Below are 996678 nucleotides of genomic sequence, written 5' to 3'. Positions count from 1 at the left end.
TTGAGTCGACTCGCACAGGAGATTACCATGAAGACATGAACTCAGACGTTTTCGAGGACTATTTTGGTGAAATGATAAAATTTCTTCCGGCTAATTCGGTGGTGGTTATGGATAACGCAAGCTATCATTCACGGCGAATAGAGAAGACGCCAACTTCAAGTTGAAGAAAGCAAGAAATTATCGATTGGCTGACTGCAAAAGGTATTGCGTTTGAAGCAAATTTGATAAAAAAAGAACTGCTGGCAATAGCAAACTTACACAAAACTCGTTTCATGAAATACGCCGTGGAAGATATAGCCGAAAAATATAATATAACTGTACTGCGCTTACAGCCATATCATTGCGAACTAAATCCTATAGAACTGATATGGGCGCAGGTAAAAGGATTTGTAGCAAGACAAAACACGACTTTTAAAATAAAAGATGTTAAGCTACTGTTTGATCAAGCCATTACGGAAGCGACACCAGAGAATTGGCGAAAAGCAGTCCAGCATGTAATTAAGCAAGAGGACAAAATGTGGGATCTTGACAACCTCATCGATCAGACAGTCGATCCTTTAATTATAATGTCAAGAGGTGATGACAGTTCGTCAGATGACGAAGAAGACTACAATCTATTATAATTTAAAATTGTTATACACTGTTCAAAAAGTGCCAGATCCAAAAGTGACATTTTCAACTGTTTTACTCTACATATTATGTTCAATAAATTTGTGAAAAAAATATATTATTCCATTTAAACAAAAGTAACTTTCTAAAATAAAATAGCATTTAAGTACCATAATTATAAGGTATAAAACAAGTCCCAGTTGCACGCCTTTGGCGAACCGTTTTCAATGTTTATCAGTGGGTAACAATGGGCAAAACTCATAAATTGACCCAAAACCGGGTGGCACTACCTGCAATCAACGAAAAGAAAGAATTTTACATTGAAACTAATACCCAACTAAGGTAGTGGCATAAAATATTGGCGGATCACCAGGTACCACTTTTGCATACCTAATGAGGTTTTATTGCTCTACACACTTCTGAAATAGAGTATAGTTAGTTTACTGCTATTAGGTAGTGTTGTTATATTGTGAATTAACGTTAAAAAAACATTGGAAAATTTTAAACTTCACTTATAAATAATCTTGTCGCCATTAGCTAAGTTTACAACGCGTGTACCAAACTACCAAATATTTAATACTTTGATCAAATGGCGATTGATACCCGAATTTGATGTGTCCCAAACAGGGTAGATGTTAGCTTACGAGATTTTTATTTTTGTACACAAAAATAAAGAACAAGAGGAAGACAAGGACAAACCTAAGCCTTAAAAAATAAAAAAATGTATTAGTTTATTTTTATTATTTTTTAACTACAATAAGACTTTTAAAGATTTAAAGGTTATGTCCTATAATTCTTCGTCTAAACTGATACAACCCTTCATTTTAATCCTAGAGATAATCATGCACTAATTTAACCCTTAAAATCAATCCTTGTAAACAGGGCTGTACTAAATAAAAATAGTCCATCATTTGATCCATGGACCATCTGCGGTAACTGTAACCGCGACGAAAGGGGGAAGAAGGCCATAAATACTGTAAAAAACCCATTTCGAACTTGGTCTCGAGGCCTTTTCAGTGGCGCACGCTATCAATTAAAAAAAATTTGGATATTTTACCTTTTTTATTTTCTACTTATCTGGTTTTTTTTATTTTTATAACCAAGAATAAAAGCGATTGATTTTGTAAATCTATATTAATGAACTCAGGAAATCCCATCTTCTTAACACAAAAATGTCATGGTTTCTTAGTCAGAATCAGGATCAATGTTTTCTTCTTCCGAATCGTCTAACTCATCAGAGCTCACTTTCCTCATCATCCTCTTTTATAATTAATTTTTCAGGGATGTCTTCCATTATCTGGTCAGTTTTCTAATACCTATTCTCTATATCTATAACATGTCTGACGTTCTTTTTCCAATGATTGGAACTGACAGACTCAATACCCTCGTATAATAAATCTAATAATTTGGTATAGCTGTTAAATCAGCAGTATTATGATTTCCTAAATATTGCTTTACTTCGGCCCACACTAATTCTATAGGGTTTAATTCGCAAATGTGAAGTGGTATTCTTAGTGGAATATGTCCATGTTCTTTCATTAAATTGTCTATTTTATAATTTTTAGTGGTCGTATTAGGCTTATGCGCACATAACAAATCGTAAAGCTCAAATTTTCTTTTTGATTCGTCAAAATTAATTTTGTTGTTTTTGAGCCAATTTACTATTACACATTTTGTCGAGGATTTTGTGGACACTACTTGCTAATACAGAGTGATAGGGAGCGTTGTCCATAATAACAACAGTCTGTTCTGGAATATTTGGCAACAGTTTTTCTTCTTTCCATTTCGTTCATTTGCCCGTGATAATCCCCCGTAGATACCTAGTCCAGCTCTAAAATTTAGAGATGCACCCTCAACAAATCCCTTTTCGTTTCCGGACTACAATGTAGCGACCACTCGAACTAATGTTTTCTGCTATTCCGAATATTCCATTAAAATTTTACTGCGGTTTTGAGATCTTTGTTAATTTTTATTTATTTTTCTTCTTATAATTTGGGAGCACTTGATTGGGTACACTTTATAATGAGATAGAATAATAACACATTATAATTATTTTATTCTCCATAAGTGCAAGTCATACACCAATAACCCAACCTACAACTCACTGAACATCAGTTGTCTTTTGCCAATGTCTGACAAGCCATAAATAGTCAATTTCAAAATATGCTCTGGTTGTATACCTGACATCTCCCTTTTTTATAAAATAAAAAAAAATAAACATTCTTATCCTGATTAACTTACAGTACTACATCCTTATAGATCTAACCTAGTAGGTGCTCTAACTAATCTACCTCTACGAGTAAACACAGGATTTAAGTTTTGTTCTTCTTCGTCCTCACTTTCTGCACTATACATCTCAGTGTCTTCTGACTCATTTTTACTTTCATTATCTAGTTCACTTTCACTTAACTCTAAGAAACACTTTTTGTTTTTAACTTCATTCCCTGCATTGTCTGAGAAGAACCTAACCGATTTATATGTCAAAAATATTCTAAATCCCAAACTCCTGAACCCTTAATGTGTCATAATATATCCTTAATCCCATGGAATAAAGTTGGTTGTGACTTGTTTGATATAGAGCGAGAATCAGTTTTTAGTTGATATGACCTGTCTCTACGTTTTTGTACAACCCTACCAGGCACCCAAATACCTTTAGGCTTTAATTGAATTACAACTTTGGTATTAGGCAAAATGTCTGGTAACTCTTTAACTCCTGGCCTATTATAATTATTGTACTGTGCCTGTTGTTTTTTCCAAAAACTTAGTATAAATCATAATTATGTATCTATTACATATGGTCTTAAGGATTGCTCTTAGATTTCTCGACATTAATAAGTTTGCTGGAGAAACATTGTTAAAAATTGGCATATTTCTATAATACAGCAAAGCCAAATAGATATCTTTCTTTTCCTTTAAGAACTTTTTAAACATATTTTTAGATGTTTGGACATTTTTCTCTGCCATACCATTTGATTTGGCATAGGTTGGAGAACTAACAATATGAGTAAATTCCCATTCTTTAGTAAATCTTTTAAGTACCGTAAAGTCGGGTGACTTTGACCCAGTTTTAAAGTTGGTCAACATTTTTTTATATATAATATCACAAAAAATGCAAAATTTTTATTAGTTTTATTTCAGTCTTAATGTATTTAATTGAACGATCTACCTAACGGTATGTAACTAAATCCTATTTCAAAAAAAAATAAATAAAAAGTCCTCAAGGATCGGGTGACTTTGTTCCATACAATATTTTGTGCTTATTTAGGTTTATTTTAAAGACTGGGGCAGACACCCATTCGGATGGATATATTTGACTCATTTAAAAAATATAATTTGATATTTTTAGATTTTCAGAGAAGGTATGTTTGGTAAAACATAATTAGGTATGGCAAAAAAAATTAAAAAATATGAAAGCCAACAAATTTCTTTATTTAAACAAAGTTTTAAACATGAAATTATCCCTGTCTATGATAGATGGATCTCCACAGACATCAAAATATGCCACATAGTAGGAATTTCGTAAGGGCTGTTCAGGCCACTTCCAAATATTTTTTTTAACATGGACCATTTTTAAAACCCAGCCAAACCGAATTTCCTTGGCATACCCATCAAATTTGCCAGCGATAGAACAAAATTCTTCATTTTCTGACGAATTATCCATGTAAACTAAACTGGAACTAGAAATACAAACTTGTGTCTGAATCCGATTCATATTTTGTTTTCTTCTTTTTTTTCGATTTTCGATAAGCCGCTGGTTCCAGGCCCATTAGCATTTACAACTTCAATCGGTTCAGGCATATTATCTATTTCTGCAAGAAAATTATCAATTTCTTATTCAGCAGCCTCCAAGGTCATTTCATCTATATTTTCCCTAGAATTGAGTGTCTGTATGTTATTTTTCTTATTGTTATTTGTGTTTATTTTTTCCTTTTTTTATTTTTATTTTCATTTGTTTCTGCTTTCTTGGATTGTGTTTTCTTAAAGGGACCATTTTTTTTAAAGTTTTTTTCAGTTTTATTAAGGCTTTCTGCTATCTTGCGATTTTGAACATCATCCGAGCTGATACTTTTTCCAGCAGTTACCTCAATTTTCCGTCTGCGTTTTTGTTTTGGTTCAGAGTGTATTCCTCTATTTTTTTCCAAAAAATTAATAACCACATCACTTACCCTCGCTGCTATTTCGACGGGATTCTGCTGATTTCTGTTGTAACTTGGAATTCTCTCTAACACTTTCCGCAAAAAATATAAAATTCCGCATTTTCGGAAGCCGTTTTCAAGATTTTTTCCACCCTGTTTACTAACAGCGTCCACTAGCTTTTTAAGGAGTTGAGGAAAAATTGTTTTGGGGATGGAGCCAGTATTGATGTTGTGGGTCTTAAAATCGAGTAGAATTTTCCGCCAAGCTACCTTCATGGGATGAAAATAGGCTACGTCTAGGGGTTGCGTTAAATGGGTGGAGTTGGCAGGAAGACAGAAATGAGATATTTTCTCGTTCGCAATTCTGAATAACTGTGGGTGAAATATGGGAGGATAAGTTATCGCCTATAATCACTTTTTTCGCAGGAATCTTTTTTAATTTAGGCAGAACCAGAGAAATAAACCAGTCGTCAATACACAACGAATCAAACCAACCGCTCTTGGATCTGTTATATCGCGAATTATCTGGACCATTCGCTATCCAGGTTGACCATAGCTTGTCTGATTTATATACAACGTAGGGAGGAAGCACGTTGCCAGCAGCGTTACCGCAAAACATAATGGATACCGCAGATTTGCTAGTATTTAAGACCCTCTCTATATATTTGGTCCCGCGTTTGGTCAGAACTCTTTTACGACCCGGATCGTCACTTAGATTCGTTTCGTCATAGTTCCAAATACAATTTGGCGGAACGTCCTTAAGTTCTTCCTCCAAATTATTAAAATATTCAGTTATGGTGTCTTCATTTATTTCGGCCCGTGATCTTTTTATGTTACTCGCAAACCGTTGCGTTAGTGTTGGGTTTCTTAGAAGAAAAGTTTTCTGGAAACTGCTTCAGTGGTTCTGCCCTCGCGGTCTACGTAGTTTTTAACTAAATATTTAAGGTTAGTTTGGTCGATGGGGAACCCATCATGAGAAAGAGTGCAAATATGTGAAGTAAATGCATCTTCTTCAATTTTTGTAAAAACCGGCTGACCACCTATTGATTTTGTGTGTCTATTTTTAATTTTGTTTTTTATTGTCTTAACTGGAACTTTAAATTGTAGGGCAGCCTTTCTTTGAGAGAGTTCTTCGTTTTTTACTGCTTCTACGGCTCTATTTTAAAGTCTCTTTGGTGTAGTTAACATAACTCCTAGCACCGGCTGTGCGTTTGTAGGTCGAAGGCATAATTTACTGAAAAAAAGCCATTTTCAAAACCGTTGATAAAAACATTAGAAAGAAAGCGTAAAATATTGTTATCAGATAGGTAGGTATTTAAAGAAAATTTAAGCTCTAGATAGGCTTTACCTACGACTAACTTAGTTTAAAATATTAGAAACTCACATATTTGTTGTTAAATACAATAAACAGGTATTCTTTAAATTGAGCCAAAGTCACCCGACGATTTAGAATATTTTTGACATATATATGGCATACTTCAATTTTTTATTTAATATCATTAGATATTGTGGGCCAATAAATTGAACCTTTAGCTAAGTCCAAACACTTTTTAACACCCAAATGGTTATAGTGTACTTTGTTTAACATTTCACTGTGTAAACTTTTAGGTATTACTAAACAATTTCCTTTTAAAATCAAATTTTTATGCAAAGTGAACCCATCTCTGAATTTAAAATAGGGTTTTATACAATCCCTGACTTTTTTAATTGAATTGGGCCACCCATTTAAAATAACAGTTTTTAATTCCTGTAAAGTTTTATCACTTAAAGTCATTTTTTTCAATTTCATTTAATTTTCCTTCTGTAACATTTATTTCCGACACTACAAGACATACTTGTGCCTGAAGTTCATTATCAAAATTATCATAACTTTTATCTTGAATATAAGCCCTCGATAAAGTATCTGCTATAATAAGTTTTGTGCCTGGCTTATAGTATACTTCTAAATCATGTTTTTGTACCTGTAATAACAATTCTTTCAAGTCTAGGAGGGCACTTATTTAAAGGGTTTTTAAAAATTGTTAGTAAAGGCTGGTGATCCACTTTAACTTTTTTCCCAAAGATATATTCATGAAACCTGTTTAAACCAAAGCATATTGCTGCCATTTCTTTTTCAATTTGCGCATATCTTTCTTGAGTTTCAGTTAAAGCTTTGAAGGCAAATGCTCACGGTAACTTATTTTGAAGCAAAACTGCTCCTACCCCTGACTTTGAACTGTCTACAGAAATTACTGTTTCTTTTTGTATATTAAAAATTGTAAGACTGGACTTGATGTTAAGATTTTTTTTCATCTTTTTTCAGTAATGCTCTTAAAGGGTCTGAGTTTGTTGAAAAATTTGGAATAAACTAACATAAGTAAGCATTCCCAAAGCCCTCTGAACATCCTCTTTGCATGTAGGTGTTGTCAATTGCTTTATTGCTGCTAATTTTGTCGTCTAATGACACTCCATCACCTGAAATTTGGTGTCCCATCATGTACTTTATATTAGATTTACCTAAATGACACTATTCCAGATTAAATTTAATATTATTAGATTTCGCAGTTTCTAGGACCTTTATCAACCTCAGATCATGTTATAATTTTTTTTTTCAAAAATTACCAAGTCATCAATATAAATTCCTGTCCCTTCACAACCTTGAAATATTTCCCTAAAATTATGTTGAAAAACCTCAGGTGCAGACTTTATTCCATATGGTAATCTCAGAAATGTATACCGCCCAAATGGCGTGCCAAACACACAAAGATCTGTACTTTCTTTGTCAAGAGCAATTTGGTAAAACCCACAAGTTGCATCTAATGTGGAAAAAACCTTGGCACCAGCCATTTTAGCTGTAATCTCTTCCAGCGTTGGAATTAAACATTGTTCCCTCTGTATGCTTTCATTCAGATCTTTTGGGTCTAAGCATATTCTGAGAGTACCATTTGGTTTTCTAGCTATAACTAGAGCATTAACCCAGTCAGTTGCTCCTTCCACCTTTTCGATTATTTTTTGTTTTTCAAGTTCCACTAAGCTTTCTTTTAATATAGGTAGCAGTGGGAGAGCTACTCTTCTTGTGGCATGAGCAACCGGCTATGCATTTTCTTTTAATTTTATGTGATATTTACCTGCTAAACAACCTATACCCTCAAAATTTTCTTTATATTTATCTAATAAGTCTTTATACTCATTATTTTCACTTTTTAAAGATTCTATCTTTTTTATAATTTCTAGATTTCTGCAAGAGGACAAGCCCAAAATAGCCTGTGTATTACTTTCTACAATATAAAACTCTAATTTAAACATTTTACTATTTTTCTTGCAACTTAATTCACATATGCCTACTACTTTTAGATTGTCCCCTGTGTATGACCTAAGCCTGCAATTTGTAGTTTTTATTGGTATATTAAATAGTCCTAAGTGTTTTAAGTGGTCTAAAGATAATGCATTACACATTGCACGTGTGTCAACTTTTAATATAAATTTATGATTATCTACAAACAGATCTGTAAACCATTCATTTCCTAACATGCAATTTTTATTTTTATTTTCCCTACTTTCTCTTGCATCAATGTACAAAAATGAATCTTTGTAATTTCTTTTATTAATTTCTCCTACAGAATAAATCTCATTTTCCTCTGTTACCTCATGTATATTGATGTGGAATTTTTACATACTACTGAGAAACGATTTTTCTTTTTGCATTTTAAACAAAATTTTCCATAAGCTGGACAATTATTTAAAGTATGAGTTCTACCACATTTAGGACTTGAAATAACTTTTTTACCTACGTAGGCTTCTACCAGCTCCGTGGTGAAGTTGTTCATGCTTCTGGTTTTGTTTTTGTTCATGTCTTGAGCCCTGCTTATTTTGAAGTCTTATCTCAAATCTCGCTCTGTTATGAATATCATTTATATCCTTGAATTTAGGTCGATTACTTGGTCTAAAGTTAAAGTGTCATCCTGTAGAAGCTTTTCCCTGAGCTCGTTACTCCGAACTCCACAGATAACCATACACTTAATTAGACCCTCCTCCAAGGCATCAAATTTATATTTTTGTGCCTGTTCTTTCAAAGCAACATTGAACTGCTCTAGGGTTTGCCCTGCCTGTTGCCTCCTGGTAAAAATATATAACGTTCATAGGATAAATTTACCTTAGGTTTAAAATGCATCTCAAATTTCCTGAGCAGAGGCTGTAATTTGTCTTTTTCTTCTTGGCCAAATGAGAAGGTCCTAAAAATTTTAAATCCTTCTTTGCCGACATAGTGTAAAAGTTGAGCACACTGTACTTCTTCTGACTTTTTAGTGGCTTCTGAAGCCTTTAAGTAATTCTCAAACCTGCTTCGCCATATTCTTCAGTTTTCCGCAACATCTTTTTCATCCGCATTCCGCATTGGAGAAATACCTCGGCTGTTACCCATATTATTATTAGCTTATTTTATTACGAACTTGTGGCCAACTAGGGTATGACCATGCGGTTTCCCTAACTTAATTTTGCTTTTTACCGGACTGCGCCATGTTAATTTATATTTATTTTTCTTCTTATAATTTGGGAGCACTTGATTGGGTACACTTTATAATGAGATAGAATAATAACACATTATAATTATTTTATTACTTATTTTATTCTCCACAAGTGCAAGTGATACACCAATAACCCAACCTACAACTCACTGAACATCAGTTGTCCTTTGTCAATATCTGACAAGCCATAAATAGGCAATTTAAAAGTATACTCTAGTTGTATACCTGACAATCTTCTCCAATAAAAGCCATTATTTTTTAATAATCTTCGCAGTGAGTCTTTTTCATATGGAAATTCAATTTCCTCCTTAATTTTCGCCAGCATCTTTCCTAAAGTTGGTACTATTTTGTATAAATATTTTATAATAAATGGTACTATTTTGTATAAAATTTCTCAATAATTCTTCTTATTACGCCAAAATCAGCATCATCAATTTTTTCCAGTACTAAAAATAATAATAATAATCTCTGACGTGTTTTTGCTGGAGTCGGCTCTGTAGGGTCAAACTCACGTCGATGTTGATCTTCTTTTCTAATTTTAATTATAGTAAATCGCCCTACTTCACAATACATATATGCTTGTTCTGTTTTATTTTTTAAGGGTAGCTTAAAAGCATTATTGGCACTTTCCTCATCACCAATTCTTATTATATTTGCAATAACCTCAAGAGTCTGACCTTTCAAAACTTTATTTTTTAAATGTTCCATATTACTAATTAAGAAACCACGATACCACACAAAAACTAATATAAACACCAAGGAACAAAATTAACGCGATATCACAACATTATCAATAAATGAAAAATTAGAAAGATACTTGCACACTTTCAGAAAAAGATGGCCGGTTCTAAAATAGTAGGTGTGTACCTATGTAGGTAAAAGGCTACATTGGCAGGTTCTAATAAAAAAAGTTTTAAAGATGGTTGTTATGAGGCAAAATAAAGCACCTTATTTCGACTACGAAAGTACTTTTAATGGTTAACTTAAAAAACGTTTTCCGGCATGCTTACAATTCAAAGACAACAACAATAAAACTAACCTTAAAAACTACATAACCACAAAAGGCTCACGGAGTGGGGTCATGCCACAAACTAATAGTGGCTTCACATGAGAGATCATTTTAATTATAAATACTTAACACGCCCTCTCAATTTAAATGCTCTAACATTTCAATTGCTCAACATAATATCTACCTTTACTTGAAATTAGCAGTACATTCAAAATTTTAAAAAATATGAAACTTAACTTACTAAACATTTTCTGAAGTACACAAATTTTTCTTTTCACAGTACACAAGTTTTGGTTAAAAGACACGTATTTTATTATAATTTATTTTTTATTGCACAGGTCTTTGATGAAATGGTATTTAATGTCTATGTGTTTACTTCTCTTAGAGTTCTCAAAAGTTTTAATCACTGAAATTGCACTCAGATTATTTATCAATCTTTATAATCACTGGACTACACTCACGAAACTTGGATAAAATACCTTTCAAATTCACTAGTTCTTGGGCTGCTGCTCCTGCTGATACATATTCGGCTTCCATTGAAGACAGCTACGCAGTTCTGCTTCCTGGAGTACCATGCAATCACATTTCCTGCATGAAAATCCACAAATTTACTAATACTTTTTCTGCTCTGTTTATGTCCACCCCAGTCTGCATCACACATTCCCTCTAAACCACTGTCTCCTTTTCTAAATCTTAATCCATAGTCTCTTGTAGCACTCAGATATCTCAAAATGCGTTTTCCTGCTTTCCAAAGTTGTACTGTTGGTTTATTTAAATATCTACTCAAAACTGACACGTTGTATGAGACATCTGGTCTTGTTAGAATTGACAAATAAATTAGGCTACAAATTAGTCTTCTATAGGGTACATTTTCCAAGACTGGTGGATTTTTATCCACTTGAAAGTTTTGCTCCATAGGTGTGGCAATGTAGCGACACTCCATCATATTGAATTCAGTCAAGAGTCTTGAAATCATCCTTGTCTGAGTAACTTTTAATCCGTTTTCCAGTTTGGTAATTTCCATTCCAAGAAACGATGTTACATCGGGTATATTCTTAACATTAAAGATATCATATAAATCTTGCACAAGTTTCTTAACTTTTATATCGGGTCCTAAAATTAATGCGTCATCAACAATTAATACTAAGTATACATCTTCATTGATATATAAACAGTAATCATACTGTTATCTTTTAAAATGTAATTGTGACATCACTTCATTAAACTTGCTGTTCCAACATTTTGGAGCATTTCTTAAACCATAAAGGGCTCTATTTTATTTAAACGTTTTTGACTTGTTCTGTAAACCTTCTGGTGTCTTGATAAATACTTCGTTGTCCAACATCCCATTAAGAAATGCTGTTGGCACATCAATTTGACTTAAGGTCCAATTATGTTGAACAGACATTGATAACAAGATCCTAATTATGGGTAGTCGACATACTGGTGAGTAACTGAACTACTGAGATTCATTAGGAACTTGAAATCCTTTTGCCACTACTCTTGCTTTCTTTTGACCATCATCTTTGACTTTAAATATCCAACTTGTGTCAATGGGTACTTTTCCATTCGGTAGCTTTACCGGTGTCCAAGTTTGAAACTTCTCGTGGGATTCTAGCTCATTATTAATGGCATCCTGCCAATCTTCAGACTCTGCAGCTTCCATATATGTTCTTGGTTCATTTCCTGATTAGGAAAACAAACAAAATGCGACATAAATCTCATAGTCACTGAGATTTTTGGGCCTTGTTACATTCCTTCCCGATTTGGTAATCATTTCCGGTGGTAAAGCTTCCTCGTCCGTTGAATTTTCTTCATTACTTTCCATTTCGTCATGGTCTTGGTCTTCTCCTAGGTTTTTATTTCCATTAATTTCTTCCGGTCCTTTCTCATGATCCTGATTCTTCATCTATATGTCATTCTCTAGTACATCATTATCTTCTATTTCTCTAATATCTTGTAGTCCCTTCTTGAATTCCATTACAGTTTCATCAAACCGGACGTCCCTTGCGTTAATTAAAATTTTTTCTTCTGGCAATCACAGCCTGTATCCTCCTCCACAATAACCAACCATGACAGCTTTTCCTGCCTTCGGGTCCAGTTTGTTCCTCTTTGGCATAACCGTGTACCAGTACCTGCAACCAATAATCCTTAACGTGAGTTATGTGATGCAACCAGGCCAATAACCCCGATGACCGGACGGACAATCCTGCTTATTCATATAATATTATTTCAATATTATTGTATCGCAAAATAAGCATATTAGTTCCCATAATTAGTTTTACTTTTCACTTATCTTTTAATTTTCGAGTAGTAAAGATCATAGTTAAATAGATAGTCAACCCTTTTTGTGCAGAATTATTTGAATATATTTAATTTTTAAAAAGTTAGTATTCATATATAATTCCATCACTGGCGCAGTCGTTTGTGTAGGTGTCTCAGAGGTTCAAACATCTTAATTCAGGTAAACAAATCCATTTTTAGTACCCAACAAACAGAAAGCTTTTCAATCCTTACTTCTTATAAATTCAATCAAACTTACGAATATCTGCAGACAATTCTAAGAAATACTAAAAGTTTTCACAAATCTAATCGAGCAAAAAGAGGACTACTTAACATAGTAGGTAAAGTTGATAAATGGCTCTTTGGCACTCTAGATTCAGACGATGAAATTCGTTATAATAATTACTTCGAAACACTGACAAAAAATCAAGAAATCTTAAATACAAATTTTAATAAAGAACAGTCAATCCTGTCTACTGTTACACAAGAACTTACTAAAAATTTAGAGAAAATAAATTCTAACCAACAAATCATATTAGACAAAATAAATTTATTTGAAAAAGAGCAACTAGATTTGTCGAATGCCCTGTATATGTCTTTAATTCTAGACAATATAATGTTAAAATTAAATACCTTAAATTCCATAATTACCAATATTGAAAATGCAATCTGCTTTGCTCATGTAAATAAAATGCATAACTCGATTCTTAACCCTAATCAACTTTTAGCCTTAATAGAAAACATAAAAACAATATATGGTTCAAATCGAATACCTGAATTTAAAGAGTTAACTAATTTTTATAACTATTTATCTGTCCAAGTAATTATCAAAAATAAATCAATTTTATTTTCTATACACACACCATCAATTGTTTTTCCCAACCATTATATCGTTTACAAACTCTACCCCATACCTATTGCAAACAAAACCATTCTTATATCCAATCCCTATATCCTGCTCACGCAAAAAGACTACTGGACCACGAAAGAAGAATGTCCGCAACTAGAAGATCTTTTTATCTGCAAACAAACCACCCTAACGAAAGATGAACGTTGTCTCTTTGAGCTGCTAACAACCTCACATAACAGATGCACATTAACTAGCATTAACTTTCATAGAAGTACCATCCAATGCCTAAATGGAAATCAAATCCTGGTAATTTCCGTGAACGAGATAGTCGCCCAGGACGAATGTCAACAAGGACTATACAAAGCTCTTGAGCCCAGCATCGTTACCCTATCTATGTACCCTGTAGAGATAGGTAACCAAACTTACGAAGGTGAAAGCACATCACAGTTCCAATATGTGCTAGAATTGCCCAACTTTTCGTATATACCAAGCAGCAACAACATCTCAAAACTGACCTTGGAAGAAGTAAATTTAGACGAATTGAAGACAGCCCAAAGAATTTTGTCAACAATTCAGTTACACCCTATCGAAACACCCGAAAAATTGGCTCACTTTTGAATCGCTCCACTCTCATCAACTGCCGCCCTTGTATGTGGAATCGTTTTGTATATTGGATGGACGAAATGGAAGAAGCCTGTTTCATCCCAAAGAAACCTCTTCTACAAGAACGCTCCTATAGACCAACCCTTAGAAGAGAGTCAGAAAAACCAGCCCAATAACCCCGATGACCGGACAATCCTGCTTATTCATAAAATATTATTTTATGAATAAGCAAGATTTTGCGATACAATAATAATGAAATATTATTTCATTATTATTGTATCGCATATGAAATATTATTTCATTATTATTGTATCGCAAAATAAGCATTTATAAGTAATATTAGCACAGTCGAACATAGTTCAAATCTATATACTTTGATATTAGTTCCCATAATTAGTTTTACTTTTCACTTATCTTTTAATTTTCGAGTAGTGAAGATCGTAGTTAAATTGATAGTCAACCCTTTTTGTGCAGAATTATTTGAATATATTTAATTTTTAAAAAGTTAGTATTCATATATAATTCCATCACACGTGCTCAAGTCAGTTTTCCCATTGTAAATCTCTGATAGTGTTTGACCTCGTGTTAAGGCAGAGGTTGGAGTGCGGTTTAATTCATATGCTGAACACTTGAGTGCTTCTCCCCAAAGAGATATTGGTATTCCAGATTCAACAATTTTGGTTCTTACCATATTTAGTAAAGTTCTATTCATCCTTTCTGATTTACCATTTGACCATGGAATAGTGTATTCGACCTGAATACCTTTTTGTCTACAGTATGACTTGAAACTGTTTGATGAGAATTCTCCTCCATTATCTAGTCTGAACCTTTTAACTTTCTTATCAACCCGTCACTTTATACACTTAACATAATCTTTTAGATTTTCTTCAGCTTCATTCTTTGTTTGTAAAATTTTAACTACTAAAAAGTGTGAGAAGTCATCAAGGATTACCTGAAAGTACTTTCCTCCATCAATGTTTGTTGGTGAGATTGGACCACATACGTCACTATGGACCAACTCTCCAATCATTTTAGTGTTTTTCTCATTACTGTAAAAAGGTGATCGTGTAGCTTTTCCTTCTACACAAGATGAACATATGCTGTCTATTGTTTTTAGACCCAACTGTGCCAAAGCAATATTATTTGCATGGCCTAATCGACGACGCCATAAATTCTCAACAACAATATGATAATTCTCACTTTGTGTGTTTATTTTATCTAATACTAAAATAAATAATCCATTTCTTCTCTCACAAACTATTTCTAAGTTCTTTCCAGTTATGATGCTTCGGTTTCTCTCAACAATTATTTTGTGTCCTCTTTCTGTCAACTTCGAGGCAGAAATGAGGTTATGCTTTGAAACAATGAGAACCTCTATATGAACTAGTTGTCCTTGACACATCTCAGTTAATGTACCACATTTATTCGTCCTTAATGCTACCATTTGATATATGTATTTCTACGAAATGGGGTAACATTTTAATGTTATACATACATTTTTGCATACCTTCCTGTACGAAATGGTTACTTGCTCCAGAATCTGTTACAAAATTTACCATATTGAAATCTTCTTCATCACATAAATTTGCTGCGTACAGCACAACACCATGATCATTCTTTGCACTTGCTTCATATCCCCTCTCATGTTGAGATTCCTTTTTATGGTAGTTTCCCCTTGCATGTCTAAAATTTGGATTTTGGCCTCGATAGTTATGTCTAAAACCCCCTCTTGGTGTTAGCCCCCAAGCATTAGCAGATTTTTTTTCGGGCAATAAAATTGAATATGAAGAGTACTTCCACATGTAAAAAACATGCTTCAGTTCTTCATCTAGCAACCGTGATTTCACAAAATCAATCCTAACATCTGTTATTGTCACTATAGCTGTAACCACAGTATCATATTTTTGAGGTAAAGATAAAAGTAAATGATAAACTTGATCACTTTCATTTATGTGTGATCCCTGATCTTTTAACTCCCTAATAATTGCTTCAAATTTAAGAAAATGATCTTCTAACTTTTCATTTTGACCATGCCTTAGGTTTAAAAGTTTTCTCCAAAATGATAACTTGGTAAAACTACTTGCCCTAACAAAAATACCTTTTAATTTTTCTTACTGTTCCTTAGCACTTGTACAGTCTCAAGTCCAAATGTTTATCAGAGATATCCTGCACAATAATAGAAGTTTTCCCTCTAAAGGAGCAACTTCATTCGAAATTCCCAATTGTTAGTTGTTTGCTTCTAACATGGACACTCTAATATTACTCACTACCATTTTCAAAGTTTACTTGAGTCCATTATAAAAAAAATATACAACCAGAAACTTTGTCCTGGCCAAAATACCAATCGCCGGCTACTTGCTTTAATTTGTGTTTATTAACACAACTCCAGAATAGTTTTTGCCCCAAACTCAACTTCCACTATCGCTGTTACAGCTTACTGGGCCCATAACCTTTTAAAGATGGTTGTTATGAGGAAAAATAAAGCACCTTATTTCGACTACGAAAGTACTTTTAATGGTTAACTTAAAAAACGTACCGGCATGCCTAAAATACAAAGACAACAACAACAAAACTAACCTTAAAACAACCACAAAAGGCTCAGGGAGTGGGGTCATGCTAAAAACTAATAGTGGCTTCACATGAGAGATCATCTTAATTATAAATACTTAACAAAAAGCGATTAATAATAACCCTGCCCCCAAATCATTTACCAATATGAATATATATAATAAATAATTAGAATAAAACATGTTTGATTTACCTAATATCATCAGATTAGCCCTTCAAGATACGACTGGTAGATAATAAAAAGACAACTCGAAAGCCATAAAAAGGATACAAAAAGGATTAACGGTAGGTGCAGGTCATAAATTATTAATTATTTTATAAATATATAGGTACTAAATTTCCCTTTCCTAGATAATCCAACTATTATAATACACTAATAAATTGATAATTAAACTAATATAATACCGTCATATACAAATATGTACCATAATTTATGGGTAATTCCCAGTGGGACGCCAGTGGGACTAATTTTTTCCTTTTAACCCATTTAAAATGCTACGGCTCCCGCGATATACTCGTAAAAGTTCATTGTTAAACGTTCAAAAATGCACTGTTGTCAGTCTTATTCTTCTTCATTTAAAATTTAAATAGAATAAAGTAACAAGGATGCATAACATAGCTAAAATTGGCAACTCGGTTAAACCCAACTATTGCATTCTTAACATTCTTTTGCCGGCTACAGACTCAATAGATTAAATTATTAATAGATCCGCGCGATGTAAACGCAGCTAATAGCGGCCCATACACGGGCGGATTATCTGTCATATCTGACACGTGGCGTGCCAAATTCGTAATGGTATCGGCACAGATGTAAATAGCTCTGACGGATCTGGAATTTACATCTGTGGGTATCGGTGCGTTAATGGTTAATGGCGAGCCAGATACGGCGCGATAATAATTTCGTACAAAGCAAATCTGCAGGTTCTAACTAATTCAAAAATCTATTAAATATTATCATCATAGGTGAGTGGACACGAGAAATTTTAACGAAATTTGTAGAAATGTATAGAAGTCATACTTGCTTATGGCAAATAAAAGCAAAATAATATACCAACAAAAATCTAAAAAATCGTGCTTAGGATGAGCTAGTACGTTATTGCCAGGCTTACTTTCCAAACGTAGATCGTGGCTTTGTGACAAAAAAAATACAAAATATCCGAGCTGCATTTCGAAAAGAGGTAAATAAAGTAAAAGAATCTAAAAGAAGTGGCACCTCTACGTACCGATCTGTCCGTACCGATATTTTGGTAAGTATTTTAGGTCTCTTTTGCTGTTAAACAAAATAATCTGAATTTTTTTTAATTATAGGTACTACGATTTGCTCTTATTTACCATAGACCAAGACACTCCACTAGATAGCATTTCAAACATTGGATCGCCCACTACAAATTCAAATGATACTGAAGAAGAAAATATTGGTGTCGACGAATCTTTAGAAGTGCAAGTGCGAGAAAATATAAACGGTGAATCAGAAAGCAAGAGACAAGAAGTAAGTTAATTCTGTACCTTGGTAGAAAAAGGGCCAATGTCCAAATTTCCCATATTTGAGTTATAGGCATAGGAAGTTAGTTTATTAGTGACTTAACATTATTGAAAAGGCCAAAGTCCAAAATACTTGTGTTTTAGCGAAATAAACAAAATACACAAAGGCCTGTGTCCAATTCTAGTTAATAGAAAAAATGCCAATCTCTGGACTTAGGCCTTTTCAATATATTAGAAGAATAAATTAAATGGCCAAAGTCCATGGCCCTTTTGTATTATTTTATTTAGGAGATTGGCCTTAAGATTTTAATGCGTACCTAGTTTTAAAAAAAATATTTAAGTCCCGATCTTTCAATTGCCCAAATGTATCCACTTTACATTCAGTATTGCGAGGAACAAAACATAAGCCCCGAAAAAGAGTCACTTTACAGACAGATTTTTAATGAAGAATTCAACTTTTCATTTCATGCCCCTGCGAACGACACTTGCTCTAAATGTGACGGTTTAAATGTAAAGTAAAAGTCATTTGATGGTAAAAATCTTACAGAAGAAGAAGAAGAAATAACTAAAATTGAAGTTTTGGAACAAAGAAACGCTCACTTAAACCTCTCTGAAATGGCTTACAAACTTAAGTCACTAGATAAAGAAAACAGCAAGAAAGACATCAAATTTGTTGATGCATCATTCGACCTACAAAAGTGCTTACCAACACCATATTTGCGTAATGGCGTTTCTTTTTATAAAAGACAACTCTGGACTTATAATTTAACTGTTCATCAGACTTCAACTGCCGGCAATTTGGGAATTTGCTTTTTATGGGATGAGACAATTGCTGCTCGTGGAGGTCAAGAAATTGCTTCATGCGTCCGAAAATACATCTTTTTATTACCAAAGGAAACGGAAGTTTTAAATCTTTATAGTGATTCAAGTTCGGGGCAAAACAGAAATATTTTTATGTGTACTATGATGAGCTATGTCTTGAAAGAATGTCAAGATCTAGGACATAATTTGCAAGAAATCAACCACAAATTTATGGAGCCTGGTTATATTCATATGGAGGCCGACACAATCCATGCAGCAATCGAAATATGCAAGAAAAAAACGACTGCTGAAATAGAAGTCCCCCATGACTGGACTAATTTTATAAGAACTGTGCGCCGAAATCCACCCCTACAAGTTAAGGAAATGTTACAAAAAGAGTTCCTAAATTTTAACAGCCTTGTGACGGAAAAATTGGTTCATAGAAAAAAAAATGAGATTGGTGAAGTTGTTCCGTGGATGCGCATTAAATGGATGAAGTTCTCCGTTGAACACCAGTTTGAAATTTTTTTCTACAAAACGAGCTTTAACGATAGTTAAGGTTGTTGACCTGAGAAGAGGTTCTGTACGAAACCGGCCTGTGATTCTGGATATTGATGTACCTAAATCTATAAATCAAGAACCTTTACCATTGGCAGATCTTAAAATCAAAGATTTGTTAGATTTGCTGCCTTACATTAGCGATTATAACAAACCATTTTATCACAACTTAAAAAGATCTTCCGACTTAAATGTTGAAGATATACAAGACCCTGAGCATGAAATAAATAACTAACTTTCTCTGTTATTTTAGTGTAGGTATCATAAGCAGATTTATGGCCACAGAAAATTAATTTTCTAATGCTAAAAAATACGAATTTCATGTATAAATAAAGATTATTTTCGTAATTGGGATTGTTTTATTGTAGCAAAAAGGCCGATGTCCATTAGCCCTTTAATACCGCCTTGGCCAATGTCCGCGCTTAGGGGCCAATGTCCGTACTGCTTTACGATTCTTGGGGCCAATGTCCATTTTTTTGCATTTTAGAAGACTAACAATACATTTTTAAAAAGAATCCCTTCTTAATATTTAAAATCCCAAAAATAAGTAAAGTAGAAAAAAAGGGTCACAATTTATAAAAATATAAAGTCAATCCATCTCATTAACCCTGTTTTTCTCAAAACAGCTGAAATGAACATTGGCCTTTATTCTACCAAAGTACAGAATTAATATATTACTGAAATATGGAATATAAATAAGTCATGTGAACAACTCAAAAAATATTTAAGCTCTCCCTTGGAGAATCATATCATGCTGCCACTCCACTTCTCCGAGTCCATTAAAATATTCCAAATACTTTTGTCGACTATTTATTGCTTCCAATGAAAAACTTTTCGTTGGATTTGGCTGAAGTGGAACAAGGCTGTTATGCGTATCTGTTCTCCAGTCTCCTTCAATTATTTTGTGATTATTGAGATCTTCAGCATCCACTAATGATGAAGTTATGTAAGAATGAAAGAATGACTGTTTTTGTTTTTTAAATTATGTAGCATACAGATTGCTAAAGTAACAAATATTGCTTTTTGGGGATCAATACATATTTTTGTGTGTAGAATTCTAAATCGAGATGCCATCAAACCGAAAACGTTTTCAACCACATTTCGACATCTGGAAATACGGTAATTATAAATACGTCTTTCATTCGTCAAAATTTCTTTGAGAAAATGGCTTTAAAATGTGTTCATGTAGAGCAAAAGCTTGATCTCCAACTATGACAAAATATAATTTCTCGTTGTCTGGGAATTGTAGCTCGTCCTTCACTAACATGTCGTAAAGCTTTGTTGACAATATAACTCCACCATCAGATAATCTTCCTTGCTTTCCTACATCAACGTATACTGATTCGTAGTTGGAATTAATTAATGCCATCAGCACAATGCTATAAAAATTTTTGTAATTATAATATTCCCGGGGCTGAATATAAAGCCGGACGTTCAATCCGAATATGTTTTCCATCGAGTGCTCCACCACAATTTATCATCTGCCAACAATTTTTGAAACCTTTTTGAGCGCAATTTCTATCCATTCTTGTTTTGTAGTCGCAAACTAAAAAACGGAAAAATGCAAAAATTAACATTCGCATCAGTCAATTATCTTGACTATCTCTGATTTTAAAAATGTTTACCATAATGTTCCAACAGATTTGTATGAAATGCACTAACAAGAATACATTTGTAGGTTTTTAAGACAACAACTACATCTTCTAGTAGACTTTTATCGCAAAAAAGAAAGGCCAACGACAATGCAACAGAATTAAAGAAATTCATGAATGTCTGTTCCACCACTTTATCGCAAAAAGAGGAGGTTGATGAATTTATGGCGATAGCTATAAATATTACAGCGAAACTCAAGAAGATGTCATCAGAACAAGCATATTTATCGGAGTCATTAATTAGTCAAATAATTACAAAAGGCTTGTTCAATCAGTTAACAAGAACAACAGTTGTCACGGAAATATTTGCTGCCATTCCTCCTGATCACTCGGGATCTACATCTTCTGCTGGAAGCAATTCTACAGATTTAAGTGATTTTTATGTCAATGCCACAAGATTGTATAGTTTTGAATAACATAATAAAATGTAGTTAGTATTCTTTTCGCAATATTTCTAAATTAAAGTTTCTTTCTTACCTTCATATATTTTTCTTTCAATACATTATATATAACTTCACAGGTCTCTGGTATGAGCTGGCCTAAAGTTTGAGCTGCAATGCATGTAGACAATTTCAAGTCTTCGTACGATCTTCCAGTGGCCAGAAATCGAAGAGTGGCAATTAGTCGTTCTTCGGCACGAATTGCTTGTCGCATTACTGTATTCTGTTTCTGTAAATGTTGTCCAACAAGGTTTAATAAAAGGTTAACCGTATTTTCGTCCATTCTTAAATAATTTCGAAAATCATTTTTATCAGCAGCTCGAAGCTCTCTCAAAAGTGACATATGACTAAAATCGTTTCGTCGCGATAACCAATTCTTGGTCCACTTTCTTCTCAATCTCTGTTTGCGTAGATATTCGGAAACTACTATGATGCCAGCACAAGCTATAGCCCTTCGTTTCTTGCTTTAGAAAAACATTTGAAACCTTTCTGCCACTACCACGACCAGACCTCTTAGCTCACCTGTCTGAAATGTGTGATTTTACTCCACTAACTGACGAATTTGATACCTCGAATCACGCTCGAAGATCCGGAACGCATGCATGGTATGATTGGTATGTTAATTAGTGGACAAGGAAATATTTAATCCGTCCGATCCGGATCTGTCGAACCAAAGCTCTACATATCTGAACTATACAGATAATCCGCCCGTGTATTGGCCGCTAATGCGTCTACACTAATTTAAAACTGGAAATTCCAAATTTAATGTTGATAAGATACCTGTGTCTGCCATTCTTTACAATTATCTGTTTCTATCTCACGATGCTAAGATAATATTATCAAGACATCTAGAATTCATTTTGATATTATATGTTAATATACAGGGTGATTCAAAAGTAAGGGGTATGCTTTCGGGAGCGTAATCCTGGCATAAAAGTAAGACAAACAATTCCTATTAACATGGGTCCGCAAACGCGTCCTAAGGGAGTTATTCCCCTTTTACCTTTAACTTAAAAACGATTTTTTCTGTATAACTTTAAAACCGTTTATAATAACATTTTGAAAGTTAGATGGTAGTTAAAATACTAAAAAAAAATAAATAAAAATTTTAACTTGCAAGAGTGACTGTGTATTTGTTAGCCAAAAGCGCTTTGCTATTGTTGTACAAATCGCTTCTCGCATTTTATTATTGTCTACTATTAAAAGTTTTCGAGGAAAAGTCGTCACATAAGGGGACGGGTAGGGGTTAAAACACCCTTATTTCTCGTAAATGGAAAGCTTTATCAAAATGAACTAGGAGTACCTTTTTTATTTAAAAAAGTCTAGTTTATAATTTTCAAATAAAATCGCAATATTTCAAATTGCGCAACTTTGCCTCCATTTAATCCACCCTGTAACTCTTACGGTTTCCGAGATTTAAATGGTCACCCTCGAATTTGGGACACCCTGTATATCGATAACTCCCGCCCGCACATTTAAAAAAAACTGCTGCTGATGAGCTCTCTGTACCGTAGAATGGGGATTCTTATCTGCTTATACATGGTTTTTATGGAAATTAAAAATTCCATTTCTTGTAAAGCCGGCCTCGTCGGTAACTAATTTTTTGTTCGAAATTTTCAACAGCTAGGCGTTGTTCTTCGAGCCAATTAAAAAATTGATCGCTCTTCCAGTGCATGAACTCGTTGAATATGATAAGGGTGGAATAACATCTCGTGCAAAATTTCCATACACTTGACTGAGAGGGCCCTTTTTGATTTGCCATGATGCGGGTACTTAATGATGGATCTGCTTCAACACAATCTAGGACTCGTTTTTCCAATGCTAGAACTCTGGCATTTCTTGGTCGCCCAACAATTTCCTGTCTTTGAAAAGATCATAGAATAAAATGTAAGCAGGTATTCTGCAACACCATTTTCTTACATTTTTTTAATTAACCTCTTTCCCTTAAATTTCGATCTACTTTTAAGAAAACCGAAAAATGTTGCACTCGTCGATTAAGAAATGCCTCTTCAAACAATCGTCTTGCTTCCATACAATCACCAAAAGCCCTTCCATACATAATATGAATTGTTCTGCTTACGTAAAATTTATTTTTGCTTTTTAAACTTAGTACACACCAAGTCAACAAAGGCGATTTTTATTATTAATAAATTAATTTGAAAAACGCTTCTAACTGATCACTATGGCTAAGTCAAGCGTATTTCACCATGACAATCATCGGTGATACACGATTTGAAATTAGGTACTGGGCATTTTTGGTCTTATTTTTATGCAAGTATTACGCCCCCGAAAGGATGCCGCTTACTTTTAAATCATCCGGTATAAGAAAATACCAAGTAGTTGGAAAGAGCGTGTTATAATAGGTTTGTTCTAGCAGAAGTTTGACCAATACACAAACAGTCCGAAATCTGCGCAGACGAAAGTACGCGTTCTAGCAAAACTAATCCGGGATCCGGGAGTCTCAACAAAGTTCAGTTTGGAAATTGGTTTCAAACCACCGAAAACAGTCCGTCGAATTTTCTAGGGATTTCGGTTTGGGACATGCGCAAGGTATATGTCAAAACTCTGTTTTCTTATTTTGTTTGTCATTTAGATAATCAATAAGAAATGTATATCGGATTTGGAGTTTGATCTTGTGGTTAAATCACGTTTCATTGTGGGATAGTTGAAATCTAATTTTTGCTGCATTTAAAGTATTAGGGATAGTTTTAGAGTTAATTTACTACTGTATTTATTACATATCTAAAGGTAGGTATATAAAAAATTCAATAAAGTTCTGTGTAATTTTACATTATATATTGGGTATATAAATATATCCTAATTTTTATTATTACGGGTTTTAAGAAAATCCAGAATGTCATCAAGTTCGGATCAAGACTCGTCAAGTTCGGATTCAAATTATGGATTTGATTCTAAGGTATCGAGTGATGATGAACTAGTAGATATCCTGTTCCAAGACCACAGGAGGCCAAAAAACGAAGGCTACCTCGAAGTGACTGTACCACTGTACAATAACCAGGAATTTGTTGAGCATTTTCGAGTTAGCAGACAAGTGGCTCAAGATATTGGCCATAGACTTGAATACAGTGAGTTTTTGAAGTCACAATCTGGTGGAAATGGCAAGCTATCAGCCTATGAACAAACATATTTTTTTTGTGGTTTACTGGTCATGAAGCTTCTTCATTTAGAGATGTTGGAGATAGATTTGACATCATAATTTCCTAAGTAGAATGTCACCAAATTGCCAGCTGATCTTGAAAAGACAACTATTGAATAACGTTTCAGAGAAAATGGATTCCCAGAGGCGATTTGGGGCTATTGATGGTACTCATATAAAGATTGATAAGCCTAAGAATGATCCAGACATACATTTAAATAAAAAGAATTTTTATTCCATCCAGGTCAGTTAAATAAGAAATGCCTATTTATAGTTTTTACTGAGTTTTACCACTTAAACCTCTATAGCATTTTTTGATTAATATAATTTTGGAATATTAAGTCTGAAGGTTCTATTTTTTGACCTAAACAACTATTTTGTTCACTCAACCTTTTAATATTATTTTCAAATGCAAGTGGTTTGTGATGATCATTTATTGATACAGGATATTTTTGTTGGATATTCTGGCTCTGTTCATGATAGCAGAGTTTTTAAAACTTCTCCTCTATGTGCGGAATTGGTAGAGGTGTCAAGATTTTTATTTACTGGGTGATCTCCATATAAAGATAGAGGAAACTTTACAGCCATAGAGAAAAAACTTTAATTTAAAGCTATCAACAAATCGATATGTGATTGAGCATTGTTTAGGCTTGCTGCAGCAAAAATGGCGACAACTGTACCATATCAAATTAAGCAAAATTGATAATATAGTGCACTTTATTCAAGCCTGCTGTGTACTACAAAATTTATCTCTGATGGGAAAAAATTTAATTGCCGAAGCTGAAATAAACATAGAACTACCTTTATCCCCCAACGATGCCGGACAAGATGACGATAATCAAGATATTAAAGATTAATTAATGATAATAGGGATAGTGCTGACCTTAGAAATGTTGTTGCTAGACAAGTTTTAAGGCATGACTTAATGTTTGTGTCATCTTTATAATATAATGAAAATATTTTAGTTACTGAAGGTCGCTAACTTCCTGGCTGTGGGTTTATAAAAGAAAACTGTTGGGCCTGTTGTATAGGAATTGATGTTTGAGTATTTTCTTGGTTAGAAACTGTTGTTGATGGTGAAATAATAAATTTTTGGATGGAAAGTTTCTACAGCATATTAGTAAAATTACCATTAACATCAAAGGTACGCATTTTAAAAAATAATATTTATTACACTTATAATAAAACAATTATTTTTATTGAAAAATATTTAGATGTTCAAAATAAATAAAACGAAACCTAACCAACAAACATACATTCACATAACGGTTTTGAGTTGCGAAATGTCAACGTCATGTCTTAAAAAGATGTTCTAGCACATATAAGTCCGAAACCGTTTGCAACGCGGTTTCAGTCTGGTCATGCGCGACTGTGATATACATCAAACTAGTTTCAAACCATCCAAAATTTCCTGCTAGAACAAACCTAATACCTCTGCACAAAAAAGCGATAAATTGCAATTCGATAAATTCCAACTATCCGGAAATATCATTAATAAAGACTGGATACCTATAAAGGTTTGGTCCCTATAGTACTACTGGAAAGACTGCCTTCCTACGTAGAGCATCAGATGGCATCTCCAATTAATCTATTCTTTATCGAATTTAAACAAGCGTATATTATGACAACGTCCTAAGAGTGGAATTATGGAATTCTATGGTAGCCGTAGAACTAGGAATCCCGAATAAACTTGTCAGGTTAACAAAAATAAGCATTTATTATATTATACTTCTAAGCATATTGTTATCAATGTTTAAATAAGAAACATTAAATTAGGTAAACGTTTTATTTTTTAAATCTCTACTATCTGAGGGTCAATGTAGGAAAAGATTATTTTGGAAACAAATAAAGCTACACCACGAAATTTTATGTAGATAGAAGTTGAAAAGTATCGGAATGCAGGTGGGGAATTTGTAAATTTGTAGTGGAAATTATATAATGCTACCTTTTTATCTAATACAGATGGCCCAGGTATTTTTGGTTTATTGAATGTCGTTAAAAACAAATACTTGGTGTAAGATAATATGGGCTGAAAAGGTTATTTTCAGAAAAGTGTTTTAATAATTGAATCGATTATTTCAGAAACCCCTTATCGGCCAAAAATATTAAAATAGAGGTAAACTCAAAAATATAATGCCTCATATACAGGAAAGCAGGTCCCAAAAAAGTCTATTGCCAGTACTATAACATGTAAGTGCTCGAGCAAATTTTACTTTAAAACAAGGAGATCATATACCAAATCTGGAAATACTTCTATTCAATGGAAAATAAAAATTCCCAAGATAAGTCAATCTTCAAGGTTGGATTAAAGTAAAAGAAATTAAGCGTAGGCGTCCAGGAAAAGGCAATCCCTCCATAGAATAAGATGATCAAAATATGGTAGAAGATCTTTCACATGTAAATGAGAGGGCACCAAGATTCAAAAAAAGTCACTCGTACTGCTATTGCCTTAGAATCAATGGCGAACTTAAGCGTGTGTGTAAAAGTGTCTTTTTTTAAAGTTCATGGAGTTTCTGCTGACCGAGTTCGTCGCATTTGCAATCTTTTAGTTGTAAATAAAACTCCTTCTGATAGGCGATGTAAAATTCGCAGTGGAAATGCTGTTCCAGGGGACGTTTGCATTTAAGTTCATGAGCATATTTCAAAATTTGAAAAAGGAAACTCATTAAGGGGGAACTTTGAGAAAATTTTGGTTATTCATTTTGACCACAAGTAGATCTTTGCAGCAAATGTGAAAGTCCAAGTGCCAAATTAAAAGATATAGGTTTAAGCGAAGATGCCAAAAGGAATGTAGCAGCGGACTTGATGATTCACAAGAGAAGGGCAAAGAAAAATCTTAATAATGTAAAAAATTAAAATCGAATAAAGCAAAACTTCACCTGTACCATGAAGGAGAGACTAATAAATAGAAGTGTCCCCCACAACTATGCGATTTCTCATATTATTTTCAAATGCTCAAGTTTCTGCGACAGACGTAAATTTGAAAAAATCATTCATTATTTCCCTGTGCGCGGTCATTTATTTCTGCCATGTGACCGCGACTTTGGATCAATAAAGCGTCTTTTAGGGAGAACCGACCGAATATATACACCTAAAGAGTACGCAGATCTTATTATAAAAGCTAGCAAAGTTGGTCGCTTTTCTATACATGAGGTCCACACTGTCGAAATTATTATTTCAAATGGTGGCCACGGTCATATAAAAAAACAACGAATTCCGATGAAACTACTGGAAGGAGAATTCCCAAAGATCAAAGAATACCTTTCAAGATATCAGCATATAAAGAGTTTGTCTATAGTATGGAAATCCCCGGAAAAGTAATCGCCAAGCCTTTTATTGATGGTATTACCTGTTCCACTTTTACTCTTCGAAAAAGTAACTCCGCTCCAGAGCTGCCAACTCAGAAGGCTTACCCTGCTGGTAAAGTTCCAATAAATAAGAAAAAACGTGATGACATGCAAAAGCTTATGGAATACACCAAAGGATATAAACATTTCTTTGAAGAAATCCTTAGATGGCCGACTACAGAAGCTGAATGTGTCATGGACTCAGAACGTAATGAATAAGGCCTTAGAACTTTATGACCTTTTCTAAAATATATTTAAGTCAAGTTTATAAGTGTAAAATTAGGAATAAAAAATATTTTTTAAAAATAAAAGAATTACAATTCATTTATTGCAGAAAGGGCTTAAATTTTATTTTTTACTAACACTCTACATTAAATTCAACTACATTCAAATTAATTTTATAGTTTTTTATAGTTGTGGCCACCATTAGTTAAGGGACTAGGCAAGTAATATCAAAATTAATAAATAAAGAAAAAAATAGTTCTTAGGGCGTAAAATACATTTTTTATATTATCTCAAATGTAAGATTTTGGAGATATGGGCTTTCTAAAATAAACGGTTCAATTAAGATGTCAACAACATAGCCACAAAAATGTCTTGGGAATTAAATATTCCAAGAATTATTAATTTACTGTGTTATTATTTTTTTGCAATTCTGGTTCTTGATATTTATGTAATAATATTATAATTTCATACATTTTATTTGATTTTTAGTGTCAAACCAGCCGATATTTATTTATTTCGTTTAAAATAATCGTAAATAAAAGCACAATTTTATCGATTACTGTTATGTTTTTTCTATATAGGTATTCAATTAATAGAAAACTACATCGAAACATTATTTATCCTTATTATTTTTAGTTAATATTAACTGAATGAAAAAAAATTAATATACGTTTTTAAACCTATAATAGTAATTTAGAATATTATAGTAATTTAGCGGTAAAATATGCAATTGAGCCGAGTTGGCAACCAGGTAGTTTTATAGTAGAAGTGTTTTATTATCCCTGCAGTTTTGTTTTATAATGAATATTATTAAATAAACATATAATATTATTAATATTTATTTAAATTATAAGTAGTATGCCTATGTTACGACGATATCGTATATCGTGCACCCAGATTTAAAAACCAAAAAAAATCGGTACAAACCTTATCTGATATCTCCAAGAATGCATTGTTAAACAGTGGTCGGGTATGACAAGTTCTCTAGCCTTCACAACGAGTTCAATATACAAATTTATATTATATTTTTATTGTATGTAATATGTATTTAAATTTTTAAAATAATTTTAAGGTAGTTATAAATATACCTATAGGCCAGTTTCATCATCTTTTATAATAAGCATGGTAGTCTATCAGTCAGTCTATGTCTATAGCGTTTCTCAGTTTCTCTCATTTATGCAGCTGTCTATTTAAACGCAATATTTAGTAGCTAAAGTCTCTTAAATAAAGTAAATCCTGCTGTATATCCTGCACGTCACAAATAACGAAAAAATCTCCAGGTTACAATGTCAAGGAATCTGTAGGAATTCTTATCATGCTAAATGTGTTGGTCTATCGATAGACCCAGTAAGTATCATTAGCGATAAACTGGGCATTGTGTGAAAAGTTGCAGCGGCAGCGGCGATTCTGTGGGTCAAAGTCCAATCGATGCCCCAACTGGGATGGGTCATTCTCAGATATTAAGGCTCAAATTGGCGAGTTCCGCACTAAGCAAGATGAACTTTTACACTCTGTGGATTTTTGTTCTCATAAGGTGTCGGAGTTTGAGGAATCTCTAAAGAAGTTAAGTGAAGAAATGATGGTAATTCAAATATTAAAAACGGAAAACGAGACCTTAAAAAAGACTGTTAAAGAGCTTTCCGGGAGGGTCAACGATATTGAGCAGATATCTAGAAACACCAATATAGAAATACAGGTCTGATTTTTTGTAAAAAAATGTGCACATTCGCTATATAAACCATTGTCTATTATTTATAATCTTATCAATTGAGGCGGCGTAATCCTGCTCATTTGCCGTTTTTTCCGACGTCTAATCCGCTCTCGTGATTGGTCACTTTTAGCATCTTAAAAAAGTACTTAAAAAAAAACCTCACATCAGAATGAGTTGAAAATTGGTCAAAGTGTTTCTTATTCGATTCCGCTCAGATTCACTATTTTGTTTGGCGATCCGTTATAATTTACATTTTGTGATTTGCTATTATTGGCTTCCCTCGTTAGCTGTTCAGGCTGGCTTGCATCTTGGGCGGGCGTTTTCACGTCGTTGCCAGTTTTACTGATAGTATTTTATTTACAGTTTATTAAATTTTAAGATAACCAGATCGAATATCACAAAACAAAATAAAGAATCTGTGCGGAATCGAATAAGAAACACTTTGACCAATTTTCAATTCATTCTGATGTGAGGTTTTTTTTAAGTACTTTTCTAAGATGCTAAAAGTGACCAATCACGAGAGCGGATTATACGTCGGAAAAGCGGCAAATGAGCAGGACTACGCCGCCTTAGCAATGTGTGTTCCCTTGCAAGTGGAAGATGGCTAATGTGGTGCCAATTTATAAAAGTGGTGACAAATCTAGTGTGAAAAATTATAGACCAATAAGTAAACTTGATATCTTCGGTAAAATTTTTGAATCATTAATTCATAATAAATTGAAAAATTTTCTAAAACCTATAATTTTCGATGAGCAGCACGGTTATTTTCCCAAACGATCAATTGATTCCAACTTAGTTGTTTACTCGGAATATATACTCTGTTCAATGGATTGTCAGACGCAGGTAGACTCAGTGTGTGTACACCGACTTCAGCAAAGCATTTGACAAAATTGATCATAACACTTTATTACAGAAACTTGCTGGAGTGGGAGTTCATGGAGATCTCCTGCGGTGGTTAGCGTTGTACATTTTTAATCGATCCCAGTATGTCACTGTACATGGCCACCAGTTCTCCACGTATCCAGTTACCTCAGGCGTACCTCAAGGTTCCCACTTGGGGCCCTTACTATTTATAATCCATCTAAATGATGTTATAAAATGTTTTACCTTTTCCAAAATATTACTTTATGCAGACGATATTAAGATTTTTGCTTCCATTAATAATCTCGGTGATTGCTTTCTCTTACAAAATGATTTGGACAGATTTTATGAGTATTGTCAGAGAAATAAACTTTACCTTAATTATGATAAATGCGCATTTATTAGTTTTACACGTAATACTAACTTATTTCAATTCGACTATAATTTTAGTGGAATTCTACTTAAGAGGACTGATAAAGTGAGGGATCTGGGTGTCATATATGATCAAAAGCTAACTTTCGCAGAACATATTAATTACTTAAGCATCAAGTGTAATGGAATGCTGGGATTAATTGTAAGAAATAGTAGGCTATTAACCTCTAAAAGCATTATATTTTGCCTATATTTATAGTCGTTCGGGTTTTACCTCCGTCGTCTGGGCTTCGCAATATGCGGTGCATGCTAACAGATTGGAAACAATACAAAATAAATTTTTAAGATTTTTGGACTATAAAAATACTGCGAGCGAACTCTCTAACTCGATAGAAAGAAAATTTCTTTCTATTATAGAAAAAAAGTCTAAACCCTACTCTCAATCTCAACTGGTTCCGATCGGGTAGAGTTCGGGCTGCCGTCGGTAATCTTCGAAATAGAAATATAGAAAGAGGTTATATGGTCTTGCTATTACTTTCGTCTCTTTTTAGTACATTGAAAAAAAAAATTATTTATCTTTGTTGTGGTTTGTGGTGATCTTCATAAGTTAGTTAGGTTAGAATACTGTTCGGCAAGTTGTGTGTTGTTTTAAAGTGTCGTTTTTTCGTTAGTATTGTAAAACTTTAATAATTTTGGGTGAAATTATACAACTAAATTAAATAAAACTAAAAGCTAAATGTAGTGGATAATATAAAATAAGAAATACCGGAAATGCCTTTCAAGTTAGTCAAATTTTAACTTTTATGTTTATTTTTACTTTTATTTGTCTGTATAAATCCACCTTTTGTTAATTTATTTGCTATTATAGTGCATTTAAGACAATAAAAAAAATGGAGGGGCAACATACGTGTGTGCAGTGCAGCAAAAAATACAGTAACATTAGCAATCTAAGAAAGCATGTCATCAAGTGTCATCCTAATAATGATGATTATCTAGCTTCCCTGCAAATACGACAAAATAAACATTATAATTTTGCTTGTGACCAGTGTAAAAAACGTTTTACGCATTTAAGAAATTTAAAATTCCACCAGAACACATAGAGGCTCAAATAACACTTCAGCTCCAGATATTACACACCCCAATACCTCGACCACTACCAATGCAAATCAGTGTGCTTTGTGCAGTGACTTGTGTGCTGATAGGAAGACCGTTATTACAGACCGTTATTATAGAAGACCGACCATTATAGAGACTTTCATAACATTCCTATTGAACATAAAAAATTGACGTTTCAAAGTGAGGAAGAATTTATTACTTGGAAGCTTACCTTTGAAAATGACACAAACTGTAAATATGTGGCTAACTATCAGAAGTGTTTTAAATCACATGTAGCTGCAAGTTTTATATGCCATCGTTCAGGGAGATATGTTCCAGAAGGCAAAAATATTCGGCACTTAAAGATACTAGGAAGTAAGAAAATAAATGCACTCTGCCCAGCAAGCATAAAAATAAAAAAGCTTAATAATGGCACTTGTGAAGTGACCATTATGGAGAAACATGTGGGACATCAGAATGACATTGGCCACTTGAATTTGTCTAAAACAGAAAGAGAGAATTTAGCAGTAAAAATTTCTTCTAAAGTCAAATTTGAAGATATTTTAGACGAAATTAGAGATTCAATCACTGACTTAGAACTAAAACGTCTGCATCTGCTCACAAAGAAAGATCTATATAACATGAAGCCTGTTTCAATTTGTGCTCCTCATCAGTTAGACATAAAAACGACATCATAAGTGTAGAGTCCTGGATCAATGATATGCAAAGTAATGGAGATGCAGTTCTGTTTTATAAGCCCCAAGGTTCTGAAAGTGAAGAATGGTCAATTTTAAAAAATGAGGATTTTGTTTTGATTTTCATGACTGCTGCACAATGTGAAATGCTTAAAATTTATGACACCGATTGCATCTGTATAGATGGAACTCATGGGATGAATAACTATGACTTCGAACTTATAACTCTCCTTGTTGTTGATGATATTCGTCAGGGATTTCCTTGCAGTTTTCTTGTGTCAAATAGGTCTGATAAACAAGTTTTAAAAATATGTTTTCACTTTGTAAAATCTCGCCTTGGTACTGCACTTTGCCCAAATGTCTTCATGTCAGATATGGCAGAAGCTTTCTTCAATGCATGAATTGAAATAATGTCTCCACCAAAATTCAGGTAAGCCAAAAAGTTATTATAATTGTGTCACGAGTTCTGTCACTATTCAATAGTACCATTAATTTTAGATTATACTGTTCATGGCACGTTGACCAGGCGTGGCGTAAAAATTTATCAAAAATCAACACCAAAGAAAAGCAAGTATGTTTTGCCAAACTTGAAAAATCATAACATTATTAACATTGTTTTAATTTTTAGGCTTTTATTTATAAGAATTTAAGAGCTGTCTTAGAAGAAAGGGATGTCACAACTTTTAATATTTTAATTAACAAGTTATATACTATGTTACTTAAAGACCCTGATACAATGGAATTGGCCAACTATTTTAATAAGTATTACATGTGCTGTGTAGTATGTTGGGCATATTGCCACCGACTTGGTGCGGGTTTAAATACAAATATGCACTTAGAACGTATGCACAAAACACTAAAATATAATTATTTAAAAGGGAAGAAAGTCAAGCGATTGGACAAGGCAATCAACGCAATAATGCGATTTGTAAGAGACAAATGCATTGACAGGTTAATAGTTCTTAACAAGGGGAAGCTGTCCAGTAAGCTGCAAATAATTCGGTCCAGGCACAACCAAAGTTTAAAATTGAGGGAAGATTTAGTAGTCAAGTGTGAAAATGGATGGAACATTGCCTCAGAAACAACAGCAGAATTATATGTTATCCAGAAGGTTCAACGAGATTGTAAATGCCAACTACTGTGCAATTAATGTAAAACTTGGATCCATCAGTTTTGCTGTTCTTGTCTTGACTCGTCAGTTAAATACAACATGTGCAAACATATTCATCTTCTGATCAGATATATTTTTCAATGTGTAACTGACTCACTGGAGCATTCTCAAGAACTTGGTAAGTAATTTTTATGATTATTTTCCATCAATTTATTAATAATATTTTATGCGACATAAACATGATTTTTTTTTTGTATAGCTTTATGTTTCATATCCTTAAATGACGACAATTAGGAAAAAAATAGGTATACATTTTAAATAAAAAAACATAGGTAATGGTTTTTAAATGTATGTGGCTTAATATTAATGGTGAAAGTAATGTTTGAATTATTTTAATTGGGTTTCTATTGGATTAGGTAGTTGGGATATGCCTATTATTATTTTCACTAGGGGCTCAGTTTTTTAGGTATAAATGCAAGAATAAATTTAGTTTGACGTTGTTTTAATGTATCAGTAGATAAAGATGTCGGCGAGAGTAATCTAATCATAGTGAAAGAGACAATGGAAGAGGAACTGCATACATTAGAAGCAAAAGCGCATTTACCGGAACTGTCAACAAGCACAAAGTTAAAAACTACATCCTTTGAATCTAAAAAACGAAAAAACGCAAGTTTATTGGAAGAACTGCAACACGTTGTTTCTTTTACTACATCAGATGAAAATCAAGCGCTTGATGCTATAGAAAAAGCACTAGTTCCAATCAAGCACACGTTAAGAGCCCTGAAAAATAGCAAATGCATTCCAAGAGCTAAAAATAAAAAACCACAGGAACCACACAATAAAAATATCAGGAAGCAACGATTTTTCTTAACACGAAAAAAGCCTAAGCCCAAAAATAGAAAAGTGAGACTTGAGACAGCTTCAAATGAAACAGCACTACACTTAATTTCTCTTTAATAAAGCAGATAAGATTTTTTGTTATACGGGTTTTTTCCAATATTAGAGATATAAAAAAAAATCCTTTACAAAAGTATTCTATAAACTCGAGTGTAAACACTCTCTAAAATTGGCGAAAAACGCTATAACAAACAAAATTTACCAAAAATTGTTTTTTGCTTAACGCATTGAAATTTAATTATTTGCAGATTTTCTTGTCAAGGACATGAAGAGTGCAAATCTTGATGCCCAACTTTTTTTTTATCAATAAATGAGATATTTTCAACTTTGTTCTATTTATTTAATAATTTTTTTTTTAATTTTTTTTTAATTATTTTTAAAAATAAGCATAACTAAGAAAAACAAATAATTTTAACTATTTTCTACGTAAAAACATAAAAAAATGACTGTCCACCGTCCGTCAACAATAAAATTAGCGTCAGGATCAATAGTTGCATACCTGGGGCTAGACGCCAGTCTTTTTTCAGGTTTAAAACAATCATTAAGTTTATAAAGTCATATAGTTTATCCACGCTTATGTGCGCCCCGAAATTGGAAAATTCCCAAAGTGATTCCGCAGAAGGGAATAAAATGGGTTTTATATTTAAATTAAAAAAAAGAAAATATATTAAGCTATTATAAATACACACTGGGAAAGGGAGAAGATAAAATTAGGAGAATCCATCATAAAAATCCTCGTCTTATTGATACCTAAAATTACTTTAAAAACCAATAATAAAACTATAAGAAAACCTTTCCTTTATCGGTATCCCTTATGGATATAGGATGAAAACAGAAACAATAACAAAGCATACTTATAACTAAAAGATCGATAATGTCGAATGGCATTTTGGTAATTGACATTGTTGGCTGTGAAAAATCCCATTAGCCATAAAAATAGGCTAATGTTTGTAGATTGGGTAGTATAAGAATGTCTAAAGCCGCATGATGCCGAGTGACATAGAGAAAAGGTTAGCGAGTGCTAATCGCGCATAGAAAGATATTTTCTTTCTATATTTTTTCCAGTGGCGAAGCGTACGAGTAGACAAGGTAGACACTGTCTACCCAAAATTATCCAGTTATTTGTCATTAATTTATCACGTAATTATTTCATGTAATTGTTGAATTAAAATTTAAAAAAAATAACACAGAACGTAGTCGCCATCCTTACTATTATTATATAGTATCTAAACATGATTAAACCGAAGGCGCGCCCCGCCTGCCGCACCGATTAAGATAAAAATACAGGGCTGACACCCAATTAATGTATACGAGCCCCAGGAAGACACATTGATATTTGTCTTCGCATATCGAACCAAATACGCATCAAGCAGGCTACAGAGGTCCGGCCGCATTTAGCCTATTACGTATGCAAAATTAACTCGCGGGGAAGACATTCGAGCTTTTGTCTATCGAAGTCGACCAGCTATTTTATTATGCTAGAGGGTTATTATTTATGGACACGCTTGATCTGGTCGGCCGCAATACATCTTCAGTTTTGTCTGCATTTGGTGGGGGCGCGTGCTATAGTAATTTAATAATTAGTATTTTTATTTTTGGGTGTATAGAAAAGGTTTCTTTAGTGGTTATTTATGAACGACTGTTCGATATTGGCAATTGTATTTTAGTAGTATTTATTTTTATCTATCTATCTTTTTATGCTAGTATAGTAATTATTTATTTCTTTTTTATATCACTACATAATTTTTCTCTTTGAGTTAATATTTCATGCACTTTCATTCTATATTTCATTAAAGTAAATAATATTGAATACACATTTTTTTCCAATTAACGATTTGTATTGTTTGTCTACCCGAAAAAAAAGTTCACGCTTCGCCACTGATTTTTTCTTGTCTATTTCTATATCTATCGAGTTAGAGAGTACCGCTACTGGTATATTTAACCTACATGCTAATTTAATAGAACTTAGAGTTAAATATCAATTATATTCACTTGAAACACGGCGCTCTCACACAGACATGTTCTTTCTCTATAAAATAATTAACTATCAGATTGACTCGAGTTATCTAATATCCCAAATACCTTTCCATATATGTACCTCAGCGAAATTTTCGAAATACTTATTTATTTCCAGTCTGTTTGTATAGAACCAATGTAACAAGGAATTCACCGTTAAGTCGTATGCTTTCCTTATATAATTCCAAATTTTTTTCTGTAGATTTATTTTGCCGCTCTATTTCTATGTTTAAAAAGAGAATCAGAGATCCGTGTTCTAATTAACAAAAATACAAAATTAGAAACTGCTGTATTTCTGCTCTTGTATTGTTTTTTAATTTTGTATTAGTTAAGTACACCTGAAACACTTTGTAATTTGTGAATGTTCCTTTGGGTTTCGGCCTGTTAACATCCTATTTGTTTTTGATCAATAAATAAATTTAAAAAAATGGTAACTTAAATTTTTAGCATGGTATATTTATAATTTAACTATAATAGATATCCATGATATGCAACATAGATATACAACTTCATTAAATTATTGTATTCTTTTAAGAGTTTTTTTTAAATCGCTTTATTTTATTAAAATATAATTATTATAACTGAAGAAAATCGTGTCTGTTGACAACAATTAGTAAAAGATTGTAATATGTACGTGTATTTTTGATAGTTTCTTGCTTTATAGTATATTTTATATAGTGTTTGTGTCTATTCTATTGCTATGTTCCAATTTTACATCGCGAACATCTTATACATTCTGTATAAACGGTCCTACCGCCCGATAAAAGTCTTCCAGGAAAAGCCGACTCAACACCGCTCCGTCCACCTCCCTTTTTTAACGGTTATTATATTGCGTAATTTTGCCGACTTTAGTGCTGGGACATCGACAGCAAACATCGATGCCATCAAAATATCGGTCGTAATAGATCGATGTTTATTAAACATCGATCAATAAAAATTATTATTAAACATCAAACATTATTATTAAATATTATTATTATTATTAAACATCGAAGGCTTAGTCAGTCGGATCAAATGGTAGTAAATAGTAATGTATCCTTGCTTGCAAAGAAAGGTACTAGATTCATTATTTTACACTGTGGTTATCCATCCGTTAGGATACCAAATTGTCTAAAATTATGTGGAACAAAATTAGATCAATGTAAATTTAATTCACAAAACGTGAATGTCGATATATTTGCGCCATAGTTTGAACATTAATCCCAAATTTAAAACCCAAAAGTGTAATTGTTTAAAATAATGCACCCTACCACTCCAGATCACTGGAGAAAATAGCAAACACAATAAGCAAAATGTCTAAAGTACAAGATTTTCTACATTTAAGTGATATCCATTTTTATCCATCATATAAAAAAGGTACCTAGCTATTGAAAGTTTTAAAAGTAAAAACATGAAAAAAAATACGTCATTGGTACAGTTACAATAGAATATAGACACGATTTCCAATCCTAAAATTGGTTTGAGGGCCAGTTAAAAAAAAGTGAGGAGAGTTTAACAACAAAGTAACTGAATTAATTAAGTTGGAAAGTTCAAAAATAACAGCACAGAAGATTGGCAGAAAAAAATTTCAAAAGAATATAATAATATGAGGACGAATATTCAACAGACATTAGTGGTAAGTTAATATAACTATCGTTGGACTAAACAGTGATAGTGATGATGAACTAATAAATGATTTGGGTGATAAGGAAGAGAGTGATGTGTAAATAAAATTGACAAAATCTTTGTATGGAGAGGAACAATGTGGTGAGTGCCTGGATATAAATTTTTTGGGTAAATAGCAAAAATTTACGAGATATAACATGTAAATAATATAGCTATATTACTATTACATGTACTTTTGATTAGTTTTAATTTAAAACATGTCTTAGTACTTCATGAATTCAGATGATCGATGACTTGGCTATATCTTTCCATGCAATAGTCAATTAAAATATCATTTTTTAAACAGGTTAACCTTCTTTGAGTTTACAGTTTCACAGTTTACAGTGCCCTTTTTAAGGTCCTTACTTCTGCTGATTTTTAATTTATTCGATAAAAAGAATTGGGAGAAGGGCACTATTTATCACAGAAGTAAAATAAAAATTTATATTTATATTAAAGATATATGATGGTGTTCAGATTAAGGAGTATTTTTTATTTACCCTTTTTGGCTTAGCAAAAAAAAGTTTCACGTTCTACTAATGCTTCGATGGTTATCAAGTTACTTTCTTTCGTTTAGAGTAAAATATAAATTATATTATAACTAAAACTATACAAATCTTTTAAGTATTATATCCTTTAATAAAATATTAATATTTTACTGATAATAGACCAATGTGCACCGAATACAACAGATGTTTATATTTAAAAAAATCTCGTAAAGTCTGAGTTCTACTATACAAGTAGAGGCTAAAGGAAGATTACAAAATATAATAAAGGGCTTTAAATCTGGTCTAACCTCTTCTATTTTTCTTTCAATGAGTGGACAAGTGCTTTTAATGCATTTTCTAAGGAAATAATGCATATTCTTACATTTTTCGTTAAAAATTGGCATTTTGAATGCAATGACATCACTTTATGACAATTTTAACAGTTTTGCATTTAAATTTTTCACTTGTAGTGTACTGCCTATGAACTGACTAAATGAACAAAAAAGACGCTCAATTTTTTTTACCCCTGTCTAATAATAGATACCTAGTTTATATACGTATAATCATGGTTATAAATAGATTAAAATCATAGATTTAAATATTTGAGGACCCAATTGCCCTTAGATAAAAGGTTGCCACAGTTAATTTTTTTCAAAAACAATCGCTTGATTATTTTTGCTTATTAAAAGCTTAATAATCATTTTGTTATAGCTCCATATGGACACAATAAAAGTCTTTTAGAAATTCGCAGTATAACCCCATATTTATAAAACATCAAGAGACACAGACCGCCGGCCGGTTATACAATATAAAGGATTATTGTTTGATCTATATGTTTGCTAATTTATAAACAATAACTAAACCATCACAGGCCAACAGGTATAGGCATTATTTTATGAAATCCCATAATTTGTTATCGCAGTTCTAGTTTTTTTCTGCTTACGTAAGGGCGGTGAGTTTAAATTACTTTGTATAGTCCGGGAGCACAAGCCCCATATTATGTAAAACCATATTACAAAATTACAAAGATTTTAATTTCTTCTGCTATCGGCTTATCGTTAAAAGGCGTATTTTGCAAGTCTCGCAACAGTGCAATTTTTAAGGAAAAAAAAAGTATAATTGAAGTCAATAAAATTCGTACATTTCCGAAGTTATGTGGAAATAAAGTTTTTCTCCCAAACAAGATGATTTTATAAAATGTAATAAATTCAACGTTTCGACTTTGAATGCGCATCATCATAGGTGAAATTATAAATGTATTTGTCTCTAACATATAATATCTCATCTAATGTCGTATATAAAAATCAATCTAAATAATTTTCCGGTATTCATTTAAAATAAATGACACTTCTTAGCATTGGGATTTTATTAAATTAAAAAATCGACGTTTCGGTTTTCGATGCCCATCAATATCTAATTAAGTTTTCTAAATACGTCTCTGATTCTTTTTTCGGGACTGGACATATCGGATATGCTCGTGTTTGTCCTACACAATATGTTACTGACATAGTCTCTATCATTGGGCGTTAATGTCTAAAATATTCAAGGCTGTAGAACGAAATTAAAGGAGTCAAATAAGAGCTTCACTCTTATTTGATAACTGTTTTTATAACAGAATCCTGGCTAAATGACCCCTTATTGGACCAAGAATTTATAGACACATAAAGATACTCAATTTTTCGACGAGATGATGGCGGTGGTGTTTGGTGGTTTTGAGAGTGATGCAGAGAATATGTGGGTTCTCTTAACTATCGGTAAATTTAAACTTTATTTGTGTTGCATTTATTCACCGCATAATGAGGATGTTAATTATACTTGTTTCTGAACGAAACTAAGCTGAACTCTACAATAAGTTAAAGACTGTCCAGTGATCATCTGCGATTTCAACAGTCAATTGGCTTGAGACTTACAACTATTCATCAGACAGTACATTGTACTGTGAAGTGTGTGGATGGCTTCTAAAGGCCTGACGATGCTCTAACTAGAGCGAAACACGTGTAGCCCGTTTATTACATGTTGTGAGACCGTGACTTTGTGTTTTTCTTTGTTTTCGTAAATTTTGTATGTTGGTCTCTTAGAGAATAATGGATGAGATTTTTGGATTATTTTGAACCATTTAATCTCCTAAATACTGTGAGTTGTTGGGATGTTTCTAATGCTGGCCTTATGCAATTTATTAGCGCGGTTAATGCAAATTTTAGTTGCTGAATTTGGTATTTTGTACCATATTTTTATAAATAATTTGTTACCTGAAAACATTAACCATCCCTCTCTTGAGTTCCCATTTGAATGTCCTTCTTATTCTCACTTAAAAGAAATTTGCAAAATACAGCAATGTCGACACTTTAAACAGGCACCCTACAATGATATAGAAACAAAACTAACCATGGTTAATTGGCGTTATTTTTTTATCTCCCAAAATATAAATGAAAGAAAAAATTTCTCTTTAAAAATCGTCAAGTTTTCCTCATATTTCTCCACAAATACAATTAACCTAATTAAGATACACAAAAAATGGAGAGTTCACAAGAATCCTAGCGACTACAGTTTGTTTAAATTACTTCGATTACAAACTAAACATTATATCCCTATTAATATATTTAATAACATAGAGAGCGGAATTCCACATAATAATTAAAAAATGTTGGCAATTTGTCTCAAAAACAGGGTTTTATGGTAAAACTCCTGGTGAGTTGGAAGTATGGGAAAATGAAATGACAAGGTGATGGCACAGGGATTTGTAACTTTCAAATTCAAATTCAAATTCAAAAACTTTTTATTTATCCCAAAATAAATTACACTTCATTTTTAAATATAACAAAAAACTTGTCTATTTTTTAAGAGTATATTTGTTTCAAAATCATTAATTTTCATAATTATTAAGATCAGGTGACTGTATTTGAGGGTGTTAATACCATCATGGGGGACTTTAATTTCGATTTATCAAAACCTTCATTTTACGGTTTTAAAATTTTGGCTTACATTAGAGGAGCCCTATTTACAAGGATTGATTTTGAGGGTTAAATTAGTGCAGGATTATCTCTAGGATCGAAGTATCAGTTGAAGGGAGTTTGTTAGTTTAGACGAAGAATTATAGGACATAATCTCTAAATTTTTAAAAGTGTTATTGTTGTTTAGAAACAATAAAAATAAACTAATAATTTTTTTTTCAAGACTGAAGCTTGTTCTTCTCTTTTCCTTCTTTATTTTTATGTACAAAAATAAAAACCTGGTAAGCTAACATCCAATAAAATATCAAACCTGTCATTTTTGTACTTCAAAATAGGTCCTAGGTGTTTACACCGAAAAAAAATAAATTCAATCTACCCTATTTGGGAAGCATCAAAAACGCGTCCCAAATTTTAGTGCGCTGCCATTTACACCGAAAAAATAGTCCTCGTGACGTCATTTGATCCAAGTATTAAATATCTGGTACACGCGTTGTAAATTCCAGCCATTCTACTCAAATGGATTTACCCAAATTGTAGACACTCCGACGCGGATTACAGATAAGAGCAATACTTTAATTGATTACATCATAACTAATGATAAGAGTTTGCCATTTAAAGTGTATTGGACACCTAAAATAATAAGCGACCATAGCATAATTTCTGTCTAACTCAGAATGAAAACTCTAATATAGTAATATACCATAGAAGTATAAGGGATTATAATACTGATCATTTACAAAATTACCTCTTAAATACTAAATGGGATAATAACTGTGGGAATGTTACTGTTTTGGCTGATAGTTTTGTAGGAGACATTACAGATATTTGAAATATTATGTGCCCTATAGGCAAAGTATTGTGCTTGAATAGTATTATGCTTTTTAGTGTCAAATCAGTCTGGATTCCGTGAATCTCACTCATGTGAATCTGTCGTAATTAATATAGTCAAGTCAAAGTGAATTGACTATATTAATTACGACATGAGTGTTGCAGTTTCAATATAAAACTGTTAAAATTCTTTCAGCTATAAAAAAAGGTTTACAAGAGACTCTCAGACCAACACCACACAGATACCTTAATGCTTTTTTCTGATTAGTAAAAATTATATTAAGGAGTCCCTTGAAGCACACACCCCAAAATGGCAACCCATAACGGATATGAAAGTCTATTAAGGCGAAATAAACTGAACGAGACTCATGCCTGGCAACCCTGACTGCAAAACAACCAGAAGAAAGTTCAGTAGCAGCGAGGCCCAAAACATGGTTGTCATGGTAGCACATTTAAGGTGTGCTATATATATATATAGCACACCTTAAATGTGCTACCTTAAATGTGCTATATAATATATATATATATATATATATATATATATATATATATATATATATATATAATGTGACTCTTTTCTGAAAGAACTGGATAGAGGGAATTTTGTTTCGGCTGTGTTTCTTGATTTTAAAAGGGCCTTTGAGACAGTGGATAGAAATATCTTATTATAAAAATTAAAAGGTTTCGGTTTTGGGCAAAACGTATTAGAGTGGTTTAAATCATATTTAATAGACATCTAAAAGTTAAATTTCAAAATAGTGTCTTAGATCCATTACAGTAGGTTTCATATGGAGTGCCTCAGGGAACTGGCCTAGGTCCGTTATTATTTTTTCTTTATATTAACGATATCGTAAATGTTGTGAATGCCGATATGTGCATGATATATGTAATACATGCCGATTGCGTAATACGAAAGTATTCGAAAAAAGTAGGTTTTATCTCAAGGGTAGGACAAAATTTGTCACTGACTACCAGATTATTGCTATATAATAGCATAGCAGCACCTCACCTTGAGTTTTGCTCATCACTTCTTTATAATTTACCTAAGTTTAAAATCGATCAATTGGAACTGGTGTAGAATCGAGCAATTAGAACTATTTTGAAATGCACTCGTGCCATTAATGCTTAATGTGTCAAACATATATGTTATCAATAAAACAAAAAAATGCTTTTAGTTTGTATTAGTATTAAAGCAAAAAATACAATGTTGCCATTGTATATTTACGATAAAATCAAAATCTTTAGCGATGTATGTATATAATTATGACACACGTCTTTCCTCTAACTTTATTTTATTAGATAGATGTAATTCTAGTCAAATGCTCAATTCTGTACTTTATGAAGGTTTATCCGATTTTAATATGTTACCTGATTTTTTTAAGGAATTACCTCTCTGAATGCTTTTAAAAAAACTAGTGAGAGAACTCTTGTCCTAGTGTCATTTGATCTCTTTTTGTTTTTTATTAAAATTAGTATTATCCTAAAAAAAATTGAGAGAAATTGTTTTTAATATTTAATTTATAACATAGAAATTAATAATTTATTTTTTTTATTTTTTGTTTTCTGTTTTATATAAAATCTTGCATTTACTAAGGTGGAATGCAACGTTTAGCAATTTAAGTGTGTTATGTATATTTTTAATAATTTATGTTCTGGTTATGTATGTAGCATATGTTGCTAAATAAATATCTATTATAACACTAAAAATGTTTGCAACCTGCCGGAATGCTCTTTAAATCATCTTACTACTCTTATTAGCCTGTCATTCCAAAATAGAGTTTTTCAGAACGGACATAAGACTGCGATAATTATTCCCTTGGATAAAGAAGGAGATAAAAAGGAAGCTTCGAACTATCGCCTAATTGCACTTCACCCCACGCTGTCGAAAATCATTGAACGATTAGTTACGATAGAAAAAAGGCTCCTATATTGTTTTTGTGCAAATATAACATTTTCACTTCTCATCAGTTTGGATTTTTGAATAACAAATGCACAAATGATGCTATGTTTTCTATTTTTAATACTGTGTACTCCAGCCTGAACAGCCACCATTCAATAGTGACAATCTTTTGTGATTTTTCAAAAGCATTTGATTGTGTAAATCACAACATCTTAATAACAGAAGTCAGCTTGTAAGGGTTTATTCAAGAGTACCTCAGGTATCTCTTTTAGGCCCTATTTTATGTCTGTTGTTTATTAACGATATTGCTAACCTAAATATTAGCTGCAAAATTTTTCCCTTCGTGGACGATACCAGTTTCATTTAAAGCAATTCGGAAAACACAACATCTCCATATCGAACATAAAGTGTTGGTATGATTCTAATCTCCTGTGCCTTAACATTCTAAAACTAAGTCTTTATCATATAAAAGTACGTTACAATCTTTTATACTAGATAACGGCACTATTGACGTCGTTGATTCGGTAAAATTCTTTGGACTTGTTGTGGGTAACTCCTTAAAATGGGACTTGCATATTGACGCTTTATCAAAAAAATTAAGTTCTGCCTGTTTTGCGCTAAGATCAGTTTCTAAGAAGGTTAATTTGTCCACTTTTAGAACATTGTATTATGCCCTTTTTGAGTCGCATCTCCGATTTGCCCTTCCATTCTGGGGTACGTGGTGCGTTACTCAATTTGAGCGTATTTTCAAGTTTCAAAAAAGAGCTGTTCGTTACTCACTTGTGCTAAACAGTAGAACCCACTGCCAGCATTTCTTTAAAAGATTCAAAATTTTAACACTTCCTTCCTTATTCATATTTGAATCTATTTGTTTAATACGTACCGTAATGTGGGGCTACTTGCCCACCCCGGGGTAACTTGCACACCACGTGTATTTTTGTTTACTTTTTTTTAGGTTATGTTATTTTGTGTTTTATTTTGTTTTTGCGCCGGCTTTCTGTTGTTACAGGTAAATAAAGTATGAAAATGGTCCGTACGTACAAAAAAACTCCGGGAGCAAGAAATTATCGGAATTACTCAGAGAACGCCTTGCGCCAAGCGGTAGATGCAGTAAATGCGGGTATGTCGAGGAAATTAGCAACCGAAACTTTCAAAGTAGGACGGACTACGTTAGGTCGAAGACATCTTGGTGCACACTCGAAATCAGTTGGTCGTCCAAAGGTTTTAAGCGATCAAGAAGAGGCTCTCATTTCAAAGACATTGGGTGTTGTAGCAAATTGGGGATTTCCTCTCACAAAAGTTGATATTCGTGACGTAATAAAAAAATTCTTGGACAAACAAGGAAAAAATGTTCGAATATTCAAAAATAACTTCCCTGGACCTGATTTCTTACAATTATTTATAAAAAGGAACCTTTTAAGCGTTAGAATTGGTCCAAACATAAAGAGATCCAGAGCATCAGTGGATCGTAATGAAGTTTTACATTTCTTTAATAATATTGACTTAGCAATTAGAGAAGTGAAAAGCTCGAATTTGCATAACTATGATGAAACCAACGTTACAGATGATCCTGGGTCCAGGAAGGTGGTAGTGCCAAGGAACACGATAGAATGGAAAGAGTACAGGAGCATTTCCGGGCTACAGTTTAATGGTTTGTGGAAATGCCAATGGAGACCTTTTACCACCAATGGTTGTATATAAAGCTTTGAATCTTTATGACAACTGGACGCAAGGTGGACCACGAGGAACAAAATATGGGAGCAGTGCGAGCGGATGGTTCGATATGAACTTATTCGAAATGTGGTTCTTCCAGCTTTTCCTGCCTCACGTCGAATCCACCAGAGAAAATAACGACCAGGTGATTCTCGTTGGTGACAACCTGGCAAGCCACTTTTCATCACAGGTGATAGAGGCATGTGGTACAAATAACATCTACATAACACCCTTCCCAGCCAATGCCACGCATTTAATGCAGCCCCTTGATGTGGCCGTATTTGCGCCTATGAAAAGAAAATAAAGAGAGATTCTCGATCAGTGGAGAAAGAAGTCGCGGTTCCAAGGCTGTATCCTGAGAGAAAAATTTCCGAACCTACTGGACCGATTGTGGATTGTGACTTACTCCTTAGTAAGTCAAAATGTACCAGAGAATCTCAAATCAGGATTTAGAGCAACTGGTTTGCATCCTGCAAATCCCGACGAAGTTTTGAAGCGCATTCCTGGTGGACTAGAAGATGCAGACATCGAAAGAGTCTTAGACAACACCTTGGTTGATTTGTTGAAAGAGCACCGTGGAACAGGGGTTGAGAAAAAACGCAAAAGGGGAAAAAAGTCGAACCTGGAAGTAATGCGTCTCGCACTGTTACAGACCCTAATATTTCTGAAAATCCTCTAACCGTTCCTGAGGAATTTCGAACTACAGCCGAAGAACCAGCACCCTCTTCATCTAGCGTTTTACCATGCACTCAGCAACTCCCTACCAGGAAAAGCAAGAGAGAAAGAAAGACTAATAACTCCCAGTGTGGTATCTGCAAGATTAATTGGAAAGACTACAGAGGCACAATTGATTGGATACAATGCAAGAAGTGTCGAGCTTGTATTTGTAATAAAGACAGCAAAGACCCTTATTTTGAATGCGAATGGTGTGAGGATTCGGAAGACAATGAATCTCCAGTCGATGACAGTGATGCTGACAAGGACTTCCTAGTTGACAATAATAATTAGCCAATGTTTTGTTTTTGTAACACTTGTGATTTTTTCAAAGAATGTGCCTTATTTTACCAAAGTTTTGCTAGATCAAGTTTGTTTATTTTTTAATAACTTCTTATTAATATTTCTAAGCATTTATAGATACAGAATTTGTTTTTAAGTTTCATATATTTTGACAATATATTATTTTTTCTTTAAAAATATTGATTTTTAATTGGTTGTAACGGTGGCCATTGTTATAGGTTTTTTACATATGAGTAAGGGGTAACATGCACAGAATATGCTTTATAATGCAATTTATAAACATTTTTTCATGGATGTGCAAGTTGCCCCAAACATGGGGACATTCCTGGTAGACACCTGGTGCACACCTCACAAACAATTTTTTTTTCATTCTTCCAATTTTTATACCAGACATGGGTAGCCCTTAAATAGGTCGGTAGTGGTACAATGTAATTTTTGCAAAGTTGTAAAGTTACAATGTACGGGGGTACATTGGGAAATGTGCTGAAAACTTGTGCAAGTAGCCCCAGTTTACGGTAACACGTTACAGCTACTTTAGTTAGTAATTCAAAGTTACCTACTTAAGAACGCAGAACATGATCTTTATCTTCCAACCCCTCGCTTAGAACTATTAAAAAAATTGATTTTATACATTATATAATGCAAACAAAATGCACAATCATCTGCCGTTAGAAATAAAATCCATACCTTCCTTTCCCTCATTTTGCAAAGCAATCGTACTTACTGGAGAGAGCCTTGTATGCAGTAGACGACTTTTTTATTCATAGTTAAATTTAAATTTCTCACATTTTTTAATTAAACCAAAGAACTAAAATACATATTTTTTTTAAAATATTTTTTTGTACGCGCTTGTGTTGCATACCTACTCTTGATTTGTTTATCTTTTGACCTTATATATATTTTAGTGTATATTGATTTTTCTTTTTTATTTGTTTTTCTTTGTATTTTGACCCCACACAATTTTTTTAAATTATATAAAGTATTGTATGCTTGTTGTATGTTTTGTATTCTCTTAGTTTTGACTTTGTCTACAAGTTGTAACATTTTTTGACAATAAACCATTAGATTATTATTATTTGTGTACTTTTTGAATCCCTTCTTTGTCTTACACACCGTCTCTGATATAAGTCGCATTTTTTTTAACACATTGCAATTATTATTAACGCATTTATTGCAACATATGTGGAAAGCATGAAACAGGCTCTTGGACTATATCGAATCTTAAAAAACTCTTTTAATTTATGGCATTTCAAAGAGCCCCCGCCGCCGATGGCCTTGTGCCGATATTTCTAGGTAGACACACATACCATACAAGAGAGACAATAGACCTTTAATGGTGTTCCGACCAATGAAAACCCGGTATTTCCCTCTTAGTGGGGCTCCAGTGCCCCCAGTGCTTTCTTTATTTTTTTTTCCAGTCGTGTTGAATCAATTTTGGGTGTTTAAGGTATGTTAATTTACTAAAAACAATGTCGGATTGTTCCTCTTATTGTTACGAAGAATCGCATTTCCGCGTGAAACTGTTCTCCCATTTAAAAAATGCGGGTTTCGTCCCTCAAAAAGGGTCCGAACTGTACCTTTCCGGGATACCTCCGGAAGCGACCGTGCGGGATTTACGGGATTTTTTCGAACCGATCGGGTTGTTATTCCAAATAAAATTGATGATGAAGTCCGACGGTGAACACAATCGCGGGTTCGGCTACGTCACTTATATGAATAAAACTTTGGCCGAAAAAGCTATCAAGGAACTAAGCACTAAATTGTTCCTCAAGAAAGCGTACTTAAATTTGGAAAAATCGGTGGATAATTGCCGGATATTTATTAGCGGTTTGCCGGCCAACAAGTCCAAAGAAGAAATCTGGAACGAGCTGATACACACCTACGACATCCATAATATTGCCGATATAATTATTTATAGGAATTATGCGAATCCCTTGTTTAATAGGGGATTTGTTTTTTTGGAATTCCACACCCACGAGCAAGCTTCTTGGTTTCGGGCCAAGTTTTGGGATAAATTGTTTTTGTTTGGGAAGAGGTTGAAAGTTAATTGGGCACTGCCTTACAAGGATGGACTAGATGGAGAAGATGAAAAGGTAAATTTAAATTAATTCAACATCTTGTTTGTTTATGATTTAAGGGATTTTCTTACATGTCAACTTTGTTTTCAAATTATGGATCCTAGGTAAAGTTTTTGATCCTGTACAGCCACAGTTTTTAAAATTGCTTAAGTGGCATTTATTCTATATTGAAGGAGATTTATGAAATATATCAATTGAAGGTTTCAGATTTGAATATGGCTTATGACTTTTCAAATATCCTTGAACTTTTTATCAATTATTTCTTTTAAATTCAAATTAGAAAGTATATATTAATTCAAAGGAAATTTAATTAAATGAAGGATATTGAAGGAAAAATGATTCTTTTGACATAGAATCATAATTATGAATATTTTGATTTCCACTAACTCAATATCCCTTCTGAATCCATTCTTAGATTATATACCACCCCCATAATCAGTATACCTATTCTATGAGAATTTCAATTGAATATTCCCAAGATATTTAAACAAAATATACCTAGTATAATTAATTAAATATTTAATTGTATAATGGTGGGCTGTTATAAATAAAATATATTTCTTTCTCAGATTTTCCTATGAAAAATAATAGCATTAAATCAATTCAATATAGAAATTATAAAAATATAAATTTATTGTTTTAAATATACCTAATTCATTTTAATATAAGAAGTTAGAAGAAAGACTTTGATCAGATGATAATTCTTCCCTTCTCAAACATATAAATTGCTATTCTATATCTTGCAACATTGTTGTTTTAATTGAAACATGGCAATTAGTTGGTAATGATTTCAACATAGAAGGCTTTAAAATATATTATAGTAAGGGGGACTAACCAAAGTAATGGTGGGTTTTTGTATTGGATTTTCCATATTTAAATATGAAATATCATGAATGGTTAATCAATTATTTCTTTTAAATTTCAGTTAGGAAGTATATTCTTAATTCAAAGAAAACAGAATAAAATAATTAAAAGAAGGATGTTTAAGGACAAAGGTGACTGAATTGTAAATAGGTATTTTGATTTCCACTAAGACAATGATCAGTATATACCTACCTAGTATTATATCTTGAGAATGTTTCAATTGAATATTCCCAGGATATTTAAACAATAAAAAATACAAAACATACCTGGATACCAAAATAATTAATTTTATATTTAATTGTATATTGCTAGGGTGTTATAAATAAATTATATTCCTTTCCCAGATTTTCCTATGAAAGATAATAGCATTAAATTAATTCAATATAGAAATTACAAAAATATAGATTTCTTTAAAAATATTCCAAGATGCCTTGAATGTTTCAGATCAACAAAGCATGGACTGTAATTATGTAAGCCAAAAAATTTATATTGATTCTAAAGTTTTAAATATACCTAATTCATTTTAATATAAGAAATTTGAAGAAAACCTTTGATCATCTTGTGACATTGTTGTTTTAAGTGAAACCTGGCAATTAGTTGGTAACTTGGTTGGTAATGATTTTAACATAAAAGGCTTTAAGATTTTTATAGTAAAGGGGGCTGTAGCCAAAGTGATGGGGTGGGTTGGGTTGGGTTGGATCATGGGCGGAGTTAGGGGAGAGCTTGGGGGGCTTAGCCCCCTTTAAAATGAAATTAGCCCCCCCCAAAAAAATTGTTCAAAACGTAAAAAAATAGAAAGTATAAGACTTAAAGAATATGTGGTTGAAGCTTCCACTTCCGCAGTACACAAAGAAACATTCTTAAATTCACCTTTGATAAAAAATGAGGCACAAAAGTTTTGACTAATTTCAATTTATTATAGGTCTCTCGACAATATAATAAATCATCTAAAAATAAGATTTTCTTCCGAAAGTCAGAAATTAGCTAAATCTGTCTTCAATTTTTTGCAGATGGATTTTGATGGTAGTTTGGAATTCATTAAATTGTATGGAGATACCTTTTTAATCGATAAGGAGCTATTAGAGAAAAGCTGAAATGACCGTTATTGGGAATTGCATAAATAAAAGCCAGAGCCACAATATTACCATTTCTGATATTAAAGATGTATTAAGAAAAGAGACTTTTCCAAATGCATATACCCTTATGCAAATAGCATTAGTTTTGCCAATTTCTTCAGCGTCCTGCGAACGCTCTTTCTCAACAATGAGAAGAATTAAAAATTGGTTTAGGTCAACGATGAGTCAGGATCGATTTAGTTCTTTAGCACTAACCACTCTTAGTATTGATAGTGGTCTAACAAAGTCATTGTCGCCAGATCAAATTTTAAAAGAGTTTTTAAGAAAAGGAAATCGAAAACTTTTATTAGAGTAGTTATAAGATAATTTTATTGGATTTCATTTTATTTAAGGACATTTTAAATAAATTTTGCTTTTACTATTTTTGAAGAATTATTGCGTTTTATTAAAATGATATTGGTTTTGAAGCTGGCAGACAATGGAGAAGTAATATCTAATTGTCGGATTTGCATTGTCTTAATTAATTTAAACAAAGTTAAACACGACGTTTTGGTTGGTAAGTATCTCCAACCGTTACCAAGTGTAAACTGCTAATTTACACTTAATATAACATTTTAAAATAATAATGGTTGGAGATACTTACCAACCGAAACGTCGTGTTTAACTTTGTCTAAATTAATTAAGTCCGACAATTAGATATTAAAATGATATTATTTTGAACTTTGAAATTTTTCTTGAAAGTTTAAAATTTTTTTTAAAACTAGCGACTTTTGACTTTTGCTGTGTATGCAATATACTCCAATACATATACAGAATGGTTCATACATTATATATATTGCAATAAAATTCAGAAACGTGTTTCTTGGATGAAACCTAATATGAAAATAAAAGTAAAACAAATTCATGATATTATATATATAGTATAGCAAATTAGAATAGAAGCTGTTTAAGACTATTCTTTTTTTTTTAAATAATTTTATCGGCTTATAAGTGAAAATGAAGGTGCCCACCAAAAAATTTGTTACCTCCGGCGGCGCCTGCGGCGAACTTTTCTTTGATGGCCACCCCCTCACCTCTTTGTGTAACTCTGCCCCTGGATGGGGGCTTTAGCCCCCCCATTTTTGAGGCTCTAACTTCGCCCATGGGTTGGATATTGGAGAGATAGAAAATAAATGGGTCAGGGATTATTTTAGTTTATCTACAAAGGATATACAATATGGTAACACATGTATACAAAGACCTCCCTCAACAATAATCTCTTAATTTTTTGATGCTCTAGAGAATTATCTGAGAAACGTATTTAATCTGCAAACAGAAATATTCTTGGGAGGTAAAAATATAAATATTTTGTCTGAAAATTCAGCTGAAACAAATAGCTACTTGTATCTTTTGATGTCTCATGGATTCTACACTCCCTTATTAATTATCCTACACATATTATTATACAACCCAGACATCACAAACATATTGCATGCATACGCCCAGAGTATCCTTAAGAATATCTAACTGACATATTTATATATGCCAGGAATATCTCATATCTTGCTTGTCATACAATAGGCATATTCAGGGGATATCTCAGTTACCCCAAAATATATACCAGGAATATCTTTCTATTTTCTAGGCATATCTAATTATTTATGCAGCAATTTGAAAAGTGCCAATGTAAATATCTTACAAAATATATGAGTTGGAAAAATGCTGTTAGAATAACTGTCACAGAGAGTGAAAAAACTAGAGCCACCATATTTTTCTTAAGGCGTGAGCTAAGTGCCTCCCACTCCAACATTCAAAGGGGACCAACTCCTTTTGTCATTCATAACTTAAATTAAGGTTCTTTTTGAGTAGCATTCATCTATACTAGAAAAATTGTCTTATTTACTACTCAATGAGACCTTTAATTGAAGGTTTGACGAAGGGGGTTTTAATAAATATATACCTGGTGGTTCTATTCTATAGTACCTCCAAAAGTTATTCTTAACTGCATTTTTTCAGTCAAATCTTTTCTGCATTGAAAGTTGTCAAATTGACACCCTCTATGTATTGGCCATTATGAAGTATTGACATGCTTTCTTTAATTTATGGATACTCATTTTCTTATTCTTTTCCTAAAGATAAATTTGAAAAATAGTATATTAACTGAAAAAATTCAGATTTGATTAAATATAGGTACTACCCTTCACATGTGAAATTTTGGAATAGAAATATACAGGGTGGTCCAGTTTAAATGTCATTAATTTTAATATGTGATAGAGAATTAAAAAAAATAGACTTTCATTATAACATTTTTCTCAGAAATGTTTAATAACAAAGATACAAGGTGTTAAAGTTAAGAATAATTATTGAATATTATAATATAATTGTTTATTTATCATAGCTTTTAAACTACCATCTCAATTTTAATTAAATTTTGCATGCAGGTTATTGTAGTGAATTGTCAATTACCTACTGATAAAGCCAATTTTAAAAAAATTGCCAGTGGCGTAACATACAGAGGAACTTGGTCCTTTTTTGTCTCAAATCTGCGAGGTTCTGGTGTTTGTAATGTGTGCCAAATAAATAAATAAATAATTTATATAATTCACTAGTTCTTTACTCGATTACTCTGCTGTTTTTGTATTGTGATTCCCTGACTGAAGTAACTTCTTACTCCAAAATTGCTGTATACGCTCAAAATACCATTTTGGAATCAAATATATTATACTCCCTATCTAAATTTTTTAAAAGGCCTTCACCACACAGGGTTGCACCTACGCTAATGGTTCCATAATCGAGGCATTATCATATTTATTGTAATGGATTATTTGTTGTAAATTGTTAATTATGTTTCCAATTTTAATAATTCATTTATCTTAAATTTGAATAGTTATACAAAATTATGGTTCAGATTTTAGCATTATTTATTAGTTAATAATTTCTTAATATGAATTTAAATTAACAAACATATTTTCATTGTAAAAAAAATCTTTAATTTTTTTTAAGTGCTTAATTAAATATACACTGAAAAACACCATGCTTCTTTAGGTCCTAACAAAATTCACACAAAAGCAATAAAGATAAGTGACATACCAAATTACTTGCAATCACTTATGATTCCCATATGTATACAAAAAAAGAATAACAAAATTAAAAACTGTTGCCCTAAAAGTTTTGTTTTATATAATTTTCAAAAATGTTACAAAAATGTATTAAGAATTGATTAATCTTCTTGAATTCACTCATGTACTGTATGTACATGCTGTCTACTAACTCAGTTCAGAAATTTATTATATTAGGTATTATATGTAGTGAATTGAAAATAGGTATAATTTACTTTTTTTCATTTCATTTATAGATAATAGGAATTATTCTTTCAATTTTTCTATGATTATAAATAACAAGACAAATTTGTCTCCTCCGATCTGATTCAATACCATTTATTGCTTGGTGTTTTTTTTATATCAATTTTTATTTGTAAATTTAATTTTTATGTTTGTTTTTTAATTTCTATTAGGAAGGCTCTTGCGTAAAATAACAAATTTTGAATTTCTGTGATACATTCCTGTGATGGTGCACCAAGGAACCGCAAGAGTTCAAAAAGTCAATGCATTCATGTTACATTCTAAGAGTTTTTCAACTATTTTTTTTCACAACATTCCCAGGATTTTTCACTAAAATATGAATGTATAGCGAAATATATCACATTCAGCTTAATAGTTATCTCTAATTCGGATGAATGTTTATACATAATTTATTTATTGCTGATATTAGAGTTTTTCAATTTTGACTGTGAATTCTTAATTTTTTTATGTAATTTGGTACTTTTTAAAGGTCTTAATTTCAATAATAATAATAACAAATGCTTTCCAGCAAAAAACTGTTTTTTTTTTTAATATTTATAATTTTTTTAATTTGATTTATAGAGAACCTTTTGTAAAAACTAAACAAAAAACTTAACAATTTTTCTAAAAAAATCTTGACATGTTTAAGTAATCCTATTTAATTGGAAGGAAATTAAACATGACGTTTATAAAAAAATTTAACAAAGTGATTCACTCATATGAATTTTGAAAAGTTTCAATTGTAATTTTTTAAAAACGTATTTAGTCTTATGTGTTTAAACCCTCAAAATCTTAGAGTACATTGGAGACAGAGGCAGAGAAGATTGAAATATCTTCATGGGTATATTTTTAGATTTGTCCAAGACCTTGGATATCAACCATCAAATTATACTTGAGAAATTGAAAAAGTATGGAATGTGTGATCCAGCTTTAAAATGGATAGAGTCTTACATACTTGAAATAGGGTGGTAAAAGGTAGTTTTTAAGAGGAAGGGAAGTGCTTTTGACCAAGGCTATTGCCAGGATACTGTCATGGGACCACTTTTTTTTACTGTAAATAACTTAGCCAGTGAGATACTAAATGATGGAACATTAATGCCTTGTAAATTTTACTGACTACTCAACAATTTCAACAATTAGAACTTTGACAATAGCAACATTTCTCTTAAAACTCCTTGACATCTCTTTAGATAGATTAAAAACAGCAAGCACAGGGTTGTTTTCTTTAAAGAACAAACTGGTTATGAACAATGACAAGAGTAATGTTCTCTGTTTTCTTACCAAACAATGAAACACAGACATTTCTGATCAGGATCATGATCTTCTGCGGCAGGAATACTGATACAAACCAAGCATTTGTTGCTCAAAAAAGGGCTATACGGACAATAGTCAATCATCATAAAACACACATGCAAAGGAAGATTTAGAGAAGATTTCTACAGTACAAATTAAACCAAAATATTCCTACCCATTATGCAAGCCTCAATTTTCCAACTGACCTAGTCAATGCAACAGAGAGGGACCAACTTATGCTTGTGTAACATTTTTTATAGGATTCCTGATGAATTGAAATAACTCAATTTTACCCATTAAACAAACAAGTTTTAAAAATATTAATTGATTTAGCCATGAACCATAGGTGTGCAAAACAATTCAATTGAAAAATTTTTTATAATAATAATAATAAGCTTTATTTCCAACAGGTTACATATACCCAGTTACAGGAAAATCAATTAAATATATAAATGTACGAATGCATGAATTGTATTAGATTCATGCAACTAAACTATAAAAGAACTATAAAAGAATTGCTATATAATAAAAAAAAAAAAAAGTAGTGAACTTGAGAAAATAAATAAAAAATCAACACTAAATTAGGATAAGAATCAAGAATTAATTTAAATCAAAAGGCCAAAAAAAAAATGAGTAAATAAATGTATTCAAGCTAAAAACTAAATAACTAAATAACCTAAATAACCTAGCCTCCCCCACCGACCATACGCAGGTGATTCAAGATAAGTGCCAAATCGTCATGGTGAATGTCACAAGAATCAGCAATAGTGTTAAAGTTTTGACACATAAAGTGAATAGGACTCTGGTACAGAATGTTGGACCTGGCTGTGTCCAAGTTAAAAGCTGGACACTGTCTGGATCCTGGGCGTGGTATATGAAAGCAAATCCTTTACAAAAGGGATGGGCAGTCAATTTTATGGTTAAGTAAATTAAACAAGAATTTCACCGAATGCATTTCTCTCCTCTTCGCAAGTGACCGTTCAGTATATCTAGAGAGCAGCAGGTTATGGTCAAAACCCCTTGGAGGATAGACTCCATCATCCTTAAATGCCAAACATTTAAGGAATCGCCGTTGGACTGATTCTAATAGGTGAATGTGCTGGTTGTAAATGGGAGACCAAATGAGGGAGCAGTAGTCCAGCCTGGATCTAACAAATGCATAGTAGAGCGTTTTGGGAGTGGCAGTGTTCAAAAAAAGTTTGCAATTTCTAATAATAAAGCCTAGCATGCGAGTAGCTCTAGAAACAGTATCTTCGATGTGGGGGATAAAAGAAAATTTTTGGTCAAAGGTGACTCCAAGATCCTTGAAACAGGTAGACCTTGCCAGAGACTCTCCATTAACTGAGTAATTAAAGGCAATTGGACTTTTGATACGAAAGTAGCTGGCCACATTACACTTGGAAACATTAAGGTTAAGCCGGTTCAAAGTGCACCAATGGTGTACAGTATTGATGTTCTCTTGCAGTAGACCACAATCTGCTATAGAGTCAATCCTATGGAAAAGCTTTAGGTCATCAGCATATGCTAACCGAGAGCAATTGAGGGTGGAGATCAAGTCATTAGCGAAAACGTTAAAGAGAAGGGGGCCCAAGTTAGAGCCCTGAGGAACTCCAGAGGTGGGTGAAAAACAAGCAGATCTAAAGCCTTCGACCACTACAAACTAAGAGCGGTCAACTAAATAAGAGTTAAGGAGCTTTATCAAGCGATCGGAGAATCCAAACTGGCGTTCAAGCTTATTTAATAGGATGAAGTGGTCAATCTGGTCAAAAGCCTTTTGGAAGTCTGTGTAGATAACATCAATTTGACTTCTATCATTAAGTGCTTCGCACACAAACTGAGAGAAGAAAAATATTTAAAAATAAGATCGCTTTCTGTAAGAGGGATTATAAATTAAAAAAAAAAAAACAATTTTTTTATCCACTTATTTCTAAATGGATAAATTAAAAATAATTAAAAAGTAGAGAAGCACGTACCTATATTGAATAATTAAACTAGCAACACACATAAATACTGATAATAGAAATTTAAAAAGATTTTTCTTGGATTTGGATTGCTAAGTCTAATTTATTTTGTCATAAAATAATTTACCTCAATTTCTAAATGAACTTATTATTGAATAAGGGTTATTTTGCCTTTACTTTTTCATTGTAACTCATGGATTGACATAGATAGCCCCTTCAATGGCCCACTAGAAAGACTTTTAGATCTAACGCTACTTAACAAGACTGCATTTATTAGGCACATAAAAATCTCACTTTTATCTGAAAGAAAAATTACTTCAAAAAGTGCTAGAATTACTTAAAATGGAAACTAAAAACTCCAGTTTTGCATTATACTTAAAGATTCTGGTATAAACGGTCACAATAAATGATCATTTTGATTTGTAAACTATTTTCGTTGCATTCTACTTATTAGAATAAACACTACTAATTAAAATATTTGCAAATTCTATTTTTTATTTTCCAATTCTTTATTTGTCGAGTGTTTTAAATTCAAGGATGATCAACTCAGAAACAGGACATAGTTATGCATAACGCGACCAAGCGCCAAATTCGTTTTTTTGGTATTATTATTATTTATACGAAAAAAATCTCGAGCGTTAGAAAACTATAGTTAAGGATATATTTTAAATTAAACTAAGCGCCAAACGGTTGATAACACTAGTTGAATTTTGCATAAAACGACTAAATACCACGAAATTGCATAGGCCAATTGAAGGCCATGATACTGGGCGTTTGGCTTAGTAATGCAAATAGCAGTTAAGTTCGGTCAAGTGATGTAATACCGAAAAATACGTAATGTATCACGTGGTATTTGTCAAATTTTGATCATTTTTCTCGTAGATGCATTTACGGAACTTTACGGCTAGGAATTATCAACTGACGTTTTTTGAGTGATTTCATTCAAATTAAAAAAAAAATGCTGAAGCGGACTGCTATATTATTAAATCACGCATATGAAATAAATTTAGAGGTAAGTAGATACCAAACTATCTAGTGCCACTATGAAATGCGACTGTAATAGAATTTTTAGAAGCTAATTGTTAGTTGTTACGTAGAAACTCTAGTTTTATTTGAAGTTTTTCAAGGTATGATATACCTATGCAGTTGTAATTTGCTTAGCTTATTATGTTAGTAAATAAAGTGGTTTAGTTTTACTGTAATTTTGTTGTTTCTTTTACTTTAAAATAAAAAGTGCTTTTACAGGATTTTCTAAAAGATCTATAAGGGTTTTAAATAGTCACTTTTCATTTTAAGTTATTGTTTTTATCAAAATTTTCAGCTGTTCATAAATAAACTACCTTAATGAAAAATAGGGCTGTCAGTCGAAATATATAGTCTAAAAAGAAAATACATGGCATTGCATAAACGCGCTATGCGACAAGTTTGACGTGTGGTTCAATTTTATAAAATAAAAAACCTAATAAGTAAAAAAGCATAACCAGACTAGGTGAAATTTATGATAACTTCTAAAATTTATTATGTTTTGCTAAAAGCTTACATAGTATAATTTGAAATAGTGTCTTGGATATAGTTTGCAAAAATTAGATCTGTATTAGATTTTATCGGTTTTTAAGGGCATTCGAAATTTAATTGTGTTTTCCCACAATTGTTATTTTGGCACTTGGTCGCGTTATGCTTAACTATGTCCAATTAAAAATCACCATTTCAGAACAAGAAAAATTTTTTTTTGTTTACTTGTGACTTAATCTAAGATTATTGCACAAAATATATGATGCTTGTATAATATATAAAACAACTTGTATCTATTACTAAAAAAAATAATAATTATGGTTCTTCCTTTGATCCTTAAGTTAATTTTTTCCAATATTGGTAGGGGCTAATTGGTAGGCTAATAAATTATAAAAATTGATTTAAAAATATAATGTTGAGGCTGAAAATTTTTACAGCGGCAAAATAGCTTTGTATTAATAAATATCTGCTCTTGATGGCAGTACTATGTAAAAAGACTATATTTGCGCGGTCATAATATTCAATTTATTTTTTTTAAAACAATACTGGAATATCAATCTCCTAATTTCAACATTAGATTCATTATCTTCATAGACAGTACCTTGTTATGTAGAGAATAAAATGTCTGGTGCGAGGGATTTAATTCCAAAACATTTTAGGACTTATTTTAATAAAATAAAACTTAAGCTTCTCATCTTTTCATACTACATATTTGTAAATTTTTTAAGTCGGCAGCAAAAATTTAAAAAAAAGTATACAAAATTTTCGGAATCAAACATATTTGATCGTTGTCACTCGTTAATATATATTTTTTCATAAAACTAATCATTATTCAATCTTATAAAACGTAGTGTTACGGTTTAAAAAAAATAATTGAATAACTTTCTTGCTGGTTCATATTATGGTTCTTGTAACTTATAACTTCTTGATCTACTGGTTCCTAATTTTGTACTCTTCAAGTGTAAAAAAAGTCAACAGATATATTACTTAGTATTCTATTGTCTTTAATACTTTACTTTCATATCTAGCTAGCATAAATTTAATAATTGTTTTTTGACTGCAGTCATAAAATATGACAGGACCGACGAAATATGAGATGTTGGTCATATAAATATATGTTCAATTAAAACAGGGTCGATGGATTCGTTCTATCGAATATATATTACGTATTTGGTTTGTATTTGGACATACTTGGGGTTTCAGCGACATGACTCACTTTACAGGATGATACCTTACTTTTTAATGTTCCTGGATATAATCTTATAAGTAGGAATCAAAACAGTCGAAGAGTAGGGCTTGGTATTTGTGCAAAAAAAGGATATAAAATATAGATTAGTAACATTTGAAAATGCTACAGAAGATTTTAATTATCTTAATTTTACTTTTAATTTAAATAATAAAAATATATTTTTAACACTAACAAGTTGAAGTCAAAAACTTAATATCTGGTTAAAAACTCAACATAATAATTAAAATAATAATTATATAACGTAATAAATCAACGCTGCTTTAAATACGGCTACTCTTTTGGATGTAATAATTATTCTTCAAAATATTAAATTTAACACATCTAATTTGTTCTTATACTTAAAAATATTATAATTTAACATATAAATTTAAATATCCCTAAATGCAATCTAAATGCGATTATGATAGTACTGATGCATTTAAAAATAAAACTCAGCAACTTTCATGTCAAGATATACAGGGTGTTCATTTGAAAACTTCCCACAACGGATTTATCGAAAACCACTGTTTAAAAAAAACCCCGAAATATGTCAAAAGGTTTGTCAAGGGGGACAATTTTCTAACCTAAAATTACTTCACCCCCTTTCACCCATTGCCCCCCAGGGTCATCCCCTTAAAAATATTCAATGGCAAGGGGTATCGAGTAATAGCTTGTTTAAAAGGTCTTTGGAACTCTTTTATTTTGACGTTTGGTTTTTTTAAATAGTTCGATTTGTTTTCGAGAAAATTAGAAAAATCTTTGTTTATCTTAATTTGTTCAGATAGAAAACAAAAACATGAAAATATCAGTTTTTATTTCAATAAGTGTTCAAAATGTTGCCCGTTTTTGGCCAAACAATGATATAGGCGATGTTCAAATTCCTGACGGACATTTTCAAAAACATGTTGTGGGATATCATGGCAGCTGTTGATGATGCGTTGACGAAGTTCATCCAAACTTTCAGGTTGGAGAGTAAATGCAATAGATTTCAAATGACCCCATAGAAAAAAGTCTAAAGGCGATAAATCAGGATATCTAGCAGACCATTCTATAGGCCCCCTTCGCCCTATCCATTTATCTAGAAACTCGTCGTCTAGCGTCGTCAAACATAGTGAGGAGGAGCGCCGTCTTGCTACAAATATATTTCAGTCTCATCAAGTATAGAGTTTCCATCATCATCGATTTGGTTTTCAATGGATTCAGTGATAAGCGGATTGATATTATTTTCCAACATATCCAAAATAAATGTCTCCATTTAAATTTCCGTTAATAAATAATGGCCCAATCACTTTATTTCCTAAATATATTCCTGTATATTATACTAATAATATTAATGAAAAAGTGGCGACACTTAATAATAATGTTACTTATTTAATTAATAAATATGTCTCTGTTAAAAAAGAACTTATAAACGAAAAACCATTTACTCCTTGGGTTACTACCATTTTAAAAGTTTTAATGAAACCCAGAAATAAGGCGCATTAAAAATATATGAAGCAGAAAACCGAAGTAATTACATTTTATAAATATAAATACTTCGGTAAATATATTTTGATCAGACGGGTTTTTCCCAACATGGTTCCAGGATTATTTCAGAGTTTTTAAGGATATTTTGTGCTGTTTTGTAGTAAATTTTGGTAAACATTGTGATATTCTTGTCCACAAGATAATATAGCCTTTGTTCGAAGGAACCATTTCTTTTTTTTATGTCCTCGGTGACTAACCATTTCAAATAAGAATTTTAGAATTTCATCTGTCTTTACACCATATACTGGATTTGCCAATTCACCAATAAAGCTTTGATAAAGGTTAATCTTTCTATTCTAGTGTTAAACATTAACAAATCCAACCTTGACTCCTGTACTAAACAGATAAAAAAAAACTGTTTCACTGAGCATCACCTTCTAGGCACCTTGAGCTTTTCTTTAAGCCAATAGGAGCCAATAGATCCCCACACCACCCACTAACCCCCACTTTTGATACCTTTTGCTCCCTTCTGTTCTTCGGCTTTCAGTTGTTGGAGTTCTTAGAAGACTTCTCAGTTCTTAGTAATATTTTTTATTCTTTTTTCCAAAAAAAAATGTCTCCTAATGGGGCAAATTCCGAGGAAGGTGCCCGGGCCACTTCACAATGGACCAAATATTATTACTCGGATCAAAATTTCCGCACCGTGTTATTCGACCCTTTGAAGACACATGGGGTGGTTCCGGAGAAGGGTTCCGAGGTGTATGTGACTTACATCCCTAGCCGCGCGAGCGTATACGACTTGGTAGAGCTTTTCGAACCAATCGGACCGATTTTCCAAGCGAAATTGATGATGTCCACGGACATGGTTCAGTCTAACGACGGCACTGTTACCAGGGTGAATCGGGGCTTCGGATTCATCACTTTTCACACAAAAGACGACGCCACCAAAGCAATTTCCCAGCTGAATAATGCACGTATGCTGGGAACGGTTATTCACCTGCAGCGTTCAATTGATAACTGTAGGATTTTCTTGGGTGGAATCCCATTGGATAAGAATAAGTCTGACATAATGTCCGAACTAATTTCTTTTAACGCAATCACGAATATCGTGGACGTGATCACATATCGGAGTTACGTGAATCCGGAACATAACAGGGGATTTTGTTTTGTCGAATTTAGGACCCACGAGGAAGCGTCTTATTTTAGGGCCAAGTATCACGATAAGTTGGTGTTGTGGGGTAAGGAGATTTTGGTGGATTGGGCCGTGCCTTTACCACAAATTGACGACGAGTTTGTTATGAAAAAGGTATTTATTTAGAATAATGTATGTAATGGTGAATTTTATTTATTTAATGAATCTTCCACAAACATAATGGTTGTTACAAGTAAGGAGTATCTTTATTGCCATATTAGGTAGTTACATTACCGTTTAGTAATACCACTATGATTTTATTTTTATTTATTTGATGACCATATTACGGATATGACAGGCTACAAGCCCAAAAAGCAAAAAGGTATCCACAAACTTAACTAACTTAAATATACCATTTTATTAGTAATAATATAAAGACCTAATGGTCAAGTACATAAATCAAAATAATTTGAATATAAAAGATCAAAAAAAGTAACTTTTTAACGCTAAGTTTCTACATTATCGTTGTAAATTTTCGAAGACAATAAAGTATTTTTACCTGTATTAAGTGACATGTTAAAAACGTCTAGTGAACGGCAGTACAAATTATTTAAATTTATAAGGGAGCGTTCAGACCATATTTTGTTTTCATAAATGGAATAAAAAAAATAATTCACTTCTGATGTTGACTTGAGGAATGTTAAATTTAAAAAGTGACAAAATAGGAGGAGTGTTCAGCTGACAATTCATTACTTTATATAAAAACCAAACACCACTCAAACGTCTGTTGAAAAGTGAAATTATGTTAAAATGCTCTCGAACTGCATCGACATCTTGATATGAACCGAAGCGGGTTTTAAAAGAAATAAATCTTAAAATGAGTTTTGGGTGCTCTCCAATTGATCAATATCGATCATCAATTTAGAGTCCAATGTAATTCCCAAACCGCGTATATTGTTAATAATATGTAAAAAATTAGACAAAAAAAAGTTACCCTTTTGCTTCTCCCAGGAATTTAGTATTTTTCTTACAATACACTATATAATATAATTAAGTAAAGGCGTTTCACAAAAAATAATTACATTTTTAAAATCGCGTTAAAAAGTTAGGTTATGTTAATATGTCATTTAGTGAAAGTGTCGTCAAGATGAGTTCACATAAACTGCCACAGGGGCGCGGCGATCGAATTTCAAATAATAAATTACAGCTACGGCAAATGCCAAAAATGGTTAATTTTTAATCGGAATTTTTGGGTACCAAACTTATAAATAATTTGAAACCCTTAATTTCTGTATAAATGGGGTTTAAGTGGAATTTTTTTCTAATTTAATTATGTTTAACGGTTCCAAAGCAATGTCAGGATACATTAATTTCCGCACCCATGCAGGCCAATCACGGTGCTTTGTCTGTGATTGGCTCAGATAATTAAGGCGCGTATTTCAAATCTGATTATAAGAGGAATTATGGTATTTGAGAAAGATAAACATACGGAACGTTTTACTTACGTAAAGAAATTGTTTACTTTCAGCAAATGATGGAAAATAATTTTGTTACATGATCTTATTAATTTTGCTTTTACTAAAATAGAATTTATCTCATTTCAGGCACTTAGTGGATAGCTTTGAGTTAATTCTCATGCTCTAAACTCCGCTCAATTAAAATTAAGTATAAAAAAATTGATAATTAAATTATTAAATAAAAGGACACATTTTGTTATTATTTTATGTAGTAATCCATTATATTATTCAAAATTTTCATTTTAAAATGAAAAATTTTCGAAAAGTATTATTTTATTGTGATATACCTACCTATTACACTTTCTTGTCTCGTGTGATCCATACATCAGATGCAATTGCATACTATGAAAATGAGCCATAATAATGGAAAACATTTCTTGTTTCTTTCTTGTTTCTTTCTTTTTCAACAATGAAAAAAGACCAATATTTTTCAGGATCTGAGCTTATTAAATATGAATAAAACAACCAGATTATATTTTAGTAAAGAAGGTTTATTCATAACACTGATGCAGAATATTCAAAATTTATTATATCAACTTCATCTATTAAGCAATCTACCTAATATATATATATAACATAGTTGCACAAAGGGTTCTATTTACAAAAGTTGAAAACAAATACCAATAAATATGAATTAAACACTAATATATTATTTAATTATAACAAAGGCAAAATTAAAATTAAAAAAATATATTTTATAAGTATCCTTCACCATAAGCCAACGAATTACATGAATACAAATAGCCAACACCACGTAGATATAATACCAGAATAGGTCACTCACGAAAGCAATGTCATTCAGTAATGAAATAGTTATAAACATTTTATTATAAATAAATTTATTTAGGTTTTTTGTTGAGATAATACTGCTGCTTTTCTATTTTTCTTTTTTTATTCATCACCATTTCTTTTTGTTTTACTGCATAAAATTTCTAAAATCACCCATACATTTTTCTAAATCATGTTCACCCAATCCACCACCATAATTACGAATTTCAGAGCAAAACTGTTCTAGACAAATCTACAATTTTATACCATACTATATTATAGAACTACCAAATAAAATTATTGTTAAACTAAATACCTCACGCTTTCTTTCAAAATCAATTGTCACATTCATTCTATTTTCAGTCACGTCAAGAAAATGATTTACTTCATCCTCATAAACTGTCTTTCTTGTTGAAGGTTCATTGACATACAGATTATTTATTATCTTCTTGCATTTCATCCATGAAACCTGAAACATATTCGCTCCTCTGCTCAAATAAAGCTACAGCATGTATATGCTTACACATGACACTTTTAACAGTATATTCTGGACAATCACAATTAAATTTATGTTTACATAATTTACACTTCTCACAATACATTGCCCTACAGTCCTCATCACAAACCTCATTATAATTTACACAATACAATTTATAATTATCACTAAACGACCTTGCCTTAAAATGTCCTAGTTCAGAATATGATACATTACCGTTATTACCCACCATTTCTTCTGCTTTTTTATGTGCACTCTGACATGTTTTGTGCTGATAATTATTTGCATTTGGCCTTTCCATGTTTATAATCCTTTTCCACATTCTTTCATCAACAAGTTCATCCAGTAAATCCAACAGTTTTTCAATCCTTTTAAGAGAAAATATATTTTCTACATATTTTTTTTTGTAATGTGTTAAAATTTCCTTACACTGAAAAAAACCCGAAAAAATTACCTTAATAAATATTTATTTAAATCTTTTTTATTTCCACTGAATACAATTTGTTTCAATAAACTAATTCTTGCTTGTGTCAAATAAATGTATGTATTTGAATATTTTTAGTCATTTGTTTGAATATATTTTTAATGTTTTTATTTATGATAAATAATTATTTATTTAAACTAAATTAAAAAATAAGAGGAGTTACTCAGTTAATTTTATCAAATAATCGTTTTTTTAATTAATATATATTTATTAAACACAAACAAATAAGTTTAAATACAAATAACTCAATAGGTACTTTTTCAACGTACTTTTTCTTTGCTTGATACTGGGAAGAAGATAAGATTTTTGTCAAATCGCAGTTTTTCACCAAATTCACCATTATTTATTCGCTCTTTACGATTCATTTAATGTTTGTTTGTTTGTATATAACCTGTGGATGTGCGCATAACTTGTGGATTGTGTACCTAATTAACAGTTCCTATATCGAAATAGAAACCTTTTTGGACCCATGTGGCGTGGGTCATTTGTGGCCTATATTTCAGGGTAAGTACTTACATATAACTTTAAAAACTTTTGGTAGGCAATCGTATTGTATGCATATTAATTATAAGGTCTTAAAAAACTTAATTTCACGTTGTTTATTAGCTCATGTTTCCTAGTTCTTTTGCCAAATATGGCAATATGGCGTCTTCCACTCCTTTATCTTTTTTTGTGTATAAAGATCATGTGTACCGGATCACACCTTTCAAATAAAAATGTATTTGATCTAAATAAATGGTATATAAATATTCAGTTACAATAAAAAAATATATTGTCAGAATAAACTACTGTTTATTCTAAAATATAATAGGTTATTTCAACTAAATAAACATTTACTTGGTTTAACTGTTGAAGTACTTGTGTATAATCATAATACAATTATAGTAATTGGCTTTGTTTTAAATATAAAGTAGATTTACACACAACAAAATAAGTTATATTTTGCATCATTTTTTAATTTAATTAAGACACATTGAAAATAATAAGCTAAAACAATGTTATTACCACATAAAAGACTATTCTCTTGAATACATATTTAATTTAAAGAAGGAAACAAAAACCTAATTTTAAAACTGAATAAGGTGATGTGGTGCAAAACTTTTTTAGTTGTATTGGTTCTATATAAGTTCAAAGCATATGTATTTTGTTTTTAGAGAATATTCTATAAAAAGAAACTTATTTCAGAGCATCATATAGACGACCTCGATGTCCTACAGAGCATTAGTGTGGTATTTTGAATCCTAATTTTTTGTTAGATTTGTAACATAAAGTAATTAGTTATAGGAGTCGATAAAAGTGTCGACTCCTTGTTATTATATTTTTCTATATTATAAGGATTAAAAATGTTTGTTTTATTTTCTTATGGTTTTTGAATCTTGAAAATTTAATGTTAACTAGACTATTTTGCAGTTTAAAATTATTTCAGTTTAATAATAAAGAAGTATTATTAACATTATTTATTAGTATTTTTTCTATATACTTACCTTTCCTTATAGTTCAAGGTTTGTAAATTATTATTTTTGGGTACTTTCGTTTAGTACTATTTATTCTTTTTATAACCCATATTTTATGGTAATTCTACATATGTATGTTTTAGCATCAAAATTGTTATCCACACCGGATACCGGATTTAAAAAATATACGGTAACTTTTAGTAGAACCCTACAGGAATTAAATTTTAGATATGCAACCAAATAACTCATTTATTTATATTAAATAATGAAAATCTGGGTTCAAATAAATTTAAAAAAAAAATGTGCACTTAAATGTTTCATCCAAATAACAAAAGTTATTTAAATTAAATCATCCATTATTTATTGCAAATATTTCGTCTTCAAACTAACTACTTTTAAGGTAATATAAAATACATTATTTTATTGAATCAAATAAATTATACATTTTTAAAAAAAAATTAATATTTAACTCGAATAAATGTACATTTCACTTAAACAACACCTGTAGTATTTTAAATAACTCATTTGTTCAAATCAAATACACATTTATTGGACGGCTGTTCATTAAAAAGTAGGTATGTATTTATTTAAATACATATTTATTTGATACAAACAATTTAAGTAAAAACGATTCAAATACATTTAAAAAAAATTTCAAATAAATGTTTGTTTGGCCATCATCGAACAAATATTCTATTTCTTTAAAATAACTCCAAATTTTTTTAGACCAAGTAATTTTTTTTTTCAGTGTACCTAATATTCTGCTTTCCATTCATTTTGTTGTACTTCAGAACTTTATTTAAGCTTTCAATTGCCATATTTGTATTAATTCCGGCATTGATTCTATAACAATGTGCCCACATCATTATTCTCTCTTACTTTGGAAATAGTACCTAAAATATTAAAGAATTAATTACATTTGTTTTATAATTTTTAGTGTTGACTTTTTTAGTGAAGTACTTTTTCAGGTAATTCTGAAAATTAGTTTCCTCCTCTTCTTCTAATTGCCTAAAATAGTTCTCTTTCAGCTGTATAAACTTTTGTGGATCAGTCTCCTTTAAAATTTTCCTCATTTCATGTTTCATTATCTGTCTATTTTCCAACTTCTTGATTTTAGACCTTCCTTGTATGTTCCAATTTTTCACTATATGCCAGGTACAAAGTAATCTTCTTGGTTTATGTTTTACAAATAAGTGAAAAAATAACATAAAATAACTAATGATCTAGGATACTGTTTGATTATACAGTTCACACATACCTGCATCCATAGCCATTATCCATGCATTGTAATATTTTGGATCGTCATCACTCATTATATATTCAGCTTGAACTGCTTCCCCTAATCTAGTTTTAAGCGCCCTAAAACAAACCTCTTGAATTAATTGATCTAATCTGTTACTTAGTAAGAATGCCACTGGAAAACCCATATTTTGTTCATCTCTTATTAACACAATTGTCAAGTCCCAGTTTCTCCTATTTGTTCCATGAGTTCCATCTATACAGATTATTTTTGGAAAATCTCTTAATTTTTTTTCTATAATAGCATTCATATATCCAACTGCAAAATCATCTTCTTCTAATCCTGGATAAGTTTGTCCTAAAATACATTTAAACAACATTAACTTGTTAAGATAATATTAATATATAAACTTGCAATTCTAACCTATCTGTTTAAATAAAAATCCATGATTTTTTCCATCACTGTTCCATTCCTGAATTTTTAACACTGTGGCTATCATATCATCACTGTCCCTTTTCTTGTCAATATTACATTTTCGTATTAGGTACTCTAAATCTCCTCTTGTTATACAATTTTTCCTTTGTAGTTTATTGCCATCTATGCTTCTGGCCTCCTGAGTAATTCTCTTATTTGAAACTGCTGCTGCTAATTTATCCACAATTATCTCCTGTTCCGATTTTGTTGGCCTTTTACTTCTTAATTCGTCAGGGTGTCCTAAGTGGGTTTCAAAAAATCTTACTCTAATCACTCCCGAAAAAATGTCATATAAATGAATAAATCTTTTATTTTAATAATTATTAAGAAAAAAAATACCTACCATCTACTAGAATTTTTTTTTTCTGTAAATCCTTTATTCAGAAATCAAAACAACAAAACAATTAACAAGTTATAATAGGTAACAATATACAGTAAACTATAATATAAAATCCGAATTAAGGTAATCTCCTAAGCAATACTTATAGTATTGGTACCGGAGATGACGCCCATAATTTCAATCAAAAATAAAAATAACAAAACATATACTCTCTTAAGCTTAAAAAAAAAACAAAAAAAAAACCCTATCCAACACAATTTAAATGTTTAAAAATAGTTATACATAGTCCCAAATAACAAGGAATAATTTTAATCTTTTTACAAACAAATTGTATGATTTTAAATTCTGAAATTTAGTTCTGATGGTAATCTGTTATAAACCTGTGTAGCTGCAGCCAGTGGGCTTTTCAGTGCCTTATCTGTTCTAGCATTGTCCAAACGTATATTTGAACAATTCCTCAAATTATGGTTATGAATTTCATTAACATACTTTATTTCTGTATTGGATTTATATTTAAGATTTATTATCTTATATATTAATTTACATTGTTCCAAATTTAATAAATATACTATTGGTTGAACAGATAAGGATTGATAAAGGATCTTTGTTGGCGTCAAATAATCAATATTAAATAAAATTTTTAAGGTTTTTCTTTGCAGAGTTTCTATTTTAATCAAATTTGTGTTAAACATGTTCCCCATACTGGTATTTGATATCTGACCACTAAAAGAAAGAACGCATAATAAATTTTATACCTAGCATTGTCAGTTAAGAAATATTTACATTTATTAAGTGCTCCGATCAATGATATTATTTTGCTATTAATGTGTTTAATATGTTCATTCCAACTTAGTTGCTCATCCAAAAAGAGTCCTAAATATTTTATGCTATCAACTTTTTCTAAACTTTCATTATTAATTTTTATATATATATCTGTTATTACTTTATTTTTTTGTTTAAACAATATATATTTTGTTTTGTTTGTATTAATTTTTAGGTTATTTTGTAGCAACCACTCATGATAAATTTTTAAATCATTATTGGCCAAATTTGCGGTTTCTTCTGATGTTTTTCCAGTATAAAGAAGCACTGTCATCTGCGAAAGTATAATACTGTCCATTTAAACCCACTAGGCGCAAGCTTAGAACAAACAATGTATACAGCAGCGGCCCCAAAACCGAGCCCTGGGGCACTTCACAATTGTTTATTGCTATATCACTTTTGCAAGTATCTACACATACATATTGCTTTCTATTTTCTAGATATGTTCTAATTAAATTAAGCACAGTACCCCTAAATCCCATTTGTTCAAGCTTACTAATTAATATGTTATGACTAACAACATCAAATGCCTTCCGAAGATCGATAAAAATCGCAATTACCATATTTCCTTGATCTAGTTTTTGTGAAATGAAATCGGTTAGGTCAAAAGTAGCACTAAGTGTACTACTGTTAGCTAGAAATCCATACTGAAACAAATCATACTTTACAAATCTTTCAATAAAAGAGAGCATTCTTTTTTTTATTAGTTTTTCTATTATTTTTGAAAATATGCTAAGTAATGAAATTGGTCTATAGTTATTTTTTGAAGATTTTTGCCCCGACTTATAAATTGGATAAATTTTGGAAATTTTCAACTCTTCAGGAAATTCACCAGTAATAAAAACTTGATTTATTAGTTTAGCCAATATGGAAATTATGTGCTCTTTAACAGTAACCAGATCATGCACTGAGACATTGTCATGCCCAGGAGAAGCATTTCTTTTAAGGTGCAACAACGTATCATTAATTTCATTTTCATTTGTTGGACTTAAAAATAGACTTTGATTATTTACTATTTCGTTAAACACAATATTTCCATTGACATTATTTTTTTCCGTTTCAACTTCCTTAACTATTTCTAAGCCTATTTGAGAAAAATACACATTCAACGAATTTGCAATTTCTACACGGTCTGTAATTAAATTTCCATTAAATTTCCATCAATTTCCAGTTTAGATATAGCTTCTTTATTTGGAGTATTTTTTATAAATGAGTTTATAATTTTCCATTGCTTTATTGAATTATTACCTGCTTCTAACCATTTATTTTTAAAATACATGTTTTTTAAAGTTTTAATCTTGTTGTTTACTGAATTTTTAAGTTTTTGAAAGGTTTGTTTAAGATTTATGTTATTAGAATCCTTTTTGTAAGCCATATAAGCTTTATCTCTTATCTTAATCAATTGCAAAAGTTCGGGAGTAACCCAATTATTATTTTGATGGCATTTAATCGTTTTAGTGTACTGAGCAGCAGTTTTTGATTTATCAATAAGGTTAATTAAGTCTGAAAATGAATTTATTGTATAATCTTGATTATCAAAATTACTAATAAAATTAGTTTTATATTTCTCATTGTTAACTCCTTTATGTTGAATGTGAATCTTATATTATTCTGTTTTATTTTAATTTTTACATTAATTGATAATTTTCTATGATCTGAGAGAAGATTATCATGTACCCTAACATTACATCTAAAATTTAATGATGAGGAACATATTACATGATCAATAAGTGTTTGTGTTGTATTAGTTATCCTAGTAGCATTTTCCCTATTTATTTTATTTGCTATTACCAATCCATTCAATAAAATTAAATCTTTATAATTTTTTGTTGCATAGTGAGAAGATTCGAGTAAATCAACATTCATGTCTCCTACAATAATATGATTAGATGAATATTTATTTATTATTTGTTCAAATTCTTTTAGAAAATCGTTAGTTTGGTATTGTGGAGGTCTATATATAATACTAATTTTAAGATCTTTATTACCCACAGCAATACAAATCCAATTACACACTTTACTACTGTCAATCAGTTTTACGCATCAAAATACTTCCATCTTGGCCAACCCACAAATACTTATAACCATTAGAATTTTTAAATTGTTTCGCCTTTTTAAACAGTTCAAAGTTTTGTTTTGTGAGGTCATGATTTATATATATAGGTTCCGGCTGATTAACTTGTCCAATTATTTTATCAGTCGTTACAGTTGTGTTTTTTTTATTCATCATCCATTCTTTTTTTTGCTCTGGATCATCAAAAACAACTTTAATTGGTAACGAACTTCTCTCTTGCCTAATCCTAATCTATAGGCTTTCTGGACTTTATTATGAGGGACTTTTAGTACATTAGCAATTTTCTTGACAATCTCAGCGACATTTTCATTATTTTTAAAGGGAACTCCGTGTATAACAACATTATTCTTTAATTCATGTTGCTCTCTTTTATTCAACTGCCTCTTTATGATATAGATTTCTTTTTTAAGTTCTGCATTGATATTAACCTGCTCTTCATATTTATCAAATAGCTTGTTAAATTTAATTTCCATTTCTGAGAGCTTAGCCATTACGTTGGCTATTGAATATGTGTTTTTAGACTCTGTAGCATCTCTGGACGGGTTTGAACATTTATTACATTTCCATAAGGAATTAGATCGCTCCACCTTCTTGAAAGCCGTTTTACTTAACTTTAAACACTCTCTGTGTGACCATTTTTCACAATGGTCACAACAGAGAGCTTCATCGTTGTCTCCCACATTCTTCGGCAAATATCACAATCGTCTGATGAAGAAGGCATATCGAACCAAAAAACCAAATATACCGCACTAGAGTTAACCAAAATAAATACCTTGAAAACCAAAAACCACTGCACTACAGTTCGATATTCTACAGGTGTGCGATGCGACGAGACGGCCAAAAAATTCCCATGTATTGTTATAATTATTGTAGGTATGTACGTATATCAGTATATCGGAATACAATGGGAATCCATTGACTATCTTTAATGTTCTAATTACTTGAAACTTAGAAGCTAGACCTGAATTTCAAGTTAACTATTCACTAGAACAAACTTTACAAATACTGTAACAAAAATTACTTATATAGGTCAATTTGATCTCAGTAAAACTTAGCAAAAAAGAGAATAACTACGGGACGCGTGTATATTAAACTAATTTTAACTATTATTCTTGATGGACAAATTCCTTGCATACGAATGCTTCCTTTAGACTTTAAATTCCGTTGCAAACATGTACTGACATATCCTAAAACATGATTAATTCTTAAAAAATTACTGACTTACATAATTATAAAACTAACTAGGTACCTTTTGAATCACTTCTATTACAATTATAGTAAATAAATTCTTCCCCATTAGCACATTTCTTTCTTCGATGAACAGCATCATCTACCTCCCTGTTTTTTGCAGACCTCCAAATTTCAAACTCTGCCAAATTCCTAAAATTTAAAACAGATGTTTTAATATGTATATTATGAATACTATGAAAGTGTCTTATTAAAGAATCATAGGATGTAAACTTCTCTTTGTCCAGGCAAAGGGGGCAAATAATGTGTTGGCTCTCTTTTTCACTCTGTTTTTTATTATGTATATCCCTCATATGCCGATACAATGTTGAAGTAGAAGAAAATGACTTTCCACAATCTTCACATATTAATTTATTATCCCTCAAAAAATATATACTGTTCAATAAAATTTCACAAAGGTACTTAATTTTAAAAGCACTGTTTATATCCATGTTCACCGAATAAAGGTGTAGTAAATTAATGTAAATATACAGTGGTGTTTTGAATTTACAAGGAAACAAGGTAATGTAATTAATAATAATTACTCTTGGTCGCACAAATTGTAAATAAACAAGAAAACGTTTCAAAAACTCAAAGCTCAAAGCTGAAAATTGAAAGTGAGGTTAGCAAACCACATCAACAGTCCCGCCGATTATTTCGACGATGCCGACTGACAAAATCCGAAAGCGATCCGTGATTTCATTGGCCCGCATGGGTGCGGAAATTAATGTATTCTTACATTATTGAGGATCCAGGCAAATCTGGCGAGGTCACTCCTTCATAACAAATCAACATCGACATTAAAAAGATTGAAGTAATGGGAAGAATCATTCAATAAGGAAAATATTGAAAAGTTACCTTTTTTGCTTCTGCCAGGAATTTAGCATTTCTCTTACAATATACTTTACTAATTAATCATAATGTTATTAAAAATATAACTAATTAAAGGCATTTTATAAAAATAATTTAATTTTTAAAATCGCGTTAAAAAGTTAGGTTATGTCGATGTCATTTAGTGAGCGTCAAGATAAGTGCATATAAACTGCCACAGGGGCGCGGCGATCGAATTTCAAATAATAAACATGGCTACCGCAAATGCCAAAAATGGCTAATTTTTAATCGGGATTTTTGGGTACAAAACTGTTCAAAAAACTTGTATTTTGACATATTTCTTTTCTATAAAACCTTACAAATAATTTAAAACTCTTAATTTCCGTATAAATGGGGTTCAAGTGGAATTTTTTTCTAATTTAATTAATCATGTTCAACGTTACCAAAGCAATGCCGCCTATGAACGATCAACGGTTTTCTTTTGCGTGGCATCGTTTCCATTATTTTATGCCGCTTAAAATTCTTAATTTTCTTATTCACTAATTAACATATATTAAAACATTTTCATAGGAATACTTTAGTCTTTAGTAAAAGCTTAAAAAGCAAGGTTATTTCAGTTTTATGAAGATTAATTAAAACAAACATGGACGCCAAACGTCAAAAAAGGGTCACTTTAAATCGGGATTTTTAGGTACGAAAATTCCACAAACCCTATATTATGTTCATACCTATTTTCTTTAAAAACGTAGAAATTATAAGAAACCATTAATTTCCCCATAAATGGACTTTGCATATCTTTTTTTTCAATATTTATTTACCATGCCCTGTTTTTTTATGTCGTATTGGTATTCGGCGTCACCAAAACAAAGTCGTCTATGAAACAATGGTTTTCTAATAATAACGGCGCCATTTTGTTCACTTTTGACAGTTCGGTCTCCGCTAATACATTTTCTCTTATTGATATTTAAATTTATATAAAAAAAACTTAATTAAAATGTCTGAAGTGCCGCCGCAATACGAAGCCCTATTGAAAACCTACCAGACCCAACAGAAAATTCTGGACGAAAAGCGTAAAGCCTTAAATGAGGTTAAGTTAGAATACAGTAAGGTAATGGAACTGTCCCAACAAGAAGCAAAAGAGCTGGACAAAAGCAAGCAAATATTGAATAAAAAAAAGGCAATTTTGGATAAAGAACTGACGGAAATCCTTAACATTTGCCAGGAAAACGAAATTTCCAACAAAGAAACCAAGACGATCGTAGACACTGTCGACAAATCTTTTAATAAAATCAGTGGCATCACGGACCACAACATTAAGACCGTACAAGACGTCGCAAAAGAACTGAAACAAATGGACGAGGATTTACAACTGAGCAACGTGCGTGCACAGGTACTAGAATACAAGAGAAAAGAGGAAATCGCAAAAGACTATTTAGTGGAAAATGCGAAGGAATTCAAAAGGATTTGCGGCATCAATCCGCGTTTGTCAGAGTTCGAGATCGACCACCAGGCTTCTTTTTGGCCCCAAGCAGACCCGAACCGTTTGAAGGACCTCAATGATGAATTGGTTAAGATTAGAAATAACATAGAGGTTATGGAAAATCAAATTAAGCAGTACCAGCAGTCAGATCTTTAAAGGTTCTAGTAGCCTTATTATTAAATTAATATTTTGTTAAAAGTAGTTTTTATGGAGTAGCTAATCGAGTGTTAATTTTTCTTTAATAAACAATTAAATTTATTCAGGGTTTCTGTCCAATACATTATTACGGGTCGCCTTAATAACACATTAACCTCGGAAAAAATCATCTAAATACAATATCACCATATTGGGAAAACCAATAAAAAAATGAAATTTAGGACCAACCATAATATTATAATAAATTAGAAAAATTGAAGTATCTTACATTCCCCCATAAAAAATATTTATTTATTTATAACTATTAACAATATAAGCATTTTTCAAATGCGTTCTTGCTATTAATAATAAAAATACAAAATTCTGTTAAAATTTTTGGTAGCATTTATAGCCTATGAGTTAGCTTAGATAATAAGAAAGTTTTACGTAAATTTTGAAGAATGTAGCATAATTTTTTTTCAAAAAATATCCACTAGAAAGTGTAGTATTTTATTTAAGAAAAAAAAATTACACTTTGCATCGAGAATTTACCTATGGTTACAACTATTTGCGGGACTTTTGCCATTACAAACGTAACACTATTGTGTTGAGCATGTATTATGCCTAAAAAGTTAAAAAAATATACAGCGGATTTTCTGGAAACTGCTTTTTAAACCACTAAGGTCTACATTTTGAAGAAAAACAGAAAAAATTAAATATGTCGAAAACTATCAACTTTTGCATAATACATATTAGGGTTCAATTTACTTCTTACCCCCTCCCCTATCACATCTCCAAAGGAATGTATCGAATTACCAGTAACCCTGTATATTTAAATTCAACTATTGTTTTTAGTGTCACTGTGAAGCCAAGTAATTATGTGAAAATTATAATTAAATATCATATAATTGAATCAATAGTACATTTATTTAATAGTGATGTTATCAATTTAAACTAACATGTTACTTCGCTAAAGTAATTTCCAAATATTTATATTAAATTTAGGCATTTAGTCAAAACAATCAACACTCTAAAAAACAAAACAAGTGGAGATATTTATGGGCTTAGTGTGCGCCTTATAAAAACTATAATAAAAAAACATCATTTTAGTGCCATTGACATAATTAATAAATTTGTGTTTTAGGGAAAATACATTTCCAAACTTTCTTAGGAAAGCTGTCACCAGCTCACTCCAATTTTTAAAAAAGGTAACTAAAATGATATCTCCAACTACCGCCCCATTTCACTGTTACCAATCCTATCAAAGGTGGTAGAAAGGTGCATGGCATACAAACTGACTTAAGTTTTTTGAAATCAATAACCTATTTACTGTCAGTTTGGGTGTAGAAAGGGGAAGAGCACAGTTGGTATCCTTAATCTAATCTCTAAAATAATGAATTCTTTTGAGAAACGCGAGCATCTCCTTGCACATAATTTGTATAGATTGTATAATCTAAGCTAGGCTTTTGATTGTGTTGATTGTGATGTCTTTCTAAAAAAAACTTAAATTGGTTAAACTAGCCTCCTACATACTTTTCGCGGTTGACATTACTATTACTATTCAGGATCAAGATCTTGATAGATTGAATTGGAAATCGAATAAACCACAGTTGGAGGCCATAAATTGGCTTAATGCTAACAAACTTAAACTTAACCAAGATAAGGCCCAAAAATGCTGTTTTCAATGAGAGACACTCAAGATTCCAGAAATCCGTCTGAGGTAAAATTCCAATTCCATAATCTACTAAGGGATAATGGCTTGGGGTGGATTAGCTTCTGCAGCCAGAATATTTGGCTCGTAGCGTAAGGCTGTAAGAATTGTGGGAGGTTCGGGGTATAGGGATGATTGCAGATCAGCATTCATAAAACTTAATATACCAACCTTGCCATCAGTTTACATTATGGATTGCGTTATTTATGTTGAGAGATCACAAGATGCATTTTTAAGTCACAGTGATATTCACAACTATCAAATTAGATACTGCAGCAAAGGTACAAAGGTGTATCAAGGTACCAAAGTCGACCGGAGTTTATAGCTGTTAAATTATTCAATAATCTGCCAACAAGCATAAAAACCTTGCAATACAGCTCTTTTTAAAATGCAGTTAAGAAAAAATTATGCTCCAAAGCCTTTTACAGTTTACAAGAGTTCCTACAACCCTAGAAATCTGCTATTATGTAATGTACACTATTTGTAACGTTTGTGTCATTTTAATTAAATACTTAATGTTTATATGTTGTGATTGTTGGAATTTTGTAATTTTAAACTAAATTTTAAACTTGTTTTACTAAATGAATATCGTAATGTGATCTGTGTAGGTCTAGGCCCGATGATGCTCCGATAGGAGGGAAACACGTGTAGCTTTAAAAAATTATATGGATTTGATAAGACCGTGACTTTGTGTTTTTACCTTTGTTTTGTTTTCGTTTGGTCTCTTAGTGAAACATGGATGATACGTTTCTACTATGATATTATGTTTGATATATATACAGTGCTTTTCTTTGAAGTCCCCCCCCCCCATTTATTTTTTGAACGGGTCAAAAAAAGTTTTTGAAACTTGGCATAAGTAAATTGGTCTATAGATACTATTTTTCACTATAAACTAGGTAGTTGTAAATTCCAAGATGGCGGCTGGGCGACATCTTAAGAAAAAATTTTAAATAGAAAGGGGGGTCGTGTGGTACCTCATTTTAAAGGTCTCAATGAGTACTTTATAACCCTGAAATATTAGACCCATATCTTAACTCGTTTCAAAATGGCGGCCTAATAAAAAAGTATTTTTTTTTATTTTAACGTTTTACATTTTTATGATTTTTGAATAGGTAAAAATCAGTGTACGAAAATAAATGCGTCACTATTTTATTTTGACATAAAAACGACAGTTCTAAATGTCAAAATAACACATAAGCGCCATCTTGAATAAATGCATTAAATAGAAATCTTGTGTTACCTCATTTAAAAGGTTTTATTGAGTACTTTTAATATTTATTACATGGACTGTAATAAATATTAAAGTATTTATGTAATAATGTTTATAATTATGTTTATAAATTATAGAAATAATGTAAGATAACTTTTTGAAGTGACCAATCTGGCAAACCCTTGTGCAAAGTTTCAAAGAATTTTAATAAGCGAATCTTGAATTATTCAATTAAATGTAATTGCAAAATTAGCAAATTAGAGCAGTATCTGAAATGTTTTCAGTTTATTTCCTCACCAAGCCCATTCCGTCTATTTCAACCATTAAACGTATTGTCAATAAGTTCGAGTCCAAAGGTACCGTAATAAATAATTGTAAATGTTCAACTCAGGATATCGAAAATTAGGGTTGCCAACCCTCCCGACTTAGGCGGGAGGCTTCCGCTTTTTTACATGACCTCCCGACTACCGCGACCTTAAACAAATCTCCCGCTTTTCGTCAAGTAAAAAATACATACGGGATTTTTTTCACGTTCTTTCTATTAGCTCATAACTATTTTTTTTTGAGGTTGATAATACGGATTTTTCTAACAGTAGTGATGTGATTGATTGAGTTGACGTGCTGACGAAGATGATAATGAGCAATAAAAAAAAATCTGCTGTTTGTGACAAATAATTCAAATCAAGAAGAGGCTGGACCTTGTATTAAAAAAACTAAATGGAATGTAAAGTTTAATAATAAGTGAAGCCAAACTTATTCTTGGATTGTTAGGGGAAAATGTATTTCATAAGCTAAATGTATGATTTGTGAATCAGATTTTCTAATAAATCACGGCGGAGAAAACGATATAATTAAACACCTGAAAACGGAAAAACACAAGAAAAATTCGACTAAAGGTTCACACGAAAAAAAATGTAAATTTATTTCAAAAAATAATTAAGATTTTTTAATTTAGACGCGATAACGTTTCCGTAAACTTCGGCAAAAAACATTTTTAATCAAAATATTCTTCCTGTTGGATGTGTTTGTCATGCATATTGCCGGGAAGCTTAAGTATCATGTTGAATCTTTAGTTATTAAGTGTTACAATGAATTTAGTAGTAGCACAAAAGAAGTGAACGAATTTTTCATTTTTTGCGAAGAAAAAAGGCCCAATCTGTTAAGAACTGCTAACTTTAGAATGCCACTGAAATATTTTACTCACGTTAAATCTTATTTTCAATCACAAAAACGACTCCCGCCATTACTGGAAATTCTTTTTGAAGATGAGGTTGCTGAAGCCTATTTAGGTTAAAATTTGTTATTTAAAGATTTTTTCTAGTTCTATCTCAACGAAAGATCTTTATAAAATTAGTTTAGTTTTTATAAACTACATGCTTTTTTTATAGGTTTATTACTTAATATCGGAAATTCGATGCACAATACAATAACTAACTTAGAATCTGAAAAAACAATATCAACAGAATTAGTTAATATTATGCAATCATTAACAGGCTCATTAAAACTAAAAAAGAAACAACAATTTTGTGGATCGATAGTGCTTTCTCTATTAAGAAAGTGCGATGATAACACGAAAGTTGGGAGAAGCAGATGTATTTTTGGAAAGAATTATATCTAGTTGGAGAAATAGTAGTTATTTTTTCATATACTATAGTAGATATATGTTAAAAATATATTTAAATTAAATCATGATAATAAGTTTAAATCACTTACTGCAATGGCTTTGCAAAAGTAGCCAAATATGAATATTTTTTTGAAAATTCATTAAGATTTCCATATCGAAGTTAACGAAGATGTACTTTTTGAAGAATATATTGTTATCTTACTTTTTTCCCTTTTCGAGAAATTTTGATGTGCCAACTAGAGATCAGCAATGGGTGGCCTATTTAAAAAAAATAATACTCCCAATTTTTTAAAAAAATTGCTGGTTAGTTTTCTCCCCTATGCAAATGCTATAGGTGAAATAATTTTTAATTTAATGGGTTTGGTGTGTAGAAAAGGGAGAAACAGACTGGACATAAAAATATTAGAAGCCGAGTTAATAGTCAAACATAACTTGCTAAATTTTAAAAAAAGTATTGTAGAAATATTATAAAAAAGGTAAAATTTAGGCAAAAATATTAACAACGTTAATTGATATTTTATTTTTGCTATTACATTACATACATGAACATATGTAGTAGGTATGTCCTCAGGAAGATTTTATTTTATTTATTTTTTTTGTATGTAATATATTTTTTTGTTAAGTTTTAAAAATTAGTTAAAAATATTTAATTTGTTTCTATTCGTTTTATCCTCGCAAAATTGGTCAAGATTTGTTAAATAGTTTCGAAATAAATTATTTTTATTTTAGGTTTGTTAAAGTTATGTTTTATAACAACCTTCTCATGCTTTTTATGTTAAAATGTGACATAATTAAGGCATGGCACCTCAAAAAAAATTTCTACGCCTCTATTTATTTTCCCCTCAAATACAATACCCACCTCCCGCTTTTCAATTTTTAAAATCTGGCAACCCTATTGAAAATAGAGCCGAAGAAAGAGAGAACAGAGATCTTAATATTCTACTGAGTGTGGAGGAAAGCAAGATGGTTAGTACGAGGGTTCTTGGGCAAGAGGTAAATAAACATCATACAACGGTATTGCGCACTTAAAAAAAACACAAATATTCGTACAAATTCGAAAAACATCAAGAGCTGCAGGAAGGAGATGAAGATCGAAGAATGTCATTTTGTTTTGAAATGATGGAAAGAGCAAATAATGATAGATTTTTTTTAAGAAATATTTGTTTTACCGGTGAATGCACATTTACCCTCAACAATGAACCAAATGCTCAGAATTGCCGGTAATGGAGCCTTAAAATGAACATCGCTTTGTTCATACTCGGAGACAATATCCCCAAAAAACAAATATATTCGTGCAAATTATCGGACACGATATCAGTGGACCCTTTTTTATGGACTATAACCTAACAGCTGAAACCTATTTGGACTTATTTCAAAATCAAATTGGACCCGCCTTGGAAGAAGTTGTTCTGGAAGATCAAATGATCTGGTTACCAAATGGATGGTTGCCCGGCCCGCATAATGCCCGTATGGTTAGAGAGTGCTTGGAAAATGCTTTTAACGGCGATATTATTGGTCCACGGTACCGGATACTTTGGCGCCAGCCAGGTCACCTGATCTTTCACCGAATGACTTCATTTTGTGGGGTCATTGAAAAAGTGTCACTCATAAAAGTGTAAAATTTGAGAATCTAAACGAGTTACAAAACGCTATTTCGTTAGAATGTAATAAAATTTCCCAATATCAACTTAGTAACGTTATAAATGAATTTTATGATCGGTTAGGATATTGTTTAGCTGTTAATGAGGGAGGGGTTGTTTGAACATTTGATTAATTGATGTTTTTATGTAATTCTCTATTATTTAAAAAAAATTATTGTATTTTATTTTATTTTATTTTCCACATTTAGTAAAATATTAAGAGTTCTGTTCTCTCTTTTTTCGGATCTATTTTCGATTTTCTGAGTTAAACATTTACAATTATTTATTGCAATGTCTTTGGACTCGAATTTACTAACAATAGGTTTAATGGTTGAAATGGACCAGATAGGCTTGATGGGAAAATAAATTGAAAATATTTTAGATACTGCTATTATTGTATTCGGCTGTACTTCAGATTTGACAAAGCCTTATAACAAATTGTTTGCTGGTGGCTGGTGTCTGGTTTTACCCGAACCGAAAATTTGGTAATTTTGCAATTACATTTAATTGAATAATTCAAGATTCGCTTATTAAAATTTCTTGAAACTGTGCACGAGGGTTTGCCAGATTCGTCTCTTCAAAAAGTTATCTTACATTTTTTCTGTAAAATGTACAGGGAAGCCAATAATTGACCCTCTTAAAATTTACATGGGATTTCCTGTTCCGCTCGGCGACGCACCACCTATATGATATGTATGATACTATGTCTGATATGCTATGCTATCGTCAGTTGAAATGAAATAAATTGGGAATATTCGGTGCACTAGTTCTACATTTTCAATCCTTCGAATTTTTAAGAAAACATCCACCTTCTGCACCCACTACTTTTTTCGACTGAAAGGGTATTTAATTAAATTAGTTTTAAGAATCAATGGTGACATATTTAGTGAATTTTAAAGATAGGTATTAACAAACAGCTTACTCTATATAGTATTCTCAAAACATTTCAGCAAAATTTTAGTTTGACCAACTTCGGTTAATGCTTGATGATTCAATCTCACTTTATCTCTTATTTTACTTCCTACTAGAATATCAATGTCATGGTCTGTACTATTGACCATGCTGCTATAGGTGTATTTTTGTTGTGCCAGTTCTAATAACCGTCCTTTCGGTCCTGTTTCTTCTAAATTCTTCAATTAGCGTTTCCCCTTTTTAGATAATAAAAACCCTCTTTTGATGTTATCCTTTTATAATTTTATCCTTTTCATTATTGAGACTCTCAACGATACTCATCACATTCGATATTGATAACAGCTTTAAAATATCCGAGTCTGTAATATTTAGATGTTATGTTAAATATTTGGTTCTTATTATTTATTTCAATAAATATGGGCTTAGTGCCCCCATTAATTAAGTTGTACCTGTAGTAATCATTTGTATTTCTTTGTTGAAAGCACGCTATAAATATATAGTTCAAGTAGAATATTTGATAAACCTTTACTACAAACAGAAAAAACTAGTCTTAGTAAACAGTTCTTTTAACTCCGACACGAACACCAAATTGCTGTCCAATATCAAGAATACTTGAATATCATTTAAAATTAAATTGAATATTTTTTTTCTTTTTATTGCAACTTATGAATAAAACTATTCTCGTCCCTTCAAAAGACCAAAGAAAAAATTAAAGAATTATAATATGCCATTATGTTAATTATTTAAAAAATAGTAAACCTAAATATTTATTTAACGTAAACATTTTACTTTTTGGTGAAATTTATAAATCTTAGTCAAAAACGATATTTAATACAGAAATTAAACAAAATATAGCCTATATTTAAAAGAAATACATATTGGGGGTTTTCAATATTTATTATCAGATCTTTATTTGAATCATTCAAAGTTTAAAAACTCGTGTAGGTATCTGAATTAGAGCTACGGGTTCCAATTTACGTTTCTCCACTTTAACTTTCTCTGTATAGCTCGTAGTAATAATTAATCTTGCTACTTCTAAAAATTCTTCCTTTTTTACGATAAACGATGGCTTAGTAAAAATCGATTACATCGATCATCACTCCTATCGACGACTAATGCAAACAATGCAATGCTAGCCAGAAGACTTGTTTAGGTATTGGTGTGGTATTCTTAATTACAGAAACTCATAATGCAAACAACTGATGTGTTATTGAAATAAAAGGTTGTTATGGGTGTTCCGATAAATCTTTATAATGAGATTCGAACAATGAAATATTTGTTTCAAAAATGCTGTATCGTTCGTAATAATTGCAGTGTAGAGAGGCTTAAATCAAACATCTTTCTTTGTCTAGTATTTCTCCATTTACAAAGAACGGCACCATTGAGAGAATTCCAGGGGAATCAATTTTGTTTGTTAAAATCTTAAAGAGATATAGAAGGCGAATTCTAATGCGACGATTTTCCTGGTTTTAATCCAAACCTCATATTTAGGGAACCAAATTATACTAACATATTTCAATTTTGGTAATACCAGACTGTCAAACGACTTCAGACAACACTATTCTATGATATGACGATTAAGGGTTATAAACATAATGGAACATTTTTTAATATTGAAGAAGAGTGCATTTGTACAAGCCACATATTATCAAAGTGCCTGTGCAGACATGATCAGCCCCCCCATAGACCCAATCTCCATGTATAACTTAAAACCATCATCAAAAAGTAAAGCATCAGATTTATCCCTTGCAGTGCACAGGTTATTAATGACAATCAAAAATAATAAAGGTCCCAAATTGAAGCCCTGGGGGATTCCAGATGTATATACTACTGTAGATATTAGACTTGGCCCCTGCTTTAACAAACTTTTGCCTATTTGCCAAATATGATTGAATTAGTTAATAGTGACATTGTGTTACTGTCGTTTACTTTATGAAATGCCTTTTCCATATCAGTACAGGGCATTGTGAATAAACTGATCCAATATATGTTGGTGCTTAAATATGTTGAACTTCATCCTACAGTCTATTAAAAAACGCCAATTCAAAAACTGTATAGATTGCATTGAGAATCGTAACTGGGTGATAATTTAAGCCAAACTTCTGGATATACCATTGTATTGTAGACTAAGATGAAAAATCTGGCTTTTTACCAATATATCATTGCAGCCCTTGGTAACATAGCCAGGCAGTCAGTCCATCAGGTCCTATATATTTGTTTCTTTAAGTTTTTACTAACATCTGAGATTTTGAATGTATAAATCAGAAACAAACATAGAACTAACATACTTCGTAAACATTTTGGCAATATTTTTAGTACCAGATGCATTATTATAAGAAATTTCAGTAGGGAAATCTAAATTATCCTTCTCGTTATGAACATAGAAATATTTAGGATCTGTACTTGCTATGATCTTTATGTTTATTTAACCAAAAAGTAATGTTTCTTAAGCATGTTACATGTTAAGCATGTAACTTACTTGTGTTGTTATTAGCTCGTTTTTTTCCTTTGAGCAACCTAATAGTTTCACTATTATACCAAACTGAAAATCCCTTCTTGATTTGGGTCGACATAAGGACACACTGTACAAAAATATCGTTATCAATTTCATAAAATTCAATCACAGATCTGACAAGTTGTGTCATTTGCTCACAATCCGCTTTTTTTTTAATTGAATTTAGCATTTTTTACTAGCTTGCACTCTTCCGTTTTGTAATAATTAAGGCTTACATCTATATAATAAACAATAAAAGAGAAATCTAATAAGCAATGACATTTATTGAGGATTTCTTTTAGATGCAATGTGAAAATTAAGACCAATTTGGAATTGATACCAATTTGCAAAATTTATCAAGAGATTTTACTTAATTTTTTGTCTCTTTATTTTACATGTTTACGTATATGTATCTTCTCACTTTATTTTTTAATTAATTAATTTTTCATTTTTAGAACTTATTATTTTGCTTAATTTTAAGCCTTTAGTGCAGTTCTTCAATATCCCTTATAAGTAAAAAATAATTATCAGAGATTATTAGAGAAATATCTTACATTTAGTGGAGTTATTTTTTGAGATATCCCTAAAAAATTTTAAACTTAATAAAGACACTTGATATATCAACATTCTCAAAGATTCAGATAAAACTATCTCTAACTAAGAAAGTTTTTGAGGTACACAAAATCGTCTTATATGAAATTGTTGGGTAAGAAATGCACTTTCTTTGGCTAGAGCTCGTTTAAGAATATTCTTTTTCTTTTGTGGAAAATTCTGAAAAATAATAAAATTTTACAAAAAAATTAGCATAAAAAATTACTTTAGCAAAAACTGCTCTATCTGCCCAAATCTTTAACTGAGAGTCACGTTTTTATCCTCAAATCCATCCTCGTCTGTATTAATGCAAAAAAAAATTGAAAATATTTCAATTGAATCGGTCATTTCAAAAACGACTTAAGTCAGAAAACTAGATTTTACAGGAGAAGCATAAAACTAATACTGCACAGAATAAATTAATTTTTAATGAATACGCATTGGGGAAATACCTAGTATACTAAGCTATTTGAAAAACACTTACCACCCAGAAAAAAATCAACCGTTTTTTTTAAACGATACAAAAAATGCCTTAGGTCATTATTGCAAGGAACAAAAACAAATATTAGAAGAAAAATATATTTTATTGCAAAATTTAAGTAAGAACATAAGAAAAAACATTGTAGTTCCGCATTATAAAAATAAGTATACCAAATTTAAAAAAAAATTAGGGCACATAGTCAAATTCAAGGTCATTTTCAGCCTCTTCTATATTATCTTCATCGGTTGGCCAACGCAAGATGTTTTCGTAGAAGCCCTTATGTTCCTCTAAAATACTGTTCTGCACTTGTCGGAGGTTTTCAATTTTTTTTGGGTTTATTGGCACACAATTTCTTGGGTAGGCTTTTCCGACAGGTGGAAAACTAATAGGTTGAGCTTTATTTCTGAACAAAGGAAAAGAATAAAATTTTAACCCATCAATATAGTTACTAGTTAATATAACTCCCTTTCGGTTCTTCTTGTATTCATAATACATAAACGTGGATGGTGCAAATGCTTGTTTCAGAGCCTTAGGTATTCCTTTTCCAACAGACTCAATAGAAATACATGTCTTCTTATAGTATTCTGGCCACCATTGAACAAAATCATTACTGGCGTTAGCAACTATAATATTCATCCGGAACGTAAATACGATCGTGTTTTTTTTATTTTCCTTGTAATAACTCCAAAAGTTAATAGAAGTAGTAAAATAGAGCAGATCTCATTTGCCCCTTTGTTGGCTATACCTTCATGATACACATAAAATACCGACTTGCCGCTTTTGAGATCTTTTATTCCGAAGCAATGCACCCAACGCTGTCTTAGGTAAAATATTTCTTGAATGGGAATATTCGGGAGGGGCAAGTTTTGCATGAAATCGAATGTGATTGCTGCGACGTCATCCCGGGATTTACAAAGCTCTTGGACCTCAGATATTTTATTATGCAACTTCTTACTTCGTCGTTTGTGGACTGCTAGCTCGGCTTCAGCTGCCCTTTTTGCATGATCTCCCAAGTTGGAACTTTAAATTTTCACCATAAGTTCTTCGCATGTTATACACGTGCCGACCTGACGCCTGCCAAAACGAAGTGAGAAGTTTTCCTTAAAATACTTAATATAAAACTTGTACTTTATACCCAGGTCGGGGTATTTCGATTTAAAAAGTAAATACATAGACTTGACGTCCAACCGTGCGTCTAGATATTCCATATGACGCCCAGAGTAGTGGGTTTGTTTCCTTGGGAAAGACATAATATGATCATGAATTTTTTGTAGGGTATTTGGAGGTATGGTGTTCTTCTTGGGGTGCTTACCACGTCTATCGTGTGGTGTTACTGACTGGGATTTTAGTTTAAGTAGACGCTTTACACGGGCAATCGTAATGCCATAGATTGAACAAAAAGCTTTGTTGCAAACAACTTGTTTTTTCGAGGGCAAGTCAATAAAATATTTAAACGAGTACTCACGGGGAATGCTTAAGTCACCTTTACGAGGTCTGTGTAATTTTACAGATTTTTTTCTATTAACTGTTTCAGGCAAATATCCTGCTCATCCTTTGTATTAAAACCGTTTAGTTTTGTTATGCAGTTACTGAAGTCGGCTTGAAGTAACGTACGAAAACAGTGCATCTTACAGATGAAAATAAAAAAAATATTGTAAAACTTATCCTCAACAAATGTATTAAAAAAATCAACTTACTTGCAATCGGGACCTGTACTACGTACGGAGACAGAACTACCTTTCCAGTTTACGTGTTGGTCCCCTTTGAACTTTGCATGTTTTATAATATTTCTTTTATACAATTCAACATGTGGTTTCCTTTTTTTAAGCGGGTCAGGATTAACACCTTTACTAGAGCCCGACATTTTAACGTTTCTAGTTCAACAGACACTACAATAATCGACTAGCCACGCGTGATTGAGCTTGTTAAATAAACTGTAGCCAATCCCAAATACGACATTCTATGATGAACAAAATGTCTCCCCCCACCAGTTTTTGTTTCATTTCTGTTCGGTGTTAAAACAACCCAAGTCGACGACTTAGGATGTTTTTGCAGCGAACGTAGAAAATCTACTTGTGAATTATATATACGAAAACGTCAGACTTGTGTCGTTTTAACACAGAATATGGTCTATGGTCGCAGAATTATTTATCACAGAATACGTCTATGGTCGATGAAAAGTTTGGTAGTGAAATGTCAAAAAGCAAAATTATTGACTTAAGTCGTTTTTGAAATGAACGATTCAATTGGATCCCAAGTTATGCCTGAAAATAACAGTTAACGAAAAAATCTTCATATTGCAATATGAGTTTCAACCCTGAACCCTGGTGCAAAATTGTCTCTAACTCAGAAACTTCTTATGTCAATGGATAACAACCACTCTTTCCACACATTCTAAAACCATTCTCACAACATTCGAAATATTGATAAACCATCTCATATATCTTACTCATATGGCTGGTACAAGGCATAAAACTCTCCTAATAACTTTAGAGGTCACTATAAACTAAAATGACCCTGCATTAACATACTCTTAGAACATGTCAAAGCGAGTAAAATTTAATTACAATCAAAGCATTCAAGGCCAAAACATCCCATATATGGCTTCAAGAAAGCTTAATAAGGCACATCCTTATTGTCTGTGTAATTAGGAATATGTCATTGTTACTTTATTATTATTTGACAGTGACATTTATCCAGGTAAACTTACAAAAAATTGATATTTGATTATCAATTTTAGTAAATTTTTGAAAACATTTGAAAGCCAACCCCAGTAAGGCTTTCGTCATATCATCCTTAACAAAACGGTTAATTTCCAGGTCAAAATCGTTTTCTTACGCAACTTAGATGTCACATTGGAAATCAAGGAGTTTGCAGACCTCATTTACTCCCTGATAGCTCCGAGCCATGTGGAAAAAATCTACAAGTGCAAAGACTACGCCTACGTCCATTTGACCACCAGAAAGCATACTGAAGAACTCATGGAAATTTTAACTGGTAAGTTATAATTGAATAAAAACCGTATTTTGTAAATAATTTGTTTTCCAGATTATTATAAAGGAACCCTGGTCGAAGTCAGCTACGCTAAACCGGCAAACAAGTTCACTGACCGCGCCTTTAGAGAAAAAGCCCTGTAAGTACACCCATATACAAATTAAGAGTGATTTTACAGTTTTAATTACAGCTTAGGGCGTCAGAACAAAGCCCAAACGTCACCAGAGAACGCCAAAGGGCACCACCAAGAAACACGTCGTGCATCATCGCTTTCCCCCATCGCATCTTCTTCATCAGATAACACCGAAAACAGCCTACAGTCCCTACTGTCCCTCAACACGTTGCAATTCATTTCTACCCAAAACACCTTGAAGCAACTGGAAAAGGAACGAGAACTACTAAAAAAGCAACTGGTTGAAAAAGATTCAAGAGATAGTTTGAATATCTCAATCACAGAACGTTCCTCAGAGATGCTCACTCCGGACGGTTCATCTTCACTTCCAGACTTTAATCAAGAATCGACTTTTAGTCCACCGGAACCTAACCAGGCTGCCGACAGTTCTTTTAATTTCTCTGAGCTTACCCAAAGCTTACCTGCTCTTACTCAGGACACATCTTGGGATGCAAATCACCTTTCTTTGACGTACTCGACTGTTTCTCCCCAATATGGAAATATCTCTGAGCTTACACAAAGCTTACCTGCTCATACCCAAAACACATCTTGGGACGCAAATCACCTTTCTTTGACGTATTCGAGTGGTTCTCCCCAATATGGGAATAACTCTGGGCTTACACAAAGCTTATCTGCGCCTACTCAGGACACATCTTGGGACGCAAATCACCATTCTTCGACGTATTCGAGCGGTTCTCTGCAATATGGTAATATCTCTGGGCTTGCCCAAAGGTTACCCGCTCTTACCCAGAACACATCTTGGGGTGCAAATCACCTTCCATTGACGTACTCGAGTGGTTTTCCACAATATGGAAATATCTCTGAGCTTCCCCAAAGCTCACCTGCTCTTACCCAGGAAACATCTTGGGATGCAAGTCAGCTTCCATTGATGTATTCGAGTGGTTCACTTCAATATCGCAATATCTATTCGGTATTTGGTGTACAGGAGCCGGTATTTCCCAGTCTTAAAGTTCCAGAGGAGCCCGAAGAGCCTATTAATTGGTCAAGCGATCCCCGATGGGCCGAAATGGAGGTAACGTTGTGTATATTTCAAAATGTTGGTTTAATCAATAAATATTCCTTTTTGTCTTGCAGGATATGGTAAACAAACTGCTAGAAGGTGAATGATTGACAATCTGCTGTCTTATGGTTTTTTTTTTGGCATGTTAGATTTAAGGAGTTTTTTTTTTGTTATATTCACATAGTTTATAAATTTTTGGCGTTTTTTTTTGGTGCTTGTTGCATCATTATTATTATTGGGATTTATAAAAACCCATTAAATAGTTATATTCTATATCTTTATATTACTTACTTGTTCCAGTATATTCTATCGTTACGTATGTTTCTAGAAATTTAAACTTATCATGTATTTTTATATATATATTTTATAATTGTGTTTTCTATAAATAAAATGTCAGTTGAATATGCATTTTTTTATTTCAAGGTGTTTCAAAATCACCGTTTTAATTAATTCAAAGTGTTTTTAATTAATTATTTCAGAGCCGTCTTTTTCCCTCTATAAGATGTTATACAAATATAAAGTAAGAAATCAATTTTTTGGTCAGAAATTCTTTTATTAAAAAAATATATAATCTAAGTCCTGTACTTAATTAAAATTACACTTGTAATTGGGTTGATAAAAGTATTATAATTTTATTGAATTTTGTAAAATGTATTGCATTTTATATTTAGTTTTTTTTATGCTAAATAAATATTATTATTAATTAATTAATTAAAGAGCTATTCAATGGCTTTTTAATTAATTTATAATTCGGGGCAGCCTCTTTCAAAAGGGTGATTCCCACAGTCAGGTATCTTTGATTAATGAACCACATTTTTATTGTTTATGAATATAAAAAGTCTGGTTAAATCTTGTTCTTAATTAAATTATACTTGTAAGACCTTCAATGACTGTTTGATTAATTTACAATTCGGGGCAGTCTTTCTTTAAAAAGGGTGATTCCATGCAGTCCCATAGGCTACTTCTGCAGTCTAAGAGTATTACAAAATCAGGACTATTCCAAAAATATGAAACCCCATATTCAAAAATTATTGTTTCTAAGCATAAGCACTTTTAATTAATTAAATAATAGAGACGTTTTTCTTCTTCTTCGGAAACTTTCGGCCAGGGCTCCACTTTTTTATTGTACATATATATACTTAAAGGATATTTATACATATACTTTATTTATGTATATACTTCTTAAAGGATAATTTAGAAACTCTTACAAACATAAAAACTGGTCTTCTATAAAAACATTGTTCGGTAGTCTTTTTTTTTTACACCGGTAATTAATTATTGCCATTCAATGCCTTTTTAATTAATTAACAACTCAAGATAGTCGTTCACTTAAGAGAACAATATAAATTAATTAACTACATAACAATCCAGGGGCGTCTGTCATCCTAAAGAGTTTTCAGCTACAAATTCTGAAAATATCTTTTATTCCACATTTTTATGATTCTTTTTATATAAAAACTCTTTCTGTTAAAGTCTTGTAGTTAATTTAAGATTTATTTGTAATTATTCAAAGACACTCGATGGCTTTTTAGTTAATTAATTAACAATGCATTGATTGGCGTCTCTCTTTCTAAAGACTTAATCAACATCAGAAATTTCGAAACTTTTGGTAAACGTTCCACATTTTTTTTTCATATAAAAATAAAACTTTTTCTGTTAAAGTATTGTAGTTAATTAAATTTGTTTTTAAAATGAAATAAAAAAATATTAAATGCTCTTTTACTTAACTAAATAATAATTCAGGACTATCTTTCCTTAGCATATAGCCTAATAGTAACTTTTTTTTTTATGGTAAACACAAGCACAAGAGGAAAGTCCTATGTCACTCTTGGAGTGGTGCTTGCGCGAAGATATTTGTGGGCATTTATCTTGAATCGCTGTAGGTTGTATGCGTTGGGAAATATGTGAGGTGGAAGCCCGTTCCACAAAGAAGATGTTCTCCAGATGAATGAGTCCCGATACAGCGACGTCCTTGGGGTAGGCAGGTGGACTCAATGTTGATGAGCCGCAACTGCTAGACGCGTCCTTCTTGCCGGAACAGCCCTGGGTGGAATCAGGCCTGCCAGCTCAGAGGAGCACTTACCGTGATAATAACGGTAGAATAAACAGAGATCAGCCACCTTTCTCCTGTGCTTTAGACTATCCAGACCCTTTGTCAGTTCTGGTTTGTCGATAAGACGAATAGCTCTCTTCTGTATAGAATCCAGCAGGTTTCAACTATGCTTGGGTGCAGAGCTCCAGACATGCGAGCAATATTCGAGGGAAGGGCGTATTTGAGCCTTATCCACCGGGCCACCAAGGTTAGTCTTCATCGTAAATACTGCAGCCTGCGTTTTTTTAGCGTTAAAATTGACCAAATTGTTACCGCCCCACTCCAAGATTGCTCTAATATCGTTGTTGGTTGAAGCTACTTGTTGCTGCCTAAGATTCTGAGAACTTGCGACTGTCGTTGGTTTGGAGGACTTAAATGTGGAAATAAGTGTGCTATCGTCCGCAAAGCTGTAGATTGGATTGACAGTGGTTCCTAGCAAATCGTTGATATATATCAAGAAAAGGGTGGGGGATAGAATGCACCCTTGAGGGACTCCAGCGTTAATGTTGAATTTGTCGGAGAGGTATCCATCGACGGCTACTTGGATTGTTCGTTGTTCAAGAAAACTTTTGATCCAATTCAATAATGAGTTTTGTATGTCGATTGAGGAGAGCTTGGTTAGTAGTACCTCATGCCACACTCTGTCAAATGCCTTGGAAATGTCAAGGGCGACTGAGCGGGACTCGCCGTGCTTCTCCATGGCCTCCGTCCACAAGTGTGTGACGTAGGCCAGAAGATCGCCGGTGGATCTAAGCTTTCGGAAGCCGTATTGATGATCGCTGATTAGTCCAGATGATTCCAGATATCTTAACAGTTGTTGGTTGACTGCTTTCTCCATAATCTTCGATATTACTGGAACTGGTGCAATCGGGCGGTAACTGGAGGGCATCGTCTGCTTCCCCTTTTTGGGTACCGCTTGCACTCGAGCAGTTTTCCAGCTTGTTGAAAATTGGCCCTGCTTATACGATGCCGTGAACAGTCTACATAAGGGAGGAGTCAATTCGTCTGCACAACGTTTTAGTATTAGGGCTGGAATTCCATCGGGTCCAGAAGCTTTGTTGGTGTCTACGCTTTTAAGAATTTTATTTATAATTCGTTGGGGAAACGAAATTCCTCCCATCGATGAATTCACCCTTGGCAAATATGGCGGTGTTTTGCCTTGCGAGTGCAGAGTAGAATTGGACGCGAAGAGTTTACCCAGTAAGTGGGCTTTTTCCCTTGCTGTTACCGCGAGAGAACCATCATCTGCTGTTAGGGGTGGCAAGGCCGACTTAGCAAATCCTTGACTAACGGCTTTCGATACCGACCAGAAAGATCTTGTTCCATTTGGGCAGTTTAGCAGTTTGTTTTTGATCCTGTTGTTGTGACTCTCTTTGCATTCATCAATAGTTCGCTTGCAGCTATTTCTGGAGGCTAAAAAGTTCCTCCGATTTTCGATAGAAGGATGTTGACGCCATTTGCGATATGCTGCGTTTTTAGTGTTTACTGCCTTTTTGCAATTCAGGTTGAACCATTGCTTGTTGTTTGATCCGCATTTAGTAGAAAAAGGGATATAAGCTTCCATTCCTGCCAAGATCGTCTCTGTAATTTGGTTTGCACATTCTGAGATGTTATTGGTTCTAAAGCAGACTTCTTTCCAAGGGAATGAGCGATAAAATTCCCGAAGATGGTTCTACTCTGCTGATTTATAGTGCCATACCTTCCGCGGCATCGGAGGATCCTGCGTTTTAACCTCCAACTGGCAAGAGACTGTTATCAATTTGTGGTCCGATGTTCCTAGGGGGGGCATGTACTGATACAGTGTACGAGTCAGGGTCTAAAGCCAAGACCAGATCTAGGAGACTCGCGAACTCGCCGTCTCGATCGGGGATTCTGGTAGGTTCCTCCACAAGCTGCGTAAGCCCGCATATGGTGGCAAATAGCTCAGCTTCTCGTCCTTCATTGTCGTTCTTGTTGCAGAAGCGCAGCCAGTTGATATTGTGAACGTTAAAATCACCCATGACGATGATTTCTGCGCTTGGGTAGTCAATTTGCAGATGGTTAATGCAATCAACCAGGTTCAAAAAGAGCCGTCTATATTGGGTGTCGCTTGGTGGTCTGTAGATACAGCAGATAAATTTCGTGGCACCACTGGCTATTATTTTGAACCACAAGACGTCGAAGTCCGCAGGTTCAAGCGTTTCCTCCCGCTGGCAACTCAAATTGTTCTTGACAAATACTGCCAATCCAAAGTTTAGTTGAAAATGCCAGAATGTGAGGCTTATTTGATTGCAGGTGTTGTTGTACTGCATTAATATTGGTGTTTAGGCCTCTGATGTTGCAGAAATTGATTTTTAGGCTTTTAGATCCGCCTGATCGACCCCCCCGACCAGCCTCCGCCCGGAGATCCGAATGGGAGGCGAGTTTCCCTTCGGAAAGGTCCTGAGGGCGCCATCATGCATTTATTTTTCTTCTCCATTTCCGCTTTGAAAACCGGACACATCGACATGGCGGCGAAACGTGAGTTTCATGGAACCACTTCACGCCGCCTAAGTCCTATGTGGTGGTATTGAACCGGGCGATGCAAGTGGACAACATCTACCACCAAAATTGTTTGGTCAGTATGCAAAAACAATTTTCTGGTAAAATTTTGTACTTTGTAAAGTTGTAATTAATTTAAAAAAAAATCATTTTTTTTAATTAATTAAATACCAATCTGAAGGCTTCTTTTTTCCTAAAGAGTTATTCAGCTTTAAAGCCAAAAAACTCTAGCAATTTTCGGTCAGGGTCATATGTGACATATTACACATTTTTTTACTTAACAATTCTTTCTGTTAATAGTCTTGTACTTAATTAAACTTTATATTTGTAATGAATTAAAAATATTATATACGTTCTTTTTTTTTTTGTTTTCGTTATTAATTCAGTAACAATTCAGGATTATTTTCCCTAAGCATGCTATAGGTTTAATAAGCTGTTAGAAATTTTTGGTCAGTGGGTCACATTTTCGAATATAAGGATTCTTTCTAGTAAAGTCTACATTTAATAAATCTATCTTTAATGAATTTAATAATCATAATCTTAATTATTACTACACTTCTGCTTAATTAAAAAGTAATTTAATGCCTTTTTAATTAAATAAATACAATTCCAGTGGCGTGTTTCTTCTTAAGGAGTTATTCATCCCCAAAGCCAAAACTTTCGGTGAGGATGTTGTAAATTTAATATAAAAACTCTTTCTGTTATAGTCTTTTAGTTAATCAAATTAATTAATTGTTTTAAATTTAAAAAATATTTAATGTTTTTTTATTTAATTAAATAACAATTTAGGACTGTCTTTCCGAAGTATGTAACCTCACAGTCAGAAATGTTTCATCAGTGGGTTTCTTTTTTATTGTGTTAACTTTATGGCAAAATAAGTCTTGCATGTAATTACAATTACACTTGTAATTAAATAAAAAGATATTCAATGCCTTTTTAATTAATCAAATAACAATCCAGGGACCCATGACTTCCTAAAGAATTATTTAGTTCTAGAGTTAGAAATTAGAACATCTTCGGCATAGGTTCCACTTTTTAAATATAAGAACTTTTAAATATTTTAAATTTAAGAACTCTTTCTATTAATTAAAATTATACTTGTAATTAATTAAAACGACGTTCAATGCGTTCTTATTTAACTAAGTAACCATTCAGGAGCGTCTTTCTTCCTAAATACTTTTTCACCCTCAAAGTAAGAAATTCCGAAACTTTCGGACAGGTCTCCACATTTTTATTATTATTACTTTTTAAATATAAAAACACTTTTAAAAGTCTTGTAGTTAATTAAACCCATTCTTGTTATGAATTAAAAATATAATAAATTCTCTTTTAAGTAATTAAATAATAATTTAGGACTGTGGTCTCTAAGCATGCAGCCAGAATCCGATATTTTTGGTCAGTGGGCCACATTTTTGAATATAAGAACTTTCTAGTAAAGTTTTGTACTTTTAATTAAAATTACATTTATAATTAAGTAAAAATACATTTAATGCATTTTTAATTAATTAAATAACAATCCTGGGCTTTTTTCTTCCATAAGAGTCATTCTTTCTACATTCTTCGTTCTCTCGTTAACTAATGTAATTACCTAAAAACAATTAATGTCCTAATCCAGAATCGTTGACCTTAACTGTAAAAAAATGTTTGCTTCAAACTTTAGATCCGCTTAATTAAAAGCCTTATTTCTTATAAGTTGCATTGAAATTTTATTCAAACACTAAATTAATTAATCCATTGCAATTTATTTAAATAGGGTAATAATGATTACAAAAATAGACTAATGCTATATACTACACAATAAAGCTAACCTACAAGACAAAAAGATTACAAGAATATTAAACATGCTCAATGTATATTAATTGTGTCATAATTAAAATGAAACAAAAGACTTAAAAAACGTTGTCCCTGGAGATTGCATAAATTTGTGATGAAACGTTTGGCAAGGTTAACTATTTTTTTGCAAATTGTTTAATATGAACATTTGAAAACTTTAAAAAATTTGTAATATTTTTAAGAAATTATCAAAACATGCCTAATTACCTAATATAGCATATTAAATCTCACTGCTAACCATATTATTATAAATAAATCAATAATAATGAACATACAAAAGCTAGAAAAAGACTAACCTAGAGATAAATAAGTGACAATAGTCCTTATACGCGAAGGGTAATAATTAAATTATTGTTTTTTTTATAGATGAAATTAGATATTATTAATATAAGTCAAGAAGGTTACATCAGTTTAATTTTCCTCATTTAAAAAACTTATGGTTTCCTTAGACTTAGAAGTGCGAGACGATCTTCTTATGGTGGTCATTTCCCTGATGGCCCTTCTACGCGAAATTGGAACAGACCTAAACACAAAAATCCCTTAGACTTAAAAATAAGCTAAAACACGAGCAAGAAATCATAAATGACAAGACTTACAAGCAAAAGTTGTCCGGAGCCATTTGACGTCCATGGCTGCTATACTCCCGTGGCCTTGCCCAGTCCACGGCAATATCTCTTCCGAACAATGTAAGACCTCAAAAAAAAATAATGCACAACCAAAAACTTAAAAGATACAAACTCACCAACTAAACATTCCTTAACAAATTCAGCGGAAGGTCTATCCAAGCAATTGATAAAAGCAAAAGTCACCACCTTATGGATTCGGGTGATAACGTAAGGGTTCACCAAAGCCCTGATCACTTGTTCTAGTTCCGTACCGGTCATTTCGTGGGGTAAATTATTTAAGAATAGTACCGATACTTGGGACATTACGGTCGGACTGACTGCGGGAATAGGGTCTGCCCAATCCACGTACAAGGGTTGATTCCACGCCCATAAGTTTCGGGGGTGTAACTGACGTCTTGCTTTAGACGCCTCCAGGTGGGTCTCGAATTCTACGAAGGCGAAGCCACGGTTATGGTTTGGGTTCTGGAACAACAATAAAATTAATGAATCATCTTTTATTTGCAGAACATGCATTGGTAATAATGCAAAAAAAATTGCGAAGGTTAGCCTAGTTGCTAGTCTTACACTTAACCATTTCATTCTACTAGCTAGTATTTAAATAAAAAGAGAACAAGAAAGAAAGATAAACAATAAAAAAAGAGAAAGAAACTTATACTAAGAATATCGAACAACAAGTAAATGCACTCTAAATTGAGTACCAAGAGATCTAAAGCTACAATTTTTCAAATTATGATCAACGTCTTTAAAATAATGCAGTATAATATTGAGGCATAATAGTAATAATAATAAATCAGTTTATTTACAATAATGGAAAAATATTACAAAATAATTAAATCAATTTATCAGTAAATAAACCGAAGCAGTAGTACACTACTTGAACGTGATAACTTATGACATCTAAACCTATACATAATAATAATAATAATAAACGTAAATAAAAATTAAGAATAATAATAACAATTGTTTTTTATCTTGGGTCATCGCTACAACTAATTTAGATTTTTACGAGTTCAGTATTTAATGTCTCTTTTCGGGATGCGAGTCATCCGTATGTCTTGTTCAGTAGTTTTTTTCTAAAAATAGGTTACTTTCTGAGATCTGCAATTCCTTAGTTTAGTCACTATATATTAATTATTAAATTATTAAATTTTTGATATTTTATGTATTTCTAATATTTTTGGAAACAAAGTTAAAGATTTGTCAAATGTAATGCTGTAGTTGCATGAGAATTGTTTACATTTTTAACAGATGACTTCTATATGTGCAGGTTTATTAGCAATTTGTGCACATAAAATTGCTGGAAATCTAATATACCAGTAATAGTAAAAAGCAGATTGGAAGGAAAAAAGCTTATTTTTATCATATATAATTCTAATTATCCATTTCTCGACAATTTTCAGAGAACCCATACGGCAGTTCCTTATTCCACCCCATCCACCAAGTCCATAGGTTAAATGATGTGATTGTATTAAATCGTTTAAATTTCGATAATAGACTTCTTACATTATTGGTGCTTCGGATGCGCATATATCCCATTTTAAGTGTCTGTAAGTCTGTATAATGTTACAACCAAATATTTCATTGTATTTGCTTCTGGTACTAAATTGGCTATGTCTGGACTATGTGGACCCATTTTTGGCAAATTGCTTGCATAAGATGTAAATGTTAACTATTTTTCTTTAGATACGTTTAAAGACAGTGTGTTTATTTAAAGTCAACTGAAGACAATTTTTCTAAACTCTTTTTCAGCCTTAACTTTTACAGAATGCCATGAATCAGCAGAATAAAATATGCCAGAATCATCTGCGTAGCTTATTATTTGTCCCAAAGTACTCATTTTAAGTAAGTTGTTGACATATAGAATAAACAATAAAAGTCCAAGTACTTTTTACATAATTTATTTTCACAAGTTGTGTGTTAAAAATTACTAAAGCAATAAGTAATTTTTAATCGGTTAATAAACCATATCCCTAATGCCATAAGAATAAAGTCTCTTCATCAAAACATCATGGTCGACCGTATCGAATGCCTTTGAGAGATCAACAAATATGCACAGTGATGGCTTGGATTTATCCAAGTTGTCATATAGGTACTTTGTTAATTGGAGAATAGCATTTTCCGTTTATATTTTTTCTTGAAATGCAAACTGATTATTTTCCTAAGAAAGATATTAACCGTCTCTTTAATTTTTTTTATATATTTTTGCGATATTCGAAAGTGACGAGATGGGCCTTTAGTTATTAACGTCTTTTTCCGAGCCATTGTTATATTGTAATGGTATAATTACGCCAATTTTTAAAGATTGAGAAAACATACTGGACTTAAAAGAATTGTTTATTATGCAAGCTAGGGGATACGCTCATTCGAATTTCTTTTAGAATTTCGGCCTTAATTCCATCAATACCAGGCGCCTTTCTCTTTTTGAGACTGGCGATGGTTTGTCCAGAAAATTTGTGTGTTCACAAATTTGTTCGTTAATTGCCAAACTTGTTTTTGGCACTCCCTTTATTTTATCCGCCAGCATTTTTCCAATTTCATTAAAATGATTTGATATGATTTCTTTATTTTCTAAGATTTCACCATTTGGGGTCCGTTAAAGTTAAAGGGACGTCTAAAAAACGATTTTTTTTTGAAAATTTTTACATAAAATGTTGAGCTTGAACATTTTATTGATAAAAAAGTGAGGATGAAGTAAAAAAATCCAAAATTTTAAAAATTATAAAGGATTTTCTACTTACGTATGATTCACAATTACACCCGGCTTAACTACACTCTATTTGCGACTAGGCATCACGTTGATCATTATATATGCTATTAATTTAAATTTAAAGCCTTAAGTAACAAAATTCTGCAACTTAGAAGGATTTACATCACTTCTTTAGGTGATAAACACAAATTTCCATTCACACGCAAATCAGGAATATCAAATATGTAAATACGAATTTATTCATAAATAAAAAAAACTGTCAAAATGTCACATATTTATTGGGAGTGGCTACTGTACTAGTACGATTATCGTAATTTTCTGTCCTGTCTCATTATAGGTAAGTATTTGTTAATTTATATAATCATAAAATATGCACACGGGGCGGTAGCCCCGTGTGCGCATACAAAGTGGGCGCACATGGGGCGGCAGCCCCGTGTGCGCACATGGGACTGGGTGGTTGGCGCACATGTGGAGTTGGGATTGCAAAAAGGGATTGGAACCTTGGGTTGGCGCTAAATAGTGGGTTGGGTAGTCGTTTGAGCCCTACTTAGTGAATGGGATAATAATTAGAAAATGGGAATTATAGGCACAAACACGCGGGGCGGGAGCCCCGCGTGTTTGTGCCTATAATTCCTATGCCTTATTCCTATTCCTAATGCCTATAATGAATTTAAAGATATTTATTGTTTCGACTATAAGTTAAAGTACATTAAACCTCATCGTTATTATTTACCTATAAATAATTAAATATCTTAAAATTATGTTTTTTTTTCAAAATGTATATTTATTATATATAAAATTACATAAAATATCAAATAATTTAAATAAATAATACCTATTTTTTAACACCTGATAAATGTGTTTTGATCATGGAATGTAAAATCTAACTATATTGTGCCTTTATTATCTGAAATTGAGTCCACAGCCAACCCATCCAACTAAAAAGTGTACCCGGCAAAACCAAAAAATACTACCGAGGAAGTAGTGAAGCCACTGCCATTTTTGTCAAGAAGGTTGTTGTTTTATTTTTCTTGTGTGTAAATTACAAAATATGTAATTAAAAGGGGTCCAAAGCGATAAAAAATTATACAAATTTACAATAATAACCCCCAAAAAGTTCCAAAATTGCCCCAATATATATATTTTTTAACTATAGCAAAATCAAGAGCTAAAAAACCTTGTGCAAGTTGGCAATAATTACGTATTTAACGTATGTAGAAAAACCTTCATAATTTCCAAAATTTTGTATTTTTTCCAATCATCCTCACTTTTTTATCAATATTTTGACCACACTCAACATTCTATGTAAAAATTTTCAAAAAAAAATCGGTTTTTAGACGTCCCTTTAACTTTACCGGACCCACCATTTGTTGTCTTAATTTTTTAAATACTTTTTCCCATTAGATTTTTGATAACAAATATCATTAACACAATCCCATACAGCTTCTTCCCTTTTTTAATGAGTTTTCCTATTTGAATGTTTGCAATTCCTATACTTTTCCCTAGGCTCGTCATTGTTTGGTTCCTTTTTACTTTGTTGATATTCTTATGAAAATGTAAATACGTTAATTATTCTCCTATTTTTTGTACTACTTTTATTAGTATTTTGTAGTTAAAGTTGATTCGTAGGGTTTCTTTAGGGTTCTACTTACGTTTGGTTTATTATTTTTATCTATAGTGTTTAGTTTTTAAGTAGTTCATCTTGTTCGAGAGCCCTATTTTGGCCCCAATTTAGGTTATTTAGGTTATATTATAGTAAATTCCTGTAGTTCTAATTTTCTAGAATTTGTATACTTGCTTGCTTTGACTGTCAGTATTCTCCTAAAATTATTGGTGTCTTTCGGCAAATACAATGAAGATAATTCTAAATATTTTGAAACTGTTCCATCGGTTTTTAAAAAGGACGCGCTTCGTGACAATTCATTCAGGTTTTAATTGTTTAGACAGTTTTTACCTTGGAAACAATTAAACGACAGTCAAGGCGAGTTAGGTTAGTGTTTTTGATGTTGACAATAAAAGTGTGTTCCCGAATTTCGTTACAATATAATTCATTTTTATCTTGTTTTTTTTTTAATAGACCCTTTGTTATTCATTTATTTTTCCCATTCTTTACTAATTAATATCCTATTACTAATTTTAACTATTTTGGTGTGTATGATATGGAATGCTTGGTAATTTTAGGTTTTAAAATATCAATTGAATCATTTATTGCAGTTTTTGCATTATCTGTAAGATATAGTATAGTTGACTACCAGTTTTCCAACAATTAATTTCTTAAGTTATTATAATCTATGTACATTCTCGATTGCATCTTATCCTTTTTAACATATTAATTTTGCCATTGAGAGGAAGACTTATAATAATCGAGTAATGATCTGTAAGGGCATAGTTCATAATAAATGACAATGGCTTTTTTGTTACAGATTTTAAGTAAAAAATTGTCAACATGGCATGATAAGAAGTTAATAGTTTTACTAAAAATATGACATAGTGCTACATTTACTACATTTGAAATGTTAAGCCATTTCAACTGCTTGCCTAAATTTGGTTGAAACATGGTCATATAATCCGTAGACCAAATATAAAGCAACAACAGTCATTCTGTACAATCTGTAAGTGATTCTTATTAACAATATATTACAATAATTAAACGTTGATAAAATTAATGTTTCACAATTTTTTTTTTAATTTTAAATGTAAACTTTAGAATGTATTGGCATACAAAACTTTCATTTTTGCATAACTTTTTTGAGGTTAATTTTTACGTGATCATTAAATCTTAGCTTAAGCTAAGACCAAAAGTTTTGGCACTTGTAAAAGCTCTTATGCATCACGTCTTTTTTCTGATCAAAACAAAGGCACCCCTGTCTTAGTAGGATTTATCTTTAAATTGTCGTTTGAATAATCGGAATCTGACTTTAGATCTTTATTAAGGAATTCTTCAGTATCTGCCCGATCATTAGGGTCAAAGTAATGCAGCAGCTGGGTCACCGAGTGTCGTCAGCATAAGATCTAATGTATAAATTTGCAGTAACTTTAAAAATATCCAAGGTGTAAATAAGAAATAGAAATGGTCCAATTATGGAGCCCTGTGAAGCTTTAAGCTGTAAAGCTTTAATTATATTACCTGCCATGTTCCGTAGGTTGACTCTAACCTGAATCTGTACCGCTCTTTCAAGAATTTTTGGCATGAGAGACATGGGACGAGGGTCATTCAAACTGGTTGGTTTATTGATTTTTGGGACAGGAAACAACAGTATTGCTTCCTTGAGGTTAACCAAAGTAGAATCTAGAACTATCTAATTCTATTTCGTCCTTTGTGATGTGATAATTGTATTCTAAAAATCAAAGAATACACCTGTTTCAACACACTATACTACGTGAACCAGCCTCTATTTGTGGTAAATACTGCATTCCCTGTCTCCCTTGCACAGTGGTTATTTCACTATTTTGTTTGCGCATCTAAGAAGTCAAAATACTTATTAAATAATCAAATACTAATTGAACCTGTACTAAAGTCTTGTACTACGTTAGAGGCATTACATGTTATACACGTTTGATTTGTTTGGTTTGTTGTAAAATAGCGTAAATGAGGTACTGGCTACAGGATTCTAAAAAGAAATACTATTTGTATTGTAATGTATTAGCATTGACTCTAATAAGTGACGGAGTTCAATAGCAGTATAATAAAATATAGTAATTGTAACAGTAAAGCAAGCAAATGCAATTTTGCTGGACAAGTAATATGTAATTTAAATTTTAGATCACTATCAATATTATCACCTAAAAACGTGGTCTCATAGCGATATTAAATGAACTCCAGACTACATTTAAATGACATAATACTGATTGTAGTTAAGTTTAGAATGAGAAGCTTTGAATCACACCAGGACTTGAGCTGTTGAAGATCTGTCTGAAGAGCCTATGACAGACTTATATCGTCAGCGCAATGCCATAGAATATTTGTACCGTCTGCAAATAATATAAATTTCCCAGAAATATTTAGCAAAGTAAGATCATAAATGAAAATCGGAAATAAGAAAAATGTAGCTCTAAAAAACTCCACATTTGGTTTTTCAATTTTCTAACGACGACCAGAACAAGAAACTAAGAATTAAGAAAAAGCAAGAAAGCGAATAAGTGATAGACGACATCTACAGTACGACATTCTATGGTACGAACCATCTTATGGAAACACCATCCTCACCAGAGCTTTGTTGTTAGGTAGAAAATAGAATGAACTATTAACAGTTTCTTTATTCGAAGGGAATCTTAGTGGGTCCAGTATTCTAAACTAAACTTTTGGTCAATTTTTCTGCCACAGAACAATAAAACTTATTGATTAGACTGGGGGACGTACAACTCATTATTATTAATACTTGCCGAAAAATTGTTCTTTTTTCCTAAGTCATGAATAATCGACCATCTCTCTTTCTTTCGGTTAAATGCCTTAGCCAGATGGTTACAGTAATACAGATTTCTAAAAAAACTAATTTTCTAAAACTTCTGAAGATTAACCTATAAGTATTGTTATAACTGTCAATTTTTTTTATATGTAATGTATAGATCAATGATTTTTAGAAGACAGTCTAAGGCCTGCGGCAAGCCACGGTTTTTTATTTCTCATCTTTATTCTTTTCATTGGGAATATCTGCGGAAAGATGTAAATTAATTTACTATGAAATGTACCCAGAAGGTCAAGCGACAACAAAACATTATAACAGGAAACACCGATATATTGTTGGTAGAAGCAGCCTAAACTTTCTTGATTCCTGGTTCTTTCAAGAGAAACATGTCAATCCTACACAACAGTGTTATCATAGACTTATAACCAATGATATAAACGTTGGAACTCGGACAATGGGGCTTAATGACCTAATTGATTTATGGTAGTAGGAGTCAACGGTATATCTTTGAAGAGAACTATACCTGGTTATAAGTTTATGTGCGTTATGATCAGATAGGGGCGCGTTTATAACTGAACAACTAATATGTTCAGAACAAATTTTTGAACATACATAATAAATAAATAATGTCTTTATTATACCAAAATGTACAAAGGCGAAGTCTAGCCTAGCGCTAATAATCTATTAACAGTTGGACATTCGAGATGCATCTGCAGATTAAAAGATTTTATTAAATTAGTTGATCTTAAAGTTGCTACATTGAGTCAATATGATGCCAAAAAGCTATTTTTCTTTAACTGTATTTGGTTATAGTCCTATAAAAGTAGAACCTCTAGCAAGTTTTAAATGCCTGAAAGACATAGAAAATACTTTAAAAGCATGGAAACTATAAAAAAAATATTCTGAAATCCTGGGAGAGGAAATAAAAATTTCCTTAAAATGCCTGAAAGGCAAAAAATTACTTTAAAAGTATGGAAACAAGGAATAACCCAAGCAGTAAGAGTCAATTCAATCAACGTTGAAAAAGAGCAACGTAGGCGTCGATTAGCAATGTAGACGTTACTGTACCAAAAATCACCATTGAATAGTCATTATTGCAAAAGCTACTTGATCACCATGTTTTCTCGGAGATTTTGCTCTATTTTCAGATAATAAATGATATTTTTAAAACATAATTCATATAGTCACCGTATAATTAAAAATGGTTCAATTGGACTTGAGTGACTTGATTACTTGCACTTAATTTTCTTTTGCATTTGCTTAATTTTCTATACTCAAACTTAGACTTACTGCAAAGCACTATCTCCTATATTAACCAAGAACGGAATGGTGATGAGTAAAAATTGAAATATTCTGTATACGTAGATCATATGACATCAATAACACATCTATTCAATCAAATACATCAATTAAGTCAAATTCGACGTTGATTTAACTGTTACAATGTAAATCAACGTCGAAAAGTTTCGGACATTCAACGTTGATTCAATTAAACCTTGCTGTCTGGGAATAATTTTGAAATGCTGGAAAAAAAAGGGCAAATGACTTGATATGCCTGAAAGGCAAAAAATTACTTTAAAACCCTGAAATAAAATTAAAAATGATTTAAATTTAAAATGCCAATGTAAGAAAATATATTCAAATTCCTGGAATAGAATGAACTAATATTGCACACCCCTGAAAGACTTTCGAGAAAAAACATCTAATGTCTGGAGTTAATTTACTTCAAATGACCTAAAGGCCTGAGGAAAAGCCTCGAGAAGATGGCCTTGAATAAATTAAAAAATTCGTTTTAATGCATGGATGATATAATAAGTCTCCACTCCAAATGCTTGAAATATAATACAAAAATCATTTGCAATTTTTAAAAAAGAATGTTAGCACCAAAAGGTAAATAACAAAATGTATATGGCACTTTTTCCTATTGTTTTTTCAGAAGACCAAATGGTTGCTTGCCCTAAAGAAGCCAATAAGCAGAAACACGTATCAGCAAGTACATGCAGTGCATATGAGTTACACGGATAAAACCCGAATATTAGATAATTCTAGAATTACCGACAGTGGAAGAAAATGAGTGATTTAGAGTAATTTTCACGTTTTAAGGCGCGATTTAATGAAATGCTTTGTGATTTGGTCTCAAGTAAAGACTTAAATACGTCTTGTATGAATGCTACACAATATAGTGATATTTTGGAATCGATAAAAGTGGCAAAAAATGTTAAATCTAAATCGACATTACAATATCGTCGCTTAAAAAGATTTGATGTCTGTGTAGTTGGTGGTGTTGAAAGGCTTATTGCTCCTGTTGCCGAAGGTGAAACAAATATAAGGTATTTCATCAAAATTGATGAAATTTGATATTCTACATCAGACTCACTTGGATATCGGTCATGGCGGAAAGCATCGCATGTTGAATAAGATAAATAAAAAGTATAAAAACATAACACAGGAAATCATCATGACATACCTAAAACTTTGTATGGCATATCAAAAGAAACAGAAATCTGCGAAAAAAGGGATTGTCGTCAAACCCATGGTGTTTTCGGAAATGAATAGTCGATGCCAAGTGGATTTAATAGACATGCAGTCGAATCCAGATCGAGGTTATAAGTTTATAATGGTCTACCAAGACCACCTAACAAAATTCGTACAAATTAGGACCTTACAATCAAAAACAGCCGAGGAAGTTGCCAAAAATTTATTGGACATATTGTGTATATTTGGGGGGGCACCGTCGATTTTACAATCAGATAACGGTGAGTAGATACTATAAAAAAATTCCTTATACAGAGTGATTTATGACAACAATAGTTTTTACTTTTCTATTTTAACGTTTTTAAAACTATTAATTGGCATAAATATTAAAGTATTTTTTTTTAACTAGGCCGAGAATTTGCTAATCGTATTATTGAGGAGTTGTGTTTGATGTGGGATAGACTTAAAATAGTACATGGAAAGCCTAGGCATAGCCAATCCCAAGGAAGTCTTGAGCGAGCGAATCAAGACATCCAAAATATGCTTATGACCTGGATGAGATTCGTCCAACTCATGAAGAATCGGGCATATCATGACGGAATTAAACTGTCACCATATATAAGGCAATGTTTGGATCTGAAATCAAAGTTGGACTTAAATCTTCGCTACCGCAAGGGGTAAAACGTATTTTATAATTAGATACTAAAAATTATTTATCAAATATTATTATTTTTAAATTAAATTACACTAATATAAAAAAGGTAAACCAGTTTTTTGTGAGAGGGTTTAGTTATAGGATATGTTCTATAAAAATGTTTTATTTTAACAGGTTATAAAAGATCTTGAAACCGAAGAAGACTTGGAAAAAATCATAAATGAATTTCGCCATGAAAAGGAAACCATCGAAGAAAATGAAAATGCTCCGAGTACAAGTCAGGACAATGTACTTAATGCTTGCTCAGTTTGCAGTGAACAAAGTCCATTAGTCGATGGAATCTGTACATTTTGTGACAGAAATAACCAAATTCTTTCAATCCGAAAGGAAGCGAAAAGAAACTTGGAAATCCAAGCTGAAAACATGAAAAGAATATCGGCAATTAAATTTCCTCCATGTAATGTGGGGGATACCGTGCGACTGAGAATACCCGATATAGATAGGGCAAGGGGCGACTTTAGAAACGTTTTAATGGTAGTAGTAGAAACAAATGGAGAAGGCATGTATCGTTTGGGTAAGCTGTTAAACTTATATTCTTATTTATCGAATGATCCTGTTTGTAGGAAATGAGAGTGGAACAATTGAAGAAATGTTCTCAAGAAACCAGTTTACAGTATGTGACAATCAACTCCTTGATATTGACAAAGTGTCATCCGAAACAAAATCATTACGACAAGAATTGCTACTAGCGAGTCTATGTCTGATGGTCAAGGATACAAAAGATGTCATTGTAAAACAAAATGTATTACACTTAAATGTCGTTGTAAGTCTTCAGGAGTACTATGTAACTCTAAATGTCACTCGAGCTTATCCTGCTCAAATAAGTAAGAGTATATCCAAGTAAAACTAAATATTTTCAACTTTATCTTCAAGTTTAAGATCAATAATTTCTTTGATTTTTAATGTGGCAAATAAAGCAAATATAGTTCAAATGTAGTATTTTTTATCCACATCTAAATTTAAGCGTTTTATCCATCTTCCCTTGGATAAATCTAGAACTACCCCGATAAAGTAAGAAGTCATTGCACTGATTTGCGTTTCATCCAGCTAAATTATATAAAACGCAAGCTATCCGGGTAAAACTAGTCTTATTCAATTTCGGGTTTTAACCGTAACACATATAATCCAAACATAAATATAATAATATATGTAATGCAAGTAAAAGTATTATGTCAAATCAAAAATGCTTTATTATATACAGCTAAAAGCTCTTATTTACAAAGCTTAAAAAAATAATAAAAAGTATATATAAATATGTAAATAAAGAAAATAAATACATTGTTTCAAACAGGTAGGTTACAAACTTCTAAAATGTAAATAATTTTCAATAACTTGCAACATTGTGGATATTAAAATACTCATCATAGATACGTTACACAACACTAAAAGTGCTTAGAGGTTAAATAAAGCCGGATAAAGAGATGATAACTCTAAAATTAACAGAAATTAAAAATAATAGGTATACATTAGTGTGAATCTTAACTATAAAGCATTATTTATATAGAGCTAAATTCCCACTATTGAATCTCGTTCTATAAGCATTGTGATTACGATCATAATATCCCTTGTAATTCTTGTGGAAAAACTCGACTGTCATCAAAATAAATAAGCAATTCAGAGTGAGAATCTTCCCCCCAACAAACAGAGGGCGACAATGATCCCTAAAGCATGCGCCACACAGATATCTCACCGCTTGCTTCTGCAATACAAAAAGGGATTGTAGGAGCTGAAGGCCTGCAAAACCCCAAAATTGAATTCCGTAGCGTAGTTGAGACTCGGAAAAATCCGACCACCAGGGCAAAAATATTTTGCCCTGGTGGTCGATTTCACAGTGGATCAATCTACTAGCATAGCAGGCGGAGGCTAATATCCTTCTCAACATGCAAATATCTGTTTCAAATTTCAGTTTTGAATCAATAAAAATGCCCAAAGAACAGTATGTTTTACTTATGGATTCTCCACTTAGTGACAGGCTTGGAGTATCTCCCTTGAAAGTTATGAGATTGGTTTTGCTTATATTAAAAGTAAGCTTGTTGGCATCACACTATTTTTTACTGTTTGAATATCTGTACTTATTGTCTGTTTCAGACATTGCCGATTCACTCAAGCTAAGTCAAAGCACAACCTCTGAACCCATAGCAAGACAGCTTTTGCAGCAGTATTCTGCGATCACCACAATCAAATGCCTTGGAAAGGTCACAGAACACCGCTACAGCCATTTCACCTCTATTTAGATCCAATTGAAGCTTCTCTAGTAAATTGAACACAGCGTCTGTAGTATTCTTCTGGCTCTGAAAACCAAACTGGTTTTTGTTCAATAATTTATATTTTTCGAGACGACATCCTGTCATGACATCCTGTCTTTGACTATTTTCTCAATTAATTTTGAGAGTGTCGGAAGTAAGAAAATTGGTTTATAGCAAGACATAAAAGCCATAAAATTTTTGATTTTAAAGGCAATAACGAAAGTAAAATATTTAATTTATTAAAAAATCTTAAACTCTGCGATTTTTTTTTTCACAAAATAGTTCTTTCGGCATTAAAACAACAATTTTTTTTTTGAGGTTAACAAAAAATTCAGTTTCAAGTTTTTGTCTTTAATACGGCATGGGATAAATAAGTTTTTACGCTAATGGGCACCAAGATTCTATTATTAGTTTATTGCGTCATAGGACTTCAAACTATTTGAAAAGAAAAAAAATCCGATATTGCAATTTCAAAAATTTTTCCTGTGAAAAATATTTGCAATACTGAAAAATTGTAATACGCATCATAAAGCGCATCTATCGGCAAATAATATCCAACCGAAGAAATTGTGATTTTTTTTTCATTTAGTGACACACCATAAAAAAACTGATTACAGATAGATATTTCTTAAAATTTCGCAAAAATCAAAATATCTCGAAAACCGTAATACTTTCGTTAGAGCTATGTTGGGTTATTCTGATTGGAAATAGTCCAATCTATTAGGAGTTTTCATTTGGACCACTATTTACGGGACACCCTGTATATTATTAAAATGATCCTTATGTGCTTTAAGTTGGATATAAAAAATAGTGACTATACTCTTACTTGTGCACTGGGATACATGATGACCGTGGAAATTCCCTCCACGGACTCCCGGAAAATATTCAAGATATCTTGAGAGGTTTTTTCTTTTGGAATATTCCCGACGAACAGACGGCAATTATCGATGCTCAGATAAGCAGCTAATTTAACATCTCGTATTATTTCGTAGCCGTTGAAGATCGTTATGGCCCGTTGCGCGTCTGCTGGATCAAAGTAGCGTACAAAGCCGTAGCCTAAGGGTAATAAAAAATACTTTAGAAGAACCTTTTGGAGATAAATTGAACGTACCTCTAGTTTTTTGACTGAAATCCAGCATAAGTCTAAACTTGTAAATGGTTCCCGCTTCTTGGAATAGGGGAACCAGGACGTCTTCGTACACGTGTTTCGGGATGTTCCCGATGAAAACTTCGCAGCCCTTTGGGGTGTTTTTGGAGCATTGGGGTGCACGTACCACTTCAAAAACCCTTTGGCCGTTTTGTTGGACTATGTGGTAGCCTGGGTTTGCCTACATAAAAGGAATTATTATAGAAACAAAATTAAAATACATAATCAAATATGTAGTTGCATTTTTGGTAACGTTTTAGTCCTTTAAAAATGATGCTTTGTAATTTTTTAAGTGAACTTATGATCCAAGATGGCGGCCATCCTTCATCCTTCCTTTTCAAATTGGCTGTCGTTTAACTGTCAAATGAGGTGTACTAGGTGTATCTATTTTTTACAAAAAATTGACGATTGGCCCCCATCTTGGCAAAACAAAAGGAAAAAAAGGGCCTAGTTTTCATCAGAAAAGTAATTTTTGCAACCCTACCATGACTCTTTTAATGCCTAGTGAAAGCAGACTAGATCAAAATTTAAAATGACAATATTTCATGTAAAATTGTTTCTTCTATACAACTCTCTTATTTTTCCACAGAAAAGAAATGGCAACTCTGCATTCGATAGAAAGTGACATATCATGTCAATGCTTGACATGTTTGTCTTGAAATATTTAATATTTTACACTCTAGTGTATAGCTATATGTCAAATGATTAATCTTCCAAGCCTCCCTCGACTAAATATCGACTCTGTTAACGCATAGTTAAAGCACACTGGATAAAAATTTAAAAAATCAAAGCAAAATAGTTTAAAGCTATACATTTTTTAAGATTCATTTAATGTAAGGCAACATTGTATTAATCATCAGAATGTCTTTAGTAAAATATGTAAGAACATACAGTGACTCCAATTTATAATATTAAAAAAAAAACTCTTAAATTCGTCTTTTAGCTACTCGTTTTTACCTCACATAAGGGAGACTGGGGTCAATTGTAACACGGGTCAATTGAAACAGTAATCAAAACTCATCAAATCAAAATCTTCCGCTTCAAGATAAAAACAAATTGCGCGCGTAATATAGACCATAATATCGACAACCATTTTCTGGCAGTACGCCGCGGGCCATTAAACAAAGTATACGTGCCTAGTGCGAGATTTTGTGTTCTCACGTATCCAAAGTAAGTATTTGCTATATTTCTTATACATGTGTAAATGAGTCTGTATGTGTATTTGGTTAGTTTGTCGGTTTTCATTAGTTAGTTAGGCCATTAACTTAGCTTTATTTTACTTTTATTTAAATTTGAAATTCATTTTGTTTGTAGTAAATATGGTGTCATTTATTTAAAAAAGTCGTTTGGGGTCAGTTGTAACGGGGACGTTTGTAACGTTTCAACTGACCCCGCCGTTCATTTCTAAAATAAAATAAATTGTAATTATTGAGTCTGTAGTGTGTTTAGTTTGTTTGTCAGCTTTCATTAGTTAGGACATTAATCTAGTGAATTAATTAGTTTATTTCATTTCAGATAAGAGTAAAAGAGTTCAGTAAATGAGTCCCGAAAACTGATCGTTCAAGTCGAGATATATCTTTATATGAATCTGCATATGCAGAGCTCAAAAATGGAAGTTCTCTACGCTTAGCTGCCGACCAATTTGGGATCTCTCAAGTGTCTTTGTTGAGATACAAGCGAAAGAAAGAAGCTGCGAGAAATATTGAAGGTCAACCACCTGTTACAATGGGCTATAAACCTGCAAATAAAGTTTTTAATGAACTTCAAGAAACCGAAATGGTAAAGTACATAAAAAAAACTGCAGACATTTATCAAGGTCTGTCAACCAAAGATATTCGGAGACTTGCGTTAGAATTAGCCATTAAATATGATATAGATAAACCGGACACTTGGATTAAGAACGGCATGGCAGGAGAAGACTGCTTTTCCGGTTTTATGTCAAGACACCGTGACTTATCAATAAGAGCACCACAAGCAACCAGCTTAGCTAGAGCAACCAGCTTCAATTGTGCAAATGTTTCTGTATTTTTTAATAATCTTGCCAAAGTTTTGGATCGAGACGAATTTGAAGCAAAGGATATTTACAACGTAGACGAAACTGGTGTGACAACAGTCCAGAAACCAAATCGAATTGTAGCAAAAAGAGGCATGAAACAAGTGGGTGCAATTACCTCACAAGAACGTGGTACACTCGTAACTGTTACGGTGGCAATAAACGCACTAGGCAATTCGATTCCGCCCATGTTTATTTTTCCTCGACTGCGGTTTCAGGATCATTTTATTCGTGATGGTCCACTAGGGTGTATTGGGGCTGGAAACGGGCCAGGATGGATGCAAGAAAAAGAGTTCGTCTTGTTCTTAAAACACTTTCAAAAGCACACAAATTCTTCACAAGCTCATAAGGTTCTACTCACACTGGATAACCACTCATCCCATATTAGTATAGAAGCTCTAGACTATTGTAAAACTCATGGAATAGTAATGCTTTCTTTCCCGCCCCACTGCTCGCATAAATGTCCGCCCCTCGATAGAACAGTTTTCGGTCCTCTTAAGAAAGCAATAAACTCTGCTTGTGATGGTTGGATTCGTAGTTTCCCTGGTAAACCGATGTCTATATATGATTTACCCAGAATTGTCGCAACATCATTGCCCTTAGCTCTTACACAAAGCAATATCCAAGCCGGATTTAAGTGTACAACAGAGTTCAACAGAGATATTTTTACGGAGACAGATTTCTCACCATCTTTTGTCACAGATAGGTTGCCTTCAACCGAACCTCCGAATGATCATCCTAGTTCAAATCCAGGAAACAATCTGACTGTACCAACCTTAGAAGATGAGTTTCAAAACCCAACGCCATCAACTTCTCGGGGCCTAAAAAATTGTGAAATTTCCGAAAACACCCAAAATAACACGTTTTCACCAGAAGTTGTTAGGCCTTTCGGAAAAGCTTCACCAAGAAAAATAAACGCAAGAGGAAAGAAAAAGAGGAAGTCAACCATGTACACCGATACACCGGAAAAGGAGGAAATAGAGAGAAGCTAATAAGAAAACACAAAAGGTCAAAAGGAATCTGGAAACCGAAAAGAAGGGTCCAAAAAAAGAGCCCGTGAGAACAAGAAAGACGTCATCTGAAAATTCTACCGACGACGAATGTGAATGTTTTTGTTTGGTGTGTGTTGAACCATTTAATAAAAGTAAGCCAGGTAAACAGTGGATCCGATGTACTATAACTGCAAAATGTGGTCGCATGAAGCATGCACACCACAAGAGCTCACATATTATGTTTGCCATAATTGCCAAAGTGACTGACCAAAAATTGAAAGTTAAGTGTTACACATCTATATTATAAGAACCACCAGTTGTTTTTTGTTTTTAAACTTTTTCCCAAGTTTTATTTTATGTTCCTACGTTTCTGTTTAATGTTCCTCCTCATAAGCAGAATATTAGCTTCTGTTATTTTTTTGTTGTTGTTATGGGGCATTTTTTACAGTCTCTATATGATTTTGAGTCTTTTTTGAATAATAAAAGAAAATAAAAAGAAATGTGTTTTTTATTTAATCTATATTGCTTTTGTTACAACTGTCCCCATAATGTGTTTCAATTGACCCTTGATCGGGGTCGTTTGAAACATTATGCTCCACCACTTATTTTTATTTGCATATTTTTTTTCGCTCATCTATAGTCAAATTTAAGTACTAGGTCAAGTATGTCAAGTTCCCAGATATATGTTACCTATTTTTTGATCATATTATAGTATTTATCTAGCCAGAAAAAAAATATTTGTACAAAATGGTTCAATTGACCCCAGTCTCCCCTACAAAGAGCCCAATTTAATTCCTTAACTCCTTATCTCCCTTTCTAAAAGAACGCTCTAAAAATATCCAACATATAACGTAAGCTTCTATAATAAAGCAGACTTTTTATCAGATAGGTACAGTGGAGAAGTATAAAGTAGATATCATTTGTTTAGCCAATTGGATGGAGTTTTATACCATTGACTACTGTGATCTGGATGGCTATAACCTAGCAAATAATTATTGTCTGCGAAAGAATACACAAAAAAATATTTGAACTTTTCTATAATTCATTGTATTACCATAGGTACTCTCAGAAGGCATCAATTTTTAAATATGTGCTATTGAAATTAAGAATATTCACCTATTAGTATTAAAAAAATGAATGAAGTTTTATCATTCTTATACAAAGCATCTGAAGCATGTGTTTTTGTTATTTTGTGGGTGTTTTGGTCAAAGGGTTAATAAAAAAAATATTTATTTCTAGCAAACATTTCTAGTTATAATTAATTCATCAGAGGTCTTTAAAGAACAGAAAACTGAAATAGTATGGCTAAAAGTTCAAAATTGCAACAATAACCGAAAATTTTACTTTTCTTTCTATGTATAAGGAAAGCTCTAAAGAGTATTCTCTTTAACTCTTTATTTATTGTATTTTCTCAATGAAAACTCAGTTTCTTAACTGAAGAAACAGTCAAAATCAAATATTAAATATTTTTTTTTACCAAACAATTACCGTTTTTATTCTTATTTATTAGATCAAACTTAAATATTAAGAGACCTCCTTACCTAGCATCAGCATATTACTCAACAGAAATATAAAGCCTTCAAGTAGGACCTATCAAGAAAAAAACTCATCTAAGGAGTAACAATTCCTTTCAAGTAAATATTGCTTTAAGGTACGGTCTGCTTTGAGCGAGTAGTCGGGGCGATTAGACGAGACGTTTAATCGTGTCATTATGTTAAATAAAAAATGGTCTAAGAAAGGGTCTGGTTTAGGCGACAAGTCGAAACAAGTCGCCACAAGACGACGCGTCTTTAAGCAAAATTGGTCGTCAGGCAAAGTAAACGCGCGCGTTTGTTAAATCGCTCGCGAGTGTGGCTGCAGAATGAAACAAAGCACTGGTTCCTCAGCGAAGGCTACAATTACATGGGTGCACATGAATGCTCTTAACTTTTTAGAGCAAACCAGATTCAATAGAAAGTAAAGCATTTTTATATACCTACCTACTTTATTATAGCTCATGTCATATATGGTTTTTTAGAACTTTATGCAATGTATCAGTAGAAGAAGAAGCAGGCGCATCAAGTGATTCAGAAACTAAGCAAACATTAACCGAACAATCACAAGAAGTTTTTTCAGGTGAAGAAAAGGAAGATATTGAGGACGATACAACGGCAGAAATTAATTCTCCACAATCACAAGATTTGGATACAAGTATAAATGAAGGTGCACCAAGAAAGAAGAGACATATTGTGCAGGAAAAAATGGATACAAAGATAAATGAAGGCCCCCAAAGAAAGAAGAAACATATTGGTAATGAGCAGCTTTTGGAAACACTTAACAAGAGAGAAAACGAGAGACAGCTCGTGTTTAAGGAAATAAAAGAATTATTTGACTCTTCAGGCAAAAACCATCCAATCAAAACTTTTTTTGCCAGCATAGCTGAAACAGTTATCACCTTTCCACCTCATTTACAAGTCAAAGCAAAGAAAGAAACACTGGACTTGATTTCTCGAATGGAATTGGAAATGTCGCAAACAGGATCCCGTCCCACTCCCTCCACTTCACGTGCCTCTCTCACATCAGCTCATTACAATTACGATAGTACAACAGAATCTTCATGTGATATCCAGGACTCTCAAGCATCTACTGATTGCGCAGATCTTTTTAGTAATTATAATTTAACCGAGTTATAAAAAACGTGTGTCTAGATAGGTAATACTTTTATTTGTCTATTTTCATAATAAAATATTACAAAATATTTAACTCAAGATTGCAGAGTAACCAAATCTAATTATCTGTTGCCGTTACGTGCTTTAGCTGCCAGGTCACCGAGCCTTCTTGACTATTGAAAAATTCTGTAAACCTATTTCTAGTTTGAAATGCTTCAACAGTTGAATTTCCGCCCGAGGGATTTAATCTAATCATGTTGTCCTTGGGCATGTCATAGTCAATATCTTCTATAGAACTTTGACTAGAAGTTCTTATCATATTGTGTAAGCAACATGCAATGGTTATTATAAGATCTACTGTGGAAGATTGTACTGCAATTGGCGTGTAAAAAATCCTGAATGTTTGACACATCAGTAATCCAAATGCAATTTCTGAAGTTCTTCGTGCTCGACACAGGCGGTAATTAAAGACACGCTTTTGTACATTAATGTTAGCCTGATCTCGCAGATATGGACGAAGAAGATTGAGAGTTTAAATGCTTCATCTCCAAGAATAACATAGGGTAATCGTATATCTGAATTTGGTAAAGGTTTGTCCTCTGGCATATATTTATCGTTATTGACAAGATGAAACATAGACGACTTATTAAAGATATTACTGTCCCCTTTCTTTCCATATGAACCAACATCAATACATACAAATTTATATTCAGCGTCAACAATCGCCAGCAACACAATAGAAAAGAATGACTTGTAGTTAAAAAACAAGCTGCCTGAGTTCTGTGGGCAAATAATACGCACGTGTTTTCCGTCAATAGCTCCGCAGCAATTTGGGAAATTCCATTTCTCGTCAAACTGCCCAACTATTCTAAGATAATCTTCTTTCGAGGGCTGTTTCAAGAACACGGGCACTAACTTGTTATATAGCACTTTCAAAACATCTCGTACCAAAACACTAATGTAATTATGGGAAATTCTATAATTAAATGCCATGGAACGATAGGATTCTCCTGTAGCCAAGAACCTAAAAGAAAATTCGGTTTAATCTAGTACAGATTAACAGATTCTCACCATGAAATACCTTAGCACCAAAGCAAGCTTTTCTCTTTAGCTGTAATTGGTCTTCTAACAAATTTAGTAGGAGATTTTTTTATGTCAGCGGATACAAGGTTAAAAAGTTCATTAAACTGATATCTAGTAAGCCTAAAGTACTCTCTGAATTTGGTTTCGTCATCAATTAAATGTCTCATTATCAGCGTACTAAAACCTCCCTCCTTTCTTCTTTGAACAAACATGTTATGAACCTTTCTACGCCTTTTATGCAATAATAATAATACCAAAATGTCATCATCCGCTTCTTCTTCCATAAGCAACTGTGCTGCCATCACAAGTTCACGTGTACTCATTTTAGGACGGTTTTTAAAAAACTACTGATTGATTGGAGACTAACCGAATACTGACGCTATCTACGAATACAGACCACCAGAGGCGATTAGACGTAAGTGATTAAACGCATCGTTTAATCGCCTCCATTACTCGCCCAAAACAGACCGTACCTTTAGCCTTTCCTTAAAAATAAATATATTTGGGGATTCTATGACACTACGACTTAAATGGTGAAAAATGTTACGTGCAGGATGTAAATTTTGATTGATGAATTGATCTCAGATCATAAAGGTATAATAAACTTAGTACCCTGCTTAAACACTGATATTAAATGTAGTGCCACAAACATAATTAAATTTAGAAAAATGTCTCTTCTAAATAAATTTATAAAAAAAAAATGCTAAGCTTTAATTGACCTGAAAAATTGCTTAAATATCAAGATGTAAATTCCCAATTTGATTGTCTTTTAGGTATTCTATTACAAATGATTGAGAAGAGTATTGTCCATATATCACAAAATTGTACATATTACTAATAAACAAAAAAAATGGTTCTCAAGGGAATTTAGGTATCAGAGAAAATCTTCAATTTTTTATTCAATTTTCGAAGAGTAATCGATATGTGGATTGTAAGCATGTTATTAATTAAAAATTTAAAAACAGTAAAGCTAAAAGTACAACAAAAATATGTGGAAAATAATAAATGAAGTCTACTTTAAAATTCTCTTTTAATTTTTTGACTTCTAAGCCGAAATTTTTTTCCGAATTTTATAGCGTTCCCTAGTGTTGCTGCATGCCAAGAAGTGCGATGGTTGTGATGAGGCTTAAGGTACTACCTATTTTACGTTTTAATGTAAAATATACAAGAACATCCTGTTTTGTTGAGACTATTTAGTTTAATATGTTTCTGATATACCTAGGTACCATTAAAACATTATTAAAATATTTTATTTTATTATTTTAAAGTTTCAAAGATATTTATTTTTTCCAAGCTGTTATTTACCTACCTTAAGGTTAATAAAAGGTACCCACCATGGGTAAAGGTACTCACCCTACTACTATTTCAAGACATGTTTCAACAACAATATAGGTAAGTTGTTTCGTTTATTTTTAGTTAAAAAAGTATTACATATTTAGCTATGAGTTGTTGATTTCAATTGAACTGTTTATTTTTAATAAAACACATTACATATTTACTAACGTATTACATAACGTAAACGTATTACATATTTAGCTATGAGTTGTTGATTTCAATTGAACTGTTTATTTTTAATAAAACGTAACTTAAAGTAACATTTCACACTGATTTTCTTTAATTTATAGTTTACTTTGGTAATAAACTTTAATTTATTAACCATTAAAATAAAAAAGGTTTTGGGGGGCCAAGAACCAACAAAATAGCACTTTTTTTAGTTTTTTTTGTTTTTCGGCTAAATCTTTGAAAGAAAATTTCCTGCTGATTTTTATTTGATAAAAACACTTTGTCTATCATTTTGCATTAAGTAAACTTAAAATTCAAATCCTCCTCCCATGTCTTGCCCACAAAGTCAAAATTTCCGTTAAAAGGCCGAGAATCAGTGAACTGATCCTATATAATAATTCTACCAATAATTAATCCAATTAAATTTTTTTTGTTTATAATTTTGGCAAATGAACATGAACAAATTATAATAAAATAAAGTTAATCAGAACTAAGTTGATGACCATAGGCATTTTTTAAATTTAAAAAAGAACAATTGCGCCACATAAATAAACCTCAATTGACCACTTAGACCACCAAATAACAAGAAAAATGTATGATAAAATACAAAATAGGGTCGTTACACTAGTTTGCCGACCATACCCGGTTCTCGACCACTTTTACGTTTAGTCGTTAATAAATAATAAATAATACCCTAATTCCCACTCAAAAGTACAAAAATTGCTGACTGACAGTGCCGCCAACTTAAAATATAACAAACTTTGATGAGAGTCGAAGGGTGTGGCACACAAAATTTAGTAAGTCACTAGCCGTCCAGTGAGCAGTAGTTTTAGTCACGTGTGTAGAAAATTTGTAAGTGTGGCTGCCTCAGAAAATAGTAAGTAACGTCCTTTTGGATCATAAAAGCATCAGCCAAATATTTTAGTATTATAGTAGATTAATTTCTGAATGTATTTTATTGGGAAAATATGGTTTTGACTGAAAATGTTATAATAAATTTATTTTTTAATTTGCGACCATTTTTGTTTCATTCAAACATTGCAGAATTATTATATTTGCATTTGGTCAATTATCTGGTCGAGAAACTAGGCAAAGCTAATCTAGTTTCCGTCCAGCATGGCTTTGGATGGTCGACGAACTGAATTAATGATATCCAATTCTCGACCAACATGTATTTCTTATGGCAAATTTTGGTCGCATATCTAATACGTTTTGATGTGGCAAATAGCGACCAGTTTCCCGTCCATGAACATTAGCGCTAATTTTAAACTGGTTTTTTACAGTGGAACCTAAGAAAAACATAAACCAAAATCAAACCCCTAAAAAGGACAAGAAAAAAACAAATACTAAAAACCCAATAATTACTAGAGTGGCGAAAAAAGGACCATCATCAAATATGCAGTAGAAGATTTACAAAATGCATTATTGGCCATAAGTTCAAAAGAAATGAAAATTAGGGAGGCAAGCAGAATTTACAAAGTTCCTAAAACCACCCTCCTGGATAGAATATCTGGACGAGTTTCTGATCCAATAAAAAAACCTGGTCCAGCACCATTACTAACAGTTAAGGGAGAAACCAAGATTAGGAAGTGGATTATTGATATAGCTAAATGTGGGTTTCCCCTTACAAAACAGCTACTTATAGACACTGTGTCCAAAATAGCCGCGGACACAGGTCAAGAAGTGTTTCACCAAAATAACATTCCAGGACAAACTTGGTATAAAGCCTTTTTAGCCAGACATCCAGACATATCCATAAGGCAAGCCGAAAATATAAACAAAGCCCGAGCAGTAGTCACAGAAGAAAGCATTCGAAAATGGTTTGAAGAATTAAAAAATTATCTATCAGAAAAAGTCGAACCGGAAGTTCTTGAAGATCCAAGTAGGATATTTAATGGAGATGAGTCTGGCTTCTCTCTCTGTCCTAAAAGTGGCAAAGTGTTAGGTCCTAAAGGTTACAAAAATTTGTATACAGTAAATGTAGGAAATGAAAAAGAAAACATTACTGTCCTAATAACTTTTAATGCTGATGGAAAAATTGCTCCGCCTGTTGTGTTGTTTCCATACGTAAGGCCCCCTAAAGCTGTCGTAGAAAGCATGCCTCAAGGCTGGGTTTTAGGCAAAAGTGAAAAAGGATGGATGACCTCAGATGTGTTTTTTGAATACGTGGCAGTCATTCGCCAATGACAAAAATCAATAGGTGGCTTATTGACAACGATATCCAGAGACCCGTTCTTTTTTTAGTATATGGCCACTTCTCCCATATGTCTTTACCTTTAAGTAATTGGTGTGAATACAATAAAATTATTTTATACGCCCTCCCACCAAATACAACATATATGCTACAGCCAGCCGACGTCAGTGTATTTAGGCCATTGAAGATCGACTTCGAGACTGGCAAAATAGACAGAAAAATGTAAACTGTGTCATAACAAAAACAAACTTCTGCAGTATTTTCCATGAAATTTTATCAAAACCAGATGTGTATGAAACGAACATTAAAAATGAATTCCGTAAATGTGGCCTATATCCATTTGATCCTGATGCAGTGGATTATACAAAATGCGTTAAGAACAATGTATAGAAAATAAAAAAACTGGTCTTCTGACTATATAAATCAGAAGGATATAAGATCTGCAATAAAAGTGATCGACAAAATTAAAACTGAACTCGAATCGTATGGCGTAAGTGTAAAAGTTATTTTAAATGAATATCTTTACTTGAAAAAAATATATCGTCACCAACAATGAAAAATTGGGAAAAGAAGACTTGATGCAAAAACCTAATCCAACTGTTGATGAAGATTTGCAGGCAGATTTTGTAGTAGACCAACAGTCAACTCCTACAGCTTATAATTCTAGGCTATCCACAAGAGAATGCAGTCTTCTGGATCCTGCCAAAATTCTTGATGCTCAAATAATGTTTTGTGATAATCGGCAGCTTCCTGCTCAGTCTTTAACTGGTCAAAACTCTGTGCCTTCTGATATAATCAATGCTGAAATCGATATTTTAAGTGAAGAAAATCTATCCCAATTGGAAGGAATTGACTCATTAAATGATACAGCATTAACTATTTCTGATCTAAGTCTTCCCAGCTGGTGTAATGACATCTTTATAAATGGCATCAATAATACTACCATAGATTTACCTCCTAAAGAGTCTGGTGAAAAAAACGAGAAGGACATAAGAGTATTATTGCCTTTAAAGCGTTGAACCAAAGAGTGCTACATCCACACCAGTCTTATCACAGGACATATTTGATAAACATTTAAAATTTCGAGAACCAGTTAAAAGAAGCAAAAATACTAACAGAAATAAAGGAGAAAAAACTCCCAGTGCAATTTCCTCAGACAAATGGAGAGAACATTATAAGAAAAAAAAAGATGATTCTGATAAAAAACAACGAGAAGTAGCTGAAAGAAAAGCAAGACGAAAGAATACAAAAGAAAATAAAGGATCAACAAATAAAGCTCCAAAAAAAATGTGCAAAAGAAAAAACATTACGCCAAAATTATCAGATACGCCCTCGGATACACCTAAAATTTCATGTGGATTATGTGCAATAGGATTGAATAGTGATACAGAGGATGAAGACAAAAAGAATATTGGCTTTCTATTAAAAATGTGTACCAAATTAAAAGATACAGCGCATGAAATAGCTGCAGCTAGAGAGTACAAATGTAGTAAATGTGAGTAAGGCTAGTGAATGTAGGTATTTAAAGCTTTTTTTATTAATTTTAGTTTAATCAAGAATTCTCTTTTCGTTCCTTTTTTATTAATTTGCTCCAACCTATATGTTTAGTTTTTTTAACCTTTTATAAGTAGGTACAACTATGATAAGCTTTTAAGCAATAAGGGTGATTTATTTTTACATTTAAATGTATGTACATTGTAAGTATTAAAGCAATGAAACCAAATAATAACCAAAATACCTCTTGGTTGGTAGTTAAAGAAAAATTTCTATTTTTTTTATTATTTATTTGCTCCAACCTATATGTTTAGTTTTTTTAACCTTTTATAAGTAGGTACTATACTTTTAAGCAATAAGACTGATTTATTTTTACATTTAAATGTATGTACATGCAAATGTATCTTGGTTGGTAGTTAAAGAAGAATTTCAATTTTTTTTATATGTGCGTACCTGGTTGTAGGTTTTAAGTTTTTTAAACAAAGAAAAGAATTTTTATTTTTTTTAAATATGTATGTTTTAAGTTTAATAATAAAAACAAGATTTTTTATTTTCTTTTTTATTTTCTTTTAATATCCTATAATTTCAGGAAAACTTTTTAAAAGATTGAGTAAGTTACTGTTGAATCTATAAGGTCTGTTTTAAATTCCTGTATAAAAAGGTGGTCGGAAATTAACACAAAATTGGTCGAAAATTGCGGCGGGTGGTCGAGAACTAGCGAAATTGGACTTTTTCCATGTTTTGCCCAAAATGTTGCATTTAAGTAGGTATAAACTGTAAAAAACCTACAAATAATAAATTTCAAATCATCAGGCTATTAGAAAAGGTAGACTTTGTCACCATATATCCCTTAGTTATGTTTTTACAAGGGCTTGAAGTTGAATTTTCGGTTAGGTGGTCGATAACTAGCACGATGACCTCATCGGCCCTAGGGTCGCTCAAAGAGGAGCCAGAGTCGCTCCTGGATCGGGAATCAGATGATGGTGATGAGTCCCCATAGGCATTAAATTGGCAAAACATTTTATTTTATTTTTTTAAAGTTTTAAATATATTTATTTTTTGCAAGCTGTTATTTACCTTAAGGTTAATAAAAGGTACCCACCATGAGTAAAGGTACTCACCCTACTACTATTTCAAGACATGTTTGAACAACAATATACCTAGGTAAGTTGTTTCGTTTATTTTTAGTTAAAAAAGTATTACATATTTAACTATAAGTTGTTGATTTAAATTGAACTGTTTATTTTTAATAAAACGTAACTCAAAAGTAACATTTCACACTGATTTTCTTTAATTTATAGTTTACTTTGGTAATAAACTTTAATTTATTAACCATTTAAATAAAAAAGGTTTTGGGGGACCAAGAACCAATAAAATAGCACTTTTTTTAGTTTCTTTTCTGTTTTTCGACTAAATCTTTAAAAGAAAATTTCCTGCAATATTTTTATTTAATAAAAACACTTTGTATATCATTTTGCATTAAGCAAAATTAAAATTCAAATCCTCCTCCCATCTCTAATTTGGCCACAAAATCAAAATTTCCGTTAAAAGGCCGAGAATCAGTGAACTGATCCTATATAATAATTCTACCAATAATTAATCCAATAACTTTTTAATTAATTAATTATTTTTGTTTATAATTTTGGCGCCTGAACATGAACAAATTATAATAAAATAAAGTTAATCAGAACTAAGACCTTTGTGCTACCAAGGGGGTACATGCTGTACCCCACACGTAAATAATTACTTATATTTGAAAGATTAATTCTTCAAATGTATTGTCCTTTTATCATTGCCATTAACAATACCTTAGTCAACTAACAAAATCATAATCAATTAATTACAATTAATATTTTTTAAATTATAATCAATCTTGTTGGCTGGGGTACAATTTGTACCCCGCTTGTATATCACCAAGCGAAATATGGCTTAAAAATATGGGCAATGGTTGACTGTGAGATATCATATGCCTGCAATCTCCAAATTTATTCAGGTAAAGACGGTAATGTTCCAGAAAAACAGCAAGGTAAAAGGGTTGTCCTTGACTTGGTACAGGGTATTCAGCGAGGTTCTGGAATTACCACGGACAATTTTTTTACTAGTCTTCCGCTTGCTAAGGAACTATATGAACGCGGTATAACACTTTGCGGAACATTGAGGAAAAACAAAGCCGATATTCCTCCCGCCCCATTGCCCAATCGCAGCCGAGTAGAGAAAACTTTATTTGCATTCTCCTCAATTATTACTCTTTCCTCTTATGTGAACAAAAGTAATAATGCCGTAATTTTATTGAGCACCGAACATCATGATAAGGCCATAAGTGGAATAGAGAATGACTTCAAACCAGACATGATACTCCATTATAATAATACAAAAGGGGCCGTAGATACTATGGACAAATTGGTCAATCAGTACAGTGTAAAAAGAAATACAAAAAGGTATCCATTTGTACTTTTCCAAAATATTATTGATATAGCTGGCGTAAATTCATATTCACTATGGAAAAAAAAGTTTCCAGACTGGAAAAAAAAAACAAATGGACAACGGGAGATTATTTTTACTTGACGTAGGACTTGCCCTCATAAAACCGCACGTAGCCAAAGAATGACAAATCTAAACGGCTTCCCAAAAAGGGGTAAAAATAATTTGCTGACCAAAAATCAAAATGTGCTACCAAAGCTATTTATCATCAAAAACTATGCGAAATCGATAACTGATGTTACTATACATATAAGTGCTTGCTACCAAAAAATAATCGAAATAGCACCCCTCTAAGGGGTAGTTTGTTCTTGTCAATTTCTAATAAAAACGTGCTACCAAAGCTATTTACCGCCGGAAACTATTCAAAATCGATAACTGATGTTACTATACATATAAGTATTTGCTACCAAAAAATAATTGAAATAGCATCCCTCTAAGAGGTAGTTTGTATTTGTAAATGTCTAATGAAAACGTGCTACCAAAGCTATTTACCGCCGGAAACTATTCAAAATCGATAACTGATGTTACTATACATATAAGTGCTTGCTACCAAAAAATAATTGAAGTAGCACCCCTCTAAGGGGTAGTTTGTTCTTGTCAATTTCTAATAAAAACGTGCTACCAAAATTATTTACCGCCGGAAACTATTAAAAATCGATAACTGATGTTACTATACATATACAGTTGTGGTCACATAAATAGCACACTTAGCCTTTTCATATATTACTTACAAAAAACAAATTCCTGACTGATTAGAAAATATTTAAGCAGTTAATCTCCTCCTAATATGAAAGACTTTATGTTTATTTTAAAAATATATGCACATACAGAATTTCATTCCAATATTAACGTTTTAAGGCTGGACACATAAATAGCACACCTTTCATTCTTATTAAATATATCGAGTGTTAATTAGTAAGTATTATTTTAACTTTTAAATTTTTGAATATTGTCAAGAGTAGTTTTGTTTTTAGTGGGTAGAAAGAAACATTGTGGACCAGAGAGGAGAGCTCTTATTATAGAAAAGAAAAATCAAGGCTTTTCTATTTCTGCTATAGCAAAAGATTTAAATTGCTCTAGGAAAATGGTTTATAATGCTCTGGCTCTCTATGAGACCACTCAAAGCACAATGAACAAGAAAAGATTAACAAGGCCTCGAAAAACCACGTATAACATGGATAAAATTATTATTAGAATAAGCAAGGGTAATCCATTTTTAAGTTCCGCCCAAATAAAACGTGAAATAGCAGACCAATATGGCGTCAATATTTCTGCAAGAACAATAAGAAGAAGATTATGTGAAAAAGATCTCAAAGGTTGTGTAGCTAGGAAAAAACCACTTGTTTCAAAAAGAAATATTAAAAAAAGATTGGCATTTGCTAAACAACATATAAATAAGGACATTAATTTTTGGAAAACCATATTATGGAGCGATGAAACCAAGATTAATAGATTTGGAAATGATGGGAAATGCTATGTTAGACGTCCTCCCAATCGTGCCTTAAACCCTAGGTACACAATTAAAACTGTTAAGCATGGAGGAGGATCAATTATGATATGGGGAGCAATGTCATGGCATGGTGTTGGACCTATTCATCGTATAGAGGGAATAATGGACCAATACAAGTATAGGGAGATTTTGCAGAATGTTATGGAACCATACATGGAGCATTTTATGCCAATTACATGTAAGTTCATGCACGATAATGATCCAAAACATTCTGCAAAATCAATAAAACGATGGTTTACTAAAAATGTGGTAGATGTTTTGGAATGGCCGCCACAAAGCCCAGACCTGAACCCTCTGGAAAATTTGTGGGATCACGTTAAAACCAAAATTAAGGTATTAAATCCCTCAAATCTGGATGAACTATGGCAAAACTTCCAAGAGGCTTGGAACAGTATTCCGGCAAGCGTGTTTGCAAAATTGGTGGAGTCAATACCTAAGCGATTAAGTGAAGTTATAAAAAATAAAGGATACCCAACAAAATATTAAATTGGTTTTGGTGAAAGTAAATATTTTTTGAGTGTGCTATTTAAATTGCCAGCATTTCTTTAGTTTTTTTGTTATGTTTCTTATATATTTAAAATACTCTTTTAATTTTAATTAAATACAACTCTTTGTAGAACATCTAAGCTAAATATATTATAAAAAAAATAGAAAATGGTATTTAATATTTTTTATCGCAATTTAGAAAAGTGTGCTATTTATATGACCATAACTGTAAGTACTTGCTACCAAAAAATAATTGAAATAGCACCCCTCTAAGGGGTAGTTTGTATTTGTAAATGTCTAATGAAAACGTGCTAAAGCAACACCCACTCAAAGACAAGGCCTTAGTGCTTGACGCGTGACGTCATCGATGTGGGCCACCGATTTTTAAAAACCAAGGGATTTCCTATGCTAATATATCAATATTTGGCTTATTTTAAAAAATGCTAGGCATAGAATAGAGTTCAGGAAACATTCAAAGGTATGTTTTAGTTCTGGTTGAATGTCAGGTTAAATATTATTGTGTAATATTAAATGCAGACTCCCAACTCCCCTACATCTGCGCCAAAATTCAACATATGTATTTAGGTATTTATAATAATTTTTTTATACCATCAAGTAGTAAAAAATGTTATTATATACACATAAATACATATATTGAACTATTCCACACCTTGTCATAATTAAGAAAATTTAAAGAAAACTGTCATAATCAGGAATGTCATAGAATCATTAGAAATCGTTAGAATCATTTAAAGTAAATCAATTGGATAAAGAACTAAATTAATTACCTAGGACCTACATAGTCTTTAGATTGAAATATATATTTTATATGTTTTTTTGTAAGTAGACTATTTAAAGTTAAAATAAACTTGATAAAGAACTATTATATTTTAATTAGTAGTGTTAGTGGCTGATATATTATATATATAGCCTACTTCGTTAGGGTATCCAGTTTTCTTTTTTTACTTATTTTTTTTTAATTGATCATTATTCTTAGTGCAATAATTTTTTAAAAGTGTATTGGATATACTTTTTATAATTATCTTTAAAACATCTATTGCATTATGACTAGTGCATCCATCAAAATGTAATACATGTTTTTGTGCAATAGAATATTTTAAAATTAACTGACACATGAACTGTCTTTTGTTATAGGTTTGTAAAAATATGTCCTCAAATTCATTTATTAATCTGTTAAAAATTATGTAAGTCAAAGATACAATATTTACAACTTGGTCTTGGGAATATAACAGTCCTCCACGATTTAATTTATTAATTAGGTCAAAATTGTCTTCAACGATAAATTGCTCATTATATACCAGTTTTCCTTTACAGCTGTCACATTTTAGCTTTTTGACTGTAACATAGCAACAATAACCATAAATATGTAATTAATGGCAATATGTCCTTGATGCTCTGAAAATGATCATCATTTACTGAAATTTGGGACAACGAGGTTTGAATTTGGGAAAAGTCTTCTGGAGAGGAATAATTATCATCTAGGTCATAATCGGGAAGCTCATAGAACTTATTAATTTTAATAGGGCCAAAACTGCAAGACTGAAGTGTTAATATAGATTGAATTCTAAGTCTCTTTTCTGTCTCATACAACTGTCGTACAGAGATGTGATAATGACAGCAGTCCATAAACAGTATTGCTGAAAGCAGTTCTTGTTTGTCAAGTAAGAGTTTTAGAAAAATTACTAGGTTGCCAAGTATCAAGCCAGCTTAATAATTTTTCTAAGAATTCAATCTTGGGATCCATGTCAATATCAGTGAGTGTTTTTTAACAATTGGTTCTTCAAATATGTCTCGTTTATGTTGGGGTTTTGACATTCACAATTTTCCACCATGTTGTTATTATGTGGACAAAATAAGCAGTATCTTCAGAAAATGGTATACGGCTATCAAAATGCCTCAATGCTTCTACTACAAAAGAATTAAAAAATTTTAAAGAGAGTTTAACATTCTGTCTTTCTAAAGATGAGGGAAACAATGCTTTTTGGTTTAAAGAATAGCCAAACTTTAAAAGCTTATCATACTCCAGTTCATGTAATTTTGTAATTGCAGAAAAAGAAGCAAATTTTTACTTCGAAGTGTCAAAATCAGAAAAATAAAATTTTTGGTCTGGTTTAGAGTTAAGCCAATTATTAAATACACATTTAAGTAAGTGAACTGTGTTAAATAGGTAAAATAATGGCCTCTAATTATCTATGGGATGAGGATAAACAATGCTAAGTTGGTCTGCAGTAAGAAATGACTAATGGCTTTCCTGTTAATGGCATTATTATCACTCTATTAAAAAACTATGTACCCAATCTGCTTTAAATTTTCAATAATTTGCTTCATAAAATTATGAAGTATGTCTGATGTAATTTTGGAGATGAGAGCTATATGAACTACTTCCTTAAAGCTGGAACACTCACTTGTACTCATAAAAGTAAATGCCGAGGAAGCTAGAGACATATTATTGACTGATGTTCCAGTGATATTACCACCTTTATAGTCCATGTAAGGGTCAATATGAATTTCATCAAAAAGTAGTGTCACAAATCTCTCATTATCCTTTAGTAAACTAAACACATTTCGGGCATAAGTTAAAAACATTTTTTTTTCATCTATGTGGGGATCGGTCATGTCATGTGTTTGTTACAAATACCCATTATAGTTTAAGGATGTGGTAAAATTAGGGATCCATACCTAATTTCTTAAATACTTGTACGCATGAGGACTAATAGTATAGATTATAGAAGTCAAAACTATTGTACTACTTGAATATCAATCTGTACCTTTCCTTTGCAGTTGTAAATCGAACACACATTTCATTTTATTTATGTCATTTGATGGTTTGACATGATCGAGAATAGTATTGCCAAGGGTATTGGTAGCAGTCTCAGTAGCAGTATTTGGATTTAAGTCACAGTCGGGGTTGTCATTATTGGTAACATTTTCCTCCAAAGGCAGGGTAATAATAGTAAGGTCTATTGCTTCAAGTATTGCATATAAATCATCTAAACTATGGGAAGTATATGGAGTTTTAAATTTTGATATTAAAACACAAACTGGCTCGCTATATAAAAAAGTTTCAAAAGTCAGCCATGGTTTTAGTAATTCTATTGTAAAAATTTTACCTGTGTTGGAATCTTGAACTTAATATGTATAATAAAACGTATAATAAAGTACTCTTTATTATACTACCTTCAAGAAAATGAGCTTCACATACTTTGGTGTTGTTTGTGGGCTCAAAGTCATCTCTGTGTATGGCTTTTACCCATTTTCCCCTTAGATTTAGGTATATCATTAGGAAAACCGAAGACATGCACTTTAGGTCCGTTTTTATAGTTTCTGTTACAACCCGGAACACAACACTTTTGAGGCATATTTACACTCTGGTATTAACTACAAGGTGAACTAGGAGAAAGACATTAAATTAAACACGAACTAAAGTATTAAAGTTTGATATAAACAAATAAAACCGCGACCGAGAACCGGATTTTCCGAGGATTTTTCTAGTCCGAAATTACGATTTTGCGATTTAAAAGTACGCGAAGAGTTTACATAAATATAACATACAGGTTTCGCGGAAATAAACAGTTCCGATTTTAGAAAAAAACACAAAAATGAGCTAATATTTACTGCGGATCCCGTCAGAAATACCGGCAACCACAGAACATAAACATAAACAACCTAACCTCTCGTTTCATCAGGTGGCACAACTAGTAGATGCGCCGTTGTCAGATTTATATAGAAAGAACTCCTATTGGCAAGTAACAAGGTATCAGATAAATGATAAAATTTGAAAAAATGGAAATTTAAATTATAAAAAGAGAAATAAGGATGCACTCTTTTTTTTTTTAACTAAATTGTAAAGTAAGAGCAGTTAAAGATATAGATTTAATTATTTTAAGATAGTAATACATCATACTAATGTTCACGGCAATCTGCAAAGTCTGGCAGCGTTGCAGGCCGCCTTCCGTGGACAAACAATGGCAGCGTCAACAGCTGAATTCACGCGAAAATCAGCCTGAAGTGCATGGCCCAAACGTGTGACGTCACGAGCAAAATTTTTTGGAGCGCTTTGTCCTTTTGTAGAGGTGTTATTGGCTAAAGTCCAGTGCAACGATATATTAGAATGGTCACCTGTCAAAACACCAGCATTCCACCTGCCAAACAATGTCATCCACCTTCTATTTACATTGTTTGAAAAGTAAAATGCTGGTGTTTTGACGGGTGACCATTCTAATATATCGTTGCACTGGACTTTAGCACGTTTTTATTAGAAATTAAAAAATACAAACTACCCCTTAGAGGGGTGCTATTTCAATTATTTTTTGGTAGCAAGCACTTATATGTATAGTGACATCAGTTATCGATTTTGAATAGTTTCCGGCGGTAAATAGCTTCGGTAGCACGTTTTTATTAGACATTGACAAATACAAACTACCCCTTAGAGGGGTGCTATTTCAATTATTTTTTGGTAGCAGGCTGTCATACATATACTGCTATTAGATATTAAGTTTGAACAGTTTCTGTCTGTAAATAGCTTTGGTAGCACGCTTTTATTCTTGGTCAGCAAATTACACACCACCCCCAAAAAGAGTTATATCTGCTATAAATCAAGTGCTACCTCAAGAAATCTTGCCTATGCCGCCAAATCCAGAAGGGTCATTTGGACGCTGCCATTATTGCCCAAGAAAGGATGACAAAAAGTGCCGGCTTTATTGTGAAAAGTGCAAGAATTTTTTTTGTAAAAATCACGGCCATCAAAAAAAAACTAATTATTGTAACAGGTGAAATCAAAATGACAATTGAAATTGAATTATGTTATATTCATATTAGGTATTATGTTCAATAAAAATAACTTTATTTTTATTGAATAAAATGCTTTATTTTGAATAAAATTTGATATTTCCATATGCTTAGTAAGATTTTCCTATCCATACTTGAAAAAAAAATAAGAACAACCAAGGGGGTACAATATGTACCCCCTTGGTACTACTCGTACGTTCAAAAGCTTGGTAGCACAAAGGTTAATGGCCATAGGCATTTTTTAAATTAAAAAAAAAAAACAATTGCACCACATACCTAAATAAACCTCAATTGGCCACTTAGACCACGAAATAACAAGAAAAATATATGATAAAATACAAAATATATTAATTATAATGGGGAGAAACATTTTTACCTTTAGAAGGACGTTAAGCTTACGAGCGAACTGAACCTCATCGGCCCTAGGGTCGCTCAAAGAGGAGCCAGAGTCGCTCCTGGATCGGGAATCAGATGATGATGAGTCCCCACAGGCATTAAATTGGCAAACTGTTTTATTTTATTTAATTTAATTAATTTACAGTTTTAAAGATATTTATTTTTTCCAAGCTGTTATTTACCTTAAGGTTAATAAAAGGTACCCACCATGGGTAAAGGTACTCACCCTACTACTATTTCAAGACCTGTTTCAACAACAATAAAGGTAAGTTGTTTCGTTTATTTTTAGTTTAAAAAGTATTACATATTTAGCTATAAGTTGTTGATATAAATTGAACTGTTTATTTTTAATAAAAGGTAACTCAAAAGTTACATTTCACACTGATTTTCTTTAATTTACAGTTTACTTTGGCGATAAACTTTAATTTATTAACCATTTAAATAAAAAAGGTTTTGGGGTGACCGAGAACTGTGAGGGGGAGCCAAGAACCAATAAAATAGCACTTTTTTTAGTTTCTTTTCTGTTTTTCGACTAAATCTTTAAAAGAAAATTTCCTGCAATATTTTTATTTAATAAAAACACTTTGTCTATCATTTTGCATTAAGCAAAATTAAAATTCAAATCCTCCTCCCATGTCTAATTTGGCCACAAAATCAAAATTTCCGTTAAAAGGCCGAGAATCAGTGAACTGATCCTATATACCTACCTAATAAGTCTACCATCAATTAATCCAAAGACAAGACTTTTTAATTAATTATTTTTGTTTATAATTTTGGCGCCTGAACATCAACAAATTATAATAAAATAAAGTTAATCAGAACTAAGTTGATGGCCATAGGCATTTTTTTAATTAAAAAAAAACAATTGCACCACATAAATAAACCTCAATTGGCCGCTTAGACCACCAAATAACAAGAAAAATATATGATAAATTACAAAACATATTAATTATAATGGGGAGAAACATTTTTACCTTTAGGAGGACGTTGAGCTTACGAGCGAACTGAACCTCATCGGCCCTAGGGTCGCTCAAAGAGGAGCCAGAGTCGCTCCTGGATCGGGAATCAGATGATGATGAGTCCCCACAGGCATTAAATTGGCAAACTGTTTTATTTTATTTAATTTAATTAATTTACAGTTTTAAAGATATTTATTTTTTCCAAGCTGTTATTTACCTTAAGGTTAATAAAAGGTACCCACCATGGGTAAAGGTACTCACCCTACTAATATTTCAAGGCATGTTTCAACAACAATATAGGAAAGTTGTTTCGTTTATTTTTAGTTAAAAAAGTATTACATATTTAGCTATAAGTTGTTGATTTAAATTGAACTGTTTATTTTTAATAAAAGGTAACTCAAAAGTAACATTTCACACTGATTTTCTTTAATTTACAGTTTACTTTGGCGATAAACTTTAATTTATTAACCATTTAAATAAAAAAGGTTTTGGGGTGACCGAGAACTGTGAGGGGGAGCCAAGAACCAATAAAATAGCACTTTTTTTAGTTTTTTTTTTCTGTTTTTCGGCTAAATCTTTAAAAGAAAATTTCCTGCAACATTTTTATTTAATAAAAACACTTGTAACATATAAACACACTGTCTATCATTTTGCATTAACTAAAATTAAAATTCAAATCCTCCTCCCATGTCTAATTTGGCCACAAAGTCAAAATTTCCGGTAAAAGGCTGAGAATCTGTAAACTGATCCTATATACCTAATAATTCTACCAATATTTAATCCAATTAAAGACTTTTTAATTAATTAATTATTTTTGTTTATAATTTTGGCGCCTGAACATGAACAAATTATAATAAAATAAAGTTAATCAGAACTAAGTTAATGGCCATAGGCATTTTTTAAATTTAGAAAAAAAAACAATTGCACCACATAAATAAACCTCAATTGGCCACTTAGACCACCAAGTAACAAGAAAACTATATGATAAAATACAAAATATATTAATTATAATGGGGAGAAACATTTTTACCTTTAGGAGGACGTTGAGCTTACGAGCGAACTGAACCTCATCGGCCCTAGGGTCGCTCAAAGAGGAGCCAGAGTTGCTCCTGGATCGGGAATCAGATGATGATGAGGAGTCCCCACAGGCATTAAATTGGCAAAACATTTTTATTTCAATTTAAAAATTTAATTAAAAATCCGTGTAGTCTATCCGACGGAACTGAAAAAACAAAATCTTATCGTGAAAATTTGGAGGGAATTCGCTTTAAATTTAACAGAATCTAACGGTTTTTGTCGCCAAGGGGCCTAGAATTATCGAATAATAAACACTGTTGCCATAATTTAATTGTATTAATTAGATCTTTGAGAGTGATTAGTTTAATGGCTGATTTTAGTAATATTATGAAGTCAATAAAATGGATTTACTTTAAAGTTAATAAACGTGACAACGCTGACGATCCGTTTCTCCCACTCAGTAGTTTCTGCCCTTGCCCTACCTGTTTATATGCACGGAAGTGGGAATTGAATTAGAAATGGCCGTTCAGCAAGGCCACGCCTATTTACGGTGGCTCATAACACCGAACATAAACTAGAATAGAAGGATCACTCTAAGCGCCGCCCAAAATGTTGCCTGTCTCACTCGCTTTCTGATGCTACTCTTTTTTGCTGCCCGGTGGCGACTGCGTTATACAGGGGCGTCTTCAATATTAGAACTATAATAGCGTTGTGCGGAAATTTTGTACTTTAAAAATGCCGGCGATGTGTTGCGTAGATGGCTGCAGGAGTAAAAGGGAATATACATTTTTTTTTAAATAAAAATGGATTAGTTCACAGAAAAAAATACACGCTTTTCTTCAGTATTTCTTAAATATCTCGGAAAATTGAGATCTTACAAAAAAAATCTAATAAACAAAAGTTGGTTTAAAAATAAAAGATTGGCTTTATAGGCTCTATAAAGCCAATATAGCTCTATAGGCGCCGAGATACAACTGTGTGAACATAACCCCTTTTTTTAGATAACAAAATATAATGACGTAAAATAATAACTTGAAATAATTTTAAAAAATCACGTTTCTTAGACAAATATCTAGCACGTTTTTTCAAGTATGTACTATCAAAAACTTTAAAAAGAAACTTGATTGTAAGTCATTAGCATAAAAATTAAAAAAGTTAGGAATAAAATAAAAATAATTGCAGTTTTAAAAAAATTTATCATAAAAAATTATGTATTTATTTCAAAAATTAAAGCGTAGATTTCTACAATGGACTATATATAGGTACCAATAATATGTTCAAAAAGTATCAGCGATTTAGAGTACATATTTTTTTTAATCGTGATTTTAATCTAAAAAAATGCAAAATTTTTGGTAATATTCTGTTATTAGTGGTGGTTTTTAATAGTGAAAGCTATCCGATTTATTATTAGTTGCATTGCAATCATTTGAATGATATAAATTTTAGCCACTTATACCGTCTAACCATACTAAAACTGCATTTTTTTCGTCATTAAGGGTGGTTTTTAAGGGTTTAAGTTTCAAAATATTGATGTGTACTATAATCCCCAATGTAAAACTATATTTATTTTGCATATTTATATGAATTCTAGGTTGTAAAACACCTATTTTCGTTTTATTTTAATTTTAGTGGTTTGTTCTTTCATCCCCTATTTTAAAAGCAAATAATTAGGCATTTAATAAGTTTTTTTTATTTAACTGCCTTTTTATATTTCACTGTTACCGAGTTCCATATGCTGAGTGTTGTTATCACATTATTATGTAAATTTAATTAAATATTTAAAAAATGGCTATATTAACGAAGTTATTATTAATTAAGTGTATGTAATATTAGGTAGGTAGTTTCTTGGTCAGTTGAGAAAAGAGCATGAAAGGAACATAAAGCTAAGATTTAATTGTGTACATTCTAATAAACTTAATTTTAAAGCTATCTACCAAGTGTTTTTCTTACAGTTATTTGTTCAAAAGAGATACTTAATAATATTCTTTCAATTTCATTTTAACAATAATACAAAGTGCCTTTAATTTCAAAAAATCCCATATATTACACGCTGCCCGCCGCGATGTACGTTCAAATATTCCTTATTAAAAATGTTTCAAACACCCCCCGTATCGTAAAGGATTGCCGCCGAAACTAAATAATGATTTACGACCGCGTAAAAAAAGTCGGCACTGTTTAGAAGTCCCTACTTCAAACGGCCGCAAGAGAGTGAACCTACTGTCTTGTTCTTTATACTGTGCTCATAAGTAGGAAATATATTTTGTAGTCCGGGTGCCAGTGGTAAAATACTGATTTAATGAGTTTTATAATTTTTTGATGTTTTGTGCTAAAATTATTGCTGCTTTTACTTTTTGTTTGTTTTTATTACGACTTTCCTTTAGATATTAGGGTTATACCTATTAATAATTATATGCCTTTATTATTGGTGTATTTTTGTTGTAGATTAGGGGAGAAGGGGGCACATTTGCGCCATAATCTTTTAAAAACGGCACGTGGTTGAAGTAACTAGTGCAAGAAGGCAACTGTATTGTGCAGCGGCTTCCACGACTTGTTGTATCGCAAATACGAATAAACCTTGTTTTTCAACTTTTTTGTTGTAATATTTCCTACTTAAACAAATTAGGCTCAACACTAAACTATAAAGAGGACATTTAATCTGCAGTAGGTCGTCAACTAGACTAGGTATGTAGATCGTTTTGTGAAAATATGTGACTTTTGAGGTTAGGATAGTTTTAGCAAACGTGGTTGAATTCGAGTGTAAGCACAAGGGGTGTCTTTGAACTTTAAAATAGGGCACTGTTGAACATTGTTCAAAGGTACTCCATTAGTAGTAAAAAATGTTTTTAAGTGGCATTGTTTTTCCAGATTTGCAACACACGATGGTAAGACAATATAAGAGGAAGAAGGAAACTGGGTTTACTGAGGAAGACATGGAGAAGGCGATAGCGGTTGTAAAAGAAAAAGAAATGTCTTTAAGAAAAGCTGCAGAAGTTTACGGCGTAAAACATACTGCTTTGTTTTACCGCTTGAAAAAACAACCCAGGGAGCAGGTGTTTTCCTCTAAACATACATTCAGAGACACAAGAACGTATGTTGGTAAAATATATTTTAACGTATTCTAAACTACAATATGGCTTATCGTATAAAAATCTGAGGGTATTGGCATTTGATTATGCAAAACCTATAACTATAAAATATCCACCTAGTTGGAATACTAACAAAATGGCAGGGTTAGATTGGGTTCCAGGGTTTATGAAACGCCATCAAAATCTTAGTCTCCGAAGGCCTGAAAACACGAGTATGTCACGCATTAACAGAGTTTCAAGATAATCTTGTGCGCTGTTACGAAAAATACAATTTTCCTGCACATAAAATTTTTAACTTGGATGAAACGGGTATAACCACTGTTGTAGATGCGCCAAACATTATTGCTGAAAAGGGAACTAAGCAAGTGGGCCAAGTTACTTCCGCGGCAAGGGGCACTCTTGTAACTATGTGTGCCATCGTGAGTGCAGATGGAAATAGTTTACCACCAGTTTTTATATTCCCACGAGCTAGATATCACGACAGTTTCCTCACAGGTGCTTCAGCTGGAAGCATAGGACTAATAAACAATTCTCCTAGCGGTTGGATAACAAAAACGTTATTTATAAAAGTTCTGGAACATATAAAATCTTTTACAAAATGTTCCCAAAATGAAAACATTTTAATAATAATGGACAACCATGAATCCCACTGCTCGCTAAATGCCATTAAATTTGCAAAAGAAAATGGCTTGGAGGTGGTCACTATATATACCGCCTCATTGTAGTCATCGCCTTCAGCCACTGAACGTTTCAATAATGGCTCCTTTTAAGGCTAAATTAAAAATAGCGCAACATGATTATTTAATTTCGAATCCCGGAAAAGCCATAACAATCCATGACCTGGCTGGGCTGGCAAATATAGCTATTCAAGCATCATTCACTCCAAAAAACATAATATCTGGTTTTCAAAAAACAGGGATCTGGCCGTTAAATAGAAATATTTTTTCAGATAGTGACTTTGTTGCAGCAGGAAAAGCATCTACTAATGATGTTGCTGAAATACCAAAGGAACAAAATGACTCTCTACCGTCTACTTCATCTGCAGCTCCGATCACTTCTGTAGCATCAGCTTCCACGACCTTATTAATTGAACCTGAAGTAATATCTCCTGAGGTGCTCGGTTGCCTGTTCAAATATACCCCACAGCTGGGGTATGACATTTATTGTTTATTTGCGTGTCAAAGAAACACACTAAAATTTCATTAGTTTTTTCGGTCCGAGCTTAAAGTAAACATATTCTACATCTGGAAAAGCTGTTCCTCACTTTTATATTAGAATTTAGATTTTTTCAGTACTTGAATTTTAGTAAATATATTCAAAAGTGACCCCTTATCCCCTACTTAGGGTGTAATTGACATAAATATTTTATATACCTACCTAACTTCGCTTTTAAATTTTATAAAATGTTAGTAATTTTTCTCGGCATTATGCACTATTGCCAAGCGCAAAAGAAATTCATTAGTTAGTTAAATGGCACTTGAATTAAATACATAACACATACACCTATACGTTCTAAATTTTTCAGTATAATTGATTAATTAATAGTTTCTTTTTTTAGAAATAGGCTTAGAAATTATAAGGCTTATATAGGCTTAATTTTATCCCAGTACCAATTATTATTTCTGTTCCAACCTGAATCTATTTGAGAGTTTGAGACTTATCATTAGAACTCACATCTCATTTTTTTATTATAGGCACCCTATAATTATAGTAGCAATAGTAGCATTAAATACTTATAGAATATTCAAAATAAATATTACTGTTTCGATATGTATTAAATATTATACACATATTTGCTTATGAATTTGTTGGACTCAAATATTTCATTAATGTTAAGCTATAAATAACAATATATTTTTTTCCCAAAAATATTCTCCATAAGATAATTAACCTGTCTTCGTGAGGGATGAGGAAATTCAAATCGATCTGAAAACTATCATTATTTTTGACTTTATGTTTGTAAAATTGGAATAGACAGAAAATAAAAAGTGCCTTTTTTTTTGGTTGTCGATGACAATTAGATAGCTAGACATAGAAACAGAACATAAAACCGGATATTAAAAAAAACAAACCGCGCCTATGAACTGGGCTAAAAGGCATTTAGCCTTCTTATTTCTGAGTCTGATCTGGGCTGGTTTTAATTCTAGCAGTGAGCTAGAGCTACTTAATCAATACTGTAGGTACTTACATTCACACACATTTACTATTTACGTTTCAGTTAAATAGTAGAGAACCTGAGAACACGAATTGAGACTTATTTCTCATAACCCAACAAATCTAGATTAAACAAAAGCAATCTACCGTGATGGAGGACTGGACTAGGACTATTTTTGAATATACAATTTTTAGGAGTTGTTGACACAATGCTTAAGTTGAAATAAAGCTGAATAATGATTTTTCAACGAGTTACAAAATACACATTTTTTAAAGTACCTATAGGTATATATTTTTAAATTTCAGATCTACTTTCAAATATAATTTCTGTTTGAAAACAGTATTTATTTTTTTAATATCCTGGTACTATTGTATTAGATTCAAAATAACTCCAGGATATTTAAAAGTAATAATGTTCTTTCAATATATATTTAATTTTCAATTTGAATATTTACTTACTCTTAAAAAGAATGGCGCGAGATATAGGTATTTGTCAAATATTCGATTTTTAATATTTAGGATTTTATTTTTTTAAGCTCCTTTAGGGTGTACATATGTATATAATTATAAGTTTTTTTTTCAGGAAAAGTAATAACAATAAATTCTCCCGTTCTTCTTAGATTATTGAAGTCCTCTAGTATATCCTCATTACTTGAACCTGATGAATTCCATTCTTCATTTTTAATTTATGATCTTTTGGTGCTGGTTTCTGTGATTTTTTTTCTTATAAGTGCTCTTTGTGTCTTTGCTTCCTCCTTTTCTCTTTTAATTTTTTCCTTTTCCTCAGGATACAAGATCCGTTTTTTGCCATATATGTTACAGCATATATAGAAATCTTTCTCTATATTTTACGTCATGGAAGTTAGCAACAGAATCAGAAACGAAAATCAAATTTTTACAGTCGCCCAGATAAGTTCTGCACGCAATCTATTTTTTTGCATATTGAAGGATTAAATCTGATTTTAAACATTTAAAATAAAGTTAAGAGAAAGACTATAATTACATATAGACAAAAAAAGTGTAGATTTGATTTTTTTTTTGGTATAAAAGATAAATGTTTGTTAAATAATAAATAACTTAAAAAAATCACAGTAATTGTTAAAAATTTTGTTACACCTTCAAACTTGGTGTATAAATATAAGATAATAAAATACATGATATATCTCAGAGACACACGTTTTTTCAGGGGATGAAGGGGTGTAAGCCACCCCCAAATAGTTTAAAAAATTGTAGTAATTAGTAATAATTTTGTTACACCTTCAAACTTGGTCTATAAGTAAAAGGTAATAAAATACATGATATATCTCAGAGACACACGTTTTTTCAGGGGATGAAGGGGTGTGAGCCACCCCCAAATAGTTTAAAAAATTGTGGTAATTAGTAATAATTTTGTTACACCTTCAAACTTGGTCTATAAGTAAAAGGTAATAAAATACATGATATATCTCAGAGACATCATCCCCTGAAAAAACGTGTGTCTCTGAGATATATCATGTATTTTATTACCTTTTACTTATAGACCAAGTTTGAAGGTGTAACAAAATTATTACTAATTACCACAAAAATCATCCCCTGAAAAAACGTGTGTCTCTGAGATATATCATGTATTTTATTACCTTTTACTTATAGACCAAGTTTGAAGGTGTAACAAAATTATTACTAATTACCACAATTTTTTAAACTATTTGGGGGTGGCTCACACCCCTTCATCCCCTGAAAAAACGTGTGTCTCTGAGATATATGGTGTATTTTATTATCTTTTATTTATTCACCAAGTTTGAAGGTGTAACAAAATTATTACTAATTAATACAATTTTTTAAACTATTTGGGGGTGGCTTACACCCCTTCATCCCCTGAAAAAACGTGTGTCTCTGATATGTATGGTGTATTTTATTATCTTTTATTTATACACCAAGTTTGAAGGTGTAACAAAATTATTACTAATTACTACAATTTTTTAAACTATTTGGGGATGGCTTACACCCCTTCATCCCCTGAAAAAACGTGTGTCTCTAAGATATATCATGTATTTTATTATCTTATATTTATACACCAAGTTTGAAGGTGTAACAAAATTATTACTAATTACTACAATTTTTTAAACTATTTGGGGGTGGCTTACACCCCTTCATCCCCTGAAAAAACGTGTGTCTCTGAGATATATCATGTATTTTATTATCTTATATTTATACACCAAGTTTGAAGGTGTAACAAAATTATTACTAATTACTACAATTTTTTAAACTATTTGGGGGTGGCTTACACCCCTTCATCCCCTGAAAAAACGTGTGTCTCTGAGATATATCATGTATTTTATTATCTTATATTTATACACCAAGTTTGAAGGTGTAACAAAATTATTACTAATTACTACAATTTTTTAAACTATTTGGGGGTGGCTTATACCCCTTCATCCCCTGAAAAAACGTGTGTCTCTGAGATATATTTTGTATTTTATTATCTTTTATTTATACACCAAGTTTGAAGGTGTAACAAAATTATTACTAATTACTACAATTTTTTAAGTTATTTGGGGGTGGCTTACACCCCTTCATCCCCTGAAAAAACGTGTGTCTCTGAGATATATGGTGTATTTTATTATCTTTTATTTATACACCAAGTTTGAAGGTGTAACAAAATTATTACTATATACTACAATTTTTTAAACTATTTGGGGGTGGCTTTCACCCCTTCATCCCCTGAAAAAACGTGTGTCTCTGAGATATATGGTGTATTTTATTATCTTTTATTTATACACCAAGTTTGAAGGTATAACAAAATTATTACTAATTACCACAATTTTTTAAGTTATTTGGGGGTGGCTTACACCCCTTCATCCCCTGAAAAAACCTGTGTCTCTGAGATATATGGTGTATTTTATTATCTTTTATTTATATACCAAGTTTGAAGGTGTAACAAAATTATTACTAATTACTACGATTTTTTAAACTATTTGGGGGTGGCTTACACCCCTTCATCCCCTGAAAAAACGTGTGTCTCTGATATGTATGGTGTATTTTATTATCTTTTATTTATACACCAAGTTTGAAGGTGTAACAAAATTATTACTATATACTACAATTTTTTAAACTATTTGGGGGTGGCTTTCACCCCTTCATCCCCTGAAAAAACGTGTGTCTCTGAGATATATCGTGTATTTTATTATCTTTTATTTATACACCAAGTTTGAAGGTGTAACAAAATTTTTAACAATTACTGTGATTTTTTTACGTTATTTATTATTTAACAAACATTTATCTTTTATACCGAAAAAAAAATGAAATCTACACTTTTTTTGTCTATATGTAATTATAGTCTTTCGCTTAACTTTATTTCAAATGTTTAAAATCAGATTTAATCCTTAAATATGCAAAAAAATAGATTGCGTGCAGAACTTATCTGGGCGACTGTAAAAATTTGATTTTCGTTTCTGATTCTGTTGCTAACTTCCATGACGTCTATATTTTTTCGCTACCGTAGACTTTATTTTATCAGGAGTTTCCTGAAGCTATAAAATATATTCCAAAAAAGTTGAAGTAATATTTCTTGAATCGGCATCAACAGTACCACTTAAATCTTTTACTAAAGCATGGCTTTGAAGTGTTATACTATAATAGGAGTGTTATATACTGCTATGTTATAGTTGTTATTTTCTACGATTCTCTTAAGTTTTCGAATGTCCAGTTGGGTTCGACCCCGGGGTTCCACATATTTAAAATGTGACTATTGCGGCTTTTTAATTAACAGTCAGTGCCAAAATTATTTGGAACACTAATGTTTCCAAAGTATATATCGTCGGGCTCATATGAAAATTGCGTAAGTCCACTTTTTAACAAAAATTCGGTTTTAGTGCCATCTTGTTACGCAGTCCAAACATCACAAAACTGCAAAAAACGCATTGTTTTGAACGTGGTGTATCCCTTGTGTGTTACAGTTTTTGCTTTTAAACATTAAAAAAAGGTGTTTAAGTGAAAGAATTGTTATAATTTGCTCTAAAAAAGTCCAGGTAAGTGTCCTTTGGTAAAATGATTGTATAGAAAATGTTATAATTTATAAAATACTGATTTTTAATTAGGTGTATAGGACTTAGGCAATTTTCATTTTTAATTCGAATTGGAGTTACGCCACTTTCATAGGTATTTTTTTATGTCTGTAAAATGCTTTTTTTTATATGAATTAAAAAAAGACCCATTAAATTTATTTAAAAAAGATAAGTCAATCGCGTGTGTTTAAGAGGAACTTTTTGGTTTGGATTGGTGTGTTTAAGAAGGCCAAAAAAGAGTTTAATTCTATGATAGTTTATGAGTCCTCATAAACTATCATAGAATTTTTAGTCATATTTTATGTTCAAATTTTTATTCTAAATATTTGTAATTATTTTAGAACTAAAATACATTTTTTAGGTTTTTGCAGGGCCTTTTTAATAGCCTAAAATATTTTACTTACATTAAGAAAGAATTTCGATTTATTCTTAAAACAACAAATTTCTTATGATAAGAAAATAGGTGAAAAATAAAATTCTTTAACTAAGCAAATTACAGTTCTTAATTTCATAAAATCTGTTTTAAATGAAAATAATATATTTTTTTGGTGTTTGGTTTTTAAAATTAAGTTAATTTTTCTATGTGTGTACTGAATTTTATTGTATAAATAAACCATGTAAAGTTATAATACGTGTTAAATCGCAGTTTTTTTTTAGAATGAATAAGAGTTCAAGAAGCTATAAAATACTTTATAAAGCGAGGCTTAAAAGTATGGATGAAATGAGTTGCTCCCCAATGCAACCTAAAAATTGCCCAACGATTAGTGATATTAATCAACAGTTTCAAAAATCCGAACCAAAAGTTATCGTTTCAAGTGACGTTACAATTTCTTCTAATCCTGAGTATTCGGATGCATTAGCACATTTAAAAGAAGAATGTATGTTGGCCCAAAACTTGCTTAATGTATCTACAAAAGAATTACAAGAAAATATTGACTCCATCTTGACCGGCAATGAGGATTTTGTCAAGAAAATTATATCACTGGATAATACTGATACTTTAGATGCCTTTATTGAAGTCAATCCAAGTGGATACCATAAACAACGCCGATATAACTTTCGAAGAGGCTAGTTATACGGGCACAAATCTGACCAATAATAATAATGTTCGGACTAGCGACCAAAAAAATCTAGAAAACACAAGCACCACAAGTTTTGAAAATATTTCTGAAAAGATCTATGCAAATGAAACGAGAAATTTAAGTGATTTTGACAATATTGACACAGTCGATGATGAGAACAAAGACAATTCCAGATTAAATAAAGGTGAAGACCTAAGTGAAAGGGAGAGTATTCCAGAAAATGGAGACAAAAAGCGTAAGAGGAAGAAAAACAGGTTGAGCGACTGTCAAGGAGTACAACAAAAAGAAGAGACAAGAAGGGGATTCGTATATGGGCAGAAAGGATAACAAATTTTCTGTTCAGAGAACTGAAAGAAAATTAAAAATGAGATGTTCATGTAAAGAGGGATCAAAGAAAATTATTTTTAAATGTTATCTTTTAAATGACGAACAAAGACAAAAAATATTTCAAAAATTCTGGAAGTAAACATGGGAGGAGAAAAAAATGTTTGTCAATGGAAGAGCGGTCTCTTCAAGAACCGAAAAACCGAAGGAGAAAGTAGAAGAAAATGCTCTTATTCTTTCTTTCTTGACATAAAAAAGAGAGAGTTAGAGTATGCAAAATGATGTTTTACAACACACTCGGTGTATCCATGAGAACTATTAATAAAAGCTTTAATTCACCCAAAAATAAAAAATGTAATAATGTAGAAACTGAAACTAAAGACTGCGACCAAAAACACCAAATAAGAAATATTGAGAAAAAAAAATTAGTTAAAGATTTTCTTAATAATTTACCAAAGCTAGAATCTCATTACTGCCGCAAATCGTCTTCAAAGCTATACCTAGAACCCCGCTGGAAAAACAAAACTGAACTCTATGATTTTTATAAAAATGTTTGGTTAACAGATAAAAAAATAGAACCAGTTGTATTAACCCTATTTATATATATTTTTGAAGAACTAAATTTATCTCTCTTCAGTACCAAAAAGGACGAATGTGATATTTGTGTAGGGCACCGAACACAAAATGTTTCCGATCTACTTCATGAAGCACATATAAAAAAAAGGAGGAGGCAAGAAATGAAAAAGAAAAGGACAAGCAGTCACCCCATGAAGTGTTTACCATGGATCTCCAATCTATTTTACTGTGTCCACAGTCAAACGTATCTGCCCTTTACTACAAAACTAAATTGATTCTGCACAATTTTACTATTTTTAATCTACATGAGACAAAGGATGGTTATTGTTTTCTGTGGCACGAAGGGGAAGGGGAGTTAAAGGCAAACTGTTTTGCCTCGATTATTGGTACCTTCTTAGATACCTTGGTTTTACCAACTATGGATCCAAATACCAAAACTATTATTCTTTACAGATTATTTTAAAGATTTTTCTGTAATTAACTTTTTTAATTCAATTCGGCCTGGACGTAAAACTGGTGACCCTACTATACAAGATATTAGAGCTCTAAAATATAATTCAAACGGATCCATTGAATATAAGATTATAGATATTCTGGTGAATTTCAAATCCTTCCAGTCAGATTTAATAAAAAATGCTTGAGTATACATGGAAAAGCTACCAAAACTATCAAGGTAAATTAAAAATTAAAAGGGAAAAGTTTGAACACCTTCAATCGCTAAAAAATACTATGAAACCAGATTACCATCCTTTCTATGACAATCTTGAACATGAATCCTAAGGGTTCGTATAACATGTAATGTTTTTCTAAGAATATAAGTACTTAATGTTTTTAATTTTTAATGTTTTTTAAAAGCAATTAATAAACAATAAAATAATAATTAACAATTATAATAGTTGTATTTTTAATATGAAATATGCATGTATGTCCAAAATGCAATGAGTTTTTATATGATTCCTGCCTAAGTCCTTTAACTTGTTTAAATAAAAAAGAAAATTCTTTTTCTAACATTTCCGATATTAGTTTTCGTAAAACAAAACATAATTTGAAAAAAGTCTTTGAAGTTACATTACTGTTAGTCAATAACTATTTTTTTCGCCTACTGTAAAATTTACATTTTTGGTCTTACGCAAATTTCATATGAGGCCTACGATATGGAGAAGGAGAACCGCAGGGTAGTATACATAGGTAAAATATAGTTATTATATTATAGTTATATAATATTTTACAATTTTTTATATAATTTTACCTATGTTTATTATTGATTTTTATTATTTTATTTATTTGGTAAATTTTTTAGTTAATGTCTTTTTTCTTTTTGTGTTAGTGATTATTTATTTTGTAGTATCAACAGGCAAAGTTTTAAGCCAAAAACACAGGAAATTAGATGACGAAATATTGATTTCACTTACCAAGTTTATAGCGGGAATTAAACCACTTTAGCGGCTAAAGCGGTTTAGAGATAATTCAGTTTTAAAATAATGCGAATTAGGAATGCTAAAACGGCTTAGGGATACCTACACTTGCGTTTTATCTTAATTGGCATTTCGCTAATGCGCATTAACGGTAGTGTGTAAACATGGTAATTCATGTATTTCAGAAAACCTCTATGGGTAAGAGAAGCAAGAACCCCTTTACAATCAAGGAATAAAAATAACTTGAAGCAATTGTGGGAGGTCAAAATCGTAAACACCAAAAAAAAACAAGTAAAAATATAACGTCATTTTACGGATACGCATGTTTCTAGTGGATGGACTAAAAGTCACCTCCAAAAAATCCGTAATTGCGTGCCAATGTGGATCCAGGAATTTAAAAAAAATTGCGAACCTAGGAATTAAAAAAAAAATTGGTTGAGTATTTAGTTTATTACTTGAAAACTTGACTAGTTTAAGGAGTGATAACAAAATGATTTGGCAAAAAATTAACATCTCACCATAAAATATTTATTTATTTTTTAAAATCATTTGCACATTTGTGCACACTTTGTAAATATCTCCGGTTACATACTCCACACACTGAATAAGTTAAAAATTATTTTGTTTATATAGGCAAGAAAATATTTAATCACTTTCCTCTTGAAATAAAAACCTCACATATTGCCTCAATAATAAATTTAAAAGAGCGTAAGAAAATGTTAGCGTTGATTGAATAATTGATGAAATATTCAATCAACGATGTTAGTAAGTGTTAAGATATTCTTGAGGACTAATTTTAGTGATGATCTGACCTGATAATAGTTGTTGGCTTTTATTTATTGCTATAACCATACATGTAAATCTTTTATCTTCTAGGTACTTGCTAACCATGTTGACAAGTTTGATTAAATTATTAATGTTCGCTTTTGAATATACATAAGTTTTGATGTAACAAAAAATGGAAACGATGTTTTCCGTACAAAAATATAATTTTATTAAAAAAAAAATCAAAGTTGAAAAACGAAGCAAATGACTTAACTCTGCGGCGGTACAATCAATTCTAAAAACTATATTAAGCTTAATTTACAAATATACCAAAACTGCTGCATATAACAATTTTAAGAGCGCGAGATAACGAGAACTGTGATCCGGCTTCGCTGATGGTCGCATGACGTAACACCTCCCTCCTGAGAAGATCGCCATGGGGTTGCTCGTGGTCTCCTTGTCACCTGAGTAGCTTCGCAGTTTCCATGTTGATGGGTGTCAATGAAACAAAGAGCTTTGTGTCAATGGGGCTTTATTACTCAAAAGTCAAAATAGCGAGTTGATGCTTTTATGAGCTTGATTGTATGAACTCACAATAACAAAAACTCGTTATTATTTTTTTTTCTTTAAACGAAAATCAATTTATTTATTATTAAAAGAAAAATATTAGTCATAATAGGGTTTAACATTATTAAAATGAAACTTACGAATTACATTATTATCAAGACAAATTTCTAATGTTCTATTGTTTTTATTAACACTTAGAATTTGGTAAGGGCCGGTACAAATAACGCTTTTGGGAGTATTTGGATTTCTTGGTCGCTTTAACAGAATTTTTTGTCCTATTTCAAATGTTTTACCGTGTTGAGTTGCTTTTAATTGATCGAAACGGATCTTTTGCTTGTTTTTATTTCCAACCTGCTTTATTTTTACTTTTTCAGTGGTTTTTAAGAATATGTTTTGTTGCTCTTTAAGTTCATTACCGTTTCTAAAAGGAAATACTAAATCATTTGGCGTACAACCGGTAGAGCTGTGTTGACTTGAATTATATGAATTAATTGCGACTAATAATGCATCTTTTAAATGGCAACTGTTATGCTCAATCAAGTAACATCGTAAGGAATCTGCCAGAGTGCCATGAAAACGTTCTATAATACCATTTGAGCTATGGTACTCGGAAGATGTATAATGCCAATCTATTTTAATGGATTCAGAAAATTCTTTTAATAATTTATTGTTAAATTCACCGCCCTGATCCGAAATAACAATTCGTGGTATTCCAAAAGTAAGGCAGTAAAGGCGCAATGAATTTATTATGCTTTGAGGTTTTTTATTAGGGATTATATATAGGCTTGTGCAAATTTTGTTAAATTGTCTGTGACAGTCGAGAAGATTTCATTATCGAAAAAGAAAAGAAAATCTAATCCTAAAATACCATCAAAAGGAGAATTTATGTCACATATGTAGAATTTTTGAAAACATAGAAAAATGTATGCTATGAGGAATTATACGTTTATTCCAGATATTTGGAAATTTTCAGGGGTTAGCTTATAAATTTTAAGAAAATCAAGTGGTTTTAAAATTGAAATTGCTGCGCCAGAGTCAACAAGTAACTTTATATTTAAGGGTTTTACATGAACATAAAGTAGTGATTCATTATTTAATTGGAAAATTCGAGTTTTGTTATAGGGTGATCTTTGTTCATCACATCATTTTCGGATAAAAAAAATCCTGATCGATCTCCAGTTTAATTTCGTCGTTGTGTTCAGTGTTTAAAGTTGAGTTAACAGAGATTTGAGGTTTTAAATTGTTAAAGCACGTTTCAGCCTTATGCCCAAATTTATTACAAACTCTACATTTAGGAATTGTTAATTTTAGAGGCGTTCTTTGACCCGCTTGAGATTCAGTATGAAACCTTGTTGCTTTAAAAGTTGCATAATTTTGGTTACTAATAGTTAATTTAGAGAACTGCGCGTTTGTTTGCCTTAAAAAATTGTTGGTTTTGATAATCGATTATTAATTGCTTGACTTCTACTATTGAATTCGGTTTCAAAGATCTTAAGGTTTGTGACAATGGATCTTTTAGACCGGTAATGCTTGTTAACAGTGCTGATTTATTATGAAAGTTGGTTAATCATTTCTTTTCAACATCATTAAGACTTATGTCATATTTTATAACCTTATGAATTCTGATTAATTGATTTTCGACTCGTTCTACGAAATTTATTGGTTGCTCATTAACATTTTGCTTAAAATGGCATAATTCAAAATTCAAGCAATGAATATCCAAAATTTCACCGTACTGCTCCAAGAGTGCAATTTCAATACTAACCCAAGAGTTAAATTCCCTTGATCCAATAAATTTTAAAGCTGGACCTTCCAAACGGCTTTTTACAAGAAAAGGAAAAATCAATTTCATTTTGATCAAATTTTGACAAAACAAAATCAACTGAGTCAATGAAATTATGCAATTTGGATTATGCAAAACGATTGCCGTCAAAACTATTAATTAAGTGAATTGCTTTATCTGAATTTAAGGTAAAAGCAGTTTGAGAGTTTGAGGTTGATGTCTCGGTCATATTAAAAAGAAATAACAAATAAATTTGCAATTAAAAAAAAAAATGAGAAAAAGTTAGATAAAAATGAAACAACAGAATTAAAGGAAAATTAAAATCATACAATCAAACTCACCCTGCAATTCAGCTCTGGTGTCCTTTGAGAATAATTGCCGCCTCGCACGTCGTTTTCCTGAGGGTGGCCGTACACCTTCGGGGTACTGATACTTCTTCCAGATTTCTATGGTACACAAGCTAAGTGTGTTGTATTCAAGAACGTTGCAAATTCCGATTAGGCTAGGGCTTCTTGTAGTGTCCCAAATTCAAGTGATCCACAGACTAAGGGTAGTTCGTAGCTTAACGTCAGCTTCAATGCATGCCAAATTCCGCAAGGCTATGAGTGCGTGTTGAAGACGTAAAGTATCTTCAGCGCGAATGCAGAGCTAGAGTCGCTCTTTCCGTTCACGTAAATTCTTCGAATTTCAGTTAATCGAATAAATTCAAAAGGGAACAGCCTTATGTTCTCCCCGGAAAAATCCTACCGACTGCGCCAGTTTTGATGTAACAAAAAATGGAAACGATGTTTTCCGTACAAACATATAATTTTATTAAAAAAAAAATCAAAGTTGAAAAACAAAGCAAATGACTTAACTCTGCGGCGGTACAATCAATTCTAAAAACTATATTAAGCTTAATTTACAAATATACCAAAACTGCTGCATATAACAATTTTAAGAGAGCGAGATAACGAGAACTGTGATCCGGCTTCGCTGATGGTCGCATGACGTAACACATATATATCTTACGTTTAGAACGGCTTTGTCAACAACTGTCTTAATGATTATAAAGCTACTTTTGAATTTGAATATTCATAGATATCATCATCACAAGAAATATTTACGCATAGCTTTTATTGCTTTTCCACATTAAAAAAAATCATAATAGGCAATATTTTTGTTAAATATAAAAAAAGGAACAGGTAGGTAAACAAAAATGACACAAACTACACTAATATCCCATTACATAAATGATACCGTTGATTGATAATATTCAATCAACGATGATACCAAGAAACAATTAAGCTGACTATAAAAATTTTTAATAAATAAAAGTCAAGGTGTAAGCTCAGCTACGTCCACACATTAAACTACATTTCACCAAGCAATAAAAAATAATAGGAACTCAAAAAATATAAAAACATTTCATAATATTCTGTTAACTTTTTTAGGGTATAGCAAAAAAAAAAAATTATCTGGAATAGCTATAAAGTCAATAAAAAATCCCTATGGACTATGGAGAAAATAAAAAATACTATGAAGTTTGCTGATGTTTATTGGTGTTATAAATATAGGTGGCGCCATCTAGTTTAAGACAATGGTATATCATTTACACAAAGAAGCAAAGATTTCTGTGTCGGTAATTGAAAATTCTGTAATGTCTGTAACTAAGGTCAGTCTCATAAGAAGTTAAATATTAAGTTTTTTGGTTTTCCTTCTTTTAAAAAGTTTATCGCTTCATGTTCTAAAAATAGTAATAAAGTTTCTTTCATGTTAAAACTTTTCGCTTACATTAAAATAACTATAAAACAGATTCGTGAGTGTTTATTTAAGATTTACGGCCTTTACAATCCCAACAGTTGGCAGCTGAGGTTCTTGTACTTCAGATAGGATTTCAGTAATTAAATCCCTTATCATATACCCCTACTGAAAAAGCATTGTTAAAAATTTATCTGGATAAAAAAATCAAAAACCAATTAAACTTTCTGATAACAAACTGATCCCAAATAATTCGAATAAGATATTTACAATAATTTTAATCCTAATTAAGGATACAAATAAAATTATAAACCTTTAAAATTATTCAATCTGTGGTGGTGCAAATCAAAAAAATTATAAAATTAAGGTGAAAGATATACCTTCGTCTATAAACAACTCTTTTGAGTACATTGAGTGGTTTCCAATACATAGAGTTTTCGATCTAATAAAGTTATATCTAAATAATGTACCCAAAACTCCATAATTGACTGTTGTGCTACAGAAGTTTTAAGCATGATTAGAAGTTTTGATGAGATACGAAAATAGGGGAGACTTTGTAATACTCGATGGGTAGAACGGCATGCAACTTCTATATATTTCCAAAACAACTTCGCATTTATCATAGAAGTACTAGAAAATATAAAGAACTGGAATAACAATATTTATAGGCCTATTAAATAGTTTACTAACATCTTTATTTAGAGGTGCTTAAAAATGCATGAAGGATATATTCTTAACAACAATAGTATTGAGCAGTCTTTTTCAAAGACAAAGCTTAGATCTAGTTTCCGCTGGAAACCTTATCACCGATCTTTTCAAATTAATAAAAACTAAAGGAGAAAACGCTGATATTAATTTCAATAGAATATGGAACGACATCTCAACTTAGGTCAAGAGATTTGACAAATCTTTACAAAAACCCAGTAAAGTGTCCCAGCAAACAAGAAGATCAAATTATAATGTAGAAACGGTTGAAGAATACTATCGGATAAGTATACATTCTATTGTTAGATGATATAATTTCAGATTAAAATTTTCGTTTCAGTAGTGAAGCAATAAAAGTTTCAAATCTTGCAATTTACTTAAATCCGACGATGAAACAATTAATTCGTGTGTAAGTAGTCTGTGGAAAACTTATAATCACATTTTATCTAATAACGATATAACAACCTGTAAAAAGGCATTTAAGTCTGCAATTATGCTCTGGAAAATGAAGCTCCTAAGGGAAATCAACAACAATCGGAAAGAAAAAAAAACTTTTTCAAACAAATATTTTTAAATTGTGGATTAAAGAGGTTTATCCAAACTGCAGCAACCTATTACAAATTATAATCACTTCCGGTTAGTATAGCGTCAGCTGAACGCACCTTTTTAGCTTTACGCAGATTGAAGACATGGCTGAGAAATAAAATGTCACAAGAAAGACTTTTATGTTTAGCATTACTGTATGTACCTACATTTCGGTCTACTCATTAGTATAGAATATATAATCAATCGTTTTTCAAAATCAAAACAGATTAGATTTTGTGTTGTAACCTACCTATGATAAAAAGTAAATCTATTATTCTGGCTTTTACTAACAATGTATTTATGTTTATTTATACATACTTACTGCACTAATTGTCTAAAGAACTAAAAATATGTGTACTTATAAACGACTTTTATTTTAAACAATTCTCATTAACATTAAATACATTTATACTAGCAAGTCCCCCCCTATTGAAGTTCTGGATCCGCCTCTAACTTATAATACGCAAACTACAACCTACAAATGCAGGGCAGTGTACTCTGGTGCACTGGACGCCAACCGAATGGCCCTCAAACAACTAAACCTAGGTAAACCACAAGATGTGGGTCGTGCAGATAAACCTGCCCTACCACAGTAGGGCAGCATCTGCTGCACTCTGCCGGGCAATGGAGTCGCTTGACATTGCCCTAATTCAAGAGCCCTGGACTAACAAGCAGGTAATAAGAGACCTCGGGAGTGCTGACGGAATACTTATCTATGATAGGTTCAGCGACAGACCAAGAACCGCTATTCTTGCTAAGAAAAACTTCCAAGTACTGCCCATAATTCTCTTTTGTTCTAGGGACCTAGTAGCAGTGAGAATAATAAATAAGAAGGGGAGCCCGAAGGGCTTGGTAATCGGATCGGCATACCTTCCTTGTGATGACCTAAGTCCTCCATTAACAGAGGCTGCAGGAGACTAGTGAGAAGCTGCAGGCAATCAGGAACTGAGCTGATCCTAGGATGTGATACAAATGCACATCATCACTTTTGGGGGAGCACCAACACGAACCCCAGAGGTAAATCACTATTCCAATTTATAATGGCAAACAACTGAGACATTGTAAAAAAAAAGGTAATAAACCAAAACCAAAACTAATATCTTTTTTAATAATATGGAATAAAAAATTAGTAATACTTAGTAAGCGCACTATTGTTTCAATTACAGTTTGCAAACGTCGTGGCATACTTAAAATTAAGTTTCTGGCATATTCTTCGGTTAGGCGTAATTCATTCTGATTTCTAGGCCTAAAGTTACCTTTAGGTATACATATATTTTGCCATTTTACCCCAAACGTTTCCAATTGGGTTTATTAGGGCTTTTCGGGGACCACGATAAAACTTGAATTCCATTTTCGTCTAGATAGTTTTGAACTATACGGGCTGTATGTATAGGAGCATTATCATGTTGGAAGATAAAATCTTGCCCATAGATTACACCAACGATATTGCAACACCAAAGATATTGCAATATCCTAAGGCATTAAGCCTTCCCTGCACTATTTGACAAACGGGTGGTCCTCGAAAACCAGGCCAAAACGTCCACTTTGATTAGTCTTATGTGTATATCTCTCATCATATCTTTTATTAGAAGGCCTGTAAACGCGGATTTTGCCACTATTGTACGATTGAAAGATTTTTTCATTTGAAAATATTACCGTTTCCCATATGTTGTTCGGATATGTATATGTTGTTCCCATAATATGTTGTTGTGTGCATATTGATGGGCAAATTCTGATCTTCTCTGTTTGTTTGCTTCAGGCAAAAAGATTTTATTTGTTGCACAGCAACTTTTAATTTCCGAATTTCTTATCCTACTACGAGCTGTATTAGCAGAACCAGGAAAATGCGTGTCTTCTTTCGTCTTTATTGCTGTTTCAAACGGATTATTCTTAGAAAGCCAACCAACTCTCTATCTTGAATGTCGTTTGAGATTTTTGGTCGACAGAACCTGGATTTCTTACAATAGCTCCATATTCTGCAATTTTGCCTTAGCTAAGGAAATGGTCTTTTTACTAATGCCCAATTCTTCTGCGATTCTTCTTATAAGAACTACATCCATCGGACGAGTGTAAAATTGATAATATGTGTATAATATATAATAAATAAAATGTAAATTAAATTAACTTTGATAACATCAAAATATATTATTTTAATAGACCAAGAGATTTAGGAGATTTTGCTGTCCCAGTTTTTTTTCGGCACTATAATTTTAAAATGTATAAAACAGTCGGTTGGAATCCGACCCGATAACTTTACTGAATTATTAAATTTGTTTTACTTTGTTTCAGGTTTTTGGCCACTGGAAACTCTTTTCGGTCAATGTCTTTTTCCTTTAGGCTGGGTGAACGTACAATACGAGAAATCGTGTACTCAACATGTCAAGCCATAAGCCAATTTCTATCAAGCCAATTGTGATGCCAAAACCTACAGAAAAGTTGTGGATCGAATCTGAAAAGGGGTTTTTTGAAAAATGGAACTTTGCCAACGCGATTGCTGCAGTCGACGGAAAACACGTGCTTATTCAAGCACCGCCTCATACTGGTTCGAATTATTTCTGCTATAAGAAACATTTCAGTATAGTGCTATTGGCCTTGGTGGATGCCAATTATAAATTTGTAGTTGTCGATGTCGGTGGCTATGGTAAAAACTCTGACGCGAGCATTTTGCGAACTTCTGATTTGGGTAAAGCCTTGCAGCATGGAACACTAAATATACCTCCACCAAAACGACTGCCAGGAAGCAATGATTCTTTGCCCCATATCATAATTGGTGATGAATCGTTCCCATTATGCACGTATTTAATGCGACCTTACTCACTCGATGACGCGTTAAGAGATGAAGAAAAAAAAGTAGTCAACTATAGGTTGAGTCGTGCTTGAAATACGGTAGAAATAAGAAAGAAGTACTTATTTGGGATACTAGCAAGGAAATTTAAAATTTTCGAACACAAGTTGTCTATATTGCCCGAAAACGTCGTGACTGTTGTACTGGCTACATGCTGTCTTCATAATTTTCTAAGGAATGACACATGTCATTGGACAGAAAATGATTTGCATGTTTCTATTTTCGACATGAGGGGTTTGCGAAACTTAACAAACATTGGTGGTATCACGTGTGGATGCTTTGGCAGTTAGAGATGGCTTCAAGAACTATTTTAACTCGGAAATAGGGTCAGTAGAATGGCAGTTAAGGAGAGTTCGAGCTGGAAGGCAAGTTCAGCAGTAGCCCATCTCATAAGTTTCATTACTCATACTATTTAAAGTAAACAATAGCACAGTTTTAAATAGATGGAAGCAATGAAATGAATGAAACAAAGAAACAGCTATCTAAAATTTACTGAACCCATCTTGACAATAAAATGTACGTCAAAAATATTGTATAGTCAAGTCCAACAATAACAATAAAATTGAGTTGTAAAAATGACTTACCAGTTGTATTCAATTTACTTCCAATTTCTTCCCAAATGTTGTCCCGTCTTTGTTGGTTGGAGTAATAAAAATGTTTTAAATTATATAATTCTTCATAGTCTTGTACAACGGCATGTGCGATGTCCATATTCGCTGCAGATATCAACAAAATAGTGCCGTCGCCTGTGGTGGCTAGCAACAGGTCGAATGCGAAATGGCGGCCGAGCGGGCCGAATGAAGTGCGTCCACTGATTGGCAATCCGTATGACGTCAGCGGCACGCATCGGAATAGTTGTCTCTTCGAGAATTCGCGCTAGTAATACCGACAGTACAATGCGTACGATCCGTTCGCTGCGGACCAGTAAACGCACTTATATGCCAAAGAGTGTAAAGAATAGTCAAATCCGTTTGATGCGATTCGTCCGATACCGACCTGTGAACGCTTACCTTAAAAGCGAATTACACCAATAAATAACTCTTTACAATCATTTTATTTATATTATTAACAATTAATGTGTCTATATATGGACAATAAATTATGCGGTAATAGCCTTTGGTGGCTCGGCGGGGGTAAGCGGATCGTCGGCATCGAATCCATAGTACAATCCATAGATCCAGGGTCTCAACTCCCACGGCACCTGTTCCTCCATGGTGGTCAGATTGATGCCCAAATCCTGCAAACCGAGCATTTCCGCATTAACATTATCGGACACGTGTTCCCTTTCGAGCCTTTCCCAGTGTAAATGCCCTATAGGCCAATTCGGCGAGAACTTTTCGGTCAAACTGACCTTCAATTTGAAAAGAAGGTCGTACTTCATGTTGTACCTTTTGAAACCCCACTGCTCGTTGCCCTTTTGGGTGATTCGATAGAAATAGTCGACCAGTTCGCTTAAGAGATATCGTTTGGGGCCGTAAGCTTGATAGATTTTTCCGGCGCTGTCTGGATCCTTAATGGCAGCCACGATGCCAGCAGCTAAATCTGACACGTGGACAGGTTGTTTTTCGGTTTTTTCACCGTTTTCCCAGAGAGGCATGTTCTGGAATTGACGTCTCCAGTTGTGCATGTAGTAACGGAGGAATCTGTCTTCTTGGCCATAGACATCGGTTGGCCTAAAGATGGTCGCTTGTGGGAATTCTTCTAAGACTGCACATTCACCTGAAACAAGGAAATTTGATGAAAATACATTTTTGGGTCATTCAATTATGGTCAGACAATTATAAGTCATTAAATCTTAGTGCAATAAGAACATCAAACAGCTATCCTCTTGAATAATTGGTAGAAAGAAATTGTAATTGTATTTTTTTGAAAGAAAGCAATGAAATATCTGTGTAGGTAATAGCATAAAGGATCTTTGAACTAAAAATCCTCATCCCAAATTGTCCATCCAATGAACTTTTTCGACTGTTTATGAAACAAATGAAATATTTATTAATATATTACACAGTATGTGTTTGTACAAATAATAATTCTAGTATCTAGAATTACAAGTTCGGTGATAGTGTAAAAAATTCAAAAAGTACAGGTTTTAAGTGTTGTGCTAAAAGAAGTTGTAATGTCTGTGTATGTATAAACTGTTATGCAATCTACCACAATAGCTGCATAAAACGTATGGGAAATATTCTAAAAGTAATTGACAAAACAAAAATTGTATGCTGCTTGGAGTCGGCAAATGTGACGGCAAATTCCCATGAAAATGCCGTTAAAAAAATAGAAAAAATTACACTAGAAATAGAGTACCTTAAGAAAATGTTGGACGAGTTGGCAGACAAAAAAAACATGTTACAACAAAATAATCAATTATTATGCAAAAAAGTCACAAATTTGAAAACTGCTACAAAAATAAACAAAAACAATGCTGGTTTGACATTGGCAACTACCGGCGATAGTGCTACTACGACTATCGCTTTTGAACAGGCGCCTAAAGTGTTCTTCAGGATCGATATCGACAAAGCGATACCAAGAACATTTTACGAAGGATTGAAACAATTATTTAAATGGAACCTTAGAAGTACCAAAAATGGCAAATCGGAATGGTTCTGTAACTGACTTCACTCCAGTTCAAAAAAGGAGTACAAAGAAGAAAAATCTAGGCACAGGTGAAAAGGATCCTAACTTTTAAGGTCGAGATAGGAGGCTTTGGCTCAAGGTGAATTGGGTAAAGCGAGCGGCAACTGAAGATGTGATTCTAAATTATATTCGAAAAAGGATGGTTTTGAAAATGTTAACTTGTTGGTAAAAGAGGTACCCACTGATGAGCATAGGCTTTATAGTGGGGACTCCAATGGACAAAAAGGAATGTGTGTATGAACATTCTTTTTGGCCTAAGTATGTAGGGGTTAACAGATTTGAATTAAAAAAAAAACATAGGGATTTTTAAATAATTTAGGTAATGAACTAGGCCAGCAAAGAGATGGTAATTTTTTATGAATAATTCCAATGAAAATTTTAATTAGTCAAAAAGTACTAAGATAGAAGTGATATTTTGTATAATGGGTCATGTAAACATTAGATCTCTTAGCTCTTCTTTCTCCGAGGTATCTGCATTGCTGCAGCATGACCAGTTTCACTTATTTGGGGTAAATGAAACACACTGTAGGGTTGGTTAACACCAGTACTACCTGATAATGTAGTAAACGAGCTGTGTTCTTTTATGTAGCCCAGTGTTTACCAGAATAGTACAGTATTGAATGAAAGTGTCTCTTATAGCAAGAATATTGAAATGATGGTTGAACAACTATGGGTAGATATAAAATATAGGAATAAATCTTTTCTGGGAGGAACATTTTATAAACCCCCACAGGTTAGTTACAGTTTTTTGAATATTATAGATACCTTCTTGTCTAATATGTCTACTTCATATGACTAAATAACAAGTGACATAAAAAATACAGATGAAATTCTAAAATACTTACTGAGTTACTTAACACATACACAAATTCTAAACAATAACAAACAATTCTTGAATGGTACATTGCACGACATCTAATGAGCAGTTAAAATTATAACAAAATTGAACAATATGAGATTAGCAGACTTCTACTGAGTACTGGGAGCGAGTGAGAGAGAACCATCGGACTCTAGTGTTATAGGGTGTGAATAAATAAACAAATAAATGTTTGTTAATAAGTCAGATCAAATCAAATGTCAGTGTTACTGTTAGGACCCAAGGAATTAAAAAAGTGTTGCTCTCAAATTGAGTTTGCTCATTAATACAAGTGTAAACCGGTCATTTGATGGCTTTATTTATTTCCAGGATTTCCAAAAGATCCAACCTTAACCCCTTCTGACAAACATGGAGCACCTCGGTATCCGCCCCAGGCTCGAACCCATCTCCGTCCCAATCCGGTCTCAATAATATGAATATACTCCACTTCAGAATGGACTTTTTCGTTAATATAAGATCAGTTTGTCTGGCATACCAAGTCCGAAATTATAGAAAACTTAGCTTGGCCCGCACAAGAATACGCCAGAAGATATGGTTCAATAACGAATGTTTGAAAAACGATTTGGTTCCAAACTACATAACACTCAAGAGCTACTCAAGATCAAATAGCTCCATAAAGGCCCTTAAACTAGCTAGAAGAAAATGGGTACAAGACGAGATAAGAAATAACCACAGACTGCAACTTGAATGACACTAACCAGAAACTAAAATTTATTTATTTTTTACTGACCAGACTTCATAATATTGAGCTCCTTACCCTCATGAACTATATTGAAGACTTTGTAAACCGAGAGAGCGAGAAACATCGTACTGTATTAAACAAGAAACTCTATTACTTAAAATTAAAACAAAAACCTTTAGATGATAGTGGCTACTCTGTTACATCTGATAGAACTTCAAAAACTTCTCTACATCAATTTCATCCCCGTTTTATAAATTTAAGTAACATACAGCTTTCCAAAAACGATGAAGAAATATTAAATTTAGGACTTAAATTCAACTTGACCATTCTGATAGACTAACGGTGTCTGAGCAAACTCTGGTAGACTGTGAAAGAGTGTTGAAGTCCACCAACTTACCTAATCCAGATCTAGTTAGAGCTGACATCTCTTTGAAGGTTAACAAATTTCTAAATTCAAAAGGAATAAATGAAAATCGTAAAAACTTTCCAGGTCAACTCATAAACAAACTCAATGATCTTAAAGTTAAAATCAACGAAAATGACCTTATTCTAACAAAAGCCGATAAGGGTAAATGCATCGTACTTATGCTCAGAACTGGATATTACAAAAAAGTCAGTGACTTTCTTAACAGTGATGATTTCCAGATTTTGCCTTACAATCCTACTTCTAGATTTATTCTTCACCTAAAACAATTATTTAAAAGCTGTACAGCTACCTTCGATCATTTTTCTATTTCACCCTACAAACTCCTCCCAATAAAACCGGTTAGTCCACTTCTTTATTGTCTATTTAAAATACATAAAGAAAACTATCCTGTGAGACCCGTAGTTTCCTATATCGATTCTCCCGCCTCAAAACTTTCCTCCTGGTTAACGTCTATCCTCCCTCAACTCACCAATTTCTCTAACCCACTCTCAATAAAAAACTCATATGAACTTACCAAAAATTTAATAAAAACAGAAATACCCCCTAACTCATTTCCTGTTTCCTTCGATGTTTCTAACCTATTTCCAAGCATCCCACCAGAAGATTGTTCATTATACGCCCGAGAACTTCTCTTTTCACAAAGCAATCTACCTACTCATATCATATTACAAATTTGTTCTCTTATCGACAGTGTACAACAATCACATATCGACAGTGTGCAAAACTTCTTTCAAGTTGATAATAAATTATATTGTCAAAGGTCTTGCAATGGGTTCCAACTTGTCACCTTTTCTGGCAGAAGTGTTTATGTTTTTTCTTGAAAGAGAAATCTCAAATTGCGAGATTTATAAAAAACATATAAGATGTTGGTATATGTACGTCGATGACATATTTACAGTTTTCACTGGTTCCACGGAGGACTTACTGGAATTTCAGGCATTTCTAAACTCTATCAATCGTCCTGTTAATTTCACTCTCGAACAGGAACAATCAGGCAATATACCTTTTTTAGACCTCTTAATTATAAGAACAAACAACATAAAACTCGAATTTGAAATTTATAAAAAACCAACTGCTACGGATAACGTTATACCCTTTTTTTCAAACCATCCAGTTAATCAAAAGCTTTCCGCATTTAACTCACTTCTCCACCGTCTTTTTAATATCCCTCTTTCTCAAAAACATTTTAAAAAGGAACTCAATATAATTTTCCAAAATGCTCGGAACAATGGTTATCCTGACAAGATTATAAATTCTCTTTATTTTAAACATCTTTACAAACATTTAAATAAGCCACATATATACAAAACCGATGGCGTGTACAGAAGCATATCATATTTTGGAAACATATCCCATCAGGTTGCCAAGAGTTTGTCGAGGGACTCCGATGAGCAGTTGCGTGTTTGCTTCAGAACTTCGAATAATTTGTCTAAATCTCTAGTCAACACCAAAGATAAAATTCCCGTCACACACAGATCTGGTGTTTACAGACTAAAATGTTCTTATCCTGACTGCAAATTGTGCTACATCGGACAAAGCGGAAGGAGAATCGAGACGAGAGTCAAAGAACATAATAAACTCATTGAAAAGAATAGAAACCGATTTATAACCAATACCTCTTCTCCTTTCACTGGTAGTCTCCTTCATATGGTTGGCCACTTCGATAGATAATTTGCTACTGAATTTCTACCGGGATACAAGGCTGGAAAAGCTTAATACTGTTGAACTTGTTTTTAAAGACATCTCAGAATATGATATATATATGTCATTTAAAAGAATAAAATAAAAAAGTATGGGTATTGACCAAATAAGTTATAATTTTGTTCTTTTTAGCAATGTGCTTATTGCTCGATGTCTGACAAAGGTGTTTAATTTATACATAATTTATACATAAAAGGGTGACATTAAAGGGTGTGTACATACAAATGTGAAAAACTTCTATTATCAAGCCCCTACCAAAGCAAAATAGAATTGAAAATCTTTCAGAGCTAAGACCAATTTCTCTTTTACTCATCTTTGCCAAAATGTTTTAATTAATAGTGTTGGATATGTGCCTTGAATTTATAAATATGCATGAAATTATACCTTCAGTACACTGTGTCCCATTTTGGATGAGACTGCAGGGTATCTCTGTCATTTTTTAAGATAGAGCTTTGCGGTTTTCGCGACCCTGTATCACTTTTTTGTAAAACTTTTAAAGCCACAAACAGAAATATTCTATACTCTATTTCAGAAGTGTGTAGAGCAATAAAACCTCATTAGGTATGTAAAAGTGGTACCTGGTAATCCACCAATATTTTATGCCACTACCTTAGTTGGGTATTAGTTTCAATGTAAAATTCTTTCTTTTCGTTGATTGCAGGTAGTGCCACCCGGTTTTGGGTCAATTTATGAGTTTTGCCCATTGTTACCCACTGATAAACATTGAAAACGGTTCGCCAAAGGCGTGCAACTGCGACTTGTTTTTTACCTTATAATTAATGTACTTAAATGCTATTTTATTTTAGAAAGTTACTTTTGTTTAAATGGAATAATATATTTTTTTCACAAATTTATTGAACATAATATGTAGAGTAAAACAGTTGAAAATGTCACTTTTGGATCTGGCACTTTTTGAACAGTGTATAACAATTTTAAATTATAATAGATTGTAGTCTTCTTCGTCATCTGACGAACTGTCATCACCTCTTGACATTATAATTAAAGGATCGACTGTCTGATCGATGAGGTTGTCAAGATCCCACATTTTGTCCTCTTGCTTAATTACATGCTGGACTGCTTTTCGCCAATTCTCTGGTGTCGCTTCCGTAATGGCTTGATCAAACAGTAGCTTAACATCTTTCATTTTAAAAGTCGTGTTTTGTCTTGCTACAAATCCTTTTACCTGCGCCCATATCAGTTCTATAGGATTTAGTTCGCAATGATATGGCGGTAAGCGCAGTACAGTTATATTATATTTTTCGGCTATATCTTCCACGGCGTATTTCATGAAACGAGTTTTGTGTAAGTTTGCTATTGCCAGCAGTTCTTTTTTTATCAAATTTGCTTCAAACGCAATACCTTTTGCAGTCAGCCAATCGATAATTTCTTGCTTTCTCCAACTTGAAGTTGGCGTCTTCTCTATTCGCCGTGAATGATAGCTTGCGTTATCCATAACCACCACCGAATTAGCCGGAAGAAATTTTATCATTTCACCAAAATAGTCCTCGAAAACGTCTGAGTTCATGTCTTCATGGTAATCTCCTGTGCGAGTCGACTCAAAGGTTAGCAGACCTTCTTTTAAAAATCCCTCTTCGCTTCCAATATGTGTGATTATAAGTCTTTTTCCTTTTCCCGAAGGTACTTTAATACCCGTAGACAGGCCTTCTATGAAAGCTTGGCGAGCACTGGTTATATTTTTGTCTTGCCACATTTTTTGGACTATATAACCTTCGTTAATCCACGTCTCATCAAGATAAAAAACTTTCTTTTGCTCCCTGCGGTACTGCTTGATACTTCTCAAGTATTGTCGTCTCCAACAAACAATTTCGTCGCTCTCCAGTAAAAGTGCTTTGCGGTTATGCTTTTCCCAGGCAAAATCCATATTTTTTAAAGTTTTCCATAAAAGTTTTCTACTTATCAACGGAATACTGTCATCTCGGCCAAGCTCCATTAAAATTTTGTCTAGGGTGGGTATTTCCTTTTTAAAATAAAAAGAGTGAACTTTTCTTCGAATTATACATTTAGCATTTTCATCAAGGACTTTTGTAGGTCGTCCTGGCTTTTGCTTGGGAGATTCCACTTGACCTGCTACTTTTCTTTCCCGCAACAATTTGAAAATGGTGGACTTTCTAATTCCACTCATTCGAGAACATTTTTCAACAATTTCTTGCACAGTAAAACTAGGGTAATCATGTTTTATGCAATCATGTACATTTAAAATAATAACTTTTTCACTCAGCGATAGTGGAGAATTTTTAGTACATCTTTTCGTTGGACTGAATACCTCCATTTTTTAAATATTGGGATAATAATATTGTGATTACACTACAGCGTAGCAGTGACTATTAACGTTTAAAATATGATTTAAAAGTATTTATAGTCTGTATATATTACCTGACCCCATTTTTGCATGTTACAAAGCGTTAAAAGATAGGTACCTATACAAAAGGATTAAAAGTATTTATTTAGTATTTAATCTCTTTCAAAATAAAGGCATTTAATCCGTGAAAATTAAATTCATAAATATTATAAGTACCTGCGCCTATGAACTACCACGAAATGTAGCCAAACAGAACGGAATTCCCCAGTTTATTGCTCTATACACTTCTGAAATAGAGTATAACTACTTTTGTTCCTGAAATACAGGGTGAAAACGAAAATGTTCACTTTTGGAGATGTTATTATATCTCAGGCCCTGTATAAGATAGAATAAAAATGAAAACTGCTTATAATAGATATTTTTACATAAAAGTCAGTGGCGTATTTAATTTTTTTTTCAATTAAGTTTTTTAAAAATTCAAAAATTTTTAATTAAGTTTTTAAGATTGGGCACAAACTTGGTATTTTAAATGGAACACCCTGTATATTTTAACGTCAAATTTTTGCATTTTTTTTTCTGAATACATTGATGTATCACAACCTATTCTTTAGTAAATTTTAGCTTCAAAAATCAGTAAAATTCATATTTATTTTTGTTTTTAATAGTAGGCCATGAATTCTTACACACATGCATTTAATTATTACTTTTTTAAAACGCCATGTGATTTAAACCTGTTTATTTAACTATATTTTAAACATTAACTTAAAATATTAATATAAACATAAAAATGTTAAAAACAAAAAAAATATATCGGACCAGGTTTAACATTAAAAACTAATTAGTAATTACAAGAATCAAATTAGAAAATTATTAACAAAAACCAAAAAAAAAACAACAAATATAAATTTAATAAAACAGTTCAAACTGCTGTCCATTTTGTCTTATACAAAAACCACATACAGTCTGTATTCGTCTTAAGGCATTTAAAATTATAAAGGGTTGCCTTTGTAAGTTTATGAATGCTTCTTCAGTTGTCGCTCGGAGTTCATTTATATTATTATGCCGATTTGCATAAATTTTATTTATTAAGTACGACCATACAAAAAAGTCCAAAACACTTAAGTCCGGTGACCTCGGGGGCCATCTGATTGGCCCGTGTGTGCCAATCCAACGTCTATCAAAATGGGCACTTAAATATTCTCTAACTACCCTTGAATTATGAGCGGGCGCTCCATCTTGCTGGAAATATATTTGATGTCGCTGGGCTAAAGGTATGTCCTCCAGCAACTCTGGCAAATTATTTTGCAATATATTTAGATATCGTTGGGCAGTTAAGCTACCCTCAAAAATTGTATATACAATTTTAGTGCCCAATACAAAACAGGAAACACTAAAACCAAATCGGCCTTGTTGCTGTCGTTCAAAAGTAATATGTTGGTTTTCTTGATACCAATGTCTGGTATTTTGCCTATTAAATATGCCACTACTGCTTATATGGGATTCGTCAGACCATATTACCTTTTTTACAAAATCCGGATCTTCATTAGTTTTGGTTAAAAACCAATTAGAAAATTCCAGTCGTTTAAACGGATCGTCAGGATGCAATTCTTGAATAATATTTATCTTATACGGTTTAAATTTATGCTTTTTTAAAATTTTTTGCACTTTTGTTTTGGAAACTCCTATCTCTTCCTCTATCTTTCTACAGGAAATTTGGGGTCTTGCTTCCACACACGCTAAAACATTAATTTCGCCAGCTTCATTTCTATCAACATGGGGTTGCCTAGGTTTTGAATAGCAGCCATAATTTAAAAGATTAGATTTTAACCGGAATACCGTAGCCCGAGATGGCTGACGTCTTTCTGGAAACCTAATAAGATCTTTTTTATTTTTTGAATTTTGTAACAAAATAAAATAAGCTAGAGCTTTACCTATTTAAATATAATTGCTGCGCCGCCTCGACATTTTCGTTAGAAAGGTTTAAACATTTTATAATATCATACTTTTCAAAATTTTGGAATTCCATATTTTCACCGTCAGCCATCATTATTGATATGTATTGAGTCTGCTTGTGACTTAGTTTCCATGAATGCAATAAACAAAACATTTTTTTATGCATGTGTCAAAGAATTCATGGCCTACTATTAAAGATTAGGTTGTGATACATCAATGTATTCAGAAAAAAAATGCAAAAATTTGACGTTAAAATATACGTCCGCATTTAAAAAATACCAAGTTTGTGCCCAATCTTAAAAACAGTGCATTGGGAAAAAAAATTAAATACGCCACTGACTATTATGTAAAAATATCTATTATAAGCAGTTTTCATTTTTATTCTATCTTATACAGGGCCTGAGAAATAATAACATCTCCAAAAGTGAACATTTTCGTTTTCGCCCTGTATTTCAGGAACAAAAGTAGTTAGAATATTTCTGTTTGCGGCTTTAAAAGTTTTACAAAAAAGTGATACAGGGTCGCGAAAACCGCAAAGCTCTATCTTAAAAAATGACAGAGATACCCTGCAGTCTCATCCAAAATGGGACACAGTGTACAGTCTGGTTTTCGGAAAAAATCATAAAACATTGTGGAACTGGATGGAGCAAGATCTGAACCTGTTGTTACTGGTTATGGAGTCCCCCAGGGTAGTATCCTCGGCTCCTTTTTTGTTCCATAAATCTTTATGCAGAAGACACACTGCTGTTATCCGGATTTCTTCTTCATAATGCACGTCAATGTATGCAGCAAATTAATGAGGACTATATATTTAAATGGTCAAGACAGCATGGAATGATTTTGAATACCACCAAGAGCACATACTTACTCATAGGTTGTAATACAATAAAAAAACAATTTCTTCAATTTAGGTTCTTGTTTAGTCACACCTAGATTACTGCAATGTTGTTTTTTACAATTACCTCATTCTTGAAATGAAGAACAAAATTCAGTTAGCTCAAAATGCCTCTATGAGATTTGTATTCAACATACAAAAATTTGATCACATAACACCAACATATGTTGACAATAAAATACTAAAATATGAAAAGAGAGCAGCTTTACATTTTGGCCAGTTTGTTTATAGAATTTACAAGTCGAGGCACCCTAAATATCTTTCAGACTATTTCACAGCAAGATAAGATTTAAATAGTCACAACCTAAGAAACATTATAAAATTTCAAATACCAGTGCATAGAACTGAAGGTTTTAAAAACTCATTTGCCTATCAGGGTGTATTTTTGTTAAACTCTGAACTTAATAAGATTATGCTCACTTTTCACTTTCAAGAAGAAATACAAGGTTTTTCTGTTAGATTCACATATACCATTATTGTAACGTTAAGTAATTTTAAGAAATGAGTTTAGCATATTCAATACAATAATATTGTATTGAAACTGCCCACTAATACTGTATTTTTCAGGTAGCATGAAAGAAGACATTATGTGAATGTTACCTTTTATGTAATATTTTGTTGTTGCATAATAAACGTTTATTTATTTATATATTTAAATAAATATAATAAAGTAGAATATTAAATTAATACATTGAAATCTATATACAATTCAAACAAAATATAACATACAGAACACCATATCATAGATTAATTCTTCTTGCTCAAATAATTAAAACAGCACTTCAACGCAACAAGAACAATATTCAAAGTCATCAGTCAAAGAAAATTAAAACTACTTTCCAAGTATTCATCAAAATAATAAAAAGCACCATTTACCAAATGTATTTAAATTTTCTTAAAAAATATCTTTATATAAAATTCTTTATATCTTTATATTAAATATATCTAAAATATCTTGGCTTAAAAATTTCTTATGAGGAGTGGAATAACATTAAAGAAATGGACACAATAATAGTCAGAACCTTAGTAGTACAAGTCTGTAATAATGTTCCTACTATGGCTGGTGTATATTTTAATTCTATAAACTAAGAGATATTACTAACAATGTAAATTAATAGATGTTGGAACTCCTATAAATTTGGTGTGTGAGACCACATCTGGTATATTAAGTGAATTTATTCTTAAGCTAAAGTTTAACTTGTTGGTGTTTGAATCATTTAGGGAAAGTCTATTGGCCAAAAACCATTCATGAATATTTTTATTGCTATCACCTAACATGTCTAACCTAGGATCAGAAGTGGAGTACTGGATAACATTACTAGTATCATCTTCAAAATGGATAGGTCTTAAATGTTAAACATTTCTTAAATGTATATGAGCAATAGCAGAGGTCCCAGGACAGAACCTTGTGGACCACCATCATTTATGTTTATGTAAGTTGTGTGATGGTCATAAAAAGAAGCATATGAATCCATACCTAATTCCCATCCTTCTGTGATATTTTGTATGATTTTGTATATTGCCAATGTTGTATATTTGATATTTCTAAAACCAAATTGGGTATCTATAAATAGATTGTTTTTTCAAAATAATTAATTGATCCTTGAAAATTGACTCAAAAATTTTAGAAACTATGGGAAAGAGAAATCGGGACATAATTTTTTAGTTCATCCATTACCCTTAGATATCAAACCGCTTTGGCTCTTTCATAATCTGTTTCCTGTAGTTCATAAAAAATACAAAATTAATCTGACAAATACAAAAATATACCACTAGATAGGAAAATTATGTGCTTTTAATTCTATCACTGTGGTGTGCTTCTACTCTATAATCCTTAACTGGTCTGTTATTTTTGTTTTTATGCATAACTACTTCATAATTTTTATTGATTTTATTTTAATTCATAATTTGTTAAATTACAATATATTTGTCAAAAAGTTTATCTTAAGCCAATAAAATAAAGCATATGTGGATTGATTGATATGTTAAAAGATCCAGGAATATTAAAATTGCTCAATGTTTCTGGCATATTCACACTGTTGAAATGTACATTGCAAGAGCGAGATTTTTTATTCAAGATTCCTGAAATACGAAGATAAAAACTTCGTTAAGGATTTATAATACATAACACAAACATTTTATTGAATTATTTAAACGGTCCCAACTTTAAAATAATTATTGCTACAAACATGATAACCAAAATTAACATAAACAGAAAATAAATAAAATTATTTAACTTGTAGCTAAGATATATATATATTTCATTACAACCACCATGCTAAGAACAAACAGGACAATCCTACGTATTTTTATCAATTACAATGTTTCAAAGCTTTTGTAAATCAAGAGCAGTTTAATAAAATTTATTATTTGTGAACGCTGATATTTTAAATTATTAATAGTAAAGTATATAAGAAGTACACCTTGTAATGATCTGCTTTGCAGTTATGTAATATTAAAACCTTTAAGCATATTTAACAATGAAGAACAAACAAAATGACATTTAAAATTCACAAATTCTTGACCAGATGAAATTCTTAATCACAAATTCACAGGTCATGGATATAGTTGGACTAAAACTGAAGTCTATGGATACTAGAATTTAATAAATAGGCAAGAGTGGAAAAACATGTGACAATTCAGTTGAATATTAAATGTTCCACGATTATTTAAATTGCTTATTTACATGGAATATACAGAGAATTGCTAAATCATATAAGGTTCAAACTCTTCTGAAATTAAAGTTTTTATTGAACAAAAACTCATTATCGTATGCATATTCCATTTTGTAATAGAACACATAGGTAAAATAACTTAATTAATGTTAATGAAATAATTCTATCAAGGTCAAGGCTGTTTCCGACTGATCAGTTGTTCTCAACTGAAATGTGCAGCCTTCCAGCTCTGTATATATTAGAAATAATTAATATTCAGATAACATCAAAAGAGCATAGTTTCTCTTTTCATAGGTATGGATCTAGAAAAAATGTTGCCCCTTGTCTTAATATTATATGACTAGATGTCTTGATCAAAGATTTCTCACTTAACACACTTTTATTTTAACAAAATTAGAACTGAAATAGAAAGAAAGAAAGAAAGAAAGAAAGAAAGAAAATATTACGTAAGACAAAACAAAATCTTGTGTACCAGCATCTTAAAAACTAAAAAATTCCAAATTCACTTTAAATTTCAAATTTCAAACAAACATAACATCTAAAACATTTTATCATAAAATTTACACACATTACCAAAATTAATTATAACAAAACAGATTGAAAAAATAAGTAAAGCTGTCAATAAAACAGAATTTAGAGGAAGTAAATTAAAATATTTAATAGGAAACAAAAATAAAACACTAAAATGATGTCAGAGCACAGGTCAAAAGGTATCATTAAAAAAATCGTCGAGGCTATAATATGCCCTGGATAATAAAAGTGATTTTAATTTCTTGTTGAATTTCTTAAATTCTAAAATTTGTCTGATACATAGAGGAACATGGTTGTAAATTTTTTTGCTAAGGTATATAAGTGAGTTCTTGGTGAGAAAAAAGAGTTAGGATTTTTTGAGATATAAAGAGACGTTTACAAGAATCTCTTATCCCAGCGGAACATAGGTATCTAACTGCCTTTTTTTGAATCACAAAAATTATGTTTAATAATCCCTTGTTGCTTAAACTCCAAAAAGGCAAGCTATAACGAAGATGGGACTCAATAAGAGAAAAGAACACTGAACCTGCAACTACCCCTCCCAGCTCATGCCTCGCCATTCTTACTGCAAAGCATCCAGAGGATAATTTTGATGCAAGATTTACGATATGATCTTCGAAGCGAAGGCGACCATCAATGGTAATACCAAGTAACTTACAGCTTTCTTTGTATTGCAAGGAGGAGTTTTCACTAAACATAAGGCCCTGAACGTCACACTTAAATCCCATAATAAAGGTTTTTCCCACATTAATTACAAGCCTGTTTGCAGCACACCACTCCAATAAAATCTTAAGATCCTTAAAAACCTGGGCTCTAACATCAGAATCTCTATGATTCCATAAAATGGTGGTATCATCAGCAAACTGAACCACTTTGCCCTGCAGTTTTAATGAACCCAAATCATTTACATAGAGCAAAAATAATAGTGGTCCTAACACTGAACCCTGAGGTACTCCAGTTTTAAGGGATCTGGAATCGGATAAACATCCAGATACTGTAACTCTTTGGGTACGATTAGACAGATAGGATTCCAGCCATTGCAATGCCACACCTCTAAAGCCATAATTATTGAGCTTAGATAGCAGTATTCCATGATCTACACAATCAAATGCCTTGACATATACATAGACACTCTCCAAAAAGCCGAAAACAGCGTCATGAGTCCCTTTTGTTGTTTGAAATCCAAACTGATTTGCAGATAAAATGCAGTTATGTTGCAAAAAAGACAAAATTCTGATTTTTGCAAGTTTTTCAACTATCTTGGAGAGGGTAGATAATATAGAAATTGGACGGAAATTACAAGGCTCACTCAAATCTCCACCCTTATAAAGAGGGATAACCACTGCCTCTTTCAAACATGCTGGAAAGATGCCATTATGAAAGGAATTGTTTATGGCAGAAGCTAAGGCACTCAATGCTGAGTCAGGCAAAAGGAGTAGTAATTTTGATGATATTCCATCAGCTCCAGCTGATTTATGGTTTTTTAGGCTTTTAATTGCATCTTCAAAGTCAGTAAGGCTAACAGGATAAAAGAAAAAAGAATTCTGAACTGACACTTGTTGAATATAATGCAAAGGATCAATATTAGTATTCACATCCTTGAGCAATAACTGAGGAATATTACAGTAATAATCATTTAAACTATTTGGTCTTACTTCTGGTTTTGAAACTTTCTTGTGAGAATGCCTGACGTCATTTATAATTGACCAACATTCTCTCTGCCTATTTGAGGACACATTCAAGTGGTCACTATAATATTTAACCTTTGCCGCTTTTATCGTCTTTCTGTATAGACTACGATATTTCTGATGATAAAGAATAATGTTTGCATTAGTTATATACTTGTACAACTTAGCCAAAAAACGGAGGTTTTTAGTTGAAGTTCTGAGGCCTGCTGTGACCCATGGTTTTCTATTTTTCATTTTAAGCCTCTTTTTAGGAAAACACTGATTGATCTGGTCACATAGTACATGAAATAACAAAGTAAACGGGTCAGGAGCCATTTCAACTGCATTCCAAATTAACCAAAGCTGTAGCAGAAGAAAAAGCATTGAAATTTGCTCTGCTGAAAAATCTTCTTATATAATGAGATGAAGGAAATACAGTGTTGCATGAAATCCTAGAGAGAATGGCTTCATGGTCAGAAATACCAGATGAGAGTACTCTACATGACACATCATTTAAATTTGTACACAAATAATCAATAGTAGTTGCAGATGAGGATGTTATATGTGTGGGTGAAAGAACATGCATCTTTAAGTCATAAGATTCCAATATACTTAAAAGGGATGTATGATATGACAGCAAGCTTACATCAGTGAAGTTAATATTAAAGTCACCAGCCAATATAACTATGGAGTGGAGAGACAATTGGGATAATAGAGAATCAAGTTTGTCCAAGAACATACCAATATCTCCTGTGGGTGGTCTATAAACACAAAGAACATATAAATTAAATCACTTACAAAGGGAGAATTCAAAAACCTTCTCCAACAGAAAGCTATCATACTTATTAATTTTACAGAAAAAAGCTTCAATTGTTTGTTTAACTAAAATAGCTGATCCTCCATGTATGGAGTGTTGACGACAAAACATTGATATAGGAATATAATCAGATATTAAGAAACAAATCAGATATTAAAAAAAATAAAAGCAATAATGACATGAAAAAAACTTTTAATAAAAAAATCAAGGAGTTTTATTGTGATAATATCAGTTTATTCTCAAGGTATCTCAGTTACAAGTTTTTTCTTTTGTTATTTATTTCTTTTTATTTATTTTGTTTTTCTTTTTTTTTTAAGTGCAAAACTGGCCCTAGAAATGTATAATTTGTTTTTTTTTAATTAATTTTATATGTAACTATATTTACTATACATATTTCACAGATGCAAAGGTGTGTGCAATAGGTGCAAGCAATTTTTTTTTTAATACATTATCTTAAGAATTTATGTAGACACAATTATTTGTCTAAATGTACAATTTAATAATATTTTTAATGATCATAATATAATTAAACATCATAATATCATCATAATATATTAAACATTATTCTAGGTTTACTGTATGTAGGCATTAGGTATGTAATCATTAGTTTAATGTTAAATTCGCATAGCTTTTTTGTAATTAATAGCACTGTTACTTAATTCATATTATATAGCTTGAAAAGACAGACAAAGAGGGAAGAGGGAAGAAAGAAAGAGTAGCAGAAATCTCATTATATTAACTAATTGTCTTGATTGTTGTAAAAGCCCTAAGCCTTGATTGTTGTATAGTAAAAGACTTTTTAAACATGGATGCTCTAAATCAATCAATCAATCAATTTATTAATGCCAATATACAAAATAGTATTCACACAAGTCAAGAATTACAAAGTTAAAGTTAAAAAACATGTGACTGTTTATAAAAATTGATAATAAAATTTTTCCTAAAACACTACATAAAACTCATTAAAACCAAAACACAGTGATTGATATACATACTATGAACAATACAAAATCACAATATGTCCTAAATAAAATGCAATATATAGGTAGGTACTCAATATCACAGATAGAATGTGAAGTTTAAAAACTGTTCAGTTGAATAGAAGGCATTAGAGACTAGAATTTGTTTTATTTTATTCTTAAAACGTTCCAAATCTAAATCGCCATAGTCGGTAGGAAGTTTATTATATAACTTAACAGCTAGAAATCTGGGACCACTCTGACACCTTGTTAAGCGTTGGTAAATTGGAACTAGCCTATTTATGTTTCTAGTACCATAGTTGTGTATATCACAAGTACTTTATACTGATCCTTATCCCTGTGTAACCATAAAATATTTTCCAATATATATACGGAACGTAGGGTAAGTATTCCCTTCATAGAGAAAACAGATCTACAATCCTCCCTGCAACCCAGCCTACCCAAAATTCTGATTACCCTTCTCTGTAGTAAAAACAACCTTTTTGTTTGTGGGCATGACCCCACTCTAGAATAGCATAAGTGGCTAAGGGATGGAAGGTGCCAAAATAGGCTGTTCTTAAGCCAGATTCAGATAAACATCCAGCTAGGCGACGAAGGGCATATATTGATGTTTTTAGCCTTCCAGCAACAATATTAATGTGGGAATGCCAGTGAAGTAGAGGATCCAATAAAACTCCCAGAAACTTAACGGAAGAATCCTTTGATATGTCAGCTGGTCTCGGAGTAAAAATAACTTTGTTGGTCTTGTCTGCGATAAGATGCAATCGGTTCATGTTAAACCATTCCTGAATTCCCCCCTGCAATACTCCCAATTTCCTCTCTACGGTCTCAAGAGTATCTCTGGCACATGCCGCTGTCGTGTCATCAGCAAAAATGGTGAATTTACCAGATGGTTCAGTTAATGGTAGGTCATTTATATAGATCAAAAAGAGGATAGGCCCCAAAACAGATCCTTGGGGAACACCTATGGTTATCCCACTTTTTGCTGATGACACCTCACCAACACTTACCATCTGATCTCTACTGGTCAGATAGGAAGTAAGAAGTTTAACACTGTTGGGACTGAGTATATAGTTAGAAAGTTTTTGCAGCAATATGTTATGGGGAACACAGTCGAATGCCTTGCTCAGATCACAAAACAAAACACTGCCATATTGCAAGCTATCAAAAGCATTTAACAAGTAATCAACTAAGTCTAAAATGGCCATAGTGGTACTTTTACCCTTCCTGAAACCAAACTGGCTGGATGTAAAAAGATTGTTACCCTCAAAAAATTTCACAAGTTGAGCAGCAATACATTTTAAAAAGATTTTTGAGGGCAGCAAGGAGATAGGACAGTAGTTCTCAGGCCTAAAAATGCCAAGATCCTTGATTGTATCAGAATACTGAACAGGGCTTCCCTCTATATTGTATGATGTTACAACTTTTTTACTTCTTTTGTGAAAACTAATATAATTACATTTCTTTATGTTTAAGAATAAGCTATTGTTGACACAACAATCATTTATGTGATTGGTGTGTCAACAAATTGTCTGTGATCAACTCTATCAAAAGCCTTGGAGAAGTCTGTATAAATCACATAATATAGTATAGTAAGCAGTACATAGAGTAAGCAGCAGTTTGAGTAGCATCTTTTTATAATTTAGTTAACTTGCATTTGCAAACTAATTTTTCAGTCTAAATTAGGTGCAAGATATTTTGCATCAGATTTGATTACTAAATATCCATTATTATTTGAAAAGGTAATATAGTTCAATTTTGATAAGTTTTTTTCAGTTCCAAAGAATAAAGTCAAACATTTTAATTATGTACCCTTTACATTTTTTATGTAAATATTTATTAATAAAAATCTAGGTTTGAAGTACATCACACCACATAGCATGACATCCAAAAGTTAAAAATTGTAAGTAAATGTACTAACCTAGTGCCTTGCTCTTCAACCACCGAGATCCACCTTTCAAAAACACCTCCTGGGGCTCTCCTAAGACATTCAAAGCAGATACATGTATAAATCTGCTCACTCCAGATTCCTTGGCGATTCTAGCCAATCTCCTGGCCCCATCCACATGTACATCATTATAACTAAAATTCCTGGTTTCCCAGTCTCGCCCCACCAAATTAATCACTACATTAGAATACTTCATCACTTTATGAATCGACTCTTCATCTCTCAGATTGTAATGGTGAAAATAAACTTGCCCCAAGTCGCCCACAAGTTTAAGCCTCATGGGGTCGTAACTGTCTCCTCGGTAAGGCAGGATCAACTGCGAGCCGATCTTGCCCAATCGGTTGCATACATATCGACCTATGAAGCCTGTACAGCCGAATACAGTGGCCACTACACCATTAAAACTGGATCTACCACCTGTACCCCTTTTATATAAGGAGATATTGGTGTAATCTGCATCCTCTGTAGAATAGGTTCTGGAGTGGTTGTAAGAGATCGCCACTAGGCCTAATCTAGGCTGTGCAGCCGCCCTTAGGCTTACCGACATCGCGCCACTCATCCTTATTTGCAAAGAAAAACTTACTGCAATGTATATATAATGTATATATAATGTGGATTCTCAGGGCTTTCAGGGTAATTTGACAAATCCAGCTTGATGTGTTTTGTTGTGTAATATGTGGATTGGGAGTGTCTACATGAAGTAAATTTAGGCAATTATTAAAAGCACGTTGACAGCTAACAATTAGCAGTGTTGCCAAAATGGGTTCTCAGCGAAACGTCATTAAGGCGGGTTGGGTTGGGGTAGTAATAATGTTAAATTATTTAAACCTCAAAGAAAGAAGCTCAATTATGTTGTTTAAGGATCTTAACTGCCCTAAAATGTACCTGATTTTCTTCTTTTAGCTTTAAAAATAATATTTATAATATATGAATTCCGAGTGTTTACTACTATCTAGCGAGAACCAGAGTGATTTTAAAAATTAATTAAAAGCACAATGACAGTTTGACATTTATCAGCTGTGGGGCTTTTCTTCTTCTTCTTTATAGTTTCTGCTCCCTTAGGGAAATGAAATCTGCCACTACATGTGTTTAGACTAATGACTCTAAAGCCCATTCGGGCTTCGTTCGCGTTAGAGGCTACATTGATTTTTGGAGGCAGTGTTTTTAACTCTTTCCCTCTAATCTCTTATTGTTTGTGTGTACGTTGTTTAACGGTAAGTTGAGCTTATTATACGTTGTATTGGCTTTTCATTGTTTTGGCTTACATCATCTGCTTTTTGGCTAGAATTTTTTCATTTTGTGCATGCTTGTCTTAAATTCTTGCTTTCAGTTAAAGTAATATGAGCAATGCAGGGGGGGGGGGCGGCCCCCCCTGCCTAAGGTAAAAAGTTCAGAGGAATGTGTTGTAGGTAATGCTGGTATTCTTCAAGATTCTACAAATACCAAACTTGAAAAAGAACCAATTCTTTATTCTCAAAGTGATAATGGTCCATTTTTAGTTTATCTGGAATCCACTGAAAAAGTGGGCTTCAGTATAGGCAAGTTTAATAACATAAAAATTGCTAGAGATATCTTTAACCTGAACCTTAATGATGTAAAAAAAATTAAAAACAAAGGCCTAAATAGAATTTCCATAGAATTCATTAATTATCAAGCAGCAAATAACTTTGTAAAAAATAAAACTTTACTCAATAAAGGGTATAAAATTTTCATTCCTTTTAATTTTGTGACATGCAAAGGGTTAGTCAGGCAGATAGATTTAGAAATAGGGGAAGGAGAACTCTTAGAGTGCTGCAAAACAAATAGTGCAGTTGAAATTCTCGAAGTCAGGAGATTGAATCGTAGAATTGTTAAAGATAAAGAAACCGTATATGAACCTACTGGGTCAGTCCTCTTTACTTTTAAGGGTGTTTGTCTTCCTAAATCTATAAATTTATATAGGCTCGAAAGACCAGTATCCATATATATATCTCCAGTAACACAGTGTTTTAGATGTTTGCGCTATGGACATACTCGTACAAATTGCAAAGGCAAAGAGAGGTGTTTTACATGTGCAGAGGAAAAAAATAACAATGAAGAGGAGCACTCCTGTTGTGAAATTAAATGCTTCTATTGCAAAAACCCACACAAGTCAACAGACAAAAGCTGTCCAGAGTACACCAGACAGAAAAATATTAAGGAACTAATGGCTTTCGAAAATATTACCTTTTATGATGCTAGCGAAATCATTAAAAAAAACTACATCTCAAGAGATGAATTTATATATCGTCCTACAGAATTCCCAAGCTTACAAAATATAACCAGACAAGACCCTTCAGAAAATACAATCCAACCATCACAGAGACGCACACAACATGCAAAAACAGCACCTATAAAACGATCTTTTCAACAAGTTGTCACTGAAAACAATAGGAAAAAACGCATAATCCATAAGGGTTACAAAAAAGCACATAATGAACATTTAATGTTTCCCAATTCAAGACCTCAAAAAGAAACTAGAGCACCCATTTTTCCACAAATTTCAGAAAATAATTTAAATACATCATTGCCTAGTACTAGTGCAGTTCACACTTATAATTTACAAGAACCTCCTTAACCTGATGATGTCAGGCATATTATTAATGCAATCTTAAACACCTCAGAACATAATAAAAGATTAATCCAAAGTATATTGTACAACCAAAACCTTGACATGGATATTGATCCCAGTTTTCAATCCGATTCAACCTAAAAGTCTACCTTGCTTCACACCCTTATGTTAAATAGAAATAAACTAAAAATTATCTGCTGGAATCTGAAAAGTTTAAATTCCAATAGGGACAATTTAATTAGCCTTGTGCATAAAGAAAGTCCCGATATTGTTTTAATAAATGAATCATGGCTAAAAACTAACGACACCTTCAATCTAAATACATATGTTACAATCAGGCAGGACAGACATGACGGTTATGGGGGAGTGGTCACCTGTATTAAAAAAAATCTTATTTTTAAGGAAATCGAAACTTTTTCATCAGACAACACACAATATATAATAGTAGAGATAGGTAATTTACAAGTGGTCAACTTCTATTGTAATTCACATAACAATATATCTATTGAAGTTTTAAGTAAATTGATTTCTTATAATGCTAAAAATATAATAATCATGGGGGATTTTAACTCCCATCATCCCTTATGGGATAAAGCCACACCTAATAAAGGTGGTAGAATTATCAGTGATTTTATTCAAGATAATGGACTTGTGATTTTGAATGATGGCTCACCAACTTTGTTCCAACTAGCCCTTGCAACACCAAGTGCAGTAGATTTAACTTTGGTAAGCGGAAAATTAGCTACACAAGCGACATGGAATGTTATTAAAGACTGTGGTAACAGTGATCATTTTCCCATATGCGTTATTCTTAACGATAACGGTGATGTTAACTTACATAATAATATTGCCAGTTCTTATAATATCAGAAACTTCAAAAGGGCAAATTGGGAAGCCTATCATGATAAACTCTTAATACAGCTCTCAGATCTTAATTATAATCTGGATTATGACCAATTGATGTCTATAATTTTTGAGGTTTCTGAACACGTAATTCCAATAAAATTGGTTGGAACACCTATGAAGAGGGGTAATCCATGGTGGGATGATGAATGTACATCTTGGGTTAGGAAAAGAAAAAATGCCATAACAAATTTTAATAATGCCCCATCAACAGAAAACTATATTATGGCTAAAAAGACAACTGCAATAACTAGGAAAAAACTAAAACATAAAAAAAAGAAAAATTCAAACTTTTTTGAGGCACTTTAAATAGGAATTCGAGTATCGCATATGTTTGGAACAAAATTAAAAAGTTTAATAACAACTCTAAAATAAGTAGATTTAATCACGTAATTTCAGATAATTTTAAGCAATCCATTTTAGACAATATGTCAGTTATAAATATAGACCCCAGTTTCAATCTGGTTCCGGCCAATGGAGATGACAATTTCTTGCTTTTTTCCTGAAATGAGTTAAACCTGGCCTTAAATAAAAAGAAATCATCTGCACCAGGTATGGATGATGTATCCTATCAAATGTTCAAATTTCTGCCCTTTAAAGCTAAACAAATTCTCTTAAATATCTACAATAAAATCCTAATGGGAGGGGAAATACCGATATCCTGGAAAAAATTCAATGTTGTTAGTATTTTGAAACCAAATAAAAACCCAATGGACCCAGACAATTATAGACCAATTGTATTGTCATCATGTGGTGCTACAGTTTTAGAAATTATGCTCAAGAATCGTCTGGATTGGCAACTGGAACATGATCTGAAATTTTCAAATAGACAGACAGGTTTCCGTAAGGGAAAGGGCATATATGACAATATTGCATTTATCACATCTTATATTAATGATGCATTTCTTTCCTCTGAATCAGTTATAGCAGTCTTTTTAGACATAAAAGCAGCATATGATAATGTAAACATCTATAAAATGTATAATACTCTACAAAACATGGAAGTGCCCAGTCATATGTGTAATGTAATCTACAAACTTTTTACACACCGACTTCTGTATTGTAGGAGCAATAATGGGTCATTCTTGGGTCCAGTGCTGACAACTATGGATCTTCCACAAGGCTCCCCTTTGAGTACCATCCTATTTAATATTTATATAAAAAACATTTTTGACTTAAACCTGGGGGATGCATTTGTAATAGGATATGCCGATGACTTGACAGTAATAATCAAGGGCAAAAACGTAGCTACAATGATTAATAAAATTAACATTGCCCTGGAACGCATAGATTTATATCTTCGGGAAAACAACCTATCCTTATCGATTAATAAGTGTGAAGCAATGTGGTTCACTAGAGGGAGAAAAAGTGTCACCCCACCTCCCATACAAATTAATAATTCAGTTATCCCCTTTAAACAAAACGTCAAATATTTGGGAATAGTATTGCAAGAGAATCTAAAGTGGCCACCTCACATCTTAAAAATTAAAAATAAAGCAAAAAAGTCACTGAACGTCCTAAGAGCATTGTGTAGAGTATGGTGGGGTGCAGACCCAAACACCCTCTTGACTGCCTTTTTTGCTTTGGTACAATCTCATCTAGATTTCGGTTCGATATTTTTTAAACCATGTGCAGGAACGGCTCTGAATGGATTGGACGTGGTGTTTTACGAGGGCTTACGCATATGTATGGGATGTATGCGCTCTACGCCCAGAGTGGCATTGTTAGCGGAAGCATCTATGATAGACCTAGAATACAGGAGAAAACTACTGGCTTTCAAACTAATTTTGAAATTTTTATTAATTACAAATCACCCTATTATTCAAATCATAAATAATATTAGATCTAAAATAATACATAGACCTGAGTTTTGGAATAACAATAAAACTCTATATCTAGTGACTGCATTTCAAAGCTACAGACCATACATAACCTTACTCTATAGAGGAGAAAAATTTCCATGTTACGAAATCCCCTTAAACATTCTAAGTGGGTCTCTAAAAATTATAAAATGTAACTTAAAAAAGGGAGATATCATGACAGGAAATAAATTTATAGACGAAACCAACAACTTAAAAATCCGCTATACATTTATTTATTCTGATGCTTCAAAAAAGGGCAACAGGGTGGGATTTGGCATATCTATCCCATCCTTGAACTATAGATTCTCGTCACGTTTGCCGGATAACCTTAATATTTATAAGGCCGAAATAATTGCTATTCATGATGCTGAAGAATGAAGAATGAATGAAGAAACCGCTATCAAGCAACAAATCAAGAGAGCAATAATATTTTCAGACTCAAAAGGTGCAATTACAAAGCTCAGTGGCTCTTGTTTTACAGCAAACTCTGAATATTGGGTTCTTAAAACTAAAAGATTAATTGCCATGACTAACAACAATGGCTATGATATTAGACTGTCTTGGATCCCAGGTCATTCAGATATACCAGGCAATGATGAGGCAGATATTCTGGCCAAAGTGGGAACTGATTTAAACATCCCTAGAAGAATGCTCTATGATATTCAGGATATATTCAACATTTTAAAGCAGGAAATAATAAATACATTTAGGGACAAGTGGAAAATTTTAGTGTTAAACCATCATCGCAGATATGCTAGGGTACAACCCACATTTACTAACAAAAAATGGTTTGCTAACTTGAACTATAAAGACACAAGACATATCACAACAATTATTAGAATGCGTACAGGACATTGCTTGACTAACTCCCACCTTTATCGAATTAACATAAAAGATAACCCTTTGTGTGATTGTGGTTTATGGGACGACTTGGACCATATTTTCTTTGAGTGCCCAATTAATCGCGTTATTAATTTTGACCTATATAAGATCTTTGTATTAAAGAAAGGAGTATCACCATTATCTATGACTGACATCTTATCTGCTCCGGACGATGAAACAATAGAGATAATCATGCGATTCATAAACATTAACCAGATTAAAATCTAAAGCTCAACTTTCCAATAACCTTGAATTGTCCTATAATCCTGCCTTAATTGCTTGTTTTAGTGCATTGGTGTGGTCATATATTCCCTCTGTTGTATCACTAATATTTCTCCTGTTTTACAGCCTTAGATAGAAACAGAATCATAAGTCATAAGAAAAATCATAAGTTGTATTTCCTTATCAAAGAGTTACAGTGCAGCAAAGTATCCTGAGACTCCTACATGGTCCAGAGCCAGATAAAGTAGGATCTCACACAAATCGGGCTGGCAATTGCCTTGCAGCAGAGCCATCAAGTCAACAAGACAAGACAAGACAAGACTCTAAAGCCCTGGTTTCCTCAAAAGCGGTACCGATAAATTGCGGCCGCAATAATGCGTTGAATGACGTCAAAGAAAACTGTACTATGCACATCATTAGCAATGGTTTTTAAGGATGCGTTGGTGGTCGCCGCAACGCAATATGACTGTACCGGCATAATGAATGCGGCAGCCATTGCGGCGAGAAACAGTTAGTTGACGATTTATTACTGTGTTGATGTGTTGTGACTTAATGTGATTTCGTTTATTTTTTTATTATAAAACTGATAAAATAGATATTTATGTTTTATATTACAAAGTTAACGCTATATAATGGTGTTTTTTTTAGCGTAATGTGTTCTGGTATAAAACACCATGAATGGACAAGTGAGCAGGATAAAATATTGATAGATTTTGTTAGAAATCATGAATGTTTATATAATGTTCAATGTAAAGATTACAGAAAAACCCAATTAAAACAGAGTTTATGGACGGAAATAGCCCATATACTACAAATAACGGATAATACAATAATACAACTTCTCATTACCATAAAAAATATATGTATATTTTTAATATATTACATTGTTGTGATTGATTTAGTTTTCTTGGTAATGCTGTTCCTGCCATGCTACAGCACCGGGTCCATTAAAATACGTTTTAAATGTCTCACGAATTTGAACTGGTATATTTGCCCCGCGTACGTTGTTGTGAATTAGTGGAAGTAAATTTTCTGTAGAAAGTGAGTATTTCTCTGTCCTATTAGTCACTGTCGGAAGAATATTTGCTTCTCGCAGAAGATTATATAAAATACAGGCACACATTATAAGTTTATCCGTGGTTTCCGGACGCGTAGCAATTGGCTGAAAAAATATCCGAAAAAATGCACAAAGAATGCCAAAGGTATTTTCAGTTGTTCTGCGAGCTCGGGAAAGTCGGTAATTATAGATTGCTTTAGTTTTATCAGATACTGATTGATTTCGTGGATATGGTTTCATGAGATGCTCATGAAAAGCAAATGCCTCATCGCCGAGAATAATATGGGGCACCAGCAAATTCATGCCAGGCAATGGTTGTGGCAGTGGAATATTAAATTCTTTTTTCAGATTTTTTTTTCCAAATCTCTTTTTTAAATATATGCCTAAAATGAAATTTATTTTATTAGAAAAATTATAAATTATATTCCTTGTTTGCATTTTACCTGCATCTCCTTCTCTGCCGTACGATCCTATGTCTACTGCAACAAATTTATTATCTGCATCTACAAGTGCCAACATCACTACAGAATGAAAGTCCTTGTAGTTGAAGAAAGTTGATCCACTATTTTTTGGAGCCTTTATCCGAATGTGCTTACCATCAATTGCTCCAACACAGTTCGGAAAATCCTAAAGAGATCTGAATTTCGTAGAGATGGTTTTGAACATTTCCTCTGTTGGTTGTGGCATTACCAAAGTAAGCATTCTTGCAACAATGGATTCAGCAACCTGCCTTATTATTACACTAATCCACGAATGGCATATTCTAAACTGAAACGCCAATGATCGAAATGATTCTCCTGTAGCCAAAAACCTAAAAAAATAACATGTAGTAATTTAGAACACTTGCCTCTTTGTTTTTATTTTTATATTTATAGATAATGACTGCAGCAAGAGATGGGGATATGTTAGAGATTATTACATAAAGAGACGAGGCAAACCTAGCACGGGTTCGTCTGGGGAAGCAGCAAAGAAAAGATCTGAGCAGCTGTCATTTTTAGATAGTATCTCTTCAGGCAAGAGAAGGTAAATTTATGTTACCTTATTTTGCTGATAATACAAACTTTATTATATTTTCAGCACTCTCAGCAACATAGAAAATTCTGAACTCCAGGAGAGTGTAAAAAATAGCACGGCTCATTGCAGTAAAGAGAGCAACAACATAGAGCAACAACAGTCTGAATTACTTACTGTAGACGACACTAGTAGCAATATTTTAGATATTCCAGAAAATGGAGCTGAAACTGAGAAAACTCCAAAAGTTACTAAACGTAAATGTTCAACTACATACACACCTGCTGATAAACGTTTGAAGATATTAAGACAAATAGCTGAAAGACAAGATCAAAACAAAATGGAAAAGCAGGATGAAAATGATTTATTCTTTGCATCCATAGCAAAAATAACTAGCAAGCTGCCAAAAATCGTTCAGGCTAGGCTTCGAATGCAAATTGGAAATTTAGTTGGAAATGCAGAGATAGAACATCTATCACCATTGCCAAGTGCTGACTATGGGCGTGGACCATTATCAGCAGGTAGCTCAACATCATACAGTACATTTGTTTCCGATGATTCTGTAACACCAATAGGAGCATCCGCTACTTTAGTATTGGCGGAGCCCAGCCAAAAGTATTTTATAAATTTGTAAATTTATCAAAACATGTGTATTTACCAAAACATACATGCTACTTTACTTTACTGTATTTGTGTTTGATGTAGTTAGTATTAATGAAATACATACCTTAGAAGCAGGCATAATTTTTGCTCAGGAGTCAATGGATTTTGAACACGATTTGTTGGTTTTGAAGAAAGATCATCTTTTATATATCCCAAGACATAATCAAATAAGACTGGTGTCAAACGAAAATATTCCCTGAACTTATTTTCGTTAGTACCTATATAGATGGCGACAAATCAAAATTTTGTAAGCACCCTCGGTAGTTCTTTTCTTAAAAAGGTCAGATTCACTCCTTCTATGTATCTCTTCATCTAATTCCTCTCCATTTAACACTACCAAAAGAGCAACATCGAGATCGTCCATGTCGATTGTTTTTAACGCAAAACGGTACTGGCGACGCTTTCTGAGTTTACACATTTATTTGCCGCAATTAATAACCCTGATTTTTCCACCGCAATCTGTCGTCATTCAACGCATTATTGCGGCCGCAACTTATCGGTACCGCTTTTGAGGAAACCAGGGCTTAAGTCTAAACTATCCCGAACACATAGAATTTAAAACCGACAGTCTCTACTCTACTAGAGTCTTAAGCCCGGTCCGGACGCTAGGTTTTGTACGTAAAGATATCCGTGGATTGCGCAGGCAAGTTGGTACGTGTGGACAATGGCTTCCGTTTTTTACGGTTTTTTATACATTTATTTCTCGATTTATTTACATTTTGTTGACTTAATTGGTGAAAATGGGAGACCTTCGGCATATAATTATTTTGCTGTGTGAACCCGACATATTTTATTACAGCTTACCTTCAAGTACTCGTTTTTTAGCACTCTGTAGATAGTTTCACATGTTTCAGGAATTATTTCACTTAATGATTGTTTGGATATAATTGTTGTAAATTCAAGGTCAACAACCAGTTGCTAAGAATCTTAACGTTGCTGTCAACCTTTCATGTGATGTGGTATTGCACTTCTCATATAAGTGTCTTCTTTTAATATATGTGGTTTTACTAATTCCAATAAATACATATAAGTATCTATGTCTATTCTCAAGTAATTTCGCCAATCATTAGGTTCATCACGTAATTCACGTAGTAATTTAATGTGGGAAATGTGCCGTCTTTTTAGAAGCCATTTTCGCGACCGCTTTTAACGGTGGGTGTAACATTTGCATTCCGTTTTAAGATTGCACAGGCAAACGTTTGTACAAAACCTAGCGTCTGGACCGGGCTTTATACAAGTGCTGTGAATTATTATATTGTTATAATGTAATAGTGTTGTGAAGGCTCTATTTTTGGTTGAGTTTCGAGTCAGAGGTCAGAATACTGAAAAGATCGGCGTCAGCGTGTGTTTATTGGTTCTGTTTATTCAGGGTATGGCTCAGTAAGTTGGGGAGTTCCACAGGGATCTGTCTTACGTCCAGTGCATTTTCTTCTGTATGTTAATGATCTTTAAAACCTTGACATTCAGGGGAAATTTACTGTATTTGTTGGCGACATAACGATTTTAGGGCACAGCTTAGATATCAAGTCTCTGCACTCTTCTCTGCAAACAGATTTACGGAAATTAAAGATCTGATTTGATTCGAAACCTCTGTTGTTAAATGCAGACAAAACTAAGGTTATGAGCTTTAATGTTTCCCTGGAGAGATGGTATCCCCCCTGGAGCCTGGTATGTCTGGGGAGCATTACCATCAAGCAACACAGCACCAGCAGGTTCCTTTGGATTGACTATAGATAAAAATCTTGCTTTGGAGGAAATTATGGTGTATCGGTTGGTTTACTTTGTTTATGTTGCTTTCATTAAATCGCGTATAAATGATGGTATTTGTTTCTGGAGAAATGCTAGCCCTTATCTCATTCAGTCAATCCTAATTCTGAAAAAACGGGCTCTCCGGCACATTTCCAGGGCAAAACCTAGAGAGTCTTGTAGACCTCTCTTCATCAAAGAGAGTGTTCTGACTTTCACGAGTATCTATATTCTGGAAGTGGCTAGCATCTTATACAAACAACTTGCATCTACCTATTCCTACATCTACCTTGACGCGTCTATCATCTATGAAGGCATAAAGGTAGTTAATCACCTACCACACACAGTGGGAAAGGCATATTATTATTGGAATTTTATGAAGATTCATTTTCATGAATCATTCATTTTATTTATGTTATTATATTATGTGAATATTATCTATTTATTTTTATTCTTTTCTGCATTTTAATGTTTGATGTTGAATTTGCGGACAAAAATGTTATTAATAATGTTTGTATATTTTCTTATTTTTTACAGTTATTCATAGAGTGCTGCCTATTTTATTATTTTTAGGTAAAGTAGGTATTTTTGATGGCTTTGTGAACAACAATTTATTGTTTTAAACAAATAAAGCACATTTTGACTTTGACTTTAACTTTGACTATAGACAATGGACAAATTATTGGACAAATAATTATTAGTACCACGATTTGGTAGGATAACCTTTGAAATTTTATGAGAGACCCAAATTCAATAGACGAGAATGACGAATCATCGACATTAATCTGAATCTAAAATATGTCAAATTTTTATTTTAACGATGTTAATATGTTAATAGGTTGTGTGTTTTAATTGAATTTGAGCAATTAACATTTCCCCAAACCTGATTGTGAGCATTTAAATCACCCATTCATATTATTGGACGATTTATCTAACTTTCCATCCAATCTTTAATTTCCATAGTTTGGTGAGAGACATCAGCTGTTGCTATGAAGAGATTATCAATCTAAATTGAAGGTCATTTTGGTTATGGTGATGAATAGGAGGTATTGTAAAATGTAAATAGGATATCGTTTTTAATACATACTGCGATTCCTCCGTAACTATCCGGTCTATCCTCTCTAATAATAAAATAATTTAGTATATTGAACTGTTAATCTGAACTAACCAGGTCTCGCTCAAATTTATTCAATTATCCCTATTATTTGCAACACTATAAATGCCACTGTAGTATTGCTAGTTTGAGTAAATTAAATTATTAGTCAATAAAAAGAGCACTTGGAGTCATTCATCCAGTCTGACTCTGTTGTAAATTAGATAATTTCACGTTCTTATATAATTTTTCAAAAATAGAATGATTTGTTCACCACTTTTAACTTCATTATAAACTGCACTATTAGGCTGATTTATATTATTTATTTTTGATGTTGACGGCGACTTTATCATTTTGTATTTTTGAGGAGAATCTATCTAATTAGGATTTTTGTCTGGTCTAGAATTAGGAAAATTTAAACATTTTTCGTGCTCTGTTTTGTCCTTGAATATTTGTCTGTCTTTTTTTTGTGCATGTTGTTATGTTCTTTTTTTTAACTAGATTGGGTGACTAATCTTTGTTGAGATAATTGCTTCGTCTTGGTAGCTATTTGTATATATTTTTTTGTCTTTCAAACTCTGGGTACACTTATAGATTCTACGCTTTTACAATGATAGCATTTTTATATACATCTTTCTTGAGTAACTCGATTTACTTCTTGAACTCCTGATCTATTTCCCCACAGTCAAAACCTTTTTCTTACCTTCACAGTTAGTTTTTGTATGTTCATATAACAAGTATGAATTTTTCATCATTTTTTAATATAATCTTATTTATTTACTACTAGCTTATTAAGCCTAATAATATCAATTATTGTGCTATTAGCCTTAAAGCCATTTTTTGGAGAATTAATGTTAATATCAGAGTTAACATATCTCACCCTTACAGGAGGTATAATTATAATAGGGAAAGTTTATTTTTAAAAACCCTTATCAGTTAAACTTTTGCTCGTTAACAAATTTACTAGCTTCCCTGAAATCTGAAAATTCAATAGTTAATATATTTCACGCTTTTCTTTTAGTTTTATAATTCTTTTGCTATTAGTCAGAGAGATATAGTCAGAGTATTTTCCTATATTTTGTGCATCAGATTCAATTACTAGGTATGGTATAAAATCAGTTTTACTTGAAGTCCTAAACCTGTGACACACAATATTTTGGCCTACACTCCTCTGGAATCAATCTTTTAAATAATTTTCCTTTAAATACGAAGAGAAAGGCAATGACAAAGAACTTTATTGGTGCTAACACAAAAGCTTACACAAGTCAATATGTGTAGTAATATTTGACATGCATGCACAAGCTTAACTCTTATTGTGCATAGTTTGTAAGGTCAGTAAAGTTATTTATTATTGTTAAAGCCATCAATACTAAAAAAAGCTTAAGGATATTTCTTAACGTAACCTTAAACTTTATTGAGAGGCAATATTCTACTTTGGAGTGAAAACTTATTATAGAATATGATGCATAAAAAGGTATTCAAATGTCACATAGCTATTGCTCTTTGCTCTGACATGCAGTAGACAATACTTTACCCTACTATAATCTGCTTCACAAGAAAGCTAGGGAATTTTGTAAAAATTCGAACTTTTAATTTTGCTGGGTGAAAGAAATGAAAGTTTTCATAAAGAGGGCTAGAACAGTAAAGCCATTAATATTATTAATGAGCACACTCTGTCTTCCGTGCTAGCATAACTATAAATCATAACTTCTTATTTGTACTTTTGTAATTTCTTGTGGCAACTTTAATTTTCTTTAATAAATTCGTCTCAGCAATTTTTTGTTTACTACCAAACACCAGAGGCCAAAGACAGTAGACTTTTATCAGTCTGCCTGCACCTGTCTATACGACTGTATCTCAATGAGTCTTGGTTAAATACCAACGTTTTGGAATCGTAGCTGTTTCTTAACAATGATAACGTTTTTAGACTTGATAGAAACGCTAACATTAGTGGCAAAAGTGATGGTGGTGATGTCTTATTAGCGATTCGTGACGTATACCACACGGAACTTGTCTTTAAGTGGTGCAGAAAATTATTTTTATGCACTGTTTATGTTTCATCACATGTGGCAGTAAATAACTACCTAAACTAGAAAATATTATAAGCACTAATATTAACAGTTATTTTTTATTAATGGGTGACTTTACTCTACCTAATTTAATATGGTCACAAAAACCGAATGTTAAGAATTTATTGCCTATCAACTCCACTGATCCTTGCAGCAAAGCAAAAGCATGCTTTTTACTTCAATAATCTGAAATAATTTAATCACGTCTTTAATGCTCGTGATATAATTCTGGATCTTATTATGTCTAATTGTACAAAAATTATTGTAAATAAAAGTATGGATCCACTTGTGCCTGAAGATAGATAGTCTTTGGAAATAAATGTTAATTTAATATCGGAGAAAAACATTGTTAGTAATTCATATACAAAGTTAAAATTTAATAATACCAATTACGACATTATCAATGATATTATAATTTCTACTCATTGGGACAAATATTCATCTAAAGATGTAAATATTAACCTTGCATGTTTTTATACAGTTTTAGATAACATTGTTATTAATTACATCCCTAGAATTAAGATCAATAAGGTACAATACCCTCTATGGCTTTCTAAACATACAATCAACCTAATTAAAAATAAATTAAAGGCACATAACATGTGGACTGATGGACAACTGTACCGAAGGCAATCTGATTACAACTTTTTAAATTTATGCAAAACATTAAAGATTAATATACGCAATGATTACAAAGATTCTATTTATAAAACAGAAATAAACATTGTCAGACATTAAATATTTCTGGTCATTTTTTCACAATCGAATTTTGTTGACATTAGTATTTGAACCTTCTGATACACCAACTTTAATTAAGCCTACTCAATGTCAAGAATGTTTTGTAGTTAACAATATTGATAAATATGGATCCTAAAAATGGACCTAGCACAGACGGATTTCCTTAATTTTTTTGAAAACTTGTCCTAGCTTGTGCTAGCCTTTGCATATTTTGTATAATCAGTGTTTATTCAGTAGCATTTTTCCCAATATTTGGAAAACAGCTCAAATTGTGCCAGTATTTAAGTCTGGAGAAAAAACTTCTGTACGGGATTACAGGCCTATTTCCCTACTTAGTCACTTTGGTAAACTATTTGAATCTTTGCTGTCAAAACAATTATTCTTTAAGGTCAAAGAAGTTATTGATGTTAACCAACATGGCTTTTTCCAAAAAAGACCGGTAATAACCAACTTAATACCATTTGAATTGAAATAAACTTATCGATTGTAGGGAGAAAGAGGAGAGAACTGATTGGGGTCATACAGGATTGTTTATAATTTTGCTGTTAGGTAATATTATTAGTAGATTTTGGTATAGACAAATATTGTTGAGCCTTTTTAATATTATTAATTCTTTCTAATTTTGTTTGTGTGAGGGGCAGCTGATTACAAAGGTATACATGTAGATAGATTTTTTTTTTTTTTGTTTTTTTTTTGTTGATTGATTTTTATTTGTGAGTCGAGACATTATTATATTATTGTGTATTTCTAGCAGCGGCGATATGTTTTTTTTTTTTTTTTTTTTAAGATATCATTGAACTGACAATGAAGATTGCACATTTAAATGTCCGGTCCATATTCATTGGATTTCATGATTTTTCCCTTTTAGTCCAACAAAACAACTTCGACATAGTCATGGTAACTGAGAGTTGGTTAACGCCTAATACAAATCTTGAAATATTTAATATAGCTGGTTTTAAAACCGTTCGTAAAGATAGAGAGCATGGTAGAGGAGGTGGAATCTTAGCATATATTAAAAATACTATTCCCTATATTAAAATAGACTTTGATATTCAAGTAAGTAATTCTCTTGAGCATTTATTTATAAAGTTAAAAATTCGCAATCAAACGTACTGTATTGGAGTCTGCTACAGACCACCTAAGTCTAATATAACATCATTTGTATCAGACATTGATAATATTATGTCTTACATATGTACAAATTTTGATAATGTTATTTGTGTTGGTGACTTTAATGTAAATTTTTTTAACATTCCTAATCCAATTCTTACGTGCTTGGAAACATACAATTTAATACAAATTATTAATGAACCTACTCGTATAGCATTTACTTCAAGTACCTTGGTTGACCCTATTTTTATTTCTAAGTCATTGAGTCTCAAAGATTGTGGAACAGTTAATGCAGATCTAATTTCCGATCATAGACTTACATACTGTGAAATTTGTGCTCCTAAAATTAAAGTCACCCCAAAAATGTTAAATTACCGTTGTTTTAATACCTTCAATTATCAAGACTTTCTTAAAGACTTTCAGTCTTTGGAATGGCACTCTATAATAACAGAGAACAACATTGATGTTAAAATTAATATTTTAAATAGCTTTATCTTAACATTGTTTGATAAGCATGCTCCACTAAAAACACGAAAAATCACAAAACCAAAAGCTGAATGGTTGACACCCAATTTAAGAATGCTTATTAGTGACAAAAATAAAGCATTACAAGCTTTTAAATCCACAAAAAGCATTCAAAATTGGAACAACTATAAACAACTTAGAAATTTATGTGTTACTATGATTCGCCGGGAAAAACAAAACTATCTAAATCATATTACATCACAAAATAATAGCAATAAAACCTGGTTAACACTTCGAAATTTAGACGTACATTTTTCTGATACTACAAAAAAAGATTTACCACCTCATGTTTCTGATCCTAATGCAATTAATGCTTATTTTGCACAATTTTTTCAAATCGTTAATAATAACTGTGACAACAAAATAAATTTTTATGACACAAACGTTTTTAGTGCAGCTAACCACTTTTCATTTGAGTTAACCGATGCTGCGGAAGTTAATAAAATATTACATAATTTAAAAAAGAATAGCTCGGGAGATGACGATATTTCTCTTAGAATGCTTAAATATTGTAGCCCGTACATTGATATTTTCCTGGTTCATATAATCAATTGTTGTTTTGAGCAAAATTATTTTCCACTTGCATGGAAAAGTGCCATTGGAATCCCACTAGCAAAAATTTCAAATCCTAATGATTTTTCCGATTTGCGTATCATAAGTATTTTACCTACAGCGTCTAAAATTTTTGAAAAAATTATGTATAAACAAATTTATGACTATTTCCTATCTAAACATTTATTGCCAAATAATCAATGTGGATTTAGGGCAGGATTAAGTGCATCTACAGCGCTTACTAAAGTAATAAATGACATTTTTGAAAATTCGGATCGCAGCAATGTCACAGTGCTAGCCCTGCTTGATTATTCCAAAGCATTTGATACAATTAACCATAAACTTTTAATGTCTAAGCTAAAATACTTTGGGTTTTCTGCCGACTCAGTATTCTTAATAAAATCATATTTATCCAATAGATACCAAAAAGTTCGGTACCATAATGAGTCTTCTAGCAAGCTGGATATTTTATCTGGTGTTCCACAAGGGTCTATTTTGGGACCCTTGCTTTTCATAATTTACACTGCTGATATTTTATTGTCCTTAAAAAACTGTCATGTAATGGCTTATGCTGATGACACGCAGCTTTACATTTCTTTTCATCCCAATGAGCTTAACGCTGCATCTGCTCACTTAAATGAAGACTTAGAATTGCTAAGTAAGATCTCGTTTGAACATAACCTTAACTTAAATTCAAAAAAATCAAACCTTATGGTCTTTGGTAACAAGAACGCGGTAGAAATAGTCAAATTAAATATGAATATTTGCGTAAATAACAACAAACTGCCCTTTGTAGAGGTAGCCCGTAATCTTGGTATTATTATTGATTCCCAATTACGTTTTAGTTCTCATGTGGAGATGTTAAGACGTAAGGCTTTCTCGAGGCTAAAGATTCTTTTTACAAATAGACACTTTTTAAATTTTAAACTTAGAAAAATGTTAACCGAATCTCTTGTGCTTTTAAATTTTAATTATTGTGATTTTATCTATTTTCCATGCCTTGACTCGCTTCACAAAAATATGTTTCAAGTAATGCAAAATGCTTGCGCTCGTCTAATTTTTGATCTTAAAAAACGCGATCACATCTCTCAAAAAATAATCGATTTAAAATGGTTAAGAATGGATAATATTTGGAAACATCACTTAAGTAATTTTACATATAAACTTTTATCTAATCAAGATCGAAATTTTAATATCTTGCGTACCATTTTTAAAACAAGACGTTATGCTCACTCTGTCAATATAAGATATAAGTTAAAGTTTTTAATGCCACAATTTCGAACTGCTCTCTATACTAGATCTTTTTCTTATAATGCAATTAGCTTGATTAACTCACTTCCTGACGAATTTCGACTTTTCAATTTTAATAAATTTAAATTTAAAGTAAAAAATTATCTTTTAGATACACAAAATCGTCCAGTGAATTTATGATCTGATTTATTTTTGTTTTTTTTTTGTCTTTAAGACGCTTCTCGCTGCTGCTTCATAGATTGTTCAGAACTGTATATGGGTCTCCCCTCACATTGATACTGGAAGTGGTGTATTGAATGGCTCTGTTATGTTTTTGTTTGTAATATGGCTAACAGTTTAGGGATTGATTCTCTTTTTTTCTTCTCTTACTTTTAGTAAGCATAGGTACATGCACATGGTTAAGTAGAATAGCATTTATTTGCTAGACTTCGCCATTCCTGTACTATTTAAATTACATTATTTTGTATAATATTATTTGTTAAAAAAAAAAAATTTTGTAACTTTGTTTGACTTATTAAAGACCTTATTTATTTATTTATTTATTTATTTATTTATTTATTTATTTATTTATTTATTTATTCATAGTATAAACGAAAGTATAGAAAGGGGTCTGGAAACTTGTGCCGCGTACACCGACTTTTCCAAGGCTTTTGATAAGGTACATCATCCTATATTTTTCGCAAAGTTGGAGCATTTCGGTGTGCACGGGGTCCTACTTAATGTCATTAAAAGTTATCTAACGAATCGCTCCCAGTACGTTGTCATAAATGGAGTAAAGTCTTCTTGTACAACAGTAACTTCAGGCGTACCGCAAGGTTCTCATTTGGGACCGATTTTGTTCTCAATCTTTTTAAACGACATTGGTCAATGTTTCTCTATCTGTAAATATCTTGCATATACAGATGACCTAACAATCTTTACAACAATTAAGAAGGTATCAGATTTTCCTGCCTTGCAATCTGATCTTGCAAATTTTTAAAGATACTGTACCTTAAATAAATTATTTATTAATCCAGAAAAAATTCATTCTATACTTTTTAGCAGAAAACCATCTCAGACACAAAACAAATGTGTTGTCTATCTTGTGGGCACTCTCTTGAAGTAAATAGAGTTTATTAAGGATTTAGGTGCGACGTTGGATTCCAGACTGCTCTTCGACGTTCATATAGAAAACATTGTTCAGAAAGCTCTAAAAAATCTTGATTTATATCTCGAATTACAAAGAGTTTCAGTAATCAAACATCATTAATATTATTATACAATGCATTCGTTAAACCTACTATAGAATATGCGACAATAGCTTGTAATCCAATGTATCACAAATATATTGACCAAATTGAAAGGGTACAATACAATATAGTAAATTTTCGCTTTAATAGACACAGACATTTTTTTACCTACTATGATAACTTAAAGTTTTATGGTATGAAGCCCTTAGAGAGTCGTAGAAACAATTTTGATTTATAAAATTATTAATAATTTAATAGACTGGCCTTTCTGTCTAGAAAATTTACATGCCAACGTTAATCCTTATATTTTGCGTAATAGATCGACCTTTAGCATCTCAAACTATTTGTCTAACTCTCCATTGTTCAGATACGCCCGTAGTTTTAATAATTTTCAAGAAACTAATTTGAATAATGATATATTTTTTTCCAGTATGGCTTCATTTAAGGGATACTTAAGAAATTCCACGTAATTTCGCAAGGAACGATAAATATTGTCCTATTTTTCCTATTGTCATTATTCATATGTATAAATACTTCTTTATTGTTTATAAGAAATATTATTAAATAAGGTAATTAGGTTTATGTTACTTGGTATATTTGTTAGGTTTTTGTGAAAATTTAATATTTGGCAAAGCGCTTACTTGTATTTAAATTCATCAAATATTTTGTTTTTTCCTGTTATTAGACGCTTAGTCTATCTGTAGGAGAGCCTTGCACTTAAATAAATAAATACTAGATCTATAAACAACACACAGTCAAAATATTCAGTCTTACAAATAGCATTCTATACACTGAAATTTTCTGTATAGAGAAAATATATAGATATCAAGAGGTAGGAATAAATTCTCCATTTTTCTTTATCACATTATATAAGGGTACTAAATTACATCAAAGAATTCTACAGGGAAGCATTCTTAAAACCTTTGCTTTTTTCTTTATATTCATGTGACTTGCATAAATACTTTCGAACTTCTCATTCACATCAGTATTAATCATTCATTTAAACGTGGCGTTATCCTAGAATCTGTGAAATATAACAATGCATCTTACTATAATATCTGTTTTATGTACAAACCATAGACTGGTTCTTAATGCTATCAAATCCAAAGTCCTAGTATTTGGGCACCTTTTCCTAATACTGTATAAGTTTAAATGGCTCGTTTTTTATCCCTACTAATAATGAGAACATTTGGGACTTTTTATGGACACTGGTCTTAATTTCGTCAATCATGTATCGAATTTATTAATTTTATTTTAAGTCCTGTTTTTATAAATTAAAAATCACGACCGAAGTTAATCTATATTATATCTATGTGATTCCTTAATATTATCGACCGTGAACTATGCAGATACACTCACACTCATTTTACCAGCATTGTACCAATGAGAAAAAAGCAGCCCTCAAAAATTTCAAAATGCCTGCTTAAATTTTGCGTTTGATATCAGAAAGTTTGACCATGTGAATTCGCTATTAAAAGAATTGAAGTGGCGATCCTTAAATGAACGGTTTCATAGTTACAGTTGGCGGTACTTGTACACAAAGTGATGCTATATGGGGAACCGACTTATTTATATACTGATTTCAAGTTAAAGATACATAAAGTTGTAACAGCTTTGTAGTGCCAATACATAAATCGGCTGAATTTCAGAACTCTTTTGGTTATAATAACTGCAAAATATATAATGCTATTCCTCCTCACATTCGTTCCATCTCTTATGTAGTAATTTTTAAAATAATAGTTAACCAACCTTGGATTTTGGATCACCATACAACTTAAAAAATCCCAACCTAGATAAAATTGCTGTAAGAGAAAAAGTCGAATTAAAATACTTTATTTTATTTATTTCAACTAATTATTATTTGGTTCTTTAGAAATAGATTGCATTATATTAGCCCTTTTTTGCGTTATTTAAGTTTTTAGACGTATTTAGTTTACGTTAAAACCTTAGGCATTCTTTTTCTTGATTTATTGGTGAATAAACTCCCAATAATTTGTATTTATATGTTTTTTTTTGATATGTTGGTGAATGAGCTTTGATATACATTGAAACTGGAAGAACAAGCAACTGGTTACTAATCAACATAACTGAGACATAATACATTTATTAGTGTTGATTAAATATTTACGAAATTTTTAATCAGTGTTATTAATTTGCATAAATGAACATTAAATACAGTTCTGCTACAAATAAAACATTGCAGCATTACTTCAACAAAATATCAAGACATTTTTATGTTATGACAAATTTGATGTATTGGGGAATTAATTTTTTATCCCTGGCAATAAATGTAGAAATTCTGAAGACCATAGTATTGAAGTATTATGAAGTGCATTTAGCAAGGCAGTAGTTATTAAAGGAGCCCCACAAGGGAGACTACCAAATAAAGTTTTCTCCTCAGTTCAAACGTAAATCCGGTAAATCCTAATAAAAAAACGAGCCGCAACAGTCCGGCCGCACACAAAACTGCCAATACCAAAAATTATAATTTATAAGAGGTACATTTGTTAGAGTATTACGATACTTACGGTATAAAATATGGGGGACCCCGGGGACATTTGCAGAGCGTGATAAATGGAGTGAACGTGTGTAAAGCTCCACTGCTTTACGAATAGAAATTATTGGTTTGATAAGAGTCCTACTTCCTACGTTACTCGGGTGCTTTGGCTCTTTTTGTACTATTTCCGAAGCCGGATAAAAGTTCGTTGCGCGCGGCACAATTTAATGTTAAACGTGTATGAAATTCTGCAGAGCACCTGGATCAAATATTTTCGCTTTAATGGCTTTATCTCGACTTCCAGATTTTTAGGTTAATTTGATAAATTTAAGGATTTGTTTTAGTTTCAGCCGCACCAGGGAATATTACGAGAATATACGTTTTACTGTGACAAGGTCATACTTTACACGATCATTTCTGTAGTAGATCTTTGCATACCATCTGAATGAATCTACCGACAGACTTAGAAAGGAAAATTTAATGTGTAAACTGCTCCAAAGTTAAAAAAAATCATAATTAAATTGCTAATTGAATTACTGTTGGCCATATATAAATTACAAATCCTGTATTGAAATAAAACACATTTTTACGACATTTTGCCTAGTACCGGTCTGATTAAGTTCGACGTGAATATCTATGAATTTTATTTAGCAGCTGTCAATGTTTGACATTTGTAAATATTTCACAAGTGCCGCTGACATAAAAATCAGAATCGCAATTAGATGATTTCAGGTAGACTATTTTAATTTTTAATTTTCTGATGGTTAATAAATTAATTGATACGTAAATTAAATTTTTGCTTATAAAACCTTTTAACTTAGATTGAAGTTCTTTATCCAATTTTTGAAAATTACCAGAAATAAATTCTAAACAGAAATATAATATTGGATCAAAAATAAATAATGAGGTCATGCAGTATCAAAATAAGTAAATTTAAATAACACTTAATTTTTATTAAATGTAAACATATAGTTTTGTACCCGGTACCTTCACCATATTATTTCAACGTATCGAAACCGAGTCAAACGCGTCACGCAGATCTGAAAACACACCGCGTTAACTCGACGCTCTCTCAATAGATTTCACCGCGTCTAAAACCTTACTGTTATTTTTTTGTTTCTCTCGGTGATCTGGTAAAAAATCGTTGTTCTCGACAAGATCATACTTCACAGGATCATTTCTGTAGTAGATCTTCGCATACTCTCTACTCAAAACTAGAGTTGTCGCAACCATGAGGATGAGACACAGTCTCAGTTCCTGAGCGTGAGATATGATCTCGATTTACCACTTGTGGGTGATTCGGTGGTCCACGATGATCGTTCAACCTATTAGTTTACTAATGGGGTATGGGATTGAGGCAGTCTGAGTGGTTGCACTTTTTGTAATAAGCCAAAGAAATTTTTTCAATTTTTGCATCTGGATCTTACGCAGTGATCAAACTTTCGTGTGTTTTAAAGTCCTTGGACTTGGTGATTGGGCTTAAACGGTTATTTTGGATTTGGACTACCAGTTTATAACCGCTACCAGTGTTGCCAACTATAGAAAAATGAAATCCGCTAGCGTTGATTGAATATTTGGTTTTCAATATCCAAATATTCAAATATTATATATATCCAAATATATATCCAAATATTCAATCAACGCCGCTAGTTTGATGTTTAAAAACCGCTAAATTGCATATTTTTCCGCTAAATTACTAAGTTTGTAAGTCTACATTTATATAGTTATTTTAATTTTGTTTCTGAAACAAAAATTGGTGTAAAGATGTAAACAAGGGTATGGCGTATTTTTTTTTAATAAAATAACATAAAACAACACTGATTTATAAGTTTGTTATTTTTTAAACTGTTTTAAGGGGAAATAAATAAAGATCCTTAAGCTTATGTATTAAAGTTTTTATTATTCAAAACAAAACAAAAATATTCGACAACAACGAAAAAATAGGAACTAAAATTTAATAAACTAAACTACATTATTCTGTGAAGTTCCATAAAACAAGAAATAGAATTGTTAAAAATAATAAAAAAAAGTTATTTCTAAATAGTTTTAAAAACTAAAAGAAGAGAAAAAAAATTTAAAGATTTAAAAATGACAAATAAAGGTATGTATATACCTATGTTAAAAAAGATTACTCAATCAAAATATTAAAGTCTGTGGTATCGTCGTCATCATAGCACTTTTATGTGCCTATTTATCATCATAATCATTGCAACATTTGTTATACCGTTTGAGTCCATATCTTACCGAAAGTATTGCATTTACCATATTGGTACTCATTTTATTTCGGTATTTGTTTTTCACTATATTGAGGGAACTAAAAATTCTTTCCACATCTGCATTAGAAAATGGCAGTACTAAAATTCCCAATGCAAAATTGGAAAGTTCCATAAAGGGATTTTCCCCACTTGCATCCCGATATTTTACGACCTCAGTCTAAAAGTTAATGGTGTGGGTTATATTTTCCCATTTAATAAAAGTTATATTGTAAAATAATTTTTTCTATTTCATTATCAGCAATTTGCATATTTTTTAATAATAAAAACAGTGGCTCGATTTCTTTGTTTTGCTTTAAAATATTCTGAACAGAAATTAATGAAATTTTTTCTAAATGTTTAACATTTTCAGGAAGACGATTCTTAAGTTGCTTAAATAACTCTACTAAAAAATTACGGCACCGCTCTCTTATCACCTTTTCTTCTGCAGGCGTAACTTTTTTTTGGTGTAATAATTCGCTAATTTTTGCCTCAAATTGGTAACCCAAATAGGGTTTGGGATTTATTAAAATTTCAAATATATTATCGCCGTCAGTATTTTGAGTTTCTCAATTGGGAACAAAAATTTTATTTTCAATACTCTTAATTAACATATTTGAATCATGTAACAATAAACTCGGATCTACATTATTAGATTCAAACATTTTATTAACTTTTTGCACTTCATTTAGTACAGGTTTTAAAAATAAAAGATATGCCAAATTTGTTACGTCTTTAAACATTGAGTACAAAATCTCAGCGGTATAGCATTTTTCAGAAAGACGCGTTATTTCAAAATGGGTTTTTAACTCAATATATTGATTTAAGATTCTGTCTACAGCAACTTCAATACTTAACCATCTTGTGGAGCACGCGTGTACAATTTTTTTTGGATCTGCTCCATCATTTATTGCATTAAAAAGATGCTTGTAATTATTTTGACGATTTACTGACTTACTAAACCAATTGTGCGTTTCAGAAATCATAAATTTCAAATTTCTTGGGAATGTTTTCTTAGCTCCGTGAGATACAGCTAATTGTAGAGAATGGCAGACACATCTAATTAAAAGTAAATTTGGAATTTCCGATTTTAAATGAGTGTAGACACTGTTGTTAATACCTTTCATAACACTGGCATTATCGGTACCAATTCCCACAAGATTATTTAGAGAAAGGTTAAAAGTTTTTAAAGTTTGTTTAACTGCGGTTGCAATACTTTCGGCATTACAATGCTCTAACTCAACAAGCGCTAAAAATGCTGATATTCTTTTACCCAATTGATTATCATAATAAATGATTGCCATTCCTAGTAGTTTTGTAACACTTGTCATTGGATTCATCCAATAACAAACTATATTTACAAAAACCAGTAATTACAGATCTTTGTGAAGATGAATACATGAACTTTATGAAATCTTTTTGAAAATGGGGGTAAAATAAATTTCTTATGATCCCGCTGCATTTTGTTCTGTGTATTTTTAAATTTTTGACGGACACATCCTGGAATGTATTTTTACATAACTCGCCAAGATGGTTTATGGGTAATACGAAATGGACAAACGCACACAAACAACGATAATTTTGCCTCTGCAGTCGCTGAAGGGTTATTCATACCGGCAAAATTTATTTTTGATTGGACCCTAGATCTACTCAGTGCAAATGGTTCAGCTGCCTTGACATGTTTAAGGGATGCCAAATGTTTTTTTTATATCGGATAGCTTTGCAGAAAAATCAGATTTACAATATTTGCACCTTGCACGGGTTGGATGGCCTGCAACCTGCACTAACCAATTTCGAAATTGAGGAAAACTTAACCATTCCTCGCGAAAATGTTGGAAATATTTTGTCTTAGGTTTTTCGGCCATTTCTAAAAAGTAAATCGATTGGTAACCATTGAAATAATTTTTTAATAGAGAATTAAATAATGAAAATTTAAATATGTATGTTACGGATAAAATGCACTATTTGAATAAAATGCAATATCTTTATAGTATTTTAATTGCTTAATTCGGTATTTTTTAAATCATTTTAAGAATATAATAAAAATAATATTTAAAAAAATGACAATTCCACTCTTATGTCATCATAATCCAAACCAAGACAATATTTACTAGAATTATCCGGCTAAGACGCAGTGTTTCCAGATTTCGCATTTCACCCATAACGTACCTAACACTTGAAACAATAACAATAACAATGAAACTTACCAGTTATTCTGTTTTTAAGCAGAAAACGAACAATGTAAAACAATAACAACAAAATTGCAAAGAACTAAACAGCATAACCTAATAACGTAACTCTGACCTGATAAATTATGTTTCTTATTTCCCAATAAGGCAAGTTACGAACTAAAGCGAATCTTCGAGAACAAGGAAATCCCCGAGATCTGAATTATGCAGCCAATAGGAGTTCGAATATATCAGTCGACAGAGTAATAAATCAATCAATCAGTAATAAATAAATCAATTTGTAAAAACAATAAAATTATTCTTTATTTAATTATTCTTTAATTTATGGTTTAAAAAGACAGTTGCAGTTAATTCGCTAAATTATGTTTTTTCCCCCAAGTAAACCTTAGTTTTCCGCTAAAAAATCCGCTAGCCGCAATAAGCAATTTTTTTCCGCCAATGCAAATGTAATTACGCCAAATCTAGCGGAAACTCCGCTAAGTTGGCAACACTGACCGCTACTGTAATTCATAAATAACAGTTATTCTTACCAGTTATCCTGTTACTGGCATAATATAGGTATACTAATAACCTAATAAAATAATACAGATTCAGAATTCAGATTCTATATTATATTTCTATACAGCTGTTACTGGTTAAAGTGGTCCTGTTTTATTTGGTTATTAGCAAATGCTTTGAAAGGTTATTGAAATGCAATATAGATTTACATAAAATTTTTATCTACTAATAACATGTGATAGTGGCGTATTGTATATTATATTATACAGGATTAATATTTTTATGCAAATATTTTTATTAATTTAATAAACAAGTAACATAAATTTATTAAAATATTCTGATGTCAATAAGTGTATACATAAAATAATATATTTATTTCTAACAAAACAAAACTTTAAATAAAATAAAAATATCTAAACTTAATATCAGACTAAAAGGAAATTTATCAATAACTTGATATGAATTATTGACAAAATTTACTATTAACGTTTAAAAATAATAATTTTTCTACCTTTGAAGCACTTAGACGATTTCTGTCACAAATAATTAAACCAGCCTTTGAAAACAGTCTTTCACATGGAACTGATGAGGTTTGCACGCAGGATTTGTCTTGTGCCAATTTACTCAAATATGGGAAATTAGGTATACCTATTTGTTCTCCCGCCACCATTTAAAACTCTCTTCGGTGCGTGGTAATATTGTTGCTTCGAAATATCTCTGTACTTCTATTATAGCAGCAGATTTAGCAGTTTGTGTGGGTTTTGTATTGGCAATAGTTTTTTCGAATGCGGACATTTCATCTGCCTCATCAAAATCTTAATCATCTTTTTTTTTCTTTTCTAATTGGTCATCGGTAGTGGTTAATACTCTTCTCTCTTCGGCAATTAAATTTGCAATATGTTCAATTATTCTTTTTTTTTGTGTTTTCTGCCGCTGCTGTATTTGAAAATGCCAACATTTTAAATCTTGGGTCCAAGAATCTCGCTGTGGCCAAAGTATTACTAAATTCTACCGTTTCAAGATGCTCATAAAATTGATTTTCATTAAGATCTATAACATTAGTTATTATTAAAGAAAACCCCTTTTGCTTAGATTTTTACAAACTTGATAAAGGCCATTAACTATTGGTATGATATAGGAGGCAGTGGCATAGTTTTCACCACTATAGTCGGATTACCGAACAGATGGAGTAAATGATGTGCGCGAAATATAGTATATTTTATATATTTTATTACAGTATTCTGTAAATCTGTGGCTCAGGTATGACAATTTTTATTGGTCCTTACTATTATAGGCAAAACTTCCAGCGCTCAGGTAGCGCTTGGTTCTGATGAACCTAGCCAATTACACCCTAAATGTTTGACCTGGCACGATTACTTAAAAGGATTACCTATACCCTTTCGGTAAACCCCAATATATTAACATAACTTTGCATAAAAAAATACTTAAAAGGGATTATTAGATCATTACCTGGCACAACCTCAAAATCGGTTTGGACCCATTTTACAGGCGACCGTATTATATTTAAAAAAAAGCTGCTTACAAAGCAAAGCTATACGGTAAAATAATTTAAAATAAGTAGGCATAATTCTCCTCGTCTAAATCTGCCAAGGTTGCATCGATGGGCGGGCTTATATTTCGCGCACATCATCTACTCCATCTGTTCGGTAATTCGACTATAGGCCTGTGAGATTTAAATTTATAGATTGAATATAAGTATATATTTGTTCCTTATTTAAAAAAGGAACAAATACTACATTTATTTTAATACATTTTTTACACATTGTGTTTATAATTATGTAAAAAATTAAAATTATTTTTTACCTAGGTAACATTATTTAAAAAAACAACATTTTTGTTTTTCTTTTTGATGGATGGAAAATCCAATATATCAGACAAGTTTGATTTTTAAAAAAGTTTATTGTGAATGTATTTATACTATATTAAACTAATTTATAAAAAATATTCATGGAAAATAATACTAATACATGAATAGATAAAGAAGATATCAAAGTTTCCTAAAAAATTACTCGCTATCTGAATCTGATGAGTCTTCATGTACATTACTTATAATAAGTGGCTCTACTTGGAGTTCCATCATGGCATCCATAGTCCACATTCGCTTCTCTTCCTTGAGGACATGGTCAACAACTTTCTTCCAATTTTCAGCAGTTACATTTTTTATTGCTTCGTGAAAAAGTGGTGTAAGTTTAGAAAATGTAAATGTAGTATTTTTTCTGCCTAGTTCACCCTTAATTTGAGCCCAAATGAACTCAATGGGATTAAGCTCACAGTGATATGGGGTAGTCTTAAAACAATCCTACCCGTAGATTTTGCAATTACCTCGATTAGCCTTTACCAAATCCAAAAGTTCCGCTTTTACCATATCACCTTCATAAAAAATTGAAAAAACTAAAAAAAACTTCAGAATTGATTTCTTCGTGATAGTCCGTGGTCTTTTTGGATTCAAAAGCCAGTAAGCCTTCCGGAACAAAACCTACATCTTAACCGATATGGAGAACTATTAACCTTTTTCCTTTACCATATGGTGACGTCAGTCCAGTCGACAGTCCTTTGACAAAAGCTTCTCTAGCAGTGATTATGGTCTCGTCTTTCCATAGTTTTTGAACCACATGACCGGCGTTGACCCAGGTTTCATCCAAAAAATAAATGGTTTTATTTTGCTCTCTATATTTCTTAATAGACCGCAAGTAACGTCGTCTCCAGCAAATTATCTCATTTTTTTCTTTAAGCATACAATTTCTACTCCTTTTTGTATACCTGCAATTAAAAAAAAAGCGAAGATTAATAATATGATCAAAAGGGTTTTATCGAGGGTTTTATTTATCTTAAAAGCCATTTAAACTTACCTAAAACCGATTGTAGAAAGCGTCGAAACGTGCTTTTTTTAAAAGAAATAGAAATTGCGTCGTTTTCTTCAATTGCGGCTAAAATCTTTTAAATCGTTGGCGGTTCATTTCTAAAAAAAAATTGATGGATTGTCCTGCGGATCGCACATTTTGTGTCATCATCTACATGATCCAGAGTGGCTCGGGGTCTATTGTACTGTTTTGACGCTTGAAATTGAGGAGAAAAGTCATGTTTCCGAAGAATGTTATAAACACTACTATGACCAACTCCTAAAAAAAAACTTGTGTAAAACGAAAAAAAAAAACATAATTTTTAATGAAAATTAGCTTTCTTTAAAAATTATAATAAATTAATTGGACAGACGCTGTACAGTGTGTCTGGTGAAACTGGGTTGAGTTTACACTTGATAACGGTTGGAGATACTTACCAACCGAAACGTCGTGTTACAATAAATAAATAAGACAATGCAAGTCCGACAAGATGTTTTCACTGTACCATTGTCTACTACCTTCAAAAACAGATTTTTTGTCATTTTGCTGCTTCTGCTGTAAACTAGACTTTTTGCACTTTGTTGTATGCTGGATACTCGTTATCACATGTTTTATATATGTTCATAATCACTTCCTTTTTAGCAATGGTCAAATGTTTTCGTACTCTTTTCTTGGGGGGTGACAATGGGGGTGTACGTGGCGCGTCAGCCATTATTTGTTAACAAACAAATTAACAAAAAAATAAACACAATCTCAACTTTTCAATATTGCGAGGATTCAAATATTCGAATAGCAGAAAATTCAACCAAAACAATCTAAAGCCGCTCGACTAATAAAATTAAATAAAACCCCAAGTCATGAACCCTATCGAGGCTCTAGGCCACACCTCCGGCGCAGAACGGTCACGTGACCACTCCATCTGTTCGGTAACCCAAGTATAATAACTCTCTATTCAATATCGGTTATAACAGTTATCGGCAAATAACCGGTTATTAATAACGGTTATTGATATATCGCCCATCACTATCTTGGACGTATTCGTTGCTTTTTGCTGATTTAGGGATGCGCGTAGTGATAAAAACATTGATATTACAAAAACATCGTTTAGTTTAGATGAAAAGGTATTTTATATAATACTTATAAATCAAACACTTTTATTATATGTATTATATAAGATACATTATTGTGTGTAAACAAATTATAACCTAAAAATTCAAAATTCGTAACATATTAAATATAAAATAACTTTATAAGAATTTCAACTTAAACGTCAGTCTGGAGCAAATCAATTTCACCTAAATTCTTATAAAAAGCATAAAATAAAAATATTACACTAACGAAAAAATAAACTTTTAAATGAATATTAATTACAGTCTACAGAGTACTTACAGACGTTATTCTTATGCCAAATCCCAAGATTATCTGTCTAAGCTTTGAAGAAAAAATAAAGTAGCTCAGACGTGAGTTCTTCTGATTTTTCCTGTTTCTTATTAGGTTTTATTGGGTCAAAATTTTTGGGCTTCGGCAGAAAAGACAATTCGGCAAATGTCACTTTTCTATTTTCTTTTTCTCTAAGTTTAAAATAGTCTGAAGGGTCTTTGAAGTTCCAGGCTGTGGATTTAAATAGGGATCTATTTCTGTTACATTATGATTTATCGGGGGTGCAGCATCTTTACTTTGATTGTTAGAGTCCTCTGTGACAAGTGGCATTGATACGTTACCACCTTTTGCCCGATTTTTCAAAACCTTTTAAAATATTAATTGGGTTCAAACTTTTAAGAAAAGCTCCTTTATTAAAGGTCCTATGGAATAATCGGTAATTATTTCTTCTGGATGAATTGTCATGAATTTATCCATCTCCAAAGAAAGGTAGCCCTTAAATGGTCCAAAAACTATATCAAGGGGCTGTAATTGATGGCTCGTGTGGGGAGGAAGAGTTATCATATTTATGCTATTACTCCTGCAATAATTGATTGCATGAATGGTTTTGTGACTGGCGTGTCCATCCAATAGCAGTAGAACCGGGTTTTCTTTGGATGGCAAAACACACTTAACAAAATGATTTAGGAATTTAAGGAATAAATCACCATTACTCCAACCTGACGGATTACAAAACGCTGCAGTATTGGGAAATCCTCCAACTGTTAATTGAGGGTTCATTCTTGCTCTTGGATAAATAAGAAATGGAGGAATAAATTTCCTGCTGCACTTATGGTAGCTATCATGGTAATGTTTTTCCCTTTTTCTTCAGAAGTAATTCTGCCAATTTGTTTGACGCCTTTTTCTGCAATAACCTTTTAAGGCTTTTGCACAATAGAAAGTCCAGTTTCATCTATATTAAAAATCCTCGACGGTGGAAATTGATAATTTTGTGTAGACTATTGAACAATAGAAAAAAAAGATTAACTTTTTCTTTAGTGAAGCCTGTGACTCGAGCCATATTAGTAATAATAATAATAATAATAATAAGACGTTTATTAGCCACCAATACAAAAAAAAGCATAATTACAGAAGGTAATATGATTATATACATGGAATTGAATATTAGAATATTACACAAAGAGAGCATATTAAAAACAATAGGTTATATAAAGAATTTAGTTAACACAAGTAAGGCAACTAATAAGCCATGCATTCAGACTTCCAGAAAAGAAGGAAACAACTTCCTGGATTCTGTTAAGGCTTATAATAGAAGAAGTGAGAAAAAAAAAACAATTCTTATAGACAAACTAAAAAAAAAAAACAAATAGGTAGGCATACACTTATGAAGGGAAAAAGCAGTAGAGGGAAGAATGGATGAAACGGAATGAAAAAAAATTCTGTATGTATATTCTATATTCTCTAAAATGAAAAAGAATTCTACCTGAGTCGGAGTTATCGAGACATGGTCCATAAATTGTGTCGCAAAAATTTAACGGTGATAGTACTAAAGCATCACAGAGCAGTTTTTTGATACTTGAGCTTAAAAAATGTCTTTGACGATATATTGTTTTTAAGGCAGAATATACATTTTTTAGTTTAAGGGTAACATGTTCCTTGAATCTAAGTTTATAGTCCATTACTAGTCCAAGATTTTTTGCAGAGTTTTTAAAACTTATTATATTGTTATTAAGGTGTACATTTAAATTATTTAAAATATTAGTTCGATGATTGTCACTACAAAAAAGAATAGCTGCTGATTTAGTGGGGTTAATCTTTAGAAGTAATTTTTGGGTTTCTATATTTAAGGTATTTAAATCATCACTTATATATTGATTAGCTTGGACAATATTAGTGTGATGAAATGAATAAAATAGCTGGGTGTCATCTGCATAGCAATAAGCAATGGTGCTTACAGTGTAAAATTTTTTTAGTAATTTGTGAAGTATAAAGAGTATAAAACAAAGGACCAAGAATGCTACCTTGGGGCACCCCAGAGGTAACATCCAGTGCATTTGATTTATTGTTATTGAGCACTACTCTTTGTTTTTTTGGATTAAACAAGAAAGAAGACACCAATGCCAACGCAGACTCAGCAAAACCCATATATTCTAATATAGCCAGTAATATTCTGTGATTTACCATGTCAAAGGCTTTAGAAAAATCTAAGAGAACCAACACCGTAGCTTTATTTTTATCAAGTTCCTTAAAAATATCATCAATCACTTTAGATAAAGCGGTTGCACAACTATACCCCTTACGAAACCCAGACTGGTATTTAGGAATTAAATTATTTACATTTAAATATTGAACTATTTGATACTCCATAACTTTTTCTAATATTTTTGATAGTATAGAAAGTACAGATATTGAGCGAACATCATTAAATTCAACAGGATTTTTTATTTTGCGCAAAGGAATAACATTGGTTTCTTTCCATTGATCGGGAAAGCAGTTTTGTTCTAAACATACGTTTATAATATAAGAGTGGTTTAATTATGGCAGGACAACAAATCAAAATCAGGGTAATGTTTAATTGATCAACGCCAAATGCTTTAGATTTAATAGATTTTAAGTAATTTATTATTATATCTTTTGTCACCAAATTAAATTTAAATTTAGCCAAATAATTTAACCTATGTTTTTTAAAATACCCAACAAATTCTTCGTCAGGGTTATTATTGTTTTTGTTAATATTAGAAAAAAAAATTAAGTTTATCTACATCTTGCATAAGAGGAGGAACTTGTATATTTGATTTATTAGAAATATTTAGTTTATTAAGTTCTTGCCATGTTTCTTTGTTATTACATACTCTAAAATCTGTGAGCCAGGTATGCCTTTTTTCCGCCCTAATTGAACTAGTTGCAAGATTTCTGTACTGCTTATAATTTTCCCAATCCTCGCGACTTTTGGTGTTTCTAAATTTACGTAAAGCCGAGTTGCGAACTCTTTGTATAAATCTTTGTATAAATCTAATATTAGGAGTAATCCAGGGGCAATATGGTCTAGTTTTACCCTTTACGTTTTTTATAGGACCATCTAAGTTAATTAATTCTAATAAAGATTGAGTTAAAAAAAAACTTTATTGTTTAAATCGGCCATATTGTACATATTATGCCAGGGAATCGATTCAATATCAGACTGAAATAAACAAGTGTTGATATTTTGTAAATTTCTATAAGTGAAATTATAAATTTGAGGCTTAGGTATATCAAATTTTATATTGCAGTAAATTAGCATATGATCCGATATTTTAATATTTCACAATTCTCCACCGACTCTAAATTTGAGAAAAGTAAATCAATTAAAGACATAGTGGTGTTGGATATTCTGGTAGGGTCAGTTATAAGCTGTTGCAAACCATATAATTCAGTAATTTCGCTTAATGATACCTTAAAATTCAAATCTAAAAAATGTATATTAAAGTCACCCAAAAGTAAAATAGACTCATAGTTAACATAAAAGTCGGTCATAATATTTTGAAGACGGGAACAGAATAGATGTATGTCGCTCTTGGGAGGACGATATATATTACCAATTAAAACTTTTTGATTATTTACTTTTAATTCGATCCAGACATGCTCAAGATAATCGCATGTTTCCTTAAGAACTTCACGATGGTCGATACATGATTTTACATAAACAGCTACACCATCTCCCCTGCTTAATCGATCTTGCCGTATGAGACTATAATTTTGCAATTCTATGACTTCGTTGGTAACCCCTGTATGTAACCATGTCTCTGAAACCCCAATCAAATCATATTGATAACTATCTACATGTACTTGAAAAATATTAAAATTATTTAAGATGGACCTTGCGTTAATGTGTGCACATGAAAACATTATTTTAAAGCAAAATAGAAAATTTTTTGTTAAACAATTAAGGTAAGTAAGTACAGGAAGGGAGAAAAAAAAAGGGAAAAAGGGTTAGAATAGGGAGTATATGCTTACAAAAAAAGAAGAAAAAACAAAATTAAACCTAACAACTATCTATAATTATATACACATACATACATATACATATATTTTTCCCTTTTAATGAACACCGAGTTAAGTAAATTAAACACTTATTAACTTTATTTTTGTCGTGTTTGTACTATCCTACTCAATACAAAGAAACTTTAAGCAAAACAGAAAATTATAGTACCTATAAATACGTTAAAAAATAAATCATTTGCATTTAATTATTTAACATTTTAAATTTTTTGGCTTTATTGTTATTATATGCATATATATTTAGTAATCATTAGCGTAGAAATATCATTAAACAATATTAGTACCTAGCTTTCAATCATGAATAGTATCTACAACTTATTGTTTACAAAATATTGCAATTCAGAAAAAAAAACAAAAAAAAAAAGCCTTTAATTTATTTTTATATCAACTAGGCATGCAGAGAAATTTTTAAATTTTTATTATAATAATAGTATGCCAGTCGCCAAGTCGATTTAAAGCCAGTCGATCTTTAAATATAAGTTTAGTTTAGAGTATAAGAACGTCTGTATTTAGTAGCATATGGAGTTCTTAATCGCAAATGTTCTGCTCGGTTAAATGATATTAGCCAGTCTTTACCGGCACTTTTTTAATTGTTTATTAAATGGATGCGGCAAATCATTTATTTCTGCATACTGGAAGGCCAGTTTTCTTACATGTACAGAAGATACACCATAAAACATTTTCTGTAAACTTACAATATGATTTCTTATCTCCTGTCTTTGTTGTTCATTAAACACTGGCTAGAATCGGCCCTTGATATGTTTTGCTGGAATGTCTTGTTTCTGCAAACAATAGCGAATCGTATTTCTAGGAATGCCATGTTTTTTGGGAATTGCACTAAGGTTTGAATTCGGCAGTTTTGCTTCTTCTACAGCCATTTGTAACTGCCCTTCTTCATACACTATTTTGGATATGTCACTGTTCCCAATTTAACATTTTTTTTTACAATTCAGTTTTAATTCTTGCACCTCCACTCGGAAAATGTCTAGTATTTTCTTTTCCTTGTCTTCATCTAGATTAAGATATTCATGCAAATATACTTTATGCACTAGTTTGTATATATTAGGAATTGCCCAGACAGTCATAGAAATCACAGATTTTTTAAAATTTCCATTGAATCCATCCTTTTCCTCCAAAAATCTTGGAGGAAGATCTGTCATGTAAGTCTGACTAAAAATTTCACAAATTATTGAGTTTGCTCCAAATCACTTTTCCAGTTAGATAGAATGCTGGAGTAGAAATGATATTCAGTTAATTCAGATGGAGTAGAAACATAACACCTATTTGTTCAGTTTAAAGAAAATGATGACATCCAGATGGACATATCCTTCAAACAACTGATTTCCCTAATCGACTTAATCCACCTTATAAGTATAAGTGTATAAAGTTATACACATTTTTGGATACCATGGTCATTTAGAGAAAAAGTTTTGGTTGGCTTATTAACATTTTTTTAAGGACTTCTCTTCTTGTGACCAGCATGATATTGTAAAACAAATTGTTCAAGGAACACTAGTTTAATAATTTATAAATATTTAAAGGATTCAAATGAAAAGCCAACTTCAAAACCACAACAACAATCTTTAAGTGTTGGCCATTCTAAAAAACAGAAAAAGTTTCGACAATCTAAAATGTTTTCAATAAAAACAAAAATCTTAAATATCCTCATTTAATACTAATGATACACAATCAGAATCATTTTGTTTTTTTAACTTTTCAGCTAATAGATATTAGATAGATAGAGCTAGATATTAGTAGATAATATCTTATTTTTAAAAAGTCAATTTTAATTATTTCTTCAATATTTTTAAAATACCTAAGCTAAATTACCTGAGACATTTTGATAGTAAATGTTATGCTTTTTACAGTCCTATTTTATTTACTGACCCATAACTAAAATCATGTTATTTGCTTAAAGTAAAATTATAGACTAATATAAAAAAACCCTTTAAAGTATTATTTAGAACCTTAATTGTGATCATAACTACTGTGAACTGTGATAATCAATATTTACTAATAATAAAGACTTACATATTTTGGATCATATTTAGGATGAAATACTTATTAGGATAATGAATTTTAACCCAATTAGGATATATTATTGAATACACAATATACTGCCTTAATGTGTTTTATTATGTTTCATGTTCCATACTTACTGGATACAACACCACTGACTTGCAATTGAACATCTTTAGCCGATTGTGACTAACCAAAAATCAAAAGTTGTATTTTGTTTTTATTTGCTTATACTAAAAAAATTAAATGGAAAAAAACATGCATATTAACTTGTACATATGTATTTGTGTTATTATTAATTAACTTATTTACAATGAGAAGCCAGATTTATTATATTATTTATATTAGATATATATTAGAGATATGTTCAGTTTTTGTCTTTATAAGAACTTATATTTTGTTACAATTGTATAAATGGTTAAAAAATATATATATTTAATTTTTTATTAGTTTGTTTGTTACATATTTCTTATAATGTTTTATACACTTATGGAAACAAAAAAAAACAGGTAATTTTTTCTGAAACACCAGAAATTAAGATTTTCAGTTAAAATATACTTTATACCTGCAACAATTCTATTTTTTACATAAAAGGTCTTATTAATACCATACTTACAGTTTGCAGTATGTAATTAAGAATATATTGTAACTTTTTTTATGCCTTTTAAAACCCTTTGTTAAATTTATTTTAATTAATCTTAAAATAAAACATTTAAAAGACAATTTAGTTTTGTTTTTTTTAATTAAAATTTGGTCCGATATCTATAGTGTCAATTTATAATTCTTGGTAAGTATCTATAGCTAAATATCTCAAATAAGCAAGATCTAATTTAGATCGCCAAATTTAGAGAACCAAATTTAAATTAAATAATATTTTAGTTGATATGTTAATTCTTAATTAAAGTGATGAGGAATGTCTGTGATTAAAGTGATGTTTTTTTTTAAATAAAATAAAATTCTATTTAAATATATCTCATCACTCGTCAGTTAACGCATCAACTTTTGTAATTCTGCAAATTACTTGAAATTTAAATAACAGGCAATAGATCAGGCTTAAATTTCCCGCCACACGCCACTCAAGATGGTTGCCCCCATCTTTGTCAACAACGTCAATAAAGCTGTCAACAGAATTTCTGTCTGTTCATTAGGCAACACGCATTTCTCTATATCTGTGTTCTGTGGTTCCTCATCTATCGGAGAATAAATGAAACAAAACAGCTTCTGCAACAAATCGCAAAATTACGTTCCGCGCCATCTTTGGATCGAGCGGACAACCTCAAAACAACCCGACACGCTCCTTCCATTTAACTTTCTTTTCCAAAGGGGGATTTTCTGTGCTAATTTACCCTTCGATCGTCAGACGAGCTGGTGCGTAATTTTTTAGACAAAACCAGTTCCGAATAAAGTTCATTGACAAAGCCTGTCGGATTTGCCCCACTCTCCCCTACTCATCGCAGTATATTATCGCAAAATATTATTACTAAAACTGCCAAGAAAAAACCTGGAAAATATTCTTGGGTTTCTAAAATGACCGCTAGGGGGCGTAACTGCGATCTTGGATCTAAGAAAAGTAAAGTTTTTGTGATTTTCGATATAATAACTTAATAAAAAAATATTTGATCTTTAAAGTAGAGGACAATCCAAACTGTGATTCAAAGGTTTCTGGAAAAAACACTCTGTATCTTAAAAATGGCTTAATCGACTTTAACATAATTTTGTTCTTTAAAAAGGGCCGTTCCTGTGCTTTAACTGTTTTAGAATTCGAAGTTTTGTTAGTTTAGTTTCATACGTCTCCGCCAGAGCACTTTTTTGCACTTTCCGACAGAAATAGTAAATTTTCTTAAAAAAATTAAATGCGTTGGTATGATTTTTAATTGGTCAAATGTTCACGATTAATTGACCTATGAAGTTGTGAATCGTCTGCATATTATAGCAGTGAGCTATAAAAAAGGCAAAATAAAAGAAGGAATAGAATTAATGCTTGCGGAACGCTTTTTGTTATTAGTTTGTATTTTGATTTGATTAAAATTTGAAAAAAACATTATTGCGAGTTGAGAAAAAGTCAAACGCTTTACTAAAGTGTGACATTTTAAGGAATGCCATCATTATGTTTAATATAGTTTAGGACTTCATGAAGACGAAAGATCAAACATGATGACGCACTAAACTACTTTCTAAAGCCCGACTGACAGCTTGGAATAACTAATTAATTAATAATTTTTTGAAAGTCACTAATTTGTTTGAAAAAAAAATTAATAACTTTTGTCGTAGTCGGTAGCATACTCATAGGATACTTTCTTATGAAGAATGTCCCGGCAATGTCTAATAAGATTCAAACGTCACATTTTCCAAATCCACTATTTCTAATTAATTTATTTTTCCCAAAAACAAATTAATCTTTCTAAAAATCTATTTTCGAGCCAACCCATAGATACACACACGGGTCTTCGCCTAAAAGTTCGGGACGTGCTAAATCCCGTGGCAACACTTTAAGCTTTCGTGTCTGTGCGAAATGAAATATGTCTTAATATTACACACATATTTGACTTGAATATATGAGATTTGTTCAAGACTCTCTCGTCGCCACCCCGAGAGAACTAAACTAAAATGTCATTTTAACTAGATGTAGTGGTGCAGTGGCGTACGAGGGTTTTTTTCCAATTAAATTATCACCTTATCAAAAAAGCCACAAACAGTTTTTTTCTCTGTTTTAGTATATTCGATATGTAGGTTCGATAATAATAGTATAAAAAAGTACGAAGGAGCTTCTGGCATTAGAAAAAATAATGGCCTAAGATAGTTTTCTTGTCTTTATGTCAGAATGTTGATGGTGTGTTTAAAACCACCATTCCCTATAAGTAATTAACTTTTTTGCGATAACTTATTAAATCATTTAAAAACTTGTTATATTATAGGTATTTGCAAGCAAATAGGGTAGAAAATAAAGGTCTTATTTCACCAGAAATTCCTTTTTTATTATGACGACCGGTTTAGAATTTTATCGCATCATCAGGTCGAGGACTAAAAGTAAAAGACAAAATTTACATAGATACTACGCTTATCAAAAATTGGTAAAATACTGAATAAAAACAAATTATAAAGCGTACTTACATTGTTAAAAACGAGATTTGTCAAAAACCAACAACAGTCAACTCTTACCTATCTCTTACATATATCGTATTATTATAGATATGCAGATGACTGAATTTTACTATGGAATGGCAATAAACAAAATCATCATTTTTTTACGTTAGAAGTGGAAATCAATGAAACCATAACCTCTTTAGACTTACTTATTAAAAACGTAAATAATAAACATGAATTTGAGATATATAGAAAACCTAGCCACACTGGAACAATCATACACAATAAGTCATTCCATCCCCTTTCACATAAAGTAGCAGCTTTAAATAGTTATGTAAATAGAGCACTACAGATTCCTCCAACAACTGAAAGCAGGGATAGAGAGGTGAATATTATCAAAAAAATTGCCCAAACTCATAATTTTTCTCCCCATTTAGTAGACAAAATAAAAAATAAATTTCTATTACGTAATGCATCCCAAAATGTCTACATAGAATCAAAATGTCTACCACATCAAACAACATTAAGTAATCAGCCAGTAAATAAGTTCATTTCGCTTACATACAATGGAGCAGTTTCTTATAAAATCCAACGAGTTCTAACTTCTTTAAATGTTAAGGTTGCTTTTAAATCGAGCATTTCACTAGGTAACCTATTGATTAATAATAAAGACAAAACGGATGCATTATCTTGTAAAGGAATTTTTAAGCTTTATTGTGAGTGTGGTTATTTTTATGTAGGCCTGAGTCATTATTTGCTAAGCATATTATGGAGACCGGTCACCCATCGAATCTACTAAATAATTACAAGATTTTACATAGAGTTCAGGACAACATAAATCTAAATAATCTTGAATTACTTGAGATAAAAAGATCTCTCAAAAAAGAATATGATAAATCTTTTAATATTCAGGTTAACATTCCTGAAACTAATTTAATTAATATTTTATTTGAATTAACTCTTCCCTCCCTTTCCGGTTAATTTATTTCAATAAAAAACCCTCTTGCTTTCTTAATGTAAACTGGTGGAGACATCTGTTTAACTGTTTCAAAAAATATTTTAAAGTTACTGTGGGCACCGCTATCTAGTACCCATTCGGTTATATGATATAATATGTAGATTTCTTTGTAACGTTCTTTCTTAATTATGAAAACTAGATATAGATGACTCCGTTGGTCAGATTAGTTTCAATGGTGGTTAATATAGTTTTTAGATCGTTTGTCTATTGTGTTTTAATGGTGCTGCTTAAATGTTATTGTTTAAAACCTAGGTGTATTATTTGTTATCTTATGATATAAGATTTACTCGTTTATTTTTAACTGTACCGTTCTATATGTGTAAATTTTGTCTTTTACTTTTAGTCCTCGACCTGATGATGAGATAAGATTGATTTCGCGAGACCGGTCGTCATAATAAAAAAGGAATTTCTGGTAAAATAAGACCTTTATTTTCTACCCTATTTGCTTGCAAATACCTATAAAATACATACTAGAACATGGACACCGTTCTCCAAACTAAAAAATTGTTGTCTATGGATCAAAACATGAATTTTAAACAGTAAACTTCGAAGAAGCTTCGAACATTGTCTAAAGTAATAACTTTTTCCTTTATTTTCATCTTCTTTTAAGTTCATTTAAAACCACTACTGAGTAATTATAACTTTCTTGCAATAATAAATAAATAAATGGTCAAGTAATATCGTTGTCGATGGATTAAAAAAATGTCGAAATTAAAATAATGCCTTAAATTTACCTTTGTTTTCATTTTAGAATTTCGATAGTTCATTGAAAACCCAAATTCACCATTGACTACCTAACTTTCTTCTCGTTCAAGTGCCTATTCGTTCCGAATATTGACGATCATACTGGATATGATGACTTTGTTTACGGCTGCTTTAAATAGTTGGGTAGTAGTTAATTTTAATAGTAGCTGATTGATTGCAGTATAGGTTTTGGAAAAATAATTCGAAACTTCTTCGATGAATGATTTTGAGGAATAGCTTTAGCATGTGACTCAAAAGACTAATTGTTCTGTAATCACCAAAAGCTTTGGCTACATGTTTCTTTGGTCACATTATTAATTCAGATATAAGCCATTTTTTTGGAATTCATGTTTCTAGTATTGTAGATGTAACTAAAAATGCCAGTCACGAATATGATAGACTTATCGTCAAGAAGCCTGAGAAATTCCGAATGTACTTCATCCGACGCTGGAGCTTTTCCTTGCCTTAGAGTATTAATGGATCTTTAACTTCCTCTCTCATGATAGCAGGTCCGAACTTACTCTGATTGGAATCTCATATCAAAAAACAACTGTTCTATTTTAAATATTTTCACTATCGACAATTAGTTGTTCTGCACCATCTACTAGTTTTCTTTTTTTCTAAGTTCTTAAGTTATACCACTTAGTCAAATAAAAAATAAATCCTTCGCATCAGATTAATGTATAGGTACGAGTACAATAACGTAAGAAGAAAGATTTACCTGGCAAACTACTAAGTGGTTTTTCAAGGTAAATAGCCTTGTTTTTATATCAGAATGTCAATGGTTCGTTAAGAACAAATCTTTCCCATTGATTTACTAGAACAAAGAATTCCATAAATAGTTTAAAATCGTGTCAAATTTATAGGTACGAAGAAGCTTTAAGTACCATCTACAAAATGTTTTCATAAAAAAATGCTTTTCTTAATGCTTCTCTTTATGTCAGAGTGTCGATTGGCAGACTCCGAACAATCTTAATAAATACTCCATTAAGTGTGTTTATTCTTAACTGTATAAAGAACACTTACGTGCTCTAAGCTCTGAGTGAAGTAAAGAGTCCTTGACAGAAATACGTTGGGTAAAAACTAGGAGATCTAGTTGAGGGTTTAGATTATTTGTCAGCTTCTCTGCTATTGAACCGTAAAACTGATTAAACACATTTGCATCAATTGGATATTGCTTGGTTTATATAGTCCTCCTATTATCCTTGGGTTTACTGTGTGCCATCTCCAATCTAAGCCCATAGTTATCGTTCTTGATCCTTCTTATAGCCTTGTCTTTAAATTTTTTTATACATGTTATAATAATGGAAAAACTGGGATAAGTTGTAAAAGTTGAAAGGAATAAGCTTTACACTGGAAAGATTGATCCTGGCTAAAACTGCCTCGTTATCAAATAACCCTGAGGGAATCACAAACAGGTTTGCGATTGAGCTTTATAGGATTTTACTAAATGGAATTAAAGGCAACTACCTAAAATTATTGTTGGGTGGACGATGAATACATATAATTAACATTTAAGTTACACTAAACTCAAAAATTTCCTCAATAACACGTGCATCAAATACATTGTATTGAATACTAACGTCTCCAAGGCTGTATCTATAAAAAGTTATTGTTCATACTAGTATCTGGAGAACAAAGTTAAATTTATTAAACAAATCAAAAAATCAATATAAATTAAAAATCTTTTTAAGTTTTCGACCACCAATATTATTTTTTGATTACCAGATATAATCCTACTTGTGCTAGTATAATGGTAGTTTAAAGAACTTGGAAGAATGGGAAGATTGCAGATAATGAAATCGGTAGCAAAACACTTATTACTTGGGAGAGTAATGTTAGACATTCGTAGAATAAGATAGAACTGTGATTTAAACAATTTGCATGAGGTTTACATTTTCGCCTATTGGTTGGTTTTAACGTGAAGAACCAATCAATAAATCAATCATATGCTTTATTGTCAAAAATGTACAAAATTTTGTAGACAAATCTAATAAAAAAACATATAAAAACAAAACAAAACAAAACACACAAAATAAAAATAAATATACAAACAAAATAAATACATGCAAAACTGTACAAAAACAATGTACCTGGTCAATATACATCAAATAACAGTAGATTAATTAAATACAGAATGAAAGTGCAATTTATTTACTAAAAAAAAAAACTAATATATGCTCTATTTTAAGATATAAAAAGAGCCAGTGTGTGTGTGATACCCGAAAAAAAAGTTATCCTCGAAAAAAATCCTCCACTGCGTACAAGGCTTTTTCCAGAAAGTACGCCTTCAAAGCAATATGAAATCGAGGAAAAGAAGTAATTGATTTAATTTCCAAAGGCAAGTGATTATGCGTCTTTTTGGCTCTGTATAGAATAGAGCTTTTTACTAACCCGGACCGAGGGGTTTGCAGATAAAGATCATGCACTGCGTTGCGAAGTGAATAATTGTGAGACGGCCTACTTGGCATTTCTGACTTATGTTTGCGTACTAAGCAGATAGATTCCAATATGAATAAAGAGGGAAGAGTAAGTACATTTCTAAGTGTATCTTGCATTTTTTAAAGATTTCTTGACAGTGAGCTCTGCTATTAAGTCCAAGCAGATACCGAACTGCTCTCTTTTGGAGTTTAAAGATGCGCTCAAATTGAGTCACACCGCATGTGTCCCAGAATGGAAGGGCGTAACGTAGATGTGACTCAAAAAGGGCATAATAAACTGTTCTTGATGTTTGAAAACTTAATTCCCTAGAAACTGATCTTAAGACAAAACATGCTGAACTTAATTTTTTATATAAGGCATCAATATGCTTATATAAAAAATTAAGAAAAGACTTTAGTTTTTGAGACATTTAGGCACAGAAGATTAGAATCGCACCACGATTTAATGGTAATTAAGTCATTAGAAATAGTAGCATGTAGTGCCCTAGCATCCGGATTGCTCCCTGTAAAGCTAGTATCGTCAGCAAAAAAACAGATTTTGCCACTGATGTTAAGATTGGCCATGTAATTTATAAAGATCAGAAACAAAATAGGGCCCAGGACTGAACCTTGAGGTACCCCACATTCTATTGGTTTGCAAGAAGACGTCGTCGTATCAACCTTTACAAGCTGATTTCTATAACTGAGATACGATTTAAACCACTCAAGGGGCATTCCCCTGAACCCATAGTGATTCAATTTGTCAATTAAGATGTTATGGTTTACACAATCAAAAGCCTTGGAGAAATCACAAAAAATTGTTGCTGTTGAATGATTATTATTTATACTGGTGTAAACACTATTAAAGAGAGAAAACATAGCATCATTTGTGCACTTGTTACTCAAGAATCCAAATTGGTGAGGAGTAAGAATTTTATATTTAAACAGAAACGATAAGAGCCTTTTTTTAACCAGTCGTTAGTTATTCTGGTAGGAAAGTTAATATGCATTACTATACCTATTGAGACGAAAATAGAGTGAAGAGATTCTTGAGCAGTACACACACTGGAAAAATCAATATTCAGGTCGCCACACAAAATTAAATTACCTTTTAAGGGCAAGGATTCTAGCAAGCTTAGTAGTTTTTGGAGGAAAGTCTGTGAGTCAGCGTCAGGTGTTCTATATACACAAATAATATAGAGGTCGTATGTATTATGGTAAACTATGAAAAATTCAAATACTTTTTCTGATAAAAAGTTATCAAACTTAGTTACCGGTGAAAAATCGTTGTTTATAGACATAATCATAGTGCCCCCATGGGATAAATTAGTTCTATTAAATCTTGCTATTGTAGTGTAATTTTGAACAAAAACTGGTTCATCAATGTTTAGCCAGTGTTCGGTTATAGCAACTATTTCTGGATAAAAGAAATAATCCATTAGTTTTGTGTCTTAAGGACTGAATGTTAATAAGAAATACGCTAAGCTTGCTATCATCCGATTTATCAGAGGGTGCTTGATCCTCTGGTCGCGTCACGTTGTTTAAAAATTTTTGTTCTTAGATGAGGAAGAAGACGTGACCTGATTTTCCAGGCTGTCCTTAAGGTGAACAAGTTATGACAAGTAAGTCTTTGATGAAGCAAAGCATTGCTTTATTTATGATTAAGTCTGCAATACCACTTTTCAGTGAATCAGTGTTAAATTTATAAAATTTCATTCTCAATCGTGTTTAATTCGTTTAGTTTAACACTAAGTTCATGCTTGTCATTTTCCAAAATTATTAGTGAGGAAGAGAACTTTTTCCCTGCTTCAGATAATTTATCCTCAAAAATCATACTATTTCTTTTCAATCTCTCAATATGTATATCTTTTTTCTTTAATTCTTTAGGCAAATCAGTAATTTCCAATTCATAATTTCTTTTTATATTTTACTCTTCATTAAAATTTTCCTGGCAATTTGATGAAAATAAAATGTTATAATCTCCTAATTTTACATCAGAAATAACCCGATCTAGATAATAACATGATAAGAACAGATCTTTTTCATTGACCCACTGATACATGGAATTCCATCTGACCATTTCATCTAATAATAGGTTGAAAAAAATTCTCTGCTGTTTGCTGATTAAAACATTAATGGATTTTTAAATACCAAAAAGTTTCAATCATCGACGAACTACCAAGTGGTTTTTCTAATATATAATAATGCCTTAATTCATTAAAAATATATTTATTTAATTGATGTATTAAAACGTTAGAGTTCCATTTCGCTCAATATTTAGTTCAAGAAATTGCATCGTTGTTTGTTAATTAAAACATAAGCAAATTTATAGATACCAAAAAGCTTCAACTATCGACGAACTACCAGTGGTTTTTTAGTGAAAAATAATGCTTTAGGAGGAAACCCTTGTCTGTATGTCAGAATGAGAGTTTATTAAGAAAAAAATTATTTCATGCACCTAGTAACACGTAGAAATCCATTTCACCTAATATGTGATAAAAAATCCCACTGTTGTTTATTGATTAAAATATTAATGAATTTATAGATATCAAAAAGCCTCAACCATCGACGAACTACCAAGTGGTTTTTTTAATATCAAATAATGCTTTAAGATGGTACCTTTTCTCTATGTCGGAACGTCGATTAAGAACAAATTTATAATATTGACCTACTAACACAACCACCCAATAACTAGTTAAAAAAATTGTATCGTTGCTTGTTAATTAAAATTTATTTACTTCAAACAACAATGAACTAATAAATAGTTTTTCTAAAATTAAATAATTTCTTAACATAGTACCTTTATCTATGTCAGAGCATCGATATTTCATTAATACAAAAATTATACCAGTAACCTACTAACACCTAGAATTCCATGCCACTTAATAATAAGGTGGGATAATTTCATCCTTGCTTGTTGACTTAAACAATAATGAATGTATAGATATCAAAAAGCTTTAACCATCGATGAACTAACAATAGTAGTTTTTTTAATACTAAATAATTCCTTTAAATATAGGATGTTTGGCTATTTGTCAGATCGTCGATGTTTCATTAGGGACAAATGTATACCATCGACCTACTAACACATGGAAATCTATACCACTTAATAATTAATTTCAAAAATTGCATCAAAAAGATTTAGATATCGATAAACTGGCACGTGGTGATTTAAATAGTATCTTTGTCGCTATATCAGGATATTAATAACTCATTGAGAACAACCCTTTACCAATGACTTACTACCCCATAGATTTTCTATAACTATAGATCGAAATATGGTTACGAAAAATGAGAGAGCACGAGAAATATCGATTTAAGTCTTGCCAATGTTGCATGTTATTTATAAACTCCTGGACAAAATTATCGCACCACTGATTATTTTGTCAAGAAAATGTAAATAAAAATAAATATCAGTTAAAACAGTTATATATCTTTTCTCATACAAAAAGCAGAACTGGACAAGAACTATGTTTATGCTCTATTTTGGTATTCAAGGTCAAATTTATCTGAACATTTAAAATCCTTATTTTGCATTTTTCGTTACATATGTACCTAAAGCGAACAGTTTCAGTAGTACTTCGTACGTTTTAAGGTGATAATTTAAAACAACTATTGTGAAACATAAACCGTCCTTTTTATTGAGTATGGAGAGAGCGGCACGTCATCTAACTGAAAATGAAGCGGTCCAAGCAGTAACTTTAGTTGGAGAAGGTCGAAGTTACCGTTATGTGGCTGGCATTTTAGGCGTGCATCACACAACAGTTATACGAGCTGTGCAGCGGTTTCGGGAGAGTGGAACCCACACAAGAAGACCAGGACAAGGACGACATAGAGGTACTTCTCAAAGAGATGGCAATTTCTTGCGCCTCAATGTTCTAAGAAACAGAACATCTACCAGCCGTAGCTTAAATGATTTGATTAGGGAAGTACGCCATGTCAATATTTCAGATCGTACAGTTAGAAGACGCCTCCATGAAGCGAATCTAAATAACAGAAGACCCGCAACTGGACCACTCCTCACCAGAGAACACCGTGTTAATCGTTTAAGATTTGCAAGACAATACTCGGGATGGAATATAAATGACTGGAGGCGCGTTTTGTTTACAGACGAGACGAGAATTGCATTGCGATCACCAGACGGCCGTTCTAGAGTCTGGAGAAGAGAGGGTGAACGATTTGCCCAAGCATGCATATCTCCAAGGGAGCCATTTGGTGGAGGAAGTTTTATGTTCTGGGGAGGCATCGCCTACGATGCCTGTACGGAGTTAGTGCCCATACCTAGACCAGCTCTTAATGCACGTAGGTATGTGTTGGAGGTCCTTGAAGAACATGTAGTTCCATTTGCGCCATTCATAGGAGCGGATTTCTTACTTATGCATGATAATGCTCGCCCTCACGTGGCTGTAGATGTTATTGAATACATTAATGATGTGGGAATTATCACTTTAGACTGGCCGCCCTGTAGCCCCGACTTGCATCCCATAGAACATGCCTGGGACATGTTAAAACGGCGCATTTGGCAAAGAAATCCTCCTCCCCGAACATTAGCTGAATTGGAACATGCTGCTCGTGAGGAGTGGGAAAACATACCGCAGGAAAGTTTTCAAAATTTGATACGAGGAATGCCGCGAAGACTTGAAGCGGTCATTGCAGCTAGAGGTGGCAATACACGATATTGAGAATTCATTATTGTTTTTCTTGGGTCTATTTTTTTATTTTTGGATCAACATTGAAGTTAGTGAAAATCGATGTTTTTTCTTTGTATTGAATTTAGTTACTTAAATCTCGTTTTGTTAAATAGAATATATTTTTTTTTGGTAATAAATAATGCATAGTTAAGAATGTTTATTTATTAATTTTTTTTTATCTTTCTTAAAAAAAAAAATCTCTGAAAATCAAGTGGGGCGATAATTTTGTCCAGGAGTGTATAAATGAATAACGAAAACACAACGAATATAGAAAAGGAAGGTATCACCATAGTGTGTTTACCACTTCACTTATGATTATAAAGCTGTTATCCGGCTTTTTTCTTCATAATGCATGCCAGTGTATGCGGCAAATTAATAGACTCAATATTTAAATGGTCAATTTAATTTTACTATTTTACATATAAATAATAATGTTCTCCCTTATTCAGCAACAGCAAAGAATTTTGGCGAGGAAGAATTTTGATGAGCTTTTAAACTTTCAAGTACAATAAAAAATTATTCTGTGCTTTACTTAAAAGTTTGAATCATTTTAAATTTAACTTCCCTATATACACAAAATATGAATAGAGAACAGCTTTACATTTTGTTTAATTTGTTTAAAGAATTTGCAAATCTATATATATCCTAAATATCTGCAGATTATTTCATAGTAAGTCAAAATTTACAGTCACAGCCTAAGAACCATCATATGATTTCAAACACCACTACATTGAACTTAAGGTTTTAAACAATTAATTTGCCTATCAGAGTGCAATTTTGTTAAACTCTGAAGTATGCAACTTAAGGTCACTTTTCTCTTTCAAGAAGAAATAGAACGCTTTTCTGTTAGATATATATACATCTTTATTAATGTTAAGTTATGAGTTTAGCATTAAGTAGTATTGTATTGGAGCTGTTCACTAATACCGTATTTTTCAGATAGCATGGAAGAACACATTAGGTGAATGTTATCTTTTATGTAATATTTTGTTATCGGGTTTATTTATTTATTACTTGACGCGAAATTAATGCGACCTTGCAAACCTACCTAAAATGTCTAAAAAGTTAACTTGAAATATATATTTTTTTAAACTTCTTGGTGAAATTCTTCTACTAATATTTGTGGCACTGTCACTGTAAAATAGTGGTGGTAGTAATAGGACGGGACATAAATCACACTCAACAGGGAATAGACCGTTCGCACCCTAATTGGACCAATTTTACACTTGCTGACCTAAGGAAATTGATTTTTGAGTCTTTCTCCTTAAGTGGTAACAGATTTTTATCTCGCGCTGCCATTTTCCAGCTGTTAACCGATTCAATCGTAAATCATCCAATTACGCTCCCTGATTTACAACTGTGTATCTGTATAATTAAGATCGTGTCCAATATCAATCGATAACAACCTGGATATAATTAAGGAATATTCTGATTCATGTTACGATTAGAGAGGGCGGTAATTTAATTAGGAGAATTATTACGCTCCGAAAACAGGTTTCCGGTTCAAAAAGAAAATTGTAAAAATGAAAGATCTTTGTTCTCGGGATAAAGAGGCCAAAACGGGACAAAGATGTTTTGTTCCAGCGGCTTTTTGGTGGATTATGGGGTCTTACATCAATTTTTAGTGAACCACTTTAAAAGGTTTTAAGGTTTTTTAAAGTTCAAAAAAATTCCCCTGGGAATGTGTAGGTCTGTAAAATATAATTATCATCATAATTTTACAAATGTTTAGGCATTTAAGAAAATTTTAAAAAAAAATCAAAAAACTCCAATTTTTATCAAATTAATTTGACCAAATTTGTTATTATCTGGAACCACATCCGCCTATTGCACAGTGCCGCGACCCTATAGGCAGACTAGACAAAAATCAAAACATCTGTTTGACAATACCGAAGCTATACTTCAGTACATTAGCATTAAAGAAAAAATGTCGCTTGTCAACCTACTTAGCAATTCATGAAACGTGTTTATACATACAAGGTGTATCGGGAGGAAAGGGAACTATTTTGGGAACATGTTCAGAAGGTTAAAATAAGATAAATTAACCCATATGTTTTAATCCGATTCTCAACCGTTTCTGAAATAATCGGTTCTGAAGTTTTTTTCTTAGATTTTTTAGTTTAAAAGCAACACAGACAAATACTAGTTAAAAAACAAAATTCCACTGATTAAAAATGTTTTTGAAAATACCCCCACCAACTTCAAGGTATGCTGAGACACGTTTGTTAAGCGCTCGTGTTGCAGGTTTAATTGCTTGCGGATTGTTTTTAAAAATATTTGAAGCATACAAAATTTGATTGTGGAGTCCTTCTACGGTTTCTACTGGTGTTTCGTACACTAGAGCTTTCATCCACCCCCCAGAGGCAATAATCCAGTGGATTTAAGTCTGGTGACCTCGGTGGCCAAACTTGAGGTTCTCCTCTGCCAATCCAACGATCAGGAAAGCGATTGTCTAAGAAATTACGCACTCGGCGACTAAAATGAGGCGGGGCTCCAGCATGTGTATTAAATGATCTTCCAAAAAGCGTAAATACCTTCTCCAGTAAGACGCTCATCTAATACCAAAGGACCAAGCAACTGGTCGTTCAGCATTCCCCATACACACCACACGTTAACACTGAATCGATGTTGCAAGTCTCATTCAAACGTGGCATGAGGATTTTCATTTGACTACCGATGTTCATTGTGTCGGTTATTAATTCTATTGCGGATAAAATGAGCTTCATCGCTAAATAAAATGTATTTATGTAGGCCTTGATTTTGTTGGATCCATTCGCAAAATTGAACCCTTAAGTAATAATCATCCTCTGGAAGATGTTGAACCGGTTGAATATGGAAATACTTAAAACCGTTTTTCTTAAGTGTCTTCCAAACGTTCACATAATGATGCTAATCGAAGTTCTTTTGTAATGCGTCTCGTACTAATACTAGGGTTCTCTTCGGCCATCTCCAGACATTTTCTTCATTTTTCACATTTAGATCCGCCTCTCGTTCAGAATTAATTCTTACGCTAGGAAACATTCCTGTTTCCTGAGCATTTGCAAACACTGTCTGAAAAACTTTTCGATTAGGAATTCTTCGATTTGGAAAACGACGTTGGTATTCATCAACAGCACGTAATGCGCTAATATTACAGAAACCATACACGCATATCATGTCAGCATACCCCCTATGGGTGAATGTGTGAGGCATTACGTAATGGAAACTTTGCTCTTTTCAAATTGAAACGCTCAGAATCAATCAAACTGACAACCATGCTTGTCAAAACTAATAGTCAATTAAAATAGGTATTAACAAACAATGATGAAATATCTGCAGTGAGTTAGAACTACAGAGAACATAATTATTTCAAAAATTTACAAAAAAAACTTTAGAGCCGATTATTTCAGAAACGGTTAAGAATCGGATTGAAACATATGATATAGTCATAAATGCTTTGCAGAACTTAAAACCACTTTAGAAAACGCTAGAACCTTCGATGTCTATCATCAGCAAATAGTAAACTAAGAAATTAGAAGACGGTAAGGCATACCGCAAAGGATAATTTGGAGTATTCAGATCGAAATTGTATGAGAAAACCAATGGCAAATTTTTTAATTCAATCAGACTGTGACCAAGTTGAAGCCTTTAATTTCGCAGCATATACAACTAATGTATATGAATGAAATGCTTATGCCTCATTAATCTGAGAAAGTGAATACAAAACGAACTATTATTTTAATTTAAGGAAAAAGTCAATTTTTCAAAAGTCAATTAACATTGTAACATTGAAAAGTTAGTTGGGGAAGTCTTTTCTCCACAAATAAAATGCTAATCCTAATTTCAGGAGTGATGCATTTCGGCAAGTGTTCTTGCCATCATCAGACTCTAAGATATATTACAAACAGTTCAAAAACATTTACGAATATTTTTTTTCTGACAAATGATTTAAAGAAATATAGACTAAAATTATAAAAAACTTACAGAGTAACTTAACACAAACACAAATTATAAACAATAACAAAAAATACCTGAATGGTACATTGCATGACATCTAGTAAACAGTTAATTCGTCGTTTACAGAAGCATATAATGTTTTGGAATATCCCATTAAGTTGCCAGGAGTTTGTCGAGGGAGCGATTGCGTGTTTGTTTTAGGACTTATAATTTGCCTAAATCTCTAGTCAACACCAAAGAAAAAATTCTCGTCACACACATCTGGTGTTTCCAGACTAAAATGTTCTTATCCTGACTGTAATGTATACTACTATATTAAATTTAGGACTTAAATTCAACTTTGACCCTAGTAGGTCCAGTCCGAATCCAGATCTAGTTAGAGTCGACATCTCTTTAAAGATTAACAAATTTCTAAATTCCAAACAAATAACTGAAAATCGTAAAAATTCCCCAGGTCTTTAAAACATACATTTTAAACAAGTTATTAAAAAAAAAACAGGTGGCCCATGAGATTTTTTTTTTGGTACCATTATGGCAGTCAACGTGTTAAAAGTCTGGTCATGCAATGGGTTCCAACTTGTCACCTCATCTGGCAGAAGTGTTTATGTTTTTTCTTGAGAGAGAAATCTCATATTGCGAGATTTAGAAAAAACATATAAGATATTTATTTATTAAGTATAGGTACTCGATGATATATTTACAGTCTTCACTGGTTCCCCTGAGGACTTACTGGAATGTCAGGCATTTCTAAGCTCCATTAATCCTTCCGTTAATTTCACTTTTGATTTAACTCATTATCATATTTAAAACACATTTATTTATTTATTTATTTATTTATTTACGCCCTATAACTCTAGAGTCCGATGGTTCTCTCTCACTTGCTCCCAGTACTGAGTAGAAATCTGATAATCCGAGATTGTTCAATTTATTGTAATTTTAACTGTTTACTAAATGTCGTGCAATGTACCATTCAAGTATTGTCACGCCTGAAATTAGCATTAGCATTTTATTTGTGGAGAAAAGACTCTCCCTACTAACTTTTCAATATTATTTTAACTGGTATTTTAACAGATAATATTTAAAAAAAACATAAATTTTTTTGATTCAAAAATTAAAGTATTTCTCCTCTGTAATATTAGACTGCACCCCTGATGCTATGCATGAAAAGCAACTTACAGTTATTGCAGCCCTTAGTTGTAAACGATATACGTAAGGTTTTTCATAAGTGTCATTGCGTTTCCCCTTATTCCATACTGCTCTAGAACTTGAAAGAGCTTAGTAAAGTCCAGTTCAGAGATCTATTAAAATCTTTGTTGTGTCGCAGATGCCGCACTAACTAGTCCGTGCGCCTATGTCATATTTATTGTTGCATGACATATATGTTTAAATGGCAAAATTTTATATTGTCTATCTATGAAATCATTTTAAATATACGTAAAACCTCATGTTTTATACTATTTCTTATTTTTCTTTCGAAAATTTCAATTTTTAGAAAGAAAATAATATCACAAGAAAATAATATCAAAAAATTGACCGCGGACTAAGATCCAAGCATCTTACAAAATATTTTAAACACTTCCAGCACTCACAGACTTGTCACCTCTTTTTAGCCAGTCTATTAAACAAAGATAAAACACCTGCGTTCTGGCGATTCCTACTTTAGGCTGTGCATATGATTGTGTATCTCTCTCTATCCCACTGATTTTAAGAATTACGGGGCCGTACCCAAATAAATTTTTGGGCAGTTTTTGTATTACTTTCGACGTGTTTTTAAAGAGATATTTAAGGATGGGTCTATCACCTTTAATAGTTGGGAGGGGGGCCATGTGAGATAATTATTTGATGTGTTTTGCCGGTTATGCTTTTTACACGTTTATGAAAGTAAAGAATTTAGAATTTGGCCTGTATTCGTCTAAATTTGTTGCAGTTTTTACTGTGAGGAAGTGTGTTTTTTTATTTGTGTTTGTGGATTTATTTTGGTATTATACCTAAAAACCTTAAAATGTTTCGACCCTGAGAAAATAGGCAGGAAAATTTGGCAAATGAAGAGGAAAGACAATAACATTTGTAATAAAAACAATAAGAGTGATCTGGACAGTGATTTAGACTTACATAGTTCTGATAGTTCATTTTCTAGTATTGAGGAAGCAAAAAGAAGCAAGGGAAGTAAAAGCTACAGAGGAAATCAAGCAGTTTTAAAACGTAATTGCTTAAGTACGGACGCCAAACAAATTTATCTAAATATCTATAACCATCTAAGTAATGATCCTGAGTTCACAAATGATTGTAGTACTTTGCAAAAAACAGCGTTTTTAACAGGGGTTCCCTATAGTACATTGTGCCTGTAAAAAAAGGATTAAAGACAGAATAAAAAGGAAAGATGCAGGACAATCAAAGGGATTTGACACGGATATTGCCAAATTGCTAAGGAAAGGTGTGTATTCTAAACACAAAAACAATGAGGTTCTGACCATAGAGACACCTTATCGGCAAGGGACAAACATTTCTCAGTCTCCACCTTGCAGAGATACCTGATAAAACTTGGATTTAAGCTTAAGATGGTTAACAAAAGAGCTGCTGTAATGGAATTATATGTATAGAATATTTGAGGAAAATTAAAAAAAATTGGGAGGAAGAAAGATCTATATATTATTTAGCTGAAACATGATATGATACATTTATGATTGATGTATGATTTCCATTCTCTGGGAAAAAAGTCCCTTTTTTGCCATAGTAAGAAAACCATATTTTAATTAATAAAACAAGTTTAAAGTTTTGTTTTTTTTTCACCTTACTGCCCCTGTTTGTCCTTCAGCGACACAGTAAAGTATATATAATGTAATGCTTTAGTATCCATATGCTGATGTGCGAGATGAAGTTGGAATCCATGGCGGCAACAGAGAAACTGTTTCCTTCCTTCATGGAAGAAACTGCTAAAGAACAATGGCAAAAAAACAGAATTTAAAAAATTGTTTTAACTTTTTGGGCCAGATTCAAAAGAGTGGTTAAATTTATAAAAGTGTTTAGTATCCTCACTGTAGTTTTAGGATCCAGTATACTTAAAATGTAGTGTTTTGCATAAAATTTTTAGTTTTTAGTATAAGCATTTATTTTTGTTAATTTTTATCTTATCTCTCCTAATAACTAAATACGAGGCAAACAAATTAATAAATATTACATTCAAGATGTAAAGTGTGTTTTTATAAGTAAAACTTGTGTCTTTTAAACGCATAAAGTATAGACAGCTAGATGATTTTTAATGTAAAAGTTTATTTTAAAAATAATACTTATATACCAATTTTCTGACTACATAATTACTTTTTATCAAAAGAAGTTGGTACTAAATATAGAGATGGGGTTTTCATGAGTATATTATTATAATAATATATCCTAATATGTATTAATTAAAACAAAACTATAATAAAGGACATTGAATATGGCAGCCACAATCCCCATTAATTTACCATTTTGTACCACCATGTAATGGTAATGTAATGTAATGTAATTTACCACCATGTAAAAATAAATCTCCATTCCCAAAAAAAGGAAATATATAAAATTTGAAGACAAACCAAAACATTTTACACTTTTGTGTCAAAAAGTAACTATTTAATGCCTTAATCCACAGAATAAATGGGCCTAAGTAATTCGTATCACCTATTCTCTCATCAAACTCAAAAATGCTTTATTGTCAATATAAACATAGAAGTTGTAGACAAAGACTGTACATTAGGAATAAAAACGAGGAACTAATTTAAAATAAAATCAAATTATATAAAACTTTGAAAAATACTTAAATGCTAATCATTAAAAAAATCACCTAAACTATAGTAGGTACGCTTTACTAGCAAGAAATATTTTCGTCCTTGTACGTAAGGCTTTTTTCAGTCTTAAGTTGTCTTATTTCTAGTGGAAGTTTCACAGCTTTCTACCTCAAAAATGATAGAGCTACGGACAAGTTCAAAATGAGGAATGGGTAGCCTCGACAAATAATTTTGTCGCGTATTATAGTGGCTTCCTAAGTGGAGTTCCTGTTTATATTTTCTAAAAACTAAGCAAACTGTTTCCAAAATAAAAATACAACACAGGGTTAAAATATTATGACTTACAAAAAGCGGGCGACATGAGTCACGAGGCTTGGCCCCATATAGATATCTAATGGCCCTTTTCTGGAGTACAAACACTGAACTAAAAAGTGAATTTGAACATGAACCCCAAAAGCAAATCCATATCGAAGGTGCGACTCGATAATCGCGAATGCATCGAGAAATTAAGACTGGTGGCAATAACCCTTAGGGCGTAGCAGCCTGATGAGACTTTTCTACATGCATTCACAATATGGTCTTCAAATTTAAGGATCATCTATGGAAAGACCCAAAAACTTACTGAACGGTGGCATGGTGATGGCTTCATTATTTAAACATATATCTTTTGTATTACGTTTAAAATTAAGGATATTTGTTTTGGAAACATTAAATGTCAAAAAATTTGCATCACACCAGTCTTTTATTTTTAACAAATCTGCACATATATTGGCCTCCATTTGAGAAACATCAGAGTCGTGCCAGAGGATCATCGGCAGACATGTAAATTTGCCAGTTACCTGCAGTTGTGGCAGATCGTTCACATAAATGAGAAAAAGTTAAGGACCAAGTACTGATCCTTGCGGAACACCCACATTTATATTAAGTTCCCTAGAGATACCACCATTAAATTTGACAGCCTGGACACGATTTGATAAGTAGGAATGAAACCACTCAAGGGCAGTTCCTCTGAAACCATAGAGCTCCAGTTTCATTAGCAGCACTCTGTGACTCATGCAGTCAAATGCCTTGGACAAGTCACAGAATACCAAATATACAAGTAATAGTCAAAGAGACTTGACTTGTTATAAGGGACTGATGGCGCTAAAAACTAAACTTATGAAATTAAAATTTTTGGTTAAACTCATTAAAAGTACTTAAATCTTATATTTAAATTAAATATTATCTTGCTATCAACTATCCTGAATTTCTAACTTAATAAAACTAAACCCAAAAATCCCGAATAATAAAGTTTTAAATACAAATAAATTTAAAGCCGGACCTGTGCAACTTTTCAGGCTTGAGTGGCTGTGACTAAGGTCAGGCGTTTAACAAAATAGTACGTGGGCGTATGTTGTCAAATTTTACGAATCAAATGTATAAATTCTTTAAAAAATGCTTAAAACATTTATTTATTTAATGAAATGATTAAATATCGCTTAGAATAGTACTTTATGACTCTTTCCACATAAAATTTTGCGATTTAAACATGCATGTCATGTGACAATACAAGCAACACCGGCACACGGACTATTTGCGGTACATCAAAGATTCTAATAGATCTCTGAACTGAACTCTATATGGTCCGTATCAAAGGCCTTTGCCAGATCAATAAAAACCCGTATATTTTCTGATATTGTTTATATGGCTAGTGATATCAGCTTCGCATAAAGTATCTGTAGTACTACGACCTGGTAAAAACCGATATTGTTTATCTGATATAATTTCATGTCTATTTAAGAAATCTAATAATCGATATTTTAAGCTCTTCTCGAAAATTTAATTAATTTGACTAATTGGACGATAATTGCCTATAACATTATTAGGTCCTGATTTGTGAATAGGGGTAACAACTGATGTTTTAAAACTAGATGGTATTGTCCGTGTTTTATAAATTTAGTTTATTATGTGTAGTAGGGGTTTAAGAATGTCTACATGCGTTTCTTTAATTAGTGTAGCAGATATACCATCAATACCTGGACAACTTTTGTTTTTGAGATTTGAATATGTTTGATTAGATCATTTTTAGTAACCGGAGATAAAAACACAGACCGACTGTAAGTTTTTTGAAGACATAGAACATTTTTGGATCTTGGAGTCTTTTTCCATTTTAATACGAACATTTGTAAAGTATTGCTTACAGAAATTAGCCATTTGAAAGTCATTTTCAAAAGCTTTCCCGAAGTGATCATCAACTTTAATATGACACTTATCCAGAGTTTTTTCATTAGTAACGTCTTTTATAATTTCATAAATTTTTTTGCTTTGTTAATTTCGATTTTATAAAAGTTTCTTTTTTGTTTTTCTATTATTTTAGTTAATTGGTTTCTGTATCTTTTAAACTCATTTATAAGTTCTATATTGTAGTTATTGATCAGTTTTCTTTTAAGTTTGTCCCTATGTCTAATTGAAGAGATAATAACATTTGTTATCCAATTTTTCATTTTTTTATGCTTGAACACATCATTATTTTCTGAACAGTTTACATGTTTAGTGAAAACTTCCGAGATAGTTGTTGTAAGGGTTTTCCCATCTTATTTGAGGGAAGTAAACACAGAAGTAAGACTTAACAGTTGTCATTGCTGTTTCAGGGTCAATAATGCTCTTAATCATTGTCAAGTCTTGCTCTGCTAATATTTTTTAGTTTTTGATATTTTACTTATAATACTTTCTTTAGTATTACGTTGTATGTGGGCGTTATTTCTGTGGCTGCATTTTAACCCTTAAGTACGGACACTTGTTTTTCGAACACTATTACTGACAGGGAGTCTCGTAGACTCCTGTCAATATATATATATATATAAATAAAGACTATAACAAAAGCCTGGATGTCATATTTATACATTATTACATTAAATACGTTTACCACACGTTTATTGAAAATACATATTTGTATATTATTTACGAAAAACTAACAAAAAAAGTTAAGATATAAAATTTCCAGTTTCCAAAACATATTACAACTTAAGGGTCCTTATTCATAGAATATGTTGATTAAACCTAACTGTATCAAAAACATTAATAACATGAAACTAAAGCAAAGCTAAAAATAATTTTAAAAAATCTAAAGTTGAAGGACAAAAAAATCTGCAAATGAAACAGTAACGCTAATGTTTTAGACGTCTTCTGGACCATGACAATAGTTTATGCAACATTTACGTGAGCACTGAAGGCATATGGTCTTTTTGCATGTTATACAGGTGTATGCAGTCTTTCTTCTCAATCGGGAAGGACAAATATAGCAGTATTTCCTGGTTTGTAGACGTTCTTCCTAAACTGGAGGCTCCGGCATACTCAAAATTCGACGAATTAGACCTTTTATATCTCTGTTAACATATGAATTTTCTAATCGATCTCTCATATGATTCTGAATCAACTGAGATGCTAAGGTTTTAATGAAAGTGAAACGGGACATATCATTATTAGGAAAGGAAGCATACATTATAAAAGAGTTTACACTGCAAATATCGACAATTTTATACAAAATTGCCAATGACCATCGTCGAGTTCGGCGACTACACGTATATTTAGCACATTTCTCATCCATGGCATCAACTTCTCCTTTCGTACTGTTATAAAAGGCATTTATTTCAGTCTTTCCTGTTGCTTCACAATGGTGCATAGTTGATAAAACTATAACTGCTTTATTTTTTTTAGGAGTATGTGAAACGATAGTCATATTTTTTGTAAATCCGTAAAGCGTATCACCTTGCTTGCGATCTTTTCTAGGAAGAAGTTCAGGAGGAATCTCCTTTTAATTTTTTCTAAGGGTCCCCACAAATGTCAATTTATTTGCAAATAGGTGTTCGGCAAGTTCTACAGACGAAAACCAGTTGTCAGCAGTTATATTCACATATAATTGTACAAACATTTGGCGAGCCTTATGACTGACTGAGTTGGTTTACAAAGTTTTTTCTCTTCATTCGTCTATCCACGACCGTCACTATCTTTGCCTGCATAAATATAGGCGTTGTATAAATATTGGGTTCTTGCATCTGTTAGTGCCATTATTTGTATGCCATACTTTTCTGGTTTAGAGGGAATGTACATCTTGTCTCGAAATCCCACCAACATTTCATCTATGCAAGCATTCGTACCTATCGTATAGGAGTTTCTGGCATTTTCAATGAATAAGTCAAATAATTCACTTATAGCAGCTACTGGATTTTTCTTTTTTCGTTCTTCTCTGTCATCTGAATCGTCGAATCGTAAAGCTGTTAATAGTATGAGAAAACGCTCTTTAGACATTACTGCTCGAAAGACATCTCTGCCTGTACCATCAGTCGCAAAAATACTTCTAACGTCTTCATCGTTGGATTTGAAAATCGCAGTATATAACAATAAACAAGCCCGTTCCTGGGGTGTCAAGCGCTTGCGTGCATAATATATTTTGGCGCTCCTTATATTTATTTTTAAAATAGTAATTAAAAATAATATGTATGCATATAAGTATTTAAAAATAATGTATTTTTATTAAAGGTAATTACATATGAGTAAACAGGTTATCAATTAATACTAATACAAAAAGTTATCAAATAGAAAAAAATTCTAAGCAAAAATACCTATTAACTAGTTTATAATATAGATATAAAGCAAGGATATGAAAAACAAATACACATTACAATAAAATACGTCTGACTTTTAAAGATGCAAACTCGTTTATCATTTCATTGTGATCAATGGCTTCACAAATCTGGTTTTTAATCGAGATATTTGCTAAATCCAATAATCGTTCTTGGGACATAGAAGTTCTTAAATAATTTTTTATAATTTTTAATTTCGAGAAACTTCTTTCTCCCGACGCCACCGATATAGGTAAACACAAAAATATTCTGAGGGCTATAAATAAATTTGGAAACAAATATATTAGATTATTTTTGGTAATGTAATTTAAAACGTTTATAGGTGAGTCTGCATCTGTTTTAGATTTAAGGTTTAGAGTTTTGTAAGACACGATTTGATTATGCAAATCGATTCCATCAACGTCTATATATCTTTTCTTCTTTTTGAATTTGCAAAGCTATGTCTAAATCCATGCACGATAATCTTATTACTTCTGAATCTAAATTTTGAAAATTGCATAAAAACCCAAATAAATCATTAAGTTAAGAAATTCCCTCAAAACGTCTCTGTAAAGATTGAATTGTGGTATCTAAAATTTGATAATAAAAATTTATTTTAAATTGTTGTTTTGGATCAAAAACAGTGTCATCAGTACTTTCATATGAAAACTGATTTTTGTTTTTTTTTGTCGTAAGGAAAACACTGGCTCTACATCAATCTTGTGGGCTTCTGCTACAGCTTCACTGATAAAAACATCAAAATCATTATCTGACCGTTTTTCAGTAAAATAACTAATGACATTTGTGACTCCTTTATAACATTCATCCAAATTTAAATTAGGATTTTGGAGCATCTTGCTTATCATATTGATTTTTAATAAGAAATCATGCCAAATTACAAGAGAACAAATAAATTTAAAAGTTTTGATTTTAGCTAATAATGACTGTGCCATGTGTTTCGTATTCATATCTCTTGAATTATCTTCTTTTAAATAATGTAAACTTACACAAATTTCATATAATTGATATCTTAAAGGACGAATAGCATTAATTCTGCTTTTCCATCTTGTTTCACTTACTGGTTTTAGCGTCAAATTTGATAAATTCTTTTTTAAAATGTCCTATCTGTAAGGCGAAGCCGAAAAAAAGTTGAACAACTCTTGGATAATGGAAAAAAAAACCAACAGTTTCATATGTAATTTTAGCTGCATCATTAACGGTTAAATTTAATGTGTGGGCTGAACAAGGCATAAACATTGCTCTGGCATTAAACATTAACATTTCGAATTTGAGTTTGAAGACCTACATGTTTACCAGACATATTTGCACCATTATCGTAGCCCTGACCCCTCATAATATCCTGTAAATCTATATCAAATTTTGGAAGTATTTGTTTCGTTAAAAATGTGAAAAGTCCTTCGCCTGTTGTATTTGTAACTTGAAAAAATCCTAAAAAATGTTCCCTAATTTCGACTTCTTGTGATGAACAATGAACAAATCGTATACCAAAAGTAAGCTGCTCAACATGGCTAGCATCAGGAGTTCCATCTAACATTATAGAGTAATATTTTGGTGTTTTTAGACAGTTTAAAATTTCACGCTGAACATTTTTTGATAGTAAACTAATTAATTCATTTTGAAAGGTATTTCCCAAATAATGAGATATATTTTGGTATAGTTGTTTAGATATTATTTAATTTAATTTAATTAAATATTATCTAATATTATTTAAATGTTCCAATATAACTGAATCGAATTTTGCTAACATTTCAATTAATTTTAAAAAATTTCCATTATTAGGGTGGTAAAGTTTTTGACTGTCGCCTCTAAACGCTAAATTTTGACCAGCTAAATACTGTACAATACAAATCATTCTTTTAATAATCGCACGCCATCGTTCTTTTTCCATTTCAAAATGCTTTTGCTGTACTTGATCAATAGTATATTTTTTAACCAAACGAGTTTTTAGTTCATACCATTTTTGTGCGCATTTCAGATGTTCCATACTATTTTCGTGACGAGAGAGATTAACAGATAAGTGTCTCCAATTAGAATAACCAAACATTAATTTATGAGACTGCAGACTAAATATTTTACAAAAAATACAGAAAACAGCATTTACTTTTTTTGAATAAACTAACCAATCCCTATTTACTTTCTCGCTGTTTGCCAATGTTCTCATATATTGCGTGGTTGAAAATTTTCTGCCAGTTTCTTCAAGGGGGAAGTTTTCTGTAATCTGCATAGCGCCTTTTGAGACAATTATTTCAGTTAAACGGTGACCTAAAAGATTTGGCCACGTAGGGGGATCGGAAAAATCAACATCTACTGCTATGACCGCTTCAGTAACATTCCCTTTATTAGTGTTTGTTTCTAAAATATCATCTTGTTCAGTAGACGCTAATGGCTGCTGATCATCAATGTGTAATTGTTCAGGTAGAGTCGGGGACGGCTCAGCATTCGATGGTAATGAATTCGGATTCAAACACTTTACTCCTAAAAACTTTGTTATAGATCCCTTGAGTTTTTCATTCTCTGATTCTCTCTCCAATATACGTTTTTTGTTCTGAGCGCCAGATAATTTTTTTCTTGTGCTGTCACTCATTTTCTAATTCAAAAAAGAAAAAAAAGGTCAAGTGCGAGAGATCTCAGGGGCCTGGATTTTAAATAATGTTAATTACACATTAAATATTCATAAATTATTGAGTCAAATTTATAACTTCATATACATATGTATGTATATATCACTTATTAGCAAGAACTATTTTTTAGACAATCGTCCAACACTTTTTTTGCAAAAACTTATTTAACGAGTTGTAGTTTTAATTTTTTGTATTATAAATCAATTAAAATACATAAATAATAACTAAAACAACTTTATAAAAATTCAAATTTCCAACCTTTTGCATGTCTTACATACAGAATTTTTTTAAAAACATTATTTTATATGATATTGAGTTTATTTAATTTTATATTAACATTTATCATATTTAAAATTTATTGATAATCAGTTTTATTACAAATAATACATACTTACTTGCAATACTCACTTTGCCAAACACTAAATTCAAAAACAAAATATGTAATTATTAAATCAATATTATTAACTAAACACTAAACTGACTACGTTTTTATTTTAATATTTGACTAGGGTTGCCGTTGCCAAATGAATACTGAAAAACAAGCAAAAATTATTTTTATTCTGAGTCGCGCGTGGCTTTTCTTTAAGGGCTTTTAAAAAAGAAATAATACAGGCGCCCAAAAAAAAAACAATAAACAAAGCCCGACTCCAAAGGTGCCGCTATCGACTTAAAACCGAGGCGGTTGCTTTTGATAATATTCATTTTTTCCCATTCTTGCAACTTGCAATAATCAATGTCCCCTAAACTTATAAACATTGATATTGTTTTTCTATTGAGTTCGATTATATAGATAATAGTAATATTCTACATAATATAAGTTTCCTGCTTTTACGAAAATTATAATAAAAAATGGACTATGTTTATGACAGACGTGTCGATGTGAGATCAAATGTGCGCCCCTAACTTTTGCCGCCTGCGTGCAGTGCATTCGCTGCATACCTGCCAGGAACGGGCCTGACAATAAACCTAAAAGCCCCTCTAATTCCCTTATGCCACTGTCTACAAGCTCTGGTTTATTTTGCCGTTTATATTTTGTTCGCATGGAAGCTAATTTTTTGTTTGCCACTTTAAAATCAGTTCAAACATCTGGGCAGGAAACAATTGACTGAAAAATGCCTTTGGATTAGTGTTAGCACCTACAACAACACGTACCGCTGGTAAACGTACAATATTATGCACTAAAGTACGTACATTTCTTGTGGGTTCATTTGAATCTATTTTTCCCATAGAAGTATTTTTTTCTTTTTTCTCCATTTCTGTTACATAAATGGTCACTGTCTAGTTTTTTATCACTACTATTTTTACTATCACTATTACTGCTAGAAACATCCATCTTTTGAGTTTCATTATGGTGTTCATAATTAGAGTCATCATCACTAAGCTCATATTTGCTTGCTGATTCATGCTCGCTCTCAATGTACTCATTTTCTTCGGGTTCAAGTGTCACTATTATCACTGTCTAGATTCTCATACCACTTTCTAGCGATTTCTTCAAAGTTTGAGTCAAGAACACTGACATGTTTGGATGTGCCAGGCTTTGAACTAGCCATGATAATAGAATAATAATAAAACTATTACTAACGTAAACACTGACACGGAGTCTACCAGACTCCCAGGTGCGTATAACTTGAGCAAAAAAAAATCTAAGATACAGCCACTTTAACACGCTGCAGGCAACTAAAAATGCGGAAGGTACTTTGCGCGGCAGACGCTAGAAAAATTTGTGGTGGGAGTAACAGTAAGAAATCTATGTCGCGGAGTCTGCTAGACTCCATGTCAGTAGCATAGAGAAATGAATATTAAAAGAGTGTTTGAAAGGTAGCCTAATTTGATCATCAAGTTTTAAAACTTAACCTAAGAAATTTAGTTCGGTTAGACGGCATCGAGGGCCAACTTCTGTCATAATTGTCTGTCACTAGATTATTGATTTTCTTTCGTTCCTTGCCATCACCATCTTCATGCCCACCTTCGCATCATCGATCGTCGCCATTGCTTATTCCTTTTTATTTGAGCGTCCGTTGGGTGTGTTCTTTTGTTTTTTTCTCAACAAAAAATAGTTAAAAATGTAGCTTAAATTCATTAAAGTGTAATTCCATCATATAGGTAGAAGCTTTTTTGTTGTTTTATTGTGTGGTTTCAGATCCCTAGGATGGGGTAAGTGCAATTTTTTTTATCAAATAGTTTTCACCATGTTGTAGGTCACCTAAAATTGTTGTTTACCATTTTAAAACTGCCCTAATAATGTCATCACCAGGAAAATTAATTTTTAAATGCAAGGCACCCACTTGTTCTAATACATACTATTGTCCTATTGAAGATTCATACAAAAATTAAATTTTCTTTAAATTTCCTGAAAGTGACATTTTTAGGAGGTCCGAATGGTTTACAATACTTGGTTTAAGCCCAACCTCAACAAGGTGTTATTTATGTCAAGACCATTTTGATGATATTTCATTTACTAGTACTATACATACTCATTTAAGAAAGTGTGCTTTCCCAATTGCTGGCCCAAGTATTATTCAAAATGCCCCAGTACTGGTTGAGGCACAAGTACCTTGGGAAGATACATTGACTTTATTACCTGCTATCATAATCCAGCAATCTCAATATAATGTTCAGAATGAACATAATTATGCTAGACCACTTTTTACTAGGTCTGACGAAAGGTATCATCAGTGCTTTGCTGCTAGGAAGTACCAAAAGCACAATAAGTGAAACAACTTCCATTCTACCAGGTCACTACTCAAGGAGGTACCTCACCTCGATAAGATGGGAGTAAGATCCAGGGATTCTCTTTGAATATTTAAGAAAAAGGACCGATGACATCTAGAATTAAGGGTATACATCAGTGTCAACTAATTTTTAATATCATACTCTCCATAAGGAATATTTTAATTACAGGGTTAGTTTTTATATATTACCACTCCCCTAACATTTTTGGGGACCCTCTGTACAAAAAAGTAGGTAGTAAACGTAAAATTTTTAGGGCATATTTTTGAGAAATATAGTTCTTATGTCTATAAATAATTAATTTATAAATTTGATAAATTGTAATTGTATTGTATTTGTATCATATCCTCAAAATGTAAAATGTAAAAAGCAAAATACATACCATGGACAGTGTTGTGCTAAAGCAGCACAAAAACAAATTGTATCAGGATCCCTTTTAAGGCAATAAATTATAAACTTACTTTACAATTGACTTAAATTCTACCCCTACCCTTGTTAATTTGTTGATAACAGTGAAATTAACATTGTTAGTATCGAGCATTTAATTCTCAAAATAGGACTAAAAATATTATACTTAATCTCTAAAATATTGTCTTACATAATTGACCCATTAAATCTTTTTTTGATAGCGTATTGGGCTGTAAAATCTCTTTCACATTCTCTAAAAATCAATGAAAAAGTGCCATTAACAATTTATTTTTTTGAAGAGCCTAAATCCATTAACTTAACAGCTTAAAAGCAAATTTGATGAATTTAATGTCAAAACACTAACAAATTCAATTAAAAAATGTATAAAATAAACTTAAATTACAAACATTATCACTCTTAGCCTCTTCAAAAATTGAATTAAGACACTTGCACTATTTCATAATTTTTTAGAGTTTGTGATCGAGATTCACAGCCTTTACGCTGTTAAAAATTGATTTAATATTTCTATTCAATTTTCAATAATTTTAAATTTCGCGCCATTCTAAAATTTTGAATAGTCTGCCTTTCATTTCTATGACGGATCGGTATTACAGTAGACTATTTTACCGACTGTGACAAATGTCAATTATTTTAGTTCGGTTAGACCGCAACCGTACGCTGCAATCGAGTATATGGTAAAGATGGTGCCCACTTGTCACTATGGGATTGAACCCTCTCATACTTTTAATTACTCTATGGTCAGTAGTTAAGGGTTAAGCTAATATTTAACAGTACCGGAAAATGATCTGTGACACAACTATCCAAAATAAATGGCTTTAGCCAAGTTATGATTATATCTACATTTTAAAAATGTGTGATCTCGACCGGTGTTAGTATCTGCTCTGGTATATTTCAGTTCAGAGACCTATTAGAATCTTTAATGTACCGCAAATAGTCCGTGTGCCGGTGTTGCTTGTATTGTCACACGACATGCATGTTTAAATCGCAAAATTTTATGTGGAAAGAGTAATAAAGTAATATTCTAAGCGATATTTAATCATTTCATTAAATAAATAAATGTTTTAAGCATTTTTTAAAGAATTTATACATTTGATTCGTAAAATTTGACTACATGCACCCACGTACTATTTTGTTAAATGCCTGACCTCAGTCACAGCCACTCAAGCCTGAAAAGTTGCACAGGTCCGGCCTTAAAATTTATTTGTATTTAAAACTTTATTATTCGGGATTTTTGGGTCTAGTTTTATTAAGTTAGAAATTCAGGATAGTTGATAGCAAGATAATATTTAATTTAAATATAAGATTTAAGTACGTTAAATGAGTTTAACCAAAAATTTTAATTTCATAAGTATAGTTTTTAGCGCGATCAGTCCCTTATAACAAGTCAAGTCTCTTTGCTTTGCAATATGTCAAGTTGGAATAATGTATTGACTACTCTGACTACTGTTAACCCACTGCATAGCTTTCATCAAATAGTATTAAACAATTTTAACACTGCTTTTCCTGTTGTCAATATTAAGAAACGAAATAGAAAACCTTGGTATACTAAGGGTTTACGAGTATCTCAGAAAAATATGCGCTCCCTTTTTTACATTAGGAAATACGTTATGAACAATGCAACATTTTGAAATTATTATAACAGATACCGCAAGATTTACAGAAACTCAATCAGAATGGCTAAGTGGACCTACTTTCAAAGGAGGATAAATAATTCCTCCAACAAAGCAAAAGAGTCTTGGATGATTTTATATGAGCTTAGGGGCAAAAATAATGTCTTGGTTATTCCAAGTACCTTAGATTCCAATGTCCTCAATTCCTTCTACTGTGATATTGCTAGTAACCTTGCAGCCAATCTCTCACAAAAAATAGATCCCAGGAGCTATCTCAGCAATGTGGTAGTAGCCGAATCTTTCTTTTTTGCCCCCACAAGTGTAGAAGAGCTTAAACAGTTAATGGTTAATATTAAGAATAAGAGTTCATCAGGTTGGGATGGGCTGTCTCTTAAAATATTTTCTGTTTTACCTTTTGCTGCTTTGCAAGTCTTGGCCGAGTCAATTAACTTTTCATTTATGTCTGGAGTTTTCCCAGAGTGCTTAAAAAGAGCAATGATTGTTCCTCTTTACAAGGGTGGCGATCGCGACTGTCCTTCTAACTTTAGACCTATAGCGTTATTGCCTTCTTTAGCCAAGATAGTGGAACGGCTCGTTAAGGTGAGGATGGTTTCATTTTAAATAGGTTTGGCCTATTGAGTCTTCAGCAGTTTGGCTTTCGTGAGTCTGTGAGCACAAATGACACTATCTTTAGCTTTCTAGAGGACCTGTACAACCGACTGAATGTTGGTGAAGTTGCAGCAGCGGTATTCTGTGAGTTGTCCAAGGCATTTGACTGCGTGAGCCACAGAGTGCTGCTGATGAAACTAGAGCTCTATGGTTTCAGAAGAACTGCCCTTGAGTGGTTTCGTTCCTACTTATCAAATCGTGTCCAGACTGTCAAATTTAATGGTGGTATCTCTAAGGAACTTAATATAAATGTGGGTGTTCCTTTGCTTGGTCCTTTACTTTTTCTCATTTATATGAACGATCTGCCACAACTGCAGGTAACTGGCAAATTTAAATTGTTTGCCGATGATACCACTATCCTCTGGCACGATTCTGATGTTTCTCAAATGGAGGCCAACATACGTGCAGATTTGTTAAAAATAAAAGACTGGTGTGATGCAAAGTTTTTGACATTTAATGTTTCCAAAACAAACATCCTTAATTTTAAATGTAATACAAATGATATATGTTTAAATAATGAAGCCATCACCATGCCACCGTTCAGTAAGTTTTTGGGTCTTTCCATAGACAAGTTCCTTATATTTGAAGACCATATTGTGAATGTATGTAGAAAAGTCTCATCAGGCTGCTACGCCCTAAGGGTTATTGCCACCGGTCTTAAGTGGATTAAGGCATTAAATAGTTACTTTTTGACACAAAAGTGTAAAATGTTTTGGTTTGTCTTCAAATTTTATATATTTCCTTTTTTTGGGAATTGAGATTTATTTTTACATGGTGGTGATTATTAATGCGGATTGTAGCTGCCATATTCAATGTCCTTTATTATAGTTTTTTTTTTAATTAATACATATTATGATATATTATTATAATAATATACTCATGAAAACCCCCCAACTCTATATTTGGTACCAACTTAGTAATTTTGTAGTCAGAAAATTGGAAGTATATTTTTAAAATAAACTTTCACATTAAAAATCATCTAGCTGTCTATACTTTATGCGTTTAAAGAACAAGTTTTACTTATAAACAAAAACACACTTTACATCCTGAATGTAATATTTATTAATTTGTTTGCCTCGTATTTAGTTATTATGCATATTAGGAGAGATTAGACAAAAATTAACAAAAATAAATGCTTATACTAAAAACTAAAAATCTTATACAAAACACTACATTTTAAGTATACTGGATCCTAAAACTACAGTGAGGATACTAAATACTTTTATAAATTTACCCACTCTTTTGAATCTGGCCCAAAAAGTTAATACAATTTTTTAAATTCTGTTTTTTTGCCTTTGTTCTTTAGCAGTTTGTTCCATTAAGGAAGGAAACAGTTTCTCTGTTGCCGCCATGGATTCCAACTTCATCTCGCACATCAGCATATGGATACTAAAGCATTACATTATATATACTTTATTGTGTCGCTGAAGGACAAACAGGGGCAGTAAGCTGAAAAAAACAAAACTTTAAACTTGTTTAATTAATAAAAATAGGATTTTCTTACTATGGCAAAAAAGGGACTATTTTTCCAGAGAACGGAAATCATACATCAATCATAAATGTATCATATCATGTTACGGCTAAATAATATATGGATCTTTCTTCCTCCCAAATTTTTTAATTTTCTTCAAATATTCTTTACACCACCTGACAATTCCATTACAGCAGCTGTTTTGTTAACCATCTTAAGCTTAAATCCAAGTTTTATCAGGTATCTCTGCAAGGTTGAGACTGAGAAATGTTTGTCCCTTGCCGATAAGATGTCTCTATGGTCAGAACCTCATTGTTTTTGTATTTAGAATACACACCTTTCCTTAGCAATTTGTCAATATCCGTGTCAAGTCCCTTTGATTGTCCTGCATCTTTCCTTTTTATTCTGTCTTTAATCCTTTTTTTACAGGCATATTGTACTATAGGGAACCCCTGTTAAAAACGCTGTTTTTTGCAAAGCACTACAATCATTTGTGAACTGAGAATCATTCCTTAGATTGTTATAGATATTTAGATTAATTTGTTTGGCGTATGTACTTAAACAATTACGTTTTAAAACTGCTTGATTTCCTCTGTAGCTCCTACTTCCCTTGCTCCTTTTTGCTTCTTCAATACTAGAAAATGAACTATCAGAACTATGTCAGTCTAAATCACTGTCCAGATCACTCTTATTGTTTTTATCACAAATGTTATTGTCTTTCTTGTACACCCACGGTCTCCATAAGCCCGCACAAACACTTTCCTCTTCATTTGCCAAATTTTCCTGCCTATTTTCCCAGGGTCGAAACATTTTAAGGTCTTTAGGTATAATACCAAAATAAATCCACAAACACAAATAAAAAAACACACTTCCTCACAGTAAAAACTGCAAAAAATTAAGACGAATACAGGCCAAATTCTAAATTCTTTACTTTCATAAACGTGTAAAAAACATAACTGGCAAAATACATCAAATAATAACCTCACATGGCCCCCCTCTCAACTATTAAAGGTGATAGACCCATCCAACCGCTATTTTAAAGGCGATAGACCCATCCTTAAAGATCTCTTTAAAAACACGTCGAAAGTAATAAAAAAACTGCCCACAAATTTATTTGGGTACGGCCCCGTAATTCTTAAAATCAGTGGGATAGAGAGAGATACACAATCACTTGCACAGTCTAAAGTAGGAATCGCCAGAACGCAGGTGTTTTATCTTTGTTTAATAGACTGGCTAAAAAGAGGTGACAAGTCTGTGAGTGCTGGAAGTGTTTAAAATATTTTGTAAGATGCTTGGATTTTAGTCCGCGGTCAATTTTTTGATATTATTTTCTTGTGATATTATTTTCTTTCTAAAAATTGACATTTTCGATAGAAAAATAAAAAATAGTATAAAACATGGGGTTTTACATATATTTAAAATGGTTTTATAGATAGGCAATATAAAATTTTGCCATTTAAACATATATTGCATGCAACAATAAATATGATATAGGCGCACGGACTAGTTAGTGCGGCATCTGCGACCCATCAAAGATTCTAATAGATCTCTGAACTGGACTTTAATTGCATTAATTTAAGGTAAATAGCCCGTTTGAGACATGATAGTCGAATACTTAATAATATCAACATTCGAGGTATCCAACAAGTCTATGTTAACATCTCCAGTAAATATTTCTACTTGCTGGTTGTGAGTTGTTCCTAGAGAGCTCCTGAATAAAAATGTCATTTTAAATTGGAGGTGGCTTATACACTGCAGTTATACTGAAACGAATATCCCTAACATGGCATAACATTCTAGTTATTGTATGTGAATTTGGAAGTATTGTTGTTGAAAAGGTGGGTTCTAATTCTGATTTTACAAGAACATTGACTTGGCCTTATTGTAAAAAGTTACATAACCCTTTATTTTAAAATTGTCCGTAGGCAATAATTGAAAACATTCGCTTAATACTATAATATAATAATAATAATAATAATAATAATAATAATAATAATAATAATAATAATAATAATAAATATTTTTTATTTGCATAGAAAGAAAAAAAAATACAAGTTTACAAAATCTAGTAATAAATTTACGCAAATAAAAGGCCTACAAATTCAGAATTCTGCCATGGCAGATGCTGGTCTTTAACATTGTGGCCCACACTTTATTAAAAAAAATGGTAATTTCAGTAACGCTTATTAACAGTAACGCTTAACTAATAACTGATTAAATACAGCTTTTTCTTTAATCACATACCTAATAAACCTACATATAAAACTTCTAAATTTGACAGTTTAACATCAAGCAAAACAATACACATTGCAAACACCCTAAAAACAGATTAATTTTTTTGTTAAATAACAAAAAATAGAAAAATTATTACAGACAGTAAATAAATAAATAAAATGATCCCAATACCAAAAATTGTAATAAATTACTCAAGAAAACAACCATTCAAAAAGTTAAAAAAGAAGAACCTAAATTATACCTAAATTATATACCCTGCTGATTCATTAGATGTACAATCATCCTATTACGAAGTATTACAAGAAATTGATAATCGGTCCGGATCCAAATTTAAAGAATTTATTTGATAAGCAAAATTCTAAGAAAATGATCGTTTAAATAACTGTGTTTTATGTCTCGGAATGAAAATAGTATTTCTTCTTAAATTTAAATGGTGTACATCATTTCTAAAAGTTATTTTTTGATAGAGATAGGGCGGACTACGATATATTAAAATTTTATAAAAAAATGTTAAAGAATGAGCAATTCTTCGATTATGCATATTAAGCCATCCAAGTTCGTGAAGTTTATGGGAAATGCGGTTTACTCCTGCGAATGCCAAATATTAGCCGAATGCAAGAGTTTTGGAGCTTTTACAGTCTACCCCTATCCTCATAATCAAGACACCAGCCATACACAACATCAAAGTAACAACATTGTGAAAGGACCAATGAATCACATAAAAGCTTCTTAATATCTTTACTTAAATAGTATCTATGCAAATAAATTAATTTTTAAGAAAGATATGCCTTTTTAAGAATATTAGACACGTGATGTTTAAAACGACTATTATTATCTACTATAAGGCCCAAACTCTTACATTTGTCAACAACTGGAATTCTTTCGTCCCCCAATTTAATGTTTATACCATTTAAAATATTATTTACATTAGTTTGATTACTTATGAATATTATAGATGACTTCGAAGGATTTAATTTTAATCAATGCTTTGAAGAAACATCACAAATAACTTGTAAATCCTGATTAATTTTAAACTCAGCCATTTTAAAATCTCCTGGCAAAAATGAATAATATAACTGCGTGTCGTCTGCGTAAAAATGATGGGCACAATGCTTTAATTAAAGATAAAATCTAGACGTGTAAATAATAAAAAACAAGGGTCCTAAAATACTACCCTGAGGCACACCACTTTCAACTTCCAAAGGATCAGATATTTCGTTATCTATTTTAACACGTTGAATCCGATTAGTTAAATAAGAGGCAATTAAATTAATAGCAGCATCAGAAAAACCAATATAATGAAACAAAGACTTTAAAATTGAGTGGCTAACGAAATCAAAAGCTTTAGTATAGTCCAACAACACCAGAGCAGAAATCTTACCATCATCCCTAGCCCGAATTACGTCATCAATAACGCCCGCCATAGCCGAAGTACAACTATAATTTGTTCTAAATCCAGATTGCCCAGGTGGTAAAATATCATTATAATTAAGAAAACTACGAATTTGAGAGTCTAGGATGCGTTCGAGAATTTTTAAAAACGTTGGTAAAATACTGATAGACCTAAATTGACTAAAATCTGTTGGATTATGCACTTTCGGCAATGGCAACACAAAGGCTTCTTACCAGCATTTGGGAAAGTAGTTTTTATTAATACACCCGTTAACAATATGTAAAATAAAGGGTATAATAAAAGGACAGCATAGTTGAATTAACGTAATATTAAGATTATCCACCTCGAATGCTTTAGACTTAATACGTAATAGAATTGCAGAAATAGTATTATAATCAGTGGGATGAAAAGAAAACTTGGTAATGCATAAATACATAATGCATAATGCATAATGCATAAAGGTTGGTAATGCATTCTGATCATAAAAATTAATTAACTCATTACAATTATTAATATTTGTCATTCTTGTACTATCTATAAAATATGAATTAAAATTGTTGGTATTTACAAAAGATTTAGGAATTTGCTTCTGTTGTGATGGCAATATTTTTCTTAGTTCACGCCACTTGTCCTTGTATGTACAATTCTCAAATCTATCACTATAAAAAGCCCTTTTTTCCGCTCTAATCGCTGTTGTGGTATAGTTTCTAAGCTGTTTGTAATAATTCCATTTAGCTGGCAGTTTAGTTGTTTTAAAATCCTTTAATGCCTTATTTCTTAATTTTTGCAATAGTTTAATATTATCTGTCAGCCACGGAGAATCTTTTTTTTTCGAACAACTATAGTTTTAATAGGAGCATGCTTGTCGAACAATTTGAGTAAGTTATTGTTTAAAAAATGTATCTTATGATCTATGGATTCGAATTCATATATTAAATGAAATGGAACAGCCTCCAAATCCTCTTGACAGTTGTTAAGGTTTATATCTTTTAGGGATCTATAAGATACAATGTGCGGTTGTACAATAGACTCCGTGACATTAAATTCACAAAAAAACGCCAAATTGGTCAGAAAATGTAGAGCTTATTATGCCAGATTTCAAAATGCCAACATGATTTGTAAAAATAAGATCTATAATTGAAGACCTTGGGGCAAAAACCTGGCATGTCTACTTTTTGGGCGAAAACTACTTTTGCGCATACCCACATGCTCCATGGGAAGGCGCATTGATTGGTGCAAGAATCAAACAAGTCCAACGCATTTTAACGTAGCAATATGCGATTTGGACATAGCCGACTGCAAGCACAGACTTAACTAGCTACGATCTAGCGTAGCTAGTTTTGCAAGTTTTGGGGCAAAAAGCGGTCAAGTCCAGGACTTGTCTAATTTTTGCTCCAAACATTTACATCATTTATGGAAGGTATATAGGACGTGACTGGCGCCATACTGCTCTGCATCGATTAGTCTAATAGATTTATTTGACGAGTGCGTATCGTCCGTGCGTGCGTCCAAATTTGCATAGCGCATGTGGAATTAAGTTTTTTAGTTTTATTTTTGGAGTGTGTCACACTTATTTTCTTGAGTGCGTATTGCGGATATTAAATATGTCTTCAAGCAGTGCAGAAGAAGACGATCCTTTTTTATCATCGGGGAGTGAATATTCACCGTCCGAGGATTTGCCGAGCACAAGCCGTGGTTTCCGAAAACCAGTGTTGCCAGACAATAATAAGAAACGGCAACCTAAAGGTAATAATTTTTTGAAACAAAAACGGCGCGGTAATATGAAAAAAAGGCGATAACAATTTTTTAAATTTATTTTCAGATATTAACAAACCTTACCCGCAGAAACTCCTCGTACCAGTTGTTTTAAATGTTAATATTGGTAATGGAAACCGACAACGTGCAACAGAAGTTAGTGGTGAAAATTCTAATATCAAAAAAAGGAAGAAAAAGGGACAAGAAACCAGAGACTTGGGTGAGAAATGTTCGAAAAAAAATAGGGCTCAGGGGGCGGAATACAAGTCGGCTAAAACGGGACGATTAATGCCAAAACGAAAAACGGGAATAGATTGTAAATGTCGCCTAAAATGCTTTGACCTTGTAAAGGAGCAGGAGAGAAATAGGATTTTAATGCTGTCGCTGAAAAAAAACAGGATATTTACCTGGGAGGACTTATTCAGGTAAAAGATATTGCAAGAAATCGACCGAGAACTGGTACTTTAGAGTAAAAAGCTCGTAAAAAGACAGTCAGTTTTGTTTACAAGGTAGGTTTTAGATTTTGTTTTCTATTTTAAATGAAACTAATAATTTAAACAATATGAAAATGTTAATATTTTTTTATCTTTTTTATTACAGATTCGTCTTTACAGCAAAGACCAAAAAATATGTAGAGATGCGTTCTGTTCTTTTCATGGCATAACAAAGCATAGAGTACATGCTTCATGACGACTTCTACCGCCGCCAGATATGACAGGAAAACACAAAAACAGAGCAAATAAAATTCCAGATAATATTATTTCTCTTATTGATAAACACATACAGAGCTTCCCAAAAAGATCTTCACATTACAGTAGAAAAAAAACGAGGGAAGGACCTATTTATCTCCGGAACTGAGTATAAAAAAATGCATATGCTGTATTTAGAAAAAAATGAAGCAGAGATTTTTGAAAAAATAAAGCGTGATGAAAAATGTGATCCAAAAGTATCTTACGATTTTTATTACCGTCATTTTTGCTCAAGCTATAATATGAGTTTTGGCACTTCACGGTCTGATACCTGTCAGACATGTGACAGAATGGAAAATTCAATAGCCGCCGAACAAGATTCTGAGGCAAAAGCAGGTCTAAGAACCCAAAAAATTATTCATATTAGGAAAGCGGATGCATTTTACAAATCCTTGAAGGAGAAGTTGCCAAAAATGACGAAACTGCGGATGCTTTGTGTTTCGACTACCAACAGAATTTGCCTCTACCACATGTTCCAGCCGGAGACGTATTTTATAGACGTCAGTTGTGGCAGTACAACTTTTCCATTACGTCTGCCACATCAGGTATATCAACATTTTATATGTATGATGAAGCAACATCAAAAAAAGGTAGTAATGAGGTGATAAGTTTACAACGATATACCTTTTTTCTGACAATGCTTTTGCACAAAACAAAAATCATACGATGACCGAATATTTGTTTACTGTGGTAAATTCAAATATTAAAAACGTTGGTTTGATTATCCATCAATATGCTGAGCCGGGTCACAGCTTTTTACCATGTGACCGATCCTTTGGGCTTATAGAAAAAGAAAAGCGGAAAGCAGAGCGAGTTTACATACCTCAAGAGTGGAAAGACTTGGTTCGTAAAACGTCTAAAAAGTTTAGGGTGGTTGATGTTAATCAGACTTAACCGAGCATTTCAAGCCCATTTTTAAGCCTTCATATTCTTCTATGGAAAAAACTTTGCTATATCCACTTACCGATTATTTAAATATGAAAGAGGCAGTAACTTTATTGACTGCAGTGAGTCAACGATTCTATCCGTCTATAATAAATTTTCTGCTAAAAAATCGGATGGCGTTCTTTCATTACCGAATAATAAGCTGGCACAGTGTTATCCTCTTAAAATTAATGAAAAAAAAGTAAAAGATGTAATGCTTTTAGTGCAGATGTATGTCCCAAAAGCTTATCAGTGGTACTATGACGAGATATTTGCCAAAGAATCAAGGTGAAGGTATTCAAGGTGAAGATAATGCCGAAAATCTCGCGAATTTAGAAGAACCCGCCGATGAATCAGACAGTTCATTTATATGATTATTTTATTTATGTTTTCTTAACATATATTTTTTTTGTTTATTGGTTTTGAATTTTTGTTTATGTGTTCTTAATATATAAATATGTTGTTTGCATATCAATATATAAATTTTGTTTTATTTTAAATATATATTTTGTGAATATTAACACTTTTCTATTAAAGCTACTTTATTATTTGTATTATTTTGGCTAATTTGGAGCAAAATTCGGACATTTCCAAATTTTCAAAATTGTCTCTGTCCGATGTTTTTTATTAAAAAATCTTTTAAACCTAAGAGTACAGTATATAGGGACTATAAATACACAACAAAAAAAGGCTGGCTAAAAATATTATATACTGCTTATACTGTTCAGTTTTTCTTGATTTCCCAACAATTTTTAAAATTGGACATGTCCGATTTTTGCCCCAAGGTCTTCAATTGAACTAGTGTTGTTGGTCATACGAGTAGGCTCGGTTATAAGCTGCTTCAAATCGAAAGTTTCATACAAAGAAATAAGCTGAGTTGCATGACCGTAATTTAATTTAGATATATCAATGTTAAAATCACCTAGACACGTTATATTATTAAAATTTGAAAAAATGTCAATTAGTGTTTCCTCTAAAGTTAAAAAAAACTCTGGATATTTGAACTTGGAGGCCTATAGACTATGCCGAAAATGTATTGCTCCTTACTATATCAGTAAATTCCAAATTGAAATTTTCTAATAAAAGAATTACATTGTCGAAATTTTTCTTAACACTTCTAATGTTCAGGTGTAGTAAGTTAAAAATATTATTTTTTACATTTGTATTGTTATGTAATGTATCACGGTTCACGGTCTTAGTTAAAGTCCAGTTCAGAGATCTATTTGAATCCACATAACACATAAGAATATGTGTTCTTATGTGTTATGTGTTAGAATCTTTAATGTGTCGCAGATGCCGGACTAACTAGTTCGTGGGCCTATACCGTATTTATTGTCGCATGATATACATGTTTAAATGGCAAAATTTTATATTGTTTATCTATGAAATCATTTTAAATATACGTAAAACCCCATCTTTTATACTATTTTTTATTTTTCTTTTGAAAATGTCCATTTTTAGAAAGAAAATAATATCACAAGAAAATAATACCAAAAAATTGACCGCGGACTAAAATCCAAGCATCTTACAAAATATTTTAAACACCTCCAGCACTCACAGACTTGTCACCTCTTTTTAGACAGTCTATTAAACAAAGATAAAACACCTGCGTGTCTCTGAATAGAATGTAGAATCTGGCGATTCCTACTTTAGTCTGTGCAAGTGATTGTGTATCTCTCTCTATCCCACTGATTTTGAGAATTGCGGGGCCGTACCCAAATAAATTTTTGGGCTGTTTTTGTATTATTTTCGACGTGTTTTTAAAGAGATCTTTAAGGATGGGTCTATCTACTTTAATAGTTGGGAGGGGGGCCATTATACTATGTCATCTTTTCCCATATTGTTCAGAATATTATCATGATCAATATTAACCGTTATTCACCGTAATATATTTTTTTCTTAACAGTTTTCAAGAAATATTTGGTTTACAGACAGTAACCATGTGTACAGTGACGTGACCGAATGTAAACACAAAGCCGTTGATCAAGATGATATTTCGCAAGATGACATCAGCTTTTGCCTGCGGTGTTGCCATTTCAATTTTTTTAGAAGCGGTTTAAGGAATAAGAATGTTTTTTTAAATTATGTTATTTTTGCGCTTAGAATAACATATATCTATTTTTACATTTTATTTTTAATCCAAAATCTAACATCAATAAGTTAAATTAACATTATTATATGTATTGATATATAGTCGAAAATTTTCTCTTTTGAAAATGCGTGTAAACTTAACAGAAGAAAATCAATGAATATGTTTGTAAACAAAACCCCCTTTTCAATGTTCTAAGAAATGAAACGATTTTATTAATTTTACAGATATTCCATCTTTTTCTGGGGCGCTGTTTGTTTTTAATATAGATATCAGGGTAATAAGCTCTGCCTGTGTCAGAGGACTGAAAAACATAGAGCAGCTCAAACAATCGGCCGAGAAAAGAAAAAGAAGAAGAAGAAGAAGAAGAAGAATAGGAAGAAGAAGCTGAATGAAAAGAAGAAGTTATCTGGCGCTACAATTAGTTTTTTTTAAATCTGGTCCACATTTTTGTAGTAATCATTACAGAAGTTTGCCAATTCGATGTCTATTTCAAATTCTTCGTCATTCATATTTGTAATTTTGGTTTTTTTTTTGTTTCCTGTTAATGTTGGATTGTTTAATATGTTTTTTTATGTTCACACTATATTTGGCTATCTTTTTTTTGTAATAATCGTGCTTTGTTTTTTTAAAACATTTATTGAAGGTATTGCGGTAACTTTAATAGCTATTTACCTATCAAGGGCATTGTAAGGACGATAATGCCCAGAAGGTGGAAATAGGTTTCCGCCTGATGGGCATTACAGTCTAATAATGCCTGTGGTGCATACAATGCTTTATGTTTTACCTAAAAATTGATTTTTATGAACAAAAATAATTTTAATATTAATTAATTAAAAAATAGAGTCTACCTGTACAGGTAGGTATACGTACATACCTACCTACAGAAATTTATCAAGTGACTTGCAGTGATTATTTAAGTTTGACTTTGATGTTTTTTTTTTGTTTAAATATTTGCTTAAAATGGAAGAAATTCCACAAAATATAAGAGAAAAGGCCATAAAAGCTTTTGCCAGTTAAATCAAGGCAACAGTATGATCGGGAGTATGGCATATTTGGTATTTAGAAAGATGCCAACGCAATTGTTCAAATAACCGAAACCGTTCTAATGGCATATTTTCAGGAACTGGTAAGTTATTGATTTTATTGTAATAGGTACATATGTTTAACAAATTTTAATATTTTTAGTCGGAAAAATACAGTCCGAACTCTCTCTGGACCAAGTATTCTACCCTAAGGTCTTCGTTAATGGTCTATAAAAATATAGACATCTCGCAATACCATCGTCTAATATCTTTTTTAAAAGTTAAGTCGAAAGGATATGTCCCGAAGAAGTTTAAAGTTTTGGAAGGAGAACAAATAATAAAATTTATTAAGAAGGCTCCTGATGATATCTACTTGATACACAAAGTCATATTGGTAATGGGTGTTTTTGGAGGTTTAAGACGAGATGAGTTGGTAAAAATGACCATTGATGATATTGAAGATAGAGGAACGGTCTTGGTTATAAAGGTACCAGAAACTAAAACTTCAACTTCAAAAAGTTTTACTATCATTGAAGAAGATTTAGGTGCTTTAAATGTAATAAAAAAGTACGCAGCATTAAGACCAGCTGGAATAAAGGAGCGAAGATTCTTTCTTACCTATAGAAAAAGTCGCTGTACAGTACAACCTGTTGGAAAAAATACCATAGGAAGCGTCACAACATTGATCGCAAAATTTTTAAAACTGGATAATGCAGAAGCTTATACCGGCCACTGTTTGCGTCGCACATCGTCAACTTTACTTGTTGAGGCAGGTGCTTTGTTTGAAATGCTAAAACAACATGGGAAATGGAAAAGCTCTTCAGTAGCTGAAGGATATATAGAAGAAAGTATTTCATCCAAAAAGAAAGTAGCCAAAATGATTGCCAATTCAGTTAATTCCGAGGTTAATTCCGTATCGACTATTGAAAATTCTTTAATGGACAATTTACAAACTATACAAAATAGCGTTAGTGCTGCCACCTCTACCATCACAAAAAACACCGACCATTCTATAGTGGGATCAGCTACATTTTCCGGGACATTTCAAAATTGTAATTTTTATTTTGGAAATAAAGTTTAATTTTTAGTATTTAAAGAAACATTATTTTTTGTATAAAATAGATGTTTATTCTTTATTATGAGAGAAATAAAATTGGATAAGCAATAACATTTCCGGGCATTATCATAATTTCCGCTTGTAATGCTCTAGGTGTGATAGCAGGTATTATTGCTACCCACACATATTCCGTTTCTAAGGTATTATAAATCAATAATAGACAGATAAAACATAAATTCTCTTTTCAGCACCTAGCTAGGGTTTTTCACCAATTGCCTTTTTAGGTGATCCCTTCACTTATAGAGGTAATTAACCCTTTTGTAATCCACGCATGGAGTTTTTTTATGAACTCTGGAATGCTTATTTCTATTTGATGAAAATTTCCAAACTCTTACTTTTGAGGGCTGAAAAATATTTAAACAAATCAGCAATAGACCTGAGGATACTTTAAATAGCTGTAATTCCGAAAGAGACATTATTATTCGCAATAATAATATTCCTGTTTTGGCTACATCTTTTAAATTTGCTACATGTTTGGTAAAAAAAGGAACAAGTTTTTTGATATTGTTGATAAAATAGCAAAGATCTTAATCCCGTTTCAACTTTTCTTTTCAATTTGATCCCTATTATTCCCCGCCGACCCCGGTAACACCGTGGGCAAAGCGTTCACGACGCAATCGTGTGGTCTCGGGTTCGAATCCCGGCATGGGCATGGTTGTTTGTGTTTGTCATATAAAAGCAAAACATTGTGGTTCGGAACCCACGTTAAACTGTGGGTCGATAAACAATAAACTTGCGGCTGTCGAAATACGACGCGAGTCCATTGTATTTGAGGAAGAAGAAGAAGAAGAACCTATTATTCCCATTCAAGATTCTAAAGGTGACATCTACCCAGGATCCCAGGGGGTTGAAACAAATTGGAGGTGTCGATTTTTCATATTATTAACAGCCAAAAAATTATTAAAAATGGACAAAAAATTTTTTAAATTACCACCCGAAACAAGACGATTGAAAATTGTCGATCGAAAATGGTTAAAGGTTATTTACTCGAGGCAATGTTACTGTTACATTACGGCCATCTTTAAGCAGCTCACTGTAGTAATAAATATTTTTTAATAAAACAAAATAAATCCTTGATTTGATCCCCCTCGTTCCCTGATCCGTATAGTTACGGTGTACCGCGCAAGGGGGCGCCAGGACTAACAAATAAAACCCAATTTGGGGCTTAAGTCCCGGTAACAGGGGCGCCAGTTAAGCCGATTATACTAAATATTAGATACAATTTGTACGGGATTAAGTAAGGGAGAGAGATATTAAGTCGACACTGACCTAGAACGAACTGTGTAATTTCTCTTCTCCTGGATCCTAATATTCACTTGGACTTGGATCCCTATAGATTCCTATTGGATGGTTTTAATCTATTCCAGAATTTGGGTTCAATTTGCATTTTTATTTACAGTTCGGCCACCTAAAGCCGTCTAAAACTATCCTAACTATACAGGGTGTTATATGTGATTATTATTCATTGGACTGTTTTAAGGATATTTTGTCCTTTTATGATTTTTGATAGGACCCTTTGTTTCAAAGATACGGGGCGAAAAATAATTTTTAACATCCAATTTTGGTAGCTATAAAATTATTAACGTATATTATAAAAGTATAGCGTACTATACTGGACCTATCAAGTAATGAAAAATCTAACAATTCCGTTGGTATCTTTTAAAAACATTCCGATTAAAGTAGTCGAAGAAACTTGAGTTTGTGCATCAGTGTCACACGCATTTATTAAATGTCATTTGTACATTTTGATGAAAAAACAACACATTCCTTATATTTTTTCGGAAAGTTGAAAATAAAATTAGAAATATGAAAATAATTATAACAATTATTTTATTATTATATTATAATAACACGAACGAGAAACTTCTCTGAAACAATGTATGTTGTGGCATAATACCCTTATTTCTAACTCTCAAAAGCGCTGATGGGTCTCATCCCTAAATAATAATTTTAGAGTTTCTGTCTACAATTTCATAAATAAATATTAAAAGAATATACTTAAATAGATTCTCGACATTCATCAATTCAACTATTCTATCTTTAAAATGTGGTCAAATTTTTTGAGACCATCAATAAATCGACAACAGTTATTTTGCATCCTTTGAAGCCTCATTTTTTACCTGAGTAAGAAATGGGTAAGAGAGTCAAAAAGTAAGACATTTTTAATAAAACATATATTTCCCATAATTTTGTATGCACTTTAAAGCTCAAAATATGTTTGTTTGCGTATAACACTTACATTGTCTTTCAGTATTAAGATATGATCCTCAAACCTAAGCCTTCTTTATAAACAATTCCCAAATCTTTAGCTGTGTTGGAGTCGACAAGCTGCTAACCCTCCATCTCAAGATTAGTGTATCCCCTGAGAAGCTCTGAGTCGGGGCTTAATGTAAAGAAAAAATACTGATAACACCTTGATGTTATCAGTATTTAACCTCAGTCCATGCTTTCTACTATACTGACCAATGTTGAATAAGTCATTATTTATTTCAATACAATAATGAATAACAGAGGTCCCTAAATGAACCCCTGTGGGACTCCAGATTTTAAAGTACCCATTGCCGATATTCCCACTTGTGTACGTTCAACTTGCTGAAATTATATCTGTATTTATAGCACCATGACGAGAGATGAATCGCTAACCAGTATTGGATCCAGTAAAGTGGCTGTTGTTTTGGTAATCCTTGTTGGCTCATTAATTACTTCTTTTAAATTATAGGAATTAAAACAATCGCTTAAAGGATTACCCAGATTTGGGAGATTGTCATTCATGTCACCCCTTACCACAACATGATCAAAAACCGAAATAACCTCTGATAAAATGGAGTGGAATTGTGCAATTGATTCTGTTACACATGTTGTGGGAGGGCGATAAACCACTGCAATGAGAATGTAGCATTTTTTAGATTTTATACACGTTAACAAGTATTCCATAGGACCCTGAACCTTATTTATGAGGTTATAAACATCAGAGACATACTCATTGCGAATGTAAACCGTTACCCCTTCCGTCCTATTCATACGATCTTTGCGAAATATTTTATATTATAAAGATTAGTATGTCAGACCCTAACCAAGTCTCAGTTACACGTACACAAGGAAAATGAGCAACGATCTCACATTTAGATTCACAATTTTTGCAATTTTAGTGTTACTTGCCATTTTGCTGAAAATATTTGCAGCCATTAAATTATAGCACATTACACTGATTTTTTCATCTAACCTCTGTAAGCACTTTTCAGGATTGTTTTGACATCAGCAATATCTTTTATTTTAATCGCCTGATTTCCATCGGTGCTCTTTATGAACACCAAGTTACTCCTGCTCGATACATATTTATAGCCCTTTTGACGAAGTTGCTTGGCCTCTTTAAGCAACTGCTACGTGTTTTTATTAAGTTCTTCATTAACAAAAACACGCTTCATTTTTTGATTGATTCCACAGACAGTATTTGTCAGTATTGTGTCAGCAGTTGTATTTAAATCCCCTTTTTCTTTTCGAATTTTATATAAATCCAGCATTACAGCCCTGGATTTAAAAGTCACAATTGCTAGTGGTGGTTTTTCTTTGGGTATGGACTTGCTGATGAAAATTCATTAGAAGCTAGTTGGTTATGTACCGTGAACGATTTCCGAATGGTAATGTGTCTAATAGAAAAACCATCCAAAGTATACATCAACGAATTCGTGAAACAGGAGCATTGAAGCGAAGTGGAGGACCAGGAAGGCCAATGACTGTAAGAACGGTAGAACTAACAGAGATTGTGCTGGCCATGGTAGAAAAAGATCTAGGTACTTCTACTCGAAAAATTGCAAATACTTTAAATGTACGTAACAAGGAAAATTTGGAAGATTCTTGGAGAATATTTGTTGTACCCATACCACATACAACGCGTTCATATACTTCTTCCTGCAGATTTTTCTTCACTTATTGCATTCTGTCAATTGTTTTTTCACAACCATGTTCGGGCAGAAGATAATCCAAATAAGGTGCTTGAAGATCGCTTTCAACATCAGTTCTCGTTAAAGGTTTGGGTGGAAATTATAGGTGATTTCCTAATTGGATCCGTATTTCTCCGAGACTTAAGACTTATATACCGCATACGGTATATACTTATATACCAGCGAGATATACCGCATATTTTTGGAACAAAGGCTACCTCAGTTTCTGAAGAATGTACTATTGACTACAAAAAATGCAATGTGGTTTATGCACGACGATGCACCAGCGCATTTTAGCATTTTGACTCGACAGTTTGTAGCGTTTTATTTTTTTGGTTGCTTTTGCAATATAATAATTTAATATTGTATGAATAGTACTGATCGCGACATCTAGTGTCTAGTTAATGCCATACGGCATTGTAAAAATAAGAACTCCTAGATGGCGTTAGCTGTTCTTTGCTTTGAATTTTAAACAATTTACTGGAATCAGGGTTTTTTTCTCTCTTTCAATGACTAACGTGATTTTTCTATCTGTCTGTCTTCGTCATTGGTCGCATACGCAATGCTCAAGGATCAACTTTTACGTATTCATGGCATTTTCGTTACAGGGCTGTTGTTGCCATTGTTTTTCCTGTAATTTAAATACTTTGTCTTTTGGGTTTAGACTGATTTCCGTACTCGCTGCAACTTAAAGCTGAGCAAAACAACGTTGTATTGCCAATTCTTGTAAAACTGGGCTTTCGTGGGAGGTGGGCCATCGAAGAGGTACCCAGAAATTGCGTTTTGGTGTTCTTTCCAAATGGTGTGATCCTCAGGTTGACAAGTTCAATTGCTCGAGGTTGGGATTCGACCTCGTAGTTACCTCATGGCGACACTAGCCATGTAATGTGAAATTTTACTTTAATACACTTTATAGAAGACCCACCAACATCTTGAGGGTCTTATGCCGGGTCCTAAACCAAGTCTTAAGTGAGATCTTAGGTAAGGTCTTAAGTAAGGTCTTACGCCAGATCTTAAGCCGAGTCTTCTCAGCGAATCTCAGTGAAGTGTTAAGTTTTAACGGCCATCCCGAGCCATCTCAGGTGCTCTTCCCATTTCCCATCATAAATTAGAGCTTTATCACGATTTATTGCTTCTTCATGTCGTTATTGATTGGACCTTAGTCAGCTGCTGTCCTTGAATCTGCACAACGGGTTACCAGGTCAAGGAAGAAGGTGTAAGCAATGCCATGATTTCTGATTTGTTATTGCTATTTTGATTTTGGGACTAGTCATATTGGCTAATTTATATCATTTGATGGCTCCTTAATTTATTAATTATTGTCTAGTGTATAAAATTCTTTCTTGGTAATTTACATTGTAATGTAATTTACATATCTACCTAAATAATAATTTATTCAATACTTTTTAATCTCACTATCCTGATTTTCATACAGTATTTTATGTAAGCAACCGCACTGAAAGATATACAGGGTGGCCCATCAAAAACGTACCGCAAGACATTACAGGGTGAGAAAAACTTTTCGGCAAAATTCAAAAATACGTCAAGTATGTTTGTGGGGGGGGGACAATTTTTGACGTAAAAACCATTTAAGAAAACTCAACCTCCTAAGCGGGGGGTTACATTCCCTAATTTTTTCAAATGGGACGGAGGGTGAAGTGATATCTCGTTAAAAAGGTTTTGCCATTCCCTATACAACGCTGCTTAGTTTTTAAAAATCGAGTCACTCGTTCAAAAAATATGGGCCCTTAAAAGTTGAACAATAATGTGTGACGATATAATTAAAACTTATTGAGAGAGTGAGACTGAACCCAGAGTGAACATAGAACACATCTTTAAGTCGAAATACTAATTTAATCATTTCAATTAAACAAATGATAAGAAACAATTGTTTGTCTTTTAAATGAACTCTAGGCACATTTAGTAAATAAAAATATCCGGTTTCTTTCTTCACGTTCAAATTGGGTCAAGTAGTTTTACTAGATACCTTCTTTGTGGTTAAAGTGTTGACAAATTGTTGAATCTTTAAATTTATTGTCAATTATGGTGTACCCAATTGCAGAAAGAGTAGAGATTATTCAGCTTTTTTTTTTAAACAATGAGTGTGGAAATCGGGTCGAGGATTATTTAATCAATGGTATCCTGAGAAACATCCCTCTGGGAAAATTGTTCGGGAATTGGTTGCAAAGTTTCGCGAAACAGGTTCAGTTCACAACAAAAAGCGGAATATTGAAAATGCATGGTTTCATGAAGCTATGGAACAGTATTGGGGGAAGTTACAATGGATAGTACGCTAAGTACAAGATAATTGGCCATTGCAACGGGTGTGTCTCGAATAAGTGTCCAAAGGATATTGAAGAAATACAAGTTCTATCCCTATAAAAATCGCTTAGTGCAAGAGTTAAGTGAAGATGACTTTTAACGTCGCTTGCAGTTTATGGGTTATGAGTGAGCGAGCGTTAAACAATGATAATTTCATATTTAATGTGTGTTTTTCAAACGAGTGTTCTTTCTTCCTAAATGGTTTAGTAAATCACCATAATTGCCATTATTGGGCTGACAGGAATCCAAGGATTTTCTACGAAACACACACACAACACCCCCAGAAGTTAAATGTATGGGCTGGTATTTTTGGAAATTTCATTGTGGGCTCTTTTTTCACCCTAGAAATTTAACAGGCGATATGTAGTGAGATTTTGGTACAAAATGCCATCGAACCAGCAATATCATAGACGAGGATTTTCCAACAAGACGGAGCTCCTTCAAATTTCTCAATATACGCAACTATTTAAATAACAGATTTCCAGGACGCTGGACGAACGGCCGCAATTGAGTGGCCACCTCGGTCACCCGACTTAAGTCCTTTAGATTTTTTCTTGTGGGGACACATAAGATCCATAGTTTACAAAACTCTGCTACATTATAAGAGTTGCGAAGAAGAATTATTAACGTATGTCGCGAAGTGACACCGCAAATGCTTCTAAACGTTCGGAACTGTTTGAAGATAATTTGTATCACTGATGTATGAATGTTGGCGAACAGCAATTCGAGCATTTATTTGCTTAACATGGTAAGCATTAAATCGCTTTTTGCATTTTTCGTCACACATTATTGTTTAACTTTCAGGGGCCCATACTTCTTGAACGAGTGACTCGATTTTTAAAAACTAAGCAGCGTTGTATAGGGAATGACAAGGCCCTTTTAAAGAGGTACCACTTGACCCCCCGTCCCATTTGAAAAAAATTAGGGGATATCACCCCCGCTTAGAGAGCTGAGTTTTTTAAATTGGTTTTTATGTCAAAAGTTGTCCCCCTGACAAACATACTTGACGTATTTTTGAATTTTGCCGAAAACTTTTTTCCCACCCTGCCATGCCTTGCGGTACGTTTTCGATGGGCCACCCTGTATATAAGCATCTAAAGAATAATTCATGCTAATCCACCACTAATTAACGTTCCCCAGAGTGATAAGCTGTCGTTAGCATATTTGCCACTTTATTAAATATTAAATACTTTCAACATCAGTCGATTTTTATTAAAAGCAAAAATCTAATAAAAGGTGGATACAAGTTTTTAACAGTAACATACAGAAATCGCTGGATTGGTCGAGGTGGACCTCACGCATGGACTGCTCGATCCCTGGACTTTAACCTTCTGGATTATTTCCTATGAGGACACCTAAAATCATTAGTTTATACTAGTCCAGTGGAAGATGTTGAAGATTTGAAAAATCGGATAATTGCTGGATGTAACGCAGTCAGAAAGGATCCTGGTGGTTTTGAAAGAGTTCGGACGCTGATGAGGACAAGATTGGATGTTTGCATTCGAACAGGGGGTAGTAATTTTGAACAGTTCTTCTATATTAAACAACATTACATGACATTTTTGGTAATAAATAATTGTTATTGTGAAAATTCTTTATCCTCCGTATCTTCGAAACAAAGCGTCCTATTAAAAATCATACAAGGATAAAATATCCTTAGAATAGTCCAATGAATCATACCTTTTTGCCGCATGTTTAGTAAACACCCTGTATAGCATTAAAAATTCTATAGATTATCTCTAAATAGTGGTTCAGCTATTCGAATTAGGTAATTCATATCCTATAAATATGTGCTATAACAAATCGAACGTGCTTAATTGCACTATTATCTTTATCAGTTTATAAATTCGAAACAATCGTACTGAGGTTTAGTACTTACAATAACAATTTAAACAAATAAATGAGCTATATAAGCATTTATGATTGAAACACTTTCATTACTATTTTAGTTTTAAATTCATCGACAAGATGTATAAAATACTGATTTTGTGTTCCCTATTTTGCTTTGGTGCTGTTACTAGGTAAGTTAAAAATTACCTATAATCTCATATCATGTTCAGGGCATATATCATCATTTATTTTCCTATTTTTAATAAACCTATTAAATTAAACTCAAACTATTATGATAAATTCTACTGTCGTTTCTACCTTCGTCCTTTACCAAAAAACCGTGTGAAGAACCTAGATAATAAATATGCACAATAATAAAAAAAGAAAAAAAAAACAAACAAAAATTTATCTTTAATAGCTGTGTAACATATATTTTTATATATGTATCTATGCACCTACATATAAGATACAGAATATTTTATTATAATATAAAAGTAAATTTTGGTAATGATTGTAAACATACCTATTACATTCTTTGCTAAATTCCGATTTATTCTTTATTTCCTTTTCAAAATATTCATCCATTATTCTCAAGGAGACTTAGATATATGACCAAAGGAAGAGAAAGTATACTCAAATTCAAAGTATCACAAATCAAGCGTCTGTTTAAAAGGTTACGCGTTTCGCCGCATTAGGGCATCATAAGACCTAAATAAAATTATCAAAATTCAATATTAAAGAACAAAACGCTAATTAACAGAAAAGACATACCTCATCTAAATACACAAACTTACTCTCACTCACATAAATAAAAATATAAAATACAATATGTTTATAATATCGTGTACCATTATTGACTAAAATATGAACTTTAAAACGCCAAATATCACAAAAAAGCCAAAAAAGTCAAGTACATTTTATACATATTAAAAGAAATTTAAGCTTAGCATTAATGGTATTTAGGCCTCTATAATGATTTTTTTTCTTTCTTATATTGCAAGCAAACAAACTGCCCATAGTTTTACAACAATGTTAATTCTAGCATTTCAATGTTCTAAGGATCTTACACGTGTAACATACAATTTTTTTTTCTACTACCTAAGAAAACATTAAATAAAAACAAAAATACCAAATTACTTTACGTAAAAAAATGTTTTTACAAATTATAAATTAAATGTTAAATAAACGTCAAATTGCTTTTTACGGGTACTCAATCCGCCACCTTATGTCGTCCCTGTGCTTATTTTATGTTATGCTAAGTAATCAATCTGTATTTATAAATGTAACCCGTTTTTACATTTTGAATTAGAATTTGATTTAGAGTCAATCAAGATAGTTTGTTACGTTCTCAATAAATTTGTTTTTTTTTAAAAACAAATACCGGGAGTTGTCATTTAACTGGTGCAGTCGGTAGTTCGGTCTTTCCAATACGACAAAAATCGCTGTTTTGAGTCCGTTTCTACGGTTTGAAGACCGCTACATTCCTGGAATGTTGGAGGAAATCCCAGAATCTCTGAAAGGACCCAAATCGCCTGAAGCACCTGCAGTCTATCTGAGTGACCACCATCATTGTACAGCACCGGATAAGTTGAGAACACCCAGATTTAAGTCCTGGAAATACAAAAATCGATTCCTTTAGGAAAAATTAGGCTATAAGGGATACCAGATGAAAATTGTGGTAAAAATTTACAAATCCTCACACTCGCCAGAGCAGAACTAAACCCTCCAATATTTCATAACCTCAACCAGAATCCTGGACTACTACCAGTTAAACTTGGTAATGCTCAAAATACAGCCGACTATTGGTCTTATGTACAAATTTTTGATGTAAATGACATTATTCGGGAAACAAAATATTTAGAACTAACGTTTCAAAAATTAAAAAATTCAATTAGCATAATTTTTGACAATAACTCTTTTTTAAGTTTCGTTTTCTAAAAAAACAGTACTAAAACTCTGTTCTGCAGCAGTATGCATTTTATTTCCGATGTATGCACAAATATCGCAAATATAAACTTTATCATTGTCGTTAGTTTATTGCATATTCCAGAATTCTCATTGTCTAGCATATTTATTTGTATATTAAACAAATTCCCGAAAATCACGTCACATAATTTAAAGAAAAAGCCGACTTTAATCATCCTGGCAATCACCATTGGTGCTCTAAGGGATCTTCTTCTCTACTCGTAGAATCTCGTTGGGATCAAAGATGCAACTTATGCTGATGGTTAATATAAAAAAATTAATCGAAGTTCATCCATTTCCACAAATAAAATCATTTCAGTTCTTCCTCGCTCGCTTCTTCCTCTTTTCCATCTTCATAACAAATGACATGCAATAAACATTTTAATAAAATTTAATAGGTATATTCAAATTGCTAATAGTGACATGCATTCTCCAAATCTTCCTTGAATGTTTATAGATATACTCAAACGTAAATATTTATCGAATATAATGAGCTATTATTATCACACCATTTAACCACTCACAAAGTCACTTACTCGATTTATTTTTCAGCAGTTTATTATCACCATACCACTACGTTTGCACCGAAGGCTACTGCATAAAAACCGAAATAACCCCGGATACCGTTTCCCCCCTCAGTTTAGCGGAGTGTAACCTACAATGCCTCAGTGGTTCCGTTCTTTGGCCAAAACCGACCGGAAACATCAACATTTCCAACCTGACAGAAGTCAATGTGGCCAGCTTTTCCTATAGTTTTCCAGAAAATACTTCAATCAGCAACTTGGTGAAAAAATCCTTCAAAATCTTTTTAGCTAGCATCAAAAGCTATGCCTCCTGCAAAACGTTTTTGACCAAAAAAAGCCCTAGTGCTTCTTCCGTGAGCATTTCCTTTCAAATCAGTAATCAGAGTATTAATTATTTGACTTTCAACGATACTGATGAAAGTTACAGTATTTCTTCATCCAGTAATGGAAACCTCATAAATATAACCATACAAGCAGCTACATTTTTTGGTGCAAGACATGCCCTGGAAACCCTAAGTCAACTTTTTATCTATGATGATTTAAGAAATCGAAACCTCTTTCCATCCAACATAACCATTTCCGACTCCCCAGCTTATGCTTGGAGAGGAGTCACTTTAGATACATCCAGAAACTACGTCAAGCCTTCTGTAATTAAGCGCACCCTTAAAGCTATGGCCGCATCCAAAATGAATACCTTTCACTGGCATATAACTGACTCGCATAGTTTTCCCTATGTCTCTGCTTCCCATCCAGAATTATCCCACTATGGAGCCTACTCCCCATCTAAGATTTACGATAATTCTACAATTATGCATATTATTGAGTATGCCAGAATTCGAGGAATCCGAGTAGTTCCAGAATTGGATAGTCCAGCTCATGTGGCAGAAGGATGGTTGCAAAAAGGAGTAATCACTTGCTTTAATTGGACACCTTGGAGCACTTACTGTGCTGAACCTCCTTGTGGTCAGTTTGATCCTTCTAAAGAAGAATTGTATGACTTACTGGAAGGTGAGTACTGCTCCTTGAATGACATTGGACTCATAAAGTCTAATTTATTTCAGATGTATATGGTGATATGCTTGCTCAATTCGGCACAGAGGTGTTCCACATGGGGGGTGATGAAGTTAATATGGCTTGCTGGAACGGTACCACCGATCTCACCGCTTGGATGGTTGATATAAAAGGTTGGGGCGTCACAAAAAACGATTTTCTGAAGCTATGGGGTTACTACCAGACTGAAGCTGCCTCACGCCTATCCATCAAAGCTGGGAAAGATATCCCGGTGATTTTATGGAGTAGTGATCTGACCAAACAGGAAAATGTCACGAGTGTTCTGGACCCCACAAGATACGTGATCCAGGTGTGGGATGGGTCCGGTGACTTGAGTATTCCCCCTTTGCTCAGCAACGGTTACAATATCTTACTAAGTAACTACGATGCTACTTATTTAGATTGTGGGTTTGCTGCTTGGGTTAGCTCTGGAAACAACTGGTGTACTCCATACAAGGGATGGCAAGAGTTGTATGATAATAAGCCAGAAAAAATTGCTGGTAAGCACAAATTCTTGGGTAATTATTCATATATTTAATTGAAGTGTTTCAGGTATTTACAAGAAACAAGTCTTAGGCGGAATAACTGCTCTATGGTCCGAACAAGCTGGATCAACTTCAGTTGATAATAAAGTATGGCCTAGGGCAGCCGCTTATGCGGAAACCCTCTGGACTGAGCCCACTGGCGACTACTCAGAAGCCGAAGAAAGGATGTTGATCCATAGGGATCGACTGGTGAAGCTGGGGATTGATGCTGATGAAATTCAACCAGAGTGGTGCAGAAGATATCAACAATATTGTCCAATTTCAGGAAAGTTTAATGTGTGATTTGTTAAATAAAGTCCGTGTATTTTTTAATAAATGTATAAATCCAAATTAACCTCCTTATTCAACAAAACCATTTCCGACTCCCCGAGCCGGAAATGGTTTTGTTGAATCTTTGTACAATTGTATAATTGTACATTTAGAAACTACGTCCAACCAACGCACTCTCAAAGCTATGGCTGCATCCAAAATGAACATATTTCACCGGCATTTAACTGATTCGCACAGTTTTCCCTATGTCTCTGTTTCCCATCCAGAATTATCCCACTATGGAGCCTACTCACCATCCAAGATTTACGATAATGCCACAGTTATGCACAATATTGAGTATGCTAAAATAAGAGGGATCAGAGTCGTTTCAGAACTGCATAGTCCAGCTCATGTGGCAGAAGGGTGGGTGCATAAAGGAGTTATCACTTGCTTTAACTGAACACCATGAAGCACTTACTGTGCTGAACCTCCTCCGTGGTCAGTTTGTTCCTTCTAAAGGAGAATTGTATGTTGTATGTAATAATATTAGTACAAAAAGATAGGGTGTCAAATAAGACGATTTTATGAAGCTATCTCACGCCTATCCAGTAAAGCCGGCAAAGATATACCGGTAATTTTGAGGAACAGTGACCTGACCAAACAGGAAAATGTCACAAGCGTTTTGGATCCCAGAAGATACGTGATTTAGGTACCGTAAAACGGGGTGAATTTGTGACATCGGGATGACTTTGTGACAAGCCGTTTTTTCCACCTAAAATTTCAAATATTTCCGGTAAAGACCGCGTAAGCGCTGCGCGCGTGATTCTTCCCCGCTCCACACATTATGAGGTTCAGCCGGCCAGTCTAGTCTATATTTTGTGTTCTGTGCGGCCAGTAGTCACTGGTCAGCCGAGCCGGTAGTGTTGGTGCATAGTCAGTGCAAAAACACGGGAAAGTACGTTTTGGCATATTTTTAAATTGTTCTAAGAATTACATCCGTATAATGAAACTTGTTTTAGTAGAAGTTATCTTTATGCCTGAATCCTGTAATCACATTTGTTGACTATCTATATAATCATTTATTTGAATAAAAAGGTGTGTTTTTTTATTGGCGCCATGTTAAATAGAAAATTTACAAAACCTGTGATGACCAGACGAGGTGAATCTGTGACGCATTTTTTTAAAACTTTAGCAATGCCACGAAACTACAAACGAACTCCTGGGAGTCGTTAATACAAAAACTACACGGAAGAGAGTTTGCAAGAGGCTGTTAGAGAAATAAGAACTAAAACTTTAAGCATACGACAAGCGGCTGAAAGGTATTTTCTAAATTGTAGAGTAAAATTAATAGTCATTATTAATCAATAAATTTTTTTAGATACGTACGGAATTCATCGCAACACTTTACTTAAACTCCATGGAAAACACGCTGGGCAATAGGGTGGCCAAACCATCTTAAACAAAGAGAAAGAGCAGTCTTTAGTTGCACATATAATTGCAGTTTCAATATATAATTTTCCTGTTACAACTCAGGATCTAAGATTTATAGTTCAGTCCTACCTTAATAACAGTAAAATGTTTTCGATAAAACTGTCCGGGGAATGAGTGGGTTGCCTCATTTCTTAATAGAAACGAGGATATGCTTGCAAATACGGTGGCACGAAACATAAGATTTTCAAGAGCTGCAGCGAATTGTGATATTCTTAATGGTTTTTTTGACCGCCTTGAAAATGTGCCCCCTCTAACATCTGGAACTATGACGAGACGAATCTTGCAGACGATCCTGGAGCTACAAAAGTAATTATCCGTCGGGGCACAAAATACCCAGAGCAGATTCGAAATGCAACAAAAGCATGTACCTCAATTATAATTGCTGGAAACGCAACAGGTCAACTTGCTCCTATCTACGTGGTCTATAAGTCCGAAAAATTGTGGCAAAATTGGATTGAAAATGGACCTGATAATGCGCATTACAACAGAATCAAGTCTGGTTTGACTACCTATGTTTTGAAGACTGGTTCATAAATTTGATGCTCCCTATTTAAAAAAAAAACAGCCAATGTAATAGCTCCAAATGCAACATATTTAGTACAACCTTTCGATGTAGCTTTCTTCGGCCCATGAAGGGCAACTGACGAAAAATTCTGCACGAATGGAAAGATACTGCATATGGAACTAGATGTGGAATAGTGCCAAAAAGTCTGCTTGTAGTGCTTAAAATGCTTACGGATAAAATGAATGAAAAAGCCTTGGAGGAAAAAAGGTTAATGTTCTGCCTGGGAAAAACATTACTGTTGCAGATATTACCTCTGAATCTATAAATAATGATTGCCTTCAACAAGATATAACAGAATCCTTATTGAACGATCCACAGCAACAACACAATATAGAACCAGTGCCATCAACTTCAGGGCTTTAAAAAACAAACAGCAACAAAAAACCAGTAAAAAAACAAAGACGAAGATTTAATTCATACAGTAGCGAAGATTCAACTAGCATTTTTTTAGAGAAAACAATGTTTCATCGAACTCCAATCTGGAAGACTTTCGAGACCTTATATCTAGCAGTGAAGATATAAAAAGCTTAAATCAAATGAAAGCAAAAGACGTTCAACTACAAGCTAAGAATTATGCTATAGTATGTTACCAAGATCAAATGTTTCCGGGCAAAATAACAAGAGTTGAAAATGATGGGATATATTTAAGTGCGATGGAAAAATGTGGGGCATACTGGAAGTGGCCAGCAAGAAAAAACGAACTGTTCTATAAGAAGTCTGACTTCTTTATTCCAATGTAATCTAAATTCCAAAATAATAGAAATATTTCGAGTTCCAGAAATAGATAATTTTAATTGACTTTTTTGTTTCTTATACTTATACTTTATAATTTCGTTTATTGTAATCTGCAAGAATATGAATTTTTGTTAAGTTTCTGAGAAATAAAAGCTTGTACTGGGGTCAAATTGTGTCAAATATTGTGCTAATTATCTAGAGTTCCGACCACTATTTATAAACAAATATATTGTTATTTGGTAAATACAGGACGCATGTTTAATATAAATAAACATACAAAAATTACCTTTTAAAAAACTAACAGAAAATTTCAAAAAAGTGTGAAATATGGCACAAATTCACCCCGTTTTACGGTACGTGAAATGAGTCTGGTAACTTAAGTGTTATTAATTTGCTTATCAAAGTTTACAATATCCTACTGAGTAACTATGATGCTACTTATTTGGATTTTGGGTTTGTTATTTGGGTTAGCTCTGGAAATAACTGGTGTAAGAATGGCAACAGTTGTATGATAATAAGCCTAGAAAAATTGCTGGTAAGCACCAATTATTGGTTAATTATTCCATATTTAATTCAAGTATTTCAGGTATTTATAAGAAACAAGTCTTAGGTGGAATAACTGCTCTATGGACCGAACAAGGTGGATCAACTTCAGTTGATAATAAAGTATGGCCTGGGGCAGCGGCTTATGCGGAAACCATGTGGACTGAACCAACTGGCGACTACTCAGAAGGCGAAGAAAGGATGTTGATCCATAGGCATCGGTGCAGACTGGTGAAGCTGGGGATCGATGCTGATGAAATTCAACCAGAGTGGTGCAGAAGATATCAACAATATTGTCCAATTTCGGGAAAGTTTAATGTGCAATTTGTTGAATAAATATATGACTTAAATTGTCTTTTCTTCGTAAAAGGCTGACTCTGTGGTCAAGTGAATCTAAATCAGTTTCAAGGTAATAGAATAACGATTCGCGTATCCATAAAATAGTTGACGACTAAGCAAATGCTGAGGCGTAAAACCTAACAGACGACCGATAAAAACCAGAGACGTCTCGTCTCCCTTAAGAAAATCTCTGGACATAAACAGAAAATCGGGATCGTAATATGAAAAAGAGGGGAGAAAGTTTTTCAATAAAATATGAATGAGTGCCCTTCTGACCTCGTAAAATCCGCGTGCTGGTGGTGTGTGTGTGTGTGTGTATATATTGACGGGACGTCGCAGAGCGGAACTTTAAAAGAAGCTCGGTGACAGTTCTTCGAGTGGAAATTTGAATGAGAAAAGCGGAAAACAAATTTCAATAAGGACGACATGGGATTCTTGTGGGGTTGTTTTGATTATGAGTGGAAAGGTTTTTTAAGTGAAACATATATGAAGGGGAGCCTGAGGGGATGTTTCTTATTGGTGAAATAAGATGTTAAGCTAAAATCTTTAAAAAGTCGCAAACAAGAGAGATTTTTACTTTGAGATATTGATCAATAATTATTATTTCTCTTTTTACTCTCAAGCACTTAGCAGAAAGAGTCTTGGTAAAACAGTAGTGTGGAGTCATTAGAATATTTAGGCATAATTTGACTTTCGGTCGATGTTGTATTATTGTGTATTTTTGAAACAAAATGTTAGTCAAAGTACATGTATTATTGTTATACAGATTTCATGCCAAATGGCAATGAGAGAAGGGAAAAGGAAATCATTCACTTATCCCCAATATCTCAGATATCAGAACAATGAAGCTCTGCTAGAGTCTTTTCCATGTAATCGGACTCTGTTTTTTAACTTTATTTACAAATAACACACTTAAACTAAAATTAAAATTACATGATTGTTAAACTAGTTTACATAATCTGTGTTTTCAATGAACTTTTTGCCCAGAACTTCTGAGGATGATTTTCTTTAATGTGCCAACTAGAAACCTAAGACATATTCGTTTGTTTTCCCTGCCTTTTCGTGGCACTAATTATGCATCTTACTCTAATATTGAGAGGACTTTAAGATTGTTAAACTCTTGTCTTGTCTAAGTTCAGGCATCAAATTAGAGAAATTATTTGGATCTTTTTGTTAATTTTCTTTTAAAATTTTTTTATTTTTGATTATGGGAGGTATTTTAATTTTTGATATTTGTGATATTAGCTTTTAGTCATTATTCTTTTTATATTCATTTATGGCTTGGAGTTAAGTTATCAGAGCCAAATCAGTGTTAATGACAATTAAATGGTTAACATGGTTGTTAATTTTGTTAGAATTTAATAGTTTATTATTGTGGTTAGGTTAAAGAAATTATTATACTGTATAATTATTTTTTGTAATAGGGTTGATCCTGTGGATGCCCGTTTACCTTTTTGAATAAAACCAAGCTGATTTCCACTTAAATTTTGATTTATTGTGAGACACGCACAAAAAAAATGACGCTTATCGTTACGCCCAAATTTTGCCTATATCTAACTGGCTGGGAAGCGCGGTTGCCGCGTTTAACCCAAAGGAGTTAGATTTTGGTATTTAAAGTTTTACAAGTACAAATTTCATAAAGAGTCCGTGACATACCGCCGGCCCTTGAAAACTAAAGTCTTTCAAGGATTAAATGTCTAATGGTAATAAGCACAACTTCTGCACAACACGTGTAATATCACCACCAGCAGTTTGAACCGTTACAACCCGTAAAAGTTCGTCTTCTCCTGTATGAGTCTGCGTCACTCGTCCCAAGCGCCAATGTAGGGGAGGAAGGTTATCATCCATAACCACAACCATGGAACCAATCTTCAGTGTGTTCTCGGGGTCTTCCTGCCATTTAGATCTTTGCTGGAGACCAAGTAAGTAGTCCTTGGACCATTTCTTCCAAAAAATTTGAAACATTTTCTGGAGTTCTTGAAACTGGTTCAGGCGATTGGACGGTAAGTCGGTAAGGTCGTTTTCGGGAATAGATAGTAGAGGGCTACCAATCAGAAAATGACCGAGGGTAAGACAGGAATAGTCTAAGGGATCCTCGGACAAGGGAGTGATTGGTGAAGAATTCATTGTAGCCTCTACCTGAGAAAAAAGTGTGGTAAGTCCTTCAAAGGTCAAACTATTTTTCCGATCACACGAATAACATGATATTTAGCACGCTTAATAGCGGACTCCCAGAGGCCACCATGGTGAGGAGCTCGGGCTGGAATGAAATTCCATTTAATTGAATTTTTTAACAAAAAGTCGGATATATCGGGAGATTGGAAAAATCTAGGAATTGATTCAATTATTGATTTCAATGCGTTATTAGCGCCCGTGAAATTCGTTCCGTTGTCACTATGTATTGCCCGACATAAACCTCGGCGTGCCACAAATCTTTTCAGAGCATTAAGAAATGCATCAGTACTAAGATCTCCCACGGCCTCTAAGTGTACAGCCTTAGTTGTGAAGCAAATAAATATGCAGAGATAAGCTTTAATAATTGAACGATTGCGCAGCTTACCATCTTTAATGAAAAATGGGCCTGTAAAGTCTATACCACTTACATAAAATGGACGATACTGAGTAACGCGATCAAAAGGTAAGTTACCCATTTTCTGAATCATTCGTTTGGGGTTCACTCGGAAGCAAGTTATGCAATTTTTTAAAATACTACGAATTGTTCTACGGCCCTGAATAATCCAATATCTTTCCCTTAAAGAAAATAATATGGATAAACTTCCTGCATGTAAATTTTTGTGGTATTCATTTTCAATAATGAGTTTGGTAAGGGGATGTTTAGATGCTAGAATTATTTGATGTTTTGATTCATAAGAGAGATTTGCTTTGCATATACGACCACCAACCCTTAATAATCCATCTGGTCCTATAATAGGACTAAGCGATAATATTTTAGAATTTTTATCGATATGGGTGGAATTCTTAAAACATTTTAACTCTCTTGGAAACATTTACTCTTGCCCTAATTTTAAAAGTATAGTCATTGAATTCTTAACTTCATCAACCGTCAATGCCTCTATGTTTTTATGACTTTTATCTTTACAGTTTCGATAAAATCTATAACAGTATGCTATTACCCGCTGAAGACTATATAGTTTTGAAATTCTATTAAAAATTTCAAATTTATCATTCTCAATTACAATAAATGTTTTAGCAGATTTAATTTCTGGAATAATTTCAGGAATTTCACGATTATTTGGCCAACACGACGCATCAATATCTCTTAGCCATTCGGTGCCAAACCACCATAAATTACAATCCTTTAAATTAATAACTGTGGTACCGCGAGATATCAGATCCGCAGGATTTTCATTTGTCGGAACGTGTTTCCACTGCGATATTTTAGTTCGATTTTGAATATCAGAAACTCGGTTCGCGACGAAAATTTTAAGACTACTGGGACATAACGATAACCAACCCAAAACAATCATACTATCAGTCCAAAAATACATGTTGTCGATCTTAATTCTTAATGATCTTTGAACCTTTTCGACAAGTTTTGCTGCTAAAACAGCGGTGCAAAGCTCGAGTCTGGGGATTGAGATTGTTTTTAAGGGTGCTACGCGCGATTTACTACATAATAATTGGGTGGAACACTGATTATTTTTATCGATCGACCTTAAATAAATACATGCGCCGTACGCAGATTGTGAGGCGTCACAAAATGAATGCAATTCGATTAACGTCGCATTTGGAATTAAGGCATGTCGATTTATGTTTAAGCCATTTATTGAAGGAAGTTCTTTTACTAATGTTAACCACGTATTATTAATATCTTTAGAAACCGGTGAGTCCCAACCGTCCTTATTTTGCCAAATTTGTTGCATTAGGATTTTAGATCTAATAACAATTGGAGCGATTAAGCCCAATGGATCGAAAATACTTGAAATACTTGAAAGTATTGATCTTTTTGTTATTTTGATTTGACTCGTATCGATATTTTTTACACAATAACTCAAAGTATCCGATTTTGACTGCCATACAAGGCCTAAAGTTCGCGTGGTTTCACTTTCATGTACATAATATTTATCGTCATAGTTGATGTCATTTTCAATGGGTTTCTGTCCCAAGACCCTTGGATTATTTGAAACCCCTTTACGTAGTTCGAAACCGTATTTTTCTAATATTTGACTTATTTCCGATTTTAATTTGATCGCCCCTGGTAGATCGTTTTCTCCCGTTAATAGGTCGTCCACATAAAAATCACTAAGTACCAACTTGCACGATTCCGGAAAAGTCTCTTGATTTTCGATCGCGGCTTGCTGAAGAGCCCGGGTAGCGAGAAAAGACGCGGACGCTGTGCCATAAGTCACAGTAGCTAGCTGGAAATGTGAAATTTCATCATTGGGGTTGTCGTGCCAAACTATTCGCTGTAAATCCAATTGCTCTTCCGATACCTTAACCTGGCGATACATCTTCGCGACGTCCGCGGTGATTACAATTGTGTGTTGCCTAAACCTGACTAAAATCGAAAATAATTCATCTTGAATTGTCGGGCCTTGTCACTGCCATCTTGAATTGTCACTGCCGAATGGAGAGAACTACCTAATTTTTCAGAATTTGGAAAAATTGGCAAAGTCACTATAAAATGGCCATCAGTGTCCCGTTTTAACGTTTTTGTGAATATCGCAACACACTCGCATTCTGCGTCGGTTAAAAAGGTTTGAATGGGGTTGTGGGGGACTTCGAGAATTCCACCCGTTATCTATTTTCTATTTCTCGTATTGATATCCATTTCACTGGGCCAATAAACCCAATGTCACTTGCACTACACTTTATTTAGGACAATTTCACCCCAATCCCATTACAACCCCAATTAAAGACTAATTATTACACATGCACATTATTGCAAATCAAAGGCAACATTTCTCTTGACTTCTCGTCACCGACGACTACTACTCACTCAGACTCTAGGCCGTTACAAGCCGGTGTCATAACAGGCGGGCGGGGTGGTTTCCTTTATTACATAACGCCGCCGTGAAGAACAGTGGCGTAACAAATTAAAATAAATTTTGTTTATATTTTTTGTCGATTTAAATTGAATTACGCAACATACCGCCGGCCTTGAAAGAATCACCTTCTTTCAACAAAAAAATTAATCCTAATATGAATAATTTCAATTTAAAAAGAACTTAATCTACAAGTTAACATATTATTCTTATTCACTAAAAGGGTACTAACTATTTACAAATTAAGCCAGTGGCAGAATGCACAATTTGGCTACAGCGCGCTTAAAATTACCATGGTCAGTCTTGACCAACACAACCCGAGTTATATTATCACTGCCCGGATATAATTCTAAAACCCGACCTAGGGACCACTTTAAAGGCGGTAGATTTTCTTCCTTTAACAACACTAAGTCACCAATTTTGATGGTTGGACCAGTAACTTGATCCCACTTAGAACGTCTAATTAGTTCACTGAGGCATTCCGTTTGCCAGCGATTCCAGAAATGCTGAACCAGCTGTTTCACATACTGAAATCTATTCAACCTATTCGGATTCACTTCACTCACATCAGACTCCGGAAGAGCCACCAACGAGTCTCCAATTAAAAAATGTCCCGGAGTCAACGGCGAAAGATCATTTGGATCATTAGATAAAGCGCTAAGCGGCCGGGAATTCATACAGGCCTCAATTTGAGTAAAAACTGTTGTCAACTCCTCAAAAGTTAAGGTTGCATTGCCTACAATGCGTTTTAAATGGTATTTTGCCTGTTTTACCGCAGCCTCCCACAAACCACCGAAATGAGGGGATCGAGGCGGTATAAACTTCCAATTTATACCATCTTGAGACAATTGTTTGATCACCTTATTATTAAAAATTTCATTATTAATTAAATTCATAAAATCCCTCATTTCGTGGTTAGCGCCCACAAAATTTGTGCCACAATCAGAAAATATAGTTTGGCATTTGCCACGCCGGCTAATAAACCGTTTTAAAGCATTTAAAAAGGCGCTAGTTGAGAGGTCGGAAACGATTTCTAAATGAACGGCACGCGTAACGAAACAAATGAACACACATAGGTAAGCCTTTAAAATTTTGCTATTTCGCAAAGTTGAAGTCTTTATGTTAAAAGGACCTGCGTAGTCCACGCCACAAGTAAAAAAAGGTCTAGCAGGTGAAATTCTCCGCTCAGGCAGTTCACCCATCAAAGTATGGATGCTAGAGGGATTAACCTTAAAACATACAATACATTTACGCAGTACTCTTTTGACCGCACTAATACCACCCAAAATCCAAAATCTGTAACGAATGTTCGCTAATAAATTTTGGGCGCCCATATGCAAATTCTTTTTATGTTCATATTCTATTATTAACTTACTAAAATTGTTATTATCTAAAATAATAGGAAATTTTTTATCATATGAAATTAAAGCCTTTCCAATGCGCCCACCTACACGCAAAACATTATTATCATCCAAAAAAGGATTTAATGAAATTAACTTACTTGATCGTAAAATCAGTTTTTTATTTTTTAACGCCTTAAGTTCTTCTGGAAAATCAGAAGCCTGAGAAATTTTGCAAAGAACCCACAAAGCTTTCTCTAATTCATTTACCGTTAAATTTCCATTTAATCTCTCACCCCCTTTCACTCGAGAATTATTACAAAATCTTAAACAAAGCGCGGTTACTCTTTGAAGCCGCAGAAAACTTGAAAATTTATTTATTAATTCATTACCTTCACCTAAAGTACAGTGTAGAAAATGAGCCCTTACACCTTTTATTTCTGGCAAATCTCGCGTGCAAATTGTCAAATCATTTTGATCAGGCCAATAATTATCATCCATTTTTAACCATGTTGGTCCGTGCCACCATAAATCTGAATTTATCAATTCAACTACGCTACAACCTCTCGAGATGAGGTCGGCCGGATTATCCTGACTTGCCACATGATTCCACTTATTCACTAATTTATTCTCTTGTAATTCTGCAACTCGGTGGCTCACAAAAATACTCCATTTACTGGGATCCGAAGACAACCATGCCAAAACGATCCTGGAATCGGTCCACCCTATAATTTTATTAATTTCCATTTTCAAAGAATTTACTGTTTTAGTAATTAATCTTGATAACAACAACGCCCCACATAGTTCCAACCTTAGGAGGGTTATCGTTTTCAACGGTGCGACCCTGGACTTGGCACAAAGAAGGTAAGTATGTACTTTATTTTTGTAGGATATCGATCGCAAAATTATACACGCACCATAAGCCCTTTCAGACGCGTCGCAAAAACCATGTAATTCTACTTTAATAGCATCTTCACTCATTACATGTCTAGAAATCTGAAGATTATTTAAACATGGCAAGTTCTGGAAAAAACGCCTCCAAGACTCATGGATATTGTGGGGAAGTTCTTCATCCCAATCAAGCTTGTCCCTCCATATTTCTTGCATGATCATTTTTGAGACAATGATAATTGGACCCACCAATCCAAGGGGGTCATAAATTCTAGATATTATTGACAAAACATTACGTTTTGTAACTTTCACAGGATAATCTAGAGAAATTACATACTGAAGGCTATCTTGCCTTATATTCCAAACTAGCCCCAATGTTTTGGTAACTTCTTTATCCACTACATATTGATTTATATTGTCTGCTTCCTCATTTTCAAATATCTCTATTCTATTTGACACCCACTTCCGTAATTTAAATCCGCGTCCTTCTAAGACCTGTGATATGCCCTTTTTTAACTCTATCACTTCTTCTACTGACGATCCCCCCGTAAGAAGATCATCAACAAAAAAATTTTGAAATATCTCAAAAGCAGCCTTTGGAAAAGCTTCTTGCTGCTCTATTGCTGCCTCATGTAATGATCTAATTGCCAAATAGGAAGCAGGTGTAGTGCCATAAGTCAATGTATTCAGGCGGTAATATTTGAAGTCATCATTTGGATTGCTTCTCCATACTATTCTCTGTAAATTTCTTTGATTGGGATGTACCCATACTTGTCGATACATCTTCTCGACATCAGCTCCCAGGACGACATTGTGTTTCCTAAATCTTATCAAAATGGAATACAAGTCATCCTGTATAGTTGGCCCTGCTCTTAACATCTCATTTAAACTGACACCTCTATTGGTCTTCGCACTGGCGTCAAACACTACTCGCAACTTCGTAGTGGTACTGTCTGCTTTCACCACTCCATGATGTGGCATATAATATTCAGCTTCCTTACATTTTATTTCTTCCTTCGATATCTCAGTCATGTGACCAAGCTCTTCGTATTCCTTGATAAATCGAGAATATTCTTCCTTTAAGTCACTATTTGCATTTAGCCTTTTCTCTAATTTAAGAAATCTTTTTTCAGCAATTTTCTTCGAAGAACCAAGATTATCTAAATTTCCTTTTACAGGAAGCTGAACAATAAATTTTCCATCTGGTCCAACTGTGGTTGTTTGTTTGAAAAGCTCTTCAGATTCATTTTCTTCTTTACTTAAGAGATTCCCTTCATTAACTTCTTCTAATTTCCAAAACCTTTCTAATTGGTCACTTATATTAATCTTTGATGAAAAGCCACAAACACTTAAACAACTGTTAACAGGCACTTCACTAATTTCACCCTTTTTATTATTACAACTATCAGGCACAGTACCACTTACTATCCACCCCAACCTTGTTTTTTGTAGAGTGGGCATATTCTGATTACTTATTTGGCCAGCAAGTAAAAGCTCATAAAATACACTCGCCCCTAACAACAAATCAATTTTGGCTGGGATATTAAAACTTGGATCAGCTAAGCTAATATTACAAGGTATTTTCAATTTATCTTTATTTATATGCACCGTTGGAAGTTTACTAGTTATTTTATTTAACACAAAACATGTTAACAAAACAGAAAATTCATTTATTTTTGATTTAATATAAATTTCCACAGCTTTATTTGTTTTAGTTATTGATGTATTTATCCCCAATATGCTCATATTTATTTCCTTGACATTTAAATTAAGCTTATTAACAACTTCAGAACTAATAAAATTCGATTGTGAGCCACTGTCTAACAGTGCTCTCACATTATGTGTAGCCCCGTTATCATCAACAATCAAAACCTCAGCTGTTGATAACAACACCTCGCCTTGACTACAATTATTCACACTCAAACTACTATGGGTGCTTACCGTTTCACCCTGAGGTGTAGCTCTTATTTCAACTTCACTGTTATTATTTGATGAAGCATTATTTACATTATTTTTATTTACATTATTTTTAGGCTCAGTCTTTGAAAAATCTAAATGTAATAGAGTGTGATGTGGTTTACCACATTTATCACAACCCTTAAAGGAACATCTCGTACTAATATGATTACTCTTAAAACAATTTAGGCATAAATGTAATCCCTTTATTTCATTTATCCTTTCATATTCCTTTAAACCTAAAAATTTAGGACATCTGAATATTAAATGTCGATTGCCCTTACATATAGGACAAAGATTATTATGCCCTTTGTCACCCGAGCTACCCCCTTGACCTTCTGTAGCTACAAAACTATGAACACCCTTCGAGCCCTTGAACCCAGTAGACTTATTTTGTGAACTATTTGACCCAGTTAAAGAACCACCCTGACTTAACGATTTTTTATGAGACTCTAAATTTTCCAATACATGACAACGTTCATTAACAAAATTGAAAAAATCTTGACACTTAATATCACTTTGTTTGACACAAAATGTTTCCCATTCTCTCATGGAATGTATATCTAACTTGTTAGTAAACATGTAAATCAACAGGGTATTCCAACTGTCCACGGGTTCATTTAAACTTTTCAAGGCTCTGATATTTTTCTGAATACTGTCAGTTAGAGTGCGCAAATCATTAAGAACATTTTTCCCTACCATGGGTAACTTAAAAAGAGCCTTAACATGACTCTGAATTATAATTTTTTTATTTTCGAACCTATCTCGTAATAACTGAAAGGCAATGTTATAATTTGCATCACTTACTTCAATAGAATGAACCACCTGAGCAGCCTCGCCCTTTAAGCAGGATTTCAAATAATAAAACTTCTGTACGGGCCCTAAAGAATTATTATTGTGAATTAAGGCCACAAAAGTATCATAAAAACTTAACCAAGAGTCATAGCTCCCACTAAAGGTGGGTAAATCTAATGAAGGTAGCTTCACATAGTTTTGTTGAACATTATTTATATTATTTATTTCACTATTATTATTTATTTGAACATCACCTTTTGAAAGGTCCTTTAATCTTTCTTGAAATTTACATACAGTTTCAAAATAATTTTCTTCGAAATCTATTCTTTCCGAACCATCAGACGGCTCTATAAAATCGATACTTGATTGTAACTCTTCAAACTTGTCCCATAGAGTCTCACACCTTTTAAGGCGAGCCTCTATGATTAACTTGGACACAGACTCATCTACATTTGTAATAAAATTATTAAACCGATCCAATTGGGCACAAATTTGTAATTTATCACTAACTAATTTATTTAAATCTTCTTTATCTTGAGCAGTAGGCATTGTTGACAAATAAATCTTACTTATTAAATTACAAAAATTATTATTTTATAGTTTTTGCGTAACACTCACAAATATTAATATTATTTACCACTTATGTATATCTCGTTATTGTTTATTCTATTTACCTTATACTTACTACTTTATTTACTTTATAGGAATAACTTCCTTTATTTACTTATTAATTTATTATTAAATTTACATATTATTTATTTAGCTACTTATTGTTTATTTTACATGAACTGGGAGAGGATGGGGAGGAAATATCTACTTACTTTCTATTTCCTAAAAATAACTTACTTTATTTTAGTCAACACACTGACAGGCCTTCTTATTTATTTTAAATTCTACTTATTTATTTTATTATTATTTATTTAAAGGCCTTTATCTATTTATTTGTTATTGCCCTATTTATTATTTTACTATTCTTATTTATTTATTGATGATTAATTAGTATTATTATTAATATCTATTAATATTAATTAATTATTATTATTTATTTATCGACTATTATTCGATATTTATTTATTTATTACTTCTATTTAGGTACCTATTATTAGTATTGCATTAATTACTTATATGGATCATATTTATTAAATGTATTATTTATTTATTAAGTTCTTATTTATTTTACTGTCAAGAAAATACCACTTAAAACGCACTACATAATAATTGACAACAGCCCTAACAACAATACCCTATTACATTATTATTGTATAAACTGTTTAAAAACTTACCCGACCGCTACTGACCTACCTACCATGATCCTTATTTATATTTACTTGACTTGACCCTTCAACTTGCAAAACACCAATTTCGTCATCATCCATTCAACCAAATGACAAATCGAATCCAGCGCTCTCATTCGCCAGAACAATTATTCGAATAAAAACGGTTGTTACCAAGCGGTATCAGGAGCCGACAGGTACGGATTCGGATTACGGATTACTGTTGCTATGCGGTGCCGGGCGCAGCCGCAGAAACGGGAATGATGCAATCCCAAATTTCACCAAAACTACATTTTCTAGGGCTAAATTGGGTATTTTCTTGCCTTCTGATCCAATATTTCATCACTTATTGCGACTTATCACGTCGGGGTCACCAAAAAATGTGGGGGACTTCGAGAATTCCACCCGTTATCTATTTTCTATTTCTTGTATTGATATCCATTTCACTGGGCCAATAAACCCAATGTCACTTGCACTACACTTTATTTAGGACAATTTCACCCCAATCCCATTACAACCCCAATTAAAGACTAATTATTACACATGCACATTATTGCAAATCAAAGGCAACATTTCTCTTGACTTCTCGTCACCGACGACTACTACTCACTCAGACTCTAGGCCGTTACAAGCCGGTGTCATAACAGGCGGGCGGGGTGGTTTCCTTTATTACATAACGCCGCCGTGAAGAACAGTGGCGTAACAAATTAAAATAAATTTTGTTTATATTTTTTGTCGATTTAAATTGAATTACGCAACAGGGGTATTCCTCAACTTCCCAAAATTTCTGTATTTGCTCTTGAAGAGAGGATTGCATTACCGTAGTAAGATTGGACACGATACTAGGGTTTTTTTATAAACCGATATAGGTCCCGATAATATCCAACCGAAAGATGTTTGATATAAAATCGGTAATTGTGGACCAAGTTCTTTTTTTACTGTACCTAACACCTGATAGAAAATACTTACACCTAGCAACAAATCTACTGTTTTAGAAACATTAAATGTTTGATCAGCGAGCACAACGTTGTCTGGCAAATTCACAATCGATTTGTTAAATGTCTGTAAAGGTAGTTTATCTGTTATTCGATCTAAAACCAAAAAATCTGCGTCCGTGATATAACTGTTATCCAACGATTTAATTTTACTTAAAACATGATGTGAAATATTTTTTGAGGACTCCCCAATACCTGTTATAGGGATATTTGTTTTACAAAATAGAAGTTTTAAGCTTTCAGCTAGTTCCCGTGTTATAAAATTGGACTGCGAGCCACTATCAAGTAGAGCTCTGCAGTGCTGCCAATTTCCATCATTATCTTTAATTAAAACAAGTGCTGTTGATAATAAAACCTCTTCAAAATTTTTTGCGCTGTGATTCACCGACAACGTAGACTTTCTGCTTATTTGCCCAGACTCCTCGGTAGGATTTGTATTTTCGATATTTTGAGGTATTGCGTCCTCATGCAATAACGTATTGTGACGCTTGTTACATACCTTACAACCCTGGGAAATACAATCGCCGTAAGAATGATTTGAGCGCAAGCAGTTAAAACATATGCCTTTGTTGAAGAATCTGAAAACCCATGAACTTGGATTTCAAGCAAATTTCGGGAACCCAAAAATAATAATCGAGAAATCTTTAGTTTTCCTAAATTCGGAAAACACACAACGAAACCTTTCCATTTTTCCAACAAATTTAAAGGAAGCTCCTCATACCAATCTATTTTGCTAACCCAAATTTGTTGCATGAAAATTTTTGCTAATAATACTACTGGCCCTATAAGCCCCAACGGATCAAACATTTGTGCAATATTTGACAACTCAATCCTTTTTGTAAACTTACTATCTTCCTCAATAACTGGAGCTAGTATTTTAAAATGGTCTTTAAAAGGAGACCACGATAAACCCAAAATTTTATTAGATGAATTTTCATCTTTAAACTCTATTTCCTTGATACAATTATTTTTATCCTTTAACAAAGAAATGTCATTTGATGCCAATTTGTGCAGGTAAAATCCTGCTGAACCTAACAATTGTGTGAGCTGTGTCAACAACTCAATGGCCTCTTCCCTGGAATTACCCCCTCCTAAAATATCGTCCATAAAACACTGTTGCAACAGCTCTTGAGATGCTAAAGGAAAACCTAACGCCCTATCTTCACTTAATTTGTTTAAGCATCTTGTTGCAAGATATGGAGCACAGTTAGTGCCATAAGTGACCGTTTGACGCTCAATGCATTTAAATTTGTCCCTTGGAGAATCTCTCCAAATAATGTTTTGCAAAAAACATTGTTCAGGATTCACTTTCACCATCCTATACATTTTTTTAATATCCGCAGTTATGACATATTGAAAGGTCCTAAATCTACATAAAATTTCAAACAGCTTCGGCTGAGTTGGAAACCCTTTCAGCGTGATGTCATTCAATGAGAGCCCAGTTGAAGTCTTTGCAGATGCGTCGAAAACAACCCTCAACCTTGTTGTTAAATTTGACTCCCTTATTACACAATGGTGCGGTAAAAAGTTCCTTTGAATCCCTACCTCATCCTTATTTTGATCAAAATTATAATTTATAAGTCTTGCATGACCCAATGAAACATATTCTTTTATTCATTTTTTATATTCAAGAAATATGTCGGGGTTATGTAAACATCTTTTTTCCAGAGAAGAAAATCTTTTAATTGCCATGGACAAAGAATCGCGCAATTTAAAAACGTCACTTTTATTATAAAGTGGCAAATCTACCTGATACTGTCCATTATGAAACAATGCCTTGATAATGAAATGCCCAAATAATGAAACTTGAAAATTACATGTCTTAAAATGACTGCTTGACAGAGCTGTCACAGCTCCACATACCAACCACCCCAACTGGGTCTCTTGCAAAACAGGTAACCCATCCCCCAGTTTCACTAAACCCGGTAAAAGCAAATCAAAATAAATGTCAGCTGCAATAAGCATATCTATCTCAGATGTCTTGTAAAAATATGAGTCGGCAAGATTGAAATTGCCAGGAATGCTAAGGTTATTTATATCTATAGTTACATGTGGCAAAGGGCCCGTTACAGTTTTTAATATGTAGCGACTAGTAGTGACAGTTTTATTGTTAAAAGAACCCAATTGCAGTTGAATGTCAAGCATGTCATTCACCTGGATAACACTATTCCCTATACCACCAATAGTTAATGTTTGTTTATATGGTTGAACCTTTAACCTTTGTAACAAACTCGAAGATATGAAGCTAGACTGTGACCCTGAATCGAGAATTGCACGAGCCTTTATCAGCTTCCCATCCCTAGCACACAAATGAACAATAGCCCTAGCTAGCAATACATGTGATTTGAGTCCCTGAATATGTAATGTTCTTTGAATATCTGTGCTACTTGCGCTAGCAGCATTATCCTCTCGAGAATCACCTTGATTATCCCTATTTATATTTTGACCGAGTTTTTGCTCTTGTATTTTATTTTTATTGCTGAAATTCTCATCATGCAAAAGTGTATTATGCTTTCTTTTACAGATGTTACACCCTGTAGATTTACATTGTGCTACACCATGATTATTACCCAAACAATTATAGCAGAGCTTATGTCCCTGAACAAATTCCCTTTTCTGTATGAGCCCAATTCCTTTAAATTTAAAACATCTATTTATAAAATGCCCTTCTACATTGCAAAATAAACAATGCTGCTTATAATTTTGCTGTGTTGCTACAAAAGATAATGATTTTTCTCTTTTCCCTGGATATTGACACTTAACTTGTTTTGACCTTTCACTATCAGTAATATTTTCCAATGCCATGCATCGTTTCTCCAAAAATTTCAGAAAACCTTCCACAGTTGGCAACACTGTACCATCCCTTTCAAGTTCAAATGCCCTGCGTGTTGTAAAATCCAATTTTTGGCAAAGAATGTACACAAGCAAAATGTCCCAAGATTCTACGGGCTGTTTTAACGCCTTAAGTGAATTTAAATGTTGCCTAATTTTTGTCAAAAATGACCTTATTTGGTCCCCGTGCCCTTTTATCATTTGTGGCATTTTCATTAACCCTTTAATATGAGAATTTATGATAACTAAATTGTTGTCATATATTTTTTTTAAGATATCTAAAGCCACCTTATAATTTTCATTTGTTAATGACATATTGTCTATTAGATTTAATGCCTCCTGTGAGAGTGCACCCTTTAAATATAAAAACCTTTGAACGTCAGTCAACTGAATATTGTCGTGAATTAATGCTGTAAATAAATCAAAAAATGATTTCCACTCCTTATATTTCCCGGAAAAAGTGGGAGCATTTATGTTTGGCAACCTCACTCTACCCTGAGGATCGCTAAGAGAGATTGGATGGCTGGATTGCTGTAAACTAGGTGCTATTGCTACCCTGCTTCGATTCTGAATTATGGTTTTTATTTTAGCACAAATTCTAAAAAATTGCATTTCAATATTTTCCCTCTCCGTTGACTCAATCAGATCAGTTGACTCAATGTCATCTTCATCTTCAATCTTTGATTGAACAGTATTATATAACTCAAATGCAGTTTGTAAATACGTTTTCCTGATAACAAATTCATTAAAATCTACTTCTAAATTGTTTTCATTTGTCTCAACATAAGTTCCTATTCTAGTAATAGCTTTTTTCTGCTTTGTACGCTCTTTTTTATAACCCTCCATTATAAAATTTTGGTTTCAACTCAAAATTAAAAACCTAAATTAGCCCTTTTTTACTAATACCTACTTCACAGTATAAAAACAAGAAATATTTTGTGTAAATATTGCTTTACTTTACCTATACCTATAATCTTTTAATGCAAATTAAAGCTTAACTTCAACTTAAAGCTCAACAACCCAAGATTGATTCTAAATCCTTTTGATTTCCATTCCATTGAATTTCCTTCAATGTCCGGTTGTAGTGGAAAATATCCAGTCCCAGTTTACCCAGAGTCGCCTGTCCGACTCTCCGTAGAAGTCCCTTGGAGCCTTGCTTGAAGCGTTGAAGTCGTAAAAATGCCCAATCATTACTTCAGCAGCAACACCAAATTAGCCCCTTCAGTAAAATCCCATAATAAATCCCGTAAACTCAACTATCCGGATCGATTGGACCATGAATAGAATCGTGATCTTTTGATCTGTAAACACTTCGATGTGGACACTGGTTCGGCGTTTTTGTTTACGGTCTTGTATATGCCCGGTCCTGTAAGTCCTGCGGACGTCAATTGTAAGCCTTCTGCCTTAATATATTGTGAGTTGCCCCACCCAGTGAAGGACCAGCGGTTTTACAAGAAAACACACGAATATCTTTCTATTTAGAATTTACTTTCCAAACAGCTACACTACTAAATATTACACACGTAGTTAACGGTTTCCCGTTTTACAAATTCACAAATTTCTAGCGACCGAAACTCAACTGTTAGGGAACGTGCTATGTGCTAAAATACAAAAAGGTGGGCCGCTGCTGGATAGGCACTATGTGACTATGTAACTCCTCCCTCCTTAAGAAGCAAACATAATGGAATGAGTTTGCTTGGTATCTTGGAGCTCAGCTTCGGACTGGATGTTTTCAGAAGGTAGCCTCTTCTTCTTCTGGCATCGCGTTCTGGCATAGGAAAGCAATTGGCTTCTGTAGAGCAATATTAAAAGTATGATGACAAGACATGTAACTATAATGCTTATTATCATATAGGTTGGTGAAGAATCTTCATGGATTTCCTGGATTGGGGTGAGTTGACTGGCGAAATCTTTTAGGTGGTAGACTTCCTTGAAATCTACGTTGATATTGATTGCTGGGTACTTCATCGGTAGGGCGGTAGTGTCAAGATGAAGTTCTGGGAGAATTAACGGTTTTCCTTGATTTATACGAATATCGTTGATAAACTTTTTGGTTTCAATGGAGACTTGACAAGGGTGTGGAATTGTAATGAGAGTTGGTGCGTTAATTGACAGGTACTTGTCTGAGCCACATTTTGTAAAGGCACCACATTTTGTATTTGCTCAACTAGAGGTTGTTTCAGGTGTAGATTACTAAACTGGCAAGAGGTTGGAGGTAGATTTTTCATAAGCTGGGCAATACAACTATCTTCTTCGTGAAAGACTTCTTTGCAGTAGAATATTCCTTCAATTTCGAGGCAAGAGTCTTTTTCATATTGGATATTGTTCTGTGTTTGTGCCACATAGGGGTATTTAGGGATGATAATGGTATGGTTTTGAGGAGTAGGATATATATGGTGAAAGGTATATGTTTCAGGCTTTAATAAGGGTATTTAAATTGAAAATATTATCCTATCCTTTGAGAATAAAACTTGTGTTCCAATAAATTGGTAGAATGAAAGAATATTTTTAAATTTTGGTACAGTATCTCGATCATAATTCGCTCTCAGGAGCAATAGAGTTATGTAAAGAGTTCAATTTAGCAAAAAGAATGGCATCTTCTAGGTTGTCAAGAAAATTAATTAGGGTTTAACAATCCAAATTGATTTGTGACAGCAATCCTTCAATCCTAAGGTATTCATGCGCATCTTTTAAAGAGTCTTTTAAAATTTCCCAGACAAATTCAATTCCTTTTTGAAGTTTTATTTGGTTTTGTTCGATTATGGAAAGAGATTTGTTGAAGTGTTCGATAAGATATTTTGATAATGAAATTTGAACATTTAGATGTTGAATAATGTTTTTCTGATTTTGTTGTAAAGCTGTGATAGCTTGATCAAATCTTTTTCCGTCTTCAGAATCTAATGTCCCGAATAACCATTTTTCTGCGCTACCTACAATATTAAAAAGGCCTCTTTTAGCTCTTTTATGAGGGATAAGATTGTTTATTTTATTCCTAATTATATCTATTAAATATTCGGTTCTAGAAAGTAGACTTTCTGTTAGACCTTGATAAGATATGGGTGTATCGCTTTTATGCAATATGCTAGAACTTAAAATATTGAAGGAGCTAACTAGTTTTTCTAATTGTACATGTATAATATCTAAATCTACATAGTGTAAAAATACGTGTTTATTATATAATTCGTGCATGTCCTAATTCAATAGGAAGTATAGGATTCTTAATGGTTGTTAGTTGGATATCTTCACTGCTGATTAGCTGAAGTAGAAGGCTTAACGTCAATATTGTCTTTGTTAAGGTCATCATATTCCTGCAAAGGAACAACATGTTTAGATTTTGGTTTTCTTGCAGACCCTTTATGGTAAACACCTTTTGTAGTTAATAATTTTATAGATGTTTGATCATTTACGTTTGTTTTTACAAATTTGGGTAGTACTTCACTACGAAATTTGGTTTTAATGTACGCTGGTTCATTAATATGATGTTCAGGAGGGTCATTTCTTTTGTTTATAATATTTTCTTTTATTTCTTGGTTTGAATTAGAAACTCTTGCATAAAGTTTTTTGCAGTTTTCTTTATGATTCTGTATGTAATCAGAAATTATTATGTGATCATTAAGGTCAAAAGGATTAGTATTATTTATATGACCTTTAATAATCTCAAATGGAGTAAACTTTGTGACGCTATGTATGGAGTTATTATATCCTAGTAAGGCTCTTTTTACCAGTTGTTCTGGGGTAAATTTATTTGAATCCTTAAGGCAACGATAATGTTCTATTAAAGTGGAATGAAAGCGTTCCACAGGTGAATTTGAGTTGCTGTTTTTCGCTGTAGTGTAATGGAGTTGGATTTTATAAAAAGAACAGAAATCTTCAAGATCTTTATTTTTAAATTCTGTTCCTCTGTTACACGTAATTTGAAGTGGCAAGCCATGTGCATATCTTTCTATATCCATAATCATACTAGGAGAATAAAATCTTATAACATGTTTTTGTGGTGTGATATAGAGTGAGTTTCATTTGTTGTTCTTCTGACGTTTCAATGTCTTGTAACATTGTTGAACATTGTACAAATTTATAGGCTGTGTTAACAAAGTAATTTTGTAAGGTTATTGTGAAAAGTTTGCTAAATTCTTCATTTCTGAAAAACAAGGCATAAAGGTTTTTAGGATTTATGTAATTTTTCAAGAATTTAACGATGTCTCCTACAGGTTCTATTTTTGGGAATTTTACATAATATCGAGTATTTTGAAAGATTTGTTCTACTTTACAAGTTAAGCTCGATATATCTCCTACAGTGATGACTATTTGTTTTTTATAGGTAGTGAGTGACCTTTCTGAAATTGGTAAATTAAAAATAGGGTTTTCTAATGATGCGTGCACAGTTTCAAGATCAACTGAATTCTCTTGTCCTTCCAGTGGAGTTGATGATTTTGGAATGGGTTTTTTTAAAATAGTAAAATTAGATATTATGTTTATTTTTGGTTTCTGCATTCCTAGAATTTCGTCTAAAGTTTCTGGATCTAGGTCTGGAAGTTTTTCTGAGTGTTGTAAAAGTTCATGGATTATTATCGATTGAGGCTGTCTCTACAGCATTTAGGTCAACGGGGTTTCTAGAGAGAAAAACTGCTGCAGTATTTGATTTGCCTTTTTTATACTTAATGAAATAATCATATCCCTCAAGTTTAAGGCACCATCGTACTAAGCGACTATTTGGTTCTTTTAAAGAAAATATCCATTGTAGCGGTTTGTGGTCTGTTATGACTGTAAATTTGTTGCCAAATAGATAAGGTCTGAAGTATTTGCATCCCCAAACTACTGCGAGTAACTCTTTTTCAATTGTGGAGTAATTAATTTCCGCAGGGTTTAGCGTTCGTGATGCATAGCTTACAGGATGTCCATCTTGTGATAAAATAGCACCTATAGCATAATTAGACGCATCTGTAATAAGTTCAAAGGGTTTTTCAAAATTGGGGTAAGCTAAAACAGGTTCGGAGGTTAATATGTTCTTACAGATTTGGACGCAATCTATGAATTCTTTAGTGTGAATTACCCTTTGGTTTTTTTTTAAGCAATGAGTCATGGGTTTGGTTAGTTTGGCAAAATTTTTGATAAATTTCCTAGAGTAGCCTAAAATTCCTAAGAAAGATTTTATTTGTTTTTGAGTTTTAGGGATAGGAAATTTCTGAATAGCTTCGATTTTTTTCGGGTTTGGTTTAATGCCTTCGGGTGTTACTACGTGTCCTAAGAAATCGACTTCTTTTCTTAAAAATTCACTTTTATCTAGTTGAATTTTTAATCCCGCTTCTCGCAATTTGGCAAATACAAGTTTTAAATTTTGAATATGTTCTTGTAGGCTTGTGCTAAAAATTATTATATCATCAATTAATCAGAATGGCATACAAACGAATTCAAAATGGCCATCTTCTACAGTAAAGGCTGTTTTTTGAATTGAATCTTCGTCCATTTCGATTTGATGGAAACCACTTGCGAGATCTAGTGTTGTAAAGTATTGTGACCGTCCTAATTTATCTAAGATATTATTTATGTTTGGTATTGGCCATCTATAATCGATTGTTTTATCATTAATTTTCCGATAGTCGATTACTAGTCTCCATTTTCGTTTATTCGAAGCGTCAAGTTTTTTGGGCACAATCCATATTGGAGAGCTCCATGGGCTTGATGATGGACGTATTATTTCTTTGTCTAGCATTTCAGCTATTTGTTTCCTAACCTCATTTTTGTGAATATGAGGATATCTATAGGATTTAGTATGTATAGGTATTTCGTCCGTTGTTTTTATTTCATGTTTAACATGTGATGTAAATGTTAATTTGTCTCTCCGTTTATGAAAAATGTCTGAATATTCTTGACATAACTTTAAAATCTCTTTTTTTTCTTCTGAATTCATGTGGTCAGTTCTAATGAAGTCCTTAATGTTACACTTTGTACTTTTAATAGTGGATTTATTGTTATTAAAAATATTATCAAAAGAAAACATTTCATAATTACTACTATTAAAAGGTTTTACTGTTAACGGTTTTGTAAGAACAATGTCTATTGTTTTGTCCGTCTGGTTTTCAAGTTCAACAGGGGCAAAACCGTTCTCAGCATAAGATAAAATATGTGGGATAAAAAGTTCATTTATTGTCCTAGGTTTTATTATTATGTCACCTTTGTAAATGCTTACTGGAAGCCTTTTTACAAGTTTCTCGTGTGGGTTTACTGATAAAGAAAAGTTTACATCATCTGATTGACGATAACAAAACGGAATACTAATACAGTGAGCTATTAAGACTTTATTAATAAGGTCGATGTTTCAATTTAGCTTTCTTAAATCAGAAAGACCAATAATTCCGTCATAAAAATCATGAAAGTCAAATAAAATACAATCTATTTCATCGTTTATATTGTATTCTTTAAAAAGAGGTAACGTAGCTTGACAAAGAGTTTGTTGGCTATCTAAGGCAGTTTCGATAGTGTTTTTATTATTATATTACTTATTATTATATTACTATATACATTGGGGGAAAGATTTTTCTGCTATTGTGGGTTTTAAGATAGATTTGCTACTGCCAGTGTCGATTAAAAGCTTAATGTTTAGATTTTTTAGTGTTACGTAGGGGAGTGAATTGTTTGATGAAATATTAATTTCTATCAACTTTGTTCATTTGTTAGATGATCCTGAGTAAAATTTTCAGAGTCCATATTTTTAAAAGAAGTATTCTGTGAGTCATTAGATTCATAATTATTATCAGAATAATAATTATAGTCATTAAAATATTCATTTTGAGAATATTCTTCTTGTTGAGAATATTCGGGTAAATATTCTTCGTGATAGTCTTGATTGTAGACTTCCTCTACAATATAGTGAGGTTTTTGCTGACCTTTGTATTGTGCAAAATGATTTTTAGAATTAGATCTTGCACTTTGAATTGTAGGGTTTCTTGAAGTTGTTGACATTGATTCAGGTTTAGGTAGTAAATGTTCTAGAATTTGATTAGGCTTAAAAACATTTTTTGGTTTACAAAAAACTTCTTCGTTTGTTCGTAATCTTCGTGGAGGTATATTTCTGGGTCTTATGTCAATAGGTTGACAAGGCCATTGTGGATTAGTTGAGAATTGTTTATTATTATTGAAGTTATTAGAACTATTATTTGCAAAATGATTATAATTAGTTGGAAAATTATTACCAAAATTATTATTATTATAAAAAGGTTGGTTACTTTGAAATTGTCTTTGATTATTATATTTATTTTGATAATTATTGTTTCCATTGATGCTTGTATGGCCATATAATCGTTCGAAGTTTTCGAATTCGTTACGTAAGCCATTGCATCTTCCAAGGATTCTGGTTTTTAAGATGCATGTTGTTTTTCAAAGTTCCCGTACAACCAGCAATAAATGTATTTAACGCAGTTTTATCATGATGTTTAATTTGATAAGTTTTTTCTTGTGTAGCAATTGTTATATCATTGCTAATACGCTGTGCGACACTGCTTCTTAGAAGTTTCGATTTCCAAAATTTAATAAGTTTTCATTTCTAAATGGTCTAGCTCTAGTGAGCTCTTGTATTAAACAATCAAGGTCTCGTCTATCTGAGAAGCATTGTCTTAAAGAATTTTTTAGATCTTCCCAATTGTTAATTTCTGCTCTGTTCCCGACAAGAACTTCAGCTCTACCGATAAGTTTTTCCTGAATAGATTAAAAAATGTGTTTCATTAACTCATTATCATTAAATGGACTATAACTACAAATAATATCTTCGTATCTGGAAATGAATTTTTTCAAAGTATTAACATCACCATCATGAGGTTTAATGTTATCTAATCGCGACTTAAATAGTTCCCAATTCATTTTCTCAGTAGTGTTTGATGCAGTATTCATATTGTTTATATTAATATTATGTAATAGGTTTACCAACTCTCCTAATTCTGTATCAGAATCAATATCTGACATTAAAATTATAAATAAAAAAAAAATATGAAATTATTTTTTATAAATACTATAAAAATAAAATTATTTTCAAAATATAAATATGTGAAAACCATAAGATTAATTGTGATCAATTCACTGAACTAGAATTACGAACTTTCTTAAAATTAAATGCAATTAATTTGCTAAATAAAATTAGTTTTATGTACGATACAAAAAATAATGAAATTAATACGTGCAAAACGTAGAACCTAAAATTATCCCTATTAAAACCTTAAACAGAGGGTGGAATAGGGGCCAAAAGGATGTGACACTAACCTTTTCCGATTCTGTATTGCCTGCGCCTCTGCACCACACTGGTTCTTTCGGATTGCGTCTAAAGGGTTGAAACCACTACGGTGAAAGTTTTTATCGTGACGAAAAACACATACACCGGACACAATCCTACCGACTGCGCCAATTATAGATTTGTGTGGCGAAAGATTGTTTTTAAAAAATAAAGTACAGATAAAAAATAAAGTACAGATAAAGTAAAGTACGATACAGAGTACAGTAGCTTAGGTACAATAAGAATGACTAAAACTAGGACTAACTTATACTTATAAACTAAAAAGAGTTAGGCTGGCATAAATGTGGGCCGCTGCTGGATAGGCACTATGTGACTATGTAACTTTACTACTACTATTAAATTATGCATTTAATTTAGAAAATTGTTAGTTATTTGCGTATTTTTGAAAATAAGTCCATACTGTTATATATTTTTGAAAAGGTAAGAAAAAGGCCAATTTTATGAATTATAAATATATAGGGTGTTCCATTTAAAAAAACATAAGTTTGATTTATAACTCAAAAACTATTAAACAAAAAAAATATATCTACACCACTAGATTCCATGGAAAAGAATCTATAGGAATGAGTTTTTACTTTCACAAAAACTTTAAAAAATAACGGAGATACGAGGGGGGTCCCAAAATGCAAATATTTCTAAAATGCCCTGTATTTTAAAAAATAACACAGCCATGAAAATTTTGTTAAATACATCTTTAGTTTTACGACAAAGTAGCATAGTGTCGCGAAAACCGCAACTCTCTATCTCAAAAAATAACGGAGATATCCCGCAAAAGTACCCAAAATGGGACACCCTGTACATATATTATTTATTTTGTCAAAGTCATTACTAGAAGTAACTCAGCATTATTTGCAGATGACACTATGTTGTATGTTGTGGGAAAGAATATTGAAAAGATGCAAGAAGATCTAAACTTTGATTTGGATAATATATACAATTGGCTGTGTGATAATAACTTGAGTATTAATGCAGCTAAAACAAAATTTTGTCTGTTTGGGAGTAAAACTAGGTTTACCCAAGTAAATTTAAATGTAATAAAAGTAAAGATAAATATTGAAACAATATAATATCAGAAAGAAATTAAACATTTGGGTGTTGTTTTGGATTCACATTTGAATTTTGATTTTCATATTGACAGCATAACATGCAAAATGTCAATAAAAATTAATTTTTTATCGAGTATTGGCAGAAACCTCTCTTTACAAACAAAATTGCTAATTTATAATGGTATTATTTTACCGCACTTGGATTTTTGTTCTACACTTTTGCTTGGTATTCCGGATTATAGGGTCAATCAAATCATACAGAACAGAGCCATGAGAATAATACTAAAATGTAATAGATATACACCGGTAGATAATATGTTAAATGTACTAAATAACGATGCTTGAAAGGAAAAAGGTCATAGGCGACATTTTTTTACAAAAAAAACTTTTAAACACTACTAAACGCGATTTTTTTTCCTGCGTCGTTTGGACTACTTTTAAACATGCTACGATTATTTTTGTGTCGCTTAAATCATGCATTTTGAAGAGTATTAAATCTTTTATTTACCAAGCGACCATATTTCTGACTTGCATTAAAGTGTTACTTAGGTTATCTACTAACAAAAAAAAAACAGTTAAGTCTTTTTAAAAACCCACATTTTCCCATGTGCGGCGTTTATCCTGGTTTACCTTGAAAACATTATTCAAAGGGAAGGCACTTGAACTGTTTTTCCTCCAAAAATCTATGAATTACTTAAGTAGTTTTACCTGAATTAAAAATTCAAGAATTATGGCGCTTATCCTGTTTTACCCAAAAGTAATTCCGAACTAAATGGTTTTTAAGTCATTTTATTTGGTATCATAAAAGAACTATGTGCTGGTTAAGCCATTATTGCAGGATTGTAGGGGCCTGTTAACAAAGTACATCGGTGTGTGTTCGGACTTGTCGTTTAGATAATATGCCTTCGTTGTCCTGTCGTAATTAAAGAATGATTGTTTATTCGCTTAGTACGCTGGCAGCAGTGGTAGGTGAATGTTGTGTGTTGTGGAAACGAATTTAGGAAAATACCTCCATGAATGTGATATCTTTAGGCTTAGTGAAGTGAAGTGAGTTCTTTTTTATTACTAGTGAAGAGAATTTAACTATTAGATAACTTATTTTATTATTTATTTAATAAACAGTGTGATTTTAGAAAACAATGAATAACGTTAGAGGGAAAATGTTGGTGGATTTAGCCAAACGCTCAACAAAACCTTGTGAAAGCAAAGAGAAAATTCGCAAAAACCTACTAAATTCAATTGACTGTCATAAGGTAATTATCATTATTGCATCTATTTTTTAAAGAACGTATTCATAAAGCGCTATAAAGTCATAATTTGTTTTAACTTGTAATTATTTCAGAATACTCCTGAAGAAATTTGTTCACCTACGTTAGTATGTGAAAGTGCTTCAAGAAATATGAAACAAGAACAAATGGATAGTGTAGAGGTATCGTAAAACTTCATAACTTACCTGAAGGTATTTTTATTTAAATTATGCTTTCAGATGTCAATACCGGCAATATTTATGGATTCCCAACAAATTGTTTTTGAACAGTTTGGTGATATAGAATACTCCATCACAGAACTGACTGATGATGCTCCTTCATCCGCAAATGTAGCAGAACCGGTTACCTCAGATCATTTAGCAGAATTACTAACAAATCAACCCGCTAATAGTTCCTTTCTAACTCATAGTGAACAAAACGTGTTGAAAACAAACAACATTTTAAACAGTACTGGTCCTTCAACAGTCATAAAAGGAAAATCACTTCGAAATAAAACACGAAAAACTTTGGCATACATGGATTATTTATCTGAAGACGAAGCTTTCTTAGCAGAGGTTTATGGAGGTGACGATTCGGATTTATGGGAACGAGAATCTGATTCTTCATCTAGAAATAGTTGTGAATGTGTGGAAAAGAAGCACAAGCAAAAAAATGGCAATGAAGGAACAGGTAATGGGGAGAAGGAAAGTATTGTTGGAGAACTGGGCAGTGTTATTAAAAAAGAAAATAAAAGGAGAGTTAAAAAGAAAGCCAAACAATCCGGCCAGGAATATACAAGAAGCGACGGCACTGCAAAAAACTAAGGCCCAATCCGTGTACAGGTAAAAAATGCGGCAACAACTGTGTAATTGTGACTGAAGAGAAGAGAAAACAAATTTTCGATCATTTTTGGAACCTTTCTTCAGAACGATGAAAGGACTGGATAGTTGGCTTAACGCAAAAATTACCAGTTAAACAAAAAAGATCTACTGGATCAGAAAAACGGCAGTACACTTTTAAGTATTTTATAAACGAAGGTAAAGGCAAATGCGCAGTTTGCCTTCAATTCTTAGCTTGTACGTTAGATGTGTCTCAGAAATGTATTTATTATACATGTCTGAGTAACGCATCATTTGGTTCTACTTAAGAAGATATGCGAGGGAAGAGCATTCCACCAAACAAAATCAAACAGACTGCCAAGGTTGCAGTACATAACTTTATTAAATCCCTTCCGGCCATTCCATCCCACTATGCTCGAAAAGATTCAAATCGTGTGTATTTGCCGCAGGAGTTTAAAAACTTATCTAATTTATATCAAGTTCAACAAAAAGGTTCACCTTACACAAGGAATAGACGTTGTTGGGGAGAGGTGTTTAGGAATGTTTTTAACGCAGATTACAATATTGGATTCCACATTCCTAAAAAAGATAAATGTCTTCAATGTCTCAGATTTGAGAGATCAGATATCATTGATGAAGTTATGCAGCAAGCAAAGATAAATGATTTATCTGAAAACGAACATTCCTACAACCGTTTTAAAGCACACCAGAATATTTTCAAAAGCGACTCTGGAACTCTATGTGTGAGTTTTGATTTACAGAAAGTGTTGAATATACCCAAAGGCGAAAGTATGCTTTTATACTATTCACGCAAGTTATCGGTGTATAACCTTACTTTTTATGAGAGTTGCACACGTGATGTATTTTGCAACTATTGGGATGAAGTAAATACAACTATATTTGCTTGGTTGACAAACGTGAGTCTGTTACTCGCTTGCTCTTATACTGTGATTGCTGTCCTGGCCAGAACAGGAACCGAACTATTCTAGCTATGATACATGCGACCCTAAAAAATGGTAAATTTATTGAAACTATTCAAATAAACTTTTTACTCACAGGACACACATACAGATCGTGTTATCGTGAGGTATGTATTACCCAAAATAATGGGAACATTTTTTTGAACCGGGTCCGGGAGTCAGCAGACCTCACTTTGCTGTGTTACTGCACGTTGCATTAATAATTTTTGAGCGTTATTTTCGTGTTTTTTTCACTATGGCTGTTTATACCTTCCGAAAGAGTTCAACTAATTAAATGGTTTTATGGAGGCAATTCGGCAGTACAATGTAGAGATTTGTTTTCAGTGACATTTGAGAATAGACCGATTCCTTGTGCAAAAACGGTTTTAAATGTGGTTACAAATTTTGAGACATCTTTTTGTCTTCAAGATTGTAAAAAATGCCACAGAAAACGTCAAGAACCACCTGTTGAAGTGGTTCAGGATATAGAACGGCGGGAAGAAATGGTTTGCAGTACCCTAGAACTTGATTCAACACGGTCCACTAGAAGTGTTGGAGAGGAACTGGGAATGAGCAATAAAACTGTTGCTCGTATCTGGAAAAGATATGGGTACAAATGTTTCAAGTATTCAAAAATTCAGGAAATGTTTACTGAAGACCAGTGGCGAAGAATGGAATTTTGTGAAACCATGATGGAAAAGGCAAATGAAAACGAATATGTTTTAAAAAATATTTTGTTTTCTGATAAATCTTCTTTTCCATTACATGGCAACACAATCGTTCCATTGTTCGTTATTGTTCTCAGGAAAACGAGCACAGAAGTTTTCGGTTTCGTACCCAGTATCCTGAGAAATTGAATGTTTGGGCAGGTATTTTGGGCGACAATGTTATAGGGCCATTTTTTATTGATGGCAGTTTAAACGCTCAAAATTACCTTGAGTTGCTGCAAAACCAAGTTCTTCCTGCCATTCAAATCCTACCTTATGTAGATCTGGGATCGGATATTTAATTTTTTATTAGAATAACGCTTTAATTTTCATTATGCAAAACACAACATATTAAACATTTTAAGATTACAATTCTATGCATGTTTTACACATTGTCATGTCTGTAAAACCCGCATTAGAATAAATATTTTAAAAATGCCTGGATTTTCGCTTAATATTTTGGGACATTTTGTCGCCAAACGACGCAGCTCCCATGAAAGTTAGATGTTTACTAATCCCGTCCTCGGGCCGGCCGGGGCGGTGCTCTGTCGCAGGCACTCGTACACGCGCGACGTTACAAAATTTCGCCTCTATGCGGTTTCCTATAAGTAACGAACGAAAACACGATCTGTATATGCCGGTCGATTCAGTGCACGCAGTGATTGAGAGAAATACAAAACATTCCATAATTTGGGCTCCTTCCCAGTGATACACAGTTTTCGAGACAGCAAGACAGAATACAAGACCCTATTACAATATTTGACCTATAAAGATTTTAATCAGGAAAAATAAGCAAAATCCGTATATGCACATTTAAGAAGAAACATCCTAATACAATAATAATTTAAAATTCTATGGATAAGGAGGCACCAAGCTTTGATATTGAAGATCAGTCAAAAGTAAGAGTAACTCCAAAAGGTTGTTATAAATCCCCTATTCCCATATCAAAGCTAAAACATGATGATTTAGTTAAATTATGTACGAATAAGGTAATTCCAGCCCTGTTTCGTAATGAATATGTCAACATTCCTACTATTAGTAATGTAAGGGATACATTAAATGAAACAGTTATAGAAGATGAAGACATTTTCCAAATGTAATTTTTTTTTTGTTTATTACTTTTTTACTTTTGCTAGCAATTCAAGAATCCAGTGTTTTTTCTGCCATAGATTTTTAAAGCTAAAGTTCATTTACCAAACGTGAAAAGTTTATTTTGTTTATTATTGGTTTGTTACTTTAGTTTTAAGATTTGATATTAAAGAATTCAATGTTCTTTTTTCTGCATTTTTTGTCATAGATTTGAAGATAAAATTTTAATGGTTTTTTGATACTTTTCAATGCGTTTCAAATACAGCACAACTTATATTTGGACCAATTGAAATTTACTATTATAACCAAACTAGCATGTGTTAAATATACGAGTACCATTGATTGACCAAGATTTATTTATACACCCCCGGATAGTCATTTATATAGATCATCTTTAATTTTTTTTCATGATGGTTATCTCCAATTTTTTCTTGCTTTGCGTTTTCTATGTGGCACCTAACCTGTTTTACCTGCTTTAAATACGAGGTCTTATTGGTGGTTAAGACTTTTTACATCAATTCATATTTCATAATTGTTGGATTTAAGTCTTTATACTTGAATTTGTTTTAATAACTAATTTACTTAACCGACATTATCTCGGCCTCATGTGGAATTAATCATTATTTAAACTAAGGAAAAGAGAAAGAATGACCCAAAACTTAAAATTTTATTCGCAGTTACCAAAATTATAAATGATGAAAGTTATGAAAAGTTATGAAATATTTTCAAAAAAAAATGTTTAAATTGTCCTGCTAGAAAATCAATAAATTGTCGCTTATGAACTTTCTTCTTTCAAGCATCGATATCTTATCGGTAAAACAAAAAATATTATTTAGTACCTGTATGTATATTTTTAAATTTTATTAGAAAATTACCAAACTATTTGTAAAAAGATTACAGTCTTTAGTGATCTGTATACCAGACAACAGGAGGATTTTGTATTGGATGGGTAGACATACTTCAAACAGAAAGACAAACACTATTCTACACAAAGGTCTTAAATATTTTAATGTATTACTCAATAATATAAAGAACTGTAAAAGCTTGATTTTATTTAAAAAAACATTGAAAAGACTATAAGATATATATAAAATTATATTATATATATATATATCTATATATACTACATTTTTTTCTCATTATTACTCATTATTGATCTTCATCTACCATTTCCCAAGTTTATGCGCATAGGTTGAAAATCACCCTGTATATAAATATATATGTATATATATATATATATATATATGTATATATATACATACAGGGTACTGTACTGTATGTATATATATACAGGGTGTGGATATTGGCACTTTAGTGGAAGTCACCAAAATCGTACTCTTGGATCAGATTTTCGATTGTCACGTTTTAAAAATAGATATTTTTTAGAATCTCTTTTTAGCTATGCAACACTGAATAGCCATTTTTCTGATCAAAGACAAACATTAAACTAAACGGCCAAAAAATTTAAGAAAGAAATCTATTCTAGAATAAAGTATTACTTATTATAATTTTTTAAACTTTGAATTTGACCGCTCATACTGGACCAAAAAAATTGTACGGCAACCCGGCTAATACCCTAAAAAGTTTGCTCATTTAATTTAATTTTAAAATTATTATGTTTTTAAAAAAGCTTTACTGTTATTGTGATAGAGTGAAAGATTAACCTAATCTACCTTATGAAAAAAATAAAACAAATTTATAATTATATTATTTTAAAAAAATATTTTTATTTAACTTAAAAAAAAATTAAAAATCAAATAATATGTTCGAACTGTCTACCACCAACGCGAATGCAGGCGTGGCATCTTTTAATAAATGACCCATTGACTCATCTTGCATTCCTGGCAGCGTTAAGATCTTGGGCTGCATCATTTATTCGCTGCCGTAATTCAGCAATATTATTTATTGGTCTTGCATAAACCTTTTCTTTTATGCAACCCCAGTAAAAAAAATCGAGGGGGTTTAGGTCTGGAGACCTGGGAGGCCATAAAATTGTACCAAGTCGGCCGATCCATCTGGGTATGTTTGGTTTAAATACCGACGAACTTCATGGGCATAATGTGCCGGGCAAGGAAGGAAGGATTCATCTTAGGAACATCTTCTAAAAGAATTGGTAGATTGTTTCGACAAAAATCTAAATAAGCCTGCCAGTTCAAATTTTCTGGTAATTCGAATGGGCCAATTACACGTCCGTTCAAGATACCAGTCCACAAGTTTACTTTAAATCGGTACTGTGACCTTTCTTCTCGAATAGAGTGGGGATTTTCCAACGTATAAGTGTGCAAATTGTGCATGTTCATAAAGCCATCCTTTTTGAATGTACTCTCATCCGACCACAGTATATTATTTAAAAAATTCGGATCCTTTTGATTTTTTTGCAACATTCTGCGGCAAAATTGTAGGCGTGGTTCGTAGTCTCGAGGCAGTAGGATTTGCACTCATTGTGATGTCGTTTACTACCGATTTCGGTATCCCTGTTCTTCTTTTGATTGCTCGTGCCGAAGTAGTCGGATCATTTTCAATTTCTTCTAAAACTTGATCAACATAATCAATACGAGGTCTTCCCTCTCGAACAGGAGCATGAGGTATTCTGCCTTCGGAGTATGAGCGGTGAACATTAATAAATACACGATAGTCAGGATATCGGGCCAAATTCGGATATCTTTCTTGATAAAGATTAGATGCTGCTAGAGCATTTCCTCTACATTCACCATAAATGAGATGCATGTTTGCATATTCTTGGGCGGTATACGGCAAGGGCATAATAAATGATTAACCAATAAAACAAACAGCTCAAAGAACACAGTCCACAGAAAAATGAACTCAAAAACAAATCCAAAGCAAAAGGTAACAGAAACGTTAGGATACAAGCAAAAAAGTAGTTAGTTCACGGAATACTGTAAACAAACTAAATTCCAAAAATGTTTGTTGTTTATTGCTATGGTGATAAGAATTACCTTCGCTCTTGATTTTTTAATTTTTAAGTTAAATAAAAACATTTTAAACATAACTTAAAAATTTGTTTAATTTTTTTACAATGATATAAGGTAAATTAGGGTTATTTTTTACTATAACACAATAATAGTAAACTGTTAAAAGAACATTTAAGTAATTTTAAAGAGTAGATTAAATGAGCAAAGTTTTTAAGGTATTAGCCAGGTTGCCGTACAATTTTTTTGGTCCAGTATGAGCGGTCAAATTCAAAGTTTAAAAAATTAAAATAAGTAATACTTTATTTTAGAATAGATTTCTTATTAAATTTTTTGGCCGTTTAATGTTTGTCTTTGATTAGTAAAATGGCTATTCAGTGTTGCATAGCTAAAAAGAGATTCTAAAAAATATCTATTTTTAAGGCGTGACAATCGAATATCTCTTAGAACATTGAAAGGCTAGAAGTAGCATGCCGTGGAACTATGGGCAGGTTTGTTTGCTTGCAACATCTCTGATACAATGATGCCAAATGCTTATAGAGAAATGGCAAAAATCACTTTATAATATCATAAAAGTTTTCAGTTTTTTCCGAAAACTTAAAACAATACTACTGCTTCCCTTTAATAAAATATCAAGCATTTTTTAAAAATAAATTTGATAAGATACTCTATATCGAAGTCAATATACGTGAAATATGAAAATAAAGTACGAAGAAACGAGAAAACGGTAATGGTATCGCAACGCCGCTCGATCGCATTGTTGATGCCACCGATACAAGCACTCTCTACCAGTGACGTCGTCAACAAATATTTACCTGATAAATTTTTATTAATTATTATAGAGTTTAAGTATAAGTAATATTACCATTTATGAGCCATTTATGTGTTTTTTTAACGGATTTCGTTAAAGGAAGGTCCTAATAAAAGGCAGCATTTTTGTCAAAGCATTTTTATGGAAATAAAATATTTTATTAATATAATATTATAGATTTCTTAATAAATCATGTTTTAAGACACAAATTTTTAACACTTTGGTTATATTGGACAAAACTCAGTTTTACATCACTTACTTTAAATCACATAATATATACTTCTATGGTGCTGACTTTTTCAAAGGAACAGTATTGCTTCAGCGGAAAGGGTTAAAACTACAAGGATGTTCAAATTGTGAAGGAGTTGCAGGTTTTTTATAGGTTATAAGATTTTTATTATGAGTATTTAGCCTGTACAATGGTTTTGAGACATTTAACAGTGACCTATATAATACCTAATACCAATTATTATATCATATTAATTTATACTAAAAAACAAAGCTTACCTAAGAATAAAGACTATGTACAATAGATTAGATAGTTTATTAGAAGTAATATACAAACAAGTACTTTTATAAGTCAAATAAAATATGTAATATGTTGGGCTTTTTCGAAAATCATGTTATTATTTCTTAAGTATTTTAATAATAACTTGAGACATCTAATTCAATTTCTTTGGCGCAAATTTGTTTGTTGCAATCTTCGAATTTTAATTTTTTGTTCTTTATTTTTTTTTCCATAATTTGGTGACAATTGATTTAGCTTTTAAAAGGTCCTCAGGATGTCATTTTGATTTTACCCTAGAGTAATATGCATAAAAATATAGTATTACCAATATTAAAAAGAAAAAATTTAAAAAATTGTTACAGGTTTAATCTCCAACAGATATATTAATTGATTTATTAATTTTTTTTTACCAAGATAAAGTAAATCGCAACCATAGTTTCATAAAATAATTTATTTAAAAATCATACATAAATATACATACTACACAGATATAATACACCGTTAAGATGGTCCCTCCTAACATACCCGATCTGAAACGCAAGGAAAACCATTACTGGATGAGGAAAGTAAATAATAATATGGGATATTGTTTCATTGTTTTGTTGATTGAATAGAATTAGGAACTGCCATTGATTTTGCATTGATTTTACCTTGCAGGTCAATTTGGCCTATTTTAGATTTTAATGAATACTGAGCACTTATTAACTAATTGTTTATTTTGTTCAAATCATAAGGATCAATAGTGATAAGAATGTTAATGTCAATCTGGTCTGTCAGTTTTTTTTTTTGTAAATTATTGTTGCTAAACCATGGCCTCAAGTTATAGATTGCTCCATAGTTGCAAATTACTTAAACCAATGTTGGTACCAGATAGTACCCAGTAGTTAAACCCAGCATGTCAACACCTAGGTACTTGACAGATAAATGCATTCCTTAAAATTTGGAGGGAACTGACAATCCTATTTTTAATAGATTCATTCTTTATCTGGTTCTAGAGTATGACAGATAGTTTCGCTTAATGCGGATGTGAAAAGGTAGACCCTATCTTAGCCTAATTTTTTTTTGTAGTTACTAGTATGTGCTAGGATAGCTTAATTGCTGATTTTCTAAGTAGGCCTAAGAGTTTATAGGGCTCCTTGTTTTTGTTGTGTTAAATAAACCCCAGAAAAGGCCACATTCCATCTTCGGTAAGTTAGCACATGTTACATGCCTAAGTCATTTTCCTATTTTTTTCATCTAATTAATTTCTTATTTGCATGCTTTTCGGTTTAACTCAAAAGAACATCAATGCATCCAACTTTTCAGAGAGCAATTTTATAAAATTTAACTTACTTACCCACACAAAAATGCCATAAAATTGACAGCCATGTCGAACCTCATGTGTGGTCCCCATTTTTAGGCCTTCCTGTACCTTCTGCTTATCCTCTGCTTCTGCTTTTGCTGCATTTTTATTGTTACTGCTTCCACCTCACTTGCTACTCCACGTGTTACCACATCAAGTCGCTTGGATCATCACCTCCGGAACCTGCATTCCTTCCAATCGGCTACACCTAATACCGATTGCCCTCCACTACCTGCTAGACATTCTGGAAGCATCCTAACTGGTCGATCTGCTGCTGCCTCTTTTGACCCAAACGTATAGCTGCCAACAAAGGAGCCCCATTCAGATCAGGTGGTAGTCCCTTTTTCTTTTTGGCTTGGTTTCTCCAGGTATTGATTTATCGGTTCGTCGCAATTTATAGATTATTTTTTTTTTTTTTTTTTTTTTTCTGCCACTTTAGATAAATTAAGAGATGCCAAGTTCCTTAGTACGTTGGATATTAAGTCCGCGTATTGGCAAATACCTATTGCACCAGAATCTCGCCCTCTTACTGCATTTACAGTCCCTACTAGAGGACTTTTCCAATTTACCCGTATGCCCTTTGGGTTGACTAATGCCCCTGCAGTGTGGCAAAGACTGATCGATTCTGTTATTGGTGTTGACTTGGAGCCATACGTCTTCGTCTATCTTGACGACGTAATCATTTCCACCCCGTCGTTCGAGGAACATATTCGTGTTTTACGTGAGGTCATACAGAGGATCTTTAAGGCAGGTCTAACTCTTAACAGAGAGAAGTGTACCTTTTGTAAACCCGAGTTAAAATATTTGGGGTACATTGTTAATTCTTCCGGTCTACTAGTGGACCCCGATAAGATTGAGGCTATTCTGCGTATACCAACCCCCAAGACTGTTACTGATATTAGAAGAATTGTTGGACTCGCATCTTGGTATCGGAGGTTTGTCCCTAATTTTTCCACGATAGTATCTCCCTTAACCTCATTGACCATGAAGAACGTAAAGTTTGTATGGAGTCCTGAATGTGAAAATGCTTTTAATACTATTAAAGAGAAACTGGTCAGCGCACCGGTTTTATCATGTCCAGATTTTGATCTTCCTTTTATTATCCAATGTGACGCTTCCGATTTTGGACTTGGAGCTGTCCTTTATCAGGTTCAAGGTGACGAAGAGCACGCGATTTGTTTCCTAAGTAGGTCTCTTACCAAAAACGAGCGTCGGTATAGCACAACAGAAAAGGAATGTTTGGCTGTCATTTTCGCCATCGAAAAACTCAGACCATATGTGGAAGGTAGCCATTTTACAGTGGTAACTGACCACTATAGTCTGAAGTGGCTTAATTCAATCAAAGATCCTGTTGGTCGCATTGCTCGATGGGCTGTAAGGCTACAACAGTACGATTTTGACATAGTTCATCGTAAGGGTAAAGACAACATCGTCCCCGATGCATTATCTCGTTCGGTACCAGTGGTAGATGAGGTAGCACCTCTGAATGACATGTCAACGAACGATTCTTCTTTCCTGATCGACAAGTGGTATTCCCGCATGCTAAAACGCGTTAAAGAGCAACCATCTAAGTACCCACTATGGTGGATTTCTAATAATAAGCTCTATAAGCGCACTAAGTCAAAATACCCCGCTTTAGATAATCCTGACGATGCTTGGTTGCAGATTGTACCACGAAATCAACGATCTGATGTCATAAAGGCACATCACGATCCTCCCACTTGTGGTCATCTTGGAGTGTTTAAGACTCTTTCCCGTATTTCACAGAAATATTACTGGCCAAATATGAAGTGTGACGTAGCTAGGTATATTGCCCGATGTCACACTTGCTTAAGGACTAAACCTCTTCAAAAAGTCTCTTCTGGCCACCTTCTTAGTCCACAACCAACCCTGACTAGACCTTGGCAAATCCTCAGTGTAGACCTTGTGGGTCCCTTGCCTCGTTCTCGTTCTGGATATTCCTTCGTATTGTCAGTATATGATTTGTTCAGTAAGTATCCTCTCTTCTTTCCTTTACGAGTGGCTACCGCCAGCAGTATATTAAAATGGCTCGAGGACCATGTACTTTTGGTTTACGGAATCCCTGATCATTGGAATCGGAATCATTGCCGACAATGGACCTCAGTTTCGTAGTGGGGCTTTCCAAAATAAAATGCAAGAGTATGGTATCCAAATACGTTATACTGCTAATTACCACCCGCAGGCTAACCCTGTAGAGCGTGTCCACCGTGTTCTAAAAACCATAATCTCAAGCTATGTTGATGAGGATCATAGGACGTGGGATCTAATTTTGGCTAAGGCAGGTTGTGCAATCCGATCAGCAAGACACGAAGTTACGGGTCTAACCCCAAACTTTGTAATTTTTGGTAGAGAACTTCGATTTCTGTGTCCCACCCCGACTTTAATTTCTCCATCTAACCCTAATGATTCCGATCCAACTTTGCGATCGAAAACATTGGAAAAGGTATTTGTCGATGTTCAGAAAATACTGAAAAGGGCTTGCGAGCAACGTAGTAGGCGTTATAACTTACGGCATCGCGATGAGCGTTTTCAACTTGGTCAGGAGGTATGGCAGAGAAATTATGTTATCTCTAATGCTGCCAAAAACTTTACTTCAAAGTTCGCGCCTAAATATCTTGGGCCCTACAAGATCAGCAAAATTCTCTCTCCATGGTCCTACGAAGTTTCGGACTTGACAGGCCGCTGTCGTGGAGTTTGGCATGCTAAAGATTTAAAGGCACATCCACCTGATAATAACGTTCAAGATCAAATCTAATGTTAGTATCTAAGTTATAAGTCAGCGTAAATTAATTATTATAATAGATTCGTTTCTTTGTAGTTATTTTGAGGGTTCTTATAATGTTGTATTATATTAAGTATTTTCAAGTTAGGATTTCTTTTATTAGTTATTTAGTTAGATTAGTTTTTCTTTATTAGGGATTGAATTTCCATTGCAAGTTTCAGGTAAACTTCCTTTTCAGGAAGGAGGGGTGTGTTACAGGTTTAATCTCGAACAGATATATTAATTGATTTATTAATTTTTTTTACCAAGATAAAGTAAATCGCAACCATAGTTTCATAAAATAATTTATTTAAAAATCATACATAAATATACATACTACACAGATATGATACACCGTTAAGATGGTCCCTCCTAACATACCCGATCTGAAACGCAAGAAAAACCATTATTGGATGAGGAAAGTAAATAATAATATGGGATATTGTTTCATTGTTTTGTTGATTGAATAGAATTAGGAACTGCCATTGATTTTGCATTGATTTTACCTTGCAGGTCAATTTGGCCTATTTTAGATTTTAATGAATACTGAGCACTTATTAACTAATTGTTTATTTTGTTCAAATCATAAGGATCAATAGTGATAAGAATGTTAATGTCAATCTGGTCTGTCAGTTTTTTTTTTTGTAAATTATTGTTGCTAAACCATGGCCTCAAGTTATAGATTGCTCCATAGTTGCAAATTACTTAAACCAATGTTGGTACCAGATAGTACCCAGTAGTTAAACCCAGCATGTCAACACCTAGGTACTTGACAGATAAATGCATTCCTTAAAATTTGGAGGGAACTGACAATCCTATTTTTAATAGATTCATTCTTTATCTGGTTCTAGAGTATGACAGATAGTTTCGCTTAATGCGGATGTGAAAAGGTAGACCCTATCTTAGCCTAATTTTTTTTTGTAGTTACTAGTATGTGCTAGGATAGCTTAATTGCTGATTTTCTAAGTAGGCCTAAGAGTTTATAGGGCTCCTTGTTTTTGTTGTGTTAAATAAACCCCAGAAAAGGCCACATTCCATCTTCGGTAAGTTAGCACATGTTACATGCCTAAGTCATTTTCCTATTTTTTTCATCTAATTAATTTCTTATTTGCATGCTTCTCGGTTTAACTCAAAAGAACATCAATGCATCCAACTTTTCAGAGAGCAATTTTATAAAATTTAACTTACTTACCCACACAAAAATGCCATAAAATTGACAGCCATGTCGAACCTCATGTGTGGTCCCCATTTTTAGGCCTTCCTGTACCTTCTGCTTATCCTCTGCTTCTGCTTTTGCTGCATTTTTATTGTTACTGCTTCCACCTCACTTGCTACTCCACGTGTTACCACATCAAGTCGCTTGGATCATCACCTCCGGAACCTGCATTCCTTCCAATCGGCTACACCTAATACCGATTGCCCTCCACTACCTGCTAGACATTCTGGAAGCATCCTAACTGGTCGATCTGCTGCTGCCTCTTTTGACCCAAACGTATAGCTGCCAACAAAGGAGCCCCATTCAGATCAGGTGGGCCCTGCTACCAGTCGGAGATACTCAGAATTTCAGGTAGTCCCTTTTTCTTTTTGGCTTGGTTTCTCCAGGTATTGATTTATCGGTTCGTCGCAATTTATAGATTATTTTTTTTTTTTTTTTTAAATTAATATGTAGAAATGATCACAGATTTTAAATTCAATTTAGCAAAATTGTTTATATAACCACCATCACTGATTTGATTTGAAATTGGGAACTGAGTATATACGTATATGCGAGGTATTATCAGATGTACAATTGAATAAGTATTAAGTGCTAAATTTTACTTTATTTTCTTTCTCATAATTTTAAATTTCATAATTATAATTTAAGTATTAGAGCATTACTGTCTTTGTATTTATTTTTTTTTGGATTGAGGTTATAGATTAAATTAGTTGTCAATTATGACATTGATTTATCTTTCAATACTAAAGCTGGGTTTAACGATATAAAGCTGCGTTTTCTTTGCGTGCCCTAATAAAGGCTAATAATCATAACCCTGGAACCCACATTTAGGCATTGTGCGAGAAACAGTGCAATAAAATTTATTATGATAATCCAATTGATCAATAAAATGTATGTTATTATAAAGAATCTTTGTAATATCATACATTTGATTAATTGCATTTAATTACAAATACAACACAATAAAATACTATATAACTTTTAAATAAGATATATAGAATAAGATGATACATGGCATAAAAGTCTTATTTGTACTTAGAGAAAGAATTGAACAATAATTTTTAAATGTGCTATAATGATGTCTATTTTGAGTGTATTTTTACTTTTTCCTTGGCAGAGTCAGGGAATGTGTAGCAGTTAAACAAAAACGGATTGGATGAGAAATAGTAATTGTTGACCTAGGTCCCACAGTAACTATTAATCTCAGATGCAGTTATTGTTGATGATGAATGATCAGATCTGTAATTATACAAAATTTGGTGTATCAAGAATATTAATTTATTTTAATTATCCATACTTGTCTATATTAGCTTCACTGTTTGTACTATATACCATTTTGGAAGCTAAAGAAGTTTTTGCACTCTTCAGAAAAACTACCCTTGCAGCTTTGAAGGGTAAATCACTTAGTAAATTAACTGAATTATCGGCTGCTGTGTTTTTAATCAGTGCCTCAGAAATCCTAGTAAAAAAATGTTTTACACACATACCTAATTTAATAAGTATTAGGTATAAATAAAGCTTATATGAGTAACACTAATACTTTTTTTGACGATTTTTTTATACTAGAAAAATATATTAAAAAAAAAATTACCTTTAAGGTAGAGCTGAATTTTTTAATAAAGTCTGGCTACTGATAATATTATCTTCATTATATAATAAATGACTTCTAAGGATGTGATCTGAACAAATATATTCTTTTTAATTGTGTTAATTTCGATTAATGAAATCCATTGTTCCCTTTGGGCATATATTAGGCAATTTATAATAAGTATTTGATATTTAATCAAAAAGCAAAAAAAATTACAGTAATAAATTAATATGTGGTGCCAATTACTATATATATATATATATTATTATAAGTTGCAATATGGTAAAACAAAAAAAAATTATCGACCAAATTTTAGGGAAAGACAAAATTAACTATACATAGATATCAATATCTAAATAAATTTCAAAATTCTTTAAAGGCAATAAAAAATTAGTAATTTCATCTATCTACCTAATGTCTATATTAAAAAACATAACTATATATAGATAGGTATATGGGTATTATGCCATCTTTCTGCCAAAACAACAAAAAAAACATAAAATCCTGCAATAAAACCAGGGACAAAATTCTAGTTTTATATTTTTCATAGCCTATTGATATATGAATATGTTCAAAAATATATTTAGATTTAAAAATATAAATATTTTGGTATTTTACACACACTTTCACATTCAAGTTTTTATTAGGTTTATATCTATGAGGTCCCCTATTCTACGTTTATGATGATGGTTACCCCATGATGTGATGTTATGAAAGTATCGGTACTTACTTGTGAAAAGATCGGCTTGAATCACCTTTTTATCATGATGCGGCACAAACGACACAAGTTTTTGCCATCCTAGCAATTTAAAAAAAAACTAAAATGTGGCCTTTTTCCTTTTGAAACCAAAAAATTAAAGAAAATACACGAATCCCGAACATAAACAAAAAGCCGTTTGACAGATGACACTACGCGTATGGCTCAGGCGCTTAAGTTCCGGTGTTGTCGCTTCAAATTTTTTAGAAACGTTTTTAGAAATAAGAATGTTAATAATTTTGTTTTTTTTTGCTTAAGGATATTATATTTATTCTTAAAATAGGTTAATTGTAGTATTTATATTTTTTAATTTAAATTTTCCTATAAAATACAACACAAGTAAGTTAAATTAACGTTATAATGGTTGTTAAAATATAGCAACAAATTTCCTCCGTTGGAAATTCGCGTCGACTTGACAACAGAGAATCGGCAAATATGTTTGTAAACAACACACCCCTCTTGCCCCTGTGCACATGTTGGACTCAAACAAAGTTGTTGTTTACTAATTCTAGCCTTTCAATGTTCTAAGGAATATCTGATCCAAGAGTACGATTTTGGTGACTTCCACTAAAGTGCCAGTATCTCGAAAACCATCGATTTTTTACTAAGGTCATTTTATGTTTTTCTGGGTGCCTATGAGTTGCTCCATCAGCCCCTTCAGTATTATCGTTGACTTTCCGGACACCCTCTATATATATACAGGGGTGATTTTCAACCTATGCACATAAACTTGGGAAATGGTAGATGAAGATCAATAATGAGTAATAATGAGAAAAAAATGTAGTAAAATATTTTCGGTTTCCGAAATGAAGTTAAACAAATGTCAACAAAACGTGTATCAGATGAACTTATTTTGTTTATTAATAACTGATAGTAAACAAGTCATAATGTTTGGAATCTTTAGCAGTACTTAGTTTGTTGGTGGCTGTGATCGTTTTCGATCGTTATTTTCACACGAACAAAATAAAAGCGTCAAATGTAATGGCGCACATTTTTATAAAGGAAGAACTTGTCGACATGGTTTTGGTTTATGGAGAAACGCATCAGAATGCAGTGGCAGCAGCTAATCTGTATGCCCAAAGATTTTCGCGAAGATATCACCCGAGACGTGGGGCTTTCTTACGTGTTATTCAGCGGGGTAGAGAAACTGGCAATTTGCGGCCGCGGCCTGGATAAGATGGAGGAGCTATTAGACCTAGGCACATTCTAAATCTGGAGGAGGATATTTTAGAAGTTATTGACAATTGCAGCGCGATTTGGAATATCGCAATCTACAAGTTGGCAAATTTTAAGGCACGAGTTGCTGTACCCGTTTCATGTACAGAGGGTACAAGCCCTACTTCCAAGAGATTTGCCGCTTTCAGTACACTTTTGTGAGTGGTTGTTACATCACCAGTAGTTAAGCCCAAACTTTACCATGAACATTTTAGTTACGGATGAGGCAAATTTTACGCGCAATGGAATTTTCAACTTTTATAACACTCATTACTGGGATTTGGAAAATCCGCATATTACACGGAGAACATACTTTCAACAACGTTTTTCTGTAAATGTATGGGCTGGAATTCTGAACGGAATGCTCATCGCACCTTTTATTCTGGAAAATCGTTTGACTGGTGCTCGGTATTTAGAATTTTTGCGCAACAATTTACCAGTGCTCCTTGAAAATGTGAATCTCAACGTTAGGCAGAACATGTGGTTTCTTCATGATGGTGCTCCACCACACTTTTCATGACCAGTGCGACAACATTTAGGCCGTCGTCCCACCAAAGATACACGACAGCGACGCCACATCTCCGCGATGTCGCCAGCGTGTATCTTTCGTGTCGAACCCATGTTTTAAAATCATTTTGTCCCCACCAACGCTGCGCCGAAGACACATCCAAATGCGTGTCGCCTTCGTGTTGCCGGGAGACTGGACGTGTCAGTTGCGAAGCAACATTCAAGCTGTGTGTGTTGGCGTTTTTTTTCATTTATCGAAGTTTTGTTTTTTTATTTATTATGGCACAACGAAATGCTGAACTGGATTTTAATGGATGTCTGTGCAGCTTCTTAGCAGCAACAAACATTTTTTTTAAAAATTTTTCTCAATAAAAGTATGCACCCACTATTTTCTTTTTTTGCCTTTTTATTTATTTTTTCTATTCCGCAAATACCAATACATTGCAACCACATCCTCGTCTTCACTCGATGACATTTTGAACTAAACTGAACAACTTAACGTAGGAAACACGAAACGCGTATCTTTGGTGGGGCAACTGCATGTCGCCTGAATGTGTCCAGGCGAAAACGTATCGCCTTCGCGTCGCCGTCGCGTATCTTTGGTGGGACGACGGCCTAAGATCGTGTGTTTCCCGGACGATGGATAGGTCGTGATGGTCCAGTTGGGTGGCCCCCTCGCTCGCCTGACCTTAATCCATTAGACTTTTATTTGTGGGGTCATATGAAAACAATGGTGTATGTAAACGAAGTTGATACTGAGCGAGAGCTTCGACATCGCATAAACGCTGCCACTGACGCAATTCGCCTACAGTCTGGTTTGGCCCGTGCATGTACGAGCCCTAACAACTATATATTGGGACAAATTAAAATACACATGTAATTTAATTTTTAATATACTTCTATTTTCTAAACTTGCTTTTTTTAATGTAATATTAATATAATAATATTTTTTAATGTATAATAAACAGTTAATTAATAACAAAATTGATTCATTAGGAGCGCAAAAACACAAAATATCTATTCTAACACACCAAATTATTTAAAAAATGCTAATATTGGGTGGCAACTAAATAATGGGACAAACGAGAACTTCAATTTTTAAAATGGAATAACGTCGCCCTTAGATTGTATAACTGCTTGAATTCTTTTGGGCATTGATTGGACTAAGGCCTTACACTGTTCGGGGGTAAATTCATTCCAAATCTGCTCTATTTTGCCCTGTTCTGGAAAAGTTCTGGAAATGTTCTTTGAGGGTTGTTCCTTAATGTCTGTTTCATTTTATGCCATACTGTTTCAATGACATTAAGGTCTGGGCTGTTAGAAGTTAGAAATATGTAATTTTCAGTAACTGTTAATTTCGCGATACTTGGAAGTAGGCTATTTTGTAGAATTTGTTGATATTTTGCAGCATTTACGGTGCCCTCTATAAACTCAAAACAGCCTAATCCTCCAAGTATCATGCAACCCCAAATCATTATTCCTTTAGGAAACTTTACGGTGCGTTTTAAACAGTCCTTATGGAAAGCCTCATCTTTTGTGCGAATCACACGTTTTTGGTCACTTAGATTTGCTATAAGAAAAAATGTATTAAAAAAGGTGGTTGTTTAATGTAAGATCTGCAATAACCTTGTAAAACTTCAATCCGCATTTATGAATCCACTTGCGACAACTCTCTTGACAAATTATGCCCAGTTTCATGATTCCATTCTGCCGTTACCTGCCGTACCGTATTTCTTCGACCTTTTTTGTATAATTTAACAAGCATTCTTTTATCTCTATCAGAAACTAATTTTGGGCGACCTGGGCTATTCCTTTTCTTATGTAAAATTCCTCCACTTTCCCCATAATGCTTTATTATATTAAACACAGTACTTTTAGGAATATTTAGTTCATCCGCCGCTTCACGTATTCTTTTGTTTCGGGAATAATTGTTAACCACCAACTCGCGAATTTTTGAATTTGTCGAGATACCACGCACCATTTTAATTAATAAAGAAGTGTGTGAGTTACCCAAACTGACAGCGAAGCAATTTCAAAATAAACAAATGTGTCTGTCGCCCCTGGCAACATTGTTTATTAATTGTTTTTGCAGCCAACTTGTCTTATCTTGTATCTTTTTGAACTCGTGACTTGATACGGTCCCATTATTTAGTTAAATAATTTGGTGTGTTAGAATAGATATTTTGTGTTTTTGCGTTCCTAATGAATCAATTTTGTTATTAATTAACTGTTTAAACAATATTACATTAAAAAAAGGAAGTTTAGAAAATAGAAGTATATTAAAAATTAAATTACATGTGCATTTTAGTTTGTCCCAATATATAGTTGTTAGGGCTCGTACGTCTTCATGGATTCGATGAGCTCAAGTCTGTGTCGCAAATAATGTAAACAACTTCGAACAGTTGCTTTAAATTAGTTTAAATTATATACGTTAAAAAATACACGTTTTTTATTTTAAAAAATATGAATATCTCCAAAACTAAAAATATTTTACTACATTTTTTTTCATTATTACTCATTATTACTCATCAGCTATCATTTCCAAAGTTTATGCGCATAGGTTGAAAATCACCCTGTATTTAAGTGTTTTATATTTTAATTGTCTTCCTTTGTATGTCTTTTATTTCTACACTTTTTAGTATTGTTTTTAATTTTATATTGTTAATTATGAGTTTGTAGTTTCTCGAATCTTACTTTGTTACCATATATGTAGTAAATATGCTAAATAAACATATTATTATGACTATTATTATTATTATTATTATTATTATTATAGATGCTATTCTAGCGAAATGATGAATTCTAGTATTTATAAATAGTTAATCGAATTATAGTTACCAAATAATATTAAGGAATATAGTTATATAAGGGAATTTAAACGGTTGTTACTCTTTTAATATTTATTCGCTTACTTTTATTTTTACTTTTTATATTAACTAGTTTTATCAAGATATTGTTTTAAAAAATTATAATATATATTATTGTACTTGTATGTAGCAATATGCTAATAATAAATAAACATTATTATTATTATTAAGTAAATTTGTTTTTTTTTATCCTATTTTCCAAAAACATTTGAAAGAATTTCCTTTCCATCCGAATCACTTTCATTGAATAACCCCTATACAAATTTTTACAAACCAAAAATTTCTTTCCAAAAATTAGAGTAATTTTCAAAAAAAAAAACGACCCCTTTTTCACCTTATTTCCCCACCCAAAAAGACCCAACTGTCATCACCAAATCCCTCCATATAATAAAATAATAGACTCATCTATAATATAGGTGAACAAAAAATGAAAAAGGGTCGTTGATTGCCGCCAGGGGGCGCCGGCGCCCCCCTCCCCTTAAACATAGAAAATTACTCCCGCAAATCCAAATCGCGTTTCAGTCTTCGCGTGTCTCTATCGCGCGCCAAAACAGAGTTTCCCTTTTGGAACGTCGAGACTTTTCCCACCCCCACGACTCCGGGAAACTTTATACGCGTTTTACGCGATTGTTTTCCCGCCGTTTGTTGTTTGGGTTTCATTGGAGTTTCGTGGGTAAATAACAGATTTTTTCTTTTTTTAGATCTATACAGAGTATCTATATATTTACAAAAAGTTTAGAAAGTTAGAGAAAAAAGTTTAGGGGTTAGGGACACCCTGTATGTGACTATAATTTTTTTTTTTAAATGCCAAAAACATCTTCCAGCTCGCCCCTGCAGTACAAAATAAACGAAGTTGAAAAGTTATCATTGAGACATTGTCCTTGTCCAACTTTTCCACATTTTTCTTTTTAACCCAATAAAATCTTCGCTTTATACCCTCTCCTATACCACCGATAAGCCACGTCAAACCAAACTTTTTATCCCAACCGGTACTTATTACTTTACCGCACATACACGGTAATATAGTTTCCTTTTTCCCTTATTCAAGACTTTTGGAAACTAACTGATAAGATATTGGTAAAACTTCGATCCTCCCTTTTGTTCTCCGAAACGATGATATATACGATAAATCATCTTTAGAGTATTAAGAGAAGGGATGGGGGATGGAACTTTTTCGAAATCAACTTTTTAACAAATTAGATACAGAAGAAGGGCGAGCGTTGGGTAAGAGAGGCCATTTATCACTGGAGATGTTATTTTGGGTGTAAGAAGATTTATTTTAATTGAATTTAGTCTTTTCTTTTGCAGATTATCTTGTAAAGTCCCTCGAGGCATTCTAAAAGAAATGGGGAAGATAATCATCTTGATGCTGATGCTTTATATAAAAGGTGAGTTTTTTTGTACATTTTACCGTTAAATTATTAATTTACGATTTGATTCCATGGATGAGCCTTGCCTCACTAATGTCTCATCGGTTTTTCCATTTTCTCGATACAGCATATGATTAACAATGTTCCAAATCCATTAGCTTCCTCCAACCCTTATAAATTTCAAAACTAACCTAAAGTAGGTACGTTAAAAAGTGTTCCCTTAATAGCGTGATCCCATTTGCAAAATGACTCCGTAAACACTCATAAAATTAACATAAGGTAAATTACCACCGCTGAAATATTAAGGAGTTTTTATGAGGGGTAAATAAATTAATTCCCTTTTGATATAATATGATTTGGCCTATATGGGGTTCTAAAGAGTGGTGAAAAAAATGCTAAAAAAAGGGTTTGAAAAACAAAATTGAAATCAGATGTTAAGGAATTTTGTAATATACTTATAAAAAATCTTAATGAATTTGAGTGAAAGAATTATAAGAATGTTTAAAAGAAAAAGTTACTTGCTTTGATAAATAAGATTCGGGAATAATTGGTATTTTATAGAGCTTAAGACAATTTATACAATCAGCAAATACTCCAAATTTTGTGAGAAATTTAATAATGAAAATTGCTGAAAAATTTAAACAATAAGAGATTCCAAGGAATTGTGCAAAACCAATTGCAAAAAATTATATATTTTTTTAATTAGGAAACTGGAAAAATTTAAGAAGAATTTTTAGAAAATATAACGAAAATTGGAATTATTGCAGACACTTCAAAATACTTGAAAATTTTTTGAAAGATTTCGCCAATTTCAAAAACAAAGTTTTTAAGAGAAGGTTTTGAAAAATTCAAGATATATATTTCAAGAATTTGTAAGAAATTTGAATTTTAAAATATTGGAAATGAAATTCAAAAAGTGTAGTCATTTTGAAATAAATAATAAAAAAAAACTTTTGTAGAAAATCAGCTAAGAAAACTATAAATATGTTTTTCTTAAAAAAATATACATTTTTCGGCAAACTTTAAATTGGAAATAATTTAAAAAAAAAGTGATCAAATTAAAATGTGCATTTCACTGATTTTCTAATAAAATTGGAGAAGTAAACTTGATTTGAATACTTTAAAATTACGCAATTTTTTTTGAGCAATTGCAATAAATTTTAAAATTAAGTTTAGAATTAAAAAAATTGTCTCTCAAGAAAAGATATACACAAATATTCTGTAAGTCGCAAGAAATTCATTTCTATTTCAGTATATTAAATTCAACATGAAAGAAATTTGATAAGATTTCCAGAAAGTGCAAGCAATTCTGCAGTTTTTTTTGAAGATTTTGTAAAATATTGACAACATTTTTTATAGTGACGGAATTAGTAACGAATTCAATTAAATTTTGAGAATTAAAGGAATTGAACAAATTACGGAAAAATGCAAAAGATTCCCATGAATTGGAAATAAAGTCAAATTCTCTTTTCTATTTCCTAATTGGAGAAATAAGCTAATTTTGAGAGTTTCTTAATTTCTATTTTAGTATCTTAAATTTAAGATAACAAAAATTAAGAAAAAAACTAAGATCACATCGAACTAATTAAAATTTTCCACTGATTTTTCAAATAAAATTGAAAAATCAGTTATTAAAAATTGTTTTTGAATTAAGAAAATAAGATTTAGAATTCAATATACTATCAGTACATACCTAGCACTTATTAACATTTTTCACTTATTTTCTAATAAAGTTGAATAATTGGACTTGCAATATTTTGGGAAGTTGCCAAAATTCGTGTGGAATTTAAAAAAATATAATGCAAAAAATTCCTTTAATAAAGATGAAAAAATGTTTGAAAAAATTGTTTGAAAAAATTGCTGGAAACGTTAAGATTTAAGAAATTCTTAAGATTTTTCGGCAAATTTAGTTTGACAGTAGATTTTCAATAATTTGTTGAATACTCCGAAATTCCTTATAGTGACGCCTTTGTAAAAAATTCCTTAAAATTAAAATTAATTCTAGGAAAATCCAAGAAATTACTAATAGTTAAAAAAATTTGCCATTTCTGATCAAATTTATTAAAAATTCTTAAGTAATATTCAAGAAATTCATTGAAGCATGAGAAGAAGCTAATACATCACATTTTATCTATTGTAAACAATTCTTATATCTTCTATTTGAATATCTTATATTAAGGTGAGAATTTCAAAAAAGTTCCTCAAAAAAAGTGTTTCAAATGGAATTTGTAAAGAATTGCACAAATAATAATAATAATAATAATAATAATAATAATAATAATAATCTTTATTTAGCAAAATCTGCTACATAAAAATAAAATACATAGTATGGCGTTTAATATAATATTAAAAAGCAATAAACTAAAATTAAAAACCAAAACAAAACCAAAAAATAAGGATAATATTACAATAATAGTGCTGGTATGAGGTACGAGTATTGTTGGCAAATAAACATGTTTAAGATTATGCATTCACATATGAATGGGAATATACAAAAAGGTAAGAAAAACAAACATATACAATGTAAAAATAAAATCATACAAATAAAATCTTAAGCTAAACGTAAATAAATAATAAAACATGAGTTGAAATAATTTTTTTTATAGGAAATTACAAGAAACTCTAAGAAATTGCTAACATTTAAAAAAATTGCTATTATTATATTCAATTTTTTTAAATGGCTATAATATATTTTAAAAAATTGCAAAATTAAAAAAAAATCAGATGTAACTAATTTATTAAATTTTCAAACAAACAAAGAATTAAGAAATTTCTTGGATCTTGGAAAAGAGCAGTCATATTAAAGTTTTTTTTTATAAAATACAAGAGAAAATCTTAAAAATTACATTTTATTAAAATTTCAAAAAGAAAATGTACGAATTGTAAGAAATTGGCTTATTGTAACAAAAAATTCTTCTAATAAAAATTTAAAAAGATATGAAAAAGTTTCAGAACTTGTCAAATATTTTAGGGGATATGAATTTTTATTTGAAAATTAATAAGCAAAAATTGAAAATCAACTATAACTATTTGTTCAAAAGAGAAATGTCCTGTATAAACGTTACACGAAGTGTCATTGCGAAGTCAACACGCACAATAGACGGTTGATTATTTTAGTCGTGTTTGTACAAAATAAATTAAACATTTATTATATAATAATTATACACTTTATGCCATATTCTAGTATGAGGATTTTTTATTCTAGTATAATATTGGCAAGAAATAATGTGTATGGTGATCTTAATAGTTGCTTTAAATGTAAAGTCGTACTTTTTTAAAACAATAATACAGAGCACAGCATGCAAACAGTATCTTCATAGAAAGCGTGGAATTGTAGATATACGCAGCTTGCACATAAGGAAGTCAATCTGGAAGTGCGACGCGTACGTAGTAGCAAACGTAGCAAATTTAAAGAACTCGTCCATTATCTCAAAGAGAGCTACGTAAGTAGAGAGAAGACAAAAACCTTAAGTCTCGGTCTCAAAACATCGTTTATACAGGGTGTTTTTTATATATTGCGACAAAATTCAGGAACGTATTCTTTGGACAAAAATTCGCAAAAAAGTTCCTATAAACATAGGTCCTAAACCTTTTAGATTTTGAGCTATAGTGTGGTAAAGTTTTAACAAAAAAATTATTTTTTTTCGATAACTTAAATACCCCTATAGATATTTATCCAAAGATTGGTATGCAGGGTCTGTGTATCCAGAGCCATTTACCAACATACTTTTAACATTTTTATGTTCTCCAGTGGCGTGTGTGCGGGTTTTCCGCTGAATACTTTTATAAAGAAAAATAGTACGACACTGGTTTTTCTTGTATTAAAAAATATTTTTAAATTCCCCGTTTTATTTGCAACATTTTTGATACCTTGGCCTTTGTCCGTTAGATGCACGGTTTTCGCACAAAAAATTAAAAACCGGGGATATGTTGCTCAGATTTGATTAGACTTTCTTTATTCTAGTAATTATTCGTTTTTTTAGTTTATTGCAATTTTAATAATAAATAATAAAATTTTTATTAATTAATTTAGTACAAAAGCCCGCCCAATTTAATAAAATTGTAATTGAGAATTTAAAACTTTTGCTCCTACAATCTTTAATTTAAAATACAAGTTTTTAAGTAATAAAAACTTATTTCATTTTTTATTATTTATTTAAGTAATATTATTATTTTTACAATTATTTGTTATATATATTATTTGTTATATATTATTTGTTCACAGTGTCCTCCTCCAACATCAATACTAGCATCTAATCGACGTCGCATTGATTGGCGGACATGTTCAAATATTCCTGGTGTCTAGTCTGCCGAATTATGTCACAAGACGTTATAATGCGATTACGCAATTCCTTCACATTATTAATTGGATTTCTATAAACCAGTGATTTAAGGCGGCCCCACAAAAAAAAATCCAGCGGATATAAGTCGGGAAACCGTGGGGGCCAAGGGTGAATACTTCCTCGACCTATCCAACGATTTGGATACGTAATATCCAAATACTGCCGACGCACTAAACTAAAATGGGCTGGAGCACCGTCATGTAAAAAAAAAACATTTGCTGTCTCAGCTAAATGGGGAAATCTTCTAGCATTGCTGGTAATTCATTTTCAAGAAATTCTTGATACACTTGTCCAGTCAACCTTGCTGGTAAAAAAAATGGACCGATGAGAAAGTTTTCAATAATGCCGACCCATACATTAAGTGAAAACTGGTGCTGATGACGGTTTTCTGCCACAGCATGTGGGTTCTCATAATGCCATATGTGGTTATTGTGGAAGTTCATAATTGCGTCCCTGGAGAAATTAGCCTCATCGGTGAAAAGTATTTTTCTTATAAACGGTGCATCTTGCCTTATGCGTTCTTGCATCCAACGACACAAAGCCGTTCTTTTCGGAAAATCGCCTGGCAAAAGTGCCTGCACCCGCTGAATATGATACGGGTATAAAAGGTTTCTTTTAAGAATATTCCAAACTGTAAAGTTACTAATGTGTACCGTCTGAGCAATTTTCCTAGTGCTTGTGGTGGGATCTTCCTCAAATTGATTGAGCACCTGTTCTTAACTGAGTAACTGTTCGGGGATGTCCGTTTTCAGCAGTGAGTTTTTTAAAGCTGCCGGTTTCACTTAGACGTTGGTGTAAACGCGAAAACATGGAGTGATGAGGAATAACACGATTCGGGTAACGTTCAGCATAAATACGCAAGGCTTCTCGTGCGTTTCCGTTAGCCAGTCCATAAATGAAGTACATATCGGACATTTCGTTATTTGTGTAATTGTTAGCCATTTTTTTAACAAATTAATCTTGTCAACTGGCGGACAGTGACTATGATTTAAAATATCACAAAATCTTACAAATATCAACTTTATCGTGGGCAGAGGAAGAATGTGGTAAAAAAAAAGATTAAATTCAAACAAGAATGTGATTATCGTTGCGGCGACGTTGTCTGTAGTTACGTTAAAAAAAATTATGTTCACAGGCTACTTCGCGATTTTGAAAGCATGAAATATTAACATGTTACTCATATGTCACTTTTTTAACATGTTAAATAAACTGACATATTATGAACTACAATGAAATTTTAAATAAAATTTAAAAAAAAACTTACTTTTTATAACGATCATAGAAAAAATAAATTTTAGCGATCAGTCAAAGTAGAAAAATGTTTTTTAATTTTTTGTGTTAAAACCGTGCATCTAACGGACAAAGTCCAAGGAATCAAAAATGTTGCAAATAAAACGGGGAATTTAAAAATATTTTTTAATACACGAAAAACCAGTGCCGTACCATTTTTCTTTATAAAAGTATTTAGCGGAAAACCCGCACGCACGCCACTGGAGAACATAAAAATTTTAAAAGTATGTTGGTAAATGGCTCTGGATACACAGACTCTGCATACCAATCTTTGGATAAATATCTACAGGGGTATTTAAGTTATCAAAAAAAAATCATTTTTTTGTTAAAACTTTACCACCCTGTAGCTCAAAATCTAAAAGGTTTAGGACCTATGTTTATAGGAACTTTTTTGCGAATTTATTTCTGTCCAAAGAATACGTTCCTGAATTTTGTCGCAATATATAAAAAACACCCTGTATATGTCCTGAAGGTTACATGTTTCGCTAATAAAGCATCATCAGGCCTTACAAACTAGATGACCTGCTTAGTACTGATACTTCAACGTACGTGGCAACGTTGATGATTGTTGACGTTGATGACAAAGTGAAACGTAGCTTGTAATAGTAAACTTGATGATTTGTTTGAGCAGGACTTTGCTGTTGAAATCAATAACAACTTACAGTTTTCTTTCAATACTGAAAATCAGTGACCATTCCATTATCTCTGTTAATATTGGTCATCAAAATATAGGAATTCTAAATATAACTATGTAATTCAAATCAATACGATATTATTAGAACATTTTAAATCACCAGCATTTTAGATGTCAATTCACAAGTAAAAGCCTTCATTTTATTTATTACAGCAAGCCTAAATAAAATGTGTTCTATGATTACAGCTGTCAACAAAGATATATTTCAGGATAAGAAGTGAATTAGTACGGAAATTAAAAATCTAATGAGTGAAAGGGATAATCTTTATAAAAGAGCTATTTTACATCAGAGTAGAAACATATAGGCAGAATAGAAAGGAAAAGGAAATTTAATCGTCATTAAAATTACAAACGAAATAGTTTTTTGCTGCAACAATAGATGAAAACAGAAAAAATCCTTAGGAGTTATAGAAAAATCTCAAGACCTTTCTGCCTCAATAGAGAATATCTCAGAATATTCTTTTATATATATAATATATAATATATTCTTTGAGTATTCTGCGAGAATACTCAAACCATACAGGATAAAATTCTTTTTGGAACAAATATTTAGACTGACGAGGCACAACAGTTTAATAATTTTCTTATAGGTAGTATCAGTGAGATTCTTAAAAAATATACCACAACCAAATATCGTTAACAATAATCCAAGAAGTACAACCTTAACTAATAGTCTCCAGAGTTTTGAAAAAATATCAATGGATAAGTTGACAAGTAGTTAATAACCTGAAAGATGTAAGCGGGGGTGAAAATGGCCCCTCCAAACAGACAAACAGATTCTTTCTGATGTCTTTCATGTTGTCGAAAATAGGTTGCTAGATAGGGCGTTCTGGAACGTATCACCAGTTAATCCTGTCTCAAAGGTGATGAATCCAAGTTGTGTAATGAGTTTGAACCTATCAATACTGTTTATATACAGTGCGCCTCTTAACATCCCCTCTTTTCTTTTGAATGCGTTTATATAAAAATTTGTATTTTGGCACACATCATTAGCAACCTAAATACTATTTTTTAGTTTCTAGCTTATTTTTCAAAACTTTAAAATAGTGTATGTATGTATCGCATGACCCCCCTTCATGCGATACACTATTTGAAAGCACTCACTGAATGCTTTATCGCCTTAGACTATTAAGTCATTACTTCTACCCATAGCAAAATCCTTCAAAATCTTATTTTTTGCATTTTTATTTCCATTTAAGATAATTAAAACTTAGGTAACACAGAAATGTAACTATTTCACTACAAAAGATGTCGAAAATGTGCACCATGAACTTCAAGACAGTAAAATAATCTATTGGAGAACTCTTCACGAACATTTTGGAAAGTGGCAACATTAATATTGCGATATGCATCAATTATTCTTTGACGTAGGTCGAAGATAGATTCTGGCTGGGTGACGTCGACTTTTTGTTTTAACTAGCCCCATAAAAAAAGTCTAGAGGTGTAAGATCGCGCGATCTGGCTGGCCACTCGGTAGGCCCTCGACGACCAATCCACCGATTAGGGTAAATATTAGTTAAATATTCTCTAACATTTCTGCTAAAGTAAGGCGGTGGAAAACTGTTTCCAGCTCAAATTCATGAGGATTGTGTTCAATAATATCAAGGATCAGTGGTTATACTGCATTTGTCAACATGTTTAAGTAAAGGTTCCCTATCAGATTTTGGTCTAAAAAGAGAGGCCCAACAATGTAATTCCCTAATATGCCAGCCCACACATTTATTTTTTCTGAGTATTGTGTGTGTGTTTCACGAAATATGTGGGGATTTACATCGCTCCAATAACGAACATTTTGTCTATGAACACTACCATTCAAAAAGAAGTACATTCATTACTGAAACAAATGTTCTTCACATAAGCATTAACATAAGTCCTATTCTCTCGGTCATTACCTTGCAGAATTCCATACGTCCATCAGGATCTTCTTCTGTCAATTGATGAACCAAATTTACGTTTTTTAGGTACCCTTTTCACAGTAGCAGAAGATACATCACACGTGTCACCAACTGCGATAGTTGCTATAATATCCACCTTTTTTTTGCTGGATAGGACGTCCTGACTTCTGAAAGCGAACATTAACAATTGTTTTCGTCTCAAATACATTACGATTTCCACCGTAAATGAAAATAATTTCAATATTTTCAGCATGGGGACGCGGATCAGGCATTCTCGATTAAATCAAAGTACAAATAAATTTGCACTGAACGAAATAGCAAAAATATTCTCTCCTTTCGGTATTATTCGGTTTTAAAGGTATTGGTAAATCAAATAAGTTCTTGTACGAAATAGTAACTTTTCTGATAATAATGTGACATTAACATTGACAAAAAATAAAAACTCAACCTAACTAAAATAAACAACAACACACCTAAAAACAAATTACACCTAAAGAGGTGTAGTAAAGAACATAAAAATGCGAAAAATAAGATTTAGAAAGGTTGCCATTTTCCCAGAAGTAATGACTTATTATTCTAGGACCATAAAGCATTCAGTAAGAGCTTTCAAACGATTTATCGCATGACCCCCTTTCTATTTAATTTTATTTGTCAAAATGGCGTCCCGCCGCCATTGGTGTCCGGAAATTACGCGTCAGGATTTCGGTGGGCAATTCTACATGAAAAATTAATGCAACAATACCCTCTATACAATTTTTTCAAAATCTCAAAATTAAGGAAGATACAAAGTGTTAAAAAAAAATTCTTTTTTTCACAATAATAGTCACATTAATAATTTGACGCTAGTCGTCAATCACAAAAGGCTTAAGCTGTCCTTCACCTTAGAAAAATGACTTAGAACTGTTTGTTTTAATTTTTTTATAAGTTTGGATATCAAATTAGTAAAGAGCATCAAAATATCTTTTAAAAAGGTGCTCTTGTTGCATCATCGTAGAATTAACGGTTTCCGATAAAAACGAATTTAAACATTAACATTAAACTAAATTAACACAGCAAGCCTTGAAAACATACATTGTTAAAGGGTAATTTGTTAAATAAAATAACTATTTACGATAACACAACAAATTTAATTTTAAAGTAATACTTTCATAAAAAATTTGTATTTAATGTTGCCCTTTCATTTCAATACATAAATTCATTCTTCTTTGGAAACTCCAACGAATTCTAGAAAATATGCCTTCCTTCTGTTTAATTGTTTCACAATTGTCAATAATCCATTACCCACCGCGTCCAATCCATTTTTCAGGAAAATTTTGATATAAATGTTCTCTCACTGCTCCATTGAAATGGGGTGGAGCGCCGTCTTGCAGCAGCTACATTTCACGCCTTATTTGAACAGGAACATCACCTAGTAGATTGGGCCACTAATTTTCAAAAAGTTTAAGTAGACCTCACCATTTAGCCTTTGTGCGAAAAAATGTTTCCCTATTAGATGTAATATAATTATGTATTATATAATAAACTCACGATTATGAAGGTTTCCAATGGTCCTACAAAAATTGCGTCGAGCCACTGGATCTTCAGGGTTTAAAGCTTGAACCTTTTGATAATAAAAGGGATGTAGGAGTTGCTCTTGTAAAATTTCATGAACCGTACTTTTCGGAGTATTTTCCTGAGTTGCAATTGATCTTACGCCAAGAGTAAAGTTATCCTTACTCTCATTTAAAACACGAAATTCCGTTCTTTGAGTTCGAGTTCTTCGTGGACATCATGTTGACTAATTTTAAATGTTCTAAATTCTCCTAGTCTCTGATGGATATTGCTAAACATTTGCGATCGTGGTATTCTTCTATTCGGAAATTCTTCTCTGTACGTATGTCGCGTAGTTCTGCGTTGGAATACAAGTTATTATTATTACTATTATTTATTTTATTTTTAATCTTAATGATTTTAAAATGATTAAAATTGCAAATAATATTATCTGTCAAAATTTATAATACAATGTCATAACTCATTTCCATGGAAACTAAAGCGTTTCGTTTCAAGATTTGCTTTGTTAATTTTGAAAATCAAAAGTTCTAATTAATCGTATGTAAGTGTTTAAAGTCGTTTTTCTTGGAAACCTTTAATTCTACAATGATGCAACAAGAGCACCTGTTTAAAAGATATTTTGATGCTCTTTACTAATTGGCTCAAGCCTTTTGTCCTTAACCACTAGCGTCAATTTAATAGGGTGAATACAAAGTATATAAACACTAGTAACATGCATGCAAAATTTGAAAAAAATCAGTACATTAGAAAAAACGTTATTTAAAAAAATAAGAAAAAAATATTTTTTTTTAATACTTAGTATGTTTAATACTTTAGTATCTCCCTAATTTTGAGTTTTCGAAAAAATTGTATAGAAGTTTGTTGCATTAATTCTTCATGTAGAATCGCGTAATTTCCGGTGATGTGATAAGATAATGAGGACAGTAGCCACATTACAGATTTAGCCGACTAAAATGATTACTTGGAACAGTAAAACATTTCCAGAACTTTGAGGTATGTTGTAAGAACAAAGATAATCCGAAAAAATTTGACTTGCGAGAGTTTTCAACCACTCTTTAAAATTTCCTTTCACCGATTCAATTTGTCGAAAATTTTAATTGACATTCCAGCTTATTACAGTAAAGCCACAGATGTTAATAATTAACAAACCGGCACGCTATGGGCAAAATAATTTCGCGAACACAGATCGACGGTTTCCATCCATCATCAGCCGAAACAATGCTTTTAGGAATTACCGTAACGCGTGTGTGTTTGAATAAACACCGACTCGCGCTACGAAATTTCCAATGATTTTTCATCCAGAACATTTTTTTGAATTAGTCCCCGTTTGACTCTGTAACATATTTTTTCTTTTTCTTTATTTCTTTTTTTTGTTAAACAACGTAATCCTGTAGAAAATAAATGAAAGTCGCCCCTTTGGATTATAGTTAAACATTCTGGAGAATTTATTTCTCATCCGGGGGGTAACTTTTTATATGCTTTCTTTTGAGGGTGTCGGATTACAGAGAGAAACCGAAACTCAAAGCCATTAAATTTAACTCAAAAGGTTACGTTATTTAAGGGTTCTTTTTTTTGGCTTTGAAGCCAATATGTTTTTTTTCCAATTTTATACTCTTTTATATATTTTATTTTTACTTGATCAAAATAACAATTTTCAAAAGTTCATCAAATAAGCAAAAAAATTTTAAAGTTTTATAATAGTCTAATCAAATGGTAGAAAATAGGGGAAAGTTTTGGTGTAGTTTTGAAATTTTCTTTATATATGATTTTTGGGCTGCTTTACACGATTATCAAGTTTACCAACACGAATTTTGACCGAAAATGGGTTTTGAGAAGGAAACTTCCTTAAAAAGGGTATTTTTTAATATTTTATTTAAAAAACCAAAAACACATTCATGTTAGGTAAATATTGGTTATATGAACAGTTCAGCCGCGATGAGGACGCAAAATTAAAGGTTTCTTCACCAACGCGTCCTTTTCCTTGAAGGCCCGGGTTCTTCATCGGCATCTATAATATAAAAAAGGACAAATGAACTTACATATTGTTGTTTATTTATTATTCCTAGTTTAAACTACCTTGTCTAGTCTCCTTTCCTTCTTTCATTTGTTCAGTGACGAAGAAATCCAACTCTAATTCGTTCGCCATTTCCAGCTCATCTGCCGGGTTTGCAAGAGAGACTGGTGTATTATCGCAACTGTTTTCACAGTTGAAGCACAAGGTACTGCAACTAAGCCCTGCTTTTTTACAGCCACAATTTCTTTGGCAATTTGTAGTGCACTTACAAGACAAGCTTCAGTAAATCTGGAGGAGCAGGTGGTAACAAGCTAGTCACAGGTGCAAGACCATCTTTCGATTTTTTCCATCCCCACTCTTCTGGGTTTTTCTCGACACCCAACTATTGCTGGACCTGATAGTACACTCTTAGTGAGTGTTGTCGCGCTGCAGCAGCAGATGGCGACAGTGATGCAATGTTTGCATTGAGCTTAAAAGCAGATTTCATGTAGGAAATATATCTCAAATGATTTAGCGAAGGCACAGTTTTACCACTGTATCCGTATAGTGAAACCAAAAAACATTCATCAGCAACCATATCCTGAGTAGCGTTGGAGTCTTTAAATACTTTGATACGGTCAGCAAGATACGGTTTTTTCTCAGGGTATGAATGTATTTCAGTTTTCCTTGATTGTACAATGTCGATGTTGTATCACAACCACTCATTGCGTGTAAGAACAGAATATTATCAGCGATTAATGTGTCACTTATAGCATCAGTGGGAGAGAATATAGCCGTAGACACTTTGTTCTTCCCAGGTTTCAAAAAGAAAACATTCAAGTGTTCTCAGAGACCAATTAAAATTACCAAGAAGTCTATATCCTTATCCACTATAATCACCTTCTCATTGTTTGGAGAAAGTTGCAATGCTGTGTTTACTATTAGGGTCTCAGCATCTTCTTTCACCTGTTTGCAAAAAATTCCTACCGAAGTAAATCTCGCAATGAGCATTGATATGATCCGACTTTTGTTTCTCATGTTAGCAAGAAATCTCTCTTTTGCCATCGTTGGTACCATTGTATCATCGAACAGCATGTCAGCTGAAGCCAGTTTCCTTGATCTGTTCATACGCTCTCCACTTTTTGTACCACCGTCGAGGTCTTCTTTACCCATCAAAAACAATTACTGCATTTGATTGATATTTTGATTTGACATATTCTACATACTTTTCACAAATAGAAAAAAATGTTTCATTCGTGGTCCATGGTACCGTATGTAAGAGAAACCCGCCATCTATGAAGTATTGAACTTGGATACTTAACTGGTTGTTTTTTTAGGGGTTTGAGTGCTCTATTAGGAGTGGATTGGATTCCTTCTCGTAAACCATTGTCAAACAGTGTTAAAGAAAAGGGACCATAGCTCAAAAATTCCTCGAGGTGCTTCTCGGAATGTTTGGCAATGGTCATTCTTTGGAACAGAGTTGTTGGATTGATAGGTATTACTTCGTTTTGTATCCGTATCGCACTAGTCATTATTACCAGAGGTTGCACTCGATCGCTCCTTTTAAATTTGATAGTTCCGAAGTCACCACCAACAATTCTATGAATATCTTTACTGCCCACATTCCAAGCTTTATGGCAGGTTATCCGATCGTCAGCCACAACACCAGTGCTGATTGAATATAAATCGGGGTTTTCAGGGAAAGGAAAATCTTGCAGGAGCCATTCATACATCTCGGCCTGATCCTTGTTGTCCCTTGTAACTCTTGAGTCTTTGAGTGCTACATGCTGTTCTGATGATTGAAAGGTAACCCCACTGTAATTTTCGATCTATTCACAAACGTGTTGCACGGAGGTCATCCCCAATGTCCACCTTGCCAATACACCTTCTCCTACCCCACGACCGTGTGTGAGACCTCCATGAAGTTTCATATTCTTTATGAGAAACTGCTCGATGATCGTGTCCGTCCAGGTTCCACACCAGAATTTGTCAGATCATCGAACTGTGAAAAAACCGCCGGTAGTAAATTTTTCATATTCTGCGGCAGACATTGTTTGTTTTAGATTTAGCATATCTTATAAATACAGATGAGCGCAATGCATACGCAAAGTGCATCCCAGTTGCCCATTCTTTCAGACGAGATAAATAATTTCACAAGAGTAACTAGCTGTATAGTGTATATACTGTACCCAGAGCTGAGCAGTCGGGCCACGTTGTTTTAGTTGTTGCAGTTGATGGTTTACCTTTTCCTTGAATTTGCGACAATCATCAGGATCAGACGCAAGGATCACTGATTTGTCAAAATTGTGTAAAATATTGTTTAGTTTTGTTTCGATTTCTGAAGAAAATGTTATCATCTGCATTACAATCTTCATAAGTGCAACCTGGGCTAAAAAGTGAGCTCTTACAGCTCTGTAGTAAGCATGACCAGTCATAATTTTTTCGATGGAATTTAATGCGTAAATGGTATTGAATAAATCTTTCAGGCCACTGCCGTCCATTATGTAACCTATGGACCCTAAAAAGGACATCAATAAGTGGAATCCGCCCAATCTTAGAACGACATTATTCAGTCTCGAGTCTGTCCAATTGGAAATTATGAATCGCGCCTTCAAGTAGAGGGGTTGAACGAAAGTCACTATACATATTTCCTGACCATTTACTTTACATTTGTCTGCAGCTTCCAATAAAGCTGTAAATATTGTATCGTAATCTGTCGGAGGAGCATTTATAAAAGGAAGATAAGCAGCAAATGTTTTTTTAGAAACGAGGTCTCTGGTAGCTTGCTCCATAAATAAATTCCATCCTGGTATAGCGGAAAAGTCTTTAAACTTCCTATAAAGCCAAAGTATGTCAGATGTGCTTGAAAAAACTATTTCGGAAGTAGAAAAATTATTACTGAGGTCTTGAATCTTAACTTGCTGTAACCCTTCACCACGCTCTGCAGGTTCAAAATGTTTTAAGATTACAGCCCTGAAACTACCAACAACCGTACTTTTAGGTATATTTTTCAACCTCGGAATGCTTTTATCTGCGGGTACTGCAGTTGCTGGAGCTATAGTGTAAATCCCACCCATTACGTGGAAAGTGTTATATCCATCGATTGTTTGACTATTAAAATCAGCGTTGTCATAAACAAACTGATAAAACCCGCCCTGATTAACTTTTACTTCTGGTTTCATAGCAGACGATATTTCAAAACGTACCGTTTCCGAGTACGAGCTGCAAAATCCCATAGAATGTAATATATCAAGCAGTTTTTAGGAACCACATTTTTTATGAATAAAAGCCGCCAAGTCAACTTGTATATTTGACAAAAACGAATTGGGCCTCACCGAAGTGATAATACTGTGAGCAAGCGCGTTGCATTTATTCATCCATTTCTGAATGTTTCCGCGTTTTCTCTTTATAATCAGAATATCCAAAAAACATTTAAGAGTTTCAGGGACAGCGGCTTCACTCTGTTTAAGAAAACAATCTGGAGGAGGGTAATCTGTTATATTGTATACCTGTGTTCTAATATCTTCACAAATAATCTTTGCTGCGGCTTCAACAAATCGAAGCCTTTCCTCTTGTTCAGACTTACATGTTTTTTGATACCACAAGTTATTCAAAATTTTTTCTTCTGTATTTTTTTCTTTTTCTTTGTATTTTTTTTGACAACAGTCTTTTTCTTTTTAATGCTCGCAAAGAGAATATCGTCTCCATACTTTTCTATTAGGCGAGCTTTTACCGTTTTCACTTCAGGTTGATAATTTCCTTTAATCTGTTCTATCAACTGTTCCATGGAGAACTGACACTCGTCGTCACTGTTTTCAATATAATCATAAATATACTGCATTGTTTTGTCTATTTCCTCGGCATGTGGTCCACTTTTCGTCTTTTCTCTTCTTGGACCTTTGGTCGACTATACAGGTTTTTATAACACTTGCTATGATATTGGGCATCTGCTGCAATTAAATCACCCACTGGCTCGATGCGCTGTATTATAGACCGTCCGTAATCATCATTTCGTGCTGTTGCTGCTTTCAGAACTGTATGCCTCATACTGTGGACACGAACACTGTATACTGTATTGCGTTGGCTAGGCGGTTCCCTCGATTCAGCAGCGATGAATTCTGCAGTAATACGACTTCCACACAAAAAACAATGATTTTTAAAATTAAACCCGGGTGTTATCCGTGTTATCAATGTAGTACTTTCTTCTTTTTTAGCATTATTAACGAAAGCAGCAATCATTCTGTCATTCATATAAGCCTTTCTACACTTTTCATGCACATTTACAGTCATTTTCTCTCTTAAACAAACCGCCTTTCCATCACCTCTTTTTTACTGGCCTCAATGAAAGATGTAATACTTTGACTTTAAACAGTTGCTACTAAAGTTCCATCTTCCAAGGAAGCATCACATATAAGACACACTGACATCGTATCGTAAATATTCACGGTAAAAAAGTTCTCATTAATTTTGTACTTGCGAATACTCGCGCCGCGCCGGTCGGTATCGTACTAAACAGAAATTGTGTGTCCTCCTCTGTAGTTGGCAGGGCAGTGTTGCCAGATTGCAGTAAGTTTCATGCCAGCCGGTCTGAACCGTCGATCGGACAGCAAAATTTATAACATAAGTTTATATTTTATACTTATTTTTTGAATTCTTTTAAAAAAATTAAAATCTTCTTTTTTTGAAAAAAAAACAAGTTTCCGGTGAAAAATCGTGTTGGCAAACATGAAATTCATGCATATCCGCCTGTAAAACGTAGTGAAACCAAATATCAAAACTACACCAAAACTTTCCCCTATTAGCCCTTTTTGATTACCATTTGATTAGACTATAATGTATCTTAATATTTCGTATTAAGAAATCCGAGTGATCCAAGAAAAATCTAAAGAGATGTTCAGATTTTGGTGGTTTCTTGTTTTAATGATAAAAAAATAAGGAAGGCTCTTTAGATACCTAACAATACAAGGCACTGCTTAAGCCTAAAAACATGTAAGATTAAACTAAATTAAAACATATTAGGTTCAAACATTTATAAGGTAATAAAAACTAAAATTAAGAACTAATTATGTTCATTTACAAGCTAATAGTGCAAAAAAAGTGTAAGGAAAAGTCCTTGATATTTCTTTTCACATGCTTTATTATTTATTTTAAGTTTAGTTAGCCCAAGTATTCCACCACAATGCTAGAAGATATCTCCATTGATACCTCGATCATGAAAGTTCACGCTTCGGTGCTAATTTTGGACTTAATGCGCAATGGCAAAAAAACTGGAATTGATATTACAACAGGATAAGTTTTATAGTTTCTGTTATCTGCACTCAAAGCGATCAGTAAAAAGTTATTAGTATTTAAACCAAAATCCATGTTTATAAGTTTTATATTTCTTTGAAGTCCGTGCTTCACTGACTAAGGTCTCAAGAGAATAAGCAATTTATTTAGGATAGGTTGGTGGTACTGTTCCATCAAAAGATGTTGGAGAAGCTAACATTTCTCTTTCTGCTCTATTTTCCTACTTTTTTTTAACTTGCCGGGAACGGTTGTAACCTTCTTGCTCTTAAGGCCAATTTACGTCTCTCACTTGTATATATTGAGCAAAATGTTGATTTATTAATTCAGGATTTGCAAGAGTGATGCTGAGTAGTATAAATATTAAGATTACTAAAAATAGCCGATAGCTATTTAGGTGATTTTGTGGTATTAATAAGATTGATGTAGCAACTTTTTTCAGATCTGACCATAGCAAGTGAATAATTTTTCAACTCTTTATATCTATTCCAATCGTTCACTGATTTTGATGAAATTTTTGAAAAGCGTTGTCCCTTTCTTTCATAAGAAGTTTTAAATTGAGGGTCAACCAAGGAACTTTTGACTTAGTTACCCTGGCAGTTTTCTGTTTATAGAAAGAAATCCTTTAAATGTCTCAATTTTTGTTCGATGTTATTTTTACGAAAAATATCAAGTACGGAAAATCATTTAAAACATTAGAGTAATTAACATTTTTATAAGCACGACAAGAAATAAATTTTGGCTCCTGTTTTCTGGCCTTTATATTGAGACTGATATACACTAACCTATGATCAGAAAGGTAATCAGCTGATGTGTACCATACATACGTCAAAACAAGCTGCCCACCTGATACAAAGATTGGGTCAATCAATTTGAAACCATGAGCTGAGATATGTGCTGGTTAATTTAAAATTTGAAAAATGTAATATCCAGTTTAAGGGATATTTTAGTAACCAGTTCTACGCATGGGAGGAATGAACAAAAACCACTTTAAGGAGCATTTTACTACATTCTATTACAGCGTTTATAAGTAACTGTTCAACATCGACCTTTAATAGTAGCACTCTCTTAGTTCTACCCAAAACTAGTTCATATTTTTCATATACTTGGGTTACCGAACAGATGGAGTGGTCACGTGATCGTTCTGCGCCGGAGATGTGGCCTAGAGCCTCGATAGGGATCATGACTTGGGGTTTTATTTAATTCTACTAGTCAAGCGGCTTTAGATCGTTTTGGTTGAATTTTCTGCTATTCGAATATTTGAATCTTCGCAATATTGAAAAGTTGAGATTGTGTTTATTTTTTTGTTAATTTGTTTGTTAACAAATAATGGCTGGCGCGCCACGTACACCCCCATTGTCACCCCCCAAGAAAAGAGTACGAAAACATTTGACCATTGCTGAAAAGGAAGTGATTATGAACATATATAAAACATGTGATAACGAGCATTCAGCATATGATTATGATCATAAAATTATATTTTATAATGGCCGGGTTCATCGGAAAAAAGCGCTCTCTGAGCGCTCGATTGTTGCTCAGGTATGACAATTTTTATTGGTCCTAAACAAAATTTCCAGCTCTCAGGTAGCGCTCGGTTCTGATGAACCTGGCCAATTACACCCTAAATGTTTGACCTGGCACGATTACTTAAAAGGAATACCTATCCCTTTTCGGTAAACCCCAATATATTAACATAACTTTGCATAACAAAATACTTAAAAGGGATTATTATATCATTACCTGGCACAACCTCAAAATCGGTTTGGACCCATTTTACAGGCGACCGTATTATATTTAAAAAAAAGCTGCTTACAGAGCAAAGCTGTACGGTAAAATAATTTAAAATAAGTAGGCATAATTCTCCTCGTCTAAATCTGCCAAGGTTGCATCGATGGGCGGGCCTATATTTCGCGCACATCATTTACTCCATCTGTTCGGTAATCCGACTATAATTACCTCAATCAGACAATCATACGATGTATACAATCAAAGATTAAACATGCATACTCAGACATAAACTATCTAAAATATATTAAATATTATTTCATAATAACTATTCCTAAAGTAAACCTATAACAAAAGCTGTCCTACATATTAGGAAATAATTAAAAACAATTTGTTTAGACTAATGTTAAAATATGTCCTAGATTTATGTTACATTTATTACTACACCTATTACACATTATAAGAATCAAAGCAGCGTAATACTGGATCATCTAGATTAAAAAAGTCTACATTAAAGTCACCAGCACACTCGAAATCCTGAATGAGGGTTTTCACGTTATAACGATTCTACGGCAATTGATCTAGCTCCCAATTTTATTCCTATTAAGCATAGGTTCTCTAGAGTATCAGAAATATTAAAATTAAATGTAATAACTTTAACATTTACGGTATTTTTGATACCTCCTACACCTCTCCCTCCCATATTAATTTCCCTGTCACAATATAAAAATGATACCCAGGTATTTCAAAAACATCCTCGTTTTGATTATTATTATAATCAAAGTTTCTGTTAAAAAAAATGTATTAAAATCATTAGTATCTACCATTAGATTTTTAATAATATTAAAAACTATATTTTATTGCATAACTTCAAATTCATATTCAAAATACTTTATTTGCCTATAAAAAGAAAAACAATTATAACTAAAAGCTACTTGCAAAAGAGTCACAGAGTTTTCTTTAGACAAAAAGCGCGATTTTTAAAGCCGTTGTCACCAGGCATTAACTATGCCCAGAGTGATACAACCCTACTACTACTACTACTAATACTTAACATTTAATAAACTTAAATATTTAACAGAAAGAAAGATCTTTAAAAGTATTTGGTAAAAAAAATTATTTATTAAGAAAAAGAAACAAAATAAAAAGTTACAAAAGGTCGAAACTGGCTCGGTGGTACCCCGACAGACAAGGGAGGACAGATCCGCGATATCCGAGAGCGCCTCCAGGAATACTAAGAGCGTTTTTAAGTATATGTATATATTATAGCATTTTAAAAACGTGTATATTTTCATTTTAAAAACTTTTGCGTTTTATTATGATTCTTGCAAAAACTGTTTTATATATTTTGCAAAATTCTTTTTTGAAATATTTTTAGTATTTAATGAAAGATTATTATTTCATAACGTTGTAGCATTATATAGAAAAGACTTCTAAAATCAAACTTTATTCAAAATAGTTTTTACATATGTATAAATAATATTTAGAAGGGTTAGGCCTAAGTTAAAAACTTGTGTGCTTAACTGTCTTCCAATAGAAATTTTGCAGCTTGCATATTTTTAATTTTTAGCTAATTAACTATTAATATAACATTAAAATAACCATATTTTATTAATATTACGATATTTATAAGTTATGACGGAGGTGAGGAGGTGATGGCGACAAAAAGACAAAGGCGGCGAGAACGCGAGAACCATTGCATACCTAATTATGAGAAACAAAACAGTAATTGAAATAATACAAAAATGTAAGGGATTATTTCTTTTAATTTTAGTTTAACAAGTCTCTAACGTACTCAGGGTTTTCGAACAGAAAGTCTTTTGTAATATTTTTGAATTTTCTTCTTTCATGTAGAGTGTTTTTAATTGAAGCAGGAAGTTTATTCAAAAAGCACAGGTCAATAATATGTTACAAATCTCTGACATAAGAAATTTTTCATAAAAGGAATAGGGAGGTTTTTTTGTAATTTTGCTCTTGATATATAGGTAGCTTCTGTAGGGTTATTTATTTTTATAATATAGTTCAAAAGCATTGTGTATATATAAATTTTGAATATTTACAATCTGTTAGGTATAATATAAATCATCAGATGGATGCCTAAAATTTTTCCTTTGACGTATTTTTAATACGATATTTTGACATACAGAAAGTTTTTTAATACTGTTACTATAGGCACCTCCCCATACAACTATACAATATCTTAGTATGGACTCCACAAGGCAAGTATATAAAGCAATAGGTATTTTTTTTTCTAAAATGTCTCTAACTTGATAAAGCTTATAAAAAATATTTCTAATTTTTTTATTAAGGTATATTATATGTTCATCCAATTTTAAATGTTGGTCCAACATAATACCAAGATATTTGATTTTAGTTACTTTTTTAAGGTTTCTATTGCAAAGACAAATTTGATTACGTTTACAAATATTGTTATGAATTAATATTTGTTTTTTATTAGGTTGATCATACAAATCAGGCGAGTAAGTCATAAAAAAGGTTTTTGCCATATTTAAGTAAAGTAAGTGTTGATTTAACTATTTAAGTATCTGTTCAAGACGCACCTCTGCCATATCATATACGTCTCTCCAACTTTTAGCTGAAAAAATTAAGACTGTGTCATCGGCATGACACAATATCACAGTTCTTAGTTAATTTCCCGATATTATTTATGTACATCAAAAAAAGGATGAGTATACAGTACCCTGAGGAACTCCAGTGTTTATCATGCCTGCATTACTTAGTTTATTTTTTATTTTAACATATTCTTTCTGTCATGTAGTCCTTTAGTAAGTTTAGTGGACCATTTTAAAAACCCATTTCCTCTAGCCGATCAAACAAAAGAGCATGTGATACGGTGTCAAAACCTTTTGACAGATCCATAAAAACAGCTAAGCTTTTAAATTTCCTTTAATAATTTTGATTGATTCTAGTAACAAATTCAAAAACTGCATCCTCTGTGCTTTTCCCTTCGCTAAAGCCAAACTGTTTAGAATAAATGAGTTTTTTTTTCTCTAAAAAATTTACGATTCTTTGTTTTAAACATTTTTCGCAAAATTATGAATAGCTGATATGGGTCTATAATTGTTAATACATTTTTTATCTCCGCTTTTATGAACTAGTGTAACCACTGTCACTTTAAACTCTGAAGGAATTTTATATGTTGAAAATGATAGATTTATTAAATAAAGTAAGGGTTTAAGAATATTATGATGAATATTTTATATTAGAGAAGGGGTAATTTGATCTATACCAGGTACCGAATAATTTTTTAACGAGCTAATGTATTTTATAAGTTCATGATTGTTAACAGGAATCAAAAAGAAAGTATCTCTCAATGCAAATGTGGCCAGTGGTATATTGGATTTCGGAATTTGACTCTGTGATTCTTTCCCTGCCTCTATAAAAAAGTCATTAAATTTATTACTAACCGAGTTTTCATCTGTTATTAATATATTATTTGATATAATGTGATATTCATTTGAGAATTTTATTTTTGAATTTCTTATTTCATTTATAGAATTCCATATTTTTTTATAAACATTTTTTGAATTAATAACTGTTTCTTTATAAAAATTGTTTCTAGCTGCTTTTATCAGTTTGGTCACAGTATTTCTATAGCGTTTATATTCTGCTGATGGATGCCCTCTCAGAAAAATGCTTTCTAAGTTCTCTTTTCATGAAATCTCGTTTAGCACTACTACAAATTAGACCCTTAGTTATCCAAGATTTTCTTTTTTTTTTTAATTTATAATATATTTCTTTCTATTTAGATCTATATAGAACAGTAATTTATTTTTAAAAAGTGTATATGCTTCTTCTATATTTTGACTATCTAGAACATCATTCCAAGATTCATTTTCTAATAATTTATTGAGCTTTTCATAGTTAATTCTGGACACTGTTGTTTCCTGACAAATGTTATTTTTATTATCTTATCTATTGATAATGCTATTGTGTAATGATTAATTAAACTAGATTCGTCTGATCATAAAATTTTGGTAAAAAATGTGGATCCTGCCTATTACGATGAAGCATTTCTCTACAAAATTCCACCCTCTCATCATAATCACCCGGTAATAGATCTTGAACCCGTTGTACCTGATAGGGATGCAACTGGTTTCTTCGTAGAATGCGGTGTACGGTTGTTCTCGGAATACCAGACCGTCTTGATAAGCGGCGAACACTAGTTGAAGGTTCCTCTAATGCCATTTCAATGATGTCATCTTCTGCCTCAGCATTTTCATCAGGTCTTCCTATTCTGCATCACATGAATCTCATGTCTTATATTTTCTTCGCAAAAAAATGGCATCAAAGTTAAGAACTTATTTTTAAAGTTGTAAAAAGTCCAGAAAAATTGTTTTTCTAGTGCTCTTAAAAAGTAATGTTTAAGAAACATATTTTTGTTATAGAGGCACATCATTTCTAGGTACAATTAAAAAAACAGATTTTTTAATCAACTGTATAATTTTTTTAAAAGCTTTTATTTGACAAAGGTGCTGGAATTAAAAAAGACACATATATGGCTATAACTTTTAACCTATTTACAATTGCATAACAACATAGGGGGTGATTTTGATTGTAAATGACTCCCTCTATCTCCTGTTTGAGTTTGATCCATCACTTTTGGGACACCCTGTATATATAACAGTCTCATTATTTCTATCTGCTGACAATTCTATTTTAAGGTCTTCCAGAAGTATATCAAGATCTGTAGAAGGTGGTCTATATACACCAACGATATTTAGATTTTTATTGCTATGCTTGAAACTCGTTTTTATAATATTTATCTCCGATAGTTTTATGATTTTGCTACTTGTATGGTGGTGCTGCTTTACATCAATAACCACTCCATCATTTTTGTTAAACTGGGACTCATTATAGAATATGTCAAAATTTGATATATTATACCTGAAAATATTTTTCATTGTAAATGTTTCTGACAAATCCAAAACATCAGTATTATCAGTATTTATTGTATCTAAAAAAATAATAAGTTCATCGAAATTCTGTTGAATACTTCTGATATTAAAATACAGGATATTTAATTGATTCTTACCACAAAGAATATTACACATACCATCAATGCCATCCACCACCCTCGCATCAACCACGCCACACTCCTCCACCTCATCGTTATAATCCAAAGATTTGATCCATGTTAAGTTTACATTTATTTATTTGTTTTTTTTTAACCAATAATAACCCTTAAGAAATAGTATTATTATAATGTAGGTCTAAGGTTTTCTAAGGTGTTTTCATTCAATATTTTCACAACACTGTTGTCTACTTTAGCAAAAATATTTCCGAACTTTGAGAAGACATTTTTCTTTGTCAGTTTTTCCTGTGCACTTCGATAAAGGATAAGTCGGTTTTTTATTAGGTCCTCTGTGATTCCAATCCTAGATCCTTTAAATTTTCCTACATTTAAGGATTTCCCGCTTGTATTGATATTGGCCAAACTTCAGAATGATTCGCCTGGTCTTGTTTTTTTCTCTACCTATACGTTTCTTATTTATTCTACCTATACGTTTCTTATTATTTCTCTATCTACACGATACGTTTGTACTAAGTCTTGATAGCTAACTTTTATGCCCATTTTATTTTGAAATAATGTTAGAACCTTTTCCGCCGTATTTTCCTTTTCTTCTTCGGTTAAATTATAGATACAAATGTTATTGATTTTCTCACATTGCTGAAATATTTCCAATTTTAATACTTAAATTGTCTTTGAGGAGCTCTTTAATCTGATTATTTGAATGACAGATCATAACTTGAGATTTAGAGAGATTAATTTGTAAATTGTGTTTTTGTGCATATAGAGCAATATTATTTTAATTAGTATTTATATTTAGTTCTGCCTGTTGAAAATTATTAAAGTTTAATGGTAAATACAGTTGAGAGTCATCTGCACACTAAAGAATTTAAGAGCGTTTTAGTGATTTGTTAATGTCAGCAACATAAATTTAAAAAAGTAATGGTGATAGAATTGAACCTTAAGGAACGCCTTTTTCTATTTTGTTAAACTTTGATTTTAGAATACTGTTTTTACCTTGAATAACTACACAAAAAAATCGATCAAAATAGTTACTTTAAAATAATTTAATGGTATTACTCAAAAAGCCAATGTAACTTGGAAAGTAATAAGTTATGATTTACAGTGTCAAAGGGTTTACTATAATCTAACAAAGTAAGACAAATTAGATCTTTTTTTTCCTCCTTAAATCTAATATTGTCGGAAATTTTGACAAGGCATGTAGTGGTGCTAAAATTTTTTCCCGAAACCCGAATGATAATCGGGAATTAATTGGAACTGATCGATAAATGCAGTTATTTGGTTATATAAAAATCGCTCTATTATTTTCGATAGCACTGGCAGAATACTTATTTGCCTAAAATCTGTTCCTTCTTTGGGTTGCCCTTTTTTACTATTGGCTTGATAATAGCTATTTTTCAGATATCTGGAAAATCTTCCTTAAGAATGCAACAGTTAACAATATTGATCAGGGGATAAATGCAATAGGGCAAGCATAATCTTAAATCTTGTATGGAAGTGTTATATTCCCCTACTTCATTTGTCTTGATTTTATTTACTATATCGATGGTTGTAGTTTTATCTAGATATAAGAGAAAATAAAAAATTTGATTGCATCATGCCTTAAATTTTCATGTATATTTGATTTATAATATGTAATTTTATCCAGAGATGCCGATGTGCTTGTGTTGTTTGAGTTTAGGAAAAAGGTATTTAATTTTTTCGGATCCTGCAGAGATGGTGGCAAATCATAAGTTTTAGGTTTTTTCATAATATTTAACTCGTATTACGAATGCCCAGAGTTCTTTTCTAATGTTTTCTGTCATTTGATTGAAATAACTAATTTCTTTTCGGATTATTGCATATTTTGTAAAATTTTTAAAAGATCTATAATAAGTTAAAAGTCATGAAACGTTGTCAACGTATAAAGATTAATAATAAAAGAATAAAGTATAATAAGCATTGTTATTTCTACAGACTTCAGATATACACTTTTTTTCTAATTATTTACGGATTTTAGGACATTGTTTCATAAGCTCTTATAAGCCTGAAAATCGGGTTGTAATTTAGTGATTTTCTATTTTTGGTAATCCAATTATATTTAGGTTTAGATACTTGAACGGCACGACAAATAGCATATTTGTCACATACCTCTGTAACAAAGTTTTGTTTAAATCTAAACTTTTTTAAATTAGTTCTTCAACTTTTTCGTCTTTTTTAAAAATATTTTGGAAAATTTTAATTCGACAGTTGATTTTGAAAAATTCTTTAAATTTCATTACGGCACTTCAAATAGTTTTGTAAGGCATTCCAAGAAATTCTCATCATCAAATATTTTCTTCTATTTATCTTATTTTGTTTTGAAATTTCTCAAAAATTTTATCAATCAAGCAAGAAAATATTAAGGAAGTATCTCAGTATTTTTGACCAAGAATTCACAATGATTTAGAAAAAATCCAGGTTATTTAAGAAATACTCAGGTTTTCAGGTTTCTTGTTTGCTTGTTTGATATGTATATTTTATCAGAGCTCATCACATCAAATCCAAATGAAATTTCTATGAATGAAAAACTGTAAGGAATAAACAATTTTAGAAAGAAAAAATAAAAAAGTTTTGTCATTTTAGTAAAAAAAATTTAGCTATAAACTTATTTGGATTTATTGATATTTTTTGAAAAGATTCGCCAAATTTAAGAAATTTCGCAGGGTTAATGATATTTTATAAATTTATGTGAAATTCGAATTCTAAATTTTCGAAATTTTTCAAAAAAAAGTCGAAAATTATTACTGTTATAACAGAAATTCTAAAAAATAAATTGCAGAAAATCAGCTAAGGAAAATTTTATTTACATTTTCCTCTAAAAAATGTTAATTGCTCCGTTACATTTAAATATTCTCCTAAGCTCAAAAGTACTTAATATCCCTCAAACTTTTTTGACAAATTATAACTATTTTATTTATTATAAATTGCGTTAAATTGCAGTATGAGCAACATATGAACTATTTTGGAATCATATTAGATCCTCAATTGAACTTCTATCAATTGAACTTCTATGCCCATTGTGATTATACATTGAGAAAATTTTCGTAAAAGGTTGGTTTTATATATTAGTGGAGTAAAAACGGTGGAAAAATGTTCAAAATTTTTTTTTAAAGGTATAACCACATGAAACCTATACAGGATCATTGATTGGGCCCCTGTGCATAAGAAATAACCAATTACGACATATTTTGTGGGGTCAGAAATTTTTTATACCGAAAAATGTCAATAAATTGTCGTGGTATGTGTAAAAAGTTTTTTTACACATACCACGCGATAACTTCGAAACTAATTAGCTTATGAGATTTTTTTTAATCGATTGGAGACATACAGGCGGTTATAACAGTACTAATTTGTATCCCCTGGTGAGCGTATTTTTTCTTGGAGAATAGAGTAAACTCAAAATTTTACTTTTATTGCTGCATGATTTTCGGTAAGCGGGAAATTTTTTTTTTAAGGAATTTTACCATAGTATCTGCACATAAATTAAATAAGAGATATTAAAAAAGTTTTTAAAATAAAAACCACCCTTCTGTGACAAATACTTTTAGAGCTATCGTCATTTAAATTTAACACAGGGACGCGCGGCGATGCGCAATATACTTACTTGGAGATGGCCACAAAATGTCGCACGGTACCGCGCTCTCGATGTGTTTTCAAGGCCCGTTTGGGTAATCTCCTGACTAATTTGGCGATTCGATATTTTTTTTTATTAGGAACGCAGACTGCACTGGAATTACACTTATATTTTTAATATTAAGTTAAAACAGGAATTGCAAAAACAAAAAAAGAACATAAATTGAAAAGATTTAGATTTCTTCAGACTCTAAATCTGACGAGAGTGATGGAATTATTATTGAACATCTACTTTTAAAAAAATTTAATTCAAAATAAATTCTACACAAATTTGACCATCGATTAACTACAACTTTATTCGTTGAAAATTAATAGATAAGTGATTTTTTATACAATGCAATTTTTATGGAGCCTAATAATATTAAAATGCTTATTTTGTTAATTCAGGAATATTTGTAATAATAATAATTATGTATGGGGTCAACTGAGGTTCTTGGCCTGGTTGCATCACATAACTCCTCCCTCCTTAAGTTCGGAAAATAAGGGCTGCAATGGCTGCTCGTTTTTTCGACTCTCTTGTGAAGGGCCGTCGAAGGGGTCGTTCTCGTAGTGGTGGCTTCTATGGGATTAAACAGGCTTTTTCCATTTCTTCCATCCAATATACAGCAGGATTCCGCATATGAGGGCGGCAATGGATGAGATTGGAGCGATCCACGGGTACGTGGAATTTTCGGGCGCCTCTAGAAGGTGTAACTGGATTGTCGACAAGATTTTCTGGGCTGTCTTCAGTTCATCCAAGTTTATTTCCTCGAGGGTTAATTTGGAATTGTTGTTGCTGCTTTGGACATACGAAAACTTTGGCAATTCTAACACATATTGGAACTCCGTTTTTCTTTCGCCTTCGTATGTTGGTTCAAAAATCTTGTAGAGCCCTTGTTGACATTTGCCTCGGGCGATTGTCGTCTGCACAGGAATGACCAAAATTTCGTTACCATTTAGGCGTTGAATGGTACTTTTTTGGTAATTAACATTGGTTAACGGGCATATATTGGTTGACGTTGTTAGCAGTTGGAAGAGGCAATATTCGTCCTTTGAGAGGGTGGTTTCCTTGCAGATGAAAACGTCTTCTAGCTGCGGGCATTCTTCTTCTGTGGTCCAGTAGTTATCGTTTGTGAGTAGGATATAAGGATTGGAAGGGAGAATGGTTTTGTTTCCAATGGGTATTGGGTAGAGTTTGTAAAGTATATAGTGGTTGGGAAAGACAATTGGGGTGTGTATTGAAAATAAAATTGAGCTATTTTTGATAATTACTTGAACAGATAAATAGTTATAAAAGTTTACTAATTCTTTAAATTCAGGTATTCGGTTTGGACCATATATTGTTTTTATATTTTCTATTAAATTTAAAAGTTGGTTAGGATTTAGTATAGAGTTGTGCATTTTATTTACATGAGCGAATGAGATTGCGTTTTCGATGTTATTTATTACGGAATTTAAAGTGTTTAATTGCAACATTATATTGTCTAATATTAAAGACATATATAGGGCATTAGATAAATCTAACTGATTTTTCTCAAGTAAATTTAGTTTTTCCAATATAATTGCTTGATTGGTATTTATTTTTTCTAAATTTTTAGTAAATTCTTGTGTGATAGAGGATAGAATTGATTGTTCTTTATTAAAGTTGTTATTTAGAATTTCTTGATTTTTTGTTAGCATATCGAAATAGTTATTATAGCGGGTTTCATCGTCTGAGTCAAGGGTACCGAAGAGCCATTTTTCAGCGTTACCTACTACGTTAAGTAATCCTCTTTTTGATCGATTAGGTTTGTAAAAAATCTTGGTATTTCTTAAAATTGTCTTTGTGGATTGCGGCTTTGAATTGAGCGCATGTGAACGTCTGTGTTTCTACTTATTGCAGACGGCATTCTACTTGTTGTAGACATTGGGGTTGGGGGGCTGGTTAATTTATTTGAATTTTCTTTAGAAAATACATTTTTCGGCTTGCCAAAAACTTGTTCGTTAGTGGGAAAACGTACGGGTTGGGGTTGAATATTTATAGGTTGGCTTGGAAATTGTTGTTTAGATATTGCACCTGTATTATTTGAAAACTGGGGTTGAATGTTGTTATTTGGCATTGGAAAGGGATTTTGAAAAGAATATTGATTTTGTGGAGGAACAAAAGATTGTTGAATTGGTGGGGGCATATGGCTGAAATTTTGGCGATTATTTCTTTGGGGAGATGTTCTATTTTGGGGTGTATTATAAATTTCTTGTCGTGGAATGAAACTACGAGCATTTATTTGCTGTTCGATAAGTGAATGATTTAGAACAATTGAACTTGCGTCATCAATATTTTGGGGATTGTGTAACATTAAAATTGTTCGAAGCTCGCTAGGAGAGTTAGACATTAAAACAGTAACAGTTGTTAATTGAGTTTGCTCCATTAAAGCGTCTTTTGTACCTTGAGTTAGGGAATCATCAGCAGCGATTTTTAAGGAAATGCGAGATTTTAAAATTTTTCTATAAAAATCTTTCTATAAAATCTAAAATAGGCTCTTTTCTAGATCGAGTTAAAAAATTTAACTGTTGAGAAAGTACTTGACGGTTTATTCTATCGCCAAATTTTTGTCTTAAGGCGTCTTTTATTTTGGGCCAGGTCGTTAGATCCGGTCTACAAAGTAAAAAAATCGCCTGCTTCTTCGGTTAATTTAGAACATATTGAGGCAAAAACAAATTCCTTGAGAGATTCATCTACAGTGCCTATATAATATCTATTATAAAATTTGGCTACACTTGAAATAAAAAATTCTAGATGATCACTATTGCCTGTAAATGTTTTAAGAGTATGAGCAATCTCTTTTGCTGCTGTAAGGGTAGTCATATTTAATGAATTTGGTTCTAACGTTAAATTTGTTAAATTTACGTTTCTTAAAGAAATATTTGAAAGGTTTTGTGTAAGATTATCAATTTCACTATTTGACATTAAAATTTAACTAATGTAAACGAATTATCGCACTTTTAGTAAATTTAAAGTATACTTAATAATAAATTGCAAAAATTAAAAAAATAAATTCAAAATATACACACAACAATTATCATAAAATTAAATGGGAGTGGAAAGGAAAACTCACTTACGATTTTACTTCTCGCAACTGTGGTCTTCTTGCCTTGGGTTGGTTTCAATGCCTCAACAAACAGTTAAAACTGACGATTTCTTGGCTTCAGCAACGTTTTCTTGGACTGCTTGCCCAACCAGGAATCTTTGAGACACCTACATGAACGACTGCGCCAGTGATGGAATTATTATTGAACATCTACTTTTTAAAAAATTTAATTCAAAATAAATTCTACACAAATTTGACCATCGATTAACTACAACTTTATTCGTCGAAAATTAATAGATAAGTGATTTTTTATATAATGCAATTTTTATGGAGCCTAATAATATTAAAATGCTTATTTTGTTAATTCAGGAATATTTGTAATAATAATAATTATGTATGGGGTCAACTGAGGTTCTTGGCCTGGTTGCATCACATAACTCGAGCTTCTTCTTCATCTTGTGGTCTGTTACTACATATTGCATATTTATATTCGTCACAACATTTTAATCCTTGAGCTAAATACGTGCACCTATTATTGTTGCAATTTTTGTCGGAACACCGAATTGACAATGCTTTTCTTACTTCATTGGGGATCGGATCTTGTATTGCTGATATTGGTCTCCAGTAAGTTTCATCATATTTCCAGCCATATTCACGAGGATCTTCCAAAATTATTTCTTTGACATGAGAATTATACTATATTTTTAATTGGTATATATCTAAAAAAATGGATCAATAATATCTAACATATGTAATAAATTCATTCTATCGTTTAGTACCTTCTTTAATATATTCCTGGGGGAAGAGAAAGTTCCTGGGGGAAGAGAAACCCTCACCGGAGGGTATAAGAAATCTACCACTGAGCACAATCCTGGACTTCCTTGAAGCTACAGAATTGAACCTGTGGGACTAAACATATGGGACACAATAGGACTGCTTCTTAGCAGACCGCAGTGTAGGGAGCCACAAGGCACCACCCAGCGGTGGAGTTTTAGTGGGTATAGGACGAGACAGACTCGACACTGAGTCCCACACTACTGGGGGCGGCGCCGCGTAACCAGTGTTCATGAAGAATTTCTCCACCGACCCCAAAAAAAAAAAAAAAAAAAATGTTGCTTAAACGCATCAGTTGTAGGAGGCAATTCTGAGGCTGATCGATTTGACTCTTTTGTTAAATGCACCCTTAGTTCATTAAGAGTTTTAATAGATGTGTTTTTATTTTTATATAGATACAATAAATACATTTGGCCCAAATTTATTGCTTCATCTTCAAGCAAAAATGGCAGATTTTCGAGCCCCTTTAAATTATCGATGTTTTTGTATAAAATGTCGAATGCTGATTTTTTACCTATTTTAAATAGTGCACAAGTAGTATCACATCTAGTTAAACAATGAATACTTAATAATTTTTTACAAACTTCTTCTCCTAAATTAGTAACAATATTGTTTATAGATAAAAAATTTTTGTTCTTACTTTGACCAAATTCAAGAAAAACACTACTTTTGGCCATTTCTGGTGTTACAGAATAATAATAAATTAACAGAAGCAAAACATCTGTGTCAACGGATTTTACAAGAATAATATTGCCAATATTTTTTTCGGCCAAAACATGAAGGATTATTCTTGTGTCAGCTTCCTCTTGGTTGCTAAATAATCAATTTTTCTTGGTATTTCACTTTTATTAAGCTGATAACAAAGTTCTGGATTTTCAAACCCTCCTGCTATGATTATAGTTTCGTCTTCGCTAAGTAAATTTCCTACTTCGTTTATAAATTAGTTGGTAAGAAATAGTAACAATGATTTTTTGTTTGACGAGGATCGAATAAATTCCCTGAATTGGGGCGCTTTTCTAGTACCAGCAACTTTAAACTCTGCACTGAAATTTCCACGTTTAAGTCTTTTGGCATTTTTCAGAGAATTACTTTTATACGTATCAAAAACAACAGTAATTCGTTTTGAGTTATATTTTCTTCCATCCCTTGAAATGTTGTTTATAAAAACATTTCCTAATTCATTAAATGTAACAAATGTTGTGGCTTGTAACTCTTGAATTGCAACCATACCGTCAATAATATAGCAATCTACATTGGGACATTCATCCATAGGAGTGGTCAACGATTTAATTTTTTTGGCTAAATCAGATTTTGTTGATTTCCGCATTGATTCGTCGTCATAAAATAAGGATAATGGAACCGATGTTAGTTCATAAGATAAAATATTTTCAATATCCATATCTTTAAATTTAGCGGCACAAATAATTCTGCGAAACATACATTCTGAACCGATGATTTTTTTATTTGAGTTAGTTTTTGTTTTTTCAGAAGTAAATTTAAAATTTTGTACTTTTTCTCTCTTAAGGGGATTCCAAAAGCTTTTCTGGTCAAAATGCATAAATACATTTGTGACATTTTCATTGGCTTTTTCGTAAAAATTTTCAAGGCTCCTTGCGATATCTTCACTTGCGATTTTTCCAGTGCAGATGTTTAATAATTGAGAGGGCACATTATCCAAATCAAAAGGATTACACCAATCGTTTTCTAAACTTGTAACAATTTTTAAAACCGCTTCTTCGTTTTTAATGCCGTTCTTTCCCCTTCATTATATAATTTGTTATTCTTACCGAAAGTGATTCCAACAGAAATGACATACTTACCTAAAAATGCTTTTGAGTATGCTCCTATAGCATGTCTGGTCGTAATCCAACGTAAAAGGGCACCAGGCTTCTGTGAAAATCCAATTATTCCTTACGAACTTTTACAGTCTTCGTTGATAGACTGCTCTAAAGCCATATCTGACGCCACACAATTAAAAATTTTGTCATTCGTTTTTTTTACAACAAAATTACCTTTATTGAAATACTCATACATATACGCCACATAAGTTTTTAGGTTCTCCATATCTGCTAAATATATAGGAACCCATTTCAAATACAAGTTTCTACCAGCAGCTGATAAGCAAGGTACTGTATTGTACTGCACAGAAATGTGATTAAAAACCGCCATTTCTTTCAGATCTTAACAGACGCCAAAGAAGATCAACTGATTTTTGAAATTCTTTCCAATATTTGAAAGTGCTTGAATTTAGTGAGCCAGTAGTTACAAAATCTGAAATAATTGGTTCCAGAGTTTTAATTTCTTCTAAACAATTTTCAAAATGCTGTCTGCTTAATTTATTGGTTTAACATTTTTTTATCAAATTCTGAACGTGTTCTTTCAATAAAGATGATATTACTTGGGTTCCCGGATTTTCCTCTTTATATCACTTACATAAAGATTTAAACATCAGCCGAAAAAAAAAATCAGTAACTAAAGTTAGGCCTCAAATAGCCCTGGAGTACTGCTTTCCGTCTAACATCATTTTACATGTATTTTGGGCGTAAATGTCCATTTCTGTTAAAATGGTAATAAGAGCTCAATCTCCAAAAATATATCCAACGCTAGCAATAAACGCCACGTTGAGATGCATACCTCCCAGCATTAACGTTACTTTGCCATGCATTTTTTCAGGATTATTTCATAATATCTCTCGAGCTTTTGAATAAATGGCCAAATCTGCTGTTATACAAATGTGATTTTGCTTTAAAGTGTCAGCTATTTCTACTAATCGTACCATCGATGTATATATCGTGTCATAGTCGGTAGGAGGGTTATTAATAAATAGCGAGTAAAATATAGTGGAAACAGAAATTTGGTTATCAGCTAAAATGTTATTAAAGTCGGTCCAATTTAAAAATATTTTGTCGCACTTAATGCTACGAATAAGTTGCCATGCAATATTTTTTTTGTCGAAATCAAGTCGTTTGTTCTATCCAGAGTTACAGCTTTGATAGAGGGAGGTTCTGGACGCTTTACAGGTTTTACGTATTTTAACATATTTTGAAAATTGAAACCATGTTTTTTGGGTGTTTCTAGTGAATATGCCCCTCCCCTAAAAATATTTTTTTCTACAAAGGTGGAGACGCTGGATTTTTTTTGAAACAAAACCATTGTCATTCTGTGGGTGGTGTTTTTTTCCACTTAAAGTGTCTTCATTCAAATCGAAGTTATCGATACTGGCATTTATATAATTACCCTTAATGTCATCTACAACTTCAACTCCAGGTGGAATGTAAGTTGGGTTATTATTTATTTTTTGATTCGCCAAACCAGTTGTTAATTGCCTTATGTCATTATAGGAACAGCTGAGTCCAATTTCGGATAGAGAGTCTAAGATTTTATTATCTACTAAGATTTTTTGATATATTTTCTGTTATAAAGCCCCATAACGATGTTACACGGTACTACTGCTTTGGTGTCAATTTCGACATAATGTGGAGTATTATAAAAATCATCGTTTATCAACCGTGATACAAGTTTTAGAAGCATATTGGGAACTTGTTTCTGAAATTCGGCTTGATTAATATTATCTGGACTGGGAAAATAGTTGTGTGAAAATTTAAAGACATGCATGTATTTTTTTTAAATACCGGCTGCTTTATGAAGAATTAATATTTCATTTTCTATATTACCGGTATCAGTTTCTATTGGCCTCGCAGAATAATTTTCTTCAGAACCACTCGATTCCGGGCTAGCAGATTCATTATTTATGTTGGACAATCCACCAGAGACCTTGTCTTTGTTTTGAGAACCCCTAATATTTCTATCTGCAATATAGCCACAATAACAGACTTTGTGGTATTTTGCATCGTATGCAATAGATCATCATAACCAGAAAGCTTAAAAATCATGTTGATATCATTTCCTTTTTTTGCAGCAGCTAATATTTTTGTGTAGGTGGACTTTCCTGTACCTGTAAGAAAAATTAACCAAAATAAATAGCCTATAATTACAATTTTAAATGCCGATATCTTGAAAACTGTGTGTCACAGACGGTCATCATGCAGCAATAAAAGTAAAATTTCGAGTTTACTCCATTCTCCCAGAGAAAATACGCTAATCAGGGGACTTGAATTTATGAATATTATGACCGCCTATATATCTCCAATTGATTGAAAAAAACCTCATGTGTATATGTTTATTAAATTCGAAGTTATCGCGTGGTATGTGTAAAAAAACATAAATAGAACATTTTGACAATTTATTGACATTTTTCGGGATAAAAAATGTCTGACCCCTCAAAAGATGTCGTAACTAGTTATTTTACATACACAGGGATCTAACTAATAATCCTGTAAAGGTTTCATGTGATTATACCTTAAAAAACATTTTTTGAGAAAGAAGCGACTTCTTTTTTTGTTTTTACTCCACTATCTCGAATAGGCACAAATTTAACGACGTAATACGAAATTATTACTTTATAATAGCTTAGAGGCACCCCGCTTACAATACTGTTTAACTTTATTGTTCAGTACATTCAATTACAAAATAGCAGCATTTCAGATGGTACAAAACAAAGAAATACACGTAATCCTGAAATGCTATAGATATACAACTGTAATAACAATGGTAAATGTCTTGCAATTTGAAGGATATTCTCTGTAAACCAAAAAATAATGTTTAATAATTTTATATTTAAGATTAAAAATAGAATGTTACGTACCTACATTTGTGATAGGGTTAATTGCTTTATGAATGTTCATGACTATTATACCAGAAACCGAAATGATTTCATCCTAGTCAATCGATGCAACATTACACAGTTGACCAGTATTCTAAATAAAGGTTTAGTAGAGTTGAGTTTGACTGCCAAAAACATATTAAAGAATGTAAAAGATTTAATGCATTTAAAAGATTATTTAAAAATAATGTATCGTCTGAAATTGTATCCTAGTTGATTTTTAAAAATAATTATTTTGTTGTATTTATCTCTTATTTTATCTAAAACTGTGACAATTTTAATCGTTTTAAAGGACTTTTATTTGCTATTATTTTGTATGATTACTTAGCTCTTAGGTAATTTTTCATGGGTTTTATATGTAATGTTTTATTTATGTTTTATGTGTAGTAATATAATAATTTTATTTTATAATATCTTTATTATTGGACGTGCTCCACAGTTAGGTTGTGACTTGACTCGCTGACAGGATATTTCTGGAAAACCGGAGGCTGCGATTGTTCATGGTATACCGGGACGATCCAAAATGTCTCCAGGTAATTAACCAAGATGCTCTGTTTCGCCTAAGCCAATAAAGACGACCTAGAAAACATGTATCGTAAAAATGCTGAAACATCAACACGAGCCGACCATGAGATGCAATCTTAGCACTACCATCGAATGTTGATATATCGCAAAGAAAGTGGAGAAGAACGCTTACGCGTAACTATTTAATTATTTTGTATATATTTGTTTATATTGTTTTATTTGTAGCATTATGCTAAATAAATTTATTATTATTATTATTATTATAAAAAACAAAATTCATGAAAATATTTAAATTATGAGAATGCCAAAGATACCAGAGACTTTATTAAAAAATTTACTGGGAATATTGAAGTTTGTTCAACATCAATCATCAACAATTCTCTTTTATAAATTTTAATTTGTTGAATAATATAAAGCTCATGCCTCGAAAAGACCATTCTTAGAGCCTTTAAATACCCTATGAAAGCCTTTTATCAAAAAAGGATCATATGGCACTGCAACGAATTTCCTTATTGTGCTCATTTTGACTTGAGATTCATTTGAAAGTAAATTGTAAAAAATTAAAAAAAGTCAATTAGAATAGCCGAACAAATTGTTTCAAAAGAATTTTAAGATTTTCATGTTGGACTTCTGTTGTACGATGTGGGAAAAAACATGCTTGAAATTTTAGCTTAAAAATTTGTAAATTATTAGACATTTTCTGAAAATCATAAGGCTAAGCTGCCAAAATTTTATTAAGGAACGAATTTATGAATATACCGGAAATTAGTTATAACTTTCAACATTCCTTAAGATGCTGCTTATAAATTTCTTTAAAAAAATTAATTCCCTTTTGTGAAGCAAGTTAATAAACGATGCATCCGATCTATATATATATATAATATAGGTTTCAATAAAAATTCTCTCGAGTTCCGATACAATATAATCCGGAGCCGACTGGATTACGAATTTCAAGAAAAAAAAAGCAATTTCCTTTTATTGAGATCGCTTTACTCCTCTGGGAAGGAGGAATTTTAATATAAATCCTCGTGAATTGTTTTGAACGAAAAGAAAGGGCATACGAAAATGAGTTTTAATTTAATTGCAGGTTTTTTCCTTTTGCTGATCCATGTTTTAGGAAGTTAATAGAAAAAACACAATAATATGATAGAAAAAAAATAAGTTAAAAGAAATGTTTTAAGATGTTACTAGGCATTAAAAGAATGAACATTTACGAGAGAAAGTTTGGGAAATTGTAAAAAGTTTCAAATGAAGATCCTTCAAAATGTTCCTTTAGAATTTCCAAAATTTGTTCAGAGAAATCAAAGTAAATCAAGTATTAAATTTTCCTTGGAAAGTTAAGCCGACTATTTTGGCATATTATGTAATTTATGTAATTCTGGGAAATTGTTGAAGATTTTTTATGGAATTTTGGAATATTTAAAAAAAAAGTTTGTCGAAAAGGAGAATTTTGAAAATTTGAGCACTTAAAATTTGAAATATTAGGAGATCAATTAAATTTAAAAAATCGAAGCATTTAATTCCAAATTTTCTAAAATTTAGCATTAGAATCACCTAAAAACTTATAAATGCATAAAGTTTATAAGCAATATAGGGAATTGTAAGTAATTTGCTGAGACCTTTGGTAAAACAATCCGCACAATAATATTAATGAAATTAGGTTAAAAAGGTCAATAATATTGAGAATTTTGTTCAAATTAAAATACATATATTGAAATTCTCGCAAGTTAAATATGGCAAAATATATTAAGAAATGAAAGTAAAGAGTCAGTTCATGCCTAATATAATGAACTTCTAAAAAATTGTTATAAAATTCTAGGCAATTTTGGAATATTTTAGAAAAAAAATTAGTATATAAGTATGAAATCATATAATTTTTGTTTATTTCCACATTCAAAGTCTAAGGCTGTAGAAAGACGCATTTATTTAATTATTTGTAGAGAATTCCGAAAAAATGGGAAAATTAAGAAAATATAAAAAGTCGGAAATTGTAAGAAATTTTAATCGAAAATTAAAAATCAATAGCTATAACTACTAAATTTGTAAAATTTACTAAAATAACAAGATTCAGCAGATATTAATGATTTTTTCAATAAATTGCCATGAATTGCAGAAAATTTGAAGGAATTTAGCAAAATATGAAAAATCAGCACATTGATATTAAATAAATTATTTGCAAAGTATAGCTATTCCAAAAAATTCAACATTTTTCAGTATTTTTTTTTTTGAGAAATTCACTGAGAAAGTTGAAAAAAAAGGCAATAATATTAAGAAAATATAAAATATTCTAATATTCAAAGAAAAGGATTTTAAAAACTACAGTGTAAATTCTTGCATATTATAATGAAATTTTAGAATATGGTTAGAAAATTCTAAGAAATTTTGGAAAGCAAAAAATTTAGAAAAGTACGAAATTCAGTAAATTACAAAGTCAATTTATTGAAAGTCAAGCTCTAACAAGCTGCTCGAAATTATGAGAAATTTAGAAAAAATTGAAATTCTGTGACTGAGTGATAAATTAATAATTTGTTTCTTTGGGATTCCAATAATGCTGTTGATGTAGAGAGACATATTTATTTCTTTATTTATAGAAAATTCAGAGAAAAAGAATTGGGAAATTGAAAAAATAGCAAAAATTACCACATATTAATTAACTTATTGTTAAATCGCTACAATTTTTTAGGAATTGCAAGAAAATTTAGCAAAATATGAAAAATTTGCACATGAATATAAATTATCTTAGAAAGTTGAAAAATAATGGCAAAAAATATTTAGAAAATCCAAAACATTCAAGTTTAAAAATAAGGATTTTAGTAATTAAAGCTTAATACAAATAATTTTTAACAAATTGTTAAAAATGTTACAAAAAAAAATCGAAATTTACAAAATTATTAGGTGAATTAATTCTGTGAACTTAATGTTGAGGGGTACAAACTAGAAAAGTGTGCGACAGACAATAATAGAACTGGAGGAGTGATTGCTTTAGTAAGAAATGATCTTCGATACAAGTTAAAAAATGTGCAATGTGTTGAAAATTTTGTTTGATTGTTGTCCTTGGAACTGTCCTCGTCTGGTGTAAAGTAAGAAAGAAAGAAAGAAAGAAAGAAAGAAAATTTGCTATATTACGTAAGAATAATCTTGTGCACAAGCATCCTACAAGCTAAAAAAACAAAACAAAAATACAATTTCAAAAATTGACAAAACAATGAACAAATTTAAACACAAGAAGACAAAACTTTTTGAACATACTTGAATTAAAGATAACTAAATAAAACAATCAATTACTAAATAAAGGTAAACTTGTTGACAAAACTAGAGAAGAAAAAAGGAAAAAAAAAACTTTCCAACATGTTCAATATATATACCTTAGCCAATAAAAGCGACTTTAATTCTCTTTTAAATTTCTTAACATCCGATATATGTCTAACACATAGAGGAACATGATTGTAAATTTTTTTACTTATGTAAATTAATGAGTTTTTGGTAAGGGAAGACGTAGGAATAGGTAGGGGAACATCATTTACACGACGAGTGAAAAGGCCAGTGTCAGAGGGTAGTTTGGGAATTTTGTGAATAAGAGCAGCTGTTTCTAAGATAAAGAGTGAAAAAAGAGTTAGGATTTTTTCAGAAATGAAGAGGGGTTTGCAAGAATCTCTTAACTTAGCAGAACACGGGTATCTAACTGCTTTTTTTTTAATAACAAAGACAATGTTAAGTAGCCCCTTATTGGTTAAACCCCAAAAAGGCAAGCCATACCGAATATGAGATTCAATAAGTGAAAAGTACACTGAACGTGCAAGCACCCCTCCCAGCTCTTGTTTTACCATTCTTACGGCAAAACATCCAGAAGATAATTTCCCAGCTAAATGTAAAATATGATCTTCAAACCGAAGGCGACCATCAATGGTAATTCCTAGGAACTTGTAGCACTCTTTATTCTGCAAAAGGAAATTTTCGTCAAACATCAGACCCTGAACATCGCACTTAAACCCCATAATAGACGTCTTACTTACATTAAACACGAGCCTGTTGGAAGCACACCACCCTGATAAAATCTGAAAGTCTTCAAGGATACAAGTCTTAATATAATCAGAATTTTTATGGCTCCATAGTATGGGGGTATCATCAGCAAACTGAGCCACCTTACCCTGCAGTTTCAATGAACTCAAGTCATCCACATACAGTAAAAATAACAGTGGTCCCAACACTGAACCCTGGGGAACGCCGCATTTTAGGGATCTAGAAGCAGACAAACGCCCAGACACTGTAACCTTCTGAGTACGATTTGATAGATAGGACTCAAGCCATCGCAACGCTACGCCCCTAAAACCATATTTATCGAGCTTAGTTAACAGTATTCCATGATCCACACAGTCAAATGCTTTGGATAGATCACAAAACACTGCCGCCGATGACTCTCCAGAATTCAAGGACACATAGACGCTCTCCAAAAAGCTAAAAACAGCATCATGAGTCCCTTTACCGGCTTGAAATCCAAACTGATTTGCAGACAAAATGCCATTATGATGTAAAAAGGACAAAATTCTGCTTTTTGCAAGTTTTTCAACTATTTTAGAGAGGATAGACAAAATAGAAATGGGACGGAAATTACAAGGCTGATCCAAATCTCCACCCAGTATTTCCACAAGTATTTGTGTTCTGTATTGTACCATGCTCCACAAAGACAGGATGCTGCCTTTATTGAGTTTTTTGAAAACTACCTAGACGAGGTAGTTTTTAATGGCACTATTATTATTTTGGGAGATTTTAATCTGAATTTACTTAAAAACTCATTTTATGCTGACAAAATAAAATATGTAATATTTTCCAGTGGATTTACACAAATTGTAAAGTCGCCTACAAAAATAGTACCTACGAGCCTGATGCTTATTGATTATGTAGTAACTAACGATAAAAATTTACTTCTTGAAGTTCATTTAACACCGAAAATCAGTGACCATTCCATTATCTCGATTAATGTTGATCATCAAAATATAGTGACTCCGAATATAACTACTTTGAAAAGATCTACTAAACATTATAACTCAGATCAATTGCAACATGATATTATTAGTACACCTTGGAACACCCGCATTTCAGATGTTAATTTACAAGCAGAAGCCTTCATCTTCTCTATTACATCAATCCTCAACGAAATGTGTCCCATGATCCCAGCTGTCACAGAACAAAAATATCAAGATAAGAAGTATATTAACTCGGAAATTAAAAATCTAATGCGTGAGAGGGATAGTCTGTATAAAAGAGCCATTTTACATAAAAGTGAAGACATATGGGTAGAGTATAAATCAAGACGAAATGCTATCGTGAGTAAAATTAGGAATGAGAAAGACAATTATTTTGCTGCAACCATAGATGAAAATCGAAAAAATCCAAGGGAGCTATGGAAAAATCTGAAGACCCTTCTGCCGGGTAAAACTGAAGCAATACAGAGCGAAATTCTCTTTGGAACAAAGATTGAGACTGACGTGGCAGCAATAGCACATCAATTTAATCATTTTTCTATAGATAGTATCAGCACAGAATAAACGATCTCACAGAAGCGAAGGCTTGCGTCGGCTCCTTTGATATCCGTGAACCAGTTTTTTATAAGCCCAACTGACAGATGCACCCGGCGCAAATACACTGAGATATCTCGTAAAGTTGTAGTAAACGCATACACCGAACGAAGTGCTTTTATTTTTAAAATCAAAATGGGTATATTCATATAATACGGAAGCAAACTACAAAATTTAGTTACATTTCAAATAGGATTTATTTTTGTTAAGGCTTATATTGGTCCTTGCTTTTTAGAATAATTATAATAATTATTATTTTTATAAAAATTGTTATTTGACAGTTTTGATACACGATAGAGGTGTAGGTTAGTATACTTTTAATTTGTTTTGGAATGGAATTTTTGTGTTTTTTTTCTGGAAAGTTGTTTTATTTATAATGGTAAATAATATTTTCCTTTAGTAAGGCACTAGCTGAGAAAAAGTCTGCTATTTGTGTGATGTTAATATGTTAACAATATACATATACATATGATGCTGGAAATAGGCTGTTGGACGTCGTAAACACCTCATTTTCAAATGGCGACTGTTCAACTGTTGATATCTTCCCGGAGTCCTGGAAGATATCAACAGTTTTCCCTATCCCAAAGGTGCCAAATACCAAGTTGTCTAATGAGTTTCGTCCTATCAATACTGTTCCTATATATGAAAAGGTCTTAGAAGTATGTTTAAAAGAGCAATTACTGCAGTTCTGTAATAACCAAATTAATAAACCAATACCAAATTATAGTTCCTAACCAGTCTGGCTTACGTGAACGTCATTCATGTGAATCTGTACTTCTGAATATCTTTGATAACTTTTTAAAGGCAATTGACTAAGGTAATTATGTGTTGGCTGTGTTTTTGGATTTTAAAAGGGCGTTTGAAACTGTTGATAGAGATATATTGTTGGGTAAGTTAGAGCACATAGGAATTAAGCTAAACGTTTTAAAGTGGTTAAAGTCTTATTTGTGTAATAGGTTACAACGTGTGAATTTTATTAATGCTGTATGTAATGTCTGAAACTGTAAATGTCGATGTCGGTGTGCCCTAAGGTACTGTTCTGGGTCCATTATTGTTTTTATTTTACATTAATGATATGGTTGGGGTGGCTCAAAAATTAAATATTATTTTATTTGCTGATGATACTATGCTCTATATAGTTGGTCAAAATCTACAGCAAATGGCTTGCGACATGCACATAGAACTTGGCAATTTGTTTGACTGGCTTTGTGACAATAAGTTAAGCTTAAATACCACAAAATCAAAATTTTGTATATTTGGTAGACGGTCGAAGACATCTTCTATTGACATTGAAAGTGTAAGTGTTTGTGTGGATGGAGAGAAATTAGTTTACGAGGATCAAATTAAACATCTCGGAGTAATTTTAGAATCGAACTGAACTTTTCAGGCTCATGCTGATTATATCATGAGAAAGTTTGCTAAAAAGGTAGGGTTCATTAATAGGGTGGGACAAAACTTATCAATGAATACAAAAATAACGTTATTTAATGCTATAGCTCTTCCGCATTTACAATTTTGTTTAACTCTTTTATAAAATTTACCGCAATATAAAAGCTCTCAATTGGAAAAAATTCAAAATAGGGCAATGAGAACAATATTGAGATGTAACCGCTATACTCCTATTAAAATAATGTTAAATGTCTTAAATATGTTGACCGTCCATCAACGAATTATGTTTAATGTATTTATATTTAAGTTGAAGAAAGGCCTTTTACCTAATTATATATGTGATAAATTAGTGCTATTTCGTGATGTCCATAATTATAATACTAGGAATTGTACTGATTTTATTTTAGCTCATAAGTGTAACACGTTCAAATGCTTAATTCTGTGCTCTATAAAGGTTTGCTCGAATTTAATAAATTGCCTAATGACTTAAAAATCTGTAATAATATAAATAGTTTTAAACGATTATTAAGAGTACATATTTTAAAATTGTATTATTAGGCCCATGTTTTGTTTTTTATATTTAATTTTTGTCATTTTAACCTCTTTGTATTTTATATGTAGCAATTTGCTAAATAAAGATTATTATTATTGTTTCCAGAAATTTTCGGTAATTTAATAAAAATAAGAAAATTCTGTAACTATTATTTAAATTTTTGTTTAATTGCCTGAATATTTCACGAATTATAAGAAATTTCAAGGATTTTAGTAAAATATGAAAAATTAGCACAGTAATAATTATTAAATTTTTACTAAAATAAGGTTAGGTTTCCCCAGTAATTTTAAGAATATTTAAAAAAATTAAATACATGTATTTAAATTCTCTTAGGAAGTTCAAAAACATGGCAAAGTATATGGATAAATTCTAAAATATTTCAATTTTAAAAAATACAAAAAAAAGTATTATAAGGAGTAAAGACTAAATTCATGACTAATATATTGAAATTTAAGTAAATTGTTAGGGAATTCTTGTAAGGGTATTTAGGAAAAAAATTTGGAAATATAAGAAATTTCATGAATTATTAAGTTAATTTATTAAAACACGAAAAACTGTAAGAAACTGCTACAAATTCTGAGGAATTTCGGAAAAATCCAAGACCTCTAATAATGTGACAAATTTGTGTGTTCTTTTTTTTTTTTTGGGAATTCAATAAAAATTTTGAAATTTTAAAGAATTTTGAGAAAGTTAAAAGTTTCTTATTAGAATGAAGGATGGTGTAGGGTTATATACAAATAATAAATGTAGTTGAAACAAATGTATTGAAATTTAAAGAAAAAACAGAAAATTTTGAGAATTTTTTTGAGAATCATATTAAATGTTTTAAAACTAAAATCTTTGGCTATAAAGACACACCTTTATTTAACTTTTAGAGGGAATTCTGAAAAAAAAAATCTAAAAATTAAAAAAATATAAAAAATCTGCAGTTATTAGTTTAAGCATGAGAAATTTTATATAAAAATTAAAAAATCTGTGGCTATAAGTTCTTAATTTGTAAAATTTTAATAGTAATAATTTTCAGGAATTTTCAGTAATGCTAATAATATCAAAGTTCAGTAAATATAATTTAAATTTTTGCGGAATTTTCTAGAAATTTTGACGAATTTAGCAAAATATGAAAAATCGACACATGGATATTTATTAATTTGTTTGTACAGGGTGTTTCAGAACTATGGGTTCAAACTTCTGGGGGTTGTTCAGTGCAACAGAAGAATCCATTTGAGTATAGGAACTTATGTCCGGAAATGCGTCACTACGCCACTACGGCCTAAGACGCGTTAAAGTTTATAAAAAAACATTAATTACCTAAATAGGATCTGCTGCATTTATTTTTACCTTTTGTACATGATACCATAACAACAATTGTTTAAAATCAACGCTTATCAATGTCAATTCTCAATGTCATGTTTACAAATTATATAGCTTACAATTTTTAAACATTTATTGCTAATGAAAAACTTTAAGCCAATCAAGAATTAGCGGATATGCATTTGGCATACGGAGCAACAAACTGCAATGCACGAGCAGCATCGCGGTTGTATCATGAACGTTATCCCGAACGACAGCATCCTGAATACAAAAAGTTTATTGCGGTTCATCGGCGGCTCGCTACGCCAGGCATGTTTAAGACCAAGATGCATGATACTGGTGTTGCTCCAACCGTAAGAACGGTCGAATTTAAAGAAGAGGTGCTTCAGCGAGTTGCCGATGAACCATCAAATAGCACACGTGACGTCGCTAAGAATATGAATACGAGTAAGGCTTCTGTCTGGCGGGTACTACACGAGCAACAACTCCATTCTTACCACTTCCAGAAAGTTCAAGGTAATGACTGCAGCCGATTATCATCCTAGAGTTCAATTTTGTCGATGGCTTGTGGATCACATCATTGCACAACCAAATTTTTTACAATATGTTTTGTGGACTGATGAAGCCTCTTTCACAAGAGACGGTATTTTTAATAGTAGGAATAGCCATATTTGGGACGAAGAAAATCCTTATGCAATTTTTCCAAGAAAACATCAGAATCGTTGGTCTGTCAACGTATGGGCAGGCATTGTTGATGATTATTTAATTGGGCCATACCTGCTACCGGAACGGTTCACAGGACCTATTTATCTGCGTTTCTTGGAGGAAGTTCTCCCAGAACACCTTGAAAATGTTCCACTAAACGTTAGACAGTAAATGTGGTTTCAGCATGATGGAGCGCCGGCTCACTTTGCTGTACAAGTACGCGAGTATTTGGCTCAGCGGTTTGGGCACCGTTGGATTGCCAGAGGTAGAGCAGTTTCTTGGCCTTTTAGGTCACCCGATTTAACGTCGCTCGATTTTTTCTTGTGGGGACATGTAAAGTCTTTAGTCTACGAAACTCCAGTAGAATCAGAGCTAGACTTAATTGGACCAATAACAGCAGCATTTGCAATCATTCAAAACGAGGATCAAATTTTTATTGTAGTCCGCCGAAATCATCTGCAGTGTTTAAATCGGTGTATTGAGGTTGGAGGAAGACATTTTGAACAATTGTTGTGATGGTATCATATACAAAAGGTAAAAATAAATGCATCAGATCCTATTTAGGTAATTAATATTTTTTCTAAATTTAAACCCGTCTTAGGGCCGTAGTGGCGTAGTGACACATTTCCGGATATGGGTTCCTATACTCAAATGGATTCTACTGTTGCACTGACCAACCCCTAGAAGTTTGATCCCATAGTTCTGAAACACCCTGTATATTAAAGTTAAGCTATTTTATCAGTTTTGAATAAATTCTACTTTCTTTGTGCTTTTATTTTTATTTATACAATTTTAATTATCGTTTTAAATTATATCTACTGCATATGTAAGTAGTTTCATGTTTAATTTTTTTTTTAATAATTATAAAAAATTTAATAATTAAAAATTATTAATAATATTTTTTTTTTATTTTCAGAAGTTTTTTTAAATTTCTAATTTCTTTGAGATTTTTGGAATTTCCTAGATTTTTTCCTGTTTTCTTAGGACCAGAAACAAGTTAATATTAATATATTAACAGTCCCAGATTTTGTATTTTTAAATCAATTTTTTTTTAATTCAAGTAATATATCCCGATTTTTTGTTAAATTTCTTAAACTTTCATAAAATTTTATTTTTTTAAGCTATTGAAAAAAACCTAAAAAAACGTACAGCCACTGATTTTTTTTTTGGAGATAAAGTACCTTTAAGCTTTTGCAATTTTTCATAAAGTTTTAGAAACCATCAAAATATACATTTCAAGGTTCTGAATACCGTAAATCTTATACTACTCAAAGATTTTTCACTTATTTTCGTTTACGATACCGATGCGGCGATACTTTAAGAGCACTTTTCACTTATTCTCTCAACGTCGCCGAGATTTACCGAATGAGGAATGAGAAGAGTCCCATCTCTCAAAACGATTTTATCGGGGAAATGGGGAACCGCAGTTTGATGAAATATGCATGTCGGCGACCCTTTTTCCACCCTCAACTCAACGGTTTTTTTTTTACCGATGAATTTAGGTCAGTAATTTACCGGTACTGGATGCGGTATTAAGAGGGCCTCGATGTTGGTTTTTCCAGCTGATCAAAGGGCAAGTGGATTTAATTAACATTGAAAATTTAGGATTTGTGGTACAAAGTTTTCTAATACGAAATTTATTGTTTGGTTTTTTCGTTTTTATATTAGGATTATAGTGTTGATATTCGATGAAGTCCAATAATATTCATAGAAAATTATTCCTGTTTCTTCTTTCAGACAATAATTTTTAATTATTCTTAAACTTTTTTAAAATTAATCAATCAATGATAATTTTTAATTAGCAAAATGTGCTATAAACAAAAGGTATATAAGTAGATTGGTAATAACAAAATAGACTAAGTAATACAAAAAGGTAGTTAGACTAGATTTTACTAGACACTAGTAAAATAATTGAAATCGAGTATAAATAAAACCTTAAAAACTATCTAACCATTAAATAAAACTTAATCTAAATTAAAATATTAAATTATGTAAAAATGAAATGTTCTGAGAAAAAAACTACTACAAACGGATTTAACATATAAACTTAAAACAATATGAAAGATGTATAAAACTACAAGACAAGTAACAATAAAAAATCATCACAGCACTTAGCAATCACAGGTAACTTTTTAAAATTTAGAATGTCTTTATATAAAACTGAATTTAGAGTTGCTGTGCTGTATTACACCTTTTTAATAAAATAAAATCGTGTTTACGTGTTATTTTACGTGTAATTTACGATTACGTGTTTCACAATTATGGATATCGCTAAAAACCTTTAATTTACCATAAATGTATTCGGGCAACATGTCGTGTTTTATTTTATAAATAAATAAATGCACATTAAACAAAATATTTGTTTAAAGTATTAAGAACAGTTAACATGGACATTATAGGGGTGTAGCGATTACAAATAAAAATTTAAGTTACAATCGAAAATAGTTCCTAAGTATATGATTTTCTTTTCATATGCAATGTTTTCCCCATTTACAATAATACGCATGTTCTAAGCTCAGCTTATTACTACACAGCCAAATAAATAAGTTGTTAAGGTCGCTGTTAACATTAGCTATCATCTGTTCTAAGTCTCTCCCTATAACATATATATTGGCGTCATCAGCAAACAATACCATTCTGCATTTTTTGATTATTTTGACCATATCATTTGGGATCAAACTTCTAGGGGTTGTTCAGTGTAACAGTAGAATCCATTTGATTATAGGAACCCATGTCCGGAAATGTGTCACTACGCCACTATGGCCCTAAGACGCGTTTAAATTTAGAAAAAATATTAATTACCTAAATAGGATCTGATGCATTTATTTTTACCTTTTGCATATGATACCATCACAACAATTGTTCAAAATGTCTTCCTCCAACCTCAATACATCGGTTTAAACGCCGCACATGATTTCGGCGGACTACACTAAAAATTTGATCCTCGTTTTGAATGATTTCAAATGCTGCTGTTATTAGTCCAATCAAGTCTAGCTCTGATTCTACTGGAGTTTCGTAGACTAAAGACTTTACATGTAAGAAAAAATCGAGCGACGTTAAATCGGGTGACCTAGGAGGCCAAGAGACTGCTCTACCTCTGGCAATCCAACGGTGCCCAAACCGCTGAGCCAAATACTTGCGTACTTGTACAGCAAAGTGAGCCGGCGCTCCATCATGCTGAAACCACATTTGCTGTCTAACGTTTAGTGGAATATTTTCAAGGAGTTCTGGGAGAATTTCCTCCAAGAAACGCAGATAAATAGGTCCTGTTAACCGTTTTGGTAGAAGGTATGACCCAATTAAATAATTATCAACAATGCCTGCCCATACGTTGACAGACCAACGATTCCGATGTTTTCTTGGAAAAACTGCATAAGGATTTTCTTCGTCCCAAACATAGCTATTCCTACTATTAAAAATACCGTCTCTTGTGAAAGAGGCTTCATCGGTCCACAAAACATATCGTAAAAAATTTGGTTGTGCAATGATGTGATCCAGAAGCCCTCGACAAAATTGAACTCTAGGATGATAATCGGCTGCAGTCATACCTTGAACTTTCTGGAAGTGGTAAGGATGGAGTTGTTGCTCGTGTAGTACCCGCCAGATAGAAGCGTTACTCGTATTCATATTCTTAGCGACGTCACGTGTGCTTTATTTGATGGTTCACCGGCAACTCGCTGAAGCACCTCTTCTTCGAATTCGACCCTTCTTACGGTTCGAGCAACACCAGTATCATGCATCTTGGTCTTAAACATGCCTGTCTCAGCGAGCCGCCGATGAACCGCAATAAACTTTTTGTATCCAGGATGCTGTCGTTCGGGATAACGTTCATGATACAACCACGATGCTGCCCGTGCATTGCAGTTTGTTGCTCCGTATGCCAAATGCATATCCGCCAATTCTTGATTGGTAAAGTTTTCCATTAGCAATAAATGTTTAAAAATTGTAAGCTATAAAATTTTTAAACATGACATTGACAATTGACATTGATAAGCGTTGATTTTAAACAATTGTTGTTATGGTATCATGTACAAAAAATAAAAATAAATGCAGCAGTTCCTATTTAGCTAATTAATGTTTTTTATAAATTTTAACGCGTCTTAGGGCCGTAATGGCGTAGTGACGCATTTTCGGACATGGGTTCCTATACTCAAATGGATTCTTCTGTTGCACTGAACAACCCCTAGAAGTTTGATCCCATAGTTCTGAAACACCATGTATAGTAAAAATAATAATGGGCCTTAGACGGTGCCTTGCGGTAGGCCATACTCTACGGTTATAGGCTCAGACATATTATTTTTATATTTAACTGGTTGACTTCCGTTACATAAATATGGGCTAAACTAGTTCAAAACATTGCCATTAATTCCTACGGCTTTAAGTTCATTGAGTAACATGTCCCTATCGATCAAAAGCTCGTCTAAAGTCCAAAGATACTGCTACAACAAATTTATCACTATCAATTTACAAGTATCAACAACAACAGATTCGCAGGAGTGATTATCTTGAAGTCCTAATTGATTTGGTACAATAATCTTATTGTTATCACAGAAGTTAAGCAGCTGTTCTTTAATGCATACTTCCAGAAGCTATTCATGAAAAGGTACTGTATTTATCGGGCGGAATCCTTTATGCAGTTTAGTATTTTGGACCCTAGGACCAGGAATAATTTAAAACAATTTCTACGATTCTGGAAAAATACCAGTGCTGAGTGATGTGTTAATAAGGTCCAAAAGTCGATTACCAACAGCATAGCTAACATCACAAAGAACCCGCTTCGATATACAACTCTGGCCACCACCAACATTTATTAATTTTTTTTTCATACTTATTATTTAATTTTTTTTTAAATTACAAAATATCCTATATGTACGGTTCCAGTATAATTAATGGGCTTTATATTAAATGGATAGAGTATATTCCTAAATATATTTTGAATACTTTCAACAAAATAGCTATTAAATCTATGTGCTATGTCTGTTTCTTATTTATTAATTTCCATTTTAAAAGTGATTTCATCTGGTCATGGTTGTTTCTTCCTAGGTAATAGGGCTTTGAGGTTTTTACAGTCCTTTTAGGTTATTTTTATTAAACTCAATTGCATCTGCATAAAATTTGTCTTATTACATTTTTAATTTTATTGACAATAATATTTCGTTTAGTTTTATATTCGTCCCCCGTTCTTTAATTTTTAACAATAACAACTCTTTTATATATATCTCTTTCCGTTATCAATTCTCTTATTTCCAGAGTAATCCATTTTTTAACTGAATATTTTTGTTTTTGGATAATTTTAACCCCAGGGACACATATAATCTAAAACGTTTTTTATATCATTAATGAAAGAATCACCTAAAATATTAACATCTGATATATTGTTGTTTCAGTTGACACTCTAAGTTCTTGCTGCAATTAATCATAATTAAAAGATCTCCGATAACTCACGATATCCACGTTGTGCTCTTTTTCTTATTTTAGATCAATTGACAGAATAGAGTGATCACCGATTTTTGGAGTTAAATGGAGTTTGTGTTTAAGTTGTTTGTCGTTGGTTACTATAAAATCAATTAGTGTTTGGCTGTTAGAAACGATTCTGGTAGCAGTTATACTGCGAATTTTATTAGCGTAAAATATACTCTTTAAGAGATCAAGATTAAAATCTCCCATAATAACATTAGTTCCATTAAAATTACTGATTTGATTCAAATATTCATTAAAATGATCTCTAAAAATGTACAATCTTCCTTTAGTGGTGGGTGGTAAACAACACTGCATAAATATTTAATACCAGATGAAGACATTTCAAGAGACAATAACCAAACATAATTATCAACACATTCAGTTTTATTTAACAGTTTTATTCTGCTGTTGTTAGTGGTATATTTATAGATACCCTTGCACACTTAACTTGCATAATTCAATTTTATGACAAACATGTGTCTCACTCAAAAATACCAGTTTGGGTCTTCAATTATTAATTAGTAAAAGTATATAATCTTTATTGTTAAGACAGCCCTAACAGTTAAAATAAACAATACTAGAGTTAGGGACCATATGATGATCTAATTGCTATTTGAGGTACTTACTGCGTTCAAATTTTTCTATTTTTTTGTAGGGTTCACATTTTATTACGTCCCAGGTAATATGCCTTAAATCTAGACTGAGACCGTATTTTTGATTGGACACAATCCAATTGGAACATTCAACAACATTGACTTGGCACTCCTTAAAATCGTGATCACCATTACACTTGGCGCACACTTTATTTTCCTTACACTCATTGACAACATGACCATACCTGCAACATCTAAAATATCTCACTTTTTCCATAGATATTCCATACGTTGTTGCATCCACTTCCAAAACCATGGCAAACTTTCGGTTTATTACCTTCGTTCTCCTTAGAATTTTAATTTTCTTCTCAGTGTTACTACGTAAATTATTTTTGCTATCTATTTTTGATATAATTTCACTAATTAATATAAATCAGGTTGGAGATGTCCAGATTCGTTTATTCCGATTATTTTGACCCTATGCTCCAAAACTTTTGGGACATCAACGGTATAAGAATCGCCCATTTTCTGCTGAATTTGAGCCTGTATATTGCATAAATCCTTTTTATTTCCACCCTTAACAATTATTCCTTCAATTTTTCTAGGCTTTCCCAAAGATAAGCCACCACCTATATCTGTATGGTTAACTTTTTTTTCTAAGGCCCTCCTTTACTTGCTGAACATCTTTCTGAGGACCTTTTTGCTGAACTATCAACACCTTCTTATCGTTCTTCTTTTGAAGCATTGATGCATAAAATGCTGCAGCACTACTTTAAGACTATGATTTTCTATACCAACAGAAGATCTACTTTCTAACTTAATTTCTTAGTTTTCTCCACTAAAAATAACAGAGTAGTACCAATATCCAACTATTGATGTGTGTCATCTACGCGACTCCTTTTTCTTAAACGTGCTTCCTGAAACATGGGTTGTGCCGATACAGTGTTATCGGCTGGATCGCATATTTCACATTTCCAGGTGGTTTTCTTTATGTGAAAACTACACATATTCTTATTATTTTCAGTGATAGTATATACCTCATACAGTACATTAAATAATTGATTGAACATCATCAAATAATGCCTTGAATTTAAAACAACTATTTAAATGATCGCCATCAAATGTCTTGCTTCCGCCCGCCATTTCCATCACACATTTGCAGGTCTAGCGAATAGGATATTAGAACGTCACTGTCCAAATATTTGTCAATACTGCACTTTAACAATATGGTTATTTATAACTTAGCACTGTTTACGTTATTGATCACTTAAAAAATGTTTTTTTTTTACTCACGAACAATACTGACGATTCACCATAACTATTACAGCACTGAACATACAAAAAATAGAAAAGAAAACAGGAAGCAAATTGGGCAGTGTCATCGCTGCCAGGAATACGGACATGTCAAGAGCAATTGCAACGCAAAGCCGCGTTGCCATAAATGCAAGGGCGAACACCACTACTCAGAGTGTGAAAAAGACAGAGCAACACCGGCAGAGTGTTGCAATTGCGGTGGCGACCATCCGGCGAGCTATTGGCGCTGCCCAAAAAATCCAAACATAAAAAACATAAACAAACAAAAAAGCTTTGCCGAAACCTAAAGAAAGACCAACACGGAATCTAATACCAGGAGGGCGGAGCCAAAGCAGGGCACTACAAAATCGCATATTAAACGTCCCGAGTTTTCAATCAATAACACGAGCCTCTTAAATCTTCTAAGTTTGCCTGAAGGGACGAAAATCGACACCCTGATGCCAAAACTGGAAACACTAAACTCAAACCCGGCGTTTAAACTATTGTTAGGAGCCGAGATCTAAGTTCCCACAGTATCCGTTTTTTTTTCCGTCTTTGGTGCTCAAATCCCAAAACCCATCCGCACTAACCACAAAACCCCACATAAAACCCAAACCTAACGTCAAAAACCCAAACATCATCCAAAACACCGTTAAAGACTGATACGTTCACTCCTCCGCCCGACCTTTTCTCACCAGCCAAAAGCTCCATGGTCTGAGGGGGCGTCGTCTGCTTCGCAGGCTCGCGTCTAATAACATCTCACCCAGACCTCATAAATACAAGCAACCAAACCTTAACCCGACACCCGACCAGTCGGTTCCTATTCTCCGAGTGAGTCACAAGCCCAAGCACCTAGATGCGACCCAGAATTATAAAAAGGCGCCTAATCTCGACAAAAGATCTACTTAAAAGACCGGCAAGAGCAGTAAAAGCTAGCCCGGATGGACAGTGTATAACACCACATCATACAAAAAATAATTTAAAAGCACTATAATTGCCGAAAATAAAACGATTAAGGCAGATATTAAACAACATTACAACCGGCTGCGACTATGTTCGATTATCCTCAGCTTAATGTTTGCTAACTTTTGTTATTTTCGTTAAAATTCCTCGAAATTCATTACAATTTTACTATTTATTTATACACTTAAGTTTATGTGAAAATATAGAAAATACCATGTTCTTATACTTTTTCACTTCAAAAACACAGTTAATACAGGGTGTTACAATTCGACCCTCAACAGGGGGTCTAAGGGATATGAAGATGGTTAAATATGGCAAAGTTGAGAATTTTTGAGTTTAACAATACGCCGTTTAAATAATTTAAACATTCCGAATGATTTCGTAAACTATACTTGGTATGTAACTATACTACCCATTCCAAAAAAATTCAGATCCGAAAGAGCATAAAGATCTCAGACCAATTAGTATTCTACCAGCATCATCTAAAATTCTGGAAAAACATATTTTTAATCAAATTTAAAATTTTGTTGATATTCATAAAATTATCCCCGATTGTCAATCCGGTTTCAGGAAAAACTTTAGCACGTCGATATTAGGATAAATGAGGAGAATGGTCAGCCAACATGTATGGCCTTATTGGACTTTAGTAGGGCTTTTGACACCATTAACCATGATATGTTATTGGCGAAATTAAAATATATTGGTATTTCAGAGACCGGTATAAATTTTTTAAAGGATTATTTGCGTAATAGAGAAAGTTGCGTAATGGTGGTTCGGCAGTCTGAAAAGCATTACTCAGAATTTACACCTTTTAACCAGGTTCCTCAAGGCTCTGTAGTATCGCCGTTACTTTTCTCTATTTACGTGGCTGATATGTACAAAGTAATACACGCCACTTTGCAACAATATGTCGATGATTCCCAAGTTTATATTCCAATTCACATTAATAATATAAATCTATTCTATCAAAATTTTAATAGTGATTTAATTAGTCTACATAAATATGCAGAAAATCATAATCTTAAGCTTAATGCCACAAAATCCTATATCTATTGATATTACTTCAATTCCTGTTGTTTCCGAGGCAAAAAATTTAGGCGTTATATTTGACAGCTCTCTCTCTTTTGAATTACACATAAAAAATAAAACGAAAATTGCTTATTTACGTTTAAAAAAACTTTTTAAATTTAAGCGAAATTTATCGGCAAAACAAAAGTACTTATTGTGCGATAGTCTTATTTTGTCATTGTTTGATTATGGTGACGTAGTCTATGGAAATTCTTTATCTTCACAAAATAAAAAAATATACAAAAAGTCCAAAATTCCTGTATGAGATTCTCTTATGGTATCCCCTACAGAAACCACATATCGCCTTATCTCAATAACAATAAAATATAAAATATGAACAATAGAAGAAAGCTACATATTATGTATAATTTTGTATATCGCATAGTAAATAATAATCAAACATTTAATTTAAGAAGTCAGTTTCAAGAATTCGAACATGCGCATGCCACACGAAATAACAGTGTTTTTATCGTACCATTGCATAGAAGCACAGCATTTCAACGTTCCTTTAAGTATGTAGCTGTTCAAATGTGGAATGGCTTAAACAATGACATAAAGCAAATGCCCTTGGGAGCTTTCTCTGGTCAAATAAAATCTAAACTACTTATGGAGCAAAGAATTGGCAATTAATTCAAGTAGGGTGATGTATAAAATATAATAATGCGTAATAATAACATAATACAAGAAATAGTAACATGTAACATGAGATATGCATGTGTATATAATACGCTAATTTTCAGTGGAATGTTCGGAGATTATATTTTAAAATTCCGTTTTTAGTTTTATTCTTTCTTTTTCCGTAACCTACATACGTATATATTTTGATAGCCTAGCCTAGACCGATGCACGCGTCTTGGGGTTATTTTTTGGAGTGTTTTTTTTGCCTCGTCTGTCCTCTCTCCTTGCGCTCGTCCGTTGTCGCACTGCCGCTGCCTGTCTTAAAATCTTAGGTTAATTAATTGTATATGATACTTTGCATTCCTATATAAAAAGGTTATTTTTATTTTTGTAAAATTGTTTTTGTAAATTGTAAAGGGCTTTTTCATCCCTTCTTTGCTTGTGCTTACTAAGGAAAACGGTTTTATAATCGAGAGAATAGTCCTATTTGTCACTGTAATTTTTTTTCCTTATAATTTTTATTGACCTATAAAACTGTAAATTTTGACAAATAAACCATTTTGATTTGATTTGATACTATATTTGGTATGAATCAGCGATTTATGTATGTACTTATTGCGCCACATAAAAAAGTATTTTAAATACAAATTTTAGCTATTTAAATTGAATTTAGTTCAAAAACTGCATCCTGGTTACCCCAATTTTTCTTGAAAATGTGATATGGACCGATGGAGGTAAATTTACGAACTGTGACATTTTTAATAGAAATAGTACACATATTTGTAGCCAAAATAATCCCCGACAATTTCGGGAAATTATTATTATAATTTTAAAAAAATATATTTTTTAATTTTAATGTTTTGAAAGAATTTAATATTTTCAAATTTTCAGAATTTTGACGTAAATTCTTAAAACTTTTGCAATAAATTTAAACATTTTTGCCGAGCATTCTTATATTATTTCAGGCATTTGAAATAAAATATTGTTTTTGTTCCAGGATCTTGGACTTTTTTTACACGTCTGCCAAGTATTCAAAATATTTTTTTTTAACTAAAATAGTTTCGGTAGTTTTCCTTTGACATATTAACTTCACTGCAAGTATGGACTACTTCTTCAACTTTAAAATTTTTGTATTTTTGTTTTTTTTAATTTGAAATTTTTGGAATATTTTTTAAGTTTTTCGGACAGTTTTTTATTATTCTAAGTATTTGGAATACGGCCTTCTTTTATTCTAGAATTCCGTAGTTATGTTCCACATTTTCCAGGCATTTGAAATAATTTTTTATTTTATGAGCCTTTGAAACTATAGATAGTTGAAACAGTTAGGAATTAGGGGGAGTGTTTGAAACTGGTTAAAATCCTATTTGTGTAATAGGGTCCAACGAGTAAAATATAAAAATGTTATGTCAGAAATTCTTAATGTTGCATATGGTGTTCCCCAGGAAACGGTCTTAGTTCTATCATTGGTCATCCTTTATATCAACGATATGGTACATGCAATAAAAAAGAGTAAAATAAGTTTATTTGCAGATGATACTATTTTGTATGTAGTAGGAAGGAACCTACATGAGATACAGGCAGACATGAACAGTGACCTTTGTAATTTATTCGAATGGCTCTGTATAAATAAATAAGGCTTAAACACAAACAACTCTAAATTTTTCGTCTTTGCAAAGAAATCAAAAACAAGTGTTGTCAATTGTCAAGCTGGCATCAATAATGTTCGGATTATTGTGAATGGGGAAAAATTTTTATATGAAAAAAAAATTAACTATCTGGAAGTGATTTTAGATGCTAGCTTAAATTTCTACATCCATGCAGACTACATTATAAGAAAATTTTCGAAAAAAGTAGGATTTCTGACACAAATCTGTAAAAAATTTTCTATGCAAACAAAATTACGCAAACAAACTAGAAATAATACAAAACAGAGCCATGAGATTAGTATTGAAATGTGATCGTTATACTCCTGTTGCGTCTATATTAAATGCTATCTGTAAGACAAAGAACTATGTTTCATGTGTACTTGTTTATTTTTAAAATAAAGAAAAGTCTACTACCCGAATATTTGTCGAAAATTAAGAGTATTCGCAGATGTACATGAATACAATATAAAAAATCATACAGATTTTATTTTGGTAGATAGATGTCGAACCAGTAAAATGCTTAACACTGTTTTATTGAAGGGTTTAATTAGCTACCTAATGACGTCAAAAGTTGTGATAATTTGAACCAGTTAAAGCGTCTCCCGAGAGGATTTATTTTAAATAAATGTTAAAATATTGTGATATTCATTTTATTCTTGTTTTCGTCAGTGGTGCAATATTTTGTCATTGCTGTTGTATATGTACCATTTTAAGTTTACGATTTTATCTTTACCATTTTTAATCTAGGTTACTTTTTATCACTTAGTTTTTAGTTTTTCGTGCTTCTCAAGGTTTTTGTCTCTTTTCTCCTTGCAGTCTTATGTATTTTGTATATTTTATATTCTGTTTTGATGCCAGTTTTTTGTATGTAGCTATTATGCTAAATAAATAAACGATATTATTATTTAATCTTAGGTTTTTAGGCCAAATTATTGGCGTTTTTAATTTTTTATTTGATTTGAAAAATTTCCATGTTTTTACATTTTTTTGATAAGCTTTCCGGGTTTAACAAGTAATTTTTTATGTTATTCCAGGTATTTAAAATGATGTTTTGTTATATTTAAGGCTTTTAAAATTAGTTTTTCTATGTTTCCCAGCCTTTTAACGTAATTCTGTAAATTTTCCAGAAAACTGGATTATATTTTTATTTTATTTCAGACATTTGAAGGAAATTTTTACGCCTTCCAGAGATTTCTATAATTATTTTTATATTTTTCCAGGAATTTGGCCTAATTATTTTTCATCTTCCAGGTATCTAACGTCATTTTCTAAAATGAATTTGATGTCATTATAAAGAACGCTTATAAAACATAAGATATTACTCTAAATGCCTGGAAAAACTAGAAAATTAGGGTAAAGGCCTGTAAATTATAAAAAATGATTTCGGAAATTTGTACAACTTCAACAAAATTTTAAATTCATGAAAAATTAATAAAAATGACTAAACAAATAAATAAAATTAAAGCACAAGTGCGATTTATAAAAATCGAATTTTGGATTAATAAAACTCTTATCGGCGATTATCAGTTTTTAAGATAGGATTTTGAAGACTATTTGCATAACACGTTTCGTTTAGAAAATTACTTTAAAGTTTGTTTTCATCATGATGGTGCTTACCCACACAAGTTTCTGTTTGTTTTACAGAAAGATGGATAGGAAATAATGGTCCTGTAAGATGGCCATAATACTAAAAAATCATAATTTTTTTTAAATTAAATAGACTAATTTAGTCTTTTAAAGATATAATCCTGTAAGTAAGTAAGTAAAGTATCTCCACTAGTACGGTATTGCATTGCTAGAATTTCGGTCTATGTTGTATTTATAACTTGTAACATTTACTGACAGTTAAAATAAATAAAATTGTTTAATTAAATTGTCTTGTCAGTTTATGCACAGCCTATTGCGGCAAATTTAGTTTTTCTTAAACTGCAAAAGATTTTAAGACTGCAAAAACCAAATATAAGAATAAACAAAGTTGATGATGGTTGGCAAAAGGCGAAACGTCATATTAAAAATCTAATAACGCCTTCATGTTGTACGAAAAAAGTGACAATGCAAATGTGTAAATTATTTTAAAATCGGATAAGAAAACAATAAAATCGATTTGTGAAAATTTTGTTTTTTTTTTGAATATCTTCGGAATCTCATAGAATTTAAAAATTTTTTAAACGGCATATTTAATTTAACCCTCTTCGTCTCTTATAGATTTCGAGATCTTTATGTTGATGGTCAAATTTGAAACATCCTGTATATCTGGTTTAAATCTTAAAATATCGGATGTTTTTGAAAAGGAAAATAAGAATTGTAAGAAATTATAAGAAAACTTTGAACATTCTATAAAAATATTGCCAAATTTAAAAAATAAATAAATAAAATTATCTGCAGATAAATAAAATTGAGAGAAGTTTTAACAAATGTATAAAAATATTAAAACTCTGAATTATAACACTAAATAATAATAAGAAGATCATCACAACAAATCAATCAGGCTTTGATGTTCACTACTCATGTGAATCTGTTATTGTAAAGATTAGTGATGCTTTTAATAGGGAAATTGTTAATAATAATTTTATTCTAGAATATTTTTGGACTTTTGTAAAGCTTTTGAAGCGATAAATATAAATCTTTTATTGAGAAAACTGAGAAAAATGAAGGTGATTTCCAAAATCTGCTACGACTTCACATTCTTAATTTTTTTTTTTAATTTAGAACAAAAACAAGTAGTAGGATCAAAGATTTATTAAAAATTAGCTGGAACTTAGAAATAAATAGAATAGTGAATTTTTGTAATATTTTTAAAAAATCTATTGAAAAAAATTACATAGAATATACGGATATTTCGTAAAGGGGAATATTAGAAAAATTTAACAGCATCAAATTGTATTAAAATTTAATAGGGAATGTAAATAAATATTTTATTTTTGTGGATTTTTCAACATAGTGTTTTAAAATTTTGCATTAAAAAAGTGATTCACGAAGAGACTCTAAAGAATTTTCAAAAATTTTTTAAAAAGGGAAATATTGCTGTTACTTGAAGCATTAAAATATATACAGTGTGTCCCACTTAAGGGTTAGCCACCCCTCTAAAATATTTGTTTCTTGACCAATTTTCAAAAACTTTTTTTTGTTGGATAGATGGTCAAAAATGGCACTGATGAGCCAAGTTCGACATTTAGAGAAAGCAGATCATGGCCTACTTTATTCAAGTTTGAAGTGCGAAAAATCGAGAAGTAGTATTAGCGATATTTATTTTTGAAAAATGGTACTGGATTATTGTTCAGAACCACTTAAGATATAAGTGTACCAAACTTGGTTATGATAGTATACAGGGTGTTGAAATAAATTGAGTCAAGTTTTTAAAAGGCGCAATAACATTCTTAATCAAATACGAATATTTTTTAAATTTTTGGCTAATTGGCATGCGTCTTGAGAACACAAAGGTTGGAAATATCCTACAATAAACAACAATCGATCATATTATCATACTATTTTGGGCTTCACAATAATACAACTTCATTTATAAATTTTTTAGTTTTATTTCATTGTTAGGTTGCAATTCACACTTCACTAGTTACTTAATAATGTAATGTAGGCTAAGCAGCAAAAACTAAAAATAATTACCTTAAGGAATTACCTAACACCAAAGATAATAATACTACTAGTATTTTATCTTTGCTAACACTCAAATTTAAAAATTAATGCCACAAAACTAAATATTAGTTCCTTCAATATGTCCTCCATTAATTCTACATTTTTCCATGCGTCTTCTGTTGTTTACTACCACCCTTCTTAACTATACCCTGCTTATTTCATTATACTCTTGTCTAATGCGCTCACAAAGATCATGTAGAGTTTGCGGTCTTGATTTGTACACTTTGTTTTTAAGGGTTCCCCAAAGAAAAAAATCTAAGGGAGAAAGGTCGGGGGAACGTGCTGGCCACTGAATTAATGGACTGTTTCGTCCTATCCATCGATTCGGATAATTCTGAATTAGCCAATTCCGCATTACCACTGCATTGTGGATAGGCGCACCGTCAAATTGTATGTGTAAGTTTCTGGTTTCGGCTAACGGCAAATCATCGATTACATCACTAAAATCACCTTCCAGGAATCGAAGAAAATTAAGTCCATTTAGATTTTCATTAAAGAAAAACGGCTCGATTATACGTTCGTTCAAGATACCGCACCATACTTTAATTTTCTGCGAATACTGCCTTTTACATTGTATCACCCAATGGAGATTTACGTTACTCCACATTCTAATATTTTGAGATGACACAATGCCGTTTGTAGTAAATGTTGCCTCATCGGTGTATAAAATATTTTTCAAAAATGTAGGGTTAGCCAAATACTCGCCTTGTAACCACAAACAATATTCCATCCTGCGTTCTTCATCCCCGTGTTCCAAAGTGTGAAGGAATATAGGCTTGAAAGGCTTCTTGTTATTTTTCTTCAAACACCTCTTTTTAGCAACTCTAATGCTAGATTGCGGATTAGCATTAAAGTATTCAAGAATTATTTGGTTATTATTATTTGCTCGATTACGATGTAAATGAGGACGTACACCGCCTACTGAACCCGACTGATTAAACCCGGAGTTTATTCTGGCTATTATTGAATGGTGGATGTTTTTACCAGGATGTCTCCTGTTAAATTCCGCCGCAGCTTCCCGAAATGTTCTAACTCCATCGCCAACTAGCCGCACTACTTCAACTCTTTCGTTTAAATTATAATTACCCATTATTGTTCGACAAGCAGTCAAAATGAACTAAATGCATGAAAACTTTGACAAACTGTCAGGAACATTTTCTTTCATAGCATACTTGGGCAAAATTCCCACAAAATAATTTTTAACCAGACACAATCATATCTTTGGAATTTAACAAACAAACTCATAAAAAAACAAACAAATTAAGCCCAAAATAGTATGATAATATGATCGATTGTTGTTTATTGAAGGATATTTCCAACCTTTGTGTTCTCAAGATGCATACCAATTAGCCAAAAATTTAAAAAATATTCGTATTTGATTAAGAATGTTATTGCGCCTTTTAAAAATTTGACTCCAATTTATTTCAACAGTCTGTATACTTTCATAACCAAATTTGGTACACTTATGTTTTAAGTGGTCCTGAACAATAATCCAGTACCATTTTTTAAAAATAAATATTGCTAATACTACTTCCCGATTTTTCGCTTTTCAAACTTGAATACAGTAGGCCATGACCTGCATTCTCTAAATGTCGAACTTGGCTCATAAGTGCCATTTTTCACCACCTATCCAACAAAAAAAGTTTTTGAAACTAGGTCAAGAAACAAAAATTTTAGAGGGATGGCGAACCCTTAAGTGGGACACACTGTATAGGACTTAAAAAATAGTAAGAAGGAATTCTGGGCTGGAAAATTTAAAGGAATTTTGAAAAATTAAGAAAAGAGTTACATAAAATTATATTAGAAAAATTTTTAAAAACTTTTAAAATTCCTAAAAGCTTTGAAATTTTTCTTCAAATTACGCTAATGAGAAACATAGAAAGCAAAAAAGAAAAGCGCGTGCAGGAGAACAAATTAATAAAAAATCAATAAAAGGAATATGAGAATTTTTTTCAAATATTTCATGCACTGAAGAAAAAAATATTAAAATTTCAAAAGTGCATCACAAGTTTAGACCTTAACTTATTTTGCAGTAAAATAGCAGTAATAGTAATAATGGTAACAATTATAATATGCAATTTATGACAAAATTGCTACACACAAAAACAGTGTTAAAAAGTGGGAAAGCAGCTACGAAGTTATAAAGTTAAAATTAAAATATGAAAATAATAACCGAAACAGACAGATAAAAAAAATTAAAAGCACAAAACATATATAACGCTCATAGGATCTTAATTAAAAATAGCAAAACAAGTGATCATTATTAGTTACTAAATTTGGTGATTATTACGTCACTTATAGTAACAATCAATTTAAAAAATACTATTTCATACGCTCAATATTGAAAAGAAGAAGAAATTAGACTTATTCACGTATTTAAAAGTAGTTTGAACTTAAATCTTTAACGATACCTTTTGTTATATTGTAATTTATATTTACACAATATATTTAACACAATATATTTATATAATATACAGGGTGATTTTTATAAGAAGGTCATGCTTTTGGGGGATGATAGGGGACGTTCAAATATAACTTTTGATATAAGACACTATGGGTCGGAAATTCCTCAGAAGCAAAATACAGGGGGTTAAAATTTTTAAAAAAATTAAGAAATTAATTTTTAGTTTTTTGACTGTTTAAGATATTGGTGTCAAATTTTCTCAATAAAGCTACCTAAAGATGCTTTAAATCTAAAAAGTAAATGTTTTAGTTTCAACCAGTGGCATAGATCAGATAGGCATTAGAGTAATTTTTTAATAAAAAAAAATAGTACGCCACTGATAATCAAAAATTTTAAGAATCCTTGGTTTATTTAACAAAAAAAGGTATCCTGTATCTTTTTCCCAAAAACCACCATTTTATCAGAATTTAAAAATAAATAACTTTAATAAAAACTAAGGAAAAAAAAATTATTGGATAACGTTAAAAAATACTAAATTATAAATAATAATAATTAATAATTAATAATTAATTTAAAAGGTGCTCAAAGTGGCTGCCATTTTGTTGGATACAGAGCCTGCAGCATAATGTTAAATTGTCGTGAATTTTCTGAATAACTTCACCCCTATCTTTAATTTCGCCTGCTCCTGCAATGCGAGCCAAAAGATCATGTTCATCTAGCACAGATGTAGAATAAATAAGTTGGTCCAAATGACCCCACAAATAAAAATCACAGCGATTTAAATCGGGGGAGCACGCTGGGCAAGCCACTGAGCCTCCTTTCCAATCCAACGTCTAGGATATCTTTGGTTCAAATATTCCCTGACAACGCGACCATAGTGTGCCGGACAACCATCATGTTGAAGCCACATTATTTGGTATGGCACATCTTCTAAAAGTTCAGGCAGTACATCTCGAAGAAAAATCAAATAATTCCCTGCAATGAAACGTCTTGGCAAAATGTATGGACCAATCAAGTTCTCCCCTACAATGCCTGCCCAAACATTCACAGAGAATTTTTGTTGGTAGCCACGGATAAATTTAGCATGAGGGTTTTCATCAGCCCAGACATGATTGTTTCTTGGGTCGAAATATCCCTCTCGGCAAAACGTTGATTCGTCACTAAACAAAATAGCTTGGCGAATGTCTGGGTATTCAGCCCCTTGTTGAAGATACCAAGTGGCAAACGCGAACCTATTAGCATAGTCTTGGGGCAGCAGATGCTGAACCTTTTGTTTTTTAAATGGATTAAGGTAGTTATCATGCAAAACAAACCAACGTTTGGCTTATCCTCAGGTGATCAGCAATTTTTCGGGTACTTGTATTTGGATCCTCTTCAATATTGTGAAGTATTTCCTCCTTAACATTATCACAAATAGGTCTTGCACGACTCTTATGCCTGGGTTCACCTAAAACAAAAACTACATGTTTATTTTTGGTTTTTTTTTTTAAGTAGGTACTTACTTGTAATTGTCCTCTCTCACGTAGATTCCTGTCGACCTTAAGAAAAAATCTTCTCTCTGGGACCGTTCGATTGGGAAAACGTTCAGCATAAATTGCGCGAGCCAATACAGCATTTCCTCTGGATTCACCAAGGGTTAAATGCATATCTGCCAATTCATTCCACGTAAATCGCTCCATAACATTTAAAATAAAGCAACGGCAGAACAACTACCTTATTTAAATTAATCAGAAAAATGACTTTATAACAAAGTTTTGATTCGTATGTCAAAAATATCCTGGCAACCGTCAAAGCTATTAGTTATTTTGTTATCATGTCCCTCTCTGCAATTTGCGTGGCATTGAGTTAGCGGATATGCACACTCGGCGAATCCGATGATTTCGTGCGAGACCAAATACCGAAATTAAAGATAGGGGTGAAGTTATTCAGAAAATTCACGACAATTTAATATTACGCTGCAGGCTCTGTATCCAACAAAATGGCGGTCACTTTGAACATTTTTTAAATTAATTATTAATTATTAATATTTATTATTTAGTATTTTTTAACGTTTTCAATAATTTTTTTTTTCTTAGTTTTTATTAAAGTTATTTGTTTTTAAATTCTGATAAAATGGTGCCTTTTGGGAAAAAGATGCAGGATAACTTTTTTTCTGTCTATTTTCATTTCAAAACGATCCACCCTTAATAACTTTCTTAAAAAAAAATAAAAAAAAACATGTCAAATTAGATATACGTAGGGGGACGTTTAATTATGCATTTACTGAAGTTCTGTCAATGACCTCCTCACCTCCAGCTAACCTCACTTTAATATGTCAAATGGGAACTTGGGAACCCCCATCGTGTGATACATCATTGTAAGGAGCGTAAAATTCTCTATTCAACGGTACCAAAAAAAAATTAAATCGATAAATGTGTAATCAAATAGTTAGCGAAAATGTCTAGAAATAATGAATATTTTATTTACGCCAAACTTTGGTATGTCAAATGGCTACCCCATGGTGTGATACATTATTTTAAAGGGCATTCATTATGCTATCAATGGTTGTAAAAGAAAATAAAATTGATTGGCCAAGAAGCAATTAAAGTGTAAATCGGTGTGGTAGAAAAACAAATTTAATTAGTTTAACAAATTTATTTTATTAAATGTTCAAAATGCGCGCCGTTATTAGCAAGACAATAAAAAAGCCTATTTTCAAACTCCTTACGAACATTGGCAAGGGTCTGCCCGCTAATTTTTCTGCATTTTTGAAATATTCTATTTTTTAAATTCTCAATACTCTCAGGTGGGGTTTTATAAACTTTGCTTTTTAAGTAGCCCCAAAGAAAAAAGTCTAATAGGGTTAGGTCTGGAGACCGCGCAGGCCATTCGATTGCAGCACGTCTGCCAATCCACTTTTCTTAAAAATTTTCATCAAGCCACTCTCGAACTACCAAAGTGTAGTGCGCGGGAGCTCCATCCATACTGAAAATGTATATTATTTTCATTCAATAATATAGCATCATGTTGATCTTGGGGATATTGGGTATGGCCTTCCCGAAAAACATGCGGATTTTCATTATTTTAGTATCTACAGTTATGTCTGTTCACCAGGCCATTTAAAAAAAAGGTCGATTCGTCACTGAAGCAAATGTTCTTCAATAAATGGGGATCGTCGTCAATTCGCTGGCACATCACTTCACAAAATTGAATTCTTCTATCAAAATCATCTTCTCCAAGTTCATGAAGAATATGAATTTTATAAGCAAAGAACCTATTTTTTTTTTAAACTTTACGTACGGAACTAGTGGAAATATTTGTTAGTTTTACGGCCTTTGGTATAGACAAAGTTTAATTCATAGCAAATTGTCCTAGTACTTCAACTTGGTATGTTTCATCGACAACTCTATTTTCTTATTGCAATTCGATCCCGTCTCTTCAAATTTTCGTATCAATTCTAATACGTATTTATGGCTAACGTTTTTATCTTGATACCTTTCATTAAATGCTCTCGCGGTTCTGCGAGCACACCGATCTTGAGCTCCATAAAGGAAAATTATGTCTATTCTTTCGGCTAGCGTATACAGCATTTTATTAACTCACTGCTTTAACTAAAATTGAATTTTTCAATTTGAGTTAAAACAGTAACTAGTTAGTTTAAACAGCACGCGTCAAACTGACAGTTTGAATAATAATAAATCGCCTGCTTTTTAAACGCCTTAAAAATGTAAGGTATTGCAGTGTTTTTTGTACCTATTAGGTAGGTTTCGCAAAAAATATAAGTGAAATAAATACACATACAAAGTTATAAGACTGCAAAGATTTTTGCAAAAAATTTGAAGACACTCTTTTTTCTCGCAAATAACGGTACACATTCTTTACTTAAAAAAATAAATAATTTGCTTGAACTAAATGTACTGTTTGTTACCACACATTTTAACTTCTAAATTGCTTGTATTTTTTTTGATGATCTATTATAAAAAATGTAAGAATTTTAAAATGATGTAGGTACCACACTAAAAGTATTCATTTAAAATACCAAAGTTTGGCGTAAACATTTTCGCTAACTATTTGCTTACACATTTACCGATTTCATTTTTTTTTGGTACCGTTGAATAGAGAATTTTACGCTGCTTACTATGATATATCACACGATGGGGGTTCCCATTTGACGTATTAAAGTAAGGTTAGCTGGAGGTGAGGAGGTGATTGACAGAACTTTAGTAAATGTATATTTAAACGTCCCCCTGTATATCTAATTTGACGTGTTTTTTTTTTTAAGAAAGTTATTAAGGGTGGATCGTTTTCAAATGAAAGCACTGTATACCCAGGAGCTGAGGTTTAATCTATTGATCTCTGGGCTCATTTCCTATTTTCAATATCCTACCTAACTTTATTATGAATATTTAAATTAAAATCGATGAAAAACCTACTTATTTAATAAAAATTCTTAATTTGAACCAACGTTTCGGTAGTCTATATTCTACCGTTATCAAGGTAAATTAAATAAAAAATATGAAAACAATATACTTATTTTTCAAAATTACTCTTTTTAAAACTTTTTTTTCAATATTTGAGCGTATGGGATAGTATTTTCCTAATTGATTCTTACTATACGTAATACCAACAAAATAAGTGATTCATTATAAATTCGTCACAAGAATACAGATTTTAAGTAATCATTAATTTAGCATACTGCTTTATAAAAAAAAATTAAAAATATTAAAGACAAAAATTATTAAAAAAGTTGTGACGCATGTGAAAAGGTTTTTTTAAAAATTATAACTTTTACATACATATTTGGATTTTGCTGGAATTTTTTAAAAATTTAAAAATAGCTAGAAGGTTAAATATTTATTAAGATTAAAAGAAAATTTAGAAGCATGTACCAAAAGTTAAATACGAATTCACGAACCCGTAAAAATTTCACTGGAAACCTTATATACACATATCATATACAAATGTATACAAAAAAATTTCATATACAAACATGCAGGACTATCAGAGTAATTAAATGCTTAAAATAGCAAAAATCCGGGCTCCGAAAACTCACCAAAAAAGAAGTGAAAAATTTCCCTATAAACCTTGATATTTTGCAAAATTTAAAAATATCCAAATATGAAAAATTGTAATTTATAAAACCAAATAAAATCAGACACGTCCCGGCGGGTTCAAAATTTCAGCCATACATAAAACCTGTATATTGTTTAAATTTAATTTGAAATTCAAGTAAAATTTATTTGCCCCGAAAATATACCCTCTCCCACCCCGTTTGCTTACGAATTTATTGCATTTTCAGTTTTCAACTTCCGGGGTGCGTTACTATTGAATTTTTACCGTCGATATTTACTTTTTTGTATCAATAAAATATTAGCGAATATAATTTGTTTGTTTTGCTTTAGAGTGGCATTGTTGTTGGGGGCAGTTATTGTTAAAACGTGAAATTCAGTTAACCCACTTTTTTTACGGTTATCCTATTTTATTTAATTGAATTTATTGGATTTATTTTCTTTTTTAAATTATTTTAATTTAAAATTAAAAGTTTCATTTTATGCCAATGGGCTTGTACAAGAGTTGGAGAATAAATTGGAAATTTCACAGTAAAATCCATTTTATTTTCTTCATTTTCGTCGTGTTCTCAGGCACGTCTTAACATTTCACTCCCCAGAACTTATAATAAGGAAAATATGGAATTATTAAAAACTTTAGAGGTATGAAATAGGAAAAAGTATAAATATAAAACATATATTAAACTCAAAAGTATACAGGATAATCGTCAAATAAAGCATCTAGTTTTTTAGCGTAGACCTATACAAATTTTCATATAAATGACCACCCTGTATGCCATATTCATCCTTTCAAAATTAACACAATCGAAGCAAGATAACAGGTCGTCTCCGAAGTTGGGACAATAAATGCATTTATAGGGTATCAGGCCCTTTCATCCCTTTACTTGACGAGTCAACAAAGCTCTTACACTATTAAGTAATAGCTGAAATAGGTACTGAAATTTATAGAATTTTAGAATACCACTATATTTTATCTATTCATATTAAAGGTACTTTTAAAGGTTCATTTCAAAAGCATCCAAAAATAGGCAGTTTTATTTAGTGTATGTAGTACATATAAACGCTAATTGCTACTTTAATCTAAACTTAAACTAATAAAGGTCTCTCATATTAGATAATTGAAGTTCCTGTGCTATTATTTTTATTTATTAGAGACTTTTAGTAATTTTTGTTCCCGAAGCTGTATAAATATGTCAGGAATCTGTTATTATCTGTATTATTTAGAGGCTCTTATCACGTATGTAGGTGATAAAGGACATTTAGGATAAATATATCTCTCTTGTTTAAGCAACGTTTATTTTACGATTTTTGTGGGCAGATTTCCAGAGAAAGGTATTTAAAAAATATATCTTAAGACGTTTATACTCATTATGTTATTAAATTAAAAAAACATAACGTACTAAATAATAATCATAATCATAAGAAGGAGAGAGGAAATTTTTTTCAATATCCTGTATAGACTGTCGTAAGGCATTTGACTCCGTTTTCCATTCTTGTCTTAGGATGTTTCGGATATTTACAGAGTTCCAGAAGATGTAGACAGCAATAAATTAATGAAGGGGTGATATACAGGGTGTCCATTTAATAACGCGGTGCTCCATTGCGACTAAATCTTGAAACAGAAAAAACCTTTAATAGGGGGAATGTTAATTGAGTTAGAGGGGCTACTTTTTAAAATTAGTTTGGTTGATACAGGATGTCCCAAAAAAGCGTGGTATATAATTTGAACTTTTTCTTAAATGGAACCACCTTTATTTTTTTTACGAAATAAGAGTCTTATTTGACGCTCTCTTTAACCCTAAAACTGTTTTGCCCTAAAATGCGACGTTGCCTATTTATTAACAATTTAAGGAAAGTTCCACGAAAATCAATGTTTCATTTATATCTTAATATTGACCAAGGGCGTTTTCTATATCTTTTTGACAAATCTATGTAGAGTCCTTGGCTAAGTTCATTTTATCTTTCGAAATTCCAAAATTTATTTTTTTTATGCGGGGTGATCAAAATCGTTACACAAATAATGATATTTTTAATTCAATTTTGCCCTATGTTTCTATGGAAGACCCTGTATCTATAACGTGTTTTGATAGAATATTCTTTTATCTTTAATTTGATACCAACAAGTTTGCTTTTATCTCTAACCGTTTTCTCAAAATTTGTTGTTAAAGGAAGAATGACACATTTTTTCATAGGCATTACAACGTTTATTTTTATTTGAAAATGATTTGAGCATACTAGAAGCGTAGAGTACAAAAAAAAACTAGAACAAAAACAGTTTAAAATGAAGAAATCAAATTGACAGTCACCAAGTCGGTTGTAGAAAATCCGGAAGATAGAGTAAGGAAAATAAGTAACGACTTACAAATCCAGAAATCGTCAGTAGGAAAATCCCACAAGAAAAATAAATCACTCCCATCAAGTTCAGTTACATCAAGAATTCACCAAAAACATTAAATACATTATAAAAAGAGTTATATCACAAAAATTGCTCAGTGTCTACTGTTTTGCTCCAATCCAAACACAAATCAACCCTATGTGCGAAAGTTCTTCTAACTGCACGAATCGTAGAAGGCGTAATACGTCTAAAAGACTCTTGTATGCGCTCCACCATATCTTCCCTAGGTGTGGGTACAATACGATAAACTTTTTCCCCACAAAATGAAATCCAGAGGCGTTAAATCCGGTGATCTAGGAGGCCATCCAATGGGACCTCTCAAAAATAAAGTTTAATCAGTATGTATACAAAAGTTAATTTTAATAACTAACCTTTTAACTAGCCTTTTAATCCATCTTGGGTCAATCAAGATCTTGGGTCAAGCGTGAAAAATCCTCTCTTAAGAAATTTGGAAAAACTTCTCCTGTTACACAATTTTCAAAAAAGTATGGACCAATAACAAAATCATGTACTATTCCACCCCAAACATTGATGCTCCATCGGTGTTGAAAATTATTGACAAAAACTCGATGCGGATTTTCTGTACCGTAAAAGTGAAAGTTATGTCGGTTGACGAAACCGTTTCTGTAAAAAGTACATTCATCAGTAATCATCAAGTAAAAAGCACAAATTTAAAAAAAAATCTCGTTTTCTTCTGCTTGATTTTGTGCCCATTGACAAAAAGTTCTTCTTTTTTCAAAATCATTTTCGTCAAGTTCTTGATGTAAAGTCGCAATTATACCCATTTGTAATGACGTCATTTTTGTTTATCTTTGTTTAGCATATTCCAAACAGCGGCGACAACAAACTTTTGAAAAAAATTGGTGTCTGATGATTATTCATCTTTTATATACTAGGTTATGTAAAATAATTGTCACTGTCAATCAAAAATATTGGTTTGTCAACTTGTTCTTGAAAGTTATTTCGAAAAGTGTTAGATAATGCCTAAAAAAAGATATAATAGGTATAATCAATAATCGCAGCTGATGATTTTAAATATATTGGCTTTTTTTCAACTGGAAAAGGAACAAGTCCGAAATGGAATTGCACTTCAAATTAAGAATGTGATACAGCGAGCCGCAGATGCAACAAAATTCAGCACAACAACGACCGCAAATATAAAGAAGAATGGGATAAAATCAGATCAGGATTACGCAGCCCGTATATTTTTCAAGCAAAAGACAGCAAAAACCAAAATTACAACATATTCGAAACATAGAATTTGGGACACAATTTATTACATTACATTTATAATATGTACGCCAGAAAAGAATATGTAATATTGGCAACAATAAGAGAAAAGTTCAGGGAAGAAATTGAATATTTTGAGTTTTCCATTGACTCCTTAAGAAGATGAATTAATAGTATAGGCTTCAAGTGGAAAAAATCAAAAATATTTGATGGACTTGCCAAATATTGTTCATAAAAGAATCAATTTTTTAAGGGAGTATATCAAAAATAGAAATGTAGGTCCGGAAGGTTTTACTCCAGTTTTCATTGACGAGACGTGGATTTTTAGCAAGGGATCATTTCGTAGTAGCTGGCAAGATGACACCAAGCACACGGATTCAAGGAAAAACAGTGAAGGTAAAAATTATGTGTTTTTTTTTTAGATATTTTTTTGAATAAAAACTATTGCCCTTGTAAGGAGAGGGCCCTTACAACAACTTCATAATTTTATCTGTTTCATAGTTTCATATAATTTCTCTCTAAGACAATATGAGGGAATTTAACTCCATACACTACTCGTATGTGCATGGAACATTACTTATTAATTATATTAAATTTATGTTCTGGAAGAATGATTTCTAAAAGAAGAGAATTGAATTATCTTTTATTTTTAAGGCCATCGTTATATCGTGGTCCATGCCGGAAACAAAGATGGCTTTATCAAAGGTGCAAATTTAATATTCAAGAGTGGATTAAAGACGGGAGATTATCATGACAATATGAACAGGAAAAATTTCAAAAACTGGTTTAAAACTCAGCTGGTTCCAAATCTTCCCCCAAAGTCATTTATAATCATGGACAATGCAAGTTACCATTCTGGTTTATTAGAAGAAATCCCGAGAAAATTTTGGACAAAGCAGAGACTGACCGAATGGTTGAAGAAAAAGAATATTGGCTTTCCAGAAAAAGCCATGAAAGATAAAATATGGAGTATTGCACGCAGAAACTGCCCTAGTGACAAAAAGTACTTCCTTGATGAATATGTTAAACCTTTAGGACTGTTAAGTTTTCATTTGATTTTCATTTAGTTTATTTAGTTCATATTGATTCATGTTCTTTTATCACTCGGTATTTTTTCTTTAGTTAAATTTAATGCCTTTGGTTGACTCACCTTGTTAAGGAAGTATTTCATTTGTTTAAATAATTTAGTTTTTGTTTTGAGGCCTTAAACAGTGCGCGTTTCATATTCATTCGAGCTCTAATCGTCAAACAGTTTAGAGTCGCGACTCAACACCGAAAAATCGCTAGCCTGAAAGTGTAGATAATTGGTAAATCTCGGCCACCGATAATAAAAGGTAAGGTCTCACAACAGCTTTTTCCAAGTTTTTAGTTAATCTCATTAAGTGTTTACAGTCCACTAAATTACTTTTTTTTTCCTTTTTTTTTCATCGTGAGTTAACTAACTTTCTAATTTTATTTTTTATTTGAACTCAGCGCAATTAATCAACAAGGACACAAAGTTTTGCGACTGCCACCATATCATTGCCAGTTTAATACAATTGAAATGGTATGGTCGGAATGTAAACGAAAATATGATCAATATATTTCCGATTTTAAGGGGTAACCTTCAGAAGTTCTGACTACATGGGAAAGGGTAATAAACGAAATTTCTATAGATCATTGGCAAAAATATGTTTTTCATACAGAAAAGGTAATTGAAAAGGGTTGGGAGGCAATACAAGTGTGTGATGCCTATGACATTCTGCCACTTGTGATTACGACTGACGAAGACGACGATGACGAAGACAATATCTCTGATTTCAGTTCTGACTCTGACAAAACTGACGAGATTGATTAAGCTTTTTTTGTTCTAGCAAATTTTATTTTATGATCGTCGTTTAAGTATTCAAGCATATCGTTGCAATTTCATTAACTTGGTAATGCAATATGGCGTGTTTTTTTTGAGTTTGTATGTTTTATTTTTTGGAATGGTATTTTTATTTTAATGTGCTAACATATTCCTTCAAGCAGCATTTTTTTTTCATGAATAAGTAAATTAAATTCAGTATTTAAATTTTTCCCAGTGACTTAAAATAATTTTATACCATTATTCACAATTTTTGTAAGCTCGGTTTTGTCTACTGCTCGTGTCGAATTCTACTTTTCAAATATGTTGTAGATTTGGTTTTTGCGGTCGTTTGCTTGGAAAATATATGAGCAGCGTGATCCTGATCTGATTTTATCCCATTCTTCTTTATATTTGCGATCGTTGTTGTGCTCAATTTTGTTGCATCTGCGGCTCGCTCTATCACATTCTCAATTTGAAGTGCAATTCCGTTTCGGACTTGTCTGAACGTATAAAAATACATAGCAGACTATTAATTTTTAAAGGCGATGGTAAAGTTTCTAACCTAATATTGATTGGCAAAAAAATCTATGCCATACGTTTTTTCTCACCTGGATGACGTAACTACAAATGGGTATAATTTCGACTTTATCTGAGCATGATAGGGATGATATCTGTTTTTCTTCAGACATTTTTCTACGGACGATTTCGATATTTCTAAGTTCCTACTTATCTGTCTTACACTAATTTCCGGTGTTTCAACAACCGACATGATAAATGCCAATTGGTTTTCTTCATTTAAAACTGTCGTTTTAGTTTCCTGCTTGTATTCTACGCTTCCAGTATGCTTGAATCGTTCTTTTAATTTCTTCGACACTCAATCATCAAGATGTCGGTTATTAAGAAATTTTGCCGCATAAACTCTTGAAGCTATAAAACAGTTCCCAAGGCATTCACCGATAACGTAAATCATATTTACTAATTCTCGCTGAGACTAATAATTCATTTTAAAACGTATATACACATATATATATACACATATACACATATATATATATTTTAAAACGTATATACATAAATGATAAGTAAACATTAAAATTGACATACGTCATACAACAAAGAATAAATGAATCATGGCCAACTTTTTACATGTGAGAAAAATTTCCTTACTTTTAAAATATGAGATAAGCATCATGGATTTATTTTACTTGTCTTTACTACGATAATTTCAATATGGTTACTACAACTATTGATTTTTTTCTTACTAAAAAGTATTTGAAATAGAATTGAACAGAGTGACAAACTGCTTATTACTCTGATTCTATAAAATATTTATTAATTGTTTTCCGTCGTAAGGGTCGTAATGTCTATGAAAAAATGTGTTATTTTTCCTTTAAGAACAAATTTTGAGAAACCGGTTAGAGATAAAGGCAAACTTGTTGGTTTTAAATTGAAGATAAAAGAATGCTCTATCAAATCGCGTTACTAGATACAGGGTATTCTATTTAAAAAAATAGCGCAAAATTGAATTGAAAATATCATTATTTGAGTAACCATTTTGATCAACATGTATAAAAAAGAATAAATTTTGGAACTTCGAAAGATTCTACATAGATTTTTCAAAATGATAGAAAACGTCCTTGGTTAATATTAAGATATAAATAATACATTGATTTTTGTGAAAATTTCAAAATGGAAAAAGAGCAAAAGATTCAAGTTTCATATTTATATGTCTGTATCACTCTGACATATCACAATGGAAAATAATAAAATGGAGTTGTCTCACTCACATTATCCAAACCATGCTAAAAAATATAATTTCCAGAAGACAATACTATATCAATGAAGGGGTGATAAAGAAAAGGAGCAACAAAAATCAAGTCTTATATTTATATCTCTGTGTCACTTTGACATATTGCAGAAAAGGATGATAAAATAGTGTTATCTCACTCACATTATTAAAACGATGCTAGAAAAATACAATTTTCAGAAGACCCAAACAGTCATGGAAAAATGGAAATTTACCTGACACTCTGGGTAGAATAAAAGCATAACGAAAGCTCTAAGAGTACAACGAGGAATTTTTCAGGGCGATAACTTGAACCCATTAAGGTCCTGCCTAGCATTAAACTCATTGAACAACGTGCTGGAAGCTAGGGCATTTGCTAACCAGAAATCGTAAAATCCTTATCAACCATCTAGGGTACATGGACGATCTAAAACTTTATCCACTTAACAAAGATCAACTTAAAAGTCAATTAGAACTTGTAACCACATTTATTGTGGATGAGAGATCTGAAGCAAAAAAGTATGTCTTTGTGAATATGAAATCAAGTAAAATACAAAATTCAAATATGATTATACCTGAAGAACGCGCAGAGCTCCTGTGTTTTACTCCCATTTTTTTTTTAAATCAAGTAAATATCAAACACAAACTTATAAAATATCAAATAGAGTAAGCTCTAAAAGCGGATTAAATATAATACTAAAAGAAGAATAATTCTCAAGGCCAAAAATTGAAACATCAACTTCTAGGTGCTGCCTGTTTTCACGTAGAGTTTTAAAGTTAATTATTGGAGGTCAATAGAGCATGAGTAACCTGATCGCTTCTTAAGAAGGTCACGAACAAAGCACCGCTTCCAATACCAAAACTCCTCTGTCAATGAACTGTAGGTAGTAGAGGAATTAGGAACGTGAAGGAGTGTCATGCAAAAAATAGGAAATATGCATACTTTAGTTAGATTAGTTTAACATCCACTGCATCAAGCAAACAGAAAAGGAAAATAGATATTATTACAAACACCTGCACTGACAACAAGAACATCTAAATGTAATATGCATCTATATTACACTCTAATAAAGTTAACGCAAATTTTTCATCATTGTACTTAAGTGAGAGCCTTCTAAAAATGGAGACTAGAAACTGAGCGATTTATTGAAGCTATACAGAACTGGGTATTGACAACTAAAAACTATCGCAAGTATATACTAAAACAAGATATATCAAATGACAGATGGAAACTCTGCAACATCAAACCAGAGACCATTCAGTACTTGGAAGTAGGTTGTTCTTACCTGGACCCAAGGGATTATAAACAACGATACGACAATGCGGAAAAAATTCTCCACCAAGCGATATGTTAGAAGTATAAAATATAAACAAATTATTAAATACCCGAAACACCAATATTTTCAAATCCGTAGTATTCAAATTTGTCTTGCAATAAATTAATACTGATGATGTCAAACGCATTAGAAAAGGTAGTCAATACTAGTGATATGTAAAATTTTATTCTAAAGCCACATTGTACATGGGTTATTAGGTTAGTGGAAACACTTTACTCATATATCTGATATACATAATTCTTTCAAAGATTTTGGAGATTGTAGATAAAATGCTTATGTTACGACGCTTATTTAAGTTTAATAGAGTAGAAAGTTAGGTGATCGGTTAACCAGTTGTTAATTGCTATTGGTCTGGAAATTCACTTATCTCTATACACCAATTTATGATGTGAGTAAACTATATACATATATTTGTCAATAAATAAGTTGCAATGCTTAAATATTAGTGGCGAAATTTGATCAGATCCACCACTATTTATTCTGATGCTATTTAAAATTTTGTTGACTTAGTGAAAGAACTGTCGATTAACCTTTATATGATGTAAGGTATGCACGTAATTATGATCGTGAAAACAAAGTTACGGGCTGACGAATCGCGAGATGGAAAAGTTCAATTCAGTAATAATTCTTGACTGAATCCTTTTAACGCCATCCGTGATAAAGTCGATTTTCAATTAAGAAATTGTTTAGCATGGGAAAAGATATACGAAAAATTTTCAGTAATTACTGAATTGGATAATATGGATTCAAGTGAAATTCTTATAATCGAAAAAAATCCCTTACTACAAGTACTAACCTAAAGGCTTTGTTGAAAATAAGGAAACTATCCATAATCGTCCAGATATATCAACCCAGAGAAGTAACCATCCACCCTCTTGTAACATCTGCAAATGGATTGGTCAAAAAATATTTTCTGGAAAAACTAAAAAATTAAAAAACTAAAAAATAATAATCAGACCAAATTTCGATTTCATGCTGTATCTAATGACTATCCACGTTCACTACACTATAACACTGTGTCATCAGCAAATAGCACTACTTTACACTTTTGAGTTTTCTGTAGTAGGTCATGAATATATTATAACAAAATGCTCAAAACTGCTCCATGTGGTACCCATATTCGAAATTAATACATTCAGACGGTCTATTTCTGTACCTAATATATCAAGTAAAATTAAAACCATCTCAAAGTATTGTTCCTAACTCACAAATGCTTCAATTTCTCAATGAACATTTCGATGGTCACTGTTCAAAATGCTTTATTAAAACCTAGAAATACATCTAAAACGAGCCTATCAAAGTCAAAGGCTTCTTAATTTTATTTCTAGATTAAGTTTCTTTCGACGATATTATAATGTAAACGATGAAGGGTCTACCCCACTAGAGAGAGACTCACTTCCCAGACTCCAACTCATCTCGCGATCCTCCTAGCTGTTCTCGGGCTCGGATTCGCTTAGAGTTCGAGACTGCTAGAAGAATAATTACCTATGAGAGGGTGAAATGGGCAATCAAGACATTCTCCCCTTCAAATCTCCGGGCATGCCTTTTGCAAAACGGGTTAGAAGTACTAACCCCACACATACTCAGACTATTCAGGACGTTCCTTGCTCAGGGCTACGTCATAAACTTATGGCGTCAAGTAAAAGTCGTCTTCATTCCGAAACCTGGAAAAAGCCTTTTTAAAGATCCCAAATCATACCGACCTATCAGCCTTACCAGGTTTATGCTGAAGACAATGGAGAGGCTGATTGATCGGTACCTTAAGGAAAGCATCCTGGTCAACAAACCACTGCATGTGCACCAATACGCCTATCAGGCGGGTAAATCCACGGACCTGGCCCTACACCACCTCGTGAGGAAGGTGGAGGGTGCTCTCGCAAGGCCTGTCTGGGTGCGTTTCTAGACATTGAAGGGGCGTTCGACAACACCCCTTTCGCATTAATCTGCCAAGCACTCAAGAGCCGCGACTCAGAACCCTGTTTGGTTAGCTGGATAGAGGCCATGCTCTCAAAACGTCATGTATCTGCCCAGCTCAACAACGAGATTGTCGAAACGTTGGCGACTAGGGGCTGCCCGCAGGGAGGAGTATTGTCCCCTACCTTGTGGTGCCTTGTGGTCGATAGCCTGATATACCTTTTAAACAATGCTGGCCTATACACACAGGCCTACGCTGATGATCTGGTAATCATTTGCCCAGGGAGAGACGCCGTCTTAATGCGGAGCCCTATGATGAGAGCCCTGCGTATGGTGGACATATGGTGCCTCTCGGGGGGTCTCAGGATTAACCCCAAAAAAGCAGAGCTCCTACTATTTACGAGGAGACGTAACTTTGGCACGCCCCCTGTTATATCTTTAGACTGCGAGGGATTCGTGACGCACATTGCAGGCAGAGAGGAGTGGCAGCATTCGAACAGACCTGCATTGCTAAATAGGGGGACCATCTGGTACACAGATGGCTCCAGAATGCATAACAGAGCTGGATCAGGGCTTTCTGGTGGGATCCCACATACCAGTAGGGCATACTCACTGGGGAAGCACGCCACTTTCTTCCAGGCCGAAGTATTCGCTGTATTAAAATGCGGACAGAAAATCCTAAGCTGCGGATACCGCAATACAGTTGTATCAATATGCTTGGACAGCAGAGCTGCCATTAAGGCTATCACGGCCGTAAAGGTAAGCTCCAAGCTTGTACTAGATTGCATAAAAGTCCTGAAAAAACTGGTACATGTTGGCTGCAGGGTCCAGCTCGTCTGGATACCTGGCCACGCAGGCCATGCAGGTAATGAGGAAGCGGACTCTCTTGCCAGACTGGGATCCGCGAATGTACCGATGGGGCCGGAACCCATAATTGGTATCGCCAAATGCGTTGCGGTCGCGTCAATGAAGGGTCTGCTGGACAAGTGGACCCACCGAAGAAGGACTGAGTCCCCTGGTATGAGACAGGCCAAAGCGCACATAAGTGGGCCCTCTGCCTGTCAAAAATCTACTACGCCTAAAAAGACGCGAAATTCGGCTAGTGACGGGTCTTTTAACCGATCACTGGCACTTAAGAAGCCATCTCCATACTATCAGTATTACGGACAACCCGGAATGCCGATGGTGGTGTGAGGAGGATGAAACCATTGACCATGTAGTCGGGGAGTGTCCAGCTCTCACGCGCGCCAGATTCAAATACTTGGGTAACACTTTCAGTGTACCGAGAGACTTTAAGTCCTTTAGACCAGAGAGCCTTATCGGTTTCTCTAAGGCCGTTGGGCTCTGGTAAGCCCCGGTGGGGCATGACGGGTCCATCAGGAGACCTATATGCAAAACTGCCTTGGCAGCCCACTGTTCGACAATTCACCCCACTAGAAGTTTTTAATGTTCGCCTTTCTTATGTCTCTACATTTATGTGCTCCTAGTTATTTTGTGATTTAATTTGAGTACTTAATATTGAAATTACTATTTTTCTAGTTATCTCAATTCTACGTGCTTCTAGTTTTTAATTGTAAAACATCCTTTCTTATATACCTAAAACATTAAATGGGTATACTTGGTAAAACTGGTATATATAAGGAATTAGTTGATTAAATTAAAAACTAGCAAGAAATCTAGTCGGACTTTAAGATATTATTGAAGGACAGTTATCTTAGTGCCTCTTTCCATGTCAACTTATAAGTTAACTAAGAAACACACATTTTAGGAAGGTTCTCATAGATGGGTACAGTATTAGGTCGAAATTCATTAAGCCATTTGAATTGTACTATTATAGTACAATAGGCATAATATGTACAAGAACATAATAGTAAAATAACAGTAAATAGGCTCCAATAAACTGGAAAGATATCAATAAAGTTTTTTTAATATCTAAATAAAAAACACAAAATATTTATTGAATTTCAAGGCAAAAGAGTCTTCAAAATATTGTAACGAAATTCGGGAACACACTTTTATTGTCAACGTCAAAAACACTAACCTAACTCGCTTTGACTGTCGTTTAATTGTTTCCAAGGTAAAAACTGACTAAACAATTAAAACTGAATGATTTGTCACGAAGCGCGTCCTTTTTAAAACCCGATGGAACAGTTTCGAAATATTTAGAATTATCTTCATTGTTTTTGCCCAAAGAGACCAATAATTTTAGGAGAATACTGACAATCAAAGCAAGCAAGTATACAAATTCTAGAAAATTAGAACTACAGGGATTTACAATAATATAACCTAAATAACCTAAATTGGGGCCAAAATGGGGCTCTCAAACAAGATGAACTACCTAAAAACTAAACACTATAGATGAAAATAATAAACCAAACGTAAGTAGAACCCTAAAGAAACCCTACGAATCAACTTTAACTACACAATACTAATAAAATTGTACAAAAACTAGCAGAATAATTAACGTATTTACATTTTCATAATACTGCTCCCCTCTCAAGTTTGATCGTCCCGATCAAACATGGGACCACCTGAGTCATGATAGGGCGCTAGCCGGACGATGTTTACAATTTTCATCTTCGCTGTCGGATGTCGCTGGATACGGTACACCACGTCGTTGATTCTGGTGACCACATTGAATGGACCTTCCCAATCCTTCTGGAGCTTTGGTGACTTGCCCTTCGTCCTCCGTGGATTGTATAACCAGACTTTATCCCCAGGATTAAAACCGGTAGAATTTGCCTTTATGTCATAACGTGATTTCATTCTGTTACTTTCTAGATGAAGTTTATCCCGTGCTTGTTCGTGAACAATTTGTAAACGCTCTTGTAAATGGTCGACGTACTCCTCCAGGGTTTCAGACTTATGGGGTCTTCCAGTAATAATGTCCAAAGGTAAACGAAGTTCATCACCGTAGACAACTTTTGCCGGGCTTTTTCCAGTTGACTTGTGGATAGAAGAACGATATGCCAATAGGAATGGTTGTATACAGGTATCCCAGTCGGTTTGCTTAGAGTTTACTACCATTCTTAAATAGGTTTCAAATGTGCGGTTAAATCTTTCAACCATTCCATCAGACTGAGGGTGTAGTGGGGTTGTACGGGTCTTATTGATTCCCAGCAACTGGCATACTTGTTGGAATATTTGTGACTCAAAGTTCCTTCCTTGGTCTGAATGTATCTCTCTGGGTACACCAAATCGACAAATCCAGTTCTGGAACAGCACTTCAGCTACTGTCGTTGCTTCTTGGTTTGGAATCGGATAAACCTCGGGCCACTTACTAAAGTAATCCATAGCAACAAGAGCATATCGGTTTCCGGAGCTACTAGTAGGAAAGGGTCCTGCTACGTCTATGGCAATTCGTTCAAAAGGTGCACCAACAAGATACTGCATCATCTTTCCTCTTGTCCGGGTTTTTGGGCCCTTGCTTGACGAACACTGCTCACACTGTCGGCACCAGCGTTCAACATCTTGATGACTGTTCAGCCAGTAAAACCGTTCTCTCACTTTTGCCAAGGTCTTACTAACTCCAAAATGTCCTCCGCCGACACCACCATGAACAGCTTCAAGGACTTCCGGAATACGTTTTCGAGGAAGGACTGTCAGATATGTCTTTTCTTTTCCATCTACGCTCTCCCAGACTCTTTTTAATAATCCATCTTTTATAACCAATGAATTCCATTGAGACCAATAAGCTTTAAGTTCTGGAGATTTGTCAGAAATGTCTTTCCATTCTGGTTTTGAAATTTCTCGAGATTTCAGTTCGTAAATAAGACCAAATACTGGGTCATCACACTGATCTTGGATTAAACTAGCTACATCCCACTCTTTAGAACTGTGAAGGCCAATACGATTACAAGTAAATATCTCTGGATGCTGTCTTGATTCCTTTTTAAAACAATGTTGACATGTTTCAATACAGGGTCTTCTCGATAAAGCATCGGCATTTTGGTGATATGCGCCTTTCCTATGTTCTATTGTAAAGTCATACTCTTGTAATCGTTGAAGCCACCTTGCTATTTGTCCTTCGGGGTTTTTAAACTGAAACAGCCATTTCAACGAAGCATGGTCGGTTCTAAGGATAAATCGTTGACCATACAAATATTTATGGAAATGTTCAATAGCTTTTACTGCTGACAATAGCTCTCGTCTAGTGACACAATAGTTTCTTTCTGGTTTTGATAACGTTTTACTGAAATAAGCTATCACTTGCTCGCCATCTTCATATTTTTGTGATAGAACGGCCCCAATTCCAACATTACTCGCATCGGTATCCAAAATAAAAGTTTGTCCAGGAATCGGATATGTTAAAATTGGAGATGTGCATAGTGCTCTCTTTAACTGTTGAAATGCTTCTTCACAGTCTGTTGACCAACTAAATACCACTTTGTCCTCCGTGAGCTTATGTAGAGGCTTTGCAAGATTAGCGAAATTTCTTACAAATCTTCTGTAATAGGTACAAAGGCCCAGAAAGCTTCTTAACTGGTGTTTGTCAGTGGGTCGTGGCCATTTTTCGATCGCCTCTACTTTATCTGGATCAGTCTTGACACCTTTTTCTGATATTACATGGCCAAGGTATCGAACTTCTTTTTGAAATAAGCAACATTTTTTAGGACTTAGCTTCAGGTTGGCCTCTCGCAGTTTAACAAATACCTTTTGAATATTCTTCAAATGATCTTCAAATGTTTTCCCCAGTATGATAACGTCATCCAGATAAACTAAACATGATTCCCAAGTCATTCCACGTAAAACTGTGTCCATAAGTCTCTCAAAGGTAGCTGGAGCATTGCAGAGTCCAAAGGGCATTACTGTAAACTGCCAAAGTCCTGTTCCAGTCGAGAATGCAGTCTTTTCCTTATCTTCTGGGTGCATCTTTACCTGCCAGTATCCACTCTTTAGATCGAGTGTTGAGAACCATTGTGAACCTGATAGCGTGTCCAGGGTGTCGTCAATTCTTGGTAGGGGATAACTGTCTTTCTTGGTAATATCATTCAGTCGCCGATAGTCTACACAAAATCTAGTGGATCCATCCTTTTTCTTCACTAGCACAACTGGAGATGTCCAAGGACTCTGAGAAGGCTCTATCACTCCTTGTGTCCTCATTTCTTGAAGCATTGAGGAAACTTCTCCTTGTTTAGCTATCGGAATTCTTCGAGGTGCTTGTTTAATCGGAGCATTGTCTCCAGTGTTAATTCGATGCTGCACCAAATCAGTTCTTCCCAGGTCTTTATCGTGCAAGGAAAACACATCTTGATTTTCTTCAAGAAGACGTCGCAATTTACTACACTGGTCCATGGTTAAATTGGCAGAAGATTCTTCAAATAGGTTTTGTAAACATACAGGAAAAGGTCTGTTTAAATAACGACTTCTATCAGCATTTTTCATGACTGCCACTACTTCAGAGCATACGCCAATGTTCTCTCCTTGTTTCAGGTGTTGATCATATCCTTTTAAATTTACCATTCGAACCAAAATAGTAGATTTCTTCTGCGTAGTTAACGTCTTGGCTAGAAAAATTCCTTGACCATATAGTTTGCATTTTTCCATGGGCTCAATCAAAACAGTTTCTCCCTCTTTTCCTCCAGTTGTAGCATAAACCACCACCTCTGAATTTCCTGGTATAGTAACATCCTTGAATAACTTAACGACTCTGGTATTTACTTTATCTTCATATAGGTGGTGCATAAAAATCTCTTCATTTCTCGTCGTCAATATCCGGTTATATACATCCATTTTAAACTGCTGAGCATTCATAACATCTAATCCTAATATGACATCATCCATGATTTCTGCCACTAGTACTGGCTGTTGGAATGTTGTTAAGCCAATGGTGACTGTAGCTTCGTGCAATCCAAGAATCGGGATCTTTTTTCCATTTGCAGACTCCAGAATTAAATTGGGTGGTGCTGAGAGCCTACAGTGTGCTACGATGTTCGGCTTCACGATAGTATGACTTGATCCTGTATCCACTACCATCTCACATTCACGGCCGCATATTTTTCCCGGTACTACCAAGCTCTCTCCAGGATGTGGCAGCCGGTTTAGTCTTATACGTGGGGCTTGGTAGCACCCAGCCAGCTTGCGCCCCATAAAGCTGACTAGTTGAAGTTTTCCTGGTTCCTTGGATCTCTTAAAGGCTTGGGGCATTGACGTTTAAGGTGCCCCTCCTCATTGCAATCCCAGCATTGCAATGGTCTTTTAGGTTTCCTCGCTAATAATGGTTCAAGCTTCTTTAGGCGGTCTTCGAGATCACTTTCCGAAGTTCTGATTTGTCTTATTCGTGTCTGCCTTCTAGTTGCTTGAAAAGCTGCCTCATACTCTAGTCCATGGGCCAAAGCTTCTGATATACTTTTATGATGAGCCATCCTTAGAGCGTGGTTAGTATCTGGATCTCGAACTCCGTCAATAAAACAATTTATAGAAATTTGTTCTCGGAACTCTGTTGGGGCTGAAGGGTAAGCCAGATTTACTAATCGAGCAACATCGGCCTCAAACTGTTGGAGTCCTTCCTCGGGTTGTTGTCTTCTAGATTTCAATTGAGCCTGGTACACTTGTTGTAGATGGGCTTCACCGTATCTCATCTCTAAGGTACGCACCAGTACGTCGAAATTGAGCTGATCCTCAGATGGCACCATTCTTAATATTTCTGTAGCTTCTCCTCTAAGGCTTAGCTTAAGATTGATTGCCTTTTCTTCGTTATCCCAGCGATTTCCCCTAGCAGCGGCCTCAAATTGATTCAAATAGGTACTCCAAGCTTCTTTGCCGTCGAATTTTGGTGGCTTTACTTTCATCATTGTTTGCATTTCAGGATCGGGATGAAGAGGAGTCCGTTTTACTTTCATCTCTAGTTCTTGGATCTTTTTTTGTACTTGCCCCAATTCTTCTTCTACTGTTGCTTCAAAGTTAGTCATTAATTGTTTCTGATTCTTCTCCAGATCTTCTTTAAGTTGTAAAACTCGTTCCTCTTGTTTTCTGTCTCGTTCCTCCTGCTCCTTTTTAAGATTATTTTTTAAATTAAGTAAGTCATCTTTCATGGTTCGAATCAGGTCTTCATTTTCTTTTTTTAGGTCATCTTTCATGGTCCTTATCAGGTCTTCATTTTCCTTCTTCAGGTCAGATTTAATTGTCTTTAGTAAATCTTCCTGTTTCTTGTCTCGCTCTTCTTGTTTGCGGTCTCGTTCTTCTTGTTCTTCTTTCAGTTTACGGTCTCGTTCTTCTTGTTCTACCTTCTGTTTACGGTCTCGTTCTTCTTGTTTGCGGTCTCGTTCTTCTTGTTCTACTTTTTGCTCGTCAAACTTCCTTAATAGCAGCTCCATCAATTTCTCGGTCTCCATCTTGGCCTGACTTCTTGTTAAAGGCATCCACTAAAATGAGCTTCCAAATATCCCACTTCTGACACCAATTGTAACGAAATTCGGGAACACACTTTTATTGTCAACGTCAAAAACACTAACCTAACTCGCTTTGACTGTCGTTTAATTGTTTCCAAGGTAAAAACTGACTAAACAATTAAAACTGAATGATTTGTCACGAAGCGCGTCCTTTTTAAAACCCGATGGAACAGTTTCGAAATATTTAGAATTATCTTCATTGTTTTTGCCCAAAGAGACCAATAATTTTAGGAGAATACTGACAGTCAAAGCAAGCAAGTATACAAATTCTAGAAAATTAGAACTACAGGGATTTACAATAATATAACCTAAATAACCTAAATTGGGGCCAAAATGGGGCTCTCAAACAAGATGAACTACCTAAAAACTAAACACTATAGATGAAAATAATAAACCAAACGTAAGTAGAACCCTAAAGAAACCCTACGAATCAACTTTAACTACACAATACTAATAAAATTGTACAAAAACTAGCAGAATAATTAACGTATTTACATTTTCATAATACTATCTTCCTCCTTTAGATTGTTTCTGTTAGAATCTATGCTAAGCATATAAAAGCTTTCCTATTTCGCTCTTATTTCAGCTACAATTATATTTTTGAGATTTTTATAATTATTCCATGTGGCTTCATTATTTGTCTAGATTATAGATATTTTCTTCAATAATTCCTTTTGTATAGTTATTATTTTTTCTGCATTTTTACTTTAATCTCAGGGGTTATTAATTTTTTATTAAAGTATTCTTGCTTTTGCATTATTTTAGCCCTTGGGCACATGCCTGTCAACAATGTTTCAAAATCCTTTAAAGATCCGAAACAAAACTATTAATCTGTGCAATTCCTCCATAAGTTTATTGTAATTATAATTTTTGAGAATTCTCTAATATTTTATGTTATCCCTATGTTCTGTTAGTTTTTTAAAGGTGATAGGAATTTTTAAAGGTGAATGGAATGATCACTATTTTTAAGGGTTAGATCGACATTCTGATCTAAAATTAAATAATCATTTAGTGTTTGACTGATTGGCATTATTAAACTTGAAAAGTAGGGAATATCTGAACCTTAGAGTATATATTTTCCTATGTATGAAAGCCTCTAATAATCCATACTTTTTGCTCCTTCTATTATTATCCTTCTATATATTTGTTAAAAGTCCTCAAGATGGCGAGTTTGATAAGGATGATCCCTAGATATAAGGCGTATGTTTGGTTTTAAAAATTCTATATATAAAATTTGTTATAATATTATATATATTACGTCGCGTCGGTTGGCATAATAAAGAATTATAATTTAGGTAACCTCAATATAACATATAAGTATTATTAACGTCACCATAACCAAATAGCGATAATACTTGCGTGTTGCATAAATCGTATTTTGTTTTCAAAGGTAAATGTTTTTTTAAATGATATTACTTCTTTAATCTATGATGTGCCAGAACAAGTTTTTTTGTACCAAATGCTTTAAATGTATGACTAGTGTCAAATAAAATACCTAAATTTTTTACGTAAGTCATAACAAGTAACCATTTATTATTAACTGTTATATTAAAACACTCACTAATATTTTCTATTTTATGTATATTTTCTACAAACATTTTCATTTACAACTACACATGATTTTGAAGCATTAAGTTTAAGGTTGTTAGTTTGTGCATAAATATTAATATTATTAAGATCTACATTTAAACTAATATTTTGAAAAATTTCTATTTGATTATAATTAAACTTATAAAAAATTATATTAAACGAGATTAGTTGCGAGTCATCTGCAAATTATAGCAGTTTCAAACTAAATACCGTTTTTTCCATATCGGCAACATAAAATGACAATAACAGTGGTTACTGGTAATTAGCTGGATTTAATCTTGTTGGGTACATTTTTAAGAAGAATACATTGAGTACGTCTAACTAAATATCATTTAACCAAATTGACAGCATCCTTAGAAAAACCATGTTTGTGCAATTTGGTTGACAACATTTTATAACTGTTAAATGCTTTGCTAAATTCCAATAGACAAAAGCAGACCATTTCTTTCTTTTCTTGATTTTACGTCATTTACTAGGTTGACTGTATGTATTAGTGCTCAAGTTTTTTCTAAAACCGGAATGACATTAACTTTCTCGAGTCGAAAAAGAATACAATCTGGTTACATTTATGCCTTTCCCCGATTTTTGAAACTGCGTCCAAAAAATCTTCAAGTTCTATTAAGTTCGATATTTTTGGTAGCGGAAGTAAAATATCTTTTTTCCATAAGTTTAGTTGTTATTTCTCTAAGCTTTTTTACAATATGGAAAATGAAATTTAATATCAATAATTGACAAATCATCGTCGCCCTTAGCATTGGTGCTGATAAAATTTTTTATTAAAGATTCTTTATCAACTAAACTGAAGTTTAACTAGGACGTAAATGGCTCGTGTCTACTTCATTTATATAAATTTTTCTTCTCGCTTGAAATTGTTTATGCTGTAGTAAGTAAAACGAAATAACTACTTATTATGGAAGCATATTACTAGAACATTTAGTTCAATTTAATTTGCGAGCATTTTTCCAAAATTCTTTTGCTGATCTATTGAAAATTGACTTAAAGTACGCAATTTTTTCACGGGCTATACCATGCTTTTAAAATTTCGAGGTTCTTTGTGCTGATGTAAGTATTAAAAATATTTTATTTATCATTTATATAAGCAGTGTAATATATAAGATCCCGATGTAATGCAAAAGCATGCCTTTCAAACGCATCCTCAATAACACCATTATAATTTCTGAAAGATATAAAATTTGTAGGTCGTTTATCTGATTCTATCCTAAAACGTGCGTAAATGAGACAATGTTTGAACCTCTGACGGGTTCTGATCATTCATGGTATAATGAATCAATCAAGCACTCATGGTCCCACGTTGGGCGCCATAAAATTTTTCACATTATTTATCGTAGCATTTAAAAAAGTAATTAATCAAAAAAATGAAAATATTTAAAAAAATGGTTACCAGGTGCTTGGTTGGTAGATAAGTTACCCCAGTGGTAACAAATTTAGGTACCAGCCCAGTAGGAAGATAGGGTGGGTAAAGAGCGTCACTGGCTCAAGACGGAATGCAGAGTTCCCTGGAAGGTCCTAGAACTCACTCATCAATAACAAATAACACAATTTAATATTAATAAAAAAGAGTTAACCTTAGGTCACTGAGGTTGGTACACTAAAACACACACTTAGTAATACAATTTATTAAATAAAAACTAAACTAGTTACTTAAGTTACCATAGTTCGCTGCAGGGTCTTACAGCAGCTTGTAGGTGCGGTTAGACGTTAAATAAAATATGAGGAAAAACAAAACGATGGCAAAAAAGAAGAAGAAGTAGAAAAAAACCCTATGAGAAAAATTTTACTGCTAGAGTTTCTATCATAGTATATTATAAAAAAATATATTCAAGGAAAAAAAAATCAATCACCTCTCGATGATAGTTATAATACTTATAATGCTTGTTGACCTTCAATTAGGTATTATGGTGAAAATGTAGGTAGCATGATTAGGGACAAGAAATCAAACCTCAAGTTTTTAATTGACCGACGTTCGACTATATATATTTTTCGTCTTTATCAACGCTAAAAAAAAAGTAAATCTCCTTTGTTGGTTTCATTAAAAATAAGTTCCTTTTATTCTGTTCCTTTTCTTTCCTTTCTTTAATAAATACATTTAAGAGTTAGCAAAGACACAAAAAAATACAACGAAACAAAAAAAAGAGAAAACATATAAATAATAATAAATTATCCCACAACTCATACCCTTTGTAGATTACACAAATTAAAATTAAACAAACATAAATGTAAATAAATTGGATGCTAAGGTTAATTTTCAACAATAATCTAATTTGCTATGTGTATTAAAAATAAAAATAAAAAGTTGATATTATATGTATACACACATAAAAAGCCACATAAAAACTATCCAATGTTCAACGCTTAGGAACTTACGAGTATGCAACAAAACATACAAATTAAAATAAATAAAAAAAATATAAACTATGTAACAAATAGGCAAAACATGACCACAATCATTAATTAAATTTCGAGTAAAAAACTGTTGACTTACCTAACTTAAAAATTTAGAGGTTTTCGTAAAACTTATGACTATCAGCGTCCATTGCACGTACAGTGAGAGCCAAAAGTCCGGAATAAATTCTAAATTTTAATTTAAAATTCAGGGGTATGTTCAAAAAAAAAACGTCGATTTTTATTTTTAACTGCGGGTTTTCTTACTATAATTTTATGTATACAGGGTGGTCCAAAAATAAGTTACGACCATCAACTTCAATTTTTGAAATGAAAATACCTATTTTTTATTCTGTATTCTTAAAGAACAGAAAATTCTAGACATATTTCATGTACAATGTCCTATACCTATCTTCATTTGTTTTTGAGTTATTGACAGTTGAAGATCGGCATATTTGCACTTTTGACATGTTATAAAATCCAAACTACCATATGTTGACACTAGCTAGTAAGTGTCAACAGGTACTGAGAAAATTACGGTTGAATTTCTAAAAAAACATTCAAAATATTAATGTATTTAATCAAAAGTATTGTATAAACGTTGAACAAAAAGAAACTATTCTAATCTAGATCGAATTAAATGTTCAAATTGAGCCCCGTTAACTTCTTGACAGTAAGCGAGTCTTTATTCGAATTCTCTCAGAACGTTGCGTATCATTTCTTGAGGTATTCGTTGAATCTCATTTCTTATATTATTTCTCAATTCTTAACCCCACATAAAGAAGTCCAAAGGAGTCAAGTCGGGGGACCTAGCAGGCCACTCCAATTGACCCCTTCGCCCTATCCATCGACCCGGAAATACCTCACTTAAATATTGGCGCACGGCTCTGCTGAAGTGTAGCGGTGGAACCAAATTGAAGCTTCTGGAATATTGGGATTATTTGCATTTGGAAACATCAAACATAAAGCGGGAATCAGTTCGTTCCTTAAGAATTCCAAATAACGTTGACCTGTTAAGGTACCTTCGAAGAAAAATGGACCCATGACTCTGTCATTGATAATGCTGGCCCAAACATTCACAGATTGAGGGTATTGGGTATGAGCTTCAATCACCCAATTTGGATTGGAGGAAGACCAGTAACGGCAGTTCTGTCTGTTCACTGTACCATTGAGGCAGAAGGTCGACTCGTCAGAAAAAATTATTCTACGAGTAAAAAGACGTTATGGCAGACATTCATTATAGTTTCGCAAAACTCTAATCGACGATCTGTATCATCTTCGTTAAGTTCGTGGATTAATTTTAATTTATAGGGATGATATTTTGCTTTTTTCAAAATCCCTCTTAAAGATATTTTTACAACGTCGTTATTTAGTGCTGCCTGTCTAGTCGGTGTATGAGGATTTTCTTCAATGGACAAAACAACATTTAACTTCTTTTCCTCGAAAATTGAGGGACGCCCCGATCTGGGTCGATCTCTGACGTGACCTAATTCCCTAAATTTTCTTTCTAGTTTGCTAACGGTAGACTGAGATATTGTCTTATCAGGATACTTGGTATTAAACATTTCACAAACCTGGTGTTGGGTCCTAATGCGATCACCACATCCTATCATAATTAGTATTTCTATTCTCTCAGTTTCACTTAACTTATTCATCTTTCCAGGCAATATTAAATTTTACAATAAACAAGGATAAGACGCTTGATACCTGTCACTTCAAAAAATGATGACAACGTCATTGCAACAATGGATGAAAAAACACAAAAAACAAGGTCACCTTAGTAAGGGTGTTACATAGTTGCATGAATTAATGTTCAGAAATTCAACCGTAAATTTCTCAGTACCTGTTGACACTAACTAGCTAGTGTCAACAGATGGTTTTAAAAAAGCTTCGATAAAAAGTGCAAACCGCATTTGTCTGTGTCTAACCGTTTGGATTTTATAACATGTCAAAAGTGCAAATATGCCGATTTTCAACTGTCAATAACTCAAAAACAAATGAAGATAGGTATAGGACATTATACATGAAGTATGTCTAGAATTTTCTGTTCTTTAAGAATACAGAATAAAAAATAGGTATTTCCATTTCAAAAATTGAAGTTGATGGTCGTAACTTATTTTTGGACCACCCTGTATACATAAAATTATAGTAAGAAAACCCGCAGTCAAAAATAAAAATCGACGTGTTCGAGCGTTTTTTTCTTTGAACATACCCCTGAATTTTAAATGAATTTACTCCGGACTTTTGGCTCTCACTGTATACAGATAACAACGACCAGGAACATTAATAACATAAACGCAAAACAAGAAACATCAATAAATTTGTATACAGGGTGATTTAAAATTGAGTACAAAGATTTCAAGGGCGTATTTACCAGCCAAGAATAAGAACTTCTTTTCATATAAACGTATGTTCTAACTTGTTTCGATTTCTATATATAGAGTGTAAAAGTTTTTTAATAAAATCGGTTTTTTATCAATTATTGAAAATCTTTTTAGCTGATTTAAATAAAATTTGGTAGGCTTATTTTTCGTTGTAAAGGCCCTCCTCTGGCGGGACGAAAATAAATTTAATAATTCCAGTGGCGTTTCAGGGGGTTACCTACTTGATACTTATAGGTAAAATTATGATACGCCACCGCTTTTTTGACAATTTAATTTCTTTTTTAGATTAAGCGGTCAATAATGTAACTTTTTTGTCTCTTGAGCCTTACTCGTATCTAGCTTTGTTTCCAAGAAAAGAATCAAAATCTGTGCCTGGCCCTATTAAAACAAATAATAAATTCGCATCGATTATTGAGATTCATTTTATTTCATTTCAAAATTAGTAACAGATACATACACAAGCAGATACCAAAGGAGGGCTTTTAGGACGACAAATAAGTTTACCAAATAAAATTTAAGTTGGCTGAAAGGATTTTGAATAATTGATAAAAAACCGATTTTATTAAAAAACTTTTACACTCAGTATCTAGAAAACGAAACAAGTTAGGACATACGTTTTTATGAAAAAACTACTTATTTTTGGCTGGTAAATACGCCCTTGAAATATTTGCACTCAATTTTGAATCACCCTATATGCAAAAGGCAATCCGCGATCTTTTTTAAAACAGAAATTATAAAATACTACACGCATAGAACAACAGATGGAGACGACTAAGGTACCATAATCTCAAACAATTTTCTTATCAACAAAAATTTATTCGAAATTCCAAAATTACCGGGTACCATTGTTAAGTACTTTGCCTTTATACGTATTTAAAATAAAATTATATTGTGCACTTAGTCGCTGTGTATATTGTCGATGATTAATTGTGTCGTTTAAATAAATGTGAATCATCTCACTGATGTTACGTTTTGAAAAGTGTTTCTCATAGTCTAAAATGCTGGCAGCTTGAAAATTAAAATTGTTGCAAGTGGAAAAATAGTGTTCTGGTAATGCCGTTTTTTCTTTCTTGATAATATTGATTGCCCTACAATCATACTCATGCTGATAAATTCTATCTCTTAAATGTTTAGTAATTTCCACCTAATATTTCGGACAATTACAACATGGAATCTTATATACCACGTTTGACCTTAATTCTAGTGGGGTTGGATCCTTCAGGCGGGAGAACAAAGAGTTGGGTTGGGTTGTTTTCAAATAATTATTAAATAAGGGTAGTTATTATTTTTTAAGGTGCCTTTAATTTTTGTTACATTCACTACACGAAACTGGGAACTACTTAAATTATAGCACCTATATAATAAATTTTTAAACGTTGCTATTTTGTTGGTCATAGCATGCGATGATAAATAGTTAGCCACTCTACCCGAAGAAGTTGGCTTTACATACCAATCCGTTAGTAACGTACCGTCAGAATTACGTTTGACTTGTTATACAACAAATGAACATTGTTATAGTAAACATTGATTAGATTCCTCCTCAGCATCCTAATTATTAACCTCAAAAAAAAACCTCAGCATCCAATTGATTTACATTTATGTTTGTTTCATTTTAATTTATGTTTTATAATTTACAAAGGGCATGAGTTGTGGGATAATTTATTATTATTTATATTTTATCTCTTTTTTTTGTTTTGTTGTATTTTTTTGTGTCTTTGCTAATTTTATGTATTTATTAAAGAAAGAAAAGAAAAGGAAAAAGAATGAAAGGAACTTATTTTGAATGAAACCAATAAAGGAAATTTATCTCTTTTTAGCCTTGATAAAGACGAAAAATATATATCGTCGAAACGTCGGACAATTAAAACTTTAGGTTTGATTTGTTGTCCCTAATCCCGCTACCTACATTTTCACCATAATACTTATATTATAACATCTTACTTTAAACAATTTACATTTAAATGATTGGTGCGAACCCTAGTATGAAATATGAAAAATGAATAAAAATTAAGATATAATTATATAAGCACAAACTGTCTTTACGTGTTGGTTACACGGTTTTTTTCTAGTAGTATGCACCGGGGTTCGGTAGCAGTGGCTTTAATTAAATCTTCTCAAGGGACTCCTGAGACACTTTCTGTGAAAGACGACAATGACAATAAATAAACTGCACATGATGCAAAAAAAGGCTGACACTTACCTCTGGTATAGTTGCTTAATAAATGCAGTAAGGCAGTTATCCACAGGGCTATAAAGATACATAAAAAGCAACAAAATAAAAGCCCTGTGGAAATGTGGTGAGCCCTCAAAATCCCCAAAATCAGGTTACGAAAATGTCGAGGCACTCAACCAATAAATGATATCTTGTTAAGCGCAATTATTATTTGTTATTTAAATAAATTTGCGAACATTTGAAATGTTTAACAATGAAGAAAAAGTTGACATGCCGTACGCTATATTCCCGCGCATACGTACTTTCATTCGACGTTTTGTATTAAAATAATTTATAAACCTCATATTTTTCTGTTTGTTTACCGTTTGTGTGTACCTATTATGTTACCTGTTATGTTAGGTAAATGATAAATAAAAAATGTAGTATTATGATATTGAAAAAAAAATATATTGAAAAAATTGGTTTTTTATTCTCAAATAGTAATATGACGTTTGACAAAATATGTTATATCACTTGAAAAAAATACGCAGGCGTGTCATTACAATACTTCATGTTCTTTCATTTTTGTGAATTAGTTTTTTTCTTCTTATGGGCTTATTTATCAACCGATTTAAAAAATAATCATATCAAATTATTGGGAGAAAGAAACCGCATTTCAGAAGTGGTTATTCCCAATAATGTACTATTATTATACTAAGAAGATAATGTAAATGCCAAAATTAATGATTTGGACATTTTAAAAAGGCGTGTAAGTAATAAATAGCGTGTAGTAGGTTTTAAAATACATTGAAAACTATTTTTTCATGGCGCTCTATTTTAAAATTTAAAAAAATTATTTTTCTATAAGTATAATACAAGAAGTACCTAGCAAATAGAGTGTCATTGTTTTCAGAAAAAAATTTTTCTAGCGAAATACGTAATAATATACCAAGTGTCCCATTTAAAATAAGAAAGTTAGAATCATTTCCTGTTAAACCGGAAGTGATGGAAAATAGTAGAATATGTCAAAAGATGCTCTTATAACTATTCTATCGACATATCAAATTTCATTTGTTTATCTCGAAAAGTAAAAAAGTTATTAAGTGTTCCATCTTTTCTGTGTCGCCCAGTAGCGTAAATAATAATAATAATAATAATAATAATAATAATAAGATTATTATTATTATTAATTAATTAGCCACCAATACAAAAAAAAAACATAATTACAGAAGGTAATATAATTATATACATGGAATTGAATATTAGAATATTAAACAAAGAGAGCATATTAAAAACAATAGGTTATATAAAGAATTTAGTTAACACAAGTAAGGCAAATAAAAAGCCATGCATTCAGACTTCCAGATAAAAAAGGAAACAACTTCCTGGATTCTGTTAAGGCTTATAATAGAAGAAGTGGGAGAAAAAAAAACAATTCTTATAGACAAACTAAAAAAAAACAAATAGGTAGGCATATACTTATGAGGGGAAAAAGCAGTATGGGGGAAAAATGGATGAAACGGAATGAAAAAATTCTTCTTTTTTCTTCTTTTTTTTTTAAACAGTTAATTTTTGAATAATAAATGTTAATAGAATATTTTACGTTGCATTCGTAAAATATTCTATTAACAATCGTTAAGTTAGTTAGCATGTGCGTAGTATTTTAATAAAGAAAGGCATTCAAGAAAAATTAAGCTTGATTTAAAAGAAGAAGCTTGGTTGTTAATTTAAAAGTTTTTTCAGTGACAGTAAAATTAATTATTTTGAACTTATTAATCAAAGTTGGTACGACATAAGAAAAGGATCGCTTAAAGAGTTCTTTGCTATGGCAAGGAATTGTTAAAAGATTTTTACGTCTTATATTAAGATTATGCACATCAGTACGATAGGTAAGCTTTTCAAGTAAGTAAGGCGGAGTTTTTGATTTAAGAATTTTGTAAGAAAAATATAAAATATGTAATATTCGTCTATTGTGCATATTTAGCCAACCTGCTTCTTTTAATTTATAAGAAATATGTTGCTGTCTTCTTATACCAAATATAAGTCTTAAGCAAGAGTTTTGAAGTTTTTGAATTCTACCTAAGTCGGAGTTATCGAGACATGGTCCATAAATTGTGTCGCAAAAATTTAACGGTGATAGTACTAAAGCATCACAGAGCAGTTTTTTGATACTTGAGCTTAAAAAATGTCTTTGACGATATATTGTTTTTAAGGCAGAATATCCATTTTTTAGTTTAAGGGTAACATGTTCTTTGAATCTAAGTTTATAGTCCATTACTAGTCCAAGATTTTTTGCAAAGTTTTTAAAACTTATTATATTGTTATTAAGGTGTACATTTAAATTATTTAAAATGTTAGTTCGATGATTGTCACTACAAAAAAGAATAGCTGCTGATTTAGTGGGGTTAATCTTTAGAAGTAATTTTTGAGTTTCTATATTTAAGGTATTTAAATCCTTATTTATATATTGATTAGCTTGGACAACATTAGTGTGATGAAATGAATAAAATAGCTGGGTGTCATCTGCATAGCAATGGTGCTTACAGTGTAAAATTTTTTTAGTAATTTGTGAAGTATAAAGAGTATAAAACAAAGGACCAAGAATGCTACCTGGGGTAACCCAGAGGTAACATCCAGTGCATTTGATTTATTGTTATTAAGCACTATTCTTTGTTTTCGATTAAACAAGAAAGAAGACACCAATGCCAACGCAGACTCAGCAAAACCCATATATTCTAATATAGCCAGTAATATTCTGTGATTTACCATGTCAAAGGCTTTAGAAAAATCTAAGAGAACCAACACCGTAGCTTTATTTTTATCAAGTTCCTTAAAAACATCATCAGTCACTTTAGATAAAGCGGTTGCACAACTATACCCCTTACGAAACCCAGACTGGTATTTAGGAATTAAATTATTTACATTTAAATATTGAACTATTTGATACTCCATAACTTTTTCTAATATTTTTGATAGTATAGAAAGTACAGATATTGAGCGAACATCAATAAATTCAACAGGATTTTTTATTTTGGACAAAGGAATAACATTGGCTTCTTTCCATTGATCGGGAAAGCAGTTTTGTTCTAAACATACGTTTATAATATGAGTGAGTGGTTTAATTATGGCAGGACAACAAAGCAAAATCAGGGTAATGTTTAATTGATCAACGCCAAATGCTTTAGATTTAATAGATTTTAAGTAATTTATTATTATATCTTGTGTCACCAAATTAAATTTAAATTTAGCCAAATAATTTAACCTATGTTTTTTAAAATACCCAACAAATTCTTCGTCAGGGTTATTATTGTTTTTGTTAATATTAGAAAAAAAAAATTAAGTTTATCTACATCTTGCATAAGAGGAGGAAGTTGTATATTTGATTTATTAGAAATATTTAGTTTATTAAGTTCTTGCCATGTCTCTTTGTTATTACATACTCTAAATCTGTGAGCTAGGTATGCCTTTTTTTCCGCCCTAATTGAACTAGTTGCAAGATTTCTGTACTGCTTATAATTTTCCCAATCCTCGCGACTTTTGGTGTTTCTAAATTTACGCAAAGCCGAGTTGCGAAGTCTTTGTATAAATCTAATATTAGGAGTAATCCAGGGGCAATATGGTCTAGTTTTACCCTTTACGTTTTTTATAGGAGCATGTAAGTTAATTAATTCTAATAAAGACTGAGTAAAAAAAAACTTTATTATTTAAATCAGCCATATTGTACACATTATGTCAGGGAATCAATTCAATATCAGACTGAAATAAACAAGTGTTGATATTTTGTAAATTTCTATAAGTGAAATTATAAATTTGAGGCTTAGGTATATCAAAGTTTATATTGCAGTAAATTAGCATATGATCCGATATTTCAATATCCCTTATTCCACAATTCTCCACCGACTCTAAATTTGAGAAAAGTAAATCAATTAAAGACATAGTGGTATTGGATATTCTGGTAGGGTCAGTTATAAGCTGTTGCAAACCATATAATTCAGTAATTTCGCTTAATGATACCTTAAAATTCAAATCTAAAAAATGTATATTAAAGTCACCCAAAAGTAAAATAGACTCATAGTTAACATAAAAGTCGGTCATAATATTTTCAAGACGGGAATAGAATAGATGTATGTCGCTCTTGGGAGGACGATATATATTACCAATTAAAACTTTTTGATTATTTACTTTTAATTCGATCCAGACATGCTCAAGATAATCGCATGTTTCCTTAAGAACTTCACGATAGTCGATAAATGGTTTTACATAAACAGCTATACCACCTCCCCTGCTTAATCGATCTTGCCGTATGAGACCATAATTTTGCAATTCTATGACTTTGTTGGTAACCCCTGTATGTAACCATGTCTCTGAAACCCCAATCAAATCATATTGATAACTATCTACATGTACTTGAAAAATATTAAAATTATTTAAGATGGACCTTGCGTTAATGTGTGCATATGAAAACATTATTTTAAAGCAAAATAGAAAATTTTTTGTTAAACAATTAAGGTAATTAAGTACAGGAAAGGGAGAAAAAAAAGGGAAAAAGGGTTAGAATAGGGAGTATATGCTTACAAAAAAAAGAAACAAAAAAACAAAATTAAACCTAACAACTATCTATAATTATATACACATACATACATATACATATATTTTTCCCTTTTAATGAACACCGAGTTAAGTAAATGAAACACTTATTTACTTTATTTTTGTTGTGTTTGTGATACCCTACTCAATACAAAGAAACTTTAAGCAAAACAGAAAATTATAGTACCTATAAATACGTTAAAAAATAAATCATTTGCATTTAATTATTTAACATTTTAAATTTTTTGGCTTTATTGTTATTATATGCATATATATTTAGTAATCATTAGCGTAGAAATATCATTAAACAATATTAGTACCTAGCTTTCAATCATGAATATTATCTACAACTTATTGTTTACAAAATATTGCAATTCAGAAAAAAAAAATACAAAAAAAAGCCTTTAATTTATTTTTATATCAACTAAGCATGCAGAGAAATTTTTAAATTTTTATTATAATAATAGTATGCAAAAGCCAGTCGACCTTTAAATGTAAGTTTAGTTTAGAGTATAAGAACGTCTGTATTTATTTTTTAGGAAGATATAAATAAACATTTCTATTATAATAGTAAAATACATGCACAACCTAATGACCAAAATATTAACGTATTTAATTAGAGAATTCATTAGAGTACCTGTTTTATGCGAAGTCCAGTGTTTACCAGCTGTCATTTTTTCCATTGAACTAACCAACACAAGTTTCGCGATAATTATTCACCTACGATTAAGTCATTAAGAGCTTGTTCATCACGAATTAAATTCCGCACATCACCTGTTTGCACATATACTAAGCCGTTATAAGTCCACGATTCGGAACTAAATGCCTCTCGTGCCTTTTTTAATAATTGTAAGTTTGTTGATGTTAATAGTTCTGTGATTAGAATACGCGAGCCTTTAAGTTGTTTTTTGGCTAAAAACACACGATCTCGCATCCAACGGCAAACAAACTGGACCACTAGGGGGCCGGGCTTTTGGTTCTGATGTTTTATGTTTTTCCCTATACGGTAGCAGTGGGATAAGTCAGATTTATTTATTTTTACAGAAAGTTTGTCATTAAATAAAGTCGCAACCATATTAAATGGATCAGAGGAGGACTCCTCTAACCCGTGTAGGACTAACGAGTTTAAGTTTTGATTTACTTCCACTTGGGAAGTTTTTTTTTGTAGGTTGACGACGCTTAATTTTATCTCCCTTACCTCCTGGGAAAGCTGCCGTAAAGAGTGTCATATTTTCTTGAAAAGAATTCAGTTTATTTAAAAAACTGCTGTTTTCTTCACCATTCATAAGGTTTTGCGGAGATTGTTTGTAGTTCGTAAACTCTGTGCGCAAAAGGTTAAAACCACCGGCAAATTGTTTTGACAGTTCCTCCACACGTGCACTGACTGATTTTAAATTAAAGTTTTGCCCTTTATTTGACATTTTTCTTCTTATCCTATTTTTGATTCCCCTAATTTTTGACCACTGGATTACAAAATTTAATAACAAAGGTAGGAGCACAAACAACTAATGCTTACTACTCAAGCGCCATCTCGCTCAAGAAAGCTACTTCAATACGTCCCCCAGGCGGTGACCAAATAGACTAGGATTCTTATGCGTTAATCATGCAGAAAAGCTACTTCAATATAGTCCTGGATACTGCTATATTGGAGTAGGATTTTCCGGTCTATACGCGTCGTAATATTCTGTAAATGCTGCTTTAGTACGGCAAGTGTTTCTTTAGAGGTTATCTTTACATTGTTTATATTACAATACATCAAGCGGCTCGGTATTCGGTTGTTTATGAACAAAAAGTATTTTTTTTTTTTTATTTATTGACCTTGTGCTGAGCACATTTAGTCACGAAAAGCCTCTATAATTTGTTAGTACTTAAACTAAATCGGACATCACAAATGACCATGCCAAGTCTGGGACTCGAACCCAGAGCCACACGACTGCTAGGCAGGTATATACCCACCGCGCTGCCGGGGCCGGCAACAAAAAGTAATTTAACAATTTAACTACAATAAAATGGAAGAAACTATTAAAACGTTACTTAGTGCAATATTAACAGACTATCGAATTGTAAAAATGCAGGGTCAAAGTGTCGAAAGTCTTACTGTGTCGTTTCAATGCAAGTTGAGTGGTGAAAACTATGATGAAAAATGTGACAATTTTTTACAGGCTTTTTCCAATAAAACAGCAAGCAATTGGGTTTTTGAAAAATGCATTCGTGAGGGCCAACGATTTGAATTTCGTAAAAGGTATTTATGCTATCTTTCACTAAAAAATAAGGTAAAAAAATAAAAAGAAAGGAGAGAAGCATAATTACAATTACCATGCAAATATCAGCATAAAATTTTTAAAACAAACACATAACACTTAAAAAAATCTAAATTACTTAGAGAAGGATTACACGTTTTAATAGATATACATTATGTACATAGTCACAAATTGCACGTTGCTTAGGCTTACAAGCTCTTACGTTGCAGTAATGACGTCAAGGCAATATTTGTCTTATATTTTGAATCAAGGATGACTCCTGCAGCAGCAAAAATATTCCACGAAATGGAATTGGCTGAAAATGTCGATTCGGGGGTTATAGAATGCTTAGCAAATGCTCAAAAAAACCCTATGGAAACGCAAGTAAACTATTTGTATAAAAAATGGCGAAATGAACGATACGGCGAGAGAGATGTAAGTAGCGCGATTGAAATTTTAAAGAAGAAGCACGCCAATCTTTCGGAAGGCGAAATAGATATAAAAGAAGATCCGACTATTGTCGTTATTATCACACACATTATGAGAAGATTGTTTGCAGGTGGATTTGCGAATAAAATAGTATTTATAGATTCTAGCTCATCATGTGATCAGAGCAATACAAGTGTGTCCTTTTTTTTCGTTTCCACCAAGGTAGGCGCGGCACCAGTTACAGTAGCCTTTCACACAAGTCAAAGTGAAATAAACTATTTATTAGCTTTTAATGCCGTGAAGAAAGCATTAGAAAAAAATACTGAATTATTATTTTTGCCTCCAATTATAATGACTGATAATTCAACAGCAATGCGAAACGCTCTTAAAATGGTATTTCCAAATAGTACTTTATTACTGTGTATTTTCCACGTATATCGTCCTTCAGAGGTGTAAAGCCTTTAACATGTATGCTTTGGCAGATTTTGTGCTTAAGACATTCCAAAAATATAACAGATGTTACACAGGTTGATGAAAAAACATTTAAAGTTCAGAGCGTACAAACATTAAAGTACTACATAGTTGATAGTGAAATTGGATTTTGCACTTGTCCAAGTGGAAGTGGTGGCCGCTTCTGCAAACACCTACTAGCAGTTGAAAATAAGTACGGTATTATGTTCAAATTTTCCCTGCTGCTAACTGAAAATGACCGCCAACAGCTTGCATATCTGGCTCTAGAAAAAGAAACTCCTTTGTCGTTCTTTGAAGACATCAACGCAACTGTGCATGAAGGATCATCAAATGAACACATATCTGATCATACTACTTCTCAGCAAGCGGAGTTAGGAGAATCATCACAGTTTAACATGCCCATTGACCAAATAGGTCTTGACAATTACAGCGAAGTAGTCCACAAAATAAATGATGAGTTTACACGCATTGGTCTAGTTTTACAAAATGAGGCAAATACGAGCCATATACGACAGTTACAGGTAAAAATTTTAAGTCACCTGATTATCAATTTTTAAGTAGTATTTCTTTGTATAGAAATTTGCCGCTATACTAGAAACTCTACACACGCCATCACATATCATGCCATTTGTGTGTCACAAAACAACCGGTAGGAGATCAAGAAAAATTAAAGTACAACCAACCTCTATATCACGCCGAAAAGCTAGAGATATTTCAGGAAGAAGAATTTAAGCTGGATTTCCTTGGATTTACAAAAAAACGGCCCCATAATATAGCATTTAATATTGATAATTATTTGCAGTGTGCCAAAAAACATTAATAAACGATGCAAATAGAACAACACTTTCAAGTAAGAATAACGTCACTTAATTACTAATTATTACTAAATAAAAATTATATTTACAGTAATTTGTCGTAGAAAAAAAATTCATCACGCCAAAGAGCTAAAGAAACCTATTTTAGTCAAAGCATCAGAAAAATAAGCAACCCATAATAATAAGGCTTTTAATATTATCAATTACTTACAGTATGATAGCAAATATTAATAAAATGATTAAATGTTTTTTTTAACCCACCATTATATACTTACAAGTGCGTGCTTCAGTGTTTTGTTTATTTATTTAGAATTTATAAGGCTATTGTAAATTTTAAACTAAACTATTCTAAATTTTTGTACACAAGAAAATGCGGGCTGTACTAAACTAGTATTTCCGTATGATAGGGCAGCAGAATAGAGAGTAATACTAGTCCAATACGGCACCTTCGGGTGATATACTCAAGTAGGTTTTCTGCATGATTAACGCATAAAAATCCTAGTCTATTTAGTCACCGCCTGGGGGACGTATTGAAGTAGCTTTTCTATTTACGCGGGAGACGCCGCCCATTTTTTGGCATTAATATTTAAAAATGATTTCGGGCATGTGACCCCCACGGCTGGCGCGTACGTGGCGTAATCTAAAGGTCTGTCCAACTTTTACACACTCTTTCCAGTACTGCAGGCTGTATTTCGGCAATCACGCGTCGTATGTTGACTTCCAAGTGCCCAAGTGTTTCGGGTTTATCAGCGTAGACGTGCGACTTAACATAGTCCCAAAGAAAATAATCTAATGGCGTCAAGTCGCACGAACAAGCTGGCCAGTTTACAGGTCCATTCCTTAAAATCATTCGTGGCTCGAATGTCTACTGCAGTAAATTAATTGTTTGGCGCACTGTATGGCACGTGGCACTGTCCTGCTGAAACCACATTTCTGCAACGCCTGCAACGGCTTCCAATTGAGGCACAAAAAAGTCGGTTATCATGTTTCTATATCGCTTACCGCTTACTGTAACGTTCTGACCATCAGCTTTTCTAAAGACATAAGGACCAATGATTCCACCGGACCATAAAGAGCACCAAACGGTTAGTTTTTCTGGATATAACGGTTCTTCGCCGATAGCTCGTGGATTCTCATCCCCCCAAATTCGGCAATTCTGCTTGTTTACATAGTCATTTAACCAAAAGTGTGCTGAAGCATTACTGAACAAAATTTTCATATGAAATCATGGAACAACAGCAATCTTTCATCTGCCCATTCAGCTAATGTATGGCGCAAAAGATGATCCTGGGGTTTCAACTTCTGGACAAGTTGAATTTTACATGCTCGCAATCCGAGATCTTTGCGCAAAATTTTCCATAAAGTGGATGGACATAAGTTCATTTGTTGAGAACGACGACCAATTGACACATTTGGATCATTATCAACACTATGCTGCACAGCAGCTATCGCTTGTTGCGTGCTAACTGTACGGCGTCTTACAGGATGCGTATTGTCGACTAAAGTAAAAGTATTGCGAAAACGATCAACAATTTCTCGAATTAATCTCTCTGAAGGACGCTTATGAACACTATAAAAACTCACGTAATGCCCGATGTGTTTCTCGAATAGAACCATGTCTTTCAAAATAAATTTGAACAATTTGGCTCCGGCGTGAGTCTGTTCATCATGAATTGCCAAACCAAACTAATCTAAAAATAACCCAGAACTGTCAGGTCGGCTATCATAAAAAACAGTGTTGCCAAAGGAAAGTTCTCCGCCTCTAAAAAAAACACCCTTTACAATGATGCAGATATACTTAATATGGCCCTTATCTCTGCTCTTAATAAGAGGAGGGGTTTTATGACTTTTCACAATAAAAAGCTTCAGACCTACTTCAAAAAATCAATATTCATGATCCATTAAGGACAACAAGAGGTACTGATAGTTTTCACTACCCAATCAACAGTACTATGGTCTTGATAATTTCTTCACTAGAACTTAATAATTTCTTCACTTTTAAACACACTAGCACACTATTGACAACAAAACATTGACCTTTTAGAATCTTTTTATCAAATTTCTGGGTTTCATCAAGTTTCCGTAAATATTAGTTAGAACTTATTAATTATTATCACCTAACATTTTCAGTTTTATTTTCATTTCAATCATTTGCGAATTTAAAAATTTACCACGAATGTAATTACGGTCTAATAACATATGAACGCAATTTTTGCTCAAAAACATAATTCCTTTAGTGCAATCTCTACTTCTTCTTGATTCCAATTATTGCCAATACTTATTCCTCTTTATGCTTTATTACCTGTTAACTTCAGTATCCCATCGAATTCTTTTCATCCTTGAATCAGCCTTTTACTAACAATCGTAATACAGAAAAAAAGGGTTTATTTTACTATGGCTCTTAAGAAAACTCGCGAGAGCACCCAAGAAGTTCCCGAATTAAAAGCGGCTTATGCGGCAAGTGTTATTGTTATCCAGACCCTTTTTAGGTTTCGGGGTTTTACACTTTCGAGTACTGACTTTGTGCACCCTTTTCTTCTTGTTAATTGAAAGTCGCGTTCGTTTTTGTTTCTACAAGGAGGGGAGCCAGATAATAATGAGACGTCTGTGTCTTTGAAAATTGGGCGTAGAATGAAATGACAATCCGCTATTTAGGGTCCGAGGGTGAGAAAAAGGTCTCCGAGACCATAAGTAGAAACTATAAAAAAAATCGTTTTTGCGGTAAAAAGGGCTTAGTTAGAGCCACGACGGACACGTGAGTGAGTTCTGAAACGTTTTTAGGTTTTTTTTTTTGGTTTATTTGTTCAGATGATATGTCGAGTTGAACCAGATTATTTTTTTTGGATATCAATTTTTTTTAATGTGCCTCGGGCCAGCAATAAATCGCCTTTTTTTAAAGAAAATCTCTTCAGAGCACTTAGAAGATTAAATCCTAACCAAATAAAAAGATCAAGGGAGATTTAGTTAAATGTATTCTCCGGATATTTAACATGGTTTCTTTTTTCCTTGAGGTGCCCTCAGGCGGTCCCGTTTATCCTCGTTTTAATTTGAGAGATCCATTAAAGGATTCCACAGTGTACATTAACATTTTAAGAGTAAAACTGATTTATTTAAATTTTTATTTTAATCTGACGGGAGAAATAATTTAAATGTTTAAAGTGTTATAGAAAAAATCTCAAGCTGAAATTTTAGACAAAAAAACAGCATTTTTTCGTATAGTTAAAGTTTATTATAGATTAATTTTCTCAAGAATTCACAAAAAACATGTAATTTAAAAAAAATCAATTTTAGAAATTTTAATTTTTCTAGTTTTGGACATGATTACCATCAGTCTTAGACTAAAAGTATATTAAAAAGTAAGAAACTAAAAAAAAAAATTTAGGCTTACGATAGGCCTTCATTTGATTCGTCCCTCATATTGAACATATAGTGGGTGCTTCCTTAAGACTATTGGGATTTATTATTCAAAACTGCAGGCTTTTTAGCAATTCCCTGAACCTCGGAGTGTTGCCCTTTCTCCGCTAACCTTACAATGCCCTTCCTGCTACCGTTAAATTGAGTATAGAATTCTTTGTAATTAACCATGTGACTCTCTACATACCACGAAGCAGAATCCCCTTTTCCGTCATTTGAGTTACAATTGACCATAAAACATGCATCATCAGCATTGCTCTCGGTCACCTTATTGGCATTCGTTGATCTCATTTAAAATGGCCTTTCCTGTTACAAAAATAACACTGCTTTGCCTCTGTGCTTGGAGTACTATTATATTTGTTGCCCTTATATACGGATTTCATAACTGATTGATCCTGATTTCCTCCTGCAGCTCCCTGACGCCTCCCGTACTCATCGATTAATTTACTCTTTACGAACTCCAGAGAAAACTCATTCGATGGCTTACTTTCCCGCACTGTAATTAAGAAACTGTATGAGTCTGGAAGACTTAAGTTGTTAAATAGAGGCGGCCAATTTATTTAACAACTCTTGTTGAGGCCTATATGATTATAGAAGACATTATACACCTCTTGGCAACCGCGTAAACCAGGACATCTTCGTACAAGAGAGTAACGTACCGGTATGAAGGTTGATTGTGGTGAGGCGGAATAGTCTGCTACCCAAGATGACCGATTGATTCTGATTGTCTAATTTTTGACCTACATCAAATATGACAATAGTGACGTTAATGACATTTTAACTGTCGTATTGGACGATTGTCTTTTTTAAGTTCTCTTTGGATGGAAAACAAGCCAATTTTATAGCTTTTTGTAGTTTTTTTGAGTCCTGGGTTGATAAATCATTTTACAAACGTGACAACATCGAATCATCGTGCAACTACATAGAGCAGGAGACAGGTAAATTTCAATTATGAAATACCTAGTGTTTTCTAATAATATTTAGGTGTATTTTGGATGTATTATCATTTTCCAGGATATAATTATAGTTTTAATCCTATTTTGGACATATCTAAGTCACTCTTCACAATTTAACTTTTTTTTTACAATTTTGTTTTAATTCTTGAACTTTCACTGGAAAAATATCAAGTATTTACTTTTCCTTGTCTTCATCTAGATTAAGATATTCATGCAAATATCCTTTATTCACTAGTTTGTATATTGGGAATTGCCCAGACAGTCTCAGAAATCATAGATTTTTTTAATTTATATTGAATCCATCCTTACAAAAATCTTGTCTGTCATGTAAGTCCGACTAAAAATGTTACCAATTATTGAGTTTACTCCAATCACTTTTCTAGTTCTTAAGTAGAAATGATATTCACATGGAGAAGAAACACAACTTCAATTTAAAGAAAATGATGACACATCCAGATTCACATGTTCCTCTTAAAAACTGATTTCCCTAATCGACTTAATCCACCTTAAGTTATGCACATTTATGTATAGCCGTGGTCATTTAGTCAATTTAGAGAAAAAGTTTTGGTTGGTTTATAAATATTTAGAATAAAAGCAAGAGCGAACTTCAAAACCACAACAACAATCTTTAAGTGCTGGTCATTCTAGAAAACAGAAAAAGTTTTGACAATCTAAAATGCCTTCAAAAAAACAAAAATCTTGAATATCCTCATGATACACAATCAGAATAATCTTGTTTTTTAACTTTTTAGCTAATGATACTAAGATTTTAGTATGTAATATCTTATTTTTTAAAATACTTAAATTACCTGCGACATTTTGATAGTAAATGCTATGCTTTTTACAGTCATAATCTGTTCTTAATCTTGTCTTAATCTGTTTTCCTATGTTTCATGTTCCATACTTACTGGAGACAATACCCACTGACGTGTGATATCTTTACCCGATTGTGACTAACTAAAAATCAAAAGTCATATTTTGTTTTTATTTGCTTGTACTAAAAAATAAAATGGAAAAAAAAACATGCATATTAACTTGTACAGTGTGTCCCATTAAGAATGTTCCTCGGCTGAATCTCAGGCCCCAATAATTGTAGAGCGTTGAAAAAAAAATTAGTATAAAAATGGCCCAAAAAAAATAGCTGGAAAATATATTAAGTTCATTGGTCAACCACTAGAGGGCGTTCTAGCTACTTAAAAGCTTTAAAGTCTATTTTTTCTAAAAAACCCTTAATAACTTGCATCCCAAAATATTATCGAAATATTCTACAAACTATTCCTGACAAAAATGTTTCGACAACAATAATGTCAAATAAAGTGGTGGGGAGAGTTTCTATTTTAAATGAGAAAAATAGTAAGAAGTAGGCTTTGGCTGCACCGATTTGTTTGAAACAACTTTTATTTAAAAGCTCTTTTACTGCTTTATTTTTCTACCAAAAAGATATTATTGGAAAATTTTCCTAAAACCCGCTAGGGGGCGTCTACTTCTAACTTACGCTATTCGACTGATTATTTTAAAAAACTGAAATGCAACCATGTGTGTTTTTTTACGGCATTAAGAGCGGAGAACAAAGCTTAATAATTTAGTAAAAACCGCATTTTGATATCACGTCTCTAACTAAAGTTACAAAAAAAATGTGTTCATTCGAAAGTGAAAACATCAAATATGGTCGTTAAGTTCTATTTACCAGCCGGGTTAAAAAAACTGGTGTCTAAATGAATCTTTGTGTAGAGAAACAATCTTGGTATACCAGCTTTTTAGAAATTCCGGAAGGTGGCGTTTATTTATACACTTCTTTATACAGGAAGTTTCATTGGTAATAAATCAGGTAATAAATCAATGTTTATAGGAAAACTAGGAAAACTATGCATAGGAACGTTTTAAATATTTATCAATGTCGACGCGTCATTGTAACACGACAAAAATATTTTGATAGTTTTGGCACTTGGTACCGATTAAACTGAGAAAAGATAAAAATCTTGCTTATTTTAAATGGAATAAAAAATAATTTTATTTTAATTCCTACACTTATCTAATACCTGCCGAGGTGTTCGAATTGTCGTCCGTCTTGTTCTATACAATTTTGAACTCTTCGTCGGGTTGATTCCACGGATGCCTCTATTTCTGCGGCTGGTAAACTCCGAATAGCGCCCCTTATTCGCTGTTTCATATTTTCTCTACACTGAAAAAAAGGATACTTTGCTATTAATGCGCACGGCATTATCTCAAAGCCGGCGCGGACTTGATATATGCCAAATGAATGGCCGATTTGCGGCAAGGATGCACTTTCCTTGATATAATTCAGAAACTACTTTTACTCTAAATACATATGAACTTCATATAAAATATAAATCATTTCTTTTAAGATCTTCTGGTTTGGTGACGAAAATATATGGTTTTTGTATAAATCTATAAATACTTGTCTTAAAACCTAAATATTTTATGCGATAGAAGTCGTTTCTTCTTATAAGAACTTAAATATATTATCGAAAATAATTAGAATCTTGCAGTAAGTTCCCGATACTTTTAGCAAAAGTATGAGAGCATTTCTTACAAACTCCGAGAGACTTGTTCCAAAGTTCAAGAATCTTATCTCAAAAGCCCCATTCTTTTCGCCCAGTAACTGTGAGTTTGATATAAGGCTTCTAATATTTTTAGTCAAAAGCACTAGAATCTTGTTTTAATACTATGGCATTTTGGCAATAGTTGCCAAAATAAGAAATACAGGGTGTCTAGAAAGTATCGAGACACGTTTATAACTTTTTTTAGGTTAATTTGTCTTTAAGTTATGGTCATTTTCGTAGTAGCTTTTGGCATTGCATCTATTGGTGTCATGCGTTTGACCTTATCAATGACATTTAAGATTATTTCAAGGTCATATTCGATTTTTTAACTGGACATATTTTTTATTATTTTTTTAATTTAGCATAAAATTTCAAGAATTTTAATGTTTCACATGCCATACTTTTATTTAAGTGTTTTTAAGATACAGGAAGTTGAAAATTGCACTTTTATTGACTTTAAGAGGATCCAGAGCCAATTCTATTAAAGATAGAGAAAAACGAATTTCGCTTTCCTATATCTATCTTTTAATATACATATCAAATATGACACCCGTCAAAAATATCTGTCAAAGATTTTGACAAGTGTCATGCATCTCAAAAGATGGGTGTTAAAAAGTTAAGATAGCAAAGTGAACTCCGTTTTTTCTCTATCATTAATAGTATTGGCTCTAGAGCCTCTTCAAGTCATTAAAAGTGCAACTGTCTGTATCTTAAAAACAGTTGAATAAAAGTATGGCATATGGTACATCCAAATTCTTGTAATTTTATGCTAAATTCAAAAAAATAATAAATATGGTGTTCCACTTAAAAAATCGAATATGGCCTTGACATAACCTTAAATGTCATCAATAAGGTAAAACGCATGACACCATTAGATGCAACGCCAAAAGCTACTACGAAAATTACCTTAACCAAAAAAAAATTAACCTAAAAAAAGTTATAGACGCGTTTCGATATTCTTTCTGCGGACACCCTAATATAATATATTTTTAAGGGTGTCAATTTTTTAAATAATTCTGATTAATACGGATCAATTATGCTCCAAAAATATGTTATATTATAATAATATGTTTGGAGCAATAATAATTTATATCTACTCTTATGAAAATATTTAATTATTTATTATATTCTTAAGAGTAGATATAAATTTTTGTTGCTCCAAAAATATTATGTACTTTAAAACATGATGTAATAATAGCTGGTAAAAAAATTTTTTCAAGAAAGTAGTTTTATAATTATATTCTACAAATAATATAAAAAAATAGGCCAGCTTCCGATTTTAATTTTTCTGTTAATTTGTAGCAATAAAATTATAAGTTTAAATTTTTGCAAACATTCGTTAAATATTATATACATTATTTTTGGGATAGGTAATATATTTTTGAACCATAATAATTGATCCTTATTAAACATTATTAATCAATAAAATAGCATCTTTAAAAATATATTATAGATACATACCTACATATTTTTTATAAGATATTTTATAAAAAACATACCTACATATGTATTATAATATATGTATCTACACATACTTATAGTTATTTTCTTTTTAAATGGGCCTACATAAAAAATAATACAATTTTTTTCTATAAATCATTATTTAATTATGTTTAAACAAAGTTTTAACATAACAAATGTATGAAATATTATATTAAAAAAAATATTAAGGTTCAAACAAAAAATAAAAAATCAACAGTAAATAATTATAGGAACAACGTAATAACATACATACGTCCTACAAATTAATATAAGTTTGGCTTCAAAAACCTTTCTCGAAATCAATTCTTATAAAACATAAAAAATATTTACATAGAAGAAATATGTAACAAACGAAGAAAAATAACTTAACACAGGCACATTCCTGTAAATCCATCAGTCTTTAGGGATTCTTATATTATATTGAATTTAAAACTATAAGGAGCATTTTAAAAATATATCTACATAAAAAACATACAGTGTCTCTCAAAAGTCTAGTCGTTCCCAGACTTCTAGACTAAAGAGTCAGTACAGTGTCTTTAGACAGTGTCTTTCTTCTTCTATTGGCGGGGGTGATAAATTGGGCATATATTCATCTTCAGTCAGTACCACATCACTAGTAATTTTTTGTTTTTTTTTAAAGGAATGGTCTAAAAATAAAAAATAATTTTTGTTAATTAGTTTTTTTGGGAATTTTAAATCATAGATATTTTTTCAAAGGCCATTTTAAAAATGTGACTTATTTATTATATTTAGTAGGTATGCAAGGTGTTTTGCAAATTGCTAGTTCACTTTTGGGGTCTCGTAAACTAAGTATATACAAAGAGATATAAAAAAGTTTTAATTGTGACAAAGTTGCGCATTTTTGTTTATTATAAAATGAAGTTGTAACACCCAAAAGTTAAATAAACATTAGAAAATGTATGTATTGTATATGTCCTAAATATTCATACTCACATTGCAAACAACATCCTCTTCCCCCTTTTCATTCTGCAATGATTGCACTAATCTTGTCAGCCTTATGCGATCTCCAATATTTGCAGCAAAAACATTTATTTGATCCACTGACAAATACTTAATAAGCTCAATGTCAATACTTTTATCTAAAATTAAACTGTGAATAAATAATTCTGTATTACCAACAAAATCCCAAACTCCTAAATACTAACTACTACTACTACTACTTTTTAAGTTAAAGGTTCCCCAATAACTTTACAACTTTGCCAAGTTTTTAAAATTTTCGCTGTTAATGGTATTCTGCATACAATCGATCGATGAAGTTCCTGGCCATCACCTTGCGGGTCTCAGCAATATCATTTGCCTCTATATCTGTTTTAATTTTTAATTTAAAAAAATAAAATTTGGTACCTTTGCAAACTTTAGACATATATTTTTTCTAGTATGCAGTGTTGTTACTTTTATGTAAACTTGACAACGTCTTTCTTATTTTAAATAGAACACCCTATGTGCTATTGTACTTTTGAATTCTTTACAAAATTCCAAGAACTTTGATGTATCGCATGCCATACTTTTTGTTAGCTATAGCTTTTAAGATACAAGGTGTGGAAAAGTGCCCTATTTATAATTTTAGAAGGCTCTATATGGAGTTGTATATATTTGACATGTTCCTTAAAAGATAGGTACCTATTAAAAAGTAAAGATAGGAACGTGAAATTAGTTTTTCTGTTTTAAGAAAATTTACACTTTTAAGAAAAACACTGTAGAATCCAATTGTAAAATAAAAATGTCAAAGGCATATAATTTTATCACAAAAGATCTTTCTCTTAAAAAAAACATAAACTCTTATAAAAGTATTTTGTTACTTTAAACAAAGAGTAAACTCAGTAACTGGAAAAGAAAATTCTTTCTGCCAAGAGCATATAATTTTGACAACAAATATTCACTGTTCTATATAAACGGCGTCAGCAAAATGGAGGCTACATGAGCTAGCATTACATGTAGCATTAATTTTCTAATGATTTTACCCGTAACTTAAACTAACCTATTATAAGCTAAAGGACTGGAAAAAAAAGAGTTTCTGATGATGCCGGTGCGCATAGCGCATATGGATAACAATATGGAGGGAAAAAAATTAAGATTACAAACTTACCTGCAAATTTTTGCAACAAGTGGCCCAAGTTCCACTTTTCTAGTAGCAGTTTAAAATTATTTTCATCAATATCACCCATTTTTCAAAGTTAATATCACAAAAGAAAGTAAATTACTAAATTAGTAGATTACTCGCACTATGCACTATACACGGTACTTTGTGTGATGTCGCACGTCGAACCCCAATTGAACACTGACTGAACCCCGAAACTCGAAACGATGGAATACAATAATACAAAGGAACAAGATAATCATATTCGCGATGACAAAAATCGATATTTTGTTTTAAAATCATAAGATCTTGCTAAAAGTCCCATGCTAGCGGCAAGAATACCGGCTTTGTCAATAAATAATAATATAGCAAATGAATCGGGGATTTGATTGAAAAACTTTGGATCTCTTGAGGAAAAATACTATTAGTTTAAACTCGGCGGTTTTGCTATAAGAAAAAAAAATCCAAGAAACCCATTACTTTGCCAGAATCCAGATATTTTTTTCAGTGTATTGGTAGGAATCGAAGAAAATACAATGGCTTTTATTCTATCCCATAAATAAAAGTCAAGGCAGGTTAAATTTGGCGATCTGCAAGTATATGCAATGTAATCTAATAATGTTTCTATAACGATAAAATTACCTTGCCGGCCAAGGGAAAAAGCTACCTCTGCCAATCCGCTGATTAAGGAACGTTCGCACTTAATTTATCAAAATTGACTTGGTGTAATGATTAACAAGCTATGATTAACAGCAATCTATCAAGATTAACATCACCGGCAATCAAAATTAAGCTGTCACCATAGTCCTCAGCCACTCTCAAAAACGTTGGTAGTCTTCAGGTTTAGAATTGGGAAGAGTGTAAAAGCAACAAAAAATTCGTCTCACTTTACCAAAAATAACGGAAACTTAAATAGCTAAAAAAAAATAGCTTCAGATTCTTCATGAGCCATAGGCATCAATTCAGACCTTTCAACAGCAATAAGTACTTCAGACGAGTCAACAGCAACAAGTACTCCACCATTTCTGGTTTTACCAGTCCGTTCAAAACATCTGTCCCGTCTATAAATAGCAAAGTTATGCAGACTCAGTTCGCTGCCCAAGAAGCTGCTGTTGAAGTACCTATAAAGTTTCACTCAACATCATTACACCATATACTGAAGTTGAAGCGTTTTTGGAAACTTCAGCCAACTTTGTTTTTAAGCCATTTACATTCTGATAATAAACTGCCAATTCATTAAGAGCTAATAATTGCCTTATATGTGTATTTATATTGAATGGACGAAATACAATTCCATCTGGCCATAAAAATTGATTAAAAATTATGTCATAATATTTGTCACCAACTTTAAATGATTTTATGCCAATACGAGAAGATTGCTGATATACAACTACATCTTTGTTGTCATCTATCTTCACCTGATTTTTGACAAACTTAATAATGCTACACTCACAGACTTCTTGGGAGCCATCAGATGTGAGAATTGTCCTAGACACCCTTCCAACATATAACAATTTCTTATGAGTCGCTGGTACTCCAGATAAAGGTAGAATTTTTCCTATGCCTCTTGAAAGAGCTAGCTTGGACCCAGTTTTATTCTTAGGGTCTAAAGATGATATTCCGGGGCTACATTGTGATAACTCAGGACTGATTTTAGAAGACCCCGAACTGGTTAGAGAAGATTTCAAGTTGGTTTGTGTAATGGCGAGACTGACCGCTGTCTCCAAAGCCTTTTTTGACACTAATGACTTTTTATTCTGAGTTCTAGAGTTGTTATTATAGGGACTCTATTATAGACTTAATAACTACTTAGATAAAATTATTTAAATACAGACAATACACGATTAAATTGTTAAAAGTTGTGTTCCACTTCATTTGTGAAATATCAACAATCGATAGTACAGTTGAGATTACATCACATGGTTGGATCGTGTTGATGTTTTGAGCATTTTACGACACATATTTTCATAATCTCCGGTTCTCCAGAAATATCTAATATATTAAAGTTTTATTAATTAATATTCATTAATTATATCATTATTTTAAAATGGCCAGATTTAGTGGCATTTTATAAGACTTGGCAACACTGTAATTAACGTCAATGGTATTTATCAAAAATATACTAAAAGTGCATTTTTAATAATAATTTGACGAGATTTTAAAAGTCTTATTAGGGAAAAACTATTATGTTTGTAAAATCTACTGAGGATAATCTATATAAATTAAATTAAATGACTTAAAAATAAGGTAAAAATCCTCAGACTTTCCTATTTTGACAAAGTCCAATAATTCCAATAAATAACACTAGATCTACTGAAATTTTGTAACATATTGTAATCGAACGTCAATGCAACTTGTCAAAATTTTACCAGAAAGTGCGCTTTTGATAATAGATCAACTAGATTTTAAAAGTCTTATTAGAGGAGGCCTACTATGTTTCTCAAAACATCTTGTCTAACCGCCATTAGTTTTAATTTTATTAAAATCTAATATTGTACATATTGTTTCGCATAGTATATAAAATACCTAAATTAATATCAATGAACCGTCCAGTCAGCATTATTGCATTATTACGCCTGTCCTACATTTATTACTAAAACCAAGTCACCCATTGTAAATTAAAAGTGATGAATCGACTATTGTATTTACTATAAATACGCTAGGTGAAATTAATAAAATTAGCATTAACGATCACGTTGTGTCTCATTTAACATCCTGCAAAACCACGCCATCAACAATAAGACAACCCGCAGTACTCGTCACCATGCTGCCAGTCACGTACTAGCAAGAAATCAATCAAGGTACAAGACACCAGTATTAACATTGGTCCTTCGAGCAAAAAAACCAGCTAACCAGGGTGTATTGTTTGCCTGAACTGAGTAGGGTAACATCAAGAAATACATTCGAGAAGATAGCAGTGGATAACAGGAATCTATGGCCAGGAGAAAACTGAACAAGATTCAAAGACAGAAGAAGCGTGAGGAAAAGCGGAAGCAATTCATTTGCATCTGTCCAGACTCCATAAACGTCCAACTACACAAATCCGGTCTACCAGTGACACCGACAATTGAACAGTCATTTGAATTCACGGAGACGAACCAATTTCAACGGGAAGGTGCCGCCGTGACAGATAGTCCACGTACGGCGAACCCGCAGTTAGTGACATCGAAAACAAAACGAGAGCTCACAAAAACCGAAGAATCAGCAGTATTCATAAGAAGACTAGAGGCCAGGTACAAAGAATTATTTGGCGAAGATTAGGGTACTGATATCGAGCGAGAGAAAATTGTATGATCATTAGTTAACTGAGGATTACATATCTTTCTAGTTGTCCGATTAATACAATTTCTATGGTTATTTCTATGCCCGTTAACGCTGGCGGAAGTAAACATTGAGTTGGTCTTATAAAACCATACACCACTAAGCACAGTATCTTTTCAGCTCCATTAACGCTGGCGAAAAAATATTGTATCGGAATCAAGTGAACATATTCAAGCCAGTTAACGCTAGCGAGTATAGTTACTGATTTCTGCTTAAATTGAACGTATTACAACTAGTGGCAAGCAATAAAAGCTCTAATCAAAATGATAACAGCCCAAATTTCGGTGGTATTAAGTACTGGAAATCGGCTGCAATATGACGACAGCGATTGAGGAGATGAACAAACTTGCCCTTGCTCAAGAAGAATTAGGAAAAAGCATTGTTCAAGCAGCATCAAACTTCAAAAAAGATAGCGCATTAAGAAAGACCGCCAAAAACGTTACTGATCGATTAGAAAAGCTTGATGACATATGGCAAACAATCATCAGAAATCACAGCAAAATGCTTAGCTTTGAAAATACAACAATCCCGTATTTTACAACAAATTATAAAGATCAAATAAAAGTAAAATACGAAGCTTACAGAAAGATGTTAACAGAATGGCAACTCGGTGAATCCGAAAAAGAACAGCTTTTTAGACTAAAGAAGCAGCATCATAAAATTGAATATTTTACAGAAACCATCGAGCCAATAAATGATGAAACGATGGGAGATATTACGGCACTCGGCTTTACACAAATGCAGGAAGACCTCAAGGGCAAATGGGAAGCTATCGAAGAGCTGAATAAGGAAATAATGATCAATGAAGCACTACACACTGATCAATACTTCACCGAAAACTGGTTCCAAGAAAGTCGTAAAAAATATAACACAGCCATGGAAAAAATAAACAGGATCAGGTTAAACACACCTACCACGCTGATGGAACAGCCTATACCAGCCATCAGTAGGCAAAGGATACAATTACCATCCATATCCTTACTCATGTTCAATGGAGGATATGAGGAATGGACTTTTTTATCATTCATGATCATTTAATGATATGTTCTTGCGATTAGTTCATGAAAATCAAACATCACAAACGTGGAAAAAATACAATTACTTAAGACCCATCTTCGTGGAGAAGCTGCCAAAGTAATTCATCAGTTATTGGTAATAACAGATGACAATTATGAAGCAGCATGGGAACTCTTGCAAAAAAGATACCAGAACAGGAGGCTTCTGCTATACACCCTCATTGACAAACTACTTGATCTACCACGCAGTACGGCAGAAAACGGAGAGCTAATAAAACAGCTCCATGACACTACCAAAGAATGTCTGCGAGGCATTCAAAAATCATTAGGAATACTATGGTCACCCTTAGATGATATCTTTAGATTTAAGGTACAATTATCATCAGACAATACGGCCACCAAAAGAAACATACTGTCGGATATAGCAAAACTATTCGACCCGCTTGGATGGTTATCCCCGATAACAATATAGTCCAAGACTTATGGAAACAACAGTTAAGTTGGGACTCCGATATTAAAGGAGATTTAGCCCAACGTTGGAACAAATTCAAGGAAAAGTTAAAACAACTTGAGGATATCCGAATACCTTGATGGATAAAATATACGAAGTCGATCGAACAAACCGAGCTACATGGGTTCTGTGACGCATCAGAGAAAGCATATGGAGCAGTGATCTACAGTCGTATTATATCAGATGGAAAAATCAAAGTTACACTGGTGTGTGCCAAGTCCAAAGTGGCCACAGTTAAGATAAAAACCACCTTGCCAAGGCTAGAATTATGCGCTGCTGTACTATTAGCCAAGCTCATAACAAGAACAGTTTATACAATGGAAATTGAGAATATGCCCATTTTTGCGTGGTCAGATTCTATGATCACACTGGGTTGGATCAAAGGTGACATATCGCGATGGAAGACATTCGTAGCAAACAGAGTATCCGAAATCAAACGGAACATATCACCAAAATGTTGGAACCATGTTGAGACCATGGATAACCCGGCAGATGCTATATCTAGAGGGATAGATCCGGGAAAGTTAAGAAACAGCAATCTTTGATGGAATGGTCCGATGTGGCTGAATTCAACTGAAACGTTGCCCGTTCAGACCAAAACTTACGAAACAGATTTAGAAGCAAATCAACGAGTTCAATGCTTTTACAGCCAACCAAAAGACGACATCGACATAATCAACAAGTTCTCCACTTTGAGGAGACTTATAGGAGTACTGTCATACTGCCGACGCCTTATGCATAAAAAACACACTGTGACGTTAAGCGCCATTGAACTTAACAACACTTTAATTCAAGTAATAAAAATAATTCAAAAACAAGAATTCAGCACAGAGTATGAGGATCTTCTCAAGAAAACGCCGATTCCAAAGACAAGCAAACTGCATAACTTGGATCCTTTTTTTAGAGGACTATAAGCTTGTTCTAGTGGGTGGAAGGCTGCAGAATTCTCCATTATTATTTGGGCAAAAGCATCCGATAATAATGCCATATGACTCTCACATAACTAAACTACTAATTCTGGATGCTCATGAGAAGATACTGCATGGAGGAAATCAAGCAACATTATCATATTTGAGGAAGAAATACTGGATTATAAAGGGTAAAAGGGCAGTAAAAACCATCCTAAATAATTGCGTCAAATGCTTAAGATACAAAGCAAAAACAGCAGAGTAACAAATGGGTCAATTACCAGCTGCAAGGGTAGTGCTTAATGCTTCATTTACCCACACCGAAGCAGATTATGCAGAGCCAGTTCAAGTGAGGACTACAAAAGGAAGAGGCCATAAGTGTTACAAAGGATATGCTGTATTCATCTGCCTTGCTACAAAGGCCATCCACTTTAACTCAAACAAGACGATTTAGCATCTCGGTGCTAGCCACTTACTCCAAGGCAGAATCAATACCCATTAGCCACACTATTGATAGCGATAATGGCGTTCCTGACCTATCTTTAGAACCAGTCATAGGTTTATCACCCGGACTAGAAAAGCTGGCGACAGATGAGTCTGACATTCAACGGGAACTACAAGAGATAACTTGGCAAACTATCAGGCAGCATTCTGGAACCATCAACGCTGCTACCACTATCTTCATAATCGGACTAGTAATCAGTGGCTGGTGCCTATTTAAATGTATAAGGCCACATGGTCGAGCTTACATGACCAAAAAACGACCACAGAATAAAACCAGCGAGGAATAATCTGAGGACGAAGACAAAGCAGTGGAACTGAGCTCTCTAAGATCTACCATTGAGAGAGGGCAGAATGTCTAACCGCCATTAGTTTTAATTTTATTAAAATCTTATATTGTACATATTATTATTGTTTCGCATAGTATATAAAATACCTAAATTAATATCAATGAACCTTCCAGTCAGCATTATTGCATTATTACGCCTGTCCTACATTTATTACTAAAACCAAGTCACCCATTCTAAATTAAAAGTGATGAATCGACTATTGTATTTACTATAAATACGCTAGGTGAAATTAATAAAATTAGCATTAACGATCACGTTGTGTCTCATTTAACATTATGCAAAACCACGCCATCAACAATAAGACAACCAGCAGTACTCGTCACCATGCTGCCAGTGACGTACTAGCAACAAATCAATCAAGGTGCAAAACACCAGTATTAACACATCTGAAACAGTCTGTATAATTTGAATTAAATGGCTTTTGCCAAAAATTATCGGGATTTTCTTTTTGTCAAAGTTTTTCCATAATTAGCACAAATAGTTTAATATCACCAGATCTGTTTAAAGTTTATAACATATAGCAATACTGTAATCGAACCTCAATGTCACTTGTCAAAATTATGCCAAAAAGTGCGCTTTTCATACAGAGTGTGAGGTGAATCCTCAGCTGATTTTAAGGCAAACAGTTTAGTCAACATAACGATGTCCTAAAGCTCTCAGTTTGTGAGCTACAGGATGCTTTTTTAACATTTATTTTTTTTACTCCTAGAAATTGTTATGAAATCATTATTAATGCTGCAATATTTTAGAAAAATCCACTACTTATTGTGTTCAATAAAAATTATTACACTAGAGTTAGACCATCATCATAAAATAAACAAAACTCTCAACTTTCCAAAATAAAATAAAAAATTAAACATTAAGCAAATATAAAAAAAATTCTCAATTAAAATATAAAAATCACGTTTCGTATCCTCGCATCAAACATAAAAAACAATTCCCGTTATACGTGACGCAAACGCCTAAAAATCCCGTTAACTATCCCGTTTTTAATCAGCTACAGCTGTTTATATTCCCGTTTCCTCTCTCTCTCTTTTTTTTTGTTGGTTTGTTGTTTTTTATTTAGAAGGACAGGAGATGATCACATATTGCATTCGGTTGCTGCTACCGCGATGTTATTTACATTTATACACACCACCGCGAGTTCCTAGTTTAAAGTTATATTAGGTTAGGGCTTAAATCTCATTGTGTGCGCTATAAACGACTGTTTATCCCGGGATACGGAATTTATTCGACCCAATTTGCGTGTTTTGGAATATGTGCGGAACGAATTTTCAGTATATTTGTTATAGTTGGCATAACTTCTAAGGATGCGACGCACTGAATAATAACTGCTTTTGATGGAAATGCAATAATAATGGGAATTTTACTCGCAATTTTAGCATATTTCTTTTTTGTTAATTTTATGCAAATTATGTTTCTTGTATTATTTAAGAAATGTGTAGCTTTAGTACGTCTTTTATAATTAGTCATAACTTCAAAGGGCCTGGCATATCAAGCAATAACAGCTTGTCATAAAAATACAATTTTATTGGGAATTTTAGCATACTTTTTTAATTGTATGCATATAATGATTTTTCTAATATTCAGCAATTTAATTTATAATACTTGCCTTCAATAACCAACCTAGAATTAAGACAAAATACGATTTAACAATCTTTAATCCATATCAAGTGTAAAAGACTATTGAAATATTCAGATTGTTCCTATTTCTATTTTTTATTTAACAATAATAGATTTATCATTTTTACACTGAAATCTTTTTTCAAAAAAGCTCAAAAAGCTACATATTTTAAACTGATGTATTTCAGAGGATTGTCTACAGTAAAGGATATTTCGTAGTTAAAATCCACCTTCAGGAATCTCTCTGTCACCTATATATGTATGATCAATAGTTTTTGGATTTCAAACTTATGGGATGAGTTTCTAAAGTTGGATAATAGTATTTTAAAAAGTTTCAAAATCCATTTCATTTTGATAAAATAGAAATTCTATCTAGACAGCAAAATTATTAAAAGAAACTCCTAAATGTGTTGACTGAAATTAAAACACCCAAGTAAACACCCAAGTAAAATAATTAAAAATTGGACGTTTGCAATCCAAGTAATTCTTTTTTTAACTTAATTAGCAATATAAAAAAAAAATATTGTACATGGTTTAAAATTCTGCACTCATGACTCAGCATGTACATTTATCTTAACAATTTATAACAATTTATAACTTATCATAGGGACGGACCGAAGCGAAATTATTGGGTGGGCATATAATAAAATTTTGCCAACAAAAAAAATTGTCTTAAGTCGATATAATATAAATTAAAATTATAATACTTTAAACATTAGTTTGCGTAACTCTTATTCTACGGTTTTTGAGCTTGCACCATGCTGAAATAATTTTAGATATATTGATATTGTCTGTAATATCTTTTTCGCATTTAAGGGCCATCAAAGTGTTAAGCCGTTCGTTTCCCATTTGAGTCCGTAGAGCATTTTTTACAAATTTTAATGAACTATTAGAACGTTCATTTTTTGCAACTGAAAATCCAGCAGTATAAATAAATTGACATAACTGGAAGGTTAATATTAGAGTCCTTCCGTTGTACTGCCACTTCCATAATGTCATGCATAGAGCTTACATTTTTTTGTCTGCATAACTCAAAAAAAAATTCGAGCTCGCCCTGCAGTGCATAAGGGTCTGGCTTGTTGCAAGGATACATTGCTAGAACTAGATTTATGTGTTCCCTAGAAAGATTTTCATTAGACAATGGCAAAGAAAATAGTTTTATTAATGGACGAAGGTTTTCTATGACATCATTTAAATTTGTTTGTAAAAATGTGATTAAAACATCCAACACACAAATAAATTCTTTTTTAAAATATCCGTATATATCAAAAGACGTTGTGTTTTGATTGTTTTCATCGATTTTTTTTGGTATAATTCGCCGCCTATGATGTTTTTTGAAATCATCTTCGGGTGAAATATTCGCTTTACATGCGAATTGTTTCGCTGCGTCAATCAGGTCACGTAATTCTTTATCATTGTTCCGGATTCTTTGGAGAATGTTGGCAGTGCCAAAATACGACCAAAATATAAAAATCGATTTTCTGAAGTAGATTTTTTTATCTACATATATCCAACCAAAAAAAAATTAACCAAATTTAAATATTTTATTAGGAGCTATTTATTTTTCCCAATTTTAATTTTTTCCCTTAAAATAAATGGAATCTTAAGATTAAATTAAAAAACTTATACTCTTTTCCAAGCACAAGTCAGTCAACTTAAAAATTTGGTTTCAGATACTCACAAAATAATATCTCTCATCCCACCTTCTACTATTTCCTGCTTCATTCCTCTACCTTCAAATTTTCAAACTCTTAATATCTCAAAAACTCTCTGCCTCATATTAAACATCCCCATACTCAAAAACCTCACCACCATGACTTTCCAACAACAAAAAAACCATAGAGTAGTGAAAAAATTGCCTGATCCTATCCCATACAAAAAAAAGGGAAAATTCTTCCTCCTGACTTTCTACAGTGAGTAGAATAACGAAAAAGAACTTTAACAAAAATCAAAATAATTAAACTTAATAAAACTTAATCAAAGATCGTTATCCTAAGATATTATCCATATGAGAAACAAATTAGAAAGATTTGAGCATGTAGAATGCAATAGAGCATCTGAAGATGCAGCTTTATTAAAAAGAGAAAAATTTTCCTACGAAAGAACAAACATTGACACTACTTTAAAAGCACTATATCAACATATACATCTGTTAGAACCACTATATGCTATCTTCACAAAAATTTTAGCAGACTGACATAAATAATTTAATATTGATGAATTACCTTTACGAGGTGTGACAATTAAGTAATGAGACTGATGCCATAAAAATCGTTTATTCAAAAATTATTCTACAACTCTGCCATTTCTTTTAAAGTAGTCCCCTTGGGCAGCTATACAACGATTCCACCGCATTTTCCACGCTTCGTAATAGTTCTGGAACGCTTCGACTGGGATGTCCGCCAGTACCCTCATCACGGCCGCTTGAATGTCTGTAATCGATTCAAAATGGGTACCTTTGACCACCGATTTTGTTCTAGTGAACAAAAAAAGTCACAGGGTGACATATCGGGCGAATAAGGTGGTTGCTGCAACACGGCGATCCCTTTCGAGGCCAAATACTGGGACACGCTGAGGGCGATATGGCACGGCGCATTGTCATCCCAAAATCGTCGGTTAAATTTGTCTCACTGTCTCACGGTTCATACCTAGTTCGGAGGCTAACATTCGGACTGTTAAACGTCGATTGTTACGGATTAGGGCGTAACAATTTACGTAACTATTTAAGGGGATTAGGGCGCGTACACGCTGCGCGTGCGCGTCAGTCCGCTCCTCGACCGGTCTCCCTCGTCTACCACGCTTTCTCGCCCCTCCATAAACTCTTTATGCCATCGAAACACCTGGGCACGACAAAGAGCACTATCACCATGCACTTTTACAATTTTAGTGTAAGTTTCCGAAGCTGTTTCGCCCAATCTGGCGCAAAATTTTATTGCGACGCGTTGCTCTAGATTTCGTTTTTGCATTTTCGTGACAAGCACCACCAACACACGTCCACTCAACACGACACAGCAGGCGAACTAAACAAGCTAGAGCGATGGTCAATGTATCAGTGGAGAGGGAAGGGATGCCGGGGAAGGGGAAAGGAATGTTAAGGTCGCAGGCTTACCACAAGCGCGGCAACAAAATCAGTCTCATTACTTAATTGTCACACCTCGTATATCATCTAGCAACTCAATGATTTTCTGACTTAATCCTAACTATTTGTTGTCTTAATCACCCAACAATATTTCAATGGGGCTTCTTAAAAGATACCTATAATAGTGATCTCAGCATTCTCTATTTGAATAATGCTCTAAACAATACTTTCAATTAACATCATGGATAGTGAACATGAGACATGAACCCTAACAACTCATAATACTCCTGGCCTAATAGAAAACAACTCTTGATATAGAGATAAACAACAAAGATCCTAGATCTATGCAAAACATTTTGCCAATAGGAATCACCTCTCTCCACACATTATCTTCACATACTCGGGTTATAACCTATGAAACAACTCGCTTTCCTACGTTCCCTTATTATTATGAATAAACTTAGAATAAAGCGGGGGAATATGCCGCATCGGGTAATATGCCTCAGTTCGCTCATAGCTCACTCTGGCGGTTACGCCATCGCACTACCATAGTAACCTGTCGACATTAACGTAATCAACCACCTGTTTACTGATTTCCTATAATTTTCATCATTTAGTGCACGATAAACCCCAAAAACTGGTAAGTACCCACCAAAAATTATTTTTATACGATATACGGTAGGAGTTTTTAAAAGTTTTTGTGATCCGATTGAAATAATCCACGTTTCTGTAGCGAGGTGAGATTCATAACTTAACATTTAACACCTTCGCCGCTGACTGTATTTACACTGGGTTTTTGCTTTTCAGTTGAAACGTTGATGTAATATGCCGCATGAAAATGCAAGTGCGGCATATTACCCCAAGTACTTTTTTGATAGGTATAGCTCATGGTGATTCGTATTTTTTTATCATTCCAGATAAACACAATGCCCTCTTCGATCTTCGAAATGCAGTAAGTGATATTCGTGCAGGCAAAGGGTCGGTTCGGGAAATAAGTCGTACTTATAATGTTCCATTTAGAACCTTAATGAGAAGAATGCGTTCCGGAAATTTGGATAAGATGGCATTAGGTCGCAAAGGCTCACTTACTATGGAGCAAGAAGCAAGTTTAGCCAAATATATACAAAACATGGCATTTCACGGCTTTGCTTTAACTGCTCATGATATAAGAAAGCTTGCTTATTCTTTTGTGATCCAACAAAATATTCCACATAAAGTCAATACTGAACGAAAAATGGCAGGACAAGACTGGTTTCTAGCCTTTATGAGAAGACACCCTGTACTGGCCGTTCGTAAGGCTCAAGGTATGTCTACTGCCAGGGCCAAGGGCATGAAAAAACAAGAATGTACACAATATTTTGAATTACTAGGAAACGTTCTTAGAGAATATAATTTATTGAATACCCCACAAAAGATTTTTAATCTCGATAAAACAGAATTGCAATTGAATAACGATCCAGGCAAAGTTGTGGTAACAAAAGGCGCTAAAATGGTAAATTGTATCACAAGCGCTGAAAAAGGAGAAACTATTTCCGTTATAACCTGTGTAAACGCAGAAGGAACTTTTTTCCCACCCTGCTGCATATTTAAGGGTAAAAATACAAATCGGGAATTCAAAGATGGCCTACCACCTGGCGGCAAGGTTGTTATGGGCGAAAAGTCAGCTTATGTCACATCTGAAATTTCCTTCCAATGGTTTAAAGACTTTTTTATTCCGCGGAAAGGTACCGGTAAGGTTCTATTAATTATGGATGAACATTCCTCGCACTGTTCCAATGTCGAACTCTTAGATTTTGCTGTAGCGAATGACGTGATCCTATTTTGTTTGCCCAGCCACACCACTCATTGGCTCCAACCGCTTGATCGCTCATTCTTTAAGCCCTTGAAAGCTTATTGGGCTCAAACTTATCAAAACTGGGTACATAACAATCCTGGTCGAAAACTAAGCCGATTGCAATTTGTCCAACTATTAAATATTGCCTGGTGTAAGGCTGCAACAGTTCAAAACGGGACTTCCTGTTTTAGAATCTGTGGATTTACCCTTTTAATCCCGAAAAAATTCCCGATTACGCTTTTATGGTCAACGACGAACCATTGGTTGAAGATAGTCTTAGCCCAGAAGAGATTTCCAGTGAGGAGGAGATCTCAGACCAGGTAATGTCACTGCAATTGAGGAACCTGAGGATACGAATCCCTTTGAAGCAATTTTACTGGTTCCAGGACCAAGTGGCTATAAACGGAAATAACATGCCGAGATACTAACTTCACTAGAAACAATTTCTGCAAAACGGGCAAAGAAAGAAGAAAATAACAGAAAATTAAAACAAAAAGAAGAACGGAAAAAAATACAAAATATTAAAAAAACGAAGAAAACCGGGATACCAAAGAAAAAAACCAAAGAACTACCAAGCCCTTCTTCGTCAGATATCGAAACAGAAATAGTAACGCAGGAAAGCGAGGAATCCGAAGTTGATATTGATCAGAATTTTGTCATGGATCATTTTACGACAAAAAAGGTCCCAAATGCGACTGGCTTCAGTGCGTGGCATGTATGAAATGGATCCATGAGGCATGTAAAGTCCAGTGCAACGATATATTAGAATGGTCACCCGTCAAAACACCAGCATTCCACCTGCCAAACAATGTCATCCACCTTTTATTTACATTGTTTGAGAAGTGAAATGCTGGTGTTTTGACGGGTGACCATTCTAATATATCGTTGCACTGGACTTTACGAGATCTGACAGATTTTACGAAGAATGTACGCCATTATCCGGATTTGCTTAAAGAAACAGTTAAATTAGAGGATATCTACTAGTAGCCACTAGGAATTACAGTTTGACCATCGGATCTGTGTCTACGAAAAGAATGCGGGCGAAATTTTAAAGCGGTGACAACAAGTCTTACTGCAAAAATGAAATAGTATTGAATAAAAAGTAAATATAATGGTAAAATTAAGCTATTTAATAATAAAAAAGATAATAAATAATGTAATGCAGTTTAAACCATATTTTTTAGTTCTATTTGCTAATGTTTTGCATATTATAAAATCCAATATTGACTAACATTTATCCGAAATTCCTAATAAAACTTACAAAGCCGGCAACGTCGTGCTTTCGCGGAAGCATCTCGCTGTTTGGGGACAGGTGATTGGTTGATGACATCGCGGCCATTAATTTATTATTTTTATGCAGCTCTCTGTCTTTCTCTATCTTATTGGATCGCATCCTACCAGGTTTTGTGTAATTTTCGGAATAATATGGATTTCTTGCGGATTCAGTGGCGGCGGCGTATGTTAATACTTTTGAGCTATTAAACTGTTTTTATTGCTGTATTTTTAGGTACCTACTTAATTTCTGACCTATGACTTTTGAGTAGTGTACCATAGTTTAGTTTATTTGCTATTATTGTTGTTGCTGTTTTGTTGTTGTTTTGTGTGATTTGTTTCTTTGTTGTTAAAGTTCATAATTTTTAACAGTTTTTGTGTTATTTACGTTAAAATGAATAACTTTATTCATAGCCAGGCAAGGGAAGTGACTGCGAATGTTGATAGGTAAGTAAAATGATAATAAGAGAATTATAAAGCCTAAGCACAGTTATGAAAAAAAAACATTAAAATAAAATCATAATTTATGCGACACTAAATTTCAAAAATTATGTACCTAATGTTGTAATAAATAAAAATCATATTCAATGAAATAAAACCAAGCTCGATTGCTTTACAAACAAAAAAGATTTAAAGTTAATGTTGGTTATTTTGAATATAAAATGTCTATAAATATAAGTAATATAAATTGGAACGACAACTAAAAAAAATCGAATATCAGGATTATATACTTCTTGTACAAATTCTTAGGGTTTGCAATGAAGAAGCTACTAATAACTTCGTTAATCTACCAGTAAAGCGCAAACTTGAAAGAGTATCTCAATATACTGGCGTACGCATTTCAATGGTGAAAAAAATTCACAAAGAAGATGAAGAAAGAATGCGGACGGACCCCAACAAAATGCTTTCTAGTCCCGGCAAAAAAAGACCGCGAATGACGAAGGTGGAACAAGACGACAACTTTCATTTTCAAATAGTTAAACACCGAATAAATTGAATTTATATGGGTTTAAAGTTGTGCCTACTAGCAGAAAGCTGTTGCAAAAATTGCCAGAAGAAAAAAATTTTCCAAAAATAACATCTTTAAGGTACCTAAAGAACTACCTAAGAGAAATAAAAAAACACCGAGCCGAAGGTCGCAATATTGTCTATTTAGATGAAACTTGGATAGACAATGACCTAATGTTTAAAAAATGCTGGCAGAGTGAGACTGTTACTGGAGTGGTTAGCAATATATTCTTCAACAGGTACAAATTGATTATACTTATTTAAATAATAGTTTAAATTATACATATTATGTAGTAAATTCAATGTTTAAACAGCATAATTCGGATTATCTGCCGTGCTCTTTCCCTCGCGATATCCAGGCATCGAGTACGGCACTCTTATTTTAAGTGAATAAACTAAGTAGGTGTATTACAAATTTTGTGTTTTCTTTACTTTACTTTTATCTCAAACTTCCCTAATCTTGTCTGTCATTTTTTTATTACATATTTACAAATAAAATATTTTAGAAGACCTTAATTTCCAAATTAATATCTTACCTACAACTACCTATTTTAAAATTAAAACCAAACCATATTTTTTAATATTTAATACATTCAAATCTGTGTAATCGGTTTATAAAATTTCGCACGCCACTGGCCATTTCATGAATGAAATGAGGCGGGTCTAGTCTACAACCACGTTCCCCGCACCGATACCGCTTAGCTACAGATTGGTTGGGCAGACTTTATATTAATAAGTTTTCATGTTTTGTATTTGACTTCTTTCATTAGAAATAAATTTATGTTTTTGGGATCATTAGCATTTTTTATTAAAAAAAACTCCTAGTTCCTAATTTTTACATAACGAAAACATGTTACCATATTACCCTGAGCTAGATGCCATATTACCGATGTCGCAAACCTACATGGGTACGCTCTAAGGTTTAGTGTTCGTATTGCGAGTAGGTCCGATGGAGGTCAGAATGTGAGCGATTGACATTTATGTTGCCATATTTCCCCGCTTTACTCTACATACATATACCCTAAAATACAAGACATCTACCCAGTAATTGAGGAAATTAGAATATTATTATGAAAATGTAAATACGTTAATTATTGTCCTAGTTTTTGTACTATTTTATCAGTATTTTTGATTCGCAGGGTTTATTTAGGGCGTAATTCTGCAGTTTAGCGGCTTTTGTTAAAACTAACGAAAAATGGTCGGGTTTTGTGTAAAATAGGTGAATTTGGATATATATTTTTCACTAAGAGTGGTGGAAAGCCAAATTTTATCACGAAGAGGGTGTTATCACGCACTAAATCACTCACTATAGGACGCAATTAATCATTAGAATAACCTGGTATTCCATTAGTTTTGTCAACAAATAGGTGACAACTGAGGTGAAGTTAGGTGTGGTGTTGCCAGTTCTGTCGTCTACTGCGTCTTGTCACTCTGCGGTTTCAGCTTTGTCCCCAGTGTGGCTGACTCATGAGTGCCTTCTCCAAAGTGGCGAATTCACTCTATATTTTTTTAATCACTTGAAATGTTAGGTATTATGCGTAAAATAAATTCACAAAAACTGTTTTTACCTTTTCTTGTAATTAAATCTGTTATTTTCATGCAAAAAACATACGGAAGACACCCATAATGTATTATTATTTTGGTAATTTTTAATTTTGGTCCGAATTAAAAATAATACGATTCTGCAGTTTAGCGGCTCTTGTCAAATTTGGCGTATTTTCACTGTTTTTTTTTAAATAGCATAACTTTATCTGGAAAAAATTAATAAAATGGCGGAAGGTGTATTTTCCAAATAGTTTCTTTATAAACAATGTGAAGTACTCACAAATAGAGGTAAACTGATTTATTTAAATTTTTTACTGTTTTTTTTACATAAATTCAATGACAGTCGCTATCTGTCAAATGGGTTGTCAACTTTGGGAGTATGTGTGCAGTGTTTTGGTTTGTTCCGCTTCTCTATCACAGCTAGGGGAACATAAGGCGCTGCGCACAGACCATAGATATACCCAACCCAACCCAACTCAATCCAACCCAACCCAGCAGTCAAGGCGCGTTAGGTTAGAGTTTTGACGTTGCCAATAAAAATGTGTTCCTGAATTTCGTTACAATATCAACAATTTAAAACCCAAAAAAAGCGAGAAACTACCTTACAATTATATAACAAAATATGGTCCTCAGGTCAAATACCACAAAACTGGAAATACTCCATTCTAATCCCACTTCATAAATAATCCAAATCAATCTGCAGAAAGGAAAACTATAGGTCCATCGTATTAACCAGCCACTTTTGCAAACTATCATTTTGTAGGACTAGAAATAGATATTTAAGACACCTTGGGACTAGGAAAACATAGGTCAGCAATCCTTACTAAATAAAGCCTTTGACTCAATTAACAGGCAGATATTATAAATGCTTTGAAATAATATAAAATAGCAATTTCTTAACTGATAGAATATTCTAAGTAAGACTCGGTAATAACTATTCACAAGACACAGGAGTACCCCAAAGTTCAGTAGTAAGTCCCACCTTATTTGTCCTGGGCAATAAAATACAATATAAAATATAAAACATATCAGAAATCAAAGAAAATTTAAATTTTCTCAGACACCAACCTAAGCCGGCCCCAACATAAGCCATACTATCTTACAAGATAACCTAAATAGAATGAGGCTCAAATAATAACCTAGATTTCTTGCCAAATGACTTAGTGGAAGTATATTTTGGTAAGAAAAGACACTTTAGCAAACTGATTGATCTACATGTAGTAAACCAACCAATCAACTACAAAATCTCACCGTAAATTTCTAGTGAAAAATTTTAGCGATCCTCTATGATTCCCTACACACTATTCACTACACATAAAGTGAGGAGTTGATACCGTACAAAATTCGCGAGTGCATAATAGCGTGGTATAAATAAATTAGTTGATTAATTTCCATTACCACCTTGGTTTCTAATGGCATAACATAAGCTACCGAGCTTCATCGACAACTCAGCAAAATGAGATTCCCGGGAAAGTGAATCATCCAATGTTAAGCCAAGAAACCTAACTGATTTTTGGCGTTTCAAACAATCGTTATCGTTGGTTACACACAAATCAATATTACCATTTATCTGACCATGACATGCATGAAAAACCATGTAATTAGTCTTTTTATTGTTCAAGTAAAGTTGATTTAAAACAAACCAATTGCTAAGTTCCTCTAAGGCTTTTCCAGCAGATACATCAATTGTTTCCATGTTCTGTCTTCGGACAAGCGCAGATGCATCACCAGCATACATGGTGATGACACTATGTGTTATTGCCAGAGGCAAGGGATTAATAAATAAAAGAAACAACACCGGGCCCAATACGGAACCTTGTGGGACCCCAATGTCCACTTTAAGGTTTTCAGACCGCATACTAGATCCGGAGCTATCCCCCACTGCTACATATTGTGAGCGATCCGCCAAAAATGATGTAAACCAGCTCGACACTACTCCCCTTACACCATAGGATTCCATTCTATCCAAGAGCAAAGTGTGATCTACGCAGTCAAACGCCCTGCTGCGATCACAAAATATCCTAACAGGGCGCTCACCGGTCTCAAGAGCCTCAATTACCCCCGACAAAAATGCCAAAATAGCAGACGTCGTGGACCTACCAAATACAAAGTCTACATTCTATCGAAATAATTTGATTTTTTTTCAAATAAGACATAAGCCGATCGAGCATTGCATATTCAAAAATTTTAGAAAAACAAGAGGTTGAGGCTATGGGTCTGTAATTATCAGGCATAACTCGATCCCCTTTTTTAAATACCGGTATAACTTTAGATATTTATAACGAATTTGGTTATCACTAACCGTTATCACTACTTACCATCTAGAAAGCCTTAATAAAATCAAAAATTGATTATTGATCTTTTGCCTATTCATCTGGCTCTCAAGTAGATCTATAGAAAGATAGAAGGCCTGTAGATTTTGGTTTCATACAAGCTTAATAAACAGCATGTAGTGTAAGCAAAATATATACCTCCAATTTAGAGAACTATTTACGTCACCTTAAAGTATGTAAGTACATAATACCTAAATTGAGAACAGTCTAGCGAAAAAAACTTTCAAATACTAATATCAAATCTCCTTTAAATAGATAGACCACTAGACCAGGTGCAAATATTTTCAGTTTTAAATATTAGGCTTAAACAAATATGATCAAAGCATTTAAATTCAACAAACACAAGCTTATAGCTATAGCAAATAATAATAATAATATTATTAGTATTTAATAAATTTTCTATTAAATACAAATTGGTTGGCCACCGACTCCTTGAGTGTATTAAAATACAATTGAAGTATATCAACCAAAACACCCGCTTGCCCTGAAAATTAAACACTAATTAGAAAACACATATTCAGATAAATGTTAACTAGGTCCTAAGTCATATTGGAATAAGAGGAAACGAAAAAGCTTAACGTAATTAACCTAAGATAAATGGACTTTTAAACATTGTCTTACACTTAATTCACTCCTAAAAAAGGACTTAAAAAAGTTGAATAAACGAACTGAAACTTTTTTCAAAAGCAGTTAGTCTGGCAATGTCACAATGTAACTAACTGAAAACTGTAATTCAGAAACCCGGATAAAAAGATTTGGAAACTTTAAGGAGGCGGAAATGTTGCATTAAAAGTTTCCTGTAAGCCGCTCCGTAGTAACGATCAGCGGATGTTTGTCCTCGCGAAATATTTGCCGACATAACGTGATCGTTTAAGTTATGCTTCAAAATATTATTTTATCAAAATAAAACGATTTAAATGCGTTTCGTGGTTTGCCAATAAAAGTTTCAACATTGAATATTGATAAATATAAAAGCTAATAACTGAAATGTTGTTTTATGTGGGGGAAAATATTAATATTTACCTTGCGACAATAATGTCTGTTTGTAAATGTAAACAAAAGTTTTATAAATTTATTATTAACGATAAATATGTATTTAATTGTTTGTTTTTGTTAAAATGTAAAGATAATTGTTTGGTGAAATTTGGTTTGTTTATTATTACAGTTTTATGCATAATTTTGCTTTTAGTTTGAATAATTTTTGACAAAAAACAATAGAGTAGGCGTATTGGATGTTGATCTTTAATCTTTATTTTTTTCCAATATAATAACACTGGAATACAGGATCTGCATCTTAGGTTACCCTAGTTATTTTCCAACAAAAGCGCGATTCCTAATATGACGTATGACGTGAAATATGATGGATCACTTTTATGGGTTTTCAGAGGATTGACGTGCTAAAAACAAAGGAAAATACTTCACGTGACTTTTCACTAAAAATAAATTTTATTAATCAAATCAAAAGCGTATCAATCAAACTCTTTTCAGGCATTTTACGCTCTGTTACCTAAATGTAATGAACATGTGGTAAAAATATAATCTATTTGTATTCTACATAAAACTAGGGTACGATATTCAAATAAAATAATAAAATTATGCACCCTCATTTACCACCAAAATTTAATATCGGTCACGTCTCGAGTATGATTGATGCCCGTTCCATTCTGTTTACAAACCCCATATTTTTCGGTTACGGGCTTTCTTATCTTTTCCTTATTTTCGGTTCCTTTTTTTCAATTTGACGGCGTTAAAGTGTCGACCCGTTGTATAACTCCGCGGGCGATCTATCAATGTTTTCGTCGAACGCCTTGTTAGGCACTTGCTTTTTGTAAGGAGATCCCCGTTCTTGCTAATTTTGACATTTCACTTTGCTGATTAATTCATTTTTTATATATTTGTATGAATTAGTGTTAAAAATTATATTAATTGGCTGAAAACAAATCAAATGGAGTAGTTTTATAAGGGTGGCGTTTTCTTATATTAAAGTTTATTCTGTTTTTATTATTTTATTAATTTTGTTGTAATAGACACTTATGTTTAATAATTAAGCTAGGCAATTGCGACAAATTCATTGTTATAATTGACACCTTCAAACCATACCAAATTATAATACTCCAAAATTGCAATAATAACATATTAGTAAATAAGTAGATCTACACGTCTATGCATTACTTATCGGTTCAATGTACTTAAATTATTGATGACCATGACTATTTCGGCGACTGTATTTTTTGATGAACGTTAATTGAATATATTCCGAGCTATGAACAGAACAAGTTGTGTCTAATTAATAAGGGCACGTAGTGCTATCCCCGAACCTGTCCTGATGGGAATAACCCAACATTACATGGCGACCCTGCCACTACGTGTCGCGCTAAATTTAAAAAAATTGTCAAAAAGAAAAATTTTTGTGAAAAGTGGACAAGTGATCAAACAACAATGGGAAAAGGCCAGTCGAAAGAAAAAGCGGAAATAATAATCGCACAGTCAGGAAATAGTGGAGGTACAATGTCTAATGGAAGTACAAGTACTGGGCTTTCCTTAATTGAAGTTGTGGCTGTAGCAGCATTAGTATTAGCCATTGGCTAGTACTGTCTTAGAAGGTCAAAAAGAGCACTAAAAAGTCGAATAGCAAGAGAGATTGCAAGAAGCCAGCAGATCGCGTAAGAAGGTAAGCTGGTACACTGGTTGTTCCACTCCGGAGCCAGCACCGAGGAACGTTCCTAGCAGTTGCGCAATGCGGCTAGGGCAGAACGAGGGATACCAACCTGTCAATATGAACAACCCCCGAACCCAAACATTACATGGCACACATCGTTACATGGTAACACATTACATACAACAACCCCCACGGGATAAGTTGGAACTTCAAGAGCAGGAAGATGAACAGCATAAAACGTTTAGTAAGCTAATTTTTATTACTAGTAGATTTTTATATTTTTTTTCCTCTTTCAATTATTATAATTTTAATTAGTATGTAGAAGTTTTAGGACAAATGAGCGCAAAATTTATTGAGCTTTTAGATATAATTACACAATTTAAACTTTATTTAAGAAAATAACTTCAGGCTCGTAGAGAATCAGTAGATAGGAATAAAAAGTTACGAGAGAAGCTTAAGGGTTTAGAACATAAGTATGAGGAAATAAAACATAACTTTAATAAGGGCGTTCATGATAATTAAATAGTAGTAGCTGTTGAAAGAATAGTTACAAATATTAAATCACATTTTAGTTTGTGTAGGGAGTCTCTATTAACTAGATTAAAGGAAATTGATAAAAATAAGTTATCGATAGATATTAAATTTGACAGTGAAGAAACATTTATACAAGAACCTTTAAACATACCGATATGGACGAATAACCGAACATGGACGATACTGACGCTACCACCAAACAGCTCATCGATGGGATTGAACTTTATAATGAAATGTTAGATAATAATGGAAAAGATATGTTAATTAAATATGTTTTAAAGGTTAAACTATCTCAAAATGTCAAACTAAGATTAAAATCACAATACGCAACGGTAAACGAGTTAGTTAGGGACATTAAGATTCATTTATTTATTAAGAAGTCGGCTACTGCTCTAACAACTTTATTTGTTAATGCAAAGCAAGAAAATAAGACTATACAGGAATATGGCAAAACAATTGAACAGGCAGTTGATAAAAATTCTGTACCCATTTCAAAGCAAGTTAATGAAAAAACCGCTATTAACACTTTTACAAACGGCTTAAGAAATCGCAATAAGAACCATAGTTAAGGCCAGAAATTATGCAACTTTAAGAGATGCAATAGATGGTGCGTTAAACGAAGATATAATCAAATCGCCGGCAGACGTGTCCGGAAATCTTTTTCATTTAAGGGGGCAGAATCATAGGCATTCTCCAAATCATTTAAACTCTCGAGGGAGAAGTTATCAAAATTTCTAGAGAGGTAGGCCTAATAATCGCGAAAATTTTAATAGATACAATAACAACAATTTTAGAAGCAATAACAACTTTACATATAATAATGCCAATAATAATGAGACTCGAGGTCGAGGATCTTTTGCAAATCGCCGATCCTTGCGAAATTCTTATTAAAGGCGTCACCGTGCACCGTCAGCTAATGGAGTGTATATTGCTGAAAATGCACCAGATTCCGCCGATAGTAGTAATAGTACTAATAGTGATAGCACAAATTTACAGAATACAGATGCGAAACTGATTGAAAATACGCGTGCGAGCCACAGACTTCAGACACGCCTCCTGGGTGATGGATTTCCATCACCCGCCTAGTACGGTGGCAAGGGATTTAATTTGCTGCAAGCCTCCGCGCCGCGTGCTTCTAATTTTCTTTGCGTAGTACGCGTGTTTATGATTAATAATTAAATTGAAATAATATATTTAACTGTGTATATCTTTATTGTTCCAGCCACAGTGGTGGAGGAACGACGTTATTTGGATTTCGAAAAGATTAGTTAATAAGTTAATATTTCGAGATAATGAAAAGCATTAATTTTACTCACCCATGTGATAACTTTCCTTTCCAGTATTTAATAAAATTATTTATACGACTTAAAATATTTTATGCTTTTTATACTATTTTAAAATTTGCCAACAGAGATTTATCATTTGCCAAAAATCAGATAAAACTAAAAATTTTGATTCATCTTTAATGTTTTAATAAATAAGATCCTTAAATTTGTTAAATGAAATAAAAATGTACTCAAGAACCCTTACATTCTGTTTAAATTAAGCCTATTTCTATTTTGACATTATAAATGCATTATAATATGCCAGCGAAATTATAGTGCAGAACATCTATCCCCTCAAGGATCAGCAGAAATTTTATTAAATATGAATGATGAAATTATAAGTCACAAGTTCCCTATAATAGAAGCTTTTGATGACACTATACATAGTGTGCTAGGATCAGATTTTTTTACAAAATTTAATGCTATTATTAATTATGAAGATTTTATCATTTCATTTTGGCACAATGGAAAATAACACCATTGCAATCAATCAAATCAATTACTTTACCATTGCAATCTAAAAGTAACCATTGCCATACAATTATTCCACCAAGATGTGAAATAATAAAATATTGTTTTACAAGTATGAAATTTGAATGTTTAATTTTAAATAAAGTAGTATGCGATGGAGTAATTGTAGCAAGTGCTATTGTAAAACCAGAAGATAATAAAATTCCAGTTCCTTAAAATTCAAGGTTTTTAAATGTTAATGAAAGAGAAATAAATTTAAAAAAAAATTCACCCCACATTTCAGAGTTTAGAGAATTGCGATACAATTAAATTTAAAACTCAATCTATTTCGGTTAAAAGGGTTGAAAAAATTTAAAACTTAATTGATAGAAAATCATTAAATTCACAGGAAAAATTATCAATAGATAAAATTTGTGCTAAGTATGCAGACGTATTTCATCTTGAAAATGAACCTCTATCTGTTACAAACCTCTACCAATAAAAAATACATTTAAAAGAGGGCGCTACTCCAGTTTTTGTAAAGACATATCGGCTTCCTCACGCTCAAAAACAAGAAATAAAACTTCACTCTTGTTACGAGATGGAATCATTAAAGAAGCTTGTTCCGAGTGGAACTCATCATTTCTTTTAGTTCCAAAAAAGCAAGATAAAAACGGAAAGAAAAAGTTTAGGTTTGTCATAGACTACCGACTTCTAAATAAAGAAATTAAGGACAAAAAATTTCCACTGCCAAATATAACGGAAATTTTGGATTCCTTATCAGGTGAAGTTTATTTTGCTCATTTAGATTTGGCACAGGCATATTACCAATGTGAATTACATCCAGAGAGTAGACCCTGTACATCTTTTACTACCGAAGAGGTCAGATATAAATGAAACGTCTAGCAATGGGGATGAAAATTTCTCCAGGTGCTTTCTCAAGACTTATGACTGTAGCAATGGCGGGTTTAAACTACGATGCATGATTTATTTATCTCGATGACTTAATTGTTTTTGGTAATTCATTACAAAATCATAACACACATTTGATAAAAGTCCTTGAAAAATTGAGAAGAACAAACCTAAAACTTAATCCAAACAAGTACGAATTTAAAAAAAAATAAAATTTCGTATTTAGGTCACATTATATCAGCGGAAGGTATTTTGCCTGACCCTGAGAAAACAAAAGTAATTTCAAGTTACCCAACACCTACAACCGCTGATGAGTATAAAAGGTTTGTGGTTTTTGCAAATTACTATAGAACACAACCACTAAGTAAATTAACAAAAAAGGGTGTAGATTTTAAATGGACTAGAGAATGTAATGAGTCATTTGAAAAGTTAAAAACCATGCTCGTGCAACCACCACTGCTACAGTACCTTGATTTTTCCCTAGAAAACGAATTTATTTTAAGAACGGTTGCTAGTGAAGTGGCTTTAGGATATGTGTTATCAAATTCGAATGGTAAACCAGTAGCATATGCTTCTAGAGTCCTAAATAAGGCTAAAAAAAATTACGCGACTATAGAAAATAAGTTATTGGCCATTCAAAGTCAAGCACTTTAGACCATATTTATTTTCCCGAAAGTTTACAATTTTATCTGACCATAAGCTATTAATTTACTTGTTTACTATGGTTAACCCATCAAGTAAACTAACAAAATTTAGATTAGTGTTAGAAGAGTATGATTTTACAGTGAAGTACGCCAGAGGAACAGATAATGTTACTCCTAACGCGCTTTCGCGCATAATATTAAAATCAGACGAGTTAAAAGAAATTTTAGTAATAAAGTACATGAAAAAAATGTATGTAATGAATGACAAGAGCACAAAAAAATGTAGGAAATCTTGATTTAAAAGACAATATTTCTTCGAACAATAGGCTTGATCACCCTGTTGTAGTAGAAATATTAAAACCCCCAAAATACTCAATAGAATTAAAATTGGTACCAAAAACAAAATTGACGAAATTAAAAAATACTTAGCTAGCTATAAAATCAAAAAATAGTTTTAATAAATACGAAAATATATTTTATGATAAAAGTTTGCAAACAATTTTTATTAACCAAGATTATCGAATAATGTCTGACTTAGGTGAGTCATTGGTTAGTCTAGATAAAATGTGTACACGAAATAATATTGAGAATTTAATTTTATTAAAAAATGAAAACAATTTTAAAATTTTAAGCGATTTAAAGAAAATTAAAAATGTTTTAAATATTATTTCTATAAAAATTTATGTTTTAAGAGATATACAAAAAGTCCCGAAATAAGACAAATTATATTAAATGACTACCCTGTACCTGACTATCATACCCTGTCAACGGGCGGTCGTGCGGGAACGAAGCGCATGTATAAAAATGTCAAGAAAAGTTACTTTTGGCCAGGGATGCAAAAGGATGTCGAAAGATTTGTAAAAAAGTGCGACGAGTGTCAGAGATATAAGCACTCAAAGCCCAATAAAGCACCTATGACGATAACCACGACAGCCTCAGCAGCCTTTAAAAAAGTATTTCTTGATTTAGTAGAGCCTTTACCAATAGATATCCAAAATAATAAGTATATCTTAACTCTGCAGTGTGAATTGACGAAATTTGTTGAATGTTGTTCCATTCGACATAATGAAGCAGAAACGGTAGCCAGAGCGTTTGTAAATACTTTTATTTTAAGATACGGAATTCCCCAAAATGTAGTTACAGGTAAAGGAACAGAATTTTTATCAAATATCTTTAGAGAATCTTGTAAATTGTTAAACATTAGGCACTTAAATTCCACTACGCATCATCACGAAACACTAGGTGCACTAGAAAATTCTCATAAAAATTTGAGTGCATATTTACGATTACAAATATCTAAGGGTTCCTCTGGTTGGAATTTATGGGTAATGTATTGGTGTTTTGCATATAACAATACTGTACATAGTGCTACTCAATATACGCCGTTTAAGTTAGTTTTTGGAAAATAAGCCTTAATGCCTTCAAATATTAACCGTCCAACGGAATTTGATAAATTGATAAATCAGCAAAACAGATTACTTACAGTATAGGAGATCAAGTACAGTTGCAAAATAACAACAAAACTAATAAAATGGAAGAATCGTTTAAAGGTCCTTATGTAGTTTTAGAAGATAGGGGATGTAATGTACTTTTAAAATTAGGAAACAAACAGTTAGAGGTACATAAAAATAAAATTAAAAAATATTGTAAATAAAATAACTATGTATTAGTTTAAAGGTTTAGCATAGGGTTTTATTATATATTGTAATTTTATCGATTTTTTAAGAAATGCAAAAATTGTTCATAGCATTATAAAAATTTTTACTTTTTCATCGGTGGAGGTGTAATGGACATTGTTTAATAATTAAGCTAAGCAATTGCGACAAATTCATTGTTATAATATAGGAGGCCATTGACACCTTCAAGCCATACCAAATTATAATACTCCAAAATTGCAATAATAACATATTAGGAAATAAGTAGATCTATAGGTGTATGCATTACTTAATGTACTTAAATTATTAATGACCATGACTATTTCGGCGACTGTATTTTTTGATGAACGTTAATTAAATATATTCCGAGCTATGAGCAGAACAAGTTGTGTCTAATTAATAAGCCTCGAACCTGTCCTGATGGGAATAACCCAACATTACAGTGTATATGTTGAAATAAATAGTGGAAAAGCCGAAAACTTCATCTAACCTGCAACAATTGTTTATTAAAATATTAATCAAATTTTTACCCCGTACACCTATTAATATTAATCTAATCCGAAATAGCGTACATTATGCTCGTATACGATAAACAATCTAAATTATTCACAATTTGTAGGGATTATAATAATTAAAATCACAATAGGCAAAATTAATAGGTGTATATAAATTTTATCAAATTAGTTTTATATACCTGGTGGCCCAGAATTAACGGAACACTCTATGAATGAATACATACCATTTATACAAACTTTCATTTCAGAACTTCTTTGCTTGTCAGCAAGTTACAAGCAAAGAAGATATAAAGTGTACCCTTTTATCCTAGGCCATCTAACGTAGTTAAAAAAAAGATTATACGCTTTATATTATATTAACGTCTGCCGTGTCTATTGAAGTAATTACATAAACATATTATGGTTGTTTTTAATATTTATACTCCATTTAAATTTTTTCAGAAAAAATGGGGATTTTGATTTTAAAAAAAACCATTTAAAATAATAACAACAAATAACAACCTTTAAAAATTAATAAAAAACTTATTTTTAAATTTAAAAAAATTTTTTGGACAGGCAGTTTTGAACCGATTTTTTTTTTAAAAGAATTTAATTTTTGAAAGGGACTAAGGTAGTTGATTTTTAATTTTCATATAAATTTACTTGATCTACTTCGAATAATACTAAAAATTAGTTTAAAGTCCTGAAAAAATAATTTTTATTTTTTCAAGACAGTTGGGGTAAAAGCTTTAACTGTAAAAATACAATTAGTAATAAGACTGATTTTAAAATGTAGTCATTTTTCCAAAGTATAAAATAAAAATAATTATAAATTTTATTTATACGCTTGTCAAATCTATGTGAGGTATACTGCGTATCAAAGAATTATGTATAGTGTATATATTTGTTTTTATAATAAAACAACATCTTTTGTATGGATATATGTGAGAAATTAAGAGTTTTTGAAGTACATAATTATTACACTAGAAAACATACAGATTTTATACTGACAGAAATCAGTTCCTTGAATCTGTGCTATACAAGAGATTAATTAAATTTAACACATTGCTTGTGATTAATAAAAACTGTGATAATTTAAGACAGTTCAAGGGGATTTAGGAAAATACATTTTAGGTACGATGTAACATTATTTTTTATATAATTTGATTATTTTTAATTGTGTGTGTAAATATCGAAAATTTTAATATATTATTTTAATGACCCATTTGATTGTTCTTAGTTTTTTAGATTTAGTTGGATATAGGCCCAATAAAACTCCAAGATTTTTAAGTGTTTCTTTATACCAATGTTTCGGATAATATTAGGCCTTTCCCCGGGTATTTTTCCTGCTCTGTAATAGAAATATCTTATGATTATTTAATTTTGCTAATTGTGTGTTGACTTTTGCCTATGTTTTGAAGATGTTGTGGGTAAAAAAAATGCGCTATAGAATGAGATCCTTGAAGAAGGCTTAATATAGGCTAAAACGTTGGCATAAATAAAAATTTAAAAGGTTTACAGTTTTATTTATTTTTTGAGAAAAAAAAACCATTTAACCAACATGGCATTAACAACCATTTTATTGTTCTTGAACCAATTCAGGGCCAAACTCAAGTCATCCTGAAGCAGTATTTGAACTTATAGGTCTAAACAATTTGAAGTCATCCACAAACTAATAATGCAATAGAAAGTCTCAGACTTTCACGCAAATCATTTATAAAAATCAGGAAAAAGAGCAGTTCCAAGTTACTACCCTGGATTTTCTCGATGGAGCATTATACACGTCAGACAAGATATTTCCATATTTTAACCCTTAACAACTATTCCAAAAAAAAAATCGCACCAAATGATGTATTATTATTATTTATTCAACTGTATTATTTATTCAAAAAAGGTAACGAAACTTACAACGTATTTTCTAACATAAAAACAAAAACATTTTAATAAAAAAAAACTTACTTAGTGCAGTTAGGACAAACTTTTACTGCACATTGTTGACAAATAGGCTTTTTACAATTATTGCAAACAGTATTTGTTTTTCGGTCCTTTGACCATGGGCATATGACACAACTTTTTCGCTTGGACATTGTTCTATCAGTGAGTGGAACAGGAGGTTCTGGAATCTCAGTCTGAAATATATTGGAGCCCATTTCTCGAACCTTTCGAGGTACTTTTATATTTCCTAATCTTTTTATGACGAACGGCTTACATAACGATACCCCTAGCCACTTTAGAAAATCATAGTGCGGAATTTTTGTTTCATTAGATGCACAGTTATATAAAACATAACTATTAATTCCAGAAATATTCAATATTGCATGAAATAATGCCATTGGCCAACGTCTTGTTCTGCGCGAAGTAGAATAATTTGCGCATTTTTCGTCAAGAGCATCAACCTCTGCTTTAGTCCCATTGTAGTACTCGATTATATCTGGTTTCAATGAAATTTCATTTATCTTATTATCGTGGGGCATAGTTGATACTAATATAACTGCTTTATTAGTTTTTGGAACAAATGATACCATGGTAATCGCCGGAGAAAAACCAAACAGTGAACTTTTAGGTTGTCGCTTACGGCTGGGTTGAAATTCTGTGGTATTTGACGTTTATTTTTTTTTAGAGTGCTCACATAAGTAAGCTTATTATTCAGCAGCTCATTTACTATCTTAATTGAAGAGTACCAGTTGTCAGCGGTTACATTGTGGTTGGTACCCATTATGTGCTCTGTCAAACGAAGCACAACCTCCGAAGAATTCGAAAAACGTTTTTCTTTAGGGGCCCGATCTTCAATTTGGGCACCTGTATATACTTCGGTGTTCAAAATATAGTGGGTCGTTGAATCCGCCAGAATTTGTACTTTCAAGCCATACTTAGCTGGTTTACTAGGGATGTACATACGGAATCCGCATCTATCCCTAAAGGGTACCAACATCTCATCCAGGGTAACATTATCACCAGGGTTATACATTTCCCGTGCGTTATCAACAAATGTATTAAAAACTTCTGAAATCGACGCCAGTTTGTCCAATTTGATCCTTTCCTTCCTGGTTTGTAAATCATCAAAGCGTAAACAACAAAGCAAAAAAGAAAATCTTGCAAGGCTCATTATAGCCCTAAAAATGTCTCTTCCTACTCCATCAGTACACTACATTGACCTTAGATCCTCATGACCAGACTTGAATAAGCCTTGAAGATATAACAAACCAAAAAATGCTTTTAGCTCATCTTCACTTGTTTTGGCAATAAACGTTGGCTGAAATTTTCTTCTGGCAGCCCTACGTCTTTTGAAACTTTTATATTTGGCCTGACAGTCCAATTTTTATATTTGTAAATTTACAAACTATCTTTAGGATCTTATCATTTATAAGTAAGTTCCATGCTGACTCAGGTGACTTGGGTGGATTGGACAGTGCAAAGCCCTTCAAACCTGATTTAGTGTAAATAATGTTATGAGCTGCTGCTCTTCCACGTGTTGCTGCTCCTTTTGACCATCTTGTTCCATCCTTTCCAACCCAAGACGTAAAATTAATTAGAGGTTGATCTTCCTCATAATCATCATTGCCAGAAACCCCAGAAGCCTCACTCAGAGAATCATGTTCGCTAAATAGCTCGCAGTCCTGTTCAGAATCATCGATTTTATCTCCATCCTCCAAAATTTTTCTAAGAGCGTCCTGTTCATTCTCAGCAATTTCCAAGGGCACATTGGCGCCATTTTCATCATCCGTGAACTCATTAACTCGTTTCATCCACGTTTTCGAGGCCCTGCCAAAAATCGTCATTTTCTATAATGTCTAAAAGCTCCGCATCCGTGTATAATTTGGAATCCATTTTTATGGATAACTAGATACAAAAATTACAATAAACACTTGTTCGAAACAATTTTTATGCAAAAAAACTTACCAAAATAATTATTTTATAAAGTGCTAAATTGAAAATATTTATAACGCAACAACTACCGCTGGGTCACTTTGACCCATTTTCGTAAATTCGGCCACAACGAAGCTGCATTCCTACGTAGTTAATGTGCTACTAAAAGTAAACACGCGCGCTAGACAAAGTCGTGAAGCCTTGCCCCCAAGTTACAAAATTGGAGGGGGAAAATTCAGTTTAAAGGCGTCTCTGGGTCAATTTGACCCCGTCAATAGTGGTTAGGGGTTAACTTTGAATTTAAATAAGATGCCTTGGAGCATCGATGATCTACCAAAGAAGCCTGACTTCTCCAATTTCCGATCCCATTGAATGCTTTTGCACAATAAATGTAGATTACAGCAAGCTATTGCTTATTCAAACTTGCAAATGACACGTGTTCAGAAAAGAGGCTTGTAAAAGTGAATCTGCTAGGAAGAAAACTATGCTGAAATTTTGAGATTGTCTCAAACGGGTGTGATAATAATAATTTATGTAGAGTCCTTTTAAAAATCTCGCCCAGACTATATAATAAACCAATAGGTCGATAATCAATTATATTATTTCTTCCACTATATTTAGCCTTTCCGAAGATGCACTTTTATTTTTTACATGGCTAGTAAAAAGATCGGAATAAGTTTACATAAGACTTTAATAGATAAACAACATTTTATGTATGAACCAATAATATACGTTTATATTATATGGCAATTCTACATGGCGTAATAATATAAACAATACAACATTGTTTAAGGCATTATTAATTCAATGCAAGCCATAATTTTAACGATATTTAATTTAGTATTCTAGAAATGTTAAAAGTTCAATATAAATCTATAAAACAAATAAAAACAGGAAATAAGAAACTGTGGCGTTAACTTTACAGTGTTACTATTTTGCCAAGAGTTTGCAGACGGTAGCTCAGAATTATTGGCGGCTTGGGATTGTTCGAAGGTTCACATATGACTGGCTATTAAAGAATCTAAACTTGATTATAACTATTAAATAAGAGGGCGCCACTTAGTTTTTGTATAAATGAAAGGAAACTAAGAAAAAGACTTGGTATATAGGTTTCAATTAACAATTAAATGACCTTGGATAAAGTAGATTTAAAGAGGCAAAAAAATATCTAAACAATACAACCAAATTATATTTACATCAAAGATATGTATACACCTCATTTTCTTATCTGTTAAATGTTAATAATTTATTATGAATTAAAATATGAATAATGTTGATATGATTAAAATAAATTTGACAAAAGTAACATTTAAATTATGATTTCACTACTAGGTAGATTTCAGCACAAGTAAAATAAATTGCAATTATTAAAGTTTTTAGTATATATTTGTATTACGTAGGGGAAAGTTCATGAACCTTTTTACCTAAGGCATATTAGCCATAACCGAGTTATATCTACTTAACTACCAAAAAAAGTACCGAAAAATACTGAACAAAAAATAACTAAAATTATAGATAAGAAATTGACGTATTAAATTATGATATTGATTATATATTTGTAGCAATAAATTGATATTAAAAGTATATTAAGAAAAATTTAAATAAGTGAGACAAATCTATGGTTAGTAATATTTAAATAAATGGAATAAACTGGCCTGTATATTCCTCCAAGAATTGAACGGCTAGCCTTCAAAATCGAGGCTGTGAATGTATGCCATTTGTAGCTCAGATATCTGGACTGGGAATCTCTAATACTAGCTCTAACTTTGGCTCCAGCTCCACCGCTTTCAGCAATTTCCAGGAGAAATGAAAAGCTTGCAGTCATCAACAATTGAAGAAGAATAAAGAGGAAATCGGAAAAGTAAAACCCTAAAACAACGGTTGCCATTGTATTCACTGTCGATAAAAATTGAATGGCGCCAAAAATGTGACACACTCACCTTGCCAAGTTTCATTATCCATCCATCAAAATCCCGGGCATCCTGCATCAGAACCATGAAATAAACGGTTCCTTAAAGGAACAAGATTAAGGACTATAAATTATAAACCATATTGGCCACTTCCTGCTTCACAAACTTCGGAAATAAAAAACTGGCCTTTTACGTGCGCTTCTACCTGCAACACGGGAACAAGTCCTCGAAAAATGGATGCAGTACCGACTAAATAAGTAACGACCCCACCTCTCGCCTGAGCTGTTAATATCAGCCAATCAGAGAAAACATTAATTAAGACCAACCAGAAGAGTGACGGACCGTCAACAGAAAGCATGAATCAGGAGAGTGATGCGTTACAGTAGTAATGTGTCATCGACAGTATGAATTTAAAGAAATATGAATAAAAGAAGTTGACTGAACTAATTAATGTAATTATTGAAATTAATGAAATATTAATGGAGCGTTAGTGAACATAAGGAATAGAAAAATAAAACGCTACAAAACTTAAAAATTTAAAAATTAAAAATTAAACTTTTGGTAATTCCCAAAACCTAAAAAGCGCGCGATCGGATACTTTTTGGAATTTTGCTTTAGGTTGCCCGTAAACGTAAATGGTCACGTATTAGTTCAAAAGTTAATGTCTCTAAAAATTTTTGTCGAAAAATATATTTTGATTTGTTAATATTAGTTTCAAATATCACTTGACTATTAATTCCAGCACAAGTAGAGCATAGTTTGTCGACAATGTCTACACCGCTTTTTGTTTAATTATAATAATAATAATAATCATTATTATTATAATTATAATAATAACAATAATAATATTAATAATAATAATAATGATAATAATAATACTAATAATAATAAATATTTTTTATTTGCATGAAAAGAAAAAAAATACAAGTTTACAAAATCTAGTAATACATTTACGCAAATAAAAGGCCTACAAATTCAGAATTCTGCCATGGCAGATTCGGGTCTTTAACATTGTGGCCCCACACTTCATTTAAAAAATTGGTAATTTCAGTAACGCTTATTAACAGTAACGCTTAAGTAATAACTGATTAAATACAGCTTTTTCTTTAATCATATACCTAATAAACCTACATATAAAAGTTCTAAATTCTAAATTTGACAGTTTAACATCAAGCAAAATAATACACATTGCAAACACCCTAAAAACAGATTAAATTTTTTGTTAAATAACAAAAAATAGAAAAATTATTACAGACAGTAAATAAATAAATAAAATGATCCCAATAGTAAAAATTGTAATAAATTACTCAAGAAAACAACCATTCAAAAAGTTAAAAAAGAAGAACCTAAATTATACCTAAATTATATACCCTGCTGATTCGTTAGATGTACAATCATCCTATTACGAAGTATTACAAGAAATTGATAATCGGTCCGGATCCAAATTTAAGGAATTTATTTGATAAGCAAAATTGTAAGAAAATGATCGTTTAAATAACTATGTTTTATGTCTCGGAATGAGTACAGTATTAGTTTAATAGTACATTCCTAAAAGTTATTTTTTGATAGAGAAAGGGCGGACTACGATATATTAAAATTTTATAAAATAATGTTAAAGAATGAGCAATTCTTCGATTATGCATATTAAGCCATCCAAGTTCGTGAAGTTTATGGGAAATGCGGTTTCTCCTGCGACGGCCAAATATTAGTCGAATGCAAGAGTTTTGGAGCTTTTGCAGTCTACCCCTACCCTCATAATCAAGACACTAGCCATACACTAGATCACAGTAACTACATTGTGAAAGGACCAATGAATCACATAAAAGCTTCTTATTATGTTTACTTAAATAGTGTCTATGCAAATAAAACACGTGATATTTAAAACGAATATTATTATCTACTATAATGCCCAAACTTACATTTGTCAACAATTGGAATTCTTTCGTCCCCCAATTTAATGTTTATACCATTTAAAATATTATTATATACATGAGTTCGATTACCTATGAATATTATAGATGACTTCGAAGGATTTAATTTTAATAAATGCTTTGAAGAAACATCATAAATAGCTTGTAAATCCCGATTAATTTTAAACTCAGCCGTTTTAAAATCTCCTGATAAAAATGAATAATATAACTGCGTGTAGTCTGCGTAAAAATTATGGGCACAATGCTTTAATTGAAGATAAAATCTAGACGTGTAAATAATAAAAAACAAGGGTCCTAAAATACTACCCTGAGGCACACCACTTTCAACTTCCAAAGGATCAGATATCTCGTTATCTATTTTAACACGTTGAATCTGATTATTTAAATAAGAGGCGATTAAATTAATAGCAGCATCAGAAAAACCAATATAATGAAACAAAGACTTTAAAATTGAGTGGCTAACGAAATCAAAAGCTTTAGTGTAATCCAACAACACCAGAGCAGAAATCTTACCATCATCCATAGCCCGAATTACGTCATCAATATCGTCCGCCATAGCCGAAGTACAACTATAATTTGTTCTAAATCCAGATTGCTTAGGTGGTAAAATATCATTATTATTAAGAAAACTACGAATTTGGGAGTCTAGAATGCATTCGAGAATTTTTGAAAACGTTGGTAAATAACTGATAGACCTAAATTGAAAATCTGTTGGATTAGGCACTTTTGGCAATGACAACACAAAGGCTTCTTTCCAGCATTTGGGAAAGTAGTTTTTATTAATACACTCGTTAACAATATGTAAAATAAAGGGTATAATAAAAGGACAGCATAGTTGAATTAACGTAATATTAAGATTATCCACCCCGAATGCTTTAGACTTAATACGTAATAAAGGGTGTTTTTTTGAGAGGTATACCGGGTGTTTCAAATTCGAGCCACATCATTGGGATTTCGGAAACGGTAAGAGATACAGGGTCGGTTAAATTGGGGCAAAGTTGCGTATTCTTATGCTTAACAAAATGCGGTTTTAAAATTTAAAAAATTCCGACTACGTACGAAGTTATTCGGAAAATACCGACATTTTGGAAAATCGTTTTTATTTTTTTGTGAGGTTATTTGAAAACATATTTTAAAATAATTGACACTTTATTATCGTCACTTTTTCTCCTCTACCAGATGCCGTCGTCAAATTTAAAATCCGACGTTTCGTCTTTTGGCAACCATCATCAACTTTATTTTTTTAAATACGGCCCTGGCATTTTTTTTACTCATTTTAATTCCCCTTTTTATTCTTAGAGAAATGACATATCACATAGTTTAATTTTCCAATATTTTGATGTCAAAAATTTACTTTTATTAAAAAAAAGTTAATACTGTCCTGTTGTTTGAAATAAAAATTGTCTTGATGTTGTTTTTCAATCAATAACATGGTAAAAATATTGCTAATATGTTATATTATATTATATTTTCACAAATTTTTCTGCAGGCCTGATGTCTAAGTCTCCGGCTGAATAACTTGAAAATTCTTATTAGCAAAGATGGCTTTAAATTAGAAAAAAATGGACGACCATCTGTCATTAATTGTTTGTATCTGTTTGACATTTGGCTTTTTCGATATTTTGTGAAATCAAAAATGGTATTCTCCAGTAGCGAACAACGTGATATGGTCCAAATTTACTATTCTTTGAATAGAAATTCGCAACGCTCCTGCCAACAATATCTGGAGCAATATCCAGAGCGCCCCCAACCTAATTATACGTATTTCGGAGCTTTGGACAGGAACCTTAGCCTCTATGGAAGTTTCACTAAACCTTGAAATATGTATGGGACTCGAGTGCATCCTGAAACCGAGCAGGCGATTATTAATGCTGTAAGTTTTACAACGATATACTTTCACAATAACTTTTTATCAGATAGCTTTCGTTAAAGGTTACCCAAAATCCGCAAGGTTCAACCAGACAATTTTCCCGTGAATTGAATATGCCAAGTACCCGTATCCACAGAGTATTGAGAAAAAATCGCTATCGCCCCTATAAACTTCATATCAGTCAAGAACTTAGGCATGGAGATACCGATAGAAGGCTTCAGTTTTGCAATTGGTTGAACGAAAAACTGCAAGATGATCAAGACTTTTTAAACAAAATAATTTGGACAGATGAATGTAACTTTTCGACCAACGGGCTATTTAATCGGAATAATGAACATTTTTATTCAGTCGAAAATCCGATACAAAACGGCGAAGTAAGAACACAGGGGCATAATTCTTTCAATGTTTGGGTGGGTCTTTACAGGAATCGAATTTTGGGACCTATTATATACGACGGTAATTTAACTGCTGAGCGCTATTTAGATTTAATTCTGCCAAATATATTCGATGTTCTTGAAAATGAACCTCTTGATATTATCCGCGATTTGTGATGGCAGCAGGATGGTGCACCACCCCATAATGGAAGGAATGTCACACGATTTTTAAATCATAATTTTCCTAATCAGTGGATTGGAAATCAAGGGGTGGTGCGCTGGCCAGCTAGAAGTCCCGATCTTTCCCCGTTGGATTATTTTCTTTGGGGCTATTTAAAGAACAGACTATTTAAGAACACCCCAAATGATATAAACATTTTACGTGCAATTTATTGAGAATTAAGGGGTATACGAGCCAGGACTATCCAGCGGGCAGTGTCTGGAAATTTACGTAGAAGGATACAGAAATGTATTGAGGTGCAGGGTCAACTATTTGAATATTTACTTTAAACTTAAAATATTGCATTTTTTCGCATTAAGTTCTATTATTTTTAGTTTGTGTTGTTCAACATACAAATTAGTAATAAATTATAGTTGTTACTATTGTTATTGTTAAAATTTAGTATAATATATCAAATTTATACTATTTTTACCATGTTAATAATTAAAAAAATTCGTCAAAAACATTGATTTATTCAATAAATGATAGTGTTAAGATAAATTATTACTTTTTATGTCAAACAACAGGACAGTATTAACTTTTTTTTAATAAAAGTAAATTTTTGACATCAAAATATTGGAAAATTAAACTATGTGATATGTCATTTCTCTAAGAATAAAAAGGGGAATTAAAATGAGTAAAAAAAATTCCAGGGCCGTATTTAAAAAAATAAAGTTGATGATGGTTGCCAAAAGACGAAACGTCGGATTTTAAATTTGACGACGCCATCTGGTAGAGGAGAAAAAGTGACAATAATAAAGTGTCAATTATTTTAAAATATGTTTTCAAATAACCTCACAAAAAAATAAAAACGATTTTCCAAAATTTCGGTATTTTCCGAATAACTTCGTACGTAGTCGGAATTTTTTAAATTTTAAAACGGCATTTTGTTAAGCATAAGATTACGCAACTTTGCCTCAATTTAACCGACCCTGTATCTCTTACCGTTTCCGAAATCCCAATGATGTGGCTCGAATTTGAAACACCCTGTACAAATTTGAAGTAAAATAAAACTATAAAAAAAAATTTATTGACATGGTATTCGTTTTATTTAAAAGATATTGTTATGCCATTAGTGCTTAAAAATGATTTCGGGCATATAAGCGCCACGGCTGGTTCGAATGTAGCGTAATCGGGAAGTTCAATTTTCGACCACTTTTTCAAGCATCTGGGGTCGTATCTCGGCAATAACGCGGCGAATGTTTTCTTCCAAGTGATCCAACGTCTGTGGTTTATCTTTGAAGACATGTGATTTCACATATCCCCAAAGAAAGTAATCCAGGGGTGTGAGATCACACGATCGTGGAGGCCAGTTCACAGGTCCATTGCGTGAAATTATGCGATCATGGAATGTTTCGCGCAATAAATTGATAGTGTCACGTGCTGTGGGGCATGTTGCACCATCTTGTTGAAACCAAAGCTCTGCCACATCAAGTCGGTTCAACTGAGGAACAAACAAGTCGGCAATCATGGCTCTAAAACGTTCTGCATTGACTGTAACATTCTGGTCGTTATCATCTTTAAAAAAATATGGGCCAATGGTTCCTCCTGACCATAAAGCGCACCAAACTGTGACTTTTATTGGATGTAAGGCCGTCTCAACAAAAGCTTCTGGATTTTATCCACTCCAAATTCGGCAATTTTGCTTATTGACGAAGCCGTTCAACCAAAAATGAGCCTCATCGCTGAACAAAATTTTGGATTGAAAAAATAGGTCAAGCTGAATACTGTTTTCCGCCCATTCACCGAACGTACGGCGCGCATAATGGTCACGCGGTTTCAGTTCTTGCACAAGTTGGATCTTGTAAGTTCGCAAGTCAAGATCTTGCCGCAAAATCTTCCACAAAGTGGATGGGCACAGCCCCAATTGCTGTGCACGATGGCGAATCGACTCATTCGGGTCCTCTTCAACACTATGCTCCACAACAGCAATAACTTCTTCTGTGCGCACTGTATGGCGTCTTTGTGGATGCGTATTATCAACTAGAGTATGCGTGGTACGAAAACGATCCATGGTTTTTCGAATAACTTGCTCGGATGGCCGATTATGTCGACCGTAAAATGGACGCAGCGCACGGTAAGTTTCGCGAATTGAACTATGATTTTCAAAATATATTTGCACAATTTAAAAGCGTTGTTCTGGAGTAAGTCTATTCATTGTGAAATGGCAAACTGTACTGACCACGAATACACCACCAACTGTCAAATTGACACCAGAAACAGTTTTGACAACTTAAAATCAAAACCTTCAAAAAAAAACACCCTTTATAATTGCAGAAATAGTATTATAATCAGTGGGATGAAGAAAACTTATTTAAGGTTCTTATCATAAAAATTAATTAACTCATCACAATTATCAATATTTGTCATTCTTGTACTATAAAATATGAATTAAAATTGATGGTATTTACTATTATATATTTATTATTAAAATGGTGGTATTTACAAAAGATTTAGGAATTTGCTTCTGCTTTGATGGCAATATTTTTCTTAGTTCACGCCACTTGTCCTTGTATGTACAGTTCTCAAATCTATTACTAGAAAAAGCCCTTTTTTCCGCTCTAATCGCTGTTGTGGTATAGTTTCTAAGCTGCTTGTAATAATTCCATTTAGCTGGCAGTTTAGTTGTTTTAAAATCCTTTAATGCCTTTTTTCTTAATTTTTGAAATAGTTTAATAATATCTGTCAGCCACGGAGAATCTTTTTTTTTTTCGAACAACCATAGTTTTAATAGGAGCATCCTTGTCGAACAATTTGAGTAAGTTATTGTTTAAAAATAATCTTATCATCTATGGATTTGAATTCATATATTAAATGAAATGGAACAGCCTCCAAAACCTCTTGAAAGTTGTTTAGGTTTATATCTTTTAACGATCTATAAGATACAATGTGCGGTTGTACAATAGACTCCGTGACATTAAATTCACAAAAAACGCCAAAATGGCCAGAAAATGTAGAGCTTATTATGCTAGACTTCAAAATGTTAACATGATTTGTAAAAATAAGATCTAGAATTGAACTAGTGTGAACCGGTGTTTTTTAAAATTTTTCTGCTTTTGAGTACTGACAAACGGACATCAGCAGTAGAAAACCGTACAAGCACTGCCGGCGGTTTACGTCCCGGAATTTTTGGCGAAATTCTGTGACATTTTTTTTATTTCGCTACCGTTCACCTGCAATTTTCGCCTATTATTTAATATAGATAGTACGGTTTCTTGGGCATTTTCATTTCGGTCATGTTTGATGCCGAATATACGGACATTTTTGCTGGGCATTGTTTGTTCTTGATTGTGTAGTAGAGTTCTAAGTTGACAGTTCTTTTCCTCCATCCGACTTAACCCTACTTTAAGGGCTGCGATTTCCTAATTTTGAGCTTCTAGCTGTTGATCAAATTTTTCTCTTACTAATGCAGCTACTTTCGCAGCTATTTCAGAGAGAAATTTATCGTTAAACACACTAGAAATGATGGATTTTATTTCTCTCACATCTGTTGTTGAGAAACCCATTTTTGGCGTAAAATGGCAGTGGATGCCTTGAATGCAGTTAACTATTACAAACACTGGACACAAACACTCAAAAACAAGTCAATCGTATGAAAAGGCTACTGCTTACCCCTAACTGTATTATCTTGTAAAAAAAACAACTTAAAAACACTATTTTGAGGGGATTTTTGAAGAGCGACAAACACTACATTCTTTCTACTCGAGCGCCATCTAATCAAATTCGCAAAAAGTCACAATGTCAGGTTTGCACTTGTCACCCGTAGAAGTGTCAGTTGAGGGGCTTGACTGAAGAGGTTAAATAATTTAAAGTTTAACAAGTTTTAGTATAAGTGCTTTAAGAGTTTAAGGAAACCAGGTCAATAATAGAAATGTCAAAACTGTAACAGGAAAACAAATGAACAATTGTAATAATGTCCTAAGGGCAGACTTGTTGGGTCAGATGTTCGTATCAAAATCTACCGTAGACTCACAAAGCAAAACACTTTCAAATTCATTTTTTTCTCAGGCATTTGTTAGGATGACTTTACTTACCTGGAAAATATATAAAAAAAAATTAAATTGTTTCCGTAAATGTAGTTCTTTTGTTTTAAAAATTATCAAAAATATGCCATATTAAAATATTTAATAATAAGCAGAATTCACTCAATAATTATCGATTTCCTTAAGCATTTTAAAACTGACTCATTAACAGTTTAACCAGAAACAGTACAAAGACCACAAACGAAGGCAATCCCAAGTCGCGTCTTACCCCGGGAGGCGTTAATCAGTATTTAGTGCATTATCTGGTCGTTTAAGCCTCCTTGGGACGCCCGTTTCTCATCCCATTACACCGAATTATACACTGCACCAGGCGCAGCCCCCTCGTTAGCTACTTGCCTCTAAGTTATTTAAAAATGTGTGATTTATGTTGCTCCCGGTCCACACGGTGCCAGTAAACGGAATGCCGGAAATTTCCATTTGCAAAGTTGAACATGTCGCGAGATTTAACGGTGATTTATTTTGGTGGAAATGTTCTTTAGAGTGCGCGCGTGCTACGAGTGCACGCTACATTCAAGAGACTTCAAATACTTCGCACATGGGTGCGAGGGGGTAAAGTTCAGTTATTTATTTCGGAAAGTTTGGTTTATTTTAGCTGAGGACCATATGAATGTGTTTAATGGGATGCATAACTTAATTCGGTACGATGCACTTTATAATATCATATTTACACAGTAATTTCTAAAACCATAATTGATTAGTTTAATGCCTGTCCTTTTTTCTCTTCAATTTTATCTCTTTTCAGATATTATAAATACTTAGTGACAACGAAATCGTTTTTTTTTTTACGGAATTCATATAAGAGTATTAGCAAAATAGGCGACTTATTGAACAAAACTTTACTTTTTATATAATATTTAAAGTTATCGTAACAAACTAGAAAATATATATACGTAACGTAACGTGCTATTTAATCGTTCTTTTAAAACTGTTCCTTCCCTTTTTCTTATTATGTAAGCGAAATATAAAAATATAAACAAAACTAATCTTAATGGTGTCTCGAACTCGAGACCGAACCCAAAAGTGATGAACATGAACATGATTGACATTGCTGATGGTGCTTATCTCTTACATTTGGCTATCCTGTATATAAACCTACCCCCAGGCTTTAAGACGTGCTGAAAAAGAGCAAAACTTTGATCTCTTCGTACAAGAAAATCATTTCAGTTTTGCCAACTGATCGTTTCATTAAAACGTTGTTTTTAAATAATATTTTTAAAAAAAATTTCATATTATCGTCGATCTTTTGCATAAATATGTCACTCTACGTAAAGATTTGTTGATCTTTTCTTCATTTTGGTAAAAAATTGTTGATCTTTTCGAAAAAAATTCATAAAGTAGAGATTCTTCAATATTTTCGTTTTGGATCCGTTGATCTTTACGAAGTCTCAAGATCCGTTGATCCATTTGCATGTGGCATTGCAACTGCATTTAAAATATGCTTATACCGTAATTTTCACAAAGGACTTTAAATGTTTTTGACGTAAATGCTGACTCGCGATCACTAGTGATTCGACTTGGAACACCAAAAAGATGTATTAAGTTTGTTAGAATACTGATAACGTGTTTTGCCTTAACGTTTCTCTTAGGCTCTATAAAACAAAACTTACAGCAAAAGCATTAATTATTACCAGGATAAATTTGTTTTTTTTCTTGCTCGTTTCAAATGGTCCCACGTGGTCAGGATAAATGGTGTGGAAAGGAATGAGCTGTTTTTCAATAGCATTTAGTTTACGTTGACTTTTACTAGATCCACTTTGTTTATAATATGTACAGTTTCAACAAGCGTTTACATATTTATTAACCAATCGTCGCATATTGGCAAACCAGTAAGTTTCTTAAATACGCGAATTGTATTTTTTCTGTGCTTAAGTACCCTGCATCGTCATGCTCTTTTACCGTTATTCAACTTTCTGTAAATTTTACCACGTTTGAATTCGTATTCGTTAAAATATTGCTTCGTTTTGTTAGTTATGTTTCGTGCTTCTAGAATTTTTCTGATTATCTTTAACCCTTAATCATGTGAGAATTTTTTACATAAACAGCCATGTGTCGTCTAACAGACTACTTATCAAAAATACACAAAATGACGCTCGTTTTATTTTAACTTAACTTTTTGGAATTTTATAGTAACAAATGAGCTTACTTCTACTAAAAATAATGATGCTTTATGCAATTATAGTAATATTAATAAACTTAAATACAATATTTACTCTAAAGAAAATTTAAATTCGGTTTATACAAAAAAAGTAAAAATATTGTAATATTTTTGGACAACTTTGTTGAAAAAGTAGTATATTATATCATCCAACTTAAAAATCAATTAAAATTTAACCAAGTTGCCTTGTAGCAAGAGCTAAATATTTCGTTTTTTTATACAAATATCACATAATGGTTGCGTAATTGTTAATAAACGGAACATTGTACGCAAATTGCACGTTTACACTGCACACATAAATATTTTGTCATACGGTGTTCTGCTCGTGGACATAAATAACATCCCTTGCGTTTTTGAAGCACTAGATCCTCTTCTGCTTGTAGTTGATCTACTTCTAGTATTCCCAAAATTCTACTAATAGTATTGCGTATATCGCGAGGTACTCGAGGATTTTTCTGGAGCCTCCCTATGTTTTCCCGAACTGAGTCAGCGGCTAGTTCTTTTGCAAACATTGATTTTTCCTGAACTGCTACGTTTTTCTTAAAACATTGATGTAAAGTATACGACTTTATTACAGAAATGTCAAGTTAGAACACTTTTCGTCAATTCTATCTACACCTCCCTTGTTCCGATTATAATAATATAATAGGCAATGATTTCTGGCTTTTGTGTTTCCGGATCACGAAATTCCTTATCATGCATGGAAGAAACTAAGACTACCGATTTTCCATGCTTACTCACATGGGAAACCATGGTGACCTCTTCTCGAAATCCGTATAATGATGATCCTAATTTTTGCTTTTTGTTCGGTAAGAACTCCGTTGGCATTTCTCTTTTATTTTTCCTAACTGTTCCGACGTAGGTAAATTTATTTTTGAGCAAACCATCTACAAGCTCCATGGAGGTAAACCATTTATCATCAGTCTTGACAGTTTTTAATGAACTTCGTAAAAATTTCAGAAATTGCTGCTGTTGGGTCTTCTGCCTTACGATAAATTCTTGTCTCAGGGTTATCAAATCTCAGAGCAGCTAATAGAATTGCAAATCTATTTTGGCTCATTACTGCCCGAAATATCTCTCTGCCCGATCAATCGGTAGCAAAAATTGTTTTTATATTTTCATGGTTCGATTTGAATTCCGATGTGTAAATTAACAAACCTAGGAAAGCTTTCAAATCGATTTTATCTAAGTCTCTTACATGGCTGATACTGTTTTTATACTTGTAGTTTAAACATATTTGGAAGAGTTTGTGATTTGTCCTAAAATATTATCGGAGAAAAATAGGTTCCATACCAAGATAGGACTTGCGCTGTTACCTAGGTCGCGAGCTCTTCCTTTTACAATTGGAACCTTCATGACTATGTTGTGTCTTCTTATGCACGACGAAGGAATTACCTCACTAGTGCACCACCTGAAACGATTTTTTCCGTAAAAATATTTTTTTTCTCCTACCATAACTTCAGAACCAGAAGTATTTTTGTCTCTATCACTATCACTTTCATTACAGTCTTCTTCAGAAAAGTCAGAAGCCGTGTCGTGTTCAGATTCAATAACTTCATCTTCTGGCGCACTGTTAACATCACTTCCATCACTATCAACTTCATTATACCACTGTAGAACAGTTTCTTCAAACTTATTATTCTCAACACGAATTCTTTTCGACGGATCGGCCATATCAGATCACATGATGTTTCTAACACAAACGAACATGTGGCGTCTAGGAGACTACGCTGAATTAACTGACCGAAATAGTTTATTTGCACACGGGCATATAACAATGCCAGTCAGGTATTGTTTTATGGGATATATAATGGACCAATAGTAGAAGGATTAGGTGCGGTGACAAGTTTTGGAGGCGGTCCGTTTTAAGAAATACAGTCAATTAAATTTATTGAGTAGTCTGTCAGACGCCTCATGGCGAGTTCAGGGTTAAGTGTTCATCTTGTAATTGTACCCCTATAATCCATTCACTCTGGGTAATATCTATAGAATATGTTTCATGTTCGTTTAATGGGTTTTTGCTTAATACATCTACGTATGCCTTTTGCGTTGCTGGCCTTTATTCGATATCAAATGAAAATTAATTTCTAACCAACAATGTCCAATTCAAGGTAAAAGATCCTTTCTGAAAAGTGTTGTCTTTAAAGCATTATAATCAGTAACTAGTTTAAAATTAATTCCAAAGAACACTCTAAAATATCTTAAAGCAAAAACAACTGCCATAGTTTCTGACTCATATGCACCGTATTGTCTTTGGTCATTAGTTGTCTGCTTATTAAAATAGGATACAACATGCTATTTTCCTTCCAAATCGGACTAAAGTATGCAGCTCCGTCCGTAAATTAAGTTTAAAAACAGTAAGAATTGCAGTATTTGTCAATATAGTTTTAATTTGTTGAAATGCCTTTTCTTGAGTGTCTCCCCATACCCGATTAACGTATTTCCTCAGCAGAATCGAGCAATTAGAACTATTTTGAAATGCCACAGATCCCGTGTCGTTAATGCTTAATGTGTCAAACATGTTGTCAATAAAACAAACAATTGCTTCTAGTCTATATGTCTTTCTGTTTAAAGCAAAAGTAAAATGTGACCATCGTATATTTACGATAAAATCAAAATTTTCAGCGATGTACATAATTATGATACACGTCATTCCTTTAACTTTATTTTATTAGATAGGTGTAATTCTAGTCAAATGCTCAATTCTGTACTTTTTAAAAGTTTATCCGATTTAAATATATTACCTGATTTTATTAAGTAATGTACCGGGTGGCCAACTAAGAATGGACGTCGGCGATATCTCAGGCCCTAATAGTCGTAGCCCCTTGAAAAAAAAAATTTTGTAATAAAAGTGGCAAAAAAAAATGCTGGAAATTATTTTGAAGTTCATTGGTCAACCGCTAGAGGGCGCGACAGCTTCTTTAAATCTTAAAATTGCATTTTTGCCAAAAAACCTCCAATAACGTACACCTCAAAATATTATATTAATATTCTAGGAAGATTTTCTCACAAAAAAGTTTCTACAAAAATTTCTGTCAGTTGTCAAATAAAGTGGTGGGGGGCGTTTTTAGCTTGAATAAAGAAAACAGCTGAAAATCAGCTATGACTAAACCGATTTTTTTTAAACATATTTTTTTTTATGTCTATTGTTGCCTTATTTTTTCAACCAAAAAAAAATTTCAAATTACTTTTCCTAAAATCCGCTAGAGGGCGTTGACTTGTGACTAACCCTTTCTGTCGGATTATTTCAAAAAACTCAAATGCAACTATATATATTTTTTTACGTCATTAAAAGCGGGGAAGAAAACCAAAGAAACTGGTGAAAACGGCACTTCGATATCATTTCTTAAACAAAAGTTATAAAAAAAAGTGTCCCTTCGAAAATAAAAATGACGAAAATGGCGATAAACTCCTATTTGCTTAGACAAACTGAATAAACTCCTTTTATATAAGTATTTTTTTAAACAAACAAACTCATAGTACTCTTTTAGAAAATCCGACATACAGGATTCATCGTTATACGTTTATTTATACAGGGTGTTAACTAAACCAAGTTGACCAAATGGGCCTATTTTGGGAAAACTGTGCATAGGAAAGTTGAGTTAGTAGGCTATGGAAACAAAAGTGGCAGGTAACCATGGAAGCAAAATATGTAAATATTTCAGTTAAATGTCATTTTAGCGTCTCTTCTTGGGATTGTTAAAGCGTTTTTAAGTCTCGCTAATAACATCCAATAGTTTTCTTGTTAGTTCGCCGTATTGTGAACTTTGTTTTTCCAGTTTTCCGTGTTGTTTCAGTTTTTCGTGTTGTGCCAGTTGTTCGTATTGTTCCAGTTTTTCCTATTTTGTTTCGGTTTTTTGTGTTTTGTTCAAGTTTTTTGTTCCTTAACTTTTTATCTCTGTTTTTCGTATTGCTTTGTTTAACAATGCTTTACACAAACGAAGAGGCGTTTGACATAATAGGTACTTATTTTGAATGTATGAGAAATGCCACAGTTGCTGCAAGGGTGTATGCGCATCAGTATCCTGATAGACGCCATCCTACTGCAAAATTTTTTCTTCGAATCACACATCGTTTGCGAACGACTGGAAACGTTCGGCTGCCCGTGTTTCGGAGACAACGCAGGGGACGCACCGAAGACAACATAATAAATGTTTTAGCCTACGTCGAGTTTAATCCTCACTTAAGTACTAGAACAATAGCGCACGACCTGGGAGTAAGTCGAACTACTGTTCAGAATATTCTTAAGGAGTACAGGTAAGCGATCTTTTGGATATTAATCTTCACTATACGCGATGAGACTTAATTTTCCTAAGGAGAGTTCATTTTTTGATGATGATGCTTTAAATGTAAAATTAATTAATTTTTACACGAAAAGCACCAGATTCAGACTCAGGTGCTTTCAAACATATTGTGGACAGATGAGGCTACATTTCACAGCAATGGAGGCGTGAATCTCCGCAATATTCATTACTGGTCACCAACGAATCCGCACTGTATGCGAGAAGTCCAGCATCAAGGCCGTTGGTCTTTAAATTGTTGGGCAGGAATATTAGGAGGTCGAATTATCGGCCAACAACGCACTAAATGGTGCAAATTATTTGCAGTTTTTAAGGGAGGAATTGCCAATTCTATTAGAGGATGTGCCACTTGAAATTCGCCAACGAATGATGTTCCAGCACGGTGGCTGTCCAGCACATTTCGCCCGAAATGTTCGGGAGTTTTTAGATGCTACCTACCCTGGTAGATGGATAGGACGGGGCGGTACCTTTCCATGGCCGGCTAGATCACCAGACCTAACGTGCCTGGATTTTTATTTATGGGGTCGAGTTAAAGAAATTGTTTTTGCAACAAGACCTACGACCCGACAAAATATGATTGGCCGGATTAGGGATTGCATGCAGACTCTCTCATTTGCTGAGGTAGAGACTGCAGCTTTGTCTACCGAACAACAGATGTTTCAGTGCATAGAAAATGATGGAATGCATTTTGAACATTTGGGGAGGCACTAAATAAATTATGTGTATAACATATTATTTATTGTACCACCTAAGATTTCTTAAAATTGTATGTAGAATTTAAATATCAAATAACATATTATAGAGTGTTCTATTTAAAATAAGCAAGTTTTCATCTACATCCGGTATCATCAAAATTGTTAAAAGTGTCAAATTATTTTATTTTTGTATCTTTAATTAACTTTTCTATGGTATGGTATGGTGCCAAATTTTTAAAACTTTCCTATAGAATAACTATAAACTGTATGCACAGTTTTCCCAAAATAGGCCAATTTGGTCAACTTTATTTAGTTAACACCCTGTAATAAATAAACGTATAACGATCAATTCTATATCTCGGATTTTCCAAAACACTACTGAGTTTGTTTCTTTTTAAAAATACTTAGTTAATACGAGTTTATTCAGCTTGTGTAAGCAAATAGTAATTTATGGCCATTTTTATCACTTTTATTTTCAAATGGACACTATTTTGTTAATAAGTTTAGTTTAACAAGTGATATCGAAGTGCCGTTTTCACCAGTTTCTTTGGTTTTCTTCCCCGCTTTTAATGACGTAAAAAAATATATATAGTTGCATTTGAGTTTTTTGAAATAATCCGTCAGAAAGGGTTAGTCATAAGTCAACGCCCTCTAGGGGATTTTAGGAAAAGTAATTTGAATTTTTTTTTTGGTTGAAAAAATAAGGCAACAATAGACTTAAAAAAAAAATATGTTTAAAAAAAATCGGTCCAGTCACAGCTGATTTTCAGCTGTTTTCTTTATTCAAGCTAAAAACGCCCCCCACCACTTTATTTGACAACTGACAGAAATTTTTGTAGAAACTTTTTTGTGAGGAAATCTTCCTAGAATATTAATATAATATTTTGAGGTGTACGTTATTGGAGGTTTTTTGGCAAAAATGCAATTTTAAGATTTAAAGAAGCTGTCGCGCCCTCTAGCGGTTGACCAATGAACTTCAAAATAATTTCCAGCATTTTTTTTTGGCTACTTTTATTACAAAATTTTTTTTTTCAAGGCGCTACGACTATTAGGGCCTGAGATATCGCCGACGTCCATTCTTAGTTGGCCACCCGGTACAACTCTGAATGCTTTTAAAAAACTAGTGAGAGAACACTTGTTATCCTAGTAAGATTCGATTTCTTTTTATTGAAATCTGTATTATTTTGAAACAAATTGAGAAAAATTGTTCTTAAAATTTAGTTCATAACTTAGGAAGTAACATTATTAATTTTAAGTTTTTTTTGTTTTCTGTTTTATATAAAATCTTGTATTTGCTAAATTCTATTTGTTATTTGACTTGCACGACATCTGGATTGTGACTCCTTAACGAGGTATTTCTGGAAAAACCGGGAGGCTGAGATTGTCCATGGAATTCCGGGGCAATACCTAATAGTCTCCCAGGACCGAGATGCCCTGTTTACCTTAGGCCGACCCAGAAAAAAATTGTTGTGTCGTAACATGCACGAAAGATCTACACGAGCCGACCACAAGTTGCTACCTCAGCAGTATTATCCATTGCCGATAGTTCGCAAATAAGGTGGAATGCAACGTTGCTAAACGTTGCATTCAAGTATGCATTTAAGTATGTTACGTAATAATTATGTTTGTAGCACATGTTGCTAAATAAATATATATTATTATTATTATTATTATTATTATTATTATTATTATTATTATTATTATTATTATTATTATTATTATTATTATTATTATTATTATTATTATTATTATTATTATTATTATTATTATTTGTACGGTTGTTATGCAAGGGTTCATTTTTCTAAATTTAACATTAATTTCCATGATAATAATCTCTTGGAATAATCTCTTGGAGCACTTGGATGAAATAAATGAGTTTCTTCTGGCGGGCCCGCACTTATATTCGGCACAAACACATTAGACTTGGTATTAGTAGTGTGTAATGAAAATTAGATTATATTGTAGAAACTTTTCCCATAATTTTGGGGAAATTATAGAAGCACCTTTCAGTGGCGGCTCCTTCTTAGGGTCAATTGGTCAATGACCCCCCTTAAATAATCTCATAAAAATCCCAATTTTATTATAAATATCTTTTATCTAAAACTTCATTGTGAATTATAAAATTCTCTAAGCAGTCTGCATTGGCAAAACAAATAAATATATTATTAACGTCGCGCCTCCCGCGCATCACAAGCCCGTGGCTGGGCCGTATTTTAAATTGTCCCTATACAGTTCTTATGGCTTATGGAGAAATGCATGTAAAATAGAACAAAGAAGGCAGATTAGCATTTCGTGGGCGGGAGTGAGAGTCACCTTTCAGTCCTATATCGCTAACGTAGTCGACGGCCCGACTGGATGAATGTTTTCAGTTTTGTTTTAAATAGTTACTGTTTGCCGCCCGCACGAAATAATTGCCTTAAAATCTGCTGGAACATTAAATTATGATGTTCCAGCAGATTTTAATTTAAATAATTATGACGGCTTGAGAAAAAGGAAAGTGGTCGACCAAAACCAAATATGAATTTAAAACAAACAACAAAGGATAGGGGTAAAGATATTCAAAAATATTTTAAAGAATCAATGTACAATTTGTGTGATTGGATTTGTGGCTGCAGTGTAAGAAATTTTTTTGCTACCCGTCTTTACTATTTTCGAATGACGCTGTATGGGCGAAAAATGGAGTAATTGACATTAAGCATTTAAAAGTGAAAATTACAAAGCTTGCTTCTTCCACTACTCATATAAATTCATCAATGAGTTACGCAAGTTTAGGACGTGTTAACACAGTCTAACAGTTGAAAACTATATACTTTGGTGTTAACATAAGACAGCAACTTGATAGTGTATATCGTAAATCTGTGCATGACTTTAATGAATCGGTTTCTAAAAATAGGTATATTTTAAACAAACTAATCGGCTGTGTAAAATTTTGTGGAGTTTTCGAAATTGCATTGCGCAGTCATGACGAAAGTATCAACTCCAATAATCCTGAAATTTTTCTGGGCCTTATCGATTTTGTTTCTGAACTGGATTTAATGTTTAAAGAACATATTGAAAGAAGTACAGTATTTAAAGGCACAACAAAAACAATTCAGAACGATATTTTCGAATCAATGTTAGCCATTGTACATACTCATATAATTAAGGAGATTGGCCAGACAAATTTTGTGGCAATTCAAGTAGATGAGACCACAGACAGCTTCAATAAAACGCAGATGATTGTCATATTGCAATATGTATTAACTGATTGCACATGAAAGATTTTGGAAATTTGTTAACCCTCCAGATGCCACAGCACAACATTTAACTAATGTAATATTGGAAGAACTTCAATTATCAAAAATTAATCAAGCACCTGAAAAATTAATTGCCCAAAGTTACGACGGTGCATCAGTCATGAGCGGTAAACTGGTAGGAGTATAAAAAAAAATTAAAGAAATATACCCAAATGCACACTTTATTGCTAGCACTGCTATGCCCATCAACTTATCCTGCAAAAAGCGGCGAGTCAACATAAGCCGATAAAAATATTTTTTGTAAATTTATACGCATTTTCGTCCTTTTTCGGCCGATCTCCAAAACGTACGATGGTTCTGGGTAGAGTGGTTTCGATAACCTGTTTATACCCTTTTTCTTATATTTTTATTTAAAATATTTACTCTAATAAAAAGGCAAAGTTAATTTTCGGCAAACGATTTAAGCATTTAAAGTTATTTTTACCCTTAATAGGGTAAATATCTCGGTAAATATTATTGAGTTTTATCTAAGTCTGTATTTTTTATCCAAAATATAAATGACAAAAAGATCTTTCAAATACTTTAAAAAATCAATAGTTTGATTTGTTTTTTTCTATTAGAATAAACTATAAGTTTTCAAACCAAAATGACCCCCCTGAAGATTGACCCACGAGCCGCCACTGGCACCTTTTAGACGAAGTCTGGAGCCTCGATCATGGCAACGGCAAAAGCTGAAGTTGCCGGTTTGCTTCTTTGTACGCAAACTCTTGATAGACCATTCGACGTCGGCGCCAAGCTTGATGTTGTATGGTTAATGTAAATTTGAAATTGCGTAGTTAAAAGACGAAAAATAATTTAATATGTTCAAAAGTTGCGTATACATTTTCCGCCCACTAAAACGCATGTTTTAAGAAGAAATACTATTCCTACGGAAATTTCCAAAATTCACAGAAAATAAGAAGTGTGAAAATAAAAATGTAAGAGAAAAAAAAATACTTGAAAGGAAAAAATGTACTAGCGGAGCAAAAAAAACTTAAACAAAACTATTCGATTCTCGCAAATGTAATCCTAATTATTTCCCAGTTCCCTTAAGACGCAAACAAGCTTAATTCTGCTACGTACTAATAATGCTATGAACTCCGTATCGGTAGAGGACATAGTTTAACAATTGGTCTCTTATAGAGCCCATTTGCAGTTTTTACTGTGACAACCCCTACATGGCCGTCTGGGCCAGGGTGTAACATTACAATTCGTCCCAATAACCAATGAATAGGAGGATGATTTTCATTTTTAATTATGACTAACCTATTTAGCTCAATCTTAGTGGTGGGATTAGTCCACTTTGACCTTTGTTGCAAGGTATTAAGATACTCTAATTGCCATCTTTTCCAAAAATCAACATTTAATCTTTGTATCAATTGCCAGCGGGACAAAGTATTGAGCTTTAAATGGGACAGATCAGGATCAGGAACCGTATTTAGCGGTTCTAGTGTCAAAAAATGACCAGGAGTAAGTGGGGCTAAATCGTTCGGATCGGAACTTTGTGCCCACATAGGCCTGCTATTCAGCAGAGCTTCAATTTGGGTAAGTAAAGTGTAGAGCTCCTTATAAGTTAAAACTTGGTCTCCTACCACTCGAACTAAGTGCGTCTTGACAGATTTGACGCCAGCCTCTGCTAGACCATTAAGGTGAGGCCCAGCAGGTACATTAAAAAACCACGATATTTTTAAATGCTCCGCTGCATGCTTCGAGAGTTTACGAATTTGTTTGTAGGCACCTACATAAGTGGTGGCCGAATCAGAGTAAATATTGAGACAGCTTCCGCGTCTGGATACAAAACGCCGAAAAGCGGCTATGAAACTTTCAGAAGTTAGGTCGGAGACTAGTTCGATGTGAATAGCTCGAGAAACAACACACACTATAATTAAAATATATGCCTTGAATATTTTTGCACCGCGATATTTACCCATTGAGATGTTTAAAGGGCCTGCATAGTCGATGCAAACATGCGAAAAGCACTTAGGTTGCGAGATGCGAAATGACAGTAAGTCTCCCATATACGGGGTATAGGGTTTTGGGTTCACGCGAAAGCATTTTAGGCATTTTGTAAGGACTCTTTGTATCACTCTACGAGCGGAAAGTATCCAAAATTGTTGGCGAACAAGATATAAAACTGTATTTAAACCAGGATGCAAGTTAATTTTGTGTATATGGTCAATAATAAGTTCGGTTAGTCTGTTATCTTTTGGCAACAGAAGAGGGTGTTTCACATCATACGGAAGTGATGAATTTCTTAGTCGTCCGCCCACTCTGACAAAACCCTGTTCGTCCAGAAATGGAGCTAGTTTACGAAATGGTTTAGGTAAAATTTCATTTGACTTTATTTGAGCAATTATCTCTGAAAAATAAAATCGCTGAATGTGTTTCACAAGAATTAGCAAAGATTTTTGTAGTTCAAAATTCATTATTGGGCCGACTCGTTTTTCATGTTTTGTTTGAGTGTTATTTGAAAATCGAATTAGGTAGGCAATTATCCTTTGAATTTTTGGGAGGAAGGAATAATGGTTCAGAATTTGGTCTAAGACGTTTGGTGAAATGGTAGCAGCTAGAGTTTCAACTTTTTGCTCTCGAAAAACATCTTGGCTTTTTATATCGGTATCTGAAACAGTCGACAATGCCCAGTCAGAACGAGGCAAATAAATCCATGGAGGACCTGTAAACCATAGGGGATGATTTACCAGATTCTCAGGAGTGAGACCTCGGCTGGCACAATCTGCTGGATTTTCTAGTGAAGGTATATAATACCATAAAACTTGTGGAATGGTTTCTTAAATGTGACTCACCCGATTTGCCACGAACGTTTTCCATCGGTGTGGAGAGTCAGCAATCCAACTTAGAACCACCTTTGAATCAGAAAAGGCCAAAACTTCATCAATAATGATTAATAGCGAATAAGTATCGAGAACAAATTTCAATAAATCTGCAAGAAGTGTAGCACCAAGTAACTCCATTCGAGGTATTGAGACGGTTTTAAGGGTGCCACCTTTCCTTTTGCAATAATAAGTGAAGATTTAATTGCGTCCGGCAACTCAATTCGTAAATATATGGCACATGCATAACCACGCTCAGAAGCGTCACAGAATGCAAGAATTTGACAACGTTGTATATTGGGAGCAAAAATGCATCTCGGAAGAGATAGCTTAGAGAGCTCTGAGAAACTAGATTTAAAATAAAACCACTTCTCACAAATATGTTGAGGAGGCTCTATATCCCAATCTAACTTTTCCTTCCATAACTCCTGCATAAGAGATTTTGCCTTTAGAGTTACCGGAGATAAAAACCCACATGGGTCCCATATTTTGGCAATCATTGAAAGTATTTTTCATTTGGTAAATTTACAATTTTCATCAGGGTTGCAACAATATGAAAAAGTAGCTGATAAAGGAAACCACTGCAAGCCCAAAATTTTAATACTAGCGGGAGTTTCTTTATCGAAGGATATAGGAATCTGACAGTCTTCTGGAGATAACGTGGAAAGAAGTGCGGGGTCATTGCTTGCCCACTTCCGAAGTTCAAACCCGCCTGATTTTAGCAGTAAGATCAGTTCCTTTTGAAGAGCTAGTGCTGACTCTAAATCGCAACTTCCCGAGCAGATATCATCCATAAAGGAATCTTCCAAAATAACCTGTGCAGCTCTGGGAAACTTATTTTTCTCTTGTACAGCTAATTCCCTTAATGTTCTGATAGCCAAGTATGGACTGGAAGTTACCCCAAAAGTGACTGTATTCAAGCGATATTCCTGAAGAGGCTCCTCTGGGCTGAAACGCCATAATAAACGTTGGTAATCTCTATGCTCATGAATTAGATTTATTTGTAAAAACATCTTTTGTATATCACTAATCATTCAGATGGCGTGGAAACGAAATCGCAGTAGAATAGTGACTATGTCAGCATGAAGTTTTGGACCAGGTAGAAGAGTGGAGTTGAGACTGTGGTTTTTTGAATCCTTTGCAGAAGCATTGAACACAACTCTCACCTTGGTAGTGCTGCTGTCTGGTTTAATTACTCCGTGATGGGGAAGATAGCAAACACTCTCTGGCCTGGGTCCAGTGCTTAATACAAGGCTCATATGTTTATTGGAAATATATTCGCGCATGAAATCGGAATAAAGTTTATAAAGTTCAGGATTTTTAAGAAGTCTAGCTTCTAAAGACATAAAACAACGATAAGCCAATGAAAAGGTATCATTAAATATAGGCGAATTTTGTTTAAACGGTAGAGCAACCGTAAAGCGCCCTGTGCAATCACGAGATACTGTGTTTTGATAAATTTCTTCAGCCCGCTTCTCATCAGGAGACAAGAATTTCCTTTGAGGTACGGACTAGTTCCCAGAATTTCCGCAAGGTTACATCTAATGGGTTATCAAAGGCAGTAAAGTAGCTTCCGAGTTTCGGGGATGACATTGAAAAAGTCGAATTTTGAAGTCGTCCTAATAAGACCCAGCCAAATTCTGTATCTAATGCAACTGGTTGACCTGGATCTCCGTAAATTCGACCCGATTTCAAAACCTGTGCATAGATTTCTGCGCCAAGAAGCAATTCTACGGGAGCAGGTTTATCAAATTGTGGATCGCTAAGGGGCAAATTTGAAATATGGCTCCAAGTACTGGGATTAATTTGTATAGAGGGCATATTCGAACAAAGGTTTTTCACAACTAACCCATTAAATGAAAATGTAGGTTGTATTTTTCCCACGGGTCGTATAACACAACTGGTTATGCCCTTGGTATAGGAAGAAGACTGATTAACCCCAAAGATTGGAATTGAATAATGTTTACGTGCTAAGCCCAATCTCCGTAAGCAAGATTGACTGATCAAGCAGGCTTCACTTGCAGAGTCCAAAAGTGCTTTGACAGTTTGGAAATTCCCTCTTGAATCTAAGATCTCCATCTTCGCCGTAGACAATAGGACTGCGGACTGAAGTTGAAAAGAATGTTCAGTTGAAAAGGACGTATAACAATTTAGCCCTGCATTTTCATTTATAAGGTTTTGATGAACGCTAGTGTTCAAGGAAGTGGTAGGGTTGGAGGAAACTAAATTAGAGGGATTTGCTGATTGGTTTGTAGAGGCAATGATGCGCTATTCTGGATTAAATTAGTTTGCAATGAGTGTTGTTGAAGATTTGATGAAGATGTTTGTAACTGTGTGTGAGAACTGATGACGTCACACAGCAGTGTGTGGTGTCGATTACCGCAGGATCATCAGTTATGAGGGGATGAACAGTCCTTTAGCAGATAATGATTGGTGCGTAAGCAATTGATACAAACATAATTTTGCTTGACGTATGCAAGGCGTTCAGAGGATGACTTTTGAAGAAAAATGTTACATTGTGAAAGGGGATGTAGTGAAAAATTACATAGTTTGTAATGTCTTGAATTTAAATTTGTAGGTTGTGAAGAAAAAGTTTTAAAAGTTTTATTGTTGTTTTTTGTTTGAATTGAAGTATTAGCCATAAAAGAATTTGTGTGAAGGGATTTAGAGCCGCTATTTGAATAATTATTTGGTCTGGTAGTAGCATTAAATCCTGCTCCAGAATTTTTTGAAGATTTGTTTAAATTTAAACTTTGTGTTGGCAATAATTGCATTGATTCCATGCCTCTGCACTGATTCTCTAGGAATGCTACTAGGTCTGAAAATAAGGGTATTTCCTTCTCAGTATCTTTAATTGCAAAGGCTGATCTGGTAGACATATCAATTTTTTGCAACAATATATTAAACAAGGGAAACGACCAATCAGTAATATTAAATCCTAGAGCATCTAATGCATCAAGGTTTTCATTAAAAGTGTCCAGAATACATCTTAAATCTTTTGAATTATGGTTTGATTTCGTACTTGGAACCTGGACTATTAAATTCCAATAAGTTGTGGCTAATAATCTTTTATTTTGATACCTTTTTACTAAATTTTGAAAGGCGTTTGTATAATTGCTATCGGTTACTGGCAGAGATTTTATAAGATTTAATGGCATTTAAGCATATTTCCATTAAAAATAGGAACATTTGGTTTTGGAATATCTGAGAATTGATTTACATGAGGCGTTACATAATTTGAAGGCCACTGAATACTATTGGGTTCTGGAAAAAGTTGAAAATAAATATCTTTTGAAGCAAAATAAAATTCTTCACATCCCTTTCTAATAGCATCCTCGCGTCCAAATTCCTCATCTGTAGTAGTTAGGCCGATAATTTCATTATGAAGATGCTTAAAATCATTATAACATTCTTCCAATGTCTCATGTTTAACTTTAAAAAGCGACTTATGCTCCGATCTCTCCACTGCCTTTTTTGCAAGAGTGTATATTTCGGTAATTCTAGCTGTAGCTACTTTTCGTTGTTGACTTAATTTATTCATTGTTGAAAAAAATAAATCTATCCACTGGTTTCTAAGAAAACCAAAATATTAACTATTTTCCTTTTAAATTTTTTCAAAACAAATTATTGATTTAAGTCCAATAACGATTTAAATAAGCAGTTACTTTGTTTTAATTTTTGCAGATATTTAAATGAGAAAATGTTTAAAATACCTGAATTTATTTAAGTATTGTTTTTATTGGCAAAATGAATTAAATTTACCTTTTTCATTCGTTTATTCCTGAATAACCATCAAAACTAAATTGCACTAGTACTACTATAATTACTAACACTGCAATATTCTTAAAGACACAAACCACCCTGTAAATTTGCAAAAAAAGTAGAAATTTCGATATAAATAAGGAAAAAACTACACCGCATTGTTCACGTACCGCACAATAACAATCTTTCGTATTGCTTGTAGTTTTAGAAGAATCTCAACTTAAGAAAAAATTATAAGTAGTTTATTAAAATTTCCCTTTAATATAAATATACGTAAAAATGCAAAAATGAAGAATGTAAACAAGGTTGACAGTCGATGGACTGGTTTATTTTTAAATAGCAATTCGATGAATCGCTGCGATCTGATGGATGGCAGGGAATCCTGCGCTGCTGCTAATATGCATGCGCCAAGTAATGTCGCTTATGATTTGCTGAAATACACGGTACTATGGTGGCTGAAAATGGCGAAGAATCGAAGGATTTTATTTTTTAATATAAATTCACTATGAATTTTGGAAACTTAAAATTTATTATCCGGCTCGAAGGACCAAAAAATGTACAGTTGTTATATTACGGCGATTGAGTGGACTGTATTACTTATATAGGCAAGGGTTCATTTTCCTAAATTTAACATTAATTTCCAAAATAAAATTTTCAACGGAACCATACAGCACCAAGATTAGAAATGGCACCTACCTTGATCTCTTGGAGCACTTGGATGGAATAAATGAGTTTCTTCTGGCGGGCCCGCACTTATATTCGGCACAAACACATTAGACTTGGTATTAGTGGTGTGTAATGAAAATTAGATTATATTGTAGAAACTTTTCCCATAATTTTGGGGAAATTATAGAAGCACCTTTTAGACGAAGTCTGGAGCCTCGATCATGGCAACGGCAAAAGCTGAAGTTGCCGGTTTGCTTCTTTGTACGCAAACTCTTGATAGACCATTCGACGTCGGCGCCAAGCTTGACTTTGTATGGTTAATGTAAATTTGAAATTACGTAGTTAAAAGACGAAAAATAATTTAATATGTTCAAAAGTTGCGTATACATTATTATTATTATTATTATTATTATTATTATTATTATTATTATTATTATTATTATTTATCCATAGCAAATCGAACTTACGTGGTATACTAGTTTTCCTCTCTTTAGTGTGATCATGTCACGTCATGAATAGTACTCGTGACGTCCGATAATAAGGAGAACTAGGATCTACGGATGCTTATGACGAGGATTTTGGTAGAATTTTTAAGTTTAGCGATAATGTAATTCATAGTTACTCAGAAAATGTGTACATTACGTTGCGGGATGCGCTATAGTCACTAGGCGACGAAAAAAATAAATTAAAGGTCACTTTTTACCACAAGAGAAAATTTTGCAGGCTATTTATTAGTTGCTTTCCAGAACCGGTACGAAAGTAAACCTCAATAGATTAAAATTTACCTAATTTGCTTTCCAAGAAATTAATTTTACTGATGAAATTGTTCTTGGATTTTAGTCAGCTAAAGTCTAAAGGGTTTCAACCGATTTGAAAAAATTAAAAGCATCTTGTTTTAGACATTTAAAGTAATTTCTAGAAACTACGAAATTAAACCTTTCAAAAAGTTACAATTTAACTAATTTACTGTCCGAAAAATGCTCACTAAATTTTTTTAGGCAGCTAAAGTTCAAGTGGTTAACTACTTAAAAAAAAATAAAACATTATGTTTCAGGCATTTAATTTTTTTTTTAATTTTGAACGTACATTTTCTGTTTGAAAGTTTTAAATTTTCTTATTTACTCATTAAATTCTTTGTGGTTTTCAGGCAACTAAAGTCTAGCTGGTTTTAAATTATTGGAAAAAAATATAGTCAATTTTCTTGAGGTAAATATAGTAATTTTGGAAAAAAATCATCACTGCTTTGCTACTGAATAATTTTAATAAATAAGTAAACAGCTATTTTGGCTTCAACTATCTAAAATAAAAGAAATTGTAAATCTATACTCAAATATTACATAAAAAAATCAATTATCATAATTAACTCTATGGACTATAAAAACTACGCTTTCCTATTTTTGCTACTTAAAATAAATATTCATAATTTTATGCTTATGAATATTTATGAGTGCTGAAAAAAAGATTATTCAATAAGAGATCTTCAGCTATTTTAATATTTCGGGTTTTATAAAGTAGTTAGAGAAAAAAATGACTGCTTTAATGCCTGAAAAAATCAAGCAAATTCAACTTTTTCTGTTTTTTTAATGAGTTTTACTTTAACGTTGTAAATACTTAAGCAAAAAATAGTTTATATTAGAAATATTTATTTTAAATGAGGAAACGGGATAGAGATATAGGAGAATATAGATCGCTGGTTTAACAAGTTTTATTATGTAAAAACTGTATCAAATTGTAAACGTTTTTTTAAATCTTTTGCTAAGAAAATAAACGTTAATAAATTACTAGTGTTGGTACGCTTTATTCCCATAAATTATACTGCTTTTTTATTATCGCTAATTATTTTATGATTTCCTTAGATTTCACCAACCTTTCAGGAAAATCCCAGGTTGGCATTATCGCGACGGAAAGTAAACTAATTAAAAATTTTCCGCCCTCGGCATCTCTTTTAAAATGGCAAAGGCAGAGCGGCGGCAACCCCTGCAACGGATTTATAAGGTTACCACCCTCATCCCCCTCACCCTCAAATAAAACGAAACGATTTTATTGCTTTTGTTTGTCATTTTAGCCTTTCGGTAAATGAAATTTGATTTTGCCGCAAAAACGGACTGAAATTTCACGGTTGTTTTTCCATTCTTTTATATTTAGAATTTATTTCAGTCTTTTGCCATTGGGTTAATTATTTTTAAAACTAACCATTTTTATATTAAGCGATTTATCATTTTTTTTAATACCAATCTGTTAATGTTAAAGTCAGACTAGTTAGTATTAATAAAAATGAATAAACTATTTTACAGCATGAAAAAAAACTAATTAATATTAATATAAAAAAATATTATATATAATAAAACAAATTCATTGCTTAGAATTTGTGTATGTGTTAAGTAACCCAAGTCTGATGGTGGCAAGAACACTTGCCGAAATGCATAACTTCTGAAATTAGAGGATTAGCGTTTTATTTGTGGAGAAAAGACTTCTCCTACTTACTTTTCAATTTTATATTAACTCCACTTCAGAATAGACTTTTTTCTTAATAAAATATATATTAGGTGTAGTCCACGAAACACATGAGCATTTTAACATTTAACTCCTTGATTTCTTGATCATCTGTCAAACGTTTACCATCTGTTTGCGAGCTTCTTTGGTTGAATTAAATGCAGTCTATTCATCTGGTACTTGTTGAGCTTCTTGTTTAGTAGCATAATTTTGGAATTACGGCAATTGTACGATAATTGTCATAGTCATGAGGGAGAACCTTTCTAATATAAAAGTCATCCAGATCTTCTGATATATGTAGGATATGACGGATATTCCCAATTCGCCCATTTTTTTCGCTACTTTAGCGGCAATTCCATCACAACCTGGGGCTTTTGGATTTTTTGTTACACTTTCTCCCTAAGTATTGTTCATTCGGCTTCTTCCCTTAGGTCGCCAGGGTTGAGTTGAGTTGGGTTAGGTCCTGGATTTTATTTTACCATAGAGCTCAGTGGAGCGGTTTTCTTTTCCATGTCTCTTTTGGTCTACATAATATATTCTGTCTATGTGATTCCGTAATCTATTTCTCAACACTCCTTCACATTTGATCCGAGCTTTATTCCTGTAGGGAAGGTTCACAGTTTCTGAGCGCTTCTTGAACGATTATTGGTTTAGGAGCACTAATTCATTTTGTATTTGCTTTAGATATTCATTTGCTTAATTTGATTTTAATATTACTAGCTTGGGATCGGCCATAGTATTTTCTAGGATATTATATAAATCTCCTATTTCTTGGTCGTCTTCCTGCAATTAACTTACAATATATCATACAATACAATACAATTTATTACAGACATTTTTACAAATACATAATTCAATTTACAGACACAACTTAAAAGTTATAATATAATTTATAGATCTAATTATAGATATTTTAATAATAACTAATGTGATTCTTATTGTTTATATTATCTTAATTAGATGATGTGTTCCCTGGAATGAAACGAAAAATGTTACTACATCACAAATTAGGTCTGTGTTCACAATTTTTCAGTTTCTACATTGATACAAAGACAAAATAGTATATTCTATAACAAAAGCGAAATAAGCAAAATTCCACACGAGTAGAGGTGCTTGTTGCCCGAGCCGTCAGGCGAGGGGAACGGCTCTACGAGTGTAGAATTGTCTATTTCGCACATGTTATAGACTATACTTTTTCTACAACTAATAAAACAACAGGGTTTCCCAAATTTAAGTGTAAAAAATTCAATGATAAAAGGTCAGCAAAATTAGGGTAAAATAGCGTAATTTAATACTTTTTAAAATGTTTTGTAAAAATTTAAAACTTCCTTCGAGTATTTCCAGAGATATCCGAATAAATCAAAAATTCTTTTAAATTATTTTCTGTCATGTAAAGTCGTAGAACAAAGTAAAAATAAACTTTTTCATAGCCACTTTTTTCGCCCTTCATGATGGTAATTTAAAATTGATGATACGACGTTTTGTCTTTTAGAGTTCATCATCAACTTTTTTTTCCTAGGGTCACTATAGTTAAATACATCAGATCCAAATACTTCTATTTTTACCTTTTCAAAAAAGGACCACTATTGTATATTATTATTAAAAAGAGTTTGTAAAAGCAAATAAAAACTTAAAATCCAAAAAAAAAATGAAAAATGTAAAATAAATTTATATTACTCGATAAAAAAAAATAATTTTTTTATATCAAATGTATATTTCTCATTCTTGAACAAACAAAAACTATCAAAAAATAACAAAGATTACAAATAATATGTTTGCTTTTATTTTTCATGGTTTTGTTATATATATTTATTGTAATTCCAGTACAATTTTGAATTGTAATATTTTTAGGGGAATCCGATATGTTTTTAGTCGTTAATGAGGCAAATATGTTTTGCTGTTGGGAGTTAGCACTTTCACAAGGAAGCTCTACTTGTAGTTCCTGCAGTTTTTTTTTGCTGAAATTTGGATTTTTTGGGTGCTGGTTCCTCATTTTCATTAATTTGGGACATTATTTGACTTGAAACATTTAGGCGGTTTTGTAATAAGTTATCTATATATCCTTCAGCAATTTCTGTAGATTTTCACCCTCCGTGTCTTTTTAATGTTTCTATATTCACCCCAGAATCCACAAGAATTGTTGCAGATGTTCTTCAAAAACAATGACTCGTGTATAATCCAGAGTTGGGTAAGTTCAAAAATTGTGCCACTTGTTTCCTAGTTTGTTTATTCCAATCACTTGCTTGGTGCAGCGTCCATTTTGAAAGTTAATGAAGATACTATTTGTCGCAATATCAGCTGGTAGCCGTAGAGATAAATATTTTTTAAATAAGGTATAAAACTTTCCAGTGATTGTAAATTGTCTAGGCACTAGTTTTTGTATAAGGAACATTTATTATTATAGCGAACCCCAAGTTCTCAATATCCTGAACTTTCATTAGGTAGAGCTCCTGTCTTCGACAAGCTCCCATAATTCCTAATATCACAGCAACCTAAAAAATTAGTACATTATATACATACATGTTTATGGTATTTTAAAGATCTAGGATATGTGGGTAAAAATATGTCTAAATACATTTATGTCTCTTTGTAGCAAGATAAATATGATCTGGAGCATTATGGTTGACTTTTTCTCCAGTTAATATCTTTGATTTTTTCCTCGATAACCATCAGATTGTTTTTTCAAAAATGCTCGTAGCCTGGCATATTTTGATATCTGTATTGTGTTTAATGTTAATTGTTGTTCTAATCATTGAATGCACTTTCCATAGTGTTGAAGCTTTATTAGACTTAGCTAACTGACTAAAATAGGCGAGAATCACATTTACGGCGAACGAATTAAACAGCCTCAAAAAAATTAAATTTAAAGAATTTTTCACAATATTTAAAGAATAATAAAAATAAATTAAGTTATGGTTTCTGATAATTCTTCAATGTATTTGATTATAGTTTCTCATTTTACTAATATTGTACAAAAGTAGTATAATCATTAAAAAACAAAATTTGATAATAAATTTAAGGAAATAAAAATTTGACTATTCTTCTAAAATAAAAACCTTATAATTATAATTAATTAATTTAATTTTAAGAATTGCTCACAGTATTTAAAAGTTTAACAAATATTAAAGTTATGCTCCCTGAGAATTATTTTTCAATGTACCCAGTGACGTTTTGTTATTTTGGTAATGTATAAAAATAGTATATTTGTGAAAAAATTATAACTTATAATTAATTTATTTTAATTTTCCAGGCAGCTAGTTAAAAATATTTCAACTTTCTGGAAAGAATTGAACTCAATTGTATTTTTTTAAAAATTTAAAACCAAATTTTAAGAAAATTAAATTTTAATTAGACTCCTCAAATAAAAACCTGCAATATAATTCCGAAATTGTTTAGACCGTTTAAGGCAATTTTTGTAAAATACATTTTTATTTATAAAGAATTGACAAAATGTCCATAATGCAAAAACAAGCATACCCAAAAAATTAAAAACTTACCCACATATTCTTAAATTAAATTCATTTGACACCTACTTTGGTATTTTCCTAAAAATGCACATATTAGTAAAGAAATTAGAGATAGGTAGAGTTTTTGGATTATCAATTTTTTTCTTAAATATTCAGAAAAAACCTATAAAAAGACTAAAATAAATTCAAAATGTTATTCACAAATTCTTTGAATAAATTCAATAGGCACCTATTTTGTCATTTAAAAAAAACCTATAGGATGGCAGAAAAATAGATTTAAAAAAAAAACATTTTTTTTTAAAATAATTATATGAAAATTAAAAATGTATACACATATTCTTGAAAAAATAATTATGTTTGAATTAAATTGATTGGAGTCGTATTACAGCATTTTAAAAAAAAATATACAGGGTGCACGAAAATTTGATTTTTTCAGTTTTTATTATAATACGCCGTTAAAGTCAAAGAAATTTCAACTCCCTCCGAAAAATACTTCCAGACAATTGAATTTATTTTATTTATAAAAAAATAAAATTATGCTCTCTGAGAATTTTTAAACGTAGGGGAGACTGGGGTCAATTGCAACAGTAATCAAAACTTTCTTCCGCTACAAGATAGAAACAAATTGCGCGTGTAATATAAGCCATAATATCGACAACCATTTTTTGGCAGTACGCCGCGGGCCATTAAACAAAGTATACGTACCTAGTGCGAGATTTTGTGTTTTCACGTATCCAAAGTAAGTGTTTGCTATATTTCTTATGCGTGTGTAAATGAGTCTGTATGTGTATTTGGTTAGTTTGTCGGTTTTCATTAGTTAGGCCATTAACTTAGCTTTCTTTTACTTTGGTTTAAATTTGACATTCATTTTGTTTGTAGTCAATATGGTGTCATTTATTTAAAAAAGTCGTTTGGGGACATTTAAAACGTTTCCACTGACCCCGCCGTTCATTTCTAAAATGAAATAAATTGTAATTGAGTCTGTAGTATGTTTAGTTTGTTTGTCAGCTTTCATTAGTTAGGATATTAATCTAGTAAATTAATTAATTTATTTCAATTCAGAGTCCCGAAAACTGATCGTTCAAGTCGAGATATATCTTTATATGAATCTGCATATGCAGAGCTTAAAATTGGAAGTTCTCTAGGCTTAGCTGCCGACCAATTTGGGATCTTTCATGTGTCTTTGTTGAGATACAAGCAAAAGAAAGAAGCTGCGGGGAATACTGAAGGTCAACCACCTGTTACAATGGGCTATAAACCTGCAAATAAAATTTTTAATGAACTTCAAGAAACCGAAATGGTAAAGTACATAAAAAAAGCTGCAGACATTTATCAAGGTCTGTCAACTAAAAATATTCGGAGACTTTCGTTAGAATTAACCATTAAATATGATATAGATAAACCGGACACTTGGATTAAAAACGGCATGGTAGGAGAAGACTGGTTTTCCGGTTTTATGTCAAGACACCGTGACTTATCAATAAAAGCACCACAAGCAACCAGCTTAGCTAGAGCAACCAGCTTAGCTAGAGCAACCAGCTTCAATTGTGCAAATGTTTCTGTATTTTTTAATAATCTTGCTAAAGCTTTGGATCGAGACAAATTTGAAGCAAAGGATATTTACAACGTAGACGAAACTGGTGTGACAACAGTCCAGAAACCAAATCGAATTGTAGCAAAAAGAGGTATGAAATAAGTGGGTGCAATTACCTCACAAGAACGTAGTACACTCGTAACAGTTACGGTGGCAATAAACGCACTAGGCAATTCGATTCCGCCGATGTTTATTTTTCCTCGACTGCGGTTTCAGGATAATTTTATTCGTGATGGTCCACCAAGATATATTGGGGCTGAAAACGGGTCAGAATGGATGCAAGAAAAAGAGTTCATCTTGTTCTTAAAACACTTTCAAAAGCAATTTCACAAATTCTTCACAAGCTCATAAGGTTCTGCTCACACTGGATAACCACTCATCTCATATTAGTATAGAAGCTCTAGACTATTGTAAAACTCATTGAATAGTAATGCTTTCTTTCCCACCCTACTGCTCGCATAAATGTCAGCCCCTCGATAGAACAGTATTCGGTCCTCTTAAGAAAGCAACAAACTCTGCTTGTGATGGTTAGATTCGTAGTCACCCTGGTAAACCGATGTCTATATATGATTTACCCGGAATTGTCGCAACAATATTGCCCTTAGCTCTTACACAAAGCAATATCCAAGCCGGATTTAAGTATACAGGGATATATCCTTTTAATAGAGATATTTTTACGGAGACAGATTTCTCGCCGTCTTTTGTCACAGATAGGTTGCCTCCAATCGAACCTTCAGTTTCACCTGCTTTAGATCCAGGCAACAATCTGAATCTGACAGATTCTACTTTGAAAGATACATTTGATAATCCTACCTTATCTACGTCTGTTACCAATAGGTTGCCTTCAACCGAACCTCCAAATGATCATCCAGGTTCAAATCCAGGAAACAATCTGACTGTACCAACCATAGAAGATGAGTTTCAAAACCCAACGCCATCAACTTCTCGGGGCCTAAAAAATTGTGAAATTTCCGAAAACAGTTAAAATAACACGTTTTCACCAGAAGTGGTTAGGTCTTTCGGAAAAGTTTCACCAAGAAAAATAAACGCAAGAGAAAAGAAAAAGAGGAAGTCAACCGTGTACACCGATACACCGGAAAAGAAGGAAATAGAGAGAGAAGCTAATAAGAAAACACAAAAGGTCAAACGGAATCTGGAAACCGAAAAGAAGGGTCCAAAGAAAATCCCAAGCACCCGTGACAATAAGAAAGAAGTCATCTGAAAATTCTACCGACGACGAAAGTGAATGTTTTTGTTTGGTGTGTCTTGAACCATTTAATAAAAGTAAGCCAGGTGAACAGCGGATCCGATGTACTAACTGCAAAATATGGTCGCATGAAGTATGCACACAACAAGAGCTCACATATTATGTTTGCCATAATTGCCAAAGTGACTGACCAAAAATTGAAAGTTAAAGAAAAAGTGTTTTGTTTTTAAACTTTTTCCTAAGTTTTATTTTATGTTCCTACATTTCTGTTTAGTGTTCCTCCTCATAAGCAGAATATTAGCTTTTGTTATTTTTTTGTTGTTGTTATGAGGCATTTTTTACAGTTTCTATATGATCTTGAGTCTTTTTTGAATAATAAAAGAAAATAAAAATAAATGTGTATTTTATTTAATCTATATTGCTTTGGTTACAACTATCCCCATAATGTGTTTCACTTGATCGGGGTCGTTTGAAAGTTTGAAACATTATGCTTCACCACATATTTTTATTTGCATATTTTTTTTCGCTTATCTATAGTCAAATTTAACTACTAGTCTAAGTATGTCAAGTTCCCAGCTATATATTACCTATTTTTTGATTACAAATATTTTTTTATGGCTAGATTATAGTATTTATCTAGCCATAAAAAAATATTTGTACAAAATGGTTCAATTGGCCCCAGTCTCCCTTACTCAGTAACATTTTCATATTTTAGTAATATATGAAAGCAGTATAATTAAAAAATTATAATTTACTAATTAATTTATTTTTATTTTTGAGGCTGTTGGTTAGAATGTTCTTAGCTTCCTGGAAGTATTAAATGCAATTTTTCCAAAATATTTAATATTAAATTTAAGCAAAATTAAACCTTAATTATCCTTCTAAAATTAAAACCTGCAAGTACGTTTTCTATTTAACTACAATATTTTTTAGGTTGTTTAGGGCAATTTTTTTCAAACAGTTATGATAAAAAAATATCATAAATAATATAACTTAATCATAAAGTTAATTTTACTTTCTATGCAATTACTTAAAATTTTTTAACTTCCTGGAAAGAATAAAAAAAGTCATAGAAAATTAAACTGCCTGGCAAAATTAAAAATACCGTTCAGACAATTAAATATATTTTAATTTTTTTTACAATATTCAAAGAATAGGAAACAAAAATTAAAGTTATACTCTCTAATTTTTTAATGTTTTCATATTTTTATTATAATAGTCATGATGCCTTTAGCTGCTTGGTAAACATTAAAATCAGTTTTCAAGTAATAATTATGTTTTTCTTTTTTTCAGGTAATTTAGAAGTTAAACTTAATTTCAGGTAAGTTCAAATAAATTGCTTTGCTGCCATTTTTTCTCACGTTTTCCCTCTTATCATTTAGATGTTAATAGATTCCTCATTTTGCTATATAATTTTTTATTTTACAATACAAGTCACCCATTATGTAATTTGATTGGCTTTACTCTACGAAATCACTAATTTGGTCTATTTATTATTAATAAAAAACCGCGCGAAATAATTGGGTAAAATTTTATTTTTTTTAACAAAAAGGGCATGTAAGTGAAAATATCATTCAGTCGAAAATTTAATCATGGCCGGAGCGGTACAAAGAGAAAACGCGAACGGGGAAAACACCGAAAAACGAAATGCATTCCAATTTAAAACTTGCACGTTTTCGATCGGAAAATTGTTGTAATTTTTTCCTTGTTTTGATATTAGCCGATGGCGTTAAATGTGTGCGAGTGTGCATGGGCTTTTGTTCAAATTATTACCTGTTTAGGTATAAAGTATAAAAAATAAAATAAAATTACACAATCGATTAAAATTTATAGGGCCAACAAAGCACCGCTTATTTCAAAGGGATTACGCTGTTACTGGTAGTCCGTCAATCACAGATTTAATAGACAGATTATTTGAGAAAAAATCGCTACATTTAAAATTTAATAATAAAAAACATAATATTTGTTTTTTAAAAAGTTAATTTTATTTGTCAATTTTACATTAAAGCTTCTGAGAGTTGTCCTGGATATTAAAGGAATATATCTGCCCATATTTAATGATTTCAAATTAATTATACTACAAAATTAGTATATGTCCATCATATTCATTTAAATTAGCTTTTTTAGTTTTTCTGCCTCATGACGTCAGCAAACCTCGTAGGTCCTTCTTACTAAATAAATATATGATAATACAAAATATCCGCAAATAAATAAACGATTTTACATCAAAATCTTAGTTTTTGTAATTTAAACATTATTTCCAAATGAAAAGGATACAAACCTCGTATCCATTTAAGTTATGCTCAATTACTTTATATTATTTTAAATTGATCTTTATCGAATATCTGACGGTTCTGATCTGCTGTGCCTTTAACTTCAAATATTTTGATTTTATTTATTTATTTTATCAATCAATTTCGTTCGAAATTCGCTGACTATTATTACGGATCATCTGGTTTTATTGGCTTTCGATTAGCATTTTACCTCAAAAACTGGCAATTATCAATAGTGAATACAAATATTGAAAATTTTATTTTTGATTATTGAAAATTTGATAGAAAAGTGCAAAACTAATGTAAACCTTAGTAGTAAAATATTTCGGCTGTATCTATCTTACTTTGTTGCATATTTCCATATATAAAAATCATATGTTTTCATATGCAAATCATTATGTTATCAACGAAACATAATATGAGTGAGTGAGTAGATATTTTTTATAAGCAAGATATCGTCTGCAGAATAGTCTAAGGGTTCGATTGTTTAAAAAAATATAAATAACTAAATCTTAATCTTAAAGTTGGATTTTTTGTTTATTTAGTTCATTAATAAATTGATATTTACAGGATTTACAGGAAGTAAAACTTTCCTCCAGATATAATTAAAATTAATTCTAATGACCTATTACACTAACGGAGTAAAATTGTTGAGAAATTAAAAAAAATATATATTAAAAAAACTTTTGGAAAAGCATCAGTCACTTCACTTCACTTGGTTTCAGGAAAAATTTTAATTCTAAAATTGCTCTTTAGGCTCACGGAGAATTTACTTAAAAATTTATACAAAAAAACGATGGGTATATTGTTAGATCTAAAAAAGGCATTTGACACCGTATTCAACCCACCTTTAAAACCATTTTCAACTTTACGAAGTCATTTGGAGGATCTAGTAAACAAAAGCATTACAAATAGACTTAATTAAGTAAGCAAATCGGGGTACTATAAGGTACGTCAATTCAACTTTCTTATTTATTATTTACATCCTTACATCATTGATATAATAAAATAACTAACATATGATAATGTAGCATCTACTATTTTGTAAATGACACCAGCTTTTTAGAAAATTTCCAAAAAAAAGTAAAAATCTTTGAAAATATATATTTTTCTAAATTATTTCATTTAGTGATAAAAACCTTATATAACCTTATGATAACTGGATACAAGCTTTTAAATGTTTCTAATATGCCAAAAAAATCTACATTTTGCTTTAAACAAAATGAAAATTATAAAACTATCAGTGCTTAATAACTAAAAAATACCTTTTTAGTGTAAATTCATCATTTAACAATGTTGTCAATTTATTCTAATGAAAAAATTATCTACAGTGCCGGCCAAAAGTAGAGAAACTTTTAATTTATTTTCTAATTTAGTAATCTATTCAAAATTTTTGTGACACCATGTATTAAAAATGTTTATCTTAGCCTAAGCCATAAATTCATACCAAAACAGTTTGAATATTTATAACAGGAATGTAAATAGTAAACAATGTTTTTTTTACTTAAAGACATAAATAGAGAAACTTTTTGTATTAGATATCTTAAATTAAATAGGTCTCTAGATAAAAATAGGTTTTCGATTGTGAAGAAGCCTATTTAGTATTAAAATGCCTCGAGGTATAAATTTATCTGAACAAATAAAAAAACTTATAATTGAAAAGCACAATGCGGGAGTGAAACAAGTAACAATCGCTAGAGAACTTGATCTTCATAAAAGTGTTATTTGTAAACAAATCAAATTGTGGCAAACTAGAGGCACTATACTGCCAGCATCTCTAAGCCAGGTAGATCCAAAAAAACAACATCTACAACTGACAAGCTAATTAGACGATGTTCTATAAGAAATCCATTTTTCTCCGCCGAAGATATAAAAAAGGCATATACCAGCATTTCCCTTTCAGTTCGATCTATTCGAAAACGTTTATGTGTCGCCAACTTAAAAGCCAGGAGACCGGTAAAAAAACCTTTCATTTCAACGAAAAATAGACAAATTCGTTTAAGATTCGCAAAAGAACACTTACATTGAACCTATAATCAATGGAAAAACGTTTTATGGTAAGATGAAAGTAAGTTCAATTTATTTGGGTCAGATGGTATGAGATGGGTTAGACGTCCCGAGAATGAAAAATTCAACCCAAAGTACACTATTCCCAAAATCAAACATGGAGGTAATGTGTTGGTGTGGGGATGTTTTTTCCGGGCATGGCGTTGGTCCACTGGTGAGAATAGATGGGATCATGAATAGCGAATATTATCTATATGAACATCTTAAGGAATAATATGCTTCCCTACGCCGAGGATAATTTGCTGTTAATTTGGAAATTCCAGCATGATAACGACCCCCAGCACACTTCTTAAATTGTTAAAAATTTCCTAACCTCTTAACAAATTAAAGTTCTGAAGTGGCCAGCTCACAGTCCAGATTTAAATCCCATCGAGAACTTGTGGGAGCACCTAGACAAAAAAGTTCGACAAAAAAATCCGAATAAGTTCCGAAATAAAGACGAATTATTCCAAGTCCTAAAAGAAGCATGGAGTGAAATTTCCGGAGATATTATACACAATCTTCTTGAATCTATTCCAAGACGGTGTAGTGAAGTTGTGAAGAATAACGGTTATGCCACAAAGTATAAGTGTGCTATTATCCACATTTTGTATTATAAAATAATTATGTCATAAAATTTTGTAATAAATTATTTGTTTTTAATTTTTTTTTCTAATTATTTTCGTCACTACTAGATATAACCATAAACATTATTTACAATTACTTCGAATTAGTTTTAATAAGAAAAAAATAAAAATATTAAAATTTCTCCACTTTTGGCCGACACTGTATATATAAAAAACTATGATTTTATATGAAAACATATTAATAATTAAAACTTAGACTCAACCCATGATGATAAGAGCCATATCATCTACAGGAGTTAAATTCAAGTGAAATAGCAAAAAAATTTAATTATGTGCATAAGTTAAATGGATTTGAGACACGTATATTTTTTGTTACAGAAAATCTTAAATTTAAAGTACATCTTTCTTCTGGACAGATAGAAGTTCTTTATCAGGTATCTTTTAGCAGAGAAGTATTGTCTGCAGATGAGTTTATAAAATCGATTAAACCATATTAATGTATTTCTACAGAGTGTTTCAGAACTATGGGATCAAACTTCTGGGGGTTGTTCAGTGCAACAGAAAAATCCATTTGAGTATAGGAACCCATGTCCGGAAATGCGTCACTACGCCAGTACGGCTCTAAGACGTGTTAAAATTTATAAAAAACATTAATTACCTAAATAGGAACTGCTGCATTTATTTTTACCTTTTATACATGATACCATAACAACAATTGTTTAAAATCAGCGCTTATCAATGTCAATTCTCAATGTCATGTTTTCGATTTGAAGCAACTTATAACCGAGCATACTCGTATGACCAACAACACTAGTTCAATTATAGATCTTAGTTTTACAAATCATGTTGGCATTTTGAAATCTGGCATAATAAGCTCTACATTTTCTGACCATTTTGGCGTTTTTTGTGAATTTAATGTGACGGAGTCTATTGTACAACCGCACATTGTATCTTATAGATCCTTAAAAGATATAAACCTAAACAACTTTCAAGAGGATTTGGAGGCTGTTCCATTTCATTTAATATATGAATTCGAATCCATAGATGATAAGATACATTTTTTAAACAATAATTTACTCAAATTATTCGACAAGCATGCTCCTATTAAAACTATAGTTGTTCGAAAAAAAAAAAGATTCTCCGTGGCTGACAGATAATATTAAACTATTGCAAAAATTAAGAAATAAGGCATTAAAGGATTTTAAAACAACTAAACTGCCAGCTAAATGGAATTATTACAAACAGCTTAGAAACTATACAACAACAGCGATTAGAGCGGAAAAAAGGGCTTTTTATAGTGATAAATTTGAGAATTGTACATACAAGGACAAGTGGCGTGAACTAAGAAAAATATTGCCATCAAAGCAGAAGCAAATTCCTAAATCTTTTGTAAATACCAACAATTTTAATTCATATTTTATAGATAGTACAAGAGTGACAAATATTGATAATTGTGATGAGTTAATTAATTTTTATGATCAGAATGCATTACCAACCTTAAATAAGTTTTCTTTTCATCCCACTGATTATAATACTATTTCTGCAATTATATTACGTATTAAGTCTAAAGCATTCGGGGTGGATAATCTTAATATTACGTTAATTCAACTATGCTGTCCTTTTATTATACCATTTATTTTACATATTGTTAACGAGTGTATTAATAAAAACTACTTTCCCAAATACTGGAAAGAAGCCTTTGTGTTGCCATTGCCGAAAGTGCATAATCCAACTGATTTTAGTCAATTTAGGTCTATTAGTATTTTAACAACGTTTCGTATCAACGTTTTCAAAAATTCTCGAACGCATTCTAGACTCTCAAATTCGCAGTTTTCTTAATAATAATGATATTTTACCACCTAAGCAATCTGGATTTAGAACAAATTATAGTTGTACTTCGGCTATGGTGGACGTTATTGATGACGTAATTCGGGCTAGGGATGAGGGTAAGATTTCTGCTCTGGTGTTGTTGAATTATACTAAAGCTTTTGATTTCGTTAGCCACTCAATTTTAAAGTCTTTGTTTCATTATATTGGCTTTTCTGATGCTGCTATTAATTTAATTGCCTCTTATTTAAATAGGATTCAACGTGTTAAAATAGATAACGACATATCTGATCCTTTGGAAGTTGAAAGTGGTGTGCCTCAGGGTAGTATTTTAGGACCCTTGTTTTTTATCATTTACACGTCTAGATTTTATCTTCAATTAAAGCATTGTGCCCATCATTTTTACGCAGACGACACGCAGTTATATTATTCATTTTTACCAGGAGATTTTAAAATGGCAGAGTTTAAAATTAATCAAGATTTACAAGCTATTTGTGATGTTTCTTCAAAGCATTTATTAAAATTAAATCCTTCGAAGTCATCTATAATGTTCATAGGTAATCGAACTAATGTAAATAATATTTTAAATGGTATAAACATTAAATTGGGGGACGAAAGAATTCCAGTTGTTGACAAATGTAAGAGTTTGGGCCTTATAGTAGATAATAATATTCGTTTTAAACATCACGTGTCTAATATTCTTAAAAAGGCATATCTTGCTTTGAAATTAATTTATTTGCATAGACACTATTTAAGTAAAGATATTAAGAAGCTTTTATGTGATTCATTGGTCCTTTCACAATGTAATTACTGTGATGTAGTGTATGGCTGGTGTCTTGATTATGAGGATAGGGGTAGACTGCAAAAGCTCCAAAACTCTTGAATTCGACTAATATTTGGCATTCGTAGGAGAAACCGCATTTCTCATAAACTTCACGAACTTGGATGGCTTAATATGCATAATCGAAGAATTGCTCATTCTTTAACATTTTTTTATAAAATTTTAATATATCGTAGTCCGCCCTATCTCTATCAAAAAATAACTTTTAGAAATGATGTACACCATTTAAATTTAAGAAGAAATACTATTCTCATTCCGAGACATAAAACACAGTTATTTAAACGATTATTTTCTTACAATTTTGCTTATCAAATAAATTCTTTAAATTTGGATCCGGACCAATTATTAATTTCTTGTAATACTTTTCGTAGGAGGATGATTGTAAATCTAATGAATCAGCAGGGTATACAATTTAAGTTTTTTTTTTTTAACTTTTTGAATGGTTGTTTTCTTAAGTAATTTATTACAATTTTTGGTATTGGGATCATTTTATTTATTTATTTATTGTCTGCAATAATTTTTCTATTTTTTGTTATTTAACAAAAAATTTAATCTGTTTTTTGGGTATTTGCAGTGTGTATTGTTTTGCTTGATGTTAAACTGTCAAATTTGGAATTTAGAACTCTTATGTAGTATTATGTAGGTTTATTAGGTATATGATTAAAGAAAAAGCTGTATTTAATCAGTTATTAGTTAAGCGTTACTGTTAATGAGCGTTACTGAAATTACCATTTTTTTTTTAATGAAGTGTGGGGCCACAATGTTAAAGACCAGAATCTGCCATGGTAGAATTCTGAATTTGTAGGCCTTTTATTTGCGTAAATTTATTGCTAGATTTTGTAAACTTGTATTTTTTTTGTTTCTTCTATGCAAATAAAAAATATTTATTATTATTATTATTATTATTATTATTATTATTATTAAAAATGTTATAGCTTACAATTTTTAAACATTTATTGCTAATGGAAAACTTTACCAATCAAGAATTGGCGGATATGCATTTGGCATACGGAGCAACAAACTGCAATGCACGAGCAGTATCGCGGTTGTATCATGAACGTTATCCCGAACGACAGCATCCTGGATACAAAAAGTTTATTGCGGTTCATCGGCAGCTCGCTGAGACAGGCATCTTTAAGACCAAGGTGCATGATACTGGTGTTGCTCGAACCGTAAGAACGGTCGAATTTGAAGAAGAGGTGCTTCAGCGAGTTGCCGATGAACCACCAAATAGCATACGTGCAGTCGCTAACAATATGAATACGAGTAACGCTTCTGTCTGGCGGGTACTGCACGAGCAACAACTCCATCCTTACCACTTCCAGAAAGTTCAAGGTATGACTGCAGCCGATTATCATCCTAGAGTTCAATTTTGTCGATGGCTTCTGGACCACATCATTGCACAACCAAATTTTTTACGATATGTTTTGTGGACCGATGAAGCCTCTTTCACAGGAAACGGTATTTTTAGTAGTAGCAATAGCCATGTTTGGGACGAAGAAAATCCTTATGCAATTTTTCCAAGAAAACATCAGAATCGTTGGTCTGTCAACGTATGGGCAGGCATTGTTGATGATTATTTAATTGGGCCACACCTTCTACCGGAACGGTTAACAGAACCTATTTATCTGCGTCTCTTGGAGGAAGTTCTCCCAGAACTCCTTGAAAATGTTCCACTAAACGTTAGACAGCAAATGTGGTTTCAGCATGATGGAGCGCCGGCTCACTTTGCTGTACAAGTACGCGAGTATTTGGCTCAGCGGTTTGGGCACCGTTGGATTGCCATGAGTGGAGCAGTTTTTTGGCCTCCTAGGTCACCCGATTTAACGTCGCTCGATTTTTTCTTGTGGGGACATATAAAGTCTTTAGTCTTCGAAACTCCAGTAGAATCACAGCTAGACTTAATTGGACGAATAACAGTAGCATTTGAAATCATTCAAAATGATGATCAAATTTTTAGTGTAGTCCGCCAAAATCATGTGCGGCGTTTAAATCGGTGTATTGAGGTTGAAGGAAGACATTTTGAACAATTGTTGTGATGGTATCATATACAAAAGGTAAAAATAAATGCATCAGTTTCTATTTAGGTAATTAATATGTTTTCTAAATTTAAACGCGTCTTAGGGCCGTAGTGGCGTAGAGACACATTTCCGGACATGGGTTCCTATACTCAAATGGATTCTACTGTTGCACTGAACAACCCTTAGAAGTTTGATCCCATAGTTCTGAAACACCCTGTATAAACACTCTTTTCCTTAAAATAATAAAGTTAATAATTTATTTTAAGATAACCAAATATTTCCATAGCCTGAAAATTACTATTTAGTGTAAATCCAAAAAAAAACTATTATCTTTTAAAAAAATCAGTAAATTTTTATTTTTTTTAAATTTTTGTCATAATAACTTAATATCAAGTATTGTTCATGAGACAATTATTCATACGAATAATAAAAATTATGATACCAGTAAACAAATGTAAAGTACGTGAACATATACTCACGAAAAAATCAGATGCTTAAATTAGAAAAGTTTATTATTTAAATATATTGATTAGCTAATATAGAGAATTATGCTCTTATTACAATTATAAAAAACTTCTCTGGATTATTTCAATCGTAATGGCTTATTTTCAAAATAATATGAGCTGTTTAAAGTACTTTCAGCGTTAAGCTAAAACCAGGTAATAACCTTTAATAGTAGGTAAATGAAAAATCGTGAAAACAACGACACGCCATTAGTTTATTATGTTCAACGAGCCATAAACCGAAATTACTTTCCGCACTCGAAAAACCCCTTAAAAGCGATGATTTTATTCATAATCGAACGACCCCGGCCCCATGGAGTGCATTAAGTGTTTATACAACAGTCCGCTCCGATTTTATTTGATACCCGATAATAGGTTAAGTGCTAAAATATATGATCGAGTTCTGGCCATTGTGCCCAAATGACAGCGATTTCAACGGGAATCGAATCCGATTTCAGATAAAAGCTCGACTGTTTATTAATAGTTTTATTTTGTTGATATATCGCCGTTTTTATCAGGTGAACATGCTTTAAAAGCCTGATTATGAAACCGTATTTTAGCTTTTATATGCGGGGGCATATTATATGACTGGAAGCACAGATTTTTTAATAAATCGACGCGATCCTCTTTTATAATTTTCTACCTAGAAAAAGGGAATTTAATTTATCGCAGAGCAGATAGTTTGCATATAGTTTTATATAAAAATTAGTGTTGAGCTTTAAAAACTAGTAATTAAGTAGAAGTTTAATAAGGTTTATTCAGGATGATGAAGGCCCCGAATTCTTTAATAAACTTTTGGGGAAATAATGAACTCGTGGTGATCAAGCCTCATAGAATCTTAGAGTTTTACATAAAAATGTACCTACATTTCTGCCATTGCTTTTCTATCTTTATTGGTTTTTATTAAGTCTCCTGTGGTTCCTATTCCTCTCGAATGTTTGGTATTTCGGAGCCTCAACATCTAGAATTGACAAATTAAATTTTCGTATCTGCTCCGCCACTGCTACCGTAAGGGTTCTATTTTGAATGCACAAATAGAAGAACTTTTTTACCAGAGGCAACCGGATCAAGTCTAATTTTATTCGGGTATATTCTAACCAAAACCCTGAGCTACATTACCTTTATTTAGGCTAGACTGTAACTAGTAAATAAAACACCAAATAATTACATTTCTGAGAATATTTATTTGTTGTAAAATAAATATCTCTGTAGCCACCCAATCAGTGTTAAAATAAGAAAACGGGTGTATTTCAACGAAAACAAATAATCTTAAATTTAAGTCATGCGCTCATCCATTCATGCTTTCTTAACTAAAATAACAACAGTAAAATTATTAATATACAACAAAACAAATTTTCAAAAATACCAGCAAAACCTGATAACTTTTTTTTACATGAATTTGGTATCAAGTTATATTTCAATTTAATTTAAATATAAGGAGAGCGAAGGAAAAACTGTCTCTTTATTTCTATAACACTTATTGAGACACTAATTCACCAGTAAACTCTAGGTTTAAATCAGGAAAGCACTACACTGAATGTTTTTGTTTTGTAGGTACTTTACATTAATTACACGTAACATTATGAAATCTGAGTAGATTGATCAGTCATACAGTACAATAAACTTAAAAGGTTACCTTGTATGGTTTTCTCACCATCGGAACCCAAAACAGGTAAGTATCAATGTACAGGTACCACAAGCAGCAGCCATCACCATCAGACACAATTAACGAGACAACGTCTTACGTCATCTTATGTTATCAATTGGTTTAATTACTGAGCCAAAAATAACTATCGTACAGTTATTTTTGCACACAAAATGGTACTTAAATTGAGCACATTTCGCATAAAAATACAGTCAGTCAAAATGAAACTCGTACACACCTTACATTTTATTTATTTGTTTACAAAAATATATTTTTTACTTACATAAAAAAAATAATATATACATTTTATATGATGGCCTTTGAAAGACAAAACAAAAGTATATTTTTCACAAAAAGAAGTTTTAAGAAAAATGAGAAAATTAAATTTACATTCGATTTTACAACTCAAAACTCGTACACCATTAAAAATATACAGGAAAAAAACATAAAAAAGAGATTAATATTTTGTTGGTAATCCTTAATTTTTTATAACATCTGCCAAACGATTGGGCATTGATCGATTACAATACTCGGATGATATTTTAGACCATTCTTTTTGAATCACTACTTTTAATTGACCTTTGTTTGAAATTTCATGGTTTCTTAGAGCAACTTTCAAATGTGACCATAAGTTTTCAATGACATTAATATCTGGACTTTGCGGTGGAGTTTCAAGTACTTTTCAACAGTTATGGAGCAACCAGTTCTTTACTTTCTGTGTCTTATGCTTTGGATCATTGTCCTGATAGAATTTAATTTTTTTTTCAATTCGGAATTTTCGGGCGCTTGCCTTTAAATTCTGCTTAAGTATGTCCAAATACATGTTCTGATCCATTATACCCTCTATAAAATTTAGATTTCCAGGACCTGCAACTGACATACACCCTCACACCATGACTGAACCACCTCCGTGCTTTACTGTGGCTCATAGATTTTGTTCTTTGAGAGATTCATTGGGCTTTCTCCACACCCGTTGTTGTCCATCTGATCCGAAAATGCAAAACTTACTCTCATCTGTAAAAATTACGTCCTTCCAAAATAAAAAATCTTTGTCTCTGTGTCCTTCAGTAAAGCTTAACCTCTTGATTTTATTTACCTCACTGATCCAAGCTTTTCTTCGAGCCACTCTACTATGAATATTATTTTTTTTTAGAAAATTTCTGACTGTTTGAGGTTTAACTGTTTCTCGTAAATATTTCTCAATTTCTTTTGCCAACTTCAGTGCAGATATTTTCGGGTTTTCCGCAACTTTCCTGACGATCCAACTTTCGTCGTACGAATTAAACATTTTTCGAGGGCTTTTCCTTACTTTATTTAATATTCTATTTTCACTTTCATGACGATCCACAACTCCTTGCACGGTAGAGTGCGGCCTACAAACTATTTTGGAAATTTGTCGCAATGATTTTCCATCTTTCCAATGTTGTATAATTAATTTGCGTTCTACAACGCTTGTTTGTCCACGCTGACGCCCCATATGGTAAAAGAAGGACAAAAAATAAATTAAACTCAATTAAAAATTACACAGGAGTGTTAAAAGTAACAGATGCTCTTAATACCAAGTGCTAACTATAAATAATATTAATGTTATTGTAAAGTGAATATGATGTACGGGTTTATTTTGACCATAACATTTTCTTATCTCTTATACTTTTTTATGCTCAGTATGCATTCTTTGCATATATTTGCTCAACAACTTTAACATTTTATGCTGATTGCAGATAAATTATGTAACGATACTACGGAATTCTGTTCTTTAAAAAAACTTTATTCAAATTAGATATGTCTTATACAGTACAGAGTTAATTCTAGACTAAATAATAAATTTACGTACAATAAAAGCTGAAGTTTATAAAATGCTGAAAATAGGAAAAGGCAAAATGATGATTCGGCAAGCTGGTTGGTATTGTACAGTTTCTTATAAGTTAAATAGGGATATAATATATAACTCCTCCCCTCTTAGAACGAAGCATCCCCTGGAAGATTTACTCTTGGGCATCTTGGCTGTAGGGGAATATCTTGAAGGGTAGGATCTTCGACATTAATTCTGGTCCGTTTTCAACAGATATTTCTCTTGTAAACAAGGTAAAAGAGCACTGCGGCTATTAGACCAATATACAGAGTGGTTGTCCACAGGCTTGGTATATAATACTGGTCGGCTGATGTGCTGTTTTCTAATGGGATAATTGGGTTTAGCGCTGGAGTGTCTAGGCGCAGATTTTCCAACTGTATGTGAAACTTCGGGAAACTTTTAGAAGTGAACTCAAGCTTAGGGCCATCAATGACCAAAGGGCTTCCATAGCTCGTCTCTTGAAAAATTAGCATTTGTTTCCTGTAAAAGATTTTGCAAGCTCCTTCTTTAATTAAGTAAATGCCTTTAAGTTCTTTTACGTCTATTTGCGACTGGCAGTGAATTTCTAGTTTTTCGGCTTTGGGAAATACTGCCAAAAATTGGTTTAATTCAGAAATAATTTCTATGTGGTTTTCCAAAACATGAAGTTTGAGGAAGGGGCAAGTACTGGTCTTTTGCTCAAACAAAATTTTACTTTCGCAAGTTGCGTTAATTATTTTTGACTGCAACGTGCTTGGGCAGTGATACGGTTTACCTCCGATACATTTGTCACTAAGAGGCCTAATAAGTTCATCGTTTTCTGATTTCAGACAATATTTTATTTTTGGGATTATTGCAAAATATTCTGAATTAATTTTTGTTGGAGTTGGAAGTAAATAATATAAATTATAATTGTCTTTATATTCTATGGGAAGTGATAAAAAATACGATGTTTTGTTAGAATCGATTCTGCAAGAGATTTTTATAATGTTTTCGAAGTTTATTATGTTCTCGAGTTTCACATCGAAAGGAAGTTGGTTCTTATAGTGTGTGGCAATTTTTTGCAATTCATAAAACAAATCTTTAGATTTAATTATGCTAGGGTGCATTACGCCCAGTTTGCAAAAGGTAATTAAATTTTCGATATCTTGCAAAGTATTAAGTATGGAGTTATATAAGGCTATTAGTTGATTAAACAAGTCCTTGGCAAAAAGCATATCTTTGAAACTAGCATTTTCTTTAATTAATTGGTTAAGCTGCAATATTCTTGATTTTAAAAGATTTTCATTGTGCATAATATTCTGGACAGTATTATTAAAATTTTCGATAATTTGTTTATTAACGGAGTATTGCATTTTAATTTGATTTTCTAGATTTTGATCATTTTTCTGAAGATGTTGTAAAATTGTGTAAATTTTTTCACCGTCTCGAGCGTCTAAATTTCCAGTTATGCTTTTAACAATAGAACCCAAGCCATTAATTATGCCTCTTCTTGTGCGGTTATGTTTATAAAATTGTATATTTTCAATTTTTTTGAAAAATGCAATATTGGGAAAAATTTACAATTTTGTAATAATTGTCTAAATCGAAATTATACCTGCCGTTCGAGAGGGACGACTTAAGTCTACTGTATTGTTCATATAAATTAATAAATTCATTATAAAGAGGCTCTAGACTAAAATAGTGTACAAAAGTGTGATCTGTACGTTGTAGTTTTGCAGGTCCTAGATTTATAGGCAGGATGCCTAAGTTGCTGGTGATGTCTCTTATTTCTGTTCCTTGTCCAAGCGAAAGGAACCTGAAATATTTTGAAACTTGTAGGGTTTCTTTTTAGGCCTTTTTACATTGGAAAGATGTATTTTTTCAGCCGTATTACCGTGTGTTGCTTTTAATTTTGCAGTTTTTAAAGTGGGGTCGATTGTTTTAAGTTGTTCGTTTTTATATTTATTTAGAGTTTTGCTTTGTTTATTTTTGACGTACACGGTATCGGCAATTCTTCACGGTGTTCATTAGCTTTATTTATATCCACTTGTTTTTTCTTCTGAATAGCATTATTAATTTTTTTGTATAAAATTTTAATTTTATCTCGGTGGTTAGAAATATAATTATTTAACAGTTGACTATCAATATTTATATCAAGTGGAGAATTTGTGTCTAAATGCCCAGTAATAATTTCATAGGGTTTTAAGTTGGTTACAGAATGAATTGTATTATTATAGGCAAGAATAGCGTAATTAATTTTTATTTCTATAGGTTCATTTTTATATTCATTTTGATTATTTAATAGTCTAATGTGTTTAATAAGGGTAGAGTGAAAACGTTCTATAAGCCCGTTTGACTCAGGGTGTTGCGAGCTAACAAAATGGACCATTATCAGAAATGATTTGATCTGGTATACAATGGTGACTGAAATATTTTATTAAATTATTTGCTACTTCAATTCCTTGTGATGACCTTAATTTGTATGCTTGTGCATACTTAACATAAGAAAAAGAGTCTATGATGGTAAGGAATTTACATTTTTCCAAACTGATGCTGTCTATATGTAAAATTTGAAATGGTTTTGTGGCTGTTGGGGTAATATTAAAATTTAATTTAAGAGGTCGTCTGTCATATTTGGTAATTTGGCAGACTTCACATTCATTTATATATGTTTGAATTGATTTTTGTTGATTTTGCCAATAATAAATATTTTTTATACGTTTTTCCGTTTCTTCTATGCCTCTGTGGTTTGTCTTTCCTTCATGGTGGTTTTGGATTATATTCTTAATTTCGTCTTCGGTGGTAACATCTATTAATTTCTTAGTGCATTTTATCATGGATATTTGGGAGTTTTTATTAAAATATTTTTGTAAAACACTGCTAAATTTCATATAAGGGATCCTTAAAATATAAATAATATTTAATTTTTGGGGCAATATTTTCTTTAATGAATTTAACCATTTCTTGTTCATAGTTATTTTTTGAAAATTGTACATGGATTCTTTTCTTTGTTCGATACAAAAGATTGACCCTATTAGTATCTGCACGAGAGAAATTGACTTCTGAGATAATTATTTGATTTTTTCCATAATTTACGGGGCAATCTACGATTGGTATTCCTATCACTGGATTCTCGTGATTTGAGTGTACGGTTTCGTTACTATCGTCTTCAGCTACTGTGTTATCCAGATCTCCCGTTTCAACTATTACAGATTCATTTTCTCTATTGTTTTGTTCAAGTTCTTGGTTAAATTGATCTATGTAGTCATGTAAAGAAAAATTTTGCTGTTGTTCTGATGTTTCATTAGCGTTTAGTTCCATACGAGAAAGGGCATCGACATTTTTATTTAAAATTCCCTTTTTGTAAACGATTTCATAATCAAATTCCTCCAATTTGAGGCGCCATCTTATTAACTTTGAGTTTGGTTCCTTTAATGAAAATAGCCATTCGAGGGGCTTATGATCGGTGACGATTTTAAATTTACGCCCAAACAAATATGGCCTAAAATATTTGGTTGCCCAGATTATTGCCAAGAGTTCTTTTTCTATTGTTGAGTAGTTGATTTCTGATTCACTTAAGGTACGGCTAGCGTATGCTATTGGCAAGTCAGATCCAATTTTTCCTTGTGAAAGTACCGCTCCCAGAGCAAAGTTCGATGCATCACAGGTTAAAATAAACGGTTCGGCAAAATTTGGATACTGTAAAAGGGGTTCGTTAGTTAAACGGTTTTTACAAAATTCAAAGCAGTTAATATAGTCTGGATCCGAAATGTTTACAATGGCGTCTTTTTTTAGTCTTTTTGTTAGAGGTTTAGTTAGTTTCGCAAAATCTCTAATAAATTTACGGTAGTACCCTAGTAACCCAAGAAATCCTTTGATCTCTTTTTGATTTTTTGGTATTGGGAATTCTTTTATCGCTCGGATCTTGTTAGGATTGGGCTTTACACCATCGGGTGTGACTATATGGCCCAAATATGACACTTCTTTTTGCAAAAATTCCGATTTGTCTAGTTGGACTTTTAAATTGGCTTCTCTAAGTCGATCGAATACTTTCTTTAGTCTGGTTATATGCTTCTGGATGCTGGTGCTAAAAATGATAATATCATCTAAATATACGGCGCATATTTCATTTTGATATCCTCGGAGTACATTGTCCATAACCCTCTGGAACGTCGCCGGAGCATTTTTTAGCCCAAACGGCATTCGAAGAAATTCGTAGTTGTCGTCCGTTTTCTGTATTAAATGCCGTTTTCTGGATATCTTCTTCTGCGATTTCGATCTAGTGAAATCCAGAGGCTTAATCTAATGTAGTTAAATACTGGCAGCGCCCTAATTTATCCAGCAGGTCGGTTATATTTGGTAGTGGATAGGAGTCGCCTATGCTTTTTGAATTAATATTTCTAAAATCTCCATTTTTGGCGTCCAGATGAGTCAGCTTTCTTGGGGACAACCCAAATTGGTGAAGACCAAGCCGAATGGGATGGCCTAATTATATTTTGGTCCAGCATGTCCTTGATTTGACGTTGTACCTTCTTTTTGTGTATTTCTGGGTACCTGTATGTTCTGGTGTGCACGGGAATATTATCTTTTTTTCCTGATATGGTGCTTTTATTTATTTGGTAAATGTTAGTTTATCGCCTTCTTGATAAAAAATATCTAAATATTCCCTTAAAAGTTTAAAAATTGCGTCACGTTCTTCAGAATTCATATGTTCATGCCGAATTCTCGAAAAATCGAATTTAAATTAACGTTATTTAAATTTTCATTTTTATTAAAGTTACTTGATATTTCATAATCACAAAAGTCTATGACCTCTATTGGGTTGGAAAAATCAACGGTTTTCTGCTGTTCTGACGAATTTAATATAGAGCAAATGGCGTGATTATTTTCAACCTTCACAATGCACTCGGGAATTTCAAGATTATCCGATTTCAAGTGGGGTATTATCGCGTTACCGTCTTTTATATTTTTTACTTTGAGTTTGATAACTCGCTCTGACCTTGGCTGCAGTACTATGAAATTTGTATTATGGGTCATCACATTATAATATGAGAGTTTTATTTCAGTTTCTGGAGTAAAAAGAATATTTTTATTTAAATCGATCATAGCCTTTAATTTTTTTAAATTATCAATACCAAGTAAACAATCAAAGTAATTATGAAAATCAAAAATATAATATTTTAAATCAAGAGACTTTTTTGTTTTAAATATTTTAGAACAGGGAATTAGAGTGCTAAAATTTTCAACTGATGTACCATCGGCAGTGGAAATTTGAAACGGATCATGTTTTCTACAATTTTTAAAATATTTCATAGCGATATCAGGTTTGACGAAAGATCTTGTGCTACCTGTATCAATAAGGACTTTTAAATTAAATTCAGGAAATATGATATATGGTAATTTGCTTTCGTTATAAGTAAAATTCATCAGTTGGAATTTTGGCAATCTTGTAATGGTGTCAGTGCTACCGAGGCTTGTGACCGAAAAAACTCGTCACTTTCACAGGGCTGTTCAATAATACAATCGGATTGATCGTTTTCGTCATCAATCTCGTAAAATATATTATCATTACTTTGTTCGTCAATGTTATGTAATTCCTCAACAATAATATTTGGGTTATTTCGCTGATTTTTAAAATAATTATTGCTAAGGGGTGGCTTAAAAGTATTCCTCGTTGAAATTGACATTGGTGTGGGTGCTGGGAAAGATCTATTTTGGTTGGGCCTAAAAACGTTTGTGGTGTTTGGTGTGTTTAAATTTGTTTGTGTTGGGTTTTGAGTGTTTTTAAAATTCTGACCAATATTGCTTGGACTTTGAAAATGTTGCCTAAAATTACTGGCTTGATTTTGATTTTGTAAATGTGTATAATTATTATGGCTATAGTTTGTTATCGGTAAATTAAAATTCCTTAGCATATTTGGATATTTAGGCCTATTATTATTAGATTTATTAAACGTTTTTAAACTTTTTTGTTCCGCTGGCTGAATTTGAAAATCGTTAACTAACATATTTAAAGCTGTATTTAAATCCTGTGGATTTTTGGTTCTCATTAATGAACCAATTGGATCTTTTAACCCCCTTAATAAAACCCTTAAAGCTAAATTTCGGCAATACTGAGACAGCACTGGAGATTCTATCACACTTGAATGTGTTGAAATAAATGATATTTGCAAATTTAATAAATTTTGTATTTTATTATAAAACTCGAATGGTGTCTCATTTTCTTGTTTTATTTCTGCCATTTCGATATTTAACGTATAAATATCACGCTTATCAGCATAAGCATTTAGTAATGCATCTTTAAATTCTTGCCAATTTGTTATTAAACTAGATGAAATATTTATTGCGGCTTCACCTTTTATTTTAGAAATTAAACTTGACATTAAATATTCATTTTGAAAATCAGTTAAATCTAAAGTATTGTAAAATTTATTTACAAGTTTTTCCGAAATATTTAAAAATCTAGGAAGTAGTTCCGTTTCGCCATGCAACTCGGGAACCATGTCTAAGTAGTCCTTTTTTAAAGAAGGAAAGGTTGGAGTCGAAGCTCCTGCACCTTCGTTAGGCATATTATAATTGTTAAAGTTACTCTCTTAAATTCTTTTTTCCTTATTAAAGTTTTTGCGATGTGCTTTCGCTTTTACTTTTAAAGGAGATCTTGAACGATACTTAAAATTAAAAGAACTTGGTAAGCCAGAATTAATATTCTCTGTATCTGAAGATGATGAACTTTCGTATGAGCTATCACTATCAGTATTAGACACTCTAAATGACATTAAATGTACTTACAGCAAAACCAGTATCTTGTCCATACGTAGCCCTTCAATGTCCCTTTGAAGTCTCGTCTCTGGATCTGGCAGCTTCCGACGTTGATATTCCGTCAACGACGTAGTACTGTTCCGGATCTTCTCGTTGAGCTACTCAATTCACCCAACTGGTTAGAAGCGCGAAAACGACGTAAAGTCCAAAACCGCACTCCCGATAACAAAGGTTCACCTCCCAATAAATCGTTAAAACGAACCGTACTTTATGCTAAGAACGTGAGAGACTCCTAAAAGCCCGACTGCGCCAATTATGTAACGATACTACGGAACTCTGTTTTTTAAAAAAAACTTTATTCAAATTAGATATGTCTTATACAGTACAGAGTTAATTCTAGACTAAATAATAAATTTACGTACAATAAAAGCTCAAGTTTATAAAATGCTGAAAATAGGAAAAGGCAAAATGATGATTCGGCAAGCTGGTTGGTATTGTACAGTTTCTTATAAGTTAAATAGGGATATAATATATAACTGATATATATAGTTGGAAATATTTTGCACGTTATTTGTACAAAATGTAAAAAAAACCTTAGGTGTACGAGTTTCATTTTGACTGACTGTATATATGTTTAATATAAAAATCGTTATCTTAACGATTAAGAGCAAATAAAATATATAAATTGCAATTTTTCTACAATTAGAGCAAATAATTGTCACTCGACAATTTGTGGCGAGAGAAAAATTTAAGCTAGAAACAAGAGCAGTATGTCTTCGAGCGAGTGTGAAATGTGACTGTCGCGACGGGGGACGGGGGCTGTAGTAAATCGTTACGTACTTGTCCGCGCCGCTTCTAATTCGCCCTGATTTCGGGAATTTGGCGGTCTGATTGTGTTAAAGAGGGACGAACATACGTAAAAGATTTCTTTGTCTAAAACACAGTGGCGGCACAATTTTATTTGGGGTTTAACTTGTTTGGAATGTGTTTTCCAAACAACATCCTCTTCCTGAAAAAAAATAAAACAAAAGTAAAAAACTCCTAGTAAAACTTCTTCTAAGCATAGGGAGCAGATATTTTACACGAATGCTTAAAAGGCAAAAAACTGGACCTGTTATAAAAAATGGAATTTACTAAAGCTAAGAAAAGCCTCGTCCTTGTGTGTGTTAATGACATTTTCACCTTTGAACTTTACCTCATCTATAACAAACTTTCTGTTTAAATTTAAGTCTTTTTCTTTTAAATTTTTAATGTTAAAATAAAATATTATAAACATTATTGATATAGTTAAAATTATTTTAATGGTTTATCGTATGACTTGATGACCTATGGGTTAAACGCGCGCCTGTGAATCTTAAGGTTGATCGTTCCCCACTTGTGACATTTTACGTTTTTACTTTTTTATTTCTATCTAAAGTGAATATTGTTAACCTAACCTAGCTTTAGATTTTGATTTTGTTAGTTGTAATGTCATCTGTGTCGGTGTATGTCTAGGTAAAAGGCTTTTTTGCATATTTTGTAGGCGTCCTTTTTGTACTATTATTTTTTACTCTTAGATCTTATGATGCTCCGATAGGAGTGAAACACGTGTGGTTTTTTAAGAAATTATATATACATATGTTTAATGAGACCCTGACTTGGAATTTTTTAATTTTGTTTTATTTTTTTTGTGTGGTCTCTTGGAGAAAGAATGAATGATTTGTTTCAATCCTCTTTCTGCCTAAACCCCTTTTTCCCTTCATTTTTCGTTCTAATAATAGTTATGTTTACTTTTTATTGTATGACCCACGTAAGCTGTTTTCTTATGTTTTATCGTGCCCAGTAAATCGCGTTCTTTTCCTATCGTCTTTAAAGTTAGTTCTTACTGTCCATGGGACTTTCAAGATTCTTCGATACATCTACATTTCAAATGGTTCCAGCCGATTTATTGTGCTAACCTTCAATGTGCAGCCTTCCATACCATACAACAGTACGGTCTACTATATACAGGGTGTCCCAGCGAAAACGAAACAAGTATTTTTGGTATGAAAAAATTTTTTTTTTACAAAAATCTCGAACACGTCGATTTCATTTTCGAGGGGGACAACTTTTCCTTACCAAGGCACCCTCTTCGAGGGGGTGGGATCACCCCTAAAATCTTAAATAGAAAGAGGGGTCGTGTGATACCTTATTTTAAAGGTCTTTTAATTGTAAATATAACTGCCAAATTTGAAGTGGCTAACATTTTTTATCCGGATATGACAGCTTGTCAAAATTGTAGAAACAGCGAAAATGAAAAAGGTATTTTGAACTCTGTTTTGGATAATATTTTTAAAAGAATAAGGAAGTCCTAATTTCAAAGGGGTCACTTATTAATTAAGAGGCCACCCTAATACCTAGAACCCTTTACGAGGGGTTAAAAGCACCCCTTAAATCTTAAATAGAAAAAGGGGTCGTGTCATTCCTTATTTTGAAGGCCTTTTTACTCTGAATTTAAATGGTTACTTCTGAGTGACTGATGGATATCTTGTGGATATAAAAATAGCAAGAAATATTTTTACTGCCAGTAAAAGTGGAGAGATAAGAAATACCTACCCTTTTCCTTTTGTGTCTTTTAAAAAAAAACAAGTTTATTTAAATTACGTCAATTTATTAAATGTTCAAATTGTGCCCCGCCTACTTCCATGCAGGAATACAGGTTTTGCTCAAAACGATGCCTGACGTTTTGTAGAACTTCAGGTGTTATCATCTGACACTCATTTATAATTCTCTGGCGTAAGTCTTCTAGGGTGTCTGGTTGGGTAGCGTAAACATTTGTTTTTAAATGCCCCCATAAAAAAAAATCTAATGGGGTTAAATCGGGTGACCTAGCTGGCCATTCCATAAAAGGTCCTCTCCTTCCAATCCAACGATCAGGAAATATCTCATCAAGATATTGCCTCACACCAGCAGCATAATGTGGAGGCGCTCCGTCTTGTTGGAAAACGACTTGATCATCATCAGAATGATTTCCGCCTTCCATTATTTCTACTATTCTTGGATATACGGCATTTTCCAAGAGATCTCGGTACATTTCTCCATTCAAATTTCCGGGCAGAAAAAACGGACCAACAATGGAGCCGCCCAAGATTCCCGACCAAACATTTAACTTCTTAGGGAACTGGGTATGAACTTCACGAAACTGGCCCGGATTTGCATTTAACCAGTGGCGGCAGTTATGACGATTTACGTTGCCATTAAGAAAAAAAGTACATTCATCTGAAAAGCAAATGTTGTAAATAAGACGCGGATTAACAGTTATCATATAACTAAGCGATTCACAAAATTGCACTCGTCTGTCAAAATCGTCCTCATTCAGTTCTTGCACCAGATGAATTTTGTAAGCATGGAATTTATTATGCTTAAGTATCCTATGAACACTACTTTTGCTAACTCCTGTACTCGTCGCCAATTTTCTGACACTTATTCCTGGCTCGGCATGAAGTTGACCTAGGACAGTTATTTGCATTGCTTCATTGACAACAAGAGCATTTTGAACCTCACGCTTTTTATTTAAGACCCTGCCAGATTCCCTAAATTTAGCAACTATTTCTAGAACGTATTTTCTGTTGACTTGTTTTTCTGGATGAAGGTCATTAAATTCTTGTACCGTTCTATTGGCACAATTGTTATGCCGAAAGAAAAACTCTATCATCTCAACCCTCTCTGCAGTAGAATAAACCATTGCTAACAGTGTTTCAACACGTAAAAGACAGGGTAATAATTTAAAACTATTTAAATAAATGCTGCTTTATGAAAAAAGTACCAATGATATTTAGCAAGCCAAATAAATTCTTCAGATACTTGTCTTTGCATTTTATTTGGTATTTTGTTTTTATTTATGATATGCTGATAAGGTGTAATAAGAATAACATTAACAATACTAATAAATTTTTAATCATGTTTTAATGATCCAATAAAAAAAATTGTAAGAAAGGGTTTCAGGCATAAAGGTTTATTTAAAGCATTTTTTCCAGAATTTTATTTGGCTTTCATATCCAGAAGAAATCCATCAGTCACTCAGAAGTCACCATTTAAATTTAAAGTGAAAACGCTTTCAACATAAGGTATAACACGATCCCTCTTTCTGTTTAAGATTTAAGGGGTGCTTTCAACCCCTCGTAAAGGACTCCAGATATTAGGTGGCCTCTTAATTAATAAGTGACCCCTTCGAAAACAGGATTTCCTTGTTCTTTTAAAAATATTATCCAAAAAAGAGTCCATAATACCTATTTTCATTTTCGCTGTTTCCGCAATTTTGACAAGCTGTTTTATCCAGAGAAATAATTTTAGCCACTTCAAATTTAGCGGTTATATTCAGAATTAAAAGACCTTTAAAATAAGGTATCATACGACTCCTCTTTCTATTTAGGATTTTAGGGGTGATTCCACCCCCTCGAAGGGAGTTGCTGGTATGAGGATGCCTTGGTAAGGAAAAGTTGTCCCCCTCAAAAATAAAATCGACGTGTTCGAGATTTTTGAAAAAAAAATTTTTTTTCACACCAAAAATAGCTCTGTTTCGTTTTCGCTGGGACACCCTGTATAACATTTTTAATCTTTTTCTAAGATTAAAGTCAAAGTCAGAATTTGTTAAGATGTTTTTGAATCTCATGAGTGGGCTCCTCGCTTTTTGTATACATCATTTCATTTCTACGAGACCAGTCTTGGCATAACCAAACTGGAGATCGTTAAGCTTTTTTACTCGTTTTATGTATTCACTATCATCTGAGAGTTTTATATTCTGGAACTCATTTAATTTGTAGGTAACTACAAGGAATCTTGTCTTTCTTATGTTGATGTTAATTCCATAAGTCAGCCGTGCAGTCCAAATATGTTTAGGAGTCTTTGGAAATCGTTCTAATTATTTGTTACCAGGACTATGTCATCTGCATATCAACAATATATTCTTGATACATGTGCCATTTACTTTGATTCTTAATAATTTTCTTTCTGCGAACTTCTTGGAAGATGTTGGATATATATATGTCAAGTCGCCTCAGAATTTGAACGAGTTTATGGTGTTGCACTCTATCATATGCTTTTTCGTAATCTGTAAAAGACTTTTAGAGCATGAGTGATTAAACTGATCAATCTGTGATCTTCACATTTTGTTGCGCTTTTCTCTTTTAGGAGTGTGTACATACAAGTTTATGCACAATCAATGCAATAATGAATTATTTTTCAAATTTTACTTACGGACGATCTGTCTGCTAAGAAATAATACTTTATATAGAGCAATTTTTGCCAGAATCACGGATTTTTAATTTAAATAGTAGAATTTCCTTTTGAAAAGTATGTATGCTTCGTATCTATTAAAGTTATGCACATAATTCACATTTGTTAGCTGGTAAACTTTTTTGTTATATGATAATTATTTCATGAACAGTAACAATACCTGTAATAGTAACATCCTGAAATAAATGATTAACTTCAGTATTAAAAAAAAATCTTAACCTAGAAAATAACATGATTTAATAAATTTTAAAAACTCATATTTGCAGATGATACCTGTCTGCGACGAGATACCTGATATAGAACTTGTAATGTCCAGAACGAGAACAAAAAGTATATGTGCCTTGTATTCATTTACGTTATACACGTAACAAAAATAACTTACTGATTTCAATTTAGGTAGATTATATGCTTAATATTTGACTGACTAAACTTAAAACTAAGAATTAAGCTAATTCAAAGAGATTTAAATTCGTTCTAGTAAATAAATTGCTCTGTACTTAAGGAATCATTTAAATAACTAGAATAAACTTTAAAATTTCATAAAATCTACACTAGTACAAAATAAATCAAACTGCGCGACTGACTGATTAAGCTGAAATCTCCATAAACTCGAACTTGAAACTGCTTTTTATATTAAACTCGTATTTCTACTTCAAATATCAGACTTCCTAATAAAAGGCATGACACGTGTTCATTTAAGTTATATACATAATTTAAATTATTTTTTAATATTTTATTTAAACTTTTGAGAAAAAAAAGATTGAACCTAAAGTTTCAATTTTTACTGCTGTTTATTATGTAAACTCATAATTTTTGTAATATGCATAATTGAATAAAATTGAATTAAATAATAACAAGTACTGTTGTCGCTGCAACAATTATTTCCTGCGTCAAAAGTAAAATTTTTATATTTATACATTGGCAATACTTGGTCGGTACCCGAATGCGCAGATGACTTAGCAGTCTTGCGATTGAAGCGCCACCAATCGTCTCTCTCTCCAAGTATATTAAAAAAGTAATTCTCAAAAGGTAGTTCTTCGCAAGTTCTTTTTCGCAAGAGTCTACATTGTTTTTAAGAAAATCTAATCTAAGTGAATGCTTTGAAACCAGCAGAATCCAGTCAAGTTCTCCAGAGGAAATCAGGGATCCCTGCGACACTCACATCCAGAAATTCCAAATGTAAGGTGCCATTCATCATTTTTATTGCCAAAGTATACCCTTTTCGCGTCGAATCTCAACAAAAAATTTGTCTGTTAATAGGAACCACCTTTTCGAGACATTTTCTGATCCTTCTTCCGGATTTTCATTTGCATAAAAATTGAAATATTTATGTAATAATTCCTGATTAATCCATTTGACTTTTCATATTCCACCATAACAGCCATTTTTTAAATCATTCGTGTCCGTCGGCTCTCATCGTATTTAAAAACGTGTAAGCCGTTCAATTTTCGCTATATTAAAAAATCGACCATCTGACCATCTTTACACAGGTAAACAGTATTTGACCCATCTCCTTGAAAATCTATTTTTGGTAATTTGAAATTTTTATAAATAATAAAGGATAAAGCCTAATACGGCTGAGACGTTGACGGCGCGACGGGTTTGTTTATATTTTTTGAAACTAAAAGAATATCGTTCGGTTGTGGTTCGCGTAATATTAAGATGCATAAATATTTTAATTAGGAAAGAAGTCAATAGAGAAAAGAAAGAATACAGTCCATTTTCTAACGTTTTTGAGATTAGTGGTGTATTGGTGCTAGTTTGTTCGCGAGGGATGTAGTTTTATAGTTTATCAAGTGTAAGTGTTCAACGTGGATTTCTTCTAAGGATAATATCAAACGTTGAAAGCTTTTTTTTATACCAAAATTAACCGTACCTAGTTTTGATGGTAATTTGAAGTCATGACCTGTAAGTCAATAGTTCATGAAAATATGACTCTGGCCAACATACAAAAATTTCAATATTTGATTTCTCTTCTAAAAGGTGAACCATTAAATCTGATTAAATCCATACCCACTATTGAAGCAAACTATGAAATTGCGTTTCAAACATTGTTAGATCGCTACCAAAATAAAAGAAATTTAGCAACCACATATTGGAACGCTTTAAATACTGCTCCGTTCTTAAAATCAAATTTTCTTAAGGACCTACGCAATTTGTTAGACTGTTTTAATGAAAATACTGCAGCTCTACATATTTTAGGCTTTCCAACTGACCAGTGGTGTTGTGTTTTATTCAATATGTTGCTTCAAAGGCTCGATAATCAAACCAGAACTACTTTTGAAATGGAGTATAGTAAGGTAGAATTACCCACCTACAAAAATTTAGTTAAATTTCTTCATAATCATTGTAAAGCCTTAGAATCTGTTCAGATTATGCCTTCCCCTCGACACCAAAAAATACCTGCGTCATCCTCGAATAATTTCAAAAGTCAAAATAGTTCATCTCATAGTCCCAAAAATTATTCTGAAACTTTTGTCGCAAATATTCCTAGTAACAATCTTAACCCTTCAGTATTAGCTAGTTCTTCAAATAATATAGGTTCAGAGTTTCTTCATTCCCTGAAAAATTGCAAAAGTGTCGCCTTTGCAATCAATCTACACATAATCTGTCGCAATGTTCTTTATTTCTTGCTAAATCCCGGCATGATCGTTTTGCTTATATTAAACAGAATAATGCCTGTATAAACTGCTTAAGGTTTACGCATTTGTTAAAGAACTGTCCTTCGACATTTAACTGTCGCAACTGTCGATCTCGCCATCATACCTCGGTTCATTTTTCGCCAAATTCCAGACATAATAATTCAGTGCAATCCAACGTTCCTGGACCTTCTACTTTAATAATTCATGAGCCCCCGATTTCATCTCATCTCGATAATATTTCGCAATCACACTAGAACAAAAAATTGTCAAATCAATCTGAAGAAGTGATACAGGTTAACTGCGCATGTGTCTGTCTAAAATCTGTTATACCTAAAAGCACAGTACTTCTATCTACCACTTATGTGGACGTTATCGACGTACGAGGAAACACTCAAAATGTTTGCGTACTCCTAGATTCTGCTAGTCAAGCTAATTTCATAACAGAGTCATGCCTAAATCGATTGGGCCTTCCAAAAATGGACTACGTAATTAGTCAATCAGCGGGTACTACTAGTGGACTTTCCAGTTGTACAATTAAACCTGTTGATGCGTCATCACCATTGTTTACCATTGAGGTTTTTGTTTTACCAAAGATTTGCTCAGATATACCCTCTTTTAAGAATATGTCTCCACATTGGAACGATATTTCAAATTTGAAGCTTGGTGATTTGAAGTTGAGAGATTTTAATATTCCGGCTCCAGTTGATATGTTACTTGGAGCAGATCTGTTTTCGCAAGTATTGAAGTCAGGCCGAATTCCTGGAGTCAGTGGTAGCCCTACAGCTATTGAGACTGAATTTGGATGGGCACTTCTCGGGAAAATCTCCAATTTTCCTCAATAATTTCAAGTAGAATCTTATGTTTCTTTAGCGAAACCATCCCTTCATCAGACTCTTAATAAGTTCTGGGAACTGGAATCAGTCCCGGTAAAAATATATACCTCTCCCGATGATAAGAGAGCTGAAAAGATATACCAAGACACTGTCTCTAGAGACAAGTCAGGTCGTTTTATTGTATCTCTTCCTTTTCGCAACTCAGAGCCCGATCTGGGTGATACCTATTCTATGGCGAAACAATGCTTTCATTCTCTTGAAAATCGCCTTTTAAGAAACCATGATTTGTATCGTCAATATTCGGATTTTATGAGACAATATCTTGATAATGGTCATATGAGTTTAGTTTCGCAAGACGAAAAAAACCCTAATTTTGTCGCATATCTCCCTCACCATTGTGTGCTTAAGCCCGAAAAATCTACTACAAACCTTCGAGTCGTTTTCAATGCGTCAGCTAAAGGATCGAATGGTATTAGTTTGAATGAAAGTCTTCTTCCCGGTCGTAAACTTCAACCTGATATCAATAGTATTCTCCTAAAATTTCGCTTTTATGCTGTGGTATTTTCGGCTGATATAAAACAAATGTATTTACAAATTCTATTGACTCCTAAGGATAGAGATTTTCAATGGTTGCTTTGGCGTTTTGATTTCCAAGGCCCTCTTCAGGAATATCGCTTCAACACCGTTACCTTTGGCGTAAGTTACAGTCCATTTTTGGCCATACGTACTGTTCAAGAGCTAGCTTGTCAGGAGTCTCATAGATATCCAAATGCCTGTGAAATTTTATGCAAACAAATGTTTATCGACGACATCTGTGCCGGGGCTTGCTCTATACATGAGGTTGTTTCTCTTCAGAAGGATCTTATTGGAATTTTGAAGTCAGGAGGATTCGAATTAAGAAAATGGGCGACCAATTGTCCCACCCTCTTGAAGTCCTTTTCGCAAGAGGAATGTCAGATTACCATAACCTTTGACAAAGAAACTTTTTCACCCATAAAGATTCTTGGCCTCTAATGGAACCCTTCAACTGATACTTTTTCATATACATGTCAACCATCCGACAAAAGTTGCACCAAAAGACACATTTTATCAGAGATTGCCAGAATTTTTAACCCCTTGGGTTTTCTTTCATCGGTTACTTTTTTCGCTAAGTGTTTGATGCAAAAGCTATGGTTGTCTAATTCAGGGTGGGATGATATCCCTGATTCTCGTATCATCAATTCTTGGATGCGATTCAAGCTAGAATTACCTACTATATCAAACATTGTCTTGCCCAGACAGATTTTCGCTCAAAATAGTGTATGCTGTGAAATTCATGGATTTTCTGATGCCTCTGAAGCGGGATATGACGCTGCTGTGTATCTGCGCACCGAGTTATGTGATAATAAAATTGAAACATTCCTAATAACTGGAAAATCGCGAGTCGCACCTCTTAAATCACAAAGCCTACCTCGATTGGAGCTTTTAGGAGCTACTCTTCTATTAGATCTTCTCGCTTTCGTAATAAGAACTTACTCATCTTTAATTTTGATAATAGCTATTTTTGCATATACCGATTCCGCCGTAGTCGTCGCGTGGGTTTCGAGTTCTCCTCATCGTTGGAAGACTTTTGTCGCCAATCGCGTAGGCCATATTCAAGAAAATATCCCTAATGTTTCGTGGTTTCACGTTTCATCAGATGACAATCCTGTAGATTGCGCAAGTAAAGGCAAATTTTGCCAAGTCTCTTGATATTACCAAACAGATGTCTTGCGAGGAAAAACTCCTTGTTCTCTCAGTTGTAAACAAATCAAATTTACTTTAAATTCAGCGTATAATAGGCTACTGCAACCGATTTATTTTCAATTGTCGCAATAAATCGATTCGAATTTGTGCCTCTAAACTATCATCTGACGAAATGCAAGACGCTCTGCTTACTTTAGTAAAAAGATGTCAGGAGTCTTCTTTCGATCAATTAATATCGAATATATACGACAATAAACTTTTACTAAAGCCATATCGCAAACTTGCCCCTTTTTTAGACCAAAAAGGTTATCTCAGGGTGGGCGGACGTTTACGTCATGTCAATATCCCTTTTGAGATAAAGTATCCTCTTCTACTTCCCCGTACTCATCGAGTTACTGACCTTTTGATTGAAAATATTCATAAAGAACATTTTCACCCTGGATTTAATACTGTTTTGTATTTACTTCATCAACAGTATTGGATACTTCAGCTCGCAGGGCCATCCAGTCTGTTTTATCAAAATGCATTCGCTGCTTTCGCCTTCAACCAAAATCGTATACCCCCTATATGGGAGATCTACCCTATTTTCGTATTTCACAATTGAAGTGTTTTTTGCATGTCACGTTAGACTATGTAGGTCCCATTAACATATCTTTAGAAAGATATCGTGGTTCCAAGTTGTCTAAGGCCTATATTTGCCTTTTTGTCTGCTGTGCTGTAAAAGCAGTACACAATGAGTTAGTATCCGATATGTCTTCTGAGGCTTTTATAGCGGCTTTTCGGCGTTTTGTCGCTAGACGTGGTCGTTGCTCCGATATCTACAGCGATTGCGGTACCAATTTTATTGGTGCTAATACCCAATTGCATGACTTGTCCAAACAAGCATCAGAGCAATTAAAAATCATTTGGCATTTTAATCCCCCCGCTGCACCTCATTTTAGTGGACTGAGTGAAGCTGCAGTAAAATCTGTAAAGTATCATTTGTTCCGTGTTGTTGGAGATCAAATCTTAACCTGTGAGAAGTTAAATACTTTGCTTATACAAATCGAATCGCTCTTAAATTCTCGTCCGCTTTATCCTCAAAGTTCAGACCCCAACAATCTGGTTTCATTGACCTCCGGTCATTTTCTGACCTTAGAATCCCTTACTACTTGTCCCAGTCCAGACATGTCTTCTCTTAAATTGAAGTGTCTCTCTAGATGGCAGCTAATTCAGTGTATGAATACCGATTTCTGGGTTAGGTGGAAGGAACGGAAGTATTTGCTTACATTACAACAGCGTTCTAAGTGGGTCCAAAACTTAAGTGAAATTAAAATAAATGCTTTGGTTCTCATAAAAAATGAAACCAAGAATCCAATGAATTGGTTACTTGGTAGAATTGTAGAAGTAAATCCCGGTAATGATGGCCATATACGAGTAGTTACGGTGCGAACACAGAACGGATTGTTCAAACGGCCCATCGTAAAGTTGTATCCCTTGCCGATAGATTAGTTTCATACATTCATAGATTTAAATATTACTTTTCGTTTATAGTTTTAAGTTTAGAAATTAGTATCAAAGTTGTTAATTTGGGTTTTTTTTTCTCTCTCTATTAATTTTTTTGTACTATTTGGGTAGAAAATGATGAAATATTAAAGTAGTAAATAAATGATTAATTTTCGCAATTTTTGTTTCAACTATTTGGAATATTTTGTAATATAAAGAAAAACGTCCGTTTTGGTGGGCGGAAAATGTCGCTGCAACAATTATTTCCCGCGTCTAAAGTTACATTTTTATATTTATTCATTGGCAATACTTGGTTGACACCTGGATGTGCAGACGACTTAGGAGTCTTGCGATTGAAGCGCCACCAGTCGTCTCTCTCTCCAAGTATATTAAAGAAATAATTCTCAAAAAGTAGTTCTTCGCAAGTTCTTTTCCGCAAAAGTCTACATTGTTTTTAAGAAAATCTAATCTAAGTGAATGCTTTGAAACAAGCAGAATCCAGTCAGATTCTCCAGAGGAAATCAGGGATCCCTGCGACACTCACATCCAGAAATTTCAAAGGTAAGGTGCCATTCATCATTTTTATTGCCAAAGTATACCCTTTTCGCGTCGAATCTCAACCAAAATTTTGTCTGTTAATAGGAACCACCTTTTCGGGACAGAACCTCTAATGTCCAGAACGAGAACAAAAAGTATATGTGCCTCGTATTCACTTACGTTATGCACGTACCAAAAATAACCTACTGATTTCAATTTAAATAGATTATATGCTTAATATTTGACTGACTAAACTTAAAACTAAGAATTAAGCTAATTCAAAGAGATTTAAATTTGTTTTAGTAAATAAATTACTCTGTGCTTAAGGAATCATTTAAATAACTAGAATAAACTTTAAAATTTCATAAAATCTACCCTAGTACAAAATAAATCAAACTGCGCGACTGACTGATTAAACTGAAATCTCCATAAAGTCGAACTTGAAACTGCTTTTTGTATTAAACTCGTATTTCTACTTTAAATATCAGACTTCCTAATAAAAGGCATGACACGTGTTCATTTAAGTTATATACATAATTTAAATTATTTTTTAATATTTTATTTAAACTTTTGAGAAAAAAAAAGATTGAGCCTAAAGTTTCAATTTTTAATACTGTTTATTATGTAAACTCATAATTTTTGTAATATGCCTAATTGAATTAAATAATAACAAGTATTGTTAATAAAACAATAACAAAAAAAAAAGAATATTTTTTTTGTCTTTGTGTGTTGTTCTAGTGACCCAGTCCAACTTTTTTAATTTTTAAAAAGAATATCTGCACATTTTTTAGGAAGACAATAGAAGTTTAAGCATAGATTCATACTAGAATTTATTTGGTATTTCCAGACATTTAATCTGATTATACTTAGCTTTCCCAGACAGCTTAGATTATTTTTCCAGATAGATATATTTTTTACTTTATCTTTTAGATGTATAATTAGATATTTACGAAAATTGCAATTTTTTTTATTTTTTTTAAATAATTTTTACTCAAAAAATATATAATATTAGAGAAAGTATATTTTTTTAAGTTTTTGTAAAATAAATATAGAATAAATTTTGATTTTTTAAAAACATACTAGCAGCAGAAGAAAATCTAAAAAATCTAATTTTTAAGAAAGAAAATCAATTTAAAAAAATTAGTTTTTATATAAATAAACAAATCTAGTTCAAAAAGAATAAATATAAATATAAGGATATAAAAATTTAATTTTTGTACAGCAGGAAAAGGTATAAAAAAACCAAGGTCAAACATTTAAACTATGGTTTTTTAACCAAATATTTTTGTTCGGTCTTAATACGCAATCCATTTGATTTTAAAATATTAAAAAATATAAGAAACCGCTTTAATTTAACTTCGGTAGAGTATATAGCTAATACTTTATTGAATGATCTTAAAACTAAGGCTTAAGCTTATTAAAGAAGATTCGTAAATTGTTTAAATTAATTTTGGTAACTGCAATGCTATGTGCTTAAGGCAGCATCTAAATAAATAACATAAACTTCAATATTTCCTAAAATCTACACTACTACAAAATTAATCAAATTCAGCGCTAACTCTGGCTGATTTAACTGAACTCTCGATAAACTCGAACCTGAAACTGCTTTTTGAACTAAACCCGGATTTCTAATTTAAATATCATATTTCCTAATAAGAAGTATAACACGTGTTCATATAAGTTATGCATGTAATTCAGACAACTTGCTGGTATTTGATTTTAATATAATTCGTGTACACAATAAGCCTCATATAAGACGTTTTTATCGTGTAATAATTTAATACATGAATCAATTCATTTCGTAACTTTATTTGCACACAAAACCTGCCTGTTAAGCATACCTGTTACAGCATTGTTATAATCCTAAATTCTTAACTTAAATAATCCGATTTACTATTAAAAAGTATGCGTGCCTCATAACCATTTAAGTTGTGCATGTAATTAACATTTTCCCAACATTTAATTTTAATTTTTTTTCCTTAGATTATATGCCTCATATTTGACTAATTCAGCTTGAATTTGAGACTTTTTCTTTAACAAAATCATAATTCTAAAAAACTCCATACAATCTACACTAGTATAGATGTAAAAAATTAATCAAACTAAGCGTTAACTCTGGCTGATTAAACTCAACTCTACATAAACCTAGATATTTAATTAAAACAGTGGAAAAAGAAGAAAAATTCCCCCGCCCTACTTTCCCGCACTCTCCGATAAAATTCATACGTTCCCGCCATACTTATTGCCCCCCTGTTGTAACCCTGTAGCGTGAATTTAATGAGATGGAAAAATAGAAGAAAAAAAATCCTCCACGCTTTATCTTCGCGTTCTCGGGTTTTTATGAGGGGGTCGAAATGAGAGAAAGGGTTAGAAAGAAAAGTGTATTTTCGTCTCCGTATGAGAAACAATTTTAACGGACGGGCATTTTCTTAAGGATATTGTATTAGTGGCTTGGAGAGTCTTATACTTTTATTGCAAGCTGGAGGATCGTCTTGTGGAATAATAACGCGTTTATGGAAAGTTTATTTGAATATTTTTCGGTTAAAATGCATTATTTCATTTTAAATGTATTTTATCAAAAATGTGCTACATATACAGTGCGAACGTAAAGGTTGGAATAAATTCATTAAAAATTCAGGGGTATGTTAAAAAAAAAACGCTCGGACATGTCGATTTTTATTTTTAACTGCGGGTTTTCTTACTATAATTTTATGTATACAGGGTGGCCCAAAAATAAGTTACGGTCATCAACGTAATTTTTTTAAATGTAAACACCTATTTTTTATTTTAGATTTAGGTTCTACATCAAATTCTAAGTACATTTCATGTACCATGTCCTATACCTAAACTCGACCGTTGACGATTGAACACAATAAAAGGCTATTTTTGGAAGAGTTATTTATATCAAGCAACCTATCAGTTATTGTTTGGTTATTTACATTTGTGGTTGGTGTTTTTGATTGTTAACTTGTCACAATTTGTTGACATCAAATAATTTTGAGTGAATTTAGTTTGATTTAGATGCCTAAGCAAAGTTTTGCTTGTGTTAAGTTTATCAAAAGATAAAATTAAAATTTCAAAAAATGGTACGTCTTAGTGAGCGAGAGCGAATAGAGATTTTGATGATGATTGGTTATGGAAAGAGGATGCGCACTCAGATAGAAGTCTGTGAAATTTATCATGCCAAGTATCCTGATAGGCCACGTATATCTCAAAGTACTGTCAGTAAAATAGAACAGAAATATCGGGATTTGGGTCATGTCAGGGATAATTATACGAAAGGTCGGTCAAGTATATCAGAAGAGAAGCAACTAAATGTTTTGCCGGCGGTTGAAGAAGATTGCCATAAAACGACTCGCAATATTGCGTTAGAAAATTAGATATCCCAGACGTCCGTCGTTAAGTATTTAGTTATAAATAAATGGCACCCTTACAAAGTTCAATTGGTTCATGAACTAAATGAAGATGACCCAGATAGGCGTTTAGAATTTTGTGAGAGACTTATGGACTTGTGCCATGCTAATCCACAATTTTCAAAAAAAATTGTATTTTCTGATGAGGCAACGTTTTGTCTTCATGGTAGTGTAAACCGGCAAAACTGCCGATATTGGGCTACTGAAAATCCGCACTGGATGATGGAGTGCCACAGCCAAGTCCCTCAAAAAGTAAATGTTTCGGCGGGGGTGATTGAAAACAGGGTTATAGGGCCCTTTTTCTTTGAAGGATATTTGAATGGTGAGAGGTATTTAGAGTTTTTAGAAAATGACTTGGTTCCATGCCTTGCCACTTTATACCCTGATCCAGAAGACCCGGATATATTAGATAATTCCTTATGGTATCAGCAAGATGGAGCTCCAGCCCATTACACTCGTCCCGTGCGCCAGTACCTGGATACCGTTTTCCCTGGACGTTGGATTGGTCGGAGGGGTGCAATTGAATGGCCGGCCAGATCGCGGGATCTGACTCATTTAGATTTTTTTTTGTGGGGGTATCTTAAGTCCAAAGGTTATGTTAATCGGCCAAACAACATTGAAGACTTAAAAATTAGAATAACGGAAGAAATAAGATTGATAGAACCTTCTGTTATCGATAACGTTTTACAAGAATTTCAGCATCGACTGGGATATTGCCAAGAGGTTCGTGGCAGCCATTTTCAACACTTAATAAATTAATTAAAATATTTTTATGTATTCTTGCTTGATATAAATAACTCTTCCAAAAATAGCCTTTTATTGTGTTCAATCGTCAACGGTCGAGTTTAGGTATAGGACATGGTACATGAAATATAATTAGAATTTGATGTAGAACCTAAATCTAAAATAAAAAATAGGTGTTTACGTTAAAAAAAAATTACGTTGATGACCGTAACTTATTTTTGGGCCACCCTGTATACATAAAATTATAGTAAGAAAACCCGCAGTTAAAAATAAAAATCGACATGTCCGAGCGTTTTTTTTTTTGAACATACCCCTGAATATTAAATGAATTTATTCCAACCTTTACGTTCGCACTTTATAAATAAAAATATAAAATGATTGTAATATACATTATCAATTAAAATTGCGTTGCGTTCCATTTTATTTGCGAAATATCAGCAATCGATAGTACTGTTGAGGATGCACTGAAGTCAATCCTACTGTCATTGAAGCCGGTTTATCGCTAGGTAAAGCAACTAAAAGTGGGCGTTATCATTTAGTGTGGCAATGAGAGGGAGCTAACTAAAGAAAATTATGATGTGATTGATAATTTAATTTTGAATGATAAATCTCTTCCGCATCAAGTCCATCAAACTCCTAAAGTTAGTGACCATTTAATTATATTAATTTCTATAGTTAAACCAAAGGAACAGCCAATGGATATAATAAGTTATACTAGGTCTCTCAAAACCTATAAATGCAATAAACTCTAAAAAGAACTGCTTACATGCAATTGGAATAGAAATAGTTCAGATATTGAGTTACTAGCTAATACTTTTGTCCCAGATATTAGAACAATTCTTGACAGTATGTGCTCAAGGAATAAAATTATGCAGAAACAAAATTGTGTTGATAAAAAATGGATAAATCAAGGTAAAAGGGAGCAAATACAGGAAAGGAATCGACTATATAAAAGGGCTAACATAGAAAATAATGACAACATTTAAAATAAGTATAAGACTATAAGGAATAACACAGTAAGATGAGAGTAGAAGTAGATATATTTTTTACGCAGACCATAGATTTAAATAAAAATAATCAAAAATAACTCTCTGAAAAATAAACTCGACTTTTGTCGATAGATTTTTTGAGGAAGACTTTCTTGGGAAAATTGGGTATAACTTTTTTTAATTAAATTTAAGAAAGAAGTTTTATAAGATTTTCTTCGAAGATTTTTGAACAATTTATTAATTTATAAACATAAAAAATTTCATTTTAGTTAAAAAAACATTCCATTTATTTAACAACCCTGCTTAACTTTGTTATTTTAAGGTTTAAAACTAAATGTTATCTATATGATTTGTTTTGTTTGTTTTTATTCTTAGTTGTTTTTGAGAAAATTAGAAAAAACTGTTAAAGGATTTTTCCTACTTTTTTGGAAAACTGTTAAGACTAAAAAAAAAAAATTCTATTCTATGTAATGCGCATTGATATTCCAAACAAATTTTATTTTTCCAACTAATAGTTTTAGAGAAAAAAAATTAAAACCAAAATATGAACATTTTCCCATGGTACTCAATGGACTTTTTTCGGAAAATTGGGTATAACTTTTCTTTTGGTTAATTTAAAAAAAAAAGTTTTATGAGTCTTTTTTTAAGCTTTTTGGGCTATTTATTCATTTATAAAAAAAAAATCTGAAAAAACGAATTTCCAAATTTCTTATTCTGAACCTTACGATCCAATTACCTTGAAAGTGATTATATTTACCAACAGGATTATGATTTTTGAATCAATATTTCACAAGTCAAGTGCCTCGAATAATAATAATAATAATAATAATAATAATAATAATAATAATAATAATAATAATAATAATGTGATTCGCTTATAATTGAAATTTGTTTTAACGAATCAGAAGAAAATAATGATTCAATCATTCCAAGCAAATTAATTAACATATTGAAAAATCAAATCGAATGAATCAATCGAATGAAGAAATGATTTTTTTAAATTAAGGGTCAATATTTCTTGCAATTTTGACTAGCTAAGAGTAGACTAAAGAAGTGTGGAACGATATAACTCAACTGCCTGTAAAAGAAAAATCCATTAATTTCTTTCGGGTAGTTAACATAATTGAAGAAGGGAAAGAATTCATTTCAGTCACGGAATTTTAGAAGAAGAACGAAGAACTCTAGGTTGAAATGAATCAATTGTAAAAGAAGAACTTAATAAGGTCTTCCAGGTAATTGAGACTTTTAAAAAATCAATAATTTGTTTTAGGATATTGACATTATTAAAGAAGAAGAAGAAGAAGAGGAAGAAGGAAAAGAAGAATAATAAAAAAAACTGTGGGCTCTAGTAGCTTTAATACATGGAAAAGAAGAAATCGAGATTTCATTACACAATTGTAAAAGAAAAATTCAATAATTTCCCCTAGGCAGTTGAGGTCCTTAAAGAGGAGGAAGAAGGGGTGTGGGCTTAAATAACTCAACTGCCTGTACAAAAATCAATAATTTCTTTCAGATAGTTTAGAAAAAGTACAGTTGTACTTAGTTTCGGATAATTAGAATGGAGTAATTATTGCAGGCGCTTTTTAGTAAGCCATTGTTTGGACAGCAACTGGCGTTAATGAGAAAATGATTGTAACATTATTGCTTTTATAGGACTAAAATGAAGTTATATGGCACTAGGTTATTTTTCTTGGATAACTTTTAAATCGTGTGGTTATTCGACGAGATGTGCAAATAATAGAAGACACTCAGGACACAGTTCAAGTCAACATACAAGTGTATTGTTCCAGAAGAAGTATCTACTTCAGTGGGGGCAGGTGAGGCTTCAGGCACTAATGAAAATTCCTCAGACACCAGTGTGCAGGACAAGTCAGAGTTGGAGTCGGAGAAGAGTTTTGAAGACTATGAAGGTGGCAGCAGGGACAGCTCGAAGGACAGTGACACGGATTAAGTTCCTACAAGTAAGATGGTCGGGCAGAGGGTTCCAGAGCCATGGTCTTCAAAGAGGCAGCCTAAACCCAAGGTGTTGGAGGATTATGTCACATACCTGTGTGTTGAAGACTACGGACTTGAAGATCCGGCTACAGTGGAGGAGGCTATGACCAGGCCAGATGCAAAGATGTGGAAAGAGGCTATGCAAGATAAAATCCAAAGCTTTGAGGAGAATGAGACCTGGCAAATATCGGAGTGGCCTGCTGATAGTTCGGTAGTGAAAAATAAGTGGGTGTTTAGAAAAAGAAAGTCAATTGTGAGGGTGAGGTTAAATATCGTGCCAGATTAGTGGCTAAAGGGTGCTCTCAAAGACCTGGTATTGACTATGACGAAACCTTCTCACCTGTTATGCGCTATTCTACATTAAGACTATTATTTGGATTGTCAGTTAAGTTAGGCTTAGACATAGAACATCTTGATGTAAAAACCGCATTTCTAAATGAGCATTTAAAGGAAAATGTGTTTATGCAAAAGCCAGAAGGGTATGCAGGTGCCAATGATAACCCAAATAAGTGTTTCCGGTTAAAAAAAGCCATCTATGGTTTAAAACAAGCATCAAGGGCTTGGAACGATAAAATCATTAATGTGTTGTTTGAATTGGGATATCATAGGTCCAAGCATGAACCCTGTCTTTATATTAAGAAAGAAAATGAGTTTTTAACTGCTCTAACATTGTTTGTGGGTGATTTTTTTATTTGTTCTAACAGTGTAAAGGAAATTAGCAGGATAAAAACAGAATTAGGGTTAAGGTTTAAGATTAAAGATCTTGGGAGGATCAAGGAATGTTTGGGCATGTACGTTGACTACGATAGTAATCCAAAAAATTAGAACAAATAACTATTAATATGATATAAAAACCCAATTATAAAAGTTTAACAAGATAATCACATATTCAATAAAATTAAATTAAATTAAATTAACTGCAATATACCTACTAACTATAACTTAAACACATGGGTTTTAATCGCAAGAGTAATGATCCACCAAGATATCGACAATCACATGAACCGGAGAGAAATTTATACCGCACATGTGACAGATCCGATTAAATATAGCGCATATTGTATATAGTGGCGATTTCAACAGGATGTTAGTATGAGGCCTTGGCAGAAAGAATGTTAGGGGATGTCTAGCATTAAACCTAGGCACCATGAAATGTACACGAGAAAAGTAGAAGAAGTACAGGACTATCAGCAGGCGCTTTTTAGTAAGCCATTGTTTCGACAGCAACTGGCGTTAATGAGAAAATGATAGTAACATTATTGCTTTTATAGGACTAAAATGAAGTTATATGGCACTAGGTTATTTTTCTTGGATAACTTTCAAATAGTGTGGTTATTCGACGAGATGTGCAAATAATAGAAGACACTCAGGACACAGTTCAAGTCAACATACAAGTGTATTGTTCCAGAAGAAGTATCTACTTCAGTGGGGGCAGGTGAGGCTTCAGGCACTAATGAAAATTCCTCAGACACCAGTGTGCAGGACAAGTCAGAGTTGGAGTCGGAGAAGAGTTTTGAAGACTATGAAGGTGGCAGCAGGGACAGCTCGAAGGACAGTGACACGGATTAAGTTCCTACAAGTAAGATGGTCGGGCAGAGGGTTCCAGAGCCATGGTCTTCAAAGAGGCAGCCTAAACCCAAGGTGTTGGAGGATTATGTCACATACCTGTGTGTTGAAGACCACGGACTTGAAGATCCGGCTACAGTGGAGGAGGCTATGACCAGGCCAGATGCAAAGATGTGGAAAGAGGCTATGCAAGATAAAATCCAAAGCTTTGAGGAGAATGAGACCTGGCAAATATCGGAGTGGCCTGCTGATAGTTCGGTAGTGAAAAATAAGTGGGTGTTTAGAAAAAGAAAGTCAATTGTGAGGGTGAGGTTAAATATCGTGCCAGATTAGTGGCTAAAGGGTGCTCTCAAAGACCTGGTATTGACTATGACGAAACCTTCTCACCTGTTATGCGCTATTCTACATTAAGACTATTATTTGGATTGTCAGTTAAGTTAGGCTTAGACATAGAACATCTTGATGTAAAAACCGCATTTCTAAATGAGCATTTGAAGGAAAATGTGTTTATGCAAAAGCCAGAAGGGTATGCAGGTGCCAATGATAACCCAAATAAGTGTTTCCGGTTAAAAAAAGCCATCTATGGTTTAAAACAAGCATCAAGGGCTTGGAACGATAAAGTCATTAATGTGTTGTTTGAATTGGGATATCATAGGTCCAAGCATGAACCCTGTCTTTATATTAAGAAAGAAAATGAGTTTTTAACTGCTTTAACATTGTTTGTGGGGTGATTTTTTTATTTGTTCTAACAGTGTAAAGGAAATTAGCAGGATAAAAACAGAATTAGGGTTAAGGTTTAAGATTAAAGATCTTGGGAGGATCAAGGAATGTTTGGGCATGTACGTTGACTACGATAGTTATCCAAAAAATTAGAACAAATAACTATTAATATGATATAAAAACCCAATTATAAAAGTTTAACAAGATAATCACATATTCAATAAAATTAAATTAAATTAAATTAACTGCAATATACCTACTAACTATAACTTAAACACATGGGTTTTAATCGCAAGAGTAATGATCCACCAAGATATCGACAATCACATGAACCGGAGAGAAATTTATACCGCACATGTGACAGATCCGATTAAATATAGCGCATATTGTATATAGTGGCGATTTCAACAGGATGTTAGTATGAGGCCTTGGCAGAAAGAATGTTAGGGGATGTCTAGCATTAAACCTAGGCACCATGAAACGTACACGAGAAAGGTAGAAGAAGTACAGGACTATCAATGAATCCATTCAGTAACCCATGCAGGAATTTTACAGAGAAGATCATTTTTTTGAGATGTAATGGATGTAGATTAAAGCGTTCCAATAGTTGCCGATGATCAAACCCTCTTACCGGATATATGCCATCCTGCCTGAAGGCCAAAAACTTAGCAATTCTACGCTAAACAGATTCAAGGAGACCAACATGATTCTGATAGAACGGGTTCCATACGATGCAGCCAAATTCTAGTTTTGATCTCACAAAGCAGCAGAAAAGCAGTCTTAATGTAGATTCCAAAGTAAAACTCTGAGAATTTCTAATTATGAACCCAAGCCTTCTCTCTTGTTGAAGTGTGGAACGAATGTAAAATCAGAGTCAAAGGTGATACCAAGATCAGTAATTTGCTCTAATCTACTCAAAATAGTATCATTAATAAAGTAATTAAAATTTAAGGGTGTTCTTGATCTAGAGTAACTGACCCCACTACATTTAGCCGCATTCAAGCCTAACCTATTAACAGCGCACCTTACCTCCAATGTATTTAGACAGTTCTGAAGAAAAACAAAATCCTCCAAACCATATACATTTAAATATACCTTCAAATAATCGGCAAAAGCCAGCCTATGACAAGTGAGTGACTCAATCAAGTCATTTATAAAAAAAATAAACTGGAGCGGACCCAGGTTCGAGCCCTGTGGTACACCTGACGTTACGTTAAAAAGTTTCGATTTAAAGACCTCATATTCAACATATTGAGATCTACCAATCAAGTAGGAATGAAATAAATTAAATAATCTCCCTGAAAAACCTTACTGAGTTAATTTATGCAGCAAAATATAGTGATCTATCCGATCAAAGGGTTTTTGGAAGTCGGTATAAATAACATCGACTTGAGTATTAACATCAAGTGATTCACAGATGTGGCTAGACAGACAGGACAAGTTAGTAACACAAGATCGCGCGCTAAAAAATCCATGCTGGTCTACAGAGATGAGTTCTTTTGCGTGACTAAATAGCGACCGATTCAGCATAATTTCAAAAATTTTTGAGAAGTTACAGAGTAATGAGATTGACCTGTAGTTCACGATTTGATCAGAGTCCCCAGCTTTTAAAATAGGTATTATTTTAGCAGCCAAATTTCAGGAATTTGTTCTGTTGACAGTACTAAGTTGAACATGAAGGTAAAAAATTAAATTGAAAATGTAGGTCAGCGGATCAGCCAGGACACCAATGCAATCTTTAACTAAGAAGCTAGGCACACCGTCTACACCAGATGTTAACTTAGTTTTGAGTTTTTTACTAGCCAAAATATTCTGGGAAGCATCAATGTTGGAAATGTCAAAGTGGGCCACATTATCAGACGTCGACGAATGGTTAAGTGTTTTATTTTGTTTTTCTTTTATGAAATTTGAAAAAGTTATATAATTAGATAGCCAGTTCGTGGGAAAAAGAACAGGCTCGTCTAAATCAGCTAATGTTAGAGTATTTGGAAGAAAGCGATCGTGAGCCGGAGATCCAATACGATAATGAGAAAGAGTCTGGAGAAGAAGATCATGTAGAAAGACAGGATCTCGACAGATGATGATGATAATTTGGAAATGCAACCTACCTTTGTTGGTAAGGATGGAATTACAAAGTGAGAAAAGAGTATTTCGAAAAAAAATGTAAAAACTAGAGCTCAGAATATAATAAAGCATTTTTTAGGAGTAAAAGTAGCTGCTAAGGGCTTAAAAACAGAAATTGCGATTTGGAAATATTTTTTTACAAATGACATTTTAAATTTAATTGTTAGATATTTTGAAAATTCAGGCAGTAATTGGGCTTTTATATTTGGCGGGGGTTCTAAAATCAAATCGGCTGAATCTTGAAGAATTGTGGGCTAAAAATGCGACGGGTGCAGAGCTTTTTAGGCTAACTATGTCTCAAAGTACATTTCGATTTCTATTAGCACACCCGCGTTTTGATGATTTGGAAACTAGGGATGAAAGAAAAAAATTGACAAGTTGGCTGCTCTTAGAGAAGTTTTTGATACTGTTGTAAATAACTTTAAAATCGAAATACACCATTTGAATGCGTGACAATCAACGAAAAGCTAGAAGCTTTTCGAGGAAAATGTAATTTTCGCCAGTATATTCCTAGTAAACCTAACAAGTACGGGATTAAACTTTTTGCTTTAGCAGATTCGAAAACTTTTTATACTTCAAATATGGAAGTGTATGTAGGGAAGCAGCCAAGCGGACCATATGAATATAGTAACTCACCAACTGCAGTTGTACAAAGATTATGTGAGCCAATCAAAGGAACCAGCCGCAATGTGACAGTTGACAACTGGTTTACCAGTATGGATTTGTTGACATCGCTTTATGAAGATTTTAAGCTGACTCTTTTGAGTACTGTACGGGAAAATAAAAGACAATTGCTCCTAGAATTTTTACAGCCATCACGTCGTCCAGTTGGATCAAGTTTATTTGCATTCAGAAGTAATTGTACATTGGTATCACATGTACCAAAAAGAACAAAAAAGTTTTAGTTTTGTCAAATATGCATTATGATGACAAAATAGATACCATCACAAACAAACCAGAAATGATAATGAATTACAACTCTACTAAAGGTGGAGTGGATTGTGTAGACAAACTATGCGCAGCATACAATTGTGCTCGAAACACCAGACGATGGCCCATGGTCATATTTTACTCCTTACTCAATGTGGCTGGAACAAACTCTTTTTTCATTTTTTCGACAAATAATGCTACTGCAATACGACGAAGGAATTTTTTGCGAGCTTTATCTTTTCAGTTGGTGGAAGAACATGTTCGCCGACGTGTCACCCAGTGCATTCCCAGGGTTATGCAACTAAGGATAAGTGAAATTTTTGGATTAGAAACACCTAGACCAGATCGAGTACCGACACAAACTGGCCAATGAGGACGCTGCGCATTCTGCAATCGCAAAAAAAATAGGCCTTCACGTTTATCATGTATTGAATGTCATACATTTATTTGTTTAGAGCACTCGCTAATAGTATGTCATGAATATCACCCATAAATTTAAAGTTTTTATTTGATTATAAATTACCTGTCACTTTGTTTGCTAAATGCTTTTTTTACCAATAATTAATGTTTAGATTTAATAATTTATATGCAATTTTACAATAAAAATCTTGTTTATTTAGAATCTGTATATTTATTTTTGGTTAATATTGCATAAACATTCTAAAAAAAATTAATTTAGCCTTCGACTTTGACTGCGGACTGACAGTCCGCGTGCGAGCGTTCTATCTCAATATATGGCGCGAGCTCCGGAGGGTTAATGAAATTTGATTGTATAAATGCCTCACCAAAGAACAGTACAAAAGCATCAACTATGTCTTGTGGGTCTTTAATTACCACGTCATCGGGTAGCCTCATCATACCAGGAATCCTGGTGCCAGCCTTCTTAGAGCCAATAAAATTCGAAAAGCTAAATGGGTCCAAAGAATTATTCCTTTCGGTGTTTGATATATACAACTTATATTCATTGCGTATTTGTAGTTTGATAAGGCGTCTAAAAGAATGGAATTTATTTTGAAAGAATGAAGAATTGTACATTTTAAAGTCCTTGAAAGCCTTTTCTTTCCTATAAGTGTTCTTAATCAACTCTCGAGAATAATAATTTGGACATCTTCTTTTACGTTGCTGCTTAAGAGGAATGTGTGCGGCAAATATGCCATTCAATATATCATATAGGGCTCCACATGCATCATTAACGTCAGAGGATAAATACACAGTAGACCAGTCAGCTTCAAGAATTGAGTCATAAAGGAGATGGAAGTTGGCCTTTCTAAAATTAAAAGAATGAGATAAGTTTTAATTAAGCTAAAAATAATGGACATGTTGGCCTGAGACAGTAAAATCAATTTCCAGTGCAGGGTGATGCAAATCCTCCAAGAAAAAAGGCACGTCACTACGCGAAGCAGTACAGGTGAAGTTAGATAAAACAAGATCCAATAGTCTGTTATTATAGTTTAGAATGTGATTACTATGAACAAGATTAAAAGTGTTAGCAAAATTATTCACAGCAATAGACTTTTAACTAACATGATTACCTGTAGGTGAGTTAATAGAGAAATCAGACACGTTAAAATCGCCCACTATTATTACATTATGGTTTAGCTTTGATATTAAAAGTGTAAACTGATCCAGAATTTGCTCGAAAATTACAGATGTGATAGATGGTGGGATGTACGAAACAATTATGAATTGATTAATATATTGATAAAAAAAAAACAATGTCTGTGAAGAACTCAAATGTATTTGATGAATATTTAAATTTGAATAAAATTTGATTTGATTATTACAGTAATAGAAGGTTGGATAACCAATCGTATTTATTTACCTTAAATAAAAGATGTAATAAAATTCAAGTTATGAGCAGAATATATACTTGATATATTAAATAAGACAGTTATTCTATTGACAATTTTCTATGAGAGTAGGGTTGAAAATAATAAAGGTGAAGAATATGATGAAAAAGTTTTGCACCCCACGCTTTTTACTTTAATTTAAATTATTCTGTTAACAACTTAAATTTTATTATGACAAACTGTCCGAAATTTTTATTTCATCAATGTTTTGAAGGCACAATGTTGATTTTTCACTATCAGTATAAGATTAAATACGGACAAAAAAAAAACCCTTTTATTTACTTAAAATTAACTTTCTTTATTGCATCATTTTACATCTTTTTTTACTGGATCACCTCACTTTTCCCAATTCAATTTCCTATTAACCTCATGCAAAACCATACACTACAAATAATTACACTTCTTGCTTGGGTCGACTTAATCCCGCCCGAGCTGGTAATTAATCTTAAATAACAATATCAAATGTTGAACATTAGTTTTAACTTGCGGAATTAATCTCAGTTTCCTAAACTTTCTGATACGCGCAGCCAGAAACTAATTGCAAATATGCTTTAGGGGTGTATTTGTGGGTTTCGTAGGCGATTATTTGTTTAGTTGAATAAGCTTAAATGAAATAGCGGAGGTTTTCTTTTTTTTTTAGTTTTAAATTATACGACGTGCTTTTGTCAGCTGAAATAATTAATTTGTGCAGCGGAAATTCAATATATGGATTCACCTGTTTGTCAAACAAAAGTATTAAATATAATTTAATGTTGTCAATATAATGAAGACTGAAAGATGTTTAATAATTAATGGATGGATGTTGCTAAAATAGGAATTTTAATGATATATGAAATTTTGCTGGTGCAATTTGTGAAAACTGGAGAGGAATAATTGTGGATATATCCAGAGAAAAAGTATTTCAAAAAAATATACATAATTTACTTTGATTATTGTCTTTTATTATTCAGGGATGTTATTTTTTTTTCAGTTATTTCATGCTTTTGTTTTCTATGCTTTTTTTATTGCTAATGTTTTTTTTTTTAATTTATTCCATTATTTTATTTTTGGATGTCTCTTATAGTCTATTTTTTTATTAGGCATTCTTGAAGTAACTTTATATTCGTCTTCTCATGTTTTGATATTTTTTTTCTCCCAGATAGTTAAAATAAATAGTTTATTTTTAAACTTGCTTATATACAAAATTTTTAAATATTTCTGCTCCTTTTAGATTTATATTTACTTCAAACAACGTCAAACTTCAACTTACAGTGTTGCCAAGAGTATCTGGAGAGCATGTTAATTTATTGATACATGAAATTTAACACCCTCACATATCAATATAATTACAACTTCACAACACCTAGCCTTAACATTAAATCGTAATGCTATTCTGAAACTAAACTTTTCGTTAGAACATCTGCAGGCATAACTTCAGTTCTTAAATACCTCAAGTCTATTACTTTGTCCGTAACAGCCTCTCTTATATCAATATGCTCACTTCTTTTATGGTAAATATGATTTGCAGATAAATTAATTGCACATTTCTGCTATCAATTGCAGATAAAATAATTTGCAATTTATAAATTAATTGCACTCTGGTTGTCTGAACAAAGCTGATTGAACAAAATTATACAAGGAACTACGCCAATCAAATCAGTAAATAAACCTCACAAATGCATGTCTTCCTTAGTAGCCTCAGAAATAGACATGTATTCTGTTTCGGTTGATGACAGAGCCACAGTTTTTTGTTTTGAGCTTTCCCATGAAATCAAAGACCCACTCAATTTAAAAGCATAACCTGTGTATGACCTTCGGTCCAAAACATTTGCCCCCCAATCTCCATCCACAAAGCCTTGTAACTCTGTTCCATCATCACAAAACTTTAGACTATAATCCAGAGTATGTTTTAAATATTTCAAGACCCTTTTAGCACTTTTCCAGTGTCTCTGATTATAAACAGTATTAAATTAACTTAGAAAGCTTACTGAAAAAGATATATCAGGTCTTGTCAACACTGACAAGTACATAAGACTATCAATCTCTGGTATGGAACCTGCACCCTATCAAAAGTACCTTTGACAGCCTCATCGAAATTAACTTTACATTCCATAGGGGTCTGGACTCTTTTGGCATCCAACATATTAAACCTATTTAATAATTGAAGTATATACTTTCTTTTACTCAAAGTTATAACACGATTTTTAATCTCGTAGTCAACTTGCATGCCCAAACATTCCTTGATCCTCCCAAGATCTTTAATCTTAAACCTTGACCCTAATTCTTTTTATCCTACTAATTTCCTTTACACTGTTAGAAAAAATAAAAAAATCGCCCACAAACAATGTTATAGCAGTTTAAAACTCATTTTCTTTCTTAATATAAAGACAGGGTTCATGCTTGGACCTATGATATCCCAATTCCAATAACACATTATTGACTTTATCGTTCCAAGCCCTTGATGCTTGTTTTAAACCATAGATGGCTTTTTTTAACCGGAAACACTTATTTGGGTTATCATTGGCACCTGCATACCCTTCTGGCATTTGCATAAACACATTTTCCTTCAAATGCCCATTTAGGAATGCGGTTTTTACATCAAGATGTTCTATGTCTAAGCCTAACTTAACTGAAAATTCAAATAATAATCTTAATGTAGAATAGCGCATAACAGGTAAGAAGGTTTCGTCATAGTCAATGCCAGGTCTTTGAGAGCACCCTTTAGCCACTAATCTGGCACGATATTTAACCTCACCCTCACAATTGACTTTCTTTTTAAACACCCACTTATTTTTCACTACCGAACTATCAGCAGGCCACTCCGACATTTCCCAGGTTTCATTCTCCTCAAAGCTTTAGATTTCATCTTGCATAGCCTCTTTTCCACACTTTGCATCTGGCCTGGTCATAGCCTCCTCCACTGTAGCCGGATCTTCAAGTCCCTGGTCTTCAACACACAGGTATGTGACAAAATCCTCCAACACCTTGGGTTTGGGCTGCCTCTTTGAAGACCATGGCTCTGGAACCCTCTGCCCGACCATCTTACTTGTAGGAACATAATCCGTGTCACTGTCCTTCGAGCTGTCCCTGCTGCCACCTTCATAGTCTTCAAAACTCTTCTCCGACTCCAACTCTGACTTGTCCTGCACACTGGTGTCTGAGGAATGTTCATTAGTGCCTGAAGCCTCACCTGCCCCCACTGAAGTAGATACTTCTTCTGGAATAATACACTCTTGTATGTTGACTTAAACTGTGTCCTGAGTGTCTTCTATTATTTGCACATCTCGTCGAATAACCACACTATTAGTCTCAGAGTCAAACAACCTATACCCTTTGCTCTCTTCACTATATCCCACAAGTATGGTCTTCTTAGCCTTTTTATCCCACTTTAGCCGGGTCTCCTTAGGAATATGAGTCATCACAGTGCTACCAAAAATGCGTAAATGCTTAATATCTTACTTACGATTGAACCACACTTCATATGGAGTCTTGTTGTCAGGCAGTCCAGTTGTCACAGTCCTATTCTGCAAATATGCTGCAGTATTTACTGCTTCGCCCCAGAACTTCTTATCGAGGTTGGTGTCGAAGAGCTTGCACCTTGCCTTCTCGATTAGGGTCCTGTTCAGCCTTTCGGCAGAACCATTTTGCTTCGTGGTATATGCCACAGTCTTCTGGTGAATAATGCCTACTTGCTTTAAGTACTTGTCAAATAGATTGCTACAAAATTCACCTCCATTATCACTGCGCAAAATCTTAATTTACTTTCCAGTTTGATTCTCGACTAAACTTTTAAAATCCTTAAAAGTTTCAAAGACCTGATCTTTTGTTTTAACAAAATAAACAAAAATCATTTTGCTGAAATCGTCTTGGAAAGTTAAAAAATACCTAGACCCCCCGACAGAAACTTTCTCCATGGGCTTACAAAGATCTGTGTTAACCATCCCTAGGATGTCCGAGGCACGCCCACCTTTGTCAGGCAATGGTAAACGACATTGGTTACCTTCATTGCATGTATCACAGTTATGTTTGCTTATATTTATTGGCCCGTTACACAGCATACCCTCCACAGCACCAATGGTCATCTTCTTGAGATCATTTACCCCCAAATGCCCCAGCCTGCGATGCCATGTTTTGCCAGAAACTGCAGCCAAAAAACACTGCCCTGGAACTTCTACATCTAATTTGTAAATGTTATCAATTAACTTAGCTACAGCAATCAACTGCCTTTTCTCATTATAAATACAACATCCTTCAGAGCTAAAAACTACTTTATTTCCCTTGCTAGTTAACTGACTTACCGAAAGTAGGTTGGTAGCGACTTCAGGGACATATAAAACATCTTTCACTTGGATATCAAATCTTTGGTTGCCTACCCTAGTCTTCACATTTATATTTCCTGTACATTCTTCAGAAACTTTGGACTTGTCCGCAATTAGAATTTGTTTTGGCCCAACTGCACTCTTTACATCATACAGCCAATCCTTATTACAGGTCAAATAGACGCTTGCACCGCTATCCAAATACCACTCGGTTGCTCTAAAACGTTGTCCGCTCAAGAAAGCCGCACTAAAAACATTTGTAGCCCCCGATTTAGGATTGTTTTTCAAAACTGGCCAGTTCGTTTTAAAATGCCCCATTTGTTTACAACGGAAACACCTGCCTTTTGACACTGGACTTTGACATTGCCTGTCTCTGTCACTGTCAACGGGCCTTGACGTACCAGCGTTGCCATATTTCCTTGTCTGCTTCTGACTTCTAATGCCGATTAGAGCACACCCTGCTTTACCATCTTCCATTTCAAGAAGCTTTGTTTTTTTGGAGTCCGAGGTTGTAAGCATACCACTATGTTCTATGACCATTATCATAGGTGAAAATCTTTCAGGCAAACCTGCTAAGAGCAAAAAACCGATCCATTCTTCATCTATAATGAAACCTGTCCCGCGCAACCTCTGCGCCGTTTCAATAATATGGTTAACTTACGCCGCCATGTTGTCTATGCCATCCAACCTCGCCGATATTAATGGTCGTAACAAGTTAATGCTTCTTTCAAATCCAGCGTCATCGTAGAGAATTTTCAATTTTTGCCACAATTCCCGCGCTGTTTTTGCCTCTTTTATATGAATAAACAGAGAGGAATCGGTGGTCAGGATTATTTTGGCTCTTGCTTGCCCAATTTTGACCTCGTCACTTTCACTGCCCTTGACGCATTTCTGCAAACCCTCGAGAATCAAGACGTTTTCGACCCCGAATGCCCACTCGGAGTAATTTTCCCGGCCCCTTAACTTAGGCACATTGGCTATATAACTGCCTGAAGCCATTTTCACTAGTTAAAATACTGGGCTTACCGAAAAACCAACACTAACGACTTGGAAACTTTTGGGGTTGGGCCCACAACCTATTAAAAAACGTGGTTCTAGGAACTGAGATTCAAAATAATGCACGAGATGTTCACCCAAGCGTAAATCAGCAACGACTGACTAACGGATGTTTATTTATCTCTCTCTCTAACAAAAAACGTCAAACTTCAATTTACAGTGTTGCCAAGAGTATCTGGAGAGCATGTTAATTTATTGATTCATGAAATTTAACAGCTTTGCTACTAATTTTTTCGTTTTTATTTTATTTCATCTTTTTTTGAATTTATTTTTTTGTTACTTTTATGAACAAAATAGAACTTTAAAACACTTACAAATGAAAAAAAAGAGGTTAAGAATTTCGGTAAAACGAAAATTTAAAAATAACAATAAATAACGAAACTATCTTTAAAAAATACCTTTAGTTACTTTTTTGACATTTTACATAAAAAACATATTTTGTTTTCATTATTTATTTAATCCTACGGACTTTTTTGTGCAAAGTAGTTTTTATTCTAATTTTTCTTTTTTTTAATTTTGATGAAATTTAATTTACTTAATTTAAAGATTTTCAACTAAATTAAGATTTTTTTGTCAGTTTCAATTTTTGATAAACAGAAATACAAAAAAGGGAAAGTTACGCTCAGTTTTGTTAATTTAGTACTAGTGTAGATTTTATGAAATTTTAAAGTTTATTTTAGTTATTTAAATGCTTCTTAGCAATACAATCACTAAAACTAATTTCAATAATTTTAAAATCTTTTTGAATTAGTTGAACTTTTAGTTTTAGGTTCCGTCAGTCAAATATTCATATAATCTATCGGGCTTAAATTTAAATAAAATATAAGTAACTTATTTTAATTGCCTGCAAAATTACTAATTTAAATTGCAATATGCAAAATTCAGACAAAGTCAGCTCTTTACCAATTATCTTAGACGAGTATCGTGTGTACATAAAGTTAAATATTCAATTAATTAAATCAAATTTTTATGATTTTGGTAAGGGAGATTCCATAGCAATTAACGATTGTCTTGCTGGGATAGACTGGAATCAATTGTTTTTGGGAGAGACCTATTGATGATCTATTGGTGTCATAGTTTAGATCATCATCATGAGAGATCTATTGATGTCATAGTTTAAATTTTCTATAATATCATCTACTCCTCAATGGAAAGGTTTATTCCTCTAAAGAGGTACAAAAGTTCTTCTGTTCCATGTTGGTTTTCTTCAGAGCTTCGCAGTTTGATCATAAGAAAGAAACAAATTCACAAAAAGTTTAAAATTAGTGGTCAACAGTAGGAATATGATGAATTTGTATTTTTGAGACATCAATGTGAGTACTTAAGAGAGTTGTGCTCTCAACAATATATTAGTAAGGCGGAAATGAATCTCGCTAACAATCCGAGGTACTTCTGGTCAGATATTCGAAATAAAATACCTGGTTTTAGCCTTCCCTCCATAATGACATACAATAACAGGATTAGTATGAATATCTCGGATACTGCGGATATGTTTGCAGAATACTTTTCATCCGTCTATTCGGATGAGCAAGTCAATGATATACCATCTTTTGATTTTGATAAATCAATTTGTCTAAGCAATTTAACTCTGTCAACGCAGGATGTTTATGAGGTTATTACTTCCTCTAAGAATAAGCTCTGCGCTGGACCAGATGGGATTCCGGCATTCTTCCTAAAGAAATGTGTTTGTGTTCTTACGAAACCAATACTGTTAATTTTTAACAAATCTCTAGGTACTGGTTCTTATCCCACTCTCTGGAGGAAAAGTTTTCTAAAACCCATTTTTAAATCTGGTAGTAGAAATGAAATTTCCAATTATCGGGCTGTGTGTAACTAATCTGAGTTGCCAAAGCTGCTTGACTGCCTGGTCAGTCATAGGATTGCCTGGAGTTTTAAATCTTTATTTAATCCTGAGCAATTTGGATTTATAAAAGGCAGATCTACTGATGCTAATTTGGTGCTGTATGTCAACTACCTTTATCGCTGCTTGGAGAAGGGACTTCAGGTTGACTCAATATATACAGATTTTTTCAAGGCTTTTGATAGGGTTAAGCATGGGGTACTCTTGCAGAAGCTTAGGGCTTTAGGTATTGTGGGGCCTCTTCTTCAGTGGATTTCGGGATTCATCAGAGGTAGAACCCTGATTAATAATCTTGGAGGTACATGTTCCTCTGAAATTTTGGTGCCATCTGGGGTGCCACAGGGCTCTCACTCAGGCCCTGTTTTGTTTTGCCTCTTTTTGATTGATTTATTTTGGAAACTTGAAAATTGTCGTGTGCTAATGTTTGCTGATGATGTGAAGCTATTTAGGCCTATCACATCCCTTTCCGATGCTGTGCTGCAAAAAGACCTTAATTTGTTCTTTGATTGGTGCCACTTGAATAGAATGTCCCTTAATATCAATAAGTGCCATAAGATTACTTTTTCTAAGCAAAGAAACCCTATTGCTTTTCTTTATAAAATAAATAATGTAGCAATTGGTGTCAAAACAGAGGTTTCTGACTTTGAGGATTATTTATTGACTCCAGGTTGTCTTTTAAAAGTCAATCAATCAGGTGACTGGTAGGGCAATGAAAATGTTGGGTTTTATCCAACGGTCTACAACTGATTTGTCTTTGTTTACTTTTAGATTGATTTATTGCTCTCTTGTTAGGCCCATCTTAGAGTATGATCTATCAGGACAGATAAGCTTTTTTGACTCTAGGATTACATCTTTTAAGGGGCAGTTAAAGAATATTATTTCATAGGTGCTTTAATTAATTAACTCATCTACACCTTTCATTGATTTATAGATAGTTTTGTATCTGAATATATATGTTTGAATGGGTATGCTATGTAACACTTTTGTAAATGGATTCCGTAAATAAATAAATAAATAAATAAATAATTAATGCAGTAAATTATCTGGAATTTTACACAATAAAAAAAACTAAATATCTCATTTTTAAATTTGTCATAATTATACGAGTCATATACGTCGTATAATGGATATAGACGGTACGAGTTATATTAAAATGAAATAATAAGTTATTTGAATTGCGTGCATAACTTAAACGAACACGTGTTATACTTTTTGTTAGTAAATCTCATATTTAAATTAGAAATCCGAGTATTGTATAAAAAGCACTTTCAGATTCGGGTTTATGGAAAGTTTAGTTTAATCAGTTAAAGTTACCGCTCAGTTGGATTAATTTTGTACTAGTGTAGATTTTATAAAATTTTGAAGTTTATTCTAGCTATTTAAATGCTTACTTAAACAGAGCATTACCCTTATGAAAACTAATTTCAATAGTTTTTAAATCTTTCTTGGATTAACTTAATTATGCTATAAAATTTTACAAGAATTACACTTGGTACCACTTTTCGTGATTTATTAGAAATATGTTAAAGATGTTGACATTTTTTTAAATATTACTTTAAACTAATAATGTTAATATTTTTACATAAAAATTCCAATTAGAGTCGAATAATTTAACCAACTAAAATTATTGTCAATATATAAACTTCTTTTTGCGATAACTTCTATATGATTAATTATGTAAGCATTAAATTTAACTAAATGTTTAGAAATGGAATATTATCCTTTTTCTACGAGTATAATCTTAGAACATTGAAAGGCTAGAATTAGTAAACAACAACTTTGTTTGAGTCCAACATGTGCACAGGGGCAAGAGGGGTGTTTTGTTTACAAACATATTTGCCGATTCTCTGTTGTCAAGTCGACGCAAATTTCCAACGGAGGAAATTTTTAGCTATATTTTAACAACCATTATAACGTTAATTTAACTTATTTGTGTTGTATTTTATAGGAAAATTTAAAATAAAAAGTATAAATACTACAATTAACCTATTTTAAGAATAAATATAATATCCTTAAGCAAAAAAAAAACAAAATTACTAACATTGTTATCCCTAAAACTGCTTCTAAAAAATTTGAAGCGACAACATCGGAGCTTAAGCGTCTGAGCCATACGCGTAGTGTCATCTGTCAAACGGCTTTTTGTTTATTTTCGGGATTGGTGTATTTTCTTTAATTTTCGGTTTCAAAAGGAAAAAGGCCACATTTTAGTGTTTTTTTAAATTGCTAGGATGGGAAAAACTTGTGTCGTTTGTGCCGCTTCATGATAAAAAGGTGATTCAAGCCGATCTTTTCACAAGTAAGTACCGATACTTTCATAACATCACATCATGGGGTAACCATCATCATAAACGTAGAATAGGGGATCTTATAGATAAACCTAATAAAAACTTGAATGTGAAAGTGTGGGTAAAATACCAAAATATTTATATTTTTAAATCTAAATATTTTTTTGAACATATTCATCTATCAATAGGCTATAAAAATATAAAACTAGAATTTTGTCCCTGGTTTTATTACAGGATTTTATGTTTTTTTGTTGTTGTTTTGGCAGAAAGAAGGCATACCTAATAACCATGTACCTATCTATGTATAGTTATGTTTTTTTAATATAGACATTAGGTAGATAGATGAAATTACTAATTTTTTATTGCCGTTAAAGAATTTTGAAAATTATTTAGATATTGATATCTATGTATAAAGTTAATTTTGTCTTTCCCTAAAATTTGGTCGATATTTTTTTTTGTTTTACCATATTGCAACTTACAATAATATATATAGAAATTGGCACCACATATTAATTCATTACTGTAATTTTTTTTTTGCTTTTTGATTAAATATCAAATACTTATTATAGATTGCCTAATATATGCCCAAAGGGAACAATGGATTTCATTAATGGAAATCAACAAAATTAAACAGAACATATTTGTTTGTTCAGATCACATCCTTAGAAGTGATTTCTTATATAAGGAAGATAATATTATCAGTAGCCAGACTTAGACCAAACAGATTAAAAAAATCAGCTCTACCTCAAAGGTAATTTTTTTTTAAATATATTTTTCTAGTATAAAAAAATCGTCACAAAAAGGATTAGTGTTACTCATATAAGCTTTATTTATACCTAATACTTATTAAATTAGGTATGTATGTAAAACTATTTTTTTACTAGGATTTCTGATGCACTGGTTAAAAACACAGCAGCTGATAACTCAGTTAATTTACCAAGTGATTTACCCTTCAAAGCTGCAGGAATAGCTTTCCTGAAGAGTGCAACTTCTTTAGCTTCCAAAATGGTATATAGTACAAACAGTGAAGCTGATATAGACAAGTATGGATAATTAAAATAGGTTAATATTCTAGATACACCAAATTTTGTATAATTATAGATCTGATCATTCATCATCAACAATAACTGCATCTGAGATTAATAATTCTACAGTAACCGTGGGGTCTAGGTCAACAATTACTATTTCTCATCCAAGCCGTTTTTGTTTAACTGCTACATATTCCCTGACTCTGCCAAGGAAAAGGTAAAAATACACTCAAAATAGACTACTAGTTTTATGCCATGTATCATCCTATTCTATATATCTTATTTAAAAGTGATATAGTATTTTATTGTGTTATATTTGTTTAATTAAATGCAATTAATTGGTAATACTATATTTTTATGTATATTATTCTAGGGTAAAATCAAAATGATATCCTGAGGACCTAAGCACTGATGATTACACCGTTTCAAAAGCTAAATCACTTGTTACCAAATTATGGAAAAAAAATAAAGAGCAAAAAATTAAAATTCGAAGATTGCAATAAACCAATTTGCCCCAAAGAAATTGAATTAGATGTCTCAAGTCATTATTAAAATACTTAAGAAATAATAACATGATTTTTGAAAAAGCCCAACATACTACATATTTTATTTGACTTGTAAAAGTACTTGTTTGTATATTTTTACTAATAAACTATTTAATCTAATCTATTGTACATAGTCTTTATTCTTAGGTAAGCTTTGTTTTTTAGTATAAATTAATATGATATAATATTTGGTATTAGGTATTATATAGGTCACTGTTAAATGTCTCAAAACCATTGTACAGGCTAAATACTCATAATAAAAATCTTATAACCTATAAAAAACCTGCAACTCCTTCACAATTTGAACATCCTTGTAGTTTTAACTCTTTCCGCTGAATCAATACTGTCCGTTTGAAAAAGTCAGCACCATAGAAGTATATATTATGTGATATAAAGTAAGTGATGTAAACCTGAGTTTTGTCCAATATAATAATAACAATAAAATTTTGCAAAATGTTAATAATTTGTGTCTTAAAACATGATTTATTAAGAAATCTATAATATTATATTAAAATATTTAATTTCCATAAAAATGCTTTGACAAAAATGGTGCCTTTTATTAGGACCTTCCTCTAACGAAGTCCGTTAAAAAAACACATAAATAGCTCATAAATGGTAATATTACTTATACTCAAACTCTATAATAATTAATAAAAATTTATCAGGTAAATATTTGTTGACGACGTCACTGGTAGAGAGTGCTTGTATGAGTGGCATAAACAATGAGATCGAGCGGCGTTGCGATGCCATTACCGTTTTCTCGTTTCTTCGTACTTTATTTTCATTTATTTAAAGTTAATATTGACTTCGATATAGAGTATTTTATCAAATTTATTTTTAAAAAATGCTTGATATTTTATTAAAGGGGAGCAGTAGTATTGTTTTGAGCCTTCGGAAACAACTGAAAATTTTTATGATATTATAAAGTGATTTTTGCCATTTCTGTATAAGCATTTGGCATCATTGCATCAGAGATGTTGCAAGCAAACAAACCTGTCCATAGTTCCACGGCATGCTACTTCTAGCCTTTCAATGTTCTAAGAGTATAATGTTAATATAATTAAAACATAATAAAGAAAATAAAGATTTCTCTTTCTTAATTTAAAAATAAATGGATCAAAAAGCATTGGAGATTTTGTTACATTTTTTAATTTAGTATAAAGACATTTGGCACATTCAGCACAGTCAGTAAAATATCAGGCCTATAATCCAACATTAAAAGAAAATATTAGTAACTTATTTGAATTACATGCATAACTTAAATGGATTGGAGGCACATACACTTTTTGTTATAGATAATTTTATACTTAAAGTAGAACTTCGAGTTTTGATTATACCGAAATTGTATATTAGGTATATCTTAGTCGACAAGTATCATGTGCAAATGAGTTTCTAAATTTCATTAAATCATTATATTTTTCTAGTAGGAGTTTTATTTAAAAAAGTAAAATAATACATTATTTCGGGATATGCCATTTACTTGGAAAATAAATTTTAGTGTAAATCCCTGCTTAAAATATAAGCGAATTTTCTTTTTTTTTTTAGTTTTTGTATAACCATTTAATATAGAGTACAGTTGATTAAACAGACATCCATATAACGAAATATATAACGAATTTTTGGCTCAATCAGTTATAGACAAGGCATATCATTTAAACCGATTAAATCCAAATGAAATACCAGGAATAATGTTAATTATGTGCATAACTTGAATGGATATAAGGGACACATAAATTTTAATATAGGAAATTTGATTATTTAAGGTATCCAAGATTTTGATATAAAGAGATTATATAAGGTATCTTTTAGTAGACAGACAACGTTTGCAAACAATGTTAAATAATAAATGTATTGATGTATTAAACTTTTTGGACTTTTACACAATAAAAAAAAGCTAAAAGTCTCATCTTTATGCTCAATAAATCATACATGATGTCTACTACATGATTTAAATTAAAACGAAATTCCAGAAAATAATTTTAGTGCATATCCTAAATGAACACGTGTTATTAGGAAATCTGATATTTAAATTAAGAATTCGAATTTAGTACAAAAAGCAGCAGTTTCAAATTCGAGTTTGTGAAAAGTTCTGTTTAATCAGCCAGAGTTAGCGATCAGTTTGTTTCATTTTCTACTAGTGTAGATTGTATGAAACTTTGCAGTTTAGCCGAGTTATTTAAATGGTTCTTTAAGTACAAAGCATTACAGTTACTGAAATTAATTTAAATAAATCTTAAATCAGTCATCATCTTTTTGATTAACTTAATTTATTTTATTTCTATTTTTTTTTTATGGTAAACACAAGCACAAGAGGAAAGTCCTATGTCACTCTTGGAGTGGTGCTTGCGCGAAGATATTTGTGGGCACTTATCTTGAATCGCTGTAGGTTGTATGCGTCGGGAAATATGTGAGGTGGAAGCCCGTTCCACAAAGAAGATGTTCTTCAGATGAATGATTCCCGATACAGCGATGTCCTTGGGGTAGGCAGGTGGTCTCGATGTTGATGAGCCGCAACTGCTAGACGCGTCCTTCTTGCCGGAATAGCCCTGGGCGGAATCAGGCCTGCCAGCTCAGAGGAGCACTTACCGTGATAATAACGGTAGAATAAACAGAGATCAGCCACCTTTCTCCTGTGCTCCAGACTATGCAGACTCTTTGTCAGTTCTTGTTTGTCGATAAGATGAATAGCGCTCTTCTGTATAGAATCCAGCAGGTTTAAACTATGCTTGGGTGCAGAGCTTTAGACATGCAAGCAATACTCGAGGGAAGGGCGTATTTGAGCCTTATAAAGAGTCAGCAGCTGTTCTGGTGTATACAGTTTTTTCGTTTTGAAAAGCACTCCGAGTTTTTTGGAAGCCACCTGGCGACCTCGGCAACGTAGTCATGCCAGGACACACTGTTGGTGACCTCAACTCCTAGAAGATGTAAAGATGATTTCATTGGCAATGTTTTCCCTGCCATAACCAGCTCCGGGCCACCAAGGTTAGTCTTCATCGTAAATACTGCAGCCTGCGTTTTTTTAGCGTTAAAATTGACCAGATTTTTACCGCCCCATTCCAAGATTGCTCTAATATCGTTGTTGGTTAAAGCTACTTGTTGCTGCCTAAGATTCTGAGAACTTGTGGCTGTCGTTGGTTTGGCGGACTTAAATGTGAAAATAAGTGTGCTATCGTCCGCAAAGCTGTAGATTGGATTGACAGTAGTTCCTAGCAAATCGTTGATATATATCAAGAAAAGGGTAGGGGATAGAATGTATTCTTGAGGGACTCCAGCGTTAATGTTAAATTTGTCGGAGAGGTATCCATCGATGGCTACTTCTATTATTCGTTGTTCAAGAAAACTTTTGATCCAATTCAATAATGAGTTTTGTATGCCGATTGAGGAGAGCTTGGTTAGTAGTCCCTCATGCCACACTCTGTCAAATGCCTTGGAAATGTCAAGAGCGACTCAGCGGGAGTCGCCGTGCTTCTCCATGGCCTCCGTCCACAAGTGTGTGACGTAAGCCAGAAGATCGCCGGTGGATCTAAGCTTTCGGAACCCGTATTGATGATCGCTGATTAGTCCAGATGATTCCAGATATCTTAACAGTTGTTGGTTGACTGGTTTCTCCATAATCTTCGATATTACTGGAAATAGAGCAATCGGGCGGTAATTGGAGGGCATCGTCTTCTTACCCTTTTTGGGTACAGCTTGCACTCGAGTAGCAGCCGTGAACAGTCTACATAAGGGAGGAGTCAATTCGTCCGCACAACGTTTTAGTATTAGGGCTGGAATTCCATCGGGTCCAGAAGCTTTGTTGGTGTCTACGCTTTTAAGAATTTTATTTATAATTCGTTGGGGAAACGAAATTTCTCCCATCGATGAATTCACCTTTCGCAAATATGGCGGTGTTTTGCCTTGCGAGTGCAGAGTAGAATTGGACGCTAGAGTTTACCCAGTAAGTTGGCTTTTTCCCTTGCTGTTACCGCGATAGAACCATCATCTGCTGTTAGGGGTGGCAAGGCTGACTTGATCATTGACTAACGGCTTTCGATACCGGCCAGAAAGATCTTGTTCCATTTGGGCAGTTTACCAGTTTGTTTTTGATCCTGTTGTTGTGACTCTCTTTGCATTCATCAATAATTCGCTTGCAGCTATTTCTGGAGGCTAAATAGTTCCTCCGATTTTCGATGGAAGGATGTTGACGCCATTTGCGATATGCTGCGTTTTTAGTGTTTACTGCCTTTTTGCAATTCAGGTTGAACCATTGCTTGTTGTCTGATCCGCATTTAGTAAAAATGAGGTGAACATTTGTTGTTGAAGGTTTCACCTTTGTTTCTGCCAATGCCAGAATATGAGGCTTATTTGATTGCAGGTGTTGGTGTACTGCATTGGTGTTTAGGCCTCTGATGTTGCAGAAATTGATTTTTAGGTTTTTAGATCCGCCTGATGGACCCCCCCGACCAGCCTCCGCCCGGAGATCCGAATGGGAGGCGAGTTTACCTCCGGAAAGTTTTGGTCGTGAGGGCGCCATCATGCATTTATTTTTGTTCTCCATTTCCCCTTTGGAAACCGGACACATCGACATGGCGGCGAAACGTGAGTTCCATGGAACTACTTCACGCCGCCTAACTCCTATGTGGTGGTATTGAACCGGGCGATGCAAGTGGACAACATCTACCACCAAAGGGGTTGCTCTTTTAGTCACTTTCTACGACAGGCAGAGCGTACCGGAGGGCTATTCTACCCCGGCCCTCCCCGGGGAATTAGTATTATAGTATTATATCAATAATCAAATATCAGTATTTTAAATTACGCGCATAACATAAATGGATACAAGGCACTTATATTTCGTTATATAAAATCATATATTTCAAGTAGAGTTTTGAGTTCTAGACAGATAGAATTATCGTATGCAAATGAGGTAATATATGATTGTTTTTTCAAGAAATAATTCTTAAAATAATAGTAAAAATAAGTTTTAAAATAATGTCCATCATTAATTCCAAGATAAGACGATATGCCATTTGCCTAAATTTCCATGCTTACATTTTTATTATCTCTTTAAAACATCAGCAAATTTTCTTTTTTTCAGTTTTGCTTTAATAGCTTAATAGTTAGTACTATTCATCAAACAAATATCCAGTTTTTTTAATGTACTTTTTTCTATATTTTTAGTCATGACATTTATTTGTTTTAATTCTTATTCGTAGGCTGTTCTTGAACTTGAACTGATTTGTCCTCCTTATTATTTTTTATCTATCTATTTTATTTTTTTTAGTTTGGTTTCTTAATTATATTTTATAGATATCAAGCAGCAAAAAAAAACTTCAAAAAATGGGAAAGAAAGAAAAAAATATTAATATAAATTAACATATGATTCAAGCATATTTTTCTATGGTTTTTGGAGTACATATAAAACCTTAAATTGTGTGAGTGCTACAAGTGACGTTTTTTTTTAAATATAAGCACATAATGTAAAAATTAATAAAATTACAATGGGTTGATAAACTTTTAATTAAATCACTGTTGAGATAAATAATATGACATTAAATCCGATAACAAAAAAACTCATTTTTTTAAGACCTTCGAATTTAAAAAAAATTATTGTTCATAGAAACAATTTTTTGCTAGTATAAATACTAGTCAATACGAGAAACAATTTTTTTTTCTGAAATACATAATCTGTATCCATTAACTATTGCAAAAATAAATTGTTAACTAAATTTATGGCCCAAAAAATTTTTTTCAGCTTTTGGGCCAATAAGCCTCTAAAATTACTTTAATTAATAGATAAAAATTTCATATTTTTTTATTCTAATCTAATCCTAAGCCATCAAAAATTACAGTAATTTTAAATTAACAATTGACACAAAAATCGATTAGAATAGTTTTTTTTTACTTCAAAAAAAACCTCAAAATAACCTTCACTTGGGAGATTGATATGTATACTTCACAACTTTAACCGAGCGTTATTTTTAACTCAGACTACAGGGTTGATTTTGAGTTAAATCCCGAAACGAAAACTTTAATCTTGATTAAATGACAAAAAAGGGTTACAACTTCTCGAAGCTGTGGTAATAATTAACATACCATAAACGTATTTAAATTTTCTAGTATATAATCATGCACGTACGTGAACCCACTACCTAGAGGGAAATGCGAAGGTAAATTACGGCCATTCGGGGTCGTAACTTGATCCAGAAGCTCGACTGGATTAATACGTATTTCTAACCGATATCCGGACCTACATGTTAATTTACGTTCCTCGCCATTATACCTGAAAACCACTGGAACAATTATTTTGCGGTTTGAGTGACATGGATTTTCAATTTATCATGAAATGTTCCCAAAAACGATAAATAAGAACCCAGGGCCCATAAAAGCTTGTAAACTCGCGCAACAAAGGAACCGAGAATCCCATTAATTTTTAAAACCGCAAAGCGTATTTTGCACATTCCAAACGTAATATTTTCTATTATAGAGATCGTAACATCATATCGCGGGCCGTTTGCGCCGGGAAAATTCTCTCATAAATAAGAATAATATTCTCCCTGGGGGCGGAAATGAGGAAATCTTCCGTGATTTACGAAAAATCATACGGGGACGGGATCCACAAAAGTTGCGGCGATGTCAGCGGAATATTTTTTTTTTGAAAAAATTAATATTTGGAGCGAAAATGTCGGCAAGTCGGCGCTTTCTTTTTATTGTTTTCTCCTTGTCTTGGCAGTCTACTATTTTCCTGTTTATGAAATATTTGATAAAGAAGGAAATATGTTTTATAGTAAATAATTTTATCATAATATTTTGTGAAGGCCAAGGCTTTAGTCCAGTGGTTCTCAACCACCGTGTCGCGACTCCTTGGTATGTCGCTAAATATTAAACTAATATTTTTATAAGCATGTATAGTTTAAATGAAGTCAATTGGAACACCACCAATATATTTGGCAGGTGTCTGGCTTGCTATCAAAAATAAAAGCATGTTGACAACTGGTGTATTTACAAAACGGTCACCAGCCAAGTTAACTGGTGCTGTTCCAATTGACTTCATTTAAACTTTACCACGATATACCATTTAATAACAATGTACTAATCCATAATAATTGCGTGCGTCATTAAAGCATCATTTTCACGGTGATAGTATTCTCGTGAAAGTGCTCTTATAGTAGTAACCTCGACAGTCCTATCATGAAATTGAGCTGTCTACGCGTATACAAAAATATCAGTAATATAACGATAGTAACCAAGAACAAGATGGCTGACACAGAGCGATAGCTGCCGCTGTTGTTGAAATAATTATAAAAGAACGCAGAAAAAATAAGAAAGCAAGTACACTTGGTGCATCTGCAACCTTTTTAAAAGAACTTGCTGTAGAAGATCCCAAAAAAAAATTAACTTTTTACGCATGAATGGTAAAATGTTTAATACGTTAGCAAATAATGTAGGTAAATTTTGAACTGGTATAATAATTATAAATTCTGTTTTTAAAAAACCTATTTTTTTTTTAGATTAGCAGTAAGATACATAAAAATAATGTTATGCAAATGCCGCTATCAGCAAAGCTAAAACTTCAAATAGCTTGTCGATATCTTGCTACTGGCGACTTACTGGGATCTTTGCAGTTTCAAAGTGTGCCAAAGTGTACGATAAGTTAGTTTCTACCAGATGTCTTTAACGCCAAATACGAAGTACAGAAAGACTATGTTATGATATGTCTTCTTACCCTTTTTGGGTACAGCTTGCACTCGAGCAGTTTTCCAGCTTGTTGGAAATTGGCCCTGCTTATACGATGCCGTGAACAGTCTACATAAGGGAGGAGTCAATTCGTCTGCACAACGTTTTAGTATTAGGGCTGGAATTCCATCGGGTCCAGAAGTTTTGTTGGTGTCTACGCTTTTAAGAATTTTATTTATAATTTGTTGGAGAAACGAAATTTCTCCCATCGATGAGTTCACCCTTGGCAAATATGGCGGTGTTTTGCCTTGCGAGTGCAGAGAAGAATTGAACGCGAAGAGTTTACCCAGTAAGTTGGCTTTTTCCCTTGCTGTTACCGAGATAGAACCATCATCTGCTGTTAGGGGTAGCAAGGCCGACTTAGCAAATCCTTGACTAACGGCTTTCGATACCGACCAGAAAGATCTTGTTCCATTTGGGCCGTTTAGCAGTTTGTTTTTGATCCTGTTGTTGTGACTCTCCTTGCATTTATCAATAATTCGCTTGCAGCTATTTCTGGAGGCTAAATAGTTTCTCCGATTTTCGATGGAAGGATGTTGACTCCATTTGCGATATGCTGCGTTTTTAGTGTTTACTGCCTTTTTGCAATTCAGGTTGAACCATTGCTTGTTGTTTGATCCGCATTTAGTAGAAAAAGGGATATAAGCTTCCATTCCTGCCAAGATCGTCTCTGTAATTTGGTTTGCACATTCTGAGATGTTATTGGTTCTAAAGCAGACTTCTTTCCAAGGGAATGAGCGATAAAATTCTCGAAGATGGTTCCACTCTGCTGATTTATAGTGCCATACCTTCCGCGGCATCGGAGGATCCTGCGTTTTAACCTCCAACTGGCAAGAGACTGTTATCAATTTATGGTCCAATTTTCCTAGGGGGGCATGTACTGATACAGTGTACGAGTCAGGGTCTGAAGCCAAGACCAGATCTAGGAGACTCGCGAACTTGCCGTCTCGGGAAAATTCTCTCATAAATAAGAAAAATATTCTCCCTGGGGGCGGAAATGAGGAAATCTTCCGTAATTTACGAAAAATCATACGGGGACGGGATCCACGAAAGTTGCGGCGATGTCAGCGAAATATTTTTTTTTTTTGAAAAAATTAATATTTGGAGCGAGAATGTCGGCGAGTCGGTGCTTTCTTTTTATTGTTTTCTCCTTGTCTTGGCAGTCTACTATTTTACTGTTTATGAAATATTTGATAAAAAAGGAAATATGTTTAATAGTAAACAATTTTATCATTATATTTTATGAAGGCCACTTTTGGTTCAGTATGAGATACGTATTAGATTATATAACATTAAAATCATTGGATTTTAGCACAAACATTAACACATCAAAGGCTTAAGATTAGTCCAGTGGTTCTTAACCACCGTGTCGCGACTCCTTGGTATGTCGCTAAATATTAAACTAATATTCTTATAAGCATGTATAATTTAAATGAAGTCAATTGGAACACCACCAATATATTTGGCAGGTGCCTGGCTTGCTATCAAAAATAAAAGCACGTTGACAATTGGTGTATTTACAAAACGGTCACCAGCCAAGTTAACTGGTGCTGTTCCAATTGACTTCATTTAAACTTTACCACGATATACCATCTAATAAGAAGGCACTAATCCATAATAATTGCGTGCGTCATTAAAGCATCATTTTCACGGTGATAGTATTCTCGTGAAAGTGCTCTCATAGTAGTAACCTCGACAGTCCTCATCATGAAATTGAGCTGTCTACGCGTATACAAAAATATCAGTAATATAACGATAGTAACCAAGAACAAGATGGCTGACACAGAGCGATAGCTGCTGCTGTTGTTGAAATAATTAAAAAAGAACGCAGAAAAAATAAGAAAGCAGGTACACTTGGTGCTTCTGCAACCCTTTTAAAAGAACTTGCTGTAGAAGATTCCAAAAAAAAATTTAACTCTTTACGCATGAATGGTAAAATGTTTAATATACGTTAGCAAATAAGGTAGGTAAATTTTGAACTGGTATAATAATTATAAATTCTATTTTTAAACCACCTATTTTTTTTAGATTAGTAAGATACATAAAAATAATGTTATGCGAATGCCGCTATCAGCAAAGCTAAAACTTCAAATAGCTTGTCGATATCTTGCTACTGGCGACTCACTGGGATCTTTGCAGTTTCAAAGTATGCCAAAGTGTACGATAAGTTAGTTTCTACCAGATGTCTTTAACGCCAAATACGAAGTACAGAAAGACTATGTTATGGTATGTCTTCTTACCCTTTTTGGGTACAGCTTGCACTCGAGCAGTTTTCCAGCTTGTTGGAAATTGGCCTTGCTTATACGATGCCGTGAACAGTCTACATAAGGGAGGAGTCAATTCGTCTGCACAACGTTTTAGTATTAGGGCTGGAATTCCATCGGGCACAGAAGCTTTGTTGGTGTCTACGCTTTTAAGAATTTTATTTATAATTCGTTGGGGAAACGAAATTTCTCCCATCGATGAATTCACCCTTGGCAAATATGGCGGTGTTTTGCCTTGCGAGTGCAGAGAAGAATTGAACGCGAAGAGTTTACCCAGTAAGTTGGCTTTTTCCCTTGCTGTTACCGCGATAGAACCATCATCTGCTGTTAGGGGTGGCAAGGCCGACTTGGCAAATCCTTGACTAATGGCTTTCGATACCGACCAGAAAGATCTTGTTCCATTTGGGCCGTTTAGCAGTTTGTTTTTGATCCTGTTGTTGTGACTCTCCTTGCATTTATCAATAATTCGCTTGCAGCTATTTCTGGAGGCTAAATAGTTTCTCCGATTTTCGATGGAAGGATGTTGACTCCATTTGCGATATGCTGCGTTTTTAGTGTTTACTGCCTTTTTGCAATTCAGGTTGAACCATTGCTTGTTGTTTGATCCGCGTTTAGTAGAAAAAGGGATATAAGCTTCCATTCCTGCCAAGATCGTCTCTGTAATTTGGTTTGCACATTCTGAGATGTTATTGGTTCTAAAGCAGACTTCTTTCCAAGGGAATGAGCGATAAAATTCTCGAAGATGGTTCCACTCTGCTAATTTATAGTGCCATACCTTCCGCGGCATCGGAGGATCCTGCGTTTTAACCTCCAACTGGCAAGAGACTGTTATCAATTTGTGGTCCAACTTTCCTAGGGGGGCATGTACTGATACAGTGTACGAGTCAGGGTCTGAAGCCAAGACCAGAACTCGCCGTCTCGGGAAACTTCTCTCATAAATAAGAAAAATATTCTCCCTGGGGCGGAAATGAGGAAATCTTCCGTGATTTACGAAAAATCATACGGGGACGGGATTCACGAAAGTTGCGGCGATGTCAGCGGAATATTTTTTTTTTTTTTAAATTAATATTTGTAGCGAAAATGTCGGCAAGTTGGCGCTTTCTTTTTATTGTTTTCTCCTTGTCTTGGCAGTCTACTATTTTCCTGTTTATGAAATATTTGATAAAAAAGGAAATATGTTTTATAGTAAACAATTTTATCATAATATTTTGTGAAGACCGCTTTTGGTTCAGTATGAGATACGTATTAGATTATATAACATTAAAGTCACTGGATTTTAGCATAAACATTAATACATCAAAGGCTTTAGATTAGTCCAGTGGTTCTCAACCAGCGTGTCGCGATTTCTTGGTATGTCGCTAAATATTAAACTAATATTTTTATAAGCATGTATAGTTTAAATGAAGTCAATTGGAACACCACCAATATATTTGGCAGGTGTCTGGCTTGCTATCAAAAATAAAAGCATGTTGACAACTGGTGTATTTACAAAACGGTCACCAGCCAAGTTAACTGGTGCTGTTCCAATTGACTTCATTTAAACTTTACCACGATATACCATTTAATAAGAATGTACTACTCCATAATAATTGCGTGCGTCATTAAAGCATCATTTTCACAGTGATAGTATTCTCATGAAAGTGCTCTTATAGTAGTAACCTCGACAGTCCTATCATGAAATTGAGCTGTCTACGCGTATACAAAAATATCAGTAATATAACGATAGTAATCAAGAACAAGATGGCTGACACAGAGCGATAGCTGCCGCTGTTGTTGAAATAATTATAAAAGAACGCAGAAAAAATAAGAAAGCAAGTACACTTGGTGCTTCTGCAACCCTTTTAAAAGAACTTGCTGTAGAAGATCCCAAAAAAAAATTTAACTTTTTACGCATGAATGGTAAAATGTTTAATACGTTAGCAAATAAGGTAGGTAAATTTTGAACTGGTATAATAATTATAAATTCTATTTTTAAACCACCTATTTTTTTTAGATTAGTAAGATACATAAAAATAATGTTATGCGAATGCCGCTATCAGCAAAGCTAAAACTTCAAATAGCTTGTCGATATCTTGCTACTGCCGACTTACTGGGATCTTTGCAGTTTCAAAGTATGCCAAAGTGTACGATAAGTTAGTTTCTACCAGATGTCTTTAACGCCATATACGAAGTACAGAAAGATTATGTTAATCATTATTAACGCACAATAAATTTGAATGTGTTTAATTACACAAGACATTAAAAAATTAAGATATTTAATGAAAGCAACAGAATATTCTAAGAAAAATTTAACTAAGTATCTATATTATTAATAACAGTCCCAATTATCATCTCTCGCCCTGACCGAAAACGACTCTGGTTTCTGCTTGGTCTGCAAGCTATAATATATCTTTCCCTCTGAAAAAGTTACTGCTTCTGTATTGTGTTGTTGATCTATTTCGGAACCAGAAGTGACATTTGTTTCATTGTCAGAAACAGTATTGTAAATTCTGTTCTCGCAAACGACGTAGTCGAGCAGTGGTTATTAATTTCTGGATATCACCTTGTAACATTATTTCATCTTTTAATGGAAGAAGCTTGAGTTGAGCGGAAACATGTTGTCCAAATACATCAAATTCATTGCAGGGAACAGACAATTTTTGAAATGACACTTCTTTCAAAACTTTTACAGCCTCATCTAAAGATTCATCCTTCTTCTTAATTTTTTTCCCTAAGCTGTTGCGTCAATTCTTCATCTGATGTTGCGGACTCCGCATTTTTCTCGCTTTCTTTTGAAAATTGATCCCGCAATCCTGCAATAAAAATATAGATAAAATAATATTTTAATTAGTTAGAATTATTTTAATAAAGGTGTTATTATTTTTTAGGTACCTCAAAGTAAAAAGGAGTGGAATAAAGTGATAAATGGATTTGAAACTCGCTGAAACTTTCCTAATTGTATTGGAGCAATCGACGGAAGACATGTATTGGTTCAGTTCTCTCCGAATTCCGGTTCTCAACACTTCAACTACAAAAGAACATTTAGCATTATACTGCTAGCAATGCTGGATTATACGTATAATTTTATCTATATTGATATTGGTAGTTATAGCAGCAGTTCAGATGGTGGAATATTTGCGAAGTCATCTCTTCGAAAAGCGATTGAGGGACATTTATTGAACCAACCTGACGGATCTTAGGAGATAAAACATTTCCACTCAAGCCATATTTAACGAAGCCCTATCCCAGACGAAATCGATTAACTGTTGCCCATATCACACAGTAGTGCTCCTCACACAGTAGTAAAATTAATAAAAGCTGCATGTGTTTTGCACAACTGGATATGAAAAGTGAGAAATGATACCAAAGTTACAGCAGATATTGAGGATCGTGAAACAGGGGGAATAATTCCTGGAAATTGGCGCAGTGCAAAGTCAAATTAGTTGATTTAAGTGCAACATTGCAGCGTAACTATTTGCCTAAAGCTCGACAAAAAAGAGAAGCTAACTACTTTATAGGGACAGGGGCAGTCGATTGGCAGTACAGAATTATAGAATAGAGAAAAGAGTCCAAAATACATGATATTTTTTTCTCTCGCTATAATTTTCTGCTTAGATTCTCTTAATGTAAAAAGTCCTGATAAAGGCAGCAGAATTTCTTCAGCATGGTCCCTTATTGCTCTGTTTTTAAAATCGGGAGAGCTTTTTTTTCCATAAACACGGTAACCTTTCATATTCTTCCAAAAAATATATTCCGTTAAATTGCCTGCAGCTCATTCTAACTTTCTTTGCAGTTTTTACAATTATTTTTAATATATATTGTAAGAATCACGTGCCATGTGCAATTTTTAACCAAACAACAACAACTTATCATGAAAGTTACGCCGCACTATCTAGGCAAGCGAGACAGTACGAAAGTAATATCGCGACAGCATGATAGCTACTACCGGGTTATGTACATGGTGATAGTTTATGTGACAGTCACTATCATGATAGCAACTATCGCGAAAACTATCACCGTGAAAACGAGGTTTAATAGATGCGCAAAGCGGGGGATTTAAAAAAAAAAATTAAAGCAACGGACATGAAAATATGATGAAGAAGAAGGCGAACTAGAAAAAATTAGAAGAAGGACAAGATGAATGAGATGCCCAAGAAAATGAAGAAATTACAAGGAACTATTAGCGGACTAGAATAATGAGCCAAAATTTTAATAAAATTTAAGCAAAAGAAAATAGAAAATGGAAAAACAAAGAAGAAGGAAAGAACGAAGAAAAAGAAAAATCATAAGAAAAGGCGATAAGACCCAAAAGGAAATTTACGTAAAAAATGGAAAAGTTAAAAAGAAGACTTTTTTTTATCAAAATGAAGAAAAGGAAAAGAAGACAAAGATAGCCAAAACACAAAAAATCCAATCAGCGGTTGTAAAAATAGTTAAATTTGTATTAAATTTTATATTGAATGAAATCTTAAAAATTGAAAATGATGCAGTGAAAATCCAAGAAGAAAAAAATGTCATGTTATATACAAAACTCATTAGCTATAACTTATTAGTTCAATTTTTATAATACATTTTTTAAGCAAATATTTATTTAGAAACAACTACTTCTTTTGCCTTTTTTTTTGATTCGGATTTAACCATTTATAAGCACCTAGATTAATTTTCTTTAAGTGCATTTTATTTATTAAAATTAGATATAAATATATATATATATATATACACATCGGAAAAGTCTAAGGATATTTTTATTTTATAAAATAATAAAATTATAAAAAAAAAATTTTTTTGGTGATCAATTTAAATTAAATTTGAAGATTGGCTCATCCTGTAGATTTCTGTGAGACAAACAGAATCTTAACACTGATAACAAATATTTTAGGAATTTTTTCACAAAACAGAAAAAACCATGGCTTTTATATTGCAATAAATATTCTGGTAGTCTCGATTTCGTTGAAGCTAGAAGGCAACCTAACATTACAGCTCCTGAATTGGTTATCAACTTGCAGAGAGCACACAATATTACCGTAGGCCGTGATACTATAAGAAATCGTCTCCATGAAGCCAACCTCCACAATCGAAGGCCACTTAGATGTCCACCTCTTTCCAGAGGCAATCGAGATTAGAATGGTGCCAAGAATATCAAAACTAGAATAAACACGATTGGGCTACAGTTTTATTCACCGACGAGTCCAGATTTAGATTTCATCCAGATTCACGTCGAGTGAGGGTATGGAGACGATCTGGAAATGCAGAACGGTTAAGACATGTCCAGGAAGTGTATACAGAGGGGGTACGGTATGGGCTGGAATAATGATGGGCGGTAGAACCGACCTCGTTTTTCCAGATCGCTTCCTTACAGCTTAGCAGTACATCGATACCATTCTTCAACCTGTTGTTCGTCCGTTTGCTGGCGCTGTTGGCCGAAACTTCCACCTAATGCATGATAATGCGCGTCCACATGTCGCACGCGTAGTGAGAGACTGGTTGGAGAACGAGGGGATTGATGTATTACCATGGCCAGTACAATCTCCTGACCTTAATCCAATTGAGCATGTATGGGATATGCTCCAACGAAGAATGACTCCACAGATGGATGACATTTACACTGCCTTTCGTTTCCGGGAGCGACTGATAGCGGAATGGGCAAACTTACCCCAACAAAACATCGACAACGTTATTTTGAACAATAGATCTATGAACAATAGATGTCGAGCCGTCATAAACCAGCGTGGAGGTCATACTTTGTACTAATTTGCGTTTTTTATAAAAATTTTTTTTTGTATCTAATTTAAAAAACCTTTTTTTTTTATTATACAAAACAATAAATTTTTAAAGAAATTGTAGACTTTTTTTTTAAATTTTAGTTATAGGCAGTTCTTTATTTATAAAATTTTGATTATTTTTTTAGTATAGTAAAAAAGTCTTAATTACTATAATTCGGCTATTATTTATCCAGAACAATTAAAAAAAAAATAAGGTCAATTTATAAAAATATCCCTAGACTTTTCCGATATATATATATATATATATATATATATATACAGAGTGTTAATAAATAGATGCAAAAATCTTGAAAAAATTTTAAAAAAAATTTTATGAACGTATGTCCTAAAAGGCATAACTTTTGAGATACCGGGTGGTAAAGATTAAAAAAAAATAAATGTATTTTTTTTTAATACCTGTAAAACCCCTGTAGATATTTTAATAAAATTTGGTATGCATTTCCTATGCTTTAAAAGGCATTTTCTGAGGCTCACTATTTTTTTTATTTGTACCAGTGACGTCGTGTAAGACTTAAACTAAATATTTTTGTTGAAAAATATGGTGCCACTTGTTTTTTATTTAGCCTATTGGAATTAAAAAATAAAGTCTATATACCTATTTTTGTTTTAAACCAAATAAAATAAAAAGGAATTAAATAATTATAAAAAATTTTGATATTGACCACCCTCTGCCATTATGCAACAGTTCATACGTCGCCGCGTTTGTCGACGAATCCGCTAAAAAAATCCGGGAAAATTTTGAATTACGACACATGAATTAATGATTTGATTTCTCAAGTCATTAATATCCAGTACCGGAATCCTGTACACCAAAGTTTTTAAATGACCCCATGTGGTAAAATCTAGTGGATTTATATATGGTGACCGAGGTGGCCAAAACTGAGGACCGCCTTGGCCTATCCAACGATTTGGATATGTTTCGTGTAAATAACGACCTGCTAATAAACTAAAATGGGCAGGAGCCCCATCGTGCATAAACCACATTACTCTTACATTGAAAGGAAATTGTTGTTGGTGATAAGCTTCAACTATGGCTTGGGGATTTTCATCTGCTTAAATGTGGTTATTATGGTAGTTAATGATTGCGTCCTTGGAAAAATTAGCTTTGTCGATAAACAGAATCTGCTTAAAAAACTGAGGGTTTTACTCAATAACATCCAACGAAACTGCTTGAACTGGTTACGTTTTATTTGAAAATTTTACAACAAGATGGATGCTAACTTTATGACGTCTTAACATTCGATACTTGAACAAATTGGTATTTTAATTTTTTTTTAAATTTTAAACAGTTTTGAAATTTTTACAAAGTTAGAAAAAAAACTAATCTAAAAGTAATGAACACAAAGAAATCACTCGTCTGGAGCAGGACAATCTATGAGCACATTCTCTAGATCATTGACTGTTTTTAAAAGGTAGCAATAAATGCTAGTTCAATAAAAGTTCTTTTAAAGTTCCTCTTTTCTCAAGAATCTCTGCATCATTCCAACCTATTTCATGATTTCTGTTGCTAGTATGTTCAGACAAAGCGCATCTAGTAAGGTTGTTTTTACAGTCACTTGTATAAGATTTGGTACGACCTTTTAGACTTCTAGATGTTTGGCTAATGTAAGACATACCACAGCTTAAACAAGGGATCTTAGAAACTATACCTGAGATTTCTTCTTTACTTAATAATGCTTTAGGTTTAGTAAACACCTTGTTTACAGTTTTTAGTTGTTTTTTAGCTATTTTTACATGTATGTTGTTAAACAAATTTAAAACTTTAAAGGTAACATTATTTATAAACGGTAACTAATAAAATCTAGGTTATAAGTCCAGTGAAAATGAGACTAACGGATAAGGAGAAACTTGTTTATCAACGGCTTCTTTTGAATTATAACCACAAATTACTCTTAAATTGATTTTACCAGATACGATAGCTATTGTCGTATTATACAGGCGAATCGTAAAAAAAGACATAAATAAAACATTTCATAAAAAATGTATTCAGGGTGTCTCAAAAAAGATTTGCTAATTTTTTTTACAAATTGCAACCCAATTTTTTATTGCATTTTTGAATTGCTTTTAAAATTCTCAATATTTTATATGTAGCGTGTGCTATACCTAAATTCAAATGTTTTGGGGTTATTCTCATTCAAAATTTGAAAAAAGGTCATAAAGAAAAGAAAAACTAAAATAATTTTTAAAATGTTTTATTCTATCAGAAACAAAGCTTTGTAAACTTAAAAAAAAATATTTTAGCAAATGTTCGAAATGTCCTTCGTTTGTCAACTGACTGTTGTTTTAAATAATGTAGATTTGCGGTTTGTCTTTTAAATACCTCTCATTTAAGATATTCCCATAAAAAAGTCTAGTCATGCTAGATCGGGTGATTTTAGTGGCCATTTAATAAAACCGCTCTTTCTAATCCACCTGTTCAGAAAAGTGTCGTGCAAATAAATTCCTCAGCAAAATGGGGGAGAGCACCACCTTGTTGGAAGTAGATGTTATGGTGTGGCAAAACCGGACGTTCTATCTCGGAAAAAAGGATAGGCAGAGCTGGAACAAGTTCCTTTTCTAGAAACCTTAGGTATCTACCTGTTAAATTTTCTACAAAGAAGAAAGACCCGATAATAATGTCACCAGCAATGCCAGCCCACACGTTTATTTTTCGATTAAATTGTGTATATTCTTCCCTCATCCAGTCTGGATTTATATCAGACCAGTACCAATAGTTATGGGTATTTACGCCACCATTCAAGCAGAAAGTGCCTTCATCGGAAAAAAATATATTTTTCACTAAACTTGGAGACTGCAAAAGCTCATAAATTTTAATGCGCCTCTCAAAGTCCCCTCCCAAGAGTTCTTGATGACCTTGGATCTGTGTGGTATTTATTCATATTTAGTATTTTAAGAATACTTTGTTTTCCAATATCTATATCCTTTACTACATGCTGATTATCTTGAACCGCCTATAAAACTTTTAACTGCTTATTTTCATTAACTTGAGGACGACCACATCTGGAAATATCAAACTTCTACTCAATCTGGCTAACTGTCGATTGCGATATTGATGGACGATTAGGGTATTTTTGATTAAATAACTCACAAACTTCCTGATGCGTTGTAACTGGACTACCGTAGCCAATCGTAGAAACGTAAATAGACTGAAAAACTTGTGAAACGTTACTAAAATACATACAAAACTATCAATGATAATTGACGTTTGACATTAATTATTCTTTTGTTTCCTTCGTCATAAATCCAAAGCCTATTATGGAGCTATGCCAAAATACTGAATTTTCCAATTTTGACTGAGAATAACTCCAAAACGCTTGGACGAAGGTATAGCACATGGTACATTAAAAATTTTTTGAGTTGTAAAAAGTAGCAATCCAAAAATGCAATAAAAAAAATGGAAAAAATCTTTTTTGAGACACATTATTTATTATTGTGTCTAGTTTTTTTTTCGCCTATATAAAATGCCTTGAAGAAAAATAAAAATGACGGAACTGAGTAATTTAAAAAAAAAATTACGAAATATTGAATTTATTCCTTGCTTTATAGCCACCCTGTCCATTGAATTTAATATACAATTCTCCGTCGGATCGACACAATAATTAGGTACCAAGGCATCCCTTATTTTAAGTACGAGATTTATGATTATTCCAGTTAGATTAGGCCACATACTTATTCGTACGTTAATTAAATAGTTTTGTGAGTGAGCCTATTAAATTTTAATAAAAACCAAACTTTCCTTTCGCTTTTCTGAGGCAGAATACGAGTACTCTTCATTTCAGCTGAGACCTTATACTTGAGGTCGATTTTCGGTTTTATCGGATTTTCGTTTTTGTGTTAGACAATCTTGCTCAAAGCTTACAGATTAAAAAAGATAAAATGTTTAGGAGCTAATTTAGACTTCAAAAAGCTAATACTAACCCCAAAGCTCATCATATCTTACCTACCAGATTCTAATTAAAAAAGCGTGTCCGATGTGACCATATTTCCAACACGAATACGCCATCCACTGGATTAAATTTAATTAAATCTGAAATAATTAGAGCACTCCGGCACTCCGCGGCATCCGGTCGGGTTTCACGGTTAGTTTTTAAATCAAACCGCACTCCGTTCCCAGAAACTTTAATTTCACTCCATGAATTCGAAAAGTTTCTGAAAGCCGCTCCTAATCGGTTACAACGTAAAGCGGTATTTTAAAATTTTCCAAAAATTGCCTCGCATTCAATTGTTCTTCCTCACTGTTCTTCTAAAGACAAATTTTATGACGCACACATTTAAAACTATAATAAAACTTTCCCGCTAATTAAGCAATTTAAGTCGTTACAAAAGTTTTTCGGGTCTTTTGTAATTGGGTTAAAACTTTGTGGACATTCTATGAAGGGAAGCGGGGAAGGGGAAAGGCGGTTCCTATTAATCGAAGCGAAAATCTTGTAATTTCCAGAGCCGGTCCCTTTATTAATTAACCTCTTTTACGTGACCTGACTTTCGTCGAGTGGTAAATTCGGCTCTTGACGGTCCTGTGAACGCTTTTGTCTCCCGGAAATCCGGAACTAAAACAACCGAGAGATAATAATGTCGTTTTAATGGATACCAGTTACTAGTTTAATTGAGGGATGAAGATGTAAAAAAAATTGCCTACAGTGGGAATTATATAATTTTATTCTTTGGGATTAAATATTTGCAATTTGTTAGCGTTTTAGAATTGGTATAGTGTAGCGTATTAGGACCCTTTTTTAGTATATTTAGATGGCGCCAATGGGCCATTTCCAAACCTAAAAGTGGAATCTTAGCTTTCTTAAAAGAAAGCTTAAAGCCACGCTCTAATAGAAAGAAAGAAAGAAAGAAAATGTGCTATATTACGTAAGAATAATCTTGTGTACAAGCATCCTACAAGCTAAAAAAACAAAACAAAAATACAATTTCAAAAATTGACAAAACAATCAACAAAATTAAGCACAAGAAGACAAAACTTTTTGAACATACTTGAATTAAAGATAACTAAGTAAAATAATCAATTACTAATAAACCTATCATTAAAAAAGTCATCCAGGTTATAATATGCCTTAGCCAATAAAAGCGTTTTTAATTCTCTTTTAAATTTCTTAACAACCGATATATGTCTAACACATAGAGGAACATGATTGTAAATTTTTTACTCATGTAAATTAATGAGTTTTTGGTAAAAGAAGACGTAGGAATAAGTAGGGGAACATCATTTACACGACGAGTCAAATGGCCAGTGTCAGAGGGTAGTTTGGGAATTTTGTAAATAAATAAGAGCAGCTGTTTCTAAGATAAAGAGTGAAAAAAGAGTTAGGATTTTTTCAGAAATGAAGAGGGGTTTGCAAGAATCTCTTAACTTAGCAGAACACAGGTATCTAACTGCTTTTTTTTGAATATCAAAGACAATGTTAAGTAGCCCCTAATTGGTTAAACCCCAAAAAGGCAAGCCATACCGAATATGAGATTCATTAAGTGAAAAGTACACTGAACGTGCAACCACCCCTCCCAGCTCTTGTTTTGCCATTCTTACTGCAAAACATCCAGAAGATAATTTCCCAGCTAAATGTAAAATATGATCTTCAAACCGAAGGCGACCATCAATGGTAGTTCGTAGGAACTTGCAGCACTCTTTATTCTGCAAGAGGGAATTTTCGTCAAACATCATGCTCTGAACATCGCACTTAAACCCCATAATAGACGTCTTTCTTACATTAAACACGAGCCTGTTGGAAGCACACCACCCTGATAATCTGAAGGTCTTCAAGGATACAAGTCTTAATATAATCTGAATTTTTATGGCTCCATAGTATGGTGGTGTCATCAGCAAACTGAACCACCTTGCCCTGCAGTTTCAATAAACTCAAGTCATCCACATACAGTAAAAATAACAGTGGTCCCAACACTGAACCCTGGGGAACGCCGCATTTTAGGGATCTAGAAGCAGACAAACGCCCAGACACTGTAACCTTCTGAGTACGATTTGATAGATAGGACTCAAGCCATCGCAATGCTACGCCCCTAAAATCATATTTATCGAGCTTAGATAACAGTATTCCATGATCCACACAGTCAAATGCTTTGGATAGGTCACAAAACACTGCCGCCGATGACTCTCCAGAATTCAAGGACACATAGACGCTCTCCAAAAAGCTAAAAACAGCATCATGAGTCCCTTTACCGGCTTGAAATTTAAACTGATTTGCAGACAAAATGCCATTAAGATGTAAAAAGGACAAAATTCTGCTTTTTGCAAGTTTTTCAACTATCTTAGAAAGGGAGACAAAATAGAAATGGGACGGAAATTACAAGGCTGATCCAAATCTCCACCCTTATGAAGAGGGATAACCACTGCCTCTTTTAAACATGAAGGAAAAATGCCAATATGTAAAGAATTGTTTATGGCAGAAACTAAAGCATTTAAGGCTGAATCAGGCAAAAAGAGTAACAACCTCGAAGATATCCCATCAGCTCCAGATGATTTATGGTTTTTTAGGCGTTTGATTTCATTTTTTACTTCGGTAAGATCGACAGGATGAAAGAAAAATGAATGGTCAACCGACACTTCTTGAAGATAGTGTAAGGGATCAATGTTACTACGAATGCCCTTGAGCAAGATATTAGGTATATCACAATAATAGTGGTTAAAAATGTCAGGTCTTAACTCCGGTTCAGATACTTTTCTATGGCAATGTCTAAAATCATTAATAATCGACCAACACTCTCTTTGTCTATTTGATGACATATTTAAGCGATCCCTATAATAATTAGATTTTGCTGCTTTAATTGTCTTTCTGTACAGACTACGGTATTTCTGATGATATACAAGGATATTTTCATTTGTGGTGTATTTGCACAATTTAGTCAAAAAACGGAGGTTTTTAGCTGAAATTCTAAGGCCTCTTGTAACCCATGGTTTTCGTTTCTTAGTTTTAAGCCTCATTTTAGGAAAGCACTGATTGATCTTATCACACAGAACTTAAAAAAATAAAGTAAGTGGGTCAGAAGCCGTTTCAAGTGCATTCCAATTTACCGAAGCTGTAGCAGCAGAAAAAGCATTGAAATGTCTCCTGCTGAAAATTCTTCCCATATAATGAGATGAAGATAATACAGTATTATATAGCATTTTAGCAAGAACAGCTTCATGGTCGGAAATACCAGATGGGAGTACTGTGCATAAAATGTCATCAAAATTTGTACAGAAATAGTCAGTTGTAGTTGCAGATGAAGAAGTTATTCATGTGGGAGAAAGAACGTGCATTTTCAAGTCGTAAGAATTTAAAATACTTAAAAGAGAAGTACGTGGCAAGGTTTCATCAGTGTAGTTGATATTAAAGTCACCAGCCAATATAACCTTAGAGTGTAGGGACAACTGAGATAAAAGAGAATCAATTTTGTCCAAAAACATAGCAATATCTCCTGTAGGTGGCCTATAAACACAAAGAATATATAAATTCAAACGCTTACAAAAAGAAAGTAAATAATAAATAAATAAATAAATGGGTAAGAGGTTAAAGCAGGGCAATCTTTGGTCATTGCATTTTCAGAAATAAAATAGGAAAGCCAAATAATACTGAAGGAAATTTGTTTTGAGAGATGCACCGTAGGGACTAATAAATAATACGTTGAAACCTGACATGACTTGAATATTTATAAGGGAAACATTTTCTTTAAAATTTATTTTCTAGTGTGCAATATTATCTTTAAAAAAAACTCTTATATTACATGACAAAATGCTATGCATAAGTAATTTTTAGTACAAATTTATAATTAGCCCAAAAATCCATAAACATCCTTTATCCTTGACAATCCAAGGGGTTTTTATTAAATTATAAGAAAGAATTGTTTGCGCCAGATCAGAAGCTACGCACAAGACATTTTTAGTACAAATTGCTAAATGGTTCAAGAGTCTATTTATCCTTGACTAATCAAAGATTTTCTTATTATGTTATATAAAGAAGTACTTACACGTGACCAACGGCTACCTACAAGTCATTTTTAGTATATAAAAAAGTAGTCCATTTTTCTCAAAGCGAACTCTTAATAACAAAAATTCAGAGATTGGAGGGACACAAAGTCAATGGTCTCAAACTATATTTATTTTTTGAAAAAACGATTACACGTGTTTCGCCCTAAGGCATCATCAGATCTAAAAAAAAATAGAAAGCAACCCTAGTATAAAAACAACAATGCATAGACACAAATTACAATGTTGAGAGATGACTTACCGGTAAAGCTATTCGTTTAACACCACAAAGATTTAAGTTAAAATCTAATTGTAATGCCGTGTAATGGCGTTTACATTGGTCAGTCTGGAAGGAAAATAATAACGAGAGTGCAGGAACACTTAAGAGAATATAATAAACACAAAGATACCGAAATCACTGATACTAAATCGGCTTTTGCAAGTCATTTATTGTCCTCAAAACACTTTCCTTCCATCCCGGAAAATGTAAACATCCTTCATGAGTACCCCGAGGAAAAGAAGCTTGACTTATTAGAGAAGCTGGAGATCACAAAGGCAAAAAGGAGTCCTGTACTGTCTTGTGTAAATGATGTTTTTACCTTTGAATCGCATTAAGTTTTTAACAATATTTATCACGACCTGGATAGTTCGTAAGTTTGGCGCTTGTCTACGAACCCGATGGTCGCTGGTTCATTTCTCGACCAAGTCATATTTTACTCAACTTAACCTCATTCTGCTTGTTTTGTTTAAGTACTTTTATTTTATTTAGATTTGAAACCGGAGTTAATGTGAACGTCAGCATTATTTTTTGTTTTAACTTAAATATTTGTGGTGTTAAACGAATAGCTTTACCGGTAAGTCATATCACAACATTGTAATTTGTGTCATTGTTGTTTTTACACTAGGGTTGCTTTCTATTTTCTTTTGGATTTCATGATGCCTTAGGTCAAAACACGTGTAATCGTTTTTTAAAAAATAAACATAATTTGAGACCATTGACTTTGTGTCCCTCCAATCTCTGAATTTTTATTTTAAGTATACATTTTTAGATGGTTTAAAGCTTTATCAACATTTTATATCCTTAACTATTTAAGGGTTTTTCTATTAAATTTTTTATTAAATAGAATTACTTACTACTTTACTTATTATTAATTAGAATTACTTACTACTTACTTATATAGAATTACTTACTTACTTAAGGCGGGAACAGAGTAAGCAAACATTAAGCAACAGCTGAATAACTGTTGAGCAATAGTTGATCAACTTTTGGCAAACAAACGCCGATGATTGTTGGAAAATATCGGCAAACCTTGTTGAAATTGGGTTGAAGTTTTTACCAGAACTAAGAATGGAAGACCAAATGCTGTTTCAAAAACTTCACTCTCGTCTCATCGCTATGATTGGACCTAAAACTGACAAAAAAAATTCGAGAATCCATATGCGTAAAGACAAGATTAATGATAACTCTAAATTTTTTAGCTACTGGAGATTGGTAGTTCAGTCTAATTTATCTATTTGAAATTTCTAAACAGCTTGTTAGTTCTATAGTTCCTGAAACTTGCCCCCTTATAGAAACATTGACAAAGAACTTTTTTCCTTATTTAGTCAAATAAAAAGGATAAGGATGTAACATAGTTTTTATGAAATGCCCATAAAGTTATCCGTCTGTGACCCAATTAGGGCGTCAATAAAGCTATGTTCATTTGGAGGATCTTGATCAGAAGGATGTTGAATGCTTGTTGATGTATAATAACGAAACAGAGCTGGTGCGTAAGGCCACACATCAAAGAAACATGAAACATGAAGCATGAAACGTGAAGTATGAAATACGCAACGCGAAACTGTTTCGGTGATACACAAACTAATGAATCAAAAATAAAATTAGTTTCAGTTTTCAGTTAGCAATGGACACCGATGATAGTTTGGACGACGCAATAGTTGCTGTTGTTACCACATTATTATTATCAAAACATATTAAAAAACGAAAGAAACGACGTTATTGGGTGCATTCGTATAACAAAATAAACGTTAAAAATGGTTCATATGTAGTATCAAGAGACATAAGTGATCATCCAGAAAAATTTAAATCATTTTATAGAATGTCTTTGCATTTTTTAGAATGTATTTGCATATACATTGACATTTACTAGATTAGTTTCTGTGGTCGGCCCTCCTTTATTTAAAATGGGTACGAACTTCAGACTGGCTTTAGGAGTTGAAGAAAAGTTGTTAATTACTTTGAGGTAAGTAAAAAATAAAATTGATATTAAACAAATATGTTAATATAAGCAGGTTACAAAACTCAAAATATTATTTTATTGAAAAACAGTTGCATTAACAAGGGCCGCATATTGCTTTCCTTTATCAGTTGAATATTGAATATCAGTTGAATTTTTTGAACTGTCTCTTTTGAGCATCACTTAATTTTTTTAAATCAGGGAGTTAGCTTTTCAAGAAAAGTAAGTCGGTGTCTTCTTTGACGGATAATTCTTTCTTTTCTGTTTTTACATTATATTTATTACTCATGGTATTAAGACATTTTACAGCTGAATTTTCCCAGTTTTTAGTACTTTCAATTTTGCGTTTCTTGGAAGAGAACCTTTGCGAATTTTTTTTTTGGCAAATCTGTAGGCACTAAAGAAACTGTTCTTTCCTATAAGTTTGAAGTGCCTATTTCATTTACTTCTTTTTCAATATCTTTGTTTTCAATATTTAAACTATCTACACTGTTTTCTTCATTGCTATAGGTTTGACTGTCCTCCATTTGCGAATGATTATCACATACCTCGTCTTCATTAGACTCCGCATTTACAGTTTAATGTCGGCTTTTCGTATATGGTATCAAATACTTCATTGCATCTTCTAAATAGAATGGTTTCTTCTTTTTTTCAGAACTGGCACTTACTTTCTTGTTTTCTCTTAGATGTCTTAGGAGATTAATTCGTAATATCCTCCACCTCTTTCTACATTCCTCAACTGAAATCAAACAAATAAAATCATGTATTCATGATATTTATATTGAAAATAAACGAATGCTATTTATGTTTGTTGTATTTTTCTCGCTACGGGTTGTTCATTTCAAGCGCTATGCTTTTACTTTATGAGAGGAGAAACTACCATAGGATATGTAGTTAACGAAACAGCTAGACCAATTTGGAAATACCTCCAAAAAGAATATATACCTTTACCTTCAGAAAATATGTGGCTGGAAATTGCTCTGAATTGAATTGGAAAAGAGATAAGAAAAACTATGGAATATCCCCAACTTTCTCGATAGTATAGATGGTATGTAAGATATGCGAATCCAAGCTCCACCGAAATGTGGCTCTGCGTTAATTATAAATCATAAAATTCGATGGTCTTAATGACAATCGCTGATGCCGATTCCCTTTTTACTGCAATATCAGTAATGGAAGATTTTGGAAGAAACAGTGAAGGTGCAGTATTTAAAAATTCCCAAATTGGTAGGCTACTTAATGAAAATAAATTGAATATTCCATCGGCAAGATCACTTCCTGGAGATAATAGTGGTCCTTTTCCAATGTTTTTGTTGCAGATTAAGCACTAGTGTTAAGATAAGGAATAATGAAGCCATATCGACAAAGAACCTTAAATAATGACAGAAAAATTTTTAACCATGGTCTTTCAAGAGCGAAAAAAAGTATTAAGTGCGCCTTTGGAATACTCTCTTCTAAATTTAGAGTATTTCATACACCAATAACATGCAATGTTGATAAAACTGAAAATATTGTAAAAGCTGCATGTGTTCTACACAACTTTATCCGAAAACATGATGGAGTATTTGTTTCATCGGATACTTACATGCATTTACCCCAAAACCTTATAAATATTCCATCACAATGATGTGGTCAACCAATAATTGCAGCAGTTCAATTAAGGGATAGATTATGCCAATATTTTGTAAAACCAAAAGTGGCTTTACCATGACAAAATATAGTATATGTTAATTTAAAATGTTCAATTAATGTATGTATTCGCACTAAATAAGTAATAACATGTTTTTACAACACTCATCTGTACATTTTACTTTACATTTTACTTCAATAGCCACCTACTGCCATGCCAATTCCTTGGCGTTTCTATTAGATTACTCCTCCAACTTATAATTATAAAGAACCTCATGTTTTTCAATTACTAATACAAACATCACATTAAATTCTTCGTCGTCTTTCAATTTGTTTTCATATATGTTGGGTCAAATTAACAAATAATATGAAAATACCTTCGAAATAACTAGAAACACAAAACAAAATATAAAACAGAACCTTATTTCTTGCAACAAGTTTCAACGAAGTGCGAATTCCTATTTAAGAAAGCATGTTGTTATTTTATGAGATATATTTCATGTTTCTTGTTTCACGTTTCATGTTTCTTTGATGTGTGGCCCGCCTAAGAGAGCGAACTTGAAATTGGTGATACAGTTGGTACTGGCAAATTCGTTGTCCTTGGAGTAAGCTGCCCATGTAAATGATAAAGTATTCTCAAATCATCATCATGGAGAACGCTATTAACTTTGTGTTCTACATCAGCTTAAACAAATGCATCTTACGTTCTTAATTTATTTGCCACGTATTCCCCATATATGTACTTTAAAGCTATCCCTTACTATTTGATTTTCTGTGTTTTAATTGATTTAAAAGCTTCATCCATTTGAGTATCAGTCATATTTAGGCGCTTTCCCGAGGTTTTTTTCTGTTGGGACTAACTGCATTTCGGTATTTCGTTGTACCGGTTCTGGTTCTATTCTACTGTCATGGGAATCCGAAGAGTTTAACTGCTTGCCAGAACTTTTCTTTCTTATTGTTGCCTCACTGTGTAATGAGGTGTTTCTTTCTGTCTGAATCTGAACTGAAGAATGCTTGAGGAACCCTCAGTAAGGATAGTTTCTTATAAATCGCCCTATTGCGAGTTTTCCAAATATTGAAACAAATAATAATATGCAGAATACAGATTTAGATATTGGGAGGTCATAGGGTACTTAATGAAAAATTGCCGCTATGATATCTTTTTCTTTAAATAATGTATTTTTTTCGGTTACCAGATTCACCTGAAGAGTGACTTAAAATTTCTGATGACTATGAAAACATATGGAATTTTCCTCAAGGCTTAAGTTTCATTGACGGTAAACTTCTTAAAAGTAGAAGCGAATACTATAATTACAAGAGCACTTTCAGTGTTGTCCTTATGGCAGTAGTAGAAGCACAGTATCGATTTTTATGAATAATTTTTGATGATGGTGCTCTTTTCGCAAGAAAACTAAATGATAGAACTTTAAATTTACCACCTAAAATCTCCTATCAGGACAACAGGGCGAAACAACACCTTTTATATTTATTTACGACGATACGTTTCCTCTACAAGGGAACCTGATAAAACCATTTCCCAGCGAACATGTGAAGGGGACGTTCCAATGCTCATTTAATTAGAGATTATCGGAAGCAAGACGTGTAGTGGAAAATGCTTTTGCCATTATGTCGTCTGTATTTCGAGTTTTGCGAAAGCCCTTGCTTTTGCAACCTACTACTGCTGAAATAATTGTTCTTGCATGTTGCTACTTACACTATTTTTCACAGAATACTAATACAATCATGAATTGTTATTTTCCCCCGGAAACTAAGACAATGAGTTTCAACATGCGGCATTTTGGTTCATTTCCTCTCAATTGCTTTTCGGGATAGTTTTAGAACGGTCGCTATAATATTAAATGCGTCAGTTCGTTAATTTTGGCTTTTATAAGCCTAATTTTCGGGATTCTATATATTTGAATGTTCCTTTATAAGTTCAATGAAATTTAGAACTTGGTCTTCTGACCAATCGTGCGACATTTTCAAATAAAACGAACGTTTTCTGTCGATGTACTGCTCTCGAATGCCTGAATTAAACTAAATGCATATTGACAAGTCTGCGCATGTATACTTTGATGTACTACCTCGAAAGCGAACATCAGGCAATCAGCAAGCGAACTCACCACTTGATCAATTGTTGCTCAACAATGTTTGCTTAGTCTATTTCCGCCTTTACGCGTAACCAGCAACTATGCACAAGTCACTATCAACATTCTTTATCCTTGATTATTCAGGGGTTTTCTTATTAATTTATACAAAGATTTACTTACGCGTGACCAGCGGCTACGCACAGGTCAGTTTTAATATAATTTTCGTAAAAGTCCAAAGGTCTATCAACATACTCAACATACTCTATCCTTGACCGTTCAAGGAGTTTTTATTAAATTATATAAACAATTACTTACGCATGACCTGCGGCAAAAATTGATTTTTGCGTAGTCAATTTTAGTACAAATTATTAAATAGTCCAAGAGTATGTCAATATTCTTTATCCTTAACAATTTGAGGGTTTTACTTATTTATAAAAACTTAGGCTTATGTACAAATTATTAAATGATCCAAAAGTTTATCAAATCAACATCCTTTATTCGTGACATAAAGTTTTGTTCTAAAGTTTTCTGTAGCCTATACACCTACTTTATTGTGATATTGTAATTATAGACTAAGTATAGCTATTAAAAATAAATAATCATATTGGTAAATTCCCTAGAAGCATAGCAATAAAAAAAAAATTGGCTTATACGTGGACAGAAAATACATCACATGAAGATAGATAAGAATTGTGTAGTTGGTTCTGTCATTTTTTTGTGCATTTTTTAATGGTTCCAGGGTCTAACAACTTCCTCGATCCTTGATTATCCAAAAAGTTTTTCATTAAATTGCTCAAAAAGTGATACAGGCTACGTTAAATTTAAATGAAGATAAATCTATAAAAATAAAAAAATTTCATATAATAACAGTAAGATAATAACAGAATATAATAACAGAAAGATCTTTCACTTTCCTTTATCTTTAACTATTTAAAGGTTATCTTTTAGGATTATACAAAAAACGACTTATGCGTGGCCAGGGGCTACGCATCACCAACAATTCCTCAATTATCTCAAATGATCACAAAAATGATTATGGAAAAAATTGTGTGATGGTGCATAGCCTCTTGCTACACACAAGTCGTCTTAATTACCAATTTTTAAATAATCTATAAAAATCCTTGGCTACCCAATTCTTATAAAATTATACATAAAATGATTTATGTTATACTTTCCTTACTCAAGCAGCAACACACGATAGTTAAATACGTTTTAAAAAACATTTTTGATTCACACCAGATATATTTAATGATATGTTTATGTTATTCACGTTTAACAAGAATGTTTAGGTTTTTCAATGCACGTTTACAAAATGCGTTTAGTAGCATGCGCATCAAAACAAATGTGCATATTATAAACAAAAAGTTAAACTTTTAGTCATGGAAAACCAGTGTAAAACCTTTATTTCAATCGTTAAATACTTGTTGATATGGAATTTATAATAAGGGTCTATTATATCTATTAAAGGTTAAATTGTGGTATATGATAAGGGTATCCAGGAACTTTACCGACACACTTACATGGTGATTCTCGAGCAAAATATAAAAAAAAAATTATGAATATATATTCTAAAGGTCTTACTTTCGGATTTACAGAGTATTAAAAATTTTTTTTTTTAAATAACTCTACTACCAATGTAAATATTTTTTTAAATTTCCAGAATATTTACAATGTAATATAATTTTTACTAGTGGCGTATGTAAGGGGGTTACTGTAAATATGTTTTAATAAAAAACAGTGCACACTGCATTTTTTTTAAATAAATTTTGATTTTTAAATCCTTGTTTAGTTTTGAGTAAATCTGTTTTGTTGAGTTTTTTTATTTGTACATCTTACTTTGTATAATAATTATTGGGTTTTATACCTGTTAATGCATTTCTAACTTTTTTCTAGATTTCCCTGTGTATGATATTCCATTATTATTCTATAAGATATAAAAGTATATCATGTATGGCATATATGTGACATCAAGGTCATTTCATCAAAAATGTAATGTGTAGTAATTAAGTTCGTATTAATTTTTTAAATGCCGAAATTTTCTCCCTTTTGACAGAATAGTTAATAATATACATATATTTTACGTTTAACAAATACCAAAACAAAAAATTTACTAAAAATCATATTTGACTGACGGAATAAGTACATATTTGACGACAATAATATATGATATGTTGCTTGGGTGTGATATTTCATTAATATGTTTTACGATATACTTACGTGTATAAAAAGTATGTCTGTCTTATGCTGCACAGTGGCATATCTGTGATGTCAGGGTCATTTCATCAAATATTTGAGGTGTAGGTAGTAATCGAGTTCGGCTTAATTTTTTAAAGTTCAAAATTTTCTCCCTTTTGACAGAATACTTTATGATATACGTATATTCTACGGTGTAATAAATATACCGCCACCAAATACGGTAGGTAAATAGACCAAAACCAAAGATTTACTTAAAATCGTTGCATAAATAAATATTTAACGATCCCTAGGGAATGGTGTTTTTCCAGAATCGTGGAAATTATCAACGATTATTACTGTCTCTAAAATCCCAAACACTAAATGCTACAAGAAGTTTCGCCCAATTAATACAGTTCCTATATATGAAAAATTACTGGAAACATGTGTAAAAGATCAATTGGATGATTTTTGTCTAAGTAATAATATATTGATACCCAACCAATCTGAATTTTGAAAGAACCATTCAAGTGAGTCGGTTGTTGTTGGCATTTGTGACGGTTTCCTTAAAGCAATTGACTGTGATAATTTAATGTTGGCAAAGTTTCTAGATTTTAGGAGAGCCTTTGAGACCATCAATAGAAATATATTATTATCAAAACTAAAAAATTTAGTATGCAAAAAAAAATAAAATATTTGGGGTTCAGTTTAGATTCAAATTCAAATTTCATTGCACATGCAAATTGAAACTTGTTGAAACTTGAAACAAAGTTATGACATTACACGTCAAATTATTATTATATAATGCAATTGCGCTACCGCATTCACAGTATCTAAACAACTTTTTCTTATAAACTTCTTTTATATCGAAATACTACTTTATCTACTTTTTTAAAATTTAAAAAAGGCTCGTTTAAATTAAGGCATGCTTGATTTTAAAAAATAAATAAAAATATGCTAAATTTTATTTTTTAGTCAAGCAGGACTGGATGCCAAACGGTCAAATTTTACCTACAAATTTTTTTGTAATTTTTACGTACAAATTTGCTCATCCTGGGACACACTGTATAATATTTGTGTTGAATATTTATTTTAATTTGACGTTACTGTTTTTGATATATTTACATTTTTTTTTGCCTAATACGATTTTTAACTTACCCGTTAAATACTTTTCTACTTTCTCTTATCGCATTATTGATGTAGCATTGGTCCTTATTAAATAAAGAATATGAATAATATTATTTTTAGGTCCTTTGAACCAACTTTTTTTTTCGTTTTACTGAGGTTTTTTTAAAAAATAATTAAAAAGCGGATTAAGGGCCATCCAAAAAAAAACAAATAAGAAATTTTAATTACGTGCATAGGAAGGGATGTAGGTAAAGTAATAAGAAAAGTATTTTCTGTGTTTACGTAAATCTTGGCTTATTTTTTACCATAACTAACAACTTATTCAATAATTCGAAAAATCGACAATGGTTTTCTCACACAACTAAATAATGTTAAAATTCCAAAGTCTCTCGTGCAATATTAACCGTAGAAACGTAGAAACTGCGCTTCCCACTTCCATCCCCGTGCTGCATTCGAAATGCGCACGGGGATAAATGCGAATAATTGAATTCGCAGAATTTCAATTTATCCGAAAACACGGTTATGCTGATCCGTTATAAAGACGGTATTTTTATTGCCGTTTGAATTTTTGCCCTCGACGATGACGACGAGGACGAGCCGGAAATTTAATCCGCCCATTTTGACGCTATTGTTTTATTCCATTTTATTTTTTTCCGGACGTAGCGGGGTCGGATCGGAAGTGGAGCTGGAAGGTGACTGGCATTTTTTCGGGAATTAGGAGATCGTGGGACGTTTGATTTGCTATTAGTAAGTGGGGATTAAAATTGGATTTTTTCATGGAGATAAGGGCCTAAGGCCTTAATGTTTTCCCTATTACCACTAGTAAACATTGTTAGAAAAAACACAGTAACTATGAGATTTCTGTAAGTTTGCCAGGAAAGATCAATTTTTTTAATGTTAGATTAAAGATATATCATCATCATCATTATCATCAGGCGGTTATCTATCCACTGCAGGATAAAGGCCTCGTTCAAATTTTTTTTTTGTTCCGCTTTTGTGCTCATCGTCTCTAAGCTCGGCAATAAAAAACATAGCAATTAAAGTATTCTTAGGAAATAAAGAGGTTCTCATCATCTTGGTATACAGGGTGACCAAGATAAGTATCCTAAGCATAGGGATCTCAGAACCTATTGAAGTTACAGCCTAGGTTAAATTAAAAGAAAAGTTGCGTACTTTAAAGCGTATTAAAATGCCGTTGAGAAAATTCAAAAAAATTACATGACTTGTCGAGATATTGGGGAAAAACTAAAATTTGCCAAAATCGATTTGATTTTTTTCTAACCTTATTTCAAAAGATTATTTTATATATTATAAATTATTTAAATACAGGTTGTTTGTTTGACACCATATATTAGATTTACTTATTTAATAATGCAAATCAATACAATCGTGGTAAGTAATAATATTTTGAAAAAAGTTTTAAAGTCGTCCGCAAACTTGCGTCTCGGACATTTAATAAGTTTAGTAAGGCCATTAATAAATATCACAAAAAAAGGTGACCTAAATTAAATCCCTGTGGGACACCTGAGGAAACCTCGTAACTGTGAGAACGGAAACCCTCAATGTCGACGAATTGATGGCGGCTAGTTAAATAAGATTGTACAAGAGCAACCAAATTATCCAAAAATCCCAAGGCATTATTTAAAAAATTTTAATTGATCAAATGCATTCTCAAAATCCATATAGGCTACATCAACCTGGCCAAACTGATTCAGCATAGTAGAGATACTCTGAGAAAAACAAGTCAAGTTTGTATCACAAGTCTTTCAAGTAATACCTAAACAGGGTAAAAAAGTTAAATAACCGGAAAGTTACATACCCATCAGTTTGCTGTCATCACTAAAAAAAATCTTTAAAAGAGCGGTATTTTAAAGAGCTAGATGAACTCAAAATAATTCCACAAGAGCAGTGCCGATTTATTAGGATTATCAACTGAGTTGTACCTTGCAGATGATCTTAAGGCTTCCCACTCGCACCAGTATTATTCAAGCAGATATCCAAAAAGCAGATGTTACTCCTAAGTCGCATTAGTCCCAGACGACACTTGAATTTTTGTTTGGTGGAAAAATTTAGATCAGATGTCAGCGTACTTACAGAGTCATCAAGACAACATTATGGAGTGGGCAAGAAACTGAAAAATTTAAATCAATAGTAATAAAATAGAGGCATGCAATCATGCAATCGAACAATTCATACTCTTTTCTTTGCAGGAGCAGTAAGCTCTCTTTGAGTAATAAATTACTAGTCTCCAAACAGGTTTTGCGTCCGAAGCTGTGTCACCCCTCGAACATTTCCTGGAATATCACAAAGACGAACATCATAAAGCTTCAGGTGCAGCGTTATGATGCTGAGAAGTGAGGCTCGGACTTTGCCCAAAATTAATTGGGAGTATTTTCCCAAAGCCTAGTTACTCTGTCCTATACCAAAACAGCACCCAGATGTTACAAATAATAGAAAGAAGAGAATTAAAATAACTAAAGCACGCAGTTGCAATTGAGAAGACCGGCAAGAACAAAGGCAGGTAGTCCAGAAGAAACCAGTGTAACAAAGGATCGCCTCTTGGCCATACGTCAAGACCGGTAAATCGCATTTATTAAAAACGTTTCAGTTTAGACTATTGGGAATTTTGCTCTTAAATTTATAGTTTAGTCTACCAAATGCATCCCATCCAAGATTGATCCTTCTCAAAATTTTGGCTGTAATAATAGCACAAATATAAATATTCTTGGACATTTTCTTTTCCTTGTCAATGAACTTTAATTTGTTCTTCGATTCAAAATAATAGCAACGTCATCAGCAAATCACAAATGATTAAACATTTTAACGTCCATCCCAATATCAATAAACCGTTTTGTTACCAATATAGCGTCTTGAAGATGTCTTCTAGCGTCAGTGAAAAAAGTTGTAGGATTATAGTATCTCCTCTCTGTCTTACTTCTTTTTGTATTTTGATTTTGTACATTATTGTCATTTTTTCTAATTGTCTAGCTCTTCTGCAGATAAATGATATTATTTTCGAGTATTTATAACTTATTATTCTGGCATTATGTAAAGATTCTTGAATGTGGTGTAGTTTTACAAAGTCAAAAGCCTTCTCATAATCTACGAAGGCAACGTATATCGGGTAAGTTATATTCGTTGCTATTTTCTATGTGAGATGATCAAAATTTAAATTTGCGTTCTCTGGGGGTTGATAAAAATTAAACTTGTTCATTAAGCGGTTTGTGATCACTTTTGTGAATAATTTGTAAAAGTGGTTTTGATAATGGTGATTTTTGCAGTTTGCTCTAGCTGTGGTATTCTTTGTTCAATAATGTTTCTATTAATTCTACTTAGTAGAGACTATCTGCCATATTTAAGCATTTCTCTTGTCGGTCTGTCCTCTCCAGGTTGCTCTTGTTAGTTTTAAATTGGCACAAGGCCTCTTTTATTGTGTCCTCTCAACTTATGTTACTGATCAGAGGCCCAAAGGATTGACTGATTCTTGATTTTTTGTATACTGTTGTGTCCAATTGTTCAACTATTGTCAGCATTGATTCTTTTGTTGATATATTATCCCTTTTGAAACCGTGAGTTGGTAAATTTTATTTCTGCCTCTGGCTCTATTTTTTCTGAGTTTTTTCATATTGGAATTTCTTGCTTTATATTTCTTTATCATATTTCTTTTATGAGTCCTGGTGTCGTTATGGACGACCGTATTAGTTGTTTTATTAATTTCTTTGGATTGTGGTGTTCCTGTCTCTAATTTGCGTCTCTCTATCATTAATTACTGTATTTGGGGTTTCCCGTGATTTTCTTTTTTGTTGTAATTTTCCTAGCACTGTTTATAATTTGAAATGTTATGTGTTATTCAAGTCATCTAGTGAACGTTGCTCTATCTTTTGCCTGTTGTATAGGCTTCTGTTTATCCAGTTGGTAGTCAAGAATATTATGGGTTAGTGAAATTTAGATATTGACCTCTAGTATCGATGAGTTTTAATATTTCTTATTTTGTGTTAATTCTAACACTGGCTTTAACTAATTTATGGTAGCCAAATACAGAAGATTGATCAACACATTCTCAACGTAGTGATTTTTATTACATAGGATAATTAATCTCATTTCTTTTCGATTTACTGGGGCTAACCCAATACTCTTTACTTTGTGGTAGTTTTTTGGAAAAGGTGTTCATGAAATAGATGTGGTGTTATTGAAAGAAGTTAAGTAGCCTCTTAGCTCTTTCATTCCTTTATCTTAGTCCATATTATCCTATATGTGGTCCATAATTTTTTCCATATTTGTCGATTTTTAAATATATAAAGTGCGTTTTTGACATATTTAAGGCTCTTTTTTCAGGTCATCATAGAAGCTATTAGTTTTCTCTTTATTAGATGTTGTAGTTGGTGCATATACTGGAATTACTTTTAGTAAATAATTTTGGTTAAATTCTAGGACGCCAAAGATTATTCGATCGGACATCGATTTCATGTGTGCAATATTTTTTCATTTTCTCGATATTTAGGTGAGATTAATATTGCTACTTTGCCTTGCGAGTCAGTCTCGGAGTTTCTTTGATATAATATGCAACCATTCTTTAGAACGGTACACTTCTTTTCTTTTATTAGCGTTTTGGTAATTCCCAGTATATTCCGTTTTATGTTTTCCAACTCTAGTTCCAATTCCGAAAATTTTTCTTCTGTGCTTATAACTCCCTTAGAAAAGGGATTATCACGATGATTAAAGATATATTTTACATCATAAATCTCGTATTTCAAAAAGAAACCCATTATAAATATAAGCAGTTAAATTATTGAAGCCTGTAGTTTTTCTTTATTATTAGGTTTCTCACACCACAGTGCGAATTTTCAGATTTTTTCTTATATTCATATTTCTGCTTATTAATAAATTTTTATTTTTTAATCGATCGTAAAAAATTATAATCAAAATTCTTTTTTTAATACTATTTCTATCTTATACCATTGGAATTGTTTCTAGAAGAACCATAATTTTACAATCATTTTATTCATGTCTTCTAGTCACTTTAATGTGTTGCCAAATTTTCCAATATTTGCTAATTATGAACGAAATATTGAATATTTACAATGAAAAAAAAGCACCACCATCTTACGAAATGCATCTAACATATGTTGCAGTTTCGCCACTGAGCCAGCAGCTAAAGATTCATAAGACAACCAAGAATTTTCACAAGCAAACCTGGTAAGATCTATGTGATCCACGGTGGCAGATCATTGGCGAATACTAGAAATATGTATAAGAGGTCCAAGGATAGATCCTTGTGGAACCTCAAGATTTAAAGCCATTGCATCAGATTGGATACCATTAATTTCATCAATCTATGACTGGACTCTACCTCTTTAACCATAACTTTTAAGTGTATTGATTAGCAGGTTTACAAGGCATTTACCCAGTCAAACGCCTTGCTAAGGTGATTAAAGAATCTCAAACATTTATCACTCTAATCTAAATGGTATAGAGTTCTTTCAGAAACTGCACCATAGGAAATGCGTCTTTTTCTAGTGAGTATTTAGTAATGTAGCATAATGACTTGATATTCTGATTGTGATTCTGACAATCCTTGTTACTGGCTAATACCTGTAAAGTTTCTGTTAAATCCAAATGTTCTACGTAAATGCTGTCAACCGAGTTTGAATTCAACATAGAGTTGCCCAGGATATCATTAATAATTCTCCATACTGCTTTCCCTTTGCTTGTTGACTGATTGTATGAAATAACATTATGTATTTTTATAACTTTATATTTATATATATATTTTATAATAATATATAGTTTTTCTTATAGGCGCTATATTGAATTTTTAAAATCTGTGCAACGTTACCTTTTTAACGATATAATCACAAGTTATATTTATTTTCTGTAAAAACCTGAATTTTTGAAAAAAAATAATTTTGCCACAGTTGGCTGTAATAAATGAACAAGACAATATATAAACTGTCATAAATATCACATGTTTTAAATATTACTAAATTTTATTAGTATTCTAGTACAAACTGACGGTTTTACAAATAAAGAAAAGCGAGATATGATTTAAACTTTTATAAATGTAATATGGACAGATGAAAGTATGTTTATAAACTGTGGCATTTTTAACAGAATTAATAAACGCATTAGAAGGCAAAGTTATACCCGAGAACTTCGAATAATTATTATTATTTTGAAAAATTAATCTTTTAATTTCAATCTTTTTCTTTTCAGATTTTAAAGTTAGTATTTTTATTTGAAATAAATTTCAACATTTGCCGAATTTTTCGAGCTATCTTATCTAATTCTAGGCTTTTGGAATAAAATTTGAAAAACTAGTTTTATTCGTGGACCTTAGGCTCACTTTCCAGGTATTTCAAATAATTTTTCTCTTAATTTGAATGTCTTGATGAGTTTTTGTTTTCAATTTCTAATTCCATAAACTTTGAAAAAAAAAATGTTGGAATTTTCTAGATTTCTCGAACATCCTTACAATCCTCTAGGCATTTTGAATAAAATATAATTCTATTCCTAGACTTTACAGTCATTTCCACATATTCTAGGTATTTTAAATAATTTATTTTTAATTTTAATATTCTTAAATGTAGAAATTTTTTAATTATTTCAGATATTTAAAACGAAGTTTTGTTTCATTCCAGGCTTCTAGAATTAGTTCTTCTATTTTCCAGATGTTTGAAGTGATTTTTTATGACTTCATTTAACATAGTTCTGTAGGTTTTCCAGAAAACTGAAATAATTTTCTATTTTACTTTACACCTTTGAAGGAAATTTTTATGCCTTCCAGGGATTTTAATAACTTTGTTATATTTTTCAAAAACGTAATAAACGTAAATTTGTAAAATAAAATGAAAAATGACTTTAAATAATAGGATGTAACTCTGAAGTAATGTGTTTGCACTACTACGGTATTGCATTGCTGGTATTTCTGTCTAAGGTGTAATATTTATTAACAGTTTGAATATTGTCTTATCAATTTATGCAGAGCCTACTGCGGCAAATTTAGTTCTGTTTTAAGATTTTGCAAGGGTTGTAAAAATGCAAAAACCAAATATAGCGCCTATAAGAAAAAACAAAGTTCATGATGGTTGGCAAAAGACGAAACATCGTATTAAAAATCTAAAACCACCATCATATAGCACAAAAAAAGTGGCAACGCAAATGTATAAATTATTTTAAAATCTAATAAGAAATAACTGAGAAGAAAATAAAAATGCAGATTCTCCCGGACTCATATATTAATATAGCCAAGTCTCTTTAAGAAAAGAAAGAATTAAAATTTATTATTCAAAATTATTTTATACTCTAATATAGTTATATACCGGGTGGTCCATTTAACTTGAGATATCACAATATCTCGAAAACTAAATATGTATCCAGAAAATGTTTTATGTGAAGTTTGAATGGTTTCCAGGGGTCCATAAAATGACGTTATTGGTTTGACCTTAAGTGGACGTCTTCAAGGTCAAATGAAGGTCAACTTCACTTTTTTGTATAGAAACCTCGGTTTTTTTTGATAGTATCTAATTTAGCGTTAAAAAATAAGTAAATTTCATCTGACATTTTTTTCCATGCGACCTCTACTTTTCACGACATTAATTCTTGATTCTTTTACGAATTTTTTTCTTGATAATAACATTTGCCCTTGTAAGTAATATCTGATAATCTATCAAAAGGAGCAAAAGCATCTTATGATAGAATTTTATTATCAACAGGATCGAAAACTTGAAAATAAAACGTACAAAGTTTAAATAAAAGAAATTGAAACAAAAAAGTCAGCAAATTATTTCAATAAATGTTCAAACTGTTGACCTTCCACTTCTATACATTTTTCGACTCGCTTTCTAAACGATTGATTAACAGGGTGCAGCATCTGTGGAGTTATCTGCTTGCAAACCTCCGTGATTCACAGCTTGATATTTTCGGGAGTCCTTGGTGGATCGCGATATATAATCTCCTTCAAATAACCCCATAGAAAAAATCTAAGTGCGTCAAATCAGGTGACCGTGGCGGCCAGTGGACTGCTCCAGCAAAAAATTACGGTATTTTTGGCCTGTAAGGATACCATCAATAAAATAAGGTCCTATGACTTTATCATTGATGATGAAACACCAGACATTTACAGACCATGGCCGCTGATGTTCTATAGCTCGAAACCACCTGGGATTGTCAACTGCCCAATAATGCATGTTATGACGACCAACTACACCATAGTTTGGAAATGAAGCTTCATCAGTGAATAAGACGCGCAGAAAGAAATTTTTATTTTTATGCGACTGATTTTGGGCCCATTCACAAAACAATACTCGATTTTGGAAATCATTCACGTGAAGCTTTTGATGTAACGACAAGTGATATGGATGAAACTTGTGGCGTTTCAAAATTCTCAAGACACTTGTTTTGGAGATTCCAGAAGCAGAAGAAATTGATCGTGAGTCTCTTTTTTATCTCTAAATTAATTTTCTACAACTGTTTTAATAAATATCATCTACTGAGAGTGATACGACAATCCTTTAAAGTTAATCTTTCAATCTATACTGGCTAGGTGAGCGAGGTTTGAGCATATAAAATAGGTCTTATGAGTTCACTTACATGAAATTTCAAATGACTTAAATAAGTCAAAAATATTATTACGATGAATATTAATAAAACCAAGGAAGTCAATACTAAAGTCTCTACATATAATATATTTATCATGACTTTCGTTAGAGATATTTGCCTCAACAAATCTAAACATGACATTCATCAACATTAGATCACTAACAGCCGATGGAGATCTTTAATACTATTTGTTAATATAATTTCTGCACAATATAATTTAAAAAAACTAATAGATAAAACATCCTCAATTGGCAATTGTTGGCGGATTTGCAAAAATTATCTCTACAAAATATTGATACACCACCTATGCGCGCTTTAGTTCTATAAAAACTATCTATCAGTTGATAGTCACTATTGTGTTCTGACAAACAAATAATATCGACATTATTGGTGAATAGATCCACCACTAATAAATCGAAAGTAGTTCTTAGTTTTGAGTTTTAATGACAAATTGTAACAGTCCCCTTAAGTTTCGTAGGCTGCCCTATCGTATCATTCTCGGTTTCTGATAGTTACTATGCTTGATTACTATAAGTAAATTATTCAAAGCACTTAAAGCAACTTGTAATTTTTATATACATGGACAAACAGTAAAATTAATTGATGCTTTTTTAAATGTCAAAACTTTTCTGAATGTAAAAGCATCACACTCAAGTATGAATGTGATGTATCACCTTTTTGTATATTATTAGTTTCCATGATGATTGCATTAAGTGAAATAATTTGTATACGTGGGTAATGCTCACCTGCTAACTGATAATTACATGTACATTCAAGAAAGTTAAAATAATTTTAACTAATATCCAAGAAATTACAGATTTTCCACTATAAGTATTTCTCCTAATAAACTATGAACATTATATTTTGCACATAACATTCCAGGTATTTTAAATAAAATATAATTTTATTCTTAGATTTTAGGGTCATTTTCCACAGCTCCAAGTATTTTTAATAATTTTTTTTTAATTTTAATGTTATTAATTAAAAATTAATATATTATATATGGACAGTGTTATGCAATAGAGTCTTAAGCCACGCGCAAGTAATTTTGAGTAAAACGCGCTTTAAGTTTTAAAGTAAATATACAATATTTCATTAACATTGCGACCACACAGGATAAAACTGTTGGTAAAATTTGTTAGTATCTGCTTATAGTATATATTTATTTAGTAAAATATGGCAAATATTGCAAAAGGCTTATAAAAACACTATAATTTTTATTGCAAATATATTTCAAGCAGTTCCACACTCAACAAATGTTTTAAGGTTCTTAACATGTTATTGCATATCCGTAACCTACTGAACAAAAATAATACACATTACGTTTTATGGCACCTAACGTTATATTACAAAAATTAAATATCGATAAACAAGCATGTTAATGTAAGTCAGCCTAGTTATTATATCGCCGGCTAAAGTATCAAAAATATTCGTTCTCTTTAACCTATAATAAGTTCTTCAATAACATAAAATACAAATTCTTTATAAACTATATTTTTAGGACCTTTAAGTATCTAAACTTTAGTAAAAGTAGTACTAGTATTTACTATTGCATGGTTTAAAAAGCAAAACTATTTGATATACATTTGATTAAAGTATTAAACCTACCTAGATATACTTTTAAAGTCTTTAATTAAAATAAACAAATACATTCTTTTAAAAACACAATGGCTTACATAGAATAGTACCTTCAAATAATAAAAATAATACTTAAATTAATCACTTAATCCATATCAACGTCAGGATCATTCATTTGCTCAATATCAAAATCAATCGAAGCACCAAATCCCTCTGTATCGTCTACAAAGTCCCCAGAAGCGACACTTTTTAAAAAGTCGTAAAAGCTTCTTGAATCGTTTGGAATTAATTTTAACATTTCTTTGATTTTGGCAGCAGATAGCTCTCGATCATTTGACCATAATATTGGCATTTCTTTAGTAAATATTGATGTTTTAGATTTACGACCTTTAGATATGTCAATAGTTTGCGGTTCATCTGCGAGTCTGCTCTTCATAAACAATTTAAACGGATCACTTTTTTTAAATTTTATTACACAAATTTTTAACCAAGAGATTTTATTTTTCTCAATATCTATTTTACGATTGGTAATGAGTTTCTGAAGGGAAGATACCGATACAAAATCAGTTTTGTGTAGTCTAGTTACTATAAAAGGATTTTTGCGCCGACAAGTGGTCATAACGTGGATATAGTCATTGTCAGTGTATAAACGATTGTGAGTTTTTAACACACATTCAACATCTCCAAACTCTGAATCGTTTGGCAAAAATGTATGTCCGGTTTGTAAGAATCGTAGCACAATAGTATTAAGAGTTGGGTGATTTTAAAGAATATGTTGAAGCATTAAAACCATTTTAATACTGCGGTTTTGTCCGCCACAAGAATCTGCCCACAATATTAGTTTGGTAGCAGTAGTTTTCAAATGATTTACAATATAATGCCTTAGACATGATCCTACCTCTTGGGTTCCGCGGCCCGCTTCATATTCCAACCAAACGTAGAAAAATCCTTTATCGCTACTTCCGCAATGTATTCCTTGATTAAATAAATTCAGCTGTCTTTTGTAGTATACGATGCTCGTTGGAAGTCTTGGCAGGCTATGAGTCTTCTCTACGTCAAAAGTAAGGGTTTCAATGGCAACTTCTGTTTAGCAAGTTTTAAGTAATTTTTCATTTGCTCTCTTAATTCATAGGCATGTTTTAAGTGAGCATCGTGTTGACTTTTGACCACAGTTAGGTCATTGCCATCTACTACCTGCATTTTAATTTTAAAGGTGTCGCAACGTAAACACGTACCTTTTTGAGGTTTTTTAAACCGAAGATTAAACGAAGTGTAAAAAATCTTTTTAAATTTGGATAAACGTACACCCTCTGGATATTTTTCATGGTATAGGTCGTATAATGATTGAAGGTTAAGATTTGAAGACAAAAATTTGGCTGCTGTAGTGTTACGTGTATAATGGGAAATATATCTGGGCATACTATTAATAAAAGATTTTATTTCATTTATTTTTTCTTCCGAAGTCGCATTTCTTCCTCCAGAGTTGGTTCCACGTTTATCATTAATTGGTTGGTTAGTTCTAGATTTTGATAATGCAAAATCAATTCGTGTCTGACTTATACCTAAAGTCTTAATAAATGTACTTTTACATACTTCACGACACCTGAAAAATAGTACTGTCTACTAAACTGTCTTTTAGAACCTGCAGAGCAACTTCTTCTCTTTTTTATTTCTCTAACACCTGCTTGTAATAACGCGCATCTAGCTTCATATGATCATCCAGCCAACCAAAATTTTTCAAATTCCGCTTGCCGAATCTCTGCAGACACTTTTTCGGTACACTTCTTCCGACAAGTGCAATTAAAATTTGTGAATTTTCTGGCCGCAACTTCTTTTCCTTTTCCATTAAAATGATCTTAATTGGTATTGGCTTTCTTCTTTCGAATCTGCCTATTTTGGTCAGGATGTTTTCTTTTTCTTCCATGCCTAGGCCTACCTCTTGTATTTTCATCGATATTTTCTTCCTCACTAAGCTCATTATTATCCGGTAAAAAATTACGGTCCTGTAATTGGTCTTGAATATCACTGTCGCCATATTGTTCTTCTCCCTCTTCTTGATCGCTCTCGATACTTATTTGAGCATTATTGCTATGGTCACCACTTAAATCGCCTTGGAGGGAAGTTTGTTGATTTGTTGCTTCCTTTGGTGATGATTTTCTTTTGGTGATTGACTGCTTGGATTCATCGAAATCGGCCGGGACATCATTCAAAATCATGTCAGTATCTAGTTCTTCCAAACCATTTAATTCTGTATTGAGATAAGAGGCAGAAAGATCTGGATTAGTACCTAAACTTTCTTGGTTTGCCAAATTCAACCCACTTAGGTCAAGGTTACTACTTTCAAGTAATGATATGTTGGGTAAACTGCGATCTAAGTCAGAGTTCTTGGCTATTACTTGCATAAGCTCATCATCAGGTTCAAAAATAGTCACATTTGAAATTTGTGTAAGGCCAAGTTTAATACGGGATGAAGGAGTTCCTATATGGCTACTTGTAATATTTTCTAAAACATTATCCTCAAACTTGTTCATAGAGTTTTTCGCAATATTGTTTTCCAAATTTTGATTATTATAAAAAGTTTCTGATAACGACGTTTCAGGGTAAGTGTTTTCCTTATTATTTTTTTTGGATCTGCAAATTTTCACCATTCCCATGGACCTTGAATTGGATTCCATTCTGGAATAAAAAAATCAGTTTTATGTACCAAAATATTTAATTGATCCAAACTATTTAAATATCAAATGACCAATAATATAAAACTATTTTGAAAAACGTATCCTTTGTCAAAAACTTTTAAATTGTTATACGTAGGTATATACATATTTTTATTGACAGATAAGTTCCAAAAATTGGAAAATAAATCTTTTTCATTTTTGTTTAAATAATTTTGACAATTTACAAAAAAAAACCTAATACTTTCTATCACAAAATTTAATACAATCCAGCCCTTTAAGATTAAAATATGCACCCAAAATAACACTTTTTACAATTATAAGTTTATAGTTATGCAAAAAAGAATTAAATGCCTTAACTTTTTTACGTATGTATAACATTTTAATAAATCAATTACAGCGTTTAGTAATAACCAACCAAGTACCTATTATGTACTTTTGTAAAACGGAATAAAAAGCAATAAGAACATTTCGAAATAACGTGTTATAATTTTTATTTTCTAAATTTTACAGAAACGAACTAATTTATTAATTTGTACATTTAAATATCATGTGCTGTAGTAAATAGAAAAACAGTTTTTGATATTTAAAAGTTACACAATAATATTTATTATTAAAAAAACGCATGAAAATATATCGCAATCCTAACCTTACTTTTTCATACAAAGAAAAATTAAAATGCACAATAAATTGCTGGCCTACCTAATATCGGAGTGTCGTCTAAGGCTTTAATTATTACCACCAACATGAATTTTCACTTTTTATTCACACAAATAGCTTTAAAATTGCTTAGGAACAAAAGTTGATGCGAACCAAACAATACGATGTTATGGCTAACGGCCAACTGCCTATTTAGCAACAGAGTGTTAACCCTCATAACATGATTAAGCTGGTTAACACGATTTAAAAATAAGAATTTAACAGGGTAAATAAATTTAAATCACTTAAATTTGTATTGCAAAATGACGAAAGAGTGTTTTTTAATAGACTGGTACATATAACTCATATTTTCAATTTTTGTGGCTTAACATTCTATTGCATAACACTGTCCATATTATATATATTAAATATATTAATATATTATATGCTTATTTTATTCCGGGCCTTTGCGTCAATTATTACATTTTCCAACTATTTAAAATAATTATTTTAATTTTAATGTTTTTTGGATAAGTTTTTTTGAATTTTTAATTTCAGAATTTGTGACTTTTTTAAATAATTTTTAAATTTATCTGGATTTTTTTGTCATTTGGAATAAAATTTATTCCAGTACTTTGGAATCATTTTGCACGTCTTTCGGGTATTTGAAATCACTTTTCTTCAGAATTTTTGAAATAACTTTTAACAGTTTTCAGAGCTTTTAAGTATTTGCATACTATTCTACGCATTTGTAATCAAATTTTGTTTTATTCCAAGATTTTGAGGTAATTTTTCCATGTATTGCAAATATTTGCAATATATCGTAGAATATTGCAATATAATATTTTTACTCAATTCTAGGTTTTATTTAATTTCACGATACTGTGTTTTTAAGATTTGTTTTGAATTTATGCAGTTGATGCTTTTAGATTTTCTTATTTTCCAGGGTAATAAAGCAATTTTTTAATTATTTCAGATATTTAAAATGAAGCTTTGTTTTATTCCAAGCTTTAAACATAGTTTTTCTATTCTCCAGAAAACTGGATTAATTTCTATATTATTTTAGACATTTGAAGAAAATTTTTACGCCTTTCAGAGATTTAAAAAAAAAATTGATATTTTCCAGGAATTTTGCGTAATTTTTTAAAATAAAATGGAAAATGACTTCAAACAATAAAGATGTAACTGTAAATTAATGTGGTTGCACTACTACAGTATTGCATTGCTAGTATTTCTGTCTGAGGTGTAATATTCATTGACAATTTAAATATTGTCTTGTCAGTAAATGCAAAGCCTTAAAAAGGAAATTTAGCAAAGATTTTAAAAATGCAAAAACCAAATATAGTTGGATGGTTCGCAAAAGACGGTTTCGTCTTAAAAATATCAAAAATCTAAAAACACCATCACCTAGCACAAAAAAAGTGGCAACGCAAGTGTGAAAATTATTTTAAAATCGGATAAAAAGTGAACTGAGAAAAAAATGAAATAGATTTTTCAAAATTTCGTATTTTTTCGAATATTTTCGGAACCATTCGGAATTTTATTTTTTTTTAAATGCAAATTGTTAAGCTCAAAAATTCTCAACTTTGCCACAATCTAACCATCTTCGATGGAGATTCCGACATCTCCATGTTGAGGGTCGATTTTGAAACACCCTATAGTTGTTTTAGTCTTCTTTAAGGTGCGGATATCCAGAGTAACCTATTATTCTTATGTGGCTTATTGTTATTAATTTTTTTAGTGGAAAAAATATGTTTATATAATGTGACATAAATACCAAAGTAGACATAAATACCTCAAATGCCAAATCCATTTTCTTGGGCTTATATATTGCTATAGCCAAGTCTCTTTATGGAAAAGAATGAATTGAAATTTATTATTAAAAATTCTTTTATACTCTTTTTTATCTATAAATTAATTGTCTTTAAAGTCAATCTTTTAATCTATACTGGATAGCATAGTAAGGTTTCAAGTTACGGATTTAAATATGTCAAAAAAATTATTACGATGAATATTACTATAACACCAAGTAAGTCAATATTATAAGTCTCCACATACGATACATTTACCAAGAGAGATATTTCATTTTTTAAACCTAAATATAACATCCATAAACATCAGATCACTGACAGCCAATGGAGATCTGTAATACTATCTTTTGACATGATTTCTGCACCACATACTTCAAAAAAAAAAAGTAGATACAACATTCTCAATTGGCAATTGTTGGCGGATTTGCAAAAATTATCTCTACAAAAAATGGATACACCACCTTTATGCCCTTTAGTATTATAAAAATTATCTATCAGTTGATACTCACTATTGTGTTCTGACCAATAATATCGACATTATTGGTGTATACATCTGCCTCTAATAAATCGAAAGTAGTTCTTAGTTTTGAATGTTTTGGTGACAAATTGTAGCAGTCCCCTTAAGTTTTATAGGCTGCCCTACCGTATCATTCTCGGTTTCTGATAGTTACTATGCTTGATTATTATTAGTAAAATGTTCAGATCACTCAGAGTAACTTGTAATTTGTATATACATGGACAAGCAGTAAAATTAATCGATGCTTTTTTAAATGACAAAGCTCTGAATGTAAAAGCATCACACTCAAGTATGAGTGTGATGTATCACCTTTTTGTATATTATTAGTTTCCATGATGATTGCATTAATTAAGTGAAATAATTTTATACGTGGGTTATGCTCACCTGCTAACTGATAATACCATGTACATTCAAGAAAATTAAAAGATCTTTAATTAATTTTCAAGAAATTGCAAATTTCCCTCTATACTCTCGTATTTCTCCTAATTAACTACGAACGTTATATTTTGCACATACCATATTTCCTTACCTCGCTAAAGAAATTTCAAAACTATACTCGTCAGTCGACTCCGAAAAGATTAAGTTATTCGTATCAAGAGTGGGATTTATGCTGTGACAGCGTTGGCTGGCAAGTAATGCATAGCTAGCAACTCTGGCTATAATTAGCTGCAATTTATAAAAGTTAAGGAGTTCCTGAACATTTTCCAAGAGGAAATCGCTTGTCTAAGAAGTGAATTGAATTCGTACCATACCACAGAACGCCAAGAACATGCATGAGAAACTTGTGCGTGAAAAAAACTTGTTTTAAGCAGAGTTCGTGAATTTATAACAATAAAAAAACGTATATACATAAATATTGCATGTTTCTTTTAAAAGGGGTATATTAAAGCCGCGTAATAGAACCCCTTTTAGCGTCCAAACAAATTAAAATTTTCTGGAGTGTGCACGGCCACTTGGCTTTTTAAAATGTCGTTAAAAAACGTGATGGTGCAAATATCTGCCTTTTAATCGTCTCGTTTACAAGTTTTTACGTCTTTATTTTAGTGCACGTTTGAAATTCACGTTTTATGACTTAATTTAAAATTAACAGAAAAAAAATTGGTTAATTAATAAAAAAAATTATAGAAGCCTAAAGCAAAGTGTCCAAACTAGGAAACTACTTAGGTGCTATCGTTCAGTTTTAGTGGTTTAACTGAATTTTAGTGGATTGAAATGTGCTTAAAGGCAGAAACGGTGAATAAATATGGAGAAATTAAAGTTACAGTATTTTTTAAGACACTTTGTTGGAAAGTTATTGGCCCTGACCTCTCTGAATAAAAAGTAAGAACTGCGAGGATAATTCGTCACTTAAGATCAGAACTAGGTTAAGTCATATTTTAAAAATTCTTCAGGAGAAGGCTTTTTTTTAATTAAATTAAAATATTTTTATTGAGTTTTTCTTAAAATATAAGAAGATCGATAACGAAAAAAACCTTAATTTTATAAAATACCAATTACTATCAAATTCTAATATTTTTTCAAAATAATGGACATAGACTACCCAAGATCCATTAAAAACATATTCTATGTCCATCCATGTTTTGAGACGCATAGTGGACATAAAATAGTTTTATTGATCAAAGAAAATATGTCGAAAATAAAAATCGACGAAGTTTAGATTCGCGAAAAGTCTTAAGCTAAATTTAATTTTTTTAATGAATACAAACAAGTTTTTCAGAAAAAAAATTATTTAACAAAATAAAAATGTGTGATTTTTTCTCTTAAACCAAGGGTCTTAAAAAATTTTTAAAAATATCAAAATTAAACATTATTCCTTGTCAGAATCTTTGTTGAAATCGGTGTGGTTAGAATATGATAAGTTCTGAACGAACTCATGATACGGCTTATCAATGACACTTTTCTGGCAAAGAAACTGCAAATGATTATATTTTTTTGTAAAGGGGATACAATTTCCTTAATTCATCTATCCATTCTATCCTTTTCTAGGTGGTTTAAAATTTTGAATGATCTTTTTTTGATTTTTAAATCTCTTGTTTGTAGTTCTTTTTAATTAAAATGCAATCAAGGTGAGTTGGAGAAGTCTTAATAAGTTTTATATTATTTCAGTTCACTCTTTCATTATCTGTGTGTTTTTTATAAAAGTTTTTAACTTTAATTCCTTTAAAGAAAAAACTAAAACTTGAGACATTTCATATATAATTGCTTTCTTTTGGCCGTGCTCAGTAGTATATACTTTTGATCAGGGGTTGCTATAGGAATATTTCTTAATGCTTTCTCGATTACCTATAAATGCAATCTCCTTCTGATTGGGTATGGTTACGTTCAAGGTACGTATGATTTATGGTAATGCTATATTTTTGTGAGAAATATAAAGGGAAATAAAAGTTTGTTTCTGTTCTGTCATGCATAATTATCCAAATAGAAACAAAATTCATTGACACCTTTTTTAATATGGTCTTACATTAGAAGACAGCTATCTACCACAGTAAAACTAAATGTGGATAATTTGAGCTTATAATATGCGAGCCCTAGATCTGATTTTGGAACGGGCCATATTAATTTGCTGCAGATCAAAGACAGCTACACGTTTGAAAAATGGCTTGTGCCTTTTCTTTATCATAACTTTTTAACTGCCTAGCACTATTTTTTTTAATGTTATTTTGGTACTAAACTTCTAATTTTATCAGATGTAGAATCTTAATATTTGTAAGAAACATCACACAAAATCTTTGTTTGGATAATGGAATGACATCTTAAAGTCCGTATTAAATATGTGTCTGTATACGTTTTCAGTAACAGGTAAGGAGATATTGTTTTAATAGCAATACTCAACATAAAGGCTATATATTTGTGACACAATAAGTATTGCTGGCAAATAAAATCGTGAAAAATGTTTACGCCAGTAATGATTTTCAATGACCTTGAACGCGTTTATACGATGCTTATCGCTTTGTTTCACCGCTTCATCTAAGAGTTTATTTTTAGTAGCTTTTTCTTTTCTATCTTCTTGAACTACATGTACGCTTCCTAATTTATTAAAAACTGTTTTAATTACCTGAGCATTTACAATTAATGTGTTCGTGAAAAAAGTTTTGCATACTTGAATTTTGCAATGTTCAATAGGTAAAAACTTTTCTTTTACACACAACACACTTTGCTACAGAATCTCTTTGTCTAATAATATCCCCTAACCGCGAGTATTTATTAAACACAACAACTTTAATTTTTTAATTATCGTCTTTAATTTTTTCGGAACACTTCATTCCGCAATTATTACATGCACCTTTTGGTTCTCAATCAGGCTGTGTATTTCCTTTCCAATTTTTATACGACTATTTGGCAAACCAGAATTTTGACATTTTTTTATTACAAATCCCTTCCCCTTTTCTTTTTCGTGGCGTTTTTGTTTATTTTTCCATATGTTGTAATGGTAATTACTGGCGCTTACTAATTTTTTTTAATCCCCTCTTGATCTTCTGGGTTAATTATAAAGTTTGTAGTTGGTTATCCAACCATTATGTCGGGCGCCACCCTCAAGTTTAATGTGGATGGGGGACCACGGCCTATCGGGTAGCCTTTAGACAGTGGAGAAAGTAATCCAGGTCTACTGTGTGAGTAAGACTATAGGCAACATTGTAGCAAAATCACATTTATTCATCCCAAAACCTAACATGTCATCTCTGTTAGCAAACTTCTCAATAAACCTTAAATACAGCCAAATTCAATACGGTACGGTGCGGGTACCGTATTGAATTTATAAGAACGCGGGTGCGGAGAAGTGCAATGAAGAGAACCCATGTCGGTAAGCAAAATGTAAGAGCGGTACGGTAATTTATGGCAGTGAATAAACAGATCAGATACAGCCCAACAAGTAGCCCCCTAGCACTTTTTAAGGAATACACAGTGTTACCCCGTAACGGTCCAGCACGCAACCCCGTGTATCCTGTGGATACTAGAAATAATGTCCAATGCAGGGTGCTACCTCGTAACGGTCCGACACGTAGCCCCCTAGCACTTTTTAAGGAATAACAGTGTTACCCCATAACTGTCCGGCACGCAACCCCGTATATCCTGTAGATACTAAAAATAGGAAAAAGGAATTTGCCTACCTTTTTACCTATTATACTTACATGCTGACAACAGCGGCGGAGTGAAGGAGCTGGCGGGAGCGGAGCGATGTACGGTACTGTGGGGCTTACCTCGGTCGGTCTTCTCGGCCGGACTGTTCTCAGCGGACTGCTACTCAACGGACTGCTACTCAACGGTACTACTATGAAACTGAAATTTTTTTAAAAAAATCCCACGGGGTGTATGTTCTGGAGCGGCATTTGAAACTGCTGCTGCATTGAGGTGAAGAATGCTTGTAGCATGGGATTCGTATCTGTACCTAGCGGATGGGGGACGGCAGCTGCGGCTTGTTGCATTGTTGTGCGTGGTGCGGCGAGGCGGCTGTTATCCTGGGTGGCCCAGCTAAATGGGCGATCCCGTTTGGCGGCTTTTGCCTTCAGGATCTGTTTCGGATTTCTGGGGCATCCCAGGTAGTTGGCAGTATGAGGGTCTCCACAGTTGGCACATGTGGCCGGCTAGTCGCGTGGTTTGGTGCACTCAGCAGTGGCGTGAAGTTGGCCACACTTCACGCACTTGTGTGTCGCCGTGCACCTGGCCTGGGCGTGTCCATGGAGCTGGCACCTATGGCACTGTATTCTCCTGGACTTGTTTCTTTGGGCTTCTACCCTTATCTTCACGCCGCGCAGCTCCGTGAGCGAGAAAATCGACTTTTCTTCTCTCAGGAGCTGCACCAGGACTAGTGGTGTGAGCTGCCTGTTCCTGTTGAAGTACCATGCCGCTGAGTGAGGGTGGAAGCCTAGCTTCCTCAGGTCCTCCAGGATGCCTTCGGTCGACCAATGTTCGAAGGGTCCTCGGAGGACGATGTATAGCCTTCTTTCCTCTGGCAGGGAGAAGGAGTGGAACGGCACTTTTGTGGAGTCCAGATAGTCCTGGGTAGCTATGTAGTCCGAGAAGGTCTGAGGGTGCATTTTTATTCCTTCGCGGGTATTAACAACGTGGTCATGTTATACTCCTCTTGACTTCAGGGCGGCGGCGACTTCCTCGAATTTAGTATTTTCCCTTATAATGATCGGAGGGATCTTAGTCCTGCGGGTTGGTGGAACTGGCTCGGGTTTGGGCTCAGGAGGAGTGTTCTTGAACCCAGCCCTAGAGGTGGAGGGAGCTTGGTCGGGTGGCGCGATGGTTGGTGTCTTCCTCGGGACCGTCTCCGGGTCCGAGGTCTTCCTCCTCTTTCTCCTGCCGACGACCGGTTGGAACCCGTCGCTAACGTCCTGAAGACCTGCTGGAGTCACAGGGCAGGAGCAAGGCTCCTGTGCTGGAAGTTCGGCCATTTCGATTGACACCACAGGCGGATCCAGGGCGGCAGGGGGGCTTCGACTGTGGTACTGGCGTGTACCGCAGTGGAAGTGAAAGGCAGGGCGGACTCAAGAGCCTTGATCCGATTCTTGAGTGCCCTGGTTGTCTGGTGGAAGACTCGGCGGAGTTCATTCATTTCCTTTTCGTGCCTCCTTTTGGCACTACGCATAAGGATAACGTAGTAGCCTGTAAGCTCTTCCTGGGTTGAAGGGGTGGATTGATCTAACAGGAAGGAAGAGTTTTTGTCGAGCTTGTGAGCCATGGTTCACTCGATCGTCGGGCAGAAGGACGGCGGGGTAGGTCGCACTGGTACACTCGGTACAGCGAAACTGGTTCAGAGAATACTTCGATGTTAAGTGCAGGTGATCTGCACTCAGCTTAGGCTTCTTCTGCACCAAATAAAATACTGTTTTGTGAGTTAGGCCAATTAGCATTTTCCTACGCGCGGGTTAATAAACAGCTCAGTAGTTAAACTACTTCTGCACTGAACTCGGACGACCCAGTACCGTGTGCTGGTAGAGAAAAGCTATTTCTGGAAATTTTGAACTTAGGCTAGTTCTGATCTCAAGTGACGAATTAATTTTTAAAGTTGAAAATTGATTCTTATTAAGTGTTATTATTAGATAAGCTTTTATAAGTCTAAACAAGGTCACGTGTCTAAATTATTCTTTTTTAGCATATGCTTGATCTTCTTTGTGGCTCCTTTACCAGTCTTGAGAATTCCAATATTAATTTCCACCTAATTACCGAAAAATTCTAGTTCTTGTTAACTATTACAATACTTTATTTTATTCGGCACTTTGCCTTCACAATAAATAAAAAACTCACATTTAGTACATGTTATTAGGTCCAAAATGGACAAAAACTCAGCTAAAAAAAATTAAATGCCTGCTCGAAGGACCAAAAAAAAATATTTTACTTCAAACCTCATTTTCTTCCACTCATTTTATTAGTAAAAATACCCTGTTACAAGATGTTGCACAAAGTTATGCTAATACTTACGGGAGTTATTCATAGGCCCATTTTGACGTTTAGATGCAATCAAATATACACCTAAACATCATCAATGTCTACCCGTGATATGCCTTTGTTTTATAAGGTTTGAGTCACCTAGATTTCCGACCATAAACTTCATTTTAAAGAAGCAAAATAGGCAAGTAACGCCGAATACCTTTTACACCATGCCACGTTCATTTTAATGGGATTTTTATACAAAGTACTAAAAAATTTATTGCACTAACGTATATATACTCAAGGCGAAGTGCTACCGGAAAACTAGCGTGCTATTAATCTTAGCTTCTTAAATCATTCAGATCCGTTTTACGTTCGAGTTAAATGCCCTCTCAAATAGCAATTACGTTCGGAAGTGGGGCTCCTAGTTGGCTTTTCTTTAAATATTTACAATTGAAAAAAGTTTATGGAATAGTTTTGTTCTTACTGTAAGATTATGTGGTGGACACGATACAGTTTGCCCTTAATAAATTGCCATTAGTTTAAAAGCAAACGAGCGATACCCTATTGAATTTTGGCCTTATTTTACAAAATAATTTATATTTTGCGTTTCTGTGTGAAAGAGAGTGCTAAAAGAAAAAAAGTTGTAAAAATCATTCTTTTTAAATCATATTTTTTTATAAATTCTATACTTATTTGTTGCAACCTTTGAGTTTGTCATCAGGGAAACAATATTTACATTCTTTATATAAGATTTTGTTTTCTCTTTCTTGTACTTAAAAAAATTTTAAAAAGGGTTTCTAGAAAACGAAATGTCGAAAATTTAAATTTAAAATCATCAAGGGCTAAATTTACAATAGTAGGTAAAGTCCGGTGCAACGATATATTAGAATGGTCACCCGTCAAAACACCATCATTTTACTTGTCAAACAATGTAAATAGAAGGTGGATGACATTGTTTGGCAGGTGGAATGCTGGTGTTTTGACGGGTGACCATTCTAATATATCGTTGCACTAGACTTTACTATCGAATACTCGGGAACTAACGATGACTGGTTTATTTCTTTGAGTAACTAATTATCCTTATTGCTTTTTATTCTCCTGCTATATCCAAGTACTTTTAATGAAAATATGCATTAATAGCTAAAAAATTCAATTTTAAATTTAAGGTGTTTAATAAATATCCAATAAAACCGTAGCATATTCGGAAAAAAATTATCCTAAACAAATTTAGAGAAATTTGAATTAAAATTAATAAATACCCCAAAAAAGACTAAAAAAAAATTAAATTCTCGAAATTTTTACATTAAAAAAAAAAAAGATTTAGTTTTGGACTTATAAATGAAAAATGTTTGCTTTGAGTCATATCCAGGAAATTTCATTTTGAATTTAAACGATTTATAAAAAAAAACACGGAATCCAGTGGCGCATTAAAGAAAATTATCTTAAACAAATTTACAGAAAGTTTAATTTAAATTAATAGATTTCCAAGAAAAATTACGAAAAATTCTATTATAACCAAGGTAATTAATTTTAAAATTGAAAGGAAATATATATTGAGATATTACAATAGATATAATAAAAATTCATGGATGATAAAAATTTTTCATTAAACTGCTAAAAATGTTATAATTAAAAGAAGATACTAAATAAAAAAGCCTCTATTTAGGGTCATGTCTTCTAAATAAAGTACATTAAAAAATATTATTTTTAGGTACTTTTAACAAAAATATAATATATTACTGGCCAAAAAATTTAATAAAAATCCAAGAAAGCCATAGTACATTCAATAAAATCATCTAAAGCAAATTTATGAAAACTTTAATTGAAATTAGTAAATATTGAAGAAAATTTATAAGAAATTCTATTAAATATAATAAATCTAATTTTAAAATTGAAAGAAATATATTCTTATAAAAGGAATGTATCAATCAATATATCCAAGAAAACTAAGAAAACAAGTACACCTGAAAAGAGTATATTAATATACTCTTTTTACATTCCTTAGTCGTTTTAAATTTAAAAGAAATTTTATGTTAAGATAATTTAGATTATTTAATAAAAATCCAGTCTTAGCGCATCTAAGTTCATTAAGTTAAAATCGGTTTTATTAGTACCATTTAATAAAAAAATTAAATTTTTTCTCAGAGTATTAACGTCTTAAAACTAAGTATATTTTAAGTACACCTAAAAATGTTATATCTATTTGCTTTTTAATAAAAATATTAATTGTGGATCAAGAAATTCAATTTTAATTTTAAATGATTTAACGCAAATTCAAGAAACTAGGTTGGCACATTTAAGTAATTCATCTAAAGCAAATTTAACGAAAGTTTGATTAAATTGGTAAATTAAAGAAAAATCAATATTGATAGAGCGAATATTCCAAGAAATTTATTTTCAAAATAAAAAAAAAATATTAAAATTTAAGAAAATATAAAATTTTTCGTTAATATGCTAAAATTTGTACACTATACGTCAGATGAAAAATCGTCAACTTGGGTCACATCCAAGAAATTAATTATTGAATTTTAAAGATTTAATAAGAATATAAGGAAAATATAGCACATTTAAAAAAATCATTTAGGACAAATTTTAAAAAAGTTAATAAAAGAAACAAATATATAAAAAAAGTCCATTTAATCCAAGGAAACTAATTTTAAAAGTGAAAGAAAATATATAGTGAGATAATTCGAAAAATATGAAAGAATATAAAAATCTAAGGAAAAACTGACGCATTTGACTCAATAAAGATTAAATGTATCTCAATGGGATTATTTTATTAAGTGTTTAAATTAAAAAAACTTAGATTCAAAAAAAGATTCATTCCTAAACAAATAAAAAATCCTCTACTTGGGGTCATATCTCCAACCTTAAGTATATTTAAAAACATTCGATTTATTAACGAAAATATAATTAATGGTCAAGAAATTTAATTTTGCATTTAAGCTATTTAATGAAAATCCAAGAAAGTCATAGAACATTGACGAAAAATATTTAAAGCAAATTCAAAGAATGCTTTATTTAAATTAATATTTATTCAAGAAAATGGTTAGAAAATTCTTCTTTTTTTTTAATTTGGTTTCCTAGCAGTTACTGAAATCATCAATAATTCTAATTCAGTTACTTCAATATTAATATTCCCCTGATTAAATTCAATTCCGTTCTTAATTTTCTTGGATTTTTTGGTTATTTATTAATTTTAATTAAAAATTAAAAATGTTTGTTATAGTATAATTATTTAATATGAATAAACTTAATTTTTTTCTCTCTTCTATGAATGAATTTTATTTTCTTCGATATTTTTTTACAAATATTTAAATTATTTAGTATTCAGTGTTTAAAAAAAAACTACGATTTTTTTATTTAATTTTTTTTTAAGTAGAATAAATTATAATGCTTGTCAAAAATTTGAAGATTCAAAACTTGTTTTAACTCGAATTTTCTTAGATATAAATCTTTGATAAAAATTTTGTGGATTTAATTTAATTTTTCTAAAAGTAGGATGTATTAAATTCTAAGGTTTTAGTTAATAATCTCAACATTGAATAATTTTTATTTATTAAACTTTAATAAACTTCTCTCTCCTTACATATAAATTTAAATAAAATTTAAAATTTTTGCTAAAACTTAAACTTTCATTTATGTAAGTTTAATTTAGATTTTTTGAAAGAGGGATAAATTAAAATCAAAAGTTTTATTAAAAAATCTAATCCAATCTAATAAAATATATGTCCAATAATTCTTATATAATTAACTTGAATAAACTCGGCTTTTCTTGGATATAAATTTAATTAAAATATAATAATTAATATTATAATAATTATATATAATAATATAAATAATTAATATATATATAAAATTAATAAATTAATAATCTATTTGCTAAAACCCTAACTTTTTTTAAAATTTAATTTTGGCAAAAGTAAGATAAATGAAACTCTGGTCAAGGTTTTGTTTAAGAGGTTGGATAATAAATAATTGGATAATGGATAATTTATAATTTAATTCGCTTGTATGATTTAAAATTTCTAATTAATTAAAATCCAAGGTTTTGCTAACAATTCAAGTTTAAAGAATACTGAAATCTTAGTTCTTATACCTTACTTTAATTTAATTTTCTTAAACTTAATTAAATTGTCATCAACACTTATTAGAAAAGTGGTATTTAAGCTCACTTAAAGAAATTCATGATTTAATAATTTTTGATTTACTTTTCTGTCTGTAAAATTAACAGAGGACAAATCTTCTATTTGAAGTTATATCTCACTTAAGTCTCTAACTCAAGTACATTAAGACTGTAGTTTTCAAATACTTTTTATGCAAACATATAATAGCCAAAAAATGAAATTTTTAAATTAAAAATTCAAGAAAATCATAGTGCAACTAGGTTAATAACGATTGAATGATCTTAATTTGATTATTGTACAAAAAGAAAATGTAAATTTCTTCAAGGTGCTAAATTTTTTAGAGTAAAAAGAAAAATTCCTTCCTTGAATTGATTGAGAAATCCTCTATTCTTATGAGAAAGTAGATTTAGAAATGCTCCAAGTACATTTAATGAAAATATATTTTTTTGTCTAATTTTTTGAAATTAATAGATATATATTTAAGATATTTGAAATTCATAAAAAAATCCATTAAAACCAAGAAAACTAATTTTATAAAAAAATAAAAGAACATATACATTAAGAGATAAATCATAGCACAACTAAGTAAATAAAGATTAAATGGGTCTTATTGGCACCTTTCGACAAAAACTTACAATTTTTCGTTAAAGTGCTAAAGTTCTTAGACTAAGAAGAGGATTCACTTCTAAGGTTACAGATAAAAAATCCTTACTTTGAGATTATATATTCTAACTTAAACGCATTTAAAATATTTTATAAAAGTAATTTTAACAAAGATATACAATAATGGTCAAGAAATTTAATTTTAAATTTAAAAACTTTAATAAAAATCCAAGAAAACCATAGTACATTTGAGAAGACTATCTAAAGCAAATTTGATGTTTAATTAAAATCAATAGATATCCAAGAAAATTAACAAAAAAAATTTTCTTTAATTTTAGTTTGATTTTCTAGAAGTTACTTGAATCATCAACAATTCAAATTAGATTATTTCAGTATTAGTATTTCCCTGGTTAAATCTAAACGGGTGATTGTTTTCCTAATTTTCTTAGATTTAACGAGATTTTCTTGGATATTTATTATTACTTGATATGACTAAATTTCTTCTCTCCTCTTTTTTTCATGAATGAGTTTAATTTGCTTCAATCTTTTTTACAAATATTAAATTTATTTAGTATTAATCGTTTGAAAAAACTACAATTTTTTTTAATTTTAATTTATTTTACCTCAATTAAAATATAAAATACTAGTTACCAATTTCGAGATTCAATACTTTTAATTAACATTGTTTTAACTCGAATTTCCTTAGATATAATTTTTTTGTTAAAAATATTCGAATGTTTCATTTAATTTTTTTAAAAGTAGGAAATAATAAAATCTAAAGTTTTAGTTAATAATCTGAACATTCAATAATTTTTATTTAATTAACTTGAATAAACTGTACACTGTGTCCCATTTTGGATGAGACTGCAGGGTATCTCTGTCATTTTTTAAGATAGAGCTTTGCGGTTTTCGCGACCCTGTATCACTTACACACACAGTAAAACTTTTAAAGCCACAAACAGAAATATTCTAACTACTTTTGTTCTTAAAATACAGGGTGAAAACGAAAATGTTCACTTTTGGAGATGTTATTATTTCTCAGGCCCTGTATAAGATAGAATAAAAATGAAAACTGCTTATAATAGATATTTTTACATAAAAGTCAGTGGCGTATTTAATTTTTTTCCCAATGCACTGTTTTTAAGATTGGGCACAAACTTGGTATTTTTTAAATGGAACACTCTGTATATTTTAACGTCAAATTTTTGCATATTTTTTTCTGAATACATTGATGTATCACAACCTATTCTTTAGTAAATTTTAGCTTCAAAAATCAGAAAAATCCATATTTATTTTTGTTTTTAATGGTAGGCCATGAATTTTTACACACATGCATTTAATTATTACTTTTTTAAACGCCATGTGATTTAAACCTGTTTATTTAACTATATTTTAAACATTAACTTAAAATATTAATATAAACATAAAAATGTTAAAAACAAAAAAAATATATCGGACCAGGTTTAACATTAAAAACTAATTAGTAATTACAAGAATCAAATTAGAAAATTAATTACAAAAACCAAAAAAAAAACAACAAATATAAATTTTAATAAAACTGTTCAAACTGCTGTCCATTTTGTCTTATACAAAAACCACATACAGTCTGTATTCGTCTTAAGGCATTTAAAATTATAAAGGGTTGCCTTTGTAAGTTTATGAATGCTTCTTCAGTTGTGGCTCGGAGTTCATTTATATTATTATGCCGATTTGCATAAATTTTATTTTTTAAGTACGACCATACAAAAAAGTCCAAAACACTTAAGTCCGGTGACCTCGGGGGCCATCTGATTGGCCCGTGTGTGCCAATCCAAGGTCTATCAAAATGGGCACTTAAATATTCTCTAACTACCCTTGATTAATGAGCGGGCGCTCGATCTTGCTGGAAATATATTTGATGTCGCTGGGCTAAAGGTATGTCCTCCAGCAACTCTGGCAAATTATTTTGCAATATATTTAGATATCGTTGAGCAGTTAAGCTACCCTCAAAAATTGTACATACAATTTTAGTGCCCAATACAAAACAGGAAACACTAAAACCAAATCGGCCTTGTTGTTGTCGTTCAAAAGTAATATGTTGGTTTTCTTGATACCAATGTCTGGTATTTTGCCAATTAAATATGCCACTACTGCTTATATGGGATTCGTCAAACCATATTACCTTTTTTACAAAATCCGAATCTTCATTAGTTTTGGTTAAAAACCAATTAGAAAATTCCAGTCGTTTAAACGGATCGTCAGGATGCAATTCTTGAATAATATTTATCTTATACGGTTTAAATTTATGCTTTTTTAAAATTTTTTGCACTTTTGTTTTGGAAACTCCTATCTCTTCCTCTATCTTTCTACAGGAAATTTGGGGTCTTGCTTCCACACACGCTAAAACATTAATTTCGCCAGCTTCATTTCTATCAACATGGGGTTGCCTAGGTTTTGAATAGCAGCCATAATTTAAAAGATTAGATTTTAACCGGAATACCGTAGCCCGAGATGGCTGACGTCTTTCTGGAAACCTAATAAGATCTTTTTTATTTTTTGAAGTTTGTAACAAAATGAAATAAGCTAGAGCTTTACCTATTTAAATATAATTGCTGCGCCGACATTTTCGTTAGAAAGGTTTAAACATTTTATAATATCATACTTTTCAAAATTTTGGAATTCCATATTTTCACCGTCAGCCATCATTATTGATATGTATTGAGTCTGTTTGTGACTTAGTTTCCATGAATGCATGAATGCAAACAAAACATTTTTTTATGCATGTGTCAAAGAATTCATGGCCTACTATTAAAAAAATAAACATAAATATGGATTTTTCTAATTCTTTGAGCTAAAATTTATCAAAGATTAGGTTGTGATACATCAATGTATTCAGAAAAAAAAATGCAAAAATTTGACGTTAAAATATACAGGTTGTTCCATTTAAAAACTACCAAGTTTGTGCCCAATCTTAAAAACAGTGCATTGGGAAAAAAAATTAAATACGCCACTGACTTTTATGTAAAAATATCTATTATAAGCAGTTTTCATTTTTATTCTATCTTATACAGGGCCTGAGAAATAATAACATCTCCAAAAGTGAACATTTTCGTTTTCACCCTGTATTTCAGGAACAAAAGTAGTTAGAATATTTCTGTTTGTGGCTTTAAAAGTTTTACAAAAAAGTGATACATGATCGCGAAAACCGCAAAGCTCTATCTTAAAAAATGACAGAGATACCCTGCAGTCTCATCCAAAATGGGACACAGTGTACTCTCTTTGGATATAAATTTAATTGAAATTTAAGATTTTTATTAAAACTTTAACATACATTAAATTGTAGTTTAATTTTTTAAGAGTAGGATAAATTAAAATTTAAGGTTTTATAGGAACATCTAATTTAATCTAATAAAATCGATATCTAATAATTTTATATAATTAACTTTGATAATCTCGGATTTTCTTGAAAATAAATTTAATTAAAACTTAGTCTTTTTGCTAAAATACCAAGTATGTTTATTTTTTAATTTTAATTTAATTTTGGTAAAAGTAGGATAAATTAAAATCTGGTCAGGTGTGTTTAAATTGTTGGATAATAAATAATGTTAATTTAATTCCCTTTGATAAATTCAAGTTTCTTTTGATATATTTTTATTTAAAATCTGAGATGTTTGCTAAAAATCCATGTTTGCATGAAACTTCAATTTTTTAAATTTTATTAATTTTACTAACTTTTTATTAAAGTTTTAATTAATTATTTTTAATTAAAAATTTTAACATAAAATTAAATACAAAAATTTTAGTTTTTGCATCCTATTTTAATTTAAATCTCTTAAAGTTAATTAAATTGTTATTAATACTAACTAGATAAGTGGTATCTAAACTTGCTTAGATAAATCCATGATTTAATTAATACTGAGTGCCTCCTGGATTTGGAATGGACAGATGAAAAATCTTCTACGTGACGTTTTATCTTTAAACTCAAGTACATACATGGAAAACATGTTTATTCAAGTAACCTTTATAAAAATATTTATTAATGGCCAAGAAATTAAATTAAAATTCAACAAGTTTAATAAACATCCAAGAAAACGAATTTTAAAATTGAAAGAAAACATACGTTCATAGACGGGATACATCAATAAATATATCCAAGGAAACAAAAACATTTAAGAAGAGCATATTAAAATTCTTTTAAAATTAAAAGAAAATATGCATTAAGATAATGCAGAAGATTCAGTAAAAATCCAAGGAAATCTTAAGCGCACCTAAATCAATAAATTAGATTAGAGATTAAACAATTTTTTTAGACTATTTTACAAAAAAAAATACATTTTTTGTTCCTAAAATTCTTTGAGTTCATATCTCTTAACTAAACTTGAAAAGCCCCTCACCCAAATAAAAAAAAAATTAGATTTTTTTATATTCGCATTAAAAAAATTGATAATAAAAAAATGTTGAAATGATCCTTGCTATAACTACACTTCAATCAAATTAGTCTTTTACATTCGGCTTCGGTAAAAAAACCGGATAAATCCCACTTCTGATGTCCGCTTAAGCATTCGTCCCTATTATCCAAACTTCTCTTTTTGAACCTAAAAAGTAACTAAATTAAAGTAAACACATATATTAAAACAGAATAAATGATAAAAAGGGCACTGCTTTCCTGCTCCCTCCCCCCAACACCCCGCGCATCATGAAAAGCCTTGAAAAAAAACCACATATTTTTCCCTCTTCGGTATTTAAACATACAAGTACCGCTCTCGCACTTGAAAAACTGTATTTTCTAGGAAAATGAATGCGAAATGTTAAAATGCGACTGCATGTTTACCTTTCATTTTGAAGGGTGTTCAGACTGACTGAAACAAGAACGTATGTGCAAAGTATGAATTTATTTTTTTAACGATTGGCGAGCTAAACTGGGGTGTGTGTGTATGTGTATATGTGTACTTTTTAATTTGAAAACGGCCAGTAAAACGCTTGTTAGGACCGTATTGTCAATAGGGTAACAATTGCTTGTATTCCATTTAAAAATCGATAAAATGAAAAAGTAATTGAAAATTATGTGCTTCAATAGACCTTTTATGTTCAGTTCTAAAATATGTAAATGTAAATGGTAAGTCAATAAAAGGTAATATTTATTGTCAAAGTTTTATTTCTTTTGGATCTAACAATTTCCTTTTATTTTCTTAAGTGCTGGCTTATGGGATACTCCAGTAGTCCATACTGAAAAAAATTAAAAAATTACTAATAATCCAGGAATATTGACGAAAAAGTTAAAGAAATTGGTGTCAAATTAAATATATTTAGCAAAACTTTTTAGTAGAAATATTGAATTTTCACTAACAATATATTCAACGAATGAATTGAGGCAACTTATCTAGTGAATTAAATTAAAATCAGCTGGATATTAACCAGCATTTTATAAAACAACTTTCACCAGATTTGAATTAATCCTACCTTTACCAAATTGTGAAATTTTGATAAAGGTTTATTTAAGTTAATCATATAAAAAGTATTTGATGTTTAGATTTTTTATTGAAACCCTAGAATTTAATTTCTGCTACAAAAAAAATATAATAAAATTAAATATGTCGAAGTTAGAGTTTTAGCAAAAATCTTAAATTTTAATAAATTTTTTATCCGAAGAAAATTTAAGTTTATTTAAATAATTAGTGAATCTCTAGATCTTTTAACAAAGCCCTAATTTTCAATTTATTCTACTGTAAAAAAACTTAAATAAGTCGATGTTAGAGTCTAAAGAGCAAAAATTTTAGCTTATATTTAGGAAAAGGCGAGTTTATCCAAGTTAATTAAATTAAAATTACTGGATAGTGGATTTTTTTAGATTTAATGTTCTTGTAATTTAAATAAAATTAGATTAAAATGAAACAAATAAAATTTAACAAAGTTGAGTTTTAACAAAAACCTTTTTTTTTTCCCAATTTTCTTTGCATTTATATCCAAGAAAATTTGAGTATATTTAAGTAAATTATATGAAAATAATTGGATATCAGAATTTTTTTTGAAAAAAAACTTGGATAGTGGATTATCCTGCTTTAGAAAAAATAGAATTAATGAAATGGAAGTTAGAACTTTAGCAAATACCTTTAATTTTAATTATATTATATCCAAGAAGTCGAGTATATTTAATTTAATTAAATGAATATTATTTTATTGTCAGATTTTTTAATCCTTAGATTTTAATTTCTCGTAAGTTAAATAAAATTAAATTAAAATGGGGTCTTAAAAAATCATAAATTTTAATTATACATATCTATATTCAAGCAAAGTTGAGTATATTCAAGTTAATTTAATAATAATTATTAGTATATCATAGTATATTAGTATATATAGTATATTATTAGTATATTCATATTTTTTAACAAGACCTTGTATATTAAACTATCCTACTTTCAAAGAAAAAAATAGATGTTATAAATCAAGCAAATTCCTTCAATTTTAATTAAATTTATATTTATATCTAAGAAAAGTTCAGTTTGTTTAAGCTAATTATATGAAAGTTTTTGCATACCCATATTTCTTAACAAAAGCTTGGATATTAATTTATCCTGCTTTCAACAAAAATATAGAATTAAATAAATAGTTGCAATTTTAGCAAAAACCTTCAACTTTAATTATATTTATATCCAAGGAAAGTTTAGTTTAACAAGTTAATTAAATAAGAAATATTGCATAATTAGATTTGTTCATCTTTGGATTCTAACTTGTCGTAATTAACCTAAAATTAAATTAAACAGAAATATAGAGTAGAATTAAAAGTTTTTGTAAAAATATTCAATTCTAATAATATTTATATTCAAAAGTATTATAATAATTAAAATACGGACATATTTTTAACAAAACCTTGGATAGTGATTTATATTATATTCAAAAAGTTTAATTAAAATGAAGTAATTGGAAGTTATACTTTTAGAAAAGAGAAAGAGTCTTGAATTTTTATTAAACTTATGTACAAGAAAATTCGAGTTTATTATATGAAAATTATATATGTTAATTATTTATGTATGTAAATTAAAATTAAATAAATGAAAATTTAATTTTAATTATATTGATATCTAAGGAACGTCATGTATATATAATTTACCTAAATAAAAATTATTGGACGTTTAGATTTTTAGTTAAGACCTTGGATTTCAATTTATCAACTCGAGGTGATATTTGGTGATACCTTCGCCAAAATAAAGGTAAAATTCAACAAAAAAATATTATTATTAAAATTAAATAAATGGAAGTTAGAGTTTTAGCGAAAAACTTCTTAATTGAATTTATATCCAATTAAAGTTGAGTTTATCCTAGTTAACTAAACGAAAGTTATTAAATGTCTAGATTTTTTTATAAGACCTTAGATTTTAATTTATTCCCTTTTTACAAAATTAAATTAAAATAAAATAAATGAATTTAGAAATTTAGTAAAAATCTTAAAATTTAATTAAAGTTATATTTAGATTGAGTTGAGGTTGAGTTTTTCCAAGCTTGAATTGATTTAAGTATTGAATAATAAAATTTATTTTTTTTGTGTTTGTTTAATTGAAAAAAAAAATTAAAAAAAAAATGTTTAAATTTATAACTATTTACAGCCAAGTTTATCCAAGTAAATTTTTCTCTTTTCACTAAATATTCATTGAAAATGATTAAAGAAATTAAATTTAAAATAAATAAATGAATATAGCTTTAGCAAAAATCTTTAATTTCAATTAAAATTATTGAATGTCTGTCATAAATTTTAATTTATCCTACAAAAAAATTTATTGAAATTTTATAATTTAAAAATAAAAATTATATCTAAGGAAACTCGAGTTAAAGCAAATTAAATATGAATTTTGGTTCTACAGATTCTTAACTGACAGCTTGTATATTTTAATTTATTTAGTTAAAAAAAAATTCAATAAGTTTTCTTCAAACATTGAGTTTTAATTAAATTAAATTATTCAACGCAAATTGAATTTGAATGAACTCAATTTTAGATAAAGAAGAAAATAGTTTAATCATATCAGGTAAACATTGGCTTAGGTTTAGAAAAGAATCTTAATTAAGATTAATCAATATCCAAAAACTCAAGAAAATAGGTTAATTACGCTAAGAAAAAAAAACACATTAAATAAAAATTAATTAAAATTATCAATTTTCTAAGAAGAATACTAAAAAATTATATACAAATCTAAGTAGAATCATGTACACAGAATTTAGGAAAAACTATAGATATTTACCTAAAATTAACCAAAACTTGGATTTTACCAGAGGAATACTAATACTGAAATATTTTAATTAGAATTATTGCCGATTCAAGAGCTCCTAGGAAATTAAATTGAAATTAAGAAAATTGAAATTATGTAATAAACACCTTGGAGTTTAGATTAATATATATATAAAAAAATTAGATAAGTACAAGAAATCCAATATATTATAAGATATTTTAAAACAGTAATGAAGTACAAATTTAAAAAATAAGAAAACTAGGAAAATCTACAGATTTATTAAGAATTACAGGCCATTTCAGTAAGATTTAAGGAATACTGAGTATCTTCAAGAAATATAAATATAAATTTGATAAATATTTAACTAACTTCAAGAAATAAAATAAAGATTAATAAAAAGTAAACTTAAAGAATAAAGACTTTTATGTTTCGTGGAGTATTTTTACGTTTTTTTTAATTTGCATAGGATTAAAGGATTAAAACTCTCTGAGTGGTAATATTCTGGACCACACTTAGACATTAGCCATTCTAATTAGGGGCTAGTCCAAGTTTTGTTAAAATGTCCAGAAACAACCGAGTTATTTTAAATAAAATATATGAAAAGTATTATGTTCCGATTTTCTAATTAAGTCTTAGACTCACATTTATCCTGTTTTCAAGAACATAAAATAAAATAAATTGAAGTTGTAGTTTTAACAAAAACTTCAATTTTTATTAAGTTTATATCCAAGGAAAGTTAAGTTTATATACACGAAAATTATTGGATATTCAGAGTTTTTAATACGAACTTGGGTTTTAATTTATGTCACTTTCAAAAAAATTAAATTACAATTAAGTAAACGGCAGTTAGAGTTTTAGCAATAAACTTAACTCTTACTTAAACTTATATACAAGGAAAGCCAAGTTTGTCTAAGTAAATGATATGAAAAGTATTGAATCTCGAAATTAATAACTCAAACCATAGATATTAATTTATCCTACAAAAAAAAAAATAAATTGAAACCTTATAAATATATATCCAAGGAAACTCGTTAAAGCAGATTAAATTAAAAACATTGGATTTTCAGGTCTTTAACTAGTATTTTGTTTTTTTTTTATTCATTCTACCCAAAAAAGAATCAAAATTAAAGAAATTTTAATTGAATTTTAATTAAACCAAATCATCCAAAGCAAATTGAATTTGTGTGAATTAAATTTTAGAAAGGGAAAGAAAAAGTTTAATCCTATCGAGTAATCATTAGCTTAATTATAGTAACAAATCTTATTTAAGATTATTAAATATCTAAAAAATCCAAGAAAATAGGATAATTACGCTAAGTAAAACATCAAAAATATTAAATACAAATTAATTCAAATTATCATTTTTTTAAGAACAGTAATAAAACATTTTAATAGATTAAAGGAAACTGAAAAGCTTTGTTTTTTTTATAGAAAAAATAATTTTATTTAGATAACTTAACATAAATCTAAGTAGGTAGACTCATGTACATTTTAGAAAAACTATAGATATTTACCTAAAATTAACCAAAACTTGGATTTAACCAGAGAAATATGAATACTGAAGTAATTTAATTAGTAAGTAACTCCTGGGAAATTAAATTAAAATTAAGAAAATCGAAATATTTTAATAAACACCTTGGATTTTAGTTAAATATATAAACAAAAAAATTAAGTAACTCTATGAGATTCAATATTTTATAAAATATTTTAAAACTACAATAAAATACAATACAAACTAAGAAAATAAGAGAACTAAGAAAAGCTACAGATTTAATAAAAATTACAGGCCATTTCAGCAAGGTAACAATATAAGGAACACAATATATGTCCAAGAAATATAATTGAAATTAAAATTGTTAAATATTCAACTAACTCCAAGAAATAAAATTAAAGCTAATAAAAAATTAATTAATAACTTTTTTCTACTAAGGCTAAGGCCTTAGACATTTATCCTGTTTTCAAGAAAATTAAATAAAATAAATTAAAGTTTCAGTTTTACCAAAAACTTCAATTTTTATTAAGTTTATATCCAATAAAGGTTGACTTTATCCATATTAGTTATTAAATATCCATGTTTTTTAACAATTTCAGATATTAATTTATATTACTTTCAAAAAAATTAAATTAAAACTTAATAAATGGAAATGAGAATTTTAGCAAAAATTTTCAATTTTAATTAAGTTTATATCCAAGGAAAGCCATGTTTATTTAATTTAACTTAATAAAAATTATTGTGCATTTAGAATTTTAATATGAACTTGGGTTTTAAATGTCATATTTAAAAAAATTTAATTAAAATTAATTAAATGTCTAGAATTTTAAATAAAACCTTAAATTTTAATTTATTGTATACTCAACAAATAAAATTATTAAATAAAAGTTTTGGCAAAAATCTTGAACTTTAATTAAATTTATGTCCAAGTTGAACTTATCTAAGTCAATTTTATGAAAATTATTTAATGTCCAGATTAATATCTTAAGCCAGGGATTTTAATTTATCCTACATTTAAAAAAATTAAGTTGAGAGAAAACATATAGAGCCATTTTTCTCATAGACAAATGAGATCCATTTAAAAAAATTAATACATCTTTGTAAGAAGACTCGAGTAAATTTTAGAAAAACTATAGATATTTACTTAAAATTAACCAAACCACGGATTTACCCACAAGGAACAAAAACCGAAATATTGTAATAAACACGTCCAAGAAATCCAATATTTTATAAGAAATTTTTAAACTGTTTTGAAATACAAATTAATACAACTAAGAAAATCTGTAGACTTAGTAAAAAATAAAGGCAATTTTAGTAATATTTTTAAAATACTAAGTATATCCAAAAATATGCAAGTCTATATCCAAGTCTATCTATATCCAAGTAAGTCATATTAAGTCTATATCAAATAAGTAAATAAATTGCAAAACTAAAAAAATATAAATTAAAAAATATGTTAATTTTAATGCAAAAATAGTTTATTTAAAATATTAAGAAATTCAAGTAACTGCAAGAAAATGAAATTGGGATTAATAAACAAATTAAACTTTGAGTATCTTAATCTTATTTTAATTTCCATATGAATATAATATAAAAACTGTCTGAGTTCTAATATTTTAGACCACATTGAGATATTTATTTGTCAAATTAGTCCTGGGATCTAAGCTTAATACAAATTTTCTTGTTCTATTTAAATTTAGGAGTTCAATTTCAGTCTAGGTTATATGGCAACTTGCTACGTTAAGATAGGGTTTTTTATATTAGCAAAAAACGAACTATTCAAAAGGTCCGAAGGAAAAAAATCATTATGCTAAAAGAATAGAATTGCTTCCTGTAAAACTAATTCCCTCCCACTAGATCCTTCGTAGGAACAAATTTACCTCAAGAAAAAATGAAACCGCGGGTCCAACCCTTCCAGCCGTACAGCAGGAGGACATAGACTTTGATTATTTCACCCTAATTGCCTCCCTTTGTCCTCTAAGAGTCTATTGTCCGCATTGTTTCGCTAGCGGAGCGTTACAAACTGGCTTTCTTACCCGGATAATACAGCGCTTTTTACAAAAGAAAAATTGGTCTTTTTCAGTCCGCAACCCGAAAGGAAAACATCTGAGAGACCAGAACGTTCTCTACCATTTCTTTTCCCAATTAAATTTAATCCCTCGCAGAGACAACGACGATAATTCTTTTATGGTGCTGTAATGAGAAAATGTACCTGTTTCAGCAACCACTGTTTTTATTACTTTTTTTTTTTGTTATGAAATAAAAATTTTCACCTTAAACATCAGACGACCCTTTAATTGACAATCCATGTTTTCCTCCGGGGGTGTCGCTTTTACCGTATAAGGATTTTCGTGTTTCCACACGAGTTTCACCTCTCGGATTTGGTTTTATTTTGGGTTTAAAATATACACGGAGGCAATAAACCGAATCATAATACAACTGACGTGTTTTGCCCTGATTTAATAATTCAGCCACGATATAATTATCACTATCTACGCAGTTTTAAACAATGGAGCTTAACTTTGTTATTCGGCTTACATTATATATTCATCATAATATTTTCCCTGCTTAGTGAGTATGTGTGTATCTGCTTGGGGAAATTAGATTTTCGTTTTAGTGAACGTATACCAAATTTATTATAACTGATTAGTATTCATGAACTTGGTTTAGCTGAAATGGAATTAACCGTAATTTTGACTAAGTTTCGTGGAATAAAAATATTATTACAAATTTATGCTAATTATGATTTTTATTAAATTGATAACTTTTAGGTTGGTATTTAAGAGAAATTACAAGAAAATCCAGGTGCTTGCATTAAAAACATACAATAAACCTTTTCTTTTTTATTTGAACTAAATCCAAATAGAATGTAGTGAAAAGATATCCTAAGAGCTGCAAAAAATTAAATGAGAACCCAAGAAACGCCCTTAGAAAATTAAAGGAAATTCTATGAGAGTTAATTAAAATTAAAAAAAAAATTGAAGAAGTTAATTGCTTTCCTGGTTCAATTCAAGTTTTAACTAATTTTGGGTAAATATTTGTAGTTTATTTTTAAAATGTACTAAGTCCGTTTGTATTAAGTTTTCTAAGTAAAATGCAATTTTCTATGAGAAATGTAGCTATAGTTTACTTAAATTTATTAATCGTCTATTAATCTTTATAGTTATTTCATAATTTTAAATAATTTTTATTATGATTTCTTTAGGCGTCCTGGTAATTTTATTAAAGTGATAATTTAGTTTTTTAATAAGTAGGATAAATTAGAATCTCAGATTTCAGTTATTTATCTGGACAATAATTTTTATTTAATAAACTTGGATAAAATTGACTCTCCTTGGATCTAAATTTATTTAAAATAAAAATTTAACATTTTATTTATTATTTTTAATTTAATTTTGGTGAAACAAAAATAAATTAAAAAATTAGATTTTTGCTAAAGATATAATTTCGATTAATTTAACTTTAAATTTTTATGAGTAGGATAAATTAAAATAAGAGGTCTTTAGAATTAAAAAATATGGACATCCAATAATTTTCATTAATTTAATTCTGATAACGTCAGCTTTTATTGAAATAAAATTAAATTAAAATTTAATATTTTTGCTAAAACTCGGTAGCTTCGATTTATTTAATTTTAATTTATTTTTTTTTGGAAATGCAATAATTTTTATCTAACAAACTTTTTTTTTCTTAGATATGAATTTAATTAAAATTTAAGACTTTTGCCAAAAATGTAACTTCGATTACTTAATTCTAATTGATGTCTTTTCTTGCATATAAATTTAACTAAACTTCAGGATTATTACTAAACTTTAAAAAATTACTATCAAATATTAATATTATTAAATAAAATTAAATAAAATGTTTTAATAAATCGGGAAATTCAATAATTTTCATTAAATTAATTTGGATAAACTCCACTTTTCTTAGATATAAATTTAAATAAATTTAAGGAAATTAATTTCTAACTGTAAACTCTCTTGATTATAATTTAATGAAAATTATTTAAATTCTTAAGGATTTTAATTAGAGTTCATGAAACTTGAAGTTACTACTAATTAAAAAATTAAAATTAAAATTAAAGTCCAAATACTTACATTTATTTTTTTTATAAAACCAACGGATTTAATCAAAATGTAAATTACCAGTCCAAAAAAAATAAAGTAAATTTAATGTAAAAACATAAGAAAGAAAATCAATAAGATAGGATTATATTATTAATTAAAGCTTAACTAATTCCAAGAAAATTAAAAGAAGTGCAAACAAATACTTACATCTTGTGAGTTAAGTTGTAAATTACATTCAAGAGAAGTGGAATGTAACCAAGAAAATAAAGAAATTTATCTTAAAAGCGAAAATAAATACAAATTAATAAATGGAGAAGACCAAGGGAATACGAGGACGACAATAAATTTAAAAAATAAAGAAAATTCTACGACAACAAAGAAAATTAAAGAAATTTGTAATAAATACAAATAATTTGTATTAATCTTAAATTGTATACACGTTCGGCGGTTGAAAAATTTCGAATATGATTTTTGCGTAATGTGTAAGGAGACGGAGTAGAGCGAGAACAAACTTGGCTCCACCCTGGGCGGCTATCGCGTCGTCGTTGCACTTATTAGTCCGGTTAAAGTTCGGTTGCAACTCCTCGCATACCTATGTACGTGTTAGCCGATAATGTTTAAAATTTATTTCAACCTTTGGTACGAAGACGGATACAGTAATAAAATAAAAATGGTTTTCACTGTTGTTCAAAAGATTAATATCATTAAATGGTATTGTCATGCAGATAGTGCAGAAGAAGTTGTCGGCCGTTTTATATTTGCATATCCTGATCAGCAAGTCCCTACTGCTAAAACAATTTATAATATCTAGCATAAGTTTGAGCAGTCGGGATGTGTAAATCGGTGTACAAAATGTTCTAGTGACGATCAGAAACCTCGTCGAACACCTGACGCTAGGATTGAAAAGGAGGTCAAGGTGTGTGCTTTTGTGGAAGTAAGTGAACCTTGTTCTAGCTCCCAATTTCTGAAGAACTTGATATTCCAAGTCGTACAGTGCGTGATATTTTGAAAAGAAATAAGTACAAAGCCTATAAAATTAAAAACACTCAAGAAATTTTTCCAGAAGATCAAATAAAACGCTTGGAGTTTTGTGAAACCTTAAGAGAAAAAATTGATCAAAATGATGACTTCACAAGTAATATTTTATTTACAGACGAGTAATCTTTTTCTCTTCTAGGTCGACATAATTCTTCAGTCGTGAGATATTGGTCTCATGAAAATTTACATTTGAGTGTACCATTACGAACTCAATACCGGCAAAAGGTAAATGTTTGGGCTGTTATTTTAGCCAATCACATTGTAGGCCCTTTTTTATTGATGGTAACTTAAACTCTGAGAGATATTTATTTTTATTGCAACAAAATATTATACCCGCTGTATGAAACTTGAATGTTAATTTTGAGGAAATTTGGTTTCAACAAGATGGATATCCTGCTCACAACGCTAGACAAGTGCAGGACTATTTAACAAACACTTTTCCTGAACGGCTTATTTCCACAAGAGGTACCATACCATGGCCTCCGCGATCTCCAAATCTGACGCCTTGCGACTACTTCTTATGGGGCTATTTGACGGAAATTCTTTACCAACACCGACATGAAAGAGCCGTTAATTAAGACGAATTGCGACTTAGAATTATTAATATTTCTAGGTCCATTACACCTGAAATGTTAGCCAATGTACGTAGAGAATTTTACGACAGGTTGGGATACTGTGAAGCCCAACAAGGAGGTGTATTTGAACACCTTATTAAATAATCCATTTAATTAGAATTATTATTTTGTTTAAGAGTTATTTTTCATTTTATTTTAGAATATTGTATTTAGTCTTCACCAAAGGTTTTTAAGATTTGAGCATATTAAAGTTGTTTTTTTGACTTGCGATTATGAGCACGTTAAAAAACAACAGAAATTTTTATCTTTCCTGTGCGCGTAAAATTACAATACTTGATACGAGGCTAACCTACCCATCTCCAGGCGCTTGCTAAACATCATTGCGAGCAAGCCGAAATTAAATTTACATTGCGAGCGGTACGGAGAATCGGCGTCGCTATCGGTGGGAGGTTACCGATGCAGTCGTTCTCTGTCTACTCTCTATCTATTAGGTCTAATACAATAAAACTCAATCCGTAAGATTCAACTCGCCAAACGTGTATATCTAGCCTTCGAGGCTTTCGAAGTTTAAAATAACTAGGTAACTTTGATATTCAAAAGAAGTTAAAAAAATTAAAGAAAGAAAGATGTAAGAATATATAACAGATATAAACAAAAAACATTAAAAAACTAGTACAACCAAAAATCTAAAATTTATACTAGGTCTGAAATACAAAAATTAAACTTAAATATAGAAGTCTAATCTTAATACAAAACTTTGAAACTGACATTTATTAATACATACATATACAGGTTAACCTTGTGGGGTTTATCTATTTAACTAGACTGAAAATATTCCTAATATCTAAGTAAATGCAAAGATGGGGTGGCATTCCTGGTTTGCTTGGAGGTTGTGGATATTGCTGGACTCCCACTGGTGTTATGCTCTGTAGCATTTGGCTCATTTGAATCTGCTTGGGGTTCCTGACACATACTAGGTGTGTGGCCCTCCACAGTTAGCGCATGTGGCTGGCTGGTCTAGGGGTTCGATGCATTCGGCAGTTGCGTGAAGTTGGCCACACTTCACGCATTTGTGGGCTACCGTGCACTTAGCCTGGGCTTGTCTATGGAGTTGGCACCTGTAGCACTGGATTCTCCGAGACAGCTCCGATCGAGAAGATCGATTTCTCGTCACATGAGAGCTGGACCAGGACTAGCGGTGTGCGTTGCCTATTTCCGTTGTAATACCTCGCTGCTGAGTGAAGATGGAATCTCAGCTTCTTAAGGTCCTCTAGGATGCTCTCGGCTGGCCAGTGCTCGAGCGGTCCTCGGAGGACGTTGTAGAGTCTCCTCTCCTCAGCTAGGGAGAAGGAGTGGAATGGCACGTTGCTCGCTTTCAGATAGTCCTGGGTTTTTCTGTAGTCTTCAGCAGGTCTGAGCAGGTTGCTTGGCCAGCTGGGGCTGGATAACTGCTGAAGTTTTTCTGGGCACCGTCTCAGGATCGGATGTCTTCTTCCTTTTCCTCCTGTTGAAGCCGGGTTGAAATGCATCGTCTTCATCCTGGGGGCCTGCTGTTGTCCTAGGGCAGGCGCTAGGCTCTTGGCGGTGGAAGGTGGCCATTTTGATGGACTTGATAGCAGGCCTTTCCAGAGCAGCAGAGGAAGCTGGCACTGCGGAACTGGCCTGTACTGCAGCGGCAGAGGAGAGCAGAATGCACTTAAGAGCCTTTTCCGGCTCTTAAGTGCTTTTGGGGTCTTATAAAACACCAGATGGAAAGCGCCCATCTCTTCATCATGTCTCCTCTTGGCACTCCTCATGAGGACTACGTAGTACTCCGTTAGTTCCTCTCGAGTCGATGGCGTGGATCTAAGTATAGCCAAGTCTGCTTGAATCTCGGCTTCATTCTGGCGGTCGTGCTCTCTTTATCTGTGTCAAGGTCGGAGAAATCTCCATCCTCGCACAAGAAAAATAGGTCGTCTTCGAAGTTAAGAGCTCTGGTACTGACTCACTCAGCGGACAGGAAAACACAAAGGATTGTCGCACTGGTATACTCGGCACTGCGTGAAACTAGTTCAGGCAACACTTTGACGTTGCGTGCAGCTAGTCTGCACACAACGGATGACGAACTCTGTATCCTCTTAATAAAGTAAAAATAAAATACGACTAGAGTATAGGTTAAAATTATAATATGTTAGGAGAGATAAAACTTGAAATTAAACTTATTCTAGAGTTAAAATTGTGAAATCAAACAATACTAGATAATACTAAGAAAAAATGGAAAAGATCAAGGGGTAAAAATCTAAGTAAACTCAGTATACAGTGCTTTTCTTTGAAGTCCCCCCCCCATTTATTTTTTGAACGGGTCAAAAAAAATTTTTGAAACTTGGCATAAGTAAATTGGTCTATAGATACTATTTTTCACTGTAAACTAGGTAGTTGTAAATTCCAAGATGGCGGCTGGGCAACATCTTGAGAAAAAATTTTAAATAGAAAGGGGAGTCGTGTGGTACCTCATTTTAAAGGTCTCAATGAGTACTTTATAACCCTGAAATATTAGACCCATATCTTAACTCGTTTCAAAATGGCGGCCTAATAAAAAAGGTTTTTTTTTAATTTTAACGTTTTACATTTTTATGATTTTTGAATAGGTAAAAATCAGTGTACGAAAATAAATGCGTCACTATTTTATTTTGACATAAAAACGACAGTTCTAAATGTCAAAATAACACATAAGCGCCATCTTGAATAAATGCATTAAATAGAAATCTTGTGTTACCTCATTTAAAAGGTTTTATTGAGTACTTTTAATATTTATTACATGGACTCGGTGGACTCCGTTTTGACCTGTCTAAAAGTAACAGCTGAGTAATTTACCGGTCAAGGAAAAATATCTTAAAATTTTTTTTAGAGTTTTTTTAATAGCTATTTGGTTTTTGGAATGTCTAAATAATGTTCAATAACCTTTAACGTGAAATGTGACATACGAGGGCGGTTCAGTAAGTCTTTAGAAACCAAAAAGTTAATCTTTAAATCCAAAATTCAAAAATTATAAATTATTTGTATATTATTATTAAAAACGTTAATAAAATCGCAACAGTGTATTTGTTTGGCTGTTACTTTTAGACAGGTCAAAACGGAGTCCACCGAGTCCATGTAATAAATATTAAAAGTACTCAATGAAACCTTTTAAATGAGGTAACACAAGATTTCTATTTAATGCATTTATTCAAGATGGCGCTTATGTGTTATTTTGACATTTAGAACTGTCGTTTTTATGTCAAAATAAAATAGTGACGCATTTATTTTCATACACTGATTTTTACCTATTCAAAAATCATAAAAATGTAAAACGTTAAAATAAAAAAAAATACTTTTTTATTAGGCCGCCATTTTGAAACGAGTTAAGATATGGGTCTAATATTTCAGGGTTATAAAGTACTCATTGAGACCTTTAAAATGAGGTACCACACGACCCCCCTTTCTATTTAAAATTTTTTCTCAAGATGTCGCCCAGCCGCCATCTTGGAATTTACAACTACCTAGTTTACAGTGAAAAATAGTATCTATAGACCAATTTACTTATGCCAAGTTTCAAAAATTTTTTTTGACCCGTTCAAAAAATAAATGGGGGGGGGACTTCAAAGAAAAGCACTGTATACAGGAATTAACTTATAGTTTTTCTGTAACAGGATTAATTAAAACTCAGTTTTAAGCAATGTATTTTGAATACTACTTAAGCGATTTTTATCCTATTTATATTCTTATACTTATATTTTTATCCTAATTATGATTTTTGGGAAAACATTGTTAAAAAACGTAAGAAAGGGGCAATATAACCAAGAAAATAAAAGAAAATTTTAGAGCTAATAGAAAATACTAATTAGAAAATTAAATATAATGAATGGAAATTAATGAAAAATCTCATAAAATCTAAGAAAACTGAAAAAATAATTATTAATAGATAAATAGGTAGTTTATTTTCTTTTCATTATTAAATTCAGAATAATTTGGAACTGAATGAAAATTTAAGTGCGTACATAAAAACTATAAAAATTTACTCGAAATTAAATGAAACTAAGCTTTAGTTAATTTTGAACACTTTAGTGATTTTAATTAATATTTACAATTTTTCAAATAAAAACTAGATGAGAAAGACTAAGAAAAGTGAAATATAACCGAAAAAATAAAAATAAAAATGTAGAAATAATAAAAAAGACTAAAGAAAAATTAATGAAAATTATAATTAAACCTATGAAAACTGGGAAAACAATTAATATTAAAAATTAGGTTAATTATTTTGAAAAAAATTGCATTTTTTTGGACTCGTGTATATTTTATATACAATACTTTGAATATTACAGTGATTCTAATTAAAATTAAAGTCTTAAATAATATTGTCTCTACAATAACGAGCTTTGTTTAATGTAATTGTACTTATATTTAAATTAAAGAAGAAACTTTTACTTAGTTATATATGTGACAAGTTAGTGATATTTCGTGATGTCTATATTTATAATACTAAAATTTGTACTGACTTTATTTAATCCCCTCAGTGTAACAGCCTTCAAATGCCTAATTCCGTACTCTATAAAGTTTTTTAGAGCTTAATAGATTGCGCCTAGTGAGATATGATGTGATAATTTTATAGTGTATGAAGCCATTGGTCTATACTTTGATAGATCTTCTTTGGTTTGTTTCCTTTCAAGACATGTTGTTTCCTGGATGAGAAACAAAGGCATATTCTGTGAATTACAATTAATGGTATTTATCATATTTTTTAAGTTTTCATGTGTGCTTCCTAATTTTTTGCAAATAGAAATTTTGGACGCCATCTGGTTCTGGAGTTTTCCAATTATGAAGCTTCTGAATAACTCTGACTTCTACTAAGACTTCTTCAAAAGTGAATGATTTATATTTAATATGACTGTATTTTAAGCAATATTGCGTTCTTCGTTTACACAGCTAGCTTTCTCATTATTTACTGTTGCTATTGAGAGTTGACTTTCGCGAAACTCTTCAATTTGTCCTTAGCTTAGCTGTAATTTGGTCCCTTGTTTTAACTTTGTGTTTAGCTTTAAATAGAAATTTATTTTTGCGTCCTCAAAAAGCTTGTTATCGCATTTTTGGGCGTTGGTTGAGATATTGATGAGTCGAGTTACTTTCTGGCTCATATTGCGTATAAGGACGAGTGATTCAAATTATATCTATTTCTCGTCTCTCCGGCTTTCTAGTCTTCACCTCTCTGTTGTATTCAATGAGTTGTTCAATATCTTTTCGAAGGGTCGATTTTTCCTCATAGATATTTTGCATCTTTTCCAAGGTGACATGGTTTCATCCGACTTTACACTTTTTGGAGTTTATGACAATCTCAGCTTAAGTATAATAAAAGCAATTACTAATAAAACAAAAGCAAACGACGTTGGCATGAAACCTTAAATGATAAAAGAACAGGTAAGGAGAGTTAGATGTATCTATGAAAAAGAAGCCACCAATTACATGAAGTTTATTCTAAAAGTTATAAATGGGTATCTCTAACGAAGTAAATTAGATTTCTACTTGATGTTACTAATGAATTCTAACGTCCTCAGACTGTTTCTTCATATAAGGTGTGAAGCAAAAAAAAATGAATCAAGAGTCTTTGTAGGCTATAGTGGATATAATATAGTGCATATTTTTTTTAAAGTTATTTATAAGTCCTTGGACACGTATTTAATAACTACACTGCCATTAACTTAAAATACCCTATAGTAGTTATTGCAATTACAAAACTTTTAAAATTAAGTGTTGTCACTTGCACATAATTCCTATTAAAGATATTAAAAGTAGCGTCATCGGCTTCTATATGGAATTACGGAGTATGAGGTTTTTGGTATACTAAATCACATGGCTAAAGAATAAAGGAAAGTAAAAATTAGTATTTCCTTTGGGTTCTTTATCACAGCTTCTAACAAAGCTTATGCGGTGACGCAGTAAACTTTTTTTATTATAAAATTATTTGCTAAAAAGAAACTAAGCTAAATTGTAAAGTTTTATAAAATTTTACAAAAATACTACAAATAAAATACCGCGACCTCTCCTAAAAAAGATGCTCTTGTAAAAATTGCCAAATGGAAATTAACTTGACAATAACCATGATATAAGCTGTTTTTATCAGATAAAAATATCTTATATCAACTGTAACTATTGCAACATTTGTAAAATATACCAGTGAATGCAGGCTCTCTAGTGCACTGGCTTCTGCAACATAGTTTGACGATATCCAGTTACCATACTTGTTATTTTACCGAGTGATGGTAACTGGGTCTGTCTCAATAAATTCTAGCACTATTTATGCCTTTTCCCTTGTCAGTTCAACACATAGCTCTTTGTGGCTTTTTTTGTGTATTGTCAGATTGAGTTCCTTCTACGTCATTACTTACAGTCGGAGACTCAGATGTTTCTACAGTGTTATCGTTGTTTTCAAGAGTTCGATTATTACGAATGTCTTGCTCGGTTTTGCTCTTGATCGTGTTATATCTTGTAGCAAGTACGACGTTATTTCTTAATCAACATGGTGCTGGTCGACTACACGTTGTTCCGTAACTTGAATATGGAAATACTTATACTAAAAAATTCGGTATCTAATGATTGTCTGTAGCCGATTATTTCACAACTATGTTACTTTGTAGAACATGCGTATACTGGTTTCATTAATGGTGGTTGTCCATATCCCGCTCATATTTATGTTGCAAACTATTATAATATTCAAATCCTGTAATTTAAGTGTCGCGAAAATTGTTAATTAAAAATAAATATACCACGAGTACCAGATCGCAAAAATCTATTAAACTTATGAACAAGAAACTACTAAACATCACTTACGGGTTTTCTAGGTTACCTAAATATGCTTAGTACCGGATTTCGTAAACGAAATAGGTCCATTATTTTCCAAGTTTTGAAATTATTCGGAGGCCGTCCCCATTTCATTTCCGAAACTAAATAGGGCTTCTCAAAAAGCAATTAAACGGAAAAATTACGGCAAAGATGCTTTAAAAGGTACGTCGTAAAATATCAACATAATTAGACTAAAATAAGCATCGCTTGTTTTCGAGCATTTCCGCGCGCTAAAATGTTGTACATTATTTTTTTTCTCTTCTCTTTCTCTCTCGTCTATAGTTGTTAGTTTTTAATTAGTTCGGTTGGGCCGCCAGAACGGTTCTGTATCCAATTTTCCCAAACTAATTTCGCGTTCATTCGGCGCATTAATTTTAATGCCCGTCTTCTTCTCTTCATTAGAGTAATATTTATGTTGCTTACTGGAGTGCCCCAATTAGTTCTCTCTTCTCGTTCTATTTAGTCTGATTTACAGTTTTGAAACTCGAAACTTTTCTAAACTATCTATTGTTTAATAGATATTGTAGTTTGTTGTATAAACATGTTATTCGGAAACTTATTCTCTAACAAAATTGCTTGGGTTCTAAATTATTTCAGGTGGAAATTTTGGAATATGAGGCTTTATTTCGAGTTCAAAGTAGTACATTTAGTTCCAAGAATCATATATAATTTCATAGGTGTCCACTCACTTAATATACTCTAAAGTGAAATATAAAATGATATTGAGAAGCATGCTTTACCAATGTAATTTGGAGTCTAAAATATTCTAAATAGAAAATTTTATCCAATGGTGTTTAATATTTATTTATTTTTTTTTATTTAATAAACAAGTTAAGAGGAATTTATTACGGCACTAAGAATCGTGATTTTAAATATATTTCAGTCCAAGGAATTCCAAGAAATTTTAACTAACAGAAAATTTAAATACTTCAAGAGATTTACTGAAAATTTAAGAACTTCCGAGAAAACTAAAATTAATGAAAATCAAAGATAATTCAAAAAACTTAAATTAAAATTATTGAAATATCAAAAACAATCTTAATATTTATTAAAAACCTTGTAGTTTAATTTAAATTTTATCCAAAGAACATTCATAAAAAAGAAGAATAATCCAAGAAAAATTAACTTAAGAAATATATTTTAAGAAAGAAAGAATTCCATTAATAAAAATTTAAAAATATCCAAAAAAACTTCAAATGTTAAAAATCTAAATTAAAATAATGGAAATGTCATAAAGACATCTACATTTTAATTAAAATCCTTGGAGTTTAATGTAAATTTCATCCAAGAAAGGTATATAAAATATCAGGGGAATCCAAGAAACTTGAACTAAAAAAATATGTCTCAGGAGAGTAGGAATTTGATGAAAAGTTATTGAAATTTAGTGGAAACGTTATAATGGACCAAGAAAACTTAAAATGATGAAAAATAAAGATGCTTTAAAAAAAACCAACATTAAAATAATAGAAATATCAAGAACACATCTACATTTTGATTAAAAACCTTGGAGTTTAATATAACTTTCATTCAAGATAAGGTAGATACATAAAAAATTAGGGTAACTCAAAAAACTTTGACTAAAAAAATATGTCTTAAGAAAATAAGAATTCCTTGACTTAATGAAAATTTATTGCAATTTAATAAAAATATAAGAATATCCAAAAAAACTTAAAATCATAAAAATGTTAAAAAACATTTACTAAAAATCTTTCTTGGAGCTTAATACCTATTTTATCTAGAGAAGTTACATAAAAAATCAGAAGCATCCAAGAGACTTTAAATAAAGAAATAACGTAATGAAAATTTCTTTAAATTTAATGAAAATTTAAAAATATTGAAGAAAACTAAAAATGATGAAAATCGAAGATACAAAATAGAAAACATCTAACTTTTTATTGAAACCTTAGAATTTAATGTAACTATCATTCAAGGAAGGTATATAAAAAATCAGGGAAATCCAAGAGACTTTTGCTAAAGAAATATATCTTATAAGAGAACAAATTCCTTCACTTAACGAAAATTTAAGAATATCTAAGAAAAATTAAAATGATGAAAATAAAGATACTTTAAAAAATCTAAAATTAAAATAATAGAAATGGTAAGAATATATATCTAGATTTTTATTAAAAACCGAGAGTTTTTATTACAGATTTATGTAACTAGATTATGTAATTATTTAACTTTGATCCAATAAAATTATTATTTAACTTTGATCCAATAAATGTACCTAAATATTTAGAGGAAATTCAAGAAAATTTTACTAAAGAAATATATCTTAAGACTGAAAGAATTCTTTCACTTAATACAAGTTTATTTAGATTTAACGAAAATTTAAGAATATCCAACAAAAATAAAAAAAATTATGAAAATCAAAGATGCCCTAAAAATGTAAATTCGAATTGTAGAAATGTTAAGAAAACATCTAGATTTTTATTTAGAACTTGGAATTTATTGTAACTTTGATACAAGGAAGATATATAAAAAATCAGAAAACTCCAAGAAACTTTTGCTAAAGAAATATATCTTACGAGAGAAAGAATTGCTTGACTTAATGAAAATTCAAAAATATCCAAGAATAGTAAAAAATCTAAATTATAATAATAAAAATGTTAAAAAAACAAATTTTTATCAAAAACCTTGGGGTTTAATGTATATTTTATCCAAGGAAGGTACATACGAATATAGGGGAATCCAACAAACTTTTCTAATGAAATATATCTTAGGAGAGAAAGAATTCCTTGACTTAATAAAATTTAATGAAATTTTAAAAATATCCAAGAAAATGAAAAATGATGAAAATCAAAGATAAGCTAAAAATCCAAATTAAAATAATAGAAATATCCAGAACATACATATAGATGTTTAATAAAAAGGAGCTTAATGTAACTTTCATCCGAGAAAATTACATGACTTATTAGGAGAATTCACGTAATTTTAATTAAAAAAAACATATCCTAAGACGTAAGAATTTTTTGACTTATGAACATTTAATGAGAATATAACATTATCTAAGAAAATTAAAGATGATTAAAATTAAAAAACTGTAAAAAAATCTTAATTAAAATAATAGGAATATTAACAACACATCTAAATTTTAGCTAAAAATCTTGGAGATTAATATATATTCCATCCAAGAAAATGAAGAGTGACATAAAAAATATGGGAAATTTAAGAAACTTTTACTAAAAAAATATATTAAAAGAGAAAAATTTAGTATCAAATAAAGTGCAACTACGAAGAGACAAGAGGGAAAAACTTCTTTCATTTAATAAAAACCCAAGAAAAATTAAAAGAAATTTAATTTAAATTAAGTATAAGAAAATAAATTATAAAAAGTGAAGGAGCTTATTATGTATGAGCATTTAATATCGGCGTGAGTTTCACTATCGGGTATATGAATTAAACGTAAAGTAACTTTAAGTAACTTAAGATTGAAGGAAGTGTAACTACAAGGAAATCCAAGTGACTTTAACTAAAAAAATATATAAGAGAGAAAACAATCCTTGACTTAAAAAAAATACAAGAAAAATTACAATTTAATTTAAAGTTAAAGGAAGTAAGCTAAAAGAAAAACAATTATGAAAAGAGAAGAAATTTTAGGCAATGCTTATAAGTAAAGTAAAGTGTATCCAAAAAAACTTAATTTAAAGTTAATTTTTTTAATAAATCAAACTGTTATTACTTCGATCAAAGTGATTTTCAGTATCAAATATAAGAACTAAAAGTTTAGTAACTGCAAGAAAATTAAATTAAAATTGAAGCAAGAGCAACTACAAGGAAATACAAAACACTTTCTCTAAAAAAATACATCTTAGGAGAGAATGAATTTTAAAAATAATCCAAGAGGAAAAATAGATACTATTTATCAAAGTGTCTATTTTTTTATTTTAATTTACTAAACAAATCTGGAAACAATTAAAAAGAAAAATCTATATTTAAGAATTAATTATATTTAAAAATTAAAAGAACATTGGTTTCCATTTAATTTCCATTCACGGAAATAAAGGAAATCCAATAAATTTCTGGAACTTAATGAAGTTACAAATACAAGGTCTTTAGAGGACCAAATAAAAATTTAAAAATATACAAGAAGAGTAAAATTAATGAAAATCGAAGTTATTCCACAAATTTTTAATTAAAATTAAGGAAAAATAAAGAAAATACATCCAGACCTTTAATAAAAACCTTGGAGTTTAATGTATTTAATATCAAAGAAAGGTATATAAAGAATCCGGTAAATTCAAGAAACTTAATAAGAATTTTTTAAAAAATCCAAAAAGGTCTAAGAAAATAAAAAAAATATGAGAAGTGTGGGAGTCTAACTTTTACAAGTAAATTGGACTATATCTAAAAAGAAATTTAATTGAAATTATAGGAGGTAGGTTTTCAAGTTAATTAAATTATATCCAAGAAAACGTAATTTGAAGTTAGACTTTTTAATTATTATTGAATTATTTATACATTTATTAAAGTGAGTTTCAGGGTCAAATTCATATTTTTGACTGAATGTCAAGTGACTTCAAAAAAAAGTAAATGAACTAAAATTGAAGGAAGTGCAACAACAAGGAAATTAAAAAAAATTGTAATAAGAATCTGAATATATCCAAGAAAGTGTAAGCAAGTTTAAGGTATATAAAATCTAAAAAAAAACGCTGACTTTTGCATAATAGACTCAAGAAAACTGTATAAGTTTACTAAGGCATACAACTAATCCAAGCAACTTAAGACCTAAAAATTATTTAAGATCGAAATAAATCTGAGAAATGCAGAGACAATAAAAATTCAAGATAACAAAAACCTAACTATTTTTAATTATCTTATTTTATAAAATGTCAGGTCTAGGATATTAAAATTTAAATAACAGTATATTCAATAAACTTTTCTTAAATTAAGTTGGAATTATTTCTATTTTTAATTTTTATTAATCTATTGAATTCATTCAATTTAAATTAAAAAATTGAAGATAAGTTATTTTAACAAAATTATGATCAAGTTAATAAGAACTAGTTTAATATAATTTAAGAAAATTCAAGTAAATAAAGAATCAACAAAATCTAAGAATTAATGAATAAAGAATTTTAAGAAATTTAAAGACTCCAAAAGAATGAATAAAAATTGAAGATACTAAGAGTTATTTAAGAGCACATCTAAAAAAATAATAGTAAAATTAAAATTTTATATAAATGAAATAATAAATAAATAAAAACTCTAAAAATAAATAAATGAAAACTATTTAACGAAGCTTGAGAAAGTTGAAGCAATCCAAAAAAAATTAAAATTAAATTAAGGCTTCAAGTAATTACATCTATATTTAAAAAAAAAAAGTTCAAATTCATTTTAATTTTTTAATTTATATCCAAGAAAAGTCTCTATACAGTGCTTTTATTTCAAAACGATCCACCCTTAATAAATTTCTTAAAAAAAAAAAAAAAAAAAAACACGTCAAATTAGATATACAGGGGGACGTTTAATTATGCATTTACTGAAGTTCCTATTTGACATATTAAAGTGAGGTTAGCTGGAAGTGAGGAGGTGATTGACAAAACGTCAGTAAATGCATAATTAAACGTCCCCCTGTATATCTAATTTGACGCGTTTTTTTTTTTTTTAGTTAAGTTATTAAAGGTGGATCGTTTTGAAATAAAAGCACTGTATATAAAAGGAAAATAAACAACTCCTTATATATTTAAAACACCTACAAGGAAAGCTAAATATAACCAAGAAAATCATAGAAACTTTCAAACGTAAAGGAAAATACCAATCAAAAATATCGAATTAAAATTTAGGTAACTGCAAGAAAATTAAAATTCAAGAATGTGTAACAATAAGGTAATCCAAGAATTAAAATCAATATAATTTACAAACACAAGAGCTTATAATTTCTTTATTAAATTCTACCACTATTTAAGAAAATGTAAGAAATCTTTATATATACGTAAAAAATGCAAAATTTCGTACATTTTCGTAAATGCAAGAAAACTGTATGAATTAGCTAAGGGACCAATTAAAACTTTTACAGAAATATCAATTACCTAACCAACAAAATCCAAGAAACTTTAAAACTAAAAATAGCACAAGAAATACAAAGACTTATTAAAAATTGAAGGAAACTTAAAAAAAGAATTTAATTATTTTACTTAAAAAAACATAATATACACCCTAAAAATTTAAGTTAAAGTAAATCCAAGAAACCTTTTTCTTCATTTTACGTAAATTTATTTTAGTCCCAATTTGTTAAAATTTAATAAATAAATTTAATTAAAAGAATTTAAACCTGTTTATGTTTAGAATTATATCCAAAGAAGTAAAAAAGAACGAAGAAATTTTAGAACTAATAGAAAATACAAATTATAGAAGAGAAGAAACCAAAAGAATACAAGGATTTTAAACAAATTAATGAAACTTAAAAAATATCCAAGAAAATAAAAATAAATCAAAAGAAAAAATATAAGCATGAGAACTTTAAAAACATAAGTTAAAAAAATAAATTACTTAATTTTGTACTATATTCTTTTATCCCTTGTTGTTCACATTAAATTAAAAAAAAAACAAATTAACTAAGGGATAATTAAAAACTTTCAAGGATTTTTCTTAAACTGGAATTAAATTGCTAAAAAATTAAAAAAATAGATGTAATATAAAAAATATAATAATAATAAATTATAATATAATAAATATAATAAAAGTCAGGTACTTTAAAACTTAAAAAGAAAACAAAAATTGGTGAAAAAAGCATCTGAAGAAATCTAGAGACTCCAAGAGAATAAATAAAATTTAAAGAGACTTTAGTCATTTAAAGACACATCTAAGAAACAAGTTATAAATGAACAATTTCTTGAACTAAATAGACGTCTAAGAAAATTAAAAAAAAGATATTTAAGATAAGCTGCCTTGAGAAATTAAAAAAATCCAAAAAAAAAATTAAATTAATGGTCCAAGTTATTACGAATTACATCTATAATTTTAACAAAAGCGTTCAAGTTCATTTTAATTTACATTTAAGAAAAATCTTTATATATCCAACAAAAATAAACAAATTAAAAATTTTGAAACTCTAAGGAAAGCCAATTATAACCAAGGAAATCATTAGAAGTCTTAACATGAAGGAACATATATCCCGTTAAATCTAATAGTATAAAATTTTTAAACTATATAAATTTAAATACAAAATAACTGAATTAAAATATATTAACTGACTCCAAGAAAATTAAATTAAATTTGAAACAAGTGCAAGTAACTACATACAGTTTTAATGAAATCATTCAAGTTTAATTTAATTTACATCCAAGAAATTTTATTTTCAATTTTCTCCCCTTTGTAGTGTAGCAATTAAAAACGTAATTATTAATAACCTTCATAAAATAACCATTAAAAACTTTTTCTCGTTCAAGAACTTTATGCCGCAGAACACTTTAGTCTCACAAGACTTTCTCGCACTCTATCTAGGCGCAGCAAAAAGTTTCCTTTTATTCGGACGTTTCCCCTTATATACTTTTCGAAAAGTTTCCATTTTACAGCCGGTAATCAACGATGACTTCCGGTAACAAATTCCGACATTCGTGACAATGATTGGCTTCCGTGTTTTAAAGTAGTTTCGAAATAAGTTGTTGCTCAGTTCGTTTTACATTAATGTTATTATTTTTAATTGGGGTTTTTAGGTTATTCGTGTTTCGGATTAGGGATTAGAATGAAATAGATAGTAGTTTTCTTGGTGCATCTGCATTATAAATTGTTTTTAGGGATAACAACTCTGAAGAAACATAATTTTTGAAAACTACCGTATAAACAGTCTGATATTTAATGAATGTTGTGTTGAACGTCCGGTCTGATGATTCCCTTAAGGCGAAACATGTTACCAAAAATACATAATACGAAATACATAAAATTCACTGATGCATTAGACTTCGGGTTTGTTAATGACTTTTTTAAATTGATGCAGAATGCTTTGGTTAGTATCAAATTTCTTGTTTTTAAGTTAAGAAAAATCTTATTAATTTTCAAGATTTTGGAGCTTACACCCATAAGTTAATAATAATAATAATAATAATAATGTATTTATTTAGCTTGAGCTACAAAAGGTAATATATAGTATACAGATAATATAATACATATTTAAAAAAAAAACTTAAAATTTAAATCAATAAAAATAAAATAAATTACTAAAATAAAACAAAGTACGAGTAGAATTGTAAAACTAAAATAAAATAAATATAAATACGAAACAACAACTACACAAATAAGGGTAATAAGGATAAAACGGTAAAAGAAAGTATGTATAAATAAAATTAAAAAATAACTAAAATTATTGTTTAAAAATGTATAAATAAAATGAAATAACTAAAACTAAGAATAAAATATTGAAAAGTTAGTAGGGGAAGTCTTTTCTCCACAAATAAAATGCTAATCCTCTAATTTCAGGAGTGATGCATTTCGGCAAGTGTTCTTGCCATCATCAGACTGGAGATTAAGTATCTTTTAACATATACACAAATTCTAAACAATAACAAAAACTGTTTATATTATATTATCGGTAAGGTTTTTGTTATTGTTTAGATTTGTGTATATGTTAAGTAACTCAAGTCTGATGATGGCAAGAACACTTGCCGAAATACATCACTTTCGAAATTAGAAGATTAGCATTTTATTTGTGGAAAAGAGACTTCCCCTACTAACTTTTCAATATTATATTGACTCCAGTTCAGAATGGACTTTTTCCTTAATATAAGAATAAAATGTTAACATGTATTAAAATAATTTGAGTACATAATTTAACATCTGAGTAGTATTGCATCTATCAAGGATAAAGTCTGTATTATTTCTGGTGCAGTAATTGTGGACGTCTCCGAACACTCTTATTTTATCACAGATATATGTGGGTAGTAGACATTGATTTAATTTAAAAATAAATACATACACACTAAATATAATCCTTTGCCTGACAGACTTCATACCTAGTACACTTAACATAATAACAACAGGAGTGTATCGATTGCATTTTAGGATTAGTCTCATTGCTCTATTTTAAATTACTTCAAACTATTTCACCTTGTATTTAGGCAGGTTAAACAATAATGTAGAGCAAAACTGCAAATAGGGAACAGCAATGGCATTATATAGCAGGAGCTTTGTATGCATCGATAAGTTTTTTCCAACTCTATTAATAAACCCAACTTTCTTAGAAAATTTTCTCATGGCGTAATCTGCATGTGCGATAAAATTCAAATTTGCATCCAAAATTGTACCCAAATACTTTATTTCTTTTTCATAAAAAATACTCTCCCCATCTACACTGATGTTTACATTGTCAATATTTATTTGATTATTTTTCGATTTTTTTGTAAAAAGGCAAAATATATAGCAGAATTTCTCTATCTATCGTTTCGAATGCTCGTTTAAAATCTAAGAATACCGCTAAACCATATTTATTATTATCAATGGCTCTGAGAAAATTATCACATATATTAACGACAACAGACTCACACAAGTGACACTCACGAAAACCAGACTGATATTCAATAATTATCGAGTTTTCGTTACAGTAAGTTAGGAGTTACTTTTTTACACATACCTCAAGGAGCTTTTCATAGATAGGTACCGTATTTATTGGTCGGAACTCATTATGGTTGATGGTATTTTGTACTTTGGGAGCAGCAATAACAGTAGACAGTTTCCATGATTCCGGGAAGACTTTATTTTTTAATAAAGTGTTAATAACATCCAAGACACGATCACCGATAGCACAAGACACATCACACAAGACTTGCTTAGATATGCCATTTTCTCCACCTCCAACATTTTTAAAATTTTTAAGAATTTCTTTCATGTTCTTCATTGATACTTGATCAAACTTGGAAAATAGCTTACTAGGTTCAGGGGCTCTGGTACTATTATTTATTATATTTGGTGGCTGTGGGATGTTGGTGACAATAATGTGTATACTTTCTATAAAATATTTATTAAATTCTTGTGCAATGCTTGCTTCATCACTGACTAATTTCCCGTTGAAATTGATTTGTTTGGTCAAAATATGCTTTTTACCTGGTAGTAGAGCTTTAAGATTTTTCCATAATTCTTTAAGATTGTTAGAAATAGTTTTTAGCAAGCAAAGAATAGCAAGAAGTTTTTCTTGTAGTAGATGCGAGTCCTAGTTTTTAAACGATCTTTGATGTTTAACGGTTTTGATAGTTTGCTGGTTTTCCTGATTAAGAGATATAGACAAAATTTAGTGGTCACTAATTTTAAGTTTTAGATGTACCCTGTGTGCCAGATGCTTGTCATTGGTGATTATAAAATCGATTAATGTCTGGCTCGTAGGAGCTATTCTGGTAGGTGTTTCCACAATTCGTGTAAAACCATTTGTGTAAATTATATTTTTTATTTTGTTACTACTTTGTATTTTTAAGAAGATCAAAGTTAAAATCCCCAACAATGATATTAATTCCACCAAAATTACTAACTTCATCCAAATACTCAGAAAAAAAATATAAAAAATTGGCTTCTTCTTTTTTAGGTGTATGATATGGCACAGAACATAAATATTTTACGCCACACACAGAAAACTCTAAAGACATTAACCAGACAAAACTATTAATAGACAAAAACATTTTAAAATTTTATAACATACATCAGATCTTACCAATGCCATCACTCCCCCTGTTCTACTGTTCTAATAGATTGTTCCATTCTGTACCCATGAATGTCCAGCTTACAAGGTTCAATTTTAGCTGTAACATGGGTCTCACTTAAAAGCAGGATCTTAGGTTTCCAGTAATTGACTAATAGGGTAATGTTATCCTTATTATTAAGATAACCCTGACAATTAAGGTAGACAATGGTCGTGTTAAGTACAATATTTGAATTTAATTGCTACTGTATGTATTTATTTCCTGAATATCTTCCATTTTTTATATGACTAAACTAAGACCATACTTTTCATTGGACAACACACAATTAGCACATTTGACAATATCTTCGTTACATTCCTTTACATCATGATTACCGCAATACCTAGCACACACTTTATTTTCTTTACAATCCTTAATAATATGACCGTAGCGACAACATCTTAAGCACCTACGTATCCCATACTCATTAAAGACTGGACAACAGTTCCACCCAATATTCATCTTCGCCCCTTCTATAAATAGCCCATAAGAAGTGGCATCAACTTCAAAGATTATGTAAAATTTTTTATTTAGAATTTTTGACCTTCGTACAATATTAATTTTCCTGTTTGCAGACTCTTGTAAGATGTTTTGACTTTCAATTTTTTTAATTAGCTCATTTTCTGAGAGGGAATATTCCGATTCATTTATACACACTACCCTGATTCTATGTTCCAACACCTTGGGGACCTCAACGCTATATGAATCTCCCATCTTCTTCTGAATCTGATTCTGAATATTGGATATATCTTTCTCGCTACCACACTTCAAAATAATTCGTCCATTCCTTGTTGATTTACCTAAAGATAAACCTACTCCAATATCTGTAGGGTTTACTTTTTTCCGTAAGTCCTCCTTAATCTGCTGAACATTTTTTTGGGGAACCTTCTGCTTGACGACCAATACCTTGTTATCGTTTTTCTTTTGTAAAATTATAGCATATAATATTGAATTACTCCCTGCTACTACAGTTTTTGATTTTTTTGTTTCTTTTAAACTGGCAATTTCTGATTTTAAATTACAATTTTCAAGTTCAAACATTATTTCTGGTCATCACTGTATAAAAGGTCAGATGTTTTCAAAATTTTCACTTGGACTAACATAAAACCTAAACAATATTTATACAAAATACTTCGCTAAATATTAAATTTCTTGTTTAATAAAAATAGCTTTATACGTTTTCAAGATGTTGAACTGATGAGTGGTCACCCATAAGGTCAAATATGATTTTTGAACATCAATGTACAAAAAGCGATAAGTTAAACTATGATTTTTAGAAATCACTGTATAAAAGGTCTGATATTTCAAAATCTCCACTAGCACTAGTCTGAACCCTCAATAACATTGATATAAAATGCTATACTGAATATTATAGTCTTTATTTCACGTACATAAACTCAGTTTTCATAATATTCATCCTTAAAGTAAGTGCTCACTCAGAAATTCAAAAATGATTTTTCGTCATCACTGAATCAAAAGACTGGTATTGTTAAAGTTATTAATTTAATTAGTTTAAATTCTAAATACTTTTAATATAAAATACTTCGCTTAATATTATACTTTTTGTCTCATTAAAATAGCCTTATCAGCTTTTAAGAAATTCGTCTTTAAAGTGAGTGCTGACTCATAAATTCAAACGTGATTTTTGGTCATCACTGTGTAAAAAGACTGATATTTCCAAAATTTTAACTTGGACTAGTTTTTATTCTAAATACAGTAATATAGAATACTTTGCTGAATTTTATGCTTTTTGTTTCATAAAATTACCCTAATTAATTTTAAACCTGAGCCTTGGTCACCTAAGTGGTCACTTATAAGTTCAAACATGACTTTTGAACATTACTGTATAAAATATCTGATATTTTAAAATTGCACTGGCTTAAAGTCTAGGTAACATTGATATGGAATACTTTGGTTAATATTATACTTTTGGCTCATGAAAATAGTCTTATCCATTTTCAATATATACAACCTTTAAATGAGTGCTCACTTAAAAATTAAAACATGATTTTTGGTCAACACTGTATAAAATGACTGATATTCTTATATTTGCACTAGCTTAAAGCCTAAATAGCATTGATATAAAATACTTGGTCGAATATTATCCTTTTTGTTTCATGAAAATAGCCTGATCAGTTTTCAAAATATTCAATCTTAAACAGAGTGCTCACTCATAAATTAAGACATGATTTATGGTCGTCACTGTAGAAAGAAACTGCTGATTTCCAAAATTTTCACTTGGACTAGCCTAAAGCTTAAACAGTATTGAGAAAGAATACTGCTTAATATTGCTAAATATCATACTTTTGGTTTAATGAAAACAGCCTTATAAGTTGAAACATTATTTCTGGTCATCGCTGTATAAAAGGTCAGATGTTTTCAAAATTTTCACTTGGACTAACATAAAACCTAAACAATATTTATACAAAATACTTCGCCAAATATTAAATTTTTTGTTTAATAAAAATAGCTTTATACGTTTTCAAGATGTTGAACTGATGAGTGGTCACCCATAAGGTCAAATATGATTTTTGAACATCAATGTACAAAAAGTCTGATATTTTCAAAATTTCCGCTTGGACTTATGTTAAGTATCAATAATACTGATGCAAAATGCTTTGGTGATTATCACTTGTTTTTTAATAAAAATAACCCTATCAGTTTTCAAGATTTTGGAATTTGAAGTGATTCAAAAAAATTGATCAATTGTGGTTTCGATGGGCATCACTGTATAAAGAGTCTAATATTTTAAAAAATTCCACTTACAATAATTTAAGGCCTAAATAATATTATTATAAAATACTTTGCTGAATATTATACTTTTTATTTAATGAAAATAGCATTATTAATTTTCAAGATATTAGACCATACATTTATTAGTCACCCATTAAATATGATTTTTGTACATCACTGTACAAAATGTCTAATATTTCCAAAAATTTTTACTTGGACTGGCGTAAAGCCTGAATAAAATTAAATTAGAATACTATGGTGAATATTGAAATTTTGTTTAATAAAAATAGCCTTATCAGTATTTAAGACATTGAATCTTAAAATGAGTGATTACCGATAAGTTAAAACATAATTTTTAAAAATCACTGTATAAAAGGTGTGATGTTTCAGAATTTCTACTTGCACTAGTCTGAACTATTAATAACATTGATATAAAATGCGATGCTGAATATTATAATCTTTATTTCATGTACATAAACTCAGTTTTTATAATATTTAACCCTAAAGTGAATGCTCACTCAGAAATTCAAACATGATTTTTGGTCATCACTAAATCAAAAGACTGATATATCCAAAATTTCTAACTCAACTAGTTTGAATTCTAAATATCGTTAATTAAGAATACTTCGCTAAATATTATACTTTTTGTCTTATTTAATTAGCCTTATCAGCTTTGAAGGTATTCAACTGTAAAGTGAGTGCTGACTCATAAATTCAAACGTGATTTTTGGTCATAACTGTGTAAAAAGACTGATATTTCCTAAATTTCCACTTAGACTAGTTTGTATCCTAAATTCATTAATGTAGAATACTTTGCTAAATTTTATACTATTTGTTTTAGGTAACATATAGAATACTTTGGTTAATATTGTACTTTTGGCTCATGAAAATAGTCTTATCAATTTTCAATATATTCATCCCTTAAATGAGTGCTCACTTAAAAATTAAAACATAATTTTTGGTCATCACTATATAAAATGACTGATATTTTCAAAATTTTCATATAGACTAGTAGTACTTTTTGTTTAATGAAAATAGCCTAATTAGTTTTTAAGATATCGGACGTTAAAGTGAGTGGCCACCCATAAGTTCAAACATGATTGCTTGCGCCGACATAAAGCCTAAATGGCAGTGATATAAAATATTTGCCGAATACTATACTTTTTGTTTCATGAAAATAGCCTTATCAGTTTTTAAGATCCTTAAATTGAGTGCTTACTCATGAATTAAAACATGATTTTTGATCATTATTGTATAAAAAAAACGAATATTAATAAAACTTTTACTTGGACTAGTTTAAAGCCTCAATATGATTAATATAGATCATTTTGCCTTATTTTGTACTTTTAGTTTAATCAACTATTACTTATTAGTTTTGAAGATATTGGGCCTTAAAGTGAGCGGTCACTTATAAGTTTAAACATGATTTTTAGTCACTACTGTATAAAAAGACCGATATTTCTGAAATTTCCATTTGGACTAGTTCACATTCAAATGATCATTATTATTGGATACTTTGCAGAATAATATACTTTCTGTTTCATGCAAATAGCCTAATTAATTTTCAAGACACTGGAACTTAGAGTGAGTCACTCATAAGTTCAAACATGACTTTTGGATATTATTGTATAAAAGGTCTGATAATTCAAAATGTTTATGGCACTAGCTTAAACCCAAAATACCATCAATATAAAATACTTAGCTGAATATTATACTTTTTCTTATGAAATTAGCCTTATAAGCCTTTAAGATATTGGACCTTACATTGAGTAGTCACCTATAAGTTCAAATATAATTTTTGAACATCACTGTACAAAAAGACCGATATTTTTACAAATTTCCACTTGGACTAGTTTAAACCAATATATATAATAATAATAATAATAATAATAATAATAATAATAATAATAATAATAATAATAATAATAATAATAATAATAATAATAATAATAATAATAATACCAAAATTATTCCACCTTATCTTTTAAATATTAATAACATGCAATCTCTTCACCTTTTAGTATATAGCGCAGCAACTGCCGTTGCTACAACCATAAAGATTAAGATAAGGACCCACAATGACTCTGCAAGAACCGATCTCCCGATACCACCATGGAAGACCAGACTTCAACGAAAAATTCAGAGGTTTCGAAAAGATATTGGTCAACTAACAGAATATCTGAGGGGTACACGAATAAACAGACTAAAACAGAAAGCTGATGAAATTTTGCAGAGAAACAACATCTACACTCGGCATGAACCAGAAAATAATACAGCTCAACAATGCCTGGATACTCTAAAACAGAAACTTTCCTTATTTTCAGGGCGCCTACGAAGATACCGAAAACGTGACAATCTTCGTTTTGAAAAGGCCAAAAAACAATTTTATAGAGAGCTAAATTCAAAATCAGATCACCCAGATAAGCAATACCCCACGAAAGAACAAATTTAAGATTTTTGGGCCAAACAACTTGCAACTCAAACAACATGCAATATCAACGCAAGCTGGGTTACTGAAGAGAAACAAAACAGTAATAAATATAGCCAGATGGAACATCGACCATTCACTATCGAGGAAGTCAACCAGATTATCCAAAAACTGCATAATTGGAAATCACCTGGCCCAGATGGAGTTCATAACTTTTGGCTAAAGAAACTACGGAGTATGCATCCTAAACTCTCAGAATTAATTAACCACGTTATTCTTAACCCACAGGAAATGCCAGCGTTCCTAACGGAAGGAGTAACCTATCTACTGCCTAAAGACCAGAACAACACACAAGATCCGTCTAAGTATCGACCGGTAACGTGCCTACCTACTTTGTATAAAATTATCACTTCATGTTTAACACAGCGCATTTATCAACACTGTGAGGAAAACAACATCATAGCCGCACAACAAAAAGGATGCGCTAAAGGATCTATGGGCTGTAAAGAACAACTTATTATCGACTCTGTCATCAACAACCAGGCATATCATAACAAGAGAAATATTTTTACCGCCTACGTCGACTATAAGAAAGCCTTCGACTCAGTACCACACGAATGGCTTATAAACATTTTAAAAGTGTATAAAGTTGATGGTAATACTTTGTCTTTTCTAGAGAGCGCTATGACAAGTTGGGAGAACAACGATCCAGCTCGAAGTACAGGGTAAAAGCGCAGTAAGTATAAACAACATTCCAATTCGAACAGGAATCTTCCAAGGGGACTCACTGAGCCCATTATGGTTCTGCCTAACTAGGAAACTAGGAACTAGCTAAACCAAGTGCTTCATATAGTAGAAGAGTTCTCCAATGACATCGGCATGCAATTTGGACTAGATAAATGCCGTACTCTCAATATAATCCGAGGAAAAATTCAGCCAGGAGAATATCAGATGCAGAATTTCCAGACCATCGAGGTCATGGGCGAACACGAAATTTACAAATACTTGGGGATGAAACAATCACAAACGATTGAACAACAAACAATGAAATGCAAACTGACTAACGAGTTTGTGAAAAGGGTAAGACAAGTTTTGAGAACCAATCTCAACAGCAAAAATATGTTTAAGGCACTTAACTCCTACGCATGTTCAGCTCTTAGTTATTCTTTTGGGGTAATTAATTGGAGTAGGACAGACATAGAAAGGCTACACAGAAAAGTGAGGACCCTACTTACTAAAACGCACAACCACCACCCTCGAAGTGCCACTGAAAGAACAATACTTCCCCGCCACCTTGGAGGAAGAGGATTAATAGATCTGAGTAAACAACTTGAAAAACAAATCACTAACTTAAGATCCTATTTTTACAGGCAAGGAGAAAATTCCACGCTGCATCGCGCAATAAATCAAATAGACGATTCCACTCCTCTACAACTTAAGAGCGAGGAAGCGCGCAGCTACCATCATATGGACCAGGAAAAACTCCGCATCTGGATGGAGAAGCCCCTTTATAGACGGCATCCTAATGAGATCAGCCAAAATGATGTCGACACTGCTTCGTCGAACTATTGGTTGGTATCAGGCAAGATGTTTCCAGAAACCGAGGGCTTTCTACTCGCCATCCAAGATCAGGTTATACCAACAAGAAATTATCTCAAGCACATCGTCAGAGATCCGTCCGTACAAAACGACAAATGCCGGTATGGATGCCAAACATCAGAGACAATCCAACACATAACAGGAGGATGTCAGGCCTTTGCAGCGACAGAATACAAAAAACGGCACGACTCAGTTAGGAAAATTTTACATCAAGAGCTGGCAATGAAGTTGGAACTTATTACAATAGAGAAGGTTCCGTATTATAAATATACTCCAGAACCCGTAGTGGAAAATGACCGATATAAGTTATATTGGGACCGCAGTGTACTTACCGATCAACATGTAAGGCATAATAGACCAGATCTTATTTTAATAGATAAAATTTCCAGGAAAACAACTCTAATTGACGTAGCCATACTGAACAACAATAATCAGCAAGAGAAAACACACTGACAAAATCGCCAAATACAGAGATCTAGAAATTCAAATCGGAAGGCAATGGAGAATGGATAATGTTCAGACCATCCCAATTGTTATATCGACAACGGGTGTAATACCAAAGAGTCTACTGGAATACCTTAAACAACTAGGAACTAGCGAACATCTATATAAGCACATGCAAAAGGCAGTACTACTGGCAACTGCTCGCAGCACCCGAAAATTCCTAGGATATAACTCTACATTTCAGGTCACTTAAGGGCACCGAAAAGGCCCCCACAGACCACAGAGCTTAATCCTTTTGATATCGGAGGTATCTGGGATAAGTAAATGATCCCTCCCCCCCCCCCCCCTTAGAGGGAGTGTGAGCCTTAACTGGCTGTAAATAATAATAATAATAATAATAATAATAATAAGATTTTTATTTCCAACAGTCACCCATTTACAGGAAATACAGAAAGAATTGTGTACAACAGGTTTAAGGTTTAAAATTAAATAATACAATATAATTTTAAGCTAAAGGAAAAGTTATGGAAAAGGCTTATAGGCTAATAAAAAATTTTAGAAAACATACATTTACTCAAAGCATTACCTACCTACAAAATCTTTAAGAGAAATTCGAGATTTAAGATTATTGATTAAAAAATCCTGCTAAGAAAGACACTGAAGCAACAAAGAGGTCCAAGTTGTGGTTACCAAGTGAAGCGTACTCAAGCTTGGAGCGAACAAATGAGCATTATAAATGAAACGAAAACCGTCGATTTCGACAAACTGCATTCGGTCTAGAAGGTACGAAGAAAATAATTTTAATACATTTTCAGAGAAACCCAGATAATAAAGTTTTATCAATAAAATAGTAATATCTACTTGATCAAAAGCCTTCTGAAAATCCATGTACAGAACATCCACTTGACTTTTGTTGTTTAGGGCTTGACATATGTATTCGGAAAGACAACATAAATTCGTGATACATGATCTTCGTTCTATAAAACCATGTTGATCGGGTGATATTAGTGTACTTACTTGTGCGTGTAATTGTTTGTGTATACAAATTTCAAAAAGCTAAGAAAAATTGCATAGAATTGATATCGGTCTATAGTTTCTAAGTTCTGACTTGTCGCCCTTTTTAAAAACTGGAACAACTCGCGCGACCTTCCAACAAGACGGAAACGAACCTGTTTGAATGGATAAGTTAAAAATGTGAGCTAATGGTTTCGCTAAAGGTGTAACGCAGTCTTTTACTAAAAAGCTTGGAATAAAATCGGTACCACATGTTAACCTGTTTTTGAGTTTTTTGGATGCTTCGATTACATTGGACTTTTGAACAGGATTAATTAAGACATAATTAAACAATAACAAAGTTGCTTGCATCTGAATCAATGAAAACGCTCTGGAAGAAATTAGCAAAAGCCTCGACTATTGACTTGGGATCCGAGAACTCATTAGTGCAATCTTTCACCACACCTGGTATTCTGAAATCGCCCTTCTTCATCTGTATGTATGTCCAAAACTGAGAACTGTCAGCGTGAATATTATTTTGTAATTGACGTAAATAATTTAGAAACGTACTCTCAAGTAGTGTTTTAAGAGTTAGTCTAGCATTTCGAAATATTTCATAGTAATAGTTTTAGAGTAGAGTTTTTTATATTTTTTGTGAGCTAATTCTTTATTTTCAAAGCGAATGATTTTTTTAAGCGAATGATTTCAGAAGTGTACCAAGGGGATATCTTCGTTTCCAATTTATTTTTAATGGTACAGTGGTTTTAAAAACATTATTAATTAAGTTATACAAAATGTCACAGGCTTTGTTAACGTCTGTACATTCAAACAATTGTTTCCAATTGATATTCAAGATTAATTCATATAAAAGAGGAAAATTTGCCCTACGAAAGTTGTAAATGCCGTAGGAGCAGTTTTGCACAACCCAAAAGGAGACGATTTTTCCATAATTAAATTGTCAATATTGATAAGTAAATAACTATATAATAATATTAAATAATTCCTTGCAAAATATTATACTTTTTGTTTGACAAAATCGTTGGTCATCATAAGATGATTTTTGGAAATTACTGTATAGAAGGTCTGCTATTTCAAAATTTTCACTTGCACTTGTTTAAAACCTAAATCATATTAATATAAACTACTTTGTTGAATATCAAACTTTTTGTTTAATGAAAATAGCGTTATCAGTTTTCAAGATATTCAACATTAAACTGAGTGGTCACTTATAAATTCAAACATGATTTTTGGTCATCACTGTATTAAAAATCAAATATTTTTGAAATTTCTACTGGAACTAGTTTAAAGCCTACTTGTCCTTATTATAGAATACTTTTCTAAATTTCAAACTTTTAGTTTAATTCAAAGGTCAAACATGACTTTTGTACATCACTGTATAAAAAATTGGGTATTTCCCAAAATTGCACTTTTTTTTTTCTTTACGAAATTATTGCATTTTTGTACTCAAATACAAGAAAGCCTACACCCTTTTGTCAGCAAGAGCTCGATATTTTTGCGTATAAGTCACCGTTTCATCATTTCATCAGTAAAACTTATGAGCCGCGAATATAGTATATAAATTAAGCTGGAATAGGGAAATTTATTCACGATATCGTCAGTTGATTCCCGGTCGTTAAAGTAAATCGCAATAATAAACCAGGAACACAATCATCAAAACCAAGTTATACACACGTCGATTGTGTAATTCAAATACAAAATTACTTGTAGCTAAGGGTCGGGAATCCCTTCTATCTTCAACCATTCCCATCATAAGCCGGAAATTACCGAATTCCAGTTAGCGAAGGGTCCGCTCCTTAGAGTCGTTTTATTTGCCAATTTTATCGTTCGCTTCTCTTAGCCATTAGCGCCCTTGAATCATCCCTTATTTCTCTGTTGAATGGTAATCACTTTTTGTGTCCCATTCTTTTATTACCCGTCGTAATAACTAATGCCTCTGGCTTTAAAAGTGTGAATATCAGACGAGGGCTTTTTTTTCTTGTGAAAGACAACAGTCTTTGGGGGAGGGTTGTTTTGTCTGTTATTAGAGGGTAGAAATAGGAATTATTTAAATGACGCGAAACCTTAAAAATGTCATTGGATTTAAAAATTAATTTACAATTTTTTTTTTGGAAACACCTTAAACATAATTAACATTTTAACCCCCAATGATTCACAATGTAAATATATTGAGAAAAATACCATCTGCATGCACTTACGTTATCACTTTCAACCCTTGATACACCCTTTCTCACTAAGATAAGACCCAATTTATGAAGGGGTGAGGGTTACTGATTATATTAGGGCGGCCGGTTTTACCCCCCTAAGGGCCACGAGGGTGTGAAACGATGTCTAATTTTTAAGCGACCAAATTGGATTAAAATTAGTATTGATGGATTTGTTTTGGAGGGTGCAGTTTTATCTGGCTAAGATGCAGCCGTAAGGGTAGGGCTTTTTATTGAATTAAGTTAAAAAAAAAGGGTTGGCTTGATAATAAATTTTATTTGAAAAATTTTGAAAAGTATTTTCACTGGGCTAAGCCGAACGTTATTTCGTCGAATGGTAATCGAAGGGATGTCAGTATGTTTAACGGGGGAATTTTCCGGTTTTCTCTCGCATTTACATATTGCATTCCGGTCGAGACATTCGGAAGACTTTGTCGGATAAAGTGCCCGCCTGCAGCTATATATTTTCTATGATAATTCTTTTTTTTTTAATGTATGCGGTAACTGTAAGGTATAATGGTATATAGGACTTCTTTTACAGACTTTATCTTATTTTATTTTATTATGTTTTTTATAAACAAATATGACGCTTTTCTCTTTTTTTTTAATCCTATAATATATTTGTTACAAGGTATATTAATTTCGATAAAAGTCTCACTGCAAAAAAAGATATTAAATGCTAACTACTTGACTGCTTAGAAAAAGTAAAAAAAATCTAGTGTTGTTAAAATTTTATTAAATTCTTATTTATTTTCCAGTTTTCCAGGCAATTAAGCCAAGGAGCCTGAAAAAGAACTAAAAGTTCTTTTGTACTTCTTTATTAATTTTTAAATAAAACTTAATAAAAAACATTTAATTGCTTCGTTTGCTGTGTGTGCTACTTAGAATAATGTACAATTTAAATTTTAATTAATTTTACAGACAGTTCCTATTTAAATCTTATTTAATTTCTTTGCATTAAAACTAGTATTCTTTAGGTATCAACTATGAAATTTAATCATGGAGGTATAAAAGTTTTTGCCATAAAGTGCCCGAAAAAAATTAAGTTAAATTTTTTTTTTAATATTTAACCTTACGGAAAAATAAATTTTTTAGCATCTATTAAATAAAGTTAAAAAATTGATTTAATTTTCAGGTATTTACTGTGAATATCCCTTAGACTGTTTTTTTTTTGATTGGAAAACTCTACAAAAATTTAAGCCTTAATGCCTGAAATTAATAAAACCTCCTCATTAGTCTTTTAAAATATTCATTTTTAATATTGTTTGAAACTTATAAAGTTAAACTTTAATAAATAATTAAACTCATTAACTTTGTTACCTGAAAAAATATAATAATATAATTTTTTTTTATATTATTATATTATAAATTGTATTTACAATATTACAAATTGTATTTAATTTTCCAGGCATTTTTTAGTCTAAGCTGATTTTTTGCAAAAAAATTTATGGAAATTCATAGGGTACAAAAGTTATTGCAACATAGTGCCTGGAATTGAAAAAAAAATTATTACATATTTATTTACATATAGCCTGGAAAAATTTATTTAAATTTTTTTAAATCAAATTAAAAAAAAAATAGTTAATCTGCAAATTTTAATTTATTTTCCAGGCAGTTAGAGCCAACGCATCTAGCAAGTCCTTTTGTATTTTTTTTAACCTTTAAAAGTTATTTTTCAAAAAATAATTAATCGCTTCGTTTGCTTTGCTGCCTAGAAAAAATTCGAAATGTGCCATTTAAAATTCACTAAATTTTTCCGAAGTTTTTAGTTACGGTTTTAAATAATATTTTTCTCATAAAAATAATTTTCGCAAAAACTTGAAACTTAATTTAAAAAAAGAAATGTTTATTATACAGTACTGTGCTCTGTCTGTTGTACTACAGACGCGTTTCGTATGAGCTCTTATATTTTTATTATTTAAAGTCGAAAAAAAGCTTTAAAGATATATGTGTCTTGTATCAGCTTGTGCCCAAAAGTGTCTAGTATTTGATTCTTTTACTAAAAAATCCGATTAATAGTTAAAGTAGTGAACTAAATCGGTCTATTGTTATCCAAGTAAATAGAATCAAATTGTTAATGTGCGATAAGGCAGCGATATTTGGTATTTATTGAAACCCGAATAAAATTTAGTTCGGTGAACGTGTAAACTGCCAGGACTGGAGTAAGATAATTTTAATTTTTAAAACTTTGATGTGTTTTTGTGTGTATAATGGCAAGTAATAGTACAAATGTGTTTGATGGAGATACTGATAGTTGTTTTAAATGCAAAGTCGTGTTGCAATAATTCAGTGCACAGCATGCAAACAGTATCTTCATGGAAAGTGTGGAAATGTAGATATGTGGGGCTTCCACATGAGGAAGTCAACCTGGAAGTGCGATGGGTGCGAGGGATCAATAGTTGATGTACCGAGAACCAGAAAGCGTAGCAGGGTCGATGATTTCATTGACCAGGACTGTGTTCCTGAAATCAGTAACACCTTACAGTTTCTGGTGGCAAAGATGAAGGAACTGGGAGATAAGGTCGATATGTTGCTACACGAAAATCGAAGTTTAAAAGAAGAAGTCGCTAGCCTTAAGGGGATCAAAGTTAGACCAGCTGCAGCAGCTGCTATATGTCCAAATGTACATCCAATTTCCTATGCGAGAGCAGTACAAAATGACAATAACATTTTGGTGGTGAAACAAAAAGATGCGGAGAAAAATATTAAGCAGGTTAAGGAGGACATAAGAAGAAAAGTAGACCCAACTGATATCGGCGCTGGCTTATCATTGGATGGGCCTACAAAAAGGGGAGGAATTGTTTTAAGGTGTGGTAACAAGAAGGATCTAAAAGTTATACAAACTCAAATTCAAACAAAAATGAGGGATAAGTACGTAGTAGATGTTCCTAAATCATTGGAAAGAAGATTAAAGGTAGTCGGAATTAATGAGTGTGAACATTCCCTGACTGATGGGGAAATTGTGGGCAAAATTGAGAGGCAAAACAACATACAGAGGAATTCAGAAACCAAAATTAATGTAATCAGGAAAACAAAGATTATTAACAAAAGATTTAATTTGGTTATTGAAGTTGATTCAAACACCTATAGTTACTTTATTGAAAAAGAAAAAATAAACATTGGTTGGAACAAATGCTGGGTATTTAATGATTACAATATTCGTCGTTGCTTTAAATGTTACCGTTATGAACATATTGCCAATGATTGTGAAGGAAGTAAGGTGTGCGGTAAATGTACTGGCGAACATGATGACATAGAATGTAATGTGGATGTACCTAAATGTGTAAATTGTGGAGCGTCAAATCAAAAGTACGGTCTTAACTTAGATGTTCGTCATACTGTGTGGGAGATCAATAAATGTGAATCGTACAAAAGCACTGAGGGCCTCCAGCGAAATAAGTATACCAAATAGCAATTAGATTCAAATATTGTCTACAACAAATATTGTCTATTTAAACTAGCAAGGCTTTTTGAACAATAAGGATGAAATAATTGTTTTATTAAAGGACTGGCAACCTAAACTCTTGTTTCTCAGTGAAACTCATGTATTAGAGGATATTGAACCCTGTGAACTTAATGTTGAGGGATAATTAGAAAAGTGTGCGACAGAGAATAATAGAACTGGAGGAGTAATTGCTTTAGTAAGAAATGATCTTTGATACAAGTTAAAAAATGTGCGATGTGTTGAAAATGTTGTTTGGTTGTTGTCCTTGGAACTGTCCTCGTCTGGTGTAAAGTATTTGTGTTCTGTATTGTACTATGCTCCACAAAGACAGGATGCTGGCTTTGTTGAGTTTTTTGAAAACTACCTAGACGAGGTAAGCGATTTTAATGGCACTATTATCATTTTAGGAGATTTTAATCTGGATTTACTTAAAAACTCATTTTATGCTGAGAAAATAAAGGTGAGTAAAATTAGGAATGAGAAAGACAATTATTTTGCTGCAACTATAGAAGAAAATCGAAAAAAGCCAAGGGAGCTATGGAAAAAATCTGAAGAGCCTTCTGCCGGGTAAAACTGAAGCAATACAGAGCGAAATTCTCTTTGGAATAAAGATTGAGACTGACGTGGCAGCAATAGCACATCAATTAAATAATTTTTTTATAGATAGTATCAGTGAGATTATTCAAAATATACCGCAACAAAATATAGTTAGCAATGCCCCAAGAAGTCCAACCTCAACTAATATTCTCCAAAATTTTGAACCAATATCAATGGCTAAATTCAGACAAGTCGTTAATAATCTAAAAAATGTAGGCGAGGGTGAAGATGGCATCTCCAAACAGATTCTTTGTGATGTCTTTCATGTTGCTGGAAATAGGCTGTTGGACGTCCCAAACACCTCACTTTCAAATGGCGTCTTCCCGGAGTCCTGGATGATATGAACAGTTATTCCTGTCCCAAAGGTGCCAAATACCAAGTTGTCTAATGAGTTTCGTCCTATTAATACTGTTCGTATATATGAAAAGGTCTTAGGAGTATGTGTAAAAGAGCAATTACTGCAGTTCTGTGATAACAACCAAATTATAGTTCCTAACCAGTCTGGCTTTCGTGAACGTCATTCATGTGAATCTGTACTTCTGAATATCTGTGATAATTTTTCAAAGGCAATTGACTCAGGTAATTATGTGTGGGCTGTGTTTTTGGATTTTAAAAGGGCGTTTGAAACTGTTGATAGAGATATATTGTTGGGTAAGTTAGAGCACATAGGAATTAAGCTGAACGTTTTAAAGTGGTTAAAGTCTTATTTGTGTAATGGGTTACAACGTGTGAAGTTTAATAATGCTATGTCTGAAACTGTAAATGTCGATGTCGGTGTGCCCCAAGGTACTGTTCTGGGTCCATTATTGTTTTTATTTTACATTAATGATATGGTTAGGGTGGCTCAAAAATCAAATATTATTTTATTTGCTGATGATACTATATAGTTGGTCAAAATCTACAGCAAATGGTTTGCGATATGTACATAGAACTTGGCAATTTGTTTGACTGGCTTTGTAACAACAAGCTTAAATACCACAAAATCAAAATTTTATATATTTGGTAGACGGTCGAAGACAACTTCTATTGACATTGAAAGTGTAAGTGTTTGTGTAGATGGACAGAAATTAGTTTACGAGGATCAAGTTAAATATCTCGGAGTAATTTTAGGCTCGAACTTAACTTTTCAGGCTCATGCGGATTATATCATGAGAAAGTTTGCTAAAAAGGTAGAGTTCATTAATAGGGTGGGACGAAACTTTTCAATGAATACAAAAATAACGTTATTTAATGCTATAGCTCTTCCGCATTTACAATTTTGTTCAACTCTTTTATATAATTTACCGCAATATAAAATCTCTCAATTGGAAAAAAATCAAAATAGGGCAATGAGAACAATATTGAGATGTAACCGCTATACTCATATTAAAATAATGTTAAATGTCTTAAATATATTGACCGTCCATCAACGAATTATGTTTAAAGTTAATGTATTTATATTTAAGTTAAAGAAAGGCCTTTTACCTAATTATATATGTCATAAGTTAGCGCTATTTCGTGATGTCCATAATTATAATACTAGGAATTGTACTGATTTTATTTTAGGTCATAAGTGTAACACCGTTTAAATGCGTAATTCCGTGCTCTATAAAGGTTTGCTCGAATTTAATAAATTGCCTAATGACTTAAAAATCTGTAATAATATAAATAGCTTTAAACGATTATTAAGAGTACATATTTTAAAATTGTATTATTAGGCCCATGTTTTGTTTTTTATATTTAATTTTTGTCGTTTTAACCTCTTTGTATTTTTTTTTATATGTAGCAATTTGCTAAATAAAGATTATTATTACATAAAAAAAACGGAAAAATTAAGTTTTAGAATTTAATAATTAAGTTAAAAAACATATATAAATTTACTGCACTTGTCTTTCGAATTAGTTAAACCTGCACCTGCACAAAAAGTGTAAACTTTGATGACTGGAAAAATTTTAAAAAAATCCAAATTACTTTTAAAGTTTTAATTTATTTTTCAGGCAGCTACTGTACGTATTTTTCTTCAATTAATTAACTTTGATAAATATAAGTTATACAAAAAAACTTGTATAAATCAAATTGCAAAATAATAACTGTTGACGGTCTGGAAAAATTTCAAAAATTGCAGTATACTCAAAATTTAACTAAATTCCAATTTATTTTTCAGGTTAAAAAAAGTAAAGTTTGTTCTAGTTTTTTAAAAATATTTTTAAAATATTTACTAAAAAACTAATTCAATGATTCGTTTGTTGTAACACTAATATTTTAATAAATTTTTCAATAGTTCTTAAATTCAGTTTGAACTGATTTTTTACTAAAAAACTAAAAATTTAATCGTGTATAAAAGTTTTTGTAATAAAGTCCTCAGAATTTTAATAAAAATGTTTATTACATATAAAACGTCTGAAAAAATTTAAGTTTTAGAATTTATTAATAAAATTTAGAAAAAATTATTAAATTTTGAGAAATTCACTGTACGTATTTTTCGAATTAAGTAATTTAGTTCACTTAAGTCAATTTTGTACTTCTTCTTCATAAAAATAGCTTAATTAACTTTTAAGATATTAGATCTCAAAATTAGTGATCGCCGGTAAGTTAAAACATGATTTTTAGAAATCACTGTATTAAAGATCTGATACTTCAAAATGTCCACTTGCACTGGTCTGAAGAATAAGCATTGATATAAAATACTCTGCTGAATATTATGCTTTTTGTTTCATAAAAATAGCCCCGCCAGTTTTCAAGATATTCAATTTTAAAGTGAGTGCTCACTCATAAACTCAAACATCATTTTTGGTCATCAATGTATAAAATGACTAATATTTCCGAAATTTTTACTTGAACTAGGTTAAAGGCTAAATATTATTAAAATAGTTTTATAAAATATTTTTTATAATTTATATAGTGTACTAAATCTTATACTTGATTGATTTATTAATAGCCTAACTATTTTAAAGATATTCGATCTTAAAGTGAGTAGTTACCCATAAGTTTAAACATTATTTCTAGATATTACTGTAAAAAAAGACTGACATTTCCAAAATATCCACCAGGAATAATTTAAATCCCAAATAATATTAATGTAGAATACTTTGCTAAATTTTATACTTTTTGTTTAATGAAAATAGCTTAATCAGTTTTCAAGTAATTCAACCTAAGGTGAGTGCTCACTCATAGATTAAAATATGATTTATGGCCATCACTGTACAAAAAGACTGATATTTCCAAAATTTCTACTAATAGTCATTAATACCATTATTATAACTAAATAATATCCCTAAAACCATTATTATAGAATACTTTGCGGAATATTATACCTTGTGTTTTATAAAAATAGCCTAATTATTATTCAAGATATCATCATTATCCAAGTTTAAACATGATTTTAAGGCATAAGTGTATATTAAAGATATGATTTTCCAAAAAATTATTAAATTTCCAAAAATTTACTATACTTATCTTTTTAACTAAAATAGGACTACACAAAAAATGAAAGCGTAACTGCCTGAAAAAACAAAAACATTCCAAATCACTTTTCAAATTTTAATTTATTTTTCAATAACTTACTTTACGTATTTTTGTTTAATTAAATAACAATATAATATAATAGCAATATAAGTCAAATTGCAAAAAAATTAATTAAATTAATTTGCAGGCAGTTATGGCCAAGGTGCCTGGAACTAATAGCAAAAAACTAACGGCTCTTTTGTTTGTTTTATAAGTTTTAAAGCAATAAGAAATTTTTATAACGAAATTTTTTTAATAGTTTTTAATTTAAGTTGTAACTGAGTTTTTAGTCCTGAAAATAATATTGGAAATGTATCTGAAATTTGAAAAAAGGTTTTTCTTAATAAAATGCCTGGAATATTTAAAAAAATACATTATAGATTTACAGTCTGCAAAAACTAACCTTTAGAATTTATTAAAGTAAAAAAAAATGGAAAAAACACCTGCACAAAAAATGCAACTGTTAATCCCTAAAAAAATTAATTAACTCTTAATATTTATTATGAAAATAGGCAGTTATAGTCAAAGTGATTTCAACTACTTGGAAAAGAATTTTATAAATTTTTTAAATTAATAAAATTCAAAGTAATTCAATTTTTGATGTTTACAGGAAAGTTGTTCAATAGAATTAAACCTTTGTAAAAACTGAATTATGTATTTTGGTTGTGTTACATCCCAGTATGAAATCTATACGATTTCTCGTATTATAGTTATGTATATCTTCAAAAACTCTTAATTTATTACAAATATAATCGGGAAGCATCTGATGTTTTAATTTAAAAATAAACAAATATACGTTATACAAAATTCTTTCATGTACACACAACATATTTAGGACACCCAACATAGAGACAATAGGCAGTGTAACGATTACAATTTAGAATCAGCCTCATAGCTTCATGACTGTTGCAATTGACAAAAGTCTTTACCCACCACATACATTGTATCGTCCGCAAACAACACCACATTACCCCCGCACTAACTCCACTATATCCTTGATATACAATAAAAATAGCAAGGGGCCTAAGGCCGTTCCCTACGGCACACCATGCTTTACATTTACAAACTCAGATGAACTATTTTTGTACATGACTTGCTGAACTCTACCACTTAGATAAGATTGAAGCCACTTCAATACATTATGTTCAAGATTTAACTGTTCTAACTTCCTAATTAATATTTCTTTACTCACGGTTTCAAACGCTCTCTTAAAATCCAAAAACACAGCAAATACTAGATTATTAGAGTCAAGGGCCCTGAGAAGATTATCAACTATATTAATATTGGTTAGGTACAACTATTTTATTTAACACTAGAATAATTCAAGTAGCTATTCCTTAACACATACTTCAAGGAGCTTTTCATAATTAAGTTCGGTGTTAATTGGCCGAAATTTATTACACAATTTAGTGTTTTGGAATTTTGGAACATGAACAACAGTAGAATGTTTTCAGGCTTGCGGAAAAACCCTAGTACTTAAGGATGTATTGGTAATATCCAAAAGTCGATCACCTACAACATTAGCAACATCGCAAAGAACCTGCTTAGAGATGCCACTCTTCCCACTACCAACGATTTTTGATTCTTAAGTATTTCCTTCATCTTAGTCATAGAAATTTTATTAAATTCTATCAAGGTATTCTGGACTGTAGATAGTCCAATAAAATATGACCTATTTGCTTGTGTTGGAATATCTTTAAAAATAAGATCAATACTGTTTACGAAATAATTATTAAATCTATGTGAAATATCAGCCTTCTGGGTAATTAATTAATTTTCAAACTTTATTTCATTTTTGATTATGTTCATTTAAATTTACAGTCTGCGCAAAAAAACTGTCCTCTTCCACTCTTATCTTGCTTACTATGTTATTTCTTATAGCCTTATTTTCATTCCAAATGTTGTCGTTATTTTCTATGAAAGCCCTTTTATATAATCGATCCCTTTCCTATATTTGCTCCCTTATATCTAGAGTTATCCATTTTTTATCGACATATTTCTGTTTTTGCATAATTTTAATCCTTGAGCACATACTGTCAAGAATTGTTCTAATATCTGTGATAAAATAGAAGGAAAAGAAATAAAAGACTGGGAGTAGTTTTCGACAATAAGTTGCATTTCGATGCTCATATTAACACAGTTGTTAATAAGGCATTTAAGATTTTAGGATTTATAATTCGTAATGTCTTTAACTTTACTAATTTAAAGACCATTACTACTCTCTATAATGTATATGTTCGCAGCATATTGGAATACGCCTCTATTGTTTGGTGTCCATTCTATTCGGTTTACGAACAAATGTTCGAAAAAGTTCAGAAAAGATTTTCAAATGTACAAATTTCGTAAATAACATGGTGTGTAGCTGATGGATATATCTTATAAAAAGGTTTTGACAGAATTTAATTTAAAAAAACTTACTTCCAGAAGAACTGTGGCCTGCTTGTTGTTTACACATAAGATCCTTCATAATAATATAGATTGTTCATTTGTTCTTGAAAAACTGCTGTTAACGGTAAATATTCATAATAGAGATTTAGGAACTTTTTATATAAAAAAAACAACTACCAATTTAGGTAAAAAGTCGCCAATTTTTCGAATGTCCAGTGCCGCCAACCTACTATTTCATATTGACATATTTTACGAACCATTTGAAAAATTTTAAAAAAATATATCTAATGTAGAATATATTTAAGTTTTTTTTTTCTTTTTGGTTTTTTTTTAAGTTACCTAATGTGTTATTTGGGGGGCAACGAATCTATTTTTTTAAATTTTGTAATATGTAGTGCTTACTTACTGTGCTTATGAATCATTAAGGACCAATTATACTCATTTATTGGACTTTGTGTCTGTAGATTGCATAAAAAATAAAATAAAATAAAAAAAAAATACAAGTATTAGCTTAGCTAGTAAGTCAACATCTGAACTATTTCTATACCAATTGAATGTAAGCAGTTCTTCTTACTAGAACCATTGGCTATTCCTTTGGTTGGTCTATAAAAATTGATGTAATAGAATGGTCACTCCATTCTATTACAACTATTCTAGTTGTCAAAATTAAAATCCCCAAGAACAATATTAGTGCCATTAAGTTCACAAAAATTTTATAAATTTCGCGTCTTGTTTATGAGGCGAATGGTACAATATAGAGCACAAATATTTACCTCCACCAATTATCAAATTTTACCTCCATTAATATACAATACAGACCCAACCTTATATCTAATATCGTTTCTAATAAGTATCAAGACCCCACTTGTTCTACTGTTGTTGCTAGTGAATTGCTTCAAATTGTACTTATCAATAATCAACTCACATTAACACACTTTCCATGATATTGCTTAGAACACCTGGTACATTGTATTATCGACTTAATGTCATCAAATACTAAATTACATTTAGCATAATCACCATCATATCACCATCGTAGTACTTTCTTCAGCCATTATTACATTAGTAAATCACAATTTTAAAATCACCCCGTATATGAAATAAATATAAGTTAATTCAAACAAATACTTTTTATAATAGAAAAATGGTAATGTAAACACTGCAATAAGCACGTACGTGCACTATATTTACGTTATACTTATTACACAAATTAGAGAAATAAAAATAGAATTTCACTGATTTATGGCACCGTGATTTTAAATTAAGTCAATACTTGGCTTGAAAGATGCAAAATTTTGAAAGACATAAATTATTAATCAAAAATTGTACTTTAACCCTTTAAAACACGCGAAAAATGATCGATCGCCTATTATACGTGTTAACTGCTCGGACTACTCAGAATAAAATTTACCAATCAAGAATTTTAAACTTTTTTTTTACTCATTTATTGACCTTGTGCTGAGCACATTTAGTTACGAAAAGCCTCTATATAATTTTTTAGTATTTAAACTAAATCGGACATCACCAGCGACCATGCCAAGTCTGGGACTCGAACCCAGGGCCACACGACTGCTAGGCAGAGATATACCCACCGCGCTGCCGGGGCCAGCAAACTTTTTTTAGTAATTAATTTTTCAATAATTTCAAAGAAATTTTACATTTTCTTGAAGTAGGTAATAGATAAATTTAATAACTTTCTGAAAAAATTAAAATAATCTAAGATAGATACTCTTTATATTTTAGTTTAATCTCCACAATATTATAGCTAACATAAGTTCAACTAATTTGAATATATTTAAAGCTTTTTATTTATTTAGTTAAAGCAACCTTCAATATTTTTTAAGTAGTTACAGCCAAGGTAAGAAAAATTAAAAGGCTCTTTATTAGTATTTTTATTTTATTTTACGTATTTTTTAAAGTAATTAATATTACATTAAACGTTTATATAATTATTAACAATTTTACACCTTTTATTTAAGAGATTCAAATTAATATCACCACAGAAAATAAAAGCCAGTCACCAATATTAATACTATTTTTAACCAACCTTTAAGAAACTACAATCATTTACCTTTTTTATTTCAGCACTAACAAAAAACTCTTATGTAAAAAACAAACCCATCACACTTACTAACACAAATTTCATTATAGCAAAGGTGATAATTTGGAATATTTGAGTTTTAAGTTTTATGCTTAATATTAATAGTTTCTGATAAACCAATTATGTCAAAGTCTTTATTAAGGAATTGAAGATATGTTGTAAGGTTATTAAAGTTTTTACAGATACTACGTACATTGATATAAATAATATTAACCCATTAAGGCCCAACTTTTTTTTTTGAATTTCTATTTGAGTTTTGGTTAACATGTTTGTCTTGGCTCAAAAAAAAAATTAAATCGGAGGTGTTTATGAAATATGAATTAAAAAACTATTTTTTTTAATGTAAATTGTTAAAACAATAAGGTACACAAAGAGTGACATTACATTTCGAACAAAATGTGCGGGGTTTACTTTGGCATGTGTTAAATTGACATCTCCTTTGCTTTTCTCTCTTGGCTACCAAGTGATTCTTGCCATCATATTTTACGTTTTCTGTAACATTACTCCGAGACGTATTTGACAAACTCAAGGGACGACCAAAGGCTACTCTTCTTCCATGACCAATCTGTAGGTATGAATAAGCCACATCCATCGTGAAGTCTTTTATGGATTTTTTTCTTTTCCGGTATGGATCATTTTATAGAGAATTGAGCTATTTACGACCGACATGTCTATCACACGAGTAAAAAGGCACCCATACCATTTTTTGCTTTGCCTTTTGCCACAACCTTTTTCTTCAATATTTTCATACATGGGTTCTTCCTTAGCCCATTTTGGTGTCCAGGATTCAGTGCTGCATGCAACCTTTTTCCTTTTTATGAAATTTGACAGCGGTAGATCATCTTCCGATTTCCAATCATTTTGCTCTTCTACCTGTATCTCCACAACCCCTGGGACGTCCTGGACATCAACCGCCCGTAAGTCACCATCGTCGATATATTCTACGTCCGTCAATTCATCCACCTCGGGAGGTAATAGCGCAATATCAGCATCTATTTAATTAAAATAGAGATATTCCACCGCATCGTCTAAGTTCTTAAAACTATGTCTATTAATTTTTTTGCCAGTCTAAAAATAATACAAAAAAATATGTAATAACTCAGTGTCCTCATTTGAGGACACAGAGATTTAGGTTAGGTTTTCGGCTAAAAAAATACTACTAATCAACTAGAAATATCATAATATTTTTACGATATTTCTACATCTCTTTGGTTGTAAAACACACTAAAGAAAGTATCTTACTCCTACTACTAAAGGAAATATGACCTATGGGCCTATTAGGGGTCTTTCTAGTCAAAATCTTTAACCCTCCATTAGTCGCGTGGATATTTGTAAAGCTAAGAGTCGCGCGGATGACAGCTGTCATCCAGTTATTCTTTTTCAAAATATGATTTACAAACGAAAAGTTTAGTGGTAAAATGTTTTATTTTATAATAATGTTGGATAATATAAACTAATGAATCAACCTGATACACTGATTTTGATTTTAATAGAACTAAAATTAATTCTAAATAAGTAACCAAAAGTACTGTATTAAATATAAGTATTTACTGATTCTCAACACAACTGGTACAAATATTTTTAAGGTGGTCTAGACAGGCCCAATTATTACATTTGTAACACCATTTTCTGCTCATTTTGTTACGTTGCCTCCCACACTGATAACACCATCCTCGTGAATCGGTTTTATCAAGTTGTTGCACTGCCTTCTCCTGGATACCAACAAGTAACTTAGCTCTTCTGCGAAGCTCCCTTGGGAGGGTTTCGATGCTCGCCCTCCGTTCTATTTGTGGTTTTATTAGAGCCCAACTTAGATTTTCTAGAAATTCAGCTCTTTTGGTGTTTGTTGTTGAAGCTGCACAATGGTGCCTATATATACAGAACGAATTTATTGCCGCTATGTTTAGAAAATTATAAAACAGTACCATGGGCCATCGTCTTGTACTGCGTTGCACATTATTTTTTTGACACAATTGATCCAAAAGGTCAACCCCAACTTTTGTCATATTATAAAAAGTGACTATTTCTGGCTTTTGTGCTTCGCCTGTTGAAACATCTATGGCTCCATCAAAATGCATTGTACGTAATATTAGAACTGCTTTACCTTTTTTGGAGCAGTAGGATACCAGACTACAATCTTTTTGAAATCCAAAGATTGACGAATTTATGTGTCGGCTCTTGTTTGGTAAAAAGTCTTTGGGTATTTCCCTCTTATTTTGACGCATAGTACCAACATACGTGAGGTTTACACTTTGTAGCTTGTTACACTTTTTTGCTAAGGAAAGGCTAGAAAACTAGTTATCACCAGTAATGTTCCTATTTGTTCCTCTTACTGGTTCCACTAAACGAAGGACGATATCTTCAGCCGCATTGCTAATGCTATATGGCCCATCTGGCTGCTTGCCAACATATGGTTCTAAGTTTAGCGTGTAAGCTGTTTTCGAGTCGACAAGCGCAAAAACCTTCAAACCTTGTGCACGTTAATCAAGAAATGTAAACAGGATTATTACAAAGCCAAAATCGAGTCTAGTGGTACTGACCTAAAAAAAATATATAAGATAATAAATGAAGTAACAGATTCAAACAGTAACCAAGATTTTAAGTTTAACGTAACTAACAATAATTCTAGTTTTAATAATAAGTTGGATATGGCAAATTTTTGCAACAAATATTTTGTTGATGTCGGTTACAATATGTATAATAAAATTAAAAATCCTCCAGATTCCCTGCAAATAAAACCATCCACACAAGCTTCAATGTTTCTAAGACCTACTAATAAGAATGAAATTATCAAACAAATTGCTTCTTTAAAAAATTCCTCTGCACCCGGAATTGATGGTATTACAACCGATATTATAAAACATATTCATATCTATATTTCCTCCCCTCTCGCACACATTATAAATTTAATTTTTCAAACTGCAAAGGTCCCAAAAAAATTTAAACAAGCCATAGTAAAACCTATTCACAAGGCAGGTGATAAATCAAATATAAATAATTATAGACCCATAAGTATAATGAACATTTTTTCTAAAGTCTTTGAGAAATGCCTTAAGGACCGCCTGGTGGAATTTTTTAATCAAAACAATATAATTTCTAAGAACCAATTTGGTTTCCAGAGTGGCCTCAGCACAACCAATGCAGTTTGTGTGCTTTGTGAGCAAATAACAGACCATTTGGATGGTGGCAGAAAGTGTCTTACGGTCTTCATAGACCTAGCCAAGGCATTTGACACGGTCCCTCATAACAAATTGCTCCAAGTCCTAGAATCCTATGGGATAAGGGGAACCGTGTTAGACGTTTTTGCTGATTATTTGATGGATCGAGAGCAATCCGTCAAAGTTGAAAATACTATAAGTGAACCCCTTCAAATTAAAATGGGCATCCCTCAGGGGACTGTTTTGGGTCCAATTTTATTTGTAGCATATGTAAATTCCTTAACCAATATGTCAATACAAAACGGTAGTACTATCTCTTATGCTGACGACACAGCAGTAACTTTCTATGGGGAAACATGGGATTTGGTGAAGGAACATGCTATAAACGGTATAAAGAAAATAAAACACTGGCTAGACTCATTTAAATTATCATTAAATATCACTAAAACTATTTATATAGCATTTTCCCTCACAGCTGCAAACCGTCCATCATTTAATAGTATTTATATAGATAGTCTTATGGATAAACTTCATGAAGTTCACTCTACAAAATATATTGGAATCTATATTGACAAACACTTAAAGTGGGACCACCACATCCTTAGACTATCAAAAAATATTCGAAAACTAATATACAAATTTTATGTGCTCAGGGAAATATTAAATAAACAACTTTTGATTTCGATTTATAAAGCAATTGTGGAATCACTACTAAGGTATGGTCTAATTCTTTGGGGTGGGATATACCAAAACACATTGACTTCTTTAAATGTAACCCAAAACTACATTTTAAAAGTTATTTTCAAAAAAAACAAAAGATTTTCTACTGCATTACTTTATTCCAGAAATATTTTTGATGTACGCACATTATACTGTTGGTCGCTCTGTATATATATATTCACAAGTCGAATAAATTTAAGAACTTTGTTAATCATCAGTATTACACTAGATTAAATGTAAATAGACACTTATCAATTCCAACTGTTGCCACTACTATGAAATTAAAATCAATTTTTTACCACGCACCCAAACTGTACAACTTATTACCACCATATATTAGACATACAAAAGCTGTCAAAAAATTTTGTAAAATATCTGGGGATTACATTTATGATCATTTACATGTATTTAAAAAACTACTTACTGTTAATTAATTTTCATATTTCATAGCTTTAGGCATTCATACATGATCGTGAAGGATTTTTGTTTTCTAATGTTTAATTATTTATTGGGTGTTAAATGGAAACTTTGCAATAGTTAGTGGATGGGACATATTTTGCTTAAATATTTATTTTTATAAAATTGTTTTTGATTTTTTTGCACATACAGGTATTTGGTTACCTAGGTGCACCTTAAAATGTACTGAGATAGATTATAATTATTGGATTTTATTAAACATACTTTGTAAAAGCTTATATGTAATATATCCGATTGATTGATTGATTGATTGATATTTGGCAGGTTTACTTGGAATATATTGTCGAAATGAACATCTTCCTCGAAATGACAATAGCTGCTCGTCGACAGTAAGATATTCACTTGGACAAAAATACTTCCAAAAATTTTTATTGAACAGTACCATTATTTTTCTAACTGGTGCTAGTTTATCAAGGGCCTTTCTTTATTCCCTATCCCGAATATCATCAAACCTTAGACATCTCAAAAGAAATCTAAAACGCCTTTCCGACATACATAAATAATATGATTCGAGACCGTTGCCTTTTGAATTGTCCCATAATTTACTGACATTTTTTTTTTAGAACAGCGTAAAAATCCAATAAGGTATAACAAACCGATAAAAGCTCGAGCCTCTAAAGCATCAGTCTCCCTAGCATCTCTTTCCCTTCCAAATTTAGCACGAACTTTCTGGATATAAATATTTGTTGATTCTACAATGGTCCCAATAATGTCCTCGCCCAAAAATAAATTGTAAATATCAATTTCTGATTTCAACTCGCGAGCTTCTTTTCTTGGACCTGGCAAGTGCGTTAAAATATTGCAAGCCCGTGTTCTAACATTGAGAGGAAAATTACCTTTTCTCCACCTCGTTATTCCATCCTTCGCAAGATATGTACCATTATCCAGCATCCCTTCATCTTCATCGTCCTGACTTTCCTCGTCAGATAGATCAAGTTCACTATCTGTATCATGTTCGCTCTCATTCTTATTATACCATTGCAACCATTTCATGGGATCTTTGCTACGTTCGTCTCTTGATCTTTTTGGTTATGACATTTTCGAAAATCTAAAAAAACCACAGATTTTTTGCAATTTTACAGTGAAATATTATACATATTATGCCAGTTAGAAATTACAATGGCCAATTTTTGCGCCAATGCGTGGAACAGAGACGGGAGACTGTAGAAAGCAAGATAGAACTTTGCTCCGCCATCTATCACATTTGTTTACATGCATGCGTTCTCTGTCTAATCTCGATCTGTCTCTGTTTTACACACTAAAACTCAATTGATAGAATCCAACTGGCAAAACGTTTATATAACCCTACATTTTGTCACTGAAAATAATATACATATTTTACATAAAAAAGTATCAATTTCAAAAGAAATAAGACAATGCAAACTGCGATAATAGTAAAAACAAATAATACTTACTAAAATCCAATTTGATAGCACTAGACCAATGTCATCCACTGTCAAATATGTGTGAGAACCCAAACAACTGTAACGAGGCGACAACAACTAATAACTGATACACGTACCTAAATCACTTGTAGGAAAGTACATAGAAGCTCGCGTGATAAATCCTAACCAATGAAATGCAGTATTAGACTAATGAGGCGTGGATGACAGGATTCGACGATTGGCTTTCGTGGAGGCTGTGTCTTGGTTTTTCCTACTAATCTTTAGTGTAGTGTTGGCGTCTCAAAAAGGTGAGTTGAGCTTACTTCGAAGTGCAAATCTTTTGTTAAACGAATTTTTGCTTCAGCTCTCATTTTTTACAATTATCATTTTTATATATAGTTTAGTGCATGCTTGTATTAATAGTTTCTCTGCTTTAAAACAATGAATGAAAATGGGGGGGGCGGCCCCCCCCAAAATACGCTGCTCATACCTACAGATAATCAGACTAGCAATGTAAATAATTTCAGCATTTCTGACAAAAAACCGGTCTTTTATTCAAAACAGGATCTTGGATCATTTATAGTTTATTTAGAATCTACTGAAAAACTAGGTTTCAATGTTGGCAGATACAATAATATTAAGATTGCTAGGGACATATTTAACTTAAATCTTACTGATTTAAAAAGTATTAAAAACAAAGGTCTGAATAGGATTTCAGTTGAATTTATAAATTTTCAAGCAGCCAACAACTTTATGAAAAATAAAACTCTATTAGACAAAGGCTATAAAATATTCATACCTTTTAACTTTGTATCATGTAAAGGGTTAGTAAGGCAAATTGACCTCGAAATAGGTGAGGATGAAATACTAAAATGTTGTAAAACCAATAGTCATGTTGAAATATTAGACGCCAAGAGGCTCAATCGTAAAATTATTAAAAATGGCGAAACAAATTATGAACCCACAGGAACTGTACTTTTTACATTTAAGGGTGTGTATTTACCTAAATCAATAACCTTTTATCGACTAGAAAGACCAATTTCCATTTATATTTCACCAGTTACACAATGTTTTCGATGTCTGCGTTTTGGACATACCCGCAATAATTGCAAGGGTAAAGAAAGATGCTTTAATTGTGCGAAAGAAACAAATGAAAATAGTGAAGAAGAACATTCTACCTGCAATACACAATGTTTATATTGTAAAGATAATCATAAATCAACAGATAAAAAATGCCCGGAGTATATGCGACAAAAAAATATTAAAGAATTAATGGCATATGAGAATATAACTTTCTATGACGCAAGTGAAAGTATTAAAAAAACATACATTCCGAGAGATGAATTCATCTACCGTCCAAATGACTTTCCCAATATAAAAAATAATAATAAAAATAAAGGTAATTCCCAAGATAATTTGATAACCCCCTCACAAAGACGAACTGAACATTACAAATCGGACCCAATTAAACGTTCTTTCCAACAAGTATTAACTGAAAATTCTAAAAAAAAGAGAATAATGCATAAAGGATATGACAAAAAAGCTCATGAAGAAAATCTGATTTTTCCCAACTCAAGACCCCAAAAAGAGGATAAATCACAAAAACAAAATATGACAGTTTATACACAAGCCATGACAAACTCACCAATGCCTAGCACTAGTGCACTTCACAATCAAAGTAAATTTGAATCGCATACTTCTACATACCCTGAAAATATTGAAAACATCATACATACTATTTTAAATATGTCAGAAAAAAATAAAAAAACTATTAAAGACATTCTTTTTAATCAAAATTATGAAAATCACATGGACTTAGGCTCCGACTCACACTCAGATTCGAATTATTAAATAATGATAATAAAAAACTCCAACAAACACCTCATCAACTCTACTCTAAAAATCATTCAATGGAACTTGAGAAGTATTAAGTCCAATAGGGAAAATTTACTGAATTTAATTTTTAAAGAGAATCCTGACATTCTGCTCTTAAATGAAACCTGGCTAAAATCAGAACATCATTTCAATTTAAAATCATATAACATAATAAGACAGGATAGACATGATGGCTATGGAGGTGTAGCAACTTGCATTAAGAAAAATATAATTTTTAAAACTATTGAAACCTATTCATCAGATTATATTCAATATATCATAGTGGAAATAAGTAATGTCCAGTTGACTAATATATATTGTAACTCACATATCAACTTAAATTCAGACATTTTGAAAAAACTCATAAATAATAATCCAAAAAATACCATCATCATGGGAGATCTAAATTCTCATCACCCCTTATGGGATAACTGTACTCCCAATAAAGGTGGAAACATAATAAATGATTTTGTATTCGAGAATGAACTAGTGATCATGAATGATGGTTCTAGGACTCGTTTTCAATTAGCAGAAGATTTATCAAGTGCTGTTGATTTAACAATGATCAGTGCAAATTTAGCGTTACAGGCCAATTGGTATACCACCATGGATTGTGGTAATAGTGATCATTTCCCTACCTGCCTTATAGTCAATAATGACAATAACAATTTTACTCACAATTATATTGTAAATTCATTTAATGCTAGGAATTTTCATAAAGCCGACTGGGATGCATACCATGACAAGATTGTGTTATCTATAAGTAATTCAAGCTATAATCTAAAATATGATGAATTAATTGACATCATCAATGTAGTAGCAGACCAGGTCATTCCAGTGAAGCAAATTGGCTCAATCATTAGGAGAGGGAACCCCTGGTGGGATAGGGAATGTTCATGCTGGGTTGAAGAAAGGAAAAACGCAATTTTGACATTTAACCAACTTCCAACAATTGAAAACTATATTAAGGCAAAAAAAATCATCGCTCAAACTAGGAAAAAACTAAAAATCAAAAAAAGAGAAAAATTTAAAACATTCTGTGGAACCCTAAATAGAACCTCGAAAATTAAATATGTCTGGAATAAAATAAGAAATTTCAATAATAACTATAAAACAAATAAATTCAAAATAAATATTCCAGATAATCTCAAGAAATCTATTCTCAGAAATATGTCGGTTATAAATATTGACCCCAATTTTCAATTAATGCCCCCAAATCAAAAGGAAACCATTTCCTTCTTTACCCTAACCGAACTACATTATGCATTGAAAAATAAAAAATCGTCTGCACCAGGCATGGATAACCTTTCATATGAAAAGTTTTCTAAGTTATCTTTTAAAGCTAAACAAATCCTCCTTAACATATACAATAAAATTTTTACAGGGAGAACCTTTACCAGATTCATGGAAACAATTTCACATCATTTTCTTCCTTAAACCTAATAAAGACCCTAAACGACCCGAAAATTATAGGCCAATTACTCTAGCATCATATGGGTCTAAAATCATGGAAATCATGATCAAAACTCGCCTAGATTGGATGTTAGAACATAGAGTAGAATTTACTAATAAACAAACTGGATTTCGAAAGGGGAAGGGAATTTATGACAACATAGCTTTTTTAACATCTTATGTTTTTAATGCTTTTCAATATTCAGAATCGGCCTTAACAGTTTTCTTGGATATTAAAGCAGCCTATGATAATGTTAACATCTATAAACTATATAATAAATTGCGAATGTTAAATACTCCCAATTATCTGGCATATACCATTTTTAATCTACTCAAAAATAGACTTCTATATTGTAGGGGCAATGACGGGTCATTTTTGGGACCAATATTAACTACAACAGGATTACCACAAGGATCCCCTTTAAGTACGATCTTGTTCAACATCTATATTAGAGAAGTGTTTCTTTTAGATCTGGAGGATGTTGAGTTGACAGGATATGCTGACGATTTGGTCATTATGGTAAAAGGAAAAAATGTGTCCATTATGGTTGATAAAATTACTCATGCTATTAAAAAGATAAATACATTTTTAAACGAAAATAGCTTAGTGCTTTCAATTAATAAATGCGAAGCAATGTGGTTTACTAGGGGAAAGAACAATATTAACCCTCCACCAATTGTTATCAACAATGTTGTTATCCCCTTTAAACACCGAGTAAAATATTTGGGCATGTGGATACAGAACAACCTGAAATGGAAGGTACATATAGAAAACATAGTCAACAAAGCCAAAAAATCACTCAGTGTTTTAAGGGCATTATGTAGAGTATGGTGGGGTGCAGATCCAACCACTCTTTTAGTAATCTTTTTTGCATTAGTTAGATCTCACCTAGATTTTGGATCCACATTTATTAAACCCTGTAACGGGACGATACTTAACATGTTAGATGTTGTATTCTTTGAGGGTTTGCGAATATGTTTGGGATGCATGAAATCCACCCCCAGAGCAGCACTATTAGCAGAGGCATCCATGATAGACTTGGAACACAGAAGAAAACTTTTAGCTATGAAACTGATATCGAAGTTCGTAACTATTACAAATCACCCCATCACACAGCTTTTAAATAATACCAGAATGAAGCTAATACATAGACCGGAATTCTGGCAACGGGATAAAACTCCCTATTTAATTTTGGCACTTCAGGAGTTTCGACCATATATTAAATTAATCAGTAGAGGAGCAACCTTCCCATGTTACGAATGCAACTTTAAAATATTGACTACACCCTTAAAATTAATTAACCTTAACATAAGAAAAGGCGACATTTCAACAAGCCAAAAATTCATTGAAAGATCAAACAAGTTTAAAGAGAAAGGATATACTTTTATTTTTTCCGACGCCTCTAAACAGGGTAACAGGGTAGGGTTCGGAATATCCATTCCCAGTTCAAATTATAAATTCTCATCAAGGTTACCAGACTGTCTCAACATCTATAAAGCGGAAATTATTGCAATTTATGATGCGGTAAAAACTGCAATAGAAAAACAAATAAAGAAAGCTATCATCTTTTCGGATTCATTGAGCGCAGTTACAAAACTTAGAAGTAATCTTTTATCTGCAAGGATAGATCGCTGGATTATCATAACAAAGCAACTAATTAGTACAACCAATGAAAAGGGCTTTGACATCCAGCTTGCCTGGATACCGGGTCATGAAAATATACTGGGAAATTCAGAAGCGGATACTTTGGCGAAGATTGGATCCAACCTAAATGTCCCCAGAAAAATGCTCATTGACATAAATGATATTCTTAAGGTACTCAAAAATAAAATAAAAAATAACTTTTCAAACAAATGGAAATATTTAGTTGAGACTAAACATTACAATTATAGTAAAATTCAATTTGACTTCCCCTACAAAAGATGGTTTGCCAATATTAAATATGTAGATAGAAGACACATCACCACCATTATCAGAATGCGAACTGGTCATTGTCTTACTAACTCACATCTATTTAAAATAAATATCAAAGATGATCCTTTATGTGACTGTGGAAGGTATGATGACTTAAATCACATCTTATTTGAATGTCCATTAAATTCTATAGACAACATGGACATGTATAAAATTTTTGTTCAAAGAATGAAATTATCACCATTATCCATCCATGATATACTTAATGTGTCAAATAGCGAAACTATAGAAACAATCATGCATTTCCTAAATAAAAATAAAATCAAACTTTAAAGCTCAACCTGCTTATTTCCTGCATATTCCTGAATCCTTAGTTGTATTAGTGATATTTATGTTTCCTCTCTTGCCTTTGTTGTTCTATTAATGCCCTCCATTTTAGCTTTTATTTGAAACGTTTATTGATCATAGAATATCAATATATTTTTCTTCTTGTTTTCTATATAAGATACAAAGAACAAGGCTTATAGTCTGAGATAAGTCGGGAGATCCCTTAATGGTTCCGAGCCAGACGACAAGGGACCCCACACAAATCGAGCTGGCAATTGCCTTGCAGCAAAGCCATCAATAAGAACAAGAACAAGAGGCGTGGATGACCAGTGTCATCCGCGCACTAATGAAGGGTTAAGAAACAACGTGATTTTCGCCGGACAAGTAAACACAAACACTAGTAAATACCACCTGCAGAATATTGCGTAGGCAATATATGTATATAATGTATGCTCTAATGCGTTAGACAGCCGTCGGCAATCGCCAACCTACTCGGGCGCTCTCATCCCCACCAATTTCTGGCGTCATCAAATGATGACGCTGGGCGCTAATGGGTTAAGATCACATTGTGGCTTATTAAATATAGTAATATTAGTTAAATCATCATAATAATCAGTTTTATATTCAGAAACATCATCGCATAGAACATTTCCAGCCATTTTATGTTTAGTAACTACAATTTTGTTTACGCACCTGTAGAAGCAAATTATTACTGTTTAAGCTTCCTAAGAATATCCTGACAGTGGTACACACTAAGTATTTTAATGGGTTTGTCATCCTCTTTCATTCTAGCATAAATACATCTGTTTTTACTCCAAACAAACCTATACCCTACATTTTTTAACTTATTGGCTTCCTGTAAAATATTTAATAAAATAGGAGTAACATAAATATTGTTAGCACCTTGGATCCTACACTTAACACCATTCAATACATCAGCCGCTTTTTTCTTTTTCATTATCTGATTCTTTAATTCCCAGCTAGACAGAGTTACTAGAGCTAAGGGCTTATCTCCCTTGGTTTTTTGCAACTTGACCAGGCTAATTGCATCCTCATTCAAGGAGCCGTCTATAACTATCAGCACCTTCCAAACATTTCCGTTAACGACACCTTTATTTTGCTCCATATTATTACAGATTCCAGTTATGGCCAAATTATTGGCTATTCTTTTTATGTTCTAAGTTTTCCACAAAACCTGAAACAAAACTCACATCACGTTTAAGAGCTAGATTTTGTGCCCTGAAATCATCAACCAATTCTAAATGAACTTGGGTTTTGATTTTCTCAGTTTTCAAGAGAGAATTCGAAAAGTTTAATGACTCCTTAGTTAGCTCCAATATGCTGCCTTCCTCCTTACTATTATGCTGTTGTGGAATTATCTTTTTTACAGATGTGGATTGATTTTTATCTAAGTTGGTTTGCTTAAGCTTATCATTGCCACTATTAGCATTGCTTTCCAAACATGAAATAAAAAAAAAAACAATTTCAAGATATTTTTTGCTTATGAAGAACCGTAGCCTCTACTTCTGTTATTTTTGCACAAGGAAGGTGGAACCAATCACTACAAATTCCACATTTTATTTTATAAACCGATTTAATAATATTTAATAACTAATTGTATTTTTACAAACTTTGTATAAAATCGGCGGAGAAAATTTGCGTTTGAAAATCCCTAACGTAAAAAAGCGATGTCAAGATCAAGTCAATACAATGGAGCCAAGAATTGGATTAATTCTAAAACACTTGGATTAATTCTATTATTCACTAACAATGGTAACTATTGATTTTAAATAAAACAAAAGTATTACGCGAAGACTAATTTATAATATGTCGCGTAATTTTAAGACTGTGGAACTGTTAATTTTCTACAACTTTCGATGTAAAACACAATACAATTAGATTTATATAACACACGATAAAATACAGCAAACACTGAAGAATGATTAAAAGTACGTCCGTACGTCCATGGAATTTTAACAGCCGAACATTCAATCTAATGGAAGGACTGCATGGGAATATCTGGTGTTACATGTTCAATTTTGATTTATATTTCAGAAGACTAGGCTAACTATATGTTAGACTGAGTAATCATTCCGAGGAAGTCATCCGAATTCTAAGACAGGATTTAATTAACAATAATGGACAAAAAAATGGTGTTCAAAACGTCGAATATTAATAATTTATTAGGATTAATTTTATATATAGATTTATTAGGAATAGTTTATTTAGGACAAGCTTCCCTGATAAATTTATATTTGACATATACAGTGTACTATATTGGTGATGGCAAAATTACTAAAAAATAATATCTTATAAATTTTTATAATTTTGGAGCCAATTCTTGCTCTGTTTTAGACATTTGGCGTAACATTTTATGACCCTAAGTCACTTTGAACAATTTTTGAATATTTTACATATATTTAAAGCCATTTTGAATTAAATTGAAAATAAATACAGTAAGTTTATATCTTTTCAGTTAGTTGAACTTATTGAATTTCTAATACCTTTCAAGCATTTAAAGCCATTTTTACATTTCTTCTTGGTATTTGAAGTCATTTTTTTTCGGAGAAATTGAAGTCATGTTTTTTTGTTGACAAATATTAAAAGTCACTTTTATATACGTTTTAGGATTTAGGAAGCATTTCTTATTCTATTCCAGGCATTTGGTGTACCTTTTTATGTCTTTAAGTTACTTTAAACAACTTTTGGAATATCTTCCACGCATTTAAAGCCATTTTTAATTAAACTGAGAAAAAAATAACAAGTTGTTACCCTTTCAGTCAATTAAACCTATGGAATTTTTAATATCTTTCAGGCATTTGAAGTCATTATTTCAAGAAAATTGAAGTCATGATTGATTTCTGGTAAATAGATAAAGTCGCTTTTAAGATAAAATGAAAAGTCTAATTATTTACTAATTCGTCTTTATAATTTCTGACATGTTTCAGACACAGCAGTATCCATCATCAGGGTACAAAAGTTTAATATCAATAATGCATACCAGGGTTTGAGTCCATGGCAAAAAACGCTTTATTTATTATTATAATTTTGTTTATTTTTTATTATTTCTAATTTTAAAAACCTTTCTTATAATAATAAGTTTATTTAACAAAATACCGTAAAATAAAGTTTAAAATTAAAATGTCTGAATAAATTAATGACTCACATAAAGTTAGCCTTGTCAGGGGCTTATAAATGCATAGAGTAATAATTTATACATAGTAGTTTTTTAAGTAAAAAAGTAAAAAAAAATCTTAATTTGGCACTAATCAAACTTACTACACTAATAACTATAAAAAGTACTTATGCTATTCGAGTTTTGTAGTGCTAAAATACATTTAAATAACAATTTTCAAGTTGGTAGCATTATACAATAAACAATTAATGAAGTCTTAGAAGTATAACAGCCATGTTGGTACTGATAACTGCCAAAACATGGTTTGAGTCTTAATCAGCAATAAATAGTAATAAATTAGGGTTATACTACCGCTTGCAATTTTGTAAAAATATGTATATATCTACTTATTTTTATAGTTTACAATCTATTTCAGTGTTACTCAAACTTTTTTCGTGACGGAGCCCTTTTAAAAAACTAAATTTTTAACGGAACCCTAAACTCTAAATTAAAAGCAAAAGTAGTTATATGTGAGTTTTATAATAATAAATTTACATAAAAAGAATAGATACAGTAAGTAGTGAGTTAGCAAGCAAATGATAACACTAAATTCATTTAATGCGAGCCATGTAATTGTTTTTTATTCCTCATCAACTGGGTAATGTCAGGCTTGATAGAAGAAAGTTGAATTCTCATGTCTGGTTCGGCATCCAGTCTATTGCGGTATTTTGTTTTTGTACCTGTCTATGTTGAAAATCCCGTTTCATAGATCTGATTTGACATATTTTCAGGCTTCTGCAATTTAGATGAAAAAGGGTTTTGAATCCATGAGTTTATTTTCAGTTTTGTATTCTGTTCTTCAGGAAAGTAAGATTCAAAAGTCCCTTGCAGATCATTAAGATATTGCACCAATTCAACAAAGATTTCATTTTCACATATTTCTGTATCACTAAGACTGTGGTGACTAAGGAACTCACTTAGCAATGAAAAGCTTCCGATTTCTCTCTTACCAAAATAAGTAATCCAAAAATCTAATTTTCTTTTAAAGGCAGTTATTTTGTTGTTAGCATTGAAAACTGTTGTCTGTTTCCCTTGTAGTGACAGGTTTAATTCGTTAAGTTTTCCAAACATGTCTGCTAAAAATGCTAGTCTAAATAACCAGCTTTTATCGGACAAACGGTCTTTTAAATTAAAAGGAACATCTAAACTTCTAATTCTGTTCTTAGTTCAAAAAGCCTTGTCAAAGTTTTACCCCGAGACAACCATCCTACTTCAGTACGGAGCAATAGTATTTTATGATCGCTACCATAATCTTCACATAATATAGAGAACAATCGGGATTGTAGTGGACGTGACTCGATAAAATTAATTATTTTTACTGACTCATCAAGAACCAATTTTAGATTTGGTGGCATTTTCTTAACCGCGAGTGATTATCTATGCAGGATGCAGTGGCTGGAACTACAATTTAGCGCTTTCATTTTTATTTGTGATATTGCTTCTGCTGTTATACCTGTCATTGCCTTGGCTCCATCGGTACAAATATCAATGCAGTCATTCCAATCAAGTTGGTTTTCTTCAAAAAATATGTTGGTCGTGTTAAAAATTTCTTCTCCAGTTTTGTTAGTAGGCAGCGATGAGCACAAAAGCAAGTCTTCTTCGAGTGAATGTTTATATGGATATCACACAATTACTAGCAAGATGGCCAGTCCAGCAACATCAGTCGACTGATCTATTTGCAAGACGAATTTGTTATTTTGAAGCCGTGAAACCAGTTCTTGTTTTACGTTTGCTGCGATATCTCCAATTCGGCGCGTAACTGTATCGTTCGAAAGCGGTACTGTAGAAATATGCTTTACAGATTTTTCGTCGAGCATACATTTTGTTATGTCTACCACACATGGTTTTATTAGCTTTTCAGCGATAGTGTGCGCTTCTTCTGCTTGGGCAATACGGTAACTAACCAAATACGATGCCTCCGTGGCCTTTTCATTCACAGTGTGAGTCGCATACGTCATAGTTTTTTGGCTTCTTAATAATTGTTCTTTTTTACGTAGAAAAAATTCTTTACTTTTGTTTTTGAAGTCGGGATGTACAGTTTCTAAATGTCGGCGCATCTTAGCAGGTACCATCAAAATATTAGGTAGGAGTTTGCTGCACAACATACAAAGACGTGAGCCGTTGGAATCAACAAATCCGAGATTAATGTATGATTTGTCTTACTTTTATTTTTTCACCTTCACTGTGTCATTAGATGTTTTACTACTTGAACTTGAAACCATAAAACTAGAACTTGACGCCGTCATATCACCTTGATTTGAATTTGACGCATCATCCATGCGAGCCACATTTTTTGCAACACCTTTAAGCCAGCGTTCCATTCTTCGTTAACACTAATTTGATTTGGTTAATTTTATGACAAATAGTATCTTTTGACGCAAGAAATACAAGATTTTAAAACCACTACGAACAACAACAAGACAAGCGAACATAAAATACTAAGCGCGGTGTGAGTAAATTTTGCGGTACGTTGCTTGATTAATAAATTCTCCGCGCCAAACAATCCTCCTTTATATTATACCAGCAACCATCGAATCATCTCGAATTCCTCATGGCGCGTCCACATTATGCCGAAAGAGGGCGATCGGCCTGTGCCGCTCAGCATGTTCGGTTCGGCATAATCGAGTCGGCATTGCGTCTATATTGCTTTGTAGTATGGACGTCCCGATCGGTGCCGGCTACCGAATCATCATTAGTATACTGCGTTTGGAACGTAGTAGTGTCGCTTTCCCATCTGCGTATGTTAAAAGTGTTTTAAAATCATGAGTGATGACGAAGACGTTGTTTTAGCTGCTGCTGCAGCAATCATAATTGGAGTAGTCGCTAGTGAACGTCGTTGCTTTCGCCCTCGGAGATTTTGGATTCGCCCCAGTATCCTTAATGGTAGAAAGAAGTATAGAGCTATAGTGCATTTATGAAAGATTTACTACGTGATGAGGTAGACGAGTTAAATTTTGGGTACAGAAACGACGTGGGGTTCAGCAACTTTTTCAGAATGAAAATTTCTGATTTTGAGGTTTTATTGAATATGATTGGACCAAAAATCTCTAGAAAAACTACATCCTTCAGGGAAGCTATTCCTGCAAGTGAACGCCTTGCAGCCACACTGCGTTTCATTGCGACTGGAGATTCGTACCATTCATTGATGTACACTATGAAGATATCCAAGCAAGCTATTTCTCGTTTCGTGCCAGAAGTTTGTGACGCCCTTGTCGAAGCTCTTCAAAATTACGACACTGGAGAAAAAGGCATCTCAAAATAAGACTACATTATGTATTATTAAACAAATACTGTCCGGCATCAGACTTTTAAATCTAAAAACAAAGTGGTTAAAGATTTCTTCTTTTAAAATTGTCTTAGGAAACCATACGTGTTAGTAGAAAAAGAGTACTGAAAAATAATTTTACAAGTTCAAAAAGAAAAGTAGATAATTCAAAATTAGAAAAAGAAAAATGATGTTTGAAAAGATAATCCAAAATGGTAGAGATCTTCATGTGCCAGAAAGAAGCGTTAAGTGTGTAGAGTCATCCTCATGGCTGGATCAAATTTATTAATGCTGTACAGTTTAAAAAAAAAACTGTACAGCAACCCGTTAACGTCCACAGGACACATTTTTTAAGTTTCAGTTTGAATTGATACCTCGCAATGAATTCGAACAAGAATAATTTAAAACTAATTGTACCCTATGTCTTCAAGGGTGCTCTTTCGAATGATAATGGCTAGAAGTTAAAAAAAATTTTGTAACCTCTAAAATATTAAAATAAAAAAAAATTCGTAACTGATTTTTTTTAGCCTATACATTTTTTTATCATCTAAAACTGATTGAAAAGGTGTCCTTGATGTCTGACCTAAAAGAAAGCACTGTTACATTTATTTAAATAATTTTTTATCCAAGCCAAATGGCGATTTTTAATTTTTGAAAAATTCAAAAATTTTAAATTTCAAAAAAGTTGACAAAAAGTTTTGAAAAAATTGAAGAGTATTCCTTGAATAATTCTAAGACTTTTTTGTTCTAATAAATTTTTAATTAAAGTCCATAGTTTTGAAGAAAAAATTCGTGAAAAAAAAATTTTTTTTGTTTCGGCTGTTTATATTGATATCACAGGGCTATTTTAGGTTGAGCTACTAACGGACAAACTTGAATTTTCAAATCGACAAATTTAAAAATAAAAATATGAACTTACCTCAACATTATCTACTGTTTTTCGTGGTTTATTCTTGTCGGTTAAGAACAACATAGCTTGGTACGCAAACCATTTGCTGACGTACGCTTCTTCAGTACCACTTCCAGTTTTTTTGCTTTCAAGTTCTTTCTTTCTTTCCCTTGAAAAATGGCTTTGTAAATTTTTGATTTTTCGCTCCAGATCCTGCTTCTCTATACCAAATGAAACAGCAATTTCCGTGAGAGCGTCATGTCTTCGGTTTTTATTTTTGTAATCGGAATTTGAACTGTTCCATAATGAAGAACGAACACGATACATAACAATAAAGGTCAACGTTTCTTCGTCACTCCACGTCATAATTCTAAACTAAAAGCAAAAACTTCAAACTCAATGCAAAAAATATCGCACTGTCACCAACTCTAAACATTTAAAAAATAAATAAAATAAATTTGCACGCATGCGACCTTCCTTCGACTGAGACTAAAGCCGCCCGGCATGGACACACTTTTTTGATTTTGATTTCATTTGGTTCGGTTTTCTTTGAAGGAGACCGACTTTAGTCGGGTTGAATTCGGCATGATTCGGGCCGGCTTTCGGCAAGTCGGCAAGGTCGACCGGTACGTCTACACTAATTCGGTTTTGTCAATCGGCATAAGCCGAATGATGCCGATTGGCATAGTGTGGACGCGCCTTCAGAAACTTCGGAGAGCCAGACGATTTTCTCCGAAGTACGCGTCAAAGCACGAGCACGAGAAACAGCGCGACGACCCGAGGTCATTCGATTGCTTATAGTCCGGGGGCGAATGGTGGCGTACGAGTAACGCTGTAACATTTGGATGTAATAGGTCGGGCATTTACTTAATAATACATATATTAAATTTTCGTATATATACCAGTAACACTTATAAGTAGGCGTTTCGTTTTGGTTGTTTATTTTTATTTTAGGTAACTTTATTCTTATAGGGTCCACTTTAATACATGCATTCATTTATTATGACTGCTGGCGGAGCCCTACCGGAGGTTTCGCGGCGCACGGGGGATACGCGGAGCACACTTTGAGTAACGCTGATCTATTTAATATACTCTCTAGATTAGCTTGGAATCCACCCCTTTAATTTTACATTAAACAAATAAATAGAATTAATCCCAAAAAGAACAGCAGGGAGAATTGAATGAATTTTTTGACACAGATACAAGTAGAAAAGCTTTGCCAATGTGGTGAATTTTTCATTAAATTAATTTTTTGACATTTGATTTAAAATTAAAAATAATAAAACATATCGGACATTATAAAGACTTATTATTAAAGTAGAGGGAGACTGTAGAACTTTAATTTTACCTTAATCTGCGACTTACCTTAATCTGCAACTTCACTGTAAAGTCGCTTTTGTATACGTTCCAGGGTTTGGGAATCAATTACTATTCTATTCCAGATATTTTACGTAACTTTTTATGCTCTTAAATGATTTTAAACAATTTTTCGGATATTTTTCATGCATCTAAATCCATTTTGATTTAAACTAAGAAAAAACATAGTAAGTTATTATCCTTTCGGGTAGTTGAACTTATGTAATTTTACATCTTTTTATTTTAGGAATGTGTCATAATTCTTGATGTCTTCCAGGCACTTCCAATTTAAGTCTAATAGAATTTTCAATAAAAATTTTATATAAGATCCATTTATAATAATATTAAATTAACGTATATAAAAAGTAAAAAAAATCGAAACTCGATATTTTAATAGCCAACAAACAAACAAACGGATCATTAAAAAATAGAAGTTAAACAACATTTAATTAAATTAATAACAAATAAGGTGGCTCCTTAAAAGTAAGAGAAAACATAGTAACAACATTGCTTAGAAACTAACTTGTAAAATAAAAAAAAAATTAATTTAATTAACAATTTTATATATAAAAAAAAAACAGATTTAAGCTAGTTCTACTGTATTTTATATTCCCTTGCTAGAAATGCGATACGTTTAGCACTCGATATGTAATACCATCGTGCATCCAGCATCAAGGCACACTCGCAAACAGATCGAATTTTGTAAAGTCGATTTTTGAAATATTCAATATTTTCCCTAATGTTAGACCTAAAATGATCAAAGACAATTGAAGAGCGGAAATTAGAAAGGGCTTAGGTACCAAAAAAAATGTTTTAAGATAATAGAGAAAAACTAAATAAAAAAGCTTTATTAAGTATTATGCATTTAAACTGAAACGGAAGACATACTTCTTAACAAAAATTTGCAAACTAACCTTTTTATTACAAAATAAAAATGCTCAAACAAGTAAAATTAGGAAAAGACTTAAGTAAATAACTGATTTTGAATATAGAAATATTCATAAAATACATTTTACTTCTTTTTTTGTTCTAAACCATTTCTAAAACATTCAATCTAAAGTAGCTGTTCATAAAAACGTTGGTGTTCTGAATTTTATAGATAAGGATCATGCTTCGAAAAGATATCTTTTTATTTTCCGACACCTTGCTTTCTGATGGCAGCTTCAATATATTCTACAGCCTGTCTGAGTCCAGCTAAAGTTTTCCCTTTTTTTTAAAACATTAACTTGCATCTCTTCTTCAAAATCAGAAAATGAAGTTTTTATCTTAATTTTTATCTTAAGTGTAGGATTCGTAGCTTGGATCGTTGTTACTGTAGCTTTACTGATATTTAACTTGGTAGTGTTAATATACTCATCCGCCGCTTGTTTTAGGTCCCAAAAGCCGCGCTGAGTCATGTCAACAATATTAAAAGGTGGAGCGTACCTTGCTGATTTTACTATTGCTTGGAGGTCCGAGGGTACAAGTAACTTAGATACTTTTTTCCGTTTCTCTACTAAAGCAAAATCTCTATCGCAGGGCATGAAACTATGGCCACTTACAAGAAATTTCTGTTAACAAAACACATTGGCCACCAAAAAGATCAATGTAAACAATAAAATTCTATTCTTATTTTGGCCCCCGCAATTATTACACCATATTACCAAATGTTCCTTAAGTGTCAATCCACGGTTAACAATGTATAAAAGACATGATGCAATTTCGTTGGCTCCACGAGAAGCTACTCCCTCGTACCACATACACATACAGATGAGGCTTACCATTTGTATCCCCAATATGAACTCTTAAGTTGTAGCAGGACAGCTGCGAAAGGTAGAACATGTCGATGTGTGTCAATGATGGAATAAACATGACCTGCTGTAGATCCATGGATAAACAACACTTTGAGCTTTCGGGATCTTGAGACTCAATCTTATATCTTGCTTTAATATCTCTCTTGCTCTTTCGGCCTTTCGATGATGGATTCCCAGCTGATCTTTTGCAGTTTGACTTGACTTAATATTGGCTTTAATTTGACAATATATTTTGTCACATGTGCTACACGTATCAACTCGTGGTCTATGGAAACTTAGGTTGGGAAAATCCTTGATGAAAACAGATCTATAAAATTTGTATGTGACTGGCGAATCTGGGTGTAATTGCGTAAAAGCTTTAAACAGTCTGTCGATATTTAGGTCAGGACTAAGGTATTCTTTTTCGGATTTGGCCCATGAATAATAAACAACTTCCCTTGGTATCATGTTTACATGATTTTCATCAGCTTCAGAAAATTTTGGAGCAGCATGTCTGGTACTTTTATCATTATAACAGGTCTCACCCATTTTCTTCTTTTCAATGAGGACCCGTACTTTTCTATCGTTAACACCGAATGTATTCTGAAATGTTTTCTTACATACCCGTTCAAATTTTCCTTGGCCATTAGGAAGGGAGTAATACTCGTATATTGTTGCTTGACGTCTGCTATTTTGCTCATCCTCATACGAACCATGTCGCCTTCTTTGAACATCACAAACACTTATAAGCCCCATTAGAAAAGTGCTTTGTGTTTTCATATTTTGTGCATGGTACTTTTCAAAAAGAGAACGTCTTCTTTCGTGGGTAACACCTTTGCAGCTGAACTTACATTTGCATGTAATCTACAAAAAAATAAACATAGTTATAACCGGAAAAGAAAGCAGTAGCTATTTTTGCGGAGATCATACCGAACCGGTTCTGAACACTACAGGTTACTACAGGTCTACCCTACAGATACATTCACAAACCAACGTTAACACACATACCATTTTCTTAGTGTAATTCCTGCCCTAGTGTTGAGAACCGGTTCGGAATAATCTCCGCGAAAATAGCTAATAAGTTTGTATTTCATACCTGCTGTTCTGGATAGTTTTTTCAGGTACTATCTTCTTTTTATAAGTTTTGTATGACTTTCCACTTGTTTTTAAATGACTCTGTTCACTCCTAAATGAACCACTGCCTTTACTTCTCCTTTTTCTTTGGGTTTCTTCCATTATAAAGTATTACAAATCAAGAAATTATCACACACAACTTTTTTTTTTTTTTTTTTTTTTTAATGGTAAACACAAGCACAAGGGGAAAATCCTATGTCACTCTTGGGCGCTTGCTTGAAGATATTTGTGGGCATTTATCTTGAATCGCTGTAGGTTGTATTCGTCGGAAAATATGTGAGGTGGAAGCCCGTTCCACAAAGAAGATGTTCTCCAGATGAATGAGTCCCGATACAGCGATGTCCTTGGGGTAGGCAGGTGGACTCGATGTTGATGAGTCGCAACTGCTTGACGCGTCCTTCTTGCCGGAATAGCCCTGGGTGGAATCAGGCCTGCTAGCTCAGAGGAGCATTTACCGTGATAATAACGGTAGAATAAATATAGATCAGCCACATTTCTCCTATGTTCCAGACTATCCACACTCTTTGTCAGTTCTGGTTTGTCGATAAGGCGAATAGCTCTCTACTGAATAGTATCCAGCAGGTTTAAACTATGCTTGAGTGCAGAGCTCCAGACATCCGAGCAATACTCGAGGGAAGGGCGTATTTGAGCCTTATAAAGAGTCAGCAGCTGTTCTGGTGTATACAGCTTTTTCGTTTTGAAAAGTACTCCGAGTTTTTTGGAAGCCGCCCTGGCGACCTCGGCAACGTGGTCATGCCAGGACACACTGTTGGTGACCTTGACTCCTAGAAGATGTAAAGATGATTTCATTGGCAATGTTTTCCCTGCCATAACCAGCTCCGGGCCACCAAGGTTAGTCTTCATCGTAAATACTGCAGCCTGCGTTTTTTTAGCGTTAAAATTGACCAAATTGTTACCGCCCACTCCAACATTGCTCTAATATCGTTGTTGGTTGAAGCTACTTGTTGCTGCCTAAGATTCTGAGAACTTGCGGCTGTCGTTGGTTTGGCGGACTTAAATGTGGAAATAAGTGAGCAATTGTCCGCAAAGATGTAGATTGGATTGACAGTGGTTCCTAGCAAATCGTTGATATATATCAAGAAAAGGGTGGGGGATAGAATGCATCCTTGAGGGACTCCAGCGTTAATGTTAAATTTTTGTCGAAGAGGTATCCATCGACGGCTACTTGGATTGTTCGTTGTTCAAGAAAACTTTTGATTCAATTCAATAATGAGTTTTGTATGCCGATTGAGGAGAGCTTGGTTACTAGTCCCTCATGCCACACTCTGTCAAATGCCTTGGAAATGCCAAGAGCGACTGAGCAGGACTCGCCGTGCTTCTCCATGGCCTCCGTCCACAAGTGTGTGATGTAGGCCAGAAGATCGCCGGTGGACACGTGTACGTATATGTGCAAATGTCTAGACATAACTAACGGAATAAATATATGGGACCTAGGACCTTTCTAAGGAAAATGTTTGCGCACATAAAACTATCGACATTTACGAGGGACTCTTATAAAGGTAAAAATGTAACTTCGGCACATAGAACCTTTCATAGGACATAAAGCATGGCACATAGAACGTTTCTATTTAAAAAAAACTGAATTTCGGAAAAAAGGCACTTAGGCCCTTTCTAATTTCCACTCTTCAATTATAGTATCTTTCCTGAGGTTCTGTAATATATATACGAAAACTCCCCCCATATATATCTCAACAAAATATTATCTTTAGCACTCAGAATTATGTTTCGGTTTATTCGCGCTGAACTTTACGATTATATAATTTTTATTCACCATAAACTCCTGGATGGATCCAGACTAGCGGCATTTACGAGCGCGAGGGCGCTTTTCGCTGTCAGGCATATTTTCCAAGCCTTATTATGATGTCTCTGCTTATCTATACGAAACGTCACGTTTTTGACACCTCGTATTCTTTTTATTCCTTATTGGTTTTGTTTGAATGTTATTTACACTTTATGACTTTTAATTATTTATTGTGCTCATAACTTTTAATGAAAGAAAGAATATACATGAAAGCTTTTCAAGATTTTTTTGCTTTTTTTAATAGGGGAAGTAAGCATTACGAGAGAACTTGTTGCCAAATTTTTACATTATACTTTTTCCTCTTCTCTGTAAAAGGAAACACATAAATCCCACTTTTAATATTCACCGTTTAATGTAGATGCGTTTCCCAAACAAAACAGAGGTATTGTATTCGGTGGCTTTTAGTTTACTTTTCCAAAACCCCTGGAATCAATTCCAGGCAGAAAAGAAAAGGATGGGAGTACAATAGCTTACGGTAAATGGCGGCGCCGGTCGTCGAATCGAAAAGACATCGCCAAAAGAATTTTTGATTGAAAGCTCAGAAAGCCTCGTGCGTTTAAAAGGAATTATTAATCGACCGGTTAAATTCGAATAAATAATAGTAGGTTAAAGTAATAATACGTTTATATACATTTTTTATTTTTTCTCTTCATTAAAGATTCAATAGAACATTAATCGTCCTCTATATGGGTCTTTCGTTTCAAGGCCTTAACGGCGGCTTAGTCCAGGAGCTGTAGGAAACAAATCATAAAATTCGCTCAACTTTAACATTTTTGTGCATAATTGAATTGTATATGATAGAAAATCTTTTACTGTTTAAAGATCCACTAAGATCTAGCAGACCTCCAGTTTATTACCGATATTGCCAAGCATTTTTTTATCGGAAATTACAATGTAAATCTTCTTAAAATAAATGAGTCTAACTTAAAGTTTGTTTATAATTCTTTTGAGGAGCTCAGATTCAGTCAAAATAAATTACGACCATCAACTTAATTTTTTCAAATGAAAGCACCTTTTTTATTTTATTTTTGAATTTCGCGTGGAATTCTACGTATGTTTGCATCATGTCCTATACCTAAAGTCAACAGTTATCGAAAAAAAGACGACGAAACATTATTATTGAAGTTCACCTTACGAGTCACCTTATCTCTGAGAATTTTTATACAGAGCAAAATTCCATTCATTTGTGTTTTTTTGTTGTTGGCTGGTGACCGTGTATTTTCATGGAAACTGTATGACAGTTGTACGCCAAACAGATATTGTCAAGTGTGAAGTGTACGAGCAAAATTGCGGTTTTCACAATGGTAAAGTTAACGGAACGAGAAAAAATAGAACTTCTGTGCATGGTTGGGTTTGGTGATAGAACACGTACTCAAAGAGAAGCTGCTCAATTATTTAATAAAATCCATCCTGATCATCCTCCAATATGTCAAAAGGTGGTGAGTAGAATAGAGTCTAAATTTAGAGAATTCGGTCATGTTAGAGATCTGCCCAAATCTGGTGGTCCTGCTCAAGATCAAAATGAATAACTTGACGTTTTGCTTTCTTTGGAAGAAAATCCATGCAGTCCAATGTCGCAGATTGGAGCAAATGTACACATGGAGAAATCTATAGTTCACCGAAGTTATTCCTGTGCAAGAGTTATTTGATGACGATTTTGATAGGCGAAATGAGTTTTGTGAACGCTTACAAAACATGTGCTATTTATTACTAAATTATTGTTTACATTAAACAATAATTTAGTAACAAATATTATTTTTTCCGATGAAGCCACGTTCTGTTTGAATGGTAGTGTGAACGGACAAAATTGTCGATATTGGGCAACAGAAAATCCGCATTGGATGATGGAGATAAACACCCTTTACCCTCAAAAACTAAATGTGTGGTGTGGAATAGTGCGCGGAAGAGTAATAGGTCCCTTTTTCTTTGAACAGACTTTAACGAGACAAGTGTACCTCGATTTTCTCCAATTTGAATTAGTTCCAGCATTACTAGCTTTATTTCCAAATCCATTGGACCCAGACTATCCTGACGAAGAACTAATTTTCCAGCAAGATGGCGCTCCTCCGCACTATGCTGCCACTGTGCGTACATTTTTGGATGAAACCCCTCCCAATCGGTGGATAGGAAGAAGAGGACCCATCGAATGGCCTGCTAGGTCGCCTGACCTAACACCAATAGACTTTTTTTTGTGGAGATACCTCAATACCTTGATCGCCTTGGATATTGTCAAGCCGTGAATGGCAACCAGGAAGGTGCTTCCATTTATTTGAAAAAATTAAGTTGATGGTCGTAATTTATTTTTGAGCAACCCTGTCTATACAAACTTCACGTACAAAAATGCGCGACTTGAAATAAAAATGGACGGGTCCGAGCGTTTTTTTTTCGAACACACCCCTGAATTTTAAATGAATTTAGACATAACTTTTGGGATGCCCTGTATAAAAACAGTATTCAAAACAGTGGAAAATTTTAAATTGTTTATCAATAACAGCTGAACAGTTATCAGCTGAATTGAAGTTAGTATCTTTAAATACTATATCTTTTAATAACAGTATTGATAACAAAAAATTGAAACTGACACCTTAAAAGCAATAAAAAAAAAAGCTGAGTTTTTTTTCAGTAATTCAAATTTATTCTACATATTTTTCAAAGTAGTTGTAAATGTAATGCTCAAAAGTAATAAAAACTTTAATATCGTATCTAATGCACACTTTAAATAAATTTTGACGTTAAAATAGGTTTTACTCAAAGTACCTAGTTCATATAAAAACTTATTTCTTGAAAAAATCCTTAATCTCAATTAGTATTTTTCGAAAACAATAAATAAATTTAAAGAAGGAAAATAAAATTTTAAATAGGAAAAAAAGTGCATTTTTGTGCATAATTTTATAGTACGCGATAATCAATTTACTATTATTTAAAAATTTTTTAAGTCTGGATAAGGGCGGCATAAAAAAATATTTAATAATAAAATAATTTTTAAGATATTTAATTTACCGTTAGAGCGCATTTTTGGTGCAGTTAAGAAAAAAGTGGTATTTTTGACAGCCGTGGTAGATAAAAAGAAAAGTATAATTTTAAATTGTTCAAATTGCATTTTTATGTATAATTCAATCGTACACGATGAAAAATTTTCTACTATGTAAAGACCCAGCATGTTATTAATCCTCTTCTATACGTAGCGTTTTGTTAAGTTTGGATGTTTGGATAACGATGCACATAGGAGTATTTCATTAATCTGGGCGGCCAAAAGTCCGTTTTCCGAAATCGGCCCGGAAAAGATTTTGATACATGTTTTTAGGTATCCAAGACTATAGTGCATCAAACCCAACTGTTATTTATTGTTTATGCCTTATCAACGCTCTTAATTGTCACTTTAAGGTTAATAGTTTATGAGTTCTATATCAAAGTGTTTTAAATGAAATAAATTTAATAATTTTTAATTTGAATTGTGTCGTACCTAGATTATTTTAAGAAAAGAAAAGTGGAGTCTAATACAACAGGTAAGTACTTACAAACTGCATTTTAATTTTTTTACATTTATTGTATACTTTCTTTGGTATTGCATTTTTAAGATGATAACCATTGAGTAATAAACATTCAAAAAAAATATATATCAAAAATGATTATGCCAAAGTACCAGGAATTGTTGGGCATTGATATTAATATTTTTGAATAGCCTACATATTTGTCAAAAAATAAATGTCCACTTTTTTCAACTTTTTGAACTAATGCCTTAAAGGAGGGAGGAGGACATCTCAAAATATCGAAAATTTGAAATGTAACATTTCGTGATTTTTTCATGTTTTAGCTGCATCTGGCTTTCGAAATATGACACGTAGGATGCTATTTACATTTGTCAGGAAGTCAGAAGGTGTTAATATAATAGAAAAATGCAAAAATCTGGAAGGATACATCTTTAACTTTGGACCATTTTCTGATGAGGATGAAATAAAAGTAAAACGAGAAATTCTTCGGTTGAAGTCTGAAATTGTATCAAAATGGAAAAAGTCACATGCTATATGGGATAAATTCGAAAAGAATAACAAAGGATGGTTGAATGGAATCATTTCACTTCCTAAACCTCTGAGCCCGTTCTCTCAAAGAGTTGGCCGTCCAAAAACAAAATTCTATGATTCGAGTGAAAGAACCAAGAGAAGAAAACCGGAAACTTTGAGAAGAGACAATGACCTGAAAGAACTTACTTTTGCAATTCAAGTAAAATTAGGTAAGTGAGTAAACAAAATAAATTACTTTTAGACGATTCAATGCTAAAGGCCGGAAATGGCAGCAAATTTATCATTTAAAAAATATAAAGATCATAATAATAACCAACTTAATAAAAGTACCGTTCAGATTTAAAAAAAATACACACATATCTATTTATCATAATTTTATATTATTAAAATAAAAAAGGAATTAGGTTCCTATTCTTAATTTATAAAAGTTTAGTTTAGCGCATCGTCTGTAGACCTAGTTATTCTTTGAAGGAGACTTAAAATCTCATGCCGCAATCCGCTTCGGTCCAGCTCTGGCATTGGCACCTCCCGATCCTGCATGCTGTAAATAAACGTCATTAATGAACCGCGACTCATTTTCCTCAAAGCGGGTCTGAAATGCCTGTCAAATGTTATCATCATCTGCTGTTCGGTGTTGTTCGGTAACCCAATATACAGGGTGTCCCAGCGAAAACGAAACAGAGCTATTTTCGGTATGAAAAAGAATTTTTTTTTCAAAAATCTCGGACACGTCGATTTTATTTTTGAGGGGGACAACTTTTCCTTACCAAGGCACCCTCATACCAGTAACCCTCTTCGAGGGGGTGGGATCACCCCTAAAATCCTAAATGAAAAGAGTGGTCGTATGATACCTTATTTTAAAGGTCTTTTAATTCTGAATATAACTGCCAAATTTGAAGTGGCTAAAATTATTTCTCTGGATAAAACAGCTTGTCAAAATTGCGGAAACAGCGAAAATGAAAAAGGTATTATGGACTCTTTTTTGGATAATATTTTTAAAAGAACAAGGAAATCCTATTTTCGAAGGGGTCACTTATTAATTAAGAGGCCACCTAATACCTGGAATCCTTTACGAGGGGTTGAAAGCACCCCTTAAATCTTAAACAGAAAGAGGGATCGTGTTATACCTTATGTTGAAAGCGTTTTCACTTTAAATTTAAATGGTGACTTCTGAGTGACTGATGGATTTCTTCTGGATATAAAAGCCAAATAAAATTCTGGAAAAAATGCTTTAAATAAACCTTTATGCCTGAAACCCTTTCTTACAATTTTTTTTATTGGATCATTAAAACATAATTAAAAATTTATTAGTATTGTTAATATTATTGTTATTACACCTTATCAGCATATCATAAATAAAAACAAAATACCAAATAAAATGCAAACACAAGTATCTGAAGAATTTATTTAGCTTGCTAAATATCATTGGTACTTTTTTCATAAAGCAGCATTTATTTAAATAGTTTTAAATTATTACCCAGTCTTTTACGTGTTGAAACACTGTTAGCAATGGTTTATTCTACTGCAGAGAGGGTTGAGATGATAGAGTTTTTCTTTCGGCATAACAATTGTGCCAATAGAACGGTACAAGAATTTAATGACCTTCATCCAGAAAAACGAGTCAACAGAAAATACGTTCTAGAAATAGTTGCTAAATTTAGGGAATCTGGCAGTGTCTTAAATAAAAAGCGTGAGGTTCAAAATGCTGTTGTTGTCAATGAAGCAATGCAAATAACTATCCTAGGTCAACTTCATGCCGAGCCAGGAATAAGTGTCAGAAAATTGGCGACGAGTACAGGAGTAAGCAAAAGTAGTGTTCATAGGATACATAAGCATAATAAATTCCATGCTTACAAAATTCATCTGGTGCAAGAACTGAATGAGGACGATTTTGACAGACGAGTGCAATTTTGTGAATCGCTTAGTGATATGATAACTGTTAATCCGCGTCTTATTTACAACATTTGCTTTTCAGATGAATGTACTTTTTCTCTTAATGGCAACGTAAATCGTCATAACTGCCGCTACTGGTCAAATGCAAATCCGGGCCAGTTTCGTGAAGTTCATACCCAGTTCCCTGAGAAGTTAAATGTTTGGGCGGGAATCTTGGGCGGCTCCATTGTTGGTCCGTTTTTTCTGCCCGGAAATTTGAATAGAGAAATGTACCGAGATCTCTTGGAAAATGCCGTATATCCAAGAATAGTAGAAATAATGGAAGGCGGAAATCATTCTGATGATGATCAAGTCGTTTTCCAACAAGACGGAGCGCCTCCACATTATGCTGCTGGTGTGAGGCAATATCTTGATGAGATATTTCCTGATCGTTGGATTGGAAGGAGAGGACCTTTTATGGAATGGCCAGCTAGGTCACCCGATTTAACCCCATTAGATTTTTTTTTATGGGGGCATTTAAAAACAAAAGTTTACGCTATCCAACCAGACACCCTAGAAGACTTACGCCAGAGAATTATAAATTAGTGTCAGATGATAACACCTGAAGTTTTACAAAATGTCAGGCATCGTTTTGAGCAAAACCTGTATTCCTGCATGGAAGTAGACGGGGCACAATTTGAACATTTAATAAATTGACGTAATTTAAATAAACTTGTGTTATTTAAAAGACACAAAAGGAAAAGGGTAGGTATTTCTTATCTCTCCACTTTTACTGGCAGTAAAGATATTTCTTGCTATTTTTATATCCACAAGATATCCATCAGTCACTCAGAAGTCACCATTTAAATTCAGAGTAAAAAGGCCTTCAAAATAAGGAATGACACGACCCCTTTTTCTATTTAAGATTTAAGGGGTGCTTTCAACCCCTCGTAAAGGGTTCCAGGTATTAGGGTGGCCTCTTAATTAATAAGTGACCCCTTTGAAATTAGGACTTCCTTATTCTTTTAAAAATATTATCCAAAACAGAGTTCAAAATACCTTTTTCATTTACGCTGTTTCTACAATTTTGACAAGTTGTCATATCCGGATAAAAAATTTTAGCCACTTCAAATTTGGCAGTTATATTCAGAATTAAAAGACCTTTAAAATAAGATATCACACGACCCCTCTTTCTATTTAAGATTTTAAGGGTGATCCCACACCCTCGAAGAGGGTTACTGGTATGAGGGTGCCTTAGTAAGGAAAAGTTGTCCCCCTCGAAAATAAAATCGACGTGTTCGAGATTTTTGTAAAAAAAAATTTTTTCCATACCAAAAATACCTGTTTCGTTTTTGCTGGGACACCCTGTATGCAGACCAGGTTTTTCTTTGTAGGACACTTAAAATTTCCTGCTGCAACCTACTTTGGTCCCACCCTAGCATTGGCACCTCCTGATCCTGCGTTCCGTAAATAAATGCAATTAAAGTATCGCGACTTATTTCCCTCAAAACGGGTCTTAAATGCCTATCAAATATATTCACCATGTGCTGTTCGGTGCTGCTCCTTTCAGATATAACGTATCGAATATTATCATTTGCAGCCATTTTCAAAATTATATTTTTGGATTGAAATATTTATAATCACGGGTATATGACAACTAACTTTGTTTTTGACATATTTGTCAATATCGCAGAATACTTGATTTAATAACACATATTTGCTGTAAGTGGATGGTAGATACATAGGTTTTTAAACCCAATTATTAACCGTTTTGTTGCTTTTCTTTTTTAGCTAATGAAGGGAAACGTGATGTTTCTCTCGTGCTGAAAGAAATCACTTCTACACCCAAACGAGCCACTGCCTATAAAAAAGCGTTCAGTGCAAGTAAATCCAAAGAGAAGGTACAACTAACACCGCAACAAGCGTTATCAATGTTCATCAAAGCAGACTTATCAAAGAGGCAGTACGAAATCATAAGAAGTTATAATCCATCTATGTATCCATGCTACAGTAAGATCCAAGAAGTCCAAAAAGAGTGTTACCCCGACAAAGAATCTATTACTGTCACCGAAACTTATTACATCGAAAGATATTAAGCTTCAGAGTTTGATGGATCACATTGTATCCAGATTACTGACAGATCTTTACGAAGTAGTTAAAACGCTTGACGAAGAAGAAAGAAATAGCTGATCAGCCTGAGATTTATAAAAGAAACCGCAGATGTGACAAGAGAAAATATATCATATGAAGAGTACAGGGAAAAAACGTGCAAAGTCAGTATTTTATAAAAATTAAGATAATACGTTTATGTGTTTCCTTTCAAACAATATTTTCATATAAGCAATTAATACCGGCAAGAAACGCACTGTGTCACTGGATATTTGCAGTTTTTAAATAACTATGCAGAGAAAGAACGTTCAATGTCATCGCGATACTAGATAAAAACGTGTTAAGTCAGGAAAAAACGTGTTGGGTTGAGAAAATTATATTGTTTTTTTAAGCTCGTAGGTCAGTCTGCCGATTATTTTAACTGAGTGAACATGGCGAGTGACACTAGTGGTGACGAATTAGATAAAAAAATATGTGGGGTATCTAAAAAACGTAAAATAACTGGTCGTATGTCTGATGTTTCAAAAAAAATACGCTTACAGAGTCATGAAGTAGGGCCAGACTGTCATTGTAAGCGATTTCAGTGCTTTGAAAAAGTTTTACCTAATGAACGGGCTAAAATTATTAAACATTTTAATGAGTTAGGTTCTTGGGACGAACAAAGTGCCTATCTGTGTGGCCTTATTCTTCTAAGTCCTGTTTTTCAACGAAGAAATCATCGCCCAGAAGAAGAAAGTCACTTCCGGCAGGCTAGTTACTTTTATAAGGTAAGAGTGCTACGTAATAAAGGAAAAGTCGACATTCCAGTATGCCTTAAAGCATTTTGTTCACTTCATGGAATTACACCGAGAAGAGTTCAGACTATTCACACTTCACTTCTAGTCAAAGGAGTTGCTCCTAAGGACAACAGGGGGAAACCATCCTATAAACATCGTGCACTTAAAGAAGATATAAAAAACTGTGTTATTTCTCATATTCGTTCGTTTAAGGGTAGGTCTAGTCATTATAGCAATAAAAAGTCAAAAAAAATTTACTTACCTGAATATTTGAACATTCGCAAAATGCACTTAATGTATAAATTAAAACATCCAGATAAATCTGTGTCTTACGAAACTTACAGAACTATTTTTTCGACTGATTTTAATATCAGTTTTGGATATCCCCGCTCTGACACCTGTTCCAAGTGCGATGAATTCAATGCTAGATTAAAGTCGCTAAATTTAAGGATTACCCAAAACATCACTTTGGAAATAAAAGAGTTCCTAAATCGCAAAATAAGAAAGCTTACATTAGAGAAAGAACTTCATAAGAAAAAAACAGAAGCCTTTTATGCTAGGAAGAGACAAGCTCGACTTCAAAGTAGGAAATCAATAGAGATAGAAGCGGTGGCCATGGACTACCAAAAAAACTTACCAGTCCCGAACATAACGACTAATGACGTCTATTATAAGCGTCAATTATCTTTTTATTCTTTTAACATCCATAGACTTTCTGATTCAGTATTTTATACCTATTCAGAAGAAGTAGCTAAGAAGGGTTCTAATGAGGTATGTTCTTTTTTAGAAGATTATGTTACTCATCATCTTCCTAGTAGCGTTAGGATTTTAATAATTTTGGACTCTTGTGGAGGACAAAATAAGAACTTTACAGTGTTTCGCTATTTGCACTACCTGGTCCACCAAAAAAAGAGGTTTCAAACTATCAGAGTTGTATTTCCGATTAGGGTCCACTCATTTATAGAGTGTGACAAAAATATGGGTATAATTAACTGCAAATCCAAGACCGAACTACCTTCAGACTGGGTTCGGGTTTTCAAGGAAGCTAGAGTTAAACCAACACCTTATAAAATAGAAGAAGTTAACGACAGCCTTATAAGAGACTGGAGTGCATTTTTGTCTCCTTTGTATGTAAGGAAGTGTCCGTTTTTGAGTCGACCAATAAGAGAGTTGGAAGTCACTGTGAATCATCCAAGAATGATTCTTCATCGTGAAACCTATAATGGATCTTGGACTACTTCCATCGTAACTAAACCAGTCTCCAAACTCACACGAGGCCCACCTTTATCTGAAAAGGAGTTTCACTATCCACCACGAGCTTATAATGGTAAGTTTGTCTTGTAATTCCTTTAAATAATAGTGTTTTTGTTAATAAAATATTTTTTAAGGTAAAATTCCTATTTCAAGAAAAAAATACAAAGATCTACAGCAACTGAAAAAATTTTGTGACGAGAGCACGTTTTCCTTTTACGACAACCTTCCTGTACTACCCGCAAAGAAAATCCCTAAAATGAACAGAAGAGAAAAGCCCGTTAAAACAACAAAAAATAAGCGCTAAACACCAATATAGTAAATACGGTAACATTTAAAACAAAGTGACTTTGCACGTTTTTTTCCTGTTTTTTTTGTACTTTGGTTGGTTTTGTAATAAAATTTAAAAAACTAATTGATATTTTTAAATTTCATTACATAATTTAAAAAGCTAGTATACGGTATAATAATTGTTTCCAAAATCAAAATTAAAAAAAAAATATTATAAAATTTATAGCGTTTTCAAATTTAAAATTTTATTTTCTCAAATTCAATTAATAGTGACTTTGCACGTTTTTTCCCTGTGGTCTTCATATATCAAAGATGCTTCAAAAAATTTGAACAAAACGAAAGTCCAAATGAAAGAAAATATAATGATGTTGACCATGGTCGATGGAAAGGTGAGTAAAAAAACAAAAATTGATCCGATTATGCGAACCCGAAACATGATTATTAGGTTTTATTATTGTAGTTCTATCTAATAATTAAAAAAAAAATACATTTCAGGTTTGCAACTCTGTGACATGCACATCATCTACAATGAGGTGCTACCTTAGATGGCTTAACTTCAAAGGATTTTAACTGTATCCAAAAAAATGGGAGAGTTAATGTGGAAACTTTTGAGTTTGGTTTATCTATTCTTCATGCCCGAATACGATTTTTTGAAGCTAGTTTACATTTGGCCTATAAACTACCAGTACAAAAGTGGCAGCTCAGAAGCGATGAAGAAAAAGAAAAACTCAAACTCAGGAAACTCGCAATCCAAAGCGAATTTAAGTCAAAGATGGGTCTCATTGTAGATGTCCCAAAGGCAAATTTCGGCAACACGAATGACGGCAATACCAGTAGACGATTTTTTGCAAACCACGAACTGTCTGCAGAAATTATTGGTATAGACGCGACATTTATCTATCGCCTGAAAATTATTCTGGACGTTTTGTCGAGTGAGCATGAGGTCAATACGAAAAAATTTTCGGTTTTCGCTACAGAAACGGCAGAACTTTATATCCAGCTGTATCCTTGGCATCCGATGACCCCCACGCTACACAAAATACTTATCCATGGGCCTCAAGTGATAAGACATGCTTTGCTGCCAATCGGACAACTGTCTGAGGAGGCTGCTGAAGCCAGGAACAAATACATACGCCTCTATCGCCAAAACTTCGCAAGAAAATTTTCTCGACAAGAATGTAACGCGGACATATTAAACAGGTGAATCATCTTTATTTAGTACTAATAATAACTGTTATGTACCGTCTTTTTTTACAGACTTCTTCTAAACTCGGATACTATAATGACGGGAATGAGACCGAGAAGAAGAAAGTTGTCGGAACCTTTCTCAAAAGACACCATATCAATGCTACAGTCGACTGTATTTAATTAGTATTTACTGTAGTTGGTATTAATTAATATTGTAGTTAGTATTAATTATTATTGTTGTAGTTGTCAAAACCTTTCTCAAAGGACACCATATTATTGCTACAGTCGACTGTAGTTAATTAGTATTGACTGTAGTATTATTGTGCAGTATTTACTGTAGGTAGTATTGACTGTATTAATTGTTATCATGTTAGAAACATGATTACAAACCAAAAATAATTTTGGCCGCCCAGATTGATGAAATACTCCTATGTGCGATGGTTCAATTTAGAACGAGCAAGAAATAAAATCAAAAGCAGAATTTCAAATTGGAAATTTTGTGTTTTGTTGTGTATAGTATTTATAATATTAATGCATATAATTCCTAATATTTACATTATTATTAAATAATTTTTAAGTGGCAGTATAAATTGACAGGTTCTTCAAATGATTTTAAGCGAATGCTTTCTTTTATTAAAATAGAGTAAACAGGTATCAAAAATCCTTATAAAATACTAAATAAAAATATAAATTTATAAAACCTCCATGACAAACCACTAAGGGCCCTAGAAATTATTTTTTTTTTCAAATCCCAAACAATTCTAAGCAAAATAAGTAACAAAAAAGAAAAAACAAAACCCATTTTCTTAAATGGCCCTTAAACGGCGAACATTTTCTGGGCAGATTCCGGAGTGCTCCGGGAAAACAAAAGCGATAAAGCGGGAAGAAAAAAGCTCATTTTTTGCCTCGCCTATTTCTGGTTAATTTGTGTTCCCATCACGCTTTTAGCGAAACATTAACCCTCCGTGATGTCTTGTCCCCTCCTCCTTTGCCTGGTTCATTTACACTTACTTATGGAAAATATTTCGTGTCTTTTCGGAGAAAATGAGGTTTGTTCATTTATTATCTCTCTTTTTTTTCTTGCTCACCTCTTGTAGGTGGAAAATATATAGCGAAAGACTATATGGCAAAATCTTGTGAAAACTAAAGGGTAACTCAATTTAAAAATTGATTCTAACCCAATTTTCGTTAAAGAGGTTCGCGAAAATATCGTAATATTTATGCCCTCGGAAAATTGAAGTTTACGAAAAGAAACTTTTTAGGAATTCCGTTCGGTTGCGCGCTATTTTCGACGGGAAAACGAGGAAAACGTTTACCAATATAAAGTGACATTTTCGAAGTGGTTTATTATAGAATACAATATTTTCCAGTTGAATTTATTATAATAATGGTTTTATGGTGAATAGTGAATTATAGCGAACATTGGCCAAGATAACTTCAATGTTAACCGGATACCCAGCAGAAAACCCAAACAAACCTTTTTTAAAATCATTTTTATTTGCTGAATTAAAAAATATGGTTATAAGGGCGAGAAGAAAAATAAGCCTTATTAAATTTTCAGTAATAACGGAAAAGGACCAACCTGTCTTAATTTTGAGAATCTTAATCAATTCCAAGACAATAATGTATTCATTGAATTATATAAATTATTTCATTCTTTATGTCGTGAATTTCGATAATAACTGGAATGATTTGATCATTTTAATGATCAATTCTTGTAAAGATCATGAAGTTGTTGCCCTTAAGATAATATTAAAAATTGTCGGTAATAAGTATTGAAAACTAAATGCCTTTAAGCAGATAATGTTTGTTTACGCTATTGATCTTATTTATAATATTATTAAATTAATATTTTGATTTTATCAAAATGATTCTAAGAGTCTTTAAAAATGACTCTTTGTAATCACTCTGATGATGATATTGATAATATGTTATATTTACAATTATGATGATTTAATAAATTCAATCAATCAATCATATGCTTTATTGTCAAAAAATTACAAAATTTTGTAGACAAAGCTAATAAGAAAAGAACATGCGAAAACAAAACGAAACACACAAAATAAAAATAAATATACAAACAAAATAATTACATGCAAAACTGTACAAAAACAATGTACCTGGTACATCATGATGTATAAAATGTCAATAAAAATAAACACAATAGTCAATAACAGTAAATTTATTAAATACAAAGTGAAAGTGCAATTTATTTACTAAAAAAAAAAGACTAATATATTCTCTATTTTAAGACATAAAAAGAGCTAGTGTGTGTGTTGAGGCCTATATGATTATCGAAAACATTATGCACCTCTTGGCAACCGCGTATACCTGGGCAGCTTATATCGACGGCTCCGTACAAGAAAGGAAGGGAACCAGGGACGGGACTCTATACATTTTCTTTATTCAGAGAAAAGCGAATAAGTAAAGGAAGAGATAAGGATCGCTATATATATTGGTACTCTATAGGGGTTTCCTTATTTATTTCGTTGTTTCTCGGGTATAGAGAATCCGATATTACCGATTCTAAAAACATTAGGCAACTCGGTAAGATCCACTCGTGAATAAAGAAGAAAGAAGTAGAAATTGACAATATTGACATTTTTTTGTTTTGTTTTTGTGGCTCATTCCCTATAGAGTTTTTCCTTATTTAAAATGTTACCTGTGCAAAGGTATTTAATAAACAATGAAGAAAATCGCGGACGAATTTATAGATATAATTTACAAAAAAGGGTGTTCAGAGCTAATAGTGATCCCTTTTCGCTACCTGATCGGCGATTTCAAGAGTTATTTCGATTAAATAAAGATCTTGTGGCATATTTGTTTAATATTCTACTACCCCATATGGAAAACCAGCAAAGAAGAACTAGAGTGCCAAGGGAAGTTAGGATATTGATTGCAGTAAGGTTCTTAGCAACTGGTAATTATCAAAGAGGGGTGGGCGAGGAATGGATATTTTCAACAAGTCAGCAAGTAGTCAGTAGATGTATATCCGAGGTTTCAAACTTAATTGTCATCCATTTAGGCCCCATATGCATTCAGTTTCCATTACAAAATATTCAGAAAATGGATATCAAAAGAGGTTAATCAGAAAAGGGAGGATTTCCAGGAATAGTTGGGTGCATAGATTGTACCCATATATCAATTTTGTCACCAGCTTTGGAGGAGCACAATTATGTAAACCGCAAAGGTTTTCATTCCAAAAATGTGCAGATTATTTGTAGCTACAACTTAAAAATCCTTAATATCAATGCAAGGTTTCCGGGATCTACAAATGATGCTTATATATGGAGAAGCTCTCAAATAAAGCAGTTCTTGCAAAATGAATAAAATAGGGGTAGGTAATTTAATTTGTTTAATTTTGATTTGTTATACATTAAATGTTTTTGTACATACTAAATACAGCACTACAACTTTTCAATTTGTTACAGGCGAAAGAAACACTTGGTTAATAGGAGATTCAGGGTACCCACTTGAACCATGGCTAATGACTCCATTTGATAACAATCCTCCCCCAAATACACCAGAAGGTCGTTATAATCAATCTCACAAAATTACCAGAAGTATTATTGAGAGGTGTAACGGTCGATTGAAAGGTATTTTTAGATGCCTGTCAGGAGAGAGAAAGTTAAGATACAGTCCTCAGAAAGTGGGAGTAATTGTAAATGCCTGTGCTGTATTACATAACATATGCATAGATGCAGGCCTAGAGTTTGATGAAGACCTAAATCAAAATGACGATAATGAAGACCCAGACAATAACATACAAGCTCATATTCAAAACCCAGACTTAAACCAAGGGAGGCAAGTAAGGCAACAAATTGTCCAGAGATACTTCACAAATGTTTGAATAGGAACTTAAAACATGGGCGTCTGAATTTTCAGATGTCTAAATATAAATAAAAAATTGATAAAATGAAGTAATTTTGAAAAACATTATCATCTTTAATTAAATGATTCAATAGCTTATACCCAAGATGTTCTCATTTTAAAATTGACTAAGCACATTAGTTCGTTAACTTTTTGATTATGTAGGCATAGTTTATAAATATTTAACTTCAAAAATGCATACAATGGTTCCTTATTCAGATAATAAATCATTTATAAACGTTTTTTTTTTAAATTGAGAACAATCCAAGAGGTAATTTATTTAAATGTGTGCTATATATTTACCAAGATTTGGGATGTCTCATTTTGTATAATTTTAAAATATTTATATTCTAATAATTATGCTTTTTGTAAATTATATTTACTTGTTAATAAAATATTACTAAAGAAGCCCTTTTTTGTTTTTTTGTATTGATATTTCAAACGCCTTAGAAAAGAAACTGTTTCTGGTATCAATAGGAATTATGAGAGTGAACCAGGAAAAAATCAAGAAAAATAATATTAAAAACACTTTTATTAAATAAGGATCATCCAGGTGAACATCTAATAATTTATATCCACAACAAAAATATTAATTCTTAACAAAAATAGGAACTCATGTTTATAAAAGGAACTTAAATACATATATATTTATACAGTGTAACTTAAAGTAAATGGATTATTAAATATACATATTATCATAAATAAAATCAAAATGCTGTATTTAATTAGATTGGCATTTACAGCAGCATTTTGAATTCCCAGAATTTTTTGCCATTATTGCAAGATTTTCATTAATTTCCTTTAGTACTTTTAGAGTCTCCTCATGCATCATTAAGAGTGTTTTATTATCATTCTTCATAGCTATTTTGCTAATTTTATTTTGTTTATTTATCTTTCCTATAAACTTTCGTTTTATACAATTTTTCTGTGAGTGAGTTTCTTCACTGCCAATTGCTACCAAAGGAGGTAGTTCAGATATCTGAGCTTCTATATTTTCGTTAACCTGTGTGGATTGTGGTGCTGTGGTAGATGTACTTGCAATTGCTGTTCCCGAGGCTTTTCTAGTATTACCTTTTTTTTCCATGCTTTCTTGGGTCTGTAATTTAATTACACTAAGGAGTAATAAAAATAGCAATTTATGAACTCTTAGTTTTTTACATGATAAAACAAACATTATGTTTCACAAATTAATACTTTACCACTAATCCTAACTCCTCTGTAGCATCTCCTTCTACAGCTGACCATCCAATTAAACCCATTAACTTTTCTTCGATGGGAGTCAGTTGAGGTACTGGACCTCCTCCACCTGTCCTGTTCATGGCCAATTTTATGGTTTGAGCCTTTACTTTAACTTTGCTTTTCCATTTGGAAAATGCCTCAAACCAAATAATCACAATTATTATTGCATTGACAATTATTAAAATGTTGTAATTTTACATACTACATGTATATAGTTACACAACAAGTCTGTATCTTGTATATATTTATATTTACATCATATAGCTTTAACTGTAAGTATACCTCTATCCACTTATCTGGGGTTTTAGACCCATAACCCATACTATTTAGTTGGGTGGCTGCTTCACTCCACATTTTCTTATAGTGCTGCCGGCCATTTACCCCAGAAAATGCCTTGGTAAGCATTTCTGGGTAATTCATCAAATACTCGACCAGCACTTGCCACTGCACAGGGCTGGTTTTTGGGGCTCTGTTAATTGGAATTGGAAGATCCATTTTAACTTAATTGTCCTGAAACACAGATAAACAAAATGTTCTTATATACCTCAATATGTAAGTAGGCAAATAGTTTCTTTACTTTAAGAAACTCCACAAATTAAAAATTATCACAAAGAAGAAAAATAAAGTAGTACGTAGCTATATTAATAAAAACTAACCTAAAAAAAAGTAAAAAATAAATTTCCTACCTTACGTGACCTACTCCATGAAAGTAGACAGAGATAAGTAGAAATTCGACATACAATAGAGTGAGAAGAAAATAGTAGCTTTTTAATAAGGAGAACATTTTATCTGTCCTTATTTAAAGAAATTCCGAGCGCACGCGATCAGTGGCGATTTAATCCGATTGTAGTTACGGAGTACAAATGGCCAAGCGATAAGGATTATAGAGAATCGTTTTCGCTATTTTTGTTACAGAGTTCCGTCCCAGACTCCTCTTTAACACGCCGACGCGAAAGTAGTGTCTCTGCACGTTACGCAACAGTGACATAAATTATAATCGTTTGTTTTACGTTTTTCTTATAAGTTGTAATAATTAGTTTAAATAATACATATGTAACTGATTTACATTTCTACTTTAATAAATTAATGTTTAAAGTAGTAGTCCTTCAAATTATTAAAATCGAACAAGTCACGACAACGAAATTGGTTTCCACAGACCAATAAACATGGTCACTTCTAATCGGATGATATCGCCTATGGAATAACATGGTATGGATGGATCTACACACGAAGACAACAATTGGGTGAGCTCGTTCTTAATTTAATGCATTTAACCTAATTCCTAAATTGTTCTATCCTAGTAGAGAAAGCAAGCTTCTATTATATTTTCTCGTATATATACTTACTTTAAGACTGTATCGTATTTATCGTAACTCGTATTAACAAATGTGGATATTTATTTATATATCGAAATAAATAAATATTTTAATAACAATCACGGAAAAATCGTACATCGTTTATCGTTTAGTTTATAATTTACAAGTTGTATTGTCTTTAACTCGTTTATTGAACATAAAATTATTTAATCGTTTAATCGATTGTGAGTGCCATTTTATTATCGAAATCTAGACAAAAAACAGCTCGTTTTCTCGTAAATAAATTTAAAAAAAAAGTAAAGATAACATGTCTCGTAGAAAAACAAAACAGTCATCAGAGGATGTTGATCCTAATGAAATCGAAATATTAGAATTAAAACACGTAAGAAAAGTTATCACGGATAGATTAAACAGATTCGTGGAATTTTTATATCAGGAACGCGAAAAAGACATTCTAAATTTAGATGAATTTCAAATCGAATGTCGGCTAAAAAGTGTCGAAGAGGATTTCTCTGAATTTGACAAAACTCAAACACGCCTAGAGTTTCTAGATTCAACAGAAATAGATTATCGCTTAGATACAGAATCATGTTTTTACAATCAAATTTCCCAAGCCAAAAAACTTATTTCTTTAGCTCAAACTGCGCTTACACAGCAAAAAATAGCATCCGATCCGCGTCATTTGGCGACGGAGGCAGCGGCAGCGGCTTCATCGTCACAAGCAGACGTTCGCGTTGTTGCCAATAGTAAGATTCCGGATTTTGCTCTTCCTTCTTTTCACGGTAATTATGAGTCGTGGTATAGCTTTAAAGACGTTTTCTCTTCGATCGTAGGTAACAAGCAGGATATTAGTGACATCGACAAATTGTTAATTTTAAAATCATGCTGTAAAGACGACGCGAAAAAATTAATCGATTCAATTGAGCTAACCTCAGATAATTATACTATCGCCTTTGAATTATTGATTAAGCGATATGAAAATCGTAGAGCAATAATCAACACGCACGTAAATAAAATACTATTTGACCTCCCAAACGTACAAAAGGAATCATCCTTTCATCTACGAAAATTGTTGGATACATTACACCAACATTTAGCCGCGTTGGAAAAATTAAAACTTCCTGTGAGATAGTGGGACGTTCTTCTAATTCCAATCATAGTGCAAAAATTAAACGATCGTACTAAGCGAGAGTGGGAAAACAAACAGACCGAACAACTACCAACTTTAGAACAATTAAAAGAATTTTTAACCAAAAAATATTTCACGCTAGAAGCTGTTCAAGTAACAGACACTCAAAAATCATTTAATACGCAAAATAAAAATTTGTACAATCAAAATTCTCAACATAAAGTTCCACAAAAATATTTACAAAAGGGTAACAGACTAGTTTCTTGTCCTAATACCCAATTTCAAGATAACAATTACTCGAACGACAATAATAACTCGGCTTCTAAATTTAATCAAACAAATCAATACTCCGGCAAATTTAGTCAACATTTTTCTTGTTTCATTTGTAAACAAAATCATCCTATTTTTACATGTCCAATTTTCATAAATCTTCCAATCTCAGAAAAATATGCTGAGATAAATAAAAACAAACTCTGTAGTAACTGTTTAAGGCCAGGACATTTAAAGGTAAATTGTTTATCAAGAGGATGCAAAATATGCAATCGTAAGCATAATACTTCTTTGCATACTAATGAAAATCAGATCCAAAATAAAAATATGACTTTGCTCGCTCAAACGTATCCTCAGCAACACGCTAACTTCTCAAATAATCCTCAAGATGATAGTGGCAATCGCTCATTTTATACTTCAGGCATAACACGGAGCAATAACGCACCTCGCGTTTTTGCACAGAATTCAAATCCAAATTTTAGACAAATTCAGCATAATGAAGCGCCGCGAGGTCAGAGTTTTAGCTAGAGATTTGACAACGCCAAGTTTTTTAAATTGTTTAAAAAGGTTATGTTCACGCCGCGGAAAACCGAGCGACATTTTTTCTGACAATAGGTTAAATTTTATAAGAGCAAATAATCAATTCTTAGAGTTATATAATACGTTAAATGATTGCGAACATAATGAAACTGTATCACGTTTTTTGTCAGGGGATAAAATAAAGTGGCATTTTATTCCTGCGCGGTCAGCACATATGGGAGGACTTTGGGAAGCCGCAGTTAAATCAGTTAAATTTCATTTAAAGCGAGTTATTGGCGACGCTTCTTTGACGTATAAAGAAATGTATACTGTACTGGTACAAATAGAAGCCTGCCTAAACTCACGTCCTTTAACGCCTATATCAACAGATCCAAATGATATCCAACCCTTAACTCTCTCGCATTTTTTTAATTGGCGACTCACTAGCCAGTCTACCAGAAGAAAATATAACCGATCTTCAGATGACCAGACTGTCCCGTTACCAGCATATGCAGCAGCTTTACCAGCAGTTCTGGGTGCGGTGGTCTAGGGACTATCTTTGTCAATTACAAACACGATCCAAGTGGAAGACGGATCAGGACAATTCCTTGAAAGTTGGTGCGTTAGTGGTACTAATGGACGACAATTGGCCGCCATTAAAATGGACAATGGCTCGAATTGTTGACATACATAAAGGTGCTGATAACATTGTGCGGGTGGTATCGGTGCGTTTGCCTAACGGTACGGTTTCTAAACGTGCAATAAACAAAGTATGCTTATTGCCCATTGAATAGCAAATATGAAGACTTTTTGTTTTGAAAAGCAGTCTTTTCAAGGCGGGCGGCATGTTGAGGCCTATATGATTATCGAAAACATTATGCACCTCTTGGCAACCGCGTATACCTGGGCAGCTTATATCGACGGCTCCGTACAAGAAAAGAAGGGAACCAGACTCCTCTTTAACACGCCGACGCGAAAGTAGCGTCTCTGCACGTTACGCAACAGTGACATAAATTATAATCGTTTGTTTTACGTTTTTCTTATAAGTTGTAATAATTAGTTTAAATAATACATATGTAACTGATTTACATTTCTACTTTAATAAATTAATGTTTAAAGTAGTGGTCCTTCAAATTATTAAAATCGAACAAGTCACGACAACGAAATTGGTTTCCACAGACCAATAAACAGTGTATGTGATACCCAAAAAGTTATCCTAGAAAAAAATCCTCCACTGCGTACAAGGCTTTTTCCAGAAAGTACGCCTTCAAAGCATTATGAAATCGAGGAAAAGAAGTAATTGATTTAATTTCCAAAGGCAAATGATTATGCATCTTTTTGGCTCTGTATAGAATAGAGCTTTTTACTAACTCGAACCGAGGGGTTTGCAGATAAAGATCATACACTGCGTTGAGAAGTGAATAATTGTGAGACGGCCTACTTGGCATTTCTGACTTATGTTTGCGTACCAAGCAAATATATTCCAATATGAATAAAGAGGGAAGAGTAAGTAGCTTGTATTTTTTAAAGATTTCTTCACAGTGAGCTCTGCTATTAAGTCCAAGCAGATACCGAACTGCTCTCTTTTGGAGTTTAAAAATGCGCTCAAATTGAGTCACACCGCATGTGCCCCAGAATGGAAGGGTGTAACGTAGATGTGACTCAAAAAGGGCATATTAAACTGTTCTTGATGTTTGAAAACTTAATTCCCTGGAAACTGATCTTAAGGCAAAACATGCTGAACTTAATTTTTTTATATAAGGGATCAATATGCAAGTCCCATTTTAGGGAGTAGTCAACATTAAGTCCCAAGAACTTCACAGATTCAACGACGTCCAAACTGGTGTTGTTAAGTACAAAGGGTTGAATAGTAGTTTTATATGATAAGACTTTAGTTTTTGAGACATTTAGGCACAAAAGATTAGAATCACACCACGATTTAATGGTAATTTAGTCATTAGAAATAGTAGCATGTAATGCCCTAGCATCCGGATTGCTTCATGTAAAGCTAGTATCGTCAGCAAAAAGACAGGTTTTGCCACTGATGTTAAGATTGGCCTAGTCATTTATAAAAATCAGAAACAAAATAGGGTCCAGGACTGAACCTTGAGGTACCCCACATTCTATTGGTTTGCAAGAAGACTTCGTCGTATTTACCTTTACAAGCTGGTTTCTGTATCTGAGATACGATTTAAACCACTCAAAGGGCGTTCCTTTGAACCCATAGTGATTCAATTTGTCAATTAAGATGTTATGGTTTACACAATCAAAAGCCTTGGAGCAATCACAAAAAATTGTTGCTGTTGAATGATTATTATTTATACTGGTGTAAACACTATTAAAGAGAGAAAACATAGCATCATTTGTGCACTTGTTACTCAAGAATCCAAATTGGTGAGGAGTAAGAATTTTATATTTAAACAGAAACGATAAGAGCCTTTTTTTTAACCAGTCGTTCAATGATCTTTGATAAAGTGGGAAGGAGTGCGACTGGGCGATAGTTTGAAGCTTGTTGTTTATCTCCTCCTTTATGCAAAGGAATAATTATTGCAGTCTTAAGGCAGGTAGGAAAGACTCCATTTTGGAATGACTTGTTAATTAAGTTTGTTAGGTGGATTAAGGTGCAATTTGGCAGATCATTTTGAGAGTGAGCCCATCTGTACCAGATGATAATTTACTTTTTATTTTATTTATTGTTGTTTGAAGCTCTGTTGATATAATGAGGGCAAAAAAGAAGCTGTGTAAATTCTCATTTGGCAGATATGAACGAGGATCGTAAGAAGCTGTTATGGTAGCCATTAGATTTTTAGCTACATTAACAAAGTAGTGATTAAGATCCTCAGGTGAAGTAGGGATAGGACTAGATGAAGAAGTCTTATTTCTTAATTCATTAAAATAGACCATGTTTCTTTGGCAACATTACTTGATTCGATCATCCTTTTATTATAATAAATATCTTTTGCAGCTTTTATAGTCTTATAGTACATTTTTCTATAAAGCTTGACATACTTATGAAAAAATACGCTGTCTGTAAATTTTTTCAGGTGTGATAATGAGCGCATGATTTTTGCAGAAACACGTAAGCTTTTAGTGGTCCATGGCTTATGATGTTTAATTTTGGTAGGTCTTAGAGGAAACGACTTATCAGCAATACTTGATAAAGACTTTATAAAACTAGAAAATTTACTATCTATATCGTCAGAAAGAAAATCCCAATCAGCCATTTGGCATAAGTTCTTGAATTGTAAGAAATTATTTTTGCCAAAAACACGGCCTAATTTACGTAACGTGTTTTTGCCTTTAGAATTTATGGAAAATTTAGTTAATGCAGCTTCATGATCAGAAAATTCGGAATTAAAAACCGTAGTTCGAGTTCGAGAGCAAAAGATGACACGACATAGTCGATGGTACTACAACTATTTCTAGTTATTCTGGTAGGAAAGTTAATATGCATTACTATACCCATTGAGGCGAAAATAGAGTGAAGAGATTCTTGAGCAGCACACACACTGGAAAAATCAATATTAAGGTCGCCACATAAAATTAATTTACCTTTTAAGGGCAAGGATTCTAGCAAGCTTAGTAGTTTTTAAAGGAAAGTCTGTAAGTCAGCGTCAAGTGTTCTATACAGGGTGTGTCAACAAGGTGTACGGCCAAGATAGCGCCTTAACTATACGAGGTAGAGCAAAAAGTTCTACAGCAAAGTTGTAGGGTTGAGAAAAACCTACGAGCTAAAAATATTTTTATGTATACTGGGTGTATCACAAAAAAGTTACTATAAAATATGATTTTTTTTAAACGGTACGCCCTGTATATTATGGTACTAAAATATGAGGCAAAAAGAGTACTTTACTTTGATATAACGTTTTTAAAATTTCCGTGTGGCATCGCAACGTAATTAATTTTTTTATGTTATTTTTTGCCTTTTAAAGGGTTCGTTTAAAAAATCATAATTAACTTAAAATTTATTCTGCGCCTATGAAACTTGTACCACAGTTATTCTAGGGTACCTCCTTTCGGCTGACTATGATAATTTGTATTGTTTTAATACAGAGTGTCTTAAAAGAACTTTCAAACTTGCTGAAATTAAATACGCAATATTTCAAATTGTTCAAATGGAACACCCTGTATATTTTTATCTTATTAAGTTTGTCCATCAAATACCTTCATTTTTTAAATAATATGTTCTATAGCTAAACCGAGTACTTTTTGAGATATTTTAACTTTTCTGTAAAATACTATGCATAAAACGGGTAAGATTTAAAAAAAAATGATATTTAATAGTAACTTTTTTGTGACACACCCAGTACACATAAGAATATTTTTAGTTGGTAGATTTTTGTCAACCCTACAACGTTGCAGTAGATCTTTTTGCTCTACCTCGTAAAGTTATGGCGCTATCTTAGCCCTACACCTTGTTGGCACACCCTGTATACACAAATAATATAGAGGTCGTATGTGTTATGGTAAACTATGGAAAATTCAAATACTTCTTCTGATAAAAAGTTATCAAAGTTAGTTACCGGTGAAAAATCGTTGTTTATAGACATAATCATAGTGCCCCCATGAGATAAATTAGTTCTATTAAATCTTGCTATTGTAGTGTAATTTTGAACAAAAACAGGTTCATCAATGTTTAGCCAGTGTTTGGTTTTAGCAACTATTTCTGAAAAATTTAGCTCTTCTAATAAAAGAAATAATCCATTAGTTTTGTGTCTTAAGGACTGAATGTTAAGAAGAAATACGCTAAGCTTGCTATCATCCGATTTATCAGAGGGTGCTTGATTCTCTGGTCGCGTCACGTTATTTAAAAATTTTTGTTCCTAGTTGAGGAACCACTGGAAAAAATAATTAGATTGACTTTCTCGTATTTTTTGAAGCCTTAAAATTTTTTCCGAAGAAAAGAAGGACCCAAAAGCGGAGAGGTTTTCTTCCAGTTCGGCTGTACCAATTCCATAGACGTCGTGGAAACGGATATACAAGCGTCGGAGGGAGTCTATGTTAGTAGGTAGGCCCTCTGAAGCTAGCATTAGCTTGACACTGGTCTTGGTGTGGCCTTCGAGACAGACGTTGGAAGGCTGGTCATAGAGGTATGACAAGTAGAGCCTAAGAGTTTTTAAGATGGTGCGGTCTCTCAGTCTAGCCAACAGGTACCGTCCATTTTCCGCATCAGAATTTTGGGATAGTCGCATCACTGGAGGAGTCATCGGGTCCATATTATGCAGTCCGTCATCATCGTTGCCTTCTCCACAAGTTTGAAGCTGACATTTTCTTTCCCAAATGACTTAGATGCAGCTATCGCATCTTTATCTGAACCAATTTGAAGCATATTGAGCTGATTTGAGACAGGTTTGGGAGTTATGGTTTTATTAGGGTTGCCGGTAGAGAATTTAACGGTGGTAATGGACCTATCCTCCGTCCATCCACTACAGCACCAGCCGGCCATACGTTCGTCTCTTTTAGCTGGCTAAAAACATCCTTGTTTTGGACACCTACTTTAAAGCTGGAGTTCACACTGTCTTCATTTTGCGTGAAGGGAAAACATCGAATAAAAGCATTAGTCTGGAGCTTATCTTTAACGTAGTGAGTCAGGAGAAATATGGAGATGATTAAGTAATGCCATTCTTCCCTAGTTATGGTTTTCTGAGGTGAAACCGTTTTTCTTTTTATAGGGGGCGAAACTTCTGATTCCAGATCGGTCTGTATAAAAATGGAAATAAATCTTTTTGCTATTGGTGGAATGTATTTAGGGATTTCTTTTTCCTTAACTGTCAACTTTTCCATTTTAAGGGCCATTTGATTAATACTCTCCCGTAAATCTTCCATTTTCTTGGCATGTTCTTGTTTGGGGGAATCATGAATCTGGATCTTGACGGATTCGTCGTGATTTCCCAAAAGAAGTGAAGACAGGTTAAAGAGCTCTTGTTTCATATCCCTGATTGAGTGAAACATTGACTCTTGACCATTTTCAGATCTACTATTGGCAAGCAAGTTGTGACTGTCATCCATTTTCTCGAACAAAACCTTCCATTTGGGATCAGTTTGACTCAAGATGTCATATAGTTCTGTAATGACAGGGTAGAGATCCGTATTCTTTTTGAGACATGAACCCAAAGCATCAACAATGTCTAAAGGAATCTGCGCTTTTTGTAACTGTGAAACCTTGTCGTGAAGGTATTTTAAAGTAGGAGAGTCACAAACATTGCAGAAGAATCTAATGTTATGGTACTTTTGGTTATACAATACCTTTGTTGTGGCCTTATCCAAACCAGTACAGGACATGCAAAAATTTCGGCGACATTCCCCGCTACAGCGAAGCTTATATTTTTCTTTCTCCAAGATGGTCTTTTGATAGGAATGACACTTAAATTCAGCCATAATTTTTTAAGATTGATTTCAAAAAGTGTCCAAATATTTAAATAAAAAATAAAATGTTCCGTGAACGAAAACTATTTGTAAAGCAGGAGACTGGAACTGTTTATTATCAAATCACACGCACTGCGAAAACTTGATGTTGTAGAGTTAAAGTTCAATAAATTGTGATTTTAAGGTCAAGTTTAGGTTAACAGGTACTAATTTAACCGGAAATCAAAACTAATGGCTAAAACTATTCTTGACACATTGATACATTATTAACCATTATATCGTGTTGGATAAGTTGGAATGGATGGCACTCAAAGATGTAGCACCTAATTGATTTTTAAAATATGTAAAAAGTGGAAAAATAATCATAGAGTGTCATGGCATAACAAGTTTAGATGATGGTTACACGTTAAGTATTTCAGGCATCCAGTCTGGTTTTAGATTGTTCCTTGTATACATTAACTTAAAATGACAAAGAATGCGCTTAAAAATAAATAAATTGTCAGATATGCTGATCAGTAACCTGTAATAAATCCACAACCAATAATGTTCGTGCTCTAAACTTGGGTTTATATCTTAACGAAATTTTGTCATTAGAGCCTACCATGCATAAAGTTTAGGAAGAATAGTTGCACCAATAGGTACGTTGAAAAGAGTTCATGTCATAGTTTCCACATACATATTGAAAAAATTATATTTTTTCTTGGTACACTGTCGCCTACAGTATCTGTCGATTTTTTGGTATTCTGCAAGGAAAAAATACAATAAACCTTTCTTTTAGTTTATTTTGCTAGACTTAGGGTTTAATCAGTGTCAATTGTGTAAGTTTAATAAGCAAGATGTGTAAATGTAGATTTTTTTAAATAAAGCATTTCTTTCTTTCTAGTGAATTAAAGAATATCAGGTCTAGACACAATAATAATGCACTTTTCTTTTGTAACTTGTAATACATGTTTTACATAAACTTAGTCTTTAATTCACGTTTTTTGAGCGATGAGATATTTGTCGAGGAATTCAAGACAAAAAAGTGCACGACTTTCTGCGCCTATATGCGGAGCTTATACCTTGACTTATATCTCAGCTGCTTATTTGATGCCAAATTTATGCAACAATTTTAAAACAATTTTTATAAAAAAAAATATTATTAACTAGTCCTTCGAGTCGGATCAAATATTCCGTTAGAGCAACATTATTACCCCAAATATGTCATCTTAAAAGAGGCTCTTCTTCTCGGGAATTCCCTTCGCGTTTCCACAATAAGCACGTACGTTTCATCGATCGTCATTTAAGTCCCTTTAAAAGGGCATAGGGATGCCGACCGCCGAATATTGCCGATAACTAAGTGTAAATGAGCCGAGGACAAAACATTAAGTGCTCCGGGAGCGTGACTTGCGACCTAAATTGCCTCCCTCTCGAGAGAACTTAATTGACTAAAGTAAGAAAAAAATTTCTTAAATTAAAAAAAGAAACTGGTATGTAGTACGTAGTACGTAGTTGCGTGACAGAAAAACATCCCCTCGCGTTTATAAACTACACTTAATGCGTGTTAACTGTATATATAAACCTGTCGCAAGATAAAGGGATATAGTGGGTCAGTTGGTTCGCGTAAACGTTTACATATAAAAAATATTAACTAATTACTATGTCGTGACAGGTGTAGGTGAGCCTGGAAATAAATATGCTAATGTTATGGGGTGATAATATTTTGATTAATTAATTTGGGGCATACTGGAGCATACCTAATAACTTTTTATTAATTGCCATTCTTTTGAAGAAATTAATTTGTTTTAATTAAGTCAAATGATCAATTAGTTTGTAGCCAAATTTGTTCAAAGAATTCAACAATTCAATCAAATTTTTGGTATCATTGACGATTTTTCCAAAACTAAAAAATCCTTTTTAATAATGAAGTAAATGAACTTACCTAACAAAGAAAAAAAAGAAGCTTACTTACTTAAAATGAGTACGAGAGAAATAAAATACATTTAAATCAAACAAACAATGAGACAAAACAACTAAAACAAAACATTGCAAGCAATTCTCAGCTGAAGTGTAAGGAGATTTGTATGGTAGTCAAACAAAAAAGAGTGGAAAAAGCTACAAAAGAGAAAAAACTAGATTACTAAAGACGTGAAAGTGAAAGAGCTTTAATTGAAAACATGTATGACACTTCCGATAAAAATACATTAAGATAGAGATAATATCAATGAACAACTCATCAAATACGAGAAAATGGAACTATAGAAAGAACTCATCAAACTACTTGTTACAATACAATATAATACAATATATTACGGAAATTTTCATAAATACACAATCCAATTTACAGATGCAACTTATAAGTTATAATATAATTCATAGTTGTAACTATAGATACTTAAACAAAAATTAATGTGATTCTTATTTTTAATATTATCGCAATTAAACAATGAATCCATTAGAATGAAACGAAAAATTTTACTAGATCACAAATTAGGCCTGTGTTCAAAATTTTTCATTTCCTACATTGATACAAAGACAAAAAAAGTTTTTGTTTTCTTTGTAAATAAATAAATATGTTATTCTACTATAAGGAACAGAGGAGCGGAGGAGGCACAAGCAGTAACTAGGAAGAAATTAAAAATTCAAACAAAATTGCAAAACAAGTGAATCGACTTTCAAGGGATTATATTTTATGACAAATGGCAACTACGTAAACTAATAATCAAAAATAATTAATAAATGCACTTTTTTTTTAATAGTAAATACAAGCACAAGAGGAAAGTCCTATGTCACCCTTGGAGTGGTGCTTGCGCGAAGATATTTGTGGGCATTTATTTTGAATCGCTGTAGGTTGTATGCGTCGGGAAATATGTGAGATGGAAGCCCGTTCCACAAAGAAGATGTTCTCCAGATGAATAAGTCCCGATACAGCGACGTCCTTGGGGTAGGCAGGTGGACTCGATGTTGATGAGCCGCAACTGCTAGACGCGTCCTTCTTGCCGGAACAGCCCTGGGTTGAATCAGGCCTGCCAGCTCAGAGGAGCACTTACCATGATAATAACGGTAGAATAAACAGAGATCAGCCACCTTTCTCCTGTGCTCCAGACTATCCAGACTCTTTGTCAGTTCTGGTTTGTCGATAAGACGAATAGCTCTCTTCTGTATAGAATCCAGCAGGTTTAATCTATGCTTGGGTGCAGAGCTCCAGACATGCGAGCAATACTCGAGGGAAGGGCGTATTTGAGCCTTATAAAGAGTCAGCAGCTGTTCTGGTGTATACAGTTTTTTCGTTTTGAAAAGCACTTCGAGTTTTTTGGAAGCCGCCTTGGCGACCTCGGCAACGTGGTCATGCCAGGACAGACTGTTGGTGACCTCGACTCCTAAAAGATGTAAAGTTGATTTCATTAGCAATGTTTTCCCTGCCCTAACCAGCTCCGGGCCACCAAGGTTAGTCTTCATCGTAAATACTGCAGCCTGCGTTTTTTAGCGTTAAAATTGACCAGATTATTTCCGCCCCACTCCAAGATTGCTCTAATATCGTTGTTGGTTGAAGCTACTTGTTGCTGCCTAAGATTCTGAGAACTTGCGGCTGTCGTTGGTTTGGCGTTGGTTTAAATGTGGAAATAAGTGTGCTATCGTCCGCAAAGCTGTAGATTGGATTGACAGTGGTTCCTAGCAAATCATTGATATATATCAAGAAAAGGGTGGGGGATAGAACGCACCCTTGAGGGACTCCAGCGTTAATGTTAAATTTGTCGGAGAGGTATCCATCGATGGCTACTTGGATTGTTCGTTGTTCAAGAAAACTTTTGATCCAATTCAATAATGAGTTTTGTATGCCGATAAAAGGAGAGCTTGGTTAGTAGTCCCTCATGCCACACTCTGTCAAATGCCTTGGAAATGTCAAGAGCGACTGAGCGGGACTCGCCGTGCTTCTCCATGGCCTCCGTCCACAAGTGTGTGACGTAAGCCAGAAGATCGCCGGTGGATCTAAGCTTTCGGAAGCCGTATTGATGATCGCTGATTAGTCCAGATGATTCCAGATATCTTAACAGTTGTTGGTTGACTGCTTTCTCCATAATCTTCGATATTACTGAAACTAGTGCAATCGGGCGGTAATTGGAGGGCATCGTCTTCTTACACTTTTTGAGTACAACTTGCACTCGAGCAGTTTTCCAGCTTGTTGGAAATTGGCCCTGCTTATACGATACCGTGAACAGTCTACATAAGGGAGGAGTCAATTCGTCTGCACAACGCTTTAGTATTAGGGCTGGAATTCCATCGGGTCCAGAAGCTTTGTTGGTGTCTATGCTTTTAAGAATTTTATATATAATTCGTTGGGGAAACGAAATTTCTCCCATCGATGAATTCACCTTTGGCAAATATGGCGGTGTTTTGCCTTGCGAGTGCAGGTTAGAATTGGACGCGAAGAGTTTACCCAGTAAGTTGGCTTTTTCCCTTGCTGTTACCGCGATAGAACCATCATCTGCTGTTAGGGGTGGCAAGGCCGACTTGGCAAATCCTTGACTAACGGCTTTCGATACCGACCAGAAAGATCTTGTTCTATTTGGGCAGTTTAGTAGTTTGTTTTTGATCCTGTTGTTGTGACTCTCTTTGCATTCATCAATAATTCGCTTGCAGCTATTTCTGGAGGCTAAAAAGTTTCTCCGATTTTCGATGGAAGGATGTTGATGCCATTTGCGATATGCTGCGTTTTCAGTGTTTACTGCCTTTTTGCAATTCAGGTTGAACCATTGCTTGTTGTTTGATCCGCATTTAGTAGAAAAAGGGATATAAGCTTCCATTCCTGCCAAAATCGTCTCTGTAATTTGGTTTGCACATTCTGAGATATTATTGGTTCTAAAGCAGACTTCTTTCCAAGGGAATGAGCGATAAAATTCCCTTTAAATTACACTTTAAATTACTTTATTAATAACTTTTTAAAATTATTATAGTTTCGTGTAATAAACTGTGTTAGTTCAATATTTAAATTTTTTGGGTTATGACATTCCTCAATTTTTGTTTTTAAATTTTGCGGTAAGATTTTAAGAATTTTTGGAAGCAAAAACAATATATTTCTTTGCAAATGAGATTTCTTTAAAAATATGATTGTATTTCATTATTTCTTTTAGAACGGGTGCTATAATGATGATCAAACTCAGTGAAAATATGTTTGATTTTGTATAAATAAAGACTTGTACGTACAAATAATCCTCTTAGATTTAAAACATTAAATTCAGAATAAAGATTAATAAACATATTTTTATATTGAATTATCTTTAAAATTTTGTTTTAGCACACCTTTAAAATCTGCAATGCAGTTTCGCGAAGACCACCTCAAATTGGTAAACAGTATCTTAAAATAGATACAGAAATGATAAACTATTTTTATTGTTTTTCCATTTAGAATGTTTCGAAGCTGGTAAAATTTGTAATAAAGTTTTCGAAGTTTTTTCGCCGTTTCGATAGCATGCTCATTCCAGCGAAGATGCTGATCAATATATAAGCCTAAATATTTAATTTTATTCGTTTTCTGTATACTTGGACAGGTACAAGAAGTATTTAAAAATTACAGGTTATGGCATGAATTTTAATATCAGATTGTTCGAGTTGATCGGCAGCCGTTAATGAAAATACTATAAATTTAGTTTTTACATTGTTTAGGCTTATTTTATTGCTACTTGTCCATTTTTGTAAAACGCTAAGGCCTTGTTCAGCTTTCAAAAATACATTTTCCCAATTGTTGTCTGTAATGTTATTACAGTGTCATCGGCAAAGTAAATAATTGAATCATTCTTCAGCAATTGCCCCAATTTATTAATATAAACTAAAAATAAAACTGGTCCCAGGACTGTGCCTTGAGGTACTCCAGTGCTAATGACCCTTCCGCTACTTAATGTATCATTACATCGCACTTTTTGGATACGATTTTCCAAATCCTATATCGGTTGGAATCCATATAGGTTGTAATGCATTTTTTATTTTGCTGCATTTTAGATAGTAATCCCGGAAGCAACAAAAGACAGCATCTTCAGTGCTTCTGTTTTGCCTCAACCCAAACCGTTTACTATAAATGAAATTTTGTGATTCAAAAAAATCCACGAGGCGGGCTTTAACACATTTTTCGCATAATTTGGAAAAGTTACTTAGAAGTGAGATTGATCTATAGTTTATCATTTAATATGGGTCGCCACTTTTAAAGACTGAAATAACTATAGCAGTTTTCCATTCTGCAGGAATTTTCGAAGTACTAAAAGTTAAATTAATTACACGTACTAAAAGCTTTAAAATAAAGGTATGTATTGATTTTATTAATTTGGCGCTTATACCGTCTTCACCCGGAGAAGAGTCTGTTTTCAAAGAGTTTATATGTGATACAAGTTCTTCTTCGTTGACTGGTTTTAAAAAAAATAATTTATTTACAGCATAGTTACTTATAAGAGGGAACAGTAACATCAATACTGACCTCGGTCCTTAAGCACTTTACTTAACACATTGCTAATATTTGGCTTATGGAAAATGTGCCAATATACGAGCTGCGATTTAGTTCTAATAGATCAACGGTGGACGCAATATTCATATTACGGTATTACGCTAAATGATGGAATAATTGATAAAAATGCATTTACTGATAAGTTCCAATTAATTCCCGATTGTCAGTCAGGTTTCAGGATACATTTTGGTACCACTACATGCTTTGTCAAAATTTCTAATGATATAAGATTTAACGAGGAAAAAAAGGATCTAACCTGTCTTACTTTGTTAGATTATAGTAAAGCTTTTGACACTATAGATCACCACTTATTACTTTCCAAATTACATTATAATGGCTTTTCGAGTAATACCATTAAATTATTTCAAAGTTACCTTTGTGATCGATTTTGTTGTGTAGTTATTAAAAATGAAATTCCTAATTTATGTTGCTGACATGAATAAATCACTAAAACACTCTCAAATTCTTTAGTATGCAGATGATTCTCAACAGTATTTACCATTAAACTTTATTAATATTCAATAGGCAGAACTAAATATAAATACTGATTTAAATAATATTGCTCTATATGCGCAAGAACACAATTTAAAAATTAATCCCTCTAAATCTCAAGTGATGATCTGTCATTCAAATGATCAGATTAAAGAGATCGTCAAAGGCAATTTAAATATTAAAATTGGAAATGTTTTTAGACCAATTAAGGATGAGCTTAAAAATTTTGGAATGTTTATGGACTGCGAAGTAACATTTGAAAGTCATATCAATAATAAATTAAAATTGGCATATCTTAAATTAAAAAATATTTCACACTTAAAAAAATATCTTTCCTCAAAAACTAAATATTTACTTTGCGAATCCCTTGTTGATTATGAAGATGCTGTTTATACTAACTCAATTTCTGGTGTACTTTGTAGAAAAATTCAAAAGTTTCAGAACTCACATATGCGATTTGCTTACTCTACAGTGCTTTCATTTCAAAACGATCCACCCATAATAACTTTCTTAAAAAAAAAAAAAACAAAAAAACACGTCAAATTAGATTTACAGGGGGACGTTTAATTATGCATTTACTAAAGTTCTTTCAATCACCTCCTCACCTCCAGCTAACCTCACTTTAATATGTCAAACGGGAACCCCCATCGCGTTATACATCATAGTAAGCAGCGTAAAATTCTCTATTCAACGGTACCAAAAAAAATGAAATCGGTAAATGTGTAAGCAAATAGTTAGCAAAAATATCTAGAAATAATGAATATTTTATTTACGCTAAACTTTGGTATTTTAAATGAATACTTTTAGTGTGGTACCTACATCATTTTAAAATTCTTACATTTTTTATAATAGATCAGCAAAAAAAAATACAAGCAATTTAGAAGTTAAAATGTGTGGTAACAAACAGTACATTTAGTTCAAGCAAATTATTTATTTTTTTAAGTAAAGAATGTGTAACGTTATTTGCGAGAAAAAAGAGTGTCTTCAAATTTTTTGCAATAATCTTTGCAGACTTATAACTTTGTATGTGTATTTATTTCACTTATATTTTTTGCAAAACCTACCTAATAGGTACAAAAAAACACTGCAATAGTTATACCCTGTATAATAAATATTACATTCTTGTAATCAGTATTAGATATGCATAATTTGCATATTATTAATATAAATAGAGGTAATAACAAAATAAAGCAACTCATTTGTTAGTAGTAATTACCGATGTACTAAATAAAACTTTTTAAAAATAAATTTTCTTAAACCCTAAAGAAAACTGGCGCAGTCGGTAGGATACACCAAGCGAGTTATATACAGAAATCATAAACCGCGTTCGTTTTAATGATTTATGGTGTATACCAATAAAAGTTAAATTAGAGATTCGGTAGTGCGAACCAAAGGGGCTCACGACCAGGGAAGATTCGTCCTATTGGTGCGAGGCAAGGAACAGCATCGTCTAACCCTCATAACGTATAGAATCCAGGGAAGAGACAGAATCGCTCATCCTATTGGAGAAATGAAGATTTTGTTGTTATTGTAAGAACATTGATTATTGTTTATTATTGACAAGAAGGTATAATTTCTAATGTTGAACGATTTAATTTGAGTAGTAGAAAATCCAAATATTTTCTGTTTTATTTAATTTTTTTAATAATAAATAAATAAATATTCAAAATGCCTGAACCCAATTATACGTTAATTAGGTTCCAAGCCGATAATATTTCATCATTTGATGGTAACCCTAGGCAAATTAAAAGATTTATTTCTGCATGCGAAAATTTCATAAATACCCATAGACATAATATTGATGTGAATGCAACAATAAATACTTGTTTATTTGATACAATTTTAACAAAGCTTACTGGTAGAGCCGCTGATTTGGTGGCTTCCAGAGTTGAGTTAACTACTTGGGAACATATTAAACAATCTATCATTAGTACATTCGCGGATCAACGTTCAATTGATTGCATCATTCAAGAGATAATTGCGTGTAGACCAAAAAAAGATGAGTCACCACAATAGTTTGGTTTAAGGCTCCTGTCTTTTGTTCTCTAAAATAAACGTTAGTTTGGATGAGAAAAGTCTTAAGGTATTAAAAATTAATGAATATTCGAATTTGGTTTTAAAAACTTTTATTAGTGGTCTCAACTATCATATGCAGTTGGTCTAAAAGACTCCAAGATACTTGAAGAAGCAATGTGTTTAGCTCAAGAAGAAGAAAACTGCATAAGTAATTCAAAAAGAAATTTTGATTTAAAACCCCCACAACAACAACAACAACAACATGCGTGGAGACCATCCCAACACAATTCCAACAATAATATATTTAGCGACCACAATTTAATCAACAACGCTATATTGCTACACCACATCCATCTTATCGGCAAAATAGATTTGAACAAAACCCGAACATTTTTAATAATAATCAACCAAGGTTTAACCCTGGCTATCCATTTAGACCACCTCAACATAATAATCAACCACAGCCACATAATAATTACAACTACAACCGTAATTATGGTAATTTTAACCAAAATAATAAACGACCTGCGACCTCTTCAGTTGTTAGGCAGTATACTCAAAATAGAGGTGAACCAATGGACACATCGTCCGGTAACACTGTCATACATGCTCATCCCATACAAACACAAAAATCCGATTTTCTCATTGAAGATGTGCATAATATGCACAATTCTGAACCCTCATGTAGACAAACCCAAACACTAGGTTGCCATTGTAACCCAAACTACCCAAATAATTCGAATAATATATATTCAAATATTAATAGACCCCTTAATTGTAATAATGAGCAGAGCTATGATAACCTAGAATATTACCCTGAAGAGAATAATTTTGATAATTTTCATTATAATCAACCCTTAGATGAACCTGAAGAATTTTATAATAATTTTCCCCACGAGGAAAATTTTCAAGAAGTCTCAGACCCAGAAAACAAGACATAATTCTTTTAAATAATCACACCAATTCCGATCTACCTATTATTTATCTACCTGAAATTAACGCAAAATTTTTGATAGATACCGGTAGCGAAAAAAGTTTTATAAAACCCCAATTAGCCTACGAAATTTATCCTAACTCTATAGTTCACGAACCATTTTTTGTAAGAACCGCACATGCGACTTCCACACATAACGAAATTGTAAATAAACCCATATTTCCCTCATTCAAGTCCGAGGAAAGTCATAAATTCTATCTATTCGATTTTTCGCCGAAATTCGACGGATTGTAGAGAATAGATTTTCTTACACAAATAAAAGCAAATATCAACCTAAAAGATTCTAATTTAGAATCCCAGAATATAACTTTACCCTTCCATTTCGAAAAACATTCTTCTCGCGAACTCGATAAGAATATATGCCAACCTTCCGAATTAATAATACCAGCAACAACATCACAAATTATTAAAATCCCAGTAAACTACACCTCGGGCATTGGCATAATTAATTATAAGAATTTCGGATCGGCAGAAATGCCCCAAGCCTTAGTAAGCATAAAAGACTCACATACTTTTACTACTATTACGAATTCTTCGGAAAACACAATAAAGCTTACTCTGTTAAAACCCGTAAAAATAGAACCTATAGAAAATCAGATTTTTATATAACTAAAAAAATGGAAACTGACAACGAACTGAACGAACACATAGACAATTTACAAAAAGAAAATTTAAAAAATTTACGTCTCAATCATTGTAATTCAGAAGAATATAAGGCTATTCGTAATTTGTGTTACGAATATAGAGAGATTTTCTACTGTGAAAATACTCCCTTAACTTTTACCAACCAAATAAAACATAAAATTAACGTAACGGATGAGACTCCTGACCTATTTTCACTAAAACTTATAGATATCCTCATGTACATAAAGCCGAAGTAAATTCTCAAATTTCAAAAATGCTAAAAAACGGGATAATTCAAGAATCGTTATCACCCTGGAGCAGTCCTATTTAGATAGTTCCAAAAAAAAATGGATGCATGGGGCCTAAATTAGAAGCTTTCCACTGATTGTACCAATTATAAACTGTATGTTTTGGGGGATTCAATGAGGAACAAGCAATAGATATTGAATTTTTACCTTCTAACTCTGATTTAGACTCATGCAAGCCAATTGTTTCTTTTACTCTAAGACCATCGTCAAAATATGTTTCAAATATTTCTTTTATGTTTTTTGCTGGTCTTAAATACGAATACGATTTTGAAGTGTCATAGTGGTTATGTACGTGCTTAAATTCTATTAGACCTGGCAATCCATCCTTAAAAATAAGAAAAATTGTATTATAATGAAGGTTACCTGAAAAAGTATATATGTTGCATTTTGCTGTTATTTTCCTCTATATGGTCATGCCGTTGTTCATTACTATAGCAGGGACATTTTTAAATAGAGGACCAACTAGTATATCGTGTCAATTGACTTTGAAATCTTTGAATAAAATTTACCTACCTTAACATGAGCGTCTTTTTTCATAGTATCTTTGGTTGTTAACTTAATTTTAATATGCATTTCTGCAGGACAGGCACAATTTTTGGACCGCCTTCGCTTATTATTTATAGGATCTAGTCTCTTATAAACATATATTCGTTGAATTGCAATTCTCGCATTTTGTAAGGCGATGTATCACGCTTCCTTCCAGCTCGTGCCATTTTAAAAACATTTTCATATTCATGGATACTGTAAATATTAATATGACGTTTAGCTGACTCAATGGAGCTGTGCATCGAGTCCACCTCCACATAAGAATGTCCGCTTTCCATAAACTTTTGTTCGATAACACATAACACAAAGTGTTGGGTGAACTCTCACAATATGTAAAAGGAGAGCTGTGACCTGTACATTTCTATTTTGACCTCCACATGTGTCGGAAAAAATAGTTAAATATTTTACTTCGGAAGATAATGAATTTATGTATAAGGATAAACAGGCACCAATTTCACAGCTTCCACGCTTTACATTTATTTCGGTCCAAAAGTAGCAAAAGGCTTCGTTTGGTGGAGCAGATTCATAAATTGTAAAATTATATAAGTTAAGTTTGCGAAGATAATACAGTAAACTGACTTGTGATGTTGGGATTTGGAGCACGCTTTGCATATCACATGTTATAGACTTACAACTTTTATCACCAGTTGCTATTTTTTTATCTTAATCCTTTTCTTTCATAGACTTCTTTTCTTCTTAAATGTTCCTGATAATTTAACTCTAACTTTTCTTTATCTATAGCTGTTGCCTGTTGATATTCGTTGCAAGTGGGACATTGGTCTTTTTTTGGTTTAAAGAATGATAGATTGTATTGGGTGCAAAATATTCTTCTATATGTAATAAGACTTACTCCCGGCGATTGATTTTTTACATTCTTCCATAAATAAATCAAACATTTTCTTAATATTTAGATTAGGATCTAAATAAAGCCGTTTAGTCGATTTTCTTGTGTAATGGCTCTCGACAACAGGAAAACTTTCAATGTGTTCTTTCACGCTTATTATTACGTCTTCTGGAGTCTTTTTAGCTGGAGCTTTTTGACCTCTCTTGTCTGTACCACTGTACTCACCAGTTTCGCTTCTATTTTTAAATGCATTTAGGATTGGAATATTTGAAATGCATAAAAGTTTTTCAGAAAAAAGACTGACAAACTTGATACCTAACTTCCTTTCCTCTCCTTTTCGAGGCCGCCGATATTTTACTTCTTTTATTAAAACATCCATTATTATAAAATCTTTTTGCCGTAGGTATTCCAGAATGTCTGGCAAAATACCTTAGGTTCATCGTCAAAAAAATATGTCGAACATTTATAACGGCACTTCTCACAATTCACTAGCTTGGGAATTTTGGGAGTTTGTATCTTTCCTGTTACACTTTTATACGGTTGGCTTCTTTTCTTCTTTTCTATATTTTTTTTCTAGCTTGAAGGCCTTGCAGTGCACCATCTAGTTTTCTTTAAGCTAGTTTCATGTATAACTTGAGTTTTAAACTCTTCACCATCTTTGCCTTCTTCACTAGTTGCTGAACTATCATCGTTTTTTTCTGGTACATAGTCCTTATCTTTTAAAGAATCGTCCGAGGACTCTATATCCGAGCTATATTTCATTACTTGGTAATTGCTAGGTCCAGGTACATCCGGATTTAGCACAAAGGGAAAGTTGCTTTGGTTCGGAAGACACTGAGTATTAAAGCCGTCCACGTCTAAGCCAAAGTTCACAGACGCGATATTGCTTGGTACAGAAATTTCAGCTCTTATTTGTCCGTCTGAAGACACGCTATTTTGTGTCGCTAAATTAAACGATATGTCACAGTCAGTTGTATGCTCAGTTCTTGAATTTAAAGAAATGCTTTGCGATGACTGTCCTGAACTCAGCCGATCTAAAATAGTTTAAAAATATATTACAAAATTACAAGTTTTTTAATTTGTTCTCTTAATTTTATTTTTTAATTAAAAATATTTAACATAATTTTTTTAAAAATTAGGTAGGTATCTACTTTAAAATGTTTTTAAAAGTTATCTTAAACTAGGCAATTTTAACTTTAGAGCATATTAATTAGGTACGAGAAATATTAAATAAACCAAGTGGAAATGTACTAATTACTCTAATGCTATATTATAATAATTGTCCATTTTTTACCCGGGAAAGAGTCATCTGCCTTCACGGGAGATAATGTGGTATAAGTTCGGTTTCTCGAGTCTGTACAATTTGTTTGCGTAGTGGAGTCTGCAAAAGAAATATTCAGAAATAAAAAAGTGCGATTATTTATTAATAACTCAAACAACTGACAGTACTGTAGATATTTAAATTATATCGAAAAAGTTTATGTGACGCCATGGTTAGATTATACCAAAGGCCCAAAAAAACTTAAACAATGTATTTAAAACATTAATATAAATAACAAACTACTTACCCCTGACACTCCGCTGAGCTCTTAATTGTTGAAATATTTTGTCCACACGCTTCATTATGCACATCACTCAAACTCTACACAAGATAAACTAAACTGTTTTGTTGCAAATTCGATCTAAATCAACGATATTTTGCAGGTCCATACGAGTCATATGTCCGTTATTATGCGGTAAAATATATTAAGTCAGAATTTTTCGCGATGTCCGTACAAAACGCTTACGAGAAATATCCATTAAGTCAGTTAGTGTATTTTGCCAGAACGAAATACGTTATTACTGACTTAGTAAATCTATGATTTTTGCAGAATAGTGTAATAAGAAATTCTTAATTGACTTAATGAATTTTACCATTAACAAATTTTATGAAATGTAACCAGGTGGTGTAAATAACTTAAAACTGAAAAAAATTGACTTAGTGTCTTTTGCTTGTAACCCGACGATATAGTTTGATAAACTATGCTAGAAAAACACTATTTATAATTGATCCAACTACTATTTAGAAAACCAAATGTTGATATATAAAGATGGTGGAATAGTCGAACTCTCAATTTCATACACCAGACAAATAAAAAAGTAGTAAATAGAATTTTATAATTTTTTAATTTTTCAATTTTTCAGGCAGTTGAAATTACTTGAAACAAGAAATATCTACATTTTGGAAAAGAAATTACGTAAAAAAATTAAATGATTTTAACTTCCTGAAAATATTTTTTTAGTAGATGATAGTTAAAAAATTATTTAAAATAGGAAATATTCAAATTTTTAATAAGAAGCTACCTTAACATTAAACAAATTTAAAATGGCGTCAACTGCCTGGAAATATATATTTAAATTAATTTTTCAGGCAGTTAAAATTACTTGAAAGAAGAAATATCTAGATTTTAAAAAATAAATTTCGAAAAAAGCCTAAAATGGTTTCAACTACCTGAAAATATATATTTTTTAAATTTTTCCAAACAATTGGAGCATTAAAAACTCCTTCAACGAAAAGAAAAATGACTTCGACAGCCTAGAAATATATATATTTTATTAATTTTCCAGATTAAACCAGTTAAAAAATTCCTTAAAATAAGAAGTATCCAACTTTTTGAAACACACTACTTCAAAAAAATTGACAAATGGCGCCAACTGCCTGAAAATATATTTTTTTAAAAGTATCCAGACCTTTTTCATGTTCAGGAAAATTCCAACTACCTGGAAAAAAGAAAAGAAAATCCAGACAGTGAAGTCTTTAAATTTCTTCCAAGATTTATTTTTAGGACTTTTCTTATTTTAGGTAAAACATCAACTTTTATTCTTTATCAACTATTATAACTTTATTTCCAGGCAGTTAAAGTAATTTTCCATTTTAGTTGTTAAGTAATGTTTTTCTTATACAGTCTAGGAAATATAGTATTTCCAAGCGATCCAAACACTATTTAGAAAATCATACGATAATATACAAAAAAAGGTGTAAAACTGAAATTTTCAATTTTTTATACTTATTTTTGTCTGAGAAATATAGTTATAAAGTTATGTTGCTTTTAGGTAATGTGATAAACTACGTAAGAAAAATACTCTTTTCAGATGATCCTAACACTATTTAAAAAATAAAACGATGATATGTAACCAAAAAGGTGGAAAAGTCAAATGCTAAATTTTATATCCTCATCTTCGTCTGAGAAATACAAAAGTACAGTTATAAAATGATGTTTTTCTTATACAGTAATCTTATTACTTGCATGGCATGGTATCACAAAAAAATCTAGATTTCCTTGGAAAGCAAGTATAAGTAATTATAGAAAAATTATTACTTATTCATCAAATGATCTCTACAAAGAGACTCTAGTGTTAGATCTTCGATAGACATTTTTCTTTAATATATCTTCAAGACAACGTATCCATAGATCAGAATTAATAAGTAAATTAATTATTATTTTAATGTTCTAGGGGCACTGTTCCTGAGATCTCTCTTTAGCATGTTAATGCACCTATACAGGTCGTATTTTCGTTCGTTACTTATAGGAAACCGCATAGAGGCGAAATTTTGCGACGTCGCGCGTGTACGAGTGCCTGCGACAGAGCACCGCCGGCCCGAGGACGGGATTAGTAAACATCTGATTCTTTTTTTAGTTTGGCGACAAAATGTCCCAAAATAATACGCGAAAATCCAGGCATTTTTATAATATTTATTCTAATGCGGGTTTTACAGACATGACAATGTGTAAAATCCGCATAGAATTGTAATCTTAAATTGTTTAATATGCTGTGTTTTGCATAATGAAAATTAAAGCATTATTTTAATAAGAAATAAAATATCAACTCTGATAAAAATATAATAAAAAATCAGAAATAAAACTCTAATAAACAAACTCAACAACATATCATTTTTTAAATAAAAGGCTCAAATAAACATGCTCAAATGATGGCACAGATAAACCATTCTAAAAAAAATACCGTGTATATTTAAAACCGTTAGTTTTTTTTAATAAATAAATTACCAGGTAAGCATCGAAAAACTAAATACCTAGGTATGTATAATTTTGCCTTACCTATCTAATAACAAATCTATCTGACTTAATGCACTTTTGAACATTCCAGTTGTTTTACTCAACAAACTATACTCTTCTACCCATTTGCGCAAGTCCTGTTCATTTTTTATATTACTTCGAATACACTTATCATCATCATCAACGCATAAGTTACGAAACAAGGTAGGTAGGAACTTTTCCATAATAATAATTGTTTATTATAACTAACTTAACATTAAAAACACACTGCACAAGACATAAAGTACACTGTTGATAGGTATGTTAATTCTAACCACCATCTCAGCACTTTACAATTAGTTCCGACCACGATCTCGACACTTGCTCAGGCAACCAATCAGGACGCCTTATTTTTACTATGGTGCCGAGATCGACGGCTGAATTGAAACATGCTTTCGGTACTTGCGTGTGACGTATTATTTGGGTATGTACCAGGTTTGTAGTAAAAGTAAAGAATAGCAAGTAAGGAAATATTATAGGGAGAGGCGAGGAAATACGGCAAATCTCAACATTCATTATGTAAAACAAAAAAATATTAACAGCAAGAAGCGATACTTTGAATGCACTTAAGAATATAACTTATAGAACTAAACTAAATCAAACTAAGCATTAAACTAATCAATAAAGTGAAATTGGGGTGCCGACAAGAACAGAACATAAGGACTTCGAAATAATTTGGCCCACTGCCGTGGCTCTTAGTTAGTGGCATTTTAAATAAATTTAATCTAAAGCTGTTACCTTGTTCAAAGACTTCCAAAATTGCACTAACTTAAACACAAAATGAAACTCTTTCCAATGGTACTAGTTTTATGTTTTAATTTTTTGATAACTGTGGTTTATTTCGTTGTATTTTTGGAACAAAATAAACACGTACAGTCTGCGTCAAACTTCGAGCGAGCAAAAATGATTTCATAAAAAACATCTCATATAATGAACTGCATTCCAGGACGTATATAATTCAGGTTTTTGCTACCACTAAAAGTTATCCCAATATAAAAAAAAAAATAAAACCCAAAATAAATCGATCTATTTAATAATTTAATCAAAATTACAGCGTCATCGATGACTAAACATAATCGACAAGCCGCCGTACAAACAATAATATTTAATTACGCCGTAAAATCAACGTTGAATATAACATTAAAACTGACAATTGTTCAGCCACGCCATCTATAATTTCGGCAGTACAGTCCGGACAATAAAATTACAATTGACCACATCATAAATAATTATTGTCCGCCCCTCTGTTAATAATGGCCCCCGTTAAACTAGAAATTAATTTCTGTAAATTATATCTTTACATTCGGTATGCGAGGGCTATTACTGTTTGGGAACGAATAATGCAGTTAGTTGATGGGAATTCTATGGGTTTATGCGAGGCAAACACGTAAACTGTGTGTTGAAATAATGAGGGAAAAGTTGAGTTTATTTGGGTCTAACAGGATATAAAAGAATGTTCATATACTTATATGTAATTATGCCAGAAAAACATCATTTTCCAGTCCCGGCCCACCCATCACTTTAATAATTTTTCTTTCCCGAGGGAAAAATTCCACTTTCCAATTTCCGTGTTATTTTAGTGGTCTGCTTACAATCTATCTACTCGAAGCTTTTAAGATTTACCGTAAGAAGCGCCTTTAGATTCCCGAAAAGCCCCAAAGTACATAGCGGAGTCCCGGAGCTGCCAACTGTTGCTACTTAAAAGCGAATTTGGGCTTTAACATTATCTCTATCAATCTGGCCGGTAAATTACCTTGCAAGCGGCAAGTCCCTCGGGAATACACATTCTCGACTGAAATACGAGCCTTCCACGTTTATACCGTAAATGTTCAACCCCTTTTAGATCGAATAATAGGGAATGGTTACCTTCCCGTATTACTATTATTATAATTATTATGCCGCCAAAATTATATGAGATAATGCGGGTTAATGCTGGCTATTAACCAGGTTTATCTTATAGTTGTTAATTCGGCGTATTAATTATTGGTGAAGAGAAAGTTGTCTGTTGAAGGGATGACGGGCATACCGATATCAAATATTTAGAATTACAAGGAGAAATTTAAACTCAATGTTAAAGTCTCGTTACGCGTTTTTCCTTTATTAGGACATTACCAGATCTAAATTAAAAAAGGTAGCTATAGTGAAAAACTAATTTACGAGAAGAAAATACCTCAATTAAGTACGTATAAGTAGTTTTAAGTGGCATACTGAGAAAGAGGTTTTTGACATCCAAAGAAATTGCATTGACTGGTATATTTCTACTATGATAAAATTATTAGTAAAATTCTAATACCAAAAAATTTCAGTGTCCAAAAATGACCTATTTAGAATACTTTTCTATGTAGGGTCTTTAGTCAAAGAATGAAAATCCTCAAATTTCTTCATAATCTGTGCATTTCATAAAAACTTGACAAGATTTTTTGTCGGCTTTAGTGACAATAATTTTTGCTTTTAAAGACTTCAAATGTTAAGCATTATAATTCAAAGTAATATTGTTCTCCATATTAGAAATTAGAAAAAAAAAATTTATCCTCTAAGAGATATTTTTGTTGGTTATGTCTGTTGTTTAATTTGTAGAATATTTTTAGCTTCGACGATCAGAGTTTCTCCAATTTTAAACCAACAACACACAATTCTAAAAAATATATCATAGAGGTAAGAGTTAAATAGAAAATCTTAAGCTTGGAATTAACAGCATTTAAGTTTTTATAATGAGTTTTCATTTTCTTATATCCAAATATTCTTAAGAGCTTTATTCACCGCTGCAGTAAACCCAATTAGCAATTTTTCGACGCGACAACGTTGCAAATTGCAACGCAACATTGTATTATTACGTTGTCTTAACCATAGAGACAACCCTGTTTTACATCAATTTGAAAGAGATTTTTTTGGTTGTCTCAACGTTACGCAGTGACTACCCGTTAACTTTCTAAACGCTTTTACAACGTTTTTAGAGTTACTAATCTTTTGATGGATAGACACCATAACGACAGAAAACTTAATTACTTTTTTAACAATAAACTAATAGATAACTCTAGTAGTCAGCTACTCCAAAAATATAACCTTTTTAATCAATAATAACACGTGCGCCCTGAATTTATAGCGAATTTTGAAAAAAAAATAAGAATTTTTTTTTATTGGTTACATAAGAAACCCGCTGTCGTTGTCCCTGGTTGGCCTGAAGTAAGAGGCAGAACGGATAGACCTAATCTAAATTTTAAATATTTCAAATTTCAATTATTGTTTGCATTTTGTTGCCCGTATGCAGCACGTTCCACAAAAAATTCATATGCTTTTCGAAAAATATAAACTCCGAGAGAATGGAAGGACATTTTAAAGTGGTCCACATCTCGGACCTGAAAGAAGTTGAACCTGTACCACATTTGTGGGAAAGAAATGGTGCCGTGTACTGGCCCTCTACTCTTCAGCTTGTGCGAAAATTTTAATCTGATGCAAAAAGTAAGCCGGATGCTACATGGATAAAGAATAAGTGTGTAGTTAAGGAGAATAAGATTCCTCTTTTTATGTATGCATCAAAAAGTGCCGAGAGATATATTGACTCCACAGCAAGTGAATATAGCAAGGATGACTGCTCTGAACCATCCCAGAAACTTAAAACTAAATAGTCCTTTGACGAGTATACTTACGATTTCACAGGATGCAGCCAATCTTCAAAAAGGGAGATTTTGACTCCAAAGAAATCTGAGCAAAAACCAATAAAGAAAAAAAACAAAAGTTAAAACGGATGACTTTGGATGTGACTCTGACACAAACAGATTCCAACAAGAACATAGAACATAGAGCAACACATGAGGAGCAGTTGAACAATCTAAGCAGCTTGTTTAAAGACTGTAAGTAGATTACAACTTAACCTTTACTACTAGCTAAAAATTTGTGCCATAAATTCTCTTTACAATTATTTTTTAGGGATCCTAAAAGTAAACTCTAACTTCGCTGAGCTCTCTGTTAAATTAGATCACATTGAGCAGATATTAAAAAAACAAGAATTATTGGACACTAGCACAAGTTGAGAAGAGTTTGAAATATTTCTTTTACAAACTGTTAAAGAGGTTTTAAATCTAGAGAAAGCATTAAAAGACCAAGATTACAAAAAAAAATATTTAGTTATATGTTCAGAATTGTAGGCAGTGGCCTAACATGGAAAACTGCATGCTACAAGCTATGTAACTCAGTTTTTTCAAAAAAAGTCTTAACCAGATTTTCTTGGACTGGTATGAGCCAAGGAAGTGACAAGGAAGCATTTAAAAAACTTAACCACATTTTAGATTTGTGGTATAAAGTAATCTTTAAATCTGATGGCTCATTTACATTTCCCCAAAGGGACTTATTCTTTCGGGATGGAATTCTAAAGCACAGCCATACTCGCCTCCGTACTCAATTGACAAAATTTAAAACTCAGGGCATTGAACATGGAGAAGATTGTTCTGTCAAACATGCAGAGGATTCCTCTGAGACACAGGCAGAAAATTGTGAAGACAAAGGCAGTGATGGCTATGAGACATTTGGTGAGAAGGGTATATGGTAGGGGTCCAAGGGAGAACAGGTATTTGATCGGGAGAGTGAGGAAGAAGAAGTTTTTTTAGTGTTAAATTAAAAGGTTAGTATTTTTAATAAAATATATTTTTAAACTATTAGTCAGTCTTTTATTTATCTACAGTATTGTACTATACATATCTACTTTATTACAATAAACAAAAAGTTCAATAAAATATAAGAAGAAATATAATTTAAAATAAATCATATGTATGTATAAGTCGAATAAAAACAAACTTCTCACTATAGTTAAGACCTACCAATTTACATTTAATTTCACTTTCTGGAATAAGTACTTGCTCATCAAACTGTTGTATTGCCACATATATAGCGGAGAACACACATAGGCGATTGCGACTATTGATGGCGATAGCGTTGCAAATCGTGATCGCTAGTGTAAGTGAACAGACATATTGCGATTGCGATCCAGTTTATACCAAAAGTGAAAAATGTGTAGTTTAAAAGAAGAGGCACTCATTCTTGCTATATTTTAAGAGGAAGAAAATTGTACTAATGAAACAAGAAAGTAAGTACATAACTTTATCTGTTATTTGTTTTTTTTTTTGAAGTAGTGCATATTTTATAACCGTTTAAAATAGACGTCACACGCTAAATATTATAATTTAAATTATAGAAGAAAGAGAAGGGATATTTGGATACATGATATAAATAAAAAGCGGAACGAAGAAAGAAGGAGAATTTCATAACCTATATCCTGAACTCCGTAATGATGAAAATCGGTTCTATACGTATTTCAGAATGAATTTTAATAGTTTTGATGAAATACTAGATTTTATTAGAAAATATATTACTTAAGATCAAACTACATTTAGGGAACCTATTGGACCAACAGAACGGCTAGCAGTTACATTAAGGTAATTGAATGAGCATTTATATTTTATTCTTTTTTTGCTTGGTTGGTTTTGTCTTTGCATCCGGATATCACTTAATTCTTGTTCCATTATTATTTTGGCAACTTTGTATTTGACCATTATCTGTCCTTCCGTCGATAACTTTTTTACACTTGCTGTGTACCCTTGAAATGTTTTATTTAGTTTTCTGATTTGCAATGTGTCTCTCATGTAGGAATTTGATAACTTTATCAACAGATGAAGCTTGTGGGTTGGATGTCGAGTCTTACTACGTTCTCACTACGTTCTTCGCATTCTTCGCTTGCAAACTCATGAATTTCTGTTTCGTCAGTTACATTAGTATCAGTCTGAGCAAATTGTAAAAAGGGTCTGAAAACTTCCATCTGTTGCGCCCAAAGCCAGGTTTTGTAGCGGCAGATAGATTTAGCAGCTTATCCAGTTTTTGTCTTTTCGGTGCGGAGATATTTTGAGTGACAATCTCTTAGGTTTTTCCAGCCTTTTTTTAGATCGTTACCTAAATAAAAAAATATGTTTTAATAATACCTACAGAAAAAAAAGTTGCAGAAAACGGTGAATAGTTTATGATTACTGCGAAACAGAATTACATTTGTTTTCTACTAGCGATATTTATTTCTTAGCAAAAGAAACTTTATTACTTTGAATAGAACATGCTATTTTTTATATTCGTTATTTTAAAATATTTAAATTTTAGATTTTTGGCGACAGGCGATTCATATAAAACAATTGGTCATAGTTTTCGGATGGGATTCTCAACAGTTGCTTCAATTGTTGAAGAAGTTTGTGAAGCAATTTGGAAGAGATTGCAACCAATTTATATACCAGAGCCTACAGCAGAAATATGAGAAAAATCAATTTTGGGTTATAAAAATTTATGACAATTTCCTAATTGCTTGGGTAGTATAGACGGGAAGCATATAACTATTAAGTGTCCACAAAACAGTGGATCAAATTACTTTTCTTATTTGAAAAAGTTTTTAATTGTTCTAATGGCGCTTGTTGATTCTGAATACAAATTTATTACCATAGATGTAGGTGGATATGATAAAAACAGTGACCGAGGTATATTTAAAGTATCGGCTATGGGTAGAAAATTTGCAAATGGCTTTTTTAATGTGCCACCGAATAGATCTATATCAGATGAAGATCATGATGAAATTCCGTGTGTTTTAATAGGTGATGAAGCTTTTACATTATGTACTTATTTAATGAGACCATTTACATACAGACAATCCCGATTTGATCGAAATAAAGAAACATTTAATTATCGCTTGTGTAGAGCACATCGGGTTGTCAAAAATGCATTTGGTATATTGGCACACAAATGGAGACTGTTTTTTAGGCTATTAGAAGTTAAAGTAGATACAGCTAAAAAACTTATCAAAGTAGCTTGCGTATTGCACAACCTTCTACGAGTTAAAAATGTTGATCAACAGTTTGTATACTTACAAGAGAATAATGATAGACCCCTAGTTTTATTTAACAGCTTGCCGGTTGATGGAAGAAGAGCAGTAAATTTGGCTTTTGACATACGTGAAAAATTTGTTACTTATTTTAGTACTTTATAATAATTTGATTAAACTTTTCATTACTTAACTAATTATATAAAAAAACAAAATGCTTTTCTGTGTGTTTTAATCCCATAATCTTTGCGATTTCGTTTCATATTTTGTTCTTTATACGCACATTTTTGTAATCTGGATGGGATAAATCAAATAAAACATGATAAGTTTTTACATTTTCAATCAATAATTTCGTAAAATCAGTCATTTTATCTAACCTCAACTCAGTGCGACCTGCGATAAACGTAACCTGTTGCGTTTGATCGCAAATGTTCATGTATCGCGTTGGATACTGCGATCGGTCGCTGCACAAACGCGAACGGGTCGCAGCATGTATGTGCTGATGTATTCGTTTACGTTTACTAAATCGGATCGCTATCGCTTTCGCCATCGCGATCGTGGTCGCGGTCGCGATCGCGTATGTGTGCTCTCCGCTTAAATTTATATAATTTTTATCATTTTCTAAAATATCATTTTGAAAAGATTCTTTAATACCAGGTGGATTGTTTGTATCTTCTGTTACAATATATTTTAACATATATTTACTTTGTGAAATTTTATTTTCAATATGTTTTTTTTTATCAATTAACCTTTTTGCAATTTGTGACAATGGCGTATGACCGCCACGTAAAAGATGTTTAATTTTACCTAAGTAGTTTTCAAATTCATATGAACTTATCTGTGGTAAAGCACCAAACCTCTTTACATCTTGCACAATATGGCAAAGATTGTGAATGTTACTGGTTATTGCATGAATTCCATAAATAGAAATATATCGTTCAATATAATCTAGAAACAGTTGGTGAGCAAGGTCTAGTTTAGATACAAAATAATTTGAGGAACACAAAAAAACTGCACCAAAGAAAAGTAAAAAATGTTTATAGAGTGCATTTGTCAAGTGTTCTTTAAGTATCACTGGTCCAAGATAAAATAAAAAAGTATGAAATTCTGTGCCTTTCCAAAAAGCAACACTCCCTAAAGATCTTACTTTTCTGTGAATCTTGCAGGGTATGTGCTTATTACTGTCAATTAACCAAGAGGACAATAACTTAATCTGGTTATTAAAAAACTTTACTTTTAAGTTTTTACTACCTCGAACCCACATTTGTAAAGTTTTTTAGCCATTCCTAAATCTATTAGATGCAATGAATCAGCTATAATAACATCTTCAACCACATCACTTGGAAGCCTCTTAAGGGGGGATATAATGAATTATCCTTCTTGATTTTTTTAATGGTCTCCTTCATCTACTTTTGTTCTGAAATCCTCATTTGACCGTAAAGGGCAATTCGTTTGAGGATAGCTCATTCTCCTTTGATTTCGGAAATACTGACCCACAATAGAGCATTTAAGGCAACCATGGTATGCATTGAATTGGACGACACCTGTAAATTTTTAAATTTAGTATAAATCCCAAAATATTTAGATAAAATGTCTTTTATTTTATTAAAAAAAAATAATTTTATATATATGTACTTACACAAAATAAAACAACGAATTTGGCATGGCTAATTTAAAATATTTGGTACTTTCAAAAGAATTGGCCAGAACTGCGTGAGTGAGATTGTATATTGAGTAGCTGTTAAACAGTGGTAAGCCATCTATACGAAAATCAAGCTTTATTAAGTTACAATTGTTTTGAGTATAACTATTTATGTCTTTTAGACATGCTTTGATACCATGATACCAGAACTCTCCACATCCTACTTTTCGAACAGATATTAAGTAAAGTTCTTGAATCTTTAGGTAGAGTTGGGATGCCACATGATGATAGTCCTTTGAGCAAATCATTTAAGGCAGGTGAATGGGGTATATTATTTATTGTTGTCTATTTTAGTAAGAACTCCTTTACTTTTAGGCCTATATTTAAAATATTTGTGTATTCATCGGGAGCCATGACAGGGGAAATATTTTCTTCACAAAATTCTTCTTTAATGTTATGTTACATTCTGAGTTCTCATTGCTGCTGCTGCTATATAAATCCTAAACAATTAAGCATTTTTAAACAGTAATTTTTAGTTATTTTTTAGTGTTATTTATACATAATTTGTTTTATCATTCTTTTTACGTTTATTTATGTAGTTGTAGTTTGTATGTGTATTTATTTTATTTTTGTTTTACAAATTTTAACTCGTATTTTGTTTTATTTTTGCTGTTTTCTTTTAGGCTTAAATTTTATTTATACCTTTTCTGTATGTGAGACTTTTTGTGTTTTTGTATATGTATGCCGTTTTGTACAAGCACACACTTTTTTAATTTATTTGTATTTTTTTATTTTTATTCATTTAAATTTTTAAGTTTTTATTATCTTTATTATGTATTACCTTTGTAGCTCAAGCTAAATAAATACATTTTTATTATTTAAAAAAAATTTACAAGATATTGAATTAATCGCTACTTTACGTTCATCCGGTCTCTAAAGGTTTGTTCTCACTGCAAATTTCTTATAAGTTTGAAACTGCTTCTAAACCATTCTTGATGCGTAAAATATTACAACTTCTGATCGATTTGAAACCGTTTGTGCGAACATCAAATACGGGTTGAGTGGAGAAGAAAAATAACCTCACTTTTTTATGCCTGTAGGAAAAGGGCAATAAAATAAAACATAAACAAAGAAAATTTACAGTACAACCTTAAAATAGCTGTATATTATTAATAGAGTTTAAAATTGTGTGATTATTTACTACTTCAGAGCTTACTCTAAAATGGTCGAGAAATTCTATTCTATTAAATTGGGACCCAGTTTCATCAAACTAGTCTTGATTTTCGTTCTTCCAGTAAACTTCTTTAAAAGTCTGTGTCGGAATCAACATAACTCGGAATTAACAAAATTCTGATCAGATTCCTCCGAGGATTCAAAATCACTCATTTCCTCAATGTGTATTTTTAGACTAAGCCAACAATTTAAAATACAATTTTTCAAAACGAATATCAGGGACTATACAAAACGACAAAATACAAACAACAATTTAGAGGTTATGTTCATATTCCGAAGATCGGCATTGACTGGCTACACGAATTCTCTGACACTTTGCTTGAAATAAATCCGAAAACAAGTCTGACTATCAGATGACAATCAGAAATTTGTGTAAGAACATCAAACTTTTGATTTCAAACCGATCAGAAGTTTCTGTGCGAACGCGTTTTACTCTATTGCGCATGTTTATTTGTCGAAAACTTGTTTCTTACTGCTGTGAGAACAAACCTTAAATTCGATAGTTTATTTATTAACACGAAAAAAAGTAAAAAATTCTTCGTTATTAACCCTGCTTACCGGTTTCCTCCTTTCAAAAGTAGAATTACAATTGGAAATGGTATTTTGTGGATGTATTAGTCAATTGTTAAAAAAAACTATTTGTTTCTCGCTAACGTTTCGAATTATATTTAATTCATTGTCAGGGCTCTAAAATAGATAGAAAGCAATAGTGTTAAACATTTTTAATACGTGTTAAAAAAATATAAAAAATAATTATAAAAAAACATAAGATAACATAAAATGTCAGTATGCATATCATAGAACATCAAGAAGAGGGGGAGGGGGGGGGGGGAAGGAAAACTTTCGAAAACACTTACCGAAGTCGTAGTTCTCTTTCGTCGAAAAAAAAGCGATTACGTAGAGGAGGAACTTTAATTAAAAACTGATAAAATATAATAAAATATATAAAAGGGAAACAAACCGGTAGACTAGAGAAGTTCACTACTAGGTCTAAAAACTATACAAGAGAAATGTGTGTTTATGTATGTATGTATATATATATATATATAAAATTGAAAATAGATATGGTTTAATATTTTAGGAATAGAGTGTTGAAAACACTGTTTATTGTGCTTGATTGCGGTATTTAAGTAGGTAATTTATAAATTACATTTGAGTATGCATACTGACATTGTATCTTATCTTATGTTTCTTATAATTATTTTTTATAATTTTTGAACACGTATTAAATATTTAATACCATTTCTTTCTATCTATTTTAGTGCCCTGAAGATGAATTAAATACAGTTCGAAACGTTGGAGAGAAACAAATAGTTTTTTTTTTACAATTGACCAATGCACCCACAAAATACCATTTCCAATACAAAATCTCGTATCGACTCATTTCGTATTGGTTCTCAGGATTTAAAATAATTCTTTATATCTTTCAGAGAGTGAGAATATTTTTTTAAATTTTCAGTCATATGGAATTTTGGGCTTTTTAGAATCTTTCTAGGAAATTGGAATATTTCTTCTCATTTCCAAGATTTTAGAATCAGTTTTTATGTCCTAAAGATTTAAAAAAGAGGACTTGTCTAAAGGTATTTATAACAGTCTTTTACTTTTACTATTTTAGCCTTAAAGTAATTTTTATTTTATTCCACATATTTGACATCATGGTATAATTTTTTTTTTAAATTTCAGGGATTTGCAGTACTTGTTCATACTTGCTAGATTTTCATAACCATTTTCTTATGTCTTTTAAATATTTGAAATTTTTTTTAGGATATTTTTTTATGGTTTTTGGACATGTGAAATTTTAGTTTTTTTTTGGAATATCTCTAAGATTTCTAAAACCAGATTGAATGTATTTCAAAAATTAAAAACAAAATTATCTCTCAGGACTTTTTAAATAAATCTTTACGTTTTTAAGTTTTAAGGTACTTTTCATTTTATTCCACTCATTTGACATCATATTACATATTTCTTGGATATTTCTAGTGATTTGCAATATTTATTTATATTTCCAAAGCTTTTGAAAACACTTCGTTATGCTTTTAAATATATAGAATTTTTTTTTGCTCTTCAAAGGAGTTGAAATAATTTTTTGTTATATTCTCTAGGAATTTAAAATTATTTCGAATGCCTTCGAGAAATTCAAAATAATTTCTCTTAATTTTCAGGCTTGGGAAATTTTAGATTTTTTTAGATATTTGTAGAAAGTCGGACTATTTTCTTATATTCCTGGATTTTACAATCAGATTTTATATCTTTTAGAGTTTTTTTTAAAAATCATGTCTTTTGGACGTTGAAATCTTTTTTTGTTTTTCAGCCTTAAAATAACTTTCAATTTATTCCTTTTATTTGGCATCATGTTATAAGTCAGACTTTTGCAACGCTTTCGGGGATTTTGAAATAATTGTTCATATTTATCAGGCATTTGGAATCATTCCGTATGTCTTTTTAGGATTTGAAATAATTGTTTATGCCTTCTAGAGATTTGAAATAATTTTGCTTGATGTTCACGCATGTATAATTTTAGATTTTTTTAAATATTTTAAGGAAATGGGAAATTTTTTTCATATTCTCAGAATTTTACAATTAGATTGTATGATTAGATTAAAGATTTTTTTTTAATCATGTCTTTTAGAGCGCTGCAATATTTTTTTAATATTTTTTGGCTTTGAAGGTATTTTTATTTTATCTCACGTATTTGACGTTATGTTATAGTTTTTTGAAATATTTCTAATGATTTGCAATATTTGTTCATATTTTTCAGGTACTTAAAATCACTTTGTAATGCTTTCTAAGCATTTGAATAACATTTTTTAGGTCTTTAAAGGATTTTAAATATTTTGTTGTTATATTTTTTAGGCAATTGCAGTCATTCCGTATGTCTCTTCAGGAGTTTAACTAATTATTGATGTCTTATAATGTTTGGAATGATTTCACTTGATTTTCTTCTATTTCTAGAATTTAGATTCTAGGATTTTAGAATAGGTTTTTACCACTTTTTAAAATTAAATAATATATATGTCTTAAGAAATCATTCATGTTTTCGCATATAAGTAATTTTCATTTTATTCCTTTTATTTGACGGCATGTTATAGAATTTGACAGATTTTTAAATTCATTAAGTATGTGTTTTCAGATATTTCAAATAAATTTTTATGAGATTTATAAATTTGGAGTAAAGTTTATTTAGTCCGATTTTTATTTCATATCAGGTATGTGCTATAACTTTTCACATTCAAATGTTTGGAATAACATATAATGTCTTTTAAATATTTTGATAAGGGAACCAATTTTTTGACCTTCTAGTGGTTTGGAATAATTTTTTATATTTTTTAAATTTCTGGAATAATTTTTCAAGCCTTTCAGGGATTTGAGGTAATTTTGAATTTTACTTTAGGTATTTTATTTAATTTTGAGATATTCTAGGAATTTGAAATAGGGAAAATTAGAAAATTTCCTAAAGATTTTAATAAAAGAGAAAATACTTTAATCTAAATGAATAATAAATTTTGCTTTTAAGCATATTACCCCTAAAATAGAATTCTATCTATAAATTATATATTTCTTTTTGAAAATGGCGCTTCAAGTGAAGAAAAATAATGAGATGTGAAATAGAAATTTAATAGAAGATTAAAATTTAACTTGTTGATATGCCATTTTAAACATAATGAAACTTTAATTTACATATATAAGATACTGAACTAAAGGTTTAAGGAAGCTGTAAAAACTGAAAATGCCAATTAATTTAAATAAACGGCCCTGATAAGGTGCTAAAACTTTTATGATTCGACATTCAAACGAAAAATATATCTTAGAATCGCGTAATGAAGACAGCTGTTAAAATTTATCCAAGAATTATCCGGAAACGTCTTTGGATAGCAGTAACGATAACTCGGAAACAATTACTTGTAGTTCGAATGGTAATTTTATTATCCTGTCAATTCGGGCACCCTCGGCGGCAATTAATTTCATAGATGCCGCGTTCGGTTTTGTTGACGGGTCCGAGTTTATTGCCGTCGTATAATTGCCGCCCGATTCATACATAACAAACTTGGCTGTGGCCGAAATTGTTTTGCTAATCAATCAGTATATAAATATCGAATAAACGATGGAAATTGATGGCTCTTTAGATGAATTTTAGTATCTCACATAATTAGAGAGTCTTTTGCACAAGGGTGGAAAGAACTTTCTTTACCTGATTTATGCTCAAGGTAAATATTGTAATTCTACTCTTGTGAAATAGTGACCGGAGATTTTGTTTCTCTCCAACGTTTCGAACTGTATTTAATTCATCTTCAGGGCTCTAAAATAGATAGAAAGGAATGGTATTGATAGAAACATAAGATAACATACAATGTTAGTATGCATACTCAAATCTAATTTATAAATTACCTATTCTAAAATACTCTATTCCTAAAATATTAAACCATATTCATTATCAATTTTATATATATATATATATATATATATATATGAAAAAAATTTCCCATTTCCTTAAAATATTTTAGAAAATATAAAATTATACGTAAATTATGCGTGAACATCAAGCGAAATTATTTCAAATCTCTAGAAGGCATAAACAATTATTTCAAATCCTAAAAAGACATACGAAATGATTCCAAATGCCTGATAAGTATGAACAATTATTGCAAAATCCCCGAAAGTATTGCAAAAGTCTGACTTATAACATGACGCCAAATAAAAGGAATAAAATGAAAGTTATTTTAAGGCTGAAAAACAAACAAAGATTTCAACGTCCAAAAGACATGATTTTTAAAAAAAACTCTAAAAGATATAAACTCTAATTGTAAAATCCAGGAATATAAAAAAATAGTCCGACTTTCTACAAATATTTACAAAAATCTAAAATTTCACAAGCCTGAAAATTAAGAGAAATTATTTTGAATCTCTCGAAGGCATTCGAAATAATTTTAAATTCATAGAGAATATAACAAAAAAATATTTTAAATCCTTTGAAGAGCAACAAAAAAATATATATTTTAAAGCGTTATAAAGTGATTTCAAAAGCCTTGGAATTATAAATAAATATTGCAAATCCCTAGAAATATCCAAGAACTGTAGAACATGATGTCAAATGAGTGGAATAAAATGAAAAGTACCTCAAAGCTGAAAAACATAAAGAATTGTTCAAAAAGTCCTGAGAGACATAATTTTATTTTTAATCTTTGAAATACATACAATCTGGTTTTAGAACTCTCAAAAACAATCCAAGTAAACTCTAAAATTCCACATGTCCAAAAGCCATGAAAAAATATCCTAAAAAAATAATAATTTATTAATTTATTTACTAAAATATACAGTATAAATACAAGATTAAAGTAAAACATGTATGGCTAAAATTTCATTTAAAATGGCCTGGTAATATTTTTCATTGTCGATATAACAGTGGATAAATAATACTTCAAGTTATGCATTAGGATCATTTTATTCTACCTGATATAGTGTTCCTATTAACGATCATCTATTTAATAAGGAAGATCCTTTGTTAAAAGGACGTCTTTTCTCCATGTACCACTCTTAAAACTAGGTTGGCATTACATTTTGTGGAGAAAACATTTTCTTTTAAGAAAGTATCTTTCTTATTAACCATTCATTTCACTTTCAAAAATGCACTTCTTCAATTAAATCATCTATTTCCTCTCGTCTAATCCACAAGGCATAATCCCGATGTTTACGAAATTTTAATTACCATATATTTAACACGTAAAAAAACAATATCTTTTAGGAAACCTAATTTATCTATAAACCACATTTTCAGCAGCAGAAATTATATTTTCATTAAAAAAATAGAACTTTGTGCAATAATTCAATAAATAAAATCACAAACATCCTTGCCGGACCAATACTAAGACATTTGACGCTTATTTGTAAATGTTCAGCTCTACAGGTCTGTATTTAAATTTTAGATGTCGAATTTTTTACGTGTATGTTCATTTTAAATTGTGATTTTTTTTTTTACATTAAGGATTGTGTTTTTTTTTTTTTTTTTTTTTGGGGTCGGTGGAGATATTCTTTATGAACACTGGTTACGCGGCGCCGCCCCCAGTAGTGTGGGACTCAGTGTTGAGTCTGTTTCGTCCTGTACCCACTAAAACTCCACCGCTGGGTGGTGCCTTGTGGCTCCCTACACTGCGGTCTTCTAAGAAGCAGTCCTATTGTGTCCCATATGTTTAGTCCCACAGGTTCAATTATGTATTTTCAAGGAAGTCCAGGATTGTGCCCAGTGGTAGATTTCTTATACCCTCTGGTGAGGGTTTCTCTTCCCCCAGGAATGTTGCCCTGGTTTGATTAAATGCTTCACAGAAGCACAGTATGTGAAGAGTTGTTTCGTCCTCCTCATTGCATCCCCTACATAGCGAGGTAACTGATTTCCCTAGCGTATGCAGGTGTTTCCTGCTGGGCGCATGGCCTGTAAATAGCCCCGCGACCCTTCGCAGTTGTTGTCTGGAGAGGCCCAGTATGTTCTCACCCTTCTTGAAGGGTGGGCTGCCTATAAGTTGTTTGGATTGTTCCATCTTTGGCAGCTGTTCCCAGTAGGATTTGTTCTGGTTTGTTAGCCAGTTGCCGATTTCCCTCTTCCAGGTCTTATCGTTGACACAACATGTTGGTTCAGGGCCTACCAGGCTGTTGCTGGCTCCCTGAGTTGCAAGTTGGATAGCCCTTCTTGCAGCCTTATTGTTGCCCATATTCTCTGCTAGGATTATCTCTGGCCTATTTTGCGCTTCGGCGAAGTTCCTGAGATCCTCCCAGCAGCTTTGCACAGTCCTTGACTTAGTCTCGAAGGCCCAGACTTAGCATGAGTAGTCTGCCCTGTTGTTCGTCCTTCACCATGCCCACAGCTACCCCGATCTTGGATCGTTTGGTTGCCGTGTGCCATACTGAGTAACCTCTTTGCCTGAGCCTGTCCGCTTCTGCGTCCAGTGGTCCCCTTTTCTCTTTGATGACAAAAGGCTTGTCTAGGTATATGACCTTGGTTCTGTCTGTTCTTAGGGCCAGGCGCCCAAGGTCCTGTATCTTGTCAAATAAGGCATTGTGCCCATCTTTCGATAGGATTGTTGCGCCATTTGACAGCAGTCTTTTCGCCCCCGGTATAGCTTCAGCCCGTACCACTAAGTGTAGCGGGCTTAGTCCTATCAGGTTCTCTAGGGCAGCATCGGCGTTGTTGACATCTCTCCTGTTATGTTCAGACATGCTATTCGTTGTGTTTTGTTGAGTATCTGTATTACAGTCCTCTTTTCTGCCACATGCCACCATATAGGTGCTGCGTATGTAATGATGGGTCTAACCATTGTCGTGTACATCCAATGTACCATTTTTGGTGAGAGTCCCCATGATCTACCGAACATTCTCTTACAGTACATAAGAGTTTTCGTGGCTTTATTTGTAGCCTGGATTACATGCTTCTTGAAGCTGAGTTTTTTATCCAGGGTTATACCTAGATATTTGACCTCGTCTTTAAGTCGCAGATTTTTTCCATAAAATTTTATGTTTCTAATGGGCTCTAGTTTCCTTCTTTTGGTAAAGGAAACCAGAGTAGTTTTTGTGGGATTTACCCTTAGTTGTTCTTCCTCACATCAGTGCTCGACAGTAGTCAGGGCTCTTTGCATTTTTTCGAATACATGAGCCTGACTACCCCCTCGTGTAAGGATGACTATATCGTCAGCATATCCTATAGCGAGGATAAGCTGCCTCTCCAGTCGTGTCAGCAAGCTGTCCGATACAAGGTTCCACAGCAGCGGTGACAGTACGCCCTTGCGGTGTTCCCCTGCACACTTTGGCCTTAACCGTTGTGCTGTTGAGATTTGCTGCTACTTTCCTATGATTTAGCATTTGGGTTATCCAGCCGCCAATCATGGGATGTATTCCTCGTGCTGCTATCGCACGGTTGATTGAGTCATATGATGTATTGTCGAATGCTCCCTCAATGTCTAAGAAAGCTCCTAGGGCGATCTCTTTGTTGTTCAGAGATTGTTCGACCCTCTGGGTTATCTCGTGAATCGCTGATTCACAAGATTTACCTGTTTGGTAGGCATACTGGTGTCGATGTAGAGGGTTGACCCGTAATACATTATCCCTGATATGCCTTTCTATGAGCTTTTCCTCTGTTTTTAGGAGGAATGATGTAAGGCAGATTGGTCGGAAGGATTTAGGTTTCACATAGGAGTCGCGTCCCGTCTTTGGTAGAATTGGAGGGAAGCAAAGGTAGTATTGCTTCCCTCTAACTCTCTGGTATATGCGCTGTGCCTAGACTTGCCCGCATTATTTTACATAGTGCAGGCAGCAGCAGTTCGCTACCCCGCTGTAACATGAATGGCATTATGCCATCCATTCCGGGAGATTTAAATGGTTTGAAAGAATTTATCGCCCATTTAACCTTCTCGTAGGTTACTACCGTTTTTGCCAGTTCCCAGTGTTCCCTTTTGCCCCTGTTCGGAATGATAGGAGTTGGGTCCTGGTTGTATTACAAATGGGTACTTACTATAATTTTATTTAAAAAAAAAAACCAAATTATTAAACTTTTTAAACATTCTTTTAGAATATAAATTTATGGTATGTACTTATTTGTAGCAAAATCGTAAGGATAAAAAAACTAATTACGTAGGAATAATTAATATGAAAGCTTTTAAATTCGGACCTGTACACTTACAAATAAGAGCCATGAGTTGAATATTAGTTGGAAAGGAATTTTAGAAGGAAAATACCTATTTAAAAAAAAAGGTAAATCTTGTTGAAATTAATATAATGTATTAAGACTTAAAGCACTCATTTTCTTCAACGGTTTCTTTATCTAATAAAGTTATGAGGAAATGCACTCTTATGATAACTATTAGGTTTTATAATTAATTTAATCTTTATATTCAAATTAAGTTGGTCAGTGCTTTTAAAGCTCAAAATCGAGGGTAAAATTATGTTTTTTTAAATTATTTATAAAGTTAAAAAATACACGTTTTAATTTTTTTTCGGTCTTTAATTGAAGTCTTTAATTTAAAATAAAAATGTGCCTTTATAATTTAAGAATATAATAGTTTTATTTACCAAATAATAAAATATATATTTTTAAATCTAATGTGAAGTTAAAACTATTTTGAATCAAAGTTAAAATATTTAAATTAGGGAAAAAAAATTTCAAAAAACTATTTAAAATTCGGTAAATTTAATTATTAATTTTTATTTTTTTTTATTAAATAAAAAATAGGAAGTTTTTAAAAACAAAAAAAGAAAATTTCTATTTTAATTGTTTATTAGTTTAAACATAAAATTATATGACTGTAAGAGCATCGTTCTAATATAAAAAATTTAAACAATAAAAACTAGTTTTAATAAAATAAATTAAAGAAAATAGAAAAACATACAACTATAATAGAATATAAAATAGAAAAATTGGGTTCTCTAAATAAAAAAAAATCATTTAAGTAGTTCTAAATAATAAATAAAATATTAAAACTTGAAGGGTTAGTGGTTAGAAATTGTCAACTTTAAAATATGTTAACCCTACTAAGTTCTTTAAACAAATTAAAAAAAAATTAAAATTAGCTTTATAAACATAAAAAGAAGTTTTAGAGTTTTTCCATAAAAAAATATTTATTAATATAAACTTTTATTAACAGAAAGGAATATAAGGGAAAAGGGGATTAAATGTAAATAACGCCTAACGAGATGCAAGAAAATTAAAGTAAACATAGAAAAAACTCTATGAAAAACTAAGAAAATTAGCTTAAAAATTAAAGACTGGCAACTCAAGTAATAAAAGAAAATGAGTAAAATTTCACAAAAATAAGGAAACATTTTAACTAAGAGAAAATTTAATAAAAATAAAAAAATTGAAACGCAAAGATAATTGGCATGCAAATTCGGGGAAATACATTTTAGGAAAAAACAAATAGATAAAAATTATAAATATTTATAAGGAAAAACACAAGAAATTAAGAAATAAATAAACTTGTTAACTTATTCAGGGAAATTGTTGAAGGAGGTGTGTTCTATTCCTAGAGAAATGTAAATAAATTAATTTTTCAGGACATTTTTTCAAAGTTTCGTCCAGGCCTTTGCAATTCTAATTCATTATTAATTCTTGTTAAATAAATGTTTTTGAGTACGAATGATAATTTCGACGTGCCTGTAGTTTTTTTTAACAATGAGAGCCCTTACGTAATTATGTATGTAATGATTATACTATTAACTTATTTGACATTGATCGCATTCTAAATCTCTGAATATTTTTTTAGCGTAATTAAATATAACATGCCCCTAGTTTTTCTAATAGGACCTCCTACTTATTTTTTATTTTTGTCCAATTTTTGTTTCAAATTTTTTTGGTTCCTTTGGGCTCTTAATATAATTTTTGGGATGTATTAAAAGGTTGTTTTTTTGTTAACTTAATGTTTCTTGTTACCTTAAAAAATTGCGAGATTAAATAAAACTCCGATTTTCGAATTTATTATTGCCGACGTTTTGGTCCATATTAAGCCATCCGTAGCGTGATAAAACATGAAAACTTATTGTCCATAAATATTACATGTACAAAGAGAAAAATGTAGTAAACTCTACAAGAACATTATTATAAACAATGGTCTTTGTGGTTCTTCAACAGAAGTGAAAACAACAAATGATTTAATTAGAACATTTTACTCTCTTCAATCTTGGCTGTCGAGCAATATCTCGTATCGCCATCATAAGGATTTTCAAAAGTATTGTTTTATAATTTTTTGTTATTTTTGTTTAATGATTTAAAAAGTGTATATAAGAAAATATACCTAATTAATGCATTAAGCTTATTAACGCATAAATTAGCTATTTATTATTAAATCATTAAGCTTTATAATGCAAGAATTGACTATAAAGTTGAGCCTCAAAAGGGTTGATCTTCCATTTTCCATTTTCAACTACAGTTACTACTGTCGCTCCGATAACGGTATAAAATACAAAACGATCCATTTAAGTCGCTTTCAATTACGAGTGTGTGTACTTTTATTTTCAATTTGTGCCCTCTCTGGAGAAACGTTCGCCCTATTTTACAGATAGTTAAGCAGAGTGGGTCAGCACAATTCGATGTAATGTCGCACATAAATTCCACGACGACGAAATTTAACGTGGTCATTAACCAGGAACTTTTTGTTTTAGACGTCGAGGGTCGCACTTGACCCCGTGCTTGATAATTTCGTCCGCAGTTCAGCCCTTATTTCGCGTTTTGAGGATTTGGTCTACGAGCAAAATTATTGTTGAGTGAAAATTTGAAATGAAACTTTTTGAACTGCGAAGTGTTTTTGGTTTTTTTTTAATCGGTAAACTTATATTGTGTTAATATTAAATAATTTGTTAATAATCTACCGGATTTTATCATTTCAGTCAAACGACGAGCTTATGATAAAATGATTTCTTTCCTATTGCTTAAATCTTCACCAATAAATTTTTACAGCAATATAAAAGGTTCAAATTCAAATTTATTCAGAATAATATTATTACATTAGTATGTAATCTTAGTATTAACCTAACTAAACTTATTCTACGGAAAAAATTATAGAATATTAGAATAGGGTTTATCTCGGGTAAGTAAAGCAAGCAGTATTGCCTACACCCCAAAAGGTATATCTTAGCGCTTGTATGGCATGACTTCTCCTAAAAGACTTGGAAAAATATACATATTGCAAAAAGTAAGATATCAGATATAAAAATTAAAAAAAAAGCAATGATAAAATAATATCAACAAATACATAAAAATGCAGTGAAAATGAGGTGGTAGATAATGGAAAAAAGCGACCTCAAAATTAGATAATTTTAGACAAATATACTTAAGAAAACGGTAGAATCATTGAGCAAGAACTGGTTTAATCCAGCTTTAAACTTTTTACTGTTAGATATTAAGCTTTTAAGGTTATTGGGAAGTTTAATAAACAAGGCGGATCCATAATATGTTATAAAACTTTGAGAAAATAAAGTTTGCATATATGGGACACTAAAATTGTTTTGATGTAAGGATTTTGTTAAATAGTTAAAATAGTTAAAATAGTTAAAATTAGCCAGATTAATGATAATTAGCCAGATAGTGTATAACACTGCTTAGTAAGCATACATATTTCTGATGTCTAGAAGATTATTTTCGTGAAATAAAAGATGTAACAGGTACCTATAATTTTTATTGAACATGATTTTTAAAATGGCATGGTGACAAACACAACGTTGTCTTAGGTTAGAATTGTATAGACTAACCCACACTACCATGCCGTATCTAAGCATCGACTCTACTCTTATACCAACGACGCACAGTAGAACGAGGCAATGTAAATAGGTGGACATTGGCGATTTTTAAAAATTTTGATTTTCTCCGACCTATTTTATATTTTTATAATATAAACATATTGTTGTTTTTAGAAAATATCGCCATATGGTTTTGGCTACCTACACGGTGGAAAAAATTATGTGATTTCAATGGTAAAGTCTATATTGTTAAATATGACAAAATATTAACTATTTTTTGGTTCCCCAAAAAAAAGGTGTTTCAGAAAACTCACAATTTATACTTTGCGGCATATTGAAACTAATATATCGGAGAATCCTTTAGTATATAAATATTGTTTTTGTACTATCTCTTTTATCTGTGGTACGATATTTCTGTTATCGATGATTTTGTTTCTCAATTATTAAGTTTTTTTCGGTTTTAAAAAAATGGCTTCATTTGGCTAAGCTAAAATAGGGCGTTTTGGTAAGATCAAACCTTACCTAAGTAATGCCTACAAATATTGGCTGCGACCCCGCGAAATAATCGCGTATTACACTTAGGGTGCATAGGACAGCTGAATTCAACGATTATAACGATACTCACAGAGATACAAAGAATTGTTACAAAAAATAGGTTTCAAGATACGGGGTGGTGTATATTTTGAATGTATTTTTAGTTATACAGGGTGTCCCAATATGAAGGTACCGATATCAACTTTCAAATTTTCAATGCGACATCATGTAGTTTTATGCATTTTTGAGTTCTATGCAAAATGTTTAACAAAAAATCTTCTTTATTTGATATTGATGTTTAAAAATTGACAATTTCCGGATTTTTAAGCGACATAGGTATCTCGAAAATGGGTTAAATTAGCGCAAAACGTCTTTGAGGCTCCATTTTTAACTTTCAATCATTTGACATCAATTTCCGGTTTAAATTGCACATACGGTTTTAAAGGAAGTGTTGGTTAAAGTACCTAACAATATGGATGTCAAATTAAAAAAGAAAGGCAGGACATGCATAGAAGCCGTTTTGCTATATTTTGAACCGTTTTCAAGATATAAGATATCGTACACAAACTAAATAAATTTGCATGTCACGGTCATATTTTTTAGTTTGATAGCTAAATATTTTTGACAAAATGCAAAACGGTGAAAATCATACCTACGATACATCAAAAAGAAGTGAAATAGGGAAGTGAAATGAAGAAGAGCAGTATATGGTCCGGCTCTTCGACAGACATTTCCGACCTGCACTGCGCCAAATGAACAGGGAAGCATTATCAGCCCTAATACATGGACATATTGGACAAAATAGGCAGGAAACACAACAGGAAGTTATTAATTTCCTGTGTCTTATAAAAGAATCTGGGGAAGATGCTAACAAAAATGGTTTGCTAAGTCCTCCGGCATCAGCACCCAATCTCTCGGATGCTTCCTTGGACGTAGAAGAATAGTAATGAATATATTATGTGATAATTATTGATAATGTGTTGAAATATAATTACATTTAATTAAAAAAATGAATTCTGTATATTGAATAACAGGGTGATTCAGGTTTTAAGCGAAAAACTGAAGTGGGTGAATTGGGCAAATAAGTTTATATAAACATGATTCCAATCTCATTTAGTAGCGGAGCTACAGGGGGTCAAAGTTTATTAAAAAAAAAGTTACAGCTGATTAAAATGTTATCAAAGAACATGAAACGCACTGTGAATCACCTGTCATTGTCTGGTCGGTTGTCAGTTCCTTGTCCAGCCGGTAACCATCCCATTATCAGAAAGAAGAGTCGACATTTTGTGGTTTTAAGGAAAATCTAAGTTCATCTTGCCGGGAATTCGGTTGAATGGAAAAATATTCCTCCCAAGTTTTGGGGTTTAATTTGATGAACGGCTAGTGGGAAGTTGTAGCCGAGAGGATTTCGGATTGACCTGATATTTTTGGATTTGGTCGGCTGCTCCCACACCATTTATGGGATTTTGAAATTTTCTAACCACAAAACGAGACTCTAGGCCTTGCTCACCACCTTAGGTATGTAGCAACATGTTGGTAATTGCCATAGAATTGATTGTGTGTTTATTTTACTGATTTTTTTTTGTCCTCTATTTTAGAGGCCTCTCCTTTTTCTCATTATCTCCTCTATTCTCTGGTCTCTTCCTATTCTCTGGTTTCTTCTGGTCATCCCAACACTGTTGGCAACCGGCTTAAGGGAGCCTCAACACAGCCTGGATTGAGCATTGTACTGTGGCTCTGCGATTTTGGATTGGAACTTGCCCGAAATCGATTTGCCCATGTGGTCGCTACCCTGGTTGTAGCTGACTGGTTCCAGAGCTGGCGAGTTAAGCTACCTTAGCCAAAATACAGATTAAAGGACACGCAAGTTTTTGCACATTTTATTTTATTTTTCTCTTATTGAACGGTTTGATTTAGGGTTGGGGGATTGATTTAATAATTTGAATTTTATGGGTTTATTTTCTTTTATGTAAAACAAAAACGTTAAGGGGTTCTTGCTAAGTCTATTAGCATTAACCTGAGGGTTTTCATTTGAGTCGAGCATCGACATAATTGATTTTGACATTGAGCCTGGATTTCCTTGTAAGGGATCGGCTACTTGCTACAAATAACATATTCAGTCATAATGTTGGTTGTTGGTTAATAGGTTTTATTGCACCAACATACCATTAATAGGCTTTCAAAGTCGAACCTTACCATTTAAAAGTTCTATTTAGATTAATGTGACTTGACTAGAGTTTGTAAAAGGTAATTAGGGCCAGTGAGGTATTGTGAATTAGGCTCCAAACATATACTTCTTGTAAACAACACGTGATCACGTTTTGGATTTTCCCCTTGAACAGTAGTTGAGTGCGGATTTGTTTTTTTCCTTACTAATTCCTCGCCTTAAGCATACCTCAAGTAACTCTTAATTCTTTTATCAATTTTTTTATTTATTTAAAATTACTACAGTAATACATTTTGAATAATTATCTAAATTTAAATATCTCAGTGGAATTTTTTTTTTATATAAATGGAAGTGACTATGTAAATTCTTGGATGATTATATCAATCTGGTGGACCTATGGATTGTTATTTAAGTTTTTCCAAAATTATTTTCAGCTTTTAGGATCTAGGTACAAGCATAAATATAGGTCAACATTTTCTTAATTAAGGGGGGCTTATATTACCATTATAATATATCAGGGTTTGGTGTAAAATATTTAAATCAAGTGGCGCTCTTATTAGAATTTCTCCCACTACCTTCTCCACTGTCTAAAAGCTGGCGGCCACCAATCTCTGAATCTTTTAAAACAAAATTTGCTTGTCTGGATTTAGTAATTTTTTTTTGTGGTTGGTTAGTAGGTATGACTCACACGGGTTGGAAATAAATTGGTTTGAACCGAGTTACGCGCTACAACAACATTAACAAACCGTATTCTTTGTGTGCTCAAATTTAACCACAGTGAAAGTGATATTACGAAAGTTAAAGAATGTTTAAGGCTCTTCTGTAAAAATTTGTCAAGTAAATGGAAGAAAGCATTTAGGAATGAGAAAAGGTTTTTGCTACAAAATCGGTTGTGGCTTAGTTTGAATTATAGCTGGCCAACATTTTTCAAAAGTAACCTTGACACTTTGGACAGCAATAATACCAAAAGAGGACCTCGAAAGAGTTTTCAAGAATTAGGTAACAGACAGAAACTAAGAAGGACGGACAGCTTAAGACAGGCAAATGTCGACGACAAAAACAAAGGTAAGGACACAAAGTCACGGTCTCATCCAATCTATATAATTTCTTAAAAAAGCTTAACAGCTACTCGTGTCTCATCCAATCTATATAATTTCTTAAAAAAGCTGAACAGCTACACGTGTTTCGCTCCTGTCGGAGCATCATCAGGCCTAGACCTACACAGATCACATTACAACTCAAGAGTTGATCAAGAGCAACCGCTAAACTTCTCGGACAAATGGAATTCGTCACTGGTGCAGCAGGAATGCTACTTAGTGGAACGTTGCAATGCAAAAAAGGTAAAGAAACTATTTTGTAGAGGAAAAAAAAACCTGAAATTCAAAAAAAGTCTTGCTATATACGCGAACGTTTCGATTAAACACTTGAAATATACATTTTAATAATAAAGAGGACTGTAAATTTAATGGCGATTCGCGTTATATGGCTCGCAAGGATCAAATATTTAAAGGTTTAAAATAATCTAAGTGGTTCGTCTAGAATTGCTCGCGTAGCTACATAGGTCTTGAAGGACCAGGAAAATATTATAATTATATTTTATCCCATTTACGGCGTCAATAACGACTTACCTGTTGGTATTCGTTACTAATTCAGGGCCGCCCAGATTCTTTTACACATTGCTACTCTGTCTCTAAATCACGTTGTTGGAGATGCTTGTCTGTTCGAAGCACAGACAGAACAAAACCTCCGTATGGAGGGAAAACGCGTACCTGTCGAAGTCATCATTGACGCATGCACGCGTTACAAATTGCAATTGGTCAAATTCAATTAAGTCGGATTCTCGGTGCATTCAAAAACCTCTCAATGCGGCAATTCTAAACAACCTGCAAAATTTTTTAATGACAAATGTCTTCGATACGACCAATATTTTTTGACCTATTTGCATTTAAACAACTAAATTGTTTATAATTTTTTCTATTCTAATTAAAAAAAAACTGTGTTTAGCATCACAAAAACTTAAAATAAGATGCTTTTTAGCAATATCGCTAAATTTTGTACCCCTTTCTCTCAGCGAATGCTCTATTAAGTTTTCAAAGAATTTCGAATAATTTATCATGTTTTATAGCTTTTCAAATCGATTTAAATGTCTTCTATGGATTGAAGATGGTTTATATTTTTTATGGTCCAGACATATTAAATTATTTTATATCCTTTAGAAGCCTAAAACCATTTTTTGTTTTGTTCAGGTGTTATGTAGAGGGTATTCATTCTGTAGCTTTTTGGCCTGTTTGCAAATAATGCGGGATATTCGTTCGAAAATTCCAGGAATTATTTAAGATACTTTTGAAAATTTGCCAATTACAATGCGACGAAAAATACGAATGAATTTTGAACCTATTAAAGTTTTTTAGGCGTGCGGTAATTTACTATACGGTGGGAATTAAAGTTAAAAATTCTAGGATGCCTTTTAACAAATAAAAATAAAAAACCAATACAAATATTAAAATATAAGTTCAATCAATAATTAAGCAATAATAAGAAATAGTAACAAAGTTCTTTTTATATCAACTGATGGATTATTATGCTCTATTTGCATAAGAAATAATGGACACTTTGTCAGCAAATTATATTTGAAGCATATTAAGTTAGAAAGATTACATTCCTTGTTGAAAAAAATATATTTCAAACAAACATCCTAAGAAAATAAATTATCGTTAAGGGAAACAACAAGAAAATAAACATATTTATTGAACTTCATGCATAACTTAAAAGTGTACGACGCTCTAATATACTCTTGTAATTAAACGTGACTATTAAACAGGTGACAATGATAACTGTAGCTGGAAATGGAAAATCAACCCCTTTAGATTTAAACCCTCATACCTTCGAATTGTTTCGAATAATTATCCCTGACCCGAAACTGTTGAAAATTACGTTGCACGAGGGGCAATTTGAAATGAAAATTAATAACGCTTCCGAAGAACGGTCGGGAGTAACCCGATTCCAGCCCCTTGAGTTACTCGCGAAATGTCAGAAGATATTGTGCCGTGACGGTTTAACAAACCAGACAAAGCCTCTCTGTCTTATTGGGAGAATTCGATGAATTTCATTATTAAAAGGCCGACCGAGAGCCGATTACATGATCTAATATCAATTTTTATCCTCCGTAACCCATTTTTCCCGGAGGCCTCTTATATTTTAAAGCCCTTGTCTAATACCTTCACGAGTGGGACAAAAGGAAAAAGGTCGATAATCAATGTTCTCGAAATTCGAATCTCCGGGGAGGCAAGGGATGAAGATGTGCCTGAGTGCGGGCAAGGGGTCAATCCCTTTTCGCCCTTATTAATCTTCATTCGAGAATCGACCTTTTGTACTATCATTTTTGGTCGATGCCAATTATTATTGCGGTATGCCCTGAATAGTTTTAGGGAAAGGTTAAGGGATAAGGGTTAGAAGTTACCTTTAGTTTAAGTAGGAAATTGTGATTAGTAATTAAGGAAATTGCTCGATAAACTTTTTTCTCTGTGTGAAAAAAAATCAAATAAAAGTCTTAAGTAATAATTAAAACCAGTTATTCGGAACCAAAAAATCTATCAAGGAAATAGTTCAAATAGTTGATAAATACAGGCAATACACATGGAATCTTGGCCTTATATTACAATATATTTGAGATCTATAATTGGACGTTTAATTGATTATTTATTATTTTATCAAAAGTACAAAAACACATACGTTTTGGCATATGAAAAAAGCCAACGAATTTGATAGACATTTTAATAAATATTCTATATAAACTAAGGTATTTCGATTAATGCATAACACTTCTAATTAGACAAAAACAATTTATTATTTAACCCTTAGTAGCCTTTGTTTAGAACAACTTTATATATCTCCTCCTTTGGGAGAAAACTTATGTTTCCTTTTATGTTTTTCAGTTAGGGGTGTGTCAATTGCTCGCTATAATTTAACCCCGAAAGGAAATTTATTTTAATCGCCTCTTAAGACATAAAATCCCAAAAAACCCCACTACAAACGTCATTGTTAGTTTGGTGGTTTTTCTTACGGTTGTTATCCGGCATTGTCTGTCTAGACATGCGATTATTTGTGCCAAGTGGGCCCCAAAAAGAAGTCATTTATTTGCTGTAGTAGGTAAAACTAAATAAATAATGGTGTAGCTGTAATAAAACTGTAATAAAATGCATAGCTTATGCACAAAGCTCGCGGTCATATTTTATGGGGGAACATACAATTACTTAGTAGTAGCTACATAACTTTTCAAAGAGTGACATTACACGAAACTGGTTTGCATTTTTCTAGGGGAAAAAGTGGGAAAGATGTTTTTTACTAGTTTTGAGTGAGAAAAAGTCATTTTATAAAAGAGTTAAAATTTCTTATTAAGGTGTAATTAGGACGTTTTTACATTATTTAATTCCTCTTAAATCATTAAACATAATTGTTCTATAATCGGAACCTTTTGTGTGATACTCAAATTAGAAACCAATTTTACTACTAACCAAAATTCTCTATTTTTTGTTCAATACCTGTTTCGCTAATATTATTATTATCTTTAAAAAAAACACTATTAGGGATTGGATCTTTATCCCTATTTAAAATTATTTTTTTTTAAATGTTGAATATTGTTAAACTTTTCTATGCATCCAATTTTCGATTGTTGTTAACTAATATAAATAATTTTAAGTTGTCTATTCCTGCAAAATGGGCAGTATTTAAGACATGTTTAACCAAACTTGACTTTTTCAACTCCTCCATAATTCCCGCTACATGTTCTTTAAATTAAACATAATTGTTCTTCTTAATTGCTCTACATACTTTTTAACATAATTATGAGAACTTGGGCTTATCAATGATCTTCAAGATGACCTGGAATTACCATTGGAACAAAGATGGACGTTACGCTATATTAAGTGTATTAATAAAAGACCTGTTTCATTTCTTAATATATAGGAACTTCTTTATTTTGTCTTCTCGCTAATATACACACCGTTGACTGGGTTTTAGGAATTTGGATAATGTTGTTGAAAACTATTAAACCAAAAACAGATTGCGACTTATATGTCCATAATAACAATAGTGGCCTATTTAATATTTTTATTAGCGAAGGGTGGGTATCGATCCCTGCATTATGTAGCGCAAAAACTTAAACTTTTATTGTTTTCGCGCGAATATTTTATTCTAGTACGTACTTTTTCAAAACTTTTTTAAATAAAATTGATAGAAACTAATACAAATAAAGCAAAACGTATTTTTATTATTTTTGTAAATGGAGGGCCAGATAAAAAATCCGCGTTATTGCAAAGTAAAGAATCACGCAGTTCATCTTTCCTAAATTACAATTTAGATGCTATTTACACTGTTACCAAAAATCACGGTCATGAAGATTCAATCCCAGTATTTGTTACTTAAAAGTTGTGAAATGTGCAGATGATTCCTGTTGCAGCCAGCCATGAGGTGCACTTAGAAAAGGTCTTCGTAAAAGAGTTTAGCCACCTTCATGTCCTCTCTTACAAACTTTTCAGGATTTAGAAATTCTAATGTTACCTCAGAAAGGCACCTGCAGATTTACTCTGCTATTGGTCAGACAGTCGCTCGATATGTTACTCGATTTCGGAGATTTCTTGCAGAAGCCCTATGATTTGTACTGCCCTTTTATTCAGAGTGAATTTATAAAACGAGTATGCGACAAATATTGGCTATATTTCTTATCTCACAAAAATATCCGGCAACACATTTGTAGGACGCACAAACTAACTCTTTCAATTCAGTTAAATATTAGGCCCCGACATATCACCGCACAACTACCAAATAAACTACTTCGCATTATAAATAATGACCAGAATGAGACGCCCTGCGTTGATCAGATAATTGTGACTACTCCACTTTTATCCTCTGCAGCTTCCAATCGTAAATGAAACTGAATAGTTGACTAATTTAAGGATAGAATAGCAGGATAATAAAAAAAATTTTTATCATGACTTTGATTTGATATTTTTGATTCCAGTATTCTTTAATACCGAACTCTTGTCAAGTATGTTTTTAGATCTCGGAGGCTACTAAAAAACTGCTTTAAATAGCATAAAAACCTGATAATAAGAAGATAATTTTTATTTGTTATTGAACTGTAACTATAAAAAATAATGAATATAGTCATAGTTTTGTGGAAATTACTATTTTCACTGAAACAAAAGAAAGACGAAAGAAGAAGATTTTCTTCTGTTGTTTACGTAAGTCACAAATTTTTCTTTCGAATAATTCGACGACTGCATAGTATTATAATAAACCCTTATTATTTTAAATGGCATAACTTAAATGGATATGGTATCTTGTTCTTAGGAAAACTACAAAATATAATTTTTTTCTCATTTTTTAGCCTTTTGCTTGGTACATTGAGCCACTTGTTTCAATATAACAACACACAAAAAATATTGTTTTTAAAGCATTTAACCAAATTTACTATTGAGTAATTTAATATTCCATTATCATTGTATTTAACTTCCAAAAAAAAGAATAAAAGAGCAACAGTGCAAGATAATGATTAATACTAAGGCTCCTACATAGGGTTAAGGTCCTGGACCCAATTTTTTTAAGACAAAATACAGGGAGGCTCTGACCAACATCTTTTGTGCTCGCCAAGAAACGAAAATTTTATAAGAGAGAATGTACTTCCAAGTTATATTTTCCTTTTGAAAAATGTTAAGAAATTGCTGCTTTCATTCCATCATTCGCAATTACGCACGCCATAAGCGAAGTATGAGACATAGTAAGTAAGACAAGCTTTTTCAATTTATTATGCAGAAATATCACAATGCGTCAACATTATTTTTACACGCAAAGAAAACGTGGTCCAAGTTACCAGTTGACTAGTTGTGACAATCTCATATATGAGTCCCTTATTTCAACTTTACATAAATATATATTAAAATTACCATGGCTCACTAGAAATCTGAAAAAATGTGTTGTCAAATATCTTAGATAGTTGCATTTGGAAGTCATGCTCCAACTGCTAAGGAAGCTAAATATTGTAGATATTTTTTGTTTCAAATTTCGGAAAGACCTCTTTCGGATTATTACAATTTTATTACTAAAATGTACTTTGAAAAGAATGCGATCTGTCTTAGTTGCTTCCTTGGCCCTTTTATGTGTCAATACATGTCCGATTAACCCTGTGTGCCTATTTGATTAAATATATGAGACCTTACTAAATAAATAATTACTAATACACTCTCGAATATCAATATTAAAGAAATGAAAAACCTACTACCAGCAAGTTTTTTTATTAGGTAAAATATCTATGTGTGATGACACTGTATAAAAAATAATAAATATAGTCATTATTAGTGTAGAAAGTATATTATGTATATTAAGTATATTATGTTTACTAAAATAAAAGTCACAAATTTATTTTCTTAAGTAATTTTCCTACTGCAGGAATACAATTAACTTTTATTGCTTCTAATGGCATAACTTAAATGAATATTGTACCCTTTTCTTAGCAAAATTGCAAAAACTGTATGAAACATTAAATTTAATAATGTGTTAAAGGACCATTTGTTTTTGAAAATGATGTACTATGACAGTCTGACTAAATAAAACTGAATGCTAATAATTTTTGTAGCCACTGTTAGAAGAACTTGATTTGGATAATATGCTTTTCCAGCCTTGACTTATTGCAAAAAAAAAATTTAGACTCCCTAATTCTTGATGCGAGAGATACAAGAAGAATTGAACTACTTCGACCAGGTACTTAACCAGAAAATAAATTTAATATATTAGTAATTTACCGTGTTCTTACGTACCGAATTCTTGTCAAGCATAATGTTTTCATATGATCTCACGAGATACTGAAAAACTGATGTAAGCAGCATGAAAACCTGCTAATTATCTAAAAATTATTGTACTAATTTAAACAAAAGAATGATATTTGCCACCGAAAACATTTTCAAAATAAAATTTATAGCTGAATGTAAATGACTTTGACAAACTTTAGGTGAACACTCAATGTCACAGCATTTTATAAATCTATAAAATAATAAGAAATTTTTCGAATTAATTTTTCCAAATTTTGGTTTCTTTATAGTGAAAATATTGGACAATAAATAGAACTGCAATTATGTTATGAATCAAAAAAGATTTTTCTTTTTAAATTCATTTTGCCATGAAAATATCAATTACTTTATGCTAACATACAACCAGTGAAGGAGATTCATTAGGAATTATAAGGAATACTACACACAAAGCGTAAGAGGTTAATGTTTCAGCTTGCGAACTCTTAGGAGTTTAGGAGTCTGAATTGTTTGGCAAAGTTTCAGATAACAAATCAAATAAGAATTATCGTAATAGTCGTTACACATGTAGCTACTTGTACATGTAGGTCTTTAAACAGCATTGATACTTGAAAAACAAGTATTTTGTGAAAAGTTTTTTTTTTGATAAAATAAGTAAATTCGTCAAACGAATAGTATTTATTCAATAACTAGAACATTTGCTTGTATAGATTTTGAAGAAAAACTGCTCTAAGCAGGCTGAAAACCTGCTAATAGCAGGTTATTTATTTGTGTGGAAATTATGGTTTTTACTGAAATGAAAGAATGATATTTTCTTTTTTTTCTAATGTGTATCACAAATTTATTTTCTTAAGGAGTTGGCCTACTGCACAATGCTACTAATTACTTTGATTGCTTTTTAAGGCAAAACTTAAATGGATATTGTACCCTTTTCTTGGGAAAACTACAAAAACTGTATAAAACATCAATAATAAAAAGAGGCTTAAAAGTAAATCATCTTTTTTTTTCAAATAAAGCTCATTTTTTGCTTAAAAGCCAAATTGTATTTTTTGGAGTGAACAATAATCCTCATAAAATCTTAAAGAAGCTTTTTTATTTATAGAAACTAACTGCCTAGTATGGTTTATAACATGGTGTTATTAAATGACTTTATTTTTTTTAAATGGTGACTGTTATAGTCAAGTGAATGATAGTAATTTTTGTAGCTACAAGTAGAACTTGATTTGCATGACATCCTTGTCCAGGCTGTTAACCTATTAAAAAGACTGATTTTTCATGATGCGAGAGACCTAAGAAGAATTAAATCAATTCCATTCAATTTAGTTCATTCATTTCCATGGACATAGGGTACACATGTATCGAAATTATCACTTTAAAATTAAAACTAGTACTAGCCAAATAAAATAATCAAATAAAACTACAATTAAAAAAATTGGGACAAAGAGTAGAAAGAGTAGTATGACAATATATGCTTTAAAGCTTTGTGAAATACTGGCAATGTTTTAGAATTTATAACAGTTCCAGGAAAGGGATTATATATTTTAGGAGTCGTAATGAAAGGTCCATCCCGCGCATGAGGCAATCTGGCAAAAGAAATATAATATTTATTTGCATTTTTAGTACTATAATAATTGACATCTCCACACTTTACAATATTAATTAAACTTTTTCAGATTTACAAACACATTGGAAGATATAGGTGTTTATAACAATTGGGAATTTACATCACTCTGACCAGGTGCTTGACAAAAAAGTTATTAAAGAGTTACTTATTTTATTGGGTATTACGTCACAACAATTTAAGGTATTTTTCGTATCGCATTCTTGTCAAGTATAATGATTTCATATCATCTCTAGCTGCTAGTGAAAAACAGGCCTAAGTAGCCTGCAAACATCCTAATCAAGGATAATTTCTTTTTATTATGAAACCGTAAAGTTAAAAAATAATAAATACAAAAATTATTTGTGTAGAAATTATTATTATAAAATGAAAGAATGACATTTTCCGTTCCTTTTCATGTAAGACTAAAATTTATTTTTTCAAGGAATATACCCTCGGCATAGAACAATATTTAACTTTAATTCCTTCTAAAGGCATAACTTAAATGAGTATTGTATCCTTTTCTTCGAAAAACCACAAAACTGTACAGAACCTTAGTATTTATCAAATGATATTAACGTAAGTCAGGCATCTACTTAAATAAAACAAATTTTTTACTCAAAAGTCAAATTCCCTTAAGTTAATTTTACATATTCGTAATTTAACGTGTTTTTCAGTAAGAAATTCTTAAAAATAAAATGTTTTCATATCATTTCAAAGACTACTAAAAAACTGCTCTAAGCAACATGTTAACTTGCTAAAGGCGAATTTTGTAAAGACTATTTATATGTGTTATGAAACTATAATTGTTGAAACATAATAATTATATTTTTTACCTAGAATGAAAATTTTTATTTTTTAAAATATTTAAAATGATGTTTTTCATGTCAGAATAATTTTCACATACTTTAGATCCAAACTCAATGTCTCATCAGTATTTAGTAAATTCATAAAATGATAAGGAATTTTGTGAATTTATTTGTTTAAATTTTTATTTCTTATTTAGTCAAATAAATAGACATGAAATTGAACTGTATTTATATTAACTAAAAAGAGTACTAGGATATCTAGGATATCTATGCTATAATCTAGGATAATAGGAACTAAAAAGATTTTTCCCTAAATTCGTCTGGCGATGAAAATACCACTTACTTTGTGCTACTAGTATACAATAACCAATGAAGGAAAATTATTTTTTAGAAAAGCGCAAAAGATTAATGTTTCAGTAAGAAGAAGTTTTTTGTAACGATTCAAATAAGCCGTTAGGCATGTAGGTATTAGTTGCTTTTTTTTTGGTAAAATAAGTAAATTCATTAAACGACTAGTACATGTTCAACAACTGAGATGTTCACCTGCATCGGATTTCTTGAGATTTGTTTATATTTCATGTTACCTGGCATACGCTATTTCGAAATATATTGAAGTTATATTTCAAATAAAAAAAAAGAAAATACCGACTATCGAATTTCGTTCATAAGGAAAAACACGCACAAGGTAATTATAACGTCTCAAATTGCTTTACCAAAAACTTTGAAATATTGTACATTGAAGAGCCTAATAGTGGGTCTTATTTTTTGCCAGTTTTATAGATTTTCATTAAACAATTTAATTTAGGAGTTGTTAGGTTTGAAACTTCAGTTTATCTGAATAGAAAACAAGGCGCTTGTAATTATGTAATACTATATTAATCTACGAGATCTATTTTGTTAAAATGGTCTTAAATATCTTTTTATATGTGCTATTTTCAATAGGATCATAAACTCGTGTAAAATATTCTGCTTTGTCTAAAATAACAACCTTGTTCCCTTTGCCAGCATTTGAACAGAATCAGAATAATCGTTTTTTCTTAGACATCTAATAATATTAGTACCTGCTATGTTTTTGGATTTGGTAAGATTTCTTGAGTTCTGTTGGTGAATTATTTCTTTAGCAAATAATTTTCAAGACCCTTGTAAGTGTGGATTGGATAGTTTAGCACCTACTATAATCTCCTTCAGGTTATTATTACAGTTTGAAGCTAATGTAAAACTAAGACTCTTATTAAAAACATTCTCATTAAAAGACGGAGAGGACTAATTTTCAACGATACTAAATGATTTTTATTTCGAACTCACTAACTTTATTAGTTTTCTATTTAATAAAGAAAAATTGCTAAAATATTTGGAGTTAATAATCTCAAACATTTTCCTTTGAAAATTTGTAAAAAGTTTCTTGGCTGGATAAAAATATTAATCCTTTATATAGTAAGTAGAGCATTTTAGATTAAAAAGCAAACAGACTTTTTAAAAAATTTACTTTACTAAGCTAGATTTAGACTAACAAGCATGGAGTAAAGTCAGAATTATGCTTGATTTTTGTCAGCTGGGTGGTAGATTTCATTGACAGCAAATTATGTATAACTTAAATACACATGATGCACAAACTCGAATTTTCTTAAAAAAAAAACGGTTTATTTTGAATTTTCATATAAATCCCGAAGACAAGATTTAAAAATGTTTTATCAATGCGCGGTACAAACAAGACAGCGGCAAGAACTTCTCGAACAAAACCTCCACTACATCTCAACTTGGCCTCAAGTTTAGCGATTTAAAGTTTAATTATAGAAGCGGTAATAGCGATCCTTTATCTCGTAAGAAGCCGCTCTATTGTACCCGATAAATGTTTCGTTGCTGAAGCACCCCCCATTATGACTTTTCTCTCGGGATAAGACAAGTTTCGTCTCTCTTAGCTTTCATTGAAAACAAAAAAATACGTTTATATATAGCTACGGCTAAAACTTATGTTTTCTTTTGTGTTATTTAGTTGGAAGGGTGTTTATTGTTTGCTATAATTGTAAACAATAACCTGTATTAAATTAATAAAGTTTGAAGTATTGATTTAATTAATAATGAAGTTGGCTGGGTCATGAGTAAGTAGGTCACTTTCAGTTGGTTAATTGGTTAATTTTATTATAAAAACAATAGAAATCATTATGATAGATTAGAATTTATGATACTGACTTCTAAGGATTTTTTGTTATATTTGGTAAAAATGGATTCGGCTAAGCGATGGATGGATGGAAAACGTAGTACTTTTAAATCTGATTATATCTTAAAAACTATTTACTTAACGGTAAAAATGCTTAGAATGATTTTAATAGAGAAAACTTTTATCTGTAATTTCATTTCTTTGTAACACAAAAATGTTAAAATTTATAAAATGATTCCAAAATACACCCTCAGACAATTCATTTATCCCTATTCACATTCTTTCACTAATACACCAATTTTCCAGACTCTTTCACGCTATACTTCTCACACCCCGGTGGGTTTTCCTTATTTGATTTTTTCTGGTCGTTTTTCCAGACTCCAGCCAAGCGAACATCAAGGTGGATCCATCCACGTTGCCGACATTCCTTACGTCAAGCCAAGTGTTTAAAGTCAAGGATCAGGACCGAGTCGTTTTGCCTTGTGAAGTCACAAACCTCGGTAAGATGTTTTATTTTCATTTTAGGTTTAAATAAAAAAATATTGTACTTTAAGACAATTTCTCAATAAAATACCCGCTGGATCAAACTATAAAATAAACAAAACTTTTTTGGGGAAGCTCAATAAATATCAGGGCAACCCCGCCAATCCGGAAGGGAATTTTAAACGAGGCACGTAGGTAAAATCGTTCAGGAATGTTTTACTTTAAACACTTAAAAAGTTAGTTGGTATTCGAATCCAGTCTGGAAACCATCCGTTGCCATTTGATTGAAATCTTATTGCTCGACCCCCCACTGTACACGAAATCGGTTAAATTGGTACAGACACTAAGTTCCATTCGGTTTAATAGCTTTAAATCCGGGATATATTGTGATTAACGACGTTCCACGCTTTGTTTACTTAAAATAGTTGGACAGTGGATTAAGTCAAGATATCTCCAGAATAGTTCATTTTACGATAAAAATTCTTAGAATCATTTCGTTGGATCTGTAAATTTGCTTTTTATAAATTTTCTTTCGTGACTAATAAAAACCGAGATATTTGGTATATATAATAATATATACCACATACAAGTTATATAATAATATATAACTTGCCTTATTATATATGGTATATATGGTATATATAATAAGGCAAGTTTTGGATCTATAATATAGCGTTTTACAATTTTTCTCCTGTGACTAATAAGAATCGAGATATTTGGTAAAAATGAAGCCGGCAGAGCCAAGAAGAGACAGACAGTGGTAGAAGCCAAAATATCTCAATAATAGTTTACTTTACAATAAAAATACTTAGAATCTTTTATAACTTTTCTTCTGTGACATAATAGACAATGAGATATTTGGTAAAATTGAAGTTGGCCGAGACAAGGAGAGTTAGACAGTGGATTGAGTCAACATATCTCGAGAATAGTTTACTTTCTCATTTTGATAAATAAACATTGGATCTATAAATTGATTGTCTATACATTCTTTACAAAAATATTTCACTTTATCGTATTGAAGTAATTGAAAAAGAATTGTTGTATTGTTTTAAGTATTGAATCCGTAAATAAGCTTTTTATAAATTTTCATTTGTAAATAATAGAAACTGAGATATTTGTTGAAAATAGGATTGACAAAACCGTGGAGGGTTTAAAAGTGGCTTAAGTCATTATATCAGGGGAATAGTTCACTTTACGAGAAGAATGCTTGAAATAATGAATACTTCGATGGACAAACATTGAACCTATAAATTTTCTCCTATGACTAATTTAGAAACCGTAGGTAGGTATTTGCAGAAAATAGGATCGATAGATCAATGGAGAGTTAGTGTATCACTTTATTTCGAAATTTCTTGACAATACTTCACTTTACGAGAACAATACTTAAAATCATTTCGATATAGGATAAGAGAATTACCTTGGTGATTTTCAACCTTAAGAAACAAGATCAGGAGGTGAACGTGAAGGTTCTCCATACATTTATGCCCATTTCTTATAATTAAATTATCACTTGAATAAAAAGTGATAATTTAATTAAATCATCAATTTTTTATTGATGATCATCGTGTCATGTTATAAAATCGGCAAAATAACAAGAGTCAAATTTGATCAAGTTGGGGACAAATTTTCAACAAACAGGTTACATAGTAAATTGTACAGCTGATGAGTACAGCTTTTTATTCCATTTTAAAAAGTTTACCAAATGCTCCACCAAATCTTTTAGCAACCTAATTTCTTAGGATATACATGAATAACCTGTGGTCTGGTAGTTTTCAACTTATAGGCAGATAATAGTGATAAAAATTTGATTAAACTTGATCTATTACCGAGCCATTATTTATGTATTTGCATTTGCATTTGCATGTAATTAAATTGTTGAAATCCATCAATCTATTTTAGACTCCTATTTCCCTCTTCCAGGTCTTATCGCTGACATAACATGTTGGTTCAGGGCCTACCAGGCTGTTGCTGGCTCCCTGAGTTGCAAGTTGGATAGCCCTTCTTGCAGCCTTATTGTTGCCCATATTCTCTGCTAGGATTATCTCTGGCCTATTTTGCGCTTCGGCGAGGTTCCTGAGATCCTTCCAGCAGCTTTGCACAGTCCTTGACTTAGTCTCGAACTGTTGTAGTGCAAGTGTCGCAGCCTGGTCTCCTGTGAAAATTGCGAAGGTTTTGCCTCTTGGCAGCCCTTCTCTCATCAGTTGGACACAGGTTTGAATTCCTATTATGCTTGCCTGTAAATTTGTTGTTTCGAGGCCCAGATTTAGCATAAGTTGTCTGCCCTGTTGTTCGTCCTCCACCATGCCCACAGCTACCCCGATCTTGGATCGTTTGGTTGCCGTGTGCCATACTGAGTAACCTCTTTGCCTGAGCCTGTTCGCTTCTGCGTCCAGTGGTCCCCTTTTTTCTTTGATGATAAAAGGTTTGTCTAGGTATGTGACCTTGGTTCTGTCTGTTCTTAGGGCCAGGCGCCCAAGGTCCTGTATTTTGTCAAATAGGGCATTGTGCCCATCTTTCGATAGGATTGTTGCGCCATTTGACAGCAGTCTTTTCGCCCCCGTTATAGCTTTAGCCCGTACCACTAAGTGTAGCGGGCTTAGTCCTATCAGGTTCTCTAGGGCAGCAGTCGGCGTTGTTAACATCGCTCCTGTTATGCCCAGACATGCTATTCGTTGTGTTTTGTTGAGTATCTGTATTACAGTCCTCTTTTCCGCCGCATGCCACCATATAGGTGCTGCGTATATAATGATGGGTCTAACCATTGTCGTGTACATCCAATGTACCATTTTTGGTGACAGTCCCCATGATCTACCGAATATTCTCTTGCAGTACATAAGAGTTTTCGTGGCTTTATTTGTAGCTTGGATTACATGTTTCTTGAAGCTGAGTTTTTTATCCAGGGTTATACCTAGATATTTGACCTCGTCTTCAAGTCGCAGATTTTCTCCATAAAATTTTATGTTTCTAATGGGCTCTAGTTTCCTTCTTTTGGTAAAGGAAATCAGAGTAGTTTTTGTGGGGCTTACCCTTAGTTGTTCTTCCTCACACCAGTGCTCGACAGTAGTCAGGGCTCTTTGCATTTTTTCGAATACATAAGCCTGACTACCCCCTCGTGTAAGGATGACTATATAGTCAGCATATCCTATAGCAAGGATAAGCTGCCTCTCCAGTCGTATCAGCAAGCTGTCCGATACAAGGTTCCACAGCAGCGGTGACAGTACGCCCCCTTGCGGTGTTCCCCTGCACACTTTGGCCTTAACCGTTGTGCTGTTGAGATTTGCTGCTACTTTCCTATGATTTAGCATTTGGGTTATCCAGCCGCCAATCATGGGATGTATTCCTCGTGCTGCTATCGCACGGTTGATTGAGTCATATGACGTATTGTCGAATGCTCCCTCAATATCTAAGAAAGCTCCTAGGGCGATCTCTTTGTTATTCAGAGATTGTTCGACCCTCTGGGTTATCTCGTGAATCGCTGATTCACAAGATTTACCTGTTTGGTAGGCATACTGGTGTCGATGTAGAGGGTTGACCCGTAATACATTGTCCCTGATATGCCTTTCTATGAGCTTTTCCTCTGTTTTTAGGAGGAATGATGTAAGGCAGATTGGTCGAAAGGATTTAGGTTTCGCATAGGAGTCGCGTCCCGTCTTTGGTAGAAATACTACTTTTGCTTCCCTCCAACTCTCTGGTATATGCGCCGTGGCTAGACTTGCCCGCATTATTTTACATAGTGCAGGCAGCAGCAGTTCGCTACCCCGCTGTAGCATGACTGGCATTATGCCATCCATTCCGGGAGACTTAAATGGTTTGAAGGCTTGTTTGTTTATCGCCCATTTAACCTTCTCGTAGGTTACTACCTTTTTCGCTAGTTCCCAGTGTTCCCTTTTGCCCCTGTTCGGAATGATAGGAGTTGGGTCCTGGGTATGTTCTGATTGGTGGAGAATTTTCGATCCCGAAAAGTGCGTGTTCAGCACTAAGCCAAGCGTTTCTTCCTCGGTTGTCGTATATTCTCCATCGGGTTTTAGACAAGAGCCTAGGGTTTGTCGTGGCCCTTTGGATATTGCCTTGTGGAGTCTAGCATATGCTGGTGTCTCTGTTAGGTCCCGGCATAGCTTCCTCCACCCTTCTTTCTTTGCTCTTTTTATAGCATCATTGTACCTGGTTAAGTGTTGTCTGTATAGATTCCACTCGCCAGTTCTTTTGGCTCTGTTAAAAAGCTTTCTTACTGTCTTCCTTAGCTCGCCCAATTCTTGGTTCCACCATGAGGTGTTCCCTGCTTGACGCGGTTTGCTTAGTGGACATGGGTTTTCAAAAGCAATTTTAATAGCCTCAGTGACTGATTCTGTCAGCACTTCGAGCTCTACATTGTCTTTTGCCTCCGTTGGACAGTTTTCCAGTTCGCGTCCTAGTATCTCATTGAAGAGGTCCCAGTCCGTTTTCCTGGCGTTCCTGTAGGTCTCCGGATTTGTATCCATAGATTCTAGATCGAATCTTATGTACCTGTGATCCGACAAACTTGGTTCGTCAGATACATGCCATTTTTTAACAAGGTCGCAGATGCGTCCCTTGCCAATGGTTAGATCAATTACTTCTCTGCGGAGTATGTTGACGAAGGTCGGTTCCTCCCCCACATTAAGTATATTTAGACCGGAGGCAGCACAGTAATTTAATAATGATTCGCCCCGTTTGTTTGTTCCAGTGCTTCCCCAGATAGTGTGGTGAGCATTGGCGTCACAGCCTATTATAAGGTTTTCCAATCTTTGATGGTCTATCAACCTCCGAACTGTTGTCGGAGGTGGTTCCCCTTGTTGATCGTGCGGAAAGTATGCTGATACTATTATTGTATCGTAGCTCCTCTCCGCTGTTTTGATTTGTACTTTGACCGCCGCTGTGTCCCTGTCACAAAACTCCCACAGCGGTGTGGCCTCTATATCTTTTCTTATAAAGATACAGCTTCTTAGGTTAGGTCCCTCTTTTGGGTCTGACACTAGTCTCCCGTTGAGGTTTCCTAGTCCCCTTATCTGGCCCCTATAAGTATAAGGTTCCTGAATCAGGGCTATCTGAATATTGTTGTCGGCTATGCATTTTTGTAAGGCCGCAGTGGCTGCTTTGCAGTGGTGGAGGTTAATTTGTATCAGCCTCGCACCCATTGCGGAGAGCGATTTTAGGAAGAAGAGGTTCCTGGCAATCCCTCTGTTTCCATAGGGGTTGCCTGGTCCCTCTTCTCTTTCTCTTGGCTGCCGGCCAAGAGTCTAATTTTTATGCTGCCAAAGTTGAGGTATAGCGATTGATTCGCTTCCCTTACTTTGGCCCAGGATTTCTCGTCCATGAGGAGCGTTACCAGGCAACCCTTGTCGTCCTGGTCCTTCCTCATGTCGAGCACTTTCCACAAGCTGGTGTTGATGATGTTTTGAACATCCAGCTTGTGTAGGAGTGCTTTCGGTTCCTCAGTAGGTCCCGGCACCCATGTTATTGCCTTCACCGGTCTGGGAAGTTTGCCGTCCTCCGTTATCTGGAGTTCAGCCCCTTCCCAGGGAGTTTCCTTCTGCACCAGTCCGACGAGCCAATTTTTAGTTGACTCGTCGACACAGGTGATGTGAAGGATTCCCCCACCGTGGCTTACGCCTGCAAACTTGGGCGCGATTTGTGATCCGCTCTGCAGAGCGAGCGTTTTGTTGAGCAGCCAGCCCTTTAGGGTGTTTGCCTGCTCCTCCGAGACGAATGCCTCGGGGTATTTTTTGGCTGTTATGGCCATTCTTAGCCCCGCCGCAGCATCCCGATAGGACAGCCCTGGTTCCCGTCTTGGGCCCCTGGGCTTTTTCCTGGGTCTTTTTGACTCCGGCGGAGTTTCTCCCTCCGAGCGATGTCGTTTTTGCGTCTCGCTCGTATTGGCCTTGGTCTGGGTGGGTGTCAGTGCCTCTTTGGGCCCCGTCCCCCCCCTTCCCTTGGCCGCCAACAGTTTGGCTTTCCGTCTTTGAGCCCCCGACGGTCGTTTCTTCCCGGCAGGTCCCTCTTTTGCTTTCTCAGCGGCGGTTCCTTGCGGCCCCGCCGTTGACTTCTCAACAGCGGTTCCTTTAGGTGCCGCCATTGCTGGCAAAGGTTGCTCTTGGCCCCCTTCTTTGGTTTTTTTGTTTTGGTCCATCCTAGATGTTCCCACGAGTAGCTAGGGAAAGGGTGGTCCACCCCTGCAGAGCGCCGCATGCAGGGGTAAGGCTGGATACACTGGGGTGCGCCTTGTTCCCCAGGGTTGGCCGCTAGTGACTGAGCTTCCCCCCAGTCTTGCATCCCTTGGCGCGCGCCATACCCTAGGAATTGGGAGATTTTATAGTGTTCTCACCACGCGGTCCGGGTGGTTAAGCCCAGACCCCCGTGCCGTTCATCAGCACGTACCCCACGCTCCCTTTCAGGATCATGGGGGTCGTTGCGCCGAATGGACGGTTTACGGTGTATAGCTGGTCCGCGACGATGACCTTCAGTTGGCTCGGACGGGTGTAGGCCCGTTGGCTTCCCTTATAGTCACCGTTAACCGGAACCATTTCTGGTTTTCCGGCCGTTCTCCTATCCGCCACCTGGAGACGCGCCTGACAGGTTGCTGAACCCCTGCAGATGTTTACTGCGGTGTCAGGATAGTTTACTTTACGATATAAATAGTTCGAATTATTTCGATAGAGAAACGTAGGATCTATAAATTTCCGTTTAACAATGTTTATCTTATGAGTAATAAAAACTGAGATATTGGGTAAAAATTAAATCGGCAGAGCCAGGGAAAGTCATACAATGGTTTTAATCAAGATATCTCGGAAATAGTTCACTTTACGATAAAAATTCTTAGATTCATTTCGTTGGATCTGTAAATTTGCTTTTTATAAATTTTCTTTCGTGACTAATAAAAACCGAGATATTTGGCAAACATGGAGTCGGCAGATCCATGGAGATTTAGTAAGTCGCTTTAATTCAAGATACCTGAAGAAATAGTTTCCTTCATGAGAAAAATGCTTAGAGTAATTTCGTTAAACAAGAGAATTGTCTTGATTATAACGAACCTTAAGAGGCAAGACAAAACGAGGAGATAGAACATGAAGATTCTCCATAAAGCAAAATAGCAAGAAGAGTCAAATTTGAGGTAGTAAGGATAGACGTTCAATTAGCATAGTATATAATAAATTGATAAGTACAACTTCAAATTTAGTTTGACAGATGTTAAATAAACAACAGCTTTTCATGCTATTTTCAAAAAGTTGACCAAACATTCCATCCAATCATCGAGCAAACTAGTTTTGTTTGATTAGCCTGAATCAATGGGGCCTGCTGAGGCCTATAATACAAATTTTACAATTGAAACAAGCTAGTTACAAGTAATTTGAATATATCTACAAGTGTTCTGATTTCCGGTGACATAAGTGAATCTCATATACTTGTAGCAACAAGTTAAATATTCTGCACTTGTATTAAAGTGCAAGTACTGCAAGTACGAGTAAAATAATATTTGTAAATGTAGCTAGAAAATAAGTAATCTTTGAGAAAAAAATCAGTATTTACAAAAAGTTATAGAAAATTTTATTGGGTGCTTTTTTCGACCGTCAGAGAAAAAATAGACAAAATAAAAAAAATTTGCAAATGTAGCAAAATGCCTTCAGATGAAGAATGAATATGTACCAGAGGCACACTCTAGCAAAATATGAATAAGATTATAATAATAAGTAAGAGTGTAGATAGTATAGTACTAGTTTTGCTTCTCTTATAATTCAGTTGAGCCATACCATCTATATCAAGCAGTACCATCGAATCATTATACTTGCGATGAATGGACCTATATCTTAAAGAAGACTTTCACATTATTATTTGCCCATTCTGAGCATTTTCATAAATTCCCCGTCTGTCTGTTGCGATATACGACCATTTTCGTTTTCACTGTCCGAATCGTTTAATTCACTCATCAATCAAGATAGGTGGAAAATTGTTTAAAATTACGACACACACAAAATTCCATACCATAACTGTACATGTCTGATTCCATACCATAACTGAACTACAAATTACTTTATGTTCCAGAATATCTACACTTGTATAATTTATTGACACAATTGTAAGAATTGTAGTGATTGTGTTATAAGTTGGTAACTTATAAGCAGATATTATTGATAAATATTTAATGAAACTCACTCTGCTACCAAGGCATTTATCAGAATATATGTGTCTACCCGTGATCCTTATAAGAAAGTCTTGCGGGAAATTGAAGTTTTACGTCCAGCGTCTCTTCCCACTATATTGGCGGAGGAGATCCAATACATTGGACTCCTAGCTCACCTAACCTGATACCTCTGGATTTTTTTTAGAAACTCACTAGTTTATGAGACACCATGAGCACCGTGGAAACAGAGCAGGACTTATTTAGCCACTGCATTTGCGATCATGATGAAAATGATAAACCAAGTTGTTGGCAGATGACACTTTAAACATTTGTCGTTCTTATTGATCTGTAAATTTGTTTGTTTTAAATTTGCTCCTATGACTTACAAAAACCGAGATATTTGGCAAAAATGCTTATAATCATTTTGGTCGGCAATCACTGGATTTGTAAATGCTTACATTATATATTTTGTCCTGTGATTGAAAGAAACCGACATATTTGACAAAAATAGAGTCGACAAATCCCTGTAGAGTTAAACAGTGGTTTAAGTCAAAATATCTCGAGAACAGTTCACTTTATAAAGAAAATACTAAGAAACGTTTCGATGGACAAGCATTGGATCTATAAATTTGCTACATCAGCTTTTTCCTGTGCCATCAGCATTGAACCTATACATTTTCTCCTATGACTAATAGAAACCGTAAGTAAGAATTTGACAAAAATGGGATCGATAGATCCATGGAGAATTAGTGCATCACTTTAATTCAAAATTTCTTGACAAGAGTTCACTTTACGAGAACAATACTTAAAATCATTTCGATAAATATGAGAATTGCTTTGGTGATTTTCAACCCTAAGAGACAAGACAAGGATGTGAACGCGAAGGTTTTTCATGCATTTAATCCTGTTTCTTACTTTTATTCAGGTGAATTTAATTAAACCATCAATTGTTTAATGATGGTCTTAGGCTATGGGTATCACTTAGCTCTGTCAATGTAAATGTCATGTTATAATTTGGCCAACAAGAGTCAAATTTAACCCTGAACTACTACCGTACATTTTTATTACATATGTACTACTGATGGGTCCTTAGGACCCATAATAATAAAATTGCCATAAAATCAATAAAAAAAAACTTTTATTTAAAAATTTAAAATTACTTGGGTATATTACAATACATAAACCGAAAAAAAAACTAAAATTATTTTTCAGAACACTTAGGGCACAATTTCTTGCAGCATTGATTGCAAATGGGTAACTTACATATGTCACACTGGATAGCAGTTTTTCTATCCTTGTTAGTGGGGTATATGGCACACCTTTTTCTTTTACTTTTTTCAGGAGGTCCTTGAGGCTGCTCAGAAACTGGATTCGCAACCCCCAAAAGTTCAGCAATGAGGATTCGTACATTTGAGTGCACCTTCTTGTTGGCCATTCTGAGTCGCAAATATTCATCTATTAATTGCTTCCTAAGAGTTTTGATAAATGAGTATGGTTTTATTTCTTCACCTTTTGATGCAAATTGGTACAATACTCGAGAATTTATACCTGCAATGTTCAATATAGCAAAAAAATTGCCATTGGCCAACGGTTAGTTCTTCTGGATACTGAATGCAACACACATTTCGCATCTAATGCGTCAACTCCAGATTTTGTTTCATTATATAAATGAATTATCTCCGGATTTTTGGTTGTTTCGTTGACAGAATTGTCATGATGCATGCTAGAAAGTAATAAAATGCTTTTACTATTTTTTGGCACATAGCTCACTATAGTGATTGAAGAAGTAAATCCAAACGTTGATGAATGAATCGCACATTTTTTATTGTACAGATTTTTAATTTTTTCGTAAGGTTCTCACGTACGTCAAACTGTTTTTCTTGAATTCGTCGACGAGTTCCACTGAACTGTACCAGTTGTCCCCGGTGATGTTCCTGTTGGTGCCTTTAATATACCCCACAAGCCTAAAAACTACTCTTGTTGGATTTGATAATGTAGGCTTTTTTGCACCATTAACTTTTATTTTGGAACCGGCATAAATCGCTGCATCTACGAGATAATGCATTTAAGCGTCAGCCAAAACCTGCACTTTAATTGCATATTTGGCAGGTTTGTTCGGAATATACATCCAAAATCCACACCTTCCTCGAAACGGTACAAGCATTTCGTCTATAGTTAGGTAAATTCCCGGTGAATAACATGACTTTGATCTAGCTACAAACTCATCAAATAATTCTGACACAGCGGCCAACTTGTCCGTTTTTCTTTTCGGGTTCCTACATTGTCTAATCTGAGACAGCTCAATAAAAACGAAAATCTGGCCAGACTCATAGTAGCACGAAAAATAGGTCTTCCTGTCCCATCAGTTGCCCCCATAGAACGGACATCTTCATGATTAGATTTAAAGATGGACTGAAGATACAACAACCCAAAAAACGCCTTGATTTCACATATGTTGGTATTTTCAGTAAACGAAGGCCAAAATTTAGTTTGTGACTGAGCAAACCTTCTAGACTTTTTATAGTTTTCTCTGGTGGAGGTTATTTTCAAATTGGTAAAATCAACTAACTTTTGTATCATCTCATTAGAAATTAGTAGACTCCAAGCATCTACAGGCTCACGTGGAGGATTATTACGAGCAGGGCCAATAAGGCCAGGCAAGATAGTAACCAAATTATAAGCAGGGGTCCTACCTCTAATACCTGCTGTTTTTGACTATTTGGTATTGTCTTTCCCATACCAGCTATTCCTGATGGGCAACTCTTCTTCTTCCGAATCGGAGTTTTCTTGCTCTGTTTCGGAATTGTGGTCGCTCAGTATTTCATTGTCCTCTTCATTTTCGTCACTCTCTTCAGCCAATCTTTTTAGTTCCTCTAACACAGCTTCTCTGTTTGGAACACCAACGGATACACTTTTCTTGCTCGAGCCCATTTAGTTTGAGTCTTCCGTACTTTCCCAAAAGTCATCAGACTCTAAAATATTTCTTAACGCATCTTTTAACAATGCCCTAGAACTGGACGCCATTGCGTTGCATTTAATGAAAGATAGTAAAAAAACACATTTTATATCTATTAACTTATACCTTATGGCCACTAGTACCTATTCTTGTGAAATAGATAAATACCTTGCAAAAAATAACAACGAAATAGATACTTTCAAACCAATAAGCAGTTATTAACATGTCGCGATTTACTACTGATGGGTTTTCAGGACCCAGTAAACACGAACGAATACTGAAGTATGAATCTATGCCGGCGAAATCACGCGTATGGTATTGCGGAGGAGTACCGAGATAGCGAGTATCCAATGTTGCCAAACTTAAAAAATATACCCTATTTAAAAATATGATGGGTCCTCAGGACCCATCAATAGTAGCTACGGGTTAAACAAGTTCGGGACAAATTTTCAATAAACAGGTTACCCAGTAAATTATACAGCTGATGAGTACAACTTCAAATTTAAAGCAGCAGTTTTCTATTCCATTTTCAAAAAGTTTACCAAATACTCCATCAAATCTTCCAGCAACCTAATTTTTTAGGATATACATGGATAACCTGTGGTCTAGTAGTTTTCAACTTATAAGCAGATAATAGTGATAAAAATTTGATTAAACTTGATCTATTACCGAGCTATCATAACTTATGTTATTTGCAGGTATTCCTTAAAGAAAAGGCTTACCGGAAATTTTGCTTATATTTTTAGCCAAGTATGGTGGTGTAACCAAGTTCTTGAAAGATGATGCTTTAAACATTTGTTGTTTTTGATGATCTGTAAATTTGTCCTGTGAATAATAGAGACTGAGATAGTTAAAATTAGGTAGACAGAGTGATGGAGGATCAGACAGTGGCTTAAGTCAAGATATCTTGAGAATAGTTTTTATTACGATATAAATGGTTAGAATCATTTCGATAGAGAAGCGTAGGATCTGTAAATTTGCGTTTAATAATAACTCTCTTGTGAGTAATAGAAATTGAGATATTTCGCAAAGATGAAGTCGGCAGATCCATGGAGATTTAGTAAGTCACTTTAATTCAAGATATCTTAAGAAACAGTTTCCTTTACGAGATGCTTAGAATGCTTAGAATATTTTCGTTAAACAAGAGAATTGTCTTGATGATACACGAACGTTAAGAGACAAGACAAAACGAGAAGATAGAACGTAAAAATTCAATTCAATTATCATTGGTTTTCGGATGATCTTAAGCTATGTGTATCAGTTAACTCTGTCAAAGACGTGAAGTCGTGATAACACTAGGCAAAATAGCAAAAAGTGTCAAATTTGAGGTGGTTTAGGACAAACGTTTAATTAGCATAGTATATAATAAATTGATAAGTACAACTTTAAATTTAGTTTGACAGATGTTAAATAAATAACAGCTTTCCATGCTATTTTCAAAAAGTTGACCAGACATTCCATCCAATCATCGAGCAAACTAGTTTTGTTTGATTAGCCTGAATGAATGAGGCCTGATGAGGCCTATAATATAAATTTTACAATTGAAACAAGTCTGCAAGTTACAAGTAATTTGATTATATCTCCAAGTGTTCTGATTTCCCGTAACATAAAAGAATTTCATACACTTGTAGCAACAAGTTAAATATTCTGCACTTGTATTAAAGTGCAAGTACTGTAAGTAAAATAATATTTGTATATGTAGCTAGAAAACAAGTAATCTTCGAGAAAAAAAAATCAGTATTTACAAAAAGTCATAGAGAATTAAGAAATTTTATTGGGTGGCTTTTCCGACCATCGGAGAAAAAAAAGACAAAATAAAAAAATTTGCAAATGTAGCAAAATGCCTTCAGATGAAGAATGAATATATACCAGAGGCACACTCTAGCAAAATATGAAGAAGATTACTATAATAAATTAAGAGCGTAGATAATATAGTACTAGTTTTGCTTCTCTTATAATTCAGTCGAGCCATACCATCTATATCAAGCAGTACCATCGAATCACTATACTTGCGATGAATGGACTTATATCTTAAAGAAGACTTTCACATTACTATTGGCCCAGTCTGAACCTTTTCATAAATTCCCCGTCTGTCTGTTGCGATATACGACGGTTTTCGTTTTCACTGTCCGAATCGTTTAATATATCGACAGTCGAATTATAGATATACACTCACGGTAAAAGACTCTACTCATCAATCAAAATTGATGATTGGGAAAAATTGATGAGATGATGGTGAAAAATTGTTTAAAATTGTCGACAATTTTGTACCATAACTGTACATGTCTGGTTTTTATGTTACGTAAAGATACTACAATTGTAAAGAAAATTCCGTAATTACCATTGCTCCACTAGTAACTACAAACTACTTTATGTTCCAGAATATCTACACTTAAGAAAGTCTTGTGGAAAATTGAATTTTTACGTCCAGCGTCTCTTCCCACTATATTGGTGGAGGAGATCCAGTATTTTGGACTCCTAGCTCACCTGATCTGACTTTGGATTTTCTTTGGAAACTCACTAGTTTATGTGAGACACCACCAGCACCGTAGAAACAGAGTAGGACTTATTTAACCATTGCATTTACGGTCATGATGAAAATGATCATAATTTTACCCAAATCCAAGATAGTATAACCAAGTTGTTGGAAGATGACATTCTGAATATTTGTCTTTCTTCTTGATCTGTAAATTTGTTTCGTCTAAATTTTTTCCTATGACTATTAGAAACCAAGATATTTGGAAAAAATCTAGACAGAGTCCTTGAGGGCTAGACAATGGCTGAAGTCAAAATATCTCAAAAATAGTTCACCTTACGAAAAAAATGCTAAGAATCATTATGGTGGATAATCACTGGATCTATAAATTTGCTTACTATATATTTTGTCCTGTGACTAAGAGAAACAGACATATTTGACAAAAATGGAGTCGACAGATTCCTGGAGGGTTAAGCAGTAGTTTAAGTTAAAATATCTTGAGAAGAGTTTACTTTATGAAGAAAATACTAAGAAACGTTTCGATGGACAAGCATTGGATCTATAAATTTGCTGTATAAGCTTTTTTCTGTGACCAATAGAAACTTAGATGTTTGTTGAAAATGGGGTTGACAAAATCGTTGAGGGTTAGACAGTGACTTAAGTCATTATATTAGGGGAATAGTTTACTTTACGAGAAAAATGCTTGGAATAACTTCGATGGACAAACATAGAATCTATACATTTTCTCCTATTACTAATAGAAACCGAGGTATTTTGCAAAAATAAGATCTATAGATCCATGGAGAGTGCTTTACTATATTATTTCAAAATATCTTGACAACAGTTCACTTTACGAGAACAATGCTTCAAATAATTTCAATAGATAAGAGAATTGCTTTGGTGATTCTCAACCTTAAAAGACAAGACAGGAGGTGAAGGTGAAGGTTTTCCATGCATTTAATCCTGTTTCTTATCTTTATTCAGGCGATAATTCAAATGAACCATCAATTTCTATCGATGGTCTTAGGCTATCGGTATCACATTCTGTCAATCATCATACGTTACATTGTAAGTGGTATAGCTGATGAGTACAACTTTAAATTTAGAGAAAGAGCTTTCCATTCCATTTTCGCAATGTTTACCAGGCATTCTAACAAATCTTCAAATAATTTAATTTTTTAAGAGTTACATGGATAAATGTAGTCTGCTAGTTATCAACTTTTGACCAGATATTATTGATAAACATTTAATTGAACCCACTTTGCTCCCAAGCCGTTGATCATAGCTTATGTATCAACAGGTATGCGTTACAAGGCAGTTACTGAAGTTGTTGGGAATTGAATTTTTGAAAATGTTCCACTAAACGTCTTTTTCCACTATATTAGCAGAGAAGATCCAGTATTTTGGACTCCTAGGCTACCTAAATTGATACCTCTAGCTTTAGTTTTTTAAAATGTCACTCTTTTATGAGATACCACCAGCACAATTAAAACACAGCAGAACTTATTTAGCCACTGCATTTAAGGTCATGATAAAAATGATGATCATATTTTTACCCAAGTCCAAGGTGGTGTAACCAAGTTCTCGGAAGATATATTTTGAACGTTTGTCGATCTTGTTAATCTGTAAATTTAATCCTGTGACTAATAGAGACTGAAATATTTGGTAAAAATGGGGTCGACAGAGCCACGGAGGAATAGACATTGGCTTAAGTCAAGATATCTCGAGAGTAGTTCACTTTACAGAAAAATGTTTAGAATCATTTCGATGGGCAAGCGTTGGACTTATTAATTTATCTCCTGTAAATAGAAACTAAGGTAATTAAAAAAAATGGTGTCAATAGAGCCTTGAAGCATTAGACAGTGACTTAGGTCATTTGAAAATACTATATAATAACTTATAATTTAAAAATATATATAACATTTTAAAAATAGTTCACTTTACGAGAAAATTACTCCCAATCATTTTGCTTTAGAGGGCGAATTAAACGTGAATTTTTACAGCTGTCCCACAGAAACTGGATGAAAAAATGTCCTGAGTGGCTTTTCACGACTTTTAATTTGATAAATTTTGTTGAAAAAAAAAAATCGCCCTCTAAAGCAACCAAGATGGCTGACAGAAAAGCCGTGATCAAGAATGCCGACATGTCTGAGGACATGCAGCAAGACGCTGTTGACTGTGCCACCCAGGCCATCGAGAAGTACAATATTGAAAAGGATATTGCAGCATACATTAAGAAAGAATTTGATAAGAAATACAACCCGACCTGGCATTGTATTGTGGGCCGAAACTTTGGTTCATATGTAACACACGAAACGCGTCACTTCATTTACTTCTACCTTGGGCAGGTGGCAATACTTCTGTTTAAGAGTGGATAAGCGGTCAAAATGCCCAGAAAAAAAAAAAAAAAAAAAAAAAAAAAAAAAAAAAAAAAATCCCAATCATTTTGACAAATCTTGGATCTATAAATTTGCATTTTATACGTTTTCTCCTATCACAAATAGAAATTGACATATTTGGTAAAAATGGAGTCGGTAGAGCTATGGCGAATTAGTGAGTAAGTTTAATTCAAGATACTTTACCAATAGTTCACTTTACAAGAAAAATGGTTCGAGTCACTTTGGTGAATAAGAGAATTGCCTTAATAAATTATAACCTCAAAAGGTAAGACAAAACGAGGTGAACTTGAACTGAAGGTTTTCCATGTATTTAATCCTGTTTGTTGTATTTATTAATGCCATTATTTAATTAAACCATTAATTGTTTACCGATAACCTTAGCCTACGTATCTCAGCTAACTCTATCAATAATAGTCGTGTTAATTTCAGGTAGAATAGCGAGAAGGGTGAAAGAAAAAGAACAGTTTTTTGATCTCCTTGGTCACCTAAAATGATACCTCTGTATTTTTTAAGGTTATGAGATACCACCAGCACAGTGGAAATAGAAAAGGACTTGGCGAAAACATTCGAACAGGGATTCACTAAAGAGCCTGAACAAGATGTATTACCTACCCCATATTGTCCTCGTATCTTAAACTCAATAACAGCAATAAATATAAATGAGGAAAAAATTAAACAAAAAATTAAAAATTAAAAAACGATTCGTCTGCAGGTTTGGACAAATTAACGGCAACTATTCTAAAAAAATGCAGTGAAGTGATAGCTGCGCCTCTTCCAAAAGTTAAGAAATACTCAATTATTAAAAACTCTGTACCCGAACAGTGGAAAGTCGTATCGATTACGCCAATTTTTAAAAAAGGCGACAAGTCATTAGCAGGCAACTATAGGCCGATAAGCCTAGTATCAATTGTTTACAAAATTATAGAGTCCATTTCCCAGTCATCTACCTCGACTTTGCTAAGGCATTTGATAGAGTTCCTATGAAACGATTGTTACATAAGCTAGAACATCTTGGCATTAGAGGAGAATTGTTAAATTGGATTGAAGACTTTTTAAAAAACAAAAAGTTTAGTGTAAGGGTGAGGGGCAACATGTCAAAATTTTATCTAGTAACCAGCGAAGTCCCTCAGGGCTCCGTCCTCGGCCCTCTCCTGTTCCTGGCTTACACGTGTGATTTACCTTCAGAACTAAAATGTTGGGTATCAATGTTTGCTGACGACACAAAAATATATGCAGTTCCCCTAACTTCTCATCAACAATTTCAAACCGATCTGGACACTATTTGGAAGTGGTGCAGTGAATGGTTACTTCCTCTTAACGCGGACAAGTGTGTGGTGTTACATTTAGGAAAAAATAATCCACAGCTACCCTACCAAATAAATAACATTGAACTTAAAAAAGTCGAATCTTATTGTGATCTCGGAATAATAGTAACTAGGGATCTCTCTTGGTCCCAGCATATTGCCTCAATAATTGTGAAACGTGCAAATTCTATGTTGTATCTACTACAAAAAGCTTTTATTAAAATTCCATTTTACAATTTTATGAAGTTGTATACCACGTTTGTCAGGCCTATTATTGAATATGCAGGTCCCGTCTGGTGCGCGGACTTGGTGCGCGACAAAAATTAACTTGAATTGTTGCAGCAACGCGCTACACGATCTACGTATGGTTTGCGTATGCCGAGACCTACCTACAGCGAAAGACTTTCAAACGCAAACTTGCTAACTTTTGATAAACGAAAGCTTTATGGTGATTTCATTTTTACATTCAAAATCCTGTATAATTATTTGGGCTGTGGTCTAAACAAACCATTTGAAATAAATCGGGATATTAGACTACGCGGTCACACTTTAAAATTAAAAAAACAGATGTATAAAACAAAAACACGTCACATGTTTTTGCCTAATAGAGTGTTTGATGTTTGGAATTCGTTACTTGTAGATGTCATAACTGCTCCTACTGTAAACTGTTTTAAGAATCGTCTAAATAAATTGGACATGTTTAGTATTTACATTTGAAAGCTGATATTTGAAAATTTATTGAAATATATTGTAATGCCTACTTAGTTCATAGAGCTATACAGAATGTAAATTCTTGGCTTTTATCTAATAAAATAATAATAATAATATTTGCTACTGCAATTTAGGTCCTAATGAAAAAAGTGATCATGTTTTTAGCCAAATATGCATGTGCGCTGCTTAAATAGGTGTAACCAAGTTGTTGGAAGATACATTTTTTGAATAATTATTCTTCTTAGTAGTAGTAGTTTACTTTACGAGAAAAGTGCTTTGAATTAATTTGATGGATAAACCTCAGATTTATAAATTTGCATTCTAAGAATTTTTCTTTGTTGACTAATAGAAGCTGAGATATTTAGCAAAAACAAGGTCAACAGAGACCTGGAGGGATACACAGTGGCTTAAGTCAAGATATCTCTTAAATAGTTTTAGATAAAACTGCTTAGAGTCATTTTGATGGACAGACAATGAAACTATACATTTTCTCTCTTATATAATATATACTAATAGAAATCAAAATATTTGGTAAAAATGGAGTAAGCGAAGCCTAGAAGAGTTAGACAGTGGCTTAAGGCAATATATCTCAAAAGTACTTCAATTTACAATAAAATTGCGTTACTTTCTAACTCTTAGGCTTTAGGCTTAGGACAAGATATTTCTATAATAGTACACCACCATTCTCCATGGAGATTAAGTAAGTCACTTTAATTCAAGATACCTCAAGAACAGTTCACTTTACAAAAAAAATGCTTAGAATCATTTCGATGGATAATATAATTGGCTTAATGATTTCCAACCTCAAGAGATAAGACAAGACGAGAAGATAGAACGTGTAGATTCTCCACGTAGTTGAAAATAAACATTTAGTTTGCATAGTACACAGTAAATTGCACAACTGATGAGTAAAACTTAGTATGATGGGTGTTAAATGGGTGTGCAACAGCTTTCCATTCCTTTTTTAAAAAGTTTACCAGATGCTCCATTAAACTATGGTATCATGGATATACATGGATCACTGAGGTCTGTTGGTTGTCTATTTATGAACATATATTATTAATGAACATTTGATTAAGCCTAATCTGCTAATAACTTGTATATCTACAGGTATTTCTTATAAAGAAGTCATCTTCTCCCACTAGATTGGCAGAGAAGATCTAGGTGTCTGGCCTACTAGATCACCTGAATTAATACCTCTGGATTTTTTTTGCGAAGTTACCAGTTTATTAGATACTATAAACTGTAACACTAGTACGTTGGAAACAGAGCAGGACTTATTTGGTCACTGTACTCAGGTCATGATGAAAACGATGATCACATTCTTAGCCAAGTACGCGCTATTTAAATGGGTCTAACCAAGTTGCTGGAAGATAGCATTTTGAACAATTGTCGTTTTGATTAATCTGGAAATTTGTTTTTTAAAGATTTTCTTTTGTGGTTTCTTGGTGATTAATAGAAACTAAGATGTTTAGTAACAATGGGGTCGACAGAGCTTTGGAAGATTAGACAGTGGCTTAAGTCAAGATATCTCGAAAAGAGTTTCCTTTACGATAAAACTGCTTAAAATCTTTTTGATGCAAAAATCTTGGATCTTTAAATTTACATTCGACAAATTTTCTTTTGTGAATTATAGAAATTGAGAAATTTGGTAAAAACGTGTCGGCAGAGCCTTAAAACCTTGGATAGTGGTTTAAATTAAGATATCTCGAGAACACAAGTACACTTTACAATAAAATGCTTAAAATCATTTCGACAGACGAGAGTCTAATTTATTATTTTGTGTTTTACATATTTGTCTGTATGATCATTAAAACTCAAGATATTTGGATCATCTGGTTCGTATTTTTCTTAATCTCATTTATTTATTTATTGTCATCTAAATAAATCTTATTTTGATTTGACACATCTGTGCTACCAGATTTCGATATACTTTCCCCATTTATTTTTTTTTCTTAAATTTTTATAAATGTTCCTGATTTTGAACTCATTTTTGTATTAAAAAATTTTTGTAACTTTTTCCATAATATAACAAAAATTCTTTGAAATTTTCACTTTTCAATTAACCAAAGAGATGAACCTAAATAAATCCCTTGTGTATGGTGTGTGTGTTCAATAAATTGCATCCCTTCGGCCATATCTGTCATCCCCAAAAGCCCCCGCAGAAACCCGAAATAAAATATTTTCAGAAAAATTAGATCCCGACCAGGAATGTTATTCAAGAATTTAAAGTCAATTCGACTTTAGGGCATTGCCTGATTTATTTCGGGTTTTCTTCGGCGGAAAACCTATTTTCCGCCAGTATAAATATATATTTCCCTTAACCGTTCGTAGAATGCGGAAAGCGAGGGATGTTTAAAATTTTTGATGGGTTTAAAGGTTGGTCGATCGCTTCTTTTGGATTTTTGGAGAACTAGTTTCTTTTATTGGTTTGTTTGTGGAATTTCTGAAGAAATTCCAGTTTGGTTACTACATATATCTCGATTATATATTTTTTTAAAAGATCGTACTAATAATGTTGTATTTTCAAAAAAATTGAGCTAGTTTTAATTATTTCTTTACATTTTTTATATTCTCAAAAAATGCTTTTTTATTGATTCTTCTATTTCTCTATATTATTAAATTGAGACTTAACACCTGAAACATTAATTCATATTTGGCAGTATCAATGCTCACTTTAAACATAACTGTACGGATAACAGTTTGTTTTCTACAGAATTTTGTATAGATTAGTTTATCAGAAACAATTATAATCTAGACTCTAAGAGTTGAGGTACTACAGGAGGGTGCAAATGACCATGAGTTAATTTTATCATATTTAAACATTAAAAAACAAAAAAAATACTTTTTATTTAAGACTGTGGGAAATTTTAAAGTCTTTAATTATAATGATTTTTCGGCTGAAGCGAAGTCTTGAAATAATAATTTTTTTATTAACAAGATTGATGGAAATGAATTTTTATGCGATAATGTTCATATATTATTAGTGTTTTGTTGCTGCTCCGCTGCTGGATCACCAAATTGTGTTGTGTCTCTGCTGCTGGGAACAGCAAGGATTATTTGTGGACTGTATTTTCATAGATGAATTAAACAAACAAATCCATCGTGAACCACTTCTTTATTTAAGAAATGCGCTTAATATGTAAAGAAGGTGGAGGGTTTATTTGACGGCGTTAGTAGTTGACAACAACGTGCCATGTTCACCTTTCCTCTCCGCCATGAGCTTCTGACTTCGACCCAGTCAAAACGATTGAGGTGTTTAATTAAAGTAAACCTTAACATGCCCCTCACCTTGAAAGAATAAAAATACTTTTAATGAAAACTAGAGGAATACAAATCACTAAACATAAAAAACATGACTTAACCTAAGTAAAAATAAAAATACGCAGGTGAGTAAAATAAATGAAGTAGAAATGAAAATGAACTTAATAATTATTAATAACGGAGACTTACTAAATTAGAACTATTCCAAACAATGTCAACTTTGCTAATGGTCAATTGTCACTAATTGGAAGCGGACACAGTTTGGTAACAGTGCATCTAATGTTACCCGATATAGTTTTCACGGATACAACGCGCACAACACCATCATTCCCTGGATAGAGGGTATTGATGCGACCTTATTTCTACTTTAACGGTGGCAAGTGATTGTCTTTGATAAGAACCATAGTCCCTAATTGAATATTCGGTTGGTTCTTCTTCCATTTAAGTCTAGTTTGCAAATTACAAATATACTCTTTGGTTCAGCGCGACCAGAATTGTTGTCTTAGAAGTTCTAATTGCTCAAAATTAGATAATCTATTGATAGCAGTATTCTGTAAATCAGGGTGAATAACAGATTGAAGTAATCGCCCAATTAAAAAATGTGCTGGGGTGAGCACTTGCAAATCATTTGGATATGTCGAGAGTGGCGTTAAAGGGCGTGAATTTAGAATAGCTTCTATCTGGGTAATTACTGTGTAAAGACCTTCGAAAGGTAATATTGTGTTAAGTAAAATCCTTTTTAAGTGATGTTTTGTCGCTTTAACACCAGGTTCCCACAAACCACCATGATGAGGAGAATATGCTGCAATAAAATGCCATCAAACTTCAAAACATGATTCTTGATTTTCCTTAAGTGTTGGTGAATTGCCTTTTAGGAAGTTCCTTCAAATAGTTGCATGCGCCTATAAAATTAGTACCATTGTCAGAATAAACATTCAATGGTTTACCACGTCTTGCAATAAATCTGTAAAAAGCTTCAAGAAAGACCAACGTGCTTAACTTAGTGATCAGCTCCAAATGGATCGCTTTTGTTGTTAAACAAATGAAGAGTGCTAAATAACATTTGCTTATCTTGCAACCACGTCCCTTTCGATCCTTTATTTGAAAAAGTCTAGCATAGTCAATGCCAACATCAGAGAACGGAATTCAAGGACTGACTCAGGATCTTGGTAAATTACCCATGATAGGGTTAGGTGAAGTGGGATTGAAACGAAAACAAATGAGGCACTCTTAAATAATTCGCTTTGCTAAATTCTTACCAGATATAGGCCAGTAATTATCTCTGATGTGTGCAAGCAATAATTGAGAGCCGCAATGTATAAGCACTTTGTGTTCATGCTGAAGAATCAACTTGGTAAGGTGATGCTTGGGATACAACACTGCTGGATGTTTCTTATGAAATGAGTACGATGAGTTTTTTGGTCTTCCACCAACTCGGATAATTCCTTCTTTAATAAAAGGAGTGGGACTAATTAGCCTACTCTTATTTGACACTACCCCAAATTTTAACAATAATTGTCATTGACTAACATGTCTTTAGCATTGCGAAGTTCAGATATTGTCAAATGGCTAAAATGCCCATCGAACTTTTTAATTCGGCAATTAAAAATTAACCTAAGGCAGAATGCCATAATTCGAGTAATACGAGTGAAAGTTGAAAATTTGTGGAAAGGAAATAAATTTTGATTGTCGGTTTCCACAAATGTTTGGGTTGTTTTGCGAAGATCTGGCAATTCTGCAACAGCTATTGGTTTGTGCATGTGAATATCTAAGGGCCAATTGATAGATGGCTCATGAAGCCACAATGGACCATAAAACCACATGTCTGAATTAATAATATCGTTGGGTAGCATTCCTCTTGATAGAATGTCTGCAGGGTTCTTATCCGTAGAGACATATCTCCATGAGTCAATTGGAGTAGTTTTTTATATAGTAGAAACGCGATTTCCCACAAAAACCTGTACAGTTTGACCATCGGATCTGTGTCTACGAAAAGAATGCGGGCGAAATTTTGAAGCGTTGTCACGTCTTACTGCAAAAATGAAATAGTATTGAATAAAAAGTAAATATAATGGTAAAATTAAGCTATTTAATCATAAAAAAGATAATAAATAATGTAATGCAGTTAAACCATATTTTTTAGTTCTATTTGCTAATGTTTTGCATATTATAAAATCCAATATTGACTAACATTTATCCGAAATTCCTAATAAAACTTACAAAGCCGGCAACGTCGTGCTTTCGCGGAAGCATCTCGCTGTTTGGGGACAGGTGATTGGTTGATGTCATCGTGGCCATTAATTTATTATTTTTATGCAGCTCTCTGTCTTTCTCTATCTTATTCGATCGCATCCTACCAGGTTTTGTGTAATTTTCGGAATAATATCGAGTTCTTGCGGATTCAGTGGCGGCGGTGTATGTTAATACTTTTGAGCTATTAAACTGTTTTTATTGCTGTATTTTTAGGTACCTACTTAATTTCTGACCTATGACTTTTGAGTAGTGTAGCATAGTTTAGTTTATTTGCTATTATTGTTGTTGCTGTTTTGTTGTTGTTTTGTGTTATTTGTTTCTTTGTTGTTAAAGTTCATAATTTTTAACAGTTTTTGTGTTATTTACGTTAAAATGAATAACTTTATTCATAGCCAGGCAAGGGAAGTGATTGCGAAGGTTTAAAGGTAAGTAAAATGATAATAAGAGAATTATAAAGCCTAAGCACAGTTATGAAAAAAAAACATTAAAATAAAATCATAATTTATGCGATACTAAATTTCAAAAATTATGTACCTAATGTTGTAATAAATAAAAATCATATTCAATGAAATAAAACCAAGCTCGATTGCTTTACAAACAAAAAAGATTTAAAGTTAATGTTGGTTATTTTGAATATAAAATGTCTATAAATATAAGTAATATGAATTGGAACGACGACTAAAAAAAATCGAATATCAGGATTATATACTTCTTGTACAAATTCTTAGGGTTTGCAATGAAGAAGTTACTAATAACTTCGTTAATCTACCAGTAAAGCGCAAACTTGAAAGAGTATCTCAATATACTGGCGTAACAATTTCAATGGTGAAAAAAAATTCACAAAGAAGATGAAGAAAGAATGCGGACAGACCCTAACAAAATGCTTTCTAGTCCTGGCAAAAAAAGACCGCGAATGACGAAGGTGGAACAAGACGACAACTTTCATTTTCAAATAGTTAAACACCTAATAAATCGAATTTATATGGGTTTAAAGTTGTGCCTACTAGCAGAAAGCTGTTGCAAAAATTGCCAGAAGACAAACATTTTCCAAAAATAACATCTTTAAGGTATAAATACCTAAGAGAAATAAAAAAACACCGAGCCGAAGGTCGCAATATTGTCTTTTTTAGATGAAACTTGGATAGACAATGACCTAACGTTTAAAAAATGCTGGCAGAGTGAGACTGGAGTGGTTATCTTCAACAGGTACAAATTGATTATACTTATTTAAATAATAATTTAAATTATACATATTATGTAGTAAATTCAATGTTTAAACAGCATAATTCGGATTATCTGCCGTGCTCTTTCCCTCGCGATATCCAGGCATCGAGTACGGCACTCTTATTTTAAGTGAATAAAGTAAGTAGGTGTATTACAAATTTTGTGTTTTCTTTACTTTACTTTTATCTCAAACTTCCCTAATCTTGTCTGTCATTTTTTTATTACATATTTACAAATAAAATATTTTAGAAGACCTTAATTTCCAAATTAATATCTTACCTACAAATACCTATTTTAAAATTAAAACCAAATCATATTTTTTAATATTTAATATATTCAAATCTGTGTAATCGGTTTATAAAATTTCGCACGTCACTGGCCATTTCATGAATGAAATGAGGCGGGTCTAGTCTACAACCACGTTCCCCGCACCGATACCGCTTAGCTACAGATTGGTTGGGCAGACTTTAGAGTGTTGGGTGAACATCTTAAGCACGCAAGGGCTACAGCGTAGCCGATCGATAGTTCTAGCCTGGACACTTATCCCCGCTTCCATCGATACCTCACAACAGAAGCCGAAATCATGCGAGGCGACGACCGCATCGCGATAGCAAAAATTCCGCGCTGGGGTACGTATTTTGCGTTGATTCGAAATAATATTTTACTGCAGTTATTATTGTAGTTTATAGTAAGATTATGCATTTAAAATGCCAATATTTTGATACTCGCTTTAAGTTTTAAAAAGAATAAAAATTCGGTATTTAAATTAGGTGGGTAAATTAACAATTTTATTTTTAACTTACATTTTACAATCTTAATTTTATTTAGAATAATGCCTACCTCTTGCTGCATTCCTGTTTAAGCTCAGAAAAAATTAAAATGGATTTAAAAATTTTTTTTTTGTTTTTTTTTGATTATCTTCGGAATCATTCAAATTTTCGATTTTTTAAATAAGCAACAAAAGTTTGGAGTAGGTACCTACCTAATTTTGTTTTCGGCATTAACATTTTTACGAAAAAGTAATACAGCAATGCAAAAACTTTCCCATAGCAACCAAGATAACCCACAAAAGTGTTAAGAATAAGTTTTTAAAAATTTGTTTTTTTTTTCAATAATCTTCAAAACCACATAAAATATAATATATATTTTTTTATATGGCATATTCTTTTACAAGTAAATAATGTGCAACTTTGGGGTAAATTATCCATTTTCGTATTTTGAGGGTAGACGAATTTGAACGTAGCCGATCGAGAGTTCGGCTATCGATCGGCTATCTATCGATCGGCTATCTATCGGCTACGATTTGAAACACCGTTTATGTATATTTTTTCAATAAAATAAATAATAAAAAATATTTAAAACATTTATCATATACCTAAAAATACGTAATAATAAAAAAAAATATTATCTTGTAAAATGTAAAATATTAGGTCCCGCGGTATCTCCACTTAGTCGTTCCACTGTACGGCGTGCGCCACCAAATCTCGGCTTCAATTTTGACGCCAGGAAACCAGTGTCACGGCTGGAACTCTCGATCGGCTACGGCTACAGTCGAGTCACACCAAAAATAGACTTCACTGAATTGTAAAGATAAAGACAATTTGACCTTAATATAAAATTGTGTCAAAAGTAAAGTGCCACATAGTTCCAATCTTGGAATGCTTAAAGACTTGAGTGGCGCTACCCTAGTTTTGGATGTAAGAAGTTCGACATGAACTTTATTATATTCGTCCACATACATGCTCCATAGGCACTATTTGATGCATCCGAAAATCCATGGAGTTGAACAGTGACTGGATTTTTTTACTGAAATACATCTTGAAATTTGTAATTTATTAAAATTAAACAGTTTTGATCTGAAATGTAACCACTTCTTGTCTATGTCAACTGGAACTGGTTCGTCCCATGAAAGTTTTAGTGTCCATAAAATCTGTAGAAGTATTTTCGCTTTAATGACAACTGGACTTAGGAGATCAAGGGGATCAAAAATCTTTGCCACTTCGGACAAAATAAGTCGTTTTGAGAATTGCCCAACTTTTGGGGGGATATTGATATGAAATGAAAGGTTATCTGTTTCACAAGACCAAATCATGCCCAAAGTTTTGTTTGTTTCTGAAGACCCGAAGAAGTGATTAGGAGTACAACTTCCATGTGCAATGTTTAATAAAAGATCTTTGCTGTTGGACCATTTTCGTAAGTCAAAACATGCTGACTTTAAAATTGAGGAAATTTCAAGACATAACCGAGTTGCATCTTCCACTGAGTCAGCTCCTGCGAGCAAATCATCAACGTAGAAATTCTTACTTATGATTTTTGACGCCTGAGGGTGTGATGAGATGTGATCTAATGCTAACTGCTTAAGATACCGTGTGGCTAAGAAAGGGGCGCTAGCCGTACCATATGTGACAGTGTTTAAAGCGAAAACCTTTATATCATCCTTTGGATCGCTTCGCCATAAAATTAATTGTAAAGAGCGAAACTCTTGCTTTACCTGTATTTGCCTATACATATTGCAAACATCTGCTGAAAAAACGATTTGATGCTGTCCAGATCTTAAGATTATAGAAACTAAATCGTCCTGAACTACTGGCTCAACCATTTGAATTGAATTGTATGATAAACCAGTAGTGCTTGGAAACGAACTATTGAAGACAACTCTGAGCTTGGTAGTTTGACTTTTCTCACGTAGCACACCGTGATGGGGAGAAAAATAACAAATTTTGATCATTAGAAGGTATAAATGGTGACATATGATTTTAACTTTGATATTCGGACATAAATTCCTGATACATTTGCTTCAACTTGGGATTTTTATGTAATTTTCTCTCTAAGGATAAAAACTGTTATGTTGCCTGAACCTTGGTATCTCCCAAGACTTCCTCTTGATAGAATGTCTGCATTCTATCAAGAGGAATTTCTTAGGTTCTTTCAGGATTCTTATCCGTAGAGACATATCTCCATGAGTCAATTGGAGTAGTTTGTTATATAGTAGAAACGCGATTTACGCTGAAGACTTCTTCAGCGGAATCCCTATAATGAATCTGCTATCTGAATCTCTCTCAACATTTTCGATGAAATGTTTCTCTGCTAAGAGTTCTTCTTCTGAAAGAATTGGCGATGAGGTTGAAACCTCTTCAACTTCCCAAAACTTTTGCAACTATTTTGAATATATAAGGTTTTTGAAAAATGACAAAGGGTATTCTTTGATGAGTTAGGAATTCTTATGGAACCTGACACCAACCAACCCAATTTGCTATTCTGTAAAATAGGCTTATTGGGGTCTAAAGTAATGCGTTCCGCAGAAATAATATCCCAAAATACCTGAGCTCCAATAAGTAAGTCAACGTGATTGGGCTTAAAGAATGCTGGATCAGCTAAATGATAGTTAGTTAGAATATCTAGACATTCTGGATTGAAATATGTGTTAGGTAAATCACCCGTGATTTCTAGAATGACTAAACAATCTAATGAAACATTAAAGTTGTTATAACAAGACTTATATTTGACTCGACATGATTTGTTAATATTAGACACTGAATGCCCAATTTCTAGGATTGAGGAATTAATTTTGTATTGTGTGACGCCTAATTTATTCACAAAATCTTGGGATACAAAATTAGACATTGAAGCATTGTCTAAGAGGGCTTTGCATGAATTCTCTTTACCATGAATATCAAAAACTTGCACCACTGCTGTGGCTAGTAAGATTTGACTCTTAGTTGAATTATATAAGGCAACTTGATTTTGAGTAGTTTCTTCACTTGAAACAAGGTGGCCATCTTCAACTGGAATTAAAGGTTGCTGTTTATGAAGTAATGAATAATTATGCCGTTGTTTACAATGTCTGTAATGACCATACCGACATTTATCTAGTTTATGGCCACTGCGCAAATAATTAACATATAATTTTTGTGTTTTAATTGTAGACTATCTCTGATCTATTGAAAGAGCAGTAAATTTAGGACAATGATAGATTGTATGCTGTTGTTTACAATAAAAACAACATAAGTTAAAACTGTGATAAGTTAACGGTTGATTGATAATGAAGGTTTTGCGTGGTTTACCCTTATGCATTGCTACCTTATCTAAGAAATCTGCACGAGATGACAGGAAATCATATAATTCTGCCAAAGGGGGCAGTTCTTCAGTAAAGCCTGATTGTTCCCATTCACGGATTGACTCAACATCTAGCTTATTGGTTACTAAATGTATGATAAATGGATCCCAAGAGTTCGTTATAAGACCTAAATTGTTAAGAGAGCGCATATTTTTTGAAATAATGTCTAGTACATTGCGAATTGAATTGGCAGAATCCGGTCTTATATCATAAATATTGAATAAGGATTTAATGTGATTATGCACTATTAATCTTTTGTTTTCAAATCTTTGACAAAGAATGTCCCATGCTAAATCATAGTTTTCATTTGTGATGTTAATAGCCTCTAGTGTAGCCTTTAAATATTGAAATTTCTTGATTGACTCAAGCCAATTATTTTTGTGAACTAGAGAAGTGTACAAATCCCTGAATTCTAGCCACTTATCATATTGATCAGAAAACTTAGGCAATTCTATAACAGGCAATTTTGTGTTTTGCCTTTTAACAGAGATCTGACGTTGTAAGGATGTAATATGGGGTGGTAAAGAATGAATGAAATGATTCATCGTGTATAACTTCCTGATCGCTTGAAGTTGTTTTAAGTGAAAGAAATTGTTTATTATCAGCAATTGTTTTAAAATATAAAGTTTCAAAATCATTTAGGTCCTGTTCAGTGAAATTATCAGGATCTAAACCTTCGAGTTCAAAATGAATCTCTGAAAACTCTGTGAGCAATTTTGTTTCTATTTCTTTCAACCTCAATTCAATTTCAATCATTGTCGATGGATTAGCACTTTCCTTTGAAGAATTAAAATAGTTTAATAAACGTGATAATTTTGAATTAATAATATCCCTCTTTCTTACTAGATTTTGAATTCAGGGTAGTGTTTCATCTTCATCTAACTCGTTTCCACCCTTTGCTCCTTTTCTTGGTGCCATTATGAAAAACTCGACAAGGTTTGTTTTAGTTTAAAAATGTGCTCAATTTCCCAAAGAAATATAAGAGGTGTGAAAAATGAGCAGCTCTTGAGGATCCAAATGAATTACAAAGGTATGTATTTTTTACTCTGACACAAATTTGCTAATTTGACAGAATTGTACTATTAGAACATCTTTACAAATTCTAATTGGCTATGCTAAGATTTAGCCTATATGCGATAAGATAAATATAATGTAAATATGAATGTAATATATGAATTGGAATGCGATTAATAAGTATTAACGCCTCTGTTAACACTAGCACTGACTATTGTTCAATACAATAATGCGGGCGAAGCCACTCAGCTGGAACTGCAATTCGATATTACAGAAGCACTTCTTTTCCCGTGATTGACCAATAATGACATGCAAAGTGATGAATAAAGGCTCACCTCTAATCCCTGGTTTTGTTTAAAAAGGATACTTATGGGTAAATTGTCCCTTTGTCTTGCAAATTGTTTGTTGACGTTGTAGAGGCGGCCTTGGTATTTGTCTTCACCTGTTGTCGCTACTGACCTCCCAAATTGTACTTGTATCGCCGGAAAATCTTGAAATCCGCTCGATGCGACCAAAAAATGTTTGTTGCTGCTCCGCTGCTGGATCACCAAATTGTGTTGTGTTTCTGCTGCTGGGAACAGCAAGGGTTATTTGTGGACTGTATTTTCATAGGTGAATTAAACAAACAAGTCCGTCGTGAACCACTTCTTTATTTAAGAAAGGCACTTAATATATAAAAAGGGTGGTCAGCAAAAAGCTCTATTTTACCGCTTATAACCACTTTAACCACTTATAACATTTACGATATCATTAATTTAGAACAGAAATAACAGGAGACTAAAACAGTTCCCTGAGGTACTCTATATTCGTTTATTAGTAATTCTGACACACTGTTTTTAATTATTTTTATTGAAAACTGTGCATTTCCGGACCCATGTTTATAGAAACTTTTTCTAATATTTTTTTTACAAGGAATCACCCATTGAAATATCTCTTATCTATTTTTCGAACACCCTGTATAAGGAATCTGCCGGAAGATTAGTGCAATTTAGCTCGGAATATTGGCACGATATTTAAATCTGATCTAAATAGTAGCAAACAAATACGGCGTAAATAGGTATTTCTAGTGGCCTTAAGTGATTTTATTTAGTAGTATGTGTAGAAATAAATAAGTTGAGTGTTTTAATTCTGACCTTAACAAACGGTAGAAATGCTAAAATATTATGACCAGGCGAAGCAGGGATTTTGTCGTCAGAAAACAAGAGTACTAGCAAATTGCAACGTGCCAATGGTCCGATGCAAGATAAATTTCAAATAAATCGAATAAGCAGAGTTATTTTAATCAGAACTTTGAGCCATGACATTGCGTTTTAATAAAAATAAGGCACTTAATCTAATACGTAATAACATAACGCCCAATAAACTTTTTTGGTTTTATAATATTTGTCGCAACTGTTATATCACCTTCCTTATATACCCTACAGTTATATAAATAGTAACCGAAATATTTCCGTTACTCCTATAAACCTGTTAAAGAGCTTAAATGGGGAGTTTATAAGGGTATCGGCAACCCATACTTGGTAACGTTATAAACGTTTAAGTTGTGAGTCAACAGTAACCAAACTATTTCCGTAACCGTTATAAAACTTACCAGAAGAACCTTTAAAAAACTTAAGCAATATAAGCTAGTATTGAAAATATTGTGGTTACTCTTATATACTTTGCCTATAAGAGTGTTCAAAATAGTTCTATCACTATTTTCTGTCATATGTCACTTTTCACGTCTTGTCAGATGTTTCTAAATATAAATATGTTTTTTTCTCTGTTATACATATTGGCATACCGTTGTGGTTCTTTTCTGCGTCTCAAAAACAATAATACAATGACTTGTCACTATGGTGACATGAGAATCATGATATACTAGGTATAACAAATTAAAAATGGAGGAGACAGAAAATAATTTATTACCTTGAGATAATGGAATTAAGAATAATTTGTATCTAAAAATGTATGTCCGAATGATTTTTTACTGTAAATGTAACTAATTCACTTCGAAAAAATATAGGGGTCATCAAAATACCTAATATTTTTTATATTGCATTTGGATATTAATGAAATCATAACCTTTAATTTTTTTAATATTACACAATTTATTGTCGGGTGTATTTGTTTCATGAAATAGTTGAACCATAAATAGTAAAATCGTGATGAATTTCTACAAAATAAGTGAAATATATTGATTTTTCGGTACTTCTTTTTTTATGTTTATGTTTATTTTTCAAAACAATCATGGCGGAAGTCTAAGTAACGTTATATACCATTTCAAAAGCATTATGTCACTTAAAGAGCTGTTAAATAACTATTAGTGATGGTATATAACTTAACGACCTATAAGACACCTTTATATAACCCTATGAATACAGGCACGCAAGACGTGCCGCGAATAGAAAAATTAAAGACACTCACTTTACTTCAAATAATTAAGTTTTGACCAAATTTGATTTTTTCCTAATAAATACGAGACCTCAGCTAACTAAAGTTTTATTTAACATAATTAAGTATATTTTCTTACTACTCACCTTATTTACAATTAAATTTTAATAACTGTCTTTAAAAGAAAATCCCTCCTATGTAATTAATAAAAAGTAAATTATTAATTACACAGGAGGGATTTTCTAAAGAAAAAAGTAAAACAAGGGAGCCTGGAGCCAAAGGTCCCCTTTTAAAATAATAAAAGATGGCAACTCAAGACCTGAGCCAGACTGGATTCCTCAGCCCTGCACCAAGAAAAGGCAAACATTCTTATCGTATAAAGCTGCTGACCTCGAACTTAGTACAATGGAAGAGCAGAGTGACAGTAGTGAAAGTTTCCAAAGCTTAGGTTGCTCTAAGAATATAAAAAGATCACAAAATCTAGGTGAAGAATTACTTCCAAAAAAAAAGAATTACGAATAACAACAGAATGGAGGCTGGCCGGATCCCACAAGCAGATTTTAACCTACTAGCTGAAGAATGCAAGGTAAAAAAACCAGAGGAGCATAAGGAAGAAGAAATAGAATAAAAGTGCTTAATCATAAACGTTTTTTTGCTGTAGGATATCTGTAAAATAGAATGTAATGTAAATAAAATGAATAAAGTGCAATGTAAATAAAGAAAACTTTTAATTTTATTAGATGTTTTATTTATTTTTTGTATATATTTTTATATATTATTATGTTTTATATATTTATTTTAAGGTATGTAATAACGGGATAAATACAAATGAGTTTGGGTTTTTCTTGATACAAACTAATTTACATTATTTTATTTAAAGAGTAGAGTCTTTCATCTTTTTCCTCACAGTCGGAAATATATATATTTAAAAATGATGACTTATCGGAGTCTCAAAAAAATTATAAATATATTTTAAACAAGACCCGAAAATTAAAGTTTCTCCATTATTATTAATAATGACATTTTCAGTAGAGACAATTTCATTTTCAATTGTTAAAAACCATTTATCTTTGAACCTGGTATTTAGTGTACAATCATCAGTTATTTCAATTTGATAAAAAAATTGGTTCCATGTCTTGTCGGGGTTAGTAATGTTCCTCCATTATTTTCCTCTTTTAAAATGGGATACTATTTATTTATGGGATCACTTTCAGGAATAATCTTGTCACTTTCACTTAATCTTTTAGCTACCTGTATCAAAGGATTCCGTGCATTTCTAAGTAAATTTTTGGTCTGATATAACTTACTCTCAAATGGATAAGATAAAAAAGACGATAAAATGCCATACTTCTTCACATCATCAATTAAATGTGACAAATTGTGTACATTGCTTGCAATATATTCTTCTCCATATATTGTGGATGCTTCGCTAAACTGATAGGGTTTACATATTCTTTCTCGGATAAAAATTTTTTTCATCACCAGTCAGAATTTTGCTAAAATTTTTCGCAACTTTGCGACGAAAAGAAGTGCTAAATTTAATTTTTTTTCCAATTATAACTCATATTTAATAGCAACAACTATAAACTAATTTTCGCTTGTTAAGTAGGTACATAGTTACCTTATTATTATTTACATCATAATAAAGTAAAAAAATAAATTCCTTATTTGATTTTTGTAAGGTTATGTCATTAAGGGTATATAAGGGTAAAATGTGTTACCAAAGCTTATTAAGTTTTATAAAGGGGACAACCATCACTAAGAGTGATATAATTTAATTTGAAAAACACTAACTTTTATAAGAGTAAACAAGAACACTCCTATATAACTAAGGTAACCGAGGTATATAAATAGGGTTACGGCAAACCTTATATAGACTCTTTAAAATTACCATAAGTAACAGTTACTAAAAGTTTTATAAATTAGTGATGGAAAACGCTATATCACCCCATTATGTATCTGTAGGTTACAGTAACACTATAAACATAAAATATTACTAGAGTAATTTTATAAAACCCCAAAACTTGCTTATATATCTTTGTTACCTTTATACAACCCTTATATATCTTGTAGGTTACTATAAGTTGCGGCAAATGTTTATTAGACATGTTGTGGACTGAAACCACAACAAAACGTTTACAAACCTAAATAATTAATCCATTTAAACCACTTTATTCCAGGTCCATATATTCTAGCCTGGAAACGTGGCATAGCAGTCCTATCAGCAGGTTCAGTGAAAGTTTCCCCCGACCCCCGAGTCCAACTAATAAACGGATTCAATCTGGAAATCCGCGAGGTCGGTCCACAAGATGCCGGCGACTACGTATGCCAAATCGGCACCCTGGAACCCCGTGAAATCACCCACACTCTGGAAGTATTAGGTGAGTGCGGTGGCCCCTGAAACTCTTCACCCCACCTTTCTCATAATTTCACTCAGCCCCGATAATATTCCCTTTGTCCCTCCATGCATGCGGCAAATCTCAGAGGCGTGGCGTGAATTTAAATTCGCGGGAATCGGGGCTGAAAAGGGCCACACTCGGTTGCACAATGTCAAAGCGTGGATGTCTTTGAGATGCTCGAATAATATTCTACGGTTCCGTTTATGTATTGCTAGTCTTAACACTTAATTTGATACGGGGATGGGGCTTTTGAAAATGGGGATTTAAGCATTTTAATAGAAAATAAGATTTTGTTTTTTTTTAAAGGGAAAAACAGTATTTTATTTTGCTGTAGGCAACGGGAATTATATTCATATTTTTTTTATTTACAAGGTGTTTAAAATTAGAGTTGCTATGTATTAAGCTAGTAAAGTTGACGCAGTTTCTCTGCTAATAAACGAAGATAATTTAATAATATATATAATAATTTGCATTTGAAATAAAAAGAAAAGATTTCTTTATTGAGTTTATTTTTGTTTGACATCTTATATTTCCTTAATGTATTTCTAAATTTGCTTTAGATCTTTTATTTTTTGGTTTCCATTTTCATTATTCATATTTTTTTTAAAGTTGTTAAACACAATTTTTTTTGTGAAGTTGCTTCTTTATTGCCATTGTCTGTCTTACTCCTTATTTTTTGTCAAACTTTATTTAATTTTAATTTTTCAAAATTGTAGTTCTTATTTCTATGCAGTCAATAACACTTATTATTTATTCCTTTATTTATATTTTGGGTTTTATCTTGTATTCATAACAAATCCACTTATATACGTTTTGAGTAAATATGTACTGTATTCTATTGTTATTTATTTGAATTACCATATTTTTTAATAGTAACATTTTTATATTTGAGTCGAATATTTACGATTTTTAATTTTTGTTTCTCTTTTTTTATTGTCTGTTTTTTTTTTATTAAAAAAAGTATTAATTTATTTCTATTGTTGTTGTTTATTTCAGATCCTATAATTTTCTAATTGGTTTATTTTTCTTTATTTTTAATAATTAAAAAAGAAAATTTATTTATCTTTTTTTCGTTTATTATTTTAATATTTTTGTAGGTTTTATTTATATTTTTCTTCTTAAGACAATTGCTTTTGTTCCCTTTTTATGATTTAACATTTTACATTAGATTTTATTTCTAAGTTTTTTATTTAATTTTTCCAATATTTCTTGCCATTTGTCTTTTATAGTTTCTTGTCGTGATTTTATTTAATTTGTTACTTTTCTAATTTTTATTGCTTGTTGCTTGCTATTTGTTGTATGTTTATTTTTATATTAACTACGCAGTCATATTATGCGTATATTTTTGATCTCAATATTCTATATTTTCTTTATATTTATATTTTAATTACATTTTTACTCCGAAGCAATTTACATTTTAAATTCTTAAAAACAATTAATAATTATTTATTGAATTTATTTTATTTTTAAATGATTTTAGTGTTTGTTTATGCTTTTTTTACATTCTTAAGCTGGAAATTTTTTTTTATGAAGTTGATGTTGCTCTATATAATTTAAATTTTGATTGTATTTTTTTACTATAATTTTCGTTTTCTGCTTTAAATATCCATTTTTAAAATTTTTTCCTATTTATTTTTCTTTTTGTTTAATTATTTTATTATTTAATATTATATAAGTGCTTAAAACTAAATTTATATAAATTTTTTTCCAAGTAGTTATTTTTTTTATTATTGAGTCAGCTTTTATGATTTTTTATTGTTTGGTCTTTATTTTGTTCGGCTATTTTTTTTTAATAAAACAAGTTGTAGTTTATTTTCATTATTGTTCCTTTATTAAAGATTATTTAGTTTTTCATTTTTAATTTAAAAACAAAAATAGTCCTATTACATTTTTCTAATTTTTGTTTAATCTTAGTATACTTTGGAGCAAACATTTTTTTGTTTATTTTTGTTATTAATTTTTTAGTAGTTATTTTGTTTTAGCTATTTTTTCCACTTTTTTTGATTTTTACCATCTTACATTTGAGTTTATACTTTAGTGTTTTATTTAAAATTTTCAATATATATAAGGCCTTTGTATATTTTATTTTCTATTTAAATATTGTTGCTCTTTATTGTTTCGTGTCATGATTTTATATAAATTATTACTTTTGTAATTGTAATTGCTTATTGCTTGCTTTTTTATATTTTTATTTTTATAATAATTATGCAGTGATAAAACGCGAGTACTTTTTTTCTGCTTACTATAATTTAATATTTATAGTAATAATTAATTATAATAATAATAATTTTTATTATTTATAGTAAATATTTTCCTTTTGTTTGTTTTTTATTTTGTGTTTTTATTAAGGGTCAAATCAGTTCTTCCTTAAAATTTTAAAGTTAAATAATATTTATTCAAGAGAGATTTTTTATTTATTTTTTCTTTTTTCTATATATTTTACATTTATACTATTTTTCACTTTATTGAGCTTTTTTACTCTTATAGTACTTTATATTTAAAAAAAACTCCCTGTTAATTTATTTTTTCTTTTCTTCTGATATACCGTATTTTCTGACTATATTTTTTAAAATAATGTCAGTGTTTGTTTATGTATTTTTTTTTAAATATTTGAGCCATTAAACTTTTTTTCCATGCAGTTGATGTTTCTTTATATTTAACTTTTCGATTGTGATTTGTTTTACTTTATTTTTTTTATTTCCATTTTCTCCTTTCACAATTTTAAATTTTGATTATCCTTTTTTTAATTTTTCTTATTCTTCTTTTTATTTATTTTTTTTATTATTTAACACCATTGAAGTGCCTGGAAAACTGAATAAGTATTAATATTCGATTTCTAATAGTTACTTTTCTAGTACCTTAGTCAGCTTTTCGAGTATTTATGACTTTTTTTAGTGTTTATTACTTATTTTTGTGTCGTCTATTGTCTCTGTTGTTTTTTTATTTAAGATTTTTCATTTTTATCTTGAAAAAAAAACCATTGGTCCAATCATTTTAATATATTTTCTCATTTTTGTTTATTTTTAGGAAACACATTTTTTTTTCTGTTAATTTTTGCTACTACAGTATTTTTAATTATTATTGTGTTTAGTTTTTTTCTCCTCTTATTTTTACCGTTTTTTCAATTAAAGTTTGTTTAGTAATTTCTTTTATATGTTTTAGTGATTTCTTTAAATTATTACTTTTGTAGTTTCTTACTCAGTAATTGATTTATAGTATTTTCTTTTTTCCCTATTCTTTTTTTTTTGTTTTTTTTTATGATTTTAGTGTTTATTTATGCATTAATATTTGCCAACATCTGTGAACATAAATATTATAATTCACTTTTCGTTAGACCTTTTTAGCATTTAATTTCATGAAATAAAAATTTAAAATATAAGGATACTATTTAAGAGGAAATTCTGACTTAATACTTAAAAATTACAAATAAAATAGAAAAATAAAAAATAGGCTAAGCTATTGAAAAAGAGTGGCTAGAATAACATAAAAATAATATAAGGAAGAAACTACTTATGAACAAATTTTAACGACAAATGTAAAATAAAAACTAAATGAAAAATATCCAAAAGTTCGACAAAATGCAGCCGATTGAAAGAAATAAAAAAAATGAAAAAAAAAACAAAGAAATAGACGAAAGATTAAAGAAAAATGTAATAATTCTCATTAATATCACTCTTTAATTGTTCTTATCAAGATATTATTTAAATTATTACTTTTGAAAATTCTGTTTCAATTTTCATAATAATTACGCAGTTATTGATTTAGTGACTTTTGTATTTTTAGATTTTTTATACTATCTTTTTTTTGCTCTCCTTTTTTTTAACAATGTCTTTATTAAAGGGCAATTTATTTCTTAAAATCCCAATAAAAGTAATAATTATTTAAAGGTATATTATATATAGTATTGCACATTTTAAACAAATCTCTTTTAATTTAACTTTTCTTTACAATCTGATTCCTATTACCTAACAATATTTTAATTTTTTTTCTTCTATTATAGTGTTTAACATAGAAAACCTTTTATTTTTTTTTAATTGTTTCTTCTATAGTTACCTATTTCTTAAATTTTTTCCTTCCTGTTCCTCTTTTTAATTATTTCGTTTATCATTTAATATCAATTAAGTATCTGGAAGAAAAAAAAAATATGCTGCCGTCCTAAGAAAGAAGGTCGTATCTGCACTTTTTATATTTTTACACGAGGGTGATTTTTATAAAAATATAATTTTTGTTTGTACTATTTTAGTTACATTATTTAAAGTTATAAAATAAAATATGTACTTAAGAACTATAATTTTTTTAAATTATGTGGAATATGTTTAAAAACTTACAGTTAGGATAAGTCAGATACGCCATTTCTTTTAGATAATGTCGTATCTGTCAAAATATTTTATTAAGCCTTTAAAAATAACATATTTTATTACAAAAAAATATTATTCTTTAAAAAATAGTATTTTCTTTAATTTGAGTCAATCTAGAGCTACTTCTGTTTCAGCTTCTACGAGATTTTCCCAAAATGGTAAACGATTTTTTGGAATCAACCCTTGAATTTTAGTGAAAATGTTACTTTTTCTTTCTTTGGATATACCCCTGTCACAAATTTTTTGATTAGGGTGAGGTAAGGGCCCTGTTTCATATTTGGCTAATAGGTAATTCAAGGACCGAAAATCTTTTGAAAAAGATGTTTTATAATTCAAAGATCTTTTTCCTCTTTCGAACTGAACAAAAACCATATCTTGTAAATAGGGGTTAATTTTCTTTAGTTTATATTGGGAGGTTAAACCCGAAAAAGTATAAAAATTGTTTATATTCATTTCTTACTTACAACTTACAAACTACCTTTTTTGAATTGGCTAAAGTAACACATTCGCTGAAATCTTTGAAATCATACACTTTTTTTTCTTTTTAAGGCTAATTCAACTTGATGAAAAGCATCACTAGACATAAAAGTGTGCCCAGGCTGAAAATATTTTAAATTCAAAGTTTTTAGGTTGATTTCGTTCGAATTAATTATATATGTTAAAAAAAAATAATCCCCAGTTTTTATTTTGGGCCGAACAGTTGTCCAGCCATGTGGTCACATTTAGCGCATCTCTCATGGCTAATAAAAAATTATAAAAAGTTGAAATAATGTCGGCTCTGGATCTTCCCGATACACCTTCATGCCAAATAAAGGCAAACGGTTTTTCTTGAGATTTCCCTATTGGCACAAATGTTTCGTTGAATGCAATAACTATCGGCATAAACATATTTTCTTTAAACATATCGCATCTAGGAAGCATAATAACCTGTTTCAGTAAAAAAATTAATTATTTAATTTTAGATATTTAATTTTAAATTGAAAGGTACCTTCTGGAGGTCAGCTGAAAAGTATAAACCATCTTTCGCAGTTTTATCCTGTTTATACTCCTCCCTTGCTTTCCGATATGCATCTTGATGTTTCTTGAATAATACATATTTCACAAGTTTGGCAGATATTTTCTTTTTCATATTTGGTCGAGATACAATGTAATCTAAATGATACACAGTCAAAATACTCCTTATGACCTAAATTTGAAAACGATATATTCATTTTGGCAACAACTTTTCTATACATTTCATAAGAAATTTTAGCATTAAGCTTCAATAAAAAATCTTGATGCATTGCCCTTATTGTAATATCGCTTGGCACGTATCTTCGTAGTGGGGCGTGCTCCCGTCTGTAATGCGAAACTGTGGGTTGAAAGCTTTCAACATGTTGTTCAATCAATGTTTTATCAATTTTTTTTTTTGTTTTCTACCTCTATTATATTTTTGTAATACATTTCTTTGTACACTTTTCACCACAGTTTTCTTTTACAGATGAATATTTTTGTTTTCTCATGTTTAGTCTATTTATTTTTCGTGTTGCAGGAGAAGTATCGTACTTTTTCTTTTTCCTTATTGTACTTTTTTTTGTATAAACAGCACCATCCAAATTTTTTGAAACTTCTTCAATCATAGAATCTAGCATTTTTTTATTTTCTTTTGGAGTGTCTTTTTTTTTAAGATGGTCTTCTTCTAAATCTAAGAATTTATTTATCTTGTCTTCCGATGAACTACTGACTAAATCCGCGTCCTTTTCAAAGTCTGATAAGACAAGGTCTCGGTCTTTATCAGAATCATCACAATCTTCCGAAAAATTAGCAAACGATTCCAACGAACTAGTTAGCTTATTTTTTTTCCATGGTAGATTTTGTGGCAAGTTGCATGATTTTTTGAGTTCTGCTATTCATGCTAAAATGATGAAACAACGTATTAGAGGCTTAGACCCGAGACTAATTTTTCATACTTTTCAGTACTAAATTGAATACAATTATAAAATATACAAAATAATTTTGTTTCAAAAATACAAAATATACAGTGAACTTAGCACAACAAATTAAAACAAGTTCTAGTTAGTAGTAGCAAGTTTTTAGATTTGAAACACTTTTTAACATAAATAAATCAAAAACTACTTACCTTTATCTATTTATCGTCAATATTTCTCGAAGAATAAAACAGTAATCAAACCACTAAATATTAAAAAAACATCGATTCTTATCTTACTGTTTAATATAACATTGAAACGAGGCACACAAATTTAGGTTATGTTGTTTGCACATTCGCGAGCTCACGGCGAAATTGTAATATACGACAATATTTGTTAGTATCTGCCATATACGACTAATTTAATAAGGACACTAATTCTTTTTTGTTTTACTAGTCCTAAAAGGAACAGACGTATATGTGCGAATATGACAGTTTTTCTTAGCATTAGCTAGATCCCACAAGATTCACTAGGAACCGTGGAAACTTTGCAGTTATGACAAATTTCATACGGAAATTTGTCATAACTGCAAACAGAAAATAACAGAAAATTTTAGCCATTAATTTGCAATATACGACCTAATTTTGATAAAATTGTCAGAAAGAAGGTCGTACTTCTTTCTTAGGAGGGCAGTATGGATACAGTAAATGTCAATGATAATAAAGTCCAGGACTTAAAATATTTAAAATGGAACTAATATTTTAGTTTCTTCCGAGTATTATAACTATACAAAAAATATTAGGAAGACAATAATAATGAAAATTTAAAGACAAATATAAAATAAAAATGAAAAAAAAACAAAAAAATAGACGAACGATAAAGGAAACATTTAATAAGAAGGTTATAAAAGTAAACATGTAAAAAAACAAGGACGTAAAAGAAACTTCCCTTCAAAAATAAGATAGCTTAATTATAAAAAAGATTTGAAAAAATTTTTTAAAACTCATATTAAATTTAAGATGAATTAAAGAGGGAAGTCTCCTAAATAAATAAAACAAATCCTGGAAGAGTCCTTTTAAAGCCTTCATATCTACATATAAAATTACCTTATATGCATGTTTTAATTCGTTTCAATTCTTTATTAGACCTTCAATTAAAAAAAAACTATTATGGTATATGTTTTCCGTTTAAATATCTTATTTCACTGATTAGAAGGACAAATTTATTTCTATCGATGTTTACTTTTTAGATGATAAATTAAATTATTCGGACTGTAATACTCAAAGCCTTGTGTTGTTAAACTTAATATATTACATTACTTTAAACTCATAAAACCCTATTTTATTTTATTTTTCCTAATTGTAATGTCTATTATCCATGTTTCATGCAATTTTTAAGCAATTGGCACTAAAGTTAGAAAGTATATTTTGCTAGATTTCTTTACTCTATTTTAATTAGATAGGCTCAATCTATTTTTTAACATTTAAATTTTGCTGTTTTAGTTGTTTTACATGTGAACCACTTTCTTATATTTTTGTTCTTTTTATATCTTTATGTAATGACCATAAGATGTCCAGAAGCAAGATACGTACCATAATAGTTTTTAATTTTAACTTAAGGAAGGTCCAATAAAGATCATAACATCGCTCAACAAATAGTAACGCCTCTTTCTTTACTTTCCTGTATCCCTTTATTAAATTTTGCTCTTTAGTGTAAACCAAGGATGATATCATGTAATGGAACATATTTTTTTCCAGTTCCTCCCCAAATAACTTACGTCTCCTCAAACGGTCGGGTTGAAGTAAAAAAGGGAACGTCGGTCATCCTGGAATGCAAAGCCGAAGGCAATCCCGTCCCGAAAATAACGTGGTCCAGGAAGAATAACTTGTTGCCCGGAGGGGACCAGACGGTTATAACTTCGGTCCTTTCCCTGGATCGGGTAGATCGGCATCATGCCGGTGTTTATCAATGCACCGCCAGTAATGGGATAGGACAGGAAGCTTCTAAACAGATCGTGTTACATGTGTTATGTAAGTTTTTTTAGTTATTAATGTGTTTATATTATTGTTAACAGGTAAACTGAGGAATAGAAATTGTCTGGAAAAGTAGGATTTATAGTAAGAAGTAACTAATAGATATTATTTAAACAGATAAAGAAAGCGAGTCTTCGAAACATTCTATTTAATTAATATTAATAATAATAATAATAATAATAATAATAAGACGTTTATTAGTCACCAAGAAATTACAGCATTTAAGCACAAAAAATAAAACTAATAGATAGGTGTATTAACTTTTACAACATTTCAAATATTACAAAATTCCACTAAATATTGAGTATTTCATCATTTACCAATAACAAAAAAAAATCGAAGAATTTGTAACAAAATAAAAAAGCTAATAATGCAAGGTGACCAACAGGCCATAATATGTAGATTTACAGAGATATCCCTTACACAAAAGGCTCCCTGAATTCTGTTGAGGTCAATCTAAAGGTTTGGATCTTAATATAATTATGCTACCTAGCATAGGGAGATAATAAACTTAGTTAAGATTTTTGTTTTCCTACTCATAAATCTCTAGGTTTAACTTTTTATGTTCATTTTAACTAATTTAACTTATTATATTTTTTGTGTTTGCTTATTATATTAAACATTCTTAAAGTGTGGAAGATTTAATTTACATTAAAAGCGAACAAGCTTATTATTTAGACTTCTAAGGCAAATGGGTTTTCAACACTTTTTCATAGAATATTATTTTGTTATTGAAGGTTTGTCATCCCCATAACCAGCATAACCATATTATGCTGGTTATGCGTAATTGAAATAATTAAATATTTTATTGTTTTGTAAGTTAAATTGAAAAAAAAATATAATAGTGGAACACTTGGTTTTACACTAAAAAAAATAGTAGCAATATCATGTCGATAGATAAGGGAAGCCTGTTGTTTTCAATTAGATTTTTATTATTTTTTGTGCAATTTTTTCTCTTTGTTGCTTTTTATTCCTTTTCTACCATTAATTAATTAATTCTAGTTATAAGTTGTAATTTTTATTCTCTTTCAAGTAGTTTTCGTTTACTTATTTTTACTTACCTTGGTTCAATTAATTTTTATACACAATTAATTATTTTATTGTTTTTAATTTTAATTTGTTTAATGACAGTTATTGGAAAAACTTTTTAATTTTAAATAATTCTTTTTTGATTGTGTGTAATTCACCAAATTAGTTATATGTTATACTTTATAATTTTTGATCTAAATTAATTAATATTTTTAAATTGTTTTATATAATTAATTTAAGGGTAATATGAAAATCCCATAGTCTCCCTCCACTTATTTATTAAATATCTATCATTTTTATAATTACCGACTTGTTTCGAACAGAGTGGTGTCCATCTTTAAGGGATAAGAAGTTTAAAATTGGTATCAGTTATAGACACCAGGGTTTGAGTTTATGTCAAAAAAAAAACTTTACTTATTATTAATATTTTTTAATTGAATTTTCAGGATTTAACAATAATAAAAAAATAAAATAAATAAAAATGAATAAAACAAAATGCAAAATTAGGATAAAAGTACAAAGTAAAATAATAAACACAGGACATAAGAATCATTATCTTTGGTTAGTTTCCTACGCTTTTCGGAAAATTTCTTAGGTCAAATAAATACATAAAACAACCCAATTTTTTGTTTCTGTGATGCTTAGAGTTATCATTGATGGCTATTTTCTTAAGTTATTGAGTAATGAAAAAAATTCAAAAGGGAAAAAGTAGTAAGAAGAACAATAAAAGGATGATAAAAAAACTTTATTTATTAAAAAATATTATCCTAAAAAACATTTAATTAGTCTGCAATTTATATAAAATTAAAATAGAACTACAAAGAAAAAAAAAATTGCAATTTTTCACTAATAATTAATGAAAAAAATTCAAAAAGGGAGTAAAAACTAATTTTGAGAACTACAGGAAAAAGCGCAATGAAAAACCTAATTAGATGTCATAATTGAGGTAAAATAAAAATCCTACAATCTTCCTTTACTTATTTAATAAACATTATTAAGTTTTTATAATTCCCGGCATGTTTTGAACATTCCCGGTGTTCATCATCAGGGGTTAAAAAGTTTAAAATTGCTATCAGGTATACACATCAGGGAGTCCATATTAAAAAACCTCTTCCTTACATTTAGTTTTCTTCATTTTCTTTGTCTATTTTTTTATTTTTGTTTATTTTAAATATATAACAATTAATACCCTTTTTTTATTTATATTTTGTTTTTAGTATAAGGGGTTTTAAAAATTAGTACTTAAGGGAATAGAAATAAAAAAAAGAATAAAATAAGACCTTTTACTATTAGTATATTATTTTACTTTTAATTTGTATGCCAACTTTATTTCTTGGATTTTTTGTTTACCATAAAACTACTGTCCACTTTTATTGTTTCCTTTACGTAAATTTTCGTATAAATCACGTAAGTATTTATTAAATATTTGCAAAAAAATTTTTTTTAGTTTAATTTTATACTAATTGCAAAATAATCAAATGTTTATAGGGATACCTTTTATAATAAACAAAAGTTATTTAAAATATTCCTTTTACGTATAGTTCCAATGTTTTTATCCGTATTTTTTACTTCTTTTTGTATATCTTTTTTCATTGCTCAATAACTTCAGCACTATTCCGATCTGCAAGGTCAAATATAATTTATATCAATATAATCAAAACATTAATATGATATATCAGTTGCGTATCGTCAGCAAAGGTGGTAGCTGTACAGAAATTAGTAGAATGAAGAATATCAGCGGTGTATATTATAAAAAGCAAACGAGATAAAATAGAGCCTTAAGGAATACCAAAATTAATACTAAGGGTTTAAGAAGAAGTTCCATTGTATGTTACTTTCTGAAATCTATTATTAAGAAAAGATGAGATAATATTTAAAGAAGCATCTGAGCACCCATAATAATGCAGTTTGGAACACAAGAGTGCATGGTCCAGGGTATCAAAAGCCTTAGAATAATCTAATAATATTAAGAGACTGGCCAGGCCTTTATCGTTAGACTCCAAAATATTATCAGTTACAGACACAAGCGCTGTGGCTGTATTTGACCCTTTTAAAAAGCCACATTGGTTTTCAGGTATTATGTGACTCTCGATAACAAAACTATATAATTGGTTGTATAAAATCTTTTCATAAATGTTAGATAGTACTGGCAAGATGCTAATTATACGCAGATCGGAAAAGCAAGTTGGATTAGCAATTTAGCTAGAGGTATTCCAAGAAAAAAGAAAATATTGCCTTTCGATACAACAATTAATTACGTGTAATATATAAGTGTCGACTAAAGGGCTGCATAGTTTTAACATAGAGCCAGAAATATCATCGGTTCCTCGCGAATTCGTTTTTATTGCATAAATAGCATTATGAATTTCCTCAATAGTAGAAAGTGAAAACTTAAAAGAAAATTTTTCGTTTAATTTATTACTGCTTTAAAAGTCGGTTCTTTTTTTTCCTTTCGTAGAAATATTTTGCAAAAACGATCCAAAAAAATTGTTAATGGAATCAGGGTTAGATAAGTGTGGTGCTAAATTATAAATTTTGTTAGTCTTTCTTAGCATTCATATTAGAAAGAGTCTTTCACATTTTGGCTAGATTCTTTTGCGAACATAGATATTCAATATACTGTGTTTTTGATTCTCTGACCGCCCTAACTAAGTAATTGCGGCACTGTTTATATCTTATACGATCATCGTTTGAGCGACTTTGTTTTAATTGCGCAACGCTGCATTGCGTCGTTTTTGTGCTGCGACTATCTCATTATTCAGCCAGGGGCTGATTTTTTTGAAACTCGAATATTTCTTAGTGGAACATGAATATCAAAAATGTTTAAAAGAGTTTCATTAAGTATTTCAATTTTTTTCAATATTATTAATTTGAAGAATTTTAAACCAGTTGGCTGAATGCAACTCATGCTGAAAGGCTTCTTAGTTAAAATTTTTATAACATCTATATGTGTTAAATTTTGCTGGAGGTTTAGGAGATTTTAATTTATATTCGACAAAAACTCATAGTCAGACAAATTCTTTGTTGATAATGTTCCACAAGAAACAACAGAATCAGGTTCGCTCACAAAAACTGGGTTGATAAGAGTGCATTATTAGTATGTTCAGTTATTCTTGTTGGCTCGTTCAATATTTGGGTTAAAGAATATGATTCAAATCATTTATTTAAAGGGTTATTAAGGTTAAAGAAGTTTATGTTTAAGTCACCCATGATAATGACGTGATTAAAGCTAGGACAGATATAAGATAAAGCTTATATAGAGCTTTATAAAAACTACCTACAGCTAGTAAATATCTACCTATTGTTAATTGCAGAAATAGGAGTTTAGGTAAGGGGTTAATTTGAAAATCAAATTCTAGGCAAATATATCATTGATAAGTAAAATAATGTTTCATCATGGTAGGTTCTCAGCACATTTGCATAAAATTAAAATTTTAGACAATTCAAACTTTTCTTGCAGAGGTTATAGTAACTTAATTCAAATTCTTTTTAACTGTCCTCTTAACGTCATGCACACAATCTATATCAAGTCTTTTATAGCAGAAATATTTGGGTTACTTATAACATACAACTTATTTTAGCGCTCGATGATGGATCTATAATTAGTAAACTTTACAATTTTTTAGATGATGCAACATTTACCCATAAATTAATTAAATAAAGTAATATGTGTTTTTCCCGCTTCTTTGTTTACAATAGTCTTTTTCTTTTTGATATTAATATTATATTATACAAATGCATTAGCGAGAACCTTTGTTTAAAGATATAATCCTTTAACTTCTTAGATTTATGCAAATACTTCGTGGCTAAAACACACTTTGAAAGGCTAAGCTTATCGAAAAAAGTTTTTTTTTAATTTTTGTTTTTAGTTATTTATTATTTTTGTTTAAAAATTTTAAATTATTATTTATGTTTTACTCAAACTATATTTTTCAAGCAGAGAAAAATATTTTGACACATTTAGAATGTATACGACTTTTTCGAGCGTCCAACCCTTCAAAACAAAAATCAAACTTCCACCCATCGATCTTCCACCATCCACTCCGAAAGGGTAATTGACGACGCCGCCTGCTCCTCTGCCATCATAAATATAAAATCGCACAATATCTATAGAAATGTTTAAAACATAGACGGATTCAATTTTGCATGGCAAATCCCTTACAGCCGTATTGTTATCGTGACAAGAAAAATTGATGGGCGAATCAATAAGCGGGCCCATAAATAAAAATATATTTTTCACGGGAGGGAACTCGCGAGGCGAACAATGGCGATAAGCGTCGATAATTTAACAACAGAGAGATTTTATCTCTTTATCTGTCGACCCTTTCTCTCGCTCCTGCCTGCTCCCGCTCTGTTCCTGTCGTCACTTGCAGGAATAAATTTACGTACCCTGAAAGTGACATTGTAATCGTAGCCTTTATTGTTTACGTGTGTTACTATATATTTATTTATGACGATATCGAAATCATTTATTATTGTTTTTAACCCTTTTGAGTATTTGTCGCTATATAGGGTGGTAATTCTCTATTAAAAAAAAGCATATTTGATATTTTTTTTTAGTTTATTAGTTATTTAGTTTTAAGGTTAAATTTTTTGTTAAATTAGTCCAAAAAAAATGGCGAAATTTTAATGATTGTAAAAGAAAAATATATCGTAATTATTTTTGAGGGTATCAACCTTCGTCCAAAAAACAACCAACTCAATCCATTTAAAAATATAAGATTTACGTCATATACAAGACGACGCTTTAACATCTTTTACCACTTATTAGCCTAGGGTTAGCTTTCTTATTGTACAAAAATATCATTTACTATTTTATTTGAGACTATCGATTACCATTTATTTGCAATGGATTAATAAAACAGAAATAAGGAATAAGAATAATCAACGAAGAGAAAATAGAAATCTCCAAAAAATTATTTAAAGAAATCATAAGAAAAAAGAGTAATGACAAGAAGCAATAAAAGCTTAATTTTTCACTATTTTGAGATTATTTATATGCCAAATTAACCCAAAAAACAAACATGGAAGAATTCAGTAATACTTAACCTTTCAGTGGTCGCGCCCATTTTCAAAAAAATAGTGGACGCTGCGGACTCAGAGTCCGCAGCATTGCATTTTTTGCAAAAATATCGGGTAGGACGATTTTTTTTCTGTCGCATAAAATACAACGTCCGCGTCGATTTGGTACATTTTCAACTGGATTTTCTGAAGTCTCTGTTCCAAGGATCTCATGGATTTTAAGTTTGGTAACTTTTGATATATTTGGAATCTCTACAGGAGCTTTAAGTTGAGCTTCAACACGCTTGAATGAAAATTGACGTAAAAATTCTTTACGCTTTATTTTTGCATCTGGATCATTAGCTTTGTACACAACTCAAGTTTATTCCGGCAACATTGAACATACTATAAAATATGACCATTGGCCATCTTCGAGTAGCGCGGGCACAATTATAAACTGAATATAACTTATCCACCGTATCGACCCCTCCTTTAGTTTGATTGTACATTGTAATGATCTCCGGTTTTCCATTTTCAGAATCCAAAGCATCATCCTTGTGTAAACTGGACATTAGCAAAACATTTTTACTCCTCTTGGGTATATAGGATACAAATGTACAGTTTCATTAAATCCAAACATTGATTATTTTTCTCGAAGATTTATGGGTTGTGAAATCGGAAGTTCTCTTTTATTTTTTCTTACTGTTCCTAGTCAAGTTAGTTCAAAATTTTGCTTTAAATTCTCTATAAGGCTGTAACTGGTAAACCAGTTATCAGTTGTTACATTCCTACTAGTACCTCTAATTATTTCACACAATCTTTGTACAACAGCATCTGGAGAGTTGCTAGCTTGAAAAGCGCCTTCAGGTTGTTTACCCACATAAACTTCCATACTACATATATAAAACACCTCTGAGTCACACATAGCGAACACTTTAAGTCCATATTTATTCGGTTTGCTTGGTATGTATTGGAGAAAACTGCGTCAACCGCAAAAGGCTTCTAGTTTTTTATCCACAGTAACATAGTGAAATGAAGTAAATCCAGATTTACATTTTTGCACGAAGTTATCAAAAACAGCCCTTATTGGCGCCAACTTGTCTATGGCTCTACGAGTTTCACGTGTCTCCATATCGTCAAAACGTAAATGTCTTAATAAAAAGCGAAATCTTTGTAAGGACATTGTAAGCCTAAACATTTTAACACCAGTGCCATCGGTTTCCCACAAATCTTCAGCATTTAAATGACTGCTTTTTAACAATCCACCTAAATAAAGGAGACCTATGAAAGCAAGCAATTGAACAGATTCTGTGGATTTAGCATCTCTTTCGCGTGAATAATTGCCACGGACGGATTCAATATGCTGCTTTGTGTACTGGACAATGGTATTTACTATCTCTTTAGAAAAAAAGTGCTGCCATATTTTTATTGGAGATATTTGATTTTTTAAATCTGCTTTGGAACTAGGCAAATATGTAACCAAATTTTCGGCCGGTGCTCGGACAGCTTTTGAAGGACAATGCTTTCGCCACTTTGTGGTCTTGTCTTTGCCTATAAAAAAGGCACCTTCATTATATTCATTTACTTCAATTTCAGTATCCGAAATATCCTGTTCACTATCAGGATCATAAACCTCTGTTTCGACGACGCGTTCTTCTTCATCATCAGATTCATCCAGAGGCAATTCTTCTTCAAAGTCATTTTCCAAACATTAATGCATTAATTTTTCTAGTCTGTCTTGTTCCTTTTTATACAAAGCCATTCTAAAGGTTAAACAAAAGTAAACTATTAGTAAATAGATCAAAAATAGGCAATATTTACATACCTTTTAGCAATAAAATAATTATTTACTAAAAACGATTTTCGGCACGCCGCTAGTCGCTGCGGACTGATAACCAAAAACATTTTAAAATGGAGCGAGGGTCCGCGCGCGACCACTGAAAGATTAATCACAAAAAATTTACTAAAAATTCGCTATTGTCATCTGCCTGCATAAAAATCGATAATTTTCTATTTCTTTATCATTTCCAGACAAATTATTTCCAAGTCAAATTTTTTGTTTTAATTATGATTTTTAGGGTTGTCATTGATGGCGATTTTTCTGCAGTTATTGAGTATTGAAGTTTTGATATTGAATACTGAATTCTTTTTTCATACCGAGTAATAAAAAAAATACAAACGGAACAAAATAATAAGGTGAAAAATATTGAAACTATAAGGAAAAGGAATATAAAAAATACCTGGTATTTATTAACAAAAATTATCCTAATAAACTGTAAATTACTCTGTTAGATTAAAAGTTTATATTATAAGACTAAAAAGAAAATAAAGAAAAGAATATTTTTTGCAATTGCACTCTATAAATAATGGGAAAAAGATCCAAAAAGAAAGTAAAGAATAAGTAGAAAAATAAGAGAATGATGAGAGGATATGAATAATGAGAATAAAAAAATATCACGAAATAGTGTCTAATTAGATACTTAAATAGTTTACAATTAATATCAACTTAAACATAAACTAGATAGAAAAAATATATCTGCACTCATAAAAGAAAGGAAGCAAAATGAAAATAAGTAAATGATTTACGTAAAAGAATTTATAAATGGGGACATATATTTAAAGGTAATCAAAAAATCCAAGGAAGAAAGTTAAGAAAAAATTTAAAAAATGCAAAATTAGGATGCAAATATAAAGTTAAATTATATACAACTAGTAAATTGCCATAAAAATTATTATTTATTGATACCTTGTCTCATTTTATTCCTTTTTATCTTTCCTTTCATCTAAAAATTACTGATTATTATATTATATAGTTATTGCTTTTTATAAATGTTGAGTAATAAAGACATGGTAATTTCCATAAAATTAAAAAAATTAAATATTTAGTAATTTCAAGAATTTTAATCAATTCTAAGAATATAATGTATTGCTTGAATTATATAAAATATTCTGTTGATTATTTTAATATAATTAATACTTAATCCATGTAATCAATGAAATATTGTATTTAATTTAATTAATAAATTATTTTCTTGGAATTGATTTAGATTTCTGAATTTATTAAATAAGAGTTCTTATCTGGTATTAAATATATTATCATCATGGATCAGGAAGGACTTGGAACTCATGAAATAATTTATTAAAAAAATTGCGGAAATGTATTTTTATGTTTCTTTTTTTATTAAAATATTTTGATAAAGAATAACATCGTGAATGTATAAGAATTAGTATTGATTGTTTTTAATATATTTTGTTTTTTATTATTATCATATCAATATTATCAAAATATTGATATACTTTGACTGATTGATGTAATGTTTCTTATATTGAATTAAACATATTATCAAAATTAAGCTTTCTGAATAAAGTAGTTGTTACATTTCAATAAAAACATCTGCCGAGAATTGATATACGTTCCTCGAATCAGAAATCAATTGATACATTGAATTATCATAATAGAAATTTTAGATTATCATAATAAGCCCTTATTTACCACGATTTCAATAAATGTTGATCCAGATCAATCACCTAATCAATAAGATATTTATCATAATTTAATTCATTAAGTTTGGAATTAACCTGTATTTTTGGAATTAATACGGATAAGCAGTTATCCCCAATAATAACTGAATTTTAATCATAGTAATTCCATAACATTACTACACTCATAAATTAAGTAATTTTTTATATTTAAACAAAACATTAGCCTGAAATTGATTTAGATACGTGAAATTGATGCAGATAAACCAGATTTCAAGATAAGATAATTATATTTCAACAAGTACTTACTGAATTAGGTAAGGCCATAAAAATTATAATTTATTGGTAATCTGTCTCATTTCGTTTATTTTTATTTATCCTTTCATCTCAAAATTACTGATAAGAGAATAAACAAAATTAGCAAAAATAAAATTGCTTTTTATAAATGTTAAAAAATAAAGAAATAATAATTTCCTTAAATTTAGAAAAACTAAATATTCACTAATATTTCATAAGGACCCATCTGTATTAAATTCAATAATCTTAATCATTTCTAAGAAAACAATGTAATTTATGACACAGATTTGCCTATGAAAATAAGTCTTTAAATAAACTATCATGATAATTTCATTAAACTAATTTCAGGCACATAATAGTCCTTATCTTATTCAAGAATATTAATAGAAGTCTATTAAGAAATATTTTATTGATTCTTGTATAACTTCGATGATTATTTTGATTAAATCATTTTTTTAGCAGATAATGGACGGTCTAAAATTTTAAATCTTATATGTTTTTATTGAAGTTTAACAAATTACTTAATAATTTTGCTATTAATTTTATTTGCATATTAATATAATATTTTGTTTCGACATTATTAATATGATTATTAATTGATTAATACTTGGCAGAATAGAATACTAAAAACAGAAATCAAAAAAATAAAAATTGAATGCTACACAATCATGTATATTGTAAACCTTTATCCAATATATATTTAATAAAAAATTAATATATGTTCACTACTTTCCTAATTAAATATTTCATCATTTCCAGGAGCTTTTCTATCATGATAATAAAATCAATCTGAAATAAGGACAATTCCATATTAATTTACGGAACTTGCATCAATTCCAAGTTTATATAATATTTAATAAAATGAATACAATATTCCATTGATTGCGTTGAATATTTTGATATAAACCTAAATTCTGTCAAGTATAGGCTTTTAAGAATACAAAATTATTTATTTATTACGTTATTTATAATAATATATATTATAATAATGTTTCAATGATTAAAATATTAATAATTATTAGACTAATTCCTAGTAGGTTGGAATACTGTATACCAAAAATTGTCAAAATAAAAACTATTGCCATACATTTATACACAATTTAAACTTGTAAAATTAACTTAAAAAATAAAATATAAATAAACTTAAAATAATATATATATATATAAAAAAACTTATAAATGTACAGGGTCCGGCAGTCAAACCTGATGGTTTTTGAAATAGGATAAATAAAAAAGTTGTTGAGACATTTTAATTATTATTTTTTTATTGTAAAGACGAGAATTAAAGATTTGACATTCATAATAAAAAAGCACAAAAATAACTTATGTAGCAAAAATTATGTCACTTAAATGATAAGTGTCTATCTGTATTAATTTCAGGAAATTAAATTGATTCCAAAATAATATTGTAATTGTTAAATTATATACAAGATTTCTCTTTGATTACTTCATGTATTTTGATATAAATTACAGGTAGCAATATAATTAACTTTCATTTAAGTCCTATGAAGATGATCCCTATAAAATATTATTAATGCTTATCTGCTTTAATTATATAAATTTAAATAAAATTCAGATGGATATTGTTATTATTAAAGTAAAAAAAAATATTACCGTATTGTTCTTATTTAGATGATATTAATACATTAATATTTTGATAATACATACTAATATGATAATTTTTGAATAAAAACTTGAAAGATAAACCTTTGGAATCATTCCGATGATAATTTTATCAAACCAATCCCAGGCATGACATATTTTGTCTTAAAAAAAAACAATTTTATTGATTACTTAAACGTAATGTATAAAGTAACTCCTATCAGATTCATGAAATATATTTTGTTGATTTTTGGTTATTTATTCTTTAAAATCACTATGAAGATAATTTGTCTAAATCGATTTTAGGCAGCAAAGGAATTAAATCTGATTATTATTATTAATAAATAATTTATTGATAGATCATGAGTTATCTAAAATTTTAAAGAGATCTTATTGGCTAGTTTTTAAATTAAAAAGATTTTATTATATTAATTCCAGGTAAAAAATATTTTGCTGATTTTTGAAAAATTGTGTTTTAGAATTACTCTGATAATAACTTATCAATTATAGGTACTAAATAACTATTTATCTCAAAAACACCAATTTTAATAATTATTTATTAGATTTCTATTAGGTAAGTCTATATCGATTTTTGATTAGTTACTCTTTAAAATCCCTCTTTTGATAAATTAACTACAGCAATTCGAAGCAGCTATAAACTTAAAGCTCAAACAAAAATTTCATTTGTTCTTGGATAACTCTGTTAATTATTTTGATTTAATCATATCTTGGTCAGATTATGTGTTCTCTGGAATTTTAAATATGTTTTATTACCTCAATTAAAAAGATGATTAAATCAATTTCAGGTAAAAATTATTTTATTGAGTCTTAGGTGATGATGCTTGAAAATCAATCTGACCATAATTTTGGTCAAACTAACTAGAGATGGATATTGATTTATCTGTCATGAAAATCAATTATCAATTTTAACGATACTTTTTGGTAACAATTTATTTTATTTTAAGCAAGCTGTATTTATTTAAATCACTCAAAAATAACAATTATATTTATAATCCATTGGTATTTTATCAAGTAAATCCGTATAAGACTCATAACACATATTTTATTAATTTTTATTTCAAAAATAATAATTTTATTAATTATTTAATGATAAAGTCCTTATCAGATTTATAAGACATATTTTAATATTTTTTAATTTATTGCTCTTTAAAATCACTCTAATGATAATTTGGCTTAATCAATTCTAGACAATTAAAACAAATGCTTTATTGATTCTTAAATAACCGATGATTAGTTTCATTAAATAATTTCTTAGCGTAGCCTTAAATTTACTATAATAATAAATTAGATCAAACTAGTTCTAGATAGGTATTGATTTATTTGCCAGGCAAATAAATTATTAATTTCGACGACTACTTGGTAATGGCTTACCTTCTTTTAATTAAGGCTATATTTAAATCACTTTGGTCATAAACTGACCGAATCAGTTCCAGGTAGATATTGGCAAAAATTATTTTATTGATTCTTACGCGATAATCCTAAAAAAAAATTTCATGGAAATTGTATAAAATATTATAATTATTTAATTATTAAAGGCAGTTAATTTCTTTTACATAAACATTCATTTTTAGAACTATACTGGAGAATTTTAAAATAATTTTGAGTGAATTCATGACAACCATAACTAATTTGCTTAATACAATTTACTACAAAAATCAATTCAGAAGAATTTAGAGGGGTTAAGAATAACCCTGATATATTTTATCAAGGAAACATATTTAAATAGGCAGCAAGTTAAATGACCACAAAAAACTTCCCGAAAAACAATAAAACGCCAAGCATGCCTTCGTCACATTAATCACCTTTATAGGATAAAACACGCAACGCGACTTAAAAAGAACAAAAAATTCAAATATTTAACTGAGAAAAAAAATTAATTATATGACGAATACTTTATCGGTTATTAATTAAATTCCCTCGACGTTCTTTTAATTATTGTTTGCGTCTGGACGTCATATTCCCATCACGTTCTCCTCACGTTAATTGCAAGGCTGAGGGACCCGCCTTAATATGTTTTACCTGCCCTAGTAGAATAAACTATAATTAATCTGCCCGGTAAAGCGTTATCAGCATGCTTATTGAGCTCGATTAGTTCCAGATAAAGCCGTTTCTTCTCGCCTGATTTATGCTTTATGGTTCAATGAGTTCCATTGTCATCTAAAGACGGTACGGGCCTTTCTGTACGAAATTACATTTTTTTTGCCTTCTGGTTTGTTGAACTATCACTGATGTTAATGTTCTGTATGACAAAGCTTTTGAGCAGATAAAGGATTTTTCTTGTAGCATAACCTAATTATATACGATTTATCTTTTGTCGGTAACTGTAATAATTAAATCAGCTGATTGTTCGAAGCTTAATTGTTCGCTATCGATAAATTGTGGTGTAACAAACAATAGTGTTGATAGATTTTATAAGTTACCAAGCAAAAAAATCCATAAAAATAATATAATAATAAGTAAGGAAAAATAAGTAATAATAATTAAGGAAAATACATTTTAGAACTCTGATCGGTACTTATCTACCAAAAATTAAATAAATCAAATTTTCATCAGAGTGAATTTAAAGGATGAACAACTAAGAATTAATAAAATCTGTTTTGTGATTCTGATAAGCACGTCATAAGCTTGACCCCATAATTTGACTAATCAAGTAATATCGCAATTTTATAATTGACATTATTAATAAATTTGTAATGGTTTCCATTTACGGCCTAGAATTAATTTAATTAAATTACTAAATCAGATTTTACACGATCAATCATTATAATATTTAATTTTCCAGGAATAAGTAAATTAACAATTATTCTTTACCAATATTAATGAAATATTTTTTATTTTTCTTGAATTGATCATTTGATGAAAATATTATCTATGAAGAATTGATTTAGATTTCTGGAGTGGATACAAATAAGTCCTAACCTGAAATAGATTAGATTATTTATATAGTGATGCCTAAGAATCATTATCATAGGCCAGGATTTGATCAAATATTAAGGTTAAATTGGAAAAAGTAATAATAATATATTATTGAAATACCTATGGTAATCAATAAAATATTGATAAAATAATTAACAATTCAATCAAAATATTAGCTGCATCGAAAGGATTTATATTTTTAGAATTATTATCTATAAGATATTGAATTATCATTACAGTAGCTTTAAAAGATTTTTAGTGCTTATGTAATAATATTCACAATAATTCTACTATATTATCAAAATTAAGAACATCATTAGACACTTAGTTTTTTTTAATCAATCAATACATCTACCTGGAATTGATTTTAATTTCTCTTATTAATGAAGATAATATTTTATAGCAATAATCTCTATAGGAGTTGACAGAACTTGGTCATACTGCCATCTAATTCATATCGAAATCCATGATGTAGTCAATGAAATATTGCATGTAATTTAACCGAAACATTATTTTTTTTAGAATTATAGATAGGTCCTTATCTAGTATTGATTGTATTATTATCGTAAAATGGAAAGAGCCTATCTGCCTAAAATTGCTTTAATAAGTTGATTATCATAATAATTTGAATATAGCTCTTGTTAAAATAAGATAAGCCATCATGAGTTAGTATCATCGAATTTATTTTCCTGTCAGATAAATGAATATCCATCTGAAACTAGTTTAATCAATATTATCATCTTTGTGATTTAAATGGTTCATCAATCATGTTTCTTATTTAAGGAGTAGCACAAAAATAATAGTATATTAAATTAAACTTAAGGTTTTATTAATTATATTTAAATTTTAAAATAACCCACTATCTGCCAAAAAATGATTTATTATATAATTATTAAAACTGTTAGTTTTAGTTGAGTCCTTAGCTACCTAGAACTGATTTAGTTAAATTATCTTCATAGTGATTATGAAGAATAATCAATCAAGAGTCAATAAAATATGTCTTATGAGAAAAGGGGTCCTAGATAAGAACTTACTTGATAGAATGCGATTAAAAATTAGTAAACTTAATATATTTGAGAAAAACTATTTTATGCCTAATATTGATTTGATAAAGTAATCATCAGAATGAAAGATCATTATCTGACAGGATTTAATGAAATAGCTATCGAATCAATATTATCAAAATATTAATATGATAATATCACATAGATAAAATCAATAGTATAATCAATAGATTTTATTTCTTTTTTTAAATAAAAATATCTATCTGGAATTAATTTAAATTTCTCTATTTGATGCAGATAAGCCTTAAGAATATTTTTAAAGTCATCAACTTGCTAGAACTTGCCAGAAATTAATCATATTCGTATTTAGACTTGACATATTAGATAAAACAATTAGTGTTATCAACTTTTTTACAACAGTTTTACTTTTATAATAACACTATTGACCTGGAATTGATTTAGATTTTTAATCTAATGCAAGTTGGTATATATTTTAAAGGAATAATTTGTATGGTCCTTAATCGGATTTATACCGAATATGTTATTTATTACCTGTTATTTATACCGAAAATGATTTAGGATGTAATTCAATAAAATGTTATAAGTAATTTAACTAATACTATATTTTCTTAAAATGGATTTAAATTCCTGGAAGTATTACAAAAACGTTCTAAGCTAATATAGATTATATTATCATCATAGAACAGGAATTAGCTGTCATAAAATAATTAATTAAAAAAAGAATGGACACATATTTTAATAAAGATTACAAAATGGGGAAGTCTTCAAAAAAAATGCATGTAGGTCACTTAGGTAAATGTATTATGCATTTCGGCTGTGTAAACAGCCATCATCAGATACTAAAATAAAATACAGGTAATTCAAGACAGTTTTAAAAAAGGAGCTTATTCGCTATAACAATACAGGTTTAGAACTTACCAGAACATTACAAAAAACATATACGTTCACTAAATAAAACAAAAATTACCCGTTATCGGGAATAAAAACAACAATAGATAAAAAGAATTAAAATTAAAAACATAGTACAATAAGGAGATCTACGATTCAAAATTTAAAATTTAAACTTAGGACGATACAGATTTCTACATATTAAAAGTAGGTACTATAAGGAACTATTGTATATTAACGTTGCGTTAAAGAAAAGATTTTAAATTGTTATTGATACAAATGTTATAAGATAAAAGAGTTAAAAACAATAAAGCTAAAAGTTATTTTTTAGGGCTAATTGAATCAAAAAAGCGTAAACTGTCAAACTTAGTTTGCTCATTAATGGATGTGCAGTCTGTGGAGTTTATGGACATATTTATTTCAAATGCTTCCAACAAGTCCAATTGTAATCCTTTTTTACAAACATGCAGAACCTCAGTGTTAGGTCCCGGATCAAAATCTGGCCACACTCTAATATGTGGTTCGCAAAAGGAGAATTGGTATTGTTAATAAAAGTATTTTTATTTCGCGTGATAAGTCTTAAATGTTCGTTGACTCTGACTTCAATTTTCCTTCCGCTTTGGCCGACATAATAGATATCACATAATGGGTGGAAACAAGTAAACTTGTAAACTTCAAATCGGTGTGTTATAGGTATTTTATCTTTAGTGTTTACTAAATGTTTTGCCAAGTTGTTTTTGGTTTTAAAACAAATATTAGGTTTAGTGATAAATTCATTGGACTTCAAACACTGTGCGACACTAGAAGAGACGTTGCCAAAGTAAGTAATAGATCGATAAGATCCGAGGGTGTTGGGTTTACTTGGTAATGGTTTATTAAGTTTTTTGAAAAAATGTTTGTTATAGAGCTTCCTAATAACATTTATAGGATATTCATTGTTTCTAGCGATTTGTAAAATTATATTATATTTTTTTTTGAAATTAATATCGTTTAGTGGAATATTGAACAATCTATGAAAAAAACAATTAAAAGCGGCAAATTTTTGGCTAAAGGGATGATTAGAGGTAAAGGGTATTACTGTATCTGTGGCTGTAGGTTTACGATATATTTGAAATTCAAAATGGTTATTGTGATTAGTGATTAAAAGATCTAAAAATAGCAAACTTGATTCTTTCTCTAACTCATGGTAAGGTAAACTATATGTTGGAATGAACACAATTAATGAAATCAACACAGTTTTCTAGGTCGTCTTTGGTTCCATTAAAAATAGTAAAAATGTCATCTACGTAGCGAACCCATGTTTTTATATGTTTTTTAAATAAATGGTGTTTCGAAATTTGTTGTTTTAGTTTATACATAAATAGTTCGGCTAAAAAAGGTGACAAATTAGAGTCCATTGCTAATCCAGTTTTTTGTTCGAAAAAGTTATTTCAAATTGAAAAAAGTTTTGAAGAAGCACAGAATTGACTAAAGAACACAAATCCAAAATAAAATGACTGGGTAAATTAGTGTTAGTCTAAAGTATTTCTCTGAGTATTGAAATGCAATTACTCGGAGGATGCTCGGAAACAAGTTAGTGACATCAAAAGAGATAAGCCACGATTGGGGTGGTATCTGGATAGAAGACAAATGTTCAGTTTATTGAAAAGAATTTTTTCATAGAAAAAAGGTTGTTGAAGTTTAACGTAGAAGGTAAAATGGAAGATAACCAAGAAGAAAGTCTGGAAGCAGAAGAATTCATGTAGGCAACTACTGGACGAATAGGGTAGTTAGCTTTATGCATTTTCGGTAGGCAGTAAAGGAGAGGAGTAGAGGGATTCATGGGAATGAGTTTTCTTTCGGAGATGGAAAAATAAACAAGAGTCAACTGGCTTTGTTTAAGAGTAAACTTTAATAGGGCTATAAACTTATTCATAGGGTTGTTAATTAGGTTGCAAAAATTAATGGAATTTAGGAACTGAGTAACCTTAAATAAATAATCTGGTTTTTTTATTATAACAATACAGTTTCTCTTGTCGGCTTTTGTTAAAACTAAACTATCTTTGGCCATCTTATTTTTTAATTGTTTTAAAACTATATTATTTTTCTTATTATAAAGATGATCAATGTTGTTATTTTTTAAATATTTGATGATTTTAAAGGATATTTGCCCTCTCACACACTCTGGTTTGTAAAGTTCACTGGTTTTTAGAATTCTTTCAGCTTCAATTATAAGTTGTTTAGAAACATAATTTGAATCAAAATGTGGGAAGTTGAACTTTAGGCCCATATTTAAAAGATGTATTTCCTGGTTAGAAAGAGCACTATTGAACAAGTTAAGAATACGAGGATGAAATTTATGTGGTTCGGTACTGTTCTTATAGGAATTAGAAAAGTTACAGCCATAGATACAGTAATACCCTTTACCTGTAATCATCCCTTTAGCCAAAAATTTGCCGTTTTTAATTGTGTTTTTCATAGATTGTTCAATATTCCACTAAACGATATTAATTTCAAAAAAGAATATAACACAATTTTACAAATCGCTCGAAACAATGGATATCCTATAAATGTTATTAAGAAGCTCTATAACAAACATTTTTTCAAAAAACTTAGAAAGAAGAAGAAAGAAAGAAAGAAAGAAAATATGCTATATTACATAAGACAAAACAAAATCTTGTGTACAAAATCCTAAAAACTAAAAAATTCCATTACTCAGTAAACCCAACACCCTCGGAGCTTATCGATCTATTACTTACTTTGGCAACGTCTCTTCTAGTGTCGCAGTGTTTTAAGTCCAATGAATTTGTTACTAAACCTAATATTTGTTTTAAAACCAAAAACAACTTGGCAAAACATTTAGTCAACACTAAAGATAAAATACCTATAACACACCGATCTGGAGTTTACAAGTTAACTTGTTCCCACCCATTATGTGATATCTGTTATGTCGGCCAAAGCGGAAGGAAAATTAAAGTCAGAGTTAACGAATATTTAAGACTTATCACGCGAAATAAAAATACTTTTATTAACAATAACAATTTTCCTTGTGCGAACCACATATTAGAGTCTGGCCATTTTTTTTGATCCGGGACCTAACACTGAGGTTCTGCATGTTTGTGAGGGTTACAATTGGACTTGTTGAGCATTTGAAATAAATAGGGCCATAAATTCCCCAGACTGGACATGCATTAATGAGCAAACTAAGTTTGACAGTTTTCGCTTTTTTGATTCAATTAGCCCTAGAAAATAATGTGTACCTTTATTGTTTTTAACTCTTTTATCTTATAACATTTGTATTAATCAAAATTTAAAATCTTTTCTTTAACACAACGTTAATATACAATAGTTCCTTATAGTAACTTCTTTAATATGTAGAAATCTGTTATCTGTATCGTTTAAATTTTATATTTTGAATCGTAGATGTCCTTATTATACAATGTTTTTAATTTTAATTCTTTTATCTATTGTTGTTTTGATTCCCGATAACGGGTAATTTTTGTTTTATTTGGTGAACGTATATGTTTTTTGTAATGTTCTGGTAAGTTCTAAATCTGTATTATTACAGCGAACAAGCTCCTTTTTTAAAACTGTCTTGAATTACCTGTATTTTATTTTAGTATCTAATGATGGCTGTTTACACAACCGAAATGCCTAATGCATTTACCTAAGTGACCTACATGCATTTTTCTTGGAGATAAAGACTTTCCAATTTTGTAATCTTTATATACACATTCTCCTACAAAATATGAACTTCTATTCAACATATTTTATTGCTTCTTTTTTTATTAAAATTATTTTATTTTAAATATTTCTTTCATTTTTTGAGCAACTAATGTTGATTTTTTTTATAAATTTTGTTTTTCAGTATTCCGGTATGCCAGGTATTAAAGAAATATTAATCATATCAATATGCCTGAACTGATTGATGTAATAATACTTATATTAATTCTAACATATTGTCAAAATCAAACACGATTACTGATGAAACTAGCTGCAGATAAGCTGAAATATTTAAAAAAGGTCATCCTCATAGATCTTGATAATATTCGTATTTATACTTTAAATATTATTATTATGTAGATATTAGCGTAATCAATAAAAATTATTTTAATTTTAATAACATTACCGTCCTCGAATTAACTTAAATCTCTATGTGTAATATGAAAAGGCCTTCATGATCTTTTAAAGAAATCGTGTTCAGAGGGCTTTACTAGAATTGATCATACAGCTAGCTACATGTTTTTTATATCGATATCCACCATATAATTAATGAAATTTTGTATGTAAATAAATGAATACAATGTTTTCTTATAATTGATTTAAATTCCTGGAATTATTAAAAAACGTCCTTATTGATCTGGTGTTGATGATATTGTCATAACAGAATAGGAAGATCCTATGAGTCATTGAATAATTAATTAAAATATTTTGGAATATCTGTGAGTGTTTGTATTATTATGGTATATTTCTCTGTTTCTTTTTTATCAAAATATATTTGATAAAGATTTATACTGTAAATGTAGAGCAATCAGTATTGATTTTTTTTCATAAATTTTATTTTTTAGTATTTCAATCTACCAGGTATTAATCAAATATTACTGAGGGACTGATTGGTGTATTAATACTCATATTAATTTGAATATATTGTCAAAATTAAGGACGTTTACTAATTAAATCAGTTGTTATAATTTAATAAAAACATCTGCCAAGAATTGATATATATTTCTGGAAACGGGCTTTCGTTTATCAATAATAAATTAAATTTTGATTTAAATCAGTAACGTAAGCAATAAAATATTTTTCCGGATTTAATTTAAATATTACCTGCTTGGAATTAAAATTTGCTTGGAAATATAAGTTCAAAATTTATTAAATATTGATCATAGTAATTCCACTTTGTTATTGAAGTCATAAACGTATAGAAGTATTTTTTTTACAGTAAGAAAAAAACATTTGTCAGGAATTAATTTAGGTCTCTAAAACAGAAATTAATTTAAAATATATTTAATGATGATATTTATAATTTTAAACAATTATATTACAATTTCATTTATCAGGAATTTATTACATTTTAATTGAAATCAATCACATATTTTTTTAAATACAATCACAATATTACCTGTTTGGAATTGATTTAGGTCTCTAAAACAGGAATCAACTTGATTTATATTCAATGATGAAATTATTAATTTTTAGCAATTATATTACAATTTGGTTTATCAGGAATTTATTAAATTTTAATCGATATTAATAACATATTTTTCAGGATACAATCACAATATTACCTGTTTGGAATTGATTTGTGTTCTCGGAATTAATATTAAAGTGATTTCAACTGTTATCATCATAAATTCGAAATTGATCAAATAATGATTATAGGAATTCCAATATATTATTAAAATCAATAAATTAATATATAACTAATTTTTATTATTGAAACAAAATATATATTTTTAATTGATATAGGTACTTGAGATTGATGCAGCTAGATAAAAAACGTAATCAGTGAAGTAGTATTTTATTACTAGTATAATATAATTTACTAAAAAACATCTTTCTGAAATTGAGTTAGTTTTCTAAAAAAAAAATTAATTTGGAATAGATTGAACTATGCCATTAGTAATTAAAAAAATATTTAATAGGCCTTCATTTATCAGGTATTAATTAATTTTTAATCAAAATTAAATCAAGCAATTACCTGTTTGGAATTAATTTGTATTCTAGAAGTTAATAACAGGATGGCTCTTTTCTGGGTTTATATTCAGTGATTTCAAATGTCATGATCATAAATTTAAATTTGATCAAATATTAAACATAAAAATTTTAATATATTAATCAATAAATAAATAAAGAAATTAATTAATTATTCTTTGTTATTCAAAAAAATTTGCCTGGAGTTGATTTAGGTACTTCGGATTAATACAGATATATTAAGAGCGCAATCAGCTAATGTGCTGTTATAATTTAATAAAAACATTTGCTTAGAATTAACTCGGTGAGTGGAAGAAGGGTCCAATTAACAAAAGTTGGCATTTCAAATTGAGATAGCCATCTTTATTAAACGACCTCCTTTCATCGAATGAGCTCAAAAACGGTCCAAAATTCAATACCGTTACCTACAATCAGCTCCCGTCGAAACAGATTGAGCGGAAGAACGGTCCATGTGGAGCACATGGACCGTTCTTCCATTCATTGTGCAATATGTGTGCGACTGCGTCAGCTGTTTGTTGTTGTCGTTTTAAGAAATTATTATTCATTTGTTATCGAACTGTTATCGGGTCTGAAAAACAAAGAAAATAATATTTAACTTTTGGAAATCAAAATGGAATGCGGTGATAGTGAAAATGAAAGTGATAGAGGCGACGAGAGTAATCAACCGCAAGGCAGAAAAAGATCAAGGAATGTAGATAAATGGAAGGGCACAAAACATAAACATGCACGTTTGGCAGGTGAATCTTACATCAGTAGTACATCGGGTAGCATTAAAGAGGCTAAGAAACCTGGCCCCCCTTGTGTGTAGTTTATTATTTTTTTCTTTATTTCAAAAAATACTTACTCGCTATAGAACTCTATTTAGATGTCTCTCTCTAGACTTACCTAACTGTACTTAACATGTATACGTTTCTTTTCAGATGTAAGTTGAAGTGCACGAAGAAGTTTTCCGAAGAATTTAAAAACGATATTATTGCCAAGTTATATGCTGGTCAACCTAAGAATGAGCAAGATACATTCCTAATAGGTCTTATAAAAGTAAAACCTTGCAAAAAACATAAACCCACCGAAGATAATGTTTTTAAAAAAAGTAACACATTCTCCTTTTTCGCACTGAATAGTGAGAATGAAAGAGTCGTTATTTGTAAAAAAACATTTATAACTCTTTATGCGCTATCTCATCACCAAGTTCAACGATTAAGCCAACAACTCGCAACGGGAAAAGCTCCTTGTGACATGAGAGGAAAACATAATACGAGACGCCATGTATTCCCTCTGAATATACTTATCAAAATTAAAGAACACATAGACCCATTTCCCAAAAAATAAGCACATTATAGTTCAAAGACTATTTTTTACTTAGACGAAACACTCATAGTAAAGGCAATACATTCCCTATTTCTTAAACAGTATCCAGAATTAGGAAATAAGGTAAAATATGAATATTACTTAAAATATTTTAAATAAAACTTTCAACTTTGCTTCGGGCGACCCCAAGTTGATGCCTGTCCTATTTGTGAAGAACTTAACACTAAACTCAGAAATCCCAATCTAAATGATAATGCTAAACGAGTGGCAGCCGCTGAGTTAACCGTTCACAAAAGGCGTGCAAAAAAAGTTATAATAAGTTGCAAGACGTTCAAAAATTATGTCAAGATAACCCCCAAGTGGCCGGCTTTACTTTTGACTACATGCAACACCTACCACTTCCAAATATTCCAGCACAGGACATTTTTTACTATAAGCAGTTATGTGTATACTTATTTGAGATCCATAATCTAACGGACTCCAGTGGATACTTTTATACCTATCACGAGGGCCAGGCTAAAAAGTCGCCAAATGAAGTGTGTACTTTAGTACATGATTATATACAAAACCACATACCAGCAGAGGTTCAAGAATTGCATATTTTTTCAGACGGTTGTCCTGGACAAAACCGAAATAATACTATGGTTCGATTTTTGCTGGCTCTTCAGGAAACTGGACGTTTTTCAAAAATTTATCACTATTTTCTAATTCGAGGACACTCTTTCCTTCCTTGTGACCGCGATTTTGGTGAAGAGGTTAGTCAAAAAGCACGACAGGGTTTATCTTCCAGAAGAATACGAAAGCATGATTTTAAGAAGTAGAATCACCAAGCCATTTCAGTTTAAAAGGATCTCGGACCACGATATTATTGACTACAAAAACTGGTAGCCACAGTATTACAAAAAAAGCTGTAAGCCTGTTGAAAAGAGAAATAATAATGATTCAGTGTTTCAAAATATTGTGAATTTACGTTTGATGCTCCAGGTCATGTAACAGTTTCTGAACTATTAATGACAAAAAAATCCAGGACTTAAAAAAGTTCTACAATACGTTAGTGGTGAAGATTTAGCATTCTATTACCATATTATTTCATGGAATGTTACTACTTCTGAAAGTATTGAATAAAATTTATTGATTTCACCTTTATTGCACTAACTCTTTTATTATCCCTTATATTTCTTAGAATGTAAAAAAAAAACAAAATAAAATAATAAATAAAAAATAAAAAGTTTCGAAAACATCTATTGAGTGGAAGAAGGGTCCAGAATCATTAAATATTTTTGGCAAAAAGACCAGTTCGGCTGTCCCAAGTAGAAACCAAGTAACTGCTAAAAATACGATTTTAAGAAAAACGACTTTTTATAAATCTGCTTTACCCTTATGTTGCTTATGGAGGTTTCAATACCATATTTACTAAGAAGCAAATAGTATACCCTGCCGTTTGTTCAATAGGTATTTCAATCAGTTTAAAGCATATTAAATTAGTTCGGCAATAAAAAAAACTGTTTCTTCACATGAGTATAAAATTGTAACAAATTAAATAAGTTGGAAAAACCCAAGTAAGTGCACTTGCTTTGTTTTTGAAAATTAAAAAGTAACAAATGCTAATCGGAATAAACGAAGTAAATACCTGATATCAGGTATTTAATAACTAACATTCTACATTATTTTTAAAATAAACTATTTTTGGTGATGTTTTACTTTTAAAGTAAAAATGTTGTAAAACAAATAATACAACAATGTCAATGCAATAGATTTATTTTGGCACTAAAAATCATAAAAATTACAAACTTAAATCTTACCCTTTATAAAGATAAACAGAAACGTAAATAATATTGTCCATATAACTTTGTTATAATTATTATTGTTTCTTATAAACTAATTTATTAAGTATACGAGTAAAAGAACAAATTTGAAAGAAAATTAAATAAGGGAAACCGAACTAATAATCTTCATTTATGGTTTCATTTGCATCTCTTGTCGAAACCAAATCTTCGGAATTTGATGCAGGAATCGTATGCCAAAAAAGTCTTCGGTTTTCTGGCATTAGAGGAAGTAAATCACTTATAATTTTTTTTCCTTTTTATCCGCATTAATTCCACGTTTTGGTAACATCTCAGGCACGGTAGATAAATTGTATTTCTTTTGCAAGAAATTAGGTTCTTGATATTCTTCGCTAAAATTTATAATAGAGGCATGTTTTACCTTTTAAAAAGCAAACTTCTATCAAATCAGCTAATAAAAAACCTCTCAAGCAATCGTCTGTTTTTCTTGCAGTTCGTTTTTATTTTTCCATGCATGAAACTCGGTGAGTTGTAAATTTTTTTTTTCTGAAACTGGCAATTAAATCAAGAAGCTCTTGAAAATCATAAGCAGTTTGTTTTCTTTTAATTTTTTGTTCAATATTGCCGTGTATCCCATCAGCACTCATATGTGTATGACCTTTTGTTAAGTAACGAATCGTTACTTTTTGTGGACCAAACGATTTATTTACTTTGCTCACCAGGGCGGTGAATATTTATTTTGTGCCGCACAGTTGTCGCACCAAAATATAAACTCGCTTACATCGCGCTCCATTTTAATAATCTCAAACATTGCATCAACCAATGACTCTGCTTTCCTACCGGATAAAGCTTCATGCCAGACTACACAACAACTATCGTTCTTGTCATTTTTATTAATTGTAGCAAATGTCTGGTTAGAAACAACCAGTCTGTTTGTAAAAAAACAAGTTTTACTTTGGGGCATAATTGGAATTAATAACACTTTTTGAAGATCCATAGAAAAATTGCGTTTAGAACAATTTTTGTAAAAAATGTGCAGCCTCCTCAGAGTCTTCTTTATATTTTTCGCTTGCCTGAGAAGCTTTTAACTTATGAATGGTTATTTTTTCCTTGGCCTCTAAATTATGGTTATTATTTAAAATATTATTGTTTAAAGAAGTACAATCTTCGCAGATGTCAGATTTGGGTTGACAAAGTGAAATGTGCATCTGTTTTAACATTTTCGGTAAATTTCTATTTTGCAAAATTCGGGATGTTGTGAAATAAAATCGGTAAATAAAAACTCTATAGTTAATTCTCTAGGTAGATATCTGGTGTTGGGCAAATTTTTTCTTCTACAGTGGTTTATGCAAGGGTTAAAGGATTCAATATGTTCTTTTATAATATTCCGATCGACCTTTCGTTTAGGATTTAAACCTCTGCGTTCTTTTACAGCACTTCCACAGGTTCGGCTTTCATTGCTAACACCAATTGAGTAATGACAGCGTCTGCTTTATATCCAAGAGTATTTAAAAATGTTAACTTACATTCTGAAATTTCTGTGGTATCAGGTAACTTTGGTAAAGAAAAAAGTCTAGACTCTGCTCGATTGTGTAGTGCTTATGAATACTTGCGCTTAACAGGAACTAAAGTGACATGCTTACTAAGCCACTTTCGGCGACTTGTATAATCCATCGACCAATAGTGATTCCAAATAACTTCTCGGGTTTCTTCATCTAATTCTCCACATTTCCTTCTGCATACGTTTCTACATATTGGTCTTAAGGGATGATTCTTTTTATTTCTTCTCACTTTTTGTTCAAGAGTAAGCTTTTTGCCATTATTTTTCAATTGAATTCTGGACTCTTCAATGATCTCGAGCTTTTCACCACCAGAGACCTAAATTTTTTTTTCTACAACAATAAACGTAAGTTTACAAAATATTACCACAGCTTTCTCAGAATCTAATAATTTTTCATCATTATTGGAGATTTGGGTACAACGGCAATTTTACTACAGCCAGGCTAAAATAAATAGACATGTTTAATAAAAGGCACATAAAAAGAATAGCCTGGAAAATTAAAAATACCTGTTCATCGCTGATTGAAAACTTTCTTTTAAAACTCATCTTTTGCTTTAGCTTTGAACAGGTCGGTTTTTCTTTCTATGTTCTTCAATATTAAATAAACTCTTTAGATTGGCTAAAGGCATCTAAATGGAAAATTAAAATATTAAACCAACTAAAAACAGACAAAAAAAACAAACAAGATAACATCACCTTTTTAATTTTTTATAATTAGGCGGCGCCTTTTTTTTTCTGTACTTGAGCTGCCTTTTTGGTAAATATTCTCGCTGTCACTTTCGCTGGTGGAACTAGGATCCTTATCACTGTCATCAACTGTACTTTTCTGTAAAAATTTTGTTTTTTACTAAATCTTTTAAACAAATAATGTTGCTTCCTATTGCTTCCATTTTATTATTTTCTTCTTTCATTGAAGTATTTTTAGTCTGAAAAACTTCTTTAATTTTAGCAACGTATGCCTCCTTTTGTTCCAGACTTTCTAAGCGGTCAGTAAAGAGCCCTGAATGCTCATATTTGACTACCGGAAATAACTGAAGGGGCTCCACGTATTTCTGAGTAGGTAAATAAAAGAAAAAAACATCTAAGTATATAAACTTAATTTCTAGTATACAAGTATCAATAAATTAAGATGACTTTAAAACCTCTAAAAAAGTAATCTGTATTTAAATAAGAATAACGCAATTGGCTATGGAAAAAGCAACCATAATATGATAAACAAACTATTTATTTAATTTATATAAATATCAATTTATATTAAATCATAGGACATTACATTCAATATTACGCTTGTACGAAATGTATATTACAAAAATTTCACATTATAAAAAATACTTACTATTTGTGACAAAACGCCAGTAGTTTCTAGCCGTAAAGCACAATCCATTATTATTTTGGTGCGAAAAGACATTTTCGATGAAGAGGCGGACATCCTTCTTCCTTGAACTCTCCCTTACACTACTGCTTAACTCATTCCACTTGACACACTTGTTAAATAGCACTGGTGGGAAGACCCTGTTCTTATGCATAGGCACAAATTTCCCATGCAGAAACAAAGTAACTGAATCTTGTGAGCAAAAACAAATTAACTGACATGCGAGTTACTTTGTTTTTGCATAGCATTTTGTAATTGCTTTGTTTTAGTGTGGGGAATTGTAAAATTTGGTGCAGTTACTTGGTTTAGGCATATTCATATCTTCGTTGTTTATGAACCGTTTTTAATAAATTTTATACTAAATTATGAAGCAGAAACAGAGTAACTGCAGTAATTGAAAATCTCGATTTTATTAAAAATGTCAGTTACTTTGTTTTTGCTTGGGACAGCCGAGTTTTCAATATCGTTGTAAATGTTATTTTTCTATAAAACAACTTCGAGTTAATTAATAAACAAGTTACCTGTGAACACTATCACGAAATTCTCCTTCCTAATTAAAATGATTAATTTTTTTTTATTTCCTGAAAAATGTGTATTTTCGCACTTAGACCCTTCTTCCACTCACCGATTCAATTGATTTCGATTTTGGTAAAAGTAAATCAATTTTAAATGCATTGAGTTATCATATTAGTAATTTTAAATAATTGTAGTAGGCCTTAGTTTGTCAGGTACTGATCCGATCAGGTTTTGATCGGAATCTATAAAGTAATCAGTAAAATATTTTTCAGGATATATTATCTATATTATCAAAATATTACCTGCTTAAAATTAATTTTGTATTCTCGGAGTTGATACAGATAACTAGTTATTATAACAGTTATTTTTAAATAATATCATCATAAATTCAAAATTCATCAAATATTGACCGTATAGTTATCCGAATATATTATTAAAATCATTAAAGTCATGGCGGGATTAATTATTTTTAATTTTTAAATAGAAATCTGCATTGAATTGATTTTGGTCCCTGAGAGTGATACAAATGGACTTTATCTTGAATTGGTGAATGATCATCATAGGCTTTTAACTCAAAAGAATCAATCCAACTATTATTTAAGTCAATAACGTAATTAATAAATTATTTGTATTGACGCAACTAGAGCATTTTATGCTTGGAATTGATTTAATGTAATTTTCATGAATATAATATTTATATTGCAATATGGTAATTTAGGCATTTTTTTGCTTAAAAATTTGCTTTAAGAAATATTGTTTTTATAAATAAAGGATTTACAGAGTACTTTTGTAAATTTCAGATAACATAAACAGTTACAACTTGAATGCAGCGACTTTTTTTTAAATTAAATTCTAGTGTTATATAAGATAGAAAGAGACTGATGCATTCAATTAAGTTATGCATTAAAATCCTAGCGTTTCTTCTTAAAATCTTGCTTAAATAAAGTTTCTACTTTTTTCACTTTTCTTACATTTAAAAACCAAAAATCACATTTGCATACATCTAACACAACGTATACCAATAAGTTTAAAAAAAGTCACAAATTTAAATGCCGTAACTCTTATTTTAATGTAATTTCAATTGTTCAATACAAACAAATAGTCACATCCAATTAAGTTATGCATTAAAAGCACAATTCTCCCCCATTTCTTCGGTTGGTTTAATCATTAAACGAAACTGCTGACACAAAATGCCTTTCGATAATAAGAAGAAGGCCGCCGCAGAGCGTCTTTGTCAATAAATCCAGATGGAAGGCCATTATAATAAAATAAAAGAGAACGGCGAAGAACCTTTTTACCTCCAGCTTATTGCAATATTCCGTTGTGAATGGAGAAATAATGGAGAATACACAAATCTTCGGGTAATATTCCAAAAAGGACCCCTGGGAGAGACCGCGTTATTACCGTCGAATCTTTTTCGTTAATCGAAGAAAAACTTTTCTGCTATATCATATCGGTTCGAAGTTTATTTGTACAGAGACTTACCCCCACAAGCAATATGACTTTTTTATTGGTTTTGCATGATATTATTTAAAGCGGAAATTCACTTTACCTCGGACCAAATATGGGGAGTAACACGATTAAAACTAGGGCCTATAGGGTCTAATGCAATTTACCTTGGGGACGCGTTGTTTACTTCACAATGAATTTTCATCTTGAACCCCCTCGAATCAAAATAGTGTTTTAGCAAAATGACAAAACGATTTCCGAAAAATTGCGACCAGATTTCACGGTCTGTAAAAAACGTAACAAATTGGGGGGACCCGAAAAGCAATTTAATTTTAAAACGCGATTGCAATACAATGTTATTTATTGCGTTTTTGCTTTCGGTTCGTGCGGCGTTGTTCGGATTAAAATTCAATTTTCAAATCACTTTATTTTCGATATAAAGTGATTTTAATTGAACTGTTTAAAGGGACATTAATGGTAACTTAAGGGAATTAATTTGATAAATTGTTAAAGAAGTTCCATTAAGTTTATTTTAATTAAACCAATAAACTGATTTCAATTTTAATCTAGGGTTAATTATTAGTAGTCACCACCAGAAGCCAGTGCTTGACCATTTTAATAATACTATTTAATAAGACTTTAATAAGAAACAAGGTAAGTAGACACTGACCTTAAAATCTCTTCATGTCTTCGCCATTACGCTAGGTGCAAAAACATTTTTAGTATTAACATGCTCAGTAAAGATTAGTGATTAGCTCTATGTGTATAGTTTTATTTTTATTATTATTAAACATAGAAAAAAAGACTGGTCAACTGGCTTTTTAAAAATACTTGTTTTACCAGTTGTTGAACAAGTGGTCAAAAACTGGAATTTTACGTAAACTAAGGAAATTTATTGCTTCTCTATTTAAAAAAAAATAAAAGATTTTTATAGAAATACATTGCTATTAAAAACATATCTTTTTGTTAATGATTTCCAGCATTTAACCACTTTTCTATAGTGGTCAACTACTGGGTGGTCAACAAATAGTGATTGATATCACTTGATAGAAAACGCCTACATATATTTTTTTTTGAACAATTCCGTTTGAAAATGCTCTTTGTCAAACAGTTGCCGGTAGTGTCCGCGCGAATGGGTGCGAAACTCCATTTAAGGATTGTGTTCCAGGCGATAAATGCTTACAGCTTTTTCGTAAACGTCACACTCAACTGACATGCCGAATCTATTAATCTTGCTAGGGCAGCTGTCACCGAGCAAAGCATTAGAAAGTGGCACAATGAAATAAAAGAATACCTAGAAACAGAAAATTGCCTGGATATATTTGAAGATCCAAGAAGAGTCCTTAATTCCGACGACTCCGGTTTCGAGTTAAGTCCCAAGTCCGGACTAGTGCTTGGACCTAAAAAAATGAAAAATTTTTATCAAATAAAATCGGGTTCTGAAAAGGAACAAATAACAGTCCTTTTTACTATATCAGCAGATAGTAACCTTTACCCCCAACGTTGGTTCTTCCTTATGAAAGGATACCGGCCGAAGTTTGTCGCAACACACCACCAGACTGGATAATGAGACGGTCAAAAAAAGGTTGGATGACTTCCAAGACTTTTCACAATTATGTATGTGAAAATTTGTTACCAAAACTAAAAGAAAAGGGGTTAAATTACCAGTACTCTATCTAGTTGATGGTCATAAATCGCACTTTACTTATAACCTTTCCAAATTCTATAAGGATAAAGGTATTTTATTATTTGCTTTATACCCTAATGCAACTCACATTTTACAGCCGGCAGATGTCTCCTTATTTAGGCCTTTAAAAAATAATTGGAATAATATTGTTATTAGCTGGAAACGAAAAAACTATAACAGTCCAGTTACAAAGGCAGTCTTTCCAGCTTTGATGAATGTTGGCTGACATCTCCGCAGAAACAATGAAAAATGGGTTTAGAAAATGTGGGCTGTTCCCATTTAATGCTGATGCAATTGATTTTGCAAAATATATGAACGGTGAATTACAAAGTCAGAAAATAATGGATTCAAATAAAGAACCTGATAAAGCTTGTAAAGCTTTTGAATTCGACGTGCCGCATTTATTATACTTAGAATCAACAATGTTACCTAAAAGAGCTAATGAATTTAGGAAAGCTTTAGCTGCCACAGGAAAGTGGAGAGGTGAAGAATCTGCTAAGGAGTTATTTTATGTTTGGAAAAAACTGAAATTGCATTGTAAAAATGCCGAAATCAAAGAAAACAAAAACGGTAACCAAAATACCTTACCATTGCAATTTTCCCCCATTGCTAAAATAGTTGAAATTCAACAAAAAACTCCAATGAAACAACCAAATTTACATCAACATCAAAGAGATTCTTTACCACATTCAACTAGTGCAACATCAAGTACATCACATTCTTAAAATAGAACTCTCAATAAAATCAATTCTGATGAATATAAGGAGTCATCCTGTTATTTCTCTCCTTCTCAGCCTAGTTCTTCAACACCTAACAACTTGTCCCTGATAAAACCTCAAAGTCCTGTTTTAGGTTCAGATTTAAGCGGTACTATTGATGTCGATTCACGAAACATTAGTTTAGTATTTTTAGATTATATTTTATGGCCCGAGGAAACTCCTGAAAAAAATGAGTTCATGGCTAAAACAAAATATTTCTCTATGGTTGCCATATGCTGCCACATCAAAAAAATGGATTTCATTTCATGAAGAAAAAGAAAAAATTAAAAGAGAAAAGGAGGAAGCAAAGACACAACGAGAACTTATAAGAAAAAGAAAATTAGAAAAAAAAATTAGAAAAAGCAGTAAAAGCACCACCGAAACCAAAGGTAAGTTCAGATTCAGAAAGTGAAAGTGAAGAATAGAGTTCTTCGGGTTCAAGTAATAAAGATTTGCCAGAAGACTTCAATGACCTAAGAAGAAAAGCAGAATTTATTATTGCTGCTTTTTCTGGAAAGAAGAAAACATATAATTATGTTTATATAATACAGAACTTTTTTAGTGAAGAAGAAATAGAGGTTCAGGCCTTAAGACTAACCGGGGATTGTAAGACTATTTTTTCTGTTATTGAAAATGGTGTGAGTGCTATTAAAAAGTCTCAAATAGTATGTGTATTGGAAACCCCAGAACTAATTGGTACTGGGGATAGAATTAAATATAAGTTTTCTAAATCTATTTCTGTTTAAAACAAAACTTAATTATTTATAATCACCTCACCTCAATCATAAAAATCTTCGAAATTTATCTTGTGTTTTATTGCAAGTGCCGTTTGGCTTGTATGAATTTGTTCAATAATTATTCAATGAACCAAATATTCAATTGACCATTCTCAATTACTGGAAAATATAGTGGTCGAGTATTAGCATCAATTGGTCAATTACTAGAAATTGTGGGTCTTTTTAATCTATTATTTTTTCCTTTTCACTTTACAAAGCAAGACCGATTTTTTTTTACTTAGCATAAATCCTAATAGTGCAAAAAGCTGAGAAAAATTACTAAACTTGTATAAAATGGTAAAGCGAAAATACATTAAATATCTATTTCTCAAAATTTTCCTTAGCTTGTCAATAACTGGACAATTGACCCTACTACTTGTTTAAAAAATCCCATAAGAATTTTAGTTTTTCAATCACTCTCCTCTGGGTCAGCTGAAATATCAGGAGAGTTAGTAGTAAAGGATTACTTAGCTCTAACTTGTTTTATTATAATGAATGCTAGTTAGAAAATTACATTATACAGGAGACAAGTTTTTAGTTATCATTAGGCAGAATAACCCTAAATAGTCAAAATCCAACAAATGCCATGACAATAGGTACCTGACTAAGTATTCAGTATAAACGTATTGAATAATATGTAATAATGGGATTAATAATAAAAAGTTTTTAGAGGAAGCAACAATGTTTTTCTTATCTTATATTTAATTTAGCAAGTTAAAAATTTACGCAGTAAAAAGAAAGGCTTGTTTAATTTAGTCGTTAATTTTTAAATGTGAAAAATTAAAATGTTAAGCAACTGAAAGTCTATTAGTCAAAAACTGGGGTAGTAAATTCCCACTTTATAGTACAGGAATTTAACATCACCATAGATGACAAGATTCTAAAGTTGTAAATACAGAGATGTAAAAAACATAATAAAATTTTATATGGTAAATGAACAATCTTATGCTCTATTGGGTCTGGAATCTCTTATTTTATTTATTTATTGTTAGAAAACAAGATAAATTTGCCTCGAACTTAAAAACCATGATCAAGAGAGTATTTTTAACTTCTAATTTTTAAAGAAATAAGTTCTAACTTTTTGTAGTCAAAAAATGTTTCTATTTTACGTACATACAAATGCCATTATTCTAAACCTATTACTTAGCATATTGATAGCCATGTTTTCTTAAAAAAAATGTACAAAAGTGCAGAAGGAACCTTAAGAATCAATTCTGAAGAAGATAAGATCTAGTAACTTCGGTGCCTAGTGTGACTAAAGTATTGGGAACTATAAGTCAAGACTACTGTTGTCTTACTTAGTATCCTTAACAGTATTCCAGTTGTAATTTCCAGTAAAACAAAATAAAGTGCGTATACGAGGGTGCGAAAAATGCTATGAAATATCCAGCAGATAATAATTTAGTAAAAATAAAAAAGTCTGTACTTGAATTTAGTGGAATTTAAGATTTTTTTGTTATTTAGGACAAATTTTTTATTAATTATGATAATACGACAACATTCTCTTTGTTTATCATTATTACTTATTAAATGCAATATAAAGAATTAGACTTCTTCACAGGAATTAATCATTTTAAAATCATTTTAATTCTAGTTATTATCAAGATTCACGACGTAATCAAGGAAATATTTTATATAATTTAATCAATATATTATTCTCTTGGAATTGACTGGGATTTGTAGAATTAGTACAAACAGGGCCTTATCTAGTATAACTTAAAGAATATAAATAATTTTATAATTTTTAATAAAAACATTTTCTGCTTAGAACTGATTTAATATAACTATCATTAAACCTATTTTTAAGGATAATTATAAAACAATATTTACCTGGAATTGATTTAATATGTTGACCGCTAAATCGGTTTAAATATATCAATATAAAATATGTTAAAATAAGATAACTTATTACCGGTAAGTATCGTTGAATCTAATGATTTATTTTTCCTGGCAAATAACTTAATCTCTATCTGGAACTAGTATGATCAAAATGATTATCAGAGTGATTTTAGAGAACCATCGCCCAAGAATCAATAAAATATTTTTATCTGGAATTGATTAATTCATAGGTTTTTAATTTTATATATTTAATTTAAGGTTTTATTAAATATCTTTACGGTTTCAGATAACCCATTATCTACAAAGAAATTGCTTATTATATAATATTTAAATCGTTGCTTTGTAAGTTCTTAGTTGTCTAAAACTGATTTAGTCAAATTATCATCGTAGTGCTTTTAAAAAATAATTAATCAAGAATTAATCAAATATATCTTAAGAATCTAATAAGGACTTACTTGATAGAATACAATTGAAGAATTAGTGAAATTCTATGAAACTATTTCATGCCTGGAACTGATTTGATAAGATGATCATCAGAGTAATTCTAAAGAGTCATTATCAAATAAGTCTTAATCAAATAATTATCGTACTATTATGAAAAAAATAGTATGATATCATTATATAGATAAAATCAATCTGGTAATCAATAATTTTTCATTTTCTTTAATATTAACGATATCTACCTGGAATTAATTTAGAATTCTATAATTAATACAGATAAGCTTTTATAATATTTTAAATGGATCATCTTTATAGGACTTGAAAAAACTTCATTATATTTATATTTATACTTGACATATTAGCTAAAATTAATAGCGTAATCAATTAAAATAATTTTTGCTTAAATAATAACATTATCGGCCTAGCATTGATAAGGATTTATATACAGGGAGTTTAATCGTCGTCTGAAATATATTTCCAGCAAGACGGCGCTCCTCTTCACTATGTTCTTCCTATTCGGCACGACTAATTTCCAAAATAAATGGATAGGGCGAAGGGGGCCTATAGAATGGCCTGCTAGATCTCCTGATATAACTCCTTTAGATTTTTTTCTATGGGGTCATTTGAAATCTATTGTGTTTGCTTCCCAACCTGAAAGTTTGGATGAACTTCATCGACAGCTGCCATGATATCCAACAACATGTTTTTGAAAATGTCCGTCAGGAATATGAACATCGCCTATATCATTGTTTAACCAAAAACGGGCATTATTTTGAACACTTATTGAAATAAAAACTGATTTTTTCATGTTTTTGTTTTTTATCTGAACAAATTAAGATAAACAAAGATTTTTCTAATTTTCTCGAAAACGAATCGACCGATTTAAAAAAATCAAACGTCAAAATAAAAGACTTCGAAAGACCTTTTAAACAAGCTATTACTCGATACCCCTTGCCATTTAAAATGTTTAATGGGATGACCCTAGGGGGCAGAGGGTGAAAGGGGGTGAAGTAATTTTAGGTTAGAAAGTTGTCCCCCTTGACAAACCTTTTGACGTATTTTGGCGTTTTTTTTTTAAACAGTGGTTTTCGATAAATCCGTGTGTGAAGTTTTCAAATGAACACCTTGTATAAGATTCAGAATCATCTTCATAGGTCTTAGCCGGAATTGATTATACTATCGAAATTCACGATGCAATTAATAAAATTTTGCATTTAATTGAATTAACACAATTTTTTCTTGAAGTTGATTTAGATTCCGGCAGTTATTTAATAAAATATGTATCTGGTATTGATTATATTATAACCATGGATCAAGAAGGACTTGGAAGTCATGAAATAAATTATTTAAAAATTTGTAAAAATACATATTTATGTTTTTTTTTACTGAAATATTTTAATATAAAAAATTAATACTGTAAATGTATAGCAATCAATATTTATCTATTTTTTATAAATTTTCTTACTTAGTATTTCATTCTGCCAGGTAATAATCAAAAATCAATCATATGAATATTATCAAAATATTGATATGCGTGGACTGATTGATGTAATAATACTCATATTAATTCTAACGTAATATTAAAATTAAATTCGTTTACTGCTTAAACTAGTTACTATATATTAATAAAATATCTGTCGGAAATTTATTTAGGTCCCTGGAATCAGAAATTAAATAAACGTTGAGCAAAATCAATAACGAAATTATATAGGTAGATCATTTAACTTTAACTTATTTCAATATAACTTATTCTAGTTAGGAAAAAACATCATCCCGGAGATAAGTTTTTTGTTACCATTAAGTACATCAGCGCTAAATATTCATAGTGAGCAATTTAGTAATATTCCAACAAGTGCGATAGCACTGGGTATTTAACTGACTAATTAGAATAAGTGTTTTGAATACAACGTAATAATGGGATTAATAATAAAAAGTTAGTAGAATAAGCAATAAGGTTGTACATGATCTGGGTTACTTAACACATACAAAAATTCTCAATTTGTGTATGTGTTAACTAACCCAAGTCTGATGATGGCAAGAACACTTGCCGAAATGCATCACTCCTGAAATTAGAGGATTAGCTTTTTATTTGTGGAGAAAAGACTTCCCCTACTAACCTTTCAATACTATAATAATATTTTAGATATATCTATTAACTAAAATAAAATAAAAAATATATAAATTTTACCTATATTACTATACTATTAGGTTATTGATTCTTTTTTTACACAGAAAATATATAAATATATTAAAAACATTAATTATTAGATAAGAAAAAAAATATATATATATACAAATAATTCAATAATATTAAGGTTAAAGAAATCCTAATATTATTATTAAATTTGGTTACTTTGATTAAATAAGTAAGTCTTGTACTTCCTCTTAACATTTTTAGCGCTTAAAGTAAGATAACATTTCGCTATTGAATTGTATTGCTTCACAGCGTTATATGAAAAGGATCGCCTGAAAATTGCAGTGGTATGCAGCGGCATAGTTAACTTTCTTACATTTCTAATATCAACAATGTGAATGGTATTTCGAAATACTAAATGCTCTTTTATTGAATTGGGAGAAGACGGATTATTTAGCATCTTTAATAAAAAACAAGAAAAGTTCACTTGACCACCCAAGGTCCTTATATAAGTGTAAAATATGATCAAATTTGGGCAAACCACAGATAAACCTCAAGCAAGCATTCTTCATCGTCTGTATGTGATTCTGGCTCTCCAAATCCAAAGAAAAACCATAAACATAATCACAGTATGGAAAATTAGATAACACAAGAGTTTCACATAAGCTTTTTTTAAGGGGTTTACTTAATATGTGCCTATTAGTGTATAAAATTTAAAAAAAAAAAAATGATTTTTGCACAAGTTTTCTTAAATGTTCTTGAAATCTTAGTTGAACATCGATAACAACCCCCAAGATTTTAGTACAGTCGATAAATGTTAATTTCGAATCATTTATAAATATACTTAAGTTATTCTTTAAAAACTCACAACTTTTTTTGTTACCAAAAACCATAACATTAATATTTTCCGAATTAAGCTTTAAATTGTGATCCTTAGTAGATTGACATAAAAGTTTAAGATCTTCTTTAATGCATAATTCCATTTCTTTAAAATTTTTCTTATCAAAGCACATGTAGATCTGCATGTCATCAGCAAAAGCCTGAACAAAAGTTCAATGACTTTAGTAAATCTGAAGTATAAATAAGGAACATTAAGGGGCCCAAAATTGACTTCTGGGAAACGCCCACACACGATCGTGATTTACAGTGTCAAATGCCTTCGACAAGTCCAACAACACGAAAATCGAATTAATTTTTTTATCTTGTACTCTAAATTTATCATCCATTACATTTATCAAAGCTACCAATGTACCATAACCCTTTCTAAAACCACATTGAGTGTTAGGAATAATGTTATTGTTTATGCAATACTCATACATTTGCTCATACAGAATTCTTTCAAACATTTTTGACAAAGTCGGAAGGATACTGATAATGCAAATTTCATTAAAGCCACTGAAATTTGGTGTTTTCGGCAGCGGTTTTCCTATACAAATTTTCCATTGATCGGGAAAGTAGCCAATTTCTATACAGCAATTTATGGTATGAGTTATATACATATCAATGTGTGGACTGCAATATTTCAGCATTAATGGTGATCTTCATCTACTTTAGTAGCATTACTCTTTATATTGTTTGACATTCTATGAACTATCGATGTGTCTGATACTTTGAAATTAAATTTTAAATTATTGTCTTAAAAATTATTTGAGTAGAAATTAATTTCATTTGTGCAGTTCGATTGATTTTGTAAGTATGTGGCAAAATAGTTATTGATATTATTGGGTTTTAACAAATTTTGTGGTATTTCAAAATTTTTATATGTGCAAACATTTAATTTTTTTAAGGGTGCCGAAGTTTTCTGTGAATTGCCGCTCATCGAATACAAGTACTTCTTTTCTTTTCCTATTGCAGCTAGAGTAAAATTTCTTAACTTTTTGTATATGTTACCCAGTTCAAATGGAGTTTTGATCTTTTAAATTCTTGTAACGCCTTATTTCTTTGTCTCATAAATATTTTTAAATTTTCATTTATCCATAGAGCCTTAGGCTTGGTTATAAGAGAGTCTTTAACAGGCGCATATTGATCAAATAAGATTAAAATCAAATTATTTAAAATAGGTATTTTCTGGTCAATATTAGTTGCATATAATATGTCATCCCACGGTAAATCCCTCATATCAATCAAAAAATTTTTTAAATTAAAATTTTTTAAAGATCGATGTTTTATAACTTTAGGTATTTAAACAATTTTTGTTAAATTTAGATCGCAGTAAATTACACACATCGGAAAAGTCTAAGGATATTTTTATAAAATAATAAAATTATTAAAAAAATTTTTTTTTGATGATCAATTTAAATCAAATTTGAAGATTGGCTCATCCTGTGAGACAAATAGAATCTTAACACTGATAACAAATATTTTAGGAATTTTTTCACAAAACAGAAAAAACCCTAGTTTTTATATTGCAATAAATATTCTGGTAGTCTCGATTTCTTTTATGGTACAGAGTTACTGCTTTGCAGAGTGAATAAAAAAATTGTGTTTTATCATGGAACGACGTCATTTAACTTTGGACGAGATGAATAGGGCTGTAGGACTTCTTCAAGGAGGCATGCGGCAAATTGATGTAGCTGAGCGTCTAGAAGTCTCTCAGAGCGTTATAAGTCGATTGTGGCGGCGTTTTCGTAAAACTGGAAATCCAGCTGAACAACATCCAGGACGTGACCGCGCTACGACAGCTGCTCAAGGTAGATTTTTAGTTTTAACTGCTAGAAGGCAACCTAACATTACAGCTCCTGAATTGGTTATCAACTTGCAGAGAGCACACAATATTACCATAGGCCATGATACTATAAGAAATCGTCTCCACGGAGCCAACCTGCACAATCGAAGGCCACTTAGATGTCCACCTCTTTCCAGAGGCAATCGCGCTGCGAGATTAGAATGGTGCCAAGAATATCAAAACTGGAATAAATATGATTGGGCTACAGTTTTATTCACCGACGAATCCAGATTTGGATTTCATCCAGATTCACGTCGAGTCGGGGTATGGAGACGATCTGGAAATGCAGAACGGTTAAGACATGTCCAGGAAGGGAATACATATAAAGGGGGTACAATTCACACACATTCGTACAGTATGGACTGGAATAATGATGGGCGGTGGAACCGACCTCGTTTTTCCAGATCGCTTCCTTACAGCTCAGCAGTACATCGATACCATTCTTCAACCTGTTGTTCGTCCGTTTGCTGGCGCTGTTGGCCGAAACTTCTACCTAATGCATGATAATGCGCGTCCACATGTCGTACGCGTAGTGAGAGACTGGTTGGAGAACGAGGGGATTGATGTAATGCCATGGCCAGCACAATCTCCTGACCTTAATCCAATTGAGCATGTATGGGATATGCTCCAACGAAGAATGACTCCACAGATGGGTGACATTTACACTGCCTTTCGTTTCCGGGAGCGACTGATAGCGGAATGGGCAAACTTACCCCAACAAAGCATCGACAACGTTATTTTGTCTATGAGCAATAGATGTCGAGCCGTCATGAACCAGCGTGGAGGTCATACTTTGTACTAATTTGCGTTTTTTATAAATATTTTTTTTTGTATCTAAATTAAAAAACATTTTTTTTCATTATACAAAACAATAAGTTTTTAAAGAAATTGTAGACTTTTTTTTTTAATTTTAGTTATAGGCAGTTCTTTATTTTTGTAATTTTGGTTATTTTTTAGTATAGTAAAAGAGTCTTAATCACTATAATTCGGCTATTATTTATCCAGAACAATTTAAAAAAAATAGGGTCAATTTATAAAAATATCCCTAGACTTTTCCGATGTGTGTAATTTATAATTAGATATATTGCCGGAGGGAATCACGCCGGATTTTATTACTAAAGAATTATTTTTCACAAAAATCATAGTACAGTACCCGAAATGCGTCTAGGTTCATCAATAATCTGCACAAAACTATATTTTTTAAGTAAGGATACCAATGGGTTTTGCAAATTAAATTTATGTTAACATCTCCCAAACAAAAATTTCATCGACGGTGGGATAAAGGTGTGAAAAAATATCAAAATCGGTAAATAAGAGATTAAAATTTAATTTTGGCGATTTATAGAAAACATAAAAAGCATAGTTTTTAATAGCAGCTATACTATTTCTTGTGCATTAACTTCAAAATCCAAAGCTACCATTTCCAGAATAAAATTCGTTTTCACATATGCCGCAACACCCCCACCCCTGCCAACACAATCTCTTCTAATTAACTGGTAATTAGCTATATTGAAATGCTCGGAATTATCTTCTTGATTAAGCCTTAAGTTTTAGATAAAAGCAAAATGTCAAAATTATTGGGTTCATTAATTTAAATTCATTAAAATTAGGATAAAGATACCGCACATTTAAATGAGCAAGCTTAACATTCTGTCTTAGTGTACCAACCATAGTGTAGAATGAATTAAATCGAAAGTAGTAGAACGTAATCAGTAGTAAATTTAAACAACAAAGAAGCAAAAATATAAATATATATATATATATATATATATGTTTAAAAAAAGCCAATAAATGACGTTAAACACATCTTTATAATACATAATTAATTAAACAGTAATAGACAACTAAAGTACATACATGTACGTATCGCTCTTCATTGCACTTCGAGAGTCATCAGAAAAGAAACATACTCTAAAATTTGTATAAGAGACCCAACAAAAAAAATTAAAAACTTCTGCATACCAAGAATCAGTTAATCAACTCCAAAAAGTCGCTACGGCAAAGAAAAATAAATAATTGAGTTTACATCTAAAGGTACTAATTTTTAGACAAATTCTTAAACTACTTACAGATATTGATAGATAATGTCATTATAACAAATAACAGTCGAATAATTAAACGGCCGTCTTTATTCTGTCGATATCCGATATCTGCGAAATGAGCTGCACGGTATTGTTATGCTTAATATATACATACATTACCAAATCCAAGAATCTCATCCACTATTTTCTAAGAGACCAACATACAAAATTAACGAAAACAAAGAAAAACACAAAGTCACGGTCTCACAACATATAATAAACAAATATGGTTTCTTCAACAATGTTTGTTTTTCGGTTTGACCCCGAAATCCATCAATCTGAGGTGTAAAACAAGAATGAGTTCATCAAAAACTGCCAGAACAACTTGGTCGAAGGAAGAAGTGAAGTGCCATTATAGAACTTTAAACAAGGTGAACTCTTTTACTAAAATACCTCTATTTTACGTTAAACTCATTTCTAAGTCACTTGGAATTTAGTACTTTAGACTGTTTATTCAGGGATAAACTAGAGGTTAGTTCTAGAAACACTTTTAATAAATTAAACAATAAGTTAAACCGTCTTAAAGCCATCGTTAGGTCTAATAACTTTAGGAAATATCAAATAAAATTAGGCCATTGTCATTTTCAGTTCCATAAAATATTTTTTAATTTGTCTGATGTTATTTTAACCTCTGACGAAGAAAGTATACTAAACCTTAACCTTAAGTTTAATTTAAAGCTTAAAAAAATAAAAGCTTTAATTTTAAGCTTATTATAAAGTAAGGTCGACTCACAAACACGAGAGACTTTAGCTGTGGAGGCTGAGAGTATTTTGCAGACGACTGATACAAAAAATAAGAACATCTTACGCGCTAAAATAGTAAACTTTTTAAATTCTAGATGTGGTTCGAACAGCATAAATAATAACATTAATAAAAAGCACCTAATTTCGCTAAAAAATAAAATAAAGAGTAACGATTTGATATTGTCAAAAGCAGACAAGGGTAATTGCTAAATCATTTTAAACAAGACTGACTATATTCAAAAGATAGTGGATTTTCTGGACTCGAGGGATTTCATTACAGTTAATAGAGACCCCACCAATTCGTATTATACGAAAGTTAAGCAAACATTGGACAAATGTAGCTTAACTCTCGATTTCTTTAACACTAAAAAAGAAAAACTATATCCTATAAATCCTAGAACTCCGATCCTTTATGGTCTCCCCAAAATCCATAAGACCAATTTTCCAATAAGACCAGTGGTTTCCTTTGTTAACTCCCCATGCTATAATCTTTCCTCTTGGTTGAATAATGTTCTCAGGGAGGTGACCAACTTTAAAAGTGTTTATTCGACTAAGAATTCTGTTGATCTAACCAACAGTTTGAAAAATCTTATTATCCCTCATGGTTCTAAACTTCTTTCTTTAGATGTAAAAAATCTTTTTCCCAGCATTCCTCCCAAAGATTGTTTAAAGTTAGTGAGAACTCTCCTATTAAAAACATCTCTAAATCGTATAGCTATTGAGGGTCTTTTGGACTTACTCGATATAGTGATCAACCAAAATTTTTTCCAGTTTGACAGTAAAATTTTCAGGCAGGTCTCAGGTTTGGCTATGGGTTCTTGTCTTTCCCCTCTGCTAAGCAAGATTTTCATGAGCCATCTAGAAAGAGAAATAGTTGAGAGTGGGTTTAGAGATTGTCTCACGGTATATAAGAGGTATGTGGATGACATTTTTATAATCTAGAATGGCAGGGAGGAAGACCTACTAAATTTTCTTAGTTTCGTAAATTCCTTATACCCTAACATTTCATTCACAATCGAAGAAGAAAAAGACGGTTGTTTGTCTTTTCTTGACCTTCTAGTTAAGAAATGCAACAATAAACTTATTTTTGAAATATATCGTAAGCCCACAACTACCGATAATGTTCAGTACTCTTCAGATTCTCCCTGCTCATATAAATTTGCCTCCTTTAATTAATTTTTCTATAGATTGTTTAATATCCCCTTGTCAAAAGAAGCTTTTGCTAAAGAATTGAATATTATAAAACATATTGCTATCAACAACGGATTTACCCTTTATTTAATAGACAAAATTTATTACAAGTTTTTAAATAAATATAAATTGACCTACAATATTGTTCATAATAACGACTCAAAAAGTTCCTTTAGATCTTTGTTTTTTTTTGGTTCTATTTCCGTAGATTTAGCAAGATTCTTTAAATCTCTAAATGTTATAATCACGTTTAAGACAGTCAATAATTTATAGAACCAATTGGTCAGTACAGTGGACAAAGAAAACATCCTTTCTAAACAGGAGTTTACTCTTTAAAATGTGACGATTGCAACGCAGTATACATTGGCCAATCTGGAAGAAAAATCTCTACACGCATTAAAGGACACATAGCGCTTTTTGGAAAATTTAAAAATACCAATGTCAGATACTAAATCAGCGTTTGCTAACCATTTGCTGGCCTCAACTCATAATTTTTCTCCGGAGGTGGGAGTTGAAATGGTTCATGAATGCCCTAAAGGTAAGAAGCTTGACCTGGAGAAAATGAAAAAAAAACACAAAAGCTAAAAAGAGTCCTGTTCTCGTATATATGAATGACGTGTTTACTTTTGAATCTTATGTAATTTTTAACAATTTATTTGAGCTAAGTATCTTTTAACATTTTCCTTTTAGTCACTTTCTTCAACTTACATTGGCTAACGTGTTAAGTTATTTTAGCATTAGGTCCATATCGTCGGTAGGTTTTACACTTATACTTCTAACCTTGTGGTAGCGGGTTCGATTCTCGATGAGTCTATGTTGTTGCGTTCCACTTTTTAATTTATTATTTTTTACTTTGTACAATTATAACCTAAAAATTATTGTTTATTTATGTACTGTGAAGTGTGTGGATGGCTTCTTAAGATTTTTTATTGTTTTATGTAAGTTTTTAGTTCTGTTTAAGTAATATTTTATATATATGTCGGAGAATCAGTATTATTATTTTCGGCGGATATGTTCGTTATAAGTAAAACTCGTAATTCGTGAAAGGGCACTTTTAATTACTATATTGACAAATAAACACGAATTACGTACAATTACACTAAATAAACGAGTAAACTAACATACCGTCAGTATAAAGTACCGTCGCAAATAAAATAAAAGGACTAGTGATCAGAAGCCGCTCTATCTATTATCAGTTCTCTCAAAAAACTGCCTTTTCTTTTCCTTTATGCTTCGTGAAAAGAAATCTGATCTTCGTGAAAAGAAATCGACGTGCTTCATGCGATTACCTCCACGATACTGAGTGTCAAAGTCAAAGCCTTGTAAAAATGCCCACCAACGATGCACTCTAGGTGTTAAATAAATTTTTTATTTTTTTTATAAACTTTTGAAGAATGACAGTCTGGTACAACGGTAAAATATTTCCCATACAGATAATGCCTAAAATGTTTAACAGCGTTTATGACAGCTAATGTTTCAAGTTCATATGAACGATACCTTGATTCCACCTCAGAAGTACGTTTACTGAAATACGCAACCACACGTAATTTACCATCTTTCTTTTGTAATAAAATAGCGCCGTAGCCTTCAGAACTTGCATCTGTGTGCAACTCGGTACACAAATCTAAATCATAAATAGAAAGCACGGGTTCAGAAATAAGATGTTTTAATAATGTCTGCCAGGCAGCTTCGTGATTGTCGTGATCTGTGATTGTACTGAACAGTTTTAAGAAATTTGCACTTTTTTAAATTGAATGAAAATCCGGCATCTGCCAAAACAGATAAAACCTTTTATTATATTGGCCTCTAATAACTCTAAAACCCTAGAACGGACAATCTCACGCTCAACGGGATCTAAACGATAGGGTCTACCTTGGACAAAGTTCAACTTGAGTATCAATTTTTTAATTTTTTTCTAAATTTACTTCTTTTTTTTTCATTTAAAAACTTTTTTTTTTTCACGAGTCAAAACTAAACCTTTGTTACTAAAAGAAACACTGATATTTTGGCTTATTAAATCTCAGGCCAATATAACATCAAAAGAAGCGTACTCATCAGAGACTACACATAAAACAAGTTCAAGAAAAATATCTTGAATTTCATCTAATATTATAAATTGTATATTCCACAATATAGCATTCCCGCTCAAACCCTTTAGAGATAGCATACAGTCTTTATATTTTCCATTTAACAAAACTAAAACACTATGTTTAATCAAAGATCAGTCAGATCCTGAATCAAAAAGAAAAGGAACAATCTTACAATTTTTGGCTTTCATTTGTCCTTGCATCTCAATCAAGTTAACCCACCTTTATTCATATCGAGGTTTGCTAGTAGAAGCTTGCTTCTCTTTATCAGGACAACTGGTTGCAATATGCCCTGATTTGCCACAAGTAAAACACGTAACAGACTTTACGATCTTACTATCGTCCACTACCCGCCGATTCTTAGATTACAAATCACTAGCCACATTCATTTTGCACCGATAAGCCTTATGTCCAATTTTGCCACAAACACGACACTTGCCCAGAAATGATGATTGTTCCTTGTTGTCTGGCTGAGTAACGGCACGACGCTTCGAACCAATATGATGATCAGTTGGAAATAGCGCCGGCCGCTTACCTGTAGAGTCCCTTAATGCAACGCAAAAACTCTTTAGATCTTTTGGTATGTCCGCCTGCAATTTCTTACGAATCGATTCAGATCTGTTTGCCACAACATGACATGCAAACAATGTTGCTAAGGCCTCTTCGTTTTCACAAGACTTTATTAAGTGCATTGCTAGGCGTAAAACGTGCAGTCCTTCGTCCAAAAGCGTTGTATTGCTAGGAACACTTTGACGTCCAAGAACTGCTTCCTCGAACATGTCCATAATGTCAACTGGTTTTGAAAATGTCGATAAAAATTCTGTGCGAATATCTGCCCAAGTTTTACCTAAAGGTCTAGAACGAATAAGACAATCCGCTGTATCTCCTTTTAACGCACATGATAAACTAATTACCAGCATAATGTCAGATAACATTTGCATTTTAACAAACAGCACCAGCCTTCCGGATCTGCAATTTTTGATTTACTCTGCATTTTAATCATTTTTTTAAGTAGCAACTCCACTTGACTACTTGGAATATTTGTCTGCGTTTTAGGCTAATTCGTCAGGATATTTTCAGCCAATTCTGGACTGGTTAATCCCACTTCTGATGTCGGAGATTATTATTATCGGCGGACATATTCGTTATAAGTAAAACTCGTAATTCGTAAAAGACAAATAAACACGAATTACGCATAAAAACACTAAATAAACGAGTAAACTAACGTACCGTCAGTATAAGTTACCGTCGCAAAAAAAATAAAAGAACTAGTGATCCGAAGCCGGTCTATCTACCATCAGTTCTCTCAAAAGACTGCCTTTTCTTTTCCTTTATGCTTCTCCAAGCATTCATTCCCGACTTCGTTCCACTCTCTCGATATCTCTTAAAAGATATTGATTCATGTCCTTTATTTTATTTCTAAATAAACTTCACTAAAAATTAGCATGAAGCCAGACTCATAAAAATAGGTTTTGTACGGCCGTACCGCCGATCGGTGACAGTAACTTAATACCAAGCCTATTACTAATCAAAACAAATCTTTATCTTAATATTCTTCGAAAAATACGTATAGCCGGCATATGTATTTTATTTTAGGCCTGATGATGCTCTAATTAGAGCGAAGCACGTGTAGCCCGTTTATTACATGTTGTGAGACCGTGATTTTGTGTTTTTCTTTGTTTTCGTCAATTTTTTAATATACATTACCATTTAGCACCCACGCATTTTTGTCAGATCCTCCTTAATCAAAATCCTGGAATTTTTTAAATGTTTTTTTATTTTTCAGCACCGATTATCTTGCTGCATCCATCGTAAACCGCACTAAAACTGCAGGAGGTCTGTTGCTCGGTGTTTTATCTCGCGGTGACATTTTTTAATATCAATGGCTTAAATATTTACCTTCATTTTGTTAGTAAATAAACTAATAACTTTGGCTCTAATATTTTCGCCATTTTCGACTGCTATTTCTTGAATGCGCACATTCATATTACGCACTGCTTGTTTTTGCGCCTCAATGGATCTACGCAGGGTAAGATTTTCTTCTTTAAGCTCTTTGGAAAAGCTTTCCAGGGCTTCTATCTTCTCTCCCTGGGCATGTAGACGTTCCTCAAACACCCAATGGTTTTCTCGAACCCAATGGCTACCTTTTCTTGTAGAAATTTATCTTTAAAGGTACCTACTATGGTAGACTTAATTTGTCTCAAATCCGTGCTTGACAAGCCCATATTATGGCGCCAATTCGGCAAAACAAATAATCAACAATTACCAACTTTTACTAGGAAAACAGGACCAAAACTTCACACCATAAGCAATCTAACACACACTTAATGTTTACTGGAAGGATTAGTTTATTAAATAACATCTGATAATGTTGTTGTTGGATAGTATGGATTAGTATCTTATGCTTTTCTCTCTCTTTTCCATACTAAAAACAATTTTATTACTCTGCTATAAGATACATTAGACTACAGAATAAAGGGCATTTATCCTTTTTAGGCATCATCATTTCTTGCCTCTACAATTTTTTCCTTATCACCTGAACACTGTGTTTTCTACATCTTATTTAATTACCAATAAGTCAATATTTGATTCAGCTGCTTTCACGTAATAAACCTCGAAGACTTAGTTAGTTTTATTACTATCATCCCCCTCTCCTTTTCGGTGTCAATAAGTTCCAAACAGTGACTTTCCTTTATTACGTCTTCGTAAAGTTCTAATCCCGTCTAGACCCATAAAACCCTCCCCACGTAAGTGTCCTTTACATTGTCGAACCGGAACAATATCCATTCAACATAATTGCATGGCAAAATGTAATTTTTAGCGATTGCAGGCAAATATTTTCGATTTTATTGAAATAACTTCCCCTCGCTTCAATATCGAACTGCAAGTTATTGAAAACATCGACTCTGTGCCTTTAATAAACTCAATTTTAGTTTAATAACAGTTTGAAACTTTAAAGTGGAAAGTACGTTTTGAATTGGTCCGCTTCGAAACGTAATTAGGTGACTTTTGAGAGGTTTTTTTTTGTTTGTTTAAGTTTCCTCGTTGGTTAATTTCCTCTCATATAGGGCGGTTTGAGAGATCATATTTAGGCGATAAGCCAATAAGATCTGAGTCTATATTGTCTTGAAGCACGCCAACAAAAGCTTAAGGACTTCTAGGTTTATTATTGTATAATGTGGTATTTTTCTAGGTTGTTTGTTCACCGGAAGTAAATTATTCACCTTTAAGATAACTTGGGGCGGCACAATCAAATATAAATGCAAATTCGTAATTTAACGTGGGCTTAAAGTAGTGTTTTAGGGGTTTACAACAAGATTTTCGCGGCTTAGACAAATTACGTATGTAAATTGAATAGAACATAAGACTTTTGCACGGGTTAAGGGTGGGTGATGTTTGGGTTAATATATTGTATAGATTCAGCCTGGAAGTGGGACATTTAAATAGAAGCCGGAAAACTGTTTCGCAAACTTGATTCAAAATTTTGTAAAAAATTGTAAGCAAGCCATAAAAGAAAAATTAAATATGTGCATATTGTAGTATAATAATAGAGGCTTTAAGTTATGTAATATTATTAAGAATTAGGTTTATCAGATTACTGTATATTTTAGCATATAGTAGGTACCTACAGAAGTAATATTTTAAGTTACTATAATTACATATATTAGTCAATAGCTTAGTCAGGGTTCATGCCAGTTCATTTGTAGAAGTATATCAAATATTGTCAACGTCAAAAACACTAATCTAACTCGCCTTGACTGTCGTTTACTTGTTTCCAAGGTAAAAACTGACTAAACAATTAAAACTGAATGAATTGTCACGAAGCGCGTCCTTTTTAAAACCCGATGGAACAGTTTCGAAATATTTAGAATTATCTTCATTGTTTTTGCCCCCAAACTTTGCCTCCCAAATGTTTTTCCCAGTATGATGACGTCATCCAGATAAACTAAACATGATTCCCAAGTGATTCCACGTAAAACTGTTTCCATAAGTCTCTCAAAGGTAGCTGGAGCATTGCAGAGTCCAAAGGGCATTACTCTAAACTGCCAAAGTCCTGTTTCAGTCGAGAATGTGGTCTTTTCTTTATCTTCTGGATGCATCTTTACCTGCCAGTATCCACTCTTTAGATCCAGTGTTGAGAACCATTGTGAACCTGATAGCGTGTCCAGGGTGTCGTCAATTCTTGGTAGGGGATAACTGTCTTTCTTGGTAATGTCATTCAGTTGCCGATAGTCTACACAAAATCTAGTGGATCCATCTTTTTTCTTTACTAGCACAACTGGAGATGTCCAAGGACTCTGAGAAGGTTCTATCACTCCTTGTATCCTCATTTCTTGAAGCATTGAGGAAACTTCTCCTTGTTTAGCTATCGGAATTCTTCGAGGTGCTTGTTTAATCGGAGCATTGTCTCCAGTGTTTATTCGATGCTGCACCAAATCAGTTCTTCCCAGGTCATTATCGTGCAAGGAAAACACATCTTGATTTTCTTCAAGAAGACGTCGCAATTTACTACACTGTCTATGGTTAAGTTGGCAAAAGATTCTTCAAATAGGTTTTGTAAACATACAAGAAAAGGTCTGTTTGAATAACGACTTCTATCAGCATTTTTCATGACTGCCACTACTTCAGAGCATACGCCAATGTTCTCTCTTTGTTTCAGGTGTTGATCATATCCTTTTAAATTTACCATTCGAATCAAAACAGTAGATTTCTTCTGCGTAGATATCGTCTTGGCTGGAAAAATTCCTTGACCATATAGTTTGCAGTTTTCCATGGGCTCAATCAAAACAGTTTCTCCCTCTTTTCCTCCAGTTGTAGCATTAACCACCATCTCTGAATTTGCTGGTATGGCAATATCCTTGAATAACTTAACGACTCTGGTATTTACTTTATCTTCATATAGGTGGTGCATAAAAATCTCTTCATTTCTCGTCGTCAATATCCGGTTATATACATCCATTTTAAACTGCTGAGCATTCATAACATCTAATCCTAATATGATATCATCTATTATTTCTGCCACTAGTACTGTGTGTTGGAATGTTGTTAAGCCAATGGTGACTGTAGCTTCATGCAATCCAAGAATCGGGATCCTTTTTCCATTTGCAGACTCCAGAATTAAATTGGGTGATGTTGAAAGCCTACAGTGTGCTACGATGTTTGGTTTCACGATAGTATGACTTGATCCTGTTTCCACTACCATCTCACATTCACGGCCGCATATTTTTCCCGGTACTACCAAGCTCTCTCCAGGATGTGGCAGCCGGTTTAGTCTTATACGTGGGGCTTAGTAGCACCCAGCCAGCTTGCGCCCCATAAAGCTGACTAGTTGAAGTTTTCCTGATTCTTTGGATCTCTTAAAGGCTGGGGGCATTGACGTTTAAGGTGCCTCTCCTCATTGCAATTCCATCATTGCAATGGTCTTTTTGGTTTCCTCGCTAATAATGATTCAATCTTCTTTAGGCGGTCTTCGAGATCGCTTTCCGAAGTTCTGATTCGCCTTATTCGTGTATGCCTTCTAGTTGCTTGAAAAGCTGCCTCATACTCTAGTCCATGGGCCAAAGCGTCTGATATACTTTTTTGATGAGCCATCCTTAGAACGTGGTTAGTATCTGGATCTCGAACTCCGTCAATAAAACAATTTATAGAAATTTGTTCTCGGAACTCTGTTGGGGCTGAAGGGTAAGCCAGATTTACTAATCGAGCAACATCGGCCTCAAACTGTTGGAGTCTTTCCTCGGGTTGTTGTCTTCTAGATTTCAATTAAGCCTGGTACACTTGTTGTAGATAAGCTTCACCGTATCTCATCTCTAAGGTACGCACCAGTACGTCGAAATTGAGCTGATCCTCAGATGGCACCATTCTTAATATTTCTGTACCTTCTCCTCTAAGGCTTAGCTTAAGATTAATTGCCTTTTCTTCGTTGTCCCAGCGATTTCCCCTTGCAGCGGCCTCAAATTGATTCAAATAGGTACTCCATGCTTCTTTGCCTTCGAATTTTGGTGGCTTTACTTTCATCATTATTTGCATTCCAGGATCGGGATAAAGAGGAGTCCATTTTAGTTTCAACTCTAGTTCTTGGATCTTTTTTTGTACTTGTCCCAATTCTTCTTCTACTGTCGCTTCAAAGTTAGTCATTTATTGTTTCTGATTCTTCTCCAGATCTTCTTTAAGTTGTAAAACTCGTTCCTCTTGTTTTCTGTCTCGTTCCTCCTGCTCCTTTTTAAGATTATCTTTTAAATTAAGTAAGTCATCTTTCATGGTTCGAATCAGGTCTTCATTTTCTTTCTTTAGGTCATCTTTCATGGTCCTTATTAGGTCTTCATTTTCCTTCTTCAGGTCAGATTTAATTGTCTTTAGTAAATCTTCCTGCTTCTTGTCTCGCTCTTCTTGTTCTTTCCTTTGTTTGCGGTCTCGTTCTTCTTGTTCTTCCTTCTGTTTACGGTCTCGTTCTTTTTGTTCTACTTTTGCTCGTCAAACTTCCTTAATAGCAGCTCCATCAATTTCTCGGTCTCCATCTTGGCCTGACTTCTTGTTATAGGCATCCACTAAAATGAGCTTCCAAATATCCCACTTCTGACACAAATTGTAATGAAATTCGGGAACACACTTTTATTGTCAACGTCAAAAATACTAACCTAACTCGCCTTGACTGTCGTTTAATTGTTTCCATGGTAAAAAGTGACTAAACAAAAAAACTGAATGAATTGTCACGAAGCCCGTCCTTTTTAAAACCCGATGGAACAGTTTCGAAATATTTAGAATTATCTTCATTGTTTTTGCCCAAAGAGACCAATAATTTTAGGAGAATACTGACAGTCAAAGCAAGCAAGTATACAAATTCTAGAAAATTAGAACTACAGGGATTTACAATAATATAACCTAAATAACCTAAATTGGGGCCAAAATGGGGCTCTCGAACAAGATGTACTACTTAAAAACTAAACACTATGGATGAAAATAATAAACCAAACGTAAGTAGAGCCCTAAAGAAACTCTACGAATCAACTTCAACTACAGAATACTAATAAAATTGTACAAAAACTAGAAGAATAATTAACGTATTTACATTTTCATAAAAATATGTTTATTAATAATTTGTTTTATGTGTAATAGTTTAGCTAAGCAATTTTGGATTCTTTGTACAAAATTATTAAATTAAAATATAGACTAATTTTATATATGAGAAAAACAAGTTGTTTTAATAAAATATAATTAAACATTCCGTTATCACATGGCGACCCTGCCACTAACGGTGATGTTTTATTTTTATTTCTTTAAGACTGACTGTCGGTCAGTTGCTTAAGTACTTATTTTAATTTACTTGCTTTAAGAAATTTAAGAGTCAATAAATAATATAATAATAAATATTAGATTCAGAGGCACCGGTCTAATAAGTTTCGCATTTGGTGACTGTGGAATATTTTGAACAATACTATCGGTAAAATATTTATTTAACTTAAATAATTTAATGGAATATCAAAATTCTGAGAACAAAAATTTAATTGATAATTAGTACTAATATTTTTTTTGACAACAAATTATAAAATATTTAAAATTAACGTGAATATAATACAATAAAAAAAATTACAAAACCGTAAAAATTGAAATTGGAATAAAAAATAAATTTGAATTTGACCTTAAAAATTAAAAAAAAATAATAACTGAAATATAAAATGTGAAAACCAGAAATGAAATTGGCACTGAAAGTTTTAACAATTATCTTAAATTAAATACTTAGATGGTCATGTCAAATATTGTAAAAGTTCCATTATTTTTTAAGATAGTTTTTAATTTTGTCTATACATTTAATGTACTTAGTATTTGTCTCCCTCTATACTTTGATTGTTTTTTAACTGTTATTCTTTTCAGCCTTATATTTAAACCCCTTTTGTATATTTTTTTTTAAATAATAATATTTATTTTGCCAAAAAAAGCTACATAGATAAATGTAACACAAAAAATCATACATTTTATAAATAAATTGTTAGTCATGCTTCCATTGCATTCCCTTTGTCCATTTACAAATTTACCATCTACAACTTTTTCCATTTTTCATGTATAATTTTTCAAATCTCAGGCGTTGTCAATTTTTTACCAAATATTTTTGCTTCTGGATAATATACAGTGTGTCCCAGGATAAACGAATTTATACGTAAAAATTACAAAAAATTTTAAATAAAAATTTTAAGTAGGCCCATGGTTTTGAAATTTGGTATTCGGGCATAATTTTGCATTCTAGACAACTTTTTCTCATAAACTTTTATTATATTTTGCTTAGAAATACTACTTTACCTACTAATAAAATTTTAAAAATACTAGTATCAAGGCATGCTCGATTTTTAAAAAATAAAAATATGCTAAAGTTTATTTTTTAATTAAGCATGCCTGGATGCCAAACGTTCAAATTTCAAGTACAAAATCTTTTGTCATTTTTACGTATAAATTCCCTTATCCTGGGCACACTGTAAGTGCAAAATCAATCTGTTATATAAATATAAATGGCAAAGCCATATATTTTGAGAAATATTTTCTTATTCAATAATGCTAAATCTAAATAAATTATTCCAGATCCTCCAGAAATCTCCGTAGAAAACCCAATCGTCCACTCAGCAGAAGGATTCGAAGCTCAACTCGTGTGCATCGTGCACGGAGAAAACCAACCGGAGGTAATAAATCTATCGTCCTATTTATCCCTAATAAAAACCTTAACATCGTACAATAACCGTCATTAGAGGCGGCAAAAATATCGACAGCTAAGAGAGTGATTAATAATCCCACGATAAATTAATGTCTAATTTCGTGAGAGAGACTGATCCCCGCTAATTTATTTGCGCCATACCTGCTTTTAAGAGGTATATTTAATTAATGAATTAAAACGCTTGAGGGTGATTTATTTTCCCGTCTTCTATTAAAGCGTTTCCGTTAAACGTTAGGATATCCGGCCGGAATGCGAATTTAATTCCGATTATCGAAAACGGGAAATGAACATAAGTGCCCTCTCTAGGGGTTTTTTTTTCTCGTACTCTAGAGGAACGATTGTCCAGATTTTCTTTATGTATCTAGAAAATTTATAATCTTAAGAGTAAGATTTTTTTTTGGGGTTATTGGTTTTTCTCTATTTTAAATAAAAAATATGTGCTTTTTAAATCGGATGGTAAAATGTTGTTAAAGGTGTATTTATATTTTTTTAAAAATTGCTCTTTAAGAAAAATCAACCGGAAAAAATGCAAATGTAATTTTGACATTCACATGACATTTTGACATGACATTCTATAATTCTTCTGGTTTGTATTATTCTTTATTTTATTTCTTTATCGTCTATTTGAAAAGTCGTCTCTATCGTTCGCTATAATAGCTTGGTCATCAGCAAATTGTAGAGTATAAGGGCAAGTTTCTCCGATATTGATGCCCATCACCTTATACTTTCTCTTTCAATGGTACAGAGCTCGCGCTATATAGATCTCAAATAATGTAGGTGATGCACAGCAGCCTTATTGGCGTAAACCTTTCTTTACCAGGAACTTCTCCGACAAGTTATTACATACTAATTTTTACTCTAGACGATGTTCCATCGTACAAGTTTTTATAATAGAATGACTAAGATTGGTTTCCTGTAAAACTTTGCACAACTTATTGACAAAGACTGTATGATAGGCTTTCTGAAGACCTATGAACATAAAATGGGTTTCTTGTGTTAAACCATTTATATTATTTTAGTTGAAGTACTAATGATACGTGGACTGATAGAGTGCGACTTATGATTTCGTTTTTAATCTTTTATATTTCATAATGAAAGACATCTAACGAGTTCTTAATTAAATTTGTTGGGTTAAGGACGGATATGATTTACGCATATACATTTTTCCTATAAATAATAGGAAAAAAGAGACCAATAACCAAATTGAATGAAAAATACGTATATTTATTGGAGATCGACTAATAAGAGAAAAATTCCTATTGTATTGAAAATAGCATCAACACCCATTTCAATATTTAGTTTAACGTTAAATTATTTAATAGTTACCTAAAGACAACTTTTAGCTTCTCAAAGTGAGCTCTCAATTTTTTATTTATATTTGAATATTAATAAAGCCAATATTAAAATTTTTTAGGCAGTTGAAGGAAATGACTTTCAAAAAACAAATTATAGACAGAAAATCGAATACTAAATATTAAAGGAAAATATTAAAAAAACAATAAATAGAACAAATAAAAATACAAGGTTATAAAATAAAATTGAGAAAACTGTTATTATATAATCTTTAAAATAAAAAATCATATGTCCTATGAAATGAACAAACACTTATAATAAAATAAGACAAATCTTAAATAAATTAAGTTAGGCACAAAAAAGGAATTGGACGAAACTGTAAGTGGGAAAAAAGATATAAATATAAATTAGAAAAATTATAAAAAAATACTTCAATTGTTAGAAACTAATAGAAAATTGTCGGAAAAAAAATTATACAAATTCAATTATTATTATAGAAAAGTGTAATATGAAAAAACCTATAAATGAATTTAAAAATTATACGGAAAAGCTGTTAATAACATTTTGAGGGTATTTGAAAAAGAAAAGAATTCAAAACCTTTAAACTGCATCTGTTTAATGCACATAGGGTTAAAGAAAAAATTAAGAGCAATTTTATTATGCACTAATTTAGGTAAAAAATAACAACAAACACAACTCATAATGCAAGGATTGATTAAGAAATTTAGAAAAAAAGTTATTACAAACTTTTAAATTTATCTTGAGGTCAAGTTTTAAGATAAATGTGACCATTTAAAGGAAAATTTAATATTAAAATAAACTCATTTAAAGTATAATAAAGTATAAAGAAAAAATCAACGCAGGAAAAACGTACAAAAAAAGTACAACAAAAAATATAGTTTTTTTACTCTTTATCTTAGAAACAGCTGCTCTTATTCACAAAATTCCCAAACTACCCTCTGACACTGGCCATTTGACTCGTCGTGTAAATGATATTCCCCTACCTATTCCTACGTCTTCCCTTACCAAAAACTCATTAATTTACATAAGTAAAAAAATTTACAATCATGTTCCTCTATGTGTTAGACATATATCGGATGTTAAGAAATTTAAAAGAGAATTAAAGGCGCTTTTATTGGCTAAGGTATATTATAACCTGGATGACTTTTTTAATGATAGGTTTTAACTTTGGACATGTTAGAAGATTTGTTTTTCCTTTTTTCTTCTCTAGTTTTGTCAACAAGTTTACCTTTATTTAGTAATTGATTGTTTTATTTAGTTATGTTTAATTCAAGTATGTTCAAAAAGTTTTGTCTTCTTGTGTTTAATTTTGTTCATTGTTTTGTCAATTTTTAAAATTGTATTTTTGTTTTGTTTTTTTAGCTTGTAGGATGCTTGTATACAAGATTTATCTTACGTAATATAGCATATTTTCTTTCTTTCTTTCTCTCTTTCTTACACGCTGTTAAAGTCATATTTATTTTTTTGTAGGCACACACACGAGTATATAGGGTGATTTTCAACCTATGCGCATAAACTTGGGAAATGATAGCTGATGAGTAATAATGAGTAATAATGAAAAAAAATTTAGTAAAATATTTTTAGTTTTAGCGATATCCATATTTTTTTAAATAAAAAACATGAATTTTTTAACGTGTTTAATTTAAACTAATTTAAAGCAACTGTTCGAAGTTGTTTCCATTATTTTCGATACAGACTTGAGCTCGTCAAATCCATGAAGACGTACAGGCTGTAGGCGAATTGCGTAACTAGTAGCGTTTATGCGATGTCGCAGCTCTTGCTCAGTATCAACTTTGTTTACATATACCATTGTTTTCATATGACCCCACAAATAAAAGTCTAATGGATTAAGGTCAGGCGAGCGAGGGGGCCACCCAACTGGACCATCACGGCCTATCCATCGTCCGGGAAATACACGATCTAAATGTTGTCGCACTGGTCGTGAAAAATGTGGTGGAGCACCATCATGAAGAAACCACATGTTCTGCCTAACGTTAAGATTCACATTTTGAAGGAGCACTGGTAAATTGTTGAGCAAAAATTCTAAATATCGAGCACATCCCGTTCAGAATTCCAGCCCATACATTTACAAAAAAACGTTGTTGAAAGTATGTTCTCCGTGTAATATGCGGATTTTCCAAAGCCCACTAATAAGTGTTATGAAAGTTGAAAATTCAATTTCGCGTAAAATTTGCATCATCCGTAACTAAAATGTTCATGGTAAAGTTTGGGCTTAACTGCTGGTGATGTAACAACCACTCACAAAAGTGTACTCGAAGCGGCAAATCTCTTGGAAGTAGGGCTTGTACCTTCTGCACATGAAACGGGTACAGCAACTCCTGCCTTAAAATTTGCCAACTTGTAGATTGCGATATTCCAAATCGTGCTGCAATTGTTCTAGTGCTAATTCCAGGTTGTTTTTCGATAACTTCTAAAATATCCTCCTCCAGATTTAGAATGTGCCTAGGTCTAATAGCTCCTCCATTTTGTCCAGGCCGCAAATTGCCAGTTTCTCTACCCCGCTGAATAACACGTAAGAAAGCCCCACGTCTCGAGTGATATCTTCGAGGAAATCTTTGGGCATACAGATTAGCTGCTGCCACTGCATTCTGATGCGTTTCTCCGTAAACCATGTCGACAAGTTCTTCGCTTGTAAAAATGTGCGCCATTACTTTTGACGCTTTTATTTTGTTCGTGTGAAAATAACGATCACAGTCATCAACAAACTAAGTACTGAAAACATCATGTCGAACTTGCATTGTCTTATTTATTTAATGTAACACGACGTTTCGGTTGGTAAGTATCTCCAACCGTTATCAAGTGTAAACTGACAGCAAACTACTATTCTATAGGCTTATATGCTAGATGTGCGCAGCGATGTGGAAAGGAACGTCATCCGTGAAAAGAGTTGGGGGGGAGGACACGCCTCTCTCTAGATCCTACACTGTCCTGAGAGTAGAGGCTTACAGATGATGAGTATATCGACGCTTGGCTGGCTGAAGATCTCCTGATTCTGTGAAATGAAAGCTGCCTCTACGAACTTCCTCTTCCGCCAGTGCTGTTCCTTGTGCAGAATCTTGGCTTTTGACCAATGGATATTGTGTCCATTATGCCACGCGTGCTCTGCTATTCCGGATTTGGAAACCTCCCCTCTTTGGGTCCAGCTGCGATGTTCCTTCGCTCTGATTTTTAGGAGGCGCTTCGTTTCACCTATGTATAAGTCACCGCACTCACATGGGATCCGAAAGATTCCTTTTTCCGGATATATCCGGGATTTCCTGCTTTTCTGGATTTCCATGAAAATAAAAACTTTGCTAAGAAAAATAACCTTGTTGCTACTTTTCTGGACCTAACTCGTGCATTTGACACCACATGGAAATACAATACCACATGGAATAAGAGGTCATCTACCAAACTTCATAAAAAATTTTTTGACAAACAGAACCTTCTGCGTAAGAATAGCAAATACCCTCTCCTCAAAATTTATACTAGAAAATGGTATTCCTCAAGGATCTGTACTCAGCCCAACCTTATTTATAATAGCTATAAACAGTATATCAGCTGTTCCTCCATATATAAATTATAGAATATTCGCTGATGATATAGTAATATATCACTCATCTTCAGATAGTCAAATATGTCAACGAAAATTGCAAAAAAGCATCAATAACATTACATCTTGGGCACATAAAAATGGATTCACTTTCTCACCAAATAAATCTAATACAATGCATTTCTGTAAAAAAAGAAACTGCCCTAAGACAAACATTATTGAAATACAAAATTCCGAAATTCCTAATGTAATATCAAACAAATTCTTAGGATTAATTTTCGACAATAAAATGACCTGGAAAGACCATTTTAAGCACTTAAAAATTAAATGCACTGCCGATATAAACCTACTAAAGATTTTAGCAAACTCAAAATGGGGGAGTGATTACAAGACCCTCCTAAAAATATACACTACCATTGTTAGACCAAAAATAGACTATGTAGGTATAGTTTATACATCTGCAAGGAAATCATATATAAATACAATAAATCCAATACAAAATCTATGCCTTAGAGTGTGTACTGGAACTTTCCCAACTAGTCCAATTACCAGTTTAAATTGTATAACAGAAATCACCCCTCTCGACATAAGACGCACAAAACTACTCCTAAAATATTCAATCAAATTATGGTATCAACCAAATCATCCATTATATAAAAAATTTTTTTTAAATACAAATACCAGAAGATTTATATACTCAAAGCAATCAAACTATTCCACCTAACATAATACTAATGAAATCACTCAAAATGTATTATATAAAACTCCCTGAAATAGGCCATCATACCAACTATAACTTTCCACCCTGAATATACATTAATATAAATATAAACTTAAATCTAACTAAATTCAATAAAGAATCCACACATCCCAACCCAACCCAACCCAACCCAACCCAACCCAACTATAACTTTCCACCCTGGATATACATTAATATAAATATAAACTTAAATCTAACTAAATTCAATAAAGAATCCACACATCACCAAATTATAAGAAATGATTACCATCATTAAGAATCATTCACCATTATTAAGAATAATTACTCCGACCATATCATAATTTTCACAGACGGATCAAAGACAAATACACATACCATCTCAGCTTTTTTCTCAAAATATTCCTCACAAAGCTGTGAAATAAATTTAAATAGCAGTATACTTACAGCAGAGTTACATGCTATTGAAGAAGCAATTACTTTCATAAAAACATCATCTTTCAATAAATTCTTAATTGCTACAGACTCACTCAGCTCATTACATACTCCTAAAAGGTATAGTGGTGAACACCCATCATTCATAAATATTTAAAATGAAATAATCAAATGCAATAGAAATGGTAAAAATATTAGTTTTATCTGGATTCCCAGTCATATAGGTATAGACGGGAATGAAACAGCTGATAACATGGCAAAAAATCTAACTGGTATTTGTTCTAAACCAACAAATACCTTTTACTACAAAGATCTATTCCTGCAAATAAATAACAAAATACAAAATTTAACTCGACTCAAACTAGATTTAGACGAAACCGACAATAAGCTCCTTGAGATAATCAAAATACAACCTTCACCTTACCTAGATGTAAATTTAAACAGAAAAGACCAATCAATAATTTTTAGAACTCTGATAGGCCACACTAAAACCACTCATGAATATATCTTAAAGAAGGAAAATCAACCAATATGCCCCTTTTGCAACGATCATAATCTCACCATAAAACATATTTTTGCACATTGCAATAGACTGCATATATTTAAAATAAAACACAATTTACCAATCATCACTAACCTAAAACATATACTTGAACCAAACAAAGAAAATATAAAGAATGTAATAGAATTCTTAAAAGAAGTAAATCTATATAATAAAATATTAAAAAAAAAACGTACAGGGCGCTAAATGGCCTCAGATGCTGATGCGCCTTTACAAACCTAAGTTCTCTCTCTCTCTACCACCTTCAAAAACAAAACTAAGTACTGCTAAAGATTACAAACAACAAATTCCAAACATTATGACTTGCTTACTATCAGTTATTAATAAACAAAATAAGTTCATCTGATACATGTTCTCTTGACATTTGTTTAACTTTATTTCGGAAACCAAAAATATTTTACTACATTTTTTCACATTAGTACTCATTATTGATCTTCATCTATCATTTCCTAAGTTTATGCGCATAGGTTGAAAATCACCCTGTATATATGTATTATTTCGAGGTAGTTGAGTTGAGAGAGAACATTATACATTTTTTTCTACATTTAAGATGTTATATGAACTACTAAAACAATTTTTAGGCAGCTGAAAGTACTTTTTAGCCTATTTAACCTAACTGAACTTTAGTCATTATTTGTTGGGGTTCGGAAGTTAAAGCCGTTATTTATATTTTTAAGCAGACTTCAAATCAAAGTAAATTTATTTATTTTTTTTGTAGGTAATAAATAGAATATATTTTTTCCAAACATTTATCTTATTATGAAAGCTACTAAAAGAAATTACAAATTGTTCATTAATATTATAAAGTCATTATTAATTTTGTTTTGAGAATTTAATTAATTATATGACTTTTAAATAACCTACTGAATTTAGGTTATGTCTGAACCTTGTGTTTACAAAAATTTTGCCCTATTATTTTTGGGAGTTTTTTAATCAAACTTTGACTAAAAAAGTATGTAATCAGTAATATTTTGTATCCTGCTTCAGCACAAGTACTAGCGTACAGGATCTATAAATATTTTTAGAGTTTTGTGAAAGTGTGGTTAGGAAGGCGAAAACATGGTCAATTTATGCAACACTTGCAATGAATCCATACCAGACGGATCTAAAATAGTGGTTTGTGACAGCTGCCACATAGTTATGCACAACGCGGAAGGGTGCACTGAGTTAAATGCATCAGAGCTAAGGGCTGTTGTCATTCAGAAACGAACTATGATGTATTTCTGTAAACCATGCAGAGAAGCATTTAAAAGCGCCCCAGCCCTTTTTAAGACAAGTAGGAGAGCTAAAGAAAGAAATTGAAGTTATAAAAAGGGAGCTGGAATCAGTAAAAAATCAGAAGTGTAAGCATGAATCTGCTGAGTTGGTTACCGAGCAGTTATTCAACGAGATGCAGGAAAGATCAACTAGATCTAGAAATTTGTTAATTTATGGTGCAAATGAGTCTAATCGAACCGATTTAACTGATAGAATCGAAGATGACAAAAAAGCGTTACAAGATGTCTTTAAGCTGATGAAGGTAGATCGAGGACTCGATAAAGTTGAAAAGTTCTTAGAATTGGCACTAAAAAGACAGGCTCATGCAGGCCATTAAAAGTGGTCTGTATTGAACAGGCTTTTGTTAAAGAGGTATTAAAAGTTAAGAAAAAATTGTCGGTGACTAAGTACAGCATTAATCTAGATCAGACGATGATGCAAAGAGACCAGCTTAGGAAGGTAAAAACTGAGCTGCAAGAGAGGAATGCCGAAGAAAATGATAGTTACATCATTAGGTACATTAATGGATGTCCCAAGGTTGTAAGAAAAGACAGCCTGAGAGATAACACACGTAACACGAGAAAAAAATAGCCAATACCCCATTACAAATGTATTACCAGAATGTGGGAGGGCTTCGTACCAAAATTGCTGAGTTGAACTTAATGTTGGATTCTTCAAGTTATGATATTATTGCTATTACGGAGAGTTGGTTGAATGAGGACATTTTTTCGGAAGAACTTAGTTGCTGTAATTACAGTATATTTCGTGCTGATAAAAATGTGCAGATTACATCAAAGAGCAGAGGTGGTGGAGTGCTAATACTGGTAAAAAATCACATACAAGCTTCAATCATTAAAAAGAAAGAATCTCACTTTGAACAGCTGTTTTTGTTATGTAAATGTTCAGGATCAAGTTTTGTAGTTGGCGGTGTATATATTCCCCCAGGGTCCTCTGATGATATCTATAGTGATCACTGCATCACAATTAAAAAAATCTGTTCTATGTATCCTAGCACTAAGTTTTACATGATGGGTGACTTCAATTTGCCAGGGGTACATTGGTCAAATGCTCATAATGGGGTCCAAGTAGACTGTCCAACAAATTCACCAGCCATGTTTCTAGCACAAATATATGTTTTTTTTAATATGTACCAAATGCTTGATATGCCAAATAGCAGGGATGTGTTTCTGGATCTTCTGTTTACCAACGATAGCGCCATGAAATGTTTTAAGTCTCAAGATCCACTTTTTTGTGACTCAATTCATCATATTTCTTATACCTGTAATTTTAGAGTAGACAACAATGTAATGTTGGATTCACTTAAAGTTGAGGAATTTTATTTTGATTTTGAAAATGGGACCTATCAGGGTTTAAATGATTATTTTTTTTCTATAAATTGGGATACTATTTTTAATGATAGCGATATTAACATTATGGTGTCAGAGTTCTATAACATTTTAAATTTTGGTATACAATGTTTTGTGCCTCAAAAAAATATAAGACATCTAGCTTTCCTCCATATTTTTCTACCGAATTAAGAAGATTGGTATTTCTCAAAAAAAGTAAACATAAAAAATACCAACTATCCCATGATGAAAGAGATTATCATGAATTTACCGTTCTGAGAGCTCAGTGTAAAAGGTTAAGTCAAGAGTGCTACAGAAATCTTGCTACTTTGAATGAGAACTTGACTAGTAATCCGAAAAGTTCGTTAATAAGAAAAGAGCATCTAACATTGTACCAAGGGAAATGTTTTTAGAAAATAGTGTTGCAACTGATGGTCAGCAGATTGTTGATTTATTCGCTACTCACTTTTCTGCAGTCTATTCAAATGCAAACACAACCCCACCTGAAAAGTCTTTTAGCCAAATTAATATTGACTGTCCTGTCATAGGTCTGGCTGAGGTGTTTGATAAGCTGGGGGCTTTGCCTAATAAGTTAATGATTGGTCCAGATGGAATCCCCAATATTCTTTTAAAAAACTGTCTATATGCACTATCACAGCCACTATGTAAACTTTTTAACTTATCTCTTATTTCTGGAACATTTCCAGACATATGGAAGGAAGGTTTTATTTCTCCTATTTTTAAATCAGGGTCGAGGGATGATGTCAGAAATTATCGTAGTGTGTCCATAGTGTCATCCATCCCCAAAATTTTTGACAGCCTTATGTTTGCCCATTTAAATTGGCAATGTAGAGAAATTATTGTTGAGGAACAGCATGGTTTTAAAAGTGGTCGGTCCACTCTTACAAATTTACTCATATACCACAACAGGTTGTCAGATGCCTTGGAGAGGGGGTATCAAATTGATGCTGTATATACAGACTACTCCAAGGCGTTTAACAAGGTAAATCATTTGTTATTAATTGAAAAATTGAGAAATATAGGTTTTTCTGATAGATTGCTAAAATGGTTGCTTAGCTTTCTTAGTGATAGAAAGCAAGTGATTAAACTTGGTAATTTTATATCTAGGGTGATTGAAGTTTGTTCTGGAGTGCCAGAAGGTGGACACTGCTCTCCTTTGCTATTTAGTTTGTTTGTTAATGACCTTAGGGATGTCTTGGAGTATTGTGAATTTTTAATGTTTGCTGATGACCTCAAACTTTTCTTGGTTATTATAAATGAACTTGATATCAGCCTCTTACAGAAAGATCTTGATGGCCTTTCTCTGTGGTGCCAAAATAATTTGTTGGATTTGAATATTAATAAATGTTTCCAAATTTCATTTCATAGGATTAAAGGATGTTGCTAAGGTTTTAGGAATACAGTTTGACACGAAATTAAACTTCTGCAATCATATAGACCAAATAGTAGTAAAAGCTAATAGAATGTTGGGTTTTACGCTTAGAAATTGTGAAGGGTTATCATTGCAAGCTGTCAAATCTGTATATGTGGGATTGGTACGATCACAGCTTGAGTATGGCTCAATTATCTGGACTCCCCAGTATAATGTCTATAAGTCATTACTGGAGAGTATGCAAAACAAATTTTTAAGATACTATAACTACATGTTTAATTTGGATCTTATTGCTAATCATGATTATTCCCAAATATTGAATTATGTTAAAGTTTTGTCTTTGGATAAAAGAAGAACAATGTTTGACACTGTTTTATCTATAAGTTGTTGAATGGTATTATATCCTGTCCGGATTTACTTTCCCAAGTTAATTTTTCTATTCCTCAGAGAACACTTAGACAAAATAATTTATTTCATATTGGGTTCCATAGAACCAATTATGGTAAAAACTCTTTTTTGGCGAGATCTCTAGATTTTTTGGATCGGGAGGAGAGGCTAGATGTTTTTGGCAATTGATATGGGTCTTTTAAGGGTAGTTTAATGAAAATTTTGAATACTTAGTATTGTTCAATTAATATTTTTAATTAATATGTTGTTTGATGGGTAAACCAAGTGAGAATTTATGTTCCTTATCTATTAGTTAATACAAAGATATTTTTTTTTGTTTATTTACTTTAGAGTCTTTTTTTTTAGTTAAGTACTTTAACTCTTAATAGTTTAAGTAAGGATTATTAATTATTGACATAACTGTATTTTATAATTTTTTTTTGTAATGGGGGTTTCCCATTTAATGAATTAAAAAAAAAAACTGTTGAAGCAAAAAATTAAATTTTTCCAGGCAATTTAAGTAATTTTTTAGTCTAGCAAAATAAAAATTTCATGATTTTCTGTAAATTGCAGGCAGTTGAAGTCATTATTAGTTTTTTTTTTCAGGCATTTTATGTAACTTTGAACACTATTGAAGCAAAGCCAATTATTAGATTTTTTTTTGGCAGTTAAAGAAAATGACCTTATGATAGGAAAATAGAATTATGAAAGGCAAAATCAAAAATTTAATAATTAAAGGAAAAAAAGTAATAATAAAGCAAAAGATAACGCAAATTAATATGTATTTGGTGAAAAACATAAAAAAAATAATATTGAATTTTAAAATAAAAAAGAAAATGTCATACTCAACAGCCATTTATATAAAATTATTCTCAAAATTTTAAAAAAATATCAACATTCGCAAGCTTAGTTAAGAAACTACATTAATAAATTTGCTTAGGCATACAAAAAATTAAAGAACATTGTATAAATAAATTGAAAATCAAAGAAAATTGATGCTAAAATTACTGCAATTACCTAAAATGATCATAAAATGTCTATATTCTAATTTAAATTTTAAATGTCTAATAAATTCTAATAATATTAAGGAAAATTGCTAGATATAACAAGAAGGATTTTTTATTAAACTAGTGCTGAAAAAAAAACTTAAATCAAGATCATATAAAAAAGAGTTAAATATTGCTTGCGTAGATTTTGATGATGATAACAGGAAAACATAGACCAGAAGATACAAAAAAATATATATTTTTATATAGAAATTGGTTGATATTTCATGAGTAAAAAGGTACAAACTGTAATAATTAATGAAAGTTTAAGAAAAGTGTGTACTCGTAGGTGTTCATAAAAAATATAATAAAGAAATGAATTGGAGTAATTAAGATATTTAAAGTAAAATTAAGATATATAAAAGTAATTAAGATATGGAGTAAGATATTTAAAATGCAAAATACCATTAAATGAACACAGAAAAAATTAATCAAAAATAGTAGTTTAAATTATGGGTTTTCAAAAAAAAAACTAAACGCTTTTTGGAAAAAAAATTATAAATAAATATATATACCAAAACCTTGCAAAAGTTTTCTTCTTATTTTAATTATTTTCTCGAGTCTGAAATTTAAGTAGTTCAAATCTTCAATTTTAACATAAAACTCCCACTTCCAACCACCAATCTGTCCGGACTATTATTCAGAAAATCGAAACACCTTCAGACGCCGACAAGACGTTCGACAGCTCCGCGGCTTCTCTAATATTTTATACATGACAGAAATCTAATTTCACATGTCAAGAAACGAAAGATTTTCCTGTTACGTGGGGAGTGTAGAAAAATGAACTTTATGGCCCTTCGATGCAACCACCACAATGGCACATAATTTACATAATATCTGCCGCATATAAACCCCGTTGTGGGTATTTATATTGTCATTAGTAGACTAAAGTTATGTTTAATTAGCGCCCTCTGGTCATGCAATTATAATTAGGGTGTTTTTTTCCAAAGGTTTTATGGTATCGGGACACGATGCAACTGGATACAACAGAACGTCGCATCATGGAGTCACGTGGTTCACGGCACACCCTTGTGATTCGTAAAGTCCATAGGACGGATTTTGGGAATTATACTTGTGTGGCTGACAATCCTCTAGGAAAAACCAGGAAGAGTATCCAGTTAACTGGTAAGACTTATTTATTTATAGTTTTTCTCATGGGTTGGTGAATTAAGAAACTTAATTCAACCACCCCAGAAATGGATTAAAAAGTGTGAAATTTAAGACCCTTTAAAAAATTAATCGATTACTGTCAAGAGGACTTTAAAAATATGTAACAAGAAGAACAATAAACCCAAATTCAGTCTCACAAAATTAGCATCTAGTGGTTAGGTTACGCGTTTCGGCTTACAGCATCATCAGACCTCATCATAAGTACAAAAACACATATTAAAGAATACTTATGATAACGTACAGGTTAAAGTAAAATGGTAACTGCATCGTGTATCAGTAGTAACTGAAACGCGTAACCTAATCAATAGATGTTATATTTGTGAGACTTCGGCTTCAAGTTTATTTTTCCACTTGCACGTAATGCATAACTTAAATGCATACGACTTACCAAATTTTATAATAGATTAGAAGTGGTGTTTTGTGGGTAAATAGGTCAATTTCTGTTTTCGTTAATTTCCGTCACGGTCCAAGTCTGAAAGGCGTAAGTCATAAGTGGCCTTTTAATTAAGTGATATATTCTTATTTTAGATCCAATATTTTTGGATTTTATTATTTTATATAATGCAAAATAGCAGTGATTGGCACTTTGTATTCTGTTGTTCATTTCCTTGGTCGTGTCATTATCTGACGTGATAGTGGCACCCAGACGCTTTCCAAGCTGTATTAATCCATCGACACATTTTTTCCTATTTCAAAGCTCAGTTCTTGTGGTCATCTGGTTCGTTTTACTCTCATTTATTCTAGGACCTATATTTTCTGCTGCAGGTACATTTTTTATAAACTCTTTAGTATTAACAGTTAACGTTTTAAGATGTCTATGTCTTCCACAAAAGTCCAATATGAGACGAGAGCCTCGACTTCTGAATAAAAGAGTCTACGTTTTTGCTTTCTTAACTAGCTTTTCGTAAATTATATTAAAAAGGAGTAAGAAGATATCGACTTCCTCTCTAAAAAAGGTTAAAAATTTCCCTTCAATCCGTACTGCACTTACATTGCCTTCGAAATTGACGTTTGTTAACCTGACAAGTGTATTCGGGATTCCTAGTTCTACCAAAGCATTCCACAACTTTACCCTCAGAACGTTGTCACACACTTGTTTAAAGTCAATAAAGAGTTGATGTAGAACGCTTTTTTTCTGAACCAATATTTTAGGTATTTTTTTTTGTAGTCACCTAGCTGATGCTCTACGTAGGAAGTTAGCCTTTCGTTCGTGTAGTAATAGATAGCAAACCTTATATCCAGATTTAATTAATTATATTTCGTAATAGTTGGATTATTGCAAATTAACGTATTTTTGTGTAGGGGCACAGTGACACTCTCTTTTCAACTACCTAGTATTTTCCCTTTTTTCCAAATCTGAAATATGAGCATGTAGAAGTATTTGAAAAAAGCTTCTCTTTATTTGAAGCACTCTGCTGATTGTGTCATCACTCGGTGCTTTATTATTTTTCAACCTGCTGATCGCCTTCCTTAACCCCTCCAAGAGTTTACCGTTCGAGCAATGGATCTGCAGTATGGTAGATGACCTTGTTTCTCTTTTGGTCCTGCAGTTGACTTAGTAATTGGTCTAAGTAACTTCTCCATACCTCCATCACCTTACTATTATTTGTTACCAGTCATGCCAGTTCTCAGTTTAAAGCATGCTTTTCGCTTGTTTAAAAAATTTCCTAATTTGCTTATTTCTTTGACTTGTTTCTAGCTCTTCTAATATTTCTTTGTTGGACTACTCCTTTCTTTACTCTAATTGTCCTTCGTGCTACGGTTCTCAATTCTATACTTTTCCTATGGTGCTTATTTGAATTTTGCAGCATATCTAGTCAGACCATGTTTTTTGCCCTTTTACTCGCTTCACACTCCTTATTGGACAACGAGTTCCTGCTTTCAGTCGTTTTCTTTTCTACTATCGTTTGGTCAATTACTTACCTCCTAATTACTTCTTATGTTTTCTCAATATTCTCTTGTCTAAATGTTGACTTAAACTGGTGTACTGTTAGACTCCTCTGATAATCTCGTTTCTTGTTGTCAGCTTTGAATGTATCAGTATTCCATGTAGGGGACGGGGCTGTCTTGTTATACTTTTGGCCAGTTATTCTCACTCGTACTAATCAAAAATTTTGTTTACTATCTGCATATACACCTCTGAGGCTTCTTACGTCGATTATATTTTTGCTGTCTTGCATTAATTAGGACATGGTTAGGTTCTTTATTACTTTATCGGAAACTATCCAATGTTGTTTATACATATTCTTGTATTCGAACATTGTTGATGTGAGGAATAAGCTGTTGGATATTTCTAGTCAGATTCCGTTATTTTTACACTACTTATAGAGGCTATGTTTGCCAATTACTGGTCTAAAGGCCTCTTTTCCTACTTTAGCCTTAAGGTCTCGCAGCATTATTGCCATGTCTTGTGTGGATATTCTATATAATAAAAGACTTCCTTACTCATGTCTTCCTTTTCTTCAGTTGGGGGTGTATGGATAATACTAAAAAGTTACGCCACTTGCCTGTAAATCTGATTTGACAAATCCGCTTGTTAACAGGTTTACACTCGACAACAGATCTTACCAATTTCTCTCGTACGATAAAACCAGTTCCAAATTGTAGCGTTGCTTCCGATTTCCGCTATAAAATATAACATATTCTCTGATCCTCTAATATCCTAAGTCCGTCCATCAAAGTTGACAGTTCTATACAAATGTAAGTCTGCCATTGATAGACAGAATAAACTTAAACAGATATCCTCTTAAGGGGTGAAAAAATCTTGTTTCCAGAAAATTTGAAATAAATAAAATCGGTTAAAAAACAAGAGAGTTAGTCACTTTTCTCTTCTGTATATTTTTGTTCTTGCATAGTTGACTTTTTTATACAAATATACCTGTAAATTTGGTACTACTGGATCGATTGAGCTCAAGTAAAAAATATCCGGAAGAAAAAATATTTATTAACTTAATAAAGGAAAAATATCATTTTCAGATAATCTAAAATCAATAAAATCAAATGATGAAGAACAAGGAGGTTGTAGTAATATTTGTTTCCTGGCGACTTTGGTTTTTGCATAGTTTAAATGTGTATACAAATTTATTTGTAACTCTAGCATTTTTGGACCAATGAAGCCCAAACAAAAAAAGTCTGTTAAAGAACACCTTTATCCTCTTAAGAGGCTAAAAATTCTTTTTCAGAAAATAGTAGATAATTTAAATCGCTTAAAAACCAAGGGAGTTATAGTAATTTTTTTCTTTTAGACATTCTGCTCTTTGCATAGTTGATTTTTTTTAAACAAATACACCTGTAAATTTGGTACTTTGGTAATACACCTTAGCATATTCAGGGTTCCAATCCTTTTTATATAGCCAGTTGTTAATTTTTTGTTGCTAAGTATTTGTATCTTATTAAAGTCGAAAAAATAGTCCAGTCCCTTAACTTGGTCAACTAGTTTTGTAGGGTGAATAAAATTTTTTTTAGGACATCTTTTTGTATCTTAAACGCGTTCTTCGAGATATTTACCAGTTTGTCACAGTGGTTTATAGAATTTTGTATATTACACTTGACTACAAATGTATAGTTTAGGTGAAGTTACTTGGTCAAGATCCAAAATTGAGTATGTACAAAATACAATCAACATACTACATATACGCATTAAAATAAACTACAAAATATATTACGATATTTAGTGATCGATCCCCGTATATATTTACGGTCGATTCGAGTCTTTCCTTGCACCACGGGCTGTTCAACAATCAATATTTGTCAGATAAAGATAGGCAAGTTCGGCGCGGATAACGTGAAACAGACGAAGATACGAGATTCTCTCGATGCTGCTGGGATTGAATTGTGAACGGGCCGGGAATATTAACCAGAGTCGCGCGGTCAAAAATAGGAAATGCAATTATTTTATACGTTTTATTATTATTATTTTACATTTTTCATCAAATAAACGAATATAAGTAAAATATTAACTTGTATTGCGTTCTATCATTTATAAACGTCATTTTTTACTAGATATTATATATTATACGACGTGTTACAAATTCCAAGCTTACTATTGGGATTTGGTAGATATAAGAGATAGGAAAATGGTTAAACTTAGGGCAAAGTTGCGCATTTTTGAGCCTAAACATGTGCCATTAAAAAAATTGTATAAAAAATATTTAAATGTATATTTCTTGTTGGGGCGCTATTGGACAACCCCTGTACGTAGAAATAATGTTTCGAAGAATCAACCATTACTTAAGATGCGTGTCATAACATATGAGTCTGTATATGGAAACAATTATAACAATTTTGAATTTTATCAGTGTCTGTTATCTATAACTAGCATAGTGCAGATTTGGCTCACCCTGAAATCGGTTTCGCGTATATATTATACTGTAGTTCTTGTTGTTATTCTGTTTCTTATATACTGTTGTTTTGTTTTATTTACTTTCGTCTGAACTTTTGAACAATAAAAATGTCATTTTTGCGGCCTTTTGATACTAGTGATAATGAATCGAATAGTTGTGGTAACTATTTTTATAATGTGTTAGTTTATGACCGTTTTACCTATCAAATTTTAAGATAGTATCAATTTATTAACACGTGTCATTTTCGACCTAAATATATTTTAAATGTGTAAAAAATATGTGTCATTAAATCTAACCATGATTTTTCCGTGACTTAATAAATGTTTTTGTTGGTTGTAAAAAACGTTTTTACTATATATACTTAACCAGAGAAACAAAAATTATATGCACGCCAATGCCTTATAAAGAAAACGCCGCATGCTAAACGTTTTTAGTTTTTATACTTGTCCAAGTAACTTCACCTAAACTATACAGGAGTTTTACTTTTCCTTTCATAAGTAACTTTCATCCTATGGTTTGGATATTACTTAACCACAAATCATTTTAAATAATGGGTAAATAGTTTGAGAAGCTTAGCGAAACAACACAACCACAAAAAATTCCTATTAGAGTTTAGAAAAAAATTTTTTTTTTTGTTACACGAAGTATAAGTTGTACAACATAGGGGTAAAATCAAACAATGTTTTGTATGTTAGTGTAATTTAAAAAAACAATTTAAAATCATTTTTGTTTTTAAATATTTGGACCAATTTTCCGTCGTTTTAAACCTTTGTACATGAGTTTATATCTTTTATTTCCCTTTTTATGTATTTTTCTGTGTTAAAATATGTTACTTAATAGTATTTTGCATTACAAAACTGCACTCACAACTTTTTTGTCAATTCCGTCAGTCCGTTTGTAAATTCACGTCATAGAGCTCTCGGCAATTTGCAAAGGATATTGCTATATATTGAAATTATATAATGAAAATTGTTTATTGAAGCATACATAACATGTGATTTGCAAATAAATATTCAAATCAACCTAAATTAAACAAATGAAAACGATATTATGTCTTAACAATAAACAGTTGTTTAACTTCATCAAACATGAAAAATGGTTGGTAAATTTGACAAGTATAGATGTACGCTATAATATTCAAGTTTTCCTTCTTTTTTTTTTAAATTTTCTTCGGCAATTCTCCAGTTTTTGTTTCCAAATTTCCTGACGAATATTTTTCTAATTTTCAAATTTTCCAAGTTTAATTTCCAGAATTAATTTTTTTCTGTAATATTCCAATTTTTATCATTAAATTGATTTTTAAAAATATTTCCTAATTCTTCAGTAATTTTTTTGTCATTTTGTAGTCCGCATTACATTTATCGTATTTTTTTAAATTTACTGCAAATCAAAAATCTCTTAGTCATTGCAGTTTGACTGACTTTGAAAATTCAAGACATAATTTTATAGTTTTTAAAGTTTCATCTGCAATTCTCCAATTCCTTATTTTAAGTTTTTTAATAGAATACTATTTTTAAAAATTTTGCATTTTTTTCTAATATTCTCTAGCCACTGAAATGTCTTGTGTTAAATTCTTCTCAATTACAAGTTCTTGCAATTCTGCAGATTTTTATTGAAATTACCTGAATAAATTTATAATTTTCCAAAATGTTGTCTGTGATTCTCTGATTGTTTGACTTTAGATTCTCTAATTACCTTGTCTTAATTGCTGATTTTATAATAATATTTCCGAAATTTTCATGAATTGTATTTGTTATTCTCAATAAAAAATGCTTTTTGTTGCCGTTACTGGTAACCCTCTACTTTTCATGTTAATAAATTGGAAATTCTTAAAATCTCTTCGCAGTAATTTTATAAATTTGCTAGAAAAAAGTTTTTCAAATTTTCGTCTAAAATACATAAATAAGTAAACGAATTAAAAAAAATCTCAAAATTTTATAGTTTTTTTTCTAGCATTAATGGTTAAACAACATGAAAAGCAACTTTTCAAATCACATTTTGTCCAAAAAATACTTTTTTGGGTATTGACGAAAAACGATTTTCTTTTAAACCCTGCTATATATTTTTACAACATGGAATTGTTTTGATAGAAATTAACATAAAAACCCATTAAGTTATCTCAGTTAAATCAATATTTATTAGAAAATCTGGAAAAATCGAAAAAATTTTTGGACTTAATGCGTGTTGATTCGTAACAATGTATAAAATTCGTTATGTTTCGTTCAAAATTGGACATAATGCTGTTTGTTCTAATTTATTCGTTTTACAAAAAAACTGGTGTTGGTAGTGAAATTATTCGACTTTGGGAAGGATGAAAGGTCAACTAAGTACCAGGTATATGTTTTTTTTTGTTTAATTTCTTCAAAAAATGCAAACTTACAAAATAATACTAATGTTAATAACATACAAAATCCACCTGAAAAAAAAAATCAAATTTGTTCCTGGTTAGGGTCTTCTTCGAGGCAGTCGCACATGGGATTTTCTTCACCTACATCATCTGCAGGATCTGGCATTTCAGCTTCTGGTTCCGTCGTGGTGTTTAAGGCATGATCAAAAAACAAGAGCGAAGAAAGCGGGACTTTAAATTCCCAGTCTTGTCCAAATCTTGCACAAAGCAGCTTTCGCACATCAGTTTTCTTTTCTTCTTTGATGTTATTTACCAGTGGTATCCCTTATCAAAGTTTGGCCTCGTTTTGTTATTGCCATTGGGTGCTTCGAAGCGTCGTCAAACATACAGGGTGTCCCAAAATTAGTGGACGAAACGCGAACCCTGTATGCTTTGGTCAAAAATAACCTCACTTTTTCCTATAAACATATATCGGCAAACGCCCCCAAGGGAGCTACGCCCCTTTTAAAGGGGGCACCCGAAGATGGTTTTCTCCACTTATTTTCGAAACGGATAAATATAAAAATTTTAAATTTTGGTATTCGCCCAATTTTGATATGCTGAATTTAGTTGTCATTTCATAATTTTCATTATTTAGTCAGGTGCGTATCATTTAGGGGGTGTGCCTAAAAAGATACTTAAAAAATATTGTTTGCAAAGTTTTTGTTTTTTTTTTCTTTAAATTTTAAAAATTTAAAGCTTTTTACGTAAAAAAGTACCTCTTGGTCAATAACGCTAGGAATTGCCATTTTCAAGAAAAACGCATTTAAAAATAACGCTGCATTATTAATAACAACTTTTATTAAAACTCAATAGCACGCTTTAAAAGTAAATTGACAAATAAAATTGCAAACAGATAAAAATACTAATTTATTTGAGGCAAATGTTCAAACAAGTTTCCGTTTTCCTGAATGCATAACCTGGATCTTTTTTGAATGTTTTGGGACGATCTAAGAATTTCAAATCGGTTTTCTCTTATTTGGCCTGCAGCTGCGAGAATTTGCCTCTTAAGCTCTTATGGAGTATCAATTTTGGTGGCATGAATAATATTGCACATATTACCCCAAAGATAATAATCCAGTGGATTAAGGTCGGGCGATCGTGCAGGCCAGTTTATTGGACCACCTCGGCCTATCCATCTGCCTCTAAAATTATTGTCCAGCCAGTTTCTCACCTGTCGGCTGTAGTGAGCTGGTGCCCCATCGTGCTGAAAAATTAGTTCCAGCCGAGTTTCTATGGGAATATCGTCCAGTAAATCTCTGAGATTGTTTTGAAGAAAATTTAAATAATGACGACCAGTTAACCTGTGTGGCAAAATAATTGGGCCTATCAATTTATCTCCTATCAAACCCGCCCATACGTTAAAGGAAAATCTATGCTGAAAGTTAGTTCGTCGAACTACTCTCGGATTCTCGATGCTCCAAAAATGAGTATTACGGCTGTTAAAGCCCTTACTCCTAGAAAAAGTGCCTCATCTGACCACAAAATTTTTTGACGAAGATTTGGGTGATTTAAAATCCAATGACAAAAGTCTACTCGAGCTGGAAAATCTTCTTCTTTTAACTCCTGAACCCTTTTATAATGGAAAGGATGGTATCCTAACATCTTAGTCATTCTTCCAATCTGAAATTATTTTTAAATATTTTAAATTGCATAGGAAATAAGCCTAAACCTTAGTAAGCCACTAAACCTTCCAGTTAGTCGTCAAAAGGATTTGTTTTCGGGTGTTTGATGTTTGTGATCAGACTTATCCAAGTAAATAAAGTAAATAATAATAATAATAGTAATTAGAGTATTTTGAAATGAATTTAATGCGATCCGACGATAATAATTAATAACAACACTATTTATACCAATCTCAATTTTCAGTTATAAGTACTTTAAATTTAATTTTTTGGATTACAAATTAGGTACTTAATTATTTATTTATCATATTTAATTTTACTTACATTTGACTTTGGGATATTGGTAATCTCTTCTAAGGTTCTCAATGATATTTGAGGGTTTTCTTCAATTAAATTCAGTACTTCCCCATAACCATCATTTGCAATTGGTCTTCCTTGCCCTCGAGCACGTTCGAAGGATCCATATTCAAGTGAATTTCTATGAATTCTAACAAAAACTTTCCAATGTGGAAGTCTTCTTGCAGGAAACCTCCGCCGATAATCTCGTGCAGCGGCATGTGCGTTTCAATTGCAAAACCCATACATAAAATAAATATCTACTTTTTCACGGGTCGAAAAGTCTTCCATAGTTAAAAAGATATTAACAATTTGAATGCAAAATGACAACTAATCAATTACAACAAATGTTAATGTCATTATGCAGTGTGTCAATTTTTTCCAAAGCCTGCTACTAAATTTTCATAAAAATTGGTAGTGAAAATAATACTATGCAGCGTTATTTTTAAATGCGTTTTTTTCGAAAATGGTAACTCGTAGAGTTATTGACCAAGAGGTACTTTTTTACGTAAAAAGTTTCAAATTTTTAAAATTTAGAGAAAAAAAAAAAAACTTTGCACACAATTTTTTTGAGGTATTTTTTTAGCCTCACCCCCTAAATGATACGCACCTGACTAATTAATGAAAATTATGAAATGACAACTAAATTCAGCATATCAAAATTGGGAGAATACCAAAATTTAAAATTTTTATATTTACCCGTTTCGAAAATAAGTGGAAAAAACCATCTTCAGGTGCCCCCTTTAAAAGGGGCGTAGCTTTCTTGGAGGGCGTTTGCCGATATATGTTTATAGGAAAAAGTGAGGTTATTTTTGACCAAAGAATACAGGGTTCGCGTTTCGTCCACTAATTTTGGGACACCCTGTATAGGTGGGCTCAAGTTTTATCTTAGTATGAACCTAGCTATTTTTTATAATTTTTTGTAAAAATATTCTATTCATGTCACTAATTCCATCAATTTTTTTCAGTATTTCTCTGAGATCTTTGTAGTTTTTAAGGAACCAGTCTTCGCCTAAAACCCTGACAATTCCGTATTGTTGGTAAATTTTGATATAAGCTATGGGGCTCAACACCTCTTTTCAGTTTTTCGTAGATGTTTCTCAACACGACCGAATACCCTGTCAGCAGGTAAATAGGACTTTTTATGTAGCCAGTATGTTAAGGCATGGATGACGTGTTGGTTTTTGTTTTGGCCTGCGCAGCCGTCCGCAAAAAGCCTAATTTGCGATACCGAATCTTCAATATGTACTTTTTCTAAAAAGTCTATGAAATTTCTTGAGCACCTCTTGCAGTTTGTGTCTCGTTCCAGACATAAAAATGTGGGTTTTTAGTTGCAACATCAGTTACACAAAAAGAGTAAAATGAAATTTGTCTGGAATAGAAAGCCTCACCAATACTGACTTTGGGAATTGCTTGCACTTGTTGCAAGTCAAACACGTACGTTATGCTCGCTTTTGGGATTTGCTTCATCAAAGTATGGAAAGCTTTAGCTCTCTTTTTGTGAATTACGATGTTTGAAATTAAACCTTCTTTGATAACACCATTTTCACAAGACTGAATTTCACTTTTAAGTCTAGCGCAATAGCTACAGGGATCGGAAGCGGGAGAGCCAAACCCTAGATTAAACTTTGTCTCAAAAATTTTTACGAAAAACGTTTTTTTTACTTTCAACTCGTATTCAACGGTAGTATTATAAAAGTGAAAAAGTCGATTTATGTTTAAAGATGAATGCAAGTAAAGTCGACGGCTTTTATTTCGTGCATAATGACTTTCGCAACCTCGCAAATTTGAAATAAACTCGTACACTTGCTTTCTTTTTGCAGAAAATTTCCGAAGTTTTTGATCCCCTCCTCGTTTCTCTACGATCCCGATTCCAGATAAAATTCCGTCAGCAATTGTGTTTAGTTTTCGCTGACCGACCCCAAACAACTTAGCAAAAAACTTGGAGCATACAGGTAGTCTTTGTTTTTCTGTAGATATCAAGAAATATTTGACTGCCACGCGATGTAGCTTGTTTTTTCTCACCACGAACTCGGCTGCGTTTTGGTTGAGCAACATCCATTAAAAAGGACAGTCTTTTATCTTGCTCCTTTCTGTCTGGTTTATAAAAAACTTTTCCCTTTGCTTTTGCTAGGATGCTTCTTGGTGGTTGAAAATTAAGCAACAAAGGGTCTTGATATCTATAAAAATAAGTATAGGTGTGAATATTTTTTATTGTAACAAACGAGCAATATCTTATAATCCATTTCCCTTTTTGTCTTTTGTCGTTTCCTTTTCCTTGACCCTTCATTATAGTTGCCCACAATAACACTGTTATCGAGGTTTTCCATTATAACGCACTTTAGCACCTACACTTTCTAGTTCCTAAATATTTTATTTAAAGAATGTAACTGGACAATTTACACCTGTTCCACTGCAGAAACTTACTGAATTGCAGGTTATAACAAACAAAACTAACACAACACTAGCTTGCTTGCTTGTTTTATGGCACTGCAACGAGGCAATTGCCAGCAAAATTTGGAAGCGACCTCGATGTTGACTGGCTCTGGACTAAATCGGGACCGCTGACTTGTACTTAATTATTTCAGACTTCTTTTATATTGCTGTGTGGTACTCCTCTATTTGTAGTGGTTAAGTCTATTAGTATGGACAAACACAAGATAGATAAATTTGACAAACATAAGACATCACAGGTTCTGGGATTCTACGGGAAAAGAAAACATAGACAAAACACGAATTGTTGAGCAGAACTATTATAACTGAATTCGATTTATATTCAAAAATGACATAATTAGATCAATTGAATCCTTATTTGGTTCAGACAAAACAGTATACATTGTTAAGGGGGTGGGGAAATTCCTTTTAACAAATTCATTATACGGATCAATATAAGGAATAAAATTTATAGGACATTCCAAAAAGAGATGATTTAGGTCTTCAACAGAGCCACGTTCACAATATGGGTTATCTTTAATCTTAAGTTTATATAAGTGTTCTTTAGTCAGACAATGGCCCGTCCGTAATCTGATTATTGTGGTTATATATTTTCGATTCTTGAAAGGTACATTTAAAAACCATTTGGTTTTTGGGAAAGTATTTTATGTTTTAGAGTATTGATAGTTCTTACTATGTACTAAAGTTTTCCAGTATACTTTAAACTGATTACTCATATCATCTTTGATCAGGTTATAAATTTCCATACAATGCACTTTCATATCTTTAGGGACATTCAGATCTTTACCTATTCTTGCCAATAAATCCGCCACCTCATTACCAGGAATATCCGAGTGTCCAGGAATCCAAGCAATTCTTATATCAAAATTGTTCTTATTAGCTAGAGAAATTAACTGCTTGGTTTTGATAGACCAGAAATCGCTTGAGGTTGATAGACCATATTTATTAATTTTTTGTATCGCGCTTCTGGAGTCTGAAAAGATTATTACCTTCTTCAAATGCTTATTTATAGCAACCTTTACAGCATCGTGTATAGCCACGCATTCTGCTTTACATATACTTATTGAGTCTGGAAGTCTAGATGAAAATTTATATTCTATGTCTGGAATATATATCCCATAGCCTAATCTTTTAGGTATAGGAGTTTTTGAATAGGAGTATTTGAATTTTTCTGTAGCAGTTAGAAAATATTGTTTTAACATAGTGTCACTCTTGTTCATTAAGTCTAAGATTTTAATTGGATTGTTCAGGATATCAAAACCAATTCCATAGTATGCATAATTTGTATCTTTACTTATTGTGTTTAGGTAAGAAAGGAATTTTTGTAAGGCGAATATCAAATATGGAACGTTATCAAAGTTAATGTAAGTTGGCAATGTAATCATTTTTCTCCGGATTCTCTGCAAAATCTCTAGTATAGGATGATTAGTTATTGAGGTCAACCTGGCAATGTATTTATTTGCCAAGGTTTTTCGTCTTTGCTCCAAGTTTACCATTGCTGCTTCCGCTAATAAAGCCGCTTTGGGAGTCGATTTCATACAACCCAGGCATATTCGCAATCCTTCAAAAAAGACAAATCCTTCAAAAAAGGTTTGAAAAATATTGAGCCAAAGTCCAGGTGGGATCGAATCATTGCTCCAAAAATTGTTAACAGGGTAAGATGGTCAGATCCCCACCAAACCCTACAGACAGCGCGCAGAATGTTAAGTGCTTTTTTAGCCTTATCAGCTATATGGTCAATGTGAGTGTTCCACTTTAGATGTTCTTGCAGAATATGTCCCAGATATTTAACATGGGGCTTATAATCAATAACATAATTGCCAATATGTATAGGTGGAGGGGGATTTTTGCGATTACCCTTTGTGAACCAAATTGCTTCACACTTCTCGACGGAGAGAGAAAGAGATCATTATCTTTTAAAACACTATTAATCATTGCCAATGCTCCATTTATTTTATTTGTCATAACACTGACATTGGAACCTTTCACAAAAACAGCCAAGTCCAATCAGCATATCCAATTATTTTTGCAGAATCTAAGTTCAATTGAAATAGCTCCAAGATATACAAATTAAAAAGTATAGTGCTCAAAGGAGAACCCTGTGGGAGTCCTTTTGTAGCTAGATATGGGCCCATGAATGTGCCATCAGCCTTTCTGCTGTATAGAAGTCTATTCACAATAATTTGATGAATAAGATTGTTAATTTCAATAGGAATTTGAAGATGATTTAGTTTATTATATTATTTATATATATTAACATTATCAAATGCAGACTTAATGTCTAAAAATACTGCAATGACAGATTCAGACCGACCAAAGGCCTCAAGGATGGAATTTGAGAGATAAGCAATATTATCATATATGCCCTTGCCCTTCCTAAAACCTAGTTGTTCATGTGTGAAAGTATTTCTGTTTTCAAGGAACCATTCCAATCGATTTTTAATCATGATTTGAAGGATCTTACAGCCACACATTGACAGTACTATAGGCCTATAATTTACCGGTAGGATAGGGTTTTTCTTTGGTTTTAGGAAATGAATAATGTTATATTTTCTCCATGCCTCTGGAATATGTCCCTCAAACAGACATTTATTATATATATTTAGTAAAGTTATTTTTGCTCTTATTGGTAGATGTTTGTACATTGGGTAAGCTTTGTCATCCATGCCAGGGGCGGACGATTTTTTATTTCTTAATGCGTTGTTAAATTCATTTAAAGAAAATGAAGTAACACTATTATTATCCCGTGGTTGCAAGACATCAAAATCGGGATCCAGATTCACACTAGACATATTTTGGAGAATTTCTTTTTTAATATCATCTGAAACATTATAGTTGCTTGAAGTATTATTTATATTATTTAAAAATTTTTTAATTTTATTCCACACATAACTAATATTTGACTCTCTGTTGAGAGTTTGACATAAAAGCTTAAATTTTTCTTTTTTCTTAATTTTTAGTCTCTTCTTTGTAGTTGCTATGCATTTTTTTGCAGTAAGATAATTTTCTAATGTAGGGGTATTATTAAAGTTATTTATTGCATTTTTCCTTTCTTTGATCCAGGTAGAACATTCCTTGTCCCACCACGAATTGCCAATGTTCTTAGAAACACCAACTGTTTAGTAGGAATAGCAATATCAGCCGCTCTATCCATGATGTCCATTAATTCATTATAGGTCATATTGAGGTCTTCTGCATCTATCTCTAGTATTATATTATCATGATAAAGTTGCCAGTTTGCTTTATTAAGGTTTCTGGCCATAGAAGGTGCCGTAAAAATTTTCCTTGCGTTGAGTTTTAGCGATAGATTTAGTTCTAAACAGGTCGGGTAGTGATTGCTGTTAGCACAGTCATGTATGACTTTCCAGCAACTGTTTACTGCCAATATACCACTTACCATAGTTAAATCAAGAGCACTAGAGTATGAGTTTGGACTTTGTACCAACGTACATGAGCCATCATTGATTACCACCAAATTATTATCTGAGATAAAATCTGCAATTAGTTTTCCCCCTTTGTTGATAGGAGAATCATCCCATAAAGGGTGGTGTGAGTTAAGATCACCCATTATAATGGTTTGTTCTATGTTTACACCCTGTATTAGGTCTTCCAATAAGTTGGTAGTAATATATTTAACAGTATTGACATATATATTTATAAGGTAAAGATTACCTAGGTGAATGGTAATGTATTGGGTTGAGTCAGAGTTGAAGGTTTTTAATTTGTTTGATGATATTCTTTTTAATACAGGTTGCAATCCCACCATAACCATCTGGTCGATCTTCCCTGATTATATTATATGTTGGCAGAGTAAAATTATAATGTGATTTAAGTCTCATTTAGGAATAAAATATCTGGTGATTCCCTATGAATTAATGATATCAAATTATCCCTATTGGAATTAATGCTACGAATATTCCACTGTATAATTTTAAGATTGAATTTGATGTATAATTTTTTAATTTTAAATATCTGTGTGGGAGGTATTATATGTTGTGTGTTAATTGTATTTATTTAATAGTCTGACAATTCCAGATCCAATTCTAGATCTGGGTTTTGACGGGATAATATGAGTTTTTTCAGGGTGTCAAGATAGTCATCATTTGTTGTATTCCTAACAAATTGTATACATGTTTCCATGTTACAAGGTAAATTGAAATTATGCTGTGCACTAATAGGCTTTTGAGAAGTTACTTGAGAAGGACTTGAAGAATTTGAGCACGAGAAAGACTGTGAATTGATTTGAATTTGAGAAGTGTGGTCAGGATCGGATTTATTAGGTCTAGAGTAAGGAAAAAATAAGGTTTCTTCATGGAGTTTTCTGTCATAGCCTTTGTGGACTATTCTTTTTTTATTGTTATTGACTGTAGCAACTTGAGAGTATGCCCTTTTAATAGTGCTATTGTTCATGTTTTGGGTTCTTCTTTGGTAGGGTGTAATAGGTGTTGAATTTTGGGGGTACTGAGATTTGTCTCTTAATATTGTGTTGGGAAAGTCACTTGGATTGTAAGCAAATTCTCCTTTGGTGATATAATATTTTTTGCATGCTTTATTTGCATCATGGAAAGTTAAATTTTCAAAAGCCATCAGTTCCTTAATATTTTTTTGTCTTATATATTCTGGACATTTTTTTGAAATTGATTTATGGTTTTCTTTACAGAAGAAACATTGTGTGGTATAAGAATATCAATTTCCATCATCCAAATGATTTTCCTCCAGTCCACAGTTAAAACATCTTTCCCGGCCTTTGCAGTTTGTTTTTGTGTGTCCAAAACGTAGACATCTATAGCATTGGGTCACTGGAGAAACATATATTGTGACAGGTCTTTCTAGTCTATATAAATTAATAGATCTTGGGAGAAGGATACCTTTAAAAGTGAACAAAACGGAACCTGTGGGTTCATAAGATGTTGTTTTATCCTTAATTACTTTTCTATTTAACCTTTTAATATTAAGAATTTCAATATCTCCATTTACACTGCATCTTTTTATAATTTCATCCTCTGATATGTCAGTGTCTATTTGTCGTACAATTCCTTTGCATGTAACAAAGTTAAATGGGATAAATATTTTGTAACCCTTATTTATAAGAACTTTATTTTTAATAAAATCATTGGCTGACTGAAAATTAGTAAATTCAATGGAAATTCTATTTAGGCCTTTATTATTAATTTTTTTAATGTCTGTTAAATTTAAATTAAATATGTCTCTTGCTATTTTAATATTATTGAATTTTCCTATATTGAAGCCAACCTGTTCTGTAGATTCCAAGTAAACAACAAAGGGACCTGAATCTGTTTTTGAGTAAAAAACTGTGTTATTTATTGAAGAATGTGACTCTGATGACCCTGGATCTATTTGGTTCACGTTTGACTCACATTTACTAATATCATTAATAACAAAATTACAAGGAATATTTCTCAAAGATTTTACATTTGATTTGGATACTGATTGTTTAGCTGGGGGGGATCCGTCCCCCCCTGTGTCACTCATTATGTAAAAGGATGTAAATAATTATATTTTATTAATTACCTAATTAGAAGCTAAAAAATATCTCAAAAAAGTCAAAACGAAAGCATCTGAAGAAAAATCAAGCTATAAATCAGTTATGCTCAACTTACCCTTTTATAAACAAGCACCACCCAAGTTAGTCGTGAGGAAAAGACTTTTCTTAGGTCGCGAAAGCTTATCTCAGATAAGGCAAGAATTTACGTTGCTGCTACTACCACGGTATTCACAGCAAATGAACACTAGCTTTATATATCAGCTGTTTTATTCGAGACAGCGCCTTCTAGTGGCGAAATAACATAATGCGTTTTGATTCGACTACATCTGCGGACAAAATGCATTTTGATGTGAACCCTATACTTTGCACGTCGATTTCACAGTGATATAATGCCGTTTGAAACGTTTCATTTTTACAGGATTGTAGAACACAATAATTAATTTGCAACTCCGCTTCAAGCTCAATTTTGTCCAATTTGGATAAAATGCGTTTTGAAAAGATGCTCCTCAAATGTTCTTTGATCATACTGGTAATAATTTACAAAAACTTCTTCTGCTTATCTATTTTTTTGCAATTATTAACTCAATTTTAAAAAGCCTCTGAAATATTTTTACCAATTTACAAAAATATCTTCTGCAATTGTACAAGGTGATTCATATAGCATGGAGGTCTCTAAGATGTTGGAACTGCGAACAAAGCTAGTGGGTTTAAGTAAATTTGAATATCCTATCTTAGATAATAATAATTAATTAACTTAATGATAAAAAATTAAAGTCATAACAACTTGCAGGAAATTACAAACAACAAAATTAAAATGGTAAAAAATCAAATATTGTAAACCAAAAATTAACATGGATATTGTTAAATGTGTTTATTTGTTAAATTTTTTGATTTCCAATGAAAATCATGGTTTTAGTTTGAATGTCAGTCAATTAATGTCTGGGAAATAAATGCGAGTTTTACAAAAGAATTGAGAATATTTAGAGAAATAAATACATACAGTAGCAATGAGATTTAAATATTGTATTTAACACAACCATTGTTATATATAATAATTAGGATAATATTCCTCTATTGGTCAATGACTGGAAACCAAAGATCCTGCTCTTAAGTGAGAATCATGTTACAGCTAAAATTATAGAACTTGTGAGTTACTCATAAATAGTTGCAGTTCCTTCATTTTCATGTAGTGCAATTCCTAAATTACTGTAATGAAAATTCTATAATTATTAAAAATCAGTCTGGTTTGCCTGAGTGTCACTCATGTTAAACTATTGTCATTAATATGTGGTAATCTCTCAGAGCCATTGCCAATAATTTATTTACCATTACTGGTAATTCTTATTTACTCGTAATTTAATATTTTTTTAACACTCTGATGAGTTTTTAATGCTGCGACTGCTAAAATAGTTTTAAATTGTAGAAATTCCTTTGAACCTCTTTTAGCTTACCATACGTTGTGTACTTCTCAGTTTTTCATATAATTCAATATGTTCGCTAGAAACAAATACAAATAAGATAACACTCCAAATTCATAATCTTTGGTTTTTAGCTTACAAGAATTTATAATAAATCACATGTATTTATTTCGTAAAATTATATATCTACCTCTTAAAAATATAGCAGAATTAAAAAAAATGTAAGTCACTAAATTAAAATATATTTTGTAGGCATTCCAAAAGCTGCCACCTTCAAAAGTTCCACTACAGGCAACTACAAGGACAGCTACAACATAAGCTGGGAAGTAGAATCCTTAAGTCCCATAGAAGAATATCAGCTTCTCTTCAGAAAAGCTTCTAGTCCTTTTGTTAGTGCCGGAGACGATCCCCAACCGTTACACCATCAAGGAACACAAAGAAAATTTGGGGTAAAGTTTAAAAAAAAAACCGAGTTAATCCCGAAATGCAATGCGACAATTTGCTAAACTTGCAGGAAAACCGTACGTATTCGGCAGTGGGGTACAGTGTGGGTTACGGTAGCAGTTATCCCTGGTCCGGCAAAAGCTTCCCGGATTGGAGAAATGTAATTTTGCCGGCTTCGAGGGCTTCGAGTAACAACGGGGTGCAGACGATGAGTTATGTGATCCGGGGTCTCGAACCCGGAAAACAATACGAGGCCAAAGTGCAGGCCCGGAACAAGTTCGGATGGAGTCCGGTCTCGTCGTTCTTGTTCCAAACTACGGAGAAAGGTAATGAATTTTGAATAAGAAAGAGAAATTATTTGACACGCAGGACATTGTGGGTAGTTTTCACTTGTTAGATATAATTTTTTATGACATTTGACACTAATTCTCTCCTTATCAAATAGTATTTTTGTGTTGAAGAAACAATTTTTAACTGTTGAACAAAATGATCATAAGGCCAGTAAAATTGCGCAAAAATCTTATAAAATATGAGGTATATTACTAAAACCGATCCTCTATACCTGAATTACGAAGAAATAAATTAAAAATTTAAAAATGATAGAGCTCTTATTAGGTGAAACCCATCATATTTCTTAAGAAACGAAACAACAACGACGTTGATCCTTGCCGCCATACTTAAAGTATTAAAGTATATATTTAAAAAGGGATATTCATGTTTCTACGATTTACCCTTTCACTCTAGTTTATTAATATGTTGATTGGATTTTGTATATTGACACAGCTCATGTTGGGCGATATAAGTTATGGCATAACTTTAATGGATATGACTTGCTATTTCTCTCAGAAAATTTGATCTTATTTAGAAGCAAGGTATGACTTAAAAATATGAAAAAAAGACTTTTTTAATTAATCTGCATGGCCTTTGGTTTGAAAAATAGCCCAGCAACAACTCTGTTTAACAAGGAAAAATGTAATTTTTATTTATTTATTTATTTATTTATTTATTTATCAAAAATAAATAGGATGTTAAAAGACCGAAACCCAAAGGAACATCCACAAATTACAAAGTGTTTCAGGTGTACTTAACTAATACAAAATTAAAAAATAATACAAGAGCAGAAATACAGTAAAGTGCTAAGTTTCTAATTTTGTGTTTTTGTTAATTAGAACAAGGATCTCTGACTCTGTTTTTAAACATAGAAAGAGAGCGGCAAAATAAATCGACAGAAAAAATTCGGAATTATATAAGGAAAGCATACGACTTAACGGCGAATTCCTTGCTACATTGGTTCTATACAAACAGACTGGCAACAAATAAGAATTTCGAAAATTTCGCTGAGGTATATGAAAAGGTATTTGGAATATTAGATAACTCGAGTCAATCTGATAGTTAAATATTTTATAGAGAAAAAACATGTCTGTGTGAGAGCGCCGTGTTTCAAGTGAAGATAATTGATATTTAACTCTAAGTTCTATTAAATTAGCATGTAGGTTAAATATACCAGTATTTTTATAGTCCAAAAATCTTAAAAATGTATTTTGTATTGTTTCCAATCTGTTAGCATGCACCGCATATTGTGGAGCCCAGACGACGGAGGCAAAACCCAAACGACTATAAATATCGTCAAAATATAATGCTTTTAGAAAGCTATTAGAGGTTAATAGCCTACTATTTCTTACAATTAATCCGAGCATTCTATTACACTTGATGCTTAAGTAATTAATATGTTCTGCAAAAGTTAGCTTTTGATCATATATGACACCCAGATCCCTCACTTTATCAGTCCTCTTAAGTAGAATTCCATTAAAATTATAGTCGAATTGAAATAGGTTAGTATTACGTGTAAAACTAATGAATGCGTATTTATCATAATTAAGGTAAAGTTTATTTCTCTGACAATACTCATAAAATCTGTCCAAATCATTTTGTAAGAGAAAGCAATCACCGAGATTATTAATGGAAGCAAGAACCTTAATATCGTCTGCATAAAGTAATATTTTGGAGAATGTAAAACATTTTATAACATCATTTAAATAGATTATAAATAGTAAGGGCCCAAGTGGGAACCTTGAGGTACGCCTGAGGTAACTGGATACATGGAGGACTGGTGGCCATGTACACCGTACAGTGACATGCTGGGATCGATTAAAAATGTACGACGCCAACCACCGCAGGAGATCTCCATGAACTCCCAATCCAGCAAGTTTCTGTAATAAAGTGTTATGATCAATTTTTTCAAATGCTTTGCTGAAGTCGGTGTACACAGAATCTACCTGCGTCTGACAATCCATTGAACAGAGTATATATTCCGAGTAAACAACTAAGTTGGAATCAATTGATCGTTTGGGAAAAAAACCGTGCTGCTCATCGATAATTATAGGTTTTAGAAAATGTATCAATTTATTATAAATTAATGATTCAAAAATTTTACCGAAGATATCAAGTTTACTTATTGGTCTATAATTTTTCACACTAGATTTGTCACCACTTTTATAAATTGGCACCACATTAGCCATCTTCCACTTGCAAGGGAACACACATTGCTTAAGAGATAAGTTATAAATAATAGACAATGGTTTATATAGCGACTGTGCAATTTTTTTTACAAAAAAAGACGGTATACCATCAGGCCCGCCACCCTTACGCTCGTCCAAGTCGGACAGAGCTCTCCATACTTCCTCTGAATCTAAAAAGAATGCATCAAATATGGGTGAATTATTATGATTTACTGACTGTACATAGAGTTGAAAAGCTTCCCTAAAAAAGTCTAGAATATTTGGCTGACCTGAGGTCCCCGCGCAGCTTTCTGATCAAGGTATATAGAATTGGGTATCCCACTACTTTTATTGTTAACCGAGATCAATTGCCAGAATTTCTTTTTATTCTTTGAAATATCATTATCAACAGATTTTACATAACTAACATAATCCGATCTGTTTTTGAAGGTGGTAGACAATGGTACAGTGAAAACATCTTGTCGAACTTGCATTGTCTTATTTATTTAATGTAACACGACGTTTCGGTTGGTAAGTATCTCTAACCGTTATCAAGTGTAAACTGACAGCAAACTACTATTCTATAGGCTTATATACTAGATGTGTGCAGCGATGTGGAAGGGAAAGTCATCCGTGAAAAGAGTTGGGGGGGGGGAGGAGGACACGCATTTCTCTAGATCCCACACTGTCCTGAGAGTAGAGGCTTCCAGATGTTGGGTATATCGACGCTTGGTTGGCTAAAGATCCTCTGATTCTGTGAAATGAAAGCTGCCTCTACGAACTTCCTCTTCCGCCAGTACTGTTCCTTGTGCAGAATCTTGGCTTCTGACCAATGGATATTGTGTCCATTATGCCACGCGTGGAGGAACACATCAGCTTCCTGCGAGAGACAAGAGACGCCAATGTCATTCCTACTGGTCTACGTCTCAAAACCGCTATACCAGGTGGAAGATCAGAACGTATTCTTGAACGTGCCAGTATGGAGCTGCTGCGATCTCAACTTAGCTACCACCGTTGGAAGAAAGCAAAAATAGAAATCGAATGCATTCAGCGATTCGAAGAAATCAAAGAAGTTACATTGGAGGAAGACTATCAACCAATCTTTGACAAAATAGACTTCACTTGCCAGAAACTAAGAGAAAAGCTAAGAGCAGGCCACCTTTCAAAACTCCAAAACCTTAAATCCAGACAAACCGGCAGGACTCAACCAGCACCAACTTTAACCTCCCCGCCACCATCATTAATGTGTCAAAAAGAACCCTTACCGATGCTGAACAAAAGGTGTTAAACAGAGGACTAAACTTCGCCATATCCTCAAAACCATCCTTTATAGACATAGTGTCTTCAGTAGAATCAATCCACCTACCACGTCCTAAGGCCGATGAATTTCGACACGAGGTAAGGGTTGCTCTAGACTCACTTAAAAAACAGAAACCTTCGCAGAACATCAGCAAAGAAGAGGAAACAGCTCTCAGGAATCTCAGAAGTAAAAAGAACATCAAAATTCATCCTGCAGATAAGGGCAATGCAACTGTGATTATGGACCTGGAAACCTACGAAAACAAGGTTGAGGAAGTTTTAAACAAAGGCGAATACAGGCTACTATCTAAGGATCCGACAACCATAGAAGGTCGAATTTATAGAGCACTTAAAAAGTACTCCTCAACATGGTCGGATGCGGTACGCTTTAGGCTGACACCACATTATAGCAGACCTCCACACCTATACGGACTACCCAAGATTCATAAGGAGCAAATGCCTCTGCGGCCCATCACGAGCTCTAGAAATTCGCCGACATCAGAACTCTCGAAATTCCTTTTGGAGATCATTAGACCGATCCAGGGAAATGCAGCGTCTTTCGTGCGAAACTCTGCCCACTTTGTAGACCTTCTTGGAGGGATCGGAGTCGAGACCAATGACAGATTGGTGAGTTTTGATGTCGAAAGTCTCTACACCAATGTACCCATAGGAGAGTCTCTTAACATCATCCGAGACAAACTAAGCAAGGATGCAGCTTTCTCAACTCGGACCACACTGCTTTTGGACGGGGTGATGGAACTTTTGGAGATCTGTCTTCGTAATTCTTACTTTCAGGTCAAGGATAGATTCTACGCCCAAGACGAAGGACTTCCGATGGGTTCATCTCTTTCCCCAGTAATAGCAAACATCTTTATGGAATGGTTTGAGGAACATGCAATAGATATCTCCCATTGCAAACCCAAGCTCTGGCTTCGATATGTGGACGACACCTTCATCATCTGGGACAAAGAGGAAAAAGCACTTCAGGAGTTTCTGCTTCACCTCAACAGTTTCAGACCAACAATCAAGTTTACGATGGAGACAGAGAAGGACTCAGCTCTACCTTTCCTAGATGTCCTCGTTAAAAAGGTCGGCGAAAATCTACGAACTTCAGTTTATAGAAAACCAACACACACGAGCCAGTATCTGCATTATGAGTCCAACCATCCTGCAACCACCAAAGTAGGCATCATAAGATCCCTCTACAATAGAGCTCGAACCATCTGTAGAAACGACGAGGATCTCAAGACTGAAGTGGATACCATCTACAAAGACCTACAACAGAATGGATATCCAAAGAAGCTAATAAGTAGGACCATCCAAAGGAGGCGTCCAAATCAAATCAGAGACGAGGCCACCACGACAACCAGACTTCTACCCATACCTTACATTAGGGGTACATCGGAACAAATCCGACGCATTGCCAGCAAGTACAATATTAGAACTGCCTTTAGATCTAGCACCACTATCAGAAGCGTGGTATCAAAGACCAAACCAGATGGCATGTTGGATATCAAAAATTGCGTCTACCGGATCCCATGTGAGTGCGGTGACTCATACATAGGTGAAACGAAGCGCCCTGTAGAAATCAGAGCGAAGGAACATCGCAGCTGGACCCAAAGAGGAGAGGTTTCCAAATCCGGAATAGCAGAGCACGCGTGGCATAATGGACACAATATCCATTGGTCAGAAGCCAAGATTCTGCACAAGGAACAGCACTGGCGGAAGAGGAAGTTCGTAGAGGCAGCTTTCATTTCACAGAATCAGAGGATCTTCAGCCAGCCAAGCGTCGATATACCCAACATCTGGAAGCCTCTACTCTCAGGACAGTGTAGGATCTAGAGAAATGCGTGTCCTCCTCCCCCCCCCCCAACTCTTTTCACGGATGACTTTCCCTTTCACATCGCTGCACACATCTAGTATATAAGCCTATAGAACACACTTGATAACGGTTGGAGATACTTACCAACCGAAACGTCGTGTTACATTAAATAAATAAGACAATGCAAGTTCGATAAGATGTTTTTTTAACATAATCCGAATGTATCATTGTTTTACTTTGTCAACGTAACTCACTAAATACGCGATAATGAATTTCAGAGTTTGATCTTTTCCATTTTTTATGAGCTCGATTCTTTTGCAAAATGTTATCAATAGTTTTTTTACTAAAATAAAGTGGAAAATTTTTATTAATTTGTTTTAAAGGTACAAAATTATTTATTGCATGGTTTATAATTTCATAGAATTTACTTATACATAAATTTATGTTATGATTTTTAAAAATGTTCTCCCAATCAAAATGATCAAAATGCAAATTTAGACCATCGTAATCACCTTTTTTAAAATTATAAAGATTAGTCTTATTCTTGCAATTAAGTTTATCCACTGGTGAAAGGCAAGTATCAAATTCCATAGATTTGTGATGGGGGTCCTCTTGGACCAAAGGCAGCTGATAGTGCTTAATATTTTGACAAAACACTAAATCGTTGGTTAAAATTAAATCAAGTATTCGGTTATTTTGATTTTTGAGATTATTCATTTGGAAAAGACCAAAGAAGTTAAGCATGTCATAAAAAGTATTAAATTTAGGATTATGATTTTCAGCTACATAGTAAGTTTCTCTCGGTATCCAACCAATAGTAGCGAAATTAAAATCACTGCAGATTAAAATGTTATCCCCTAATATAAAATTTGATATGCTATAAAGCTTATCCAAAAAGCAGGTTAGCGCAAGATCATTACCTGGTGGAATATAAACACAACAAAAATGGGCTTTACCGCCATTCTTAAAGTAAATCGTAACCCAGGCATCCTCTGCATCACTTTTTCACTCTGAACGTCTCACAACAGTATATTCGTCTGACAGCAATTAAACATCCACCTCCATCACTTTTCACGCTCCCAGTCTGTTCTTGGTCTCGTCGAAAAACATGGTAACCATCGATTAGTTCGGAATCAAAAACATCAGTATTCAACCAGGTTTCTGTTAGAAAGATACAATTTAAAGTTGTTGGAAAGAAAATTACACTTGAAATCATGAGTTTTAGATCTTAGGCCCCTTACATTTTGATAAAAAGATGAAAAAAATGTGAATAGGATATATTAAGACCAAGAAAATATCACTGCCACAATTCTAAGCTAAATTCTAAAGAAAAAGCCTACATAGTAAGTAAATCTTCCTCACTTCTTATTTGCTTGGCATTGCTTTCGGGCATTTTTCGCACTAAAATATTGCCATTATTAATCCAGACATATTTGTAAAACTTGGCTCGAGCTTGTTCGCGAGTTTTTTTAAAAAGGAGTTTATTATGTGGGGATAGATGTTCATTTATGAATATGTTATTTGATATACCTTCAAAAGAGAGACCGTCTTTATTATTACCTCTTCTTAGTTTTGAGACCTGAAAACAAGGTCTCGTTTTCCGTTTTTAATATTTGAATTACCTTCATTTCTTCACTTAACTTCTTTAGAGATTCCTCAAACTCCGACACCTTATGAGAACAAAAATCCACAGGCTGTAAAAGTTCATCTTACTTAGTGCGGAACTCGCGAATTTGAGCCTTAATATCACTCATAAAATCGACCATTTCAGCTTTAAATCCAATATCACCAGTACTCGTAGAATGACCCATCCCAGTTGGGGCATCGATTAGACTTTGACCCACAGGATCGCCGCTGCCGCTGCAACTTGATCATTTCCACAAAATGCCCAGTTTATCGCTAATGATACTTACTTGGTCTATCGACAGACCTAAACACATTTAGCATGATAAGAATTCCTACAGATTCCTTGGCATTGTATACCTGGAGATTTTTTCGTTATTTGTGACGTGCAGGATATACATATTGGCGACATTGTTTACTTAATTAGCCGCGAACTACTTCATATGTCGTTATGAAATTATAGAGTATCACTAAGAACACTGTAAGTTACAAAATGGCACAAAATTTACTTTATTTAAGAGACTTTAGCTACTAAATATTGCGTTTAAATAGAGAGCTGCCTAAGTACACACTGAGAAACGCTATAGACTGTGTTTTTGTAAGTTTCGTCTACTTAAATTACCTTCTTTGCAAAATGGCAGGGTTCGTCGGAACTTACAAGTAGGAATAAAACAAGTTTGCGGTTAACACCAAGCAAGAGTGCAATTTGTTAAAATATTGTAATTCATTTATCAGTGTCTATTTGTGTGAACTACATTTTTTCAAGTAAAAAAATCAGTAATCTCTTTTAAGTGTTTTTGGATTACCACTGATTGTTAAATGCCTGAGGAAGCTGAAATTAAACTGGCGAAACGTGGTACTAAACTTATGGTGTTTTATTCCTACTCCTAAGTACCGACAAACCCTGTCACTTTGCAAAGAAACAATAATTTATAATTTTGCCAAAAATTCTTGATATATTCGTTTAATCTATCTTTGCTTTAAGAATGATTAAAATCTTAGCAGTTTTTATTTTGCAATTTTTTATAATTCGAATAATTGGCGCATTCACTGCAAAAACACAGTAATTAACAGTTTTTAAAAGCCAGTACACAAAATAAAAAGATTTAATAATATTGGTATGTTAAAAATTGTTCTTTAAATGATTGCCCGCATTTGTTCCAAATACACTTACCATATTTATTCACTGACAAATTTCAATGAAAAATGGCGAACCCAACGACTTTTTGTTTATTTTTTTTCCTATGTTTAATTACGTTTATTGTCCTATATTTATTTATTATCCAAGTCCAACAGTATTTCAGAAATTTGAATAATTTTCTCTGAATGATTTAATAAACGATGCGCTACTTTGATATAAGGATTGCCAAATTTCTAAAAATTATTAAATATAAAAATTAGACAACGTGATATATAAAAATAGAAAATGACACTATGTCTAATCTAAAAAAATATTATTTGTAGTATTTACCTTTTATTCATCAGAGAATTTTTTAGAAAATTAAAACAATATATTAGCGATACCCAGTTTATTTTGCTTAAAGGCAATTAAACAAGAGAAACCTTGTTTGCCTCTAATGCGTTGACTAAAAGATGCATGGAGATTAATCAATAGATTTATGACTGTTTTCTTGACTACAAAAAAGCATTTGATAAAGTTCACCATAACCACCCTTTTAAACTGTTTAAAAGTCAATGTATAGACACAAAAGATAAATATAATAATAAATAATTTGACACACAGACGGCTAATATTAAAGTTGATAGTGAACTTTAAGAAGAAGTAAACATACAATCTGGTGTAAAGCAATGATGTGTACTATCGTCGCTAGTATTTAGACTTTATTTGCAAGAAATTATTCAGAGAGCACTGGATGAACCAACAATAGAAGTAGAAGTTAATGGAATACCCATTAGCAATACCTGGTATGCAGACGTTTATTTATAGAACATTTATTGCTGAAATAATATAAGATTAACAGAGATTGTTTGAGCAAGTAGTAATGAGGAGCGAAAAGAGTGGACTTACCTTAAATATTAAAAAGACCAAATCTATGACCATTCCAAAATCAGTCTAGTAATAGAAAAACCCATGGAGCAACGGAAAACTAGTAGAGAAAGTCAGTAAATGCTAATACTAAGGAACCACGTTCAATGAAGGTAATGAGTACAGTAAGGAAATAAATCAAGAATTAAACAAGCCAGAACCATATTTTCTAGAATGAGAAATATGTAAAATTGGTTAAAGTTACAACTTAGAGTCAAAATACTGAGATGCTGCGTTTTCTTGGTGTTGCTAATTAGAAGTAAGAAAAAAAATACAGTTAAAGACGAGATGAAGAAAACGAAAAAAATAAAAGATGTAGAGATTTAAAATTTAAATAATAATTGAAATAAATAAAATAAGATAAAATATAATTTAAATGAAAAATACAATACAAAAATAGAATTTTGTTTATTATAATTAAATAGAATAAAATTTAGAAAATAACAAAACTCAATAAAATGAAAAACAGAAATGCAACAAGTAATGTAAAAGCACAATCTCTAATAGCAAAACCGATAGCATTCAAACGAAAATGAATAGATATATTAATAAAATTGCATGAATAGAACTCAAGCTGAGGATACAATTTTAAAAATAAAACTTAAGCTTAGGGTAAAAAGAATTTTTATTACATATTTTAATTGTATTAACATCAGAGTATTAAATAAAAAAAATGAAATATGCAATTAAAAGAACCAAGAGTAATTATTACCTAAATCCTTTCTTATTTTTTCTTTCTTATCCTTGTTTTTTAATAATTATTTACTTAAGTTGATGAATTTTAATATTAGTTTGTATTTTATTTAATTTATTGATTAGAGAAGTACTTAATTATCTACCAATATATTTCATTTACTACTCATCACAATTTTGTCTCAATTTATTTTAATATTTTTTATTCCAGTCTAAACTGTTTTTTTTGTTTGTTATCTCTTAGATATTTTTAAAAAAATTCAAAAAAAGAAAACATAAAAAAATAAGGAAACTTTATAAGCTTAAATATAAAAACATAAAGGCACTAAAAAAATAACACAATAATATTAAATTAAGTTAATAAGAGTAAATTAATAAGAGAAAGAATATAAATAAGACCCTGCTTATATTTTAAAAAACAAAATTTAAAATAATGTATTAGAGAAAAGAAAAAAGATTTAATAATAAAAAAAACGGTTAAAAGTTGAAATTAAAATATTATTCAAAATTTTAAAACCTAATTTAAATTGAAGTAACAATATAAGAAAACAATTAAGAATTATATTTTATATTTACAATATGAAAAATACAAAATACTATAGATAGAAAACAAAATAATGCCCTTTAAAAAAAATTAAAATATAAGATGAAGGATTTTGTATAAATGCTGCTATTGATGGACTATATAAATTAAAGCATAACTTACATAGATCTGACTCACCAGTGCCTTATGTATAACCTAAAGGATTTATTCTTTGGGTTTTTTATGTTTATTGTTTTAGTTTTCTTAAAACTTTTTAATATTTATATCACAGCATCTGATATGTTTTAACTCTTATTTTAAATATTAATACTTAGTTTATTTACCCTTTTTCACATTATTTAATAAATGAATATTGGAGAAAAAAAATATGACTTAAGATTAAACAATAAAAAAATACTACAAAATAATAATAATAGGTAACAAAATAAGACTCGACACATAGTTTTGACCTATAAAATTAACATTTTTTTAATTACCTTGTTCTATTTTTTTTGTTACTTTCTTAATTTTCGCTTCATGTTAGTTTTTCTGCTTGCATATTTTCATTTTTATGTCCAATGTCTTTATTTTATTCTTATCTTATACAATGGTATATCTTTTATAATATTATAGCCTACATTTCCCAATAGTCAACATTTCCTTTGCTATTTTATTTATTCTTTTCGATTAAATATTATTATAAAATGCATTTTTCTCGAATCAATAAATGCAGTATATGTATATAATAAATTAAAAAATACAAAAAAATACTCTAATGTAACATTAGAGTTTAAAAAAAAAATAACATACAATTAAAACAAATGAAATTAATTAACAATTAATAATTATAATTAATTAAAAAGTATCCCCTAATTTTTCTATACTTTACAATTTTTTTGTACTCAATATTTATTTATACAGGGTGTTTCAAGATTCACTACATATATTTTAAAGGCGTATTCCTGAGGTTCAAATAAGACTTTTTTTTTCCTATAAACATGGGTCCTAAAATGCACCCCCTTCAAGCTACAGCCATCGCAAGAAGTGTAAAAAAAATCGATATTTAAAAACTGCGTCTACAGTTTTGCATCAAATTTAACGAAATTTGGAATACTCCTGTTATTTTAGGCGGTCTATTTACTTTTTATCTTAAAAAAAGGTGTAAAACTAATTTTAAGGGGTAAACTGAGGGGATGCACACTTTTAACGGTCAAAATTTTATGAACGCATACATTTTTTTTAAAATTAAGCTACACCAGAATATGGGCCATACAAAAATCTAAATTTTATGTCTCTCGCATTTTGTTGATAATACGAATAGTTTTTGAGAAAATCACCGATTAATAAAAGGCTACCAATAACGTAATAATTAAAATTTAAACAGATAATATTAAGTAGTAGGCTGTGACTATTTGTTTTAGGACATTTTTTAAGCGGCACGACATTTAACAATAAATAGGTAGACTGGTTTTGCTATTGTTGAAACTTTGTTATTGAGTTTTTTTCAATAAATTGATGAACAATTATTAACATTAAAAAATGACGGTTTATAAAAATACCAAAATTGGTTAAAAAATTATTTAACATTTATTAACATAATAATTAATTATTTTTTAAATAAACAATAAACTTCTGAGAAACAAATATTTATTTAAATAAAAAGTGCTCGAAATGCGCACTCCCCGCTGCAATACAAGCCTCCATTCGTCTACTCATAGATTGTCTTACTCGCTCTAAAATTCCGGGAGTATTTCTTATTGTTTCAAAGGCATCAATAATTCTTTGCCTTAGGACCTCGAGCGAAGGCACTTGACCAGGATTATAGACGAGGCTTTTTACATATCCCCAGAAAAAAAAATCCAGAGAATTGCAGTTCGGGGAGCATGGCACTACCAATCTATCTCTCAGGAAACAGAAAGTTCAAATAGTCACGCACTGTTATACGGAAATGAGGGAGGGCACCGTCATGCATAAACCACATGTTCGCTCGCACATTTAAAGGTTCATTGTCTAGTAAACCATTTAAATGGTGCTGTAGAAAGTCTAAATAAGTGTCGCCAACTAAAATTCTAGGAAAAAAGAAAGGACCAATTAACTTATCTCCCACTAAACCTGCCCATACATTAAGGCTAAAGTGCTTCTGGTGGTGAGATTGCCTAATTTCGTACGGATTCTCTGCTGCTCAAACATGCACATTGTGAAAATTCACCACCCCTTCCCGCGAAAAATGAGCTTCGTCTCTGAATAGAATACTTGATAAAAAATTACTATCTCTCGCGCATCTCTGAAGTAACCACCTTGCAAACTGTAAGCGCCTTGGGAAATCTTGAGGTAGCAAAGCTTGAACTCTTTGAATATGGTATGGATACAAGCTATTTTCGTGCAAAACCCGCCAGACAGTTGCATGAGAAACATCCAAATTTCGAGCTATTTGTCGGGTGCTTAGGCCAGGATCGTCGTCGATGGCATTCAAAATTTGCTCCTCTGTCACTGGGTTTCGTGCTTGTTGCGGTCTGCCTGCATTGTTCCTGGGGGTCCGAAAACTACCGTATTTCCTAAGATGCTGATGTGACTCTGAAAATTTTCGTACATTCGGGAGTCGGCGATTAGGAAACCTTAACTGATAGAATCTTTGCGCTTCATACGCGTTACCATAAGCAAGACCATAAACAAAATGGATGTCTGCATGATGTTCGAATGAATAACGTTCATTTTCCATTTTAGCAATGTTAGCGTTTAGAAATAAAACATGGGAATAAAAACTACACTTTAAATCTAAAACGGGAAGTAAACTACTAGAATTAAACAAAGTCAACAATGACAGTAAATTTATTTTACTCCAAATGGCAAGCAAGTTAAAAAATGTTTAAAACAAATACTCGCCTAAACCTCAAAAATAAAAATGTTAACAATTGCGAAACACAGCCTACTTCCTACATTTTTTCTTTGATTTTTAATTTACGATATTGCTATTCTTTTATTCACCGGCGATTTTCTCAAAAACTAATAGTCGTATGAAAAAAATTCAAGAGACCAAAAATTAAAATTTTTGTATGGTCTATTTTTTGGTGTAGCTTAATTTAAAAAAAAATGTTTGTACACATAAAATTTTGGCCGTCAAAAGTGTGCACCCACTCAGTTTACCCCTTAAAATTAGTTTTACGCCTTTTCTAAGATAAAGAGTAAATAGACCGCCTAAAATAACGGGGGTATTCCAAAGATGCAAAACTGTAGACACAGTTTTAAAAAATCGATTTTTTACACTTCTTGCGATGGCTGTAGCTTGAAAGGGGTGCATTTTAGGACCCATGTTTATACAAAAAAAAGTCTTATTTTGACCTCAGGAATACGCCCTTTAAATATATGTAGTGAATTTTGGAACACCCTGTATATGTGTGTTTTGATTTAAATTTATAATATTACTTTTTTTATTTATTTCTTGTAAAAATATTTCTTTACTTATTACTTTATTTCCAATATTACTAAAAGATCAATCTAGTCTCAAGTTTACTGCATTTTGTTTCTAATTTTTTTTCGTTATGTTAGTTTTTTAATGGTCTATTGTAAATTACCTTTAATATAAAAATTTATTGTACTTAACTTAACTTTTTATTTCTAGTTCAAATTAATTTTTTTAAGCTTTGTCGTTTAATTATTTACGAGTAAATAAAATACAAGAATAGAGAAAAAATAAAGAAAAATTAATTAATTAATAAAAAAATGAAAAACATTAAGAAAAAAAAAGGTTATGAAACAAAAACTGAAAAAGAACAAAAATAATACCTAGTTTATAATGTTAAAAATATATAATTCAATATTTAAAAAATAGATAGATGCAACATATAATTTGCCATTAAATATTTAAAAGATAATTTTAAAGATAAATTAAGAGATAATGTAAAGTAAAAATACAGAAGAAAATTAAAAACTAACTATATACAATTAAAAAAAAATTTAATTATTTTAATATTGACAGAAATAAGAAAAGTGCAATTAAAAAGAAAAAAAAAATATAACCTTGGAAAATAAAATATTTCGATGGAATAAAAAAAACAGAAATGCATACAACTTGGGCGAAAAAATGGTCAAATCAAACAAATTTCTAAATTATAAATGAAAAGAGTTAAGAATAAAAAAATAGGTAAAAATTTTAAAATTAAGAAAAAATCAAAACATTTAAAAAAATTTTTTAAAAAATATACATTATTTTAAAAAATACACATATTTTAAGAAAATTATACTAACTAATGATAGAATTTAGCACTAATAAAAAATGAAAAGATAATACAATAGAACGATTAAAAAATTTTTTTTTGAAAATTAAAATTTGAAAATTAAAATTGAAATATAAAAAGCAACTTTCATCAATCGAAACAAGAATATAAAAAAGTTTAAAATTAATACCAAATAAAAGAAAAAACTCATTAAGAAAACTAAATATATTTAAACCTTTATAATAAATTTATTTAATTTCCAGATTCACCTTTTGCGGACGTGCGACATTACTACGACAAGCAAAGTAAGTCAAATTAATATTAAATAAATTAACTAACTAAAAATAACTGTTTTTTTCAGGCCCAAGTCCAATAGGAAACTTCTTCGGAATATCCACCTCAAGCAGTCCAACAAACTACCAGTTAACCATGGCAGCTTTAACTACTATCGCACTTATTAGTCTAAATAGCTAAGAAATAAAATAAGACATAAAAATAATTGCTCTGTACAAATTAATTTTCTAATCGCACACAATAATTTCAGAATCAAACCATCAAAGATTTCCATAAAATAGGTATGAGTATTGAGTTTATGTGTTTATGGCTAAAGCGTATTTTATGGGGGTCCAATCAAATATATTTTTTATGTTTATGCACCAATTTTTATAAATTTATTATGTCCAGTAATTTATGTAAATAAACAAATATTTAAACAGAAAAATGTAAATTCACATTATTCCTTTATCGCTATAGGATGAACTTTATGTATGTTAGGTAAAAAAACCGCTTTGGATATTTATATGGTATAATAAATGTGTCTTTTTTTGTGTTTAGCCAAATTTCTGAATAACTAAAAAACAACGTTTGAGTGCTGAAAAGTCTGAATGTTAAGCTTATGTAAGTGTAAATAAGTACGGTTTAGGAGGTGCAGGGACTGAAAATATGGCAAATAAATATTATTTATTATTGTAGTACGTGTTTTAATCCTTAACAACCTTTCTAGTAAATATGTTCTAACTGGTGATTTATGGCCCTAGTTATACATTGAAATACATAATCCATTTTTACGCTTCCTTAATTGATCCTTAAGATATGATGGAAGACTTGATTTTTTATTGGTGACCTCGAGCTTTTGGCGCCACCTAGTGTCCAATATTTCTTCAGAAGCTTTGCAATAATGCCAACAGGGTCTTGGCAAAAATGTATAAATAGGTCTTTTCCGTTATATATTTTCGATTGCCTGGAATATATTTTTGGATAATAAGCCACAGCCGGACTATTTATACAGACTATTATGCAAAAAATATTTAAGGAATAAAAAAAACAAAAAAAAATATTAAGAAAAAATAGGAAAAACTACTTAAACAAACATGTAAAAAATCCTTTATAGATATTTTGAAAGCTGAAAAGCTATTTAACGTGGAATTAAGAACAAAAAGCCAAGCTTTAAATAAATTATAGCAAAAATAGAAAATTAATTTCAAAGAAATAAAATACGAAAAGTAAAGAATAATAAGAAAACTTATTTAGGGTGGTCTCCCAACTAGCAAATTAGGTTCTATAAGGTCTGTATAAACAACTATAAGATATATCTTTTAGGATACTAAAATTCCTATAACGTGCTACACAACAATTATATGATCCTTATACAACCAAAAAGGACCCATTTTTATAGAACAGTTTGGTAGTATAACAGTTCTATTAAAAGTGTATACAACTCTTATACGACTGTTTTATGTACGTTGATACAGCTACTATAAAATGGTTTTATAGTGTGTCACGTTGTCACATCTATAAAATGGGATTAAAGCGGTACAAATTTTAATGCGGCGCAAATTTTATTGATAGATTGTAGGCATGTGTTTGGCAAAAAAATGAAGCGCTTTAATTTTGGTTAAGTTTCACGTAAACATTTAAAAAAATTAAATATTTTTTTCTTAAAATTCTTTTTTTTTTATGATTTTAATGGTTTATTACAGCATGTGACGATCCTTTCACAATATAATTCTCTAAATAATAATAAGGCACTTTTTTAATTTAGTTTCATGTTTCCAACTTAATTGTTCATAATGGCGGAGATAGGCGAAACAAGAATTCCTTATTTAAACATGGCGATTTATAATACAACAATTTTATCCCGAATAGCTGCCTTAAAGAATGTTTAAGTTGAAAATAAAACAGTATACGATAAAACTGTTTTATAACGAAGAATATATAGCCACTATACAACTGTTTTTGACAAATAATAATAATATCGAGATTCACGAAAACTAGAGGTTGCCAGATCTTATATGGTACCTAATAAAAATTTAAACTTTTAAAACAGCTGATAAATATTTAATAGTAGGCGTTCTCGGAAACACTGATCCGGTTGACCCAATCATCAGCTGATATCACATATCTTTTTTCAATAGTGTTCATTAAAGAAAGATGCAAGATAATCAGCTGATGATTGGGTTAATCGTATCAGTGTTTCCGAAAATGCCTATACTCTATTTCCTTTTTGGTGAGAGCACAGTGCCTCATTATTTATGCAGAAGTAGCATAAATATAGGGTGAGTCTTCCATTTTTCTACATGTAACAAAATAATAAACCAGGCTGTTTTTACCAATTTTAAGTGGACAAGTCCTGTATGGTCTCAAATACAATAGGTCGTAGAATTCGGAACAATGGTTTCGAGTTCATTTTTATAACAAATGGGTTGCCGGTGTCGTCCCGACTATGGATATTGATTTTAATTTTCAAGTTAAATAATTATCTGTTATGAAAAATTTATAAATAATGTTGGATTTTATCTATTATCTATTAGATAAAGATTTTTAGAAAAAGTATGGTTGGTAGGTATAACCTATATTTATTAAATTAACAAGAACATTTCTTAAAAGCGGAAAAGCCTCATTATAAAACTATGGCAAATAAAATAAAATATAAAAATTTGATTAATACCGCAATTTGATTGTTTTTTAAATGTTTAAAAAATGGTTGTAAAATTTCATTTTTTTAATACCAACCAATAAAAAAATGCAACTCTCTAAACATATCTTGCCATTTATAGGAAAGGTACATGAATATAAGAATCTTTTAATTTATTAACCATATTTTCATATATTACAATAAAAATATTTACGAAATCTACAAAAAAAATCAATTTATAAATCACACATTTCATTACTCTCATCGCTTTCATCTGAATCAGACATTCTCACTGTTATAACTATGGGTTCGACAGTTTCTTCTAGAAGATTATCGAGGGTTCACATCTTTTCTTCTTCTTTTATAGCATGATTCACAGCATTGCTCCAGTTTTCTTGGGTAACGTTATCCACTGCTGCTTTCAAAAGTTCTCTCACATCTTTCAATTTAAAGTTTTTATTATTTCTAGCCACAAATGCTTTTACTTGAGTCCAAATTAACTCTATAGGATTTAATTCACAATGGTAAGGTGGCAAACGAAGTATATAACAGTTATAGTATATAAACAGTTATATTGTGTTGTTTTGCCATTTCATCAATAACGTGTCCTTTATATTTTGATTTATTTTCTGTAACTATTGTCAGAAGCTCTGCTTTTACCGCGTCATCTTCAAAAGGTATTTCTTTTTCGGTAAGCCAGTTTTTTATTTCCCTTTTTCGCCAGCAGGATGATGGTAATTTTTCTATTAATCTTGAATGGTAGCTGGCATTGTCCATAACAATAATTGAATTTTCGGGAATTGACTTGATCATTTCGGAAAAATAATCTTCAAAAACATCAGCGTTCATTTCTTCGTGGTAATCCTTAGTTCTTCGATTCGAATTCAAACAGACCGCCATTTAAAAATCCTTTATAGCTCCCAATATGTGTAATTATTAATCTGTGGCCCTTACCAGAAGGAGACTTCAAGCCAGTCGATACACCTTCTAAAAAAGCCTGACGGGAGCTTCCAACATTTTTATCCTGCCAGCACTTGCTCACGGTGTGTCCTTCGTTAAGCCAGGTTTTATCCAAATAATAAATGTTTCTTCCTTCCTTTCGATACTCCTTAATTTGCCTTAAATACTTTCTTCTCCAACAGACTATTTCTTCTTGAATTTAATCTCATTGAACTTAAATGAGTGTACTGTCCTCCTGATGATATGCTTTGCTGTCTCATCAACTGCTATCGGCATTTTTCTTTACACTCGTCTTGGGCAAGTTCTCACGGTTTACAGTTTTTCTGTCATTAAGAAGTTTGTAAATTGTTGCTTTACTTAGGCCTGTCATATTGGCACATGTAGAAACTAGATTTCTAACAGTACTTAGAGGCATTTGATGCACAAGTGCATCATGTACGTTTAGTACTATAGTTCTTGCTTTAAAATCTAAAACACCTTTACACACTACTAAAATTTAATTTAGGCCCAAACTTTGACATTCTTACAACAAATGCGCAACAATACTGAAAAATAAATTAAGTTTTTAAGATATATCTACATTATATACCCTAAAATATAACTAAACGATGTTCAAACGTTAGAGGCGAAGCGTCAAAACAAAACCACGTCATCCGCACGTGATATTTAAAGGGACGCCTCAGACAGTTGACGTAGCCAGGGTCGAAACCAGCCCATAAATATGAATTTTTAATTTTTTTTTGAAATAATATTTAAAAATTGATTTTATATTCAATTGATTTTATATTATTTTAGTATTGAATTTTGATATTATATTCTATTAGTTTTTTATTAATTTTAGCGTTTTTATAGATTAAAAGTAAATATTGATGGATTAATGAGGATGGTTCAACAAACATGATTTAACTGGCTTGATTTATACTCATATTTATAATTTTGTGTTTTCAGTGATATTGTCCTATAAAAATGATCTTGAAAGCCTTTAAAAATAAATGTTGGATTTCTTTATGTAATTTTTGAAGTAAAATAGGAATACTTAATAATAATGCAAAAAGACGTACAGGTGAAATAATATACATATTTTTTAAGACTTTTTTTTGACTGAACATTAATAACAATTTTTTTTTAAATTCATATGTTTATAACCATGTACACATTATGGATAGATGTTGGTTAATATAGTGGGTAAATAGGAGGATAATAAATTAATAAAACGTTTTAAAAATACATATTATTTTATTTAAAATAAACTCCTTTTTATTTTATTAACACAATTTTAATAAATTTAGGCACTTAAATAAAATAAAGAAATTAAAACATAAATTCAAATTTCTTGGAAAAGCTGATGAAGCAATCACTCTTGGCTTTCTGGATGAAAAATGTTAGACACTAAAAAAAAAATAGAAAATTGCTACTTATTAATATACTCTGGTGGTTGTCAGAGCCAAAAAATGTGTGGGCAGAAACACTGAAAAGTTAAAAATCATTATTATGAACTGATTCAACTCTTTTAATTCTTTTTCTTACCATAATAAAAAGCATCAATTTCTCCTTGGAAAAAGGGAGAAACCAAACACTCTGGTGGTTGTCGGAGCCAAAAAATGTGTGGGCAGAAACTCATTAGTCAGTGTCACTTCCACTGGATGAGGTATCACTGCCATTCAATGGAATAACAAGTCTTTCAACTTGCACATCCATAATGTTATCAAGGTCCCACATTTTGATTTCAACCTTATTTGTGTGTTCGATACACTTTTGCCAATTTTCTGGAGTTATCCTTGAAACTGCCACTTCAAATATCTTCCTCATATCGGCAAACTTAAAAGTTGTATTGTGGGATGCCACATAGCCCTTAATATTTGCCCAAATGAGTTCAATTGGATTGAGCTCACAGTGATAAGGCGGAAGCCTCAAGACAGTTCTGCCGCTCGCTTTGGCCATTTCATCAATTATATGGAGGTTAAACTTACTTTTATTTTCATTGACAATTTTTAATAATTGTGCCTTAATCATGGCCTCCTCATAGCTCAAATTTTTTGAGCGAACCCTTCTTGGATTTCTCCCTTTTTGATGGCTGTTGTAGGCACCTTCTCCAACTTCCTGGAGTAGTAGGGAGCGTTGTCTAATACGACCACGGCATTTTCCTCCAGCTTAGGAAGTACTCCCTCAAACCACTTTTCAAAAAACGGACCGTCCATTTCTTCATGGTAATCCCCAGTTTTTTTGATTGAAATACCCAAAGACCACCAGGAACAAATCCATCTTCACTGCCGATGTGACAAATAATCAGCCTCTGTCCTTTTCCTAAAAACATTTTACTTTTTTTGCTTATATAATTTAGTTATGGAATTTTCATAATAAAAAAAAACCTTTTTTAAGGTAAATAGGTACCATGAACTTGTCTCTGTACTTTATAGTTTTTTTTTTTAAGGTATTTCGAGTCATATCTTTTAAATGTTCTAGGAATTGTTGATTAGGTCATTTAAAAACAAAAATAGCAAAAAATAATAAATTCTTCTGAATGAATCATAAATCGGAAAAATAATTGTTCATTTAAAAAGTTTTTTTTTTAAATAAATGCACCCTCTAAGGTCAAATGAAACATTACTTTGTATTCCGTGGACCACATACAAGTAATGTAAGTATATATTGTTAAATAATTTCTTATCATTATACTTAAATGAAAAAAAAAAAAATATACAAAAGGTTTTTTACCTGAAGGATTTTTTAAGCCTGTAGACAGACCTTCAAAAAAGGCTTGGCGAGAAGAGGTTACTGCAGTATCTGTCCACACTTTGGATTTGGTGTGTCCCGCATTCAACCACGTTTCATCCAAAAAATAAATTTTGAGATTTTCCCTTCTATACGCTTTTATTTTTGTCAAATACTCCCTTCTCCAACATTTAATATCGTCCCGGTCCATTAGAAAACTGTTTCTTTCCCTTTTTGCATATTTAAAATTTATTTTTTTTTTAATTTTAAAAAACGTTGTCCTTTTAAAATCAGGTAAATCATTGTCCTCATTTACCACCCTTAAAACTTTTTCCACAGTCGGTAGTTCATTTCGGAAGAAAAAACCATGGACTTTTCTTCTGATTATATTTTTCTCCATATCCGACAACTTTTCAAATATGGTGGTGGTTTTACCTGGTTTTTTTGGCTCTGAAACTACGCCGGCTTTTTTGTATTCTGCCACTATACGCTGCACACTTCTGCTTCCAACCCCCGTTCTCTCAGCCACTTTGTTATAAATGTCACACAAAACCACTGCTGGATTATCTATTGTTTCCCTTTTAAAAACATGTAAAATAAGTTGTTTGGTGTCCGCACTGAAATAGTCCTTTTTCAGTCTCTTCTCTGGCGGTCCCAATGGCCCCAACTCTGCTTCAGACTCCGTACTGGACATTTTAAATGTTCAACAAAATTTTTTTAATCAAAAAATAATGAATATAAATTTATTAACAATACTTAAACACCACACGCAAGAACGATTCAAAAGACCGACCACGGCAATAAGATACACAAGGACGAAAATGTGAAGTAATATGAACGACGAACGTCAATAAAATTCGTTATCGATATCGACGATATCTGCGCGCTGCTACCCGGAAAAATGCATCCGCCACGAATCCGCCGCAGCGTACAATAAGATAGAGAAGGACATCGATATAAGCGCGTGGTGCGTGTTGCAGCAAATATACGGGATGTTGCCGCAGGGCCAGTGCGGCCCTGATTTAAAGAGCCAATATCGAGGACCCAGCTGTTGGCCGTCTCATGGGCAACTTGACCAATAGCAATGGAGCATTTGTGCCTCTCAGCGCATATCACGCGGTGATCATTGTTTTGACGCCTCGCCTCTAACGTTTGACTTTAGTTTAGCTGCTTGCATTTAAGATTGCACAATTTAGGTACCTATAATACTTATACCTCCATATTTACCTACCTAGGCAATATCTACTTATAAGGGTGAAAAAGAGAACTTGTTCATTAGGTACTTAAGTAACTCAGTGAATTTATGGCTAAAATTGGCCTATTTCTTGCACTTTTAAATAAACCCAACAAATGAAAACATTCAGGTCTTAATGTACTTGAAAAGTGTGACGCCAATGGTTTACGACCGTTTTATGGCTATCGACTCTTTCGTGTGCTCCTACGGGTTAAGAAATGGACTATAGTAATAGTAGAGCGCTCCATAGTAATATCAAATATAATTATAGCTAAAGGCAAATAGATAGCTCATCTAAATTGAACGCCGCCGCCGTGAATCGCTCGGAGATAACAATGCCGGTAACCCTCGTGACGTCAAAAACTACAGTTCTAATAAATGGGAATATCCAATTATCTGTCACTTGTCAAAAATATCCAATTATCACTCACTATTACGTCATGTAAATCTAGCATATTGTAGTTTGTGACGTCACAAATCATACAACATTCCTCCTATGAAAATAGGCAATCCTCTTAGTTTTAGTATAATGTCCTTGGTATGCACCTCTACCTTATTTCGCGCATGCGCTTCATAGGTTGAAAACGTTAAAATTTAAAGCAAAAAAAAAGACATCCTCATATCCATCAGCTTGTGACGCGGGCCTATAGAATATGAGGGAAGTGTTCCTATTGGTTGGATTTTATAGCTTTAAAATATGTGGAAAGTAGGAGAGTTAAATAACTGATTCGTTTTCGGTATAATCTGTGCTAACTACTCACTATACCTACCTATTTTAAGAAAAGAGTTTTATAATTTTTTAAAACGCAAGAGAGAATGGGGGTTTACATTATTCTAAAAGAATATCGTTGACGTCATATATTTTTTTTAAATACAATGCAGGTAAAATTTTCTTCCAACTATAAAATTTTTAGGTCAACGTGACAACTATGCTCCAAAATGTTCAAGAAGGACAAAGCGATATCATGATCATGGCATTATACGGTTGTTTAAGGTGGTTGTGTGGGACTGGGGCACTATACAACCTTTATAGAATCTCTTACATCCTAACCTCAAAAGTGAATGTATTTATTATTGTTATTGTGTTGTCGTCTGAGATTTTAATTTTGCCTTTGTGTATAATAATTATTTTTTATACAATATAAGTTATGTTTAAAATAGTCGAGACTATTGAAAAAGGAAACAAAGAACTCACTGTTGTTCCCATGCGTTGGAAACAATGTGGAACCCTGTTTTGGCCCAAAAAATTTGCATATAAGTATCAACAGGATCCAGAATCCGCTCCTGACCCTAACTGGATGTCCATACCATGCAAGACAAAAAGACAAGGGTTTGCATCATTTCAAAGCCAACTAACATTTCACATATTTATAAAGGTTGTAAGAATATTCTTACAGCTAAAATTAAAAATCTTAAACCTGTAATATTTACTCTATAGAACATTCTTACACCTATTACAAGAAGTCTATAAGTGCAAAAGGGGCACCAAGTTATAGAGCCTAATATACTTATAACTGCTCTTATAGATGTTCTCTAATGGTAGCATAAAATGTAACAAGACGGTTTTATAAACATTTATATCACCTTTATAAGGTTATTATTATACAGTAGTTATAAATTAGATTTTTAAGAGTTTGGAATAAAATAGCTATAACACTATAAGCAAGGTACAACGAAAAATATAAATTTGTGTTATAGATGTCGTTGTGTGAAATTATTTTACTTTTTAAAAAATAGGAAAAATGCTAAATGCCCCTTTAAATGCTGCAAACATCCTAACTTATAAAATAAATCATTCTGATAGATTCGATGCAAGTAACAAAATTGTCTTGACTTGTTACGATGGAATGGTATAACTGAAGAAATGGATGCAGTATAATATTCTATAAGAAATAATGTATTATTACTTCTTTACCGATAATAAGGATAGCTATATCTAGATTTTGTTGCGGATCCCACATTTCTGTCAAAGTATATATGCTTTTGAACTAATTTTTTTACGTGCCTCAACAAACTGTTTGTTTTATGATTAATATAGGTATGTTAAAAATAAATATTTTTTTTTGTGTTTTAAAAAAAGTAAAAAAATGTAATATTCTTTGTAATCATTTTATTATTTATCAAAAAATTGTTAAACTTACGCATCCTAACTTGTAAAAGCAATTTTTTAATAATTTAGTTACTATATTTTCAATATGGTCGTTCTTATTCCTCGTTTTAAAATGGCTGCTTACTCTTTCCTTCATAACAGCTCTTTTAAAGCAAATTTGCTGTTTAGAAAGAAATTTTACAACAGATGAAAGCTTTTTTCTCTCCGGGGTGCATATTAAACGAACCGTTATAAGAATTTCAGTAAAACATAAATAATGTCTTTATTTTACACTAAGAAAAATGTAGCGTCTATTATACAGAGAGATCAAAAAGATGTGTGATTTATATTGTCGTCTACAAAACACTGTGATATTTTAATTTTCAGTTTTATTTCCCTTTTTTTAATTTAATATATCCAAGAAAGTGCCTTATTTGTTTTATATACAATAATATACTATTTGGATTTGATGTTATTTTATTTATCGTTATGTAAAGACAGTTAATTTTATAAAATCGTATGTATATGTACTGTATAGGTTTATAGCACTATGTATACCCACCTGAGAATACATCTCTATATATATAAAATTGCTTGTCATGACTGACTGACTCACTGACGCATCATCACAGAGCCCAAACTACAAGAGCTAGAAACCTAACATTTTGGCAGTAGGTTCCTTTTATAATGTAAAGATCCACTAAAAAGGATATTTTGAAATTTGATTGGGAAGGGGAGAAAATTAATTATTTAAAAACAAATATTTTAAGTTTTGCACGGGTTGCCTACTCTAGCCAAGTATTGTGAGCGAAGCCGAGGGTCACGGGCTAGTTATTTATAAGGCTTTAATACTTGATATTATAAAAAAAAAAACGAAAACTGTTGAAAAGAAAGGTAAATAGCCAAATATTTAGCGGTAGTTTAAGAGCTTTTTCTATTGAAGGCTTCTGTGAACATAGTAGGTATGGGAATTTTTCTATTCAAAAAAAATACGTCTTTTTGAAAAAGTATTTAAGAAATCCATATTTTTAAGGGGAAAATAAATTATATGTATTATAGAAATATACAAAGCGTAAGAAAGCTTCAAGCCTTTAAGTTACAAGCCAGTAAGTGGCGCCTTCTGGAAGGTATGTTCCAATTACATAATCTCAAATGCGACTAACTGAATAAAAAATTAAAAAAAAAAAACAAAAACAAATGTTTGCAATTTCGTCACTCAAAAACTATACGGTATCGGTAAACGTGATTGTCTAGCGTCCTTTGGCGGCATACCTAATTTCTGTGAATTTGCAACTGCTGTTCTTATGAATTTTATGCCAGTTCACTGAGTTATACGAGAGATACCGACACAGGTGCATACGCACAATTTCGGAAAAATAATCGGTTTTATTTAGGGTTTTATTTTATTTTTCAGTTAATACCTATATTAGCATCGTGATAGGTGATCAAAACTTAATGTAAGTATACCTATATTAGTTTTTATTTTATTCTGAGCTTATTAAAATAATCAATTTATTTTGTGTTTATTAACCACTTATTCTGTGTTACTTAATCTTCTGTGAAGAGAAAAAACGTTTGATTAAAAAAAGTACAAAAAAAAGATACAAAAAAATAAGATTGGATAAACTTTTTTCTGTGTATATTTTTTTTATGATAAAATTTCCTTGTTATGATTTCTTATAGATATCCATACCCAGGGAACTGTAAGTTAGGAGCAATTTGTTTTTTTAAGTGCTTTCTATAAGATATTTTTCTCGCCAAGCAAATATTTATAAATAGATTTGGCAGCATATAATATTATAAAGTCCATCAGACCCCTTATGCAGAAATAAAGCACTATAAAAGCTACTTATAAATCAAAATTGCTGTCTACAGAGGCCATTATAAGGCATTATTATAAAAAACTGTATACAGCCTTCAAATAATACCTTTATAGAGTAATAAAGCTCCTTAGACAGTAATTATACAATTTTAAAAGTGCTAATAGTAATAACTATAACCTAAATTTATTAATTTTTAAAGTAAACAAGTAAATAGTTTATTAACTTTTTGAATTGTTAAGAAAAAATGTTTAAAATTGTCGAGACCATCGAGAAGGGTAAAAAACAGTTAACAATTGTTCCTTCAAACTGGGAAAATAAGGGCGTGCTGTACTGGCCCAAAAGTAAGACAGAAAAACTAATAGAAGATGCTAACTCATACCCAGAAGATAACTGGCTGGTTTTAAAATGCAAGATGAAAAGATTATTTAATAAACAAACTAATTGCCGAAGAGGAGCTAGTAAGAATGCTTGAAACAGATGAAACGGAACAGGAGGAAGGAGCAACAATAGATACTCTCAAGCTTAAACCTGCTAAACCTATTGAAACGACGAAATAAAAAAAGACGTAGATAAAATCCTGAACAACCAAGAAATTATACTCCAAAAAATTGCCAAAATTGAGGTAACGTTTGACGATTTTTTTAAATCCTTTGGGGAAAAGTCACGGGTTACATCTTCAAAAGAAGGGATAAGCGTTGTAATTCGAGTTGATGAGCCTTTTGAGCCAGTTAACATACTTGAAGATCTTCGTAAATTGAAAGAAAAACTGATCAAATTATTTTTGATGAATATATGGCAAAAATGAGCTTTGTCTGTGGTCGAAACCCACATAGAAGAAATAAGGCAATAGACAATTGCTATATTTTAATTGACAGGTTTTTTACAAGATCCTTTATAACAAAGTGTTCATAGGCAGGCGGCTCTAGACAAAATAACATGGAAAAGATCCCATTTAAAATTTACAAAAACATTATTAACCTGTTTTTCCAAATAATATATTTATCAGATGACAAATTTAATATGAATGAATGAAATTTTTTTTTTTAAATATAATTAGAAACTCGACAAGAAGAAATGAGGCTGATGGCAAAACAATATGTAGGCAATCTAGAAGCAAAAATCGACCAAAAAAAATGGACTGTAAAGCAAAAGAAAGGAAAAGCTCGGAAGGACAAACGCCGACCGAAGAACAACCAACATTGCTCGAAGAACAACTGACGCCGACTGATGAGCAACACTGCGTCGTAGTGGAAAATGTTGAAAACAGTGATTAGTTATCTGAGTTGTTAATAAAAAGTGTCTTGAAAAAAGTATTTTATTGCTACGTAATATTTATTACAAAGTATGAATTAATGGAATAAAAATTACTTCATTTTTCTTATTGCTAGATACTGCAACCATTTTACATTTTATATTACTTATACAGCAAACATGTGGGTTAAATTCTGTACAGGTACATTTATATATGTTTAAAAAAGAAGACCTGATTGGTGTTTCAAAAAAGTTTTCAGTTTTTTTTAACGCATAACCATATATACATATTTAACTACTTTACACTCTGCGTATCGCATTTGCACTATTTCATTTTTAGTTGGTAAGAACCATTGATTAGGTGTTTGATATGTTAGAGTAAAGGTAGGTAAAACAACTACTTTTAAAAAATTTTCTTCTGAATTTTGATTTTTTAAATTTGGAAAGGATTTTTTTTTTCTGTAATTGACCATGTTTCGACTTGAGTAATTTCACCTAATCTTTTAGCAGCTTGAGCAAGTGGGACATTTCCATTTCTTAATAGGTTTTTTATTTGATATAATCTATTTTCAAATGGGTATGCATTAAAAGTTAAAAACTTTCCGAATTTTGAAACTTCATCATAAGATTTCAAATCATCAACTACATGTGTAAGATTATGAACGTTGCTAGTAATGTAATCAACACCATAAAAGTCTCGATAATATTCGACATAATTATTGAAAAGTGCATGAGCTATTTTTAGATTTTTAGAACTTTGCACACAGTATACACACACACCATTAATTTCCCTGTGGCACTTAAATCAAAATGGCGAAAACCATTAAAATCTTATTACTTTCTTGCAACTTTAATAAGCCTGCTTTTTAAAATGCCCTAACAGTACCTAAAACACTATTTTGTGTTTTAAATACTCTTTACGAAACGCTTTTAAGTCTTGCAACTTTTTTATGAAATACTTGCCCTGTAAAGGTTTTTTAAATAACCTTTTAAACTTATACATGTAATCTAAAGTAATACTTATAAAACAGCACCTACTTTCTTTATTAAGCTTGTATAAATATATTTAGGAGCTTCTACAAGTAAACTATAAGATACAATTGCTTACAGAGGCGTTTTTCCTTATAGTGGAGGCAGTATAAATATTCTTACAGCAAGTAACATTATAGCTATAAATCAGCTTTATAAAAAAGTCGTAAGAATATTCTAAGAGCAATCGTTAAAGGCTGTTTTTCCCTCGGAGATAAATTTGCCTTATCAAAAACTTTTATAACGCAAAAATGGCAATTCAAAACCTTTAAAAAACCTCTATAAATAAAAACTAGCTTTTAAGCTGTTAGTAATAAGAAAACTTTGTTAGTTGGGAATGGCAGAAGAAGAATTATCCAAGATGGTAGATGCCAGTGAGAGTACCACAGAAAACGAAGAGCAGCAGAGCCCCGCCGTGCTCAAAAGACCCCGAAGAGCAGTAAAGGTTCTTCTCCCAAAAACTGATCCATTCTTATTTCCGCCGCTTTCTAATTTTATTTTTTTTCTCAGTTTCAGAAAGCAATTTTGTATTTTCTTCGTCATCAGTAGAAATCGGACCATCATTTATATTATCAAAAGAAGTATCCTCAGATTCTAGATTTGGAATATTCATACTATTACTATTATTGTCCGGTTTGTCTTGTGGGACCTGAGGAATTATGTTCTCAAGCTCTGTGGTATCAGGCCTACTTCCATTAAAATTAGAACAAACAATCTCTGGATTACTTGCAAGAATTTGTTGATATTTTTTCTTACAAGCTCTTTTAATATTGCCACTGCGTCGTTAATTTTTTTCCACTGAGAATTCATTATTAAGTATTATTATTTTAATTAAATTTGTCACCCATCAAAATAAAATATTTTAGTGCAAAAGTGAGGTTACGGCATTCACTTCACTCTTATAACGCAGATCTTAGAACAAATTTATTCTGTCAGACACTGTTTTATCCTATAAGGCATTTATAAAGGAGAATGTCGTATAGTATCTAAAGTTCACGTATAAAAGTGTTTTATTATGCAGTGTAATTCAATGCTATAAAATATTTATTATGCAACACTATAATGCTTCTATAAGACAAGCTTAAGTAACTATTTTATTGTGCTCTAATATAGTATATTATAGGACTCTGATACAATAGGTTTACAGGTCTTATAAAATCATATTTTTGATATTGTATAAAACTTGCTTATAACGTATTATATCATTTTTAAAGAAATTATCGTATATTGCGTTATAGGATATATCGTAAAAGCCACTATAAAACCATTTAATACAACAATTTTATTTATAAAACAAAATTATCGCAACAAAAGGCTTAATAAAAACAAACAGTCCCTAAAACAACGCTATTCGATTGTTATACAATAATTCGGTTCTTTTAGAATTCCATTTTGCTAGTTGGGCTGTTGAAGTCCAACTAAGGTTAAGGGGTGAAATTTAGGTATACTCCTATATACATTCAAATATCTGTTATTTTTTATATTTTTGTTTGTTTACTTCTTATTGAAAGGTCTATAAAAGCGACAATAAACGTTTTTATAAATTTATAAATTCTCTAGGGTAACTAAATAATTCTATTACTTTTAATTTTATTTAATTTTTTTCCTATTTCTCCTAAAAAAAATATAAATTAATTCATTCTCCAACGAAATTATTTATTTATTGTATGTCCTACTTTTTTTTCCTTCTTTTGTGTTTTCTCTTTTTTCAAATGTGTAGTAAAGAGTAAAAAAATTGTAAATGTATGCATTTTTTAAGTAAGTAATTACATTTTATTTCATATTTTCTCAAATCCTATTCTATTTTATCTTATATTTTCTACCTCATATTCATTTTATTATTTTCTGTTAATTTTTTTTATTTCTATATAAGATTAGAAAAAATTATAGATTTTGCAGGATTAAAACAAAATGAAATATTAAATAAAATAAATTTCATCCTTGAGTTATATATTCGTAAATCATATTTTATATATTTTTACCTTCTTCCTACCTAGTTTATTATTTCCTGCTTTAATTTCTTTTTTAATTTTTATTTTCATTTATTTTAAGCGTTAATAGACTTATTCTTAAAATGATTAAAGTTTTAACCTAGCCTAGTTAAGGTAAAAAAGGGGAGATACTTACTTCCCAACATTTTCACATAGATCAAAATACCAGATTTGTTTTTATATATTTTTCTATTTCTTTTTATTTAAATGGCTACCAAAAAGCAATAATAATATATATTTAGTTAGCAAAATAATATAATTAAATTGTTATTCGTTGGGTTCCACTTCATTTTCGAAATATCAACAATCGATGTTACGGCTGATGTTGCATTACAAGGTCGGGTCGTAATAAAAAAGATAAATTGAAATTTATTTATTCTGTATTTTTATTTTTAAATTTTTTTGAATTTTTCTTCTTATTTAAATCAAAGTCAAAAAGCAAAAAAAATATATTCACTTGTTCATAAAGGAAGTAGTAAAATATTTTATTACCTCTTACTACTCCATTTCATTATTTCCTTTTTATTCACTTCTTTTAATTTTTATCAGTTTATTTCTTTAATTCTTTTCTTCACAAGAAAATAGAACTAGTTAGTGGACCTTCAAGATAATAAAAATGTAACCTTATCACATTAAGATCAAATAGAGAAGACACTTTTTCCTAAATATCACTTATTTTTTTGAAATTTATTTTTAACCAAGCAAATGAAAATAACTTTATTTATTCTCCAAGGAACTAACGAAATGTTATTTCACATTTTATTAATTCTTATGTTATTTTATTATTTCATACTACTTGCCACCTTATTTTCATCTTCTAATTTCTCTTTAATTTTTTTTATTTATATATAAAAATAGAAAAAGGTATCAATATTGCTGGATTAAAATAAAATTAATTATAGAATAAAATAAATTATATTCTTGAATTGTCAAAAATGAATTTTTTACCTTCTTCTCTTATTTTCTTAATTAATTCCTATTTGCTTTTAGATTTTTGATTTTATTTTAAGCTTCCTATTTTTAAATCATCAAATTTCTTTTAGATTAAGGTTTTTTCTGTCATTTCAGTAAATTTCCTTTTAATCTCCTTTAAATTTTGATTATTTTTTTACGTTTAAATTAACTGAAAAAAGTTGTCTATCTTTTGAGTGCTTGACCACTAACAATTTTACTGAATTTAAAAAATATTTTTAGGTGAATATATTAAATACTTTTTAAAAATTAAAAAGATATTCAAAAGAATTTATTCCTTATTATGAGTGTCTACCGATTCTAGGTTTTTAGTTTTTTTTTTTTTGTTAATTTTGTTACATAATTTTTTCCCCTTTATTTTCTTTATTTTGTTTAGGTTTTTTTATCTGATTAATTCTGTACTTGTTATTGCATTTCATTACGAAAGCAGTACAAGTAAAAAATAATACTCTAAAGAATACATACACATGTATACTCACTTGAAAATGCATATTGTAACGATATTGACAACACCGCGAGTACCAGCTGTTCTTCATTATGCTGGAATGATATAAATGGGCACACATTTCTGGAGATGCGCAGAAGGTTAGAGAGTCTTCCGGAACGGTGGTCTACCGAGTACATAAGGAGCCGCGTCGACGGTAGGAGGCCATTTCCTAAAACCCCAAACAAAATCCCGAACTGACCCCTGCTGCTGATTAAGTGAAATGTAAGAGAGATATACGAGGTTAAACTTCAAAACTCTCAGCTAACTGAGAGATTACAACTATCAGGCTATAAGATAAATAAGTTGATCTCAGAAAATCATTCTCTTAATGAGCTGATCTCGGACTTAAATTGTAAACTCGAGGGAAGAATGAACGAAATCAAAGCCCTCACTAAGAAAAACGCCAAGCTCGAAGAGCGCCAGATGGTGCAGGGGGGGCGACAAAAACCCAAACGAGCAGAAAAAGAAAAGAACCAGGGAAGACGCGGGCATGTCTCCGCCTTCACAAGACGGTGACATGCCGGCCTCGGAACCGGTTAACCCTGGGAAAACAACAAACAGGGAGTCAGTCCCCTCAACATCGGCTGACCCAAAACCCATCCAAATCCCCATTGAAAATCCCACTCTTAAAAGAGACCCATTGTACATGCCCCTAAATAACCTCTTCTTTGCGGGTAAAGAGAAGAGTGTTGATCCTAACATTATTAAAGTACCCAAGTTAGTGTTACGAGACACTAAAAACTGGGCCACAAAATATAAATTATTTTGTGGAAACAAAATTAACATTACAAAAGTCCAAAAAGATAGATTGGGATTAGCGCTCTTTCCCAAAACTTCCAAAGACCACAGAGCACTTACAGAACTACTCAAGGAAGAGGGAATGGAATTCCATTCCTTCTCTGGATCAGAACTTCAAACTGGAAGAAGTAGAGGAGGAACTCAGCATGATGGGGTTCGAGCCTGAGGAGCTGGGTTTGTTTAAAACCGGCCCAGGTCACCGAAGGCCCACGGACCTCATCAGGTTCCTCGTCCCTAAAGAGCAGGAGGCCGTATTTGAAATTGAAAGCATATTAAATATTATAGTCCATGTTGAGCGGTTTAACAAGGAGGAAGACAGGAAGCAAATTGGGCAGTGTCATCGCTGCCAGGAATACGGACATGTCATGAGCAATTGCAACGCAAAGGCGCGTTGCCATAAATGCAAGGGGAACACCACTACTCAGAGTGTGAAAAAGACAGAGCAACACCGGCAGAGTGTTGCAATTGCGGTGGCGACCATCCGGCGAGCTATTGGCGCTGCCCAAAAAATCCAAACATAAAAAACGTAAACAAACAAAAAAGCTTCGCCGAGACCTTAAGAAAGACCAACACGGAATCTAATACCAGGAGGGCGGAGCCGAAGGAGGGCACTACAAAATCGCATATTAAACGTCCCGAGTTTTCAATCAATAACACGAGCCTCTTAAATTTTCTAAGTTTGCCTCCCTTAGTCCCAGTCGACACCCTGATGGCAAAACTGGAAAAACTAAACTCAAACCCGGCGTTTAAACTATTGTTGGGAGCCGAGATCTAAGTCCCCACACTATCCGTTTTTTTTTTCCTTCTTGGGTGCTCAAATCCTAAAACTCATCCGTACTAACCACAAAACCTTACATAAAACCCAAACCTAACGTCAAAAACCCAAACATTATCCAAAACACCGTTAAAGACTGATACGTTCACTCCTCCGCCCGACCTTTTATCACAAGCCAAAAGTTCCGTGGTCTAAAGGGGCGTGGTCTGTTTCGCAGGCTCGCGTCCAATAACATCTCACCCAGACCTCATAAGTACAAGCAACCAAGCCTTAACCCGACCAGTCGGTTCCTATTCTCCGAGTGAGTCACAAGTCCAAGCACCTAGATGCGACCCAGAATTATAAAAAGAAGGCGCCTAATCTCGACAAAGGATCTACTTAAAAGACCGACAAGAGCAGTAAAAGCTAGCAGCCCGGATAGACAGTATATAACATCGACATCGGAGGCCAGTTGGCAGTCGAGTTTAGTTCAGTTCGGAATATTGGCGCGACATTTAAATACTATAGTAAATAAATACGGTGTAAATAGTTATTTCTAGCAGTCGTAAATTATCGTGTTTATTAGTGTAACTGTGAAAATTGATAAAAAAGTTGGCTATTATTGTGCATGGAGTATTTTAACTCAAACTTTAAAGATGCATGCAACGATAACATTGTGTAGTAATTCATCAAAAACATTTTAGAAGAATATTCGCTGGAAAAGTGGATTCTTTCATTATTGAGGGACATAATCCAGAAAGTTTAAAACAAAATAGCAATATGGAACGTCAACACTTTCTATGAACTACCCTGTAGACCTTCAATAGTGGACCAGAAGACCGAAGTTTGTGCCAATATAGAATTATTAGCCCAACAGACTTGTTTAGCAGCTAGTGCGCCTTAAACCACTTTAATTTGATGGTACTACATCCTGGAATATTTATCAGCGTCAGTTTGAGATGGCTGCAAAAGCAAAGGAATGGTGATCTAGGGAAAGGGCAGCTGTTGGCCTTGAGAAAAAATGCTGCTACTATTCTGCATAGAATCTTTCCGAAGCAACAAGAAGTCTACGATCACCTGGTGTTGGATATGCGTTATAGCCAGTCACCGCTAGAACATGTCTACTACACGCAGAAATATCGGTGCCAAAAATCAGGCGAATCCATGCAAAAGTTTGCGGCTGACATTCCATGTTTAGTTCGACTGGTATACACAGATTTATTGGAAAGAATCATGGAACGTTTGGCAGTACAAGCATTCCTGAATAGAATCCACCATGGTGAAATGATAGCATAGTTCGGTCCCTTAGACGTCCCAGTAACGCAAAAATGGGACATAGAATAAATTCCAAAGACGTCCCGTTTCATCTTGTGAAATCTTTGGGACGTCCCACGGACATGCTTTTAGAATAGTATCGGCCACTATCCCAAGTTGATCTTATAGATGTCCTTTGGATAGTACTATAAATATATGGGGTAGTTATTCGCTGTTCATTGGATGTACATATATAGACCAAGAATATTTACGTTTTTAGGATATTTATAGGATATAAAAGAGATGGTTAAAATACTATTATACAAAGGGGTATATTTTTGAAGATCACTTTTATTATAATATAATGCCGTGGCGATTTTTAGTTTTCACATTTTGACCTTTCAGGCGCGTGACGCAAGCACGACATAATCTCAATATCTTCTCGCGTAACTTGTGTAATTTTTGGGTTAAGTAGTAGTCCTTCTAAAATCAAAATATACTAATTAATTATTATTCTAATTTTATATATACTATTATTATACTAATATTAATTAAACATTACTTGCAGGGGCATCAGTTTTTATTTTTGAATGAAGTTCTTTTAGGGAAAGATTTTGCATCTTAAGGCATTTTGAATATAACTCAGGTACTAACCTTCTTGCAGCACTATACTGTGGCACCTTCGAATAAAGCTAAAGTTAAGGGAGTCCAGTCTAAATCTTCCAATTTAAATTAACTTTACCATCGCGACCACAGAACCGATATAACGATAAAATCAAAACTCGCAAAACAAAAGTCAGTTATTTATTACAAAAAATTGGTTGCCTTATTCATTACAAATTTTTTTTATTAATTATAAAAAAATTGAAGTCAAACTTTCCAAATTTAAAAAAAAAAGGAGGATGCACAACACATATCAGTGACAACAGCACAATGAACTCAAAGTCCCATCGCCAATGTGCATTGCAATAACAGAGATAATCGACAACAGCGACCTCTCCCTGTCGTGGAGTAGAACTAAACGGCAACGCCTTAAATTACGCCAAATTTGAATTTTGTTCTATACTAGCGTATACTTAAAATTATATTTAGGATTACTGTTTAACTAGAAAAATATAATTTTTTTGATTTTATGAAAAATGTGATTAAGATAAGATTAGGATATATAATATATTTAATATATAGACATAAATATAATTATCCAAGAGACATATCCTAAGCCTAACAATCCCACCCAGGAGGTCCAAGAGACGTCCCACGGTATTTTTATTTGAACCATCTACACAGGACATTTGCGACCAATATAGTACGTCCCCAGGACAATAAATGTTTACTGGGAACCCGAACAAAGGAGAGAACGACTTTGAAAAATCCATCAAGCGCATGATTAGGGTAGTGACTAAAGAACGAGCCCTCAGGACGGGAAGTTGGAATGTCACATAAGACATCCTCAAAAAGGCACTAGATGCATTCCCGTCAAACTATTGTAGGATGATGCAAAGAGGCCATCGTCGACCTTCAGCAAGTGGTAGCAAGAAGATCCTGTCCAGATTGTAAGCATTGGCAGTGGGCAGAGGAGAGAGATGTTAAGAACTAGAATCATCGCTGACATTTGCCAAAATAAAAATCTTATAAAAAACCAAGAGGAGGATTTCGATATTCAAATAATCCTAACCTATCATATTTAGCATAATGGAACTCGCTAATTTGAAAGATAGATATATACGAATGAAAACAAAGAGGAAGGAAGGCAAATCATTATGTCTAATTTCAGAGTTGCTAGAGGAAATCCATGCCGGTATGACATTTTGGAGTGACTTCGACCCTGGGAAAAGTTACAAAAAGATTTTACTGGGTCAATAGCAAGACAAACGCACATCGTGGTCGTGATGAACTTCTTCAGCAAATGGGTTGAGGCATACCTTCTACCAAACCAGGAAGCGTCCACTGACGTCAACGCTTTAATAAAAGAATAGATCTGCCAATTTGGGGTACCTTTAGTGCTACATTCAAACCAAAAACGACATTTAAAAATTCAGCTTGTTCTAGAACATCTGTAAGATACTTCTATCTAGTTCTTTTCCAAATCCAGAAAATGAGAGCTATTGCATTACACTTGCTATCAGATGGCATATTGGCAACGAATGAATAGAACCATTATTTAGTGTTTGGCCAAAGTAGTGTCTTGCGGAGATTGGAATAGGTTCTTTCATTTCTTCCTGCTGCCTTATTAATCGGCCATTTATAAAAGCACAAGCGAGTTTCCGACTTGAATAGTGATAGACAGAAAGATCTTCTATCTGGTTACCAAAAAGGCGTTACATCAGAAGCCATTTTGCATAACTACTTTGTATTATCTATACGAGGAGTTGCTTGTCGCGGATCTGAGCAGCATAACAATTCTCAAATTCGCATGCGGTTTTGATACTCTGGACTGAAGGATGACTCACAGCATATTTGAAATGGTCTTCATGTCTACAGGCCTACAAATTATATAATTTTCCTCAGAGTAAAGCGTTGATTATTATTTCTACAAAAGGTCCAGTTGCAAAAGGGCGACTTTTGACGATATCCACCTCCACCATCTTTGAAATCATTTCCGGACAAAATGGGCTTAGGGAGGGTACAATGTAAGATATTGGCATGGCCACGATTACCAGCTGACGTTTGCCACTCTGGATTGACACAAGTGGGCGCATTGCACGACTTTTTGGAACCGTGTGGAAGATTAGCGAATCTTCCGGAATAGTAGTCTGCCGTTTATATAAAGAGTCGCGTCGTATACCACATTTACTATAATAGTATAGTGGTACAATTAGTGTACTTCTATATACTACTATAATAGTTACTATTTATGTACGATTTAAACATCGTGCCAATACTCCGAACTAAACTGTCAACCGGCCTCCCAGCGGCGACACGGCTCCTTGAATAAAAACGGTATGAATAAATATTTCTGGTAGTCGTAAGTGATCGTGTTTAGTAGTGTGTGTACATAAATCATTTAACTAATTTGGTGTATCTGTTACGCCGAATTTGTGTTATTGCCGATTTCTTGTAATAGGCAAAACAGTGTCTTAAAACGTGAACTCAGCACATATATATTTGTCGAATACGTGAAATTGGCAACCAACAAAACTAAACGCGAGTATGACAAATTTTATGTTTGTTGTTCAATAATATTGATAATTAGTTTTTTTTTGGTCAAATGAAAAATGAGGAATATGAAAAAAGTGTAATAAAAAAACATTACAAAAAATAGGCAATAACGAAGCACTGAATAAAAATCGACAGTTCTATCATATCAAAAGTTCCCTTACATTAGCGAATTTAGTTGCAGTAATAAAGGTTTGTAGAATTAAAGATAATAAAATAATGACTACCAAAATGAATGCGTGGAATGTAATTCGAGATTTACATACAGCTTGCGGGCATAAAGGAGAAAAAAAACATACACAAAAAATATGCTGAACATTATTCTAACATACCCATGAGTATGATAAGACACTAAGGCCGCTCGTATGTAAAAAAGCTGTTGAAGTTGCCAAAGAGCTTCTAAATATTTTTTTAGATTTTGGAGCTCCAATCTTATAATGGTAGGGAATTTACTGCCAATATAATTAAAAAGTTGGGATCTCTTTGGCCAGCTTTAGTTCTTGTTAATGAGAGGCCAAGGCATCCACAAAGTGACGGAAGTGTGGAAAGGGGTAACTGTGTTGTAAAAGAATCATTGGTGGCTTGGATGCGAGACCATAACTCATCTTCTTGGTCTTTGGGCTTGAAGTGTGTTCAGTGGGGTATAAATACAACTTATCATGAAGCCATAATAATGGAGCCTTACAAAGCGATGTTTAGATAACCTCCAAAAGTAGGTTTGGAACAAAAATACCGCAAGAATTTCTTGCTGCTATTTCCAATGGAATAATGGAAAAAAAGATAAATGAATTACTTAAAAATCCAGAAAATAAATCGGATGTGGACCTTGAAAAATATGCTACAATGTCTCATAATGAAGAAATATTAGAAGACTTCAAGCAGACGGTATCATAGAAAGTACTGCACAAGAGACAAAAAATAGCTTGAACATGAACGATTATTACATCATTTTCATGGAAACTGGTGTAAGTATTTTTTTTTAAATAATAAAAATTTAATTAAAATTTTAGCCATTTCAGGAAAATGATGAAGAACCGTATGTACTGTAGCGTTTTATTTTTCTACTCCTTATGTTTACTAACGCTCCATTGATATTTCATTAATTTCAATAATTTCAGTCAACTTCTTTTATTCATTTATTCATTTCTTTAAATTCACACTGTCAATGACACATTACTACTGTAACGCATCACTCTCCTGGTTTAATTATCCATGCTTTCTATTGACGGTCCGTCACTTTTCTGATTGGTCTTAATTAATATTTTATCTGATTGGCTGATATTGACAGCTCAGGCGAGAGGTGGGGTCGATACTGATTTAGTCGGTACTGCGTCCATTTTTCGACGACTTGTTCCCGTGTTGCGGGTAGGAGCGCACGTAAAAGGCCAGTTTTTTATTTTCGAAGTTTGTGAAGCAGGAAGTGGCCAATATGGTTTGTAATTTATAGTCCTTAATCTTGTTCCTTTAGGGAACCATTTAATTCATAATTCTGGTGCAGGATGCCCAAGATTTTGATGGATAGAGAATAAAACTTAGCAAGGTGAGTGTGTCACATTTTTAATGCCATTCATTTTTGATAGACAGTGAATAAAATGACAACCGTTGTTTTAGGGTTTTTCTTTTCCATTTTCCTCTTTATTCTTCTTCAATTGTTGATGGCTGCAGGCTTTTGATTTCCCCGGGAAATTGCTGAAAGCGGTGGAGCTGGAGCCAGAGTTAGAGCTAGTATTAGAGATTCCCAGTCCGGATAGCTGAGCTACAAATGGCATACATTCACGGCCTCGGTTTTGAAGGCTAGTCGTTCATTTCTTAGAGGAATATACAGGCCAGTTTATTCCATTTATTTAAATATTACTAACCATAGATTTTTCTCACTTATTTAAGTTTTTAATAATATACCGTTTATTTCAATTTAACGTTACATAATTTAATACGTCAATTTCTTATTTATAATATTAGTTATTTTTTGTTCAGTATTTTTCAGTACCCTTTTTGGTAGTTAAGTAGATATAACACGGTTAAGGCTGATATGCCTTAGGTAAAAAGGTTCATGAACTTTTCCCTGCGTAATACAAATATATACTAAAAACTTCATTAATTGCAATTTATTTTTCAAGTGCTAAAATCTACCTAGTAGTGAAATCATAATTTAAATGTTACTTTTGTCAAATTTATTTTAATCGTATCAACAATATTCATATTTTAATTCATTTATTTATTAATTGAAACCTATATACCAAGTCTTTTTCTTAGTTTTCTTTTATTTATAAAAAAAAACTAAGTGGCCTAAGCGCCCTCTTATTTAATAGTTATGATCAAGTTTAGATTCTTTAATAACCAGTCATAAGTGAACCTTCCCAAGCCTCCAATAATTCTGAGCTACCGTCTGCAAACTCTTGGCAAAATAGTAATACTGTAAAGTTAACGCCACAGTACCTTTCTAAAAGGATTAAAATCTTAGTGAATCTCAAGAAGTAGGCGTAGATTACGACATGGGTGTAGATGTGCTAAACAAAAATTTTGTTATTTTAAGCAATCAGGTAGGTAGATAGAAAAATCATTTATATTATTGCATTCCATTCCAATTTTTCTTTTATGATTATTGGCGGAGCTTTTACTGAAACTAGAGAGATAATTTCACATGAAGTCACCTCTGACAATTTACATGACATTGAAAATCAAGACGAGAATCCTGCTGTTCATTTAAGGAAATTAGCTTACGAAAATCTTTTAAAGCAAGCTTCGAACATGACCGAAAAATCAAATAAAAAACTGGCCATATCAAATATTGGTGAAAATGTGCTTGTTGGTAAAAAATAAAGAATTCCATTAGAAAATAATTATTTTATAAATTTATTTAATCTTTAATAGGTATTAGCGAATTTGCATACAAAGCATAGCATTGTAAATACTTGGCTTGAAAGGAATTCGGTACAAGCAACAAAATTTAAGAAGCTAAAATTAAGTGAAGTGCCTGACATTGAAACTAATATTCGTATGCTTGTTCGTAAAGATTTAATAGGTTCTGGACAAGGTTATAAAACGTGTAATTCTACTAAAATGTACAGATCAAAAAAATGCAAATGTTTACAAAACAACTATATATGTAATTCGGCTTGTCATGTTGGACGAAATTGTCACAATTTGTAAGCATACTCGTATAAAACGTTTATAACTAAATAATGTTTTATTTAGTTTTCCAAAGAACAATTTAATTTTCATGGTTGGTAATAAAATGTTTGAAATACCTACCATTTTAGTTTAAATTTTGAAAAAAACATTGTGCCTATTTTGTGAAATAAACAATTTTAACTAAAATATTTACGTATTATAAGAAAACGGCAACTCTACTGCTTATTTTACGGATTAAGCAATATTTTGCTGAATACAGGAAATCGGCAATTACACAAATTCGGTGGAAACATATCGATTATTTTTATTCACACCCTAATGAACAGTAGAAATGATAGAGTGCTTTAGAATAAATATTGTCTCTACCTTAAGTTGAAATATCTTATTAGTACATCCATAAATTTGATACCAGAACATCCAGAAAACTTGCATTTAGCATAAAAATGCACAATTTATCGTTGTTTGCGACTTTTTTGCTCAAAATCCATTTTTCAGGGCATTTTTCATCATAAACCACGATGACCATAGCAGGGTTTAAAAATTTAAAACCGCGTTAACCAGACATCATTTTACTGTTAAGCCATTAATAGCGTTATTTATTGCACGGCTTAGGCAAATTTATTATACTAAAAAATTATGCATTATGACTTCACATGAAAAAGGGATAATGTATATATTTTTTATATGCAAAATCGATTATTAAATGACTAATAATATATAGAAGTTTTCTTAAATTTTCGATCACATCTCTCTTATGCAGGGATATACAATATTGGAACCGAAGCCCGATTTCAATGTAGTTCTTGATCGAAATGCAGAGCAATAAAAATACTCTTCTCTCTCTTCCTCCCTCCTCACTCCGCCGTCATCCTACGCGCTCCCCGTTCAATCACCGTCGCAAAATTGCGCTCCGAATGCTCTCTTGGATCCGAGGGGATTTTGTCAATGGGTTTATTGCTGTTCACATTTCCCCGTCCATTTGGAATTCAATAAGGATCCGCATAAAGGACCGGGTCGACGATGCAAATTACGGACAAATAACCAAACAAGCGATAAAAAAGTTACCAGTTTGGGGAGTTACCGATCGCGAGTGGGATTAAGGAGGTTTTGAGAAGGCTTTTTTTTCATTTGCTTTATTTAACTAAATTCAGAGACGTGTTTTTTGGATGAAAATAAGCAAACGAGTTGGATATATGTCCTTTATGTCTTTAAGATTAAAGTTAAGAGGGGTAAGGTCGTTGTTTTCGTATAAGCATAACAAAAGTGAAAAAGAATTTTCATGGTTGTTTAAAAAAGAAGTTAAGATATTATAATCTTGGGTAAAAACGTACCTATTCCTTCAGATGCACTCTATAAAGAAAACAATATCTTAGACCTACGGCAGCTATTTTACCAATTTAGCCTAGTCAAAATAAATTTTGGGTTTGCAATAATTCAGGAAAAGCTGAAAATTTACATAGATGTTAAAAATAGTATTACAAATAAAATGTCAAAAATTCTCATCGATGCTCATTGTGCTAAAAATTTTATTCAAGGTCGAACGTCAAAAATTTTGGTTTTTCGCGTTTATCATAAAAATAGGTTAAATAAAAATTGTAGATCAGAAAATTACCTACACAAAATGTATCTACACTTTTCTCGTGCGAGTCACCATTCTTGAAATATTGCGGTTCTAAAAGGTTAAAAAATCGTATTACACATAATATGCACATATTTCCGCACCACCTGTACTATACGAGGTAGTGTGCTCGGCGCGTTTTTTTTAACGTGGTTTCCCCAGTAGGCATAGTCCACAATCTATTGCAGGTAAGGAAGTTTCATGAAATAGCGTTTAATAGCGTTTTTTGTAGTTGTATTAATTTAAAAAAATTAATTATTGTTACGGATTATATCGTTTAAAAAATTATTGTATATCTGTATAAAAATGTTATATATGTTAAATAATTTTATTATAATGTAAAAATAATTTTATTCTAACTCATAATCTTCAAAAAAATCTTCATCTTCGCTTTCTTCTTCCTCTTCTTCTATTTCTATAGATTCTGATAAATATAAAGATGAATCAATTGTCTCTTTTATCTCATACGGATCCTCATCTGCTAAATTTTTGTCAGCATTGGAGCAAGATTGTCCTTGACAATGCGTACACACTGCTAAGCAAAACAATCCTTCTGTATGGGATGCGCTGATAAAAATAAGGCACAACTCTTGAGGCACAGTTTAATAAACTTCTCTTAAATTTTAATACACAAATCGTGAAATTAAAGGAGAAAATACAAAAATGAAACGTTCTGCTTTTTAGTCTAAAGCCGTCTGATCTCACTCGGACGGAGTGGGGCGCTTATGAAGTACGTTTATGAAATCTAAGATGGCGCTACAGGTATAAGTATAATAAAATAAAATAAATTTATGGCGCACATTTCTAATATTACACTTTTGGATATAGCTGCTCGTACATACCGCCGACCTTGAAACATAAAGTTGTTTCAACCTTAACTCTAACAAATACTTAATTTTCAAAAAGTTAACACAAATTTCAAATCTTAAATTGCAAAAAAAAAATTAAATTTAAGCTTAAAAGGAATTAAAATATACTAACTCTAACACAAACATCTGACACGGACATAAATCAAAAGAACTTACAAACTAAGTTTATGTCCATTGGTTTCCTGTAAATTGTCACAATCGGGAAGAGGACAAATCTTAGTTAGCGGGCGCTTGGAACAAGTTCCGTCACCAAACCGCACCGAAACCACTCTTACTATTTCGTCACGTCCGGGATATAATTCAGTCACTCTAGCCATCTTCCATTGAAGAGGTGGCATATTATCGTCTTTCACAATAACTAGATCACCAGTAGACACAACTCTAGCAGCATTTTGACACCATTTTTGTCGGTTCTGGAGCTCGGACAAATATTCAAAATACCAGCGTTTCCAAAAATGCTGAGTAATCTGCTGGATTCTTCTAAAATGGGTCAGACGATTCTGTTTCACTTCAATGACATCAGGATCGGGAACGGATATCAGAGGTCTTCCAATTAAAAAATGGCCTGGTGTTAATGGCAATACATCATCAGGACTGGATGACATTGGACTAAACGGCCTTGAGTTAAGGATCGCTTCAATTTGCTGAAGTACGGTAGGAAAGTCTTCGTAGTCTAGTATTGTGTCACCGATCACGCGTTTCAAATGCGTCTTAAAACTCTTGACTCCGGCCTCCCACAAGCCACCAAAATTTGGTGCACGAGGTGAAATAAATTTCCAATTTATACCGTCATTAGCCAAACTTGTTTGAATAGATGTCGATTGATCTTTAAAAAATCTTTTTAATTCCGAATTAGCACCTGTAAAATTGGTACCATTGTCCGAAAAAATGTTCAATGGTTTACCTCTTCTAGAGACAAATCGTCGTAAACACGCCAAAAACGCATCACTGGACAGGCTAGTTATCAGCTCTAAATGTATCGCCTTCGTTGCCATACAAACAAAGACACATACGTAAGCTTTAATAGTCTTATAATTCTGCGTTTTTCTGTCCCTTAATAGAAAATAACCAGCATAGTCACAGCCAGTATTTAAAAAAGGAGAACATTGTTTAAGGCGCTCAGAAGGTAAGTTACCCATTAAATAAGCGTATGGTTTAGGTTTAGTCTTAAAACATATAATACATCTATGTACAATTCGTCTGGCTAAATTTCTACCTGCAATGGGCCAGAAATTTTCCCTAACTGCGTATAAAAGTTGTTGGGGACCGCAATGAAAAAGACGATTATGTTCATTTACTAAAATTAACTCGGATAATTTATGCTTGTTATGAAGAAGGATCGGGTGTTTTTTAGAAAACAATACGTCAGATTGTTGCAGTCTGCCTCCAATACGCAAAATACCATTGTCCAATATTGGCGACAAACAAAGTATTTTACTAGAATTACTGATAGAGCCCTTATTTTTTAAATCATTTAATTCTGTCCAAAATGACTGTAATTGGGAAATTTTTATTAATGTATTCATAGCTTCACCTAATTCTTTACATTGTAATTCACCGGTTACACGATTATTCCTTTTACTTTTTAAATTAAAAATAAATCGTTTGCAATATGCTATAACACGTTGCAGTTTTGTTAAGCTCGAAAATTTATCAAAAATGGCCCAATTATTTTTTGACACATTTAAATGGACTACAGTTTTTTGTTCAGGAATGTCTTCATTTACGGATAAACAATTTTGTGGCCACGCAGATTTTTTTAATTTTAGCCAAGAAGGACCTTCAAACCAAAAATCATTGTTAATTAATGATTCCGCAGAGACACCACGGGAAATCAAATCTGCCGGGTTATCAAAGGACCTAACATGAAACCAGTCGTCGGGATTTGTTTTTTCTTGGATAAAACTCACCCTATTTGCCACAAACTTTTTCCATCGATCGGTGGAGCCTTTAATCCAACATAAAGTTATAGTTGAATCGCTCCAATAAAAAACTTTATGAAAATCAATTTTGAAAGATTCCTTTATTTTTTCACCTAGCTTACACCCTATAACTGCACCAGCTAATTCTAATCTAGGTAACGTAACTGGTTTTACTGGGGCCACTTTACTTTTAGCTGTCAATAACTTACTCGTACATTGATTTACGGATTCACAACGGATGTATGCGCATGCGCCATATGAACTTTCTGACGCATCAGAAAAAATATGAAGCTCTATGGAAATAGAATGAACATTAAAAACATGTCTCGGGATTTTTATTTTATTGAGAAACTGAAGGTCTTTGCAAAACACAATCCACTTATCACGAATAGGGTCTGAAACTTGTTCATCCCAAGAAAATTTAGATTTCCAAAGCATCTGCATTATTAATTTTGCACGAAATATTATTGGACCTAAAAGTCCTAAGATATCAAATATTTGACCTATTGTTGATAAGATTATTCTTTTCGTGATACTCGAAAAATCAGGAAAATGTGAAACTTGATATTCGATGGTGTCGGAATGCGAATTCCAATAAATACCCAAGATTTTATTGTTTTCACCCTCACCTAGATGCAGAATGCTAACATCTAAAGAAGAATCTATGTTTAATTGATCCAACAATTCTATTTTATTTGACAAGTACTTGCGTAACTGAAATCCTGCACTTTCTAAAATTTTACTAACATCTCTTTGAATCGCAAGTAATTCAGATTTTGAATCAGCTCCGTAAAGCAAATCATCAATGTAAAAACAATTTTTAATAATATTAGATGCCACGGGATATTTTTTCTCATTTTCAATAGCAAGTTGTTCTAAACAACGAGTCGCTAAATATGGAGATGACGCTAAACCGTAAGTAATAACATTTAATTCATAACATTTTAGAACATCGGTTGGTTGTTCTCTCCAGAAAATTTTCTGATATTGCCGATCAGCCTTATCAATAATTACTTGTCGATACATTTTCGATATATCAGCGTTAAGGACGTAAGCATGTCTCCTAAAATTTAAAATAATGGATAACAAATCATTTTATACTGTAGGTCCTACATGTTGAATATCGTTTAAAGACAATCCGCTACTAGTACAAGCTGAACCATTAAAAACTACTCGTAAACGAGTGGTTAGACTAGTCGTTTTTATTACCTCATGATGGTTCAAAAAATAACCAACATTTCCGCACTTATCAATATTTTTTGAAATTAAAGACATATGTCCCAGCATTTCATACTCTCTCATAAAGTCAATATACTGGTTTTTAAGATTATCATCTCTTGATAAACGTCTCTCTAAACAATGAAAAGCTCTAATCGCATTTTGCTTGGAATCGCCAAGCTGTTCCTTATTTTCCCTAAACGGAATTTTAACTACAAAACGACCCTCACAATTTCGAGAAAAATTTTCCTTAAAATGTAAATCACAAATATCATTATTTTTACAAGTATTCTCACACTGTTCAATTTCCCAAAATCGCGTCAAATTTTTATGTATTTCTTCCTCTACTGTCGAAAATAAAGAAACGCTTTTATCACAAATCAAAGAAAAATTTAACTCACCACCCAAAATCCAGCCTAATTTAGTAGATTGTAAGATTTGATAAAATAAACTAACCCTACATAAAATATCTATTTCCTTTTTTATATTAAACGCAGGGTCTGCGAGCTTTATATCTGAAGGAATATTTAAAAAACTATAATCAAAACTGATTATAGGCATAGGTCGTGTAATTTTAGGTAATATTAAACACGAAATTTCCTGCGAAAAATCACCCAAGTTTAAACGTAAAATTAAACTTGTTTTATAATTTGAAAAAACCGTTTCGCTATTACCAACCCCGGTAATAGATACATTAGTTTTTTGTTTATTTAAACCCAGTTTATTAAAAAATGATTCGGTTACAAAATTCGATTGTGAACCGGGATCCAATAAAACTCTTGACACAGTGGTCGTTTTTATTTACAATTAACACTTCTGCTGTGAATAATAAAGCATATTTATTAGATTGTTGCCCTATCAATGACAATCTTTAAATTGGCTCTACATCGTGGTCAGCCAAAAAATGTTGATCGTGAACGTCGCACGAAGTTAAATCGTTGGTCGTTGCTTGCGTCGAGGTTAAAATCAGCTGTTCCTCTGTTTCACCGGTCATCTTCGCGTCGGAATCGGTGTTGTCGCTACTACTCTGCAAAGTATCTCGATCCGGCCTACTATGTTGACTAACGACCAAGGTAGGACGCGGATCAGAATGTAAAATCGAATTAATATGTTTCGAACAATTTCTACATGGAGATTTTTGACATTCTTCCACTGTATGATTAGGATTTAGATAATTCACGCATAATTTTAATCGTTTTACTTCCGAATTTCTTTTCACAATGTCAAATTTATTGAATGTAATACGCTTAAAAATGGAATGGGACCCTCTACAATAAAAACACATAAACTTTTTATTATCTGTCGCTACAAAAGAATTGACAACGGGTTTATTTTTCTTATAATCGAATTTAAACGACTGCCGATTATTATCACCCTTTACAACTTGTAATTTTTCTAAGAGTTCACATTTCTCTTTCAAAAAATCATTGACGTTTGACATTGTAGGAAGTGCTTCGCTATATTTATATGCTTCCCAGTCGCGCCTAGTACGACTATCAAACTTACTGGTTAACAAATAAACTAACAAAATTGACCATTCGTCAGTATTTTGCCCTAAAGAATTTAAACTACGCAAATTTTTCGTAAACGTATCAAACAAATTGCGCAAGTCAGTGTAAGATTCCCTATTAAGAGACGGTGCATCGAAAAGTGCTTTAACATAATTAAAAATTATCAATTTATTATTTTCGTATCTCTGTTTGAGCAACAAAAACGCTACATCATAATTTTGCTCAGTGACTTGTATGGATTCGATTAACTGTGCTGCTTCACCTGTTAAATGCGCACGCAAATAATAAAATTTTTGAACACTGTCCAGTGATTCGTTCTTGTCAATTATTGAATAAAACGCATCTCTAAATTCCAACCATTTGTCGTAGGAACCAGAGAACTTTGGTAATTTTAACTCAGGGAGTTTTACAGAAATTTTACATTCCCGAGTACTATTTCTAGAAACATTACTGTCACCAGAAACGTGACTATTGGTACCATTTCTACCGGCACTAAACTTTGAAACAAGTACTGTGGCTCGCGAGATGGCATTAAAATACTCATTTTCAAACAAATTTAACTGTTCTATTTCGGTATCTGACTTATCACTAAGTGGGACAAGCATTTCAATCTCATCATGACACGCTAAAAATTGATCATAGATGGGTTGAACTTTATCTAACCTGGCACCAACTTCTGTGGATTTTTCCTCAGTGAGATTTTCAGAGTCAATAGTTTCAAGATAGTTTCGAAACCTAGTTAACGTAGCCTTTATTTGGCCTCTTTTTACTTTTAATTTAGCTAATTCTTCTGACATTTTGATTTAAAAAGTATAAAAAATACCAAAAATAAATGTAAATAAGTAACAAAGTAAAATCAAGAAATAGACGAATCGTTTCAGATAAGTCTGTCAAAAAGTCTGTACAGCAAATCAAATATTCCTACTCACAGTTTTCCGGCCTAGAAGTGAGCTTATAGAAATTCCTAGATATCAGCAAATATGTGATCGTCGTCACAAGCCGGCAACGTTGCGTCGAACGCCGCTCGATCGCTTCGAACTCCGTCGTCGTCGGGCGGAGCCGCTCGCCTTGCCCAAAAAAAATGGACGCGGTCGAATTTGCCTTCAAGATAATTTACCTTATTTCTCTTGCCATGTGGCTCGAAAAGGACCAAAATGTACGGGATGCACTGATAAAAATAAGGCACAACTCTTGAGGCACAGTTTAATAAACTTCTCTTAAATTTTAATACACAAATCGTGAAATTAAAGGAGAAAATACAAAAATGAAACGTTCTGCTTTTTAGTCTAAAGCCGTCTGATCTCACTCGGACGGAGTGGGGCGCTTATGAAGTACGTTTATGAAATCTAAGATGGCGCTACAGGTATAAGTATAATAAAATAAAATAAATTTATGGCGCACATTTCTAATATTACACTTTTGGATATAGCTGCTCGTACACCTTCTCTTTCACAGCCACAACTATTACTACAACCCTTTTTGCAATTACAGAAAATAGTGCTAAGGAGTTTTTCTGGCGCAGGTGGAAGTACAGTTTGAATTGACTGCAACCTATTATTATTAACTTAAATATCGATACTTGTCTAAACAATCAATCTTTTTTGAAGCTCCGTACATGGCAAGAAGAAAATTTCTTCTTTGAAAAAAGCAGGTATACGACCGACGACTCTTCAACAATCAGGTAGACAGTTACTTATTGTATTAAATGTTTCATAAGATACACGGTGGAGTAAGAACGTATGTCAGTATTTTTGAAGAAAGAGCGGATATCAGTATTTATATATCTCAAGAATGGTGACTCGCACGAAAAAAAGTGTAGAATAATTTTTTGTAGGTAATTTTATAATCTACAATTTTTGGCTGACCTATTTTTATGATAAAACTTACCGTTTACCAGATAAATGTGAAAAACCAATATTTTTGACGTTTGACCTTAATGATGTATGAATAAAATTTTTAGCACAAGGAGGATCGATGGAGATTTTTGCCATTTTATTTATAATACTATTTTCAACATGAATGTAAGTTTTCAGCTTTCCCTGATGATGTGTATGTATTTAATTTGAAATAATACACAACCTTAATTTACGAGAGTATATTTTCGACTGGCCTGAGATACAATAAATTCCGTAAATGCCGTCGGTTTCGAGCCGGCAAAAAAAAAGTAACAAATAATAATACAGCTATGCGATGTAATGTAAATAAACAACGGATATGGAACACCCTCCCCCAATAACAAAAAAAAAAAACCATCAACCAGTCAAACATCAAACCTAACTGTCTTCTAAACTAAGACACTTGCAAACGATCCGGCATTATAATTTTGCTACGTCTACGCAACATACATGTACCCGAATCACTTTCTAAATCAGATTTATCACTATCTGATAAAACCACCACTTCCTCTTCACTAGAGCTAAAACTATTATTATCAATCGAGGTAGATCTTGTAATTATGGTTGTATTTGTCTTATTATGTTCAGGCTGAAATGTTACATAATTTTTTTTTAACTGGCTGAGGTGCCTCTTCCTTTTTATTCCATCATCTACCTCTATTACGTAAGTTCTTCGACCAAGAATATCTTGAACAACCCCTTGACACCACTTACTTTTGTCTGCATTTGGACGATAATCTTGAGCCTACACTTTTTCTCCAATACAAAATGATATGTCTCGAACCTTTTTAAAATTTTCTCCATTTTATGCTGTTTAAGTCAAATCTAGTGCGTAAAGAGCGACCAAAAATTATTTTGGATGGACATTCTTGAGTGGTTGTTTGAGGCGTATTGCGATATTGAAAAAGAAACGTATCTAAAATAAGTTGCAGATCAGTTTTATGATCTTTGTAACCTTTAATAAGCGCTCTTTTTAAAATTTTAACACCGGACTCCGCCAATCCATTAGTCTCTGGATGAAAAGGAGCACCCGTCTTGTGGATAATACCCAAACTCTCTAGAAAAGAACTAAATTCAACAGACATAAAAGTTTGTGCATTATCTGTAGCTATTTCTTTGGGCAATCCAAACTGAGAAAATAACTTTCTTAGAATTTGTATTGTTTTAGAAGAAGACATATTTTGCACAATAAAACATTGCAACCATTTGAATGTGGCGTCTTCAACAACTAAAAATGTTTTATTAAATAATGGGCCAAAAAAATCACGCAAACAAGTCCAGGCATTTTTAGGGCAATTCCACATTATCAAAGAAGGTTTAGGTGAATTATCCGCATATATTGAACAAATTTTACATCGCCGAGCAATATTTTTGATAGCCTTGTCGATTTTTGGCCACCATACGTATGAGCGAGCTAAAGCCTTCATTTTGACAATGCCAATGTGGGTTAAGTGTAGCTCTTCCAAAATACTCGTTTGAAAACTTGAAGGTACAATTAAACGATATCCCCACATTAAACAACTGTATTTAATAGATACTTCGTTTTTTCTTATAAAAAATGCCTTAAGGTCTACAGAAGGACAAGTTTTAGGACAGCCATTTTTAACATTAAAAAGAAATTTATAAAAGGATTGCATCTTTACCAGTTTGCTCTTTAATTTTCAAAGAATTTTGAATATAATTTAAATATGACACTTTATCATTGTCACTTGATGAAAACACAACGGAACTACTAATATAATAATAGTGAATATTTTCAACACTAGTTCCTAGTCGAGATAAAAAATTCGAGTAATTCTTTTTTGTGTTGACGTATTTAATTTCAAAATTAAATGATGATAAAATATACCCACACCTTTGTAGGCGATTAGCTGCAAAAACTGGTAGCCCTTTTTTATCTCCAAAAATGGCTAAAAGGGGCTTGTGATCGGTATACAAGGTAAATTTTATCCCATACAAAAATTGAAAAATTTTTTTTACTCCAAAAATGATGGCTAGAGCCTCTTTTTCAATTTGTGAAAAACCTAATTTGCTTTTACTTAATAATATGGAAGCCAAAGCGATTGGCCTCTCAGAACCGTCTGGATAAAAATGACTAATAATCGCTCCAAGCCCTACACTGCTAGCATCCACCAAGAAATTAATGGGTATTTTGGGATCAAAATGAGCCAGAACCGATGGAGAAATTAACATTTCCTTGATTTTAGAAAAACTATTTTGACATTCTGTACACCATTCCCAAGGAACTTTTTTTTTAACAAATTATATAAGGTGAAGAGTATTGTTGATGCATTTGGTAAAAATTTAACATAATAATTTACCCCCCCCCTAAAAATGATTTCAGTTCTGTAATATTTGAAGAATTTTTAGTTTTAATGACGGCTTCTACTCTTTTTTGGGTTTTATGTAGCCCAAATTTATCGATTCGATGGCCCATGTACGTCAAAGAGTCTTGCATAAAGCTGCATTTGTTTTTTTTTTTACTTTAAGGCCGCATTCACTTAATTTTGTAAAAACCCGTTCTAATCTCTCTAAATGTTCAAGGTCGTTTTTTCTCGTTATTAGAATATCATCAAGAAACGCTATAACGCCCGGTATCCCGTTAAATAATTGTTCCATAATAACTTGAAATATGGAGGGTGCACAATGAATGCCAAAGGGTAGCCTCTGATAAGTTAATAAACCTCTATGTGTAGAGATTGTCACCAACTCTGTAGAATTTTCATCCAGAAAAATTTGCTAGTATGCCTCCGACAAATCAATTTTTAAAAATTTTAAACCCCTTTTCCAGCCGACTAAATAAATATTCTATTCGCGGAAGCAGAAACTGTTGAAATTCCAGTTGTGGATACCTTAAAATGTCCACAAATTCCTAGACCACTATTTTTCTTCAATATGGGAACAATAGGGGTGGCCCATTTAGAAAATTCTGTCGGAATTAATACCTTATTTTTAATTAAACGATCTAATTCTTCTTCAATTTTTGGCTTAAGCGCGATTGGAACAGGACGTGGTTTAAAAAACGCGGAATAGCATTTTCCTTTAACTTAAGGGTTACTTTAAACTTGTTGAAAGTGCCCAGAGTACCATCAAAAATTTGACCAAAATGTTTTAAAAAATATTGAAGCTTGGTCTCCGATTTACGTATAACAACCTTTTACTATTCTTACTATCTATTTTACATAAACCAATGTTCAACATTTTTAAGCCGTTACGACCTATTAATGGAGGTGCTCCATTTTTAATGACATATGTTTTTAAAATGTAATTGTTGTCGTTATAGATAATATTTAGGTTAAGATAACCTAAGGGGTTAAATGATACACCTACATAATCTTTAAGAGACAGATCATTACAAATCAAATCATATTTAGTAAAATAATGTTTTTACAAATTTTTAGAAATAGCCGCATGAGCAAATCCAGAATCAATTTCAAAATCAAATTGTAAACCGTCAATTATTGGCTTAATAATTATAGGCCTTCCGTTACCTTCAGAATTATACTGCAACTTATTATAATATGATGAAGAATTCTGCAAAGAATTACTCTTAATGTTAAAGCACATCTCGTCATTATCATCAGATGAGTCTTGCAAAAGGTTTTCTTGCAAAAAATTATGACCAGATACCTTCTTGCACATAGGTGCCAAACGGCCTTTGATTCCACATTTGTGACAGAAACAGCTGCGATAAGCACCGTTAGAAAAAACGTGATTTGCACGCCCACACACCGAACATTTTGGTAGAGCCCCTTTTTCTTGGTGGTCTCTTTTAAAAGTATATTTAGATTTTGACTTTAGATTTAGACCCTGATTTTGACGAGAGGTACCTGGATTTTGATTATAATATATTTCCTCTAGTTCTGTTTTAATCGGGGCCTGAGACTTCTTGGATGCGCGCTTTTAATGATCAGCGACCGCAGACTCCTTTGCCAAAGCAATTTTTTCCATAAACTGAAACGTACAGTCCCTACTGATGGCATTTTCTTCAAACAAGCGATCGGAAAAACGCACGTCATTAATACCAATCGCAAAAATATCTCTCATTAGCGTACTGAGAGTTATTGTAGCCTCAAATCCGCAATTACTCACTACATTTTTCACACGAGCTGCCCAATTACACACTTTTTCACCGGGGTCTCTTTGAGCAGAGTAAAATTTACTTCTCTCCGAAAACAAGGACCGCACTGGAGCAAAATGCTTTAATAACAATTTATCCAAATCCTGGAATTTCACTTCCGGTGGCGTTTTCGGTACACACATTTCGTAACAACACGTAACAATCTTCCTTTAATGTATTTAGAACAGTCGCACGCATTTTGTCATCCTCCGTTATACCATTTGCCACGAAAAACTGTTTTAGCCGCTCGGAAAATATCGCGTAATCCGACTTTTCCGGATCAAACGTACTCAAATTTCCGAGAAAAGATGACATTTTCACCGACTACTTTTAACAATTTAGGTCCGTAAGATCGACTGCGCCAATGATGTGTATGTATTTAATTTGAAATAATACACAACCTTAATTTACGAGAATATATTTTCGACTGGCCTGGGATACAATAAATACGGAATTTATTGTATCTATATGCCGTCGGTTTCGAGCCGGCAAAAAAAAGTAACAAATAATAATACATACATCTATGCGGTGTAATGTAAATAAACAACGGATAGGAAACACCTGAATTATTGTAAACTTTAATTTTTTTTCTACTTATTTTGACTGGACTAATTGGTCAATCTATAGGAAATCTATACTACTAAATATATAAATAGATGACAAACAGTACCAAGTATAAATACAACATTGTAATAAACAAAACTTTTTTAATGTGTTCAATAACTGTGTTTACTAGTTCTGTGTTGTAGTTATACAGATCATCTTTGGGGTTTGTCTTTATAATTTTATATAGCTTAATGTTTATTTGTCTAGGTTTTTCTATATGTGGAACATATTTTTTTTAAGGCTGTTTTTGTATACGTTCTTATTTTAGTTTCAAGCTTGTTTATGTCCATTTGGATTAATAGTGCTTTCTGACAAATTGTGTGCTTTATATTTGTGTCCTTCTTCTGGATTAAAACATGATAGAAATCTTCAAATTTACTGAATTACTCAAAAAAATTGTACAACGTATGACTACGAGTACACATTTTTTTTTGTACAATGTAAATATAAAAATAGATGACAAACAGTACAAAATATGAATAGAGAATTGTACTATTTGAAAATTTGTACTGAAAATCGTCAGAGGCTGAACCAAACCAGAAAATGTTGATTTTATTCCTTTTAAGCATAAAAAATTAAACCAATAGGACCATCAAAATATAAAATTACATATTTTCTTTTTTAGAAAATTATACTCAATGCTAAGTTTTTTGTTAAATTGTTTTTATATAAAATATGCTCAATGGTGTTTCTCATATAGTAACCTTAATTCAAGTTACCATCTTAATTTGCAAGAAATTCTTGCGTTTATTTTTGCATAAAATGTGCTCAATAATTTTCTTTACAACAAAGATTCATCGCTGTTTTTCAAATATCAAAAAAAATATTAACAAAAAAAAGTACCTAAAGTTAAATCTTCTACAAAACCGTCCATTTCTTAAAAATTTTTATTTTCATATAAGAGCTTTATTTTCCAGAAATCGTTGCCACAACTGAAGATTAGTTGCATGTTGGTGAGCCTGTGATGGTGGATAATTACACTACAGTTGCCAGATTTGATAGAACAAATCTAACTCATGGAGGTACTGTGATATTATCTACTAGCAACGACTTTTCAATGGTAACCAAATTCGATAATTTAGTTTCTGAAAAAATATTTAAATTTTCTATTGTCTACAATAATAATTTTGATCTTTACGTTGTTTGTATTTACAGAACACCTGATGCTGACGTAAATGTTTTTTTCCAAAAACTACTAAGCTTGCTTGAGTCTCTGCAGTTAAAAAGCAAACTTATTTTATGTGGCAACCTAAACATTGATTTTTCCAGTGTGTGTGCTGCTCAAGAATCTCTCCAGTCCATTTTCGACTCTTTTGGCTTAATCATGCACATTAAATCACCTACCAGAATAATTAAACCAGCTCTAGTACAATAGATTATGTCGTATCTTCCTTTGAGCCAGATTTCGTTGATGACATGAAGCAGTGTTAACAAAGTTTTCCATAACTAAATCTAAAAGTAAAAATGTTCCACGCAAATTAGGCCGTATTTTCTCAGATAAAAATTTTTTACATTTTAAGCACCTTTGTCAATCAACTGACTAGAATATTCTCTCTGACGACGTTGATTCAGAATTCTATAGATTTGCAAAAACGCTATCTAGTCTTTCTCACAAATCCTTTCCTTTGAGACCTCTAAAAAAAAAGCAACATAACCCCTGGTCTACCCAAGGCTTGCGTACATCTGCTAAGAACATGCGCTTATTATCTCATCTTAAGAAATTTTCAGACAGCGCTTTTTTCATGAACACGCAAGACTTTACAAAAAGATTTATCAGAGAGCTTTAAAAGCCGCCAAGGATATTTACTATAATAGGAGACTGGCTAAATCTAAAAATGTGGCTAAGGAAACATGGTCGATGGTTATTGCTTTGAGAAATAAGCCTTCTTTGTCGAATACTATCTCCACTTCATCTGAGAACCTTAATGATTAATTTGTTAATGTGGCAAATAATTTAATGAGTACCATAACTCCTTCCCATGATCTACTTTCATATCTTTCCATTGCAAATTAGAATTTCCACAGTTTTTTACGCCCGTAGTGTTACCAGAGCTTTGCAGTTCAATTAGGGAAATCAAAAACAAAGGCTCTTCTGGAATTGATGGACTTACTCTGAAAATGTTTTCAAATCTGCCCGAATGTACATTATGTCATCTTATTACTCCAATTAATCAGTTTTTTCAAAAAGGTGTTTTTCCTAACTGCCTTAAGTTGACGATAATAATTCCACTACATAAAAGAGGAGACAAAGATCAGTCTTCCAACTATCGCCCTATCGCTCTTCTTCCCACACTTTCAAAAATTATTGAAATATTGGTTAAAAAAAGACTTCTATCATTTTTGCTAAAATATAAAATACTTCTCATCAATTTGGATTTTTAAATAACAAATGCACAAATGCAAGATGCTATGTTTTCTCTTTTTAATAATATATACTCTAGCTTAAACAACAAACACCCTACAGCAACAATTTTCTGTGATTTTTCTAAAGCCTTTGATTGTGTTAGTAGCCTCCTACGAACTTAAACACGACCGTCACGTATGACTGCTAAAACGATACTGATAATGGTCGGGACACACATGCCCGCAACGAGTCCGCACCGAGCACGCACCGTAGCACGGCCGTGTCTCGGTTGTGAATTGTCGTTCGTAATCATATGAAGTAGTCTTAACATGACCGCACCGTGCACGTGCGCCGACTCCGCACCGAGTCCGCAACGAGCTAGAATAGTTTTGTTTTAAAAATCGACGGTGACGGACGACGGTGCGTTCCCGTAGTGATCATACAGCTGGAAATTAAAATGGAAATTGAGAAGCTTATCGAAGAAGTGAGGAAATATCCAGCACTTTACGAACAACGCGATGAAAAATACAGAAATGTAGATTATAAGGAAAGAGTGTGGAAGAAAATTGCCATAGAATTAAATGTAAAAGGTAGGACAAACAAAATTCATATAATATAATATAATGTATTAATGGTAATAATAGTAATAATAATAATAATAATTTTAATAACAGTAGTAAGAGTAATAACGGTTTAACATTATTTATTAATTAGATAGTATATTCTAAATCATAAATAATAACAAAGCAATCTTTCCAACATTTTTAGTTTCTTCATTTGCTTTTGATCTGCGCATTAAGTTAATAGAAAGTGTCGATTTTTCCTAAATTAATTCTTTTCTATATTTACAATTTTTTTGTTATTTATGTTGAGAAAAATAGGATATTATTTAAGTAAGGAAAGAATAATTACCTAAATTTGTATGACTAATTTAAATGAATAAATATAATGTACACCACCCACAGAAAATAAGAGAAAACCCTATTCAACCTATTCCATTTTTCAAATATTCAAACGGCCAGGGCTGCTCTCTCCTGCCAGTCTACGCTACCTTCTGCTGAAGTAAAGAAAGTTTTTAACTGTTCTTGCACAGCAAATGCTGCATTTGCTGATCTTCCACGAATGCGAGCTATATTATTTAAGTTCGACGACCTCCCAGATATGTCATTACTTTCATTTTGCAAGAGTTCAGATAGCATGGAGCCTTCATTTTTCCGAATAAAATTGTACAAGACGCATGTGGCCGTAACAGCAACTGTTAAGTTTTCAGGTTTTCCTTGAAGTCTTCTACTAAATATTCGAAACTTTTGTTGCAAAATGCCAAAAACATTTTCGGATATTCTTCTTGCCCGACTTAAACGATAGTTGTATATTCTTTTGTCATCAGTCAAATCTCTCCCTGGATATGGTCTCATCATATATGTTTTAAGGGGGAAAGCCTCATCAGCCACAATAACCATAGGTAGTTCAGTATTAGTTCCAGGTAACATTTTTGTCTTTGGTATATTGAGACTGTTATTTTCTAATGACTTCCCTAAATTAGCATTTAACAAAATACCACCGTCAGAATTTTTTCCATAAGCTCCAACATCTACTGCGATAAAGTTATACAAAGGATCTACTAGAGCCAACAAAACAATAGAGTAGGTTTTTTTATAGTTCCAATACAGACTCCCTGACATTTTTGGAGCTTCTATTGTTACGTGCTTTCCGTCCAAAGCGCCAATACAATTTGGAAACTGCCACCTCGTCCAAAACTCATCAGCAATAATGTTCCATTCTTCTTCTGTTGGCATCGCCATCACCTCATTTAAAAGAACATCCACTAATGTTCTACAAGTGTCATGAACTATAGCTGCCAAAGTGGATCTTCCCAATCTATAACTGAAGGAAATGGTTTTGAAAGAGTCACCAGTGGCCAGAAACCTAAAATAAAAAGTGTCATCAATATTTTTAACATTCCCTATTCCCTAATGATTAGTTTTTTCAACTTTGCGATGTTTACTTTTTTTTCTTTCGATATGCTATATAAAAGACAAAATTCTATTAAGGTTTTATATGAAAGATTGGCTTTTCTACGTTTTTTAATTATTATTGTAGGTAGGCGTCAAAATATAAATAAAAACTCTGTATTGTAATTATTTTGTAATGATATAATATTTATTTACAGACGATGCTGAAGAATGTAAAAAAAGGTGGACGTCCATTCGGGACCAATTACGAAGGACTCTGCAAAAACGAAAGACAGCTTCTGGACAAGCCGCTGCAAATCATAGAAAATATAAGTATGATGATCTTTTGCAGTTCTTAAAACCTCAACTAACAGAACGAGACACACTTTCGAACGTCTCCGGTTCAGGAAATACTGAGTTGGGGATCGACAATGATACTGAGGATGACTCTATGCGGGAAGATTTCCTTGAGGAACCGACTCAACAAAATGCAGAAGAGAACTCTGAAATTATAAGTCAGAATAACCAGGGAGAAATGGAAGAAGACGGTGCGCAAAATTCCCAGGTCAATGCTACTTCGAACACGTCAGCCAAAAGTATTACATGTGTTAAACCTGGGCTATTAAAACGAAAAAGACGTCAAGTTAGGCCCGAGCAGTCAGTCTCTTCTCAGCTCATAACGTACATTTTGACCGAGAAGGAGGCGGAAAAAAAATCAAAGAGACCAGCAATTGAAGAAACCGAAAAACATCCCGCTGATGCGTTTCTGGCTGGCATAGCACCCTCTTTGAAGTCTCTCAATCCATTTTTTCTAAACCAAGCTAAAAGCCGTATTTTTAGCACAATTCAGAAGTTTGAAATGAAACAACTTCTAGAGCCTCAAGGACAATATATGGGCCGCCTCTCTCCTAACCCGGCTTTATTTTCATCAACATCATCAAGTTGTGTCCAGACGCCATATACATCACCCTGAATTGGAAATACGTATACACTGAATTGGAAAACTCGTTTCAAAGTTATGATCAACCAAATTTCCTGAATTTTGGGTAGCTATATAATATTGTTTTGATTTGACGCCGTTAAGTTACATTATGTTTTAGTTTATACCGTTATTTATTTTTTAAGAAAGACTGTATTCTTAAAAATATATATTACATTTAGTTTATATGGTTATTTTAATGTATCCTAACGAAATTGAAAAGAAAATACTGTTTATTATCCATAAATATACGATAGATTGTAATCAGTTCTCGATAATCCATAATGTGCAATTGATCGAAACATACTCTATACAAAATTAATTTTAATTAAGAAAAAACGTAGAAATAATGCAGTACAATCTCGTGCTCTATTCTAATAGTTCCACAATTTTGGCTAGTAAAAATAAATGACTTACCTTAAACATACCGCCAGTCGTTCTTTTGGTGTAATTGGTACCCTCCAAAAAGTATCTTTCCTTTTTAGTTTCTTCTGCACCTTTAACAAAAGCTTATTGAATGTGGATTGTGTCATTCTAAAATATTAGTAGAATTTCGTCTCATCGTCCATTAGATGAGGAAATAATGTGCGAAAGTCCCCTTCAATATTTCTTGTTTTCCAAGCACTATGAATCCATTTACTTCTCAACCGTTTCTGTTTTTTTCTTACTTTTTTCTCCTCTTCTTCATCCAGTGCAATAGCTAAGATTGCCAATTCGCTGTTTCGAAAGTTGGAAAACATTCCTACTTTAAATTTTTTGACTGTTTTGTTTAGAGTTTCGCTGCAAACTGAGACCTTTTGAAATGCGTTGTGAAAGACATACGCCCGTGTCTCGGTTATGTGTGGTTTGGTGAACACGAAACCGAGCTACGGCCGTGTTACGGTGCGTGCTCGGTGCGGACTCGTTGCGGGCATGTGTGTCCCGACCTTAATAAGGTGATAAACTTCATAGAAATTTACAAACATTTTACCTTCGTTAACTTTACCGACCTGTAAAGGGGCTACACGTGTTTCGCTCTAGTTAGAGCATCATCAGGCCTCTAAAAGCCATCCACACACTTCACAGTACATAAATAAAAACTAAAATAATTGGTTTTTATTCATGTACTGTAAAGTGTGTGGATGGCCTCTAAAGGTTTGATGATGCTCTAACTAGAGCGAAACACGTGTAGCCCGTTAAATTACATGTTGTGAGACCGTGACTTTGTGTTTTTTCTTTGTTTTTCGTCAATTTTGTATGTTGGTCTCTTAGAGAATAATGGATGAGGTTTTTGGGCCTGTAAAGGGTTTTCTGCTAGAACTATCGAGACAAAATATTTTTTTCAGTGTACATTTGGGTTTTTTTTATTGTATGGAGAAAATCGGAGCAAAATCGGATGACTAGATATAGAGTAATACATTTTTCAAACAAAAATTCCCTTGTTAACTTTCTCGGTTTGTAATAACTTCTCCATCTAAACTATTGCGGCAATTTTTTTTTCATTTAGAATAGAGTTCTATTAACGTTTTGCGAGTAAAATCGAACCGTCGTGTCAGGAATAAAGTAGTAATTTTTTTAGTAAACTTACGAAAAAATACCTATATTAACATTGACGATGTTGTGATGATTGATCTATAAAGGCTTTTCTATTTAAAAAATTGGTACAATATATTTTTTCAGTATAGAATAGGGGATTTTTCACGTCTAGGAAAAGTAAGAACAAATTGGAATGATTAGAAATAAAGTAAATAATTTTTCAAGAAAATATGCTTCTGTTAACTTTGATCTATAACAAATTTTCTACTTTAACTATTAAGACAGAATATTTTTTTTCGTGTAGAATCCTATCAGTCAACTTATATTTGATCATGTTGCTATTTTTAAATATTTTCTTAAATTGCATCCTCCTTTTTATGGCTTATTCTTATATATGCAATATCCTTTATATGTTATTCTTATTAACCTCTTCATCTTTATTTTTATGTTCATTCATCTTCAGTTCCATTTCCTAAATAGTGTTTGGATCATCCAGGCTATAAGAAAAACTTTTATTAAGTTAATCAGTTTTGTTCAGGATCTCTACTTAAAAAAAAAAACAAGGAAACCACTTTTGAAGGAAGACTGATGAATCAATTTCTGAATCGCAGACTATACTAGTAAAAATGGTAAGACTGAGTGCGAAAGATATTTTGAAGACTAAAATATAAGATCGGCTTTAAGTGAGAACCACTGGCAGAAAAATATAATAACAGCATAATATCAATGATCAATGATAAAGATGCTTGCATTTTTAATGACTTGAAAAGTAATTTGGTTTTTTTGGAAGGGTTTAAGTTTAAAAACATCTTAGGAAACCTTAGAACTCTAAGATTCAAGGATTACTTATAAGTTAATTATAATTAAGTGATTTTATTAAATAATACCGGTAATATTGAGGTTTTTTTTTGATAAAAAAATACATCATAGAGCTTTTTTAAAATTTTTCCATGACGTAGTGAAAGACGTCCGTTGCTTGAAAATCACCTCTAAAACACGACCAAAACGTAATCTGCCTATTAGTCGCGTCCGTATATTAAAGTATCGCATTTTGAAAGGGTGGAAATGAAAGCACTTCGACTAGTGGAAAGATTAAAAGGATTTTACGCCCGTTAAAATCACCCGTTTATTTTTAGCCGAGTGATAATGATGAAAAGGGTCGTGAAATTTAATCATTTAAAGGAAAAAAAAACGCGGATTTTGGATATTTAAGCCTTTAACCAAGGGCTTTAGGTATGCAGATTCCTTGTTCCATTAATTTTATTACTAAAAACAGTTTAACACTGACTAAATTTATTTCAAAAAATCACGAGTAAAAGTCGCGTAATCAGCTAAATTTGAAATTTAAAAATTTGGCTTCGCTTTTTCCTTAATTATCACAATTTGATTTACAGCCCTCGCGACGTCTGCCAGCCAGCCACGGGGTGTTTATGCTTGCATGAAATTGAATTAGCGCATTTCGGATGGCTCGTTGGGGTAATTTTTTTTAATTTTCAAAAAATTTTGCAATTCAATAAGACTTGATTGGGGCTTGTCTTGGGGGAGGTATGAGAAAATGAGCACCAAGAAACTGTAAATAATTTAATTTTTAATAATATAGGGTGGTTCTTACATTCTGATTATCGGAAAAAATTTGTATGAATGTTAATAATAGATAATATATTTATCTTTACTTCTATGCTGACTCAATGTACTTAAATTTTAACACTAAAAAATTTTTAACACTGATCGCATTAGAACCCAACACCAGGTTTGTGAAATGTTTAATACCAAGTATCCTGATAAGACAATATCTCAGTCTACCGTTAGCAAACTAGAAAGAAAATGTAGGGAATTAGGTCACGTCAGAGATTGACCCAGATCGGGTCGTCCCTCAATTTCCAAGGAAAAGAAGTTAAATGTTGTTTTGTCCATTGAAGAAAATCCTCATACAGCGACTAGACAGGCAGCACTAGATAACGATGTTGGAAAAACATCTTTAAGAAGGATTTTGAAAAAGGCAAAATATCATCCCTATAAATTAAATTTAATCCACGAACTTAACGAAGATGATACAGATCGTCGATTAGAGTTTTGCGAAACTATAATGAATGTCTGCCATAACGACCGTCTTTTTACTCGTAGAATATTTTTTTCTGACGAGTCGACCTTCTGCCTCAATGGTACAGTGAACAGACAGAACTTCCGTTACTGGTCTTCCTCCAATCCAAATTGGGTGATTGAAGCTCATACCCAATATCCTCAATGTGTGAATGTTTGGGCCGGCATTATCAATGACAGAGTCATAGGTCCATTTTTCTTCGAAGGTACCTTAACAGGTCAACGTTATTTGGAATTCTTAAGGAACGAACTGATTCCCGCTTTATGTTTGATGTTTCCAAATGCAAATAATCCCAATATTCAAGAAGCTTCAATTTGGTTCCAGCAAGATGGCGCGCCGCCACACTTTAGCAGAGCCGTGCGCCAATATTTAAGTGAGGTATTTCCGGGTCGATGGATTGGGCGAAGGGGTCAATTGGAGTGGCCTGCTAAGTCCCCCGACTTGACTCCTTTGGACTTCTGTTTGTGGGGTTATTTAAAGCATAGAATGTATGTAAATACACCCAATAATTTAGAAGAATTAAGAAATAATATAAGAAATGAGATTCAACGAATACCTCAAAAAATGATATGCAACGTCCTGAGAATTCGAATCAAGACTCGCTTACTGTCAAGAAGTTAATGGGGCTCAACTTGAACATTTAATTCGGTCTAGATTAGAATAGTTTCTATTTGTTCAACGTTTATACAATACTTTTGATTAAATACATTAATATTTTGAATGTTTTTTTATAAATTCAACCGTAAATTTCTCAGTACCTGTTGACACTTGCTAGCTAGTGTCAACAGATGGTTTTAAAAAAGCTTCGATTAAAAGTGCAAACCGCATTTGTCTATGTCTAACCGTTTGGATTTTATAACATGTCAAAAGTGCAAATATGCCGATCTTCAACTGTCAATAACTCAAAAATAAATGAAGATAGGTATAGGACATTGTACATAAAATAAGTCTAGAATTTTCTGTTCTTTAAGAATACAGAATAAAAAATAGGTATTTCCATTTCAAAAATTGAAGTTGATGGTCGTAACTTATTTTTGGACCATCCTGTATACATAAAATTATAGTAATAAAACCCGCAGTTAAAAATAAAAATCGACGTTTCCAAGCGTTTTTTTTTTAACGAACCCCTGAATTTTAAATGAATTTATTCCGGACTTTTGGCTCTCACTGTATAAAACATTTATATTCTTCCCGACTTATATTGTGGCGTTAACTATACAGTATTACTATTTTGCCAAGAGTTTGCAGACGGTAGCTCAGAATTATTGGAGGCTTGGGATTGTTCGAAGGTTCACTTATGACTGGCTATTAAAAAATATAAACTTGATTATGACTATTAAATAAGAGGGCGCCACTTAGTTTTTTTTTATAAACGAAAGAAAACTAAGAAAAAGACTTGGTATATAGGTTTCAATTAACAATTAAATGACCCTGGATAAAGTATATTTAAAGAGGCAAAAAAAAATATCTTAACAATACAACCAAATTATATTTACATCAAAGATATGTATACGCCTCATGTTCTAATCTGTTAAATGTTAATAATTTATTATGAATTAAAATATGAATAATGTTGAGATGATTAAAATAAGTTTGACAAAAGTAACATCTAAATTATGATTTCACTACTAGGTAGATTTCAGCACTCGAAAAATAAATTGCAATAATTAAAATTTTTAGTATATATTTGTATTACGCAGGGGAAAGTTCATGAACTTTTTACCTAAGGCATATCAGCCTTAACCGAGTTATATCTACTTAACTACGAAAAAAGGTTCTGAAAAATACTGAACAAAAAATATCTAAAATTATAGAGAAGAAATAAGACATATTAAATTATGATATTGATTAAATATTTGTAGCAATAAATTTAAATTAAAGATATATTAATAAAAATTTAAATAAGTGAGACAAATCTATGGTTAGTAATATTTAAATAAATGGAACAAACCGGCCTGTGTACTCCTCCAAGAAATGAACAGCCAGTCCTCAAAATCGAGGCTGCGAATACATGCCATTCGAGCCCAGCCATCCGGACCAGGAATCTCCAATACAAGCTCTAACTCTCGCTCTAGCTTCACCGCTTTCAGCAATTTCCCGGGGACCTCAAAAGCCTGCAGCCATTAACAATTGAAGAATAATAAAGAGGAAAACGGAAAAGTAAAACCCTTGCTAAGTTTCATTCTCTATCAATCAAAATCTTGGGCATCCTGCACCAGAATTATGAATTAAACGGTTCCCTAAAGAAACAAGATTAAGGACTATCAATTACAAACCATATTGGCCACTTCCTGCTTCACAGACTTCGGAAATAAAAAACTGGCCTTTTACGTGCGCTTCTACCTGCAACACGGGAACAAGTCGTCGAAAATTGGATGCAGTACCACAGTCTAACACAGTCAAGTCACTCGACCCTTTTCCACTAACCATCCGCACCTGCCGACGCCGCCCCTCTCGTCTATCGGAGTTTATAGATGAAATATGGTTATAGGGTTGACTCGGTTTAGTTTATTTTCGACGTTTACCAAGTGTGTCAATATTTTTTGTTTTTTTGAATTTAATATTCTGTCATTTAGTGCTAGTTTTACGGACTTTTACTAATATAATTTATCTTAATAGTAGTTGTTTGGTAATGGCTTCTCACGGACAATACTGCTGTGTTAAATCTTGCAAAAAACATTCAAACGACCCAAGTGTTTCTTTTTTTTGTATTCCCAATGATGACATAAGGTAAGCAATAATATTAGAAATACATTTTATCATAATAATAATGTTAATAATTTTAATATATGCATATCCCTACATATAAATCAAGTGTTTTTTTTTAATTATTTTTCTTTTTGCAGTTTCCCACTAATTACATGTGTTTTGATCAGCCAACTGTGATTCAACAAATTAATATTCCATTTAATAATAAATGGTAGTAAACATCCAGATAGAAATAAACGTCATTCTAATAAACGTCCAGGTAGATTAAACGTCCAGGTTTCTACATACCTACATAGTAGGTAAAGTGGATTTTGGGAAAATTCCCAAACAAGTAAAGGATTAAATAAAGGGTGTCTAAATTAAGTGTCTGAACCAAATGATTCCTCTTAAGTAACCAGGTCAATCAAAAAAATAGAGATAATAGGTACAACCCTACGTTTTTATTATTGAGAATAATAATGCTGGATTAAATAAAATAAGACTAAAATCGGAGTTCAATTTACACAAACCCCCATAAGGCATTTATACAGCAAAATAAAATAAGAATTTGGCCAAAATGCAACTAATATTTTATTTTTATTTGAAAACGAAAGTATGCATGGCGTTTTGGTCAGAAAACCCATTCAAAGACAAAGAGATAAAATTGACCAGGTATGTAATTGGTTAATTTCTTGAAATATACCTGGCATGCGATTGGTAATTCCTTTTATTTTATTTTGCTGTTTAAATGCATAAATAATGTCAAATAAGGCCTTATTTTATTCTATTTTTCTGTATAAATTCAGCTTAACTAGTCGGCAATTAAGGTATATATTTAGGTTTACACCCTTTATATTAGGTACACCGTTATTAAGATTTAAGGATTTTTAGGGGATTTTAGTTTTCTTAACAACAATCCTAAGGTTTTGACTCAAATTTAAGCGTTTTATTAGTATTATAAAAAAAAATAAAAGTAAAGAAAAAATGGTGACTGGATGCATACATAAATATATTACCTATTACCTAGTTGTTGTTTATTTAAGATGTCACAATGAATAAGCGTCAAAACTCATCCAAATATTTTAAAATAAAAAAACCTTGATTTTACCCAATAATATTATTAAACTTAATACTTTCCTTATTGCCCCCCGTAAACGCATTTCTAATATGAACTTTGTGGACGGACTTGTATCCTGTCATGAGAGGGGTGCCGGCGTAGTTTACAAGTGATTTACGACCGCTTATAAAAAAAAGCGGCATTTTAAGGCGATCAAAGAAGTGATTCTACTTGTTGAAATCTATATACTTTGGCAGTACCGACTTAATCAGTAACGACCCCACCTCTCGCCTGAGCTGTCAATATTAGCCAATCAGAGAAAATATTAATTATGACCAATCGGAAGAGTGACGGACCGTCAACAGAAAGCATAAATAATTAAACCAGGAGAGTGATGCGTTACAGTAGTAATGTGTCATTGACAGTGTGAATTTAAAGAAATATGAATAAAAGAAGTTGACTGAAACTATTAATATAATTATTGAAATTAATGAAATGTCAACTGAGCGTTAGGGAACATAAGGAGTAGAAAAATAAAACGCTACAATATTAATAAAAACAACCATAACAAAATATATTAATAATAATTTTAATATTCACCAAACCTGCAAATATACTAGAAAAAAACTCATACGTTCTTCTCGTACTAACATAACCCGTCAGAAAGCCTTTTCAGCTAATTCACATTGGCATAAATCTATATACAGGGTGTTTTTTATATATTGTGACAAAATTCAGGAACGTGTTCTTTGGGCAAAAATTCGCAAATAAGTTCCTATAAACATAGGTCCTAAACCTTTTGCTGTATCAGCTGAATGGGGACATCTTCTAGCATCGCTGGTAATTAATTTTCAAGAAATTCTTGATACACTTGTCCAGTCAACCTTGCTGGTAAAAAAAGATGAACCTGGTAAAAAAAGATAAGAAAGTTTTCAATAATGCCAACCCATAGATTAACTAAAAACTGGTGTTGATTACGGTTTTCTGCCACAGCATGTGGGTAATGCCATATATGGTTATTGTTGAAGTTCATAATTGCGTCCCTGGAGAAATTAGCCTCATCGGTGAAAAGTATTTTTCTTATAAACGGTGCATCTTGCCTTATGCGTTCTTGCATCCAACGACACAAAGCCGTTCTTTTCGGAAAATCGCCTGGCAAAAGAGCCTGCACCCGCTGAATATGATACGGGTATAAAAGGTTTCTTTTAAGAATATTCCAAACTGTAAAGTTACTAATGTGTACCGTCTGAGCAATTTCCCTAGTATTTGTGGTGGGATCTTCCTCGAATTCATTGAGCACCTGTTCTTCAATTTGAGGAGAAACTGTTCGGGGATGTCCGTTTTCAGCGGTGAGTTTTTTAAAGCTGCCGGTTTCACTTAGACGTTGGTGTAAACGCGTAAACATGGAGTGATGAGGAATAACACGATTTGAGTAATGTTCAGCATAAATACGCAAGGCTTCTTGCGCGTTTCCGTTAGCCAGTCCATAAATGAAGTACATATCGCACATTTCATTATTTGTGTAATTGTTTTTTTAACAAATTAATGTTGTCAACTGGCGGACAGTGAATATGATTTAAAATTTAAAATATCACAAAATCTTACAAATATCAATTTTATCGTGGATAGGGTGGTGAAAAGATTAAACTCTTAAACAAGAATGTGATTATCGTTGCGGCGGCGTTGTTCGTAGTTACGTTAAAAAAAATTATGTTCACAGGCTACTTCGCGATTTTGGAAGCGTGAAATATTAACACGTTACTCATATGTCACTTTTTTTAACATGTTAAATAAAGTGACATATTATGAACTACAATGAAATTTGAAATAAAATTAAATAAAAAAAACTTACTTTTTATAACGATCATAGAAAAAATTAATTTTAGCGATCAGTCAAAGTAGAAAAATGTTTTTTAATTTTTTGTGCGAAAACCGTGCATCTAACGGACAAAGTTCAGGGGATCAAAAATGTTGCAAATAAAACGGGGAATTTAAAAATATTTTTTAATACACGAAAAACCGGTGGCGTGCCATTTTTCTTTATAAAAGTATTCAGCAACCCGCACACACGCCACTGGAGAACATAAAAATGTTAAAAGTATGTTGGTAAAGGGCTTTGGATACACAGATCCTGCATCCCAATCTTTGGACAAATATCTACAGGGGTATTTAAGTTATTGAAAAAAAATCAATTTTTTGTTAAAGCTTTACCACCCTGTAACTCAAAATCTAAAAGGTGTAGGACCTATGTTTATAAAAACTTTTTTGCGAATTTTTGTCCAAAGAACATGCCCTGAATTTTATCGCAATATATAAAAAACACCCTGTATATCTATACTTATGATATCTAAATATGACAACCAAGACTTGTTAATTCTCGTAAACGCTTTAACAAAATCAAGACAGGCTTTTATCATCCATGGAAAAACAGCTATTAACATCGCTTATATTTAGTACTTCTCCTTTTATGGTATTCCTGACAAAATGACCATAGATATAGGCATAGAACTTATAAGCGATATTGGGTGGCCAACTAGGAATAGACATTGGTGATATCTCAGGCTCCAATAATCGTAGCGCTTTGAAAAAAAATTGTTATAAGAGTGGCCTAAAAAAATGCTGGAAACTATTTTCAGAGTTCACGTACACCTTTAAAGCTACAGCGTGCAGCCGCTAGACGGCGCTACACCTTTAAATGTTTAAATGACATTTTTGTAAAAAAACCTCCAATTACATACACATTAAAATTTTTTTGACGTCAAATAAAGTGGTGGAGGAAGTTTTTATCTTGAAATATAAAAACAGCAACAAATCAGCACTGACAGTTTTTTTTAGCAAACTTTGTTCAAAAGGACTTTGTTACTATATTTTTTCTACCAAAAAAATTATCAAATTACTTTTGGGCGTTCACTTGTAACTTACCGATTCTGACGGATTATTTTAAAAAGCTCTAATAGAAATATATATATTTTTCTACGTCATTAAAAGAAGGGAACAAAGCCAAAGAGGCTGGTGAAATCGAGATTTCGATATCACTTTTTAACCTAGACTTATTAAAAAAAAATGTGACCATTCGAAAACAAAAATTTAAAAAAAAAGACCATTAACTCTTACTTGCTTAGCCTGAATAAACTCGTCGTCGAGAGCATACTACTGTCTTCTAGGCTAAAGTTTTAGCTGTGTAGAAATGCGGACAGACAATCTTAAACTGCGGACACCGCAACAAAGTGGTATCAATTTGCTTGGACAACAGGGCTACCCTAAGGCTATTTGAATCGAAAAGAAGAGTTCCAAGCTCGTAGTACATAAAGGTCCTGAAGAAACTGGTAAAAACGGGATGCAGAGTTCAGCTTGTCTGGATGCCTGGCACTACCAGGCCTTCCTGGAAACGAGAAAGTGGACTCCGTTGCTAGACTGGGATTTGCGATAATCACCAGAAATCAACTGCGTTTAAAACGACGCAAAATTCGGTTAATGACGGGTCTCTTAACCGGACCCGGCATTTAAGGCGTCATGCCATCTCCATACCATCGGCATTGCGGATAATACGGAATGCCTGTGGTATTGTGATATTGCGAGGAGGATAAAACTGCAGGCCACGTTATAGGGAGGTGCATAGCATTCATGTGCGCCAGGTTTAAATTTTTGGTACCTACAGTACACCGAGCGACTTTAAGTCCTTCAAATCAGAGTGCCGCATTGGTTTTTCCAAAGTTATTGGCCTCTGGAACCCTCGGTGGGGCACGGCGGATCCATTAATTTACCTAAACTAGAATAGGAATTAAACTTATTTGAATTTTTTTTAAGTCTTTTGTAAGTGTTTGGTCTTTATCCATGACTTTTCCAATTTTATGTTTATTAGACTCATTATTGCCTAATTTATTCATGCATTTTTAAATATCTGTAGATGAATTTAAATTTTATATTTTGGTTAATGAATTGGTTTTCTCTTTTAATGAGCGATCTTAATATATTTTTATATGTATTATAGTGATGCTTTAACTGTTGGTTAACTCATTAAGTCATCATTACGAAATATAAGATTGATTGTTTGATACGTTTATTTATACAGGGTGATGTTAACTAAACGAAGTCGAACCAAATTAGCCTATTTTAAAACAATGCATAGGAAGGTTTTGAAAATTTAGCACCATGAAATGTCAATAAAGGATACAACACTAAAATAATTTGATTGTTGTTATATATTTAATAATTTGACGTTTTGACACTTTTGGTAATACCGGATGTAGATGTCAACTTCCTTTTTTTCAGCAAAACTTACAAAATATTTAGAATCTACATAAAATTTCAAGAAATTGAAGGTGTTATATTTATTTAGTGCCGCCCCAAATGCCGTTCATCATTTTATTTATTTATTTCAATATACCGCAGAGCCAGTTTACAAAAACAAAATATATTATACAAAATACTAGAGAATATAATAATACAAATGTAATATTAGAATTGCAAAAAAAATTATACCAAGATAAAATATCATCATTAATCTATATCTATAATCAATCAATCTATAATCATCAACAAGGCTAAAAACTTAACACTATCCAAGGAACGTAGGTTAAAGTCTAAGATTATTTATTTTTGATTTGAATCACCGTAAGCCGCTGAAAAATGGATCCAAACTATTTTCATTAAAGAAACGCCAAGTCCTAGTCAGTGGAGAAAGAACCCATAGTTGACCGAATGAAAGGGTAAACGAAACATAGGAGCAAAAATGCAAAAGCAAAATGCTTTGAATGAACAATTACATCACTTAAATCTGTTATGAACAAGTTAAAAAAGACCGGTCCAATATGCGAACCTTGAGGCACCTCTGAAGATAATTCAATACAATTAGGAATATAATTACTTATCCTGACCAACTGTGCACGACCAGTCAAAAAACTGTGACAAAATTCGACCAAAGTCCTACCAAGGCCCATAGACCCAAACTTCCGAACTAGATGTTCATGACTAACCCTATCAAAGGCCTTTAAGAAGTCTATATACACAATATCGGCCTGTACGGATCTCTTAAAAGCACCAGTCAAATCATATTGGTAAGTCAACAAGTTAGTCACCGTATATCTACCCTGACAAAAACCATGCTGATAATCACTAAGCAATCTCCTACAGTGCCATAAAAATCGCACAGAAAACAACCTGTCAAACAGCTTAGGAAATACAGACTAAATACACACACCTCTATAGTTACAAATATCAGTTCTATCGTAATTTTTTTGAATTGGTGTCAAAAAGCTTACCTTCCAATAATCAGGAAATTTTGCTGATGTCAAGCAAACATTGAAAAGGTGATGCAGAGGCTTACTCAGAGTGCACACACAGTTTTTAATAAAAATAGATGGAATAAGACAGACAGGGCCAAAAGTATTTTTGTTAGGAAGGCGTAAGATTTCATAAAATATGTCTAACAAAGAAAAAGAGATGCGATTTAAATCTAGACTATAATCAAATTTATAGTCAGGACCCTTGCTGATAGGTTGCCTTTATGTAGTTTCAAAATACCAAGCAAATAAGTGTACAATATCTCGACCATTACCAGCAACATCGGCTTCCGTATGCATGCTATTGGGGTATGAATCAGACCTACGCAATTTATTGATGTGTTTCCAAAATGAAGAAGGATCGTGAGAAATTTCAGTATTTAATCTTTCAATATATGACCTAAAACTTTCATCACGAAGAGTTTTACATTTATTCCGCAAATTTAAAAAATTAACATAATCCTTACTATTTTTGAATTTTGTGTGAGCAATCTTTTTTTGAATAACAAGATTCTGTAATTTTCTAATCAATCAAGTAAGAAAATTAGATGATTTAAAATGCATAATTGAAAAAAACATCTTAATCGCAAAATAGAGAGCATTGTAAAAAATATCAACACATTTATTAATATCTTTCTGATTAAAAGCTGCATTTCATTTAATGCTAGCAATGTAATAATTAATGGCAACAGAATCACAGTTTACCAAATCATACTAAAGATCATACTTAAGATTTAAATCACAATTAATAGGAATACTTATTTCATAAGCAGAATGGTGGTTTGATGCCGGTGTTAAATTTTCAGTGGCATATATGATTTCAACATTTGACAAACATAAGAAAAATAGATCAATAAATATACCAAACAAATTTGGCAAGCCATTCACCTGCTTAAGATTAAGATTGTATCAACAACTAATAATATAAACTTAATGATATAAACTTAGCCGTCTCAACATGCAGTCCGTTCACAGAGTTCCTCCACACTGCATGTAATCACCACACAATAGAATATCATAACTAGTATGAACACTCACAAGATCCATAGATGTAGAGACAAATTCCTCATAAATTGCTAAAGGAGAAGCAGGAGAGATGTAGACAGCACCAAAAATGTTATTCTTGTCACTGCATGATACAAGCACAATGATGTGTTCCAGGGTTAAATCACTGGTCTGTAATAATCTGGCTTTAAAACATTTACGAACAGCAATAAAAGTGCCACCATCCCTTTACCTCCCCGTATTTGTGTAACTTCGATCCTGACGGAAAATATTGAAGTCAGTGAACTCTAACTCAGAGTCCAGAAAATCTTCATTAAGCCAAGACTCCACTAAAATTGCAACATCATATATGCAACTGTTAACAGCATTTCGCAGATCAGCTATTTTAGTTCGCAAACCACCCGCATTATGAAAGTATACTTTTAGTTTTTGGAGTTTGCTTATTCCTATAGCATTGTTCCTCTTTTGTTGGACTACCTCAGGAATGCCATTAAAATATTGTATGTATAGGTTCTGTTCTGTACGTGAGCTCAAAGTAAGTTCTTTATAAGCATTTTTTATTTGCTTACGTTAAATAGGTGTTAGGTCAGATTTTATTTTAATTTGAAAATTATCAAGTGATTTACGATTTTTTAAAACAGAGGATGCCAGCTCACTATTAAGTTCACCAGCTCACTATTTTCCTCACTAGGGAAAACCACTCTTAAAGGTCTCAATTTATCTTTGTTCAATATGCCTAGACGATATGCTTTAAAACTTAGACAGGTAATATTTAGTCTTAGAAAGCACACAGTTACACACTTTTTGTCGTGATTTAAACGAACTTTGGATTCTTCGGCATTACTCTCAGAGACATAATAAAAAATACAATTTTTGGATCTGGAAGCTCTATCGTGCATTTTCTCGTAAGTCTCTGCAGGGGTCTGCTCAGCAGCCATGTTAGTCTTACTTACCCCTTAAGATTTTAATTGATCCAACTCATACTTGAGGTCTTGGACCTCAGATCTAAGCCCAGATACCACCGAGCCAAGGTCGCCTGTCTGAGTAGCCTTAATTTCATCCAACAGACATCTCTCATAATCAAAACAACATCCGACATCTCAATATTCTGTTTGTTTACTAGACGATTTTGAATTTTCTTTCCTAACCTTGAAAAGTCTTAAAACATGTCTTTTCTTGGTTAGACAAAACTGCAGTCTCTACTTCAGCAACTAACAGAGTCTGCATGCATACCCTAATTCGGCCAATCATGTTTTGTCATGTAGTAAGTCCTGTAGCAAAAACCATATCTTTTACTCGACTCCATAAATAAAAATCCAGGCGCGTTAGGTCTGGTGATCTAGATGGCCGTGAAAAGGTACCGCTCTGTCCTATCCATCTATCAGGGTGAAATTTTAGGTGAAATGAGCTGGACAGCCATCGTACTGGAACAGCATTCAATGCCAAATTTCAAGTGGCACTTTGTCTAATATTGTAATTTCTCTTAAAAAACTTTAAATAATTTGAACCATTTAGTGCATTATTGAATAAAATATACTGATAATTCGACCTCCCAATTCTCCTGCCCAACTTACAAACCAATGACCTTAATGCTGGACTTCTTGCATCCACTGCAAATTCGTTGGTGGCCAATAATGAATATTGTGGAGATATAAGCCTCCATTACTGTAAAATGTAGCATCGTTTGTCTAGAATATGTTTAAACATACATGAGGATCTTCTGCATTCATACCTAAAAGCCAGTGACAATGGTCTAGCCTTTGGTCAAAATTTTATTGAGTTCATTCCTGGTGCAGCATTAACTGATATGGATAAAACTTAGAACAAGATGATGACTCCTGACTCCACAGAATAGATCAACCTGATGCTTTTAGCAAAAAATTACTTTCACACTTAAAGCATCATCATCAAAAAATAAACTCTCTTTAAAAAAATTAAATCTTATCTTGTATAGCATAGTGGAGCTTTAATATCCAAAAGATCGTAAAAAGATTACCTGTACTCCTTAAAAAACCAATGTTTAATCTTTTGCCTATTAATTTTGTTTATTAAATTTATAAATATCAAAATTTTTAATTATGTTTTTATATATCAAATCTGAAAAACCTTTAAATTATTTAAAGAATAATAAGTCATGTACTAATATGCCTAATCAAAAAAGAAAACATATTTATTTCTAAAAAATAGGTCATTAGAAATATTGATATACGATTTTTCAAATGTGCGTGAAATTTTTATTAAAAAAAAGTTATTTTATATTTTTTTATTTTTTAGTTTCATTCATTACATTGGTATTTAATGGAATGGAATTTAAAAATGAAATAATTTTTTTTCGGGGCATGTATTTTTTATTATAAGACTTATAGGTCCTCAGCATTTTCAAAATATCTTTTAGAAAATATATAAATATATTAATTAATAATTCTGTATCCTAAAATCTTGTAATTTATAATTTTTTTGCTATTTTCATTTTACTTCAATTTGAATCTAACATTTTTTTCTTCAAAGAATTTATTCATTAGTTTTTCTTAATAACCATCGTTTATTTAGTTTTTTATTAGTTATATTTACAAAACTAATGTTTACAAAATTTTAAGAAAGAGTCAACAAATATAGGAATTTATTCATAATATTAGCATATTAAGTAAAGTTGAAAATAACTATTTATTTAATATTCTGTCATTCATTATGAATTATTTTAAATTTATAAACTTGAATTTTGTTTCTAAAATTCTCAGTGTCGTCAAAATCTTTAATTACCAATTTTGGATCTTTTATCCATAGATTTTATTCGTTAAACTTACTAATATCAACATTTTTTAATTTTTTAATTTATTAAATCTGAAAAATAGAAAAATAATTTAAAAATTAATAAGTTAATCATTAAGCTGCTTTTAATATATTTTAAAAATATGACTATAACTATGCAATAATTTAATTATGAAATTTGTATAAAATATTCAAGCACGTATATTAACAAAGTATGTCGATTTTTTCAATTATAATAATTCTCAATTATTAAAAAAATGTTGAACTAGTAAGTCTATAAGTTATGTATTTTTTTTTTTCATTACAAAAATATTGATCCTAAAAAATTTGTTTTCCTAAAGTGTTTAACATAATTAAAAAAAAAAGTCAATTTATTCATTTAACTAATTTAACTAAATAATTGGTATTTAAATTTATACGACGAATAATTTCATTAACCTTTGCTTTTCATTTGTACATTTTCAATTAACTAAAAAAACCTTTCTTAGAATTTAAATTAATTAAATTTTGAAATATAATAAGAACTCTATTTACCTACTAGTAACTTTTACTCCAATTTTGACTAAAAATTAACAAAAAAAACTTAGACGATATCTTTGCAAAGAAAATTTAAATTGAAAGCCTCTCAAAGAGAGTTAATTATTATAAAAAGAAAAATTAACAAATTTATTCATTAAAACACTCGAGGCATTAAAAACCAATTATATTTTAGGTGCTTGCTCTGGTCAGCGTTTAAAAATAATTTCAAAAAATCCTTTGGTAACACGGTATTCTATTAAAGAATGGTTTAAAGGGGGGCGGAAATGAAAACCTTTTCAGAAGCAGAAAAGATTAAAGGGACGACGAGTTTTAGTTTGCCACGCTTTTTGCTAATACGATATGTTTTACCGTATAGAGGGCTCGACGCTACCGTCTACGTAAAATTTATCTAAAAGAGAATTTTTTAATTAGAGTTTTTTTTTAAAGAAATCTGGATATACAGAATGTTTCCTAATAAAAAGGGTGATTTTTTTATTAAAGTAAATTATTTTAAATTTAAATCATCCATCCAAGACACTTAAATCGGTTATTAAGGTTATCGGTATACATAGGTGCTTCAAAGGGTTAAAGTATAGTTTTTAGTTAGTAATTTATATCAAAAAAAGTCTTTTAAAAATGTGCATCTTCCAAGCTAAGTATTGACTTAATTTTAAAACCACAGTTGCCATTAATCAGTAAAATTTCCATTCTTATTTTTATAATTTATGTAATAAATATAATATAAACATGTATAGTGCACGTACGTGATTATTGCAGTGTTTACATTAACGGGTTTTTCTATTGTAAACAGTATTTGTTTAAATTAACTTATATCTATTTCATATACGGTGTGTTTAGACTTTGAAAAATAATAATTTATAAAAAAAACGTGGCAACGTGCGCGCGACGGTGAGACGAGGTGGGAGCGAGTCGTGAAGCGATGACGATGACGCTATTAACGCGAGAGTAACGAAGAGGAGAGAGATCGACAGCATTCGTTGGTAGAAGAAAGGATGTAGAATTTGTCTTACTTTGTAAAATCTAAAATTAAAATATACAACGTTTTTCCCCCGAAGGGTAAAAAACGAATTATTTTAGGTCTTGCCTAGGCTTGACCCTAATGAGATTACCCTACTTCTTCTGATCGAGCACAAGTGTCATTTACCTCCCCTTTTTACCTATCCTACCCCTCTACGGCATCCCCACCCCCTGCTAGTCCGCTCACCGGATCAACTGAGTTCGCGTCTCTCTGATTAGTACCTTCTCATGTAAAGATTAAGTCGTCAAGAACTTAACGGGGGTCAAGCCTAGGCAAGACCTAAAATAATTCGTTTTTTACCCTTCGGGGGAAAAACGTTGTATATTTTAGGGTCTGTGCCGTCGGCTTGACCCTAATGAGAAGTGTTTGGCTTCTGACGACTATTGTATATATAGCGTACTGTGAAATTTGGGGGAAGGAATGAGGCAACTCTCCTTTTTACCATTAAACAGAAATGTATTTCTATTAGAAATTAAAAAAAAAGTCAAGAACGCGAACAAAAGAAAAAATATAACACAAAGTTATACAAAATACAACTAGTTACATAAACAGGTAACGGCAGTAATGGCACAAAGGCTAAATAAACAAAGTAAAACTAGCTACATAAACAGGTAACCGTAGTTATAATGGCACAAAGGTATCACTTATTATTTCAGTCTTTTTGAAAGAACCATTCCTATGCACCTCCTTAAAATAATGCTTAAAAACATTTTGACCTCCTGTCCAATTGCCACATTTAAGAATCAGGTCCAAAGGCATACCGTTGTCTCGCCTTGCAGAAGCTACAGCAGATCTAAAGCTTCCTGGAGATGAATTTATCCCTCCCGCTTTAAAAGCTGTCCTAATCCAGCCACCTATTACCGATCTAGAAGCCGGTCCTACACGACCCCTTGTTGTTATAAACAGACTAGTAAGATCCGTTCTAGCCCTTCTTCGCTCTGCTCCCAGAGATAATAACCTTTCCGTCCAGGAAATTGGGTCAAACTCTAAATCCTTATTTCTTAAAAGCTTCCAACCAGACTGTCAGATTAGCTCTGTCCGTCTTGGAACCGAACCTTGGCCAGAAACATATAGCTTCATTTTCAATCGACATATGTTCCTGATCGATAGAAAGTAACGTAAGGTCATGGATACGCCGACCCGATGCCAGGAGTAAAATAAGAGCCAGCCTGCGAGAAACTCGAAAAAGGCTCAAACTATTAGTGTTCTCCTGTCTCATCCAGGATATTAAGGAATCAACGTTCCAGATAGACTTCTTCGATAGAAGTGGTCTTGAGAGCTCTATTGCTTTGACCATATTTTTAACAATAGGACTAGAAGAAAGTGAAATGGAGGCGTAAGGGTTTCCTAGCGTAGCTATAACCGACTTATGCACCTTAATTGTGGCAGATGAGAGCTTTTTAACCCTATGAAGAAACGACAGGTATCTAGCTAACTCCCCAGGATTAGGATTTGAAGGCGTTATAGCGTTTTTATCGCACCATAAAAGCCAATGTTTCCAAGGGGAAGCGTAAGTTTTTAAAGTCGATCCTCTCCATGAACCCTCCAGAAGTCTTCTATCATCTTGATCCCAGTTCTTGGTTATATCGAACCACCCCGTACCTTCCAGGCCTCCAAAGAAATTTTTCGTGACTGAGGTAACGGTCGGCCCGTCTGAGCATCCAACAGGTGATGATGCAGGTTTCGGATTTGATAAGGAGGCGCCACCGCGCGGGCTCGAAGGTCTGATCTCCAAAATACTTTCTCCCATCTCGGCACTATCATTATGTAAAATCCCTTCGCTGTGTTCAAATGATGGAGGACTCGTGGGACCAACGACGGCGGTGGACAATTATTCTTAACCCCTGCTCCCGAAGCTGACTTGCTAACCAGTTCGATATTCGTGCAAATGTTAGCGGGGCTGTCGACAGACCAAAGGGGAGACAGGTCATTTGAAGAACTTTTTGGCCGTACACCAATGACAGAAATCTCCTGTGAGACGGCTTCACCTGTACATGGAAGTAGGCCTGGCTTAGGTCCAACTTTGCCAGATAATCGTTTTTTTGAATAAACTGAGGAACTTTTTGATGGCTTATTAGTCGAAATTTCTTTGGTGATAAGTAGTCGTTTAACCGCTTGAGATTGAGAACTGGACGAACACCACCGTTGCTTTTTAGGACGGGAAACATTTTGGAAAGAAAGCCGGACTTGTTCATTGACGGTTCCAGAACCTTTTGATGTAACATGTCTTCTAACATGATTTCTTGCTCCAGACCCGCGAAGGCAAAGTCGCTGATAACCTGATCGGAAAACCTGATCAAAGGAGGCCTTCTTATAAACGGTATTGAATGACCGGAAATTATTTGAAGAATATTTTGCGGGGCGCCCTGCGCTACCCACCTTGGAAAGAAATCCTTCAGCTGACCCCCATAAAAAGTCTCCTTTAAATAGTCATTTCTTCCTCTGTCGCTTTTTGTCAGGGTGTTTTCCTCTTGAACCATCTCTGTCGAAGGTAAAACCCCCTTTACGTGATGAGCCGTCGCGTTAGGAGAAACCTCGAAATGTCCCTCTTGCAGGTTGAAACCTGCCACTATTATATTGACCTTGACTTCTTGTTGCCGTGGAGTGGGACTGCATTCTCGAGTTTCTGACAGGAAAGGATGCATGCCTCACTTGTTGTGCTGGACGATTTACAGTCCGAAATACATTCTCATGCCGTTTTATTAGTTCCGACAGAGAATTCTCCTCAAAAAGATGGGTTGAAGATGGTGGGATCTCCACCAATAAAGAAGAAGCAGTTTCACTGCGAGGCTTAAAGGCTCTTCTTCGCAGTTCAATCACCTCGGCACGTCTGCCACAGGCATATTGCAGAAGGTCATCCGATAAAGACCTAAACTGAGACTCCATAAATTCTTGCTGAACATCCCGGGCTATGGAAGGATGTTTTGCTACTAGCTTTTTAAGCGTTTCTGAAAACGCCTCTCTTTGAAGAAGGAGGCCATGAATTATAGCAGCCAAAGTGGTATCCGCCCTAACCAAATGGTCCTGGCCATACGCCATATGTTTAATCTGAGAATTAACATTAAGCGCACTGAAAACAGGGAAAGCTTGGAGCTTTCTCTGAACCTCAGAGTATCTTATCCGATTAAAAGACTGTAATCCTAGGCGCTGGCATTGAATGCCCTGAGCTTCAATTTCTGGCTTTGGAGGCGGTATCGAGGGCTCCTGCTCCACTGTGCTTGGAGCAAAACTCCAGTCTTCCCCTACAACTGACTGTAAAAGGGGTGCTTTCCATGACGATGTATCCAACTTGGAGATAACTGATGAAGGCAAATCATCATCTTCCTCCTCCTCCTCCGCCTCATCTGAAGGAAAAACCTGGCCTTAAATAGATAAAGGGGGATCCAAAAACTCCCGCCTTTCCAAAAGAGTTTCAAGCATATTGCGAATATCACCAGTACTTCTTTCCAGTGCGTCCAACCTCGACTCCCGCCCTCTTTTTTGAGAACTAAAGGACTGGGTATCACTCTCAGCATCAGACAAATTGGGTTTCATTTGGAGACAAGCCTCGCGCCGAGAAAGCATTAGTGGTCTAATACCAGCTATAGCTGCTAAAACTAATTCGGCATGAGCCGCAGAGCCACGAACTCTAGCTGCAATCGCAGCGGGACTAACAATAAGGCCAATGTAGAAAGGCCAGTCCAGCATCCTTAGTTTTATCTCGCGATACCTTTTTTCTGAGAGGGTTACAGCTGTAGGGTCAAAAGCTTCTGCCAGTCCAATGGTTGGCAAAGCGAATCTTATCTTATTTAAAACTTGGGGATCCGTCTTGCCAGGCAAAATATCTTTCCTAGATAGCTTAGCAGCCTTCCATTTCTTCCATCCCTCGGGCAAATGCGTAGAATTTTATTCTTATTCGAATTATTCTTTTGCTGCCCACAGCAATTATCGGATTCTGATCTAATAGGGATCGTATGTATTCTAATATGCAACTGCCAATTTCCACAGAGCCCCTTGCTCCTTCGGTTTCGTCCCAAAAATAGCACACAACTTCTTTCGCTTCTAAGTCGCTTATAGTAAAATTTAGACAGTTAATTCTT

General features: G+C 32.2%; 8 protein-coding genes, 5 long non-coding RNA genes and 1 other non-coding gene across 18 annotated transcripts; 6 read left to right on the top strand and 8 right to left on the bottom strand.

The window, feature by feature from the left end:
* The first annotated feature begins 48957 nt into the window (after positions 1–48957).
* LOC126750410 (uncharacterized) lies at positions 48958–92046 on the top strand. Of its 2 annotated transcripts, none has more exons than XM_050460035.1 (5): positions 48958–49614; positions 90277–90454; positions 90506–90590; positions 90642–91656; positions 91719–92046. In XM_050460035.1, the coding sequence occupies exons 1-5, from the start codon at positions 48991–48993 to the stop codon at positions 91749–91751; spliced, it is 1935 nt and encodes a 644-aa protein (XP_050315992.1). In that variant the 5' UTR covers positions 48958–48990; the 3' UTR covers positions 91752–92046. The 2 variants fall into 2 exon arrangements, with proteins under 2 accessions (XP_050315992.1, XP_050315990.1); XM_050460033.1 differs by lacking the exon at positions 48958–49614 and adding an exon at positions 62915–63626.
* On the bottom strand, positions 65688–72730 carry LOC126750411 (uncharacterized). The gene is made up of 6 exons (XR_007665720.1): positions 69835–72730; positions 69430–69768; positions 69132–69338; positions 68925–69064; positions 66054–66601; positions 65688–65990 (listed from the first exon to the last, which is right to left on the bottom strand). It is a non-coding gene; the product is annotated as an uncharacterized LOC126750411 (long non-coding RNA).
* LOC126750412 (uncharacterized) lies at positions 72892–75757 on the bottom strand. Of its 2 annotated transcripts, none has more exons than XR_007665722.1 (3): positions 75623–75757; positions 74371–74501; positions 72892–74308 (listed from the first exon to the last, which is right to left on the bottom strand). It is a non-coding gene; the product is annotated as an uncharacterized LOC126750412 (long non-coding RNA). The 2 variants fall into 2 exon arrangements; XR_007665721.1 differs by lacking the exon at positions 75623–75757 and adding an exon at positions 75207–75337.
* Positions 92047–97978: 5932 nt separating the features above from the next.
* LOC126748099 (probable RNA-binding protein 46) lies at positions 97979–135156 on the bottom strand. Its single transcript, XM_050457100.1, has 6 exons — positions 135035–135156; positions 112376–112592; positions 112091–112320; positions 98832–99177; positions 98686–98782; positions 97979–98612 (listed from the first exon to the last, which is right to left on the bottom strand). The coding sequence occupies exons 2-6, from the start codon at positions 112401–112403 to the stop codon at positions 98501–98503; spliced, it is 813 nt and encodes a 270-aa protein (XP_050313057.1). The 5' UTR covers positions 112404–112592; positions 135035–135156; the 3' UTR covers positions 97979–98500.
* A 23585-nt stretch (positions 135157–158741) lies between these two features.
* Positions 158742–178488, bottom strand: LOC126748087 (NADH dehydrogenase [ubiquinone] 1 alpha subcomplex subunit 9, mitochondrial). The gene is made up of 2 exons (XM_050457091.1): positions 177784–178488; positions 158742–159425 (listed from the first exon to the last, which is right to left on the bottom strand). The coding sequence occupies exons 1-2, from the start codon at positions 178367–178369 to the stop codon at positions 158806–158808; spliced, it is 1206 nt and encodes a 401-aa protein (XP_050313048.1). The 5' UTR covers positions 178370–178488; the 3' UTR covers positions 158742–158805.
* Positions 178489–200965: 22477 nt separating this feature from the next.
* LOC126733657 (small nucleolar RNA U3) lies at positions 200966–201181 on the top strand. The gene has a single exon (XR_007659808.1). It is a non-coding gene; the product is annotated as a small nucleolar RNA U3 (small nucleolar RNA).
* A 57746-nt stretch (positions 201182–258927) lies between these two features.
* Positions 258928–260116, top strand: LOC126750409 (tyrosine recombinase XerC-like). Its single transcript, XM_050460032.1, has 2 exons — positions 258928–259130; positions 259190–260116. The coding sequence occupies exons 1-2, from the start codon at positions 259110–259112 to the stop codon at positions 260105–260107; spliced, it is 939 nt and encodes a 312-aa protein (XP_050315989.1). The 5' UTR covers positions 258928–259109; the 3' UTR covers positions 260108–260116.
* An 8139-nt stretch (positions 260117–268255) lies between these two features.
* On the top strand, positions 268256–272636 carry LOC126750721 (chitooligosaccharidolytic beta-N-acetylglucosaminidase-like). Of its 2 annotated transcripts, none has more exons than XM_050460434.1 (4): positions 268256–268427; positions 270757–271733; positions 271787–272275; positions 272328–272636. In XM_050460434.1, exons 1-4 carry the CDS (start codon positions 268375–268377, stop codon positions 272600–272602), a joined length of 1794 nt encoding a protein of 597 aa, XP_050316391.1. In that variant the 5' UTR covers positions 268256–268374; the 3' UTR covers positions 272603–272636. The 2 variants fall into 2 exon arrangements, with proteins under 2 accessions (XP_050316391.1, XP_050316390.1); XM_050460433.1 differs by having other exon boundaries at positions 268257–268427; positions 270754–271733.
* Positions 272637–314163: 41527 nt separating this feature from the next.
* LOC126750617 (uncharacterized) lies at positions 314164–315210 on the bottom strand. The gene is made up of 2 exons (XR_007665772.1): positions 315065–315210; positions 314164–314258 (listed from the first exon to the last, which is right to left on the bottom strand). It is a non-coding gene; the product is annotated as an uncharacterized LOC126750617 (long non-coding RNA).
* Positions 315211–322561: 7351 nt separating this feature from the next.
* On the top strand, positions 322562–930005 carry LOC126733584 (limbic system-associated membrane protein-like). Its single transcript, XM_050436933.1, has 11 exons — positions 322562–322695; positions 323331–323410; positions 784488–784610; positions 818999–819199; positions 827240–827512; positions 882493–882590; positions 895584–895758; positions 914124–914320; positions 914386–914641; positions 929298–929339; positions 929396–930005. Exons 2-11 carry the CDS (start codon positions 323368–323370, stop codon positions 929506–929508), a joined length of 1521 nt encoding a protein of 506 aa, XP_050292890.1. The 5' UTR covers positions 322562–322695; positions 323331–323367; the 3' UTR covers positions 929509–930005.
* On the bottom strand, positions 332721–333610 carry LOC126733587 (uncharacterized). Its single transcript, XR_007659778.1, has 2 exons — positions 333142–333610; positions 332721–333077 (listed from the first exon to the last, which is right to left on the bottom strand). It is a non-coding gene; the product is annotated as an uncharacterized LOC126733587 (long non-coding RNA).
* LOC126733588 (uncharacterized) lies at positions 430460–431374 on the bottom strand. The gene is made up of 3 exons (XR_007659779.1): positions 431309–431374; positions 430837–431145; positions 430460–430776 (listed from the first exon to the last, which is right to left on the bottom strand). It is a non-coding gene; the product is annotated as an uncharacterized LOC126733588 (long non-coding RNA).
* On the bottom strand, positions 720394–722035 carry LOC126733585 (uncharacterized). Of its 2 annotated transcripts, none has more exons than XM_050436934.1 (4): positions 721805–722035; positions 721401–721628; positions 721079–721255; positions 720394–720975 (listed from the first exon to the last, which is right to left on the bottom strand). In XM_050436934.1, exons 2-4 carry the CDS (start codon positions 721611–721613, stop codon positions 720601–720603), a joined length of 765 nt encoding a protein of 254 aa, XP_050292891.1. In that variant the 5' UTR covers positions 721614–721628; positions 721805–722035; the 3' UTR covers positions 720394–720600. The 2 variants fall into 2 exon arrangements, with proteins under 2 accessions (XP_050292891.1, XP_050292892.1); XM_050436935.1 differs by lacking the exon at positions 721805–722035 and adding an exon at positions 721696–721739.
* LOC126733586 (dynein light chain 1, cytoplasmic) lies at positions 800249–800543 on the top strand. The gene has a single exon (XM_050436936.1). It carries the CDS (start codon positions 800268–800270, stop codon positions 800535–800537), a length of 270 nt encoding a protein of 89 aa, XP_050292893.1. The 5' UTR covers positions 800249–800267; the 3' UTR covers positions 800538–800543.
* Positions 930006–996678: the final 66673 nt, after the last annotated feature.

Source organism: Anthonomus grandis, chromosome 2 (assembly GCF_022605725.1).
Source record: "Anthonomus grandis grandis chromosome 2, icAntGran1.3, whole genome shotgun sequence".
Taxonomy (NCBI): Eukaryota; Metazoa; Arthropoda; class Insecta; order Coleoptera; family Curculionidae; genus Anthonomus; species Anthonomus grandis.
Note: the sequence above shows the minus strand (reverse complement) of the source record. Positions and strands in the feature narration are given on the sequence as shown.

Coding starts and splice junctions, on each gene's coding strand:
- LOC126750410 (XM_050460033.1), top strand. CDS start 62,934: ATGTCTCCTAATGGGGCAAATTCCGAGGAAGGTGCCCGGGCCACTTCA. Junction 63,627..90,276: donor ACGAGTTTGTTATGAAAAAG/GTATTTATTTAG, acceptor GTTAATTTCCAG/GTCAAAATCGTTTTCTTACG. Junction 91,657..91,718: donor CCCGATGGGCCGAAATGGAG/GTAACGTTGTGT, acceptor TTTGTCTTGCAG/GATATGGTAAACAAACTGCT.
- LOC126748099 (XM_050457100.1), bottom strand. CDS start 112,403: ATGCTGGATTTCAGTCAAAAAACTAGAG. Junction 99,178..112,090: donor TCATGTATCCCAGTGCACAA/GTAAGAGTATAG, acceptor TTGTTGTTCCAG/AACCCAAACCATAACCGTGG. Junction 98,783..98,831: donor TGTTAAGGAATGTTTAGTTG/GTGAGTTTGTAT, acceptor TTTTTTTTTGAG/GTCTTACATTGTTCGGAAGA.
- LOC126748087 (XM_050457091.1), bottom strand. CDS start 178,369: ATGAGTGGCGCGATGTCGGTAAGCCTAAGGGCGGCTGCACAGCCTAGA. Junction 159,426..177,783: donor GTTGAAGAGCAAGGCACTAG/GTTAGTACATTT, acceptor TCCTTGTTTCAG/GTGAATGTGCAGTCTTAGAA.
- LOC126750409 (XM_050460032.1), top strand. CDS start 259,110: ATGGCATATTTTCAGGAACTG. Junction 259,131..259,189: donor TGGCATATTTTCAGGAACTG/GTAAGTTATTGA, acceptor TAATATTTTTAG/TCGGAAAAATACAGTCCGAA.
- LOC126750721 (XM_050460433.1), top strand. CDS start 268,375: ATGTATAAAATACTGATTTTGTGTTCCCTATTTTGCTTTGGTGCTGTT. Junction 268,428..270,753: donor TGCTTTGGTGCTGTTACTAG/GTAAGTTAAAAA, acceptor TTTATTTTTCAG/CAGTTTATTATCACCATACC. Junction 271,734..271,786: donor ATTGTATGACTTACTGGAAG/GTGAGTACTGCT, acceptor AATTTATTTCAG/ATGTATATGGTGATATGCTT.
- LOC126733584 (XM_050436933.1), top strand. CDS start 323,368: ATGGGGAAGATAATCATCTTGATGCTGATGCTTTATATAAAAG. Junction 819,200..827,239: donor CCACACTCTGGAAGTATTAG/GTGAGTGCGGTG, acceptor ATTTTTTTCCAG/TTCCTCCCCAAATAACTTAC. Junction 895,759..914,123: donor GAAGAGTATCCAGTTAACTG/GTAAGACTTATT, acceptor TATATTTTGTAG/GCATTCCAAAAGCTGCCACC.
- LOC126733585 (XM_050436934.1), bottom strand. CDS start 721,613: ATGGATCTTCCAATTCCAATTAACAGAGCCCCAAAAACCAGCCCTGTG. Junction 721,256..721,400: donor CCCCAGATAAGTGGATAGAG/GTATACTTACAG, acceptor ATTTGGTTTGAG/GCATTTTCCAAATGGAAAAG. Junction 720,976..721,078: donor CAGAGGAGTTAGGATTAGTG/GTAAAGTATTAA, acceptor ATTAAATTACAG/ACCCAAGAAAGCATGGAAAA.
- LOC126733586 (XM_050436936.1), top strand. CDS start 800,268: ATGGCTGACAGAAAAGCCGTGATCAAGAATGCCGACATGTCTGAGGAC.